Genomic DNA, 1,153,433 nt, shown 5'->3' on the forward strand with positions numbered 1-1,153,433 from the left:
GTCTGCATGACAGACCCTCAAGTACATAGTCCACGCTATAGAGGACTTTATTGGTTCTCTACAGCTACTGTAACAAATCACCACAAACTTAACAGCTTACAATAACACACGTTTATTATCTGACAATTCCGGAGGTAGGAAGTCCAGCCTGGGTCTCACTGGGCTAAATCCAGTCGTGGGCAGGGCTGCATTCCCTTCTGGAGGCTCTAGGGGAAATGTTCCCTTGCTTTTTCTAGCTTCTAGAGGCCGCCTGCATTCCTCAGCTGTGACCGCTTCCTTCATTTTCAAAGCCAGCAACACTGTATCTGTCACTTTGCTCCTCTTCTACTTTTAAGGCCCCTTGTGATTAACAGCGAGACCACTCAATAATCTCCCTGATTAGCAATCTTAATTCTATCAGTCCCCCTTTGCCGGGTAGGTGACATATTCACAGGTTCCGGGAATTAGACATCTCTGGGGGGCCGTTATACTCTGCACCATCCTTATCCATTTCTCATGCTTGGACTTTCAGGTTGTTTCTCATTTTTCGCTATGATATATAACATTGTAATAAATGTCATCATTTGATCTACTTTTCCCTTGTTAGGTCAACCAGTCTTTTCCAGGTACAGAAGGGAGAAACTGTAGACAGTAGAGGTGCTGGGAGCAGGTATACGGGATGCTGCTGGCACTGAAGTAGTGTGATTCAGCCAAAATAATACTGGGATTCTAGTCCATAGCCCACCAGCATTGACTAGCTGAGCAATTTTAGGCAAGTCACATAATGCATCTGAAAAATGTCCCTGTCTGCAAAACGGGAAAATGACACTTATCCAGGCATTACCACAGGGTCAAATGAGATGACGTCAACTGTGGAGCCACTGCATTATTGGTGTTCATGGTGGTGATGACCATGATTATGATAATAATCAATGTAATAATTGAAAGTAGATTCAATAACATGGCATTATGATATTTAACATTTTTACTAATAAGACACCTGGGCCCTCAAATCGGTTATCTTATCTAGATGGAGAAGGAAAAATCAGAAAAATAATTTTGGTAAGAGTCGAGTTGAGAACGAACACTGTGTTTTGAAATTTTAATTATTATTTCAAACGACGTTTCACCTCTTCCCTTATGCCCTGCAGTGGTCCTAGGGTCCATGCAGCTCTGCCATAGCACCAGGGCAGGTTTTCACTCTATGGTCTTGGCACTTGCTATTTCATCTTCCAAGAATGCTCTCCCCCCAGCACCTACTTGGCTCCCATCTCCTTCTTCAGTTCTTTGCTCAAACATCTCTGCAAACGCCACCTCCATGGACCAAACTCAATAAAACTGCACAACCACCACGACCCCTGCCATTCTCTATCCTCTTCCTTTCTTTCCTTTTTTTCCCCCTGTATCACTACTAGAATGTACGTTTCAGGAGGGCAGGGATTTATATCTACTTCATTTCTTGCCTTGTGTCCAGTGCCTAGAAGGGTGTCCAGTATATATTCTGGACTCAATACTTTCGTTAAATGATTGAACAGATTTTAACGCAGTCCGAGCATTTGATCCACTGGGTTGTGAAAAAGAATTTACCAAAGGACTCTTTTTAGTAGTAATTTTCCCCATTAAGGCATACTCTTCACACTCTGATTTGGACAACAATGGGGCTAGGCTGGGGGGAGAGGGGGAGGGGAAGCAAGCAAACACAAGAGAGCATATACACTTAGGAAGTCTATGTTGAACAAACAAAGGTCTAAGAGGACTGTTTCCTTGACTCTGATTTGAAAAAGTGAAGTATAAACAGAGAACCATGTTGTGTAGTTTACGGTGGTTGTGTTTGGAGCAAGACTTTTGAATAAAGATTAACCCAGGTGAATGCGTCACTCAGGCCTGAAAAGCTGTCCCGTGGCCTTTGATTTGGAGCTGTTGTCATCATGAAGCGACAACTTGGTTTAATGTTGAAAAGCAGAAATGAAAAGAAATGGTATTTGGCCTGCTAGTTGAGTGGAAATCAATTGAGATGGAGGACGGGTTGAACATCAGCAAGCTTTTCACACACCCGCAGCCGGAAAAGTCTGGGCTGGGGAGAGATCAAGACCCCGTGGAGAACATTCACTCACTCCTCTGGGTGAACTTTTCATGAACTGATTTTCATTGTCCTTTACCCACAGGCAAATGGACTCGCCACCACCACACCCCATTCAAACGTGCTGTTATTTTACACTTGTGCATTTGTAACTCTTGTCTAATTTTATTCCCCCTGCTCAGAAAAACAGAGCAGCTGCTAGTCCCAGCTTCCTGGCTGTTCTCTCAGCCTCCCTTTCCTTCCTGTCCTTCTCCTGCAGGCCTATGTTATTCCTCTTAAAGCAAGTTTTCAAAACATCAGGATAGATAAAGATCTGAGGGCCATAATTCTTCTATACTCCTTAAGGACTTTTTTTTTTTTTTGTCTTGGATCCTGTATCCCAAACAATGAAACCGTGCCAAGAATTTATTGCAAAACTAAAGCCAAGATGTATCCCTGTGCAACGAGCAGCAAATAAACAGCTTTCAGCTTAATCCTAACAAGAACGGGCAAATGGACACTGATACTTGGTTTAGTATTTCACTAACATAATCCCTTTCCCATGCAGTGATACTCTTCTGTGACTTATTTGTGTGTGTGTGCGTAGATTTATTTATTCTCCTGTGACATGAGGTTTTACGTCTTTTAGAAAATCCATGTGAATGTTCAAGTGAAAGAAATCATATGTCATGCTTATCTTTGGTGAAAGCACCTGTGCACTGAATGATTTTCACTAACAAAGGTGATGTCCTTCAACCAAAATGGTAAGACAACCTCCAGGAAAATGTGGAGGGAACTTATTCACTCGAATCTTACATACTGACTCAGTAATGACCAAGCTTCAGTACTGGAGTTAAGAGTAGACACAAAGGGTCAACTTGAGTTCAATGGCAGCTCAGGACATCCATTAGGGGCCTGGGTAAATTACTGATGGGGAGAAATTGGCCAGTTCCGAGAGTATTCTGGAACTAAGTATGAATCTGTGTGTTGGGCAGTTTATGTGGAGAACAGAATATGGAGCTGGGAATTAGGATCACAACTGTTCAGCTGTTAGATTCTAGATGTGAAGCTCCTTCAGGAGATCCACACCAAGGTTGCTCTTGGGACAACCCATGGGACAGCTAGCTAATTCAGCTTGGGGAAAGAATTAAAAAGCCTCACAACTCCAGACAGTTGGAAAATGGGTTTGATTCCCTTCTGAATGTTTAAATTAGCTCAAAGGGAGGATGAGTGAAGGTGAATGATTCCAAGAAACACCAGGAATTCACCAGCAAAAGGGACTTTGGCAAATGAGTGCCATAAGTTACTGATGAATTACTGGAAGTACTAGAAAGTTTATGTGGACAACCAAGGAAATAACGTTTCTTAATTCAGGGCCTACATCTCTCCCCAGGTTCCTGGCATGTGGGCAAAGCTGTGATGGCTGAATAGGGGTGGTTTCGGCAGTAAAGGATTCACAGGAAGTAAAAATTGTCCACACAAATTCTGAAAGGAAGAACTGAGTTGAGCAGCTTTCTAGTCAGTAGAGGCCAGAGAGGGACCCAGGAATCCTGAAAACTCTATAGAATAAGATACAGTGAATAAGGACCATAAAGTAGATGAGGAATTACCCTTTTCTTCTCGAGTTAGCCTGACTCCTGTTGGCCTCTCATTAAGAAGCAGCAAATCTTAGTGATTAGCGTTTTCCGGAAGATGAACGTTTTCTTCCATTGAACTCTTTGATGTTATCCAAAAGTCCCTAGGAAAGAAAAATGATATACATTCATGGGCTTTATATTAAAGATTTCAGAAAGTCCAGTAAAAATGTTTTCAGATCTCAAAGCTTTCGATAACATTCCAGTTTTACCTCAGACCTACAGGGCTGTAACTTTTATGTATAGAAAAAGTTACAGGAGTTGCCCAATGATTGGCAATTTTTAAAAGGCTTCATTCACTTGGCTTCCTTTTATTTTAAAATTTATTTATTTACTTGTTTGTTTTTGGCTGCGTTGGGTTTTCGTTGCTGCGCGCGGGCTTCCTCTAGTTGCAGCGAGCGGAGGCTACTCTTCGTTGCAGTGTGTGGGCTTCTCATTGCAGTGGCCTCTCTTGTTGTGGAGCATGGGCTCTAGGCACGTGGGCTTCAGTAGTTGCGGCACGCGGGCTCAGTAGTTATGGCTCATGGGCTCTAGAGCGCAGGCTCTGTAGTTGTGGCACACGGGCTTAGTTGCTCCACGGCATGTGGGATCTTCCAAGACCAGGGCTCGAACCCGTGTCCCCTGCTCTGGCAGGCGGATTCTTAACCACTGCACCGCCCGGGAAGCCCTCAGTTGGCTTCTTTTATTGTAAGAAAACTTAGTTTGAATTTACTCTGAGGCTGTGCATAGGATGGTGCTGAAATGGAAACAGAAGAGAAAAGCTCTAGGGATGTCCCCAGATCTGCCAAGGGACAAGCCCACCAGTGGCAGAAGTTGTTAACAAAAAGAACAGGGAACTCTGCTCAATATTCTGTAATAACCTAAATGGGAAAAGACTTTGAAAAGAATAGATACATGTATATGTGTAACTGAATCACTTTGCTGTACACCCAAAACTAACACAACGTTGTAAACCAACTATACTCCAACAGAAAATAAAAATTAAAAAAAAAAAAAAAGAATCCTTATTGATCCATAAGGCTGACCCAGTTCAAGGGCTTCAGACATCTTGTTGGCATGAATATCATTTGCAGCAATTAGCATGGGTGCTGTTGACTGGGTTTCCTCCAGTTGGCCCTTTTGGCCACCAAACCAGGGGGCTTCCTCCAATTGCTCAAACTCCTTCAGTTCCATGGCTGGCTTGAAGGACCCTGATACAACGGAAGGTTTGGGTTCTTTTCATATCCTCCCACACTCCTACCCTGTGGCTGCTCTGTCATTTGAGGAAGTTGGAAGTGGTGGAGTTGGGGAATTGGTCTCAAAATGGATTTCAAATTGTGGCCCCAAACCCACATGGGACCTCAATACAAATAATTTTAAAAACAAACTAAACAATTCTAGTGAATTCTTACCCGTGTCTTGCAGCACCTGCCCCAGGTAAGCAAGAGCTTCTGTCTTGTCTCTTCCCGCAGATGTATGTCTGTCTGTCCTTCCATTCTGGGTTAGTTCTTTGCCCTGTGACCTCACTGTCTTATGAATTCATGGAAAGTTTGAACTTGCAGTTTGGCTTTTTGCTATTTTAAGAGTAGGAGCCATACTCTTTCTAGCCCTGTATATCTCCAAGAAGCAAATGGAGGTCCCTTCCACGGAACCTACCAAAATATAATTGTTTGTCCATGGGTCTCTGTCTCTGGACTGCCAGGTTATGGAGGGCCCAGCTGTGGCTTCTCCTCTGGATCCACAGGTCTGGCCTAGGACCAGGCACAGAGTAGCTGCTCAGTGAAAATGCCTGCTACTCTCTGCTGCATTTTCATTTTAAGTAATCCTTTTCTCCCTTGCCTTCCAGCAGTAGCACCTGGGAGTTTGTTACATATGCAAATTTTCTGGCCCTACCCCAGCTACTGAACCTGAAGTTTGGGGATAGGATCTTGCAATCTGTCTTAACAAGCCCTGCAGGTGATCTACCTGAGAACCACGGCCTTCGAGAAATAAGAGATATGCAACTGCTTCTTTCCGACCCTTTCAGGACAATTGCTATGGCTTTTGCTGAGCAACAAAGCAGCGGAGTACGTGAAGAGCCTGCCCTAAGGGAGGTTTCCAGCTGCAGCCCTGATTTCTCACCCCGGGACACACTGCAGACTCTCATACTCAGCTGCTTTGTACTTGCCCATTGGGTTTCCCAAACCTTGAGTCAGTAACCTCAATTTCAACTTTGGCTGTACATTGGAATCACCTGGGGAGCTCTCAAAAAAAAAAAAAATTCAGACCAATTAAATCAGAATCTCCAGGGGTGCGGCTCTTTGTTTTTCTGGTTGTTGTTTTAAGTTCCCCGGGTAATCCCCTGCAGTGAAAATCTAGTAGGGAATCAGTGCTGGGGCCTTGGCTTGGTAGTGTTTTCTTTATAAGATAAACTTAACCCCGATGTTGATTTTTTTGGAGTAAGACATTTCTCCTCTCTGAGCACCCTCCACCCCAAATCACACGTGCACTATCCACATGTGACAGTGAAGCCAACAAGAATTGGAGTGTTAGTTCTGGGCACACAGTACTGCCTACTATTTGGGGTCCAGTCCTGGGTGCACCAGACAACACCCCTTAGCGGAGAGGGTCGTGCAACCTTGTGTCTTTGGGTTTCAAGAGCAAAGAAAATACACGTGCTCTGTAATTGCTTGTTACCCTGGATTTGGTGTCCCAGAGAGACAGAGGTTCTGACAAGTAAGGCGTTTAACTGGAGAATGCGTTTTCACTTTGAATAACTGTCCAGCATTTTGCCTTGGCAGGCCAGCCAGCCTTGAGGCAGGTGAAATACGTCACTGTTTCTGCTAAACTCTTCGTGCAGAAGCAGCTCTACCACCCAAGACCAGACGTGCAAACCTTTGCAGAAGCTGTGACCCATGAGCAGGCTCTCCGCCCCCTGCTCCCTGGGGGTGCCCAGTGGGTGCGCCCAAAGAGACACGTGACCAGGGTCAGGACTGATGTAGCGCGGGGCTGAGACCCTAAGTACTCCACCCCTCCTGTAACAGCCTCTGTGCCCTGCCCTGCTCCAGCGTCACGACCAAAACTCCCCTCCTCCTGCCTCTGTGGTTGTCAGGACTGCGGCCTTATCTCCCCCGGCCCCATGTAGCACCGTCATCTGTGCATTCTCATCTCCCACCATCATCTGGTCCTCTGCAGCTGGACCATCCAGTGCCCCAGCCAGACCCGTCAACTGGTCCCATCACACCTCTGCAATCTTACCTCCCGTGGACTCACGCAGCTCTATCATCTGGTCATGAAAGCCATTTTCCACCTCCTCCTCCTTTGGACTTCTACTCCCTTGGACTTGGACTCTTTCACCCATGGCTTCCTCTTGATGCTTCCTCTGATAATCACAAGCAGAATTAATTGTACTCTTGATGGTTCCAAGAGTGCTGTATACGTATATCTGTTCTAGCACTTTTCTCATTTTTCTCATGATTGTTTATAATCCCTTCTCCCTCAATAGACTATATGCTCTTGGCAATCTATTTCTTACTCCTAAAAATATATAGATCCAGGGACTTCCCTGGTGGCGCAGTGGTTAAGAATCCGTGCACCCAATGCAGGGGGCCTGGGTTCGATCCCTGGTCAGGGAGCTCTAGATCCCACATGCATGCTGCAACTAAGAGTTCACACGCCACAACTATGGAACCGGCAAGCTGCAACTAAGGAGGCCATGAGCCACAAGTAAGGAGCCCACTGGCCACAAGTAAGGAGCCCACCGGCTGCAACTAAGACCTGGCGCAACCAAATAAATTTTTAAAAAAAGAATACATTGAAAATAGCAAACTCAGATAAAACAAGTTAAAATTTTAAAAAGTATATATATATACATATATATATCCAGAGCCTCAAAATACCTGACAACAGTAAGTGCCTAATTAATACTTATTGGCTCTGCCCAATGGGAACAGAATGTGAGCCACAAATGCAGGCCACATGTGGAATTTGAAACGTCTAGTGGCCACATTTTTCAAAAAAGTAAAAAGAAACTGGTGCAGTTAATTTTTTTTTGATTGGCATCATTTTATTATATTTTATTTTTCAGTGTTTTTTTAAATTGACGTATAGTTGATTTACAATGTTTCAGGTGTACAGCAGTGATTCAGTTATACATATACCTGTCTCTTCTTTTTCAGATTCTTTTCCATTATAGGTTATTACAAGATATTGAATATAGTTCCCTGTGCTATATAGTAGGTCCTTGTTGTTGATCTATTTTATATAGAGGTTAATGCTAATAATACATTTTATATAACCCAATATATGCAAAATATTATCATTTCAACATATAATCAATGTAAAAAGTATTGAGGTATTTGATGTTCTTTATTTATTTTGCATGAGGTTTCTGGAATGTGGGATGAAGTTTATGCTTACTGCGCATCTCATTTGGACTGGCCGCATTTCAAATGCTCAATAAGGCTTGTGGCTACCACAGTGGACAGCACAGTCTAGAAGGTGAAGTAGTGCACTGGAAGTTGAAGGTCAACCTTTCTTCTAGGCCTCCTGGCGAGTGAGAGGGAGCCAGGTCTCCACTGAAAGTCTCAGAGGCCTGTGAGAAGGGAGAGCGCATCAGAGGAAAAGACAGCCACCAACCCCGGCAAGGACCTAGGGGGCCCCCAGGGCACAGCAGCCTGGCCTGGGGGAGGGGACAGGTGTGGGCCAGGGCAGGGGCGCCTCAGAACTAGAAGGGGCAGAGCAGCGATTCCAGGGTTCAAGACAAATGCAACAAAGCGAGCTGTTCCAACGAACAGACCCACTGGATGCTGACTGGCTCCCACTCACTTTTATTTTGTGTGTTACGGGGTCAGAACTGACAGGTATGGCAGATAAAGGAACAGACCATTTATGAGGGGCCATTAATCTTAGCCTCACAGCAGGGCTAGAGGAGAAAGCAGACAAGTTCCTCCTCTTCAATAAATCCACCATTTTCAAATCCAATGAGAAGCAGTAAGTGAAGGAAGATCTTCCTGCGGTAGAACAAGTAATTTTGAGTGTCAGAGGGAGCACGAGAGCCAGAGGAGGTAAGGCCGGCGCGAAGCTTTTGGGCAGAGCAAGAGTGTTTAACTCTTTGAAGATGGAATGTTCTGGAAAATGCAAGGGAAAGGGCTGAGCTAATACCTTCAAAAGGGAGCAGCAATTTTTCAGGGAGATTTTCTCTATCTATTGCAAAATAACCAGCAGTAAAGCCATTTAAGGAAAATACTGTACATTTAGTTTCTTTATATTCCTCTCTGGGCTTCTTTCCTGACGAATAGCGCTGGTATATAGGAGGAGGAGGAGCCAGAGAAAGCCAGAGCAAGCGGACTGTTTTCTAGCCTGTCACTGGCTCAGAAAGCAGCCAGTGTCTGACGAACACATCTCTGATCTGGGGACTGACCACAGGGGTGGGGAGACCCCTGCTCAGGAAACCTTTTTCGGGTGAAAGAGGGAAGGCGGCATTATTTAGCCCTCTACAGCTGTAATAGTGAAACCCTGACCTGCTCGATTCCTCAGCTCTGCTTTCTAGATTTATTTTGGGACAGATAAATTCTTAGACTAAGGCAAAACAAAATATATACAGATTGACCACTTGGGTTGTTTTCATTATTTAAGAAAATTCATCCAAAATTACAACGGCCCTTTTCTAGGCCCTGGAAAATCCTTTTGCATTTCTGCTAATAACTGCAAAATAGCTTTGTTAAAGAGTTATCAAAATATGGAATGACTCTGGGTATTTTTAGCAAAGGAGACATTTTTAAATAAGATTTTCACTTAATTTATGTTCTCACTCAGTCACCTTCATGTTTCAAACCAAAACAAGATGAAAAATCCTCCATAAGGTTTGAGATCGTAATGATTTAGATCAACGCTATCAGTCTATACCTTCTCAGTAGTTATTTTTTTGATAGATTCAACACTTCAGAGCTGGTTAAATATGAAACAGCACATAAAATAGTGGACCGCAGTGCAAACAGCAGCCTCAATGCCAATACTATATTGAAGAGACAAACATGCCTTATAATATCTTCAAAAAATGAAATACCTTTTAAAATAGAAAAAGCCACTTAAATACATGTTAGGTGATTGAAAACACATAGCTAATGATAAGGAACTTTGTTAAATGCGAAGCCAGAAAACAAGCAGACTGACTGACCTAGTAGGATCAATGATGACTTTTAAAATCAAAACATGAAAATATCTTTCCCCTTTTTTGAGTGGGGAAAACAAAAAGACTCCTTTGTATAAAACACCCAACGTCAGAACTATACCCAGCGACCCAGCTGTTCAAATATTTTACTGCCAACAAATTTCACAAGCAAGTATGCTCCCATTCCTGGAGGCTAAGGTTTCTCCTGGGTTTGATATTAGAACTTGCTGGGTGTCTAGACTTTTCCAGATTGTTATGAAATAACTACTACTCCAACTTGTGTCTTTGAGGCTGACATCGAGACTTGAATCAGTCTGCTTTATTATTCCCTTATCAGTTTGGAAAAGCCTACATTGCGCTCTGGGAAATGGTGGTGGGAAGTGGTGGACCGGTCCCACGGACGCGGCCGCCCCCCGTCCTCGGGGGCTGCTTTCATTGTGTGCGGGTTACTGTTGTAACCCCGAGGCCTCCCATCAGTGCTTTACCAGGCAGGTTGGAGGCCACAAATGTAATTTACATGTTCAGATTCCTCTTTTAAGGAACGTTGTGGAAAAGCTTTTCCATGGCTATGGTTCCTGAAGGGAAGTTAATAGTGTAGGTTGGGAGAAAAAGAAAAAACAACAACAAAAAAACCCCCGAACTCTGCAAGGGGGAAACCTATGAAAGGATTAGAATAGCTATGCTAATCTGACAAACCTAGATTCTCTCATTCACCACATCTGCCACGACTGGCCTTCTATGCTGAATTTTCTGAACTCTTTTCAAAGTATAATTTCCAAACAGCTGAAAACATGGCTCATGTCAAAGATTTTAGCCAATTACATTAATGATGGAATCAATGAGATGGTAAAGATATTTCAAGGAGACTTCGAGGAACTATGTACTTACAGGCATTAAAGAAGAAGAATGTTCAAATGAGATTACTAGGTTAGATATGAAACTGCTCAAGGCTCTCCAGGGTAATAAAACTCTAATCTTTAGGATTATCTTTCCCACCCATCAGGAATGATTAGCATCTCACCAGGCAACATATACATGTTAACACATTTTTCAAAAAAGTAAAAAGAAACTAGTGCAGCGGGCCTCTCACTGTTGTGTTTTTTTTGTTTTGTTTTGTTTTTCATTTTTACCAATTTATTGAGCTGTAACTTACATACAATAAATTTTACCCATTTTAAGTGTACAGATTGATGTTTCAGTGAATGTAAATTACTTTAAAAACTGCAAGGACAACCACATCCAAATTTTAAAATCCTCCCCATCACCTCCAGAAAGTTCCCTCCTGCCCCTTGCAATCAATCATTGCCCCACCCCAGCCCCAAGCAACAACGAAACTTCCCACAGTCTGGGATCTTAGTTAATAAAGACTAAATAGCAAGTCAAGCAAAGGTAACCTCCCACAGCCTTGTAGGTAGTCCTGGGGTGGCCTTGCTAAGCAGCTCAGTGTTAATGACACTGAAGGGAGAGCCTGAACACTCCTGGCCTTATTTCTAAGATTTAGATCATTTTTCTCAAAGCTTTACTTATTATCCCTTTCCCGCTCTATTGTGATTCATAATCAAGATGGTAGGAAGAATATGCTAGCAAATAGACTTCAGAACGTGCAAGTTTTCTGTACGCCCCAGAAACGTGAAGAATGCAGATGGATGCATTTTGCGGCTGAGGGTAGGTGGCGCTGGGTGGGCAAGGAGACAGGCACAACTGAACAACCGAAGTAAGTGCCTTTCTCAAAAACCTAACTATAACTGTAGGCTTAATGTGCCCTATCAGAAACTGATACTCTGGTTTGGAAGCAGCCTGTTAACCGTATTTTGACTTTAAATAGCACACTTTGCTAATGAAGAATGCACATGCACTTTTCTTTCATAGAAAAGAGCCTCTTAGTTAATTCCATGTTAATTATACAATGCTATAAATGTGAATTTTCAGTGGGCCGGGGGTCAATTCGCAGGAAATTGACACCAAAGTGAAAAGTTGAGTTGGGGTGGGGAGAGGGGGAGCTGCTGGGAAGAAAGGAGGGGGAGTGAGTCAGAGGTCGTGACCTCCCAGAAAAAGAGGTCATCTTGAACAGTTAGAACTGAAGCTGAAGAAGGTTTCTAGAAGGGGAGGAGCCCCTGCCGTGTACACAGGAGGCCTGAGGAGCAGCCAGTTCAGGGAGAGGAGAGCTGTCTAGAGTCCCAGAGCAGCCTGGATACCAAGCTGGGTTTCGAAAACTAGCAGGAAAAGTGTCTAAAAAGCAGGGACATCATCAGAGGGCCTGGGTGATGGGAGCGGCCCATCCTCGCCTGGGAGTACTATTCCACTGAAATTATTTAGAATTGCTGGTGCACGGTGATGATAAAAAGCAGACTGACTCTTGGCTTTACTACTGTGTGGACCTCAATGAAGACCATCCAAAAGAGAACAGACGGGGCTTCCCTGGTGGCACAGTGGTTAAGAGTCCGCCTGCCGATGCAGGGGACATGGGTTCGTGCCCCGGTCCGGGAGGATCCCACATGCCGCGGAGCGGCTGGGCCCGTGAGCCATGGCCGATGAGCCTGCACGTCCGGAGCCTGTGCTCCGCAACGGGAGAGGCCACAATAGTGGGAGGCCCGTGTACCACAAAAAAAAAAAAAAAAAAGAACAAAGGAACAGACGGAGGCTCTTTATTCAGAGCGAGGGAGTCGGCCACCATCCCTTACAGAGATTCAAAGACAGGCAGAGGAGTGGGAAAGCTTTACAGTGGAAAATAAGGAAGGCTCCAGGTATACCCTGATGGGAGCGTGTTGACACGGAGAAACCGGAGGAGAATAAGAATAAGCGGGGCAGCTTATGTGATTGGTTTGGGGAGCATACTTGGCTTTCTCTGGTCGGTCCTGAGTTGGAAGTCAGGGCAAAAAATAGGGAAGTTGGCACTCACTGACCAAGAAGTCCTGATGTTCTGCGATGCTGGCTGTACAGGTTACGGTTTGGCTTCCTGAGCTGGTTGCTGCAGAAGTCGTGGATCAAAATTCTTTTGTTACATATGGTCTGGCCACTGTCCATGTGTATATTAAGTCTCTCAATTGTTTCTGCACATTCTACTTATCCCTTTAATGCCTGCACCCTAGCAGATGACTCTGTTGGTAGGCCCTGCCTATAAAGATATGTGGCTGCAGTCGTACTAAAGTTGAACTGAATAGGGATTGATGTAAAAAAAAAGAGAAATCAGATTTACCTGGTAGCCATGGGCAGGACATGCTAGCCAGGAAGAGACTCAATGATGGAACAATACTGACTTGGGTTTTGGTGATGCACGAACTGAGCTAAGATATTCCTGGCTTGACCACAGTCTCTTGCACTCTTGACTTGTAACTCCCAGTAATTCTCAAACCTGACTGCACGTGACTACCACAGTCACAATCAATCAAATCAGAACCTTTGAACATGGACCCCAGGTATCAGGAATTTTTTAAACCCCCCCAGGTGATTGCAATGTGCAGGAAGTTTAAGAATGAGTGCCCTAGCAGCCCTTGCTACTCACAGTGTGTTCCGCCAACCACTAGTAACATCTGCATCACATGGGAGCTCATCAGAGCTGCAGATTCCCAGGCTGCACCCTCCATCTGCTGAGTCAGAATCTGCATTGTAACTAAGCTCCAGGTAATTAGCATGCACATGAAAAGTTCGGGAAGCATTGCTAAACTGTTGGCTCAGTGTGGCCTCTCTATGGGGAGAAACACTAGGATTATTTCCCATTTTGCTGCCCTGGGAAGACAGGCCTCCCCTCCCCCACCTCTTCATCTAATTGCAAACATTGCTAGAGGTGGAAGCACAGACCTTATTTTGGAAAAACTGAAAAATGTGTCACCAGCGCTAGAGTTTTTGACATTAAAATGCATGGTTTGCTAGTGGACAGTGTAATTGCTTATCAAAATTCCCAGAAACTTAAGGGGAAAAAAAGACCAAAATCAGAAGCCTCTAAAAAACTAATTGTGTCTTTTCCCAGGAAAATCTTTTCTGTTGATGAGTCAAAGAATATTCTATTAGGCTAGCCAAACTCTTGAAGTTTGCCCAAATAAACCAGTGTCCACAAAAAGGCCTCTGATTTTTTCATGTTTTAAATATATGTTTATGGGAGAAAGGATTTAGAGTGAGATTAAGTAAGAATAATGAAATATTTGTATCTGTCTTCCTGTGTGTGGAAGAGCTAACATCCAGATATTCTTAGTTTGGATGTGAGGAAATGAGGTTAAAACTTACTGACAAAGATCTTAAACTAAATCAGAGAAGTCATGGTTATTTCTCTAGAACTTTACAAAAAAACAGGATAAGACTATAAACTCTACTTTTAATAAAGAAGTTAAATTGTGAGGGTATGGAGTAAGGAAATAACACCAAACACAAACTCATATCCACAGGAAGAAATGAAGAGAACCAAAAAATGGTAAGTAAGAAGGTTAATATAACAAACGATAAATATATACTTGCTTTCCTTTTTTCTCTCACCTTTTTAAAAAGATTATATAAAGCAATAATTATAACAAAGTGTTTTTTGGTTTCTAACGTATATGGACATAATATGTATAGCAGTAATAGCACAAAAGAGGGGTAGGGAATGGAACTATATAGGAATAAAGTTTTTATATCTTACTGGAATTAAGTTAGTACATCTGAAGTGGATTATGATAAACTAAGATGTATTTTGTAAGCCTGGGAGCCATTAATGACTTAAAGTAAGCCATTAAGAAAAAAACTAAAATAAAAAATTTTTAAATATCATTAAAGAAATGAAAATAATACACTAGAAAGTATCCACTTACTACAATAAAATGTAGTAAAGAAGGAAGAGAGAAACAAGATACCTGAGACACATGGAAAACAAACAAAACAAAATGGCAGATGTAAATCCAACCATATCAATAATAACTATAGATATAAATGGATTAGACAATACAATCCAAAGACAGTGACTGTCAGACAGATAAAGAAAACAAGATCCAACTGTATGCTGTCCATAGGAGACACACTTTAGATTCAAATTTTGAAGGTATGCTAATGTTTAAGGATAGGAGTGGGTGTTGGGGGTGGGTGAGTACGTTTAATCTACTATGTGTTAGGCACTGAAGTACAGTGACATTTTGCCTTAACTATAGCTCTTTTGTTATGAAAGACCCTAGCCCTCTAATATGAGGACAATTTCAGTTCCTCCAATGAGCATCCTGGAAGATTCAAACACCCTCCTCTCCTAATCAGTTCAGAGAGGAGAGAAAAAAGATGAGGCTAAAAACTATCAAATTATAATTTTCAAAAAGGTAAAAACATAGCTAACATCCCTACACTAAATGAGCGTGTTTTAAAGATATATTTAACTCACGAATGAGGGAGCGAGCAAGATGGTATAGCTGCTCCAAAGAAGAATACCAACACTTACGTATTCATAGTCTTTGAAAGAAAGACTGTTGAAGTAAGATCTCCAAGTTAGAGACAAATTGGTCAATATCTGATGGGGCAATAAAACTGTAATACTTTTCTACTAGATAGAAACCATTTCTATCCCTACTTGACAAAAATCTTTTTCAGTTTAGCAATTTTCTACAAGTTAGCATTCAATTTTATAAAGTCTTGGGTCTGATCAAGTAAATGATAAGTCAAACAAAGCTGCCTACATTAGCTGCCCTGTAGGTGGGCTTGTAGATACCGTTGTAGAATGGCATTGAAAGGGCACACTGTAATCTTTCTGTGTTCCACGTTTTGGAACTTTTTTTCTTAACAAAAGTACATTCAATTGCGGAATACTGTTTAATATAACAACAAAATCACGTGGCTAATATTTACTGCTGGCTCCGTTCCAGGTACTCCATGGAGCACATGACATCTTTATATCATTTCCTCCTCACTGCAAAGCTAAGGGATGGGTAGATAATGATAATTTCCATTTTAGGATGAGAAAACTAAGGCTTAGATAAAATCAGTAGGTTCTTCAAGGTCACGTATCCAGTAAAGGGTGTAGACAGAACTTGAGCTTGTGGTTTCTTACTCTAAAAGCCTATGTATCTCACAAAGAGGGTTTCTAAAATGTCTTTGTATCCACAATAGTGCCTTGAATATTATATACGTTCAGTATGTGTTTCTGGTGAATTAATTGAAAAGTCAAACCAATACAAGCAAAAAAATGAAGTAATAAATAATTCTGCAAGGTCCTTCCCTTTGTGCTTCTGTACAATTTCTTCCCCCCCCCCCCGAAGGAAGTTCTTCTCTTTCTTCAGACTCCTCTTCTCCTCCCATAGTTAAAGGTACAGAAAGTCACACGATGATTGCATCACTCCAAGATACTGTGTGAGTTAGCACCAAGTACGGATATGCATCTGCATTCTTTATCACAAAGTACTAGCAGTGGAAATGCACTGGCCCACGTCAGAGATTAGTTTTAAAATTCCATCATCTGTTTCACCAAGACATCTAAAAGAACTTCACAAACAATCATTCCCTAGATCAGCTGAGGAGTGAGTGAGCAGGACCTTAACATATTATTTTTTACAGATGGAAGACCAGATAGGCTACGCAAACCCAAGGTCACACACAGAGCAAATCCTTGGAAGAATGCAGAAAAGAGAGCCAATTTTTTCAATTGAGACTTAGAGTTTTAAATATTGGACAATCCCTCTTAAAGTTGTTTTCTTCTATTTTGATGTCTCCTTTCTTAAGGAAAAAGGATGCCAAAAAGACGGCTGATTAAAAATAGAGGAGAGAGGGCTTCCCTGGTGGCGCAGTGGTTGAGAGTCCGCCTGCCGATGCAGGGGACACGGGTTCGTGCCCCGGTTCGGGAAGATCCCACATGCTGTGGAGCGGCTGGGCCCGTGAGCCATGGCCGCTGAGCCTGGCGTCCGGAGCCTGTGCTCCACAAGGGGAGAGGCCACAACAGTGAGAGGCCCACATGCAGCCAAAAAAAAAAAATAGAGGAGAGAAAATACTGCAGAAAAAGAATGTCTCAGACATGTCTGGCAGTGACAATTTTCTTGATTTAAACAGTGAATGATTTTTGTATTTCCACATTAGTGACCCCATTCAGCAAGACATAATTGCCAAACACCTGGTAGGTGTCATATACTCCTAGCTAAAAACCACACTGTGGGAATCCAGAGCCCATCATGACCATTTGCTAGAGAAGATTTGAAGTTTGTAATCAAAATGATTCTGTCTGGATGTCCTTTTCCAAAAATAATTCACTTATAGATCTCTTTCTTTTAAAGCAGCTTGAGTGTGTGCAGGTATTCCATGCGACCTGGTATGCCACTGTTGTCAAATTCAACCTTATCTTCAGTAGCACCCTCGTAATTAGCCAAATAGAATCTGATCATTCTGTTTCGTGGTGCACATCACAGGCATGCCTGGGTTATGCCCCAGTAGACACCTTGGATAAATGACAGAGGCAGGGTGATGGCGAGCATGGCGCTGGCCCCATCTGTCCTTTATCTAGAGAATCAGAGCTTGCCTGCATATGGAAAAAGCCTTGATACACAGGCAAGAGCAAGAGGAAGGAAGAATAAAGGATGCCAAAGATAAAGGGGTGAGAGATACAACAGTATCAGAAGCTTCTCCATCAATCAGAGCACATAGCTTTGTAGGCCAGGCAATCTATCACAACCCCTCAGCTCTGCTGGTACCTGGTGAAAGTAGCCAGAGATAATACACAAGTGCCCTGATAAAACTTTATTTACAAAAAGAGGCTGGCTGGATTTTGCCTTTGGGTTCTAATTGCTCCTCCCCAAATTAGAGAACAGGTGTCCCCACATGACCTTACCCTAAGCTGGGACTTCAGAACCGCAAAGGTGATGATCTGAACTGGGAGCATCTTGCCTTCTCAACATGTTGCAGAAAGCAGGCACCTTCAAAATCTTTTTTTAGAGTTAGGCAGATTTGCGTAATTTGAACCTATCCATGTAGCCATGCCCAGATTACAAAATGAAAAAAGACATCACCAGCCTCCCAGAAGCTCAGCATTATGGCTGTGAGGCACAGCCCTGTTGCTGTGTGTAGCTGTAGCTCATTCGATTCTGTTGCTGTGTGGTGCTCCACTGTGTGCCAGTGTCACCCACAGCTCAGCCAGACAGCCCTACAGATGCTCTCTGCCTGGGCTCTGCAGCCCTCCCAGGTTGGGGTACTGAGCCCACAGCTCTGCTGGGCAGCCCATCCTTGGAAATCTAGGTGGGAGCAGCCATGCCCCCCAGGCCATGCACTCTGTGTTCTGGTGGAAACTGCACTGTGCAGACGCCACCGAAGTTTGCTGCCTTCACCCTCCACTGGGTGGGGGGCGCTCCTTGCCCCTGGAGCAACCAAGGAACGTGGTGCCAGAGTGTGGGGAGCAGAGTCTGCGGTGTGAGGCGGGGCCAGGCAGCCAGTGCACAGGTCCTGCAAGGGCTGGTGGTCCCCTCTTTCAAACTGCTGTGCCCCCCCTACCCCCTGCACTCAGGTCTGTTATGGGAGCAGTGGCCCCAGGATCTGTGAATTGCCTTAGGGGTCTTCTTGTATTATCTTAGAGAATAGCCCCTAGCTCCTGTTGGGATGGTGGACACATACTAACCTCCTTATCTAAGTCACTGGGCCACATGCTTAGAATTCTCATTTTTTGCAATATGGATAAGATGAAGAGTTTCCAAATCTTCAAGCTCTGCTTCCTTTTCACTTAACAATTCTGCCTTTAAGTCATTTCTCTCTCCATTGTGTTTTACCATAAGCAGTCAGGAGGAGCCCAACTGCACCTTCAACACTTTGCTTAGAAAGAGCTTCAGCTAAATATCCAGTTTCATCCTTTGCAAGTTCTACCTTCCACAAAGCATTAGAACTCGAACACATCAGCCAAGTTCTTGGCCGCTTTGTAACAGGATCACCTTTCCTCCAGTTTCCAAAAACATGATCCTCATTTCCATCTGAGACCTCTTCAGAATGGCCTCAACCATCATCTTTCTACCAGCATTTGGTTCAGGATTACTTAGGTGCCCTCTAAGAAGACTGAGGCTTTCTCCACAGCTCTCCTCTTTCCTTTCTGAGCTCTCATTGCCTTTAACAGTTTGTCCATCGTAGTGCAGGCTTTTTCTAGCAAGTACCTCAAAACTGCCAGCCTTTACCCATTCCCCAGTTCCAACGCTGCTTTCACATTTGTAACTACTTATTACAGCAGCAACCCCACTTCTTGGTACCAATTTCTGTCTTAGTTCAAGCTGCTATAACAGGATACCACAGACTGAGTGCCTTATAACAACAACAGAAATTTCTCAGTCCTAGAGGCTAGAAAAGTCCAAGATCAAGGCCCATGCAGATGTGGTGTCTGGTGAGGACTGGCTTCCTGGTTCACAGGTGGCTTTTTTCTTGCTCTGTCCTCACAGGGCAGAAGGGGTGAGGGACCTCTCTGGGGTCTCTTTTATAAGAGCATTAATTCCATTCATGAGAGCTCTACCCTCAGGAGCCAATCACCTCCCAAAGGCCCCCTCCTCCCCCTCCTCCAAATACTATCATGTTGGGGATTAGATTTCAACATGTGAATTTTTTGCAGGGGGACACAAATATTCAGTCTAGAGCAATATGATTATTGGCCATTTTGATATTCTTTTTTGGTGAAGTGTCTCTGTGTCTCTTCAAGTCTCTTGCCCATTGTTCTATTGTGCTGTTTGTCCTTTTCTTACTGATTTAAGGAGGATTTTTTTCCTCCTCCTGAATTCTAGTTGTATTGCTGTGTAACATGTTACTTAAAACTTAACAGTTTAAAACAATACACATTTATTATCTCACATTTTCTGTGGTTCAGGAATTTAGGAACAGTTGACTGGGCTGGTTCAAGATCTCTCAGGATGTTACAGTCTGATGTCAGCTGGAGCTCTAGTCATCTAAAATCTTGACTGGGGCTGGAGGATCCACTTCCAAGATGGTGGCCTCACATGGCTTGTGAGTTGGTGCTGGCTGTTAGAAGGAGGCCTCAGTTCCTTTCCCACATGGTCTTCTTCATAGGGCTACTTGAGTATCCTCATGACTAGGTGGTTGACTTCTTAGGAGTGAAACATCTAAGAGCAAAGTAGTAGGTACAATGCCCTTTATGCACTAACCTGGAAGGTCACATACCCTCGCTGCCATCATTTCCATTGATGACCCAGACCAACCCTGATTCAATGTGGGAGGGGACTCACCACACATGAGCTTGAATACCAGGAGGGGAAAATCACTGGGGGCCATCTTGGAGACTGGCTGCCAAGTAAGTCCTTTGTCATATCAAGTCATTTTTGGAGAAGGGAAAAAAAGGAAAGGGTAAAGAAGAGATCCTTTGGCATGTACCTTCAGTCATACTAAAATGCCTTCCCTTCTCATCTAACTGACTACTTAGCCATTCTTCAAGACCCAGGTGAAGTCCCCAGTGCATCAGTCTCTCTATGGCTACATGTTTATGTGCTTAGATCTGCAGGGAGACCTGAGATACTGCCTGCCAACTGATAATGGTTCTCAGGATCCCCAGAGGTTGCTGGTTTGGTCTACTGGCTAAGTCATGCCTGAAATCCTGACTTAGTACTTTTGAAATTAAGATTTTAATCCTCTCTTGAAGCTAGTATCCTTGGGTGGGTGTAATGTTATGATTTGCCATGAGTCAGTCATCCCTTGGTAGCTTTTAAGGGTCACCCAAGAGATGGTTTTCAGATTAGGGAGAGGCACCAGGCCCCTGGACTGATAAGGAGATGAAGAATTTCTCAGCTAGATAAGGGGAACCTGTAGCCACAGAGCTGGAACTAGGGAGAGTCAAGAGAGGTGCTTTAGGAGGAAAACTTAAGGAGGCACTTGCCTCAGAGTCATGCTAGTACAGTGTCTGCACTTGAGAATGAGTGCCACCTTAAATTTTGCACTCCAGGTGTCTTACTTGCCTCACCTTAGTCCTAACCCTGGCTGGAAGCTCCAAGGGGCACACGGTACCTTCGCCATTTTACTTAGGCCTGGCCCATGTACACACAATAATGGTAACATCCCAACGATGACAACCTTAGGTTATATGACACACTATTGCATTTTTTTCAGTGATTTCATACGGTTCGACTTAAAATCATTTACTAATTTGCTAATGATCAGGCACTTTGCTCACAGAATTACTAATCCTTACAACAAGCTTTGCAAAAATAGGCATCACCCCCATTTTACAGCTAAGGAAAACGAGGTTCATCAAAGCTACAAAACTCAACCAAGTTCATACCACTGGTCAGAGGTAGTGCCAGAGTTGCAAAGAAGGTCGGCCCAAGTCACACACCTCAGCTGGCTGTTATTCTCACCACACTGTATATTTCTATAGGAAGTTAGAAATTGACAGCTATGGGTGTGGTGTAACTTGAGGCCATCCAAGCAGAGGTTTTCTCTATCAGATAAGCGATGACCTGAAATGACCCACGTTATGCAAACACATTAGTAGTGCCCGCTCTTAAGTGAAGCATAGACCTTTGAGTGTTTGCAGAAGATGGCATGGGAAGATGGAGCTCATAAAAAGGCCTCATGAATGACTACCTGCAGTTGAGAGAGATCTTACAGGTGCAGGGTGGATCTCCATCTAGAGAGAGCTACAAAATCTTTCACTAGAAAATTCTGTTTTAAAGCCCAGTGAGGCAGTTTAATCTTTGTCCATTTTCTGGGAAAAGGATGATTTTTATTTATTTTTTTGTGGATGAAAAAGTGATTTTATTGTTAAACATGGCCATTGTGAAATTCTGTTTTGAGCCCCAAGAGTTGCTACAAGTTTTTGCCTGCAAGGACAAAAAAAGACATTTTTCAGTGGAATCATTATCCTTTGCTTTTTGGAGTGGACCATATGAAAGTGTAGGTCAAAAGTGCCAAATGTTGGCAATTTCATATGGTACAGCCTAAGACATAGTCAAGAGCAGGTCTGGCCAACTTTTCCTGGAGGGCCAGATAGTAAGTATTTTAGGCCCTGCCAGTCATAAATAAGGTTTCTGCCCACTACTCACCTTTGCCGTTGTAGCATGAAAGCAGCCACAGAAAATATGTCAGTGAATGGACGTGGCTGTATTATAATCAAACTTTCATTATAAAAATGAATGGTGGAGGCAGAGTCAAGATGGCAGTGTGGGAAGACGAGGAGTTAGCGTCTCCCCACAACTAGGGCAACTGCCGGCTGCTGGTGGGGAACTCTGACGCCCAAGGAGACAGGAGGAACCCCAAAGTGAACTGGTAGGACGTAGAGGGAATGAAGGGGGAGGAGAAGTGGAGGCCAGACAGGATTGGCACCCCTGAGGCCGGGGAGATCAAGAGAGGCAGGCAGGAGGGACTCTCTGGGAAGAGTGGGAGAGGAGCGGAGGGCGATCGCCTGGCCCCCTCTGGTCAGGGAGCCTGCTGAGCTCCCAAGCTGGTATCCCCTCTCCAAAGCTCCATCCAGGCTGCATGGGTCCTGGGGACACAGGAGTGAGGCCGGGGAGATCAGGAGAGGCAGGCGGGAGGGGCCCTCCCAGACCCCAGACTGGAGGAGCAGGAGAGGACAGGAGGGCATTTGTCCCGCCCACTTGAGCCCAGGAAGCCTGCTGGGCTCCCAGGTGAGGTCCCCTGCCTTCTGAGACCAGGGGTGGGGGGCACACCTGGGCCCCTTCTGTTCCTTGAGCCTAAGCCCCACCCCCCACAGCACCCAGGGCCTTTTCCAGCCCTGTGGGTCCTAAACATTGGCCCTGTCCACCACCCAAACCTTGCTTAGGCCCCGCCCTCCACAGCCAAGGCCTCCCCCCCCACTTTTTTTCTTTTCCTTCCTCCTCTTTTACTATTGTGGTACTGATGTACCTTCCGGTTGTTGATTCATCTATATTTTTATTTCTATATTCTTTCTAACATATCTGTTTGTTAGTTTCCTAGTCTAATTTTATTTTTTACTTTCTTATTGTTCTTTTTTTTTTGCTTTCCCATGCAGCTTGTGGGATCTCAGTTCATGAGCTCGGGGTCGGGCTGAAGCTCCTGCAGTGGGAGCTCTGAGTCCAAACCACCGGACTAACAGAGAACCTCAGACCCCAGGGAATATTCATCGGAGTGGGGCCTCACAGGGTTCATTATCTCAGCACCAAGACCCACCCCTACCCAATAGCCTACAAACCCCAGTGTTGGAAGCCTCAGGCCAAACAACCAGTAAGACAGGAATACAATCCCACTCATAAAAAATATATATATATATGAGATGGCACAAAAATATGTCACAGATGAAGAAGCAAGGTAAAAACCTACAAGACCAAATAAATGAAGAGGAAATAGGCAATCTACCTGAAAAAGAATTCAGAATAATGATAGTAAAGATGATCCAGAATCTTAGAAATAGAATGGAGGCATGGATTGAGAAAATATAAGAAATGTTTAACAAAGATCTAGAAGAACTAAAGAACAAACAAACAGAGAGGAACAACACAATAACTGAAATGAAAAATACACTAGAAGGAATCAATAACAGAATAACTGAGGCAGAAGAACGAATAAGTAAGCTGGAGGACAAAATGGTGGAAATAACTGCTATGGAGCAGAATAAAGAAAAATGAATGAAAAGAATTAAAGACAATTTCAGAGACCTCTGGGACAACACTAAATGCACCAACATTCAAATTTTAGGGGTCCCAGAAGAATAAGAGAAAAAGAGAGGTTCTGAGAAAATATTTGAAGAGATTATAGTTGAAAACTTCCCTAACATGGGAAAGGAAATAGTCACCCAAGTCCAGGAAGCACAGAGAGTCCCATACAGGATAAACCCTAGGAAAAACACACCAAGACACATATTAAACAAAATAACAAAAATTTAGTTCAAAGAAAAAATATTAAAAGCAGCAAGGGAAAAACAAAAAATAACATACAAAGGAATCCCCATAGGTTAACAGCTGATTTTTCAGCAGAAACTCTGCAGGCCAGAAGGGAGTGGCAGAATATACTTAAAGTGATGAAAGAGAAAAACCTACAACCCAGATTACTTTACCCAGCAAGGATCTCATTCAGATTTGATGGAGAACTCAAAAGCTTTTCCGACAAGCAAAAGCTAAGAGAATTCAGCACCACCAAACCAGGTTTACAACAAATGCTAAAGAATCTTCTCTAGGCAGGAAACAGAAGAAAAAGACCTACCAAAACAATAAAAAAATAGTAATAGGAAAATACATATCAATAATAACTTGAATGTAAATGGATTAAATGCCCCAAACAAAAGACACAGAATGGCTGAATGGATACAAAAACAAGACCCATATATATGCTGTCTACAAGAGACCCACTTCAAACCTAGGGATACATACAGACTGAAAGTGAGGGGATGGAAAATGATATTCCATGCAAACGGAAATCAATAGAAAGCTGGAGTAGCTATACTCATATCAGATAAAATAGACTTTAAAATAAAGACTGTTACAAGAGATAAGGAGGGACACTACATAATGACCAAAGGATCAATCCAATACAATTATAAGTGTTTATGCACCCAACATAGGAGCACCTCAACACATAAGGCAAATGCTAACAACCATGAAAGGAGAAATAGACAGTAACACAATAATAGTAGGGGACTTTAACACCCCACTTACACGAATGGACAGATTATCTAAAATGAAAATAAATAAGGAAACACAAATTTTAAATGACACAATAGACCAGATAGATCTAATTGATATTTATAGAACATTCCACCCAAAAGTGGCAGAATACACTTTCTTCTCAAGTACACATGGAATATTACCCAGGATAGATCATCTTAGGTCACAAATCAAGCCTCGGAAAATTTAAGAAAATTGAAGTCGTATCAAGCATCTTTTCTGACCACAACGCTATGAGACTGGAAATCAGTTACAGAAAAAAAATATAAAAATCACAAATACGTGGAGACTAAACAATGCGCTACTAAATAACCAAGAGATCACTGAAGAAATCAAAGAAGAAATAAAAAAATACATAGAAACAAATGACAATGAAAACACGACAACCCAAAACCCATGGGACACAGCAAAAGCAGTTCTAAGAGGAAAGTTTATAGCAATACAATCTCACCTCAAGAAACAAGAAAAACCTCAAATAAACAATCTAACCCTACACTTAAAACAACTAGAGAAAGAAGAACAAAGAAAACCCAAAGTCAGTAAAAGGAAAGAAATCATAAAGATCAGAGAAGAAATAAATGAAATAGAAGTGAAGAAAACAATAGCAAAGATCAATAAAACTAAAAGCTGGTTCTTTGAGAAGATAAACAAAATTGATAAACCCTTAGCCAGACTCATCAAGAAAAAAGGGGAGAGGACGCAAATCAATAATATTAGAAATGAAAAACGAGAAATCACAACTGACACTGCAGAAATACAAAGGATTATAAGAGACTACTACAAACAACTATATGCCAATAAAATGGACAACCACGAAGAAATGGACAAATTCTTGGAAACGTACTATTTTCCAAGACTGAACCAGTAAGAATTAGAAAATATAAACAGACTTATCACAAGTAGTGAAATTGAAACCGTAATTAAAAATCTTCCAACAAACAAAAGTCCAGGACCAGATGGCTTCACAGGCGAATTCTACCAAACATTTAGAGAAGAGCTAACACCTATCCTTCTCAAACTCTTCCAAAAAATTGTAGAGGGAGAAACACGCCCAAATTCATTCTACAAAGCTACCATCACACTGATACCAAAACCAGACAAAGATATCACAAAAAAAGAATATTACAGACCAATATCACTGATGAACATAAATGCAAAAATCCTCAACAAAATACTAGCAAACAGAATCCAACAACACATTAAAAGGATCATACGCCATGATCAAGTGGAATTTATCCCAGGGATGCAAGGATTCTTCAATATACGCAAATCAATCAATGTGATACCCCACATTAACAAGTTAAGGAACAAAAACCATATGATCATCTCAATAGATGTAGAAAAAGCTTTTGACAAAATTCAACACCCATTTATGATAAAAAAAATCTCCAGAAAATGGGCATAGAGGAAAACTACCTAAACATAATAAACGCCATATATGACAAACCCACAGCAAGCATCATACTCAATGGTGAAAGACTGAAAGCATTTCCACTAAGATCAGGAACAAGACAAGGTTGTCCACTCTCGCCACTCTTATTCATCATAGTTTTGGAAGTCCTAGCCACGGCAATCAGAGAAGAAAAATAAAAGGAATACAAATTGGAAAAGAAGAAGTAAAGCTGTCACTGTTTGCAGATGACATGATATTATACATAGAAAATCCTAAAGATGCCACCAGAAAACTACTAGAACTAATCAATGAATTTGGTAAGGTTGCAGGATACAAAATTAATGCACAGAAATCTCTGGCATTCCTATACACCAACAACAAAAAATCAGAAAGAGAAATTAAGGAAACAATCCCATTCACCACTGCAACAAAAAGAATAAAATACCTAGGAATAAACTTGCCTAAGGAGGTGAAAGACTTGTACTTAGAAAACTATAAAACACTGATGAAAGAAATCAAAGATGACATAAACATATGGAGAAATATACCATGTTCTTGGATTGGAAGAATCAGTATTGTGAAAATGACTATACCACCCAAAGCAATCTACAGATTCAATGCAATCCCTGTCAAACTACCAATGGCATTCTTCACAGAATTAGAAAAAAAATTTTACAATTTGCATGGAAACACAAAAGACCCCGAATAGCCAAAGCAATCTTGAGAAAGAAAAAGGGATTTGGAGGAATCAGGCTCCCTGACTTCAAACTATACCACAAAGCTACAGTAATCAAGACAGTATGGTACTGGCCCAGAAACAGAAATATAGATCAATGGTATAGGATAGAATGCCCAAAGATAAACTCACACACATATGGGCACCTAATTCATGACAAAGGAGGCAAGAACATACAATGGAGAAAAGACAGCCTCTTCAATAAGTAGTGCTGGGAAAACTGGACAGCTACATGTAAAAGAATGAAATTAGAACACTACCTAACACCATACACAAAAATAAACTCCAAATGGACTAAAGACCTAAATGTAAGGCCAGACACTATAAAACTCTTAGCGGAAAGCAGACGAAAAAACCTTTTTGATGTAAACCACAGCAAGATCTTTTTTGACCCATCTCCTAGAGTAACAGAAATAAAAACAAAAATGAACAAATGGGACTTAAACTTAAAAGCTTTTGCACAGCAAAGGAAACCATAAACAAGACAAAAAGACAACCCTCAGAATGGGAGAAAATATTTGCAAATGAAACAACAAGGGATTAATCTCCAAAATATACAAACAGCTCATTGAGCTCAATATCAAAAAAATAAACAATCCAGTTAAAAAATGGGCGGAAGACCTAAATAGACATTTCACCAAGGAAGATATACAGATGGCCAATTGGCACGTGAAAAGATGCTCAACATCACTAATAATTAGAGAAATGCAAATCAAAACTGCAATGAGGTATCACCTCATGCCAGTCAGAATGGCCATCATCAAAATATCTACAAACAATAAACGCTGGAGAGGGTGTGGTGAAAAGGGAACCCTCCTGCACTGTTGGTGTGAATGTAAACTGATACAACCACTATGGAGAACAGTATAGAGATTCCTTAAAAAACTAAAAATAGAACTACCATATGACCCAGCAATCCCACTACTGGGCATATACCCTAAGAAAACCATAATTCAAAAAGAGACATGCACCACAATGTTCATTGCAGCTCTATTTACAATAGCCAGGACATGAAAACAACCTAAATGTCCACTGACAGATGAATGGATAAAGAAGATGTGGCACATATATACAATGGAATATTACTCGGCCATAAAAAGAAATGAAATTGAGTTATTTGTAGTGAGGTGGATGGACCTAGAGTCTGTCATACAGAGTGAAGTAAGTCAGAAAGAGAAAAACAAATACTGTATGCTAACACATATATATGGAATCTAAAAAAAAAAAAATGGTACTGATGGACCTAGTTGCAGGGGAGGGATAAAGAGGTAGACATAGAGGATGGACTTGAGGACACGGGATGGGAGGGCGAAGCTGGGGCGAAGTGAGAGTGGCATGGACATATATCCACGACTGACTGTAAAATAGTTGGCTGGTGGGAAGCAGCAGCATAACACAGGGAGACTGCTCGGTGCTTTGTGTCCACCTAGAGGGGTGGGATGGGGAGGATGGGTGGGAGGCTCAAGAGGAAGGGGATATGGGGACATGTGTATGCATATGGCTGATTCACTTTGTTGTGCAACAGAAACTAACATGGTATTGTCAAGCAATTATACTCCAATAAAGATTAAAAAAAAAATAGAAGGCAAATTCTCTCTGGATTTTGAAGGGGGCATGCTTACATGCCACCTACCCTCCCCCCCCACCAAGGTCTTTACCTCTCAGTTTTTAATAAAAGATAAAATCCGACCTTGAAAAAAAAAAATGGTGGCCTCGATTTGGCATGCAGGCCATATCTGCAGCCCCTGATCTAGAGAAAGCGTTCAAGTATAATTTAGTACATTTCTTTGCTCTTTGAATTTTTGGTTTTGTGGTTTTGTTGTTGTTCATTGCTTTTGTTTTTGTTTTTTTACAATTCTTTTAATGTTAAAATGATGAAGATAAAAAAATCCTAGATGGTGCAAAACTTCTTTGAAGGGCAGAGAAATGGTTTGGCTACGCATTTGAACAGGCCAGCTGTTTTCACTCTGCAATGATAGTTGGAAGAGCCATTGGGTCTCATAACAAGTTCCGAGCTTCAATGTGGTATTTTAAGAACAGAACTTGTTGCTAGAACATCTCTATCCTTAAGCATTTGGAGGGGATGCTAAATCAACATCATGGGCCAAATATATCATGTGTCCAATACTGTTATTAAGTAATACACAACAATCTCTGATTTATGTATCTAAATATTTAATCGTGTGTGTGCACATAAGAACATGGTGAATGAATGCTGAAAGAATAAATAAATGACGAATGATATGGCTTTACCTGAATGTACTGGAGTGTACTGGTGTGTGTATATTGATTCACAGTGGCACTGTGATCACTGTCACAGGCTTGGATTCCAGGTCTGGCTTCCCTACTGAACCCTGGGCAAGTTATTTGGCCCATCTCCTTGCTCCTCCCTCATCTATAAAATCAAAAGTTTGTATGAGATCAGAGGGTTACAAACTCAGCTGCCTCCGGGGCCAGGATGATAATATAAGGAGGTAAGCACAATGTACAACAACAGATGGTAGGCTGACTGTACTATGATCTGCTTTCTTTCGCGGGTTAAAAAAAAAAAAACTAAGACTAAGTTTTTTAGAGCAATTTTAGGTTCACAGCAAAATTAAGGGAAAGGTACAAAGATGTCCCATTTACCCCCAACCCCCATACAAGGTATAGCCTCTCCAAATATCAACATCCCCGCTAGAGTGGTACAGTTGTTAACAACTGATAAACCCATGTTGACGCATCATTACCACCTAAACTCCATAGTTCACATGACAACATTTCGGTTCGCTCTTGGTGTCGTACATTCTAGGGTTTAGACAAATGTATAATGACATGTATCCATCGTTATATTATCTTATACAGCAGTTTCACTGCCCTGAAAATCCTCTGTGTTCTACTTATTCATCCTTTCCTCCCCCTCAACCCCTGGCAACCACTGGCCTTTTTACTGTGTCCACAGTTTTGCCTTGTTTAGAATGTTGTACAGCTGGAATCATACAGCACATAGTCTTTTCAGATTGGCTTCTTTCACTTAGTCATATGCATTTAAGTTTCCTCCATGGTTTTTCATGGCTTGGGAACGCTTTTTTTTTTTAGAGCTGAAAAATATTCCAATGTTTGAATGTACCACGCTTTGTTTACCCATTCACCTATTGAAGGATGTGTTGATTGATTCCAAGTTTTGGCAATGATGAATAAAACTGCAATAAACATGTGTGTGCAGGGTTTTGGGTGGACCTAAGTTTTCAACTCCTTTGGGTAAATTCCAAAAAGTGTGACTGCTGGGTGCTATGTTAAGAGTATGTTTAGTTTTGTAAGAAACTGTCCAAGTGTCTTTCAAAGGGGCTGTACCATTTTGCACTCCCACCAGCAATGAGTGAATGCAATGAGTCCTGTTGCTCCATGTCCTCGTCAGCATATGGTGTTGTCAGTGTTCTAGATTTTGGCCATTCTAATAGGGTGTCAAGTGGTCTCTCACTGTTGTTTCAGTTTGCATTTTCCTGATGACCTGATGATGACATAGAGCATCTTTTCACTTATGCGGCCTTTTAGAAAAAAGTGGAAGATAAACAAAACCACTTGCAAAGTTTATCTTGGCACATGAGTTGATCCCCTGGACTAAAGTAGGGTTTCTCCACTTCAGCACTATTGGCCTTTTGTGCCAGATAATTTTTTGTTTGGAGGGCTGTCCTGTGCATTACGTTTAGTAGCATCCCTGGCTTCTACCCACTAGATGCCAACAGCACCCACCCCCAGCCTCCAAGTAGTGGCAACAGAAAATGTCTCCAGATACTTATAAGTGCCAAGTGCCAGATATAATGCCAACTGTCCCCTAGGGGGCAAAATCACCCGAGTGAAAACCACTGAGGCTGTGAGGTTACTATGGAAACATGGGTTTAAGGCATGAACTATTTCAGTGCTATTCCAAGTGTGTTCCACAGACCCACAGCATCAGCTTTACTTGGGAGTGGGTTAGAAATACAAGTTCATGGGCCCCACTCCATACCTACTGACTCAGACTCTGTGCAGGTGGGGCCTCGGAATCAGTGTTTTAGGAAGCCATCAGGGTGACTGAGGCTCACTGAAGTCTTAGCAGCACTAGAGTAGATTCTCAGGGGAGCATGTCAAGGTTCTGACCTCCTGAACGCAGGTGATGATAAACGGGAGTGATCAGGATTCCGACTGGGAGGTTACAGAGCAAAATGCTGAAGGAAGAGAAACAGAAGCGCACTTCATTGTTCATCAATAAGAAGGGGGAGGAGGGAAAGGAAGACTAGATTTTAAGGCCTCTGATGAATAGTCCTTAAGTATTTAAATAACATGGATTTCCTGAGATGAACGTTATTCACCGCCTACCTACACCTCGTTATTCACCACCTACCATACCTCGCCTTATTGTGCTTTGCATACATGCTTTTTACAAACTGAATGTCGCTGAAGGCTCAGACGATGGCTTGCATTTTTTGGCAATAAAGTATTTTCAAATTAAGGTACACGCATTGTTTTTTTTAGACATAATGCCATTGCACACTTTACTACAGTATAGCGTAAACATAACGTTTATATGCACTGGGAAACCAAAAAAATACATGTGACTTGCTTTATTGCGATATTCGCTTTACTGGGGTGGTCTGGAACTGAACCCGCAATATCTCATGCCTGTGTATAATATCCAGGCTCTCCTAATATGTTTGCACCATGTGTCTATAATGAATAGATGCCAATCACAGCGGCTGCCTGCTCCAAAATAATCCTCCCAGTGGTTGGGATTCCTCCCCCTCCTCTGCCTCTGGCAACAGAAACGCACTTTCTCTTCACCCCCTACCCAATCTCTTCAGTAGAATATGCTTCCACCTCCCCTTCCCCAACCAGGAGTAGGCACGTGACTGATCAGGTTCCTCCTGTGATCTTTCAAACAAGATCTAGTAAGTTGGCTCGAGAGAATGACTGCCACAATCAGAGAGAAGCAGAGGTAAAAGCAGGGGAAGCTGATGGTGTTGGAGCTGGTTCCAGTTGCTCCTACATCCTTCCTGTGGTTTGAACCTGTGGGCTAATAAATGCCTCCTCTTTTTGCCTTACGTTATTTGACTCAGCTTTCTGTTACTTGCAACCACAAAGTCCTGACTAATACACAGCTCAGCAATTGTAATCTGGCAAATAGGATTGCCTAGCACCTGTTAAGGATTATGACATGGATTTAGGATTGTAGAATACATCGTAGAATAATCCTAATCCATTAACTTTTGATTGACAGACTTCCATTAATATTCATCACAGGGACATAATGCTGAAAGTGAGAGATTTTGCATATCATTGTTTGTTTGTTTATTTTTGGCTGCTTGGGTCTTTGTTGCTGCTCGGGGGGCTTTCTCTAGTTGCAGCGAGCGGGGGCTACTCTTCGTTGTGGTGCGCGGGCTTCTCATTGTTGTGGCTTCTCTTGTTGCAGAGCATGGGCTCTAGGCACGTGGGCTTCAGTAGTTGTGGCACGTGGGCTCAGTAGTTGTGGTTCGCGGGGTCTAGAGTGCAGGCTCGGTAGCTGTGGCACACGGGCTTAGTTGCTCCACGGCATGTGGGATCTTCCCGGACCAGGGATCGAACCTGTGTCCCCTGCCTTGGCAGGCGGATTCTTATCCACTGCACTACCAGGAAAGTCCCTGCATGTTATTGTTTTAACTTAATTATGAAAAAGGTTTTCCCTCTATTCCTATCTCCACATTGGCTTAGAAAAAAATAATCTCTATACTGTTTAGATCTTTTTTGTTTAAAGAAGTAGACCTGGGCTTCCCTGGTGGCGCAGTGGTTGAGAGTCCGCCTGCCGATGCAGGGGACATGGGTTCGTGCCCCGGTCCGGGAAGATCCCACATGCTGCGGAGCAGCTGGGCCCATGAGCCATGGCCGCTGAGCCTGCGCGTCCGGAGCCTGTGCTCCGCGACGGGAGAGGCCACAACAGTGAGACGCCCGCCTACCGCAAAAAAAAAAAAAAAGAAGTAGACCTCACCAAATAACCTAGAGTGAGGGGTGCTGGGGTGTGTGTGTAATAAATAGTCGTTGAAGGAAATTGGAGAAATCCAGGAAGGAAAAGGAAGAAAATTAAACTGACCCATAATCCTACTAATCAAAGATAAGGATGATTAACATTTTTTGTTTCTTGAATTTCTTTTCCTCCACATAGAAGTTTTAGAGTCCTATGTACTGCACCTCAAGAAATCATCAAACACAACGGGAAGCACCTATTAGGCATGTAGAACTGTGCTTAGCTCTGTATAAAATAAACCTAAGTGTACCTGTTCTATGACCTCTAGATGCTTACAGTCTAAACCAGGGGTCAGCAAACTTTTTTTGTAAAAAGCCAGACACCAGATATTTCAGGCTTTGAGAGTCATACCATCCTGTTGCAACTATGCAACTCTGACCTCTGTAGGGGGAAAACAGCCATGGACAGTATGTAAATAAATAGGTGTAGCTGTGTTCCAATAAAACTTTATTTACAAAAACAGGCATGCAGGCTGAGTTGCCGACCCCTAAACTAAACAAAACCAGCAGAAATGATTCTAGGACAATAAGCCCAGAAGGATGGTCTTAATGCTCAGATTCATAGTTAGAGCTAGAACTTAACTTATACATCTGCTAGCAAAGCCAGTGGAAGCTGTGTTGGTACTTATCTATGAGACGAAGTCTCGCTTTACTAACATGTATTGCTTTCTGCAAAAGCTAAGAAAATAGAACATGACCAGGGCCTGATGTGGCTGACACTCCCTGAAGCCACCTTGGTCACACCGAGTGGCCCTCAGTTTGCCCTGGTTCTAGGGCGGTGAAGGCGAATGGGAACTTTGCTCTGGATCAGTTCTGGAACTCTCTGGATGTTGGAATTTTCGTCTGAAATGGGTCAGGAGAAGAGTGGGCACTCTGGCCACTTCTCTGCTCATCGCTGGGGGACTGCTGGCTTCCCAGCAAGCACTGGGGCAGGGCCAGCTGTCACTGCACTTCTTTCAAGGGGAAGAGACGATTCCCACACGACCTGACTTGGTGAGTCTTCCTTTCGCCTGACAGGGCTGACTCTTGGGATGTACCATAGCCAAGACACCCTAATAGCTAGCTCAGAAAGAGAAGGCTGTGATAATTACCTCCCAAGGGCAGCAGAAACTTGCCTGAGAATTTAGTCTGAGGAGCCGGAGGGATCTAGGAGTGAGAGCTGGAGGAAGGCTAAGAGCTGAGGCTTCTGGGAGGGACACCCAGGAGAGGGTCTAGAATGAGAGCCATATAGGGAGAAATAACAACCAAGCTTGGAACTTACTCCCAAGTGGGAAACCAAGCCAGGACTGGAGCTTAGATCAGGATTTGGGGTTTGAGGAGGGGCAGGAGAGATCCAAATGGTCTCTGAGTTTGACCCCCTGAAGCCTCACCCAGCAGAGGCCAAACACCCCTAAGCTGCAGGCAGCAGCCTGGTTCTCCAAACTTCAATTCGCATAAGAATCAGCTGAAGGGATCAAAATGCAGATGACGGTACTTCCACTTCAGGAATTCAGACTCACTGAAAGCTAAAGAGGGGCTTGGGGATTTACATTTTAAAAAAAACATTCCAGGTGGTTGTGATGCACAGGTCCTTGAACCGTGCTTTTAGCAAGATTGCACCTAAAAAGATAAAATTATATCTTCTCTGCTATCATACCTATCACCGTCACTGGTGGCTAGGCCACCAACTTGGACCTTTTCATTTATTTAGTATTTTTAATCTTATAAGCCCCTTTGCACCTATGATTTGCTGTAATTTTCCTCTAACAATGTTCTGAGGTGGGAATTTTTATAATCACTTTACAGGCAAAGAGACTGAGGCTCACAGCACTTCCCATATAGTCGTAAGTGGCCAAACTCAGTGCTCAGAGCACAGGGTCAGTGCCCCATTACATCAGATGTTTGTGAAAAAAATGAAAATTTATAGAATCTAGAAATCCTAGCCACATCTCCTGGGTCTTTGGGGACCAGAATGACTTAGAACTAGAGACTCCTCTCTTCTATATAGAATACGTGTAGTGTAATTAGACAGTAGCACAGCTCCAGGCAGAAATGAAATGTTTAAAGGTGGGCTCAGTGAGGAGAGAGTAAAATGGGTAAGAAGCCACTACTGAAAAGACCAGCGCTTGCACAGCTGCTGGTCCAGCTCACAGAGTCTAAGGGCAGAAAAACCAGAGTTAGCAAGATTTACACCAACAGAGAAGATCCAGGAAGAACCTGTAGCCAATCAAGGGGAGCTGATGAGATGTGGCTTTCTTGCCACGCTCCATCACCCAAGCCCGGATCCTTCAGGTTCAGGTAGGAGGCTTTAGGGTCAGCAGGGGAAGCTAGACCCACAGCTTCTGGGTAGACTTAGGATAGAATCCACCATCTCCAACAGGCCCCTGGTCTGCCCTCAGAATTAAATAAGGGAGTGACCTCGGTCTTCTATAGAGTCCCTCCCTCGTGGTTACCACCCAGGGACAGGGCAGAGGTCCTGGCAAATATGATTTCCATGGGCACATATCTTAGAGATACTTCACTGTAACGCCAGCAGCAACCGCGTCACCAGGGAGCCCGTTAGAAATGCAGAGTCTCAGGCCCCACCCCAGGCCAACTGGATCAGAATCTGCATTTAACAAAACTCCCCAGATTATCTATAGGCACATTAAACTTGAGACTCTAAAGCAGACACTCTAGTCCTTAATTTGTATTTAGAATAATACACTGAGTAGAACCTGTTAGGATTAGATCAGCCTCCAACATCAGGAACAAGAGATCAATTTCCATCAATATATTTTTTTTTTTTTACTGTTTTCCTGATTATCCCAGGCTATTTACTTTACTAGAAAGTAAAGATGTACAAGAGGCTTTGGGGGAAAAAACCAAAAAACAAAACTAAAAGCTATTCAATTCTAATAAATATTCCTGATTAATTTACTAATTAATTCATACCCTCACTGTCTTCCAAAACAATTTAAAACAGCTGTAAAAAATATGAGTAGTTGTAGCAGATTTTCCAAAAAGCAGCCACAGTAATATTCTCATCCTTCCCAGAATTTTCCCATTCCCCTACTAAAAGAAGGACTCGATATACACGCTACCTTATATAAAATAGGTAAACAACAAGGACCTACTGTAGAGCACAGGGAACTATACTCAATACATTGTAATAACCTATAATGGAAAAGAATTTGAAAAAGAATGTATATATGTGTATGTACAACAATCACTTTGCTGCACACTTGAAACTAACACAACATTGTAAATTAACTATACTTCAATAAAAAATAAATTAATTAAAAAGAACGAATCGATTTTGTTTCTTTGGGAAGGACTGTGAGACAACCCTAAGGAAAGAATGTAGCAGAAGTGGCCTCCAAGGGTAGGTCATAAAGGGCAATATAGCCTTTGCTCAGCTCATCCTTATCGTGGGAGGCTCAGCCTTGGCTCTCAGCCACCACATTGGCCATATGGAGAGATAACATGGAGGTGTTCCGTCCATAGTCCCAGCTGTCTCTGTGTTTTGGTCTAACAGGCAGCATTAACTTCCACACATATGAGTGAGCAAACGTTTGGATGATTCCAGCCCACAGCCTTTCAGCAGCCCCAGCTGATGCCAGGTGCAACAGAAACCAGATATCCTATCCTGTCAAGCCGTGCTCAAAGCTCTTATCTGTGAGTGAAATAAATGTGGATGTTGTCTTAAGCCACCAAGATTGGAGATGGCTTGATACATGGCACTAGATAACTGAAACACTACTATAATCTCATTCCACAGTTAGGACAATTAGGTGAAAGGAAAACTCGATTAGAAAAATAATAAGCCAAAGAATGAGAAGAGTGTGGAGGGAACCAAAGCTTTATCAGGTTCTGAAATACGAGGGTTTTGTTGCTATTATTTTTGCCTAAGCTTTCTGGCAAAAAAGGAATATAGTTTAAGGCAGTGCTTCTCAGTCCTGAATGTGCTCATAAATCACCTGAGAGTCTTGTTAGGACGCAGATTCTACACTTTGCTGTACCCCTGAAACTAACACAATATTGTAAATCAACTACACCTCAGTTTAAAAAAAAATGCAGATTCTGATTCAACAGGTCTGGTGGGAGCCCAAGATTCTTTATTTCTAACAAATTCCCACGTGATGTCAAAACTCGTGTTCCCGGGACCACACTTTGAAAATTAAGTAGGTCAGGCACCTTTGACAACGTTTCTGCAACACATAAAAATGAGCTTCATAAGCTGTTTCTTAGAAGGGTCCTTCGTTGTATAATAAATGCAAAAGGCAGAAGGAAATTTACTAAGTGATCCATGCAGCGTACAAGCAATGAAGGTCAAATACAAAGCTTGCTAGGATTGCCTTGGTCCAGGGGTAGGTTTTAGAATATCTGAGGTTGGATTTCATTTCTTTTAAGCAATCCTCCAACAATACTATTTTCTTGTAAATGTACTTTTGATAAGGTTCGAAGAGCAGATTGTTTAAGGTCAACATCCCTGATGTGAACACAGTGCCAGATATTTTCTGTTGCCGATTAAAGGACGATCCATATGTTTCAACCATCAAAAAGAGGGTAGAGTTTAGGTCATCTTATGAAATGGAAAAATGCCCACTCAAAACAGGTATTTGGATGAATGTCCACACAGCCATCACGTGGGGAAGACAAATCAACAACATATCGGTGGAAAGGATCAATATCTCCCTCAGCAAACTGTTCTGGACTATTCTAACCTACAGATAAATGAATGGCCAAAACCTCAAATGTGGGCCACTAAGCACTCAGAGGAACCCTACAAAGTAAGTGTTATCTGCTCTGTTAGGGGATATTTTATACTGAGCTTGACCTTCAAGGTTATAAAAATATGGGCTTTGCCTGACCAGTCAGTATAGCTTAGCCCTTCACCTCTCTCCATTCCTAGAGGCAAAGGCTGAGAAAGGACCAAAAGAAGGTACAAATGACCGAATGCTTTTCTTCACACATTTCACTAAAAGTGTTTGGGTTCTAACAACTGTCAATTATAGACAGAAATTCCTAAAGCCTGCCTGTTCCTCATGGAGAATACTGAATTGAGAAACCCAGGCTCCTACTCCAAAGGAGGAAATAGGTAAAGAACGAAAAAGGGTTATCCAATGAGTGAGGTTGGATCCATAATTCGGGGAGAAATAGAATTTAGGTTTCTAAAAACAAAATGGACTATGGTCTGGGCCCAACCAGATGGCAAATACCTAGAATGTAGCCTGGATACAGCACTTCCTGATGGAATTTATATGAAAGTAGCTCTAAATCCACACCTAGCTTATAGATAATTCAAAAATTGACAAGGATGGGGAATCCAGTTGGGGTAAAGTGGTTGAAGAGAGAGGAAACCATCAGAAGGAAGCAGACCATGACCAACTTTTTTGGTACAAGCAGAATTAGCTTCTTAGCATTGAAAAGATTTTTATCTGTCATTATTTTAAACTCAGTGCTTCAGAAAACCATGACAAAATTTTAGCATAATGAAATAATGGCTTTACTATCAAAATGAGAGACTGTCCATGTTTAGGCAATGAAAGAAAAATATAGTTTATAAGTTTAATCTAAGGATCAAAGTGATCTCTAAAGGAATGGGCAGCTTCACCAAATAATGAGATATCTCTTTCTGGAAGAATCCAAGGCTGCATGGACATTTGCTGGAGAGAACATGCTTGCATTGGGTAGGAATAGGAGCTACATGACATGCAAGGTATAGGTGGAGTGTAAATTTCTAGGGATTCCCTGTCATCTTCAGTCTGCCATCTGGCATCTGTTTATACCCCGAGAGGAGAATTTTCATACTGAAGTAAATATATTAGGTGGAGCCCTCCGAACCTTAAGCAGAAAAGGCCCCAAAGATCATTTTGTCCATTCTCCTTGTTTTACAGTTGAGGAGACCAGGTCCAGTTTTATTCCCGATGACCCAGTCACATACTGTAGTTAGTGGTGGCAAAGCTGAGATTAAGAGCTTACATTTCAGTATTTCCAGTCCGCGCGCGCGCGTGTGTGTGTGTGTGTGTGGTTTTAGGCAATAAACATATCTAACCGACATTATATTTTCCACATCACAGTCACCCCTCACAACTCTAAACTTTATTGGTGAGCTTTCGTTGAATGTGGTTCTACTGACACCCTATCAAGAGACACTTAACTTTAGGAAAAATTTCAAAAATCCACAAAAGTAGAGAATTAAACTTTCAGGTACCCTACACCCAGATTCAACAATTCTCAAATTTTGCCACATTTGCTTTATATGTCCCTTTTAATCTTTGCTGAAGTATTTTAGACAAATCCTAAATGCTGTATCTTATTACCTCTAAATATTTCCATACTCATCTCTAAAAAATAGACCTTTTCTTACAAAGAACCACAGTGCCATTCATGCTGAACCAAATGAATACCCAAGACGTAGTCTACAGTCGAATTTTCCCCAATTGGCTTAGAAATCTCAACTTTGCCCCCTCAGCAAAAAAACTAAAAACCAAACCAAGAAAAGAAGGTAATTATTAACTCTAGAAATAACCATTATAGAAAGAAAATGAAATCATAACTATGAATAATATTTACATAGCCATAAAAATATAAATACTAAATACTGATGGATAAAAAAATTATCATGTAATTACATTAGGAGGATGAAGGAGGAACAGAGAATATCCTTATTAGGAAATGAAGAGATAATACCTAAAAGTGAATATTTAAGAAATAGCAAAATAATCAGGGTTTTGTTTTGTTTTGTTATTCTTGTTTTGTTGGCGATGTGGAATTAAATACCAGAAAAAACAGCTGAAAGATTTGAAAATGGCTGCCTCCGGGAAGACAGACTATGCAGGACGAGTGAGGACAGAGGAGTAATATTTTTTACTGAAGTAGAGTTGATTTACAATATTGTGTTAGTTTCAGGGGTACAGCAAAGTGATTCGCATAGAGGTATATATTCGTTTTTTATTCTACTCCGTTATAGGTTATTACAAGATATTGAATATAGTTCCCTGTGCTATACAGTAAATCCTTGTTGCTTATCTGTTTTATGTATAGTAGTTTGTATCTGTTAATCCCATACTCCTCATCTATCCTCCCTACTCCCTTTCCCCTTTGGTAACCATAAATTTGTTTTGGGTGTCTGTGAGTCTGTTTCTGTTTTGTATATAGATTCATTTGTATTTTTTAGATTCCACATATAAGTGATATCATATGATATTTTTCTTTGCCTGACTTACTTCACTTAGCAGGTCCATTCATGCTGCTGCAAATGGCAATATTTCATTCTTTTTTGTGACTGAGTAATATTCCATTGTACACATATATGTATATATACAAACACACACACACATACTCATCACATCTTCTTAAGCCAGTTGTCTGTTGATGAGTGCGTGGGTTCATTTTATGTCTTGGCTATTGTAAATAGTGCTGCTATGAACTTTGGGGTACACGTATCTTTTCGAATTAGAGTTTTCGTCTTTGCAGATACATGCCCAGGAGTGGGATTGCTGGATCATATGGTAACGCTGTTTTTAGTTTTTTAAGGAAACTCCAAACTGTTCTCCATAGTGGCTGTACCAATTTACATTCCCACCAATAGTGTAAGAGGATTCCCTCTTCTCCACACCCTAGGAGTGATGTTTTTAATTGGGTTCCTTTTTCTTCACACCCTAGGAGTGATGTTTTTAACTAACTATTCATGTGTAGCTTTGTGCATATGTAACTTTGACAAAAACAAAAGTAGCATATCTATGTCTGCCACTGATTGGTCCCCTCAGATCACTGCTAGAAGGCAACTCTTCTCTCAATATATCCAAATACAAAATATCAGCCATCAGTCTGGACTGGTTGTACTGTAGTTCTGGGGCACATCAGCCATCCCAGACTCTACCTCCACCATCATATTGCATCTTGGGGACTGCCTTTGCATCCCTCCTGTGTAGGGTCAGTGGTTTCTAAATCCTCAAACTTCCTCTTTCTTGGTTTAGTACCTCATTTTGGTGGAGCCCCTCCCCCAGTAATTTTCAAAGAAAAAAAGAAGGGATGAAAATTTCAAAACCTTTCAGGTCTAAATATATAATTCTTATCCTCACACTTGATTGCCTGACTGTAGGGTAGAACATAGCCAAGGATTTCCACGCAGGATTTTAAAGCTACAACTCCCTGAGTCTTTCAGGTTGCTATTGAGAAGACTGAGGTCTTGTTTATTCTCTGTGCCATTATATGATCTATTGCATAATTTTGTTTTTGTGGAAATGCTGAGAATCTTCTCTTTAACCGTGGTGTTCTAAAATTTCCTATTGATATGCATTGGTTTGGGTTGATTTTCTTTCACTATGCTGCTCACTTAGGGGAGCCTTTTCAATCTGAAGGCCCATGTTCTTCAGTTCTGGGAGAAATTTTCTAATATTTTCTTGAAGATTTATTCCCTTACATTTCCTCTGTCCTTTGTTTCTGGGATGGCTGCTGTCAAGATGCTGATCTCCTGGCCTGCTGGTCTGATTTTTTTTTTTTTACCTATTCTCTCCTCCGTTCCATCTCTTTACGTTTTTATTCTACTTACTGAAAGATTTCTTCAATTGTATTTTCCAGAATTCTACTATTATTTTAAATTTGTTTTTATGCTTTTAACTTCTAAGCATTTAGTGAATGTTTCATTTTTGTAGTGTTCTGTTCTTGCTTCATGGGTACAATATCTTCTCTTCTACCTTTGAGAATATTAATTATAGCTTTGTTATTATTTTTATTTTCTGATTCCTGCACTGTCTCTGTTCTTCCAAATTCCTTGCTTGTTTTGGTCTCTACCTTTTCTGTTGCTAGCTTCCCTCAAACACCTGATGACCTATGCCCGCTGGCTCATATTTAAGAATGAGGCAGATTGGGGGCTTCCCTGGTGGCGCAGTGGTTGAGAGTCCGCCTGCCAATGCAGGGGACACGGGTTCGTGCCCCGGTCCGGGAAGATCCCACATGCCGCGGAGTGGCTGGGCCCGTGAGCCATGGCCGCTGAGCCTGTGCATCTGGAGCCTGTGCTCTGCAATGGGAGAGGCCACAACAGTGAGAGGCCCGTGTACCGCAAAAAAAAAAAAAAAAAAAAAAAAGAATGAGGCAGATTGGAAGATCCATGTGTGAATAAGTTTTCTTGTTCTTGGCAGACTTGAATATAGGCTGCTCAGTTTGAGCCACTCAATGGTGGGATCCCTGGCTCTCAGTTTCTTTAGGTATTTTTCTTGGGCTGATCAGTGATTCCTGAGAAGAAATCTTTGATTTCTTGCCTGGCGTATATAAGACTGTCCACAGAGCTCTGGGCTCGAAGTAGGGAAGGGAGCTGGGCATGTCACTGTTAACTGCACAGATGTTCACTTAACCTTTTCCCCTTTAAAAAAAAAAAAAATATATATATATATATATATATATATATATTCATTCATTCATTCTAATCCTTTCCTCAGCTCTGTTTGAAATCTCAAGTTCAAAGTCCCCCTGCTTCTTACCCACAATCTTCTGCCATGATGGGGAGGGATTCTGGATCCTAACTCCTTCCTTATGAGTCCTGCTCTCTTAAGCCCCACTGCACCTTCACTTGTGGAGGTAGCTGGTAACTCAGGTCCTGCGCCTGGCTGGGGTTGCACACAACAATCATGTTCTACCACCGCTAGCTCAGGTTTCAGCTTTCAGGTGTTTTAGGTCAGTTTCTACTCATATAACCATTGTCCACCTTCTAAAATGTAATTTCCTGTCATCTCTCATTCCATTGTCTTTCTTACATGTTTTCACCTTTAAAAAATAGTCTTCTAATTTCCATTTTAGTAGGATTTTGTGAGGAGTAGAGGTAACTGCGAGTGTTCAATTTACTGTGTTTAACCAGAAGGCCAGTATATCTATTGAGCTTATATTTTTATTTCCTAATTTCTACTGTGTGTCTGGGGGGGTGGCTGGTGTGTGCATTTGTATCTGTTAATTGCAGTTGTCTCCGTATCTGTTACTAGCTGTTTACACTTTGGTGGGAAAATGACATGGTTTATTCACATTCTACTTCCTACACTTTCTACTGTTTTAATATTTTGTTTTGTACTGTTTAATAAACATGTATTATTTTTATAATCTGAAAAAAATTTTTTTATTTTGAAAAAGACATTAGTTCATCAGTGACATTTACCTCCTGTGGTTATTCAGCAAAACAAACAAACAAACAAAACAGAAAAGAAAAGAATACAGGTAGGAGAAATAAAATGAAATCTTCAGAATGTCAGCACTGGAATTTAAAGTGTCATGAAACAGAAAGACAGTGGTGTCTTTTGTTAGTATTTTGTTCGTTTTACTAGATGAGATTCTGTATATGAATTCATTAACAATTCACTGACATTTGATTAAGTGCCAGGCACACAGCTACATCCTAACATTACAAAGCCATAAGAAACCCAGTCCAGTACAGGAGAGAGACATATAGACCAATGATTGCATTAGAGACTTATGAGTGCCAGAGTACAGACAAGAACAAAGCTTTGCTGATGCAGAGACACAAAATATTAGTTCTTCTGGGGTAAGAGCGGGTGGGGGATGGGTTAAGAAGGTCTTCAGAAAATGACATTTGAAGTCAATCTTTTTACCAAGTTCCCCTTGCCATCTAGTGGCTTCTGCTAATATGCTGGAAACAACCAAACAGGTTTGTTTGTTTCTTTTTCTTATTTCTGGGTTTCTTTTTTCCTTGCATTTTTAAACTTAGAAAAATGGAAATATATGCATTTTTAAAGCATACAACCAGGGCTTCCCTGGTGGCACAGTGGTTAAGAATCCGCCTGCCAATGCAGGGGACACGGGTTCGAGTCCTGGTTCAGAAAGATCCCACATGCCTCAGAGCACCTAAGCCCGTATGCCACAACTACTAAGCCTGCGCTCTAGAGCCACGAGCCACAACTACTGAGCCTGCGTGCTACAACTACTGAAGCCCATGCGCCTAGAGCCTGTGCTCCACAACAAGAGAAGCCATCGCAATGAGAAGCCCACGCACCACAATGAAGAGTAGCCCCCGCTCGCTGCAACTAGAGAAAGCCCGCACACAGCAACGAAGACCCAATGCAGCCAAAAATAAATAAATAAATGAAATAAATAAATTTTAAAAAAAGCATACCTCCAAACAGCGTAATGAGAGTTATTTTAGGGAAAGATTTACTTCTCCATTCTGACTAGAAAATCTACTATTCACCCACCAGGAGTTCAAATTATATCAGTAGGAAAGAGGAGGGACATTCGATATTAAACAAAACATTTTCATTTTACATATTAGGCAACTAGGGTAACAAACAGAAAGATAGCAGATACATTGTTTATGGCTTTGGGGAACAAAGCCAATTTGATTTGCTAGTTTGGCCATAACAATATTGAAAATTTATGTTACTTCTTCTAAGGTTTAGCATCGCCAGAATTTACTGGCAAATTCAATGTTCTGAGGAGGAAATACATTTGCACAATACAAAACCAAGAATGTATGATTGTCATGCAGGGGAAAGCTCCCTGGCATTCCTGTCTGCCATATCCCAGTTCCTACCACCCCCGGGGTAAATACTGTTCTTTCATATGCCTTTTTTTCCCCAGAATTTCCACCAAAAAAAACCAAAAAAAACAAAAAAACCCACTGAATGTTGATCCTTATTTCCCAGTTTTTATCCAAGAGTTGCTTCTGACAAACACTAAAGTTTGGCCCAACAATATTAATAGCATCTAGAGTTTAAATTAACAGCAGCCTTTTAGTTAAACTTTAAAGACTGAACACCAACATTTATCTCTGATTCTCCCACAAACCCATTAAAGTGATAACAAAAGATAAAAACACTAAAAGTTCACAAAGATACAGAGAACAGGAACGGTGAAACCAGGTAGCATGAGATACCCTGAGAGCTTTTATTATTTGTTCACAATTATTTGTTCCCTTCCTGTACTTGCTCCGCTTTCCTAAAGATAGAAATACTTCTCCATCCCGTGTACTCTGGACACAGCCATTTGACTTCCTTTGGCCAATGTACCGTAAGCAAATAATACAGAAGACATGTCTGGGCAGAGCTTTCGTGCCCTTCTGTAGTTCAGTTCTCTTCTGTCTTTCGCTGGGAGAACTAAATTCCCCAGATGGTGTCTGCTCTTAAGCTTGAATCCGAGATTTCAAAAACACATGGAGCCAAGCCCAACAGAGCTAGCAGAGAAACAGCCCCTCCCGGGACTTAGACCAAAACAAAAAAACAAAAAAATCCCAAGAACAAGAAAAGTAAGCCACTGAGATTTGGCGGGTGTCTGTGGCTGTAACAACAGCTCACTAATGCACATGCCAACATTTGTGGGAAGTCGAATAACAAATTATGGAGTGGTACCAGGAGAAAGCAAATATCTCACAGATCTATGAATACAAATATCTGTAGATATGTATCTATAAATACTAAATAATAAATGTATTGATACTAATATCTAGAGAGCTACCAATATTAAATCTAACTCAACAGAAAATCACTCCACATCCCACAGTGAAAGTCAACTGTCATTGAGCCCCACCTCTGCTCACAAAGCTCCTAATTTTATTTTCCATGCTTTAGCCTTAAATCTGAACACACAACCAAGGAAAGCCTGCACATCAAAGACAGAAACCGAAACACACACAAATGAAGGAACTTGTAGGAGACAAAGATGAATCAGGAAGAAGAAAAAGCTTAAAGAAACTAAAATTAATTTTCTCGGAACCATAAGCGACAGTAAACGTGAAATAAGATTATACATGAAACAAGATTACGATGTGTTAAAAGGAACAGAAGAATGTTCCTATAGCCCAAATGACAAAATTCAGTAAAAGATGTAGACGATAAAGTCAAGGTTATCGCCCAGCCATACTGTCCTAATGAACAACCTCATGGAAAACCACTGACATTATCCAGAGCTTCATGAAGTTATGCAACTAAATGGCCCAAAGGAGAAGAAAACACAAACAAATGGAAGATGTGAGAGAGAGGATAAGAAAAATCTGTCTAGCAGGTCCACTGTCTAATAAATAGAAGTTCCAGAAACAGAGAACAGGGAAAGCAGAGAAGGAAAATCATAAGATATGAATATATTCGAAAACAGTAGGGTCTCCAGATGAAAACTCACTGAGAGCAAAATAAATAAATAAATGCAGGAAAAATAAATAAGAAACATGAGTGACATCCAGGCATTGTGAATTTTCATACCACCAAGAATTCTTTTTTTAAAGTATGAAAGCTTCCTGGTGGGAGGTGTGGATGTGGGCAGACAACATACAAAGGATTAGGAGTTGGATTGACCTTGCTCTTCTTAATAAAGACAAAGGATGCTAGAGGTTGAAGGAGCTATGTCTTAAAATGTTAAATGAAAACGCTATACCCAGCCGAAGTACCAGTCAAATGAGCAGTTAAAATAAGTTTCAGACAGAAAAATGCTAAAAAATTTACCTTCCATATATTCTTTCTCAGAAAAACACTGGTGGATATGCTCCACCAAAATAAAATAAACAAGCAAACAAAAACGATGAAGGAAGGAAGGAAGGAAGAAAAATATAGCATACTGGTTATATTTTGCTATGCAATAAATCACCCAAGTATGTAGTGGCGTAAAAAAATTTATGATGTGGTCAGGAATTCAAAAAGGGCCCAGCAAGGATGGCTGTTTTCCATGATATCTAAGGTCTCAGGTGGGATGACTCAGATGACTGGGAGTAACTCAGATAACTGGATTTGAGGCTCATTAACAGCTTAATCATATTTCTATTACTTTGCAGTAAACAATTAAAAACAGCCCATACTACCCAAACCAGATGGAAATTTAAACAGGGTTTAAGGACAACTAGTCCTTAAATTGATAAATCCTTGTGGATGTCAACAGAAAATGCCTTAGTTATTCTCAATTTGTTGCTCCCCATCTCGAATTACTTATTCTAGAAGAAGGCCTGATAGACGCACCTCCTAAACCAGGCTCCTTATCTGCCACCCTGCACCCACCATACCCGGATGCTCTCCTCCCATCCTATTTCTAATCTTCTTGTGGAACTGGCACCACGACTACCCCAGTGTCCAACCTGAAAGCTTAAAGTACTGTTAGACACCTTCCGCTTCCCCTTTTCAATGGAATAACCAAATCCTGCCAGAATTATTGCTTCAACTAGTCCCATTCTCTCCAAGCTCTCCCTTCAGGGTCTTGTCCTCTGCCCCTTGCACTACTGTAATAGTCGTGCACTGGTCAACTAGCCCCCAGGCTTCTGTAACCCCAGTCCATTGTCCACATGACGGACGGAGTTAGCGTCCTATAACCTAATGTCGATTGTACGACTTCTCATTTAAATCATACACTCAAAAAGCCTAAACTATGGCTAACAAGTTGCCTTACAAATCAAATTTCCTAGCATTTTTACAAGTAGCAGCACAATAGAGGCAACGCAGCTTAGAAACCTGAAATCTGAATCTTGGTTTTGATTCCTGCCCTCAACACTCTCTAGCCTCGGTGCTGGGCACTACGTATCTGTGCTATATTTTCCTCACCTGTAACAACAATAACAACAAAAATACTGATTGTAAGGATTCAATGAGATACAAAGGAAAACATCTAGAATTGCATTTTCCACGAAGGAAGCATTTGAGAAATGCTAGATGGTATTACTGTTAATATTATTATTGTATAAAGATCTCTTATCATAGACACTCTGTAATGTGCCAGTCACTGTGCCAAATCGTATTCAGCTTTAATTCCTTTATATAACAGCAAAGCTCCTAGCACAAATTAGAGATAAAGCACATATTTTAAAATTAAAATATCTATTGTTTCAGTCTCTGAAACCAAACAATATTAAATTCAAATGTCACAAATTCTACAGAAGTTAAAAAAAATATTACAGTTCATGCTTCTCAGATTCCTACAATCCCACCTAAAGCCCTAAAATGAATTTTCCAGAACATGCTGGATAACATATATGTTTTCCTAGTCTAAGTAAGTAGCCTTCTTTGATCTGGGTTTAAAAATGAACTAGATCCAAATGCGGCTAAAACTTTCAGTCTCCTGTTTTCACATTCTTTAGAGTCAACGCTTATTATTTCCTGACATTTTTAGTAGCTGGGATATACATCATCTACTTTAGCCTAAAGAGTACAGTAGAGTTGAAAAGGAATCATAAAGTACTGCAGAGGAATTTTGTTAAGCAATTGGTAGATAAAAGATAAAACAGCAAAGGGAGAGATCTTATTAGCTAAGTGATTAACATATCAAAACAGCTGTTTTCTCAGGGCTCAGAGATAAGGTTTGGATTTGGGCCAGCAGCTCTTTACGATTTAAATTTGGTTTGTCAAGTGGTTTCAGATTCTTCCAACAGGGCCCTGAAGCTCACCTGGAGGCGCTGAGTGCAGGCCTCCATTTCAAAGAGCTTTTTACTTGGGTCATTTGCACCCGTATTGATGAAAACCAAATGGCAGCAGCGGGCCTTGGATTCCTTTGACTGAATCTAAAGGAAAATGAAACAGTGGGTTGGTCATTGTGTCATCTCCAGCAAGTCAAAGTCGCTGAAAGGCTGAGAGAAGGGTTTCAGTCCAGGGGATTCAATCTTAGATGTGGGCTGGACTTCAATTTAGAGGGATTTCTTAAGAACTCCATGTGGCTGAGATATGACAGAATTGCTGGGAAAGGGAGTTGGAAACTTCCAGGGGTTTGTGTCTGTCATTGTCAATTAGCCAGTTTAACAAATTGCACTTATTATTACACTGCTGTTGTTGTCGTTTACTGATTATAAGAAAACACAGGAATTTGTAAAATACAGAGAAGAGAAAGTTAGAAAATTAAAATTGCCGGCCACCCAGAGGTCTACTACAACCAACATTTTGGCTTATTTTCTTCCTTCCTTCTTCCTCCCTCCCTTTCCTTTTTCTCTCCTTCCCTCCTTCCTCACATCCATCCATCCATCCATCATCCACATGGCTCTTCTTATCCATCTATTTATCTATCTCTTTATATATATATAGTTCTATATCTCTGTAGTTTGTTACATGAGTTTTGCATTGTCACTGATTTTCAGATGTTTTGACTCTTATCCTCTAATTTGCAACCTTTCATCTGGGGGGTCTTCTGGCTTTGCTAGGCAGAGTGCCCCTTGGGAATTTATGGCCTTTTACTCTCTGTTAAAAATTCCTTGCAATCAAGAATTTGGTGTTTTTCTTAGTGTAACTAAAACAAAAACAGACGATCACCCAGAACCAGAGGAGTTTGCACTAGATTTTTTTTTTTTTTTTAAGTTTCTGCCCGCAGAATTATCGCTATGTCCCACAGCCTGGCCTCTGTTCACTCTCCCACATCCATCCAGACACGGGCCTCTGGTGGCTCCTTGGTCTCTAGAGACTGTTTCTTAGGGCAGGATGGGGAATGTCTCTGCCAAGATGCCCACAGAAGCACCGTGAAGGGTAATTTATAATTAGTAACAATAAATAATGGTGGTTAACATCTTGATAGGTGTTATAATTTTTTTATTACAAATTTTTTTTCCATTTGTGAACTCAGCACATAGAAAGATGGTTCGCATTGTGAATCAAGGTGCCTTGAGTTCTATTCCAAATTTGATCTCAACTATTGCCTTTTACTAGCACTGGAATTCTCTGGGCCTCAGTTTCCCTACCTATGAAAGGGAAGGGGAGGGGGTGGATGCTTAGGGGACCAGACACTCACTGAGATCATTCCCAGATCAGCAGTTACACTGTACTCTGAAGATTTTGATGGCCCTGTATTGGATGGGCATTGAGGCATTCCTTCCATCAACCACCAGTCAACAGTGAACCTGCCACGGGCGCACACACAGAAGGAACCTGAGTATATACTAACCTGGGGGTGGGTGGGGGGAGGGAGAAGCCAGGGTCTGTTTTCCCCAAGCAAAGTTATAAAGTCTGGTCATGTTGGTCCTCTGTATCTCTCCTCGTCCCTTGGGTGAGGTAAGCTAGGCAAGTAGGGGTGTGTGTGTGTGTGTGTGTGTGTGTGTGTGTGTGTGGAGACAGATATGAAGGATAATTTATTACACACATACCTCACGGGACACTGGCACTGGTCGGTACTTCGTGAATAACCCCAGAAACAGACATAAGATGGAGAAATGGCTGGAAAGAGCCGACACCACTGAAGGGGCCAGGAAGGCCTCGTACAAGAGCTGCCGTGTTTGCTCCCAAAGGCCAGAGGCCATGAAAACAATGTGTTTCCTGCTTTCAAGGGCACACAGGTTAGTCCTCGTGGCTCCGGGCCTGGGCACTCAGCCACAGCTGTCACCCTGCCACGTAATCAGGGGTGGGAGGGGAAGGCAGCTCCTGGGAATGGCTTCCTGTCCCCGCAAAACAATTTCACCCCCAACCCTCATGGAGGTGGGCTCCTCCAAACGCCCCTATTGACAGAGCCAGCCTGCTGTGATGCATTCAGCAAATACTGGGCGCTCGAAGGCTTCTGTGCTTCTTGTTTAACAACGACTGAGAGTTGATTCCCTACTTCTACGGGACTTACAAAACAATGTGGAAAGGACAAATCCAAGGCCACTTAGCAAGCAGGTGGGGGTCAAGCCCCGCATACTTTAGCACACAGCCCTGCCCGGTTGGAGCCACAGTGCCAGGATTTCCAGCCCACCCCCTATTCTTACACAGCTCCCTGTCTGCCCCTTTGCAAGTGCCTGAAATTTCCGGAGTTGAGAGTCATTCCCTATATGTATGTATTGGGGTGTCCCCTAATTAAGATTCAAATCTTAGGGCAGGAATCGCACTTTGGGCTTTTATCAAGCATTTACCTTAGTGGAATATTCTTCCTCATACCCCTTTCTGAGAGAGAATTAGCTAAAGCCAGGCGTTCCTGGAATGAGGCAGGAATGACACATCTCGCCAGGCTGTGAGAGAAGGAGGGAAAAGACTGGGGGGGGGGAGTGGGGGAGGGGGAGGGGGCGGGATTTGCCGAAGACGAACTTCTCCTTATGGTTGGTCCCGCTTTCAGCTGACTAGCCAGCCCAGGTTGTGACTTTATTCCTTCATCTTCTTCTTGGGAGTGTGTTTGAAATACCAAGCAATAAGTAGTCTGGGAGTTGACCTGTTTAATTAAGTGGAGGTTTACGCACACGTATTTACCTGCTGTCTTCACTGACTCTTCTGCCTCCCTCCATTCCCTAAACAGAAGTAGCCCCAGGGACCCACCGGCTCCCTTCTTCCTCTCCCCTCTTTCTCCATTTGGGAAAATCTCACTTTTTCAGCTTTAAGTATCACAATCAGTAGGCTGCGCCTCCCAAAGGTCTCTCTAACCCAAGGGCCAACAAACATTTTCTGCGAAGAGCCAGAGAGTCAGTATTTTAGCCTTTTCGGGGCGCCCATCTTCACAGCATGAATGCAGCCAGAGACATGTAGGTGAATGGGGATGGCTGTGTTCCAATAAAACTTTATTTATGAACACAGAAATTTGAATTGCATGTAATTTTCACTTGTCACACATCTTTTCCCCCAACCACTTAAATATGTAAAACCTATTCATGGGCCTTACAAAAGGCAAACTGTGACCCACTGTGATCTGGATTTGGCCTGAGGGTGGGAGTTAGTTTACCTCTCCCCAAATTCTACTCCTCCTGCTGTCCAAAACACCCTCGGCCTTGACATTTATAACATGAAGATCACCCTGTCCTTTATCCACCCCACACAATAATTGCTCTTCCTAACTTCCCTATTTCTCTGAGGATGCCAGAATTTTCCAGGGACCCAGGCTGGAACTCTGAGGGTCACCATAGTTCCCGTTTGTCATCTCTTATGCAAAACCAGCGTCCCAATCCAATGGCTGACCCACACGCACTGCTTCCAGCATCTTCCCTTCTCTACTGTGCAAGATGTCCTGTGCATCCAAACTACTGATATTTCTCCTAGAGCAAGACTTTCATCATAGAATTCCCTTCAGTGTCTCTACCTTTTCCCGCACACATTGAGCCAGCCTGCACGACCCTCTGCTTGTCTATGTGCAGTTTCCCCTCTGCTGGAGTTTTCTAGTTTCCTCCCTTGCTATTTCCCTACAAGGATCCTCTGTGCGAACCAAAATGACCAGACTTCAGCAGGTGAAATCAACATGCAGGGGGAGCGGGATTCCTACCGCTATGCCTTTACTCCTGGTCTCCTCCTCTCTCCCCCCACCCGAGCTCCTTTCCCTAAACCCATGGACCTAACAAAAGGCTCACAGCCAACCACGACAAGATACCACTTCACACACACTAGGGTGGCGAGCACAGAAAGGCTGACAATACCTAGCGTTGGCGAGAATGATGGGAAAACTGGAACTCTCATATAGGGCTGCTGGGATGTAAAACCGTGCAGTCACTTAGGAAAATAATCTGGCAGTTCCTCAAAAGGTTAAACATATAGTTATCATATCACCCAGCAATTCCACACCCAAGAGAAATGAAAACATAGGTCCACACATTAGAGCAGAAACTAACACAACATTGTAAATCAACTATACTCCAATAAAAATTAATTAAAAAAAAAACATAGGTCCACACAAAAATCTGTCCACGAATGTTCATAGCAGCATTATTCACAGTAGCTAAAAAGTAGAAACAACCCAAAGGACCACTAACTCATGAATGGGTAAACAGGAAAGGTCACATATTGTATGATTCCATTCATACGAAATGCTCGGAATAGGCAAATTTATAGAGCTAGAAAGTAGATTAGTGGTTGCCTAGGACTGGGGTGGCATTGAAGGAATGGGGAAAGTAAGGGGTCACTGCTAATGGGTATAGGGTTTCTTTTAGGATTGATGAAAATGTTCTAAAATTGATGGTAGTGATTGCTGCACAACCCTGTGGGTACACGAAAACCCACTGAACTATACACTTTTAAATGGGTGAACCATATGGTGCGTGAATTATATCTCCATACAGGTGATTTTTTTTAAAAAGGCTCACACGGGCTTCCCTGGTGGCGCAGTGGTTGAGAGTCTGCCTGCTGCTGCAGGGGACACGGGTTCGTGCCCCGGTCCGGGAGGATCCCACATGCCGCGGAGTGGCTGGGCCCATGAGCCATGGCCGCTGGGCCTGCGCGTCCGGAGCCTGTGCTCCGCAACGGGAGAGGCCACAGCAGTGAGAGGCCCGCGTACCGCAAAAAAAAAAAAAAAAAAAAAAAGGCTCATGACCAAATCAGATCACTGTAATCTGTTAAAGAAAAGATTATCTTCATTTTGTAGCTACATTATCATCTGTTCCACTCATTTGATATTATACACTATCTTATGATTTTTTTCTACCTACGTTTTAATTTCCCAACTACTTTGAAATTCTCATACTTCTGCATATCAATGCCTGTGTTTGTTGATTTAATTCAGAAGTGAATTTCAAGTAGTTAAAATAACTTAAATCGAACCAGAGCTGGAGATGATAGCTTATAGGGTATGGGTGTGTCAAACACAACTCACAAGGACCATATTGATATGAAATGATGAAGTGGGGAAAAAAAACAATCTTTGGTTTCACTTGTGAATTGATGTGTCTTGCTTTTACTATTGTGCATCCCTTGGACATTGTTAACTGGGCACGGGCTGTCTCTCTGATCCACTGCAGAGTGCCTGGAAATTAGGATATTTGGTTATGCTTACGTTGCAGTTTCCCCATTCATAAAGCCAAAGTATGATGGAATTATATATATTTTGTAAGTTACTAATTCACGACTACTATGAACCTACTATGTGCATAGTGTTGGACCCAAAGACTAAGCAAATTCAGTAAGTAATAAATGACCATAGCCGTCAGCTTTCTATATACTAAGCATGAGGTACTCTAAACTGTGTTTGCTAACAAGTTGTTTTTTTCTAAAAGTTTATATTTGGGACATGGTTTCTGGAATATATCAGTTAGTAAAACATTAAAGTGTGTATCATAGGTCTATATTCAACATATACTGACTAGGTCAGCAAGAAGTTAAGGATATGGGAAAAAATAGAATCCTATTCGTGTATAGCATTCTCTAGAGAGTATACATGATCCATTCCATAAATTATATCCAAGGAAACGCTCTCAGCACAAGGGTTAAGGTACCTTAGTAGTATTCAAGGGTCCCAAAAGAACTTTCTACCTTAGGATACTACTCAGAGTAAAGATGCAGCAATCTAGTAAATTATTATAAGTTTTAATATGAGGGAAGTATTTTAGGGAAGGTCAGAAATCATTTGCCTCTCAAGTATCTTAAGTTGAATGACCTAATTCTCAGCAAGTGAAAATGCAAAGTCAAAGCTGTAGGTGTAGCAGAACCCTTGGAAGACCAACTTCCCACAGATTGTCTTACAGCCTAATTTTCAAGATTCCTCAAATCCTTGAGGACCACCCAGGGCCTGGACAAGCTTGCCAAAGCTAGAGTTCCTACCCAGAAGTGTGGGGTCGTGGCTATAGTTAGTAGAAAACTTCATCCACTTGTTTGGAATGTCCTTTCTATGTATCTGCCCTGGGAACCCATTAATGGCGGTGACCAAGGATTCAGGAATTGGAATCCTCACTCATCATGCTGGCTTTACCTTAAAGAATGAATGAGTTTCCTACGGCTACTGTAATGAATTACCACAAACTTAGTGGCCTAAAACAGCACACATTTCATCTCTTCCCATTCTGGAGGTCCAAAGCCTGACTTGGCCCTCACTGGGCTAAAATCAAGGTGTCAGCAAGGATGGTTTCCTCTGGAGGTCTAGAGGAGACTCCATCTCCTTGCCTTCTCGAGTTTCTAGAGGCCACTAGCATTCCTTGGCTCATGGCCCCTTCTTCGTTCTTCAAAACATCACATCTTCCAATCTCTCTCTGCCTCCCCTGTATAAGAAGCCTTTGATTACAATGAACCCACGAGGGTAATCCAGGACAATCTCCCCACCTCAAGATCCTTACTTTAACCAATCTGCAAAAGCCCTTTTGTCATGTGAAGTGACATATTCACAGGGTTCAGGGATTAAGACATGGACGTCTTTGGGGGCCATTATTCTACCACAGAAACACAACAAAAAGGAGGCCTCCTTGAAATATTAGCATCACCATCGTCACTGCCTCTGAACACCTACAACAGTCTGGGCATGGGCAGTCAGCACTCTACACCCATCATTTCTTGTTGTTCTTAAGCAACACTGGAGTTGAGCGCTGGTTCGCCCATTTCACACATGCTAACGCTGAAGCTCTAGGAGGCTTAATGACTTGTCGTCAAGAGTCCCATAGCCGTGAGTCCCGTCACCTCTTACTGCAAAGGCTGTGATTTCAAACGCTATCAGAGAATTCTGGTTGGCCTCTCATGTTCACTACAACCATTTCCTTCTGGGGTTGTGGGAACACCTCGTCCTTATCATCCTACCTTCTCCTGTTCAGTCTGATGCAGCCCCCAGGTCTCGTTGCCAACCCAGTGCCCAACAAAGACCTAGATGGGTAAGGGTGACACAGCATCTAGCCCACCTGTCTGCCTCACTGTGGAAGGGGCTCAGTCCTTCGACATTTGTTTAGTGTCCTCTACGCACTAGCCATGATACCAGGCCCTGGCAGTTCAATTTTATCACAAACCATTCTGTACAGGCATAACTCGTCTTATTGTACTTTGCACTTTTTTTTAATTGCTTTATCACACTTCGCACTTCGCACACTTTTTACAAATTGAAGGTATGGGACAACCCTGCATTGGGCAAGTCTATTGGCGCCATTTTTCCAACAGTATTTGCCCACTTTGTGTCTGTGTTACGTGTTGGGAATTTTCGCACTATTTCACAATTTTTCATTATGATTATATTTGTTCTGGTGATCTGTGATCGGTGATCTTTGATGTCACTATTGCAAAAAGGTTACAACTCTCTGAAGGCTGAGATTGATGGTCAGTATTTTTTAATTAAGGTATATACACTCTATTTGAGATGTAATACTATTGCCCACTTAATAGTTCACAGTATAGTATAAACATAACTTTTATATGGACTGGGAAACCATAAAAATTGTGTGACTTGATTTATTGTGGTATTTACTTTTCTGCAGTGATCTGGAACCAAACCCACAATATCTGAGACGTGTGCCTGTATATTGCTGACGCCACACCTACAGCACTTACAATTTTAATAGTACAACTTGTCCTGTACTTTATGATTTAAAACAAGTAGTTATCATTGACTCTAATTACCAGTGTATTTAAAATGCACAAGAAGACGAGATATAGATACTTAAGATTTAGTCATTGTCTTTTCCCTACCAAGCCAATATTCTTTGACTTTTAGTTAGTTCGCTAATTTTATGTAATTATAAGTAAAGGTTCTTCCTTATTTCCAAAGGGGAAACTGGGGCACAGAATGGATAGTTGGTCCATAAGCAGGAAGAAAAATAACCCAGGGGGATCCCAGTCTAAGGCAGCCACTTGTAGAGACGGTGAGCCAGCCCCGAGAAGTGTCCAGATTGGATAAACCATGACTGCAAAGGCTGGCTTGCCCGGGACTGTGACAGGCCACTTGAATTTGCCTGCCTGGTTTATTTGGATTATGCCTTAGAAATCCTCAGAATACCCCAGAAAAGCCCAACTCATCCCTTTTTTTTTTTTTTTTTTTTTGGTTTGCCCGCACATCACAACTTGAGGAATCTTAGTTCCCGGACCAGGGATTGAACCCAGGCCCAAAGCAGTGAAAGCACCGAGTCTTAACCTCTGGACCGCCAGGGAAGTCCCCATCCCTGTTCTGAGACTGGGCATATAAGGTTGCTGGGGCCAGAGAGTGCTGTGTTCTGTTTTTTTAAGATTGATTGATTGATTGATTGATTTAATTTATTTATTTTTGGCTGCCTCAGGTCTTAGTTTCGGCATGCGGGATCTTCGTTGAGGTATGCGGGATCTTTCGTTGTGGTGCATGGGCTTCTCTCTAGTTGCGGCGTGTGGGTTTCCTCTTCTCTAGTTGAGGCGCGTGAGCTCAGTAGTTGTGGAGCACGGGCTTAGCTGCCCCACAGCACGTGGGATCTTAGTTCCCTGACCAGGGATCGAACCTGCGTCGAACCCTACATTGGAAGGTGGATTCTTTACCACTGGACCACCAGGGAAGTCCCCAGAGAGTATTTTTTAAAGATGGAAGAGACTTGAGCATCTCTCTATGTTAAGGGGGGTAGAGGAAGCAATTAAAGGTAGAAAAGAAACAAGAGCCACAAACTAGAGACAACCCATCCACCAGGAAAATGGATAAACAAAAAGTAGTGCATCCATACAACAAAATACAACCCAGTAATCAAAAGGCACCACCGACTGCTACACGCAACAATGTGCATGAATCTCAAAGTCATTATCCTGAGTGAAAAAGGCCAGACACCAAAGAGTATGTGCTGCCTGATCCCATTTACATGAAATTCTAGAAAATGCAAACTAACTTAGAGTGACAGAAGGTAGATCAGTGGATGCCTAAGGTTAGAAGCAGAAACGAAGAGCAGAGAGGTACAAGGGAAGTTTGGGAGGTAATAGAGATATTTTGTATCTTGTCTGTGGCGGTGATTTCATGATATCAAAACTCAACAAGTTGTACGCTTTAAATGGATGCCACTTATTGTGTATAAGCTATACTTCAAGAAAACTGATTTACAAAGAGACAGGGAGGTTCCCTGGGGTCCTGTGGACTGGAACGGGAACCCCTCTTCCACAGAGAAGGAAGGGAAAGAGGTCAAGGCAGAGACTGTTCCAGGTCCATCCACAGATGGGGAGGGAAGAGGGTGGTTAGCCACCGTTTATTTGTCTGAAAGCTTCTGCAAAAGCTCCCTGCATCCCTCTCCCCAGCAAAGAGCCTCCTTTGAATATGCGCATTCATGTCAATCACCCTGAGGTCAATTCAAACCTGAAGAGGGAGACTCCTACTGCCACACCTTAACCTGCCACGTGTGCTATCCAGGCAGAAGATTTGCAAGGTCTAACCTTATACCTCTAACTTCAGCCCACCTTCAGTTTGGCATTCCCGTCACATGGAGCCCCTGGGAGCCTCAGCACGAACTGGCTAAGGCGTTCCTAGTGGCGTTTTCTTTGATTTCTTCCTGTGCTGCTTTAATCACTGGCAGCTCCAGAAGCCAGAGAAGGTGGGTGTAAAGGCGTAATCAGAAAGCTTGGGGCTGGGAGGGGAGCCTGAAAGACAGGGATCTGTAAATGCCTCCCTGGTTATCAATTCTCTCACTGAACCACTTACTGGAGTCTATCTGACAGCATTTTGCAATACTGAAGACAGAGCCATAGCAATCAGACTACAAAGGGAAGCACAGGCTTCTGGAAAAGGGCTCCAAGTCTTTGAAGAGATATTAGCATTTTGCGGCTTCCATTTCTTTTTGTGTTTGTTTCCTGGAGATAGACTGTGTTTTCTCTACACACCACTAGGCAAGGGCCAAACAAGGAAAATTTTGATTTTCCATAGCTGGGGGCACGGGCCTAAGGCTGGAATGCTTCAGTGAGGAGAAATACTCGATTGCAATTGTTTTTCCCAGTCGTTAAATATCATCATCCTCATGCACTTGAAAAGAATGTGTATTCCCGTTTTTGTGGATGTAATGTCCCGGTATAAACCATAATGGAAAAGAAAATTAAAAATGAACGTATATAGTATGTGTAGAGTTGAGTCACTTTGCTGTACAGCAGAAATTAGCACAACATTGTAAATCAAACATACTTTGATTAAAATAAAATTTAAAAAATATATATCATCCTCAGAACATGTTTTCTCAGTTGCTATCTAATATCTGGTGTCTTCTGATATTAACAATAATCTTTTTAGCCTTCTGAGAAAAAACAGGAAGTTCTGATTAAGTAGAGAAACCAAAAATTCCTTCCCCTCAACACTGCGCTAAACTGATAGCCCCCCACAGGCACAAGTTTCTCACGTAATCGAAAACCAGGCAGGGTCTCCACCCCTGGGTTACAGGAGATGAGTTGGGTCGTGCAGCTTCTCCACTGTAGCCATTTGGGCTTTTACAAAAGAGTAATGATGTGAGACCCCCCAAAGAGGACCCAAAAAATGTGACAATGCCTGGGAGGATAAGCATGGCATGAAGTTGCCATTTGGGACTCACCTCTGTGGTGAAATGGAGCCTATTGTCTCTTACCACCCACCAAAGCACGTGCCTGCCCTCCATGTAAAAGTGAACAGGCTCCCAAGCCGACTGAAAATAGACACTCAAAAAACACTTGTTTTGTTTTCCAGTTCGTACAGCATTACTCACAATAGCTGAAAGGTGGAAACCACGTGAGTGTCCATCAATGGAGGAAGGGATAAACAAACTGTGGTCTAGCCACACAGTGGAACGTGATTCTGCCATAACAGGGAATGAAGTACTGACACACTACAACACGCATGACCCTCAAGACTTAAAGCTAAATGACAGAAGCCCGACACAAAAGGTCATGTATTGTACGATTCCATTTGTATGAAATGTCTAGACTAGGCAAGTCCACAGAGACAGAAAGCAGATTGATGGCTGCCAGAGGCTGGAGGTAAAGAGAAATTGGGAGTGCCTGCTAAATGGGTATGGGGTCCTGTGAGGAGGAGGATGAAACTAGTTCTGGAACTGGATAGAAGTGGTGGTTGTACAACATTGGCAATGTACAAAATGCCACTGAACTGTACACTTTTGAGGGGTCAGTTTTGTGTTATGTGAATTTTACCTCAGATTAAAAAATTCCCAAGTCAAAAGAGATTGTCATGATGTCACATAAAAACCTTTTTAATATGAATAATGCACTCAACAGTAAAATACCAAAGAAAAAGTTACTATTAAAAAATAATACTGGCAAGGGGCTTCCCTGGTGGCGCAGTGGTTGAGAGTCCGCCTGCCGATGCGGGGGACACGGGTTCGTGCCCCGGTCTGGGAAGATCCCACATGCCGCGGAGCGGCTGGGCCCGTGAGTCATGGCCCCTGAGCCTGTGCGTCCAGAGCCTGTGCTCCGCAACGGAGAGGCCACAACAGTGAGAGGCCCGCGTACCGCAAAAAAAATAATAATAATAATACTGGCAAAAAATAATAATAATAATAATAATAATAATAATAATACTGGCAGGCAGATGTATTCAATTCAGTTAATACTAAGTGAGCCTTCTATGCCTCAACCAGAGGAGGAAAGACATGGAAATAAAGCACGCCAGGCTGTGATGGGGATGGGAACAGGGGGGACGGAAGTAGGGGGAGATGGGAGCGGAAGTAGGGGTAGTCAGGCGAGCTACTTTGCCCAAAGGGCTACCAGCACGATGGGGACAGACGCTGACAGCATGCCTTGCACCTGGAGGCCACACCCTGCCTCATCTGGAATCTCATGGAAAAGGGAATTAGGAAGGCAAGGAGCTCAAAGGCTCGACAAAGAGTATAGTATATGTTTACGGAGTTTAGAGGTGGAAAAGCTGTCCTAGGCCAACTCCACGCAGACTGAAGGAGGGCTCAGAGTAAGCACGAGTTCTAACTGAGAATCAGGAGTCAGGGCTTCTGGTCCCTGATAGGGTCACTGCAGGACTATGAACTTGGTCAAGCCGTCTAACTTTCTGGGTCTTGGTATTCTTTGCTAAGTGCTTCCCAGACTGAGCTGACATCACCCATGTCTGTGGAACATTTAAAACATAAAAACGTCCTTAGGGTTGGAGAAAAGGCCCCTTACAGATTAACCAGTTCCTGTTACAGAGAACCAGTGGGTCTCAGACGTGAATCCCCTGGGGCTTGTTAATACTCAGATTGCTGGTCTCCCTTTCCAGAGTTTCTGATCCAATGGGTCTAGGGTGGAGACCTGAAAATTTGCAGGTCTAACAAGCTCCTGGTGAGGCCGATACCTCACCACACTCTGGGAACCACTGAGATAAACTAAACTAGCTGTTACCAACCCTGGCTGGTCATCAGAATCACCCGGAGGATGTTTTAATACAAAAATACCAGGGCCTCACTCCATATGTAGTGAGCCAGGGATCCTGCAGAGTCTAGACCCTTCTGTCCAGCTCTAGACCCCATGCTGCTTCTGAGGGGTGGGCCTGGGGCTGGGCTCTTATGGTGAGTGGGATTCAGAAGGTGGGACAATAGAGAGAGTCATTCTCACTTGAGCCAGAATGAGCAGGAAAAAAGCTCCGGGTCAGGAATCACGGAACCATGACCCAACTCATCTTAGACAAAATTTACTGACCCATCACTGCGTATATTTAGCACCTTAAGAAGTGAGGGAGGGAGGGCTTCCTTGGTGGCGCAGTGGTTGAGAGTCTGCCTGCTGATGCAGGGGACACGGGTTCGTGCCCCGGTCCGGGAAGATCCCACATGCCGCGGAGCGGCTGGGCCCGTGAGCCATGGCCGCTGAGCCTGCGCGTCCGGAGCCTGTACTCCGCAACAGGAGAGGTCACGGCAGTGAGAGGCCCGCGTACCGCAAAAAAAAAAAAAAAAAAAAAAAAAAACAAGTTAGGGAGGGAGACACAATAGGAAAAGAAAAGTGGCTTTTGCACAGAGACACTTGGGAAAGGCCTGAGGAAACTTCACACAATGTTCCAGACACTGTGAGTGCCGGTCTGCCAATGTTTATTCCTACATTTTTTTTATTTTTCCCAGCACTAAGTCTAAATAACAATAACAGCTTTCACATAAAAATATTGTGGCATAAATTCTAAGGAATGAAATCCAATTTACTGACGTCTTAACATAAAGCATGTCCTGAGAGGCCGTTTCATGGAGTACCTGGGAGAATGATGGTTCACTGCGTATTTCGTTGGTGAAAGGGAGGGAAGGAGGTTTTCTGTTTCCCTGGTTATGACTTCCTAACGCACACATCTCACAGGGCAAATGCCGACCTGCATCGCTGACCTTGCTTAGAGCAATGCCTGCTGATTATTCAGATACGTGACCTGGACCTGCCAGTTCAACCTTAAATCATCTGCTAGAACAAAAACAACAGGCAAGAAGGTTCTGTTGCTTGAGAATAAAACAGGATATATTCGCTGGCAGGCAGGCGCATAAAACACAGGTGTCAAGGGGTAAACTTCCACGACGTGTCATTTAAAAATTCTCCCAAGAGTTAACTTGGACCAAATGACAACCCCGCTTCTTGCCCCCAGCCTTGCAATAGGACTAAACCACCCAGATTGTCTTCCATACACATGTGAGTGGTGTGATCATAGAGCTAATGGCCTGGCTTGGGGGAATTCTCCCCGGTAACTACCATGTTTCACAAAAGTGCTCTTCAGGAAAAGCGTACATTCCTTGAAGTCACGCCATCATGTACTTTAGTTCCCCATGGCACTTAGCACAACGCTGAACACAGCACATTCACAATTTACTTTTCTTTTTCACTCAGAGGAGTACACAACAGAGTCCTTGGACGGTCCAATTGGTTTACTCACTAATGAGTAAGTGCTGCCTTAAACCTACATCTTTAATAGTTCCATGGCAACCATATTCTAGATCACCATGTCATCCCTGGATTTTTCTTGTGACCCTGACTCTCTCTCATCTTAATCCATTTTATTCTACAGCCACAGAATACAGCCATTCTACACCTCATGAACCGAGGCAATTGGGGGAGTGGAAGGAGGGCTGCCCAGGAGTCAGATATAGGTTTGAGTCTCGGCTCAGGGTTGGGTAGCTGGGTGACCCCAGCCCTACCAGTTAAGCTCTTCCAGTCTCCGTTTCTTTACCTGAGAAACGTACGTAACAATATCCAACTGAGCCATGTCTCATCTCTCCAACTTGACTGTTAGCAACATAAAAGCAAAGACAGGGTCGCCTGTCCCTTTGGTCTGCTCCCTATGTTATCTGCTGAGCATCCCAATAAGCTAAGTAAATACTTGCAGAACTAGTGTTTGGAGGAAGAAAGGGGCAAAGGAAGAAATGAAGAAATGAGTCTAGGGTTCAGGAGAAAAGGAGAACTCAGAATGATTTTTTCCCATTTTCTTCTAGTCTGTGTTTTCTTGGCCTAAGGACAGAGGATTGCAGCAATGTCGGTGAATGTCAGCAGGGAGGGTGATGTTTGTGCAAGCCCGCGGACCTCGAGAGAAGCTCAGAGATTTTGGAAATCCATCAGCCGGACGGCCAGCGAGGGAGGCTGCTAGCCGCACAGCCTTACGGGGTCCGTCTTTGAATGCACAAAGGAGTGCTTGCTGGTGAACGATGTTTGCTAGGTATTAACAAATCCTCAGAAGAATGTGATGTGCTAACGTGTCAGATATGATGGTTGTGTTTGTTGTCGGCCCCTGCGAGGGAATTATGGGAAGACTTCTCTTAAATGCCAGAGACCAGACCATTTTCCTGCCTTCCCCTGTAGACAGGTCCCACGTGAAGGTTACTATGGGAAACTCTCCCTACTGAACCAGGGGTTATGTCCGTAGCCTGGAAGGTTCCAGCAGCAATGCTATTATGCTCAGGGACATGGCCCTCTGGGATTTCATCCAAGCTGTAGAAAGACAGCCTGGGGGCTGGGGTGGGGAAGAACATTTTATAAGCAAGACTAAAAGAACTGGGTGTTCATTCATTTACATTGCTGGAAAAAAAATCCCAGCAAGGCTATGACTTAGTCAGATGAGCAAAACTGACTATCTTTTAAGCTCCAATATGCTCAGGAATAATTGTGTTACGTCTACAGAGAATTCATTTTCAAGTCATTTCTTGGGGGCAGTGTGCATGAAAAGCAGGCTGTCATCGTGGTGCAGGTAACACGAGAAGTACCAAGGACTTTGGAAGGAGCGCCATTTTGTGTCAAAATGAATGTTTAACTGATGACACACGTACAGGAATCACAGAGCACGTCGGTGACCAGAAGTTTCAGGTAACTCTTTGGACTGAGACATCGCTGCGGAACGAAACTATAGCAGTAAGTGGAAGAAAGATCAAGTAAATGTCCTCAGTGGATTTTCTAGAAGCAGAACTTATGACTGGGATTTAGGTCATGGGAATTATGGAGGTAGTGCTCTCAGAAGAAAAGGAGCGAGGGAAGCGAAAAGAGAGGAGGGGAAGGGCTCCACCTCGGCTCGGCGCCAGGCTGATCCCACGGGGAGCGCTGGAACAGGAAGGGCACCACAGAGTGGCGCCTTGAGTCAAGGGGTGCACCTCTGGGATTCCGCCTGGCTGTGGGCTTCAGAGAGGTGGGCAGGTGCATAATCTCCCAGCCAAGGCACCTCCCTTTGGCCAGGAGCAATTTTCTGGAGGAGGGTCAGCTGGGAGCACTCAGCAGCTGGCGGAGGATGCGCAAGCCCATCGAAGGGGGTGTGAGTGGGCCACCACCAGTATCGACTCTAGTTGTTTACCCAAAGCCACATCGTGGTTAGCGGCACGGTCAAGGCTAAAGCGCGTCTCTCAGCCTTGCCACCGACTCACCAGGTCCACTTTTTATAATGGCAATACCTACCACTACACCACCCTTTATGAAGCATTTTCAGATCTATGATCTCATATCACGACCACCAGAATCCTGGGAGACAGACACGGGCAGCCATCCGTGTGCCCCTGACATGGAGGCTAAGAAAGTGATCTGGCCCAAGGCCACATACCTGGAAGTAACAGAGTTGAGACTAAACCTTATTCTGGGGGTACCACCTCTTCTACGGGTCAGAAGGTGTCAGATAGTAAGGCACCATTTAGCCCTTTATGTCTACTGAACACAGGGCTGTTGTCTCCAATTTGGTTTTGTCCTGTGTCCCTTGTATGAGGACCTCCATTTGAGCAGCGGCTTACTCAAGGAATATGTAAGTTCCTTGTCATGTATCGCCGGCCCTGGTGTGGGGTCTCTGCTTTCTGTTTCTAACTTTTGATACCAACCCTTAGGAATAAGAGAAAAATAGTCTATTTTTATAAAATGACTCAGATGTGTCAGGAAGCATTTATAAGGCTTGGAATGTTTTAATACCTTCCTGATCTGTATGCAGTAAGGCATTTGAATGTAATAGCTAATATGAAATTCCTCCTCATTGCGGGCTTTCAATTTAATCTCAGTCGATCGTCACGTGAGCTGAATTTGTGATCACTTCCTCCGCCGTTGGCGTTTTTATGGGGAGCTCTCTTGGCTTTTCAACTTACTTTCCTCCCCCATCCCCTAAGCCTCAGAACTTTTCTCATTATCTACTGGTGCCCTACACTGGCATCTGGCTATCCAGAGCCTGCTCCAAACTCTCCCGTGGAATGTTCTTATCTTTGATGAGGTCACCTGCACAAGGACACCATGGAGTTTGGGAGAGGGAAGACATTGGTTCCAGACCACAGTCCATCTTGCGCTGACCTTATGAGCTTGTAGCAAAAAAGAGCATGGGTGTTTACAATTGTGCATATCCTTTAACCTAGCAATTGTTACTTCTTACATCTATTCTAGGGAAATAATTATAGATATGCCCAAAGCTTGGATTATAAGCGTGTTTACCACCGCAGTTTTTACAAGAAAAAAAAAGACTGTTCAGGGACTCCTAAGCCTCCAATAAAAGAGGAATGGTAATATAAAATCTATTAGATCCAGAGGATAAAATAAGACTCATCTCAAACTGTGTATCAGAATCCCCCAGAAGGCTTGTTAGATCAAACACAAATTGCTGTGCATCACCCCCAGAGTTGCTGATCAAGTAAATCTAGGATTTTGCATTTTTACCAAGTTCCAAGGTGATGTGGACACTGCTGGTCCAGAGACCACATTTTGGGAACCATTGCTATACAGGAACATGCCGTGGTATGTAGTCTCTATTAGTCTGCAAAGGCAATTTATGTGACAAAAAGTGCTTTAAACCTATTTTGGTAAATCAATACCAATACTTTAAAAGTTGAAAGGTAGTTAACTCTGAGTTTCATTTGAGTGGTAGGACGGATTGGGGCGCGCGGGTGGGGCAGTATCTTCCCACCTCCTCCTTTTTTGCACTGACTCAGAACTCATAGACCTGGGCTCAAATCCCTCTCCAGCTTTCGTCTGCTGCGTATGATACTGAGCAAATTAGCTAACCCAAAACAGCCACAACTTCCTCACCTAGAAACAGACAGTGACACTACTTACTTCGAAGAGATATTTTGGCTATTAAGGGAAATAATGTAACACTCATGTGTACGTTCATTTAACAAATATCTGTGCAATTCCCACTGTGCCCTGAGCACCACACTGGGGAAAGAAGGTGAAATGACGAAGACGACGCAGTATCTTGACTTCACACCCCTTCGAGTTTATCTTTTCCCCTGTGCAGAGCTACTTCGGTGAAAGCACATCTTAAAATAATCCCAAGTTTCCAAATCTCTGACTTATGGGGTCTCGATGTTTTTTCCATTTCCATTTGCTGCATGAAGTGAGTCAAGCCGCACTCACATGAGACCCGTCCTGGACCTGTAGGCGTGGCCCTGTCTCAACCTGGGTGAAGGGTTCCTGCTGCTTCACAGAGGGCCTGGGAGAATTAACATGTCCAAACCCCCACAGGCAAAGTGAGTCTGGATCCTTACCAAGCTTCTCCGAGCACAGCCATGGAGAGAGAAAAGTGCCCTCCAAGAGAAACATGCTTAAGAACCCAGAAGTAAATGCTCCTCATTCCATCAGTGAAGGCGCAGGAGGCAGAATTCTTGCTATGACCCAACACAAAACAAGGGTTTGACATCCTGGGGCCATGTTGTCTAAAACCCACACAGCACAGGGGCGCACAGACCTCCAATGTTGGGATTCACCCCAGAGTTATTCTGCTAATAGAGAGTCTTAGACCTGTGGTTCTGAAGAAACTGGCCTGCCCTGTGCCCAGTGGGAGAGGCCCCAAGGAAATTGTTTATGGCCACAGAGCCTGGCCTTCCTGGCTGCTGCCTTCTTGGCCTCCCTCTTGGCCAAATTGCTGGCCTTATCTCTTGATAGCTCAGTATGTTTACTCAACCTGCACTGCACCTGGAGGTGCTGTGGGCAGTGGGTGTGCCTTACTGCCCTCACTCCAACCTCTGGGCCTCCAACTAGAAAAAGAAAAAGAGGAGGAGGAGGGGGAGGAAGCTGGATCAAACCTTTGGAAAGACAAACCCCATAAAACTCAAGAGAGAAAAAAATGAAATAATTACTCTATTTTAGAAGAAGACCATTTTTTCCTAGGTATCTTAGGCTTTGTGTTTCCTGGCATTTCTTAAACTTCCAGAATAAAGTTGTAAAAATGCTCACCAAATGTCACCATGGAAGGAAGGAAACAGAACTCATAAGACTAGGGGTCAATAAAATCCAAGGTGGATATAAATTCTATGGCATTTCCATTTAAGGGACTATTAATATCTAAGTGAAAACTACAGCATGAAAGGAACCTCCATCATGCAATTTTATGAAAGACAGAATCTACTCTGCAAGTCCTCTAGAAAACAATGAAAAAGATAACCAATCTAAGAATCCTTTTTTTAAAAAATTCTGAGATATAATTCACATACCACAAAATTTACTTTTTTAAAGTATAAAATTCAGTGGTTTGGGGCATGTTTACAAAGTTGTACTACCATCACCACTTTCTAATTCCAGAACATTGTCAACACCCCAAAAAGACATTCGTACTTATTAGCAGTCACTTCCCATCCCCTCCCACCCAGCCCCCCAGCCCCTGGAAATGACTGATCTGTTTTCTGTCTCCATGCCCTTGCCTCTTCTGGACGTTTCAAGTAAGTGGAATCATGCAATATGTATTCTTTTCTGACTGGCTTCCTTCACTTAGCTTAATGTTTTCAAAGTTCATCCATATTGTAGTATATCACATCCATATCCTAGTATATCACATCCATATCATTATTTCACGCCTTTTCATGGCTGACAATAGCCCACTGTATGGACATACTACATTTTATTTATTCAGGATGAGATAAGCCACAGGTGGCTTTTTAATCTGCATTTCCTGATGATTCACCTGCCTGGGTGGTCAGTGGTGTTTACAATGTAATGTAAAAAAGTTATTATAGGGCTTCCCTGGTGGTGCAGTGGTTGAGAGTCCGCCTGCCGATGCAGGGGACATGGGTTCGTGCCCCGGTCCGGGAAGATCCCACATGCCGCGGGGCAGCTGGGCCCGTGAGCCATGGCCGCTGAGCCTGCGCGTCCAGAGCCTGTGCTCCGCAACGGGAGAGGCCACAACAGTGAGAGGCCCGTGTACCGCAAAAAAAAAAAAGTTATATTGCGGGGGATAAATAGGAATTTGGGATTAACAGATACACGCTACTATATATAAAATAGATAAATGACAAGGACCTACTGTATAGCACGGGGAACTATATTCAATATCTTGTAATAACCTATAATGGAAAAGAATCTGAAAAAGAATAGATATATCTATATCTATCTATCTATCTATTCAACTGGATTGCTTTGCTGTACACCTGAAACACTGTAAATCAACTATACTTCAATAAAAAAATAAATAAAAGTAAATTAAAAAATTTTTTTTAATATATAAAGAGGTATGTTTAAACAATACAGCCTGCTTTGGGCCAGGCCTCCAGGTACCCACCTAGTTATCTAGTAAGTGTCCGTTTAATCACCTCTATACTAAACACACCATTTAATCTATCACAGTACTCTGTATGATACAGGGACAGCTGAAAGAATGTCCCTGATAGAAGGCATGTGATGCACTGTATCTATGAAGCTCTTTATTTTCAAACTCAGCAAATTGCTGAACTGGGAGGTAAACAGCCAACTTTCAAGTGCAAAATGTCACTCAACGTACATTCAGATGTTGAGATATTTGGGGAACTGAACGTTAAATATCCTAGTAGAACCAGAGAAGATATACAGATGGCAGATAAGCATATGAACAGATGTTCCACACCCTATGTCATCAGGGAAACGCAGATTAAAACAACAATGAGATACCACCACACACCTATTAGAATGGCCACAGTCTGGAGCACTGATACCACCAAATGCTAGGGAGGATGTGGAGCAATGGGAACTCTCATTCATTGCTAGTGGGAAAGCAAAATGGTTCAGCCACTTTGGAAGACAGTCTAGCAGTTTCTCACAAAACTAAACATACTTTTACCATACAACCCAGCAATTGTGCTCCTTGGTATTTACCCAAAAGAGTTTGAATACTTATGTCTACACAAAACCCTGCACACAGATGTTTATAGCAGCTGCGTTCATAGTTACCAAAATTTGGAAGCAACCAAGTGTTCTTCAGTAGGTGAATGTCTAAACTGTGATACATCTGGACAATGGAATATTATTCAGCACTACAAAGAAACGATCCATCAAGCCATGAAAAGACATGGAGGGTACTCAAATGCCTATTATTAAGTGAAAGAAACCATTCTGCAAAGGCTACAAACTTGAAGATTCCAACTACATGATGTTCTGAAAAAGGCAAAGGTATGGAGACAGTTAAAAGGTCAGTGGTTGCCAGGGTTTGGGAAGGGGGTGGTGTTGGTTAGGAAATGATGAATAGGTGGAGCACAGTGGATTTTTAGGGCAGTGAGACTACTCTGTACGATACTCTAATGGTGGATACATGCCATTATACATTTGTCCAGACCCACAGAATGGTCAACACCAAGAGTAAACCCTAATGTAACGGATGGACTCTGGGTGACAATGTGTCAGTGCAGTTTCATCAACTGTAACCAGTGTAGCACTCTGGAGGGGGATGTTGACAGTGGAGGAGGGTGTACCTGGGGGGAGACAGGGGGTGTATGGGAGATCTCTGTGCCTTCCCCTCAGTTTTGCTCTGAACCTACAAGTGCTCAAAAAGTAACATCTATTTAGAAAAAAGTTGTAGCAGAATCCTTGGCACTGAGCATGCACTTGTGAATACTTGCTGATAAGCAGGCCATTTTTCCTCCAACACTTTGGTCTCCTCCCAGCAAGACCTTTAAGTCTAAAATACTGTGTCCATATGTGAGGAGTCTGAGGGTTTCGGGACCACTAGTTTTAGTCCAGCGTGCTGGGATCAAGTTCTCATTTGCCATACACCTGTCTGGGACTCAGTTTCCTCACTTGAGAATACTTGCTGATAAGCAGGCCATTTTTCCTCCAACACTTTGGTCTCCTCCCAGCAAGACCTTTAAGTCTAAAATACTGTGTCCATATGTGAGGAGTCTGAGGGTTTCGGGACCACTAGTTTTAGTCCAGCGTGCTGGGATCAAGTTCTCATTTGCCATACACCTGTCTGGGACTCAGTTTCCTCACTTGAGAATTGGAGAGTTGGCTTAGGCTGTCTCTAAGGTCTGTGAGCTGGGTAGGGTCTAGAAAAAAGTCAGTGTATAACGTTGGCTCCCATGACCTTTACCGATCTCTCTCCACCACAAGGGATATTTCAAACCCAGTAACCATATTTTTCAAATCAAAATGCAAGGTTTATATCCAACAAAGGATTTTTTTTTTATGTTTGAAGAGTTGTCTGAGCTCCCTGCTTCCATGCGTGTTCGATACAGAAAAATTGGAATGTTTAGAAATACATAAATAAGTAAAATTTCTCATCTTTTCACTCAGAGTAATCACGAAGATATTTTTCTCCTGGCCTTTTGGAAATTATCTATTTCCAAGTCTATCTTCTAAACTAGACTGTGAATACTATGTGTTTTCTCTTATTTTCCCAAAGCCTGGAACTTAGTAGGTATCCATTAATTTTTTTTTTTTTTTGGCCACGCTGCACAGCTTGTGGGATCTTAGTTCCCCAACCAGGGACTGAACCTGGGCCCACGGCAGTGAAAGTGCCAAGTCTTAACCACTGGACCACCAGGGAATCCCCACATTAAATTTTTGACTTAATGATGCAATTAAGTTTGCATGGAAAAATATTTTAAATTCCATGCCATTTCTATAATTTATGGAAATAACAGGGAAAACTGATTGAAAACAGTTGTTCCATGTCAAGGACCAACCTTAGTTTGGGGCACCAATTAAAAGCTTAATTTTGAAGAGTTGGCCATTGAAGATCATTTTTATAAAGATTTTTTGGGGAGAGAGGGGCAGAGGAAGGGTTACAGAGGCCATTGCAGTTCTATAAGGAAAGCCAAGGCCCCAGAATTCAGAGCCTCTGTGCTTTCACACAGAAGGTGGCATTAGTTGAGTAATCAAACTTCAATCTCCTGCAGACACAGCTCTTTTCTCTTTTTGAAAAAGACTTGAATTTTTTAAAGCAGTTTTAGGTTCACAAGGAAACTGAGAGGAAGTACAAAGATTTCCCATCTACTTCCCCCTCCCCTACACAGGCATGGCCTCCCCTATAATCAACATTACTCACCGGCGTGGTACATCTGTAACCACTGATGAACCCACACTAACACATCGTCATCACCCAAAGTCCGCAGTTTACCTTAGACACTCAACTCTGACTGTTTCACGTACGTGGCACTGTTTCGTGTTGTGTTCAGTTGCAAATAATCGAAAACCCAACTTGAGTGGCCTAAACCTAGAATAATTCATTTTCTCATATAACAGGAAGTTTGGAGCTTAGCAGTTTTCAATATTCAGATCAAAGAGTCCGCCCTCACTCACCACCATCACAGCTGGGGCCGCGTCCCCGCAGTTCTCTTGGCCTTTCCCTCACCTTCCAGGTTCCAAGCATCACTTCTGCATTCAAGGCATGAGGAAAATGGGGAGAGAAGAGGGAAGGGCCACACTGGCCAGCTCAGTCTCTTTTTATCATGGAAGCAGAAGCTTTCCAGAGTTTACTCCTGTCCCAAGAAGGCTTCTTAGGTCTCTCTGCCTGAATCAGGTCACGTGGCTATTCAGAGTTGTAAGAGGATCTGGGAAACAGAGCAGGGCATACCGCTACTTCAAACACAGCTGAGGTTGTATCAGCCCAGAACAGGGGGATGGATGGATACTGGCATGCAAGTGATGGTACTTGTCACATACACTCCTAACAACCAACGGCTGTGTGGCTCCTTCCAGGATTTGAATGAGTGGATGTATATAAGGCACCCACTTCAGGTAGCATCCAGTGTAGGGGAGCTTTCATAATACTGATCACTACATTGATTAGAACAAGCCCTTTTAACACACAGTTTTTGTCCATCGTTCAACAATTCTGCAGAGTAGGTACATTAAGCCTCCTCATCCCCACTGTAGATGAGAAAACCTAGACAGAGCAGGGACAGCTACATGGCAGACACAGAAATGGAATCGAACTCTTGTGCCTCCAAAGCTTGTGTCAAGAACTGCAGGTCTGCGCCTGCCTGCTTAGTCGGCACTGCGTGTTGAACCTTTGCTAAGGTCACAGGACTTCAAATACGGAGAAATGAATGGGGTCAACTCGACTTGGGAGGCTGGGGAAGGCAGAGTCTGTCTGTGGTTTCCTCTGCCTGAGATGGCCTGTGGCCTTTTGGCTTTGTTCATTGCAACATTCCAAAGGACTTTCTGACTGCCACCGGGGGCTAGCAAAATGTTGACTGAGGAGCTGTGGCCAGTCACACCCCTCAAAACCTCAGATTACGATAGGATATAACACACAATGCCCTGCAGATTGCTGGTCTACAATCTAGCGAGCTGCTGGGCGAAGAGGGAGCCACCTCTGCCTTGGGTGCGTGGCCCAAGCTTGCTGTTAGAAAGACAAACCCTTGGAGATCTCTTATTTGAAATATTGGGGTTTTCCTTTGGTTGCTGAAGCTTTTCATGACATAGGGCTTTTGGGGAATTATGAGGGGATTTCAGACACCAAGACCCATAAAATCCCCTTCCACTGGACTTTCGACAGAAAGCCTTAGGTGTGGCCCTGTGAAGAATATTTATACAATGCTTGGAAATAAGCAAAAGGATGACAGCAAGTCCTTTCAAAGTCATACTGAACCACTGTCTACTGAGCCAAGAGTATTTAATTCTCTATGGAAATGCATCTTTGTTTGACTTACTATTTACCATTGATTAGGACCAGACTCTACCAAGTTAGCTATTAACACATGGAGTGATAAATTACAAATGATTTTTGTCCAGTAGAGTTGCAAATGATTTCTCTTTGCTAAAAACGATAACCTCAAAGGTTACAGTTTTATTGCCTTGTACGACATAAAGCAGTTTTGTATTTATCTTTGCAATCATATTTTAACATTCTTTTTTCCACTGACTATATATCCATCCGTCTCTCCCGTACACCATTTCCTCATTAGTGAATTTAATATGGCTTTGATATATGTTCTCCACATATTTGTATAAAGATCCTATTTCTAGCTTTTTGACGTTTGCGTTGGCAGTGCCTTGACAATTCTTATGGAGAGAAGCAACTGTAGTATAAGGAATTTAGCAATGCGAAGATTATAAAGTGCAAGGAGGAAAATCCCACTGGGAGTATATATGCTATTTGACTTGATCCTTGCCTACAGCTGTCCATAAACACTGTGTAGAAGCTACTCCTCACAGCGTGTTGGTATTGGATTCCAGAACAAAATCAAAATAAACAAAACAATGCATAATGAGAAAGCCCTATGCAAACACATGGATGAACAGAGAAATTACAATTTTAGAAATGAAATGGAATCTGCTGGTGGCGGCCACCCAGAGAGCACCTTTCTTGCTTCTAAAATCTGTCTCTCTACAGGTACTTGCTTTCTTTCCAAGCCCAGAGCCTATTTTCAAGGCCATGTGCGTTGGATGGAATTCCTTGTGCAAAGAAAAACAAACTGCCTCAAGTATATTTTACCCTAATCTCCACAGCAATCATTGCAAAGATCCAGAAGCCAGTGCCTTCTCGAACGGATACCAACCTCACACAACCTTTACTTGTCCCATTTGAGGCCTCTAGTCCACCAACAGGGACTCGCTGACATCCAGGTTCTAAAAACCATTGCTTGCAATCTAGTGATAAAAGACTACAAGTGTATTTCTGTCTTTATTTTAACCATCTTGGTAGTGGAGCTGAGGGAGTATGGGCAGAGAGAGAAGTATCTGAGAAATAAACAAATATGTCCTGCTATTTATGGTATGTGTAAATGTGTGTGTGTATATGTGTGTAAAAGAGGGCTCCTGTTTGAGGCTACCCTTCAGTTTTGGCATTTCTCCTGAAACTTAAACAGAGACTGTGCTTTGTTGATACATTTGTTACAAAAATAGTAAACACCTAGACCACATCATTGCATGAGTTCCTGCAGTCTGACCACACGTTCCCACTGCTAAGGCAGTTTCATGTGGGGAGGTTGGGAGTATCAGAACAATCAGTTTAACCCCAACAGTAATATTCCACCGAGAAAAACGCCTAACCCCTGAGATTCCCAGGATATTTTCCGTCAGATTGGCCACAGAAAAGGGCTCTGGGATAATCCATGTCAGAGTTCTGTTATGCAGGCTGTATGCAACTTACAAATGCCTGTAAATAGTAAGCCCAGGTGATAACATTGTCGTTTAGGTCTGCAATCCACTGACTGTCTCTGTCACATTCTAGATTCTCAAACATTTTGCCTCTCACTCAAAGAAAAACACTATGAACTATAGCTATAACCACATTTCTTTAAATCTTTGGTGTTGCTTAGTACAGGGCCTTCATCTCTCTCACTAAAAAAAAAAAAAATTTATGTATTATGTTATATTCCTACATGCCAACTGGTAGGAAGTCACATACATGGCAGAGAACCTTTGAATTGTGTCTGTTCTAAGGCAATGGATTCGTTGTCTTCTCCCTGATGTTCTCAGATCACTGTCCCACCAGTGTAGCAACTTTATTTTAAAAACATACTATAAAAATGTTTTAAATACATAAATTTGAAAAATAAAAATAAAAAAAAAAAGAAAAGAAATTACTACACTGTTGGGGGGAATGTAAATTGGTACAACCACTATGGAGAACAATACGGAGGTTCCTTAAAAAACTAAAAATAGAGCTACCATATGCAATCCCACTCCTGGGCATATATCCAGAGAAAACCATAATTCAAAAAGATACATGCACCCCAATGTTCACTGCAGCACTATTAACAACAGCCAAGACATGGAAGCAACCCAAGTGTCCATTGACAGAGAAATGGATAAAGAAGATGTGTTACATATATACAATGGAATATTACTCAGCCGTAAAAAAGAATGAAATGATGCCATTTGCAGCAACATGGATGGACCTAGAGATGATCATACTAAGTGAACTAAGTCAGACAGAGAAAGACAAATATCACATGATACCACTTATATCCAGAATCTAAAAAAAAAAGATACAAATGAATTTATTTACAAAACAGAAGCAGATTCACAGACTTAGAAAACAAACTTATGGTTACCAAAGGGGAAAGGTGGGGGGAAGGGATAAATGAGGAGGTTGGGATTGACATATACATACTACTATATATAAAATAGATAACCAACAAGGACCTACTGTATAGCACCAGGAACTCTACTCAACACTCTGTAATAACCTATGTGGGAAAAGAATCTGAAAAAGAATTGATATATGTATATGTATACCTGAATGGCTTTGCTGTACACCTGAAACTAACACAACATTGTAAATCAACTGTACTCCAATATAAAATAGAAATTAAAATTTAAAAATTTTAATAAATAAAAATAAAAATAAAGAAATTTAAAATTAAAATAAACAAAAATAAATTAAATTTTTTTTAATTAAAAAAAAGATGCTAGATTGACCTGACATTATTCCTTCCAGAGGGCCATCACTTGATGCTGATGACGACTGGTTTTTCTATTAAGAGCTCAGAAATCAAACCTGCGATAATTATGTTAGGCTCTTATCCATTGGTTAATGGTATTCAGAATCCAAATTCTGACCTTCAGTTTTCTGGTGCTTATTCCATTCTGAGTCCTCAGTGGTGAGTTAGAGGGCTCAGGCTAAGTTTTCTCAGTTCCTTAAGATACCTCTTGTTCTAATAAGGAGACCCAAAAATCTTTACAAATACTGTCATTAATAAATTTTGGAAACACCTGGAAAATCAAGCCACTTTCAAGTATGTTATATGATTCTCATCAAAACTTTAACTCTTTTGTCTGCCTCATAAGGTAATATTCCCATATATCCCTGTTGAATGCTTCCTTCTCTTGTCTAGAGACATAAGACTTGCCTTGTTTCTAAGGCTTTTTTATTGAAATAACCATGTTAGTTCTTTTGTTTGCCTTTCTGATCTAGAACATAATCATTGTGCTCCCTATTTTCTTCTTTTTGGACAATATCCTCTTAAACAGTTAATGGGCAGGAGGAGATGGCCACGTGACTTGTTACAGATTCCCCCAAGGCACAGTATACTGAAAAATGAAAATCTAGTTTTGAAATGGTTTTTGAGCATGTTTTTCTTAAAATGGGAGAATCAATTATATAATCATCTCTGGCACAACTTCTGATTCCTTTTGCAATATCATTCTTTATATGACTCAATGAAGAAAAATAATGGTCGACATCCTTTTTCCACAGCTATTTCCCATGCAGAATGAAGTCACCAAGGGCTATTAGACCAAAATGATCCAGGTTTTTTGGAGAACTTTCCATTCACCAAAATCTCCTAGCAGCCTTCTCCGCCCCCCTGCTTTTTTTTCTAGCACTGTAAGATGGAAGGGTAAAAACAAAACAAAATATACTGTGTTGTTACCTCTTCTACTCTAATCAAATTTGTACTTCAATGAATTCTTCAAGTTTCTTTTAAATTTTCCAAAGAAATTTCAGAGCTTAACACTTCTTCTTTCAAAAACCTGGACCAAAATTCCCTGGTAAGTTTCTTCCCATACAAAAGGCTTACATGCCTTTCTGTCCATTTGGTTTCTTAGACTCCATATTTCTTATGATACTTGCTTTCTCTTCATAATGCTTTGGACCTATACAGACCCATGGAGGGATTCTTTCATTAAGAAACTTGCACACAGCATAGTTCTCGTGTTCCACTTTCTGAAATGACCAGAGACGCTGGTTGCATTCAGGGTTGTGTGCTGGCCCCTCTTGTCTTCTCCTTGAGCTGGCTCATGCCAATACTGTAACCTCCATGAGGGTAGGGACTGCTTCTCTCTTGCTTCTGCTGTATCTCTAATTCCTAGCCCAGTACCTAATGTATAGTCGTGCTCAATCTGCGTTTCTTGAGATAATGAATTAGTCCCTTCCCCTAAAGATCACATATAGAGGGGGACAGGATGAATTGGGAGATTGGGACTGACATATATACACTACTATGTATAAAATAGATAACTAATGGAACCTACTGTATAGCACAGGGAACTCTACTCAATGCTCTGTGGTGACCTAAATGTGGGAAGGGAATCAAAAAAAGAGTGGATATATGTACACATATGACTGATTCACTTTGCTGTACAGCAGAAACTGACACAACATTGTAAAGCAACTATACTCCAATAAAAATTAAAAAAAAAGAAAGATCACGGATAGAGTATGAGCCACTAACTTCTTTAAAGGATCTCAAGGTGCAGCTAAACTTTGCTGGGCCAGGGCCTAGAGACATGGATCTGGAGATTTTTGTGTGTCCTAAAGCCCTCTGGATATGCAATGGAAGCCATGGACATTGTGCTCAGGGAAGGTTTAAATGCCCACGTGCAAAGGGTCAGCTGATGATTCAGAGAATGACCGATTCCCTAAGTCCCATTCATGGGCTCTACCTTAAGAGCTTCTTGTGTGAACTGTCCATGAATGATTATCTGTGATGAGACAATGCCCGGGACGGAGGGCCCAGAAAGGGGGCTTCCCGAGTGGCGGGAACGTGGGGAGCTGAAACAAAGACTTGGAGGTCACTGACGGCCAGTGAAGGCCATGTGCAGACCATGAAGAGCTGGGGTCAAGGACAAAGCTGAAGAAGCTCTACTGAGGAAGAAAAAGTGGGGAGATAAGACTTACTCAGCACAGAGACATTCCCTCAAACATACACTGTAAGCAGGATTCTTGGGGTGCCCTTGAGTTGAGATGTGGTGTTTAAGAAAAGGAAACTGAGATCTGAAACCGCCCCAGGACTGGGGACCCAACCCCAAGTGTCTTCTCCTTCCAGTTTCCAAGCCAAGGGAGTCACCAGCCCTAAACCTTCTGTGCAGAGTGGGAAGGAGGAAGAATTAGCAGGATAAAGGAAAATCTAACTCAAGTTGTCACACTTTCATTGAACACCTACATTGTTTGGACCCAGCTGGGAGCTAAGGACAAAGCAAGGACACTTTCCTCACGGAGTTCACGTGGCTGCCCGTCCTGTACACACTTCAGAAGTCAGGAGAAGAGTGACTAGTGTTTCAGGCTGAACCACGCTACGAGGAATCACATCAGCGGTCCTGTGTACGCCACCATTCCCTCATATAAGAGCAGTGGTACGCCACCAGGAGCAGTTTCATCCCCCAGGGGACATCGGGCAATGTCTGAAGACAATTTTGGTTGTCATACCTGAAGGAGGGGGAGATACTTCTGTGGGTAGAGACCAAGGATGCTGCCAAACATCCTACATGAGACAGGGCAGCGCCCACCACGAAGGACGATCCAGCCCAAGATGTCAACAGAGCCGAGGATGAAGAGCCCAGCTCTCGGGTAAAGGCTCTGTACACGCTTGTCCGCTGCTTCCTGTTTTGCCTGACACATTAGGGGAATGAGGGTCGTTACCACGAGAAAAACAAAAGGGGAAAATTCGCGATTCCCCGGGCACAGTCTTCAGAGGAGGAATTCCACCTGCTCCCCTGTGTTGTGGGAGCAGAAAGTTACCCCAGGTGCAATGAAACAGTTCTGGGAGCTCTGTGTTCGGGGTAAGTTTCATCAGAAGTTGCACGCAGGGAACACCGGCACATTTAAAATTAGCCTAAGCCAAACATCGTCGGATCAAAAGGGTAACTGTGGTGCGACAGACACCATGGAACTCATCCTGAGCTAAACCGAAATAGCTTCTGCACGTGTATATCCCCACCTCCCCCCACCACCACGCAGCAGTGCAGCTACTTGGGAAATACTGGGATGCTCTGCCATGTTATTCCTCTGCGTGGGCAGGAATTTGAAGGGCCTGGAGTTCTGAAATACCGTGGCCCGTAAGCCCAAACTGCTTATCTATATTTGAAGATGACTGTGCTTCCATTTCAATCAACTTTCTTCAAAGCGCTGAGTCACTGAAAGCAAGAAAGATGTGCTATAGCTGCATGGGCCTCCTCTGTTTCCAATTTTATGACCTGGCAATGGGACAGACAGTGAAGAGCTTGGCCCTTAAAACACTGCCAAGTTTGCTCACTTAGAGTTCTTGCCCTTTTTGTCTTTCCTCTGGGACACTCTGCTTTTATTGTTAGAACACCCAGGGAGGTCCTTGATCCCGCAGGGTGTTGTGACAGGGCTTGAATTCTCGGGAGCATGGTCCCCTAGCCAGGGCAGGTGTCAGACAGAGATCTGAAAGCCTGTGTGGAGCACTTCAGCGGGGTCCCAGCTGCTGCCTTCACCCTCGCTCCCCCTCCTCCCCTTCTGACAAAGCCTTCATGTCCCAATGTCCCTGTCAAATGTGCAACAGGACGCAAGCAGATTATCTGAAGAGGAGCTAACCAACGCTCCTCCCAGCCATCAGATGGACCGTCCACCAGGTCTGCGGGCATCTCTCCACGTTCTGCAAGCCGGTGCCCCTCCATCCCATCACCCCACCTCCTGAAGGAGCACAGGGCACCGGCAGTGGTTTTGAGTCTATGTGATTTTAATGGAGTACAACAGCTGGCCCCAAAGTGATTATTATTCTGATGTTTTTTGCTGACCCTCTCCCCAGATAACCTCTTTTGGTTGCAATAAATTAATTTTATGAGGTCACAGAAAGATATCCTGGGTAATAAATTTACTCTGCATCTGCAATGAGGTGATGGTTTACAGAAGCCTTAAAAGAAGAATCCCAGGCCAAAGAGCCCGTGTATCTTGTCTGAAGTTAGTGCTATAAAGGGGAGAACTAAACAAATGAGGTGCTTGGAGAAAATGAATTTCGTAACTTCAGAGAAATTCCTACAGCTAAGGCTGCGGAGGTTCATGGGCATGTGGATGGTGACAACGGAAGGGAATCTGATAGATGATTATGCCTGATGGGAAAAGAAATATGCAAAAGAAAAATAAGCTTAGAATATCTAACGGAAGAACAGAATAGTCGTGCATACTCAAAAGGCACACGTGCGTTGTTGAAGATGCATGTTGCAAAGATAAATGCTACATTGAAAACAGTTTCTAAGCTATGCATGGAATTATCCCTCCATGAAAAAAAACCCCCACTACATTCTTGTAGCTACACGTACAAACCAAAGTGGTAAAGAGCCTCAGCATGAGCCCTTATTATCATCATTATTACCAGGATAAAAGTACGTAGTTTAGGATGTTTCACTGAAATGAATCGTTCAGAATATATTCCTTTGCAGAAAATTACAGCTTATGTTTCCAAACTCTTGCTACGACTATGGTCAGCCTTTGGAGCTAAAAGAAATAAATACAAGATGAGGGGCCACTAAAGGAATTCAAATAAATAGGGAAATTCAGCTACTTGAAGTTGACACAGGAAGTTGATGGTTTCACATTCACAAACTAAACAGCGCTAGGGAATGAGGATGTATTACATACTGAAAGCTAACGGGGTGGGGGGGGACCATTGGCAGACCACTTAGAACAGTTCCCAGGGCACAGCTTTGGCTTCCTTTAAAGCTGCTGTCATAAGCGCAGGAAATCTGGAAGCCTTTTCTACATCTAAGTTTTATTATTACAATATATGAGAATGTGGCCTTTGGCTGGACTCACAGAACTCTCACATAGAGGTCGGCAAACTAGGTATGGCCCGTGAGCCAAAGCCTGCCCACTGCCTGTTTTTGTTCAGCCTGAGAGCTGAGAATGCTTATTACATTTTTTAATGGTGAAAAGTCAAAAGGACAATAATATTTTGTAACACATGAAAATTAATTGAAATCCGAACTTCAGTGTCCATAAATAAAGTCTATTTGGAATACAGCCCTGCCCAACTGTTTACATATTGTTCCCAGCTGCTTTTGAGCTACAAAGCAGAGTTGAGTCCTTTCCACAGAGACCCTTATGGCCTGCAAAGCCAAGAATATTTACTACCTGGCCCTTTACAGAAAACATGTGCCGACCCCTCCTCTAATATGTAAAGACCAGCTTAATCTGAAAGTAAAAGTACCAAGAAAACCAATATGGAGAAAAAAGAAGAGAGGAAAAATGCCTCGTTCGTGCGTTGATTTTCAGAAGCTGTACTTGAACCTCTCCTGCATATCTGTACCTGCTCTCATGACACCCTGGCCACCTCCGATTAAAGAGGGAGCCCTCCCTGCAAACCTTAACATTCTTTCTGTTGTGTGATCTGCGTAAAGCTCAGGTGTGGGCTGGAATTTGATGCGAAATTTGGAATTAGTTCTTTCTTCAGCTGGTTGAGGTTACCTAGGTTATACAACAAAGCAAAAATAGCTGAAATATCTGTGTAAATGAAAAACAAATGTATGCAGAGAGGGAGCAATCAGTTTTCAGAAGAAAGAGAAATGTTCTTTTGGATGGCGCTCCCCATTGGGAATGAGCTCCCTGGTGTTAAATGAAGGGGGAGGAGTGGAGGGACTTTTGTGGGTCCCAGCGGGACTTCTCAACAGCCAACAGAGTAGAAAATTTTATTGTTGGCTGTGGGCTGTGGCAAAGTTTAGGGTTGCCTGTTTGTACTGATACTGTGAAGGTCGATGGGTATTTTGGTAACAAATTCCCATGCAACTTCACAGTGGTGAGAGAATGGTAACCTTGGGGATTATCCCCATGACATGTTTTGTGATTCTTTTGCACACTTTTTTTTTTCTCTCGAATTCTGATGAAAATGAGCATCAAGGCGTCAGAAATGCCAGAGGATGATGCAACCAGTTAGAGACTTCTGCTCTTCCAACTGGGGTCCATGGAGCAGCAGCATCAGAATCTTTTGGGAGTTCTTGGAAATGCCGAATCTCAGCCCTCCCCCTCCCAGATTTGCTGAATCAGAGTCTGCATATGAACAGCATTTGCAGATCATCTGAATATACAGTAATATTCAAGAAGAACTAATCAAAGGACATACAGGAGACTCAGGGTCTTAGAGATACAGTTCTGGGTTCAAATGGCGTTAATTCACTGGTGGCCTTGAGCAAATTCCTCACCATCTCGTTGCCTTGGTAGTCATCCCTCCCAAGTGGGCCTAAAATCACCTTCCCCCAATTTTTGAACAATACCCTCACTATCCCATGAGATCATGAACATGAACCTGCTTGAAAGAGTATTAAGTACTCTATGGTTACGAGATCTTGTTAATGGCGAACATCTACAGACCTCAACCATGTGTCCTGCTCTGTGCTGACGTGTGAAGAGGAGGCTTTCAGTTCAGTCTCACATAAACTATCTGATGAGAAGAGTCCTATCAATTTCACCTTATAGATACAGAAACTGAGCCATGGAGAAATTCAGTGCTTCACCCAAGGCTGCACAGCTCGTCCATCCCGGAAGTGGAGTCTGAGCCCCTAGGCTATGTTCTTACGCCTGAACTACACTGCCTCTAAAATACAATACTGAACAGTGGGAACAGGAAATTATTATCACAGAGGACAGTTTAAAAACCACCGCACAGTGAGAACAAAGGCATAACATGTTTTAAACTCTGTTTTTTAATCTATGAAAAGGGGAGAAAACTTTAAAAAGAGAACTTCCCTGGAGATTAATGGCACGAGGTCTCCGAACACCCAAACCAACTTGAATGTGTTGTCAAAAACGGTGGCCAGCTGGTCTCTGTTACTCTGCTTCTAGTAGGTAAGTGTGAACCCGATGACTGGTACACACGAGACGCAAGGAGATGACCCAGGTTATCCACTGAGATTCACTGTATCTCATACTTACAAAAATAAGTAGTTGGAGTCACAGCTGAAGGAAGATCAAGTCTTAAGCACAGAAGGTTATAGAGCTGATCCTAATCTTACAATTTAGTTCTAAAATGTTGGAGGTATAAAGGTATTTTGTACATTTTGCAGGATCTACTCTGATCCCTTTGGCAACAGAAACTTAAAGCTTCCAGATAGTTCTAAACAAACGTAATTTGGAGCCCTCTTAAACATTCCCCTAGTTCTCGGATTTGACCTTAATGTCTTGCTTGTTTTGTGCTGAGGACTATTCTAAGAGCTTTTCTTTTTTTTTTTTTTTTTTTTTGCGGTACGCGGGCCTCTCACTGTTGTGGCCTCTCCCGTTGCGGAGCACAGGCTCCGGACGCGCAGGCTCAGTGGCCATGGCTCACGGGACCGGCCGCTCCGTGGCACATGGGATCCTCCCGGACCGGGGCCGAACCCGTGTCCCCCGCGTCGGCAGGCAGACTCTCAACCACTGCGCCACCAGGGAAGCCCCGAGCTTTTCAAATATTAACTCAAGTATTAACCCTGTCAACAACTCTTTTTGTTAAGTGGTACTATTAATTCTACATTATGATTTAGATGAATTGGATTATTATTTAGCTGAGCAGGCACAGATAGGCTAAGCAATGCTCCCAAGATCACACAGACAGTACCTTGTAGAAGTGGATTTCAAGCTGAAGCAGTGGGTCCACACTCTCTACTTTTTATTATTACCCTAGAGAGCCTGCAAGTAAAGCTACCTCTCAGGGATCTTTTGGTTTTTTGACTTTGACTTTAATATGATCACAGAATGTAGTTTTAAAGGAGGATCTGAAGGCTGCATTGGTAAAACATTGGTGTTTTCTTCTTAAAAAAATAAAGGGCAGTTGTAATAGCTTTGGAGAGTCCGTGTGATTAAGGACCATGTGGACGAAATCACTGCACCCACATTTTTAGTCTTATTCCATGGCAGCAGTTCTCAGTGTCGGGGGAAGGCGGGACATCTCATCCCCACCCCCAGGGGGATGTTTGGCAGACAAAATTTCTGGAGACAGTTTTAATTGCCACGACTTGGGGAGGTTGGGAGCCGGGGTTGCTACCAGCATCTAGTGAGTTAGAGGTAAGGGCTGCTGCTACACATCCTACAGTGCACAGGACAGCACCTACCGCAAAGGATGAGCTGACCCCAAATGTCAATAGCGCTGAAGTTGACAAACGCTGCTCTGTGGTAAGGGTAGATGGCATTTACTGGGCACTAGTTAAGAATATGCACAAAGACCACAGACCAGAGGAGAGGGTGTCAGATGTTAGACGTGACAGACAAGTGGACAAATAGTTACAAAACCAGGAGGAACATGCTGGAATGAAAACTGTGCAAGACGCTTAAAGGTACACGTGAGGGACAACTTCCAACAGCCTGAGGAGTGATGCCAGGGCTGAGTCTTAGAGACTGAGGGGGGCAGGTTCACCGCAGATAAGAACCTGCAGGGCAGAGATTTGCAGCAACATGGTTGGACTTAGAGATGGTCAGACTCGGTGAAGTAAGTCAGACAAGGACAAATACCATGATATCACTCACATGTGGATTCCAAAAACCTGATACAAATGAACTTATTTACAAAACAGAAACAGGCTCACAGACTTAGAAAACAAGCTTACGGTTACCAAAGGGGAAAGAGGGGTAGGGATAAATTAGGAGTTTGGAATTAACATATATACACTACTATATATAAAATAGATAAACAACAAGGACCTACTATATAGCAAAGGGAAGTATATTCAATATCTTGTGATAACGTATAATGGTAAATAACATTAAAAAGAATATATATATATATATATAAACTGAATCACTTTGCTATACCTGAAACTAACACAACATTGTAAATCAACTATACTTCAATTAAAAAAAAAAAAAAAAGAACCTGTAGGGCAGAGAAAGAGCAGCATGGGGCTTGGGTTTTGTTTTTTTTTGTTTGTGTGTTTTTTTGCTAAGCCTAGACATCCAGTTTTAGCTCTGGCATGGCCCATTGCCTGCCTTCTGTCTTGACCTCTAAGGTATTCCCTTTCTTACCCTTAAGGAGATCAATGGAAACTTTTGGAAAACCTGATTGCAAGCTGAGCGGGACTGGGAACTCATCAACGCAGAAAAGCTCTCTGCTGAACAGAAAGCACAGCAGAATGTGATCACAAGTAAATGAGCCATTAGACATGTTCAGTCCTAGATTAGGATGCAGAGTATTCTGATTGCAAAAAAGTGGTGGAGATGTAAAAGCTCTGATTTATCCGAGACCATTAAAAGTTTTAAGGGAGCAAAATATAGCATCAAGGTAAAGAGCTAAAGGGTAACAACAAGAGAAGCTTCTCCGATCTTCCAAGTCAGCTTTAGGAGAGCAAATGCATGAAAAGATTATGAAATCTTCTGATGCTAACCGTTCTCCATTATTCAATTCGTTTTTCACCCTCCAAAGGGAAGAGGTTAAGCCAAAGGGGTTTAGAGGCTAGCCAGCACGTGGAAGCCGGACAGGCACGTGGCTGACCCGCCTGAGTGTTACTGTGGTGACCTGTTTTGGTCGTTTTTGTGAATACAGTGACCTCTTCAGCAGAGGTTTACATTTTTTGGCGGAAGTCTTGGGTTCCAAGTTATCTCTGAATCCTCACTCTCAGCAGACACAGAGGAGAGGTAATTTGCCACATGGGGCTCCCCCGAACCAAGGTGACCTGTGGAATCTTCCTTCCCAAAGTTTATACAGCCAGAGCTAGCACTGTGCAGGGGTGTATATCTTTGGGGAACGTGGGAGTTTGTTCTGATCAAAGTGAATTTGTCATTTTAGTGAAAGCGTGGGCTCCCCTGGGTTTAGTTGCTCTTGTGGGATGGGGATGGAGAGGTTTGGCGAAGAAGCTGGGAGAGAAGCATCACCCACTCTTCGCTTGCCCCTTCACTGCTGGGAGTTTTGGTCAAGGTCACTTGTTTTTTATTTGCACAAAGCAGCGGGCGCAAATAGATTGCTGATGAATCAGCTTCTCACTGAAGCAGCATTTCTCCGTGGAAAACAGCTTCTCCTTTGTGGGCAAGGAACATGTCAAAACCATGCGCTTGAAGGCCTTTCTGCTTTTTCCTGCGATTAGTTCTGGATCTCAGAGAAACATGGTGGGCTGCTAAGACCCACGGGGGCCGCTGCAAATAATGTATCCTGCAGTTTCACAAAGCTACGGGGATTGATTCAGAAGGTTACATGATGTCAACTCTGAATTATATTCTGTCTACTTTTCATTTAGGGAAAGTTTGTTTCCAAGTATGAGTGAAAGGTTTTTAAATGAGACCCTCTTATTCCCAGAGATCTTTTAAAGTTTTTGTATTTGCTGGAAGTGAGGCAATACAAATACCAACCCAATAAACATGTTGCGAATTCTCTAAAAATCTGCCAACGAACTGCTTTCCCCGCTGGAGGAGAAGGTCACGACTACGGAACAATCTGAACTCCCCATGCACCCCAGCCTTCCAGGCCCAGGCTTGCCTTTAATGTCTAGATAAAAGAGCTCGGGGCTGCATCGCACATCCCATAGGAAGTCTGGCACCCATCCTAAAATTTCAGAGCATCGCATGGGTCACTCGCTTCCTTGCTCCCAACTCCAGCCCCAGCCCCAGGCCCTGTGGGTCTTCCTCAGCCTATTCAATACATCCTTTTTAGGCTTCTTGACACCTTTGAAGTGGGCAGCCACCATCCTCTTCATCCTAGCTCCTAGCTCCTTGTTTTCTCTGAGTCATAGAGTTCCCAAATTCTCAACTTGAGGACCATGTGGGAAAGGAGGGGGATGATTTAAGTTGTTCTTCCACAGTTCCTACCTCCTTTTGCTTCATCCCTTCCACATCAGACCAATTTTCCCGTGAGAGAGGCATCTATCTGGGCGGTACCTTTAACCTCATGAAGTTCTGGGCCAAAATTTTGAAATTACAGGTCTCCTTTAAAGGCTTTATCTGTTTCCTGCTCCTGGATCACATCCTTAGAGAAAGGATAATCCACCAAAAAATATCCTCCTACCTCCTTTCAGATGAACCCCCAGGGGTCAGCGACTAGTCACTTAACAAGGAAATTAAAGGTTTGTGCGGTAATCAGTCAAACCCAAGAGAATGCAGGTTTCCAAAGGATCAGATTTCAGTCTATTTAAATTTGTGTCCCCAGCACCTGGAACATGACTGGCCCACACTTGTGCTCAAAAAATATATCGAGCGACTGACTGAAAAAATGAAACAGTGGCCAATGAATAGATTTAAAATTCATTTGTCTGCTGATAATGAATTGAGCTATGAGTGTGTGCCAGGAACTGAGACAGGCAGTGTAGAGTTTCCCAAAATACAACAGTCCTGACACTTGCGCCTGATGAGCTCTAGTTGAAAAAGGAAGATAAGACACATACACGATTGCTTTAGTCAAAGAGAGACCTTGGAGGTTGTAAGACAGAAGGCTAGACAAGAAATAATGGCAAATCGCTTTGGAGCAGATGGGGAGGAACTCTTAGGTTAGGCCAGCAACCTGTGGAGTAAATGGAATCCCTCTCACTAGATAGGGATTTCCTTTAGGTTATAAAAAAATAATAATAATAATCCCTTTAAAGCCATATTTTGCTACGTCATTAGCATTTGTACAAATGGCTCTATCCTTTGACTGACAGGTTCTGTGGATATTCGACGGATATCGATATTTTAACTATTGCTTTCCACCTTGGAGCTTCAAAAATAAGCTGCACTCTAGTCCACCAAATACCTTTTCCCAAAGCAAAAGACAAAGAGACAAGTTCACGAGAAAGTGAAAATGTCTGTAGCAAGTCTAAGCTTCCACTCCAAGCGGTAGCTTTTATGAAATCATAACCGTCCCTCTCTTCTTAAAGAAAGGAAATCGTTCTGGTTCACCAGGTGACAACACGGATGTTCCCCCTTTATTGACGTATTAAGCTACCATTAACCAGCAAAGCATAATCATTTGCAAAAGACAGGCACCGACTGGCGCCGCTGGATGACGTGGCTCAGTCTGATCCTCTGGGGGTCCCGCAGGCCCCTGGGAATGGGCAGAATGGTGGGCTTTGAAGCACACAGCTTCCTTCCTGTGAGGCTGTGCTCCAAGCTTCAGATGCAGCCCCGCCTTCATCTCTCAAGGAGGGTGACGGGGGAGGGCTGAGGAAGCATCCTCCGGAAAGTACCAGCAAGTAAAGGGGCAGAACTCTTAAGAGTGGAGTTAGACGTAAGGACACCCAGCAAGCCCTTGCGGTCCCTGAGTGGGAGAAACCTGGCCCCCTCGTACACGTGGCTGCAAACCTGGACGGGCCGGTTCTCCCCACAACATGTGGAGAGTCTTCTAAATAGAACTTAATTCCTTTATATGTGATTAGAGTAGAAGGTTTTTTAGAGATATTTAAAAAAAAAACACAGGTGCGCATAATGAAGAAAATAAAAATCAGCTACAAATTAAACCCCCATTGTAAGCTCTGCTAATTTTTTTAGTGTCTTTTCCTCCAATTTATGCCCGAGTGTGATTTTTTTTTTCTTTTTCCGCAATTCAGACCATTTTGTAGGTACTGCTTCTGCTCCTTTTCTGCCCTCATTGAGTCCTACCCGATCGCTGTTTGCGGAGTCTGCTAACATGTGAAGAAAGAAGCAGACGGTAAACCAGGGAGACAAGCTGGTGTCGGTGGATGGAGTTCAGGGGTGACCAGTGCTGGCATCTCAGAGCCCCCCAGGAGAGCCCAACTGCAGGGCACACAAACCAATGAATTTTTGTTTCAAGAACCGAGCAGTTTCAACTGCAAACACTCACCATCCAGATCCCGGTCTCTCCTCCGCCAGCTTCCTGCTCCGGGTTGCTTTGGTAGAAGTCAGCTCACTGCCAGGTCCTTCTCCCCTGAATGTCAAGTACAATTCAGAGTTAGACCTTTCCAGCAGCCTCAGAGATGTGCTTGGAAGAATGGATCAAGACGCACTTGGCATATTTATAACTTCTCAGACTTCCCACAAGGAACACGTGTAAATATTTTCAGAAGTGGTGGAGATGTAAGAACATTTATTGTCAAAGATCTTGAACTCACTCTTCTAACTTGGTTCCCATCTTATAGTTTAGAATTAATAGAAAATATGGGGTATCAACCAAATCTACTCAAACAGACCCATGCATAAACAAATCCTTCTTATGTTTGATAACTGAAAATGCTTCATCAAAATGTACTAAATGTTAAAAATGCTTAGGTCCCTAAGAGCTTCAAATGGCTCCAAAAGTCCATCTTACACCTTTTTTTGGCCAGTTGGATATTTATTAAGCATTGCCTTATCGAGGGTAGATTTGAAGACATTGGCTCCTGTAGGGTTTTTTGCCCTATATAATGCAGCCATTGCAAGGGAGATGACGGCATATATAATGATTTATTATGAGAAAATATTTTATTGAAAGATTACTTTGTTGGGGCACAGTGCGGATGGAACAAAGCTGCGAGAACATAGAAGTGAGCCATCAGGACATTTTTGTAAATAATGGAGTTAACACAGTTGAGTGCCTATCATTTTCCAGTTTTAACTCATTTAATCACCATAATACTATAAGATAGATCTTATTAGTATATCCAATTTAAAGATGATGAAACTGAGGCACAAAGAAGGTTAAGGAACTTAGCCAGAGTCACAAGTTGAAAGAGACAGTTAGGACACAAAACCAAGTAATCCGGTTCTATAATCTCTGCTCCTAACCACTATGCTATACTTACTGGACTATAAAAGGTCTTGAAAAGGTCTGTCTGCTTCCTTTATCCAATAAAAACTCAGGAAACATCTATTAAACACTTACTGTGTGCCAAGCTTTATACCGGACCCTTTGAACACAATGGCCAATATAATGAGATACCTGTCCTCAAGGAGCGCATTCCAGTGGGGAAGACAGATAAGTAAAAAAAGCAATTCTAGTATCACTTTACCTTCCAACAGAATCAAGTTCAAGCAATTCCAGGCAGATCAGAAGCAATACCATTCGGAAAACTTGAGGAATAGGTTACCCATGCAAAGATACAGGTGGGCCTGCACAGGGTGTACCTGATACCAGCCCATCTTGAATGAATGAGCCCAGAAGGCCCACTAGGTCAGCGCTTGATGGGCCTTTTCTGCTGCAGGAAAGATTGTGTGAAAACCGCCTTGCACCATGGAGGTTAAGGGAGTGGAGGATAAATGTTTTACAGAATCTCCCTCCCACAAAACTCAGCAAAATGATGGACCGTAGGTGAGCCTGCCCCTGCTATTTCTACCTTAAGCTTTTTTTTTTTTTTTTTTTTTTTAAACTCAGGCGATGAGCTGTAAAGGGGAATCGGGGTTGTAGACAGATGTGACAGGAAACATATAAGAAACTCCTTATAAGAAACTCAAAATATGTTCTATTTCTCACTATCACCAAATAACCTCTCTCCACTCCTCTTTCCCTATAAAAGTGAGTCCTTCTGCTTTTGGTATGCAACTTGGCTCCTGAAACAGGCTGCACCCCAAATGGCTGCCTGATGCCAAACTGCCATCTATGAGGTCTCCTTGAAATACGCTACATAATTCCAGAATTGCATCACAGCTAATCTGGTTTGTCAGAAGGCCTCTGGACAGGACTGCTCGGCTGATCATTCATTCTCCTGGAAGACCTATCTCCTAGGATATCTCCCATACCCACCTGTAGTAAATACAGAGGTGGCCAGCTCTTCACTTTTTTTTCTTTTGTAGATTGTTTTAACTAAGGAAAGTTGGGGAAAACAGTGCACTTGACAAGATTTCTTTCAACAGGTCATAATTGAGCAATTGCTAAAGGTCACTGCGAGCCAGCAGGTGGAGCAGATAAGGAGGCCCTATCAGCTTCCAGTTGTGATTCCAACCTGAATTGAAAACCTGTTTACTCTTAGGAAAAATCCAGGCCCTCCTCTCTCTGCTTCTACTGGAAAGGGCAGGGCAGGTTTAGGCTTATCAGTCACACATTTCTTTTTCCTTGAGCCCATGAAGGCTGATCGCTCTTGCAGCCAAAACATGATGGAAAGGCTTAGCAGCCTATTGCCAAAGTATTCTGTTTTCTTTAAAGCTCATCTCTTGAGACTGGATTCAGCTCTGAATTTTACCAGGCCCTTCCAAGCATGGGGGGCATTGCTCAGTTCTCCTTGAAGGCCTAAGGACAGAAACATCCCCACTTTTTCTTGGAGAGCAGAGGGAAATGTGTTTGCAGTTTGTCCTTATTTGGGCTCAGTTTCCTGCAAAGGCTTTTTTGAGTCCGTTTCTCAGGCCAACAATAACCGACACAGCAAATTCATTTGCGGAAACTCTGTCTGGCTTTGGTCTGTTGTCTGTGTTTTTAAATATCATTGAGCTATTTTATCACCATTCTACTTAGTAGCCACCCACATTTGGAATGCCTCCACCTGGAGTGACACTCATGCCTTTTTTATTCCCATTTTAGAATTTGTTTAAGACTTTAGAATTTGCTGTTTAGATGGAAAATGTCAATTCTTTTTTTAAAATTTTTAATGCCATTTATTGCTTTCTTTCTAATTTCACAAAAGCAATACATATCCATGGCAGACAACTAGAAACACCTAAAAGCAAAAGGAAAGAAAAACAATCAGCCACAATCTCCACCCTCCAGAGATAACCACCATTAGCATTTTGAGGCATTCCCTCCCAGTGTCTACATATTTTTTTAAATTGAAATATAATTGACCTACAACACTATGTTAGTTCCAGGTGCATAACGTAGGGTTTCAATATTTATATACATTACAAAATAATCACCATGATAAGTCTAGTTACCATGATAAGTCTAGTTACCGTCTGTCACCATACAAAGATATTACAATGTAATTGACTATATTCCCCACGCTGTATTCTTCATCCCTGTGACTCATTCATTTCGTAACTGGAAGCTTGTGGCTCTTAATCTGCCTCACCTATTTCTCTGCTCCCCCCACCCTCCTCTTCTCTGGCAACCACCTGAGAAACTAGCAGTTCTTGATAAGGCCGTCTTCATAACATATGAGGCCCAGTACAAAATGAAAATTCAGGGCCTCTTGTTCAAAAATTATCAAGATTGTTGAGACAGAGAATGCAGAGCATTAAACCAAGCCCGGGGTCCTTCTGTGTGCAGGACACTGCTTGACTGAACAAGTCCCATGCCCACGAAGCCAGCCCCACTTCTGAATTATTCACAGGCAATTTGAAGGCTATCCAGGCTCTGTGTCTTCCCTCATCCACTTCCCTGCTTGCTGGCTTCGGACAAACCTCTGGCCCTTCAGAAACTGCTACGTTAAGCTGTGGACTGGGAAAATAAATGACATAAAATGAAATTTATTCATTTGGCTAAAGGCATTTTGTGGGGGACAGGTAGAGATACTTCTCCATTGCCTGATTATTTCACTTGTCCTTACTGTGAAACAGTGTGATAGAATGGGAGAACAGTGAAACCACTCAAATGAAATGCAGATCCTCAAAATTTAAACAAAGCATTGCCATATGACCCTGTAATTCCACACCGAGGTATATGCCCAGAAGAACTGAAAACAGGGGCTCAAACAGGTACTTAAAACAGCAATGTTCAGAGCAGCACTGTTCACAGTAGTCAAAGGTGGAGACAACCCAAATGTCCATCAATCGATGAATGGATAAATAATTTGCGGTTTACGTATACAATGGAATATTATTCCACCATAAAAAGGAATAAAGTACTGATACATGGTACAACATGGACGAACCTCAAAAAGCCAGTCATAGAAGGTCATATATTGTATGATTCTATTTATATGAAATGTCCAGAACAGGCAAATACACAGAGACAGCAAGCAGACTGGTGGTTGCCAGGGGCTGGGAGTATGGAGGAATGGGGAATAAATACTCATGTGTATGAGGTTTCCCTTTGGGGTGATGAAACGTTTGGGAACTAGATGGATGTGACGGGTGCACAACCCTGTGGATGTGCTAAATGCCACTGAATTGCTCCCTTTTAAATTGTATGTGAATGTTACCTCAATTTCTCATTCGAACACAGTAAGCCAGGTGAGCAATCCCTCTCAGTGAAGATGTGAAGCTGGAAAAGGGCCCAGAGCTTCAAAGCTATCGTCCCCAGCGATCCCGTCATGACATCTAAAGTCATGACCATTAGAATCACTTCAGAAAGAACCTGCTTCACTGCAAACACGTTACGAGGGGAGTGTGACACATCTGTACCCCGATGTACACTGACCTATTTCACTGTTGGTGACTTTTTTAGACCATCGCGAAGGGCTCTTCTGGGATGGAAAAGAGGGTTGAGGGAGTAAAGTGCAAGAGCTGAAAGTTGGGGGCCTTGGCTTCCTGGTCTCTGCCTGGTTACCGTGGGACCATCACCCCGATCCTCTAGGTCCTGGCATGAATGTTCCCTAAGGTTCTTTAGGACTCCTGACTGTGTTAATCAGGTTGGAGCACAGAAGGGCCTTGTGGAGGCCCAAGGGTGACGGAAGGAACCAGAATGGAGTAAAAAGAGGGTAGGAAGGCTTAAGGGGTTTCCGCCTGGGGCCCATAAGAAAACAGGGGATGGGAAAAGAAAAGAGAATCAGGGGCCTGAAGGCAAACTTAGCCTATTTCATGATTTGGTCTATGGAGAAGAGACTTATTATCCGAGTTCTAGAAAGCACTGTCTATTTATGATAAGATATATAAGGCATGAGGTAAGAGGATGAAGTAATGAGATCTAATATATAAGCCATCCCTCACCATCTAGGCATATTTGTACTGGTATTACAGAAATTCTAAGATGAAAAGGCAAGCAGGTCAGACACGGGTAGAGGAGGCCCTTGCCACTCAGCATCAGCATCACCTGGGAGCTTATGAGAAATTCAGAATCCCAGGCCTCACCTCAGACCTACTGGATCAGACTCTGCACTTTGACAAGATCTCCGGGTAACGGCAGTGCACACTGAAGTTTGAGAAGCACCGTCTTTGACCATATTTCTGGAGACATTATCTCACTGCATCCTTATTTACTCTCCTACACTCAGCCCTCTGTGCGTCCCCATTCAACATCTTTCCCAGTGGAAAAGAACCTGATATTTTAGTGACCAGAGAGAGCCCGAAATGAAATATGTGCACTGGGGGAGCCTGCGCAGTCTGGGCCATGGTAGTCGATCACTGTGAACGGGGATCAGCTGCTCCAGTGTTGAGCCAGTGGGCTCTCTTGGGCCATTGAGCTGCTCACAGCAAGCCTTCACAATCTAATAAAGCTTCTAGAACATGGGTCAGCACACTTTTTCTGTAAAGGTCCAGTTAGTCAATGTTTGTGGCCTTGTGGGGACACCGTATGTCTCTGTCACCGCTATTCAACTCTGCCTTATAGCTTGAAAGCAGTCATAGACAACATGTAAACTATCACTCCTGCTGTGTTACAATATAAAAGTTGTGGACACTGAAATTGGAATTTTATATAATTTTCATGTCATGAAATATTCATCTTCTGATTTTTTTTTTTAATCATTACAAAAAAGTACAAACCGTTCTCAGTTCACAGGCCATAAAAACGCAGACAGTGGGCTGGATTTGGGGCCATGGGCTAGAGTTTGCTGACGCCTGTACGACAAGGAAGGTAGTCAGCTTGGGGAGAAATTATAGGGAGAAGAAGGACAGCATATTTCCTACTCAAAGTTTGGAGTGGAAAATGAGGGGGAGAGAAGCACGGACGTGTAGAATTTAACTCTGCGTTTAGGTTTTGGACTGTGATGGGGGAACACTGCAAATCCCCATTGTTTGTGGGCTCTGATACAGATACAGCCAAAGAGAACTTATCACCCAACAGCACTGTGGAACGCTTTGGAAAGTTCACACAGAGCCACTAAAGAGTTTCTGTAAACAAGTGAGAAGATTATAGAAGTGAGCAAAACGTAATACCCTGAATTCTTTTTTTTCTGAGGATGCGATATAACTTGAACTCATCTAAAGTAGACTTTATATTTCATCATCTATTAAAATTCCGTGGCTAAAGAGGTTAACCACAAGTCAATGATACTCTGGGTGCCAAGCCACTCACTGCAAGAACTTCTAAGTCCTGTTGACATGAAATAGAAGTCAGAACCACTGTGATTCTATTTTTCCTTAATTAACTTCTTGATGTGCACTTCACTACAACCTGGTGCTAACTTTGTGAGCTTGTAAATAAGTTTCCAGGAACTTAAACTCTTTGTGTTTAAAAGATATTCAGAACACTCTTCATTTTCCACTGGAATTAAAAAAAAAAAAAAGAACTAAAGTAGCTTGTTATTAGGGTTATTTGTGGTATAAGAAATCCACAGACATAAGAAGAGATACCGGGAATTCCCTGGCAGTCCAGTGGTTAAGACTCAGAGCTTTCACTGCTGAGGACCTGGGTTTGATCCCTGGTTGGGGAACTAAGATCCCACAAGCCATGTGGTATGGCCTAAATAAATAAATAAATAAAATCATAACTAAGAAATAAAACAAAATAAAAAAAGAAGTGATACCATCTCTGAAATCCTCCATCAAGAAAAGGAACAAGAACAAAAAAGTTCACAATTTATATGGAAACTCAAAAGACCCCAAATAACCAAAGCAATCCTGAGTAAGAAAAACAGACCTGGAGGTAGCAGGCTCCCTGACTTCACACTATACTACAAAGCTACAGTAGTCAAGACAGTATGGTAGTGGCACAAAAACAGAAATATAGATCAATGGAACAGGATAGAAAGCCAGATATAAACCCACGTGTGTATGGTCACCTTATCGTTGATAAAGGAGGCAAGAATATACAATGGAGAAAAGATAGCCTCTTCAATAAGTGGTGCTGGGAAAACTGGACAGCTACATGTAAAAGAATGGAATTAGAACACTCCCTAACACCGTATACAAAAATAAACTCAAAATGGATTAAAGACCTAAATGTAAGGCCAGACACTATAAAACTCCTAGAGGAAAACATAGGAAGAACACTCTTTGACATAAATCGCAGCAAGATCTTTTTTGACCCACTTCCTAGAGTAATGGAAATAAAAACAAAAATAAACAAATGGGACCTAATGAAACTTAAAAGCTTCTGCACAATAAAGGAAACCATAAACAAAACAAAAAGACAACCCACAGAATGGGAGAAAATATTTGCTAATGAAGTGACTGACAAGGGATTAATCTCCAAGATATACAAACAGCTCATGTAGCTCTATGTCAAAAAACCAAACAACCCAATCAAAAAATGGGCAGAAGATCTAAATAGACATTTCTCCAAAGAAGACATACAGATGGCCAAAAAGCACACGAAAAGATGCTCAGCATCACTAATTATCAGAGAAATGCAAATCAAAATGACAATGAGGTATTACCTCACACCAGTCAGAATGGCCATCAGCGAAAAGTCTACAAACAACGAATGCTGGAGAGGGTGTGGAGAAAAGGGAACCCTCCTACACTGCTGGTGGGAGTATAAATTGGTGTAGCCACTGTGGAGAACAGTATGGAGGTTTCTTAAAAAACTAAAAATAGAACTACAGTATGATCCAGCAAGCCCACTCCTGGGCATATACCTGGAGAAAACTCTAATTCAAAAAGATGCATGCACCCCTATGTTCATTGCAGCACTATTTACAATAGCCAAGACATGGAAGTAACCTAAATGTCCATCGACAGCAGAATGGATAAAGAAGATGTGGTACATATGTACAATGGAATATTACTCAGCCATAAAAAAAGAACAAAATATGCCAGTTGCAGCAACATGGATGGACCTAGAGATGATCATACTAAGTGAAGTAAGTCAGACAAAGACAAATATCATACGATATCACTCATATGTAGAATCTAATTTTTAAAAAAATTATATAAATGAACTTATTTACAAAACAGAAACAGACTCACAGATTTCAAAAACAAACTTATGGTTACCAGAGGGGAAACCGGGGGAGGGGGAGGGATAAATTAGGAGCTTGGGATTAACATGTACACACTACTATATATGAAATAGATAACCAACAAGGACCTACTGTATATATAGCACAGGGAACTCTACTCAATATTCTGTAATAACCTGTATGGGAAAATAATCTGAAAAAGAATGAATATGTGTGTATGTATAACTGAATCACTTTGCTGTACACCTGAAACTAACACAATATCGTAAATCAACTATGCTCCAATAAAATTTTTAAAATTAAATTAAATGTTATAAAAAAAAAAAGAAAGAAAGAAAAGGAGTCCAAAATTTGATGGAAGTGAAAGAATTGGCTCCTCTTACCTGGCTCTGGAACTTTCTCAGATAACTTGTTTCAGAATGCAAATCATAGGGTACACTTTTATCCCAAGGCTCTACCAGCCTTAAGGCCAATTAAGATTTGGGCAACTTTCTCCTATTAACTAAGACTTTTTTTTTTTCCTCTCAATTATGTGAATGTTTGGAGTTGAAATTGACGGAATACATAGAAAGTGATTTTTTACAAGAGAGATCAGGAGTTTGCAAGGTTCAAATTCTTTGATATCATTATTCTCTTTTTTGAATCTATTCTCTGGAAAAAATCTAAACTATAGGGAAAGAAAATATAAGCCCAGGGACTTCCCTGGTGGCGCAGTGGTTAAGAATCTGCCTGCCAATGCGGGGCACATGGGTTTGAGCCCTGGTCCAGGAAGATCCCACATGCCGCGGAGCAACTAAGCCTGTGTGCCACAACTACTGAGCCTGTGTTCTAGAGCCCACGTGCCACAACTGTTGAAGCCCGCACACCTAGATCCTGTGCTCTGCAACAAGAGAAGCCACCACAATGACAAGTCCTCGCACTGCAACGAAGAGTAGCCCCGGCTCACTGCAACTAGAGAAAGCCGGTGTGCAGCAACAAAGACCCAATGCAGCCAAATAAATAAATAAATTTGTTTAAAAAAAAAGAAAGAAAATGTAAGCCCAAATATGTTTATCACAGCACTACCACATATTAGTACAACACTGTAAGTGATCTCAATTTACAACAAAAGGAAATGATTGAAGTAAATTAGAATATGATCATATGATGGACTATTATTCAGTCATTAAAATGTTTAGCAAGTAATTATTTCAATTTGTGAGGTGACCCCTTAAGGTACTAAAACTTGAATATAAATCTTCTAAATTATCAGATGGAAAACTCACATGTTCATATATTTTAAAATTAGGAAAAATAACTTAAGATAACAGAATTAAGACCAAACATACAGGGAAATTTATAACAACAGAGATAAATGAAACATATTTTTTAAAAAAAGCAACTCCCAGATTGAATAATAAAGAAAAAAACCAACTTTGAACTCTGTGATATTTATAAGAGATGCATTTAAACCAAAGTGACTCTGAAAGTGAAAGATAAATAAATTGAAGAAAGGAGGGAGGGAAGGAGGGAAGGAGGGAAGGAGGGAAGGAGGGAAGGAGGGAAGGAGGGAAGGAAGGAAGGAGGAAGGAGGAGGGAGGAAGGGAGGAAGGGAGGGAGGAAGGAGGGTACTCATATTATAGTCACAATGTTGTACAACTATTGCTACTATCCATTTCCACAACTTGCTCATCATCCTAAATAGAAACTCTGTACCCATTAAACAATAATTCCCCATCCTTCCCTCTCCTCAGCCCCAGGCAACCATGATTCTACTTCCCGTCTTTATGAATTTGCCTATTCCAGGAACTGTAGGGAATCCTACAGTATTTGTCCTTTGTGTCTGGCTTATTTCACTTGGCACAATGTTATCAGTGTTCATCCATGTTATAGTATATATAAGAATTCCATCCATTTTTTATGGCTGAATACTATTCCATTGTATGAAGAGACCACATTTTGTTCATCCTTTCACCTGCTGATGGACACTTGACTTGTTTCCACCTTTGGGCTCTTGTGAATAATGCTGCTATGAACACTAGTGTGCAAATATCTGTTTGATTTTCTCTTGTCAGTTCTTTAGGGTATGTATCTAGGAGTAGAATTCCTAGATCATATGATCATTCTATAAGGTGAATGTAGTTTTAATCTTAGTGGAAAGTAGGGCCTTCTAGACAAGACATAAAATCCAGAAGCCATAAAGGAAATTATAGATATAACTACATAAAAAATATAAACTTCTTTATTTCAGAAAATCTCATTTCTAAAGCCAAAAGACTGAGGAAAATATTGCAACACATATAATAGTGAGCTCACGCACATCAATAAGAACAAGGTAGATAATCCAATAGAAAACAGGTAAACAGGAAGTTCCTGGAGAGGAGGGGAAGGGAGGGGAAGAAAACAAATAACCAGTGAACTTCTGAAAAGACACTCTCACTTATAATCTAATAATTATAAAATCAAAACAACAACAATGAGATACCATTTTTAAGCTATGGTAAAGTTAAAAGTTAAAATTTTACAACACCCAGTAGTGGTGAGGATGTTGGGATAACTATATACATGGGTATATACTTTTTGGTGGACATGTACATTTTTTCAACATTTTTGGAGAACAATTTGGTGACATCTGTCACAGTTTATATGGCACATCATTTTTGACCCAGCAGAGATGGAGATACATACATAAAAGAAAGTTTACTGCAGCATTGTTTGTAATGCTAAAAGGGTGAAAAGGTTTATCATTACAACACTAAATCAGTTGTGATACAGCCAAACAATGGAATGCATTCAAAGATAATGGGAATTAAGTTACGAAGAATTCAGGCTCTGTCATCTTCTCTACACCACCCCAACCAAGGATTCTTTTCACCAGGTTTCAATATACTTGAAGCTCCCTAGAATGGTGCTTGTGCGTGCGTGCATGCGTGTGTGTGCGTGTGTACGTACCAGAATCTTCTATTGTAATTATTTTCAACTGCTGCCCTATTTTGTTTCTTGTTTCGCTAATGTCACTGCCAGGAGCCTTAAAGGGAAGTTTCTTCCCAATGATGCTGCCATCTGCAAAAGAGAACCTGGCTTTTCCGGAAGTTTCATAGGCCTTGCACTCTCAAGAAACTAGGAATGAATGCACAAAAACCTGGGCATCTTTGGGACCCTGGCATGTGCCACTCCCGAGATTGACCTTCACCACTGCCTGGGTCCTGAGTTGATGTCCCAGGATGTAAGCACATCCTTAGCTGTCTTTCCGCACAGCTGTGCTCCCCGTTGCCTGAGATCTCTTGCCCTCCCCGAGGCCAGGAAAGCCCATCTCTTCTCAGGTGGGAGTGTGCAGCTCAGAATCTCTGAAATTCAATCATTAGTCCCAATAACCTCTTCACAGTTTCAAACAAGAGGCCAAAAGGATTCTGCGTTCAACGTGCAGCTAAGCTTTGGCCACCACATCATGACCTTTGCTAGATATGCTTGGACTCGCTCTCTCTATTAAATGCAATTAAACCAAATCTGTGTTTGGTATTAATATTCTCCTGAACAGTGATAAAAGAGTGTAATCTACTTGTGTCCGATAGCTGTTAATTCCTAGAAGCAACAGAATACAGTCTGGCTAAAACGTCAAAAGCTTACATTATTATTTACACGATAATGCACTCCTTTTGTGGTATTAGTGAATACGTATTTTGCTGGCCTCATTTTCCGAGCATGCATAATAAATCCAAAGAAAAAAAACTGTGTGCTAATTTTAACTTTAAAATTTTAAGTTAATGATGTCTATCTGGTGTTATTAGCTATAATAGCAATCTATTTCTGCCCTAAGAATTCAAGAAGAGAGCACTATTTAAAATACAAGTTGGATTACATAACTGCTGGGGTTTGTAGCCTTCAAAGATTTCCCATTGTCCTTTGAACATAATCCCAAAGTGCCTATAATTACCAGTGTCGACTGCCAGACCTCTCACCCTCAACTCTCTCGGAGATCCCTTCGGCCTCTTGGCACACTCAGTCCTCCAGGTCCTCTCTCATCCCTGGACCACACATGGCCTTTCATGCCTGAGGGGCTGTGTTTCTGTTCTCTCCGCTCCATCACTTTTCTTTTCCCTGCTTTTATTGAGGTATCATTGACATCTAACATTGTGCTAGTTTAAGGTGTCCAGTGGGCTGATTTGATACACATATATATTGTGAAATGATTACCACAATAGGGTTAGCCAACAGCTCCATCACCTAATTACCATATATTTTTTTTGGGGGGGTGAGAAATTTAAGATCTACTCTCTTAGCAAAGTTCAAGTGTATGCATATACAGTACTGATAACTATAGTCACCATACTGTACATTAGATCCTCCGTACTTATTCATCTCATAACTGGAAGTCTGTATGCTTTGACCACCAGCTTTTGGTAACCACCATTCCACTCTCTGTTTCTATGAGTTCAGCTTTTTGGGATTCCACACATAAGTGGGATCACACGGTATCTCTCTCTCTCTGACTTATTTCACTTAGCATAGCACCTTCCATTAAGATATAATTCACAGGGCTTCCCTGGTGGCGCAGTGGTTGAGAGTCCGCCTGCCGATGCAGGGGACACGGGTTCGTGCCCCGGTCCGGGAGGATCCCACATGACGCGGAGCGGCTGGGCCCGTGAGCCATGGCCGCTGAGCCTGCGCGTCCGGAGCCTGTGCTCCGCAACGGGAGAGGCCACAGCAGTCAGAGGCCTGCGTACCGCAAAAAAAAAAAAAAAAAAAAAGATATAATTCACAAACCATATAATCCATCCTTTTGAAGTGACCAGTTCTGTGGTTGTCAGTATACTCACAGCAGTGTGCGACCATCACAGCCATCAGTTATGGAACATTTTTATCTCCCCAAAAGGAAACTCCACACCAATTAGTAATCCTTCCTCACTCCTCCACAGCCCTAGCTCCTGGTAACCCCTAATCTGCTCTCTGTCTTTATGGGTTTACCTATTCCGGACATTTCATATAAATGGAATCACAATACATGGCCTGTGGTGACAGCCTTCTTTCACTCAGCATCATGTTTTCAAGGTTCATCCATGCCCAGCCATGGATGCTGCATGTGTCAGTACTTGATTGCCTTCTTTTTTTTTTCCCGGTACACGGGCCTCTCACTGCTGTGGCCTCTCCCGTTGCGGAGCACAGGCTCCGGACGCGCAGGCTCAGAGGCCATGGCTCACAGGCCCAGCTGCTCCGCGGCATGAGGGATCTTCCCGGACCGGGGCATGAACCCGTGTCCCCTGCATCGGCAGGCGGACTCTCAACCACTGCTCCACCAGGGAAGCCCTTCATTGCTTTTTATGGCTGAAAAATCTTCCATTGTATGAACAGGCCACATTTTGTTTATTTATCCATTGATGGTTATCTAGGCTGTTTCCATTTCTTGGCTATTATCAATAATGCTGCTATGAACATTTGTTTACAAGGTTTGTGTGACATGTTTTCCTCTCTCTAGGGTATGTACCTAGGAGAGGACCTGTGGGTCACATGCTAACTCTACGTTTACCCCTTTGAGGATGTGCCAAACTGCTCTGCAAAATGGCTGCACCACCAGCAGTGTATGAGGGTTCCAGTTTCTCCACATCCTCATCAACATTTATCATCTGTCTTTTTGGTTCCAGCCACCTTCATGAGTGTGAAGTAATATCTCACTGTGGTTTTGATTTGCATTTCCCTAACACCTAATTACGTTGAGCATCTTTTCCTGTGGATATTCACCATCTGAATAGCTTCTTTGGAGAAAGGTCTATGGGGAGTCTCATCACTCTTTATTATGAATGTATGTATCTACCTACTCACTTGTTTACTAGCGACCTCCCCACTTCACCTCCCTCTATCAGTTGTGTAACTTAATATGCAGACATAAGTAAAGAAAACCCTGTGTTCACAGTGAGCCACGAATGCCTGTGACCCCAGCAGAGAAGTGCACGCCTAGCTCCCTCAGATCCCCTCCCTCCTTCCGGCCCTGCCTCCCCCCATCTGCTGATCTCATATGAGTCATCCTTTGCTCTGTATCCCGACACACCCAGTCCCAAATGAATATTCACTTCTTTTCTTAAAGCTTATATTCTAATTGCTGAAGACTCCTCTCTCTCTCTCTCTTTGCAATAGGTTAAGGTTCAGCCTGCAGACTATTAATTCTGTATTTTGATCCCCAGGGCTAGTCTCTTCTACTAGGCAGTTGCTCTTTTCTCCTACATAGATCTAAGGACACGGGGGAGTCCATCTCTCCTGCAGCACAGCAAATATGCCTCCCCCCCTCCCTGGAGTAACCAGGCTGATTTTATAGACTTCTCTCATTTTTCCTATGAGAGTGAACACCTTCTAACCTGATCTTACCCAAAAGAATGTCCCCCTAGTACTTTCTTTTTTTTTTTTTTTTTTTTTTGCGGTACACAGGCCTCTCACTGTTGCGGCCCCTCCCGCTGCGGAGCACAGGCTCCGGACGCGCAGGCTCAGCGGCCATGGCTCACGGCCCAGCCGCTCCGCGTCATGTGGGATCCTCCCGGACCGGGGCACGAACCCGTGTCCCCTACATCGGCAGGCGGACTCTCAACCACTGCGCCACCAGGGAAGCCCCCTAGTACTTTCTTACTGAACAGTCATCCATTATCAATGCTCCCCATTCTGCCTTCACCACCTGTCTCGTGAGGAAATAGAGGTTTAAATTGATCTGCACTGTTTAAAAGAATGAAATATCCAGTATCCTGTGATAAACCATAATGGAAAAGAATATGAAAAAGTATATAACTGAATCACTGTGCTGTACAGCAGAAATTAACACATTGTAAATCAACTACTTCAATAAAAATTTTTTTAAAAGGATGAAAAATATTATAAATAACCTAAATAACTAAAGGGAATGAGATAAGAAGCAATATGGCTGGGTGTTACGAACTTGGACTCGAAAGCCAGACCATCTGGGGTTGAACCCCAGATACCAAGGTAATTAACGTCTTCTTAACTCAGTTCCCCGGTCTGTAAAACAGGGGTAATCATAGTACCTACCTCACAGAGATGGTGTTATAGTGCTTAGAACAGAGCCAAGCACATCGGAAGCACTCCGTGTTAGTTGTTAATATTTACAAGTCTACCGTGGAATACAGTTTGACCATTTAAATGGATGATGAAGATGCATATTTATTGGTGTGCAAGAAGCTTTACAGTATAGCACTAACTCAAAGAAGCAGATGTCAGGACAGCAGCTATTTGGAATATGCATATATCATAAACGTGCGGATCCACGGAAGAATATATACCGAGGCTAACAGTAGCTTTTACTGAGTAGTAGAATTTTTTTTTTCTTTTTTTTTTTTGCGGTACGCGGGCCTCTCACTGCTGTGGCCTCTCCCGTTGCGGAGCACAGGCTCCGGACGCCCAGGCTCAGCGGCCATGGCTCACGGGCCCAGCCGCTCCGCGGCATGTGGGATCCTCCCGGACCGGGGCACAAACCCGTGTCCCCTGCATCGGCAGGCGGACTCTCAACCACTGCGCCACCAGGGAAGCCCCTAAGTAGTAGCATTTTAATTGATTTTATTTATTGATTGGTCTTTTCCATATTTTCTCATTTTCAACATTAATTATGTATAACTTGAATAATGTTTTAGAATAAAAAAAGAATTCTCTGCTTACCTCATTGAATCCTGTGGCTTCCTGGTTTCAGGTCCTCTTTGTATGCGAGGTACATAAACAATTCTATTGTTAGGATTGTTTTGTTTGCTAGCTCTGCGGGGGATGGATTCTATTTAGAGAGAGCGGTTAACCACTTTGGCTTTAGTCTTCTTACACATTTATGTTTCCATAAGTTATCTCCTCTCATGAAAGCTTAAGGAGGCACAGTTCAGCTCAAGCAAGCAGTAAAATCCACACTTTTTGCCTCCGGGCTCCAGGCTTTTTCCTACGCCACCATCTTTAATTAACGATCATTGATCACTTGTGTTTGCTAGCGCACAGGTGCCCTAAATACCCTAATTACCCTAGAAGATTCTCGTTAACTAGTTGTGATTTAAAGAAACATCCCACCACAGCATTAAAACAACAGGCCTTTAAAATGATTTCAGCTGAGAGGTACCAACAAGTTGGAACAATAACATTGGATTAATTAAGACAGAAAGGTCACTCCCAACTGGTTTCTGTCTGTAGCTAAAACTTACATCACGCTCGTTGTAATTTTGCAACGTCAGAATAGTTTGTCCAATTCAGGAAAAACCTCAGACCGACTGATTGTTTGGTATTACACAGTCCAAACATCTGGATGCCTGGATTCTATGAAGCTGGCTGTTTTGTTGCTACTGTCTGTGTTTCCTTTCCGGTAAAGAATGGTAATGACGCAAACCCCAGCATCCTCCATGGATGTGTTTGAAAATGCACAGAATAAGTTCTGCCTCTGTACAAAAACAAAATGTTTATTGTAAAACCAAAGACATGCCACACGTCCCTGGTGAAAAGCTCAGGGTAGGGCTTCCCTGGTGGCGCAGTGGTTGAGAGTCCGCCTGCCGATGCAGGGGACACGGGTTTGTGCCCCGGTCCGGGAAGATCCCACATGCCGCGGAGCGGCTGGGCCCGTGAGCCATGGCCGCTGAGCCTGCGCGTCCGGAGCCTGTGCTCCGCAACGGGAGAGGCCACAGCAGTGAGAGGCCCGCGTACCGCCAAAAAAAAAGTTCAGGGTGACTTCCGGTAAGTCCAGAGGGTCTGAAAAGACATGGGCTGGAATCTAGCCCAGCACCACTGCTGGCAGCCCAGGACTTGACATAAGGAGAAAATGTTAGTATTCAGGCAGGATCAAGGTGAAGAATTTATTGACATTTATTAATGTGCAATCGTTTACTTGTTTATCAGCCACCTTTTCCCTCCAGTGTCTATTCAAATAAAGTATCACGCTTGAAAGACACCTTTTTTTTTTTTTTTTTTTGCGGTATGCGGGCCCCTCACCGTTGTGGCCTCTCCCGTCGCGGAGCACAGGCTCCGGACGCGCAGGCTCAGCGGCCATGGCTCACGGGCCCAGCCGCTCCGCGGCATGTGGGATCTTCCCGGACCGGGGCATGAACCCGCGTCCCCTGCATCGGCAGGCGGACTCTCAACCACTGCGCCACCAGGGAAGCCCTTGAAAGGCACTTTAAAAAGATGTCTGCCCAAATGAAGACATGCCTATAATAGCAGAGAGCAAAGGATGAAGCAATGGGCAAATGTTCAGTACAAATGTCCTAATATTCCTGCATTCTTGGTGTTTCTTCTCCTTTTCGTCGAGCTGTGTGGTAACGTCTCCCTCTTCTGACTTACCCCATGCGATTTTGTGTAGCCTGGACGTAGACTTTGCATTGTGACCACAGTAGACACCACACATGGTCAGTGGCTTTAGAGTTTCAAGGTTTCTCCAAATGTCATCCCGAAGCCACCTCTATCAGGATAATCTGGCTGCTTGTTGAATATTGCAACAAGCTGCACCTCACCTCACACTTATTGAATAAACATTTCTAGCAGCAGAGCTTAGAAATCTGTATGTTCATCAAACTTTCCAGATTATTCTATGCACACTATAGTTAGAGACTGAAGTGTCCACTGTTTAGGCCAATATTCTTCTTTCAGGAGACTGACATTAACCCATAGCCAGAGTCTTATGAATTAGACCAAAGCCAGTGGCACCTCCTAGCTCCTTGCCTTGCTGTCCAAGACGGTGGAGGCATCAAGAGTGGGGCAAGAAACAACCCTAGTCTCTGAAAATGTGAGTGTACAATAGGACCCCAGTAAGAAAAATGAAAAGTCAAGACAAGACTGGGAGAATATATTTACAAAACATCTGTCTGATAAAGGACTCACATCCAGAAATATCTAAAGAACTCTCATATTCCAGTAATAACAACAAAGCAAACAACTCAGTATAAAAAGAACCAAAAGATTTGATCACACACTTCACTAAAGAAGAGATGCAGATCGCAAATGAGCACAGGAAGAGATGTTCAACATCATTACTCATCAGGGAAATGTGAACTAAACCCACAAGGAGATGCCACTACAAACCCATAAGAATGTCTGCAATTTTTTCTAAAAACTGACTATACTGCCAAGAATGTGAAGCAATTGGGAATCTTATACGTCACCAGGGGGAATGTAAATGGTACTGCCACTTTAGAAGACTGGCAGTTTCCTTTAAGTTGAACACGCACTTAGCATACAACTCAGCATTCCCACTTCTAGGATTTACTCATGCAATGGACTGAATGTTGGTGTCCTCTCAAAATTCATGTGTCAAAATCTTAACCCCCAATGGGACAGCATTTGGAAGTGGGGCTTTGAGAGGTGATTAGGTCATGAGGATGGAGCTGTCATGAATAGGATTTGTGCCCTTATAAGAGGGCTCTCTGGCCCACCCTCTTTTTTTGAATATGAACTTCAGTTCAGGTGATTTTTTTGGTCCAGAAAACAACTATCTACACAGCAGGAGAGCAATGGAAAAATAAATGTATAACAACAACGACAACAAAATAAGAAAAAAAAGAAAAGAAAGAAGATATTGAATCACTCCCATTGTTTTAATTTCCTAGTGTCATATACGCAGCCTGGGTGATGGACATTTCTTATTTGCTGACTCAGTCTGACTGGTGCCAACAAAGACATGGCCAATTTTTTCCCCATAAATGGGAAGAAAGGGGCAAAGGACAGTATGAGGATTTGAGGGAAACCAAGGAAATTATGAGATACAGATGAAGTAGATTAGATCCCAGAAGTGGCATCTCAGATTCTGAAAGAAAGAACCAAGGAACATATAATTGCACCAAGCTGCCATTCGGGGAAGAATAAGATGCACCTCATGGTTCAAGATAAAAGTTTTAAATAGCAAGAAGGATGGGATGAAGTTAATCTGAAAACAGTTAAACATGGTGCATCATTAGAAAAATTGGTGAAACACCTACTTGGGTGAAAGGAATTTGACTCGTCATGAGTAATGGCTCTTGTAAACGACACCTCGTAGAAAGACAAGTTTGGACATTTCTGTTCTTCCTTCGGCATCCCAGCCTTCATTCTCTAGTGTCATGACAACACTACAGGGTCTTAACATAGTTTCCCCTTCTCTAGTCACTTTTTTTTCTCTCTCTTTTTTTTTTTTTTCTGGTCACTCAGGTTTCTAGAATTCAATGACACTCAAGTGGGGAACAGCTGACGCTCAGGAATTCACTTCTGAAGAAAGCTGGCAGCCGGGAAAGCAGGGCAGCTCTCTTTGTGCCCAGGCATCGGGAGAGCTGCGGATTTGGCAGGGGAAGAAGACGTCTTCAAATACTCAGAACAGACACCACAGAAGGATCTGATTGCCCTTGGTCTACAGATGCCACATACTCCTCGCTGCCTGCAGCTGCCATTTCAATCAGGGCTTCATTACAGAGCAAATTTTTCCTCTTAAAATATTTTCTTTCATAGGAATCCTGTCTGTATGAGCACTGTGTTCAACCCCAATGCCAGGAAAGACCAGCTGTAAAGATACAGGTTGGTGTGAGTGAGTGGAACATGACGTGAGGATGTTTTAAGTGGCTGGGCATTTGTTCTAATTTTCATGCTTCCTGACTCTCCAACCTTCTCTACCAACTGATCCAATTAGGCACGCACGAAGCGCTCTATTTCTTTAAGAAATTCCTATAATGGATGGAATTGGGAAAATAAGTACAGAAAGACTGTTGCTACTTCTCTAAAAATGTGTTTTCTTATATCTAAATCACAAATAGTGATGCTAATTTCTGTAAAGTTAACCAGCCACCTTCCCTGTGGCCCAGAAGTTTTATTCCTAGGTACATAACCACGAGAGATGGAAACACAGGGCCGTAAAATACAACGCTCGTAGCAGCTTTATTCCCAATAGGTCCAAACTGGAAAGCATTCAAATGCTCATCAACAGAAGAATGGATAAACAAATTGTGGCATATCCTTACAATGGAATAATACACAGTTTTTGGAAAAAAAAGAAAAAACTACTGATACATGCAACCACACAGATAAATCTCAAAAACATTATGTGGAGAGAAAGAAGCCAGATGCCAGAGTATGTTCTGTATGAGTTCAGTTATATGAAGTTCAAGAGTAAGCAAACCTAGTTCATGAGGGTCACTGGGGTGTGAGGACAGTGGGGAAACAAGGGAACTTGTTTCTGGGGTGATTGGAAAGATTCTATATCTTGATCCAGGAAGTGGTTACAAGGAGGTATATATAGGTCAATAATCAAGCTGTACACTTAAGATACATGCATTTTACTGTATGTAAATGATACCCCAGTTGAAAAACAAAGGACCAACAGGTGTCCATGTCCAGTTGCTGCAGGCCTGACAGAACGTGCGGGGATTTCTTATTTATAAGCGTCAGACTTGGCTATGCGCTGCTTGACCACCAGGCAATAAAGAGAACAAAGTAACATTTCTCATAATTATAGGATGGAGGAGACACACATTCACCGTGGGTTGAGCACCATGTGCTTGATACTGTGCTGGGGGCCTTGGGAGGCTAAACAATCAATCAAACAGCGTTCCTGCTTCCTGGGAGCTTACAGTCTAGTGTAGAACACACCGCATGTACATTGACAGGAAATCAAGGTAGAAAGTGAGAGGTGGCTCCAGGTACGGTGGAACCAAGCACTAAGATGATGAGGTGATTTGCCCAGCATTCACTGGAAAGTGTTGCCTGAGAGAGGCAGAGGGAAGGTAGGTGCCATGTTTTCATAGGCAAGGATGATTCAAAGGGACTGTGGTGCAAAGAAAATGGCCATCCTCCCCTCAAATTCTACCCCATAAAGCCTGTGGCTTTGTCTGTGTTGGAAGAGTTTGTCCCTCAGCCTCAACGGATCAACATGGGGGCTCAAGAAGTGTCAGGGTATTTTAGTTTCCTAGGTCTGCTGTAACCAATTACCATAAACTTGGTGGCTTAAAACAACAGAAATGTATTTGCATGGTTCTGGAGGCCAGAAGTTTCTAATCAGTATCACTGGGCCAAAATCAAGGTGTGGCAGGGTCACACTCCCCTTGGAGGCTCTAAGGGAGAATCTGTCCTTTGCCTTTTCCAGCTTCTGGGGACTGCTCTCATTCCTTGGCTGGTGGCCCCATCGCTCCACTTTCTACCTCTTTTATCACATTATCTTCTCCACTGTGCATGTGTCATACCTCCCTCTGCCTCCTGCTTATAAGGATACTCCCAAGTGCATGCAGGGCCCACACAGATAATGCAGGATCGTCTCCCCATTTCAAGATCCTTAGCTTAATAACATCTGCAAAGACCATTCTTTTTCTTCATATAAGGTAACATTTACAGGCTCCAGGGATTACGACCTGATCTTTGGGGGCCATGATTCAGCCTACTACATAGGGCCAGCCCATACCTTGGTCCTGACCCCTGTAAACAGAGGCCAACACTGACCTCTCGCTGTCAGGAAGAAAGATGCAGTGAATTAAAACCTGTAGGCATAGTTCCACCTCTTCTCTGTCCCGCCTTCTGCCTAGCTGTATGCGCTGCTGGCTTCCTGGTTGCAGACTGTCTCTTTGAAGAAGCCCCAGACAGAGCTTCCTCAGAGCCGCAGGTGGGGGTTCTCACCACAGCACTAGTGACACTTGGCGCTGCATCATTCTTTGTGGTGGGGTCGGGGGCCGCCGTGTGCACTGTAGGATGTTGAGCTGCAGCCCTGGCCACCACCCACTAGATGCCAGGAGCGCCCTCTCTCCAGCTGCGACAACCGAAAATGTCTGCAGACATTGCCAAATGTCCCCTGGGGGCCCAAACTGCCCTGGCTGAGCACCGCTGCTCTGCCCAGAGGACATGGGGCCTCTCTGCGGTCTCAGGGGAGGCTGGGTTGCCTAGCCACCTCCCTCCTCTTTCTCAAGGTCTCCTCAGTTTTGAAGACACAGCCGACCGTGTACCGGGTCTCTGCTGTAGCCCACACGTCTTTAGTCTCACTGAGGAGGACCTTCTAGAGCTGGGTTTCCTGAGACTGGGGCCCTGAGGGAGGGGCTCAGCTGCCGGATTGCAGGGTCCTCTCTGACCAGACGGTTCTGGATGTGATCTAGGGGGTCACTGGGAACTTTCCCACCCTCAGGCCTGAGACAAGGCAAACAACCTCACGACTTTCTTTCCATAGGGTCCTGAGAGTCGGAGACGGTCGATGTCTTAGAGATGGGGGTTCCTGGCGCCATTTTGTACTACTTAAGGCCTCTCTGTTCTTGCCTGTAGACATAGGAAAAGATCTCAATGGAGTGAGTGGCTTGGGGGCTTGGGCATCTGACTGCTGGGGCGGCTTCTTAGCTCCACTACTTCTAAGCTCGGGCCCCCTGGAAAGTTATGTAACTCCCTGCCTCAGTGACTTCATCTGTAAAACGTGGAAAAGAATAGGGTTTCCTTTGTGGGATCATGGTGAGAGTGAAATGGACGGTGCATATAAAGCAGCTGATAAATATTCACTGGAAAAAGGTAGAAGGAAGTTTATCGTATTTGTGTCCTCTCTCTACAAGATGTGATGATCCTTTTTAAGCAACCTTTAAGGAGAAACTTTAAAGGATGCATTTATTTCCCAGAGGCTCTGAGGAACGGGTCTCTTACACATCATAGATAAAATGCAGTAAAGCCTGTGCCATGCCTTCCACATCCCCGTAACCTCCTGAGCCACCCCTGGTTATTTAGTTAAACAAAACTAGTTTCTGTTTTCTATGTATTTTCGGGTAAATGCTATCAAGCCAGAAGCTGCAATTGAAGCTTTAAAAAAAAAAAAAAAAAAAAAAAAAAAAACAATGCCCCAAAGGCATTAAGATAAGGCATCTTTCATAAAAGGGAGAGAGACACATACTTCTCAAAGCCTTGCTTTTCAAGTGCATATATTATCCATCTAGTTGAATGAGGTAAGATTACTGCCAAATATGGGCAGAACATGCTGCGAAACCTCACTTGGGATTGGCTCTTCACGTTGCCCCCAAAAGAAAACATTGTGTTTTCAACGGAGGTCCCAGGAAATCTTGAAATCAACCGAATGGTGTTTCAAACTTGATCATCATTATTTCAACCAGAGCCCCAGGCCCACCACTATTGGCTGCTAGAAGAGCCAAGCCCTGAATAGGGGCTGACATTTTCAACCCGTTTGACAGAACTTAATTAGCGAAGAAGCCACACCCCAGTGTCAGAGACATTTGAGTCTCAGGAGCTTTGGATCCCAGCATTGGGTTGAATTTCACTTTTCTTTCTTGCCATGCTGCCAGTTTGTCCTGCTGTAAGCCGACCAGCTTAAACACTCTGCAAAGGCAGCTACAGTTCAGAGGGTTTTCAGAGCCCCATCCAAAGGCCGGTGCTTGTAAAAGGATGTGGACGGGGTAGCTTCAGCTGGCCCCTCTCAGCGATGGCCTGACATGATAAAATGCTTTGCAGCTTGAATTGCCGCCAAGTGTTTTAAAACTCTGGCGTTTGTTCCAGGCCTTGTGTAATTCTTTGTTATCGGCAACACAGGCACCCTCTTTGCTCTTGTGATCAGATCACGAGTCTCTTGCACAATCACCCCAGGAACTCGGGAAGGATGAAGGCTATTAACCCCAGCCTCGTTCTGTGAGCAACCCAAGGCCTCCTTAGATAGCTACACTGTGGGCTGGGGCTTCCTATCAATCATTTGCACACACTGTCAGTCCTCTCTTCCAAACCTTTGATAGGCACCAATTCAACCACAAGTATCCCTTGGGAAGGCGATGGATATTATTATCCCCAGGGGAAAAGCAGACAATGACGCCCGTCAGTTCCGGCCAGAAGCAGAAGAGGACCAGGATCGGATCACCTCGAGCTGCTCACTGCACAGTGCCCACCGACTGAATGACCTCAAAGGTCAGCTTGTACATTCGCTTCCCTTTGTGCAAAAGCTGATCACTTACGCAGGCGCCCTCCCCTTACTGAAACCTCAAACCCTCATTGGCTACCCTGTCACGAACCCTGACTTGAATAAAGAAGTGTGGGTTTGGAGGACCTAAGGGAACTTTTGGATGAGGTATATGTCTTTTTCATGTTCAAGTTGAGGGAATTTTGTACTGGTCACTTTGGGAAAGGTCAGTCATTCTGCCAAAATACTCCTGGAGGGGTCATTTCCTTCTAGAGCAACCTCAGGGAGCACCCTCAGCTGCACCTCTGATCAGTTTTCCTCTTGGATCTTGAAATTCCAGATAGGGAGCTGGTCTGTGCTTTTCATTCTGGCTTGACACACTGCACAGGCGCTATTAGTCCTAAGTGCCAAGGATCCTTTCATAATAAAGATAAAGAAAATCTTATGTGACTGTAAACTGGTATAGCCATTTTGGAGGGCAGTCTGACAATGGGCATCGACAGCCTCAAAAGTATTTACACCTTTTGATCTTGAAATTTTTACTTCCAGGGTCCTACGTTTGGCCAATATTCAGAGATACAGTCTAAAGTCTACGAACAGAGATGTCCATTACAGTATCTTTATCCTGGAGAAAAACTGTAGACCTTTGAAGCGTCCCTCAATAGTAATTTTTAAATATATATGGCATGTTCTTACAATGAACATAGCCATTAATAAACCACGGTGGGAGAATGGGGGTAATGTAGCTAAATTACCACATAACATGAAAAAAGGTAGGAAACAAAATTGAATACCCAGAATGACCTAGGTTTGTTAAAAAAAAAAAAAAAAGGACATGTGTTTATGAAAATATGCAGAGGTAGAGAAAAACACTACAAGGAAATACATCAAAATATTAACAGCAACTTCAGCTTGGCTGAGGATGAAGTTCATGAGGGCTTTTTGGTTTTGTTTTCATCATTGTGCTCTTCTGTATGTTTCAAATTCCCTACAGGTCTTACGTATTGTTTAAAAATCCATTTAGGAAAAGAATATCCTTAGTTAATTCATTAATAACAAGAAAATGCGAGAAAAGCAAGGTGCCAATAGTCCAGTGGACATGATGGAGGTCCTGAGGCCATGTGTACTCTCCACTCTGCTGCTTATAACAGGGTTACCCTGACTCCATAGAGCCTCTGTGGGGGGAGGGGGGAGGCCCTCCTTTCACACTCAGATATGGAGACTGAAAGCTCGCCCAGACCTGTGGAGAAGCAGGTAGCTGCTCTGGCATGTGAACTGAGGGACAATGGGCCATGAGCATCCTCCCAGCTGACTGAGAAAATGCAGGAGTTCCAAGCTGACTAGCAGAGAGGGCTGAGAAACAAGGCCAGGGCAGCTGGTCTCCGACTGAGACAGTCTTCTGTTTCCTTGAGTTCACACAGGCCAAGAGGAAGCCTTCATCAACCGCAGAGCACAATGAAGCAAACTCTGTGCAGAGCGCAAGGAGGGGCCCCAAAGGCCCCAGAGAACCCCGATTTGGGGACCTGTAGCCGTGGCTACAGTGCTCTCTTATCTTCAGGGAATTGCTCACCCTGAGCTCAGAACTCTGACACCACTGGTCACTGGTCGCCAGATGCTTGTCCCTAACGGCACTGAATACGTGTCCATTGTCGTTTACCAGAAGAGAAGTCTCTGCCGTTCCGTGGGGGATACGCTGAGCTGACTTGGGAGGCCTGATGTGAACGTTACACAAAGCCATGCTCTCCTCCGTGCTCTTTGGTGGGTACCGGCCTCAGCAGGAGAAGCTGCCAGCCTGCTGGCCTCACAAACCAACCTGCCCATGCCAGTCCCATCGACTCCATCTTGGACAACTATCGCGCCATAGGTCAATCATGTTCCCTTACCTCAGCCCCATGCTTCCTTGGAGGTCCCCCTGCCAAAGTGCACTGCCTTTGGCCCCAGAGATGTCCCAACTCCTCCCTAAGGCCTCGATGGAATGGCTACGCTGGATCTACAATCTCCTCTGTGTTGTCCTGTGTTACCTGTGTGCTGAGGGGGAGACTGATTGATGGAAAGTATTCATAAATATCTTAAAACACAAAGGACAAGCTCTTCTTTCTCCTTGCTTGGAAAGAGCACACAGGCAATGCAACTTGTACTCTACTGTGCAACCCTACTCAGGAGCCACATGAAACAGGAAGCTTCTGGGGGGGGGGGGGTTCCTGCAAGCATGTGGGAGATAGTCCTGGTTTGAGGGCAACAGTCAGGTAGATCTTGCGGCCGGAAACGTTCACACCAGACACCCTTTCTGGCTGTTGTCTAACTCTAGTGTTAAGTTAGACACTGTCCTTTTGCTACTTGGACAAAAGTCATTTGATTTCTCACACTATATTTATTTTTTCTGATTGCAGCCATGAAGAGGATGGCAAACTGGATCCAGCTGAGGAGAGGCCTGGGTCTGGGGCCTTTTCTCAGCTGCTCTTAAAGAATTCCTCAGATTGAGTCATTTTTCCTTGAGCCACAATCCCTCAAAAACTTCTAAAGAGACCACTTAGAGAAGGAAGAGCCCTGCTCTACTAAGGCAGCTGAGTGAGCCCTCCTGGGAAATGGAGCTAAAAGAGAAGAACTTTCAGCTGCCTTCTCTTAGGAATGTGGCCTCAATGCCAATCGTTGTTATTTATCACTACTGAAGACACGTTACTAGTGAGCCTCAGAGGCCCGAAGATGATCAGACTCCTAGGAAACACACGTTCAGATCCCAGTGGCATTTGGTCAAGTTTTCCCCTTCCGAGGAAGATGAAGTCCATAATATAGGAGGCAGCCTCACAGGCTTTGCAAGCAGGTTACACTTCCATCATGAAGAAGAAAAACCAAACAAAAAAACCCCTCTTGCACCACTGATTTCAAATACAGCCACACTGCAAGACTGCAAGATGATGGACCTTGCACAAGGGTACCGAAGATAGAGGGGAGCCTTCGTAAATATTTATGTATTTCTCCCTTGAGGGTTTTTGTTTTTTCCTAAACTTTAGACAGAGTTAGCAAACGGAACAGCTGGCTTACAAAGTCTCAGATGGAGGATGGTTTCTCTCCCTCCCCTTCTGATTTCTCCATTCCTCACTCTGAAAGTCACACACCTTGATAAACAAGCCAAGAGACATTTGTACATTGAAAATGCTCAGCTTTTAAACAATTGCCCTAAACAGCCAATGCTCTACTGTCTAGTTAACAGTCGCGGTGGTGGCCTGCCTTTTTAAAAGTCACTAATGGTTTCCTAAACCCACATTCCCGTCCTCCTATTAACCTCCTTTCTTGCTCAACTGTTGCTAAGATGAAAATAAACAAATGAATGAATACATCAAATGGGATGTGGGTTTGGGATTCAGTGCCTTTTGCCCTCATGTCCGATCTAAATTCAAGCCCCAAGACGAAGGAAAAGGCAAGACAAAGTCCTGAGTAAAAGAGACTGTAAAACTATTCCTGAAATCACTGAAAGCAGCTGCAGAAGGAGTAACCTAGCCAGCCAAGTGTTCTGCGTGGGAGGGTGTGGGCCGGGGAGTGAAACTGGCGGAGAAACAAACTAACCCCGCCTTCCCCGGGGGTCCTGCAGGCCCCCCTCACCCAGCCCAGGTGAGTTGCCTCACTCCCTACGGGCTGACTTCCGGTGAGAGACTTCCTGTCGAGGAAAAAACCCGTGGTGGTTTCTGAGCTCTTGCCCTGTGTATTCTTCTCCTATTTTCAGCTTTCAAGAGCCTGTCATAGAGAAGGCACTAGACACTGAAACACTACTCTACTTTGCATACAGATTTGCTTGGAAAATTCTAAATTTATTAACATTCAGACTGATATTAAGATAGACATATTACTGTCTGAGCAGGGTTTGCAAGGCCTACTTCGACCTAGAAGTAGCCTACAGTTAGATAAATGCCCAATCCCAACCATTTCAGAATAACAAATAGGTTTAGAGGCTGGAGGAATAATCAGTTCTCCATCACAGATGTCCTGGTTTCATTTATCTGGTGAAGGAAAGGTCTTAATTATTTACAATCTTTCTACAGCAGGTACTGATTCCTTTCTCTGTTGGATTGAAGAGCAAGTCCAAGAGATGATGAGCTGTCACTTGACTACTTCTAAATTGGTAAAAATAACTAGAGACTTTTGGTGGTATGGTGAAAATCTCAAGGTTAGGCTGTACTAAACTATTTTTGTCCTGTTGTTTCTTTAGTTTAACGTGACCTTGGAGGTCATAACCTTTGTTTTACAGAAGAGAAAACGGAAGACTAAGGTCACACAGATAAATGGTGACCCCAATTGTCTTAAAAGCCCCAATCTCCCAATTACTGCTCTTTGCACAAAACTCTCCAAACCATGGGCAGGACTTTCTGTATTCACATTCTCAAAGGATCTTGGGCTTCATATTTCAATAACAGTCATCAAGTTGCCTAACTAGGAAGAACAACCCACATAGCCAAGTGTTCCGGGTGGGAGGGTGTAGGCCGGGAGTGAAACTGGCGGAGAAACAAACAAACCCCGCTTTCCCCGGGGTCCTGCAGGGCCGCCCCCCAGCCCAGGTGGCTTGCTTCACTCCCTGCAGGCTGACTTCCGGACAGAGACTTCCTGTCGAGGAAAAAACCCATAGTGGTTTCCCTCTTCTGGCCAACAAATTAGAAGAACCAGGGGCTCAGGCCGACTGAAGCAAGCAGTGCTTTGTTGGGCTTGCATGTATATATATGTCACTTATTGCCCTGCATCTAAAAACAGTTTTAGCATAAATTTCAGTCTTTCTCCTTAAACTGGGGAGCAGTGATCAAACAAGCTAGATTTCTTTTTAAAAAATCTTTTTAATGTTTCACCCTCACTTGCCATTTCAACAAGTTTAGCCAAGAGATGCTAATGCAGTTATAAGTGTTTATTATTCCAGTGGTTTCGATAATTTTATTGGGAACATAATAGCCTCTAGAGAATGGCAGAAATTGCAGCCAGACATATTTAAGGAGATTGCTTACAGAGTTGTTTTTCCAAAAAGGTCAGGCTTACGTTTATTCAATGATTTTCTGTGGGGTGGGAAAGAGGAAGGAGGAAATATTACTAACTAGGCTGCTTGGTTTTTTGTTTTATCAGACTGTTGTTCTGGTTGATTCCACCAACTGAGGGAAGTTTCCAAGGGGTTTATATTTAGGGTGTGGGTTGGGATGGGGGTTTCTCAACCTTGGAACGAGTGACATTTTGAGTCAGCTCATTATTCGTTACAGGGCTGCCCTGTGTTTGACAAAATGTTTAGCAGCATCCCTGGCCTCTGTCTGTTCGATGACAGTAGTAATGCACACCTCCACACGTTACGACAACCGAAAATGTTTCCAGATATTGCCAAAGGTGCCCCTGCCGATTTGCCCCTGGTTGAGAACCACTGAGTGGGGCAAGTATTGGAGTCTCCCAGGCAGCTTTCGCTGTACGTCATAAGAGCTCTAAGAGGAATTGGCTTCTCTGGATATTCTTTGCTTGGTTTATGCTCCAAGGACGTATGAAAAATTCTAAGTGACGATGTCTGCCTCACAGCATCACTAATCCTCCATCCAACTCTCCCCGTGAAAACAGACGCCCGCTATTATTTAAGGAGAGGCTTCAGCTAATCAAGGAACGCATCCCTAGCAACTTGCTTTACATCAAATTAAGAAAAGTCATTTTTCTTTCACCATCAGGCAAGTTTCTGCTCTTGGTTACAACATGTGGGTATGCATGTGGTTTTTAGCTCCTGCGTCTTTGCTGGTCTCTGAACCGGCCAGTTCTGCCTCAGAAATGCAGCGTTTCCTACGTGGCTCTGGTCAGAGCCCTCTGCAGTACAGGAGTCGCTAATACTGGGTCATGCTATTTTTGCATTCTCTGAAATGACAACATCCACAAAAAATCCCACCTCCCCTCTGCTTCTTGAGCTTTTTTTTTTCCCCCCTCAAATGGAATCCATACGGGTGGTGTGTCCAAGTCAGTGCCAGGACAATGGAATGTGGATTGGTGAAGCATTCCCCTAAGCCCAATGAGAGTATGGTAACTGATGGGGAGAAATCCTCCCATGTCCAAAGGTGAAACTTTGTGTTCAAGAGCTCTCCTATCAGAATTCCGCACTAAGTCTTATCTACCTGACACATTCTGGTACTCTGATCCTCAATTTTGTTAAGCTTGAGAAAAACAGATGCACATAAAAATATGTTTCGGCTTCAACGTCAGTACTGAGAGAAAGAGAGGTAGAATTTCTTGTTTGCTTTTGCATCAGACAGCAGCAATATCAGCCACCATACAGATCCAAATAATAGCGACGTCCCAGCTGTAAAATGTAATCGCTGTAAGCTCACGATGCTGTTTTCTAATCATAGATCTCCTTGTGCAACGTCTGTGTGCACGAGTCTGCGACCTGGCTTTCCAAAAGCAACTTCCTGCTCAGGGACAAAAATATTTCAGGCAGAGGTCTATTTCTAAATTCTTGGCCTTTCTTTTCTCTCTGTTCCTTTTTTTTTTTTTTTTGTCTTTCTCAAACTTTCACTCCCCTTGTGACAAATCCAGTTGTCTGACTTGAAATGCTAATACGCGTGTTCTTTGGACCTCCCACAATCACCCAGGCCTGACACAAATGTGGTAAATAAATGCAAACACAAAGAGGTTTTATATTCTCCCCTGCCCCTCCCCCCCATATAAGCTGTAACAACCGCAATTGGCCCTGAGAAAGAGGATAATGCTATTTGTTGAAAAATGCTATTTGTTAACTTCACCCAGTAGAAAATAAATGTCTTCCAGTTCTACCACCTTCTATAGTTAACTTTTAATCCAAAGGACCTCCTTCAGGTTCAAAACTCAAGTGGCTTGTGACAAAAGAGAGAAGAGAATAGAGGGAAAGAGGACTTTCTGGAAGTTTTCACTTCAACCGAAATGCTTTTATGCCTTCATGAAGTATAAATACTGGCAGAGAAGGAAAAGCCATAAGGGCGCTTTACCATTAGATTTCATGCTGCATTTTCTGTGGATGTTTCCTTCAGAATCCACCTAACTGAATCTGTTTGAACATGTAACTCTTTTTTTTTTTTTGCGGTACGCGGGCCTCTCACTGTTGCGGCCTCTCCCGCTGCGGAGCACAGGCTCCGGACGCGCAGGCTCAGCGGCCATGGCTCACGGGCCCAGCCGCTCCGCGGCACGCGTGATCCTCCCAGACCGGGGCACGAACCCGTGTCCCCTGCATCGGCAGGCGGACTCTCAACAACCACTGCGCCACCAGGGAAGCCCTGAACATGTAATTCTTTGTTATTTGATTCTGTGGACCTTTTTTAAAAAATCCACACAAAGTGAGCCCAGAACGCAGAAGCAGGCTACAATCCTTAGTGGAGCTACATTCCAATGGTGGGGGGAGGAAGGAGAGAAAGAGAACAAGCCATAAACAGAATCAGTCAGTCACAGCCCATAGTTTGTTTGAAGGTAATAAGTGGAGCAGAATAAAGGGAAGGGCACTTGGTGCTGGTGTAACTGGAAACAGGACGGTCAGGACAGGCCTCCCTGAGACATCTGAGCAGAGACATGAAGCGGGTGAGGGAGGGAGTGCCGTGGGTGCTGGGGAGAAGTGCCTTCCAGGCAGAGGGAACAGCCGGCGCCAAGGCTGGGAGGGTGGCAGACGGCTGACACAGAGATGCAGCGTGCACTGAGGCCAGTGCACCCAGTAAGGGAGTAGGGGCAGCAGCGGGGGATGAGACCAGGGGGCAGCAGATCCTGCAGGACTTGGCAGACCACTGTAAAGACTTGGCCTCTGCTCTCAAGGAAACAAGGAGCCATTGCAGGTTTTAATGAACAGTTCTTTCTTTTTTCCTCATTGAGGTGAAATTCACACAAGAGAAAGTGACGCACTCAGTGGCATTTAGTACATTCAAAATGTTGTTGCCTAACCTCACCTCTATCTAGTTCCAGAAGGTCTTCATCATCTCAAATGGAAACCCCCCTCCCCGTTAGCAGTCATCCCCCACTTCATCCTCACCCTCAGGCCCTAGCAACCACCAATCTGTATTATATCTCTATGGATTTGCCTCTTCTGGGTGCTTTACATAAATGGAATCGTACAACACATGGTCTTTAGTGACCGGCTTCTTTCACCTGGCATGACGTTTTGGAGGTTCATCCATATTGTAGCATATGTCAGTACTTCATCCTTTTTTATGGCTGAGTAATATTCCATTGTACGGGGAGACCACAATTTGTTTAGCCACTCATCAGCTAATAGACATTTGGGCCATTTCCACCTTTTGGCTATTGTGAGTACGCTGCTATAAACATTGTAGGTTGTTAAGTAACAAAGGGACATGATCTCACTTCCATTTTAAACAATACATGCAAGACTATTTTATTCGTAAATTCGATTTTAAATGGCAAAAGTAAATAAGTGTTTCTCCCACCGTATTCATTAGATCCATCCCTCTGCCATGTGCTACCACCTGCTTGGCTTCTTAAAATGTCATCTAATCCCTCCAGAGCCATATTTTTTAAAATAGTTTTTCCCCACCATTGGCAATTAAAGGCCGATTGACTGTTAAATACAAGAATCCTCTCATTATCCAAAGAATTAATGTTTTCCAAAATTGACAGGAATTTTTAAGAAGGACAAACAATGATGATGAAAAATGAAAATTCTCCAGCCGAAAGGGGAAATCATTCTTGCTTGAAAATAAAAATGAACCAAATGCATCATGGTGTCTGGAAATGGATCCTGAAACGGGAAAAAAAGGACAGCCTTGGTGTCCCTGAGCTCCTGAGGGCAAGGCAGCGCCTGACTCAGAGGAAGTCTTCATCCGTCCGGCTCACCTTCCCTCCTCCACCAAATAGTTCACGTGTCTATGACCTGCCAGACATTGCTAGGTGGCAGAGAGCACAGAACAGTGACACGTTTTCCCCCTCTGTCACAAAGCAGCTGTGAAAACACAACGGGGCCAAGAGGCAAGTACCTGGGGCCCCGGGAAGCCAAGCCCCAGGCATCAAGTCTCTTCCCTAGTTTAGAAGGCGCTTCCGGCTCCCTGGCTCTCCATCTGCCAACCTGTTTTGAGTCACAGAAATCATTCTGATAAGGAAACTGAGCGGTGTTCCGGTGACACCATCTTCCCACTGTGTGTGCGCCTTGGTGTGGCTGGAAAGGCAGTGGGGGGCCTGGCTGATCTCTGAAGTAAAAGCCCAAATTGGAAGCTCTTCCCTTTTCCAGCAGGGAGCCTCCCCCAGATTCCGCCCCGAGTGCTGTGAAGCCGAGGCTGCCGCACTTCTTGCGCGCAGCGGGGCCTCTCCATCAGCCCCAGAGAAGCAGCGTGTGCCTGTGTGATTCCCAGAACGGGTTGGGCCAGGGGCGAGAGGGATAGTGGGGGGCAGAGAGAAAGAGAATGCCCCCCACGTTTTTAGGCAGGCACAGTCAGGTTAAAAGCATCCAGCCTTGAAGAGGAAAGAACACCCCTAAACACAATTTCCAGCCTCTGCACCGTCTTGGCTGGGGGGAGGGGAGGGGGAGGGGGAGGCAGGAGAAACAGGCCTTCGTGAAATTGAGGGCATCCCTGGCTTCTGACTCCATCCACATAACCTCTGATGGAAAAAGTGACTCTCAGAGGAGTTGGAAATCATCCAGAGCTTGCTTCAGGGGTCCGCTCCCTAATTTCCCCAATTTGGAAGGGGAAGGGCTGCTTAAGAAAGGATTCTTTTCTAAGGATGTGTTGAAAGTTTGCAAAATATAGCAGTCTGTGCCATCCTATGTTCTGGGGTCCCCTGTACCACGCCCAGGCCACTTGTTGGGGGAAACGCGGCGCTGAGAAGTCCACATGCATTGACCCCACTGACAAATAAAGACTCCGGTTTTCTCATGCCTCCCATCCTTGGCCCCTGCCGTGTCCTGTGCCTGGAAGAGTGTCACCTACCCGCACTCCATCCTGGCTTCCAGCAGCCCAGCCAGTGTTGGCCGGCAAGTCTCAGCTTTTAAATCAGTTCCTCTTCCCTGTTCCACCCCCCCCATCCACAAACAAAGCCTGCTAATTAGATTAGGCGCCCATTCTGAGCCTCCTGCATTTGCCTTTCTCAGAAACTTGATCACAGTCTGTTCTAGTGTTATAGCTCTGCCAGTGACATGGTACCTGGCAAGAAGTGGGCAGGTAGTCAGTAAATGTTTTTTGAATGAATGGATGAATGAAGTTATAAACAATAAGTATCTTAGCGGGCACAATACATATCCCCTTGCAAAACACAGAGCTATATAGACGATAGATAGGTCGAGTTAAAGAGATCTCTGATTGGAGTTCATGATCTCCCTCAGAACAAATATTTAAAGTTTTCATTTTACCAGCAGGCCTCACACCTGTAAATGGTTTGCCCAAGTCACAAGTGATAAAGTCAAGTCCTAATTCATGGGGATAATATTCTGTATATTACTATATGTATATTTATAATTTTCAGGTTCATTTTACTTGAAATAAATATTATGCTGCTAGCCTTGGAATTAATAACATTAATCCTATGGAGAATATATATTGAATATAAAAATACAGAATTGTAAAGTTAGAAGAAGCTTGCATGCTCATCTGGGCCAACTCCGTTATTTTACAAATGAGGAAACTGAAGGCCAAAGAGGTTAAGTGACTTGCCCAAAGTCACAGAGCTGCTACATAAGAGGTGGGAATGGAATCTAGATCTTTCAGATGCTAAATTCAGTATTTTTTTCCTACCATACAGCAAAGACGATTGGTTTTGAACAAATTCTTTGAACACAGCGTATTTGTACTTGGGCCTGCTTGTGTTTATAAAACCACACATACCCAGACCTCCCAGAATGATTCCTGTTGCAGAACTCCTATGCCAGTTTCAGAGCACAGGGTCCAGTGTGAGGACAGAGTTAAGAGTTAGCTCCGAGGTCAGATTACCTGGGTTCAAATTCTAGCTGTGTGACCTCTGACAAATCACTTAGCCTCTCTGTACTTATTTATCACCTGTAAAATGAGTATAATGGTTCTCATCAGAGAGGGTTGCTGTGAAGATTCAATTATTTACTACATGTAAACTGATTAGGAGAGTGCCTGACTCATACTAAGTGCTAGTAAATGTCAGCTTAAATCATCTTGGTTTAGAAAACAGCTCACTGCATATACATGAAGTCACTGGTAGTTCACCTGAGCTGAGGAGAGGAAACGGTCATGAGAAGGCCTTCTGGGTGCTGATATTATCTTTCCTGATCTGGTAACTGGTTCCACGGTTATGTACAGTATGTAAAAATCTATCAAGTTGATCCCATATGATTACCAAGAACTGTGAATGGTCTGATTTGCCTCTACTTGCAAGTTGACAAGGTGGCCTACAGATTCTGATTCTGCATTTAGATCTGGGGTGAGGCCCGAGCCTCTGTATCTCTGAGAGACTCCCAGGAGATGTGGGTGATTCAGCTCATGGAAGACCACACCTTGAGTCATGAGGGGCTGGAAAACTCTCTTTTTCAGGAACTTCTCACAAGACTGGATTCCACCAAACATGCTGTAGCTCTGCTACTGTTTCCAATCTAATATGGGGGGGGGGACCCACATAAAATTCTCAAAAGCAACCTCTCAATGATTTGTAAGTCTGGTCACTCAAAGCTGAATAAATGTAAAATGTAAAAATACTAGAGTTCCCAGGAAGGCCTAAAATGACAGAAGTATTTCCTACATTGTAGGTAAAAATCATGAATGAGGGCTGAAGAGCAATGAAATGCTAATTTTGCCATAAATGATAACCAACAAACACTAAAACCAAGTGAACGTGATTTTGCAAAACAAATGAGACCTAAGCTAATGAAGGCCTGAACTGACAGAGGCTAAGTTGCTGGTGGAAGATTTCCTGAGCTTCAAATGAAATGGGGAACTTGAGCCACCCTAATCCTAACTGGGCATTCCCCATAGACGAGCTCCATGGACAGAAAGTTGTTTCTGGCTTCCACACAGCCCTGGGCAACAGGGCATCAGCAGTGGAGCAGAAATGACTCAGCTGCACTTCCTCCCATGCTTATCTTCCTTAAGAATCCAGTTTCAACCTTGGCTACACTTTAGAATCAACGGAGAAGCTTTGAAAATACTCTTCATTGCCCGGGCTCTTCCAGACCAGTAGACTAGGAACCCCTTGGGGCAGGGCCCACGCATCAGTAGTTGTAAAATTCCCCCCAGTGATGCTGATGGGAACTGTTAGCCTTAAGCCTCCGACAGAGCTCAGTGAAGGAAGTGAAAGGCATTGCGGAGTGTAGACACAGCATAAATCACCCAAGTACACACACTTTCCCCTCTTCCACACCTCTGATTCTGCTACTAAGAACCACCAGGTTTTGAGAATAGAGACTAACAGAAGCATGGTTCATTGCCTTCTAGAAATCACCACGTCTCATCTCTCTAGAGCTCATGTTGGCACCAATGTTTGGTCTCATTTTTAGGGAATCTGAGCACAAAATTCCCTATCGGGGACTTTGGAGGATACTTGACTGGGGTGAAATTAATGATAGCTCATATTTATGACAACTTGAGGATGACATTATCTCCATTATTATGAATGATAAAGGAATTCTGCAGGATCATGCTGCTCAGTGAAGATGTCTGGGTTTGGGTCACAGCTTTCTGTATTTACCAGCTGTGTGACCAATTTGAGCAAGTTACTTCACCCCACGAATCCTAATTTGTTCACACATAGGACTTTATAAAGTTCACAGAGTCGCGAGGAACATGAATAGAAGGAAATTCGTGAAAAGGACTGTTCACAGTGTCCAGGGCCTAGTAAGCCCTCCATAAATGCCAGCTATTTTTATAAGTTGATTTGTTCTCATTCAAATGCATGAGTCATAGACTGGTGCTGGTCTGTGGATTATTTATTACTCTCCTCAATTAGATATGTAAATTGAGAGTAGATGTTGAGAAACTTTTATACTAATTTGGCAGAGAAATTATATGTCTATTAAATCTAATAATGAAATAATGAGGGCTTCCCTGGTGGCGCAGTGGTTGAGAGTCCGCCTGCCGATGCAGGGGACACGGGTTCGTGCCCCGGTCCGGGAAGATCCCACATGCCGCGGAGCGGCTGGGCCCGTGAGCCATGGCCGCCGAGCCTGTGCGTCCGGAGCCTGTGCTCCGCAACAGGAGAGGCCACAACAGTGAGAGGCCCGTGTACCGGAAAAAAAAAAAACCTAATAATGAAACTCTTAGGCTTGCATTTTGTATGTCCTTTTTTTTTTTTTTTTTTTTTTTTGCGGTACACGGGCCTCTCACTGTTGTGGCCTCTCCCGTTGCGGAGCACAGGCTCCGGACGCACAGGCTCAGCGGCCATGGCTCACGGGCCCAGCCGCTCCGCGGCATGTGGGATCTTCCCGGACCGGGGCACGAACCCGTGTCCCCTGCATCGGCAGGCGGACTCTCAACCACTGTGCCACCAGGGAAGCCCTGTATGTCCTTTTATTGAATGTTTGTAAATCATTTTTATTTTACTTTAGGAAAGTATTGCTCTGTGGGCTGGTATTTTGTACGTCTTTTGATTTAATTTTTCTAGTCATTCATTTTTATTTCATTTTATGAAAGTATTTTTCCATAGATAGACTGGAGATTAAAACACTGGTTCTTCACAGAGAGTTTGAGAATAATTGGTTTAAAAATAAATTTATAAATAGTGTCATAGAAATTAATGGAAAACCCACTGCCTTTGTTTTCTGTACTGTATAACAAACTATCACAACTTTACTGGCTCAAAATAACACCCACTTATTAGCTCACAGTTTTCTTGGGTCAGGAACCTGGGCTCAGCATGACTGGGCTCTCGGCTCAGGGTCTCACAAGGCTGCAATAAAGGTCACAGCTGGCCTTCAGTCAGAGTTTGGTTCCTTGAAGCTATAGGACTGGGATTGCTGTTTTCCTCCCAGTTGTCAGCCAGGGGCTGCTCTCAGCCCCTAGAGGCCGCCCACAGTTCCTCGCCACATGGCCTTCTCACAGACCCTCTCCCAATACGGCAGCTTATTTCTTCAAGACCAGCAAGGGAGAGTCTCTCACTTCAGTCCCCTAACACAGAGTCTCAGGCAATGTAATCAAGAAAGTGCCATCCCCATATATCCGGAAAAGATGAAAACCCTAATTTGAAAAGACATATGCACCCCAACATTCATAGCAGCACTATTTAAAATAGCCAGGACATGGAAGCAGCCTAAATGGCCATCAACAGATGAATGGATAAAGAAGATATGGTACATATATACAATGGAATACTACTCAGGCATAAAAAAGAATGAAATAATGCCATTTGCAGCAACATGGATGGACCTAGAGATGATCACACTAAGTGAAGTAAGCCAGATGGAGAAAGACAAATATCGTATGATATCACTTACATGTGGAATCTAAAAAAATGATACAAATGAACTGTTTACAAAACAGAAATAGACCCACAGACACAGAAAACAAACTTACGGTTATCAAATGGGAAAGGGGGGAGGGATAAATTAGGGGTTTGGGATTAACATATGCACACTACCATATATAAAATAGATAAACAATAAGGATTTACTATGTAGCACATAGCACAGGGAACAACATTCAATATCTTGTAATAACCTATAATGGAAAAGAATAAAGAAAACACAAGATAGGTATATACGTATAACCGAATCACTTTGCTGTACACCTGACACTGACACAATACTGTAAATCAACTACATGCCAAGTAAAAAAAAAAAAAGAGAGTGAGTGCCATCCCATCACCTTTACCATATTCTATTGGCTGGAAGCAGATCACAGTTTTCCCTGGCACTCAAGGGGAGAGGATTATATAAGAATATCACTCATTGGAGGTCACCTTAGGGTGTGTCCACTGCACCCATCTACAGGTCATCCTATTTTAATGGGTTAAGGCTTCCAACAGTAAGCCACCAATTACCATATATATATATATATATATATATATATATATATATGGCAGCAAGAAGCATGTATCCATTTACAAGGAATAGATTAAACGAATCGTAGAGAAGTTGGATAATTTGATACTCAAATAACATTAGACATAAATAAGCCAATCTAAGACTTAGTCCTGCCAACCTGCATGGCACGATTTTCAAATACTGCATAAAAAAAGAAAAGTTACTTTTGATTTCCACCTTTTATAATGCTGATGCCTCCAAAAAAAAAAATTGGCATGTATGGCACATTTTTCTGCAATTATTTTCTGATGAGTATGGAGTTCAACGTAATTGTCCTTGAAATGGGGTATTTAAGAATGTGAAAGCTAATGACCACGTTAATAATGGTGATTCCCAATAAAGATCTACTTATCCTCATAAACTCCCTGAAATATAACGCTGTAGCTGGGGAAATTACTTAAAAAACTCTTTTAGTCTCTGCTAATTTTTATAGACTATGGGTTAATTGAAGGGGACTTTTTTTTTAAAGCCCACTTCCCTATCTGAATCTACTTGAAAAATCCAGAAAGGGCCTGCCCTGCTATTTGTTCGCAGCAGGATTGATGTGCTCGTGGAATTATTTTCCTTCAGGAGAAGCCCAAGTTTGACAGAACAACAGCGGGAAGAGCCCGTTTGTACACCTACGAAAGGTACCTCGCAACTTCAAGAACTTTGGGGATGGGCTCGTATATAAATACACAATGAGCGGATGAGAAACACGTCCCTCCAAAGGAGAGGGAGCCATCAATAATGGAGCACAGCTAAAAACATCGGATGGATGGTTGTGCAACAGAAGTGATTGGGTCAGTAACAGCTCCTTCTGAATTTGAAAGATTTTTAATAGTGGAAGAGGATATGGGGCCAGGGGTGGAGGGGCTGACACGGAAACAGGTAGAGATTATTTTAGGGGACGTCAGTTTGAGCCATATAATATTGATTGGAAGACTCCCAACTCTGCCTTCAGCAGAGAGAAGGTTAATCTATTTACAGAATAGCTGTGCGTCGCCGAAGCTTGGTTTCAATACACTGCCCCCAAATACCTCCCTCCTGACTTTTGGAAGTACATCTTTTTACTGAGACACTTTGCCAGAAGTTATCCCACTGGAGTGCTTCATGATCTCACCTCTAACGGGGTAATGGAGAGACTGTCTTTTACACTCTTGTGGGAAAGTTTTGAAAGCCCCCATTCTGCTTAACTGTGTGAGATCCCTAGGTTGAGGGGGTGTTAGTTTGGGGGAGATGAAAAAGAATAATGAGCAGCCGCAGAGCTCAGGGAGATGTCTTGGGAAGGGCATTGCTGAGATGCTTAAGAACAGCAAAGAGTGTCCGGGAGCTGAGAGAGGCACCAAGGAAGGCATCAAAGAACGCACCCCAGTTCTTCCATTCTTGCTCTAGTTCTTAGAGCCCCTGAGGAGAAACACTGTAGGGCTTTAATGTTACCAGCTGATTAAACTCACAAAAAGCTGAATTCAACTCTGTAGAGTAGTGCTTTCCACTGGAAATATAACGTGAGCCACAAAAGTGAACCATATATATAATTTAAAGTTTTCCAGGAGCCACATTTTTTAAAAGTATAAAGAAACAGGTGACATTAATACACTACATTTTCTTTAACTCAATATATCTAAAATACTATCATTTCAACATGAAATCAACATAAAAATTACTAGACGTTTTATATTCTTTTTTGTACTAAATCTTCAACGTTAGGTATGTATGTTACACTTACAGAATATCTGAACTTGGATTTCACACGTTTCAGTTTCTTAATAGCCACATGTGTATACGGTATAGAAAAGGGCAGCTATAGAGAATGGTTCTAACAGATCTCTGGCTCCATGTGGCATGTTTAAGACCACACATTGGGGCTTCCCTGGTGGCGCAATGGTTGAGAGTCCGCCTGCCGATGCAGGGGACACGGGTTCGTGCCCCAGTCCGGGTAGATCCCACATGCCGCGGAGCAGCTGGGCCCGTGAGCCATGGCCGTTGAGCCTGCGCGTCCGGAGCCTGTGCTCCACAACGGGAGAGGCCACAACAGTGAGAGGCCCACATACAGCAAAAAAAAAAAAAAAAAAAAAGACCACACATTGGCAAGGTTGCTGGATATCTAAAACACTAGAGAGTAAATCTGGAACATTCTTCATGGTCTTTCATGGAAAAATACAATCATCAAGTAATTTATTCAGGAAGAAAATTGCCAGGACTTCCCTGGTGGTCCAGTGGTAAAGAAACCGCCTTCCAATGTAGAGGACATGGGTTCAATCCCTGGTCGGGGAACTAACATCCCACATGCTGCAGGGCAACTCAGCCTGTGTGCCACAACTACTGAGCCCGTGCGCCTCATCTAGAGAGAGAAAGCCCGCACACCGCAAGGAAAGATCCCACATGCTGCACTGAAGATCCCACATGCCACAACTAAGACCCGGTGCAGCCAAGAATAAAATAAATTTTTAAAAAAAGAAGAAAACTGCCTACAAATAAATTAACTATCTTCAACATATGAGGTACATCTGTGCATGCTTATATAAAATAGTTTCTGGGCGCTCACCCTAGAAATACCATATTAATTATGGATATACATGTACATACACACAATGTTCAGATGTCCTGAATTTCACAAACCATAACTGATTTTGGAAAACTGAAGCAATAATCTTTGTCATAGCTTCAGTGTACTAAGGTGACAATTTTTTTTCCTTTTGGACAGTTCTGCTTTATGCGTTCAGACAGAGGTGACAATTATTAATGTCCCCATTCTACAAGTGGGTAAGTTGGTACTATTCTCTCAGGGACACATATGGTTTTTGGCCTCTGCTATGGACTGAATCATGTTCCCCCAAAATTCATATGTTGAAGTCCTAACTCCCAATGTGACTGTATTTGGAGATAGGGCTTTTAGGAAGAAATTAAGGTTAAATGAGGTCTAAAGGGTGGGGCCCTAATCCAGTAGCATTGGTAGCCTTATAAGGAGAAGAAGAGAGATCTCTCCCATCCCCCCCAAATTTGAGGAGAGTGAAAGGGATCTCACCAGGAACCAAATTGACTGGCTCCTTGATGTTGGACTTCCCATCCTCTAGAACCGTGAGAAAACACATTTCTGTTTTTTAAGTTGAAACAAGTATTTGTTATGGTAGCTCAAACAGACTAATATAGCTTCTACTCCTTTTTGAGTCAGAATTCAGCACCAGAAGTAGATCTTAACAGTGGACATCTATAGATAAACTGTACACCCATCACTAGAATTACTCTGCACAAGCTGCCTGTGAATTACTCAATTCCAAGTTGTAAAGCTGACTCATCATCAGGAAACTGAAGTCTGCAAAGGCAACTGCATCCTCCAGAAAAGAAGGTCTCCCTGCCTCTCCCAGATGATATTCTCTTTTGCATTTCTTCTGAAACCATCAGCCTCATTCAAAAGTCATTTGGTTGTAGGGAACCAAAGTCTCTGAAAGTAGTTTAAAAGTAAATGAAGAATTTATTAGAAACAAATGTTCAAGTATTTCATGGAACACAGAGGGTTGCACACAAGGGTTAGAACTACAATACCAACAGACTCTGGGGAGACTCCCTGTGGGCTGCAGTGTCTCCTTTTTCTCTTCTCTCCCTGTGCCTGCTTCTTCCTTCTTTGTCTCTATAACTGATTTTCTCTTTCTGTTTGTACAGTGTCCAAATGTGGCCACTCTAGTCACAAACATTGACCAGAAACACTTTGTCCCAACTCTACCTTCCTAGGAGGGGGGATCTGGTTGGCCCAAATGATAATACTTCCCCACAATCAAATATAGTTATTAAACAGTCATAGCATTTCGATAAAATGAGAAAATTCATGTTCTACAAATGTGAAGTGAAAAGTGCTAAAAGCCCAATTGTACTGATCATGAGTGTGACTCTACTAAAAACGCTTTGAAAAAAGATGTTAAGAAAACATTCTAAGATATAAAGGGGTTATTGCTTGTCGCCTAAAAACAAACTCAGCAAAATTTAGTGTCATACTGCAATAATTATTTATTATTTCTCATGATTCTGTGGGTAGGCTGGTCTTGGGTGGTTTTCTGCTCCATGTGACATCAGCTGAGGTCACAAATTCAACTGCACTGAACTGGTGGCTAGGCTAGGCTAGGCTGGAAGGTCCGAGAAGGCTTTCCTCACATGTCAGACACCTTGGCTCTCCTCTGTGTGGCCTTTCCACATTACTAGCTTGGGCTTCCTCTCAGCATGGAGTCTCTACACAGTCAGACTTTTTGCATGGCAGCTAATTTCTAGAGGGAAAGTGAAAGTTGCTAGGCCTCTTGAAGTCTGAGCACAGCAGTCCCTTTGTAGACTCCTGGTGGTCAGAGCAACGCAGGACATCAGCCCAGATTCCAGGGGAGATAGACCCCACCTCTTGAAAGGCAGAAGAGCATGTGCATACACGGAGAGAAGGAACTGATGGCAGACATCTTGGGAGACCACCAGAGAGGGATGAGAATCTTGGTGTTTGGCCTTATAAGTGAGGGGTATTTTCCTGCTTCATTTTGTTCTTCTGTACTTTCAAATTCTTCAGTGAGCACCATTTTAATAGTAATAGTAGTAATTTTTCAATGGTGTTACGTTCGTAATAATAATGTATTAAATGGTGCCACGTTGAATGTCTGGAATAAAGAGATCAAGGGGAAGATGTTTCCATGCATTTGAAGACATAACACTTGCTGGGAAATCATGTCTACAAGAAATTCTTGGCTTTGCCTCTCTCCAGAGTAATAAAAACTAGCCACAATGGCAGCTGAAACACAAGAGGAAAAATGTATTTCTTGCTGTCACCTAAAAATAAATCCCTGCCTTAAGTACTCTGATTCCTAGTCATGTAGCTTCTCCTGTGTTGGTACGAGGACTATGGCCTACATCCTTGAGAATAAATAGACTCACCCGCCCAGTGGCTGCGAGCATCTTTTACATAAGACCTTGCTCTGATACAACCAGTCTGACAGCCAGTCTGGGGCCAGAAGGCTCCAGAGTGTGATGTCTGCTGGCTGCGGCTCAGCAAAAGCAGTTTCATCTCCTGTAAAAGGTCTGAGTATTCATTCCCTGCCCTGAGCCCGCATCAGTATTACTGACCATCCAATTGTTCCGGAACTCACAGGGGGTGAGATCAGATGAGCTCCTTTCATCCAAGGAGCTGTGACTTCTGTACACAGGTGACACTGTGGCCTCTCTCGCCTTCCCAGCTTTGTCTTCCGCCAGCGCCTTTTCCACAGACCCTCTGACCACATCTATCACTTCACTCTTTCTCCAGGAGATGCCCCTGCCCAGGCTCCGACCTATCCAAATCACAGGATGGCACTTCCCTCCCGGCTGCCTCCAGACCAGGTCCAATCCCCTTTCTCCAGGAACTGTCTCTCGATCTTCAGGTCAAAGTTTTCTCCTCCATCCCCATGTTCCCTAGCACTTTGCTCTGCAACTCTGCCCTCAATGCTGGAAATGGGAAGAGGACAAATTCTAAATCCCTGCCCTTGGAGAGCGCTCAGCCAGGGGTAGAGAGATGTGATGTAATGTGGTGATGGTCACCATGGAGCTCTACTTGGAGAGCTATGAGCCCAGAAGACGGGGGCACTTGGTCCAGCCTGGGCCTCCAGAAAGCTGCCTGAAGGAAAACAGCATGCTGGGAAGAGGGCACAGCAAGAACACAGGCACAGAGGCAGGAAAGCCCACGGATCGGTTTTATGGTCTGTGCCAGGTTAGAGGAGGAACGCATCGTTGCTCACCTCTGCAGCATGAAGGCCTCCCGGACAGCAGAGGCTCATCTCTGTGACTCTCAACCCATACCAGGGCTCACGCAGAAAGGGAGTGACCGACAGTCCCAACTATACCCAGGGGGAGCCCTGGGGATGGCTGAAACCCAAGGTACCGTGTGCCTGATTCTCTCTCATTCTCTTCCAAGCGAACAGCGGAGTTTCCCAGAGGCTCCACGGTGTATGTCAACAGACTGAACGCAGAGCTGATGATGAGCGAATGCAGCGTCTGCTATGACGTCAGTCATTAAAGAGATTTGCAACAGTGTAAAACATGGCCACTCTTCTCATTACGTGTTTTTGTGTTTAGGAAAATAGAGCTGGTTTTTTAAAAATAAGAACATGTCCCGTTAACACGCAGTGAGCTTATTCTTATATTTAAATATATTAATAAATAAATATTTTTCAATTTCTCAGGTTTAATTTCTACTAAGGTCAGTTTGGAGACATTTGGCCCACATAAAGAGAGGCTCTGTGAGGTCCTTGATAAATTGTAAGAGTACAAAGCGGGGCTGAGACCAAAACTTGGGTAATTGCTAGTATGGTCAGCCCTGGAGCCAGATTCCTTTGGTTCCAATCCTGGCTCCTCTAATGGCTAGCTGTGTGACCTTGCATTAGGTTCTAAACTTCTCTGTGCCTGTTTCTCCACCTGTAAAGCTGAAGTAACAGTAATAATGCCGCTGCAAGGATTAAAGGGTTCATCAGGGAAAGTGCTTTGGAAAGGTGCATGGTGCCTGGTCAGTGCTCAGGAAGCGTTAGAAAACATTAACGTACACTTGCAGAAGCACTAGTGGACCCTGGGCACCGTGCTAGCCTCCAATGACATAAAGATAACTAATTCATAGTCAGAGTCCTCAAGGGACCCACAGCAGGGAGAAAGAGCGCAATGAAACAGATCATGTGTGTGCAGACTCGGCCAGGACCCTCATAAAAGGAATTTAAACATCTTGCTCCAGCAAGAGATGCTGCTGAGACAAATCCCTCACTGAGTCCAGAATGTTCTGAACTGACATATTTGTCAAGAACGTTTACAAAGCTGAGATTTAATGAAAGAAGGGCTGCCTGGGAGTCTGGTTACCAGGGACACTCCTTTTATGACTTGCTTTAGCAACGTATTTCATAAACAGCAAACATCTGCTGTGTTCTTGGCACTCTGCTAGGACTGAGGGACATCAAGATGATTCAGATACACCTCCTGCCTTGCAGGAACTCCCAGAACTGAGAGGAACACAACCTGACCATTATTATGCACCACAGAAAGTACATGAAAAGAGGCGGTGAAGACACTTCACCTCTCTGATTCCCGTCCTTCACCTAACGGATGAGAACAGCACTGCATAACCAAAGTTTCTTCCTGATCTAAGACCCCAGTCCTCCATTCAACTGTTATCGATCATCTCAGAAACCACGTTTGGAGTTTGAGGGTTATTTGTCAACATCATTAATTTTGGGAGAGCTGTGTTCCATGAGCAATAATATTCCCAGTTTATCAATGGAGCGATTGGGACCTGGGCAGGTTAGAGTGTTGCCTAAGGCAACATTGTTTCCTCCTTTGTATACTTCCCCTCCTTGTACATTTCCCACCTTGTATATTTTATGTGACAAAAATCAAAGGGAGGCACTCCTCCATCTAACACAATGTTATTGCCTTACTTATTTAGTTCATTTCCTCAGATAACCACAAGCACTAAGTTTTTTCTTTTAACAGTAACCTGATATATAAGGGTTACACAATTAGGCATAATACTATTCAATTTTATTTTAGAATTTGGACTGTTAGCGCCTGTATTTTGTAATGGTACTATTGGAAATGTCTGAAGTTAGCTAATATTTACAGAAGGATGCCAGAACTTGATTTTATTTCTTGCCTGGATGCAGAGAAACACCTGAGCTATCACTTATTCTTGTATAGAGAACACTGATTCTAATCACTTGAGTATTGTATTTCCAGCTTAAATGTCCGTACACTCACAGGAAGCATTTTGCTAATGTAACGCTTTGGTAATCAGCCAAAGCTAAAAGAAATTTAGGACAGTCAAATGGAAGAGAGGCTCAATAGCGGCTTTTAGGCTGTCATTTTTTTTTTTTTTTAATGAAACAAAATGTATAAATTTGAGGAGACCTGTTTGGGACCTAGTCCCAGCCCCTGGATCATTACTGACTCAATTCCATGACCTGTATAAGGCCTTTTACTTGTCCTTATTCCTATTTCTCCATCACTAAGTAGTCAACGTTATATGTGATCACCAATGGCCCACCTTTTTTTTTAAGTACTGGAAGATTCTTAAGGTAAAGTCTTTAAGTTGGGAGTACTCAATTTTTACAAGTATCATTGTATTCCCACCTAACGTATATCATAATCATGGAAAGATGAGCCCCACATAACCAAATTTTCCAGAATTCTAAAGTCTGTCAGTTCTGCCTCTTGCCAAAGTACCTGTGTCTGCTTACTCCCCTTGTTCTTGCAAGTTGCTTTTAATCAGCAGCTTGCCATTTCCAGAGGCCTGAGCAATCTGATAATCCATCTTCTTGGAATTATTATTATTATTATTATTTACAACTTTATTGGAGTATAATTGCTTCACAATGGTGTGTTAGTTTCTGCTTTATAACAGAGTGAATCAGTTATACATATACATCTGTTCCCATATCCCTTCCCTCTTGCGTCTCCCTCCCTCCCACCTTCCCTATCCCACCCCTCCAGGCGGTCACAAATCTTCTTGGAATTATGCATGACACAAGAGCAATGAGGTCTGAGTCAGGGCCAAGCCCCCTTCAGCTTGAAGGATACAGAGGCTATTTTACTGTAATGAGTGGAATCTCAGGGTCAGACAGTGTCCACAGGTAGATAAATCAAAGTGCCAGTCTCACCACATCCCTATCAGTGAATCATCAGTTTCATTCTGTCAGTCTTTTATTGACCCAGGAGCATGGTTTCACATAGTCAGACTCACAAGGCTGTCTCTCTATCAGCTCAGGCTAGCAGACCTTTTCAACTTTTCCTTGGATGACTCATCCTGTTCACGTTTTCTGTCTGAGGCTCAAGACACAAACTCTGAACTTTAGATAAAAACTGTTTTCTCCCCTCCTCACCACAAAGCTCATATCAAGAGCCTACCTTCCTAGGAAAGCAAACTTGATGATACATGTCTGGGAAGGGAGCTCCCTGGGTGCATAAGACAGAAGATAAGAATGCTGAGGAATTTGCTAGGGGGGAGGTGGGCAGACTCTGGGTTGAAGGTATAAGGCCACATTTCCCAAACATCAGTACGTCTCAGAATCCCTTGGGACGTTTGATATAAATACAGTTTCCTGAACCCCACTAAGAAATTCAAATTTGGAAGATCTGGGGTTCAGCCAGGAAACAGCAATTTTAATTCATACTCTGGGGGTTTTTCTGATGGGAGAGGTCTGAGGACGACCCTGGGAATGGAGTACAGAGAGTAAGCAAACAAAATCAGACAATGCTTGGGTCACCCTTGGAAGGAGGTAAGAAGTCCTCGTTCTGACTTGGAGCAGTATTTAGACAAAAGGCGGAAAAATTTGCTGACTGAAAAGAAAAACTTCAAAGGCAGAATAAAGAGCACGTAAATATGGAGTATTCGAATTTCTTGTAACCTCATTTAATAATAAAATTCTGGCAACAAAGATAGCTACTCGATTCACTCCCAGATTTGAAATGACACCAAAAAGGGTCTGCATGCCATCTGGGAAATGGCGTTTAAACACACACACACACACACACACACACACACGCAAGTATCTCAAAGGGACAAACTTTTTGTGAGTCTTTAATACATGAACAGCACAAATAGCACCCAAATGGATAGTTTGATCCTTTTGATATGGGGCACATTCAATTTAGCACAGTTACTTTAAGTCAGGAGGTTGTTAGCTCAGAAATCATTTTAAGACAGCATATTGGGGACCCCTGACCCATCTCCCAGTATCCCTGGCCTCCGTCTTATAAATCTCAGTCCCTCCAGGAGTCCCATAACCCAGATTCCCCCTTACTTCTCCTCCCTTCACCTCGTCCAGATTCCCATCCCCTGAGAACTGCTCTGCTGTCAGGGAAACAGAATTTAGTAAACATCCCCCCACACTACATGCTAACCCTCCCCAAAATGGGAAAAGCAAGAAATTTGTTAATCCAAAGGAATGACCCTTAATGATCACTGCATTTTATGGAAGGGGTCTTTTCTCCCAGACTCTCAAATTGTCTGGCCTAGATGACATTTGCTCTGTCTGGCCAGAAAACGCTAGTTCTAGCTGAAAGTCACCATCGCCTATTTCAACTCTGTGCCAGGCACCACTCTAAACCCTTTAGTGTACCAACTCATGTAATCCTCACAACATTTCTAAGAGATGAGCACAATTATTGTCCTGGATTTACAGGTGAGGAAACGGAGGTGTAGTGGGGTTCAGTAACCTGCCTTACTAAGGTTAGCATGCCTCCAAAGGGGTGGAACTAGCTCTTAGCTCCACCTTCTACTGTCTTCAAGATTGGAAGTAGCCCTGGACTCCACTAAATCAGTTATAGCTGCATTTTTTTCTCTGCAGGTGAGAGTTATGAATTGCCAGTTTCTCTAGACATCACTGATTATTTCCCTTAAATATGAAAAAGAATCACTTTGATATTCCACTGCTCGTCTGCCCAAACTCATCTCTACCACCTGTCCTACATCGTCATCCCCAAAGGACTCCTTGATGGCTCCTGCTGTGTTCTGGATCACCCCAGTTCTCAGCCTCAAAATAAAGGGTCTGGAAGCTGCTCTGCCTGGTCTCAGGCAAAGTTCCAGTTACGTTTCCCAGGCTGAAAAAAATATCTCAGGCCTAATGGTAATTATGCATTATTAATTGGATCCCTGCTGATATTCCTCTATTTCCAGCCAGGCTAAACCTTCCCCTGCCTCTTTCTCACTGGGTATGGCCATGCCCATGAGACTTATTAATAAGGGAAACCTGTCTCTAAGCAACAGCCCTGAAGGCGGCAGGGCTGAGACACAGCTGCACTGATGCAGACGGCCTACATGAGGAGTGTGCTGGCCACCGGGAGGACAGAAGTCTTCCACGAGTCATGGAGTTCCAGTCTTCAATTTGGCAGGATGACCAGGGAACACACAATCATGGTGGCCTGACACCGGCAAGGCTGGTTAAGGAGCTCAGAGTAACCACTGAAAACCCAGTATGTCTCCAGAATGGTCAACACCAGTTAGTCAAGTGTGTGAGTGATATTCTACCTCCTCTATCTTCAGCTCTTAATATTCTCTCCAAAGCAAGACACTCTGCAGGCTAATGGATTTTAACTTGATGCCACTGATGTCTCAAAACAATGTTTTTGTGTGCTTTTCTTTTAGAGAATTTCTAACATACAAAAGAGTAGTCGTCAAAATAATACAGTGAAGCCCCAGAACTCATCAATCAGCCCAAACAACCATCAGCCCTTGGCCAATCCTACCGCATCCACGGCCACATCCTCCACCACCCCCTACCAGACATCCTAGTATTATATCCAAAAATATTTCGGTATGTATCTCTAAAATAGTGGCTCTCAGCTGGGGGTGAAGTTGCCTTTCCTCCTACCCTGGGGACATGTGGCAATGTCTGGAGACATGTTTGGTTGTCACAACTGGGAAAGAGGTCCCACTGGCATCTAGTGGGCGGAGGCCAGGGATGCCACTAAGCATCCTACGATGCACAGGACAGCCTCCCCCCTCCCCCAACAAAGAATAATCCCCAAATGTCAGTAGTGCTCAGCTTGAGAAATCCTATTCTAAAAGATTAAAACTTTTTAAAAAGCCTAAACACAATGCTATTCTCACACCTGAAAATAATAATTACTAATATGTTTTAATAAAGCTTGGGGCGCCCAGAACAAGAATTGAGCCTTTCATGCTTATGGTTTTTATTGCAAAAAGATCTCCAGGCGATGTATATGAAGGTCTTAAAGTAGCTTACAATGAACTCATGGGGCATCAACGAACTCATCTACCCACAAGCTACTCCAAGAATATCAGTTATGGTTCTCATTTTCAGATAAAGTGAGTAAAAGGAGGAGTGCTACTCTATAATGTTGCTTCAAGTCCCCTTCTCTGTCAGCCCCCACTTCTGTTCATGGACTTCTGAAAATTGATGGAAGAGTACAGTTGAAGAAAAAATCAGAAATCATCCGGCCCAACATTTAGCCTTTCAGATGAGACCCAGAGAGCTTCTCTACTTTCCCAAAAAACACACAGCTGGTTGCATGTAAGTTTTTACAGAATTCACTGAAATATTTTTATTCCATTTCAGCTTTTTTCACAAAAGTTCCTAGAAGAAATGTGCAAAATATAAAATATAGGAAATAATTTGCTACTTGCACATTTTTGGAATACTAAAAATTAAAAGTAATACAAATATGGGTATTTTATTCCACTCAAAATGCAGGGTCTTATTTCTGTTTAGGGCAATGGGTAATGTACGCATAAGGACCCCGGATTGGGCAGGAGGGACCCCTCTGGCTGGATGAATGATTTGAGCTGGTGAGCAGTGGTTTGATGGGCAGGAAAACGTGGGATCAATGAGGGTCCTGAAATATAGGGACAAAAGCCCAGTCTTCATTGCAGTGACTAAAATGGAGCCCTTGAATGTCACTGAGGATGCAAGTGGGAATGTCAGGTTAGTGTTTGGATAGGGAGAGGGCTTTAAAAAAAAAACCAAGTATGTCAAAAAAAGTAAACATGGGGAGGAATTATTCCTACCACGTAGAGGCTAGTTAATTAAATGCCACCCTACATGGAACCTACATTCAGAAAACCACAAGCACCAGGTGACGATGAAGCATTATTGCTATTGCTGGGAATCACTAAGAATAATAACAACATACGCCAAGGGATGGAGGTTAGACAAGGTTATAAGGAGCTAACCTGCTGTTTTTAAGGAGGCACCAATAAAGAGAATCATAAATCCTTATAATGTCATTCCAGGAACAGAACTGGGAAACTCACAGTGGTGATCAATTCTCATTACTTGTTTATTTGGCTATGGGACCTTGAACTCTCTCTCTATTGAGGGATAGTTCCCCATTGTGTGGGTCTTGGTAGATTTCCCAAGCGGAAAGGCAAAGGGTGTCAGATAATTCCCTCTCCCAGAGTCCTCTGTGACTGGCACTTGAGCACGTGACCTAGGCTCAGCCAATCAGAAAGTCCCACCTAGGACTTTGGGTCTTGAGGGAGGCACTCATGAGATGATTCTTGGTGGCAGTGGTGAAGTCGGGAGCCTAAAGGTGCGGGGAGGTCCAGGAGTAGTGGAGTCAGCAGTGAGGCCCTAACCGAGCACAGCATGACCTTGGCCTTGGCCATCAGGCCCACTGTTGGTTGCTGTTTATTTTCTGTACCTGACCTCTCATTTTCTGGTGATTATAATGCACTACCCATGTCCTTCATCAATTCCTTTTTTGCTTGAGTTATCCAGAGTTGAATTCGATATTTTATAAACAACACTTCTTACATACATCCTGTGTCACTGTAGAAAGACCATCCAATGGACATTTAGAATGGCCTGAGTCCTGAGGAATAATCAATAACTTAGGGCAAAGGCTTGCCTGAGTATTTGTAATACTAATAACAAGACTTATTATTCCATATCTACACGCCAAATAAGCAAATTCACGATAGTTTTCGAAATAGCAATCGTTAGCATTTATCTTGTCTCCTCTACATTCCTGAAATGACCAAGCCCCATCGTCACAATGAAAGCTCAGTGTGTCTGTGAAGAGCTTCCCATAATCAAAGATGGGGATAATAAAATCCAGTAGAATTATAACATGTCGTTTGCCAGCGAGTGCTATGAACACAAAATGTCTGTGAATCAGCTCACACACCGTAGAAGAGCAAAGGCTCTATTCTAAACTATTCCAGGGACACCTCCCCTGATACAGGTACCTTCCCTTCCTAAACATTAGCACTGGCTTTCATGCCAGTGTGAAACATGCAACAGATCACTAGATTGAAAAATACATGCCAGTTGATCCAGTTTTTTTTATCTCAAGGATTTGCACAACTAAACAATAATATAAAAATACCACATGATTATACCAGCAAAGGAAAAAACAACATAAATAGCCACCAGGAAGGAAATGATGAAAAAATGCTATCTCCATACAATGGAATAGTGTGCAACCATGAAATAAAGCAAATATGCATGTAATCATACATGAGAACACCCAAGGTTCAGCATTAGCTTAAATAACAGGCAAGTGCAGATGTGCAGTGTGATGCTACTTATTTGAAAACAAAGAAATATCAGATGGTATGCTTCCATTCACAAGGTTGTTGAGGAGAAAACTAACTGATGTCAATCAACTGATGTCATTTACATATAAATTCAATTAAAAAATAATCTATATGCTTATATAAGGCAGTGTTACTATCCCTCTGAGGAATGGGACTAAAAAAGGGTGAACTGTCATTTCTTTAACCTAAGTCCATATTATTTTTAGAATTAAAAAAAAAAAAGATCCCAAATGCCATGATTGTACTGAATAGAAAACATTGATGTGAGGCTGTGGACTATTCAAGAAACTCTTCCAAATGAGTAATTATTATGCATAGGTAGTGTGATGAATGGATTATACTGATTTAGAGCAATACTGACTTGAAGTACACTGTAATTCTGATTATTTATGTAATTATTACTCATAATTAGTGTGATGAATGGATTATGCTGATTTAGAGCAATACTGATTTGAAGTACACTGTAATTCTGATTTTATGGGACTAAGCTAGAAACTCTTGGTTTTTATGATTTTTTTTAACATCTATATTAGAGTATAATTGCTTTACAATGGTGTGTTAGTTTCTGCTGTATAACAGTGAATCAGCTATATGTATACGTATTATCTGCATATCCCCTCCCTCTTGCGTCTCCCTCCCACCCTCCCTATCCCACCCCTCTAGGTGGTCACAAAGCACCGAGCTGATCTCCCTGTGCTATGTGGCTGCTTCCCACTAGCTATCTACCTTACGGTTGGTAGTGTATATATGTCCATGCCACTCTCTCACTTCGTCCCAGCTTACCCCTCCCCCTCCCGGTGTCCTCAAGTCCATTCTCTACGTCTGCGTCTCCATTCCCGCCCTACCCCTAAGTTCTTCAGAACCATTTTTTTGTTTTTTAGATTCCATATATATGTGTTAGCATACGGTATTTGTTTTTCTCTTTCTGACTTACTTCACTCTGTAGGACAGTCTCTAGGTCCATCCACCTCACTACAAGTAACTCAATTTCGTTTCTTTTTATGGCTGAGTAATATTCCATTGTATATATGTGCCACATCTTCTTTATCCCTTCATCTGTTGATGGACACTTAGGTTGCTTCCATGTCCTGGCTATTGGAAATAGTGCTGCAATGAACATTGGGGTGCATGACTCCTTCTGAACTATGGTTTTCTCAGGGAACATGCCCGGCAGTGGGACTGCTGGGTCACGAGGCAGTTCCATTTCTAGTTTTATAAGAAGCCTCCACACTGTTCCCTACACTGGCGGCACCAATCCACACTCCCACCAACAGTGCAAGAGCCCCCCCCCAACACCCTCTCCAGGATTCACCACCTGCAGACCTTTTGATGATGGCCACTCTGACTGGTGTGAGGTGACACCCCACTGCAGCCCTGATCTGCACCTCTCCAACGACCAGCGATGCTGAACATCCCTTCAGGCGTTTGTTGGCAATCTGTGTATCCTCTATGGAGAAATGTCCATCCAGGTCTTCCGCCCATCCCTGGATTGGGTCGTCCGTTCCTTCGACATTGAGCTGCATGAGCTGCCCGTACATTCTGGGGACTAAATCATCTGTCAGCTGCTTAGCCCGCAAATATTTTCTCCCATTCTGAGGGTTGTCTTTTCGTCTTGTTTATGGTTTCCATGCTGTGCAAAAACTTTTAAGTTTCATTAGGTCCCACTGGTTTATTTTTGTTTTTATTTGCCTTTCTCTAGGAGGTGGGTCAAAAAAGATCTTGCTGCAATTTATGTCACAGAGTGTTCTGCCTATGTTTTCCTCTAAGTGTTTGATAGTGTCTGGACTTACATTTAGGTCTTTAATCCATTTTGAGTTTATTTTTGTGTATGATGTTAGGGAGTGTTCTCATTTCATTCTTTTACATGTAGCTGTCCAGTTTTCCCAGCACCACTTATTGAAGAGGCTATCTTTTCTCCATTGTATATTCTTGCCTCCTTTATCAAAGATAAGGTGACCAGGGCTTCCCTGGTGGCGCAGTGGTTGAGAGTCCGCCTGCCAATGCAGGGGACACGGGTTCGTGCCCCAGTCTGGGAAGATCCCACATGCTGCGGAGCGGCTGGGCCCGTGAGCCATGGCCGCTGAGCCTGCGCGTCCGGAGCCTGTGCTCCGCAATGGGAGAGGCCACAACAGTGAGAGGCCCACATACTGAAAAAAAAAAAAAAAAAAAAAAAAAAAGATAAGGTGACCATATGTACGTGGGTTTATCTCTGGGCTTTCTATCCTGTTCCATTGATCTATGTTTCTGTTTTTGTGCCAGTACCATACTGTCTTGATTACTGTAGCTTTACAGTAGAGTTTGAAGTCAAGGAGCCTGATTCCTCCAGCTCTGTTTTTCTTTCTCAAGATTGCTTTGGCTATTCGGGGTCTTTTGTGTTTCCATTCAAATTGTGAAATTTTTTGTTCTAGTTCTGTGAAAAACGCCATTGGTAGTTTGATAGGATTGCATTGAATCTGTAGATTGCTTTGGGTAGTAGAGTCATTTTCACACTGTTGATTCTTCCAATCCAAGAACGTGGTATATCTCTCCATCTGTTGGTATCATCTTTAATTTCTTTCATCAGTGTCTTATAGTTTTCTGCATACAGGTCTTTTGTCTCCTTAGGTAGGTTTATTCCTAGGCATTTTATTATTTTTGTTGCAATAGTAAATGGGAGTGTTTCCTTAATTTCACTTTCAGATTTTTCATCATTAGTGTACAGGAATGCAAGAGATTCCTGTGCATTAATTTTGTATCTTGCTACTTTACCAAATTCACTGATTAGCTCTAGTAGTTTTCTGGTAGCATCTTTAGGATTCTCTATGTATAGTATCATGTCATCTGCAAACAGTGACAGTTTTACTTCTTTTCCGATTTCGATTCCTTTTATTTCTTTTTCTTCTCTGATTGCTGTGGCTAAAACTTCCAAAACTATGTTAAATAATAGCGGTGGAAGTGGGCAACCTTGTCTTCTTCCTCATTGTAGTGGAAATGGTTTCAGTTTTTCCCCATTGAGAATGATGTTGGCTGTGGGTTTCTCATATATGGTCTTTATTATGTGGAGGTAAGTTCCCTCTATGCCTACTTTCTGGAGGGTTTTTATCATAAATAAAAGGTGTTGAATTTTGTTCAAAAGCTTTTTCTGCATCTATTGAGAGATCATATGGTTTTTATCCTTCAATTTGTTAATATGGTGTATCACATTGATTGATTTGTGTATATTGAAGAATCCTTGCATTCCTGGGATAAACCCCACTTGATCATGGTGTATGATCCTTTTAATGTGCTGTTGGATTCTGTTTGCTAGTATTTTGTTGAGGATTTTTGCATCTATGTTCATCAGTGATATTGGCCTGACCGTTTTCTTTTTTTGTGACATCTTTGTCTGGTTTTGGTATCAGGGGGATGGTGGCCTTGCAGAATGAGTTTGGGAGGGTTCCTCCCTCTGCTATATTTTGGAAGAGTTTGAGGAGGATAGGTGTTAGCTCTTCTGTAAATGTTTGACAGAATTCACCTGTGAAGCCATCTGGTCCTGGGCTTTTGTTTGTTGGAAGATTTTTAATCACAGTCTCAATTTCAGTGCTTGTGATTGGTCTGTTTATATTTTCTATTTCTTCCTGGTTCAGTCTCAGAAGGTTGCATTTTTCTAATAATTTGTCCATTTCTTCCAGGTTGTCCATTTTATTGGCATAAGTTTGCTTGTAGTAATCTCTCATGATCCTTTGTATTTCTGCACTGTCAGTTGTTACTTCTCCTTTTTTATTTCTAATTCTGTTGATTTGAGTCTTCTCCCTTTTTTTCTTGATGAGCCTGGCTAATGGTTTATCAATTTTGTTTATCTTCTCAAAGAACCAGCTTTTAGTTTTATTGATCTTTGCGATTGTTTCCTTCATTTCTTTTATTTCTGCTCTGATCTTTGTGATTTCTTTCCTTCTGCTAACTTTGGGCTTTTTTTGTTTTTCTTTCTCTAATTGCTTTAGGTGTAAGGTTAGGTTGTTTGAGATTTTTCTTATTTCTTGAGATAGGACTGTATTGCTATAAACTTCCCTCTTAGAACTGCTTTTGCTGCATTCCATATGTTTTGGGTCGTTGTGTTTTCATTATCATTTGTTTCTAGGTTTTTTTTTTTTTTTTTTTCTTTGCGGTACGCAGGCCTCTCCCATTGCAGAGCACAGGCTCCAGACACGCAGGCTCAGTGGCCATGGCTCACGGGCCTAGCTGCTCCATGTTTCTAGGTATTTTTTGATTTCCTCTTTGATTTCTTCAGTGATCTCTTGGTTATTTAGCAGTGTATTGTTTAGCCTCCATGTGTTTGTATTTTTTACAGTTTTTTTTTTCTGTAATTGATATCTAGTCTCATAGCATTGTGGTTGGAAAAGATACTTGATATGATTCAATTTTCTTAAAATTTCCAAAGCTTGATTTATGACCCAAGATATGATCTATCCTGGAGAATGTTCAAAGATCACTTGAGAAGAAAGTGTATTCTGTTGTTTTGGGATGGAATGTCCTATAAATATCAATTAAGTCCATCTGGTCTAATGTAGGTCTTTTCCTTCTCTTGTGTTTCCCGCCTAGATAAATTCTTTTAGCATTTGTTGTAAAGCTGGTTTGGTGGTGCTGAATTCTCTTAGCTTTTGCTTGTCTGTAAAGGTTTTAATTTCTCTGTCAAATCTGAATGAGATCCTTGCTGGGTAGAGTAATCTTGGTTGTAGCTTTTTCCCTTTCATCACTTTAAATATGTCCTGCCACTCCCTTCTGGCTTGCAGAGTTTCTGCTGAGAGATCAGCTGTTAACCTTATGGAGATTTCCTTGTATGTTATTTGTTGCTTTTCCCTTGCTGCTTTTAATATTTTTTCTTTGTATTTAATTTTTGATAGTTTGATTAATGTGTCTTGGCATGTTTCTCCTTTGATTTATCCTGTACGGGATTCTCTGTACTTCCTGGACTTGATTGACTATTTCCTTTCCCACATTAGGGAATTTTTCAACTATAATCTCTTCAAATATTTTCTCAGTCCCTTTCTTTTTCTCTTCTTCTTCTGAGACCCCTATAATTCGAATGATGGTGCATTTAATGTTGTCCCAGAGGTCTCTGAGATTGTCCTCAATTATTTTCATTCTTTTTTCTTTATTCTGCTCTGCAGTAGTTATTTCCACTATTTTATCTTCCAGGTCACTTATCCATTCTTTTGCCTCAGTTACTCTGCTATTGACTCCTTCTAAAGAATTTTTAATTTCATTTATTGTGCTGTTCATCATTGTTTGTTTGCTCTTTAGTTCTTCTAGGTCCTTGTTAAACATTTCTTGTATTTTCTCCATTCTATTTCCAAGATTTTGGATCAGCTTTACTCTCATTACTCTGAATTGTTTTTCAGGTAGACTGCCTATTTCCTCTTCATTTGTTAGGTCTGGTGGGTTTTTATCTTGTTCCTTCATCTGCTGTGTGTTTCTCTGTCTTCTCATCTTGCTTATCTTACTGTGTTTGGGGTCTCCTTTTCACAGGCTGCAGGATCGTACTTCCCGTTGTTTTTGGTGTCTGCCCCCAGTGGGTGAGGTTGGTTCAGTGGGTTGTGTAGGCTTCCTGGTGGAGGGGACTCGTTCCTGTGTTCTGGTGGATGAGGCTTGATCTTGTCTTTCTGGTGGGCAGGACTGTGTCCGGTGGTGTGTTTTGGAGTGTCTGTGAACTTATTATGATTTTAGGCAGCCTCTCTGCTAATGGGTGGGGTTGTGTTTTTGTCTTGCTAGTTGTTTGGCATGGAGTGTCCAGCACTGGAGCTTGCTGGTCATTGAGTGGAGCTGGGTCTTAGCATTGAGACGGAGATCTCTGGGAGAGCTCTCGCCAATTGATATTACATGGGGCTGGGAGGTCTCTGGTGGTCCAATGTCCTGAACTTGGCTCTCCCACCTCAGAGTCTCAGGCCTGACACCTGGCCGGAGCACCAAGACCCTGTCAGCCACACAGGTCAGAAGAAAAGGGAGAAAAAAAAAGAGAGAAAGAAAAATAAAATGAAATAAAGTTATTAAAATAAAAAATTTAAAAATATATTAAAAAAATAATTAAAAAAATTTTAAGTAATAAAAAATAAAAAGAAGAGAGCAACCAAACCAATAAAAAATCCACCAATGATAACAAGTGCTAAAAACTATACTGAGATAAACATAAAAATCAGAAACTAGTCAGTCGCATACAGCAAACCCCAAGTCTGCAGTTGCCCCCAAAGTCCACTGCCTCAATTTTGGGATGATTCGTTGTCTATTCAGGTATTCCACAGATGCAGGGTACATTGAGATGATTGTGGAGATTTAATCCGAGGCTCCTGAGGCTGCATGGAGGAATTTCCCTTTGTCTTCTCTGTTCACACAGCTCCTGGGGTTCAGCTTTGGATTCAGCCCCTCCTCTATGTGTAGGTCACCCTCTGGTGTCTGTTCTTCACCCAGACAGGAGGGGGTTAAAGTAGCAGCTGATTAGGGGGCTCTGGCTCACTCAGGCTAGGGAGAGGGAGGGGTACGGAATGCTGGGCGAGCCTGCAGCGGCCGAGGCCAGTGTGACGTTGCAACAGCCTGAGGCGCGCTGTGTGTTCTCCTGGGGAAATTGTCCCTGGATCTCGGGACCTTGGCAGTGGTGGGCTGCACAGGCTCCCGGGAGGGGAGGTGTGGATAGTGACCTGTGCTTGCACACAGGATTCTTGGTGGCTGCAGCAGCAGCCTTAGCATTTTATGCCCATCTCTGGTGTCCACGCTCATCTCTGAAGCTCATTTAGGTGGTGTTCTTCTGAATCTCCTCTCCTAGCGCACCCCAAAACAATGGTCTCTTGACTCTTAGGCTGTTCCAGATTTTTTCCTGGACTCCCTCCTGGTTAGCTGTGGTGCACTATCCCCCTTCAGGCTGTGTTCACGCAGCCAACCCCAGTCCTCTCCCTGGGATCTGAACTCTGAAGCCTGAGCCTCAGCTCCCAGCCACCACCCGCCCCAGCAGGTGAGCAGACAAGCCTGTCAGGCTGGTGAGTGCTGGTCGGCACCAATCCTCTGTGCAGGAATCTCTCCGCTTTGCCCTCTGCACCCCTGTTGCTGCACTCTCCTCTGTGGCTCCGAAGCTTCTCCCCCCGCCACCCCACGTCTCTGCCAGTGAAGGGGCTTCCTACTGTGTGGAAACTTTTCCTCCTTCACAGCTCCCTCCCACATGTGCAGGTCCCGTCCCTATTCTTTTGTCTCTGTTTTTTCTTTTTTCTTTTTCCCTACCCAGTTATGTGGGGAGTTTCTTGCCTTTTGGGAAGTCTGAGGTCTTCTGCTAGTGTTCAGTAGATGTTCTGTAGGAGCTGTTCCACATGTAGATGTATTTTTTATGTATTTGTGGGGAGGAAGGTGATCTCCATGTCTTACTCCTCTACCATCTTGAAGGTCCTCTCTATGATGTTTTAAGATTATCACATACCAAAGGGGAAAGGTGAGGGGGAGGGATAAATTAGGAATTTGGGATTAACATATACACACTAGTATATATAAAATAGATAATCAACAAGGATCTACTGTATAGCACAGGGAACTCTACTCAATATTCTGTAATAACCTATATGGGAAAATAATCTGAAAAATAATGGATATATGTACATATGTATAACTGAATTACTTTGCTGTACACCTGAAACGAACACAACATTGTGAATCAACTATACTCTAATATAAAATAAAAATTAAATTAATAAAGAAAGATTATCCCAGTAATTGCTATGGTGAATGCTAATGGCCAAAGATTATCTCTGCGTCACAGTTCCTTTTGCATTCATGAACTCATATAGGTTCAAAGTTCAAGTGTGCTGATGAACCCTGACTCACCTGAAATTTGAACAGAGAACACTGGTGATTCAGAGACGGTTCAATACTAAACACTGATTAAGTCTAAATGACTAATGATGAATTATCTTAAATCATAAACAGGACAGCAAATGTCTATGAATAAAGCACTTTTAAAAAACCATTTCTGGGATGGCCTTAGGTAAATACAGAAAAAATTTCTTAACTAAAATGTCACTGGGGGCTGATAAACGATTACTTATATTCTGGTTGATGGCTATTTAGCAAGGAACGAAGAGGCTGAGCACCGTAACTCTGGCAATCATTCTATTTCAGCTCAAGCTCAATGACTTTCAGATAGGAGGCCACTTCACTGCAATACGGGGGTTGAATGCCTTTACCCTAGAGCGAGATGGCTAGAGCACTGTGTCCTCCCCTTGAGGCCACCTGTGTGACATCACAGACCCTGGATCTTGTTTCTGAGGTGCATGGATCTTGATCGTCAACCTAGACTGGGATGACCAGGCCCAAGAAAACACTCCTCTCATAGGAGACTTGAGAGTGACAAATTACAGAAATGCCATGTAGCCTGGAAAAAGTCATGTTGGTTTGGAGGCAATAGTGCTTCAGATACCCTACAGATATGTGTCCATGTCTACGGATATTTGTTCACGCCTCCTGCATTTAATTCAGACAATGTGGTCACCATATCCAAAATGGTGCCCAAGGGAAACCTTCAAGGCACTGGATCCAGGCCTAAAGCCCCTACTTCCCAAAGAGACTCTAGAACCTCTTAACCTCTTCGAGTCTGATTTTTATTTGCGGTGGTCAGAGGTTCAACCATGCAAGTCTATCATGGTCCCATGGATCTGAACCCAAAGCTCAGGACACTGGGACAATTTCATCGTTTCTTTAGCAGTTTGAGTTCACATAAAGTAATCTTGGGGGCTCCTCTGGTCAGCGAGTCTTCCAATCCTTCCATGGTTGCCCTACGCACATTCTGTACTGAAAGATGTCATCAAAAATCTACCATGTTGGGCTTCCCTGGTGGCGCAGTGGTTGAGAGTCCGCCTGCCGATGCAGGGGACACGGGTTCGTGCCCCGGTCCGGGAAGATCCCACATGCCGCAGAGCGGCTGGGCGCGTGAGCCATGGCCGCTGGGCCTGCACGTCCGGAGCCTGTGCTCCGCAATGGGAGAGGCCACAACAGTGAGAGGCCCGCGTACCGCAAAAAAAAAAAAAAAAAAAAAAAAAAATCTACCATGTCCCTCTGGGTTGGTATAGCAGCCTCACCCCAGACAAAAAAAACTGTCCCTCTTGGACATTACTTGGAAGAATTTTCAACCATGCCAAAGCTGAAGCTGTGAGTGTAGATGGCAATGACATGCTAGGTAGCCTGGGAGTGTGGCTTTGGCCTTGGAGCCTCCATGACAGGGCCTACATGGGTCCAGTACCATAATTTTAAAATAGTGTGGGGGATGTGTGGGGATGAGCAGGGAGGAAGATGATGGGAGAAGTAGATTACAGCGCCAGGAAGAGGCACCTTTCCCTGTTCAAATGGGGTGAATGGGAGGAATTGTGATGCCAAGATATGTAAATATTGATTGAAAAATCAGTATAAATATCTTTCCTTTTTCAAAATTATTGTTCCACCATCTTTGTGTATAGCCAATTGCAAGCTCAAAAAGTCCCTGAGTGTCTCAAATCGTTTCTAATTTCTCTATAATCGGTTGCTTGGATCAACAAAGAGCAAATTGGGAAATTTAATTTTCAGCAGGAAACTTAATGCATAACCAAAAAATAGTGGGGGTGGGGAGCAGACAGAGGAACACAATGGTGCGGGTGCGTTGACCCATCAAACAATAATGCAAACAAAGGCCCTTGGAGCTGGTCTGGCTCTGGCAAACAGCCATTGTTGTCTTTGAAACCCTCAGTGACACTGCTGAAATCATCTTCAGAAACAGGAAACTGTGTGATTTTGATTTTCTGGCAACCTCATCCTTTCTTGTGAACTGGCAACCTGGCTGTGAGCTGTTAACTCTGATTCACACTAAATTATGGAGGCAGAAACAAAAGTATTTCCTTTTCACTTAAACCTCCACGTTTTCAGAAGCAGCTCTGAAGCTAAGTCACTTCTGCTCATTAACGTACCCAAGAAGCATTCCTGAAATGAGGCCCGTACAGAGGCCAGACATGGCTTTGGCTCTAGTTTCCATTTGTCGCTAGAATGGGGAGGAAAATCTGCCTCAGTGAGAGTGGCAATTCAGTGGATGATGAGGGCTGTACTAGGTAATCAATCATTCCGGGAGGCATTTCTGCTTTGTCAGAACGAGACAGCAGATGGGTGTAGAAATATAATGGAGTGTCTGTTTCTTCATCTTTACATCAAGGAAGTTGACCTAGAACAGGGGCTGACAAACTTTCTGTAAAGGGCCTGATGGTAAACATTTTCAGTTTTGCCGGCCAGACGGCCTCTGTCGCAACTACTCCACTCTGCCCTTGTACCACAAAAGCAGCCACAGACAATACATAAACAAATGGGCATGGCTGTGTTCCAATAAAACTTTATTTACAAACATAGGTGGCAGCAGGCTGGAGTTGGTCTCTGAGCCATAGCTTGCTGGCCCCTGATCTAGATGACTATATTGATACTTCATTCTCTCTGTTAAAGTGTACTTTTGAGAGGCAGAAGTTAAAACACCAGCATGCTCTCTTCCTCCCTGGCACTGGCTTCTTTTCCAAACTGTCCTGGCCCTAGAGGGAGGAACTCTCTTTCCCTCTCTTTCTCGGTATCATCTACCCACTGCAATCTGACTACTCCCTACACAGCCCTTCAGAAACTACCAAGCAAAGACCTCTGGTGACCTCCGGATGGTCAAAGCTGGGGGTGGCCATCCAAGCCTCAACCTCCTTGACCTCTATGAGGTCTGTGAATTGACTGACCTCTCTATAACTCTTAGAACTCAGTCCTCTCTAGAACTCTGGACCCAGCTTTCTGGCTCGTCCTCCCACCTCTGGCTGCTGCGTCATGGTCTGTAGTGCTGCTTCCTTTTCCTCCATCTCTGCCAGGGTCAGCCTTAGCCATTTTCTAGCTCATTCTCCCTGACATCTATCAACCATCTCCTCTCTCATGGTATTTGAGATCTCTTAGATAACTGCACCTTCATCTACCCCATCCCTGAGCTGAGAATCACGGAGTCATCTTTGACCCCTCACCTTTGACCTGCAAGCTGGTATATTCCCACTTCATATATTGCCTCTCCCCTCCCCCACTCCCTGAGTCAGTCCATGGATGTAAATGTCCTCAGATGTCAATCACCCTCCACTGAAAGACCCAGATAGTCATTCAGACAATCGAATGAAACTCTCTGAAAAACGGAAATCAGAAGCTAGTGAGCAAAACAACTTTTTACTTGAAAAGAGTAGAGTATTGGAGTGTAGGGAGGTGATAACCCAGACCACTGGACAACTTGCATGGGCTGTAGGCATGTGGCCCTTCACGAACTCTTTCCTCAACAAAAAAAATATTAAAAATTATATTTTATGACTACGTTGGTATGAAGGCAAGTACAATCCAGGCTGGATTATATTAATTTTTTTCCTTCCGATTTTTAGAAGAAACTGAAATAATTTTGTGGGCCCTCAGCTCTGTGCCTAATGGAAAAATCGCTCCTGGGGATATTTGTCAGATGTTCATAAAAACACAAAAGTTCTTTTGAAAAAACCAATCATGTCAGATATTTCCTGTTTTAAACTGTTTATCCTTCTTTTAAAGAAAAATGTAATGAATGTCTGCTAACAGGAAATGTTAATATGAGTATCGGGATTATATTCATTCACATCATATAATAATTTGGTGACACGGAGATACTGATATCAGGATGAGAAAATCGTTTTTTTATATATTAAAATAATTTATTAATGATAGAAGTAAATCAGCATTCTGATGATGCTGTAAGTCATTTCTTTTTTTTCCAGCTTTATAACTGACAAATAAAAATTGTATATATTAAGGAATACAATATGATGTTTTGATATACACTGTGAAATGATTGCCACATCAAGCTAAGTAATATTTCCATCACCTCACAGTTACTACTGTGGTTTTTTTCCTTTGTTTTTTTGTGTTGAAAACAATTGAGATCGACTCAGCAAGTTATAAGTATACAATACAGTATTATTAACTACGGTCACCAAGCTGTACATTAGATCCTCAGAACTTATTCATCCTACGTAACTGAAACTTTGTACCCTTTGACCAACCTTTGACCTCCTGTCTCCTAACACCCATCCCCTGGCAGCCACCATTCTACTCTCTGCTTCTATAAGTTGAACTGTTTTAGATTCCATATATAAGTGAGATCATGCAGTATTTATCTTTCTGTGTCTGGCTTATCTCACTGAACATTATGTCCTCTAGTTTCATCCATGTTGTCTCAAATGGCACGATTTCCTTCTTTTTTAAGGCTGAATAATATTCATATATATATTCATATATATATATTCATATATAGGTATCACATTTTGCTTATCCATTCGTCCATCAATGGACATTTAGATTGTTTCCATTTCTCGGCTATTCTGAATTGTGCTGCAATGAACATGGGGTGCAGATATCTCTTCCAGAGCCTTATTTCGTTTCCTTTGGCTAAACAGCCAGAAATGGGATTGCTGGATCATATGTTAGTTCTATGTTTAATTTTCTGAGGAATCTCTAGACGGTTTCCATAATGGATGCACCAACTTACATTCCCACCAACAATGCTAAGGGTTCCCTGAGCAAATAAATATTGATATGCTTTATTCATGCTTTAATAATAAAATGAAAGCCAGCTATCACCTCTTTCTGCAACCACTAGAGAAGGCATCAACCTCAAACAAAAACTCGGGCTATTCCATTCTATACATCGCTTGAATTTGTTGCGTCTGTTTCATTCAAGTACTTCACTGTTTCATCCAGCCAACACTTATTAAGCGTAAACCTATGCCAGGAATTGTGCTAGGTCCGGCAATACAGCCGTAACTACTGTATCTTCTATTTCAACTGTGACATTTAACACTGTATTAATAGACCTCTCATCAGATTATTCAGAAGTTGCCATTAGCACCGTCACCTTAATTGTCCATAATGATAAAGACAAGAAGTGGCTCCAAAAATGCAAAAGTGATTTAGACTTTGCCCTAAAAGGCATTTTTTGGATTCCTAGTGGGATGGAGGAGGGTGGGATTACAAGGAAGGGGCATCAGTGTGCCTTGCTAACGATTAGGCTTCTATGGCACCTCAATTCCATTCCATGAGAGCAGGGAAGATGAAGAATGTTTTAGGCCCGAGTCTCTCAAGCAAAGGGGTTTTTGAAACACGGGAGATTATTCATTTTATACTAAGACAACACAGACCTACTGGGGAGCGGAGGCAACTTGTTGTCTTTAAAACGTGGCGCTCACACCCTTCATTAAATGCGTGACGTGTGGAATGAATTGAGTTTTTGCATTTAGAACCTCTGGCTCCCAGGAGAAGCAGATGGCCCTGGGAGGAAGGGCCTGGCACAAAGGGCACACGCGTCACAGGTCAGCTCTCTCATTCGTTGGAGACAATCCCACCTGTAACACCAACAGTTGACTCAGACATACTTTGGAACCAACAGCTGCGCAGTTGTCTGTCTTATCTGGGGCAGGGGCACGGCGTGCGCGGAGGAATAACAGCAAAGAAATGAGTCTAAGATGCCTGAGCTGGACGCAGGTTACCATAGACCAGGGGGACTCCATCTCAGCCCTAGTGGCATGTGGGCCGGGTCATTCTTTGAGGGGGACAGTCCTGTGCACCTGTAGGATGTTTAGCAGCACCCCTGGGCTCTACCCACTAGATGCCCTCACTCCCAGATGTGACACCAAAAAAAGCCTCCAGACACTGACATCTGTCCCCTGGAGGGCAAAATCGGCCCCAGTTGGGAACCACTGCCCTGGTGACCTGTTAGACCGTCCCAAGAATCAAATGACAGAGAGTAAGTGAAACTATCTGGTAGCCCCAAAAGCCCCAACCCAGGGGTTCTCGGTGCAGCTGGCCCATTTCTGTCCCTGGGGAGATTTTAACGTCCTGAGGCCCAGGAAACATGCCAGCTCAGTTAATCAGAAACTCAGCAGGGAGGACGGAGGCAGCAGTGTGATGTGGCATTCCCCCAGCGATTCCAGGGGACAGCGATGTGGGGACCCTCTGCTCTAAGCAGACGTGTCATTCTCAGGACTGGGTGGGTTAACTGCCATTTGATGGGAAAGCTTGGGCCTGCGCCCCTATATGAATACACAGCACTCATCCAGCTACAGACAAAGGCAGCATTTGCTGGTGGCCCACGATGGGCCAGCCGTGCAGTGAGTGCTGGAGAACCAAAGTTGACCAAGACTGTTCTTGCCCTCCGGGGAATTCTAATCTACTAGCTGGAGAGACTCCTGAAAAGCGCACTGAGAAGGGCCCTGACAGAGTTTGCACAAAGGAGCACACAGAAGAGGGGTATCAGTCGGGGAGGGGTGTCAGGGAGAGGAGGCTTTCTGAAAGGGATGAATGCAGACATTTATCCTTAAACAGCCAGAGCCTAAAATGTGCTGTGGCATTCCAGTAAAAACTTCTGCCAAGGTGGGGAGGGATAAATTAGGAGTTTGAGATTAACAGATACACACTACTATATATAAAACAAACAAGGACCTACTTATAGCACAGGGAACTATATTTAGTATCTTGTAATAACCTATAATGGAGAAGAATCAGAAAAAGAACACACACATACATTATATTGACTCAGTTATACGTATATATGTATAACTGAACCAATTTGCTGTACACCTGAAACTAACACAACATTGTAAATCAACTATACTTCAATAAAAAGTTGTTTGCTTTTGGGGGGAAAAAAGAGAGAGAGACTTGGTAAAAACAAACAAACAAACAAAAAACACAACTTTTGCCAAGAGCCTAAGAATTGGAGAAAATGCGGAAATTTAAATGAACATGAAACACTCAAGCACCTAGAGGATTACTGGGAGTGAAACCTCCATCTCCTGCACTACCAGCCCCGTATGATAAATCTGCAATGTTGGCCTGGCCATCAGAGCTTAAATCACTAATTCAGGCTACAGAGCATGGATGTTCCCAGCCTTTAGCCCCATAGGCACATCTAAGACTTCTAGATGTTCTCAAAATGAGTGGTAGGTTTTTTCTAACATTTCTTATTAAAAATTTCAAACATAATACCAGGTGGAAAGAATTCTAGAGGGAACACCCATGTTCCCACCACCCAGATCCCACCACTGACATTTTGCTATACTTGCTTATCCATCCATCCATCTGTCCCTCTGTCCGTCTACTAATCCAAGTTGTACATTTTTTTAAGTTCATTCTCAATGAGTGCAATAAAAGAGTGAACATTTTAAAAAGCCATTCCTAATTTGTTAGCCAGCATTATTGTTATTTGTTGGCCAGTTCACATAACCATGTGGAGAACGATGTTGGGTGTGGGAGGAGTCAGGCCTTGAGTTGTTAGAAACCAAGTCACTAAATTACTGTACTTATTCTAATAACTCTTGAGAAATAGCCTTTAAATTTGCTTAAACATTTCCTGTGGTCTTTGCAGATAACCTCTAGTGGAAAAAAAAAATTGAAGTGACCATGTGCGTCCTAAACGCTTTGGTTAGTTCACAAAACCTGTGTGAAAAATGCATTTGCAAGTGTTTTAGCTTCCTTAAGCCAGCATTGCCTCAAATACACTTCCTCCCTTTACAAAGGCTTAAAGATTTTCATGTTGAGTCGTTTCTTTGTGAGAGACAGCTCACAAATACTCCAGCTGAGAAAAGAGATAAATTGCCCCATCTGAGAAATGAGAAGAATTTCTTCAGGGTTTTCTAGCTTGGACACTTGGAGTTCTTAAAAAAAGGCTTTGTGCCTGTCAAACACTGCAGAATCCTTTTTTGGGTTGTTTCTAGGCGGTTGTGCCGGAGAAGTAGCTCTGTAATCCTCATTTCTCTCCACCTGACATCTCATCCTGCTTTGTGGCAGAGAATTCTTCCTTGATGTGACATTCCTTTAAAGAAGAAATGAGCTGGCATTGAATTCTTAGCTGAATACCGCTCGTTGGTGTGTGTGTGTGTTTTTCTGATTACAGAACAGGCCTGGAATACCATTTTCAGCCAAACTCCTTGATGAGGCATTTGTAAATTGTATTTTTCCATATGGGCTATAAAATAGTAAAAATGGTTGCACAAAGCAATCAGCAAGATTCTTCTTCTTAACTGTTCCACATCTGTAGCTTGAAACAGAGGGAAACCTGAGGCCATTATGGCTTAAAATTGTCCAAGATGTCTCAATGGCTAATTGGGGCGTCAAGTGGATGGTGGGGAAATGGGACAAGCTGGTGGGGTATAGTGTCAGGAGGCTGGGATTCCCTTCGGGTTACTGAGAACTCCCGGATATAAAGGTGGGCTGACTTGAAGGGGGAAGATGGCTTCCAACCCAGCAACGGAAATGATCCTGTCGAGACAAATCTTGACACAAAAGTGTAGAGGTTGAGTTTCAGGTTGGGGCAGAACTTCCCAGGGTGCCACTGTGCCTGTGCTTAGGGCTGGAACCTATGTTGCCATGGGAGTGGGGCTTTTCTGGGATGAGCAAGGGAGTCCGAGCGCTAGGAGTGGACAGTGACAAAGGAGGCACAGGCGCCGTCTTGGGGACCCACATGGAGATGGGGAAAGAGCCGTAGACATGATCGTTCCTGATCTCTGGGGCTAGGGACTCTCACATTTCCGAGCCCATCATTTTAGGCAGAACAGACACTTTGCCCAGTGGAGTACAAAAGGCCTGGATAGATTCAAATCCATCCTTAGCATTGCTGGTCTAGAAGGTGGAAAAGGATTTTGAGAGTTTCTTAGCAGAAGAAATGGGTTTACGTCTGCAGCTGAGGGACCTCAGGTTGGTTGCTTCTTCCTGCATGACATGAGATGGTGGGGGGCACCCTCAGCCACCAGAGCCCTGTGGCTGTGCTCTCTGGGCTCCAGTGAAGGTGCAGGCAGAGGATCAGCACGGGTTGGGGAAGGGCTCCTCAGTGGAAGAGCAGGTGAAGGAGCCGTGCCCAGGAGACAGGCAGGGCGAAAGGTGAGCTCTGGGTGCCCCTGTTGTGGTTTCCTGTTCTTTCTTTCCTCCTGAAGCAATGCAGTTCATATCGTGGTAAACTCATCACCAGGCTGAAGCAAACACGAGTTGCAAACAGACAGAGAACACGTCTCCTAGAACATTCTGCCTGCTCCAAGCCCCTGCAAGCCATTGGTTGGGCAAGTCTTCAGCTTCGCAGATTCACTAGAGAATCATGTCACTCCCGGAGTGAGTGAACGAAGTAGGAAAGGACAAAATGAAGTGCCCTGAGTCTGTGGCAGGTCTTCCAACCTGGTACTCAAGCCCTCCCAAGATATGTGAGTCATTTCTAGAACTAGAGAACTTCTAAAAGCAGAGAATTAATATATCCTTATAGATACCTTAAAGCAACCAGGCCTCAAACCAAGTGATTATTTTCATTCATCCCACTGTCATGCTGAACAGCCTTCATAATCTTTTGACCCCTCTTTTCATGAACTTGAATGTCCAGAAATTGTTGCCTAAGACATCCCTGGAACATATCTTGATCCTGTGTTTGTTTGTTTGTTTATTAATTGGCTGCGCCGGGTCTTAATTGCAGCATGTGGGATCTTCGTTGTGGCATGTGGGATCTTTTAGTTGTGGCATGTGGTACCTAGTTTCCTGACCAGGGATTGAACCCGGTCCCCCTGCATTGGGAGCGCAGAGCCTTAACCACTGGACCACCAGGGAAGTCCCGATCCTGTGTTTAAAGAAGCCATCTAACATACAAAAACGCCCACAGAGCAAAGTGGAGATGAGAAAGGCTAAAGCAGCAGAAAAGAGAAAACAAATGAACAACGCTTAAAAGAGACTGGGGAGCTATTGAATAGGTCTCATCAAATACACAGCAATTTCCAAAAGGGAAATTCAGAAGTTGCTGAACCCATCCGCTCAGCTATTGCAGCACTGGCTGGGAGTGGAGGTCGGTTCAGAGTGCTGGGGAATAAAAAGATTCAGCCCCTAGAAAGCCAAGACTTATAGCTGATAAAAACCAAAACTGGGGCTTCCCTGGTGGCTCAGTAGTTAAGAATCTGCCTGCCAATGCAGGGGACACGGGTTTGAGCCCTGGTCCAGGAAGATCCCACATGCCGCAGAGCAACTAAGCCCGTGCGCCACAACTACTGAGCCTGTGCTCTAGAGCCCGCAAGCCACAGCTACTGAGCCTGCGTGCCCCAACTACTGAAGCCCATGCACCTAGAGCCTGTGCTCTGCAACAAGAGAAGCCACTGCAATGAGAAGCCCGCGCAGCGCAACGAAGAGTAGCCCCCGCTCGCCTCAACTAGAGAAAGCCCGTGTGCAGCAACGAAGACCCAACACAGCCAAATATAAATAAATTAATTAAAAAAACACACCAAAACTGTAGGTAGGATCAAAATTAATTGATCCTGACCAGCAAGCCTATGCTCTCAAAGGAAAAATTTGCGATCTTGAATTTAATATCATTTTAACCACCAGAGCCAAATTCATCAAGAATGTTCATAAGGGGGACTTCCCTGCTGGTGCAGTGGGTAAGACTCCACGCTCCCAATGCAGGGGGCCCAGGTTCGATCCCTGGTCAGGGAACTGGATCCCACATGCATGCTGCAACTAAGAGTTCGCATGCCACAACTAAGGAGCCCACGTACCACAACTAAGGAGCTGGCGAGCCACAACTAAGGAGCCCTCAAGCCACAACCAAGGAGCCTGCCTGCCACAAGTGAGACCCAGCGCAACCAAAATAAATAAATATATTTTTAAAAAGTGTTCATAAGGAACAAAACAAAATTTTACGTTGACCTTCCTAAAGAACATTATCAAAGAATGCTTTCTGTTACCATGCAAAGTTAAAAAAAACTTTGTCTCTGTTCTCTTCTTGTTTCCTAACTCCTCTTACACACCTTATTGGTATTGCATGTTTACGTGTTTACTATGGATGTTAAGGAGACTACCATTCGTTCTATCACCTTGCTTGAGAAATGGTTCTCAGTAACAAATCCTTGAGGTTTAAAAAGCAGCTATGGTTAGTCTAAGAGCTCTCCATCCCACCTGATTTCAGCCTGCGCCGCTTTTCCAATTTACTGGGATGTCTATTTCCTTTGTAAATCAGGATGCTTTTCCCTCTGGTGATTATTGGCGCTGACTGGTTTTGCTCTGCACTTCCCTGGAGGACCCTGGCTTTTCTTTGGCTCACCTTCCGTTGCCCTTCCTTATTTGTAGATCACTGAGGGAGACAGGTTTCCTTTGAATGTGTCATTAACACTTTGTAATTGGCCAGGAAATGAACAAGAATACCAAATGTCCCTTTCCCATCATGGGGCCAGCCCTGTTTTTCTATCCTGAACCCCAAGCAGGGAGTGGCCCGGATATAATGGCCCCTCTAGGCGAAGTCTGATTAATATATCATGGGGAAGTGAAATTTGCACAGTGCTCTAGCAGCTCTTGACCTGTCCCGCTCAGGACTCAGCAAGCTTATCTTTCGAATTGCCATGGTTAATGCCTTCGTCCTGTATACCCCCGTCAGTCCTCAGCTTCCTCCTCAAACAAAAGGACCGTGGATTCACTGTAGTGACAGCAATGCTACTGAGAGGCAAAACGCAGGAACACCCAGGCTCTGAGTCAGACAGACTCAGGTTCGAGGGGAGGCCTGGATGACATACACTTTTTTTTTTTTTTAAGTCAGGTGGTGAGGTATGACTTACATATGGTAAAACTCACCAAGGCCTCATATTTGGAATCTCACTTTCCTATAATCCTTGGAAGAAACTGCACCACATTGAGTCAGGAAACATGCACCCTGTTCCCATTCCCCTCCGCCCCCCACCAATGTCACTTAATAGGTCTCACCTCTGCGTGGCTTCTTTTGTAAAATATGAGTTGAGCTAGGTGCTGGTAAGGCCCACTCTAGATTTTAAGAAGTCGATAGTTTTATGTTTTAAAGTCTTCCCCAGAGATCTTTAAGAATCACGTGAGTGAAGTTTGCTGTTGAAAGAACGAAGCTTCTAGACCTCAGTTTCATTTTTACAGTTGCTGCTGGGAGACTTGCTAAGCACGTCGGAGCGGAGTTCCCACCCCCTGCTTTGAAACTAACCTGCAGCCCTACTCCCCATCTCAGTCACCCCAGGCCTCCGGTCCGCAGAGGTGGTGGGAACAGGAAGTCACGTTTCTCAGAAAGTTCAGGTTGCCCTGGATGGGTGCCAAATGGCGCTGGAATCAAAGTGCTGCAGGGAAACACAGAAGGTTCTGCTCCTCTGGTTCCAGAAACGCTCTCCTTACATTCCTCCCTTAAACCTTCCTAAGCTTAAATGCGAAAACCTTTCTGCAGCTGGGGAAAGAGTCCAGCATTCTTTGGTTATGGATTTGGGGCCCTGTTCTACCCATTTCTGAGCAAGACATTCTGGCTTGGCTGAACTTTGTTTGCTCTGCCTTGTCTCTCCTCCCCCCAAAGCAAATAAACGAAGCACACACACATTCCTGGGTCCAGGTTTACATCTGGAACTGAAATGGGACATTTACTAACATAGCGTGACCAACTTTGAGTTTCTGGAGAGTGTTCCCCCGATTTAAAATGCTCTGGCTTCATTCCCACAGTTGGGGAAGGAGGCAACGGCGACCCCCGTCTGTCCTCTCTCCTCCAGGTGGACACAAAAGCTGCATGCTTGTGGGCAGTTCCAATGCAGAGATCACATTCTCTAACTCCTGGCCATTTAAGGCAGCCTTAGTTTGGTTTGGTTTGGTTTGGTTTTTAAGTCCTATTGGAAAGTTGATTTCCATGGAATCTGTGAGACTGACGGAGAAAATCACACCAAAGTCTACATTCCGTGCAGTTTATGGAAGCCGGTCCCAATCTGTGCTGCATCGTTAGGATGGTGTCTGATGACATTTTACCTTGTTCTATTATTTCCAATTTGCACGTATTAACTTCTAACGTACTATAAAAGTTTTAATTGTGCTTCTAAAAAAGGAAAATGAGAATCAAAATGAACGGGAGAATCAATAACTCCTCAGTAAAGCTGAAAAATGCAAAATGTCCATCTCCTCTCATGAGAATATAAGGGCATGAGAGCTGGATTCATGTCTGTTTCCTTTATTTCTATATCACCAGTGCCTAGAACAGTGCCTGAGACCTAGTGTGGAACTGATTAAACAAGGAGGCCCTTAGATGGAGGTGGCTTTAATGCCCTGGTGGCCTACATAAGCAAAACAAAATCTAAGCCTGTAAAGGCCTCAAGGTTACCAAGCTGAAACCTAAGGACGACCAATCCCAAACAGCCAACTAGGCCTTAAGCTACAACCAGTCAATCATTTCCTTATTTTGCTTCTGCCTTTTCACTATAAAAGTCTCTCCCTAAGCTGCCGCCAGTGGAGAGCTCCTGACCACTTGTTTCAGTGCCGCCCCATCAAATCAAGTTTTGCTCAGTTACACTCAGTTTATCTCAGTTTATCTTTTAACACTAGTAAAGGCTCAGGCGATCTTTGCTGAATGACTGAATAGGTGAATGAATTAATAACCTCTCACAGACTCTTCTGGAAGAGATTTTTTCACCAAATCCTTAAATAATACAAGTATTTATTGAGTCTGTGAGGTGAACCAAACAAAAAAACAGAATAAAGCAACAGAGTGAGAATGTGTCTGTCAACGGACTTATCTATCCAGGGAAGTAAAAACTAAGTTTCAAAAAATAAACGATATGAAATACCACTCAGGAACAAAGAGAAACGAAATATTGACACTTGAAACATCATGGCTTTCAAAATAATTATGCGGAGTAAAACAGGCTGGGTTTAAAAGAGTATCTACTGTATGATTTAATGTATATAAAATTAGTCTATAAAATACAATTGATAGGGCTTCCCTGGTGGCGCAGTTGTTGGGAGTCTGCCTGCCGATGCAGGGGACACGGGTTCGTGCCCTGGTCTCGGAAGATCCCACATGCCTCGGAGCGGTTGGGCCCGTGGGCCGTGGCAGCTGGGCCTGCGCGTCCGGAGCCTGTGCTCCGCGGCGGGAGAGGCCACAACAGTGAGAGGCCCGCGTACCGCAAAAAAAAAAACAAAACACACAATTGATAGTAACAGAAAACAGGTCCGTGGTTGCCTGGATACTGAGAGTGGAGGGGGAAGGATTAGAGACAGGTATCAGGAAATACTGCACATTTTAAGTACATGCAGTTTATTTTATGTCCATTACTCCTCAATAAAGCTGGAAATGCAAAAACAGTACATTCTAATGTACCAATCAAGAACTACCCACTGAGTAAGTAATTAATTAACTCAACAGAATTAATCCAATAGGCACTCAATGAACCGGTGTAAACGAAGTACGTTTATGCTTGTCATGATACATCTGAGGTGTCTATTTCAGAAGCAAAGGTGCCATAAGTATGATCCATAGACCTTTTGCTTTATAACCTGCCTCTGCATCTCCACCTCCACCAGAAGAACTGCCTTGCATTTTAATACACATTCAACAAGTATCTGTTGCACTGCTTTGTTTATGAATTCATTTTCAGTTTCCTCTGATCTGTTTTGAACTCTTGGGCTGTCTTCCAAGCTGTTAGGTACCCACCTTCACGCCCATCCTCCTCTCCAGAAAGCTTAACTTAAAATCTAGTGATTTTAAAATCTAGGAAAATTAAAAAAGAAAAAAAAAAAAAGGGCTTCCTTGGTGGCACAGTGGTTGAGAGTCCGCCTGCCGATGCAGGGGACAGGGGTTCGTGCCCCGGTCCGGGAAGATCCCACATGCTGCGGAGCGGCTGGGCCCGTGAGCCATGGCTGCTGAGCCTGCGCGTCCGGAGCCTGTGCTCCGCAACGGGAGACGCCACAACAGTGAGAGGCCCACGTACCACAAAAAATAATAATAATAAATAAAATAAAAAATAAAATCTGGGGGTTTCTCTTCCAACCTCCAAATCATTGATAAAACTATGAAGAACACCAGGAGGATGAGGAGGAATTTCCCAGGTTGTTTACTAAGAAAGCAATCTCTGTCACTGAAATCCCGCAGCTTCACCCCCAAGCTGGAGTCTCACGAGAAGAGGCTCAATCTAAAAAGAATGTCTGTTCCCAACTGGCTCTCCCCTTGTTTTGCACTCAATCAGTAAACTTGCGTCAGCTCAGAGAGAAGGGCTATGGCGTAAGTAGTAATAACTACTTAAAGTGAAAAGCAACATGAGATGTTGACCTTTGCTTGACACAAACCTCTATCACTTTTCTGCTCAGCATTCTTTCTTGCTAGGCTTCCCCACTGTTCCAGATGGTGCAGTCAGTTGTGTCTGGGCCGTTCCCATATGCATTGTGGTTTACTAGTTCCTGTTCACGCCCTGGTCATCTCATGACCTGGCATACCAGTGAGCTATTTTCTCTTTCAGATACTCTTGGGCCACATTTTCATCCACCCGACATCCTCACTTTTAAAAAATTCTATGTGAAATCATCTTTCCCCAGTGGGGTTAGTTAAGGGGTGACTGCTAAGGAGACAACAAATGTTCTAGAGTCCCGGGTCCTGGGTTTGAGTCCTGGCCTTGTAACCTTTGACACTTCAGGATTGCTGATGACTCTAACAGCCTCCGTTTCTTTATCTGTAAAATGAGGCCATAATACTAACCTGCATTGTATTAAAATACAAGGATTTTACTGCTACCAACCCATGTTTTATTAAAACAGCGGGAATGAATTCTGCCCAACACTGAGTAAAGGCTGACTGATGGGGTCCTTTCAGTCTCACTGGTGGTGTGAATTCAGCCATTTGCCTTCAGGAAAATCCTAGGTTCATCAGTAGTTTGTTTCTGTTTGGTTTCTTGGGGTTTCCCCCACTTCTTTCCACTTGGACAGTTACTAAGCTAAGGGGGTCTTGGTTGGAGACACAGATAAATCTCAGATGCTAATGGCTTTTACAGCTACTGATCAAATTACACAAAAGCCTCTGGGGTGTGCCAGGCGCTTTATTACTTGTGTTATATCTAAGACAGTGGGGAAGTCTGGTGGTTTCCTTGGAAATACCCAAGTTCAGAGATTTAGGTCATGGGTTTCTGCAACTTTCCTCTAGGGAATCAAACCGTGTCCAAGTGACTGAAGTTCTTGCATTCAAGTCCGCTTTTGCCTCTCTCTAATCACTTACTAGTAGCCTAACTAGTGCTTTATGGCTGTGGTCCAGATTCAATTGCTTTGTGGATAAAATGGTTTCTCATATGTATTTTTTAAATGTATTTTTAATTGAAGTATAGTTGAATTACAATGTTGTATTACTCTTGTACAGCAAAGTGACTCAGTTATACATATACATACCTTTTGTTTTCATATTCTTTTCCATGATGGTTTATCACAGGATGTTGAATATTGTTCCCTGTGCTATACAGTAGGACCCTGCTGTTTATCCATTCTCTACATAATAGCTCACATCTGCTAATCCCAACCTCCCACTCCATCCCTCCCCCACCCTCCCTCCTCCTTGGCAACCACCAGTCTATTCTCTATGTTCCTATATGTATTCTTACATCACAATCAATCTCTCTGTGTGTGTGTGGCTCTCTCTCTCTCTCTTTTTTTTTTTTTTTTTTTAATAAAATGGCCCGCATTCATGAACTGCAGAAGATGGCAAAGGTGACTCTTTTGACCTGCTGTACTATATAATCTGTGCACCTTTCCACTATTAAAAAAGAAGATTCTTGAAAAGATCAAAGAGAGAGGTTGGAACCAACTCCCTTTCCTGCAAACCCAGGCTCTCTCCTAACTGTGGCCAGTCAAGACCCTTATGTGGCGCCCAGACCCACTCGCAGCACCCGTGGTTTCACGTCAATAAGGTTTTCTTTTTACACACACAGAATTTTAAATTATTTTTGCAATCTAATCAAACCTTCATAAACAACCATCCATGTACAACTTCTGAAAGTCTTTTTTGGCAGAGGAAGTATACTCAACCACTTTATATTTGCAAACACCCACCAGTGGACACAAGAGCCGAGCTCGGAGAGATGGGAAGGAATGGAAAAGTCATTAGCTGCCTATTGAATTCAAAGGAAAACAGGCATTTCCCCCAGATGCACAGGCTGAGGAGTGCTATTCCTTTTCATGTGTCAGCACCCAATGCTCTTGCTCATTCTAAGACTGGAAAAACACGGGGTATCCTCCTATTCTCCTCTGGAGGGGAGGAAAAGAGAACAGGTGGGATGAAATGTGGGAGAGGAAAAAGGAAGGACGCCCACAGTGCACTGGAAGGGGCCCGCTACATCCCTTGAAGATAAGGTCCCACATTGAGAATGGTGAGTGTGAAGCTGGGAATCTGCTGACCTGGTAAACAGCTGACTCATCCCCCCCGAATTGAATAGATTTGATGTTTGCTTTTGTCTAGTTGCCCAGCACTGTTCAGCGAACCATGAAGACCCAAGGGGCATTATCAGTCACTTCCTGTCACCCCACAATCTTCACACCCTCTCTCCATATGGGTCCCACAGGCCCATCCTTTATCAGTGATAGGGTGAGAAAGCTGTTTCACAGAAGTACTGCAGACTCCCCTTTCCTCTGATTTTCCGCAATTCCAACATCTCAGATGGGTTGTGGCATGGAGCCAGGGAACACAGCATGGATGAGCCCGCAGAGCAATCCGGAAGGAGAAGAGAGAGGGGTTCTTGGGGAAAGAGGAAAATCCTGCCTGGGCACGCTGAGCTCTGTCTACACAACAAAGCGACTGCCTAGAAAGGGAAAGATGCATTCAGTTAAAAGCCTGTTACCCCCAATGTTCACAGCAGCACTACTCACTACAGCCAAGACGTGGAAGCCACCTAAGTGTCCATCGACAGATGAATGGATGAAGAGGTGGTACATATACAATGGAATATTACTCAGCCATAAAAAACAACAAAACAGGGCTTCCCTGGTGGCGCAGTGGTTGAGAGTCCGCCTGCCGATGCAGGGGACACGGGTTTGTGCCCCAGTCCGGGAAGATCCCACATGCCGCAGAGTGGCTGGGCCTGTGAGCCATGGCCGCTGAGCCTGCGCGTCCGGAGCCTGTGCTCTGTGGCGCGAGAGGCCACAACAGTGAGAGGCCTGCGTACCGCAAAAAACAACAACAACAAAACAATGCCATTTGCAGCAACATGCATGGACCCAGAGATGATCACACTCAGTGAAGTAAGTCAGACAGAGAAAGACAAATGTCATATGATATCATGTATATATGGAATCTAAAAAAAAAAAACAAAAAAGGATACAAATGAACTTACTTACAAAACAGAAATAGACCCACAGACATAGAAAACAAACTTATGGTTACCAAAGGGGAAAGGGGTAGGGAGGGATAAATTAGGAGTTTGAGATTAACATATACACACTACTATATATAAAATAGATAAACAACAAGGATCTACGGTATAGCACAGGGAGCTATACTCCGTATTTTGTAATAACCTATATGGGAAAAGAATCTGAAAAAGTGTGTGTGTGTGTGTGTATATATACATATATACACACACACACACACACACATACATACACATATATATCTGAAACACTGTGCTGTACACCTGAAACACAACATTGTAAATCAACTGTACTCCAATAAAACTCAGCAACCAAAAAAACCTGTTACTGTGTTTATTTGACACCAAATCCCTGATTAGACTGGCTTCCATTCCCTTCTATGGAGCAGTTTTTGACTCAATCGATCCATTGTGGTTTTGCTGTAGAAACAGCTTCACAGCAGAATTTGTGTAGCTGGTCAGGTCGTGGAAACTTGATCCCCAAACCATTACGGAATCACGAGATGAGAAGAACAAGAGTTGCAACAGTTTATAGAAGGTTTACAGCAAAACTGGAAAGAATCAACACTGAAAACAGGAGCCTTAACTGGCACCCGAGTCTCAGTTTATCCTGATCTTACTCAGGTTAAAACACAGGTTGACCTCACAACTTGAGAATCCCTGGGAATCAGTCCTGTTCCAAGGAATTTTCCATTTCAGGTAAACAAGCTGTTGTTCAGGGAGGGGTGAGGGTGCTGTTTCCTTCCAAGTTACTCTTATCTTTTATCAAGGCCAAGGGCAGAGCAGTGGTGACTGTAAAGCGAAGCAAACACAAGAGCGTGCTATCAGAACACGTTCTCACCCAGCAGGCCAGGCCTGCGGTATCTGTGGGCCTCAATCCCCACCCTCCCTTGCTAATCCATCACCTCTACCTGCTCCCAGCTTGTCTCCAAATGTAGACATCCAGCCCAAGGCCTCTTTCCCAAACTTATTAGAAGGATGGTAACTCAGAAATGATCCTGGGGGCTTCCCTTGTGGTGCAGTGGTTAAGAATCCGCCTGCCAATGCAGGTGACACGGGTTCGAGCCCTGGTCCAGGGAGTTCCCACATGCCGCGGAGCAACTAAACCCGTGCGCCACAACTACTGAAGCCCCCGCACCTAGAGCCCGTGCTCCACAACAAGAAAAGCCACCGCAATGAGAAGCCCACGCACCGCAATGAAGACTGACCCCCGCTCACCGCAACTAGAGAAAGCCCGTGCACAGAAACAAAGACCCAATGCAACCAAATATAAATAATAAATAAATTTAAAAAAAATAATCCTAATTGTTATACTGTAATATTCTTATTACAAAGCATCAGATCACCCCACTCCCTGCTGTTGGCCATCCACTGCCTGAGAATCAGACGGCGCCAAGACAAGGCCCACGGGCTTCTTCCCCATTGTTCACACCCCATGCCCACCCAGCTGTCCACACAGGTCTTCTCTCCTTCCCTGCAGTGCAGTGAGCAGTCTCTTGCCCTCCTCCCACTTCCAGGGCCTTTGCACTTGCTGCCCTCCGGTCTGGGACACTTTGGCCCCCCATTTTTCTCATGGCTGGCTCACTCCAGTCATCTTGTCCCAGCACAAGCTTTCCTTCTTGAAGCAGGGCTTTCCCAGACTACTCAAAACAAATCTACCGCTGCTCTAATTCCTTTCTTCTCCATCTATTTATCACATTCATTGATATTATCTTCATTCCTTGGTTGACCTGCTGATTGTCTGTCAGAGAATTTATTCTCCTAAGGGCAGAGATCTTGCCTGGCTTTTTCAAGCTATATTTATTGAATGAATAAATATCAACAAACACAGGCCAACCGTCTCCCACTGACTCCCTACCCAGGATTCAACTTAGAGGTTTTCCATTTCTAGAAACTTCCAACCCCCCCCGCCACCGTTTCCCCCACATACACACATCTCCCACACCACCTCACCCTGCCCCATCGTCCCACTCTCTAGGAGTCCTGGATATACCTAGCTTCGCACTTAGCACAAGGAATTGCAGTCTCTCTCCCAAATTCCTTGAGCTTCCTTTGAATGTCTGATGCATATGTGAATCTCTGGCATATGCTAGGCCCACATGCTCAATAAACACTTGTCAGATGTATAAATAAACTAATGAATTAATCAAAGGGGCTTATGAGCACAGCTGAAGGCTTATTTTTATGTAGGGTTTTACTGGGAATCAGCAAACATTTTCCGGGAAGGCCGAGACGGTGAATATTTGAGGGTTTGCTGTCCGTACAATGTCTGCTGCAGCTACTGCTCTCTGCCCTTGCAGCAGGAAAGCAGCCACAGGCACCATGGAAACGAATGAGCAGGGCTGTGTTTCAAGAAAGCTTCATTTACAAAAACAGGTGGTGGGTTGGATTTGGCACCTACATGGTTGAGACCCTTAAATGTATTGCCTTGCTTAGCCCTAAAACACCCTGAGGTAGATATTAAAATTCTTTCCTTCTTGGAGAGGAAGAAATTGACACTCAGAGGGGTTGAATAACTTGCTCCAAGTGGTAGAGCTGACCTGTCCTCTCCAGAGCCTATACAAAAAGACCCAAGGAACAATCTAGAAAGAAGGAGGTGCTCATCATCTGGAGAAGACTGAGGAATCAAAGATGATCAGCAAATTATTATTTTTTTAACATCTTTATTGGAGTATAATTGCTTTACAATGTTGTGTTAGTTTCTGCTTTATAACAAAGTGAATCAGCTATACGTATACATATATCCCCATATCTCCTCCCTCTTGCGTCTCCCTCCCACCCTCCCTATCCCACCCCTCGAGGTGGTCACAAAGCACCGAGCTGATCTCCCTGTGCTATGCGGCTGCTTCCCACTAGCTATCTATTTTACATTTGGTAGTGTGTATATGTCCATGCCACTCTCTCACTTCGTCCCAGCTTACCCTTCCCCCTCCCTGTGTCCTCAAGTCCATTCTCTACGTCTGCGTCTTTATTCCTGTCCTGCCCCTAGGTTCTTCATGACATTTTTTTTCTTAGATTCCATATATATGTGTTAGCATACGGTATTTGTTTTTCTCTTTCTGACTTACTTCACTCTGTATGACAGACTCTAGGTCCATCCACCTCACTACAAATAACTCAATTTCGTTTCTTTTTATGGCTGAGTAACATTCCATTGTATATATGTGCCACATCTTCTTTATCCATTCATCTGTTGATGGACACTTAGATTGCTTCCATGTCCTGGCTATTGTAAATAGAGCTGCAATGAAAATTGTGGTACATGACTCTTTTTGAATTACGGTTTTCTCAGGGTATATGCCCAGTAGTGGGATAGCTGGGTCATATCGTAGTTCTATTTTTAGTTTTTTAAGGAACCTCCATACTGTTCTCCATAGTGGCTGTATCAATTTACATTCCCACCAACAGTGCAAAAGGGTTCCTTTTCCTCCACACCCTCTCCAGCATTTATTGTTTGTAGATTTTTTGATGATGGCCTTTCTGACCGGTGTGAGGTGACACCTCATTGTAGTTTTGATTTGCATTTCTCTAATGATTAGTGATGTTGAGCATCCTTTCATGTGTTTGTTGGCAGTCTGTATGTCTTCTTTGGAGAAATGTCTATATAGGTCTTCTGCCCATTTTTGGATTGGGTTGTTTGTTTTATTGATATTGAGCTGCATGAGCTGCTTGTAAATTTTGGAGATTAATCCTTTGTCAGTTGCTTCATTTGCAAATATTTTCTCCCATTCTCAAAGTGCTTTATTAAGAACACTTAGGGTCAACAAGAAAGAAAGTTTAAAATGAAAGATTTTTTGTTGTTGTTGTTTTGTGGGTTTTTTTGATATTTGGCTATGTGGAACATTCAAATGATTTGAAGGAAAAAAACATTTCCAACACGATGTAGATTTGGAGAGAGTCTTAGGCTCTTGCCTGGCACAAAATGCTAAGATGTCCTGAGCCGTCTGTGCCTGGAAGCCTGGAGGGACTAGGGGTTCAGGGAAAGGCAGTGGCCAGCATGTACTGAGACCCTGCCCTGCACACTTAGTCTCACCTGATTCTCAACATTCCCCCACATTCACATCAGCCATGACCTTTCATTAACAAGAAAAGGGAACCAGTGCAGACCTCTCTGTGGACCACAGCAACCTGCCTGTGGGAGCATAATAATTTGGATCTGCCAGAGAACGTGGCTGGATTTGACTTTAAAGAGAGTTCCCTCGTGATTCTTTTCTGCCTTTATTTCGGCATCCTATAAAAATTATAAGACATAAAAATAAAAAACATGAAAAGTTTCTTAATCTTTTTTTTTTTTTTTTTTTTTCCTGCGGTACACGGGCCTCTCACCGCTGCAGTCTCTCCCGTTGCGGAGCACAGGCTCCGGACGCACAGGCTCAGCGGCCATGGCTCACGGGCCCAGCCGCTCTGCGGCATGTGGAATCCTCCCAGACCGAGGCACGAACCCGTGTCCCCTGCATCGGCAGGCGGACTCCCAACCACTGTGCCACCAGGGAAGCCTGAAAAGTCTCTTAATCTTAAAGCATAAAGAAGCTAAGCCAAGTTTGGATTTATACATTCAATTGGGTATAACTTGAGAATCTTCTCCCTTGGAACACGGAAATAAACACTGTCTATCTAAGCCAGGGCATGCAATGGTAACAATTCCATAGGGTCTACTTTGACATTGGTTTCTATCTGTTGACTAGAGGGAAGGAAGGGAGGGAAAGAGAAAGAACTTGGCTCTGCTACCCATGGCTCTGTGGCCTCAGGCAAGTTACTTGACCTTTCTGTGCTTCCGTTTCCTCTTTGTAAAATGGATACAGTGATTCTTAGACTTCAAAAGGCTTTTATGAAGATTAAACAGAACCTGTAATCCAAGATGTCATTCTTATGAGAGCCACAGTTCTCCTGGTCATTACAATCAGTTGATGAGAGGAACTGTGAAATCATAAAGTCGTTAGAGCTACAATGGACCTCAGATTCTAACCCCCCTTTTTAAAAATAAGGAAACGGGGGCCAGAATACATTCGTGACACATAGCATTTATACACAAAGCTGAACTACCTTTACATGGACCAAACCCTTTAGGAGGTTTAAAAAAATGTTTTCAACTCTGTATTGAAACGGCTGTACTTTTAATTCAGTAACGTAATATGCTTTGCATGTATAACTTTTTACAGATAGCTTCTCCACACATCTTTCCAGGAAAATGATACACATTTGAGTGAAAAGACCAGTTGGTGTTTCAGAGTTTCTTGGAGAGCATTCCAGCTTGTTCCTAGACCAAGACGGAGGGATTAAAAATGATCCCTTGGAAAAATCTCATCCAACTGATTATTGCTGTGCGATTATAAGTTTGTACACTCTTTTTGAAGTTGTTTTGTTTCCCCCTCCTCAATATCTATTAAATAAAAAATGAGTAAGCTTTCTGAACGAGCGATTTCACTCCAGAAAATATAGCCTACAGAATTTCTTGCGTAAGTGCACATAATCCAGTACAAGGATGTTTACTGTAGCATTACCAACATTCCATAACATTAAAATATCCTTCAGACACCGCATTTTGAAATGATGGTTCCTCTCCCATTTTGTTATGCTATCATTGATCTGACTAAGGTCCTTTGCTTGGGTGTTCAGGTTATTTCAAACTTTCTCTCGTTCCAGTTGGATACTACACATATTCTTGTGGGGAATCTTCATGCAGAACAGCTTCTCTGAAGAGAGAAAGATACTGAGGAGATGAATATCTTATGCTAGAACACACACCACATCATTCAGAGAATGAAAGAGACAGCACAGTTAGTGAGTTAATTAAAAGCCACTGCCCACTGCATGGTGTCCTCTGATAACAGAGAGGGTAGCCCCGGGGCATAGAAAGCCACTCCTGATGAAGAAAGGAAAAACATCCCAGGACTGGCGGGGAGTCCCTTCAGCTGCTGCTCTGACAGAGGCTGATTCCGTGGTGATTTATGGAGAGAAAAATGTGCCCCCTGGCTCTGAGTTTTAAACTACCCAGGGATAAGCACATATGGAGATTCTACTGTGCAGAAAACCTCCTATGTTCTTTGTCCAGGGTACAGGAGGAGGAAATGGAGCGGGGAGATCGCCTGGTGGTAACTGTCACACAACATCCCCACTGAAGGACTGTGAAGAGGCGAGTGGAAGTGAGGATGACCAATCAAATGAAGCCTCTCTTTCCGCCTTGTCACCAAGTTCATGTTCCTCAGAATTGAATCTATGAGTCGACCTCGGTAATGGCACGGCTGGGAACTGAACCACGTGTAGCAAAATAAATGTAAAATTCATTTTAGAACAGAGCCATCCATTGTAATCACTGACATCATAGTGTAAGTTATTTTTAGGGGGAAACCAGAAATAGATGGATCATTTTTACCTACACCGTATCGACTACACCCTCACCGGGCCATTAAGAGCTATGTCAGCCGCGACAGCCCCACTGGGGGAAACGAATACAGGTTACTGGAAGACCAAAGTGTGTGGAAAAAGTCAAAGCAATTATTGACAATATAGAGTAGGTAGTTAAGTCAACTTTACTGAGTCAATTCATCAATTCATTCATTGGAGAGAGAGAGTTTATACTAATATCTCTGTACCGGTTCAGAGGTAAAATAGAGAAAGGCGAAGAAAGAACTTTTAAACTCAATGTCATTCTGTACGTCAGTGATAAAAATAACAAAATTTTCAACAGAAATTTTATGGTACTCCAGGTTTTAGCAGAGAGGAATTATGGTGGGTGGCTTTAAGACAGTGAGTTTCTCATTCCTTTTCTTTTTTTGTTTGGCTGTCATGGAAGTCTGTGTTTGTGGGGCAATTCTGAGTGGATTTGCTCCAAGGAGCTGTGTCTGACTTCTCAGCCCAATATTCTTCCAAGTAGCAGGAGCAGGCACGGAGGGGTGACTTTACTGAATGTGAATTAAGCAAAAGCACATTTCTTAAAATGAGATTCCATCGTAAAGAGATTTATTGGAGATGGACTCCAAGCACTGGGTAAGGCATCAGGTGGCATATTTTCATTCTGTTCAAATGAATCTTTGAATTTGAAAGCCTACCTCAAGCCTTATCATTCTGGAAAGCATGCCATGAATGACTTTTTGACCCACCCAGGGAGGCTAGAGGGAGACGAAAATATGAGTGAAAGCTGTCGTCCAATAGTCTGAGACGGCTCAGAGAGGGGTGAGTTATACAGAAAACGAAGCGTACTTTCTGAGCAAGCAATGCTTCCTGCACCTGACTCTGAGACAGCTACTTCATTTTTCCGTATCTGACTTTCCTCATTAAAATAGAAGACAAAAATTCCTGCCTGAAGGATGGCTGTGTGTGTGGCCAGTGTCGGCTCCGTGATGGCTGCCCAATAAGGGGGACCTACTTCTTTGTGCTCCATCCCTCTGTGCGTCTTCAGGCCCAGCTCCCAGCAGCCCCCAAATGGCTTTGTTCCTGTCCGTGTAGCCCCGAAAGCTCTCCTCAGTACTGTCAATGGAAAACTTGGGGGAGCAGCTCAGTGTGAATACACCTCGATGGCTTATCAGATCACTCTGATAAGGGGTCAGAGTGGTGGAAACTGTCCTCCTGATTATTTCGCATAGGAGACAGGTTGGTTAAATAAAAAATGATCCATTCAGGATGCTATATATTTTCTAACACACGACCATGCATACAGCCGTTTGTCAGACTCTGTGGAATATGTACCAAAGTGAAATATGGTGGAAAACAGACCAAAAAAAAAAAAAACAAAACAGAATTATGCAGTAACAATGGGATATAATTTGGGCCCCAAAATGGAAGGAGAAAGATCACCATCAGAAAGATCTCCACTGATGGCAGAGAACGGCATTTACTCTTTCCTAGTGTTCTAACATAACATTGTAAGGATTCACCCAACCAGTTCTCTTTATTTTAAATCCCATAAAAGACACTAATGTTATTAATACAGTAATAATAATGATAATAGCTAAATGCATTCAGTCCTCTCTGTGTGCCAGGCAACATCCTAGATGCTTTGCCTGCATGACCTCGTTAACGCTCTGTCAACAACACTTTGAGACTGCCCTTATTCCCATTCTACAGGTGAGGAAACTGAGCCTCGGAGAAACAAACTCACTTAACTCCACACAGCCAGGAAGCAGGATCGCTGCCACTGGGACCCAAACCTGATGCCAAATCCAGCTTTCTTTTCCCTGTACCACATCACACCAGAGAAAGGAGATGCACAGGGTTTTGGAACTGATAGGTGTTTGCCACTGAGTCCAACTTTCTCTCTCTAAGAGGATGGGAGGAAATAATATTTCTGAGATGGAAAGTGGGACCTGACTTAGCTGGTGAAAGGCTATGAATGGCGGTGGAGAGCCATTCCAAGAAGGCCTGGCTGTGGTTTTCCCCCTTGAAACTGGTGACAACGTCAGAACAATAGTCCCAAGGTATCTGGAATCTGTCAAAGACCAGTCAATACAAATGATGTGACAAGAGTGATATTTAATTCTACCATGAGCGTGCATCAGAGAGAAGGCCCCGAAGGTTTAAATTCCAGTCTGTGAAACGCAAGTATAATGTGCAATTAATTGAGGCAACAGAGGGAACTTTCCCTCGACAAATGGACCTCTTACGTCCTCAGCATGAACTTCCTCCAGAAGTAACTGAGACATGGGAAGATGCTGTGCTAGGTGCCCCTGCCTGGGCCCTGCACCCCATCATACCAGAGGAGGATCCTGCCTTCCTTACATTTCCGAGACAAGATGCCCAAAGGTGAAACTGTCCTACATTTCCGTGCAAAAAGAACTCGGTAGCCACGTCCCCTGGAGTCTACAGAGGACGCAACATGGTATAATTTGCTGGCCTCCAAAGCCTGCCCCCAATTCTGCAAGCCTCCAAAAGTGAGGTTAAAGGGAACAAAGCAGGTCTGTTCTCTTTTTGCCTTTTCTTACTTCCTTATCCGCTGAATCCCAGCGTGAAAAACGAGCCAACGGTTCCCTTTCCAGTGTTGTCAGTGGGCAGAACGCTAAGGATAGGGTTTTGTGATGGAGCCAAAGTCTGGGGGAAGATTCCAGAATGCCACCTGCTGTGATGAAAACAGCCAGAGGTCACAATAGTCAGGGGCCACTCGAGATTGGTGCACTTTGCAGGGAGGGGAAAAGAGGCGTTTGCACTGGAAGAGAATAAGCCACCGCATCGCTGAATCAATGCAAATGTCAAGAAGGACTTCTCATAAAGATTCTCAACATTTTCAAGGATCTGAACTTTGAAAGATATCCTTGGGAATACAAGGCTTACACCTGATGCCTGCCCTGGAGCACTCAGATTCCAAAAGAGAAATAAGAAACCAAATCCTGAAGTTTACAGAGGAAAGAAGCTAGCAGGGCAGACTTCGATTGCAAGGAGAGTGGTCCCCTCAATATTTTGTATGGCCCAGTGGTTAAGGGAGTTGAAAACCTGGGATTTTGTTCATAGTCCATATCTTCCAAGTACGGAGGTAGAAACTGCCAACCACGCAACTTTTTTGGTCCAGATTTCTTTTTTTTTTATTTAACATCTTTATTGGAGTATAACTGCTTTACAATGTTGTATTAGTTTCTGCTGTATAACAAAGTGAATCAGTTATATGTATACATATATCCCCCTATCTCCTCCCTCTTGCGTCTCCCTCCCACCCTCCCTATCCCACCCCTCGAGGTGGTCACAAAGCACCGAACTGATCTCCCTGTGCTATGCGGCTGCTTCCCACTAGCTATCTATTTTACATTTGGTAGTGTATACATGTCCATGCCACTCTCTCACTTCGTCCCAGCTTACCCTTCCCCCTCCCCGTGTCCTCAAGTCCATTCTCTACGTCAGCATCTTTATTCCTGTCCTGCCCTTAGGTTCTTCAGAACCGGTTTTTTTTTTTTTTTTTTTTGATTCCATATATATGTGTTAGCATACGGTATTTGTTTTTCTCTTTCTGACTTACTTAATCTGTATGACAGACTCTAGGTCCATCCACCCCACTACAAATAACTCAATTTCGTTTCTTTTTATGGCAGAGTAATATTCCATTGTATATATGTGCCACATCTTCTTTATCCATTCATCTGTTGATGGACACTTAGGTTGCTTCCATGTCCTGGCTATTGTGAATAGAGCTGCAATGAACATTCTGGTACATGACTCTTTTTGAGTTATGGTTTTCTCAGGGTATATGCCCAGTAGTGGGATTGCTGGGTCATATGGTAATTCTATTTTTAGATTTTTAAGGAACTTCCACACTGTTCTCCACAGTGGCTATATCAATTTACATTCCCACCAACAGTGCAAGAGGGTTGCCTTTTCTCCACACCCGCTCCAGCATTTATTGTTTGTAGATTTTGTGATGACGGCCCTTCTGACCAGTGATACCTCACTGTCGTTTTTTTTGTTTGTTTGTTTTGTTTTGTTTTGTTTTTTTGGTGGTACGCGGGCCTCTCACTGTTGTGGTTTCTCCCATTGCAGAGCACAGGCTCCGGACGCGCAGGCTCAGTGGCCATGGCTCATGGGCCTAGCCGCTCCGCAGCATGTGGGATCTTCCCGGACCGGGGCACGAATCCGTGTCCCCTGCATCGGCAGGCGGACTCTCAACCACTGCGCCACCAGGGAAGCCTCCCTCACTGTAGTTTTGATTTGCATTTCCCTAATGATTAGTGATACTGAGCATCCTTTCATGTGTTTGTTGGCAATCTGTATATGTTCTCTGGAGAAATGTCTATTTAGGTCTTCTGCCCATTTTTGGATTGGGTTGTTTGTTTTTCTGATATTGAGCTGCATGAGCTGCTTGTATATTTTGGAGATTAAGCCTTTGTCAGCTGCTTCGTTTGCAAATATTTTCTCCCATTCTGAGGGTTGTCTTTCCATCTTGTTTATGGTTTCCTTTGCTGTGCAAAAGCTTTTAAGTTTCATTAGGTCCCATTTGTTTATTTTTGTTTCTATTTCCATTTCTCTAGGAGGTGGGTCAAAACGGATCTCGCTGTGATTTATGTCATAGAGTGTTCTGCCTATGTTTTCCTCTAAGAGTTTTATAGTGTCTGGCCTTACATTTAGGTCTTTAATCCATTTTGAGTTTATTTTTGTGTATGGTGTTAGGAAGGTTTCTAATTTCATTCCGTTACGTGTAGCTCTCCAGTTTTCCCAGCACCACTTATTGAAGGGGCTGTCTTTTCTCCACTGTATATTCTTGCCTTCTTTATCAAAGATAAGGTGACCATATCCATTGATTGCTTTCAATCAATGGGCGTGGGTTTATCTCTGGGCTTTCTATCCTGTTCCATTGATCTATATTTCTGTTTTTGTGCCAGTACGATACTGTCTTGATTACTGTAGCTTTGTAGTAGAGTCTGAAGTCAGGGAGTCTGAAGTTCAGGAAAGGAGATGGGCCAGTCCTGGAGACCAGGGTGGCTGGTGCAGAAGCTTCCTGAAGGATGATCGTGGGGAAGCAGACTGGAAAAGATGCTGGGCGGAGACTGTGCAGAGCCCCGAACACGGACACAAATGGTACTGCGTGTCATAGTGATGTGCACCATTTCCAGGGCTTCCAATGCTTTCCTTCCCTGTAGTAACTTACTGTTTTTGTACCTTTTATTCTGCCATTGTGAATATATATCCATATTGTCTAAGCAAAACAGTTACCATTGGTTAAGCAATTTATAGCACCAGGCACCGTTCTACTGGCCTCATATATTGCCTTCCTTAACTTTCACAATGACCACACGGCATACATTGTACTACTCCTCTCATTCAAGATGAGAAAACTGAGGCACAGAGATGTGAATTAATTTAGTCAAGGTCACACAGCTAGTAGGTGGTCCAACCCGAATTTGACACCACACTGTGTGATGATAGAGCCCCACCTCTATCCTCTAACCTGAAAGATCCTTTTGCTGAAAAAAATCTAGATTTTGGAGTATTCATCCAATGAGATATCCAGGAAGTCTCTGTGGTTTGTCACTGCATTTTACATGTGGAAACCTAACCACAGTAGCCCTCATCCTCAGACGGACACAATACAGGCCGGTGAAAATGTCTCCCATCAGGCTTGAAATGTTGTTTCCCAATTCCTTGGCTGACCTGCCAGGCAAAATCTGCAAAAACCATTTTCATGGTGTTTGTGACAGAGTTATATGATAAGAAAGACATAAATTTAATTCCTTCTTTCACGGACCACACTGGCTTTTGTAGCTCCTGGCTGTGCAGTGACAACTCCTAACATGCCACAGGGCCACCCCGGTGGGTGCTTATCCCTTTCAGCCCTTTTAATCCCCAGACAAGCAAAGAGCATTCATAAGAACAAAGGAGATGCTGCATATTCGATCATACTATATATAAAAGATATTTCTGCAATTAAAAAAAAAAGCTTGATCGTGTCTGCAAGAGCCAGTGCAAGCGTCCCGTTCTTTTCCCTACATCTGTGTCACTGCACTGTAGAGGCCATTCACTTGTGGAGGAACCAAGAGTGCCACTTCCGCATTGTCCCACAAGGTACTGGAGCCCCCCGGCTGTTATGAAACAGCGCTGAGCGTCACAACAGGAAGCACAGTCCACGGCCAGTAAATAAAGCCCTTCCTTCCCTTTTAGCAGCCCCAGAACTTCCTTACCCTCAGTTCCAAATCCTTTTACACGTGTTGACTTAGGAGTTTAGATTTTCCTCTCCCTTTCTGAGCTCCTTTACGGGTCAAACAGTATGAATCAGGCTTCTGTCGTTTACCCCTCCTTTTAGGTTATGAGTAAGCAAAGGGACAAGCAATATTATCTGCATTGTTCCCACGGAAAGCTTGACATCATAGAGAAAAAGCCCACTTGACCGTACCCATCTTTCTTCTGTAAATATTTTGAGTAGGACTTTATCAACATCACCGTGCCCTTGAGTTGGAATTTCCCTTTTAATTTACCCCCGGCACTCCCTGTTCACAATCAAACCAGGGAAGCTGAAGCAGGCAAGAGTATTTTGTATATAAATCTCTGCAAACATAATAGAAAGTGTAAAAAGAGCTCTGTAAATAGCTGTTCAAGCTCAGCAACCACAATTCATGCCAGGCAAACGGGGGAAAAATACTGACGTGTCGGTGATTATACACGAGAAGCAGGAAAGAGGTTCCTGAAAAAGCGTTCGGCTAATAAACATTTCATTCCTATATCCAAGAATGTGCCATTGTTCCAGAATTTCTATACAGGTGTGTTCGATTTCTATCGCTGCTGTAACAAATGACCACAAACTGAGTGGCTTAAAATAACACAAATTTTTAATCACACAGTTCTATAGATCAGAAGTCTGGCATGGATCTCACTGGGCTAAGATCAAGGTGTTGGCCATGTTATGTTACATTCTGGAGGCTCTCCGTGAGAATCCACTTCCTTGCCTCCTCGACCTTCTAAAGCTGCCTGCGTTCCTTGGCCCACGACCCCCTTCCTCCGTCTTCAAAGCTGACCCTGCCCGGCCAAGTCCTTTTCATGCCGCCACCTCTCTGGTTCTCTCTTCCATAGTCACATCTTCCTTTTTCACTTTTGAGGACCCTTGTGATTATATTAGGCACCCCCAAGTACTCCAGGATCATCAGGTCATTTTTAAGTTCATCTGATTAGCAATCTTAATTCCACCTGCAGCCTAAACTCCCCTTTGCCTTGTCACGTAACATGTTCACAGGTTCCAGGGTTTAGAACATGGACGTCTTTGCAGAGCCATCACTTTCTCTACCACAACAGGCAATATATAGTGTTTTATATGTTTTTTTCTTAGTAGCATAACATTAGTTCTCTTTTCACTGAGCCAAGACCCCCCATATTTCTAGGAATTCAAAAGCAGGAAAAGTGTTCTTTGAAGATACATGAAGTAGTGAAAATAACAGCCACTCGATTACTCATTATATCAGGTAATATACTTACTGTACATTCATCTGCTTTCTGAGTTCTTACTAGAGCCCTGTACAATAGACAGTGCAGGTGAGAATATTCTCATGTATGGTTGAAAAAAGTCTGAGGTTCAGAAAGCTTCAGGTTCACTCAGCTATTGAAGTCGCACTGGCTTCCAATCAGCTGTGAAAGACACACTTTACCCCGCCTTCTCAACCTCCAGGGCCTCACCCAGGGAGGCCTGCCCTACCGCCCCCCCCACCCCCCACCCCCGACCTCCACTCCAGGAGCCTCGCCTTTCTCTCCTCTTTAAGTTAAGCCCACCTGCCTAGTGAGTCCTGGTGCTAAATAGGTGGAATGCTGACAGCCCTGCCAGTCCTGCCCGGTCCTCGGCATCAGCCCTACCCCACTCCCACCTCCACTACTGAAGTCTGCAGTTGCTCGTGGCCTGTGCGCGTTGAGAATTTTTGTGGGAGACCCGACTACCAGAGTGCTGATGCTACATCTTGGCCTCTCCACATCAAGAAAGCAAATTCTCATGAGAGAACAGAAGTTAAGCTTTGGATATGGAAAGCAGAACTTGGGAACACTTTGGTTGAACCCGACCTGAAATCCCGTAGGTTTTCAACACTGCAATTTCTTCTGACATCAATGGACACCCTGCTTTTGCAGAGAGAGCACTGCTTTCAACACTGTGTCGGGTCCCTCTCCCTGAGACACCCCATGACCATCTCTGGGGGCCAAACTGAGGCCGTGTGTCAGTCAGCCTGCCCCGTTTCCCTGCAGTCATTTGGTTTCAATGGAGGAAGTGGGTCCTCGCCCCACTAGTCAAGCCTCTGCCTGGATAAAAGTCAGCACTGCTAGTGTGGGAGAAGAGGGGAGATGATCACCACCAACAAAATGAATAACCAACACTGAAAATGAATGATTTTCTATCTGGGTGCTGACATGGTACAGGTTTTGGGGTGTTTTCTTGTGCTTTCAGCCTGGGGATAAAGGCACTTTTTTTGTGAGCTCTTTGCTATAAAATCAAATAGTTCAACCAGCTACCATGTAGCTAAAGAAAAGAAAGATTGGTGGAGTTTCTTCCTAATGAGCCCTGCTTGAAATCATACACACACACACACACACACACACTCCCAGTATTAGGGTACTTCGTTTCATTGTTTTTGGAGACCAGGACACTGGCAATACAGACGCTTAGAACTGTGCAATGATTAGCTCAGCACCCCGCAGTATTTTCTCTTTCCTATTGAAGTCAAATTGGGCAGAGCCCTGTTTATCACCTTCCCAGACCTCCCTCCCAGCCCACTCGCTAGCTAGGCATGGCTTCTGATGTTCCCGGGCTCAAAGTACATTTATCCTCACCGATACCTCTGCTCTGCAACCCAGAGGCTCTGTCTGCAAAGCACACTGGCTGTGAGCATCCCATGGTAGTAACTGAACATCAGCCTCAACAGCTAGACAGTGACTGCTTGAGGACATTTCACCTCTACCTCTCAGAGTCCAGCCAGGGTCCTGCACAGAACAGGTGCACCGGGAGGCTGGTGAAAAGATCAGCTAGATCTGTGCAAGTGGAGGTTTGCTAGAAAAAAAGCTACCAAATGCAATATTATACCCTGGATTGACTCCTGGGATAGAAAAAGCACATTAGTGGGAAAGTTGATGAAACCCAAATAAAGTCTGGTGTTTAGTTAATAGCACTGCCCCAATGTCAGTTTGTTTGGACAAACAGCTGGAAATGTCAAATGTTAACATTAGGGGAAGCTGGGTGACGGGTACATGGGAACTCTCTGTACTATCTTTGCAACTTTTCTGCAAATTTAATCCCAGAGCAAAAAGTTTACTCAAACAAAAACAAGTATGCTAATTGGCTTTAACGACATGGCGACATTGTAAGATCAGTGGTACAATAAGAAAAATGGACTGAACTTTTCCCGGCCCCTCCCCGCTTCATCCCCGTCCTGGGGTCTGGCTCACTGGGTAGAGGTATAGAATGGCCCTGTCAGTGGGTGTCCACTCAGTATGCCACATCTGGAAATGTGGACAATTCAAAGTACAAAAGATTTAGCCATTCAAAGTGATGGTGAGAAGGGCCATTGGAACTAAAAGGGTTTTTTTCCTTTGATTTCCCAGAGTCTCCCTCTGGAAAGAGTTGGCATTTGCCAAGCCGAGATCACAGTCTCACGCAGAAAATCCAGGCCTGCGATAGCTGGGTTGCCTCACAGCCTCATCCTTGAGGCACTGCCATGGACTGAGATTTGGTGACAGAGAAAAGGGCGTTTGCCTTCACTCTTCCCTTCCCCAAGGCTGGGAGGCTGTCACAGACTGGACCTGATATTGACCAGGAAACTAGCCTTTGTTTCCCTGGGTGGCTTATCCAGCTGGTAGAAAACATTCTAGTAACTGATAAGAGAAGTGCACCTCTACTTGCCACCCCTTTAGCTCAACTTTAAACAAAACAGACCAGTGAAAATTCCCAGAGTGAAGTCCAACCTTCTGGGCCACTGCATGGGGACTCAGAGAATTCCATGTGTCCTTACTGATAGTGTCAGGGAGAGTCCAACTGTCCTCTGGGGAACGATCATCATCTCCAGTGAAACCAGTCTTAACTACGGAAGGAGTAAGGCAGCCTCCAAGGTCTCGGCAAATGCCGAGAAATCCAAAGTCAGCTATCTGTCACCCACTCGTCACCCCATCCTCACGTCCCCTGCCAAATCTTACTGAACACAGACCAAATGGCCCAAAGTCTCAGACTGAGATGAAGCCCCACGGAGCTGTGAAACCCTAGGCGCGCCAGAACTGCTTTTGCCTCCTCAAGAGTAACGGGAACTGGGGCTTCCCTGGTGGCGCAGTGGTTGAGAATCTGCCTGCTAATGCAGGGGACACGGGTTCGAGCCCTGGTCTGGGAGGATCCCATATGCCGCGGAGCAACTAGGCCCGTGAGCCACAACTACTGAGCCTGTGCGTCCGGAGCCTGTGCTCCATAACAAGAGAGGCCGCGATAGTGAGAGGCCCGCACACCGCGATGAAGAGTGGCCCCCGCTTGCCACAACTAGAGAAAGCCCTCGCACAGAAACGAAGACCCAACACAGCCAAAATAAGTAAATTAATTAATAGAAGAACACCAAAGGAGTTTAAACATAAATGCTCTTACATAAAAAAAAAAAAGAATAATGGGAACTGTTTAGCCTTTGCCCACTTAGAGATGTGAATTCAATTTTTTCTTATCATGACTGTTACCATTTTCCTCTGAGAAGCAACTGAGCTCGCAAATGGGGGCTTAGTTCTCCTTAGCTCAGCCAGGTCACGGTGGGGGGACGGGGGCTGGCCTTTCCCTCCTGAGCTGCCCTCTGGGGCCCCAGAACATGCGTCCATACGTGCAGGGCCAGCTCAGGTGGTGGACAAAAGACTTGTGATGGCGGGTAGCAAGTAGGTGCAAATGTAAAGAGCCACAGAAGGCGGGTTTTGCAAGAATCCTGCTCTCGCACTATTGACGATAGCCAGGACACGGAATCAACCTAAGTGTCCATCGACAGATGAAGGGATAAAGAAGATGTGGCACATATATAACATGGAATATTACTCAGCCCTAAAAAGAAAGGAAATTGAGTTATTTGTAGTGAGCTGGATGGACCTAGAGTCTGTCATACAGAGTGAAGTAAGTCAGAAAGAGAAAACACATACCGTATGCTAACACATATATACGGAATCTAAAAAAAAAAAAAGGTTCCAATGAACCTAGAAGCAGGACAGGAATAAAGAGGCAGACGTAGAGAATGGACTTGAGGACGTGGGGAGGGGGAAGGGTAAGCTGTGACAAAGTGAGAGAGGGGCATGGACATATACACTACCAAATGTAAAATAGATCGCTAGTGGGAGGCAGCTGCATAGCACAGGGAGATCAGCTCGGTGCTTTGTGACCACCTAGAGGGGTGGGATAGGGAGGGTGGGAGGGAGGGAGACGCAAGAGGGAGGGGATATGGGGATATATGTATACGTAGAGCTGATTCACTTTGTTGTACAGCAGAAACTAACCCAACATTATAAAGCAATTATACTCCAATAAGGATGTTTAAAAAATTTTTTTAAATTAAAAAAATAAAGAATCCTGCTCTCTACAGACTGTTTCTGCCACCTTTCCCAAACCAAGTCCCGGTTCACGCTTGCCCCTTCCTTCAGGATGGCTCAATCAAAGGATCTTAACAGTGGATAGCGGCAGCCCCTCACAGAGGAAAAGCTCCCGCATGGGGCAGGCTTTTTCCTATTTTTATTTCCCAGCCAAGGATGCAAGCTTTCATTTACAGATGCAGACTGAGTCACCCTTGCAGCCGAGATTAGCACGCAGGAGTCTCAGCTTGCAATCTGGCGGGGAGACGCTTCCGATATTATTTATGCAACGGTAACCCTTGCTCACTTCTCCCCTCCCCGAGTTTCAGACACATGCACCCCTTTTTCTCTTGGCATAAACCATGTGGCCTTGGTTGGCTCTTCCATCAAGCGACTTTACCATGTGGCCCCAGCAGCGGGCTGAGCTAACCCCGAGTCTGAGACATCTGTTTTTTGCCCAGATAATTACGCGCCTAACACTGTAATTCAGGCTTCGCACTGGTGTTTCATACGTTTTCTTTTTTTAAGCTGGATTCTTCCAAAGGAGGGGAGTAGGGCAATAGGGAAGGGAAGAAAGGAAATGCCAGCTTTGACTCTGAGGTTTCTCTTGCAGTTGCGCTGAGCAACGTAGAGCAGAGGCGCCTGGACCCTCGCTACTCAAAGTGTGGTCCGTGAAGCAGCAATATCAGCGTCACCAGACTGCGTGTTGGAAATGCAGAATCTCGGTCCCCAGCTAGACATCTTGAATCGGAACCTGCATTTTCACAAGATTCCCAGCTGACTCTTGTGCACATTAAAGTAGACAGTGTCCTGAGTACTTAAGGACCACACAGTTGATGAGGTCAACTCCAGACCACTCCGAAGTCACCAACTGGTAAATTAACCCTTTCTACATCTTAGGTACCATTACTGCTGGCACAAGGTGGTACAGGAATCGTGTTGAACAATTTATTTTGTACTCGTAAGAAAATCAATACAAACTGATCGCAAAGGGAAGAAATGATAGACTTCAGAATCGGATGGCAGCAGCTCATTTCCAACTGGGGGCAAAGCCGAGGATGGAGGCACAAGGGAAGAGTATTGGTCTTGGGTCACGAGAGCTGGGTCTTATTCCCAGGGGGCATTAGCCAGCTGGGGGCCCTTGGGCCATCTCCCAGTGTCCCCGTTTCTTCATCTGTGCAGAGGAAGAATGGTGACTAGACTTAATGATTCTTACAATCATAATGTGTCTAAAACAGCACAGATCCCTACGCTCCCATGCACTCTCCATCTCCTTTACATTTTTAACTTTTCTCCAAAGCATTTATCAACATGCCTAGCATATTATATATTCCTTTTTTTTTTTTTTTGGTCAGTGTCTCCTTGCTAGAATGCAAGCTCCCTTGGGGCAGGAACTCTGTATTTTAGTCACTGTTTAACTCCAAAAGTTGGAAAAGCCCCAAGCATACAGCAAGCTATAGGAATCAACCTTTCCCATCTCTAATGCACCGAGAAGAATCATGAATATTTGTTATCAAATGGTTCCCCAAACTTTCTAAGCCCAAGAGAAAAACCAACATTACTTTCAGTTCTTATTTCATGATTCTCTAGCTACATCTCTTCATTCATCTCTGCACACCATCACATTATGTTACTTTCTGCATAAGGTCTGACTTCCCTTGAACCCTTACTCACAAATCTGTATGTCATGTTTTCTTTAGGTACCTTTGCAAAACTGACGACGTTTTAAAACTTCATTGAACACACCAGCCAGAACGGCCATCATCAAAAAGTCCAGAAATAATTAATGCTGGAGAGGGTGTAGAGAAAAGGGAACCCTCCTACACTGTTGGTGGGAATGTAAACTGGTGCAGCCACTATAGAAAACAGTATGGAGGTTCCTTACAAAACTAAAAATAGGGCTTCCCTGCTGGCGAACTGGTTGAGAGTCCGCCTGCCGATGCAGGGGACACGGGTTCGTGCCCCGGTCCGGGAAGATCCCACATGCCGTGGAGCGGCTGGGCACGTGAGCCATGGCCGCTGAGCCTGCACATCCGGAGTCTGTGCTCCGCAACGGGAGAGGCCGCAACAGTGAGAGGCCCACGTACCGCAAAAACAAACAAACAAACAAACAAAAAACTAAAAATAGAGTTACCGTATGATCCAGCAATCACACTCCTGGCCACATACCAGGAGAAAACCATAATTCAAAAGGATACATGCACCCCTATGCTCACTGCAGCACTATTTACAATAGTCGAGACATGGAAGCAACCTAAATGTCCACTGACAGATGAGTGGATAAATATGTGGTACATATACACAATGGAATATTACTCAGCCATAAAAAAGAATAAAATAATGCCATTCGCAGCAACATGGATAGACCTAGAGATGATCATACTAAGTGAAGTAAGTCAGACAAAGACAAATATCATATGATATCGCTTATATGGGGAATCTAAAAAAATGATGCAAATGAACTTATATACAAAACAGAAAGAGACCCACAGATGCAGAAAACAAAATTATGGTTACCAAAGGGGAAGGGGGGAAGGGGTAAATCAGGAGTTTGGAATTAACATATACACACTACTATATATAAAATAGATAACCATCAAAGACCTACTATATAGCACAGGAAACTATACTCAATATTTTGTAATAACCTATAAGAGAAAAGAATCTGAAAAAGAATATACATATGTGTATATCTATATATCTATATAGATATGTATTTAAAACTGAATCACTTTGCTGTAAACCTGAAACTAACACAACATTGTAAATCACTTCACTGTAAATCACACTTCAATTAAAAAAAAATTTGTTGAATACATCATATCCGTTCTCCTTATTTATCACTCACTGAGAAAGAGGTCTTTTCCTTGGGGTCCAGTATTTCAACAGGAAAACTAATTTATCCTTCCCACGAAAAATCCAATGAAAGCTTGGAAAGGCACTCATAGGCAGATCAGTAACATCTTTCAAAAAGCCAGTTACAAACACACCAGGCCTACAAGATGTTGTCTTTTATAGACTCTTCATTTTTCTAAGATGCAAAAATATCAGAGGACTAGCTTGAGATGAATGGTGACAACTATGGAAAGTCAGGACTGGCTAAAAGAGGAAAAATTCCCCTGTAGTAGTGTCATATGTTTTCCTCATTAGTTCTTCCTGTTTAAACCCTTAGCATTCCTCTCCATCTTCTCTTCACACTCCCAAGCACATTTGAGACCTCCCTCACTCCCTGATCAGTTTGTGTATTTCATTTACGGGCTGGTGTGACAAAATCCTGTGGAAAATCACGCAGACAATCACTTGCCTAGAACACATTTGTCGGTCTGGACTCAAATGAATTTAAAAGTTGCCAAACATACTATTTGCAGGCTGTGTACTCACACCCCTTAATGACAGGGATCTCTGCCTTGGTTGGAGTCTGTAGGAAGCAATGGTGATGCACCATCGTCCACCATTCTTGGTCCCAGCATTGTCACACTGCCCAACCCAAGTGTTACTCATCCCACAGAGCTACCTGGAAGATGCTATTGCGTGTAACATCAGTCCCGACAGTTTTCCCTTTTAGCACTGTTTTTTTCAAAATTGGTTTGTTTTGTTTTGTGTTTTCAAATCTTGAGACCCAGAACTCATCCTGATACAGGCAGATGTGGCAGCATTAGAAGTAGGTAGGTTGTGAATGTCCACCGACAGATGAGTGGATAAAGAAGATGTGGTACATATATACAGTGGAATATTACTCAGCCGTAAAAAAAAGAATGAAATAATGCCATTTGCGGCAACATGGATGGACCTAGAGATGATCACACTAAGTGAAGTACGTCAGACAGAGAAAGACAAAAATCACATGATACCACTTATATGTGGAAATCTAAATGAACTTATATACAAAACAGAAATAGACCCACAGACATAGAGAACAAACTTATAGTTACCAAAGGGGAAAGGTGGGAAGGGGTAAATTAGGAGTTTGGGATTAACAGATACACACCACAATATATAAAACAGATAACCAACAAGGACCTACTGTATAGCACAGGGAACTACACTCAATATTTTATAATAACCTATAAGGGAAAAGAATCTGAAAGAGAATATATATATGTACATATGTATAACTGACTCACTTTGCTGTACACTTGAAACTAACACAACACTGTAAATCATCTACAATTCAATTTTTTAAAAAAGGTACAAAAAGAAAGGGAATATGACAAAGCAAAAAAAAAAAAAGATAGAAGTAGGTAGGTTTGCCAAGAGCCTACGTGGATACACATGCCACCATGTTCTATTTCTCTTTGCTCAACAATGCCTCCGCTTATTCTTATTTTTTCTCTTCTGGCTTTGAGCATTGATGTGTTTTGTTCCAAAAGAGAACCACCATAGAAAGGAGTTGTGCGTTGCTCATCCAACCTCAGGGCGCTCTTTTTGTAGGCTTCTTTTGCCCACTCACTGTTTCATATGCGAAAGCATTTAAATTCAAAACTCACTAAGTCAGAACTGAAACTATGTGGGTTTCAGGTCTCCTTTTCCATTTGCCCTTCTTTAAAAACCAGGGAGTCCTACAGGGAGATGTGCATGTGTGCCAGGAAGGGTGAGCGCGGAGGCTGTGGGGTGCTGTGCTGGAACCCATGATGCTGCAGCTCGCCTATGCATCAGAGACCTTTAGAGGTGGAAAGACCCCGATCCAGTTCCATCGTTCTACAAATGAGAAACTCAAAGCCAGAGACAGGGACCCGCCCAAAGTCACATGGCGAACGAGAAGCCAAGAGCAGGCCCATACATCTTGGCTGCAGTTGGGTGCCCTAATCTAGATCTATTTGGTCTCCTATTCCCCAACAAGATCAGAGAACCACGCAATTAAAAAAAAAACAAAAACTTGAAGCCAATGGCAAGTCCCCACACATTACTTAATATGAAAGAGAATCTCTACCTATTTTTAGAGAAGGCAACGTAAGCCAGGATCTAGACCTAGTGAAGAGTTCTCAGTCGTCCTTATACAGAGAGATCTGTGTGACTCCCAAGCAGTTCTATGCAACCACAGTTTAGGTGACTTACGTACAACATCAAGCAACCTAGAGAAGTGAAGTACTGATGAGCCTTGGGAGCTGAGTTAACTGGGACATGTTCTTGGTAGAGGTAAGGTTCTGGGGTCATTGCCAATTAGATGAAGAAGTCCCTAGAAACCACCCCATGAGGAAGGCATCGGTGACTCTAGTGGGTTGGGATTTTCCACACAAGTTCATACCAGCCACATGTTAAGAGCCAAACAACAGTCACAAAGGAATCCAAACGGGAGCTTCTGTGCTGAGAATGAATGGGGCCTTTTCAACAATTTTTAGGATAAGTTGTTGACAAGATGATTGTAAAAACTATGATGAAAAGACATCAGAAACAAACGATTTTCAAGCAAGACTAAAGAACAGGTGGAAAAAGTGGTTAATGGGGCCTTTTTTTTTTTTTTTTTTTTCATATGACTATTCCAGCAGCCCACGGGTCAGGCCTGGACCCTTTAATCCATCCAGCCAAGTAGCCCTGATGGTCCTTTCAGGAGGGAAAAGGTCTCTGCAACCCTTATGCTCATAAGAAAACTGGAAGACTCTGCAACAGTAAGAAAAGAAAGCCAAACAAGCTTCAAAGGCCAAAGTCTGCAAAGATGGAAACTGTTAATTCACAAGCATTTGGTCAGATCCTTACTACACGGAGGTCAGAGGTCTTTTACTTTGTACTAAAACATAAAATTAGTTGCAGCAACCAGACATTTGTTTGGAAGGTCAGTGCAGTGACTCTTCCCAGGCAGAAGAAGATCAAGAGGATGGACCGAGCAATGCATGAACAGCTGGTCTCTGCCTGTGAGAGGAAAAGACGGCTTAATAACCATCCCCTGAAATGAGATGCTGAGAAGCAATTAGAAAACAAGGCGGGGAAGCATCCAAATGGCTGACTGAAAACAAGCAGAGATTCTCTACTAGGGGTCTCAGATTCCTGCAGGCTCACAGTTATACCAGGGACTGAGAGATTCAATATCAAATATGTATTTTCCCACTCAAAAGAATGCAATGCCCTAGCTAGAAGATTCTTTTTAAATAAATTTCAAAACTGTAAAAATAATCATAGTATCTTATGGCAGGCCACAAAAATTTGAGGATACCAAAAAGGGGTCGCTTTTTAAAAAAAAGTACAGAACTGTTGATAGAGCAATATAAATGGAAAATAGAAATGAAATATATCAATATAAATGAAAAATATATATGGACAAGGAGAGATCAAGGGATTGTCATAGAGGAGAATGATGAGGAAAGTCCTGGACTGCTTCAGCTAATTTCTTTGTGGTCTCCCCCATCCCAAAGGTAGAGGGTTCTATTGGTTTTATAAGGATGGTTTGGTTAGCAGAATGTGTGAATAAGGCTAAAGTTTGGAGGAAGAATCATCAAAGTCTGTGAAAAGGGCTTTTGTTTCCAACCCAAAGGGAAAAAACCTGAAACTTTTTTACAGTACTAAATGATTTATTCATATACTGCATACATACGCACAATGACAAGAGAGAAAAACCTTTGCAACTTTGGGGCCTTAATTTTCCGGTTCTGAAATGACCCAAACATTGTCATATTCATTCCAGAGACAGAGAAGTGCAGTTTAATGAAACGAATCGTTACATTTTTGAAACGTTTAGCTTAAAGGCCATAGAAATGCAAATGATTAACAGGAAGTCAGGGCTGCCAAACCACTGAGGTAGCTGAAGGCAGATTTTCTCACTAAATCTCCAGACACATGGAAAAAAGGAAAAGGAAGGCTCTAGAGATGCACAGTCTAGTAAACTTCTCCTCAGTGTAATCTCAGGAGTACAAACAGTACTATGGACCCAGGAACTCGTGATTCAAATCTAACGTTATCCAAAATAGAAGAATTCGAAGGATAGATTAGATAGATTAGAAAAATAAGCAGAGATTCTCTACTCTGGGTCTCAGATTCCTGCAGGCTCACAGTTATAAAAGGGACTTATGCCTGTTATGGGAGGGAGAAGATTCCTGAGTTCAACAAACACAAACCCCACCATCTCTGGTTGTCTGGGACAAAAAGGTGAATAAAATGCACCTTCTCCCTCAGAGCTCACACCTGGCTTACACTTTTAAATCTTTAAGGTTTATTAATAAAGGAAAAAAGAAAAAGAAAACCTTCAAAATCAGGGAAAGGAAATCTGAAAGCATTTTCTATTTTCTCGTGCTATGCTAGTTTTTTCCCCCAACTTTATTGAGACGTAAAAGCTAGATTTTTTAAAAGTCACTCTATTTTATGTTGTCTTAAAAAAAAAAATAATCACACGCTGGTATGAATACAAGAGAGAATTCTAAAAATGTAGGTTTGTGTATATTTAACCTCATGTTCTATTAAAGAGCTAGAACAAATGGATTTAAGTCAGTGATATTGGAGCTGAAGGCTTGAAGTTCATTATCAGCCTGTCTGGAAATGATTTGCTTGCTCTCTGGGGTTTTTGATTTTTATTTGCATGTGTTTCTGCCCAGCGGCTGAAAGGTCGGCAAGAGGAAACACTGCTGCAGGGCCCCAGTCCGTCTCATTCTTGAGAAACAGCTGAGCTGGCTCTTGGGACAGGCTCATGCTTCTAGAATATTGTGGGCTTGTCAAGCCAGTCATCACAGCCACAACAGCACTGCCATTTCAAATACCAGATTCAATGTCATTTTTTGGTTTTTATTCCATAGCCAAAGAACAGACAGCAAACAGAGACACTTTTTGCCTGCTATTTTCAAGCCTTTCTTAGCAAGTCCTTGGAAGAATGTATGAGCAGGCGTTCCTGCTCTGTCTGAAAAAAAAAAACCACCAAAAAACAGCAGGGCAGAAGAGTACAAAAGGTTTCACTTCCTTTTTAATCTTTACTGAGCAGAAAAGAGCAGCTTGAAAATGGTGTCTCTGGGGAGCAGTTACTTCCTGGCGGCCTTTGTCAACAGAGACCCTGCCACGTGACCCATCTTCAGACAGTGGAGAGAAGCACGGTTTATTATATCTTTCATGGAAACACCCGATTAAGTCATGTGGAGTGCTGACTTAGCATCCTTTCCCGAACATTCCAGGGACTCTGACAGCCAAATGGTGCACCTTGGGTAAAATGTACCTCCCTGTAAGGTTTTCAAATGTGCTCTAAGGAGTCCACCCACGGGCCAGCTACTTAAATGGTTCCAAGAGTCCAGAAATATAAGACTAAAATTGCTTCAGTACCACGTGGATTATTCCTCTTAATAATCATGCCGCACGTGGTACAAGTTACATATCTATATCTATCTATATATTTGGTCATTAAGAAAAATGCCACAGATGTCTAGAAGGAAAAGAAGGCACTCATAAAATAGTAGTCATCAAATTTGAGAAGCCAGTAACACAAGACATTCACTCTCAGATTTTCTTAGTATAATTTGCAATACCCATTGGCAATATGAAACCCTAGTCACATCCACTGCTTCTCTGCTTTTGATAAATGCAATGGCTTCCTAGTTTTTAAAGAGATAAATCCTAGGTGTAATGCTGAGCTTCAGATAATAATAATAAAAGTGTTTTATCCTGTTTTGTCACTGATTAAAAAGAAAGTGAGGGGCTTCCCTGGTGGCGCAGTGGTTGAGAGTCCGCCTGCCGATGCAGGGGACACGGGTTCGTGCCCCGGTCTGGGAAGATCCCACATGCCGTGGAGCGGCTGGGCCCGTGAGCCATGGCCGCTGACCCTGCGCGTCCGGAGCCTGGGCTCCGCAACAGGAGAGGCCACAACAGTGAGAGGCCCGCGAAACGCAAAAAAAAAAAAAAAAAAAAAAAAAAAGATCTAAAAAGAAAGTGAGACGAGTTGAATGGGAAAAAATACAGCTGGGGATCACTGAATGAGAAACTCACGCTGGAGGAAATGTGGGGGTGAAGCTGAACACTTGGTGCAGAGGTGAAAACTGCATCTGACTGGCTGCTTGCAATTTTGCCTTCCAGATGGCAGTTGGACCGGTTGTTTTTCCCTCCAAGAGACACGGAAGAGATTGACAGAAAGCTGGCTTACTCCTACTAGAAGCCTTTGGTTTGGCTGTTGGTAAACTGGAAATCGAATTAACCACATCTGCTGAATGACCAGTCAATTCAACCTCACTCTTGTTCTCCTGTAAAATTCGGCAACCCGTTGAATGGTTTTGACCAGCTTTTCCAGAAGATGAGTTAGGCGTATGGATGTCAATACAACTTTGAACGATGCTTGTCACAAGATTTCTAGTCCCTGGGATAGGACTGCAAATCTCTTATGGCCCAAGTCCCTCTGTGTTTCCTTTGTGTGTCTTTCAGTGTCTTACCCATAATAGATGCTTCCTAAGTGTGTGCTGAATGAATGAAATCTGCTCACGTCCCACCCATCCCACCCCTCCAAATACATACATATAAATAAGCAAATAAATCAAAAGGATAAACAATGAGCCCATGGAAAGCCCAGACACTTTGTGTCTACATAGACTTCCACACTGTCAAACACCTGGATGCTTGGAAACATCTGGATGGTTGCCTCCATTATTCTATGTTCCTCCAGTGATTTAATGATAAAAGTAGATTATATACAGAGATAGATTCTGAAGTAAGACAAGAAATGATCTACCAATCCTATAGTCCTTTTGTTCCTACAGTCTAAAATAATTCCTACTTTATGAAAAATTTAGCAAGATCTGGATCTGCTACTTAGGACGGTTTGCTAGTACTTGACAATGAGACTCAGAATGTTGCTGTATGTTGATGTCATTTCCCTCCCTCTCTCCCCCCTCTTTTCTATAAAATTTTAGAATAGTTAGTTCTTCGGTTCACTCTGATAGGAGCTCCGAGGATCCCAAAGCACCAGGCATGTCCGAGAATTCCAGGATGGCTGAGTTACTGGACCTACAGCACAGCCCCAGCTCCCAGGAATTTTCCTTTCCCAGGCTCCCCAGGCACCACCCACAGCCATACCAGCCACTCTGCAGAGCGTTCCTCAGCCAGCAGGCCCCCTCCCTGTTACCAGACCAGAAGCCATTCTGGAGAATAAGAAGCCAATATAAGGAGAAGACAAAAGACCGCACTGTGTGATTTCTGTCTGCCCATTGTTGTAAGCACGAGGTAACGTGGGGTTGTGAATTTTTCACAGATCAGCAAGTCTGTAATCAAGGGAATCTCTTTGTCTTTACTTCCAAGGACAGGAGCAAATTTAGAGTGGTGTTCTTCTGGGGGGTCATCTTGTTTGGGGGGGTTTGTTTTTGTTTTCTCTCTCCTTCCCTTCAGAGAGGAAGTGCTTAACACAGGCCTTTAGCTTGTGACTAGGAGGTAGGTGAGAATTATCACTCAGTACAGAAACTACAGGTCCTGGGTTAGATATTTGTATTTCTCCATTTGCTACACAATACTTTATCAAGATCTTTGGCAAATGTTCTTACACTCTGACTTTCTCTATTGGTTTCATATTAACAGACCTTACCTTAGATCAGGGAAGAAGGCAGGGGCCACGTGGACAGATTAAATGTTTGTCAGGTTCAAATAGTTCTGTGGGTAACAATAAAGAGAAAGAAATAATTTGGTTAAGCAGTGATTTGACTTTAAAAAGAAGATAATCACATCAATTAATCCACAGACAATTATTAAGCATGTAGTTTTGTCGAGGTTTAAATTCAACCAATATTTATGCGGTGCAGACGCTTTCACAGACTTATCTCACTTTGTGTTCAAGCACCATTTACTGAACTAGCCTGCTCTCAGTAAGCCCTTTCTATTATAAAACCAGGATTAATTTGCATTCCTAATTCCTTCCTCTTGTCTTGCTTTCTTGAAGATCCTGTGATGCACATTCTGGCAATGTCCAATATCTAATGAAAATATCTGACACCTATTCCCCCACTTGCTATTTGCCAGTCACAGTGCCAGACCCTTTGTAAGTATTATCTTATTGAATTCTGGCACCAGCCTAAAGTGGTAGGTGCTGGAACGCTAAAATGATGCTAGAATGATCTCCAATTTACAGTTGAGAGCACTGAGGCATGGAGAAGTTAAATTACTTGTACATTCACACAGCTAGTTAGCGGAAGAGCTAAGATTAAAAGTTGGATCCCTCTGACTCTTGGAGTCATGCTTCCCTTGCCCGGTGTGAGAGCCAAAATTCTAACATGGTATCTATGAGCTCAGCCCCCTGGTGTTATGCCATGATTAGGTTATGTTATATGACAAAGGCAATGGATGTCACTCCCTTGATTGTGTGACATCATATGGCAAGGTAGAAGGGACTTTGCAAATGTAATTGAGGTCCCAAATCAGTGAACTCTAAGTAATCAAGAGTGATTATCCTGGGTGGGCCTGACTTAATCAGCCGGGCATCCTCTAAAAGAGGGCTTAGGCCTTCTCTGAGTCAGAGACTCTTTCCTGATGACCTTGAAGAAGAAAGCCACCATGTGTTTTATAGCTTCAAGGAAAAGAATTCTGCCCCCAAACTACTTGAACTTGGAAGGGGACACGAGCTTCCAGATGAGACCACAGCCCCAGCCGACACCTTGATTGCACCTCTGTGACATCCTGAGCCAAAGATCTAGCTAAACCATTCCCAGACTTCTAACGGATGAAAACTGTGAGATGATAAATGTGTTGCTTTAAGCCATTAAATGTGTGGTAATTGGTTATAAAACAGTAGAAAGTTAAGCAAAAAACAAGTATGTGAACTATCTGATGACACAAATAAAACTCTCAATAAAAAGTTTGGGGCTTCCCTGGCAGTCCAGTGGTTCAGACTCCACACTTCCACTGTAGGGGGCACAGGTTCAATCCCTGGTCGGGGAGCTAAGATCCCCCATGCCACGCAGCAAGCCCCCCCGCCAAAAAAGTTTGATAACCTATAAGGGAAAAGAATCTAAAAAGAATATATATATACACCTATATGTATAACTGAATCACTTTGCTGTACACCTGAAACACAACATTGTAAATCAACTATATTTCAATAAAAATTTGTTTAGAAAGTTTGAGCGCACAAATATGTAAAGAATGTATTATGTATTTATAAATTATATACACGAGATTACCCCCAAGTAAAACATTAGATAGCCACATACACACACAAACCAGAAATTACAAAGTATAACCACTGTTCTTAGCCACATCCGTCCTCCACCGCTGACAAGGTTACAACAAGTACTGAAATTCTAATCTTCATTATCCCCTCACAAATGGACTAAAACCTGTCCAGAATAAAAGAAAGAGGCAGGCTTTTGAGAACCTGACTATATAGCACTTCTAGGGGGCCATTCATGGAAGGACACAGACTCAGCCTTTTTATGGGCCCCACCCCTCAAAGTATGTGTGCTTTGAGACCCTAAACATTCAAAGGTCACCCTGATCACTGCCTACACCGACCAAACTCAGAGCTACGTGACCCCCGTCCAGCAGTCAATCAGCAAGGGCTGTGATGGCCTAGGGCTGCATGGCTCTGCTCTCGGGAAGGGAAGCATGCTATTCCAGAAAAAGCGCATTTTGGCCATAGATAAAATATGCCCTCGATCCTTGGGCTCTATTCCTCAAACGTTCCCACTATGCAAAATTTAGATTTTTGATTTCTGTTTTCTACTTTCATCTCCAGATTTTAATTTCCCCCACTTATGCAAGATGTTTCGCTAGAAATTACATCACATGAGAAGTTTGGTTTACATCCCAGGCCAGTTCATTGCAGTGATTTTGCTATGTCTACCCACTTCATGCTGGGCCTCAGTTCTCTTTCCAAAAATAGCTTTGTCTGGAACAGGAAGCAGCAAACTTTTTCTGAAATGGGCCACATAGTAAATATTTTCTGTTTTGCAGGCCATACAGTTTCTGTCAGAGCTATCCAACTCTGCCACTGAACATGAAAGCCAGAAGCAAGCTGCAAATGAATGAGGGCGCCAATCAAACTTGACTTATGAACACTGAAATGTGAATTTCATATAATTTTTACATGCCAAGAAACTGTATTCTTCTTTTGATTTGTTTTCCAGTCCTTTACAAATACAAATGCCAGCCTTAGCATTCAGGCTGTAGAAAAACTGGTAGCTGGCCATATCTGGCCCTCAGGCCAGAGTTTGCTGACTCTGGTATGTAGAGAGATATTATCAGACTTAATGAATTAATCATTATAGAAGATTTTTCTCTTTTTGGAATGAAAATTTTACAGATGAAAAAGCAGCAGTATATAGATATGTATTAAATTACCAAAGATGTCCTTATAGTGGTCAGGTTTACAAATCATGCCAGATCTTCAAAGAGGAGGCTGATTTTACTTTTGCTAAGGGAACTTGTTGTGCATTTCATTCATTCAAGAAACTCAGTCAACCAGGATGTACCTTGTGGTTCTTACAACTAAAGACCCAGGTAGTAGGTTAAAATTACCATGGAGTCCTTTGCACTGTTTGACATACACACATCAGCATGTATGAAAAATGAACCATGTGATGGCAGAATCCTTAAATGTGACTGGTGGCAGTCAGCCGAGATAATCAAACCGGAAGTGACTCAACCAAATCCAGATCTCTGCCACCTTCAGATAACCATGGACAAAATTCAAATATCCAAGTTTTCCTATGTCCTCATTCATCACATTGAGATATACACTTTTGTTCTCAGATACAGCTGACTGTAGTGCCATGCTGGCATTATGTTATAAAACAAACAAGTATAACTTTAAAGGTGTAAAAGACTGGACTAGAGCGTTTGCATATTCTTAGAAAAAGCATCTCTTTAGCCAATGGGAAACATGGAGAGTGGCAATCCCATTTTCCAGAGTTCAAACTTTTAGGCACCAAATTACTATATATATATAATTTTGCCTTTTTACAAACCTCGAAAGAAAGAAGGAAGGAAGGGAGGAAAAATATGAATCATTTTTCTAGAACTAGATAGAAAACTATTCTCATGATTTTGTGTTGTCCTGTTTGCATATCAGAGTTTTGCTGGACTACACCAATTTTGTGTCACTGTATCCTCTACAGTGTAATGTGTTGATGGATAATGAAAAATCAGGAGTATCCACTTGGACGGTCTGGCAAAACTCAGTTTAGAGTAAATATAAGCTCTCTGGAGATATCTACCATGAGGAGTGTTCTTTTTAAAGCTCATTGTTTGTTTTAATTCAATGGAAAAAAAAGATAAAAACTGAGGAATAAGATCTATAAAGAGAAAGCACAAATATTAAGACTGGCAAATGGAAAAAGGCAGTCAGGGGGATGAACTGAAAGCCAAATTCAACTTTCAGATTGTCCTGGCAAAACTGTCATTAAAGTGAAGGATTAACGCCCACCTGAGCACAATATCTTAAACTCAGTAAGTCTTAATGAAAAATCTACTAGTATATGTCCTTACAGTGTTTTCAAATACAGTTTTCTATTTATATAACTGTAGATACACACATCTGAAAAATACAGAAAAGTACGAAGAAGAATATACAATTAAAAACCGAATCCATCACCTATTACTAATGCCTTCTGTTTTTGATTTTTTTTTTTTTTTTTTTTTCTTTTTCGGTACGCGGGCCTCTCACTATTGTGGCCTCTCCCGTTGCAGAGCACAGGCTCTGGACACGCAGGCTCAGCGGCCATGGCTCACACACAGGCCCAGCCGCTCCGCAGCATGTGGGATCTTCCCAGACCGGGGCACGAACCCGTATCCCCTGCATCGGCAGGCGGATTCTCATCCACTGCGCCACCAGGGAAGCCCATGCCTTCTGTTTTTAAGGAGAAGGGCTACGATTTTCATTATTGCAACAAAAATTTCAAACTTTTTGAACTATAATAGTCAAATAAAATTAATAACGCAACATCTAACTATAGAACTATGGAAACTCTAATCTAGAAAAGTCATGACATGACCAAGACCACCCAGATTCTCATATGTCCAATCAGGATAAGAAATTAGTATTCTCTAACTTATAGCCTAGTTCTTAACAGGGCAAAATCTTTCAGGCAGTAATCCCAAGCAAGACCCAAAATTTGTCCTCAGCCCTGGAAGAGCTGTGATTTACAAAATACCAGCTTCTTTGTAAGATGAGACCTTGATGCCGAAAAGAATTAGTGTTCCTTAGGTTTTGTAGCTCTCTAATTAAAGAGGAGTTTTAGACTTATCCCCCAGAGATTTTAATATTGTTACTTTAATTTATAGCTGTTCTTTAATTTTAATAGTCAAATGAAAGTTTTAATTATAGTCAAGCAGGTCTTCATATGGAAAGATGGCACTGCTGGCTCACCTTCCAGAGACCACGTGTTTTCAGTTATTTTCTGGAGGTGGAGGTAACCACACTGAATATTTACCCATCCTGATTCAAACAGCGTACATTTGCCCAAGATCTCCCTAGACAAAGCTAGGACCGAGACCACATCTACAGAAATACACAGAATTAAGCTGCCATGTCAAATCAAGAGCCTTGATTTTAGCTGCTTTATACACCAAGCAGCCTGCCATATGCTGTTACAAACAGAACACTTCATTATGTTAACAGATGGTCTGTGTACTAACAAGATATGAGGAGTACTGAAATATTAAAAACAAATCTACGGCTTCCCTGGTGGCGTAGTGGTTAAGAATCTGCCTGCCAAGGCAGGGGACAAGGGTTCGAGCCTGGGACGATCCCACATGCCACGGAGAAACTAAGCCTGTGTGCCACAACTACTGAGCCTGTGCTCTAGAGCCCACGAGCCACAACTACTGAGCCCACGTGCCGCATCTACCGAAGCCCCGCGCTCTAAAGCCCGTGCTCGGCAACAAGAGAAGCCACCACAACGAAGAGTAGCCCCCACTCGCCGCAACTAGAGAAAGCCCGCGCGCAGCAACAAGGACCCAACACAGCCAAAAATAATAAATAAATAAAAATAAATAAATTAAAAAAAAAATCTAGGTCGAATACTTGGTAGCCAATTAAAAGATGTTATCTTTTTTTTTTTTTTTTTTTTAAATACTAAGTCCTCTATTTTTTTTTTTTTTTTTTTAATTTTATTTATTTATTTATTTATTTATTTATGGCCGTGTTGGGTCTTCGTTTCTGTGCGAGGGCTTTCTCCAGTTGCGGCAAGTGGGGGCCACTCTTCATCGCGGTGCACGGGGCCTCTCACTGTTGCGGCCTCTCTTGTTGCGGAGCACAGGCTCCAGACGTGCAGGCTCAGTAATTGTGGCTCACGGGCCTAGTTGCTCCGCGGCATGTGGGATCTTCCCAGACCAGGGCTCGAACCCGTGTCCCCTGCATTGGCAGGCAGATTCTCAACCACTGCGCCACCAGGGAAGCCCCAAAAGATGTTATCTTTTGTTGTTTTTGTTCACTTTCTTTCAATAAACTTTATATTGTTTGTCACAACCAAGAAACTAACAAGGCTACATTACTGTTAACTAAACGCAAGACTTCATTCCAATTTCACCTGTTTTTCCATTCAATGTCCTCATTCTGTTTGAGAATTCAATCCAGGATTCCACATTGCGTTTAATCATCATGTCTTCTTAGTCTCCTCTGGGCTGACAGTTTCTGCATCTTTCCATATTTTTTCATGAACTTGACAATTTCCAGTAGTGTCAGCCAGGAATTTTATACAATGTCCCTTCATCTGGGTTTGCGTGATGTTTTTCTCATTAGACTGGGGTTATGTTATGCATTTTGGGAAAATGCCAAACTTCCCTTCTCTTCATAACATGTCGGAAGGTACCTGATATCTACATGACATCACTGGCGATGTTACCCTTCATCACTTGGTTAAGGTGCTGTCTGCCAGGTTTCTCCACTATAATATTGCTCTTTTTCCCTTCCCTTTCCATACTCTATTTTTTGGAAGGAGTCACTAAAATCGAGCCCAGTGTGGGTGGGAGCTGGGGAGAGATGAATCTTGCCCTCTTGGATGGAGAGTATCTAGATACATCACTTGGAATTATTCTGTAAGGAAGATGTGTCTTTTCTCCCCTACGATGTTATCTCTTCATGCCCAAAGCATGGTGACCAGGCAAATTTTCATTCAGAGAAAACTTCTTTTGAAACTCAACAGTTCATTAGAGAGCCATTATAATGAAAGTCAATTATTGCCAGACACTGAATGCTCTGTTTTTAGGAAAATTTCACCTTGCCATCTAGGAGCAATGAGACATTTCACTGTCTAATTAACAGTGAACTTGAGGTAGAATAAGAAACAAAAGAGTGGGGAAAAAAGGAGTGAAGAGGGTGGAAAGGAGAAGAAAAAGGGTCAGGCCAGCTGAAGTGCCCGCCCACTGGTGTAATGAGTTATTCCCTGCCACATCTGCCCACTCAGCGGGAGGGAATTCCTCCCAGGTCACTAGCTGTTCACGTCAACTTACCTAGAGACAGGTTTCTGCCTGGTTATTAGTCCACTAATCAATAGCCATTATGCCTTATGCATTTGATGCAAATGTATGCATCTCTGACTTGTCACAAAAACGGTTTTACTTGGGCATCAGTCTACCACTATGGATAAACTCTACCTGAAATGATTAAGTGGTCTAAATAATTATAATCAACTACACGTACTACCACGGATGCACAATTTTAGCTTTGTGCACCAAGCCCTTTCATTGATTGGAAAAATGTTTTCTGATATATGACAGGTCAACATCTTGGTTCTCTTGTCTAGATTCCTTTTTTTTTTTCCTCTTTCTCATTTTGTTGTTTTTGCTGTTCTCCCTTTCTTATGTATTTTTCCAGGGGATTTTACAGATTTCTTAATAGATTTTTCACCAGAGCTTTACTATCCTGGGGAATCTCTCTGCAAATCCTGTTTTCTTTTACCCCTTTGTACCCCCACGGAAAACATGAGTTACTTGCCTTTAGAACTCTTCTGACTTTTGGCACCTGCAGAGTTACACACACACCCCCAGCCTCCACCCCCCTCCCCCCGTGTGGGAAGTGGTTCTAGACTTCTCTTTTAAACTAGTAGGTGCCGTGGTCAGAGGAAATCCTGTCATCTGGTGAGGGAAAGACTAGTGACTTGGCTGCATCCCACCTGGTGAACCATCTGGCTGAAAAGGAAACAAATCAGTCTCCAGGAGGATGCCTGGTTTTGTCCCTTTAAAGCATCCCTACGTGGCCCACGTTATAGGATCCAAGGAGCCACAACACCCAACGTTTATGGTCAGCAATGTGATAATTATGAAGACTTTGATTCTATTAGATCAGAATACATCTCCATCCTCCCAACATGGAAAGTGGCAAAGAAGTTGACTGACTATTCACAGTCAGGGCAAAGTAAGTAGCGAGAGAAACAAACAAGGAGATAGAGCAAGGTAGAGGATGCAGAGATAAGCTGCTGCCAGTGGATGATATTCGCAATTGAAAACAATATTTTAATTAATGAACAAGTTGTGGATCTAGATGCCAAAGTACAGGAAGTGCAGACCACATGATGAGCTGCACCATTCAGTAAACAAATCCAGACTGTGAGAAACTTTACAAGTCAAATACCCCAGCGCCAGAGGGGGGACCTGCAGATGAAAAGACACAAGTTTTAAAAAATGACTCAGACTCGGGCTTCCCTGGTGGCGCAGTGGTTGAGAGTCCGCCTGCCGATGCAGGGGACACGGGTTCATGCCCCGGTCCGGGAGGATCCCACATGCCGCGGAGCGGCTGGGCCCGTGAGCCATAGCCACTGAGCCTGCGTGTCCGGAGCCTGTGCTCCGCAACAGGAGAGGCCACAACAGTGAGAGGCCCGCGTACCGCAAAAAAAAAAAAAAGAAAAAAAAAGACTCAGACTCAATTTGCGTTAAGTTAGAGTATAGCACCTAGGGGTGCACACCCAAATGATAAAACCATAAGAAAACGAAAACAAATTATTAGTATAAATGTAGAGAAGGGGTTCATTTGGGGGTGTTGAGACTGGAATGGAGCCCAGGTAGGCTCCTAGGGTAGGTGGCCAAGTTCTATTTCTTGACTTGAGTTTCCATTAGAAGAGCTGGATGTTTGCCTCATAATAACGCATTAAACTCTGTGTTTGTGGGTTTTCGTAGTTTCCTTTTTTCAATTTTACAATAAAAGGTTAAAATGTGTCTAGTTACCAATAATTGTAACTTGGGAGATTGCACATTTAAAAATCCCTATTTCTGCCTTCTCTTGAATAACTGGAAGACTTGGCAACACTGGCTCCGTGTTTCCTTATGGTAAGTGGCTGGAGCTAAGAAGGGGCTGCTTCCTCTCTCGACAGAGCTTGACCTCTCCAGTTATTTATGTGACCTGTGCTTGGCACCTGTAAACACATGAATTTGTGACCCCTGGGGTGGGGAAAACTAGCCCTTTCCTACACCTTTCACTGGCAAGATTCCTATATGTTGTGTATAAATTCAGTAGAAAACAATTCAACTCACATTTCTCAAGCACGTATCCCACAGAGCTCCATGCGAGGATCTCTTCTGTCCCTCTCCAGCCCAGGAGCCTCCAATCTGGGGGAGGGAAATGGAGATTTAGGTAATTACTCTACTCCAGAGAGGTGTAGACTCTAAGTCTTCATAGAAAGTACCAGCAGAATGCAGTGGGGATTGCAGGAAGACAGAATCAACCTGAGCAAGGATCTAGGGAGACTTCTTGGAGGATGTGAAAGGACTTGGGCCTTGGAAGATAACTGGGATGAGGCTGGGGCATGTAGGGTAGAAAGAGTCTGATGGAAGGGAAAATCTGAACCCAAGGACATGGCTGGAGGTTGTAGAGCACTGTTTGGATTAGATTCCCAGTGCCGGTGAGTGATGGGTGTGACTGGTGAGTCACAGGATACAGCTGACTTGTCAAGTTACTTGAACAGTAATGATGCCATTGACCAAGTGGGGAGGACAAATTCTGTAGACAGGATGACTTTAAGCAATGATCATGTGGAGATGTCTAGCCAGATGGAGCCCGAGAGAGAGTCAGATGGAATCCAAAGGAATCCTAGAGTCGTCAGGTTAAAGAAACTTACTAGGTAAAGCCATGGGGAAAGGAAGAGCATAGACAAGGAAGAATGCAGATGAGGAAGAGTGTAAGGTCAAGGTTGGCTCCTTGCACAAACCAGTATTTAAGGGATAGTAGAAGAAGTATAGCCAGAGAAAAAAATGAGTGAAGAGAAGCAGGAGAATTTAGGACCAGGGGAGACACTGGAATGACCACCCAAATAGTGACAGGTGGATGAGAGATGAAATTTTCCAGGATGAGGGAGGACAGACCTTGTCTACTTGGCCATTTAGATTTAAAAAAAGGGAAAGGCTATTTGGACATTCATGAGAAGCAGCCATTTATTTTTCCTAACTAAGCAACGTCATTTATTCTCATGCCGATTTTCTTTAAATTTAAAAATAACTGTGTTGACAGGTTTGTTGCATCTTTACATTTCCTAAGTTGATATTTTTGATTCATTTCAATGAATCATCTTCTACATTCTATGTCAATAGAGGTGTAAAGCCCTCAAGAAGAGTTGAGAAGAGATGACCAGTAGCCACCATTTTCTTTTTTTAATTGGAGTATAGTTGACTTACAATGTTGTATATACCATCATTTTATAATATTTCCACCATAAAGATGGTACCTGTAACATAATCAACCTCGAGAGCATAGATTGTAGTAAAATGTAGTAAAATAATTAGGCAGTGACGAGTTATGAGTATCTATGACCTTTACTTTTAATATCATTTATTTTGTTGTACGTTTATATCATTTAATTTTTAATAGTGGCTGTGTTTAGCAAGCAGCTCTCAAGTTTTTTAAAAAATTTTAACATCTGGAATGGCTCACAAAAAACTGGTAACAGTAGCTACCTCGGGAACATGGGCTGGAGGTTAGGAGAACTTTTTCATTCACTCTATTCTATACTGTGTGATTTACTTTAAATAAACAGATGTATATTACTCTATAATAATTTTTAAAGTTTAAGAATACCATATTAAATACCAGTGTGTAAAGAGAGGAGAGTTAAAAATATATATTTGCTTTCACATATACGTTGGAGGCTAAACAAGAAACTAGTAAAGAGAGCAAGGGCGGGCTTCCCTGGTGGCGTAGTGGTTGAGAGTCTGTCTGCCGATGCAGGGGACACGGGTTCGTGCCCCGGTCCGGGAAGATCCCACATGCCGCGGAGCGGCTGGGCCCGTGAGCCATGGCTGCTGGGCCTGCGCGTCCGGAGCCTGTGCTCCGTGATGGGAGAGGCCACAACAGTGAGAGGCCCGCGTACCACCAAAAAAAAAAAAAAGAGAGAGCGAGCAAGGGAAATCTGTTGAAGGGGAATATACTTCGCATATTGTTTTAATATTTGAACCAGATAAATGTGTTCTCTGTTCAAACAATTTTAATAATTAAAAATACTTTTAGCAGTGGGGGAGGGATGGATTGGGGGTTTGGGATTAGCAGATGCAAACTATTACATAGAGAATGGATAAACAACAAGGACGAACTGTATAGCACAGAGAACTGTATTTAATATCCTGTGATAAACCATAATGGAAAAGAATAAGAAACAGAATGTATACATATGTATAACTGACTTACTTTGCTGTACGGTAGAAATTAACACATTGTAAATCAACTACACTTCAATAAAATAAAACTTAAAAATAAAAACTACAAATAAAAATACTTTTAAAAGGTCAACTTCGGGCTTCCCTGGTGGCGCAGTGGTGAGAGTCCGCCTGCCGATGCAGGGGACACGGGTTCGTGCCCCGGTCCGGGAAGATCCCACATGCCGCGGAGCGGCTGGGCCCGTGAGCCATGGCCGCTGGGCCTGCGCGTCCGGAGCCTGTGCTCCGCAACGGGAGAGGCCACGGCAGTGAGAGACCCGTGTACCGCAAAAAAAAAAAAAAAAAAAAAAAAAAAAATGTCAACTTCTATCCCCCATGTCCCCAAAATGGGAGAAAATGTGTACTATTATGATTACATACTGGAGACTCTGCTTCTCTTGAGGATATGCTCCCACTGAAATCAGAGACTTTTTCCTGGTTTCCATGACAAATATGTGGCCAGGGCACCTTGAAAATGAACCTGGGACTGAGTCACTGTCCCGGTAGGCACCGGCCTCAAGGCTCAGATAGGTAGGGTGCCACGGTTATAAGCAAACAGCAGCATTCAGGTGAAGACATTTTATCCAGGTAGAAAGTGGAAGAGGGCCAGACATTCTTGAAGCTCTATCCATCCATTATTCCTCTCATACTAGTATTGGAAATGTGTGTTTGACTAATCAACAGGTGATGTTTGTTCAAGGATTGCTGAAAGGCAGACGCCTGACCGAATTCAAAAGCCAAAATTCTGAAGCCACTTCCTGGTTCTCAGAGCAGAAACCTTCTTCCCGCGGCGCAGAAGCAGAAGTGACAGTGCTGAAGGCCGCGCCCAGTGATTCCAGCCGTGCAGTTTTCCTTTATCACACCAACGTCTGTTGTCCATCAGGAACCCGAAAAGCATCTGCCTCTCCCGTCCTTCTACAAGCCCTTGCTGGAGCCACTATGACGAGCAATTGCTCTGCCAATCGTGGGAACTCCATGAGATGTGCGGTTGATCAAAATTAATGCTAAAGATCTAGTTTGAATTGAATGGGAATGCGATTTACACATATGCCTCTGTATTCTTTTGGAAAAGCACAGCCGTGACACGCGAGAGTGTTGACTGCAAACAAGCCCTAAGATGACTCTTAAAGATGAAATAACAGCACAGGCCTGCATCAGCCGTATCTCTTTTTTTTTTTTAAGATTATTTTACTTTTCAAAATTAATTAATTTATTTATTTTTGGCCGCTCCTGCGGCACGTGGGAACTTAGATTCCCCGACCAGGGATCAAATCCACATCCTCTGCATTGGAATCGCGGAGTCCCAGCCACTGGACCGCCAGGGAAGTCCAGCCGTATCTTTTTTTCTTTTTTAATTTTTATTTTAAGGAGTTCCCTGATGGTCTAGTGGTTAGGATTCAGTGCTTTCACTGAGAAAACCAGGCCTGGGTTCAATCCCTGGTCGGGGAACTGAGATTCCACAAGCTGCGCGGTGCAACCCCCAAAGAATTGTCTAAAATATCATACTGGAGTATAGTTGATTTACATGCATCAGCCGTATGTTGACAGGGCCTCTGAAAAGATTCCCTATAACATGGCACCTCTCCAATGTTGAGTCTCGTCAAGCAGGACAAGCCCACAGGCCTACATAAATAAGTTGCTTTTATTTTCCATATTGTTGGCATATAAATTTCTAAATGGCATTCATTGGTTTAGACGTCTAAGGTGGAACACGTAAAAATCATGTTCACGTTAGAAGGAATGACAGAGTTAGAAATTCGCCTTTTTGTTAGAAATTCGCCTTTTTGCTGACATCATAGATAGCATTGATTCAGACAAGCTACACCCATGAATGCTGAAACCACGTGGTAAAAGTCTGATGAGATACAGGAGACCTGAGTCTCAAAGTATCTCCCCACAGGTTATTAATGACAAAGGGAAAACGCTAGTTTCACAGTAGAGAAAGCTGGTGGCAACCCTGGAAACAAGCGGTCCTGCTCACCGTCAGCGATGGCACAACTGGACATCACGTGCCCATTCTGTGAAAAGCCGAGAAGGACACGACATCCCTCACCGGGCGCTCCTACCAAAATGATCTGATTCTACCCGTGAAAAAACAGGAGGCAAACCCAACTGAGAGAAAGTTGACAAACCAGCTGGTCTGTATTCTTCCGAAATGTGAGAGACAAAGAACAGCTGAAGGATGGTTTCAGATTAAAGAGGCACAAGAACTAAACGCCTCTCGTGAGCCTGCAATGGATTCCGGTGAGGAGGAAGAAAAAGGCTGTCAAAGACATTAATGGAGCAACCGGCAAAATTCAAATCTGGACTTTAGCTTCGATGATAATAGCAGTACACTGGCTGGTCCATTTCCTGAATTCAATCTTGGCACTGTGGTTCTGTAGGAGAATGTCCTTATTATAAAAGCCACCTTTTATTGAACACCTTTTTTTTTTCTTTTTGCGGTACGCGGGCCTCTCACTGCTGTGGCCTCTCCCGTTGTGGAGCACAGGCTCCGGGCGCGCAGGCCCAGCGGCCATGGCTCACGGGCCCAGCCACTCCGCGGCATGTGGGATCCTCCCGAACCGGGGCACGAACCCGCGTCCCCTGCATCGGCAGGCGGACTCCCAACCACTGCGCCACCAGGGAAGCCCTACTGAACACCTTTAACGTACGAGGTGCACGTATTTCTTTCAGCCCTCAGGAGAAGCCCACACGTTGGGACCATTCCCCTTCCCCACTTTGCAGAGGAGAAAAGAGAGGCTCAGAGCAGTTATGAAACATATACAAGGCTGCACAGCTAACAGGGAGCTGACCAGGAACAAGAGACAAGTTCAGTGGTGATGGCAAGGAAAAGTGTATCTTGTGTCTATTAGCACCTGGGAGCCTGGACAAAGGAATGGAAAACAGAGGCTCTTGGAGGAGCGTCAGGACTGGGGTGTACAGGGCGACTTGGGAAGGGCCTGGGGAGGTGAGGGTTTTAAATCAGTGCCAAGTGATTGACGAGGAGTGGGGGCTAGACTGAGAAAAGACAGGAAATGGGGCCATGAGGAGGCAGGAGGCTGGGGGAGGCTGGAGGCTGGATCAATGTGCCTCTGACTCACACTGAGAAAACATCTTACGTCACAGGCTGGTTAAATACACATACACACTCTCACATAAATAACTGAAACAAAGTTTGATTAAACAATAACCTACCTTTACCATGCAGGAGAGAGCCTGGTCCTTCCCCGTTCTGTTTCTCTTTAGTGATCTGTTTTGGCTTGTTCATTTGCTTTGCTTTGCTTTGTTTTTCATGCTGGCAAGAATCAACTAAACTGATTTCCTGAAACTGGAAGGGGACGGGGAGGCTGTGGTTTGAAAACCAGGCTCTAGGGTGTGGCCCAAGCTTGAGGGGGCGCTGGATTGGGGGAGTCAAGGCTAGAACGGCAGTCAGCTCTCTAGTTTGGAGACCTCCCTTTCGGCTTGCTTTCCGCAGCTAAGCCTAAGCCCCTCACAGCTCTGTTTGCTTGGTCCCGTGATCCAAAGCCTTGACCACGCCTACACCCTAATGAAGCCCTAATTGGAAACACCTGTAGTACCAAGCATGGCAGCACGGGCCCAAGTCACAACTGGCCTTGGTCAAGCCAAATACCTGAGAAATTCTAAACATACATAGACATCAACATACATAGGCGTCAGCTTCCAGGAGAAGAGGAAAGAAAATACATCATAGCTGTTTCAAGGGGATACGGTCAAAAGTGTTGCCTTCCTTCGGGGCAGGCGGTCCTCCCCTAACCCAGGTGGTCTGGGTTAGCGTAAATTGATCTCACCTGTTTCTGATCTGAAGCGTTAATTCTTTGCTGCTTGGGTTGAGGACCTAAACAGATGGACTTTTTCGTATCGATCTCTCCTGACGGGAAACTTCATAACCTATTTCAGAAAAGCAGGCCTGAGTAGATGAAGGTTCAAAACATTAGTTGCCAATATGTTTGTTCTTGGTACATGTATGTATTCATGCATCTCTGTGATAACATGAGGCTTTTAAAGAGAAAGTCAGTGGAATCTATGAGGAATACTTTAGGCATATCTGTTTGGCTTCAAGAATTTATGTTTGGGGCTTCCCTGGTGGCGCAGTGGTCGGGAGTCCGCCTGCCGATGCAGGGGACGCGGGTTCGTGCTCCGGTCCGGCAGGATCCCACGTGCCGCGGAGCGGCTGGGCCCGTGAGTCATGGCCGCTGAGCCTGCGCGTCCGGGGCCTGTGCTCCGCAGCGGGAGGGGCCGCAACGGTGGGAGGCCCGCGTACAGCAAAAAAAAAAAAAAAGAATTTATGTTTGGATATAAGAACTCACGGTGCTTTTGTCTTCCTAGCTCAAGTTAAACAATATTTTTTTTTTTCTTTTTTTGCGGTATGCGGGCTTCTCACCGTTGCGGCCCCTCCCGTTGCGGAGCACAGGCTCCGGACGCGCAGGCTCAGCGGCCATGACTCACGGGCCCAGCCGCTCCGTGGCACGTGGGATCCTCCCGGACCGGAGCACGAACCCGCGTCCCCTGCATCGGCAGGCGGACTGCCAACCACTGCGCCACCAGGGAAGCCCTAAACAATAATTTTTGAAATGACAACGTCAGGGATATATATTACAATCCTTTCTTCAAATAACCCAGTTTAGATTCTTTTTACTTTGTTGTTTTCTTTTTAGTTTTCATGACTGGCCTCTCCAATTACGTCTACTACTATATTTACTTATTTTCCCAGATGGTATTTTGCATTTGCCTGGTGGACATTTCCAATTACTGTACCAGAACAATTGTTTTCTCCTATGACCACCTGTGTTCCTCATCTCTGTCATCATAGTAAACCCAACCAATCCCAAACCTTTGATGTTCCTTCCATTCCATTCCCCTTGGTCCCCACTCACTCACAGCTCCTAGAAGTTTTTTCTTAGGACTCCTTATACCATGGAGTAAGTTTCTGATGAATATGAAAAAACTGTAATTATCCTCTCTCCTCCCACAAACCCACTTCTTCAGTAAAATGTCTCTGCCCACAGAGCTGATCACCAGTTTACCACTTCAACCATTGTGGTGTAACTAGATCTGTGGGTCATGATTCCTAGTGGGTTAGATGAGCTCTATCCACGTCAAATCCCTGGAACTTGTGAATATTGACTTATATGGAAAAGGAGTTTTTGCAGATTTAAGGATCTTGTGATGAGACCAGCCTGGATTGCCTGGGTGGGCCCTAAATCCAATGGCAAGGGTCCTCAGAAGAGAAAAGAAGAGGAGAAGACACGGAGAAACTCATACATGATTGAAGACTAGCTTTTAAAGTACAAACTCTAGGATAAGGCACTGCAAACCTCAGAGATCCCACCAAAAAAAAAAAGTCACTTTAACTATTTCAAATATATTAACCCTCTGTCCACACGAGTATAAAAATCAGAAGCAAATCAGCATGAAAAGTGTTTCCAATATGGAGGTGTGACAGCCTGTCTTGTTGAAAGGTAGACTAGGACATACCAATAAAAGTCTGATTTATTACCTTCTCGTACTCAGTTAATGTCACACTGATAATCTGCTTTGTCCATGACAAGTATGGGTAGCCACTTCTTCGCCCTACCCTCCATGTAGCTTCATTCCAAACAGGAAGAATCTACAAACTGTCTTAAGTGCGCTAAGGGATTTTACTTCTGATAGCTCCTAGTTGCCAAAGGGCAGTTCATAAACTCCTTAGCCAAGCAGGAGGGCCCTTTACAATCTGCTTGCTGTGGATCTCCCAGCCCAAAGTATTACCTGGCAAACATGGAGCTCGGTGAATTTTGTGGGTCAACGAACCGATCTATGGCTCAGGCTGTATACGGCTGTTCGCTCACACGGGCCTGCCTCTGTCATCAGGCGCGGCTCTGATTCAGATCCCTATCCCCAGCAGCTAGGAAAGAGCTGGGTACACAGGAGATGCTGAATAAAAAAAGAATGATTTTTTTTCACCCTCCATGCAAGCCATGACATTTGGTTGAAATAAATGGATGACAATCGATATATATAGTATTATGTATATATAAATAGTATATAATCTTATGAAATATTTTTGTTTCTAGATTGGGAAAACACTATCACAAAGTCTCTGTGTAGCCAAAGGGTATCAGCCACTTACAGAGCTCAGTATGGTAATGAGGAAAGGCATAATTTCCTGTGGCTTGACAATAATGGGACAGGAATAGCTCCAACTGTTTTGAACAGATCATGAACGTAACTTGTCCCTCTCTGTTGAGGCTCAAAGCTCTGGAGTCCTACTAAACAGAAGTGACCCAGCCGTCCATCAGCCAGGTGCTAGGCTTACAGATATCCTCACGTGGTCGCCATTTTGCTACATTCTCTGCGGATTTCAAAATTTGAATGACTGTTTTTGCCTCTGACAATCTTAGCCAAACTGGAGAAGGAAGGTTGACAGAGGAAGGGTAAGGATTTAGCAATAAGAAATCTTTCTCTGGACAGACATAAAAAACAAACTATGGCAACCAAAGGAGAAAGCTGGGGGGATGGGAGGGGATAAATTAGGAGTTTGGGATGAACAGATACACACCACTATATATAAAATAGATAACCAACAAGGACCTGCTGCGGAGCACAGGGAACTCTACTCAATATATTGTAATAACCTATAAGGGAAAAGAATCTGAAAAAGAATAGATATATATGTATATGTAACTGAATCGCTTTGCTGTACACCTGAAACTAACACAACGTTGTAAATCAACTATACTTCAGTAAAATAAAGTTCAAAAAAAAAGAGAAGTGTTTCTCTGGAATTCAGCATCTAAATGATAAAATCCTAGAAAAAGATAGATTTTAAAATAATACCCAGTCAGTCCATTCCTAAGTCTTGGGCATTCCTCATAAAGGATTGTCAAAATATAAGAGGCAGGAGTTATTACGCCCAGTCTTTCTATGCTGATAAAAGTTTTGATTGTGATGCAAAGAATCAGGTGGTTTCCATCAAACGTCACTCACCGTTGAGCTTTAGAAGAGATCTGAACGGAATCATTATAGAGACATTTGGAAAAAAGTCCACACCAGAGCAGAGATCTTCACACTCATTTGAAAATACAAAGCCCTTAGGCTCAACATTCACCCTAAAAATGGAAAAAAAATAACTTCTTAGCACTTTCCACTCAACTCTAGATGAAAAGGGCATCTATTTTGAGCCAAGGGAAGACACGCAAGGGCAGGGACTACATTTTATTTACGACTCTCTCTGTGGCAAATAAAATACCTGGCATGTACCAGGCAGGCAATAAACACCCATGGAGTGAACGCATGACCCAGTGCTCTGGTTTATTAATATGTAGTTGACTATAAGCGTTGATTCAAAATCAGCACATCAGGGATGGTGGCAAATTAGCATTCAAAGCTCTTTAAATCTATTTGTAAAAGAATTCTTAAATTTCACAAATGGAGATTCCACATTACCTGTGAATTTCCTTTTATTATATTTAGGTGGGAATTAGCAATAAGTATGGAGAAGAATGTCCCTGTATAGTCTCCTTGATAAAAAAATACATATATATATTAAATATATACATATTAAAAATTGTACTATCGAGCATGATATTCACATACTCAAAAGTATGTTCAAAAACATGTTAAATGAGGTCCCCATCAATTAAGAGGGGAAGAGGGTCTGTTGAAGCCCTAATATTTGTCCACTACTATGAAAGGCATACTATTGGATGTAGAAGAAAAAATACACAAATGTGAACATACACTGCAGGGACCCTACCCACAGAAGCCTCAGAAGCTAAGAGCTGGGCTGGTACCAGCACGAGAATATGATTAGAAAGATCAAAAACTATACAAGTATCCAAGAAAAAAATAAGCCAGGTAAATATAGGTCTTAGAAACGTTATCTTCTTCTTAGCTTATTTCATGGCACACCTGTGTCTTAAATTTCTAATTTAGGCCCTTCTCCTTACATGCCAATAAAATATAGTTGAACTTCAAATTGATGTTTCATTCTCTTAGATTGGTGTGTAAGCCACTCTCAAAAAGTGTGAAGCACTTTCAATGCTAGCAAACCATGTGTTCAGTTTGCATTATTGAACTAAAAAAAGGCTCAAGATTTTTCTTTTTTTTTTGGCCATAATGTTGTTTCTAAAACGTGCTGTTCTTTCTAGTAAGCACAAAATTGGCCCCATATGTTTAGAAAGAATAGAAAATTATTTCATTTTGGTGTCTTGAGGTGTTAAGATGCTTCTTTAGGGAAATAAAGAGATCTTCCCAGTGCATTTCAAGGAGATATTATCTAACTCACAGGACTGTGGGAGGGGATGCAATGATTATCAGGGGTGGAAGAGACCCTGCACGGGGGAGGGTTTGTTAAGACTTCGTATGCCTCCCCCCAGCTCCCCCGTACACACAATCCTCAGAGATACAGCCCCAAAGCTACGCTGCTCTCCTGGAAGAATAAAGTAGCTTGAAAATTCCATCCATCGGAAGAATGAAAAGTGTGGCTGTGATGGTTGAGGAATTTGTGAGATTTAGAAATGAAAAGACTGTCCCACACAAGCCTCTTTTACTTCCTCTCTTTTTGCTTTATTCTTCAGGCTCAATTCAAAGTTTGCTTAAGTCCCAGCCCAGACCGGACTGTATGACCTTCGGCTTGTACATAATAAACTCCCTTGGCCTGTTTCCTCCAGGGGGTTTGCGGGGGGAGAGGGTCGAAGATGTGGTGGCTAGGGTCTCCTGCAATTGGAAGGATCCCTCATTCTAACGGTGACCCTCAGGTCCCCTTCGTGTTTGTGAAAAACATTGTCCACTCCAAGCTCCTCAATAGCAGGGGTATAAATTCCCATACTGATTCATAAATACCCCAGCCATCTGGGAAGACCCTCTCTCGGGAAGAAAAAAGAACGCTCTTCCCCCATCAAAAAAAAAAAAAAAAAAGCAGCCTCTGCTCCCCACTCCCACCCTGCATCCGTCTCCACGTGCAGCAGCGAAGTATACAGTGTGATACATGCAGAAGCTTGTCAGTTTCCCCATACCACACACCAAGCGGCCAATCCTTACCAGATTTTTCATTTTATTTTTTTTGGAGGGGGGCTACGTTTGAGCTTTGTCCTCCCAGGAGAGAAAGGTCTTCTCTCCCGTCACTTGATTTCATGATTCACCCCTTTCCCCTTAATGCTCATTTTTGTTTAAAAACTGAGGAACACTTGAGTTGTGTGCATTCCTTACAATCTGATTTCATCTCTGCATTGTTTGAAAAATGCACAGAGCAAACAGCTACATGGGCTCGGTTTATCTTTGTGCCATGGACATTTTCATTTTGCCCACACCCTTCCTTACAGGCAGGAAGAGAAAATGCAGGGCTGGAGGGCCAGGCTCCATCTTGAGAAGGCTCCCAGACCTGTGTGCTCACTGCTCTTTTCTCGATGGATCCAGCAGGCTGAGGCCTCTCGGGTTTGGCAGTTGCCTGCACACATCCCCTCCCTTGCAATGCAGAGTCTTCTAGGTGACGGTCTGGTTGATTGTCTAAACCACAGATAAATGGTTTCCTGTGCATTTCGCAAAATAAGTGTGGAGCCAAGGAAATCAACCGGCTTAATAATCATCAGCAATTTGCCCTCCACCCCCCTCCTTATTTTTGCAAGTCAGTTGTGTGTGGGGGAGGGGCGGGGCGGCGGGCGAGTTGTTTAACGTCTTGAACATTTGCATTGTAAATCTTAGCTAGCTTTGCTGAGCTATTAGATCAACTATCACTAAATGCTGTTTCCACTAAATAAAATTAACTTATTCTTGAAAAATTTGCACCCTTCCTTATATAAGGGAAGAATCCATTAAAGACGTTTGTTAAGAAATCCCTTTTACTTTAACAACTTGGTACCCTTTATTTCCCTCTTTCTGCACATTAAACGCCCCCCCAAACGAGGGCTTGGCTTTTACCCACCAGTTAAAATAGGCATTTCAAATGATTGAGAAGTTATCAAGGACTCTACGAAGGTAAGGCTTGGAGGTGAGCCAATTACATCCTATCAGATTTAAACAGCACGAATTCCATCCTTGTCCGGCTGGTGTCCTTTAAAACCAAAGACGTTTTTCATTATCCAAGTTGCGACAAGTCACATTCATTAACCATTAAGTGCACTTATAAGAGCAATTTTAAATATTGAATTTGAATTGGAACCAGCCGTTAGAGAAAGAGGAAGCACACATCTTCAATCCTTTTATAAAGCAGCAGTTTAAAATGTCATTTTTTCCTTATCTGACAGGACTGATAATTGTCTAAGTAACTCATGTTTGACACCTGAAACAGTGTGCTGTGAATTACCACCACCTTCATTTTTTTGATCAGATGCAGTAAATTCAGTGTCGGCTTAACAAATAACAGACCCTTCAACAGTTAAGCACTCCACATGTTTCTATCAAAGTTTTCGTGTAAAGCAATTATACCCCAAGAAAGATGTAAAAAAAAAAAAAAAAAGCTTTCGTTCAACGCTAGATACTAGGAATTCAATGAGCCTAAGAAAATGATCTCCTGATTACCTAGTGTAGACGAGGTATTTCACATACCTGGATGAAACCCATTTCTGTGCCGTTTTACCCAAATGACCAGATGTTTGTCATCTATCCCTCCCCAGGGCACCCACCTTTGACCCTTTTGCAAAGGTTTCATCTGAATAAGCCGCTCCTTTCAGAGACCATACCGTCACACCAGCCAGGTTTTAAAACTTTTTATTTGCATATTAAAAAAATTGTGCATTCCAATAATTAAAATCATTTGAACAACAACAACAACAAAAATGGCACTCTGATTAAACTGCATTTTACAGCCCGCAGGACACAGAACACCTTGGACCAGCTTGCTCTTTACTCTAGATTTCACTGTCGTCCCACCCAGCCTCCTCCTTCACCAACATGCAAGTTCTTTTCCTTCCCTGCCAGCCAGACAGGCGGATGGGAGACAGGCGCGGCCTTCGTGGTCAGTAGTTCTCCATTCTTTGATGTGAAAAGGGGCAGCACAGTCATTTAAACTTGATCCAACCTCTTTGCATCTTACAAAGTTAAACAGCTAAAAGAAGTAAAATAAGAAGGCAATGCTCGTGGAATGTACAGTGCATATTGGCGGCGCACGCCTCATTACGACTCGCCTGCTTGCTTCTCCTGTTCAATCGCTGCGACCGGAAAAGAAAAACACAAAAAGAAAAAAGATGGAGGGGGCTGGAGACGCGAATTCAGCATAGCCGAGCATAAGATTTCAGTACTTTCGATTAAAGACATCTCTCCTCATCAGACAAATTTCTACAAGCACAAATAGGCATTCCATCCTGAAATATTTATGTGAAATACAACATTTGAACAGAGACAAGGATAAAGGTATTTGCATATTAATATGGTATTATTAAACACTCAATTATTAAATTATTAAAGCCCCGTGTCTGTTTGGCTGCGAGGCAATTTTCAATTAACCTTTCCATACGGCGTGAATCAAAAAACTGTCGGCTCCTCCCACGCCCTCCCTGCACCCACCCCAACCCTCCCAGCCCCTCCCATCCTCTCCTACCCACCCCGCCACTCCCGCTCGGCCTTTTCTGAAGAAGGGGGGTGGGAGGGAGGCTTACTTTCTTGTGAAGGCAGTGGATTTTTCTCTTTCGTTTCTGTTTTCTTCAGTTTCGACTTATCGAATTTCTCAATCTCAGCCATATCGGGTTTGTCAGACATGGCTGCAGAGGAAGCTGCAGGTACAAAGCCAAGAGGGAGATTGAGGGCGGGCCACCTACCCTCGTCTCTCCCGACTCAGAAACGCGCCTCAGCCCTCCTGTCTCCTGCCTGAAAACCCACTTCGCCTCCTTCCGCTTTCATTCAGGGCTAAAGATCATCCTCTCTCTACAGGAGAAAAAGAGCCCCCTCCCCGCCTTTGGTATTTCAAAACGCGGGGGGTCAAATTGGGAAGATCGCCCACACTAGGAGGCCGAATCGTTCGGAACAGTGGAATTAACCACTCTGGGTTAGTTACTTGCAGCGTTTCAACATTAGAGAAAAGTGAAACCATTTCAAGCTAAAGAGCAAGAAAATGGACTTAAGATTTCTTAAAATGAAGCCAAGGCTGCACAAAATGTTTCCGTTTTCTATACGTGGCCTCTCCCCCAAAGACGCGAGCCGTCCTGCTTTCTTCTCTGCTCACAAAGGCGGCAGCTGCTGCCGGGCGCCACCGACCGCCGCCCTACCCGCTTCCTTCCTTTTGCTCAACAATGCAGGCAGCCGCACACAAAGCTGCCCCCCACACCCTCTAGATCTGCATTTAGGAGCAATTCCTCAGCTCTGCACACATCCCCCTGCAAGAAGGACGTTTTAAACACTTCATAATACAGCCCAGCCCCCTTAAACCTGAACACATACAGCCCACGAGGCCATCGGAGGCGAGAGAAAAAATGTGACTGTGAAGCTCCGGGCTTGGGTGGGTGTGAGCTGGAACAAAGGATCTTTCTGTTCCTGATTCATCATCGCCTAAGAGGCGATGCAGGATGCTTTTCTTTGGGCGGGGCGGGGGGGAGGAAAAAAAATGTTCCCTTCGAAGCTGCCATAGCAAAACGCGAAATTTTTAAATATTAAAAAAAAAAAAATCACCGAGTTCCCGACCCCGCTACCCAGCATCTGGAAGGGCCTAGCACCCCCAAGCTCCCCAGGGGCAGCTTTTCCCGGGAGGACCACTCGCGCTCGGCTTCAGGGATGCGGGCGCGGGGCGGGAAGGGGAGCAAAGGGCAGGTGGCAGGGGCCCCGGGGCTCACCGGAGCGAGTTACGAGCGAACGAAGTCCGACCTGCGCAGTGGTCGCCGCCGAGTGCCGAGCAGGGCCCAGCGGGCGCCACTATATGCGCGCTCCTATGTAAATGAGGTGACGTCACCGCCGGCGCGCTTAACTCCTTCGCGCCGCGTCTCCGGAACGGCGTCCGGGGCCTTCCTGGCCTTGGGGGCCCACACACTGCGTCCACCCACGCACATAACCGCAGCGAGGGCGGAAAAATAAAACGCGCAAAGCCCACCCTGTAACACTTCCTTCATAATGCATTCCCCCAGCCCTTTACGTCTGTTCTGTCATGGATTTTTGCAGCAGCCGCGCAAACATGTTCTTGGGGACCGGCGCGTGATAACTAAGGGCCTGGGTGGTACCTAGGGGGACTGTCATTCCTTTACTGCGAAGCTGCCTTTGTCCGTTGCAGACATCCCCAAGCCAGGGTGCGGTGTCCCTCGCCCCAGGGCCTCGGCCACTGCAGCGGTGCGATTCCCGTGATTTCAGGCCAGTGGAAGCCCTACGCCCCACCCCGGCCCTCTTTGTCTCCTCGCTGGCATTCTCCTGGACTTGGGTGGGAAGTAAAGCACCCTTAAGTGATTAAAAAAAAAAAGTTTTCTCACTGTAACATGCACATTTTTTAAAATGCTGTAAGTTTGGTTAGCACCCAAATCAAATAACCGGAATATCTGCGGGTTGGCGGTGAGTTTACCGGGAGTTTATAGAGTCCATCGCCTGCCTCTTAGGAAGATGTCAAGTTCAAGCCCTGCTATTGACTTGCTGCCGGACAAGGAGGAAGTTCTTTTACTTTCCTGTTCCTCGTTTTCCTAAATTACAAAAGGGATTTGCTAAGGAGGCCCGGGTGGAAGGCCAGACACTGCAATCCCATTATCTCTAAAATCTGAAGATTCAATTTAAAAATCGAACTCCGTATTTTGAAAGGAGTCTTTCGAGCAGGATTCCATTTTGAAGTGCGTTTCTGAGTTACATCCGGAAATATGGGAGCTCTAGGTAGAGAGGAGCAGTTTTCAAAATGGCACCTGACTCTGAATACTAGGGACCCCTCCCCTTGGGCTGAAATCAGTTACCAATACCATGGCGGGGGGAGGGGAGCTGCACATGGCCTGTGAAGGGAAAAAGAGCCAGGTTGGGAGAGTCTTCACATAAAGCAGTGTGCACAAAACTCCTTCCCCCTCCCTGCGTCCTCAGAAAATGTTTCCAGAAACCCCTTGCTAATGTCGTTTATGGCCCAGGCTTTTGTCTCACTGGGGATTGGAGTCAATTGTTACAGAGACGCATGAAAGCCACTGCAGGAGCACCTCCGACTTCCCCATTTCTGCGTCCACTAGACTTCCTTCTTCCTGGGGAGGGAGGGGGACAGGGTGGGCAGGGGCAGGTGACCGTCTGGTTCCGCAGTTCACACTCTGCTGGGTGGCTGTCATTCTGCTCCCGAATGGGGGCACTGGACTTTTTCATGCAGGCACAGTATGTCATCTCTCTGGTTACATGTCCCCCTGGCCCTCCCCTAGGTGACTGGCTCGAGAGTCCACTTCATCGTGGAAACTCAGGAAGGAGCGCGCAGGGTGGATTTTTGGCCCTTTTCAGCCGGCAGGTGCTTCGTGCTGACACCATTTCTGTCGGGTTCTGGGAGTCCATTTCCCCTCACCCAGCTGCTGTCAAGAATCACTTCTTTCCTCCCCGAGTGTCCGGATGACAACGGTACGACACTAAGGCTCCCTGCTTCTCGCCAAGGCCTTCTCCTCAGGCCTTGCAGAGCGATGTCTCCGAAAGCAGTGGAGGAGTAGAAATTTGTAAACCCTGGACCATTTTTCTAGTTAGGTAACAAGCAGCCTTCCTTCTGCCTGTCTCTTTAGAAATGGATAGAGAGGAAGAGAAAGAGAAGGAGGCCTCTCCCTGAAAGAAAGAGTGGCTGCCATGTTAGGCTTGACTTGCTGACTTTCCGGGGGTTCTAGGAAGAATGGAACGGGCAGCAGGAGGCAGATGGAAGCAAATGCGAACTCAAGGAATATTCCCGAGAGTTGTGTGACCCTGGCCTGTGAATTAATTTTTCTGTGTATTTTCTCATCTGTGAAATGGGATCATTCAGTATTTAACCTTCCAGGACTGCTGGGAAGCTGAAATGCTTCAGACAGTGTGTGACAGTGTTGTTATTGTTTTGCTTTGTATTATTATTTAGGATGGAGGGTTGAGAAAAAAATCGTGTGTTTGGAATTAATTGCACATGTTAGATGTTTTTATATTAGTCCTTTCTCTTTTAAAGTACCAGTTTACTGAGATTTTCATGAGATCTTTTGCTAATTTTTCAGCCAATAAAATTTCAGTCAGGCATTGTAATAGTGGCTTTATGTTTGTTTTCGCCTTTCATGCCCAGGGCCTTTGCACGAGGAGAGGTTTACAGATACGGAAACTGAGGCTTAGAGATCCAGCACTGTGATAACTCGGCCAGTAGCCACTCTGTATTATTGACGCTGAGAAAATTCTTCACCCCCGGGGCCACCCCCGGGGTGGGTCTGCACCTGAGACTCACCAGGAAGAGCGGGAGGCAGGCTGCCTTGTGTCTCACAATGCCTGGTACATAGTAGTTGCTCAGTTAGCAGTGAAGGATGGCATGGAACTGACTGGCTTCAGTGAGGAAAGTCCTTGCACCTGGCTCAGCCCCACTCTGCACTTGTGACTCTAGCCACCTTGCTTTCTTCTCTTCAGTCCTTCCAGTATTGATGCTTCAGACGTCAGAGATAATTCCTGCCTCCTGGAAGCTACCGTCTATAATGGGTTAGCATGTGCTGGGTCACCAGTGGAGGTGGGAGTTCTCAATCCCAAGTAAAGACAGAGGCTTGGAGAAACAAAAGAACGGCAGAGTGTGCCCGGGGCTCAGGACTCTCCAGCGAAAGCTGACTAGGCAGCCCACCTGAGCCAGGCCCTGCCTTCCTCTCCTCGGGAGACCACAGACCCCGTGAAAACCGTGCCAAGAGAGCCTACGCTGGAAGGTGGCCACGTCGAAGCCTGTGCCTAGTGGAACCAGGAAGCGGTGTCAGGGCACACTGTGTTTTATGTTGCTTTCCAGGGCGGGCCAGGGACAGATTTGTAGCTATTTCCAAAGCTGGGGAAACAGCCCTTGAAATCTGAGTTCAGGAAAAGTCATCCTATTATTTTCAACCTATTACATTTTACGCAGGGCACTGACCAGAGAAGAGGAGGGGGAACGGGGACTAAGCAAGGCTCCCGACTCTTTGCTTTCTCAGGCCCGGGTCCCTTTGTCCACTTGTCAGGGCCTCCTGCCATCTGCCCCCACCTGCCTCAAGCCACTTTCCCCTGGGACCCTGCAAGCTCCATCTGTTCATCCGCATCTCCTTAAAGACCCAGCCCGAGTCCCCCCTTGATGGCAGGGAGGTGATATTTAGTGGCCTAGCTGTATGTCAGACCCTCTGTTGAAGCCCTTTGTGTACAACATCTGATTCAGTTCTCACCCTGTGCAGTGGCTACAAATATCCCCATTTTACTGCTGAAGAAACTGAAGCTCAGAGAATTGAAGCAACTTGCTCAACAACTATCTACCAAGTCTACGTGCTCTCACGGAGGCCCGTCTCTACTAGGATTCCCAGCTCGGGGCGGGGGGCTCCACGTTGTACTCCATGCAACGGAACAGAAGGCTCCCTCAGCTAGGGGGCTAAAAAGGAGGGGGCAGTACCAGGAGAGCAGAGAGGGTCAAAGAACAATCTCGAGAATGTCGGACCCTGGGCCGCTAACTTTCCAGTCTACTTTGTTGATCTGATGGAATCTTAGAGCCAGGGGGAACTTACAGGGGAACTTACCCGGGTCCCTCCTGTGGCTTGAATTCACCTCTACAACAGCCCCTCAAGTGGTTACTCAGCCCCCTCACAGCAATGGCAACGATAAGAAAGCAGACAACCTTTGAGTACATGCAGGGGGGCGAGGAGTAGCTTCATTTAGCCCCGGGCTTGCATCGAATGAGAGAAACTGACAGGAAATAACGTGGAGAGACAGGCCCGGGCCAGATGGTGTAATAACAGTAAAGGCAGCAAGAACCACCACAGCAAAAGCAACGGCAGCGGCAATCATGACCATAATAATAGCAAACATTTTTTGAGGGCTTAGCATAAAGGGGGCAGCTTTCCATGTGTAATCTCCCCAAATCCTTGCAGGCATCTATGACAGAGGCACCCTAAAGTCCCCCATTTTGCAGGTGAGGGAGTCTTGCAGAATCACATAACTTACCCCAAACCACATAGGGAAAGCCCGAGGCAGTGTCTGAACCCAGACTGGCCGGCCTGGAAGCTGAGACCCTACACTTTTCTAGAATCCTACCCTAAGGCCTTTAGACTTTTGTCCTCTAGGCCACATCAGGGTAAAGTTAGATTCCATCTCAAGAAACCATCCAAGGTTTCCATCATGAAAACTTTTAAGTGTAGATATCATAGTAATAGATCGTATCAGTTAAACATTTGCCTGCTCCAATTTTCAAATGATTTCATTACAGAAACCCAGTCTGCTCTTTGCCTTCTCCTACATAGCCTGGCACGCTCGCAATAAAGGGGATTCTTTATCTTGAACGTTGGCAGTTTCACACAGCTTTTCACTACTTTTAATATTTTTCCCAGCAGTCATTCATATTACAATGGTTAAAACAAAATTAGTAGGTCAAACAACGTATCAGAAGGGGGGGCATTGACAGCCTCCTGTGTTAAAAATGAAACTATTTATTCCACTGTGAAGCAGAATTATCATTAGCAAGTAATAGGTGTTCATATATTCTAATGTGCTTCTTCGGTGGACGTCAAAGCTTTGTTGTAGCATATAGTTCCCAGGTCATCAGCAGAAGGTGGTTAATGGCTTTATGGGGAGAAAAATGAAGCTCAGGTGGGCAATGGACAAGTGGCCCAAAATTTGGGCGGACACCTCACGTGGGCCCTAATCAGCCTTCTGGGCTGACCCTGACCGTTTCCCCTCCCCGAGGCTGGTTTCTTGGGCCTGTGACCCGTGTGGTCGCACAAGGCCCCACCCTCACAGAGGCCCTGTGCTTGGCTTACTGCTCTGCTGTTGCCATCTTGAAATTCTTCATAATTCTGAACAAAGGGCCCCATGCTTTCATTTTGCCCTGTGTCCCCAAGTTATGAAGCCAGTCCTGCCCCTTTCATTCTCATTCCCTCTGTGCCCCCAGTGCCCCTGGCTCTTCCTAGGACCCAGGAATGGGTCCATCGACTCATCCGTCTCTTCCTCTGCCTAGCATGCCCTCTCTCGTCATTCCCACCCAGCTGCCCAAGAGTTTCGGAAAGTTTGAGCGTATGCACGAGACAGTTCAGCCTCTCCACCCTCTGCTAAGCTTCAATCTGAGCCTAGTTGTCCTTGGAGCTGGTGACCCGGGGCGGTCATCACCTTTTCCTAGGACCTGTGCTGGGTGCACATACCAACTCTCTTCCCTTCCTTTCTGCCACGTTATTTTTTCCTGTCTGACGGATGCCTGCAGTGATCAGCTTACTTGCGCATCAGAACTGACTGGCATGTACCAAGGCCAATGAAGGAGCAAGCCTTTACCAGCACGTCCACCCACTTCCCCAATTCTCTCCGATGCCCACCCTCCCTGGGGCCTTCCCAGGGAAAGAATCCCATAGACATAATTTCCATCAAAGCAAGAAGAAGAGGAGGATGTCATCTTTTCACACAAAGGCCAAACATGGGGCAAATGAAAGCACCAGGAAAAAGAGAGTTGAGTTCTAGGTTTATACTGTGCAATTTATAGCCAGGAATGAATTGTCTGAGTTGGTCAAGATGATATGGACAACTGGGATTCACAGACACTAAAATGACCAAATCTCACTTTAGCAAATAGATTTAACTCAAGATGTAAAAGCTGATCATATTCTTCACAAAGTTAAACACTGAATATCTGTACAACCCAGCAATTCCACTCCTACGTGTATGCCCAAAAGAATCGAACGCACGTACTCAAATACTTGTACTCTTGTTCATAGTAGCACTATTCCGATACCCAAAAAGTGAGAATGATCCAAATGTCCCTCAATGGACGAATGGATAAATGAAATGTAGTCTAACCATACGATGGAATATTATTTAGCCATCAAAAGGAATGAAGCACTGATGCATGCTGCCACATGGAAGGACCTTGAAAACCTGCTAAATAAAGAAGTCAGATACGAAAGACCACATATTCTGGATTCCATTCATGTGACTCATCTAGAATAGGCAAATCCATAGAGACAGAAAGGAGATTAGAGGCTGCCAAGGAATTGGGGAGGGAGGAAAAGGGCGTGACGACTTAATAGGTCCAAGTTTTCTTTTACGGGTGATGAAAATGTTTGGGAACTAGTTAGAGGTGGTGATTGCACCGGACTGTGAATGTACTAAATGCCACTGAATCGTTCACATTAAAATGGTTAATTTAATGTTTTATGGATTTTAACTCAATTTTTTAAATTAAAAAAAAAGGAAAAGAAAAGAAAAGTGAATCATAGTCCCGTTTCCTCACAACTCAGGGTCTGGTTATGAGGAAATGGGAGGCGAGTCAGGGTGGAGCGAGCTTTGGGGTTCTTAACTCTTTTTGTGCCAGGGCGATCTGAGGAAGCCTCTAGACCCTTAGAATTACATAAATGCAGAAAATAAAAAACCTGGGATCACGAATGAAAGCAATTCTATTTCCATACAGTTACCAAAAGAGTTGTAAACATTGTGATGCAGTAATATACATGCTTCCTTATGCATTAAATAACACAATCTACGAGGAGGTCTCATACCCAGCATAAATTCAAAATAGTGATGAGTGTGTAGGGCAAAACGTGAGCAGATATAAAAATATCTGTGATTTCTGATCACAGATGCAGTCACAGGAACTGCTAATAACAGAGGTTCCTTGCTGTCACGGACTGAGCGTTTGTCTGAATGAAGGCGGGTGTCTACAAGCCAGGAAGTGGGCCCTCACCAGACACTGAATCGGCCAGCACCTTGATCTTGGACTCCCCAGCTCCCAAAATTGTGAGAAATAAATGTCTGTTGTTGAAGCCACCCAATCTATGGTACTCTGTTACAGCAGCCCGTGCTAAGAGATGTGCCTACATGCATACTTGAAGGAAATGCTTACACTCAGGTAGAGGTTAATGAAAATAAAGATGTAATTTTTGTCTAAGTACATGGATTCTCTCCAAAGACCACTTGAATGACTGTGGACCCCAGTCTATCTAAAAGAGAGGTCTCTTGAACTACAGGAAGTCACCAACGGGGTTTCTGAGAGAGAATGCAAGAGATGGTATGGCTACCAATAAACCGGATAAACCACTGAAGAACTCTGCTTTGGAAATTTAATTTACTATTTCCCCCTGCACACTCTCTGCATGGCCTCAATTCCACAGTCGAGAGCAGCAGATTACCTAAAAAGGTTTAGGCACCAGCTCAGGGGAACCAGCAAATTGGACAACAGTTGGGAAAAAATTTAAATTAAATTAAAAAGACCAGCTTACAGCTTATAGGTGTCACCTTACATTCTGGGCTTCAGTAATTCTTATGTAATACATCTCACATGTATCTGGTGCTTCTCAAATTTATCCATGCATTTTCTCATTTTGGTTGTCATTTTATCCTTCAAGCATCCTTATGCAGATAAAGGGGCTAGGTGCTGGTATCAATCTTTCGCAGAGTATGAAACTCAGCACAGAGAAGTTTAGTGACCTGCCCAAGGGTATTCAGCTGGTCAGCATAGCCAAGACCACCAACCCAAACTCTTTACTTGCAACTGTGGGCCCCTAGTCCTTTAGGCATGATTTTAGGTGCTAGAGCTCAGATAACGCATACTTCAGGAGAAAGATTCTAGATCTAGGATGAGATGGAGCCAAATTCAGTCATGTATGAAACTCAGTCATCTAAGGGCAGTATTTTAACTAACTGTAGGATGATTGATTGGTAATGGAATTGTTCCCAACGCTAAGCAAATGAAAGCACACCGGCTTTTGTTGCGGTGGTGTGTTTTGTTTGTTCGTTTTTGTCCTCCAAGAATCATTTCTCAGATTTGAACCTGCATGTGCATGCTTGGCTTCCAAAGACCAAAAATTCCTCATTCATGAAAATGGCTTGCCCAACATATTTACACACACGCTCTCCCCCCTTATTTTTACTACTTATGGTCCTTCGCACAAAGAGTAAGCATACATTTGGACTTCAGTCTATTTTTCTATCTACATCCAGACAGGGACATAATTTTAGTTTGGGCCAGGAGGAGGTATTTTAATGTCTGAATTTTCTATTTTGTACTCTATGGCTATGTTTGTAGAAATGCCTTACTTTTTGAGCTAAAATACTTGATCTGGTTTTGCATAAGAAAGAATGCGCTGGCCTTGGTCCCCCGTTCCTGGGAGGGAACCTCTAAACTTCTGGAATTTCCCAAGTGTTTGGAGTGTCTTTGTTATTCCTGATGGACCCCTTGGACCACACCTGAGTGTTTATGATAACAAGGTGACTTACAGAAAAGCTGCAAAAACACAATGAAGATTCATCAATTGGTAATATTTTGCCACATTTGCTTTATCATTCTCTGACTCTCTCACTCTTTATCTATCTATCTATCTATCATCTATCTTCTAAACGCTTTGCAAATCTGACAACTTTTACCTCCAAATAGTTGGTGCGCATTTACTAAGAGCAAGAACCTTTTCCAGCATAGCCACTGCACCCGTGCTAAGAAATTTCACATTGCTCCAACACTGCTATCTTAGCTACAGACCTAATTGACATTTTGCCTATTAGCCTGATAATATCCCTATAACAATTTTTCTTTTTCTGATTCAGGTTTCAGTCCAGGAGCATGTATCACATTGAGTTGTCATGTCCCATTAGTGTCTTTTCATTTAGAACTTCCTCAGCCTCTCTCGGTGTTCCATGACACAAATATTTTTGAAGACGACAAGCCAGTTGTTTTGTGGAATTTCCCTTGAATTCAGTTTGCCTGATGTTTCCTCGTGATTAGATTGGGGCTTTGCCTTTTTGGCAGCAATACTACACAAGGGATGCTGTGACCTTCTCGGTGTCTCGCATCAGGAGGCACGTGGTCTTGGTTTGTTCCATTGTTGGGAATGTTAACTTTGATCACTTGACTAAGGTGTTCTCTGGCAGGTTCCTCCACAGTGAAGCCATTATGCTTTGAGATGTGCTTTTGATTGTATCTCTGTTCCTTACATGGTGTGGCTCTTTCAGCGGTCTTTGAAAAGAACTCTTAGCTCAATAACACCACAAAGTGGGTGGCTTACAAACAACAGATATTCTTTACAGTTCTGCAGGCTGAATGTTGAGATCAGAGTGCCAGCATGGTCGGGTGAAGGCCCTCTTCAGGGCCACAGACTTCTCATTGTATCCTCACATGGCAGAAGGGCTAGGGAGCTCTGTGGGTTCTCTTTTATAAGGGCACTAATCCCATTTGTGAAGGCCCCACCTCCTGATACCATCACATTCAGGGGTAGGATTTCAACACATGAATTTTGGAGAGAACACAAACATTCAGACCATAGCACTCACTCACGGTGGGATGAATTGTAACCTCAAAGCAGGCGAATTACTCTCCCCACCATGCACAAACCCAGGTGAGATTCTTTACAGCATTGAAGGACATGGAGAAACCATGTCAGCGCCATCCCCGCTTACAGGTAACTTAGCTGTCACTTGAGCAATACCATAGTATTCAGAATGTACCCCGTTTCCCAAGGAGAAAACTTAAAAAGATAAAACATGGCAAATATATTTTCACGAAGTAGATCCATGAGGGTCTTTCCTTATTAGACGCTAGGCAACAGGGTAATGGAGGCTGCTCACTCAACCTGCTTGCTGAACCTCTCAGGATATAATTCTGTCTCAAAGGGCAGACCAGAAAGTTGGAGGATTCCCTTCCACCAGTGCCCTACGCAGTGTTTAGAGTCTCAGAGGGTCTTCAAGTAGCCTGGCATCTTAGGTGTTTGTGAATCATCTATTAGTTGAGGGGAATTTACTCTCCACCTGTCCTGCTGGGGGACGTGGGCTGAGCCACTGGAGGGATTCGTGGCTGACAGTAACGATAACGAGGCTCATCCGTGGAGGGCTTGCCAGAGCCAGGCGCTTCCGCATTACACTAACGACCTGGTTGGGTAGGTAGAGTGAACACCTGTTTTACAGAGGAAGAAACCAAGGCTCAGAGATGTAACACACCCAAGGTTGCTCAGCCAGGGAGACCAACCATTTAATGTGACAGTTTAAGTTTTCTTTTTCAGCATTTGATTTGCATTTTCCACCCTCAAGCAGGGGGTGGCGAGTAAGGATAAGGTTAGATTTCAGATACCGCAAAAATTGTTAATTGGCCTTTGACTACGTCAGTCGAAATCGGTTTTTTATTTTGGGGGTGTTTTTTTATTGTTTGTTTTTTGTTTTTTTTGCTTTGATGGGAAACACACTAACATTTGTAGCACTAGATACTCTGTATTGCTCTGTTGGATCCTCTCAATAACCCCATGAACTTGCTCTAAGGATGGATGCTCATTTTACAGATGGAAAAACCGAGGCTGTAGAGTTTGGCAACTGGTTGCCAGTCATCTGGTTCCAGAGTCCGGTCTCTAAGCCCTTCTCACTGAGCCAAAATTGATGTAGGGAGAGATTCCCCTCCCCCATAGGAGGCTTTCAGATGCAAATCGAACAAGGAACCCTCGTCTGTCCCTTTCAGACTGACAAACTGAGAAGGTTGGGTGACGCCTCAGGTTGGTCAGAATGCAGGGGGAGGAGAGCGAAAGCAGCTCTCACAGGCCCTGGTTGGAAGCAAAAATCCAGCTTTTCAGGGGTACCAATGGCTCTCCCAGCATTTCCAGCGTGATCCAGCGATTCCACTATTAGAATTTTTTCAACCGCCATATTTGGACACACTCAAAGATAGATATCTACGTCTGCATCCACATACATACATACATATATATATATATATATATATATATATAATACATACCTAAGTATATATTAATTAGATCAGTTAAATGTAGAATACCCAAACAATGGAAAATGATGCAGCCATTAGAAAAAGATTGGGGCAGGTTTATTCACGGTGCCATGGAAGGATGTCCGAAGTATACTCTTAAGCAGAAAAAAGAGAACCTTAGAAAGAGTGTACGGTCTCCTCTGTGCAATAAAAAAGTGAGGGGCATTGAGACAATTTCCAGAAGGGAGTTTTAAGAACTATGAATAGAGGTTACCTCTGGGGAAGGGAAATGGACAATCCTCTATTATTTACGTTTTTCCCAGAAGCATGTACTACTTTTATATTTTAAAATATTTTAAATATCATTTTATGTTTTACTTTCATCTTTTATATATTTAAAAAAACATTATTTATGTTGATGGTGGGGAAGGCTATGTACATGGGGGGCAGGGGGCATATGGGAAACCTCCATACCTTTCACCCAGTTATGCTGTGAACCTAAAACCGCTCTCAAAAATAAAGTCTATTAAAAAATATAAAAAACGATATATTATTTGTATCCTTTCCTGCCAAAAAACTTCATAAAACCAACACAAAGGGAGTCGAGTATGCATCTGAAAGAAATCGAATGTGACCTTGGACTTGGGGTTTCTTCAGTAAGAAAACACCTTTGAAAGGAAGTGAAACAAGCAGTCAGGACTGAGTAAGGGCACTTCCTGCTTGTCTTCTCTTGAAGGAACTTGTGTTCTTAAAGGGGCAGGAGGACAGTTATTGTCCAGACTATGGCTCTTATAATCCGAAATCAAATTGGCTGTAGACAGGTCCCCAGCAGACCTCCGTTCTAGAAGGCAACTCAAGTACAGTTTAGTCAGTCAGCCCACCGCAGGCCCAGTTCAGGGCCATCCTTCATGAGAGCAGCTGTGCCTTGGAGGCTTTCCAGTAAAATGTGAGCAAAACATTACATTTTGGTGAACTGAACTACGTATTAAGTGAGGTTGGGAATCTGCTCCTGGAATCATATAATGATGTATGTGTGTGTCTGAATATCCACGGACTGGATTTCTCTAAGGGAGGCACCCGTGGCCAGGTTGTTGCCGTTATTTTGCACCTGCTAGCTCATTCTTGCCTCCTGACAGCCCAGTGAGGGTGTGATAGGGAAGCCGGCATCCCATTTAGAAGGGAAGAAATGGGACACGTGGTAAGTGACATGCCCAAGGTCTCTGGGTGTGTAGCAAGGCCAGAAGCGTGTCCCAAGCCTAGAAGGTTGGCTTCTGGTCTGGCGCCCCTGCAGGGGAGGAGCCGTGGTTTCCTGGGGTTTCATCATCCATCCGTCCGTTTATGTGCAAGTAACTTTCCACTGACTTCTCCTGTGCCTACCTCAAGGGTTAAGTGCCCATGGAGCACTGCGGTGGGAGTTCTGACCAGGGAGGGATCCACTTGAGTAGTGGATGGGGGAAGCCTGGAAAAACAGGCGAGGCTGGCGGGGATGGGAGTGGCATCCTGCCACCTCTCTCCGCCTCGAGTCCATGCCCCGAATCCATGCCCGTAATCCCCAGTGACTCCCACTTGGCTACCTTGTGGGCTTCAGATCCTGGGAGACGAAACAGAGTGGCACAGAGGAGGTGGGGCGTGGGAGATGGAATGGAGCATCCTCACAGCCCCTGTTCCTTCTCACATCTGCCAACTGCTGCTTTCCCCTGTGAATTATAGGACAATCGCCTCCAAGGAAGCTGAGCAGAGAGGCTGCACACAGCCGGCCTGCAGTCGCCATTGTTACTGCCATTACTGCCATGATTCTGGTGCCCTGGTGAAGACTGTAGCTGGGCCGTGCTCGTCTCCTGGAGGGTTCCTTGTGCAGGCGTAAAGGAAAGCTGTCTTCTCCTTCTTCCCACCTTTCCCCATCGCACCCCAGCAGGGATGCTAGATTTAGCTGGTAGAAAAGCAGAATGTCGCAAGGTTGGAATTTCAGAAAAATAACAAATAGCTTTTGAGTATAACTTATCCCATGCAATAGTTGAGACATTTATATTTTAACATGATTAGTTATTTATCTGAAAGTCCAGTTTAACTGGCCATCCTAGAGTTGATCTGGCAATCGTACCTTGAGGGGGGAAACTTAGACCCATTCACAGGTTGATTCCTACTTCAGCTGTCTGTCCATCCAGATGCACCCAAACACAGACAGACACACAGACGACAGACAGACACACACACACACACACAGAACAGCCCTTAGTAAGTTTCAGGCCGCTCCGTTCTCCCTCTAGGGCCTCCTGCCAGCCCTGCCCCACTGGGTCCTCTGAAAGAGGAGAGAGGGGGAGGGGGAGGGGAAGGAAGAGAAGGGAGGGGGAGGGAGGAGGAGGGGTAGCTGAGAGCTCAGACAGCCGAGCAGATGGGAGCCACCCGCAGGATAAACAGGCCTGCGAGGCTTGGAGCCGATCCACCAATCACGCCCGTGTTCAGACCCAGAGAGCCTGTGTGTCAAGACAAACGAGCCAAAAGACTTCCCCGCGCTCCCTAAGGCCTGGATAGGCCTGGCTGGATCTGTGCAGTTAGCCGAGGCTCCTCCCCCGCAGAGGCTGGCTTCTGCCCGGGCTTCTGGTGGCCACACAAAGGCGGGATTCAGAACCAGCAGCGGGGGAGCTGCGGCTCCTGGGCACACAGAAAGTTCAGTACTCTCGCCCCCCTGTGCCTTCCTGGTCTCACTGGGCAGAGAATGACTGGGAGTCCACCAAGGGCCAGGCAGTGTGCTAACGGGACAAAAGGACCCCTGCCCTTGCAGTCTCTCTTTCTAATCGACTCGATCGATGTTGAGTTGACATGAAGTAAAATGCACTCATGTTAAGCTACCGTCCATGAATGTGGACGACCATGTATGCCAGTGTCACCATCATCTTGGTCGAGATACAAAATATTTCCATCACCCTAGACAGTTCCGTGTCTCTCAGCCATTTTAGAGACTTGGCCTTAAGTGGCACCCTGCTGGGTGAAGCTTCGACTTCCTGAAGCAGGATGCAGTCCTCACGCCCCCTGCCCCGGAGGGTCTTCTGTTGTGACAGTTATTCCCCTTGCTGCCATCTGTTTGTTCCCTGTCAGGCTGGGTCTCCTCGGTGGGCCTAGGTTTCATTTCTCTTTGTATCTCCGGCACACACACACACACACACACACACACACACGTCAGACCTGAAGGAATAATGCTTGCTGAATGCTTCCGGGGGCAGAGAAGTCCAACCCTGCAAGCAGGGAGTTATTAATGCGGAGAGCTCTTCTTCCAAGGCAGGTACTGATGGGCCCCTCTCCCCTGTGGCCTGGCTCGACACAGGCTTCTGATATTCTATTCATGAGCCTATGGACAAAGACTGTCACCTGCCATATCGATAAACAAAGGAAGGCGCAGCCAGCAAGCCCTCAGCCACTGCAGCTGCCCTGACTGTGCACTCTGAGGGGATTCAGGATGGAGAAAAGCAGGATATTGGCTCTCGACAGCTGAGGTACATATCAAAGGAATGATCTCAATGAGCCCAGATTCTTGCATCTTCCCATATAAAGAAAACTGCTAAATTCGTTAACCTGAGATGTCCGGTTTTCTTTAACAGTGATCTTTTAATGTTCTGACTACCTGGTATTTTTGCAAAAACTCCTATTTATCCTGGCTCCCCCCTTACCTCTTTGGAGCAGTCCCTCAGAGCTTTCTGAGAGGTTGTCTCCTGGGTTCAAGTCCTCAGTCTGTGCGCCGAATAAAACATAATTCTCAACTTTTAGGTTGTGTTCTTTCTTTTCTTTTTTTTTTTTTTTTTTCAGTCGACAAGGCCGTGTGGGGGGACCAGCCCACAAGTCCTTTCCAGGCCTCCAGGGCAGGCGGAAGGCTTAACCCAACCTCATGACCATAGTGTCAGCTGATGGTGTCTTCATTCCCACTGGCGATAGAGAAGTAATAATAAAGATAATATGACAACTTATACAGATGCTTCTGATCTTCAATGTCATTCAGGGTCTTCATAGAAAATCTGGAGACTATGAGGATGACCGACATTTGTGGCCTGCTTATCAGGCATGCCAGGGACCCGTCTAAGCATTGCTCATTTAATCTTCAGAACAAGGTAATATGGTAGGAATGAGGTAAGAACTAGTACTGTTACCCCCTTTACAGAGGGACCAGGTTACCTAACTTGTCCAAAGTCCCATCGCTAATAAGTGGGAGTTGGGATTTGAACCCAGGCAGTCGGGCTGGAGGTGGGTCACTCCTCGGGCCCCTACCCAGTGTAAAAGAAGAATCTGGGAGAGAGCTGGAAGAGGATTTCTTTTTTTCTTTTATTCTAATTGCATAGTTTGTTTCCTCTGAAATGTACAATTATCATTATATAATTATACGCAAGGAACACAATCAAAGAACCGATAATGCCTCTGAAAACTGGACTGGAATATTTGGGGGGAAAATCCAAACTGAGAAATGACTGAATGTATGGCCAGTGACAGCTGGTCTTTTTAGGAAGTGAAATCAATTTTTGTCTTCTCAAAACATTTCTTCTTCCTGAAGAAATGTATCCTGTTTGCTGCATGCTCAAAAGCAAAGTTGGTGTAGGTGACGACACCCCAAGACAGGCCTCATGTCCCCCAAACAAAAGGCCAGGTCATCAGGCATCAGAAGCTTTTCCTTTCCCCCCCATATCCAGATTGTAACCCAAACTCGTCATTTTGACTTACCTCAAAATTGTCCATTTCTCCCCATTTCCCTGCCTCTGCTCCAGGAGCCCCTCATCACTGTGCCCCTGGAGTGTCATCAGAACAGCCTCTTCTAGGGTGTGCTCTTGCCCCGGCCTTCCCTGCTCCACACTGCCCCCTAGGGTTAGTTCCCTGACCTGTGTCCACATCACCTCCTGCTTCTAAGCCTTCCAGCACTTCCTATCACCAGCAGCCCAGAGGGCAAGGGCCTCTGGTTGGCCTGCAGAGCATCACGTTTGGAACGTGTACTATCTACCAGCACGCTTCTGCTTCCTCCAAGTCACCAAAGCTGTAGCCACAAGGGTTTATCATCCCTTATGTGTATTCCTCTCCATGCCTCTACTTCCAGACCATGGGGCACACTGTTCCTGCTGCTAAGAATGCATGAGTCTCACTTCCAACCTCACGACAACCTGAGGAGACAGCCATCATAGCACAGATGTTAAGACAGAAGGCTCTGGAGTCAGACTGCCCCGGGTCACATAGGAGCCTGGCGCTTAGAAGGGCCCTGGGCTTGGTCTAACGTTCTGCCGCCACCATCTTGAAATTCTTAGCCATTTTGAAGACGGGCACTGGGCTCACAAATTATGTAATGGTCCTGACTCTGACACTGACAAGCTGTGTAACTATAAAATAAAGATAACGGTAAAGGGCTGAGAACAGGGTGCGTGACACTGGGAGTGATCAAAGACTAAGACGCATCGTCATCCCCACCTGACACACGAGGAAACAGGCTCAGTGAGTTCATCAGCGCCGCAAGGCTGTCACGTGATAGCAAGTGACACAATTCACTTTCACTTCTCTGTGACTGTGAACTTTCCTGTGCAGCCCTGGCTCTTCTTAGCACGTGATCACATCTGCTCTCAGTGTACTAACCACGTGACAGCAATCAAGGCCTGTCCATACCTCTTCCACTCCTTTCTCTAAAGCCCTGAAAGTTAGCTGAGCACAGAACTGGTAATTCTCACATTTGATAAATGAGGTCAGAGTGAATAAGTGACTGGCCTAAAAGCTCAAATCCAATTACCAGCTTTGCTGAAATAAAGATGGTGGCATCAGAGTCTGGGGCTCCTGGAACCCATTCATCAGGCTGTCTTGAGCCAGAACCCTGTTTCCTCTGCAAAGAGGCGAACAAACGCACGATGGCCTGGGGGGAAAGGCTACTTCTGGGGCCCGATGGGAAGACAGGTAGTCTAGATCCTTCCAGCAGCTCCCAGATTGCACTGCAGGAAGTGGGGGAGGTAGCTCCAGATGCTACCAAGAGATGCTTTTAATGGTCCTGCAACTGTGACAGCTCAGCACCATGATTTCTGGTGATGCTGAGGTGCAGTACTATTGCTAATGCCAGCATTCATTCACACGTTCATACGTTCTGAATCTAGTTATTACGGTCTGGTCTCGGGGAAGGTACCACGCTGGCAGAAAGTGACACAAAAGCGAGGAGGAAACTATCTTGCCTTTAGGGATTAGAGAAAATGCTGACAGGGATGCCAAGAATGACAACCATATGGTAAACGCTAAAAGCCAGGTATTATGGGAACTCAGGGGTGAAAGCAGAGGCCTACAAAGGGCAAGGAAGAAAAGCCTCCCTCAGGAGGTGGAATGCGAGCTGTGACTTGAGGGTTGAGGAGGCCTAACTGCCAGCCCACTGTATTCCTTTCCTATGGCTGCTGTAACAAATGACCACAAACTTAGCAGCTTAAACAACACAAATGTATCGGCTTACAGCTCTGGAGATCAGAAGTCCCTCACAGGTCTCACGGGGCCAAAATCAAGGTGCTGGAGGGCTGTGTTCCTTTCTGGAGGCTCTAGGGACGAAGCTGCTTTCTTGCCTTGTGCAGCTTCTAGAAGCCGTCCACAATCCTGGGCTTGTGGCCCCTTCCTCCATCTTCAAAAACAGCAACATTGCATCTCTTTGACCCTTCCCCTGTAGCTACATTTCCTCTGGTTCTGCCTCCCTCTTCCCCTTGTAAGGATCCCTGGGATTACATGGGCCCCACCTGGAGACTTCAGGACTCTCTGTTTTCAGGTCAGCTGACTAGCAACCTTCGTTCCAGCTGCAACTAAATTCCCTTCTGCCACGTGACCTTCATATTCATAGGTCCCAGACAGTAGGATGCAAACATCTTTGGGGGCCATGATTCTGCCTACTGCCCCCATTTTATAATTACTTACTGTGTGGCCATGAGCAGTTTGCTCTAGACTCTCTGGGCCTGAGGCTTCTCATCTGTAAAACGGCGAAATAACACCTGCCCTGCCCATCTCACAATGCTGCCCTGAGAATTTAATGAGATAGTGTATGTGAAAGAGCTTTAAAAATAGCAAAGCCCTACGTTGGCATATATGTTCCTACGGGGGGATGGGATGACAAGGATGTCACCTCTTGTGAGTATATGCTACATTCTAGGCAGGTACTACAAGATGGTTTATACAAGATGGTCCACATCTCTTCCCAATTCCACATTCAGGGACGTCACACTGGTATCTTGAAATCAGCCATGGTGGGAGCATTTACACCACGGAAATTGGCAAACACTACAAATCGGGGGGCTTCCCATGCCCCGAACCAGTTGTTAAAGATTTCCAGCACATCCCAGCTTTATCCCATTTATTTAAGAAAAACCATCCGACATGGTTATGATTGCCTTAGAGTACAGATGAGCAAGGTGAAGCCTGAAGCCAGTGATAAACCTGCGTGAGATCACGCTCATGGCGAGAGGCGGGTGAGGCCAGCTTGTCACATGCTCCAAGGCTCCGGTCCCTCCACCACACCCCACGACCATGCTACACACCCCCCCCAACTCTGCCTGCCCTTGAGAGGGCAGTTAGTCTAACTGTCCAAGAGAATCATGGGACTTAATAGCATGTTTAAAAATGTAACCATCGGGCTTCCCTGGTGGTGCAGTGGTTAAGAATCTGCCTGCCAATGCAGGGGACACGGGTCCGAGCCCTGGTCCGGAAAGAGCCCACATGCCGCGGAGCAACTAGGCCCGTGCGCCACAACTGCTGAGCCTGTGATCTAGAGAGCCCGCGAGCCACAACTACTGAAGCCCTCGTGCCACAACTACGGCAGCCTGTGCGCCTAGAGCCCATGCTCCGCAACAAGAGAAGCCACCGCAGTGAGAAGCCCGCGCACGGCAACGAAGAGCAGCCCCCACTCGCCGCAACTAGAGAAAGCCTGCACGCAGCAACGAAGACCCAACGCAGCCAAAAATAAATAAATGTATTTAAAAAAAATGTAACCATCAATCTAAGGTGGTAGGCTTCACCGCCCAATGCAAAGGTTCAAAGGGATGTGATGCAAACAAATGGCCAGATCACTCAAAAGTCGAAGTGCGGCATGGCTTCCTCTTAGACAACCTGGAAGTATGTGAAGGTGAGCAAATACAATCCCTCCATTCAGAGATGGATAAAGTAAAGAGCAGACTGGTATTCTTTGGGAGCAGTGAATGGAGGCGATTTGAGAGAGAAAAAAACTGACTTTGCTTTATGCTCCGTTTCAGTCAGGTTCCCCTTTCTCTGACCCTGTGCTAACTGTTCCTGCCTAAGGTTGGGGTTTTATTTTAAACGTGCTCAAGGCAGGAGGAATCTAGCTCGTGGGCGTGAGGATTTAATTAACACGGGATCAAAGGCTCCCATTTAACAATGGTTCCCAGTCTTGGCTGAATGCCAGAATCACCTGGGGACCTTTGAAGACTCCAACTACCCCACGTTGCACTCAGACCAGTTAATCAGAAGCTCTGGGGTGGGAAACGCCCAGCTGATCCCCACGTGCAGCCCAGGAGAGTCCCACTGCAGCCCAGTCTATTTTCCTCACTCCCACTTTACATTTCTATTTCTGGGGTTTCCTGCTGTTTATAAGGTGTCTGTTTGAGAAAAGCTTAGCATCCAGTTACAGTTGGAGGCCCTGGCTGGGCAGGAGGTGAAAGGCCTCAGAACATTTTCTAGAACATGTTTCAGGGAATAAAGAAGCCCCACACTTAGAAAACCAGTTCTCCCAGCCTCGTGTGACTTCACCAGGAGCCAATAAAAAACGGGCACTTGAGTTTAGTGGTTCCCGTCTAGATTGATTAAACCTAGAAATTGCTGGACAAACCATGTACGGTTTTATGAGAGAGCCCATCCTCTGACGTGCACTGATCCAGACTGTTATCAGCTCTCTTAGTCTCAACACATCTGCTCTGAGGCTGTGGTAGTACTGGTTGGAGGAGGATCTGAGTCCTCAGACAGGTGAGAAGCTAGGTCTCAGAGTAAACAATAAGGATTCCACACCCTGAGATCCTTGTGAAGCGAAAACCAAAGCTTCAGGCAGACCGCGGCTGCCACCTGTCGGCGGCGATGGGTGTTGACTCCTGTGGCCGAGTGAGTCGCACGCCCCCTGGTGGAGGTCAGTCCCAGCTGGACCCAGCTCACGCTGTCGCTCCATATTCACCAGCAATGCTGCAGGCAGAAAGGCCTTTTCCTTAAACGTATCAGAGGGGGTAATGCGAATAGGGAGACACACGCATCTAGTAGTTCATATTATCTTTGGACCACGTTCACTTGCCACTTAAATGAGCCTTCCTTTTGTAATGTTTCATGTTCTGTGATCAGAAAATCGTGATCATGTGTCCAGATTAGGGCCTAACTTGAAACTTCTGGCCATTGGAGGCTGGGAAGGTATGCAAAGCCATCCTGCTGAGTTGGAGGGGCAGGGAGACCAGAAAAAGCCAACCTGTCACAATAGCTGTTTGCTCAAACTATATGCCTTCAACACTGTTCAAAGGGACGTCATAAGAAATGCATTCGTTTGGTTTTAAGATACTGCCCTCCGTTAACAAACCATGGAAATCTCTGGAAAGGTTAACGTGTGCATCATTTATGTAACAAACATATTCATCAGATTACTTTCCAGAAGTTCACTCCGCGTGTATTAAACGACTGCTCTAAGACGCCCTGTGCTTGGCACTCAGGTGTGAGTAAACTGTGGTCCCAACCTTCAAGTAACTTACTATCTTGTCGGGGAGGGAGATGAAGCGACTAAGTGACCACGACAGAACAAGGAGGTGCCACGTTACCGGAGCAAATTGCCGTCGACGTGGAGGCAGAGATGGTTGACTCTGAGCGTGGTTCTTGGGTGATGCTTGGACCAGTGCTTCTCAAAGTGCGGTTCCCAAGCAGCAGCAGCAGAAGCACCTGGGAACTTGTTAGAGAAGCGAATTCTTGGGCTTGCCCCGGACTGTGTTTACACAATTCCTCCAGGTGATGCCTGCCAAAGCTTAAGAACCACTGCTTCAAAGAGAAGGTGACGTGGGCTGGAAAGAGGCCTCAAAAGACACATAGGCCTTTTATAATTAAGGTAAGAGGACATTTATCATCCTCATCTCTTACATTTGTATCGTGATTTACACCCTATTATCTCATCTGACCTTTACAACAACAGGACTGGAGACAGAGAAGGAAGCAGAGAAAGCTTAGGTTTCAAAGAAAACATCAATAAAATTGGGTATGTCATCACTCTGACACAAAGCTATGTGACCTGGATCAAGTCCCTTATCCTTTCAGAAACTGCTTTCTCATCTGTAAACGGTTACAGGAATATTCTCTTTGGAGACTTTTGGTGAGGATCAGATATAATAGATATAATACAGAGAGTTGTTACTCACTAAAAAGGCTATTTCTACATATTATTTTTATAAGCCCCTATTGCTGGTGAGAAAACCCAAGCTTGATGGTGGATGTGAGGCTGCCCCTTAGGTTCCTGACTCACTTCTGGGCTGGTTTCCTTATCCCATTTATAGAATTGTCAGCATTTCTGGGTTTATGGTATGTGGAACTATGGAGGGCTCCACTGCTTCAGTGAAAATGGCAGCCACTGAGGCACGGCTGGAAGAGAAGTAATGGAATATCAAGAAGTATCGAGAAGGCCGAGTCGCACATAAAGTGAACGTATCACTTCCTCCACCAAACTAGCCACTTTTAGGCCATGTGCATCATTTATACAATGAACATATTTATCAGTTCACTTTCCAGAATTTTATTCCACATTTATTAAACAAATGCTCTAAACTGTGCTTGGCACTTGGGAGGATACAGGTGGGAGTACATTGTGGTATAAATGTGGAATAAACCCTCTCCTGTTTTTTCCAAGTTTAATGACAAAAGTGGGCAACTTTTTCTAATCCGTAGCCAATGGACAGAGACTTGGACTCTAAGCATTTAGTAAGTTTTTTTCTTGGTAGGTGTAGCATATAAACTGTGGGAGGGGGTGCTACTGGCATGTAGAGGGTAGAGGCCAGGGATGCTGCTAAACATCCTGCAGTGTACAGGACACCCCTCCCCCAACAAAGAATAATCTAGTCCCAAATGCCAGCAGTGCCAAGGTTGAGAAGCCCTGCCCTAAAGGTTCCCACCATCACCCAAAGTCAACAGTCAAAACTGAAAACCAGTTCTCCCCAAAGTGGCCAGATTCTACAACTGATTCCTCATTCCCCTCCCAAATCTGTCAGCCTAAAGCCTGGAAACCTTCCTGGGCTTCACTCCATAAATCCATTTAGTCTCCAAGGTGTGTGGATTTTTGCCTTAGAACCTGTTTCTGACTCATGTCTTCCCATTCTCCTGAGTCTAGTCAAGTATTACTCTGCAGTATCATTTGTCCAGGATCATCTCTACTGGATTTGTACTCCTGGAGTTCAGGAATCCTGCACTTGCATTTTAAGTCCTCCGTGTCCAGCACCATGCCCAGTGGGTGAAATATTTAGGGAGAAATATATAGGAATATATAAGGAGAAAGATTTCTGGATCAATCAAAACAAATTTCTAACAATTAAAGAAAAATGTATACATAAAAGTTAAATGCATCTTTTAATGTGTATGTTATGATGGCAAATTAAATGTGCTTCATAAAGGAATGATCAATATTCAGACAAAATTTTTTTTTTTTTTTGCGGTACGCAGGCCTCTCACCGCTGGGGCCTCTCCCGTTGCAGAGCACAGGCTCCGGACGCGCAGGCTCAGCGGCCACGGCTCACGGGCCCAGCCGCTCCGCGGCATGTGGGATCTTCCCAGACCGGGGCACGAACCCGTGTCCCCTGCATCGGCAGGCGGACTCTCAACCACTGTGCCACCAGGGAAGCCCCAGACATAAATTTTAAACTTTCTCTGGGAAGCTCCACTCAATCATCGTTGTTACGTGCTCCTTATCTCTTAATTTGCTTATATACGTGTCAAAAAGTTCTAGAGACATTGGTAATATGTGGGTTATTACAGTCTGTGAAGCAGTTTATTTTCTGCTCCTTCCCTCAAATGCCTCTGAACTGTGGCTTTTCCCACTCACCCCATCCTTCCTGTTCTTTCTCTTTTCCCCCCTCACCACTGAATACAGCTAATACCTGTTCACCTTTAGCGACGTTTTAGCCTATGTGCTGAACCAGGAGAAGGAATTCCCTCTAAGGAAGTCTTCAGGATTTTGTCTTTTTTTGTGATTTTTTCATGAGGTGACGCTTTTCAGTGGCCCTGCCATTATAAAATGGGGAGTAGGAAAAAACATTTAAAAAGAAAGAGAGAAATTGCTGTCATGCTCTAATTTTCCTTACAATTTCCTTGCTTTAAATTTTATTAACTAAATTTCTTCATATCTACTAAGCAGTCAATAATGACCATCTTTATGCATAGATACTTCTCCACATATACTATACGTATACATTTTACATATGTGTACACATTTCATATTGGTTTCCAATGTAAGCAATATTGCTAGAGTGTCCAACCTTGGTTAGATCTAGTTGGCTGATTCAAAGGTGGAAATTCTTCCAAGATCAGAGACTAACTGCTTTAGTCATTCCCAGTGGATCTGACATCTTTGAAAGCACAATATTCCTTAACAAGTCCCTAGAGAGCTCGTTCAGCCACAGCAAAGTTTAGCCCAATCAATGGAAGTATCGTGTCTGTTTTCAGTTTATGTCAAGTACTAAAATTGTCCTTTACATGGCCAATGATGCTTTAGAAGTGAATATTAACCTCTTCATCCTATACCAAAGAAGATTCTATCATTTTTACAGTTTCATTATTTATTACTTCTCAATTATAATCTGCTTTGTTGTCACTTCTCTCTTTAGAAGCCATAATGTCCCCTCTGGAGACCTGGTAGGGCCAGTTCAAGGAGGCAATCAGCTGGATATAAAGGCCTCAAGGCACGTGGCCTAGACTATTATTTTGGGGGCTTTTAGAACAGAACAATCCATGTCAGAATAGTGACTGTCGCCATGTACCTGGGAACATTTCCAGGGGCTCAGTACGTTGCATGACTCTCTAGCAGGCCTTCAAATCCCTCTTGGAGATGGAAATGCCTGTTAGGAATACTCTGATAGCCAAGCAGTTCCCAAAGCTATTTGACCTCAGGAGAATTTTTGGTGGAGAACGCACTCACTGTTATTATGTATTTGTTTATGGATCATCACATGATCTCTATACTGTTGCACTCAACTGACTTCTTCCATTTCGTGACATCTCCCCTTGCCTTCTTCTTCGTCTGTGCCACACTTGCTCTGAATCACAGCCCAACAGTCAGAGAAGAATGCAAATGATTCTTGCCTGGGCGCAGAACCTCATGGACTCAGCATCACGGCATCCAAGATGGTTGGCGCTGTATAGGACCCAACTGACCACCAGCATGCATGCTACTGGGAGTGGGAAAGGGGGAAATGGAGGGTTAAGAAGCTCCCCCCCCACACAGGCACTGCAGTGTGATATGTGACAGTGTGATCTCCTGCTCATACCACATCTGTCCTGGCATGCAGCTGGAGAAGTCTATCTGAACCTTCATTCATGCATTCATTCATTCACTTGAAAAGTATTTATTGAGAATTTTATTGTACATCAAGCATGGTAATGAATACTGGCGACAGAACGATGCATCAAAAGACACCTTCCCTCGTCCCTGGAAGCCACAGTCTAATGGAAGACCCATGTGTTAATAGCACTCTATCCACTTCTCTATCATCTACACAATAAAAGTAGTGATCAATGCTAAGATGACAGTATAAGTGAGATTTGGAGGTTAGGGAATAGCCTCTCTAAGTGAAATCTAACCTCTCCCTGTAGGATGAAGAGGAGTTAGGTAAGTGAAGCCTGGAGGAAGAGGTGCCTCAGGGCAACAGCATGTGTGGAGGCCCTGACGCAGGACGGTTTGCTGCGTTCTCAGCATGAACCAAGGCCTGTGATGGGGATGCTTAGAGAGGAGGCTGGTGGGGCAGGCGAATGGGAGGTTACAGAGAGCGTTGTGTGCCTTGTTTAGGAATTAAGATTTTAAAGTTAATTCAGTACTCACACCTTTTACACGAATCACTGGCTATTACTGAATTGGAGGGACCAGAGTGGGTACCAGGAAGCCAATGAGAGATGCTCGTAGCTTGGATAAGGCATGTTGATGATGGAGATGAAGACGGAGGATGGATGGGAGAGAAACTTAAGAGGTGAAGTCAAGACTGCTACATGAATGGTTGGGTGTGGGGGTGAGATGGAGGAGTCGACAGTGAGCCTCGGGTTTCTGGCTTGGGCACCTGCATCTGAGCTTTTCCTGCAAATCCAGACGTTGCTCTTGGTCATCTCTGAGCTTCTGGTGTCATCATTACTGAGATAACTAGAGACTTATCCCTAAAATAGTCCAGGTAGAATGTCAAAGGGGAGGAAGACCGCAAAGATAAGACAGAGGGGTCTTTTTTCTCTACTAGAAGTGCGTTTCTCTCTAGAAATTAAAAGGCTCAAAAAATAAACAGCTTCCCAATGGCAGTATTCTACTATCATAAGTGGGGATTTTGTTTTTCTGTTGGAACCTCTAGTCTCTTCCCTTTGCACACTGAAGGGACATTTATAAAGACCATTTTCCATTTTGAGTCTTTGGCAGAGGAAGTCCTGAGATGCCTCCTGCAGGTTCAAAACACAGTTATCCCTTGCCTTGTTCCTCTAAGACTACAGTGTGATTGCTGAGTAAGACATGGGGCTTTACCAATTTCCCCATTCCCTGAAAGCACTCAAGGGCAGAAAGGAAGAGAACACAATTGTGCAAACCTCTTTTGTACTCACGGGAAATAATGGATACTATTATGGCTTTAAGTTCAAGGATAAAGACGGTGGAAACCCGGCCATATCAGTATAATAGCTCTATTAATAGCTGAGATGGAAATTGCCTTTATTCTTCCAATATTCATAAATGACTCTCCCTTTCACAAGGGCATTTTCAACTTTCGTGGAGTTCTGAGTGATTTCTAAAAAAGAAAAGCCATGGTGGTTGTTATGAGTTGAACTGTGTCCCCCCGCCCCCAATTTTATGTTGAAGTCCTTCCAAACTCCCAGTACCTCGGAATGGGGCCTTGTGGGGTTTCCCTGGTGGCGCAGTGGTTGAGAATCCACCGGCCAATGCAGGGGAGACAGGTTCGAGCCCTGGTCCGGGAAGATCCCACATGCTGCGGAGCCACTAAGCCCGTGCACCACAGCTACTGAGCCTGCGCTCTAGAGCCTGCGTGCCACAACTACTGAGCCCATGTGCCGCAACTACCAAAGCCTGCGTGCCTAGAGCCCGTGCTCTGCAACAAGAGAAGCCACCACAGGCTTCCCTGGTGGCACAGTGGTTAAGAATCCGCCTGCCAATGCAAGAGACACGGGTTCGAGCCCCGGTCCGGGAAGATCCCACATGCCGTGGAGCAACTAAGTCCATGCGCCACAACTACTGAGCCTGCCCTCTAGACCCCACAAGCTACAACTACTGAAGCCCGTGAGCCACAACTGCTGAGCCCGCGAGCCACAACTACTGAAGCCCGTGCGCCTAGAGCCCGTGCTCTGCAACGAGAAGCGACTGCAATGAGAAGCCCATGCACCGCAGTGAATAGTCCCTGCTCGCTGCAACTAGAGAAAGCCCGCGTGCAGCAACGAAGACCCAACACAGCCAAAAATAAATAAACTAAAAAAAAAAAGAATGTGACCTCGTTTGGCAATAGGGCTGTTGCAGATCACATTAGTTAAAATGAAGCCATGCTGGAGTAGGGGTGGACCCTTAATCCAACATGACTGGTGACCTTATAAGAAGACGAGCGACACATAGAGGGAAGGCAGCCATGTAACAATGGAGGCAGAGATTGAAGTGATGCGTCTACAGCCAAGAAACGCCAAGGACTGCCAGCAAATACCAGGAGCTAGAAGAGGCAAGGAAGGCTCCTCCCCTACACGTTTCAGAGGGATCATTGCCCGGTAGACACCTTGGCTTCAGACTTCTAGCCTCTGGAACTGTGAGACAATAAACTTGTTTTTAAGCCACCCAGTTTGTGGTACTTTGTTATGGTGACCCTAGGAAACTAATACAGTTGTAATGTTAGAAAATAACGTAGAGATCATGTAGTCCATTCTACAAATGAGGAATCATGCTCAGAAAGGTGGAGTGATTTGCTATGACCAGACCTGGGCATTTTACAGAGGCCAACAATCAGAGATCAGTGCCAAAGAGGGATTTGGCAAATCTTGACCAGCTCCAAGAAAAAAGCAGAGGACCAAAGTGAGCTGATAGAGAGGACTTCAAGAGTGAAGAGCAGAAACGAAGACCCAACACAGCCGAAAATAAAATAAATAAATAAAAATTTAAAAAGCTAAAAAAACCCAAACAACCCAATCAAAAAATGGGCTGAAGACCAAAACAGACATTTCTTCAAAGGAGACATACAGATGGCCAAGAAGCACATGATAAGCTGCTCAACATCACTAATTATTAGAGAAATGCAAGTCGAAACTACAATGAGGTATCACCTCACACCAGTTAGAATGGCCACCATCAGAAAATCTACATGGGCTTCCCTGGTGGCGCAGTGGTTGAGAATCTGCCTGCCAACGCAGGGGACGTGGGTTCGAGCCCTGGTCAGGGAAGATCCCACATGCCACGGAGCAACTAGGCCCGTGAGCCACAACTACTGAGCCTGCGCATCTGGAGCCTGTGCTCCGCAACAAGAGAGGTTGCGATAGTGAGAGGCCCACGCACCGCGATGAAGAGTGGCCCCCGCTTGCCACAACTAGAGAAAGCCCTTGCACAGAAACGAAGACCCAACATAGCCTAAATAAATAAATAAGACAGCATATTAAAAAATAAATAAATAAATAAAATCTTTTAAAAAAAAAAAAGAAAATCTACAAACAACAAATGCTGGAGAGGGTGTGGAGTAAAGGGAACCCTCTCCCACTGTTGGTGGGAATGTAAATTGATACAGCCACTATGGAGAACAGTATGGAGGTTCCTTAGAAAACTAAAAATAGAATTACCATATGACCCAGCAATCCCACTACTGGGCATATACCCAGAGAAAACCATAACTCAAAGAGACACATGCACCCCAATGTTCATTGCAGCACTATTTACAGTAGCCAGGACATGGAAGCAACCTAAATGCCCATTGACAGACGAATGGATAAAGACGGTGTACTACATATATACAATGGAATATTAGCCATAAAAAGGAACAAACTTGGGTCATTTGTTGAGACGTGGATGGATCTAGAGACTGTCATACAGAGTGAAGTAAGAAAGAGAAAAACAAATATCTTATATTAACACGGATATGTGGAAACTAGAAAAATGGTACAGATGAACCAGTTTGCAGGGCAGAAATAGAGACATAGATGTAGAGAACAAACGTATGGACACCAAGTAGGGAAAGTGGCGGGAGTGTGCTGGTGGTGTGATGAATTGAGCGATTGGGACTGACATGTATACACTAATATGTATGAAATGGATAACTAATAAGAACCTGCTGTATAAAACAATAAATAAAATAAAATTCAAAATTCCAAAAAAAAAAAAAAAAGAGTGAAGAGTAGAAATGCCAAGAGCTTCAGACATGGTGGGGCGATGCTAGAAAAGCCACCCAAAAAAGGGCAAAGAAGAGAAATAAGGCTGTCAGTAGATCCACAGAGTTGTACAACCATCACTATAATGAATTTTAGAACATCTGCCTCACTCCAACAAGAAATTCTTTTACCATTTGCAGTCACTTCCCATCTTTTTACAATTCCCCAGCCCCCAGGGAACCACTTACCTAATTTCTGTCTCTATGGATTTGCCTATTCTGGACGTTTCCTATAAATGGCATCATACAATATGTGGTCTCTTGTGACTGGCTTCTTTCACTGAGCATCAGGTTTCCAAGGCACATCCATGTTGTAGTGTGTCTCAGTACTTCCTTCCTTTTTAAGGCTGAATAATATTCCATTGTATGGCTATATCGCATTTTATTTATCCATTGGTTAGCTGATAGATTTTGGCCATTTTGGAACCACCACGTATAAGTTATTCAAAAAGCATTTGTCCATTAAGTAGAAATTGTGAACTGAAGAAGATAGATGAGGTAAAAGGTGAGATATCCCAGGCCCGATACTTTTGTATTCTCACCACCAAAGGTGACAATAGGGGAGGATGGAGCCTTGAAAAAGATAGAAGAGGTTTGGAATGTGTGAGGCCTATTCGATCTCAATAGAAGGGGTCTGAGGATCTAATTATAGCTAAAGTGTTCATGCTCTAACTCTTGGCTCCTTTAGCATGTAGCAATGAGCATTGTGTGGATGGTTTCCAGTACCATGGCAGGACCAGTTGGGGCATGGAGGCCTGGTAGACCTCCCAGAGAGGCCTTCACACACACAGATGTTGACTGCTGGAACACAGCTGCTCCTTCCCACAGCCCTCTCTTCCTTCCCCTCTTTCACCCCGAGGGAACATGCTCACCTGAGGCCCGGACTTGGAGATGGGAGGGCAGGCCAGTCACCATTGGTCCAATGACTCCGCACAAGTGTGCTCTGACACACTGACATCTGGTGCACACAGTAGGTGCTCACTCAATTTTTGTTGCATGAACAGTGTAAAATATTTGAGTAGGAACCAGCTGCATCAAACGAATGGAGACTGCCTTCTGAGATGGAGTCTCCACGTGGCAGGAAATGGTACTGAGAGTGCAGAGAATGCACCCCAGGGTGTGACTCAGCATCAGTCTGCAGACCACTTTGAGTATCACTGTACTAAACTTATTTTAGTCTATAAAGATAGGTATACGTGAACACGAAGATGTAAGTATTTTAGAATTATTTGTAATACCAAAAGATTGGAAGCAATCTAAACGTTCAGCAATAAAGGCTGGGGAAAATACCTTCTGGTACATTCGTATAAGTCAGTACCATGCAGCTGTTAAAAAGAAAAATATACACTGAGAAATTTTAAGTGAAAAGAGCAAAATGTAGAAGAGTAGTATAGAGTCTGCTCCTTTATAGTAAAAGAGCAATTAACGGCTTAGATAATGCAAACTGAAAGCTTCTAGAAGTTGTGGCAGAGACTGCTAGCTGTCTCCCAAATCCCTTCTCTTGCTTCCATAGTTATATTTGAAATATATATATTTCCCAGCATACCTTGCAGTTATGTGGCGTCAAATAGGTCCTCACTAATGGAAGGGGAGCAGGTGTTTGCCGCTGTTGAGTCTAGGCCTTAAGACACTGGTCTGAGTATTCTTCCTTGTTATTTGTCCCCCTGCCTACAGTTGGAACCCACCCTTACCGGTGACCCTACCTGGACCATGGAGGTGATGCCAATTCCCTGGGGGACAGCAGAGCAACAAGAGAAAGGAACATGGGATCTTGAATGGCCATGTAGAGCACAGCTGCCCTGCCAACCCAAAGTATTCTCATTGGAACTGTTATGGGTGTCTCAGTCCATCCAGGGTGCTATCACAAAATACCAGAGATCAGGGGGGCTTATAAACAACAAACGTTTATTTCTCAAAATTCTGGAGGCTGGGAAGTCCAAGATCATGGCACTGGCAGATTCAGTGTCTGGTGGGAGCACACTTCCTAGGTAGCTATCTTTTTGCTGTTCCATCACATGGTGGAAGGGGCAAGGGAGGGTTCTTGGGCCACTTTTATAAGGGCACTAATCACATTCATGACGGATCTGCTCTCATGACCTAATCGCCTCCCAAAGGTCCAACCTCCTAACACCATCACCTTGGGGGTTAGGTTTCAACATGTGAATTTTGGGAGGACACAAACATTCAGGCCACAGCGTACGGGATAAAGAAATAAACTTCGGTATTGTTGGATCTCTTGGTTACAGCAACTGAGCCTTTACACTTATAATACAAAAGGATACATAAGAACTTTTAACAGTGATTGTCTCTAGGAAGCGAAGTTGTGTTGGGAGGGAGACTGAAATTTAATCATACATCCCTTTGTAAAATTTGAATTTTTAAAAGCTTGTATATGGGTATTATCATATATTCATTTTAAAATAACAGAAAACAAAACAATGCTTTCTCTTTAACAAATTAAAGGTCTGGGAGATACTGCTTCTGCAAGGATCCCTGGTGTTCTCCTTACTTGCTGCAAGTAATAATCCTTCCTTCTCCCGTAAAACATAACAAAACCAACCAACCAACCAACAAAATTACAGTTCTGATTTTTCCATATGGTATCTTAAATGAGGAATGAGTGAGTTTCAAGAACAAATGTTTTTATTAACCATAGATTTCACTACCTTCACTTTATGAAGATATTTGCTAAGGAAAAGGTAAAATTGTTTGTGACTTTCATTAACTTGTCATTCTGTCAACAGGACACTGCCAAAGCATGTGAGCTTAACATAGACCTGTAATCACTACCACTGAAAAAATGTACATTTTAATTTTACCGAAACAGAGAACACAGGAATGAGCTTCTACCAGACAACAAGTTAATGTGGCATCCACAGGAATGAGCTGTAACTGCACCCCACCATGAATGGCCCTGCTTTTAGATATTTGTCTTCATGCCTCAACAAATGCAAGCATAAATACCTTTCTATTAACATCATGGTCACAGAACAGGGTTCAACGTGACAAAGCTAAAATTGTCCTTGACTGATTTCCACTTTGTCCATGTTACACTAAGACACATCGTTTCGTTCAGTTCCTTAGAAACTCATATTTAAAGATAACGCATGCTGCAAGATTAATTAAGAGACTGTACTTAAGGAACTATGGTGCACTGGAGATTTTTCTTCTTTTCATTCTAAAGGGACTTTACTTTCTTACGCTCGAATAATTTCCAGTTATTTTCAGTTCAAGTTCATAAGGTACCTCGTCAAGATTCATACTACACTGGATAGAAGATGCTATGGACAGATGCAGAGGAACCAAGGGGTAGCAGAGGTGGTAGGGAATGCCAACATTGTTACATTTGGCAGAACTGCATAAAGGGTACCGACAGGTAGGCATTCTGACATTACGTCTTCTGAGTAGAAACTAAAGATAGAATTTCTCTGTTAATAATCATCTTAATGTACAAACTTTATGAAAACTGTTCCCCCTTTGATTTCTACCAAAGCTTTTTCTTCCTAAGTATTCTCCAAAAACCCAGTGTTGATGGTATTTTATTTTATTTTTTAATCCCCTGGGCATTCATTCATTCATTCATTCATTCATTTTTTGCGGTACGCGGGCCTCTCACTGTTGTGGCCTCTCCCGTTGTGGAGCACAGGCTCCGGACGTGCAGGCTCAGCGGCTATGGCTCACGGGCCCAGCCGCTCCGCGGCATGTGGCATCTTCCCAGACTGGGGCACGAACCCGTGTCCCCTGCCTCGGCAGGCGGACTCTCAACCACTGCACCACCAGGGAAGCCACTATTTATTTTTTAAATTATAGTTGATTTGCAATGTTGTGTTAATTTCTGTACAGCAAAGTGACAGTTACATATACATTCTTTTTTAGTATTCTTTTCCATTATGGTTTATCCCAGGACACTGAATATAGTTCTCTGTGCTGCAAAGTAGGACCTTGTTGTCCATCTATTCTATATGTAATAGTTTGCATCTACTAACCCCAAACTCCCAGTCCACCCCCTTCCCCCTTGGCAACCAAGTCTGTTCTCTGTCCATGAGTCTGTTTCTGCTTCGTAGATAGGTTCCTTTGTGTCATATTTTTTTTTTTAAGATGTTGGGGGTAGGAGTTTATTAATTAATTTATTTTTGCTGTGTTGGGTCTTTGTTTCTGTGCAAGGGCTTTCTCTAGTTGTGGCAAGTGGAAGCCACTCTTCATCGCGGTGCGCGGGGCTCTCACTATCGCAGCCTCTCTTGTTGCGGAGCACAGGCTCCAGACGCGCAGGCTCAGTAGATGTGGCTCACGGGCCCAGTTGCTCCGTGGCATGTGGGATCTTCCCAGACCAGGGCTCGAACCTGTGTCCCCTCTGCATTAGCAGGCAGATTCTCAACCACTGCGCCACCAGGGAAGCCCTGTGTCATATTTAGATTCCACAAATAAGTGATATCATATGGTATTTATCTTTCTCTTTCTGACTTACTTCACTTAGTATGATAATCTCCAGGTGCGTCCATGTTGCTGCAAATGGCGTTATTTCGTTCTTTTTTATGGCTGAGTAGTATTCCATTGTATATATGTACCACATCTTCTTTATCCATTCATCTGTCGATGGACGTTTAGGTAACTTATTTTATATTATAGATCTATTTCCCTACTGTGTATTTACTGTATGCTCATGATGGGAAATGAAGCATTTTCATCATTAATTTCATGATTTATAGCAATGGCAATTGACAGATACTCCAAATGCTTCTAATTTAGCTGCACACTTTAAAAAAATGGTTAAGAAGTTAAAAAAAAAAAAAAAGCAAAACACTTTAAATACCATGCATCTTAGCCTTTAAATGGCATCTAAACCTTAGAAGTGAAATATTATAGCCAGTATTTATAAAAGTAATTGTAAAAGAAGGACTAATGCAAACACAGCATAATATAACCACATAGCCATGGATATATGATAAATCTAAATAGCAACTTAACATCAGAAGTATCATAGTTGCAAAAGTTCTGAGATACTGAAATGAAGGTATAGTAGGCCAACTGCTAAGATGGCCACAATGGTCCCCTCTCCTGGTATTCACCATTTATGACCAAGATGGCAGGCTGAGCGAGGCTATCACAACCGCCCATCTCGGTCATGGACTACTTTTCCAGGACTGAGGTGATCACTGCCATGGAGCTGGCAGGGCCAGTGATTTAATTCTAACAAGCAGAATATGGCCAAAGTGATGGGTTATCACTTCCCTGATTAGACTACAAAGATGGCGACTTCCACTGTGTCAGCAATCTCTCTCTCTTGTTGGCTTTGATGAAGCAAGCTGCCACAGCAAGGGGTCCACATGGCCGGGAACTGAGGGCAGCCTTGGGCCAACAGCCCAGGAAGAACTCAACCCTGAAAACCACCCATGAGTGTGAGCTCAGAAGTGGATGCTAACCCTAGCAGATGCCTGTGGCCCTGGCTGACATGGAGATTACAGCCTTTGAGAGGCCCTGAGCAGAGGACCCAGTGATAAGCCACGCCTGGACTCCTGATCCACAGAGACTATGAGATAACAAATTGTATCATTTTAAGCCATTAAGTTTGGGGGTAATTTGTTACACACCAGGTGATAGCTAAGACAGAAGGGTCATTGCTGTGCATTCTTAGTATGTTGGTGAACCCGGACTTAACGTCAGTTAGCACTGCTTAATGGAATTGACATACAAATGGTTATACCGTGAATCATTTGCAGTTAAGACGACATTTTTCAGACTCTGCCAAAACAAGCCTTCTGCCTTGGGGTTGTCAGGCCACTGGAGGATGGAGCTCTTGCAGATCCTCTGTCGCAGCCTCAAATACTGCGAGTGCTGCAGCACTGGCTCCAGCAGAATAAAGACAATCACATCCATATTCTCATCTATTAGCCTCTGCAAGGCCAAGTAGAATGCTGTTTTAAAGTTCCAGTTTTTGGCATACTTTTTGGTTAGAACAAATATTGTTTTCTTGCTTTGGTTGATGCTCTGCATGAGGTTGTCGATGATGGCGAGTCCCGGGTCCCAATCCCTTTCCTCTAAACAGAGGAGCACATTTTTGTCCTCACTCTCTTCCAGGTGGAAGCGCAGCTCATTGATCACCCAGTCCGTGACAGAGGCGTCTTTGGTGTCATAAGAAACGTAAGCATCGTAGAAAGTCTGGGATGTGGAAAGAGACCTGTAGCCTTTTACCTTAGCTAAGCACACATGATAGAGAAACCAAGCATCCCAGTAAAACCAGTGATGAGCCAGGGCAGCCAGCATAACTGAGATGGTGACAAAAAAGGTAAAGAAACAGAATATTGCCGCAATGGTGTCTGAAACACAAGTTGTGAGCTCTAGACTCACAATACTCTTGCCTTGTTGATCCCCAGGACTGGAGCAAATGACATCTGTCAATCTGGGAATTGTGACGTTCAGATTTCCATCCATCCATTCTCGAAAATCTCCAATGTCACAGGTACAGTCAAAAGGGTTTCCACCTAGTTCCAAAATGGCTAACTTGGTGGCGGTCTTAGTTTCAAACGTGGATTTGTTGATCATCTTGAGCTGGTTGGCACTTAAATCGAGGTGTGTCAGACTGCTGCCTTCGGAAAGAAAGCCGGACGGCAGGTGGGAAATCCTGTTTTGACCCAGTAGCAGTGTCTCAAGAGAAGATGTGAATTTCGATAGGCTATCAGTTACAAAGGACAGCTCGTTCCCACTTAAGTCAAGCAAGCAGAGATGAGGAAACTGCTGTAGTAATGACCAGTTAAAGAAATTTAACCTATTATCATTTATATATAGTTCGGTGAGACTCCGGGGCAAGTTAAGGAAGGCTTCATTGGGGATATGCTGAAGGTTATTAGAGGCTAAATGAAGCCGTGTCAGATTGCTGAGATATTTAAAAATTTGCCAGTACCTGGCATCTTGAGCATTCCACAAAAGGTCAAGGCGGTTTCCACTGAAAACTAATTCTTCCAGGGACATGCTTTTCAGGTACGGTTCTGTTAAAGTAAAAATACTATTGTAGCTCAAGTTTAAAACTTTCAGCTGAGTTAAGTTTTGAATAAATCCTAGACGGTGTGTTACCCCTGCTATTCGGAAGTAGTGCGCATTGTGGCTCAGATCTAGAACTTCTAACAATGGCAATTCGCTGAAAGCAGCATCATCATCAAAGTCTAGTCTATTGTTTGTCAAATCCAAATACTTGATACCACGCAAAAGTGAAAATTCAGTTCCATTTAACGCTTGACCGTTGCCATTTGAAGACAGATTTAAACAGGAAATGTTCCTAAAGCCTTCAAATTGCTTTATCCCAATAAAGAAAATACTGTTCAAGCTTAAATCTAAGGCTTTGCCGTAATTGGAACACTGTGGCTTTATCAAAGGATTGGTGTCATGATAAAAATTCGAATGTGGGTCAAACTTAGTATCTGCTGAGCGTGGCTTAAGGATATGCCTTTGGAAAGAGGGGCCATTTGCATCCTGTTGCTCGGTATCACTGACCAAGGGTGATATTCTGTTTTCAGACAAGTAAATGATTTTCAGGTTGGAGAACGATTGGAAAACGGTAAAATCAATTTGCTTAATAAAATTAACGCCCAAGTTGATAGCCATTAAATTTGAGAGGTTCCTCAGGGGCTGGAAATCTTCGTTTCTAAGTTCCTGGAACACATAACCTCTTAAATGCAATATCTGGAGAGATGTAAGCTTAGAAAATTTTTGAGAAATATTAATGTATTGTGGATATTTTTTCAGCTCGTAGTTGTAAGATAAGTCAAGTATTTTTAAGGAGGGCAGTTTTGCCAAAAATTCCCCAGAGGCTATTTCGTCCATTAAATAGTTGAATTCGAGATGCAGCACCTTCAGATGACGCATGTTGTCAAACCAGGTTGCAGGAACCTTCCGGAGCGAAGTGCTAGAGAGGTTTAGGTAGCGAAGTTGGGTCAGGGTTTGAAAAGCAAGAGGATGTATCTGAATTGAAGCACCTCCTTTGCAAGGTATGCAGGGAAATGGCGCGTTAAAACATCTCGGGCAGTTCCCACTTAAATCTAGTACTTTTAAATTTCTCAGTCCCTTGAAGTCTTCTTGACTGATGTTTCTGATCTTGGTGTTGCTAAGATAGAGCTCTGTTAGGGAGCTTGGCAGTTGGGGTGGCACGTGGAAAAGGGGATTAAAAGATAATGACAGCACCTTCAACTTGGTAAGGTTTACAAATGTTCCATCTTCTATGGCAAAGGTTTCATTACAAGCAAAATAACAGTTCCAGCCCAAATAGAGACTTTCCAGATTCCTAAGTCCAGAAGTGTTCTTTTTCGTTAACACAGTTATTCTATTCTGAATTAGACTAAGTTCTTTCAAAGATTTTGGCAAACCAGCCGGTATTTCTTGTAACTGGTTGTCTTCAAGCAGTAACTCCCTTAGTTTTTTTAGGTTGAGAAATGCTCCGTCTGTAATAGTCATACTGTTCTTTACAGTGGGATTTTCATTCTGGGGCCATAGCTTGACGTTATGGTTTAGATTGATCTTAGTCAGATTTCGCAGCCCTTGAAATGATTCATTTGTTATGCGTCTGATGAAATTACCAGACAGGTCTAGTTCTGTCACACTTTTGTCCACTGTTCGGGGTACCTCGTGTAATTGACGATTGTTACATTCTGCAATAACAGAGCCATTTTGTTTTGTCTCATCGCAAGGATAGCTTCTAGAATAATTTGCTTCAGCGAAGAACTCACAGGAATCAGAGATTAGCAGGAAAAGGCGGGTCAGAAGCAAAAAGTGAAGAGTCATGTTTTCCTAAAGAAAATCAAAGTGGAGTCACAATATGAGAGTGGCAATATTTGCCGGGCATTTCATGATGAAATTCACAGTGCTTCAACCATACTTGGCCTGAGTTTTGAAGTGGGAGTTCTCTTAACTGTTAAATACACTGCATTAAATTAGGTTCCAAACGATTTTAGTTTTTGACCGTGTTCAGCTTCGTGGTGCTCAAAGAAGCGAAAGATGAAGCTATCTGAAATGTGATGACAAGAAAACCTGAAAAGCTTTTGCAGAAGCACTCATCAAGATGCCTCACCACCATAACGGGCCTGATGCTGGACCCTGGCTATGGTTCACGCCAGATCTATAGCACAGCAAGCTATATATCTGTCGCTTCAACCTATTAGCATAACTCGAGGAAACTTTGGCCAGTCCCAAGGAGAGTCCAGATCCGGAGATGACTCTTACCTTTTACCTACACAGCATATATTTTATTGGTATTTCCCACAATTTTTCTATACCTCTATGATGGTATGTATCAAATTCTCTTATGTCCTAGCATGAAAGTGGACATTTTCTGTCGATAATAATAGCAAACAGAGTGTCACGTTTTACGCCAAACATAAACATTTTCTCACCCATGTTTATGTTCCCAGCAACAAACGAGATAGGTTCTATTATTATCCATATTTTGTAAGTGAAGAAACAAACTCAGAGACTTAACTAACTTTCAGAAGGATAACACACTGTAGAGGGGAGATGAGGCCATCTGATTCCAACATGGCATTTTTAATCACTAACCATCATGCTACACAATCTCATTTTGAAATCTTTATGCCAGAACAGTTCCTCAAATGTAGACAGCACTCAAAAAATGTTTTCTAAGGAGGCTACTATTTATATGTCCTTTATCATACAAACATTGGCATGAATAGCCATTCTTTTGCTTTTGTAAACTTCTGTGGGGAAGACATGACGTTTTATATTTTTATGCATCCTTTGTAACATTTAGTAGAGTGCCTCACTTTCTGCAACTCTTTCGGGGGCTGAATATATTATTTTGGTAATTATACGAAGCAATGAACAGATTAATGTGACTGGTATGATCAAGGGTTATAGTCAAAAAAACTCTCAAAATCTTATTTCACCGGGTGTGGAGACCAATCTTTACTAAACTATTTTTCACTAAAGCCCAACTCACGTCCTTATTGTGCGTTAAACCAAGTACGTGCTTTCTTTTTAAATTCTCCTGGAATTTAGGGTTAGTGAACTAACAGTCACTGCCATACCCTTACTATATTAGAAAAGATTTTTACATGGATGTTGAGTATTCTGAGGATCAATAATTATTGCCATGTGTAACAGCTAAGGAAAAGCCAGCTCCTTATGAGATGAAAATTAAAGTGGAACAGAACTTCCAGGCATTTTCAGCCTCTTGTAGTTATTTCCAACTACAGCACCTGCCTTTAAAAGCAGAGAGTTTTCTCTGGCTAGTAGCAGAAGGAAGAGTCAGAGAGGTGGGAAGCAGAAGAATTGGACACATCACTGCAGACCTAAAGATGTAGGGGGCGGGCCCCTGACAAGGAATGCAGGCAGCATGTAGAAGCTGACAGTGGCTCCCTGTTGACAGCTAGCAAGGAAATGGGGGCCCTGAACTTACAACCACAAAGAACTAAAGCTGACTGACAGCCCAAATGAATTTGGAAATGGATCCTCAGCCAGAGCCTTGAGATAAGAGTCCAGCTGGCCAACACCTTGATTTTTAGCCTTATGAGACCTAAAGCAGAGAACCCAGGCAAGCCCACCCAAACTCTAACCCACAGAAATTTAAGCTAATAAATGTGTACTGTTTGAAGTGTTTAAATTTGGGGGTTATTTGTTATGCAGCAATGGAAGACTAATACATCTAGGTGGACTTCCCTGGTGGTGCAGTGGTTAAGAATCCGCCTGCCGATGCAGGGGACATGGCTTCAATCCCTGGTCCGGGAAGATCCCACATGCCGTGGAGCAACTGAGCCTGTGCTCTAGCGCACCAGAGCACCCGTGCTCTGCAACAAGAGAAGCCACCGCAATGAGAAGCCCACGCACCACAACAAAAAGTAGCCCCGGCTCGCTGCAACTAGAGAAAGCCTGCGTGCAGCAACAAAGGCCCAACGCAGCCAAAAATAAATTAATAAAAAAAAAAACACTTAGGGCTTCCCTGGTGGCGCAGTGGTTGAGAGTCCGCCTGCCGATGCAGGGGACACGGGTTCGTGCCCCGGTCCGGGAGGATCCCACGTGCCGCGGAGCGGCTGGGCCCGTGAGCCATGGCCGCTGAGCCTGCGCGTCCGGAGCCTGTGCTCCGTGACGGGAGAGGCCACAACGGTGAGAGGCCCGCATACCGCAAAAAAAATAAATAAATAAAAGATAAATAAAAAAATAAAAAAAATTTTTAAAATTAAAAAAACACTTTAAAAAAAAAGAAAACTAATACATCTAGAAAATGTGTGTTAAAAGATGATTCACAGCTTGAAAATATGCAGCTTTTGCAGAGGCCACTCCAGGTCTCAAAGTTCAACATCTCCACTGGGAGACACAGGTGTGCCAAGGACGTAACGAAGCTCAGGGATGCAAGGAACTTTGGCAAGTAACCCAGGCAATATTATGTTTGCTCAGCACCTAAGCAGATCTAAGCCTATGTGATTTCCAAGTGTGAACATTTTGGAAGTTACTTCCTGACTCTTCCTTGTCCTCTCCTAGCTAGTGGGTGGCCTTGGGGGGGGAATCTATTTGATGACACGCATAGCTTATTAGTTAGCTCTACAGTCTAGTGGGTTAAACAGACGTGAGTGAAACGCAACGAGATTTCAACAGTGACACCAAGAAGTAAGTGACACTAGAAGAGCCTAAAAAGAAGAGGATTTGACCTCTTCATGGTGGCTGGGAAAGGTTTCCCTGAGGAAGTGGAACTTGAACTGTGATTTTAAGGTTGATTTGGCATGTATAAAACAGAAAGAAGTCAAAAGAATATCCCAGCATATGCAAAGGCCCTGCGTGTATTCCTTTGATTTTCCCGTGCTGTGCCTTCAGAGGAGCCCTGGACAGGAATCAAGAGGGGCATGGTGTGGGCCTGAGACAGAGCACACCAGGTTTCAAGTCCTCAAAGTCGATTGAAACCTGCAGAGAACTGCTTGCAACAGTAGGACTCAGAATAAGAAGCGGGGCTAAAAGGATTGGAATGGCATGTGAGAGATGACGAATAGAGATGTTGCAGAGGTCCTCAGTATCTCCATGTCACTACAGTCAATGGACATTTTTCCAGTCCTCGTCTGAATGAGCACATGAATTTAAGGGACTGAAAGAAAGTCAGGGATGTTAAGAAAAGATGAGAGTGGATTTTGATCTTGATCTGAGGAGCAATGCAAGCCTCTGAAGGTGGTACCATGCTCATTATTCTACAGTCATCACTGGCAAGAGGGCACAGACCTTCAGGAACAAGGTGATGGTAGCGTGAACCAAGTTGGTGGCAATGGAGATAAAGAGAAATGGATTCAAGAGATACTTAGGAGGTAACACTGAGAGACATGGCAATAGATTATAATGGGGAGGTTGGATTATGAGGGAGAGGGAAGAATTCATGGTGACTTCCAGGTTTCTGGTCTGTGCAACTGGATGAATGAGAGAGAGTGCCATTCACTGAGGGAAAAAGATCATTTGGGGCTGGGGAAGTGGAGAGTGAACAGTATTAATTAAATTTGACATGTTGAACTTGAGCTGAGTTTGTGATCTTCCAGTGGAGACATCCAGTAGGCAGTTACATATGTGCATCTTAGACTCAGAGGAGAGTTCTGGTACAGGGATGAATTTGTGAGTCATGACAAGTACAGCCATGAGTGTGAATGAGATCATCCGGGGCAGTGTAAGCCATAAAGGATCTTCCACATTTCAGTTCTACAACAATTTTAGCACCTGTTTTTCTAGTACTTTTATGATTTCATTTTCTTCTATTGAAATATCTTATCCCACTGAAATTGTTTTGGCATAAAATGTGAGGTGGGGACCCACATTATTTTTTTCTAAATGGAGACCTGGTTGCCCCACCATCATTTATTGAATAATCTTTTGCTCACCAATCTGATTGCTCCCTTTATCATATGCTAACTTTCCTATGTATTTCGATCTATTTCTAGACTCTTATTCGATTTTGTCAGTCTCTTCATCATTCACATGCTGGTACCACATGTCTTAATAATTACAGTTTTTAGGTATGCTAGCATCTGATAGGGCAAGTCCTGTTCATCATTCTTCTTTTGTGAATGGATCACTCCTATCTTACCTTCTAACAGGTTCTCACGGGTGTACACTAAGACTGTAGATTTCTATATATTAATTTTATACCAAATCGCTATACTAAATTCTCTGATTATTTGGAATAGTTGCCTCTCCATGTGATTTTCTTGGCTAAGCAATTAAACCGTCTACAAATAATGATGATCTTCTTATCACCCTTTATGCAATCTACTTTATTTTTATTGTCTAATTGCATTGCCTAGTTACTCCAGAATCATGAAAAAATAATAGAGCAGAGGTCAAAAAAATAAAAAAAAGCAAAGACTGACCAGTTAAACCACACACAGATGAAAATTCTGCCTCACAAAAAGCACAGTAAACAATGCCAAAAGTGAAATAAAGTAGGAGAAAGTATTTGCAGTTCATATCACAGATAAGGGGGTGATATATTTGATATGTAAAGACTTTTAAAGCATAATTGAAAAGACAAATTATTCAATAAAAAATGAACAAAAACATATTAACAAACAGTTTACAGAAAGGAAACACAAATGGCTCTTAAACAAAGGAAAATATACTCAACTTCACTCAAAAAATTACACTGAGATACCATTTTTCACTGATTCTACTGTGTAGGTGAGGCTGTGGAGAACAGGTGTTCCCATATCTTACTTGTAGGGGTCTAAATTAGGGCCACCTCTAAGATGGAGAGAAATCTGTAGTATCTATCAAAATTGGAGAGATATACTTAGACTCAGCAATTTCAATTCTAGAAGCAGATTGTAAGAGAGACCCTCACATATACAAATGCCTATATACAAGGATGTTCCATGCAGGGCTGTTAGTAATAGCAAAGGACTGGAAATAATCTAAATGCCTATGAGTAGTGGTCTGGTTAAATAAACCAGGATGTTATATTCATACAATGGAATACTATGCAGCAATTAAAAAGGAAAAGGTAGCTCTATATTCACTTATTCATTCATTCAAAAATATTTATTAAGCATGTACTTTATTTTGGGGACTGTTTTCAAGCTGGGAATATAGCAATGAACAAAACAGATGAAAATACCTGCCCCTTTGGAGGTTACATTACAAGATGTTAGATGGTGGAAAGTACTAGGGAGCAAAATAAGGATGGGAAAGGGGATGGTCATGTAGACTGTCCCTCAGTTGGGATGTGTCTGACGTCTTTGTCATGATTAGACTGGGGTAATGGGTTTGGGGGAGGACAACCTGAGAGGTCAAGTGCCACTCGAGTCACAGCTCACTTAGGGCACATACACGACTTTCACTGTTGATGTGGACCTTGATCACCTGGCTGAGGTGGTGCTTGTCAGCTTCCTATTATACTTTTTAATTATAGCTTAATAAAAAATTTTTTAAATTAATTTTTAAAAAGTCCCCTGGGGGACAGATGGCCAGGTGGTTACAGGCTCTTCCCTTAGCGTGGTAAACAGAGTGCTGTTGGTAGGCAAGACAGTTTTATGTGGTTACTTGGGGGGGTCCAGAGGACAGGGTGGTGCTGTGCAGCCTTCCTAGCCTCACGTTGAGGCCTCAACATCTAATTCCAAACGCGACTCTCACACAACACTGAGCAATTGAGGAGAAAAGCTTCTAGGAGGCGCTGGAGACCAGAAGAAGAGCTTTTTGACACTTCAGGATGAATATGGCCTCCCAGAGAATCTGAGGCAGCTTAAAATAAAGCTTGGAACATGGAAATGAGCAGAACATTGCAGAAAGGATTTCTGAGTGAAGAGCTTGAGGTTCCTGACTCCACCCTCCCGAAAATGTGTCCTGAGGTAAGAACAGCAGTTGACAAGTTCCAAATAACTTCAGTTTGAAGAGAAGTACATGGATGGGAAGAGTGGGAGGTGGGGAGCAGGCAGTTAGCAAAGATGTTGAAGAGAAAACCCTGACTGTTCAAGCCTCTCCATCCACCTCAGGGCCTCACAGATGCAAAACGGACTGCAAAGGCTCATCATCCACAGAGTGAACCCTAGCTCAACATTCAGCGGGCTCTGAGGTAAGAGGGCAGAGCCCGAAGCCCTGGCAGCAAGAGTCACACCTTTCCAGCCAAGTTCCTCCTCTTGGCCGCACCCGTGCCTCTGGCTTCCAAAAGTCTTGGCTCCAAAAGGACATCAAAGGGAACCAGGTCCCAGAGAACTAAGAAGGATACTGGAGAGAATTTATCCCCATTAAGGTGTAACCAATGAATAAAAACCATCCAGCCTGGCAGAAGAAAAATGGCAACTCTGCAAATAAAATAGAGAAATGGCAACTATGCGGAAGAAAAAAAAGAGAAATGGCAACTCTGTAAATAGAGGGAAAAGGGGCAATTATGCAAATAAGACAGAAAGTAAAACTATGCAAATAAAACAGAGAGAGAGAGAGAAAGAAAGAAAGAAAGAAAGAGAGAGAGAGAGAAAGGGAGGAAGGGAGGAAGAAAGAAAAGAGATTTCTGTTGTTTGAGGCTGACAGCTGAAGGCACCCATTAAAGTGAGAGCAAAGGGCTAGGAGCCTACAAGGTGAGAAAGGGCTTGAGAGGAGACCACAGCAGACAAGGAATGGGTATGAAGTTGAGGAAGATGGAAAGCAGGTGGATGAGTGGGAGGTGGCACAGAAGAGCAGAGAAGGCTGAAGCCAACCAGAGCGAGGTCAATTCACAGCATACAAGCCCGGAAAGACTCCGGGGCTGGCGGGCAACAGTCAGGGCAGTGGTATGCCAGGCAGGGCTGCACAGGGGATGGGTTGAAAGTCTGCATGAGAAGTCAGACCCCTCCTGATTCCCTCCCTGAGACTTACTACCTCGAAAGGTTGAATCCAGAGCCTTCGGTTCAGGAATTCAGGCACAAGTGAAGGCAGGGGCAAACTGTCAAAAAGCAAACAGGAGGGTTAAAGCACAGTTTGCATCTGGAGCGTAGAATCCCATCCTCTTCCCTCCTCTGGCTCTGGGGCCTCTGACATCCACCTGGTTGATAAACGCCCCACTCCAGCACCCCAGGCAGGAGATTGGAGCATTGGGAAAATGGACAGGCACAGCAGCAGGGCCACGAGTGTAAAATTTCAGGGGACCCCCAAAAATGTAGTCATCAAGATGAATCTAGTTTTAAAACAGTAAAGTCCCTGATGGACTATATATCAGTATTAAATAACGACAGAATCGGACCCTGCACTTGCAAAGCAGTGTTTCACCTGCCTCACCCCATCCCGGCTCTGGTTCCAAGAAAACTTGATTTACCGAAATAGGCAACCAGCCTGAGGACCAGAGTTTGCCTATTTGATGTTTTTAAAATACAACATTAAAATATTATGTATGTTGATTGCTGAGCTTTTGGGGACCCTATCTCCCTGAAATTCCCCACCAAAGCCAGAGCCTCACTCTCCTCACCCTAGCCCTGGCCCTGCACCGCAACAAAGATGTCCAATCACACTGGCACACCCTAACCAGAAGCTGGCTCCCATCCCAGGCTGGGACCTATCGTTGGGAAGGCCAGTCCTTGCAGCTGAAGCTTTTCATCAGCTGTTTGGTGTCCCACTCTTGAGTAGGAAATAACCGTCAGCGCCAGTCACCTGGAATTCACCCAGCATCAAAGAAAGATGGACACAAGCAAAAAGAAAAGAAAAATCCCAGACACGGCAATCGATAGAATCAGGTCTTCTGGCACCCAGGACAGGGGTTGATGGTTTATTTTCTTAATGCAGATCCTGTCTTGTACAGATGCTCAATCCTCCCTCTGCAATCCTGAAATCCTTAAAAATCCGAGCACCAGAAGATTTTCGGGCTTTATCGTAACTTATTTGGCAGCAAAACCTGATCCAAACTGACCTAAGGCTAGTATGATCTTTATTTATCCACTTAGCAGGAGCCCTCTCGTTTCACGGCAGAAATCGTCATTGTGCGTAATCATCAGGGCTGCTGTTGGCCCATCGGAAGTGTTTTGTAATAAATCCTGTATGTACCATCTTCTCTTGCTAAAATACAAATTCTGAACTTTGACAGAATTCTGGCTTGTCCTTGGCATATGTTAAATCAGAAAAGAGAACGTGGCTGTCAATGGGACCAAGTTATGACTTTCATGGGCCTGAGATACTTTGGCCCTCATGGGCCCCTTCCTCCATAAAAAAAAATAGTAAAAATTATATTTTATGACCACGTTGGTATAAAGACAAATATAATCCAGGCTGGAATATATTCATTCTTTTGCTGATTTTTAAAAGAAATTAAAATCTTTGCTTGAAGCATCATGGGCCTGAGGTCCTGTGTCTTCTGTGCCCAAAGTGAGATTGGCCCTGGTTGCCAATGATGGCATCTTGGGGCTCAGATCAGGTCCCCAGAAACTAGACAAGGTAAGTAGGAGATACTTACTGAAAAGCAAGGTAAACATTAGGTCGGGAGAGGCTGAAGGGAAGGCCGAGGGTTGAGTGGAAGTGGCACGAAAGAGGACCAGAAAAGGAGAGTGTTGCAGGTTGAATCATGTCCCCCCAAAATGACATGTTGACGTTTTAGCCTCTACACGTGAATGTGATCGTATTTGGAAATAGGGTGTTTGCAGATGGAATCAAGTTGAGATGAGGTCATACCAGACTAGGATGGGCCCTAATTCAGTGACTGATGTCCTTATAAGAAGAGGGAAGTTTGGACACAGACACACTTCGGAAAGAAAACCATGGGAAGATAGAGGCAGAGATTGGAAGGATGCAGTTACAAGCCAAGTAACGTCAAGGCTTGCCGGCCACCCCCAGAAGCTGGGAGAAAGGCATGGCCCAGATTTTCCCTCTCAGCCTCCAAGAAGGAAGCCACCTTGTTGATAACACCTGGATTTCAGACTTCTGGCCTCCAGAATTGGGAGAGGATACATTTCTGTTGTTTTGAGTCACCAGATTGGTGGTACTCTGCAACAGCAGCCTCAGGAAGCAGATAGGAAAAGCAGACAGCAGGGGAATAAGAGCTGACCGGTGGAACCCACTGCTGAGACAAGTTCAAGCTGCCAGAAAAAGCCCTTTGGTCAGGCCAGTGAGCTCAGTGCATAGCACACCCTGCTGAGGATGACTGGGCCTACACGGTCTCCATCTTTCACTGGGTGTTGCCTTGGAACACACAGAAAAAAAAATCAAGAGCCATTTCTTTAAAGAAAGCATATGAGGCTTCCCTGGTGGCGCAGTGGTTGGGAGTCCGCCTGCCGATGCAGGGGACACGGGTTCGAGCCCCGGTCTGGGAAGATCCCACATGACGCGGAGCGGCTGGGCCCGTGAGCCATGGCTGCTGAGCCTGCGCGTCCGGAGCCTGTGCTCCACAATGGGAGAGGCCACGACAGTGAGAGGCCCGCGCACCGCGATGAAGAGTGGCCCCTGCTTGCCACAACTAGAGAAAGCCCTCACACAGAAACGAAGACCCAACACAGCCATAAATAAATAAATAAATAAATAAATAAATAAATAAATAAATAAATAAATAAATAAATAAAAAGTACCCTTAATTAAAAAAAAAAAGAAAGCATATGAATCACACGCAAAAAAGAAATTTGCTTCACTTCCTGCACTCTGTCGAATATAGCATTGCACGCTACTGAGGAAGTAATTTCACAACCGTTTTTCTGGTTTCCACGGCAAATCAGGTCTTTGGTTGGGTCCATAGTATACGATAAGCCCATCCTCTCCTTCGGGCTCTGAGGGAACCAAACGGCACAACGAAAACAACCTATCTCAGTCCCCACCCAAATCTTCCTTTTCACCTTGGGCCCCAGTGGACACCAAAAACACAATTGTGAAAGGCCAGTGCAGTTTGAGGAACAGCTCAATAAAGCCTGCCTTAGCTGAGTGCACCCTGGGAGTCAGAGTGAGCCCAGGAGCCACGCTCAGAGCCCAGCCCATGGGGCGAGAGCTGTAGGCAGGGCAGAGACCACAAGTGCAGGGTGCAAAGGCAGCGAACCCCACCACGCAAGGCTAAAATAAACCCTGCAGGTTTTACCATAACACAATCTAGGGTGAAGGTGGTCTGTGAGGCATCTAAAGCTGCCTTCCTGGAACAGACAGCTTTTTATCTTTTCACACCCCTTTCCTAGGCTGCAAGCAGCGATGTTGCAAAGCTGCCCCCTCCCTCCTCCCTCTTTGAAAGCTTCCTTTGCTAAGAGGTGATTTGCCTCAGACCATCTCCCCAGTTGCACCCCTTCCTCAGAATAGATCCTGCTATAAAATAAATGCAGAGTTGGAAGTTGACTCCCAAGGGCTGATAGACTTGGTACATGTGAGTGTGTAACAAGCTTCTCATCCCTGCACAGATGCAGTGTCTGTAGCCTTAGTGGAAAAACTCAAGTTTAGTGGTTTCAGCCTCGTGTGGCAAATAGATCTGAAAGGACAAAGCAGTATATTGGTAGCTGTTAACAGAGCAGGGCTAGCTCTGTCTATATAAATAGGGAAATGGGCTTAGCCATAGAAGTTCAAACTCTCTGGTTATCTCATGTATTAACACAAACTGGGTCTCAGTTACACGGTTGTATTTAATGTTTTACGATCTCCTAGACTTTCTAGTCCAGGCACTTTTTGACAAACCTTTGTCCTCATTTGAGGGGTTTTGTTGTCGGGTTTTTCTGTTCGTTTTTGTGGGTATTTGCCTCATTCCATCCCTGAGCTTTGCAGTTAGACAGGTGTGATTCGAAACTATGTTCTAAGGCGTTTCCTGTAGTGGAGTAATTGGCTTGCAGTAGTAAGTCATGCTTTTCCACTAAAAGGGGACGGAGAGGTGGTAATCCACGAGATAAGCTAAAGTTAAATTGTTAGCAGTCCTTGATCAGAAATTATAAATCTGCGTTTTGTTGCTCTATTTCCTGAAAATAACTTGGAGATGCCCCTGGTTTGTCCATCTACTGCTTTGATTCCTTGGATACCACTCATTCTTTCACGTTAAGCAAAAACAAGTAATCGTTGCAGAGGTCTCTGTATTTTGCAGCTGCCCTTTTGTAAGACGCACTTTTCCCAAATAAAACAATTTTAAAACCAAAAAAAAAAAAAAAAAAAAGAATAGATCCTGCTGATGCCCCCCTGACATGAAAGGATCAAGGGCACCTACTGATTATAAAATGTGATGAATCCGCCCAACTGAATGACTTAGCTCTTTGAGCATGATGCAGGATTCCACCAGAACTAAATGTTTGCCAAACTGGAAATATTTCTAATTTTTCATGGGTTCTGATGTGTTTGCAGTTGACTATGTTGACCACTGATATACTGATATTATGAAAGTAAATTAATAAAGAAATGGCTGGGCAGACAGAATTTGTCACCTTAGATGAAATTTACAGTTAATAATAGATACTTGACCTGATCCATTCCATGTTTGATGGATTCACTAACAGCTTTGGAAGACAAAAGAAACCATTACCACATTAAATGCACGTATCGATGAAGAGATGGAGCCTGATTTCATACACATAAAAATATGAAAGGGGGCTTCCCTAGTGGCACAGTGGTTGAGAGTCTGCCTGCCGATGCAGGGGACACGGGTTCGTGCCCCGGTCCGGGAGGATCCCACATGCCGCAGAGCAGCTGGGCCCGTGAGCCTGTGTGTCCGGAGCCTGTGCTCCCAGCGGGAGAGGCCACAGCAGTGAGAGGTCCACGTACCGCAAAAAAAAAAAAAAAAAGAAAAAGAAAAATTATGCTATTTGAATTCTAGGAAATACGGTAGCATGCATTTGTTGAGTGCTTTATCATGAAGCAAACACTGGGAGCACAAGTCATGCATTTTCTTGTCTGAGCTTCATAAAAATCAGTGAGGTGGGTGCTATCATAAGCCCCCATTTTACAGACATGGAACCTGAGGCTCAGAGGCTCATTTACCCAAGGTCACTTAGATGGTAGGTGGCAGACTGGAAATTGAGCCTAGAGGTACCCACGTAGTTAACAAATTGGTACCAAGTGGCTGGTTGGCAGTGATCTGGTTTCAATTTTTGGCAGAAACACCAAAGCCATACCTGGAACCTTCTGGACTTAAATGCTGGGGGTATTACCCACCTTGCCTTTCCACTGATCAGTCTCACAGAGAGTACTTCCAGGTGCTCTGTAATGCCACAGAACAACTGGAAATCCACTGATTCTAGACATATTCACCAGCTAGTGGCTCTTTGTAACCACCTGAAAAGTCAACACAGCCTGTATGGCTAATGCCGATCCAGAACCATGGGTTATGCGTTTAAATGTACTGTGCCTGCATAGCCCTGAAGAGTTCTAAATTGGGGGAAATACTTAAAAAAATAACAAATCCCTCAACTCCATTTAGTAACTCAGTTGAACTCAAATGATATTTCACTGGAATGACATCCCCCTCAGTAGACCCCAAAGGTGACGCTGAGACACACAAATAATATCCAACTGAGTTTCCAAGACTGACCCTGGGTCATGACATCCTCCCCTGCGAGACATACCCTGATACTGTCAGTCTGGGTTTCCATGGGACTGCCTTCTCTCTCATCAACCCCCGTGCAGTTTGTAGGACTATTACATGAAAGAATGAGAAGCAGAATGAAGAATGGACTTCATCAAGTGCCCTCGCCCCGATCCACTGCCTCAGCTTTTCAGATAAGGCATACATGGAACTTTTATTTTGCTTTCTGGAATCAAGCTAAGGGGCTAATGAATAAGCTTTGGGTCTTCCTGGAGGCCTTGTCACCCCCTAAAAAAGTCTGTGCTCCTTAAGGAAAGGACCAAGAGAGCTGTTCAGATGCTGCCCGAAGACAGTGGCCCTCAACTTCAGCTGCCCAATGAGATACCTGGGAAGTTGAAAAGCTACGAATGTCCCAGCCCACTCCAGAGACGCTGATTCCATTAGTCTGTGGTTCAGCCTGGACAGCGGGATTTTTTAAAGCTCACTCTGTGATTCTAATATACAGTCAAGGCTAAGAACCTCTCCCCGAGGCCAGGAGTCGGCTAGGTCCTTGCCTTCCACCCTCCACCAATGACGGGGGGTGCATTTTTCCAGTTTAGTTTTATTTTATCTTATTTCTACTTTCTTATAATACAATTATATTGGCTATCACAGCAGTTTACAAATATCAAGTCAAAATTGGATACGTTCAAATGCAATTCCATCTGTGTCACTGGCCCTGCTGGCCTAATTCCTTATGAGCCCTTGCAGTCATTTTGTAAAGCATCAGATAATTTCAGGGTAGACTTAATTTACTTTCAAGATCTATAATGCGCATTCACTGGATACAAAATATGAACTTCAAGAACTTATATATACATTAAATACTGGTAAAAAAAATAACTCCAAGAACTTTAATAAGCACTAAATGAGCGTGGAAAAGAAGATACTAAGGTAAATGTGGGATGGGAGTCTCTTGAAGTCAGTCTTTGCAATGGCTCTTAATCTCATTCAGTTTTCTAGAAAACATACCATTTCTTAAAAATTGTAAACGTTTTCAATCTGACAGTTCCTGACGGTAACACAAACTACCACCTGCTATGTCTAAACACTATAGAATATGATTATGGAAATAGTAACATCTTTACTTAAAAACTCTGAACAAGAAAAGTAGCAATTATGAATGCACATTAAGCTCCTGGTAGGAGATGAAGTTTGGGCTTTGCCCAGGCACTAGCAAGCGACCCGGAGTGGGCCAAGAGAGGCTGTCTTTTTCTGTGGAAAGAGCAAAGGACAAACACCTCCCCACCTGCTTTGCCCCTAGCCCTTTCACTCTAGATGAGAATACCGTTTCTGGCAGGACCAGAAAGTCATACCCCAGTTCAATTCCTAACTTGGAATTTGCTTCTTTTCCTCTTGAAAATGATAAGACCACTGCATTTGATTTTTGAAATTTCCTGCACACTGGACCACTCTGTCTACATTTAGAGTTGCCCCAAGACTTCGCCTTTTTACATTGATTTGCCCATTCATCACTTTCTTTGGTCACACCATTTGCCACCAAACCCTATTTCGGGGTCAGAAATCCTCTATTTTCTTGGAAAGCTTTGTTAAAAGAATAGAAGTGCCTTACCACTCTTCTGGGGTCGTCCTTTCTAATTGCTCATTCTAGAACCTGCAGTGCTGCGGAGTGGCACCCGCTGTGCTACGGGCGCACATGGACAAAGAAACTAACCAACTTCCTAAAACTGGCCGCTTTACCATCAGCAGAACCTCGCCTGTGGTTTGCAAAAGCTTATGTGGGAAGAAGGGACCTTGTGATTTCTTAACTATTGCCAAATCACTTATTGACTCGGCTGTAAAATTTCAAAACTGAAATGCGGGGGGCGTAGGAAAAAGTCATTTATAACATGATTTAAATATAACCCGAGCCAGATCGATCGGTGCATTTTTGTGAGTTTGGGTTTATTTGTGTGTACGTGAGGGCGGGTGAGGGGTGGCTAAAAGGATCCTCAGCAAAATGTTAAGAGCAGTGAGCTCTGGGAAGCAGGACTGGGGGGAAATGAGGGAGAAATGGGGAAATTTTTCCTTTTCCTTAAAATATGTTAGTGTCTCTTCTTCAACTTTGCCACAAATGTGTACTTGCTTTAGGATTGCACAAACTCATTTTTTTCTCATAGAATTCATGGATGTAGTTAAATAACATTTGCACCGCTTCGTCTTCGTTCCACACATTTGCAGGACAGCACGTGGTGAGGTGGGCATGGGTCCCTCACCAGGCTGTGGCCACAGAGTGGGCATCTCCCTCCTGGGTGTCCCTGCACCTCGGCCAGTACCTGGCACGTATTATAAGCTCAATAAATGTTCACTGAATGAGTGAGTGAATGGATAAGCAGAAGCAATGAGGCAGGAAAATTTAATTTCCTGATTTGCTCTGATAAGTGAGTTGGATTTTAAGCTCTCAGAGAGAAGGCCCTAGAAGGTTTAGCCCCAAGCAGGAGTCAGCAAACTCCAGCATGTGCGCCAAATCTGCCCAGGGAGTGGAGAATGATTTTCACAGATGAACATGTGCCCTCGATCTGATGAGACAGAACACTAACTGTAAAGGCCAATGAGGCAAAAAGTTAGCATTCCCCCCCCCCAAAGCATCCCATTCTTCTCATTATTAGACCTGTATTACAAAAAAACTGCATTTGATGATTATATTTTGAATGTTATCAATGAAATAATTGTGTAATGTGCTCTTCTCTTATTCTATAAGTACCTACATAATGCCCTCAATTGGCCTCTTGGCCTGCAAAGCCTAAAATATTTACTTTACAGAAAATATTTGCTGACCCCTGGCCAAAAGAATAGTCTAGAATGGGATATAATGTGCTTCATATCGCCTTACTCTCCTTGAACTGGAGGAAACCACGTTGGGGACAGGGTGGTAGGGACTGACATTTTCTCTCTCTCCCCCTCTCCCTCTCTCTCTCTCACATACACATACACACACATACACACACACACACACACACATTTATCGTTATCATTTTTCCCTCAGGCCCTTGGTCTGCCTCTCTTGCATAACCTCTGGATGACAACGTATGGGCTTTGGAAACCTTGTTACAGAGGAGTGCCTTTCAGAACTCACAGGTGATTCAAGGCCTGACACATGGTGTGGGAAGGGATTCCCATGACGTCAGAGAACACGGCCCGAGGCTTCGTGGGCTCACCAAAAATCTGGGTAACAGTCACCTCAAAGACCTCATCTGGCCACCAGGCAGCCTCTTGCCTTCTCTTGAAACATTTGCTTACAAATAAAGTTTAAGAAAGTAAGTCAAAATGACCACCAATATTGGAATAGTGGAGAGTGATCAGCATTTCTAGAAAAGCCAGACACACATGGCCTGGCCTTCAGGCCACAGAATGTTGGCCAATCGTAGACCAGGCAGTTGGGATCACACAGAGCATGGCGCACACTTGGGTTACGCTTGCCAACAGTCCAGTGCCCGTGCCAGGCAAACAAGAAAAACGAGCTACTTAATTAAAATCAAATGAGCCATCACAGGTTTTTCCACAAAGCCAGTAACCATAAAAGACGAAAATGAAAATGGAATTGACACCAGGTCAGGACAGTCACCACAAACCAGAAGCTTCGCCCACGTGGAAAGCGATCCGAGGATCCGGCCCTCTGCCCAAGCCCAGACACAGGCTCTCAGGGGCCAGGCCTGCTCTCCCGGCCCGGCCCTGTGCGGGCGCAGGGCTCCAGGCAGCTCGTCCCTCGTCCTTCCCTTGGCCATCCACACTGACTCAAACCTTTATTTCGAAATGGAGATGATCGGTCATCAAGTGCTCCCACCAAGCAAACTTACCAGACAGCAGGCACATCCCAGATGCACAAACCACCGTCTGGGGTGCATGAGCCTCTCTGAGCCTCAGTTTTCTCAGCTCTCAAATGGGGAGAAGAATAACAGTATCTTTCTCTTATGGTGGCTTTAAGGATTAAATCATGCATGCGGAACCCTTAGAACAGTCCCTAACGGAGCGAACACTCAACTAGCAGAGCTAGGATTCCTGTTACTACTCTCATTGTCATGGACTTCACTCACCTCTGGGCTGTTGCCCGCAGTAGGCCGGGAGGACCACTCAAAGCACTGGCTGGGACCTTTTCCTCTGGCGTCAATGAGCACCAGCGCACTCGTAGGACCGCAGGTGGCTTCAACCCATCAAGGCTCAGTGAAATCCCGTGTGTGGACGTACCGTGAAACCCTGGACACGGCTCAAGACCTAGGACAACACCAGGTGCTGGGAATCAGTTGTTTGTCCAAAAAAATCAACATGAAATATAAAAAAGGCTAAAGCGGAAAGGATGTTGTAAAAGAAACATTTCTCAAGCAAAGGATTTGGATGAAGAAATACACAAGAGGATTCCTCTACACAAGGCCAGATCTGATATGAGCCTGTCCTGGTTTTAAACTGAGGTGTAGAGCTCCTGAGGGGACAGCAAGCTGCCTTTTCTGATCAGCACAGACAGAGGTGACATGGGCCGCAGGAAGCAGGTATCGTTGGTCTCCTGGTTCTCCTGCTCTGGTTCGCTAAATCCTGAGCCCTGTAACCCACTTGCCCTGACTTACTCCTACCCCACTGTGCGCATTCCCGCTGCAGAAGTTCTTGTCCACCTGTGCTATCATTTCTCGTTTCAAACAAAAGCTTAAAGTGCTAGTCTATACAATGCCTCAGTACCCATTAGAAAATGGCAGCCTTCTGGATGCAAAAGTTTGCTGAAAGCACTCTTCCTGTGGGCTGATGCAGCCTCAAATCAGGGCACAGAGCTACACAAGAGGAGGTAGGGCTGGATTCCGGGCTCACTTGGTCATATGGCCAACTACCCTTGAGCAGTGGACAACCTGTGCAACTGTACATGGTGGCCCAGCTAAACCAAACTGAAACTCATTTCATCATGATGAATGGGACCATCTCCTTTCAATAGCACCCCTGACTACCCAGAAACAGGGACAAGGCAAGGTCCCTGCGGTCCTCTGCAAATTCCCTTCTTGAGTCAGTCACAGGCTGCAGACCAGTTATCTGAAAACCTCGGTCTTTCCATCAGTTGAAACATCTTCCTGTGTTTCCTGAAGTCAGTGTCCCCCAGATGATGGGCCAAGACATCAGAAAAACCCAGAGCACTCTACAGCTGGAAGGGCCCCTTATTTCATGGATGAGGGAACCAAAGCCAAAGGTCAAGAGTGCAATGGTGCTGGAGAGGACTCTTGGAATTCTCACTGCTCCACTTCTGCTTTTGTGTTCTTTCAACTTCTCCCTTCGTGAACGCCCTAAGTGAAGAGCCCAGCAGTATCAAGTACTCCATCAACGTTTTGAGAAGAGGATGAGGGTGGGTTTTCTGATCACATCAACCTTTTGTTCTTACTCCCCACCTCTTTTACTAAAATCTCATCATTATCGTCAAGTTTCTCTCTCCAGTGACGGACTGTGTATACACCAACGTTAATTCTTGCTGCTCCGGGTCTGCCAAAGCAAATTTAGGTCTTGACAGATGTCCCTAGATTAAAAGGAATGAGTGAAGCAGAAAAGCCCCCACTCGAGACACAAATATCCTCCTCCCTAGTGAAAACTGAATAAAGTATGGCGTTTAATTGATAATAACGTATCAATATTGGTTTGTTAATTGTGACAAATGTACCATAATCATATAAGATGCTAACAATAGGGGACACTAGGTGTGGGGTACACAGGAACTCTGTGTACTATCTTTGCAACTTTTCTGTAAATCTAAAACTATCCTAAAATTTAAAAGTTTATTTAAATATTAAAAATAAGTGACTATGTAAACTGAGCAAGGTTAAGATTCTCTCCATATGTGTCTATATACACAAATGTATGTAAAATAAAATGTGAACTTTCTTGCTCAAAACAAGAAGAGGAAAGACAAAGCTTTTTTCAAAGAGGATCAAAAGCAGAAGGTGTGGACACTCATGATGTGTTCAGAAAGCAATGAACACAATGAAGTGGGCCATCTTGGTCCTTATCTCAGTCCTGGTTATTTGCACAGGGCCTGGCATACAGTAGGGACTCAATAAAAATTCCCTGTTCAGTGAAAGTGATGGAAGTAGAGTTGTCAAAGAAGCCAGACAAAGAGCAGTCCCAGGAAGAGGCAAACCTGGACCAAACAGTACTGGGAAAGAAGGAGAGAAGAGGATGGTTCTTCTAGAATGCAGCTCTTAACACCTCAGCCACTGCCCTCAACCCTACCTGCTTACAAAAGCTCTCCAGAGGATGTCCCGTTGCCTTCCATATAAAGTGTAACTTTCTTAGGATCAGCAACAGGACCCTTCCCAGGTCTTCAAGAGCCAAGCCCCCCTCTGACCCAGCACTCGTCTTTCACACTGCCCCATCTCACCAACTCTGAGATGCGTGTCTGAATCAGCCCCACTCATGGCTAGGCTGGACCTCCTGCTCTGTGCCCCCAAAGGGCCAAGCCATCCTCTGCTTCCCTCTTTCAAGGCTCTTATCATTTATTAATTGACTAGTCCGTGCCCCACTCTGGATGGGGGCTCCCTGAGGACAGGCATTTTATCGTTTTATCCTTGAGCACCTACCTCAGTGGCTGGGGGATTACTAGTAGAAGCTAAGCTCAGTGTTTTGGGAATAAAGGGAGGGAGGGATGAAGAGACAAGGGAGGAGAGTGGGAGGAGAAGAAAGGATGTGTTTCATAGCCATTGCTGACCCTTAAGCAGAGCTTACTATGTGCCAGGGATTTTTCCTTGATTAATTTCTTTACCTCAGGAACCCTGTGATGGAGGGACTATTATTCCCAATTTATTCCCAATTTTCATACGAAGAAACTGAAGCAGAAAGAGGTTTAAAAAGTCATGTTCCGGGCTTCCCTGGTGGCGCAGTGGTTGAGAGTCCGCCTGCCGATGCAGGGGACGCGGGTTCGTGACCCGGTCCAGAGGATCCCACATGCTGCGGAGCATATGGGCCCGTGAGCCATGGCCGCTGAGCCTGCGCGTCCGGTGCCTGTGCTCCGCAACGGGAGAGGCCACGGCAGTGAGAGGCCCGCGTACCGCAAAAAAAAGAAAAAAAAAAGTCATGTTCCTCTGGCTCCAGAACTGTGCTCTTAACCACTATCCAATATTCTAACGATGCACAGGATCGTAGGGACTTATAAAAAGTCACCTAATCTGGCAAAGAGAAGATTATTGGTGACACTCAAGAAAGTGGTTTTGAGTGTGGTAGAATCAAAAGCTGGGTTCTAAGGGGCTGAACAGTAGCGGAGGATGAGAGCAAACATGATCACCTCCCAGCACCAACCCCAGCACACCAGATGAACTTTCCAGAAGGAGTGCACTGATTACCATTATCTCGGCTCCAACGCCACCGTAAGCATGGACCCGTGAGCCGGGAAGCAGGTCTCTCTGCAGTCTTAATGCAATCTTTCCCAGTGTCCCCTCTCAATAGCTTTGGACCTCAGTCCTGCTCTTCAGTGGACGTGCCCGCCCTTCACTCCTGGAGAAGGCCCTATGCCTTTCCCAGCTCTGCAGCCTCTTGCTGCTCCTGGAGAGGTCTGTCCACGCTCCACCTCACCCCCGCGCTGTGAATCACAGGAGCTTGCATTCTGTGATGTGGGTGCCTCTGGGCCATGAGCACTTGGGACACAGCTGTCGGGGTCCTGCCCATCTCAACTGGCACCCACTTGGCCAGGCCCACCCAGCAGATGTGCGCTCTCCATATTCAGTCCCCAGGCCCCTCCCTGCCTCGTGGCATTTCATCTCCTCTGTGCCAGGCACCCACCTAAGGCACTACCCATGTACATTTCCCATTGTGTTTTGGTGGTTATTAAAATCTCCACTTTTGGGGCCTCCCTGGTGGCGCAGTGGTTGAGAGTCCGCCTGCCGATGCAGGGGATACGGGTTCGTGCCCCGGTCCAGGACGGTCCCATATGCCGCGGAGCGGCTGGGCCCGTGAGCCATGGCCGCTGAGCCCGCGCATCCGGAGCCTGTGCTCCGCAAGGGAGAGGCCACAACAGTGAGAGGCCCGCATACCGCAAAAAAAAAAAAAAAAAAAAATCTCCACTTTTAGAGAAGGAAGCACGCTTGCAAAGGTTCGGTAATTCGCCCAAATGAACCGAAAGCTCTGTAGAACTTGTCGCATTCTGCCCTGGATTATATTTTGGTAGGTCCATCTAACATCCTCTATCAGACTGTAAACCTTTTCAATCCAAGTGCTGTTTTTTTTTCGGCCACACCGCAAGGCTTGTGGGATCTTAGTTCCCCAACCAGGGATTGAACCCGTGCCCTTGGCAGTGAAAGCACAGAGTCCAAACCACTGGACCTCCACGGAATTCCCCCAGGGGCTGTTTTATTTGTCCAGCTCGGCCCTGTATACTTACCAGTTGACAAATGTTGGTGAAAATGAATGGGGAGCACAGAGGATTATATCAGTAGAATTAAGGGACGTTTATTATGTGTAGATCTTTTCTGATTATAATATTATCAATATTACATAGTTCTAAACATTCAAATTCAGGAATGTACAACAAAGAAGATGAAAGCCCTCCAAATTCCACTCCTCAAAGATAATGACTGTTAACAGTTTGGTGTATGTTCTTCAAGATTTCTCCTATGTATGCACTGACATATCATCACAAACAATTCGCTTACAAAAATGGGATCATATGATATACACTGCTCTTTACCACTTTTTTTCACCTAGCACTATTTTAGATATATAGATCTGTCTTATTATTTTTGTTTTGTTTTGTGCCTTAATAGTTATGTTATATACATTGTATGGACAACATTTTATTTAATGACTCTCCTGCTGATTGACACTTGGGTGTCCTAAACTTTTTTTATTGAAGTATAGTTGACTTACAATATTGTGTTAGTTTCAGGTGTTTTATTTATAATAGCCAAGACATGAAAGCAACCCAAGTGCCCATCAACAGATGACTGGCTTAAGAAGATGCGGTATAGGGTCTTCCCTGGCAGTCCAGTGATTAAGACTCCGCGCTTCCACTGCAGGGGGCATGGATTCGATCCCTGGTCAGGGAACTAAGATCCCGCGCATGGTGTGGCAAAAAGAAGAAGAAGATGTGGTGTGTGTATATACACATACACTTGCTGGAATATTACTTAGCCATAAAAAATAAAGAAATATTGTCTCCTGAATGTCACAACACACATCTTTGGAGGGAAAAAAATTCTAGAAGAACCACGTTCCGGTGAGAAGTGCCAGCAGGATGGAAGAGAGTGATTATGCCACAGATGGAGCACATCTGATGAGGTAAGTAGGCAAAAGGGCATGAACCAGGAGTGGGGGTGGGTGGAGTTGTAACTTAGGAAGGGACACCTAAGGGAGGGCCACCACTCCTTGCAAACAGGATAGGCTGTTTGGGGAAAGAATCTTGGTTTTGTGAGCTGGTGCGGAGGACAGTTACATACAATATATTTTGATGTTGAGGGGAGGGGATTTGAAGAAGTGCACGTCAATGGGCCTCCAATTTCTTTGTCACTGATATAGGAGGGGAGCTTGGGTACTGGGGGAGAGCGCGGCTGGTGGGGGGGGCGGGTATCAATACTAGAGGCTGAGAACATGCGAAAAGATTTGGGGGACAGCCACTTAATTCACATAGATGAGGGCACTCTGAAAGCACGAGAACATTCTCTTAGGTTTGAGGCCCCGGGCTGGGTATGGAGAGGAAGACTCCAGAAGGTCTTAAATGGATTCCTCACAATCCCCAGGACCCCTTCTTCCTTCTCCCCACCCCAACTTGTCTTTCTTTCCTCTTTCCTTAAAATTCTCTTTTCCCAATCTTCATCTCTCTCGATGTGGGGCTTTTAGAGTTGGAGGAAACCATTTCTGTTTCTTTCTTTCTGGATCTGCCACCGCCAAGGGACTTCAGAACCGCCTTCAGGGTCAGAAATTACTTCTGGAAGACCCAGCCCATGGCAAAGGAGTTAATAACCATCCTGCCACCAGGTGGCGCACCCTGCCCAGTATTTCCCTTCCTGAACAGGCAGGAGAGTCCTTTTTGTGTGATATACATGGGATAAACTGAGTATAAACTTTTACACTGCTGCAAAGGTTAATAAAATCTACACATGTATAAAGGTCTTATTCTTCGTTTGGGGGCCGTTTCAGGTTAGGGCAATCCAAGCTTCCAAATAAAAACAATTTTTATTCATAATTTGCCCTATGGGTCTCAAAGGTTTAAGACTCAAGAAAAGCATGGCCGCTGCGCGTCTGGAGCCTGTGCTCCGCAACGGGAGAGGCCACAACAGTGAGAGGCCCGCGTACCGCAAAAAAAAAAAAAAAAAAGATTCAAGAGAAGCAAAACCATGAAGCTTTTGCTCCCCCAGTTGGGAATAGATAGAAAATTTTAACTAAGTAATGAGCTAGAGAAGTGTCAATTTCATAAGTTATGAAAGATGTGAAATAAAGCTCAGACTTCCCTGTATCTATTCTAAATCCACTTACTGAGTTAGATTTTGAGAAAACAAAACAGATTACAAAAAAATACTGCCAGGTGGAAAATGTTCCAAGAGTAGAACAGGTATCCGGTGTGAATGTCAGTCTACCAACTGCGAGGTACGCAAAGACAGCTTCATTTTCTATGATTCGAGTTAGTTTCTGTCCCTGCGCTTTCATCCTACCTGACTCTTCCGAAGGCTAACTCAGACCCTTGCCTCCCAGGAATTGTACAGTTTCCGGCTCTACTGTAGTGACACACGGGGGTGTGTCTTCATCTTCCACATGAAGTTGGCAGGTCCCCTCTTTTCTCTGAATCAACAGGCCTCCCCAGCCCTCCCATTCCCTTCCCTCTTGGCTTCTCTCTCCAAAAAAAGGTGGAGAAGCAACCTCGCCTTTTGCCATTCCTGGAGACCCAGATGTCCTTGAGTAGCTTTACCTCCACAAACCCCTCATGATTCCCTAAGACTATTAGGCTTTTAGAAGACAAAATCCCAAGAACTCACTTACCCCGCACATGTCCCCCGAGGCAATGGGCACAGAGCTTAAGGTCAGCGTGAATGGGAATGAAGGAAAAGGAAAGGAAACAGACGACAATCTCAAAGATGACTGTGCCTCCCAGTGCAATCTTCCCATCTACCGCACGGTTTTGCAAGGGCTTGTATCTAGATCACCTGCATTGGAATCATCTGGCTCTTATTTAAAATGCAAATGTCAGGACTCAAGAAACTCACGTGCTCCAGGGCAGAGCCAATGAACTTTGAGGACCACTCAGTAGCATCAGCTGCCCCCAGGCCCAGGTTGTTAGAGATGCAAATTCGCAGGCTCCAAATTTAGACCTACTGAATCAGAAACTGATGTGGGACCCAGCAATCCGAGGTTTAACAAGCCCCTCAGGTGACCTTGATGCATGCTCAAGTCTGAGAACCGGTTGCAATAGTGATGATTCTCGACTTTGCCTGCATATTGGAATCACCTGCAAGATTTCAACTCCAAACGCCCAGGCTCTCCCCCAGACCAATTAAATCAGAAGCTTCATTGGTGGGGCCCAGGCATGGGGATTTTTGAAGAACCTCAGGTAATTCCAATGACAGCCAAGGTTAAGAACCACCGTAGCAAGTGGGGAAACAGATCTGAATCACCAGGACTGTCTCACAATAAATATCTCCTCCCTTCTGGGACAGCATGGTATTGTCCCCAGCCTGAGACTCTCTGCAGTTGTAGCCCTTGTTATTGATGGGACAGGGTCGTCTTACACCTGTGTGTTTGCATAGATTAAAGCCTTAAATATAGGACTTAAAACCGTAAAACTCCTGGAGGAAAACATAGCAAAAAACCTCCTTGACACTGGTCAGTGTTTTTGTGGATATGACACCAAAAGCACAAGCAACAAAAGCAAATATCAGCAAGTGGGACTACATCAAACTAAAAAGTTTCTGCATAGCAAAGAAAAACATCAACAAAATGAAAAGGCAATCTATAAAACAGGAGAAAATATTTGCAAACCATCTCTCTGATTAGGGGTTAATATCCAAAATACATAAGGAACTCATACAACTCGATAGCAAAAAGCAAACAATCAACTTAAAAATGGACAGAGGACCTGAATAGACATTTTTCCAAAGAAGACATACAAATCGCCAATAGGTGCATGAAAGGGTGCTGGGCGTCAGTAGTCATCAGGGAGACACAAATCAAAACCACAATGAGATATCCCCTCATACCAGCTAGAATGGCCGTTATCAAAAAACCAAGAAATAACAAGTGTTGGTGAGGATGTGGAGGAAAAGGAACCTTGTGCACTGTTGGTGGGAACGTACATTGGTGCAGCCACTATGGACAACAGTACGGAGGTTCCTCCAAAAATTACAAATACAGTTACCATGTGATCCAGTAATTCCAGTTCTGGGTATTTATCTGAAGAAAACAAAAACACTAATTTGAAAAGATATCTGCACCCCCGTGTTCAATGAAGCATTACTCACTCTAGTCAAGATATGGAAAAAACCTAAGTGCCCACTGATGGATGAATGGATAAAGAAAATGTGAGATATATATATATATATATATAAAATTCAGCCATAAAAACGAAGCAAATTCTACCATTTGGAACAACACGGACGAATGTGTAGGGCATGATGCTAAGTGAAATAAGTCGGACAGAGAAAGACAAACACTGTACGGTGTCTTTATAGGTGGAATCTAAAATAGTCAAACTCAGGATCAGGGAGTAGAATGGGTGAGGGCGGCACCAAGGCAAATGGGAAGATGTTAGTCAAAGGGAACAAACTGTCAGTTACAAGAGGAATAAGCTCTAAGGGTCAAACACACAGCATGATGATTACAGTTAATAAAACTGTATTTCACACTTGAAACTTGCTAAGAGAGTAGATGTTAAGTGTTCTCACCACACACTGACAAAATTGATAACTATGTCAAGTGATGGATGTGTGGTAATCATTTCACAATATATACATATATCAAACCATCACGTTGTACACCTTCAATATATACAATTTTAATTTGCCAATTAGGTCTCAATAAAATTGGGGAAAAAGAGAAAGAAAACCGCTGCTCTAGAGTAGTATACGTCAACAGCACGTCCACTGATATTAACACAATTAGTAAAAATATTAAGATTCTGTTTACACCAAACTATACTAAATATTCTTCTTTTATGAAAGCCAATTAGTTGCAAACATGTTCATTTGCTCAGAGGCACTAACTGCCTGCATGAAAGTATAAAGTAATGACTGTACTTGAGACTTTAATAAAATCATGAAATTTTGAAGCCATCAAGTACCTTGAAAACAGGAGTGCAACCAGAGCTCTGAGTTATGAGTGTGGAAGTTGCACTTTCCTGTTTAAATATGTGCCATGTTCAACCATATGTGGTTCCTTTAAATCTATTTATAGACACTAAGTATATTTAAGGCAGTCACATGTAGCAAACCGGTTGTAGATACAGTTGCACAGCGTCGTGTTTCCTCTCATTCACTGCTAAACTAGCTTAAAGACTTACCTAAGTCTCTGTTCGCAGACTTTAATGTGTGTGCAGGAATCTCCTGGGGACCTGGGGCTCTTGTTCAAACGTACATAGATTCTGATTCAGGAGGTCTGGGGGGGGACCTGAGATTCTGTATTTCTAACAAGCTTCCAGAGGGTCACTTCCATTTCTCTCAATTAAATGGGCACTTTGCAGTCCTCACCTTCACCTCAGCGGCATGCGACGCCGTCCTCATCATCCTCGCTTCCTTGATTTCTTAGCCACTGCTCTCCTCGTTTTTCTTCTATCTCTGTCTCCTCCTTTTCATTGTCCTTTTCAGGCTCATCTTCTGCCAGCTGTGAACAATTAGAATTCTTCAAAGCTCAATTCCCATCATCTTTCCATTTACTCCATACCTTGCCCTTAGGTCAGTGGCTCTCAGCTGAGGGGAGGTGTATATTGTCCCCCAAGGGACGTTTGGCAGAGTATTTGTAGTTTTCACAACTCGAGGGGAGGGGAGGGGAGGAGAGGGAAGGGGAGATGCTCATGGCGCCTAGTGGGTAGAGGCTGGGGATGCTAAATATCCTACAGTGCACAGGACAGCTCTCCCCTCAAAAGCTCCCCCGCCCCCCCCACACACCTCATCCCAATAAAGAATGCTTTGTCAGTAGCGCTGAGCTTAATAAGGGCAGTGCTTCTCCAACTGTAAAATGCCTGGCAACCACCTGGGCCTGTTGTTGAAATTCAGACTCTGATTTATCAGGTACAAAGTGGGGCTTTTCTAAGGAACTCCCAGGAGGCACTGACGTTGTTGGTCCAGGGACCAAGTTTGAATAGCAAGTCCCTAGACTACATCATTTCTGCACAAGGTGTCCATCACTGTCATCGCCGCAGGAGATTTGAACTACGCATCTCTAGCTCAGCTCTCTTTCTTAGCTTAGAAGGGGTAAAAGAAGGTCTAGTCACCATCCTTCCCCATTTCAGGAGTTGATGTCACAATGTAAAGAGAAGAGAAGACTCCTTCCACAGTGCCATTCCGAATCAATGATAAATGAGTAAAATCTCAATGAGATGAACTATACTAATAAATTAGTCTGTAAAACGCCAGGCCATGCTTGGATTCATGAAATGAAGAAGACTCTTCTTTTAAAAGCCTAAGACCAAAACTTACAGGTTTCTCATCCTTACAGGAGATAGAGAGTCCTTACCTTCAGGGGCGCTAGAGGTATCATTTCTAAGACTCTTTATTATTGACTGGGTTCCATAATTTCCTTTCAGCATTTATGAGATAGTGTAGGATGTAGTTATTTAGAATTTGTATTCTGCATTACATCGATGTAGTATTTAGAAGCTGTCAGTTGTACTCATTCATTCATTCACTCATTCATTCATTTTATTCAGGCAATCAATAAATATTATTGTGTGCCAACTACTGACTCAGCATTTCCAGTTTGGGGATCGGAAATCTCCCCAAGTCAATATTACTAAGCCACACTTGTGATGTCCTACCTCCAAGTACGGTCCTCTTCCAATGCTGTCTTGTTCAGTTTACTCATTTTTCACATCTCAGCTCGGTGGCTTTCCTTAGACAGCCTGCCCCTTCTGCTCCCCAATCTGACTCAGTTCTCTGATGTGTAACATGAGAATTACATAACCTTCTAGAACATTCTTCCTTTCCTTCAAAACACTTGAATCCCCCTCAACACGATTATCTGATTGATGAGTTTGAGGTTCTGAATAAGCTCTGGGGAAACAGGGAATATTTCTGTTTTTGCTCACCAGGGTCTCCTCAGCCCCTAGCACCATGCCTGGTCCATGGTGTGCACACAATAATATTTATTGACTGCCTGAATAAAATGAATGAATGAGTGAATGAATGAATGAGTACAACTGACAGCTTCTAAATACTACATCGATGTAATGCAGAATACAAATTCTAAATAACTACATCCTACACTATCTCATAAATGCTGAAAGGAAATTATGGAACCCAGTCAATAATAAAGAGTCTTAGAAATGATACCTCTAGCGCCCCTGAAGGTAAGGACTCTCTATCTCCTGTAAGGATGAGAAACCTGTAAGTTTTGGTCTTAGGCTTTTAAAAGAAGAGTCTTCTTCATTTCATGAATCCAAGCATGGCCTGGCGTTTTACAGACTAATTTATTAGTATAGTTCATCTCATTGAGATTTTACTCATTTATCATTGATTCGGAATGGCACTGTGGAAGGAGTCTTCTCTTCTCTTTACATTGTGACATCAACTCCTGAAATGGGGAAGGATGGTGACTAGACCTTCTTTCCTTTTACCCCTTCCTACGCTTCTCACGGGAGACAGAACGACTTGTCGGATTGGCGACAGTGGGGAAATGGTCACTGCGCCTGTTTGTTCCAGTCTCCTGGCTCTTGTTCTCTAGGGGCAGCCCGAGCAGTGCAGGGCACACCCCCTCCTTGTTTCTACCGCCCTGAGGCAGGGCGCCCTCGCTCTGGGTTGAAAGCTTGTATTCCTTCTTCTTTTCTATCTGTAGCTGGGCGGACCAACTCAATGGAGCCAGAGGGGTTGGAGAGTTATAAGACGACAAATGCAAGCTATGGGCATCAAATTTAGCAAATGCTGGGTCTTAACCCCACCTGACGCCGGTGTGTATTGCTCAGCTGGAGAGAGGTATAAGTAACCAGGCTCCCGCAGACCCCAACAATTCTGAAAACTTCCCTTTCTAAATGGAATCCTGAATTTCCAAGTGAACTTCACCAAGGCTGGACTTGGTGCAACTTTGGCGTCCAGCGCCGCTTAGGGAGAGATCAACCCTGCCCATCACATTCTCGGAAGAAAGCACTTATACTTTTGTATATAAACCTCGGTATGGTCTCTCTCAACAGGGCTTTTAAAAAGAAGTTTTATGAAAACAGGCTATATCAGGAAAACTGTAAACTCACGTGTGACAGTGGAGAAAACCAATTATACCTAGAGTCAGTGGAAATATCAGAAGGTGGGGAGGGGTAAGAACGGGAAGAACTCAATTCTGATTCTTGGAGGTAAAGAAGCATCACAGGGTCCTATGCAAATGAACATGGCACTCCTTCATACTTCTGGATTTTCTTCTTCTTTTTGCAGGATCATAGGAAAAAAGCAGAACTAGGGAAATATGGGAACTTGGATCAAGAAAAAGGGACTTTCCTCCGATAAGTTTTAAGCAGGAAGTGGTCAGCGTTCTCATGGTAGAAAGATTATGGAAAATGAAAAAATTATATTTAAAAAAAAGCCTACAGAAATGAGCTCTGGGTATCTGAAACATTTCTGGAAAGTCTGATGGACTTAAATTCAAAGAAAACAAGAGGAGACCAGATAGTGATTGAGAGAGAACATGTAATGCATGGAAGAGCTAATGAATGAAGTATCACCCTTTAAATTAAAAAAATTTTAATATATGAATATAATACATGAAATGTTGAGCATAAACTTTATACACAGCAGAAATGGTTAGTAGAAGCAAATTCCCAGATACTGTATGCTAAAAGAAAAAGATTAAAAATATTCACTGTATGAGGAATGTTCTCTATATGTATAATAGCAAGTGAGCATTCCATCATCTTTGACTTGCTTCATGTTGCCTGTGGGAAGCGGGCATGAAACCCCGAAGCATCATGCCCACCCAGAGACAGTTTTCATGAATTCACAGTTAAGCAGGATGAAAAAGACCGCTTGCTAATCCTCAAACTATTAAATTACAGCAGGCTTTAAAGATGCCATTTATGGGCTGGGGTGGGGATGAGGGGGTGGTGGAGGAGAACAGTTAGTAGTTAGGTTATTCAGAAATAGGAGAGAGGGAGAGAGTGCTCAGTTGAGTGAGACTGGAATCGAGACAGCGACAGAGGGCACTAGAGAGACGCTAAGAGGGTGTCATTGCTACAAAAACCACGGTTTAACATGGGGGCCACGCTGTATGAAAAGAGGAAATGTGTCATACGGCAAAGAAGGCTGCTCACCCGGTTAACTCAGGTTTTTCATCTATGCCTGCACGGGCAAAGGGCAATGCACGGCCAGCCCCATCTTGAGACACCAAATCAAAGCAGTGGAAATAAGTGGTCAAAACAAAGATGTGATTGTCTATGGTCTCTAATAGTTTTACATTGTCCTCTCATCAGTAAACATTGGGGCTTCCCCGGTGGCGCAGTGGTTGAGAGTCCGCCTGCCGACGCAGGGGACGCGGGTTCGAGCCCCGGTCCGGGAAGATCCCGCATGCCGCGGAGCCGCTGGGCCCGTGAGCCATGGCCGCTGAGCCTGCGCGTCTGGAGCCTGTGCTCCACAACGGGAGAGGCCACAACGGTGAGAGGCCCACGTACCGCAAAAAAAAAAAAAAAAACAAAAAACACCATTGAACACACAGCCCTACGTATTTCTGTATTAATACAGTGGGTATATGATAAAATAGCCACAGACACTTTCTAAAAGATGATTGTATCTATTCTTATATTTTCTTCCCACACCCCACTTTGGAGACCTAGCCAAGGGTCTCAGTAGCAGACCAGCAACACCCATGAGGTTCCATTAGGTGGCACTCTGCACCGTATACATAGAACCACAGTCAGTGTCTAATTCAGTCAGATACTAGGAACATTACCGTCAAGACATCCTTTAAATTGTGACCACAAGCAGCAGCTCTATTGGTCAGGACTTATGGGACTGCGAACCAGCTGTCCACCGGGCTCTGTGTCTACCCAAATCTGCTCAGTGTGCTTGCCCAAACTGTCTTCACATTTTAGCCCTGAAGAGAACTGCCAATTCTGTACGGTTAGATTATACCCCTCCTGAAAACACTGCCTAATGCGAAGCAATCTGAGTTGAAGTGCAGCTCCATTTCCAAGCAGTGGGTTAAGAGCGCTGAGGGTTATACACAGAAGGAGAAAGGGAAATTGAGCATACCTGGGGGTTCGGGCTTTCTTTGCTGAAGTGATCCCTGAGTTAACAGTCCCTGGCGTCCCAAAGGAAGATGTGGCACTTCCCAAACGGGGCTCTGCAGAGAAGCTGCTTCAGAAGCACTTGGGCTAGTTTCAGAAATGCAGAGTCCTGGGTCCCAGCGATCAGGACCTCTGGTGTGGAGGCCTGCAACCACATGGCTTCCAAGCTCCTTCGGTGATTCTGATTCCCTGTAAAGTTGGAGAACCAGCTGACCTGGCTGGACCGAGCTGGGTCAGTTCGGGGCAGGGCCATTTACTGCCTCTGTGACCTTGGCAGTTGACTTAACATGTCTGATCCCATCTTCATCTCTGAGTTAACCCATCCTCTTTGAGATGGAGCTCTTAATACCAGCCTCATAGAGCTGATGTGAAGACTTAACGGAAGAAATGAAGCCTTGAACTTGGCTTTGCTGCCTAATGAATGTGATTCCTCCCCTCCTCTTCCTCCTCCAGCCCCCACTCGATAGCACTGTCCAGGTACCAATGACTTCACCTTATGCCCTTCATCCTAGGATCCTCCTCGCTCTCTCCTCACCCTGTCATTCCCTGAGGGCCTGTCCTCAAGAGTAGGAGCAGAATTGGTGATTATTTTAAAACTCATTCTTCTAATTCAGCTTCCATCGAAAGGCAACTAAATGGTGGGAAATGAGGACCTAGGGGAGTGAGACGGGCGCTGTAAACCATTTTATTTAATGCGTGTCACCTGGTGACAAGGTCCTGCTTGGTGGGCCTCCATTTGGACCCGGCCCAGGAGTGTTACCCACTGTTCCAGGGTGACTGCAGGACAGCAGGCTAGTTCTAACTGCCAAAACACCCCCCCACACCCCTGCTCTTCTTAGCAGCTTGGTCCCCCTGGACAATGGGCCTCAGATATGGGTTCACAGAGCTGTTCCTACAAACTTCTATGGCTCAGGACGTAAGCTCATGCAATTCACTACTCTGAAAGCCTCTGGAATCTCTGACCCGCTGCATCTCCTTGGCCAGTGAGAAGTGAAGTAGTCATGTGTATCATACAAGACAAAGATGGTGCCCTAGTTGGCTGTCTCTGTCTGGCCTTTGCTTCAGCCAGAGGGACATTGAGAACCATTTTGTGTGTGTGGAAGCATCTGCTCGCCTCACCCTGACCACTGGTGGGCTCTAGGGATGTGTGAAAACTGCCACGAGGCCACGGGGGCTGCCTCTTATCCTCCAGAACCTAACAGACTCTCTCTGGAGGGTGCTTGTTGGGGGACACTGGGACTCAAACTTCCTCAGTCAGTTTGTCTGGGCTCTTCCAAAACAATTAATATAAATCACCAAGAGGGAGAAGGGATATATACATGAAGAAATACAATCATTGAAATGTCATGGCAAACACGTTAGAAATTAATTACAACCCAAGAGTAGGGTCTTGCGGCAGAGCACGAGATCTTACTCAGTTTCTTAACCCACATGCTTGAAAGTTGGGGTAAGTTGAAAGAATATGAGTTTGAATGTGACAGAGAGTCCGGCCCGTGTCACCCAGGGAAGGCTTCACCATGCCGATTACAGAAGCTCATGCTCACTGAAGCAGGTGGGGATTTACTCTGTATGTGTGGGAAAGAGAACAGTTTTAAACCAAAAGTACACACCAAACCACCGCTTCCGAACAGAAGAATCCACCTGCAACAACGGCTCTTTCTGTTCATTCTTGTGTAGGACACGAGGCTTGCCGTGGGTGCCTAAAGCCGAAAAGGAAACTGAGAGGGAGGGGAAGGCAAAAGAAGAAAGATGGAAAAACATACAAAACCCCAAACAGTGTGAAACTGCCCTGTTGTCATCTCATTGTCACCAGCATGGATGGCCCCTGTGTCACCAGGCCTTCTTCCACACAATCTCACCACAAGTTTGGGACTTTTTCCTCTCTTTGTAACCCTTCCCCTTCACTAGGTTGGTTGGTTGGTTGGTTGGTGCCTCTCGTGTTCTCCTTCATTACATTAACTCAATTACATGGATTCACTTTCAGTCCTCGTGTTCTCCAGAGAACATCTCCTTTTGAGTCGCCCTCAATCACGTTCTTTGGTCATTTCCCTCCCACACTGATATTTGTACTTCAGAAGATACAAAGAATTCCCAGTGCTTCTTACGCTCAAGGGTTCGAGCTTCCAGCAGAGGTGGCTGGTGGCGTGTCCCACTACTAACTCCTCCTGAGGCCTGGTATCCCAAGGCTCCAAGGGGGGATGAGCTTAGACAGCCAGGCTAGTAAATCTGCCCCATAACCAGTGTTCTCTGCCCACTTGAGTGCGTGCAGGAGAGGTACAGGACAAATCAAAACTTATCCCCACCCCCATTTTAAAACTGGGCCATAAATACCTCACAGGAGATGCAACCTGGTTCTCTCTGGTTAGGATGAGAAGGAGGAAGTAAATAAAAAGCATGTTTTATGCGGGTGGAGGGGGGCAGGTTCCTGAAAAAGAAGGGTGTGCATCCTTGCTGTCCCCATTACAGTTTCCTTGGAGACTGGGGAACAAGATGCCCAGGTTGTTAAGTCACCATTGCCCCTCTCATATACTCTGTATCCCCTGACTACATTTAAGAGACCAGCTGGACCTAAGACCATTCAGACAGATAAGAGCTGGAAGTAGGTGTTAGGATGGGGCCAAGAGACCCTGACTCAGCAGCGGGGCTATGGTTAGACTCATCTTCTCTCTGTTCTATGGGCTGCAAACACTTGCTTTGCCTTTTTCTCAGTGGTAACACTTACCTGCCTAATGCTTGCCTTGGCTTGGATCCTACAAATGCCCAAGTCTTGCTGAGGTACAGCCTCTATCCGAGGAGGAAGGACACACCCTGGCCAGGTTCAGGGTTGAAAGAGGTTGGGAACCCCTTGACGGTAGAGTGGGATTTACGGAGAATCGAGAGTCCCTTCTAGAGCAGCGCCAACCAGAAGCGGGTCAGCTGAGAGCAGGACACTCAGAGCTTGGCAGGAGAACTAGCCATCATGCGCCCCTGGTGGCCTGAGTTGGTGGCTTTTGATCTGTGCCATCTATGAATGGCTCCAACAGAACAGGACTCCACAGAAGACCGTCAGGAGGTTAAAAGAGTGACTTGTCGAGATTACAAAGGAATTAAAAATTAAAACCATCTGTTGAAGTGCTTTTGGTCATGTCTTACAACAAACCACTGTACACAATCTCATGTTGAAATACGTTGTGGTTTCTGAGTTGCATTGTTTTCAGTTTCCCTTCCTCTTGATCCATTTCAGATATTTAAGTTGTCTTCAAGTGCTTCATGGTTTATAAATCACCAAAATAGCTTAAACCTTATGTATTTATGTGTGTGTGTGTTTTTTGGCTGCACCTCGTGGCATGCGGGATCTTAGTTCGCCGACCAGGGATCGAATCCGTGCCCCCTGCAGTGGAAGCACAGAGTCTTAACCACTGGATCGCCAGGGAAGTCCCTGTATTTATGTGTTTTAATAGAAGAAAGTTTATCATGCCAAAGCCAGTTTTTATGATGCTATCTTTGTTTTCACCGAAGAAGGCATCTATGAAGTACAATCAAGTTTATAGAGGTTGTCAGAACATTGGCTCTATTCAATCCAGAGATTAATCTGAGAATTTGTGACTCTTATTAATTGATAATGTGTCCTTTGGAAATAATTTATATACTGTGTATTGATAGCCATCCTTAAAGTAAAACCTTTGGCTTTTCCACATACGAGGAAAATACAGTATTTCCCAGCTCATATTCTCGGATTTGAACCCTTACACACTATCTTCCAAAGGGAACAGACACCTCTGTAGATAACTTCTTTCATGAAATAAAAACAAATTGGTCACATTTCAAACTTTGAACTCATGCAAATTTATACCCACTTGGAAGGTGTGTCTTTGGAACATCTTGGTCGCTTCTGTTTTTTTTTTTTATTTATTTTTTTGCTGTATGCGGGCCTCTCACTGTTGTGGCCTCTCCCGTTGCGGAGCGCAGGCTCAGCGGCCATGGCTCACGGGCCCAGCCGCTCCGCGGCACGTGGGATCTTCCCAGACCGGGGCACGAACCCGCGTCCCCTGCATCGGCAGGCGGACTCTCAACCACTGCGCCACCAGGGAAGCCCCTACTTCTGTTGTTTTTTTGAGTAGTGAAGCCAAAGCTCAAGACCGAAGCTTTCTAGGTGTTAAGGTCGGTAAACCTCTGTTCCTCCCCCTGCCCCCAAATTTAAAGGAATCCATGCAGTTGTCATCCCTGCCTGATAACTCTAAATAAATACATGCTCCTGGGGTCCTTCTTCAGAGTTTACCACCAAAATCGTCTAATGTTGATGGATCAAGTTTTCAGATGATTATAAATATACAGTATTAGTTAACAAAGCAGTTTGAAAGATCATTGGATGAGGCAATTTTTCTTTGGATATAGTACTTTTCAATGCAGATGAAAATATTTGTCTTAGCTTGGTTGCTATAACAAGACATCACAAACTGGGTGGCTTAAAGAACAAACATTTATTTCTCACAGGTCTGAAGGACGGAAGTCTGAGATCAGAGTGCCAACATGATCTGGTTCTGGTAAGAGTCCTCTTGTGCCTTGCAGACTGCCCACTTCTCTTCGTATCCTCACGTGGTGGGAACACAGCAAGTTAGTCCTCTGGCTACTTCTTCTCAGGCAGTAATCCCATCACGAGGACTCCACTCTCGTGATCTAATCACCTCTCAAAACCCCCACCTCCTAATGCCATCATATTGGGGGTTAGGATTTCAACATATGAATTTGGGGGTGGGCGCAAACATTTAGTCCACAGCAATATTTAAGCAGGTAAATTATCCTCAAAGGTAAAGAGCATCATTTTGCATAAAGGCAGAACACTTTATTTTTCTCCCATTTGTAAGTAGACTATGCCCATCAATGGCAAAGATGTTTCTATTTCCCCACAGAACCCCATAACAGGCCCAGGGGAAACGAGCGAGGACCACTTGAGCAGCAACCACCTGTTGGGTGCCAACACTCAGTCTGCACAGAAGGGGGTGCTAGATTATACTCAAGCAATTGGTTGAGGAGTTAACTGTTTTTGTTTTTGGTTTCGTCCCACTAATTAACTCTGGTACATTTTAATGTCATATAGGTAGACCCTGAGCATTTTTTTTACCCTATTTCCATACATACCAGTACTTCTTAAGGGTAGAAATGCAGTTCTTCTCAATTTAGTGACTGTGTGTTTATGTAATAATCACAATTCCAGGAGAATCAAAGTGCCATGTCCTCTACTTGCCACCCTTCTCCCAACAGTATTTTATACAGGAGCAGAAGGCAGAGACTCAAGTGCAAATGGAGACAGAGAGAGCTAAGAAAGATGACTTGATGCTTATACAAATCCCAATTTTCCAGTTCCTTTGTCATATATCGGTCACTCCTCTCCAGTATGGGCAATCTCAGGGCTTGGAAAACTTTAAAACACTCTTTTGGTGGGACAGGGATGAGCCAATCTAGGCAGCCGAGCCTCTCCTTGGTAAGTCAGGCAGTCACATTTTGCAAAGAAGGGCTAGGCTGTCTCTTTGAACACCTGACTGTATGTCACGTGATTGTCTGTGGCCAGGGCGTTTTTCAGACACTGCCAGAAGTACGGATGAGCCTGTGGGTTTGTTGGCCACTCAAGGACAGAACTCCCACAGAGCCTCTTCCGGAGCTGGAGAAACTTGGACTTCTGAAGGGGCTTCTCAAGGAATATCAAGATAATTACGTCCACTTTTTCATCCATGAGCCTCTGATGGGACAAGTAAAATGCTATCTTAAAATTCTCAGTCTTTGCATACTTGTCTGTCATGACAAACACTGTCTTTTTGCTAAGCTGTATGCTCTGGGAAAGATTTTCCAGAACAGGCTGCCCTGGTAACCAGTCCCTTTCCTCGAGACATAAATTAAAACATTTCTCTCTTGGGTCTTCCAATTTGGCCACCAGCTCATCCAAAACCCACTCTGTCACTGCTGGGTCTTTAGTGTCATACACAATAAAAGCATCATAGCAAGAATTCGGTGGTATCAGACGTCGATACCCCTTTATTTTGGCCTTACAGAAATGGTAACTATACCACACATCCCAGAAGTAGAGATGGTTTGCTGTTGTGATCACCATCAGAAAGAGAGCTGCCGATATGGAAAGTGAGAACAGGACGAAGTTAGTCAGATCTAACTCACAGGTATATAGATCCAGAGACACTACACTCTGGCCCTTGTGTGCTCCTGGTCCCATACAAGTCACATCTGTGGCCAAGTAAGGAATCGTCACCTCTGTATGGTTAACCCACCAGACAAACCACACAGCATCACAGTTGCACAGAAACCGATTGTGATGCAAAAACAAAATGTCCAGATTGTTGAGGACGTTTTCTGGAAAACTAGTCTTTTGGATAACCTGGATTTTATTTGAGCTCAGGTCCAGATGTCGTAACTGGAAAGCATCTTGTAGAAAATACTTTGTCAGGTGCCTGATTTGATTGTTCTTAAGTATGAGTTTCTTGAGGCTGTGGGAACAGTTGGATAATCTCCTAGGGACAGTCTTCAGTTGGTTGTAGCTGAGGTCCAACGTTTCTAGATTCCTCAGATACTGGAGTCCTCCCCAGTTGAAAGACTTGAGCTTATTGTTGGCCAAGGAGAGAGTCTTCAGATTTGGAGGCATACCATCAAAAACTCCACTAGGTAAGAAACTCAGGGAATTTTCAGAGATGTCTAATTCCTCCAAGTTCAGCAGATTCTCAAAGAGTTTTAAGTATCTGTTATCACCATCTCTCCATAAAATATCCAAATGATTTCCTCTGAATTCCAGAATTTTAAGAGATTCACTCTCCATGGTCCTGCTGGTGGAGGTAGCGATGTCATTGTTGTTCATCATCAGTTTCTTCAGAACCTTTAGGTTCTTGGTAAAGTTTAGCATGTGAGTTATTCCTTCTGACTGAAAATAATGGCTGTTACTACTTATATCTAGGACTTCCAGGTTGCGTAGCTCCTCAAAAGCTGTTGAGTAGAGTAAATCAAGCCGATTGTTAGAGAAGTCCAAATATTTCAACTCCACTAAAGGCTGAAATTCACTACCATTAAGCGTTTGGCTAATGGTATTTCCCGATAAGTTTAGGCATTTGAGGAAAGAAAGATACTGAAACTCAGAAGACTTGATAAAAAATATATTATTTCCACTTAGGTCCAAGGTCGGCCCATACTTGTAACAATCTTCATTAAGAGGCAAGAGAGAAGGAGGCTCTTTGTTTTTGGACCTGCAACTCCTTGCAAATTCATCATACCTGAAATAATGTAATGCTTCAAAGACCTGGGGCCCATGACCTTCTACAGAAGTTCTCATGTTAGAGCAGAAGCCATCTTCACTTGAATCTCCTGAAGGTGATATTTTATTCACTGAGAGATCTATGAATTTCAATGTTTTAAACTGTTTAAATATGCCGAGGTCAGCAATTTTTATAAAGTTAGTGCCAAGATCAAGAACTTCAAGATTGGAAAGATTATGTAATGGGGAGAGGTATGAACTTCTCAGCTCTTTAAAGACATAGCCTTTGATCCGCAAAACTTTCAAGTTTTTCAGTGAAGAAAATGCATCTGACAGATTCATAAATGCATGATAGACCTGAAGTTCATAATTGAAAGACAGATCCAATTGGACAAGGTTGTGGAGAAGATGCAAAAATTTGGCATCACCAATTTCTTTGGCCAAGAAGTTTTGGGAAAGATCTAGTGTTTTAAGTTTGTTAACATTTTTAAACCATCTTTGGGGCACATACTGAAGAGAGTTACTGTGTAGACGTAAAACTTGTAATTCTGTCAATGCATCAAAAGCATTTAGGTCGATCTGTAGGGGAGAATTATTTTCACAGGGTGTACAAGGAAATGGAGCATTATAACAACGAGGGCAATTTCCACTTAGGTCAAGAACTTGCAGTCGATTGAGGTTATTAAAATCATCTTCTTGGATCTTTGCAATGATGTTGTTATAAAGATAGAGTTCAGTTAAAGTAGGTGGCAAAATAGTGGGGACAGCTGAGATATTGTTATCTTTTAGGGAGAGCAATTTTAAATTTGTCATATTTAGGAAAGCATCTTTTTCAATGGAAAACGAAACATTACAAGGATTGCGATAGTAACAGTTTTGGCCCAGGTAGAGTATTTCTAGGTTGGCCAGTTCTGTTAGATTCTCTTTCATGATCGAAAAGATGTTGTTGGCCTCAAGGCTCAGCAGCTGTAAGCTGGGAGGAAGATCCTGAGGTATTTCTAGAAGCTGGTTTCCATCCAGGTAAAGGGATTTTAAATAAGTGAGTTTACTAAAGCTGCTGGGTTCAATCTGCAGCCTTCTGGTGCACACATTGTCTTTTGGCCCCGGTCGAACAGGTACACAGTTGCATCTGAAATCGATCTCTATCAGATGGTCCAGCCGGTAGAAGGACGCTGGAGAGATACCCGCTATATGGTTAATGGTGAGGGTGAGGTTGGTGGCATTGGTGGGAATACCTCCAGGAATTTCTGTCAAATGCTTGTCTGTGCAGTCCACGATCACATGGGCGTTTGGAGCATCCAGAGTGACATCACAGGGCAGAGTCTTAGGAAACCATCTAGCCCCAAGGAGTTCGGAAATTAGGATCATGTTAAACAGGATGAGAAATTGTCTCTTCGAGGTCCACATTGGAAACACCTGGAAGTATAAGAAAGAACAAATCGCCCTTCTAAAATACACCAAGAATCAGAATTTAAAATTCCCATTTGCTGCCTCTCTTTTGCTACATTTGAAACTAAACAGTCCGGGTTGACGGTTCTCAGAGGTCTAAACAGCACCCCGACCTCCAACCCATGACTGTAGTTGTCAATTACTGAGGTTCATAAAAAACGTAGTTACATATTTAGCTTTTAGCATCTTAGCTTTTCAGTATTATAGCTTTTAAGTTGGGAGAAGCAGCGTTTTCCTATTCACTGTTATTTAGAATGCTGCAATGGAAGAGCCATCAATTAGCCGCCAAAGTCTGAAATTTGAGAGGGGTGTGCGGGGGTGAAGGAATGTTAAAATGCAGCTACATCTGGAAAGAAAACCTTTAGCGCAGTTAATGTTTGTTTGTTAAGCCTGCTCTGGTACACATTAGAAGAGCCCTTCACAATACTCGAGCCTCTTAATATTCTAAGGAGGGAAACAAAGGTGATCCATTACCCCCATTTTACAGATTAAGACACAGCTCAGCGATATTAGCTGATTTGTCCAAGGTCGCACAACTCCCGCCATTTTGGCCCTACTATCTATAAGCCGGGCTTTCCTCTTGGACTGTTTTTGGAAATCATCTCCGAGATGATTTGGGGATGAACGTTTTCCGTACACATTGTGTTCATATTACAAAAATTTGGAAAGGGGAGGGTAGAGAGTCAGGGCACTGCCTGGGTGACCCCCAACTGACCAAACAGGATACTCATGGGAACGAAAGGGGAGGGGCTGTTAATAATTTATGCCAAGAGTACAGGCATAAACTAAGACTCCCTCAGGCCAACTGGGACATGTGGGAACCTACTCTTAATGGCGATTCCTGGGCATCCAGGTTTAGCATGAGAGACACCTGCACCCTGGGGAGAAAGACCTTAAAAGGGAACATGGGACACACTTGAAGAGCTTTACTAACCATCATATTAACTCGAGCTTGCCCTGCATAGAGGGTGGTTTAACCACAGACTTGCTCTCCAGTTTCAGGACTTTTAGCAGTATTTTCCTCCAGAACACTGGTTTTCATTTAACCGGTGTTTATCCATGGAATGATCCAGCCTGTGTCTCTACAGCAGACTTCCAGCTCCATTCATGCTTCTGTCCTCCCAACTGACTGAATCAACCAGTCATACTGATATCTAATAAAGCAAGTGTCTACTTCCCTTAATTCCTCCAATGGAGGGTAAATAAGCAAAATTTCCCCTCAGCTTTTTTTTCTTTTTTTGCGGTACGCGGGCCTCTCACTGCTGTGGCCTCTCCCATTGCGGAGCACAGGCTTGGGACGCACAGGCTCAGCGGCCATGGCTCACAGGCCCAGCCGCTCCGCGGCAAGTGGGATCCTCTCGGACCGGGGCACGAGCCCATGTCCCCTGCATCGGCAGGCGGACTCTCAACCACTGCGCCACCAGGGAAGCCCGAGCCCTAACTTTTGATCATGGTGTCCAAAGTCTTCCATAATTTGGCTCCATCTCCTTGTCTAGGTTGACCTCATACAACTCCCCTACCAGCTTCTCTAATCACTAAGCCCAAGACCAGCCTGCAGTTCCCTGACCTGCAAGGCCCTCCACCTGGAGTACTCTTCCCTACCATTTCCACCCACCAGAATTCTGTTTATCTTTTAAGGCTGTACTTCTCAGTCTGGAGCACTCAGATCCCTGGGAAGATATGGCAAAGGCCGGGAGTATGGGAAGCGCTTAGTTAAACAGTGTATCTTCCTTGGGCATCAATCTTACTCAAAGATTTAGGAAAAGCGTCCACCACTCAGGGAAGAGGGATTAAGTCAAGATGGGGGAGAAGGGCTTTAGAAGAGGGAAAGGGGATAAGTACAGTGAGCTATTTGTATGGTCCCTGATAACAGGACCCCAGACCCTGAACCCATCCTCAGCTATGCTTCTGTCGGAAGACATGGTGGGTTCATGAATCCCACTATCAAAAGGCAGTAAGTGGGCTTCCCTGGTGGCGCAGTGGTTGAGAGTCCGCCTGCCGATGCAGGGGACACGGGTTCGTGCCCCGGTCTGGGAAGATCCCACATGCCGCAGAGCAGCTGGGCCCGTGAGCCATGGCCACTGAGCCTGCGCATCCGGAGCCTGTGCTCCGCAACGGGAGAGGCCACAGCGCTGAGAGGCCCTCGTACCGCAAAAAAAAAAAAAAAAAGGCAATAAGTAATGCTGCTAAGAGTGATATTAAGGACCAGGGAGGTCCAGGCGGGGACCAAATGGATAAAGGACAAAGACAAATCGTGAACCACGTGCCCTCTTCCGATCCCATTCCCATGAACCCAGATGAGACCCTGGGAAAGAAGCAGAAGGACCTCTGAATTGAGTTAAAAACATGAAGTGACTGAGACAGCATTCATCAAGCTGAGTTTTCCAGGAAATGCCTAGTTCAAATATTTTTTGATTATGGGGAAATGAAGGCTCTAAGAGAAAGGAAGCTAGTTATAGAAAAAAATAACAGTGGTGTGCTGGTAAATGTTTAACAACCAGCTTTCTCTCCTGCACCCCCAATTTCTGATTTGTTAAGTCCTGATTTGTAGCATTTGCCAACGCCCGTAGTGTAAATACCCCCCCCACCCCGATCATGGTCAATTTCAAGCTGCCAGTGTGATGTCCCTGAATGCAGAGTTGGAGAGAGATGTGCAGAATTGCTCTGGCAAGCCTGTAGGAGCTGGGTCCAGCAAACCACTGACCTTAACACACTGGAGACCATGACTGTGACATTCGCAGCCTCTATACATGGACATATTATAAATTACAACGAATGCAAAATTAATCAGACAGTCTTTTTCTCCCTTATTTCTAAACTTTTTCTCGCACCTGTCCACTTTTCTCCTTGTCTGCTACCCCAACCCTACTACACTTTGCCATGAGGTCTCACCTGTACTACACACTGGCCTCCGACCTGGTCTCCCTAACTCCCCTCCTCCTCCACAATTCATCCATCAAGAGCATCAGAGCAGTCTTTATAAACACGAATCAGATCAACTACAACGATTTCTTATTACATTCTGAATGAAGTCCAGAGTCTTTACCATTGTTTATATCGTGCATGTCCTGACTCCAGCCTACCACTCCGACCTTGAACCACCTTTCCCCTTCTTTGACCACATACCAGACATCCGGCCTGTTTTCTGTTCTGCATTTGAGCCAGTCTTGGCACTTGCTGTTCCCTCTTCCTGAAGTTATCTTTCTCCTCCTCTTCCCACAGCCAGGTCATTCTCATCCCTTGGCTGTCTGCTTAAATAGACACATCCTCAGAGAGGCCGTCTCTAAGCAACTTTTCTAAATACCCTCCCATGTAAGAATAGTGATAAAGGCAGGAACAATAGGTAACTTAGGTAGCATCTACCATATGCTGGGCAACGGTTTCAGTGCTTTACATATATTAACTCATTTAATCCTCATAATAACTGCATGAGGTCTTCGATCCCTTAACCACAGCCTTTGGACCTAGATGTGTTTTGGAACTCAGAATTTTTCAGATCGTAGAAGGTAATATGATGCATGTACCTCGTATTAGGTAATACTCCAACTGGACTCTGGGGCAGCATCCCATAATCAAACACACAAAAATTTGTACAGTGCAGCACAGGACTGTCCACTCTAAGTGGGATTTTAAAACAAGAAGAAGAACAAGAACAACAACCACTACTACTACATCATTCGGTTCAGGTCAAGATGCACTTCCAAATGAGTTCAGATCAAGTCGTGTTTGCCATCAACTGAATTAGGACAAAGCTTTCAGTTAGGGGATTTTGGAATTGCAGACCTCTATTATCATTTCAATTTTACAGATGAGTCAACTGAGGCACAGAGAGGTATATGTACTCGGTACTAGACTACTCTGCTTTATTTCTTTCACAGCCTTAAGCACCATCAGAAATTATGTTGTTGATCATTTATGTGCTTCTGGTTTATGTGCTTACTTGTTTTATATCTATTCTGCATGAAAATGTAAGCTTCAAGAGAGCAGGGTCTTGTGTGTCTTCATAAAAGACAATGTCTGGGGCTTCCCTGGTGGTGCAGTGGTTGAGAGTCCACCTGCCGATGCAGGGGACACGGGTTCGTGCCCCGGTCCGGGAAGATCCCACATGCTGCGGAGCGGCTGGGCCCGTGGGCCATGGCCGCTGAGCCTGCGCGTCCAGAGCCTGTGCTCCGCAACGGGTGTGGCCACAACAGTGAGAGGCCCACATACCACTGGCACTTCATGCTGCATTATGCTTGCTAAATACATGAATGAAAGAACGAATAGTGAAACAGAGCAAAACAGAAAAGAAATTTCTCCTTGGAGTAGGTTCCTTCAGGCTACACCCCCAGCCTCCTCAGGGGTCACATTCTGCCTCTTCTATTTGCCCTGGGGTTCCTTGGGGGGAAAGGTTTAGGAAGCTCTGCTTTTATAATGCCCAGTTCAAACCTATCTTCTTCAAGAAGCTTTCTGGGATCAACCCAGACAGAAGCAGTTGCTTTCTCCTCTCATCTCCTACTTCACTGATTACACGTGAGGTTGTGAAAAGAACTCCAGATGGAGGTTGGACGAACTGGGTCCTGCCCTGCCTTCATAGTTCACTCTCTGTGTACCCTTCAGAGGTGGGCACTGTGCTCAGGAGAAGATCCCCTACAAGAGAATGATGGACACAGAAATAACAATATGGGATACCAAGGACCCAGACAACCTTCCTAGATCAAGACAATGGACTTGGACTGGAAAATTCCCCAACAGTTCTTTAGCTTGAAACTGTACCAAGTATCTGGTGAGAAAGAATTTATTAAAAAAAAAATCAGAATTCTACTGACTCATTCATTCTTTCATTTGACGAATATTTACTGGATACCTACTAGGGGCAGCAGACATAGAATCTCTGTCCTTAAAGAGCTCAAAGCCTAGTGGAGGAGGGAAAAAATATACAGATTTAAAATAGAATGTGGGGGACTTCCCTGGTGGCACAGTGGTTAAGAATCCACCTGCCAGTGCAGGGGACGCGGGTTCGAGCCCTGGTCCGGGAAGATCCCACATGCCACGGAGCAACTAAGCCATGCACCACAGCTACTGAGCCTGCGCTCTAGAGCCCGCGAGCCACAACTACTGAGCCTACTTGCCTAGAGCCTGTGCTCCGCAACAAGAGAAGCCACCGCAATGAGAAGCCCGTGCACCGCAACGAAGAGTAGCCCCTGCTCGCTGCAACTAGAGGAAGCTCACGCAGAGCAACAAAGACCCAACGCAGCCAAAAATTAAAAAATAAATGAAAAATAAAATCAAATAGAATGTGGAACACCATTAGTTCTTTCCAGATGAGATGCTGCCACTTGCATATGTGTAGATTCACTGCATGTTGTTCTTATTCCAGGAGTATTTTCTGATACTCCCAATTCCTTTTATTATTCTCAGAGGCTCCAGAGATTGTTCTATATCTATATATTTTTCCCCTTTCTTTCATCTCATAATGATAGAATCTCCATTTAGAGTTGGGCATATGCCACTCTGAAAAAAGATTACATTTCCCAGACTCCCTTGCAGCTATGACCATATGACTAAGTTAAAGCCAATGTGATGGGAGAGGAAGTGAGATGTGTAATTTCTGGGACATGTCCTTAAACAGTGAGACTCTTCCCCTTCCTCCTGTCTACTTCCATCTGGCTTCTTGTAATATGGATATTGTAGCCACCATCTTGGAATGATGCAAATGAGGAAAATGTGCTAGGGTTGGTGAAGCAACAAGGTAGATGATCCAGAGTATCTAGATCCTTGCATGATCTCATAGAGCAGAGTGGAAACAAAAGCTCTGAACTGCTGACTTCTAGGAGTTTATGAGAAATCACAAGATTGTTATGCTCAGCCAGTGTTAATTGGAATTTCTATTGCATGAATGCAAACCTAATTTTAGCGGCGTAGAATTGAGAATGACACAAATGTACGTATCTATGTTACATATCTATGAAACAGAAACAGACTCACAGATACAGAGAACAGACTTGTGGTTGGCAAGGCGGCGGTGGGGGGGAGATGGATTGGGAGTTTGGGATGAGCAGATGCAAACTAATATATATAGGATGGATAAACAACAAGGTCCTACTGTAGAGCACGGGGAACTGTAGTCAGTATCCTGTAATACACCATCATGGAAAAGAATATGATAAAGAACATATACATATATGTATAACTGAGTCACCGTGCTGTAGAGCGGAAATTAAGACAACACTGTAAATCAACTATACTTCAATAAAATTAATTTAAAAAGAAAGAAAGAAAGACTCAGGTATTGGAAGCTAAAAAACTAGTGACCCATGTTATGCTGTCACAAAAACACTTGATACAACTGTCACCTATGCTATCTTGGAAGGCAGAATACCTGCCAACTGTGACTTTTGTTTTTCCGGTCTTATTGAAATATAATTGACATATAGCGTTGTATTAGTTTTAGGTGTACAACATAATGATTTAATATATGTATATATCGTGAAATAATCACCACAGTAAGTTTAGTTACCGTGCATCACTGCACGTAGTTACAATTTTTTTCTTGTGATGAGAACTTTTAAGATCTACTGTCTTAGCAACTTTTAAATATGCAGTATAATATTATTAACTATAGTCACCACGCTGTACATGACATCCCCAGAATGCCAACTGCAACTTTACTCTTAGGGGAAATGGTTTGACAATATTCATAATGATGGCATGTGTTGATGACTTCTTGTTCTAGGCAATCTTATGAGAGAAATGACCTAGGGCTGAAGTTAGCCTAGCAGGAATGGGAGGCTAACTTTAGCTCCAGTTCTGCAAGCAGGGATAGAAGGAAATATAGCTTTGCTAAGGGAGGTTTTCTCTGCCTGCAGCCTAAACTCTAAAGATGATTAAGACTTCCTTAATTTGGGGCCTTGTGGGGATGAAAAAGCCAACTGCCTTACCCCAAACAACAGCAGATGTCACGGATACAGCTTTAAGGGGAAGTAAGTGTATGCTCTCATGCATTTTTCGAGCACTTTCCATCAAGCATTTTCTAGCAGACAGTGAACGCCAGTCCAGGGCCCAAAAAATCTGATTAAGAGTGTTGCCTTCCTCTTGACTCAGACAGCCTCTGGGAAGTTGATTAAATTCAGAGAGAAGAACACTGAGATAATACAGAATCTTTAGACTTAAATGGTCTAAAGCTGCTCTGGCCAATGTGATAGCCACCAGTCACATGCAGTTGTTTAAATTTAAATGAATTAAAATTAAGTGCAGTTTTGAAATTCAGTTCCTCAGTCACACTAACCATATTTCAAGGGCTCAAAGTCACATCAGGCTCATGGCTACCGTATTCGAGAATGCAGATACAGGAACATTTTCCATCACTGTAGAAAGTTCTATTAGACAGTGTTGGTCAGGACCAGGGCTTGGCAAACTTTTTCTGTAAAGGGCCAGACAGCCAATATTGTAGACCAAATTGAGGCTGTTATGTGGCTACTTAAATAACTATTTAGAACAACGAATTAAGGTGGTCAGAACCATTCTTACCTCACAAAATCAGGTGGTGGGACAGATTTGGTCCACAGCTCATAGTTTTCAGGCCCCTGGTCTAGACAAAACCTTCCACTTGCACATGGAATTAGCTCTAAGCAAATTCAGGCCAAGTCTGCCAAATATGAGAAGAAATCATATTACCTGTAACCCTCTAAGTCCATTCATGTGCCACTAATTTCAACCAATAGCATTTAGCCAATTATTTCACCCTCATCCCAAGAAATAGGTACATTTACAGTGAGGACAGTGAGATGCAGAGGCTAGAGAACCTGCCTGCCGTGAGATCCAGGCAACTCAGATACCGAGCTGGCCCTCAGCCATCCTGCTAGCTACCTTTCCAGGAGTCTTGGTATCAACTCACCCGTCGCTCCCTCTAGGTGCTAAACCCTCTGAGGTTCACGGCCTTGTTTGTCTTTACTTGTGATGATGATGCCTGCCACCTCCTGAGCACAAGGTAAGTATCTGCTGAGTAAATCAAGGCTTTGAACATTCTTAAAATCCCATGGAAGGCTCAATGATCATAAATAGTAAAGTCTTTCCAAAGATCAGATTTTTGACAAGGGGACGAGGAGAGACCAGGAGGGTTGGGGGCCTCTAAAAGAAGGGAGGAAATGGAAAAAGAGCCACAGAAGACAAGGGGATGGAGTCAGAGGGAGGCTGCGGGAAGCAGACCCGCAGAAGAACTCCAGGCAATCTGTTTTCTCAGAAGTTCTGCCCCCTTGAGCCCGAAGCCCTAGTGAGAGCACAGAGCTCATTTGTCTCTCCTGGGAACAGGCACAGCCAGGATGGGACTGTCCCTGTCTTATACTCAGTCGTTGAGTCCCAGCCCAAATGGCCCTTGGAACGCTGTATGCAAGGCAAGCCTTCTCTCGGCTCTCTGCGCAGGCTGCCTGGAACTCACAGATGGACTCTGATCAAGCAGGTGAGGAAGAAAATGGAGTCAATGAACAAAGCCTTTCTAAATTTGTTATTTACACAGAAATAATACCTCTGAGGCTTCTGAACAAAAAGATCTTCTTGAGAAGATGATTTTAAAATGTGAAATATTCCTTTATTCCCATGGAAGTTTCTCCTTTCAAACCATGGGGAACTACCTGCTTCAGACTGAAGCTAGGACCTTCGCTTCAACTAATGCTATTTTTAAATGTAAGTGTTCGTTCAGCATAACGCCAGGTCTCTTTTTTTTTCGTTTCATACAAATAATCCACGTTATTTTGTTTTTTTGCTTTTTTGGCAGTGATTTTTGACAAGGGGACGAGGAGAGACCAGGAGGGTTGGGGGCCTTCTAAAAGAAGGGAGGAAATGGAAAAAGAGCCACAGAAGACAAGGGGATGGAGTCAGAGGGAGGCTGCGGGAAGCAGACCCGCAGAAGAACTCCAGGCAATCTGTTTTCTCAGAAGTTCTGCCCCCTTGAGCCCAAAACCCTAGTGAGAGCACAGAGCTCATTTGTCTCTCCTGGGAACAGGCACAGCCAGGATGGGACTGTCCCTGTCTTATACTCAGTCGTTGAGTCCCAGCCCAAATGGCCCTTGGAACGCTGTATGCATATGTATGTATGTATAACCAAATCACTCTGCTGTACACCTGAAACTAACACAATATTGTAAATCAACTATACTTCAATAAAAAATAAATAAAAATTAAACTTAAAGACTACTGACTGAATTCTCCTAAACCTTGACTTTCTCATCTACACACTATGGGGACTGAGCTAACTGACCTCAGCGCTCCTTCCTAGCCCCCCAGAACCTCAGGCTGCTGTTCTTTCACAACTGGTGGCTCAGTGGTTAAGAATCCACCTGCCTATTGTAAAAAGTGCTGCAATGAACATTGTGGTGCATGCGTCTTTTTGAGTTATGATTTTCTCAGGGTATACGCCCAGTAGTGGGATTGCTGGGTCATATGGTAGTTCTATTTTTAGTTTTTTAAGGAACCTCCATACTGGTCTCCGTAATGGCTGTATCAATTTACATTCCCACCAACAGTGTAGGAGGGTTCCCTTTTCTCCATACCCTCTCCAGCATTTACTGTTTGTAGATTTTTTGATGATGGCCTTTCTGACCAGTGTCAGGTGATAGCTCACTGTAGTTTTGATGTGCATTTCCCTAATAATTAGTGATGTTGAGCATCTTTTCATGTGTTTGTTGGCAATCTGTATATCTTCATATATACACTACCAAATAGATAGCTAGTGGAAAACAGCTGCATAGCACAGGGAGATCAGCTTGGTGCTTTGCGACCACCTAGAGGGGTGGGATACGGAGGGTGGGAGGGTGACGCAAGACGGAGGGGATATGAAGATATATGTACGCATATAGCTGATTCACTGTTGCACAGCAGAAACGAACAGAACATTGTAAAGCAATCATACTCCAATAAAGATGTTAAAAAAAAAAAGGCAAAAAAGAATCCGCCTGCCAACACAGGGGACACGGGTTCGAGCCCTGGGCTGGGAAGATCCCACATGCCGTGGAGCAACTAAGCCCGTGCGCCACAACTACTGAGCCTGTGCTCTAGAGCCCGCGAGGTACAACTACTGAGCCCACGTGCCACAACTACTGAAGCCCGTGCGCCTAGAACCTGTGCACCGCAACAAGAGAAGCCACTGCGATGAGAAGCCCACGCACAGCAACAAAGAGTAGCCCCCGCTCGCCGCAACTAGAGAAAGCCCGCGCGCAGCAACGAAGACCCAACGCAGCCAAAAGTAAATAAAATAAATAAAATTTAAAAACAAAGAGGGAGGGGCCCCAGGCCCACGCCGAGGATGCCTACAGGGCCTAGTGTGCCATCCGAACAAGGAGCGGCAGGCCGATCCACTGCAAGTTTTTGAGCCAAAGACTGCTACGGTCTGACTTCATGTTAGAAGGATCACGCTGGTTGCTGTGTTGAAAGAGACAATGAGGGGAAGGGTGGAAGCGTGGAGACCAGGCAAGAGGCTATTACGGTAATTCAAGCAAAAGCCCCAGCTGGCAGGGGTGGAGGTGGTGGGAACTTGCCAGATACTGGATAGATTCTGAAGGTGAAGCCAAAGCAAATATGACTCCCAAGTTCTTGGAAGAATGTGAGGGGAGGAGCTGGAGGCGGTAAACATTTCTGGGAACAAAGATACCGGTGGCAGTTCCCGGGGCCAAGAGGGTCAAGAGGATATATTTGAGGATGGCAAGCGTAACAGCATGTTGTAATGCTGGTGAGAGTGGGGTAACACTTCCCAAAAGCCCCATCGTTAATAATAACGCCGATGAAGATGCAGGAGAGACAGGGGAGGATGCGGGCGCGCTGAGCCCGGGGAGGAAAGCAGGGAGGTGACCCAGTGCCCTGGCGGGGACACTGGCTTTCGCAAGGATTATAAAAATTCCATCCTTAGTATAAGAGTCTGCAAACTGGTTCACCTATCTCCCATCCTCCTTTGAACCTGGGCAGCCTTTTTTCCGTATCTGAAGGAGAGCAGCCGAAGAAGCGATGTTGCAGGACTTGCCAGGCTGGGACAGAAAAGGTGGGAGGGTTTCCACCTCACCAAGCACTCCTTCTCTCCCCATCTCTCTGCCTCTCTCTCCACTTGAACTGGAGCTCTGAGCCACCAGCCTTGGAAGAAGCCCGGGGACAGCACAGCTGCCATAGTGGAGAGACCACGTGGAGCAGTGGCAGCCCGCAGCTGTGGAGTCTCCCCATCCAGGCAGCAGACCTGTGCGGGGCTGAGTCCAGCCCCAGACACCGACTGCAAGTGGCGGCCACGCCCAGCACCAGGGCCACCTCAGTGAACCCAGTGAACCCGTGGGCCCGCCACACATAACACGCCAGGACAGCGGTGGTATCAAGCCAGCGGGTTTTGGGGTGAGCTGCTCCACGACGCTGGGTAACTGGACAGGAGGTCAGGCAGGACGGGCGGGCACACAAGCAGAGGGGAGCCGCTGAGCCATCTCTTCCAATTGCTCTTCCAGTTCTCTGATGCACTCGGGGAAGGAGGAAGCTGGGTTATCAGCTAAGAGTGAGCAGCCGGCACGAGGGGCTGGGGGTAGAAGAGAGGGGAAGGTGGAGAGAGCCCTCCAGGAAGAGGAAGTTGGGTGTGATCACCTGGTGGCAGGTAGAACCTCTCTCCTTTCTGTAGTGCACGGGGATTCCCCTTCTGGTCTTTATTATGTAATTGTGCATGGCTTTGATCTGCTTAGATTTAATGACTTGCAGCAAAATCCTTCTCCATCCTCCGGCTCATCTACCCAGTAGCCAGTCCGAAGGCCAACATACCTGCGGGCTACTATGAGCCAGACTTCAGGGGACAACAGCTAGGTGCCCTCAGCTACTCCTCCCATTTAGTTTTAAGATCACAGAGCAGAAAAAAAGCCACGTTGCCTGAGTTGAAAAGCAAGGGTTGGAATATGCATTTCTGGTGGAGGGAGGCACTGAAACCAAGCTATGGAAGCAAAGGATGTCATGGCGCAGTGGGGATCCCGTAAATGGATGGGCTGCGTTGAACCTGGAGGTGATGGCCAACTGGAGAATCAGGAGAAAGAAACCTGGACGAGGCAAGGAGTGGGGGAGCAATTGTGGGAAACCCTTGAATTTGAATTCACTAACCTTTTGTCACATTGCCATGACACTGAATTGTTTGAGAACTAGATGTGCATTGTATAGATCACCCTAGGGGCTAACGGAGGGCAGAGAATAAGGGAAGTTATGTGCCATTGTTTTATAGGCCAGCCTCCACCGGGAATTTCCCTAAAAGACTTATGACCAAATATCCCCTTTTTGCAAATTTTGAAATATTCCTAATTATAGGCTAACCTCTGTAAAATGTAATTACCATGGACATCAAAGTTTCATTATGTAACAACCAAACAATTAAGTACAAGGATATAACCCACTTACTTAAATAAAGAGACTTTTTATCATTTCCCTTCTACCATTTTAGCCCAACAGACCTAGCTTTCAAAATAAAAGAATAAAATGATATAAAGTAGTCTTACATAAATTAGGAACTCAACAGCTAGTATGCATCACAACAGGCACGAAAGACCGTAAGATATTAAATCTTACTTGACATTATACCCTATCCCCCTTTTTACATAAATCACAATTGGCACACTTTTTTTGTAATGGGCCAGTCAGTAAATATTTTGTTTTGCAGGCCACATGGTCTCTGTCACAACTACTCAGATTTGTCCCTGTAGCGCAAAAGCAGTTATAGACAATATGTAAACAAATACACAAACAATAAAGCTATTGTGGGCACAAAAATGTGACTTTAATATAACTTTTATGGGCCACAAAATAGTATCTTCCTTCGACTTTTTCAGTCATTTAAAGAGATAAAAAAAATTCTTAGTTTGTGGGCTATACAAAAACAGGTGGCAGGCTGGATATGACCCACGGCCATCATTTGCCATCCCAGGCCTAAACTTTGGTGGCTTCAGAGATATAAATGATATATTCTTGGGGTGCAAAGACACTGGTTGGTTCATCTGTAATGACTGTTTTTAATTTCAACACCATCTTCCCTACTTTTAAACCATCAATTTTGATTAATTTAGTAAACGAAATCCTTGTTATCTCTTTGGCGATGAAGAAATTTGCTGCAGTTAACTACTGTTATTTTGGCACGTTCTCTCTAACACTCATCTCCCCATTCCTGCATCTATTTCACACAGTGAGAAGCAGTTCAGTACTAGCGAGGGCTTCGCCAGTGGAAAGGTTTGATCGTAAATCCTTATTCTGCCACCTAAGCGCTCTCTGACTTTGGTGAATCACTTTCCCTCCTGAGCCTCTGATTTCTCAACTGTCAAATGGTTAGAACGCAGGGCTCTCTTGCGAAACTATTAAGAAAAATAGGTAACCCATTTACTCAGGCAAACCGTCATCACAGATTAACCAACATTTAGTAAGTGTCTAGTATGTGCATTAAAAACATCAGGAATATACGATACTTAATTTCTAGCTTGCTTTTTCCATTTACCATTATATCATGAGTATTTTCTCATGTCATTCACTATTCTTTTAAGAAATGTGATTTGATGGTTACATAACATTCCACTTAATGGGTGGACCACAATTAATTAACCCCTTCCCAACACTGGACATGAGATATTCTCTTTGCCACGCTGCATAGACTATCTTCGGAAATTGTTTGTGACATCCCTGATTGTTTCTTTAAGAGTTTCTAGAAGTGGGGTTTCCATATCAAAGGGTCTGACCTATAAGTATTCATAAGATTGAATAATTTTCCTATGCTTTTTGGCCTTTTCTATTTCTTCTTTCAAAAGTTGTTTTCAAGTCTTTCCTTATAAAAGATATCCCAATTTTTTTTCAGGAGTAAATTATCATAATTGAAGCCCACGGTGACTGACTGTGTCCCGGGTGGAAGTGTGTGCCGGGCCAGCTTGGTCGAGGTAAAGCAGAGGGGTCTCGCTACCAGAGTCGAGCTGCCCAGCCAAGACCACAAGCTCTTACCCTCTTGAAGCCCCAGCTCCCTCATCTGTGCCTCACAAGGCTGCTTGGAGGGTGAAATCGACACAGAGACATCCAGCCCTTAGCATTATGCTCAGTTTGTAGTAAGTGGTCAGTTAAATGTGAGCTCTCTTCATTACAATCAACCTTACCATGCCATCCCTCAAGGGGCAAAGGCAGATGCGGGCATGGGTTTGCCTAAAAATAGACATCTGAGTTTCTAGGAAATGAAACTTTAAGCGGTTGCTTCTTTTGTAACATAGTGCCCTGTGGTTAACTCTTCATTAGACCTTAGACACGAAATGAGCCCAGGCGCCAACATTCAGATCTAGAAGTCAGAGGGGGTTCCTGGTGCAGGCACTCCATTGTGTCTAACTGGGGTGACAAAACAATTTCAAGAAAAGGTCACTGGTGTCTTTTTGTGAAGAACTTTGGGCATACCTAATAACGCACAGCCCTTGCAAAGGATTTGAACATATATTTTGTTATCTGAGCCCCTGCAATGGCCCTGCAAGGCAACTGGAGAGGTACAGTAATGCTCATTTTATAGCCAAAAAGAGTTGAGCTTCAGAGGGCTCAGGTGATACGCCCAAGGTCCCCCAGCTAGTGACTGAGAGAGCCAGCACTGACAGACTCTCTCCTCGACTAAACTTTAGTTAGGCTTCTCTAAGTCACTAGGCTTTGATTTGGGGGCTTTTGTGTCCATGTGGCCAGTTTTAGCCAGAATCCTGTTAGGCCAGTTTAGCCAGAATCCTGTTAGGCCAGTTTAGCTAGAATCCTGTTAGGCCAGTTTAGCCAGAATCCCTCACCACGATATCTGATCAGCCCTGCTATCTGATCAAGCCTCTCATCCCTACCATCCCCCAGGTGATGATATCCCATCTCCCTGGGCTGCTTTCAGCAAGAACCCTGTCAGGTCGGTCCAGCCAGAATGCCCCCTAACCCTGATGTTTCCTCTTAGTAATTTTCCAACCACTGACCCCCACTCTGCTCCTGGCCTATAAATCCCCATGTGCCTCTGCTGTATGTGGAACTGAGCCCAGTCCTGTACTATGGTCCCGTTTCCCCGACTGCTTTACGTCCTGTCCCCTTCTGCTTTTCTGTGACCATACGCGAGCCCAGGCTCCTTTATTCCTACTCCTGCCCGTCTGCCCCTGCTGCCACACACACATACTCGTTCAGACGCCACCAAATGCTAGAAAAAGCAGAAAGGAACTTCAGTGCTTTCTACGGTTCTAAAGCCAAAAAGGTGAGGTGAAAAAAGTTAGACCTATAGAAGCTATTTCCCCAATTCAAACATCCACTCCTCCTCAGGGTGGGACGCAGTAACTCCTGTCGGAAGTTGCACAGAGCAAGTATTGATTAATCTGAAATTACAAAAGACCCCCATGATTAATCTGGATTGTGAAAGATCACGGAAGAAGTTTTCCTCAGCAAATAACCGAAGTACAGATACTTAAACATCTCTCCTGCCAGCCGGTTTCAGTTCTTCCCACAAAAAATGACAGATAACACTTTTTAGGGATGTCTTAGCTGTCCTTACCATTTTTAGTCTTCTTCCAAAATGAAACAGAGAGGTCTGGTTGAAGAAAGCAGAGCATGAGAGGTGTCAAGATCAGCCTGAGATGGACCCAATAGCATCAACTAAGGTAAAGAGAAAACACCAAACTTTACATTTCAGAGACAGCAAAGTACTGAAGCTTCAAAGCGTGCTGGGAACATGGCTCTAATACGTGCTGCTGAAAACACCTATTAATAGGATTTACTTCCTGAAAGTTATCTAGCCTAGAGACACACTCCAGAAAACCATTTCTAACATTATTACAAAGTCTGACTTTATCTTCGAAGAAATGACATTTGAGACTACCAAAACTCATTAGATTCTAAAAGAAATTTTTCTTTTGCATGTGATTTGGGTTCCCTCTCCTCCCCTCCCCTCTCTCTGAGAATGGCTTATAGATCTAGTTATTTAAATGACCTGAGTTTGTCCCAGTGTTGAAAATACCTTTCTTGGCTGCATGGAATGATTCGAGGTCTGGAGTCTCCTGAAGTGAAGAGATAGGCTGCAGGAAACCTAGAGTCACAGAGACTCCAGGCTGCCAGCCGTGGAGCTTCCAAGTGCAAAGACAAGGTTAGGGGGTTGGGGGAGGAGCGTGACTATTTAAGCCATCTCAGACATGAGGTCTGCAGAAGCAGCAGGTTCCTCTTATTTCTACCACCACAATCGGGGCAATGTCATGTCTAAATCCAAGCAACCTGGCTGATCTATCTCCTTTCTTCTAGGAGTTTCTCCACCTCAGCACTACTGCCATTTTTGGTGAGATAATTCTTTGTGGCATCGTAAGATGTTTAGCAGTATCCCTGAATTGAACCCACTAGACGCCAGTAGCACTGCCCCTTGACAATCACAGGTATCTCCAGACATTGCAAAATATCCCCTGGGGCGCAAACGTGCCCCAGATTGAGGACCACGGTTCTACAAGTATCTTAGAGACACGTCTAAATTTCCCTCATTCTGTCTTAGGCCCAGCTGAAAGGGACTCTGGTTTCTAAGCAGGGGCAGAGCTTCCAGTTGGTTCCCTCACTTCAATGAAACGAGGGCAGCTGCACTCACAGTCCAGGGTCATGTAAAACCTGCTTCTCAAAGTGGGGTTCCCGGGAGAATCGCTCCCTTCTGAACTGATTATTGGCGCCTTTTGGAGGTAGAGTCAAAATATCAGTAGTTATGTTTAAATGTCTTTAGTCCGCCTAGTCGCCCCAGAGAGAATTTGAAAATTGCCAAGTGTGCCACAAGAAAAACAGCTGACAGCCATCAGGGTTAATCCACTGAATTGAAAAGTCAATAGTGCCCCAGATCAGCTGAAAAACTATTAGATACAATAATAAGTGATCTTTATTAAGAGTTTATTATGAACCGGACACTGTTTTAACTGCCTAATATGTGTGATCTCATTAAATACTAAAAAAATGAAGTAAATATCTTATTGTCCTTTTTTTTAAAAAACAAATAATGGAATCAATGCAGAAGAGATACTGGACTTTCCCCAGGTCACATACCATGTAAGTGATAGTCACACAAGCAAAAATCAAATGCTCTCTTAGCAAACCACTTTGCCATGCAAACAATATGTAAAAATCAATAGCTTTCTCACATATAAACAATAACTAACCCAGATGGATAATAGGAGAGATTCCACGCAAAACAGCAACAAAAATATGAAATACTTGGGAAGAAAACTGACATGAAACACTTGGGAACGAAGCAGGTGGTAGACGGGCAGGGGACAACGATGCCTTCCCTAGCAGGCTGCTTGCTATGCATTTGTCCCTCAAATCCACTCTCCATGCCTTCCCACCCGGATCTGTGTCCCAAGAGGCTGGGCTGTACAAACTTCATCACTAGCTGGCAGATTTCCGGATGGGTTTGCCCAGTGGGGAGAAAGGTCAGAGTATTTACCCCTGGGCTCCCTCCCTCTCCGATGCTGTGGGTTGGCTGCCACTCTGCAATGATGCTCTTGTCAGGTGATGCTCCCCCACTCATGGCCACTCTTCCTGAATTCCACTAATTGTTCCTTCGCCTTGCCATTTTAAGCCTGGGATTGTGAAGACTCAACCCTTGAAACGTGGCACCCTTGCTGGGGATTTCCCTAAACCCTGCCCACGCTGTCATGAATAGTCACTTTGCTAAACTCATCAATTTCTGACTCTGAGTGTGTCACTTGTTTTCTCTCAGGACCCTGGAAGATGCAAAGAAGACGTAAATAGATGAAGAGAAATAGATGGTTATTAGGGCTAGAGGTCACAGCTGGGCATTTTTCATTTATCACAAAGATTAGGGTTATGTCATCCATAAATGTCATCTCCTCTGGATAGTAAAGGGTACATGACCAGATATCTCTCATAAAAATGAGGCATTGGATCTGACTGGGTTAAGACCCCTGGTGAGAATAGTCAGGTAACTTCTGAATGAAAAAGTAACAAGGGGAGGATTTCTCTTCTCGATCTATAAATGCATCATAAACGCTGCATTGCCTACAATGGCATAGTGCCAGTACATCAGTGAAAAGGAGGAGATAGCAAAGTTAAATAAAAGCACACATAGGAGGGACTTCCCTGGTGGCACAGTGGTTAAGAATCTGCCTGCCAATGCAGGGGATATGGGTTCGAGCCCCAGTCCGAAAAGATCCCACATGCCGCAGATCAACTAAGCCCGTGCACCGCAACTACTGAGCCTGCGCTCTAGAGCTTGGGAGCCACAACTACTGAAGCCCGAGCGCCTAGAGCCCATGTGCCACAACTACTGAGCCCACGTGCCACAACTACTGAAGACCTCACGCCTAGAGCCCGTGCTCCATAACAAGAGAAGCCACCACAATGAGAAGCCCACGCACCGCAACCCCTGCTCGCCGCAACTAGAGAGACAGCCCGCGCGCAGCAACAAAGACCCAAGGCAGCCAAAAATAAAAATTAATTAATTAATTATTTTAAAAAGCACATATGGGACATTAAAGTCACATCAATGGCAAAAGGAATTATTAAGATAAAGTTGGGCAACTGGCTTAAAGTTTAGAAAAAAATTAAGCTCTAGTCTTACCTTGTTTCTTACATCAAAATTTCATATGGCTCAAAAATTCAAATGTAAGACATTGAACATTAAAAGTACTGGAAGAAACCACAGATAAATATTTTTATAATCTTGAAGTGGGAAAGTCATTCTAAGTATGACAACAACAACAAACGAAGACCAACAGCAACGACCCCAGAGTCTGAAAGAAAACATCAGAAAATTTGACTACATAAAAATATATCTGCTTACTCATCTATAAAGTGAGGGATGAGGCTGTGTGATCAGTAAAGGCACATCCAGGTTTTATATGGTAAGATCCTGAGGGATTATGATACCATTATGCTTTCTTGTATTGTTATTTATCTTTGATTCTATCTGCTAGGCCCCCAATGAGATTGCAGACCCCTTGAGCTAAGGATGCATTGTCCCCAGCATCTCGTCCAGAGTTGCTATTTAAAAATCATTCTTCATGATAAAAATGAAAGTGATCATGAAAATAAGAATAATTTGATCACTTAGGTCAGTTTTGAGAAGAAGAGCTAGTCGTGGCCCCCGTGAGCTACCTGCATCTGGGTGACGTCGTGGGTCCAGGCCCCCCCCCCGCCCCCCCCCCCCCCCCCCCGGTTAGTTGGCTCAAGAGAAATGACTGGATGAAGACGATAGAGTGCTTCTATCCATCTTGTGAGGACAGGCCTCTCACCGGCTGGGTTACCGCATACTTGGTTTGCTAAGTCTCACCGCATTTCTTTTTTTTCCTTTTAGATGGAAATAGAGAAGATGGAAAGGGCCCTTGGTGGGGAGTTAAGGTTTAGTAGAGGGTTGGTAAATTTAGGAAGTTGGGACATGCCAATATTAAAAGATTATTTGTTGTTTGTCTGAAGTTCAAATTTAATTGGGTATCCTGTATTTTATCTGGCAGTCCTAGTTTAGTGTCATATTTTAATCTAGGGGATTAAACATTGGAGGACTCCTATGATTAAGTTTCTGAAATTAAAAGCAAGTCCAGGCTTAAGTGGCATCCAGAGTGGTGGGTGAACAAGTATACAGCTGGGTACAGAAACCCCGGGTGTGAGCCCCAGGGCTGCCATCTGACTCTGACATAGACATCAAAGGGGTTGAGTGGAAACTTAGCATCATACATACTCTCCTAAAGCTGTTGGGAACCTAAATAAATACCTTAAATAAATTGCTCTAGTCCAGCTAATGCTGTGTGCCCGGCATGGGGAACCATAACGTCTTAATGTTTCTCTATTTGGGCGAGCATGTGAATGCAAACAGGACCCCACTGCTTCCCCAATTTCTGTTGGCTGTTTCCACTCTTGCATGCTGAAAGTCAGGGTTGGCTTGAGGAAAAGGAGAGAAAACTTTAATGACAAGCATCATAGTATTTTTATAACAAGGCTGAAATGTTAACCCTTTCAGTTAGATACAATCATGAACGTTTTTCAAATAAAAATCTTTACTAGAAAATTTCAAACTAACACAACATTGTAAAGCAATGATAAAACTAATAAAACTCCAATAAAAACTAATAATAAAAAAAGAAATTTGCAGATACCATGAGCCTGCTCTTTGTAAAGGACACGTGGAAATAGAACACAGCCTCCATAGCTCCTTCGTATATATTTTTAGCATTGTAAAGCCCCAGTGTCATAATTAACCTTGTCTTTTGTTTCATTCCCCCCACCTTTTTAAGAAAAATTTAAAAAAAAAATTATTTTTTTTTAACATCTTTATTACCCCCTCCTTTAAACTGAAATGTGAAGCACTTCTCTGCTTAGTCCTGTAAGTTTCATTTTACCTTGAAATGAAAGTGTTCTGAAAAAGTCCTTGACAGGATATGCAAATTCATATAAAAAAAACCTTCTTTCGTGTTGAGGGCTGGTCCCACATAAATATTAGAGTTTACCAGATGAGTCCAAAGGCCCTGATGCAAATAATGGAGTGGATGACTTAGTTAGAAAGAGAAAAGGTTATTTATGGAGGTAATGGTCGCTAAGCAGCTCTGCCTGCTGCCCTGGAAAATCAGAAGCAGCTTTGCCAGGTGGGCACCACAGATAATCCCTCTTGCCATTTGGTTTCTGTAGACTCATAAGTGGATTCATTAGTACTGAGGTAGAGTGCTAAGAACACTTGCTTGGGAAACGAGAGACGTAGCTTTGTAATAAAAATGTGACCTCACACCCGTACATTCCTTCATGTTTATCACGCCATTGAGTTAGAGGCACCATCACTCACAAAGCCTAAGAATAAAACACCTGTGAGGTGTCTACTGTTTTTATTTATTTATTTATCTACCTATTTATTTATTTATTTCTGCGTTGGGTCTTCATTGCTGCACGCGGGCTTTCTCCAGTTGTGGCGAGCAGGGGCTACTCTTCATTGTGGTGCGCAGGCTTCTCACTGCGGTGGCTTCTCTTGTTGCGGAGCACGGGATCTTGGCACGTGGGCTTCAGTAGTTGTGGCACGTGGGCTCAGTAGTTGTGGCGCACAGGCTCTAGGGCGCAGGCTCCGTAGTCGTGGCGCATAGGCTTAGCTACTCCGCGGCATGTGGGATCTTCCTGGACCAGGGATCGAACCTGCGTCCCCTGCATTGGCAGGCGGATTGTTAACCACCGCGCCACCAGGGAAGTCCCGAGGTAGCTATGGTTAAAACCTGGTTTGCCCCCGAGGAAGCTGATACTTCAAGAAGTCATATATCTAATATGCAAAACCGGGTTGCAATTCATGTTTTTTTTGACTCCACTGCCCATGTTCTTTCTGAAAGTCATCTAATCAGCCAGGACCTCAGCAATTCAACCAGATAATGACAAAAAGTCCTTTTTGAACTTATTTTCTATATTTGATGTAACTGTTCATACTAAAAGCTATCATGTTTCAGTGATTTATTGCTGTGTAACAAACCAATCCAAAATGTATCGGCTTAAAACAGCAACCGTTATGTTTGTTCACCGTTCTGTCATTTGGCTGGGGCTCTGCTGGGCTGTTCTGTTTGTCACATTTGGGGTCTTCCACGAGATTGCAGTCAGATGGCTTTGTTCACCTGTTGCAATGGGGATGGTTGGGGAGGCTGTGACTTCTTGCTCTTTTTCTTTCCATGTGGCTAGAGTGGGCTTCTTTTCATGGTTATTAGATCCTAAGAGTGAGCATTTCAATATAGATAAGCCCCAGTGTGCAAGCACTGCTAAGCCTTGTTTGCATCATCCTTGCTAATGTCCTACTTATTGGCCAAGCCCAGAGTCAATAAGGAAAGGCACTCCGCAAGAACATGCATATTGGGAAGCATGGTTCACTCAGAACCACCAAAGTGATGGTCTACCACCTGTGATATATACAAGAGAAAGGTAAAGGGATATGTATTTAAGGCAAAATCTGTTGTTTTCAGATTGTTTGAAGGATACTGGATTCAAAACATTTTACTTTAGAATACTCTGCAGCCTCTAAAAGTCATGTATTAGAATACTGAATGAGAGAGGGCAGACAGCAGAAGGAAGAAGAACTACAATCCTGCAGCCTGTGGAACAAAAACCACATTCACAGAAAGATAGACAAGATGAAAAGGCAGAGGGCTATGTACCAGACGAAGGAACAAGATAAAACCCCAGAAAAACAACTAAATGAAGTGGAGATAGGCAACTTTCCAGAAAAAGAATTCAGAATAATGATAGTGAAGATGATCCAGGACCTCAGAAATAGAATGGAGGCAAAGATCGAGAAGATGCAAGAAACGTTTAACAAAGACCTAGAAGAATTAAAGAACAAACAAACAGAGATGAACAATACAATAACTGAAATGAAAAATACACTAGAAGGAATCAATAGCAGAATAACCGAGGCAGAAGAACGGATAAGTGACCTGGAAGACAGAGTGGTGGAATTCACTGCTGCAGAACAGAATAAAGAAAAAAGAATGAAAAGAAATGCAGACAGCCTAAGAGACCTCTGTGGCAACATTAAATGCAACAACATTCGCATTATAGGAGTCCCAGAAGGAGAAGAGAGAGAGAAAGGACCCAAGAAAATATTTGAAGAGATCATAGTCGAAAACTTCCCTAACACGGAAAAGGAAATAGCCACCCAAGTCCAGGAAGCACAGAGAGTCCCATACAGGATAAACCCAAGGAGAAACACGCCAAGACACATAGTAATCAAATTGGCAAAAATTAAAGACAAAGAAAAATTATTGAAAGCAGCAAGGGAAAAATGACAAATAACATACAAGGGAACTCCCATAAGGTTAACAGCTGGTTTCTCAGCAGAAACTCTACAAGCCAGAAGGGAGTGGCGTGATATATTTAAAGTGATGAAAGGGAAGAACCTACAACCAAGATTACTCTACCTGGCAAGGATCTCATTCAGATTCGATGGAGAAATCAAAAGCTTTACAGACAAGCAAAAGCTAAGAGAATTCAGCACCACCAAACCAGCTCTACAGAAAATGCTAAAGGATCTTCTCTAAGTGGGAAAAGCAAGAGAATAAAAGGACCTACAAAAACAAACCCAAAACAATTAAGAAAATGGTAACAGGAACATACATATTGATAATTACTTCAAACGTGAATGGATTAAATGCTCCAACCAGAAGAACTAAGCTCACTGAAGGGATACAAAAACAAGACCCAACAGAGCCAAAAATAAATAAATAAATAAAAATAAGCTATCAAGTTAGATGTGGGTGAGATAAATAAAAAGGGGAAAATATCTGGAGAGTCTGTACTCAGATTGTTGTGCATATGTTTTTAAGTTCTCACTCCAGTTAAAATTTTTTAAAAAAGATAAATAATAGCTAATGTATTCCAGGTACGGTTTGTGGAAGACAGGTAATCCTGGACCCATACTCAAGGGGTCATGGCCCCACCTAAAAACAATTGGTGAATGTAACTGTCAGGTACTGTGAAAGGTTTGAGACAGTACCATCCTTGCCAGCTAACAAGTTCATCTGCCACAGGTTCCTGGATACTGATAGAATACAAGAGACTCCTGGGTCAGGGACAAAGGACTTTAGCACTCGTGGCACAGCAGGTACCTGTTCCCTTTGTCCCCCCAATGCCACGGAGTGGCTCTGGGTGGATGCTATGCATGAAGTGGGTTTGCATCATAGCTGAGGAACCCCGAGTTTAGAGAAACCAAACATTTGTAATGGGCTGCAAGCAAAGCTCACTGAATTTTGCCCAGAGGGAGGCACTGTCATTATTAGACCGGACAGCAATCAAACCTGCCACCTGCCCCAGAAAGGGACGCTATCTCTGTCTTACAAAACTATCTACTATCTTCTGCTTGCTATATAAACATCCTTGAAAAGATTATCCAGAACCAAGGCTCTCAATGCCTCTGCTCATGAGATTTACAGAACTGCAAGAGACCCGTGGAGAACTGTCTCCCCAAATAAGTCCATTTATATAATTCAAGTTAAAATACAATATTTAAGTCACATACAGATCCTTTTTTAATAAGAGTCTCTGGGTGTGGAGAAAAGGGAACCCTCCTACACTGTTGGTGGGAATGTAAATTGGTGCAGCCACTATGGAGAACAGCATGGAGGGTCCTTAAAAACCTAACAATAGAACTACCATATGATCCAGCAATCCCACTCCTGGGCATATACCCAGAGAAAACCATAAATCAAAAAGACACATTCACCACAATGTTCACTGCAGCACTACTCACAATAGCCAAAACATGGAAGCACCCTAAATGCCCATCAACAGATGAATGGATAAGGAAGATGTGGTATGTATATACAGTGAAATACTACCCAGCCATAAATAAAAGAATGAAATAATGCCATTTGCAGCAACAAGGATGGACCTAGAGATTATCATACTCAGTGAACTAAGTCACACAGAGAAAGACAAATATCGTATGACATCAACTATATGTGGAATCTAAAAAAATGATACAAATGAACTTACAAAACAGAAACGGAGTCACAGACATAGAAAACAAACTTATGGTTACCAAAGGGGGAGTGGGGGGAGGGATAAATTAGGAGTTTGGGTTTAACAGATACACACTACTGTATATAAAATAGATAAACAAGGTCCTACTGTATAGCAGAGGGAACTGTAATAAATATCTTGTAATAAACTATAATAGAAAAGAATCTGAAAAGGAATACATATACACACACATCTATAAAACTGAACCATCTTGCTGTACACCAGAAACCAACACAACATTGTAAATCAACTACACTTCAATAAAAAAAAAAATAGACTCCTTGATTTAACTGACTTTTTGTTGCTGTTGTTTAACTGACCAATGGTGTTGAAAAATACAGTGTTAAATAAAACTGCTTCCATTACTTTTCTCTTGGTTCCAGCTTCCCTCCTAAAAACACTTGTTTAAAGGAGATTCCCATATTAATAAAATCATTGGAAATTCCTTAGCTATTAAGGAGTGTGTGTTGAACCCATTATTACAAATGATTAAGTATTGTTAATTTTAACATTTTTTTGGTAATAACTCTATTTTCACCAATGGAATCTTATACTTTGTGTTTCTAGAAAATAAACATTGTCTTTTTCTATCCATAAAACCAAAGCATTAGAAACAACTCAAATATTCCAAGCTACTAAGTGCCTGGCAATTATAGTTTTTGGGTGAGTGAAAACAAATACCAGAAATTTCTAATATAGGTACATTCGAATCTTCAGATAAATTGAAAGCTGCTATTCTCTCCAAATGTCCGCAGAGTAGGCATAACTTTTCAGCTGAATACAAGAATTACAATTAAGGGTAATTAAATTGATTGTAACTTACTAGAGTCAGAACCATCTTCTCGAAGAAGGAAAGGATCCTCCCCTACACGATGGTTCAAGCTTGGCTGCACAGTAGCATCACGTCATCGAGGGTCTTTAATAATCCTGATATCTGGATGCTCCACAGGCCAATTAAGTCAGAATCTCTGGGGGCAAGGCCCAGGCATCAATTTCATCAATTTCATTTTCTTTAACTGAGGTGTAATTGACATATAGAATTATTAGTTTCAGGTGTACAACATAATGATTCAATACTTGTATATATTGCCAAATGGTCACCACTATGAGTCTAGTTAACATCCATCACCACACAGTTATACATTTTTAAAAATTAATTTCATTTTCAGCAATATTTTTAAAAGCTCCTTAGGTGGCCCCATATGCAACCAAGTTTGCCAACTACTAAACTAGAGGACTTAGCCTTACAGTGTAGTTCTCAAACTTTAGTGTATCAAACCCCGTGCCTGCCACACCCCTACACCCAGAGTTTCTGATTCAATAGGTCTGGGGTGGGGCCCAAGAATTTGCATTTCTCCTAAGTTCCCTGGCAATGCCGCTAGTCCAGGACCACACTTTGAGAACCACTGCCCTACAAAATTACCATCACCTTAAAAACACCCACGACCCAGGGTTGTTATTTTAAATCTCCCCACGTTAGCATGACTATGAAAAAGGACCAGGCAAATGCCGTGAGTGCAACGAAAGACCTTTTTTTGGAAGAAGGAAAGCGAACAACCAAATCTGCAGAAGCAAGCATTCCAGGTTGATGGAAGTTACCACACCATATTTTGTGCTTTCTCTCACTGCCCTGAGGCTTAATGATAAACTCCTTCACCCTCGTGAGATAGTGATCAGAATGCTGGAGGAAACACCTGGGCTACAGGAAACACCTCCAGCCGCAGAAGCAAGAGGCCCATTTACCAGCCACAACGTTTCTTCTAAGGAACAGTGTGACCTTAACTGAGCCCGTCACTTCATCTCTTCGGGCCTTAATTTCCTCATCTGTAAAACGAGTCTCAAATGTTCCATCTAACTCTGAAATCTTATCAATTCCACGACATTTGACAAGAGAAGTGAGTTGCTCTACGGTTTGACCACGTTAGACTCTGGCCATCTTATGAGAGTTCAATCACGGAAGGGCCAGGATACCCACCACCTGCAAGGCGCACAGGAAATCTCTGCTCTCTGGATGTCACCGTTGAAGTCAGACTAAAATTCAGTCACCTCTTTAAAGATTACCGTAATCGGTTTCTTGGTTCAAACAGAAACGTGTCAGGCATATGGATGGATCATAAAATAAGGGGCTTTCATGTCACACATATTTCTTTTTTTGACCAGAACAACTCAGTTTGATAGCTAACAAGCCAAAAGAATAAAAGATTCCACAAACTTGTGTGGCCTTGTCTTTTCCCATCCCAACCCTATTTTTTATATATACGGTGATGTCTCCCATTTCCTTCTTGAGGGGCCTCTATTCTTCCCAAAGTCAGAATTATGCTTTTCAAACATATATCCCCCTTTTTATTTCACACAGATGATAATATGCTGCACATACTTCTTTGCTGTGTATTTTTAAAAGCGTGTTCCGCCTTAGCAACGGTTCCCCAGCTGTGCAGTAGGGATCTCACCCCAATTCATGGCAGACGTAGGGATCGGTGTTTGAAGCCCTGCATCAAAAGGATAATGCAATTATTTTGGTGTAAAATTTCATGTCACAGCAAACACTGGTGTTTACGTTTTTAAAGTGACTTATGATTGCCATTGTCTTATCCACTTCGTCCTAAAATGCTTTTCTACTTGAGAGTGGACCAGGGGCCAGGGGCCAGGATGGATCTCCTCTGGAATTCTGACCAGGATTAAGGAAGAAGGTCCTGGTTAAAATAAATCAGTGGTTCTCAACCAGGGGCGATTTTTGCCCCCAGGGAATATTTGGCTGTATCTGGAGACATTTTTTGGGTTGTCACAAATGTGTGTGTCTTGGCCCCCAGGGAAGAGGCCCCATGACAAGGAATTATCTAGTGCAAAATGCCAATAGCGCTGAGCTTGAGAAACCCTGAAATAAATTATCCTGATATACACACTATTACATATAAAATAGATAATTAATAAGGACCTAATGTATAGCACAGGGAACCCTTCTCAGTACTCTGTAATGGCCTATATGGGAAAAGAATCAAAAAGAGTGGATCTGTGTATTTGTATAACTGAGTCACTTTGCTGTACACCTGAAACTAACACAACATTGTAAATCAACTATACTCCAATAAAACTTTTTAATAAATAATAAATATGTGCAACTCCCCTCCCTGAGGGGAGGTGTCTGACCCCAGAGGAAGGCTGCTGCCCCTCCCTTCATCCAGCTTCCCTCCCCCAGCCCCATTCTGAAATGCTTCCGTCAGGGACCTTGAAACGTTTATTGAAGATAAAATTGGCTCTGAGGAAAATATGTAATAAACTTAAGAAGCTAATAATCATAGGAAAAAAATGATTAACAGCAGAAGCGCCCCAGAAATGGCTAGGAAATCAATAGAGTATCTTAAACAGGCTTTTAAGCTGGAAGAGATGTAGTCATGCACCTTTTAAACAAGCGCTCCTTTGTTCTATTTACATTTTAATGCTGAGTGTGACTGTCTTGGTAGACTTGACATAAATGATGCTGACTGTAGTTTTTTTTTTTACAATACCGAAAGAGAAATACACCAACAAAAATACTAAAAAAAAAACCCCCAAAACAAACAACAAAAACCCCGCCCGCACTGTTGCCCTTGCTCCGAATGAATGATCATGTCTGCAAGGGCAGGGCGATCATCCTCCCATGTTGCCTACACCACATGCTTGTGTATAAAACAATCCATGTACACTCTAATGGCTTAATACATGTAAGCCTTGGTCACGTATTTCATTTATCTGGTATTTCCCTCAGAGCCCCATCCTAACACAATGGTCTGCTAGTAACTGCTCCATCAAGAACGAGTGGGTGAGCGAGTGTGAGACCCCCTCCTTCACTTTGCCCGTGGAAGAAATCATCAAGGCAGCCCAGAAGAGTACAGGTACAAATCTTCCATTTGACATCTGTCTGAACCAAAATGTACATAAGAGTCAAAAGACAGAGGAGCAAGAGGTATTTCTCAGATGAATTATAGTTCCTATAACTTGCACACATAAAACAAAACACCTCCAAATGATAAGGGTCAAGACTGCATTTACGGTTGCGCCAATGCAAGTCAGTAAGGAATTACTGACTCATCAAAAACCAGCCTTCTTGTGCCAACTGGTTTTCCTCCATGTGCTCTTTTATTTTTTTAATCTTAAAAAAATATTTATTTATTTATTTTTGGCTGCATTGGGTCTTCGTTGTTGCACATAGGCTTTCTTTAGTTGCGTCGAGCGTGGGCCACTCCGCTATGGTATGTGGGCTTCTCATTGTGGTGGCTTCTCTTGTTGTGGAGCACGGGCTCTAGGCACGTGGGCTTCAGTAGTTGTGGCACATGGGCTCAGTAGCTGCGGCTCGCGGGCTCTAGAGCACAGGCTCAGTAGTTGTGGCGCACGGCCTTAGTTGCTCTGTGGCATGTGGGATCTTCCCGGACCAGGGCTCGAAGTTGTGTCCCCTGCATTGGCAGGCGGATTCCTAACCACTGCGCCACCAGGGGAGCCCTTTTATTCATAGGACACTGTTCATGAATTGTGTCTTCATTGAAGTGTTGCTCTTTGAAGGCTATGAAAGCCGTCAGTGGGGAAATGAACGCACAGTTACTGCCGAGAGGGGTCTGTCCCTTTCAATACTTTAAGTGGCTGCTCTGCAGCCCTGGTCCTAAAACAGGATATTCTGAGGCTTCAGGAAATTTCGGGTCCTTCCTTGGTTCTTTAGATGAGTATACTGTCAGTGGCACTTCCTGAGTTCATTCTATAGCAAACATACACTAAAATGTGCCCCCCAAGAACCCCTCTGATGATTTGACAAAGTGACCCAAGTTCAGTCTAGGTCCTCACAATTTTTTTGTAACTCATGGTCAGTCTTAGCTTCGAGGCAAGAAGCTAGTAGATTTAACACTCTCTGCATAGGGAAAATCAGAGAATCATGCATCCTCAGACACAGAAGGTCAAGTGCTCACAGACATAAGAGTCCCTCAAAGCACAGAAGGGTGATGTCCATCAGCAAATATTTAGGGCACTCTGCCTTCTGTCTGGACTGTTCCCCGGGGTCTCTAAAGACCACTTATGGCTTTAAAGGCAGCTCTGCCAAAGGACTGGCAGTCAAGCCAGGTCTTGAATGCGTTTCCTAAAGCTGTCCCCCCTTTTCCCTCTTTTATTTGTGACTACAGCCTTCAGCTTCTACAGTTAATTGACGATGGATTTTTTAAAAACTGTGACGCCACAGGTCGTTGGCACATTGTTGGGCTTGTCATATAGCCTCCTTTGTGTTGCAACTGACACAAGATCAGAGCCACGCTTGTGAGATTCGTTAGCCAAGGTGGTGCTGGGGATCCAGAACTATCCACATTAGAAGAAAGAGAATTAGAGTGACTGAGCACCCTGGTGTGCCCAGGACTGCAGGCTTTCCTGGGATGCAAGACTTCCAGAGGTAGCACTGAGAAAGTCCCCTGCAAGCCCAAACAAGTTGTTCACCTGATGGAGAAGGAACCATCTTTGCCACATTAGGACCACAGCCTTCAGTTAGTGTAGTCCAACTAAATCTAGCATAGAGGTCATGGCCTGTTACAACTGCTGGGAACTTTAGCAATCATCTACCCCCTTTTTCATGAAGATACTCAGACTCAGAGTGGTATAGACATTTTCCCCAGGTCACACAGCTTGCTGGTAGGATATCAGGAACCAGACCCTAGATCGCCACAGTTCCAATTTAGGGCACTTTCCACTGCATTACATTTTTTGCTTTGCCAGTCTCTTTCTATTGCTCCTGCAGAATGAGTTCAGCTGGGTTTTCTTCTGACCACAGGACTTAGCCATTAGAACAGTGAAAACTGCTGTTTGTATTGGGCACTGATTTTTTTTTTTTTCTTTTCTTTTTGCGGTACGTGGGCCTCTCACTGTTGTGGCCTCTCCCATTGCGGAGCACAGGCTCCGGACGCGCAGGCTCAGCGGCCATGGCTCATGGGCCCAGCCGCTCCGCGGCATGTGGGATCCTCCCAGACTGGGGCACGAACCTGCGTCCCCTGCATCGGCAGGCGGACTCCCAACCACTGCGCCACCAGGGAAGCCCTGGGCACTGCTTTTTTTAAATGTTGGGATAGTGAATGGAATCAGGTTGCTGTGAACAGCCTCAATTGGTCACCATCTCCATTACCACATGTCATCCATTCCTGTCATTTCTACAGCCCAGCAAAGTGTCTTCAACATGCAACCATTTGTCATCACCAAATGCTACCCTTGGTGCAGACGGTCACGTGCCAGGACAACGTACCCCTGGGTGAGTGGATCGTGTTTGTGACTAGCTCCCAGGCACGTGGATTAGCATCTAGAAAGTGCATGAGAATCTTGCTTCGTCATACTTAGATTCTTTCAAAGGGAAGAAAGAAGATGCCTGTTCTACAAACTGAGGTTTATGTACAAAACAATCGGTTCTAAGCTCTTTACAGATATCCTCTCATTTACTCCTCACCACATCCTCTGAGAGAGGTACTATTATCCCATTTCACATACAAGGAAACTGAGGCACAGAGGGTGTGAGCAACTAGCCCAAAGAGGTTTTGTCGTTGTCGTCGTCTTAAGTCTAGTAAGTGGCAGAGTCTGTTTCTGGGCCTCACGCCCTTTCAAGGGAGAGAACAAGAGCTCAGAGGTGAGAGTAGATGAAACCAATCCAGAACATGGACTTGGAAAGCAAGGGAAAAGGTGGAGGGCTGCGTGCCCGGGGTGCAGGAGATAAGCCGATTAGGTGAAGATCTGCAGTGAAAAGGAGCGACTCTGTCAGCTGCTGCGTGCAATGTACACAAAGGATAAGGCAGTACGTTTCAGCCTCACTTCCATCTTCACTGGCTATCCTCACTCTAACGTAATAAGTACCACACACCCTGTGCTGTCCTGCTTCAGTCCATGCTGGAGTACAGCCAGTGGTTCTGGAAAATTCTGCCATGAAGTACCATCGGTAACAGCAGTCCCTTCACAAAGCCCTTTCTTACCTCCCCAGCCTCATTCGACCCTCTGAACCTCTGAGTATTGCATCTTCCCCTTGGATGCTTAGCCTGGCCAGCCAGTAGGTCAGGTGGTGGGCTGGATAGCACCTGCCGTATGAAATCAAACACTTCCGAGGAGGTGTGTGTGACAGGACTAATGAGGTGAAACTGTAAAGTTGGCAAAATGATTTTGGTGTTTCCATCTCTCCATTTTCTTCCTCCCTTCTATTACATTTTGTCCTGTTTTGTCTTAAAACTGTGATCTTCTCCAGCGAACTTGGTTTTAGTTCTTTATGTTTCACTGGGACTTTTTACGACAAACTGTTGTCACTCTCAGCATTACCCACACTTTAAAGCTGAGCTTTCCTGGGAGAACCATAATTAGAAGTTTACTTTGTCCAGGACTTCCCTGGCGGTCCAGTGGTTAAGACCCTGCACTTCCACTGCAGGGGGCGCGGCTGCGATCCCTGGTCGGGGAACTAAGATCCCACGTGCTGCACGCACGGTGTGGCCAAAAGGAATTTTTTTACTTTGTCTCCACGAGAGTAACTTAAAGCATCACAGAATAGGTGACAGTTCCTGGTGCTTCTGAAATCAAAGCATGTGAAAAACTTCTATGGGGCCTACATTTAAGTTTGGTCCGTTCCAACCTATGGATATTGAACACGACTACTCTGATGTATAAACACACAGTGCAATCTTCAATTTTATAGGAAACATCTAGAATTCTTACATGGCCCAGATATTATGCTTTGGGGCAAGGAGAGTGCTCATCAGTTCTTCGGAAACACCTTCGAAGTGGAGAAGAGTTGACTTCAATGAACTTCTAGCTTTTCTGTAACTTTATGTGCTGGGCTACAGCCATGATGTAGCAAACACTTCAAGGTACCCGTCAAAACACATCACTCCATCAAAACATATTACTCCACAATGATGATACAAAGTATGAAAGAAAGAAGGAGCATGATTTTATTGAAATGTTTTTAGTACAGTGTTGGAAGATCTTCGAATCCTATATTCTAAACCAATACAAGCACTGCAAATGATGTAGTTCCTCAATCTATCTGACATCATATCTACCAAAGGAAACTTATAATACGAATCTCTTTAAGTTGGTTAATGTCATTTAAGTTGGAAACTGAGCAACTTTGGTACGTTCGTATTTCTCTGGCTCCCCTTTTTGGCTAGACGTACGCCAAGTCAACCGCCATGCAGCAGAGTCAGACAGGACCAATATATTTGGTGGTTTCACTGAAATGTTTCCACATAAGCAGCAAGGGACGCACAAGTTCTGGGATTAAGCTGCTCTCAAGGCTGTCTTCATCATCTTTTTTGAACCGGACCATCAAATAGTTAAGGGCTACATTGCCGCTGCGCAGGGCTACGTCTAGTCTATTTACTTGAAAGATGTACCAGAAGTACTTTAAAATACAAAAGTGGAGATAAATAACCATAGAAACAATCAGTTCTTAATTCAGAGAATGACAATACCAAGTTTTATGTCTTTATCTGAAGATCATTATTTTAAAACTAGCTCTATGTGTTAGCCTCTTAAATCTTAGATGAAATGACTACCTTTAAATCAACTGGTTTTAGTCATTGTCAACATGTCTACACTGGGATGCGAAGCTGTCTACCTGCGTGTGTTCATAACTACATTTTCATTTCTCTATGCATAGAAATTTCAAGAAATACAGATATCACTCATTTGTCAAAAATAAAAATTACATACATCTAAATAGGCTCTTCACATATCTCGCACCAACTCCGGTCTAGATAACGTCCATCGTATTGCATAGCTGACCTTAACGAGGCTACACTATGATTTTTTTCTCAAAAGCCCTCTTAAGGTACAGCAAAATGCTAGTCTCTGCAATGACTAACATGATACTTTTAAACTTTGATTCACCCTCTGCTGTAGTGAAGTTTGAAATCTTAAAGACTGCTATTCAGGTCTGTTAACAACTTAAACAGATTTCATTTTTCCACCCACAGAATTTAGATCAGAGACGTTCTTCTCCTCAAGTTTTGAGATTTAGCACAAGGAGATTGTTATTTATTATTCCTGGGCTTTGTCTGCGCGGGCACATTTTCTTCTTTGGGGGTGGAAGCACTCAGTTGGTTGTCCACCAACGCGCACTTAGGAAAATTCAGAGTCGATGCCTGCCGCCTGCCACTGGAGGTGGGGGCCCTCACTCAGGAGTCGTCAAAAGCCACCTGTGGATAAAGCTATCTTCCCTCCACTATCGCTCCTGGGCCACCATTTGAACATTGCCTTCATGGAGCAACTAATGTTTCCTTATTTGTCCTTTTTTTGTAGGCCTTTCTCACCCACACTTTTTATGTAACAGCTTTAGTTACAATAATCTGTTGCCTAGGAGGCTTGCTACTTGTGATGACAAAAGGCAAAAGACCATGAGATCAACACTAAGGAAATAATATTTAAATATGTAGTTGGAGGCACCCACAAACAATTCACCTTTTGCTCATGTCAAAAGCAAAACAGAGATCAGACTAGTAAATGTGAGGGGACTTAGGGAAGAAGTCTTTGTTGCGATGGAAACCCACAACATGAAACTCTTGGAAAAAAGGCAAAGTAAAAGCTAGAGCTAAAAACAGGACATTAAAAAAAACAAGATGGGGGCTTCCCTGGTGGTGCAGTGGTTGAGAGTCCGCCTGCCGATGCAGGGGGCACAGGTTCGTGCCCCGGTCCGGGAAGATCCCACATGCCGTGGAGCGGCTGGGCCCGTGAGCCATGGCCGCTGAGCCTGCGCGTCTGGAGCCTGTGCTCCGCGACGGGAGAGGCCACAACAGTGAGAGGCCCGCATACCGCAAAAAAAAACCCAAAAAACAAAAACAAGATGGCAGGACATGAGGTGCATCTGGGATGGACACAGCATGAATGTGACAGTGAACTTGCAGACTATCTCAAAACAGTTTCTCAGTCAGCTCTATTGCTGAACATAATTTTGGAATTTTAGAGCAAGGTATTTCAGATAAGTGACAGTTATGATTTTTAGAAGTGGCAATAAAAAAATACTGAACTACATTGCCTCTGATATGTCTAATGTTTACCAGAGATAAACATGTCAGTGGCCATCTTCAGCTACATAAAATTTGGTCCAAATTAAGCATAATAACCCAAATGATTTATTGGAAACCTGATCACTAAAACAAATACTCAAAATTCAGGGTATTATAAATTCTCTAAGGTTCACTTAGAAGCAAAAGACTACTTCTCTACAGGGTTTCACCCAAATGTCCATAAGCATTATCATTTTATATTTACACAGAGGCTGTAATCTGAGCTGACCTTTGGTAACCCTGAAATACATAAACTATGAACTTCCACAATGGAATTATAAACTTGAAAGTCGTGGCCTCAAAGCACTGAAAGAACAAAGGAAAAAAAGGTCACCTACCAGAACAGATCACGATAACAAAAACATTTCTCACTTAAAGATCAAATAACCACTGCCCTCCCCATCAAACTGAAAACAAATGGTCAAGAGCTTTAAGAGGGGGAAAACCAGTGGACCTCGGAGTATACAAAGATCTGATGCTTTTGCATTAATATAACTGCTTAGTCCTAAAGCTAATGAATCAGACAAATGCACGCAAGTCAGAAGCCAAAGCAGGCTTGCTTCCACACCTCACATCCTGGATTTACAGTGGGACGTGGCTGAACAGGTAAGACACAGATTCACCGTTGTGGGTCCTTCGAATCGCCTCGGCCAAGATCATCGAAATGTCAATAACCTAAACACCAATGAAAAGACAGAAAAGAGGAGAGGAAAGTGGGACATCTCAGTCATGTTTAATTGGAAACTTAGAAGCCAGAAAGCCTAGAAACGCTTTCTCCAGCACATAAGATGTGCTACTATCGAACCTCCCCACAGCCATTTCTTCTGAGAGGACAGACAGTTTTGGGTCTGTCTTCAAATTACAATCCTGTACGGGATCCTGGAAGTGAGGTTTTTCAGTGCAGATACTTCAAAGGCTTTACAGGGCCGCTGTTAACCAGAGACATCCTTTACTTTCGGTGTCTGTTGTTTTAAAATTAATTTTACTCAATCATTATGTGGAAGGTTTTTCTCTCTCTTGGTTTCTGAAAACACAGGAACTGTAACGTCTGACAGCACAGCGGTAATCATCTAACTCCGGGGTCAGCATGAGAACAGCCATAGACAATACATAAATGAATGGGCATGGCTGTATTTCAGTAAAACTTTATTTACAAAAACAGATGGTGGGCTGGATTGGGGCCGGGGGCCTTAATTTGCTGACTCTCAACTACTGAGAATCAGACATGAAAATCTAAGGCATATTAGCTATTTTGACCATTTTCTAATGAATCTCCTGGTGCCGAATGAACTGTGTTGCTCTCCGATGGATGAGAAATCACGAAGCGGATCACTCTGATCCATCTTCATGCTCTAATGATGGGCACAGAGGCTTCCAGCAATGAAAGGACTTGCCAAGGTTCACCAAGACATAGAGGCAAAATGAGGACTCAAACCCCTTCAACTTATTTCAGGCCAGTTGGTGTAAAGTGATCATTGTCAACTCTCTGGGGGCCTCCCAAGTCAGGAGGGATAGGAGGAGTAAAGCTCGGAGACCCCTGGCACAGCCAAGCTGCGTCTTTGTTTTCCTCCCCCATTTAAAAAACCTGTGGTGGGCTTCCCTGGTGGCGCAGTGGTTGAGAATCTGCCTGCCAATACAGGGGACACGGGTTCGAGCCCTGGTCTGGGAGGATCCCACATGCCGCGGAGCAACTGAGTCCGTGAGCCACAACTACTGAGCCCGCGCGTCTGGAGCCTTTGCTCCACAGTGGGAGGGGCCGTGATAGTGAGAGGCCCGCACACCGCGATGAAGAGTGGCCTCTGCTCGCTGCAACTGGAGAAAGCCCTCACACAGAAACAAGACCCAACACAGCCAAAAATAAATAAATAAATTTAAAAAATAAAAAATAAATAAATAAATAAATTAAAAACCTGTGGCAAAATACATGTACCTCAAAAGATGCCATTTTAACCATGTTTAAGTACAGAACTCAGTGGCATTAATTACATTCCCAGTGGTGTGTAACCATTTCCCAAACTTTTTCATCATCCCAAACGGAAACCCTGCACCATTAAACACCCCGCTCCTGGTAACCACCACTCTACTTCCCCTTTCTATGAACCTGACTACTCTAGAGCCCTCAGCTAAGTGGAATCTAGTTTACATATCACACAATATTTGTCTTTTGGTGACTGGTTTCTTTCACTTAGCATACCGCTTTCAAGGTTCATCGATGTTGTTGCATGATCAAAATCTACTTCCTTTTTAAGGCTGAGGAGTATTTCATCGTATGAAGAGGCCACACTTCAGTTAACCATTCAACCGTCGGTGGACATTTGGTCATTTCCACCTTTTGGCTACTGTGAATAAGGCCTGCTGTGAATGTTCGTGCATAACGTTTTGTTTGAACAGCCATTTTCAGACTTGGTCCACCTAGAGGTGGACCAGGGGGTCATGTGGTAACTCTGTTTAGCTTTAGCACAGCCTGTTTCTTAATGTTCTTTACTTTGGCTTTGTTCACTTACTATTTATAACTTTGACCTCTGCTGGCCCCAGCCTTTCCCAGACATCTAACATGTATCATACCTTCCCATTACGGGAAGCTACAACCTCTACTGACATCTGCTTAGCAAGTGGTCACACACACAAGATGTTAGTTGCCTCCCTGCTTGGCTCTGCCTGCAGTGTAGCCAGTACCTGAATCTTGGAGCAGTGTTTCATTTTGTCCTCTTGGGGAATAGTGTTTGTCACAACAACAGCCTCAAAGGCAGCATTATTTATTCTGGAAATAGCTGGCCCAGAGAAGATCCCATGGGTAAGGATAGCATAAACTTTGGTGGCTCCGGCCGAGAGTAGCCTATAAAATAAAAGAGAAAAAAATTAAGGGCACACAAATATCCTTGAAACATTCTCCCCTTAGTGTGAATTTAAAAGCAATAGTGTGTTCCATAAAGGAAAACAGGAAACCAATTTCACTCACATTTATCAGTCTAAAACAGGATCTTTTAAGGTATGTGCTGGCCGAACACTTTACATTCCCTTAAATCAGGGATTATCAGTCTTGACGTTGGGCCCAGATAATTCTTTGCTGTGCAGCACATCCCTGGCCTCTACCCAACAGCAACACCCCTCCCCTCAGTTGTCACAACCAAAAATGTCTCCAGATATTGTCAAATGTCTCCCAGGGAACAAAACTGCCCAGGTTTAAAAGAGTAAAGCCAAAATGTCACCATGTTGCCATACAATCAATACACAAAACTGAGGTATTATACACTCTTTGTTTTGTTCTGTCTTGGAAACCTGCTGTGCATTCTACCCTCCCAGCACATCTCAAGTCAGACGGGCCACAGTCCATGCGTTCTGCAGCCATGCAGAGCTGGGTGGTGGCTCCCACGTGGGACAGCCCAGCTCTAAGTCCCTGGAAGCCAACGGCTGAGAAGGCTGAAGGCGAGCCAAGGAAGCGAGGGCCTGAAGAGGCCGAAAGACTGTCTTTCTCCTCCTGTGCTCAGTTTCAGGAGAAGCACCTTCTCTGAACTTTTTAAAAAATACACTGAAGGGCTTCCCTGGTGGCACAGTGGTTGAGAGTCTGCCTGCCGATGCAGGGCACACGGGTTCGTGCCCCGGTCCGGGAAGATCCCACATGCCGCGGAGCGGCTGGGCCCGTGAGCCATGGCCGCTGAGCCTGCGCGTCCGGAGCCTGTGCTCCGCAACGGGAGAGGCCACAACAGTGAGAGGCCTGCGTACCACACAAAAAAAATAAAATACACTGAAAGTTCAACCTTGAAAATGAAAACCAGGCCATAAAGGACCACAGTTTTTTCCCTACCAAGAAAAAAAAAATAGGCCTAGAACTGACTTTGGTCTGAAAAACTACTACTAAGCTATCAGTAATGATTAGGAAAAGTGAGCCTAGACATGTTTCCTTTCTTAATGAGACGCCCTAACACTCTCCTCAGTGGTCCCAAACCATGCTCATACTTGTCCGCAGCATGGCAGATGGTGCCACATGTGTCGGCCATGTCATCCACAAGGATGGCCACGCGATCCTTCACGTCGCCCACCAGCACCATCCGGTCCACTTCATTTGCCTTCTTCCTCTCCTTGTGAATCAAGGCAAATTCCACATTCAACCTGTCTGCGATTGATGTGACCCTGCTCAAAGACACAGACAGACACAGACTTAGAGAACAAGCTTATGGTTAACAGGGGGAAGGTGGTGGGAGGATAGATTGGGAGGTTGGGATTGACATGTCCACGCTGCTATATTTCAAACAGATAACCAACAAGGACCTATGTATAGCACAGGGAACTCTATTCAATATTATGTAACAACCTAGATGGGAGAAGAATTTGAAAAAAGAACAGATACATGTATATGTATAACTGAATCACTTCGCTGTACGCCTGAAACACAACATTGTTAACCAACTATACTCCAATATAAAATTAAAAGTTAAAAAATATATCTAGGGAAAAAATTAGACTAATCCTGAAAATGTATTCCCAGAATTATATTAAAAAACTCTAGATTCATTTAAAAAAAAAGACACAGACAGATACATCAAACACTGTCAATACAAAACAAATTGTGTTCTTCATAGCTGTATTTTAGGACGGTCGTGACCAGCCACACTCAAGACAATGCAAGAATCAGGCCTCCCTTGCAAAGCCAGGCCTGGTCTGGGATATGTATTAAGCAACGCAAGGGGAGAAACATGCTACGATGTGGCCCTGCGTTTGTGGCAGCTGGGGAAGAAAGCCAGGGCGCCTTGACCATGGGCTAAACTCCTGGCTAAGAAGCTGACACTCAACAGGTTAGTGTTCGTGGGGGCCTTTTAAAATCAGGGGCACAACTCAAAGCAACTTATTTAGGAATTACTAGCGGCTCAGCGTGGGGAGCAGCCAGCGGGGACAAAGTCCTGCTGAGCGCAGCCATGTAACCTGTACGCTTAGGACAAGGGGCTTCACGGGACTCGAGGCCTCTGGAGACGGTAATCACAGTCCAGGCCTCTGCCCAACTAGGGCAAATGCTCAAAAGTCATCAGCTCTGAAAGGCCTGAACTGACAAAAGGAGAAGGTGGCAGGCCAGGCTTGCTAGTGAGCCTGGAACATTCCAGATTTTTCCTGTGAAGAATAGATTTCAATGATGAAACAGTGCAAAAATAACGCCATAGATATAAGGTGACATGAAGATTTTCCCGTTTCACTTTTTGAAATGATGCTCACTCCTGATGCAATTCAGCTGAAAAACTTTTTATTGAGGGACCAAAACATATACACTCACACACCCTAATTTAGTATGCAGTGACTGGAGGATGCAACCTCTAGACGCTTTTTAAGTCCTGGTCCCATTCCCTGCGTCCTGCTCAGCTGGCAACCAAGAGTGGCGCACCATGCGTGCTCTGATCAAGCCGAGTGTGGCCAAGTCGCTGAGAGGAACCCACTTTCTGGGGCCAAGAGGGCAGCATGAAGGGGGCTGTGTACCACAGGTGACCCCTGCTTGTTTCTGAGAACATTCAACAACCAGTATTTTTTTAAATTGTGGCATATATATATATATATATATATATATATATATATATAGAATTTGAATGCTGACCAAAATTTTACCCCATAATCTCCCTACAATATAGACTACTATCTATATGCCAATTTCATAAAAGATAAGCCATTTAAACTCCCATTAAGGAAAGCTAGTTTCTCAGAACACAAGACAGGTTTTCCCAAGAAAAGACTCTTGAACACCTTATGTATGTGCGTATATATTAAAATTCTGTTTATTTGTAAGGACCAGGAAGATCTCGGTGCGGTGGGGAAGCGCCACCATTTGGGGCTGAAGTTTGAAGCAACTCGAGTCCAAGCATAACCTGCATTCTGCCATGTGATCCGCTCTCCTAAGCCCGTGCACACACAAACCAGCAGGGGGCGCGGAGGCCTGCGTGGGAAAGAAGCTGAGCTATGAGGTTTTCGGGGGTGGGGACAGGCGTGGAACATGAGTGGGGGAGCTCCAGCCACTTCAGGTACCCAATGGCAACATCAGACGCAGAGAATAAAGGAAAATATCCCAGCAAAAAGCCCCCTGGGTTGCGAGAACATTCCTATTTCTCCACAGGTTCCAAGTCTTCTTTTCCTGGTGTATAACTGAGACTTAATACCTATTCCTAACATACGATGTTGAGACAGTGTATCATATAGAAATCTTGGGTGGAAAAAGCTAGGACAAAAATAATACATAGTTTGATTTCCATTTCTTCTGGATACACTATTACATTCTCTTTAAAAGAGAAAAAAGTCAAATCTGAATTATTTAGTTTCACCAACTTCCCAGACCAGTTTTACATTAATATTGACTATCTCAACAGTGGTGTGTTTCCTAAGGTTTATTTTTTTCTACCCACAAGTGACCTCTTGTGGCGATATTAAGTTTTGTGGAGACACTAAGTTGTAACTGGAACAAAACAACCCTCAAAGTTTTTTCTACAAGTTCCAATTTGTCAGATAGATATCTATTTTTCTTGGTGAAACACGACTTCTTGCATCAAACAAAGAAGCCACAGATAACGTCAACTGTACGTATCATGTGTTACCCGCGAGGCTACTTTGACGCTTGGGGAACAGGTTATGCCAGGATATGAGGATGACAACGATGTGTAGCAAAAACTGGGGAGGAATGGAGGTGACAAAGAATCTGAAATGCACGCCCCTAAAACGCTTGCCTTTCCCGGCAGAGAGGGAGCAGGGGTGATCGGAGCGGAACTCCTCTGACGGGGATCTGAACAAAAACAGCACCTTGCTGCTGGCCATTTCCTCTGGCTAGCTAACTCTGCATTTTTAAAGCAGGAGTTGGCAAGTAGATGGGGGAACCGGGTATATAATAAAAGATGGTATTTCAAATCAATGTGAGAAAAATTGATTACTGAATAGTTTTGGGGACAATTCAGATAGCTGGGGACAGGGGGAGGGGAATTCTTAATTCACTCTTTATTCCAAAACAAATTTCAGATGGAAGAAAAATCAAAACATTAAAATGGAAAAAAGCAACCCTTAAAACATGAAATCATGGGAGAAGAAAAATGTTAAGGGTGATGCTTCATAAACCCAGAAGCCATGATGTGGAAACAGAGATAAATGTGAGTACATAAGAATGTTTTAAAAGTCATGCAGAGAAGAAAAATACAAAAAGGGAAGAAGTGAAAAACTTGGGGACTTAATTGCTACACACGAGAAGCAAAGATGTCACTTCCTGCCTGCACAGAACTGCTAACAAGCCAGAGGAAGAGGCCTCCAGCTGACAGAACATGCAAAAGGTATGAACAAAATATAAACGTGCTAGAAGGAGCGCTCAACCTTAAGCACGCAACTGGAATTTACAGGAGGAGATGCCATGTATCACTCAGCCAACCTGTAAAGTAAAAGAAGTCCAATCGGGCTTCCCTGATGGCACAGTGGCTGAGAGTCCGCCTGCCGATGCAGGGGATACGGGTTCGTGCCCCGGTCCGGGAAGATCCCACATGCCACGGAGCGGCTGGGCCCATGAGCCATGGCTGCTGAGCCTGCGCATCCAGAGCCTGTGCTCCGCAACGGGAGAGGCCACAACAGTGAGAGGCCCACGTACCACAAAAAACATAAAATAAAAAAAAATAAAAAATAAATAAAATAAAAAAATTTAAAAAAAATTAAAAAAACACAGCAAATAAGTATGTGCAGCATATTATCATCTGTGTGAAATAAAAAAGGGGGGGTATATGTTTGAAAAGCATAATTCTGACTTTGGGAAGAACAGAGGCCCCTCAAGAAGGAAATGGGAGACATCACCCTACATATAAAAAATAGGATTGCGGGCTTCCCTGGTGGCGCAGTGGTTGAGAGTCCGCCTGCCGATGCAGGGGACGTGGGTTCGTGCCCCGGTCCGGGAGGATCCCACGTGCCGCGGAGCGGCTGGGCCCGTGAGCCATGGCTGCTGAGCCTGCGCGTCCAGAGCCTGTGCTCCACAACGGGAGAGGCCACAATGGTGAGAGGTCCGTGTACCGCAAAAAAAAAAAAAAAAAAAAAATAGGGTTGGGATGGGAAAAGACAAGGCCACACAAGTTTGTAGAATCTATTATTCTTTTGGCTTGGTAGCTATCAAACTAAGTTGTTCTGGTCAAAAAAAGAAATATGCCTGACATGAAAGCCACTTATTTTATGATCCATCCATATGAACCACCCAGGGAGACAATTCCCTAGACACAGTGGAGATTAGTCGTGGCCACAGGCTGGAGGGAGAGGGAGTGGGGAGTGACTGCAAATGTTCTAGAATTAGACAGTGGTGACAGATGCCTAACTCTGAATACACAAAAACCACTGACCTGCGCACTTTAAATGGATGAACTGGAGGTATGTGAATTACATCTCAATAAAGCTGTTACTGAAAACAAATTTCGTCTTAGGCTCCCTCTCAACCCACTTGTTCACCTCTAACCTTCAAGCAGGCCAGTGCACTCGCCTGCAGATTCCATTGTGGGACTTCAGGAAGTTTCCAAGTAACCGCAAGCATTTCCAAGAGAAATTACTCCAAAATGTTGCTCACATTCCCCTGTTGTCTTAAGCAGACAACACTTGGGGTTGCTTGCACCCGAAGGGGAGCTTTTAAGTTCGATTCTAGGTCCTTAGCTTGGCCGTGGAAGGGATGAGGGATGGGCATTTGCATTTTAAAGATGTCCCCAAGCTTGATGGTCACCACTCTCTCGTGGCAGGTTTACTAGCATGCACAGACTTACGAGCTTCCTTGCTTTCTCACAGGACTGGTGGACGGAGCTCTCTTTCACCTCTCCCTCCCTGAAGGAGGCCCCTGCCATGGCGTTAAAACTTCATTCCGCTCTTTTCCCCCCCAGAGAGCAGCTGCGCAGTTCTACAAGGTGACTCTGACTCACCGAGTCTCGGAGCACAGTAAAGCACTCTGCATTGGCGTTCCATCACCTTCACCCCATCCTCAACTGTCTGTACTGACTGCTCTCTAATTCCTTGAGCCTCTGTAAAGCCCTCTGGATTTGCTACTCAGTACCATTATTTATGCCATTCAGTGCACCTGCGCTCTGATGCTTTTAGTGCCATGTCAATTTCCGTCCAACATCCTCCTTTTACAGCCTAGCAACTGTCCTGTGAGCCCACGGGGCCGGCTGCCCGCCGCCCTGTTATCTGCAGGCGCTGGCTCTCGGTGGGCTGCGCCCCCTTGGCTTCCTAACTGGGATGGTCAGGCACAATGACGTGGTCTTCAGCGGGGAGCGCTTACTGAACAGCTAGGCTTGTGGAATTCTCCCTTGACCGTGGCTCTGTGGCCTGGGGTCAGTTTTCCCAGCATTGGGAAAGACTGGCTTTCCTCCCCAGGCTGCAGGGAGGGGTCTCCCTGCCATCTGCCTTCTCTCTGGAGGCCCCCATGAAGGCATTAGCCTCTCCCAAGCCACCCGCCTATTCCTGGATCTGACACCCATACCCCACGCCACCCCGAGCGCGGCTGTCAGCCTTCTTCATTTCTTGGCCACAGTCATCTCCCTTTCTTTCTGGCTGCTCTGCAGACACGCATTTTAAAATTGTTCTATTTTGGCTTCCATTTCTAAATGTTTGTAGTAAGAAGAACTAGCTTGGTCAATCGTGGTGTTAAGTAAAAGCCTTATTTTCCAATTAGGCTCATTGCTTTTATAATCAGAAATGAAAACTTAAAAAACTCAAAACAGGGCTTCCCTGGTGGCGCAGTGGTTGAGAGTCCGCCTGCCGATGCAGGGGACACGGGTTCGTGCCCCAGTCCGGGAGGATCCCACATGCCGCGGAGCGGCTGGGCCCGTGAGCCATGGCCGCTGGGCCTGTGCGTCCGGAGCCTGAGCTCCGCAATGGGAGAGGCCACAGCAGTGAGAGACCCACGTACCGCAAAAAAAACCCACAAAAACCTCAAAACATTCTTTGCTGAAACCAAATGTCTGTGTGTATTTTTTTTTTCTTTCATGAGAGAATGAAATGTTAAAAATGACAGCTCTCTGCTCTGGAGGTGAAGCCTGTTGGCTACTTACTTGCTCATTTGCAAAATAAACTGTTCAGTAATTTAAGACATGCTTCCTTATCTAACACATACGGAAAGGAAAAAGCAGTCGGCAAACACACAAATCTAAATCTGCCTTGTGCCGCTGGGCCTGTGCAGTACCTTTTGGCGCCCCCGGCGTCAGGTGAAACAATGATGCAGTTTCTCCACTCGGTGATGTTCTCCCGAATCCACTGCAGGACCGCGGGCTCCGCGTACAAGTTATCCACGGGGATATCAAAGAACCCCTAAGGGGAGAAGTGGGTGTCACGTTATTGCGGGGTTTTAAGAAAGATCTTCTCTTTCATGAAATAAAACTTGAATTTTTTATTCAAAAGAAGCCTTTTCAACTGACTCCCCTTTTTTCTTTTCTTTTCTTTTTTTAAAATTGAAGTATAGGGGGCTTCCCTGGTGGCGCAGTGGTTGAGAGTCCGCCTGCCGATGCAGGGGACACGGGTTTGTGCCCCGTTCCAGGAAGATCCCACATGCCGCGGAGCGGCTAGGCCCGTGAGCCATGGCCGCTAGGCCTGCACGTCTGGAGCCTGTGCTCCGCAACGGGAGAGGCCGCAACAGTGAGAGAGGCCCACGTACCGCAAAAAAATAATAATAATAAATTTAAAAAAATAAATAAATAAAATAAAATTGAAGTATAGTTGACTGACAAGGTTGTGTTACTTTCAGGTGTCCAGCAAAGTGATTCAGTTATTTATTTATATATATATATATATATATATATATATATATATATATATATATATACACATTTATATATATATATATGTATTCTTTTTCAGATTCTTTTCCATTACACAAGATACTGAATATAGTTCCCTGTGCTATACAGTAGGACCTTGTTGTTTACCTACTGTATATATAGTAGTGTGTATCTGTTCATCCCAAGCTCCTAATTTATCCCTCCCCCAACCTTTCCCCTTTGGTAACCGTTTTCTATGTCTGTGCAGACTCCCTTTTCTTAATTCAAACAGAATTAAATCAAAAGATTGATATGTTCCAGAAGCAGATTTCAGTTCAATACGGGGACATGGTCTGCTATCTTCTGATCAGCTCTATCCTAAGGGATAGGAGAATGGTTTTGTAGATCAGTGGGTGAGAGATTTGCTGTTTCTTAAACACCTTATTATAAGCCAAATAAGTCAACATTCACTATATCACAGAGTATGCATAGTGTAATTTGGCCTGTTTGCCAGATTACGGAACTAAGTTATGAAGAGTTTTAAAAAACCTACATTACGACTCTCCCATTCTAATTATTTTCCAGAAGTTGAGATGGAATTATAGAGTTTACTACCAAGAAGCCATTCCCGCTCCTCCAAAAGTGAGTAGAGGGGAGGTGGTGCTGGAGACAGGCGACATCAACATTAAATATATTTCTAAGTTCAGTAAAAAAGATGAAAATCCAAGAGTTGCCATATACAAACTTAAAAACACACGTAGTGTTACCTCCTTCAAAAATTATTTAACTTAACAGGGCGTTAGGATTTAACCACTTGCACTAAGCCCCCACCGTAACCAAGGACGACAAAGAAAATGCTGGAACCTGGATCTGAGAGGCATGCAGGTCCATGGTGATGATGTGATCCGCCCCAGCGACCGAGAGCATATTGGCCACGAGTTTCGCCGAAATCGGAGCACGACTCTAAAATATAAAGGCACGGATTTTATAACAGGGGAGAGATGGAGACCTCCAGATTTCTCCCACTAAGATTTATAGAAGAAAGAGGAATCACAGATGCTTTCTTACACGTGAAGAAAACTAACATTAATAATTCAAAAATTAATACTTCAATAATTTAAACTTAGTAATTTAAGTGATTTCATTACTAGTAAAAGTTACAGGTTATAATAGCAAAAGATACCCGTCCCGTTTTATTCACCAAGTATTAATTATTTACATCTACTACTGTGAGACAGTGTGCCTGACACTGGGTATAGAAAACAAATATCAAAGAAGCAAATAATTAAACATAAATACAAGTAACATCACAACTTAAATAATTCCAATCGTGACAACTGTGCAGAATAATAGGTCCCAGGAGAGAGAGAGAGAGACAGACAAGAGCATGAAGGACATCAAGTTAAAAGACACTGGTTGTCAGAGGCCCCCTCTGAGGAAAGTGCTTTTTAAGGCGAGGCCAGCAGAAGCGGGAGACCAGTGTTGCAGCAAAAGCAGCCCATGTGACGTCACGGAGGCCGAGAGATCACATCCAGGGACGGAACGAATCCTAGCGTGGCTACAGGCAGTGGTCCAGGACAGAGTGCAAGGGCATGCCGGGAGAGAGGCAGGGGCGCATCCTGCAGAGCCCTGAAGGCCAAGGCCAGCCCTTCAAGACGAGTTTCTGCACTACAGCTGGGAGTGAAGGCTGTTACAAATTCGACAAAAACCAGATCCAAGAAAGAACACCTTAAGGTGATGGATAATTTGATATTCAGAGAAGCACATGCAGCGTGACGCTGTATCCTCTCTGAAGGTACCCAACTCCTCCACAGCTTTAGGTTCCACACCGTACACGACGGACAGTAACTGTCCACGTCAAAACAATCCAAGAGACTATACAGGCACGATGAGACCTAGGGAAAGAGTTCAGCATTTTGCTGTCAACAGTGTTATTCCTATACACCACGAAAAAGGAAATGTAAGCTGAATAGAAGATTTCATTCACACTTACAATGTCACATGTCAATTATATCTCAAAGCTGAAAAAAAAGATCTCATTCAAAATAGTAACAAATGATCTGTTAAATACACAGACACACAGACACAGTATATTCATGTAAAAACACACAGGAATTATATCACAATGTGAACAGATTATTTTTATTTTTTCTAATAACACCATTCTTTTATAAAAAAGAAACCTATTACTTGATGATAATACACACCCCCACCCCCACCCCACACACACACATTTTTTCACACACAAAGAATGAGAGGAAACAGCCCAAATGTTACCAGTAGATGTTTCTAGAAAGTGAGATTATGGGGAAACAGTTTTCTAATTTTTTAAAAATTGTTCAACCTGTTCAACTAAGTCACGTTTTCATCGTGTTAGCTCCCCTGCTCTGGTCCACGTTGCCTTTGGGATGAAAAGCCCTCCCACCAGCGCGGCTCTAGCTACTGAGACCTGGTCTGTGCCCACCCCGTCCCTGCGCCTCCAGGAGGGGGCCTCCCCGCAGTGGGGACTGGGCCCGCTTCCTCCCCCTTCCGGAGAACACTCCAAGCCTTGCCATCTCAACCTGCACACCCACCTTACCCTTATTCCGCCCCCATCTCTGCAGACCCAGTGTGTTTGACCCTCCAGATCTGGTTCCAGTCTCCAAACTTTAAGGTACTCTGAGAAATCTAGAGAGAAATGACCTGTCCCTTCTAAAGGGACACAGCATTTGGTCCCCACTATATGGGACCACCTTACGCCGCCTGCTTAAAGACTGACATCAGAAGATATTTTACGTAGGATGCATAATTCACAACTAGACTATGAGTCCCTCAAGGGCAAAGAATTGGTTTTGGAGATTTCCACATCACCTGCAGTCCCAGCCCTGTACCTTGCATACGACAGTTCTTCGATAAATATTTAATAACAGGATCTCTGTAACACCAAGTTTCCGAGGCTTAGTCATTCACCTCACTAACTGTGAGAATTACTTAGTCTAACAAAATTCCGAGATAATTAAAAGAACAAATCGATAGCTGGGAATCTGACTCACAATGCTCATCAATTTGGGGCTCTTTCTCTAAGCTGATAACCTACGACAAGAGTCCTCCGCTCTCCATAGCGTTCTCTCCATGGCGTTGAGCATTTCTTACTTCTGAGAGCTGAAGCACAGGGGTAATTTTTTTTTTTCTTTTTACAGGGGTAATTTTTAAATTCATACTTTTTGATCTCCTCCTTCAAACTCTGTTTTCAAAGCTGGTTTTTGGACCGTCTTTCGCAATTTGCCTCAACCCCCAACTGCATCTTGCAGGAAAAATGATTCACAAGTTTCAACTGACTTTATAGCCAAGACAGAGAAAAATTTGTAAGACATTTCGACAAAGGTAGTCAAGGTACAGCAACCGAAAATAAAACGTTCGACTCCCCTAATGAAAAATGGGTAAAGGTCAAATATTTTGTGAGCCAGACCAACCTGGACAAAGACTCTCCAGAGAGTCCAGATTTTATTTAATGTATCGGCTGCTGCCCTGTTAAAAAGTGTAAACTTCGCAGGCTTTAAAAATTGACAAGGGGCTTCCCTGGTGGCGCAGTGGTTGAGAGTCCGCCTGCCGATGCAGGGGACACGGGTTCGTGCCCCGGTCTGGGAAGATCCCACATGCCGCGGAGCGGCTAGGCCCGTGAGCCATGGCTGCTGAGCCTGCGCGTCCGGAGCCTGTGCTCTGCAAGGGGAGAGGCCACAACAGTGAGAGGCCCGCCTACCGCAAAAAAAAAAAAAAAAAAAAAAAAAAAATTGACAAGATTGTAGAAATTTGTGTCAGCACAACTGTCCTCAATTTTTCCAGTTAAGAAATCAAAAGAAGCTATTTGATCACTGAAAACAGAACATAACCTTGAAAATTTGGGGGGAAAAGAAAAATCCCCTCAAAAGTAATTATGTCCAGCTGTGCCCACATCATACAGTTTTTAGCAGGGAAGGAAACTAGCAATTATTGACCACCCACTATAGCAGAGGTCAGGGGACTGGTGCCCATGGGCCAAGACAGCCCATGCTCTGTTTCTTCCCAACCTGTGAGCTAAGAATGGTTTTTAGGCTTTAAAGTGGTTGAAAACCAATCAAAAGCAATATTTTGTGACATTTGAAAAGTATGTGAAATTCATATTTCAATGCCCATAAATAAAGTTTTATTGGAACACAGCCATACCCCTTCATTTACATATTAAATATGGCTGTTTTCACACCAAATGGTGAAGTGGAGCAATTTCAACAGAGTCCCAGTGGTACACAAGGCCTCAACAATCTGACACCTGGTTCTTTTGGGAAAGAGCCTGCCCACTTGTGTGCCAAGCACTTTATAAATAGTACCAAATACCATCCTTAACTTCCAGAGGAGGAAACTAAAGACACAACGGAACAAGACTAAATAATGGCACTAAAGGTCAAACCCAAGTCCACTTGACTCCGAAGTCTTACCCCAGAGCTCAGACCACTCTGCACCACACTTTTTACAATGAATATGATATTGTCATCTTTTTTCCATGTTAGTATTACATTGTGCTGATGTGTCATCATGAAACCTTCCCTTCACTGTCAGAACTTGCCCCTGGTTTCTTGCACATACAAATAAAAGCAAAAATAACATTTGACGGATGTGCAGCACTTGCTTAAAAACAAGCAGTGAGGTTAAAAATAATTAAACGAGCTTTGAATCTGGTTAAAAGGCTCTAGCTTTTTCTGCGCTTCTTTGCAGGTAACTCTAAATAGATGGACTGCACAGAATTCCATTGTGTCTTAGACGTCATAGACAGTACAGTCCTATGGGAAGGAAAGGACAAGTCTGTGGGGCTCCCCAGGGCTCCTCCAGTGGCTGAGGAGGAGAATTTCTTTCTGAACCCATAGAACAAGTGTGGCCGACGACTTCCCATCACATTCAAACACTACGTGGCCTTTAGCCTACCTAAGTGAAGCCCAAAGCGGGGAGAAGTGTTTTCCCCCATCACCCTGGGTCTCCTCATCACTCGCCCTGGCTGGTACATGAATTACATATAGGCTCAGGCCATTTCTCTTAAGTGCTTACTAAATCCTTTGTTACCCTCACTCCAAAAGTTTCCTGATACAAAGCCAGCCCAGTTGGTCTAAGGAAAGAAATGAAGAGTTAGAAAAGTTATTGGCAGCAATTTAAGAAGTCCAAAAGCATACCTCAAACGATAGACAAAATTAAAGATTTCCCTTTCGACCAGCATCGTGAGAGAAACAGTCTCTCTCTTACTGCAACACGAGTCGGCTTGACTAGAGAGAGGTCAGAAATGATGGTGCCAGAACAATCAACATGTCCTGGCCGCCTCCAAGGTCAGTCCCAAAGAGCCAGGCTACACAAAGGGTGGTCAAGAGTCAGACTCACCTGGGACAGTTGGGTGAACACTTGTTTCCTGGCATCACGACTCACAGAATCCCCTTTCAAGCTCTCAAGTAGCCTGACTTAGATGATAAATGATGTAATAATGACACTATCTCAAAGCTTGAACTGTCCCTAAATACCCACTTATTCACACATCAGTGACCTGTCAAGGCCATCTGGAGTGGGCTGAATGGTGGCCCCAAAGATATCAGGTCCTAACCCCTGGAGCCTGTGTGATTGTCACTTTATTTGGAGAGAGGCCCTTTGCAGATGTGGTTTTGCTAAGGATTCCGAGATGGGGAGATTATCCCAGAGGGCCCTGGATGCTACTGTATGTATCCTTAAAGACAGAGATCCCACAGAGGCAAGAGAAGCCCACGGGAAGATGGAAGCGGAGGTCAGAGGGATACGGCCTCAAGCCAAGCAACGTGGCAGCTGCCAGCAGCTGGAAGAGGCCAGGAAGGATCCTTCCCTAGAGCCTCCAGACGGAGCATGGCCCTGCCGCACCTTGATTTTCAACTTCCGGCCTCCGCAACTATGAGAGAATCCATTTCTGTTGTTTGAAGCCACCCAGTTTATAGTAATTTACTACAGCAGCAATTGGAAACTAACACAGCCCTCTGTGATTCCTTTTTGGCTATCAGCTTTCTCCAACAATAAGGCGCACCATTTCTGAACTCCAGATTCCCTCTGCTGCTACTGGTGCGGTCTCTCAACTGCTATCATGGCCTTGCTTCTGTGTTGCTGACGGTGACCATCTTATCTCTTCCATCAGCGGTTAAGTTCAGAAAGTCGTGGAACTGTCTGATCGGGGTAAAAACGAAAAGCAGCTACCATGTTGTTTCCAAGAAACACACTTACAGCAAAGTGACTAAGGAACAGTGAAAGGAAGGAAAGAAACTGGTACTCAAAATGGCCCCCAAGGGCTTCCCTGGTGACCCAGTGGTTGAGAGTCCGCCTGCCGATGCAGGGGACACGGGTTCGTGCCCCGATCCGGGAGGATCCCACGTGCCGCGGAGCGGCTGGGCCCGTGAGCCATGGCCGCTGAGCCTGCGCGTCCGGAGGCTGTGCTCCGCAACGGGAGAGGCCACAACAGTGAGAGGCCCGCGTACCGCAAAAAAAAAAAAAAAAAAAAAGAGACAGTTGAACAACATGGTTCCAGGGAACAGTTAAGCCCACTGGGGCTTCAACAGCTCTGGAGGGCTCTTCGTCAGCGTGGTGACAGAGGGCAATGCTGGCAAGTAGAGGCCAGAGGCCAGTAGTTCTGTCACACCCCCCGTGTGGGGCAAGGACACCAGCCATGCAGACCCTGCTAGTTCCTCTATGCGGCAAAGACTTCATTATGATTAAACATAAGAAACGAAGTTTGAAAGTACAATATTGGAACAAGAGGTAACTGCCAATCAAACACTTGCAAACAAAAGATGCAGGCGTCTCAATAATTGTATCAGTTAAAAAGAAAGTTAGGGTTTGAAAAAAACAAAAACCAAACCAAGAAACCCAAAAAACAAGTTAGGGTTCCAAATCGTTACACAGTGGGAAAGGGCCAAGTAGTAATAAAAGGAGTCATTTACCGAAGAAGAAGCAATGTATCAAATATCTTCGTGCCATGTACAAAAGCTACTAGAAAAAAAAGGAAAATCTGATGACAAATGACAGAATACAGAATTTACTAAACCTCCTGTTACATGGAAGAGAAATGGTAGCCGAATATGAGCTTCTCTATGACACAGACAAGAACGAAGATGCTGAACAAGCCCATGGAAACACACAAATGGGAGGAAGAGCTAAGACAACAGACTACACTGATGGGACAAAAGAAAGAAATTGAAATTTAGCAGCTAAAAACACACATAAAACTTGCAAATCAAGTTTAGAATAAAAGCAGCTCCATAAATGACAAGTGGGAGGTCATATGCTTCACAGGAGCAGGTGGGACCTCAGGTTTGGGCTGCTCACAAGCTAAAGGCAAGTCACAAAGTAACAGACACACACACAGCCCCCCCCCCAACACACACCCCAACATTTCATGGCATGGGCAATTATCTGAAATTCACAATGTCCATAAATATATGTTTTATGGATTTATGTTATATGGAACTGAAAGGATTCCCGTGGAACCATCTATTCATAAAATACAAGGTGGACAACAGCTTAAGAGCTGTTCCCCATAGAGGGCTGAATGGTATCCCCAAAACTCACGTCCACCCAGAACCTCAGCCTGTGACTTCATTTGGAAATCGGGTCTTTGAAGATGTAACTAAGGTGAAGATCAAGATGAGGTCATTCTGGATTAGGGCGGGCCCTAAATCCAGTAACTGTCCTTTTATAAAAGACAAAAGGACACACAGAGACACAGGAAGGCAGCCACGTGAAGACAGGCAGACATGGAAATGATGCTACCAGAAGCCAAGGAATGCCAGGAGCCAGCAGAAACAGGAAGAGGCAAAGAAGGCTCCCCCAGGGTCTTCAGAGGGAGTGCAGGCAGCCTGCTGGCACCTTGACCTCTGACGTCTGGCCTCCAGGGCTGTGAGAGAGTACATTTCTGGCATTCTAAGTAAGCCTCCCAGTTTGTGGTCATTTGTTTTCGCAGGCCCAGCAAAGTAATGCAATCCCCTTTCAAGCTCCCCTCCAACTCCAACTTCTCTGATTTTTCTTAAAGGCAGAGGCCGTATCTTCTTCAGTTTTTCTAGAAACTGACAAAGCCTCCTAAAGTGCTAGTGTTACAAAAAGAATAATTCAACAGTATTAACTTCATTCCTCTTGCAAGGTTAAAAAGAGATAATGGTATAAATTAAACTTGGTATCTTGAGATAACTGTAGACTCATATGCAGCTGTAAGAAACAATGCTGAGATGGTGCAACCTTGCCTCAGTTTCTCACGGTAACGTTTCGCAAAACTAAGGTAGGATATCACAGCTGGGATCCTGACATGGATACAATCCAGTGGTCTGCTCAGGACTTCCCCCAGTGTTTTATACTCACCAGGGGTGCGTGCGTGCGTGCGCGCGCGCGCGTGTGTGTGTGTGTTTTTAGTTCTATCCACCACCACAAAGGTACACAATAATTTCATCCACTTTCATTATATGTAAAGTATAATAATGTTATATTATAGTAATGGTATTTTCATACCTGCAAAAATACGCTTTATCTGTTTCTATATGTACAAATACTAACGTGATGGCTGGTCCAAAGACAAACCTTTGGTAGAGCCGACCAGAGAAGGCATATTTACTCCATCCTGACAGTAGACAGCAGGCATTTCCCAGGGATTCAGAGGTCCAAAGTGAGAAACTAAATGTACCGTTAAGGCAGAGCAGGTTCCTCCAACAGGAGCCCCGCCCCCATACCTTGTCCTTTTTGTCTTGGCGGGCGTAGGGGAAGCACGGGATCACGGCGGTCACCCTGGAGGATGACGCGATCTTGCAGGCGTTGATCATGATGAGGAGTTCCATCAGGTTGTCGTTGATTTCTCCGCAGCCACTCTGGATGATGTACACATCTTCTCCCCTCACACTTTCGCCAATCTCGACGCTAGGGGATGGAAGATGCCGCCCGTTAACAGGAAAGCATCCCTGTGACCACCCCCAGGGTTGTGATTCCCTAGGACCTGGCAGGCGGTGGTCCTTGAGGGTATGACTTCTTCCACTGAGAGCTGACAGAGCAAAATCAGCAAAGGGAAAAGTCACAGGGGCGAGGTCTGGGGAGACCAGGCACAAGCTTCCAAGAGTCCTTACCGTCGTGGAGTCACAGAGGACGTGTGGATTCCCCCGGCAATGAGCTGTGACCACACACGTGAAGCACTGTCTCCCGGGGAAGCTCATTAGAGACTCAGCGCCTGGGGTTTTACTGGGGACTCAGTGTTAACCACATGGCTTACACTGTTCAGCAGTGAGCTATTCCCACAGGGAATGCCGGGAAACCTCACGAAAGCTAAGCTCCCAGAAGCCAGCCAAGGGCCACCTTGCAAAGGGACCTTTTTCATATATGAGGGGATCCCATATGCTCTTTAGAAATTGTCTCAGGCCTGTTACGTTAACTCTCTTTGGCTCAATACTGTATTTTAGTTTTTCACTTTCGTTAACGTTACACATACACATTGCTTAAAAAACTCCAATCCGTTCTGTAAGGCTTACAACAAATAAACAGCGCAGAGGCAGCCAATTTCAACTCTTGATATGGTCTTTAGATATTTATCTTCGAAGTCCCTCTCTTACGTTTGTATTGCTTCATCTGGTTTTTTTTTTTTTTTTTCCTGTACGCAGGCCTCTCACTGTTGTGGCCTCTCCCGTTGCGGAGCACAGGCTCCAGACGCGCAGGCTCAGTGGCCACAGCTCACGGGCCCAGCCGCTCTGCAGCATGTGGGATCTTCCCAGAACGGGGCACGAACCCGTGTCCCCTGCATCGGCAGGCAGACTCTCAACTACTGCGCCACCAGGGAAGGCCGTTCATGTGGATTTTTCATCTTAGGCATCACGTGTTGACCTCTATCTCCTCCCCATCCCATCGCCCGCACCCGTGTGCAGCCTTCCCATCTCATCTTGCCACCCTCCTCACATAGATCAGCATTTTCCAACTAAATCTGAGAGCTACATTTTAACTGTGTCCGTGCCATTCAGAGCTGAGTCATACAGTAAACTGAAAACCAAGTTTGTATTGCCCTTCTATGCACAACTTTTGGGGGTCTGTTTACCCTGGAGGAAATTATCCAACCTCTTCATCTACTAAGTTTTCCAAGTACTGAATACAAATGGCAGCCTCAACGCTTGGCTAACAAACTAAATCCCACAATGTCCATGTCAAAGGCCTCGCGCGTGAGCTCCGTTCCTCCCCGAGTCTCTCCCTGAGCTGCCTTCTCTTTCCACCTGTGCACAGCTGTCTCCTGGGGATTGCCTGCACCCCTCTCCTGCCCTCGATTTCCCACTTTCTGTACCCTTTCTTGGTGCACTTCCTTGTTTTACTGATGGGCATCCTCCAGTAGCTTCTTGAGAAAGAGCAAATAGGAACTAAAGTGTTTGAAAATTGCCTACCAGCAAGTTTCTGTATGTCAGGTACAGGATTCTGGGGGCTCAACAAGAGAACGAGTCAGCACAGCACTGGCACACACACACCATTACCTGTATCCCGTCTCCTGCCATCACAAACCCATTGTACCCAATGGTATTGTTTTATTAAAAGAGCTCATTATTTCTAAAGAAAATGTAAACACAAATGGCATTTCGAATACCACAGAGCAGTCTATCTGAATCAACAGAAGCTTCTACCCAACTTTACATAGAACAATTAGAAGACAAAAATGCCATTTTTCAAGTTGACAGGATCTGAAAATGAGTTTTGATAACAGTGGGTCTTAACCTCGCACGTGCTCTGCCATGGATGCAAAGAGTACGATGCCAACCTCGGGATGAGCATGTGACGGACCGAATTCTACATTCTCCCTCCAAGCTTGAGCACTAAGGAGCTACGTGTGATTCCTTCGTGAACATCACATCAGCTGGGAGGGGAAGTCAATCTGGAAATCACAGTATCACATAGCTCAGGGGTCAATAATCTAGAGCCCGTGAGCTGAGAACGGGCTGGGCAGAATAATGGCCTCCCAAAGACGTCTATGTCCTGACCCCCAGAACCTTTGAATATATATGTTCGTTTATAGGGCAAAGGGGAAACGAGGTGGCAGATGGAATTAAGGCTACTAGTCGGGTGACCGTAAAACAGGGAGATTACCCTCGATTATTCCAGTTGGCCCAATGTGATTACAAGGGTCCTTAAAAATGGAAGAGAGAGAGGTCAGAGAAAGAGATGTGAGGACTGACGTAGGGTCAGAGACGTGCTATGTGGCTGGCCCTGAAGATGGAAGAACGGGCCAAGAGCCAAGCAAAGTAGGCAGCCCCTGAGAGCTGGGAAAGCAAGGAATGGATTCTCCCCTAGAGCCTCCAGAAAGGAACACTGACCCACGAGGGACTTCTAACCTACAGAACTGTAAGACGCAACAGCAGCAGAGCCACCGTGGGTCCACGAAGGCTAAAATGTTGTCTGGCCCCTTACAGAAAAGGTTTGCCAACAACTCCTGGTATTATGACTGGTTAATCCCCGAATTTCAGCTTCTCTGGCCTAGTTTTTCTAAGGAACCTCAATCCCCATATGACTAGCAGTCCGGGGGAAGACAGAAAATACATACAATCACCATGGCAACTTCCCCCCAAAGCTATTCCTGCTTCTACTCATAAAGATAGTCACGCCTGATCTTTACTCTAGGTCTTTTAAAAACTGTGGCCAGGAGGCAGCGTCCACTGTTCTTTACTGGCCCTGAAATAGGAAAGTTGATGAGTTTATCTGAGCCAACAACGAATGGGTGTGCTAATTAAAAGACGGCCACAGACTAACACTTTTCCCATCAAGAAGCGCACCCTATGGCCTCTTCCCCCGGATCTGGGAGGACTCCGTGCTTGACAACACAGTGTGACAGAAGTGACGATGCACTGACTTTGGGGCCCAGGCCTTAACAGACTGGGAGCTGCCACTTCCTGTGTTTTGGAATCCTTGTGCTTGGACCCCAGTTTCCATGCTCTAATAAGGAAGCTCCAGCAGCCCTGTGGGGAGAGGTGCTGAGGTTCCTAACCAAGCTCCCAGGCCAAAGCTAGTGCCAACTTACGAGCCATGTGAGTGAGCCAGCTTACAAGTGGACCCTCCAGCCCCAGATGCCACCACACAGGGCAGAAACAAGCCTTCCTTGCTGAGCCCTGCCCAAATTGCAGGTCTGAGAGTCAAATAAACAATTAGTTTCAAGCCGTTGAGCTCTGGGGTGACTTGTTACACAACAGATAACCAGAACTTTGGGTCTCAGGATCCAGCTAGCTGCTCTGGGCATGTTAACGGACCAACATAATGGGTTACAAAGGACTTTCAGACACCATCATCAGTGCTGTCCTAGGACATCACTGTGGCACTTCAGTGGTCAATTGTAAAGCTGGAGCCAACGTCTCCCTGCAGAGCTTAAATAATTTAGAGATGAGAAGGTAAAATCATGAGGCTCTGTGTCCAATTAGATAGTGTTTTTAAAATGGGTCATGGGAGGAGTTGAGGACCAGGCGCCAAACCAGATCTCTCATCTTGGTTCAGGGAGAGATTCAGGAAGGGGGCCCTGAACATGAATTGTATCAATTCTCTCTTCCTTTTGCCCTCCTGCTTCTCACCTCTAGGACCACACGGTAAAAACCGGATCACTAGTGCAGTATCTACAGGGAGGCCTCTTTATAAAAAAAATCAACCTCTGGGCCTAGACAGTTCATGGGAAAGAGAAAAGTCAGGAAGTTAACCTTTTATAGTCTAGATATTAAGAACATAGAATGTAACTACATAGCAATTCCCAGACTTCATGCTGAGTGGTTTCTGACATCTCATGATTTCTAATTATCCAGTGGTAGTTATAAAATAATACTCAAAACCAAATAAAAATTTTTCCTTGACTTATATGACACCGCCTCCAGGAGACAAACTATCATCCCATTCTTCTGAAAGCTACTGCAACTTGAACAGGACTGCCAGATACTGTGGCATTCAAACCTAAATACACTATCCTTCTCCAGAGCCCTGGACTTCCTCCGAGACCTCTGGATAAAACTCTGCCAAATGGAATTCTTTAGCTGAAGGACTCGTGCAGTAACACCACCTGATACTCATTCACAAATGTTTCTTCACTTATATTATCATCAGGGTTGTGCAGTGGTGATTTCCCACCTGGAAGAAGGGTTTCCCGTATCCTAACAAGCTGAAAACAGCAACCTCCACCTTCTCTCTATGTAATAATAATAACCCCTCGGTATCTAAGAAATCTTTGCCCACCTCAAGGGCATCAGGATTCTTCTCCGATGTTTTCTCCTAGAAATTTCTAGTTCTAGGTTTTACATTTAGGCCTGCGATCCACTTCAAGTTCATTTTTGAAATGGTGGGAAGTATGGATGGACTTTTTTGGGGTTTTTTGCAGCTGCCAACAATTGTTCCAGCACCGCTTGTTGGAAATGTTGGCTGAACTGAATCTTTGCCAAAGATATCAAAATGATTGGTAACTTAAAAAAAAAAAAGATCAGTAAGTGAGTACAGTGGAAGGTATTTAAGGGGGGGGGGAGAAATGGGACCAACTTGAAATTAGTCAAGAGCTGCGTGGACTCAGGCAAGTGGAAAAAAAGGAGCCGCTGGTCCGGCTTCAGAGGGGCCCACCAGCCTGACTTCACTGAACAGAGGCGACCGCTTCCTGTGGACCTGAGACATGGGCAGCAGTTACATTCAAGCCATGCCCTTGCTGCGGGACACAGAAGAGTCCCAGGAAGACGAAGAAGCTGAAAAGAAAAAGTCCATCATCTCTGAAGCAGAAAAGTTAGCACAGAGGATCCCAGCACGTGAGCCCTGGAGTTCTCAGGTTCTTTAAACCCTTTGCAAGACCACAGCCTCTGGAGAACTCAGAAGTCTGGCAGCTCAGGACTGTCACCTGGGAGCTTTTAAAAAGCCGACCCCGTAGCCCTCGGACCGGAATCTCTGGGGCAGGGCAGGTAAGAGGCACTTTCAACAGCCCCAGGCGAATCCAGCGCGCAGCCGGGGCTGGGGACGTGGGCGGGACGTTCCCTCGCGCGCCCGGGATTTGGGATCGGCCAGGCAGGAACGCGAACCCCGGGGCGAGCACGCCCAGGGCCGTCGCTCCCCGCGTGCCCCGCGGTTCCCGCCAGCTGCGCCCACCTCCTCCCGCGTCCTGTGACAGCCCGGAGGTCGCTCTTCCGGGCTGGGGACGCCCTCTTCGGCTTCCCCCGGACGCCGCGGCGGTGGCGCGGAGGCCGCATAGTGGCCGTCCCGCCCCGGAAGGGGGAGCGAGCAGCCGCGGAGGGGGTCCCAGGTAAGCGCCGGCGCCGGCCCGGCACCGCAGCCGCGCGCCCAGCGCCCTCCCCGGCCCGGCCCCCACCTGGTCTCCTGGTTGCTGAACTTCTTGGTGACCACCTTGCCCAGCTCCAGGCCCAGCCGGTCGGCCACGCGCTGAGACAGGTCCTGGTGCGAGCTGCCGCTGAAGAGCACAATGTTGGGCATGGTCAGGCGCGGGGCTCCAAGCGGCGCGGGGCGGCGGAGGCGACGGTAACACGGGACCCTGCGGCGAGAGCTCGAAAGCGCGACCGGCAGACACCGCGAGGAGCGGAGCTAAGAGAAGCTGGAGGGGCGGAGCTGGGAGAGGGGAGCTGGAGGGACGGGACTGGAGGAGGAGGAGCTGGAGGCGGTGGAGCTGAGGGAGGAGGAGCTGCGGGGTGGGAAGAGTGGGAAAGCACAGCCGCGGGTCCCGGAAGCGGAGCGGGAGGGGCGGAGCTGAGGGAGGAGGAGCTGCGGGGGTGGGAAGAGCAGGAAGACAGCCGCGGGCCGGGTAGGAGGAGCTGGAGGGGCGGAGCTGAGGGAGGAGGAGCTGCGGGGGTGGGAAAAGCAGGAAGACGCAGCCGCGGGCCGGGTAGGAGGAGCTGGAGGGGCGGAGCTGAGGGAGGAGGAGCTGCGGGGGTGGGAAGAGCAGGAAGACGCAGCCGCGGGCCGGGTAGGAGGAGCTGGAGGGGCGGAGCTGAGGGAGGAGGAGCTGCGGGGGTGGGAAAAGCAGGAAGACGCAGCCGCGGGCCGGGTAGGAGGAGCTGGAGGGGCGGAGCTGAGGGAGGAGGAGCTGCGGGGGTGGGAAGAGCAGGAAGACGCAGCCGCGGGCCGGGTAGGAGGAGCTGGAAGGGCGGAGCTGAGGGAGGAGGAGCTGCGGGGTGGGAAGAGCAGGAAGACGCAGCCGCGGGCCGGGTAGGAGGAGCTGGAGGGGCGGAGCTGAGGGAGGAGGTGCTGCGGGGTGGGAAGAGCAGGAAGACGCAGCCGCGGGCCGGGTAGGAGGAGCTGGAGGGGCGGAGCTGAGGGAGGAGGAGCTGGAGGCGGAGGTGGAGTGGGAAAGTGCCGCAACAGGACCCGGAGGAGCGGGAGGAGCAGGAACGGGGGGAGCGGGGCGGGAGAGAAGGAGCTGGAAGGGAAAGGGAGGAAGGGGGGCGGGAGGGGAAGGGGTGTTGGAGAGGATGGGGGCGGGAGGAGTAGCTGGAGGAGCGAGAGAGGGAGGGGGGAGGATTGGAGGAAGAGCCCGAGGGTGCTGCGAGGCGGGGGCACCTACACCCCGAGGGCTGTAGGATGAGAAACCCTGGAGGGCCTGGCTCCGTGGGAGAACTCCAGGCCCTAATCTTGACCTTTCTGTCCTGCTTTGCGGGGGAGAGTCAATGAACCAGATTAACTGGGCACAGAGGGAGGGTGAGGGAAGGGCGATGAAGGTGCCTCGCAACCAGGAGCTACCCCCAACCTGGAATACTCCCAAGCCCACTGCAGATCACTGGTGCAGATCACAAGTGCAAACTGGCCTGCAGGCCAGATCCACATTCTGCCTGTTTGTACAAGAGAGCTAAGCGTTATTTTACACTTGAACATTTGTGTATGTGTGTGATAATAGCTCCAATACCATTGAACCCCAATTAAGAGACACATGATCCCCTTCAGAAAGGAACTCCTTTCCTCTCATTAGTGGGTGTGTACTGCAAAAAACTGTACTCTTTTTATTACAGTTTGAATTTCATCAATAAAAACATTGTGAATTTTTTTCTCTCTCGTTATTTAAGTACCTACATAATATCCTCTCCATTTTGCCTCTTGGCCCTCAAAGCCTAAATTATTTACCATCCAGTCCTTAGTCAAAGAAAAGAACTGTCCAGGGTTCTTGAAAAATTCACGGCGCCAGTGACCATCTGAGCCCTGACCCCAGGTGGAGGGGGCAAGGTTGGCTCTCGATGTGATGTGCGATCAAACAAAGGCCCCTCCAAATTCCTCATTTTTAGGTAGATGTGGTGGTCCTTGTGCCAGCTTCACAACCTCCTGCCTGTCGCTTTCTCAAAGGCCTGACCCCAGGAACGCAGTCCGCCCAGGTGGCCCCCAGCCGAAGCCCTCCACGTCCCTGGAGGCCCCGCCTTCCCTTCCCTCCCTGCAGACAGGAGCAAAAAGTCTTTCTCAAGAAGCAAATACATACCCAAACCAACCTCTGGGCACAAACCAAACGTCGGGGAAGGCAAAGTGTTACATGGGGGTGGAGGACTTGCGTGTTGATGACGCTGGTCACAGTTTAACGTTCCTCAATGAAAACAGATTAAACAGGTTGGATAAATGGCTGGGTTTTACCTAATGTTGCCAAGAATTGGCTCTCCATCAACAAGAGAAGGCCACTCGCAGGTGGGCTGTAGCCTGCTCTAATCTGACTTCATATTTTTGGGATTTGGGGGATTGTTGGGATTATTCATATCATTGGAATTTTTCATCTGGGTCCATGTACTTTGCAAATCAGACTGCCTGGCACATCACGTGTTTCTTTTAAACTCCTGCATCTGCCTGCTTACCAAAAAATTGTCCGAAGTGTTAGTTATGGCAGCACCTCTGCCCCTTTTTCATTCCGCCTGGAGATGTATATGTGCTCTATTAATTTTTAGGGGGAAAAACCCTTCTTGCAATGCCTTCTTATCTATGTATTCTATGGATAATTACCATAGCAATGCGAGTTATACTCAACCATGTTCAAAATTTTTATTGAATGAGTCTGCCAATGTAATTATTTTAAATTCTCCTAATAAAATTTACTACCAACAGTATTACTATAATTTTTATGTCCTTAAAATTTCTCTCATAGACAAAATATATACACATTCTTCTCAGAGGGAAAGTGGCTTCTTGTTGGCATGGGGGGGCTTCAGTTCTCTGATAACAAAACGGACGGACTCTATAAAACAGTAGAAGTTAAAGCCCCTGTCTTCCAAGTCTGTTTATGGTCGGGCACTTGGAAGCTATGATTGAATTGTCACAAACCATGACTTCAATACTACCAGGGAGAAGCAATATCTGGGCTGAGGCAACTAATAAAATGGTTGTTGGTACAACACTTTGATGAGTTACTGTGCTTAAATGCTCAGGGTAAACAAGGGGAAATGTCCCACTGGGATGGATGAGAGTCATCTAAAATCACCATGAGCAGCAGACTGTCCAGAAAGCTGATCTTTATTTAAGTGTGAACACTTTCTCTCCCAAGCCCCTTTATCCTTGATCCATAGCATCCAGGTTGTGGGGACCTCGGTCTAGAGCGGGTCTCTCAGCCTTGGCACTACTGACATTTGGGCTGGGTAATTCTTTGTTGTGGGCCCTGTCCTGTTCCTTATAGGATGTTTAGCATTATTCCTGGCCTCTACCAGTAGCACCTCCCCACCAGGTGTGACAACCAGAAGTGTCTCCAGACATTGCTAAATGTCCCCTAAGGCGTGAAATCACCCCAGGTTAAGAACCACTTGTCTGAACAAACCACTGTCCCTTTCTTCCTCCATGTGAGCCTTTCCTTAGAGCTGCTTGGGCTTCCTCACAGCACAGCTGCAGGGTTCCAAGAAAGAGGGTTCTAAGAAGATAAGCCTCAATGAGCAAGAGCTTATCCAACCTCTGCTTTTATCCTGTTTGCTAATGTCCCATTGGCCAAAGCAAGTCACATGGCCAAGACCAGCGTCAAAGTGGTATGGGACAACATAAGGGCATGAATATTGGGTCCACCAGTCCACCCGCTGTCTACCCCAGTGCACTGACTTCTTGGCCAGAATGTGGAGTTGAGGAAGCCCCCAAGAAAATGGAACACACGTTCAAAGACTCAAGACCCAGAGGATGAAAAGAACATCTACGATGTGTACATAAAATCTTAGACCATGAACATATTATAAAATATTCATTACTTTAAGATAAAACGTTAGTGGAGAAAATCAAAATGATAAGATATTTCCACCGTTGAACTTCTGTCTTCAGTGACTCACAGATAGCACTGAAATGGGAAAGCACTCATCTGAGTTTGTGAACAGTTTCACATCTTGTATTCCCCACATCATTTAGCCAGGTTCTTTCAGTGTAGTGAGAGCTCTAAATATTTTCTGAATGAATTTATTTTCAACTATCCTAGGGGTGAGAAATGGAAGAAATGGCCCAAAGTCACAGGGCTAGGAAAAGGCAATAAGGGAATTAGAATGCAGACCTTCTAGCTCAGCCCTCTGTTCTCTGGAACAGTGCTGTCCAAAAGAAGTATAATACAAGCCATGTATGTAATTTACACGTTTAGTAGCCATATTTAAAAAGAGTAAAAAGAAACCACGGAAGTTATCTTAATAATACACTTTAACCCAATATATCCCCAAATATTATTACTCCTACTTGTAATCAATATTAAAATTATTCATTAGATATTTTCCAGTTTTTTCATACCAAGTGTTTGAAGTACGATGTATACTTTACCCCTACAGCACATCTCAATTTAGATTTACCATAGTTCAAGTGTTCAACATCCGCATGTGACTGGTAGTTGCCATATTAGAGTGAGAAGCTCTAGAACACTGGTTCCTAAGAGCAATGCCAAGACACCCTGATGCATCCATTCTATCAGGTGTTTTTATTAGGAGTCTGACACTTTACAACTAATATAAAACGCTAATGTTTAAAAATAATTTAAGTTATAAGTTAAAGTGGATGCAAGTTTATTCTTCAATTAGTGGCATTTTCACTCATAATCGAGTATTTTTCCGATTTTTATTTCTATATCTTTTACTTTCTATTATTTAAAGAAAAATAATTTTTAAACAGAGAGGAGAGTAAAATGAACACCCATAAACCGATCACCTAGATTTGGCAGCTGTCACAATTGTGCTATATTTGCTTCATCTGTTTTTTTTCTGAAGTGTTCTAAATTACAGTCATCATATATTCAACTCAAAATTATTTAGTCTGCGTCTGTAAAAAGATATGGATATCACATAATGTATAAAAATTAACTCAAGGGCTTCCCTGGTGGTGCAGTGGTTGAGAATCTGCCTGCTAATGCAGGGGACACGGGTTCGAGCCCTGGTCTGGGAGGATCCCACATGCCGCGGAGCAACTAGGCCCGTGAGCCACAACTACTGAGCCTGCGCATCTGGAGCCTGTGCTCCGCAACAAGAGAGGCCGCAATAGTGAGAGGCCCGTGCACCACGACGAAGAGTGGCCCCCGCTTGCCACAACTAGAGAAAGCTCTGGCACAGAAACGAAGACCCAACACAGCCAAAATAAATAAATTAATTAATAAACTCCTACCCCCAACATCTTCTTTAAAAAAAAAAAATTAACTCAAAATGGATCAAAGCCCTAAATATAAGAGCTAAAACTATAAAATTCTCACAAGAAAACATAGGTATAAATCTTCATGGCCTTGGATTAGGCAATGATTTCTTTATTATGACACCAAAAGCACAAGCAACAGCAACAACAAAAATAGATAAGCTGGACATCAAAATTAAAAACTTTTGTGCTTCGAAGGATACCATCAAGAAAATGAAAAGGCAACCCAAATCATGGGAGAAAATGTTTGCAATTCATATATCTGATGAAGGACTTGTATCTAGAATGTATAAACATGACCACAACTCAATAAAAAGACAAATAATTCAAAAACAGGCAAAGGGGGCTTCCCTGGTGGCGCAGTGGTTCGGAGTCTGCCTGCCAATGCAGGGGACACGGGTTCGAGCCCTGGTCTGGGAAGATCCCACATGCCGCGGAGCGACTAAGCCCGTGTGCCGCAACTACTGAGCCTGTGCGTCTGGAGCCTGTGCTCCGCAACAGGAGAGGCCGTGACAGTGAGAGGCCCGCGCACCGCGATGAAGAGTGGCCCCCGCTCGCCGCAACTGGAGAAAGCCCTCGCACAGAAACGAAGACTCAACACAGCCAAAAAATAAATAAATAAATTTATAAAAAAAAAAAAACAGGCAAAGGAACCTGCACATGGACGTTTACAGCAGCTTTATTCATAGCTGCCAAAACTTGGAAGCAACCAATATGTCCTTCAGCAGGTGAATGGATACATAAACTGTGCTGCATCCAGACAGTGGAATATTATTCAGTGATACAAAGAAATGAGCTCTCAAGCCATGAAAAGACACAAAGGAACCTCAAATGTGCATTACTAATTAAAAGAGATGGAAAAGGCTACATCGTGTATGATTTCAACTGTATGATATTCTGGAAAAGGCAAAACTACGGAGACAGTAAAATGATCAGTGGTTGCCAGGGGTTGGGGGAGGGAGGGGTGAATAGGTGGAGCACAGAGGATTTTTTGGGCAGTGAAACTATTCTGTACGATACTATAATGGTATCTGTATGATACAGTATAGTATCTGTATGATACTATACTATATACTATGATAACTATACTATAATGTCTATACGTTTGTCCAAACCCATAGAGTGAACCCTAATGTAAATTATTGACTTTGGTTGATGATGATGCGTCACTGTTGGTTCATCAGTTGGAACAAATGTAGTACTCTGGTACAGAATGTTGATAGCTGAAGAGGCTATACGTATGTGGAGGCATGCAGGAAGTCTCTGTACTTTCCACTTGATTCTACTGTGAACCCAAACTGCTCTAAAAAAGTCAAGTCCATTAAAAGGATGAAAAAAAAATGAAGGCCAAGGATCTGAATAGATATTTTTCCAAAGAAAATATACAAATGGCTAATAAATACATGAAAAGATGATCAGCTGTCAGGGAAAGGCAAATGAAAACCATAATGATTCCACTTCACACCCATTAGGTTGGCTATAGTCAAGCAGACAGATAATGACAAGTGTTGGTGGGAATGTGGAGAAATTGGAACCCTCGTATACTGCTGGTAGGAACGTAAAATGGTGCAGCTTCTTTGGAAAACAATCTGGCAGTTCGTCAGTTGAACACAGAATTACCACCTGACCCAGCAATTCTACTCCTAAGTATATAGCCAAAAGAATTGAAAACAAGTACTCAGAGAAATAGTCTACATGAGTGTTTAGAGCAGCACTATTCCCAATAGCCAAAAGATGAAAACAACCCAGATGTCTATCAACTGAGGAGTGGATAAACAGAACGTGATCGTTCCATACAGTGGGATATTATTCAGCCATAAAAAGGAATGAAGTTCTGATACGTGCTGTGACATGGATGAACCTCGAAAACAGTATGCTAAGTGAAAGGGGCCAGACACAAAGGACCACATATTGCACGATTCCATGTCCAGAACAGGCAAATCCATAGACAAGTAAATTAAGGGTCACCTAGGGCTGGGGGATGGGAGGATGGAGGGTCTAGGGGGTGACGGCTAAGGCGTGTGGGGTTTCTTCGGGGGTAATGAAAATGTTCTAAAATTGATTATGGAGATGGATGCACAACTCTGTGAATATACTAAAAGCCATGGAATTTTATACTTTACATGAATAAATTGAATAGCATGTGAATTACATCTCAATAAGAGATATTTTTAAAGATAGGGACATTTCTTTATGACTCCAATACCATGATCACATCTAATATATTATGTCAGGTTGTCCTGCTATTAGGGATATTGAGGATGATACTGATTTAAGGTGGTGATGGTCTGATTCCTTCATTGTAAGGCTCTTTTCTACCCTCGCAAGTGCTGATTTTCTAATTCTATCATCCCTTCCTGTCTACAAATATTCACTGGAATTCTCCAGGAAAGGAGAGCATCCCTTCATCTCCTACAGCTATACGTGATTACCCTAAAATATAGTTTGTACTAGAAAATCAAGACAAAAGTTTCGTTTTCTTCCTTTTAAGGACCAGTTTTCAGAGTATGGAGTTGGGTATAAATGCTATCTCCCACTGAAAGGAACCAGGGCCCTTGGAGATCTAGCAGGTCCAAGGTCTGGGGCAGGGGATGGACAACATGATCCAAGACATCCTGCGTCAGCTCGTTCCAAGACAGGGAGGACTATGTCTGCAGGACCAGGGAGCCGGCTTAACGTGGCTACTTCTCATCAAAGGTGGGACAGCGCGAACAGCAAAATTCATGGACTGATCATGGCCTGAAATGTACAAAATATCTAAAAAACAACAAGTTCATAACAATAGGCAATAAAATGAAAACCAGAAGTCAACCTCACGTGGACCCAATGAAGATGAATATTAAACTAATTCCTTTCCATGAAAATTGGTCACTGAAGAGTTCACTTTCTTGAGAGGCAAGGTGAAGGTGGAATTAGCCGATTTCCCGGCTAATTACATATAATCTGAGGCTGCCCAGGGGAATTTCCTTTTCATGTGGGTTGGATCAGTCACTTGGGTTGGAAATTAGATCAAAGATAAAGACTCTGGTGCCCTCAGTGAATCTAAGAGAGCTGGATACGGCATACATAATTCAAGCAGAGGAGTGCAGCAAGTTAAGCGGCACAGGAATTCCAACCAGGGCAAAGATGGAAGCGTGAGGAAGTTAACTGAGCTTCATTTTAGTGTGAGCCAAACAGAGAAGTGAAGGGTCTAAAGTAAGGACCAAAAAAGCAACTTGCTGCAAACCCTTTCTAGAATAAGGTAGCCACGGAGAGAAGGAATAATAACGTCACATGTGCATGTAACACTTACTACACTGCAGGCCTTCACATCAACCCTATGAGGTTGGTCTTATGACTCTCATCGCCATTTCACAGGTAAAGAAACTGGGAAACAGAGCAGTTAGGTAACTTGCTCAAAGTCACACAGCTATGTAGTGGAGCCAGGCAGCTTTTACGACTGCACCCCCTGCCTCTTACATCATTCCACCATGTAAGTGGGAGCAACTGAAGAAGGCGTTCCATTTTAGATCAATGTGATGTATAAAAAGGGTACTTCTTCCTTATAATAGTTCTCGCTTCTAAAATATCACAGTAACACAATCTTGATAAAGATTATCCCTCCCACCCAACGTTTCTTGGGATGTTGTTGGAATGCCTCGGCCTCTCTTGTCTTCTTTGATCTTTCTACAAGCTCCCTTTGCCAACATCCAGGCCCATGATCTGGTAAATCCTGATGATCTACATGCTCGTATCTCCAGCTCAGACCTCTCTCCTGAGGGCTAGGCTTGAACATCCAACTCTATAATGGGTGGGGAAACCAAGGCCAAATTGTGTTCACAGCCTGTTTCATTAAGGAAGCTTTACACACTCACATGCAGATGAAAATTTTCATTGACATGTTGTCTATGGCTGCTCTGTGCCACAGGACAGAGTTGAGGAGTTGTGGCAGAGATCATGTGGCTTTAAGGCCTAAATATTTACTATTTGGCCCTTTACAGAAAAAAATGGGCCTCTTCAATGAGAAGCCTTCTTGTCCCCCCACTCCAGCCTGCCCAGCTTTATTGAGGTATGATTGGCATATAACTTGTGTAAGCTTAGAGTGTACGATGTGTTGATTTGATACACATATATTACAAAATGATCACCACCATAGTGTCGGCTAACACCTTCAGCACATAATTACGATTTCCTTCTCGTGGTGAGAACAACTAACATCCACTTTCTTAGCAATTTTCAAAAATATAATACAGTATTATTAGCTATAATCACCATGTTGCACATTAGATGCCCAGAGCTTATTAATCTTACAGCTGAAAGCATGTTCCTGTGGCCAATATCTTCCCCTTTCCCCCACCCCTTGATTCTGATCTTCCCATTACTTTTCATGTACCGAGGCTGTTAGTTCTGTTTGCAAAGTCTCAACCTCAAGTCTGTTCATTTCTGTCCATCTCCATGGCCACCAGTCAGCCCCGGCCTTGGCCTCCTGCATGATATTTGGTCCCAAGATCTTTGCCTCTCCAGTCCCTTTCCACACAACAATCAGAATGATTTTTTTAAAAAAATCAAAGCTAATTATATCACGTCACTCTCCTGCTTAAAACCTGTCAATGGCTTCTCATTGTGCTTGGAATTTGGCCCTGCTTAACCCTCCAACTTCATGTGCCCCCACTGAACTTCAGCTTCTCTTGTCTCCTTCCTACAACACAAACAGCTCTCCTGGCCACAGGACCTTTGCATATGTGCCTTCCTCCCTCAGGAAGCTCTTTCCACTGATTCCTCCATCACAGGCTTGGCTCCTTTGATCTCCTGGCCTCAGTTTATAAATGTCACTTCTTTAATCTCCCCACAAACCACAACTCTCTTTCCTCTCCACTTTTTCTTTACCTCCTTGCTCCTTGTGTTGGCTGCCTTCATAGCATTTACCTTAATCTGTAATTATCATCTTGCTGCTTTTAGCTGCATATTACCTATGACTAGATTGTTAAGTAACACAGTCAGGGATTGGGTCAGTCTTGGTCACAGATTTATCTTCAGAGTCTAGCACAGGGGTTGGCCAGATGGTAAATATTCTCAGCTTTATGACCACAGGGTCTCTGTTACAACTACTCAAGTCTGCAGTTGTAGCACAAAAGCAGCCACACATGTAAATAAATGCACGTGGCTGTGTTTCAATAAAACTTCACTTATAGACACTGCAATTTAACTTTTGTGGGTCACGAAATATTATTTTTCCCCCTCCATACTTAAAAATGTAAAAACCATTCTTAGCTCAAAGGCTGTACAGGAACGGGGGGCAGGTTAGATTTGGCCCCCAGGCTATAAGGAGTTTGACAATCCTTCATCGAGCACATTGCTTGGCAGATTCTCATCATTTTTGTTTTTCTTTTTTGGGGGAGTAAAGAAGACAGGCAGGGAAGAACTTAAAAATCAGAAATATTCTCCAACCAATACTCCTTAAATTTGCGTGTGGAGAGAGCAAACACATGGTTAAATGAAAATGTGATTATTTTGCAATTGACATGATCAACAGAGACAGCAACCAAAAGTCCCTTCATCATTTGGCATCTTCCTAAAGATCCACTTCTCTTTATGCTGTGCAGACAGAGCCACTCTCATAAACACTCCAGCGATAAAACAGGAATTAGTATCAAGTGACCCCTAGAAACTTCTTAGAGCCATGAGGAATAACTCCACAAAACATGTTTCTCTGGACACACACAAACACACCCTTAATCCTTCCAGTTCTATCATTGACTTTTTGTCCCTCTGGATACTGAATTGCCCCAACCTTTTCTTCTCTTTCCCCAGAATATTGAGACACTTTTCCTTGGAGGAATTGGTAGTGAATGCAGAACTAGCACCCAGTTTAATGGCGCATCTGCTATTAGTTGTGGTTGTTTTACTCCTGGCCTCGTTCCGTAGACCACCCTCCTCTTTTCCTGCTATCATTCACGCCCTTAGGGCTGTGATGTAACACGATGTCTCTTTATGCTCCCATATTACAGATCTCTTGTTCCTCAGGCTCAGAGGGGTCATTTAAAAATATACAAACTGTTGGGCTTCCCTGGTGGCGCAGTGGTTGAGAGTCCGCCTGCCGATGCAGGGGACGCGGGTTCGTGCCCCGGTCCGGGAGGATCCCACATGCCGCGGAGCGGCTGGGCCCGTGAGCCATGGCCGCTGAGCCTGCGCGTCCGGAGCCTGTGCTCCGCAACGGGAGAGGCCACAACAGTGAGAGGCCCGCGTACCGCAAAAAAAAAAATATATATATATATATATATATATACACAAACTGTTTACGCCACCTAATTAATTTAGCAAAGGTACTGGGGAAATGTTGAAGACAGTGTTTTCTTTGTATTTATTTTAAAAGTGTTTATTTTTGAAAAGAGTGTTTATTTTTTAAAACAGATAAAATGAATACCTTTGGAAACCTTTTTCTCCAAAATAAAATTCTAAAGTATGTCAACGAGTTCAGCATGTACTTTCTGAAGGTTTGTCATATATAAGAATCTGATTTACAAGCACAGCTTTTTAACAAAAAAAATGTTCATTTCCCTGAATGCCAACGTATGATAACAACTGCCTACCTATCAGTTCTCAGAAGCGTGATATGATTTCCCTGATCTTTTAAAAGAGGAATAATGTGACCTTATTCAGGCATGAAAAAGCTTCAGCTCAAGTGTCTTTGGGGAAAAAGCCACTCTTAGTCAATTATTAAACTCCATTGGCACTCCTTCAAGGTTACACTATCATAGCAAGAGAAAGGCTGCAGCAAGCCACGATCAGGAATTTTAGTTCCAACACACTCCTCTAGAATATTTAGACCCTTAAATTGCAGGTGCTTTAAATTAAGTCAATAAAATACATTTAATAAACACCCATCTGGTGTGAAACACAAAGCATCAAGTATAAATCCTATCAGTTTAATATAGAAAAAGTAAGGCAGCCAAGGTTAGTGGTGGGCAAGGATTTGAACTCCCTGTGTATAAGTTTGATTTTTTTTTTTTAAACATTGAAACACGGAAGATAATTGCTCACTCTTCGATATTGGATATGGTGAGATATCCTCTGGGAACCAGTGGGATGCTAAATATCTGATGACAGGCCACTGGTGAAATGAATGTATTTTACGACTGCAACGGGAATAAAATTAATATAAAAATCATACGTAAGGGCCTCCCTGGTGGCGCAGTGGTTGAGAGTCCGCCTGCCGATGCAGGGGATACGGGTTCGTGCCCCGGTCTGGGAGGATCCCATATGCCGCGGAGCGGCTGGGCCCGTGAGCCATGGCCTCTGGGCCTGCGCGTCCGGAGCCTGTGCTCCGCAACGGGAGAGGCCACAACAGTGAGAGGCCTGCGTACCGCAAAAAAAAAAAAAAAAAAAAAAAAAAAAAAATCATACGTAAATAAAATTATAAGTATGTTCCCTTTTAGTCTCTAGATAAACTAAGCTGTATCATCCAAGACTGCTTACCAAGTAATCTAAGGGGTACCATATTGCTTCTTAATATTCTAATACTTTCCAAATCATTCCTGATTTTTAGAAATTGTCCACATGATCTTCTGTTTGATGCAGCCGTGACCACCTAAACGATGCCCCTGTCTGAGCTGTGATTTGACACAAGGAACCACATCTAACTCATCCAATGATGTCCCCCTTATATGGATGTCACTAGGGCCCCAATGGCAGCTCTTGGATTTGTTGCAGCCTAGGGGCCAACAGGCTAGGTACTCCAGATCTCAGCTGGCTCAGCCTGTGGGTACCAGAGCTTTCTACATGGCGTGGACCATGAGAACTATGGTTCTTCAGACACGGGGCCACCAACGCCCCCTGCTCCAGCCTGCTGGGCACCGTACACTGGCACTGCCCCACCCCAACCTGCCTTCAAAGCTGCCAGAGAGCCGTACTGTCTGGTGATTTCATATCTAATCAGCAGAGAATGTATGTTAATACAACCATATTATTCTCAGTGCTTAATTCACTTTGAACTTTTGATGAACCAATAGCAAATTAATAACAACATTTTCCAGCCACTTTTTCTAGCTGGGATAGTAACATATTTAATATCTCTATTAATTTACCAAGTCATGCAGCCTCCCCAGTGATTGCTTATCATGACATTCAATGACATGGCAAAACCTGGTACTAAGTTTATATTAGAATGCACGTTATTAATTATTCGTACTAGTCATAGCAGCTGCTATCTTGCTGTTTACCAATTAGTAGAGAAATACAACAATTTCAGGTTGAAACATGAAATGACTGATACTGAACCATTTATGACCTACAAACACAGCTATTTCATGTGATTCCACCTGGTAGTTCTAACAACTTGAATGCCAGTACTGTAGAATACACTCCCCGATAAATATGCTTTTCTCTTGGCCAGTGGTTCTCCATCAGGGACACATTTGCCCCCTAGGGGGCATGTGACAATGTCTGGAGACATTTCTGTTTGTCTCATTTTGGGGGCTAATGCTGGCATCTAGTGAGCAGAGACCAGGGACACAGCTAAACGTCTTACAATGCACAAGACAGCCCACCACAAAGAAGTATCCAGACCAAAATGCCGAGATCGCTGAGGCTGAGAAATCCTGATCGAGGAAGATTTATAGGCTAGACGACCATGTACGTGTGTGTAGCTGTGTCTTACAGCTATAGCTGTTTCCTTTCTTCTGGCCCTTTATTTGTGCTTAATCTTTACTAGTACACACCTTCTGTTTGATTAACTTGGTGAAGAAAAATCCATTGAAAATCAGAAGCTAGGAAACTGGTAGACCAGAGATGAATACAGAAGCCTTCCTGTGATTATAAAACAATATCTTAAGAGAAATTAAATGAGTGATGCCACTGTCTGCTGTGCCGACACGGAATTCAGGTCTATATCAGCACGCTCTCATTTTCTTCCAAACTTGTCATCTACAAGCTGCCCTAACAGACCCTCTTATCTACTGACATTGGTTTACCCAATTGTCTTAAGATATCAGGTTCTTTCTGGAATTTTTGCTTTCACCCTCCCCACACCTGAACTCAGTTGTATATTAGACCTTATTTCTCACTTGCGCCACTTACTACAGTAATGTTCATGGACAACTTACTTGTTCAATGTGCATTTTACGAAGTAGTTGATTGGACATATTTCACACATGTTCTTTTATATACAGTTGACTCTTCAACCAGTATGGGTTTGAACTGTGCGGGTCCACTTATAAGCAGAGTTTTTTCAATAGTAAGTACCAGAGTAAGGGGTTGACTGAATCGTGGATAGAAATGAATCTCAGATCTGGAGGGCTAAATGGCCAGCTATAAGTTATACGCAGATTTACCACTGCGAGAAAGGTCTGGCCACTAACCCCCGTGCGTTGTTCAAGGGTCAACTGTAGTTTCTTTTTAAATAAACTCTGTGTTGTGGAATCATTTCAGATATACAGAAAAGTGGATGAGCTAGCATATAGAGATCCTAAAAACCCTTCACTGAGCCTCTGCTCACGTTCAAATCTCACAAACCAGGGCCCACTTGTTAAAACTAAGAAATTAACAGCGCTTCAATGCTACTAACTAAACTCCATATCTGACTTGATTTCACTACTTTACCATTATGTTTTTGGTTATTTTCTTCTGTTCCAGGATCTGATCCAGGACATCACATTGCATTTAGCGTAGTTTTTTTCCTTTTCTTTTCTTTTCAATTGAAGTATAGTTGATTTACAATGTTGTGTTAGTTTCAGGTGTGCAGCAAAGTGATTCGGTTATACATATATATATATATGTTCTTTTTCAGATTCTTTTCCCTTATAGGTTATTACAAAATATTGAGTATAGTTCCCTGTGCTATACAGTAGGTAGTTTTTTTTTCCTTTAATATCTCTTATAGAGAAGAGTTTTTGAAAGAATAGCAATTGCCTCAATTTCTATTTCAAGGCAAAATGCAACCTGGAAGAAAACTTCATACTCTAGGCTACAGTTAGGAAACCAGTGTCCTGCGGTTCTGTCTTCTTTGGTCATCGTAGCGATGTCTCTGCGTTGTTGCCTTTCACTTGAACGAGTTGCTGACTTGGAAAATAGAGGAGATTTCATCTAAAAGCCAGATCTTTGACTTCACTTGAAAAATCAGAAGATCTGGCAGCAATGGCCCTGCTTTTGTGTTGAGCCACAGTTGTTTGTCCCTAAGCCGAGGCTGTCCCCTTCTGGGGGGCAGCAATCTCCTCTCTGCCACGCCCCAGCAGGCTTTATTTTATCCCCACGGAGGCCAAATGTCGGCTGTCATTTTTTGTCTCTTTGTGCCTCTGTTATTCCGCCCAGCCCTAGTCACGCATTTCCTTTGCTGTCTTGGCTCTTGCAGGCGGCTGATTTAGCTTGTCTACCTCTAAGCCTTAGGACCCATGTAAATTAGAGGGCAAATAGCTGCCTGGCTCCAATTATCTTGGGCCTGCAGCTCAGGACGAGCCTGCATTTGGAGAAATTTAATTATCCTCGTAGACAGTGAAAGTGCTTTCACTGTTGAAGAAAGAAAGCCCAAAGAGCGTATCGAGTAGGTCTGCATCAACGCTGCCTTAAGATGGAGGCTGTTCTTAAGCAGGGGATTGTGCACCAGCCTCAGCAGAGCCTGGCAGTCAGGCCTGAGATGGGGGAACGGAGACCCAGACTGCACTCCTTATGGCAAAAGACCTGCGCCCTGCCGGATACTTTTAGAGAATTAAATAACATTCCAACTTAAAAATGAATAATGCAGGCCTAAGAAAATAGGTAGCAGTGGCATTGTCTAATTTTAGATTTTTGTTTCAGATGCTGTTGGTTGGCAATTCTCCTTTCCATTTGAATTGTATGCATATGGAGCTTGAGCTTGGCAATTTTAGTTTAATTCCCCAAATAATCCTTATTTTAGAAATATGTTTATATTTTCAATTTCTTCCAGAGAAAGGCCTTCTTATTGTGTCATCATTGTTTTGGTAATAATTTTCCATTTTTATTGTACATTTTCTGTATAATTTGGAAAACCTAAAATATGGAAAGTATACTGGTCTCATGGAGAAGCACGTTGAAGGGAAGGAACTAGAACTTACTATTTTAGCATGACTTCCAGTGAACTTGTTTTTCTAACAGTAAAGGAAATTCACAAGTATTTCACTTCTTGGTTATTTTAGTGATATGTCTACTAAGATCATATATTGTTAATTTTTAAATTTGGGGGAAAAATCTCCAAAGGAATAGCTTCTTACTGTCTTGAATTAAAGATTACTGTATGCAAATCAGACCTTTAACTGTCTTAATAAACTAGTGTTTGACTACAGTTACAAAGACAGAAAAATTCTGAAAAATACTGGGGAGACTTCTGAAGAGAGAAACAAGGTTTTCCCTAGAAGTTTTCCTTACCACGGCTCCCATACTTTTTCATAAAGGAGAGCAATTTGAATTGTGCCTGTTATTTTGAATGATGAAGAATAAAATCGCCAGTCACAAACTGTTATCCAGCTATCTTCGCGAAACGAAATTATAAAACTATACTTATCATATTTGGCTTTAATGTATATTAAGCCCATATTACGCATTCTCCAAGCACTGTGCTAAGTATTTGCATTCATTATCTCAACTAATCCTCACAAGGGCAGAAGAACTGTGAGTTACTATCCCTATTTTACACATGCATAAACTGCAGGGCAGAGAGAGTAGGTCATGTGATGGACAGCTGGCAAGCGACAGAGCTGGGATTTGAACTCACGTGTATCTGCTCTCCCGAGCCTGTCCAGTGAACTACTGCACACACCATCCCTGCCCACTGCTATGGCTTTATGTTCCGTGCTTCCTACGTGTTAAGAAAAAGGAGCACAAAAGCATTTTTGTGTCCCCAGCCCTGGTCACCCCTGCCATTTCCACAAGCAGGAAGCTGGGTTCAGGGGTCCCCTGGCCTCTGGTTTCCCTGGCGCCTGCCTCCTGACCAGATCTCAAAGGCTCAGAGCTGGAAATACAGTAAATGCGTATTTCCAAGCCATATGCCTGTTTAGTCTATGCCCCTTCCTAAAGGGATCTGAGGCAGCACAGAAAGATGAAAACTGAACGTCCTAATACAGGATTAAAAACAGCAAGTGGATTTGGAAGAATTACGTTAGAAGGCCAATATCAAAGAGAACATTTGAAACCCAAAGCAGCTCAGAACTTCCGGGTGGGCAAAGGAAGCCAAGAAGGCAAAGTAGTGTATGTGACTCCCCCGAGGAACGCTGGAGGGCCGAGGGCCGATCCCCAGACTCAGGATTCTGAAAGAAGCGTTTTGACATTTACTAAAGATCTGGTTGTAGGAAGAAGTGAAATGACCACCTGGCTGGAAGCTGGAAAAGCTCAGCTGCTCTGTTCTTAAACCATCAATTTTACGAGCTGTTATACAGGAGGACAGACGATCCAAGGCAGCAAGAAAGGTTCATTCCCTTCCCACCCAGGAATTGCCGGGTGATCCCCACTGAAGGAGGCTTATGCTCACACATAAACATACTTCAAAGGTCATTTGAAACACAGAACTGATAATATATTTGCAAAGAGATCAAACATGTATTTGAAAATAAGGAGAATCAGTCTTTGCACAGAAAAATAAAGGCGAGAATGACGCTGAAGGTTGAGAAAGGGTCAGTGTGGATGCTCAGGGGAGTAAACAAGATCTTTCCACTAGCTGAGTTGTTCATGTTAAGAGCACAGGCATGAAGTTCTTTTGAATATGGATGAACCGAAACAAGCCTTTTAAAAAAAAAAATGTTCTCAGAGAAAGTATTTTTAAAAAGAAAGAAAGAGGGCTTCCCTGGTGGCGCAGTGGTTGAAAGTCTGCCTGCCGATGCAGGGGACACGGGTTCGTGCCCTGGTCCGGGAGGGTCCCACATGCCACGGAGCAACTAGGCCCGTGAGCCATGGCCGCTGAGCCCGTGCGTCCGGAGCCTGTGCTCTGCAATGGGAGAGGCCACAGCAGTGAGAGGCCCGCATACTGCAAAAAAAAAAAAAGAAAGAAAGAAAGAAAAAAACAGATGTTCTTCATATGTCTGGAGAAATGACCTAGAACCAGTATGAAGCCATCCCAGGAGAAGCAGCACTGGCTTGGAAGTGACAACCATTAGGTTTGGCTGTGAGGTCTTTGAAGACTGAGCTGGTGGGTTACCGGCTCTCATGCCAGAAACACAAGTCAAGGCAGGCATTTCTATTTCTTTTGCAAGATCTAGCATCAGAGCAGCCCCACCCTGTTACAGAAACAAGGAGGGGCTGTGATTCACATCACTATCCACATGGCTTCTGGAGTTGTGCAGTGCACAACCTGTGCACCCATACATGGCAACCCTGAGAGAGGGGAACCCCCAAGGGGCTTTGCAAAGTTTCTCTTTCTTTTTTACTGTCTGCTGGATGGACAAGTATACAAATAAAGAGCCAATGACTTGGACAATATTTCAGAGGGCTTAGCTTTAAATTAAAAATGATGCTGAAAAGGTGACTGTAGAATTGGGTTTTTAAACTAAATAACTGAAAATACAGAAAAGGACTTTGTTATCTTAAGAAATGCTGTGGTGATTTTTTCTATAAAGAGGAAGGCTTTCACGCAGTAAATAATCATCTCATGTAATTAGAAAAATACAGGGGCTTCCCTGGTGGCGCAGTGGTTGAGAGTCCACCTGCCAATGCAGGGGACACGGGTTTGAGCCCTGGTCCGGGAAGATCCCACATGCCGCGGAGCAGCTGGGCCCGTGCGCCACAACTACTGAGCCTGAGCTCTAGAGCCCGTGAGCCACAACTACTGAGCCCACGTGCCACAACTACTGAAGCCCCTGCACCTGGAGCCCATGCTCCACAGCAGGAGAGGCTACCACAGTGAGGGGCCCAGGCGCAGCGGCAAGGGGTGGCCCCCAGCTCGCCACAGCTAGAGGCAGCCCACACGCAGCAACGGAGACCCAATGCAGCCAAAAATAAATAAATTTATTTTTTAAAACAAGAAAAATACATACTTTTCTACGTTCAATTTTCTTAAAATGAAGACCACTGAAATGCGTGGCTCCAGCTCTGTGAGTGGAGCCCTCTGCCCTTTCCACTCACACATCCAAGATCCCATCAGACCCTCACACTCTCAGTCGTCACAGTGCTACCTCTGCTAGCAACCTGTGCTGCGTCAAGGAAACAAGAGGCTCCTATACGGAAACTTAGAGCAGCCAAGGAGATGGCTGTGCTTACTGCACACGGATTAGAGGAGATAAACTATGCCGAACGCTCTTGCAAACAGTGAAGTGTCATACTCACATAAGACACCATTGCATGGAATTACAGGCTAAGTACCCACAGCTAGTGGTCCCTGTGGGTGCCTGCACATGGGAACCCCTGGGGGAACTTCAAAAATTCTGATGCCTGGGTCCCTCCCAGAGATGGAGATTTCCTTGGTCTGGGATGTAGCCTGGGCTTTGGAATTTTTTAAAGACCCCCCAGGTGATGTTGATGTGCAGGCAAGTAGGGAAGAGGAACAGGTTTGCTCTGCAAACTTAGCTGCCAGCCACACCCGAGCTCTCACCATGTGGCTTGACAAATGTCAGAACCCACTGCCACAGTCCATTTCTCCCCCTTTCTCCAGGCAAACCTGTCACTGGTGCCTTTTGCATGGATGACTATGACAACAATGATGAAGGTGCACAGAATAACTCAGGATACTTCCCTGCCTGAGGATTTCCTAGGGGATTCCCTTACTGGATTACAACACACCTGACAAAGAGCTTAGCCATCAATTTTTCTGATGTCTGTTTTCTTTCCTTTCCTTGCATGTGCCATGTACCATCTTGAAGCTTTTGGTTGAACTACATTTCATTTTTGCATCAAATATTTTTGACCATCTGCTCTGCGTAAGTCACTTAAAACTCGCCTTTCAAGAATCAGCTCACAAACAATGGCGTGTTCCAGGGAGAAGATGTGCTGTTACTTTGGCCACTAGATGGCAGGGATCTTAAGCCCAAAACCCACAGTAAATCCGAGCACTGTGACTACAGAAACAAATCCATGGCCCCTAGGTGAGGACGGGACAGGCTTAGGTGGTGTTTGAAGGGAACTGCAGTGTATCTGTGACGCCTCTAGACTCCCCTTTCCCCCATATGTTTGGGGGGCTCTGATCCCATCAGGTACAGCCGGACCGCACCTGGGTGCGTGCCTCCCCGTCCGCTCCTTCTGCTGGGAGCTCCATCTGTCCTGGTGACCAGAACGGCGGGGTGCGCAAGCTAAACGGCGGACCACGTGGATTACGCCAACCCCAGGCCAACGTACGCAAGACCAAGAAAAGGGAGTTTTTACCTTTTCCCAATCCATAGTTTCTTCCAGGCAACGACACGACTGGTAAAACGAGGACGGAAACGTGGGTATCAGTGGAGGGAACCACAGGCCTGTACGACCCCCGAGGCAATCAGGTGCGCTGGCTGGGGCCGAGGTGCCGCTTTGGCTGGGATTAGGATTGTCTCCGGGTTTGAACTCTGATAGGTGTGTAAGATAAAGGGATTTCCATCCATCCTCCTAGACTTTTCCTTGTCAGTTCTCGCAGGTGAACATGGCTTTTTCTGCCTCCGTTTCTGTAGCCTCAGGCCAGGTAGGCGCTCTCCCTGAGCCCGACCCCTTGCGGAGACTACGTCCTTTTTATGCCTCAACTAAAGTCCCCGCCCCGTAATTTCCAGCCCCCAAGTTATAAATTGGAACCGCTCTTGTCTAGCAATGACTCAAAGTGGTTTTGATACAGTTCACTGGGACAAAAGGTGCCTGTAGGACACCCATCGGACTCGTTCCCACTTTCAATGGAGAAAAGACATAAGTGATAACAAGGGAATGTTGCTTTATAAGCATTTTTGGCTATAAACCTCCTCTTGAGTCATAGGAACGGTGAAAACCACCAAAATCTACCTAATCCTTCCCGGGGCCCTGGCCAGACCACGTATGAAAAGGTGTTTGGAAGTTGGCAAAAAACCAGTGTGAGCACGTTATTTGAAAATGCATATAAAATATTGTTTTAAAATAAGTTCATCGGAGGTTTCCTGATTTTTTTCAGATACCTGTACATCTCCCAGTGGCCTGTGCTGTGAGGTGCGGGCACGGGGCTGAGCTCTAGCCGGTGGAACTTGAGCCGAAGCGACAGTGAACCTCCAATACTCCTCCGCGGCCTCCGTCGCGTCCTGCTGGCTGCAATGATGATGACAGAGCATGCTGGGTAGCCAAGTGTTGAAGATGGGGGAGCTGCCGTCAGCCTGGCTCCCTGAAAGCCCCCCTGTTCCTTCTCCCCACTAACCCTGCACTGCACCCCCCCTCAACTCCTATCCCTTCAAGTGTTCTGTGGATCAGAAACTTCTCTGAGTGGGAGTCATTACATTTTGGATCTACTTGTTACAGCAATTGAGCTTATAACAAAGCATGTGGATGACTATATCTCAATTAAAAACAAATTCACAAGAGTTGGGGGGAAAAAGCAAGTGGATGATTCCTATTTGGACTCTCAAGCTTAGGCACCTTAAACCTCGCCTGGGAAAATGATAGGTCTCTCATCAGCATATATCTACTTGGGTGGACGAAGTAACTGACAAGCTAGAGTAATACTTTACAACGGAAAGCAAAGAAAAGCACATTCAGGGCAACATTGATTGTGTGCTCAGATCAATGTTCTTCCTGAAAAGTTTGGGAATTTCAGCTCTCTGCAAGCTGTACGGTTCACAGCTTTCACTGTAGAATGCTAAGCTAGAACTCTTGGTGGACCCTAGTCACATGCTCATTTTAATTCATGAATACCTTACTTTAGTAACTTTTTATGACTTACTTAGATGGAGAGCCACTTGAATACAGCCATAGATTAGAGGGAGATAGCAGCTTGGCGGTGGGTATGGATTGAGAGGAGAATCAGTGACCTGGAGCATTCTCCTAGATTTCCCACTACCCCGGACCCCGGATGAACTGTTTCGTCTCCCAGAAGCTAAGTCTGCTCACTTGGAAACAAACACAGTTGCAAGTACTGTAATCCCTTCCAGCACAAACGTGTTACAGTTCTCCAGTCATTCATCTTTTCGTTTTGCTTTTTTTTTCAATTGAGTTTTACTCTTTATCAGTTAAACACTGATGGTTTAAAACAGGGGTTGGCAAATTTTTCTGCCAAGGACAAGATAGGGCATATTGAAGGCTCTGCGGGCCACAGGGACTAACCCAGCCACTTAACTCTGCACCTGTGGTGGGGAAGTGGCCAGAGAAAATAGGTGCCAATAAAACTTTGTAAGAATAGGCAGCTGGCTCGCCGGCCATGATTGCGGACCCCTGGTTTAAAGGGCCAAATACTTTCCTGCCAGGGCCCACAGTGCTTATCTGTGCAGTTTCCTACACTGCACACCCCTGTGCTCCCCAATCCCCCCATCCTGCAGCTCCAGTGTTTCTTCCCCAGATACAGCCACTTTCAACCCTTCCTTTTTTCTCCCTAATTAACCTCTATCTCTCAATAATACGGATACAGAGCAAGCTCTGCCCAGGAAGCTTGTGCTGGTGCAATAAGCCGTCCAGGTGATTTACTTAAAGCTTGAGACTCCCCGCTCCAGAGGATTTGCTTGGTTATTTCCAGTATATGTAAAATATTGTTTAAAAACACATTTGCTTTTCTCTTAAGCCCAGTCTTCCTGTCACTAGCCCCACCTTTATCACTAGTTCTAGAATTTTCCTGGAACCACATCCTCTTTCTCTTTCTTTTGAATCGCTCCCTCATTTGGGGGGAGACTTTCTTCCACTAGCTTCCTGAGAAATGGGGCCTGGGAAATATATTTTTGCGGTTCTGCAAGTCTGAAAATGTCTTGAGCATACATTCACACTTAAATTCAAACTTGGCTGGATGTAGAATTCTTGACTGGAAATCGTTTTCTCTCATTTTAAAGGCTCTGTTTGATATACTCCTAGCTTCCATTTGTTTCAATTGAGAAGTTTTTGTATGAGGTTTTTTCTTTCTTCACTTTACCTCTCTGGAAGCTTCTGTGAGTTTTTCTTTGATCCTAGCATGGGTCATAGCGTGGTTCTTTTTCCACCATTGTACCAGTCCCTCAGTGGATCCTTTCATTTATGGCCTTCAATTCTTGAGCGGTTTCTTTTTTAAAAATCATTCACTCATTCATTCATTCATTCATTTATTGCTGCATTGGGTCTTCGTTGCTGCACGCAGGCTTTCTCTAGTTGTGGCGAGCGGGGGCTACTCTTAGTTGCGGTGCACGGGCTTCTCATTGTGGTGGCTTCTCTTGTTGCGGAGCACGGGCTCTAGGCACAGGGGCTTCAGTAGTTGTGGTACGTGGGCTCAGTAGTTGTGGCTCGCAGGCTCTAGAGCGCAGGTTCAGTAGTTGTGGCGCACGGCCTTAGTTGCTCCGCGGCATGTGGGATCTTCCCGGACCAGGGCTCGAACCCGTGTCCCCTGCATTGGCAGACGGATTCTTAACCACTGTGCCACCAGGGAAGCCCTGGAGCAGTTTCTTAAATTACTTCTATAATGATTTCCTTCCCTCCATTTTTTCTGCTTTCTCTTTCTGGAACTTCTCTCATTTGGTTGTTGGACCTCCTGGAGAGATACTTTTTATATCTTTTTATTTTCCATTTCTTTATCTTTTTGCTCTACTATCTGAGAGCTTTCTTCAATGTTTTCCTCTAATGAGTTTTTCATTTCTGTGTTTATATTTCATTTCTGTGTTTCCTCTACTGAGTTTTTCATTTCTGTGTTTATATTAGGTTGAACTATATGAAATTGCCAAATTTTTGATGACTTTCAATCTTTAAAAATGGCAGTTTCACGTGCTGCAGACCGATATTTGAAATTTCCAAAACACGCTCTTGTTTTCTGATTGCTTCCCTTCATCTTGACAGTGTCCACTTCTCATTTCATGGACGTAATATCTCCTCTTGTCTCTCTGAGGCTCTACGAATGGTAGATTTGTTGGTATGTTTTTATCTTCCTGTGTAGTCTTTCTCCCCAGTTACTTTTTTTCTGTCTAATTGTTTTGTTCTCTAATTTTCACATTAGAAGTTTTCCTTCACTGATAATAATATCAAATAATAAAGCCAAACATCTTTAGAGCACTTACTACAGTAAGTGCAAAAACTCTTTTAAGTGCTTTAAGAATATTAACTCAATCTTAACAACCGTCCCAAGCTGTTGGAGATGAGGAAACAGGTTCAGGTATCTAAACTGTCTGCTAATATTTAAGACAAGGCACCAAAGAGAAGAAAAGAAGCTCTGTGCAGTGAGTGGGGCTTCTCAACCATGGGTGTCATTGAGAGTGATGGGGCCACCTGTGGTGAGCAGAATAATGGCCTCCACAGGTATCCTTGCCCTAATCTCCGGAACTCCCAAGAATATATTAATTTACATAGCAAAGGGGGACTTTGCACATGCAATTAAGTTAAGGATTTTGAGATGGAGATATTCTCCTGGATTACCCAGGGGGGCCTGATCTATTCACAAGGGTCCTTACAGGTGAAGGAGGCAACCAGGAAAGCCAGAGTCAGGGGAGATGTGACAATGGAAGCAGAGGTTGGGGTGTTGCAGGTCCATGAACCAAGGAATGCACGCAACATGAATCATTATGTCGTACATATTAAACTAATATCAATATAATGTTATAGATGTCAATTATATCTCAGTAAGAATGAAAAAATACCAAACCTATTTTTGCTTAAGGGGGGTTTGGAATGGAACAGTGCTTCATTTTAATAGACCATGTTTAACTGGAAATCCCAGTCATTGAATTGATTTTTGTGTGTTTCAGCAGAGACCAAAAGAAATTAATAATGTGAAAATCTGATTTTTCAAACCATACACCGCGTCCTTTGAAAATAAGTCAAATTAGTTATAGTATTCCATTTTAAGCATTCTAAAAAATATATTAAAATTTTAAAGTTAGTAAAAAGTCTGTACTTGAATATCTTTTGTTGTTGTTGTTGTTCCAGTTAGCATTTATTTTTTTGGCTGCACTGCGCAGCCTGTGGGATCTTAGTTCCCCGACCAGGGATTGAACCCAGGTCCCGGCAGTGAGAGCACCGAGTCCTAACCACTGGACTGCCAGAGTTAACATTTCAGACCAAGTCTTTCTGATGCAGGAGCCCAGAGCCATCAAGCTGCACAATACCCAGAGGCTCTATTTGCACAAAATAATATAATTCAATATGACTGCTGCTCGTTGGAGTTGTGCAGCACCCCAGAACTGCGAGGCTCCCCTTTCCCCAAACTCCTTGTGTCTCTTTTTTTCCTTCTAGTTTTATTGAGACATAAGTGATATAATTATACCGAGATATGACTGACATACAGCACTGTATAAATGTAAGGTGTGCAGCATAATGACTTGACTTATGTACATCATGAAGCGATTATCACAGTAAGTTTAGTGAACATCCGTCATCTCCTATATGTACAAAATTATAGAAATAGAAAAATTATTTTTCCTTGTAATGAGAACTCTTAGGATTTCCTCTGTTAACAACTTTCAAATATATCAATCAGTAGGGTTAATTATATTTATCATGTTGTACAGTATATTCCTTATTCCTTATTACGTATCTTATAACTGAAAGTTTGTATCTTTTCACCGCCTTCATCCAGTTTCCCCTCCCCCTAACCCGTCTGTGGTAACCAAAAATCCGACTTCTTTCTCTATAGCATGTTTGTTTGTTTGTTGTCAGAGTATAATTCACCTACAGTGTTATTTCTTGGTGCACAACATAGTGATTTGATATCTCTCTGCATTTCAAAATGATCACCAGAATAAGCATACTTATGATCTGTCACCATACAAAGATATTATGTAGTTATTGACTATATTCCCCACACTGTACCTTTCATACCCCTGACTCATTTATTTTGCAACCGAAAGTTTATATTTCTTAATCTACCTCACCTATTTCTTTCCTTCGCCCTGCCCCCTATCCCCTCAGGTGATGACGTGTTCATTCTCTGTATCTATAACTCTTTGTGTTTTGCGATATTTGTTCATTTGTTTTGTTTTTTAGATTTCACATATAAGTGAAATCATACAGTATTTGTCTTTTTCTGTCTGATTTATTTCACTTAGCATAACCTCTAGGTCCATCCATGTTGTCACAAATGGCAAGATTATATTCTTTTTTATGGCTGAGTAATATTTTGTTATATATGCATATAGATATAGATGGATAGATAGATCACAATTCCTTTATCCATTCATCTATTGATGGGCACTGAGGTTGCTTCCATATCTTGGCTATTATAAATAATGCTGCAATAGGGGTGCATATATCTTTTTGAATTAGTGTTTTCATTTTCTTTGGATAAATCCCCAGGAGTGGATTTTCTGGATCATATTGGTTGTATTTTTAATTTTTGGAGGAATCTCCATACTATTTTCCATAGTGGCTGCAACAATTTACATTTCCACCAACAGTGCACGGGAGTTCCCTTTTCTCCACCTCCTGGTCAACACTCGGTTATTTACTGTCTTTTTGATAATGGCCATTCTAACAGGTGTGAGATGATATCTCATTGTGGTTGAAGGTGTTTCTTTGAAGTCTACATAGCAAATGACGGATTCATGGTCATGATCTGGAGAACATATGGCAAAAAAGCATTGTGATGCTCCATTTAAATGACCAATTCATTTAGCCCACGCGAGTGCATTTTGCACTTAATTTATTCTCACAAGTTCATCAAGATGATGTGCTTCATAAAGCTAGAATATCCACGAGGCGACACGGAGGTTCTTATGTGGACTAAGCCATAGAAGGCAACAGATGTTTCAAATGATCTCCAGCCCAAATAGCATCCCTTCCATGCTGTTTGGCAGCAACTTTAAGGCCTTATATATCTTTCAAAAAGATCCCAAGTTCTTGGCTGAGAAAAATTACTGCTCCTCCTCAACTGGGCCCCCCTATTTCCCACACTTTTCATAAAGTGAATTGCTATTCCATGTAGCTGGAAATAAAGCCTGACTCTTAATCGTTCTCAGATGGATGTGGATGCTATAAACCCCTCTTTCTCTCTCAAATCTCACATCTAAAGCCTGTAACAAACAGAAAACCACATTTTAGAATACTACCTTTTCTGGTCCTTAAAGCGTGGGCCCTGGACCAGCAGTATCAGTATCACCTGGGAACTTGTTAGGGATGCAAATTCTTCGCCACCCCCCACCCCAGGCCTAGTGAATCAAAACCCTTGGGGCTGGGGCTCAGCGTTCTAACAACTCCTCAGGGATCGTGTTGCACACTCCAGTTGGAAGAGTCCTGTCTTAGAGGGCTGCAGGACAAACTGACAGCTACTTTAGCACCTGGCACAGTGTTTGACATACTGGAGATAGATACTCAATAAATTTTTCAGAGACGGAACCTAAGACTCACTTAAGACATACAATATTGGAGGAGACAGCCCAACAGGGCATAGTACAGCCTTAATACTGCTAAAGGATCAACAGAAGAATCTGAACATATATATATATATTCAGTTTTATATATATATATATATGTGTGTATATATATATATATATATATATATATATATATATATATATATAACTGAATCACTTTGCTGTACACCTGATACTAACACAACATTGTAAGTCAACTATACTTCAATTAAATAAACCCAAAACCTAACATAAGCCGAGATTTGCCTTTCTGGCTCCACCATCCAGAAGCTTAGAGCTGCACGCGAATTCGGACTCCCTTTGTCCCCCTCCCATGGGGCCCTTTATTTTCCAGTGACCTCACTGTGCCTTTGGCTTGATCATGTGAGCAGCCTCAGAATCTTGGGAAACAGGCCAGGTATAGATTTGAGATAAGGAGGTGCGCGAAGGGCCACAGGCAGCCCCGAGGCCAGGGTCAACGTACAGAAGCGAGGCTGGAAAAGTGACCTTTGATCACTCTGGCTTGCCATGAACACGAGGAAAAAGCAATATGCGGGGGCCGTTATCAGCTTGCACCTGACAGCAGGTCAGCTTGGGCAGGGCTCCAGAGCATTTGGTGTCATGGGGGTGCCAGCTGGAGCTGTGGGAACGGCAAACATGAACTTCTGGAAGGCCTAGATGAGCTCCTCTTTTTGATCATCTGGACAGCTTGGGGGACTGGGGAGCTCAGTGAGGCCTGTCCCTCCCATTGGGGGTGCACCTGGGCTCCTTCTGTGGCCGGAACACTCATGGATCCTTTATATCCTGCAGCTACACTGAAGGAATTACGGGGATCTTTCCAGCAATTGTATCCTTGTCCTGTTGGGACAACCAAGCAGTAACTTACAACAAAAATGACTGACAGGTGATGGTTTTAAAACGTGCCTGGAGGAGAGGGTGTGGAGAAAAGGGAGCCCTCCTACACTGCTGGTGGGAATGTAAGTTGCACAGCCATTATGGAGAACAGTCCAGAGATTACTTAAAAAACTAAACATAGAGCTACCATATGATCCTGTTGTCCTACTACTGGGCATATATGTCTGCAGAAAACTCTAATTCAAAAAGATACATGCACCCCAATATTCACTGCAGCACTATTCACAATAGCCAGGACATGGAATCAACCTAAGTGTCCATGGACAGATGAATGGATAAACAAGATGTGGTACATGTATACAATGGAATATTACTCAGCCATGAAAAAGAACGAAATAATGCCATTTGCAGCAACAGGGATGGACCTAGAGATTATCATACTAACGGAAGTGAATCAGACAGAGAAAGACAAATATCATATGATATCACTTATATGTGGAATCTAAAATACGACACAAATGAACATACCTATGAAACAGAAACAGGCTCACAGACATAGAGAACAGACTTGTGGTTGCCAAGGCGGGAGGGGGGGAGAGAAGCACTGGGAGTTTGGCATTAGCAGATGCAAACTATTATATATGGAATGGATAAACAACAAGGTTTCTGTACAAAGAACTATATTCAATATCCTTCTGAGGCAGAAGAATGGATTAGTGACCTGGAAGACAGAATGGTAGAATTCTCTGCCATGGAACAGAATAAAGAAAAAAGAATGAAAAGAAATGAAGACAGCCTAAGAGACCTCTGGAACTATATTAAATGCAACAACATTCTCATTATAGGGGTCTCAGAAGGAGAACAGAGAGAGAAAGGACCCAAGAAAATATTTGAAAAGATTATAGTCGAAAACTTCCCTAACATGGGAAAGGAAATAGCCACCTAAGTCCAGGAAATGCAGAGAGTCCCATACAGGATAAACCCAAGGAGAAACATGCCAAGACACATAGTAATCAAACTGGTAAAAATTAAAGACAAAGAAAAATTATTGAAAGCAGCAAGGGAAAAATGACAACATACAAGGGAACTCCCATAAGGTTAACAGCTGATTTCTCATCAGAAACTCTACAAGCCAGAAGGGAGTGGCATGGTATACTTAAAGTGATGAAAGGGAAGAACCTACAACCAAGATTACTCTACCCGGCAAGGATCTCATTCAGATTCGACGGAGAAATCAAAAGCTTTACAGACAAGCAAAAGCTAAGAGAATTCAGCACCACCAAACCAGCTCTACAGCAAATGCTAAAGGAACTTCTCTAAGTGGGAAACACAAGAGAAGAAAAGGACCTACAAAAACAAATCCAAAACAATTAAGAAAATGGGAATAGGAACATACATCTCGATAATTACCTTAAACATGAATGGATTAAATGCTCCAACCAAAAGATACAGGCTTGCTGAATAGATACAAAAACAAGAACCATATATATGCTGTCTACAAGAGATCCACTTCAGACCTAGGGACACATACAGACTGAAAGTGAGGGGATGGAAAAAGATATTCCATGTAAATGGAAATCAAAAGAAAGCTGGAGTAGCAATACTCATATCAGATAAAATAGACTTTCAAATAAAGAATGTTACAAGAGACAAGGAAGGACACTATGTAATGATCAAGGGATCAATCCAAGAAGATATAACAATTATAAATATATATGCACCCAACATAGGAGCACCTCAATACATAAGGCAGCTTCTAACAGCTCTAAAAGAGGAAATCGACAGTAACATAGTAATAGCGGGGGACTTTAACACCTCACTTACACCAATGGACAGATCATCCAAACAGAAAATTTATAAGCAAACACAAGCTTTAAATGACACAAGAGACCAGATAGATTTAATTGATATTTATAGGACATTCCATCCAAAACCAGCAGATTACACTTTCTTTTCAAGTGTGCACAGAATATTCTCCAGGATAGATCACACCTTGGGTCACAAATCAAGCCTCAGTAAATTTAAGAAAATTGAAATCATGTCAAGCATTTTTCTGACCACAATGCTATGAGATTAGAAAACAATTACAGGGAAAAAAACGTAAAAAACAGAAACATGTGGAGGCTAAACAATATGTTACTAAATAACCAAGAGATCACTGAAGAAATCAAAGAGGAAATCAAAAAATACCTAGAGAAAAATGACAATGAAAACACGACAATCCAAAACCTATGGGATGCAGCAAAAGCGGTTCTAAGAGGGAAGTTTATAGCTATACAAGCCAACCTCAAGAAACAAGAAACATCTCAAATAAACAATCTAAACTTACACCTAAAGGAACCAGAGAAAGAATAACAAACAAAACCCAAAGTTAGCAGAAGGAAAGAAATCATAAAGATAAGAGCAGAAATAAATGAAATAGAAACAAAGAAAACAGTAGCAAAGATCAATAAAACTAAAAGCTGGTTCTTTGAGAAGATAAACAAAATTGATAAACCATTAGCCAGACTCATCAAGAAAAGGAAGGAGAGGACTCAAATCAATAAAATTAGAAATGAAATAGGAGAAGTTACAACAGACACTGCAGAAATACAAAGCATCCTAAGAGACTGCTACAAGCAACTCTATGCCAATAAAATGGACAACCTGGAAGAAATGGACAGATTCTTAGAAACGTATAACCTTCCAAGATTGAACCAGGAAGAAATAGAAAATATGAACAGACCAATCACAAGTAATGAAATTGAAACCGTGATTAAAAATCTTCCAACAAACTGAAGTCCTGGACCAAATGGCTTCACAGGTGAATTCTATCAAACATTTAGAGAAGAGCTAACACCCATCCTTCACAAACTCTTCCAAAAAATTGCAGAGGAAGGAACACTCCCAAACTCATTCTATGAGGCCACCATCACCCTGATAGCAAAACCAGACAAAGATACTACAAAAAAAGAAAATTACAGACCAATATCACTGATGAATGTAGATGCAAAAATCCTCAACAAACTACTAGCAAACAGAATCCCACAACACATTAAAAGGATCAAGTGGGATTTATCCCAGGGATGCAAGGATTCTTCAATATATGCAAATCAATCAATGTGATACACCATATTAACAAATTGAAGAAAAACCATATGATCATCTCAATAGATGCAGAAAAAGCTTTTGACAAAATTCAACACCATTTCTGATAAGAACTCTCCAGAAAGTGGGCGTAGAGGGAATCTACTTCAACATAATAAAGGCCATATACGACAAACCCACAGCAAACATCATTCTCAATGGTGAAAAACTGAAAGCATTTCCTTTAAGATCAGGAACAAGACAAGGATGTCCACTCTCATCACTCGTATTCAACAGAGTTTTGGAAGTCCTAGCCACGGCAATCAGAGAAGAAAAAGAAATAAAAGGAATACTAATTGGAAAACAAGAAGTAAAACTGTCACTGTTTGCAGATGACATGATACTATACATAGAGAATCCTAAAGATGCCACCAGAAAACTACTAGAGCTAATCAATGAATTTGGTAAAGTTGCATGATACAAAATTAACGCACAGAAACCTCCTGCATTCCTATACCTTAATGATCAAAAATCTGAAAGACAAATTAAGGAAACACTCCCATTTAACACTGCAACAAAAAGAATAAAATACCTAGGAATAAACCTACCTAGGGAGACAAAAGACTGGTACGCAGAAAACTATAAGACACTGATGAAAGAAATTAAAGATGATACCAACAGATGGAGAGACATACCATGTTCTCTGATTGGAAGAATCAATACTGTGAAAATGACGATACTACCCAAAGCAATCTACAGATTCAATGCAATCCCTATCAAATTACCAATGGCATTTTTTACAGAACCAGAACAAAATATCTTAAAATCTGTATGGAGACACAAAAGACCCCGAGTAGCCAAATCAGTCTTGAAGGAAAAAAACGGAGCTGGAGGAATCAGACTCTCTGACTTCAGACTATACTACAAAGCTACAGTAATCAAGACAGCATGGCACTGGCACAAAAACAGCAACATAGATCAATGGAACAGGATAGAAAGCCCAGAGATAAACCCATGCACCTATGGTCAACTAATCTATGACAAAGGAGGCAAGGATATACAATGGAGAAAAGACAGTCTCTTCAATAAGTGGTGCTGGGAAAACTGGACAGCGACATGTAAAAGAATGAAATTAGAACACTCGCTAACACCATACACAAAAATAAACTCAAAATGGATTAGAGACCTAAATGTAAGACCGAGCACTATAAAACTCTTAGAGGAAAACATAGGAAGAACACTCTTTGACATAAATCACAGCAAGATATTTTTTGATCCACCTCCTAGAGTAATGGAAATAAAAACAAAAATAAACAAATGGTATCTAATGAAACTTCAAAGCTTTTGCACAGCAAAGGAAACCACAAACAAGATGAAAAGACAACCCTCAGAATGGGAGAAAATATTTGCAAATGAATCAACAGACAAAGGATTAAACTCCAAAATATATAAACAGCTCATGCAGCTCAATATTAAAAAAACAAACAACCCAATCCAAAAATGGGCAGAAGACCTAAATAGACATTTCTCCAAAGAAGACATACAGATGGCCAAGAAGCACATGAAAAGCTCCTCAACATCACTAATTATTAGAGAAATGCAAATCAAAACTATAATGAGGTATCAACTCACACCAGTTAGAATGGGCATTACCAGAAAATCTACAAACAACAAACGCTGGAGAGGGTGTGGAGAAAAGGGAACACTCTTGCACTGTTGGTGGGAATGTGAATTGATACAGTCACTATGGAGAACAGTATGGAGGTTCCTTAAAGAACTAAAAATAGAATTACCATATGACCCAGCAATCCCACTACTGGGCATATACCCAGAGAAAACCATAATTCAAAAATACACATGCACCCCAATGTTCATTGCAACACTATTTACAATAGCCAGGTCATGGAAGCAACCCAAATGCCCATCGACAGATGAATGGATAATGAAGATGTGGTACGTACATACAACGGAATATTACTTGGCCATAAAAAGGAACGAAATTCGGTCATTTTTAGAGACGTGGATGCATCTAGAGACTGTCATACAGAGTGAAGTAAGTCAGAAAGAGAAAAACAAATATCATATATTAATGCATATATGTGGAACCTAGAAAATGGTACAGATGAACTGGTTTGCAGAGCAGAAATAGAGACACAGATGTGGAGAACAAACGTATGGACACCAAGTGGGGAAAGCGGTGGGGGGTGGTGGTGGTGGTGGTATGAATTGGGAGATTGGGATTGACATGGATACACTGATGTGTATAAAATGGATGACTAATAAGGAAAAATAAATAAATAAACATTTTTTAAAAAACCCCAAAACAAAATAAATTAGTCACAGGCATAAAATGTACAGTGTGGAATATATAGTCAATAATACTCTCATATTTTTGTATGGTGACAGATGGTAACTAGAGTATAGTGCTGATCATTTTGTAATGTATAGAAGTACTAAATCAGTATATTGTGCACCAGGAATTAATATAGTGTTATAGGCAATTATACTTCAAAGACAAACAAACAAACAAACTCATAGAAAAAGTGATTAGATTTGTGGTTACCAGAGGCATGGGCCAGGGGGAAGGAGAATTAGTGGAAGGTGGTCAAAGGGTGCAAACTTTCAGTTATAAAATAAATAAGTACTAAGGATGTAATATATAACATGATTAATATACTTAACATTGTTTTATGTTGTATATGACATTTGTTAAGAGAGTAAATCCTAAAAGTTTCACCACACAGGAAAAAACTTTTTCTTTTTTTCATTTTTGTATCTATAGGAGATGATAGATATTCACTTAACTTATTGTGGTCATCATTTCATGATGTACTTAAGTCAATCATTATGCTTTAAACTTATACAGCGCTGTATGTCAATTATATCTCAATAAAACTGCAAAAAAACCCAGTAACGGCAAACGTTTACTAGAGCTTATTATAGGTCAGACAGTCTCCTAAAGACATCTATGAACTCATGTATTTCTTATGAAAACTATATGATAGCAGCTGTTTTATCCCCATCTTACAGATAAGAAAACTGAGGCACATAAACATTAGGCGACTCACCTGAAGTCAAGGCTGGGATGCGACAGAGCTAGGAAAAAGGGAAATATGGATTTTTTATTCTATTAACCGGAAAAGTGTTTCTAACTGAAAAATAACTTCTAAAATCTACAAAATAAACACCTAAGTACAAAAAGATTTCTTTTATTAATGAAAACTTTTACAGTAATAAAAGACCCGGTTTATCTATAAAAGCAAGGCCCTACAGGAAAACTTTACTTAAGAAAGCTTGTGATGAAGAGCAGCAGTAAAAACACTTACCTGCAAAAATAATTCTACGTAACATTAAATCTGAAAATTAAAAAAAAAATCATTTATAGCTCAGCAGCCTAGCCAGGGATTTGTCCCTGGAGAGTCATATTAAGCATTGTTATACGTCTCTGTTTCCAGTGCTACCTGGTAGGGTATTCTATTCTAATGATACTTCAAAGCAGCTAAAATTAGAGAATTAGCAGAAAGCCAGGGCCTAAAGGGCTATTTGGAGGCCAGGGTTTATTACTTTTATTCATTTAATAATAAGCATTTAATGAGTATCTGCTTTTTGCCAGGGGTATCTCTGGTTGCTTGAGAATAACTATAACTCATCTCTGCCCTCAAGGAACTCAGAGTCTTAATGCAATAAAGACATACCATTGCAGCGCATGAGTAAAAGACAAAGGTCCAGTGAGATGGGAGGTCAGACTTGCCTGGGTGGGGATCCGGAAGGTCAGAGAGCTGGGCCTACTTCATCTGAGTTGCGAAGTTCAGGCAGAGAAATTGAGGCTTGAAGAGGTTCAGAAATGACCCAAGGAGGGCTTCCCTGGTGGCACAGTGGTTGAGAGTCCGCCTGCCGATGTAGGGGACACGGGTTCGTGCCCCGGTCTGGGAAGATCCCACATGCCACAGAGCGGCTAGTCCCGTGAGCTATGGCTGCTGGGCCTGCGCGTCCGGAGCCTGTGCTCCGCAACGGGAGAGGCCACGGCAGTGAGAGGTCCGCGAACCGCAAAAAAAAAAAAAAAAAAAAAAAAAAAATACAGGGGCGGGCTTCCCTGGTGGCGCAGTGGTTGGGAGTCCGCCTGCCGATGCAGGGGACACGGGTTCGTGCCCCGGTCCGGGAGGATCCCACATGCCGCGGAGTGGCTGGGCCCGTGAGCCATAGCTGCTGGGCCTGTGCGTCCGGAGCTTGTGCTCCGCAACGGGAGAGGCCACGGCAGTGAGAGGCCCGCGTACCGCAAAAAAAAAAAAAAAAGAAATGACCCAAGGGGACGTAAATCACAGCTTCAAGACGCAGAACTGGAAGCCAGGTCTTCGTACGCCTGATCCAATGCTCCTTCCTCCTTACCAACGTGAGGACAAATCTCAAATATAATGGGCTACCAACTCACTCTCGTGTAGCAGATGGTTCCAAGGTGCTCCGGTTTGATCCTCTTGTATCACCTGGGGAACGTGGACTCTGGCAATCATGAGGGAATTGGTCATTGATTATGATGGTTTCAAGGTGACTCTTAGAGCAATGGTTCCCAAAGTGTGGAGCCCAGACTAGCGACGTCAGCCCCACTTGGGAACTTGGTAGAAATGCAAATTCCCTAACCCCACCCCAGACCTGCTGAATCAAGAACACTGGGGGTGGGTCCTACAGGTGATACTGATGGAGCTAAAGTGAGAGAACCACCATCTTAGAGAAGTTTAGGAACACTTACTTTCACATTTGTTTGCTTGTTGATCAGTTGTCCGAATGTTGTAGCTATATTTCCTGCATTTGGTTAGTAGGGGGGACTAGGGTCTTGCTGCTTGCGTGGCTGGTGGGTGAAAAACATCACACTACCTGGGAGCTTGTTAGAACGGCAGCATCTCCGCCTGCCCCAGACCTCCGAAATCAGGATCTGTATTGAAAAAATGCCCAGGTGATTCATATGCACGTTGAAGTTGGAGAGGTGCTGGGCTAGATAACATCCATTTCCAAAGTTCAGGTTGTATAATTCTGTGAGTTTTAATGTGGTCACAAATCAGATTGTATTAAAAGTTTTTCTTAAAAAAATACAACTTTCCCCCTGACCCCTGGAACTGTTTCATCGCTGTGGTAATACAAAGAAAAATAAAGCCCTTGGCATTTCAGTTTTTTTTTGTTTTTTTTGTTTTTTTGCGGTACGCGGGCTTCTCACTGCTGTGGCCTCTCCCGCTGCGGAGCACAGGCTCCGGACGCACAGGCTCAGCGGCCATGGCTCACGGGCCCAGCCGCTCCGCGGCATGTGGGATCTTCCCGGACCGGGGCACGAACCCGTGTCCCCTGCATCGGCCGGCGGACTCAACCACTGTGCCACCAGGGAAGCCCAGTTCATTTTAAAAAAGACATTTGTTTGGTGCTTGCTGTGTGCCACGTATTCTTCTAAGCACCAGGAATAAAAATGTGAATAAGATGCAGGTACTTCACTAAGCAGAACAGATTGAAAAACAAAACCAAAAAATGAATGCCGCGTGCATAAGGCAGTAAGAGAAGCATTAACAAGACACAGGGAGCTCAGAAAAGGAAGTGTTGCTCTTGAGTAGGGTTGGAGGTGCAATCACGGAGGGCTGCCTGGGGAGGTGACCTCTGAGGTGTGACTGGAAAAACAAGTAGGACTTCATTAGTCAGACAAAGCAGAGGAAAGACTTCAAGATGGAGAGCTATTTTCCTTGGAAAAGGTCACTTAAAACTGTAATTACAAATTCAAGAAGTATTTATCAAAAATCAATCATTGTTATACTTTTAATTTGTACCTATTCCTGGGTTGCCTCAGGCACTTATGACCACTGCTCTGTCTTCTGCTCTATATTCTCAAAGACAGATAAAAATGTCTTCCCGGGGGCCTCCCTGGTGGCGCAGTGGTTGAGAGTCCGCCTGCCGATGCAGGGGATACGGGTTCGTGCCCCGGTCTGGGAGGATCCCATATGCCGCGGAGCGGCTGGGCCCGTGAGCCATGGCCGCTGGGCCTGCGCATCCGGAGCCTGTGCTCCGCAACGGGAGAGGCCACAACAGTGAGAGGCCCGCATACCACAAAAAGAAAAAAAAATAATAATAATAAAAAAAATAAAAAAAAAATGTCTTCCCGGATTTAGTTATTCTTTCCATTATGCTTTTTCATTTAAGATACGTTCAAGTGTGATTAAGTGATATTTTTACATGATCAAGTGTTATAATTATAATGTCTTATTTCACATCCATTTGCCTTTAACAGTATGAATATTGTATAATAGAAAAATAATTCTAAAATATAGAGTAATCCTTTACTTATAACATGAATGGGTGACATATACAGGCTAGGTTTCAAAAATAAATTTTTTTTCCATTCAAACTGCAATTTACTCCCAGGGATGTAATTCTTATTTAATGAACCCGAAAATAAAATGGTACTTTCACCCCATTACACACTAGAGAATGCAATTTACATATATTGCTCAATTTCCCCTGACCCCATCAGCTGGGTGGTTATAAAAGGGATCAACTTAATGGAAATTAACCATGGCTTGGTTGCTCTTATGCCCACCTAGTAATGTAAGATTTTTCTGTCCTGTTAACGTCTCATCCAGTTTTTCCTGGGAGTTCTTGATGGTACCTCATAGAAGTTCACCAACAGGTCTGCCCAGAACGTGTGACATCTGCCACGTTCTTGTGCCTCAGTTTGGCCTTGTTGTGATCTGCACCTCAGCCTTTCCCCAGGCCACGTCACCACAACAGAATCTGTGTCGTGGCCAAAGGTGTTCCCCTGAGGAGTCCCAAGTGAACCAGGGGCAGAATGTATATAACTTTGATGTGATACAAATCACCGTCCCCAGTCTGTCCACCCTTTGTCATTCTATGCCTCAAAATACGCTGCTTGTTCCACAAGGTCTGATCAGAGATTTGATGCTGAGGAAAATGTCTACACCCATGGAGAAAAATAAAAGTGGATTCCTACTTCCCTTCATATTAAAAAAAAAAAGTAGATTTCAGGTGGATTAAAAACCAAATATGGAGGGGAGAGATAAATTAGGAGTTTGGGATTAACAGATACATGCTACTGTATATAAAATAGATAAACAACAAGGACCTACTGTATGGCACAGGGAACTATATTCAATATCTTGCAATAACTTACAATAGAAAAGAATCTGAAAAGGAATCTATATAATTTTTTTTTTTTTTTTTTGCGGTATGCAGGCCTCTCACTGTTGTGGCCTCTCCCGTTGCGGAGCACAGGCTCCGGACGCGCAGGCCCAGCAGCCATGGCTCATGGGCCCAGCCGCTCCGCGGCATGCGGGATCCTCCCAGACCGGGGCACGAACCCGTGTCCCCTGCATCGGCAGGCGGACTCTCAACCACTGCGCCACCAGGGAAGCCCTATATAATTTTTATACATACGTATAATATAGATGTATATCAGTGAATCACTTTGCTGTACCCTGAAACTAACACAACATTGTAAACCAACTATACTTCAACTTAAAAAATAAATAAATAAAATAAAAGTACATGTTAGCAAATGTAAAAAAAACCACTAAATATGAATGGTGAAACTACAAAGCAAATAGAAGAGAATGTGGGAGGATACATTTCTCATGAAGAATTGAGGAAAGACTTTTAAACAAAACCCTCAAGGCATACGTCATAAGATTAAAGATTGGTGGGCTTGGTTATTTGTATACTAAGCTTTTCTGTTTTTAAAGGAAACTATGGACGAAGATTACAAATGATGGATTGGGAGAAGATATTGGCAATGTCCCAAACCAATGAGGGCTTTACATCTAAATGCGTAAGAAACATCTGCAAATCAACATTAAAAAAAAAACCCAAAATACTCGATTGAAAATTGGGCAAAAAACATGAAAAGGAAATTAAAGGAAAAAGAACCCAAATGGTCAACAACGCTATGAAGAGAGGCTCAAACTCTAGAAATCAGAGAATGCAAATTAAAACAATAAAGATAAATCCACAGAAAAGGCAAAGTCAGAAAGCTGGACAATGCACATTGTTGATGGGGTACATGAATCAATGTCTTGTGGGTGTGTAGACAGGTGCCACCATTTTGGTCACATTAAGTATACACATACCTTATGATCCAGTATTTTTATGTCTCTCTGTGTGGGTGTGTGCTGCTGCTGTTGCTACAGAGGAGGATGTATGATGATATTAATCTCAGCTTTGTTTGTAGGAGAAAGCCGAAGGTCATTAGGTGTCCACCCCTGGTGAAATGGACAAGTAAAGGTGGTGGATGTACGCTGTGGAATATTTTACAGCAATAAGAAACCGGGGGGCCTTCCTGGTGGCGCCATGGTTAAGAATCCACCTGCCAATGCAGGGGACACGGGTTCGAGCCCTGGTCCGGGAAGATCCTACATGCCACAGAGCAACTAAGCCTGTGCGCCACAACTACTGAGCCTGCGCTCTAGAGCCCGTGAGCCACAACTACTGAGCCTGCGTGCTGCAACTACTGAAGCCCGTGTGTCTAGAGCCTGTGCTCCGCAACAAGATGTCATAATGAGAAGCCTGTGCGCTGCAACGAAGAGTAGCCCCTGCTCTCCTCAACTAGAGAAAGCCCGCGCACAGCAACGAAGACCCAGTGCAGCCAAAAATAAAGAAAGAAAAGAAAAGAAAGAAACCAGGATCTGACCAAAGAGTACACATAGCAACATGGGAGAGATCTTTCAATAATAATAATAATAATAATAATAATAATAATAATAATATGAAAGTAAAGATCAAGATAATACTTAAACTAAGATCTATAGTACAGTACCATTTTTATTAAGTCATGATACATGCAAACAAAAAACACTACATTTTTCTTTGAACTTACCAGAAGACGTGTTATTCAGACGATGGGCCTCCTGAATTGATCATTTAATTTCTTACATTCCCTTCCTTCTCCCTCCCCTTCCCTCTCTCACCTCTTGGTCTGATTTATCCAGGTTGTGTGTGTAACTATCAGTAAACACCCACGACCAACATTTTTCTACACTGTAGTCATGCTGTCATGAAGAGGAACAGAACAACTTACGGAAGGTTTAACATAAGCCTAGTTACTCAGGAGTACTTCTGGGTCCTTTGGTTTGGTTAGTGCTGGGGAATATATAATTTATTGCAGAGAGAGCAATCAATCTCTCTTTGATCTCTATCTCTTGCATTTCTATCTCTATCTCTATCTCTCATCTCTATCTCTGTATCTCTCTGCTTATCTCTCTCTCCCTAAGAAACCAGCCAGCCTGCTTTGGTAGCCTGCTTAGAAGGAAACCTCAGATACTCAGGAACCGAGCAGAACTGGAGAAAGCAGATGCAGAGCATCTTAGCCAGCCTGCTGCTCGATTGCTTATCTTGCTCTTGCAATCTCCATGGATCGTTGGGTCTGCCTAGGAGGGAATCAATATCTAGCAAAGTTGAAGAATACCTATGCATTTCTCAAGTTCCACGCTTGAGCATACCTCCTGAGAAAAATCACAACACGTATGCACAAAGAGACAGGTACAAGAATGTTCATTGCAGCAGTGTTTTTAATAGCAAAAACTCATCAACAACCTAAATGTCCATTAACAGCAGTATCTAAATTCTAATATGCAATAGATGACTGTAAAGCAGTGAGGGGAAATGAACGAAAGCTCTCTCTCTAAAAGGCATAGATCTTGCAAAACTGATGTTGAATAACAAAATCAAAGTGTGGAAGGGTATGTACATACAGTATGATACCCTTTACATAAAGTTTAAAAGCATGTCAAACAATATTACACATCTTTAAGGACATGTAATCATGTGGTAACTATATGAAGAACCGCACGGGACGGACGGATACAAAAGCAAAATCAGGCTTGATGATATCTGAGAAGGGAGAGAGACACATGGGACTGGGGAAGGTTACTCAGAGTATTCCAACTTGTCTCTGATGTTTATTTCTTTACAACAAAGATCCAAAGCCATATGGTAAATTGCTAGGATCTGACAAATCTGGGTGGCAGGTACATAGGAATTGACTGAAGAATATTCTAGATAATAATGTATGCTTCAGGTGTGTCATACAAAAATCACAATACAAATCGATGTTTGCTAAAGTAGAGAAACAAAGTTACCCACATGTGTAGTCGTGTACACATAGATCACAGCCGGGTCGTGTACTATTCACCCATGACCTCCACATTGTAACCAAATCAGAAAGATGTCAAAGCAGCGCTCTGCAGTGCATTATAAAGAAGTTGATGAAGACAACGTAGCTGATACCTCTGAACAAGTATCTGTGAATGGTTTGCTCTGTTCACTGAACACTAGATAATGGCTAGAGAGAAAACTGAGAGGAAAAACAGAAATAATAGAAGGGAAACAATCTAGGATTGAAGAAAGGCGTGAACTCTCAGCAGGAAAAGATGCACTAAATTCCAAGCAGAATGAATGAAAGAAAATTCCAGACCTAGACACAACCTTGTGAAATTCACACTGCAAGTAAACAGAAGAAATGGATCTGCAAGACGATGGGGGATAAGCTAAAGGAACGAAAACATTTAGCAAACTGACTTAAAAAAGACGGTGGGGCAATGACATCAATCCAAGGGATGTCATTTTGAATCTGGAATCCCATATGCAGCCAAATGATCAGTTAAGCAAAAGAGCAAAGTAAAGGTATTTTCAGACATGCAAGATTCGGAAAGGTTACATTCCATGTAATCTTTACGGGAAAATTCCTCTAGGCAATACTGGATACAGGAAACTGTGGAGTCCATTCTAAGAAAGCTGGGCAGGGAAGTCCTAGGATGGTATTTATTCAGATAAAAACAGGTTTAGGGCTTCCCTGGTGGCGCAGTGGTTGAGAGTCCGCCTGCCGATGCAGGGGACACGGGTTCGTGCCCCGGTCTGGGAAGATCCCACATGCCGCAGAGCGGCTGGGCCCGTGAGCCATGGCTGCTGAGCCTGCGCATCCGGAGCCTGTGCTCTGCAAGGGGAGAGGCCACAACAGTGAGAGGCCCGCCTACCGCAAAAAAAAAAAAAAAAAAAAACAGGTTTATACTAGAAAAGGAAGTCAAATGGCTCTGGCAGGGGGGATGCCTCCAGGAAGAGCTTATTCCATGGAACAGATAACACGATTGAGATGCCAGACCGTGTTAAGGCTTTGGTGAAAGCACATGGGACAGATTAAACATGGCTGCAGATTCTTTGTCACTCCTCCAACTGAGAGGTGTAGTCTAATTCTCTTCTTGATTCTGGTCTGGTCTGGTGACTCAGTTGACCAATAGAAAGTTACTGAGTGACGTTCTAGACTAGGTCATAAGAATTGAAGCTTCTGCCCAGTTCTCTTGGGACCCTTGCTCTTGAGATGCTCCATCCTGGAAGCCAACCGCCGTGTAAGAGGTGCTGCTATCTTGAGATTGCTATGCTGTGAGAAGCCCCAGCCTCATGGAGTGGTCCCATGAAGACTCTGTTTGACAGCCTCCAGTGAGCTCCCAGCCAGTCGATAGCCACATAAGTCATCTTGAAGCCCTGTCAAGCCTCAGGTGACTGACCTCAGTCAACACCTGAATGCAACTGCATGAGAGACTGCAAGTGAGAATCACCCAGCTGAGCCTATCCCCAGACCCAGGAGAGATGCTAATAGTTCTTTAAGCTCCTACATTTTGGGGTGTTTTTTAACACAGTGCTTGATATTCAGAACAGCACATTTTCATTTTATCAGTAAGAAAAAAGGAAAACCTATAGAAACTTCAGGGTATTTTAAAAACCTAGAAAGTAAATACAGAGGAACCTAAATATGACATGATTTTGAAAAATCAATGCTATTTAAGGAAAGACAGTCTATTTTATTCTGATGCTTTGAACAGTCTTTCAAATGACTTGGGAGCCATGATATTGAGTGTGGCTAAAAGGAATCCTCTTAGCACAATCATCGTCACAATACAAACGCTGATTACTGGCTTGCAAATTGCAGATCCAACCTAAAGTGACTTCATTTTAATGACAGAAATGAAAATGTTACCAACCTTGACTGGGAGGAAACAGTAAGACACGCTTGCCCTTTTAATCAGCTTTAAAGGGACTCTATGAAGGAATCACACTGAACTTCTGTTAGGCCTATCTATGAATATTCTGGCTGCTACAGAACTTCTCCAGGTTGAGTGCAATTCAAATTGTGGTCTGTCTACTTTCTCTTGTCTTATGAAACTTCTTCCCTTGATGTCTCCTGATGCTGAAAATCCAATCCCGTGAGAGCTCTCTTAAATATGTATGCAGCCCGTAGTCATCTCTTTTGGAAATATTAATCATAGCCTCTCTGTATTTCAATATTTAAACACATTTTAAGTCATTTCAGATTCAGTCACAGGACAAGGTTTAGTGCAGAAAAGAGTCGTGCTTCTTAAATTCTATCTGTTGGTAATCATTTAATACAGTGATTTTCAAACTTGAACACGCATTAGAATTATCTGGTGGCTTGTTCAGTCAGATTGGTGGGCTGCCCCCAGAGCGGGAGTCAGCAGGTCTGGGTGATGCGCAGGAATCTGCATCTCTAAGTTTCCAGTGGGTGATGCTGCTTGCTGCTGCTGGTTCAGGGGCCGCACTTTGAGAAGCACTGATTTAAGGTGTAATGAATTCACAGTTCTTCTTTCCTTCCACGTATAGGGTTCTCTGTCTCACCTTCTAGAAGAGCTCTGGGTACCATCATGGTTTTTGCAAAAGCAGTTGACTATGCTGTTTTTCCAGGCTGCAGTGGTTGACAAAATATTGATCCCTAAACACTGCGGCAAACATTGCTTTTCATAACAGTGTGAATGATGTCAATGTGATGGTACTGATGGCCTAAGATAGGAGGAAGGGGTGCAGAAGTGGGGAGGTGGAAAGAAAGATCGGCTGTGGGAATAATTAGCTCCATTCCACGTCGATAAGGAATCAACAGAGACTGTCTAAAGATGATTGAACAAGAAGCAGAGATGTGACTATAATATTTAAAGTTAAATAGATAATGAAGAATAGATACAATAATAATATCCCTATTAGACACTGGTTAGGGGAGAAGAAGGAAAGGTGAGGGGTAACATAAATAAGTGAATTCCTTATCTTTCAAGAGGTGATTGGTAGAAATTGTCCAAAGTCGGTAAGTCATCCATGTGGCGTGGCAAAAAAAAAAAAAAACAGTTGGTAAGTCAACAAATTATATTATTTAGAATTAAGGAGAAAACCACTAGAAGAAGTAAAAATAGAAACTAGTGAAATGGGTTGTCTCTTGCAACTGGGACCAAGGGTGCAGAGTTTGTGATAGGAGATGCTTGCTTTTTCTCCCTAAGTTCTTCGGTGGAATTTAAGCTTTTAAAAAATAATGCTGTACTTATTTGGTTAAAAACAATCAAGCTATCTACTTGGCCAAAAACTGATGAACAAAATTGCAATTCCTGAGTTCAAACCTTGATTCTGACTAACATCCATGATTTGGGGCAAGCTATATCTGGAGTCTCTAGCCTCAGTTTTCTTTCTAAAAAACGTATGACACCTCAAGAGGTACAAACCATTAGGTATAAAATAAGCTACAAGAGATATTGTACCACATGGGGAATGTAGCAAAAAAATGAAAAATAAAAAAGGGATTATAATAGTAATTTCTCACAGGTTGTTCTAGGAAATAGATGCAATAATTATGCATGAAAGTCATTTGGCATAGTACCTGGCACATTTGCCTGATTAAATATTAGGTGTTGCTATTATTCATGTCATTATAATCGTACCGGTAACAGATTGGAACCAAATTTTCAGTAGTGAGGGACAGAGGCAGACTGGAAGCACAAAAAACAAATCTGGTCCATGCATGTATTTCTGGGTTATGTGACACTACATTTATTTACATCGCAGGCACGTGCACAGGTGTGTGTGTGTGTGTGCGTGTGTTTGCCTTGTCACAGCTTTCTCAGAAACCCAGGGAGTATGACGGAGTACTTCAGTATAGTCTGATTCAACAATATAGCTTTACATAGCTTTGGAAAATAAAGGGAGTGAATAAAGGGTCACAGAATCTAGAAAGAAATGAGCCCTGCTCCATATTCATCTCTGCTGAAGCCCACATGGAGGAAACAGCACCCTTTCAGGGTACTCTGGCCAGGAGTTCCAAGTGGTCATGGAGGGCAGCTGAACTTCACTGTGCGGGCTCCACTTCTAGATGAATAACTTAGGAGCAAGTGACCTGGAGCCATTCATCCCCCTTCCCATAAGTACTTGAGAAAGCCACGGTTATGTGGGTTAAAGTTCAGCATCTTTTACAGTTCATCTGCCAGTTTAATTGTTCGATGTAACCTGACCTCAAAGTCATATTTGACTGTATAATGAGTGCAATGCAAAAAGTCATATTGCCAAAGAAAGTTTACCTATGGGCTTAACCACTGATGTACAGGTCAGTACATCATAATTACCGGAGTTTCCAGCCCCAGAGAAATTTGGCATATTAACACGGAAACATATCTAGAGAATGGGCCAGGGTCAGGACAGAGAAGGCCAAAGGCTGTCCACGTGGCCTTTGATGACTTATGTCAGAGCTCCGGGTCCTGAAAGGCTTTCCAGTTTGTATTTCAAGTGTCTACAATGTTTCGTCTGTTCAGAGGAATATGTGATCTGTTGAGTTTGTAGCTGAAGGAAAAGCCTTGGACGGCATGGCTGACAGACCCCAAGGTGGTCCCCATGATTCCTGCTCCCTGCTGTTCATGCCCCATACGGCTCTCTCCTCTTGAGTGTGGGCAAGACCTGGGACATGCTTCTAACCAATAGAATATGGCAACGGTGAAGTAATTTTGGAGATGTACTTAAGGTTCCCAATCAATTAATTCTGAGTTGATCAAATGGGAGTTTCTCCTGGGGGGACCTGACTTAACCCTGAGGTCAGAGATTCGCTCTGCAGGCTTGATAAAACAAGCAGCCATATTGGAGCTGGCCCTGTGCCATGGAACTGTGGGCAGGCTCTCTGACCTCAGGGCAGCCTTTGGTCTCCAGCCAGCAAAACAAGAAAATGAATTATTCTAACAATCTGAATGAGCTTGGAAACAGAGTCACCACTAGCCAAGCCTTCAGATGAGGATGCAGCCCAGCCACAACCTTATTTGCAACCTTTTGAGAGCCTGGGCAGAGGACCAGTTAAGCTGTGCCCGGACTCCTGACCTCCAGAAACTGTGAGATAATAAATATGTGTTATTGTAAGCTGCTAAGTTTGTGTTAATTTGTTACACAGCAATAGAAAACTAGTACAGAAGGGTGGAGTGGGAGCGTCAGGGGAGACAAAGAGGGCAGAGGACAAAGGCAGGAAATAACGGAGAGTGGAGATTAAATTTAAATCAGCTTTCATCAAACTCTGGGCTCACGTCTTCCTTTACTCCTTTCTACTCTGTATATATTTTAGACCTCAGAATGGATTGGGCCATATCTGAGTGGCCTTGGGATGAGGCTTGGAACCCAACCAAGAAGGAAGTTGGGCCCAAGAACTGGTGGAAAGATGGGGAAAAGCAGAGGATAGTTCCAGCTCTGGACTGAGGGCTGGTGTGGCATCAGAGTGTGTTTTCAGGAGGGACATATTTTAGGGAACACAATGCACATGCTGATGGTTAGGTCAGTATCTGACACAATGCTTCCCATACGCCAGTGCCTATGTTAATCATCACCAACTAATGTGTAGTCAAAATTTGCAGCAGATTTTTAGATCTTGGGGAAGAAATAGTCATCCATGCAAATCACACATCATCTAAGGCATCCAAAGGCTAAGAACAAGTGTTGTTTGAGTCTCTCTGTGTGTTGGCATTGTTCAGGGGCACTCAGGTGTCTTTTCACTTAGAGCTTACCTGGGGCTGAGGAAGGGATTTGGGTCAGAACTCGTGGTCTAACGAGGGATAGTCTTCATCTGCTACTGTTGCCATTACATACACCATTTACATGTCTCTAGCAGGGCCTGTGTGAAATGGGTGTCATGTGTGCTAACTGATCAGAGTTAGCTCCTTCCCCCCAAATCTAGACAAATCCTCCTCAGCAGCCTATCAGTTTCCCTCTTAGAATTTGCTGCAACCTGTCATTATTCTGTTTATTTTTTACCTCTTTGTCTGCTTGCCTACTAGAGCTTCATTGTCCATCAGGGTAGCCACTAGCCACAGATGGGTGTTTAAATTTAAATTCATTAAATTGTATAAAGTTAAAAATTCAGTTGCCACACTGAAAGTACTCAATAGCCACATATGGTTATTTGCTACCGTATTGTACACCAACGATTTAGAAAATTTCCATTATTGCAGGAAGTTCTACTGGACAGCGCTGAATGCTACCGGTTTAGCCATTTTCACCACGGGCTTCAGACCCTTTAAACACCTGAGTACAGGCAGTCCTTGCTCTGCATGGGTCTGATATACGTGAATATCCATTAACACTGTTTAGCTAAACACCAGTCCCCCAACGACATGGTTTAAACTTCGGTTGCCATGGTATGTTAACTGTGAATAACTGCATAAAGTACATATTTTGCTACTAGCTTTTTTTTCTTTTTTTTTGTAACCTCTTTATTGGAGTATAATTGCTTTACAATGGTGTGTTAGTTTCTGCTTTATAGCAAAGTGGCTACTAGCTCTTTAATCCAAAAATCACTATATAAGTAAGAGGTGTGCATGATGATCAGTGACCAATCATATCACTTCTTTCAAAGTCTGCCTATGATTGGTCACTGAGCACGTGCTATTCAGTTCATGCACAGACAGCAAAGCACGTCGTCGTGACTCCTCCCTTTATCCCGAGTGATAAAGCCATATAACGTTTTATAAAAAATGGATGATTGAAAGAGGGAAGCGGCCAATAAGGACGAGAGCGTAACAAAGAAATAAAAAGTGGTTACTCTGGAAGTGAAATTAAAATCAAATGTAAACGGAGTAATAGAAGAAGTAGGTGACTGTGCGAATGTTATCACTGCCCTCATTTGAGATTGCAGATATACAGGCCAGAGGGATGCAGTGAAGGCGAACTTAGTGACACAAATAAGGGGAGTGTTTGTGATGAAAAGGATGAAGCTGTCCCTGAGGAAGTGACACTAGGAAAACAATACTCACATTAAGGAACTCTTAGAGATATTGTACAACATTGAAAGCCCCAATGATAAAATATTGGAAGCCGATCCACATTTAGAAATGAGTATGAAAATTTGCCAAAGCTTAGAATAGATGCTCATTCCATACAGTAAGTTACATGATGCAGAAAAGGCAAGCACTGTTCAAACTACTCTTTATAAGGTTTTACAAAATGACCCATTTTAATTCTCAGAGTTTCCAATATTTTAAATTACCGTGTACAGGTACTAAATAAATAGGCATTTTACTATATTTTTCATACCCCTATACATTTATAAATGATAGTAAGAGAATGATATTTTGACAAAAGTCTTTGTAAGTCACGTAATGATTGTATTTTTTTCTGATTATTAAGATCACTTTACACATTTTGGGCTTGCATGGTCATCTGTACAGTCCTGCACCACCATGCAAAGTGAAGACTGCCTACACTTACTTCGAACCCCTCTTTTCTTAAGGAATAACAAAGGATTATCCATTCTAGAATGGGCTCTCCCTTTTTGGCAGGGACCATGTCAATCATATTCATCACTGTACCCTGCCTCTAGCACCTAGCCCCGTGTTTGCCCAGATTAGGACGTTATTAATAGCTATTTGAACGAATGAATGGACTCATCCTGGGAGGGGGTGACAGAAAGAAGTCATAAGTCAGTTAGTCAAAGGGCAAGATGTGCAAAGGGTACTAATTCAAAAGGAAAACAGAAGAACTATTACTTGGTTGGAGGTTACGAAGAAGGCTCAGCTTCCTGAATCCTACCTATATCTACTGCCGAAGTTAATTCTGCCTAACGTTGTACATGAAGATAGCGCAAACGGCATTCTGGACCAGAATTTTGGTTTAGACTATAGAGTGGAAAATGAGGGGAATTCCCTGGCAGTCCAGTGGTTAGGACTCCACGCTTTCACTGCCGAGGGCCCGGGTTCAGTCCCTGGTTGGGGAGCTAAGATCCTTCAAGCCTTGTGGCACGGCCCCCGCCCCCCCCAATATATATATATATTTATTTAATACATATTTTATTTTAATGCTTTAAAATTAATGTGTAACATAAAATTGAGACGCAATTATAAATACGGTGGAAAGATTAGGGAAAGTTCACCAGAAGGCAGCAGGTTAATTTCAAGTTGAATGGTGAAATAAGCTACTTGTGATAACTGGTTATCTATTTCCCTCAGCTAAGCAGGATTTAATTAATTCCATTATTTTCTGCAGCAGAAACAGTTGATAAAGACATGGATTGTTCTTCCATGGATTTCCTATGTACAGGCTTCGAAATTTATTTATTTTTTAAATTAAGATGAATGGATAAAGAAGATGTGGCACATATATACAGTGGAATATTACTCAGCCATAAAAAGAAACGAAATTGAGTTATTTGTAGTGAGGTGGATGGACCTAGAGTCTGTCATACAGAGTGAAGTAAGTCAGAAAGAGAAAAACAAATACCGTATGCTAACACACATGTGTGGAATCTAAGAAAAAAAAAAAGGTCATGAAGAACCTAGTGGCAGGACAGGAATAAAGACACAGACGTAGAGAATGTAGTTGAGGACACGGAGGGGGGAAGGGTAAGCTGCGACGAAGTGAGAGAGTGGCATGGACATATATACACTACCCAATGTAAAATAGATAGCTAGTGGGAAGCAGCCACATAGCACAGGGAGATCAGCTCGGTGCTTTGTGACCACCTAGAGGGGTGGGATAGGGAGGGTGGGAGGGAGATGCAAGAGGGAGGAGATATGGGGATATATGTATACGTATAGCTGATTCACTTTGTTATACAGCAGAAACTAACACACCATTGTAAAGCAATTATACTCCAATAAAGATGTTAAAAAAATAAAATAAAAATGAAAAAAATAAAAATGAAAAAATTTTAATACAGTTCTAAAGGTTACTTTCCAATTTTTGAAATGAAAAAGTGAGAGGGGTAGGCTAAGGAATAGGTAGAATAAAAAGTGTCCAACTGAGTGATGTTCAAGTTGTTATGAATAAAAATTCAGTTCAAAAGGTAAGACTCCAACTCTTTGATCTTTCAAAGCTGAAAAGCTATTTCTGTAATCTGACTTGAAAGTTTTATCATAGTTTTTGGACTGCCAGAGGGGAAACTTGCACTGAAATCCATAAAACCAAACTGAAAACTATTCTCACAGACACACACACACACCTATCTACTCAAACACCTGTCCTGCACCTCTATACACCCAAACACACACACGCACGCACACCCCCCCCCCAAATCAACCACTTTCACGGCAGAGATAAAATCAGGTTAGAGGAGAAATAACGTAATAATATCCACGTATTTTGATCCCTGTGAAGATTCCTAAATATTTGGAAGAGATAAGGAATCACCTGAACATAGCTAATTTCTCAATTTCAAGAACAGTTAACACAATTATGAATGGTGATAATCAGTCCAAGAGAACAAACTTTTCCATTGCCAAATGGAGAGTAATCCAGGAGGAATAAATCAGTGTGACATCTTGAGTAGCTCAGAAATAACATTCAGAGAATAACTGACATTTAGAAATATATAAAAAAGGAACAGAAATGAAAATTGTCTTTCCTAAGACGAATTATAATGAAAGATGAAATTCACAGCAAAAGGAATCAATCTACTGTAATGTTGCTGTAGCTGGTCATTTCAGTATTGTCAGTTTTTTTTTTTCTGAAACATAATTTCTTTTGGGATCAGACTAATATCAGCTGGGCTGAGGGGTCTGTGTTAATTTTAATGTCTAAGGCAACTGCATTAGTTGCTGGATTTTACTAGAAGCCTAATACTGTGGTGGCGGTTCATCTGACCCTCCTGTCTTTCATGTCAGTCAGATCCCTCCAGCCAATCCACTTACATAAAGTATGGTGGAACTGAGACTCAGGAGAAGGGCAAACGTGTTCAGACTAACTCTCTGAGTCAAAAGTGAAACTCCTCAACACGTACGACAATAACAACAATAGCGCAGATATAGAAAAAGTTGAAATCAGATGCCCCAAATTGTTGACGACGACTGTCTTTGGGGGTTGGGTTTATAGGAATTTTCACTTTCTTCATCATTTATTTCTGTAACATACTTATTTTGTAATATTAGGGAATTATTAATTTTAAAAAGTGTGAAAATGGCATTATGATTATGTTTAAAAATTCTTATCTATAGGAAGTGCTTACCGAAATATTCATGGATTAAGTGCTATGATGTCTGGGCTTTGCTTCTACATACAGTTTGGAAGGAGGTGCCTAGAAACAGAGAAAAGATTGGACATGAATGGGTGTGTGATGAGTACATACTGATTCATTATATGATCGTGCCTATCTTTATATATGTTTGAAAGTTTTATAATAAAGGATGAATAAAAATGATAGGTGGTACACCTGGAAAAATAGGCTGGGGACTAAATGTCAAGGACATCAGGGACAAGGAAGTTTCATTCTCTGCTTCAGTGGTCTCCGAACCTTAGTGAGTGCGACCCTACCTGCGACAATATTATTGCACACATGCATCAGGCATATGCTTATTAATTAATTGATTTATTTAAAATGATGTACATATACCACTGTACTCTTATGCCATTATAAAACATACACAAACATAAAAAAGGCTAGATAAAAATAAACACAAGTATCATTCTAATACATTCTTCCTACACTCTAGTGGGCCTGGACCCCACTTAGGAGCAGCACATTTAGCGATTGGGGGGCTCTTGAGGTTTTCTAAGTAGTAAAGAGTTTGTTTATAAGAAACAGAAATTTACTGGAGCACCCAAAGGTAATGGGAGATTGGTTAGAAAGACCCAGAGCTATTTCACTGAGGCCTCCCGAAGAACTGAAATGGACTGGGATGGTGTTCTAACTGGACATGTGATCGAACAAGGATCATCACTTCCTTGTATGTTTCTTTTATACATATGCAATACACTCATGTATTCTGCACAGAGTCAGGATACAATATGCATATAAAACAAACAGCCCCTACATATTACCTTGGGCAATATATTTAACGCAATGCTTATAATGATAATAATATCTAACACTGAGTACTTACTCTTTGCCAGGTATTGCAGTAAGAACTTTATATACATAATTTTACTTAAAACTTGTGACAATCCTATGGAAATAGATCTTATTATTGACTTCCACATTACTAGAAGGAACTTGAGACTGAGGAAAATTGATTAGCTTTCCCAAGATGAAAGGGCTAGAAAATGGCAGAGTCCAAATTTAAATCAAGAAGTTTCTGACCCCAAACCACATGTCCTTAACTACGAAACTATATTGCCTCCATAGGGAATTAATGATAGTGTCCAAACCATAAGATCGTCGTGATGATTAAATGAGATAAGATATATGATATGTTTAGCACAATGTCTGACATAGAACACAATCCTATATTAATATGTATTTTCGTATACAGAATATTTACCAAAAATTTCCACAGTAAACATCATTAATATTTCTATCAAACACCAATATTTATAATTGTAATCAAATAATGTTTTATTATTTAAACATTATAATAACACGTCTAAACTCCTTTTGTTTGCTACCACCTATAAATATGTGTGGCTTTTGTTATTGAGTCTCTATGGAATAACTGACGAGAGAGAGCAACTGGGGACTGTGTTATGCCTACAGAAATGGAAATATTTGCACTGGGCACACTCCTGTCATATTCTAAGAAGCCACCTACATAAATAGGAGTGTGTGTAGCTTGAGCACTAAAAGAGCCACGAAGTACGTATGTACATATCAACTTTATTTTACAATTGCAGACTTTGCATCCTTTTGCTTTGACCCAAAGATACATTTTTAGAGAGACGATGGTTCTAAAAACTTCTTTGCATTCCGTCAGGTTCACTTGAAGCGGTCAAGTTTACCACTCTTTTTTTTCCCCCTCAACTTTCATATTTCTATCAGCCAATCCAGATTAGAACATCTCATAAATACTTTTATTATTTATTTAAGTATGGCTTCCATATTAGAGTAACTATCTTTCCCTGATTTTCTGGAACATTCCAGATTTGAAATTTCGTCCCAGTGTTAGGTTGTCATTGCAAATTTGGTTGGAAGCATTGGCTCCCGTAGAGGTGATGCACGAAGCTCTCTGCTTTACGTTCCTGGACCTGCATTTACTTGTGAGGATCATTAAATGCTCCTTTTTATAATTTTGCAAATACTTTACTAAATGTTCTGTCACCCTGAAGGGAATTCTAGAGAGATGGTGTCTTTGGTTTGTATATTTTAACATTGAGTCAAAGCAGATCTCTCTTTTCATCAAACAATTTAATTTTGGTATTATTAACTCCTTTCCTTGTGTGCAATTAGACAGTCCCTAAGTAGGTATTACCCAGGAACCCACCCATCATTCCCTCTGTTCTTCTATTTGGGAAGTATTTTAATTCTAGAAACATCATGAAGAGCATTTGTGTTGACACAATAGAATCCACTCCCACCCCATTTCTAGCCCAAATGGCGTAAGCCAAAATGAAATATGTAGGATTCCTGGAAAAAAGCATCAGATAACCAAACACTATGAGCAAAAAATTAATTTATTATATATATTCTCTAATAATTCATAATAGCTTTTTGAATTTTAAATGTCTCTTTGCTATTTCCAATGCTTAAAAATCATAGTTTTAAAACATAAGTACTGTTTTATATACATTGTGATTTTTCTTTTCTTTTCTTTTCTTTTTTACTTCTAAATATGAATGATATGGTCTCCAAGTATCCACTTGGAAGGAAAGGGGATAGGATTCATTGTTTTGCTCCAACACAGCAGAATTTAAAGTTTCACATCACATACCTGTAGTTTCGACTATATGAAAAATAGCCAAATATCACCACTTTCTTGTATATTTCTTTTACATGTATATATATGTATAATATAAACAGAATACATCTGGATTAGTACATTTCAACTTTTCAATGTGACTTTTATCTCCTATTTCATATAAAATAACAAAATATACAGAGAGAAGAAAGGAGACATCTGTTCATCGTACACATAAAGTAAATAAAAGTTCATGTATGGCTTTGCAAAGGTAGATTATGACGTGACTTTCATACTTTATTTATTTAAAAGCATCTTGAGAGAACGTGTTAGTGTGCTTACGAGAGCGGCCATGGTGGTTGAATGTCGCATTGAGAGTCCAACATTGGGATCCCCAGTGGTCTTTCCAGTGGCTGCCTCGGCAGCTTTCAGGAGACAGATGTAGTTTATGACCACTTCGTCGATCTTCGCTACAATTTCCTGCCGCTGTGTTTCTGAGTTCACAACTTTAACTAATCGCATGCAGGCTTCTGTTAGGCAACAGAGCACTTGAAAGCTGGAAGTCATAGCTAGGAGCATCTCCTCTGGACTCTTCTCGGCCATTGCCATTTTCCTGCAGGCACTCCCCAACTGTCTGGACTCAATGGACAACAGCTGCTTATACTGAGAAAGTGTCAGGTCATACGCTTCAAGGTGCGACTCCCCTTTCTTCCCCTTGGTTGCCCTGACAAGGCAGAGCAGCTCATTGGCATCATTTTGGGCTGCGAGGAACCCATCGGGCATTGCATATGTGCTCTCCTTAAGGGCATTTATCCTTGCAATCCGGGCATCAAAAGCCAGGTTGCTGAAGTCCACATCATCTGGGCCACTCAAGTCTTCGGCCCAGACCTTCAGAACTGAACCTCTGGACAGCTCCCCTCCTTGCTTCTGAATTCCGACAGCCACGGGTGGGCTGCTTGGGTCTGGCATGGCTTGAGTCATCTGTGGTCGAAAGAGGCAGGAGACTTGGTGATTGACCTCTCTCTCCTCCTCATCCTCATCACCATCTTCATCCTGCCCTCGGTTCAGGAAGCAGTAGCTGAAAGGTCCCCGGCATCTCCAATTGCTGCCTTCCAGCTTCCGCAAGGGCAATGTCCTATACAGCTTTGAGTTTTTGTGAGCCGCTGGGGACCTTTTGTGAACTTTCCCCTCAGAGCTAAAGTGCATCGAGCTTTGGGAAAAACTTTTGGTGAGCTTCTTCCCTAGGGGGAGTTCTGCTCGCCTTTCTGAACTGGCTTCCTGTGCTTCTGTGATACCTGGACACTTTAAGCTGACTGCACCTTTGCTTCTCTCTTGGAAGGTCTCCAAACTTACAGATCCCGAGAGGATACTGCTGCTACGTCTCAGAGCCCTCTGGCTGGGGGGTGTCCTGAGGCTCCCCCCTCGCAGATCCAGTGGCCACCAGCTCACAGCCTCTCCGTTGGCCTGGTTTGCTTGGGAGAAATCATTAGGGTCTTGATTTGGAATTGGCACCTTTGATTCCGAGTGAATGTTTGATGGTAGCAGGGTGGGATCAGCTTCAAGATGCTGAGACCAAGCTGAAGGCATGCCTCCTTGTCTCTCCTTCCCAGGCTCTGTCAAAGCTACACTAGGGGTAGTAGGAAAACAGAGAGAATCATTAAGCACCTCATGGGTGGTCATTTTTACTAAATCTCTATGTGATGTCTGTCATCTCCCAAGGATGTACTCTAGAAGAGCTGCCATCTGCCAGGGTCGACCTGCTTTCCAAAGACGGCCTCCTGAATCTTTTAATAGATTTCAGTTTTAATATATTTTAAGAAATACTAGAATCTCTTATTCCTGAAACTATTGATTCATTTGGCATTGTCTAGAGATCACAAATATTTTGAGGGAGACAGTGGAATTTTATGAATTGCCTTGTTCCCAATATTTATCTATTAAAGCTTAGACATAATGAGCAAACACAACTTACATATAGATTATTCAAACATATTTATGACATTTAAGTTCCATTTCAAGGAGTTAGGTTAATCCTGGCATCGGTGACCTTCGTAAAAAGAAGTGGCCTAATTTAATTAATGCAAATTAGGTATATTCACCTTTTAAAGAGGACCCCATGAGGTTTGCCTGGTACAGGGTTTGAAGTTGAGACACTGGGAAAGCCCCAGAAAAGTTGTCATGTGAGGACAATGATCTCCACCTCACAGAATTTTTGTGAGAAGCAAGAGGTAAGTTAGGTGAAAGCTCTTTGTAAACTGCAAAGTGTTCTTTAATGAGTTTAGAGGTAAAGATGCTAGTTGGGAGATGAGTTTAGTAACATTCATAGATGGGTTTCCCAAGGCAGGTGAAGCCAGTGGTGAGGTTTTTTTTGTTTTTTTTTTTTTTGCGGTACACGGGCCTCTCACTGTTGTGGCCTCTCCCGTTGCGGAGCACAGGCTCCGGACGCGCAGGCTCAGCGGCCATGGCTCACGGGCCCAGCCGCTCTGCAGCATGTGGGATCTTCCCGGACCGGGGCACGAACCCGTGTCCCCTGCATCGGCAGGTGGACTCTCAACCACTGCGCCACCAGGGAAGCCCCAGTGGTGAGTTTTGAGAAAGGAGATAATCTTCAAACGGCGGGAATGGAAATTAACCAATATAAGGTCTCACTAACATTTACTGACCTGTATGGAAAAGACACTACTGAGGATATAGTTTGAAATCGGAAAGTATGAACTAGCCTCTGCTTTTGCCACACGACAGCCGGCCAAGTGGATCTCGGAGACGGATAGGTGCCCACTGGGTGGCAGAATGGTGAAGGCGGGCACAGAAGGTGGTTGTGTTCGTGTTTCTACCTGGTGTCAATATTTTATTATTTGGGGGAAAATAAAGCAGCTCATCGTGCACCCCCCCCCCCAAACCTTTTAGACACTGCGGTAGGCCAGATACTTCAGAATCCTCATCTAGGAGAGCCTTACAGAGTAGGGAGGGCTCTGGAAGTATTGCTGAGAGGCAAAGGATCTTCCCCAATCCCTCCCGCCTCCCAGATTCCCTGCTCTATTTTCCTTCCTTGCCTCTCAAAAAGGAAATGGCAAAATGAGAAATTCGACGTCTTGAGAAGGAAATCAAACTTTTGTGATTCCAGGCAATACGATCTTATAACTAAAAGTTGCACTGGGTGCTGCTAAAAGTCTACATTTAGAATTTAGGGAAAAAATGTTGCTCCATCAAATTCTAAAAGCAAGACAGAGCAGGAAGCTAAGGGCCAAAAATGCCATTTCCACTATTGTCCAGACCTAGAAACTTCAGTATTTATTCAACACTGGGGGAACAATGATTGACACTTAACCTGGCCACAGTTCTGCAGCCTTTTAAAAAAACCCTTTTCCTTTTCTTCCAGACTTTCTATTTTTAGGTTTGTTATAAATTTGGTTTACGTGCTCCTGGCGGGTAATGCAGAGCGCTAAATCCGTCACTGCTGTACCTGTGGTTTCCTTAATCTTGGGGAGTCGATGACATCCGTCTCTCAAAGTGCCAAAGAGGGGTTCGGCATTAATGGCCGTGTGCAGGGCAGGCACTGTCATCCGCGGACACATCCCTTCTGTCTGTGCGTGTAATTCCTTAAAGGCGGCTCCGTGGTTGGGAAGCCCGGTGGCTCTCTCCTCGGAAGGAATGTAACTCACGCCTTTCCCAGAAGCCTCAGGAATCAGGTGCTTCCCCATGGAGGGGCAGAGGGGAGACTCCACCGGAGTGGCGCAGGTGCTGCTGCTGCTACCCGTGCCACAGCCTGCATCCACCGAGGAGCCTTGAGAGCTCTGCAGAGAGAAGTGGCCCTCGCTCTGCAACGACGACATCCGCTTGGCCAAGTGGTAGTCACAAAGGCGGCCCACGCTCTCCTCCGCCTCGGGGAGCTTGGAAGGATGGTCACAGGCGGACGGGTCAGCATCGTCCGGGTTACCTAAGTCTTTGGCTGAGGACACACAGGTCACCTCTGTTAAGAAGTGGTCCCGCTGGCCAAGTCCTGAAACCTCGATGGCTTCTCCATCAGGAGCCCCATCATCCTTCCCTTCGGCCTCTGTGGTTCCCACAGCCAAAGCTCTGGGAAAGGTTATCCCTGTTGCTGCTTCCAATCCACTTTTTTCAGCCATAGGCCCCTCACTGGCCACATACCATCTTTGGCTGTCCTTGCGAAAGGCAGTTCTCTCCAGGTTAAAAGTGCTCAGGTGTTGACTGTCCCTTGAAGACACACTAGCAAATTTACCTTTGGCGTCCTCCTCCACCTCTGCCGTCTTGGTCCCCTGCTGTTTTTTCCCTGGCATGCTCCCATTAAGGGATGCTTTCCCCTCCCCATCGGCCGGCTGGCTTTTCCTTTTGCTGGTGCAGGAATATGCCATCGGCCCAATGTGCAGTTTGCCAAAATAGTCAGTGACTGACTTCGTCTCCATGGTTTCGGGCTCCATCTCCACGTGGCCCGAGTGAAGTATCTGCTTGGAAGGCACAACTTTGGCCGGGAGGTCGCTCACTGGACGGGCAGTGAGGGCGTGGGAGGCTTTCGGGGGCAAGGCCCCAGCTGGGCTTTTGGAAGTGGGGAACTCTGTCTGCTCTTCCGCAAGGGGGTGGTAGCCTTCGTGAGTGGCCAAGAACATGCGGGAGAGGTTTTCTGACTGCTTCTGGGCCGTGGCCAGTTCAGAACTCTCCGTCATTTCCGAAGAGTTAGTTTCATTGCCCGAGTCTGACGAGGACTCGGGACTATAAGCCCGCAAGATGGCTACACCTGCAGGCCGTAAAAAACAAGAGCCAGTTAATGGATGCATCACAGGCACCAGGAGACATGTAAGAAAATGGGGCTCATTATTATTAAAAAAAAAAATACCAACTTTTTCCCTTGTCAGTAAGGACTCAGTTTATTGCACAGTTTTTCCGGAAATGGGGGGGAAAAAACGTGCCACGTGTTTTAAAAAAAGAACGACCAAGGACACCACACACACAAAAACCCCACGATGGTAGTTTCAGCACGTTTAGGAAACGGGACATGCGTGACATGAAGGACACATGACAGGACTCCAAGGGCGGATGGCTTGAAAGGATGAAATGATATGGCTATCAGTGAATAAATGTAACAATCGTGAAAGAACCTGAATTGTCACTGGTCTGCTGATCTTCTGACACGGACAGAGCTTCTAGAGTGTCCAGCGTGGAAACGACGGTGTTATCCAGGCCCTTCTCACACTTGCCCTCGGCGCCGGTGGGCACAGTGTCGATCAGGGACACGGGGATCTCGTCGCTCTGCAGGGCGCCGCCTGCCTCCTTGTCCCCCAGGAAGGAAGCGGCCTGGCTCTGAGAGTCCTCCTCGTCGGAACTATCTCTGAAGCCAGGTGGAGGCGCGGCAATCGCCATGTTCAAGGAACGCAATAGGAAGTCGTCCTCGTTGTCGTCCCCTTCGGGCGGGGGCAGGGACGTCAGGTCAATGATGTCATCGCTTGACCCAGACAGGTTGAGGATGGCCGGCTGGTTCATGTCTCCCACCACGAGGTCCTCCTCGCAGCTCACGTCATCCTCGTCCTCCGCGTCGTCGGTGTTCTCCGCGTAACAGATGTCATGCAAGAGGGGCTCCTCTATGCCCTGGGCAGCCTCGAAGTTCTTCACGTCGCCTATGTTTGCGTACACAGAATTGGCCACGAACTGGATGCCCTCGGCATCTGGAGTGAGATCCAGGCTCTTCGTGTCATTGGCACCGCTGATGTAGAGATTCCTCTGCTTTTCCAGCAGTTCTGGACTCTGGTCCAGCAGTCTTTCATAGCCGAGAGTCGGGGGAGTGATGCCATCATCCAAGGCGAGATCTCCAAAAATAAAGGACACTTTAGCTCCTCTTGGAGGCTCCTGTGCTTTCTTTAGAGCTTCTGGTCCTGAGAGAGTCAACAGGGACCGCTGAGCTAGACTTCTGTAGTCTGCCTTGCACGGAGCATCTCCCGGCTGGGTCAGCTGCTGGCTGAGTTCGTCTGAGTTATAGGTGTTGTCCATATACAGGTGCCGGTGGTGGTCTTTTGGACACAAGGTGCCGTCTGGAATCTCAACCGCCTTCTGCTTTGCATCTATATATGTTATCTGTGCTTCCTGCTCCCCTTCGTCAATGAATGTGGTCACCTGGGGCACACAGTTCCAATCGGGGCCAAGGAGGTTATGCTTTCCTTTATTTTCAGTTCCTAAAGAGAAAGAGTCATGCAAAGACACATTACTGTGCTGTCTGGTTTCTGGGGGGCCTTGTCTCTGTTTCTTAACTTAATGGCTTGTAGCACCACTTTTGTGAATACGGTTGTTATTCAGCTTTCCAAATACGGTAGCGGTCGATTTAGGCTTCAGCTGCAAGGATTTCTTGGTTAGGAGAATTGATACTGCAGAAAATAGAATTGCTATTTGATAAAATAGAATACCATCCGAGAGTAGGGAACTACAGCTTACTTCCATCTGATCTCTGATTCTAGCATTAAAAGGCCTCATTTATGGCTATAAATGTGAATATACAACATGCCTTTAAAAATCCTTAAAGGCGATAGTCCAACAGGCTGTTATTCCAGAAAACAGATTGCCCTTTTCTTTGGAAAGTGAGATCTAACATTTCCCGGTTTGTATAGGGAGATGTTGGACGTTTTCCTCATTGAGTTAAGAGAAGGTCAAGGATCCTCATACTTCTACCACGTATTTTAGGAAATACTGTAATGATAAGGTAATAATAAATATATACATATAATGTATATTAATAAAAACTGTAATACTACATATTGCAGTGGTGGCACCAAAACTTCTCTCTTTAGCCTTTTCCTGTCCTTGTGGGTGCGCATATTTTTTACGCATAAATGCCAGTACGCATGCCTGTAAGTACACACGCACACACAGGTAGGACGTAGAAGGTGGAGCATTCGCAGGTAATGTACCCTCTCTGCTATTTCTACACATAGTTAATATTTTGATGAATTTCCATTTTTACTTGTATCGTGAAAACTCCCGAAGATGTGTTTGTTGTTCTTCAAAATTGCAAAACTCTAATTTAAATATCATTGTTTTGTTTGATCTTCAAGGGTCTTCCAATAGAGAAGTCGGCTGTGGAGATTTTGCTCTGATATTTACCAAGACAGGGCAGCGAGTCATTGTGTCAATATTGCTTTGTCAATTCCAGAGGTGACATTTTGAGGAAATGTTAGGGTCACAAATTGTCCCATTTGTTTCCTCAAATTGCCCTCTGGCCCAAGTTTGAATAATACTGAAATCAGATATACAAGAGATACGGGAAAAAAATCAGTTTCACTGAAGAGGTTTTGGCTCTCTCCCAAATATACAATGGACTCAGTGCTGCACAGTGTTCCGAGTCATTTTACTCAATACATATATTTTTATGAATAGCAGGTAAAGATAAAATTTTGAAGACACTGAGTTACACACCAGCCATATTTACGTGCTACGTTATAACAAGTACACCTGTCGGGGTTCAGCACTGTTTTATTAACAATGACATGGATTATGACTGGCTCTGTGTGTGAGTGTGAGTGTGTGTGTGTGTGTGTGTGTGTGTGTGTGAGGAGTGTGGATTGCTGGGAGGAGGGAGAGTGGTTCAGCAAAGTTGTGAGACGGCTCTGGGTTTAAACCAGGGCTTGGCAAATTTTCTCTGTAAAGGGAGGGCCAGATAGTAAATATTTTAGGTTTTGTGGGCCAACAGCTCAGTTGAGCAACTACTCAACTCTGCTGTTGTAACACGAAAGGAGCCACAGATGACACATAAGCAAGTGGATGTGGTGACTTGAATGGTGACCCCCCCAAAAGCTAAGAATGTGACTTTATTTGGAAAGAGTCTTTGCAGATATAATTAAGGATCTTGAGATGAGATCACCCTGAATTATCTGCGTAGGGCCCTAAAATCCAATGGTAAGTGCCCTTATAAGAGAAAAGCAGAGGGAAATTTGGGCCACACAGAGAAGGAGGGAAGACCGTGAGAAGACAGAGGCAGAGACTAGAGTCATGCAGCTACAAGGAATGCTGATGGCCACTAGCAACAGCGAGAGGCAAAGACTCCCTGGAACCTCTGGAGGGGGCGTGGCCCTGCCAATGCCTCGATTTTGGACCTCTAGCCCCCCAAACTGTGAGAGGACAAGTTTCTGTTATGTTGTCCCCAAGCTTGTGATACTTTGTTACGGCTGCCCTAGGAACCTAATACAATGTACAAGTTTCACCGAAACTTTATTCAGAAGAACAAGATTTGATCCATGGGCCATACTTTGCCCACCCCTGGTTTAGACCAACAAGAAATCTGAATAGGTCAGCAGGCTAAAAGTTAATAGACTTTCCTAAGGCTCAGAGATGCTTAGCTATGTGGGTTCAGGGATTTTGAAAGTACCTGAAGGGTTAATTTTCAAGATAGTGAAAGAAGAAATAGGGGCTTACTGTTCCTGGTGAGAGATCTTGACGAAGGCCTTTGATCAATTTGCGACAAGAAGAAAATACATACTCACTCTTGGCTTCCTTCCAGGACGGTGTACTGATTTGGCTTCTGGAATGATTTTTGGGAACACAGAAGGATGTCTCCTTCTAGGGATGAGCTGGCCTCAACAGACTTTGCTCTGTATAGTTTTTGAGTCTCAGGAGATCTCTGGGGAATTTCTGAGGAGAAGGGAGCCCTTTCAGCCATTAGAGGATGCTAAGTCCCGAGCTGCAGCTCTCCTTGGGTCAACCAGTTGCTTTTCTGGAGTGTGCCATCTCTCTCACTCACCCTCCCTTATTAAACACGCACACGCACACACGCACTCCTGCTATTTGGAACACGTGCCCTCACCCTCATTCTCACTGTCCAACCGAGAGAAATTACCGAAAGGTTGAAGTTCCAGTCTTTCTCCACAGTAATATAATACTTTTTGGAACTAAGTTTTTCCCTCTTGAAACTTTATTCAACATCACACTGTGAGTCACTATAAAGAGGACAGAACTCAGGCCCCTCGGTTCTGTAACCATTTGTAGAATGGGAGGTTTGGCTTTCTTCTTGCACCCATACAATCTTAACAGTCCATGGGGAAAAGGCTTGATTTTTCACAAGGAACTTTAAGGTTTTAAGATTTAAGATTGTCCAGTGTGAAAGGATTGTGTTAAATTGCGGAACTGCTCTTCAGAATTTCAAGCGTCAGCGTTCAGTTGCTCTACAGCTCCTCGCTCAATGAAAACATGTGGTCGTAAAAATACTTACCACCTCCTTTTTGAACCTACTTATTTTTAATCATTTGTGTCTCTTAGAAGCAACAGACACTTCGAGGTGGGGTGGGATGAAATCTAGCCACAAGTCCCAGCTGCCTTCCAGCATGCCTTGCTCACCTCTCTTTCTCTCTGGTTTTCCTTTACCCTTTCATGGCAACTGTTTCCACTTAACCAACCGTCACAAGAAACTGCATGCCAGTCTGTCTGTGTGTGTGCCTAGCTACATATTACTGTATATTCATGGGATAATTGCTGTTTTCTGCTAAATTTAAAACTAGGGGATCTTCCTTCCCTTCTTTTCCCTTTCCCCCTTTTCTCTCAGTAACAGTGACAATACAATTTGTTCCTAAGAATGTCCCTTTCTTTTAAAAGAAACCCTAATTATGGAGCCCCTGATTATACTTTTTCATGGGTCAGTAGCTCTGGCTTGAATGGTAGGGTCTGTCCATCAGCCGTATTTCCTGAGGGTCCACTACAGATGGAGGAAAACGTTCAAACACTGAAGAAAAAGGTTCTAGAACATGCAAACTATTATATGTAGAATGGATAAACAACAAGGTCTTACTGTATAGAACAGGGAACTATATTCTATATCCTGTGATAAACCATAATAGAAAAGATAATGAAAAAGAATGTATATCTGTGTATGACTGAATCACTCTGCTGTGCAGCAGAAATTAACACATTGTAAATCAACTATATTTCCATAAAATAAATTTCAAAAAAAAAAGTTCTAAAATAAATAAAAACCATCCACCCTCAAAGGAACTATCAGTTTAACAGCTGCAGTCCTCCTTATCCTCACTTTGGAGCTATTTCTCCCTGTCAGGTCGCTGAGATGAATTATTTGGTCTTTGCCATTTTGATGCTTCTGCTAAAGAGCTAAGATGGCTTCCAGGGTCCCTTCTAGAGGCCGAAGTCCAAGGGCTGGGCAATTCTCAAGTCTTCCTGTTGTAGGGCTCCCAGAATCCTGGAAACTTAACGAGGGACCAGCCCTAAAGCTGGGGGCTCACAGCCCCTACTGGGCATTCCATCCTTAGTTCTCTGTGCCCTGACTCACCTCTAGAAGAATGAGGCAGTAAACACTTAGACAGACGTACAGGCTGAGGCCCACACCCTTCACGGTAATTAACTCACTGCTTTGGAAGCATGCACCCAACATTGCCAAGTGATGTGTAAGATATGATGGAAAAATCAACATCTTCATTAAAAAAAAACTAGACCAAATCAGAAGTAATTGGAGGGTTTTGTGTTAAATTTGGACACTAGATGTTTTTATGCGTACAATTTTAACTTTTCAAGAAATGTCCTTATTATTGTTGTGTGGTGGCGTGGGGAAGGGAGGTCGGTGCCTCGTGAGCTTAGGAAGAGAATACCTGTCTCCTGGGTCCCTGCGTTTTTCTTGTTGGCCATGTTAAATATCGACCTCCTGGAATCCACAAGCAGCCGGTAGTATCCAGCCGTTAAGCAGGCCAGGTTCATGGCATCGGAAGATTCCATCAAGAGCGTGATGGGCTGCACAAAAGAGAATGTTTTGGTTAAAACCATCCCGCCTTAAAACCTCCCTCAAGGGACAACGGCTACGTTTGTGCTTATGACATGTGAACAAACGAAGTTTTGGAGCGACTGTTTCATTGAAGAAACGCAAATGGGGGAAAGGTCAGGTACAACAGAGAGCCTGACTGAAAAACGTTCAGGTGACAACATTCTGAAAACCTAGACATTTGGAACCCTTCCCAAGTCATACTGGATTAAAAAAAAAAAAAAGACTGGCTTTGTTCCAAATAGTTAGTATTTTTAGAAGTCATAGTTAGGGAGTCAGTTACTAGTTGTGAACCCGCCATCTGAAAAAAAATCACAGGAAGATTAAGTTTGGGTTCACGGTGAAAATTCGTGTTGAAGCAAAGCAAAAATCCAGTGGCAATTACTGCTAAGGCTGAATGAAAAGTGTCAAAGAGATCCAGGAAAATGATGCTTCTAAAAGAAATTGTAAATTCAGAGGAGAGCAAAACAGATATGGGAGTTGAGAAAAGGCCCTGCCAGAACTTTCTGGAAACTATGAGGTTACCATATAACTGGACGTGGATCTTGGGCATATAGGGAAGCAATTATCCTTGTTGAGTAAGGAAGGGTGGACTTGCTGGTGCGCTCTTGTTGAAAGAGAGAGAAAGTGAGAGGGAAATAAGGGAGCAAACAACAAGCAGACACCCGGAGAGGCACAGAAACAGCGAGACGACAGGCCTCTTGCTTTCACTGCCATGGGTAGCACCCTGGCCTTGGCTGGTGAAACCTAATTTCCACCCAAGGCCCCTATACTACTTGATGTGCTGCCTTTTCCTTCCATTTCAACTGTGGTCTCCCTCCAAGCCACCCCACAATTCTTTTCAGTAGGCAGGAAACCATCCATAGGGTCTTGTCACCCATTTCTGTTGGAGATAGATTATCCCTGTTATCAGGTCTGTGATGACTGCACCCGATATACCCTTTCTTCCGCCTGTTTTCCATGACAGGCTATTGTTCTCAGCATCTTTGGTTATGGACCAGGACAGGCACGCCAAGTCTCCTCTTGGACTTTCTTTGCCACGAAGTCAAGGGCAGCGCCCTGGATTCAGCCCACGAAACGCCTGCTGCACAGCAAGCACACTGAGGCTTCCCTTTTGCTGTATAGAAGCCCTTTCCCACATTCTCCTTGACTCTCAATCCGCCCCTCCCACACCCTGGTGGGCATGAGGCTGGGAGAGGGTGAGGGGTAGGGGGAGTTCTCAGAGCACTCGTCCTAGGTCACCCTGTTTCCTCTGTGGACTCACTGTCTCTCTTTGGATCCAGTGCCTTTTCTCTACAGAAACATCAGATACATTAATGCTGCCAAAATCCAATGACTCATCTATTACATACTGGGATAAGAAGGTGGGGACAGGGGACTTGGATTACTTCCTGTCAACTTCTGTTTGGGGAGGAAATGTCTGTCCTTTGAGGACAATCTCAGATAGTTGTTTCAAATGAAATGGCTGTGATATTAAAGGGGCCAGATGTTCAGCCAGCACTAATTGCTAGAGCATGAAAAGACAGATGGACTAAAATACTCAGTTTTTCCAAAAGAATAAGCACATATGGATGCAACCTAACAAAAGGGAAAGGGGGTTCTGAACAAAGTTGGGAAAAATCTCCCTGACTGTATACAGGAGCCACAGATTCTAGAAAGTAAGCAGGGAGACATGTCCCCTACGCTCCACGTATAGTTCATGCACTCTGGAGCCAGAAGGGACTTTAGAAATGAACTCACTTGCTTTCTCACGTAGAGATGAAGAGATGGAGCCCAGAGAAAGAGAGTGATTTGTCCCCCAGTCACAGAGCTATCTAGTGAGGACTGGAGCCCTCACACCTGAGTTGGGGGGACTTTTTCTGCACCCGTTGCGCCTTCCATGCGCTGCACATGCTGAAATTTTGCCTGCTTTATAAATATCTGCAGCACTAACAGGAAGCAAGGCCATGTTCAAGGCCACGTGTCAGTGTCTGAAAGACTTACCTTCACGTCCAGCACGTGGAGCTCCACCCTCACTAAGCTCTCCTCTTCAGTAAACATCTCAATCCTATTGACGTGGCTGAAGTCAGCTAAAAGAGCCACCAGATTGGTTTTGGTGTTTATCACATGGCTTATGCCGTAGCGGGGCCCCACCAGGAGGGTCACTTCTGAGCGCTTTTCTGCCTGCTGAGAAAGAGGCGTCGACAAAATAGTAAAACTACTAGACCTCTGGGAATTCCCTGGAGGTCCAGTGGTTAGGACCCTGCACTTTCACCGCCCGGGGCCCCGGGTTCAGTCCCTGGTCAGGGAACTAAGATCCCGCAAGTCGCGTAGGGCGTCCAATAAATAAATAAAATTAAATAAAAGTACTAGACCTCTAAAGCACCAGGCAAAGTTGAACCTGAGAGTCTGTTTTCATACGATTACATTTTCTTTAGAAAGTATTCCTGGGCTACATTGTACTAAATCATCCAATGAGAAGAACCAGATATATGATTGCAGTGAGCCTCTGATAAATTATGAATAATGTAGAAAGTAAATGTTATCATAGCACATATATTCATTATCATGAGAAGCTTTTAGAAATGAGGATTTTTTTTTCTCTTTTTTAAATCATTCTGGCCCAGTGATTTAAAAGGAGGCCATGGTGAGAGCGCATTCTCTCGGCTCTTCACATTTCTTTTTCTAGGGCATTCTGCAGTGGCATTATCTAGCTTAACATTTCTTCTGATATTTTCAGACTGGGGTGCAGTCAATTAGAAATAAGGGCTGGAAAAGATTCACAGCTGATTTGCTTTTGTCATCAGACAGCTCATTCAAGACAGCCTAGACAGTGACATTTTGCAGGCCTCCGTGGCTTCCGTGAAAAAGCAAGGAAAAGAAATTACCACTAATGTTGCCTTGAACACACGGCCCCCATACAGTCGAAGGTCACTGAGGAACTTGAGATAATGGACCTTGGCTTGCAGGGCGGAGAGCTGAGGAGAGAAAAGAAACCTCAGGTGTTCATTCCATCGGGTGTGATTGTGTTCCTGCTGGACACCAGCCGAAAACAGGGGCAAACGAGAAGGATGCTTCTACTGCCAACAGATGGGGTGTGACAAGGGATCTTCATGAGGAACGAAAGTAAACTGCTCTGTATTTGGTTTCCTGATCAAGGGCTGCAACAGGACATCTAGATTTAAATCTTTTCGTTTTGGGGGGAAAATATGGATTTGCTGGGCCAGAGCATTCAACAAGTCAGAATGAGATGACAGAATTCTCCACTGCAATGGGTGCATGTAGAGTTTGTGGGAGCTGTTTTGAATACACATCTGTGATCCATAGAAAGCCTTTCAAATGGGCTCTTCACTCCCATCTTGTTTCTTCCAGTCTTTGCAAGTTTTCAGGGAAAGTGAACTTTCTGAGCATCAATCATTGTGGAAATGTTTGAACTCACTATCTAAGTCAATTCCAAGGAATGACTCTAAGAATTCAATTCCAAGAATCTATTGATTCAATTCTGAGAATCTATCGAGTTTCATGAATGATTGACAAATGAAGTTTTACCCAGGTAAAATTGACCTTTATAAAGACTTAAAAATGCCGATTCCCATATCCTAAAAAAGTACTTGATTGAAAAAAGTCCACATTTCAATCTAAAATATGATACAAAACTACTAGACATGAAATAGATAAACAACAAAGTCCTACTGTATAGCACAGGGAACTGTACTCAATATCTTATAATAAACCATAATGGAAAAGAATCTGAAAAAGAATATATACATATATATATATATACACATACACATATATATGTAGAACTGAATCACTTTAAATCGACTATACTTCAAAAAAAATTTTTTTAATTAAAAAAAATGAAAGAAAGAAAAAAAGTCCACGTTTCATACCAAATGTGCCAGGGAAGTTTGTTCGAGGTGAAATTTTCCAAAGAGGTGTAGAACATCAAGTAGCAAGGACTGTAAAACTCTGTTTTCAATTGCAGATAACCTGCCAACTCATTTATCAACCGTACCTCAATGTGCTATCCTTTATATAATTGTAGTTTAGAACCAATCATCCAGCCGACTTCTTTCAAAAATCCAAAGCACTTTGCAAATTGATTTGAAATCAAACCACTCACTCTTAACTAGAAAAAAAATGACCTTTATAGAAGGACAGTGATAGACAGACTGATCTTAGAGCAGTTATCCAAATTATTACAAAACCAGTGGGCCAGGCTTGGAAGAAAATCACACAAAGTCAATTAAAAGAAAAGTAGCTTTGGGCAAGTCAGAACTGATACTTAGAACATCTTGACCCATGACATCCTGCTACATTTCCATAAGCTGAATGCTTACAGAAACTGGGAAGTAAGTCAAAGGTGGCTGATAGTGTGTCAAAGTTGATCACACGTTTAAAAAAGTCATTGGGGGTGAGGGGGGAGCAGAAATAAGTATGTGTTAGCCAGTAAAAAGGACTTAAAATCAGATACTAAGACCAAAGAACTAGCCACACAAATGATTTGTATTAGAGTCACACACGTTTCTATGGCTGATATTGAGAAACTGTTCTTGGGTTGTCAGACTGCCTCCAAGTTTACAGGTCCTGGATTTTAAGGCTCCTTCTCTTTCTGGTTCCTGAAACCCTGTGCTTTTATTACCAATAAACATAACTCTCTATTCTGACCAACAGTATATTTTAAAATGTCCTTTGTATCTCTTTTACTTGATTAAAAGAAAGGAGATTTTAACACTAATGGTGGTGAATGACAGAACTAAGTTTATCTTCTAAAAGTAAGATTTAATTCAGTGGTTGTCAGTTGGGGGTGATTTTGGCAAAATCCAGAGACATTTTTGTTTGTCATGATTGAGGGGGTGGGTGCTACTGACATCTCATGGGTAGAGGACAGCGACGCTGCTAAATATCACACAATGCACAGGACAGCCCTTCTTCTCCAACAGAGAAATGATCTGGTTCCCAATGTCAATAGAGCCAAGGTAGAGAAACCTTGGTTTAATTCACGTGGCATCTAGTCTGCAGGGCCTCTTACTGGCTGCTGAGCACTTAAGCTGGTCTGAGTGGTAAGCAAAAATATGATGAAAATATGAAAATATTTTGCAATTCTATCCTCTAATCCCAAGGTTTGAGAGGCTTTGCAAGGTTCTCCTGCACGCACACGTGAACACACACACAATCCGTACAGTACGGAGTCTGTAGCTCGCAAGGAATAAATAGGCCTCCATTAGAATACGTATCTTTCATTTAGTCTTAGAAACATGTTAATAGTTAAAAAAAAGAAGGTTATATAGTGTTACATCCTCTGCAAATCTGGTGCTAAGTATTTTATTCATGGGCTAATTTTAAACATTTAAAAAAATGTATGCAAGCCTCTCTTCTTAAAATCCATTTTCTATTAAGATGCAAATGTGATACCTTTTTACCGGGTGGTACCAAGTTTTGATTTGCTTTGACAAGGTGTGAAAGTGCTTTCTTTATGTTCTTCTCTTTCATGCTTTGCAGCACAGCAGAGGGAAGAAAAGTCTCTAATCCCCATTCTTTCCTGCAATAAAGAGCATATCTTTAATTTCACATTCTTGTGATGATTAGATATCTAAGACAAAATGGCACTCTGATGTTTGTTGGAACAAATGATCTCTTGGTAAGGCAGGGAATGGATACAAGTCCCCAATTACGGAAGCAACTTCTAATTTTTTTTTTTTTTTTTTAAATTTTATTTATTTATGGCTGTGTTGGGTCTTCGTTTCTGTGCGAGGGCTTTCTCTAGTTGTGGCAAGCGGGGTCCACTCTTCATCGCGGTGCGCGGGCCTCTCACCATCGCGGCCTCTCTTGTTGCGGAGCACAGGCTCCAGACGCGCAGGCTCAGTAATTGTGGCTCACGGGCCTAGTTGCTCCACGGCATGTGGGATCTTCCCAGACCAGGGCTCGAACCCGTGTCCCCTGCATTGGCAGGCAGATTCTCAACCACTGCGCCACCAGGGAAGCCCGCAACTTCTAATTTATACTCAGGAAACATACTATTTGATCATTAATCCATATATTTGCATTTTAAAAGAAATATATTCTTCACTCTCCAGAGAGAAAGCTAATGAGGCATTTGGTACCAATGGAAATTGAACAGACACTTTATCCAACCCACCTCTGAGTCTCTTAGAGTTCATTCACATACCTGAGTTTGTACTTCCAACACCAAGTTCTCGCCATCCCTTTGTTTATTCCCATTGTCACCTCTCCCTGTCTGCCCGTGCTCTGTCTTTCTGTCTTCTCTCACAAGGATGAATAGAACTGCGTCACGCTCCCAAACCATTCTTTCCTCCCCATCTCCCTCATCAATGGCGTTCTCCGGAAACACACAATTCTCTTTTCTCCCACCCAGATAGTATCTATCTAACTCCTTCCGTCAACATTTCTTGCTGAGGAGGGGAGGAGGTTGCTGGTATGGAGTCAGGGTAGGGTTCAGGACCCTTAAGTATGTCTGGTACTGACAGGGAGATGCAAACATCACTCACAGGTGTGGATATACAAGGAAAAAACCCAACAGATGGGCCTGGGTTAGTATATTCTTGCCAAGAGCCCACGTTCCCAACAGTGACTACAACCCTATCCTAGGAAGGTTCCATATTTTGAATCCTAGGAAATTTATCCTGATTGGTCATGTGCCCAAGCAGAATCTTCTAAATTATGTGAAGACTTTCAAGAAGGTTCTGGTTATTTCTCCGGCTCCAGATCCTCTCTGAAGAAGGGTACGAAGACAGCTTTCCCCCACTTGACCATTCACACCCTTTTCACTAGTTAAGATGGTGCTTTTTTGTGATCACTGCTTTCTTCCTTCTCCTTCTCCTCAACTTGTACTTACTATTTTCACCCATCATTTGGCACTCCTTATGGGCTACCCTGTAATTCTACTTGTATCATTATTTTACATCATTACTTTTCATTCTATGTCTTGTCTTTACAATCAGATCACAAATTCTTCAAAAGTTAAGATATATTTTCTTTTCTCTTAGTATAAAGACAGTAAGTCCCCTACATACGAACCTTCAAGTTGCAAACTTTCAAAGATGGGAACGTGCGTTTGCATCAACGTCAGGCATGAGTGAAACCGCAGCTTGCCCTCTGTATCCTACTGCTGATGATCCTTCAGCTCTACCATCTCCCACCTCCTCTCCCTCCTCCAGTCAGTAACTCTTCTTGCCTGTTCACTCGATGCCAGCCCCAAAAGTATGCCAGCTGTTGTACTGTACTACTGTATTTTTCAAGGCACTGTACTGTAAGATTAAAAATGTTTTATTTTTGTGTTTGTTTGTTTTTTATGTATTGTTTGTGTGAAAAGTATTATAAGCCTATTACAGTACAGTACTATATAGCCGATTGTGTTAGTTGGGTACCTAGGCTAACTTTGTTGGACTTAGGAACAAACTGGACTTAGCAATGCGCTCTCGGAATGGAACTCGTTCGTACGTAGGGGAATTACTGTATCACATAAAATGCTCAATGAACGTTTGTTGGGTGAATGAATGAATTAATGAGAACACAAATTAATCATCATAGACTCTGCAAGATTCTTAGGCAAGCTAGTTATCTCTGGAAGTTCTTGATTGTACCACGCTCAACCTGGTAAAATGTGGGTACAGAAAGTAGGAACAGAAATGCATTTCGGTTGTCTGAAAATCATCTCAAGTTGTGCAGGCCACCTTTTCAAGTGGGATCCAGTTTCATCTGTTCCTAAGAACCTCAGACAGGGGAACGGATGAGGGTGTGAATGGATCCACTCAAGCGCGAGACCTCTTTGTGAGCCGAATATCTCTCGGGCTCCAGCCCTGGCATGTGTGGCAAGAGAGAAAGAGAGAAACCATCTGCAAAAAGGAGTGCACTGACATTGGAAGGCCTGGGGTTCTCAAACTGCACACAAGGACCTGTCCCTAGGCAGTGGCAGGAGAACCGAGAGTGGCAAGATGAGGGGCACCGGGAGTCGGCAACCTGGAGCTCTCATCTTCCGGAACGCAGGCTCGCAAACTCATTGAGAAGAAGCCAGTTTACTCCGTGGGGGTCGGCCTGGCACTGTGGAACCCAGAAAGGCTTTTACACGCAGCCCGTGGGAAGCTTCTCTGGGATGTGGAGTTTTAATCAGCCATACGCCACTTGGAGGTGAAGACAGAGCAGACGCTGAGGCCTGTAGTGTTACGTGGAGATGAGGCTTCAGCCCCAGCATAAACTTTGAAACATGAGTATCTCTTTCTTCTTAGCATTAGAGCTGCCAGGATTAAGAAAATGGTGGCTGCTTTAGGCTACTGGATCACCTTCCAACAGGAAGCATACAGACTGGGAGACAGAGGGTTCTCTTTTAAAGGATGACTCTTATATAAGCTCGTCAACTGAAGGCAACATAGACTTTTTTCTAAGAAGAGGGGATCTTTTCCGGCTAAAGAGGTAGTATACTGCCGTTGTAAATGCCATATTCAGCAAGAGAAGGCATTTATTTTCCAAACAGCATTTGATTCATGAAACAAAGTTTGCGTGGCATCCTTTCCCACGCTGTCGCAGTTCTTTATTACAACTACCATCCTTCCTGATTAGGACTCAAAGAATTACTTTGTGTACTGCATTTTGATCATCTAAAAGTAACCTCTGGTTATGCACACCATTTTCTAAACACAGGTCTTCAAACGATCACACAACCTATAGCGCGATGTGTTCGAATCCTCCCCGCTCTAGTTAATAGCCAGTGTGACTTAGGCAAGTTATTTAACCGTCTGTGCCTCGGCTTGCTCATCTGTCAAACGGAGCTACACTCCTACTGATTTCATAGGGAGGTTTTGGGAATCAAACAGCTTAATGTCTGAAGAGTGCTGAGACCAAAGCTTGGTTTAGAACCAAGTTCATTTAGGAATTTAAATGTGACCCTCAATTTAACCACAATTCTCTAAAGGTGCACTATGTAAGAAATGGTCTCTTCCACCGACATGAACAGAGCATTCATATATTTTGCCTCTGGCTAACACACGCTCTGCCACAAACAACATCAATTTTGGAAATAGACATACACATCAAAAATACCCTTGGGCATTAAGGAGGCAGCATCTTTGTCTCCGAAATGGCTCCGAGAGTCAGCACTTACTCAATGTACTTGAGGGAGATTTTCTGCGTTTGCTTGGTGGTCACGGTTGCGATGTACATTTGCAACGCCGCCAGCCGCAGGGCGATGTCATACTTCAGCTCCGGCCCAAACCGCTCCTGAACGACGTCGTTGCAGCTCTGAAAAGGGACCAGCAGAGGGCGCAGCTTGTCAAAGGATGCACTGCGTTGCCTTAGAGGGACAGGTGACAGGCGTTTCCCCACTGTCCCACCTTCACTTCCAAGGCCAGGGGCTAAACGTGGAAACATTTTCACCGCTGCTTGGAACCGAGTCAGTATTTAAGTGCACGCACAAACAAAGAGACCACACAAACATTCAACATTCATCACGAGCGAGCTGCTATTTAAATATTTAGCTTTTTGTAAAAATAATGAGGAATTTAGGAATGGAATTTCCAAACACAGGTGCCACGACTGAACACGTGAAGCCCTAGTAGCATGATGTGGCTTCTACAGCTAGGCTGCCGGGATTGGAATCCTGGGTTCCAATCCTCTTTTTCTACTTTAAGAGGAAAGAATCCTCTTTCTCTACTTTCACCGCGTGACCTTGGGCAAGGCCCTTAGTTGTTCTGTGCCTCAGTTTCCTCTTCTGTAAGTTGGGGATAATACTTCCCATTTGCAGGGCTGTGACAAGGATTAAATGAGTTAACAAGCCCTCAGAATTCCATCTGGTAAACTGGAAGCACTCGTACATGTTTAGAGCTGTCATCATCAATGTCACCCTCTTGCTATCATCCAGAGGGGTTTCGGGGAGGTAGAATGAGCAAGGTGATGGGGAGCAGCAGCTCTGGACCTACACCTGCCTCGGGGCCTGGCTTTACCAATGGCTACCTCTGTGCATAAACTTCAAGCAGTTTACTTCGCTCTTGTAGCCTCAGTTTACTCATCTGTGCAATGGGGATTCATACCAACGACTTGGCCGGAGTGGAGAGGGTGGTGAGGATGAGGTGAGATGCACGCTTTGTCACAGCGCCTTGGTGCACTCAGTGGAGGGTGGCTCTTGAAATCGTCAGTCCGTTCCAGTGGTGACTGCCCCCACTGAGACTTTGAGGGAGTCTCTCGGCTTTAGTTTGTTCACATGTAAAAGGGTGACATCTACCTCACAGGGTTTGGGGTGAGCATCAGATTGAAGAGGGGCTGAGAGGGTACTGTAACGCGTCAAGCCCTCCAGGACCACAAGTGAAGGGTCTGAGGGCGCCATTCTCACTCCTGCACGGAGCAAACACTGAGCCGAACGTTGATGGGAAGCACGGTGCTGCTTAAGTACATTCTGCATGGGTGTTTACTAATTTTCGTTATTGGAAACTAGGCTCTTGGGCTAGAAAATATATTTAGCCTCTTTCTCCCTTCTTTATTCTTTGCCTTGTCCCCAAAAGATTTCAAATGAAAAACCGTATCAGGATTTGTCTGGCTCCTTTCTGAGATAAGTACCTTTACGACCACTTCATGTATTGATTCTACTAAATGGGAACATGTACCCCATACGGTTTCTGCATACAGTATTTGCCCTTCGGATACGTCCCCCTGGGACCCTACCTGCCTGCTCTGGGTGCCTCTCAGCCCATCCCTCACCCCCAAGAGTGAAGCCACATTCCCTTCCCTCCATCCTTCACATGGTTTTCCACCTTCGTTTTTCCTTAAAATCCTACATCTATCTGGATTGCACTGTACTCCTGTTGGAAGTGGGTCTCATTAGAGGCAGCAGACAGGGTGGCTCTGAGGGAAGCTGCCATTTTGTTTGGCTAGTCTTGGGTTTACCAGTTATTTCCAAGAGCCCAGGGTTGTCCACAATGGGGTACCAGGGGTTTGAGGGTCCAGATAGGGTCATTTTATAGTTTTGTGAGGGATGAGGGTGGGCAAGTCGCTTGGCAAAGTGCCGGGCCATAACACGCACTTGAAGAACCAGTTCTTCGATAAACCATTTTGACAGATCACTTTCTTCTAGGACTGCTATTGCATGACTGATTTGAAACAGGATTTTAGCATAGAATTTAGAGACAAAAGCTCCAAGTTGGATCCTAGGCTCTGCCAACTACCAATCAAATGACCTTGGACGTGGCACTTCATCTCTCTTGAGTCTCAGTTTTCTTATCTGAAAAAAAAAAGGGGCTAACAACAGCTAGCTCTCAAGATTGCTAGCATACCTGCAAGGATGCTTTTTCATAAAATGGAATGTGCTTTATAAAGGTGAGTCATCATTATCACTTGTCCTCAGAGTTGTGACTGCGGTTGTTTTTTCCCACTCCTGTTATACCCTGTATTTAACCAGACTTCTGAGTGGATTCTTTTGTCAAGGTGATTAGTCACTTAATTACATTATATAATTAGTTCAGACTGATCCCAGAGAACTAGTGTGATGTCTGACTTTTATATATATTTGGTACAAATTATGCATTTATTACTCTCAAGTACATTATTTAAAATATAGTTATACAAACAAATGGCGGTCACTGTTTTGCTAAACAGAGGTCTCGACAGACTCCGCTTTAGACCTACAAAAATTCATTTATAATGAATATGTGAGACATTAAAAAGGAAACCAATACTGCTAAAGTGTTTGAAAACATTTTGTAGCCTTATCATCCTGTCTACCAATTGGTTTAACCATCTTTGTTTTAATAGACAGTGGAGAGCTAAATGTCAGCATAGCTTATTATAATTATGAAATAGAACAGTCTGGATTATTAGGGTTTACTGTTATTATATATGCTGAAATCTGTAAAATACTTCATGGTCCATTAATGGCTAGGAGATTCTTATATATTATCACTATCGAAACCTCTGTGGTCATTGTCATGGCTTGTCAATGGCCACTGCCCTCATTAAGAGCCCACTAGGCTGAACTGATTTTTGTCTGTGTAACGTGAGAGACATTGTTTCTGTTTCCTCTCTTGTTCTCCAGGCTAATTTTATTGCATCTTTTTGGTACCTTAAAATCAACGCTCGGACACAGCACCATTCGCAGGCCCACTGACATATGCTACACAGATATGTAATTTTAGACCTACTGCATGTTCTGTCATATAAGGCATTTTGAGACAAAGGGTCTGAGTCCAAGAAATTTTCATTTCCTATTCTCAGTGAAGGATATATGAGATGATGGTAGGTGAATTTTGGCCTCTATCGCCCACTGTAACATGGCTCCCCCTTCCTCCCCCAGGGCTGGCTACTCCTTGAAGGGATAGCTAATCCACCACCTGTGCAACACCCAAGCGGGGAAAGCAGAAACGTCTTTGGTCTTCAGCTAGTCCCAGGGCAAGAGCCCCGGACAGGTTTTCCTGTTCTCAGGACAGTCCCACAGGTAGAAAAGATGTGTCTTTTGAATAAGAAAGATTTCCATGACCTGCATTAGATTTGAGCAAACACCTTAAGTGCTTAGCAGTACTCCTGGGCTACTTAAAAGGTCTCTCCACCCCAAGACAAACGCAACCGGGCTCTTCTTTTAGAAGTGCAAAGGACTTGTGATGTTGCGAACAGAAGCCAAGTAAATGGCTTTAAAGCATCATCTTGTTAATGGGATGAGTATATAATTATAGAGAATGACAACAGAATGCATCTCGTGCTCTACAGCCACACGCTGATCGGCACCTGTAACTACTTATTTGCAACTAACAAGCTAAAAACATAGCACGTGACATGAGTTGCCGTGGCAGAGCCCCGGGTTGGTTCTCTGATGGAATATGGGAAGATGCAGTAATAGATCAGCTGAGAATCAAGCTGTCCCGTGCAGTCAGGTCTGGGTTACCTGGCCTCTGGGGAAGAGGGGATATTGTAACCCAGGTAACCAAAGTTTAACATTTAAGTTCATTGTTCTGGGTAGAAAATGGAGTGAAGTGTAGCGCACATTTCTTTATTTGATAAACAGGGTATATGGGCAAGATTTGCCTTTTTCGGATGACTCTAGGTTATCTTCATAAACAGTAATCATCCTTCTGCGTTGTAAACACCACAGTCTCCTCCAAAGACCACTGAGGTGGGGAACATTTAACAGGCCTTTCCCCGAGTGCCCCCATCTGCTGGAATGTTCTAGTATGTTCTGCTTCTTTCTCCTCCCACTTAATTTCTGTTCTCCAGGGCTTATTGCCATTTAATTTATGTCACTGTTCCTAATCTCTGACATCTGTCTTGTCTGCATCTCTCTGCCATCTTCTGTTTTCTTTTCACACCCAACTTTTTAAAGATTACAAAGGCTTTGAAATATACAAGAAAATACCGAGAATAGTGAAACAACTACCAGTATATCAACTACCCAGAGTTAACAAATGTTCCTTTTCTTTTTCTTTTTCCTACGTTCTTTGCTTTTTATTTCTTACTTAGGGCTCCAGCAACCTCTGGCTTATACAGATATCCCCCAGCCAAAGAGAGCATTTTTTTTTGGCCTTACTCTTGCGTTTTCTCCTTTCTTTGTGGGGGAAGGTTACATTAAGGTTTACAACCTCTTTGAGTAATTCTAATGTAGATGCTTAAGCATTAGGTAACTGGGTTCTTACTGTTTAATATGATTTATATTGGGAATTTAAGTAAGAGTAATGGGAAGCAGTTATAGAGAAATATAGGAACATCGCCTAAATATCAAGCAGATAAATTCCCTTTGGGATAAACAGCAAAGCGTCTCATTTCTGGAAGTCTTGTTTTTTGAAAATTATATCCCAGAATCAGATATAGACAGTCTGCAAAAAGATATATCTTCCTAAAGTTTTACTGCCTTGAAATGAATAATTCCATTACAATGAATATCACGGTATTTCAGAACAATCTAAGCACCAAATAAATGAATAAACAAAATAAGTAAATAAAGGAGAAGGGAAAACTCTTTCTTACAGGAGAATGCCAACAAATAACTGAAGAAGAAATAATGGAATTAGACAAATCATCATTTTCAACCATCGCAATAATATTTGGGCAAGAATCATCAACGAATACTAAAATGAACAGGTAAAAGGATAATGAGAGTTGCAAAGTGACTTCCCACAAATTACTTATTAACTATAAAAGGAAAAGTGGTAACTTCTGGAGAACATCAATTACTATGAATGTTGACAAGAGTCAGTGTGAACCTTACCACGAAGGGGACAAAATGACATCACATGCCTCCTGATACGATGCACTAAGGAGGGCATGGAGTCATTCATGTTGTTGTTCTGCCCACAATGCAGAGCCTCAATCTGATCATGAGAAAGCCCCAGAGAAACCCAAATCGAGAGGTTTCTACAAAATAACTGATCAGCACTCCGCAAAACTGTCAAGGTCGTGAAAGTCAAAAAAGGCTGAGGCATGCTCCAGACTGAAGAAGACTAAAGTGACATGCCAACTAAATGCAAAATGAGATCCTGGAGTGGATCCTATCCTAGAAAAAATTGATATAAAGGACCTTTTTGGGACAATGGGCAAAATTTGGATACAGACTATAGATCCAATAATGGAAATGGATCAGTGTTAAATTTCCTGATTTGGTTAACTGTATAATGATTATATTAGAAAATGTTCTCATTACTAGAAAATATACTGACATATTTTGGGGTAAATGAGCATGGTTTTGGTACCTGACATTCATATGGTTTAGGAAAAAAATCGTGTGTGACGGAGGAAGGGGAGGACGTGTGCACACGCTAAAGATAAGGTAAATGTAGTAAAATGGTAACAACTGGTGAATCTGGGTGAAGGATATCAAACAGCTCATTTACTACTCTTGCATCTTTTTCATTAGGCTGAAATTATTTCAAACTCAAAAGTGAAAATTTAAAAGCACCATGGAACCTCACTCAATATTTTGTAATCACCTATAGGGGAAGAGAATCTGAAGAACATATATCTATACCTATCTATCTATCTATATATATATATATCTGAATTGCTGTGCTGTACACCTGAAACTAACATGATATTGTAAATCAACTATACCACAATAAGAAAAAAGCACCGAGGGCCTCCCTGGTGGCGCAGTGGTTGGGAGTCCGCCTGCCGATGCAGGGGACACGGGTTCGTGCCCCGGTCCGGGAGGATCCCACATGCCGCGGAGTGGCTGGGCCCGTGAGCCATGGCCGCTGAGCCTGCACGTCCAGAGCCTGCGCTCCGCAACAGGAGAGGCCACAACAGTGAGAGGCCCGCGTAACGCAAAAAAAAAAAAAAAAAAAAAAAAGAAAAAAGCACCATGGAATCCTTTCATAATACATTGAGCTTGGGGTGAGGGACGAAGAGAGAGAAGATCCCAAACGAAAGAATTCAGGGGGGAAAACCCCACAGTTAATCCATGCCACAATGTTAATATGAAACATGCCCTGGCTCTCACGTACCTGAACATACAGATACTCGAAAGCAACTGGATCTCGCCTTAAAAGGTCAATTGGATCCTTTGGGACGAAGCTAATTCGGAAAAGACATCTCATCTTATGCGAGCTGGGCCTCTGGGTCACCTAGAAGAGCAGACCAATGACAAAAGAATCCTTCAGTGCCGGCAGAAAGGGCTGAGGAGCAGAAGCAAAGGCAGCTTCCTTTGGACACTGAGGAAGGAAGCGGGTGAGGTGCTTTTAGTATTTGTCATACATACTCATTCCCTGAACACCGCACGTACCTGTGACCTAGGTCACGTTCCCCCAAAGCAGTCCCTGAAATGAGGGACTTCAATAAGGAACTGCTCCCAGGAGAGGTCAGTGAGGGAGCGGGGGAAGCAGGTCAGACAGGAGAGGAACCTGCTCAGGTCAGCCCAGCAGGGGTGGCTACAGGCTGTCCTGAGGGAGACTCTGGTGGGAAACTTACAGCATGGAGCCTCTGGGATCACAGGTAAGTCATTGGTTTCGGGCTGTCCCAGGGGGATGTGAATTTCCAGGTATGGACAGGATGGGCGCCAGCAGTCTGAAGGCAGTCCTCTGAAGAAGATCTGCAGATGCTGGCTGTTGTGACAGTCACACACTCAAGCGAGGCTGGGGGTAGGCGGCGCAGAAGGGGACCCGGGGGTAGGAGCACAGAGACTGGCCACTACAATTTATTACTGTGTAACACTGCTGTGGGTTTTTTCCTCAATTAGACTCCAGAGGGACGGTAGCAATGAAAGCATGACAGTGGCAACTTGGATGACATCCAGCTGGAAAGCTGGAGGACAGAGGTTTTGGCCCGTTCACTAAATTCGGAGTCCACAGGTTTCCAAACTACCCAAACTTCTGCTATCATGATTTGTCCAAATTGTTCAAAGGGGCTTAGAATACACCACGGGTCCTTCAGGGTTAAGGACCATGGATCATTTTGAGTTGCTTTCCTTTTCCCCAGCATGGTATGTGCCAACTACTAGGTCTTAGTTTCTTAATTCTTTTTGCAACAAAAGGGAATCAATCAATGAACGGTAGGTGCTTCATACACAGCTGAATGAATGAAAGACACTGGACTTCAAGAAAGAAGGTAAAAGAAAAGTAAAAAAATAACAAACAAAAAAAGATTTAAAAAGAAAGAAGGTAAAAGCTCTTCAATTTCCCTTAAAGAGGTCAGTGCGATGAAACTAAAACCATGCAGCAGGAACCCACACGGTTGTTCTACTTGTAGTTTTGTGCACTTGGATGTACTTTTTAATGCACTTGCATGCAGTTTCATGTACTTGTAACGACTTTTATGCAGGGGACAAACCTGGCAAAATAAAAATGTTTGTGAACTGTAATTTAAAAGTTCAGGGCCTCCCTGGTGGCGCAGTGGTTGAGAGTCCGCCTGCCGATGCAGGGGACGCGGGTTCGTGCCCCGGTCTGGGAGGATCCCACATGCCGCGGAGCGGCTGGGCCCGTGAGCCATGGCCGCTGAGCCTGCGCGTCCGGAGCCTGTGCTCCGCAACGGGAGAGGCCACAACAGTGAGAGGCCCGTGTAACGCAAAATAAATAAATAAATAAAATAAAATAAAATAAAAGTTCAAAATAGGGAGTTGCCTGGTGGCCTCGTGGTTAGGATCCTGGGCTCTCACTGCTGGGGCCCGGGTTCAATCCCTGGTCAGGGAGCTGAGATCCCACAAGCCATGCAGTGCAGTCAAAAAAAAAAAAAAATCAAAATAAAATAGTAATAGCTTTACTGAGTTATCCGAGTGCACGTGCACACACACACATTCTGAGAGTTTACATTGCTAACTTTGTTATATAGAAGAATTCCAAGGGGAAAACACATCCCACGTCTAAAGGTATACTGGGCATCCTGAGAAGCAGTAACACTGAACCAGCTTTCTGTCTGTGGGCAGGATTGCAAAGCTGAGTGAAGTCAGGAGCCCAGGGGATCCAGGCTGCTCATCACTGGCTGACGGTAAAGCAAACCAGGAAGAAGGATGCGTGGGACCCTAAGAGACCTGGGGTGCTGGCAGGGCTGCTGTTGAGTGTCACAGTGACATAACGGTGTTTTGTCAGAAGGTCCTGTCTGATGTCAGAAAGTCAGAGATCATCTTATCTCCGGCTCCTTTAATTACACGTTAGAATCTGTCCTGAATTTTCCGTAAGCCTCCTTGAGTTTATTTTTATCATTAGTAGGTTACACTAGTTTTGGGAAATAAGTGAATGTAATGCAAAAACATGCTTTAGACTCATTAGAAATGGCAGTCCATGAGAATAAGTCTCTAAAACAAGCAAAAAAACAATTTCTTGGAAACTTTAAGTAGTATGTAATGACAATGTTACTTTCTAGACAGAAGTTTAGTGTCAAACTGCCAGAAATTCAGGTAGAGTCGCTTAAAAGTTCCTTGGGAGTTTTCATCACCGTTAAATGTTTTAAAATAATTTTTGTTATTGGACAAATTCCTTATACTTACTCCCCAATTCTATCATGCCTATAAATATTTCATAGGTAAAAGTTTTCATATGTATTGAATTCAAAGGCATATAGCTGGTTTGTTTCAGGATATTTAAACAAATCAGTTTTCTAGAGATAATACTTGAGTTTTAGCACTTTGCTTTTAGTTCTGATTAAAGACAAAACAAAGCCTCTTCTAGAAAGATAAGGGAAGAAGCATTGTTAGAGGCTTTTTGTTTCCTTCTAAGTTTTTTGTTTTGTTTTGTTTTTTGGGGTTTTTTTTGGCCGAGCCGCCCCGGTTTCCTGACCAGGGATTGAAGCCGGGCCACTGCAGTGAAAGCGCTGAGTCCTAACCACTGGACTGCCAGGGAATCCCTCTAATGTTTTTTTTTTTTTTTGAAGGCATCATTACATTTATTTTTGGCCCTGTATGAGTCCTAGCACACCAGGCCCCCCATCCCCCCGCCTCATCCAGCCCCACGCATTCCCACGCGTGGCCTGGACCCGAGGGACTACAACTCCCGGCAGGCTTTGCAGCAGGAGCCTGTAGCCAGGGTCTCCTGGGAAAAGTATTGCAGGTGGGCTTCACCAGCACACTAATTAAAAAGGCCAGTAGGGGAGAGTAAATTAAGCTCTGATTGGGAGATACTGGAGGAGGTAAAGCAAAAAGACCTGGGGTTTATTCTTGGCCCTTAGGGAAAAGGAGTTTTGACCTTGCTGCCCGCGGAGTAGGAGGGTGGCCAGCGCCAAAAGTCCTGATGGAAGAGAAAGCCGGGAGAAACTCCTCTTCTAATGTTTTAAAAGAAGTCTAAAAGTTGGAAATCAATCCGGAATGAGAAGTTATGGTTACCTAGCATCAGAAGAGACTTTGAAAGAACCTCTGTCCAGCTAAATCAGTATGAAGCTTTCCCATAAAGGCTGGGTGGTAGGTAGAAGTTCAGGGGGAAAGTAGAAATAGAAATATCAAAAAGTTGTGGGTGGTTTCATTAGACTCATAGTAACTGGCTGTCTGCCCACATCCCCTTGGCATTTACTGCTCCAAGCTGAAGGCTATTTACTGCAAACGCCTGTGACCATCTGCCAGCACAGGGCAAACCAGCACAGCCAGCGAGCAGTTGTCCTTAGGAGAAGCCCACCCCCAACTATGGACAGGATGTTAGCGTACAAAGCCCCAGCCCCCTCGCCCTCGGGTGGGATACCTCTGAGGCACGTTCTCTGCTGGTTCCCTGTGTCCCCAGCAGGATTGCGCTCCAGGTGCCCACAGTGGAAACTGGCTTGATTACACACTCTTTGTTGGCGTCCCCGTTTCCCCATTTCCCCTCCCATTCCTCTCCCAGTATTGCCCAATGTCACCTCCCAAATAAACCACTGACATCCAAATCCTTGTCTCAAGGTTGGCTTCTGGAGGAACTCAGAGCCAAACACTGACCTTTCACGTGTGGGATTCTGTGTATCAGGGGTTTGTTCCCCTATAACAAAGAATAAACAACTCGTCTGTTTCCAAGCGTGTTTTGGCACAGGTTAAAATAATAAACAATTAGATGTGATTTAAAATATCAATAGGTAGATTTAAACGTGATAAAAATAAAAGGTCAAGTTTAGAGAGAGGAATATAAATGAACACAAATGATAGCTTTGTAACGAATTCATTGCATCGAGTTTTACTAAATTGAGAGAGTCAGGGATATCTGCGGGACCTGACATGTAGCTTTTAATTGAGCGACAACCGAAAGGCAATCGAGCGTGATGACACTTTCTGCTACTCCATCCGTCTGGGGGTGACTTGACTCTCTGCCTCTCCTCCTGGTGTCCCCTCACGCCCCCCTCCATAACGTCCCCTCTTCAGTGAACTCTCCTACATAAGAGGAATTTGTTGAAATCCCTTATACACCCAACAAAGACACTGCTTGTGTGGAATCACAAGGAAAGTCAGGGTGCTGTGCTGAATTCAGCAGCCAAGCAACTCGCCTGTCTCCGCAGAGAACAGATGGGGGTGGCATCTTGGTGACCAGGAGCTGGGACACATTGGTGGGTCACATATTTACAGTGGGCACGATGGAGCAGGCATTTCAGGCTTACAAAAACAGTCTGAGGTAGGTACCCGGAACTTAAAAGAACGAAATATGATTTTGGCTTAATTTAAATAATCGCAGAAAGCATTTCTTTTTAATAGTTTCTAGAGATCAATGATCAAAACAGGTGAACAAGTCATTACCATAACATAAAATACAATTCTGCAGAGCCATATCCCCAGTGAGTCACTGCTGAGTCTTTGACAATTCTGTTTGTGAGATCAACTGACAGTCTATGAAAAATTGACAAAAGGGAAACATCACCTTGAGGTGTAAAATCCATTATGAATGCCAGTGCTCCCTATAGTGGGGCTGCCCAGGGCTGTGGGGAAGGTATTTAAAGGATTCAAGGACAGGGGAGCTCTGGGCAGGGCAGCCTCTGCTCTCAGGGGCAGGACGGGCACTGGGGGCATAATTCACACACCTGAGTTAGGGTCTCCTGTTCATGAAGCAGGAGCAGCTTTGTTCCGGCCCCTTCCATCCTCTGCTCCAGCATGAGTGAGAAGTGTTCGATGCCTTTGATGGACAGTTTCTCTTGAAGGGTTAGGATGACGTCCTTACAGAGGAAACAGACAAGATGCGATCAGAATCAAGGCAGCCCTTTTGTAGATTCCACATATAAATGAACTTATATACAAAACAGAAATGGACCCACAGACATAGAAAACAAACTTATGGTTATCAAAAGGGAAAGAGGGGAGGGATAAATTAAGAGTTTGGGATGAACATACACACACCACTACGTATAAAATAACCAACAAGGACCTACTGTATGGCACAGGGAACTATACTCGATATTTTGTAATAACCTATAGGGGAAAAGAGTCTGAATATATATGTAACCGAATCACTTTATAGAGCTTGGCAACAGATTGTGCAGAGTGTAGTCGGCTCAGTTCCCCTCCTTCTAAATGGGGTGGCAATTAAACCACCTCTGAAAGTGGTCTACATGCCTGCATGCCAAATCCAGTCCACCACCTGTTTTTGTAAAATAAGTTTTATTGGAACCCAGTCTTGCTCATCTGTTTATGTATTGGCCGCTTTCGTGCGCTGCATGGGCAGACCTGAACTTGGTGGCAATGGAGGCTGTGTGGCCTGTGATGCCTAAATTATTATATTTGCTATCTGGCCCTTTACAGAAAAAGTTTGCCGCCCCCTAGCCTACCCCTCTGTAAGAGCACGTGGTAGTGGTGAGGAACGTGGGCTCTGCAGAGAGTCTGGCTTCCGCCCTGACTCCACTTTGTATTAGCTGGCAGCTTAAGGCAAGTTACTTACCTTCTAGGCACCTTAGTGTCCCTGTCAACCGGGGGTAATAATAATACCTGCCTCGGAATAGACACCAGGACTAAATGAGTTCAGACACAGACAGCATTTATTACAGCACTGCTTGGCACACAGTTAGGGCACCATATTGATAAAAGAAATTTTCACATAACGAGGTACGGGGAAGTCATTCTGGCTTACGCATGAGTTAACTTGAATTTTTTTCTTTTTTGGCTGCACCAGGTCTTAGTTGTGGCATACAGGCTCACAGCTGTGGCATGCATGCAGGATCTAGTTCCCCGACCAGGGATGGAACCCGGGCCCCCTGCATTGGGAGCCCGGAGTCTTACCCACTGCACCAACAGGGAAGCCCCAAGTTAACTTGAATTTTATGCTAATTTGAACAGTCCGTTTGTGGCCTATCAAACATTGTACATCTGCCTTAATTATTTTATTATTATTATTATTTTTTAAATTTATTTATTTATTTATTTTTGGCTGTGTTGGGTCTTCATTTCTGTGCCAGGGCTTTCTCTAGTTGCGGCGAGCGGGGGCCACTCTTCATCGTGGTGCGCGGGCCTCTTACTGGCGTGGCCTCTCTTTTGTTGCGGAGCACAAGCTCCAGATGCGCAGGCTCAGTAGTTGTGGCTCACGGGCCCAGTTGCTCCGCCGCATGTGGGATCTTCCCAGACCAGGGCTCGAACCCGTGTCCCCTGCACTGGCAGGCAGATTCTCAACTACTGCGCCACCAAGGAAGCCCTGCCTTAATTATTAAAGAAAAGGGCACACTGACCAGAAGTCAAGAATGTCCACGTTAAAAATAAAGATTAAATGGCTCCCTTCCTGGGATACCAATGCTGGTCCTGTTTCGATGATAAGACTCCCTTCCCAGGTGCCAAGGTCATACTGACTCGCTGTGTACATGCTGGTCTAGTTTTTTTTGAAATCCTGAAGAAATGTATTCCTGACTTAATGTTCTTTTTTTCTGAAAAGATATAAAACTGTGCTTGAAAACCATGCTTTTCTGGAGCAGTTTCTCAGAGTAATCTGGGAAGCTGGCTTCCAGGCTACAGTCCTCAGTTTAGCTGAAATAAAACTCTTTTCTATTCTTGTTATTGATTGTTTATTGATTATTTTTGTCGGCAAGGATGATATACATATATTAGCTTTTAGTTTAAGTCTCCGGGGAAGGTAGAATGAGCAAGCTTTGTCAGCGATCCGTCACAGGATTCAACATTTATGATCAGAAAGGTGTTCTATACACAAGCACAAGGGGACTGCAATGTAAACAAATGTCCTCAACCATTACTTTTTTCATGTACTTGAAAACTAGTAAGTGATCTCTCTTCAAAGATAATTAATACTCAGATGCTAAAGTCCCACAGAGCAACATTTGACAATTTCTGGAGACATTTTTGGTTGTCACAACGGGGCTGGGGATGCTACTGGCATCAAGGAATTTTCTGGTCCAAAGGATCGACAATGTCAAGGGAGAGAAACCCAGCCATACATAGAAGTTTTTTTTAAATTGCTCTTTCTGGGGTTTTGATTCTTCCCCGTGGACCATTTTCAATTTCTTCTGGCTCCTTTAAAACAAAGATCCCCATACCTACCCACCACCAAAAAAATCATTCAACAGAAATTCTGTGACTATACTGAATTTCTTAAAAAGATTCTGTTTCATAATTTTTGCTCAAGACCCAGAAAAGAGAAAAGAAAACCAGCCTCTGTGTGGCAACACATATTTTATAAAACATTCTCCTGAATCACCAGGGAGGACATGTGCTAGCAATAGTGTTTTCCTATTGTGACTCCGTAAGCAAGAATTTTGGCAAGTTTTATTAAACAGCATCATATCCCTTTCATACGTATACTATTTCCAGTTTACGCCTGCCAGTCTGCATCTATGGTGATAATGAGGCTGTTAGGCACAAGCTAAGACAGCTTTAATTTGATGTGAACTCTTGGCATTGCTCCCCATCTTGTCATTGTCAGCTGCCATCCTCAGGGAAATCAAACTTAGTCTGGGGTGGGTTCCTATAATCAAGAGGCCAGAGGGAATTAACAACAGGGCTCTCTTTTAAATTTAGATTTATTTCTGCTAAGAAATGCATTCAAGTCTTTACTTATATCTTCAGACGGGTAAGGGCTCCAATGGCAAGGAGCTTTTCTGACCAGCTGGTATCACAGAACAAGCCACAGTATCAGAGGGAGTTGAAACAATGTAGCTCTTTGGGGTTAGGTCAGGGGTCTTCAAACTAGAGCCTGGCCCCTTCCTTTCAAATCTGGCCCAGGCCATTCATTTACATATTATCTGTATAGTAAAGGATGAGTCTTGCCTGAAGAAAGGTTTGCCTCTTTGCCCCTGGCTCTTGGGAGGTAACCTCTAAGCCCTTGGAGTATCCTGCCTGATAGAGGTGTCTTTGTTCACTGAGTGGGGTGTGTGTGTGTGTGTGTGTCTTGGGCTACACTGGATAGTCTATGCTAACGATGGGATTCATGGTGGTGACCCTGGACCATGTGGTATCAGCTCACCTCTGGAGGGGCAGGGTGCTAAGGTCAGCCACACAGGTGGGCAGCTGTGTCTAAGTGGACAACCCCCAATAAAAATTCTGGACACCAAGGCTCGGGCGAGCTTCCCTGGTTGGCAGTACCCCGTGCACACATCAGTGCTGGGAGAAGTAAGCGCTGTCGGCATGACTCCCGGGGGGAAGGATGGCTGGGGGCTCTCTGCCTGTAACTGCGAGGATACTAACGTGCTGCGTTCTGTGAGGGCTTCGAGTGAATTATTAAAGCTGAGGGTGGTCTTAAGGACCTCCTGAACCCACCTGCCTCTGGCTGCTTTCATGAGCCAACAACTGAGTTGAGTAGTTGCAACAGAAAGCAAGTGGCCCACAAAGCCTAAAATATTTACTCTCCAGGCCTTTCCAGGAAAAGTTTGCCAACCACTAAGTTAGCTGGTCAAAACTTGGAGTAACATCTCCCTATAAATTGATTTTGAGTAGCAATAAAGGAAAAGGCTTTTTCAGTCGTCACCACTTAAAATTAGCAGTCTTGTACCAAGGAAGTGAATATTCCATCCGCAATGATTTAAGGATAATTTAAATGCTCCCCCATCAATCTAATACTGTCTGCTCTATTACCTGCTAAATCAGGACCTATTTCAAGCAATTCAGAACAAGCTGCTTGTGGTATCATGGCAATAAGAATGCACAGCGAGTTGGCCTTGGCGGAAATAATTCCACTCATAAGGTCTATGCTGATTAATTATTAAAAAATGAGAATTAGAGGTTGACTATTGGTAGACTTTTTTTTAATACAAAGTTGATATTCTCTTGATACATTATTGTACAGATCATCACTAGGTACCCTTTTTTTTTTTTTTAACCTCAGTAGAACCCTTTTTATTGTGCCATTTGAAGAAAGCCTATTTTAGGCTGATAGAACTTCTGGGAGAAATCAGTTTCTGAACACACCTTTGTCCAATAAGATAGAGAATATGCACTTTTCTCCCCCAGGAAGGAAACGTGGGGGCAAAGAACCCATACGCTTTGTTATACCAGGTGAGAACTCATTAGGTATAACTCACCTGTGGCTCTGAAATAACAGGATTGCTTTGTGACTCTTCCTTTTCACCCCTCTCCTAAAAGTACACCTCATTTCTGCCTTTTTATGTACCATTTCCATGAAATTGGTTACAGCAATTGAAAGTAAATGTTATCTTTACATTATTCTATCCCTTGTTTTTTGCTGGACACCAAAGTAGCAGATACTCAATTAACATCTAACATCTTAATCATCTCCGTGGCTGACATGGCTGAGAAATCGTGCTGGCTTTGGGCAGGGTGCCAAGCCTTCTTGGTGACAGTCACACTATTTTCATTAATTTTCAGCTGTATTAAAATGACTAGCCCTAGTATCTCATGACTGATAGCATATTATATTGTTTTGCAACACACACACACACACACACACACACACACACACACACACACAGAGCAGAACCTTGTTAAATTTTTTGTTCGTGTTTGTGTTTAAGTATTTACACGCTACCTTATTTGGAAACAACCAAAAAAAATCTCAGAAATAAACAGATAGTTCTGAATGAAGGTACACCGCACAAGACTCACAGTGGGACTTCCACACCGTACCTGGCAGTGTCCAGGTACACAGTTCAGCGGGTCCTCTTACCTTTATGGAGGTGGTGCAGTCAAAGCGAAACGATTTGGTCTGCCCATTTTCCAGATAGACTTTCAGGACGTTTGGCATAAAAAGAAGTGAATTATCCTTAACAGTTTCCTATTTAACAAAAAAAAAAGAAAGAAAGAAAAAAAGAGGAGGGGGTGTAAGTCAGTTGAATTAGGATTCTGCCCTTTGTAGAAGCAGCATATATCTGCAGTTTATTCTAATCACAGCATAAAAGAATAAAAAATCAAACTCCCTAAGGCCAACCAAAGTATCCCTTTGGTGATATCTGAGTTCAGCTGTTCATAGCAAAATTCTTCTCTTCTAGCTAATAACTCAGCTGAATCATCTAAAAGAACTTTTCCCGTCAGAAGATCGATCAGATAAGTTTTTTTTTTTAATTTAAATCAAGGTTTCCCACTAGAAAACGCAATGACAGAAATAATACCTTTGTAATTAGACCACAACGTTTGGGACCACAAGGCCAGACTTTAGCAGAGCAGCGTGTCTTAAACAGAAAGAGGACCAGCAATGATGATGTTTCACATGATGCCTGTTGGCAGGGGTCATGATGGCAAATCACAAGCATTAACAAGCTTCAAGTTTAAAGTAATTTTGTGAAATGATTTTTAACCCATTTAGAGATGTTCCTCAAACTCCAAGGGGATATATGAGGAAAGGGCTATTGTGTTAAAAGAATAAAACACTGCCTGTAACAAACAGATAACTTAAAAATAAGTCAAAAAGAGATGTTTGAAGCGCAACCAAAAGTAAACAAAAGACACACATTCCTTTGAATTTTCTCTTCAACTGGAAGCGGGGAGAGATGAAAGGGGGAGCAGGAAGGCAAGTTGGGTGAGTTCCACGAACACGTGGTTGGTCATGAAGTCACAGGAGTGCAGGGGAAGTCAGCAATCATGAAAGCGTTAAGTCCCTTGTTTTACAGATGAGGAAACTGAGAGGAGATGGCCAGAGATTTGCTAACGTCCTACAGTTGGTCCAGGCGGTTTCAGTCCCTGAGCACGTCCGCAACAGGCTCATGCCTTTCGCTTCCTGTTTCTTTCTCTGACTCCCCTCCCCTCCTCTCTACTCCTGAGGGCTTCACACACGACTTTCCTGCTGCCCAATTCGCTGAGTTAGAGTGGCTCCAAGTCCAGAAGGAAGGCCACACAACGACTCAGAAAAGCAAGAGGAGACCGGAAAGGAAGCCGGTCACAAAGGCTGAGGGGCAGACAGCAGATCGAATGTCCCTGCCATGCTCAGGCCTGTGGCGAGGCTGCGGAGGCTGCAGGAGATGATCGACCCCCAGAGCTGTCCCCACACACCAGCTGCTTTTTATCCAGGGACAAAGGGAAGCTGCCACAGCAGCTCCTGGAATCATATTCTCTCTAAAGATGCATAAACTGATTGCCCAATCTCATGCTCAGAAGCTTGAGAAAAGATGAGGTAAGTTTCCCACGACCCTCTGTGTCATAGTCATTCCTCTGGGACTGGAACTAACAGCCTTAAACTGGGACAGTCTTGTTCTGAAATGAGAATTATGGTAAGTCTGCATCCAGAGTGATGGGGGTTCACCGAGAGGAACAGAACAGACCGTGGTGTGAAAGGGGGCAGAGGGGATGGGGTGGGACATGGCCATCGGGAGGACAAGGCCGCAGCTAAAATGTACATGGGGCAGCACAGCCTTAGGCCCCATCCCACAAACATCACAACAGTTTGACAGATTGGCCAGTTAAGCCCCTGGATTCCGAGTGGGGCAGACGCAGGTCAGCAAGTTTGGGCCAGAAGACACCTGCCGCCATGAGCATCTTGCCCAGGATATGCAGGCCTCTGTCTTCCAATTCAAATCCAGGACCGCCCTCAGGGAAGAGTCTGTGGCCCTTAGCAAGTATATCATGGATGAGATTTTTATCCCTTTGAGTTTATTTAAACAACAAAACCTCGACAACAAAAGGTGGCATTTCAAAGGTCCAAAAATATGAGCTTGCTAAAAACTAAAAATACTAGGTTGTATTTTTGGGGAAAAAATCGAAAATAAGCATCCTATCAATGTTTGCATCCTTCATTTTGAAGATCAATTATGTGCCTGAGTAATCATGATTCCTATCAAGACCTATTGATGGAGGTCTGGGCAGTATTTCTTCACTCCTGGTTGCATATAGGAAACTTTTCCCATCATTTTAACTTCTTTCCATTTTGATTAGTTGAAAGAACAGAGACATTTTATTTTGGATACGGAAAACCTCAGGGGAAACCCTTCTCAAAATATAGAATGGGCTGTTATATGGGAGAATGCGTAGTTGGCAGAATGGGGAGAAATAGGTGCAAGTTTCAAAGAGGCATATTCTACTCAACGTGAGGCAATGCCAAGTGATCTCAAATCAAATGAACTCCTTTGTAAAGTAGTGAAGTCTCTAACTCTGGAAGCATTCAAGGAAATACCGGACTGCTATGTATTCTGGGTTTGTAAGAAGGAATACAGCTGGCACAACCTGGCGATCTCTCAAGCCATCTACAATCCTGAGATTTGACACCCCTGTGAAATCCAACAACCAATTCTGAACTGATCATTCCAGCGGGGTGACTGGCTCTGCTTAGTGCAAAGCCCCTACCTCAAGGCCTCTCTCTGAGTCACCAGCGGGTGTCTGTCAACTCACCGACACTTGGCCGTTGATGATGACCTCCTCGGAGAATCGCACTTTGACTGGATTGGACTTTAACCTTGCCTTTTTTGCAGCACTAATAAATGCTGATTTGGGAGACTAGAAAATAAGAAAACATTTGATCTGATTATTGGTAATGTAAGGCCAACCTTGTAAGAATTGTTTCCTATCTTTCTCCTCCCAGATATTTAACATTTTTGCTAGTGTTTGGTGCATGCCCAATTCAAGGACTAAATACAAATTATGGATGCAGCTGAAACCCTGTTATGCTCATCAAGCAATAAGTTTGATTTAGCCACCAGACCAGAACGATAGACAGCATGTTCCATGTTCCTACTGAGCACATTTCCAAGGACCTTGTAAAATGACAGTTGTGGAAGTGCATAAATCCTGCTTTCAATACGGAGCTTTGAGTACCATGCGGAAGGTGAGGTGGTAGGCAAATCTCATGTTGGGGTTCCGACAAGTTGCTCATTAGTTATGTATTTTAACAAGGTGGAGAAGAGCCACTGATAGTTCTAAAACGATTGATAATCCTACTGTTATTCACATTAATGGTATATGGGCACGTGAGCAGGTAAGGGTACACACACGCACACGTGCAAAAGCTCCAATGAGGCGCAAACTTGAGTTTCAGCCTCTTACTGGTAACCTGTGATCCTATGACCTTACTTAGAAGTGAAAGGTAGAGAGGAGACCTCGACTTAGAAGTGAAAGTCAACTGAATCACTTTGCTGCACGGCAGTAATTAACCCAACCTTGTAAATCGACTATACTTCAATAAAATAAATAAGAAATAATATCGAAAAAAAAAAAAGGTCGACTTCATGTTCTGCCTCATCTCATAGGCCCTCTGTACTGTCTTTCATTGGAAAGAGGGGCTGAGGGATTCAGTTGGTCTCCCTCAGAAATGGAAAGGACAATGACAAAACCTGCTTGGAGGCTGTGATCCCGGTCAACTGCCTTCATCTGAGAATCAGCCTCATTGCACAGTTTTAACAAAGCCCGAGGGGAAGGGAACTCATGTGGTAGGTGCGCTCCCTATCATGTTGCAGGCACCATCTGTTTATTTTGAAAAAGAACTGCATTCTCTATTGAACCTAATATAGAGGTAAATATTTAGCTTGAATCATACAACTGCAATTTTATAGATTAAAATGGTCAAATATTGGAAATGGCACACGGTTCAGCCTAACGTTTCTCATACTATACAGTTCTAAGAGATTGCGGCTGCTGTGTAAAGAATTCTACTAATTGACTCTAGAATCAACACAGAGGTTCATCCTCCTGTGCATTGCATTAACCTCAAAGCACAGAAGCCAGTTAGGGTGCCCCATACTTTGAATTTCAAGTAAAATGAAAACAATAAAAGGATTCCCATCTTTGTCAAATACAAGTATACTGGAGATCATTTTTTAAAAACAATATGATGGCATGGATAAGTTAAATGTGGTCTAGCCGTACAATGGAATACTATTCAGCCACAAAAGGAATGAAGTCCTGATACAGGCTACAACATGGATGAACCTCGAAAACATCATGATAAGTGAAAGAAACCAGACACAAAAGGCCACACATTGTATGATTCGATTCCACTTATATGAAATGTCCAGAATAGGAAAATTCTGTCTCCTTGGAGTAGAGACAGAAAGCAGATTAGTGGTTGCCAGGGGCTGGGGAGGGTGGTGAGGAGAATGTGGAGTGACTGTTTAATGGGTATGGGGTTTCCTCTTGGGGTGATGAAAATGACCTGGAACTTGATAGTGGCAATGGTTGCATACGATTCTGAATGTACTTAATGCCACAGAACTGTACACTTAAAAATGGTTAAAATGGTAGATTTACGATATGTGTATGTTGTTATAATAAAACAAACATTGTTGGAAAAACACATGATAAAACATGTGGATGTGTATTCCTGGGTGGAGTTCTGCCTTAATGCTCAGAAAATCCTGTTATTTCAAAAGTTCCCCTGTGTCTTAAGGGCGGCATAGATGGATGCTTTGGCCTCCAGAGTTTCAATTCTTCCACTTATGCAAGATGTTTTCAGAGAACGGCTGCCCTTTAAAAACAAAATGAAACAAAAAACCAGAAAAACTCTGAACGGCTCCTCAAAAGAATAGCTTTGAACATGCTCAACGTGACTTTTAAAAGTCCTACTGCAAAGCTGAAGCCATGGGACAGGGATGTTCTCTTCAGTACCGTAATTACAGGCCAAGCTTAGTCACGATGAATGAACAAATCATACTGTAGGGAGTTCATTTGCTTTTGATATGCCATTTTTTAGCTGAAGGGAAAACATTATTCTCCCGTAATGATTTTAAGCAGGGGATATTTACGTTGGCACAATGCGTTTAGCTCAAGTGAAGCGGATGTAATAAAGCTACCCAGAACAGACACTGCTAATTAGATATTTGAATGCAGTAACACCCCACTTCCCCAGCATTGTTTGGGAATAATGTATTTCACATGTGTTCAGTGTGCCAGATACTGAGGTGTATTCCTCTATGCATCTGAATTTTTAAATGTGATATTTTACCTTATTTTCCTAAAATGTTACATAATTCCTTGCTTCAATAAAAAGTATATTTAACAGAATGTAGTTTCTATGCATCTCATTTGATGTATAATCTTAGAATGCAGTGATGTTCCTATGGAAGTACATGGGGTTATTTGCCCCTAAAGTGGTCCCATAGAGCAGAACTGGTCAAGCTGGGGATGCTTGTCTCTTCTGCCTGTAGCTATTGCATGCGCCACTTCTTGGAGCCTCATTCCTGAATTTATTTCCCACGCCCTAATGACAAACCTGGTAATCTAGGAAAACCAGAAAGAAAACTAGATAGCCAAGGTAGTTAAGTAAATATTATTTTATACATACTTTGAAGTCAACAGACCTGGGATAAGAATCTAAGAATCCATACAAGTTGCATTTTTCTTGTTCTGGATTTGTGACTATTTCATATAATGGACATACATTTTAAAAATTACTTTTTGATGATAAAAACATTAGCTCTACAAGTCTGAAGGTTACTGAATTAGAATCAGTAAAGTAATGGCTTCTTCCACTGGCTGGAGTTACCTCTGGTACATGGGGTATGCAAACCAGTCATGACTGCAGTTTTGACTCAGATCTCTCTTTGTGGCTAAAAAATATACAATGTGCACCACCCAAAAACCTGATACATTAATTCCTGGCAACCTGCCGACCAATAGGTGCTGATCACAAGCACTTCATACCCTGTGGTGGAAATGACAAATAATTACTATTTCGAATAATCAAATTTTCCGGCTGTTAATTAATTTTAAGATTAAAAGGCCTCTAATCAACCCCTGCACCTCTTTCCAAATTCGCTGTTGCTAAGATGGCCACGATAGATGGCTGACATGCTCCTGATGCTCTTAGAAGTCATTAGAACTTAGTTTGAAACAAAACTACAGACATAAGATAAATTTCTCAGGGTATATGCTACCATACGCCCCAGCAATCCCATTACTGGGCATATACCCTGAGAAAACCATAATTCACAAAGAGTCATGTACCAAAATGTTCATTGAAGCTCTATTTACAATAGCCAGGACATGGAAGCAACCTAAGTGTCCATCAACAGATGAATGGATAAAGAAGATGTGGCACATATATACAATGGAATATTACTCAGCCATAAAAAGAAACGAAACTGAGTTATTTGTAGTGAGGTGGGTGGACCTAGAGTCTGTCATACAGAGTGAAGTAAGTCAGGAAGAGAAAAACAAATACCGTATGCTAACACATATATATAGAATCTTAAAAAAAAAAAAAGGTCATGAAGAACCTAGGGGCAAGATGGGAATAGAGACGCGGACCTACTAGAGAATGGACTTGAGGATACGGAGAGGGGGAAGGGTAAGCTGGGACAAAGTGAGAAAGTGGCACGGACATATATACACTACCAAACGTAAAATAGATAGCTAGTGGGAAGCAGCCGCATAGCACGGGGAGATCAGCTGGGTGCTTTGTGACCACCTAGAGGGGTTGGATAGGGAGGGTGGGAGGGAGGGAGACCCAAGAGGGAAGAGATATGGGAACATATGCATATGTATAACTGATTCACTTTGTTATAAAGCAGAAACTAACACACCATTGTGAAGCAATTACACTCTAATAAAGATGTTAAGGAAAAAAAAGAGATAAATTTCTGAAGCTGAAGTGTAAGGTCTTGAATTTGCCATCCCTGTAGCTCTAAAGGACACTTATATAGTAGGCACTGAGTACATACTTAGTGAGGACTAACTAGCCCACAGTTATCACCGGATGACTTAGTTTGGACATCCCCCAAAGCAGACCCTAAGACCAGGATTCACAAGCAGGTAGCTGATTTGGGAGATGCTCCCAGGGAGCATGGGTAGGTGAGCAGGGGAAGGGAGACAGGGAGGGTGAGGAAGCCAATGAAGCATTCATTGTTAAGTCAGGCACCACTGTGAGCAACTGGCGTTTAACCCTGCTGGGAATGTCTGGGAAACAAGGCAGGCTGTATGCCTCAGAGTTACACTGACTGAGGAGAGAGGCAGCTGGGGTATTTATCCACCAGCTCCTGTCAATCAGTGATGAAGTGGCTGCTCTTCTGAGCGTGAGAATTCCTAGTGGACTGCTCAAAGAGCACTTTTGGCCTATTCCATGAGCATGGCGCTGTGGCCAGAAATAACCCACAGGCAAAAAAATCACTGGTGCTCTCAGTTGGAAATTGGGCCGGCATGCTCAGCATGACACATGCCAAGGGGATATGTTCTGGGTTCTGACAATATTGGAGCTTCCATGAGGAGGTGTGTAGCCTCCCTCAGGTATGTGGAACACAGTGAAAGGTAGGCAGGAAGTGAGAGGCAGGCAAGCAGGTCTCTCAATTTTTTGGCCTAGAAGAAACCTGAGGGAAGGTGAATCATGGTAGCTCAGGGATGCCAGAACTGAGAGTGACTTAGCCCAAGTCCCACTGACTTGGAGTTGTATGAGAAGAGGTTATAGAGACTCTTTAAATACTCTCTGTCTCAGGTAATGTTGGATTGGAAAGCTCTGAAAGTTCTAGACTTGGGAACTATGGAAAGGAAAGAGGGGAGCAGCTGGCCAAGAAAGATCTGGAATAAAAATGGTAACAGTATAAGGGAAGAAGATGGTGTGTCAGAAAAAAACAAATAAAATCCACGAGTAACCCAAAAATTCCTCTTATAAAATTCAATCCTGAGGAAAAGCTATTAAATACAGATGAAGATTTATACACAAAGATGTTCTCTGCAGAATTATTTATAATAGAAACACATTAGAGACAGTGGGCTTAATGATGGGTGTTGATTAAGGAAATCTTGGTTCAATGTAATGTTTTACAGCCATGTATATAATGCTTATATAGAATCCTTGATGACATGGGAAAATGCTTGATATATATATATGGGAAAATGCTTGATATACTAAGTAAAATGTTTGATATACTTGATGTATATAAAAATATATACATATTTATTATATGCAGAATAAAAGTGTACATGTAATATGATCTCAACTGCTGACAAGGCATTAGAACAAAAAGACTGGAAAGAAATAGGCCAAAATGTTTACACTGGTTGTCTCTGAGGATAAGTATTGCCAGCACATATTTTTCTGCATCTGTATTTCCTTCTGCACTTCCACAATTTTTCTCTAAGAAATAAAGTAAAAATGGTGGACAGAGAGTTCTCCATAATACTTAAAATAAGAAGGCAAAAACCTGTTAAGAATTCTTTCTTATCAAAGAATTTTGGGAATCCTAAGACTTTTCTCCCAAGCTCCCTTGACCTGGGCCTCACTGGAGGTTGATTTCTGTGGCTGGGTCATGTTGGGGTGCCCGGGGGACACGTGGAGTATGGCAAAAAGGTGTAAACATTGGCTCTCTGTCTTGACCAGATCTTATTATGCAGAAGAAATACAACATAAAAAATTGCTGACCAGTAAGCTGCAAAGAAATTAAAATGCTGAATGCTATTATCTGTAATAAAAGTAGAATTTATAGACTTTCTTTTGGTCTGGTGGGTCCTCTGTTTCTGTATGTCAATTCTGGTTGCCAAGAGAATGTTCAGCAAGTACATAAAACCTTTAAAAGAAGCCGTTTGCTTGTAGGAAAATCCAAACACAAAAATATAAGTAAAACTTCACAGTCTCTTTTCCCATGTGCACCCCTCTCTCCATTTAATGTATCTATTTAAGTAACTTTGGGGTTTCAACTCTTATCAAGATCAAGAAGCGAAGACTTTAGGTGTGGGACACTGGTTCCCAAGTGGGGGTGATTTTGGTCCTCAGGGAACATTTGACAGTGTCTGGAGACATTTTGGTTGTCACCACTTGGGATAGGATGCTACCGGCATCTAGTGGTAGAGGACAGGGATGCTGCTAAACACACCTCCCAACAGAGAATTCTCCAGCCCAACAGTGCAGATGTTGAGAAACTCTGGGGTAGCATTTAGAATTTGTGCTGAGACTTGAAAGGTGAGAAGGATTTGGTGAGCCGAGGAGGTGGCGGGTGGAGTATGTGATGGGCATTTCAGGAAGGAGGGCTGGTCAAAGTTGAGAATTCATCTACTATGACTGGTCGGGAGAGAGTGACTCTGGGGAACAGAGGTGCAACCGATGGCCATAAGAACAAGCAACACTCCTGAACGTTGACTTTCAATATAGCACAACAGCAGGAGCCAGCTGAACTCCTGGAAAATTCCAGGTTATCTGTTAAAAGGAAGTTCCATGATTCACGGATAGTAATGAGTATTCATATGAATAACAAGTCATGCAGACTCAAATGGCAAAAAAAGCAAGCAAAGCAACAAGACAAAACCTTTAACTTAAATGCAAAACTCCTCTAAATTTACTGTTTGGGGGTAACATGCGACCCCACATTGGGAAAATAACCTGGTTTGGAGTAAAATGGTTCTGATCTTGCATTACTAATAGGTTATAAAGTAGGAAGAGAGAATTCAGGAAAGACAATGCAAGCTTGTAGTTCCGCCAGGAATTTATAGTTGGTCCATCACTTGAGTATGTTAGACATTCACATTGGCTTTACCCAAACGCATTTGTTCGTTGCAAAGAAATGAAGAAGTGTGGATAGATTTGAAGTAGGTGTGAGTGACAACTGGGTTAAATGAAACAATCTAAAAACAGATGAGCTGTACTTCATATGGAAAGAATTGCCAGGTCACGAGGTGGTGAAGCAGGAAGGCCCTTGGACGGGATGCCACCTGACCTTCTCCTTACACAGATGAGGAAACTGGGGTCCAGAGCAGGTGCGGGAGTCGCCTTTTATACTGTTGGGGACTAGATCTCAAGTCTTGATTCTTTTACCTCCTGCTGTCTCCTTAGATTTCAAATCCAAACGTGTGTGTGTGTGTGTGTAGCTGTTTCAAAGAGTTGGGACTAAAAGTAACATTCAATGTTAAACTGTGCTTTTAATATATGTAGTAATGACCCTACGTGGCATAACTTGTGGTCTTGGTTAGTTCAATTTGTGATCTTATCACAAACTTGAATACATACTTTTTTCCTGCCTAAAATGACTAGCCCATAGCGCTTAGAAGGAAAATTCCAGGACAGGGGAGATGAAGAGTTTGGTCAGAAGATGGAGACCGGCAAATGCCAGAGCCTCTGAATTGATGTAGAAATCTCTATGGGGAAGAAAATAAAAGCATAAGTAGGTTGGAATCTCTGCCGCTCCATGTGAAGGCCACACAAGATATTGACAGTAAACGTTTGGGGAAAAATCTGAAGGAATTTGCCTCGGTATTTTTTAGTTCACTGACCATGTATGAAATTCACAAGCAATGGCAAATCTATAGAAATAAATAAATAGTAAATTAGTGGCTGCTTGGGACTGAGGGTAGGAAAAGGGATTCACTGTACATGGGCATGAGGAATCCAGTTGGGGTGATGGACGTGTTCTCAAACTGGATGGTGCTGATGGCTGTGTACCTCAGTAGACTTTATAAAGATCACGGAATTGTACACTTGAAATGGGTGAATTTTATGAGACGCGAATTACACCACGATAAAGTTGTTTTCAAAAGGATCATGGGAACTGAAAGCAGTACGATTTTAACCACCCCCCACCTTCCTGACAAGGCCGCTGAAATGTCCAATGTCTCCGCCAAATGATTTAGATGGGGGTAAGAGACACCACCATGCTTCAACTTCCTACAATTAGATATGCCCTTTAGACTTGTGATGCTTAAGCTGGAAACTTAAGAATCACAAGGAAATCCTTGAGTTCTGTGTCATTTCTAGATGTGAGAGGCACATGGGACTGAAAAGCTGATTTTCAACTTATTTAGGAAACGCACCACTTTCTTTTCTGTCCAATGAAGGATCTGCTGTCATGGAGTACAAAATACAAATAACCAAGATTTTGGAACTGTGAATGCATGTTATTTCTCTCTGCTGTTAGTCACTGGAGTGGAGTGGGAGGAGGAGACTGGAAGTGCGAGATGGTGTCTGAAAGTCTATTGTAACCCATATCTTTTTATAGATGCACTTTTACTCACAGCACACTTACAGGGTAAGGCTGAATGACAGCGAGGAGTATCGATTCCTTGCAGCTTCTGTAAGAGAGAAAACAAAATATTTATGATATGCGCAGAGCCTGGACTCTATCGGTGACAGTGCTCTTTTAAAACAAAATGTGTCATGCTGGCGAATGTTCCTTGGGCTCCCAGGGCAGAGAATCAAAGGGCTCACAAGTGGGCTTTCAGACCACAGAGAAAACTGGAATCAAATGTTCAGCCAGTGGAAACCTTCCTATTCGGTTTATATTGGGTGGTATTATCTGCGACACCAAACAGCAGAGCCCTAAAATAAAACTCGCTGAGGGAAGATTGGATTTTAAAAGCATCAACTCAGTCTCTCAAAATTGATTCTCCCCTTCCGATTTTCCTTTAGCCGCTTAAAATGTCTGTGCAATTTTCTGGAAGGGGATAGATTTTTAAAAATTCTATCAATTCATTGAATGTCAGTATCTTCTTAGCATCATGAAAGAAAAATGTCACTGTACGTTTCTTATGTAAAAACAGTATCCCAGTAAATGTGACTTCCCATACCATGTGGCTTTCTAAGGCTGCAGTAACAATGCCTACGACCTTGGGCCGATAAACATTTCAGACGGGCGCTCATTAGGAAATATTGTTCACCCTAGGGAACACTGTGTGGCCAAAAGCAGAACAATGTAATATAATGGTTTATTTAATTTCCTCCAAGTAACCCAAACCTTTCAAATAACTCGAATCCTTGGGGAAAAATCATATTATGGGTTATAATAGTTTTTCTTCCTTCCTTCCTTTGTTCCTTTTTTATTCTGAGTAGGAAAAAGGTCACTTGCCATTTTCTTGAAGTGGAGCTGACTTTTTTCACTTTAGGAGGTAATTAATTACCTGCTTTTGTGATTTCCTACCCAAATGACTGAAGCGAAGGGGATCTGTGGCAGTGCTGTTCTCTTGGAGAAGCCACGACAAATTGCATTTCTAGCATTAAGTGTTCTTCAGCCCCTTACTATAAGCCCATTGCCTGGGGAGGACCATGTGACTTGCCCCAGCGGCGGTAGGGGTGGCCCCCAACGGACGGACTCGGGGCAGCGAAGAAGAGAAATTAATGGAGAGGAGAAAGAGGACTACAATTCAAGAACTGGAGGAAGAATCGAATCAGAGCTGATGGCGATGGTGGGGAGGGCCTGTCTGATCCCATCAATTCTTAGCTGCCCAGGGCTGGCAGAAGGCCCCAATAATTGGAGTGGCAGACAGTGTTCCCATTAGAAGGACTAATAGAGCAACAGTGTAATCAAATGAGAATTCCCAGCGGATGGGATGAATGATCTTGCGTTGCTGGTGGCCATGGAGCCCCGTGTAGCAGTTCTGGGGAGCAATCTGGCACCCCTAGGCAAACTTCAGCATCATGAGCACTATGACCCGGCCATTCCACTCTGGTTTACATCACAAAGAAATTCTGCCACTAGCCTTTGAGGGAATGCAGATGAGGATATTCCCTGCTGTGGAATGCATGGAAGTGGAGCACTGGAGGCAAGGTGGGTGTCCAGCTCTAGGAGGGTGGGCGTGTGAATGTATGGATGGAGTGTCGTGGAATGATGCGGCAGGAGGAATCAGCGTGGCAGCCGTGGTGTGGGCCTGTTTGTCCTGCCTGGCCTGCTCTACCCAAGTCTGCCCCCAGAGCCCTCAGCAGCAGGCAATGGGCCCAGAACTCATCGTCAGGGCACAGCTGATTGGACCCGAGTGTTGGAATGAGGCCATCAAATGTCCTCTCTCCAGAATCAGAACTAAGAGACACAGACAGCGAGTTGGGAGCCGAGTCACATTTGTGACTGAATAAGAAAGAGTAAAGGTTACAGATGCCAGGGGTCTCCTGAGCAGGCCTGGTTCCCACCATTCCTGAGGGCTGGCTGCTCACCATTTTACATCAGTAAAAGAGCTAATGTACAATATCTCAGTTCTGGGAATGGGCTTTTATCTCTCTTTCCTCTCATCTACAAGTACTTAATTATTACTTGCCAGACAAGGAGAATTAAAGCCATAATGCTTTGGGTCCCTTAGGATTCCAATCCTAGAGGGGAAAAAAGATAGAAGCTACATGTATTCATATGTTACAGGGTGCTACGATGACTGAGGCAGATTCAGCTGAGGCCTCATGCCAATCATTCCTACATGCCAAAACAGGGTGCTGCACACTTTCAAAGGAGGCATTAAAAACCACAGTTTGGGACTCTTATTCATCTTGGGGTCTTAATCATGACTTAATTTTAAAAAATGGTAACAGGGAGAGGCCTGTGGAAGCAGCACATGCCCAAAGAGCAGAGGCTATATTTGCAAAATTATTACCCTTCCACTGAGACAGGCCTTAAGTGTGCAATTCCTGTGGACGGTATCTGGAAGACACGGTAGAAATGGTGCCCTGGGGTCATTTAATAAAGGCATTGCTCAACTGAGCTTCTTCCAGGGGCAGGAGGGCCTTAGTAGAAAGATGTAGAAGCTAAGGAGTGCTGGACATAGCCAGCCGTTGGGTACCATCTAACTCAAGGGAACTGCAGTTGGAACAACTCAACAGAGAAGTCTTCCAGAAATCTACAAATGTGTCCACAAGTCAACCTACACGATCTTCCATGGACAGAGGAAACCAATGTCGGATTACCTTGGTGCCAATCAAGTGAGAACTTTCCTGCTTTTTACCTCACTGTCCTGGCCTCATTTCAATGTGCAAGGAGCCAAAGCTAGAGAAGAATGTTGGGGAATGCCCCTTAACCCAGTGCAGGCTTCCCAGGCCGGAAATAGGGGCAAGGGAGAAATTCTGTGGAGTTGGCAGTTTTGACTATTACATGACAATTGAACATTTTAATTACAGATTACAGGTTGTTGTGATTACAAGTGTCCAAGTGACTGCAGAAAATTTCTGAACCTGCTCAATACATTTGCAGACCTGCCTGAGATTTTAATGAAGACCTGGCCTTGGAGAGCTCTTCTGAACGGGCAATGGGGGAAAAGAACCGTTGCTTTATGATTCCATCCTCTGAGACCTACTTGCTACACTTATCCCCAATTTCTCTTTACTTAAAATGACTTGAATAGATCACATTATTTGAGTCCAAACGATCCTTGACTAAGATAGTCTGTTCTTAGAACCTGAAGAAGAAACAGTAAAAAGGTAAATGCAAGAATGAGGGGTATGAGGTGGTAGGATGGATGTGCCCACAAGGCTGTGGAAAAAATGCTCATTATCCCTACAGCAATGCTCAATGGCACTGTATTTATTTGTTCATTTCTGGAAAAAGAAGAAAATATTCACAGCTCCAGTGCAGTCTGTTAGGAGCAGACAAGCTCTGGAGGAGGACTCATTATTCATCTTAGATGCTAACAAAATAAGCATAGACTGCATTAGCTTCCTACTGTTGCTGTAACAAATTACCACAACTTAGTGGCTTAAAACAGCACAGATTTGTTATCTTACAAGTGTGGTGGTCAAAAGTCTGAAATGGGCCTCTCTAGGCTAAAATCAAGGTGTCAATAGGGCTGCATTCATTCTGGAACCCTTTCCAGATTCTGAAGACTTCCTGTATTCCTTGGCTCATGGCCCCTTCCTCCATCTTCAAAATCCAGGCAAAGTAGCATCTTCAAATTTCTCCCTGACTCTCCTGCCTTCCTCTTTCACCTATATGGGCCCTTGTGATTACACTGGGTCCACCTGGATAATCCAGGAAAATTGCTCCATCCTTAACTGAATCACACCTGCAAAGTTACAGGCTCTGGGGATTAGGATGTGGCTGTCTTTAGGGGATCATTACTCTGTCCTATCACAGAAGCTAGCTTCTTTAGTTATTTGGTGCTGCATAACAAATTGCCATAAACTTAGCAGCTTAAAACAACACATCCCACACTTTCTATGAAGCAGACAGATGAGTATGATTAACTTGGTCATCTTTCTCAAGTTCTCTGATGAGACCACAATCAAGTGTTGCCCAGGGCTGAGGTCTCATCTGAAAGCTCAGCTGGGAAGGATCCATTTCCTGTGGTTTTTGGCAGGATTAAATTCCTTTTGGGATTGTTGGACAAACGGCCTCAGTTCTTTGCTGGCAGTTGGCTAGAGGTCACCCTCAGTTCCTTGCCACATGTGCCCCCTCAACATGGCAACTTGCTTCAAAAACCAATCAAGGGAGAGGGACTCCTTTGGCAAGATGGAAGGTATAATCTTAGGTAACACAATCATAATCATGCAAGTGATATTCCATCACCTTTGCCATATTCTGTTGGTTAGAAGCAAGTCACAGGTCCCACCCATATTAAAAGAGAAGGAAACACACGAAGTTATGAACAGCAGGAGGCAGGGATCATCCATGGGGCCATCTTAGATTCTGTCTGCCACACCAACAAAGAAAGATTCACAGCCAATTAACCTACAAGTAAGTATCTCAAAAGTAGTGTCCACCCATGACTTCACCTTACACAGAATTTTTTTCTGTCAAGAATGTCAGGAAGAAGCATTGATCAGCATACCTTGTTAATTTGAAAATGGGAACCATTTTTCAAAATACGTCTATTATATTTACAGCATTTAAATTCTTTGTGTCTATAGTAATTCCCTGTAACTTGCCTGAAACATAACCTATATTGATTTTAATTTTACCACTTAAGGAGTAAATGAAGTTATCTGAATTGAAATAAAATATTCCAATATGTTATTTAACATTAGGACTGGGGATATGTTTTTCTTCCGTTTTCTCTCGCCTATAATTATTTAATTATAACCTGCCAGACGAGAACAATGAACTCCATAATGTTTTGGATTCCTTAGAATTCCTAACCCTAAGATCCTAGGAGGAAAAAAAGAAGACCTAAGCAATTTAAAAATAGCCTCAACAGGAAGATTAGAATTCAGAATGAAAGATGGCACATTCAAGTAATCAGATAACTTCTTTTTATGAAGGCTGAAAACAGCTAGGGACTTGAAAAAAAATCCACTTGGAAGCACATTTAGAAGTATTATTTCATAATAAATGCCAAGTGAATTTTCTACTTTTAAAGAGTAATTTCAAATTAGAGTGCCAATATTTTTTAAATGGTTGAATTTGAGAAAAACATCATTTTAATCCCTGTATCACAGTGCTGACCTGAAGAGGAAGATACAGTCTAACCTACCCTAAACCACTCCTATCAAATTTGCCTTTAATTCCTCTCTCTTCATTCCTTTAACAGAAGTCTTTTATTTTTTGATGGTAAGTCCCTTGAAACATGTTTGGGACACCCAGCATCAGGGCTTGCAGGGCATTCTTCGGCATCACATCCCATTTTAAAATTTCATTGGATGGGATTCTGTTGTAGCAAATGAATAACCTTAGATTCTAACGAGGCTTTCAGTATTAAAATCCCTTTAAACAATGAAGCTAAAGTTGGTGTTTGCTTTCTCTTAGAGCAGGATAGCTTGGCACTTTTCTTTTTTTTTTTTTTTTGCGGTACACGGGCCTCTCACTGTTGTGGCCTCTCCCGTTGCGGAGCACAGGCTCCGGACGCGCAGGCTCAGCGGCCATCGCTCACGGGCCTAGCCGCTCCGCGGCATGTGGGATCTTCCCGGACCGGGGCACGAACCCGTGTCCCCTGCATCAGCAGGCGGACTCTCAACCACTGCGCCACCAGGGAACCCCGGCACTTTTCTTAAACTGACTTTCCCACTTCAGATTTACATGATCTTTTTTTTTTTTTTTTAAATAAATTTATTTATTTATTTATTTTTAGCTGCGTTGGGTCTTCGTTGCTGCATGCGGGCTTTCTCTAGTTGCGGCTAGCGGGGGCTACTCCTCATTGCGGTGTGCGGGCTTCTCATTGCGGTGGCTTCTCTTGTTGAGGAGCACGGGCTCCAGTAGTTGTGGCACACAGGCTCAGTACTTGTGGCACGCAGGCTCTAGAGCACAGGCTCAGTACTTGTGGCACACAGGCCAAGCCACTCCGCGGCACGTGGGATCTTCCCGGATGAGGGCTCGAACCCGTGTCTCCTGCACTGGCAGGCAGATTCTTAACCACTGCGCCACCAGGGAAGCCCTTTACATGATCTTAATATTGCAATACATAATCACATTGGCATGCGCTATTGTATACTTCCCTTCTAGACTGACTAAACAGATTCCCTTGACTAACTCAGAGATCAATATGAATTTACGCTGTGAAGAGCAATGAGATTTCCCTAGAGACTGGGAAAACAGAACAAAATGAAGCATAAGCAAAAAAACGCTAAAATAAAAAGAATATATTTTATGTCAAAATTCAAGAGTCTTGCTTTAAAAAAAGTCCAAACAAGTTAACGAAAAGGTTTTAAACTTCACAAGTAGAAGGAATCAGTTCATGAAGGCTGAAAGGTTAGGCTTTTAAAAGGCAAAATAAAGAGGTAATTTAGGGCGATATATGAAAGAATTTTGTGAACTGTAAAATGACATCCTAACATAACTCGAAAGACTGATGTGTGTGTGGTATTTTTCTTTGGAAAGAAAGGTGGTAAGGCACAGTGAAAGGGTGTTTGAACTCACACTTCTAAGGCCAATGCGTGCACACGTAAGGGTCTTCCTTCTACCTGAACTTCAGAGTTCTTCAACGAGACTGGAAGAATATTCTTTTCTGCAAGCTAGTGCACTTCAGCCCTCAAACTCTCTGCTGGTGGACAGCCACTGTTTATGTAAATAAGAACAGACTAACAGCATTTCTCCAGTGACTCTCTGCTCAGAAGAACCTGTCTTCAATCGTAAGGTATTATGAAGCCATTGGGACACCTCCTATTTTCTCTTCCTACCTGAACCTGGAGATGTGAAAAGAACACAGAGATTTCTGGTGCCTAGCCACAATATAAAGTCAGCCTAGCCAACTGCTGGCAAAGCTGGAGGAAAGAATGTTGCCCCTCCTTTTTAGAAAAGTCACCACAGGACTACTTGAAATGGAGGTTTAACGCAGTTGACCTTTCCACTGTTCTAAACAGAGACTGCAATTATCCACTGTATCAATTCCTAACAGGTACTGAAGCCATTAGCTGGAGAAAATGGAAACAGCTAACAAACAATCAAGCATGCAAACAAGGTCAACACATTAAGGCAAAGTGTGATCTGTCATGGACTTTATGCAACATTAGCACTCTCCCCATTGTTGCTGAACCTTGCTTTGCTTCGATAACTGCAAAGGAGAGGAACAGGGTTATTTGTCATTCTTCACTTAGGTTCAAGGGACGCTGAGAAAGAAAATGTGCATAATGAAGCCACCATAGTCATCAGGGCAACAAAGACAGAGGAGATGAATCAAAGAATTCATTTGTCCAGGAGCACTGGCTTGCCTTCTACATATTGGACAGACGAGGTCTCACCCACTACCATTTTCCCCTTGAGTGAGGGGTGATACTGCTGATGCAATTATATGCTGCCTACAAGAGATGAACTCCAGCTTGAAGGACACACATAGGCTCAAAGTAAAGGAAGGGAAAATGATATTCCGTGCAAACAGAAACCAAAAGAGAGCAGGGTAGGTATACTCATATCAGACAAAATAGACTTTAAGGCCAAAATGGTAACAAGAAACAAAGAAGGTTACTATAATGATAAAAGGGTTAATTCATTAAGAAGATATAATAATCATAAATATATATGCACCTAATACCAGAGCACCTAAATATGTTAAACAAATACTAACAGATCTGAAGTGAGACAAGTTTGGTAGCCAAAGAGAAAATGATGAGAATTTAAGGAAAGGAGAATTTATTACTTACTAAGTAATACGTTAAAGAGTTCACCCTGAACACCTGTATGATCATACTGTTCACCTTTTCCCATCTGTGATACAGAGGCTCCAAAGATGGTCCTCAATGAATTATACCTTTTGGTACTCACCTCTTTGTGTAGTCTTCTCCTGCTGAATCTGGACTAGTTCTGTGACTTACTTTTGACAAATAGAATATTGTAGAAGTGACACTGCATGACTTCCAGGCCTTGGTTAGAAGAAATCTAGAAGCCTTGCAGTGTCCACATGGGTATCTTGGAACGTTCACTCTGCAAGAAGCCAGCTGCCATTTAAGTCCGACAACCCTGTGACCACCATGTTGTGAGGAAGCTGGCCCTGTGGACAAGCAGCACGGGGAGAGGGAGACTGGCCTGGCCAGCTGCAGTGGGGTCAGCTGTCTAAGTCCAGGGGACAACACATGCGTGAAAAAGCCGCCTTGGATATCCAGTCCAGATAAGCCTTTATACGGCTCCAGCTCCAGCTGTCACTGAACTGCAGCCACATGAGCGAAAGCAGTGAGAACCATGTGAATGAGTCCAGTCAACCCACAGCATCATGAGATAAGAAACTATTTTGTTAAGCCATGGCATTTGTTGGGTGGCAGTAGAAAACTGCAACATCATCTGTCTGTAAAGAGTCTGAAAATTATGTTTTTTAAAAACAGGCAATCAAAGGAGTCAAATGGTTTTGAAATTGAACATGTCTCCCTTATCGAGGAAGGGAAAGTATCCAACCTTATGATTCCCCAGGATACTGGAATGGATACCCACACTTTAAAAAAATACCTGTCATACAAACATGTGGAAGTGTGGAAAAGGACGCTCTAACTGCCGGAGGTGGGACTAGCACAGTTGTAACATTAATTATGTATGGGCTTTTGGAGATTGGGGTGGCGGGGAAAAGAACTACAAACTTAAGGGAGAGGAAAAAACCCGCTCAGAGTCTTGGACCAAAAATGCTTCACTACAAAGAAGAATTTTAAGGGGACAATTGGCGGTGCCTTGTGGGGTATGTATTTGAACTTTGTAGAGAAAGGATTAAAGCACATTGTAATTTTAGGTGTAGAATTCAATGGCTTACATACAACCAATGACTTGAATATAAACCCAGGGAGAGACCAAAATTCTTTGAAGAGTCTAATTCACATTTTACTGGATGCATTTAAGGCTTAGGCTGTGGTTTTCTTTGTGAAGAATATTAAGCTATTCGGTTAAAATCCATATAAACGATGCAGTGATTATCAAAATTAACATTTTAATGAAATTGTCTCATTTCAAGCCCTTTATCTTATTGTATTTTTTAAACCTTTGCAGTAAAATTTCAGGTTAGGCACTCTGATTTAGAAACTGCTACTCAGAGAGTTTTATTGGCATATAATATTTGTTTTTGGTTTGACCTAAGTTTTTTGTCCATTTTTTGCTGAATGAATATTGCCTTTGGCCTTTGAATTACTTAATCTTTAACTAATGGATGAAACTGGTACTTATATTTAAGATTCATAAAGGGCAGCAGGATCTCTTGAGATAAGAATTAAATTATTTTATACACCTGTGTGATACCAAACAGCTCTTGCCTCATACATTCCTTCAGTAAGTATTTATTGAGCATCTAGCAGGTGAAAGGCATTTGGGACACAGCAGTGATTTTCAATGCGGAATGATTTTGCCCCGTAGGGGATATTTAGCAATGTCTGGAGACACTTTTGTTTGTCACAATTGGAGGGCGGCTGTTACTGGCATCTAGTGGGTAGAGGGCAGGGATGCTGCTAAATATCCTACAATGCACAGGACAGACCCCCAAAACATTTTCTGCCCAAATGTCAGTAATGCTGAGACTGAGAAACCCTGGGCTACATAAGATGTAATACCCCCTGCCCCCAAGGATAACCACTATCCTGGCTTCTAACACCATAGAATAGTTTGATCCCCACCGGGAACTTATATTAATATAATCACATAGCGCCACAATTACAGGCTATCATATTCCATCACTGCAGAATGATCTGTTGGACAATGATGCTCTTCTAGAGGCTTATCTAGAGAGATTTCCCCAAGGACTACCAAGATGATCCTCCTCCAAAATTTTAGCATGATGCCTATCTTATTCTAAAGGAAGGGGGCAGTTTGGCCAGCTGGATCCGATTGCTGGAAGGCAAACAGAGATAGAAATGGTGTCCAGGGACAAAGAATTACGTTGTACAAACCTTGCAGCAGCCCAGTCTCTTGAAAACAATTTTTTCTAGTTTATCCCTCAAATTAAGAAATACTATATTTTTCTAAAATAATATGGTTTCTAAAGATTGTAAGTAATACTGTTTCAATATTTCCCCAAATGTATTCACTGTGCCCAAGTGCATAGAAAACTGGCAAAAACTTGAATAACACCAACAATCATAAAATAAGAACTAAATTAAGAGTTAATATGTCCTAAATGATTACCACACGCCAAACATTGTACTACTTATGCTACTTGTGTTCCCTAATTCAAGCTTCCCAATAACCCAGTAAAGAAGGTGTTGTCATGTCCACTTTAGAGATGAGAAAACTGAGGTTCAGAGAGATCACTTAAAAGGTCCCAGTTCACACACTCAGTAACTGGCAGAACCAGAACATAGATTCTAAATCCAATGTCCTTAATTGTTAAGTTGTTCTGTGGAAATTCTGATACGGGTCTACAAGCACAGAACTTAGAAGGCACCAGAGTGGCATTTCGGCAGCCCTGGTAATGCTTCTAAGGGTGATGAGTATTATTAGTACTTATAAGAAGCTTCTATTTCTCATATGATTTGGGGCAAATCGCATCACCCCACTGGGCTTCGTTTCTTTCATCTGGAAGAGGAGGGAGCTTGGACTAAAGTAGTGGTTTCCAAACTGTGCTCCATGCAATCCTTCTGAGACAGGGACACGTGTCAGTGGGAAGAGCTCTGGATACTCCTGTGTCTTTTCAACCAGAAATCCTCCACTGCATTATGCATTGGGACTGTGGGTTAGGTTTCTGTTGAAGAAAGGGTTCTACTGCTAAAAGCAATAGGAAAACCAATGGGTAAAATGATTGCTACTGCTTCATGAAATTCCAGTAAACCTTAGTCTGCAATTCTAAATCCAATTTTGAGTTTCCATGAAGATGTCCAGCATCCTCGTCTAACTTAGAGAACAAAGGTTTATTGGATTTTGTTGCTTTTCTATTCTTCACGTCTTAAGAATGACAATAATATTGTTTGCAATTTTATATTGCAAATGTAGAGCAATTCAGTAATAATCACAACACCCTAGGAGCTAGGTAATACTATTATCCTCATTTTGCTGATAAGGAAATGAGGCTCAGAAAGGTTACAGCACTTTTAATAAAGTCACATGGTTGGAAAGTGGTAGCATTTACTTCCCTGACCCTAGACTTTGGGCTTGGCCAATGCCTGCCTTTGGCCAACAGAAGGAGGTACAGAGTGCCAGGTCAGAGCCTACGCTTTTAGAGGCCTTGCGTGTTCCTGCTTGCCCACTCATGCTCTCCACTGCCATGTGAATACCATACCCAAGCTAGCCCCCGGTCCAAAGAGGATGAGAGACTTGCGGTTAGTCCTGAACTGATCCTGCCTCTTCCAGGCAGGACCTCCCCAACCAGTTTTCAGATGCATGAGAAAGAAATGCTTATTTCCAGACACAAAGGACAAATATAATATGATTCCACTTTTATGAAATATCTGGAATAGGCAGTTTCATACTGGCAGAAAGTAGATTGAGGTGACCAGGGGCTAAGAGTAGAGAGGAATGGAGAGTTTTTGCCTAACGGGTCCAGAGTTTCTGTTTGGGGTGATGAAAGTTTTGGAAATGAGTAGTAGTGATGGTTACACAACGCTGTGAGAATAATGAATACCTCTGAATTGTACACTTAAAAGTGGTTAGCGTGGCAAATTTTACATTATATATATTTTACCACAATAAAAAAAATAGGAATGTTTGTTGTTATAAGACACTGAGATCTTGTGGTTATTTGTTATGAAGCAATAGCTGACTGATACAGCCTCTATCTAATAGTATGACAGCTATTATGTAGAGAGAAGAATGAGAGTTTGATGGGACAATGAATATGAGTAAGAGAAGAAGAAAGAGGGGGAAAATATCAGACTCAATATCTGGTTTACTAAATGAAATCTCTCCATGTTAAAAATAAATTGGGGGCTGGGCCATGGAAGGAACAGACTGTTGGGGCAATTACAAGAGACCATTTACCAGTGCCTTATGCCACCTCGGGGTCATTGCCACGGAGGCGCTGCTGTTATGGGTTATGTAAGATGATCAGAGGAATTCGGTAAGCTGGAAACACTTTGAAAACATTAAAAAATTTGAAGCCAACACAAATTTGGAGCCCGCAAGCTTGGAAGAGACTAGAAAGAGACAGGTAGTGTCATCTGCCAAGTTGAAGCTGTTAGAAAGTGTAGTTCATATCCCAAGACAATTCTTGAAAAAAAAATCACATTCTTATGCAATTCAAGTCAATTTGCCTTGAGAGCTGCTTTCCATTTCCCTCTTAGTTTCGAAGATATTTATGTTTGATTCTGCTCTCTTTCAGCGCTGACTCCACCTTCTGCTCACCAGTTCTGCGGTGCTCGCTCAATACAAGAATTTAATATATTTTTAAACGATAAAATTAAACAAAGGGCCAGAGACTGTGATGGAATACGTGGCACAATCACAAGGGAGGTGGCAGTTGAAACCTTTTTTATACATAGGCTGAGGGGCATGAGATTGCTCAAAAAATGAGGTGGTAGCCAAAAGTCTCAGCAGCAAACGATGTGAGTGCAAAATGGAAATAATAATAATAATCATAACGGTAATAATCATAATAATAGGCCTGTTCAGAGGATTGTTGTGAGGACAAATTATAGATGGGGGAACTGCTTTTAGTATCTTGGAAGAAAGGTGTTATGCAAATTCCAGTTCTTTTTCTTTTAACTGCTTTTCCTTAAAGACTGCCAAAAAAAAAAAAAAAAAAGAAAAGAAAAGAAAAAAAAGATCCTAGTGGGTGGATGAGAGCAGGGATTGAGGGAGGAAAGGGAGAGGAAATAATTTAAAGAAGCAAGTGACAGAAGTACTACTTGGCCATCGCTTTGACTTTAATAATCTTCATCCACCTAGTCGCACAGCTATGTAGGAGGTGGGGTGATTGCGAGATTCTTTCCCCCCTTCTTGCTCCTGGCCAGAAAGTATCTAGATTTTATGTCCATTTTTCTAACAGCATCTTCCCTATCTTGTTGAAATGGCTGTTGCCTTCACTTCCATCATTCTGCCCTGTGTTTTTAGCACTGACTGAGAATATTCCCCCCAGGGAACTATAAATGCCGGGTCCCAAGGGCAGACACGGATACTGGGTGCTCGAGGACAGTTAGTGTGCAAAGGCCAGTATGTGCAACTGTTGTTTGAAACTGAGCATTTCAGAAGGCAAGGCTGAAGAGCAGCTTGTTGCAATTAACGGTGAGAGAAGTTAAATTCCTATCTTGGACTCCATGGGGGTGGCTGACTTTGCCATGTGAGATGGTAACGAGAAGTTTATGTTTTTCACGACAACCAGGGCATGAACTGTTTTTCAAATTAATTCATTCAGGGACTTCCCTGGTGGCGCAGTGGTTAAGAATCCGCCTGCCAGTGCAGGGGACATGGGTTCGAGCCCTGGTCCGGGAAGATCCCACATGCCGCGGGGCAACTAAGCCGGTGTGCCACAACTACTGAGCCTGCGCTCTAGAGCCTGTGAGCCACAACTACTGAAGCCCGTGCACCTAGAGCCCGAGCTCCGCAACAAAGAGAAGCCACCACGATGAGAAGCCCGCACACCGCAACGAAGAGTAGCCCCCACTCGCCTCAACTAGAGAAAGCCCGCGTGCAGCAATGAAGACCCAACAGAGCCAAAAATAAATAAATAAAATTTAAAAATTCATTCAATAATAACCTGTAATGGAAAAAAATCTGAAAAAGATTATATACACACACATATACATTTATATATATATATGTAACTGAATCACTTTGCTGTACACCTGAAACTAACACAACATTGTAAATGAACTATACTTCAATTGTAAAAATGGTTTAAAAAAAGGTAAAATAATAAATTCATTCAATAACCGTATTTGGGGAAAATGACTTTTTAATCAAGAAATAGAATGCCTCTTGTTTCCTTTCTCCTTGGTCTATTTGGAAGCAATCTTGAACCATCTTACTGAGGTATCATGTTGATCACACCATTTCCCTTCTCAAAATTTCCAATAGCATCTCAGATTCAAATAAGATTCCCAATCTTCTTCTCCCAGTAGGGGATACTCCACTTATATTTCAGTTTTAAAGACCACTGGACTTTGTTAAACAAATGTTTGACAATGCCCTACTATGCATCGAAGACTGTTCTAGGCTATATGGATACACCAGTGAACAAAGAAAAGAATCCCTGCCTGCCTGGGATTGTCATTCTATGGAAGCACCTGGGACTCAGGCATTTGAGTAGAGGATGCCCTAGCTGGCTGGGAGTGGCCTGGGCAAGCCCCTTCCACCTCTGGCCACCTGTATTCTCATCCAGAAGATGAAGAAACTGGACCGGACCTCAAATGACATGGGTTTCTCCTAGAGACTCAAAGCTGCTTACCTATCTAGTGGATGAGTCCCCTATATTAATCAAGCTGTTTTGTTCAATGTCATTCACCTAAAACTTCCTGCACCCTCTTCTTCCACAACAAATGATACCCCAGCCTCTTTCTTCAGGACACTTTCCAGGAATCACTCCTTTCAAGTCTTCCCAGATTACCCCATCTGTTTCCAGGCCTACTGATGTCTATGGTAACCTTTCAACATCCACGGACAGCTCTGCAGGGGCGGGAGGAAGGAAAGACTCTGCTTTTCCTTAAAGAAGAGGGGACAGAAAAGAAAACTGGGAAAGGAGAGAAATAGCTTGCTTGGCTACCTGGAGTCACATGGCTTGGACTGCTTTTATCAGAAGGTTTCAATATGCGTGGTCAGGATCTACATGGGGCCAACCAGTGATCATTTATTTCACACCTACTGTATGCTAGGGACTGTGTAAAGCACTTCACACCCAATATTTCTCATGTACTCCTTCAGGTATGTTAGGGATTCGGTGTTATTGTTCTCATTTAGAGATGAAGACACAGAGGCTCTGGAAATTAAAATACTTTGAGCCCAGGAGCGAGAAATAAAAAAAAAAAATCCTAATTTATCAAAGCACATCTACTCCTGCTGCAGGAGGAGGGTCTTTGCTAGAGACACAGCGGCAGGCTCCACACTGAGCAAACCAGTCACAAGTGGCAGGATGATGTAGGATGAGGGATGAAAGATGCCTTGACCCACACGTCTTCGCAAATGCTGCTGCCTGCTGTTGTTATTAAACCATGATTGTTATTATGAGTAATTCCTATCTCCAGAGCCCTGAGGGAGAACATTCCAGAAGATACAGAGGAGAGTCTAGCCCAGTGATGGAGTCGGCTCATTTCACTGCTGTGTAAAGAACTGCTCCCCACCTCCCCGCCCCGTGCGCGTTGCATGTTCTCGGAGCTTCTGTCTGAGCTCATCATCCCTGAGGATCCGAGAATAACTCCTGCAGGAGCAGAGAGGATGCTCTAAACTGCTGTCAGCCATGAGTCCGGGTAGCCTGGGAGTGTGACGCTTTACAAAGCAGTTTTCTAAAGCAGGATCTTGACACCTGTCTAGGCCGGCAGCCTCCCAGGATGGATTTCAGTCTCCCGGGTCTGACGATCGCTCTCTCTCAGGCCTTGTCAAGTCACGTAACACTGTCTGTTGCCTGGGTGTGCGTCCTCATCAGTATGGTTCACGTGGGAGACGATAAGGGAACATCGGAAACCATCTCAATTCAAGTCATCAGAGCTATGTCAGCTCCCATTTATTATTTATCACCGACTGCACCAGGCCTCTGCTGGGCTGCTTGACCCTCATCCTCTCTAATCTTTAAAAGCCCTCTGCAAGGTAGGTTTCATTATTTCCACTTTACATGTGAGAAAACAGGCTCTCTTCAAAGAGGTTAAGCATCTTGTCCAAGGCCACGCAGCTCATTCGAGGTACAGCCAGGAATCCAACCCAGGCCACCTGCGCCAAGGTTCTTTCCCTTTGTCCTTGGTAAAGTCATTATCAGTAATCAGAGCGCCCACATCCCAAAGTTTTGCCTTTCTCTGTTGGCTCATTTGAGCTGCCCACTAAAGATACATGCTGTGTTCGTCTTGACAGGCTGCAGAGCATGTTCCCATATTATGTCTTTTAATCTCCATAATGCCACTGACAGCTAAGTATCACTTCCTCCATTTGGTAATTGACTAAACTGTGGTGCAGAGAGGCTAAGCAATTTGACCACCGAACCCAGCAGGGCAGGGTTTGACAGCTGTAAAGCAGCGCTTCTGTCGATGTCCTGGAAACACAGAATGGGGAAAGAGCAACTCCAGCTTGTGGGAAATAGGAGGACAAATGGTGGAGAGCCACAGGGAAGGCAGCTTTGGAGCTCGATCTGGATGGATGGGTGAGAGCTTGACAAGGAAAGGGGTTCCCAGGAGCACTGAAGGTGCAAACAGTTCTACAGGTAGGAATGCTTTGGGTCTGGTTAGGGAAGAGTGTATTTCGAAGCGTAACTAGCACACAAGATGGGTGGGTGGTTCTTGAGAGAGAGAGGAGGTGAAAAGGAAGGCTGGGGAGAGCTGAGCAAGACCCTGCTGATGCAAAGAACCCTAGAGAGAACCACTCTTCAGTAGGGGAGTCATTACAGAGGGAGAGGATGCTGTCAAATGGTAATAGCCGGCGGAAAGTATCCTGTGCATAGGAAACCAACGGGAATTACAGATGAAAATTTAAATGTATGAGTGCAGTTTGTGTTTTTAGTGGGTGTCTTACCAGCAAAGAAAGCTCTAAAATGCCTGTTGCTACTATTAGAATTTAGGAAACTCATTCATTTTTTCAGAAAGAAGCCAGACACGGAATAAAGGTTTTCAAAACCAAGCAGCCAAATCGGGATCTCATTCATCCATTTATTCATTCATTCACTTTTCTTTTCATTCAAACATTTAGGTACCTGGGGCCGTGCTAGGCTATAGGGAAATGAAGAACATAACAGGTTCCTTGTCCTCAAGAAGCCCACAATCTAGACTGAAAGATTAATATCCTTGCAATGAAGGTGTCATGTAGGAGCATATATGGGTACATGGCGGCATGAAGCGGGAGGCGGTCAACCCTTCCCAGGGAAGAATTTGCAAACTAGGAGATGCTTCAACTGGTCTTGAGGGATGGAGGAGTTTATCAGGCGGGTAAGGAAATGAAGGAACTTTCGGGCCGTGGGAATAACAAGTCCAAAGAAAACAATGTAGGAGAGAAAACCGTGCACTTGGGGGCTGCTGGAAGTCTGGTAAGGCCATAGCAGAGGACAGGCAGGGCATGAGGCTGACCAGGAGTGTGGGCCCCATCACAGAGGGTCTTGAATCTATGTAAGCAGTGTGCACTTGACCTCAGATGGCTGTGACCCTGAGGTGGCTGCTTTAAGTTGGGGACTGATAGAATCAGTTTTATTTTGAAAGGTTCCCCCAGCCAACAGTGCAGGCAAATGTCAGGGGTGTCGGGGAGAAGGTGACTCAGTGATAAAGTCATTGTCATATCCCAGGTAAGGCAGAATGATGGCTTAAACTAAAGATGTGGAGATGGAGCCGAAGAGGAAGGGAGATATAAAAACGATTTGAAGGAAACCTGTGTCCAGACGCCGCACCTTCTGGATGATGTCTACAAATGAAAAGGTAAAAGGCACAGATGGAATTAGTGAAATGGAAACTACAAATGAGGTTGCTCTGGTGCCAGAAGTAGCTGGGGCTCCCAGGTGTTCCTAGCAGTTACTGATCACAGCCACTACCTCCCAACTCACATGTATCAGAACTGGAACTCTGCAGAGCTCTGCTGGGATTGAACTTGTACTTGAATATCAATATAAGTGAAGTAAGTCACACAGAGAAAGACAAATATCATATGATATCACTTATACGTGGAATCTAAAAAAATGATACAAGTGAACTTATTTACGAAAGAGAAACAGACTCACAGACTTAGAAAACAAACTTATGGTTACCAAACGGGAAAGCGGGGGCAGGGAGTGGTCAATTAAGAGTTTGGGATTAACGGATACACACGACTATATATAAAATAGGTAAACAACAAGGACCTACTGTATAGCACAGGGAACTATATTCAATATCTTGTAATAACCTATAATGGAAAAGAACACACATGTGTGTGTGTAACTGAATCACTTTGCTGTACACCTGAAACTAACACAGCATTGGAAACCAACTATACTTCAATTAAAAAAAAGTCAACCAAGGAAGGATTAGAAAAAAATAAGAAGGCAATGGTAAGGGCTCTGAACTCTTGTTCCAACTGATATTTTTTACATGCATGTTAGGGGAGGGGGGAAAGTATAAAATAGAGAAATGTTATTTCTAACCCTGGCAAGGAATAGAGGTGATGCCATTAAAGAAGCTGTAATTCAAAGATGGCACGTACAGAGACAGCTTGTAAACAGCTACAGGACAAAATGTACCTTCTTACCAGGAGGAAAAATCAGGTTAAGGAAGGATAGGTACATAGCTCAAACACAGATACCGGAAGACAACACCCCAAATCTTACGAAACCTAGCAATGCCCTAATCCTCTGAGAGTTGACAGATTTTCAGTCGACCACGATCATATTTTCATCGATGGGAAGAGGCTGTGGGACTTCTATTAAATTTTTGAAGTGTGCCTTCCATGCTTGAATTTAGCCTCAACCTGGCAAAACAATTTACTCTAATCAATGGCTCTAATTTCTCCACGGCAAGGCTTAGAGAAATCCCATTTTCCTGTCTATTGGGAAATACTGCTTTGAATGTGAATTTGGACCTCACTAACCTTGCAACTGAATTCTGAGACCTTTCTACTTTGTATTAATAGGGTTTGTAGGGTGCACTTGGACTGACTATATGAAGAAAGTGTTTCACTCACAAAAGCTCTCCAGTTACTACATGAAGAATCATATAAAGATAACTTTTCAAAAGCAGATATCCATTGGGGTCAAGAACAAAGAAAAAAACAAGCAAATAGAAGTAGTGGGTGGAACCATTTCCTTGCTCTAGAACCTAAGAGCATAGCTCAGGTTATTTCCCTCCACATGTCCCCAAATAATAACAGATTAGAGTTTTTGTAGTATCGTTGTCTTTTCTTCTTTCTACTTTCAAGGCTATGAAGAACAGAGAGGGTATAGGTTGGTGATCTCCATTTTTAATCATCCCATATTTTCCATTCCTGCCACCAAATGGAAGCTTAACTTCATGTCCAGAACCAGAGTGAATTAAAAAGGATGCAAGTGAAAAATATATGCAACAATCTTTTAAAAATATGAACAAATTTTTGTCTCTTACACTAAGTATTTTTTTTTCTTGAGTTTCATTAATGTCCAAGGGGGATCAATATTCAACTAGGCAATATAGTAAAAAAGTCCCATAGGGTGGTGAGGGGATAAGAAAAGGTGAATATAAAAATTGAGTTAAAGAGCGAAAGTTTTCAAAATTACCTGATGCCTAATACAAAAATACTATGCATAGGGCTTCCCTGGTAGCGCAGTGGTTGAGAGTCCGCCTGCCGATGCAGGGAACGCGGGTTCGTGCCCCGGTCCGGGAGGATCCCACATGTCGCGGAGCGGCTGGGCCCGTGAGGCATGGCCGCTGAGCCTGCGCGTCCGGAGCCTGTGCTCCGCGACGGGAGAGGCCACAACGGTGAGAGGCCCGCGTACCACACACACACACAAAAAAAATACTATGCATAGAAAAACAATATGAAACAAAATACAGCAAGGTCTGAATGGATCATAATATGTTGGAAACAATGGTAAGGGATTAGCAGGAAATATAAACTAGGTAGGAGACTATAACTATGTGAATATTATTTTGATAATATTATAAAGCCTTGTTTTTCATATTTGATGAACAGTAGCAACATTAAAATTACCATGAGACATGATTATATAAACACACATTAGGATTAATTTTAAAAAATGCATTTTCAGGGACCTCCCTGGTGGTCCAGCGGTTAAGAATCCGCCTTCCAATGCAGGGGATGCGGGTTCGATCCCTGGTCGGGGAACTAAGATCCCACATGATGGGGGCACCTAAGCCCGTGCGCCACAACTGGAGAGAAGCCGCAACTACTGGGCCCATGTGCTCTAGAGCCCATGCACCACAACTAGAGAAGCCCACGCGCCGCCAGCAAAGACCTGGTGCAGCCCACTCCTGCACCAAAAAAAGCATTTTCTTTGCCCAGGTGAGACCTTAATGGCTCCTTTTAAACTCATATAATAGGGCTTCCCTGGCAGCGCAGTGGTTAAGAATCCGCCTACCAGTGCAGGGGACATGGGTTCGAGCCCTGGTCTGGGAAGATCCCACATGTCACGGAGCAACTAAGTCCGTGTGCCACAACTACGGAGCCTGCGCTCTAGAGACCGTGAGCCACAACTGCTGAGCCCACGTGCCACAACTACTGAAGCCCGCATTCCTAGAGCCCATGCTCCGCAAGAAGAGAAGCCACCGCAACGAGAAGCCCGCGCACCGCAACGAAGAGTAGCCTCCACTCCCTGCAACTAGGGAAAGCCCGCGCACAGCAACGAAGACCCGATGCAGCCAGTAAATAAATAAATAAATAAACAAACAAACAAAATAAATTTATTAAAAAAAAAAGATTCCATTCTGCCTGAGTGGAGTAGCGAGGGCACCACGGGAAGCTCCTTGCTGCCCTCTCAGCTACCTAGATGTGAAGATGAGCCAGGTGTGGGAGGTCTCGTTCAAGCCTGGGCCCCTCAGAGCACTGCCGTCCTGTCTATGGCTAAGTGCAGTTCTAGAATCTCCTGATTTCGAATCAGGACCTGAGAAATGTTGCTGAGTGGGTCCCACATGGATACCTGAGACAAAATAAATGTTAGGGTGACAGCAAGAGCCCCACAACTATTTTGAATCCTATACTGTATGTCCCCAGCACTGCTCTCTGTATAGTGTATGTAGATACACATTTAATTCACATCTGAAAGATGTTAATCAGTGGCCTGAGACAGGTTTATTATAAGATGAAGCTCAAAATTAGCTCATTTTTATGCACAATACTAATTAAATATAAACTTTGTCAAATATAAGGAACCAGGCTACACAGTTGCAGGCATATCTTCCTAAAACAGATCATTTTGACCTTTTTTTGTGGCCTGATTACACAATTGCCCCACATATTGGTGTGAAAAGATTTATTGTTCGTGGTTTTGTGTGAAAGGCACTAATTCAATTGAGAGTTAAACCCATGTGATGATCACTACGGGAGGCCACACTGTTTATCCTGACAGCATGATGACATGGTTCCCAGTGCAGAGCCCATGACTTAATAACAGAGAACTCTGAGCAACTTAAGCTTATCTACTCACTGAAATTACTTCCGCCAACTCCAGTTGGCTCATCTCACTGACTGGCACCGCCACTGACCCAGAGCAAAAGCCTGAAATTCTAGGGGACTTATACTCTATGCCTCACTGCCCCTCAATCTCCACATCAAATACACTGCCGAGCCCTAGTGATCCTTCCTCTACGACACACTTTGCTCTACACCCAGGATGACTCTGGGCCAGTCCTCTGGCTGTTACTTCTCACCTGGTCTCTTCCAAGAACTTCTAATGGCTTCTCTGTTTCCATCCTTGTCTCCCTTATTCCATTCTCCATGAAGTGCAGCCAGAGTGATACTTTAAAATGCAAGTTGGATGATCTGACTCTACTGTTTAAAACTTGCCAATGGTTTCCTCTTTTTCCTAGAATAAAATCCAGACTTCTTTTCATGGTCTAGATCAAGGGTCAGCATACCTTTTTTGGAAAGGGCCAGATAGTCAACGGTTTAAGCTTTGTGGGCCAGGTGGTCTCTTGTTACTACGGCCCCCTGCAGTTGTAGCACAGAAGTAACCACAGACAATATGTAAATGCACATCTGTGGCTATGTTCCAATAAAACTTGCTTTACAAAAACAGGCAAGGGTCCAGATTTACTTACTTACATACATACAGGGAAGTAAGTCAGAAAAAGACAAATACCATATGATACCACTGATATGTGGAATCTAAAATATGACACAAATGAACTGATTTACGAAACAGAAAGAGACTCACAGACTTAGAAACAAACTTATGGTTACCTAAGGGGAAAGGAGCGGAGGGATAAATGAGAAGTTTGGGATTAGCAGATACACACTACTATATATAAAATAAATAAACAACAAGGACCTACTCTATAGCACAGGGAACTCTACTCAATACTCTGTAATAACCTATAAGGGAAAAGAATCTGAAAAAGGATATATATATATATATATATATATATATATATATATATATATATATATATATATATATATAAACGGAATCACTTTGTTGTACACCAGAAACTAACACAACATTGTAAATCAACTACACTTTGGTAAAAAATTAAAAAACAAACAAACAAGCAAACAAAAACAGCAAACAGGCCAGATTTGGCCCGGGGGCCACAATTCGCCAACTCTTACTCTAGAAGACCCTCCATCACCCACCCAGTTCCTGTCTCTCTCTCGTCTTTTCACACCACTTTTCCCCTGTGGGCCAAGGCCAGCCACGATGTTCTTATTTCTCTTCTCCAAACACTCTAAGCTCTTTCCCTCCTTCCACTCTTTGCCTGGTTGACTTCTCCCACCCTCTCCGTCACAACTTAAATGTCACAGCCTCACTGAGGACTTCCCTGAGTCTCCTATTCCTATGCCATCATTCTCCCTTAAGGGTCCTGTTCTTTTCCTTCATGGCACATGACATCATTTGCAATTATCTATGTGTTTGTTTGTTTCACCTCTTACTGTCCATCTTCCTCACTAGACCATGTGCTTGAGGAGGGAAGGGACCAGGTTGCCACTCCATAACCAGCACCTACTGCCATGCCTAGCACACAGTGGGTGCCTAATACATATTTACTCAATGAATACATTTCATCTCTTTGATTCGTAGTTTCCTCACCTCTAAAATGGCAGCGACAGTACTTGCCTTAGAGGATTGCCATGTTGATCAAATATGTGAAGCACCCAGGGAAGTGCCTGGACTCACACATTTCCCTTGCATTTGGTTCTCTTTTATATAGATACACTTTTAAAGATGAGAAAAGCATGGTTTTCTTTTTATAGCAGATATTTTTCTAGTTAAATTAATTCACTCAAGTCTTTATTCTAGAGGTAATTGTCAGTGAATGTGGAATGTTGGGCTAGAAATGAATGCTGGAGTAGGTTCAGGTGGTCTCCGATATTTGATTTGATGTGTTTCCAGAGAACACAACAGAACTTGAACTTCCTATGCACCTTTGTCTGCTTAAGGTGTCCTTGGGAACTCTAGGATGTGTTGATGGAAGCAGCAGGAATAAATCAAGTGCAAGGAGAGTGAAAGCACCAGAGGCAATCAGTATACAGAGCACACAGGCGGATCCCAAGGGCTTTCACTCCCAGCATCCAGCACCTGGACTTGACTCTTTGTTCAAGAAATACCCTCTGGCTACTGAGTCGTCACTGCCAGGGAGTATGGCGGGAGCGTGGGGAGCTAAAGGTACCTGGGAATTTACATTTCCCAATGGGCAGTCCCTAAGCAGTGACTTGCCCTGTGGTGGAGTAGAATTACAAGTGTTCTATCTGTCTGCCTCTGATGGGACAGCTATTAGGTGTGACCTAGGCACTGCCCAGAACTCCCTTGTGGAATGAGCCACAGTTATCCACCTGGGACTCTGCCTGATGCGGCATCTTTGTTTGGCTTCCTTTTCTTCCAGGTCTTACTTTCCCACTCCCCTATTTTTCCTGGGAACTCTTCCCTTTACGTCACTTGCACATGGATTCCCATCTCAGGGTCAGCTTCTGGGAGCCCAACCTAAGACAGTGAACAAGTGCTTAATGATGAAAACCTGGTACTTTCTCTATAAATTGTCATTTCAATCCCATGTCTTAGTGGTCAAACTTTGGGTGAACTTTTTGTGGAAGGTATACATAGACAAGTCCGGCTTACTTGAAAAGTTTAGATGAATGCCATTCAACAATTTCTGAACTAGAAAGAGCTTGCAAGTAAATCAGAAACAGACCAGATTAAAAGCAAAATCTCCATGGCAAGGTCATGCTGGGAACATTTTCTCTCTATCAAAACATACTGAAATAACCATCATTAATAAGGATCATTCTTTCAAGAGAATGACTGGAAATGTTCCTTTAAACCGAAGAAATGCCAATCTGCATTAGTCTTACATAAAGATTTCTCTGAGCAAAGAGGTAATTACAGCCTGACAGACGCCTAAAATAGCCTTGATTCTGTGTTTCTTTTTCAATCCAGAGGTGGGCAGATACCGCCCTGGTGCCTCTCTGAATTATAGCTTGTAAACTTAGCAGAAAAAACTGAGATCTATTGAATTGCAATGTTGCTGCTACACAAGCCTTGTAATACCTTCTCCTGCTGGCTGCTCTCCTCCCTATCCTTTAGGCAAATGAAAGGTCTAAGTTTTCTTCTCCAGTGGTAATGGTTAGAATCCCTTCTTGTGTTGAAAACGGTGCTACACGGTTTCTGCGTGGTCTGGTACAACAGTTCTCAATCGGTTCACCTGGCATCCATGTTCGACCCTGGGCTCTGCTAGTTACTGGCTCTGGGAAAACACTACATTCCTTGAGCCTCTATAGCCTCAGAGTGTAAAGAAAACCTTTCCTGTTAGTCCACCGTTTTGTGAAGCTGAACGGTACCCTTTACTCATATATATTAATCATGGAAGAACATACAGCATGAAAATAAGACTGGCAGAAGCAATGCCTTCAGTGGGTCAAATACTTCCCACACTACTTTACACTACTTTACTTTGCAGGAAGTCAATTTTTTAAATCTAGGCTTTGATGTCCACAAGTGTAACATTCTCAACATTTGAACTTCATATAGCAAATCACAAATGTATCACAAAAAGTGGTCTGCTATTCACTTCCAAGAGAAAAAATAAACATTCTGTTTTCAACAGAGCAGCTATGTTGTATTTTTCCATAATATATGATTATTTCCTCTTTATTAAAAAGAAAGCAGGATTTTACCTGAGCCTGGGAGAATTACTATTTGTTTAAATTTGCCTGCTAGGTCTGCTAGAGAATTACTCAAATGAAAGTATTATATGACCATAAGAGATACTGAATGTTTATATGTACTTTTCTAAAATTAAAACTTTTTGATAAAATTTGTAGCCACTGGAGGATTATGTCAAGTTGCTAAAATAGATTTTGAACATCCTTGAGTTCTCCCATAATAAAGAGAGAAAGCAATGAGGATGACAAAGCCAAACCCAGGGACAATAATCCCAGCAAAACTAGGTGGGGAGATATGTCTATGAGCGCCAAATAGGAGCTGGTGGAGATAAACCACCAAGGCACCACTGTGGGAGACAATGGAAAGGGGCTGATGACTCGGAGACCAGAAATACCCCGGAGTGCCTACAGGTCCTCACAAGAAGTTGGAGATCCACAAGAGGGGGAATGTGCTGCAGACACTCCTCATAAACAGAGTGACAGTCACCAAGGCAGAGCAGTGAGGCACAAGCACATAGTTCCCTGTATAACTGCCACTCTGATCCTATAAGAGCAAGAGGTAGCATCCACATTGGCTCTATTCTGATAAGGCGGGTGTCGCACATCCATCCATAGCAAATGGGGGGAGAAATTAGAAAGTTTAGGAAGAGCAGAGGTAGGTTTTATAGGCATTAACATGAATTATAACGATATTAGTTCAAATCAAATGTCCAGGGAGAGAGCAAAAAGGCAAAGAAGAGGTTACTTAGCTAATTTCAATAATGTTCACAGTAAGAAAGCAATAGACAATAGCCAGAAAATGTAAAAGGTGAGTAGGTGGTGGTGATGGGGAACTCGGCTATTATACAAAGGCATTAGTCTAATGACAGCCATTAGAACAAAAATATACACCTTCCTAATTACTGTGTGTGTGTGTGTGTGTGTGTGTGTGTGTGTGTGTAAAAACATGATGATACGATGTAGTAATTGGTAGGAGACAGAGCTAAGTGAAAAAAGCAAAGTGAATAAAAGTGTGTCTAGTTTACTACCGTTTCTAAGAATGGAGATAGATTAGAGTATGTGCTCATATTAAACACTGCAAGAATGAACCACAAAATAAAATTTAAAAATAAGTGTTACATATGTGGAAGGAAACAGGGAGGAGGGAACGGAGACAAAATCTACACATACTTCTTTGAATATACATTTTGTAGATTTAACTTGGGAATCATGCAAATACACATAATTATAAAACAAAGTTAAAGAAAATCCCTAAAAATTGTTTGTTAAGTGAAATGAAGAGCCTGTGTATCCAGTTGGTGTCATGGTTATAGTTATACATAATTTTCAAACAAAATCAAACAAAAGAGCCATCCCTAACAATTGTAAGTAAAATGAAGTAATTGTACCTGTGGATCCAGTTAGAGGAAGAATGACCCAGAGAGGAACTATCTCAAATGATTTTAAAACAGTATTTTGAACATCCATGTGGGATATGCCATAAAGACAAACAGAACTGCAATAAAAATATCTTAAAATGTGCTCGGCAATCAGGTTATTTGTAGTAGTGCCGTCATTCTGAGGCTGGTGTGTGGAGAAATTATGATGAGAATTGGGACACACAGTTTGAGAAAAAGGAGACGAAGATTTAAGACAGATGAGGTTACATAAAAACCTTTTGTCCTGAATTTGAATCAGACATACTGGTATGAGCTCATGATGTATTTTATCTTGGAAAAATGTACACAAACGTCTTCGTTCTGTCAATTAGCACACTAGCACTCAGATTACTAAATATAATTTCCCACTAGGAGTCACTGCTCCTTGGAGAAATGACAGATTTCAGATGTGGTGCAATCTGATAAGTTTTGACTTATCAGAAAGTCAAAACACTAAAAGAGACTATTAGGGTCCTATTGAGAGGACTCAGCAGCACTCTGGAATAGGCTCTCACCAAAGAGGAGACAAACTGAGCTTCAAGAAGAAGAAGAATATCAATGGATTTAAATAATCAAATATACTTAAATCTATGAGTTCATAATGATACTTAAAAAAAGAACAAACAACAACCTGGTTTGTGGGAATGCCAATGAAACGACTAACTGTTTTGAAAACTGGTTTTGAAAAGTGGTAAATAACGGGACAGAATCAACTGGTTGTTCTGCCTTTCATATGAACTATTCCTCAGGGTAGCCAAATACTTTCTCTTTAGAGTTATTCAGCTTATAACTGAAGAAGAAATGATGGAATTAGGGTATCACCTTTTTGTCATCATTCATGAACGGACAGATCTCGGCAAAGATTATCAACATTTGCCTACATCACAGAAAGAGATACAATCAGACACCATGCACCTCTAGAGGATGAAAATACACAGCATCGGGACAAAGTGAGAGAGTGGCATGGACATATACACACTACCAAATGTAAAATAGATAGCTAGTGGGGAGCAGCCGCATAGCACAGGGAGATCAGCTCGGTGCTTTGTGACCACCTACAGGGGTGGGATAGGGAGGGTGGGAGGGAGGGAGACGCAAGAGGGAAGAGATATGGGGATATATGTATATGTATAGCTGATTCACTTTGTTATACAGCAGAAACTAACACACCATTGTAAAGCAATTGTACTCCAATAAAGATGTTAAAAAAAAAAAAAGAAAATACACAGCATCCTCCATAAGACAGCAGATCAGACTCTTATAGGAAACATCAGAGGACAGATCATGTGACATGACACTCAGGGACACAGCAAAATTCAGCCTCTGGGAATCTCTACAGGGCAAAAAATTTGTTTCTTTAAATATACATAAATTATTTTGCAAGACAGTAAAAAGAGATGGAAGGAAAAACCACAGATTAAAAGAGTCTTAAAAGACATACTGACAAATCATAGAATATGGACTTTATATGGATCTTGATTCAAATATACTGCAATAAGAAATTACTTTATGAGACCATGGAAGATATTTGAGTACTGACTGGATATTTGATTCAGAAAATACTGTTAACTTGTAAGGTGTGATAATGCTATTGTGGGATTTTATTTTTCATGAAGAATGCTCTTCCTTAGAGACACATATTGCATTATTATAGATGAAATGATGCAATGTCTGCAATTTGCTTCAATGTCATCCAAGGGTGGGGAAGTGTCTTGGGTATGGATGATTGGCCATGAGTTGATGGCTACTGAAGCTGGGTGATGGGAACATGGGTTCACTATGCTATTCTCTACATTTAGGATCCTGTTCAAAATTTTCCACAATAAAATGTGTCCAAAACAACCTGCCGCCATGAGTGACTAGTTGTAGTGGCAGTTGTTTCCATTCTTTTAGTAATAGCCGCCAGATTTCCTTTGCAGAACCAACCTCCCCACTCCTAGATACTGATAATCCAGGTAGGGCTGATCCCATCTCCACTGCATGACCTGGACCTAGCCCCTCTCCGCCAACGCCCCCCAGCCAAGGCACAGTCCACTCCCTGAGTGCCAATCACTTGTTTAGGGGTGGAGTGTCACTGTACCTGGCCAGCGAAAGTCCCATCTGGGAAGTGTGGGTGGATTTAGTAGGAAATGGTGGTCTTTCACCCACTTGGGTCCTTAGGCTAGTGGCATGCAAGTCTAGCGCTGTGGTTCAGCCTTACCACTACTGGGAGAGAGCGCTCCAGAGAAAGAGGCCAGGGCAGTGGGCGGAGCCAAGAGATGGAGGGCGAAGAATTCCCAATTCCCTTGTGCCTGATCACCTGCACCCCACATCCTTTTGAGTCCCACCAGCCAGCAGATTCCTTTTTTTTTAAATTTTATTTTTATTTATTTATTTTTGAACTTATTTATTTTATGTATGTATTTTTTTGGCTGCACTGGGTCTTCATTGCTGTGCACGGGCTTTCTCTAGTTGCGGCTAGCAGGGGCTACTCTTGGTTGCGCTGTGTGGGCTTCTCATGGCAGTGCCTTCTCTTGTTGCGGAGCATGGGCTCTAGGTGCGTGGGCTTCAGTAGTTGTGGCTCATGGGCTCTAGAATGCAGGCTCAGTAGTTGTGGCACATGGGCTTAGCTGCTCCACGGCATGTGGGATCTTCCCAGACCAGGGCTCGAACCCGTGTCCCCTGCATTGGCAGGCAGATTCTTAACCACTGCGCCACCAGGGAAGCCCGATTCCCTTTTTTTGTTTAAGGCAGTTTCAATTACATTTCACTTCTACCTGAAAGGCTCTTATTAATCACAGCTATGCTACTTTTAGGACATACTGTATATTTGAGGGCCTAAGGAGAGGGACTTCACGGGGAAAGAAAACAAATTACAGGGGAAGGCTACTTTTACGGCCCTCCCACATATTTTATTGCTTTGCCAAATAATGGAAACGGGTACCTCATAGTGGTTAAGAAACATAATACACACAGGAAATTAAAGGGTGAGAAATGTGCGTTTTGTTTTTTTTTTTTAAATCTTCGCACTTTTGGAAGCTTTCTCCAAACGTGGTATTTTTTATTATAAATCCCCAAAGAGGCTTCCTTTGTTATTGTGTTTAGCTATTCAGTTTTAAAATTACCAAGCTCTAAGTTACCCAAATACCCTGAAGTGCTCTATCAGAAAGAACATTCCAAATGTTATTTCCGGAATTCAGAGTGAGCTGATGTGGTTGACTGGGTTCAATGAAGAACAGTCTGTTCCACCTCTAATATCCTTCATTTAACATTAAATATAAATGAAAACACCCTGGGGTAGGGTTTTGGAGCGTGTGATGAAAACTCAGCTCCGACACGCTACTTGTAAAAATCCAAGAATGCTCAGCCCACAAAGCAATCCCATTTATTAGACACAGAGATGTAGACTATTCTGTGCATAAAAATATAAATAAAACAGCAGCAAGGAGCTAAAAGGGAAAGAAGGGTGTTTACCAGTGATAAGTTCTCACATGGGGGAAAAATTAACAAACCTTTTGTTTTCGAGGTCCTTTATTATTTGACCTAGAATCGGTAACAAATTTCACCTTGGTTGTTTAGGCTGGAGATGCTCAGAATACAAAAAAGCAAAGATGCTGAAATAAAAGTGAAATCCTATTTGGAATCATAACACATTACAACTGCTTCTGTCTAAATGACAAGATCTACAGTTTTGGGGTACTTTTTTGTCTAACCATATGTATCACATGGAGAAAATGAGTCTATATTTTATCTTTTCAGGTGTTATCAAATGGCTTCTTGACTGCTTTTTAATGTCTACTACATGGTGGTATATAATTTGGCACACTTAATAAAGACTGATTTAAAACACATAGAATACTAATAATAAGCAGAGGTGTTGAAATTAAGGCCAATTTGAGAGACATGAGCTCATATGTTTGTATGTGGAATTGAAAAGTATTTCAGAGTGGACAAATGGCACTAAAGAAAGTCCCCATTTTCCTTGCTCCTGCATTTTATCCAACATTAAAACAAAAGACTAGATAGTTTACACTAGTTGTAAGAAATATCCCGTTTCTTTCTATTTCTAAATAATGTACCTTACCCAGTTGGCTGGTGGGGAACATTCTCAGTTTTGTCTTGGGAGAGTTCCCCTCTTGCCTGGGTCATGCAAGGGTCCTGGGGGTGTTATTCAGCTCTCACTATTCAGGAAAGATCCTCTGGTGGCTGAATCCACACATCCACCGCAGACTGGCCTGCTCAGTGTCTAAGGATCCCTTAGACAACAAGCAGCAACAGGGAGTGGACATTGGACTGACTTCCTGGCTTCATCAAGTATTGCTCAACTGACCTTGACCAAATTACAGAACTTTCTAGTAGAGTACAGAGCCTTGCATTCAGTTAGCACTTGTCTAATCCTGTTTCCTTAACCATAAATTGAGTCCAATTACCCCCAGTCACAGAGATGTGCCAGGATTTGTGTATGTGGCCCAGAAAAGGGCTTAGTAATAAATGGGGGCTGCTTCCCTTTTCCTTTTTTTTTTTTTTAAATTTCAGTTCAAGTGCCTCTTTCAGCAGCTTCTGTTTGCATGAAAAAGCAAGGTTGCAAAAGAGTGTCAAGGAAGTACAAAATCTATCTCTCTATCTTACTTGTTCAAAGAATCCCTTTCCGCCTCAGATTTATAAGCCAGTACACTTTTATAGATCCTATTTATAACTAAAATCCACTGTCCTACCATTTTATTTATGAACATGGGGGTCTCTGCTACTACACCAGGTGGGTTCCCAGCAGGGAGAGGGGTGGATCTTGATAATTGCTACCTCCCTGGTCCCTGCTCCCTGCTCTATTGCTTGGGAACAGGGACAGTACTTGCCTCATTACCTCTCTCCTCTCTTTTCAATCATCTCATGGATCTTCTGCCATCTTGGAACCTTCCACCCACTGGAACCATTCACCTGCAGGAATTTGAAAACTGCACCCTCTTGAGAAAAAGGTAAGATGTGCTGACTACGGATCACAGTACGCTTAAGCTGGAAGCATTTCCTATCAGTCACCTCCAGTGGTCCTCAGTGGGGTAGGGGCATCCCCAGTGGCTGGTGAGCACCACCAGGATTTAGTGGATAAGACCACAGATGTTAAATGTCCTGCCATTCAAAGACAGAGAGAGCTGTACAACGAAAAATGGCCTCAGATGGAACGCCTATGGTTCCCCATCCCCACCTTTTGGGGGTGAGGACTCTCAAGCTGTTACATGCTCATATTGGCAGAGCTGGTTGGGAGATGCCTGGTGTAGAACCATGATCTTCTCTCTCCCAGGTGCAGGTCTATTTTGCACTACCACACTCTCTGCATCTTAAGGACGAGAAGGGGGCACAGTGATAGTACACAGCATGGATGCTGATTCAGTTACAAAAGGAGAAGTATGTTTATCTTCAAGTTCATACGTAAACGATCACACAGGGCATAAATATAACCCTTAGAACCCCATACAGAAGGACAGAAAACACTGATTTTTCCCAGAGGAAAGACAAGTTACTGAGTTTAACGTAAAACTGGAGATCATCTTAAGTGCGGACATAAATGTGATTCTGGTTATGTTCGGTATATCATGTGACACTCGATTAAGACATGGCGGGCAGGTTTATTCCAAAAGGAGAATTTAAACCACTTACCAAATACCTTCTTTCAAATCTGTGAATGGAGACTAAGGTGATGTGAGGAGCCTGAGAACAGTGACGTCAGCAGAAGTGAGGCAGACAGAGATGATACAGTAAACGCTACTGATGGAGTGATGGAGATGTCTGGAACATATGATGTGTCAAGGCTAAAATCAACACAGTATGCAAAAGCATGAGACAAGCAATGGACCTGCTTCTGGCTTGAACTGCGTGTAGGTAGATTCATCCATGTGGCTGCCTTCTTGCCATAGGAAAGGGAGCAGAAGTGCTGTACCCCATTCTGGGCCTGACCTGAAGAAATCTTCCATGGCCCTTCCAGCCTCTTCCCCGTCTGCATTTTGACGGGGACAAACCAGGAGCTAGGTGTTGAAGATGGCAAAGTCACAAAAGGGAGAGGGTCTGAGTTAGGTCCCCAGATTACCCCCTTAAGGAGAGCTATCCAGCAATCAGGAGTACCCATTCCATCAGGAATTTATGTGATTGACAAATAAATTCCAATTGTGACTGAACCTTTGTATGGGTTTGTATTTGTTACAGCAGCTAGTGCTACCTTAATCCTGGTGCCTGTCATTAAGAAACACACAGACTGGGACTTCCCTAGTGGCACAGTGGTTAAGAATCCGCCTGCCAATGTAGGGGACACGGCTTCAAGCCCTGGTCCGGGAAGATCGCACATGCCGCAGAGCAACTAAGCCCGCGAGCCACAACTACTGAGCCCATGTGCCACAATTACGGAAGCCCACGCACCTAGAGCCCGTGCTCCACAACAAGAGAAGCCACCGCAATGAGAAGCCCACGCACCACAACAAAGAGTAGCCCCCACTTGCCACAACTAGAGAAAACCTGCGCACAGCAACGAAGACCCAACGCAGCCAAACATAAATAAATAAATTTATATTAAAAAAAACCACACAGACTTGTGACAAAGACAAGTTTACATATAACGCTAACACCGTGTGGTACAGATTATAATAAAAATATATGGACAGGGGAATTCCCTGGTGGTCCAGTGGTTAGGACTCTGCGCTTTCACTGCTGAGGGTCTGGGTTCAATCCCTGGTCGGGGAACTAAGATCCCAAAGCTGTGTGGCGCAGCCCCCCCCCAATAAACTACACACACACACACACACACACACACACACCCCTCAGTGCATCAAGACATGGGAGTAATTAACTACTTTGGGGGGTGATTAGGGAGGATCAGGAAAAGCATCACAGAAGTCTTTGATGTTTATCTATCTGTTTGTCTCATTATTTTTTTCCCTTCTCTCTACCATCCAAAAAGGATTTTAGGTGCCCAGGAAGTTCAAATCATTTGCTTTATCTTTATTATTATTGCTGGCAAAAAAAATAAAAATAAAAATAAATATCCAGCACCCTCTGCTTTATTTCTCTGCCTCTATGTCCTCTTATCTTCAGATCAAGTCTCTTTCAGTTTCACTGGTTTAAGTCAGGGGTCAGCAAACAATAGCCTATGGGCTAAATCCGGCCCACACTCTTGTTTGTGTAAATAAAGTTTTATTGGAACACAGCCATGCCTGTTTGTTTACATATCATTTATGGCTGCTTATATGCCACAACGGCAGAGTTGAATTGTGACAGAGACCATGACCTGCAAAGCCTAAAATATTTACTATCTGGTCCTTTCCAGAAAATGTTTGCTGACCCGATTTAGGTCATTCCTAACCTAATGTCAACCTCAGGAGGGCACACGCCAATAGCCCTGCATTTTTCCACACCCCCTGTGCCCATTTGACACGACACTCTTGTTCCCGCCACAACACACTGCACGCTTCATCCCACTGTTGCACACCTGTGTGGTCCCAAGTCAAGTTCACTGTCAATCACTGCTGGGTTCTAGCACCCCAGGGATGAGCCCTGGCTGCCTTTGCAAACCCTCAGTTTCAGGGCTTTTAATTGTTCCCCAAGTTGTCTTTAACCTAAAAGATGAGATTTCTACCCAGGATCCCCTCTGGTTTTGGTTGACTTCCGGGTTTGTGCTCCAATCTCCCAGGAGCAGCAATGACGGCATCTGACACACAGAGACCAGCTGGTGACGAGTCACAAAGCGCTCCCCTGTACATTACCTCCTTCGACCCTTAAGACAAAGCCTTAGAAGTGCAAATTCTAAGCGATGATGCTGATGGTGACCTGGACAAAGACAACAGTAACTCAAATTTATGAAGAGTTCCTCATGTGCTCTTACCCTGCTAAGAGCTTTACTCACTGTGGTTTACGGAACTCTCGCAACAATGCTACGAGGTAGGTCTTCATTTTATAGGTCAAGAAACTGAGGGTTATAGAAATTAAGTCGTTGCCCAAGGTCACACACAGTTAATCTAATGCAGGGGCAGGACCTGAATTCAGATTCTTCTGATTTCTACACCATATGTCTTCTCAATGGGTAGCAGGACAATATTTTGAAATATTCACCGCTGTTCACCTCCATGCCCATTTCTTTGCTCTGCTCGGTCAGCTCTATTTCTTTGACCATTTGGTCAGCCAGACCACAAAACACTCATCACTGCAGGACAGGGTTGTTACAGAAGAAAGTAGAGAAATACATAGGTTCCAGGAGCTCAGGGCTAGGAAGGATATTCGATCAATGAGAGTGAAGCCCCCTCCTCTCCAGAACGGGGACTAGTGAGAGGCTGGGGGAGATGGAGAGAGTCTGGGGGCGAGCAGAAGAGCACCAACTTGTGGGTGCCTGGGGAAGGAAGGCACGCTCCCCCTCTTCTGAGAAGCTGATCCTCTGGGAAAAGTCCCTTAGGAAACTCCACAAAGCCTTGTGGGATTAAAGAGCACAACGACGGTGTCTTCTTTCCTAGTCAGAACCCGGAAGGTGACAAGATCCCAGAGGGAATTAGCCCTGGAATTATTCAGGGTCCCAGTATGGCTCAGGAGGGGCAAGTGCACCCAAGATGACAGAGACATGGCTTTGGAAGGGTTGAGAGCAGTGGACAAGGAATGACACAGTAGCTCCCTGCCTACGTGAGTGATCAAAGGTGGACCAGATGGGCACAAAGATATCTCAGTGAATTCTGGTGAGATGGATGATGTGGCCAAAGAGGGGACACACTTCACCTCTCCCCGTGCCTCCTCCCATTACACCCTCTCCCTCCAAATGTAGACTCAGCACCATGGAAAATGGGATGAATTATCCATACACTAGGATAAGGATTTGAAATAAAATCTGGATTATTACAGATAACAGATAAATAACAATACACTTCTTGCACATCTGAGTGTATGGCCTGAGATTCTTGCCAACCACACCCTCCACTGCGTTGCCTGTAAAAACAGGATCTGGGGGCTTCCCTGGTGGTGCAGTGGTTAAGAATCCGCCTGCCAGTGCAGGGGACACGGGTTCGATCCCTGGTCCGGGAAGTTCCCACATGCCGCAGAGCAACTAAGCCCGTGCGCCACAACTACTGAGCCTGCGCTCTAGAGCCTGCGAGCCACAACTACTGAGCCCGAGTGCTGCAACTACTGAAGCCTGCGTGCCTAGAGCCCATGCTCCACAACAAGAAGAAGCCAGCGCAATGAGAAGCCCGCGCACCGCAAGGAAGAGTAGCCCTCACTCACTACAACTAGAGAAAGCCCACACGCAGCAACGAAGACCCAACACAGCCAAAAATAAATAAATAAATAATTTAAAAACAAACAAACAAAAAACAGGATTTGGCTTTGAGTACCTGAGACCCTCTACTAAAATCTCTAGGGAATGAGGCTTATACCTTGATCCCAAGCATGTTCTGATCACAGGCTCACCAAGATAATTTTTTTTCCTTTTCAGCTACTTATACAAAGGGCATGGAAGACTTTATAAATTTGTAGTTCTAAAGGAACATGGCGTAAGGCCAATAATTATCTTCCTCCATTTTTTTTTCTTAATACAAGTAAGGTACTTGTTAAGTTAATACGAGGTAAGACATGCAGTAGTGTCAACCATATGAGATAACTGAAAACATGCCCTAGTTTAAATTTTTTTCTGGTTCTTCCATCTCCAACATTTATTTTCCATACATGAGTCGCATAAAAGTATCTACAGTAATGGAGAGATTTAATGAGAGAGTGGGAGATGGCTATGAAAATCTAAGGGACGTTAAAATAATCTGGGTGAAGACATTTTTCTCATTCATTTTCATCATTATATGTCATTATAACCTTTATGAACTATGGACTCAAATCTTTTTCTACACTATCCATATTAGAACGTTTTCCCACACCTTCTATCTTCTAGAATCGCCAATTTCTTTCTCCCCAGGCTCTGTAATTTCCAATTGTCAGAAAATGTGTACGACGCTGCAAGTGTGTATTAGGTGAGACCACAGTCTGTAGTGTCAGCATACCAAGGGGCTGTTCCTTTGTGTTTCCACTGAAAGTGCTTGCTGGTTTTACTATAATAAGGCTTTATTATATCATACATCATCATGCATATTTTATGTGCAGGATGCTCAGTAGATGTTTTTGCTTTGTTTTTTTTACTACGCAGCACCCTGAGGCATCTAAGCCCAGCTGAAATTAGACAGGAAGGTGACCTTCCGAAAATATTCTTCTGCAGACACAGTGCTCTTGGAACATGATCTGATTTGACTTTCCATTATCATTCTGATGAGGAGGGGCTGACAAAAAGACAGATCTCATTGTTAGATGGGTCCCTTTCTAAATGGCTTATTTCACACTTAAGCCTGCCAGGCTCCCGCTGACCTCAACGAGCAGGTACTCCTCAGTGCTTCCTACTAAAATCAAGGCAAATGTTTGGCCAACCTGGAATAGGAGACAGGCTATTTTTGCCTAATCCAAAATTGGAGTGGAGCTGTCTATGGGGTGAAGGCACTAAGACCCAGGTTCTAGAGCTCATTTCCAGCTCTGTTGTTTGCTGGGCCCACCAAGTAAGGACTTGATATGCCAGAGAGCCAGCTTGGTCCCAGCAAGTTGTATTGGCTTTCTTCAACTCCCACTGCGTGCCCCCCTCCAGGCCCTGAGCAAGTGCCCAGGTTGAGCAAGCCCTTCAACCTCTCTAAGCCTCAGTTTCCACTCTATTACGTGAGTACAATTAACGGTATTTGCTCGCTGTTGTGAGGACTACACATGATGAGCGGGGTTAAGAGCGTTCACTCAGGAGCCAGACTGGGTTTCCCTCCACCTCTTACTAGCCATGGGATCTTGGGAACATCCCGTACCCTCCCTGTGCCTCAATTTTCCCATCTTTAAATTAGAGTAAATGGGTAAGCATTGTACCCATTCACCATTGGGAGGATCAAATGAGTTTTAACACACAGAAAGTACTCAGGACAGGGCATGGTAAGCATGTACCATACAAGTATAGCTGGTCTAAACACTAAGGAAAAGTGTTTAGCAGAAGGTTTAGCATATAACAAGGACTTAAGACATGTTAACTCTCATCATTGGGATAATAACAATTATTATTATATTTATATTAGTTTATATTATATTATATATTATAATAATATATATTTTTAAGTGTCAAAAAGTTATCCTTAACAGTTATACACAAAGCTTTGATCTTGACTGTAGAAGTGAGTTGGCTCGTTGCTTCTGTAGGGATGTAAGTGTTCCAGGAAAATACAAGTCCTCCCGGATAATCTTCCTGGTCTTAAAACGAATATTTGACGTTGGTTGGCATGTGTTTATGTATATTAGTTACTTAGGTAAAAGGAGTGTTACTAAAAACTAGTGTTCTTAACCTCTGTGAATTTAAGTAGTCGTTAGTAATTTATCATCTATTTTTATTTCTTATAGTTACTTTCTTATCGGAGGAACCCTACTGCTCCCAAGAAAAGCTCTCCAATTCCAGGTTATTAGTAGAGAAGGGGTGAGATATGTGGGCCACCTTGTGTAGATGGGGCCATAGCTATAGCAGTGCTCATTAATTAGATCAGCTGGAACAGTCAGCTTAGGTGATGAGAGAAGACAGATGGAGGAATAGTTAGCTGCCCCATTTCAGAGGAGGCGAGAAGGCGGAACTAGTTTCCAGTTCAAGCCTTGGGCCTTCTTATTATGGGGTGGGCAGCCCTCAGCTTCTACTGCTACCATGGAAAGGGAGCCAGCATTTCCAGAGTCAGCTGCTAGGGCTCTAAAACTGGGGTTGGCCTCAGGGGGGTCAAGGAACATTCTGATATTACACGCAAGACTATGTATACATGTGGATTTTTCTGGGTGGAGGTATAAGTCCATGGTGTTTGTCAGATTCTCAAGTGGCTCCCGAATCCCAAGAGACTAGCACCTCCCACCTAACGTGAGCCAGATTTCTGCTGCTGCCTTGATGAGGTGATTGAGGGAGGGCAGGAGGAAATTTTGAGACTGTGGTCCAGGACGGCATCTGGGCAATGGATATGTCCATGTCTGCCAGCTGGAAAGGGAGTGTCCTTCAGGATGGTCTGGGGCTCCCAGAGACAAGGGGAATATCTATTTTACGACCCTCTCTCCATGCATAAACCTGCCCTTCCACGCTGGGTCAGCAGCTACTCCTTACCACATCACTACATCCCTGTGCATCCTTGTCCACCCCTACCAAACATTCCCACCCAACACCACCCGCCCCCCAAATATGGTGCAATTAACTAGAAGTCTCCTGCTTGAGGGCAGGAATCATGTTTTAGGTATTTATACATTCCCAGTACTCTACATGACATTTGCTACTTGTTAATGCTCACTAATTGTGAGCACTGTAAATTAATTCAAGAAATTAATTTAAAAAATGAATTTAATTGGATTGGCTAGCCTTGGGGGATGGAGCATGAATCATAATGTCTATGAGCAATTATATGCCATAGTTTTTAACAATAAAATTTTGGAGACTGTTTTAAGTTAATTTGTCTAGTGAAAAGCCAAGGGAAATTATCCTTGGATACTTGTAAAGAAGAAAGATATGGTAATTTGCAAAGGGCATGAATTCTTCAAAGATTTCACTCCTCCACCACTACTAAGTATGAGTTTGAGTTAAAAATTTAGAAAACTATGAAATGAACGGAATTCATCTAATTTCAGTGCAGCAATTATAGCTCTTTTTGAGGATACATGAAAAACCCCAAATGTGGTTACTATAGCAGTAAATTGGTCTCCAAGAAACTCTTTCATTTTCTCAAGAGAAAAAAATTTTACAATAGAGCAGCCAAATGATAAGAAAAATAATCCACAAAGAAACACAAATGGATCTGGAACCAAAAAATGATCCATGAGCAAATGTGGCAATGGGAAAAAAAAGAACAAAATAAGACCAAACCAAGTAGGCAAGTAAATGGACGCCAATTTTTTTTTCTTTTTTTTTCTTTTTGCGGTATGCGGGCCTCTCACTGTTGTGGCCTCTCCCGTTGCGGAGCACAGGCTCCGGATGCGCAGGCCCAGCGGCCATGGCTCACGGGCCCAGCCGCTCCGCGGCATATGGGATCCTCCCAGACCGGGGCACGAACCCGTATCCCCTGCATCGGCAGGCGGACTCTCAACCACTGCGCCACCAGGGAGGCCCTGGACGCCAATTTTTAAAGAGAGAATTTTATAGTGTTATTAAAATGATGAGTGTTTTCCCAAATTCCCTCAGTGGCTAAGAAAATGAGATATTTTATCAAACAGAAAGGGAATTTATCTTGTGTAAGATACAGATGTTAATATCGGCTGAGAAGCCTAATAAAAAGTAGATTATTTCACAAGGGCTGAATTTTCAGGTTAGTATACATATGGCAGATAGATGACTAAACTGATGGGAAGGCACAGGAAAATTTTCTAATGGATGAACTTTTTCATTAGTGAGAAGAAATACATTATTTCAAAATTCTGGTTTAATGAATTTAAAGGTATCTGCTCTTCAACACAATGACTCCACAACCAGCTGCATTTCACCTCTGTGAACTGCACTGTATTACTGGACTTAGATTTATTTGGTTAAATAAAGCACCCTGTTACTTTTATAAAGGTAAATGTATTGCCTTGAGATTAAAAGGGAGTGAGTTTTAGGATGACGTGTTCACCATGTCAGTAGCATCTGGGCCGATGTGTTTTTACCACCAGCAAAATCCTTTCAAATCTGACAATTCCCTCAAGTGGCCAATGGGGGACTTGTCTGTCTTGAGAGGTCCCACCTGAACAGGTGTCACGTAAGCTCCCTGAAGGCTCTGGCTCACCTGTCCCCGTGGATGGGGTGCCTAGCTTGGTGGCCTGCATCTGTAGCAGGTGCCGGAGAACGTGTGATAAATCGGTGAATAAAATGAATGTTTTTCTGAGGGATAGATTCATTAGCTGACATTCAACAGAACAGCTGTAGGAGGGCTTGGGGAAAACCATCTAAATCGGTCATTTCCGAAGAGCGTTCTTCAGAGCACACACGCTCTCAACACATCGTTCGTGGGCACCTCCTATGGGCCTGGCATTGGGCCAGGCCGTGGGGACATGGCAGAGGACAACACAGACAAGGTCTCTGCTCTCACGGAACTCGGGATCCAGGTCACCTGCTTCTACAACATCAAGCGTCATTCCTGATCCAAACTGTGCCCTTGTCATCTAGCCGTGAGACAGCAGCCAAGGGACACTCGGACCACGTTCTAAAGTCAACTGCAAACAAACGGGATTCGCCAGAGCTTTCTAAGAGGAGGCCCGAAGTGATGAGCTACTACCAGCCACCTCGTCCTCTTCCCCCCTCCTTCTGGAAAGGGTTGGGGGGAACCATGGAGCTGTGAGAAGGCCGCAAGGCCATGAGAGTTCACGTCCTCCCCTCTGGGATGAGGTCAAGTGGACATCTTGAAGAAGAGCCGGTCTGGCTGGTGCCGTACCCAAGAGGTCTTGCAGGAAAGCTAGTGCCAAGAGGGTGCCCTCCTCTCCTGCCACCAAAGCACCCACAGATGAGCCTCACAGAAGAGCCAGCATGTAGGTACTGGGGACATGAAGGGAGGCGACAGCCAATGCTAATCAGAGAAGCCACAGTTCACGCAGAGAGGGCTCAGCTCCCTCTCCCCAACTCCGGGGATGGGGAGGGGACGGGCTGTGACAAGTGCAAGAGAGTTTTCTGTACTTGTTTAAAAAGCATGCATGATTTCCACGCCAACCCATTTCAAACACAACCCCGTCATCAAGTATGTGGGAATCTTGTTTTCATCACAACCCCATCCGGAGAGAAATTCTCTGCGTATATGATTTGAGGTTTTAATCTAAATCTGACTTAAGCAAAGAAAATGTGATTGGTTACCTTAATATTTCCTAAAGCAGGGCATAGCATACCTTTTCAGGCAAGGCCAGATAGTCAACGTTTCCGTCTCTGCGGGCCCCAGCTCTCTGCCGCGAGTACGCAGCTCTGCTGCGGCAGGGAGAAGGCCTTCTTAGATCATATGTAAATGAACAGGTGTGGCTGGATTCCAAGAAAATTTTATTTATGGGCTCTGAAATTTGAATTTCATATGATTTCTCTGTGTCACAAAATATTCTCTTATTTTTTGCCCAACTCTTTAAAAATTGCAAAAACCATTCTTAGCTGCTGGGCTGTCCGAGACAGGTGGCAGGCAGGCTGGATTTGGACCGCAAGCTGTTGTCTGCTCTCCCTTCTTTTAATTGGTTCATCTATCCAACAAATCTTCATTGAGCTCCATTACATAAAAAGTCCGATAGAGACTTCTGTTTACAGAGATGCCATTTTCTTCCACGATGCATTAAACCAGAAGGGAAAATCTCTTTTGGGAAAAAAAATCTTTCTAAATGCCCTGGGAGGATGGCTAGGACATGATCACATGCTTAGACGGCTTTTCTCCATTTCTGTCCTGCAGCCAGCAATTCAGTCACAGCAAACACAAACAGAGATAGTTTATTTCTTCTGTCATCCTCTGAGCACAGAAATCAATAGGACCGATCACAGAAGCATGCGCCTAGGGGACAACACGATGACCGTGCAACCTGTCATCAGCCCCAGCACGGCGTTCCAGGATGCAAGCCCACATAAGGCTCAGAGCCCGCCCGCACGAGGTGTGTTCCCGCTGACACCCACACGCATCTCAAGAGAGAAGTGGTTCCAGAGGGTCACACTGCAGCTCCCTCCCAAGGGCACAAAATGCGGCATTGCTCCTGACTCTTGTGTTCCTGGTCCCCAGGAAGAATGGCGGGGAGTGCCCCCGGGTGCCCAACACGAGGCACAGTGCCCGCTCCCATGTAGGAACTTCCTTTAGAGATTTGGACGCCCCAGTGAGGGCAGGCACTTTGCCAGCCAGCTGCGCAGGCTCCACTCTCTGGAGCCTACACTAAAGTAGGGTGACCAGGCCCACCATCCGGGGACGGAGGGCCGTCTCAGGATGTGGGCCCCTCCCTGCTAAAACTGGGACGGTTGGTTACCCTAAAAGTACGCCTTCTCTATTTCTATTTCTCTGTCTTCTCACCCTTGCCCCAGTTCTTCCCAGGAGGTGTGACCAGCCAGCACTTCAGTGTAAAGCAGAAGCTGAAGTAGGCTTGGGAAAGCAACTTTCTCCAGAAAACCCCAGAAAGCCTCTACTTTTTGCCTTTCTCAGGGTACAGAGGTACCTCTTCCTATGAGAGAGCATAAATGTTCGAAGATGCCCTTCTCGGTTTGAAGTGTTCTGAGAGCCTTAACTTCTGATTCCATCTCGCCTCAAAAGATCCGTTTATAAGAGACAGATGTCACGCGAGCCAGTCAGTATCCCCCAGTGCCCCGCAGCATGAGGGGGTCCACTCATCTAACAGACACAGCTTCATTTGGAAAACTTCTAAAGACCCCTTTTGCCCTAAACTCACCATGGGAGTATAACTCTGGTGGGCTTCGAAGAAGATTCTTGACCAATATTTTAACATCACATAACATACATTTGTGGCGCCCCCGTAAGAATATCACATAACAAATGATGTACATCTATGATGAAACTAAACCAATCAACCAAGCACATTTTCAAAACTGTCCTACTTTTGACCTAATGATCCTTTTTCCTTTGTTGAAGATTTCAAAATTCAGTAATGAATCAGTCAAGTATGAAAAATCGGTGAACGGTATGTTTGTGTATCCATGGGATTATGTTTAGAAAAGTACTGCATGCTGATCTCCTTGATTATGGAATATCAATGTGTTAGTAATTTTGGAAGGAAACCAAAATGCAACCCTTGGATGGAGCAGTGGAAATAGGATTATTTCATTCAGCCTATGCACCCCGAATGTTCACAGAGCGGGCAAGTAGGTGTCTCTGTTTACTCAGCCTGGTTTTTTACATTAGAGGGCAGTGCCAACAGCATTTTCCAGGTGAATGTGTCAGCTGGTGTTTCTGCCCCTAAGTGGCCCACGGGAAGCCCTTCCTCTGTGGGGTGAGGTCTCAGAGCTGCGCAGCCACCGGCCGGGGCCCCAGTGAGTGCGTCGCCTACCTGACCAGGTCGATGACCCGTTCCCTCGGCGCGGCACTAACTGGTTCATCGTTGATCATCACAATCTGGTCTCCTGGGATCAGCTTGCCTTCGGAGGGGCCACCTGGAGACAGATGAGAGTGAAGAGCAGGTGAGAAGACCACTGGGCATCCATCCATCTGTAGCCTCCTGTCCCTGTCATGATTCCTTGTGAGCAAGGGGTGCTCTCAGCAAAAACAAAACCCACCCACAGAACGCGTGTTCTCTCCATCGTCCTTCTCCACACGAGACAGAACCGGGGAGGGGCGAGCTTTGGAGAAGCTCCTGGGGCCCAGGCTGCACCCTGGCCAGTGACATCAGAAGCTCCAGAGGTAGGACTCAGGTATCAACATTCCTCTCAAACTTCTCAGGTAAGGTTGAGACTGGCAACGCTTCCCATACTTTAACAGGCTTAGGAATCCATCACCTGGGACCCTGTCGCCCTGCAGACTGATTCCGTAGGGGAGGAGGGGTGCGGGGTGACATAATGCACGTCTCACAAGATCCCAGGGGCTGCTGAGGCTGCCAGCCAGCTGACCACACCCTGAGTATCGGGACCCTTAGAAGAAGGTATTCCCCCGACAGGTAGCCAGTCAGATGGGTTGATCCCCGGCAGCCAGAGTTGCGACCACCTGAGCACACCTGGATTTGAACACAGTTGCATTTACTTACTCTGCACAACCAGGGAAATGGCATTCTGTGGCGGCCCGTGAGGCCGCTGAACACGAGGGTGCTAGGAGGGGCTGGTAGGATTGGGTCTTGACTTACATGCTTGGGGAGGAGGGTTCAAGAAAGTGGGGCTCTGCTCTCAGCAAGTGGGGGTAATTCTATCATGAGCATTTTAATAATTCTTGCCTAAAAGGTGGGAGGAAGGAAGCTGGCATTGGTAAAGAAGCAGCAGTCCCCTGTGTCAGCTAGGAGATGAGGGCGTTTGGTCACTTCTGTGGTTTGCACTGTGCTGGGATGTTTGTGGCAGGGCTCACGTGTGACCACAGAGGACTCATGTTTTTGTCTTGATCCGTCACAGCCTCTTCCAAATGTTTTTCCAAGGAGGAGGGAGAGAACGAATATTTGTTGAGCATTTATTGTGTACCAGGCAACACGCTAAGTGTTCTAACTAGTAACCTCTCTAAATGCTATAATCCTTTCCATATAATGACATAGCTGAGGCTCACACAGGGGAAAGAATTGCCTGGAAGGGTTGCACTGGATGTCAGCTTAGGTCTGTGGACACTTCCAAGTTCAAGGTGGCCAACATCTCTTTGAACTTGCTCCTGTAACTCAAAAACTGGTCACTGCCAGGTCTCTTGACACATAAAGACACAGCTGCATGAAGCATACATCTGTATTAAGTAAGACCTTAAAACAAATACTTCGATAATATGGATTATCTTCACATGTCTAATGGAATTACTCCCCAAATATTGATCTGGTGCTATATGGTACTGGGATTTTAATTTTATTTCCAGAGGTGTACCTGGATAATAGGCACAGCTGAAATGTTATCTTTCAAATATTATCACTTTTACTTCATTTAGTAATTGAAACGAACACTTCACAGCCAGAATATGGAACTCATATTCATTTCAAGATGAGAGAACTGAGATTCAGTGTTTGCACACATAAGGAATTCTGAAAATCACTTGAGGGAGTTTTGATGACGAATGGATTATGTATGAGCAATGACTCAAATTCAGTCAAAGAAATGGTTAGACGTCAGATGCTAATCAAATACAGAAAAATCTCTGAACTACCTGTTTGGAGAGTGACGTTACCTGGTAATCTGATGAGAAAACCAAGTGCAGATGAACAGGGCTTAGTCTTACATCTGACCTATGCTTCTGATCAAATGGAAATACTCTCGTTTGAGCAAGAATTATGGGAGGAAGCAACACACAGTTCCTTCCAGAACATGAAACAGGGGCACACTTCAGAGAATGCTCATGCCCTTTACTCTGAAAGCTGGCCTGTCTACTATAGAAAAAGCTGGTCTTACCATTGGAATCACTTATCGTTGGAATCACTCAGTAGAGTCATTTTATGATAGACCCAGTTTATGTGACCAGCATTTTCACTCATAAACATGACTGGAAACAGTGCTCTTTGACCTTAGTTTGCACTTTGTCTATTCTCAAAATCGTCGAACAGTAGGTGAGAGAGTCTGACTCTAAGGAAAGTTGAGGGCAAGGAAGGGAAAAGGATGAAGGAGCAGTAAGGCGATAAATACAAGAAAGTGAAAAACCAGACCCAAATCTCCAGTTAGCTCTGGGGAGGACACACACTTTGCAGAATCCCATAACCAGAGATGTTAAAGTGTCCCACTGTTACAAAACTGCACGCTAAATGGGATACCATTTAGGAAAAAAATATGTGTATGCACACATATACATATATATACATGTAATACATTATATATATATGATACATACTATATGCAAATGTATGCACAAAATTGTCTACTATATATATGCTCTCTCTATATATGTTAATAATGGTTAACTCTCAGTAGTAGAAACTTGGGTGATTTTTTTAAAAACTCTATCCTCTATACTGTCTACATTGTTTTCTTTTTTCAGGAAAGCATACGGATTATTTCATTATTATCAACAACGACAAATCTCTTATTTTTGAGAATAAAATTCTCAGTTGCATTGAGTTCAACAACTATGATCTATAGCTAATGAAATAAAAAGCTCAGCAGACAAAGTAAGAAGTTGTGTGCTGAGGCAGTGGTAGGAGTGAACAGGGAACTTATGCTTTTCTGCACAAGTCTAAAGGGGTTGGCTGTATTTGCAGTGCTTGCCCTGGGGCAGAGTGTGTCAAAGTGAGGAGAAATGGAATCAACTTTAATAATCTATACTAGCTCACTAGTTGGCTTTCATTTCCCTTAATTGACAGACTCAACTGGCCAAATATTTTAGAGTTTAATAATAATAATAATAATAATAAACATTCCTGGACTACGTATGTACCTGGCACCCTTCCAATGCATTTCATTCCCTCCCTTAGCCCTAGAAGGTAGACACTATGATCCTCATTATCCAAAGGATATAGAGAAGTTACATCAAACTGAAATGTAGGGGAGTTATCACGGAAGCTAAAAAAAACCTAATAAGGAGCAGGGGCAGGATTCAAGTCCATCAAACCCAGGAGGTCTGACGCCATAGTCTGCGCTCTTGACTACAGCATTTTACTTTTGAACTCTGTTACTGATTTGCAAAATCCCGGAGAAAGACAGCATAGAAGATACTTTCCTTTTGTCTGAAAATAAATCCAGTACAAGCCATTAAAATAAGTATATAAATACATATAATAAATAAATATTAGAGCATTATTTCTGGAAGGCAAAGGTGGCCCAGGTCAGGCAATGGCATCATAGTCTACTATATTCAGCTGTGTTGACAGTGGAACATCTATATACTGAGAATGACCGAGACCAAGTACATTAATTATCTGACCGTACGGTAGAATTTAAGAGATGTGCCACACACCGTATCAGTCAGCATTTACTGTATAACAAGACACCCCCAGAACCCAGTAGGGTTTCCTCTCATGCTTATGGGTCTTTCGAATGACTGTGGATTGGCTGATCAAGGGCAGGCTTGGCTGGGCAGTTGTGCTGTACACTGAAGGTCAGCCTGTACTTAGCTCTAGGCTGCAGGCTGGTTGCCCCACGTGTTCATTTTGGGGCTCGGGCTGTGAAGGGGTAACAGCCACTTCAGGGAAACTCTTCTTATGGCCGTGGCAGAAACCCAAGAAATGAGCTCAACTCCACAAGCATATTACAAGCCTTTGCTTATGTCATCTTTGCTAATATGCCATTGGCCAAAGTCAGTCACCTGGTCCAGCCCAACAGCAATGGGGTGGCGAAATACATTCTACCTCTAGTGGAAAGGGAGGGGAGCACATCTTTGTAAAAGAATCCAAGCACCCCAATGCTCTAAATCAGGGGTCCCCAACCCCCGGGCTGCAGACTGGCGCCGGTCCGCGGCCTGTTAGGAACCGGGCCACACAGTAGGAGGTGAGTGGCGGGCTAGCGAGTGAAGCTTCATCTGCCGCTCCCCATCGCTTGCATTACCGCCTGAAGCATGGCTTACATGACTGCCTGAACCACGCCCCTGCCCCGTCCGTGGAAAAATGGCCTTCCACGAAACCAGTCCCGGGTGCCAAAAAGGTTGGGGACCGCTGATCTAAATCCTAGAGAAACTTAAACACAACCTTCTGCTTTTGCACTAAGGAGTTCGTTGGCAGCTTACTGAAAACAGCACCGTGCCTGCCTCTTAACGCGTGCATTCATACATTAAGAAGTGGGTCATTTCCATGGTTACAAATGATGGATCAGTGTTTTCCTAAGTCTGGCGATATGATGGATTAGGAAGTTTAAAACCTCGTTTGCAGAGCCATTTCTGTCCCTCTGGTGGTCTGGCTCTACCCAGGTGATGGGAAAACTCAATTAGACTCCACAGCCTGAAACAGAACAGTATGAAGCTTGTGAAATGGAACAGTGGTCATGCTGGCAGGGGGTGGTGAATGGTCCCACAGACCGAGCCTTGGGGTTGCGTGCTTACCTGGCGTTACTGAGCGGACGACCACTGGCTTTTCACTCCCTGCCACGAAACCAAACCCCAGCACAGGGTCCCTCCTCATCTCCACCCTCCGAGGAGCCGGAGGGATGATCTGGCAGCTCTCCAACCGAGGGTCATCAAATGGGATTGCCTGTGTCATGTGACTGTGGGAAAAGCACACAGAAGAGAAACTCGGCATCAGTGTACGTGTTTAGCAATGGCCCGGCGACCGCATCCTCTCTAGTTGTAAAACCTTCTCTTCTCTGTTTGGTAGAGAGTGGGGAATATGTGGGGAGACCCACTGTCATGCTTCTCACACGGCTGCCTTCTTCCTTGAAAAACCTCTAGGCCCACTTCTGCTTGAGGCCTTTGTACTGGCTGTTCCCCCAACCTGAAATGCTTGTCCTGCAGATGTGTGTATGGCCCACCCTCACCTCTCTCAAGTCTTTGCTCAAATGTGAGCTTCTGAAAGAGGACTATCCTGGTCACACACTTTAAAATCGCAGCCTTGCCTCCCCACAGCCAGATCCCTTCACCCTCTTCTACTTTTTTTCCCCCCATAGAACTAATCACTTGCTAACAAGCTGTGGAACCTACTTATTTTCATGCTTATTTTCATTGTTCTGCTCTCCATACTAGAAGGTAACCTCTGTGATGGCAAGGAATTTTGTTTCATTCACTGATTTATCCCAGGTGCATAGAAGAGTGCCTGGCACATAGTAGATTCTCAATAAATAATTGAATTAAATAGAGAAAAAGATATTTCTTTGTGGAAAACTATCAAATTATAACTGATGTGTTGAGAAAGAACCTCAGAGGGTTCTGGACATTTAGTGGGTAACGCATATGGCTTTTGGCTCCAGTGAAATTGAAGTGATGGGGATCATTTTGGTGGCAATAGGTTATCGTGGTTTCAAATACAGTCTCCCTTTCCAAAGAAGTTGAAGAACTAACTCTTGGCATTTCTGTTCCAGAGAGACTTTCAAATGATTTAAATGAATCTTTTTGGTAACACTTAAACTTCGGAACTCTTATCGATAATCCAAACTTGAAAAAGGTACAGCATTCAAAAATTTTCAAAATGCTTCCACGAATAGCTCATTTGATCCACAAAACAACGTTGAGAATGAAGGAGCGGAGCAGGTATTATTATCTGCATTTTTCCAAGGAGGACACTGAGATCAAAACAGTGGCTCATTGTTACTCAGGGCCCATGGTTGGTATGCCAGAGAGTTGGGTTGAAAATCAACTTCGGTGACTCTTAATGAAGTCTTCACTCATGCACATCATCCAAGGCAGACTTCTTTTGGGGAAGAGTTATTAGTTTGAACACTAGAAATCTCCTTAAATATGTAAGCCAAGATTATTTCAATGACACGGCCTTAATTCAATTTTTTTTCCCACTTATCTTCTTCAATAAGTAGAAGAAGATCATTTAAAAATACGTTGAAAGATGCTACTCCATACACCATCTGGACAACATATTGTTCAAATGTAATAAAGAAGGACAGAGAAGGAGAATCCTATTGTCCTTCAGTGTAATGAGTAAGAGTTAAGAAAAATCATTGAAAACCCACTAAATCTGTCCTTTTGGCATATATCGCTGGCTAGGAAAATAAAAGTTTAAAATCCCTTTGAAACAGAAAGGAAGGAAATGTCTTTTTGATTTAGCAGTTTGCGATCTGGAACACTAGGAAAAAGAGAAGTGTTAGTTGCTAAGGAACCCGTTGTGTGCCACGTGCTGACACTCATCTGTTACCTTGTTTCATCTTCACAGCTGCTGAGATAGAGGGAGTTTGACCCCGCTCACCTCCTCTTTGTAAATGCCCAGAGAGGAAGAATAACTGGGCCAAGGTCACACACTTCTCAGGTGTAAGCCAGGTGCGATTCACACCAGGTCTTCTGATTCTGTGTCACGTGCTTGACCAGCTACATAATTTGCAAGGACAGTACAAAATGAGAATGCAGGGGCCGTCCTTCCAACATGATTAAGAACTTCAAGACGGCAGAAGGTGAAACCCAGCCCAGGGCCTTCTGTGACTGCGTGGATCACAAGCCCATGAAGCTGGCCTTGGTAGGGTGCTATCCCCAATGTCTCACCACCATTCTAGAAACATCCAGGTTCAGAGTGGTGGTGTTATAGGGCCAAAGGGGCAGGGGCTGTCTTCTGTGAAACTGTAGACATTTGTCTGGACCCAGAGAGTAGACATGGCTACCATGGTGGCGCACACACTTGGGACAAAGGGAGGTGAGCAGACCTCAGGTGGGCAGAAGGTCTCATGGAGAGGCCTGGCAGTCTGAAGGAAAGAATTCAAAACCCTGATTAAACCAGCAGAACCTATGTAGGGTGAGCCCCAGCGTCCAGGGTAGGAGCTGCAGATGGGGCCCTGGGCGGGAGGGACTGAGACACAGGGAACGGGTGGGGAAGTCAGGGCAGGGAACTAGGACACCAGGAGGACTTCTCATACTCCTACAGCAGGCCCTGCTGGGCGAACTTGACCTTCCACATTGATCTCTCACAGGCCTGAAACAGGCCCAGCTGTGTGTGCCTGGCAGAGAGTGGGGCTACCTGGGGGGTCGTGGACACTGTTCTGTTCTCTCGTCTCCTCTGTAAGATGGCTCCATCTCAGAGTGTAACAGAGAAGAACAAACTGACTCCATGTTGGATCTATTCCTTCAGCTCTAACCCTTGTGCTCTGTTGTCTGTGCTTAGTCATGCTGCCTCTGCGCCTTTGTAAAAGAATGCTGCCCACAGCCTGAAATATACAGGATAGCCCATTCTCAAGGCTCTGACCTTTAAACGTACAACACTTTCCCGTTTATATACAGATTAAAAGTTGAAGAACAGAAGACAACAAATGCCTTGTTGGAGGTTTGTAGGAACATTGTGACCAGACCAATATAAGAACAAAGGATTCTGGCACCAAGAAGTTTACAATAACCAGACACACCCCCTCCGCCTTTCGTACAAAAGAATTCTAACTCGAGTAAGATAGTTCCTTGGGACAGTAGTCCGCCAGCTCCTCGGTCTGCTGGCTTTCCATATAAAGTCGCTTATTCCTTGCCCCAACAACTCCTCTCTTGATCTACTGGCCTTTCGTGTGGCGAGCAGTGCGAGCTTAGACTCAGTAACAAGATTGTGCTGTACTCTAGGTACATTTGGAAATGAGTCTCTCCTTTTATCCCCAGAGGGAACAAAGGAAAAAAGGGAGGGGAAATCCACATTTTTTTGGCCCTGAGCTCTGAGTTTGCACCAGAATCCACAGAAGGCATTCTGAATGATGAAGGTTGTAGAGGTGACGTGACTTGCTAATGGTAGTAGGAGTTGCATTACAGAGAATCAAACTCTGGCTGGCACAACTCTCAATTCCAACTGTAGAGCGGGACTAGGGAAGATGAGTCCCCATGCTGCTGCCAGTACTGTGAAAAGCTTCCAGCAGTGGTTCCCAAACTTTACTGCATATTAGAATCACCTGGAGAGCTTTAAAAACCTCTAATGCCCAGATTTCATCCCAGACCAATCACATGAGACTATCTAGGGGTGGAAGCCAGGATCAATTTTTTAAAATATTTATTTATTTATTTTAGGCTTCATTGGATCTTCGTTGCTGCGCACGGGCTTTCTCTAGTTGCGGTGAGCCAGGGCTTCTCACTGCGGTGGCTTCTCTTGTTGCAGAGCACAGGCTCTAGGAGTGCGGGCTTCAGTAGTCGTGGCACGCGAGCTTCAGTAGTGTGGCTCGTGGGCTCTAGAGCACAGGCTCAGTAGTTGTGACGCATGGGCTTAGTTGCTCCACGGCATGTGGGATCTTCCTGGACCAGGGCTCAAACCCGTGTCCCCTGCATTGGTAGGCAGATTCTTAACCACTGCGCCACCAGGGAGGACCCTGGATCAATTTTTTAAAAAGACTTCCCAGGTGATTCCAAAGTGCAGCAATGTTTGGGGATCATTAACCTGCCCAGGGAAGGGTGTGTTCTAGTGCTTTTTGGACAATAGGAAAAGGGAACTTCACTGATGTCCCTATCTACCTGCCCTAGCATCCATTGCAAATGTAAGTTAATCCCTAACACCATACACAAAAATAAGTTCAAAATGGATTAAAGACCTAAATGTAAGGCCAGACACTATCAAACTCTTAGAGGAAAACATAGGCAGAACACTCTATGACATAAATCACAGCAAGATCCTTTTTGACCCATGTCCTAGAGAAATGGAAATAAAAACAAAAATAAACAAATGGGACCTAATGAAACTTCAAAGCTTTTGCACAGCAAAGGAAACCATAAACAAGACCAAAAGACAACCCTCAGAATGGGAGAAAATATTTGCAAATGAAGCAACTGACAAAGGATTAATCTCCAAAATTTATAAGCAGCTCATGCAGCTCAATAGCAAAAAAACAAACAACCCAATCCAAAAATGGGCAGAAGACCTAAATAGACATTTCTCCAAAGAAGATATACAGACTGCCAACAAACACATGAAAGGATGCTCAACATCATTAATCATTAGAGAAATGCAGATCAAAACTACAATGAGATATCATCTCACACCAGTCAGAATGGCCATCACCAAAAAATCTAGAAACAATAAATGCTGGAGAGGGTGTGGAGAAAAGGGAACACTCTTGCACTGCTGGTGGGAATGTGAATTGGTACAGCCACTATGGCGAACAGTATGGAGGTTCCTTAGAAAACTACAAATAGAACTACCATATGACCCAGCAATCCCACTACTGGGCATATACCCTGAGAAAACCATAATTCAAAAAGAGACATGTACCAAAATATTCATTGCAGCTCTATTTACAGTAGCCCAGAGATGGAAACAACCTAAGTGTCCATCATCGGATGCATGGATAAAGAAGATGTGGCACTTATATACAATGGAATATTACTCAGCCATAAAAAGAAACGAAACTGAGCTATTTGTAATGAGGTGGATAGACCTAGAGTCTGTCATACAGAGTGAAGTAAGTCAGAAAGAGAAAGACAAATACCGTATGCTAACACATACATATGGAATTTAAGAAAAAAAAATGTCATGAAGAACCTAGGGGTAAAACAGGAATAAAGACACAGACCTACTTGAGAATGGACTTGAGGATATGGGGAGGGGGACGGTAAGCTGTGACAAAGCGAGAGAGTGGCATGGACATATATACACTACCAACCGTAAGGTAAGATAGTGGGAAGCAGCCGCAGAGCACAGGGAGATCAGCTCGGTGCTTTGTGACCGCCTGGAGGGGTGGGATAGAGAGGGTGGGAGGGAGGGAGACGCAAGAGGGAAGGGATATGGGAACAGATGTATATGTATAACTGATTCACTTTGTTATAAAGCAGAAACTAATAAAAAATGTAAGTTAAAATATTCAAAGCATCTGTAGACAGATTATCCTCTTTCCACTACATAAAAGTAATAGTCTCCAATTTTTAATTCATCATTCACTTAATGAGTATTACAATATTATTTTATTAATACCTGACATTTATTAAACACTAACTTCATGCTGAGCCTTTTTCAAGATGCTTTCCATATGTTAGTTCATTTAGTTCTCCAAAACAACTCTATAATGCATTCATTTATTCATTTAGTCAACAAATGTTTATTGAACCCCCACTGGCTTCTCAGTTCTGGAGGTACAACAGGAACAAAAGCAGAATAACAAAATAAAATATTCACTCCAGTGTGCAGAGACAGGGAATAACTTAATAAATTGGTAAAACATATGGCATATCAGGTCATTTTCAGCACTAAGGAGAAATACAATGCAGGGAGGAAGGCTGGAGAGCTGCCAGGCGACGGTACTGTGAGATCACGCTAGGGGTCAGGAAATGTCTGGGGAGAGGGGCATTTCGGCAGTGCAAAGGTCCTGTGGTGAGCTATGTCTGTGAGAGCATGCCTAAGGGACAGCGGGGCAGCCGGTGGTCGGGGGAGGGTGGAGACACTGAGGGGAGTGGTAAAGAAGTGATGAGGGGCTGAAGATGACACAGGCTCTTAGAAGGACTTTGTGTTTTGTTCTGAGTGAAGCAGGAAGCTGTGTGAAGGTTGTGAGTGGAGAAGTGATATGACAGCTGCCATACTGAGCACAGACAGGAGGGGGCACTGGTAAGCAGGGGGCGCAATTCAGGGCCCACTGCATCAATCCTCACAAAATATCATGGTGGCGTGGACCAGGGTGAGGGCAGATATGGCAAGAAATCACTGGGCTTTTAACATATTTGGAAGCCACGGTGACAGAGCAGGGATGGGACTCCTACTCTGGAACCTTCTTCCTGCACACACAGGACGGTCCCAGGGAGATGGACCTTTAAGCACATTATCTAATGCAAGTCCCGTGTCTCAATGGATCCAAATTGCAGGAGACGTTTTCTCTGGAGCTAATGCTTCACGGTTTGTACAGGTAACACACAAATGCCCAGGTATGGGGCCAACATGAGAACTGGTGTGGTAGTCTGGAATGAGACTGTGGAGCCAGACTCTGTGGGTTCGAATCCTGGTCCCACCACTTCCCAGCAGTGTGGTGTGGACAAATAACTTCATCATCCTGCACCTCAGTTTCCTCATCTGCAAAGTGGTGATAATAATGGAAACAACCTCATAAGATCACTGTGAAAATTAAATGAATGAATAAATGTCAAGCAGGTAGCAAACGCTGGCATGTAGGAAGCACTCAAAAAGCATTAGCTGTTATGTTCATCTCTTGAGGGCAATGAACAGAAAGGCATATGTTTCAGACATTATGAACTCATTCAACCTTAAAATATGAAGAAAAACTCAACGTTTCAATTGCCTATAGCCCAACTCTGGGTGAGATGCCTCACAAATCCTGGGTAAGCTCTGAGACTTCAATCTGAAGAATCACGTCAAATGCAATGACACAGGAAACACAAATATATATTGATACGCACGAGGCAAAACAGTACCAGAATACAGAAGAGTAAAATCTAGGCTTCTCTAGCGACTGAATCACGGTTAGTAAGTTTTCCTCCACCATGTTTCAAAGACCATTAAGTGACCTTGGAGTCTAGGGCTGGGGAATGAGCCCGGGTCATGCGGAAAGTGCGAAGCACTAAATCCATTTTAGCGAGTGAGACCCAGGAGCAGGCCCTTTCATCTCAGATGCTGCCATCCTCTGTGTCAACAGAGAATCTGCCCTTGGTCCATATCACTTTCCCACCCCAACAAGGTTTGAAACTTACAAGCACGTGCGCATGATGTGGTTGCTGCCTGTTCTAGTATTTTCTTTTTTATGATTTTTAAAATTCTTTTTGTTTTCCTTGCACTTTGAGGATAACCTTCCAATGGCATTATCATATTCTTGCTAAACAGGTTACATTTTCAGAATACGTTATCTAAAAATAATCAACCCCTGTCTCTTTTCCAGTAAGAAAGGATCCACACTAAACTGTTCCCCCATGAAACATCATTCTGTTCTTTGTGTTAGGCAAGTACCTTTTGGCTCTCTCCTTGCAATAGTTTTTATAAAGATTTGAGTACTTTTATAATGAGCTGAAAAAGCAACATCTTTTTACCTGCTGAACATGCTTCAGTGAATTCTGATGCTGAGCCTTGAAGAATACAGCTGATGAGCTACACAAACTTTCAGCCCCTGCCCCAACCTTCTCCAACAAACACACATAGATCGGCCAGAAATCTCTGACCTAAAAATCCAGAGTACATTAACTGAGATGGAAAATGTGTCCACTGAGATCGAATGAGCAATCTTGCTATTTCTGAAAGATTCATTTCAAAAGGAATGATGGGACTCCTGCTGCCTAACTCCCCACGACAAAAGGAAAGGGCTTTCTTTGAACTCTGGGAGCCTTTCTTCCTCAGCAGAAATAAAAGACTGAAACATCCAATGTATCACAAAGAATTACTTTGACTAGTAAAATGTGCCCTGTAAGAAAACCTAAAGTAATTTCAGTCTACCATGCACTCGTTAGAGCCAGTGAGGTCCTTTTTTGGAATATGTGCTGAGTAGAAAGATTCTGGAAGGAAGAACCAAATTTAGAAGCCATTCCCTTTGGTGTAGAGTTAAAGAATCTAGGAAGATGGTGGCAGGTGGGACCCCTGGGTAGTTAAGACTGGAATGAAAAGGAGTATAAATAAACATACATGCCTCAGTTCTGCTTGAGAAGGTCACTGTTGGTGTGACCTTTCAGGGATGGGCAGCTGTGATTCCATGAGAGCATTAAGCATCAATATATAACAGTCTCATCTTGGTAGCCCTGGTGTGGGTCGCAGACTGAGTTATTCTTCGTTTGCTCCCCAGGATGTGATTTGCCACTGGACGCCACACTGCTTTTCAGTGCCTTCCCACTGGACACAGTACGTACTTCTCTACCCCTTGGCTCTGCTAACATCTCAGTGCCCAAAGCATGTGACATGGCTGAGCTCAGATGTGACAAGCAAAACACACCTGTTTAGCTGGGCACGAGCTCTTGCTTTTCTCTTGTCACCATGAGAAGACCTTCCCAAGGCAGCTGCCACCCTTTCAGCTTGGGCTCTGGAATGGACACATGTAGAACAGACCAGAGCCGGGAACTCAGTGCGGAGCCAAGTGGAGCACAGCTGGCCAGCACGTCAGCCTCGATGAGCCAGCTGAACGAGGGCTGACAAACGGTGATTGTTTCATGACACTGAATTTGGGGGATGTTTGTTATGCACCAAAAGCTCACTCATACAATCTGTAATTAGTGTTTTCAATAGTACTTAAAAACCCTGAAATGCCACATCCCCAAAGGATTCTCTCTACCACCCCTATTCTCTACACCATTTATGGCTAAATGTGCTACATTTTACAAAAACACTATTGACACTTCCAAAGGAAACTTCTCCCCTTATTATCCCAGTTGACATGGCAGCCACAGGCACCTCATGATCCATTCTTCATGACCTTCTCATTATCTCTGAACTGGACTTAGGTAGTTGTGGCTCCCAAGCCAACAATTCATAAGCCCTGTTGTGGCCTGTGAGGGGGCTTAATAAGAAAGGCTCTGGACTTCCCTGGTGGTGCAGTGGTTAAGAATCCACCTGCCAATGCAGGGGACACGGGTTTGAGCCCTGGGCCGGGAAGATCCCACATGCCATGGAGCAACTAAGCCCGCGCGCCACAACTACTGAGCCTGCGCTCTAGAGCCCACATGCCGCAACTACTGAAGCCCGCGTGCCTAGAGCCTGTGCTCCACAACAAGAGAAGCCATGGCAATGAGAAGCCCCAGCACCGCAACGAACAGTAGCCCCTGCTCGCAGCAGCTAGAGAAAGCCCACGTGCAGCAACGAAGACCCAACGCAGCCAAAAATAAATAAATTTATTTAAAAAAAAAAAAAGAAAGGAAGAAAGGCTCTGAGCAAAAGTGCTGAGCGAGGCAAACTAGAGTTCCCCAGAATAAGAATATAAGTAGGAAGGAAAAAGAAAGCAGAAGTGTGAATTACTGAGGTTGATAGGTCACAACTGAGAGGGATCATGAGGTAGATTAGAAACCCCAAGATAGGTTTCCAGCAAGTCAAAATTATGATGACGTGTGTGGCAAAATAACATATTGAAAAGAATTTTTGCTTTGTTCTCATTGAGTTTCTTCCTCTCCCAGGTCTAGTAAGGTAGACAGGCTTCATTCAGTCCCTTGCCTCAGGGAAGATGCATTTACCAGGGCCCAGAGAAAATGCTGATGGCAGAAAGCCTCTCTCCTGACTTGTTTCGTGAAAATCTGAGCAACTTGGCTTAGGAGTCAAGGGCAGAGGACCCCTGTGAGGTGGCAGAAAGTTCAGGAGAGAGAGCTTGGTGGTAAGTCTAGCAAAGCACCAAGATGCATAGGCTGAGCCTAAAGAAATGGCAAAGTCAGTGAACTTCAGGGGACCATGCAGGCTCAGACTCCGGCATCTTAGGACTGAAGAACACAAAGGCCTGTTTGCATTTCTGTTCTGCAGAGATTCCGAGGGCTTCTGAATATTTGACATGATTGTATTTCAATTGCCAAACAGCAGAAATGTAATATGATGACAATCACACACAAGTTTAAGGGTGATTTATATTGGCTCTGTGAGAAAACAGAAACTATGAGTAAACAGCATCTTTGAAGGAAAGGAGAAAAGGGGAGTTGGAAGAGAAGTGACGTCACTTGGAGAGAAACCATACTGTGGAGTGACGTCGCGCAAGGAGATCCGGGAAGTCCTGCTAATGAGGGTCCTGAAGCTTCTCTGAATCTGGAACTACCTCCTGAAGCTGCTTCCCATGAGGCTAGGAGGCTCAGCCACGCGGCATTTCCATTCTCATATGTCCATGAGATTCCATCTCTCTTAGGATCTACAGTATGTATTTTTACACTCAACTCCCCCCTTCCCCCTCCCCGCTCCTTTTTTTTTTTTTTAACAAATCCCAGCAAGCCTCTGTCCTTTAGGATCAAAAGAGCCCAACCAAATGCAACCACTGAAGATGAGTTAAATTCAATATAAACATAGATAACTGGACATGATGTGTTTCCAGGTCACATAACACAGTGAGTCTCAGGCTTTTTGCCTTCGTGAATATGCAGATTATGGGTTCAGAGGAACTTAACCTTCACTAATCAATTCCACAGGCCACTGTCAGTCAATTCCCACAACATGTCAGGAGCATTTAAAGATTAAGAACTGTTTAGCCAAGCTTGGAAACTTACACAGTACTTAAAAAGCCAAGATAATACAGAATGCTTAAACTTAGAAACCACAAAATGTTTGGAGGAATCTTGTTAGAGAATTTTAGGAGGACTTGAAAGAAATGGAATTTTTCCTTAATGGGTAGACTAAATATGAAAAATTTCAGTTCTTTTCTAATTAATATATAGATTTAATGCCATCTAATAAAGATATATCAACAGTCCTTTTAAAGAATCCAACAAAGAGAATTCTAAATTTTAGATGATAATATAAAAGAACACTCTGAACAAGAACAACACTCTGGTTGTCGAGCCCTACAAGATACTGAGATACTGGGACAAACATAGAAAAGTATAAAATGATGGAGAAGCAGCTTTGACTACAACAAAACAAGGTTCCAGGGTAAATTTAGGGATGAATGCCCGCTTTAAAGAATTCAGTGCAATGGGCTTCCCTGGTGGCGCAGTGGTTGAGAGTCCGCCTGCCGATGCAGGGGACGCGGGTTCGTGCCCCGGTCCGGGAAGATCCCACGTGCCGCGGAGCGGCTGGGCCCATGAGCCATGGCTGCTGGGCCTGTGCATCCAGAGACTGTGCTCTGCAACGGGAGAGGCCACAACAGTGAGAGGCCCACATACCGCAAAAAAAAAAAAAAAAAAAAAAAGAATTCAGTGCAAGCTTTGGCACTAAAGAAAGTGAAGTGCTTTAGCATGTCAACAACATGGCTGCTTTCGAAACAAAACCATCAAAGTACAGTAGAGTGACTATGAAAATCTTTTGTCCTACATAGGGGTTGTTGGCTACCTGGTAACAACGAACTAAAAGAGTCGTGCCTTCAGAGTAAAGGAGATATTATAATAATGAATGAGAAAGTAACTTATTTTGTAAAAGAAACTTGGATTGTGGTAAGAATATAGGGAAACAGATGTTTGGAAATGATTCTACCATTATGTGCTTGTTTTATTGAAAATTATGCAAATCTGTATCTATCAAAACAGCAGCCTTTGAAAACTTGAAAGTGAATTTTTCTAACCTGCTTTAAAAAAACCTGCAAATAAAGCATCTCAGCGAACTGTGGACTCATTTGTCAAATATGATAAATGGCAACATCTTCCGTTTGGTTTGTGAGAACAGTTGAAGGACATCAAAGAATATGGAAACTCCCAGCTGAATTTCAACAAAATCCCTTGCATGGATGGAATTGAAAAACAGTATATCCTGATCTAATAAGCAAGCTGGTGAAACACTTTGTCCATTTACCTCTTCATATGTTTCTGCAGTTCCCTTTTTCTCCAAAGACAATGACTGAAACCAAGTAAAGAAATAAGATGAACTTGCAACCGGACCTTCAAAATTTATCCATGAAGTGGTAAACCAAGATGCTCAAAAATAAATAAGCACCCTCAATAACTCTGCTGTCATTTAAAATGTCATATAATTGTTAATGCAGCAGTGATAGCAAAAATGTTTACAAGTGATTAAAATGTATACTTCACCTTCAACTCATTTTAACATCTATTCTTTACAGACACGTATATTTTATATATATACAGTATGAATAAATGAATATATATTAAGGGGGCACGTGTTTAAAACTTTTTTACTAATAGGCATATAAAAGCACCAAATGTGGACATTTCTGTTCCGTATGATCTAGGGGGTTCCTGACTTATGGTGTGGACCCAAAGGATGTTTTATACACTCAAACATGATGTACAGAGTTGCTGATATCACAAAGCTCATCACAACTCTTGAAAAGTCCAGTTTTCACGTTCAGAAATATTCAGTGGCATTTTCAGAAACCTAAAAATGAAGTTAGAGTGCTGCTTATGGGAAATGGTGCCTTTCCATCCTGCTTATCTGATCCTACCCCAGCCACCAAGATGAGAGAGTGGCCCCAGGTTTGAGTGACTAAGGGACAGACAAATTGATGGATCTTACATGTGCTCTTGCTTTGGGCTCCACTAGATTGAACCCTCTGGGGTTTGGAAATCCAACCACCACAAATCTAAGATTTCATGGATATCTGTTGCTTACAGAGCATAAAGTATTGCATGGCTGGGCAGACTTTTTCTTCTTGATTGATCACCCTCCCCTTTTTTTTTTTTTGGACCTATAGGAAAATATATTTTTGAACAAAAGACTTGATAACAATGAGCAAAGCCTTTCTCAAACGTGTTAAAATCATCACTTTAGGTCTGAGAGTTTTTCTCCATCAAATTGGATTCTACCCATATTTTAGTGCAGTACTTGGAGGGGGGAGGGGGGAGACACAGGAGGTGTCCTCCCCATCCCAAGGGGCTGTTGTATATCCCTGTGATCTATGCATATTCTTTGAAAATTTATATTATAATTTTATACTTAGAAAGTGAAAACAATCCCATGGTTCTTATAAATTCAAACTGTAAGAGTGTGTGTTACAGAAACCCTGATCTAAGATAATATTTTAAAACATGAATTGATCTTTATAAAAGAGGTATTTTTAGAGAGACGATTAGGCGCACTTTATAAATTTCATGATCTTCTAATCTTTACACAAAAGATTTCAAAAGTGATTAAGTGGTAAGGGCTCACTTTGACGACTAAGAACTTCTGATGGAAGTTAAATGGCATTGGTAAGGAAATCACAGTATCAAAGGTTTAAGCTAACAGTTCTGTGTTAATTAAAAACTTGTGATCTCTTAATCTTTTCTTCATTAAAATAATTATTCCTACCCCCTACCTAGAGGATTTAGTTTTCTTAGACATAAAACTACATAACTGCCCAAGGTTACACATCTTTTCTGTTTTGGGTTGGTTTTGTTTGTTTATGTTTCCTTTGTCCTAAGCCCCATAACAAGAGAACTGAACCTCACAGATCCACGCCTGGCTCCTTTTCTACGTGTCCTGTGTGCTGGGAGCTTTGATCCTGTGGGTGGCAACATGTGGGCCCGCTGCCCTCTGGCTTCCATTGGGTTCAACCAATGGGAGGTGCTGGCAGGGGAATGTGAGGTGAGGAGGACAAAGAGATCAGGGTATTTCATCCCCCTACTCCCTCCTTGGTTTGGTGCAGGTCTGAAGTGACTTCATCCACTGTGATTACCGTTCCAGTCACATCAGGCACCTTGCACAGCTCCAAGGCTCACCATGCTCCATGCCAGGCCCCTTGAGCCTAGTGGTGCTAACGGGTCCCAGCTGCTGCCAGTCCCTGGGTGCCTCCATGGGACTTGTTGGTTTCCTTGTCTGAGCCCACACTCATTCATTTCCTGCCAGAGCCAGGCACCGTGCCTCTCTCCTCCATGACGCAACCTTGTAAGTCCCAGGAAACAAACCCTGCCCCTTGGACGGCACAGATGGAGTCTCCTTGAGCTGGCTTCCAGTGAAAAATATAATTCTAGCTTCTTTTTTGATTCTTAGCCAAGAGATATTAAATACGTCTGCTTTGAGAGCAGCACTGAGATCAATTATCCACAAATATTTATTTATAATGCATCAACCATACTTAAATTTACACCAATGGTTCTCAAAAACAAACAAAAACAACAAAAACCCTCCCCAAAATACCTATGAAAAAAACATTTCTTTCTGAATGAAACATATTTTCCACATATAAACCTTTAAAGACAGTGAAGACTTTGAATTCATGTATTGCCCACTGTGGAATCCATTTCTATTTGCCTAATTTAAATGAGATGTGAACTCTTTTTATCTTAATTGAGGCATGCTTTCTTTGTCTCTCTGTCAAAGTATTCTTAGAAAACTTTTATCTTTGGTTGACGTTACATACAGTCAAATTTGCAAGAAGAGAATATCACTGAATTTGAGAGCTGGATGAGATCTTGGCTAATGCTTTTATGTTTTAGAAGAGTTGATATGCTCATTTGAAGATTTCGTGTACCATTTTCTTTCAAGTTGGCAGAAACTGACTTTTCAAATTCAGTCAAAATCAGTCCCTTTTGTTATTTATGGTGGATCAAGTGTATCGACCATTTATTCAACAATTAGTTAATAAAAGCTTTCTATCTGCCTGGTGCCCAGGATGGGGCTATGTTTCAGACCAACAAGCTTATATTATAGTTCAGGTATCGGCAAACAATAGCCCATGGGCCAAATCTGATCTCTGTCTGCTTTTGTAAATAAAGTTTTATTGGAACACAGCCACACCCATTTATTTATGCACTGCAGCTGTTTCCATGCTATAATGACAGAGTTGAGTAGTTGTGACAGAGACTGGCCCACAAAGTCTAAAATATTTACTATCTGGTCCTTTTCAGAAAAAAATTGTTAACCCCTCTTCTAATGGAAGGACTGATACAATAAAAATCGAATAAACATGAACTATTTCACGTATTGTCAGGGGCTGGTAGTTTTTATGAAGAAAAATACAGCAGGATAGAGAGTGAAAGAGGGAGTGCATTGTTTTAACAAGATGGGAGTGGCGGCCTCTCTAAGGAGGCTGTTTTTGAGATCGGAATGAAGTGAGAAACTAAGCTGGGGGGATACCCATGAGAAAAACATCCCAGGCAGAATAAACAGATGTATAACGACCTTGAGAGAGGAGTCTCTAGGCCATTGTTTTAATCACCCATTTGTTCCTTTATTCAAGGAAGCTTTAGTGAGCATCAGTTTACTGTGAAGTTCTCCTTGGTTCTATGTCTTCAGAGAAATTCCCCACCCTCAAAGAAACTCCAAACCCCAAAGAGGTGCCAGATATATAAACATCTGAGTATAACAGATTGCTAGAGGCAAATGTGATGGAAGGGTTCGCCCCATACTGTGAGGGTACAATCCCTGGGGGTCGTCAGTCTAACCCAAGGGCAGTGAATGGGGACCAGGAAAGACTTCACACAGAAGATGCCCATGACGTGAGTCTAGAGATGTGAAGCGGTAACTACCAAAGGGAAAGGAGTTATACTCCAATCCAAGGGAAGAGTAAGCAAAGCCATAGAGGCATAAAAGAAACTGGTGTTGGGACAACTGTGGGACAACCGTAAGTGTTGCTTGTTGGGTAATGGGGCAGAGTGTTTAGGAGAGAGCACAGTATCGAGGAGGAAGGAGGTTAGAGAGGAAAACTACTAGCCGTGTTGGAATGCTGTCCAATATCAGCCATACACCCTTTATGTACACAAGAGCACATCCTTCCTGGAAAGGTCAGAGGCTCTAAAATCTATCACATGATTAGGATCTAGTATGCAATGAGTTGAGGGAATAAAAATCCTGAAATTCTCTCCATATTCTAGAAGACGAAGAGTAGGATATCTTAGAGAATAAGGTAAACATAGTCCTTAAATATTAACTTGAACCCACATATTATTAATTTTATTTATGAATCAGACTATTATTCATTTTGAAGGTTATAGTTCAAAGGACCACAGAGTTTAAACAGAACCCAGACTGATACATTTTTCCAGTCATGCTTTCAGTTTTAGCAAATGAGATACAATAAATCAAGGATCTATTAGGGCTTGTATAAGTTAACCTCCAAAATAGATTCCACTAATTCATGATCAAATTTATCCTTCAAGGACTCAGTAATATTTGTCAATACCACCACTGAAAACCATTTCAACAATTAGTCTTTCATCCAGTTCATCTACTCAGAGTGATTTCTGTCGTTGTTAGATGATGAATTTAGCGCCTGCAAGATGCTTATTGACTGTGCCTTGTGAATCTAATTGTAGGATCTAAAAGGGCAAAATGTTTGTCAGTTTCCTTAAAGCTGCAAAATCCCTACAGCTAGGTTGGTAATCAATTACATTAATTGAGTTCAATTCCATGTGTTCAAGAGATGACTTTCATGTTAATGATACTCTAATGTGTCAGAGGCAATAACAGTCAAGTCACATCCTTGGGTTGATTGAGATGCTGAGCAGAGCCTGTAGCTCTCAACCTCGCCTCTCACCATCAACTCTAGATATGCATTATTCCCAAGAACACTCAACCTTAGATTGAGATTTACTGCTGATTAAAAATTTAAAAGACAGGTAATCTAGGCAGGTAGCCACATAATAAACATTCAGAATCATATGCTCTGTTTGGCAATAATCAATATGAACAGTGTGAGATCTGGGTGAGTGTAAGTTAATGGGAATTGAATTCGAGAGAGGGCTATAGCATACTCCAAATACCACTAGGGAAATTTCTGGAGAATTCATTGGTACAACCACATTAGAAAACAATTTAGCAGTAAGCCCAAGCTTTTTTATTCTCAACCCTGACTTTGGAGCTATTGGGTAGGACCCAGGCGCATGGATCTCCAGATCATGTCAATGATCCTTCCATGACATTTGTTAGGCAGTCCTGTGGTTTCAAGAGACACTCCAGCTAGACTAGAAGTGCTGGTGAGCAAGTTCAACCTCAGGGAAAAGCGCTGGGAGGAAACCAGAGTATTTCATTGCTCAGACCCCATTCAAGCAGGGAAGCCCTTCCATTTCAGTAGGTGGAAGACAACAGTCACTGAGAGTAGAATGATCACTAACTTCCAAGATAATGAATTTCCCACCACCTGTCTCCATTTGGAAACAAAAACATTAAAGTTAAAATAATTAGGGCTTCCGTGGTGGCGCAGTGGTTGAGAGTCCGCCTGCCGATGCAGGGGACACGGGTTCGTGCCCCGGTCCGGGAAGATCCCACATGCTGCAGAGCGGCTGGGCCCGTGAGCCATGGCCGCTGAGCCTGCGCGTCCGGAGCCTGTGCTCCGCAACGGGAGAGGCCACAGCAGTGAGAGGCCCGCGTATCGCAAAAAATAAAAAATTTTAAAAAATAATAATAATAATAAAAATAATTAAAGAAAGTGTAACAATGTTCTGATATTTTCCATGATATCTACTTTGATGCTATTTGCTTAAAAATATTTTAGTTTTTGGACCCAACTTAGATGACAACCTAAATCATACTTCAAAATCTAGTATTACACAGGAATCTGTGTTTCTAAAAGGCACTCCAGGTGATTCTGGTGCACGGTTTAGGATTACACTTTGAAAAGCCCTGGCTTGGGGCTTCCCTGGTGGCACAGTGGTTAAGAACCCGCCTGCCAATACAGGGGACAAGGGTTTGAGCCCTGGGCCGGAAGATCCCACATGCCGCAGAACAACTAAGCCCGTGTGCCACAACTACTGAGCCTGCACTCTAGAGCCCATGAGCCACAACTTCTGAGCCCGTGTGCCACAGCGACTGAAGTCTGTGCACCTAGAGCCTGTGTTCTGCAACAAGAGAAGCCACTGCAATGAGAAGCCTGCGCACCGCAATGAAGAGGAGCCCCCGCTCGCCGCAACTAGAGAAAGCCCACGTGCAGCAACAAAGACACAATGCAACCAAAAAATAAATAAATAAATAAAAATTAATTAAAAAAAAAATAAATGAAAAGCCCTGGCTTAGTGGGAGACATCCAGGAAGAGAGCGCAAGAGATTAAATAGCCAGCCAACCTCCATATATCTTGTACCTTGCAGCTCCCCACTCACTACACAGCTGGCGGGAATGCTGGCGTCTGTTATATTATCTTGATTCCCAGTGACTTTCTTGAGAATCTGAGTTCCCAGATGTAGAAGCATTTACGGGAGGCAATAGCAATTCTTGATGACAAAGAATTTGATGACTTGAATAGACATCTGCCATTATGTGGGTATGAATCCAGACCTCTGTCAAGGGCTGGAAAACATATAGATTAGAGGCACATGTTTTAAAACTCTTCTGTTGCACTGTTGATAATTGATGTACCAACATCTTGTGGACAAAGGAAACAGCTCTTCATTGCTTTATTTTAATTTCCTGTGTTGTTCCCACACAGACTGGAGCTGCTGGGACTTGGGAACATTCCTACCTGAGCAACTGGAGTCCAAGCCAAGTTTACTTTATAGACCTTTCGTTGTAGCCATTTGCGTTTGCCTTTTGTCTCACTAAGAGAACATCTGGGAAAATTTTACTTCATTTTATGTTGTTAGATTCATTGGAATAAGCTCAAAATATCTCAAGCTTTCAGAGGCCATGCATGCTTAATGGCATATTGAAATTTTTAAAGAGATCAATTATTTTCCAGAATAATTCATATGTGTCAGCAGTATCCATTTTACCAGATGCAGATTTCTTATGATCATAATTGATGTTTAACAAAATATGGAACATAGGCATTTTCAATGACATTTATTTAGCAATTTTATGCATGCCTAATTGTCACAATAGTATTCATTTACTTCAATTTAACTGAAAACTACTTTCAACCTTTATTAATGTGACACTTATTCTCTGGGCCACACAAGCCATAGGGGAAAGAAATCAAAGACCCAGGATAAAACTCTGGGAGATTTTGCCCCAATCCCTCTCTGCTTTTAAAAAAGGGCATTAAAACTTTATGCTCTTCTCTCTTCCTTGCAAGTGGTTTCCATTCTCTTCAATAATTTACATTTATTTATCTAACTTTTAAAGTCATATTTTTAAAATCAGGCACCGTGCTAGGCCCTGAAGAAGAGAACCAGTACCATTACAGCAGCAGGTGCTGCTAACATGCACTGAGCTTGCCAAACACCGTTCTCGATTATATATATGTATTAGCACATTTATTTTCACAACAAATCTACTAGATGTGCAGTATTCTTATCAATCGTAGTTGAGGACACTGAGGAACAGAGCAGTAACATTTAAGCTATGAAAGTACTAGAAGAAAATACTAAAGAACACATTTAGAGTCGGGGTAGGAAGGGCATTTCTAAGTAAAAATGTGAAATCTAGAAGCTACAGAGGAAAAGACAAACAGGTTCAACTACATTGTAATTTAAAAAGGTAAAAACATAAGCAAATTTATAAGACAACGCACTGGAAGAAAACATTTGCAACATATAGGACAGAAAAATATATAATATACATAATAGAAAAAGAGCTTATATAATTCAAAAAGAAAAGATAATAACCCAATTTAAAAAAATGGTGAAGTATATGAACAGGCATATAGATAAAAATAATGTAAATAGCCAATAAGGTTCTGAAAGACACTCATTCTCACCAATAAATGCAAAGTAAAATAATGATATACCACTTCCCCCCCCGAAGTAAACTGTAAGGTGGTACAACCTGTTTCTCAAGGGCAATCACAAGCTTTAAAAATTTAAATGCATATAATATGTGTCTTAGCAATCTCATTTCTAGGCCTGTATCCCATACAGTAACTGGGTAGAGTTATGTGCCCAAGGATATGCACTGCAGCACTTTACTGGGGAGAAAAAATAGAAAGAAACATGAGAATAAAGGAGTTCTCTTGGAAATTGAATATGTAATTTTATAGTTAATTCAATAGAAAGCTTGAAGGATGAATTTTTTTAAAAAAATCGTACAGAAAATTGAACAAAATGACAAAGTATTGGAAATAGAAGAGAGAAGAAAAAAATTACAGATGATCAATTCAGAAGATCCAATATATGAATGATGAGAATTTCGAAAATAGGTGTTAACTCTTCTCTAAATGTTAAAAAAAAAAAGAAATTCCAAAATAGAAAGGACAAATGGGAGAAAGGAATTATCAAATAAATGAATCTGAATAGTTGATTTAGCCTGAGAGCCCTTAGCCTGACAATAAAAGCATCTTCACACCTGGATGCATCACAATGAAATTTTAATATACCAAGGATAAAAAAAATTATCTTTAGAGCCACAGAGAGAAAAGACACATTGAGGATAATGGAATGAGAACCAGATCATTATCTGACTGCAGGACTGGAGGCGTGAAGGCAATGTAACTTGACTTAAATCTTCTGTGGGAAAATCATTTTCAACCTAGATTTCTATGTCAAGTGAGAAGGCAAAATAAAGATATTTCCAGACATGCTAAGATTTAGGAAGTTTACTTCCCACACATCTTTTCTAAGCAAGTTATCTGAAGATGTGCTCCAACAAAATCGAGAGAGAGAAAGACATGGGATCAAGGAAACCATGGGTGCTACATGGGATAAGAAAGAAGAAAAGTTAACAGCATGACGTTCTGTAATGGCCTAGGAAGTCACCAATCCAGATTAGAGCAGGAGGAGAAACTGAGGAAGGAGTTGAATGGGAAAGAAGGTGGTTTCAGAGATTTGACTGTACTCTTGAGAAGGACAAAGTATTTAAGGCAGGACATGCAAGGGGGGAAATGAAAAAAAGTCAGAGACTGCTAGAAAAACAAAAAATTGTAAAATAGTTGCAATATAACCAGCAATAATTAGCTAAACAATGAATAATATTTTCTTAGTAATAAAAATTAAAACTCTTCATTGAGGTTTTTTTTAAATTTTATTTATTTATTATTTATTTTTGGCTGCATTGGGTCTTTGTTGCTGTGCGTGGGCTTTCTCTAGTTGCGGCGAGCGGGGGCTACTTTGCCTTGCTATGCACAGGCTTCTCATTGCGGTGGCTTCTCTTGTTGTGGAGCACGGGCTCTAGGCGCATGGGCTTCAGTAGCTGTGGCTCGCGGGCTCAGTAGTTGTGGCTCGTGGGCTCTAGAGCGCAGGCTCAGTAGTTGTGGTGTACAGGCTTAGTTGCTCCGCGGCATGTGGGATCTTCCCAGACCAGGGCTCGAACCCGTGTCCCCTGCGTTGGCAGGTGGATTCTTAACCACTGCGCCACCAGGGAAGCCCTAAAACTCTTCACTGAGTTTTAAAATTTAGAATCAACCTATAGATAAGGCCCAAAAGACTCATTAATGGTTACAGGACAATTGTAAATGTTTCCAACCTTTGTATTATTAAAGACAAAATATGGAAGACAAAAGGGAGGGCTAGGAGAAGTAAGCAGGAAGAGCACATGGATTCTATTTTCATCTACTAAATGAAAATTACTGGCGTCAGAACATGCTGTTTTCAGTAGAAGGAAAAAGAAGTAAAAGTATAATCAATCACTTAAAATCAGTGGTAGAACTACACTGGAAAAAGAGGTGTGTGAGGAGGTGGGGGACAGTGTGACCTAGCTCTTCTCTGGCAGAGTAAGCAACAGCAGATAAGGTCTAAAGTTGGTAATCCTACAAATACCAGTATAAGCATATTATTTAGATCAGGAGTTGGCAGATTTTTTCTGTAAAGCCCCAGAGAGTAAATATTTTAGACTTCGCAGGTCATATAGTCTCCATCACAACTACTCAACTCTGCCACTGGAGCACAAAAACAGTCATGGACAAATGTATAAAGAATGCGTATGGCTGTGTTTCAATAAGACTTTATTTATAAAAACAGGCAGAGGGTCAGACTTGGCCTATGGGCCATAGTTTGCTGGGCCTAGATCTAGATATACATGGGAAATCACCACATTTACAAATACAATACAGCATAATTTTCCAAACTCTCATTAGGGACACCTTAAAGATGAACACTTCCTTCATTTAGCACCTAGAAGGAATCCTCTCTCTTGATTCTCAAAGTCATGTCAAAAGCACAAATGCTCCACTAAGATTAAACAATGGTAGCCTTTTCCCAATCCTTAGGACAGGAAAGGTCAGTGGATGAAATGCACTTAAAATTGAAGCTTTAATCCAGTATCTCTCCAGGTAAATCACTGATAAGTGCCTCCTTCTGGCAATTTTAGAATCGAATACTCCTGAATTCTAAACCCCTGGAAGGCTGTGTAATATCTCTTCATTTTCAGGCTCTGCCACAGTAGAGAGCACAGAGTTGGTGTGCAAAGAATACTTGGAAAATACAAATATAATGTAGCCCAACATACCTGTTCAGTTATTTTAAGTTTCATGTACCAATGTTTCATGGGGTTTCACAAAGAACTCCAGAGATGTCATGCCCCATTTGAAATTTTAGAACCATGGTTTTAGTTTTAAACTTGGTATAGTCAACGTGGCTTTATCTAGTTAGAAGAATAGAGAAGCTATCCATCAAGATTATGAATTAAGGTTAGAAATTTTTGCAAGGCTCCTTTCAGGCTTTAGAATTTCATAATGAATAACAGGTCTTTTCATACAGGTATGTGAAAAGCTATTAAAAATATTAAAAATATTTAAAAAGCTGTTAAAAATATTTTTAAGACAAAACTCAAAATGTAATTGTTCATAATTGGCACTTTTGAAAGATTGTGAGCACTGTCCATGACCATGGAAAAGGCAATCATATTAGAGTTTCCTGTTATTCTTCAAGACATTGCCTTCTCTCCTGAAATTTAAAAAAAAAAAAAAAAAAATTCCCATGGGAATTTAAACTCTGTCAGAAATGAACTGCTTGTTTGTGTAACACCCACAAACACCGGATCAAAGTTAAAGCAAAGAAATAAACCTCTATGGTTTCAGTTCACATAAAGCCCGGTCTACACACTGGAGCATAACCATATTTCATCATTTTAGATCGTTTCATATGATAGCAAAGTAGACTTTCATTATGTCTCAAATTGAGCCCTGAAAACTGTGGGTTTGGTAGAAATATCTGGAGATCATTCTACCTCTCCTTTTCTGAAAAGTGTTGCCTTTGAAATGTTAACGCCTATCAGTATTCTTTTATGAGCATTATAAAATCATGCACAATTAAGAAGCAAATTAAGCATGAAAAGGCCATGACTCACTTTTGATAGCCATGTCTCGGAAAGGGTTTCATGGGGGTAAAACTGCACAAAAATGGAGCTTGGGTTGGCAAAGGGTTTGAGCACTTGTTCTCGGCTCATATCGAATTTAGGGGTTTACAGATAATAATAATATAATTGCTAATACTTTTTATCTTACCTATGCTGCGTGAAAAGATAAATATTTTCTGTGTGTAACTATTACTGCAAAGCGGAATGCAACCCTTTCTGTATTCAAGTTCAGATATATCAAAATCTGAGATTGTTCACACCCATGTGCCTGGGTTTCTGTCCCCACAGCGTTTTCCTGGAATTCTGAGAATTCGGGAAGGAGCTGCTGAGTGGATGGTGGCTTGATCTCTGGAAAGATAACTGCGCTGCCCAATTTCACAAATATTATCATTAGACAACAAAAGGTTCAAATGAAATACCCAGCTGGTGTCGGAGAACTACTCGCTGTGCGGGGAGAACTCCCACACAGTGGAACGGGGTGCAGAATCTTAGTTGTACACATTATGAATGTACTAAATGTCACTAATGGTAAATTTTAGGTTATGCGTATTTTACGACAATAAAAAAAAATACATTGAAATATTTCCTTTTGAGGGACTAATTTTCTCCCTGAATCTCCCTTCTGGGCTCCTATGGGGCTTTGCCTGGGAGGAAGGATAATATTAAAAAGAAATGACAGCTCCTTGCAAAGTACAAGCATTACATTTCCTGAACCATTATGCACATGATCTTTCCCAAGGAAGGGAGTGGGAGAAGGAGGAGGGAGTAGGGTGTCTGTGAAGGAAGAATCTGGAAGAAAAGACGATATGATGAGCGCGACCCGGCAGTGGAAGGTTTTGCAATAATGTCTGGGCAGGTTCCTGGTCTGATAAATCATGTTTGTGACTGCGAGCAGCAGACTCCTTGCTGTGGAATTAGTTTTTCATCCTTACAGTTCTTTGTATCATTGAGACAACAAGTGACAGCTAAAGTCTATGTCTACAAGGTCTGGTTAATAGTTTCAATAGCTCAATTAAAAAAGATCAGAGGGCTTCCCTGGTGGCGCAGTGGTTGAGAGTCCGCCTGCTGATGCGGGGGACGCGGGTTCGTGCCCCGGTCCGGGAAGATCCCGCATGCCGCGGAGCGGCTGGGCCCGTGAGCCATGGCCGCTGAGCCTGTGCGTCCGGAGCCTGCGCTCCGCAAGGGGAGAGGCCGCGGCAGTGAGAGGCCCGCATAACGCAAAAAAAAAAAAAAAAAAAAAAAAAAAAAAAAAAAAAAAAAAAGATCAGAAAAAAACAAACAAACAAAAAGATCGGCCACTGATCCAGATCAAACTTGCAGGCACCACCCAGCACTGATGAACGTTCAACTCTGCAGTAAATACTAAGGGCATGGTAAGAGACCAAGATGCAAATGTCAGATCCCAAAGATGTCACTTTATGTGAGGAACCATAGGAAACTATCTCCTTGGCGTTGGATCCATACTTCCTGGGTTAAATGACAGCAAAGACCAAGCTTTAAGAGAGCTTGAGACTGAAAGATGACTGCCTGGAACCAGCTGGTTGGCAGAGGTTCTAAGTGACTGGGCTTAGCTTCCAAGTGGATTTTTAGCTCTTTGAATATCTGGCCAAAGCTGGTTCTCCAGTATTTCGTCAACTCTTGGTTCTGGTAACCTAGAAGAGGAGGACGGTCACAGCCTGCAGTGTGTGGGGGCTTGATGGGTTGAAAAGTGATTTCTGTCTACAAAATGCATGAAATTTAAAAAATGAAATATCAAAAGCATCGTTATATAAGGATGAAGACGTGAGCTAAACATCAGCTGCCAGGTGGAACAGAGCATGCCCATTCTGGTTCCCGACTCACGACCACTGCACCTGGGCTCCACTGGGGGACCACAAGGATTTGGAGGCAAGGTCAGAAAGAGGTCGCTCCTGAAGCTGGAACTACTCGAAACCACACATAATAGATCTGCTGAAGTAACTCTCCTTAGTAGATGGCTTTGAAATGTATCCCTGATGAGACTAGATTCTGCAGTCTAATCCAATTAAGAAAACTAAGATGGTTCTCAAGGGCTATCAACTACTCAACTGCACTGTAACAAGTATGAGACAATTTTTGTATTACCGTAAAAGGGTGGAAGGGTGGTCTGAAGGGTGTTTAAATAAAGCAGGATGGAAAAAACAGATTTTGAGACTTCATTCAGCATTGTCAAAGAGACGGCAATATTTTATCTATTATAGAGTTAGATATATTTTTTCACTAAAGTAAGGTTTTATGTGTTACAGTGAGGGATAGTTCATCAGGCATTCCTATACATTAGATAAAATATTTCCATGACTATCCAATTTATTTTATTTTACTTGAGTCAATACTCTTCAAGCAGTTTTTCTCCCCCTATCTATTACTTCAGTTTTCCTGGTACCTGGATGGGAGCTGGGGATATTCATTCCTTGGAAGGTGGAATTCATTGTGAATGAATAAATAACATCTGATTTGACATCCTAATTCTTTTGTGCAGCAAGGTGACACACGTATACATAGACACATGGCCATATACATATATATCATGAATTCTCTGTAGGGGTGGTATCACTTCCAAGAGGGTAAAAACTGGTTTTTTTGGGGGAAAAGGCACACATATTTTACTCTTTTTATATATAAAGCACCAATATACATGTAGTATATAAACTTATATAAAGTGTAAGTGTCCATGGTATTAAAATTTCATTGAGGGGCAATTAGGGAAAAATTGTCTAAAAAGGCTCCCTTCTGTGGGGGAGATAATAGAAAAAAAAATCAAGAAACAGTGATACAAACATACACACTCTCTATATGTATGTAGGTATTTCTGAATTTCTGAATACATACTAGGTACAAACATATTTACAATTATACAACAACTGATAGATAGATACATAGAGATTTTATATCTATAACTATTTTAATAGCAGTTTGGGATTTTGTGTGATTCTCTCAGTTCAATATGATGATCATCTCAAAAAGCTATGCCCCAACTTAGATCTGCTAATTACCCACTTCACGCAGTGGATAAAACCACACAAGACGAGTCACTAAGGCACATCCTGGGCGGATCTCAACGCAATCTCATCTCATCAGCAATGCCAGAGAGTGGGCAGCCCTCACTCCCATCGAAGCGGCTCTCCTATGTGGTACTGGGTTTAAATGACTAATGACTCCTCCTCCTCGCCCATCCTAGCGCCTCAGCTTTGGTGACATGTGATGGCTTCAGGCTCTCCACACTCTCCCATCTCTCTGTCCACACAGCCCTCTTGTGGAACGTCTCTTCCACCATCTTCATCTGAAATAAACTCCCACAGACCACCAACACCCATCTCAAACGGAGCCTCTTCCCCAAAGCCTTCCTAAGCCTCACTCTAAAAAGAATGCCTCCCCGTGCCCCGGTCCGGGAAGATCTCACATGCCGCGGAGCGGCTTGGCCCGTGAGCCAGAGGCCACAACAGTGAGAGGCCCGTGTACCCCCCCAAAATAAATAAATAAAAATAAAATCTCTCCTTTAGGGCTTCCCTGGTGGAGCAGTGGTTGGGAGTCCGCCTGCCGATGCAGGGGACACGGGTTCGTGCCCCGGTCCGGGAAGATCCCACATGCCGTGGAGCGGCTGGGCCCGTGAGCCATGGCTGCTGAGCCTGTGCATCCGGAGCCTGTGCTCCGCAACGGGAGAGGCCACAACAGTGAGAGGCCCATGTACCGCAAAAAAAAAAAAAAAAAAAAAGAATGCCTCCCCACTCCACAAGCGCCCCTCACTTTGTTTCTACTTCTCCCACTGCACTTAGCAAATTCTGCATTTATCATATTTTGCTCACATGACAGCTGTCTGAATAAAGGTCTTCTCTCTTCTACTGAAGTGTCAGCCTCTCTGGAAGAGAAGGTTGTTTTTTGGTGATTTATTTTAGAAATCCAGAGCACCTACCACAATGCCTGGAATGAATAAACTGTTGTGGATTAAAACCGAACTGGCATCTCTCCCCAGCAACTAATAAACACCCTACTGAGCACCCACGAAGTATGAGGCTTTTGCTTCTGTGGGAATAGAAGGATGATGACTGAGATGTGGTTCTTTTCTTCAAGGGGTTTAGAGTTCAGTAGGTGTCTTAAGGCTAAGGATTGACGATTTCACAAGAATCAGAGGCTTAAAGTGACAGCTATCATGGAATTCAGGCCATCCTTGGTCCCTCAGAGACCTCTGGCCAGTCCAGGTGACAGACACAGATCATTAAACTGGCCTCAGAGTGAATGCCCGCTCCTACACATTTTCTTACTACTACAGACAGGAAGTGGCTACAAAGTGGTGAATTCTCCAAATTAAAAGATCTTAGTTTCCTTTTCAGTTTCCAAACAACGTGCTGAAGCTGATTTCTAAACTTTCAGACCCAACACCTACAGCAGTGGGCTGGAAAGAGCCAGGGTATGGAAAGAGCTCCATCACAGGGTCCCATGGACACCACGGAGGAGGCGCCCTCCACTCACTTCATCCTATAACTCTGACAACGGATTTGTTTTTATTGCTTGACTTCCCAAGGAAGACAGGCTGAGGGTGCCGCCAAAGTGCAGGAAGGGACTGACAGGTTTCTAGTTTCACAGATTTAGCCTGCAGGCCTCAAGCAGCTGAGGATGTGGTGTGGTATAAACAGAGATTCCCCGGGACAGACGGACCGCCTCCTGTCACCTTGCAGACCAAGACACGTATCAGGAATCTGCATTAATGGGGGGCTCTGTTCTGAGCAAGAACCTTGTTTTGCTTTTCCTCCTCAACTTAAGAATGATTAATTAGATGTCTGGATTGAGTCTCCTTTCCTTATTTTGATTGCATTAAGAAAAAACTCCATCCAAGTTGAAGTCAAAGCCCTTATTTTCACTCTGAACTTGGCAGTGAATGAGAAGGTAAATGTTTTACTTTTAGAAAGAAAGAGCGTTGGTGACTGGAAGTTAGGGGTTTGGGGTCTACTGACGTCCATTAAATGAGATTTGGGAACATATCTGGGGTCAGTTTTCCCCAGAATTGGACACGAAGCTGGGTCTATAAGCATAGATGTGCACTGTTTAGTTTCCTACTGCTGCCGTGACAAACTGCCATAAATTTAGTGGCTTAAAGTCGCACATGCTCGTTATTTTTTATTTATTTTTATTTTTTGCAGCCTCTCACTGTTGTGGCCTCTCCCGTTGCGGAGGACAGGCTCCGGACGCGCAGGCTCAGCGGCCCAGCCGCTCTGTGGTATGTGGCATCTTCCCGGACCGGGGCACGAACCCGTGTCCCCTGCATCGGCAGGCGGACTCTCAACCACTGCGCCACCAGGGAAGCCCCCATACTTGTTATTTTATAGTCCTGGAGGTCAGAAGTCTGAAATGCATCTCACTGGGCTAAAATCAAAGGGTCTGCAGTGCTGGTTCCTTTCTGAAGGCTAGGGGACAATCTGTTTCCTTGTCTTTTCCAGCACCTAGAAACTGCCTGCATTCCTTGGCTTGTGCCCTCCTTTCATCTTCAAAGCCGAAAATGGCTGGTCAAGTCGTCTTCACATTGTATCACTCTGACGCTAACCCTTCTGCTTCCCTCTTGCACATTTAAGGAGTCTTGTGATTACACTGGACGAACCTGGGTGACCCAGGCTATTCTCGTGTCTCCAGGTCAGCTCATCAGCACCCTCAATTCTATCTGCAACCTGAATTCCCCTTTCTCATTTCATGTAACATATTTACATGTTCTGGGGGATTAGGGCAGGGACTTCTTTGGACAGCTAATCTAATGCATCTTCCTGGGGGGAAGGGGTTACTTGCTGCCAACGGATTCCCAAGGGGGAAGTTAAGAACCACTGGATTCAATGTTAAAAGGTTTCTTGAAGCTCTAACATAGTTTGATTCTACGAATGTTACTGACATGCTCCAAGGTAAAGGATTTAAGCTCATCTACCTGGGCCTCAACTTTATCCGGACTGAGTAATAAAGAGGGGCACAGAGAGATGAGCTATGGTTCTGAAAAAATAGGTCTTTACTTAGAAAAATTAATTGCTTTTTTTTTGGCCCATCAAGAGAAAGTGTCTTGGATGGTTTTTACAACTGACTCAACAAATGAGGATAACGAGATAGCTGACCTGCCAGATTCATGGAAGACTGAGCGGCAATTCTGATGAACCAGCGCACTTTCAGCATTCAAATAATCATGCACATTCATTAGGTTCTCGGTGAAGGGCACCACTGGAGGGACCCCCTCGACATGTCACTTCCAGCAGGGAACGACGGATCTGGTCGGGAGGAGAGCCAGACAGCCGAGCTCCTGTGAAATCACAGCTTCTCTTTATAACTCTTGTGAGTTATTAGAAGGGGAATGTTGATACAAAAGCTGTCAGGAAGGGAGACTTGTCTTGATAGATCTTCCTGTTTAATGAGTACCCTCAGGAGATAGAAGGGTGTCAGAAGAGAAACCTAATTTTTTTTTTTTTTCCTGGTACGCGGGCCTCTCACTGCTGTGGCCTCTCCCGTTGTGGAGCACAGGCTCCGGACGCGCAGGCTCAGCGGCCACGGCTCACGGGCCTAGTCACTCCACGGCACGTGGGATCCTCCCGGACCGGGACACGAACCCACGTCCCCCGCATCGGCAGGCAGACTCTCAACCACTGCGCCACCAGGGAAGCCCAAGAAACCCAATTTTTAATGAGGCATTTTATTGGGTTGAAGATGTTAATGAATCCCAGCTCTGAGACTTCTAGCTACCTTTCAATGTGTATTTAAGATGCTCCTCCGTGCTGTGCTGTAGGTTTCTTTGAGTTTAGTCTGATCTTTGCACGTCCCAGCGCACCCAACAGAATATTCTCATCTCTACTACGGCACTTCTTAAACTCTTGGTCTCAGGATCCCCTCCCTTACATGCTTCAGAATTATTGGCAACCTCAAAAAGCTTTTGTTTAGATGGGTTAATGTCAATTGATGTCGACCATGTTGGAAATAAAAACTGAGAAATTAAAAAACTACCTATTAATTCAATAAAAGAATAATAATATACCCATTATATGGTAACATAAACAACACATTTATAAAATATAACTATATTTTCCCAAACAAGAAAAATTCATGAGGAGAGTGGTATTGCTTTCCGTTTTCACAAATCTCTTTAATGCTTGGCTTACAGAAGATGGCTGGATTCTCATATCTGCTTCTGCATTCAATCTCTTGTGAGATCACACATCCAGAAAATGCCTCTGTATCCTTGTGACAGGCTGAGACTGAAAAGGGCTACTAATGTCTTAGTATTATTACAAAAATAGTTTTGATATCACGCACCCCATGATGGGCCTTCAGCACTCCCTGGCGTCCCCACTTTGAGGACCGCTGCTCGAATACATTTTTCATCAGGGAGTTAGTACCAGATGGTCGGTCCCTTGGTAAATGACAAACTAATGGGCTGCAGAGAATGTGTGCTGGGGCTGAAGCCAGAGAAAAAGTGAAGCTTTATTCTATGATTCCAAAATATTACCACTTTAAGTGAATTTAGTCTTTAAAATATATAGTAAGAGGCAGCAACAGTTTGGGGGCTCTGGTCTCCCAGGCAGTCTCTGGCTGCTCTGCCTTCTTCTCTCTCCACGATTCCTTCTACATGGATCTGGTCTCCTTCTTATCCTTCATTTTGTTCTGAGAGTTTTCAAGCTAGAAGAGTTTTTAAGCAGCCATTAACTAGTGACCTAGGAATAAAAGCCAATTTCCTTTTCAGGTCCCTTTTAATAAGTAAAACAAGGAGAGCACTATTATGCTTTAACGGTACAAAGTCAAAGCACTTCATCAGTGTCCGCCTTGAAAATTTCCTGGCCTTGCCATTCAACTGTATTAAGCAACTAATTTCAAATGTCTTATTTTGTTCCACCTTGAATATCAGATGCTGCTGGGAGTCAAATTTTGAACAACTTTTAATATTTCATGTAGAAAATGAATTGTTAGCTACTCACTGTTAGGAAGCTTGAATGCAATGGTTCTCAAAGGGAGTAATTTTGCTCCCCAGGAGACCTCTGGCAATGTCTGGAGACATTTCTGGTTGTCACACTGGGGGTGGGGAATGCTACCGGCATCTAGTGGGTAGAGGCCACAGATGCTGCCGGACAGAGTCCACGACAGAAACATCTGGCCTCAGGTGTCAATAGTGTCGCAGCTGGGACTTCCCTGGTGGTCCAGTGGTAAAGAATCCGCCTTCCAATGCAGGGCATGTGGATTCGATCCCTGGTTGGGGAACTAAGAGCCCACATGCTGCAGGGCAACTAAGCCTGCGCGCCACAACTACTGAGCCCTCGCGCCTCAACTAGAGAGCCACGTGTGGCAAAACTACAGAGCCCACGTGCCCTGGAGTCCATGCGCCACAACTAGAGAGAAACCCATGCACCGCAACTAGAGAGAAGCTCACACGCCTCAATGAAAGACCCTGCGTACCGCAACTGAGACCCGAGGCAGCCATACGTACATAAATAAATAAATAAATAAATAAATAAATAAATAAATAAATAAATAAATAAATAAAATTAAAAAAAAAAAATAGTGTCGCAGCCGAAAACCCCTGCTCTAAAGAATGACAGTAATTTTCAGATCTTAGAATGTGGGCATGTCTTTTTCTAAAGACAGCATCTATTCTAAATGGGACCCTCATCACTTCTCCTTCAATCATATCTCTTAAGGAGTTTTTAGAACCCTAACATGATTATCTTAATGTGCTTATAATAAGATTTGAAAATGGTCGAGGGAATTATATGCTCAGTTTAACATATGTCACTTGAAAAGAGGGACTAACCGTTATCTGGGAGGCCATGGGTTAACCAAGCTTGAAAAAAGTAAAAATAAACCACAGAGAGTGTTTCCTTGTTGTTGCAAAAGTCACCAGAGGTTTTAAAAATCTAGACCAAACTGTAGGCATGCAATGGTCAATATCAATTGATAACTCCCTCAACCATTTTCAAATGCAATGCCTGGCACCTAGGGACCAGGGACTCCTTTCTTCAGGGAGCCCTCTGAGCAGGAGTATCTGAGGGACACACTTGGAGAAACCCTGTCTTTTTAAGGCAAAGCATGTCACATCAGGATTTTATATATGTCAAGTGAAAAATCCAATAAATCATATCGATTTTTTCTTGCTATTTTCTTCAATTTATAAAATATCCCCTTTGTTGAAAAGAAATAGAAATAGAATCACGATTATTTTATACCAATGTTCACTGCTGACCACACAAAATAACTCTTTTTGAAGCAAATTAAAGCTTCGGTGACCTCATGATGAACAGACCATAGCTTTAGAGCTTCAAAATTTTCCATCGAGGGAACAATAGTAATTAGGCAATCCCTTTTCAAAGTCCTCCAAATCTAGGAATACGTATCAAATCATGTAACTATACACACAATTGTTCAGATCGTGATGAGTCAGGAATAGAAGCTTCCGCTGGAAAGGTAAGAAAGAGAAGGCCACGGGCCTCTAGTGTAGCACTTCAGAAAAGCCAGAACATGGCCTGATTATGGGCAATTACAAAGTGGAATTAAAATTTATCAGCTATAATTACGGCAGAGAATTGCTGTTCTGAGCTATAGTCTCCAATCACTAAGACACAGTTCATCACAATAGGAAGCCTAAAATGGCTCTTAGGAGGAAGGAGAAACAGTCAGAAAAGGAGAGAAGAAAACCCACCCTTCTTTCATTCCCATTAAGCCATTGTCAAGTTCAATTTCATGTAAATGCACACTTAAAAAAATTACACACAGTCCATATTTCATTTAGTGTGCTAAAGGTTCAAAAATGTAAAAAACCCGTTGCCATAGCAACACCTATCAGCAACTAGCATAAATATGTTTTCTATGCAAGGGTTTTATTGTTGTGATCATTTGCGTAGTTTTCATTTAATTATTTCACAGAGCATTGCCTGGCTGAAGACTGAATTATTCATTGTGGGAGAAGAGAGCTCAATAGTTCAATAAATTAAGGTCAGGCTTAATGGCTGAGTAGAGAACCTTGTACTCAAAGTTGAGGTTTGGATGTATAATAGATTACTTAGACACATGGAAAACACAAATGGTGCTTATTTTCATTTACTGAGATAACAGTACTTCTATGTTTTGTACTGTGGTTCTGGGGAGAAAAAGCTGAAAGTAGGAACCTGTTTAATCTGTAAAGCTCAGAGAGAGAGAGAGAGAGGAGTTGTACCTTTTCAAAGAGATTACCAAAGGGACGCTGCCCTAAGGGGCTGGTGGGAAGGGTGTGTGTGTGTGGGGGGATTTGTATGGGAGAGGTCCTGGGCTAAAATCTTAGGGCAAGTGGCTTCACCTCCAGGAAACGTTTGGGAAATTGACATGTACCCAAATGAGATAACAATGTAAAAGTGCTTGGCCAACTACAAAGTGCTATTCAATTTTTAAAGTGATACAAAATATAAACATGAATTAAGAGTATTAAGGCAAACACTCAAACAGAGGGTAACTAAAGCAATTTAAACTTACTGTTTTTAAAAGATACCTGGTTTCAACCTAAGGCAGCTTGGAGAGCGGGGGCAAAACCACAGAACTACATAGGTGTTGTTGGATTTAGATGAGGAAAGGTTGTGGGGAAGGGAGAGAGATTATTTTATGCCATTTAGTACTAGGGATTCTTTTGGTATTGAGCCTTAATCTATTTGATTGTTATTCACAATAGTTATTGCTAGCTTAAGGGTTATAAAGCATGCTGAGTCTCTTAGGTAAATGAAGCATGCTGGAAAATTATTTGAACTACAGAACTAAAAGTTAAAAGACTTTGAGATGCAAGGAATTACCAATATCATATAGTACCTTTCTGTAACGATTTATCATTCTAGTTGCTATACACTGATGTGCTTATCTTCAACTCTTCCTACTGCTAATATTTTCTTGCTAAACAAAAACAAAGTGTGTGTGCAGATTCAAGGCTATTTTTTTTCAAAAGCACTATGTCCTGGTGGTCTCTGGGGGGCAGCAAAGAGGCCTCTCAATTTTGTGGCTGTCATGACTAGACTTTTAGACAATCCTTCTAGCAATGTTGATAACTTTTAAAATATACATAATTAGGTCATTCTTGAAACAGTCAAGAGTAGGCAGATATTATTATAAACTGAGACTATCCATGTAACATTACTGGTTAAAAATGTCCGATGTTTCACAAGCCACAGAGGAAAAAAGTCCAGTGTCTTCTGTGTAGCAAAGTAGGCCCTTCAGAACTGTCCCAAAGGGGCCACCAATCCTAGCACAGGGAACACCTAAGCCCTGTCATGGTGAAACTAAGCAGAACCCTATGGGGCTCCTGGGCAAGGAAGCCTTACAAACAGTTGCTAATCAGGGAAGGGAGGAGATGCAGAGACAAGAGAGGAGCAGTCAAGAAACAACAGTGCAGCCTTGGGGCAGGGTCCTGGTTCCACCTCAAGGGATGCACATAACAATATCTTTAAGCTCTTCTACAGAACTAAAACCCAACAAATGGAAGATGTTAGCATTCTTCATTCCAGAGAGAAGGTCATGGTTTGATAGCCTCAAGAAGCTCATCAAGAGACCACCTGAGGCCAGATTAAAGGAGTGCAGCCCCTGCACACACCCTGATCCTTATGAGCCACCCTGCCCTTGAACCATTGCTATAAAACTTCTCACCAAATCCTCCCGGGTTGGGACACACAGTTTTTCAGGGTAGGAGCCCGCTGTGTCCCCCTTTGCCTGGCAAAGCAATAAAGCTATTCTTTTCCACGTAATGTCTTCAGGGTTGGGTTTCCTCTACCCTGGAAAACCCTACTGGATTTTTTAATCCTACTGCCTAGCTCACAGTAGCCCCTAAATGTTTAAAGAATGGATGAATGCACGTGTGCATGAATGAATGGTTAAAGAGAGCTAGGATTTTGAGGTATTATTTTCTCAGAAAAATCAATTCTATGTCACAGGAACATCACAAGGGGACATAGGTATTTCCCTTCAAATAAAACCCTTATCTTATCTTAAACCCAAATGGCTCTGGGACAGCCAGTAGTGGAGGGCTCCTGGTTGGTATTGTGCAAATCTGTTGCCCTTGAAGGCGGCAGTAGTATGAGTCCACCTTCCTCAGAAATCCAGAACAAGAACACAGTGATTTACTGTAATAGCTCAGACAATGGAAATCCGTGGCAGTTCAGAATATAGCTGTGCATGATGGAAACCAGCTGAGGGATAGAGGAAAAAAAAAAAAAAAGTACTTCCTTTTAAAACTAGAACAAAGAAGGAAATAGATAATGGCTTACCTATCTTTGCGGGAAGAATATACTGAAACAGAATGAAGAAAATCGGCATTAATTCCTATTTTCCATCACTGATCTTTGGCTTATAGCCAAGATAAGAATAGAGTATGCTTATATTGCAAGTGTGAAAAGAAAGGTGGCTTTCTCATCACTCAGAGCTGAGTTGTGAGGGCCAGTCTGGTGTGTGAGATCTTGCGGAAACTATTTTTTGCTACTTTCTAAGTGATCCCCAAACACTCCTCAAACAAAAGTGTTGCCCAAAGAATCATAATTCCTAAATCCAAAGAACAGTGGGCAGTTATTGATATCATCTGCTATGTAAAAATCCCACTCTCCACCTCAAAAGAAAGGTGAAAGAAAGACTTTGGATGTACAATTTCGTACCCATTTTAATCTCCAAGTTTTAGAAATTCAAGGCAGTTCATTTTAGTGCTCCATTTTTGTTTGATTTCTTTAAGTTAAATGGGAAAATATTTATTTTTCTGTCATTTCATTCCTGTCAGCTTGATGAAAATAATCGTACACTAGAAAATCCATATATTTAAAATTATGATATTGTGCTGCTTGTGATATTCTGAAGTGAACTCTTTTGTAAGAACAATGCAAGCATATTAAGTATTCAGGAGGCAGTCACGGTGGCAATGTAAGCAGATAGGCTAGGGGTCCCCCAGAGAAAGAGAAGCAGGCATGGCGTTCTTGACATAAGAGAAGCCATTTTTGGCCTAAGCCATTTTGTGATCTAAGCCTGGCCACAATGCTTGTCCTTGAACAGGTCTAATTAATGGTCTTAAGAAAACAAAAGAATGCAGGAATGAACCGCTGTTACCAGGCAAGAGAAGTAACAACAGCAAAGATAATGAATCAGCTGGAAAGACTCCCAGTTCTGTTTCAATGGTGAAGACTACACCGAAGCACTTTATTGACAGGGTTTTGCAGAATTCAACCCCCCTTCTAGGGCTCAACCACCAGATCACCTAAGGAATGATGATGTTGACCTTTTCTGACCCTTGTGACTTCAATCAACTAAAGCTTGGGCTCTGTCAACCTTCGCCCCAATTCTATGCTGAATTCTGCTCTGCTCAAGCCCCTTCATGAATATGCATGTACCCTTAGCTTAAAACTTCCCTAATTTTGCTGTTTGGGGAGACGCAGCTTTGGGAAAGACCCCTGGTGTTCTCCTTACTTGCTGCAAGTAATAAATCCTTCCTTCTTCCGATCTTTGGCTTGGTTGAATCTTTTGGCTTGATAACCCACCAAGAGGCGAACTCAGTTTTTGGGTAATAGTAAGATTAGAAATCATAAACAGAAAACAAAATGCATGGTATCAAGAATTTTCAAATTGTTTGGGAGGCCTGAGTCATCCCTAGGGTTTGCTGGAGGTTGGGGGGTGGTCTAGGACCAGCAAAGACTCAAACCTGAAGCCAGTGACAAATCTTTTCCTGCTTTTGCCGCATTCCATTCCCTTCCCTTTTCAAGGGCCCACTGTATTCATATTACCCCTTACTGGATGATAATTGAGTTCTATAGCGTAAGACACTGGGGTGGTGCTACAGAAGACACGGTTTTCAGTCCCTGCCTTCTAGGTGGTCCAGAGCTCCTCCTCTGTTGATGGCTCTACATTTGGAACTGTTTCTGGGGCCCCCGCGGTTCACACACCCTCACTGCCTCCAACTGCTCAGTGCTCTGCCCGTGGAATGACTGATATGATGAAGGAAACTGCGTTTAGGAATTAATGGGGCAAAGCTTCACTTCATTCTTTTAATACATTTTTAATTTTGGAAATGTTTTAGATTTATAGAAAAGTCACAAAGATAACAGAGTTTGTTTACCACTCACCCAGTTTTCCCGAAGTAAAAACCCAACAATGGTACATATGCATGAACTAAACCCCAGATCGTATTTGGATTTCATCAGTTTTCCCATTAACGTCCTCTTTCTGGTCAGGATGCATTTCAGTTGTCATGTCTCTTTAAGTCTCCTCTCATCTGTGACAGTTTCCCAGTCTGTCCTTATTTTTCATGACCTTGACAGCTGCGAGGAGTACTTGTTGGGTATTTGATAGAATGTCTCTCAAATTGGGCTCGTCTGACATGTTCCTCATGATGAGACCAGGTTATAGATTTGGGGGAAGAATGTCACTGAGGTGATGTGCCTCTCTTATTCCATTATATCAGCAGTACCTGCTCTCAAAATGACTTATCACTGGTGATGTTAGCCTTGATCACCTGGCCAAGGTGGTGCTTGCCAACTTTCTCCACTGGAAAGTTATTATTATTTTTTACCCCTTCACATACTCTATTCTTTGAGCTGACACTCAAGGAAGAGGGGATGGCCGCTAAGCTCTCCCTCCTGGAGGGAAGAAGTATTTACATCAATTATTTGGAATTCTTCTGGAAGGAAGATTTGTCTCCTCATCTCTCATTAATTTATTTATTAAATAAATAAATGGACTCATGTCTATTTGAGATTTACACTGGGTTGTAACACAGTACTATGTGATTGGATAAACAACAAGGTCCTACTGTATAGCACAGGGAACTATATTCAATATCCTGATATATCCAATAATGGAAAAGAATATGAAAAATAATATATATATGTATAACTGAGTCAGTTTGCTGTCCAGCAGAAATTAACACAACATTGTAAGTCAACTAACTCTACATCAGTAAAGTTAAAACAAAGAAACACCCCCCCCCCAAAACAAAACCCAATACCATGTGATTATTTTGTTGCTCAAATTTTCCAGGTTTGGCCAATGGGTGCTCTTTTAGGTTGGCTTCTGTGTCCCTCTGACTTGTCCTTTTTTTTTTTTTTTTTTGTCTTTTAACATTTTCTTACTTTCTAGCACTACAAGATTCTATAGGCTGTACTTTCCCATTCTGATCCCCAAACCAGCCATTTCTCCAATGAGCCCTGCTTCCTTTTATTGGAAAATGGGATAACTCAGTATAAGAGGGGCCTTAATAGGAGTCATATGCTTTAACCTGAAAGTTGATCTTACTTACTGATTCCAAGTACAATGACTTATTGAATACAAAACTCACTTACTATATTCCATAAGTACTTACTTAGTGAAACTGAATACTAAATTGTGCAACTGCAGGTTCTGAGACAAGCCTGTTGGGGAAAAATTCTGTACTTATATAGCATGAATACTTAGAACTAAACAGTGTCTACACACAGTAACATCTGGCTGAAGAATTCCTTTTTGTCAGATGGAATAAACTCTACCAGCCCATGTTCCATCATTTGTCATTTGTCATTGTGTTACCATAAAATAGAAATCTGAGCCATTTAGATTTCAAAAAACTATCATCCAATTAATCTCCGGTTTTGTAAATGTTTGAAGCAGCACACTTATTCGAATCTGGGAGTAAATCCCATGTAGGGCAAGTGTGATGCTCAGACAACACAGTATCATCCAACAAGCATCTTGAAGATACCTCCATATTACAACTCAGATCTTAACCACATCTAACGTTACTTAAAAATGCAGTCTGCAGCAGTGGTTCACAACACCACTGTCGGGACACGATGGGGTCAGAATTACTGGGGAAGTATTCCAGACCAGACAGCATTTAGGAGAAAGCCAAGTTCCCTGAGATTTCCACTGGACAGCTAAATTTGTGTGGCAACAAATAATGCTCCATGAATATCTTCATGTTTCCCCATGGTCGGCACGGGCCCCTGGGTTAAAGGATGACAGAAGAGCAACCTTCAAGACTGAGGCCTTGGCAGTGATAGAGGCTTGTGTCTCCCTGGAGCCCTGTGTTTACACTCCAGGGTGCTGAGGTACAGACCTTCCCCTCTCCTCCCCAGAGAGGATTTGTTCCCATTTCAAAGCAATGTCATCCTCTCTCTCTCCAGAGGGCAGGATTGGATAGATGTGGCAGAAGGTCCTATATAAGCTCTGGGTTTCATAATTGTGGAGTTCCTCTCCTGTGATGCGAAGCCCAGATATGCAGGTAGGCACATCTGGCTTGTACTGGTTTGCCCTGGAAAGAAGTGAGGCTTTGGGAAAAGCTTCTCTGTGAGCAGTCTGTCTCTGATCCAGAGGTCTGGGGGGCGGCGGCGCGGCGGCGGCGGCGGCGTGTGTGTGTGTGTGTGTGTGTGTGTGTACGCTTACATGCATGCAACTATAACAGGCTGATCTGTTAGACTGAGAGAAACATGTCAGACCTTTCACAATTTCAGACTCAACCCTGAGCACCAAGACTCCAAGGAAACCAGGGCTATGTTTCCATAAGCACCCACTGGTTTGGTGATACCTGTTATTTTTGGCTGTTATCTCCCTGATTTGTCTGTGCCCATACTATGAATGTTGTTGAAATATTTGGGATATCACCCCTGATGAGAAATACCAAACATACTAAGCTCCAAGGTTTCACCTGGGAAATGTCTCTTCCCTATTGCATGCAAAGAGAAAAGAGATCATGATTTACTTCTGCCCAGACAAGCCTCATGACAGCTTTTAGTCAAATCTGTTCTTTCAATGGGGCTTTGCTCTGGGTCTCAGCATGCAAGGGCAGTTCATGGGGCATGTGTTTATGTGAGTTTTCAACTCAATTTCCTGTGTTTCATTTTGTTTCCTCTTTCAACTAACACCATCTGAAAAGAATGAAGGATTTAATCATAACACTTTGTACTTCTTTTGCACATTTTTTCCTCCCAAGGAGTTAAAATGGCTTCACACTGAGTTCCTCAGAGATCAAGAAAGAAGTCTCTGAGGTAGTTAGACTGCAAGTATTTTCATAATTGTCCAGATGAAGAAAACGGGGCCAGAGATATGTTTGCCTATGGCCAGTATCAGAAACCAGCAATATGGGTCAATTTCCTGGATATCACAATGGAGAAAATTCAGAAGGGTTCACTGTATCATTTGAGTTAGTAGAAAGAACCGTAAGAAAATAATATTTTCAAGTTACAGAAAGATTTATATTCCAACCAGCCCACTCTGCCCCCATACACAGGTTCATCTCAGCAAGAGGTAGGTTTTTAAGCCTAAATCACATATATTAAATTAATGGAAAATGAAGTGGAGTCCCGTGAACAACTTTGTTTCGCTTACCTAAAGAGACTGAACTGGATATTTGATAAATGAATGCGGGACTGGGATCTGTAGACGTGAGTTGGTTGATGTCTATCAGAGAAAAAAAATATCTCCCCAGTTTCTACATACTTACTACAACTGGGGATGTCTACTCACCCTCTGGCTTGATGGCTACTTAACATCTAATTGTCATAGAGTCAACGCGAGCTTTTAGTGTAAGAGACCTTCACAGACCCATGGCATTATGTCTTGATTTTTCTTTTGAAATACAATGTGGCATTTAGCAAGCCCTCCTCGTTTCCCCTTACTGTTGATCTGTACTATGGATCACCCCAATGTTCATCTTTCAAACACCACTTCCTCAGGTTCAAAAAATGTGCTGCAAGGGCTGCCCTGGTGGCGCAGTGGCTGAGAGTCCACCTGCCGATGCAGGGGACACGGGTTTGTGCCCCGGTCCAGGAAGATCCCACATGCCGCGGAGCGGCTGGGCCCGTGAGCCATGGCTGCTGAGCCTGCACGTCCGGAGCCTGTAAAAAAAATGTGCTGCAAGGGAATGCTGTGAGAACCATGAAAGCGCCACTTTTTGCTCAAAGATTTTGAGGTTCACGAGGCTTAACCTCAAACCAACCCAGTGCCTCCAGCCTTAGTGGCGAGCGCATGAACCTATACAGCAATATGCAAAATCCTATGTATGCGCAGTCTAGGGGAAGGTTCAGTATTGTCATCAGATTCTCCAAAAGGGGATCAGACCCAAATTAATAACTTGTGGTCTAAGGCAATGTTTTCCAACCTTAATTTCATTATCATCCCTAAGGTGACTTTTAGACCTTTTTTTCCTAATAGAACCCACCATATGCCAGGAAATTTCAACATCAAAGATTTACCATATAGGTGTTTATGTACTATAGTTATATATATGCTTCATACATAAAAAGAGTAAAACAAAACTTGTCCCCTACGAAGCAATTTTTGCCCACTTAGGGGTGACATCAGCCTCCACTGAAAGTACATGGTCTACAGGGTCACAAGCAAATTCCCTCTGCCTTGTCCCACTGCCTGCAGGTTCTGCTCACTCCAGCTCTAATCCTATCCAAGCTGGCAGTTTATCAGGGACATTGCCCAATGCTCCGGCCTCAAAGTCACCGCCACAACCATCAACTCCAGCAATTCTATGAAGTTGATACTAGATTCTTTCACTCACTGTTCCTCGAGGTATCTCAAGGCTTTTCTATCTCAGCAGCTTATTCATAGCATCGTCAGCTTTGGCGTGGTAGGTTTTTCCCCTTGGAACTCTCCTTTTCTTCCATGACACACTCCAGGCAAATATAAACTAGTAGCATGGCATAATTTTTTAGGAGTTCATTCTTTGGAGTAGATGGTGGGTTTGCTTAGACCCCACCATGATGAGATATATGATTTTGAGCAATGGCAATAACAATAATGTTTATGCAGTAAATAGCTATTGATTTTGCCAGGGACATTTCTCCTTCTCAGTTTTCTTTTGAGGAGCCATTCACCTCACCCCCCAGTCCATGTCCATACTGAGGTGACCCCAATAACCTGGCTCCTGTGGTAGACGTATGACTTAGGTCTGGCCAATGATCATATTCCATCAGGACTGGCTACCTAATTTGTGGGATGCAGTGAAAAATGAAAATGCAGGACCCCTTGTCCAAAAATTATTAAGAATTTCAAAGTGACGGCAGCAGAGGATTAAAACAAGCACGGGAGCCTTCTACGTGCAGGGTCCTGTGAGGCTGCGCAGATCACACACCCATGAAGCTGGCCCTACATCTCATACTTCCAGCCACAGTGAATGGTTCAGGAACAGACACACAAGCAATAGAGGTGACTGTTAGACCTATACTTTGTGTGGGAGGGACTACTAGGAAAGAGAAGCACTCTTGCTACCAGTCCGAAAGCTTGTAAGAGGTGAGCCTGAGACTGATGGTGGCCAAGAGAATCTGCCTGCAAAGGAAGCCCAGAGGGAAACAGGCCTATAAGAAAGAGCAAGAAATGACTGAATTGTGAGAGCGTAACATGTTGGAGTCCTTGGATGCAGCTCTACCCCTGAATATAAGCCAGCAAAGCCCTCTTTGTTCTCAAACCAGTTGGAGTTGGAGTTTCTGTCACTTGCAGCCAGAAGAGTCTTGACTAACAAAATTATGTTTCAGGGTTGTTGGGAGGATGGGCCCTGGAACAGATAAATATTAACTATTATAATCATAATGATCTTTTCTTCAAACTCCTATAACACTCTGCCAATCTTCTGCACTTGGTATGCATCACACACTGCTTTACGTTGCTAATCTATGTTTGGGATAACTAGATTTTAAGCATTTAGAGAACAAAGGTTATTTTTATTATTTTTTTTTTAGAAATTTAAAAAACTATTTATTTATTTATTTTTGGCTGAGTTGGGTCTTTGTTGCTGCGCGCGGGCTTTCTCTAGTTGCGGCGAGCAGGGGCTACTCTTCACTGTGGTGCATGGGTTTCTCACTGTGGTGGCTTCTCTTGTCGTGGAGCATGGGCTCTGGCGCGTGGGCTCAGTAGTTGTGGCTCGTGGGCTCTAGAGCGCAGGCTCAGTAGTTGTGGCGCACGGGCTTAGTTGCTCCGCGACATGTGGGATCTTCCCAGACCAGGACTCGAACCTGTGTCCCCTGCATTGGCAGGCAGATTCTTAACCACTGCGCCACCAGGGAAGTCCCCAAAGGTTATTTAAAAATATATTTCATAGGACCTAGAATAGTACATGATTGTGTCAAAAATATCATATGAACTGATTGCTCATTTAGCACCCTGCAAGAAAATTTAATACAGATAAATGTGTTTACAATATATAACTTGACAGAGGCAGAAAATTCTCTGAGCTGAAATACAAGATTTTTGAAGTTTGTAATGTATTATGACTTGTAGTTAAAAAACTTTTCTAGGGATATACATCCAAGGGGAACACGGGATTCAATGGGAAAATATGTTTCAACTGATTGATGTATTTTTTAAAAATTGCTTCAATTGTGAATGATATATTGAATTTTTTCAGTCTTCAATTCATTAAAAAAGTAGAAATATTTAAAGAGATTTTTAGATATTCATACTTGCTGACTTCCTCAAGGCCCGAGAAAAGTAGGTGAGTAATATTCACAATTTCCATTTGACTGAGAAATTAATTTTAAAGCTGTTTAAAAAGATGAGGGAAGATGCAAACACTAGGGAGAACACCTACTCTCAGATGCTAAGAAGTGGCAAATATATATATACACACCAATTATTGTTCAGACACATGGCATGCCAGGTTTATAAAGATGCAACAATAATCTACTGAGACTCACTGGACATAATCAACATTTGCAGCTAACGAAACAATTTATTTAGCTCCAAATTTTTATTTTATTTTCCTGTTTTGCTAGTAGTAATTTCCAAACGGTATACCATTGCTCTTTTGCATTTTTAAAGAAATCGTGAACTATTTACTTTTTTTCTTAGAATTGAGGGGTTATGGAGTCATATTGCTATAAAGCCTTGTCAATAACCCTCTTTTGACACAACAGTGTAAATCAACTATACTTCAAGAAAAAATAAAAAAATAAAAAGTACCCTCCTTTGAGGTTCCTCAGGTGACTCTGTTTCTGTTTTTTGGGGGTTTTTTTGGGTCCCTTCTAAATTCTCTCTTTCTGATTTCCTTTTCCCTCCATCAATGAAGGCTATTCATTTTTGCAAACCTCTGGGTTTGCAACTCTGTGATTTTGGTATTTCTAAGAGAAATGAACTTCAGATAAGAAAACAGACATATATATTTGAATATAGGTTTTGACAAGGGGAAAAATATTAACTATGGAATCATAGACTTCTATATCCAAAGGGGAGCAGTTCCCAATTGTGTGTATACAGTCTGAAATTTTACCGTGAGAGTTAAATCGATATTTTCTTCAGTAGATATTGAAAAAAGTATCATGAATTATTACTAAATAAATTCTGTCATTTCTTAAACTCAATAAACTGGAATGCACTCTGTAATCGCAAAGCATTTTGCAAAAGAAAACTCTTCTTTTTTTTTCTCAAGTAAATATTGGATTTTTCCTGGACTGAAACAGGGAGGGCGTATTGAAAACAGAGTAAACATTTTTATTCTTCAGAAAACAAAACCTAATTTGTAGACATCAACTTTCTCTTCCCTAAATTTACAATTTAAAATAATTGCTCAACTGCAACAGGGAAGAGCTAAATCGGACTCCATGTTCGATCTGCTTCGTTGACTTTAACCATTGCTTTTCGTTGCTTTTGTTATTATAATCATACGTAATGGCCTGCCTCAGGGAACCCTGCCCCTGAATGTTAAACCAAGTGCCTTTGTATATCCGGATCCTTTCCACCTGTGGATGACTGCAAAAAGGAAGAAATTAACACATCCCCTCCCCGAGGCTGGCCATTCCTGGGGATATTTGCAAAATGTATGGACTTTTTACTTTACTTCCTCATCTCCTTCCCCTCTCTGTGCTACAAAAGAAACTGGCATCCAAACCCTGATAAGATGGTTTTTCAGAGACTCTAGTCTGCCATCTTCTCCATCTGCCAGCTTTCTGGCTAAAGTCGTCTTCCTTGCATCAACCCCTCGTCTCTGATTCACTGGCCTGTCGTGCAGCAAGCAGAGCGAGCTCGGACTCGGTAACACGACCAAGCAAGTTACAAGCCCCCCACACCATACAAGTTTCTATAACTAAATGCTTATTTGAGGAAGGTACCGTCTGTCTTAAATGAGCTACATGAAGACTTCGACATAGTGTACAATTATGCCCTAACTAAAAAGTTCCTTTGCTGCTTTCCCAAATCTCCCATTTTCTTGTTAACTTTCCCCATTTAAATAATCCTTTCTATAATAATTCTTTCCCTTCCTCCAATAGTTCTCTTTTGCTTTTGTTTTCTCAGAAGCACTATGGATTTGCTAGAAGGTATGTTTATAAATGAGCCAATTAACCAATAAAAGATTTCTCAACCTAAATGTGGCAGGGTGGAGGATGTGGAGCCCAAATAACCTTTCTGTGCTTAAGAATTATCTTGGGTAATGGAAAGGCCATTTGGGCAGTTTCGAAATTGGAAATTCTAACATTTAACTGATTCCTCCTTGTTCAAATCTGGATGTCAGTATAAAATTCAAGCATAACACCTATAAAATAGTACCATGCCCTGAACTTGGCCTTTTTATTCTTGGAGGCTATTTTAATGTTTTCCTTCTATGAATAAGCCCATTTAGTCACTAAGGCTGCTATTTACTGAAAGACACTACTCTTGCTCAGCCTTCTTATGTGTAAGGACAAACAGTTCCGTGCTTTTTCTCTCCTATCTCCTTTTTTTTTTTTTTTTCTTTTGCGGTACGCGGGCCTCTCACTGGTGTGGCCTCTCCCGTTGCGGAGCACAGGCTCGGGACGCGCAGGCTCAGCGGCCATGGCTCACGGGCCCAGCCGCTCCGCGGCACGTGGGATCTTCCCAGACCGGAGCACGAACCCGTGTCCACTGCATCGGCAGGCGGACTCTCAACCGCTGGGCCACCAGGGAAGCCCTCTGCTATCTCCTTTTTAAAACAAAATGGCTTTTGAAAACAGTTCATATCTATTGTGCTATAATAGACATCATTTAGCAAATACAGTTTATATTTTAAAGACAGACCACTTTTCCTGAGGATACGTCTTAAATGAAAAGCACACAATATCTGGTTTTCACTATAACCTTACAGTTGCAGAGACAGATAATATACACTGTTAGTGTCTTGTTTACAAAACGACAACCTCAGTCATCTAGATGTCTCTAGGTCGTTTTCTTTTCTTGTTCCTTTTTTTATCAGACTTGTTTGGCAGGACCCTATTCTTTTTCAATTCCACATAATGTACCTTCAACTTTTTATAAGGGGAAAGCATATGACAGCTTTGCATGAGCAATCAACCTTGTGAATATCAAATGAAAGACATACAGGTTCATTGCATCCCATAAAGGGATGTACAAATGGTGGCCGTTATTATCACTCACGAATGGTTTTAGTTGGTGACTCTGGGAAGAATGTGCAAAGCTTGATGTACTGTTCATCTCTAAGTGCAAGAGACTGGAATTCTGGAATCCTTCACACTTAGAATCAAATCTTGTTTTTACCATATACTAACCACATGACTTCAACTGACTTCATCTCTGAGTCCTGTTGTCCTACTCCTTAAAAAAAAGCGGGGGGGAGGGCGCAAATGATGCCTAACCCAGAAGATGCCGTTAAAATTAGATGAGTTCACTCTGTGTTACAGAACTGGATCTACAGAAGACTGACAGTAACTACTGTCTTCTTCTTCCAAGTCTAGCCTGCTAAACAGGTAAAATCCCTGGTTCATGAGATAGAAGGTGTTAATTTTTTTTTTTTGACGTGGACCATTTTTAAAGTCTTTATTTAATTTGTTACACTACTGCTTCTGTTTTTTTTTTTTTTGCTTTATAACAAATTTAATCAGTTAAACATATACATATGTTCCCATATCCCCTCCCTTTTGCGTCTCCCTCCCACCCTCCCTATCCCACCCCTCCAGGCGGTCACAATTTGCTTCTGTTTTTTATGTTTTGGTTTCTTTGGCCGTGAGGTATGTGGGATCTTAGCTCCCCGACCAGGGACTGAACCCGTACCCCTGCATTGGAAGGTGAAGTCTTAACCACTGGGCCACCAGGGAAGTCCCTAGAAGGCGTTAAATTAATGAAACAAGGAGGCCATTAGACAGAAGTGACTCTAATAAGGTAGAGGCCAATGTAGGCAAAGCAAAATCTAAGCCTGTAAATGACTCAAGTTTACAAAATCAAAACCTAAGGACAGGGCTTCCCTGGTGGCGCAGTGGTTGAGAGTCTGCCTGCCGATGCAGGGGACACGGGTTTGTGCCCCGGTCCGGGAAGATCCCACATGCCGCGGAGTGGCTGGGCCCGTGAGCCATGGCCGCTGAGCCTGCGCGTCCAGAGCCTGTGCTCCGCAACGGGAGAGGCCACAACAGTGAGAGGCCCACGTACCGCAAAAAAAAAAAAAAAAAAAAAAAAAAAAACCTAAGGACAACCAGTCACAAACACCCACCTAGTCTTTAAGCTCCAGCCAATCAATAATTTCCTTGCTTTGCTTTTGGATGTTCTCTATGTCAGTTTTTACCCTGGCTCCTGTCTGTGGCACGCTCCTAGGAACTTCTGATCTGGCGTTGCCCTATTCGAATTGAGTCTTGCTCAGACGGACTCTTAAAAATTTTAATGTGCCTCAGTTTAACTTTTAACAAAGGGGAACAGAATATGCCACCCCAAAATATGCTTCTTTGGCATAAGGATTATTTTTGAGAGAGAGCAGACAAAGAAAAGCTCTGAAAACAGAGCAGAAGTTACTCTTTTGTAAGAGACATTTACCTTTAAAAGGGAAATCTCCACTTGTAAGGTTGCCCGCCTCTCTGTACCAGGATGAGGAGGGTGACTCTACATCACAAGAACTCCTGAACCAGAAGGCTAGGACTTCAATCTGCATAACAATCTTACCCATGTTTACTGTGCTTTTCCTGGTCACCTCCCACAACTGGCCTTCCCCCATCCTCAACTTCTTCTTTTTTTTTTTTTTGGTCTTTATCTTTAGATGGCATGGAAGGTGATGGCTTGGGCTACTTGGGGAGTTTTACTCAGTTTTCCTGGGTATTTCCCATGTATACAGGAGATATACATGTTACTAAACTTGTTTTTCTCCTGTAAATCTGTCTTTTATCACAAGGGGTCTCAGCCAAGGACCTAGGAGGGTACAGGGAAGATGATATTTCCTCCCCTACGAGTGGAATGCCTCTGAATCTATCAGTTTGTCTGAAGCCACACACAATATATTTTTCCAATATATTTCAATTTGACTTTTAAGAAAGGAGTGATACATATTTTACTGAAGTTATATATTCAATCTCAAAAAATATATAATATTATAATGAAGTCTCCTGACATTCATAATACCATAAAGCTGGATTTAAACCAGAAAGTAAAGGCAGCTCTTTTGCCCCTTTCCTGTTTGCCCATTTCTGTTCCCCTCTAATCCTGAAAGAACCTAATTATAGGAAAGAAATCACTAGGCAATTTAAACTCCTGACTTATGTTCTCCTGAATGCACACCACGCCTTGCCATTTCTTTTCATAGATTAAAAGAAGTAAGAATGAAGAATTAAGTAGTTAAAGAATGATTAGGTCTCTACCCACAACAGTCCCCTTGGCAATCCTGCAGGCAGATCATCAGGCAGGCAAGATAACATCTGAAGAAAGAGTCAGCCAGTCTGCACGCAATGGAGAATGATGCAGAATCCAACCTCCTGCCTTGATGATTCACTGAGATTCTTTCCCCCTTTTTCCTTTTAAAAACTGTCCTGGCTGAGCAGAATCTTAGGAGTTGGTCTCGGGACATGAGTCTACCTTCTCCCCAGATTGCCGGCTTTTCTGATTAAAGCAATTTTCCTTTCTATTGACACTTGCCTCTCGATTTATTGGCTTTTGAGTGATGAGTAGTTGAACCAGAGTTCCGTAACAGAGGGAGGAAAAAGGAGCTTTTTAGTTGTGTGGACTCATAAACACAGTAGAAAAGACCCAAAGGGCCCCAAATCCACTCTGACCTCTATGACTCACCAGTTATATGGGAGTTGAAGATGGAGGTGAAGGCTCATTGACAGGATGAGAAGATCATCTGTTCTTATCCCAAATCAAGAGTGATAAGTTACAACTTTTAAAAGAAAGAGGAAAAGTAATAAGAAGAGGGAAGAGGCTGGTGGATCTTTTGGCTGGAGCTCTGGCCCTGAGAGAAAACAGCCCACACTGAGACAAAGCAGAGCATCCCTGTCAGGGAGCGGGGTGGGTGTGACTCACAGCCACCCAGAGCGGGGGGCCTCCTGACTTTCTTGATTGCCACCCTCAAGAACACAAGAAGAAATACATTTTCTTTTCTGACCTAGTATGCATGTATACATATATATTTATTTATAGTGAAACATAAGTTTTCCAAAACAATACTGATACTAGGAACAATGCACTCTTTTTTTGTTCTATTTTAATCTAAGTCATACTTTTAAAGGCCTGTTGTGACTTAATGAATTGATTTCATGAGTCACAATCAGGCCATGGCTACCTTCTGAAAAAAATGATGACCCAGACAGCCTTTGGAAATCTTCCATAGATACGGTATTTTAGCAATGATGCTAGATAATGTCTGTATATGACAAAAGTCTGTATAAAACACTGTATTACACATAGATTTTCCTCTGTCATATTTTTGATATGAAAATAAACACAAATTAAAGCATAATATTAAATATAAATATATATACATGTACACATAATGTTTTTCTCTTACAAGGAATGCATTCTTTATAGCAGAATTGACTCCTTGTCAAATTCTGAAATCTGTTTATTTGTCTCTTACTATGTCTTTTGATTTACAAATATACAAATGTAAGCACATACTCACAATAAAGAAAGAAACCCAAAGATAACTACTCCTGGTTTTTTGCCCCCCTGAGATATAAAGTTACGAAGGAAGGCTCTGCCTTCCGAGGCTCATATTTTCCCATATCAAACCCCTGAACCCAGAGCTTCTTGGGTCAGGTCACTACTTCTGGAATCCCCTCAATATGTCATCACGGTAAAGAGTATGCTTTAGAGACGGTTGGAAAGCTGCAGTCAGAAACATTTTTCAAAGGCACTGATGTTTGTAAACATCCTTTAAGTGAAATAACATGGTGTGTTTGCATGTGTCCTTCTAGAATGCTGACACAGAATAGATACAAAATAGGTGTGTGGCAGCAAAACTTCTGCTTTGTAGAACTAGAATGACTTGATCTTTAATAATAATAAAAAAAGATATCTACCATAATGTTGATTTTTCTCAAAAATCGTTTTAAAAAAACAAGAAAAAAGTATAACCATGTAGGTTTATATACTTGCTATAAATGCATCATAAATTAGGTACTGAACTTTCTGGAAGCAAATGCTGAGAGAAATCTAGCTATGTACATAACTCACGTTGTCTATAAGATAAACTCAGACCATTTATGAGACGAGCAGCTACTCTGAACACTTAAATTACATAGAAGTTTCTCTTGAAATGCTTCTTCATGAGGAAGGTGGGCAAGATTATAGACACAACTAAGACTCCAGTTTTAATGGAGCTGGTCTTTTATATGATCTAGCAGGACCAGGGCCTGTACAGACAAATGTCATCTACAGCTCTGGAGGGTTAGGGTGCGGACCTGGGGACCTGGGTAAGTGGCAGAGGGTTGAAGGCTACTGTTGAGGGCAAGGGACCGGGGGAGAGGCAAAACGTGGTGTCTACACTACATGGAGTACGTTGCTGCAGTTAAAAGCAGTGGACTAGATATACCTTTGAATATGGGTGGATCTCACAAAGTTAGGGTTGCACGGCACTATTTGTAGTAGCATGAGACAAGAGACAACCCACACGTACATCAGTATTCTCTGTAGCTGCAAAATGGAGTGAGGACTGTGCCTATAGAGCTCTAGAAAGTGATCTCCAGAATATATTGTGAAGTGAAAAACATGGTGGAGCAAAGCATCCTTTGTACACTTCTATGTATTTTCATATAAACATACGAATACATATGCCCGCTTATGTTTAAAAACAATGGGAGGATAGAATAAAAACTAGAAAAAAAAAAATAAAGTAAAATATGACCTATGAGGAAGAGGCTAAACAAGGTGGAGAGAACAGGGAGAAAATTTCATCGTCTCTGTATAGATCTTATTTTGTAGGTATCATTTTGGAACAAGGTAAACATTTTAAACAGTTATAGAACAAGATTACACTTAAAAAGGAATTTTTATAAATAAAAGCAAAATGAAACAAAGGAATCTGTGAATTGAGTTGGTGGCATATGTGCAAAGAAAGGAAACATTTCAAGTAAATTTAAAGCACAGAAATTTGTTTTCCTAGGACAGAATAAAATGAAATATGTATATATATACATATATTCACATAAATACATATGTATATGAGATATAGGTGTACCATATATGTATTCATATATTGATATAATATAAAAGGGAATATATTAATATATTAGAATATATGTACTATATTCATATATACTTAAGCTTTCAAAGAGAATATAAACACATAGATGTATACAGATATATATTTGTATCAGGACAGAGACTTATATGGATCAAAAATGATTAATGTTCTATGAGATGAGGAATATTATTAAATCAATCTTCTGCACCCAAAGTCCCAAAGGAAAAAAAGTGCTGTGTATATACAGAGAACAATTGTTTTTGCTACATCATTTGCCTTAGAAAATGAATCCTCTTTAATAAATGAGTTGGAAAACTGCTTTCAAAGTTGAAGCAGCTAACACGGTACTATGGGTCTTGCACTTGACATGCTATTCTGAAATATTCAATAGTACACCTCAGTGAATGCAAAATAAATCATTCCCCTCTTTTCTGAGGAAAGATATCAGATATAATGCTCTTCTTCATTTTTTAAAATATTCATGAGACTTTTATTCTTCAGAGAAGATGCTAAAACCTTTAGGTCATTACACATCATTTCAGTCCAGGGATTTTTTTTTAACACTTTGGCTTGGTTATTTCCCATACCTAACATAGAACTCTACTCTAGAATATTAACAGAACTTACTGTTTATCAATTTTATAGGTTTTAATTATGGTTTGAAAAACGCATGAATCTGAAGCCTCTACTACACGCCAGCCACTGTCCAATATGTAGTTATAGCTTGTTACTTTCCTGTTAGAAAAGCATTTCTCCAAGGTCCAAAGTGCTCTATTTAAGAAAGACATAAATTTTATCTTTTGATTCTCACTAAAATTGCCCTATCGCATATGTAAATATTTAAGCTATGATAACAAAAAAAAATCATAGATCTTCAGGTTAGGAGATATAAATCTCACTAACTAATTTTATGTATGAGATGCATTAGTCCCCTCAGTGGTGTCCCCTGTAAATGGACTACATCTAGAAGTGTTTTATAGTAAATAATATATCAGGGAGATTACTTCAAAAATAAAGGCAGGGGTTCTATGGTTCAAAGAATTTGGAAAATGATGGGCTGAACAGCATGAAAATGCTTTCTTTACTCAGAATATATCATGCTAATGAGCATTGTGATTCTCAAAAAAAAAAAAAAAAAAAAAAAAAAGGCAAAAAGTAAGGCAGAGTTTTCCAAACTTGTCTTCCTTGGAATCATTTCCTTTCACAGTTTTTTGTTGGACTAGTGTTCAGTAAAACATTTAGGATAATGCTGGTCTGTTGGTGCCTGGATACTGCCAACGACAGGTAATTAGATTCAGCAGCATGATGCCCATTAAATCTTTTTGTAGCTCCGATTCAGAACTTCCATTTTCTGAACCAGATGCAGAAGTTGGCAATTTAGAGTAAAGAATAAATCCATTTATGAAGATACACTCTGGGCTTTCGTATTAGAGACCTTATACAAAATATACACTCATTTTAAGAATTAATCAAGAAAAGGCACACTGATATCAGCAACAGAAGATAAATGAAAAGTATTTACAATTTGAGCAATCTAATTTTATGGGAAATTAAAAACACTTAATATTGATATAAGAAGTAGAGAATTTTTGAATGTGCATATTATAGGAATCAGATTTGTGAAATAAATCACATTTTTTCTTCTCAAAAACTTGGAATTAGGCTGGGTTGTTAGTACTTCTGAGCTGACCCAGGGGAGGAAAGCTCTGGGGGGACCATACGCCATCCCCCCAACCCAACTGATGGAATCCTTTGTTGTACTGGCTAGAAGTGATGGCTTTTCTACCTAATAATCTGGGAAATCTTATGTGTGTGGACATCTTCAGAAGAAAGCTTATTTTGCTGGTGACAGCATTCTTCCAATGCTGCACAGAAGATCCCTGAGGACACAGGAGAGAACAGGAAGTTTTTTTCAAAGAAGTACAAGTGCTGCAAAAAAATCAACCTGGGACTCTGAAGGAACCAAAGCATGCTTCAGAAACATTTACTCTTGTGGGAACTGTTCATGGTTCTGAGCTGTCTCCTTGAAAAATCACAATGAAGGGTCAAGCCCCCTAGCTGTCTAGGCCTTATTTGCCTTTTTTTTTTTTTTTTTTAAAAACCACCCTTCCCCAGCCCATGCCTGGCCTGACACAATTAAAGCATACACCTTCTGCCTGGCCCAAACAGACAAGACCTAAGCTTGTCTACCATGCCTTCAATTGTTGACTGTCATGCTCTAGACTAGTTGCCTAGCTCCTTACTAGTTACCAGTATATTATTTCTCATTCAAGCAGGCCACAGAGAGGTGGAGAAAAAGCTGACAGGGATGTCATGAATTAGTGACAACCTCTAATGAGAACCAAGAGACAGGAGTGGGTAGAATTCTGTCTGATCACCATATTGGCATGTTGAGAATCACATTTTCCATAGAATGATATATAATGCCACACTCTAGCATTCAGCAGATACATGACTTTGAACAAGTAAGCTTTTCTGAGCCTCAGATTTCAGAAAGTGTTAAACCACCAGGTTGCAATGATTGACTGGCGTAAGGTGTGAAATGAAAGCATAATGCAGAAAGCTGGATTTGTACACTAGAAAAAGGCCCTCTTTGTAATCATTTTAAAGGTTATAAAGCCCCCTTTCCATTTAAACTCATTTTTTCCCCATCTTACAATGCCCAGATATCAATGAGATCCCTTCATCTTTAGTTACAATTTAGTAAAGCGATACCTTGCAGACACCTTGCATTTCAATAACAGTAATGTAGTAGGGCAGTATAACCCATGGGGCAAACTTTCACTTGAGGATATACACATTGAGAAGTAATTAGTGATACAACAAACAGAATTTTAAGGTCTGTATTTTCCCCTATTTTAGAATTCACAAATATATGGAAAATAAAGATGCTGAGAAATATATGAAGATCATAATTATGGGTCTTATTTTTAAGTACTCAACAGTGATTTACATCCAGAAGTCATTAAAATGAACATAATGCAGTCAGAACCTCTGATCCTAGAATCTTTCATTAAAGGTCTATTTATTTTTTGACAAATTAACCTATCCTGTGCCAACTTACTTCATTTTTAAAGTTGGCTTTGTTATCGCAAAAACTGTACTTGATCATTGCAGAGAAGGTAGAAAATATAGATTTTTTTAAAAAATCACTCATTTTCCTACAGCCAAATTAAAATTTGTTAGAGCATTTTCCCATTATTTTCTCTGTTTAAACATTTTGTATAAATTAGTGGGATCATACTTCCTAATGTCATAAAATTTAAAATTCTTTATAAGAATAATTTCAGTGGCTGAAAACCAGCTTGTAACAGGTCTACCACACTATTTAATGTTTACTATAAAGTTAGGTATTAGGTTTGCTTTCAGTTTTCTCTATTATTAAAAATATTCCAATAATTTAGTTTTATACATAAATCATTTTTACATTCTTGATTATACCGAGAGGATATGTTCCTTGAAGTAGTACTACTGGGCCAAAGGGAATGAATTATTTTTTCTTTTAGTTGTAATATTTTATATATTTTATTCATACAGTATCAAAACAATAATTTTAGGCCACAAAATTTCCAAAACCCTTGAAACTCGGCTTCCTCTATGTAAGTGACTTCAACCATTTATTTGATTAGCACTATAAAGAAGTTCATCTGGGAAGAGGGGGAGCCCAGCAGAGAGCGGCAATATACAAAGCTCAGGCGTTTAGTGTTCTTTCATGAAGATACTTTTGGTTGAGGCAAGTTACATCTGCCATGAAATCTTAGTGTGTTACATTTCAGAGAGCTTGCTGAACAGCGGTGAAGAGGGCAGTCAACATGGCCTCAGGCTGGAAGGTAGCAATCACTGTTGATGCTCCATCCAGGGTCCCTGGGCATTCACCCTACAGACCTAAAACTTTCTGCCTGAGGGCTTTTATTTTGGAAACAGGGGCACCTTGGCCTGAGAACAGTACACAAAGGTGTCAAGGGCTTGCTTCCCTGGTGGCACAGTGGTTGAGAGTCCGCCTGCCGATGCAGGGGACACAGGTTCGTGTCCCAGTCCTGGAAGATCCCACATGCCGCGGAGCGGCTGGGCCCGTGAGCCATGGCCGCTGAGCCTGCGCGTCCAGGCTCCGCAATGGGAGAGGCCACAATGGTGAGAGGCCCGCATACCGCAAAAAAAAAAAAAAAAAGGTGTCAAAGTGTTAATGCTCCCCAGGAGTCATCCTTCAATCAATGACAAAAGCCCTGCATGCCTGCCCCTTGGTTGGATAACTGAGGTTTGTTCTACCCTGGCTCCAGAGGCCTCCAGAGGGAATGAGCACAGGAGTCATGTATTTGATAGTGCACCTTTAGCTAGTTCCTTTTCCTGTGTGTGTGTGTGTGTGTGTGTGTGTGTGTGTGTGTGTGTGAGAGAGAGAGAGAGAGAGAGAGAGAGAGAGAGAGAGAGAGAGAGAGAGAGAGACAGGGTAGGTCTCTTTGGTAATGTATCAATTAAGTAAAGATTTGAAGAAGACAACGGAATGAGCCTCATTTATTTATTGATTTACTCTCCTGCCCATCAGCATTTCTTTTGGGTGGTCCTCAAGTTTTTGCTATGGGAACACTGCTCTGAGTATTTTTGTGCAATCTCCTAGTACACCTGTGCAAGAGCCTCTCACCTGTACATACCTCTTCTGCTAGATGTCAAATTCCTCAATTGTAGAGAAGCGATCCCTACAGGCTGGGGAGGCACACTCTGGTTAGGAATGGGTCCCAAGTGTCCCTTGCCGTTGATACCTTCAGCCCCTCCAGGCTGCTGGATTCTGAGCCCCTCCAGGGCCCCAGGAAGATGCTGTTGGTCTATCTGGAGCCCTCATCACTGACATGTCACTACTGAATACCTTGGGAACTGCTGCCATTCTGGCCTCCACGTGTACACAAGCAAAGCCTCCAGGACAAAGCCTTTGATAGAGCCCTGACCTAGCTGGCTGCTGGGGGCTTATAAGCAGGCGCTGTCACAGGGGTCCTGAAATTGGAGACTGGGCTGTCTGGCATCCTCTGAATGGGAGAACCTTGACTTTGCAGCAGGAACCCCGGAGTTATAGAACCAGCCCCAGCACTGGGAGGAAGACGAATCTGTTTTTCCAAATGCCAACATTTACTGAGGATTTACAATAAGATAGACATTGGACCTGACAGCTTTTCGCGCACTAAAGTGGAGATCAGCCAACTTCCTGAAAAGGGCCAGATTGTAAGTATTTTAAGCTTTGCAGAGCATAGTGTCACAACCACTCAACTCTGTCATCCTGGCCCCAAAGCAGCTATAGACAATAAGCGCACAAACAGGTATGGCTGTGTTCCCATAAGACCTTATTTATAGACGCTGGAATTTAAATTTCTTATCAAAATATGTGACAAAATATTCTTCTTCACTCCCTCCCAACCCTTTAAAAATGGTAAAACCATTCTTAGCTTGCACACCTACAGTAACAGATGGTGGGATGTCGTTTGTAAGCCCCTGCACTGCAGCGATCCAGAGCACAGCTTCTGCAATCAGACGACCTGGGTTTGAATTAGTTCTGTCATTTGCAAGCTGTATGACCTTGGGCAAGCCACTTAACATCACTGGGGAAGTATCACTACTTTGGAGGACTGTTGTGAGGGTGACTTGATCAATGAAGGATACGAAATAAACATTTAATAAATATTAACTTTTTTAAATATTTATTTTTATTTTTGGCTGTGTTGTGTCTTCGTTGCTGTGCGTGGGCTTTCTCTAGTTGCAGTGAGCAGGGGCTACTCTTCGTTGTGGTGCGCGGGCTTCTCATTGCGGTGGCTTTTCTTGTTGCGGAGCACAGGCTCCAGGCATGTGGGCTTCAGTAGTTGTGGTGCGTGGGCTCAGTAGTTGTGGCTCGTGGGCTCTAGAGCGCAGGCTCAGTAGTTGTGGCGCACGGGCTTAGTTGCTCCGCGGCATGTGGGATCTTCCCGGGCTCGAACCCGTGTCCCCTGCATTGGCAGGAGGATTCTTAACCACTGCGCCACCAGGGAAGCCCCTGTTTGTTTTTTTTTTTTTTTTAAATTCAAGAATATGAACTGTTTTTAATCATTGGTCTTGCCATATTTACATGTAAACTCCATCACGATCATACAAGTCAGGTACCAGTGTTTCAGTGGAGGACATGGTCAGCGACAGGTCAAGGTTCAGCTGGACCCAGCTCCACGGTGTTTGCTGGGTGGACCCACCTGCCACTTCTCCCCCCTGGGGTAGCAGAGTTGAAATTAATGGATCGTAATATATTGTTGCATGGGAAAAACGGGGGGAAACTCCGTGTATTCCCAACTACAGCTAAATTATATGGTAACCAAATACTTTTTGTGGGCTAGTCTGGAATTTTGCCACCACTTGTAACATTATTTCTATGGCGAAGTACATTCCATATTCCACCTTCTGGCTTACAAACCAATAACTAGGAAACATTCTAGCCATAAGAACAGACTACAATAGAGCTGCCTTGTGGGCTATTGAGAGAACAGGAATAAAGACAGTTGGGAAGAAATAAAACTCTCACAATTTGGGATACAATATATTTCAGTAAATGATGACTACAATACAACTGAACTTCATTAGGAAACGATATGCCAAAATTTGGACAGCTCTTTCATTCTCACTCACTCCCCCCCACGGCTCCTCCCTCCTCCCCGGCAGGGCAACTCATGCCACACAGTTTCCAAGGGAGTTAGGCCCGTTTGAATTAATCTTGGAAATCTCAGGGGTTTATCCGTTTTGAATGTTGTTCACTGCGACTGCCCTAGGGCACCCACCATCCAGGAAGGCTTTGATGTATCTTTTACTTTGGTCCTGATGACAGGAAGACAGAAATGAGAAAAAGCACTTAGTCTGCAGCTGATCCAGGGGGAATGGCTGAGTTTGAAGGAGCTGGGGAGAACATCTCTAGAATCAACAAAAGTCTGTGATTTTGTGTGCTAATACAAGAGCCTTACAACTTGTGGTGACAGGCCAGACAGTTAGGTAGAGAATTCAATCGGATCAGATTTCAATATCCAAGAACAGGTTGTGTCCTGAGAATATGAAAGAAGCAATATTTTACCAAGTTCAAAAATGTTAAAATTACACAGAAAGGGTATTTATACTTCCATAGAGGCAAAAGTACGCAAAATCCAGTCATGTGCTGAACGATGGCGGGGTGGGGGGGCGGCGGCGGTTGCAGTGTTTCTGAAGAAAGGACTAGTTATCTTGTATAATTCAACTGCAGGGAGCTGGGCTACCTGACTGCGTCCTAGCAACCGGCAGCAGCTCGCCATATAGCGCTGGGACAACCCATTAAGGTTCCTGAGAAGGACTTGGCGAGTTCCTGGCTGATACTGCTGGTGGTTCAACATCTCCAGCATGCTGAGAAGGCCACCCCCAGATTTCAAGGGATAAAATGACAGTGAGTGTGAGAAAAATCACCTTGGATGTCTATTCCAAGTTTCAACACCCCAGTTAGAATCTCTGGTCACAAGTCATCTCAGTAATTGACACTGCATTTGACTTCCTGAGTGCCTGAGCATCTTTCAACCCTGAGAGGCTTTAGAATTGAGAGCAGAAATAACTGAGAGATTCGAAACCACCATATTATCACTATTTCTGGGTTAAGGCATCTGGACAAATGTAGTACTGTCTTGTCTTGTAATAGTTAAGAGAATTTGGCTTATTAAATGATAGTTGTGACTCCCAGCTGAAGTATACAATTGAATGACTGGTTTAGCGTTTTAATTTTAGGTTGAAATCTAAATAAATTTATATGCATATTCAAAAATTTTAAGAACACCTCTGTTTCACCATATTGATAAGTTTAGTTTATTAGCTTTGTAAGATTTATTTTGAACCCAGGAAAGTTTTGTTGATAAATTCAGATAATGCATGTATTTAAAGAGTAAATAGAATATATATATATATATATATATATATATATATATAATTGTATATGTAAAATTAAATTCTTTAACTTATTGAAGATATTTAAATACTGAAGTGAATAAATTGGACCAATATTGTTTAAAGGCTGCTAAAAACTGATAGCTCAAATACCCTATACTCTACTTAGAAACTCAGCTCAAAAGCCAGAGGGAAATTAGTTTGAAGTTTAAACTGTAAAGCATTGAATGGTAATTATTTAAACAAAACAACCCCCTAAAGAGTCTTTTCTGGAAATAAAAGATGCCCTTAGAGGCACAAAGACCTTATATCGATAAATGAAAGGGGACAACAATGCTATTAGGTGGCTCTGCCTGGACCAGGCAATGAGCTAATAAATCTTCACACTTCGTGTCTCTTACCCTCACAGGTATACTCTGAGTCAGGATTCAACAAACGTTTTCTGTGAAAGGCCAGAGAGTAAATATTTTGGGCATTGTGGGCTGTATGGCCATGTTGTAACCAAAATCTGGCCATTATACAGCGAAAGCAGACATGGACAATGTGTAAACAAATGGGCATGGCTGTGTTGCAAGATAACTTTTACTGCCAAAAAGAGGCTACAGGCTGGACTGGGCCCTTGGGCCACAGTTTGCTGACTCCTGCTGTAGGTGAAGGACAATTTTACCCATCTGGCAGATGAGAAAACTAATTTCAAGTTGCTGTGGTCTGAATGTTTGTGTTCCCCAGATTTCATATGCTGAAATCCTAACCCCCAACGTCATGGTATTGGGAGACAGGGCCTTTGGGAGGCAGTTAGGTCAGGAAGGTATTGCCCTCATGACTGGGATCAGTGCTCTTCTAAAAGAGACCCCAGACAGCTGACTCCTTCCTTCTACTATGTGAGGACACAGTGAGAAGGTGCTGTGTATGAACGAGAAAATAGGTCCTCACCAGACACCGAATCTGCCAGTACCTTGACTGTGGACTTCCCAGTCTCCGGCTCGTGAGATTATACATTTCGGTTGTTCAAGCCGCCAAATCTCTGGTACTTTTCATAGAAGCCCAAACGTAATAAGACAAAGAAAAGGTAAATGATCTGGCCAAAGTCCTATAAGCATTAAGGGTGGAACAGGCACTCGAACCTTGTCCGATTCCATGATGTCATGTTGCCTTGGGGGGTCAGGTAGTTGACTTCAGTTTCCTGGTCTAAAAACCAAAGGACCTCAGTTCCGACCACCTTTACTACCTCTTCCTCATACTGGAATTTTTAAACACGTTGTTTTGACATGGACCCCTTTGACAGTCTAGCAAGGCTATGGGATCCCTTCTAAGAACAAAGTTTGTAAATACATAAAATACACAAAATTACAAAGGAAATTAATTATACTAAAATATGGCCATCAAAAATATATTTAAAAAGTGGCTGTAGCAGGCTTCTCAGTCTCAGCACTATTGAAATTTTGAACTGGAGAATTCTTTCTTGGGGGAGGGGACTGTCCTGTGCACTGTAGGAGGTTTAGCAGGTCCCCTCCCAGTTGCGACAACCGAAAGTGTCTCCATATATTGTCAAACGTGCCCTGTGGGGCAAGATCTTCCCTTATAGACAACCACTGCCCTATTAATAGATGTGTAACTTCGTTAGCAGGTTCAATGAGAAGATATAGTGGAGGGTCTAAGAAGCACCCAAACTTTGAAGCAGTGGTGAGCATCATGACATTTTGATATTTACAAAAACTCTAATGTGACATCAGATATATTTGTGGTTTCTATTGGTGACCAAGTCGCAGGCACTGCAAATACTACTCTAGTCTGTTTGTATTCCTGACTGAAGAAAAAGCTCACTGACAGTTGGAGGTCAATGAAAGTAAAAACGTAATTCCACCCCTTGCCATCCCCAGCCCCTCGTCCCAGGGAAGGTTCATGGAGTGTGTGAATTCTGGCCACAGAGCTCTTGGAGATCCATGGACCTCACGTTGGGAACCCGTCTTCTAGTTGAGACATATAATGAAGAGATGACACTAATAAGTCAGCCTGTATGTACATAATTAATTTTAACAGATGATAGAGATCATTTAATTTAATGTACTATATTACAGCAAAGGTTGACTCAGGTAGGGTAAGCGGTTTCCTCAAGGTGAGGCAGTTGCTTAGCAGAAGCCTTGGGATTTGGGCTGCCTTGTTTCTAGCTAAGCCATCATCCCCCAGTGACCCGCTGACTGCTTTTCTCATTTGTTTTTGTTACATACATTGCTGACCTCCCACACACTGCCAATTATCAGACCTGAAATTCCTACTCAAAAACTGGACTTGATCCCTGACCTGTGAACCTTAATAGATTGTGGATGTTTGAAGACCTTAAGGAACAAGAGACTAAAGATTAACTCTGAGGATGTAAATAAAGCATTAAGCTAAGATACGTGAGGGGCCGCAGAAGGGTGTGGTGAGAAGGCCAGCTTTGATGGCTTCACCAGGGATCTGGAGGAAGGGAAAGACAGCAAGGCTAGCCTCTCCTCACATATTACTATTGAGTCGGAGGAGTTGGAAGCATTATGGAAGGGAAAGCTAATAAGAAGTCACCCAGGGATGCCACGAACAAGGGCAGGGGGTAAATGAAATTCTGGATTGATAGGAGGCTGACAACGTGACTGTGTCAACAACAGAGATATCAGCCAAGTCACCCATACCGAATGATACCTGAACAGCCTTGCCATTCACAGTGTGGTCCATGGCTCAGCAGCAGCAGAACTGCCCGGAACCTCATGAGAAATAGAGACTCTGAAGCCCCACCCCAGGCCTCCATCAGAATCCACATTTTAACTAGATCTCCAGGTGGGCCGCTTTAAAGCTTGAGAAGCACTGCTTCAGAAAATCTGAAGTCCCAGAAACCTGAGAATTGCCAAGAAGTATGATTGTACCATTGACAGAAAGTTAAAGGTAAGGGTGATGTAGGATCTGAAAAGAAGTTACTTTTTGATTTGAGTTTCTGGGAACATTTTTTTAATATTCCCATATCCCTTACTACAATTGAAGGGATGCTAAATGGCTTCAATAGCCAGACTAGTAGTTGCTTTGCACAATGTTTTAGGATAAAACGCTGAGAAATCTAATAGGTTTCCAAAATGTTGATATGACTTGCACAAAGAGTTTTTTTCTCTAAAGAAACTATTCTTTCCTAAAATTTGTTAAAGCAGGTGGAATAACAAACTGCCGACGAAAACCATCAAAGCCGTGGATTATCATTACAAAAAACCCGAGTGAATTTTCTACTTGCTTTCCTCTTTGTACTGTCACCTTAGCCATCTGAGGGTCTTATGACTTCCTTCTACCCATTCTCTCCTCTGTCCCAAACTGATTTCTATCCTGCATTCCCTTGCATGTTTAACAACACCATCCACATATCCAGCCACTCATCCACCCACCATCCTTCCATCCATCCACCCATCCATCCATCCACCCATCGTTCCATCCATCCATCCATCCATTCACTCACTCGTCAGTCCATTAAGGCCAACCATCAAGTACCTGGCACCATTAAAATACTGAGATTCTAAAGGTAAATAAGACATTGTCCCTCTATTAAGAGGCTTTTATGCTCCTGAGACAGAAATTACAGAGAAATCCTTGGCTCTCCCATATCCCTCCCTCATTTCTCAGATCTTACCTGGCTCTGATAATCCTGTCAATTCTATCCCGAAAACATCTTCTGATTTTGAACTTTCCATCACCATGGCCTTCTTTTCCCTATATCTTATTTTACATAACTATCAACTCTCCTTGAAATATTATCTTAGCCTCTATCTAATATCTCCAGCCAATTCTCTACCTGCTTCCACAGTTCCTTTCTAAGGCATGTATTTCACCACATTACTGTACTAATCAGAGACCTTCAGGGCCTCTCTAATTCCCAAATGGTAAAGCCCAAGCTCTGTGGTATAGCATTCAATTTCCTTTTCGTAATATGACTCCAATTCATCTTTCTAGACTCATTTCCTCCCACGACAATGCCCCATCCTGGACCACATCTCCAACATTCTAGCCATAGCTCCTGGAATATATCACACAGCATCACAACCCTATGCTTTTCTTTTTTTTTCTTTTTTCTTTTTTTTATTAATTTATTTTTGGCTGTGCCAGGTCTTCGTTTCTGTGCGAGGGCTTTCTCTAGTTGTGGCAAGCGGGGGCCACTCTTCATCGCGGTGCGCGGGCCTCTCACTGTCGTGGCCTCTCTTGTTGAGGAGCACAGGCTCCAGACGCGCAGGCTCAGTAGTTGTGGCTCACGGGCCCAGTTGCTCCGCGGCATGTGGGATCCTCCCAGACCAGGGCTCGAACCCGTGTCCCCTGCATTAGCAGGCAGATTCTCAACCACTGCGCCACCAGGGAAGCCCAACCCTATGCTTTTCATTACGCTGTGTTTTACACTTGGAAAGCCACTCCTACTTACTTAAGATTCAATTCAAATGTCACCTTTTCTGGGAATTAAGTTGGGGAAAAAGAACTTTCTCTGAGTGTCAGAGAAAGTTCCAGAGAAGAAGTGACATTATGTTTATTTTTAACTGTGAGAGAAAGTGGCATTCCCATTGGGGGGTCCATCATGAACAAAGACATCCCTCTTTTCCATATTCTCATTGGGTTTTGAATCTGACTCTACTATAAGATTTTCTATGTCAAATTAGAGTTAAGGGTTGATGTACTCATGTTCCCAAGCTCATTGTAAGCACCTTAAAGACAAGGGCCACTTATCAACACAGTCGCACTCTACTGAAAACATGATAACTGATAAATGTTTGATGAATAAAATAATTATGAATCCAGCTTCTAAGATGGCTCCCAATGATCCCTGTCTCCTGACATTAGCTGCCTTGTATGATTTCCCTTTGGGCAACTTGCTTGTAACTGACAGAATATGTCAATGTTGAGGAGATATCACTTTTGTGATTAGCTTGTAAAAAGTATGGTTTCCATCTTGCTAGCAGACCGTCTCTATGGACTTCTTGGATTGCCTGTTTTGATGAAGTGAACAGCTCTTCTAGGGAGGCCCACATGGCAAGGAACTAAGGATAGTCTCAGGCAAACAGCCAATGAGGAACTGAAACCTTCAGTCCATCAAACCTGGAGGAGCTGAATCCTGCCAATAACCACTGAATGAGCTTGGAAGTGCATCCTTCCCCAGTCTAACTTTCAAATGAGACCCCCTAGCCCCAGCCAACCCTTTGACTGCATCCTTTTGAGAGATTCTGGGGCAGAGGACCTACCTTAGTCATGTTTAAATTCCGGACACACAGAAATTGTGAGATAAGAAATGTGTGTTGTTTTAAGCCACTAAATTTTGGGGTAATTTGTTATTGTAGCAATAGATAAATAATACAGTGAGCTGGGTGGGTTGGTAAATAATAATGACTCAAGAATACTTACGACGGGCTTCCCTGGTGGCACAGTGATTAAGAATCCACCTGCCAGTGCAGGGGACATGGGTTCGGGCCCTGGTCCGGGAAGATACCACATGCCACGGAGCAACTAAGCCCGTGCGCCACAACTACTGATTCTGCACTCTAGAACCCGCGAGCCACAACTACTGAAGCCTGTGCATCTAGAGCCTGTGCTCCGCAACAAGAGAAGCCACCGCAATGAGAAGCCCGGGCACCGCAACGAAGAGTAGCCCCCGCTCGCCACAATTAGAGAAAGCCCGCTTGCAGCAACGAAGACCCAACACAGTCAAAAATAAAATAAATAAATTAAAAAAAAAAAAAAGAAAGAATACTTACGGATGATCCTGGATGCTCGGTTAAAAATGAGTATGAAAAAGAGTCTTTTTAAGGTGAGATTTAGTTAAGGACTCCTAATGCCGGATTTTTATACATAATGCATCCATGCTATAAAGAATAAGCCCTTGGAACAAAGGTCAGGATACTTCAAAGAGGAATCTTCCACTTAGAAACACTTGCTATCTTTCTTCTCACCTTGGTAAATGTTTCTAATATGAGGAGCCCAGTGCAGTCTGGGTCAGGTCATGGAGGCTTTGCAATCATATCAGAAGTGAAAGAAGCCACCAGAAGATTTATTACTGTGAGGGAGATGAGACATCTTAGCTCTGTCTGCTACTTCCTCCTGGAGGCTCTGTCCTCTCTCTGATATCCTCCTGCACTGCTCTTAGATATAATTGCTGTGATAATTTTGCCTAAACTAGATTATGTGTCTGGGACACACTAGATGTTTAGTAAACATTAGTTGAATGAATAAATAAGTAAATAGATGAACAAATTTAAGCTCCTTGAAACCAGCGCCACATTTCGTATTTTTTCCTACTTCTCGAGGTACCTAACACATCATTTGGCATATGGTAATTGCCTAATAAATTCCTGTTGACTGATAGGTTGATGGGTAACAACGAAAAGTTGTTAAGTGCCACAAGTTATAACATGAGAAAACATTTCGATTTCCCCACTAAGACAAAGAGATTTCTTATGCTTTCAAATTTCTTTGGAGTGAAAATTTGAGAAGCCTCACATAACACCTTAGGAAAAATCCCAATCATGGCATCTCGGCTCTGTAAGGAAGTTGACCAGTAGAACAAATAAATGTAGCAAAGCATTGTGGTGATACATTCTAGACAGTTTGGAACTAATCTTTGCATAGGTAGTTCAGGTGTATTGACCCAATGAAGGTTAGGCTTTCGTCTACATCTGACTGTCCTACAGGAGATAGTTAAAATGGGAGAAGGTTATTTTTCTTGAGTGGAAGAGTTCTCAGAAATGCAAGGGAAAATCAACCAATTAACTACAAACAAACAAACAAAAAAACACCCAGATTCCAAGGGCATGGTGTTTTTCTTGTACTTCACAAAGAAGGAAGACAAAAACCAAACTGTAACTCAGATCTCTGATGTTGGGTAAGGGCCAGTTAATATTGCAAGCCCTAACCCCAAGGATTAACAAGGATCATTTACAGTAACAGAATTAGTACCATTAAGATAAACATTAACAAAGGAAGAAATGAAGCTAAATACAAGGTGACATAACTGGAAACACCTCTAGTGAGTTCTGGACTCAACCAGAGAGGTGCCACTAGCATGTCATCTTCCAGCAAGTGAAAAATCATGAACAGCTTTAATAAAGCACCATGAGGTATCCGGGACCACTGTAGTTATTCAACGGATATTAACCCCTCAAGAGATGGACCAATTATGAGTTTACAATTTAAAAGACAAAATAATCAACTAAGGCCAGATGGACCAATTATGAGTTTACAATTTAAAAGACAAAATAATCAACTAAGGCCAGCCTTTTCTTCAGGGTTTGCTTGACTATTTCTTACCAGCTTTCCAAAACCTCATCTTAGTTATACGATAACCCATGAAGCTGAATGGATGTAGCAGATGAAGAAAGACTGTAGATCAGAAAAACCATTCTTCCATATTTTTTGACATCTAATTCTAGGACTGAATCTCAGGAGCTGCACTAACAATCTAATGTGTTGTGAAAGATGAAGAATTTAAGGAGTGCCACCTGTGAGTAACTCTTCTTAATATGTACGCTGATGTACAAGGCAACAATATTATTTTAAAGCATAAGGAATCTTTCTGGCTCAGTAGAAAATCAGACTGCTTTCTCATATGATGACCTCTTCTGGAAATTTAAAACCTTTCTATTGTCACCCATAGATGACCTCTCTTGAAAACACAAGGTGCTTCGCTGGTTACAATTTCCACAATGTTGTCAAAGGCACTTCTAAGGCTCATTTGACCACCATACGGCTGCTGCTCACGCAGGAGGAAGATACAGAGAGTGTGTTATGAAGGCTGGCACTGGAGGGCCAGGGAAAAAGGTCCAGAGAGGGACATCTGAGGAGTGCAAGTGACGTTAGGGTTGCGCTCAAGTCCTTTCGAAATGGACTTCTGTGAGTCAGCAGCTTCTGCACACCTCACCTCAACAGCTAACACTGCCACTTGCCCCAAGGGGCTCTTTGTGAACCAAGAGGCAACCTTGGGACTGTATGAAGAACCATACACCAGCATAGGATCTCAGTATAGGCTCCTGTCACTCAGTCTGGCTGCTCTAGATTTCAGGAGCAAACATTAAGACCGAAGGTGCTCAAAATTACAATTCACGGCACATGACTGCTAATGTCAGACCCAGCTCTCGCTGTTGGGAGACTGACACAGACAAACTACACTTTGATGAACTGGTCACACAGAGGGAGGTGACCCAGCAGGGTAGCCTGCCGAGGGCTATATGCTTGTGGGAATTGCTAATCAGGGCTGCTTCTGCGACAAGGCACCTCAAAGGCCCCAGAACGTTAAACTATCTCCTCTGTAGCACTCTCAGACAGAAAAACAGGTACTACAAAATGTTTCAGGAAATAAATAAGGGATGTTTTATCCAGAATATATAAAGAACTCTCACAAATTGTTAAGAAGATAAATGACGCCATTTAAAAATGGGCAAAAGATTTGAATAGATATTTCCCCAGACAAGATAGATACATGGTCAATAAGCATATGGAAAGACCCTCAATATCATTAGCCATTAGGGGAATGCAATGAAAGACAGATAATCGCAAGTATTGATGAGGATGCGGAGAAAATGGAACACATACATTGCTGGTGGGAATGTAAAATGGAAAACAGTTGGCAATTTCTTTAAAAGTTAAACACAGAGTTACCATATGATCCAGTAATGCCACCCCTGGGTATCTACCCAGGAGAAATAAAATCATATGTTCACACAGAAAGATTTTCACAGGAGTGTTCAAGCAGGGAAATAACCCAAATGTCGACCATCTGATGAACCGATAAATAAAATGTGATATATCCATACAATGAAATGGGATTCAACCATAAAAGGAGTGAACTACTGATACATGTTACAATATAGATGAAACTTGAAAACATTATGCTAAGTAAAAGAATCCAGCTGCAAGAGACCATAAATTATATGATTTCACTTATATGATGTGTCCAGAATAAGCAAATCCATAGAGACAGAAAGCAGATTAGTAGATACCCAGGGTTGGGCGGTGAGAACAGGGAGCGACTGCAAATGGGCACAAAATTATGCTGGGAGTGATAAAAATGTTCTAGAAAAAGATACTGGTGACAGTTACACAACTGTGATTTACTAAAAGGCACTGAATTATACACTCAAAACAAGTGACTTTCATGGTGTGTAAGTTACACCTCAAAAAAGTAGAATAAAAACATCTTTTATAGTTGTATATATCCATGCTCACTATACTCCCTGATCTTCTTTATTTCCTCCCTGATTCATTGGCTGTCCAGGAACATGTTGTCCAATTTCCACACATTTGTGAATTTTCCCATTTTTCTACTGCTACTGACTTCATACCAATGTGGTTGGAAAAGACATCTGATATGTTTTCTGTCTTCCCAAATTTGTCAAGACCTGTTCCATAGGCCACCATATGACCTATCCTAGAGAATGCTCTGTGTGTGCCCGAGAAGAACACGCACTCTGATGCTGCTGGATGGAACACTCTGCACGTGTCTGCTAGATCCATGCGGTTCACGGTGTTAGTTAAGGCTGTTGTTTTCCCCAATGATCCTGTCTGGATGATCCACTCACTGACGAAAGTGGGGCACTGTAGCTCGCTACTATCATTGAATTGCTGTCCGTTTCTCCTCTCAGCTCTGTTCATGTTATGTGTCAACTTGACGAGTCTAAGGGATGGTCACATAGTTGGTAAAACATTATTTCTGGGTGTGTCTGTGGAGGCGTTTCCAGAAGATATAAGCGTTTGAATTGGCAGACCCAGTGAAATCCGTCACCTTCACCAATGAATGTGGGCAACATTCAACCCATTGGGGGTCTGAATAGAACAAACAGGAAGAGAGGGGGTGAATTTGCTCTTTCTGCTTGACAGGGAATATCCATTTCTTCTCCTGTCCTTGGACAGCCTCCATAATTCTGTGAGCCAATTCCTTGTAATAAATCTCTTCTTACGTATACCTCTATATACCCTATTGGTTCTGTTTCTCTGTAGAACCCCGAATAATACACCTAATACAATGCCACACCTAGAACTTTGTACATTTCAAAGTGACAGGTATGAGGGATGGTAAATACACGTCTGTTTCTACGCACCAGTCCCAGTGATGATATTTAAATTGAAGTCTGTTTACAGAGCTTGCTTCCTAACTTGTTCTCCTCCTCCTTCTCTTCCTAATAATTATAATAATAATAATAAATAAAATAATTAATACTTAAGTACTTCCTGTTCTTAGCACTTTACATGAATAAGTCATTTAACCCTTGTTCAGTTCAATGGAGTAGGTGCTACTCTTATGTTCATTTTACAGATGAGTAAAAGAAGGCACAAAAGGTTAGGCATCTTGCCCTCCACAGTGTGACCGGGGAATGACACAGAAGATTCAGCTCCAGGCAGCGTAGATCCAGAGCTCACACTCTTAAAGCCACCTGGCTTTCCTGTACCTTAGTTTTTATTCTACAGGTAATAAAAACCCTCCATTATACCATTATTTGGAGAACACTTTCCTGTAAATGCACCCATATGGAACACAACAATCAAGTGTTAGAAGGGATATGGGTAATCTTAACCAAAAGAGTGTCTGAGCGTCTCAAGGAGGTATCACACAACCTGAGCACTAAAACTGAGGTTCGTATGTTTCATGAGAGAACATGAGGCTCTTGCTTAGAGTTGATTAACTTTTATCTCAGTAAACTGGGTTAAACTCCCCCAGTAAACCGGTTTCCTGGTCATGAGCAGATTATAAAGTATGAATTAAGGGCTTCCCTCGTGGCACACTGGTTGAGAATCTGCCTGCTAATGCAGGGGACATGGGTTCGAGCCCTGGTCTGGGAGGATCCCACATGCCGCGGAGCACCTAGGCCCGTGAGCCACAACTGCGCCTGCGCGTCTGGAGCCTGTGCTCCGCAACAAGAGAGGCCGCCATAGTGAGAGGCCCACGCACGGCGATGAAGAGTGGCCCCCGCTTGCCACAACTAGAGAAAGCCCTCGCACAGAAACGAAGACCCAACACAGCCAAAATAAATAAATAAAATTAGTAAACTCCTACCCCCAACATCTTCTTTAAAAAAAAGTATGAATTAAAAGGGAATGAGGAAGTAAGGTGTTTGGGGAAGGGGCTGCTATTATTAGAAGGCAGATTTAAAGCTCAAAGCTATGTGAGCAGTTTGCCACGTGGTAGTCCTCCAATTTAGAAAACAAAAGAAAGGAAAAGAAACAAAACAACAACAAGACCCTAGAGAAAACAAACAAACAGCAAAGGCAAAATGGACCCGCTCAGAAGGAGGACCAAAGGGAACCATCCCTTCTGAACCTTGAGTGTGGCTCAAGAGAGCACAGAAGGAGGGAGTTGTACCTTTGGAAATCCTTCCATTAAGCCAATGGCTACAATAAAATTCTAGGGTTTATAATTTTAGCCTGCCAGTATTAGAATGATTTAGTTTTGTGAAGAATTAGACAAATGAGGCCTGAATTTGATATATGCATTAGTGTCAATGCAGGTGAATTCACCTGGTCCCTCAAAGCCCTCTCTCTTAAATGGTCCTTGGACCATGTTTGGAAGTTCCACCTGGGGAACAATTATTCAAATGCACTGCCACCCAATCAGGTGTCTTTTATCAAAAACCACTTCAGACCCAGGCCACTGCAAATGGCTGTGTGTGGGACCTGGTGAAAGCGCCAAATGGGGGTTGAAACTTAGCTGCCTCACGGAGCTCTGAGACCCTTGAAACCCAGCACAAAGATGCCACTGGCTGGGACACAACAGCCCAAAGTGGGTACCATTTGTAATTCACACAAGAGCTGCACAGGCTATATGAGGCTCAGACTTTTTTTTAGAAGTAGGCAGATCACAAGCAAACAATGAACACATTTTAAAAGTTATTATGTGCGCTAAAAGTATTTGGACTATAATTCAAAGGCTGCCAAAATACATTGGAACAAATCATTCCATTGTTGCCCATTTTAGTTATAAAACAGATCACTGCCTTCCTACAGCCACGTGCTATTCCCATGCATTTTACTTTCTCCCAAGCCTGTTTTCTTTTCATCTTCCTCCAGAGATCCAGTCAAACCCTCTCCTTGGAGGAATTTAAAAGCTTCCTTGACTTTAGCCTCCCTTTGCTCCTGTGTTCCCCAGGGTCACCCTCTGACCCTGGAGATCTTCAAACCCCAATTTTTAATACTTACTTCAATCATTTACATAATAGCACTCTGACCAATGACTGGAAAATAAAGCGTTTAAGAACCATAACATCCTGGAGACAGTTCTAGTCTAATAAATATTTAACCTGGAAAAAAGAGGCAGAGCTAAAGGCGAATAAAAATAGGAAAATAATTGTTCAGCAACATGACGGAGTTTTAACCCCTCTACAAACTGTACTGCAGATGTGAAGGCATCTTTAATTTCTAATAATGGTGGAGGGAAAGAGTAATTATCTTGAATATTTAACAGTATACTGTCCTGTATGTCCCAAGTATTCTATGGCAAGCAAGGTATTATGACCGCTAGGACCCACAGAAAAAGAAAAAGAGACTGCATGGCTTTCCAAATGCCTTTCTGCAAGACAGGTTGAGGATTTTGAGCCGAGGGTCGTCTCATTATAGGTATTACAGAAAAGAGGAGTGAAGGTGACCCAGGTAAAATTATGAAGAAAAATCATCACTGAGCTAAGAGAGATTATTTTGAACCAGATCTGCAAACTACAGCCTGTGAGCCAAATCCTACCAGCCTCTGTGAGCTAAGATGATTTTATGTTTTTAAATGATTTAAAAAAACCAACAGGGACTTTCCTGGTGGTCCAGTGGTTAAGACCTCGCCTTCCAATGCAGTGGGTGCGGGTTCAATCCCTGGTCGGGGAGCTAAGATCCCACATGCCTTGGGGCCAAAAAACCAAAACATAAAACAGAAGCAATATTGTAACAAATTCAATAAAGACTTTAAAAACGGTCCACATCAAAAAAAAATCAACATAAGTATAATATTTCGTGATACTTGAAAATTATATGAAATTCAAGTTTCAGTGTCTACAAAGTTTTATTGGAACACAGCCATGCTCATTCATTTAAAGTCTATGGCTGCTTCGTAAGTCACTAAACTATTTTGAGCTAATGGCATCAACCTCGCAGAGTGGATGAATAAACCTCCTTTATTCACTCATTCCACATGTGTCAACTGAGCACCTACTCCATCTGGGTCCTGGGCTAGATGCTGGGAATACATCAGGGAACAAGACAGATGCTTTCCTTACTGTCATGAAATTTGCCACCCAACTGGGGACCGGGACAACAAACTAATAAATACACATACACACACACACACAAAATAAAAAATAAAGTCTATGGCTGCTTTTATGCCATGATGCCAGAGTTTAATTGTTGCAATGGAAGCCATATGACCCATCAAGCCTAAACTATTTCCTATATGGCCCCTTTACAAAAAAACTTTGCTGACCCCTAGTCCTGTTGGGAAACCATCTCTCTCCCAAGTGGTCCAGGTAGGAATGAAAATGATTCAACTCACACTTTGGGGGTAGGCTCTGTTTGGTGTAAGCCAATCAGCACCTCCCATGACCCCTGGCCATTATGACTGGTTCAGGTGTGGCTGTGTGGCCTCCAGTCTATTCAGTGAGAACCCAGGGGCTGAATCTGAGAATGCTGGGACACAGCTTATCTCTCTTCTGGATGGTGAGTGTGAGGATGGGAAGGGCTGCAGCCATGAAGAGTGCAACTTGAGGAGGAAGGCAGAGCACAGGGAGCCCAGAGAGATGGAGCACAGCTCTGATGACTCTGAGACGCTCTTTAAACCTCTTTTGAAGCTGGCCCTGGCATTTCCTGTATTTATAAAATGGTGGTAAAAAACACATATAATTTACCATCTTAACCATTTTAAAGTCTACAGTTCACTAGTGTTTTGTATGCTTACATTGTTGTGAAACAAATCTCTAGGACCTTTTAACCCTGCAAAACTAGAACTTGATACTCATTAAAAAATAACTCTCCTTTGTCCCCTCCCCCAAGACCTTGGTAACCACCATTCTACTTCCTATATCTATGAATCTGACTACTCTGCATACCTCATATAGATAGAATCAAGCAGTATCTATCCTTTTGTGACTGGCTCACTTCACACAGAGTAATTTTCTCAAGGTTCATCCATGTTGTAGCAGGTCACAGGACTACCATCCTTTTTAAGGCTGCCTAGTATTCCATTGTATTTATTTACCATATTTTGTTTATCCATCTACCTGTCAATGCACTTTTGGGTTGTTTCCACCTCTTGGCTATTGTGAATACTGCTGCTATGAACATGGGTGAGCAAATAGCTCTTTGAGATGCTACTTTCAATTCTTTTGGATATATATCCAGACATGGGATTGGTGGATCATATGGTAGTTTTATGTTTAGCTTTTGGAGGAACCATCATGCTGTTCTCCACAGTGGTTGTATCATTTTACAATACTGCCAGAAACACATAAAGGTTCCCTTTTCTCCACAGTCTATGAGGCCACCATTTTTTGAGAGTAGGCATCCTAATTATCTCACAGTGGTTTTGATTTGCATTTCCTTGATGATTAGTAATGTTGAACATCTTTTTTTTTTTTTTTTTTTGCTATACGCGGGCCTCTCACTGCTGTGGCCTCTCCCGTTGCGGAGCCCAGGCTCCGGACGCGCAGGCTCAGCGGCCATGGCTCACGGGCCCAGCCGCTCCGCGGCATGTGGGATCTTCCCGGACCGGGGCACGAACCCGTGTCCCCTGCATCAGCAGGCGGACTCTCAACCACTGCGCCACCAGGGGAGCCCTGAACATCTTTTAATATGCTTGTTGGCCATTTGTATATCATCTTTGGAGAAATGTGTACTCAAGTCCTTTGCCCATTTAAAAAATTTAGGTATTTGATTTTTTTTGTTGTTGAGTTGCAGGAATTCTCTATAGAATGAGCTGGGAATTGTTACCTCCTCTTTAATTTTTTGGAAGACTTTGAGGAGGATTAATTCTTTATATGTTTGTTAGCACTCTCCAGTAAAGCCATTTAGTCCTGAGCTTTTCACTTTGGGGAGGTTTCTGATTACTGATTCAATCTCCTTACTAGTTATTGCTCTGTTTAGATTTTCCTATTTCTTCATGATTCAGTCTTGGTAACTTTGTATGTTTTTAGGAATTTATCTACTTCTGGGTTATCCAATTCTATAATCCTTTCTATTTGTCACATTGATTATAATGTCCTCATGTCTCCTTAGGCTATGACAGTTTTTCCACTATTTTTTAGGTACATAACCCCAAAAGATATTCTTTTTATTGTTTAAGATAAATTGGTTAAGAATTTTCTGTTTCATGTAACTCACAAGATTCCCAGCTGACACAGTTTTCTAGCATAGATCATTTTATAATGAGAAAAGTGAGGTCCACAGTGTCCAAATGATTACCCAGCATCACACAGCTAGTACTAAGAGCTAGAATCCTAGCCCAAGTGGTTTTACTCTTTAATCTCTGGGCTTTATGATTCTGTGCCACCCGTTGATGGGAAACACTGCAATCAAACTACCCCAGAAAGGTACCTTCATTATATCCTGAATTTTGGAGCTCTTATAAACAGCCACACTAAGATATGGATCATTGACAAGGCCTTGATGAACTTTATAATAAGACCAAATTTTGGTAGTGAAATTTCTATATCAATAAGTTAAAGAGAAATAATTTTCACTCACTGACTTGTATATCAGCATCTTTCCTAACAATGTACTGAATATATGATGCTTTAGGAAAAGGTCTATTCATCCATCCAATAATGCATCCATCCACCTACTCATACATACACACATCTAAATATTTACTGAACAAAAATTTATTGACCACCTGCTATTGCCCAGACAACACTCGGGGCAGTGCAAAGCAACCCCTGTTGACCTCTTTTATCTCCTGTAGTGGAACAGTCATGTGTCTCCAGCAATTTTTGGATTCAAACCAAATGGTATCAACATATTTAAGTTCATGAATCCCTTTTTATTTTTTGTGGGTTCTACGTAGAAATATAGGCTTGAATATGTGAGAAATTGAAGTTTGAATGTTGAGCTAAAAAAGAACCAGCTGAGGAGACATGAGAAGGAATCTTCAGTGAGTTTGGAACAAAGGAAGGGGGATGGTGTCATGGAAGCCAAGAGAACTGCCTAGAACAGAACAAAAATAAATTGGGGACCTTTATATGGGAGCTTTATAAAATTCCAAAAAGATAATGAGTAGAATTTCTTTAAAACATTATGGACAATTAACGTTTTGAAAGCACAATGGGGCTGTTTCTCCGTAGACCATTAGTATGAGCAAGTTGCTATGTAATTTTCACCTCCCTAATAATTATTTGTACTTGCATTCAGCATTCCATTGTGACTGGGCTTCATAATGCTGTCATTTCCTGTCCCTCTATCCTCCTCCCACGAAGGTGCTGGCTGAAGGTGGGGGGTGGGGAATCGTGATACTCACATAATAAAAGTTCTACTTTTCTCATGGATTTTAACAATGCTATTCCTAGAATACCTTTTAGAGGTAGGTCATGAATGTCAGAGCTGTACAAGAACTGTTACTGACAATAGGTACATCATACAGCTTTCTGGCAAAAACTAGGAAAAAAATGGGGCTCTGGAGTCCTTTTTTAACTCCCTGCATGACTCAGAGTGCAACCTCAGAAAAGGTTTCTTTTCTAGTTTCTTTCATATATGAAGTAAGTGGCAGCTCCCCATTCCACGGGAGGGTTTTGAAAATTTATTAATTATTGAATTAAAAACATGAGAATGGGGTCAAACGCATGATGCTCTAGAGAAAGGTTTGGCAAATTATTACAGCCCACGAGCCAAATCCAGCCCTCGGGCAATTTTTGTAAATAAAGCTTTATTGGAACACAACCTCGTCCATTTGTTTATACGTTTCCTGTGGCTTCCTTCTCACTACGGTGGCAGAGCTGCATTGTGTTGATTTGCAAGAGGAACCACACGGCCTCCAAAGCCTAAAATAATTTGCTGTTCGACCTTTTATAGAAAAGGTTTGCTGACCTGGCCTAGAGAAGTAAGGGCTGGGGGTAGGGGAGGGGGGGAAGTGTATATCTTAGGGTGACAAAAGCCATCCTTGACAGGGCATGGAGATTGCTTTCGGGGGAGCCAATAGCTAGAGGCAAACTTTCCTCTTTGCTAGGCCTTTACTGAGAAAGCCACATGAGAAATGTTTTTTAAAAACCTCAAGAGGTGAGGTTGGGAGGTGAAGGCCGGAGTCTAATTAGTTCTTAACAGATGTAGCCCTCTTAGAAACATGAATGATCAAGGAACCCTGCCATATACTCTCTTAGTAGTGTTACCGCCCTGTACTGGCCATCCACTGACGCTCAAAGTGATGACACAGAAGGCAAGGGGAAGATAGAGGCACGCCTAATTCCCTTTCCTTTCAGTTATCCTCATCCATCAGCAAGCCAAAGGTAGGGAGATTTGGTAGAGTGTGCTCATATCAAGAAGTAAAACAGGACTTTCCTGCTGGCGCTGTGGTTAAGAATCCACCTGCCAATGAAGGGGACACGGGTTCGAGCCCTGGTCCGGGAAGATCCTGCACGCCACGGAGCAGCTAAGCCCGTGCGCCACAACTACTGAGCCTGTGCTCTAGAGCCCATGAGCCACAACTACTGAGCCCATATGCCACAACTACTGAAGCCTGAGCGCCCAGAGCCCGTGCTCTACAACAGGAGAAGCCACCGCATTGAGAAGCCAGCGCACCACAATGAAGAGTAGCCCCCGCTTGTCGCAACTAGAGGAAGCCTGCGCGCAGCAACAAAGACCCAACGGGGCCAAAATAAATAAATGAATAAATTTATTTTTTTTTAAAAAAGAAGTAAAACAAAAACAAAACCTACTGAGTTAGTTTTGTGCAACATTTCTACTTTTCTGTTCAGAATGAAATACATATACATGTGTAACCTATGAAACACAATTGTGTAATTTCGGCAATTCCCCATATGAGTTACATGCTCTTATATTTGCATCTAAAACCCACATTGCACAATATATAAATGATTGGTAACATTCATGCTAATAATTGAAAAATTTAGTTTTTCATTACTTAGAATGGCATTCAATAGCGTATAAAAGACTATGTTGACAGAGAGACAAGAAGAAAGGGAAAATCTTTACATTTTAGTACCTTTATGAGCACTTTTATCCTGCTTATTGAACAAGGGCCCTGCATTTTCATTCTGGAATGGGTACCAAAAATTCAGTAGCTGGCCCTGCATACTTAGCCGTATCCTTTAATATCCAACAGATTTGAGAGTCTCTCCCGGCCTTCCACATTGGAACTGCTATCACCAAACCTGTGTTCCGGCAACGACTGAGTGGCGCACCCTGTGACACAGCTATGGGACACGGCTACTCTTGACTGACGCTCATGCTCATCGGAGCGTCCACTGACACAAAAAGTACCACCATCCCTCATCCTTGCACTTGAAGAGACTCTTCCCTAGAAAGTGCCTATTGACAGCAAGGTTTTACTCAAGCTCTGCAAGGAAGTAGAGGACAGGGCTTGCGAGGGAAGTGCTGTCTCCCACCCTCTGCTGGACCACAGTAAGGCACTCTGTCACCAGCGTTCTGCTATTCCTCTTAGGTAGCAGTGCAGACAGTAATGAAAAGACACCTGCCACAAAGGTGATTCCTTGTCCTCTTCAGTTCAGCCAATTTACTTGGCAGTAATACCCACAGGCCCCACTTGGCATTTGGGACAGGCCAGAATTTCCTGCCTGTGCCCCAGCCTTAGGTGATCATATCAAAATTGCTCTCTGCAAGGGCTGGCTCAATCCAGAAAGAGGACATGCAAAGGCCACTCAAAGGAACCAAGGGGTGGTAGGCAGCCCCAAGCTAGTATTTTAATTACAGGCTGTGATGGAAACCTGGTCATCCAGGTGCTTCTCATTTTCACAGGCTGGCTGTTCCTGTGATTCCAAATGGACTCTGTGACCCACCTCATGTACATCCCCAGGGGCTACATAAAAGCTCAGGAGAAGACAGAACCCACCAGGTCCAGCAGCCAACCTGCTGTCTATAGCTCCGCCCAAATGTGCACGTCCCAAATCTGCCAGAATCAAGTGGCCCAAGGAACTTCAGATAATTACAATCCCTTCAGATACCTTGGCCTGCTGGACAAATACGCCAAGCGTATTAGGGACGTGTCCTAGAATGATGGCCAGATGAAGTCCAACAGCAAAGTTTCAAAAACAAATGTGCAGGGAAAATGAAACCACCACCAATAAGGGAGAAGTCTGCTGAGCACAGTTCTGTGTGCCATATGCTAAGTTAGATGTGGAAGGATGGTGTCATTTCAGAGCTTTCCTGTTAAAAGCCCTTCCATCAGCTCTGCAAACTTACCTTCCAGCTGGGAGCAGTGATTATTAACTCAGCGGAGAGGTGCTTTGTCAGATTTGAAAGAAAACAAATCTGCTTCAATGAAGGGAATAAACAGCCCCTAATGTTCAGCCTGGGAAGCTTTTGCATTGACATGACATAATTACCTTTCATTTCATGTAATGATACTATCACATTTACTTTGTTCCTCCAATTCCAAAATTATAATATACCTCCCTCCCTTGACTGGATGCTTGCGATCCTAAGGAACTCATTTACCTAAATGGCATTTGCTCTTGCAATGAGGCAATTATTTGCATTTTATGCAGAATTCACTGTGTGCAGTTGGAAGCAAAACATTTTATCTAAGAATTCTTCATCAAAAACACAAAAAATGAGGCAGACTGCCTCTTCCCTAATATAATGCTAGTTCTTAACTCTTTGGATATTTAAAACCACACAAAATAACAAAGCAACCCACCTCAAATAGATCTCTCCTATTGCCTTTATTGTCACAACTGTTGATTTCTACAACGCTCTGCATTTTATTACCAGAAACAAAGGGTAACAATTTGAGTAATCTCTCAGATTTGTTTGTCCTCTGTTGAATGTGAGTTAAAAATGTGAGCTTGATAAAGCAGGAAACTGACATCTGCTTCAAATATGAAATTAACCCAGGGGTTGGGTGGTACAACCACAATATCCACATCCAACTTTACAACTTAACTCTTCTTGACTTATTTTTTTTTTTTTAATTTTTAAAGAAGGAAAAGTTCAAGGGCACTCATCACAGAATAACTGATTACTGGAGTCATCCACAGAATAAGAGTAAGACTCTCTTATGAAATCTTGGGGTCAAAATCAAGAAAAAAGTAGCAAAGACTAGCCCTAGAACTACCAAACAATATTTAAAAATGATCAACTGCTTCTTTCCTCTTTGGGACATCTCAATTGGACTAGATAAAGCCTGGAGGGAATACTTAGAGGCTCACACTTTAGGATGACGTACGGTTTTGTCATTTGTAATTTTCATGATGACAGAATCCTGTCACGTTGACTTGACTGTCTTCTGGTTAATAAAAAGGCACATACAGTGCTTGTATTTCTTCAGATCATTCTTTTCTGGAGATAGATGAGCCAAAAACACATTTCACATTGACCACTGAATTGACTGGCAGATAGCAATGGCTAAACGTCTCCCAAGTTGGGCCAAGGCCATACTGGAAAACAAAGTGGAAGTTTCCACATCTCATTACTAATCCCCAATATTCAGGTTTCAGAACTGAATTCTTCTGCATTATGAAGATAGTGACTTGGTTTAATTGCCCCCCATGGGAACTGCTGGTAGAATAATAGAACAGTGTGTCTTGTCCAATACGCACGCAGGACTACATTTGTGGACTTACAGGGTGAAAGTAGCCAGAAAACCAGCAGGCCAAAAAAGAAAAAAAACAAAAAAGCCTCTTAATTTTAGAACTTGAAAAATGAGGACATGTGGTTTGGAAATGACCCTCCAGCCTCCTCTCCCACTATCCACCCCCATCCCTTTCCCCAGACTCCAACGTGGCTCATCTTAATCATGTATTTTGCCAGCTAGTGTTTTGATATTTATTTTGCTCACGTTTAAATTTTTCTTCAATCTACAAAAACCGAATTTCCAGATTTACAAAGCACATTATTTTTGCATTAACTCTACCCACCTCCACAGTTAAATAAGCCTGTATTACTCCATTGAAGTCAAAAATGGAAAATAAGGAACTCACAGTGCTCCCTATTCTCTGACTATGAAACATACTATGTGTCTATAAAGAGCTTAAAAGGGACATCGCTTGGTTGAGAATAATGGTTGGCTGCTCTGTAGTGTGAGGCCCATGGCAACGGCCTGCATCCTTATGCCCACTCCCAAAGGATAGCATTGTTTCCTCCTCGGGGCCTTCCCCTGTATCTACAGCATATTGTATTATTTCATATATCACTTCCACCACACTCTAAGATCCTGGAAGGTAAGACTGTATCTTGCTCATTTTGGTAACTTCATCATTTAGCAGTGCTCAGGAAATGTTGGGGGGGACACACGTTAGGTGTAACCAAGGAGTGCTTTTGCGCATGACCAGGCTGCCCAGGCCATTTCTAAGGATGCTGAGGGGGGAGGGTATGGCAGACACAGGTGGAGATGAGCTGAGCTGAGCATACAATGATTGGGTTGGGGAATCCTAGGGGTGGTGATCAAAGCTTACTATGGATTAAGCTCCATAACAGAGCCCAAAGAACCGAGGCCTTTGAGTCTGACGGTGTGATGCAAATGCGGGTCTGACGAGCCATAAGGACATGGAGATACCAACCTCTGTGAACCTCAGCTTCTTCTTCAAGAAGGAGATTCCTCTATGTGCTTGAACTACCTCACAGGACAGTTGTCAAGATTAAATGCAACCTTACGTCTTGCAAGAATTTTCTAAACGTTGGTAGTGTGATATATAGTTACCTTATGTTATCTAAATCACAACACTCTGACAGCAAAGGGAGGTGCCATCAGTAATTATGTGAGAACAATACCCATAAACCAGGACCCTCCTGGGCAAAGCTGGTTGTATGGTCACTGGTCTGTCTATCCATCTCTATCTATATTCTATACCCATTGATATCTATATCTACAACTCTGTATATTTATAGCCATCTATATCTGTATCAATATCTCTGTAACTATACTCCATAACTTTATCTACATCTGTATCTCTACTCATATCTACAACTATATCTATACCCACCTCCATCTATTATTTATTGATGCTATTATTATAAGAACCATCTCAGAGTACCTCACTTTCTCTATTTCTCTTAATTTCTCTGGCCGTCCACTGCTCCCTCTATTAGCCATTTCTCACCAGGACACTCTCTTCCCCGAGACTCTTCTCTTGGTAGTTTCTCTCTTCCCATCTGCTTCTCTCCCTTCCCCTCTTCTGCTCTCTTAACTGGTAATAATAAGGACTGAGAAATTTTTATTTTGCATCTGTCATGTTTCTTACACCATGTTCTTGGCTCCTCAAAACACTGTAATTTGTATTTCTCTAAGAATACCAACAAAACTTGTCCTTTCTTAATGGAGAATCCAGTGTATTTGAACGAGCAGTAGTTTGCGACTTGGTACCCGTGCATAAACTTTGGGAAAGCCTTTTGATTAGTCTGAGATTCAGTTTTAGCCTATAGAAAATGGGGTAATTATTCCGCATTAATGCAAAAAAAGTGCTTCAGAGCAGCCGCCGTAGCTGTTCATTAGAATCAGCTCAGGAGTTTCTGAAACTATTCCTAGGAGCTATCCCAGATCCAGTGCTACGGACCGAATGTTTGTGCTCCCCCAAATTCTTATGTTAAAACCCTAATCCCCAATGCGATGGCATTAGGAGATGGGGCCTTTTGGGAGGTAATTAGGTCATGAGAGTGGAGCCCTCATAACGAGATTAGTATTTTTATAAGAAGAGACATAGAGAGGTGATTTCTCTTTCTCCTACCCTCTCTTTATGTGAGGATAAAGCAAGAAGGCAGTTCTCTCCAAGCCAGGAAGAGGGCCCTCACCAAGAACCCGACCACGCTAGCACCATGATCTTGGACTTCACATCCTCCAGAACTGTGAGAAATAAATCTCTGTGTTTAAGCCACCAGTCTCTGGTATTTTATTATAGCAGCCCCAATGGACTGAGACACCCAGGCATCAGGATATTTTACTGCTCCCTGGGCTATTCCAATGTGTGGCCAAGGTTGAGAACCACTAGTCTGCAGACTATACAAAATTATACAAATGTACATTAACATGTGCATAATGGCATTTAAAATGTTTTTAACCCTATGGATTAGTAACTCAATAGAAGACAGGTTATCCAGCCCTACTCTAAATAACTGGGGATAGGAGAGGAAATATGAAATTTGAACACACTTTGAACTACCCTGGGTCATATTCTGAAAGATTCATAACAATAGAATTATCTCATTATCAACTCTGAGACTCTAACTTTGAATAGGTGAACCCTGGTTCCTCCCATAGCTTTGTCCATCACTTAAAAGTCGTTCTACCTCCATCAGAAAGAATTGTCTCATGTGAGTGATCATTTAGATCTTAAGACAAGATAAAAAAAGAAGACATCTCTTTCAAAGAGAAAATGTATTAGAGTGGGAAATTAAATGCAAAGGTGCTAATTACTAACCACAGATTACTTTTCAAATTGTTCTTTTAACTTCTAAAACGAATGAGTAGAGATATACTCCATACTGCAAACCAGGCTCCCTAGAAACTTTGGTAATTAGAGTATCTCTTTGTAACGGACATTGCTCAGTAGGTAAGAGAAAAAATCAGAATGATTCTCATTATTTGTAAAACTCATTAGTGACAAAGAAACAATAAGCACTTGTACCAGAAGTACCATTCTTGACATCTTAAAACAGTGTCTCTGACAGGACTGTGGAAATTTACTTTTCAAGTAAAAAAGCTCCACGGATTTAAAAAAGTGACACCAGTGACTTTGGTTTTAAAACTTGCTGTTTAGTAATCAGTGCAGGTTTCTCTATTAAGTTGCTGATCTGCTCTTTCATGTTGCAACAGCTGGCATCGGGCCACTGTAAATGTTAAATTGACACCTGGGCTGGCCCTTAAAAATGTCAATGACATTGATGGAAATGCATATCTGTAGAGCTAGCTGGGGATCCCAGAATCTCTAAACAATAGGCCACAGTTTGGGTTTCTGGCTATTGATCAAATGGCTTGGAATACACAGGAACCTCAATCCAACCAGGGACAAGGAAAAATCCATCTTAATCAGAGAAGTCTGAGCTGTACCTTCCTAAGTTCATAATCCATGTCTTTTAAAACTACATTTCTTTGGCAGAAATTTTTATTGTTTTGAGTTAAAGCATCTAGGCCACCTCAACTGTGCCAATTATGTAAATTCATAACCATGTTACAAAATAGATGGCACAATATAATATCAAATAATATCATCTTTCCACCATTATGAGGGACTTAGGCAAACTATTAAAATTAATGAATCAGGGTTTCCCTGGTGGCAGGCAAACTATTAAAATTAATGAATCAGGGCCTTCCTTGGTGGCGCAGTGGTTAAGAATCTGCCTGCCAATGCAAGGGACACGGGTTCGAGCCCTGGCCTGGGAAGATCCCACATGCCGTGGAGCAACTAAGCCCGTGCCCCACAACTACTGAGCCTGCTCTCTAGAGCCCGCAGGCCACAACTACTGAGCCCACGTGCCACAACTACTGAAGCCTGCACGCCTAGAGCCCGTGCTCTGCAACAAGAGAAGCCACTGCAAGGAGAAGCCCACGCACCACAATGGAGAGTAGCCCCTGCTCACCGCAACTAGAGAAAGCCTGCACACAGCAACGAAGACCCAACGTAGCCAAAAATAAATAAATTAATTAAAAAATAACAATAATAAAGTAAAATTAACGAATCAGAATCTAGGATGTAAACAAACGGTTGGCCTTTCTTCGTGTCTTTGAGCTTTCTGAGAGATTCCGTCCCCACTGCCAAGATTTCCACCATAGTTTCTCTACGAGCACACCCTCAGGAAAGCCTTGAAGAGCCAGAGGGGTCACTTCACACAGGCTCCCTGGAGTGGATCAGATTCAAGGTCAACTTTAATCTTTCCAGGATGGACCCAGGAAACAAGCCCCTCAGCCACCAACTGTACTCTTAAGGGAGGTCCTCTCCCCTCTGCAAATCTAGGAAGGGGAGAGATCTGGGCTGCAGAGACTAGGAAACCACTGACAACACTCACATGAGTTTTTCCCTAGCTACTTTCCAACAGCCCTAACTTAGAGGTGCTGGGCTGTCCAAAAGACCAAATACTCAAAAATCAATCTTGGCAGAGATTTCTATTTTTATAAAAATGATCCCCTACATCACGTAGATCCTATATTTGCTAATCAGTCCATAGTCAGCCTGGATGGAACAAAGAATCAAGCCTGTGGTATTGAAAGATTTCCCCCCCCCTTGGCCTCCAACCTCTGCTCACTTGTATTAGGGTAGGCCAACCATGCTTCCTGATTTCAAATCTATTTCACCAACTTCTCATAATTAAGAATATTTCACTTTGGAGAAGCAAATAGAGTGAACTCTTGCTGTTTTGAGAGGTGCAATATAAGCACGTTTTTCATACAACTGCAAAAACCCAGAGCACTGCAGCCTCTGTGAAAATCACTTTGGTCATTCTTGAAAAAAGTAAACATCAAAGTACCGTATGATCCAGCAATTCCACTGCCAGGTATATACCCAAAAGAATTAAAAGCAGGGATGCAAACAGACACTTGCATACCAACGTTCAAAGCAGCATTATTCACAAGAGCAAAAAGGTGGAAACAACTCAAATGTCCCCTGACAGATAAATGGATAAAAAAAAGTGATCTATCCACACAATGAAATATTATTCAGCCTTAAAAGGAATGAAATTCATAGATGTTCTACAACATGGATGAACCTTGAGGACATTATGCTAAGTAAAATAAGCCAGATAAAAAAGTACAAATACTGTATGATTTCACTTAGATGAGGTACCAGGTGCTGGAGGGAGGGGGAGTGGGAAACTGTTGTTTAATGGAGACAGAGTTTCTGTTGCAGAAGAGGAAAAAGGTCTGGAAGATGCAGGTGGTGAGAGTTACAAAACACTGTGAATGTAGTTCATGTCACTGAATTGTACACCTAAAGGCAGTTAAGATGGTACATAAAATTTACCATTATGTTAAATACAACAGAACCACTATATATATAACATAAATAACATAACTGTTATGAAATATATATTTTACCACAATTAAAAAAAAAGAGTACCACAAAAAATCCAATACCTCAGCCAGTGTTAGTGGGACCAATTTATAGTACAACCTGTAATGCACATAATCCTTTCAGCTGATTTCTCTAGTTGCAGATGAGCCAGTAACATTCCTGCCTTAACCATTTCTACAAGGCTTTCCAAATGACCCTCCTCCATATCAAACTTTAGTTACTAGCCTCAGACAATCAGTACAACTGGCCTCGGATTCAATAACATACATGTTTGCTCTGGCCCAGGAGTACCTGATACCCTGGGAATTGCTAGCCTAGGATGGCACGTGCCCAAGAACAAAGCAACCTCATGTCACAAGATATGGAAGGCCCAGGGGATCACCTGCTTGAGGCATGGCCTCCAAGTGCCTAGGAGTCCTCAGTTTAAGTATGCTAATTCTCCTGAGCCAAGGGTCAAAACAGAGACATCCCCAAAGCCAAAGATTAAACAACTGTTCATGCCGTGTGTTCAACCTACTTGATGAAGCAGTCTCGTCCATCCCGGTTTGCCGTCATCTCCCATCCATAGGGCGGCACCTGGTTCAAGCCCCAGGTTCCCGAGGGAGGTGGCCAGCCTGAAGACTTTGTCCTGTGGCTGGAAAAAAGAAAAGCAAAGCATCATTACACCTGACTCCAGAACACTTCTTCTGAGACAAACCCCAGAAGGGGCACAGGACTTGCCCCTCTCCATTACGGGCTCTGTCCTCAGCTGACAAAATGAACGATTAGCATGTTTTTGTGTCAGGTGCCACGCTCAGTATCTTTCTTCATAGTATCCCGCAAGCTGTTCCCAGCTGCCCTGTGAGCTAAGTATACTCATCTCGTTTTACAGATGAGGAAACAATGAATGGCTCACAAAGCTTAAGTAACTTTCCTGAGGACACACAAGCCAATTCTGAACAAACGTTTAGCACACTTTCCATGACACTAGGCATTCCTGGGACCAGACATTAGGACGGTTTGGCATATAAACAGATATCACACCACAATATAAATGCACAAATGAAAACAGATTCCTGTTTTTATGGATCTTAAACAAATAACCCCAAGCCTCAGTTTTCTGGACTCCTGTGACCAAAATACAAAATTTCCACTCATGTTAACCATACTCCAGTCAAGGTGACTGGTCATAAAACCTTAGACAAACTCTCCATTTCAGTTGCAATGAAAATCCACACATTAACTTTTACAGTTTCTAGTCCACACCTGAAATGTGACTCGTCAGCAAAATGAAAGGGTAGGTTAAGGAGAATTTTCTAGAAGCCTGCCTTTCCAAGAACAAGAGGAAAAAGGAAGTGACCTCACGCGACAAGCAGCTGTGATGGGCAGCGTTGCACAGTGACAATTCCCATCCAGAGGCCTAAGCCCAGTTTCTGGAACACTGCTGCATCTTGGCTGCTCCTCTGCTGCCTGTGACCTGCAGAAATGCCACTGTCCTCTCATGAACACCACAGACTCCTGTAAAGCTCAACCGTGGGAAGGAAATATATGCTGCCATTTTAGGATCAATCAACATCCTTCATCATTTGTCCTCTGGCTCCAGGTGAAGTTCCCCACTCTGGATGGCCTGTTAGATGTTCTACGTGGTTCCAAATTGCAGACAGGAACCAAAATGTGTATGTGTGTGTCCGGGGAGCAGTGAGGACACTTCCAGGGCCTCACAGTCAGCATCTCAATAGTGAACCTGGGAGCCCTTGGCAAGAGGCGCCCTTCCCCCTGCACCAGGCATAACACACACGGCTTGTACAACTGTCCACGGCAGCCCTCCTGCAGCAAACATCCAAATCAGGGGTGTCAACCTGTCTGTGAGGAGGGGAGGCTTTTAACTTCCCAGGATGCAGGGCATCTCACCCCCAACCTCCACCCTCACCCAACTTACACAGCTGACCACGAACGGATGCTTCTCCTCAGCGGAAACCAGCCCCATTTCCTGTAAGTTTTCTGGAGAGCAACTAGTTTGCAGAATTTTAATGACCTTCGTTGCCTTTCTTTAACTTCCTTTCAGTTTTCCCACATCCTTCAGAAAGCGTGGGGAGCAAAAGAGTTCACAGATTTAACACAGGTCCCGCCAACTTAGAGGCCCACCACAGGGCTAATTCCCACCCGTGGACTATTACACGAACAGACATGCCAAGTTTTGGTTCCTCTTCTCTACACCCAAGCCAGCAGTGGCAGTTTCCTCTGGTGGTGTTTGAAGAGCGAGCTGCTTGCCTGCGGTGAGAGCCCATGGCTTGGTCCCCCTGAGGTTCTACAGAAAGCCCGCCAATTTCTCCACAGCAGCAGAGGATGCATTCGGACCGAGCCCTTCGAGGTATGAACACAGTGTATACTGTTGTTAAAAAGTTTTGCAAAAGCAAAAGCAAAGGTACAGTAAGAGGTGACGCATAGAACATTCCTTTAAGTGAAAGGAAACCTATATAGAGAATGCAAGAATTTATTCCGGATTACTAAACTACGTCCAGTATCAGAATGTTCATCTTTCCCAGAGGGGGCGAACTTATTAAAAACAAACTGTCTTCTTTTCTTTTCTCTTTTCTTTCCTTTCATTCTCTTTTTGCCCCCTGAAGTCTGAATCACTAAAAGAAAGATGCTGGCTTCCTAATATAATTTACATGTAAAATACAGGGTTATAATACTGAGCAAGAGGGAGCCTGACTTTTATTATAAACTGCATTCTGTCCCGTAAGGTATGTTCAGGAAATAGTAAAAAACCAACAGTTCAGCGAGATGTTTTCAAATAAAGCCTTTTGTCATAAAACACCAAATACAGTGCTAATACTAGAAAAAACACTCACTGAGTTATTTCGGGGCAAGGGACATCAACTGATATAAAATAAATCATTGAATAATTAGAATCAGACATGACTACATGTTTGCCTGTTAATATATTGACATAAAATACATGGGTCGGAATGACATTCGTAGAACTTAGCAAATTAAAATTAAAAGCAAATTAAAGTGCCAGTAGGAACCCCCCCCCAAAAAACCTCTTTTCTAAGTATCTAACCATACATCCTCAAATCAAAGATGACGGTCAAAATTAAGGAGGGGTTTGGCTCCTATGTCTGTGTGGTGTGGTTAGTGGAAGTCCACCTTGGAAGCAGGCAGTTGCTCTCCACTGGGAAGATGCTCCGGGGACCTCCTTTCCTGGCTCCCGTCTCTGTGGCTGCACCAAACTGCCTACCACTCCCAACTGCCCCCCACCCCAGTGCTACGGAAAGACAGTTTTTATTCTACCAGGAGTGCAAAGAGCTGGCCCCTGGAGAACAGTGGCAGGGCCAGTGCACATAAATGCAGAGTCTTCTGGGCCTTTTGCTTTAGAGCCGCCTCAGATGCAGAGATTATCTTCAGGATGGATCAGGTGCTGCTATGAAAATACAGTCCTGTGCAGAACTCCTCACTTCTGGCTGTAACACTGACCCTGTGTCCCAGTGTGAGATGCATGCCCTTTATTTCCTCCCATTTCAGAAAGAGTCCACTCTGAGTTCCTGGGCATCCTTCCCAGGGGCTGAGGCCTCTTCAAACTTCTCCTCTTTGAATGAGGTCTTACTTTTCTTGTCCAAAGACCTATTAGCCTCAAAGGTTCTCTTGACTCCCTCTGTGCAGGCTAAAGACTGTCCTGTGAATAGGAACCCTGCAGCTCTGCTCAGCTGCCGGCATGCAGGTTGGCCCCATGGAGATTATTTGAAAGGACCCCTCTAGCCTAGGGTTTGCCAGATTTAGCAACTACAAACGCGGGACACCCAGTTAAATGTGAATTTCACACAAATATCAATTTTTTTAGCATCAGTGTATCTCATATAATATTGAGGAATACTTACACTAAAAAAAATATTCATCACTTATCTTAAATTCAAATTTAACGGGGTATCCTGTATTTTATCTGCAATCCCTACTCCAGCCCCTCAAATAAATGAGCACCCAGATTCTCTGAGAGTATCAAAGAGGCTAAAATATCATAGGCTAGAATCTTTCTGATTTGTCTTTACCTTAGTAGCAGGACTGAATACTGCTACCAATGAGTCTAAAATGTGAAAAGAAGTACCCTCAGCTACTTGACTAGATTCAGACCAAACAACAACCTCCTAATATGTGTCTGGGGGTGCATGAGGATTACAAGTGGTCAAAATCCAGCATTTTCTGTATTTCCCGAATTGAGCTGACAAGAACCCATCTTGCAGTTTTTGTTAACGATTACCAGGCTCTAGAAATTATGATTCAGCAGGTCTGAATTACAACCAGGAATCCATGAGTGTGTGTGTGTGTGTGTGTGTGTGAGAGAGAGAGAGAGAGAGAGAGAGAGAGAGAGTGTGTGTGTGTGTGTGTCTGTTGAAACAAGTAATCCTGATGACTCTTACCTTAAAGTAGGGTTGCTAGATTCAGCAAAAAGCAAAACAAAATATAGAATGCACACTTAAATTGAATTTCAAATAATTTTTAGTATAAGTACATCCCGTGCAACACTGGGGACACAGTTATACTAAAAAATAATTACTTGCTATTTTTCGAAAATTCAAATTGAACCAGGCATCCTATATTTTACCTGGCAAGCGTGAGGTTTGGGAAATACTAGTCCTTGCTACTCAAAGTTTGGGCTGAAGTCCAGCAGCACGGGTTTCTCCTGGTTGTCTGTGTGAAATGTAAAATCTGCATTCAGTCAACAGCCCTAGGTGATTCATATACCCACTAAAGTTTGCTAAGTGCTGCCTAAATCAGCAAAGCCTGTGAAGCCTCACCACACATTGGAACCACATGGGGGAACTTGTAAACGACAGATGCCTGGGACCAAGGCCAAGCCATTCGAGTGAGAATATCTGCAGATGAGGCCCAGGCATCAGGATTTTATACCCCGACATGGCTGCTACTGCTCAGTCATTCTACCGTTGTTTTTAGCTCACAGGAGGTAGGACAGGCAGGGTGTGGCGGTCAAGAGCACGCAAGCTGGAGCAGGAGGTTTGCCAGGCGTGGTCTGTGGACCAGTAGCAGCATCACCCATGAATGTGTTAGAAATGCAAATTCTTGGGCACCATCCAAGACCTACTAAACCTGAAATTCTGGGGATGCGGATGACTCAGCAATTTGTGTTTAACCAGGCTCCAGGCTACGCCGGTGCCCACTTGACTTTGAGAACCACCGAGTTACAATCAGACTCTCTTCAATTCAGGCATTTATTTTTCATAATCTCGAGGGAGTTACTCAACCTCCCTAAACCCCTCAGTCCAGCCCCTCCTCTGTAAAATGGGGGTAATAGGACCGCATCTTGGGGTGACAAAATGCATTTTGTAAAGATTTCAGTATGCTGCCCGGCACACAGTATTATAGTACGTGCTATAAATTCTTTGCTAAGTAAACCTCTACCTAACCCTCAAGAGAATATAAGACTTGGGGTGGTTACACAAGTATAAGTGGCTTCATCCATTCTCAAAACAGCAGCAGGGTGAAAGGCTCAGTCATCACTTTTTTCCAGTCTGGCAAGAGCAGGGTAAGAAGGGCCTGCAGCAAACAGTTAACACCTTCCTATAAGTTACGAAGTGGACGAGTTCAGCGGAAGTAGAAGAAAATATCCGAAATTTGTTTTGTTTTTTAACCAGGAATCATGTGTGTGTGTGGATCCATGGTGCCGAGGGTCAATTTCCACCTGTCTCAGGCCAGGCTTTGAGATTCCTTGCAACTCTCATGTTCTGTGACTTCAACCTGAGATCATGGCTGTGTGAACCACTTTCAAACGCTTAGCTCAGCCTTAAAAATAGCGACCTACATTGGCAGGGCTATTTAAGTCATTCCAGAAACTCCCAACAACTGACTGAACTGGTTTGCAACTTTGTGTTATATTTGCAACAGATTGAAAGTGTCCTGGACAAAAAAGATCTTTATATTTCATAAGAAGTGAAAGCAGCTATGAAGGGCACAGCAAAGGTACAGAACTATTCATGCTGAGACCATTCGAGGAAGCAACCCCTGGTCACTTCCTGTGTGCATGCCTCTAAATCCTGGGCCAAATCTTGATGGCAAATCTTCTCTAGGAGAAGCAGTTTATTAGAAACCACCTGCAGGCCGCTAGAAACACACCCCAGCATCAGAAAAAGGGATGCCGTAGGGGAGGAGGAATGTGAGGTCCGGTTCCCAACTCCCAAGTCAGACAGATTCAAATGCTGCCACTTACTAGCTTTGCGACTCTGGACTCTCAATTCTTTGGGTCTTATTTTCTTCACATGTAAAATAGAATTGGTCTCGCTCAATGATTCCCTCCCGAGACACGTGGCAACATCTGGAGCCACTTTTGGTCGTCATAATCAGGGGAAGCGGTACTCCTGGCATCTAGTGGGTAGAGGCCGAGGATGCCACTAAACAGCCTACAGTGCACAGGATGGCCCCATCACAAATGACAAATGTGCCCCTGCTTAGCTCATAGAGTTGTCGTCAAGAATAAACAAAGTGATGAATGTACAGTTCTTAGCACGGTTCTTGACTTATGTAGGTGCTCAATACACTTTAGTGGGGAAAAAAAAGCCTTCTCAATGTTTCCACTTAAAGCCTAATTACGATAAGTAGAATGCATCTTTACATCGGAGAGAATCCATCTTTACATCAGAATTCACAGTCACTTAATAGCTTCACGGCTTGGGGTGAATTACTTGGCCTTTCTGGGTTTTGGTTTTCCGTGTGAAATGGAAATAATAACATCCACCTCATGGCGATGTTATGCAGAGATGAGATACGTAAAGCCCTGCAGTGCTTGACTCATTTAGAATAGTCTCACCACATGGTATGTTGTGTTATAAGTGGCAGTCATAATAGTAATGGAAATAACTTTTGTATTTGACCAAATAGTTTAAACAGCGCTTCTATATACATTATTTCTTTAGATATTCACGAGCCTGTCTCAGCCCGCAACAAAATGCCTGATAAAGCATTAGTGTTTCCATTATAAAGAGGAAGAAACCGAGGCGCAGAGAGAAGGTATAACTTGCCCAGCGTTTGGTGGAGTTACCAGCTTTTCTTCACTGGGGCAAACAGGCACTGCGATCTTGTTGGGAGACAAACACCGTGTTTCACATAGAATGTACGAGCGATGGAAACGGGCAGAGAAGGGCGGGGACCACCCACACTCATCTGATGCAAAGGGTATCCAGGACTGAACCCCGAGGCTTCCTGATTCAAATTCCCTCTAAATCACACTGTATCATAATTAAGTGTAACTTCAACTCATGGGCTTCTTCATATACCTGGTAATACTTAGGACCAGTAGCCAGGATGAAGCTGCATCCTCTGAACTTGATGTTGAGAAATGAATTTTCAGGTCCGTTTAGTATATGAGAAAACCTAAGCCACAGTTACTCAGTTATTCATCCCCGATATAGAATGACTCTATACAAATCCAGTAAAATAAAACGTGACCCAGAATTTGATTATCCTTATCTCTTTGGACTCACAAAGATGATTTTCAGAATAACCCAAGTTATAGAGTGCTAAATATGGTATTATAAGACTTAAAGCACTTCCTCATTTATTTTGCTCTAAATGGTGGCAGGGTTACTTACGGTACCCGAAAACCTACAGAATTCAGAACTTCACAGAGCATGCAAGCAGATGACCTTCAAGGTTGACGTGCAATGTGGGTTGAGGTAAAGGAAGCAGAGGGAGTGAGAAAAATGAACAAAAGATGATTCTGGATGAAAATTTTAAAAACTCCAAATTTGGTGGCAGCCTTGTTCCTTTGGTGACCAACCTCGTGGGCCCTACTGGGGCTGGAGGGGTTCCTGCTCTTCAAGGTTTCTTGTCCCCGTGGATCAGTGAGGAACAGACTGATATCCTCCCGCCCCCCAGCCTTTTGGTTCCAGTTAATCATGCCGTTGAGACACAGACACCTTCTGAATTAGGTGTATTCTCTCCCGTCTCAGAACTAAACCTCTTCATGCAATCAGGCTTTACTACAGTACTAACAGCATCTCAATCTTATACCAGATGTAACAGCTTTCCATCCTATAGCCCATTATTAGCAGCTCCTAGGGCAGGTGCACGTGAAGAAAGCAATGTTGACGGGGTAAAAATAACATCAAGGCCTTGCACACAGAAGACAGAATCATCCGCCAACTACTGTGAAGATTTCACTTCTGTTATGACAAGGAGGACAGGAAAATACAGTAAACGGGGAAAAGCAGGCAATTCAAAACTACTTTAAATATTAATACCAAGCCTCATAAAAGCAGAAACGTAAAAATATATTCATTACAAAATCATTTTAGTCAAGCAGAAATGCATTACTAATCAGAAGTTTAACTACAGTAAAAACATGTGGATGTATATTGTTATTACCAAATTTAAACATTTTTCTGATTATTTTCATCTGCTTGGTTGCATAATTTACCAACCCACACAATAAAACTAATTGTGTGATTATATATCCATGGTTTTCACTGCAAACCTCTCACCAGCCTGCTGAATTACTTGTTTCCCAATTGCGTACGTGGGAGAATTACCAGGAGAATTAAATTTAAGCTAACTGGTTCTCCTTCCCCCAATTTGCACATACACACTTGAGCCTCACTCTGTAAACAATCCGGTGACACACTCAAGACATCCTAAGACTCTGAGGCCACATATACAGCTGACCGTGAATCTGGGAGGACAATTATAATTAGCCCTGTACTGTACAGGAGAAAATAGATACAGACAGGCCGGGCTGGCCAAGGATGCCCTGAGAGGTGTTACAGAGCTAAATGTGGGAACAGTCAGCCAATGGTCTGGAGCCCCTCTCACTGGAACACTGGACTATGTGCTCACGAGCCTGTAGCTGTGGCTCCCGGCTAAGCACGTGATGCCAGGTGCAGATGCTACGCTCGGTGCACCCCCGTGCGGCCAGGACCATGTCTCCTCCATCTTTCTATCTCTGATACTCAGACTAGTGTCAGCACACAGGAGATGTTCAATGTGAACTGCACTCATAAAGGAATCCAAGGTACATGATGGTCCTGGCCTAGAATCTTAGGCATTAAAACCAGAGCTCCCCGGCACTTCCCTGGCGGTCCAGTGGTTAAGACCCCACACTTCCAATGTAGGGGGCACGGGTTCGATCCCTGGTTGGGGGACTAAGATCCCATGCATGCCACACAGCATGGCAAACAAAACAAAACAAAAACGGAAACAAACCCCACCATAGCTCCCTGCCTAATCAACGCATATAACAAATGCTGGTCGAGCACCTAGTATGTACCACGTGCTGTTCTACGTGTTTGTAATACATCACGTCAACACAGAAAATAAACACCCCCAATCATCTGGCCCAGATCTTCTTTTCCAGCCGAGCAACCTACTAATTTTGCTAAGAATATGCTGCTACTTTTAAACTAACTCACCTATAGTCCCTGAACACGCGTGTTTCCCATGTTCATATCTCCATGTCTTCGTTCATGCTATTCCCTCTGGTTAAAACATTCTGCTTCCCCCACTCCAACTCCCTGACCTCTCCATATCTGTCCAAAAATGATCAATCTTCCAAAACGCATATCAAATGCTACCACTGCAGAAAGCAGTCCCTGAATCCCCTGCCCTAAAATCATTACCTTGTTTCCCTATGCTCACGGGAAGCGAGTGTTTGCACTACTGAGGTAGCATCTACCTTGTATAATTACCAATAACTGTGGGAATACATGTCTTCCTAGATTGTAAGCTCTTGAGCGTTAATACCACTTTACAAAATTCTACCTACTGCACATAGTTGGTGCTCAATAAACACTTATTTGTTAATACAGTCATTGCAACTTGAACTCTTCTAATTAGCCTTGCCACCTTCAATTGGAATTCTCTCTTGCCAGTTGTGATTCTCCTACCCAACTGTGATTTCCTTAGGACAGGGGCGAGTCTCCTTCATGTTTAGATCCCTGGAATCCACATTTGGCAATGGTAGGTGTGCAACATATACTGTTTGTTAACTGACTTGTCCTGTTATACTTGGTTTACTAAGGGCTACGAAGTAGTACAGAAATAGGAATTTTATCATTGCTTTCGATGGGGAACATACATGCATGGAAGCAATAATATAACTTCTGCATGTCACCCTCTTTTGTTGAATGGCTAGGGGGAATCTATGTCTCTGCATGATGAAAATGTACAGACATGGGACTCACGGGATTTGCCTCTGAATTCAGCCATGACCGACAGGCCCACACTCTACGTAATTGGATCCAAAACCACAGTCCCTTTTTACATCAGAACTGAGGGCAGGATTTGGCACACAGAAACTGTTTTATAATAGCATTTGTTTGAATAAACGAATGAATGAATGAACAGCAGTCAAACTTTGGAGCATCCTCCAAAAGGAGCCATATGACAGTGACTAGGCAGGTCCAGGATTTCAACAGACAGGACCCTGCAGCCCAGAAGGCAACGCCAAGATAGGAACTTGCTGCCTCGGCATTCCTGAAAGCCTCCTGCTTTTGTGAAGACAAAATTGCAATTCAGAGGCCCCAGATCAAAACCAAAGGCCTTAAATCTAAACCTCACTATTGCCAAATGTTTAGCCTTGATCAGTGTCCTTGATAGAAGGTCGCTTTCATTTTTCTAGTTCAACGTTCCCGTATCTGGAAATGGCTCTTCACCGATGACAAGCTCCCAATCCTTACCAGGATTATTCGCTCCCCCGACTTGTCATTTTGTAAAATCTCAATCACAGAAAAGTTGAGTGAAACAGTCATCCTTGTGCTATTCACCTAGAGCAGTGGTCCGCAACAAGGGGTGATTTTGCCCCCCAGTGGACATTTGCACTGACGGGAGACATTTTTGGTTGTTGCAACTGGGGGTGGTGGTGTGCTACTGGCATCTAGTGGGTAGAGGCCAGGGATGCCACTAAACAGCCCACAGTGCACAGGACGGCCCTGCAACAAACAATGATTTAGCCCCAAATGTCAATAATGTGGAGGTGGACAAACTATGACCTAGGTTTATCAATTATTCGTATTTTTCAACATTGCTTTTAACCCCTCTCCCTTCACTCCTTTGTCCACTTCCTCTGTCTCCGTTTATATATGTGAAATGTTTACTTGAACCAATAGACATCAGGACATTTCACCCCCAAATTCTGCAGCAACTCTCTCTTAAGAAAAAGGATACTCCCCTTTAAAACCATAATACCATATTGCACTCAAATTTAATACTGATACAATACTATCTAATATATAGTTCATGTTCAAATTTCCCCAATTATCCTAACACTTTTCCTTCATAGATTTTTGGGGGATTTAACTGGGTATCCAATCAAGCTTGACGCTGTGCATTCAGTTATCCTGTCTCTTTATTCAACCATGTTTTAAAGGTGCAACATTATCATAAATTTAAGACTCGAGAAAAGATGATGCAAACTTTTGCTTCAAAATCCATCGATAATGGCCACTGTTTATAAATCACACCATAGGGCCTCTTCTAATGTGACTCCAGGAGTTCACACAGGGTCTGGCAATGGAACTTGTGCACCAGATACTGTGTGTGAGTTGAGCTGACACACAAGTCCTTAGAATCTTTTATGCAAGGGCCATAATTGTAGGCAGCTGGGACTGGGCCCCAAAGACTCCTAGGATTTTTCAAAGGGCAGAGTTCAAGATGGGAACAGAAATTAATAACTTAGCAGCAACCAGAAGAAAGAACAAAAAGGGTCCTAGAATTGATGATGAGGAAACGAGCCAGTCAGAGATGAGAGGCTCCCACTCTCTGGTTGTTAGGGCAGGATGGGCAAGGGGGAGCCGGCACGGGCACACAGCAGGCATCGCAACAAGGTTTTGACATCAAAGAACATTCTACCCCAGCTAAAAAGTCCCTCACAGATGTCTTGATGTGCTAGGAGCCTGGGTACAGCCTGACTAGGTTGTTCACCTTTGCTGGAGAACGCCAGATCAGAAAGGATCTGAGCTGGCAAAGGAATCTCTTGAAAAAACAGGACAGTTGCGTTGAGCTAATTACTGGAGGGAGGATTGGCCCATCCGGATGAAGAGAGGATTCCGAGTGGACACAAAGGGCATTGTACACCCAAGCCTCTACAAAGAGAGACTTGTGAGGTCAGTCAACAAACATTCACTGAGCACGGACTCCCCTCTGCAAGGTTCTGGGGTCGGCCTTGCGTATGATGTCACAACCCTAGAGTACAGTTCTCACTCTGTGCGCTATAATGTAGTCTGAGTACTCTTTTTCTTTTCCAAGCACCAAGTGCCCTCATGACACTACATTCACTCATTCACTCAATCATTCAAAACATGTTTTTGAGGACTTCTGTGCCAGTCCTGGTGCAGAGCTAGAGCTGTGACAAGCAGATAGGAGTTGGTAACATTGATGAGGAAGGCTGGCCTCGTGGCTCACCCTACCTAGGCATGGTCTGGACACTGGGTTTTGCCCTGAGCTTTCATTGGAACTCCTCAGGTAGGAGTCCCATGTTGGGAAATTCAGGCATCAGGAAACAGGGAAGTCTTCCTTACACCTCTCTATTTAGCCCACATGGACAACAATTTCATCCATACTGACCATTAAATACATTTCCTACTTCACCTCGGGCCCAGTCTTTTGCTCTGAGCTGTAATATGGAACCCAAACACACCCTCAGGACCCAGCAAATGCATCATGTCATAGAACTGAACAGTGATTATATGAGTAATGAAACCCAGCATTGGCTGCACCTGCCAAATGGCCTAATCTAATTTTCAAATGTGTTGTGAAAACGCTTTTGCAAAGACATCATTTTGAGAGGCAGCATTCATGTTCATATTTGACTTATTTTATAGATGACTCAGGACCTAACACTGCTACTCACCAAGCTCAGCCAAGTCCAACTGGCTTCCCAGGGAGCATCCTCAAGAACCATATAAGAACGATTCAAACACTTCCTGAGTTAGCTCTCCATTGTGAAAATTATATTTGCACTGTCTGTTGGGGACATGCACATATATTCTGATCATTTTAAAATTTTTATGGATTAACATATAAAGTAGGTACTTATATGGACTGTAGTTTTCTTAATCTTCTTAGACTTGCTTAATGACTTTAGAATCCTATGTTAAAAGTGTACCTAAGAGCTATCTCTCATTCCATTAAGCTTTTTTTTTTCATTCTGAGTAAGATAATTAAGTATTACTTAAAAATTATCCTCAATTAGGTACCAGCAGAAATAAAAGGAAAGAGATTATAAAAGTGAAGAGAGAGAAGAAGAAAGTGCATTGACTATATATGTACCCTTTGGGAACTAAAAGTAAAAAAGAATACAGAAGAACACTGGCCTGGAAGGCATGAGAATAAGTTCTAAGTCTACCATTTATAGCAGGGATCAGCAAACATTTCCTATAAAGAATCGATAGTAAATATTTTCAGCTTCAAGGGTCATTGTGGTCTCTGCAGTATTTACTCAACTCTACCGCTGGATCTTTAGCAGCCACGGACAAGGTGTAAACTAATGGGCACAGCTGTGTTCCAAGAAAACGTTATTCATCCCCCGCCCACCAAAATTTGTATTTGGCTCATCAGTCACAGTTTGCTGACCCCTGATTTACAGTGGCACCTTGGAAAAGTCATTTATATTTCTGTCCCTCGAGATTCTGATCTGTAGAATGAAGGCGCTGGACTAGATTTCTGAGGTCCCTTCAGGCTCCAAAATGTTCACCTCCATCAGCTAAACAGGTCTCTTTCTAAAAGGCCGTAATCTTTAACAGGATGGAAAGAAACCCAGATGCACAAATTCCGCAAAATTCCTATTTTTCACAGCATTTGACCCAAAGGTAGAACATTATAGTTCAATCCATCACATAGCTGAGTATTTACGGGGAGTTTTAAACCTCTGAAACATTGATCTTGTCTGATAAATAGGGCCACTATCTGGATGAGTGGTGTTTCAAATATGTAATATGTAGGCAGTCTAAAACTGTAATGAAAAACTTGCTATAGTGGCTGCTTTCCAAAATTCAAATCAAGATTTTGGGGGGCCTGTAGAAAGAGTATCATGAGCTGATTTTTTTTTAGGGTTTTCAAATGTGATGCTATAAGAGGGTTTTAATATCAAGATGTTCGATGCCTAATAATATCTACTGTTTTAGCCTTATTCACATTTTTAAACCACCAAAGGCCATTCATTTTCCAAGCTAAAATGTGTCTATTTTCCATTGAAAATACGCTCGAGTTTGGTTTGCTATTTCAGTGTCTGCTGGGGACTTCTTCCTTTACTGCTGATTTATAATCCTTATAGAACAGATGTTTAGACTGCACCTGCTGACACCCTTAACACGGGAAGCCAGAGAGTTACAGCACACTCTGGCACACCTAAGCATGCTGGAATGCGAAAATGTGCTGTCTGGCTCCCTTCCCCAGAGTTAGACTGCATGTGTGATATTTTTAATGGGTTATTTATAATATCAACAAAACACATCGTCTTAGTGGGCTTTTTTTTTTTTTTTTTTGCCATGTCGCACAGCTTGTGGGATCTTAGTTCCCCAACCAGGGATGGAACCCGGGCCCTTGCCAGTGAAAGTGCAGAGTCCTAACCACTGGACCGCCAAGGAATTCCCTAGTATGCTTTATTTTTCTCTAATTCTAGGAAGATTTCTGGTGGCTTTTCATTTAGCGCTATTTCATACAGAGACGCATGGCTTTGTTCCCGCATTTACATGACCATCGCCTCGCCCTGTCACAAGTCTGAACGCATCATGCAGTTTCATGGCTTCTCTTCATTTTCCTCAGTGATTAATACAGAAGCAACAAATGTGTGTACATGATGCAAACTGCAGAAATTTAAATTTTTTAAATACTCCCTGACCGGATATCAAAGGGGAATTCATTATTTCCCTAGATTTCTCAATATCTACACATTTTCAAGGGCCTCCAAAACGTATAAGGGTGGAGAACACAAGAAACCTCATAGAGGACATGAACAGATACACTTGAAAAGATCTATCTGCCACTCGGCACCACCCTACTCCTGGTGTTTTGGTCTTGAAACAACTGGGAAGATCCGAAGGAGAAAACCTATTCTAAATGGTGCCGAGTAACACTACTAGGGTTGCTTAGTTTTTGGCCCATCTTCCCCAACTTCCATTTCGAGTTCATTCATATTTTTCATTCCCTCTGCTCCAAAGGTAGGCATGTTATCACTGAAGACAGAGAAAGATCCAGAAATTCCTTGCCTAACTCAAATAACGGCCACATGTAAGCTCTGCTACATTTTTATGTCCAAACACAATCATTTTATAAAGTGGGACAAAAACCATCATGTATTTCCCAAGATGTGTCACAGAGAAGAAATGAGTTGAAAATACTGGGGAGACAGTAAGCGCTCAGTATTTCTACATCTTGGAGTAATTACTTCCACAACAAGGAAGACATTTACTTACAAAGCATGCAGACTGGCACGTGGGAAAGATCTATATCGTAACCATGTCGGACATGCTAAGTTTTTATTAGACAAGTCTTAGAAATCTGTTCCTCTGACAATGATAATAAACACTACAAGTGTTACTATTTCCAGGGAAGAGATTTTAGCAACTAAATGATACCTCTATTAGAACAGTGCTGCAAAGCCTTTTACGATGAAAAGTGCCTCTTACAAAACAGTTTCTCCAACTTTAAGATGCACACGAATTAGCTGAGCATTTTGTTACACTTTGGGTTCAGATTCAGCAAGCCTAGGGTGGGGCTCAAGAATCTATATTTCTATATTTCAAGTAGTACTGATGCTGCTGGGCCTAGGAGCACACTTTTGAGTAGTGAGCCTTAGCATGCTTTAGAAACAGGAAGTAAACTATCTCTGTTGGAGGTTTCAACTTGGGGCTCCTAGATGGATAGCAGTTGACAGGTGTCTGTGACGCCACTGAGGTCAGTCTGGCAGGGATTTGCCAGGATGGACGTCAGAACCTACTCCTTATCTGGCACTGACCTTGGGACACCCAGATCAAGGCAAAAGAGTCCATGCGGACTGGTTTGAATGAGGAAAATATAACAAAGTATGTCCCCTGAACAAAGGTGGCACCTCACATCCAAGGTCATCTCCATTAAATGGAGCTCTAACTCTTTTGCTTTCAAAATGAGCAGAGAGCCTCCCTTACGATCTGGAATCAAAGGGCTCCCTTCTCTGGGCAGTATCCTGGGGTCAGTGTCTACCTTAGAAACCATATCAGCAGCCACAACTCCAGACAAGGTACACAAGCCATGGCTTGGCCCTGATCTTTGCCTGAGATATTGATCCTTTAGCAGAGCAGAGTTTGAAAGCTCTGGGAAACTTTCCTCGAAGCCTCTACCCTACTTCCCTCCAGAAGGATTTACTGAGCACATATTGTGCCTTAGAACTCACTGAAACTTTGTAAGAACACGAAATGATCACTTGGTCATGGTTCTCCAGGATCATGTACAAAAGCTGATGACAGGAAACTTATCCATAAAATAATTCAAAGCAACCAAGAACAAACTAGATTGAAAACAGGTTTCCCTACGGAAACCGCATCCATCCTGTTAGGACCGTTTCCTGTGCTGCCTCCTTCCCAAAGGAGGCTCGACTCCCACAGCCGGCGGTGTTGTCTCCTCCCTCTATTCCCCACATCAGGGGTCAGCAAGCCACAGCTCACGGGCTCGGCCCACTGCCTGTTTTGGAATTGAAATTTCGGTGGAACATGGCCATGCCCATTGATTGAAGTATTGTCTATGGCTGCTTTGGTGCAAAAATGGCAGAGTTGAATAACTTGACAGAGACTATGTGGCCTGCAAAGTCTAAAATGTTTACTACGTGGATCTTTACAGAAACAGCGTGCCAACCTCTGCTCCAGAGCAATGAGCACCTTCCGGACATCACTTCTATTGCTCCTATATTACAGTGCACTCTAGATGGGGGATGGGGGCATGGGGAGGCTGGGAGGGCGGTGAGAGAGAGATCTCCAGGGTCTCTCTGGAGAGCCTACTTGTACGAAGAGTAGTACAAGTCCAGGTGATGTCATTCACTTTATGGCATAAGTGACCCTGTACCCTACAGGGATAAATTCTCTCACAGCTTCCAAACTTCCTTATATCCGAGTAAGTCATGGACCAAGCATAGGATTTGCCTAAACTTGGAGCTCAATGAATAGAGTTGAATGAAACTCAACTCTGGAGTTTTTCTAGGGCACAGTTGAAGCTGTGGTATTTAGGACAGTGAAATTACCGAGAGCAATAAGCAAACATCTGATTATACCTGTAACGAAATTAGTAGAAACCAAATGGTCCTTTTGGCAGCAAAATGAAAAGTGGCTCTTACAGCCATTTTGTTTGACAGGGATTTTTTTTTTTTTTTTTTTTTTTTTTTTTTTTTTTGCAGTACGCGGGCCTCCCACTGTTGTGGCCTCTCCCGTTGCGGAGCACAGGCTCCCAGGCCATGGCTCACGGGCCCAGCCGCTCCGCAGCATGTGGGATCCTCCCGGACCCGGGCACGAACCCGTGTCCCCTGCATCGACAGGCGGACTCTCAAACACTGCGCCACCAGGGAAGCCCCTTGACGGGGATTTTACAAGAGGCTCCATAATGAACTGCAGCCATAAAACACATGATATTAGCACTACCAATCCTTGGTGAATCTTTTACTTCCAAGCCGTAGCAGAGATCAAGAGCACAGTCCGTGCCCTTCCCAATGCAAACAACCCAGAAACACAGCCATTGGCACGCAGGTTTATGGGCCCCAGCAGCCCCATTCATCTGGTATTTTGCAGTCTTAGCTGGGCTCCAAGGACCCAGCAGGAAGAGGAGGCAGTAATTGCCTTTGGTAAGCAATTAACTTTTTTCTTTCTTTTCAAATTTCCTCCTTTATGTTCATCAATTTTTAAGAATGGAATAAAAATATACACCTTCTGTCATTGCCTCTGGAAAGGAGACTAAGTCAAATCCTTTCCAAACTATCATATTCGTCCACCGTAAGTTCTGATGCTCAGCATTACATTCATTTACTATCCTTCTACCGGTGCAACGAATTCCATACTTTTGCAATTGTGAGTCCATACCACTCCTACTAGTTGCTCAGATCATGGCAGAAAGGAGTTTCCAAGATGCTGGTGAGTCATTGGCCCTTTCAAATAAATGTATTTAATTTTTATGGGTATAGCATGCTATTTACTTTCCCCCCACTAAAAAAAAAATTCAAAAAATTGTACTTTTGCCCATAACCAGATTCTGTATCAGAAGTTTATATGTAAATTTAGGGGATTAAAAAAAAAACTTAGAAACAATTTGGGTGAAAAAGGCTAATAAGTGTGATTAAATTCAGTATACTTAAATTCAGTATACTTGACTTAGGCATGGACCACAAAACTACACGGTAAAAATGGTGCATTTCAGTGAATGTTCTTTCCTAAGAATTTAAAATTCACACAATTCCACTAAAGCACAAGGGAACTGACCTTCATTTCATGAAAGATTACAAATATTCCAATAAAAGCTCTGGTACCTTACATCCAAATGCCATTCCAGCATGACAAGGAGCCGTACTTTGTTTATGGAAGATAATGAGGTGTGAAGGAAACATACAGGCTGAATTGGTGTGCCTAAACTTGTGATGGTTCTATTAAGGTGTCTGTTCCTCTGTGTTGAATGACAAAAACTGAGAACTCCAACTCAGTGGAACCTATACCCCATGTGGGGTACAAGGCATTGACTCTAGCCATCCTTTAAAATGCTGGTTAAATTCTCACCTCCTTCTGGAAGCTTCTGCACTCTAGTCCAGTCCACAGCGAGGTCTCTGAATTCCTTACCATCTCACACCTCCACTTGGTCGTCCACAGGCAACTCAAATTCAGCACATCCAAAACTGAACTCATGTTCATTCTCTCCAACCTACTCCTGTGCCTAACTTCTGAATCCCTATACATGGCAACACTTGTACTCCAAGAGAGGCTGCAATGAATTCCACACATTTCCTGAAAGATATCTGCCTTCTCTTATCTTGGAGGGTTTAAGATTTCTGGCCCCTGAAGCCTAGAGGCCTTCTCCAGCTCTCCATTCATTCTCCCAGCTGACTTATTATCCTTCTGGCTTAATGCTTCATCCTCCGAGAAACAGTCTATCAACCTGCTCTGTCCAATACGGTAGCTACTCACCACATATAGCTATTTAACACTGGAAATGTGGCAAGTCTGAATTGAGGTGTGCTGTAAGTGTAAAATACACATCAGTTTTCGAACACTTAATAGAAATATATAAAGTGTTTCACTAATAATTTTTAAAAATTGATTACATATTGAAATGATACTACTTTGGATATATTGGGTTAAGCAGAATATACTATTAAATTTCACAATTTCTTTTTATTTTTAAAATATGGCTACCAGGCGAACTAAAATAACATATGTAGCTCGCACTATAGTTTTTTGCTGGACTGCTCTAGACCCTTGGGACAGGATCAGGTGCTCCTCTGAGATTTCTTTATATCCCCCATTCTTTTTGTTGATTTGCCTGGTGACTTGTCTATATGTTCTGGGCTCCGTTGGCTGCCCGAAGCATGAAATTTGTGGCCTCGTTCAGTATTATACCCATAACTGATGCCCAGTAGGTACTCACATGTTTGCTGAACAAACTCAAGAACTACACTAAGGATCAAGAGACCAGAGCTGCAGTCCCTGGGCCATGGTTAATGTGGGAATTAAACCAGGTTGTCTCTACTGGCCCTTCTAGATTCACTGACTGCAAATATCTACCATGGATATTTAAATGAGTCTCTTCCTCCTCATCAGATTTTTAGCTCTTTTGAAAAAAGGTCTTATATTTTCCTTATTGTCATCCACAGGACTCAGTAAATACTATTACCTTAAAAGTCATTATCAACTCAAACAATAGTAAGCTAAAAATACTTGCTTAAGAGTTTTATAGGTTGGGCCTGATGTGGGAGAGTAAGTGATCCACTAAGTTGGACTCTGCTTAAATCAGGCACAGATGCGGAACCTCTTTCCCGGGAGGGGAGAGGCTCAGGGCAAGGCCTGGGGGTGTAGGTGGGAGGGTGAGGCGAGCAGAAGACGGGGCCGGCAAGCTCCCTAAAGCAGCTGGGCGAGTTCCCCACACACCACGCCACTGGGAAGCTCCCAAAGAAGCCAGCATTCAGGAATGGCTGTTTCCAGAGACAGCCTCTTTTCTCTCTCACCTCCAGAGAGTAAGGAGTCAGCAAGCAACACTGCCTCCAAAGTACTGGGTATTGCTACCTGAGTTGACCATCTAACTCCATACCAGTGTCTCAGGACCCCCAAGTCACCTGTTCTGTGATCTCAAGATGCTTCTTATAGAAAAACAGAAACTTAATTTATACCCACAACAAAAAAGTGCGTAAATGATCAACCGCTCAGTTTATTTAATGCAAACATCCACATCAAAACATATGTTTTGTTCATAGGCTTTAAAAAAAAATTTAACTGGAAACCCAGTTGTCCAATTCATCATCACTTGCAAGTTCAAAGTCTAAGTTAGCTTCACGCTGTGATACATGTTCCTGATGTGAACTCCTGAAGTCATTAAGATCATAGGCCAGCCATCAATCATGACACACAAGACAACCTGACACAGGCCACTCTCATTTTAGTGAAAAGAAGGAGCGAGCTGAAAGTAGCTTTGTCTAGAGCACACAGGAATGAGTTGAAAAGTAAGAGGCACTGGATACAGGAACACACCACAACTACTGAAGCCCACGCGCCTAGAGCCTGGGCTCCACAACAAGAGAAGCCACCGTGATGAGACGCCCGGGCACCGCAATGAGGAGTAGCCCCCAATCACCACAACTAGAGAAAGCCCGTGTGCAGCAGCGAAGACCCAATGCAGCCAAAAATAAAAAATAATTAATTTTTTTAAAAAAAGGTTCTTCAGGCTTCTTCTTAAAAAAAGAAAAAGAAACATAATAAACTTCTTTAGTGGGCTGCAAAATCCATAATTACTATTTATATTCTATTTATGCCATTATATTGCATGTGTATCACTCTCCCATTGATATCCAGTATCTTATGGCTAAAAACTCTTTTCTGGGAGATACGGTCAAAAATGCAAAGGCATATTGGGAATTTTGCTTTTCCATTTTCATTTCTTTAAATGTAGCCTGCCTAAAGCTTCTATTCTGGAACCTCTCCAATCACCCCTGGAGAATTTGCCATTCTAACTCTCAGAGGGTTTTGTTGTGTTTTTCTTCTCACCCACGGCCTGCCTTCCTCTGAGTCTGGGATTTTAGCCCTCTGTCCTTGAAGCCAATCTCTGTTTATATAATTGTTCTAATTTCTTTCTTGCAATTACTTTTCTTTCTTCTTTTTCTTCTTTTTTTGAAAAATCTTACCCTTTGTTCCATTTCTTTTTCATCTCTTGCCCTAAGAAATTTCTCTTTCTGGCAGGCTCCTCTTGTTCTCTTTGGCAGTATTTCATAGAGGCACAAATAGTCATGATGAGGAAAATGTGCACTTGCAAAGGGGGCCTCACTGAAGGAGATAAAGCCACTCTGCAGACATAATCTCATCAATCTCCCCTAAACTCTGCAAGGAGGAACTCATTTCCTAGTAGAGATGTAAGAGGGTAAAACAGCTGCATCCTGAGCCTTAAAGAACCAGGAACACCAGGACACCCAAAGCAACCTACAGATTCAATGCAAGCCTGACCAAAATTACAATGGCTTTTTTCATAGAACTATAGTTCTATTTAGAAAACTAGCTCTAAAGTTTGTATGGAACCACAAAAGGCCCTGAATAGCCAAAGAAATCTTGAGAAAGAACAGAGCTGAAGGTATCACACTCCCTAATTTCAAACTGTACTACAAAGTTATGGTACTCAAAACAGTATGGTAGTGGTATAGAAACAAACACATCAGTGGAACAGAATTGAGAGCACAGAAATGAACCTACACACATACAGACAATTAATTTACAACAAAGGAGCCAAGAATATACAATGGAGAAAGAACAGTTGCTTCAATAAATGGTGCTGGGAAAACTGGACACCCACATGCAAAAGAATGAATCTAGACCACTATTTTACACCATACACAAAAATCAACTCAAAATGGATTAAAGACTTGAATGTAAGACCCGAAACCATAAAAACCCTAGAAGAAAACATTACCTCCTTGACATCAGTCTTAGCAATGCTTTTGTGGATCTTACTCCAAAGGCAAGGGAAACAAAGGCAAAAATAAACAAATGGGAACTAAAAAGCTTCTGCAAAGTGAAGGAAATGAAAAGGCAACCTACTAAATGGGAGAAGATATTTGCAAATCATATGTCTGATAAGGGGCTAATATCTAAAATATACAAGGAACTCATACAACTCAACAACAAACAAACAAACAACCAGATTAAAAAATGAGCAGAGGGGGCTTCCCTGGTGGCGCAGTGGTTGAGAGTCCGCCTGCCAATGCAGGGGATATGGGTTCGTGCCCCGGTCTGGGAAGATCCCACATGCCGCGGAGCGGCTGGGCCCGGGAGCCATGGTCACTGAGCCTACGCGTCCGGAGCCTGTGCTCCGCAACGGGAGAGGCCACAACAGTGAGAGGCCTGCGTACCGCCAAAAAAAAAAAAAAAAAATGAGCAGAGGATCTGAAGAGACATTTTCCCAAAGACATACAGATGGCCAACAGGCACATTAAAAGATGTTCAACATCACTAATTACTAGCAAAATGCAATTTAAAGCCACTATGAGTTATTACCTGACACCTGTCAGAATGACTATTATCAAAAAGATAAGGAATAACAACTGTTACCAAGAATGTGGAGAAAAGGGAACCCTTGTGTACTGTTGGTGGAAGAATTTTTATATTTAATGATCTAAACAACCCTATAAGGTTGGTCCTATACCCATTTCACAAATGAGGAAACTGCTAGACCTCTTGCCCAAAGTAATCTAGCTACTAAGCGGACAGAGCCAGCATTTCAAGGCAGGTTTGTCTAATTCATATCCTGGGTCTACACTTTTTTCTTTTAAACTGTTTCCTTCTTGACACACTAAGGAAAAGGATTGGCACCTCTCCCTGCTCCCTTGCCCCCTTCACCCCGCCTGTCCCCCTGCAAGCACCTGACCTTGGAAGGCTCCCTCCATGGGAATTAAGAGCTTTGCCTACTGGAGACCTTCTTCCTGTGAGCAGGAAATGCCCGCCAAGGGACACACCATGCACACCACTTTGTTTGAAACTTGAAATGCATGTTCCCAAGAGGCACGATGGTACTGCCAGCACACTCTCTCTGGGCCAGGTGTTGCCAAGGGCACATGGGAAGCCAAGAGCCTGGGGACATTTTCCTGTGCCACCTGTCCCTACCCTGCCACAGGCTGTTGAGTGCTTCAATTTTTCAGGAGGTTCCCTAGGGCAGGAACTCTTTTAGCATTCTACTGGGAATGCAAATGTGTAGTTCTTTAGGTTTCTGCTTGGAGACAGGAAAAACAAAACAAAGAAAACACTACAAGTCCCCCAAGACCCTTTTTGGCCCCTTTAATCTGGAAACAAGGCCCCTTATGCACATACATTACTTCATATAAAGAAGATTAACCATTGTGCTGCTATAAATAAGAGATGGCCAATAATTATTAACAATGCAGTAAAAAGGGAAGTGTGTAAATATGAAAAGTTTTCATATAATCTTTAAGAGAGAAGGAGAAAGAAGAAATTTTGCTTCCCTACTGATCTAATTATCTCATCATCCAGCCTCCCCTGGAATTATCTACAAGGGCATTATTCCCTGAAAGATGTAATAGCTCAATAATTAGTTATGGGCAGGTTATCTACAAGAAAGAACTGCAGAAAACTAAGTCCTTTTAAACACACATCCTCGGCCAGCATTCTAAGCCCCGGTGTTCGTAACATTGCCAAAGGGAGCCCAGGCTCGGTATTTTAGTGGACGTTGTAACCAAGTGGATGAAACCAATCCCAACACACAACTACTACTATTTTCTAGTTTACAAATAAGGACTCTGAGATATGACCAAAAGTAGACTCAAACCTAAGAAATATGCCATATTTTCGAGATCTACGTTCTGAAGCAGCATCACCACCATTTTCTAATTACCCCTTGCTGATGAGGGGAAACACATTAAAGTGGCAAGTTTAATGAGGTATTTTCATATTAAAAGTGTGCTTTGGGCCTCCCTGGTGGCGCAGTGGTTGGGAGTCCGCCTGCCGATGCAGGGGACATGGGTTCGTGCCCCGGTCCGGGAAGATCCCACATGCCGCAGAGCGGCTGGGCCCGTGAGCCGTGGCCGCTGAGCCTGCGCGTCCGGAGCCTGTGCTCCGCAACGGGAGAGGCCACGGCAGTGAGAGGCCCGCGTACCGCAAAAAAAAAAAAAAAAAAAGTGTGCTCTGACACCTTATAAATTTTATGGTTCAAGCCCCTTATTTTACCCATTACCAAGGGCTGAAAGACAGGACCGTTCTTCTGCTGGGCTTGTTTTAGGTGTGATCGGAGTGATGGTGCCAGTCCACTTTGGTTACCATATGTGGCAAATTCTATGTAGCTGGAGTTGGGTTGGATGAGACTGGGGCAACATTCTAGGGTTGCCTCCTTAATTATTTTGTTTTAACCTGAAAATACTTTACAAACTGTTTATTCTATAACCATGAAAGCAAAATCAAAAAGTTTTGTGGCTAAGTAATCAAATAATCATAACGTTTAACAGGAATATCCACACCCATGGGACGATTATACCTGTAGGCGGGAGCACTGAATAAATATCTGTCAACAGAGGACTGCATCACTGACTCATTGATTGCTAATGATGAGCTGTGCTTCTAAACAACCCCCCTGTGTCTAACACATGGTCCCTAACCACAAGGAGCTTTCAGGAATCAGAATTTGCCTCTGTATTCAGCAAGGCAGCCGGAAACATCTCAGTTGAAAAGACTGATGCCTGCCCAGTGGGTCTTCTTACACCCCCAGAGAGGAGGGGCTTACAAATCATTTATGGCTAAAGCAGCAGCTTCTTCAGCTCTATGAAGGAAGACCCCAGGGAAGCCTGTGCCTGGCTTTGCTCTGTGACTTGAGTTCTCAGGCTCCACGCTGACCTCGTAACAGATATTTTACATGCAGCAACTCTTCTTTTAAGAGCACCTCCAAGTTATCATGATTAGGTTTGGGGAAAAAAGTTGAGTGATGGTCTTAAGAATTTTCAGTTGTACAAACTCAGCTTTCACACTGGTTTCCACATTCTCCTTTGCACTTCTGAGTGTGGCAAAAAGTGGAAGAGCATAAAAGTTCACATAAAAATTTTCAAAACTCTTAACAATACCCTAGAGCAGTAACTACGGATGGTTTTGCTTGTCCCTACCTCCACTCCCATCCGAGGGACATTTGGCAATTTCTGGGGACATTTTTGGTTGTCACAAGTGTGTGCGGGGTGCTGCCACTGGCACCTAGTGGGTAGAGAGGCTAGAGATGCTGCTAAACATCCTACAGTGCACAGGACAGCCCCCAACACAAAGAACGATCCAGCCACCCATGCCAAGTGTGCCAAGACCGAGAAGCCCTGCTCTAAAGAGAGGGCACAGAAAAGTAGACAGAGGGGAGTTGGGAGTCCAAAAGACTGGAGGTTGAGTCTGGGCTCTGTCTTTGGCATGTAATTGAGCTTCAGTTTCTTGTTGCAAAATGAAAAGTCCCTTCTCCTTTTGTTGTGGTTGAATTAAATGAGATGAACAACGCCGAGTACAGAGATAGGTGTTCTTCCCTTACTTTCAGGGTAAACCACCTTGGTAGTCAATGAAACCACAGCGATGCGTCCTCAACTATGTGCATTGCCATCTCCAACCTCCCAGGGTTCTGGTGATAGCAAATAAGGGATGAGCACGATTCCCCTGAATAGAAGTCCAACAGCGAGCACCACAAACACACCCTCCTCAGACCTCCTTGCTCCTTGGCCTATATACTGGCCAAGCAAATCTGCTGCTCATGTGTGCTTTGGACTTTGCTTCAATTCTCATCTGTGTTTAGGAACCGCCAAATCCAATTTGTCCTTTCCCCTACCATTCCAAACCCTGCTTGCATCACCCCTCCTTTACAGAGTCTTTTTCTACCAGCCCTGATGTCCAGTCACATAACTTTATGACAGAACCCATCTTGTGTGCTTTACTAAACTTCTTTAAAATTGTATTAGTTTCACTTCAGATGTCCTTGGAGAGTACGTGTTTCTCCTTGTATTTATCCTTGCTGCATTAGTTATAAACTCCTTAAAAGCAGGCTTTGTGTTTCTTAATTCTTGAGCATCTTTCCTTAAGGTGGCATGTGATTTGTTACAGAAAGAGGCTGCTGCTCAGGCACTGACAAGGCTGCTTTTGCTAAGCTCTTTTCATAGTCAGGAAGGTCGGATTCACTCGGGTCCTGAAATATCTTTCTACCCACAGAAACATGGAAAGCAAAGTTGAGGAGAATGTCTGTGAGGGTCCACATGCTGAGTTAATCAGGAGATTGGCAGCTTCTTTAATGGAACGCACAGGGGAGAACAGTTTCTATGAGGAAAATATGAACAAGAGAAGGAGGCCTTGAACTAGGGTCTTTGAAAGTATCTAGCAGAATACATTAGATGTTCAATAAATATTTGTTCCTTAAATGGTTGGATGGATGAACACACATGAGAGGGGTAACCAATGAAGGTCTCAGAAGCCTAAAGCTAGGTTTCTGAATTTGTTCTCAGTAGTAACACAGTGCTATGGAAACATTCTGACGAGGAAGAAGACTCATCTAATGTGACAGACGTTGAAGAGACAGTTAACGTCTTCAGGGAGGAATATCTGAGCGGTAGACCTTATTAACTCAGCTTCATCTTCTCATACTAGGTCTCAGGAAAATATAATGGTACTTTCCTAAAGAAATTTTGGAGAAAATTTTCTATCTCATCGGTTTTATTATATTTTAAATAAACACAAATTGTAACAAAACTAGGATTAAAGTGACATGTTTATGTTCATTCACGGATATAATTAATTCACGTTTAACATGTGTGAGCCTGGGACTTCCCTGGTGGCACACTGGTTGAGAGTCTGCCTGCCAATGCAGGGGACGTGGGTTCAAGCCCTGGTCTGGGGGGATCCCACGTGCCATGGAGTGGCTGGGCCCATGCGCCACGGCTGCTGAGCCTGCACTCTAGAGCCCGCGAGCCACAACTACTGAGCCCGTGTGCCACAACTACTGAGGCCCGCATGTCTAGAGCCTGTGCTCTGGGATAGGAGAGGCCACCGCAATGGGAGGCCCGCACACTGCAGCGAGGAGTGGCCCCGCTCATTGCAACAGGAGAGGGCCGGCACGCAGCAGTGAGGACCTAACACAGCCAAAAAATTAAATAAATAGATAAATAAATAAATAACATGTGTGAGCCTAGCCACAAAGACTTCAGGCCATTTTATCCTTTTTGCTGGAAGAAAAACATCACAGTTATTGTAGTCAGTCAACAATATTAATGAATAATTCATTTTTTTTCTCTATGTAACTGCAGTTGAATGGATGGGGATAATACCGAGGTAAAAATTGGGTCTTAAGCACTCCTGAACATGGGCCCATTAATGGTTGAAACTGCACGTATTTACTATTTAAAAAAGGCATACTGATCACTAGTTAGATGGTTATCACATAGGGGTAAACAAATAAAGAATATATAGATGTTACCACAATTTCCAATTATGTTTAAACAGAAATACACGGAGAATGCTACCTGCTCAAAGATATTGATTTTTACTAGTCATTAAACAGCTCAGAAGGGAGGGCTTTAGTCTCACTGGTTTTAACTGTGGCTCCACTGTGACTGGCTCTTTATTGGATTTCACAATAATGGCATCTTTGTAGATACTAAAATTATAGTATCGATATTTGTAATATTGGCATCCTGGATCACAGATTTCTCTTTAAAAAGTGTTTCATCTGCCCCTAACCATCAGACCAAGGAGGGTAAATCAGCATTTCCACTTCAGAGATGTTGAACTGACTGGTCCTATGTTAACCGGCTGATAGTTTTTGTCTCGAAGTGCAGCAGAGTTCCCAATATTCCATGTCAACTATCTGAGAGAATGGACTCCCAATAACAGGTGAGACATTTTTGGATACTTTTACCTAATGGATGACTTCATATTTCTCTGCTTAGGGTATCCAATTATAAGGCAACTATGGATAATTTATTTGAAATAACTTCAAAGATTTCTTTTCTTCTCCTCATTAGCCTATTTTAAGGTTGCCTTTGAAATACTCATCACCTTGCTTCATCTTGAACGTCTGCCAGTGCTTAGCTTCAAGAAGGTAATTATAAAAGCCAGTCTACCTCAACCTGAAAAATCATGACCTCTAGGAATAAGATTTTTTTCCTGGAGAGATAGTTTGCCAAGAAAATTTTTTTTAAAAAGCAAGAAAGAAAAGGTAGGATTAAGAAGGGAAAAATAAATCTATGTTAATTCCAAATATCCAAACTATTAAGCTTTACTTTCTTTCTTTTTTTAAAAAACATTTATTTATTTATTTATGGCTGTGTTGAGTCTTGTTGCTGCGCACGAGCTTTCCCTAGTTGTGGCGAGCGGGGGCTACTCTTCGTTGCAGAGCACGGGCTTCTCATTGCGGTGGCTTCTCTTGTTGCGGAGCACAGGCTCTAGGCGTGTGGGCTTCAGTAGTTGTGGCACATGGGCTCAGTAGTTGTGGCTCGCGGGCTCTAGAGTGCAGGCTCAGTAGTTGTGGCACACGGGCTTAGTTGCTCCGCAGCATGTGGGATCTTCCTGGACCAGGGCTCGAACCCGTGTCTCCTGCACTGGCAGGCGGATTCTTAACCAATGCACCACCAGGGAAGCACCTTAAGGTGTACTTTCTTATTTGTTGAAGATCACCAAAATTTTAGGTCTGGAACACTGTACCCAATGTCCAGGTCATTCTAAGCGAATGACACAACTCAATTTAATTTTAAAGTAGAAAAAAACATGCTTTTTAAAAATCCTTTTCAAAATTAACATTTTCTTAAGGAATCAAGGCACTGCTATCCCCCCCAGTTTTGGTTGCAGTCTATCATCAAGGTGTATCAAATATTAAAGGACTTAGATTTGATCACGCTCACATTCTATGTTCCCTATACAGGCCGTGTGAAAGCAGCAGGGTCAGACACGTATCTATAATGCGCCTTTCCCTGTGCGATCAGCGAGGGCTCTCGGGACAGTTCCTCCTCTATGAACGTCTGTCCGTACATTTCTATCCTCCTATCATGGGAGTGAAAGAGCAGATGTGTGCCTGGTCCAGGGTATTCAGGTGACTCATGCTTGGGATCCCATGGTAAGAGGGTGATAACAGGACTTCACTTGGGCCCCATTTAGGGCACATCTGTCACCTGTCAAGCTCAAGTCATGCATGTGCCACAGTAGATGAGCAGTTTCTGAAAGTTAAATAACTTCACCGAAATGAACAGTTTCCTTTCTGCAAGAACTTCCATCACGCTGATTCCACACAGAGCCTGAACACAGACACACAGTAAGCTCTGAGCGTCAGGCGACTTAATCCTCCCTTCAGCACAGGCTAATGATGGGAGCATCATCTTACAAGATGACACCTTCCTACCAGCTCCTTTGTTACGTCTCCATTTTATGCAATCTTCATGTTACTTTTTCCTGCCTCTGCATGCTATCTCTTTTGTGTTCTGTTCAAAAATACTTCCTTTTTAAAAGTATAATTTGTTCCAGCGCTTTGATACCATCTCAAGTAGATACAGCTGGAGCCAAACCACTTATTTATTCCTGACAAAAACAATTTACACACATTTGCTGAAAATGAAGGGAGACAAATGCTTCTTCAGTTCACTCAGTCCACTGAGATTAAATTCATACACATCCGCAAAGGCAAACATGATGTGTGGATGTAACTCTAGTAAATGGAATTTCTGACTAGTTCACCAAAATTCACTCATTCTAACGAATTCACTGATTCACATCTCCACTCATTTATTTTGACCATTCAATTTCAGATGTGATTGTCATTACACAAATGGACCTTTTCATAAAGAAATGGGAAGAGTACATCAGTGCTTTTTAGTACCTTAGTGCAAAAGTAAATAGAAATTGTATCATGCAACTGTGATGAAAACAAGGGACTCATCTGTCCTAATTTTGATCTTAGTTTTTTTCTTTTGTTTGTTCCTTTGTTTTTTGGTAGCTCGGATTTAGTGTCAGTTTAAACCATTCACTCGGTAGAAAATCAGACCCCTCCATTTGACACTACCCATGGAAAGGACCTTATGCAGAATAGCATGCATGTTTTCCTTCCCCGTTGTTTGCATTAAATTGGAATAGGTTCACTTGCATGAAAACCCGTGAGGTGTCACCTTAAAAGTAGTGCTAGACTTTTGGCTGAAACTCAACACACAGTCTCCATTTCTTAAAAGTAAACAGATAATTTTTCCCAATGGCTCATAAACTACAATTTTATCTTAATCTATTTTGATAAGTCAGACTGCGTCCATGTGAGCTGTGGACCAGCTACTTCTCGTGTGAGAATGAAGCCCTAACATTTGGACAATTTCCCAGCACGGAGCCTGGTCCAACAGGAAAAAGCAGTTAAAATGTCAATCAGAGTGGTCTTCTGCTACTAAAATGTGAAGGAACAATTGTCAGGAGATAAACACTTTTTTTAGGAGACACCATATAAAGCTATACAAAATGTGAGTTTCATTCATTGAGCCCTTCAGCCTGAGATGAAATGCAGTCTTCAGCCGTAAAGGGATACCATGTTGGAAATCTGATTAACAAGCTATATTGCACGGCACAAGTTGGCCAGGGACAATGGACCGTGTGTTGGAGGTAAAACTCTCGTAGATACTTGAACTGGCTAAGGTCTGTGGGTACTGCTTTCTCTTTACCCCCCAGAACATACCGATGTTAAGACTAGAAGTCTGCACACTGATATTTCCAACTGCCTTAGGGCTGCATCATGAATATTTCTGAGCGAGCAAGCAATCAAGCATGCATCCCTGTAGCAGGCGCACGTAAAAGTTTCCATAGCAACACACACACACAGATGCACACACATAATTCTCCCCATTTTTGGAGACAAATACAGGAAGAGAAAGAAGATGGAACTAACTAGAACCCTCCAGAAATGAGGTGGTTCAAATACATCCACACTTCTAAAAAACATTTGGATGCTCCTTAAATGGACCCTACCTTCCCCCAAATGCCAACCGAGTCATCTCTTGCTCAACTCCAGCCATTCTTTCCCACCTATTCCTTTAGGAAGAAGGCAACAGCTCTGCACATTGATTTAGCCCTCATGGTCCATTCCCCTAAGCATGGTCCTCAGGCACTCGCAAAAGTCTGGGTTCGCTGTGTCCCTCGCTAACAGGGGGTTCTTGCTCTTTTCTTGCTTCCTTCCTCTGTGATGTGAAGACTGCAAGGATTCAGAAATGCAAGTTCTTCTGACTCTTGTGAAGTTCTAAAGAAACCAACGTGTTTTCAGAGATCACAGAAAAGGGGTGGAAAAACAGATTATAGGAAGAAAACTTTGGGGAGAGATGGAAATCAAAAAGAAACATTGGAAGATCTCAGTTAGCCCTGCTGAGTGAAGACCAGGGCTGCACGTGGAGAGACCAAAGAGGTTCTAGTCACGTGCTGCACAAGTATGATCCTTAGCATTTCTTCAGTTTTCACTGCAGGCACTTCTAAGGGGAACAAAAGCAATCCTGAGAAATACATTAACGCTGTTTTTTTTCCTGGCCTAACATTTTGTTTGCCTGTTTAGTCTCACACGCATTTCTGAGAACACAAACCCCAAAGCCTTATTCTTAGGGGAAAAAAGGGTTCTATTCTCGCTCCTAATTCTCCACTTGTATGAATGAGATTTATATTGATAAATCCCCAAATATCCAGCCTGGAAGTAGGCTTTTACCATTCTCGCTTCCCTGACATCCACTTCTTCCAACGGGGACCACCATCTCTTTCAGGAATAAAAAGTCAAAAAGTCCCACAGGGCTTCCCTGGTGGCACAGTGGTTAAGAGTCCGCCTGCTGATGCAGGGGACATGGGTTCGTGCCCCGGTCCGGGAGGATCCCACATGCTGCGGAGCGGCTGGGCCCGTGAGCCATGGCCGCTGGGCCTGTGCTCCACAACGGGAGGGGCCACAACAGTGAGAGGCCCACGTACTGCAAAAAAAAAAAAAAAAGAAAAAAAGTCCCACAGAAAATCTAATTTCAAAATGTTTTATAGATTCCTAAAACCTTTTAGGAAGAGAATGCAACTGTCTACTGGCCTTTCTCCAGGGTAAGCATGAGGGCAGGGAAGCTGATGGCTCAACCCAGGCATGGAACACAGGATTTCCATCTAACAGCAAAAGGTAACCATACTCTGTATGCTTTTTGTCTTTTCAAGTAGATACGGCAGGAGTGATTTACTTCCAGAAGTTGTTCTTTACGTTAAATATTCCTTTCTTTATTCTGGCTTGTTCTCAACAGTCACACAACCCACCATAATCACGCACTCTAGGCACTGCATTTATTACTCAATCTATCCCTTCATTTAATCTTAAAGCTCACAACTCTGCCAAGCAAATGCTTATTAAAACTTAGGTCTTCAAATATCAGAAGTACAGCATCAAAGATGATTCAAGTGAACTTAGAAAACCTAACTGAAATCCAACAGAACATTTGTTTTGAGGCACAGAGGGCACTGAAAAGCTGTGTGTTGGGACATTCATTTTAGGGTTTGGGAAGGCTTCTTTCTCGAGTGTTTTATAATAAAATCCAACCTCCCCTCTGTTTTCTGTCACCAAGACTTTCAGCCCTCAGTACAGCTGAGCTGGGAGCCATGTGGCCATCAGGACACTAACCTCCAAGCAAAATACAATCAGGGACCATTTCACTACATCCTTCCCTTCAATCATCAATTCTAAGAGTAGAAATGCTTCCAAGCTTGGAATTATATAATTTTTCCAAATCAACCACATTTTGCTACTCCTTTGCTCATCCATTAGAGTTGATGGATGAACGAAAGCTGGAAAACTTTAGAAAGGCAGAAAGAAAGTTAGAGTATGTGACAGAGTCCTTCTAACCCTAGATTCCTTAGGTTCCGTCTTCTGTTTTTTTCAGAGGCAATCACTTAAAAGAAATGCTGTCCATATGGACTCAAAATACTAACTGTTGGGAAATAGACAGTACACTTAATGACGTAAGTGGTTATGACTTACAGTCGAGGATGTGGTGAAGAGATCATTGGCGGGAGACTCTCATCTGGGGTGATGTTAGAGGAGGGAGCTCCATTTCCTGAATTTCATCTTCACTTTTCGTTTTGGCCCCATTGCTTTGCAATGACAACCTCTATTTTTAGTCTCGGTACAGCACTGTGGCCCCAACCCACCTGTCATTCTTTTTTTTTTTTTAATTATTAAATCTTAAGTACACATCTTTTTTTTTCTTGGCTGCGTTGGGTCTTTGTTGCTGCGCGCGGGCTTTCTCTAGTTGCGGCAAGCGGGGGCTACTCTTCGTTGGGGTGCGCAGGCTTCTCATTGCTGTGGCTTCTCCTGTTGTGGAGCACAGGCTCTAGGCGCGCGGGCTTCAGTAGTTGCAGCACGCGGGCTCAGTAGTTGTGGCTCGTGGGCTCTAGAGCGCAGGCTCAGTAGTTGTGGCACACGGGCTTAGCTGCTCTGCGGCATGTGGGATCTTCCCGGACCAGGGCTCGAACCCGTGTCCCCTGCACTGGCAGGCGGATTCTTAACCACTGCACCACCAGGGAAGCCCGCACCTGTCATTCTTATACAATTCAATTCTAAAATGTCTCTTAATTAGATTATGGAAATAGTTATAGTTTTGTACATAATTACTGATCAGGAGCATCTAAAGTAACATCAAATGGCAAATGGTTCTCTTAGGAGACATTCAGCTCCATGGAGCTTGCCCTTGCTGTCAGGTACAGACATTAGTTACGAGACATTGGCTGGAGGGAGGCCCCTGTGAGCTCTGTCCCTTTGTGTCCACTGGGGGTTCCTACTGGGTTAAATTCTCTGTCGACTGTTGGGGCACAGTTGGGGCACAGTTGTACACATGTACACACACACTTACACACCCCTAACTTTTGAAATTGAAATGTCTGGGATAAAGAGAACTTTCTGGATGATGGGAAAGGGACAATAGCAAAGCTTTCTTGTTGATCAAAGGAAAACAAATATTGGTGGGTGAGAAGAAGCTAATCCTTGTGGGGTAGCAGCACTGTAGCAGCTGCTTTTGATACGTCCTCGTTGGCCAACAGGTGCTTGTGGTGTAGTTATAGGGGGACTTCGATGTCCACCAGTGGTCTCACTTCAAGGGTCCTGGTTGAGTGGTCTCCAGGTTTTCTGTATCAGAGGTTTCTTTCAAGTTGCTTAGATGCAGTCCAGGTGCTGCAGGGGCAAACCCTTCACCTACAGGAAGGGGTCAGTGAATAAATATTCCAGCTTCCGTCCATCAGGACAAGGTGGGGCTAAGATCTACACCAGGTGCAAGCACACTCTGTCAGTACTGAGCTAGACACTGTTAGGTACTTTTAGCTCTTTTAGGCTGTGTGGTCTCTGTCACGAATAGTCAACTCTGCCCTTGTGGCACAAAAGCGGCCATAGTTAATAAGTAAACAAATAAGTGGGGCTGTGTGCCCATAAGACTTTATTTACAGAAACAGGCCAGGTCTGGCCCACAGGATATAATTTGTTGACCTCTGTTCTACATGAAGTCTTAGAAATTCACCCGTGTGTCTCAGCGCCGATGCCCACACTCCGCTAACCTAACGCTCTGTTCTGTTTGCTTTTCGCATTCTTCCCACTTCCTCCAAACACCTCCCAAATAACGACCTGCCCTCACATCCTTATCTGATGTAGCAGGCCCAGGCACCGCTCAGCGTCTTTTGACAAAAGTCACGAAGGAAGCACGAGTGATAAAATGTGATCGTTGTACAGTGGCTGCGGTGCCTGGGCAGAAACGGGCGCTTACTGGACGATGCAATAAAGATGAGGCAGCAAGTTCAGGGCGTGTGTTTACTCTAGTATTAGAATAACTTGTATCATCTTTATATTCTGTGTCTCATCATCATCATTTATTTAAGCAAAAAACAAACCCAAAAAGGTATGGCAAAGGAGCGTATTTGGCTCATGAAGGGCTACAGACTAGGAAGTAGAGTGCTAGCAGGTAAGTCAGTGCTGGCGAAAGAGTCCTCGAGCTGACTGCAGGCCGTGTGCTTGTCAAGCAGTCCTTCCAGAAAACTCTGCTAAGAGCTGGTCTATACACACTCTCAGGATTTAGTGAGCAGTAATGAGAGGGGGCTGAAAACACGGAAGTCAGGACACGGCAGCCTCAAGAGGCCTATTAATGGTTTCTCTGATCTTTTTCTCAGTTCATCAAATTCTTAGAGAGAATTCTTTTTTTTTTTTGCCTGTTGATTATGGATGGAGGGTGCTTTGGGGTTTTTTGGCTTACAATAATAGCAACAGAGAAAATACACTATTCCTTTGAGAACTGTTAGATATGATCTCAACTTCAATGTGATTTTCTAATAGACGTATACTTAAGTAAAATGTTTCACTCACTGAAACGCAGATATGACCGTGCACTGAGCAAACTCCACTTTAAGAGAGTGCCTCTGTCTATTTAGGTTTATTGAATGATAGGAATATGGAAAGTGGGCAAATATTTGACTATGTTCCTGAACGGCATTAAAGGATCTGTAACTGTGGCAAGTTGGTCATGATGAGTTTAATCCTATGGTCAAATATAAGGATCTCAACCAGAGCAGGGTCCATAAATTCTCTAAAGGTTCAGTATTTCAGTTTCTGCATGAAACAATAAAAAAAAATATGATATCCATTCTCATTGCTTCTTCTCTATGAAAACAACCACCTGGTTCAAATTTGATGGCTGATAGGGCTATATTGCTTTGAATTTACTTCTAATTCTTCTAATGTTTCTTTCTTGCATTTATTCATTCATTCTTAAACAGATTATCTATTATCTACAAAATACGGGCGAGTGGTTTGGAACGTTGTATTCCTTATCCTTCTCTATGGGCAGACTTATCTCCCAGTAGAGTCAGGCTTGGACAAATGACTTGCTCTAGTCAATGAAATATAAGTGGAAGTGACAAAACACTTCCTAGTAAAAATGTGTAACAATCATCAGGTGGTTCTACCTTCCTTCTGTTTTCTTTTAGCTGATTCCCAAAATGAAGGTAGCATGGTAGAAAGCCAGAGATGATATATCTTGGATGTGAGTGAGAAACAATCTTTGTTTTTATAAGTCAATGAGACTTTGGGGTTTTTTTTTGCTACCATGGCATAATTTCACAAAAGATGACAGTTACAGGGTTTCAAAGATGAAAGAGACACGCATCTTATATACAAAATGGTTTAGTAAAAGTTATACAATAAAGAGATCTCTTGTATGTGGTGAGAGTTAAGGGCACACGTTTTGGAGTCAGACAGCCCAGGTTGGAAATATACCTCTCCCATACAAGTTGGGCTAACTTTCACGAGTTATTTCACCTCTCGCAGCCTCAAAAATGTAGTTCTTAATTTGCTTGGCTGTATGAGGAAGGGCTGAGATAATATACCACATGTACAGCACAAGACACAACAGTTTGCACAGGGGAAGTGCTCCATCCAAGTTATGAACCATTCACAAAGCTATTTAAGGGAACCCATCATGGTCTTATGTCCTTCCATGAGATAAATTTTACCGCTTATTACTTTCAGTAAATGACTTTGTAGTAAGTGTTAATCAAATAATAAGACAATGTATAGAATGTTACAGAGTTTATAAATATTTTTCACTTCACAAACTTCTCCTGTGGCCTTGCATCAACCCGGTGAGATCAGTAGGCTAATGATACTTCACTGAAAAGACAGGGGGAATTGTGGCTTCTTGAAGTTTGGTCCAATAGGCAGAGCTGATAGGAAAACCTCACATCTTAACTCCAAATGCTATGCTTTCTTTCATCTCACTGAATCTTACTGTCTCTGAAAAAGGAGGTCTTCCATTATACTGGATGGATCAACTCAGAGTGAGGGATAAGAATGTATCCCCCATAATCAGCAGCAAAGCTCAACATCTAAGTTCTATTAGAAACCGTCACTGATGCGTCTAGAAAATAACTCCTCATGTGGGTTTGCTTCTCTCTTTTTTGTTGTAAACCTATGTTAGCAGAACTGGTCTTGATAATCAAAAGGTCATTTTCCTTTGCAAAATCTCCCTCCAGCCATTCTTTGACATTTAACTTGCTGTAGTCCATGATCATGTGATTATTCTTAATTGCAATGTGGAATCTTACAGTATTGTGGAGTTCATGCAGAAATCTTATTGTTTTCAATACACATGACTTTTAGAAGAGATTAGAGCAAGAAATGTCTTCTTAAGCTCAGAAAATAGTCATTTTTTTGGCATGCAGATGTTTTTCTCTAAAAATATATTATCCTAACACTGCAAGGTCTTACTGGATTCTGAAAAATCAAAGCTTACAGATACATCACTGAAATCGTAGAGACAAGAGAAGCTTGTTCATGGATTCACATCTGTAAGCACAACTTGTCTAGAATGTTACTATTCACACAGAAATGTATGCATCTAGAACCGAACTTTTATTGGGTTGGCCAAAAAGTTCCTTCAGTTTTTTTTTTAATATTAATTATTTTTATTTATTTATTTATTTATTTTGGCTGTGCCAGGTCTTAGTTGCGGCATGCGGGATCTTCGTTGCGGCATGCATGCGGGATCTGGTTCCCCAACCAGGGATCGAACCTGGGCCCCCTGCATTGGGGGCACAGAGTCTTACCCACTGGAAAACCAGAGAAGTCCCTGCTTCGGTTTTTAAATAAAAATAAAAGATACGTTTCTCATTTTCACCAAGAACTTTACAGAACAACGTATTCACCATTTTGTTCCACTACCTTCTGCCATTTTTCAGGCAACTTCATAATTCCATCTTCCCAAAACTTTTTATCTTTTTGAGCAAAGAACTGTTCCAGGTGCCTTTTACAGTCTTCCAGGGGATTGAAATTTTTTCCATTAATAGAATTTTGTAAAGACCGAAATAAATGGAAATCCGAAGGTGCACTGTCTGGTGAATACGGCAGATGAATCAGACCTTCCCAGCCGAGCTGTAACAGTTTTTGCCTGGTCATCAAAGAAACATGCAGTCTTGCGTTATCCTGATGGAAAATTATGCGTTTTCTGTTGACTAATTCCAGATGCTTTTCGTCGAGTGCCGCTTTCAGTTGGTCTAAGTGGGAACAGTACTTGTTGGAATTAATCGTTTGGTTTTCCGGAAGGAGCTCATAATAGAGGACTCGCTTCCAATCCCACCGTATACACAACATCCCCTTCTTCGGATGAAGACCCGCCTTTGGTGTGGTTGGTGGTGGTTCATTTCGCTTGCCCCACGATCTCTTCCGTTCCACATTGTTGTACAGTATCCACTTTTCATTGATCATCACAATTTGTTTTTAAAATGGAACATTTTCATTACGTTGAAGTAGAGAATCGCATGCGGAAATATGGTCACAAGGTTTTTTTTTGCTTAACTTATGTGGAACCCAGACATCAAAGAGATAAACATAACCAAGCTGGTTCAAATGATTTTCAAAGCTTGATTTGGATATTTTGAGTATGTTGGCTATCTCCTGCGTGGTATAACGTTGATTGTTCTCAATTAATGTCCCAATTTGATTGCTATCAGCTTCAACTGGTCTACCTGACCGTGAAGCATCATCCAGCGAGAAATCTCCAGCACAAAACTTTGCAAACCACTTTGGACGCGTTCTGTCAGTCATAGCACCTTCTCTATACACTGCACAAATCTTTTTTTTGCGTTTCAGCTGCGTTTTAACCTTCCTTGAAATAATACAGCATGATATGCAAAAAACGTTGCTTTTTTTCTTCCATCTTCAATATTAAAATGGCTACACAGAAATTCACCAGTTTTGATAAGTTTTTTTTTAAATGCATGCTGAAATGACAGCTGTCACAATACAATCTAACAAAACTGTTTCAAATGAAGTTAAAGACAACTAAGCGCTACTGGAGCATCTTACAGAAAAAACTGAACAAACCTTTTGGCCAACCCAATAGCTAAGCCAATACTAATGTATATTTTGAACTTAAGATATAATGAATTACTTTTCTTTTGCTTTTTTGAAAAAAACTTTCCTGAACAAGTACAAATTGGTTCACAACCAAAGCATTCCTATGCCATATATATTTCAGCTGTATTTTCGAAGTAGAATATGCATCAATAAAAATCCTTCATGATAATACTGAGGAATAAAATTTGAACAGTAATTTAATAGTTTAGTATGTTAATATGTTGGCCTGAGGAACTGTGCAACATTCAAGTAAAAGTCAGACGTTCACTGCTGGACAATAAAACCATAATCCACATGGATCAGTGAAGTGCTTGTTCTATACAAGAAACCACAATTCTGCTGAATTTGCAGACACTGTTATCCCTAAACTTCAAAAGTAACAACGTAATAAAAAAATGGGCAGAAGACCTAAATAGACATTTCTCTAAAGAAGACATACAGATGGCCAACAGGCACATGAAAAAATACTCAACATCGTTAACTAGTAGAAAAATGCAAATCAAAACTATGAGATTTCACCTCACACCAGTCAGAATGGCCATCAACAAAAAGTCTACAAACAATAAATGCTAGAGAGGGTGTGGAGAAAAGGGAGCCCTCCTACACTGTCAGTGGGAATGTAAATTGGTACAGCCACTATGGAAGACAGTATGGAGGTTCCTTAAGAAACTAAAAACAGAGCTACCATATGATCCAGCAATCCCACTCCTGGGCATATATGTGGAGAAAACCATGGTTTGAAAGGATATATGCACCCCTATGTTCACTGCAGCGCTGTTTACAACAGCCAAGAGATGGAAGGAACCTAAATGTCCATCGACAGATGAATGGATAAAGAAGATGTGGTACATATATATAATGTAATATTACACAGCCATTAAAAAGAATGAAATAATGCCATTTGCAGCAACGTGTATAGCACTGGATATTATCATATTACGTGAAGTAAGTCAGAGAGAGAAAGACAAATATCATATGATATGGCTTATATGCAGAATCTTAAAAAATGATACAAATGAACTTATTTACAAAACAGAAGCAGACTCACAGACTTAGAAAACAAACTTATGGTTACCAAAGGGGGAAGGTGGCAGGAAGGGATAAATTGGGAGTTTGAGATCGACATATACACACTACTATACTTAAAATAGGTAACCGACAAGGACCCACTGTATAGTACAGGGAACTCTACTCAATTTCTGTAATAACCTAAATGGGAAAATTATTTGAAAAAGAATAGATATGTGTATATGTATAACTGAATCACTTTGCTGGACAACTGAAACGAACACAACATTATAAATCAACTACAGTTCAATATAAAATAAATTTTTTTAAAAAATTAGTGTACAAAACATTAGAAAAAACAAAACGAAACAAACCAAAAAACACATCTTGTGTTCTCACCATACACACACACACACACACACACACACACACACACACACACACACACACACACACACACACACACACACCCATAGGTAACCACGTGAGGTGGTGGATATGTTAAGTAGCTTGATTGTAGTAATCATTCCACAATGTATACATGTATCAAATCATCACACTGCACATGTTAAATATATACAATTTTTAATGGTCAATTATACCTAAATAAAGCTGGAAAAAATTTAAAAACAGAAAAAAAAGAACTAATTCTGAAGCCCTATTGTTACCTTTTTGCTTCCACCAACAAAATCAATGAATACTTCCTCAGAATTACTAGGGAAGATGTTGCTGCTTTTAAGAAGACATCACAAGGGGCATTTTTTTCTCATTAAATACCTTAAGTAAATTATTAACTTGAAAAGTAAACAAAAACAAAAACAAATCCAAAACCAAACCAAAACAAAACAAAAAACAACCTTGCCATTCTATCATGAACACAGACCTTCTATTGCTACTTTGTTTTACAAGTATATCTCCTTCTCAAGAAATAGAACATCTTACTAGTTTGGACGTTTGCCAAGGCCTAATTCTCTCCATTATTTTTTTAGTTTGTTCTACCCACTGTAGGGAGTTTTAAAAAAAAAAACCATGGGAGGTAAACACAAGATCTTATAATGGGCAAGAAAACTCAACATCACCATTGACCTGTTTCTCTATGACTCGACTCGAAGCAATGACAAATACGTGTTTGGGTTTTTTAAAGAAAATGAGTGGCACATTATACAATTACATTTTTTGAACATTCTACTCCACTTTCTGTAGTCCAAATCAAAAGCAGTGACAATTATGTCCATACTGGGCTGGAAGCCTAGCCTTGCCACTCAGAGCTCCAGGATCCCAGCCATCAAGCATTCATCATGTCTGACCAGACAGTCTGGGCAACTCGCAAGGCAGTTTTGAGGTGGTAATTCACCAAACTACAGGAAGCCCTCACTGCAGTGCATTTCTAGAACTCTCAATTTTAGCCTCAACAGTGGTAATTTACAAGTGATTTAACGGTGCTGAATCATGGGCCTGCTTCAACATTTATGAGTAGACATAAAAGTTATGACAATTTCACAGTAGAAAATGAATATTAATATTAAAAATAGGTTTAACTTTTAACTGATATTCCATTTCTGAGATGGTGGGATTTTTTTTTTTTCTGGGCATACTTCCTTAAAAGCCAGGCATGAGGGAGAGAGATGAGAATGGCAGACACAGAACAGTTCAGGGCACTGACAACGAAGACCAGTGCCCTGTTGGGAAATGGGTGTTTTCCAGTTAAAACAGCTGTTTCTGCCAATCACGGCAAAGTTTCTTAATCACTTGTCCTTTTTCTCTTCATTTAATAGTTAAAAAAAAATATGTCAAGGGGGATGGGATAGGGAGGGTGGGAGGTAGACCCAAGAGGGAGGGGATATGGGGATATATGTATACATATAGCTGATTTACTTTGTTATACAGCAGAAACTAACACAATATTGTAAAGCAAATATACTCCAATAAAGTTGTTAAAAAAATTGTCAAGATGGTACTTATGGCCACGAATATGTTGCAGATACTGAACAAAAGTTATCTCACAAATCATAATGCAGTGCATGACAAAGTAGATATACATCTAACTCCATCTCTATACCATGTTAAAGTTATATAAAATTATTCTTGAAAAAAGTGATAAAATTGCCACTCACTGAGGAACAATAATTTAAATGGGAGGTTTAAAGTCAGAAATAAGCTATTTCTATTTGTTCTGTAAAGATAAAGACCTTCCCTGGTTTAGGGTCATCTTTTCAGATACAGAAGCCCTTGTTGGTCTTGGTTTTGCAATTTGGGTGCTGGCTTTGCTTGACCTAATTACCTCTGTAGACAAGGTAAGAGGACTCAGCAGAGAAGAGAACACTTCACTGAGAGAATTATGTGACATCAGTTTGATAGAGTTCACATAGTGTCTCATGATACAATGGTTGGAGGATGGTAGAAGCTAGTGAGAAAAGAGAAGAAAAATAATGTCTTGACAAAAAAATTTCAAGGATGGTGTGGGAAATGGATCCAGAAAAAATAAGACATTAACTAGTAAAGGCCAAACACTGAAAAAAAGAGGGAGAAGTTACTCAATTATGGCAAGAGTTGTTATTCAGATAAGAATGGAAAAGAGGAGAATAAATTCCTACACACACACACACACACACCACTGAGGGTATTTATAGTGGGAAGCTACAAGGAATACAGAATCTGAAAAAAGGATTTTACACCGTAAACTAAGAACTGACTGTGAGAACAGCCTGAAACTTTAGAGAGAAATACAAATATATTACATATTTAAATACACATTTTCCTGGTTTTTGTCCTGTGAGCATATTTTTATATACACGGTAATAGGTCATCAGTCAAAATGTACAATACTTGCCTTCAAGGCCACACCCTGTGAAAATCCCCTTTGCCTCCTTTCACAATTCATCAGGTGGAAGAAGTGTCTCATGGAAAGATAAAATGAGAGAACCAAGGAAAGATCAAAGCAGGTTCTTCAACCATTTACAAACACAATCTGAAAAAGTGGGAAGTGCTATTAGTTATTTATTTTTTGAGGGGTGGAGGTTCTACTACTGTTCTCAACACCGTGAAGGAAAGGTGGCAAAACTCCTAGTCTCTCTGGCTCAGGGTGGACTAACGACTCTGACACTGAATTCCAGTATGGGGGTGGAGTTCCTCTCCAACAAGCAATCCTCTGGACACCAGCTGGATATTCTACAATTCAACTCAATTCTGACACTATGTACCCAAAGACAGCATTAGATCCCACAGTTTAAGAGCTCCGTCCCACCAGCCCCCTCACCCTCTCCCCATTTCAGACGCCAGAACACAAGTCCAGGTTGACACCGGGGCTTCTGACGGACTAGCTGGAGACTGGAAGTTCCAATGACCCTGCCTTTAGGTTTGACTAATTTGTTAGAGTGGCTTACAGAACTCAGAGAAATATTTTACTTACCAAATCACCAGTTCATTATAAAAGGGTATAACTCAGGAACAGACAGACGGAAGAGGCGCGGAGGGCAAGGCCTGGGGAAAGGGCGCGGAGCCTCATTGCTCTCCTGAGCACCCCACTCTCAGAGCAACTGCATGTGTTCACCAACCTGGAAGCTCTCCGAACCCTGTCTGTTTGGGTGTTTGTGGAGGCTTCATTGATCACAAGCATGACTGATCACCTCATTCTCATTGGCCACTGACAATCGATTCAACCTCCAGTCCCTCTCCTCCCCCTGGTGGAGGGGCTGGAGGTGGGACTGAAAGTTCCAACCCTCTAATCACAGGTCAGTTCCCCTGGCATCCAGCCCCCAGCCCTAGGAACCTCACCTACCTCCACCTTATAAACTTAACGAGACATCTTTATCACTCTCATCCTCAAGGGTTTTACGAGCTCCCTGCCAGAAACTGGGACTAAGACCAAAACTGTCTTTTCTTATTATCACAACATCATAGTAGGTTTTACTGAAAAGAGTAAATCTGAGCAAAGGCTTGAAGAGCAGGAAAGAGCAGAAGCCATTCAGGCGCAGTGGAGCAGCCAGGGCACAGATCCTAAGGCAGAGGCCCGCTTGGCAAGTTCAAGGGTAGTATGTCTGAAATGAACTGAGCAGTAGCTGATGTAACAGGCCAGCTTCTGCAGGGCCCTGTCGATTATTCAATGTAAGGACTTTATCTTTGTGGCGAGTGAGGTGGGGAGCCACTGGCTGAACGTGCTCTTTTGATTTTACACCTCTCTTTTACTTGGATAAATTTCACAGCAAACCAAACCAAAAGTAGATAAACCAAAAGTCCAAAGGGTAGATATTTTCACTGATTTTGTGGTAATTATTCGGGGCAAAGAAAGCCTCCCTGAAACATCCTACCTCAGTTTGACGGAGGGTTACTGATTTGGGGGAAAGCACAGCAGATTCTGCTAGCTGCTCCCCAACTGCTGCCTTCTCTTCGACCACAGTAAACCAATCCCTCTTTCATGCAGAGTCAGTGTGTGCAGCTAGAAGACTACCTTTCCAGTTGTAGAACTTGGTGAGGCCATGGGTTCACTTTTGCTTAATGGGATTGCGGTGAAAGAACTGAGTGGGACTTTATGACAATTGCTTAAAGCTGGGAGATGCAGCCCTTCTGTACTTCTTTACTCCTTTCTCCAGCCTCCGTTTCCTACTCTCTGGAACGCAGAGGTCAATGCTGTGGGTTCACAGGCCATCTCAGAACATGAGGTGACCCTGAGATTGGAAACACTTCAATACAATGGCAGAACGAAAAGTGGAAGGGGCCGAGGGACCTTTGGGGACTGCAGCGTCCATTCAAGACTTTTCTCCCAAACTTCACACTTCTTTTACAGGAGATACAAACTTCTATGTTTTGACACTACTATTTAAAAAATATTACTATTATGATTGTGATCATCATTTTCTATTACATGTAATGGAACCTAACCTTAACAGAGAGAGTTAGGGTGTTTTAGTCATAGGTCTTTTCCTCCAATAGCTTCTTAAATATATATATATATATATATATATATATATATATATATATATATATATATATATATATTTTAACATCTTTATCGGAGTATACTTGCTTTACAATGGTGTGTTAGTTTCTGCTTTATAACAAAGTGAATCAATTATATATATACATATATCCCCATATCTCTTCCCTCTTGCGTCTCCCTCCCACCCTCCCTATCCCACCCCTCCAGGTGGTCACAAAACACCAAGCTGATCTCCCTGTGCTATGTGGCTGCTTCCCACTAGCTGTCTATTTTACATTTGGTAGTGTATATATGTCCATGCCACTCTCTCACTTTGTCACAGCTTCCCCTTCCCCTTCCCCGTATCCTCAAGTCCATTCTCTAGTAGGTCTGCATCTTTACTCCCATCTTGCCCCTAGGTTCTTCATGACCATTTTTTTTTTTTAGACTCCATATATATGTGTTAGCATACGGTATTTGTTTTTCTCTTTCTGACTTACTTCACTCTGTATGACAGACTCTAGGTCCATCCACTTCACTACAAATAACTCAATTTTGTTTCTTTTTATGGCTGAGTAATATTCCATTGTATATATATGCCACATCTTCTTTATCCATTCATCTGTTGATGGACACTTAGGTTGCTTCCATGTCCTGGCTATTGTAAATAGAGCTGCAATGAACATTCTGGTACATGACTCTTTCTGAGTTATGGTTTTCTCAGGGTATATGCCCAGTAGTGGGATTGCTGGGTCGTATGGTAGTTCTATTTGTAGTTTTTTAAGGAACCTCCATACTGTTCTCCATAGTGGCTGTATCAATTTACATTCCCACCAACAGTGCAAGAGGGTTCCCTTTTAAAACATCACTCTTTGGCTTTTAAATAATACAGCCCTCTTCCCTCCCCACAAATAAGCACCGTGCCAACTGCAAATTGGCACTCACCATCCACCTCTACAAAGAGTGAATCAAGAGCCCCTGCAGCTGCTGGCCTTCAATACCCCCTGGAAGGAGTTCCTGGTGGAAATCAGGAATGAGGCATTCTTCGCTCTGGGAAAAACTGGCAGAACCAGTCTTCAGACAGTTAGACATTTTCAGGAGAAGATTTTATGGGCCCAATTCTTGCATTTCCTTGTATCTAGAAAAGCACTAAAATCCTTCATGGTGATGCCTGCTCCTTGGGACGAGCAGTAACCTTCACGAGACTCGCAGCCACCTTCTGCAAAAAATATGTGCTTGATTGAACGTACTCCCCCTTCATCAAAATCACATATATACTGACCTTCCGCCTAGCTCTGTGGAGCAGTTGCTCAGAGCTGTCTGAAACGCTGTCTCCTGGGCTGTAGTCCTCATTGTGCCCCAAATAAAACTTAACTCACAACTCTCACACTGCACTGCTTTTTTTCAGTTGACAACCACAAATTTAGAAAATCTCTTCACAGGGAAAAAGAGAGTCAGTTCAAACAAACAGCACTGTTTATAATTAAGGACTTCTCGAGTAGTGGACCATGGAAGTAGGGTCCAAGACAAAGACTGGAGACTAATTAGCTGAAAAGACCATAGAGAGAGTGGTCCTCTCTATCTGCTGTACAGGATGCCTGCAGGATGGCTATAAAGATGGCTGGCTGAAATGAATGCACTAAGCAGAATCAGAAATTCCAACTGGAGGGACTTCCCTGGTGGTCCAGTGGTTAAGACTTCCCCTTCCAGTGCAGGGGGTGTGGGTTTGATCCCTGGTCAGGGAGACAAGATCTCACATGCCTCACAGCCAAAAAACCAAAACATAAAACTGAAGCAATACTGTAACAAATTCAGGAAAGACTTTAAAAGTGGTCCACATCAAAATCCTTTAAAAAAAAATCCAATTGGAGAAAAACACTATGTATTTCACCAAGTTAAGGGAGAATTACAATGTAATTACAATGTAACATTCTTCTCATTTTCCTCCTCTTAAGACATATGCAAATGGGTTCAAGCTTTAGAATAGTAGTAAATATATTATTGTGACAAGGATTAACTATGATGTAATATAAAGGACAAACTTATCTTCAGTTCACCCATGACACAAAGTAGGTGCTTAATAAATGTTCATTTGAGATTTCACCATTGTGGCCCCAATTCATGTCATCTGTGTCCCTTTTATTTCATTCGTCAAAATAGATCAAATAAAATCTCCTGATATTTTCACAGGGCTGTGAGAATCAGAGCGAATAACAGGTATGGAAGCCCTCTAAATAAATGAAAAGCTTTTTTAATAGTAGTAGCATGATTTGTGTCAGTGCTATATTTTGCTGCATTAAGACAAATATTAATGTTCATTCTCCAGGTCTACCCATTCTGATAGTATGATTTCAACTACTAAGAAATGACAACATTATCTTTTATTTTGAAGGCACGTAGCTTCCAAAATAATGTCAGATATATGACCGTCTGCGATACTTACAACAAGATTGAAATGGCGAGCAGCAAACTGGTTACTGTCACTGAACACGTAAAGGCAGTGAGGATCAAAGTGTTGGAGCAACTTGTCCAGTTCCCCAGCTGGGACGTGAGGATGGAAGTTTTAGATGTGATTCTTCTCATGGCAAAATCCCGTATTAGTTTAATCCCATGGTTTTTCTCTCCAAACGATTTCTCAGAGAGGAGATGGATGGCCCACAATCAGTTTGGCTAAAAGAGCTTCTGTGAAAATCCTTTCACTCAGAATTTCAAATAGCACGGTCCACCCAGGGATCTCTGCATGTCTGAATAGCTCAGCCAGGTATGAAATAGTCAGAGAATTAATTCCTTTGAGTCTTATAGTCAGGGTGCCTGGCCAACAGAGAGACAGCTTTCTGAAGCAGAGGTGAGATGTCCAAGCAGAGGGGAGGCTGACTCTAAAGGGATTCACCGTGGAGGGGTCAGTGGGGGTGCACACTGGACCAGCAGAACTACTCAATGGGGAAAGGCTGCTGCAACATCAGATCTGGCTTCCCACACTCATTTTAATTTATTATTTTTTAAAATTTATTTTATTTTTGCCTGCGTTGGGTCTTTGCTGCTGCACACAGGCTTTTTCTAGTCGCAGCGAGGGGCCTACTCTGTTACAGCGCGTGGGCTTCTCATTGCGGTGGCTTCTCTTGTTGCAGAACATGGGCTCTAGGCTCACGGGCTTCACTGGTTGTGTCGCGTGGGCTCAGCAGTTGTGGCTCATTGTCTCTAGAGTGCAGGCTCAGTAGTGGTGGTGCACGGGCTTAGTTGCTCCAGGCATGTGGGATCTTCCCGGACCAGGGCTCGAACCAATGTCCCCTGCATTGGCACGCGGATTCTTCACCACTGCGCCACCAGGGAAGCCCCTTCCCACACTCATTTTAAAAGGAGATGTTTAATCTTCAAGGCATCACTTAACTTGAAATCAAATACATAAATGCTGAGCACACAAAACAGAAGCACTTTCACTTCACTACGTGCAACCTACGATCCCTGTATTTCCATGAAGACAGCAGTGATTCCTATTAGTCTTTCTTGCATGAAAAACAAGCAAACCCATTTGCCTGGATAATTGAACATTTCCTAGGCATATGCCAGGAATATTATTTTCTTTCCAGCCAAAGATTTCTTAGCTCAGTCAATGGCATAAATAATAAAATTCTTAAGGACCAAAACCGTACTTCTTGGTTGAATTTGCCTAAGTCCATATTGCACATTTTAGCAATGTTTATTTTTTAAAAAGGAGCTCATTTTATTTATTGAAATGTCTCTCAGCCAAAAATTAGGTAGTATTTTTTTCCCTTGCTTTCATACAAATCCTGTGATCTTCTCATTGGCCAACAACATGAATTGCAAAGAATAAATTTCTATTCTTCTCAGCTCTAAATGTACTTACACTTCAAACAGAGAACAAAGTTCTCAGAAACGCACAGATCATTTCATTTATCAGGAGGAGTTACTCTCAATTAATAAATTGTAAGAGAAGTCGGTTTTATTTGGAAACAATAAGACGTTTCCACTTAGATTAACTGAGCTCACAAATACTCCATCACTCCCTAGACACCGTCATGCACCGTCATGGATTTAGTGGATTCTAAAGAAATTCAAGCAATATTTGCTGCATGCAGTTAATTGCCATTCCATAAATACCACCTTTGTAAAACAAGGGCAGTTACCACCCATGACACCTAAATACAAATGATATTTCCCAGAAAAGGTGAAAGTAGAATTCTTGTTGAAAGGATGTATAATGTGAAAGCAGACATTTGATGGCTATATTGCATTTAGTTTGAAATAAAATAGAAAAGAAACAGAGTGAAAATTAAGGGAACTCAGCGGACAGATGATGCTTATTTCTGTAGGTTGTTTTGATACCTGCAAATATGCAATAGCCCCACATGTCACGCACTGTCTTTGTTCCTCACACAACATTTGACCAGGAAACTGTGCAGACTACAATTCACATATTATCCCGCATGTTAGTTAATAGAACAGGGCCTTGGACCCATGACGGAATTAGGCTGTAAATGTTAGCTAATTGCTCGAGACCCAGAGAAATATGAAAAGTATAAGAAGCATTACCTCATCACACAGGAAAACACCATAAAACCCTGATACATTGGTTCCATCTGAACTTGGTTTCCCCCTTGACTCAGAAAAGTTGCAGGAGGGGACATGCTGCAACATTAAACAGACTCAGAGACATAGAGAACAGACTTGTGGTTGCCAAGGTGGGGGTGGGGGGGAGGGATGGATTGGGAGTTGGGATGAGCAGATGCAAACTAGTATATATAGCATGGATAAACAACAAGGGCCCACTGTAGAGCACAGGGAACTATAGTCAATATCCCATGATAAACCATCATGGAAAAGAATATGAAAAAGAATGTATATACCTATGTATAAATGAGTCACTTTGCTGTACAGCAGAAATGAACACAACATTGTAAATCAACTATACTTCAATAAAATAAATTTTTAAAAAATAAAAATATAGAACTGGGGTGTTCATTTAGTAATTTTAAACCACAGGAGCCTAGTCCAGAGACTTCCTCAGATCTAGTCTTTGGCTGTTTTCCCAGTGTCATAGGCCCCAAGGGACCAGGCTGGCTTGGTGGCATTTCTCTGCTGGAGCGCTAGGGTCACGTTAGGAAGGGAAACTTCACAGGGCAGGACTGCCCATGCCGCTCACCACACTGAGTATTCCTGCCCTCTCTCCACCAAACGCCACTAGTGCTCGCTGACATGGTGGCAGCCACATCACGCCCACAGACACTTCCAAATGTCCCCAAATGGGGCAGAACCACCCCTGGGGAAGAACGACCTGAGCGCCTTCTTAATACCTACTATTGTGAGGATCAGAAGCCAAAACTAAGGGCTTAGGGAGCCGGAACCTACTCTCTCCTATCAGTTTTAGTCTTGTTAATTATTTTCTTCCCACGTGAGGAATATTTATTTGCTATTCCAGGCACTCAATTCCAGATTCCCCCAAAATGTGCACCATGGACAATGTTTTGCAACATTTCAATATTTTCAACATTGCACATTACTACTGATTAGTGAAATGCAAAATCACCACAGTGGGTGGTGGCTAGCATTCAAAAAATAGAATAAAATAGCAAATAGAGTTCATCACACATACTAATGACAAGTACCGTTTTGTTCAATTTCGATTGTTTTATAACTAGGAAATGTATTGTAAAATGTATTTCTGACTGTGGGTCTTGATCAAAAAGGACTAAAGCTACTGGTCTAGATAACCATCTCCTTTCTTATCTTATGATTTATCTCTCTCTCACACTCTCATCCTTGAGCTCACAGACCCAAGTCACATTAGCAGTAAGAAGCCCAATCCACTGAAGAAGGCTTGTGATAAAGCATTTTCATTTTTTCAAACGAGATGCCATCGAACTCAAGAACACATGAGATCAGTACATGCTTACCCTATGTGCTACAGTTTGAAAATCCTTTAGGCAAACCCTACATATACTGCTAGAAAAGAGAACAGGAAATGCTCTGCCAGTCATCAAACACTTATAGATACATACCATCGAATTTTTGGAGCTGTTGTCAAGACTAGAGAGATTGTATGTAAATGATGCTGGAAGGTATCTCACACATCACAGGCATTCAACCAACGATGTGACTGCTATTCGCATATGTAGATTTGCATATCTCTTCTCTATTTCTGCCCTTGGAACTTTTTGCCACTGGAGTTTACCCATTATTTTTGTTCTTACGTATTTTTTAAATCCCTCAAGTAGAGCAGGAGATAATCTATAGTATCAAATGCCCTACATCAGCATTCTCAAACCCTAGCATGCATTACAATCACCTGGAGGGCTTGTTAAAACACATTTTCTGATTTAATAGATCTGGAGAGGGCCCCCCAATTTCTCATTGCCACCAGGTTCCCAGGTGATGCTGATGATGCCCATCCAGGGACCAACCTTAGGGAACTACTGCTCTACATGGACTTTTATGATAGCTAATGCAGTGGCCATTGCAACAGGACCAGCCAACCACATGTCATCCACCAGGAAAGCACTGGAAACAGCCGACCCAGGTTTGAAGACATGGATAAACAGAAGCTCCTGAAGGATAGAAAATAGGGACCCTATTGTCATAACTTGCCTGAATCAAACTCAGGTCAGAACATTGCTCCTAAAATGAGTGAAATATTCACTGGAGAGGGGCGAACAGGATTAAAGCCCTGTGCTCGACTCCCAAGAACTCCACTGTCTAGTAGGAGAACAAAAACAAACACTGTATCTCCATTTTTGGACTAAGTACCAAAGGCCAGTCTCTTCTCCTCCTCGTAAGAAAATGTCCTCACAGCTGGTGTTGATGGTCCTCCCTGGGCAGATTTTACCACCCCCTTTATCCCCACTTGTCAACATGAACACAGGCTCACCAAAATTAATGAAGGGCATAAGTCTGCTTTTGCTCGGGCAAGAAATTTCTGTTCGGAACCTTCTCATTTTCCCTGTCCTTAGGAAGCCTCAGTTTTAGGAAAGAGACCAGCTTATTCCTGACAGGTTATTTCCCCCCCACCTTTCTTCGCTTCACAAATAACCCCCAAGCATGCCCACAGGTTAATGAAAATCCTGTGTCTCTGAAATGAGGGGATGGACAGAGTAATCTAGAGGGAGCTAAGGTGTACTCCGTGCCATGCTGTGGAGATACGAGGGCATCAAAACCACCAGGCGGAGAGGAAATTAGAACTTGAAACATCAGAGGTTGCCAAGCTGAGTTAGAAGTACCAATTTTTAGAAAATGGAGAAATGATGCAAATGATATTTAAGTCAAAGTTCTTCAAAGAAAGTTCATTCATCATATGGCTGGGACACACTTATCTGGGAGACCAAAATATGAATATGAATGGCTCAGTCAGTAGCTCTGGGTTTGCTCTTTTCCTCAAAAAGCAAAAACATCTGCATTCCACGTTTACTTCGGAGGCACAACTGATAGTGCAAGAAAGGGACAAATAAGCTGGCCCGGAGAAGCATCAAAACCCAATTGATCAGGCTTTCATTGGCCTCCACTTCTATTACGCTCCCTCAGAAGCTGGGGTTATTTGAGCCTTCGGATGTAACCTTCTTATAGTAAACCCACAAAACCCAAGTAATAAAATCATACAGTTTGTGGTCTTTTGCAATTAGTGGACATTTTCACGAGGAAGCCTTGCCTGACTTCAAACTTAATACTATATCAAAATCTCAACTCATCATGTTCCCATCTCACCCCGTCTTCCCATTTCCTTATGGCATCATCATTCTCTGTTAGGTGGATAAAACTTGCAGTCTTCTTTGACTACCTTCTGCACACCTATACAACGATCCACCATAATGTATCTCCTGTTCCTTTATGGGGTCTTTCACACCCCATCCTTTCCAGGCCCACTACTACAGTAATAATGACAATAATAAAAACTATAACCGTTAACAGGGAAGCTCATTACACTGTACTGGGAAATAAGCCAACTGTCCACATTCTTACAGCAAAGGTGCTAAGGAGCTTTGTGTTCCCAAACAATTTTGATGAGAAATGCTACCTACTGGTCAGTCTCAAAATCTGTGGTTCCACTAAAATAATCATCTTCTTAGACAGAAATTCTTAGAGAGAAGGTCTTACCAGTGAAAGGCATGTCAACATCACTGTGACAGCCTTAGCACCTGGGAGCTGAGAGAACTAGTTCTCCATTGAGTTGAGAGACCTTGTCCTATAGTTTATTCCTACAGAGTTCATTCTTTTCCACACACTCAGTTCTCAAAAATAAATCTCCCGTGTGCCTTGCCAAAGACTCTTTTCCTCTTCCCCGAGCTTCTCAGTTTGCTCCTTTTCGCCTCCAAGTAACGCGCAAGGCAGGGGGCAACACGTCCTGCCCCATCAGCCTACCATTCTGCATCCTGGGAGTCTCCTGCTCGAGGGACGGGGAGCAAGTATGATACTGGAGGTATTATTTGAAGGAAAGAGAAGGGGCAAAAAGCAAACTAGCCAACAAGATAAACGATGATTTCAATAGACATGTTCTTTCTCGGTTGTGTGTTTTGTGTACTTACCTATTTTTAATTTTAATATTTAGAGTTTTATAGGCCAAGCAGAGTATATAGCCTCCTGGGGAGACTTCCTCTAAATTAGAGGGTTTTTTAATGTGCAATTTGGGTTTAAGGCCATTCAACTTCTCTGGACGATTTTTCAAACAAAGCCATGTAGCACTTCATGGACTTCCAAACTACGCCCTGTAGTTTCCCCACAAGGTGCCCTTCAAAGGTTGGCCTGCGTATGTTTATAGCTGTCTCCAGCTGGGCTTTTGAAACCACAGTAAGGAGGAGGCTGTTCTGAAGGGGCTGCTTTCTCTCTGGATTCAAGGAAAGCTCTTTTTTTTTCTTTTTAAACAGATACATGCAAATAAAATGGAGAGGAGACCTTACCCAATGTCCTAAATGAGTCGCAGGATCTAGAAAGGAACTATTAGAACTACTAAGAGAATTATAACACAACTTTTGGGGGAGTAGGGTCCTCAGTATCTTTGGTTTCTATTAGGGACTGAATGTTTTTCCCCCCTTCCTCCCCACTCCAATTCATAGGTTGAAATCCTAAAGTGATGGTATTGGTGGGTGGGTGGGGCCTTTGGGAGGTGATTTAAGTCATGAATGTGGAGCCCTCATGAATGGGATGAGTGCCCTTACAAAAGAGACTCCAGAGAGCTCTCCCGCTTTCCTCCATGGGAGGACACAGAGAGAAGATGGCTATCTATGAACCGGGAAGGGGATTCTCACCAGGCACCAAATCTGCCTTCCAGCCTCCGGAACTGTGAGAAATCAATTTCTGTTGGTTACAAGCCACCCAGTCTGTGGTATTCTGCCGTGACAGCCGAATGGATTAGGTTTCTTAGGTGAGAGCCTTGTGTCCCACTGCCCTTCAATCTGTTTGTTGTTACTGACCACTCAGAGCACTGTGTAGTTTGGACAGCACTGGGGTGGGTGCTGTGGGCACTCTTCCCAGGTTCCCTTACCTCCCTTCCTTGCGGCTTCTGCTGGCTCCTCCCTGCTGCCCTCCCCTCCACCCATGTGCTTTCCTCTTCAATGATCTGCAGCTGCAGATCTTCCATGAGGGGCTGGCTACCCTAGGGTCCTCGCATCTGCTTTGCTCAGTACCACAGAGAGCCAGAAGTACCCCTTAACCAATAACTGAGAGGTACAGGGAAGGTCGAGGCCCAGCTTCCCCATCACTGGTTGAGATCCATCTGCACTGTTCCTCACAGTCCAGAACCGCCCGCAGGATCAGGCTGGAGTCCCCTACAGGACAGGGCCTGCAATTACCCAGCTGCCTGTCTTACTCCTCCCCTCCTGTGTACCCTTCTCCGGACTCTCAGAGCCAACTCTGGGCACAATTCCTTAATAAACCATCAGAATACAAATCCTCAAGTCAGGATAACTTCAGTATAGGTTATATCTCTGTAGGGTTGCAAATAACATATAGGACACCTAGTTAAATTTGAATTTCAGATTCTGGGGGCAGGGGTGTAAATTAAGAATTTGGGATTAACGTATACACATTCCTATATATAAAATACACAGCCAACAAGGACCTACCGTATAGCACAGGGAACTCTATTCAGTATTTTGTAATAACCTACAAGGGAAAAGAATCTGAAAAAATAGATTTTATATATATATATACACACATATATAACTGAATCACTGTGCTGTACACCTGAAACTAACACATTATAAATCAACTATACTTCATTTAAAAAAAAAAGAAAAAAAATGAATTTCAGATACACAACAGATTATTTAGTATAAATATGTCATATGTAATACTTGGGACATACATACTAAATAATTGTCTGAAATAAAAATATAACTGGCAACTGTATTTTTATTTTATAAATCTGGCAACATTATCTACTGGACCCTCAAAGCAACCCATTGAGATAATTATTTCCATTTTAGAGATGAAAAAACTAAAGTTTGGTGAAGTCTAGTGACTTTTCAAAGGTCATACAGGAGTTGGCAGTTTTCTGACTCACACGTGGGAACTTTTTACTATTTTGATTTTGTTTTTCTTTCAGTCTCATTCTCTTAGAGCTATGCACTTTTCAACCTCCCTGTTGGAAAAGCAAAGTTACCAAAATAATTCAAAGGAAGGTTCCGAAGGCCAAAAACCATATGGTGTGCTGAACCAACTCAGAATATGACATATTAACCAATGATGCCTTACTGGGGAAATGGGAATTGTTCACGGTGGAAACATCTCATCTGCTGACAGGTAACCTTCTCCTGACCCTCATACAGTATAAGTGACCCATTTTCTTTGCCTTTGAATAAGGTAGGATATAATTTCAAGGGCTACAATAGAGAAGAAAACGAAATCAGCTCTGTACTTCATTAGTTCAGAACATAAAAAGAAAACAGTTCTAGTAACACCATGGCTCTTGCTGAGATTATACATGTCTGTTTCTGTGGGAAGCGGTACAGAGTGGAGGTTGGGAAGCTCTGGCTCTGAGTTCCGTGACACATGGGTCCAAGCCCCATGAATTCCCAGCTAGATGGCTTTAAGCCTTGTTAACTTTCAAGAACTGTGAAAGGTCTGAGATTTTACTCTATTTTCAAGCTCCCATGTTAGTCTGCTACAGTGTCATGTTTGCTTGGCAAAGACATGAGACTCCTAGGTCGGAAAGAAAAGAGTTTATTACTTACAGCGACCAGAGTATCAGCATGTGTGCCAGTTTCAGAGCTTCAATCCCCACTGACATAAAGAAGGTCAGGTGACATCTGTACATACTGGGTTACACGACAGGGATCCTGAATTTAGGGAACCCGAATCTTTCCTAGTGGACGGTAAAGCCTGCCTGCACTTTGTCCTGGAGGGAGTGATTATCTTTATTATACTGGACAATAAGCAAACCTGCATTTGCTCTGGATGGAGTCACTGTGACTGCCATCCAAGTTTGGTCACTACACAAACATCTTTGTAAAGATAGTTGGGAGGAAGGTAGTCAGCGTCTTTGCTCTCAAGACAATGCTGAAAGGTGAGCCACTCAGGGAGAATCGTCTCCCACCACTCAGTCATGGTTTCCTCATCTATAAACGAGGAAAAACTGTTTCTAGCTCACAGAGTTCCTCTTCACCTTCTGTTTAGAAACATTCCTTTCTGCTGACTATTTCTGTTTCTTGCCTCCTCCACAGTGGTTGTATAATTCCATGTGGCTAAAAGCAGCTGTGGAAGTAGAAAGTGCCTTGAGGGTGGCCGCAGAATCCCAGATTTTGTCACCCACTCATTAAGCAAACATGTATTGAGCACCTACCACCTAACAAGGTTCCGTGTGACATGCTGGATTAAGTCCCGACAGTTTGGCATAATCTAACTTCTCTTATTTGAGAGATATCCTAAATCTCTGAAGATTTTTCTCTCTGAAAAAACAAAAGCTATACTTTCTCCATATTGTTATTAGGAATGATGAGATAACAAATGAGAAACTACTTTTAAAATTATAAAGTGACGTATATGTTTACTTTTCCCCCAACACTCTTTTCAGCAAGATCCTGGCATATAACCTTCTGAAATTAGTACTGTCCAAATTTTATTAATTGACCAGCATCATTTATAATGACCAATGAGGTAGAACAATTTTATAACCAACACCAAACCGCACCAAGGATGACAGAGAAAGTGAGGCCATCTCATTGACAGTCTATCCTTCCATTTCTAATTTCACAAACTCTTCGTGCGCAGCGTCGGCTTCAACTGACTTTTTTTTTTTTTTTTTTTTTGCGGTACGCTGGCCTCTCACCGTTGTGGCCCCTCCCGTTGCGGAGCACAGGCTCCGGACGCGCAGGCCCAGCAGCCATGGCTCACGGGCCCAGCCGCTCCGCGGCACGTGGGATCCTCCCAGACCGGGGCACGAACCCGCGTCCCCTGCATCAGCAGGCGGACTCCCAACCACTGCGCCACCTGGGAAGCCCTTCAACTGACTTTTCACAACTTTACTGAAACAGCAGGAATAGCTGACTTCAAAAGGTCATCTGAAAACCTGTGGATTGCTTTGGTGATACTCTCAGTTGTTAAAAAATATAGTTGGAGGGCTTCCCTGGTGGCGCAGTGGTTGAGCGTCCGCCTGCCAATGCCGGACACACGGGTTCGAGCCCTGGTCTGGGAAGATCCCACATGCCACGGAGCAGCTGGCCCCGTGAGCCACAATTACTGAGCCTGCGCGTCTGGAGCCTGTGCTCCGCAACAAGAGAGGCCGCGATAGTCAGACGCCCGCGCACCGCGATGAGGAGTGGCCTCCACTTGCCACAACTAGAGAAAGCCCTCTCACAGAAACGAAGACCCAACACAGCCATAAATTTAAAAAAAAAAAAAAAATATATATATATATATATATATATATAGTTGGATATAATCCAAAGAGTTTTTAATTCTTTTTAGGGCTAGTAAATTACAAAATAATAAGTCCCTAAAGACCAGAGACAGCACTGATTTATCTATTCCTCTCCCTTATTTTCTAGGTTTGGGTAAAAGATGGATGGAAATATCCACACATTGTTTTTCAACAGTAAATATTTGATCCTTGATTCTGAACAGAACTCACGGAACAAAATTCTCTTCTATTTTGAAATTACAGGTAACCAAGGGACTTTGAATGCATAATACGACTGGTTTCTCAGTGAACCCTCAGAGAAGACTGAAGCTTATAAACTCTCAGGAAAGATTCACTTGAGTCTTCAGATACTTCATAGCAAAACTGCATAAAATCAAGTGTAATGGGAGCATCATGAAAGGAAAAGAGACAAAGACAGATTACCCACGAGATACAGAAGGAGAGAGACCAATATCAGATTCCTCATCTCAGCAGTAAATTCCAGAAGACGATGGAGTAAGATCTTTGAAGGGGGCTAAGTAAAACTGAGATAGCTCTGAGGGGGAAAAATCTAGAACCCCAAAGCAGCACTCAAGAGTAAGAATTAAACAAAGACATTTTCGGACACATTAGAACTCAGAAAGTTTGCCACTGATGGACCACAATTGGGGGTGGGGAGGGGAGTTAGGACTGATGCCAGTATAACTGAAACAAATAAAAGAAGCGTGAAAGACACAAACTGAAGAATGAATAAAAGAAAATAAATTGCTAAATCTAAATAAGTACTATATAGAAAAAGTATGTGTGCTTGTGTGTGTATGTGTAAAAATAGGTTAAAATAAAAATTCTAGAATCCATGGAACACTAGCTTGAGAGATAGGTGTAGGTCCTAGGCTGGGAAGATGTAGGGAAGCTAAAGCATCTTGTTTGGGACGGCAAATAATGATTAACTTTTGCTAGAAAAATATTAAAGTGTGCTTGTCAATTATAAAAAAGATAGGCAAAAAATAATAAAGATGGAATTCAGAGCTTCCGAACAGTAAAAAAAAAAAAAAAAAGGAACAAAATTCAATCAACCCAGCAGAAATCAGAAAACAAAAAACATAAACAGAAAAAGGATACAAGAAATAAGTCCAAATATTTTAACAGCCCTAATAAATATGAATTAAACTCACCTACTAAAAGACAGATATTCAGATTTTTAAAAAAATCATCTATGCATTAGGACAAAATAATTCTTTCTTAATTTAAAAAATCTGATCTCCTACCCTCTATAATGAATCATCATAATACGATACAAACAGAAATAAAAAGACTTCAAGTCCCAAATATTTAAAAACTAAAATATTTGTCTAAATAATTCATAATTAGTGCAGAAAGAAAAAATATTATACAATATTTAGAACTGAATTGTAATGAAAAGCCTAGTGCATACCAAAATTAGTGGGATGAGCTAAAGCAGTATTTAAATGTTTTAATTATTTTAAAAAAGAGAAAGGAACTAAACATAAATTAAGTGATCAACTCACAAAACTAGAAAATGCCAAATGAAGCAAGAGGAAGAAATTGAAAGATAAAAAGAGAAGTTAAAATGGAAAAAAACCCAACCAAACAAACCCCTACAGGGTTGTTCAATGAAGCTAATGATGGTTCTATGAAAGTTTAATGAAATAAATGAACCTCTAGAGATAAGGAAAAAAGAGAGAGAAGGCAAAAATAATAATATTAAAAATGAAGGGCATAACTATAGATGCTGTAGTGACTTCAGAAATCATAAGAGAAAACCAAACACAGTTTTAAGCCAATAAATTCAAAACCTAGGAAATAAATCTCTACAAAGAAATGAATAACTGGATGTTTCAACAGACCAGTGAATATAAAAACAATTCAACCAGTGGTCCAAGTTCCCACAGAACACCCACCAGGTCTCGTGATTTTACTGGAGACTTTAAACTTCTACTCAAATGATTCTTCTCTTACAGTAACCGTTTTATATTGTTTCAAAAGATGTCCAGGCTGCCAACTTTACTCAAAAGGCTAGCATAACTATGAAACCAAAATCAAAGAAAAGTAACTTAAGAAAAAAAGACCGAACTTATTTACGAATTCAGACGTAAAAATAATCCTAATCAAGGCAGAAAGAGCATTTACTATAATTTAACACCAAATCATAATTAAATTTATAGCGAACTAGGAAAGAAGGCAAATTCCTAAGGCAATAAAAGGGTACCTACTAAAAATGTACAGAAAATAACCTACTTAGCAGTTACATTTAAGATGTCTTCCAGGGAAAATCCAGAAGTAGCTAAAAATAACTGCAGTCAGCATATATTCAACACATATGCAACACTGTACTAGAGATTACAGCAAACAATGTGATTTTTAAAATTGGTAAAAGGGGGCTTCCCTGGTGGCGAAGTGGTTGAGAGTCCGCCTGCCGATGCAGGGGACACGGGTTCGTGCCCCGGTCTGGGAGGATCCCACATGCCGCCGAGCGGCTAGGCCGGTGAGCCATGGCCGCTGAGCCTGCGCGTCCGGAGCCTGTGCTCCGCAACGGGAGAGGCCACAACAGTGAGAGAGGCCCGCGTACCGCAAAAAAAAAAAAAAAAAAAAAAAAAATTGGTAAAAGGTTTTAGGATTATAAAATAAGGGCCAATATTTTCATTATTTGATGATAATGTACTAGTTAAGATAATAATTAGAATTTATGTGAGAATTCAGCATGTGGCTAATGACAAGATTAACATACAAGATCCCAAATGCCACATTCTAACCAGTTCAAATATGTAAATAGAAAAATAGATTCCCTTTTCAATAGTAAGAAAAACTATTAAATACCTTGGCATGAATCTAATAAAAAATGTATGTTATGAAGGGCTTCCCTGGTGGTGCAGTGGTTAAGAATCCACCTGCCAATGCATGGGACAAGGGTTTCAGCCTTGGTCTGGGAAGATCCCACATGCCGCGGAGCAACTAAGCCCGTGTGCCACAACTACTGAGCCTGTACTCTAGAGCCCGCGAGCCACAACTACAGAAGCCCGCGCGCCTAGAGCATGTGCTCCGCAACAAGAGAAGCCACTGCAATAAGAAGCCCGCGCACCACAACGAAGAGTAGCCCCTGCTTGCCGCAACTAGAGAAAGCCTGCACGCAGCAACGAAGACCCAACGCAGCCAAACATAAATACTAATGAATAAAATAAATATTAAAAAAAATCTTATCTATAAAAAAATGTATGTTATGAAGAAAGCATTCATGAGGAACCATATGTGAAGATAATGTAAAATGTTAACAGAAATAAAAGGAACTTAGCAGCATACTATGTTCAAGGATGAGGACAATCACATCTGTGAAAGGGACGATTCTTCTCAGTTAATTTTACTCAAATCCCAACCAAAATCTGAAAAAGACTTTTGCTGACACTTGGCTAAAATAAATTAAAATTATCATGGGCTAGTAAATACACAAGAATAGCAATGTTGGTTTTTAAAAAGCGAACTTTGTATATAAAATTCCACATCAGTACCACAATTAAAGCATGAATGCCTGGACCTTGAGGCTTTCCCCAACATTCATGCTGTCCCTCCTCCACCGAGTAGCTGCCCTGTGCTTTGGGGATTCACCCAGCACCAGGAGTGGCCCTGATTGGCCTAGACCTGTCAAGTCCCGCATGTGGTTTCATAAGTCAGGCCTCAGCAAATCAGGGTATGGCCAACCGAGGCTGGTTCAGCGAAAGTTATATGCCTTAATTCAGGCCTAGGAGACTGGAGAGGAAATTTCCTGGGTGCTTCTAGAAGCACTTCGCTACCTAGAGAGTTAAAAGGCAGGGATGTGTTCTCTTCCTTTGATATTTTCTAGCAGGGACATAAGGACAGAACTGAGCCACCATCTTGATAGCAGAGTGAGATGAGGCCTATGTTGAGAGGAGAGCAGAGAAGACTATCACAGGGAAACAGAATCAACACCACTGGGTTAAGCCAACCCTAAGACCCTTGATAACAATTTCTGAAATTTGTAACTTGACAAAATTATCCTCCTGGATACAATCCGAGTTAAGTATTCATCACACGGTGTCCCTAAACAGCAATTTCTCATGGAACCTTTAAAACAATACAATTTATATAAATTAAAGCACATGCATTGGAGGAACACACCCAAGTATAGAAGAAGTGCAGTAATACCAGTGTAGAGAAGGGCCTGGAGAGCAGAGGTCTACCGTGAACCTCAGAGCTTCGCTACAGCTCAGGCCCTTCAACTACTGACCGACACTATTTCTCTCCTCCACATCTGAAGCTTCTCTGCTCCTGAACACACTCTGCATTTTGTCACCTCCCAGCTTTCAATAAATTTATACTATTCTATTGACTGGGAAGGCCTCCACCCCCTCTTCTCTCCACCTGTCAAGTCATCCTCATCTTGAAAGCCCCACTGAGATTTTACCTGGTTTCCCTGATTTCCCCAGGCTACCCATCTCTTCCCTTTCTCCTCTTTCACGTTGACATCACAAAGTTGGCAACTAAAGATGTACTGCCAGGTGGTCTCTTCTGCTGTTGCTGAGACCTTTTATTTCTGCTTAACTTTTCAAATATTTGTCTTCTTTCCAAACAGATTTTAAGGTATTTGGGGACAGGAAGTGTGTCATACCTTTATGGTCCCTTGCATTTTGACATAGTAAGCCATCAGAAAATATTGTTCATTGAATTGGATTTTTATGATCATGCTTTTTGAACCATCTGCATTCTGACCAGATTTTTCTTGCTGTTTAATATCTTCAGCCCCGATTCCACTCGTGGCTACCTTTAACTTGCCTTCAAATTGTAAAATCTGCTTACTCCCCTTGGGTCAGGTAACTCAGAAGATGCAGCTGTGAACCCCTGCAGAGCATTATCTCCCCAGCAGCAAGAGGCCGATTCACTCTCCATGTTTTCGGATCCTAGGAAATCATCTGTACCCCAGGCGCTGTTATGTCCGTGGAGGCGAGGAGATGACAATCTCTAGGCTGCCTTTATAGCTTAATCCTATTCCTCTCCTTTCCATGTCAGCAGAAACAGATTGCTTTCTGCTCTGTACTGTTCTATTCTACCCATAACTTCGTTTATGAAAACAAGCTCCAACATAATAAACCCCTTCCTCGCTCCTAAAACCTTACCTAGCTGCTCAACGCTGGTTTTAATACCAACAACTATCAGAGCTCCAAAGCTAACCCACGAAACTTTGAAAGACTATTTAGGATACCAAAGTATATTAATAACTCAGCTGTTTACCTTGAAATCTCCCTTTTTGAAATATTGTTTACACCACCCTCTGTGGCTACTTCTCACACCACAAAGCAGAAAAATGCAGTTCATAGTCTATATGTAAAACTGTAGCTACCAGTAGTTAGGAATTAACTTAAACCAGAGCTTAAAAAGACTAAAAGCTAGATTTAAGAAACCCTACTTAATCACTACATACTCATCAACAACCAAGCTATTCAAATTGTGATCAAATGATTTACAAGACTACTTTAAAGATTCGTTCACAAAACCTCTCTATTGCACATTAAAATGTGCTTTACTGAGTATGCAGATATTTGCTTATATTTTTATCAAAGGTTCACAAACTTTCCATTATAAGGAACAAAAAAGGAACGGGCATGAGGCCTCATATTTCAAAAAGAAAAAAAAAGCTCTTATTTAGAGAGAAAATTTTCATTACAAACATTAAAAACTGTCTCCTTTCATTTACACTAGATAGAATTCCTTTCTACCTCCATTTTACCCTGTTCTTCCCCGCCTCTCTACTATTTATACAACCTATTGCTCTAAAACAGTAGTTCTCAGCTGGGAGCTATTCCACTGCCCCGGCCCTGCCCCCCACCCTGGCATTTATCAATATCTGGAGGCAATTTTGATTGTCAGGATGGGAAGAAGAGGCTGCTAACTGGCATCTATTGGGTAAAGGCTAAAAATGTCACTAAACATTTTACAACGCATAGAACAGTGCCCTCACCCCCACCCCCACCACACACACACACACACACACACACACACACACACACACACACACGAAAAAGAGTTACCCAGTCCAAATGTCAATAGTGCCGAGGTTGAAAAACCCTCCCTGACACCTAAGAATAAAGAAAAGCCCACTTAATATAAAGCACTGAAGTTTAAATGTATGTTCAAGACTAAGTATATAAACAGGAGAAGATATTAAAATGGAAAGATCGATGCATTTGTCTATATGAAAATTATAAGTAGCCTTTGTATCATAATACCCTTAAATGACATGTGACAAATGGAGATAATCTATTTGTAACAAATGTTGGCAATACTGAATTGATTCCACCAAATAAAAAGAGTGCTTACAAATCAGTACAAAAAAGACTACCCCCCCCAAATAAAAAGGATGAGGAAATGAACAGTTGATTCACAAAACAAAGAAATACAAATAGCTGATAAACATATTACAACAAGTCAATCTCAATAGGAATCTAATAGCTATGAGTGTTTTTCATTTAGTAAACTGGAAAACCCTATAAAGATGATATTACTTAATGCTGGGGAATCATAAATGAGATAGATGGTACGAGATCAAGTAGATACAATTTTTCTACATAGCAATTTGCCAGTAGGTCTCAAGAACTTTAAAAATGTGCAAAGCCTTTCACTCTGAAGTATCATTTCAAAGAACCTATTATGAAAGGATATTCAAAGATATGGTGAAGACTTCTAATAATTGATATTTATAATAAATAATTGAAAACAATCAATATGTCCAAAAAAGTTAGCTAAAGAAATTATGCTACTACTTATAATAACATAAGGGAACAAGAGATGTTAGATGGGAACAAGAAAAAGGAAGATGTAAGATGGTATCCAGGAAAGGCTAGTTGAATTAATATCTTTATATTATGAAGTCCATATACTATGAAGAAATACTGTTTGTGAAACAAGAAGCAAAGGATTAAGCATATTATTTAAAGTTCCAAAGATAACCAATAGAGGAATCAAGGATGGGCCTCTAACTATGTTGGGAAGAAGAGAATTTTAGAAAGGAGGGACCAGCATTTAGGAAGATGAAGGAATGAAATGGTGGCACAATGGAGGAACTGAAGTAAGTTCCACATGACCAAAGCTTGGAATGAAAAAGAGGATATTATGAGAAAAAAACCACAACAGAGATCATGCAATTTTCTAGGGTGGACATCAGAGAAGTTTATATTGACATTGATTTCAAAAGCTCCTTTGTTTTAGGAAATGCAAACATTCGACAAACATCTATTGGATGTCAACTACATTTTAGGCACCAAGGAGCTTCAGCAGTGAACAAAACAGGCAAAATCCCAGTTTTCCTCGAGTTTATGTTTTGGTTTGTGGAAAGGAAGATGGAAAAATAAACCAGTACATATGTGGTACGTAGTAAGCAGCCTTCTAGGATGACTCCCAATGATTTCTACCTCTGCAGAATAACAATCCATGTCTTTCTGCAATCTACAAACCCTGAGTGTGGACTGGACTTAGTGACTTGCTTCTAACAGCAGACTTCGACAAAAGTGATGGAATTCCACTTCTGAGATTCCATTTTAGAAGACTGTGGCTTCCATCTTCTTGGAACTCTCTCACTGTATCTTGCTTGCTCACTTTGATGACACCAGTGGCCATGTGTTGGGCTGTCCTACGCAGAGCCTGACATAGTAAGGAACTGAAGGCAGCCTCTGGCCTACAGCCAGAGGAACTGAGGCTGTCAGTCCAACAACCTCTAGGAATTGATTCTGCCACCAGCCATGTGAACGATCTTGGAAGCAGAACCTGTTCCAATTTAACCTTGAGAGACTATGGCCCGGCCAACACCTTGACTGCTGCCTTATGAGAGACCCTGAGCCAGGGAGCCAAGCCAGGCTGGGCCCAGACTCCTGACCCACAGAAATCTTGCAATAATAAATGTTTGTTGTTTTAAGTAGCTACGTTTCAGGGTAATTTGTAACACAACAGTGGACTTCTCTGGTGGTCCAGTGGGTAAGACTCCGCGCTCCCAATGCAGGGGGCCTGGGTTCGATCCCTGGTCAGGGAACTAGATCCCACATGCACATCGGAACTAAGAGCTCGCATGCCGCAACTAAAAGATCCTGCGTGCCACAACTAAGACCTGGCACAGCCAAATAAATAAATTAATTAAAAAAAAAACCCCAACAGTGGACAACTAAGACGATGTTCTGGATGTGAAGTGCTGTGGATAAGATAAGGATAAGGAGTTGAGCGGTTGCTGGATTGGGAGCGGGGCTTCTATTCTATAAAGAGTGGTCAGCAGAGGCCTCGCTGAGAAGCAGACAGTTGCGGGTAGGACCGAAGACAGTGTGGGTAGAGGCTACGCTCGTACCTGAAGGAAGTGCTTTCCAAGAAGAGGGAACAGTAAGTGCAGAGGCCTGAGCCAGACACAAGCTCGAAATGGGCAGTTCTGCCACCAGTTGGTCTAAGACAAATCCGGAGCCGAAGTCACAGAGGGCAGGGAGGGGCCTTGCAGCTCTGCTGAGCCTGGTTCTCCCTGTGAGTGGACCATGGGCCTGGCTTGTCTCATTGAGCTCGAGGTAAACAGTCTCTCCCTGGCAGAACTGGCATCCTCAAGAAAGTGAAAGCGACAGACCAGATAAGGCACAAAAGACATATTCTAAAGGTATTGGTTTTTTGTGTTTAAAATGATCTGATAGGGACATGGGTAAGTAAAAATTGCTTCTTACCAGGAAACAAATTTAGCAGGTAAGGAAAAATTAGTGTAGAGTCAAAATGACCAACCGCGTAGTTTATTATAGATGATTTTCGGTATCACAACCATGTACAGTCATTCTTAAATACACTAAAACCTAAGAAGCACTGAGTAAGGGAAAAAGGGTGTCTGTACTCCAAAGTCAGGGCAGGTCTTTTGAGATAACCACCAAATCCCAAGGACAATGGAAATAAATGGAAAATTCGCAACTGTTGCGATTTACCTATTCGATTTACTCTGTTCTGTTTTAGTTAAATATTAATGCAACCTGAAGGCACGTTAGTTTCATGAGATATGTGTAAAACATTGGGCACGGCGCCTCACCTCGCATATAGTAGGTAGTCAATAAATGTTTCACGGGTTTTAATCTAAATCTTGCTTGAACAGAGTCACATTCATATTGTTATTCAAAAAGTTGTTGAGAAGAACAAGACCACCTTCTTCCTCTCATGCCATCAGAGGTCATACTCACGTCCTTTGACACTGGACTCAGGAACCATTATCTATTCGTATGGGATGCATTGTATTTGGCTTGTAATCTATGTCTTTTTCCCTCCCAGACTCCTTGGAGCAGAGAACATACTTATACATGCATTTCTAAAGCCCTCCAAATTGCTTGGCACATAATAGGATTTCATTAAATGGTTGCATAAATGAATGAATAAATTGATTGAAGATATGTTCCTAAAAGCCAAAATTGAGGGTCATGTCGCCCTTAAATATGTTTAAGATGCAATTTGATTTGTAGCTCAAGGGTAAGACTGAATTTCTCTTTGCAATTTGGATAGAAATACTCCTCTGAACCCTGAGTGTTACGGAAATATTTTTCTAGGAATGTAAATAGCAGCAGTCAAATGCTTCAGAGAATGGTTTCCATCTAAAAAAGACTTCAGTAATGTCATCTGTTCCTAAAGATGAAGAGATGTTTGAAAATAACACTTAACAAGTTTAAAGGTGAAAATAAAGACCGAGGGTAAATGAACTGGCCATAAAATAAAAATGTGAAACTCAAAAGGTGAATTCATTGATCAGAAAGAGGGAACAGAAACAACTTACTGTCCACCTTGTCATTCAGAACATCAGTTTCCAGCTGCTGGTGAAGCTGGCCTTGGCATGAGAAGAAGAGGCAAAACCATGAATTAAGATAAGCATTGTCCTTGTCTTTTAGAGGGCTATCATCCAAATAAAAAAAATCATCCATCCATTCACTGAACAGATATTAATTGAGCACCCACTATAAGCAAGGAACTCTGCTGTCATTGACGATTCAGAGGTAAATAAATAAGATGATGTCTTTTCCTCCAGACTTTCCCATCTGGTTTGGGAGACTCGTGTGTAAAAAATAAACAATGGGATTAAAGAGAAGGCAGGGCTAACTGCCAAGAGTTAGCGAACTCAAAGCATGAAACTTGGAAGATGTACATATTTTCCTGAAAGTCACATTCAGTACAAGTTTTCGTTGAGCTGTCAAAGTGCAAGGCAAGTGTTGAGATTTGTGAATGTCTTGATATGGAAAGAATACAGAATTAATTATCATAGAATTCTGGGAAATGAGGCTGTAAGAAGAACAACCCTGGGTTTTGTTGCATTTCATTCTACTCCACTAATTTACCCCATGAGGCAGGTACAAGACAACTATTATCAACTGAGCGTCACAGTACAGAAAAGGGCACTGGAGTCATACTTTCAAGATGGCAGAGGAAAGATATCACACCCTGTACTTTTGAAAATTAGTTAAAAACAATACTAAGAAACAGCACAACCTCCATCAACTTTGGAGCATCTATACTCCAAACTACAGAAATCAAGTGGAGGAAAGCCAAATGCACTTAGTAGAGAAGAAAAAGGTTGAAGCTAGGTGCTTTGGTTGAGGAGGTGGGGTGCTAATGGTAGAAGCAAGCATTTAAGCTCATCAGAGCCCCCAAAAGCTTTAGGATTCAAAGGCACCATTTCCAATGGAAGGAAGGGTGAGCCGGCAGTCTGGAAAGAGGGTACTTGACTGGCATCACTAGAAAGTTCTTTTTTAAGCTGGCTTGCAATCCCCACTGAGTGTAGCCAAATGACAATTCTTCCTCAACCAGTGGAGAAGCCAGGAGGTTTTCCCATAGAAGAAACAGAAACTGAAACAGGATTTAATTTATAACTAAATCCTCAGAGAGCTGAGAGAAGATATGATAGCCATGTACTCTTTCTTAGGAAAGTACCGGAGGATGTGCTCCATCAAAATGAGAGAGTAAAGCTATGCAGAAAGAACATGGGATTCAGGAGAAACAGAGGTCCCAGCATCAGAGAAGGAAACGAAGAAAATTATTAGGATGCTGACAAATGAGAGCTACCTTAAAATACGCGCTTCAGAGTCGGCCTGAAGAAAAGCTGCCCAAGACTGACAGAGGTTGAGGAACACTAAGGAAAACAACAGAAACTGACCTGCTGGGCTCTGGGGGAAATTGTGTTGAAAGGTGTTTTAAGGAATTATGGGGGTTGTATGAAGACTTTTCCAGATGGTCAGCAAACAAACAAGCAAAAAACTAAAGCGACCCGTCAAAACAAATCAATTATTCAAGAAAGGAAATGTAATCATAATGTGAAACCTAGGCTAGCAAGGAATGATATTTACACCATCACCATAATAAAAAAACACTCTAAAAAAACCCCCCTCTATATGGATTTAACAAAAAGTTAAAATGTGATTAAAATCTGTCATAATAAAAAGTCTACAGATAATGTCTAAAATTAGACACATAAAAAATTAGCAATTTATGATTATTTTTTAAAATATATTTCTACATAACAGAAGAAATAAGCCAAATTAAATGTATTTGGCTCCAGGGAGCAGGCAAGGCAGGGGAAAGGAGGTAACAGACTTTGGTTTTTATGTCATAAGCTTTTTAGCACCATCAGGCTTTTTAAATGATTTGTAAGTAAAATTGTGGTTAAAAGTAGAATCAATAGCATCTTTTTCCACACGAAGACTCACATAAACCCCTCTTTCTGGCATGTGCAACCTCCACTGGTGATTAGAGACGGCACCTGAATACAGAGTGGTTTCAAAACTGGAGGTTGGCAAGCCCTTGGCAACATCCCAGGAGACGGGCACCATCACTCTGCCTCCCCCCTTGGAGCCCCAAGGAGCCCCGCCGGCCTCTTGATTCTGTTCACTCTTGCACGGCTGTGTTCTACTCCAGGCTTTTCTCCACCCCTAGGTTTCCACCATCACTCATCTACTCATCTTGTACCGTGAGCTTGAAATGATTGCACAGCACTGGCCTCCTTGTGTACACACTGGCCCGTGTCTCGATTTCAGCCGGCAAAATTCTGGTTGTTTGATTGTTTGTTTGTCTTTACCAGACAGATAGCAAGATGAGGATAGAACTGGGGGAGAAAAAGGGCTCATTATGAGTATGAAATTTTGTATTAAGGAGATACAATATTCTTATGCAATGATACGTTACTACAAGTGACCTTTCAGCAACCAATTAATTATCCTTTGCATCAAAACAAAAATAAGTTCTAAGGTGTTTACATATCAGTGATTTCAATGTATACACATCATGATAGCTAATGTTTATATTATGCTTATAATGTGCCAGACATTGTGTTAAGCATTTCACATATATTAATTTAACTAATCCTCACCTTCCCATCTACAATATAAGGACTGGTATTATACCCATTTTCAGAGAGATCAGACACAGAAGAGTTATGTAACTTGCCTGAGATCACATAGCTAGTGACAGCCAGGATTCTACTCCAGGCACAAAACACTGAACTCTATAGCTAGGAACCCCAAGGAGTAGAGATGGGGATTGAAGACATTTTATTTCCAAGACTGAAATGTATGCCAGAGAGCAGAATCTGAGAGATGGTTTCCAGAGGAGGTGGAATGAACAGTCAGACTTACATGAGTGGTCTTCACGAGCAAGCATCAATCTGTCATTATGGAAGGGCTATCACCCCTTTTATTTTTCTCACTTTCTGGTATTTTTGTTTCTTTGTTTTTGTTTTGCTTGGGGTGGGCTGGGGTCAGTCTACTTTTCCCCAGTGCTTTCTCCTAAGGCCGATTAAAGGCAGAGAAAGGAGGGTGGCCCACAGAGGTCCTTCTTAGGGTAAGCAGCTCTGATGACAAAGAAAAAAAGCCCTAACACGAGAAACAAGGCTGTCCAGACTGGCTCCAATTAGGTCATGGATTTCAGGACTCAGCCTTCTCTTTGTATAAGCTCTTTCCCTTTGCCATGGCTAATCAGTGGTCAACTGGCAATACTTGTCTCTAAGGTGAAGGGCTGGTCCCAGCTATCTCTCAGGCCCACTCAGCCCAGGGTCAAAGATTCTGGAACCACTGGCAGGGTGGTAGGCCATCTTATCCACAGCACTCAGGATCAACGGGACTCAAGAGGAGGTATCTTGTTTCTACAATGTATTCCTCCCAATGCCACATGAGAATACTCTGACAGAAAACCTAACTCCATATTCCTTCCAGATATAGGGAATAATCCCTCTAGCCTGGGGACCAAAGTCTTTCTCAAGAGATAGTTATTGCCAAAATGTGTTTTTAAATAAACGTGCTCAAATGACAGAGTCGTGAGGTATTTATGATTTGAAAAATAACTTGCTATAATTTTTAATGACTTACTACATACAGAAAATCACTTGCTGTTGAGAACATCAAAAATTACCCATTACAAAATGTCAAATCTTCAAAAAAAAATCAAATTTCATTGACAAAGCGTATATACACAATTCTCATGACTAATGAAATTACATGGCTAGCACCCTCACACGTCAAAATAAAGTCCAATGGAACTTCAGAGTAAAACAACCACACCAAGGGGGCAAGACTGTATCCAGGAACATCAGACCAGGATTTCTCACCCTTGTCACTCTTGAGATTTGGGCTGGACAATTCTTTCCTGTGGGGAGTTGTGCTATACACAGTATGAAGTGTTTAGCAACGTCCCTGACCTTGACCCACAGGACGCCAGAACTCCCCATCCACCCACCTTCAGCCCGGGAAAACCAAAATGTCTTCAGGCACTGCCAAGCCTCCCCTTGGGGGCACAGTGACCCTGGTCGAGAACCATTGCTGGAGACATAAAGAATGTATCAGCTGTTATCAGGAAATTCTTAAATACCAATTCTAATTTTATAGAACAAATTTACTCTATAATGTGATGATGACAGATTCATTCAGTAGTGAACAGGAAATAGGGTTTAGGTGGACCAGAGCTCTGAGAAAACCTAAGACAGAGTGCCTATTTACATGTAATTTTTACTCGTTTTGCTTTTTTTTTTTTTTTTTCACTGAAGGTGACAAGAAGGAACAGGAAATATGACTTCAGTTGACTGACAATTTCTTATAACTTTCAAAATTGCTCTGACAAGTTGATAGAAGAATATTGTGGAATACAAAGCAAAAAAGATTCAAGGAGGAAGGTGGCATTTCTTTGAGGAATGTGGTCTGTCTAAACAAATAAAGGCATAAAGAAACCCAACTAAGCATAAATACAAGCTCAGTAGATCCGTCTGTCTAGCAAAGAAGGCAAGGCTCTAGTTGATTTTTCTTTATTCTGTCTTCCTGAATCATGGCAGAACGAGTGCCTAATTAGCTACAAAGGAAGGATCTCATTAAAGCGGTCTAGGAATTTTCTTTTAAAGAGAGACTACACATATTCAGCCTATAAAAACATCCTTTGGCATCTTAGTCACCTGGGGCTGCTGTAACAAAATACCACAGACTGAAGGACTTAAACAACAGACAATTACTTCTCATAGTTCTAGAGGCTGGAAGTCCAAGACTAAGTTGTTGGCAAACTTGGTTCGCCTTAAGAAGCCTCTTCCTGGCTTCCAGAAGGCCACTTTCTCACTGTGTGAGTTTGAGAAGTTTGAGAAGCACTGCTCTAGAGAGTCCAACTTTATCATTTAAGGCTACATTGTACAGACACTTCTGTGGTAACAATGAGAAACATTTTCTTGAAAATACTCTTCTTAGAGCTTCTTGGAAAATATATCTTTTACAATGAACTCCTGATATTCCAGGAAGAGCAGATTGTATACAAAAAGCAACAACAGGAAACAAGATAATAGAACTGGTATAACAACGACTAAGTTAAGCCCTCACTGCAAATGTTCTTCAAAGGAAGATATTTCTGGTTGGATATTTCACATTGGGCAGAACTCTATGGAAAAGAAATGACAAGGGCCATACCTCAAGCTCAAAGTAAAAGTGCTCTCTGACCAGTTACTGTACCCAAGGTGGACACCGCCCCTCATTTTCTCATGGTGATGCATTTCAAATCTTCCACACAAACATTCAAAATGCTATGTTAGCATTAACAAGTAATTAACATGTAATTAATAAGTAATTAAAAACCTGAGTGGGCTTTTGCATTCTTCCTTTCCTTTCCTCCCTCTCTCTCTCCCTTCCTTCCTTCTGCCTACTGACAAGCCTATGTGGTCTGGGAATTTGTGATTTGAGACTATTGGGACAGAAGCTGAAAGCAGCTCTTTTCCCCTTTCCTGTTTGCCCATTTCTGTTCCCCTCTAACCTTGAAAGAACCGAATTATAGGAACGAGATCACTAGGCAATTTAACCTAACTCCTGACTTATGTACTCCTGAATGAACACCACGTCTAACCTGTTGATTCCTTTCCTAAGAATGAAGAACTAAGTAAACGACTAGCCCTCTACCCCCATAAGACCCTTCGCAATCCTGCAGGCAGATCACGCGGGCAAGAGAACATCTGAAGGAAGAGTCAGCCAGTCTGCGCGCAATGGAGAATGAAGCAGAATCCAACCTCCTGCCTTGACGATTCACTAAGGCCCACCTCTCCCCCGGCCACCCCGCTGCACCTTTTTCCCTTTAAAAACTGTCCTAGCTGAGCAGAATATTAGAAGCTGATCTCAGTACATGAGTCCACCTTCTCCCCAGATTGCTGGCTTTTCTGAATAAAGCAACTTTCCCTTCTACTGACACTTGCCTCTCAAATTACTGGCTTTTGAGTGGTGAGCAGTGGAACCTGAGTTCAGTAAGAAAGCTTTGTTGGGGCTCGTTAGCTGTCCTCGCACACCAACACCATGGGTTGAGATTTCTCTTATTTGAAAATAATGAGTCAAAGTTCAATGCACAAGGTTAAAGAGCATCCATAATGAGTAGGCAGTCAGCTCTACAATGAAAAACAGTGTCATGTAATTAGAAGGCAGCTGTAAAAATCTTTTAAAAAGCATAATAAAAATAAAGCCAGTCACTGAATTGCAGAGAAAGACATTTCAGTTATATTGATGGGATTCTTTTCCCTCTGCAGCCTTTTTTTCCCCCTACTCAGGCCACAATAATACAGTAACAGGAAACATATGAAAAAGGTGGAAAATTAGAAGCTTAAAGCCCAGAGTCCCTGTGGTGGCAGGCAAAAACATAATTAAGGAAAAACACTCATTTAAGTTTCCCTTCCCTTCAAAACCTAATCTCATATTAGTTTTAAAACCTTGGGGAGGAACAACAATTTGGGGTCAACATTGGAACAATGTTAGATGACTGCTAACTGGACCCTGTGACCCGAGTTAGAATGGAATTATGTGGCAACAGATTTTAGGAGCAGGAATTTTTAAAAAGGTGTTATGCTCTCCCAAAGCCCCAAAATAATCCCTTCACATAAGAACGCCAGGAACACTAGCTTATTGCCTCTAAACTTGTTTTTAGAAATCTACTGCGTTTCCACAGGCAGGATATGAAACACTCAGTTGTCAAGAAAACCCTTTTCCCTCAAAACCTCAGTTCACTTTGAACGAATGACATATACACAGTCTATCGCCCTTCCCTCCCCCTCCTGTAAGCACCAGCTCTAACAAAAAAGGCACATCTTTCCCATTCTGGACCTATTCTGCCTTTTTAAAGGTGCAAGCATAAAGAAACCCCCACCCAAAAAAAAAAGAGAAAAACCTGTCAAAGTGGTTGTTGGTCAAGTATCTGGTCAGTTCACGACCTTCATCAATAACCAGTCAAACCAAATAGCAAGAGTGCTACTTTCAGAGTAAGATTGGCAAAACTATTTCCTACTTTTATGAACATGTATCTCCTTATTTGTCTCTCAGTTAGCTATATATTTCACTTCTTAGAAAAATGCAAGACCTCTTTCTAGCTCACTTTGCAATCGTGGGGAATCTTTCCTGATCTTTTTGAATCTTGTTCTCATAGTTCACAAAGCCATTATTTACTGAGGGCCTCCTGTGTGCCAGGCACTGAGCCACATACTTTATTTGCTTTATCTCATTTATTTCTTCAAACAGTTCTGGAAAAGAGGTAGTAGTTTCCCCCTTTTTCAGGTTTGAGGGATTGAGGGAAGGGAAGAGAATTAGAAGAAAAGGCTCCCTATTCAGGGTTTATACCCCAAATGCCAAAGCCTGAGATCTACACCTGCCAGTGTCTTTCTAGAAGACAGCCGATAAGTATTTGTTGAACTGAACTGACTTGTAGACCAGGGTCTTCTTTAGCTCGATAACGACCTGTGTCCTTTGAGGGAAATGCACCACATGACAGAAACACGACCCAGTAGTTAAGTGCCCTTTTCTTTTCAAAAGAAGCAAACCTCAAAGCCATAATCATTTATAAATTCCCTGATCAATCACCTTAAATGATAACACTGGGAAGGAGATGCCCACAAACACAACCTTGATTTCAAGGACTCAGAAACATTAGACCTTAACTTCCTAAGTGTTTATGATTTTCAGGAGATGAAGGTCTGATGAGCTGTCCACAGTCGTGGGGAGCAGAATGGAAGTGGGGAGAAAGTAAACAGAGGAGGAACAAATAGCAAGAAGCTGTGTGAAGCAGGAACCCAGATCCTCAGGCTACACGGATCCCATTAGTCTCCTTATGTGGTTTACTAGAAATTCCACATTGTATCAAAGGATAGGGGAAAAAAACCCTTTTACTTGCGTTGCAAATATTTTACTTTCTGAGAAACACAAAGTTATCAGGAGAGCCTTTCCCCCGCAAACTGCCTAATGTACCAGATAATATTTGATTAGAACTCGTATCCTATGATAAATTCTGTGGTTTTATTTTTTCACTTAGGTGACAAAACAGTTAAGTAAAAGGACCATTTTTACAGTTAGGGTTTTTATAATTAAAGATCGCTTTTGGAAAGAAAAAAAAACAACAGAATTATTTTTGATGACACACTCTTCATAGGATCATGTTTTTATCAGAACTCCATTCCCCATATTCCACCCTCCTTATATTTTGATAGAAGTTTTTAACCTGGTCAATATACTGCCAACTCTCACTGTTACCCTACCACAAAGGTGTTCTTTCTTATGTGTTTCTTGTGGGTGGCAGATGAAATTATACCCAGGTCTTAGGAAAACTATGAAGGCTGTATTTTGTAAGCAATGAAATCACTGCTTTTCGGTGCTCAAGCCACCCTGTGGTTGCTTGACAAAGTTAAAATCAGTGAAATCTCTTTGTCTTAAAAGAAAAAGATAAGTTTAAAAATACGAACTTCCGTATTCAACAAAGAGTTACCACGAGATTCTGGGGAGTGAGGGAGCTAGCAGATGCTACGAGGATTTGTGGCAAGTAAGAAAGACGAGGCTGCTGTCCTCCTGAAGATCACGCCAAACAGGCAGTTAGTTACATGTGTGGATCGACAAATGCCACCACAGAGCACACATGGGCTATGGAAGCTCAGACACAGGGCAGGAGGTGGGTGAGATGGGGGCAGGTAGTTCGGAAAGGACTCCCTGGGGAAGGGGAGTCTCATCTGCAAAATTAGCAACCAGTGCCAGTTAGCCAGGACGACCTGTGCTTGAGGTGGGAAGATGCAGATGGAGAGGGGGGCAGGGATGAAGGCCCAGCATGAAAAGTCAGTACACGAGGGGCTGCAGCCAAGAGAGCATGACCGCATGGAAGCTCTAGTGGCTGACAGAAGACGGTCGGGAGGTGATGAGAGATGAAGCAGATAAAGGTGAGTGGGGGCCAGGTGATCAAGGACCTTGAAGACATAATAAAATGATGAGATTTGCACCTTGGAAGGCAGCATTGTGGAGACCAGATGAGTCATCCAGAGAAGAGATGATGGAACTTGTGTGGGGCAGTGTTAGAAGTCAGAGAAGAGGGGATTACTGCGAGAATTTAGGAGGTGAGTGACACGGGGCTTGGAGATTGCTTGGATATATCATGAGGGACACCAAGGTCTGAAGAAAAAGGAAAGAATGGTTTCCAGACTTCTGGCTTGAACAACTAGAGAGAAGATGGGCTGGGCCAAGGGGATACAGCTGAAGGATCAGGTGACCAGCTAAGTTCAGTCCAGGATGTATTAAAATTGTGGATGCTGGTGGAATATCCAAGTACGGGTGTTAAAACAAGCTGTTCAATACTCAGGTCCAAAGCTTGGGGTCAGGGGAGATCTGGGCTGAAGACAAAGCCTTCATTAACGTAGAGGTGGCGAATGAAGACAAAGAAGCAGTGAGATCACCCAGGGAGGGTGGGAGGAGGCGAGGTCCCTGAGGGACACTGAACTTCAAGGGTGGGCAGAGGAAAAAAGGCCCATGAAGGAGATGGAGGAGAAGGAACCACGCGACTGGGAATGGCGCTCCTCTCTCGACCTCCCCAAGGCAACAGAGAAGCACTTCCAGGAGAATGGTCAACAACAGTGTGGTAGGATTTCCAGAAGCCTAGTAAGGACTTTCCCATTGAATCTGGTGACTTTGGAACAAACAGGTTCACTGCACTGATGAGGGCAGAAGCCAAATTTGATTGGATGGAGGAGTGGAAGGGAGGTGAAGAAGTAGATTCAGGAAGTGTAGACCAGCACTTCGCAAACTTTTTGGCCCGAGGACTCCTTTATACTCTCAAACATTATTGAGGACCTTCAGAAACTTTGGTTTATGTTGGCTATATCTGTCAATATCTAATGTGTTGTAAATTACAACTGAGAAATTATCAATGTATTTATTAATTCATTTAAGAACAATCAATAACATTATTATATATATAACATATTCTTATAAAACATAATTGTATTTTCCAAAAGAATGTGGTGAGAAGAATAGCGTCTTTTTACATTTTTGAGGGTAGATCTCTTTAATATACACTTTACTAGGTGACACTGGGTCTCTCCTATCTGCTCTTGGATGCAATACAAAGAGTGTGCCATTGCCAGAGACAGGAAAAGGAATGTCTTTTCCACTGTAACAAGGGCAAGCAGGTGGTGCTGGGCATAGATATGAGTAAATGAATAGGTTTGGAGGCAGGAGGTTGAGAGACTTTTCATCCAGTAGGTTCTGCTTCCCTGCAAAATCGGATCCTGAGGCAGGAGGAGGGAGGGATCAGAAATTTTAAAAGCATAGGGAATATCTGAGCAGAAATAATCAAGTCATCCTTTCTTAATTAAGAAATCCAATGAATGGGGGCTTCCCTGGTGGCGCAGTGGTTGGGAGTCCGCCTGCCGATGCAGGAGACACGGGTTCGTGCCCTGGTCCGGGAGGGTCCCACATGCAGCGGAGCGGCTGGGACCGTGAGCCATGGCCGCTGGGCCTGTGCGTCCGGAGCCTGTGCTCAGCAGTTGGGGGGGGGGGGGCGGCGGCACAGCAGTGAGAGGCCCGCGTACCGCAAAAAAAAAAAAAAAAAAGAAATCCAATGAATGAAGTCTCCTCTGATAAATACACATGAAATATCATGAAAGGTATCTGTGGTGTTAGAAAAATTGTGAGGCCTTCTGGAAAAGTGAAATCCACACCAAAAGGTTTCAGAAGGAATAACAGGAGAAATGCAACATCTTTGGCCTTTCTAAAGAAAAGTCAAAGAAGTGGTGCCTATTTTCAACTATTTGGAAGCCAGCAGTAATGGTATTATTGGAGGATGCAGCATGAGACTAACACGATTATGTCTGGCTCAAGACCAGTGTTCTCTGCATATCTCAACCTTGTCACATGGAAACAAATACCGTTTACAAAAAGAAACTCTGATGGATGCCTGAGTCGTCAGCTGGCGCTGGAATAGCCCACAGTCACCCAGCCTTTGCTCTTCCCTGTGTCAGCCAGAAGTACACAAGCTTTCTCCATGGCGATGATAAGGGCGCCTGAAAACAACCTCTCAACCTCCCTGAAGTGTCTCTGAACTGTGCAACATGTTTCTCCAGCAGAGGCTCTTAACCTTTTCCATGCCACGAGCCCCTCCGACAGCCTAATGAAGCCTGTGGACTCCTTCTCAGAGCAACGTTTTTAAAGCCATAAAGCAAAATACACAGAAGTACAAAGGAAACCAATTACACTGCAATATAGCTATCAACTTATTTTAAAAACCAAATTTCTAATATACAAATATGTGTGCTTCTTAGTTACTGCATGAAATAGAAAGATCTAGCACTATTTTGAAGTCCTACTACTGTTACATATGTCCACGATGGTGGTGACTACTGGCAACAGTTTACAGGCTAATGGGAAGGCAGAGCTATAAAGAAATCAGTTGAAGAGGTTGAAGAAACATTAAATATTAGAGTATGCAGTCATACTATGGGATACAGAGGAGGGTCTCTTAGCATGGAAACAGCTTCCTGGAGGAGATGTTATCTGAGCTGAGGCTTCAAGACGTGAAGATGTTATCCTTATCTACAAATTAAGAAAAAATTTTCAGTTAAGTAGGCATAGTCTCTGGATGACTAAGGAAAAGAGATTATGCAAAAATGGCAAAAATTTTTCCGAAAAACCATTTTCTGGTGTTCCTAAAACAAAGGATTTAATGTATGATGTTAGCAACCTACTTTATAAAGTAGCTAAAGGAGAAGTCCAACATAACAAGAATATAGAGAAAATATCTCTCATTTTAAACAAGCCAGATCACGTTTTATTTCTTCTTTGCCCACAAGGGACACAAACCAACTTTTTTTTTTTTTTTTTTTTTTTTTTTTTTTTTTTGCGGTAGGCGGGCCTCTCACTGTTGTGGCCTCTCCCCTTGCAGAGCACAGGCTCCGGATGCGCAGGCTCAGCAGCCATGGCTCACGGGCCTAGCCGCTCTGCGGCATGTGGGATCTTCCCAGACCGGGGCACGAACCCGTGTCCCCTGCATCGGCAGGCGGACTCTCAACCACTGCGCCACCAGGGAAGCCCCCCAAACCAACTTTTATCGTCTGTTCCATCTCTAAAGGGGCAAAAAGGGTAAATAGAAGAGAGCCATGAGACACCAGTTAAAATATCCTCTGACCATATAGATCCTTTTTTGAAAATCAGAACTCAGAATTGAGTCCCATGAAAAAAAAGGCAGAAAGAGACAGAAAAGGAGAAAGAGAGAAGGGAGGGGGAGGGGAGGGGAGGGGAGGGAAGGGAAGGAGAGAGGGAGAAAGACATTCGGAACAGAATAGATGCTCAGTAAATGTTATCACCTCCTGATAGCCTGCTCTTGGCAGTTCAGCATTCTACAGAAGATAGACGAGTTCTTTCCCTTTAAAATTATTATTTTAAATTATTAAAACTATTTAAAATCCAAAGGTCTATAAGTTTCCTTCTATTTTTATGAAGACCTATAGATAATCAGCAAACTTCCTGAAAGCTCAGCCTCTGAGGGCAATTGTGAATAATGCTAACATACCATGACGATGAAACAATCAGTAAACAGGAATGTTAGAAAACATCCTTCAAAGTGAAGGACCAAACTATTTTCAGGAGATAATGACCAACATTCCTCTAAATCCTGACCATTGTAAACAGCAGGTTTTGCTACCTGAGCAACAAACCAGGAAGACTTTGAATACGTCCACACACAACACTAGGTGTTAGACTCAAACACAATGTAGGAAAAAGTTAATCTCAAATACTGAATATTTATAATCATAATATGTAAATGGAAGCTAGATGCTAGTCATAAAATTTTAGTAATGGTAGGAGCCTTAGTAATCAACCTTATCTCCCTTATAATTGTAGTCAAAACTAAAAACAGGAAATAGAAAATTCTAAAGTCACATTTCACCTAGTTCATCATTTTTCTCCTTAATAGCCCAGCTAGTTGATTTTATTTAGTTCCCAAAGAGAAAACCTTGAGCTACTATTGTCTGGTAGCCAATTACTCCCCTCTGAGGCCACCACACACATCATATCACTCCTTTTGCCTAAATTCCAGCATTGGTAGTGTCTGCTGAGTGGGGGAGATTAAGTGCAAAACTGTCTTGTTAAAATATCACCTGAAAATATCATTCAGCTTAAATTAAAAAATCGAGCTGGGAGGGGTCAAAGGGGTGTTAGAGGAATTCTGGTACAAAATCCTTTAATCAGATTTTCTCCAAATACATTAATTTAATCAGATTGTTCTGTTCACACTGAGAACTAAAGAAATGAGAGTTTTCAATTGGGGAGGAGAGAATGGATGGAGAAGGTGAAGGTTGCAGGGCGCAGAACTATCTCTATGAAACTGACATATATTATCCAGCAATATTACTTATCCAGAGCAACTTTGGCCATCCCTAAATGCTCAGTAGGGCTGTACTTGGACTGAAGATTCCCTTATTCTCAGGATTCATGTCTGTCCACAATAATGCCAATGGGAGTCACACCACCTGAGCATCAGTCTGCTGTTTAAACAGAACACGGGTAAACCCAAGGTCAGGTGTGTCATCTAGAATGGCTTATGTGGAAAACTGGGGATGGCCAATGCATTCAGAATGCTTTTCCCAGTCTCTCAACACCCTCCTTACCTTAGGAGTGCTCACCACCTACATAACGTGACTAGTAGCACCCTGATATTTAGACAATTTCCTTCATGATGTCATCTAAGGGACCACCAGAAGGACTACGCAATGCCACTCTTCCAGAGAAGACAAACTCCACCACTTAGCACAGAGGCTTTCAATACAATCTGCTACCCATGTATGGAAACAGAACTATGAAGTCAGGTAGACCTGTGTTTGAAGAACTCAAAAGTCTCTCTAGTCTTTTCACCAATTGGGAAAATGACTTCACCTCTGTGGTTTGGGGAAAGATGTAGTGATATGTAAAGCAACACCACAAAGGTCAGAACAGAGTGAGTTCTCAACACATGTTAGGTCTTCTCCCTGTACTGAAGTTTCTCCTCCATTATTTTTGGGTTCCCGCTTCCCTAAAGACCCACCCTGTGATGAAGGTTCTCATGGCCTCTACATACTGACGGCTCTCCAACACCTGACATAAACAGAACCTTAGGTTCCAGAATTCCCAAGTCCTCTCTTTATCAGGAACACATAAATATATATCCCATGGATTTCCATGCTGACATATTTTCAGGATGACATAATGATTAAATTGAGAGGGATCAAGGAACAAAACAAATGAATCATTTGAGGCTAAGAAACAACATTTTCACTTCATAAAAGGCTTTTAAAATAATTCACATAAGTCTTTGTCACAAATAAAATTGAGTTTCACGCCGAATCAGTGATATACCTTTTGGCCGGTAGTCTGCCAAAAGTAGACAGCTGAAAACTCGAGAACAGTCAGATGAAAGTTACATCGATAGGAATCTGTTAATAGATCACGGTGTGCTGTTTGGGTAGGACTAGTGAGGACCTCTCTGATTTACCGAGTGGGGACATTAAGGTGGAAGGTGAAAGCAACACATTAAATTATGACTGTTTTTGAAACAAGTCTTTGTGGCAATAACTTCTTAATTTCTTTTCACTTCGCCAAGATATATGCATATAAAACTACTGAAACCCTTATTTATAGTCACACAGACCAATGTTGGTTTAACAGAGAAAGTCACCATCTCACAAACAGTAAATCCATAGCCCTGTAGGCTTTAATTAAAAGACATTTATCATCCAGACACTAAATGAATTTGAAGGAAATAGAAGACAAAAATATGACCTTTTAGATTGCTCATGACTCTGGAGTGCTGTGGCTGGGAGGGCTGAACATCCCCCCACATAGCACCAGATTTCAAAAAACAACCCTCCAAGTGGTTTAATTAGTGGGCACACCAGGTCCTCAAAAATAAGAGATTGGGGCCTCCCTGGTGGCGCAGTGGTTAAGAGTCTGCCTGCCGATGCAGAGGACACGGGTTCGTGCCCCGGTCCGGGAAGATCCCACATGCCGCGGAGCGGCTGGGCCCGTGAGCCATGGCCGCTTGAGCCTGCACGTCCGGAGCCTGTGCTCCGCAACGGGAGAGGCCACAACAGTGAGAGGCCCGCGTACCGCCAAAAAAAGAAAAAAAAAAAAAAAGAGACTGTATATTTAAAAGCTGGCATGCAATGTTCCAGGGGCCAAGTCATAACTGCAGTAGTCTGTATAACACACTCCCCACATTTGATCAGACATTTTTGTTTTGGAAAAGTAAATCTACAGACGACTAGGTAACCTTTTCTCTATCAGATCAGAGTCTCCACTTGATATGAAAAATCTGTACACTCCTTTGCTTAGCTCATGTGGCTTTTGTGTGGTGTAGCTAGAGTGTGAGCTCTGAAACCAGACTCACTATGGAGGTTGGAACCCCACCTCTGCTATTTCCTTTACTTTTCTGTTTCATTTTCCTTGTCTATAAAATAAATATAGTAATAGCATCTAGCTCATAGGGTTGATATTAGTACTTGTCTTAGTTTGGGTTTACCCAGGAGCTGACCGCAAGGGAAAGATTCTAGGGCGGGGGTGTGGAAACTATATAGGGAGGAGAAAGCAGCCAATAAAGAATGTATTATCCAGCCACCACAGTGGAGTGGAGCTTAATCCTGCCAGGAAACTCTGGGAATGGCGTAAAACTCACATCTCTGAAACAACCCATATGAGGGGCAAGGGAGCTGGGGTATTTATACACCAACACTTGTCAGTTATTTTTAAAGTGCTCCCAGACAAAAGTACAGTGGCAAAAACAATTCCAGAAAAATTCCTCAGCCACAAAGATGTAGATACTGGCTGCTGGAAGTCTTCTAGTGCACAATGATGTGGGCGGGGCTGAATGAATTAATCTACATAAAGTGCGGAGAGCAGCACACAGCACATGGAAAGAGTTAAGTAAGTGTTATTTACTATTACTATCAGTAATAGTTACTATTACTATTAATACTATTATATACCAGTAATATTACTATTACTATTACTATGCATGGAGGCATCAGCCAATGCCACCCATGTTTATGTCAACTGTCTGTTACCAGGATACTTGTTGATGCACCCAGCAGAGTAGCTATTCCATAACATTTGATGATCATCATTACGATGATACAGACTCAACCAAAAAGGCTCAGAATGAGAAATCAGGGATTATTTGCATTTGCATGCTACGTTCCTATGAGATGAAGTGCAAACCAACGACAACCCTAAACACAAATTCCTTTTCCAGTAACCGCTGAGTCTTTACCCTCATAAAATCCACCCCCTCTCCCTTGGCTGCCGTTATTACACATGACCTGAGAATCTTACAACAGGTTGTAGCTGAGTTTATTGAATCTGAATGTTATAGAAATGCCTAACCCAGAACTGAAGCCCACCAGAACATGGCTTAAAAGTTTCCCAAAGGAGAGAAGCAAACTCTAAAACTTTCCTCTTCTCAAGCTGCTGCATTTATGAAATTCTTCATGGACCCAAAGAGGGAGCATCAGACAACAAATCAGCTGGAAGCAGCAATCACTTATCGAGGCCACAGAAACCAGATGACATCGAATCCATGTACGGAGCATTTCTTGTGTGGAAGCTAATTCAGACAGCTGGCACTGGGGTGGGAGAAGTGACTAAGATGTAGAAGACAGATCTGCCTCAAGGGACCTGGAGACACGTTAGGGAGAAGTGGCTTAGCCACATTAAACACCAAGTATTACAGACCTGTGCTTACTTTTGAATCACATATAATGACAAGAACAAAGTGTTAGGATTTGTCACAAAGCATGGCACGTTGAATTGTCATATGATTGGAATTAGACTGAAGTGGGATGGGAATCAGGTTGCATGGGAATTGAGCCTTTCAAAAGGACGTGGTGAAGAGACCCTTAGCTGATTACTCAGCGTCCATTGTCGCCTTCTTCACCAATATGAACAGCCCAATTTGCTCCCAGGAAACGAACCTGCCCAGGTAAAAGACTACAGTTCCTAGCCAGCCTCTCTGCAAGGTAGGGGTGTCCGAGGAGTTGCAGATCCTTTGCCTTCTTGGCCTTTTTGACTTCCTCCCTTTCTGATTAACTTACAGCTCACCTTGGCCCCCCTAGGGGCCTTGACAATGGAAGCCACGTGCTAAGGATGCAGTGGCAAACAGGCAAAGGAGCTCAGGTCTCTGATGGTCTATGGAGCCACCGTATTGAATCTTGAGTACCTACCTCTGCAATCATCTTATGCAAGATGCACATTTTCTATACTTTAACATCTTTAAAATTGGAATGAGACTTACAACTGATGGTGTTTTAAACTGCTACCAAGCAATAGTTATTTGCTTGAAGATGTGTGGACAATATACTCATTGCTATTTATAAACAGGGCTTCACCTGAATTATGTCTAGTGTTGATACCACTCATGTTAAGCTTAAATCCCATTTAAAATGTCTTCCAAAAGATTATACTATGATTCAGTAGTGAAATGGAAAGTTACTGGTACACAGAAAGGCATGCAAACAGAGCGGCAAACAATGAATTTGATATTAGAAAAGCAAATATTAATTACTGAAGAAGTGAACACATGTTCACATTTTCTAGCAAAGTGACAAATGCTTTCAGTACAAGCAAATACCTACACTAGTAGACAAAGCTGTGTTCTAGCGTGCTACTAAGATACATAGAAAACTATTGCCTATACCAGGCCAAGCAAGGAAAACTCAAGGATCAAAATACGCAGAGTGGGTGTTAGGAATTTGGAAGAAAATCTCAGAGGTGAAAGTGAGGATTCCTAAGAAATGCCGCATCACCAACACTATTGATGTCACAATACAATGTTGTATGAACAAGTGTGGGCATCAGTGATTCTGAGTCAGAAAAAGGCATTCAGAAGGAGCTATGAATGTTAGGTTCAGGAATGTCCTAACCAATTTATTTCGCTTATATATTTCTCTTTATGTATGTTCAAGAGTGATACATGATAAAACTCTAAGCCTAGAAGAGACAAGGAGACAGAGAGGACAATTCAGAGACCATTTCTGTAAGTCAGTAGTAAGATGAAAAGGGCCTGATAAAGGTAATAAGGAAAGAAAGGCAACTACTGAAACCTTTACATTTAAAGTGGTATTTGCTAGAGGTAACTGCCTCGGGGAAATTACAAGCTAAATAGCCTTTAGCAAGAGTTGGGGGTTAAGAAAAGAATTTTTTCTTTCACCAGGGTTAAAAGTAAGAGCATTTTAGGGGGTTGTGGGTAGGATCAGTTTCGAGGGACCTGAAATTGACGTTCTAGCTGCTATTCACAGCTAGCAGCTTTTTCTTTCATTACACTTTTATAACTCCATCATAAAAGGGGCAAAGGCAGAAACATAAGTTTCTGGTGTGAAGTGGTTACATCTCGAAAACCAAGTTGCTGCACACCAAGGAGCATTATGTGGCAATTAAAAAAGAAAACAGATTAGAAGTACACAGAGCAACATGGATGGATCTTAAAATCCCAGGGCTCAGAAAAAACACACACAATGATACATAACACTCGATAAAATTTATGCACATTGAAATGAATGTATATAAAACAATAATACTCATATGTGAAAACAAATGCATACAAAAAAGATCCACACTAAACTCAGCAGAATAATCACCTCAGTATGTAGACAGGAGGGGCATAAGGGAAAAGGAAATGAACAAGTTATTCATCCAGCCAGTGATGATAATTAATGGATCAGAAACTGAAAAATAATGAACTCAATCTGACGTCCCCTCCCATGAAAAAAGTTTCAGCATAAATTGGAAGTTTAAATAAGCTTCAATAAATAGACAGTTTAAAGCCCTGTTATTCTAAAATTCAGGACAGAAAAGGGGTACTACTCACTTATTGTACAACTATTACATATTTAAGAAAAAAGAGATAAATGGTTAGTGAACACCAAGGAACTTAATAAGCACCTTTTAGAATTAATAAAAATGTACCACTATTCAAAGGTGATACTAATCTGCATGTTTCCCCGCAAAAAAAAACGAACTGAAATATCATTATATTGAGTGATTTTTGCTAAATGTGGTTTTCATTTCATGGAACGATTCCTTTAGTGAAATTGAAAAACATCAAACAATTTAATTGAATTTATTTTTAAGTCTTTACTATTTGACCATTAAAATATTCTTCTGTGTTTCACTAACGTTTGTTTACCTAAATTTCATTTCTTCGGCTAATTTATTTTTAGCATGTTAAATACTGGGGTAACTTCACAGAGGTAAATTTTGGAAATGTGATCTGCATTTCCTATTTCCCTGCGTCACTCTGGTCTAATTTCAACTTGAGAACCCCCTCAGAGTTCTGCTGTCTTCAATAAATGTAAAGATTCATATACCCCTCATTTCCACAAAACTCAATATCTAAAGCAGGGGTGTGGGGTACACAAAGAGAAATAGTTTAGCCAACGGAAAAAGCACATCCCTGTTGGCTGGAAAGAAACGAAAATTACATCAACACAACAAATATCCATCTACTTTACTATCTACCAGGGTTTCTCAACCTTGGCCCTATTGACGTAGTAGGTTGGAGGGCTGTCCCGTGCACTGATGATGTTTATCAGCGTCCTTGGCCTCTACCCACTGGATGCCAGTAGCAACCCACCCTCCGACAATGTGAAGAGGGCAAAATCACCGGTTGAGAAGCACTGCTCTACAGGAATACAAGCGACATACTGAAATCCACGGGAGAGCCAGGACCGTGACTTACTGGTTTCACCAGTGTTCAGGACAGGTTCACTGATGGTAAGTGGCTGAGCATCCACTGTGTGCCTTGTACCATGGGGAACACTTCTTTATGTTGTCTCATTATGAAGGTGTTTAATAAGAACAACAACAAAAGCAGCAACAACTACTATCAATAACTTACTGCTGCCTCTTGCCCTTTCTTCTAGAAAGGGCCTCCTCATCTTTTGCCTTGGAGACCAAGTCTTCCCCATCAGTCACAAAGAGGGTAAGGCTTGCCCATCAAGGTGTCCCACTCACTCCTAGCCAAGGAGTGGATAATCTCTCGCTCACTGATGCAAAAGAAAGATAGAAAAAAGGCAGAGGTCATTCATCTTCGTGAAGAATCCGTGAAAAGCCATCCTGTTGCTCCTTCTCAGACCTAGTAAGCTGCCCTTGTTTTTCTCCTTTCTGACACTAATCTTCTTTGAATTCGTTGAGTGCCTTCATCTCTTTCCCATGATGTCCTATTTTGGCTAAATTCGTCAGTTTGGGTTTTTTGTGGTTTGCCATCCAAGGATCCCAAATGGTCAACAACCATTTACTGCACTGAAATACGGACCAGGCACAATGTTCACGCTGTGTCACATGCTTTCTCACTCACACTCAGTAGCTAGTAATCCAGTGCCCAGCCTGTGATAGGCCCTCTTCTTGTTACAGGAAACAGAAGTGAGGTTGTGGAGTACACATTCTCCATTCAGGCGGCCAGAGCATCATCTGGAGAGCTTTTTCAAAAAGCAGGTGCTTAGGGCTCGCCCCCAGAGATTTTGATTCAATTGGCCATCACAGTTTTTTCAACAAAGTGCTATTTAAAATGTACTATGTACAAAGCAGTGCCCTTGGGTACTTAATTTGAAATCAGGAGTAGAAAAATAAGAGGAATTATATTTTTAGTTAAAAGAAAACTGAAAATTAGATGTGATATCATGATCATTTTTTTAAAGCTCCGAGGCGACACCCATATGTAGCCAGGGTTGAGCCCCACTATTCTAGAGTACAGATTGGCCAACTATGACCTGGGCATGCCAAATTCGCTCTACTGCCTGCATTTACAAATAGTTTTATTGGAATGCAGCCACATCCATTCATTTACATACTGCCTGTAGCTACTTTGGTCCTATAGCCAAAGTATAATAGCTGTGACAGAGACTGTACGGTCTGCAAAGCCAAAAATATATATTTTGTGGCCCTTTAGAGAAAAAGTCTGCTGACATGAGAAATTTCTTCTTTAATCCTCACAACAGCTCCATGAGTGAAAATAATAATAACTAATGCATATTGAGCAGTTATGTGCCAGGAGTTATGTATACTGCCTTAAGCAAAATCATTTCATTTACTGCCCTCAACAATTACCCTAATAGGGAGGTACTACTGGAAGGCTCCTTCTAGAGGTAGGGAAAGTGATGCGAGGTGAAGTAACTTTCCCATATCTACATAGCTCATAGTTGGTGGAGCTAGTACTGGAATTCACGTCCTTTGCCTCTGGAGCTCAAGCTCTGTGGTAAACTGCATGCTTCTCTGTATAATACAATTAAAGTACTGATAGCATATTTGGTCACATTCAAGCTATGGTAGTAGAAAAAAATTACAAAAAGAAAACTCAACTAAATAGATTTGGGAGATCAGAAGAGGGAAGTCTCTCTTCCTTCCTGGCAAGAGCTCAGTCAACGAGAGACTGTCACGACTCAGCCAGTGGATAGCCATGGCCTCTTTGTTTACTCTAGCCTCCCAACTTCCTTTCCCCTCTATAAAACAGTTCTCCTCTCCATTTTTGCAGGGGACTTGCACAGGGCTCGCCAGGGTTGCAGAATTGCGATTCTTTGCTCATCCTGAATAAACTCATTTTTGCTGGAGAAATAACAGGCTGTCTAATGGTTTCATGTCAACAGTAGGCAGAATATAGGCTCCCAAAGATGTCCACGTCCTAACCGCTGAGCATGTAAATATGTTATTTCATATGGCGAAAGGAACTCTGCAGATGAAATTAAGGATTTTGAGATGGGAAAATAATCCTAGATTATCCAGATGGGTCCAATGAAATCACAAGATCCTAATAAGTGAAAGAGAAAGCAGGAGAGGCAGAGTCAGAGGAGATGTGTTGAGGGAAGCAGAGGTCAGCGTGACTTGGGGCCACAAGGCAAGGAATGTGGGTAGCCTCTAGGATCTGGGAAAGGCAAAGAAGTGGATTCTCCCCTACGGGTAGCAGAAGGAACCAGCCCTGCTAACACTTCGATTTTAGCTCAGTGAAATCCACTTTGGATTTCTAACCTCCAGCATGGTAAAATGATAAATTTGAGTAGTTTCAAGTCAATAAGTCTGTGGGAATTTGTTATAGCAGCCATAGGAAACATACACAGGCCATATTTTACTTACTTGGGCCACACATTCGTAGACACACAAAGGCAGCAACACAGGGAGTTATTCTAATTCAAGCTAATGGCTGAAGCTTCAGGGAACAAAATAATGCAATTAGATGGGGTTTCAGGTGAGAAAGAGCCTCTGGGCTAAGTAACTACCTGGAAACTCAAGAGGAAGAACTCTGCGACTGAATGCCCATATTGACTGCACTGGGTTTAGCATGTCTTCCCTGAAGGCAGATACTAAACTACCCAGCTCTGTAGGGAGAGAAATCTAGAGAGACCTAGAGAGCTGTATTACCCCAAGGGCAAGAGAGGATTTTTTTTTTTTTTTTTAAAGTAAGAGCAGGCCTTCCTGTAATCTGAATTGTTTTTTCCCTCTAGCATCAAAAAGCCAATTTTTAGATTTCCATATGTTAATGACACCACCCCCTACTCTGTTAAAAGATATCACTGTGACTTCAGAGATTATTAAAAATATGACCTTTGGGGATGATTATATAAGTACTCCTTGAAATACCAGTCACAAGTTTTCCTGAAAAGCTGTGTGTCTGAATACATTAGCATGATCTAGGGTTTCTCAGCCTTAGTGCTATCGATATTTAGGACCAGATAATTCTTTGCTGGGGGGGCTGCCCTGTGTATTGTACAATGTTTAGGAGCCTCTCTGGCCCCTACCCACTAGATGCCAGTGTCACCCCCTCCCTCAACCATGACGAAATGTCTCCAGGCGTGGCCAAGTGTCCCCTGAGGAGCAGAACTGTCCCTGGTTGAGAACCACCAGCATAACCAAAGACAAACCTTATTTTTGTACTTCGATCATGCTGTTATGAGTTTCTACCCTCCTCGTCACTACCCAGAACGTCACCCCACCCTGCCCATCAGAAGTAAATAAATGAAAGAACCAGTGGCATTGGGGAAATGATGCCGAGAGAATGGATTCTGGGCAAGCATATGAAACTGCCCCATTGTCTCTACACTGTTCCTCAGACTGTTATCTCGGTTCTTTTTTTTTTTTCCTCAGAGTTATACTTGCAGCTCCTAAAAAAACTGAAATGTCAGTAAATATAATTTAATTATTCGTTTGCCTTTAGCCACTGATATATTAATTCCAAAAGAGTAAGATAACGACAACATGCAAATAAACAAAGGTTCCTGGGCACAGGCTTTACGTCTTCATTACCCTCCTGATTTCACATTAATGAGGGGGGACAGGACTTTGCAGCAATCTGACTAGAGATTATTAGTGCCTTTGTGCCAATCAAAACCTGCTCAAAATTCAAGGATGGCTCCAATGTCACTCTCTAAGGAAACTTTTCTGATGCCCTCCTCCATTGCTCTTTCTAAGGGCTCCCCCTTGTTCTTTCACAACATTTATTTTCCTCTGTCTTTTATTAGATTTAGTTGTTCACGTGCCCATCTACTTCACCTTGGGAACTCCTTATCTCTAGTGGGGATAAATCCCTTTAAAACAGTGGTTCTCAGTGGTAGCTGCACAGCAATACCATTTGGAGAGCTGTTGAAAATACCAATGCAGCAAGAGTAACTCTCACTGACTGCTGGTGAGAATGCAAAATAGTACAGCACTTTGGAAAACAGGATGTCGGCTTCTTACAAAACTACTCATATTCTTACCATATGATCCAGTTCCTGGGTATTTACCCAGAGGTGTTGAAAACTTAGTCCTTACAAATACCTACATGGGGTGTTTATAGCAGCGTTATTCATAATTGCTAGAACTTGGAAGCAACCAAGATGTCCTTCAGAAGGTGAATGGATACAACAGTGGTACATCCAGACAACGGAATATTATTCAGCACTACAAGAAATTAGCTATCAAGCCATGAAAGGACATGGAAGAGCCTTAAATGCATGTTACTAAGTGAAAGAAGTCAATCTGAAAAGGCTACATACTATATGATTCCAACTATATGACATTCTGGAAAAGGCAAAACTATGCAGACAGATGAGCGGTTGCCAGAGGCCGGGGGGATGAAGGAGGGATAAAACAGTGGATTTTCAGGGCAGTGAAACTACTCTATATGATACTATAATGGGAGATACATGTCATTATACGTTTGTCCAACCCCGTAGAATGTACAACACAGAGTGCACTGGAATGTTGTCATGTAAACTGTGGACTGTCACGACGCGTCAATGCAGGTTCATCAATAATAACAAATGTAGCCCTCTGGTGGGGATGTTGATAGCGGGGGAGGCCATGCATGTGTAGGGGCAGGGGGCGTGTGGGAGATCTCTGTACCTTCCCGTTAATCTTGCTGTGAAGCTTAAACTGCTCTTTAAAAATGAAGTCTTAATAAATAACAAACAAACAAAACAAAACCAATGCCAGGGCCCTACCTCCAAAGATGATGATTTAATTGTTTTGGGGTAGGACCAGAGAATCAGTATTTTCAAAGACTCCCCAGGCGATGCAGATCACTGGGGTTGAGCACCACTTGGGCACACTGCAGGAGTCAGGCCAAATCCAGCAGCCACCTACCTTTGTGAATAAAGTTCTACTGGAACACAGACACATCCACTTGTTTACATATTCTCTGTAGCTGTTTTCATGATAGGACAGCAGAGTTGAATAGTTGCATCAGGGACTGTCTGGTTGGCAAAGTCGAAATTCTTTTCTGTCTCACTCTTTATAGAAACAGTTTTGGAACCCTGAGGTAAACTACTGATGCTAACAGAGGAATGGCTTTAAAAAAAAATTGTATCACCCCCACAGATTATTGGCTGGTTGTAAGAAGAAACACACAGACTACAACAGAAGGACCAAGCTTTCATCACCTGTACCCAGTGGTAAAACAAAGAGAAATGACGTTAACCCAGACGTAAGATGTAACACCAACATCACACTTGACGGAAACTTTCGCAGAAGTTTGATTTGATTTGGACTGTACTTAGACCTTTGATTGTAACCTCCAATAACAAATTATAGGTGATAAAACAAAGCAATTAGACAATCCAGAAGTGAGATATTCCACAGGACCCGACTCCTTCAACAAGTCATTGGCATTGAAGAAAAGGCAGGCAGCTAGTCCAGAATAAAAGAGATTCTAGAAATGTGGGCCAGCTTTGAATCCTGGTTTGGACAGTTATCTTGGGGACGATTGGGATAGTTTGAATATGGAGTGGGTATCACACGATTTGAAGGCACTGTTAATCCACACAGGTGTGAGAATGCTGTTGTGTATGCGTAATAAAATATATTTCTCAAAATTGCAGGCTGAAGTATTTATGGTATATAATCATGATTTCTGCAATTTGTTTTAAAATACTTCCTCCAAATACGATGCAGATATGGCGCAACTATAATGATTGCTAAATCTACATGACAGGTTGATGGGATGGGCATATAGGTGTCCTTATACTATTCTCTGTGCCTTTTTATGTTTCAAAATGTTCATAATGAACAATCTAAAAAAGGTCACACTTGGTCACACCACCAACACAAACAATGTTGGGCTGAGGTCAGAGGCTGGTGAATGCTTCCTGGGTCACTAACACTGAACTCACAAGAGAAAGCTCCAAGGGGGCCAGGTTATGAGCCAGCGGAGGGGAACACGTATCAAGACAGGAACAGGAGGAAGCATGAAGCTCCCAGAAGGTCAAGGCCAAGGAATGGCCAGGGGAGAGCAGAAAAGGATCCACTCAGCAGGACAGCGGTGCAGTCGTACTGGTGGCGAATTCCAGGGGACCTGTGTTACTCATGGATTCCGTGTGTGTTTACTGAGCGCGCGGGTCCTGTTTGAGGAGCAGGGGAGGGGAGAGCAGGTGACGAACAAGCAAACCAATAAACGAGAACGGCTGAGTGCGGAAAGCCATCAGGAAACCAAAGGAGGGCATTTTCCAGCAGGCCCCGAGTAACGACGTCTGATGGAAGACGCGTCTGGAGAAGGGGACAGAAGCTCAATGACGCTGAGGCAGGAATAAACTTGATGTGACGCAAAATAAAGATGCCCGGGGCGCCAGAAGGGGAAGGGGGTGGGGAGAGCGGTCCCAAAGGAGGCAGGAAAGGTAGGCAGGGGCCAAGGAGGGCAGCCACGGAGGCTGAGCTGAGGACTTGAGAGGGGCTTCCCAGGGCGGAGGGAAGGCCCTGGCGCAGTACAAGCCCCAGGGGCAGGCCTGTGAGACAAGATGTGTTTTTGAAAGACCTGGCCCATAAAAAATGGACTGAAAGGGGGAAGAGCCGAAGCACGAAGAGCCATAAAGAAGCAGCCGAAGTCATCCAGGTGAAGGACGATGGTGGACCCTGGTTACCAGTGGGATTGATTAAATCAAAGGGGCCGATTCCAGAATCTTGTTAACAGGTAGGACGTGGGGACAGAGGCGAGGAGGACAGGGGAAGCAAGGAGGACTCCTTGAGGCTTGGCCTGACTGTCTGCCGCGGTGCAATTTAGGGAGATGGGGAACTCCTCTGGATCTCACAAGCAGGGTGTTTTGTTTCTGCAACATGTGAAGCTTACTCCTACCTCAGGGTCTTTGGACTTCTATCCCGTCTTCGGGGAATATTTCTTCCCTCAGTTCTTATTAGTCAGGTCTCATCGGAGACGCCATTTTCACAGAGAATTCTGTCCAACCCACTCTATCAATGCTCTTGGGACGGGGCAGGAGAAGAGAGTGTGGAGAAACAGCCGGCTTTGTTAGAGAGAGCCAGGCTTACAAAGAAGGACTTGAGAGGTGGCACTGGGCCCTTCTGGCCAAAGGTGGGCATCACACTGGCAAAATGCTGGTTGTCCTCAGCCCGGCCAGCCTCCTCTTCCTCTTCTTCTTTCTGTTCCTGTTCCTCTTCTTCCTCCTCTTGGCCACCTTGGAAGTCTGACCTCTCACTTCCCTGGAACAGGCCAGGGAGTCAGGGACTTTGCCTGCACGCAGCTGGCTGCTTGCAGAATGGAAAGGGCCTTCAGCCCGCACAGGCCCAGGGGAGCCTCAGCCTCACCCTCCAGGACCCTGCCTGCCCGAAGCACGGCTTGACCTTCCAGTACAAACTGGGCATCTGTGGTCACCTCCCCACTTGCTCTAAGGCAACTTGAGGACAATAGCTTTGACTTATTCACGTCTCTCTCCCACAGCATCTAGCACAATACTCTGTAAATAAATAAACAAGCACCACTCTGCACTACTTTGCAAATAGACTAATTTGTGGAATGGAAGAATCTAAACGTTGGAGCCACCAGCCCTCAGATTTATTATGGTATCACATAAGTCATTATGGTATCTAAGAAATATCCATATGATAATATATCTAGAGGCCAACTGACTGTCTGCATAAAACCAATATTCTTTAATCATTCTCTGTCACAATTTAACTAACATATCCAACTTATGTTAGATATTTACTCCTCTTTTCTTGTTTCTACATTTATCTCTGGCACATTTGGTCCTTCCAAAGACGAGGAGAGTGCTGGGGGATAAGAATAACAAGGAAAATCTGGAACATGATGAAGAGCAGAAATGGGGAGCAACAGAAGCCAAAAACCCTCAGAAGCAAATGTCCTCAGACTGTCCTCACTCAACCCGCCACGAGCCATGGGAATAAGCAGAGTTGGCGTAAACAAGTTGACTTGCATTGATGGAGAATTATATTCTCCACCGAGGGAGAAAGAGAGAGAGAGAGAGAGATTGAGATCAACTCGCTTTTCAAGCCTCATCAAGATAGAAGGATATAAGGTCAACGGAAAAATTAATTTAAACTATATTCAAGTTGTCCATTTTCTCTAGGAAAAACAAATACATGAACATGGAACTTGAACAGTAAATTTTCTTCTAATGACAGATTTTCTTCAGCTGCGATCTGGTTTAAGCTAAGGCACATGCAATTTAATTATATTCTTCTAACAAAATATGAGAATTAACCCTTTCTATGAGACTTGCTAAAAATGGAATTATGAGATTAAATTTAGTTTCAGAGTTCTGTGTGCATATGTTTCTTTTAGTTTTTAAAGGATCCCTTTCTTTTTTGAAAAATAAATTTATTTATTTTATTAATTTATTTTTGGCTGTGTTGGGTCTTTGTTGCTGCATGAGGGCTTTCTCTAGCTGCCGCGAGCGGGGGCTTCTCTTGTTGTGGAGCACGGGCTCTAGGTGCGCAGGCTTCAGTAGTTGCAGCATGCAGGCTTCAGTAGTTGTGGCACACAGGTTTAGTTGCTCCGTGGCGTGTGGGATCTTCCCAGACCAGGGCACGAACCCACTTCCCCTGCATTGGCAGGTGGATTCTTAACCACTGGGCCACCAGGGAAGCCCACGTGTGCTTCTTTTTTTAAAAAAATAAAATTTATTTATTTATTTATTTTTGGCTGCGTTGGGTCTTTGTTGCTGTGCATGGGCTTTCTCTAGTTGCGGTGAGCGGGGGCTACTGTTCGTTGCGGTGCGCAGGCTTCTCACTGCGGTGGCTTCTCTTGTTGCGGAGCACGGGCTCTAGGTGCGCGGGCTTAGTAGTTGTGGCACGTGGGCTCAGCAGCTGTGGCTCGTAGGCTCTAGAGTGCAGGCTCAGTAGTTGTGGCGCACCAGCTTAGTTGCTCCGCGGCATGTGGGATCTTCCCGGACCAGGGCTCGAACCTGTGTCCCTTGCATTGGCAGGCGGATTCTTAACCACTGCACAACCAGGGAAGTCCCACGTGTGTTTCTTTTAATTGTTGATCATGACATTAGTTCCAAGTGTTCTCTTCAAAGCAGTATCATCACAAAATCTCTCATGACCTTAAACTATCAAAACAGAAACAGTAACAAAACAAACTCTATTTAAACAAAATGCACCTCTTTTGTGATCTTGATACTTGGCCTGAACTTGTTGAAGAACCAAACTGGAAATCAAATTGAAAGGGCATAAAAGTCATATAAGTTGAAGTGGCAGTTTGGCATCCATCCTGGGTCGAAAGGGCACTAATAATCTCAAGATTAGGGGTAGAAAATTCAAGAAAGGAATGCTATCAAAATCATATTTTATAATCATAATATGACAGTTAACTCCCTTTTCCTTTAAACCAAATGAACTTGATTCACATATGTCATAGTGCTTGCTACATTCAAACATGTAGTGACATCCAAGGGAGGGGCACTCATTAGAATTAATACTCCTCCAATAATTTTAGGGTTTGCACTCTGCCAGTTGGTGTCATCTCTCTGCTTCAGGCAGATTTTCCAAAAGGATACAGTGGTTGCCCACTTTCTAATGAAAAAGCCATTCTGGTAAGTTAAATATGACAAATACAAAGAAGCAGACGGTTCAACTTACTTTCTAAAAATGTCATTGAAGGTTAGTGTTACTAATTATTATACATGGACTCATTTCACCTCGATATTCGGGGCACTCCCATGCAGCCCTCTCAAGAAAATGAGTTTAGTAACCAATGGAATATGGGCAGTATGCCTGCATCACTTTCCTCATGTGAGGAATCAGAAGCAACTGTAAATATTTACAGTGAGTTCCCTCCAAGGCTATTTTAGTAGAGCACACCTTCCAGATGAGGGCTTGAGAAAGTGATGATGTGGGCCAGCATTATGAAACGTAAGGAACACCCCACAGAGCATGCGGTCAGGCACTGATGTAAAGTCAAAGTGGAACGAATGCTGCAGCATAAATATTTGGCAGAAAGCTTCAGTGTCCATACTGTTTTCACATTTTGTGGGCTTGAGAAATTTGAAAGATGCCTTTATATTTCAAAAAAATGTATCGGATATCTACAACTGTCTGCAGCTCTATCTCCCCACCAACACCCCACATCCATACCTTCATTTACATATATACCCACATCTACATAGAACCTACTAAGTCCTGGGAACCATTCTAAGTACCAAACACGTACCAGTGAAGCAGGTAGACAGTATGGCAGTTTCTCAAAAAACTATAAAAAGAAGCACCATGTGACCCAGCAATTTCACTCCCGATATTTAAACCCCAGTGTTTATAGAAGCATTATTTACAATTGCCAAGATATGGAAGCAACCTAAGTGTCCATCAACAGATGAATGAATTGGGGGGGTGGGGGTGGGATGAACTGGGAGATTGGGATTGACAGATATATACTAAAATGTATAAACTAGATAACTAATAAGAACCTGCTGTATAAAAAATAACATAAATTAAAATTCAAAAAAAGATGAATGAATAAAGAAGACGTGATACACACATACACATAAACACACAATGGGATACTACTCAGCCATAAAAAAGAATGTAATTTTGCTATCTGCAACAACATAGATGGGCTTGGAGGGTATTATGCTAAGTGAAATAAGTCAGAGAAGGATAAATACTATATGATAACACTTATATCTGGAATCTAAAAAATAATAGAAACTAGACACTATAACGAAAAGGCCAACAGACTCACAGATATAGAGGACAAGCTAGTGGTTACCAGTGGGGAGAGGTGAGAAGAGGAGCACGACAGGGGTAGAGGATTAAGAGGTACAAACTACTATGTATAAAATAAATAAGCTACAAGGACACATAGTACAACACAGGGAATACAGCCGATATTTTATGACTATAAATGGAGTATAGCCTTTAACAATTTTTGTGAATCCCCATATTATACACCTGTAACTTAGATAATATTGTACAGCAACTATATCTCAATAAAAAAAGGACTCCAGAGTCTTAAATAAAATCTCTAGGGAAATGTCAAAGAAGAGCAGACAGATGAAAATTGATATATTCCAGGTGATGTGAACGAAACACCTATTAATAACATCCACATAATCATTTAAAACTTATCAAATTCATCCTTTATTAAATGTCTAACTGGAAACAAGTTTGCCCATTAACTTTGTGAAAACTTTGCTAGTTTATAATTAAAACATAGTTCATATCACAATCTTTGTAGGAAAAAACCCAAACATGTAAGGGGCCAAGTTAATGGCTTTTATATCCACAAAGGAATTCATTCTCCAGCCAGCCCTATGGGAAGGGTTGGGTGAAGGCCTACATGCCTTACAGCCCACAACCTCCCTGTTTCCCAGAGAAGCCTCCTGGGACTAATTAATCTACTGTTATGCTTGTCAACAGAGCTTAACCAATTCTACACTATGCCTCACACTAACAGTTGGAGGCTATAATTGCTATTGGTCAGTGCCCAACACCTACACCAACAGATGTCTGTTAGTTAAATTTGTCAACAAAGCCAGATAAGTAGGGAATTTCATGCTTCAGATGTGGCAAACTGGATCCAGGCTTCTCTGAACCCTGGAAACGCCAACCTACAATATGCTGGAAGCACACGACCCGCCCCAACATTTCAGTCATCTCTGCCTCAGCACTTGCGAAACAGTATAAATTCTGTGCGCAAAGTCCCCAGCCTGAATCTTTATAAAGCTATATTCTGCACTGTGTATCTGCCACACACCAGCATTCTGAGTCAGAACACAAATAAATCCAAACATGGGGGTGAAAACAACAAATGCACTGCAACTCTTCCAGGCTCTTCCATGTTATATTTGATCAACAAAGCAAAGGACTTTTTGACTGCTATGTCAGAGGAAGGAAAGAGGGAGAAAGACAGGGAGGGAGGGAGGGAGGAAGAAAGGGAGAGGAGAGTGAGAGACAGAGGATTACTGCTGACACCCAGTGTTTGTCCACAGTATAATTCTTCAGCTGCGAGCAGGCCAACAAGAAAGCTAAATCGTTCCCTCAGAAAGCTTAGCGAACAACAATACCTCTTGAAAACATATATTAGGAACTATATTTTTAATCTGATTTTGAAATGCAATAAAAGAATACCTAAATGAGAAGGGAAAAGATCATGCAAGGGGAAAAAGGGTTGCAGGGTGAAGGGCAAAACAAACTGTATTTGTCAATCTGGCCTTGAAAAGGAGCCACCATTCTGTCTCATCATCCTAAATACTTACTTTAAATGCCCTCATTTCACCATCTCTCAGGTTCAGCGTGGAGATTTATGTACAGCCTCACCCTGAAATGCTAGGATTCCACTGTGGTTCTGTCCCTAAATGGTTGAGACTTCTAGTTATGACAGCCATCACTCAGTGCTGGCAAAATGGGTAAGTCATGACATTTCCATATCAAAACAATTGCCTATTCTTATTATCACACACGTACAGTGAATTCACTTACAGTTTCACAGAATGGCTACAGGTTCCCATCTTGTATAAACAGTCAAGTGTGTAAGATTTTGTTTAAAACCTGATTTTTTTTTTGATCGCACAAAACTATTTATTGCGGAATTGTTTACCATGCTGAATACTAGAGAAATAGCTTCCATGTCTAACAATAAGGGAACTATTAAATAAATTAAGTTTCATGCTTACAATTTTAAATTGTGCATCCATAAAAATAAGATTGAAGATGCATGATAGTGTTGTCCAGTGGTTCTAGACATAGATTTAGAGCAAAACTGTCTAGGCTCAAACTGAGGTTCAGCTACCTAGTAGCTGTGTGACCTTGGGCAAGTTACATAATTTCTCTGTATTTTAGTTATCTATAAAATGAAGAAAATGACAATCTAAAATAGGGGTGTTTTGAAATTTACATGAGTTAATATACGTAAAGGCTTCGAAAAGTATCTTTTCACATTAAAGACTATTTTCTTTCTTTTATTTTTAAACATCTTTATTGCAGTATAATTGCTTTACAATGGTGTGTTAGTTTCTGCTTTATAACAAAGTGAATCAGTTATACATATACATATATCCCCGTATCTCCTCCCTCTTGCGTCTCCCTCCCACCCTCCCTATCCCACCCCTCTAGGTGGTCACAGAGCACAGAGCTGATCTCCCTGTGCTATGCGGCTGCTTCCCACTAGCTGTCTATTTTACGTTTGGTAGTGTATATAAGGCCATGCCACTCTCTCACTTTGTCCCAGCTTACCCTTCCCCCTCCCCGTGTCCTCAAGTCCATTCTGTACATCTGCGTCTTTATTCCTGTCCTGCCCCTGGGTTCTTCAAAACCTGTAATGTTTGAAAATGCGTCTAGTAGATCCATAGGGAAATATTTTATTACCTTGTATTCCCTCAGGGATGAAAATGCTGTCCTGACAAATGGATTACTTGGGGAAAAAGTATGTGCAAATTTCCAATCTTCTTGGAGACAGACATTAGTCAAAACGCAATGTCATCTTCTGTAATTTTCCTGAAAAGCTAGGTGCTGTTTGTTCTAAAAACAGCAACAACAAACAAATGCTCTTGCTTTAAAAAGAAGAATAGATCAATGGTTTGGTTATTTTAAAATGGGGCCTCTTCAGTTCAATACCTACTTAATTGCTTTCCAGACCAGAGGGCAAGATAGACCAGGCCTATCTTAATTTAGATTAATCATGTGTCTTTTAAAAAATTACCTCTATGGTCAAGAAAACGGAAACACAAATGAACAAAAAGATGATAAAAAGTGGTCAAAGAATGTTTTCCAGTTTTTTTCTTTCTTTCTCTTGAAGCAACAGAAAGTAATAAAAAGAGAGAATTGATGTTTGAAAAACACAGATTAATAGGATTGCCAGATAAATTACAGGACACCCAGTTAAATTTGAATTTCAGACAGACATGCTATCCATTCTTGATTTTTATTTGTGAAATCTAGCAACTCTACTGGTGATCCTTTGTTTCTCCTTAAGAACTAAGGAAATCAAGGCACAGACTGATGGACAGAAGACACAGAGTAGATAGTTTCACATTGAATCTGCGATCTGCCTTCAGACCACTGGTGCATCCTGTTCACATCTTAGCTACGAACTTTTAAGCTTGTTACCTTCAAAAATGAAATAAATGTACACTGAGTTGGAACCCAAAATAATTATTTTAAATCTTTTACTGTATCTAGACTTAATTTAGATTAAATTAAATAGTCTTATCTCCAGCACATGGGAAGCAGAAAGAAAATAATGGAGACACTTAGATCTGAGTTGAAAATTCATAGACGGAGGAAGGAAGGAAGTGTGTCTAAGACAGCAGCCATTAGTCACATGTGGCTCCTTAAATTTTGATTAATTAAAATAAAATAAAATAGTTGCTCAGTTGCACAGCTCTATTTATTTCAAGCACGCATTAGGCATATGTGCCTGTCAGCACAGATCTCCACCCTCGTACAAAGCTTCGTCAGACAGGGCTGGCCTGGAGTCTTCTAAGACCCTACCTGGTACACAGTTGTGCAGTTCCGGGTCGCTGGGCCAGTGATATAGGAAGCAGTGCTCAGGACGCACCAAGCCTCAAGGTAATCTTCCTATGAGCCAGAAGTTTTGTTCCTGAGGTTCTCTAATTGGTGGGGCCCCTGTGCTCCCACTCTACCCTGATGCTCCTTATCCCCGAGGAGGTCATCTAAGGGGCTCAAGCTAGAGATTTTCAGCACGAGGTAGGGTGATGTCAAAGAGGACAGAGCCCTGGTGCAGAAGTCAGAGAACCTGGCTTCCCAGGAAGCTCTCCACCAGTTAGCAAGTCACTTTCCCCATTTGTCCCTCAGTTTTGTCATTTCTAAAATGAGGACCAGATAGTGGATTATTTCTAAAGACTCTTCCGGCTTTCAAATGCTGTGATTCTGAGTAAGCAGCACTGACAGACTGGAGTCCCAGGAAGCGTGAGCAAATTTAGATACTAACTAGAAAAAGATCCTTTCCTGATTTGCTTCCAGTCATCACAGAACCGGAATGAGTTCTGCAAGGATGGTTCATCATGCCATGGACTCATTTTTCATAGATGTCTATAGCAGTGATAACTTCTGTCCAGGACATCACCCCTGGAGAAACTCTTTCTCTCTTTCTTGACAATGTCAGGAGTCTGATTGTGCTATTCTCCTCTCCCCATCCCCATTTCGATGACGTGAATAATGAGGTGGGGTGGACTGGAAGCATGACTCCACTGTAAGGATATCATTCTCTTTTGAGAATTTTCCTTATTAAAGGAATTCAAAACTTTCCTCTTAAAATGCATTCTGTGAGAAGTTTATGATTCTCAGCTTCAGAGGGTCTCACTTCAAGATAAGGGGTTTGGATTGAGCATCTGTTTAGGTCTTCTGTTCCAAAGGACTGACTCTGTGTACTGATACTTCTTTCCATGCTGATCTGGAAACCTCAGAGATTACTGATCCACAGTAAAGTCTTTGAGACATAAGGGGGAATGAAGTTAATAGAAGATTTCCATCAACACTCTCTTGATTACATTTTAAAGTACCTCTTGAGCCACTACATTGAAATGCGAAATGTGTGAGAAGGCGACAAAGAGGAGAGGATTTCTAAAAGATATATAAGACTTTGTTCTTGGCCCCTCGAAACTCAATGTAACTTGGAGTGACTCACTGCAGATGCAGAAAAAGGCAATAAACACCATAAGCAATAGATTTCAGCCTTGGCTTCATCCCTCCTGAGCAATATAGCCGTGAGCGAAGTACTGCGCTTTTGGGAGAACCAATTTCCAGGCTTCTCTGAAATGAGGAGATCACAAATGTGACTGCTAAGGACCCAGTCCCATCCACCATTCTGCCATTCTAGGGTGATAGAAAAAAGGACTCATAAAGTGGACATATTTTGTTACAGTATCTAGGTATATCAAACATTCTAGAGAACATAAGCAATGCAGATCAAACAGTGAGCAAAAAGCTACATTCTTGTTAAAAGGTAAAGAACTGACAACAAAAGTGATCACCTCACAAAATTTGGTATATACACTGGAGCTTTGGGGAAACCTACACAAAGGTAAAAAGGGATCATGTCCAAGTGAAGAGAAAAACTTCACCTCTGGAATATTTACAAATTACTTAATTCGTATTTCATGGAGTTGTCCGTTCTTTTCTTTTCTCTTCTTCTTCTTTTTTTTTCTTTTTCAGTTCACACTCTCCCTTTCATGCCATTGACAGGTTCTGTCCTCAGAATGAAAAAATAAAACTGCAGTGGCCCTGGGTTTTGGTCACCTACCTTTGACTCCCTGCACAACTTTATTCTTCCATTGCAAAGCTGAAGTTTAATATTGCAGCCTGGAAGTTTAATATTGTAGCCTGTAACTTAACTTAAGTTAGCTGCACTAGAAATACTCTAGGAAGACCAGAAACTACAACCATCAAAGCCAGTAAACTATCAGACTCCATTTTCAATTTGACTTCTACTGCAGTCACAATTTCATTAACTCTTCTGATGGAGTCAGATGAATCTGGGGTTAAATCATGCTTAGTAGCTGCAGGAGAGCAAATGATGTATTATTCTTGGTGGTAATCTATAAAATGGGAATGAGACTGCTTATCCTGCAAGACTTCATGAGAAATGAGGAAACATATGTGAAGTGTGTAGCAAGGGTCTCTGGTACCATGATTAATTATACAAAATAATAGTATATCCACAATTCAGAGATCCTTCCTTGCTTAAAAAGTAAACTTTTCTATACATTCACTAGAATGTATCTTGAATCTAAATATGTAAAAAGCTTTTGTTAACTTTTTTATTGAAGCATAACAAATACCATAAAGTGCATAAATCTGAAGTGTATAGCTCAACGAGTATGTGTACCTCCATGTAGCCAACACTCATGCCAAAATACAGACCATATCCAGCAACCAGAAGGTTCCGTCATACACCTTCCCAGTCAATATCCAACTGGCCCCCAGGAGGAACCATTATTCTGACTTTATCACCATAGATTAGCTGTGCTTGTTCTTATTCCTCACATAAATAGAATCATGCAGCATACAGACTCTGATCTGGCTTCTTTTGCTCAAGCATTATGTGTACATAGTTTATTCTTTGCATTGTTGTACAGCAGTTCATTATTTGACCATACTACTTTTTGGGGGGTGAGCAGAGATTCCTATACTCCAGAGGTAACATAAAGCTGGCAACAGGAGATTTGTCACAGTGCTAACCAAGGTGACCAACAAGTAGTTAGTTACACCACTGACGGACACAGACACTGGCTATCAGACATACAAGACAAATCTATCAGATGCCTGAGGAAGGAGGGAAGGGGAGAGAAGGGACGGAAAATACTTGATGATCTCAGAGTTTGTTTTATATCACACCATATTGCTCATCTAGCCCGCAGAGACTTGTATTATAAGAAAAAACAGAAGTTTCTGAAATGATACGAGTACATCAATTAGGAACAGTCACATTATTAATATTATTTGTATTAAATCTCAAACAAGAGGGATTTCCAGCAAGATGTTGATCCATGATTAATTCATTTTAATTATGTTTTTCTTATTTACCTCATTGAAACTTCTCTCTTCAATCACGACACCTTATTAAAAAGCTATCTGCATAGATATAACTTTCCTTCCACAATCCTCCTGCCTCTGAGTGAGATTCATTTCACTTTCTAATCAATAAGCCTCATGCTCCTTTGTGCATCTTTCAGCTGGCTGTTTTCACGCTATTTAATCTGTCTTAGAATTTCCTAGAGGCTTAGATTTAATGGTGTAAAATAGAAATGAACAGCCTTTAAACACCAGGTTTGCCTGAAATGGTATTAACCTAAGTTTAATGTACCTGAGCCCCCAGGGCTGTTTGTGGGATTCGAAACAGTGAAAAATATTTATCAAGGTTTCATCTGCAAATTTTGTTACTAAAATGCTTGCTGATATCATTAGACATTCCTCTCACACCGAGACAAAGGAAAGATGGCTTCCCTATTGTTTTATGATTCTTAACCTGTAATTAAAAAAACAGCACAACCCCATGAAAGCATAGTTAAAACTAAATACAGTACAGAAAAATAGCCTTCAATAAAATTAAAAAGCTTTCCTTTATGTCTTGTTTGCCAGTAATTGCATGTTTTGATTCATTCCTAGTGTAAGTGCTGAATGTTAAGCAAATGTTTTTCTCCTGAAAGGGATAATTAGCACAAAACCCAAACTGTCCATACTAATCTTTAGGGTAAGCCTCCCCTCATAAGAACAGCTATATCTCTTCATTACAACTTCCGTTTTTGACGATCACCATCTCCATTTAGTACTCTTGATGAAAAGCCTTTGTCCTTTGAGCTGTACCTCTTTCTCTGATGCTCCACTGCGGGCCCCTTTGTAGCCTGTGACATATTAGGTAAACATGCAAAAACGGCAGAGGCATTTTCACGCCAAGATGATGAGTAGGCTACAGTAAAACAAGCAGAGAAGCAGGTAATTCACTCAGGTTCATTTTATTTCCTCAAAGCAAACTGAACAGGTGAAGGGGGTACCTACTGAACAAACCTCAGCCAGCTCAGAGAGGGTTAGGTAGACCCCAAAATGCCTTGAGAAGTCCGCCTATCAAACGCACACCCCGAGAATTAGAAAAAGTCCCCCCAGATCAATCCATCCACACATGTTCAGCCTTGGCTGCTCATAACTTTCCCTCCATTCAGTCGGTGTATGAACCAATTAGTCTATACTTGGGTTCCAACTCTCCCAAGCTTCTCCCCCTCACATATTTTTCATGGAAATGGGCTGTTGCTTTGTACTTCATCATTTGAGAGGGTTATTTCACTTGGTGGCAATTTCAGCTGTGCTGATCTCATTCCAGATGTTATGAGATTTAACACTGAAAACCTGGCTTCACTCTGGAGGGATGTGTTTTCAGTCATGAAGCAGACACCTGTGTTCTTCATGTGATTTCCTAAGTAAGGTTTGATGCCAGTGAACTTGAAAGTCAAGAAGTTTAATGAAGAGAAGCAAGAGGTGAGTGCCCTCAAAGCTCACCTGAAAGCAAAGCGTCCTTCTTATGTGTGTTTACCTGTGCACGTTCCCAATTTCTAAAAGGACGGTCAATGGAATGGTTTTAAAGGCCTTGGGTTACACATTAAGAGGAAACTTGGGAGAAAAACAAGGCACCATTTTAAACTCCTTGGGACAGCTTTTCCAAACAATACTCCCTCCTTCTCTTTGTAGGTTAAAGTGTGGATTTTTATCATCATTGGGCTCAATGCCAGTCAAGATTATTCTTAGATGTGCTTTGGTTCTCTTTCTTTTTCATTGTTGTTAATTACATGCTAATATATTTTCCTTAAAATTCACCAAAGGCTCTTGTGGTAGACATAGTTTTGAAATAAACATTTTTTTTTTCAACACGTTCCACTTCCCTGTAAGACTTGACATGTAAAGGGCAATGTGGTGTTGGTGTTCTTTCCCATTAGGGCATAGGGCATAGTTTTATTAGAAATTCAAGTCAATTTAAATAGTGACCTCATGACAATTACACAAGTAATTGAAGGACTGACTGAGGTCCTTGGTATTACAGAATAAGGTCTACATTCTTAACATCAGGCAGCAGGTCAGAAAGTGAGGCGGCCTCTCTACACCAAGCTGTCCCAGGTTGCACTGTATAGACCGAGTGGAAGACATGGAAGTTCTTAGTGCGTTCTTTAAACTAACTAGCCCTATTGCTTCCTCTGATCACACTGAAATTCTGCACAGAACACCGTTCAGGTTATGTCTGATTTCACTGATAAACAATAAGTTATTAGCTGACTTGCCAAGGCAACCTCCTCTGACTTTGAGCCCAGTCTTTCTGCTCTACGATGCTTCAGGACCTGTTTCTGCAAGACTGGTCCCAGGAAGGACTCTGAAACCTTGGCTTGCAATTGGAAAACTTACCATGAGAAGCAGGATATACCTATTCAGACTTCTTTTTTTTTTTTTTTTTTTTTTTTTTTTTTTTTCTTTTTGTGGTATGCGGGCCTCTCACTGTTGTGGCCTCTCCCGTTGCGGAGCAGAGGCTCCGGACGCGCAGGCCCAGCGGCCATGGCTCACGGGCCCAGCCGCTCCGCGGCACATGGGATCCTCCCAGACCGGGGCACGAACCCGTATCCCCTGCATCGGCAGGCGGACTCTCAACCACTGCGCCACCAGGGAGGCCCTATTCAGACTTCTTGAAATAGCTTTTTCAAAAAGACCCGGGGAGCAGGGAACATGGGCCATTCAAAAGTCTACCTAAAATTCCCCCTGAAACCTAAGCAGTCCTGCCACTTTTCTATCAATTAAATAGCCTGGAAGAAGTAGTAGAGCATTTTCCAAACTACATTCAGAGGAACACTGGTGGGTAACAGAAGTGAGCTCCTAATGAATAAATTTTCGGGGAGCCATGGATTATAGCTCCCTCTCTTGGAGAGGTATACCATCCAGGAAAAATTCTGAGATGTCATTTGGCAAACCTGCTTATTTTTGTTTACCCTTGCATTTTCAGAATTTATCCGACCACGTAACCCTGTTTTCCTGTAACATCCTTTGCAACTAATACTCCAATTCAGGCCACATTCCTCTAGTGAAGAAGAGCTCAGAGTAGACAGTTCCGCTGTCCCTTTCTGTGACTCTCGATAAAGCTCCCGATCTCTGCACTCCCAGTGCATTTCTTTCCAGAATCCAGGGGTTTAGCAGATGGTTACTGAGATTTTCTCCAGCCCTATCGGTCCATTATTTATACTCTATATTAATGATGGTGGTGCCCAGCATATTAGTGTCAGATCAAATTCTACAATACTGTAAAGATATCACTTTTCTGTGTTACAGTCAATACTACGTTGGGGTTGTGCCTCGTGGAATCACGGCGAGCGGTCTACTGTACCACCTTTTGTGGGGCAGATGAAATGGGGACAGCTGAGCATGATGAAAACATACCAAGAATAACAGTCAGAAACAGCTCGACTCCTGGCTCTGCCATTTGCCTGTGAGACCTTATGCGAGTCATTTACCTCCCTTTGATTGGATGGCTTCATCTGGAATTTAAGCGGTTGAAGTGAATGACCTCTCAGGTCCGCATCGGGGCTCACTAATATTCCATGACGTGGGGCCGGTGGCCTTCTTAAGTAAAGACAAGAATGCGTGGCTGCTGTGTCTCTGCTTTTACAACCTGACACTGACCCTATTGATTATTTCACGTTGAGGCCTTGATTAGAAATGCAGTAATTATGACGCTGTTCCAAAGAGGATACTGGAGCATCTCTTTTGGCATCATTAATATTTATTCATCCATCCATTCAGCGGTCATTTATTAAAAGGCAATATATGCCAGGCGTTATGCTCACCCTCGGGGACACAAGCATGAGGAAGACAAACCACTGCCACCCAGAAGCACAGAGCTTAATGGTAAATATAGAAAAACAATACAAATTGTTCTATAACAATGTGATAAGGGTTTTGTTTTGCATCAGGGTTTCTCAGCCTCGGGACTACTGACATTTGGGGCCGGGTGACTCTCTGCTGGGGGCTGTCCTGTACACTGTAGGATGTTTATCAATGTCCCTGGCTTTTATCCAGTAGACACCAGTAGCACCTCTACCCCACCAATGTGACAACAAAAATGTATCCAGACATTTCCAAGTATACCCTGGGGAGGAGTTGGCAAAGTCATCCTAGTTTGAGAACCACTGACTTCAAGATATTCTTTTATTGTTAGAGAATTTTCTATCTATGTACTATGCCCTAGATGAGTCTGACTGTAAAATTTCAAGCATAGCAACTATGTCCCATTTTTTGGTATAATTCAAGTTTCTAAATATTAAGCATGTCCGCAAGTTTAAGGTGCTATCCTATTCACTGAGGGTTTTTAAAAAATTAGTATGACACAATTCACTGCTCTCAAAGGTTTAAAATCTTGTTCTGGAGCACAGAATACAAGTAATACCAGTCAGGTGGAAAAGTTCCAGAAGGGGTTTCAAACAAATGAGTTAGGAGCAGGTCATTCATCTAATAAACATTTCTTATTATGTGAACAGCACTGTGCTGGGCTCTGGGGAGAAGGCAGTGAGTAACACAGATCACTGATACCAGGATGGAGCCTCCATTCCAGTGTTTAACAAACAGTGGAAACCTAGAGCGTGTCACGGGGTGAACGGCACCTCTGATGCAGAGAAGGCCAGAGGGAGGGGCAGGGTGTGCAACTTTAAAACCGGATGAGGGCGACTCATTGCCCACATTTCCCAGTAATCAATCCCACGGACAGCCTGACAGAGGACGAGGGCCCATAGCATGTAAACGGCACCAGCACTAAGTTTGGCTTTTGTTAGGTGAACAACGATTGAGGGCTACCCTCTGCTGGGTGGGTCCCCGAGCGTGGTGAGAAAAGCGCCCAGCCTCCCTGGGTCACGGCTTCTCAAGGGCATCAGCCACACTGGGTTCTCAAGACTCAAGCCTTCAACAGTCCCCTCCGAGCCTTCAACCCTCCCAGGGTCACGTGTCTCTGCGGGGCTGGTCTTCCGGATCTCTGTCCTCTATTTGTGGGTCACCCCCTCTTGCCTACCCCTGCTTAGGTCTCAGCTACTCTACTCAGTACCTGTGATGGCAGGAAAAGAGAGCCTTTCTCTCTTCCCTGTTTCCGCCAAGTGCCTCTTGCAGTTGCAGTCTTTAAAGCCGACCAGTTAGGAACCTTTATGTTCTGCTCTTGCTCTCAGAAATTTTCTTGCATTACAGCAGCTTTTTCACGGGGGATGCAAAGTGGCCCGTTCCCTGCCAGTCTTCGTGCTTCTGTCCTATGAGCACCCGCGTCTGTCTGGATCCTCTGAGCTCCTTCAGCCTCCACCAGATCTTGTTCTTCTTTGAAAGCCTTCAGGACTGGTCCACTCTCCCCACTGGCTCTGTTTGCAGGCTGCCTCCCTTTCAGCTTGGTTCCCTCACTCATTCAAATTCAGATCCAGCATGTGAAAGCACCACTGGGTGCCAGGCCATGGGCGAGAAGACCTTCTTACAGCTTATTTTATCTAATCCCCTGCTATAGCTACTCCATTTTGCAGACATTCCTCCTAGGAGCCATCCGCCCAGGCTACCTCTGGATTATTGTATCCATAGCGCATTTTCAACCTGAAAGTGTTCTTATCTTGTAACTTGGATACAATTTTTTCCAAAATAAGCACTTAACTGAGTAGAGCAAAGAGTCTCATGAGTGTGTGACAACATCTTTCCAAATTCCTTAATAATTTTCATTCAACTTTGAGCAAGCTTAGCCTGTCTAAAAGCTAGAACCCTAAAGGAAATGTATGACTGTCACCTTTATGGTTCCTACGTCAGGGAGAGAAGGCATCTCAACTCTCTCTTCAACAGTTTCTGGGGAGGGTCAAAGTTTTTGAAGTCTAAACACGGAGGAAGTCATATGTCCCATAGCTTTCTGCATGGGTTGTAAAGACCTCTAGCGACAGTGGCTAATTCTGAGACCACAGTTTTGCAGCCCACAGGCATGTCCTTCATTGATTTCATTCCAGGTGGTCATCGCAGATGATGGACAGGTCGTGGAATCCCATAACCACACACTGCTGGGATGGGGCCCATGAAATTCAGTTAGAACATGTGCTTCTTGGGCTGAGGACCCTAGGCGGTACACTGAGAGCCGGCTAAGTCCCCAGACCCATCCACGGAGCTCATCTTGGCTTGTTCCCTAGTTATGCATCAGTGTTTTTCTGAATCATCTTGGATAAATTGCTTTACTTCTCTGTCCGCCTGTCATCTCAACTGTAAATTGGAGATAGCATGAGCTCTCTATTTCCCTGTGGTGTTCTGATAATTAGATAATGTCCCCCAAACACTCTGAGCTCTTCACAAAAGGCTGCTCTGTAAATACAAGATATCACGGTTGCTTTGACAGATCAGTCTAGGAAATAAATCAAGCACAGACGTTCCTGGCTTCCAGGGCCATGGACTCTGCTTGTTTGCGTTAACGAGCCAGGCCGGGTTGGACCCTCAAAGAAATCATTGCAGCAACTTTCAGTGCCCGTGGGATTTTGGACACCTTTCTTCCACAGACCAGATGCTTGCTGTAGTTCAAGCAAAATAGTCCACACAACGAAAACTCAACTGTTCATCCAAATTAGCTGAAACATTCCGGAATATAGGCCCTGCTTATTTTCCCTACCTTCTACTGTTACAGAGCTGCACAGATGCTAACTAAAGGTATTAAGATAATAAAATTTAAATTCCAATGGAAAATGAAGGAAAACTAGTTTGAATCCTTGTATCTCATGCCTTTCCAGCTTGCTCTTTTAGAACCTCCGTACTCGTTAATCATTTCTGAAAATTCAGAACTTACCTTTTATTACATATTTGCTATTTACTTTGATATTTTACATAAAATATCCCATAGAATTATATGGAATATTTAAAACTTTAAAAACTCACCAGAAAAGTAGTCCTTGGAAAAACCTAACTGGTACCTTCAATACAAAATTAAACAGGTAAACCAACAAAGTGGTAAACATACTTTTATAGGTTAAAATTTATGAAGAGTCTGCCATCAACCAAGATTGTTTTTCCTATCGAGGTACCATGGAGTCGATCCCTATGTCAGCATGGACTCCATTAGAAGCTACTATGTATCAATACTTCCGATCGATACCAGTTTTCTCCAACGACTTTGCATCCCTTCCTCTAAATCTTTGCCCCCATTACCATCCTCTCATCCTCATATCAGATGCACAGTTTCTGGCACAGGAACAATGATTTACGTGTCATGCCGTGATGAATCCCGGGTAATCACCGGCATTGTTTCTCCAGTGCAGGGCCACTGGGTGACACCTGCTGGAGCATCTCTCTTCTTTATGAGAACCCGTATTTATATGCCAAGTATGCTCTACTCTAGTCTAAGTCTTATCAACTCTGCTGCTGATAAACTGCATGGCTCCCAATCAAAGCTTTTGAGCCAATCTTCTGGAAGATATGTACACATGTGTGTATACACACACATATATATATATACACATACGTGTATGTGTATGTATCAATTAACAATACATATATATATAATGAATATATAATGGGTATACTATATATCACAAATTGTCAATGTGTTTATTTAATTTGAGTGCTAACTGAAACCAATATTCAGTTGTATGGGGTGATAAAAGAAAAGAGCCCCAAAGATCTAAAGAGCAGCAGATTTAATATGAAATTGCAAGTTACACGAACAGTCTGTTAGAAACAACGGACTCACATAGTCCACATGCCCACATAACTGCATTTCAGTTCCCTGAGGACAAATACAATACCTAATTTAATTAAAAATCTATCCTTCTATTTTTAATGCCGCTTGTGAAAGAGCTCAGAGACCTGGACAGGAGATTTACTAGGCACGAGCTAAGTTTGCAGTCGCAAAATTCATCAATAACTTGCAGAGAACACACATTGCCAAGAGACACTGCTTGCTTCAGAGAGTTTTAACATAAAGCCAACACATGAAACAATGATTTACAAAAGATGGCCCTAAATTTCATTAGGCAGATGACATGTTCTAACTTAGAACTTCACCCTCTCCCCAAAGGGATGATAGTAACTACATATGCCTTTAGAAAGGAACCTAAGGGAAATGTTACATTTCTCAGGCTTTTTGTAACACTAAAAGCCATTTCTTATTAGATTTTGGAAAAACAAACAAACAGAACCACTACTTCAAAACACCAAAAGAATTCTCAAGATGAGATTTCCCCGGAAAGAAAACAGAGACAGCAAAGGGTGAACGCCACCAATTTCTGGAGTCCGAGCTTTTCTTTCCCTCAGGACTGCCCCTGAGAACACTCTGCTTCAGGGCCAGAAGTCCCATACAGCTCTGAGTACCTGGGGACAAGAAGAGTCATCGTGCATGAAGCTGACTTCTGGACCGCACTATATTATCGGTCAGCAGCAAGGAGAAATCTCTCCCCTTCTTCTCCTGAACCACTGGCCAAGAAAATCTAAGGAACCTATCATTCCAAATCAAGTGAAACATAATCCCCCTCCCCCCGTGCCATCTCCCCTCAACCCAGACTTGTCTCCACACAGCACACTCTGCACGCTTTACCTTTAAATTACCGGATTCTGTCAACGGTCCTTCCTACTCTATCCAGCAGGAATGCAAGATGATGCGTGCTCTTCACCCCCAAGTGGCATTTGACTCCACTGCATGCAATCACTCAATGCAGTATGGATGAACGGGCCAAGTTCAGGTTCACTGCCCTACAGTGGCTTTATTCCTCACAGCACATGACCAGGGAGCAAGCGAGCGCTGCTGCCGGTGCTGCTCGCTCCCGTGGAAACTAATGGGAAAAGCATGTTGCCAAATGCTCTCCACAGGCTCCCTCTCCTCACCCTTGCTGTGACAGTGTTAAAGCTGCCGCCTTGATAAAGAACAAAAGCAAAAGGCGATGCAAACTGCCTCTCCAGAGGAGCTTTCTCTTCCAGCCAAACGTGATCCACGCCATGCTTGGGGACAACAGGTGAAGCCATGTAGGAAGCCTTGAACTTTACAGCTCAGAAGAGCCCGGGCAAAACTGCCTGGGTGCCTGAGTCGCGCAGGCATTGGGCGCCCCAGCGGTGCCTGTTTGCAACTTGCCTTGGGTGTGCATGGGACCAGCAAATAAACATCCAATAAAAAACAGAGAACACGGCCGACAGCTTAACCTTGCTCCTGCCTTCAGAGACGCCAGACTGTTCTGTTTGCTCAGGACTCTCCTTTTACCAACATTCAATTTGAATGAGCCGGTGCAAACGCACTGCTCACCCGTCCCCAAGAACAGGATGCATTTATGTGAAACACGAGGAGAATGCCTAATGCCCAGGCATCCTCTGCATTCCCAGGAGCTTGTGTTACAGGGCTAGCTTACATTTCACCGCCTGCCTGAACCCCTGCCAGCACCCACTGCACTTCTGCGAGCATCGCAACTTCAGGCCAACATCCCACCAACACACACACACACACACACACACACACACACGAAACACTGTGATGCCTCCTGCTAAGAGAAGCACCTTTTGCAAGCTCCCATCTGCCCCCAGCGACACGCTGGGTGATGGCGATGTGGAGCAAACTGACTCTGCCAGGCGCTTCTCTTTTCTGTTTCAATCAGCAACTTTCAAGACTGGGAAGGATGAGTGCCAGATGCATTACGGTGTGTCAGCTTCAGGCTGAGAAGTGACTGCTCTTTGGGCCTTTATTAGAAATGAATTCATGAAAACGGGCTGCCGTAGCTTTAATTCATCTTTGATATATAACATTAAATACAAGCTTAATAACAACCCACTGTCCAAAAAGCGCGTGACGTTATGTAACACAATAAGTATGCCTACCAGGGCACCGCTAAGGTCCCATCTGATTACAATGACCCGCGACCAGCAGTGAGGGAAAGCAGGTCTCTGGGTACATTTCATCTTACATTTTCCCCTCACATGCAGCTCTTAGTTGATTGAGTTCCAAAGAAAATATTGTTACAGTGCTTACTTTTCTTCCTTAAAATTGCCCCAACTGTCTAGCATGGTCTGGGAATTAAATTTGCATGGCCGTGTTTCCGACAGAATCTTGGTGTGGCCTGGCAACAACCTTCCTTACCCTTTTCACAGCGTCTGAGTGTGGGTCACACGCATTTGGATGCAGCAGAGAGATTTCTCAGAGACTTCCGTTCAGGGAGTGAGATGACTGAGGCTGTCAGAGACCACATGTGCAGCAAGCACCCCACCGGAAGGAAACACCTGGGAACATCATCAGAAGTATTTCTTTGGGAAAAGCAGCACGTCGTCACCGGGGTCTGAGAAATTCTGCTCTAACCTGTACCCAGGGCTTACGTAGACCTCTGGTGACTCACACTAACCACACTCACAAGAGAATGAGGTATAAACCAAATTACGATTCATAAATTATAATGCACCCCGTAAATAATGTATGACAAAGGAAATGTCTTTTACATGACCAGAATTTTCTCATTCACCAGCTGAGCTTGACACAATTCTCTACCTTTTTACCCTGGATTCAGGTACTGAGGGAGTGAGTGGCTTACTCTTACTGTTTTTTTGAATTTCAAGGGCACAGAAGGACGTTTTTAAAAACAGAAAGAAAAACCAAACGAACAAATAAATAAATAAATCTAGTAAAAACCACGCAGGGCAACATTACCTCCTATGAGCTTCTCTTTGAAACTGTGGCCAATTTGTCCTCCATGGACTAAGAAACTGAGTGAGTGAGTGAGTGAGTGAGAGAGAGAGAGAGAGAGAGAGAGAGAGAGAGAGAGAGAGAGTATACACTGATAGCATGGGATTGAATATAAATTTATGTAAATCTCATCCTAGAAGTCAATAGGAAGTTATAAGTACGGTTACGAGATTTTAGAAATGGCTGATAAATCAACAAGTTAAAATAAACCCTAGTAGCTTCTTAGACTCAACAACAGACCCAAGTACATAAATTCAATGTCTAATCCTAGCACAGTCACTTGAAGCCATTAGTGTAAGACTGGGAAGCATGAGTGGTGACGGGGAGGAGAAGCAGGTGCATATGTCGGCACTGATGATTAGGAAAGAAAGTTTTTAGACAAGCGTTCCATCTGGCTCTCTCAGAAGTTATTTATGATTATGACTGCTCACAGATAGCCTGGACAATCGGAGGATGCCTTCCAGTATTTGGGGGAATATGGAAATAGCTGGTAGAAAATGGTGACTATAAATAACAGTTCAAAAATTCCTAATAGAAGATGCTCAGGATGGATGGATTCATTTACCCATTCATTTCTTCAAACAAGCATGTCCAGAATGCCTCCCATGGGCCATGCTCCATGCTGCCCACTGGGGGACACAGAAATGAATAACAGATCATACTTCCTGACCACATGGGGCTCATGGTCTTGGGACTCAGATGCTTTTCCTCATTTTCCCGAGAAATACTTCTGCCAGTCCTAGAAATTGACAATGTAGGATTCTACAAGAGGGGTTTCAGATTCATAAAGGTTATCCCTGGGTTTCTAAACAGCTGAACCTGATCTTCCCAAATACCTTGGGAGAGAGAAGCCAAGAAAACACCAAGGATGGTTGGCCCCTGAAGTACCAGCGGGAACTACAAGTGCCCGGCTGTTTCCCATGACCTTCACCTTCTGGTGTCAACCTGTGGTTTTGTTAGATGGCAAAAGAGGCCTTGCAGGTGTAACTAAAGTTATTCATCAGCTGACATGAAAATGAGGAGATTAGCCTGGATTATGCGAGTGGGCCCAGTGTTCCTCACATGAGCCCCTAGAGGCAGGAAAGGCAGGTGGCAGGGGAAGTCACAGCTCCACAAAGCCTGAGAAGGACTCAGTGTGTCACTGCTGGCTTGAAAACGAATGGAGCACATGTCAGGAAAATGGAGAGCTCGACTCTACAACTGCCAGGAACTGAACCCTGCCAGCGAACAGGGAGCTAGGAGGAGCGCCCAGCCTCTAGAAGCTGAGAGGCACAGCCCTGATACCCTGATTTTAGCCTGGGAAGGCCCAAAGGGAGAGTCCAGACATGCCCTGCCGGACTGCTGACTTATAAAAATTGTGAGATAATAAACCGGGCTTGTTTAAGTCACTAAGGTAGTGGTAATTTGTTACACCGCAAGAGATAATAAACCAGAGATGCCCGTGGCCGAGGCTCGTGATCATGTGTAAACTAACCATCCTGCTTTTCAGACAGTCTCCATTCCTTTGGCTCATCTCTGGGGAGGGTGACCACCCACCAGGGCCACAGATGTCACTAGACGGACATGCCAAGCCTCGAAAGATACTAGGTCAGGATTCGGACACCCAGAGGCTAGGAATCATGGAGCAGAGGGGGAGGCATATTACAAATAAGTGCCAGACACTGTGCCAGGTCCCCGGGATTCCGAGGCAAGGAAGGCAAGGTCCTGGTCTTCCAGGGTGTTACAACAGAATGGAGGAGACACGGTAACTGACTACAAGGCAAAGCAGAACTAAGTGAGATGTCAGGAGCAGAGCGTAAAGCCATTCTTTCCATTTGGAGGCGGGATGCGGGGGGGGGGGGTCCCTGTGGAGCCACAGGGGTGTGAATACCCAAGCTGCCGGCTGCGTGTGTACCACCCCCCAAGAAAAACCATCAATTACCAACTATCAAAATATCAACATTTTATGTAAAAACCGGCTCCGATCGTGCACTTGCATAGCCTACCTTGCCACCGTCACCCTGGTCTCACCCACGTGTCACCCCCATGGGATCCTGTCTTCATTGAAAACATTCATATTTTGTTCATCTTGGATGTTTTACAGTCACCTTGATTTTTTGAAATATTGCATGAAGATATTCTTTAGCTCGGTTGTGGAATGTCAGGGCACCTCTTACACTGTGCTCCTCGGCACACTGCCTCACTTGCCTTGCCCTGGAGTGAAGCAGCACACAGCAGACCAGGCAGTGAGGGACCAGTGGGGCAGGAGTTAGTCCGAGCTCAACGTGGATAATACTGGAGCGGATCATCAGAAAAGCTGTTCGCACTTTACCTTAGGCTTTCTAATTAGGGGACCAGAGGACACGCTCTGTCACTTCATCCCAGTCTCACAATTCAGAGTCTAAGATTGTACAGATAATTTTGCTTCTTTATGAGAGGGCAGCCTGACTCCAAAAGTTATCAACGCTTCCTAGGCTGCATAAAGATGTATAAAGGCGCAGCTTTAAGTAATGTTCAAAGTATTCAGCTACTTTACTGTCAAATCAGAGTGATTTCACTCCAGAAAATCTACAGAGCTCCCACTCTGGACATTGAGCTCACCTGTAAAGAAAGGTGAACAGAATTTAAGGCTTTGGTGAAATTCAAGGAGAGCTAAGTCAGAGTTGGAAGTTTTTCTGTATTCTTCCTATAATGAGGTCAAACTACGTCTGCAACTCCATGCAGGCGGTGATGAAGCTTTGCCGGAATCACCAGCTGACCTGTGTGCGGCAGGTTACCAGTGATCACAGACTCTCTGTTCCTCCTTTGAAAGACCGTCTCCTGTGTGGGCTTCAATATCTGTTCTAATAAAAGGAACACTGGTGTCCAAAATGGTGCTCAAAGGGAACACTGAGCTTCCCAGTGGCTGACTTCATATTTAATTGGATCATTTTTAGAATGAGGATTCTTTTCCCCTCAAATTCTAAAAATAGCAGGAGACCACACCGTTTTGCCTTTGGATTATTGACAGAACAAATTGTCCCATTGGCTTTTTGGCTTTGTTTAGTTGGGAGATGATAATATTATTCTATTGTCAGATTGATGCTGGTTCCTTCTAGCTGTGAGGGGGCTTAACACAAAAGGCGTTCTCAGGGCCAATTTAAACCAGCAGGTAGAAATTGTTACACAGCTGAATCAAAATACAGAGGAAAAGTATATGGCACTTGCTTTCATAAACTCCCACCATTTATTATCTGGGACCAAGGTTTTTAAAAGCAAACACTTTGCAGAGTTTAAGCAATCAGCATCTGATTATTACTTAACGACTGAACTGTCTTAAAGGCTCCATAATGATCAAAATGCAAAAAGGCAACAAAATGTCATCTGAGAATTTGAATTTTTAAACACCCAGGTTAAAGCATGGGAAATGTAATAGTCTCTCTGCAACACGAATAATTTCCTTTCCACTAAGCAAGCAGTTAGAATTCTAACAGTTCAAGAGAACATACAGAGCAAATTGGGTACGTCAACCTGTCCCGAGAAAACATGCAGTTGCGCATATGGTGATTTTGCACTTGACTTTACAAATCCAGGGCTAATCTATGCAAGCTTTTTGCACTTTGTACCTAACAAAGACCAAAATATGATGAAACTGCCCTGAACTGTAGGATTATCTGATGCGGCAGCAGGAAGAGAGAACTCAGCAGGGCTGTTCCACACAGTCTAAAGGACGTCTCAGCTGCGTCATGGCACCACGAGGCCAGGGATCCACTGGCTCCCGGCCTCTCTCAGAGACCAGTCCCAGAAACATGGTGTCAGGCCTGGTGGTGCTGCAGGACTGATGTCTTTGTTTCATCGGATACGGACGTTTACATCACTCAGAGCTCCCTCTCCTTCTGTGATTAAGTGCCTCAAACCCAAGTGGAGGCCAGCTCTGTAAGCATATGACAAAACGGGAAAAGGCCACGTCATCTTCCTAGGAGTCTTTTAGAATTCCTGGGCCCATGTTACAGAAGCTAGAGCAAAAGGCAACGGCCTGGCCTAGACAGACTGCTGTGAGAACCCAACACGCCAGGTCCTTGCAGCTTTACCAAGAATCCAACTCAGCTACTTTGGAACGCGAGGGGATGCTGACGGCAGAGATGGCCACGGGCAGGACAGAATACAAGGAAGACCACCCCAGCAGGGACCAGGAGAGGCTGGCGTCACCATGCTTCAGCCAAGGCTTCAGAGGACCTGTACATCTACGTGGTGGCTCTGATCCCAGGCGGTGCACTGCAATCATGTGGGAAGCGTTCAACAGACCCATGTCTGGTCCTACCTCAGGGATTCTGACATTGGTCTAGGCTGGGACCTGGGCATCAGGACTTTTAAAAGATCCTCAGGTGATGCTCACATTCAACCAAGGTCAGGAAGCACCAAAGTAAGGCAGGCAGGTGGCCGGCAACTTCCAGAAGTTAGCACACGTGAAACACAGGGAGGCTACATGTGACTGAAGTTAACCAGACTGTAGAGACCAGAAATCTGAACCAAGTCAAGAAATTGTGATGGAGCCCCAGCCTGACCTGGGTCAGCACCCAAGATGCTCAGTGGGCGAGTCTTCTCCACAGAGAAGTAGTTTCTGGAAGTCCCTGAGCATTTATCATGGGCCATCGTTCCACATTTGTTCTGATTTCAGATCACCTGATAAAACACAGGATGCCCAGCTAACAGTGAATTTCTGATAAAAGCAATAAAGAATTTTTAGTAAAGTTATAACTCAAATATCACAAGGGTTAATAATTTTGAGCATAAATATGTTCCAAATATTGCATGAGGTAATACTTTTTAGCATAAGTATATGCAAAATATTGCTTGGGCCATACTTGTCCTAAAAGCGACGTGTTGTTCACCTGTAATTCAATCTAACTGTGCATCCTATGTTTTTATTCACTACATCAGGCCGCTCTACTCATATTTAGTCTGCATTGTTACATACGCATATTTATTGATCTCCTGTGCAGCCACCACGCGAAGCATTTAATCTCTTGGCCTCTCGCTCTCCTGTCTCGCGATAGTAAGCATGGGTACATCGTTGGGGACAGGGCTAGGTGTGCATGCCCAACTCAGCCACTTTCAGTGGGCCTTGCAGCCTTGCAGTTTAGCGTTCCTTGGCTTCAGTTCCCCTCCAGGTAACAGGGCACTTCTTACGGGATGCAAGGCGAATTAACTATGAGTCTACAATGCACAAAGTCCAGTGCCTGGCTTATAATAAGATTCCTTAAATGGTTGCAGTCATATTGTCTTGACTTCCTAACAGTTGATTTCAATGAGATCTTTGACGTACTCGTATTAAAATGAAGCCCAAAGAAACTCTTAATATAGGAATTTGAGGTTCAGTTCTTTAAGCTATGAGTACATTAGTATAGAAAATAAAATTTAATTAGGGAAATTTCTCCCCTACTCCCCATGCTTTTTCTTTCTTTCTTTCTCTTCCTGTCATTCCACCTGCCTCTCAAACACCGTGGCCCACCATAATTCTCAGACGTGATCATGACCAAATGGTCTGGCCGTGACGTGGCGGGAGCTATGTGGGGTAACTAATTCCTACCTACATGCTATTTGGATGACTTATTCAAACAAGCACAGATACTAAAAAAACCCACTAAGACAGGTATAAAAAGTACAAAATTCAAGTAGCAAAGGGGACGGGATACTTTTACAAGAAAATCTAGGCTAAAGATAGCAATGGCAATCTAGCGTAAAACCTAACTACATGCTTCCCAGCAGGCGAGGCAAAAAGGGAAACACAATCTATTACTGGGTTTCCTGTCTAATAATAGGAAAAATGCTATCAGGTGGGAGAAATTTCCCCCAGCAATAAGATTAATACATCACCTAGCTCCCCAGACAATACAGTAGACTGGGTCTATTTTTATATTTTACTAGAGATACAGAAGCATTCTGGGTTCCAAATATTCTTAAGGATAAAATCCCTGAGCACGAAGCAATCAAGAAACAAATATTAAAAATATGTTTAAGGAAGAAGGTTTGGGTTTCAGCAATTTTAGAAATGACCAGGTGTCTGGCTGAGGGCAACTTGAAGAATTACAGTTACAGCCCATGGTTCGTCAGAACCTTTCTTTATTCTTACCTCATACCTTTGTCTCTAGAACACTTGAAACATTTTGCAAGCATCTTCCAGGATCCTTGCCTTTTGGCATGACTAGATTTTCATAGCACGTGGGATGGATCCTGAAGAGAGACGTTGCCCTGGGGCTGCACGCAGCTGTCACAGCCCTGCTGCCTACGCAGCTCATTCTACTGCCCCCAGCAAGGGATCCCAGCGCCACATGGCCAAGCCCAAGGGCAGCGGGTCGCCGCCTTCCCGGAGAGGACTGACTTGAGCCTCCTGGGAGAAATGACTAGAAAAACTCCCAACCCATGCAGCTTTTGTTTTTTGTTACTTTTCTTCATCTGCTTTCCCATTTCAAAACCTGTGAATGAAGCAACCAATCTGAAGCAAATTCCCTGTGGACATTCTCTTGGTGAATTATGTTAGTTATCGAACAGCATAGATTTTCTTTTTTTAAAAATAGGAACATTACAGGACTGAAAGAACACATGCTCAATATTAGAAAATGCTTTCAACATGCCAAAGTTGAGGCTGGTCAAAAAGAGAGCCATTAATCTTACAGAGGCAGCAAAAATTATACATAGACACACACAGCTATGCCATATATAAAACATATACTATGCATATTTACATATAAGAGAGGAGGAAAATCAGTACCCTGAATTGATGACTTCCTTTACTAACTGTGACTAAGTCCGAACTCTTTAGCATAGTAACAAGGCCTGTTTGAATATGGCCTCGCCCTCCTTCACTGATGTACTGTTGTACTACATCAAACTAAATCCAGGATACATTTTATACTTCAGGGCCCTTCTTTATAACAAAGGTTTCCACCGACTATGAGACTCTCACTATTTTTCTCCAACTATTGAACTCCTATGAATCTCCGAGACCCAGATTAAACAATGCCTCCTCCATGAAGCCTTCCCAGAATGGCCCAGGCATGGTAATTACCCACCATGGCATTTTATACAGACCTACGACACTTCTCACACTGGATAACTATGCGTTTGCATCTGCTTCCCATTCTACAACACTACACGACTCCCATTCTGATTAACCTCTTTGTGTCTCCAGTACCAAGAGGATACCTAGCCCAAGTAAATATGTATTGAATTGGATTCAAAATCAATTCAGCCAAAAGGAGGGCCTGAGTTAACTAAAAGATACACCCATGCTCTAAAATACTATTTGTTAAACCTGGTTTGCAGACAGACCAGTGTGATTTCAAATACCTGCACGGTTTCATAAATTTTTAAAGAATTCTCCAAATGAAAATAAGTTTGAGTTTCATTTGAAAATCTCCTTACATTGACCAGACTGCCCCTTGGAAAAAGAGGGTATCTCCAAATCAGAGAATGCTAACCCAACAGAATTCCACCAAATTCTATTTTGGGGGGCTACTTTCTAAAGAAAGAGGAGGAGTGGAAGAGAGAGAAAGAAGGAGAAGCAGGAAGTATTTAAATTTGGCCCGAATTTATCATATGCTTTTTGTAAATTTGGTGTTAACTTATAGCTTTTATTACATATAATGTTGTTTTTAGATAACAGGTCATGTTTAAATGTTTTAAGTCTGCTGACTTGCAAAAAAAATAGCAAAGGGCAGAAACTGTACAGCCTGTTCCCTGGCTGGGTAGTGATCTGCAACCCAGCCCTCTAGCCTTCTCCTTCCCTTCTCAGTGGAGCACCAGCCTTCACTCTACCGGGAGGACTATGGCATGAATAATTCACGTTAGCTGGTTTTGCTAACCGCAGTGGTACCTTGCCTTCAGCCTCTTTCTTTCTCGCCTGTAAAGGCAGTTCTTGAACACTCTCGTCCCCAGCTACGGGAAATGGTAAAGGCCGAACCATTGGGCTGCAAGGTCTCGTGGTTTTCTATACCTCACTCCATGAGCGCCTGTCTCCCAAGACTTGGGGAGGAAACCGAGGCTCAGCGCTGCGCTCAGGCAGTGGGCCCCGGGGGCCGGCTCTTGTCGCCCCCCACCCACCTGCCCCCCATCTCTTCGTCTCCCTCAGGGCTCGCCAGCAGGGCCTCCCTCGGCCTTGACACATGGCTAATGCAACTCAGCCCCCTTCGGCTCTCGGCCCTCCCTGAAGGCCAGTCTCGGCCCAGTGCCCTCGGACGAGTCCCCACAGCCCCTGAAGGTTTCCATCAAAGCCGCTAGCATGCCCCACTGAGCCGAGGGCCCATTGGGTCCCATGCCCCCTCCCATGAGGCTGTGCGACCATCAGAGTGAGGGCTGTGTCACTCTGGCTGGCTGTCATACTCCTGGAGCTGGCATGGAGTCTGGCCCATGGGGACACTGGGTGGGTGTGTTCATATCCAGTGCCCGCATCACTGCTGATAAATAGATACATGAAGATCGCTGGTACTCTGGTTAATTTATGTCTTTTTTCTCTCTCTCCCGGACAACTGCCACAACCTCCCACCTCGACCCTGGCACTAGTCTCTGAGCACTGCACTCCAGCCTCTGCAAGGCCACCAGGGCTGGGTATCACTGAGGTAATCCTGTCCTGTCCTCTGACACCCCTGGCTCCATCCCACCGGATGCCCACGGCCCGCAGGATACATCTCCGGTCCTGGATTATGGTGATGGGGTTCTTTATCATCCAGTCTCACCTGTGCCTAAGCTTCCCATGGCTCCCAGGTCGCGTGGTAGGTCCACCGAGGCTAAACTTTTGCTCCATCCCTTATAAGGCTGGCCATACTCTTTGCCTTGATTGAAATGTCCTCACTCCTTCCTGGCCCGGCAAATGCCTTTGTGTCCTGCAGACCCAGCCCCAAAGGTACTTGCACTGATGTTACCCTGAATCCTGGAGCCTAGTTAGTAACATCCTGCCCTAAATTCCTACAACTCTCTATCCCAGTCCCTACCATAAGGCAAAATGCCCGGGAAGACCATTACTTATTTAGTTGTTTGTTGTGAATCTGAGCTTCTGAGGGCAGTACGGAAGCCTGATGTGCGAAGTTAGTGAAAGAATCAATGAGTGAACGAACAATAGAAAGAACATAGGAATGACTGAGGGAGAAAAGGTAGCAGAAAAGGAGAAAATGAAGCAGAGAGTAATGGAGCAGAAGACAAGAAGGGGCGAGGGCGAGAGGAACAAGGTGGCAAGTTTAAGATAAGGTACAATGATGACTCCTAGCACTGTGCCCCCTGCTCCCAGCACCTCCCTGGAGAGAGGGCCGCATGGGCTCAAGGCAGGTCAGTTGTGAGGGATGGAGGAGAAGGAAGATATGTACACACCACGGAGCTGTGGGAGGATCAAACGAATTCTGTCCCCAAAGAGACACGCCCGGATGGAGGACAGCAGGAAGGCTCTAGAACCTGGTAAACAGAGCAGAGGAGGAGCAGCAGCAGCAAAGCAGAAGCCAAGGGTGGTCAAGGCAAGTCCAGCGCTTCTCAGCTGCCTGTTCCTGCAGGCCTGGGCAGAGCCACAACCACCGGAGGCACGCGCAGAGTACCGTCCTGTTTGCAAAGCCATTCCCCAACCCATCTCGTCCATCCTTCCAACAGGAGGCGCTGCTACGCGGGTTCAGAGCTGCAAGCCCACAGCCAAGAGGCGTCTCTTTCCCAAGGCCCCATAGAATGAGCTGCGGGTCTCTGATGTGAACCTAGGTCTTCAGTCTCGAATGTCGGGCTCCTTTTTACCCCCTTCACTCCCACAAATGACCCTTCACACCGAGAAGTAGAATCAAGTTTGCCAGTATCTTTGGATTTCTGCTTCCTTTCTACCCTCTTGAGCTTGGACTGTTTTCACACAGGCAGTTTGCAAACATACAGAATCACGGTAAGGTCCACGCCACAGCACAAAACCTGCTGGATGCAGCAGCCTCTAGTCCAGGACACGCAGACAGGAGAACAGGAGCTGAAAGCCTGCCCCACGTACAGCTACCAAGTCTGGAGGGAGGGAGGGAGGAAGGAAGGAAGGAAGGAAGGAATCAGCCAATCAGCAAGCATTTCACTATTTCAGGGAGTCTCCTACCAAGGAAAGCTATGTGAAACTCGCTAAGCCGGTCTCTGCAGCTTTGTGACCTGGACTGGAAGGATCAAAACTGGCTTCTAGCGTTTGGAATAGCTCTGAGAGAGAGAGAGAGAGAGAGAGAGAGAGAGAGAGAGAGAGAGAGAGAGAGAGTGTGTGTGTGTGTGTTTTAACCATGTTTCTGACTTCTGTCAACTTGGTGCTTTAACATCTGTCCTACAGGCCATATGCCAGATACTCCTAGTGTGGACAACACAATAATATGTCCCACTTACCCTGCCTTGGCCTCTTGCGTCCCTCATCATCTGCATCCCACCTACGGAGGAGTCCTCCTCCTACAGGAAGCACGCTTTGCAAATACAACCAACCCATCCAGGGCCACACCCCTAACCGCCTCCTTTACTGGGTCCTCACACTCCAGGCCAAGGTTCCCCTGCCGTAATCACCCCGGGGCCATGCCCTACGCCCCAGAGCCACTGAGATTCTCCAAACTAGTGAACCCTAAACCCACTTGCCAGGCCTCACCTGTTGCTTCCTACAAAGACCACAATAGAGGCTCTTGGGACAGTTCCCCTGCTCCTTCTACCTCCTGAGTGACCCTAGTGCTTCCCCACGTGGCCCCTGAGGGCACAGCGTGCCCCTCTCTTCTTAGGAACTGTGAGTAATAAACTATGTTTTCAAAGGCAGTCAACTCCTGATCTTTTGGCCTTACTGTATCTCAAATTTTCTATTAACATACTATATTTTAGAACTGTGTGTGTGTGTGTGTGTGTGTGTGTGTGTGTTGGCATGGGTGTGGGTGGAGGATCTGATTATCCAGTTTTCTTTAGAGAAAATGGAAGTTTCATTTTTCCCTTGATATGGAAACATGTAAGTTTCCAACACCTCATAGATTTTAAACATAAATAAGCGAAGCTTCCTCAAGGTTGTAAATGAACTCGCGGCACAGATGTCTGAATGGGATGTAGGAGTCTGCTGACCTCAGCCCAAAGTGCTCTCCGTCACCTACCATGCCCTCCTGCTTCTAACCACACGGAGCTAATGCCTGGGGCATCACCTTCCTCTCCATTTGCAAGATGCCACTTTCCAGGCTGTCGTGCTGACAACTTGTCACTGTACCCTCTAAAGAGGCTGTCAAATTCTTCTTTAAAAAACACACACGCCACAACAATGGAATGAACCCCCTCACAGTGACTCAAACTTTGAGTGTCTGCATTGTTTCATGTGCCAGATGACAGCAGAGGCAGACACCCACAATTGCATTTGGTTGGCACTCCGGCTGTTGGAATGCCACCTACCTGATCAGCTGAGCCCAGTGGTTGAGCTATTAAGACGTACACAGTCTGAGATGTGGTCGCTGCTGATTTCTAGGCCCTGCATGTCCCAGGACTCGAAGAGAAATGGAAACATTTAGCTAATTCTTGCCACACTGCCTATGGAACTGTATCATTCCAATTCGGCAAGTATTCTGAAAGAATAAAATATTCTGCTAGTAGGAATGTAATTTACAATTGCAACTTACTATAGTGTAGGATAAAGAAAGTTTCTGGATGATTTTCAGAGACCCAAAGAAGGTTAAGATTGCCCACATGAGCTGGAAGAAAAGCAATGGACAGATTTCTACTAAATACTAATTCAATTGAGTCTCCTTTGCTATCTATACTGGACTGAATTGTGACCCCCAACAAGATATGTCCAAGTCCTAACACCCTGTACCTGTGCATGTGACCTTATTTGGAAAAGGGGTCTTTGCAGATGTATTTAAATTAAGGCCCTAGAGATGAGAGCATTCCGGATAACTGTCTGGGTCCTAAATTCAATGACAATATCCTTATCAAAAGAGTTTTTAGAAGACAGACAGGAAAAACCACACAGGAGAAGGCCACGGGAAGACAGAGGCAGAGACTGGAGTCAAGCTGCTATGAGCAAAAAAATACCTGGAGCCACCAGAAGCTGGATGAGACAAGAAAGGATTCTCCCCTAGAGTCTTCTGAGGAAGTGGGACCCTGACAACACATTGATTTTGGACTTCTGACCTCCAGAACTGTGGCAGAAGACCTTTCCGTTGTTTTAAGCCAACAGTTTGTTACAGCAACTACAGGACACTAATATCCTGTCATGTGTACATTCGAAGTCCAAACGGCACAAATAAAAATCAAAAATGCGTCCTTGTCTCAAAACATTTGAAAATCATTGCATTTAACTACTGCGTCTAGCTCTTTCCCTTGCAAGCAGAAAAGGCTAAATGATCAAATCTTATGTGTCAGCAAACAGAAAGACAGGCCCGGTGGCCCTCCAAAGCCTGGTGGTTCATTTGCCGGCTCTCCTGCATTAAGGCAAGCCTGCTTCTGTGACTTCTAAATTATCACAGAGAGGTGACGTCAAGATCAGCCTGGAATCTTCCCAGAGTTGGCAAACCCATTATTCCCCCTGACAATTTTCTTTTATTGCTTATGCATTCTACAGAGAAGATCTCCTTAATATTTCAACTGAACTTTCATAGCTCTGGCTATTTATAAAAGCCATCTCTTAACCAATACATGAATATTCTTCAAAATGTACCTTACGCATTCAATTCGGAAAAATGCAACATCAGGACTGCACGGTCTGACATCATTCAAGAAAGAGCTGATTTGCATTATTTTGTAAGACAAGGCCATCAAATTCAACTATTCCATTGCATTGGCTCTTAGTTTTTTCCTAGAAACTCCATCTTCCCACTCTGAGCTGACAAAACAAGAGTAATTTTGAGTGACTTCTGTGATCATTCTCTAAACCTCAGAGCTCCACTGAGGTCTGCAGAGTTCAAAATACTTACTGGTTTCTTCTTATGTGACTTGAGATTTTAGAACAAGAGCCACGGGACTTCCCTGGTGGTCCAGTGGTTAAGACCTTGCCTTCCAATGCAGGGGGTGAGGGTTCGATCCCTGGTCAGGGAGTTAAGATCCCATGGGCCTCGCAGCCAATAACCCAAAGCATAAAACAGAAGCAATATTGTAACAAATTCAAGAAAGACTTTAAAAATGGTCCACATCAAAAAAAAAAAAAAAAAAGAACAAGAGCCACAAAACACAAAAATGCCACACATATCCCTGTTTCCCTCAAATGGTTAGAAAAAGAAATGAACATATACAGCAGAACTGTTTAACTGTTAGAAAAATAAACCCAATATTGCCTGAGCACAAACTAATTCTTAAATATACCTAGTTCTTGAAATAGCTTTCCAAACATGTGGTCACCGTCTCCATTCCGGAGGAACACGTAACATGGACTAAGTATCTGGAAAACAACCAGTTTTTAGTAGTAAAGAAATGTCAGGAATTAGCCAGAGCACGATGAGAATATAGTGCTTGAGGGAGGATGAAAAGGAATTTCATCACTTGGCCGGCAGGACTACTCCCCCCCCGCCCCCACCCCCTTAGTGAGATGTAACTGACAAATGTGACTACTCTTACTGATGCAGAAGACTGGTGACCAATAGTGACTCACACTTGTTCAGAATTAGAAATTGTGTAAGTGACAAAGGAATCATTCCTTTCATTCATTTTTTTCTACATCTTTAGTTTTGATATAGAAAATGAAGCTTAAAGCATCAAGCTTGCCAGTGTACACAGATGGACAATAACCTCCATTAAACCATCCTCATATGTCCCAACGAACTATATGTTTCTTTCAGCTCAGATCACTGAGTAGGCCAATCTTTTGCAAAAGTTTGCAGTTATTGGAATTTGGTGTCAATGCCCCTTAACCCCAATCAGATCCAGAAGAGAATAACGTGAATCTATTCACACTTGAGGCATAACTGGCTGATACAATTTAATTGGGTACATATCTAAAGTATCCAAGTCCTTTAAAGATCAGGAGCTACTGGTAAGGTTCATACTTCGACAGCTATTTTCTCAACATTCAACCTGATAAGCCTGCCAGAAAAACAAAAATAAACATACTTTGAACAATCAAAGTACATTACTGAAATATAGAAAGGTAGCATTAAGTCTAAACTTAAATCTCAGAAGGGGCAGCCTCAACAGGCTTGATCAAACCTCTGGCCTGAAAGGTCTATTGCGGTCAGCACCGGATGAAGTGGGGACTTCCATGTCATGTAAGGAACGCTGGGATCTACAGATGCGCTACAGTATTACCAACTGCAAAAGCATGAGAAGGGGGCTTCCCTGGTGGCGCAGTGGTTGAGAGTCGGCCTGCCGATGCAGGGGACACGGGTTCGTGCCCCGGTCCGGGAGGATCCCACATGCTGCGGAGCGGCTGGGCCCGTGAGCCATGGCTGTTGGGCCTGCGCGTCCGGAGCCTGTGCTCCGCAATGGGAGGGGCCACAACAGTGAGAGGCCCACATATCGCAAAAAAAAAAAGCATGAGAAGGACAAAAAGCAAACTGCCCCCGTCCACGCACTGCCCCCCGACACAGGTTCTTTGTAAACAAACAAACAAACAAAAGGGTAGAAAGATGAGAGTCATGAGCTCTACAAGACTTCTTATTTCCTATCAGATAAACTTGAAAGAAAAACTGACATTCCGAAATGGCTGACACAGAAAATACTAATTATATGTATTATGTCTGTACCCCCTCACACACAATATGCTAAATATTCATAAGAAAAAATTGCTAAGTGGGGAATCTGCCCTGGGTTTCCTTTATCTTATTCATTTTATTCATCTCTATTTTTATAGCTTCTTTAATTTAACAAATTCAAGGTCAAAAATCAACTCTGGACTATTAATAGATCTACCAGCAATCACATGTGCAGCATCATGGAAACATACGTCACATTCTCTCCATCTAGCATTGATGATAGCTTCCAGCATCCAGTACCCTTGCTTACATTTTTTTTAAAAAGGCAATTATTCCCTCCAGGGCAAGCTTTGTGGCACATTATACAACGTTGTTGAAGAGAGAGAGGTAATGTCGATCTGGAAATCCACTTAAAAGTCATTATTAGCAGGGACACATCTGAGGAGGCAAAAATCAAATTATAAAAACTAGAGCAAAAGCAAGAGACACCCTCATTCGGAACAGTTTTCGTAGGTGCTCCCTGACCTGTTCGTACAGACATCCAGCACTGAAGTTTTGAAACCATCCCTTTTCTGCTTTGAAAACTATAATTGAATTCTCTTTCTCTACGTTTCACAATTTTGTCTCCTTAAATTTAAATTAGGGTAAGTAAAGACTTCTCTCAGAGGTTCCCAATGACTGAACTCTAAATTTAATTATCAAAGGAAGGGATTTAGAAAGGATGAGTAAAACCACCTTACAAACTGAGATTTTGGTGATGGACAGGGTGTGGAGAAAAGAGACCCTCCTACACTCTTGGTGGGAATATAAGTTCATGCAGCCACTATGAAAAACAGTATGGAGGTTCCTCAGAAAACTAAAAATAGAATTACTGTATGATCTAGCAATACCACTCCTGGGCATATATCTGGACAAAACTATAATTCAGAAAGATACATGCACCCCTATATTCATAGCAGCACTATTCACAATAGCCAAGACATGGAAACAACCTAAATGTCCATCGAAAGATGAATGGATAAAGATGTGGTACATATGTACAATGGAATACTACTCAGCCATAAAAAAGAACCAAATAATGCCATTTGCAGCAACACGGATGCAACTAGAGATTATCATACTAACTAAAGTAAGTTAGACAAAGAAAGACAAATATCATATGACATCACTTATATGTGGAATCTAAAAAAATGATACCAATGAATTTATTTACAGAACAGAAACAGACTCACAGACATAGAAAACAATCTTATGGTTACCAAAGGGGAAGGCAGGGGGAGAGGGATAAATTAGGAGTTTGGATTAACATATACACACTCCTATATATAAAATAGATAAACAACAAGGTCCTACTGTATAGCACAGGGAACTATATTCAATAATCTGGGATAAAACATAATAGAAAAAAATATTGAAAAGATTGCATATATGTATATAACTGAGTCACTTTGCTGTACAGCAGAAATTGACACAACATTGTAAACCAACTATACTTCAATTAAAAAATAAATTTAAAAAAAGAAATGAGATTTTGTGGTCTTGTGGTCTTTAGGCAGATTTATAAAGTCCAAGGAAATGACAAGTCACAAGGCTAGCAGGATGAGCGCCTTTACTGTGCAATCCTGTAAAATGGAAACACGAAGCCACCAATATGGGAACCACCATATTTCCTCTGTCACCAAATAGCACAGAATAATATACAACATAAGATAGTCACTGTTCCAAATGCATAAATCCTTGGATCTTAGCATCCAAGAGCACTGACTTTTACTCATAAGTCACCTTCTCCAGGCAGGAGGTATTTCTGCTGGCCTTGGGGTCTCAACATATTCCTTGTCTATACATGGGAGGTGTGGGCACAGGGAGAGGCTTGTGAGAAAAATAAGAAGTTGTGTTGTGTGTAGACTGCATAATTTGGGAAAACACTAGTAAGTTAAAAAAAAAATCACAGTGAGAAAGACAAATATCATATGATATTGCTTATATGTGGAATCTAAAAAAAAAAGATACAAATGAACTTCCTCACGAAACAGAAATAGAACCACAGACACAGAAAACAAACTTATGGTTACCAAAGGGGAAAGAACGGAATAAATTAGGAGGTTAATAAATAGATAAGCAACAAGGACCTACTATATAGCACAGGGAGCTATACTCAATATTTTGTACTAACCAATAAGGGAAAAGAATCTGAAAAATAATATATGACCAGGGACTTCCTGGTGGCACAGTGGTTAAGGATCCGCCTGCCAGTGCAGGGGACACGGGTTCGAGCCCTGGTCCAGCAAGATCCCACATGGTGTGGAGCAAATAAGCCCGTTCGCCACAACTACTGAGCCTGCGCTTCTAGAGTCCGTGAGCCACAAGTACTGAAACCCGCATGCCTAGAGCCCGCGCTCTGCAACAAGAGAAGCCACCGGCGATGAGAAGCCCGCGCACAGCAGCAAAGAGTAGCCCCCCGCTCACCACAACTACAGAAAGCCCACACGCAGCAACCAAGACCCCACACAGCCAAAAAAAAAAGAAAGAATATATGACCATGCTGTACACCTGAAATTAACATGACATGGTAAATCAACTATACCTCAATTTAAAAAAATCAAAGCAATATTATCACTTGTAGCCAAAAAAGTGGAAACAACACACATATTCATAAACCGAAGAATGCATCAACAAACTAGTATATCCCTTCAACAGAATGCAATTCAGCCATAAAAACAAAGAGGTGATACATGCTGTAGCACGGATGAACCTCAAAAACATCATGCTACGTCAAAGAAGGCAGTCGCTAAAGACAACATCTTGTGTGACTCTATTTATATGAAATGTTCAGAAAAGGCAAATCTATAGACACAGAAAGTAGAGTAGTGGTTGCCAGGGACTGGAGATGGGAATAGGGATTACCTGTAAATGAGCACAAAGGATGTTTGCACAACTCAGTAAATTTATTAAAAAACACTGACTTATACGTAAAGTGGGTGAGCTGCTTTAAGTAGAATAAAGAGGTTTGAGAAAAAAAAAAAATCAAAGAGCAAGGCTCCAAAGGCTTATGCGAGGCTAACTGTGCCTTTGGATAGCCTTCTTCCCTGAGACCTGGTCTTTTTGATTCCAGTTTCTCACACCTGGTGCTGGAGTGTATGTTTTCATTCTATGCTCCCAATTCTGCGAGACAGTGACCTGTGGACCCCTGGGGAGCTTCCACCTTTTGGCTATTGTGAATAATGCTGCTATGAAGTTGAGTGTGCAAATATCTGCTCTAGTCCCTGCTTTCAATTTTTAGGGATATATACCCAGAAGTGGAACTGCTGGATCACAGGGCAAATTCTGTTTAATTTTTTGAGGAATCATCATACCATGTTCCACAGTGATTGCATCACTTAACATTCCCACCAACAATGCATAAGGATTCTAATTTCTCCACATCCTCACCAACTGTTTTCTGGTGTTTTATTTTAGTAACAGGCAATCTAATGGGTATGAAGTGGTATCTAATGGATGTGAAGTATGGTTTTGATTTGCATTTCCCTAATGTTAGTGATATCGAACATCTTTTCATATGCTTATTGGCTATTTGTATACCCTCTTTGGGGAAATGTCTATTCAAGTCCTTGGCTCATGTTTTAATCAGGTTGTTTGGGATTTTGTTGTTGATTTATAAGAGTCTTTATATATTATGGATTTAAATCTCTTTTTTAGGTTACAAAAATTGAATTAATTCTTCCTTTAAAATTAAAAGGTATTTTAATGAGTTTTACCTTTGAAATTAAAGATAATTAACAGTCATGAAAATAATAATAAGTAATGTACCTTTTATTTGTAGAGCAAATAAGAGTCTATGAAGGTAACAGCTTTCAGGTAAGGCAGCTATTCCTGGCTTCATTCTGCTTTAGGATGTGCAAAACGAACAAGTGACTTACTCGATGTCACACAGCGCACACATAGCTCATACTCAAATGTAACAACTCTCATGTCAAAAATCTTTCCTCTGTGCCACTCTTTACAATGGCTTTGATTTAGCCACCTAATACAGTGAACACACAGAACTAATGTGAGAGTGACAAATTCCTTCCTAACAGAAGGAAACTACAGTCCTATACCAAAAGAAAACTAGAGAAGAAGAGTCAAATAGTTCACCTACCACATTTAGCTTGAAAATACGTCTTTCATTAGGGAGGAAGAAAATTCACTCATTTATTCCACTTTCCCCAGGTTCCTAGTATAATAAAGTTTGCCTTTTAACGACCTATTTATTAAAACTTTGCACCAGATAACTTCAAGATGGCAGAGGAGTAAGACGTGGAGATCACCTTCCTCCCCATAAATACCTCAAAAATACATCTACATGTGGAACAGCTCCTACAGAACACCTACTGAACGCTGGCAGAAGACCTCAGACTTCTCAAAATGCAAGAAACGCTCCACGTACCTAGCCATGTGGCTGACAGAGTCTTCGTGCTCCAGCCAGGTGTCAGGCCTGAGCCTCTGAGGTGGGAGAGCCGAGTCCAGGACATTGGTCCACCAGAGACCTCCCGGCCACATGTAATATCAAACAGCAAAAGCTCTCTCAGACACCTCCATCTCAACACTAAGATCCAGCTCCACTCAACGACCAGCAAGCTATAGTGCTGGACACCCTATGTCAAACAACAAGCAAGACAGGACCACAACCCCACTCATTAGCAGAGAGGCTACTTAAAATCATAATAAGTTCACAGACACGCCAAAACACACCACCAGACACAGTCCTGCCCACCTGAAAGACAAGATTCAGCCTCATCCACCAGAACACAGAAAGAGAAAAACAAATACCGTATGCTAACACATATATATGGAATGTTAAAAAAAAAAAAATGGTTCTGATGAACCTAGGGGCAGGACAGGAATAAAGATGCTGACGTAGACAATGGACTTGAGGACACGGGGAGGGGAAAGGGTAAGCTGGGACGAACTGAGAGAGTGGCATGGACATATATACACTACCAAATGTAAAATAGACAGCTAGTGGGAAGCAGCCACATAGCACGGGGAGATTAGCTCAGTGCTTTGTGTCCACCTAGAGGGGCGGGACAGGGAGGGTGGGAAGGAGATGCAAGAGGGAAGAGATATGGGGATATATGTTTATGTATAGCTGATTCACTTTGTTATACAGCAGAAACTAACACACCACTGTAAAGCAATTATACTCCAATAAAGATGTTAAAAAAAGAAAACGACTTTGCACCTACTTAGGAATCTGTAAAATATGCCTTAAACATATATGGAAGTGCTTGCAGGTGTATTTACAGGAGTGTCTCACTAGTATTGGAACACTGCAGATGCAAACCTTAGTGCAAAAAACATATCCGTAATGTGCTAATTAGATACTGAATTACCAGGAAAGAAAAATTATTCCATTACCTGTCCTTTAGAGGAAAAATACCATACTACTCATACTGTAAGTTTTCAAAATGGCTTTTTCTTTCATATACTTCAAATCCAGGTGTATTATATCAAGGAAAAGCAAAGCTTAGAAGCCCATCACATGTAGAAACTGCACATACTAAAGTGAGATTTGGTAATATTCTCCCCAACCATCTTTAATCTCATGACATTTTAATCCCTGTTCCTTCAGTAGGGAGAGAAAAAAGGCAATGACATCTGACTCTGTTACTTGACACCAGTGGCTAGATTTTCCAGTTCTGGTCAGAATTCTTTAGGATCATTCCATGTGATCTTCAGCAGAAGGATTTATATTAGTGATCATACAGCTACTTGAAAACAAGATCACAGTGTGCTACATTTTCTAAAGGCCTGAACTATCAGAAGCAGTATCAGATTTGGGTCTAAAGACCAGGAAAGCTTTTCATTAGGTAGCAAAGGAATATGGTTTTGGCCCAAACCTGAAGCTGAAGATTAACTCTATAGTGTCCGATGATATAAAATCTTTGAATAAAGTAGGAAAGACAGTTGAAACCAAGGAAATGACTTCAGCTTGGTTCAGGCTTTCATGCAGCCATTTTTTCCATCCTTGTCCACATTTGTAGGTTGCCCCTGAGGTCAGCTGAGTCAGAGGAAAAGTATGGACTTGACATAGCATCCAGCTGCCAGCCACTCCCCCAGTCCTCAGGGGCAGCCCCTTCAGAGGGGTCTGAAGCCTGGCTGGCAGGTATTCCGGCCCAGCTGTTCTCACGTTTCGTCCTCCATGTGAAAATGGCTGACCTCCACATGGGAACAAACTGCCTTCTGGGGGGACTCATCAGAGAAGATGGGCTGGATGAGATGAACTTGGGTTAGAAACAACTCTTTCCCAACAAAGAGTGCACCTGTTAGGCAAGTGAAAACAATATGGGGATACTTCTGAATTTGTGTTATGTCTTAAGTGGATTTGAGATACAGAATTAATTAAACATTTTAATAGTTAGTTATTGGAAAAAGCAAAGCTTGCTGGCAATACCGCTTTATAGAAACATGACCTTGGCAAGTTACTTGAACTCCTCTGCGGTTCAGTTCCCTCCTCTGAAACGTGAGGGTAATAATAGTGTATTTGTCTTAGAAGGGACATGAATGTTCAATGAAATCCTGTTGAGACCAGGTCCCAGCAAAAAATGAGCACTCCATGAATACTGGCCGCTATCCTCATTAACCAAAAACCACTGCACAGCTAATTGCAGCATTCCATTGCTGAGAACTGTTCATCTGTTTGAACTCCCAGTCCTCGTCCAAAGGCAAACACCACCACCACCACCACAAACAACAAACAAACAAAATGCAAGACATCCAAAGCCAGATGCTTCTCCAGGTTTTGTGGGACCTGAAGTTTATACAATTTGGGGTGAGATTGCTCTAAGAGCAAGAATACAAATTACGAATACAAAATTAGGTACAGAGCCTCATAAAGGACCTGTGAGAGTGAAGAGCTCTCAAGCTTAAGGGTCATTAGCTTCACGGCAAACTTGTCTCTACACAACTGTCTGAGGAGCGGCACAAATATTTTGAGCTTCAGAGGGTGAATGCAGCAGGATTGGTTTCCAGCCTTCCACAGGGCAGAAGTCACTCTGCTGGGAAGTCTGTCTAGTGGACGAAGAAAAGTGCGAAGCCAAAGTTGTGAAGTGATGAGCTAAGATGGAGCAACCCCACGCAGATTGAGAAAGTGCTTGTGGGATGTAAACAGCCTCTAGAATCAGCTAGAGCCATCGTCTCTAAAAGCCACTCTGTGGACTGGTGCCGGTTAGTGGTCAAGGGCAGGCACTTCCCTGGACGCAGCTACATCTGATACACATCACTGTCTAGGCCCAGTGGGTCCAGGTCAGCGCAGCGTCTCCCCTGAGCCTGCACACAGAGGAACGGGCCTGGTGGACGTCCCTTTCTCAGGTCCTGACTAGCCAGCCAACCCACACTTTCTTCCTGGCCTTGCCAAGGGCTTCAGGCGTATGATTCTCTTAGTCTGGCCAGAACAGTCTAGATTTAGAGAACCAGTATCTGGATATTCATTCCATTTTCAATTATGAATGTAATAACAATGGAAACACCAGAACAGAATGAATACCCAGGCGTCACTACTTGGGTTTATGTTGAACTAGGTAACTAAAACCCCCAATTTGGGACTTCCCTGGCGGTCCTGTGGTTAAGACTCCACACTTCCACTGCAGGGGGCACAGGTTCAATCCCTGGTCAGGGAACTAAGATTCCACAAGTTGCGCGGCATGGCCAAAACAAAAAACAAAAGCAGAAAACAATTTAACACAGGGATGTCAAGGAAACAACAAAGGTCCGTGTTATAGGGTGAAAGGAAATTTTTAGGTTGTCGTTTTTCATCACTCATATTTTCATTATGTACGTGTGTTTAAAAATTTGCAGGTCAACAAAAATTACCAACTGTTCTCTGACAAAGGATTACATCTTCTTCTGCATTTACACTCTCTAATTCTGCTGTTCAAATGCCTTCTTTGAGGTACCCCACTCACAATGGGGCACCACTATGAACCCATCAGAATGACTGCAATGAAAAAGATACACAGTGACAAAGGTTGGGGAGAGATGGAAAAGCAACTCTCATACACTGCTGGTGGGAGTAGAAATCGGTGCAGAAACGTTGGAAAACTGGAAGTCAGCATTAAAGCTGAGCATACAAAAAATTCCTTTTGGCCCAACAGTTAGACTCCTAGAGATGTACTCACATAAATATACAAATAGAGTCACCAAGTGGCAGGAAGTAGAATGTTGACTGACACTGACAATATAATAGCTCAGAACTGGACATTACTCAAATGTCCATCAACAACTGAATGGCTAAGTAATTTGTGGCATATTTGCTCAATGGAATTTACAGAACTGAAAATGAATGAACACAGCACTACGTGAAGTCAAGTCACAAACATAATGTTGAGTGAAAGAAACTAGATATAAAAGAACACATGCTGTATGACTCCATTAATATAAAGTTTAAAAACAGGCAACACTAATCTGTGTTGTTTGAAGTCAGGATAGACATTAACGCCTGGGCTGGGGAGTGGCCCCAAGGAGGCACGAGGGGCTTCCAGTGGCTGGAACTGTTCTCTTTCTTGTTCTAGGTGCTACTGCACGTGCGTGCTTGCTTTGTGAAAATCCTTTGAGCTGTCCACTTATGACGTGTGCATTTTTCTCTCTGTATGTTATACGTTAACAAAAAGTTTACTTTCGAATGGTCTTTCTTTCTTATAACGGTGGAGAATGTCACTATTGTAATCCCTCAATTAAAAGAAAAATGTATGAGACTGTGAGATTCCCAAGGCTGGGAACTGCTTGTCTAGAGGCCTCCGAGAAACTCACGCATAAAGAAGTAGGTTGTATGTACCTCTACTTTTAAGGGGGACTCATGCCAATAGAGCAATGAAAGACGTCACCAGAAAAGGGGTTAGAAATAGCAGTAACGTCTACAAATTTCTGGACTCTCGACACACCGTGCTCTGTGGAAAGAACTGTAGCAAAATCACACATTATAGGCAAACATGTTGACTCCAAATGTCCCTTGTCATTTCTTGCCATCTTCTACTTTTGGCACATCTTGCTCTGTCACGATGTACCCTCTTTTGAAGGGTTTAGTCAAGAGCTTTAAGAACGCTCATTCTGCAAGAACTTTCCATGAACTTTTTCTACTCAGATTTTCCTTGCTCACCTCAGGTTTTCATTTCCTGTCTCTTGACCTGTTTTTAACTTATTACACAGTTAATCTGAAATGTATGAACTGTTTCAACATACGGTTCTTATCAAGGTAGTTTTAATCAAAAACAGCTTGAAAATTTAATTAAACATGAGACAGTTTATCTCGGCCCACTATTGTAGTTCCAAAACAACCTTCCTTTTCCATTAAGATACAGTCACAATGACCAAGGCCGATGTGGGCCTCGATAAACAATTCTCACATATGAGTCTGCTGGTTCGTCTTCTGAAACCTGGCAAGAGAAGAGGCCAGAAGTTCTGCACTTAAAGAACGATACAACCGTTAAGGCAAATCTGAAATGTGAAGACTGGAAAAAATAGTCTCTACTCATAAACAGGTCCAGGATATGAAAATCTAAAATGAAAAATCAAATCCTGTAGAACCAAGGGGATGGGGAACAAAAGGAGAAGAGTCTCCCTCACGCTGCATCAACAGCATCGTGCTACACGCTCTGTTTTCCTTGTGTTTTGCTCCGGACAGTTTGGATGTATTACAGTCAATTTTTCAGATGTCCTGTGGTTATTACCTTTTTAAGTGTATTATAAGCTCAAACATCTGTTTCATGCATTACTAACTTCAGACAGGGTCTACTAATGATGGATTTAAGAGAAATAAATGCACATATGTTTCCCCCTAATCCCCTTCACGCTCCACTTGAAAATTTTGATTTGTTACAATGTGCTTTAAGTTCCTTTACTCCTTATCTCTGTACTTTCAAGCAATACTTACAATATAAGCCTTGGTTGCTTAATTTATTCATTTTAGGCAGTGTCTTTTTTACTGCTGGCTATGAAACAAGAAGAAACCCACATCCCTAAACTCCCACACCCTTTCCTGCTATGAATTTTTGTTAACTGTGTTAAATTATATTATTAATGATCCATTAGGAAGACGTCCAACATTTGCATTCTCTTCTATAATCCTAATTCCCACAATTGTTTAGACTTTTATACTGAAAAGGACATACTACTCATTTCTGCATCTCTATTAATTCCTGGTTAAAGAAACCTCAAAATCAAGTCTTTGGTTTCCAGAAGAGCCCACAAATGTCACACTCATTTGCATGTTCAAAGATGTCTCTCTCTCTTTTGCTTTTGTGCCTGAGATTCCCTGCTCTCTGTCGACTTCCTGGGCATTGCAGATACAAGGCTACTGCAGGCCTGAGCTTAGGTGTGTAAAATTCTGGAGGCAGCCTTACTGCTGACCTGATCCCTACCCCTTCCAGGTGACTTGCTTTTGATTTCACCAGGACTTAAAGGATTCTTGTCCTCCTTCCCTTTTCCAGTACCAACTGCAGGTCTGCATGTGGCTTTAGGGAAGCCCTGTATGTCGCCAAGTCTGCATGTGTTTATGGTGATTTTATGGTTTTTGATTATTTATCTTCGGCTGAGATGAGCTGCTGCCCAGTGACTGCACCCACCGTCTCTCCTCCACCTGGCCTTCTGTGCACGTGGCATGTCTGTGTGACTTCTCCTTCAAGGCCACCTCCCCCCCTTGCACTCTAGCAGGGACAGGATGTACCTCTGCCTGGGTCCTGCGGACACTCACTGGGCCCTTTCACACGTGTGTCCCCCATTCACGGAGAGCTCCCTTCCTTGACATGCTGTCTTCTCTCCAGGGGCCCCTCGGTTTAGGCTAAATTTCAGAATTGATTGTGGCAATTCTCCATTATGGTTGGTAATTTGGGACTTGTTTACTTGACAGACTTTCATAGCTTACTTCCCTAGTTTCATCAAAAGAAAGTTTTCTTCTCAGTTCTGAATTCTCTTTTGTTGTTTCTTCCATTAGATGATGGGAGGGGAATGGGGTCAGAACACCCTAACTCTGACATCTTTTAGCAAATTTCTCCATTATTCCATTTAGAAAATTGTTGGGTTCAGTAAAGAGGGACCCAGACTTAGCCCACGGGCTACTTGTTCTTTAGTTTATGATCAAAGCTTGTTTTCTAAATGCTTTCTGGGGGCGGTCTTCTGGACGGCAAACACTCATTCAAGGGCCACTTTTCTCTGGGAGAATTTCCTCCCGCATGCACCTACTGGAGAGGGGAGGCCCCGCGCCAGCGTCTTCCGCTCTTACTCCAGGACGGGAGAAGCACTTGGTCCCCCAGCCTCACTCTCCCTTCGGGGATGCTCCAGAATTCCTGGGGAGCTCTGATTCCCTGATTCCTCCTAACTTGAGAAATAGAATCACAAAGCATCCTCATTCTCTGCTTCCCTCTCACACATGGAAATAGGACACACAATGGATAGATTTTCCTTCACTTACAGCCTAAGAAATCTCAGAGGTCAACTTGAGTGGATGGAGAGTCCTGACCATCTAAATAGGGTCATCAGCTCATTGATAGGAACACTCATCAATGTAAAACCTACAGTTTCATTTTCCATCTTGGTTCATGGTTAAAATAGGTTGCTGCTCACGCAATGGAAGGGTTTGTAAACATTTTAAATGACCATAAAGGAATAGTTTACGTTACCAGCCTAATGAATTTAATCTAGTAAAACCTGTCCTTAATACTTCAAGTGTTCCCTCTAAACAACTGTTCATAAATTAGATTACCCCAGCAGCAAAGAAAACAGTCAAATGTACATATGCTTACTTATGAAATACTGCTTCAAACGAAAATTGACAATATTAATTTAAATTACATAATGATGGTTGGAAAAATTACAGTAACTATGAAATTTTTGTACATATAATACAACAAAACATTTAAATAAATGGAAAAACCCCATTTATTTGACTATAATACTAGTCACATTTCATTATAATATACTTTAAAAATAACTATTTCCACTTTCCTGAACAATTTAAATAATAATAACAATTTAAATAAATTTATACCAGCTTGGTTTACAAAGTAAAATATTCAAAATTTTGAAACTTCTATGAAATGATTAGGAATTAAGAATTTAACTATTACCTACTATATATTTATATTTCTTCCCAAAAATAATCACCTATACTTTCATATGTATAATTAAACTAATCCTGGGGTGAAAATTTTATACTAATTTCCTAAGATTTTTTTTAATTGTAGATTTTAAAAGATGGTAAATACTATCAGAATTCTTATAACAGACATCCATAGAAAAGACTAAATATATAAAATATGAAAGACATATTTTCAGGAGCAGGAATATTAAATTTATCCAGCCTGCATTCCTGTGTCCAAATCCAAAAAAAGCAGCTTTCCCTCAATCAGATTATATGATTAAACAGAATATGCCTCACTAGGCTGAACCATCATATTATCACAGCTATCCCAACTAATTACATGAAAAAAAAATTTACAACCACTTTGCGGCCCTGAAAAATATTATTTGTTAACTACTTGTCTCAGAATATTGGATAATAGATCTCATATAATTTCATATCCTATCTATAAATGCCAATTCTAGTAGTATGAATTAATGTAAGGTCTTTTAAAATTTAAGATTACCCTTATTTTAAAAAGAATATTTTTATTATAGTATTCAGGGAAATAATGACAGCAATCATCAGAATTAATAAAAATTGTGATAAAAAAATCTCTATACAAATGTAAGAAAAATATCAAAGAATCAGTACCCCCCTCAACAAATAAAGGGGTAAAATAATAAGGTAGATAGAGAATAAAAATGCGCCCTCCATTTTTGCCAGAACTAGGAGGCAGACTGCAAAATATTTGTAAGGGGGACTGAAAGCAGCTGAGTATCTACAAGAGGTATGCAGTAAAGAATTGCTGTAGAATTAATAATCCACACAGCAATTCTCTGAAGGAGGTATTGTCTTCCCAGTTTTACAGATATGGAAATCTAAGCAAAGGAATTGTATAATTTTGCCAAGGTTTCAGCGGGAATGAGGGGGAGACAGTGAACCCATCAGGCTCAAGTCTTGTCAAGATGCAACAACCCCCAAACATGACAGTTTCAGACTGGGCTCTGCCTGTTTGTCCTTTATTTACATAATTCCAACGCAACCAAATATTTTTCTAGCAAAATTTGACCTTCCCAAGAAACACGTTCCAATTATTTCGCAGTGAACCATAATGATATTTCATTAATGATAACTTTCAATTAACCATCCACTGGCCATCCCCACAACATACCACATCTTTGCTTACTGGTTTGCTTTACCCTAACTGGCTGCACAATTTTGAGTAGTTCAGGTCAACTGCACTAATCTTTATTAAGCAATTATGTTTACAATACACATTAAAAACTTTTAAATGAAATTCTCATGGAAAACGTATGTTAAAGGCAAAATCATATTCTGAAACTTAATAGGAACACTAGAGATGCTTCCTTTTCTGTTTCTATAGATTTCTTGTTCATAAAGTGGCTTAACTAATGCTTTTTACAAATTCAAAGCAAAAAGAAAATTCTTGGGCTCTTTGTCAAGTTTCTAAGCCTTAAGCACATCATATATTGTTATAGTTTAAAGAGGTAGAGAGATTAATAATTTTTACAAGATGTGAGTAGCTTTAGTGTTCAATAAAGTACAGAATTAACAGGAGTGAACAAATTGGCTAAATTAGTGACAAATTAGATTTTGCTACCATCCCTCCCAGTCTCCCAATATGCCACAAATCACGTATCCATATCATAAAATGCAGGCTTATCGACTGGGAAACGGGCAGGGAGTAACAAAAATCAGCAACATGAGGAATTACAAAGGTTCTGGAATTCTCCAGGTATTCACCATCACTAACCCAGGTTGACAGCTCATGATGCTCTTGATGGGAGCCCAGGTCTACCACTAACTGAGCCTGTGTTATTGGAAGAGTTACTCAGCCTCCCTGAATTTGGCGGGAAAATGCTTAGAGGTGCAACACTAACGTCCCAAATGACAAATGTTCTTGGGCTATCAACCCATTGTACACGATTTATTGACTGTGGCTCAGTTCTATTTCAATAATTAGCATGATGAAATTAATATCTGCATGAGAGGAACAAAGCATTACAATCCCTCCTCCCCCATCTACTAACGATGATGAAGAAGAAGGAAGGTGTGCTGGTTTTGACAAAGACTGCACATGGGGGATGCAAGTGAGGAGAAGAAGAGGTAAGTATAATATCCAAAGGAGTAGGATGTGGGTAAGAGTTTAATGGGGGAAGTTTTGCAGCGAGAGTAATGGGCCCACATTCCACACACACCCATGTCCTCCAGACCTTCAGCAAGGACCTCAGTTGCTTTCGCGAAGCTTCTTGAGGTTGTGTTTGTGTCTCCTTTGAAGGGCACAGCCTGCTGAGATGAGCCTGAAGGCAAGAGCAGGCAGCCCAGGTAGACACGGGAGATGTGGACTAAGGGCCTTTGGAGCCAAAAACAAAAAGGCACTCCCGGAAGACAACTCAAAGGCCATTGCTGAAATTTACCATTTTGAACAAATGCTCCTCCAGCCGACTTTAACTGCACACTACAATTTTGAATTGCAAATTAAATTAAGGCAATGAATGCATTAATGAAACACCAAATAACAAGATCGTAACTTCACTGGCAACATACGATGCCCCATAGAAAAGAAAAGGACTATGGGACATCAAGAATGAAAGGAAAACAGGCTTTTAGGTTTTGTGTATGGATTTAGTACAGGAGGTTTCTGTTGAGGTCATGCTGCTGAAGTGATTTTATCTGGACATAGCAAATGTAGAGAGCAATAAAGAACTGTCATTAGCACTCACAGCCTCAAGCTCATGATGAATCGTGCACAGATAAAAATGCTGATGTGAGGAGTGGGCAGCGACAGCTTCACCGATCAAAAAAAGATATTAACTATAGGACGAGGGCTCTGGAGAATTGGAACACGCTCCTAGTAATCTCATTATCAATCCCGACCGCTTCTCAGGGGCAGGGAGGGAGGTTTCCATCAGCCCTCCTCTCCCGTCTAGTCGCCCGCCTTCGCAATTTCAAGGCTCCTATCCGTGGTGGTGACTCCTGAGTCCATTTGTAGCCCTTCCCTCTTTCCTGAGCTCCAGACCCAGATTACCAACGGACCTGCCGGGCACGGCCAGATGGATGGCTGGCTGATACCTCGTGATCAGCAAGGACAAAATAGAACTAATTCCTCCTGACTCTGCGGTGTTTCCCCCCTTTGTAAACAAGGAGATCACATCACAGAGGCTCATCCCAAGGTCACACAGCAACCAATAAAGGACAAGATCAGAATCTGAACTCAGAGCTCCAACCTCCACACCCCAACCCTATCTCGTTAGTCTCTCTCACTTCCCAGCCTTCCCGCTGCTACCGTCCTACTAGGACGCTGACCACCTCTCATGTGGAGCAGGGCAGTAACCGCACAGCTGGCCTCTCCTTCCCTGCCACGTGTCTTTCTTCTTCTTCTCCTATTCAGAGCTCCTTACTCATGGGTCCTGAGCTCTGACCACATCACTCCACTTCCAAATAATATCTACAGCTACACAGTAGTTAAAATCCTGGCCCCTGGAACCACACTTCCTCACTTTGAATCCCAGCTCTACCTCTTACTAGCTGTGTGATGGTGGCCGGTTTATCTCTGTATTCTTAGTTTCCCAATCTGTGAAGTGGGAATGGTTATAATGACACACAATCTCATTTTGAGGAACAAATGAATCAATATGTGTGAAGTGGACACATGGTTACTTCTATGTGAATGTCAACTAAGTAAACTGAGTTCGTTTGCTCACTTGGGCCTTCACAGCCCTCTACAAGCTGACCCTCACCCCCTTTTAGGTGCATCACTTCGTACACAAGTCATTCCTACCAGGTTGAACCTTCACTGCTCCACAAACATCTTTGTACCTTCCTGCCTCTGTTGTTTTCCCAAAGATTTCCTCAGTTTGGAGTGAGCTTCCCAGCCCCACTCCCAGGGTCTAGAGAGCAAGTGTGAACCTGTCAATCACAACCAAACTCCAATGTCCTCTCCTCCATCAGGCCTCTCAGCTAGACCTGACCGCACCCACCAATGACCTCACTGAGGGTGCTAATTCTGGGTCAAGCTGCCTGGATTTGAATTTCCTTCTCTTCCAATAGTTGTGTGACCCTGGGCAAGTCATGTAATCTCCCCATGCCTCAATTTCTTCTTCAAATTTAAAATGGGGATTAAAATAGCATCTTATTTATACGGGCTTGAACACCAAATGAGACATTATACATGTACAGGACAGCACCTGACTGAGAAAAACAGTAAGTACTAGCAATTGTCTACAGAAATTGATCTATTTGCTTTCATATGTCTCCCTCTTTTAGATTGTGGAACCCGGTAAGACAAAGGCTATTTTATTGCTTTTACAGTGCCTTGTACTATACCTAGTTCCAAATAGGCACTGTCAAAACCCAAGTCTTTGTTGAATGCGTGATTAGCAGTCAATCCTCCTGTGTTAGTTGTTGGAACACAACAGATCTGTGGGTCAGGTTCATAAATCTGAATTCTACTCCATTCTACTGAATATCAATTCTAAAAGAAGTCAATATTTTGTTAATAAATTATTTTCTTCCAATTAATGTTTTTTAATTTATCCCAAAGGACTACAAAGAAAGCAATTCTATATGAGCTTCTAGTTGTGATTAATTACGGTGCTTCTGGAATTCTTGAATTTTAATTCCAAGAGCCTTTAAAATATTTGAAAAAGGACATTTTAAAAAAACTTACTTGGATCAAGGATTGTTCACTCTCTGTGTTAGGAGATATGAAATAATATAGGACTATGGGGAAGAGTCATAACAATAGTCTACCAGCAAAAGTGGACTAAGAGTACTAAGAGCTCAAGGTTTAGAGTCTGACGGAGTTCAAATCTTGAATCTGTCACCTGCCAACAGGGTGACCTCACGTCACTGAACTACTCTGTGACTCAGTTTCTTTCTTTCTTTTTTTTTAGATATTTTCTTACATTTTGTTTTTCTAATACTATTACTTTCATATTTAGAACTTTAATACATTTAAAGTTTATTTTTACATATATTGTGTGACATAGAAATTCAATTTTATCTTTCTTTGGATCAGAGCTAATTTTCTTTACACCATCAGTCACACAGTCAATTTTTTTTACATCTTTTTTTTTACATCTTTATTGGAGTATAATTGCTTTACAATGATGTGTTAGTTTCTGCTTTATAACAAAGTGAATCAGTTATACATATACATATATTCCCATCTCTTCCCTCTTGCGTCTCCCTCCCTCCCACCCTCCCCATCCCACCCTTCTAGGTAGTCACAAAGCACCGAGCTGATCTCCCTGTGCTATGAGGCTGCTTCCCACTAGCTATCTATTTTACGTTTGGTAGTGTATATATATATGTCCATGCCACTCTCTCACTTTGTCCCAGCTTACCCTTCCCCCTCCCCATATCCTCAAGTCCATTCTCTAGTAGGTCTGTGTCTTTCTTTCCATCTTGCCCCTAGGTTCTTCATGACCTTTTTTTCCCCTTAGATTCCATATATATGTGTTAGCACACGGTATTTGTTTTTCTCTTTCTGACTTACTTCACTCTGTATGACCGGCTCTAGGTCCATCCACCTCACTACAAATAACTCAATTTCGTTTCTTTTTATGGCTGAGTAATATTCCATTGTATGTATGTGCCACATCTTCTTTATCCATTCATCTGTTGATGGACACTTAGGTTGCTTCCATGTCCTGGCTATTGTAAATAGAGTTGCAATGAACATTTTGGTACATGACTCTTTTTGAATTATGGTTTTCTCAGCGTATATACCCAGTAGTGGGATTGCTGGGTCGTATGGTAGTTCTATTTTTAGTTTTTTAAAGAACCTCCATATTGTTCTCCATAGTAAATGTCACAGAGTTGTTGAGTTGGGGCCAAAGCATTCCCACCAACAGTGCAAGAGGGTTCCCTTTTCTCCACACCCTCTCCAGCATTTATTGTTTGTAGATTTTTTGATGATGGCCATTCTGACAGGTGTGAGATGATATCTCATTGTAGTTTTGATTTGCATTTCTCTAATGATTAAGGAAGTTGAGCATTCTTTCATGTGTTTGTTGGCAATCTGTATATCTTCTTTGGAGAAATGTCCATTTAGGGCTTCTGCCCATTTTTGGATTGGGTTGCTTGTTTTTTTTAATATTGAGCTGCATGAGCTGCTTGTAAATTTTGGAGATTAATCCTTTGTCAGTTGCTTCATTTGCAAATATTTTCTCCCATTCTGAGGGTTGTCTTTTGGTCTTGTTCATGGTTTCCATGCTGTACAAAAGCTTTTAACTTTCATTAGGTCCCATTCCTTTATTTTTGTTTTTACTTCCATTTCTCTAGGAGGTGGGTCAAAAAGGATCTTACTGTGATTTATGTCATAGAGTGTTCTGCCTATGTTTTCCTCTAAGAGTTTGATAGGGTCTGGCCTTATATTTAGGTCTTTAATCCATTTTGAGTTTATTTTTGTGTATGGTGTTAGGGAGTGCTGTGACTCAGTTTCTTTAACTGTAAGTAAAGACACTAATGCCTGTCTTGTAAAACAGCAGAATACCTGAAAAGTAACCGAAACTCAGTGAGTGGTGTATGTTAACCACAATGACAATGACACAATTGGGAAAACAAATTTGACCTTTCCTTTTGAGTCAGTAATCAAGATGCAAACGTCCCCATGAATTAGGGAGCAATCACAGTTTGGGTTCTAGTAGAATCACTAATGCAGTCATAAAGAAAAAAGACCAATGGCTCAGCACAGAGTGATATTCCAGTATGCTTCCCTTCTATGCATCGTTACTTTCTAATCAATATTTTAGATTCATTTCTTAAAACGATGCAATTCTGAGGAATTATTTCATGCCTTGAAGACAAAGGGGAATGCTCTGGGAGGGAAGTCTTCATAAAGGATAGTCCTAGCCAGAGAATTTAAGTCTGAAAGAATCTGAAAACCACGGTCTCCAAGCCCAGTCGTCTCACAAATAAACTGACTTGAAAACCAAAACCAAAAAACAAGCAAAAAACCCCTACAAAATTAAACTAAGCTGAGGGCTGGAGTCGTGAACTTTATAAAGTGAAATTTGCAATTCTCCTGAGATAAGAGTTCAGTTAAGAGATCCCAGCCCTCAAGCCAGCATGCTGACAACAGCAAGTGCCGGTCAGGTCACCTAATGTGATTTAAATGCCACTGTTACCTTTTAGGGCAGTAACGGGAAAGGACAGGATTGAAGTCACCTCATTGAAACAGATCATTTAGATAGAATACCAGTTACACAGATGCACATCTTTAAAAAGTAGAGCAGTTGACTCTGGCAAGGAAGGTTTGGAACCCACTGAAAATCAACGTTGATGTCAAAATCAAAACCCTTAAATGCATAAAATAAGCTTGAAATCAAGAGACAATTAATCATGTGTGCTTCTCAGCTAAAATCTCAAGGTTTCCCAGAGAAACTAAGAACCAAGATGATTTTCTTTGATAACCCTAGTTGACCCACCCTAGTTGGCCTAAAGGAAAAATTCGACCTCTTGGCCAGACAGCTTATCAGTTTCCCACAAAAATTTCAATCAACATTCACTGTCCCTAGACTGATTTTCTTCCTCTGCCCTCTCTCATAGAAATCCTTTTTGTCTTCTTTATTGACAATGGTCTATAGACCACTTTCCTCATAACTAAATGTGCATGCAAATAATTAAGGGTGTCTAAAAAGTACTGAGTATTAAATGCTGTATTCACTTTCATTGGCAAACATGACATTGACGGGATGGTTAACAGCTCTTATGATACAATCCACACCGCATGGGCTTAACATGGTTGCAATCAGCCTAAGCAATACTTGGCAACCTGAGCACACAGTCCCTGAGCACCAGTGATGGGAAGCCCATTACTGGACAGGACGAGCTCGAGAGCCACGGCCCATCAGGGAAACAGCTAAGGGAAATTGGAATTAACTCTTAGAACAGGTGGAGGGAAGTCCCATTTCCCACTGAGTAACTTGATTGCTCCCCAAATGTTTGCTAAGTTAACCTGCTTAAACTTTTTGCAATGATACTGTAACGTGTCAGCCAGAAGTTGGTCAGGCTATGCTCACCTCTTACATCATTTGTTCCTAGAAATGTGGAGAGAATGAAATATGCCAGAAATTAAGGAGCTTGCACACTGTACACCTGCACACAGACACAGGTTTCATGTAGGTTAGCAGGATTAGTGGGCATGTCATCAGTGGGGTTAAAGCTGTAAAAAGCAAAGATGACAGAGTAATATAAAATACTCAGACAAAAAGGCAAGAACAAAGAAAGAAAGAAACAAAAAACAAACCTCATGCAAACTATGGTCGATACAACAGAAGTCTGGTGTCTATAAATAATGATATGAATCTCGTTCAAACATGTAAAAAGTGCCTTGAAACTTTCGAACACCATGATTTAGGGTTCAATAAAATAATCGTTTCTCTACGTTGAAATCATAATTAATTTTTTAAAAACCCTTAGAAGAGAGCTTCTCTAAAATAAACTAACAATTTCCTGGTCCCAGATGAAAGTTCAGCCTTCTCTCTGCCATTCTCTTGCTTCTCCTGTCTGGATTGTAACCCTGAGTTCTTTACAAATAGTCGCTTCCCTGCCCCACCTCCCACCCACCCTAAGTTCCTTTCTTCCTGCTGCTCTTTCCCCAGAACGCTTTGGCCCCAACTCAACAACTCTGTGTGTGACATTTACAGGTCTTTCCACACGCTCTGTTCTCAGGTCGGAATTTCCTTTTTTCTTCTTGCCAACTGCTGAGCTCCCTCTTACTCTTCAAGATCCAACATGGAGCAGTGGGCAAGGTGGGGTGCGGACTGCAGTGGGCGGGGCTGGAAATCCTGCTCTACTCCTGGGGAGGCGCTGGCTCTGCTACAAGCTGCTTCACCTCTGGAAGCCTCTGTCTCCTAATTTATAAAAAGGCAACAATGATGCTACCTGATAGTCTTAAGCCTTAAATACTGCACCAGGTGCCTGGCAAAAGTCATCAAGGTAGTCTACCTCGCACAGCTGTGTCTTCCCTTCTTTCTTTCTTTTTTTAAAATTTATTTTATTTATTTTTGGCTGCATTGGGTCTTCAATGCTGCGTGCAAGCTTCCTCTAGTTGCGATGAGTGGGGACTTCTCATTGCAGTGGCTTCTCTTGTTGTGGAGCACGGGCTCTAGGCACGTGGGCTTCAGTAGTTGTGGCACGTGGGCTCAATAGTTGTGGCTCACGGGCTCTAGGCATGCAGGCTTCAGTAGTTGTGGCGCACAGGCTTAGTTGCTCCACGGCATGTGGTATCTTCCTGGACCAGGACTCAAACCCGTGTCCCCTGCATTGGCAGGGGAATTCTTAACCACTGCGCCACCAGGGAAGCCCTGGGTCTTCCCTTCTAATGCTTCTCTTACTTGGGTAACATTAAGCAACCATGCCTGAGTTTCTAAAATACTGCATATCCATTTCTAACACTTATGAATTTGTAGTTTGTAAAATCAAGTCTGTATCTCCCCATAGTGTGTGAATTCTTCCAGATAAGAGACAGCTTTACTCATCTTTGTATTTGTATTATACGAAACAGACTGATCGGTACAGAGCAGGTGTTAAGGTCAGTACCTACAATGGGCGCTCTGTAGATGTTTATTGAGTGAATGGATGGCTGACTGAATAATACAGGTGGATTTTTTTTTGGTCACAGGCAAGTTCATACAGATGATATAATAACCTCCCTCTAAAGTTGCTTTTCACCTTCCTTTTCCAGAGGACTATGTGCTGTCCAGGACACGTCTATGACTAGACACACTTCTGCACATGAGCATACCTAGCTTTTTTTCTTTATGTTTCTAAGTCAAATCAAACCAAATGCTGAGTGAAATTTTCATCAGGAAGGAGGGCCTGACATTGGAAATTAACAGTAAAGCAATAAAACCGTATAAAGAACAATTTTCACTAACTGCCTTTTTTCTTTTTTTGTTTGGTTGGGTTTTTTTTGGCTGCGCCCTGTGGCATGTGGGACCTTACTCCCCTGACCAGGGATCGAACCTGTGGGCCCCTGCACTGGAAGCGTGGAGTCTTAACCACTGGACTGCCAGGGAAGTCCCCTGCCTTTTTACTAATGGCCAATTTTCCTCAAGGTTGATTCTACAAAGGCACAGGGGACCTCACGACGCTCTCTGACTGGCCACTTTGTATCATTAGTTGCCCAGCATCTATGCTGTCATTAGGCTCAAAGGCAGACTTGGTTATCAGACTTGGAAAAGAAGAAGCCCCTGACAGCTTCCTTACGTAATCGAGATGGTTCATAACAGTGGAGTTCATTACCTTGAACCCATATCCCAAACAAATTTTGTAAACTGGACGCTTAAAAATATCACACAACATACTGCTAGAATATGTGTGCATTCCTTATAAATCCTAACTGTGTTTTTCTAATCAGGTACATACAGTTTCTCTCTGGTTCCTCAATTAGCAATTCTAAATAGCCCCATATCCTTGGACAATGGCAGTAAAGATAATTTTTTATCTTACTTTCACAATGAAAAATATATTGAGCTAATAAATAAACATAACAGAAATGTCTCTTAACGAATACTTGCCTACAAAAAAAAATCTTCAACTTTAGCATTAATCATAAACCAAGGAATATACACTGCAAGAATTTAATAATAATAATTTTTGGTTATTTGTGTTTGAATTGCTATGATTGCTCCCTTACTGGTCAAAATGTCTCCGAACTTCCCCCCTTCAGTCTGTTCTGCACAGCCTAAGCTCTGAAACTCTGCTTTCTCTGTTACCCGTCGGCCCCCAACGCACACAAGGATGCACCACTGCTCAGCGTTTGGTCCGCTCAAGCCCTGCCAGCTCAGGGCCCGACCCTACCCCCACCCCCACCCCCAGCCCCGCTAAGCTCCCAGGTTCTTTCTGTCCTCCGTTTGCTCCCCTGCTCTTCCCGCTCAAAGCTCTGAGCCGGCGACTACAACGCTCACCATTTTGATTCCCCTTTTCCTGTTTTTGCAGCCTACGAGAAAGGCCTGATTTTGAAGTTGGACAGTTTTCCTGGGCCAGCTGTGTCACCCTTCAGGCTCAGCATGGGATTAGTTTATTCAGCTAAATCCAAAAGATAGTTGTTCTTAAAAGTCCATAGAGATGTTATGAGGCAAGAGCCTTTTGGCCTTTCTTCCCAGATCAGCTTTCCCGTGTGAGATGTTCCCTGCACAGTGTCTGTGGTGCCCACAGATGTGGCTCCAACCATGAATCGGCCACGTGCCAGGCACCACCCTAGGCTCCTATTTAAAAGAAGATGTATCTGTCTCGCCCTACTCAGAAAACACCTCCTCATCTCAGTAAGGGGTGTCTAGGACAGCAAAGGAAACATTCAGCTCTCTGAGTCCCATACCTTATGATGTTCAGAGGAGTGACCCGAAGAGAAACAATCCCCCCAGCTCAGGGCTACCAGCTTGGGCTTTGGCAAGGCCATTGCTAATGTGGACTGTCAGGTCTCCACATAGTTACGCCAGCTCTGGACACAGAGAACTTACAAAGCTCTAATAACTGTCCAGTTGACAATGGACAGAGAAACAGACTGTACACGTCTTAATGAGTGGCCTCTAAACTTTAAACCTTGCCATGGCCACCTTAGAGAGAGCTAAAACAAGATGCAAAGAAAGCAAGCCTTATTATATCAATCCTTGAACTTGGAGATCATCTCTTAACTGAGATTAAAATGGGCCACTCATCTTGGTCTCCGCCATATTTTTCTCCTTCGTGACAAAAAAAAAGCTTGATGATGAAGAAATTCATTTCCTCAAACTAGATCACTCACAGGGAAACAATATTATAGGCCAAGATCAAAGGCTTTGCATTTCGAACCTCAACCAGGCAGATTCAGTCACTGAGAACAAATATTAAAGTGAATCCAAATTCCTTTGAAAAGATGCAGTCAGTGCCTTTGTGCAAATTAGAGTTACAAGTGAGGTGACTGAAAAAAAAAAAGACCTTGTCAGAGGTGAATGTACTGGAAGCTAATTTCTCTAAGAGGATAGCCAAGGTCCTCCTTAGGGGTGAGCTTCTCCTTAGTTTGGGAAATACCTTAACAGAACTTGTGATTATGCAAAGCTCAGCTTCAAGGCTCATTCTCTGAAGAGGTTAAGAGAAAGAAGAGGCAAAATCTGCTCTGCAGGAGAAGGTAACAAGTACACACATTACTCTCCTAATAGAAACTGAAGTTTGACTGACCTGGAATTTGGAGAAGAGAGTTGGGGAAAGAGATGACCCCAGAAAATGAGGGGAGGCTAGACTCACAGTCTAAGGGGAAAGAGGGGGCCTCCCTGGTGGCGCAGTGGTTGAGAGTCCGCCTGCCGATGCAGGGGATACGGGTTCGTGCCCCGGTCTGGGGGGATCCCATATGCCGCGGAGCGGCTGGGCCCGTGGGCCATGGCCACTGGGCCTGCGCATCCGGAGCCTGTGCTCCGCAACGGGAGAGGCTACAGCAGTGAGAGGCCCGCATACCGCAAAAAGGAAAAAAAAAAAAAAAAAGAAAAAGGGGAAAGAGGCCCATAATAGATTCCTGGTGATGCGGGAGAGGTGATGTATAATTTTAAAAGAAATTATTAGTGTCCATCAACAGATGAATGGATAAAGAAGATGTGCTATTAAACAATGGTATATTACTCGGCCATAAAAAAGAACGAAATTTTGCCATTTGCAGCAACATGGATGGACTTGGAGGGCGAAGTAAGTCAGAGAAAGACAAATAATGTATGATTATCACTCATATGTGGAATCTAAAAAATACAATAAACTAGTAAATATAACAATAAAGAAGCAGTCTCGCAGATGTAGAGAACAAACTAGTGGTTACCACTGTGTGGGGGGAGGGGCAATACAGGGGTGGGGAATTGGGAGGTAGAAGCTACTGGGTATAAGACAGGCTACAAGGATGTACTGTACAACATGGGGAATACAGACAATATTTTGTAATAACTGTAAATGGAGTGTAACCTTTAAAAATTGTATAAAAAATAAAAAAGAAATTTTTAAAAAAGAAACTATTAGTGAAAACCAAAAATGCTTCATAAAAAGTCAAGAAGGTAAGGAGGCTGCACAAACTAATACAGATCTCTGAGTCCAAATGCAGTGCCTGCCACACAAAAATGTAAAACCAACAACTCCTTGAGCTGAAGTTACAAGTGAAGCAGGCCCGGAAGTGTGTGACTTTCAAGAAGTTATTTAACCTCAACTGTATCATCCTTAAGACGGGATACTAATTTTTACAGTGCTATTTAGAGGATTAAGTGAGGTAATAATATGTCAAGGGCTCAAACCAATACCCGGCATTTATATAAACAGTCATTATAGCAAGTAAGTACTAGTCATCGGAGGAGGTGTACTAGAGCCGTCATTGTGTGTCTTTCCCCTGGGCTCCCTGGGAACAGGTGCTGTATCATCCAACCTCATAGCACAGCTGGCGTATACAGGTGCACAATAAATATTTGCTGAATTGAACTGAAAGAATTAGAACTGTCAGGTAATAACCCCAAGGGCCAAAACACCTCTTCTAGCACCCTACTTCTATAAAAATTGGATTATTTATCAATGTATAGAGTTCTGCTAATACCATAAAGAGAGCAGGAGAAAGAGGCTTAATAACTTAGATGATGCAGAAACTTGCCTCATTTCCCAAGAGTGTATATGCCTTTTTATAAAAAGGACACATTCAGAATGAGGGTACAGGGCATTCACGTCCTGCCTCTGCACTTGACCGTCAGACCCGCTGCTCTGTCAGTGTGAGGAACACTGCACATCTCAGCCACTGAGGCAGATCCTTGAGGGGGAGATGACTTCCAGCGCCAGAGAGAGAGAGAGAGAGAGAGAGAGTAGTCTGGGCCTGACAAGAGGAGGAGCGGGGCAGGAGGAGAGAGAAGGGCTAGGGAGAGGAGAGGGCAGAAGGGCTGGCTTGGGGCAATGCTATCTGCCTGCAAATCGAATACCTAGGTTGACACCAGTTAATTCATACTTCTAAACCAGCTTAGTGCAGAACTTGTTCTCTCCCTGAAATAAGAAAATAAGATAAAAGATAGAGGATAAAGCTTACTGTCAAACTTACTTTCCAGTGTAAGGTAGACACTAATGATACTTCAGTAACATTTTGTGATTTAAAGGGCAAGAGAGGTAAGGACCCTTTCCAGGATCTCCTGATAAAAGCATATGATTGCACAGGATAGAAAAGGGACCTTTCAAAGGGAAAAGATAACGAAGAACCACAGATTTTGGTTGTACCTTACACACATTGGAAAAGACTACCCATTATCTAAGGACCCAGGGAAACCTGTTCATCGTCTATAACCGATGCATATATGTTCTCGAAAGTGGACATTATCATGGTTTTCAACCCTAAACTAAAACAATTTGAAGATTACCACAACAATAAAAAGTTACATACCTGAATGTTTCTTCCAGCAAGGTGCATGCATGCCTTCTATGTAAATTATATGGACTGTCCCAAAGACTCCCCGGTTTTAATTAAATTTCACCCCCAAACACATTTCAGTCAGATGGCTTGTTAAAGCATAGAAAGGGAGAATCATGATTGTAATCTGTGGTCGAAAAAGTTATGTTTACACATTTACTCTGCTTGACATCACAGACCACACAGGGTCACGAAAGGTAAATCCCAATTTTGCATAAATTATAAGGTATAACTCTACCTATCTGTAGCTGAGGTTTTAAATCTGACAAGTGGAAATACACCCAGGTTATATGGCATCCTTTGACACATCTCTTTCTGCTTAACTTGAAGGAATAAGGACTTGTTTTGTTGGCACTGTTACGTCTAAAGCTATCTTTGCTGAGGATCATAATTCCTTTTTCATAAACATAGGCTAACTTCACTTACCTTTTATCTTGGCCACGCCTCTGTAACTATGAATCGAAAAAAGAAACACGGCCTAGTGGCTGCCTTCTTATAAAAACACTCTAAATTCAACAAATTCTCAATGTGCTGTAGGTAATGAATCATATGTGCTTGCAAAATTTCAAGCACATAATTGCCTGTCCATAATAATTTTTGAAAATCGGCCCATTTCTAGAGTTTGTGCATATGGCTCATAAAATGTGTCACTTTTTCTATGATTCACAGACTTTATTCCAATTTTAAAGCAAACAGATGTTTATCTTTAAATGGAGTAGAAAATATAATGCTTTAAAAACTTTTGGTACATTTATTATGGTTAAAAATGGCAAACATCTGTAGGATGAGAAAAAATATAGAAAAAGTATACTAGACTGCCTTAGTCCTATGGGAAACCACAAATTAAGGGCTGACAAGTTGCAGGTATTTAAAATGTCTGGCTATGCTGCATTCCAAATAAAATAGGAAGCTTAATCGGGATGATATTTACTCTGTCCATATGCTGCTTTCAGACTGCAAGGGCATCTTGCTTCCTGATGCAGTATTTTAAGAGCAAACCCTTCAAAAAGAAAGAATAAAAAATATAGTGGGTTTATTAGTGGATTTCATTTTTACATTATAAATGTTAAATTATGTCGCTAAGCAAAGCCAGAAAAAAAAAATGACTTTCAGGATTCTCAATTAACTCCCGAACCCAAGATCCTAAGTTTCAAGATTAGTTGCAATCCAAGTGTGGGTAAAAATAAGTAAATTACAATTTATCTATTTGTTTCCTAAAAGAAAATGAATTCCAATATAAATATTATAATGGCCTTGAAAGCTCTGCATTTAATCTTATTTCCAGCAAATATTCACATTTCATCTATTTATTGTGTGCCCAATGAGCATGTGTGATCAACTCACTTATTTCTTTAGATTTAATGGGGCTAATGTTTCTATATATTGGCTGCTTTGAAAACCAAGAAAATAAAATTTTAGCATAAAGAATTTAAACTTTTTTTCCCCAAATAAAAGTTTTATGTTAAATACCAAAATGCCAACCCTTTCAGGTCTTTCATATATATATATATATATATATATATATATATATATATATATGAAGCAGTGTGACCTTGGACACAGCATCTCAGCTACCTGGGCCTCAGTTTCTTCATATGAAATGAGGGAAGTCATAGGTTGGTCCCATCTATATATATACATTGTTTCAGAGGTGAAATTAATTTACCCATTTACTCTCCTTGTACATACTCATGGGTGTTTAGAAAGTGACATCCCAAGGAAAGTTCTCCAGCATTCCACTGACCACTGGTGAAAATCCATTGTTCACCAATGGTTCGTGGGCCACAATAGAGCACCAACAAGTTGACCCTAAAAATATTCTCTGTGACGCTTGGACTTTCAATACCAAGAGTTTCTGAAGCCTCTTCTCAGCAGCGTTTTCTACACTGCAAGCTTCCTTCAGTTCGCCTGCTCTCTGAATTATCTAGCTCACTAGATTATCCTCCCAATTATGCACTATCCCCTCAGAATTTAGAATTTTTTAAAAAGTCATTTTTCTAGCTTTTCCACCTACTAGCGGCTAACCAGCATGAACTATGGATAATAAAAGTGTTCCCTTACTTGCGTTTGGGGGCATCAGTTCAATTGAAAGTATTCACGATACAATCATAGGATGGGACCAACCTATGACTTGCCTCATTTCATAAGAAGAAACTGAGGCCCAGGTAGCTGAGGTGCTGTGTCCAAAGTCACACTGCTTGAATTCAGTTCTTGATTCCTAGTTGAATGTGCGTTTAATTAATAACAGTGAATGTATTCGTGAGTGTTTACTAAGTTCCAGGCGCTTGTAGTAACTATTCTGCATGAATCACGCCATGTAATCCTCACAGCAACGCTGTGAAAAGGTTTATTATTAACTCCATTTTACAAATAAAGAACCTGAGGCTGTGTAGATGGAACTGCTTTACAATTACATGGGGAAAAGCTCTATTTTTAAACCCAAGGATGCTGAATGTCTGCTTTTTGACTCTTGACCAAGATAAGGGCAGTGGGATTTATGACATATATTTTTATGGTTAGAATTCCCCTCTCCCATCAGTTTCTTTACTGATGATGTGCAACTACGCTAATTGCTTTGACAACGCTGGTGGGATTTAGGACCAAGTGAACTGAGGAGTGCCCTGCACTGAAAGCTACCCTGAAGTCCCCTCAGGCCAAGGTCCCTCACACAGATCTTGGGATTCAAGACAATGACTTAGCCTGGCCCTGTGTCTCCAGGAAAAGGTCCCTGGAGAATTGAGTTGTTGGAATGACTCTCAGACTCCAATGCTTGCCCACATATGCTTTCTCTTGTTGCACCATAAACTTTGCCTTTAAACAAAAGCCTCATGTGAGTATTTTCTGGGTAGTTCATGAATATTTTCAGATATCCAAACTTGGAAAAGCAATACAGAGGCTTATATAGAGATGAGGTGCCCACCTAGAGATCACAAAGGTTCTACATGGCTGTGACTAGGATAGAACCTGGCTGAGATCTCACGGCCTCCACTTCCAACTGTGAATGCTGTAGCCTTGTGTGAGGACACCCCACAGAAAGAGCAAAGATGTGATCTCTGGAAAGGTCTGTGCCACAAATGAACTTATCTATGAAAGAGAAATAGACTCGCAGACATAGAGAACAGGCTTGTGGCTGCCAAGGTGGAGGGGGTGATGGGGGAGGGATGGAGTGGGAGTTTGGGGTTAGCAGATGCAAATATATATATAGAATATAGAATGGATAGACAACAAGGTCCTACTGTAGAGCACAGTATCTTGTGATAAACCATAATGGAAAAGAATATAGGAAAGAATGTACGTATATGTATAACTGAATCACTTGCTGTACAGCAGAAATTAACACAACATCTGTAAACCAACTATACTTCAATAAATAAAAAATAAGGATCTGTGCCAGAATAAGGACACCATTATCTAACTCATCCACCCAAAGGGGATAACATTTTCCAATTCTAGTTACTTTGTTGCTGTATAACAAATCATCTTAAAATAGAGTGGCTTAAAACAACAACTTATGTATTGCATCTCTTAGCTCACAACTCTGCAGGTTGGCAATTGGACTGGGCCTAGGTGGGCAGTTCTTCTGGTATCAGCTGAGCTCACTCAAGCATCTGCAGTCAAACTGGGTTGGCTAGGACTGGTGACCTAAGGTGGCCTCAACTGGGATGGCTCTCGTCTATCACATGTGGCCTATCATCTCCCAGCAGTGCAGCCCTGCCTTGTTCTCATGGGAGCTGGGCAGTGCTCGAAGACAAAGAGAAAAGAAGTGTGCAAGGCCTCTTAAGCATACTGGGCTCAGACAGGTGCATCATCACTGCACCTGAATTCCACTGGCCAAAGTAAGGCACAAGCCTACCACAGATTTAAGGGGAGGAGAAATAGGTGTCAACCTATTGATGGGAGGAGCTGAGAAGTTCCAATGCAACCAACATCGACAAAGGCAAAGATGGAGAAACAGAACTAATTTTGTAATCAATCTACGATACTCACAAAGGTGCGGAACGTACAGTAGGAACACTGGTCTAGATGTAACCTTTTTCTCTCCAGAAAATGATGAAATATCCAAATGAAACTGTAAATCAGATCCTCTACAGTACTTGCATCTCAGGAGGTAGATTACAGAGTTGATTCTCCGGCTGACCCAGACTTACTCCCTCTGGCAACCTTTATTACAGTCAATTGAATCAACTGCAAATTTGTATACTGCATACAGCACGCAGGAAATAAGCAGATGGAAAACAGAGTTCAAGATTTGAAAACTTAATATTTTAATCATGGCATAATATAAAGTGACTTTCTTATAGGAGTAAATGAATTTGGTTTGATCAGACTGGGGAGATTTTCAGAGGCCACCATTACTCACAAAACTCAGCAAATGCCAGCTCACTTCCTCACAAAGGACGGTCATGTTACCAGCCCGACTTGTGATGAGCCAGTCAGGGCAATCAGCTACAGAAATTAAGTTATTTGGTCATGACTTTTAAAAGTATACCATGGACCACATAATGAAAACTAAGCAATAGCCACAATCTAATTTGAAAGAAGGTTCCTAAATTAGGAAAGTCATTTTGTTTCCCAATCCGCAATATATAGAGGACATTGAGAAGGACATTTCAGTTCAGAATGCCAGGCAGACAATATATATTTATCTCTCCTCGCACTTGAGATTATTTAAAGTGAATATAGATGAGAAAAAGGACTAAGAACTGGTTCTAACGGAAAGAACAGGAAAGAGGATGGATCGGCAGCTAAGAGAGGGCAAGTGTGCAGAGGATGAAGGGCTGAGGGAGAGGCAGGGCCTGCAAAAGCAGGGTAGGGATGCTGTGGCTTTTACTGTGCTTCCCAAACTTTTCATTTCATGACTCACATGGAAAGTAACATTATTTTACCTTACTGGATAAACAGAGAATGCTCAAGGCTAAAGGCCAAAGTCCTGGGCCTTTAGGTGCCCTAAAATCACCAGGCAGGCATTGATTTCTCAGCCTTCCTGTAACTCAGTGGTTCTCAGCCCAGGGCAATTTTGCCCCTTAAAGCACAATTAGCAATGTCTGGAGATATTTTTGACCATCACAACTACGGGGGGAAGGAAGCGGGGATTATTAGCACTGAAAGAGGAGAGGCCAGGGATGCCACTCAACACCTTATAATCTGCAGGACTGACCCCATGACAAAGAACAATCTGTCCCCAAATGCTAATAGTGCCGAGGCTAAGAAGCCCTGTACTGGTCCACCTGCAGCCCACCACTGAGTCTCAGCACAGAGGCCGGGAAGCTCAGGTACAGTCAGAGGGATCTAGAATGGAGGGGGAAATTGACGTGATTGGAAAAAACGGCAAAGTTTGGGACTCAGAAATGCCAGGTACAGAACTGGGTGGCACAAGCCCTGGACAGAACATACAAGGAATAGTTTAAACATCTCTACATGAAATAATTCGCCCAACCCACTCCCCTCACGTAGAAGTGCCCAGAGCCATTATTTTTCCAGGACAAAAACGGGGAGATTCTTCCCTAAGGAAATGGAATAAACCATCTGAGAAGATCTAGGACAGAAAGTGGCAGTTGCTGGTGCCCCAGATAAAGGTCTCCATATCCGAGCATTTAGAAGTCCACAGTGAAACAGCTTGCCACTACCCCTCAGCCTAGAAGTAAGCCAGTCAAAACACCTGTTCATTTCAGAGCTTCCTAGGAGCTACTTGTTTCCTCTCTTTGAAGAGCAGGGCAGGCCAGTGCTCTTGCAACAAGACAGAGCATAGGACTCTCCTGGGCATCCTGTTAAAATGTACACTCTGATTCAGTAGGTCCGATGGGGGACCTGAGATTCTGCCTCTCTAAAGAACTCCAGGGAGCGCTCCTGTTCCTAGTATGCAGGGGTCCGCCTTCTTTGAATAACAAGGGTTTGAAGAGGTTGGCGAACAACTGCTGGGCCAAACCCAGCCCAAAGCCAGTTGTGTATAACATGTTTTATTGGACACGGCCATATCTGTTTGTTCACATGGTATCTACGGCTGCTTTGGTGATATAGCAGAGTTCAGTAGCTGGGACAGAGGCCATCAGGCCCAGTGCAGCCATTGGAAGTGCTACAATTCCAGAGATGTAATGCCAAGCTTTCAATAATTTGACCACTTCCCATGAATCCAATAAAGTATCCAAGTAACTCTAATAATGCGTCTGGATCACAATTCCTGTAAAAGGCCAGGTAGTAAATATTTTTGGCTTTGTGTGCAACATGGCCGCTGCTAGCATTCCCTTCTAAGGGAAAACTGCCTATAAGTGAGATTGAATGAATCAGTGTAGACAGGTTTCAATCCCCAAGAATTAGGAAATTCACACTACGTCTTCAGTATTCATTCAACAACATTTGATTAAAAAAATACAAAATAGTAATATGAAACTGTTACATTACAACATTACAACAAATAGTATTTTTCCAGAATAGAAAAAGGAAAACAGGTTGGATTAAAATACTTTCCTCGGGCTTCCCTGGTGGTGCAGTGGTTAAAAATCCACCTGCCAGTGAAGGGGACACGGGTTCGAGCCCTGGTCCGGAAAGTTCCCACATGCCGCGGAGCAACTAAGCCCGTGCGCCACAACCACTGAGCATGCGCTCTAGAGCCTGCGAGCCACAACTACTGAGCCCGCGTGCCACAACTACTGACCCCGTGCGCCACAACTACTGAGCCTGCGCTCTAGAGCCCGTGAGCCACAACTACTGTAGCCCGCATGCCTAGAGCCCGAGCTCCGCAACAAGAGAAGCCACCATGATGAGAAGCCCGCGCACCGCAGCAAAGAGTAGCACCACTCGCCACAACTAGAGAAAGCCGGCGCAGCAACGAAGACCCAACGCAGCCAAAAATAATTAAATTAAATAAATTAATTAAAAAAAAAAAACTTCACTCTTCTAGCATATTTAAACTTGTGTTTCGGGTGAGGGAAACATCATAGAAATAAAAAGCAACCCAATGGAGCTTACATTAAAGCGTTTATAGCTGTAACAAAGCATCAAACAAAACTGTTTCCTGTCCTCACAGAATTTTATTGAATCTGTAGAACTTTCCTTGTCGTGAAAATGTTATAAGATCATAAAACACCAGTTTGTGCTTGATAAAAGTATATTATGAAAAAAAAGTCCATATCCATTATCTTAATTAGAAAATTTATTAGTACTAGCAATTGCTTTCTAAATGTATTGAGTAAGGAGAAGGCAATTAATTTGCATGCATCAACATATCTTTTTATGAACATAGACTCAGATCAGTAAAAAGAGAAGTAAAATAATCTGGGAACTTACTATTTGAGAATATAAAGCACTCAATTTATTATTGATAAGCCAAAATAACAAGAAAATTAGGAAAATTTCACTGTGACGTTTATTTTCAAACTGCTTTTAGTTAAGTGGCAGTTTCTATTTCATAATGCATTAAAATGGCAATTTTTCTTCATAATGCACTAAAATTATGCTAAAAATTTTAACTGTTTTCCTCGAGAACAATGAATAAACACAAGCAAAATGTGTCAGTTTGTCAAGCTCAGGAAATGCCTTTTTCATGTTGTGAGGCCCACCTTAAATTAGGGCAGAAGCTATGGTTTGAACGAAGAATTAGCTGAAGAGCAAATTATCACATGCTAGTTAACTGGTCCTGGGCAGCCTTCAACGACTTGATTAATTTTAGACAGAATTTGACAATTAATAAAGGGCGTATTTTGAAGTACGTGTTGGGAAAGAATATGTCATGCTAAATTCAGTTGCTTGGGGAAAGGTTACACAGCTTGAACTACACATTATCAGGTGGCAAAGATAAAGTTAGTGAAAGAGAGGCTCCCGCCCAGCCCCAAAAGTGAAAGATAGATCTTTGTTGTCTCCTCCTGTCTACTTTGGAGAAATGAAGGTAGGATTTTGCCTGGGACAACTTGGAGAGGAAAGCAGCACAGGGCTTTACTCCAAAGGCAAGACATGCAGATTCTTCCTTCTCTTTGTTGGCTCAACCTACCTGTGGCCATTTGCATGCCCATCAGTTATTTCCATCTCTCAAGACATGAGATGATGGAAGCTACACCAGGATTCCAACCAATGCATCCTTCCTCTTCCTTAACCAACTCATCTCTCCCAAAGGCTCAGCCTTGCTCTTAAAGGATCTGAACTCAGATGTATACAGATGGGGTTTACGTAAGCCCAACCCAACACTGTGGGACTCCAGTTGCCCTTGTTGCTAGCAAGGCCTTAAATTGGCTTCCATTTAGTTGCAGAAGCCCAGTTCCCAAACCTTAGACTCCTAAAGCAGAGTCAGGTGGGATCTCTCCCTGAGCATATTATTCCCCAAAAGTAACCCCTCTGAAGAGGCAATTAAGACTCCAACGTCTCCTGGGCATATACCTGGACAAAACTATAATTCAAAAAGATACCTGTACCCCTATGTTCAAAGAAGCATTATTTACAACAGCCAAGACATGGAAACAACCTAAATGTCCATCAACGCACAAATGGATAAAGAAGATGTGGTACATATACACAATGGAATGTTACTCAGCCATAAAAAAAGAATGAAATAATGCCATTTGTAGCAACATGGATGGACCTAGAGATTATCATACTAAGCAAAGTAAGTCAGAAAGAGAAAGACAAATACCCTATGATATCACTTACACATGGAATCTAAAATATGACACAAATGAACATATCTATGAAACAAAAACAGACTCACAGACATAGAGAACAGACTTGTGATTGCCAAGGAAGGGGTGGAGGGAAGGATTGGGAGTTTGGGGTCAGCAGATGCAAACTATTATATATAGGATGGATAAACAACAAGGTTCTACTGTAGAGCACAGGGCACTATAGTCAATATCCTGTGATAAACCATCATGGAAAAGAATATGAAGAATACATATGTGTATAACTGAGTCACTTTGCTGTACAGCAGAAATGAACACAACACTGTAAATCAACTATACTTCAATAAATTTTTTTTTAAAAAGACTCCAGCATAAAGAGGAAGCAGTGAGCAAGCCACATGTTGGGTCTGGTTGAGAGGTCAAAGAAGTGACATGAGTGGAGAGCAGCCTCCTTGTCCAGAGGCTGGCTCCACAGTGTCACAGCCTGGCTGCCCCATGCTTTCTAAGAGGGCTCGGGTCTGGTTCTTTCTACCACAGACCTCATCTTGGTAACCAACCTACTATCCATGAGCCACTAAAGGCTGAGTCTTTACTCCTGTTGGTTTGCCAACCTGGAGACAGTACTATGAACAGCCCCAAGCCTTGCCAGCTCCAGGCTCCCTCTACCCCCTGGGCACCCTCCCCAACCTGTTACATTTGGTTCTCAGTGCCGGAGGCTGCTGGCTTGACCACACGCCTCTGATAGAGCTGGCCCAGGTGACAATGGTATTTGCTTCCAGAGCCAAGGCTACTTCTACCTCCTCTGAATCATCCCACTCAGAATGGGGGCAGCCAATTCTGCTTAGTATTCTAACCCCCTGTTCCTTTGCACAGGCTGCCCTAAACTTGCTACCATGAACTAGGGCTCTGGTAATAAAATACTGACTGTGACCTACAGTTAAAAATAAATATTGCCTAGGAACCCACTTCAGACATGCATATATAAAACATTTATACCATATTTCATCAAATCTTAGATGCCATTGATTCTGAGACCCACCCTGATTTGAGATGTCAAACACACAAAGATGTGCAACTTGGTATTAACAAAATATGAAAACTAAAGTTTCGTGAAGCAATACTCACACCACTACATACAAGGCACTCTGATATTTTTCTGTCCTGATTCTGCTGTGATGAACTATACTGATTGATTTACCAGCTGCATGGTCTGAAGTTGTAATTGGAAAATACAGAAGGTCCCTTACAGGCTTATACACAGGTGCAGGCTTCCCATCACACCTCTGTTGAACTCCCAACTCAAATCACTGCCTACAGGGCCCTGAACAACCTGGGTCCTGTACCTCCCAAACGTGCCCCACCACCTTTATGCCTGCCCACAAGGCCCCTGCCAGGCTGTTCTGAAAGTCCCCTGAACACACCGCGCACCTTCACCCACCTCATGTTGTCCTCTCTTGAAATGCCCTTCCTGCGTTACTCCTATTGTTTGCTCGCTTCGTGTATCATCTCTGAGGTGCTCCCAGTCCCCTGACACCCTTCGGTCACTTTATATCGCATCACCTCATTTCAATGTTGGGAGATAATTCACGGGTTTCTGCATGTCTTCTGGGTCAAGGGCACTAACAGCTTTGTCCACAGATGTTGGGATAGCAACCACCCTTGGAAGCTAGAGATTGCACAGCCCTGAGTCACAGCCTTGTTTCCTGACCAGGAGCGTAAATAGAGAGCTCCCTCGTCCTCAGCTCCCCTGCACTCCGAGACAGTAAAGGATCAGAAAGTCTCCCTCCCTCCCTAGAGAAGACCTGCTTACACTCACTTCAGGCTATAGCAGCATGAAGAGAATCTCTCTTGGAAGGGATATAGATGGGCAGGTGTGCTACCAGTTCTAAGGTGGGATTTTCCCAAGACTGCTGTTTCCAAGCTGTGACGCAATTCCACTGTGTGCCCAGGATCTACTCAGGGACCCACCCTGCACATCACCTGCTACAACTTAGAGGAAAGGGAACCAAGGTGAACTGCCTGATCAATATGGGCTCACTGTTTGTGTACAGATGAATTTATGCAAGTGGAGGGACTTCCCTGGTGGCGTAGTAGTTAAGAATCCGCCTGCCAGTGCAGGCGACACGTGTTCGAGCCCTGGTCAGGGAAGATCCCACATGTCACGGAGCAACTAAGCCCGTGCGCCACAAGTACTGAGCCTGCGCTCTAGACCCCACGAGCCACAACTACTGAGCCCGTGTGCCACAACTACTGAAGCCTGTGTGCCTAGAGCTCGTGCTTCGCAACAAGAGAAACCACCGCAATGAGAAGCCCGCGCACCACAACGAAGAGTAGCCCCTGCTTGCCACAACTAGAGAAAGTCCGTGCACAGCAACAAAAACCCAATGCAGCCAAAAATAAAAATAAATAAATTTATGCAAGTGTAGAAGGCCAGCCTAGCAGCTCCACTGCTGCTTAGGGGCTGCTTGGTGCTTGCTTACAGCATTAACCACATCTGGACTTATCCCATCCTCTGATTATCACCAGACTCCCCCAACTAGATTGTAAGCCTCATGAGGACAGACATCAGGTAATAATAGTCATAATAATATAAATGTATACTTCTATACACTAAGTTTATGATTTATAAACTGTACAATTCACTCCTTTGTCCAGATATGCCCTGCTATGGAAACTCTTAGCCGTCTTATAAGTGGTCAAAAGGTCTCATTTTATAAAAATGTTTCTCTAGAACATATGTTGCTTGACACATTTATTACCTCAAAGTCTTGCTTGAGGTAACAAACGCTTATAGTTGAGACATGCTTATGGAGAGATATACCATGCTCTTGGATTGGAAGAATCAACATTGTGAAAATGACTCTACTACCCAAAGCAATCTACAGATTCAACGCAATCCCTATCAAACTACCACTGGCATTTTTCACAGAACTAGAACAAAAAATTTCACAATTTGTATGGAAACCCAAAAGACCCTGAATAGCCAAAGCAATCTTGAGAAAGAAAAGTGGAGCTGGAGGAATCAGGCTCCCTGTCTTCAGACTATACTACAAAGCTAGAGCAATCAAGACAGTATGGTACTGGCACAGAAACAGAAATATAGATCAATGGAACAGGATAGAAAGCCCAGAGAGAAGCCCACACACATATGGTCACCTTTTGATAAAGGAGGTAAGAATATACAATGGAGAAAAGACAGCCTCTTCAATAAGTGGTGCTGGGAAAACTGGACAGCTACATGTAAAAGAATGAAATTAGAACACTCCCAAACACCATACACAAAAATAAACTCAAAATGGATTAAAAACCTAAATACAAGGCCAGACACTATCAAACTCTTAGAAGAAAACATAGGCAGAACACTCTATGACATAAATCACAGCAAGATCCTTTTTGACCCACCTCTTAGAGAAATGGAAATAAAAACAAAAATAAACAAATGGGACCTAATGAAACTTAAAAGCTTCTGCCCAGCAAACGAAACCATAAACAAGACCAAAGGACAACCCTCAGAATGGGAGAAAATATTTGCAAATGAAGCAACTGACAAAGGATTAATCTCCAAAATTTACAAGCAGCTCATGCAGCTCAATATCAAAAAAAAAAAAAAAAAAAAAAAAAAAAACCAATCCAAAAGGGCAGAAGCCCTAAATGGACATTTCTCCAAAGAAGATATACAGATTGCCAACAAACACATGAAAGAATGCTCAACATCCTTAATCATTAAAGAAAAGCAAATCAAAACTACAAGGAGATATCATCTCACACCAGTCAGAATGGCCATCATCAAAAAATCTAGAAACAATAAATGCTGGAGAGGGTGTGGAGAAAAGGGAACACTCTTGCACTGCTGGTGGGAATGTAAATTGATACAGCCACTGTGGAGAACAGTATGGAGGTTCCTTAAAAAACTAAAAATAGAACTACCATACGACCCAGCAATCCCACTACTGGGCATATACCCTGAGAAAACCGTAATTCAAAAAGAGTCATGTACCACAAGGTTCACTGCAGCTCTATTTACAATAGCCAGGACATGGAAGCAACCTAAGTGTCCATCGACAGATGAATGGATAAAGAAGATGTGGCACATATACACAATGGAATATTACTCAGCCATAAAAAGAAATGAAATTGAGTTATTTGTAGTGAGGTGGATGGACCTAGAGTCTGTCATACAGAGTGAAGTAAGTCAGAAAGAGAAAAACAAATACCGTGTGCTAACACATATATATGGAATCTAAAAAAAAAAAATGGTCATGAAGAACCTAGGGGCAAGATGGGAATAAAGACACAGACCTACTAGAGAATGGACTTGAGGACATGGGGAGAGGGACGGGTGCGCTGGGACAAAGTGAGAGAGTGGGAGTGTATATATGGACATATATACACTGCCAAGTGTAGAATAGATAGCTAGTGGGAAGCAGTCGCATAGCACAGGGAGATCAGCTCGGTGCTTTGTGACCACCTAGAGGGGTGGGATAGGGAGGGTGGGAGGGAGACGCAAGAGGGAAGAGATATGGGGATATATGTATATGTGTAACTGACTCACTTTGTTATAAAGCAGAAACTAACACACCATTGTAAAGCAATTATACTCCAATAAAAATGTTTAAAAAAAAGAGATGCTTATAGTTAAAGCATCAAAACAATAAACACGGTTAACTAGAGTTCTTGGTGAATAAACGTGGCTTAGCCATGGTTCCGGAATATTTTTGATAATATAAAAATTTTATTCTGCTGCCTTAAAAGGTATATATAGAGAAGTGAATCTTGTTTGATAATTGAGTGTCTCGCTTCCCCTCAGGGTCATTGCCATGAATATTAAACATGATTACATTGTACAGAAAGAGATTCTCCATTGGTATTTAGTCTGGAAATTAAAATTTTTAATAAACTACTAATAAGGGGTTTTTTCCATCATTTTATTCTTTCCAGGTACTATTAAGTTGGGTACACTTCTATTTTTCTCATCTTGCAGCTAATCAAGGTTTTGAAGTACCTCTTTTAAAAGCCTTCTAAATGAAATAAACAGCAGAATTACATGGTAAATCAAACCATTTAGAAAACATACTGCTGGTTATCACCTTACCTTATAAAACACTGGTGGAATTAATTCCTAACTGCTGTGTAGATTACATTACCTACCTGGGGTCCTGGTTTAATTTTAAAAAGCAAAACATCTGTTTCTCAATGGATCTATTTGCATTTATGCCATTCCAAGCAAAATATAATAATAAAGCTTGAAGGAGTCTTCCTCAAGGCAGGAACAGTGATCTGGTCCTGTGTTTTACTACAAGCACCTGCTGACGGGGTTTGCATTCTGGGAGGATGGAGATGCAGGGGGCGGTATTACTGCCTTGAGGTGGGGGAAAGCAGCAGTGGGAAGCTTCAGCCTGGGGAACCAGGAACCTTGAGATCCAGATCTCAGTTGCTCCCACCTTGCTGCATGGCCTTGAAGAAGTCCCCTGTCCTCTTTTTTGCCTCATTTCCCTCAGTTGGAAAATGAGAACGGTACCTGGCTGTGTGGATTAACTAATCAATCATTTCAAATGGCTAAAAGGGTTTTAGACTCGCAAGCCATTTTATAGGATGTAAACTGCTATCTTCCAAATACTCCACATGTGCGACTATTAAGCTAAAAAAAACACCAGTGGTTTCGCTTTATAAATTCCAGAGGCAAATGCTGATAAAGGTTCTATAAACAGTGTTTACAATGACAGCCATGCACGGAACTGCAAAATAACATTATGTGGCAAACATTCAGAAACAGGATTATTACTGAAATAATCCTCAGTTCCTAATCCATGTAGAAAAAGAAAATCCACCATGGCAAAACTTCTAGAACTTCCAATCACCTTCCAATGACATTTGCATAGAAGATAACTACCAGGAGAGTTGCCAATAGACTTTCTTTGTTCAGTGATAAAAATAGGCACCAGTGGGCCAAGGAAAGCACTGAAAACAGAGACAACAGAAGCCCTTGGGTTTTACATTTCACCCAAGTCTCTCCAAATGATTGGTTCTCCAATCAAGGCATTTTTGCAGCACTGATCTCATTTCTTCTTGCCATAGCCCTGAGGACATTTAAGGTCTGACTATGGGCTGCTATTCCCAAGCCTGTCATCTTCCTACTACATGTGGGGACAGCTCGCCTCAAGCATTACTTAGCCAGACGTGCAGGCAAGAAGGCTTGCTGTGAAGCTACTTGGGGGCAGCTCCAGCTGCAGAGAAACTCCTTCCCATCAGGAGTGTCCAACACCAGAAGGCAGTGGTTCTCAAACTTGGTTGCACAAAAGATTCCTGGTGTCCAAGCCCCAATCCATACTAATTACAGCAGAACCCCTAGGGGCCGGTCCAGGCATCAGTATTCGTTAAAACTCTCAACACTAACACAGTGCACAGCCGCATCTGAGAACCAGTGCTGTAAGGCATTCCCGAAGCTATTACTGAAGACAGGGCAGGAGACACCTCTTTTCCATTGTTGCCTTATTGCCTACACCAAGGGTCCACAAACTTTGCCTGTAAAAGGCCAGATAGTAAGTACTTTTGGCTTTGCAGGCCCTTCTGTTGAAACCACTCAACTCTGCATTTGCTACACAAAAGCAGCCTTAGATAATATGTAAACGGACACGGGACGGGGCCAGATTGGGCACCTGAGCCCTACTCTGCTGACCCCTGACCTAGACGGTGCTCAACTATCTATGTGTCTCATGGTGCTAGTATGTTATATACATCATAAAACACACAAATGAAAATTTTCAATGGACAAAGTAAATGTATGGTTAACTGTGTGTTTGATTATTAATAGTACAGAATGTGCTCCTGTGGAACCATTCCTGTTAATGTTTTTTTTTTTACAGAGAGCAATTTGTTTTAATATGCTTAATTAATTTTGAAAATCTTGGTTTCACACACTGATACAGCAATCTGAAGGTCTGGCTCGAAGTTCACTGCTAAAACTGGGATCGGCGGCTCTCAGACTGAAAGAAAAACTTCACAGGGAGATGTTGACCCAAATGTTGACTGGCTGAGTTTTCCAACCCATGAATCTCAGTTTGCAACCCACTCACACCAACCAGGGAATCATTTTTATTGAACCTGTCACAGTAAACGTCCACCTTCCATGGCAACAATCAGTTGTCCTGGAAACTAATGGGAATGTGTCAATTTTCACAGTTTAAATACATGAGTTCAGAGCCCACTAAAACCTTAACTCTGGAAGCTTTTTAAGCAGGTTAGAAAACTCTGTTTCCAAGAATTTTAAGCATTCAGCTATGAGTGATGATAGGTAACACTCATCTTTTTCAGCAACAATATATTCACTTAACAATATATAACAATGGAAACACTAACAAACGTCCATTTGCAAGATGGTCCTGAATTTTAAAACATGTTTCTCTTGAAAAGCAGTTAACTGCTTGTTCAATGTTTAAATTTTTATTTTGAAATAACAAAGTATGTTTATGTCTCAAAAGGATCTATTAGATAGCATACTATTAACACCCTCTTGTCATATCTGGAAAGAATTTTTGTAATATATAAAGAATATTTTTAATTTTGACAACACCTTTAAGAAGTGTTTTGCCATGAGGTAAGTGTTTTGCCTCTACATACATCAAGATGTTCACATCCAGGTCCCATCTCATTACCAAGGACGGTGAAGCGTCTACTATTTGAAGGTATGTTTTAAATAAGCTAGGCACAGTACTGATGTCCTACAGGATGTCACCGACCACATGTTGCAAAACACTGAGATCCAAAAAAAAAAAGAGAGAAAGAAAAAGAAGGAGCAAGAGTACAGTTGACAACCCCTCCATGTTATAAAACTTTCACACTTCCCTCCAGATACATGATTGCACATGAAATGTGGTCACATGCTATACACCAAAATGAGCATTCTGACATCAAGCTGTACATTGTATGGTACAAAAGTTTCACTTTCTTTTTTAAGATAAAAAGCAAATATCAAGCTCCATACCTGGATCAGCATGGTGCACCCACCAGTGCTTCGGAGACCAGTGCTCCAGAAGGCAGTGTTAAAGGGCCTGGGAAGGATGGTCAGTACACAGAAAGCGCACCAGCACCCTCTGTTCTACACCACTGGCCAACAGTGCACATCAACCGGAAAGCTTCTCAGCCTCTAGGACTCTAAGGCACCCACTACATCAGTCAGTCAGGACAGTGAAAGGAAAGCCAGCTCTCATTTGGCCTCTGCTCTAACAAGGCCGTTTATGCTTTCGGGAAACTTACTTTAACACTTGGTAATTAGCCAGAGTCATCGCATTCTCACCCCAAATAACTCAGACTTTTCCAGAAAAGACAGTCAAAAGAGACCCCGAAAATTATAATTTTTAAGTCATCTGTCATTCACCTAAACATTCTTAACAATCTCCCCTGTGTTCTTACTAGAACAAAATAGCATGAGGAAATATGTTTCATATTAGCGACAAGACAATAAGTCTTTGCCATTTACTTTCAATACAATTTACGCAGTCATCAAAGACCTTCAAATTCAGATGGCTTCTATATTCAGATCTTAAAATGGCAATAGGAAGTTCATTAAATAAGAACTAAACACTCTTCATTGAATATAAATTTCAACGATTTTAGTAACATTGAAAAATGCTAAACCATGCATGCCATTTTCAATAATGATCCCTGTAACTATAAATGATTTTTACTTCAAAATCACAGTGTGATCACTGCATTCTAGAGGTTATATTCCTGACTTTAAACCGACCTTTGTAATGTAAACAAGAATGCCATAGAACCCTGGAGGATTTTTATGGTACTCCTAACGCTGAAAGCAAGCACACCACACAGTGGATTTACCTGGATACCCTTGTGAAGGGATGCATTTCAGAAGAGGATCTAAAATAATGAGAAAAAAAGGAAAATGTGAAAAACATCAACAAAACTCATTATGTTTGATAAAAAATAAATAATATAGTCAAGTTTTCAGTTGAGTTTAATAAATCTTATTATGGTTGTATCAACTTGAAACACACAGTGGTTTAGAATATTTTTCATTTTATTTTTCTCTCCAGAACTTAGATCACCCAATTACCACCTAAGACGTTGCTCTTCACGGCATCTGGAGACGTACACAGATTGTAACTATTCACCCATTTCAGGTGGGGCGCGGACATGCAGTGTTTAGGCTGTACTGCTGTCCCTCAGGTTCACCAAGCCTGGCCTTCATATTTGGTTATGGCAGGAGTGGGACTTGAGAGGGTTTGTTTCTTCCTTCCTAGAAAACTTTCCCTCACTACTGTATCAGTTAAGAAAGTGTTTATATACGAGTCAAACCCCATATATTTCAATGTACATAAAAGCACCACCAGCTACCAACTGTGTTACCTTGGGTGAGGTAATTAAATTCTCTGTGCCAGGTTTTCTCCCTTGTAAACAGGAATGATCATGGTACCTACTTCTCTGAATCATTAAAAGAATTACATTTTAAAAATTCACCCAGTTTACTAAACCTGATTTGTCATTTAAGGTCTGTGTTTACCTACAATATTTTTACCTACCTACCCTTGTCCCCTGTCAGCCCCTTTGGCTAAGGAGAGCAGCACTTCACACTCAGCACAATTGATAAATTTTGGGCCAGACAGTTCTTTGTAGCGGAGGCTGTCCTGTGCAATATAGGATGTTTAGGAGCATCCCTGGTCTCTATCCACTGCATGCTGATTGTTCCTCCCCCCCGCGCTCCCGTTGTGTGACAACCAAAAATGTCCCCAGACATTGCCAAATACTCCCTGAGGGGCAAAAGTACCACCCCATTGAGAACCACTCACAGGCACAAACATTCTTTGGCCAAACCCTGTCTAAGTATCAAGCCCACATGACATTTGGTTAGCGGGTGCCTAGTTCTCATTCTCATCTGTCCATTGTGAATTCTGCCTTAGGCCTTGCTCGGGCCTCTAATGTGGCTTACCTTACTTCACCCTGGAGGATCTGCGTATTTTTAATCCATGCCCTGCCCTTCTTATTCTCGGGACACCTAGAAATCCCCTAATGATCACCAGCTGGTTTTCACAGGTTGCTCACCGCCTCTTGGTCTTTCCTATGTTCCCTCCCACAAATCCACCAAGTTCAAGATATGTGATGATAGTTGTGGGATTCAGAACGCACTACCCAAAACAGGGCACCTTGGCATATTGGATATTTTAAGCTGAAGGAATCTGAGAAACAGCAGGTGCAAGAGGGACCCTATGAACCCCTCTCCCTCCTCCCCTAAGGCAGGTCATAAGACCCTCAAGGGAGAGGTGCCCTCCCCATACCCGAGGAAAGAAACATCCTAATGTCCTAAGACCAAGGGTCACTGAGAGGAATATGAACGCAGAGGCCTTGTTAAGTTTCCTCTAGTTGACTACCCACAGTTCACACTCTTTTGTCCTACCATGTTTTTCCACGACTTTCCACTTCTCAGCAAACCTAGTACAGTAGACCCCCTTATCCACAAGGGATATGATCCAAGAACCCAGTAGATGCCTGAAACCTTGTAGAACACAGAACCTTATACGTACTATGGTTTTCCCTATACATACATACTGATAATAAAGTTTAATTTATAAATTAGGCACAGAAAGAAACTAACAGTAACTAATAATAAAATAGAAAATAACAGTATACTGTAATAAAAGTAATTTGAAGGCTTCCCTGGTGGCGCAGTGGTTGAGAGTCCGCCTGCCGATGCAGGGGACACGGGTTCGTGCCCCGGTCCGGGAAGATCCCACATGCCGCGGAGCGGCTGGGCCCGTGAGCCGTGGCCGCTAAGCCTGCGCGTCCGGAGCCTGTGCTCCGCAACGGGAGAGGCCACAGCAGTGAGAGGCCCGTGTACCGCAAAAAAAAAAAAAAAAAAGTAATTTGAATGTGCTTTCTCTTTCTCTCTGCCTCTCAAAATATCACCGTACAGGGCTTCCCTGGTGGCGCAGTGGTTGAGTCCACCTGCGGATGCAGGGGACACGGGTTTGTGCGCCGGTCCGGGAGGATCCCACGTGCCGCGGAGCAGCTGCGCCCGTGAGCCATGGCCGCTGAGCCTGCGCGTCCGGAGCCTGTGCTCCGCAACGGGAGGGGCCACAACAGTGAGAGGCCCGCGTACCGAAGGGGAAAAAAAAAAAAAAAAAAACATCACCGTACAAACTGAATGCCTTTTCCTTCGTAACTAAGCGCTTAAGCACTGCGGCCATTAACTTTTGCAGTTTGAGGTGCGACAGCAAAAGCAGCACAGATTTCTTTTTCCTTCTTCACAATGTCACGGGGAGAAGATGTGTTCTTACCAGAGGTCTGAGCTATCCGAGCATCTGATTTTGTTCTTTCCTTATTGAGTCGAGAACTTTCACCTTTTCACTTAAAGGAAGCACTTCAGGGCTTCTCTCTGGCATTTCCGAATCACCAGCATCACCCCTCTGGCACTTTGGGGCCAGAATTAAGTAAAATCAGGGCCTCTTGAACACAGCACTGCGACACTGTGACACCTGATAACCTCTGCCACTAAGCGACTACGGGGCGGGACTCGCTGGACAAAGAGACGATTCATATCCCTGAGGAAACAGAGCTGATATCGCGAGATTTCATCACGCGCGATTTCTTCTCACGAGATTTCTTAACGCGAGATTCCTTCTCACGAGATTTCATCACTACTCAGAATGACACGCACTCTAAAACTTATGAATTGTTTATTTTTGGAATTGTCCATTTAATATTTTCCAGCCTCGGCTGACCACAGGTAGGTAAAACCACGGAAAGCAAAACCGATGATAAGGCGGAACAACTATTAATTTGCATATGTTTGGGACTTCCCTGGTGGACCAGTGGTAAAGAATCCGCCTTCTAACGCAGGGGACACGGGTTCAATCCCTGGTCTGGGAGCTAAGATCCAGCATGCTTGCTGCGAGGCAACTAAGCCTGCACGCCACAACTAGAGAGAGAAAAACCCACACGCCACAACTAGAGAAGCCAGCACGCTGCAACGAAGACCCGAAGCAGCCAAAAAATTTTTTTGAAAAGAAAAAATGCATATGTTTAACTGTTTCTTTGAGTCTTCATTTCCTTAGGAAGGCAATCATGACAAGTAAAAAATAAATGTGTGTGCTTTTCTCTTGTTAATCTGTCTTTTGTCAGGCCCATTTTCAGGGCCCCAGCTAGAGAACCTGGGAGGACAGAAGGAGAAAGAATTCTCCTCCCCTACAGTATGAGCCTGTCACTGAAATGCTGTCATTTAGTTCATATTTGGAGACATACTGGCTCAAATATGTCAATGGATAATTATTACTACGTTCTTTTCAAAACAACAAAATAGAAGGTTAACCCGAAAAACTTTTTATCAAAAAAACCCCATTTGCTTGCAATATTAAAATGAAATGGGTTTTCCAGATTTCTCCTTGTAAGAAAATGAAATTCATTTTTAACAGTCTTTAGACAAATTTTCTGGCAAGCAAACTCAAAACATAATCACACAAGACATTAAATAGTATATTAGTCACTCGACACAAGTTAAATTTATAACTGTTAAATTGAGAAAGCCATAATCAGAGAAACTACTGAATATCTAAAGTAGTAACACCGTCTAATAAACATGACACGCAAAATGTTAGCTATAGAAACGGCTGATCCATGGTATTTACTCAATGCCTGCATATTAAGGATAAAGCTTTTTTTTTTTCCTTTAAGAATGCACTAATTGTGGTGCATTTGTGTTTCTTTAGGCAACCCAGCAGCTGTGGTTCCAAACATGAGCCTTTGAGAAATACATTTAAATGAATATTTATAAACTTTTCTCTAGCAATTATATTTAGCAATGGTAGCAGATGCCACTGCTTTCACAGTGTTAGCTGTGTCACTAATTAGAGTCCCTCTCTAATCATGCTGTCCCCAGTCACATGTCTCTTAAGTGGACCACCACCACATTCAGGATGGAGAGAGACACACAGGCCTAACGAGTATACTACTAAGTGTTTTTAAAAGTCATAAAACATACATAAACCATAAGCACTCCATGTTCATAACCTCGGATTTTCCCAAAGCAACTATAGGCACACTTGAAATTGACATTTTTATGTTCTGAGCATCCAACGGGACATTACCTCGAGTACTGCTGGGTAACTTCTACGTATCCTTCACAGCCTGCTTGCTCAGTGTAGGTTCCACAGGCCACCAGGCCACTGCACAGAATCCTCAGCCTCACTCCCAAAACTGATTTAGAAGCTCTGGGAGGAAAAGTCTGGAAATACATATTTTTGGCAAGATCTCCAGGTGATTCTTAGGAGCCCTAAAGTTTGCAAACCACAGCTTAAGACAATTTAGGCCCACCTTCTCCAGGAAGCCTGCTTGATAACTCCAAGCTGGTTTTAATGCCCATCTTTTGTATGTCCAAGGCACCCAGAGTTCTCTTGTATCACTGCCCTTATTACCTCTGGTGGAATTGATTCAGTTATTTCCTCCCTCTTCACTCTAAACTTCTTGAAGAGAGAATCTCAGATTTACACATTTCTCCATGTCTAATTGATAGAAGGCAATCAATGATTAGTTCACTGAATAAACACTGAGCTTTCTGATACCCAGAGTTAAGTTTTAATGACTTGGGTTTTACCTGAATTCCACCAATATTCGACAAATTTGAACCCTACAGGAGCTTTAACATCATTTACATATACAACATTTCATTCTCTGGTCCTTATTTCCATTTTGTAGTTTAATACATTTACACTTTCACTACACTCATTACGTTCAATTTTGGAAAAGCTCCACTTCAACTCTTAAAGACAGAGAAATTTTGAAAAATTCATGGCGGGGAGGCGGTTAACTCCACTTAGAATGAAAAAATAGAAATTAAAAATAGTGAAAGGGGGGGCTTCCCCGGTGGCGCAGTGGTTGAGAGTCTGCCTGCCGATGCAGGGGACACGGGTTCGTGCCCCAGTCCGGGAAGATCCCACATGCCGTGGAGCGGCTGAGCCCGTGAGCCATGGCCGCTGAGCCTGTGCGTCCGGAGCCTGTGCTCCACGATGGGAGAGGCCAGAGCAGTGAGAGGCCCGCGTACCGCAAAAAAAAAAAAAAAAAAAAAATAGTGAAAGGGGAACTTCCCTGGTGACACAGTGGTTAAGAATCTGCCAGCCAATGCAGGGGACACAGGTTCGAGCCCTGGTCTGGGAAGATCCCACATGCTGTGGAGCAACTAAGCCCGTGCGCCACAACTACTGAGCCAGCGCTCTAGAGCCCGTGCCACAACTACTGAGCCTGCGTGCTGCAACTACTGAAGCCCACGTGACTAGAGCCTGTGCTCTGCAACAGAGAAACTACTGCAATGAGAAGCCTGCGCACTGCAACGAAGAGTAGCCCCCACTCGCCACAAGTAGAGAAAGCCCACGCGCAGCAACGAAGACCCAACAGATCCAAAAATAAATAAATAAAATAAATTTATTTTAAAAAAAATAGTGGAAGGCTCATGTCAGGAACTAGATTTACACAATGAAAATGAAACTATCCACCCCTCAGGAAATTAAAAGGAGTTGGTTATAGAGATGAAAGAAATGAAAGAAAGAACACACAAAACCTTACCCTTTCAAAGAGTTGGGGTTTTTCAACTTCCTGGATATTTTACATTACAAAGAGAAAAAGATCTCTGAAACTTTGATCATGAGTTCTTTGATCATTGAATTCTCAATTCAAAGTTCTGGTAGATACAGTCATTCTCTGTTCTCTCTTGCCTTATAGTGACTCAGAGCAAATCCCAACTCCTTGAAAGCTAATCTTTCCACCAGCTTTTAGATCCACTTCCTTGGGAAAGGTCCTCATCAATTAGCCACTCTCCTACTATGACCTTCAGCCTTTCTCCTCCACTCCTCCCTTCGAATTGGCCTAAAATGTGCTCCTCTGTACTACAGCAAAGAAACAAGCGAAAACTGTGTGGTTCCAGGGTCAACAAACATTTTCTGTTAAGGGCCAGATTGTAAATATTTTCAAGTTTGTGTGTCATACAGTCTCTGTTCTAACCACTCAACTTTTCTGTAGACAATAGGTTAAAAAGAAATGGGCATGGGGTTCCCTGGTGGCGCAGTGGTTGAGAGTCCGCCTGCCGATGCAGGGGACACGGGTTCGTGCCCCGGTCCGGGAAGATCCCACGTGCCGCGGAGCGGCTGGGCCCGTGAGCTCGTGCTTCGCAACGGGAGGGGCCACAACGGTGAGAGGCCGGCATACCGCAAAAAAAAAAAAAAAAAAAGAAATGGGCATGGCTACATTCCAATAAAACTATTTACAAAATAGGAAGTGGACTAGATTTGGCCTGCAAGCCATAGTTCAACAACCCCTGCTGTAATCTCCTCAAGGCCCTATCTCGTGGCTCCATTTCTTAAACTATAAATCCTGTTATGTTACTACCAGGCCCCAGAAGTCCTGATTTCTATTTATTATTTCTGAAATTGTTCTTTCAAAGGTCATCAATGACCACCAAACTGCCTGATTGTATTACCTGTTACAGTCTTCATTTTCTCAAATTTGAAACTTGCCCCTCCTTCCCCGGATGTCCAGCTCTACTGTTCTTCTGACTTTTAAATATTACTTCTCAGTCTCCTCTTCGCCCCTCTTCCTCTTCCTCATCCAAAAAACAATGATTTTCCAGACTTAGTCCTTCCCTCTTCTTTAGGGACACATTCTACTGGGTGTCCTTATCCATCCATCACCCATCATTCCCCCAAAGAGTCTTCTCCGAAATCCCCTGCCAATGCTCTGGGCTTCCACTTTTTGTCCTCCTACTGCACCATGGGTGCATATTAAATTATTGCTGTTGGTTTCTTGGCCTGCTATTCCACTTTGTAGTAAAAGCAGGGATGGTATCAGTTTGCAGACAAAGCCCACCATAAGAAAATATTCAGTATCTTAAAAGAGGTAATTTATAATTGCAGGGGATCTGTGATTAGGATAATGAAATCTAGAATTTCAGGACGCTGTCTTCCAAAAAGGGGAAAGAATGGCTAAAGGAAGGTCATCCAGTTTCTAGTAATGGAAAGTTTAATTATTTATGTCAGTTCTCTGTATGAAAACAACTGAAAAAGTGTAAACAAAAAAAAGCATCATCTTAAATCTACAAGGAACAGGAAACTATAAAAAGTAATGGAGGAGATATGGAAAAGAAACAAATAGAAATTATATAAATAACAATATACAAACTCAATGGACAGGTTTAACAGAAGACCAGACAGAGCTGACGAATGAATTAGTGAACTGGAAGACAGATTCGAAGAAATTATCCAGAATGCAGCACAGAGAGACAACATGTTGGTAAACACAAAAGAAAGGGTAAAAGATACAGAGGATCCAGTTAGAGAACCTAACCTACACTTACTATAGAGTATTGAGCACAAACAATATTCAAAAAAAAGTCTGAGAATATTTTACTCTGATAAAAGATAATAGTCCACAGTTTTAAGACGTCCCCAAAAATTATCAAAAAGGATAAAATAAATCAAATGCACATCTACAAATGCATATATTCTATAAGATAAACAGTAAAAGAGACTGTCTTCAAAAGAATTATATTTAGACTTAGAGCTGACTTCTCAACAACGATGTAAGTCGCAAGACAGTAGAATAATACCCCTAATGAACTGAGAGAAAATAAATGCCAACCTAGAATAATAAGCCCAACAAAAATAGCTTTCAAGAATAAAAGCAAAATAAATACATTTTTAGACAAATAAAAATAGATTAGCATCAACAGAACCACTCTAAATGAAATTCTATAGCATGTACTTCAACTGGGTAAAAAAGAGATAGAAGATGCCAGAGGAAATTTCTAAGATGCAGGGAAGAAGGAAAAGCATATAAAGTAGTAAATATTTGGGTAACTAAACAAACACTAACTGCATCAAGTAAAATTCATCTTGTGGGATAAATTAAAATATACAACAACAACAGCATATACATTTATAACTGAGGCAGCAAGCAAATGGAGTTTAAATATTTTTTTATTCTGTGGGAGTAGAATGAAAGTATTAGTTAACTTTGATAGACTTTGATAGCTAACAAGTCATGTTTTATTTTCTACAGTAATCACTGAAAGGACAGAAACCTGCCAAATCATCCAGTCCTGAAAATGGATAGCACTGGAGTGTCACACCCATACCCGGCCATCATGGCAGTGGATATATAGAAAGATAGGATCATTAAGGGCCTTACCTTGGTAGGCCCAGATCCTGCCCCTAACAAAAAAAAGAGAAAAAAAGGGCAAGAAAAAATGGACATGGAACATGGAACATGGAATCACTGAGACAAATAGAAAGCATAGAATAAGATGGTAGATTTAAATCTATGTACATAAATATCTTTTTAAGATAAGTATTTTAATATAAACACATTAAATATAAAAGAAAGAAATGCTCACATTAAAATAAATCAGATTAAATATTTTTAAATTCAACTTTATGCTGCTCGTAAGAAACATAAAATTTAAGATAATAGAAAAAAGTTCAAGGATAAATAAAGCGTAGGAAAATCTAGAGAGGAACATCTACCTACCAACAGAAAGAGAGTGGAAAATTTTAACTAATTATTGATCTTCTTCCCTGATGGGCAGATAAAGATTTCTGGTTATATTAGGGTATGTTACCACTGAAGTTGAAAATAGTTACCCATTATGACCAACTTCTTAAATTATGTCAACCTAGCTGCGTTAGCTTGAGGACAGTATTGCTTCTATAAGGAGTAACTCCTGTGCTCCACATGAATGCTCTTTTATGCTGGATATACCTCAAGAAAAACTACTGATTTCATTTAATGACAATGATATTTATTCACTGGAGGCAAGGTAAGAAATTGGGCTGGTTTCTACCATGATGGTTTCTGACTTTTAACATTCTCCCTTCCTTTTTACTGAGGGGATTGCCTAGGACTAAGACCAGTAAGGAGTTATGCTGACATTGTTTAGCTCATTAGGCTGAGAGGGCAGCGCTCAGAACACAAATGAGCAGAATCCAATCTACGGAGACCAGTTAGGTTTGCTCCTGCACAAGCACAGATGTCCTTTCTGATCCAATCAGCAACTCTTACACCAAGGGGATCAGCAAGACTGTCAACAGAGCAGAGAAAATCTGGAACACCAGACACAATGCAAGGATGTCCCGCCTGGAGGCTGCTCCAAGGCACCATATAAGGACAGCATGTATTTTGCACTGGAATAATACTATGGTGGTTTGCTTCTAAAATAAATACTCTCAGATATCAGATTATTATATCTGAATGCCCCATTCCTTAATTCATCCAACAAATATTGATTGTGTACCTATGACAGGAGCTAGGTATACAATGGTTAGCTAAGAAGATGGTCGCTACCATCATGGTGTACACAGCTTAGCAAATGATCAAATCAGCTTAACTTTACAGGCCAATGTCTCACCTCAAAAAACTGATTTAATTACTATTAAGTGGTGACAAAGTTTAAAAAGTTTTAAAGTAATTTGGTGCCACTCTTCTAAGAAAACATTAGGCCTTGAGAATTTCCAGGCCTTATTTTTTTATAGTTTTCCCTCAATGGTTTAAACTTTAATTTCTAAGCACTGAGAGTGACTTTCTAGGTGTCTCTCAGAAATAACTTCATGTGGATGAAGTTTCCAGAATTCAGTGGCAGCACATAGAGGCAAAAAATAATACAGTGGCTCTAAGAGAACTTGGCTCTGAGCATGAAAGGTCCCTGAGAGCAAGGGCTGGCAAACTACGGCCCACAGGCAAAAATCTCACAGCCACCTGGTTTTTGTAAATAAAGTTTGATTGGAACACAGCCATGCTCATTTGTTTGTATGTTGTCTATGCCATCTGCCATGCTATGATGGCAGAGTTGAACACCTGTAACAGGGATCACATTTCCCGCAAAAGAAATCATGTGTACTATGTGGTCCTTTACAGCACAAGTTTGCTATAGAGGGAATCCAGGAAGGGACCTTCTCAGCCATACATAAAATGCACAGGCAACTGTTGAACAGCCAGGGAGAAAGGCCCTTTCAGCAGCTGGTGCATGCCAAGATGGCTCCCTGGAAGTAGCTAGGCAGTTATATAATAAAGACTTTTATTAAAACAAAGCACCTTCACATGATTAAAGCATCTGAACACTCTTCCTTATCAAATGCCAAAATGGCTGCTGGGCCACCTCCACTGCTTTGGTGAACCTGGATCAGGGTCCCGCTCTGAAGAGCGCACATTTTTCCCAATTGTTTCCTAGAGAGCCTGCTGCCTTCCTGTGAAAGCCTGCTCGCTGTCATCCACCCCTGCAGTGTCTGTCGTGGTACTCCATGCTGGTTCATCAGGAAGCCCAGAACTACCGCCAGGACAGTCATTCCTTCAAGAACTCACTGTTCAATTCAAATGCACACCCCCCAAACACAGGCGATGGGCCACGTGAGGAGGCCAAACCCATTTCTCCAGGGCCCAACTGGACACAGAGAAATAAAAAGACAGGAACAGACGGCACCTACTCATGACCTCTTTCTGAGGTTGTAGTAATAAAATCCAAGTATCACTTGAACGTTAGCTATGAAGCATCAACATTTGTCGGTCATAATGGCCCTGAAAAGACAAAGCTTCCTGTAACTGCAGACTGCAGAATCTTCTGGATACAGAATGGTTTCTGTGTAAGCTTTGCAATGACCTTGGTGAGACTGTATTTATTTAACTATCTCAGAGTGAAGAGTTGATCTGTAGGACGGAATCCAAGGTAGATGTTAACGAGATGCAGAGGATCTTGGAATGTTAAGTACCACCAGGGAGGTGTGAGCAGGGGAAGCAGAAGCAGCCAGAATACGCCAGACCTCAGAGCCCAGGTAAATTCTGCCAAGGCTCCTTATGCAACTGAAAATCAAATGGTCATCCTAACTATATGCGACCCAACGCACTACGACCAATCCCCACTTTAGTCACTATAGTAACACACACACACACGCGCGCGCGCGCGCGCAGAACCTTACATTTACCTGCTCTTGAAAACCTCAGAGCCCTCTCTAATTCCTCCCCTTCTCTGAGTCCTCATGCAATCATTTTCCAAGCCCTGGGCTCCATCAACCTCCTAACTGCTGTCACGTTTAGCCCTCGCTTATTCTCATTGGCCTCTAGTTCAGGCCCTATCCCCTTCCACGAAACTATTACAGTGGCTGTTTTGTTTGTCTCTTTTCTTTACTCCTAGTTTTTTGGGTTTAGTTTTTTGGTGTTTTGCTTTGCTTTGGTACAACATACACGCAGCAAAGTGCACAGATCTTAAGTATGCAGTTTGATGAATTTTCATATATGGCTACACTCATGTATGCAGACTATTTCTGGTAACTTAGAGGGCCCCCTCGTGCACCTTCGCAGTAAACGCTCCTCCCAAAGGCAGACACCATTCTGAGGACTAACACTACAGACTAGTTTCGCCTGTTTTTGAACTTCACATGAATGGAATCATTCCTGTTGGACTTCTGATGAACATTGGTCTGTGAGATTCATCCAATTGTTGCATGTAGCAACGATGCATTCTTTTTCACTGTGGTGCACGCATGCAGTGGACTGCTATGTATTTACCTATATGACAATGTATTTACGTATTTTACTGTGATGGACATTTAAGTTGTTTACAATTCAGGGCTGTGATGCATGAAGCCTCCGGTGGCCTATTCTTGGTCACTGACGTCCAGTCTCTCCCCATCACTGCTTCTTGCACAAGCCCATAGATTAACATCACATCAACACTCCCATTATATGACTCCACAGCACATATGAGTGCCAATGGCGTCTCACTGGCTTTCTAGACAAAGCTAATCTCGTCTTTCTACCATTCACAGGTCTCTGCTACTGCATTTGATGCATCATCCAGGCTTTACAGCCCATCTTTGCCCCCCATGTTGTGTTCATTCAGTCAAATTCAATCTCTCCCCACTGCTCAAGCACCCCTACCTACCTTCCCTCTCGGGGCCATTGTTTCTGCAATGGCTTGGGTGCTGGATGCCCCTTCCCTACTACATTCATTTATGCCTGTGGAAAATGTCCACAACCTTCTAGGCTCATATAAAAATGCCAGCTCCTCCAGGAAGCCTTGACAAAACATCCTATTTCCCATCGTGGAAGCCCATGACATTTGAAGATTCTGCAACTATGCCCGGTGGCATAGTCGTGCTGACCACAGTGACTTCTTCTCCACGAAGAATCACCTGGAGAACTGGATGGAATGGAAGGCCAACTGCTTTTCTCAATCAGACTGCTGATGCTACTGGTGTCATGCTCCTAAGGGCATCCCTTTTTTTGGGTTTCTGGAATTCCGTTCAGCAAGTAAACACTCACCTAGATTAATCCTTTAATCGCTTAAGCGGTGGGAGAATTTGGCAAATCAAGAAGAAGTAAATTAGTTGGATGATGTTCAGTTTGGAGTTAATTTTAATAAAACAGGGCTTTAAAAGACATTAACTTTTGTGGGCACAATAAAAGAAAGAAAAGAATTAAGAGGAAAGGGTCACTAGTTACAGTCAGCCTGTGTTCTCATAATAAATATTCATCCCTTGCTGTTTCCCTGAATACTGATCACTGCGAGGCCCTGTGCTGGGAGATGTGTGGGGTATAGGGACCAGAGACTATAAACCTTTTACCCTCAAGGGTCTCACAGTCCATTGGAGAAAAAAAATAGATAAGAATAAAATAATCCATGGAAATACTGTTTCGAGGAAATCTGGGAGGAAAAAGAAAGCACATGAGGAAAGCTTTTTGAGACAAACAAGGAATGAGATCAGTATTTCTGGTTGTGGAAACAATTTCTGTGAAAAGAGCTGCTGTCAATTTAGAACCCATGGTGACACATTATTAGCTAACTTCTACTGGGTCAGGCTTAGGGGGATTTTTTGAAGCACAGATTACGTCTGTAAAATTAACGACCAGAATCTCTTGCGCAAGTATAAAGTGGAGATCCAGCTGAGGTGGCCATCAGGTTGTCAAGCTCGCATCTAGTCACCCTTGGAGTCTCTTAAAATTGCCCCTAAGATACAGTCTTCTCTGCTTTGCATAGTAACCCCGTGCAGAAATTTGCATACCTTAATCTTAAAAGAACTATGGAGAGATTTCAACCATAAAATCACTTAAGTACTTTGCTGCTTCCGATGCTCAGCACATTTATGAAGATCCCACATCGGACTTTAGGCTGTCATCACTACTGCCCTCTGGGGACAATCTTCAGATTCCCTCTAATTCTTCCCTGGTCAGTATATCTCTGGGGTCACTTGCCTGTCACCTGAGAAGGCGCTTCACTTTTCTGTCAATGGTGGAGGAAACTGGAATGTCATTTAGATATTCTTTCCAGAGTCTTTGCTAACCTGCAGGCTTCGAGTTTGCCTCCCTCCCTGCCTGTGGGCACAGGCTAATTGGTAGAAAACTGGGGGGCAGGATCCCGGGGAAAATGTGAAATCTTCACCTATTCTGCTCCCGTCTACCTGCCCGACCCCTCACTAAATAGAGCCACATCTGAGTAAGTTAACTGTGCATACGATGCTACTTCACTGCATAAAGCCAGAGGAAAATCCTTATAAAAGCTGTTTTCCTATGAGGAGTTGTATTCAAGTCAGGATGTGTGAAGAATTTTTCCCATCAATCATGTTTCCTCATTTCTAGTTTCTAATCACCTTCACCCATAATTTTGCAGTGGGCTGTAACTAATTGGTAAAATGGCAGAGTAAGAACTGAACTACACTGTTCGTATTTTATTGATAGTCACCCAATTAATACGGTTCTCTGTGGCACACTGTTCTACAGTAGACTGTACCATGCCTTCCTCGTGAATAATTCATTTCACATGACATGCATCAAGTCAAAATTCAAAATCATGCAACAGGCATCTACATTTTATATGTGGTTATAAAATACAAATTTTCCCAGGGTGGCTTCGGCCTCAAGTGAGGGAATGAGTGATGAGAGAGGCTGCCTTAAAACGGCTCCACCGAGCAGAGGCAGACAGTGGGGCTGCTCGGTCTCCACGACAGTGAACAGTGACAGGCAATTCCACCTCTGTGGCCCCATCACTGACTTACTTTCTTACTTAGAGTTCTCGGGACAAAAAGGAAAATATAAGCTGTATTATTCCAGGCTTACTATAAAGCAATGGTTCTCATCTGCGGGATGAGAACTGCTCCCTTGGAGGCATTTTTCCTTGTCACAACTTGGGGGTGTGGGTACCGGCCATCTAGTGGGTAGAGGTCAGGGATGCTGCTAAACATCCTACAATGTATTGGACAGATAACAAAGCTTCCACAATAAAGAGGCATCAGGCCTCAAATGTCAATAGTGCGAAGGTAGAGACCCTATTTTAACCTGGTGTTATCATTTTAATTTTGCAAGGCTTTTAGGTAATGGGCCCCAAATTCTGTCTTCGTTTCCCATGATTAGAATTAGCAACTTAGGGCTTCCCTGGTGGCGCAGTGGTTGAGAATCTGCCTGCCAATGCAGGGGACATGGGTTCGAGCCCTGGTCTGGGAAGATCCCACATGCCGCGGAGCAACTAGCCCCGTGAGCCACAATTACTGAGCCTGCGCGTTTGGAGCCTGTGCTCTGCAACAAGAGAGGCCACGATAGTGAGAGGCCCACGCACCGCGATGAAGAGTGGCCCCCACTTGCCACAACTAGAGAAAGCCCTCGCACAGAAACGAAGAGCCAACACAGCCATAAATAAATAAATAAATAAATAAATAAATAAAATTTAAAAAAAAAAAAAAAGAATTAGCAACTTAGCACCAAGGACAGGAGGTGTTTGGTACTGACAGCTTGGTAAATTGGCATAATTAATTTTATTGTTCACACATATAGATAAATAAGTCACATGTCATGTTCTGAAGAAAACCTAGCTGTAGGTGGAGCAAGTTTTCTCATTATCTGCTTATGTACCAATGATGGGGTTCAGCCTTTGCTGCTGCTCGGAAGCTGCTTTGTTAGGGGTGCACAGTCTACCTTGAAAGATCTCAACTTGGACACGTGAGCCTCATGGTTGAAAAGAACGCAGACTTTGCCTTTAACCTTTTACACCACTTGGCAAGTGAGCTTTTACTTAGACTTGAGTCTTTCCTCTTTCGAAACTCTGTTTTCCTGTCTGGTGGCAACAGCATTTTGGCTGTTGAAAGCTCTATTTTTATGAAGGTTTCCCCCATAGTGCCACCATCAGCCTAACTTAACAATTTACAAATTCCTCTGTTTCTGTTTTTTAATTACTGTTCTTTTTATTTGGGTTATTTCCACTAATCCAACTAATAAAGAGGGAGAAGGTACCAGTTAAAGGTGTAAATGTTTCTAAAAAGATTACAATTTAAAACACCTAAAGATAATGGTTAAAATGAGAGTTCAGGGCTTCCCTGGTGGCGCAGTGGTTGAGAGTCCGCCTGCCGATGCAGGGGACACGGGTTCGTGCCCCGGTCCGGGAGGATCCCACATGCCGCGGAGCAGCTGGGCCCGTGAGCCATGGCCGCTGAGCCTGCGCGTCCGGAGCCTGTGCTCCGCAACGGGAGAGGCCGCAACAGTGAGAGGCCCGCGTAACGGAAAAAAAAAAAAAAAAAAATGCCATTAGGGGAGAAAGGTGGCTCTCCCCTCCTTGTGTCCCCACTGGGGCTGTGGAGCCCCTCTCCTCCCCTAACATCCTCTCATTTAGTACATCACAGTTTGAAACCTTTCACCAGAATGCACATACAATGCCTGTTTCACAGCACATTCCATTGACCATACTGCACTTGCTTGAATCCTGCACTTGATAAGTGCCAATAGCTGTATATAATAATAAGTTATAATTTTTGATGGAAAATTTCAGTTTTTGTAGCTTTGTATGTATTGCATGGTTCCCAAAGGCCCCGCTGAAAAATAAGAATAATTGATTGCAAGTTTTACAAAATTTCTCGAGAATTTGGGGCCTTCTTCAACCCTGTTTTTTAACTAAGATTTTATACTGAGTAAGCTCTTCAAATAATAGCCACATTCACTAAGCAAGAGCCATCGTGGTAAGCTCAGAAAAGGGTTAGTGGCATCTGGGTACAGGACTCTTCATCTCAGCCTCCTCCAAGTGAGCTAAGGACTAGCCCTTCTTGCACATCTCACTTAGTATTTCTTGACCTCCAACAGGGTGCTAACAACAGAGATTCCTCTTAAGACTTTGTGATTATTAAATGAGATATTGTATGCTATGCGCTTAAATACTGCCTGACGCATAGTAGGCAGTCAATAAATAACAACAATAATAAATTATCTATTAACTGCCTAATAGATCATCTAGCTTGAGAAAAAAATGAAACAAATGCTGGTGAGGAGTAGAATTCATAAGTAAAACAGCAGAGTAAAAATTTCCACTCCACATCTAAACTATCAGGGCAGTTCAATCTGGGCTAAAGATGTGGATACACGTAAGGAAACCAGCCCAGGGCAGAATGGTCCCCACACAGCAGCTTCCTGTTACTGTACCGCAGGCTATGTGCTGCTGCCAGAACCCAAAGGAGCAGGCAGCCTTCTCCTCGGAAGTAGTCATCTCAGGACTGAGCTATGGGTGAGTCTTGGACTGTTTCCTTTTTCCTTCTTTCCAGCTGCTTCACTGTAGGTCTCTTCGTGTAAAGGCAGGGAGCTTATCCATAACACAAGAAGTACTTTGCTACATGTGGGAGGAAAAGCCCAGAGATACAAACTACAGACCATAAACACAGATAGGCTTCTCCTTATTTAAATTATCAAGACAAAGCCTGACTTATTTATCATATCCTTAAGTATCTACTACTTTACTCCAAGGCCAAAAGGCTCGAATTGAGCTTCTATTATTAACTATCTGACATGGTGTCTGGCTCTCACTAGGGAGATTTCACAAGTTAGGTGAATTTGATCTTAAATATATATTCACTGAGCATCTACTGTATGGTCAGCACCATTTTATCCAGAGGGACAAGTGTCCTTGACCAGGATAATGTATAAAACTAACAAATTTCATAACTAAGTACAAGACTATTGTTTTACTTGGAAGAAAGAAATTACAGGTACCATATTGCATCTGGGGAGCATTGGTGAGAGTCTCTGGGGAAGCTGATGCGCAGGTGAGTCTGGCATGACAGACCACCACGGGAGGAGAAGAAACCAAAGAAACCAAAGGAGAGCCTGTGTGGAGACGTAGAACAGAATGTGTGTGTATGGTTTCGGGATGGCTGCAGCCCGGATGGTGTGGAGGGCTTGTGGGAAGCTGGAGGGAAGGGTTGAACCAGATGATAAGTGCTTTTAAAGACTCTGCTAAGAAGTCTGATCTTCAGCTGGTGGCCAATGACAGGCTAGTTAAAGTTTTCAAGAATGAGAGACACACTCAGATGTGCTTGGAGGACCAGCACAGCGCATGGTGTGGGACAGACTGGTGCCAAGATGCCAGCCATAAGCCAGTGGTAACGAGTCAGGGAGGAGGTGGCGGTGCATCAGTGATGCCAGGGGCAGCTGGCCTGGAGAAATGGGGACGGAAGCAAGAGACCTTTAGGAGGCAGAATCCACGGGGCCTCCTGGCTACTGGCTATGGAGAGAGCGGACGTGAAGGCAGTCAAGGACCACGGGGGTGTCTAGCCCGGGAAAACTGCGTGGAAGGAAACACTGCTGCTCTGCTCACGGAATCCAGGAGGGGCGGGAGGGAAGGGAGTGCGCGAGGTCAGCAGGAGGCACGTGAAGGTTGAGAGCCCCACAGGACGGCGAGGAGAACGGAGGCAGCCGACGTGCTCATCTGTTCTCTATTTCTCTCCCATAAGCCTCTGTTGCCTTCCATAATTCTCAGGTTTTTTCACACAATGTCTATTATCCCCAAAGTCTTGGTACTATCTAACAATTCTCTAGTCTCTCACATAAGTCACTGTTCTCTCCCAGATATCCCCATTTCTCCCACAATTCCAGTTCTATCCCAAATTTTGCCATTCTCTCCCATAATTCCTTTCTCTCCTACTTTCCTTTCATTCTGACAACTACCCTTACTTTTATAAAATTACCCATTTTCTCTCCAAATTTCCTATTTTTCCCCACAAGTCTTTCTCTGCTATAATCCTCACTTCTCTCCCAAATATGCCATTTTGTCTCACAATACTCAGTTCTTTCCCACAACTCCCTGTCTTTCCCATGATTCCCTGTCTCTCACAATTCCTTGTCTTTCCCACAATTCCTTCTCTACCACAATTCCATTCTTTCCCACAATCCTCCATTCTCTCCCACAACTCCATGTTTTTCCCACACTTCTCTTTCCTCCCACAATTCCCCCTTCTCTCCCATAATTCCATTCTTTCCCACAATCTTCCATTCCCTCCCACAGTTCCTCATCTCTCCCACAATCCTCCATTCTCTCCCACAATCCTCCATTCTCTCCCACAATCTTCTAATAGTCCTGCACTGTCTCCCACAATTCCCTGTGCTTCCCAAGTCTTTTGTCTCCCACAATTCTCTGCACTGTGGCACAATTCTGTCCTTTCCCACAATCCTGTTCTCTCCCAGAATCCTCTTTCCTCACCCACCATTCGCTGTTCTTCCCCCAAGCCCCTATGTCTGCACAATTCCTTATCCTTCTCCACATTTCTCCCAAAATTCCCCATCTTTCCACAAATTCTTTGCCACAATTACCTCTCCCCCTCAGTTCCCCCCTTACTCCCACAATTATGTCTTTAAATATATATTTATCTTACCTGCCTATGAGTTTTCTTAAGTTTAAAGTATTTCTTATTACGTGTTTATCATATATCAGTGTTCATCAAAATGTGTCCCATCAGCAATGGCCAGTTCACACACTGTGGTCCACCTGGTGGTCACACTTATCAGAGCATTTTCCCAGAGTGCAACCCTCACTGATCATTACTGGACAATTCATTGAATCCTTTATGTCTTCAATGTCTGATTACTGACTGTTTCAGTGACTGTCCAATTATACACTGGGAACTGAGTGATAAAGGGCAGTGCCACCCATCCAGCCTGAGGTACACTTGTACTAGAATGTGAAACTAGTATATGATTAAGCACAGTGTTTAACAGAGAAGACATTTTTTCACAGCAAAAATTTCTTGGTAAAAGAATAACATGTTATTTTCCTTTCTTGGGCATTGCTGAGTGGCTTTGAATCTTTTTGGCCTTCAGCATTAAATGCTACTGTCCTTAAGTTAGTGGCAACTAGTTAATATTAAGGTAAGTGCCTTTCCCTCCCATGTATTTTTGCTGAGAAAATTTAATAAATTCAGGGAAATAATAAAGATACGAACACCATTAACGGGCAACCTTTGCTCTAAAGCAATGATTCTTAAACAGGGATGATCATGACCCCCCGGGGATATGTGGCAATGTCTGGAAATATTTTTAGTTGGCACAGCTGGGAAGGGGACACATTACTGGCATCTAGGGGGTAGAGGTCAGGGATGCTGTTCAACACCCTACAATACACAGGACAGTCCCCACAATAATTATCTAGCCCTTAATTCTATTTAAAATGTCAATAGGGCCTGCTCTAAAGGAAAGGAGTTTTCTTTCTTTTTTAATTTATTAATTTTGGCTGTGTTGGGTCTTTGTTGCTGCATGCGGGCTTTCTCTAGTTGCAGCAAGCGGGGGCTACTCTTTTTTGCAGTGTGCAGGTTTCTCCTTGTGGTGGCTCCTCTTGTTGCGGAGCACAGGCTCTAGGCAGGCGGGCTTCAGTAGTTGTGGCACATGGGCTTAGTTGCTCTGTGGCATGTGGGATCGAACCCGTGTCCCCTGCATTGGCAGGTGGATTCTTATTTATTGCGCCATGAGGGAAGCCCAGGAAGGGGGTTTTAAAGGCTACAATTAACTCAATCTATGTTTATCTAATGTCTACCATATGCCAGGTACCACATCAGGTATTGGACTCAGCCAGCCCTCCCTACTAAATGACAAAAATTGCTGTTGATGCAGATGCTAAAGCAAAGTTCCCCACAATCCTCAAAAACTTGGAAATGAGAAATGTTACCATTTGAGAACTAAACTTTAAAATACATAAATAATAAAATAGATCAGAGACATGCAAACACTACTTATAGTGACAAAAAGACTCCTAGACTGAAGAGAAAGAGCTAGAAAAGATGAACACCTACAGAGAAAGAGGGTGGCCATCAGAAAAAAGGTTAGTCATCCAAAGCAGAGATGAAAATAAGATGATGAACAAGGAAAAGACCAAAAAGAGGCAGGTACAGAGAAGGACTAACAAATTCACATTATTTAAGTAACAAATACTTACTATATGCCCAGTAAGTACCTTACAGAGGCTATATCATGGGATCGTCACAAAAATTCTATGTTACTATTTTAAGAAACAGTTCTTTCTGGAAAGGAGACCATAGCAGAGTCCATGCACGCACTGGCTAGAAGAGACAGGCTTCCTTCAGACAAACAAAATAACCCTTTCCTGATGGGCATGTCCAGAACTACAAAAACCTGAGGCAATTACACAGTCAACTGATATCATTCACAACCTTTAGTCTGATTCCAGCCTCACCAAAGTAGCCTTTTGAAAATTTGGTTTCTCCTGTAGATTCCCTGCAAGGGAACAGTGAGCAGGTCAAGGTGACATAAACCTCCACAAACCTTGAGTTGACTCAAGAGTTCTCATTACGCTTTTATAAACTGGAAGCCTGATTTTAAGTTAACTTATCACATAGCTCAATTACAGGGAAAGAAGGTATTGCTATGAAAGTGAGTATTCCGGTCTGTTTGAGAATTGTATTTCTTTCTCAAGGTAGATTCATACATTGCCATTTCAAAAGAAACTTACATATATGATCTCTGTGTGTTTACATAAATAAATAAAATATGTAAATTGACACTTCAATTCTGTGAACTTCCTTAATAGGATTCCATCCTTGAGAGGCCAATTTATGCTCAGTAGTACAACAAAAACTGATTCTCAGACTAAGCATTTGAAGACCAGTTCCTTGATCAGGTCTATCGCCTGGCCTTCTGAAGTCACCTATTCATCAAAAAGGTATTTACCAGGGACTGCACTGAGAAGTGAGGATACAGGAATAACTAGGGTGACATGGTCCTGGCTCTGGTAGAGGTACCCTCTTCAGTTGGGGAGGCCCCAGTTTTACCGCTGACCTTTTGCAAAATAAATCAAACACATTTCTAAAAAGATCATACACCATCTAGTAAAATCCTTGTGACATACGCACATCACATGTGGAGTAACATCTTGGTCAAATACATTTTATTTAACTACTACTTACCATGCATAAGAAGAACCTGTGTGTGTGTATGTATGTTTACAGCTATGGGCTTTTGGACACGTTTTTCTAAAGTGTTTAATTACTTTTTTATTTTTTATTGAAGTATAGTTGATTTACAATGTTGTGTTAATTTAAGGTGTACAGCAAAGTGACTCAGTTATACATATATATGTTATATTCAGTTTAGATAGATAGATATTGTTCTTTCAGATTCTTTCCCCTTATAGGTTATTACAGGATACTGAGTATGGTTCCCAGTGTTATACAGTAGGTCCTTGTTGTTTATCTATTTTATATATAGTAGTGTGTGTATGTTACTCCCAACCTCCTAATTTATCCCTCCCCCCACCCTCTTTCCCCTTTGGTAACCATAAGTTTGTTTTTCAAGTCTGAAAGTCTGTTTCTGTTTTGTAAATAAGTTCATTTGTATCATATTTTAGACTCCACTTAGAACACTTACGATATAAATGGTACCATATAATATTTGTCTTTCTCTGTCTGACTTACTTCACTTAGTATGATAATCTCTAGATCCATCCATGTTGCTGCAAATGGCATTATTTAATTCTTTTTTTATGGCTGAGTAATATTCCACTGCATATATGTACCACATCTTCTTTATCCATTCAGCTGCCTATGGACATCTAGGTTGCTTCCATGTCTTGGCTACTGATATTCATATAATGTTTCAAATATTTTCTGTGATGAACATACTTAGATCTCATGGTTCATTGTCTAACTCCTGTTGGGCTTCATATCCACGGCCCTCATTGGTGTACAGCTTTTGCTGCCATGAAATGCTATAAGCTTTTCAAAAGAATATTTTATTTCACCATGTGGAGCAATAGTCTTCACAACTTATTCTAAGCAACCTCAGAGTTCTGGGAACACCCTTCAGGGCCACCTGGGCAAACCAGTGGCCTTCCTCAACCCCACCATACCTCCTTGCAACAGAACAATCTGGTAATATCTTCTTTGAAAAACAGATTCTAGGACATGAAGGAAAGAAGAAAGAGAGGAAAGGGATTTGTAAACATTGATACAGAGTGTAAACTTCTGGAGTTCAGAGGACTATGTGTTATGCTCTGTTTCAGAACCTAATTGCCATCTTAGGCCAGTGAGTCCCCAGTAGCTACTCCCTGACTGGTGAGTCTACTCTTTCTCCAAGCATACTGCATTGCTCTATGGGCCTCTCTACTGTTCTTAGTCAAAGATGCCTTTGATGAAAATGAAATTTATTGACAAGTACATAAAACATTTCAACTTTAGGTATAGAGAAAAAACTAGGTTTGTAAAATAATTCCCACGTTAAGTAATACAATAGCATGCAACTGAAGGACCAAAGTAGAAATATTTAATTTGTAGCATAATCAATACTAAAATATTACATAAGATTATAAAAAACACTGCCACATGAATTCTAAAACCGAAAATACTTAAAAATCACAACAGTTGACTTGCACTAAATTCAAGCAAAATTACCAAATATTAATTCCAAAGTCTGTGACGTTGGCTTATGCAATAAAAGGCAGTCAATCTTCATCTATTAGTCTTTCTTGTTTTATAACAGTGGCCACCCACTACAACAAGGAAAATTTAAGGAAAGGCAATGAACAAATGAAAGGTAGAAAGAATCCAGTGTTTCCGTATCAAAATGGACAGTGACAGCACAAGAGAATTAAGATATAATTCTTTCTTGCTATTTCAAAGAATGGAACAATTTGCCTGTTTATTCTCTGCTGTTGGATTTCAAATCATTGCCCTTCTCTAGGCAATAATTTACATTGCATACGAACTGCAACCCTGCAAATGGACTCCCCTGAAACACTAAATCTATTTGCCAGATCTGATCTATTTCTGCTACATAATTCTTAGGATCTTTTTCCCCAGCCCAGCATCCCACACCGCTATATTCTTATTATTGTAAGCTGCTAGCATTAGCCTTCTAGCTGCAAACTCATGGAAGCACATACTTGAATCAGCCAAAATTAGACTTGAAATTTTCATAACAACAGACCACAGTCACTAGGCATGAACAACCTGCTAGGAGAGAACAGTTAGTTACTATCAGACTTTCATTTTAAAAATCCATATTCCATGTTTCATGTAAGAATATTAGGATGTGTATGTGTGTCTGTGTGTATGCGCCCATATATCAAAATCCATTATATGTGGATTCCTTGAAGAGACTCAACTTTTGGCTCAGTTTTCTCAATTAGACTCCAATACACTAAACTGACTGAGATCATTCAGTATTTTCTCGAATGTATATCAAGAGACCACACAACCTGGGAAGTGTGGTTTGATTACAATAATGCATATGGAAAAGCTGTCATTTAACTCAGCATATTCAGTTTGAGAAACACTGAATCAGATATGAGACGACCCTAGTTCAAGTATCATACCTCAACTTTTTTGAGCGTGATCATGAGCACGCCAGCTAATGACTCTACATTTGTTCCCTCAATTTCAAACTGGGGATGAAAAGAATTACCTTATATTGTCCTAAATCTAAATCAAATAATAACCACGCAAGTGCTTTACAGTGGAAAGAAATGTACAAACACAAAACATTTCTTCTACCAACATTTTGTGGGTCAGGCCCTGAATTCATTGTCGAAACATTGTTAAAACAATAATAAGATTGACAACACTGCCGTATGCCACCAACGCCACCAATAATAATAATAATAATGATAATAAATAGAACTTATTTGTTATTTACTATGGCCCAGGGAATGGTCTAAGCACTTCGTACATATTAAGTGTCACAACAACACTTTTGGGTTGGTACTACCCAATTTACAAATAAACAAACTGAGAAGGTTAAAGGATAAGTGGCTCAAAGTTGTACAGCTGGCATGTTATTCACTGGGAAGGGAATAATACAGTGAGGGAAACAAATATATGACAGTGTAAGATAGAAGGTGCCATAATGTAACTGAAGGAGACACTTGATGATTTTGTGTTTTCCAGCCAGAAATACATGAGTGATAATGAGAGTCAGTTTTCAGAAAAAGCCAAAGACAGAAAGGTAGGAAATGGCATGGCCTTGTTACGAAAACTACGAGACTTTCAGTGTGGCTGCAAAGTCACAGAAACAGTACAAACAGGAAAAACAGCAAAAGCAGGAAAAACAGTAGAAACAAGTGGGCGAGAGTGTGTCAAGGGTAGAGGAGAAGGCTAGAGGGACCCATTGGAACCAGGGGGCAAAACGTGAGAAGTAAAAAGTAGCCCCGACATCTAGGAGCCGGCAGATACGCACAGCTGGGCCTTGGTGTTCTCCTGTCGACCATGAACAATTCCACAGAACATCAACATCAGACAAAGCCACTCTGTGACCACAGTGGTTCAAGACAAACACAAGACCACTCTATAATTACATCTGCATTCAGATGAAACAAGAACACTGTCCAAACCATAAAAATGGCCGAACATCACTCTAGCTTGGCTAATGTGAGTGACTGCTGCTTCTTTACTAAATAATTTTAGCTTCAGTTTATTCTTCCTCCTCATAGATAAGATTCAGAGATCCGATGTGTTAATCCTCTCTATACTCATAGAATAGCCTCTACTTCTGAAGCATCCCAACCAGAGCAAAGTCCTGCTTCTCGAACACTCCCCAAATCACCTAACACTAGTACCTAAGTAGGAAGCTTCCCTGGTGGTCCAGTAGTAAAGAATCCGCCTTCCAATGCAGGGCACACGGGGGCGATCCCTGGTCGGGGAACTAAGACCCCACATGCCACAGGGCAACTAAGCTGGCGAGCCACAACTACTGAGCTCGAGCACCTCAATGAGAGAGCCCACGTGCTCTGGAGCCCGCGCCCACAACTAGAGGGAGAGAACCCACACGCCACAACTAGGGAGAAGCCCGCGCACCGCAACAAAAGAGCCTGCGCGCCTCAACAAAGAACCTGTGTGCCACAACTAAGACCCGACGCAGATTTTTTAAATTAATTAATTAATTAATTAAGAAAGGAAAAAAAAAGACTAAGCAGGAAGCAACAACCCCTAGTAGAAAGAATAGAGATAAGACTAAGGCATGAGTACCATTAGGACGAAAGGAAACCAGATTCGAGACAAAAGTCCAAGGTAGAACTAAGAAGTGACTTGTGGCCGAGGGAGGGAGGGAGGGAGGGAGGGAGAGACTTGGCAATGCGAATAACTGTGATTTCTATTGGGCAAACTGAGCAAACTTTGCTACCACTGAGAGAAGCAATAATAAAAGTTGGCACTTGTAAAGTTGATATTGCTCTAAGATATCCATGTAGAAAATGTCATGTATCTACAAGATCTGGAGACTGAGGGAGAAGCCAGGGCCAAAGATTCAAGAGTAATTAGCATATAAATGACACTTAAAGCCAGGAGGATTTAAGATCATCCTGGGATAGAATGTACTGTGAGGCCCTGAAGGAAGCCAAGAACAATTCTTGGGGAATCACAAGGTTTGATGGGAATGGAACAGCCAGCAAAGAATGATAAGACGAATCAAAGAAATACAAGAAAAATTAAGATAAACCAAAGAACTAGAAATCAAAGAGAAAGAAAGATTTGAAAAGTAAAAGGGGTAACAAGAAATGTTACAAAGTATTTCAAGGAAAATGAAGATCAAAAACTGGCCTTTGGATTTGACAATTAAAGCCTCCTAGGGGAACTATTCAAAAGAGAGAGAAGAGTAGCAAGGAGTACAGGGAAGATAAACGTCTTTTTGGATTTGTTTTAAACCAAGGGGCAATTTGAGATGCTAATTGACCCTGGTGATATAGCCAGGGAGCTAGAAGGATTATATATGTGAGAAGAGAAGTGATAATTAAAGTCACAAGGTAGAGGACGGAATCCAGGGCTTTGGAAGGGATGGCATCAAAAGAAAGAAGCTCCCTCTTCTTGCAAAAATCAAGCCATAACAAAGTAAGGCGTCCATCCTGAGGTGTTTAGGGAACGTTTTGAATATTACCTCAACGTCTCTCTGAAATATAAGTTCATCTATTTGTATGTATGTGTGTAGTGGGTGGTAGAAATTGGAATGGGGAATATCAAAAAGGATAATATTAAACAGAGCAATATACAGGTACACATACATCTTGCTAGCTCCACCATGTAACTATGTTTTCAAATAACTTGATTTATAGAAATATAGTATATGGGTACTACATAACATTAAGAAAAATCTTGTGCCTGTACTTCTCATTATTGCCTTTTCCAAAAGTGCCATATATGTGAAATGTTTTACTGCTCCTAAAATGAATAATCGTCAATCTGTACAAGTGTCTTTCCTGCTCACTTGAAAAGCAATGACAAAGTAAGATACTACCAGCACTGTACTTACATTATTAGCCACGTTTAAAGGAGTTTAAAATTTCATTCCCACTTAGACGGGAGAAAATGAGGCTTGGTGAATTTAATCAATGGTTAATACTTGGTGAACTGGCAAAGCCACAAATTAAGCACATGGTTTTTGATTTCATAACCTGGTCTCTTTCTTCTACCTTTGGGCATCATAAACAAAATAAAGCTATCACCAGAGTCCTCTTTCGAGTGAGGATCAGATTAAATTAGTCAGGCAGTAAATTCTTCATCACCTCTGCGCCTATACAACATGAAGCAAGTATCTGATAGCTCTATCTTGCTGATGCTAACACAGAAATCTACTTAATTTCTCTGAGGGAGGAACTGCTTTTTGGTGACTACAACAGGCAACCTCCAGGTCTGGGCCTTTCCCAGGCTGCTGTGTGGGAGAGAACCTTGAACTTGGAGGACCATGATTACTCAAGATGGTTGGCTCTGGATAAAGTTCTCTCTCTGTTTAAAAACAGAATTGCTGTTCTGCCAGTGTCCTTGTTCCCACGGCGAGCCACAGCCACCTCTGCAGGAGACCCTCCAACATTAGCAGAAACTCCATCTTTCTTTGGATGACTAGTCACCATCCTTTCCAAGAATGATCCTATAAAAGAGAAAATACTCAAAGAAAAGAAAGCAGGAAGTTGGAAATGTAGAGATGATATCTCAGGAAGAATAATAGAAGAGTCTTTGGTCAAAAGCACACTGTGCAGTTAACAAGGTCTTGGTGTTCCGGCCAGGTGTCAGACCTGAGCCTCTCAGGTGGGAGAGCCGAGTTCAGGACACTGGTCCACCAGAGACATCGGGGCCCCATGTAATATCAATCGTCAAGAGCTCTCCCAGAGATCTCCGTCTCAACGCTAAGACCCAGCTACACTCAACGACCAGCAAGCTCCAGTGCTGGACACCCCATGCCAAACAACTAGCAAGACAGGAACACAACCCCACCCATTAGCAGAGACGCTGCCTAAAATCATACTAAGTTCACAGACACTCCAAAACACACCACCGGACGCGGTCCTGCCCACCAGAAAGACAAGATCCAGCTTCATCCAGCAGAACACAAGCACCAGTCCCCTCCACCAGGAAGCCTACAAAATGCACTGAACCAACCTTACCCACTGGGGGCAGACACCAAAAACAACAGGAACTATGAACCCGCAACTGGGAAAAGGAGACCCCCAAAAAAGTAAGTTAAGCAAAATGAGAAGACAGATAAATATGCAGCAGATGAAGGAGCAAGGTAAAAACCCACCAGACCAAACAAATGAAGAGGAAATAGGCAGTCTACTTGAAAAAGAATTCAGAGTAATGATAGTAAAGATAATCCAAAATCTTGGAAATAGAATGGAGAAAATACGAGAAACGTTTAACAAGGACCAAGAAGAACTAAACAGCAAACAAACAATGATGAACAACACAATAAATGAAATTAAAAATTCTCTAGAAGGAATCAATAGCACAATAACTGAGGCAGAAGAATGGATAAGTGACCTGAAAGATAAAATAGTGGAAATAACTACTGCAGAGCAGAATAAAGAAAAAAGAATGAAAACAATTGAGGACAGTCTCAGAGACCTCCGGGACAACATTAAATACACAAACATTTGAATTATAGGGGTCCCAGAAGAAGAAGAGAAAAAGAAAGAGTCTGAGAAAATATTTGAAGAGATTATAGTTGAAAACTTCCCTAATATGGGAAAGGAAATAGTCAATCAAGTCCAGGAAGCACAGAGAGCCCTATAGAGGCTAAACCCAAAGAGAAACATGTCAGGACACATATTAATCAAACTATCAAAACTTAAATACAAAGAAAAAACACTAAAAGCAGCAAGGAAAAAGCAACAAATAACATACAAGGGAATCCCCATAAGGTTAACAGCTGATCTTTCAGCAGAAACTCTGCAAGCCAGAAGGGTGTGGCAGGACATATTTAAGGTGATGAAAGGGAAAAACCTACAACCAAGATTACTCTACCCAGCAAGGATCTCATTCAGATTCGACGGAGAAATTAAAACCTTTACAGACAAGCAAAAGCTAAGAGAATTCAGCACCACCAAACCACCTATACTACAAATGCTAAAGGAACTTCTCTAGGCAGGAAACACAAGAGAAAGAAAAGACCTACAATAACAAACCCCAAAAAATTAAGAAAATGGTAATAGGAAGATACATATTGATAACTACCTTAAATGTAAATGGATTAAATGCTCCCACCAAAAGACACAGATTGGCTGAATGGATACAAAAACAAGACCCGTATATATGCTGTCTACAAGAGACCCACTTCAGACCTAGGGACACAGACAGACTGAAAGTGAGGGGATGGAAACATATTCCATGCAAATGGAAATCAGAAGAAAGCTGGAGTAGCAATTCTCATATCAGACAAAATAGACTATAAAATAAAGACTATTACAGGAGACAAAGAAGGCCACTACATAATGATCAAGGGATCAATCCAAGAAGAAGATATAACAATTGTAAATATTTATGCACCCAACATAGAAGCACCTCAATACATAAGGTAAATGCTAACAGCCAAAAAAGGGGAAATCAACAGTAACACATTCATAGTAGGGGACTTTAACACCCCACTTTCACCAATGGACAGATCATCCAAAATGAAGATAAATAAGGAAACACAAGCTTTAAATGATACATTAAACAAGATGGACTTGATATTTATAGGACATTCCATCCACAAACAACAGAATACACTTTCGTCTCAAGTGCTCATGGAACATTCTCCAGGATAGATCACATCTTGGGTCACAAATCAAGCCTTGGTAAATTTAAGAAAATTGAAATCGTATCAAGTATCTTTTCCGATCACGACGCTATGAGACTAGATATCAATTACAGGAAAAAAAACTGTAAAAAATACAAACACATGGAGGCTAAACAATACACTACTAAATAACCAAGAGACCACTGAAGAAATCAAAAAGGAAATCAAAAAATGCCTCAAAACAAGTGACAATGAAAACACGACAACCCAAAACCTATGGGATGCAGCAAAAGCAGTTCTAAGAGGGAATTTATAGCAATACAATCCTACCTGAAGAAACAAGAAAAGTCTCAAATAAACAACCTTACCTTATAATTAGAGAAAGAAGAACAAAAAAAACCCCAAAGTTATCAGCAGGAAAGAAATCATAAAAATCAGATCAGAAATAAATGAAAAAGAAATGAAGGAAACAATAGCAAAGATCAATAAAACTAAAAGCTGGTTCTTTGAGAAGATAAACAAAATTGATAAACCATAAGCCAGACTCATCAACAAAAAAAGGGATATGACTCAAATCAATAGAATGAGAAATGAAAAAGGAGAAGTAACAACTGACACTGCAGAATACAAAGGATCATGAGCGATTACTACTAGCAACTATCCTACAAAGCTACAGTAATCAAGACAGTATGGTACTGGCACAAAAACAGAAATATAGATCAATGGAACAGGATAGAAAGCCCAGAGATAAACCCACGCACATATGGTCACCTTATCTTTGATAAAGGAGGCAAGAATATACAATGGAGAAAGGACAGCCTCTTCCATAAGTTGTACTGGGAAAACTGGACAGCTACATATAAAAGAATGAAATTAGAACACTCCCTAACACCATATGCAAAAATAAACTCAAAATGGATTAAAGAGGTAATGTAAGGCCAGACACTAGAAAACTTAGAGGAAAATATAGGCAGAACACTCTGTGACATAAATCACAGTAAGATCCTTTTTGACCCATCTCCTAGAGAAAGGGAAATAAAACAAAAATAAAGAAATGGGACCTAATGAAATTTAAAAGGTTTTTCACAGCAAAGGAAATCATAATCAAGACGAAAAGGCAACCCTCAGAATGGGAGAAAATATTTGCAAACCAAGCAACGGACAAAGGATTAATCTCCAAAATATACAAGCAGCTCATACCGCTCAATATCAAAAAAACAAACAGCCCAATCCAAAAATGGGCAGAAGAGTTAAATAGACATTTCTCCAAAGAAGATATACAGATTGCCAACAAACACATGAAAGGATGCTCAACATCACTAATCATTAGGGAAATGCAAATCAAAACTACAATGAGGTATTACCTCACACTGGTCAAAATGGCCATCATGAAAAATTCTGCAAACAGTAAATGCTGGAGAGGGTGTAGGACAGGAATAAAGACTCAGATGTAGAGAATGGACTTGAGGACACGGGGAGGGGGAAGGGTAAGCTGGGATGAAGTGAGAGAGTGGCATGGACATATACACACTACCAGATGTCAAATAGATAGCTAGTGGGAAGCAGCCCCATAGCACAGGGAGATCAGCTTGGTGTTTTGTGACCAGCTAGAGGGGTGGGATAGGGAGGGTGGGAGGGAGGGAGACGCAAGAGGGAAGAGATATGGGAACATATGTATATGTATAACTGATTCACTTTGTTATAAAGCAGAAACTAACACCATTGTAAAGCAATTATACTCCAATAAAGATGTTAAAATCAAACAAAAAACAAACGAAAAAAACAAAAACAAAACAGAAATGCCCCCATACATATGGCAGTGTTGACTCTGGCCTCCTCACCCTACACTACCCAAACGAATGGTGGGCCTTCCTCACCAGGATCCTGGTGTGCAGATACCTTTGAGACCCCTCTTGGGAAATGCTGTATTTATCTGGGTGTCATGGTGGGTCTGGGCCTAAGGCTCCCACACCTGCAAGAAGGCATTGGACTTGCTCAGTATTAACCTGAGCCTTCTCATGGGCTGAGGATTTTCTTCTGCATCCACACCAACATTGGAACCCATGCACTGAAGGCTTGGAAGCCATTGTGAGCTGGGTCAGAAATACCCTTCACCTCTTTAAGTCCTCACCTAAGGAGACTCACTGTACACCCCTAATATTCCAAAACAACAAAAAGGCAAGACTGGCAAGTATCTAGAGTAGTACGTTCCAACAGAAATCCCAGCAAGGATGGAAATGTTCTAGCTGCATCATTCAGTACAATGGTCATTAGTTACATGTGATTTTAAGCATTGGGATGTGGCTAGTGCAACAGAGGAACTCAATTTTTAATTTTATTTAGTGTTATTAATTAAAATATCATTTCAATAGCTAGCTACATGTGGGCTACTAACTATTGTACTGGACTACATAGGTCTAGAGATTCAAATACAATGTAAACATAAAAAGATTCAATTCCAAGCAATGCCATTTGCAGCAGCATGGATGGACCTAGAGATGTTCATACTAAGTGAAGTAAGTCAGACAGAGACAAATACCATATGATATCACTTACATGTGGAATCTAAAATATGACACAAATGAACTTATCTACAAAATAGAAACAGATAATAGACATAGAAAACAAGCTTATGGTTACCAAAGGGGAGAGGGTGGTGAGGTATACACTACGAGTTTGGGACTAACAAATACACTACTATATATGAAACAGATACACAACAAGGACCTACTGTATAGCACAGGGAACCATATTCAGTATCTTGTAATATCCTATAATGGAAAAGAATCTGAAGAAGAATATATACACATATACTTTTATATATGTATAACTGAATCACTTTGCTGTACACTGAAATTAACACAACACTGTAAATCAACTATATTTCAATTAAAAATAAAATAAAATACATTTTTTAAAAGATTCAATTCCAGTGACATATAGGAGGAGTGCAAGGCAAATGAGAAACAGGTCAGAAACCAATGGGAAAATGCCAAGACTAACATATTTTAAACCCTTTCTGGTAAGGCTGGATTTTGAAAATCAGACCAAAGAAGAGGAAGAAAGAAAGGAAGTGAGGTGAGGAGAAGGTAAACAAATGCAAAGAATAGAGACACCATGGGTATGAGGAGGCATGGAAGGGAAGAAAGACCCAGAAAAAAAAAAGAAGAAAAACAATGAGGTATAAACCACTGACTCTCTCCTGCACTATTCAGTTGCTGAGAAAATCATGGAAATAAATGGACAATATAAAAATATTCAACATTTTTTTCACTCATGCTAACTCTGTGCTATATCAGCTCCTTTCCCAACACACCTGCAAGTCAGGACCTATTATTAGCTCTACTATATACACAGCCAGAGAGACACTGTTCTCTTGACACCAGTCAGAAACCAGGCACCATGGTGAACATCCACGTGCCTGTTCCTCAACTAAGTTTCAGAGCCAAATTCGAATATGTGTGAAGAAAAGTGTTTAATAAATAATGAATGATCAATGCACTCGTTTTATGTTTTATTTATTTATTTAATTTAATTTTTTTTTTTTTTTTTTTGGCTGTGTCGGGTCTTATTTGTGGCATGTAGGATCTTCACCGAGGCATGCAAGATCCGTTGCTGCAGTGCCTGGGCTCTGCGTTGTGGCATGCAGGCTTCTCTCTAGTTGCAGCGGTACACAGCCTTCTCTCTAGTTGTGGCGTGCAAGTTTTCTGTCTTCAGTTGTGGTGTACGGGCTTCAGGGCGTGTGGGCTCTGACCTTGTGGCGTGTGGGGTCCAGGGCACGCGTGCTCTGTAGTTTGCGGCATGTGGGCTCTCATTGAGGCGCATGAGATCAATAGCTGTGGCGTGCAGGCTTAGTTGCCCCGCGGCATATGGGATCTTAGTTCCCCGACCAGGGATCGAACCCGTCCATATCCCTTGCATTGGAAGGCGGATACTTTACCACTGGACCACCAGGGAAGTCCCAACGCACTCTTTTTAGAAGGAGGAACAAATAGTGTTACTACTCAGTTCTGTTAGGGACTAACACTTTTCCAAGCCAAGTGATACAGTATAACATATTCTATCTCAAATCACAGCACATTCATCACCAAGAGAAGGCTGGCCTGGCATGAACTGAAGATCCTACGTCTTGGCAGAGAAAAATTCTAAAGGAATAAGGCAAGAAAATTCAGCCCAAAATTGAAATGATAGGATGAATTTGGAAAGTAAGAAGTATAATTTTTCCAACGCAGTAGAGCTTTCTCATTTCTTCCTTTGGGTACCACTGGGAACTTAAACTGTATATCTCTATACTATCACAGTCATCTAAGATAGGCGCACCAAAACCCCATCATGATGCTCAAGCACTAGCACTATGAAACAGTTTGGGTGGAGATACTCGGGGAACATAGGGAGTGTCCGGTGAAAGAAGGAGTAAGGGGAAGGGGCCGTCAGGTAATCCGCCTGGCACCCAGGGTACCTTGCAGAAGGAATGTTTTATATAAAACAAAGATGCCCAACTAGGGGCTTCTACTTCAAAGGGAGCCAGTAACCAGAATGAGGGGCAGTTCCTGAGTTCATATTGAGGCCGATACTGTATTTCCCCAAAGTTTCAAGAACCAACACTAACATACGGTTCAGGGGCTTTTAAAAGGGGTGATCTATAACCAGGTAAATGTGAAATGCTGAACAAGAACATCTTGAATAGATTTATGGACTCAAGTACTTATCAGAAACTTTATTAGAGTCATGTGAGTGTTTCCCACACTAATTCTCCATAGGTTTTTAAATTCTCTCTGAAAACCTGTTATTACACCTCCTGGAACTGTAGGGTAACTCAAAACACAGTGTCGGGAAATCTACGGTGGTATAATGAACTGCAAAAGATAGTTCCTGAGCTATCTAGATGAGAAAGGTTACTTATCGTCTGTTTCCATTCAAACAGAGATTTTTCATTATTTCTTAAATTTATGTTAAGGAAATATCAAGAACAAGAGTCCCTAATATAGTCCACAAATACTATACGTGACCTTACGGGCCTGCCTAGGGTGTTATTCTTTGCTTCTTTGGGCCAGTCTGGGAAATGAATGCGAGAACAAATACCAGCAAAGGGAAAAAGGGAAATCATTCACATAGTTACAGAGGAATTCAATGTCTCTTGTATGTTAATTAGTCACTTAGGCAACTCAAATTCTGAAAACGCAACTGAAACGAAATGTTTACTAGAGAAAATGATAGTTCTACTAAAACCTCATTAATTAAGAGCTCACCAATTTAGCATGTGTCATCGGCTGACCTTGTCGAGCTGAAATTTATCTCTGCATCAGGAAGAGTGTGCTCATCAGTTTAATGGCACAAATGAGATTTTTGAAGACAGGCTTAATTTGCCCATGAGAACAAACTGATCTCAAGAACTTGAAAAACACTCACTTAGAAGTAATGACGGAATTGATTGCAAATCATTCCCATCTTTTCATTAAAGCAGGCGCGCCCACTTGTTTCTCTACTTGGCCTCCCTAAACAATGGATTCTCACAGCAACAGATGGAACATTGCAAGGGCAGCGTTGCCACCAGCAGAATCAAGACTTGAAAGTCCAAGGGTTCTTCTCTGTGGGGGTCTGTGACTTAAGATTTTGTTCTTGAGAAACCACAAAGCCAATAATAGTAAACGAGCTGTGCATACAGCATAGACCAGCACTGTCCAATGGAACTTTCTGCAGCAATGGATATGTTCTGTATCTGCAGTGTCCAACAGGGAGCCCCTGGCCACATGTGGCTATTGAAATGTGGCCAGCGAAGCTGAGGAACTGAGTTTTTGATTGTGATCAATTTTAATTAGCTAACTTTCAATTTTAATAGCCACCTGTGGCTAATGGCTTCGTACTGAACAGCACCATTATAGACACTGACCTATTTGGAGATTTCTAGACCCGCACTGTAGACTTGTCTTGATGACAGGCATCTATTTGCCTTGTGGTACTTTGGTATAGAGTTTGTGTGGCCAAGTAGTCAAGCTCAGAGCAAGCTGTTATAGACACTAAAGGTAACTCAAACAAGGTTGCCCCCCTGTCCTCATAGGTGATCCTTATTTCCTTGGTTTGGCAGATGGCAAATTGATGCTGTTATCACTATATGGGTGTTCTCCTGAGTTCCACCAAGCCCAGTTCCAGGACAGTTCAAATGCCCATAAGCATTCAAAATAATACAACTGGCTTTGCTAAGGTTAGTTTTTGCTTCAGGCTTTGGTGTGAGTTGCCATGTGCCACATGATGCTTCTACTGGGCCCAAGGCACTTTTGACTCTATACATCCCTTCATTCATAAAAAAAATATTAAAAGCTTTATTTTACAACTACACTGGTAGAAAGACACCAATTATATTAATATTATACATTAAACCATTTCATTTCATCTAAAAGTTCAGTTTTTTTCTTCAGTGTTTAAAAGAATGAAAATGACTGTGGTCCTTAGCCCTGTGCCTGCCTGATGGGGAAGCAAGAGCTGGCTTCCTGCCCTGAGCCCCACACCTGGGCCTGGACCTCCAGTTTTTGAAGATCTGTAACTTCCTACGGGCGCTTTGGCAGGCAGCAAGGAACATCTGTGGGTCAGGGGAGGGTGAGGGGCTTCACAAAGCGAGAAATATCAGATACAGTTAGGCCAGGCATAAATTCCAAGTTGGTAAAATCTCAGTTCATTTGTTCTAAAAATACTGAGAATCCCAATTAAAGGATAGCATAGCGATTCCCTGGGCCTCTTAACCTATGATCATATCTGTATCAATAGCCCATTAATACCCGATTCCCAGGTAACAGATACATATTAGTCATACTATAGAATTTCTGGGGACTTCCCTGGTGGCTCAGTGGTCAAGAATCCGCCTGCCAATGCAGGGGACACGGGTTTGAGCCCTGGTCCGGGAAGATCCCACATGCCGCGGAGCAACTAAGCCCGTGTGTCACAACGACTGAGCCTGCGCTCTAGAGCCCATGAACCACAACTACTGAGCCTGCGTGCCACAACTACTGCAGCCCACGCACCTAGAGCCTGTGCTCCGCAACAAAGAGAAGCCACCACAATGAGAAGCCTGCGCACCGCAACGAAGAGTAGCCCCCACTCGCCACAACTAGAGAAAGTCCGCGCGCAGCAATGAAGACCCAACACAGCCAAAAATAAAATAAAATAAATAGATTTTTAAAAAAGAAAAGAATTCGTGGATACATAAAGGGTTGGTATAGAGAGAAACTCAGATCAAGATCATGGGCTTTGGAATCTCATTAACTCAGATTCAAATCCTGGGTCTACTGCTAACTCTGTGACCTTAGGAATGTTACTTAACATCTTTGCACCCCAATTTTCTAGTAACCCACTGAAAAAATTAATAGCTACCTCACCAGATTGTGATGGCAATTAAATAAGATAACATCTGCAAAGCACAATGTCTTTCACAGAATAAATCCCATTCCTGATAATAAAATTAACAAAATAAAAGGCTGCTGGACTGGAAGAGATTTTTTTTTTTAAAATATTCAACTGGCTTGGAATTCTTAGCTTTGAAAATGTAATTTATGATGATCATGGCAGATTTTGTCTTCTTTGGTATAGTCCCTTGGTTTGGGAAATGAAATTCCCGAAGAAAGAAAATTGTATTTCACCCTAACTTTTTTTTTTTTTTTTGCGGTACGCGGGCCTCTCACTGCTGTGGCCTCTCTCCGTTGCGGAGCACAGGCTATGGACGCGCAGGCTCAGCGGCCATGGCTCATGGGCCCAGCCGCTCCGCGGCATGTGGGATCCTCCTGCACCGGGGCACGAACCCCTGTCCCCTGCATCGGCAGGCGGACTCTCAACCACTGCGCCACCAGGGAAGCCCCACCCTAACTTTATGTGGAACTTTCTACTGAGAAGAGTAGTTGGCCTCCCATCACCCAAACTTCCCCACCACCCGGGCTGGGTGAGCAGCACTCACCATGGAAAAGAAGAGAGAGGCAGCTGCTGGCTTTTTGTTTTGCCTTGTTTGTTTGTTTGCTTTTTCCCTAATAACGCTTGGGGCTTCTTTGTTTGTTTGTTTGCTTTCTTCAAGGAATGGAAGACAGAAGTTAGGAAAATAGTGGTATGATTTGAGAGAGGGCCCTCAGGGAACAGCATCAGGGCGTAGTATCCTCTCAGGGAAAGGAGCCAGAGACCGGAAAGCAGATGGACTCATCATCAGAGACACGGCAGCCAATGACAATGAGAGGATGACGATGACAGTGACTCTGGTGATGGCAGTGTCAGCAGCCCCGAAAGTCTGCTATCTGTGTCTCCACTTTGAGGTGGACAGACAGAAACATAGAGATGTGTCTCTTGTCTGAAGTCACAGGTAGTTTAAGTGGGAAAGCTATGACCTGCAGAAAGAAGACCCTAGACGGGGGCTCCAAATCCCCTGGTCAGTAGCATGGGAGGATTCCCCCTAGCAGCAGCCTGGTGGTTCTGCTCCCCCTACGATGTTGGGGCTTCAAGGTTTGTGAGCAGTCACCATCCCCATGCCTCCTCTGGCTCCAAGGAAGCAAGTCAACTTTTGCCCTGGATTAACTCTCTCGGTTCAACAGTAGACCATGAATATTTACCAGAAGGGGGAGCCCTGACTGCTGGGGAATGGCACAGGGGTTCTTTCAGGTTCCAAGAGGTGTTCAAGACCAAAGAACTGAAGCCCAAACCCCTCCTCCCCTGACCACTCCTTTTAATAACCCGCGTCTCCACCTCCAAGCCACTTCCGGTTCAATATTTATACTAGAGATGTGTTCCCTTGGATAGCTTTGCTTTTATCTTCTCTTAAACTTCATTTTAGTGTCTTTTTTTAAAAGGAGTTTTACTAAATATGAAGCACTGGTAGCAAAAGCTTAGACTAGAAGCCTGACTATTCAGGCTATTTTTTACTGCAAGGCTGTGTGCTCACATGTTTGAGATTCAAGGGTAGATGCGTATGTGTGCGCGTGCATGCTAAATCACGAAGCAACAGGGTGCCCCGGGTATGGTATGTTTTACATCTGCAAACTTGTTTCATCTTCCAGACAACCCTATGAGCTAAGTCATGTTGTTATCCCCATTTCATAAATGGGGAAACTGAGGCACAGAGAGCAGTCTGGTTCTGGTCAGAGTCTGTGGTCTTGGTCATCCCCCTCTTCTGCAGACTCCCCAGCCTGCACAGAGAAGCATGCCACCTCTACACCTGGGAAGCTCTTGGAGCAAAGGGTGAGGATGGTTGATTCCCCAGGATGTTGAGATTCAGAGCAGTGAAATCCCTGGGTATGTTGGACCAGGCATAGGGTGAGCTGGGACCTCATATGGAAGAGAAAAGGGTTGCGAAAAGGAACACATTTGTCAGAGGAGATTGCAAGGCAAGAAGTCCCCTGTCTCAGCCCCGAGGGAACTTGCCTCAATTGGCTTGAAAGGAACTGTCAGGAATGGCTAACATGAGCCCATCCAAGGTGGTCTTTAAGAAAGAAAGAACAAAGTCAGTCTCTTTGAAAACCTAAAAATCACTGTGATCCCTAAAAGCAGACAGCCTTCTATGCTTGAAAGAGAGCAGCAAGAGCGCCCAGGTCAGTGGGAAGGTGGCAAATGCTGCACTGCCATGAGCCAGGGTGGCAGAGATGGCAGCAGGGTGGTGGCTGCACAAGTGATGGTAGAGGAGAAGACTGGGTCCACCAAGAAGAATGCTGGACCCATCCCTGGGCACTGCTGGGAAGAGAAGGAATTTGCAGAGCAAAGACTTGGGACTCTGAATGTTATCCTGGGGGCACTCAGAGCCCAAGACCGATGTGTATGCCATGGGACCAAACCCAACTGACTTCTGAGCAATGCTGGCAAGGGCAGATGTCTCAGGCTGCGTTCCTCAGAAGCAGACCCCAAGGCAAAGGTTTGGGTGAAAACAGTTTATCTGGGAAATAATTCTAGGAAGCTCTGATGCAGAGAGTGGGGAAATGAGACAGGGAAGGGAAGGCAATAAAAGGAATGTTGATAAATAAGTGACTACTGCAGGCAACTGGAGCTCAGTCCTGCTGGGGACCCCTGGGAGACCCTGTAGAGCAAGCCTCAGAGATGGTCCACCTGAGGAAGGAGGGAGCTGGGGTATTTACCCTCCAACTCCTGTCTGTCATGTCAACTCCCCAGCACTTTTCCTGCCCCATGGAAGATCAGAACAGAGACAGCTATCACACAGTGAACCCCAGGTGCTTATAACAGGAAGCCCTCAATGTGTCCAGGCACAGTGAACATCCAGGGATTTTGTGCAGAGCCCTAAAAACATTTGCTACACCAAGTTCTCTGGGTGATATAAAAATCAAGGTCTCCTAAAGCCCCCTCATAGCCTCCACTTCAGCTCCAATCAGAGATGAGTGTCTTTCCTTCCTCCGAATTTTCCCTTTTGGATTTAAGCTACAGGCTAGATCCACTGATGAGCTTTTCTCAGATTTTAGAACTAGATTTGGAAATGATGCCTTTGACTTTGTCTTCCTGGCTGCATGTGGACAAAGCTTTTTGGATTGAATGGGCTTAATAAATGAGTGATGGCTAGAATCTGCTTTGCCCCAGTATCAAAACAAATGGGGCCGCCAGTTGGGAAAAGAATATATTCAGAGAACAGGTGGCTGGGAGCATCTATGACTGGCAGTAGCAACTGAAATGGGTGAAACTCAAATAAGGGCTGGAAAAAAAAACAATCAATCCCTGGCGTTTCCTATCAAAAAACAGGCTTGGTACTTAGGACTTTTTTTGTTAACGTTGAACCCTGAACTTTACGTGGGAAAAAATTATTAAGAAAAGGCACTCACCACCTTCCTGGAAGAATGGACTCTTTTGAGACCAGTGAGTCAAGGAAAAGAGTGGCCTTGGACTTGAGATCTATGTAGTGCCCTCACCCAGATTTCTAATTAGAAAACAAAAAGTGAGACTCCACATTTCACAAGGAGGTCTGACTTGGGGGACACTTACTCCGTTATTTCTTGCAATTCCTAATACTAGGTAGATCAGACATAAGTGAGACCAATTAGAATATGAAATACCGTAATAGAAATTCAGAAACTGTCCTCTTTTGAACCTTAGTCTAAAGCTTGACATCTTTGTTCAATAGCCCCAGGTAGCTACTGAGCTCATACAACAAACGTGGTATGTCCAAATAGAGATGTATCGTAACTGTACAGTTACAAAGACTTACTTTTAAAAAATGTAAAATGTATTAATGATACTTTCTTTACTGATGACATGTTGAGACGATCATGCTTTGAGTCTACTGGGTAAGTAAAATATGTTACTAACATTAATTTCACCATTTTATAACTTTTTTTAATATGGCCACTAGAAAAATTTTGATTTCTTATCTCATTTCTATTGCACAGTGCTACTTCATATAAAAAGGACTTAAAATAGATTTTTTGTCAAGTAAATATCCTATATTTTAGATAACCATCCAACTGTTTTATCTTGCCACTTTCCAGCCCCTTGTTGCAGGAAGGGACAAGGTTTCTGTAATCCAAGCTATAGGGCTGGAGATTCATCCTGACTCTTAATGTCTTGGTTGCAAGAAGGGGAAATTGTCCACCTGGAGACCCAAGTGGGCTCCCCAACTCACACTGAAGTCTTGACACATCGCTGCCCCTTCTGGACCCAAGTTGTAAACTGAGACGTTGAGCTAAATTGATCTCCAAACTCGCCCTAATTCTATCAGTTAATCTTCCTCAAAGGTCCTTGTCACTCCCGATTCAAAATTCTTCGTGGCTTCCCACTACCCACTCAACAAAAAGGAAGATTCCACCTAGCCCTGCTGGTGTTCCACGGTGGGGTCTCTTTCCCACATTTTCTGCATTACTGTCACAGGAAGCTGGCCTCATGCCTTTCCCTCTTCCGCGCTTTGCAGCAAGTCCTCTGCTTGAAATCCCGATTCGCTGCGTCCCCACACCTACAAATGTCACCCATCAATCAAAATCACACTGAAATGTTACCTTTGCTGTGAGAGCTCGTATTTCCTCAGCTGGCAGTAAACTTGGCTCTTCTGGGTTTCTTTAACACCATGTCTCACTGCCTTCTAAAAAAGGAAACGCATCCTATGTTGGGCAGTGGTTATTTATGTGCATGTGTCATCTCCGGAACTCGCTCATGAAAAGCAGGGCCCATCTTTGTGTCCCAAGTAGAACTAGCACAGTGGCCCATACTGAGGACAGGAGCACCACGGACTGGCCCCATCCTTGCTTCCTTCTTCTACCATCTCTCCAGAAACAAATCCTACCGAAACAATACATGAAACAAAAGGAGGCCCACAGTCAATGGATCGCTTGGCGCTGATGCGAACGATAAAACCCATTACATTGTTCCTTTGCTTTATTGTTCTAGCCGCTATCTCTTTTTTACAGAAGTTAAGAATGGGCATATGCATTTGTTCAGAGTAAAGTGGCCTGGTTTTACTGCAAAGCAGATTGACTGAGAGGCTAATGACGCCTCACTTTAAGGGCCCTAATTGCAAGGCTCCTTCCGGGGCTCTGGGTGAGGTTCTGGCACTTTGTATTCATCATTTTGTATTATTCTTCCCAAAGAGGGCTTCTCATAATGCAACTGCCTCTGGCTCCACAAAACCTGAATCTTTGCCTGATTTGGGCTCTCTTTTAATTTTTAATTGGAAAGAGCAGATACCTAAGCCTATTTTTTTCACTCTTAAAAAAATAAAATTCTAGAGGCCATTTTGGGGCCCCTAAACCCACGGGAATGTGCTGATTCCACATTCTGTGCGCTTCTCAGGTCTTTGCTCTATACACGAAAGATCCATAACGCTTTTTGAGTGAATGAATGAGTCAATAAATGACTAAATGAATGAATATATGAATGAAATCTTGTGATGTCATACAGCTCCATAACAGGGAAGTAGGCACATTTACAAAAATGGCAAAGCAGCCTGGAAATACTGCCACCTCTGTGGAGGAAAACAAAGTGACAGTGACAGCCCAGTAAAGAAACATTCCAGTCAAGGAGGCAAATTAAATCACAGGCATTTTTGATACCCAGAAATGCAAATGCAGTACAAACAGGAAGTCTTCCCAAAGTAATTCCCTGTATACGAAGCATAAAAGAGACTTCTACGAGAAGTCTCTTTTTTATGAAATGTATGAAGCACACAGACTTTCATGCTCTCAGCAGGACACAAACACTCAAAGAGCAAATCATGAAAAATATCCTTAATAACTAGCACTATATACTCTAGCGCATGTCTGTTAAAAGACCATCCCCACTAACGACACTGGCACCACAAGCAACCAGAAGCTTCTGTAAAGTAAGAGGGTATGATCATCTTAGCATATCATAGGATATGCATTTACATAAAATATTATTTATGTCATTTTCATTTTTTTTTTCATGGAACAATTGGTATTTGGAAAATAAATCTATGTCAACTTTTATGCTTGCAAAATTTCTAGTGTCTCTAAATGTGTCTGATTTGAAAGCCAAATTACCGTAAGTGCTAAAAAAAAAGTCACACTGTATTTTGGCAGAAAATATAAAATACAAGCAAGTTGAGTAAAATGGACAGCAACCTTCTTTAACAATTTTAGACACTTACTTGTTAATGCTTTCAAAGTATGTTTCTAGAAGAACAAGACCACAAATGGTAGAGGGCAGGAACTGGATTTCCTTTAAAGACTAAATGGGTATGTCAGTAGCACTGGCAACTAAAATGAGTCATTTTATTAAGCTGTGGTTTCACAGAAGAATTGTATTTGCTTTTAAAAATATCTTGTGTAGGGCTTCCCTGGTGGCACCGTGGTTGGGAGTCCGCCTGCCGATGCAGGGGACGTGGGTTCGTGCCCCGGTCCGGGAAGATCCCACATGCCACGGAGCGGCTGGGCCCGTGAGCCATGGCCGCTGAGACTGCGCGTCCGGAGCCTGTGCTCCGCAACGGGAGAGGCCCGCCTACCGCAAAAAAAAAAAAAAAAAAAAAAAAAAATATCTTGTGTATGATATTTATTCTCCACCTTGACTTATTTCTCCACAAGCTAGCTAATCATTACTAGTGAAGAACTGTTACAGATTTCAAATAGGTCAAGGGTCAACCTTTGAACTTTGAGATCAGATGATCTAAAGAGAAGATAGATGCAAACTATTATATCTACGATGGATCAACAACAAGGACCTACTGTATAGCACAGCGAACTATATTCAATATCCTGTGATAAACCATAATGGAAAACAATATGAAAAAGAATGTGTATGTTTGTGTGTATACATGTGTGTGTGTATAACTTTGCTGTACAGCAGAAATTAACACAACATTGTAAATCAACTATACTTAAATAAGGGAATTCCCTGACAGTCCAGTGGTTAGGACTCGGTACTTTCACTGCGGTGGCCCAGGTTCAATTCCTGGTCGGGGAACTAAGATCCCGCACGCTGCGCCGCGTGGCCAATAAAAACTATACTTAAATAAAATTTTTTTTTTTTTAAAAAGAGAAGATTAATTAATAAAAAGTCCCACAGGGCTTCCCTGGTGGTACAGTGGTTGAGAGTCCGCCTGCTGATGCAGGGGACACGGGTTCGTGCCCCGGTCCGGGAAGATCCCACATGCCGCGGAGAGCTGGGCCCATGAGCCATGGCCGCTGAGCCTGCGCGTCCGTAGCCTGTGCTCCGCAACGGGAGGGGCCACAACAGTGAGAGGCCCGCGTACCGCAAAACAAACAAAAACAAAAAAATGTCCTACAGACTGCCCCTTCTACAAGTCGTCCTAACACAACCACCTTGGTCATTTATTTCATGAGGTGCTGCTCAGACATCAAGAGCCTGTATTCTTTCACTGCTTTAATGATTCCAATCATTCCCCTGTCATTTATTTGATGCCACATTCTGCTGTCACTGCCTTCATGATGCCCACCGAAATCCAAATGCCAAGACTGAACTCTATCCTCAACACTTCTCCCAGAAATATCAATATATAACTACGTACCCAGAAGGCCAAGCGGCTGCAAGTTCAAAGTCATGGTTGACAGAGATTATTCCCAAACGCCCAGTCATTGAATAATGATGATGACATTTCTTGAGTGCTTACTGTGAGCCAGGCACTAAAGCGCTTTACATGTATGATGTCATTTAATCCTTACAAAACTCTACTACTATTTTCCCCACCTGACAGATGTGTAAACTGAGGCAGAGAAAGAATAGGAAACTTATTTGAAGTCCACAGGTATATGGCAGAACAAGGATATGAATCTGGGCAATCTGGCCCCGGTGTCCCTGTTGTCAACCGCCACAGAGTGCTGCCCCTGGTTATAAGAAAATGTCTACATTAGTGTGGTCCTTGTACCCAGAGTGTCAGTGGGGGGTGGGGGAGGAGCATGGTAGAAATGCAGAATCCTCCACTCAAAGCATGAGAGTCTGCATGTGAAAGAGATCCCCTGGGGAGTCAGATTCTCACAAAGTATGACAAGCACTTGTCTAAGGAACTCATTAATGACAAAAGATGCAGTGCAGACTTTTTGATCACCCTGCAAAATCTCCCACTTTCACCTGAATAAAATGACAAGCCAAAGTCACAAATATAAGTTGCAAAAGTAAAAAAATAATCTGGGGTGCCCAGCCCAGCTTTAGTTTAGCTCACCTGGCACAGGTGAGCTACTAAGAGGAGAGCTCCATAGCGGCTCTTCACACCAGCATGAGAATGGAAACCTGCGTGATGGTGGCTGCTGGCCTACACCTTTCTCCTGGCAGAAAACGTGAGGCACTGGAAACTTCACCAGGCCAAAGTGAGTAACAGTCGAAACTAATCTATGGCACCACAAGTCAGGATACTGTCACCTTTGGCAGGAGTGGAGATTGGGAAAAGCACCCTTGATGGGGTGATGATGGTGGTGATAGCGGCTCTGGATGTTGGTCATATTCCAGTTCCTAATCTGGGTGCTCGTTACATGGGTGTGTTCAGTTTCTGAAAATTTACTAGCTGTAGACTTGGGATGTTTGCAGGCATGTTTTATGTTGCCAAAAGTTTACATAAAAGAAATCACTATTTCTATAAAATAGTCTCACTAATTAACAGACAGGCAAAATAATAGTTTTTATAATTGAGTGGTAGGAATTACACAGTATACATGGGAATATTACTACATTTTTCAACAAAAAAGGAGGGTATGCTCTCTTCTTAGGAAAACTATTTACACTCCTTTCCTGTTGGAAGCAGGAAGACCATTCTAGTTGTCTTGATTTTTTTTAAACATTTTATTTTATACTCACAAGAAATTGCAACAATAATGCAGAGAGATCCCATGTACTCTTCATCCAGTTTCTCCAAATGCTAACTCAATCTTCTCTAACGATAAAATATTGTCAAAACCAGGTGATTCACGCTGGCACAATACTATTAACTCAACTACAGACTCTATTGAGAGTTCACCAATAAGAATATTCTGCCTTTCCATATGATCCAGCAAGCCCAATCCTGGGCACATATCCAGAGAAAACCGTAATTCGAAAAGATACATTCACCCCTATATTCACAGAGGCACTATTCACAATAGCCAAGACCTGGAAGCAACCTAAATGTCCATCGACAGATGAATGGCTAATAAGACATGGTACATATATACAATGGAATATTACTCAGTCATAAAAAAAGAATGAAATAATGCCGTTTGCAGCAACATGGATGGATCTAGAGATTGTCATACTGAGTGAAGTAAGTCAGACAGAGAAAGACAAATATCTTATGATATCGCTTATTATGTGGAATCTAAAAAATGGTACAAATGAACCTATTTACAAAACAGAAATAGAGTCACAGATGTAGAAAACAAACTTATGGTTACCAAGGGGGAAAGGATGGGAGGGATAAATTGGGAGATTGAGATTGACATATACACAGTAATATATATAAAACAGATAACTAATAAGAACTACTGTACGGCACAGGGAACTCTACTCAATATTCTGTAATAACACATATGGGAAAAGAATCTGAAAAAGAATGGATATCTGTATATTATGTATAACTGAATCACTCTGCTGTATACCTGAAACTAACACAACATTGTAAATCAACTATACTCCAATATAAAACAAAAATTAAATTAAAAAAATATTCTGCCTTAGCTGCCAATGTCATACCTTGTGGCCCTCTTCATAGATTTACAAAGGAAACAATGATGCGTAAGTAAATACAATAAAAATATGTTGCTTAATTTTTGACTGTGAGATATTATTCTTTCCATACACATTATATATACATATATATGTGGATATATATACACATATACATATAAATCTATATGTAGATATATACCCATATATATACGTATGCGTATATATCTATAGCTCTGCATGTATATCTGAAATTGAAGAGTAAAACATTATTAGGTGAACCTGGAAATGAACTTTTCCTGTTCATGACACTGTCAGATAACTTGATCAGAATCATTTAGTCCTACCAGTTACCTAACTGCAATATGGGGGCTGCTGTACATCTTCACCTCTCTTACAATTCCTTAAGTGAAATTAAGGCGCTGAGTTCAATTTGCAGGAGTTATGAATCAACCAGATGGTCGTAGAGTTTTAAGAGAATAGAAAATTATTTGACACATAGCTCAATTAAGCAATTCATCCAAGGCAAACCAAAGAAGGTATTTTTAAATGCATATTTTGGAAAACGATAATGGCATTTGGCATGCTAACTAATATTCCTCATCAGAATGACTTTATAAAGAAATGCTCAAAAAAAAAGAAAAAGAAATGCTCAGGATAAAAACATCAAACTGATGAAACTGAAGTAAAAAAGAAATTTTACTGGACCATACCATAGCCAGCAAATGCTGTTAGGTAGAGCAAGCACATGGCTATTTTTGCATCTAGAGGTTCTTTCTGCAGGATCCAGGAATCAGTAATTTCACCAGAGAGAACTTTCTACCAGCCCATTAGAACTTTGGGGATTAAATGTTACGAAACCTAAGCACCTGAGTTTTAGGGCTACTTTCTCATTAGTCTCCGTATTCCTCACTCCCCTCATCTACCTATTCCAAATTCTAGGTTACATATGATTCAAATACCTATTTCCTCCTGAAAGTGCATCCCCCTTATCCCAATGGCACAAAGCTGGATAATTTGAGTCTCCACATTCTGTCTTCAATTCAGAGTTGCTCAGCCTCAGGAATGTTGACATTTGGTTAATACTCTTTGCTAGGGGGGTGGGGATGGTGGCTGTCGTGTGCATTGCAGCGGGTTGAGCAGCCTCCCTGGCCTCTCTCTACCCACCAGATGCCAGGAGTGTGCCCCCCTCAGCTGTGACAACCAAAAACGTCTCCAGACATTGCAAACGTCCACTGAGGAGGAGGGGGCAAAATCACCACTGTTATAATGATATTACTTAGATGTACTTTCAAACAAAAACTCAGTCCTTTTAACAATAAATTGAAAATAATGTGAAGGAACTAGAAATAGTACCTATCAGTGATGTGAGTGGATCCCAAAGATGTCATAAGTTTTTTATTCCAACTTCAAAAAATTTCTGGTCAATCAATATATAGAATAGAGCTACAGCTAGAAGGTTTAAAAGAGGTTCGGAGAAGACTATGTTTTATCTTATTAATGAAGAAAAACTGAGGTCCTCTGAAGAAGTAAGCATTTTTCCACAATCACCCAATGAGCCAAGCTGTCTGGTTTCTAGTCCAGTTACCTTGGGTGGCCATGTTGGCTTCTCCCAAACTCTTAATCATATGATTCATAGGTTACATTTTATTGACAGGCTGTAGATTACCTAGTTATGTGATGTAAAGCCATAATCCCAGTCTTCCACACTGGTAAGCAATAGCAGGGAAAAATGATGGAAATGGCAATAGAACAAAAAGAACAGTCAAATTTCACCCTCTGGCAGGTTATGGCCAAATTTCCATTGGAGGGAAAGAACTGCAGATATTTTTTAAAGAAAAGTGAAGAATCCTTAAGACCTTCTCAGTGAGAATGTAAAACTCAAAGTGACATTGATATCAAAACTCCCTCAGTATTGTAGTTAGCGCCCCCAAATCAGAGAAACATAACTCCTTGCAGAAGGCTGTGCGCCTTAAGGAATTAATGATGTGCTACTCTTGTCAGTGAAATGGAAAACTGCTTATGTGAAAGAATCACAGAAAGGCAATTACAGCAAGAGACTGTAAAATACAACAGAAAGATGATACTTGCAAAGTTTTTCCCAACTACTAGCTCATTTGACCCTCAAAATCATCCTAAGATGCTGAGTCCCTTGTTTTTATAGGTGAAGAAATGAGGGATGAACCCCTAACCATTCATGAGTTCAGAGTAGAGACTGGAACCCAGATTCCCTGCTGTGAAGTCCACTGCTCCTGCCTTTGGGCGTTGGCAATGTCTGTACTCCTGAAATGTTCCTGTCCATGGCTATTCCGGAGTCTGCTATCACTCATGGGTATTCCCGTTCTCCCCTGCTTCCTGGGCAAACAGGAAGGCTAAGTTTTCCAGCATTCCTTATATTGGCCATAGCTGTGTCAGGCTGATGCAATGTGAGAAGTGAATGTGCTATTTCCAAGCTTGACCAATTGAAAATCTCCCACTTGAGGTCCTCACTCTTTTTGTCCAATCTCTACAGATCTAGAGGAAGGTTGATCCACCAGATGGAAGGAGCCTGGTTTCCTGAATGACCCGGTGGAGCTGGGCCATCGTGATCCAAACTGCATTGGCCAGGGATATGAACAAGAAATAAAGTTTTATTGTACCAAACCACTGAGATTTGGGGTGTAATTAACTACCACCACTGCTTTTGACAAAAACCAACGAGGACAAGGGAGATCAGCTCCGTGCTTTGTGACCACCTGGAGGGGTGGGATAGGGAGGGTGGGAGGGAGGGAGACGCAAGAGGGAAGAGATATGGGGACATATGTATATGTATAACTGATTCACTTTGTTATAAAGCAGAAACTAACACACCATTGTAAAGCAATTATACTCCAATAAAGATGTTAAAAAAAAAAAAAAAAAAAAAAAAAAAAAAAAAAAAACAAGGACAGCAACACATTTGGGGAGGGGAATGCCCCGCAGATTGTCAGGCAAGTTCTGGGGGTTCAGCCTATAAAAGTGAGTTACAGATGTTCCCCATAGAGTCCCAAGGCCAGTCTCCCACTGTGGGGCATGCATTGTCATAAAGCCCTTTCCACCTCTATTCAAGGATTTCAATTCCCAAGGGCTTTCCTGCTACCGTCCTCTTCAGCAATATTTCTAGTGAAGGCTGGCTTTGATAAAAGGAACGCTAGCTTCTCCTAACATGACTCTGGGAGACCTCCATAATATCTATCCAAGTGAACCCCTCCTCCCAAACATTTTGTAAACATACATGTAAACATACATGTAAACCAACACAACAAATAACAGCTTATCATCACACCGCCAAGAGCCAGCAACCCAAAAGTGAACCAATAATTTGTTACTGACTTTATCAGGACTTAAACTAATAAACATGCTTCAAGATTTCACTTCCAAGCATCCCATCTGTCTTAGAAAAAAGGAGCTATTTAGAGCACTACACATTTTTTATATTATAAAGGGAGGGAAATGGGCTGTCATAATAACCAAGCTTAGTAAAATTACCAGTGCTTGGTATTCTAGAACAAATTGGAGGAAATTACAAGGTGCTTTTAAAGTCATGCTTGAAGTTTTTTTTTTTTTTTTCATCCAAATGGATAGATCGACAGTGTGCAGAAAGAGGGCAAGTGGTTGATTATACAGACATCTAATTTAGTCTCCCAAATCTGCTCTAGGCCACTCTGAACATACAATCATAGGAGATGCATCTCCCACATTATTTCCTAAGGAAATGATAAAAACACAAAAATATGCATGAACCATACCTAGCTTAATTCAAAGTTTTAAATACACTCACAGAAGACTTCTAAGGAATGAGAACCCATACAAACACAAGACTCTTATTACACTTATTGGGCTTCTTCTTCCTTCTTAGAAGTTGATTAATTTATTATAAAAATCTTCACTGTTGAACTAACAAGCAAACCACAGTATCAGAATTTGTTCTATACCAGAGGTTCTCAGATTTGGCTGTACAGTAAAATCATCTCGAGAGATTTACAAAATCCTGATGCCCAGGTCACACTCCAGACCAATGACATCACAATCTTTGGGAGTGGGAACCAGGTATTTTTAAAGCTCCCCAGGTGATTGCAAAGTGCGGCCAAGGTTGAGAACCATGTACTTTGTCTTTGATTACTTCTACAGGCTGAAACCAAAACACTGGTGACCCTTGCTTTTCTATTAATCCAAAGTCAACAAGGGAACTTTTTTTTTCTATTGCAGTATATCAGCATGGTAATGTACAGCATTAGGCCTTCATTTTCCTCTACTGAAAACTGGCTTACTTTGCACCTCAGCACTTTGCCCTGGTCCTATTTAGGAGACTGGGGGAGTACAACAGCTTATTTTACTAGTAGATTTCACAGGAGATACTAGGCTTATTAATACAACCCAGCTCCATATTTCCCCATCTGAATTTCCCCCATTCAGAATAATTTAAAATAATGGTGTCTTCTGAAAATTAGTAAAAGAATGCTTTTAAATCAATCAAACAGTAGCTTTAGGCATTCTTCAGGAACATACTATGGCATCATCAAATATTTCTTGATTTTCAGAAATGTGTTATGTTAAACAAACTCATTAAAGTTTTGTAGGAAAACAAACATACAGTTGTCTACACTTACATGTCACTTAATTCTAATCAACACCTGTTGTGGAGAGATGGATTTATTAATTATTAAATTGTATTTTTAGACATATTCATACAGGGCAGAACTGGAATAAAGTGTTTGTGGAAAGCAGCTGCAGTGTGAACTGCATCAACGCCCCCATCATGAACTGAGGACGTGGAGGATGTCTTGAGCCCCCCATGACAACACCCAACCCTCTCCTCTCCTCTGAACCTTGGGTTTCTAAATCCAACTTCCTATGCAACATTCCCACTTGCATATCTAACAGGTATCTCACACTTAACTCCTGACCTTCCCGTGAAAAAGCTGTTCCCCTCAGTCTCAGGAAACGGCCATTTTCTCCTTTCAGTTACGCAGGACGAAACCTTAGGGGTCCCCCTGACTCTTCTCGTTCTTTCACTCCACGTCCGGAATGCTCCATGGCTCCCTCCCTGGCCTTGGCTGGGGCCAACGTCCTCTTGAGCCTAGGCCATTGTGGGAGCTTCCCAAGTCCTTTCCCTGCTGCCAGTCTTGCTCCCTTCTCTAGTCTTGAAACAGAAGCCAGCACGGGCCTTCATCAAGCCACGTCACTCGGATGGTAACCCTCTGCTGCCTCTGCATTTCAGTCAAAGCCAAAGCTGGTCCTTCAAAGCCCTACACATGTGATGTGTATCGCCTCTAGCGCCTCTCCTAAGGTCACCAACCGTGCTGGCTTACCAGGGACTGAGAGGTTTCTGAGGATGTAGGACCTGCAGTGAATGCGGGACAAACCAAAACGAGTTGGTCCCCCTACCTCTCCTGCTCCCAGATGCCTTCCTTGGTGCGCCCCTCACACTGGGTCTTATTAGCTCACTACCTCTATTTATATAACTGACTCTTTTCCTCTCCCACCTATCCTCATCCCATCTCATCATTTCCTTTTTCTCAGAGCCCTTATCATCATCTAACACGCTCTATATTTAGGTATTTAATTGGTTTCGTTTCCTACTCCCTTCACTAAAAGGTAAGCCCGTGAGGGCTGTTTTATTTGCCGCTGTATTCCCAGGAATCTAGAATACTGCCTAGCACACAGGAGATGCTCAGTAAATATTTTCTGAATGGAATAATTATTTATACTATATAATAAATGTTCCAGGGTATATATATGATTCAAGGTGACAAAATTGTTTCAAGATCATAATAGAGGATCAATATTATTCCTTGGTGAAGTTGAGAACTATAATCAATAGGTGATTACCTCATTTCACCCACAACTGGCTTCATAAACAAATTTGTATTCCTGCAAGGATATGCTGAAGGAGTCTTTGCTTTCCTTCCAAATAAATATCTCATTTTAAGAGGCAAATCTTAAATTCCCAACAGCTTTTTTTCCTTCCCCAGTCTTATGAATATTGCTTTGATTTCACTTTCTGGATATATTTTGCCATCCAGAGTTTGAGGCTTATAAAATTCAGGGCATACGCTGCTCATCAACCAGTACGCCAAATTCTACTGTAAAAAAATCAACCCCCCCCAAAAAAAAATCAACGCCTTCCACGTCAGTGGGTGACTCATTGCTACCCTTGCCACCCAGGTCCCCCACCTCATGGCTCCTTGGACTTGTCTGCATTTCTGCAGGGCAGACCATAACCTGATTCACAGTCTGTGCATAACAAAAGAAAGAATGCCAACAACCCCACCCCCCCATTCTACTTGAAGTGGAGACTCAAACAACCAAAGGCTGCCACTACCTATCCCAGCCCTGTTTGAGGCCAGCCAAAGGCACAGCCCCTGCTGGAAGGTGGAGATGGAGTCTTGCTAAGCATTAGCCATTAAATAGGCAAATGCTTTAAGAGATGGCCCTTGTTCCAAATCCCCTCGAAACCTTCCATGGACGGATGATAACATGAAGTCTGGGGGTGCAAGCAGCTAATCCCTTTAACAGTTCTAATTTTAAAGGAAATGTACAAACTGACTTTCCAGGTTGATACATCAGTCTCATGACCTCAAGTCCATTCAAGAGGGAGAAACTTGCTCTTGGAGAAATAACAAAACAAGGTTCCTAGACCTTCAAAGCTGACGCCTAGACTTGGGATTGCAGCAATTTAACCAAGATTTAGAGTGTTATCCCATGAGGTTTCTTGAGCACCCGTTACCCTGATCTCCACAAGATCCACATGCCCCAGTCTGCATCCAAATGGAGAATACCACAGAAACTCACTAAGAGCAACAGCCCCGTTTCACGGACCTTCACCATGACCCACAGCTTTGTCATCTTCAGTCCTTACAGCAGTCTCACAGGGAGGGGACTATTATCTCCCTTTTATAGCTACAGATACAGGCTTGGCCAGAATAACTTACTTCTTCAAACCCTAAGTGGCATAGCTGCAATCTGAAGCCCCATGGTTTATCTGGCTACCACTACCATCGCCATCATAATATTGATAATGGTAATACTGGTGACAAAGCTAACACTTAGTGCTTACTATGTGCTAAATACCCTTCTAAGTGTTCACATGTATTAACTCTTTCGATCCTCCTGATTTCCATTCCTATTTACAGATGATTAAACAAACTCAAAGAGGTTAAGTGACTCGTCTAAGGCCACACAGATGGTAAGAGGAAGTTCGTGCTCCAGATGAGGGGCTGGCAAACTTTATCTGTAAAGAGCCAGACAGAAAATGGTTTAGGCTTTGTGGACCACATGGTCCAAGGCAGATACTCAACTGTGCCATTGTAGCCCAAGAGCGGTCACAGACATGACACAGATGAATGGGCACTGCTGTCTTCCAATGAAACTTTATTTTCAAAAACAGGCAGAGGTTGGATTTGGCCTGGGAGTTGGAGTGTGCTGGCTCCCACTCTAAACCCACTATACTAAAGTACTTCTAGAAACAATTTAGAAGTGCAAATAAGGTCATTCATATAAGCAATGATTGATTACTTTTGTGAGTTTTTTTGCCACATGTTTTATTAGGTAAACTAGACAAAAAAACTAAGTTATATTGCTATAATTTAAAGCAATAAAAATTTAGTATTTCATATTTATGTTATTAATTTCATGATGGAAATATTTTTAACATAGGTATATTGGCCTTGTTCTTTTGAATATGTAAAAAGCCTCAATTTTACCACCAAAGAAAAAAGAACTGGAAATGGGGACTGTCTGACTGTACAGATGATCTAGAAATGGTAGAATGTTGATAACTGTTGAAGCCGGATGACATGAGGGGCTGTTTTACTATTCTGTTTACTTTATGTCTGTTAGAAATTTTCATAACAGTTAAAAACATGAAAGCCTTACTTACGGTTGAATACAATGTGCACGGTACCCTAAATTCCTTGGGGGGGCTAACTCTGTTTTCTTCCTGACATCTCGCTGCGCTAAGCTGTTTGTAGTTTTTTATCACCAAAATTATGTCTGCCAGTCCTCCAGCTTCAGATAGCCTCTTCCCTAAATGTCAAGTCCTGGTGGTGTGCACGCAGGCAGGAAAGATGCACTGATGGCATTTTAAGAGGGTAAATGCAAATCACCAGCTTTTGAAGTCAGAGGTTCTAGGAAGCATCAAAACATTGCTTTTTTTCCCCCTCAAATCAATAAAACCCAGAGAATCAGAGAGAATTTAGAGCCTTGTATATTTTGCATTCTATTCATGTCAGCTTTAATGATCCTGAAATGCAATTTTCACAGATTTTTACTAAGTAAGGCATCTTTTTTTCTCCTTTGGGGGATGATGAGCAATCATCCGTAGTCATGTCCAGGCTCAAGATCTCTATCCAGGTGAGCGTGTCCTCTGCAAGAAGCTCAGCTCTGCTCAGCAAATGTTATTGATGATTCAACAATTACTATGCTCTAGAAACTACTATGTAGGGTACTGGGACATGCTACCCTGCCCTCAGGGAAGCTACTCTTGGGAGAGGATGCATAAATAGGGATTTCTGCATACCATTCTAAGTGTAAACAGAGAAAACCACAGGGTGTGAGGAAAGCCCAGAGGAGGGCGATTTGAGCCAACCTAAAGGCATCTTAAGAAGAGATACTTGAGTCAACTTGAAGAATAAGAGGAGGTAGCTACAAGCAGAAAAGAGAAAAAGGCATCTAAGGAGAGGCACCATCTTCAGCAAAGGCATAGAGGAGTGAAGCAGCATGGCATACTGGGAGAACGGGAACAGTTTGTTTTTACTAGAGGGTAAAGTATAGTGCAGAGAGAAGACTACAAGAGAGAGAGAGACAGAGACAGACAGAGATCACCCGCAGCCTCAGATGCCAGCCTATGGAGCTTGGATTTGTACTTTAATTGAGAGTCATTGATGGGTGAACAGGAAACATGCATACAGTTGGCATTTCAGAGAGAACATTCTGGCACCAGAATGGTACTGGGGATAAGGGATTTGAAGGAGGTAAGATTAAGAAGTGAGACCATCAAGGACTAGTGAAGTAACATTCAGGGAGGAATAATGACACAGAACCAGGCAGTGGATGGTGAGAAGCTGAGGAAGCTAGTTCAAAGTTATACAGAGGACGTAACGTTGGTAAAGAGCCAGGATTGATGGTTACCACTAGCTTTCTGTTTTGGGTGACTGGGAGGCGTCACTTACTGTGACAATATAAAAGGAAAATAATTCTTAGGATGAAATTGGAGAAGTGCTTTTGCGAGAGGCTGTGTTTTAGGTATCTGGGGCATATGCAGTTGGAAGTTCAGGTAAGAGAAATGGAGACTTAGATTTTGGAGTCGCCAACATACAGATGCAGGTAAAGCCACAAAGGGATGAGGTCACCAAATGAATGCATGTTGACAAAGAAGGACAAAAGGCCAAGGTCACAACCACAGACACCCAAACCCAAGATGCTGATGTGAGAAGAACCTACAAGAGTAACAAAGAAGACAACACTCAAAGACACAGAAACTGAGAAGGAAACACTCACTTCTCCTTTGTGTGCTCCTTTACTCTCACGCCAACACCACACTCGCAGCACTTCTGAGTGCAGGGGGTTTGCCCCCACCAAGCCATTCTCTGTGACACCAGCTGGGTGTGCTACTATGTGTCTGGAGACAGTATCATCCCCGCAGGTTAGGGGCTCAGTTCCATAGAACTCCTGCCACTGCAAACGCCAATCCCAAACCCAAACTGTCACCTGTACTTCTGACTGGCTGTAAACAGAAGGTTCCCATGACCCCCACCTTGGTTTCAATTAATGTGTTACAGCGGCTCACAGAACTCAGGAAAACATCTCACTTACTAGATCACCAGTTTATTATAAAAGGATAGAACTCAGGAGTGGCCAGATAGAAGAGATGAGTAGGGAAAGATATGGTTAAAGGATGCAGAGCTTCCACACCCTCTCCGAGGGTCCCACTCTCCCAGCACCTCCACGGGTTCACCAACTTGGAAGCTCCCTGAAACTCTTACTTCTGGGATTTTTATGAACGCTTCATCATGGAGGTATGATTGATCATTAACTCAATTTCTAGCCCTTCTCTGGAGAGTAGGGGGTGGAACTGAAAGTTCCAAGCTTCTGATCAGGGCTTAGTCTTTCAGGTGACCAGGCCCCACCCATCCAGGAGCTCACCAAGAGTCACTTCGTTACAACAAAAGACATTCCTATCACTCAGGAAATCCCAAGGGATTTAGGAGCTTGGTACCAGAAACCCAGGGCTGAGCACTATATATATATATATATATATATATATATATATATAATTATTATTATTATTATTATTATTATTATTATTATTATTCCACAGAAACCCAAGGGAGTTAGGTGGGGTCATAGAGATAAAACAAATTGAGCCACAAGGAGAGTGTCATCTGGGAAAAGAGATAATAATCCCTACTTTGCAGAGTTGTTGTGAGAGTTTGAGATAACAGACATCAAGCACCTGGCCTAGTGCCTGGCATGTAGCAGGTACTCAGCACCTGGTAGCCACCATCCTCCACTTCCTCATCAACATCAAGACCCTGGAGAAGGTGAGAGGGTTGGGATCAGGAATACAGGTAGAGGGGTAACTTCAATAAACAAAGGGACACCTTATCCTCTGAAACTGGGGGGAAGCATGTATGGAGGTTTTTCTAAGTAGAAAACATCACAAGAGTATAAGCAGCAATTGTTGATGTCTACTATGTCTCCGGCACAGGGCAAGATAGTTATAAATGTTTATCCACGGACTCCTTAAAAGAGTTCTTTTTTTTTTTTTTTTGCGGTACGCAGGCCTCTCACTGTTGTGGCTTCTCCCGTTGCGGAGCACAGGCTCCAGACGCGCAGGCTCAGCAGGCATGGCTCACGGGCCCAGCCGCTCCGTGGCACATGGGATCTTCCCGGACCGGGGCACGAACCCGTGTCCCCTGCATCGGCAGGCAGACTCTCAACCACTGCGCCACCAGGGAAGCCCAAAAGAGTTCTTCAAGGCACATAAAGCAGGCATCAGGATTTTCTTTTTCTCAGGTGAAGAAATGACTCAGAGCATTAAGTTATTCTCCAAGATTATACAGTTAATAAACAGCAGAGTCAAGATGGGAACCCAGGTTCGTTTACCAAAAACAATTCCCATGTTCTTTCCAATACACCTGGCAGATTAGAAAGGTCTCTCATGTAATCTTGTTTACCATGACACTTCTCATGGTCCAATAGGAAAAATAAGAAAAGGGAAAAAAAACCAAAGCAAGTGAAAGATTTATACTGACTTCCATGAAGCTGGAAATGGCAAGATAAAATAACAAGAAAAGTCTTTGGCCTCAAGCATCATTAGATGGAAAATGAGTCAAGAATCAAAGCATGACCTTTTTTTGGTGCTTTTTGTTGTTGTTGCTGTTGTTTATTTTTGGTGTTAGAAGACAGGGGAATGAGTAAATCACATCTAAAATTTGTAAGGTGGTGGGAAAGCAAAAAATAATAATAAAAAATTTTTAAAAAGAAAAGAAAAAGGAAATACAAGTGCTATAAAACCCAAGACAACATTTTCATTTTCAATTAAGAAGCTGTCCTCATCCAGGCATATGGGCCTTGAGAATTTGCAAGGAAAGGTCATAAAGCCAAATATTGGTAAAACAAAATGACTTGTAAGCTCCAAACAACCATAGCATAAAGAAAATGAAAATGTTGGCAAGAGACACTACACTAGTAAAACCAAGTAAGAAACATCAACTCTGAAGAATCATTTCAACTAGTATGATAATCAATATTTAAATAAGAGGGCTTCCCTGGTGGTGCGGTGGTTAAGAATCTGCCTGCTAATGCAGGGGACACGGGTTCAAGCTCTGGTCCGGGAAGATCCCACATGCCGCGGAGCAACTAAGCCTGTGTGCCACAACTACTGAGCAAGCATGCTGCAACTACTGAAGCCTGAGCACCTAGAGCCCGTGCTCCGCAACAAGAGAAGCCACCACAATGAGAAGCCCGCGCACCGCAATGAAGAGTAGCCCCCACTCACCGCAACTAGAGAAAGCCCGTGCGCAGCAACGAAGACACAACATGGCCAAAAATAAATAAAATATAATAAATAAACTTATAAAAAGAAAAATTTAAATAAGAAGCTGGATGATATTTCTAATACTTGGCAGTAAACACCTTTTCTGGGAAACATGTTTAGAAAGTCACTATACCTTAGTCATCAAATAAATGAGAACACTGAGATAATAATTTGATTTCATCAGTGCTAGTGGAACAAACATTTAGAAGATTAGGAAGAATTGTGAAATAATGTCCAAAGCCAATGTACACTGGTGTACCATAAATGGGTTGTAAGTGTGCAGAGATATTTAACTAGAGATTTTTAACCACATGTTTAACCAGAGGAAGTGGCCTAGGACAGCTGGAGCCTCTGGGTCTGTACCTTCTATTACAAATAACCTCACCCATTTACCGGATTCTGCCTTTGTCATGACATGAAAAGGCTGGGAAGCACGGACACACCCACAAATGAGGTGCTACCATCATGAATAGGACATTATGAACAGGACACTTTCATAGGGTCTGCTCTTGACTGTTTCCTGGACACAGGCCATTGAGATGATCCCAGCCACAGGTTAGTCAAGAATGCCCCGCCATGAGGATGCAAGGCTTACAGCCGCTCAGTGGGACGACCAGGGTCAAACCCTGGCCCACCTACCTAGGGGGTGGTTAGCACAGGTCTTGGTTATCTGCTCATGGACCTAACTAGTCTATAGGAAGTCCTGGCTAGATTCCTGGGGCAAAGGTTCCAGCTGTGTCTACCTGGTGACATGTAGCCCCAATCTATCATCATATGTTCTACCCTCCTCTAGTGTTTGTGGGAAAGGGGACTGGCTGGGACACGGACATCTCTGGATGAAACATGAAAGCATCTGAGATTTGTGTTTCCAACACCCCCATGGAGCTTATCAGGCACACGCCAGGGTTTGGGGTCAGAAATCCACAGAGGCCAACCCCATCAGAAATCTCACACGTATTATATGCCTACATTCCACCCTACGGGGGCCTCCCAGTGGGGTGATGGTCAAGCACAAGTGATTATAACTGGCCACCTGCCCTTGATACTGGCATCCAACCTCTAGATCTAGCCTATGCACCTGACAATGTCAGATTGCTGATCTGGCCCATGGAAGATAGAACTTAGCTTCCAACTTCCAGAATCAAGTACCCAAAACACAAGGAATGTCCAGTACTACTATACATAGCTTTGTCCTGTTTCCAGCAGACTCCCAGAAGAGTCTTGAGGAAGGATCCAGAAAACAGTGAAAAAAGTGTCTTGAAGAAGAAAGAAGATGGCTGAACAATCTGGTGGCAAGGCAGTTGAAAAACAACTGATCTAATGTTAACCCCTCCAATTCCCCAGAACTTCAGTTTTGCTAAATAAATGCCTTGTGCACAGAACTGTTATTGATGCGATCAATAAAATGGGTCTCTGTTCCACACTTGGGACAATATAGAAGAAGAGAAAGACAGCACATGAGGACAAGAAGGCAATCAGTCTACTGAACAAATTCAGTGGAGGCAGAAATTCAGACTGAGATGAGTACAAAACAATTTGCAGGCAGGCCTCCCTACTACCAGCCCTGCCATCAAGAATCCCAGACAATGGGAGGGCTGTGTGTCTCCCACTGTGTGTTGATTAGGGTTCTACATAATTTCATTTGAATCCCAAAGCAAGCTGCCTCAGCTGCCTTGCAGTTTATACCAATACCTTCAACTGCCCACCTGACATCTTCACCTGGATGTCTCACAAATATCCTGCAATCAGTCTCAGAACTAGACGCATAGTCTTGTCCCCAAGTCAGTCCATTTCCTATCCTGCTAAAAGACAGTGGCATCTACCCTGGTGCTCATCCTGTCCTCCCCGCTAGCCTTTCACCCCTCACATCCTGTTAGTCATCAAGTCCTATCGATTCTACCATTTTGTTTCTCTACTTTCAATACCCCTCTTCCTCCAACGCCCAAATCACTGCAGTAGCCTACAAACTAGCTATTCATATGCCTCCCTTGCCTATGTCCAATCTAATTTTTTCCAACAAATACTGCACCACTATATTTTCTATTTAAAAAATATATTCCTTCGTGGTGACCCTCCCTTTCTGGAGAAAGGAAAAAGAAAAAAAGAAAACTTATTTACATGCTCTCCTGATAGTATCCCCTTGTTCCTGGAGTACACTCTTTAGTTCTCATCTCTCAGTAGAAAATCTCTTGTATTTTGTTTACTGGAAAATATCTTTTCTTTCAACCCATTGTTGAGAAGCAGTTTTTCTGGATACCTAGTTATTGCTGGCGAGCCCCTCCCTCCCTCGCACCCCTTCGTCTGTCCCCTGCTTCTCTCTCCCTCCCAGCACTGTCAAGATATTATCACATTACGCACACACATTTCCCAATTACTTTAACTAAAAATATGCTTGGAATAATTCTGTCCATTTGAAAAAATATAATCTTCAACTTTATATGAGAAGTAGCATGCATAATTAATACCCATCGCTTTTAGTAGAGGATGATGACATTATGTGCGGTGTATCTGACTTGGAGACAGACAGCTTCTTAACTAGACTCACAGAAATCACCAGGGTATAAAATTCATGACACTTTAAAAATATCTTATTAAGAACATTGATTCTGCTTCAATTATAAGGACCACACATGATTATGAAAATTAAAATGAAATATTCATGGAAGTCGGGGAGAGTCAGATCTTACCCGAAGCTTTCTATAATATCTTTGATAAAGGTCCACACCTCTAGTGTGGACCTAGTGACGGACCACTCACTCAACTCACTGTTTACAGCTGAGCTGTAAGAAAGTGCATCCTCGGGTTAACTCACCAAAGCTCTTCTCCTCCGATTTTTGTTCTACCTTCCAGAAGCCTGGGCAATAATCCTACACCTTCATCCATCCAGATCACAATCCTCCTAGTACATTCTGACATTCCTGCATGTCTTGCTTGTATCTGTACATTGCCTCAAACAAACAAACAAAAAAGAGAGACCCCTGACTTATAGGACATTGTTTTGTGTCTTTCCTATTGCAACTCTTCTGTCCTCTGGATGTTCTCAGATAGCTGAAATCTCTCAGACCTGGCGGCCCCAAACCCTCAAGGAAACGCAAATAGAATTTGAAGTCCTTTATATATTATTCAAAGTCCTACTTCTAAATAGGTTTCCTGTCCTCGACTTTCCCACCTAAACGAGTGAAATGCAGTCCCTTTGGCTGTGTTATACATTAAAGACCGGAGTCACACGTGCTCCACACATCAGTCTGACCAGGTGAGATTTCCGGGCTTTGATATACTGAACACACCTGAGCCTTTTCTTCCCAGTACATACGGTTTTCCATATGTCTGATCTGAATTTCTGTGGAAGTAATTAACACACACATGAATGCAATCCTATGTAGATTTATGCACATGACCTTCAGATTTTCCATGTGACATTTTCAAATTCACATATTCAATAGCTTCTGAGAACATCATCATCTAAAATCTCTTTCATTTCCTCTAGATACAGTAGAAGAATCAATATCAGAGATTGGAATCATTCAAAATTAAGAAAGACTCTCATTTAATGAAATATTATTACTGTTTGTGGCATTCAAAGAACTGTTAGAGGACATACTCTTACTGGGTTATCTTACACATCTTTCTTTAATAAAAGACTACTTCTGGTTTTTAAAAATCTCATGGTCTTTTTTTTTTTGGGGGGGGGTGGGGTACGTGGGCCTCTCACTGTTGTGGCCTCTCCCGTTGCGGAGCACAGGCTCCGGACGCGCAGGCTCAGTGGCCATGGCTCACGGGCCCAGCCACTCCGCGGCATGTGGGATCTTCCCGGACCGGGGCACGAACCCGTGTCCTCTGCATCGGCAGGCGGACTCTCAACCACTGCGCCACCAGGGAAGCCCTCATGGTCATTTTTATACTTGGAATTCAATTGTTCATTGGTTCAAGCAAACATATTCCCAAAATGTCAGACCACTGGATGCCCGGAGACTGTGTGTACCGTGGATAAAGCAGTGCCCTGCTAATCTAGAGCCCTGAGTCCTAGTCACAGACCCCACAAACCATGCAGCCTAACACACAGTCACTTAACCTTCCCGAGCCCATCCCCTTCCCTACGAAATGGGGACCTTGCTCTGTCCCATAAAGCTTCTATGAGTGAGTGGTGTGACAGAAAATTATCTAAACGTACGAACTCTATTGAATCTTAGCAGGATTTTCTATAAAGCTAACATTTATTGAGGGTTTATTATGTGCCATGAACAGATGTTTTTGAACGTTCTTTCTTTCAAGCTTCACAAAACGTCATGAGCCTGGTTCTATTTTTCCTCCACTTTGTAAGGAAAGTGAAGCTCAGAGAAGTGGCCACAACTATGAGGCCACATGGCCACCTGTAACCTGTTGGTGTGGATGTCACTGCTCCTTAGCTCTCCTTTCGTCCCCAAATGTATGTGCCGACCTCTACCCTCGTCTGAGTGCAGGCTCTCCAGAAGCAGACAGTGAGCTGAGGGCGTTCGTGCAAGGGACCATAGAGGCAGTTCTCCCTAGGAACACTTGCTGAGGGGGAGGGGAGGCAATGCCAGGAAGGAGAGGAAGCCTAGAGGGACAGACTCCCAGGAAATGTCCAGAACAGCGTAGCTTCGGCCTGATTCCCACAGGGGATTCTGAAGTGTGATGCATACCTCAGGGTTGTCTTGACCTGAGCCAAAGGATTTGGGCTTTGGTGCTCCAGTCCCAGCCTATCACTCACTGCTCAAGAGCTATGTGTTTGCGTGTAGGGGGTGGGGATAGGGCCATAAACTTTCAGGTCCTTCCAGCTTTCTATGCAATCAGGCAAAGTAGATTCAAAGTGGGTTTTAGTAATCAAGGGGAATCACCAAGAAAGGGTTAACGGAGGGGACAAAAACAGTACAAAGGATATGAAGGAATCCAGGCCAGACCCTGATGTTGTCTACCCTAACTGCGAACCACAGAGCATTTGCCCGACTTCCCTGTGGACGACACCTGCTCCCTGTTCTTTGTCCAAGTGGGTCTCCTAAGTCTTCGAGGGAACTGGCTGAGACACTGGCTGTGTCTCATTTCTGAACATGAGGCCATTTTACCAAATCGTAAATTCTATTTGTGATGTTTGGCAGTGTTGTTCCTTTTCTGGCAGATCGGTGCTCACAGCGAGGCTGTGGGAAAGAGGGGAAGAACAGAACTCCAGCTGGGGGCTCTGGTGTCTTGGCCAGAAGCCATGGGAGGGTAGACCCTGGGCCTGGCTGGACTCTCCATGAGCAAAGGCCTCTCCTCCTGAAGGGCCAAGAGGAGTAGGGGAACAGAAGGGTGGAGGTCAAGGGGCTCTTGGCTAAGCCAGCTCTAACTGGGGACATCTGACCGGAGGCATCAGCTACACAGCATGCGCTTTCTGGCTTCTCCATCTGCAATTCCACAATCCCCGTACAAGGAGCACGGCTCCCATCCAACCTCAGCCCTGCTACTTGGGTGGTTGTTGTTCTTTTTTTTTTTTTTCAAATTAAGACAAAGCACTTTGAACATTGGATAAATTGTCAGTTATGACCCTTTGGTTGAGGATTAAGAGAGCAGAAGCTTATATTTTTTTAGTATTGATCTCTCTTTTTAAAAGCAGTTCTATGCTAAATTTAAAATTTTGACTACATAAGGTCACTAAATTAATTTAAATGAGTTTTCATTTTCACTGTAGTGAAATCTTTAGTTTCTTACCCTAGGGTAGTCAATTGGACTGAAATACAGAAACTATCCACTTAAGAGATTTCTATATTATGCTTTGTTCTATGAAATTAATTCTATAATATGTACCAATCTCCTCAAAGGTATATACCCTTTCATTAGCAGTGAACTTTGCTAAAGAAACATCCTAGTCAAACCTGGAAATTCTGATTTTATAGTGAAGTATTTGCATATGGTATTCTGAAAAAAATACCTTAAAAATTCACAAGATGTTTTAAACTGCTCATCAGAAGTTCAGATGTGTCTGGTGATCTGCTGTGAAAACAATCATTACCAAATAAAAATGTTAAGAAAGACAACCTTTCATTTAGGGATGGCAGAAGACACGGTTAAATGCTCAGTTATAACTTGCTCCACGGACAAGCGGTTTCCAGTTGGTAGCACAGTGTGCTCCTGGAAATGAAGTCACCAAGCAAACCCCCCTTGCAGAATAATATCACAGGGGACCTTCAGCACACCAAAAAAAAAATCCTGTTTTGCCCTTTCTGCCTACTATACTAAAAAAAAACTTGCACAAAAGGATATAAGCACATATAGAATTAATAATTAAAACCAACACAAAATAAGCTTAAATATGATACTCCATCCAATAAAAATTATATTTGAAACTAAGCCCTACAAAATGGGCACACTGATACACAAGGGGCTCTGAGTGTCAATACCCATTACACACATAACTGCACGATGCAACTTGACGAGCTTGGGGGTTCTTGTCCTAAATCTAACATATCCACTTTAACCAACATTAAATAACTCATTATCACCTTTTTTTGTCTTCTGATAACTTAGAAAAGTTTCTGAGGGAATGACTTGGATGGCTTAAGTCTCTGTAAAAGCTGGCTTAAGTCTCTGTAAAAGCTGCCCAAATGGGCCTCTTTCTCTCCCAATATACTTTGGAGTATGAGGCAGATACTTTCAAATGCATCCCACTTTCCTTAGAGATCCACCAAACAGAACAGAGTCGATAAATGTGTGTTGGGGAGGATGATGGTAGCACTTCCTGCCCTGGAAAACTACATTAAATAGAAGGCAAACCCCTCTCCCCTTTCCCCTCCATCCAGCTGCTCCAAGGCACCAATGTCCCTCAATGTCCCCAGGAAACAGGAGCTCGTATTTCTTGGGTGATCCTTCCTTTTCCTTCACTGCCAGCCAGACCTGCCCATGCTTCTACAGTCAATCTATGCTGCCCTACAGCATATGACTGGTGAAGTTAATACCAACTTCTCTCTATGGAACCTAGTCGGACCTGCAACTTTCACAAAAACCAAAGTCCAGGCATCCATGCTTCCCTCTACCTTCTCTATATTTTCCTAACGAAGTTTAATACCACAAGGGACCTACAGTATGCCCCCAAAATGCCTTTAATGTTTTTGTGCCTATTATATTCAAGATTTTGAACAGAAGAATATATTCAAATACATATAACATCATGATATGACATAAAACAGAGCACAGGTAGTCACCAAGATCAAATACATAATGATTCTAAAAAATGCCCACAATCTTTTATGCATTAAAATACTATGACTACCACAATTCCTATTTTTTTTGTTTTCCTAATAAATGTGTATGACTAGGGAAAAAACAAGACTAAAAGGGCAGACACCACAGTGTCACCAGTGGTTATGACTGAGCAGTGGAATTATGGGTAATTTGCTTTATTCTTTGTCATTTTACATTGTTTCCAAATTTGCTACAGTATAATTATAAAAACAGTACACCTTAAAAAATAATTTCACAGGGCTTCCCTGGTGGCGCAGTGGTTGAGAGTCCGCCTGCCGATGCAGGGAACACGGGTTCGTGCCCCGGTCCGGGAAGATCCCACATGCCTCGGAGCGGCTGGGCCCGTGAGCCGTGGCCGCTGAGTCTGCGTGTCCGGAGCCTGTGCTCCGCAACGGGAGAGGCCACAACAGTGAGAGGCCCGCGTACCGCAAAAAAAAAAAAAAAATTTCACAGCTGTTAAGTATAAAATACATGCACATGACCCTAAACAACTTTTCCCAGTATTTAGAAGTTTGCTAACATGTTACAGAAACCCATAACATTTCCCTGGGAAACCAAGAAATCAATTACCAGGTAGTCAATCGGACCTCCAGAAGGACTATCAAAATTCCTCTTGTGAGAATGACTAAGGCAAGAGCATATCATCTCCTGTAAGACGAGTATGAAGAAGAGTCTTGTTCTTGGTTTTGTTTGCGCTAAGTGAGGCTTGAAACTGGAAAGAAAGAGATGCCTATATAGAAAATTACTGAGTGTCACCAGGTGGTATTATATTGATACTTTGTAATCCCTGCCCCAACTTCAATAAAGCTGAAACTAACATTTAAGTTTCTTGGAATTTCACCTCCTGAATACTTTTTTCATTTACAAGGAACAACAAGGTGGTATAAAAGAAGATGACTCTCTAAGCCAGGTGGGAGGTAGAGGAGGAGAAGGAAGAGTATTGTGATCACCTGAGACAACTGGGGATCACTTAGAAAGACTCTTGACATTTCAAAATACCTTGAACACCAGGCTAAGGTCCAAGAGATGTAAATGGAATGGCATTCCTATTTTTTATACTAAGCTGCCTGACCTTGTTCATATTACATAATCTTCCCGAGTCTCAATTTCCTCTTCCATAATCTTACCTTATTGCTGTAAGTCTCAAAAAAGATCATGTGACAAATAGTAAAGCTACAGACGGTTTCTTATTTTTTTACTAATTAGACATTTAGGTTAACAAACTCCTCTTTTAAAATGCAGAGGTGTCTGAGTTCAGCCCGTGAGACATTCATGGACTAGTGCGAACCACTTTAAACTGGTGACAAATAACACCCTTCCTCATGCCTTAGGGGAGAAAGAGCAATGATTTTGGAGCATGGGTACTCCAGAGGAGGGCACTTGGGGATGGGTTAGCATGGAGCACCCAGACACTGGAAACCACTGGAGAAGTTCTCAACCGGAAGAGATTTTGCTCTTCCCCCCACAGGGGACATTTGACAATGTCTGGACATTTGACAATGTCTGGAGACATTATAGTTTGTCATAGCTGGGGAGGGGATGCTACTGACATCAAATGGGCAGAGACCAGGGCTGCTGCTCAACACCCTACAATGCACAGGACCGCCCCACCGAAAAGAGCTATCCTGCCCTAAAGGTCAACAGTGCTGAGGCTGAGAATTCCTGCTCTAAAGATAAGAAAGTGGGGAAAAGATAGCGTGAGGCAAGAAAATTCAAGCCAAATTTCACCAACTCTGCCAATCCCCTTAAGTTTCCAGTTGGCACCAACCACTGGTCCATTAGACCAAAAAACCTTCTCCTAGGAATATTGCCCACACTTCTCGTTTTAAATCATAGACTTAGGTTGATACAAATCTGGTTTCTGAATTTTTCATCCCTTTCTTTTTAAATTATAAGAATCCCATCTGTTGGCAGATGTAACGATACTCTATGGCCATCACATTAATGGAAAGTGAGACCTTAATTTTAAGGTGTCCAGGAAAGATTATACTAAATAAAATGTGCTTTAAAAATGCTAAACTGGTTCAGGAATCTCATGCAATATGTATCTCTTTTTGTCTGCACTATTTCTCATCAGTAGAAAAAAAGAACAGAAATTACCATAAGAATTATGCAAAGAAAAAATATGGCTTTTTTCCTGCGACTCTAAGTGGTTTAACAGCATTATCAGAGAATGTGAAAACTATATCCTTAAAAGTAACCTCACAATTAGTCTTACTCCAATTTCAAGGAATGAACACCAAAAAGCCCAAGGAAATTAACAGGCTCATCCTGGAATTCACAGTGGTTCCAAAGCAGGTCACTGTACCCTGGACCATCAGTGAAGAAAGGATGCTAAGAGCTGAATAGTCCTGCAAGTATTTCTCTACCACTTTTGCATTGTCTCTGCTAAGAGCACAGAAATGCAACCTTTACATATCAAAAGATGGTGGGAGATTGAAATTCTTCATTTCAGTCAAGTGAATGCATGGTCAGCTTTTAGAGACGGGAGGACAGATCTCCTCATTTTGATGCAACATGAACCAAGACTTCAACTTTCAACAGAGCAGCAGTCAGACTGTGAAGCCTTCTTTTCAGAACCCCCATGAGGCCCAGGGTTCAGTAATTCCAAGGAAATGAATCACAAGAAGCAGTGTTGAGCTGTCAAAACATCTGTTTGCAAAGCCTAAGGCGGGATGAACACTACTGGCATCTGTGGCTGGATGAGAAGGGGCGAGAACCTTTCACAGTTCAGGCAACTCTGTGGCAATCCATCCATGGTGCTCGTATTTGGACATTCTCTATGGGACCGAGCCAAGGACCTGGCACAAGCAAAGATGAGTACGTGACAGAGGAGAAAAGATTGGAAAAAGAGACTGGGTTACGTCAATTATCTTTACTGTTCTGGCTGAGTACACACACAGTAAATATCTGGGGGTTGACAAAGCACATGCCCGCACTTCTCAACTCTTGGGACCTCTTCTCTTGATAAGAAGTTTATGAGCTGAATGAGCCTCAGGGCAGGCCACAGACACAGTTCTCTTGTGAAGGAAGAATTCCAACCACTGTTTCCCTGCTTTCCTTATCATCTTGCAGCAGAGGTGCTTTAAAAGGATGTCAGGGCCAGATTAAAGGGTGGTTCAGGCAGGCAACTATCTCCCTCTGCACACAAGTGCCTTTACGTTAAGTGAGGCAAGCCTCTTTCGGGCGTGCCCACCCTCAACATTCATGGGCCTAGGACAAGAACACGGATGGAGGCCCGCATACTAAATGGCTAAATATGTAAAGGCTCCAAATCCAGCTAGTAAATCTGTTAAATCAAATGAGCATTTTATCCTCTGAATTTGTGCTCAGGCCTACCCAAGAGCCCATGTACATCAGCGCTGTCTGCCTTCCCTTTACAAACAGCCCCGCTTGGCCATCTTTGGCGGGTCTACCCTCAGGGGCCTGGAAGCAGGCTCTGGACTGCTGGTGTGAGGAATTCCAGGCCCCCAGATACCCAGCACACGGTCTAGAACAGGAGCTGGGAAATTTTTCCCATAAAAAGCCAATTTTTGGAGTAAATATTTTAGGCTTTACAGGCCATACTATCTCTGCCACAGCTACACAACTCTGCCATTATTACACAGAAACAGTCACAGATAATATATAAATGGAATTGCATGGCTGTGTTCCAAACCAAACCTTTATTTGCAAACATAGGCGATGGACCAGAGGCCACTGTTTACCGGAACCTGGTCTAGAAGGCAGGAGGGTATGGGCTCAAGAGTACACATCCCCTTGGTCCCTGAAATTCCCTGAACCATGGGAAGAGGCATGCCTGGAGAACCAAAGTGGGCCTTCTAGAACTGTCCAACCCAGGAGCCACCAGCCATACATGGCAACTGAGCACTTGAAATGTGGTGGATGGTCCAGATCGAGACATGCTATATGTGCAAAACACATGATTTCAAAGACTCAGTACCGAAAAATGCAAAATACCTCTATTATTAATTTTATATTGATTAGACTTTGAAATGACATTTGGGACAGAGTGGGTAAAATAAAATGTTATTAAAATTAATTCTACCTGGTTTTTGTACCTTTTTAAATGTTGCTACAAGAAAATTTCTATTTACATATGTGTTTACATACGTGGCTAACACTTGTGGATGGCAATATAGTTCTACTAGCCATGGCTGCTCTAGGGTGTGGGGTCCCTGCTTTCTTGCCGGTCTAAAGACTGCACTGCTGCCGTGGCCAGAGGGAGAAAGCACAGCTAGACTAGATTTCAGCCCACTCTCATTCCCCCTATTCGGCCCTGGTCTGACCACAAAATGTGTAAGCATACACCGGGGCTCAGACTGAACATCCCTCCAATAAATCAGAAGGAGGGCACCGGTTAGCTGAGCTGTCCACAGTGAACTCCTTCTGTAAAAGGGAAAAACAAATCTGACTCCATATTAGATCTGTTTATTTTACTTTAACCTTTGTGTTCTGTTGCTTTTGCTTTGAGTTAAGAATGCTGCCTATAGCCTGACATATACAGGATAGCCCATTCTCAAGGCTCTGACCTTTAAGGAGGTAACCCTTTTCCATTCATAAAGAGACAAAAAGTTGCAGCACAGAGACTAACGTTTGTCTAGTCGGAGATTTACAAGAGCATCATGACCTGACCTACCTGGACAGCTGCAAGAGCAAAGGATTCCGACACCAAGAAGTTTACCACATCCGACCATGCCCCTCCCTCAAGTTGCCTTTAAACATGCTTTGCTGAAACCTTTCGGGGAGTCCGGGGTTTGAAAGGGGATAAGGCCCTCGTTCCCGTTGCAGGGCCCTACACTAGACCTTCCTCTGCTCCAAACTCCAACGTTTCGGTCTTGTTTGGCCTCACTGTGCATCGGCACACGAACTTGCGTTCAGTTAACGCTTCCTTAACTGGCAAAAGGAAGATTTCTTCCACTGCCTGAAGAGAAGAGAGACCTCAAGTGGAAAAAAAGGAAACCCTCCTCGCTTCCACTAAACAGTGGAGTGAGTTGTCTGAAGAGGCATATATCAGTACTTGTTTCCTGGGGCCTTGATGGGAGGTGGAACTACCCCTCCCGCAGCCATGAGATTAAGCAAGGGTCACTTACTGAGCAGGAGGGAAGACTCCAACGGACAGCCAGCCTACCCAATCACATGCCGCTTCTGGGTACACTTCCTTTCTTGGAAGAATGAATGCAGAGTGCAAAAAAAAAAAAAAAAAAGAAAAAGAACAGAACAGGTTCAACCGTTTCTGCCTGCCACTCTCTCTGCATTAGGAAAATGGGTCCAGGATGACTGCACAGCTACTGGAATCAATGCTTATCTTGCTTCACTTTCCCGTGCAGTCTTAGAGAAAAGCTTCCATCACAATAACCATGGTGTGCTTCCTCCATTTGAAGAACCTTTGGATGCTATATAGTGACAAGAAAACCTCCCATTTTGTGAATAAAAACAGCCTTAAAGTGATGTCCCTGATTCTTCCTTCCAAATACCTGCTGTAACTTGCAAGACATTTATACTCCAAATTCACTAACTAAATTGAAAAGCTGCCACAATTAATTTGCACACATATGCACACAAACCTATTAACACATTCATCAAATGTCAACTAATTTGGTCATTTTTGTTGTATACACTTTATGCTATGCAGAAATCCATTGTGGATTGTTACAGAGTGCTTTAGTGATATTTGGGGGAAATTTTTTGGAGTTTTTGGATGAGTTGGGAATGCATCATATTCCCTTTTTAAAATAAAATAATATAGACTCCTTTTATCTAAAGTCACCATCCAGCATGCTTCTCAGAACAGGTAGGTTTGGAAAGGATGCAATGAATTAAAGTACAGGTTTCAGGAGCAGAGACAACTAATAAGATCATTTATCTTATTAGAAGTGTATAGTTATTTGGAGAATGGTGAGTTGGCTATGTGGGCAGGTACATTAAATCTTCTTAATTACAAGCTCAAAAGTAGTAATTCCTTACTCAGCCATAGAAAAGAATGCCATCTGCAGCAACATGGATGGACCTAGAGATTATCATACTAAGTGAAGTAAGTCAGAAAGACAAGTATCATATGATATCACTTATACGTGGAATCTAAAATATGACACAAATGAACCCATCTACAAAACAGAAACAGACTCACAGACATAGAGAACAGACTTGTGGTTGCCAAGAGGTGGGGAGGGATGGAGTGGGAGGCTGGGGTTAGCAGATGTGAGCTATTATATACAGAATGGATAAACAAGAAGGTCCTACTGAATAGCACAGGGAACTATATTCCATATCCTGGGATAAACCATAATGGAAGAGAGTATTAAAAGGAATGCATATATGTATAGGTGAATCACTTTGCTGTACAGCAGAAATTAACACAGCATTGTAAATCAACTATACTTGAATTTTAAAAAATAGTAATTCCTTTAAAATATAGATCTGGGGCTTCCCTGGTGGTGCAGTGGTTGAGAATCTGCCTGCCAATGCAGGGGACATGGGTTCGAGCCCTGGTCTGGGAAGATCCCACATGCCGCGGAGCAGCTAGCCCCGTGAGCCACAATTACTGAGCCTGCGCGTCTGGAGCCTGTGCTCCGCAACAAGAGAGGCCGCGATAGTGAGAGGCCCGTGCACCGTGATGAGGAGTGACCCCCACTTGCCGCAACTAGAGGAAGCCCTCACACAGAAACGAAGACCCAACACAGCCATAAATAAATAAATAAAATTTAAAAAAATTTTAAAATATAGATCTGTTCACACTGAACTTCAGAGACAATCCCTGTGACAGGTAACAGCCTTAATGTAGATGTGTTGCACCTACTGAAAGGTTAGAGAAAATGAAGTCTGTGAGAGGAGGCCATTGAATGCTGGGAAAATCCTGGCAATTTCTTTTTCTTCTTTCTCTCTATCTGCTGGGCCCCAAGGTGCAATTCAGAGTCCACCTCAAGACGTCTTACAGTCACCACTGTAGCAGCACCAGTCAAGGGTCAGGCTCCCTATGATGGCAGTAGAGAAACAGCTCTACGCAAAAGTTAGAAGGCTGTTTTCAACCATAATTCAGAAAGACGCATGCATCCCAATGTTCATTGCAGCACTATTTACAATAGCCAGGTCATGGAAGCAACCTAAATGCCCATCGACAGACGAATGGATAAAGAAGATGTGGCACACGTATACAATGGAATATTACTCAGCCATAAAAAGGAATGAAATTGGGTCATTTGTAGAGACGTGGATGGACCCAGAGACTGTCATACAGAGTGAAGTCAGTCAGAAAGAGAAAAACAAATATCGTATATTAACGCATATATGTGGAACCTAGAAAAATGGTACAGATGAACCGGTTTGCAGGGCATAAGTAGAGACTCAGATGTAGAGAACAAACGTATGGACACCAAGGGGGGAAAACCGTGGGGGGTGGGGGTGGAGGGGGGTGGTGGGATGAATTGGGAGATTGGGATTGACATATATACACTAATATGCATAAAATAGGTAACTAGTATGAACCTGCTGTATAAAAAATAAAATAAAATTCAAAAATATTATACCTCAATAAAGCTGAAAAATGAGGGGGAAAAAGTGTGTTTTCACTTCAAAATCTCAGATACTGGGGTTTGGCAGCAACACACTGACATGTGTAAGTTACAAAGCTGTAAATGACAAACAAGGTACATTTGCTGATTCTGTGTGGGACAGAAGCTGCCCTGGCACCTCCATGGTGGTGCTTTTAGGGGTCCACAGTCACGCCAGGAATAAGGATGACAGAATTATGGTGGGCAGTGGGTGGCCTGGGTTAGAGTTGTGTACTGGATTCACATGAGGACCTTTTAAAAAAAAAACCCAGCCTGGGGCCCATCGTCCGCAATTCCAGTGTAACTGGCCTGGGGTACAGCCTGGGCACCAGAGTTACTTTAAAGCTCTCCAGGTGGCTCTGATGTGCAGCCCTGCAGGGATACTACTGAAGGAAGAAGAGGCAATGAATCGTGAACGGCATGACAACCTCCTGATGCATGGCCAGGCTCCCGACAGGACACAAGTCTGCCCAAAGAGAAGGGGCAGGGAACTCAGTCACTAGGATCGGATACCAAGGGCCTTCACTTTGGTCATAACTGGAGTATGGGAAAGTTCCAAGGTCACTCAGCCTAGAAAAATCATCTAGCTCAGGGCTTCTCAACCTTGGCACTAGACGTCGCAATTTTAGGCCAGATCATTCCTTGTGGTGGGTGCCGTCCTGTGCACTGCAGGAGGTTTAGGAGCATCCCTGGCCTCCACCCACTAGATGCCAGGAAGATGCCCCACTGCCAGTCATACATCCCAAAATGCCTCTGGGACACAAAATTACCCCCAGTTGAGAACCAATGAATGTGATGGAAGCTATATACCACATAGGTTCACTTAGTTTCGCCCACCAGACACCTCAGGGCCCATCACTCAAGTGGGCAGGAGTCAGAAAAGGGAGGCCGTGTCCGAAACTGTCAGGACTTGTTCATGAACATATGTTCATGAATATACGGAATGCTCTACAGAACTTGGGCCCTGTTTGGGGATCTGGGATGAGGTGTTTGCAAGAGGCTGAAATGCCTGCAGTAGCATGTATGTATGGACGGAAGGAACCCCAGGCTGGAATGGCCTAAAATATAAATTACACAAAGGAAGTAAAGGTTAAAGAAATCTGACACGCCCAGTGGCCGTGTCTAGGCAGCGCTGAGTTGCTAGTCCAAACGCTCCTCCACCTGCACTACCCGTGCAGTTGTGACTAAGGCTCCCCAAGAACTCTCACGACCCAGTGCTGATGGCACCAAAGTGACCCACTTGGACAACATTTGAGTCAGTCCTGTTCCACCTCGAGTCCAAAACACATAAACCTCCTGAATGTAATAAGTCGAACACCAATTCTTTACATGGCCTTTGGTGTACTGATAAATGTCTGAAATTCCTCTTACTGCCAGCTTTTTAAAAGTTATTTGTGATGTCAGGTAATTCCCAGGAACCCAAAGAAAATCGAGGCTCCTATTGGGTTTTATTATGAAAGTCCTCCCTGTAGAAATATTAAAATCTCTGATTGCTGTATTTATGGTATTTAAATCTTTCTTCTGTCTTTAAAGAAAAATCTGGCTGATCACAATCTTTGGATTTATAGGAGCTTCTACTCTCACATGAAATTTATACTCCAGTGAAACACTACCCTTTGAGAAGGTGCCCATTGGACAATAACTCACAAACACTGGCAAATGCAATCAGACCAAAAAGAAAGACGACAGGATCCAGAAAAATAAAACATTGCTTTGATCACTATTTCAAACACCTATTGCATGACTAGTTCAGTAAATACACAAATGAGCCTGTCAAACCCAACTCAGTTATCGGACACCCCTGCTGTTTTCAGCATATTGCTCATCTTGATCTAAAAAAAAACAAATCTAAAAACAAAAACCAAACAACCTGTCTGTCATTTTCTGGCTATGCACAGTGAGAAAATAAAGTGTGATGAGCTGAAATAATGACAGCGTGGGGAGGGGGAATAAAAGAGCTCATGCATTTACAGATCTTGAAGTCATGTGAACACAAGAGTTGAGGCCACGGCTCAAGGGTGAGTCTACAAAAATACATTTCTCGTACAAAATGGCAGCCATTGTCTGTTGTCCACCAAGATCTGTGCTCTCCCGTCCACAGCGCTTCACTGGACTGCATTGACCAGCCTCCCTTGCAGGTATCAGGGACACATTTTTGCGTTCTGGCCAACAGTGTGGGCAGAGCCACGTGTCAGCCTTGCCCTGAAACCTCTCCCGAGATCCCCCAGGTTCCCTCTCTCTTCCCTGGCCATGAGGTACCATGACACCCTAAAAGACAGCCAAGACCCTAGACCAGGGGTTTGGCAAATGTTTCCCTGTAAAGGGCAGATAGAAAATATTTAGACTTCGCAGGCCACATAGGCTCTGTCACAACTCTCAACCCTGCCCTTAAAGCAGGAAGACAGCCATACACAATAAACAAATGGGCATGGCTGTGTGCCAGTTAAGCTCTGGATGGTGGACGCAGAAATTTAGATCGCATATAATTTTCATGTATCACCACGTATTATTCTTCGTGTTATTTTTAAGCCATTTAAACATTGTAAAAATGTAAAAACCATGCTTAGCCTCCTACACTGAAAACTCTGGGTCCCTGTATAACTGTGTGGGGCAGAAACTCTTCCCCCTTCCACGCCCTCCCCCCCACACACTGGACAATGACATGAGTAAGAAATTAATTGTATCGTGTTAAGTCTGAGTCTGTTACAGCAGTTGGAATACTCTAGTAATAAGTATTTGCATAATCTTGACCACCACAGAAAGAACCGATATCAGACAAACTGTTTCAGACATGAAAAAAGGGTTTCCTTGGAGAAACACTAATCCTCCCATCTGGGTCCTTCTGCCAAGCTTCAGCATCCAGATTTCCCTGAAGTTAAAGACTTATTTACAATTTTTAAGCAAGGAGTTTTTTTCTCCTCCCCTCATACTTTTTAACATTTGTCAAGGATAATCTGATGGGATAATTCCCAAGTGTTTTTGAGACAAATCCTGCCAGTGATCAATTTCTAAATGACAGATACCTGAGAACAGAAGTGGTACTTGTCTTAAAGAAACAGGTACAATTTCATTCTGGGCAAATGGTGTCGATTCCAACTTAATGTGATAAATTGATAGCACATAATAATTCATATACAATGACAAATACAAATAAGTCATCTTCTTATATGCAGATGGAACCACAGAGACCATTTCCTGTAATTCAGAAAACACTGCTCCTAAAGCATTACTATTCCACCATCTAAGGAATACTCCAAACAGACACTGTAATTAGGCCCCTAACATTCCTAACTTTACAGATTTAAAAACTGCGTTTAAAGACAGTAAATGTATATAGAAAGGATTAGTTAATAAAAATATTTGTAGTCAGATTATTAGACTCTATTATCTGACAGCATACACGTAAGTTTTTTCAAGAATTGTTTTTGAAAATTTTAACGACTTTTCTATTATATTGAATACTTAAATAGGCAAACTTTTAATTTATTTTTTATTTTTTTATTTTTGGCTGTACTGGGTCTTCGTTGCTGTGCGCGGGCTTTCTCTAGTTGTGGCGAGCGGGGGCTGCTCTTTGTTGCGGTGCGCAGGTTCTAGGCACGTGGGCTTCAGTAATTGTGGCACACGGGCTTAGTAGCTGTGGCTTGCAGGCTCTAGAGCGCAGGCTCAGTAGTTGTGGCGCATGGGCTTAGTTGCTCCACGGCATGTGGGATCTTCCCAGACCAGGGCTTAAACCCGTGTCCCCTGCACTGGCAGGCAGATTCTTAACCACTGCGCCACCAGGGAAGCCCTAAACTTTTTATACTTGAGATGTAAAGAGATAGGAAACTAAGTTTAGGATGATAAAGTACAAATATACCATGATTAAATAACGATTACACTTTTAAATTACATATTTATAGATGATAATGACACTATCATTTTTAGAAAAATTTTATCAACAGTTTATAGCAGACTATAGATCACTTTGGTAAAGGCTTAATCTTGTATTGCCAAGAATGGCAAGCCTTTTTTTCCCTTTTTCCTTTCTTTTTTTTTGGTAAAGGCCCAGATAGTATAGTAAATATTTTTGGATTTATTGGCCAATGTATCTCTGTGGCAACTATTCACCTCTGCCGTTGCAGTGGGAAAGCAGCCACAGGCAATGTGTAACTGAGTGCCTGTGGCCATGTGCCAATAAAACTTTATTTACAAAAGCAGGCCCCTGCCCTGGCTCTAGTCTGTCAATTTCTGTAGTACTGTTTCCCAGTGGAAACCTAAGAATATATAAAGAAAAAGCTGCCTCACGTCTTAAATCATTGGTATTTAGGAATCAATATAATAGGAATATAATATATAATAATAATATTACATAACAATTAGGACTATAATTTATAGTCCTAATATAATAATTAGGAAAGATATACTTTAGTTTCCTTACCAGTTTCCAGAAATTTTGGGTCAAGCTCTTATTCTTCTCCAAAAATGGACTTTCCAAGAGATTTTAAAAAACAAAATACGGGGACTTTTTTCCTTCTTGATTTTAATTTTAAGACTAAATGATGGCTTGACTCAACTATCAATTTTCAGGAAATACAGAAAACATGGAAGCCCATTAAGCCTACCACGGAATTAAAACGAGCCAAACCCAGACTGAGTAGAAATTCTACAGCATAAATGACCCAGTTTCTTCAAAAAACACATAATAAAAGGGAGAGAGAGTGTGTGATAAGGGGGAACCTACAGATTAAAAGAAACGTAAGAGACACATCAGTCACCTGCTGTGTGTAGGCCTTATGTGGATTCTAATTCAGACATACAAATTACCAAAAAAAAATATATATATATATATACTGAGAAAATTGGAAATTTGAACACTAAATGCATAGCTGATATTAAACAATTATTGTTAATATTTAGATACAATAAAAAAAACAGGAGAATTGTTGAGAATGAATTAGATCTGGGTAAATAAAACTTTTGGAGCAAACATCAAGGAGAAAGGGTAGTAGAAAACATTGTAATGAAAAACTTTCCAGAAACCCCCAGGGTTAATACCTAAATATAGACTCTCTTTCTAAATTTATGGTCAAGTATGAAAGTCACATAATACATAGATAAATAAAATATGTTGGCACCAAGAATGGAAAGAGAATTTAATTGGCAATATTTTAATAAACATTCCTTCCCATGAATATGGAAGATATTTGTTCAGATTCTAAGAGCACTACTAAAACAGTCCAAGTCTGATTGCCAACATGAAATATGGTATGAAATGATCCTTTTCTGGCAGACGTTTCATTCACTATCAGGATGAACGGAGCATGTCTGAACTTGCTAAATCATCCATTTTCTGATACAGTTGCAAAACAAATATAAAAAAAGAACATTTGCTATAAAACTTAGATGTATACACTGTAAAAATGATACAAATATGTATTTCTTAGCTGTAAAGACAAACTTTCAAAAATAATTTTATTCTATCAAACACAGTGTGTTATTATCAGAAGAAAAACTATGCATAAGAAATGTCCTGCTATATACTAATTTCAAGATATAAATTTAAACCTTTGTTCCTTTTTTGTGTAGATCAAGGTTTCTCAACCTCGGCACTATTGACATTTGGGGCCAGATAATTCTCTGTGGTGGGGCCATCTTGTGCATTGTAGGGTGTTTAGCAGCATCCCCGGCCTTTACCTTTCTAGATACCAGTACCAACACCCTCGCCAGCTGTGACAGCCCCAAAGTGTCTCCAGAAATGGTCAAGTGTCCCCTGGGGGCAAAATCAGCCCCAGTTGAGCATGATGAGTGTAGATCAATTCATGTCTTAATATCCATCAACATTGAAATACGCTAGGACATGTAGGCTTACAGAAACCAATGCTATCTCCTATGTCATGAATATGACAATGTATACATAAGCTTGTTGTCAAGCGTTCTTTCTGATCAGATTCTTGGACATATTTACTTTGAGGATTATTTCAGGCTCCAGCGGTACCAGTCAGTAGAAACCAAAAGTCCCTCAAGTACGTGGATTTCTCTTTGCCAAATATTCCAATCATTTACAGAGAAACACGTGACAGAAGGACAAGGGGAGAGCACCTCATACGCATTTCGGAAAAAAAAAATCTTCATAAACAGTCCAAGAAAGTGACTGGAAATGTTCCATTTTCCTTTCCTTTTTTTTTCTTTTGAAAAAAATTTTTGCCCAGGATTCATGATTTAAATTTAAAGCACTTATTTCTACTTTTCTAATGAAATAATTTTTTTCATTGGAAATTTTTCACTACAATTGTTCCACAGAAAAATACAGAAGACATATTTGTGAGGGGTTTTTTTTTGGCCTAATTTCCAAATGTAGAGATTACTTTTAAATTATTATCTCCTCTTTCATTTCTACCTATGGTTTTTTTTTTTTTTTTTTTTTTTTGCAGTACGCGGGCCTCTCACTGCTGTGGCCTCTCCCGTTGCGGAGCACAGGCTCCGGACACACAGGCTCAGCGGCCGTGGCTCACGGGCCCAGCCACTCCGCGGCATGTGGGATCTTCCTGGACCGGGGCACGAACCCGTGTCCCCTGCATCAGCAGGTGGACTCTCAACCACTGCACCACCAGGGAAGCCCCTACCTATGGTTTTTAAAAAAAAAAAAAACTTAGTTTTTCTTCCTAAGTTCACTGTAACATTTTTGTATCATGATTATAAACCTATATACATATTTAGGTTGTGGATACATGGTTGTGTGTTGTATCACTGTTTAAACTTTAATGATATTTTTAAGGAATCTTTACTGAATATTTAAATAAAATAATTTTTGATAAATATGTACACATTTACTGAGTGATTCTCTGATGCCATAATTTTTCTCCTTGTTTGTCTGTTTCTGATAAAAAGCTACGTTCTTTCTATGACTCTACATTTCAACTACATTTCAAGTATGTGTTGAGAAATGGGCTCCAGATAAAATATAATACTGGCTAAAAAGTACAACATTGAATAGTAGATATAAAATACTATACTGAAATCTAAGTACTGCTCTTTAATTTACACTTACTTTCATAATCACTGATAATTAATCTTCTAAAGCATGTTAATCATCCTAATTACATCATTAGTTATACATGTCAAAAAACCTAATTTTTTCATCTTTCTGATATTGAGAAAGCATGAGTTTTGATATCTAAAAAATATTTTAGTTATATGATGGTCAATCAAAAATCAAGTTGCCCTGCAAGAAGAAACAAAACTACCCCAAATCTTCAATTCAATAACGCTGGCCCTTTTATTGCTTTGATCATACACAGAATATGAAAGGCCTCTCTTCCTACAGCAAAGGCCAGGGGAAAAAGAACTACCATTAACTACAATTAAACTTAGGTTTGTAAAAGGAGAGAACATTTTATTCTCTCTCTGCTTGCTTTACCCCAATTTGTCCTTGAGTTCAGCACACAGCATGCTCAAGGCCATTACCACCCGTGTCTTCCTGCACACAGAAGTCGTGTGTGGCGCCTGCGCCCTTGGGCTCTCAATGGTTACCACTGTTGAGCTCACTGCATTTCAGCCTCTGATGCTGCACCCCCTTCCCAGCCCCCACTGCAGGCCAGCACAGCATTTGCAGACTGGATGGCAATATGAGGGTGTTAAAGGAACCCATGAAAAACCCACCCTATGTGTTCGTAAGCCTGGTGCTTAGCGAACAGTCAGCACATAGGATGATACTGAGTGAACGAATCATAAACAAAGAAAGATCAAAATCAGATACCACCGAGGGCAAGTGTTCTACTGATGACAGTTCAAAAATAGAGATGAGGGCTTCCCTGGTGGCGCAGTGGTTCAGAGTCCGCCTGCCGATGCAGGGGACACGGGTTCGTGCCCCGGTCCGGGAAGATCCCACATGCCGCGGAGCGGCTGGGCCCGAGAGCTGTGGCCACTGGGCCTGCGCGTCCGGAGCCTGTGCTCCGCAACGGGAGAGGCCACAGCAGTGAGAGGCACGCGTGCCGCAAAAGGGGAAAAAAAAAAAAATAGAGATGAATTCCCAAGAGTTTGATTAAAACTAAATTTAGAAACTGTTTTTCTCTCAGTTTCTATCTGCTCCCCAGCAGTGTCCAATCCCTTAACAAGTCATTAGCATGTTTTCTTTTTTCCCAACTTGGCAATTCGTAACACTGCTACCCCATCACTTTGTCTGGTTTTCTGACACCCAATCTCACTGCTCCTGAAGTGCTAAATATATATAAATTGCATTTTAAATGAAAGTTAATGCATTTTAATTTCGTTTTTGATATTTCTTAACACCCTGGAGATGGCGGCTATGTTCCAGGAGGCTGCAAAGCAGAGGCGCCAGAAAGCGCAGGAGAAAACCCAAGAGCGCTGCTCAGTACCATGGCCTCTCAGTGGTCTTTCTGCCCCTGTGCTCAAGTCAGAGCGAACACGCAAGGACCTGCTGCATAACTGTCTTCAGTGCCCCCTCGTCCCTCACCTTCAGGATTCACTCTGCCTCAGTTTGCAATTAACCTGCACTTCGGAGGTTGTGATGAAAGTTTTATATTGTAAAATGTCAACAGAGCAATCTTTCCTTAGCACAGCACTCACAAGCTGTTGCTCTTACCACACACACACACACACACACACACACACACTCTCTCTCTCTCTCTCTCTCTCTCTCTCTCTCTCTCATTTCAGCCCTGGTGCTAAAAGGAAGCCCCCTGCCTAGCTTCACTGGCCGGTCTACCAGCCCATCCTTGCTCACTCACCCTGATTCTTTTGCTGAACCCCGGGCCATTCACAAACTGCAAAAATGGACGCAAACCACATGCAGCCAACTAAGAAATCAATTTCCCAGTGGACTATGGAGAAGGAACAGGCAGAAGATATCCCCTTGGAAGAGGCCACTTCATTCAACAAATATTTGGACAGTCGCTACGTACAAAGACTGTTGTAAGCCCTATGGAAATACAAAACGAATAAAGCACAAGTCCTGCCTTCAAGAAGTTTCCCTGCCTTGTTTACATGGCCCACGGTTGTCTGCCTCCATTTCCAAATCTACCTCTGATCCCCATTCTGCTCTGCCCAGCTCCAGCCAATGATGGCCTCCCATGGGGGCTCCAGTGAGACCACCCTGCTTACAGCTGCACGCCACCAACTGCACCTGAACTTGTCCTTCGGCAGCTTCACTGGTTACTCTGACTAGTCACCCTGAGCTTTGTACCTCTGAGTCCTGAACCACCATAGGTTTAAGTAAGAGCTTTTGAAAGAATGAAAGAAAATAATCTCTTGATGGGGCATGGTTAGGACCAGGGTTATAAAAATGAAGACCAAATCAAAGAGTTCGAGGAAGTTCCTGAGTCACACTTAGCTCTCCAAATATTCAGGTTGTCAGAAAAAATACAGGACACCCAGTTAAATCTGAATTTCTGATAAACAATGACGTTTAGTAAATATATCCCAAATACTGCATGGCACACACTCCTACTAAAAAGCATATTCATTGTTTACCTGAAATTTAAATTTAACCAGGTGTCTTTTATTCTTATTTGTTAAGTCTGGCAACCCCACATATATATCATTTTGAGATTCCTTTGTGTTAAGGTATCTCACTTTTGAATTATAAATAGCCCCTAGGAGGGTCACATCTTTCTCAATTATTTTGAACAGTCGTTACCCAGCATTAATGGCCTCAGAAAACTGGATTTGTGAACAGAGAACAAGAGTGCAGGGTAGAAGTTAGAGCTTGAAGCATTTATATTGTTAGTATTTGGGTAAGGCTACATAGAATTTAGGATTATAAAACACAGTCAGAAAGTAAACATGGGCCACAAAAAGAAAAGGAGACACTGGTAAACAATGGGGGATTTTGATGGGGTTCCTGGTGGTAGCTGAGGTCCTGCTGAATATTAATTCTGGGTTCACGTAGACTCCCATAGCATGAGTTATTGTATCACTTCTTTCTGAAGGAAACCGCTACTTAACCTCACATAGTATTTGAAAGGCCTGTGCACCTACTTATACTTCCTACTATACCATTAGCTCCCTAAAGGCAAGGAATCTCTTATCTGTTCTTACGTGCCAGAGCCTAGCTCGTCCCTGATTACATGGTGGGTAAACATAAACATTTGCTCCTTCTTTCGGTTGACTGAGCTGGTATGTCCAAATTTAATTGAAAGGCTGTACAACTCAGCATAATCTAGTTCACACATCGTTCCCTCTCTGTCGCAGTCCCACCTGACACTGGTGTTTGCCAAACTAACTTCTCTGGGCAAGACCAGTATGTTCCATTGGGTACCAAAGAAAGCATCAGGGAGAAGAAGGAGAGAGAAGCAGAAAGAAGACAAAACATGGCAGATCTTTTACTCCGATGTGAACTTTTCCAATGGGTTCCCCTCCCTCACTTTTGTCTCTCCTTCTTTGACTTAGGCCAGAATCTTATGGGTAACCATGCATCCCTGTTTGTTGAGTCAGTTCTGGCTTATGTCTGTTGTCCCAGAATAATTATTCATAGCTCCCCCTTCACTCTCAGAAGTGCCCTGGTTTGAATGGTCATCACACTCATCGAACACTCAAGAACACTCATTTTAAATAGGGAGGTGGTACGGAAACACCCAGCAGAGCACACAAATGTTTGTCCTCAGAATGGCCATGATAAAACCATTCACCCCAGATAATCAGTGCTTCTTTTCTGCTCTACTCAAGAACTAGAAACTAGAATAACAGACTCATACAGTGGGAAGTACTGGGGCTTTTAATCTCATTTGTTGGTTCCCAATCATGGTGGAAAGACCAGCTACACATAAGAATCACCTAGGCTCCAGGAGGTCGCAAAAATACAGAGAATCACAGTCCTCTCCCCAGCTAAGAGTATCTTATCTAGCATATCTGGGTAGAGCCAAAAAATCTGTGTTTTAAAAAAATTTACCCAAGTGAGTCTTCCATTCCAGTGACTATCTGGCAACTACTAATCTGATCTAATCAACTGAACTCTGGTTGTAAGGAACCAGATTTTTTTTTTTTTTGAAAAGCTGATTCATGTATTTCTCAGTTTTTATCAATTGAAAAGAAATAAATTCTGGAGCTTAAATGATTATATTACCAAAGAAATAACCCTCTGTAGCAAATAATACAATATATTGTTACAATATTTTTTTTCAAATTTAAGACCAAAGAAAAAGAAATAATAATTCAAATTTTACTCTCAAGAAAGTCCATTTTTAAAAAACAACATTCAGGGTTTCCCTGGTGGCGCAGTGGTTGAGAGTCCGCCTGCCGATGCAGGGGACACGGGTTCGTGCCCCGGTCCGGGAGGATCCCACATGCCGCGCAGCGGCTGGGCCCGTGAGCCATGGCCACTGAGCCTGCGCGTCCGGAGCCTGTGCTCCGCGACGGGAGAGGCCACAGCAGCGAGAGGCCCAGGTACCGCAAAAAAAAAAAAAAAAAAATCATTGGTTATCATTAGGTTAAATAAATATTATATGCATATTGTGTGAAGTTTGCACTACACAATTATTTTGAAGAAAAAAATTTTAATTTTCATCAAAATTAATATTTTGGTGACATTCTCAGATATTAGATTTTTACCTCTATTTTAGTTTTGGTTCTTTTATGGCTACATTTAAAAAAAAACTTGAGTCTATTCTTACTCCCTCCCCCCGCTCCACCAAACATACAGAACTTAAAAGGGACTAGACGTTTAGAAGGTGAGCCACATGGGGGCCTCGTAGCCTGAGCCCGCAGGCTGTTAGGAAACACACCACTGGAGGAAGAGCCAAGCCATGTGCTGACTGTTTTACAAGCACTGCAGCACTGAATCCTTTACAGTGAGGAGGCAGACACTACATTAATCACCTTGCTCAAAGTTCGACATCCAAAGGAAATGCTCAGATCTAGATTCAAGCTGACATCAGAGCCTGAAAATACCCACTATATTCTCTATGTACAAAATATTTCTTTGAATTAAAAGTATTTTTAATGGTGCGTTGTAGTTAGGCCCAGAAAAAAAACGAAAAACAAACATACAGGGAAGGTGAAAGGGTCGAGAAAATTTGTTAATTCAGTAGTTCTAAGTAGACTAGAAATCACTAGAAATTACACTTAAATGACAGGATGCAAATAGGAAAGAAAACTCATTGCTTCATGTCTTGAGTTCATCCATGCACTATGCGGGACCGTCCCTGAGGCAGGCCAGCCCCTTTGAAAACAATCTCCGATCAGCCAACATCACCATACTTGTTAGTTCTCATTATTAAGACTTCCGGGTCCCCCAAATCTTGAGTCACAAAGGTTCGATTTGCTGTGTGCAATACCATGGGTGGCTGGGAGGATGGCTAGATCCGATTTCCAAGAGTTGTTGATTTGGCTCAAAAACAAAATAGGAGAACCTGCCTCCTGCTTACATGCCCAAAGATAGTCTGAATAATTTTGGTCTCAGTTTGCCGGTGTTCAGCCCCTTATACACTTTATGGACATGAGGGCTGGCACAGTCATTTTTGGAGACTTGAAAATCAGGAGGATAATGGCAGTGGCAAGGATCACTTCCCCATGACCCACTTCTCAAGTGACAACAACGTGGTGACTATGAGAGGAAAACAGCTGGTCCAATTCATCTGCAGACATAATTTAATCCTTCTGAACTGCAGTAGTTAGAGAGGGAGAAAAAGGACTTGGATGATAAATTTTCATTAGAAGGGAGAAGACACATTTAAGGGGAGTCAAGAGAATCGAATTTAGTAGAAAGGTCTAGAAAAATGAGGACTAAAGGATGTTATTGAATTTTGCAGAATGGTGTCTTGTTAACCTTCAAGAGAGGTGTTAGAGTAAAACAGCAGGTTATAGGGCAAATGCTAAGAATTAAGGATGGAGTGAAGAGGAGAGAAATGGAAGCAGCTGGCAGAGAACAACGTTGGTAGCTCAAGGGAGGAACAAAGTACAACCCAGATCTTTTCAGGATGGGTGAGATCAATGTAGGACTGAAGCCTGGGAGAAAGGCCAACAGACAGGGAGAGAGGAAACATGAAGCTGAGGACCGGGGCAATGGAAAGGAAGATAAAACCATTCAACTAAAAATGAGGGGGACTTCCCTGGTGGTCCAGTGGTTAAGACTCTGTGCTTCCACTGCAGGGGCCACGGGTTCGATCCCTGATGGGAGAACTAATATCCTGCATGCCGTGCAGCGTGGCCATTTAAAAAAAAAAAAAAAAAAAAAAAGAGGGACAAAAGAAATGTGTAGGGAAAGGGGATCAGGGGAGACCCACATGGAGCTCAGCCAAGGGGTTCCATGGGAAGGATTTTAAATGTGAAGAAGGGAAGGAATGAAGGGCATATATTATATTCCAGGAGCTACACTGAATCCTTCACGGCTGGCATTTCATTTAATACACCTATCATCCTACGATATAAGTATGTTCCTCTTCGTGAAAGAGGAAACTGAGAGTCACAGATACTAAGTAAAATGACATGGTGGACCCAGGATTAAAACACAAACCTTCCTTACCTTTGTGACTTGAACACATGATAAAACAGAAAAAGGAAAAGAGGTGCTACTGGGGGAAGAAATTGTGTCCACATTACCATTTTAGCCACTGCGAAATTAATTACAATATCCAATGTGATTATGTGATAATTCCTGCCAGGATAACTCCTACCAATTCCACCAACTTGGTCTTATCTCACTTCTTGCTTTTTAAGAGATAACTACAAAAGGAGCAGATGTCACGTTTAAAATCTGATACATGATTTGTGCAAAGAAGAGATTAAAAACTAATTTATATTCCACGTAACATAATGAAAAACACCCAATAAAATGTCCAATTGATTCAGCCTTCTGAAGATGAAAACCAAGACTATTCTCCAAACCTTAACTGAATTCTTGATATTTTACCTGGCAACAAAGACAAAATAATAAAAACCGCACACGGACCCAAGAAAAGACATTCTTGCCCCGCGGTCACCAGCCTTGTGTCCCACACCATCAAGAAATTCACAAATGGCTGTGTGTAAGCCAGTTTTAATATTCCCTAAATCTGTTGAAAAATGGGAATCTGCTCTCAATAAGGCTGCACAAGCTCTATGAAATGCCAAGCACATTAGCCTTTCACCAGAATCATATCAACTCAATGTGGTAAATGTAGTGCTTATTAAAGCCTTGGATTAACTACTAATGTCAGTATCAGAAATTCTAGATCATGTCTGGTGGGCTAGACCTTCTTATTAGATGAATACAATGCACTGCCAGGACTGAAAGATTTCGAGTTTGTAACTGACCTTAGATACAAGCAGCAAGTGAAACAACGGGTATCACTGGAAAGCTCTTCAAGAAACTGAAAGTTTTCTTTACTATCTATTAGTACTTCAATTGTGACTGTGATGTCATAACGTCACCATAAAACATTTTCTGCAATGTGCTCTCCCGAACGTTAGTTCCATGAGACTGTCATGAATGTTATACAAATATAGGATTCTGTTGATCAGGTGAGTTTAGCAAAGGTTGGTTTAAACAAATCTCAAGAGCACCCTAAAGTGCAGGACAACTGAGTCTTTAATGTTACTGTTAACTATAAACCCCCCAAGGAGGGGTACTGATATACGGCATTTTCAGAATGTATTTGACCAAAGGTTTTCTCTTTTGTAGGGTATCTGAAGGGGCATTTTGGGGTTCCCCAAAATATACTTTAGGAGCACTGAAATGGGCAATTGATAATTACATGTCACTGATAAAACCTGGATCAGAAACAGAAAATGAGTGGGCATGGGTAAATCAATCTGATTGCTTCTCACGACTTCATCATTACTGTTTTTCTTAACAAATTTCCAGTTCTACACAAACACCCCTACACACTATAGAAAGAGTATTTTAAATCAGGAGGAGCGGAAGCCATTCTCAATCTAACCCATCTTCTGTTGGGTCTTGCCCTCCCCAACTACTGGGGAGCCCACAGTTCCTTATAGAGCTGCCTCCAATTACTTCTAGGAGCCCTCGAGGAGTGCCTAGAGGCTCCTGAATAATTCCTGTTAGCCTCCATGCAGTACCTACTGTGTATCCCTCAAGAGAGACCTGCACATCTGTGTAGAGGTCCCTCCTCGGTGTCCCCAGGAACAATAAAGGAGCTGCTTCCCACTGATGAACCACCAGGCCCCTCCAACACCACCACCAGGTACCACCACGTCCAGAATCACGAGACCAGTGCCACCAAGTACCTACCTGCACACACTGTCCTTGAGATGCCATACGTCTCCAAAGTGCCACAGCTACTCTCTCTCCCTTTATGTTACATTTTGTCACATAGGACATCAAAGTGATGTTTCTTTGCATCCTTCCCTATGTTCCAATACAAACATAGCTTTCAGCTCTTACTGTCAGAGGGCAATTCTCTCCATGGACCTCCTCCATTTATACACATCCTTCCAGCAGAGGCCCTGACTGCCTTTTTGGGGGACTAATTTTTCAAAGATGTTTGTAGAGGGAACTGATTTCTAAAATATAGTGCCCCCTCCCTCCCAAGCAGAGGGCAGCCTGAGATACCACCACCCTTTGGAACAAAGGGTACATGTGACTACTGCCCATTGTTAAGAGATACAGGTTCTCTGAGCTCAGGGTTCCTTTCCTATAATGGAAACCACTGCATGCCTGAGTCCACCTAGTCCTCCTCATGTTGCCCTGGGGAAACTGGGGCTCAGGGACCTGACACAAATGCTGACCCCCTGTGGGTACTGCTTTGCAGTGAATAATAAACCGCCTTTTGTCTCTGACATAGGTATGGTGTCATCCGCCAGCATCCATGAAACTGGCAGGCTACCTTGTTAGTTGGCAAGTAAGGAAAAAAGATCTCAGACCCTTCACAGATCTTGACATTTATATTTAGGAACCTGTTGTCTGGAATTAAGATCTAAACAAGATTATGGAACTCAACTAGAAAAAAATCCAAGACTGAGACTTTGACATTGAACCAAGTTTGTCTTCAGGCTGAATCGTCCCCAAGCCCCCCAAAGTCCTAAGTTTCCTATGATTTAAAAATAAAAAATAAAAACCAGAAAAACACAACAAAAGGCTGAAACTTTCTGAGTTCTCGTGCCAGGCACTGATTCTTTCATTTAACTCTCATGACAACCACGGAGGGAGTTTCCATCATTACAACCCAGGTAGGCTGATGCCGTAGGTGATGCCACCACCACCCCACATGGACTGAACCCCAGAGTACACACCACTTAGGACCGAGCAGATTTGGTCTTCACGTGCTATTGCTCTCACTCACTTAACTGTACTATCCCTGACCATTCACATCTGTAAAGGGGAACTTGTTTGTGAAATGCTACCACTTGCTACAAAACTCCTTCCAGGGAGGAGTGACGTTCTTCCTGGTCCAAACGTCTTCAGGGCACACAACTCAGAGACCTCCACCCACGGAAGTGTCGTTAGCTCTGTATAAAAGCAGCAGAGCTGCAATCACTAAGCTCCATCTCATGTAAACTATGATGTACAGAATGGATCAACAACAAGGTCCTACTGTACAGCACAGGGAACTATATTCAATATCCTGTGATAAACCATAAGGGCAAAGAATATGAAAAAGAATGGATATGTATGTATAACTGAGTCACTTTGCTATACAGCAGAAATTAACACAATATTGTAAATTAACTATACATACTTCAATCAAATAGATAAAAAAAAAACAAAGCTCCATCTCAGGTATATATTTTTTGTTGTTGTTCCATTTTCAGTTAAGCTATGGAAATCAAAAAAGGTCAGAGAACACTTTCCATGGATGCCTGAATGACATTAGGTTCTTAGAGTACTCAGAGCCCTTAGAGAAAGGTGCTGATTAAGTATTAGCTTCACTCTGTTATGTGAAGTGCCATCAGGATGGCCACCTATCTTGTGTTAGAAAACTTTGGGCCGATTTATGATGAACGGTGAAACAGTTCTGCCCTCATCCTACCTGCTATAACCACTCTACTTCCTCTTCCCTCAGGTACATTAGGGCTCACTTATACACACAACCTTGCTGTTAATAAAAAAGAATTATGTCCAAGTAAGATTTTATTCCTTCCATCAGATGTTTACGTAAGGAGGCTTGATTGCATAAAGCACTACCCTTACTGGGCGCACAAGCAGACTTATCTTTCTAAACTCATTTCCCATCTTTCCATACTTTAAATCTTACTCTGTCATGGGGATTTCATTTAGTGCAGGAATTGTGACTTAGCGTATTGTTTGTTTCATATATAGGATCTTCAAGAAAGAAGAAGTGTTAGACTATTACCGTTAGATGCCTAGAAACTGGCACGGCTGCTTCTCAAGAGGCAGAGAAAGAATGGTTTATTTAAAGATTATCTTTGGTACAAAAGGGCCTTTACGAATTGGACATTTCCTAACTGGTACAAATGTGGAAAACAAAGAGGTGATACATATTAAAATCCATAAAGAAAAGTTATGTCCTTTTCCCCAGTAAATCCCAGTAACATTATTCACAGACGTTCATTCTAGGAAAATAATTCAAAGTCAGGAAAATAAAACCTATCTGAACAGAGGAGCCCACTGAAAAACCAGACTTAAGAGCACAAAATCAGAGCCATACTAAGTGTGTCACAAAAGACACATGCAGTCTCCGCCCTACCAAGAGAGACTTCTGGATAAATATCGGAAGGAAACACAAGAAAGGAAACAACACTACTGTCAGGATGGTAGGAAAACAGGATATAATTCTGGTCTTAATTCTCTATCACTACAAAACTGCTTTAGCAGCAAAATTTATAATAAAAAAGGAAATATCTTACCTGAAATTCTTCCTCTTCTTCCTACCTTTCTAAATTATATTCATTTAAAACACCCAAGTTAAGTTCCACTTTTACCACACACCTTTGATATTTACTTCTTTGAATCCACATCAATTTCCAAACCAGTAGCTCTCAACTAAGAGTAATTTTGACCCCCCTCCTCTGGCAACATTTGGCAATATCCGTAGACAGTTTTGATTGTCACGACAGAGGGTGTGCTACTATATAGAAGCTGGAGATGGTGCTAAATATCCTACAACACATAGGACAGTTACAGCCTCCCACAACCAAGAATGATCCAAAATGTCAAGAGTGCCAAGGTTGATAAACCCTGTACTAAACCATACAATTACGTAATGTTTTTAAATATTTTGCAAAATAAGTAAATGAGAATGAGCAAAAGATTTGAAAAGACACTTAAACAAAGAAGATACATGAAAGACTAATAAGCATATGAAAGGATGCTTAGCATCATTAGTCATCAGGGAAATGCAAACTAAACCACAATGAAATACCACTTCATAACTACTAGAATGGCTAGGATCAAAAAGACAGATAATGACCAAGTGTTGTCCAGTATATGGAGAAACTGGAACTCTCCTACACAACCGGAAGAAGTATGTAAAACGGTCTAGTCATTTTGGAAAAATAGTTTGTCAGTTTCTTAAAACATTAGACACACAATTCCTATTTAACTCAGCAATTCCACTTCTGGTTATTTACCCAAGAGAAATAAAAGCATGTCTACACAAAGACTTCTATGCACATGTACACAGCAACTTCACAATAGCTAATCACTAGAAACAATCCGCATGTCCAATACCTGGTGAACAGATAAACAAAAGATGGTACATCCCTACAATGGAATACTACTAAGCAATGAAAGGGAAAAAGCCACTTATGTGTGAAAGTGCTTATATAGCTTAGCTATATATCAAGTGTTTAACAAATAAGCTTAAGTGTTTCACAAAAATTAGAACAACTACCTCAAATGTCAAAGAGCTATAGTAAGAAAGTTAAGTGGAGAAATACTATTGTGATCTAAAGAAAGACACACCTAGTGCACACCTGGACATTCTTCAGGAGCCCAGAACCCACAGGGATTAATGCTCATTCCCATGAAATTGATATGGTGTTCAGGGCATGTTTGAAAAACGAATTGTTCTTAGAAGTTCACATTCTTTCTGTCTTGCTCTAAATTACCAGCCATCAACAACTCCATATAATTGTATTCAAGTAATCATTAATACATAGTTGTTTAGGAATGAATTTACTTTCTAAAGAAAATTAAACAAAAGATAAAGAAGGAGGAAAAATAATTAAGTTAGAAAGTATGCAAATCTTTATTTAATCTGCCACACCCATAGAAAGGCGTAGCAAGTATAATTATTTGGACCATTAGATTATATTCTAGGTTGTAAAATTAGCTGTAATAGAGAAAATATTAGATGTTAACCACACTGATTCACTTCCTGGGAACAAAGGAAGACTACATTTCCCAGTATCACTTGCAGGGAGGGTGGGGTCCATCTGTCAGTGTCTTGGCCAATGGAATGTAGTGGGAAGAGATATAAGCTACTTCTAAATCTGAAATCAAAACCCTGCATGTTTGCTACACTTACTGGGGATGGGGATGGGTAAAGACTGGGAAAGGACACAAAATTTTCTTCTACGTCCTGTTTCTTGATCTGGGTGCTGGTTACAAGAGTGTGACCAGTTGTAAAAATGCACTGAGCTGCACACTCATGATTATGCCTGTCTCTGTTATACTTCAGTAATAAGTTTACTGAGCATGATTTTACCTCCCTATTCCTCTTCGTTGTTTTTTTTTTTTTTTTCTGCATCGGGTCTTAGCTGTGGCAAGTGGGATCTTCGTTGCGGCATGTGGGATCTTTTGTTGCAGTGAGTTTGCGGCACACAGGCTCTCTAGTTGAGGCACGCAGGCTCGGTAGTTGTGGTGCGCGGGCTTAGTTGCCTGACCAGGGATCAAACACGCATTTTTGATGACAAAAGTCACACTAGCTGTTAAATACTAAACTCTTATTTGAAACTCTTATTTTAATACCCGTCGGTGAGGGTATTAACACAAAGGTTTACCCTTTGTCTCAGTGCATTGAGGCATGGGAGTGTGCTCCTCCTCATTAGAGAATCATAGAAAAGAGCTCCTGACCGAGCACAGGAGAGCTAGACTCTAATTGTAGATCGACTGTAATTCAACGTACGACCCAAGGAGAGTCATCCAAATGATTGTAGCTTCAGTTTCCTCATCTGCAAAACTTGAAGAGTTGGCCTAGAATCTTTGGTTTCAAAACAACGATGTAAAACTAGTAAAAACTGGTTTAGTAAAAACTAAAAACTCATCATAAAGCAAATCTTATGTGTGAGGCAGTACATAGAAAACAAAGGGGTGGCTGTTCCGGCTGGAAGGACAGAGGGAGATAAACTGACCCACCCAGGCCTCCAACTGCCCCAGCCCCTGGGGTGCCTCAGAGAACTCACAGAACCATCCACCCTAGAGCAGAGTTTAAAAACTGATCTACTTCACCTCTTAGATTCCTTATACATTCTTGAAATGTTGACAGTCATGATTATCATCCGCAAAAGCCTTTAATTAAAGTCAATTCTACCATTTTGTTATTTTTAGAGCTGACTTATTTCCTCTACCCCCATTTGGGGAAGAGGGTGGCTTATGCTAGAACTAGAGAAAGCTAAATTCAACCGAAATCTATTAACCCCGATTATGGCCGCTATGAACTAGCACAACTAAATCCTCAGACAATTTTGCATTCTTTGGCTAGAAAGATCTCTACCCTTCTTTGAGTACAGTTCACCCTGATTTTGCATGGCAGTTCAGAGATGACAGCCTCTCCTGTCCATCACCCAGGGCCTGTGTGGAAAGTCCGATAACGCGCCTGCAGGTCTCTGCACTAACTGATATTCTATTACGGTCAGGGAGTTTCAGGACTGCAACCATTTTTGAAAGTCACTGTAAATCTTGGCACACATTTCTTTGAACCAAATATCATTGCACATTAACAGGATATTAATCTTAATTGCCTTTCCTAAAGAGTTCATCTCATAGATTTATAAGTTCTTGTCTTGACCTCATTATTTCCTATTCTTTTGAGATATTTTTTAAAAATCAAGGATGTTCATGAACACCTATGACTAAAATCCTTTGTTAGAGAGTTTATTTCTCAGGTCCAATCAGACAAGGACCAAACTGAACAGGTATCTTGGTTTCTCCTGACACTTCTATATTGACTAAACACACAATACAGTGTAAAGTTAAATATAATCCTACTAAAATTTGTCATGTGATTCACTGTATTATTTGACATCTCCATAGGGAAAAAATCAATAAATTAGTTTAAGTGGCAAGGTATGCTTTGGGTCGGCAAACATTTTCTGTAGAAGTCCAGAGAGTAAATATTTCTCTTTGCAGACCAGCTACTCAATTCTTTCACTGTGGTGTGAAAGCAACCAGATAACATGTAAATGAATGGGCATGGCTGAGTTCCACTGAAACTTTTTTACAAAAACAGTTGGAGGGCTGGATTTGGCCAGTAGGCCCTGGTCTGCTGACCCCTGACTTAGAAAGAAATTTTTATCCGGGAGGAAAAAGACGTAACCAAAATATTACTTCCTGAGATGAGCTAAAGATTATCCAGTTTGCCAATTAAGAATATCAAGCTTATTATCTCAAGAACCTATGGGGTAGGACATTAGAAATGTTATTTCCTGTTTTTTTTTTTTTTTTTTTTTTTTTTTTGCGGTACGAGGGCCTCTCAGCGCTGTGGCCTCTCCCGTTGCGGCGCACAGGCTCCGGACGCGCAGGCTCAGCGGTCATGGCTCACGGGCCCAGCCGCTCCGCGGCATGTGGGATCTTCCCGGACCGGGGCACGAACCCGTGTCCCCTGCATCGGCAGGCGGACTCTCAACCACTGCGCCACCAGGGAAGCCCGTTATTTCCTGTTTTTATACTTTTCCTTAAAGAAATGAACTCATTTAAAAACCAAAGGAAAGTTTCTTCTCTGTTACCCACTATTACTGAGTGGCTTGGGTTGAAGACCAGCAAGAGGTATCCATGATCTACTTTTCTTTCTGTTTACACTTCCCTTACTTTTGATAAATCTCAAGGAAGCCCTGCAGAAGTTTACTTTACAGAGACAACGAAAAATTACACCTGGCAAAGAAGTTAGTCCAAAAATAAAGAATCAGTGGCAGAACCTGGATGAAATAAAGACATCAAGTCCACCAGCCACAATTTTTAAAATACTGTCCATTGACGTTTTTTTCGTTGTGTGTGAAACACTGTTATACATTCAGCTTCAAGACAAGTCCCCTGGTCCCCCCCAAAACACATGTATTTCACATGTCAGAGAATGCCACTTGCACCCCTTTTACAAAGAATTTCTGCAGACCCCAGAAAGGGGTAATGAAGATTTTCAATCTAGGGCAGAGCAGAGGCCTTGCTCAGACACAGGGAGGAAAGGCAGCACTTCCAGGTTGTAAGGTTTGATTCCAAGTCAGAAAAACAAACACACGCATTTATTATAACACACAAAAAAGGAGCAGAACTAGAGGCTGGGAGTAACCCTCCGGGCTTAGGTTAAGAACTTTGACTTCTGGGGCCCAATTTCAAAGTGTAGGGAAGGGAGTGTCCCCACACCAACGAGCAATTCTGAAACCAGCGGGGTGTCCTACAACTCGGTACTGACACCATCTACCCAGAGACAGCATCAGATTACACAGGTTAAGGGCTCAGTCCCACAAGACTGCCCTCCACCCCCCACCACAGGACTTGCACCCTCTTCAGATGCCAGTTGCAAGCCCAAGCTGTTACCTGTGCTTCCGACCAATCGGCTATAAATCAGAGATTCCTATCAGCCCCTCCTTGGGTTCAATCCATTTGCTAGAGCAGCTCATAGAACTGAGAAACATTTTACTTACCAGACCACTGGTTGATTATAAAAGGATGTAAGTCAGGAGAAGGCAGATGGAAGAGATGCAGAGGGCAGGTATGCGGAAAGGGTGTGGACCTTCCGGGCCCGCTGCAGGAGCCACTCTTCTAGCACCTCCATGTGTTCACCAACCTGGAAGCTCTTGGAACCCCGTCCTTTTGGGTTTTCAAGGAGGCTTCATCACACAGCATGATTGATTAACTCATTGGCCACTGGTGACTGATTCACCCTTGAGCCCCACTCCCCTCCCCGGAAATCAGGGGGTGGGACTGGAAGTTCCAAGCCTCTAATCAAGGTTGTTTCCCCTGGCAACCAGCCCCCCTCCTTCGGAGCTTTCTAAAAGTCACCTCATTAACACAAACCCAGTTGTGGTGGAAAGGGCTTGTTTTGAATAACAAGACACCCATTTCACCTTTATGGCTCTGAAGGGATTTCAGGAACTGAGAACAAGAGATCAAATATTATAACAAAAGACGCCCTCATTGCTCCTGTCCTCAGGAATTCCAAGGCTTTAAGAAGCTGTGAGCCAGGAGTCCTGTATAAAGTCCAAATATATGAGAAATACGTTTTGGTAATCTGAGTGACCAAATATATATTTCTTTTTTTTTTTTTTTTTTGCGGTACGCGGGCCTCTCACTGCTGTGGCCTCCCCCGCTGCAGAGCACAGGCTCCGGACGCGCAGGCCCAGCGGCCATGGCTCACGGGCCCAGCAGCTCCGCGGCATGTGGGATCCTCCCAGACCGGGGCACGAACCCGTATCCCCTGCACCGGCAGGCGGACTCTCAACCACTGCGCCACCAGGGAGGCCCAAATATATATTTCTTATAAATCACAATATCTCAGATGTTTTCTACTAAGAGGATGGTTAACAGTGAAATGAATGTGACTACCAGATACAAAGATGAGCAGAGATTTCAGAAATGAGGTAGCATGTGGCAAAGTATTTGTGAGCCCAGGACGCTAAGTGTGTTCCCAGTTAGGGTCCTGGAACACAGTAAGATGTCTAGTGTTAAAGACGGGGGGGATGACAGTGGTAGATTTGATATTCCAGACATGGTCACAGCAATATAGATTCCACCTCACACACACTTCTTACACTTTGACACTGGCTCCCTGCCACCGAGAGGTGAGGCTTCTAGCCACTCTGTTTGAACCTGGGCCTCTCTTTGTGGCTGCTTTGACCAACGGAATACAGTAGAAGTGACACTGCGCGCCTTCCAAAGCTAGTCAGAAGAGGTGCGACAGACAGCTTCATTCCCACCCTCTTGGGACACACAAATTGGATGCCTGGATGCCTGAAGCTGCCACGCTGGAGAGACCCTGCTGCTCCGCCCCGCCCTGCCCCCCCCCAATTAAATCTTCTGTGTCCTCGTAGCAGACATCCTGGAAAAGAAATGTTCTGCCTCGTTGGAATTCCTGACCCACAGACTCTATGAACATGATAAATGGTCGTATTACAGCACTAACATCTGAAGTCATTAGTTACACAGCCACAGTAACTGAAGCAGTTGGATATAAAAACTATATTCAAGCCAAGGGTCAGTAAACTTTCTTTTTTTTTTTTCCGGTACGCGGGCCTCTCACTGCTGTGGCCTCTCCCGTTGCGGAGCACAGGCTCCGGACGCGCAGGCTCAGCGGCCATGGCTCACGGGCCCAGCCGCTCTGCAGCATGTGGGATCCTCCCGGACCGGGGCACGAACCCGTGTCCCCTGCATCGGCAGGCAGACTCTCAACCACTGCGCCACCAGGGAAGCCCAGTAAACTTTCTTTAAAGGGCTAGACAGTAAATGTTTGAGACTTTACAGGCCATGTGGTCCCGGTTATAACTTCTCAACTCGGCCCGTGTGCCAAGAAAGCAGCCAGGTAAGACGAAAATGAATGGGTGTGAGTGTATTCCAATAAAACATTATTTACAAAATCACGTGGTGGGTGGGGATGGTGGGGGGAAGGCAGATCTGATCCGCAGGATATAGTTTGCTGACCCCCTATTCCAGGCAAAGTAAGAAACCTGATGTTAGGCCCAGAGGCAGCAATGTGGCTGTTTATTCTAGAGATAACATAACCTACTGTGGAGGCAAAAGAAGGTACTCAGAGAGCAGGATGGCTTGGTACTTAGGCATATGGCCCGTGGATCCAGATGACTTCTTGGCAAGCCACTTAACCGCTCTCTGCCTCAGTTTCCTCACCTCATCTTGAAGTGGGGGAGACTAATATTATATCTACCTCTTAGGTCACTGTGATGGTTAGCTGACATGTACGGGTCTTGGATGCCGGGCACAGAAGAAGCACTATTTAAACACCTGCTGCTATTTTTACAGTGGTTAACTAGGGGAGAAACTATAGAAAGAGAGAGGAGACAAATGTGAGAAATAAGGCAGAAGAAGGGGCTCTGCGATAAGCGGGACAAGGGGGCAGGAAGGAGCTGAGGTGTGCCTGGGAGACTCTCAGCACTAGAAAGAGGCTAACACAGCCAAGCAGGACGGGAAGATGGCGGGATCCCAAAGAGGGAGACAGGCGGGGGCTGCCTTCCAGGTTTCATTTAACAACTGTCTTAGAAGTTTGTTCCTGATTAGAAATGCAATTCATAAAAACCTTGCATCATAAAGGAAACATAACTACGTTGAGAAAAATCTCATGCAGTCTCACTACTCAGAAATAACCAACTCTATTTTCCTGAACCATACAAAATTGCCATTTTTTCAGGTTGAAAAAAGCTTGACTCTCAGCCATTTTATATTGGTAGATTTCCCTTCTGGTAGTTTATACACACACACATATATACATATACACATAAATATATCAAGAGGGAAAATAATATTTTACCTGTAACTGTTAATTTATGTCTAATAACAAATTAAATAATATTTTAAATATTTTACAATAATTACCGTATGTAAAGGAATGACAGAAATACAGGGGACTTCCCAGGCAGTCCAGTGGTTAAGACTCCATGCTTCCACTGCAGGGGGCACGGGTTTGATCCCTGGGCAGGGAACTAGAATCCCACATGCCGTGTGCAGTTTGGCCAAAAAATAAAAAAGAAAGAAATACATATAACAAAATTATGTGTCAGATTTGTATATTTCTCATTTTTTTTTTACTTACACATTATCTCTTGAGCATTTTCTCATGAAATTAATGTTGCTTTTATAAGAAAGCCTTTTAAAGGATGCTTACCATTCCACCTACTCATTACTGCCCGAGATGTGCATTGCCGTATACATCCCAACGGCATCCAAGTAAAGATACAGCGATCAGTTCATGAGAAACATCAAGAGTTTAGGAGGAACATCTACTCTGACATGATGCTCTCCTTAAAAGGTGACAGAAGAATTCTGTGACATTTGTGCTACACAGCCCTGTTTTCCCAAAATGACTGCCCTGAGGTCTCGTTTGACTCTTTACTTGGATTTCTTACAAACGAACAATAAATTTTGTATTGTGTCTTTAGCCATGATTCATTGGTAAGTAGTTAAGCTGATGTACAACAGGGTATAAATCATAACAAATAAAAAAAATATGTATAAATCGAGTTCCTTTGACAAACTAAGTTCCAACTTTTCCCTAGACTGGAACTCAGGATCTCGTAAAGCGAAGTGGCACAAGATTTTAAACCGAAAATTTTATGTTTACTCCATGGCAAGAGAATACCTTACTGCATTCAGCTTGAACTTCTTAGGCAAGCTTATCTGGCAATTCTAAAGGCCAATAATGAGGAGTAAGCTACATCAAAAATGCTAGTCACCAAGAAAAAAATACATACAGAGAAAAACTTCAACCACTCATACTGCTAAGGGGCTTTTATTTTTAATTAACTTCTAACTTGATGATAAAGAACTTAATAAATCATTAAGTTCATATAACATGACAACATAGGAAAATTGAAATGTATCATAATGTTCCCTTAAATTTCAACATTCCAAAATAAAATAGCTACAGATTCTCAATAAATATTTCTAACTTCAATTTTGACTCATTTGAAAAGAGACGTGGGGCTTCCCTGGTGGCGCAGTGGTTGAGAGTCCGCCTGCCGATGCAGGGGACACGGGTTCGTGCCCCGGTCCGGGAAGATCCCACATGCCGCGGAGCGGCTGGGCCCGTGAGCCATGGCCGCTGAGCCTGCGCGTCCGGAGCCTGTGCTCCGCAACGGGAGAGGCCACAGCAGTGAGAGGCCCGCGTACCGGAAAAAAAAAAAAAAAAGAGACGTGGCCCAAGGTAAGTCAAATAAATGTACCAAGAGAAATGTACTCTTCAATATGTACCTGAGTAAGACGGATAATAGATGAAACAAATAACTGAGGACCGACACTTAAGTCATTTCCAGTTTCTAAATAAGATGAGAAGTCACCTTCGAATATGGGTAAGTCATATATTTTTATCCTTTCTCATTTTACAGAGAAAGTAAAGCATCCTAAGATTGCAGGTAAAAAGCAATACGTGAAAGCTTCTCTAAATATGTAAAGTCCACACTCTGAAAACTGAGATGCAAGCCATTTTTCAAGGTATTCACTAGGTCAATATTCATCCAACAAGAAACTCAACTGAAAAATATCTTTCAGACGAAAATAATTAAATGCCCATCTGTCATTTGGAACTTATAGCAAAACTCGAGCCACTCACATAAAGCACTCTCAGGAGGTCAATGCCTCTTTTGAGGAAAGTATATCCCAGCTTCTTTATGACACTATTTTCCATAAATTCTAGATGCTTTCCACCCATCCTTCAACCTTTACGTGTGAAGAGACCAATTTAATCTGGTAAAATGCATTTATATTTTATTTTTAAGGCCAGCAATGAGAAGTGTTCCCAAAAGTACGGTCTTATTCTTGTTTTCAAAAGCATGAAGGAGAAGAGAATTAACTTTTATTAAGCCTTTGCTATATGCCAGGTGCTTCATCCTAAAGGGGACCATATCAGGACAGAATGGAGACTTGGGGGTGGATTCCATTCTGGAAATGAGATTGGCCAACACAAGCCAGAGCTCTAGAACCCGAGAAGTCTGAGCAAGCTATCAAAACAGGCTCAGAAACACAGGAACGAAGAAACGCAGCTGTAACCATGTCTGTACCGGGGTTGCCCGGAAGAAGGTAGTAAAGGAAGCTTGATCCAGAGCCTCAGTCCTGTTGTCCTTCGGGCCTCAGGTCACTATTTACAATAGGAGGAACCAAGGATCCTTATGCCTTCTTCGGAGAAACCAGCCAAACAACCATATACACAAAGCAAGTCACCAAAAAATGTCATTGGGTTTTCTAACAAACTATGAAGAGAATTTAAAAATCCAATGAAATAGCATTAGAATTCCTTTAGACCTGGCTGAGGTGCAAGATTTTATCCTGAAAATGAGGAAAAGATGAAAGCAACTAGCAGTTACTAAAGAATTAATTCACTTTAATGACAACCATAAGATGGTTATGTTTTTTTTTTTTTTTTTTTTTTTTTTTTGCAGTACACGGGCCTCTCACTGCTGTGGCCTCTCCCGTTGCGGAGCACAGGCTCTGGACACGCAGGCTCAGCGGCCATGGCTCACGGGCCCAGCTGCTCTGAGGCATGTGGGATCCTCCCGGACTGGGGCATGAACCCGTGTCCCCTGCATCGGCAGGCGGACTCTCAACCACTGCGCCACCAGGGAAGCCCGGTTATGAATTTTTGACTCACTAACCTGAGTTCCCCTGAGTTATGAAATCTGTCCCCTTAGAAAGTGGAATTGTTAAGAAATTGATTTGGCTTCAGGTTATAGTGACTTAAACAAGACAGAAAGGTATTTTTCTCTCACATAAAAGTCTAGCCTGTATGCCAACCAGGCTCCGTGAAGTTGCTGGGAGTGTCCTGGCATCCTGAGTGCCATGCAGCCCAGCCTCTTTCAATCTTGATACTCTGCCATCCCCACGGTGCTCGCCTTGACCACACCAAGATGGTGCCCCACTAGGTCTGCATTCCATTCCAAGGGAAAGAGGACAAAAATTAGTCTAATGGCTGCCTAGTTATGGGGAAATGTGCCCGCTAAAGAAATTGAAGGATTTTTAAGTTATAGAACAGGGGTCAACAAACTACAGCTCACAGACCAAAGTCAGCCCACTGACTGCTCATGGCCAAGGGGATAAGAATGGTTTTTACATTTTTTAAAAGTTGTTTAAAAAATAAAGAAAAGAGAAATAATGAGACAGAGACCATTTGTGGCTCTCAAAGCTTAAAATATTAACTATCTGGTCTCTTACAAAAAAAGTTTGCCAATGTCTGTTATAGAGGAAGGGAGAATGGATACGGGGAGGAACTGGAAGTTTCTACCTCAGCACTTAATGTCTTTTCAACAATAAGAATACTTATAATTAAGTAAACAACTGAAATCACACAAGTTCATAGAATTAGTATTTTTTAGTAAATTTTATGAACAATCTACGTTTGTTATTTAAGTGATTTAAGAAACATATTAGTCTTGCCACTTTTAAGTTGAAAGGAATAAGAAAATTGTGTTTGTAAACAGAATTAGAACATTTCACAGGCTTGTTTGCTTTGTAAGTTTAATTTACTATATTTATAAGAGTACTTGTTTTTTTTTGGCCACACCACGCATCTTGTGGGATCCTAGTTCCCCGACCAGGGGTCGAACCCAGGCCCACGGCAGTTGAAAGCACCGAGTTCTAACCACTGGCCTGCCAGGGAATTCCTTATATGTACTTTCAGATCCTTAGAAAGCTTTTGATTATTTGCATATCCAGTTGTCCTATCAGTCACTGGAAAACACTTCAAAGGAAAATATAATATATTAAGTGCATAATTGTAGTGTGACATATTTAAGAAAATTTAATTAACTACCTTCAAAAATGGGTCTCATCATTTAAATAAGTATCCTTTGCTTGATTTGAGTTAATGAAATACTATTCAAAGAAAACGTGAAGGTGACTGTCCTTATTTTACTAGATTTAAAAATAGAAGGACATGGAAGCAACCTAAGTGTCCATGGACAGATGAATGGATAAAGAAGGTGTGGCACATATATACAATGGAATATTACTCAGCCATAAAAAGGAACGAAATTGAGTTACCTGTAGTGAGGTGGATAGACCTGGAGTCTGTCATACAGAGCGAAGTAAGTCAGAAAGAGAAAGACAAATACTGTATGCTAACACATATATATGGAATCTAAGAAAAAAATGTCATGAAGAACCTAGGGGTAAGACAGGAATAAAGACACAGACCTACTAGAGAATGGACTTGAGGATATGGGGAGGGGGAAGGGTAAGCTGTGACAAAGCGAGAGAGAGGCATGAACATATATGCACTACCAAACGTAAAATAGATAGCTAGTGGGAAGCAGCCGCAGAGCACAGGGAGATCAGCTCGGTGCTTTGTGACCGCCTGGAGGGGTGGGATAGGGAGGGTGGGAGGGAGACGCAAGAGGGAGGGGATATGGGGATATATGTATACATATAGCTGATTCACTTTGTGATACGGCAGAAATTAACACAACATTGTAAAGCAATTACACTCCAATAAAGATGTGTAAAAAAACAGAATAATAAGATTTATTCACTGAACTTCAAAACACAAGAACTGGGATTTTTGCAAGTGTAACTCTAATAAACTGAATATGAAATTAAAAGCAAAGTTACTATACATAATCTTTCCTATATGCAGAGGCTTCCCTTGAACATCAAAGAGGTCAGGGGCTGGTAAAACAGATCTATAAGCCAAGTGGAGCAAAAGGGAGGGGAGGATTTGGCAGCTAAAGTAGGGAGGGCAGGAGACATCCTGTGCAGAGAAGATGCAGACTGCTTGCCCAACTTTCAGGTCCACCATTTCTGCCAGAGCTCTCATGGAAAACTCGGGTAGAGCCAGAGGCTCAAGCAACCAGCACTCCTCGTCTTGGTGGATTCAATCCTGTTAATGAGAACTACAAAACTGCCAGTCAGCCCAAGCCTGTCAGGTTACATGGAGCCGATCTCTCCCAGGTCCTTACGGAGATTGTAAAATAAATGCCAGAGCCATGAAACAATCACTCACTGAAATCAAGCACTGTTTTATTTTAACAAAAGTACCTTTCAGAGAGAGATTCTATTTCATTTTGTCACTTTGAAATTATATCTGTGGAATTTTTTTTTAAATGCCTAGTTTTGACATTTGAAAACCCTTATATTTCTGAAAGTCTAACATTTCAGTGTTTGATATTTTAAAAAATTACAACTTACCATTGAATGCTGTCTCTTTAAATTTGGCGAATGTTCAGGCTGTCACTTTCTCTCATACATCTAAATTCAAACTGCAGGTTGTCTGGTTTTATTTAACCCTCTTTGGAGCCTGTGTGTGTTGGTTTGTGTGTACGAGGGGAGGGTTCCAACACTGACACATGGTGACCGCCTGCAGAGCTTCCAGAACATCAGGCTGTGCTCACTTGGAGCACCGCCAAGCTCTTTGTAAATGTGTGTTAAGAAGCTACACTCCCTTGCCTTTTAGGAAAGATGAGGACATCCTTGTCTACCCTTTCTGCCTGGCCAGCCCCTCCAGAAAGCCCTCCTCACGGGTCCATACTCCACGCCCCCAATCAGATTATTGGCACGTATTTAAATGGGGGTTATTTCAGGCTCCAGCGGTACCAGTCAGTGGAAACCAAAGTCCCTCAAATATGTGGATTTCTCTTTGCCAAATATTCCAGTCATTTACAGAGAAACCCGGGGACAGCGTGAAGGCAGGTTCCCAGGGTACCCTTTGCTGCCCTCAATAGATCACCGTCCACACTTCATGTCACTGGTGACCTCTCAAGACCAATGAGACTTAGCTCAGGAGCTAACTCTCTCACTATGCTATATCCCCCGTGCCCAGCAGGGAACCTGGCACCAAGGAGGAGTTCAAGAAACTTTTCCGGGAGGAAGAGAGGAAATTTACAAGGAACATTTACAGAAGGAAGAGAGGAAAGCAGGGAGGGAGGCAGCGCTGAGGAACCGCTGGTTTGAAATGGCAGGGCGCTCCACCACAGGGGCAAGGACACAGAACTCACGTGGCCTCTAACCAGTTCACACTGGTCTGCACTAGCCCATGCCAGCTGGTGGTCATTCAAGCCGGCTTCTGCTGGTTCAAGCTACTTCTGCTGACCTGCACTCTCTCCGCTTTGAACTCAACTCATTTTTCCCCTTGGTACTTGCTTCTATCACTTACCTTACATTTTATCTTATGGTTTTGTGCATTTATTTAGGAACCGTTTTCAATCCTTTCTTGAGTGAGGTGGGCCTTAAATACTTTCAACTTTTTCTTGAATAAGTGGGCCTTCAATACACGGATATGCTCAAAGTCACAGGGCAGTAAGTATTCACGAAGGCACTACCACAGAAGGAAAACCAAGCACCTGTCATTTAAGTGGACCCTCTGAAAACAAGGCAGCGGCTTTTGTATCTCACAATAGCTACATGTGATACTGAAAAGATTCATCTCGTTTCTTATAAGTGAAATGATCCTAAGAAATGACCAAATGAATATCCCTCTACACAGACTTTTCTTGTCAATTATTAAAAGTTAGGAGCAATGAGGAAATGGAAGAGATTCACCATTGTCAATAACTGAGAAGGACCGTTAGTGGGGATTCTTTATCCTTTCTGGAATGAGGACACAATGGATAATCATCTGAAAGTTAGGAACCCTCTTCCCAGAAAAGAACCAATGTGTAACAGATAGACACGTTTTTGCAAACACTTTCAAGGGACTCACAGACCCACCCACTGCCACCCATCCGGTCCAAACACTACACTGAAGCCCATCACACTACAGCAGGGTTTTCAAATGGTAATCTATATATTTGGGTTAAGTGAGAAAGTATCCAGTATTTCGCAGTGGAAAAAGAAAAATGAGATCTATGTGGTGTATATATAAATAGATGAGGCTGTAAAATGTCTACAGTCCTTGCTTATAGAGGATTTCAGTTTTTCTTCTTATTTTGGTTTCCTAAACTAATTTTCAGCTCTGTAAAAGTATTTCTTTTAAAAAGTGAAGATAGTACATGGTATTGGTTTTTCATTTGCTATTTCAAATATCCAACACAGAACTGGCAAAAAAATTAATCTCAAGAAATACACTTTTTAATACATTATTATTATGTAAAATAAAGAAAGGCATGGGGATGTCTGCTCTTAGTTTTCTAAACCTCCAGATTAAAAGCCCTATACTACATCATAGATATTTAAGGAAATCTTTTATGACTAGAAATAATTTATATGTTCATTCAAGATACATTGGATTGATTCACAAGAGGGCTAAAAAAAAGTACTTTAGGGCTTCCCTGGTGGTGCAGTGGTTGGGAGTCCGCCTGCCGATGCAAGGGACACAGGTTCGTGTCCCGGTCCGGGAAGATCCCACATGCCGCGGAGTGGCTGGGCCCGTAAGCCATGGCCACTGAGCCTGCGCGTCCGGAGCCTGTGCTCCGCAACGGGAGAGGCCACAACAGTGAGAGGCCCGCGTACCGCAAAAAAAAAAAAAAAAAAAAAAAAAAAAAACTTTACCAACTAAACCAATTTAAAAAGTCAAAAGCCTATTAGAGTTTAATTGTGGTGTGTCTTGTGATCCCTAATCTCACAAACAGTTTTTACATTCAATAATTAAAATCAACAAATTAAATCTTACTGAAAGCCAACTTACTTCAGTTAGGTGATTCTAAATAGACAAACCACCCTACCAGAATGATTCATAAGCGTTGTAGTTCCTTCCAAGTATTTCATAATTTTGCCAAATATTTCCTAAATAGAAGTTTTCCATAATTTTACTCTTTACATTTTAAATATAGGTATAGTAAATGCAACAGATAATTGTATTTAATTGAGTAGAGTGGCTTAAATGAAATAATTTGTTCAACTGTATTTAAAAATTACTTAGACACATTATTACTTTAGTTTACTGTAAACTTTTACTATAGTATGGTAAGGTATAATCTGCCTGTTTTTATATGATTTAAAGGAGGAAATCTGAATTTGTGAATTTAAAGATATTTACCTTTTTAAATATAATTAATAATCAGCTATGCATAAACAATTCTATTTGGCATAAAGGCACTGAAAAGGATACCAAAATGAATAGGATACCAAAGACATAATTTTGATTTTTCTGTTCTAGGATTTCTATTTGGTTATTTTTTTAGTTTCCTTCACTCTCCTGAAATTCTTCATCATTTTACACATTATATCCATCTTTTCCTACAAAATTTTAAACACATTGCAGTAAGTATTATATTTTAAAGTCTTCTTCACCTGCTAATTCTAACACCTGGGTGACATGAGAATCTTCAGCTATTGATTATTTTCCTTCTTGATTATCGGTTACATTTTCCTGCCTCTTACATGTCTAGTACTTTGTAATTATATACTGAAAATATTTATTTATTTATTTATTTAGCCACGCTGCACAGCTGGCAGGATCTCAGTTCCCTGACCAGGGATTGGACCTGGGCCACAGCAGTGAAAGCCCAGAATCCTAACCACTAGGCCACCAGGGGACTACTCCCTATACTGACATTATTTATGATATGTTCTATACAGTCCGGATTCTGTTATCTTCCTCTGAAGCGCATTGACTTTTGTTGTAGCAGGCAATTATATTAGCAGAGGATCACTTTAATTCTGTGGATGCCTGGTTTTTCGGTCTTCTTAGGATGGATCTATTTCAGTTTCGTCCTTATTTCAAGGGCACAGTCCTCATTCCTGGGATACAGTCCTTACTCCTAAAGCATGCCTACTCTGGGGTTCCAACGGAAACCACAAAGTGTTTACCAAACTCTATCACTTCACAGGATTTACACTCCAGTCTTTGTCTTCCCAGCACAGGCAGCTGGTAAGTTCTCTGTTCAGGTCTTTAACTACCCAACTACTGCTTTCTGTCATGTTCCTTGAGTCACACCTGCACATATAGAGTGTAGGAGTCAACTGGGGATGTGTACGTAGATTTGGGGGTCCCCCATCTCCAAGATTCCTTCTCAATTTCTAGGTGTTTCGGCAGCCCTGAACTCTAACCTCTGAGTCCTCCACTTAATTAGAATGCCACTTTCTGCTTGAGCTCTACCCCTGTGTGCCACATGAACTGGGAAGCAGGCTCAGCAGAAAAGCCAGCCAAGTGTGAATGTGCTCCTCTTCTTTGAAGGGTCCCATCTCCTGTAGTTTCTGCTTGTTTTGTTGTTCTCCAAACAGCTTTCCAACAATTGTTTATACAGTTTATAATTTTGTATTTATAATTGTTATCAGCAAAATGATTAGCCAGTGATGGTTAGTATACTACCAGCTACACTGTCAGCTCTGGAACAAGAACCTCGGAGATTGACTTTTGACTACCTGTTTGTTGCTGTTTTTGAATTAAAGAGGTCTTCCTTTTTTCTAATTCACAGTCCTCGTTAAAATATTGAGAAATTTCTAACTATAGCAAAGAGCTTTGGGACTGGGTTTCCCTGGTGGTGCAGTGGTTAAGAATCCATGTGCCAATGCAGGGGACACAGCTTCGAGCCCTGGTCCAGGAAGATCCCACATGACGTGGAGCAAATAAGCCCGTGAACCACAACTACTGAGCCCGCGTGCCACAACTACTGAACCTGCGCTCTAGAGCCCATGCTCCACAACAAGAGAAGCCACCACAATGAGAAGCCCACACACCACAATGAAGAGTAGCCCCTGCTCGCCACAACTAGAGGAAGCCCACGTGCAACGAAGACCCAACACAGCCAAAAATAAATAAATAAATGATTTTTTTTTAAAAAGGGGGCTTTGGGGCTTAATACTCAGGTTTTAAAACAGAATATTCATGAACAATAGTGAGGCATGTTTTTAATGCCAAAAACAGAAAGTCGGAATTGTCTTCTCTTTGCATATGGCATTATAGGTTTTGGCAGTTTTACCAGGTATATCTCCCATGCATGTAAATCTAGCATCGAAAGAATGGAAACTCTGGGACACTGTTATTTTTCTAGTAAGAAATGATGTTACATTAGAGGTGTTGGGCACAGCCACTTTGGCCTAGGAACACTGGTCTGCAGTGCTGGGGGTAAGACCTCTGCATGGGGCACCCTGTGAGCAAATGAAACTAGACGAAGCATGAAGGAAAAAATAAAAGCTTGCGGGATCTTGATTCGCGAGCCCAGGGTCGGGCAGAAGCTCCTGCGGTGGATGCTCCGAGTCTGAACCACTGGACTAACAGAGAACCTCAGACCCCAGGGAATATTCATCAGAGTGAGGTCTCACAGAGTTCCTCATCTCAGCGCGAACACCCAGCTCTACCCAATAGCCTACAAACTCCAGTGTTGGAAGCCTCAGGCCAAACAACCACTAAAACAGAAACACAATCCCACTCATAAAAAAAAAAAAAATGAGATGATTAAAAAATATGTCACATATGAAGGAGCAAGGTAAAAACCTACAAGACCAAATAAATGAAGAGGAAATAGGCAATCCACCTGAAAAAGAATTCAGAGTAATGATGGTAAAGATGATCCAGAATCTCGGAAACAGAATGGAAGCACAGATTGAGAAAATACAAGAAATGCTTAACAAAGATCTAGAAGAACTAAAAAACAAACAAACAGAGATCAACAACACAATAACGGGAGTGAAAAATACACTAGAAGGAATCAATAACAGAATAACTGAGGCAGAAGAACGAATAAGTGAGCTGGAAGACAAAATGGTGGAAATAACTGCTAAGGAGCAGAATAAAGAAAAAAGAATGAAAAGAATTGAAGACAATCTCAGAGACCTCTGGGACAATACTAAATGCACCAACATTCGAATTATAGGGGTCCCAGAAGAAGAAGAGAAAAAGAAAGTGTCTGAGAAAATATTTGAAGAGATTATAGTGGAAAACTTCCCTAACATGGGAAAGGAAGTAGTCACCGAAGTCCAGGAAGCACAGAGAGTCCCATACAGGATAAACCCTAGGAAAAACACACCAAGACACATAGTAATCAAACTAACAAAAATTTAATTCAAAGAAAAAATATTAAAAGCAGCAAGGGGGGAAAAACATAACATACAAAGGAATCCCCACAAGGTTATCAGCTGATTTTTCAGTGGAAACTCTGCAGGCCGGAAGGGAATGGCAGGATATACTTAAAGTGATGAAAGAGAAAAACCTACAACCAAGATTACTCTACCCAGCAGGGATCTCATTCAGATTCGATGGAGAAGTCAAAAGCTTTTTTTTTTTTTTTTTTTTTTTTTTTTTTTTTTGCCGTATGCGGGCCTCTCACTGTTGTGGCCTCTCCCGTTGCGGAGCACAGGCTCCGGACGCGCAGGCTCAGCGGCCATGGCTCACGGGCCCAGCCGCTCCGCGGCATATGGGATCCTCCCGGACCGGGGCACGAACCCGTATCCCCTGCATCGGCAGGCGGACTCTCAACCACTGCGCCACCAGGGAGGCCCTCAAAAGCTTTTAAGACAAGCAAAAGCTAAGAGAATTCAGCACCACCAAACCAGCTTAACAACAAACGCTAAAGAAACTTCTCTAAGGGGGAAACACAAGAGAAGAAAAAAACCCACAAAAACAAACTCAAAACAACTAACAAAATGGTAATAGGAACATACATAGCAATAATAACCTTGAATGTAAATGGATTAAATGTCCCAACCAAAAGACACAGAATGGCTGAATGGATACAAAAGCAAGACCCATATATATGCTGTCTACAAGAGACCCACTCCAGACCTAGGGACATATACAGACTGAAAGTGAGAGGATGGAAAAAAATATTTCATGCAAATGGAAATCAAAAGAAAGCTGGAGTAGCAATACTCGTATCAGATAAAATAGACTTTAAAATAAAGACTGTTACAAGAGATAAGGAGGGACACTACATAATAATCAAAGGATCAATCCAAGAAGAAGATATAACAATTATAAGTGTTTATGCCCCCAACATAGGAGCACCTCAATACATAATGCAAATGCTAACAACCATGAAAGGAGAAATCGACAGTAACACAATAATAGTAGGGGATATTAACACCTCACTTACACCAATGGACAGATCATCCAAACAGAAAATAAATACGGAAACACAAGCTTTAAATGACACAATAGGGCAGATAGATCTAATTGATATTTATAAAACATTCCACACAAAAGTGGCAGAATACACTTTCTTCTCAAGTGCGCACGGAACATACTCCAGGATAAATCACATCTTGGGTCACAAATCAAGCCTCGGAAAATTTAATAAAATTGAAATTGTATCAAGCATCTTTTCTGACCACAGCGCTATGAGACTGGAAATCAGTTACAGGAAAAAAACTGTAAAAACACAAATACATGGAGGCTAAACAGTGAGCTACTAAATAACCAAGAGATCACTGAAGAAATCAAAGAAGAAATTAAAAAATACATAGGAACAAATGACAATGAAAGCACGACGACCCAAAACCCCTGGGACACAGGAAAAGCAGTTCTAAGAGATAAGTTTATAGCAATTCAATCTCAACTCAAGAAACAAGAAAAATCTCAAATAAACAATCTAACCCTACACTTAAAACAACCAGAGAAACAAGAACAAAGAAAACCCAAAGTCAGTAGAAGGAAAGAAATCATAAAGATCAGAGCAGAAATAAATGAAATAGAAATGAAGAAAACAATAGCAAAGAACAATAAAACTAAAAGCTGATTCTCTGAGAAGATAAACAAAATTGATAAACCCTTAGCCAGATTCACCAAGAAAAAAAGGGAGAAGATGCAAATCAATAAAATTAGAAATGAAAAAGGAGAAATCACAACCGACACTGAAGAAATACAAAGGATTATAAGACACTACTACAAACAACTACATGCCAATAAAATGTACAACCACGAAGCAATGGACAAATTCTTGGAAAGGTACAATTTTCCAAGACTGAACCAGGAAGAATTAGAAAATATAAACAGATCTATCAAAAGTAATGAAATTGAAACCATAATTAAAAATCTTCCAACAAACAAAAGTCCAGGACCAGATGGCTTCACAGGCGAATTCTGTCAAACATTTAGAGAAGAGCTAACACTAATCCTTCACAAACTCTTCCAAAATATAGCAGAGGGGGGAACACTCCCAAACTCATTCTACGAAGTTACCATCACCCTGATACCAAACCAGAAAAAGATATCACAAAAAAAGAAAATTATAGACCAATATCACTGATGAACACAGATGCAAAAATCCTGAACAAACTACTAGCAAACAGAATTCAACAGCACATTGAAAGGATCATACACAATGATAGGGTGGGAGTTATCCCAGGGATGCAAGGATTCTTCAATATACACAAATCAATCACTGTGATATACCACATTAACAAATTAAGGCATAAAAATCATATGATCATCTCAATAGATGCAGAAAAAGTTTTTGACAAAATTCAACACCCATTTATGATAAAAACTCTCCAGAAAATGGGCATAGAGGGAACCTATGTCAACATAATAAAGGTCATATATGACAAACCTACAGCAAGCATCATACTCAATGGTGAAAAACTGAAAGCCTACCCACTAGGATCAGGAACAAGACAAGGATGTCCACTCTCACCACTCTTATTCAACATAGTTTTGGAAGTCCTAGCCACAGCAATCAGAGAAGAAAAAGAAATAAAAGGAATACAAATTGGAAAAGAAGTAAAACTACCACTATTTGCTGGTGACACAATACTATACATAGAAAATCCTAAGGATGCCACCAGAAAACTACTAGAACTAATCAATGAATTTGGTAAGGTTGCAGGATACAAAATTAATGCACAAAAATCTCTGGCATTCTGATACACCAACAACGAAAAATCAGAAAGAGAAACTAAGGAAACACTCCCATTTACCACTGCAACAAAAAGAATAAAATACCTAGGAATAAACCTGCCTAAGGAGGCGAAAGACTTGTGCTCAGAAAACTATAAAACACTGATGAAAGAAATCAAATATGACATAAACAGATGGAGAAATATACCATGTTCTTGGATTAGAAGAAGCAATATTGTGAAAATGACTACACTACCCAAAGCCATCTACAGATTCAATGCAATCCCTATCAAACTACCAATGGCATTCTTCACAGAATTAGAACAACAAATCTTACACACACAATTCATATGGAAACACAAAAGACCCCAAATAACCAAAGCAATCTTGAGAAAGAAAAACAGAGTTGAAGGAATCAGGCTCCCTGACTTCAAAGTCAGGAATCAGGGTCCCTGACACCATACACAAAAATAAACTCAAAATGGATTAAAGACTTAAAGGTAAGGCCAGACACTATCAAACTCTTAGAGGAAAACATAGGCAGAACACTCTATGACATAAATCACAGCAAGATCCTTTTTGACCCACCTCCTAGAGAAATGGAAATAAAAACAAAAATAAACAAATGGGACCTAATGAAACTTCAAAGCTTTTGCACAGCAAAGGAAACCATAAACAAGACGAAAAGACAACCCTCAGAATGGGAGAAAATATTTGCAAATGAAGCAACTGACAAAGGATCAATCTCCAAAATATACAAACAGCTCATGGAGCTCAATATCAAAAAGCAAACAATCCAGTTAAAAAATCAGTGGAAGACCTAAATAGACATTTCACCAAGGAAGATATACAGATGGCCAAGAGGCACATGAAAAGATGCTCAACATCACTAATTATTAGAGAAATGCAAATCAAAACTACAAAGAGGTATCACCTCACACCAGTCAGAATGGCCATCATCAAAAAATCTACCAACAATAAATGCTGGAGAGGGTGTAGTGAAAAGGGAACCCTCCTATGCTGTTGGTGGGAATGTAAATTGATACAGCCACTATGGAGAATAGTATGGAGGTTCCTTAAAAAACTAAAAATAGAACTACCATATGACCCAGCAATCCCACTACTGGGCATATACTCCAAGAAAACCATAATTCAAAAAGAGACATGCACCACAATCTTCATTTCAGTACTATTTACAATAGCCAGGACAGGGAAGCAACCTAAATGTCCATCGGCAGATGAATGGATAAAGAAGATGTGGCACGTATACACAATGGAATATTACTCAGCCATAAAAAGAAATGAAACTGAGTTATTTGTAGTGAGGTGGATGGACCTAGAGTCTGTCATACAGAGTGAAGTAAGTCAGAAAGAGAAAAACAAATACCATATGCTAACACATATATATGGAATCTAAAAAAAAAAAAAAAGGTTCTGATGGACCTAGTGGCAGGACAGGAATAAAGACACAGACGTAGAGAACAGACTTGAGGACACGGGGACGGGGGAAGGGTAAGCTGGCATGAAGTGAGAGCGTGGCATGGACATATATACACAACCAAATGTAAAATAGTTGGCTGGTGGGAAGCAGCCGCATTGCACAGGGAGATCAGCTCCGTGCTTTGTGACCACCTAGAAGGGTGGGATAGGGAGGGTGGGAGGGAGGCTCAAGAGGGAGGGGATATGGGGACATGTGTATGCATACGGCTGATTCACTTTGTTGTGCAACAGAAAGTAACACGGTATTGTGAAGCAATTATACTCCAATAAAGATTTATTTAAAAAAAAAAAAGAAAAAGAAATGATGTTACAGTAAAGGTACAGTAAAGGAAGATGTAGAAAGTTTTAAAGACAAGAAATGCAAACTAATTGAGAAGGGATCATTCCAAGGGCCTATTTATGGTGAAGGGAACAGTCTCCTTGTTTGCTAGCACATAAGACACCATTATATAACCAAACAAACTCATTATAATAATCAGAACAATATTTTTATCAGTCAAAAGTTCAAGTTGTGAGCAACAGAAACAGAATGTGGATAACAAGCTCAAAAGGGACTAATGAAAGGAAAGGTGGTTGCTCATGAAGGCTGTTCATGGAGCTCGTGAGAATCGGGGCTGGAGGCAAGGCCGCCGGAGCCAACACTGTAAGTCACGTTACAGACCAGCACACGAAAAATACCACCACTGCTGCCACTGAGGACACACACGGGAATCTGCAGGGTGGATACCACCGACGTGGACTTGAGCTGCCTCTGCTAGAACTGCAGCAACTGAGACCTCTTATGACCAGCTACGGTGGCTACGGCCGACCTGACACATCAGCAGATGGGTTCTGTGTGGCCCTCCCTTCTCCAAACCATGAGCGACTGATTCAAGGACAGATTTTGGTGTGTCTGATGGGCCACATGCCCCACTGCCAGCTGCAAGGAAGGCTGGAAAGGTGGGTCTGTGGCATCTCATGACTTGGGAGAGTCCTCATAGGCAGGAAGGCAATTGTGATACCAGGCGGTGACCCTCTCCCAAAAGAAAGAATAAAAGTCCTTTACCATACACTTGAATCATCAAAGAAAGAATCCGGAAACAACATTTATTAAGTACCTACCCAGTACTAGGCCTTTTAGCTTAGCCCTTTGAAAGTACATTATCTCATTTAATTTAGTTTAATTTAATCACCACAATGATCTTTAAGGCAGGTATGATTTCTTTCCATTTGTAAGGATAGATCCTGAGGCTCAGAAAGATCATGCAGTGATAAAGACCAGATGTGTCACCAGGTTTACCTTGGTTCAAAGTCATATGTTCTTGAAGAATGCAGAAAGCATACTTATTAGAAAGTTATGCACCAAATGCTTCCCACTGTATTTTACACACACTGCTGTCCCGGAGTCCATAGCCCTTCTCTGAACTTCCTTCTGCACAAGTCTAAATTCCCTGTTGGCCTCTAAAGCCCCATGCAGGTTCAGACAGCATCGTCTTCTCTGAATCTATAATTAGCCTACACGGTGCCTGAGCACACAAGAGAAGCTCAATCCTTACTTGCTGAATAAATTGCACAAATCTTGAAAATGCATTTCTGCGGTGCAAGGTGGAATACTGAGGTAGACAGGACTGCCCTGTGAAGTTGCATAATTTAGCAGCTGCCCTGTAGCAAGTTATGAAGGAACCAGTACAATGCACTATTTTAATACAGAAGGAGAGAGGATGCCTTTAAGGAAATAAACACCCCAAATATGAGTCATCTTGAGCTTTTGGCATTCTAAGTCAGCTGCGCAGTACGAGCCTGAGAATATAGAGAAAGAATTAAACTATTTTTCTTACTTCATACGGTCTATCGTCTTTTCAAGCTACTCATTTCTTCTGAATTCCAATCCCCTCGCCAAAAGCCCTACCTTGGCAATTTTTTTTTCAGATAAAAATAAAAATCCTGTTACCTTGAAGGGAAATTGTACTATATAAATTTCTTATATAGAAAGAAAATCTTAACTCACAATTCAAAATTTATTACTATAATTTTTACACAATGTTGATTCCTTAAGAGGCAGGAGATCTAGGTTAAGTAGAGAAAAGGCTTTCATAACTCGGTAGTTAATAGCTGGAACAGGTTGTGAAATTTTCCTCTCTGGAAATCTTTGAAAATTGGATAGATCCTCATCTATCTTGGATGAGTGAGCCTCCTTGGATGCACAGGAACAGGCTTCGTGGCTTCCAAAGGCCTTCCAGCCTGGATTGCCATCACCTTCATCATCAAAAAGGCTTTCTTTAGCATCTAATTAGCCCTGCTTTGGTGTCCACAGGGGCTGAAGAGTACTGCAGGGACCTTGTTTGTACCCTCTTAGAATTTTGTCTTTAGTAACCCAGAGAAGTGACTCTCAGCATTAAGCAAATGAACAAATCAATACAATTAGCCCAATTCACAAACGGGGCAATTTACAACCTGTACAAATTCAGGGCAAGTACCCTGGGCATGAGGGATCACACATATATAAATAAGTGGGGTGGGATTTGGGGAGAAGAACAGATTTCTGTGGCATCAGCTTTTCTCCAGCTGATGTAGAAAAGATGAGAACATTTAAAATGTCAAGACACAGGCCATTTGGCAAAGGGCAGGGGTGAAGGGGAGAGTGCTAAAGGGAAGAGAAGAGAATGGGCCTTCTAGACATGTGAGGAGACTCTGAGACCCTGCAGAGGACCAGGGGCAAACTGCAGACAGGCTGTTTCCAGACTGGGAGGAAGAGGCTTTGAAAGAGAGGGGATCTCAGAATGGAACGAAACCAAAGAGCCGTTAAACAGGAGGGCATGCACTGCCAGCACCCTGGTTCTGAATTGGGCAGCCAGGGAGCCCTTTTGGCAGGAGACCTCAGAGGACACTGAAAGGGGTAAGGCAGTGGACAGGCAGACAACACCAGTGGCAGCAGCGTTAAAGATTACCTGAGGTTAGAAAAGGGTCACAATAACAAAGATCTACCTCACCTTTTCCCTCTAACCACATACAGTACAAGAGGAGGATTTCTCAACTGGGGCATGATTGACTTGGGGGCTGGATCATTCTTTGCTGTGGGGTTGCCCTGTGCCCTGCAGGATGTTTAGCAGCATCCTTGGCCTCAACCCACTCGATGCCAGTACCATCCCCCCACTCCAGCTGTGAAGACCAAAAATGTCTCTGGACATTACACAATGTCCCCTAGGGAGATAGGGGGGATAAAATTGCCCTGCTGAAAATCACTAGTAATAGGCAATCAAGAAGACTTTAACCATTCATCCAGAATGAATCTATCTCTCATTTACTTACTTGTATAAAAACAAAAGAATATCAACCAAATGTCATTTCACACACAAAGAAAAAGCCCAACTGGATTAAAATCCTCAAAAGGATTTTAGATTTCCACCTAAAATTTATTTGTATCTCCAAGGACCCCTCAGGAAACAGTTTTGAGTTGCTGTCCCAACTAAATGTCAAATAAATGGATTCACTTCTTTTAATTAAATCTTTGATCTTGTGAAAGTGCAAACAGTCCTGGGAGAAACAACATTTAAAGGTATCACTCATCCTCAGTACATCGGTGTGAACGAACAGATTATCAGAACCTTTCGGAGAAGCAAGGGCTTTTGCTCTTGTTTTGAGGGAAAGGAGTTAAGGTGCGTAAGCAGGACGTCACCTCCTGTATTTAGTTCTGCACCTGCCCTTCAACACCCTCTCCAGGGTCACGGGGACTGAAAGCCTGGAGACTACATTTCTCAGCATCCCTTAACAGCAAGGCTCCCGTCTACATCCTGCCCCTGAAAGCCATTCACAGAGACCTGGTAGGAGAAGACAGAGAAGACATTATTCACTGGTGGCTGTGGGAGTCAGATGTGTGGGCATCAGCAGATGATATATGCAGAGTTTTGTTGGGAGCTTCCAAGCAGCTTCTTAAAAATGATCCCGGGGGCTTCCCTGGTGGCGCAGTGGTTGAAAATCTGCCTGCCAATGCAGGGGACACAGGTTCGAGCCCTGGTCTGGGAAGATCCCACATGCCGCGGAGCAACTAGCCCCGTGAGCCACAATTACTGAGCCTGCGCGTCTGGAGCCTGTGCTCCGCAACAAGAGAGGCCGCGATAGTGAGAGGCCCGCGCACCGCGATGAGGAGTGGCCCCCACTTGCCGCAACTAGAGAAAGCCCTCGCACAGAAACGAAGAGCCAACACAGCAATCAATCAATCAATAAAATTTAAAAAAAAAAAAAAAAAAAAAAAAAAAAAAAAATGATCCCGTTAAGTGCTGAAGGCTGCTAAGGTATCAGGCAGTGGTTTCTTGCTTTCCCTGCACCTCCTAAGTTCTTGAGAGTACGAAGGTCTCCCTGACCTTCACTACCTAATTCCTCTAACAGTGTGTGAGCAGATCATTCTCTATATTCAATCCCTTCCCGATCGATATACCTAGAACGGTTTCTGCTTACCTTACTCAATCTTGACTAATACATGGATAAACCCATAAGAGAAAAGCACCAAATGCCAGGGAGTGAGAGACACTAAGAAAGAAAGGGAAACATCGCCATGAAGTAGGGGACACTGTGTTAGTTTCCTAGGGCTGCCATAACAAATTACCAAAATTTGGGTGGCATAAAACAACGGAAGTTTGTTCCCTCACAGTCTGGAAGCTAGAAGGCTGAAATCAAGGTATCGGGAGGGCCATGCTCCCTCTGACGGCTCTAGGGAAAAATCCTAGATTAATAATCCTCTCTTGCCTCCTCCTATCTTCTGGTGGATGCCGGTAATCCTCGGCATTGCTTGGCTTGCAGCTGCATTACTTCAATCTCTGTCTCCATTGTTACACGGTGCTCTTCCCTCTGTGTATCTGTGTCTGTGTCTTCACATGTCCTTCTTACAACAGTCATTGGATTAGGCCTCCACTAATTCTATAGGACCTCACTTTAACTTTATTACATCTGCAAAGACCCTAGTTGCAAATAAGGTCACAATCACAGGGACCAGAACATAAAGTTTAGAGGGACATTATTCCACCCAGTACAGACATCAAAGACCAAATTTGCCTCCTGTTTCTTCTCTCCCAAGGCCAGTCTTGCCTTAAGGGCTGCTGCCCTGACCATCACGGGAAGTGCACTCGGCATTGTAGGAGATGTAGTGTTGTTCTTGGAACTACACCTCCAAATCAAATGTGAACACTGGCCCCCCCCCCAACCCCAATGTTTCTTACAGGTGAAGTTACTCCTTCTGAAGGCAGGATGCTTACACAGTCACACACATGGCTACTCCAGAAAGGTGACACACAGCTTGATATAAATAAGCATTGTTCAGTTCATTCAGTCAACAAAAACATTTTGGCACCAACATGCCCATAGCTCTGAGATAAACCGAAGAAGAGCAAGAGACTATTTAATTACTGCTGTGATCTTAATCATTTTCATACAACAGGTGACGAATATAACCTTCTAGGGTTATCCAACATGTTCCACGGGCACTGTCAGTAAGACACACACTGTATTGTACCTGTGGGCCAACTTCTCTGCAAATCTCTCATCAGTCAGGGTGAGGATTAGAAGAAAAACCTGGCACCCAAAAGGAGCCGCAGTTTGGCAGGCTGTAAGGACATGAGGATTATAGCCAGAAGTACAATGGCATGAGAGGGGAAAAAAAGAAAAATAACACCCAGAGCAGAGAAAGACAAAAAAATCTCTAAGCAATAATCAACACCTAGGCAAATATTATGGAATAATGTAAGCCATCAGCACGTTTATTATCTCTTTACGACTGTAAAACTGGGGAGAGAAACAGCTCTGTTTTAATTTTCAAATCAGTTCTATAAATAAATAAGCACATTAACCCGAGGGGGGTTGCATGAACTTGGAAACATCTATTCGTTAATAACTGTCATCTTCCCTTCTGACACGCCATGCTGAGCCTCTGGCCTCCTCCCCTCTTCCACCAGAGGTTGCTTGGTACTAAACAGGGCTTTTTCCTGACTCAACTTACAAAGGCACAGAAAACAGTAGCGACTGCGGGCCACTTTATTGAGTGTAAAGCCAAAAGCAACTCTGATGTGCCAACGCACCTTGATTTCATCACATCTCTTGTAAATGAGGCTATTTTAGGCCTGAACACAAAGCAATCAATTAGAGGACCAACCAGAAATGGCAGGTTAGCCAGGGGATTGTTGGCCACCCCACATTCTCTGGTCCCCCTCTCCTGCTATTATCTTCATCACAGTACCCTTGCTTTTGTTGCTGTTCTTGAAGGATTTACTAAAAAACATGAGCGGCTGCTTTGTAATTGTTTTTCAATATAGAAGTGGGGTTTTTTCTGGTTATAAAATATATTACGTGCTCATTTAGAAATGCTGTGAAAATACAGAAAAATAGGAAAAAATACAAAAATAAGAAGACAAAATTGCACCATCCATAGATAATTGTCTTTCTGTTCCCATTCCAGACTTTAATATACACATACATGTAGGGAAAATGTGTTTTAAGGGGAAATTATGCATTGCTTAGTCTCTGAACCATAGAACACACCTTTCCAAGTTCAATGATTCGGACTGTATGGAGGCTCGGCACCTTTCATTGCTGTTGAACTGTTTTGCAACTCCATCAGTTGTAGATAACTGACAGCAATGCAAAATAATACTTGTCTATAGACAAGTAAATAAATTCTGTAAGGTGGAGGTGCAACTGACCACGTTCCCTGCTGAAGAAGCCACTTTTACTGCGGATTCATTTTAATATTCCTGATCTATACACGTTTGTTCTTTGGATTCTCCTTTGAACCCTTCTACCATCTTACCAGTCCCCTCATTGATAATGACTTAAATAAGACCTTTAACATGTGTTCATTTTATATCTGTATGAGACTCATGATTTTACTTTGCTTTGAAAATTGTACTTTAACACACACATTATTTATTATTTTGCAATAATGTGATCGCACCATAACTACTTCTTTGTAGGCTGCTTTATTCTTTTAGCAATACATCATAGCCCTTCTCCAGGATGATTAATATAAATTTGTACCAAATGCATATTATTCCACCTGCAGGCATGTTCCACACTGATGGCTATTTAGGTCATTTCTAGTATTTGCTATGGTCAACAATACCACAGTGAACATCCTTGAAAAAAACTACACACCTGTCCAATTAATTCTTTGGGCAGCTTTCTAGAAATAGAATTGCGGGGTCGAAATGCCTGCACATCTAAATACAGAAACCTATTGTTGGCAGGCTGTACACAACTGCACTCCTTTGAACACAAGCGAGGAGCCATTTCTAGTAGGGTAGCAAGCCTAACAGCCTAGGAGGCCAGCAAGGTAACAGGGGTGTGTTATTCCGGCCTCCTGTAAGACCACAGAGCACTAATCTCTGATGGGAACTGAACAGTACTCACTGCTCGGTGCTTGCTCCCAAACTCTCAACACCCAAGGCATTCAAAGAAACACACACACACACACACATTTTCCTAAAGTTTACATTGTCTACTTTATCAAGTAAAGAAATGTTAGAGAGAAAGTTGGCCTGGCGTTAGCTACTTTAAATAAAAAGCTCACTCTGTGAGATGCCTTGCTTCTCATAATTGACAGAAAAAGTTGCCCAGCAAGCTGTATTCCTTGACAATCAAATAAGGACTCAGGGGGAGGGGAGGGGAGGTGCAGCCATTATGTTAAACAAACCCCCCCAAACCTGCATCTGTATTAATATCTTCAATCAATACAAAGTATCTAGAAACAATCTAAAAAAATCATTTAGATATAGGAACCAACTTTTTAAAATGCTGTACCTTATATTTATAAAACTCAAGAGAGTTCAAGTTATCACTCTGGCAACCTTATCCCCTGGTCCTTTATAATTTTCTTCTGGTGAAATATATATATATATATATATATATATATATATATATATATATATATATATATATATATTTTTTTTTTTTTTGGCCGCGCTGTGTGGCATGCGGGATTCCCCGACCAGGGATGGAACCTGTGTCCCCTGCATTGGAAGCACAGAGTCTTAAACCTTGGACCACCAGGGAAGTCCCATCCGGGTGAAATATTTGTATGCAAGCATTTCAAGGCAATCATTTAAAAAAGAACAATCTTTTTTTCCCTTTAAATGAGTCACAGTAATTTTAATCTTCAAGGGTTCTCTTAATTTTATGACCACAGAGACACAAAGCCCTGCGAAGTCTGCAGAACCTAATAGGGATTACATTTGAATGTCTTTTAGTCAAAGAAATGCAAAACCAAACTGTGAAGGAAGCTAGATATCTCCGTGGGAGAGGAAGTCATCTGTGAGCAGATGGAAGAACTAAGTAAAAGGCCCCTTGAGCTCAAATGTGGTCTCCACACAGCAACTGAGGTACTACCTGGGAGCTTGTAAGAAATGCAGAATCGCAGGCCCACCCAAACCTACTGAATCAAATCCTTCATCTCAACAAGACCCCCAGGTGACTCAAATGCACATTAAAGATTGAGAAGCACTGGTCAAGAAACAGGGATATTGACAGTGATTGGTATTTCTCATCAGTGTCACAAGGAGGAATAAGGACCAGGCCCGTGCCTCCCTGGCTGAATCAAAAACTGGGTGAATGGCGATGGGAGCCCCATCTTGCCTTGGTGAGAATGCTTTTATTCCTTACTGGATGTCTTTTAACCCCAGAAAAGTTTAGAATCAAGTATAGAAATGATGGAATAAATCAATCCCACGGCATTAATATTTTTGTATTACGTTTACAGTTAATCTGTACATATTTGATATTATAAGCACTCTATTTTATTTAAGAGAATTTGGCACAGAGAATATCCAGTAAGTTAGCCTTGGAATTCTAATTTAAAATGTGTACTTGAGGAACTGGTTTAGATTTGGGATTATATGTTAAAAGACAGTTTGTAAATGAGGCGGGAATGTTTAAGAGAACCAAACACTTGTATCTGTAAGTTTAAAACATTACCTTTGTAAGAGTAATTTAAATACTTGGGTTTGTTACACAATTGAAGGACTTTAAAAGAAATACAGAAATGCCATTTTAAATGTTTAAGGGAACTGAATTCATTAAGTCCTCATAAGAGTGTGAAATTTTGCTAGATTTAAAAAATTTTTTAAATAAGGAAGAAACAGGATTTTGAACAGGCAACTTGAACATACTAGATATCAAGTTAGTCCAAAACTTGCCCTTAAAAAAAGTTTTCTGCATACAGAAGTCCCCGTCAGCACACACACAAGAAAATCATATTTACAGCCAGATAGTAGGGCAAGGTCTTTGGGAGAATCTACAAGTGCCACCATCAAGCTGACCCTTGTTTGTGCCTTATTTCAGCTTCCAGTCAACCCATGTGCCTGCTTCTCTTTTCCACGTTTTCCCAACTTCCCTGTTTCTATTCAGCAAGCAATCAATGGAAACCTAGCCCAAGACCAAGAGCAAGCATATTTCTGGGGGTTTCAGAGGTCCCATTGCTAGTCCTATGACAATAGCAGTCATCTCGTACATTATATTAGTAGTTTACAGTTTGTAAATGAGTCTCTGCCTCATTGGGTCAGTATAACGCCGTTTCACGGGTGAGGAAATGAAGTTTAAAGCATCATGACTACTAGGCTCACGTTGGGGTCACCCCTGGACTTCCAGCACATTTATTTTGCTGTTTTCCAAGACCCATCTATGCAAAGTATTACAGGCATGCTCCCCACAATCAGAGAAAACCCCAATAGTAATTTTTAATTTAAAAAATACATAATGAAGTATATGCTTTTGAAAGGAGGGGATACATGTGAAACATACATGCTTATTTCTGTTAAACCATAATATGGGAGAAACTGAAAGCAGCTCTTTTCCCCTTTCCTGTTTGCCCATTTCTGTTCCCCTCTAACCTTGAAAGAACCTAATTATAGGGATGAGATCACTAGGCAATTTTTTTTTTTTTGCTGCACTGCACAGCTTCTGGGATCCTAGTTCCTCAACCAGGGATTGAACCCGGGCCCTCAGCAGTGAAAGCGCAGAGTCCTAACCACTGGACCACGAGAGAATTCCCCTAGGCCATTTAAACTAACTCCTGACTTACGCTCTCTGAATACATTATGCCTTGCCTAACCTGATGATTCTTTTCCTAGAGTAAAAGAAGTAAGAATGAAGAATTAAGTAGTTAAAGAAAGACTAGCTCCCTACCCCGCCAAAACCCCCTTAGCAATCCTGCAGGCAGATCACACAGGCAAGATAACATCTGAAGAGAGAGTCAGCCAGTCTGCACGCAATGAAGAATGATGCAGAACCTAACCTTGATGATTCACTGAGATTCTCCCCCCACCCTTTTTCCCTTTAAAAACTGTCCTGGCTGAGCAGAATCTTTTGAGTTGGTCTCAGGACATGAGTCTACCTTCTCCCTACATTTCTGGCTTTTCTGATTAAAGCAACTTTCCTTTCTACTGACACTTGCCTTCTGAATTACTGGTTTTTGAGCGGCGAGCAGCCAAACCTGAGTTTGGTAACAAAACTAGTGTTACATTAATTAAATAAGGAGGTCATTATATGGAGGTGGCTCTAATGCCCTGGTGGCCTACGTAAGCAAACCAAAAAAAGTCTAAGCCTGTAAAGGCCTCTGGGTTAGGAAATCAATACCTAAGGGCGACCAATCAGAAACAGCCAATTAGGTTTGATGCTACAATCAATCATTTCCTTTCTTTGCCTCTGCACCGTCTCTATACAATTCTTTCCCCTGGCTTCTGTTTGTGGAGGGATCCTAACCACATCCGGTTTGGCACTGCCCAATTTAAATTGATTTTTGCTCAAAAAACTCTTAAAATTTTTAATATGCCTCAATTTACCTTTTAACACTAGATGATTCCAGTCCGTAACAGTCCAGAACTTCAACTGGCCCAGATGTGGTGGGTAAACAGCCATATCCTCTTCTTTTATCTCCTGTTTTCATCCCCGATATCATTACTGTGACATTCTGCCCTAAAGATAAGCTCTTCCTGGTGATAACCATTTATTCCATCCTAACCCGGAAGATGAATGCAAAGGCAGTAGGGAGTGGGGCAATACGGGACAGCTCTGTGTGAACCACCAACCCACCACAGCCATTCTCATTCTGGGAGATGTTTATGATCATTGTTGTACAAGTGACTTGGAAGTTGGAAATTATACAAAACAGTATTTAGTAGTTAGCTTGGAGAGTCTAGAAATGAGGTCATCTTAAGATTATTGTGGCCAGGCTGCCAGAATTCTGTTCAGAAAATGAGAATTTTATCATCTATAAATTAAACCCACAGTTAAATTATAATCTAATTAAGTGTCCAACTTTTAATTTACACACAGAACTAAAATCCCACTTTCCGTTGATGCATTCATTAATGCTTCCAGAACATTCCCAGAATGTTTCCAGAGATATTCTTTGGGTTTCCCTTCATGCAACCTGTCATTCAGGTGCCATAGAAACATGAATAGACAGGCTAGGACTTCTGACCTCAAGGAGCTGATGGTCTGACGTATTTATTCAAACAAACATACATTTATAGATGATCACATGACAGATACTACAAGAGCACTTAAAAAGTGTACATCTCTGCAGGAAGGGGTTACTCTCTCAGGCCTAGTTGTTATCTTGAGAAAGATATCTTGCAGGGCTAGCCCTTAGCTGGCTTCTGGGAAGTCAGCTTCTGAGAAGTTCCCTACATTAGCAGGTTGCTTTCCCACCTGGAGCACAGAACACCTGGTTCCAGGGAATTCTGAATTTCAGTAATGTGGCTGGTCCTTGCGATGATGTGACCAAACACCAATAAAAACCCTGGGCCCTGAGTCTCAGACAGGCTTGCTTAGGCGGAAATGCTGTAAGCGAGTGGCTGTGTTCCTGCACTGGGGCAGGGAGCGCTCTATGTGGCCTCATTTGGGGACCACAGGGGAAGCCCGCGCATGGATTCCTCCAGACTCAGCCTGTGTCTGTTTACCTCACTGATCCAAATGTGGAATCTTGCTCTTAGCTGTAATAAGTAAATAAATAAATGAAACCAAAACCGGGGCTGTATGCTGAGTCCCGATGAGTCCTTCTAGAAAATTGCCAAATGAGTGGGTGTTTTTTCAGACCCCAAAACACTCCCATTATTTCAACGGTCTACCATTTGGCTTGATATTTATACATCAGTGCCCTTCCAGACAACTGGTCACTGAATTTGAGTTGGGGGGTGTTAAATAAAATTTTGAAATAGATGAAATAAATTACTTTGCCTAGTTCTTTTTAACTTTGCCTCATCTATCTGTGTCATCGGTGTTTTTAAAAACCAGAAAATCTAAACCGTATTTAACACCCACCCACATATGTAACATACACATATATGTTGTCATGTCTTTGATTTCAAAAGTGTCAGTTGAACATCAAATGACATAAACAGAAAGGACAGAATGAAGCCAAGGGCAACATGGCTTCTCTTAACCTTTCAGCCACAATCTTTCATTCCAGTTGTCTGGCAAATTAACTGATCTTGAATAAAAGGGGCAAGCCGGCACTGGGAACTTCCATTTCGTGTCAGCATTGTTTTCAATAATTATATGCAAGGCTTGCTATCAGCACTACCCAAGTGTTGTGCTAGGAATAGAAAAGTGTGAAAAGAAACAGTACTCCCTCTGAAAAAGATCCATCCGACTTTACCAGCATGCCTTTCCCCTCGTTAGCTCATCTGCCATAGAGAATCTAAAATCCTGGGTCTTCAAGACGGAATTAGAAAATGTCACAATCATTTTCATAACATTTTCTTAAATACTAACCTAAATCATACAGAGATATCCAATTTTATATAACAGTAAACACTAACAGTCCCCAAATTTCTTTCTCTACCCCCAACACCTGTAACTTGTACACTTGATAATGGGGAAACACTCACCAATTTTTTAAGCTGCTCAGTGATTAACCTGTAGAAGCTTATACCTCACCTCTCTTAACTACTTTACATAACTGGAACAAAACAGTGATATATATATGGGTCCATAAGTCAATTTTCACTCATATCCTAAAGACAATTAGGTCATATTTAAAAGGCCCCTAATCAGGAATCCACACTCCAGAGGCAGCCAAGGCAAACACTTCAAATGTGTTATCTAAATCTGCGCTGGTGGGTTTGTTCTTTAGCATAAGAGGTGTCAGAAATCATTTTTCATTGAAGAAACGGGTGGTTTTCCAGAAATGTGGTAGCTAGGAAAACTACAGAGGCCCTATTGCCCTTGCACGAGGAAAGAGTAAGAATTGAGCCAAACCAGCAGCTGAACACCCAAGAGTAAATCCTCTGAATTCTGCCACAGCATCTGGTCTTGAGCCCTCACCCTCACGCTAACCCACTGCCCACTTGACAGAAGACTCTGTGCCCAGTCCAGCTAGACACCTGATGCCATCTCTGTTTCCAAGACAGCTCTTCAGGCCAGTCCTGCCCAGGGACTCCACTGACCTCACAAGAATAGGTACTAGGTCTGTTCTGTTTTCTTTTTCATTTTTTTTCTTTCTTTTTGCCAGCTCACTAATTAATATCCATCCAAACTCTGATCTGAGGCTTGCTTTCATGTTTGTTTACATTAGAACAGAACACCCACTAGCCAGGTCATGGAAAAAAGAGATATAGATCTCCCTTACCTCTATTTCTCAGACTTTTACCAAAGAAACAATTTTTTAAACTATCCAATTGGCATAAATCCCCTCACAACTACTTTCACCTTATTTCACACTGACCTGGGGCCCTATTTTCTCCAAAAGGCATATATGTCTGTTTCAATAACTGAAGGCACAGCACCTAGATATTTTGGGTATTAAAGGAATGTTTGATAATATTTTGGAGGAAGAATAGGAGTTACCAACAATTTAAGAAGACCATCAAGCCGTATTCAGAAAATGACAAAGCTTTCAAAGTTAATAGATTTATTTTAGAAGCTTACTAGGTGTTGCATATAAGCCAGGCAGGTAGCACAAAAAAACCATCTAACAATCCTGAGATGCACAAACAGATATAGAAACATGAGAACTGATTTGGAACCAGGCAGCAAAAGTTCCCATTTCTCATATTTGACATGGCTCTCCACCTCCAGCCGGCTCTTGTTCTTATTTCATACCATTTTTGCCAATGCCTTAAAAGGAAGTTGCACACTGTAGTTTTTTTTTTTTAATCTGGAACACTCACTACATTTTTTCCAAGATAAAATGCTCTGAGCTATCTATCCATTTAAAAAAAAAAGTCAGATAAACACATACTGCTTTCTGGTGCCTTTTACACCTTCCACTAAGCTCTTCCTTTGTTGTTCAGGTGGGCCTCCTTCTAGAACAGAGGTTCTTAAAATGTGGTCCCTAGATCAGCAGCCTCAGAATCGTGTAAACTTGTTGAAAATGCCAATTCTCAGCCCCAACCCCAGACCTAACGAATCAGAGGCTCTGGAAGTGGGCCCTGGTAACCTGAAAAGGAAAAGCCCTCCAGCTGATTCTAATAAACACTAAAGTTTGGAATCACTGTTCAACGTTTGGCACACACCTAGTTAAACTTGGAAACACTGACTACAGATGTACCCAAGCTGTCATCTTTAGAGGGAGAGGAAGCAGATGGCAAAGAGGTTCATCCTTCTGTCGTGCTTGACTGGCAAGGTGAAGAAGTGATCATGCAAAGTTCACAAAATCCTTCTTACCACCGCATGAGACCTCACCCCTGTATCAATGTGGCTGCCATCTTTGTGCATGCTCTCCAGTTACCAGCCTCTCTTCTACAGCTTGCTATGGGCAAAGTTTCAAAACACCTGTTGGTGACTAAAGAATACCACCTCTTCTCTATACTACTAGGGAAATAACAAAAGCAAGCTAATTAAATCATCACAGATGTCCATGTCCCATGGTATTCAGTGGCATGGAGGCTGGTCACAGCAGTGCTACTACAGGGCTCTGAGCCCCAGTTTGAGGAATGTGCCCAGAAATTTTGGTTGTGTTTCAAAATGTGATAAAGTTGCTTCAACCAGCAGAGAAGAGACAGCTCATTGAAACCAAACTCAAAGCAGAATAGTGCCTTAAGGGGAAGGCTCTCTAGAAAGAAAAGAATTGATTCATAAGAATTTTTTGGTTTAATAAATTTTTTAGTAGACTTTTCTGGAGCAGTTTTCAGTTAACAGCAAAACTGAACAGAAGGTACAGAGAGTTCCCATATGAATGGGTGTTGGGTTTTGTTAGATGCTTTTTTGGGGGGGTCTATTGAAATAAAAAAGATTTTTCTTTTTTAGCCTGCTGATGTGATGGATTGCATTAATTTTCAAATGTTGAACCAGGCTTGCTTACCTGGGAGAAATTCCACTTGGCCATGGTGTATAATTCTTTTTATACACTGTTGGATTCAATTTGCTAATATTTTGTTGAGGATTTTTGCATCTATGTTCATGAGAGATAATTGATCTCTAGTTTTCTTTTCTTGTAATGTCTTTGGTTTTGGTATTAGGGGAATGCTGGCCTCATAGAATGAATTAGGAAGTATGCCTTCTGCTTCTACTTTCTGGAAGAGATTGTAGAGAATTGGTGTAATTTCTTCCTTAAATGTTCAGGATTCTTCCTTAAGGATTCGCCAGTGAACTCATCTGGGCCTGCTGTTTCCTGTTCTGGAAGGTTATTAATTATTGATTCGATGTCTTTAATACTTATAGGCCTATTCACATTGTCTTGTTTCTTCTTGTGTGAGATTTTGGCAGTGTGTCCTTCAAGAAATTGGTCCATTTCATCTAGGTTGTCAAATCTGTGAGCACAGAATTTCTCATATTCCTTTATTATCCTTTTAATGTGCATGGGATCTGTAGTGATGTGCCCTCTTTCATTTCTAATATTAGTAATTTGTGTCTTCTTTTTTACTTAGCTTCACTAGAGGCTTATTAATTTTCTTGATGTTTTCAAAGAAACAGCTTTTGGTTTTGTTGTGGAAACAAAAATAAATTTAATCCAGTTCTACTCAAAAGAAGCTCGCACTTCTTTAGGGAAGACTGACTTGGAAACCACTAAAATATAATGCAATATGGTTGATAATGTAAAACATTTATGAAGGGCTATTGTAAAATAGATGGGAGTGGGGAGGAGTCAGGGAAGGCCCCTCAAAAAACAAAGTGACTGGGCTTCCCTGGTGGCGCAGTGGTCGAGAGTCCGCCTGCCGATGCAGGGGACACGGGTTCGTGCCCCTGTCTGGGAGGATCCCGCATGCCGCGGAGCGGCTGGGCCCGTGAGCCATGGCCGCTGAGCCTGTGCGTCCGGAGCCTGTGCTCCGCAACGGGAGAGGCCACAACAGTGAGAGGCCCATGTACCGCAAAAAAAAAAAAAAAAAAACAAAGTGACACTGGAATCTAGTTGAGAAGGATGTGCACGAATGGGATGGATGAACAAGTGTTTTCAAGGTGGAAGGACCTAGGTATACTTCTCCTTTACTCTCAGGTGGTCAGCGTCTTCTAAAACAGTCCCTTCAAAAGTCATATTTACTTACATCATTGCCACCTTTTCCACTCTGATACTTTCTTTCAACAACTAGAGGAGAGAAAATTATACTGCATTGCCATATATGGGCAAGATAAATTCAGGTTTTCTAGATGCCCTCCAAATACTCTTCATGTCTTTGGAAGAGTATTTGGAAGTATTTGGTGTAGCTCGCTATGCCCTCTGCTGTAAACGGACTTCGAGGAGATACAAAGGGAAGGTTACAGGGAAAATATGAAGATGTGTCAACACATTAGTGGATATACTTTTCTCCCAAAAGTTGAAGAAAAAATATTGTGCAATGGTGCAAGTGGAGAGAGAGCGAGGAAACCACATTAAAAAGACAGTCATGGGGCTTCCCTGGTGGCGCAGTGGTTAAGAATCCACCTGCCAATGCAGGGGACACGGGTTTGAGCCCTGGTCTGGGAAGATCCCACATGTTGCAGAGCAGCTAAGCCCGTGTGCCACAACTACTGATCCTGCGCTCTAGAGCCCGCGTGCCACAACTACTGAAGCCTGTGTGCCTAGAGCTGGTGCTACGCAACAAGAGAAGCCACCGCAATGAGAGGCATGTGCACCACAACGGGGAGTAGCCCCTGCTCACCACAACTAGAGAAAGCCCGCGTGCAGCAACAAAGACCCAATGCAGCCAAAAATAAATAAATGAGATTAATTTAAAAAAAAGACAGTCATAACATAGTTTTCTTTCCTTTCCAGAATTCACTCTATGAATGAAAGCATTATTATTTCTTTTCTTCCTAATGAAATTGTCTTTTTATCATCATGCCACAGGCTACAGACATATTTGAGCCTCAGCTTTATTTACTACTTTGTTGTTAGGAAATCACTATTACCTATTTTGAAGAGCAAAGGTATCAAAACATATTAATTCTGTCACCATCAAAAATGATATGTCTGGGGCTTCCCTGGTGGCGCAGTGGTTGAGAGTCCGCCTGCTGATGCAGGGGACACGGGTTCGTGCCCCGGTCCGGGAAGATCCCACGTGCCGCGGAGCGGCTGGGCCCGTGAGCCATGGCCGCTGAGCCTGCGCGTCCGGAGCCTGTGCTCCGCAACGGGAGAGGCCACAACGGTGAGAGAGGCCCGTGTACCGCAAAAAAAAAAAAAAAGATTTGTCCTCTTTTTGTGATACTATTGTATAATTACATGACATATAATAAGTAAAATAGTAAGAAACAGCACCAACAGGCACTTTGGAAGATTCCATTAAAAACTTAAATAATTATATGGAGCCGTTTGTTTTTAACTAAGTGATCCCAGTCACTCTCAAGTACTATGAAAGTAAGAGAGGAAGAAGGAAGAATCACCCATGTCTGCTTTCTTATTTGATAAGTGTGCTGCGCTTCATGACACACAAGCATTCTAGGTTAGTAGCAGGAAGGAATCTAACTGATAAGTTTTATGGTCAGGGTGTTGTGTGGGGCTGGTGAGATTTTGAAAAGGTATTTTACATGAAGCAGAGAGTTGAAATGCCTTGGGGTGGAGGCAATTCAAGGAACTGTATGCAAACAATAAAAGACATGAAAAGTGCAGATTACTCGCCTTTAAAATTATTTATGATGTGAGGCCCTGTAATTGTACCTGTGGATTTCCTTTATAGTCACTTAATCATCTTTCATATGTGAAATAATCGGCAGCCAAACACATCATCTCCAAGGCTGCAGATCATCGGTCATTCTTTTTAATCAGACTGGACTTGACAGCGACGATTTCTTATTAGAAGGAATTTTATGACCCCGGGTAATGGAATTCAAAAACTACCAAAATGTAATGATTTCTGGTGAATAGGCAATAAAGTCATAGTAGTGATATTTGATGAATGGAGCTCCTGGGAATAAATCGAGTTCCTTAAACTATCACAGCCATTAGCACTCCATTTCTTCCCCTTGTTTCTTACGTGAGGCCAGAAGTGCTTACATTTGCAATGACATTTAAAAAATGACTCAGTGAACAGTTTGCCCCTTGGAGATGTCTTCTATTCCAGCAATTGTGAGAATGAGTTAAGTCAAGGGAAAAAGAAAGGATGGAGAGGGGAAGCTGGGTGATTTTGGCTGTACAGGACTATTGGAAGAGTCGGCCCTGGCTTCAGGTCTACTAGTGGGAGAGAAAACCTTGGCCTCATCTCGTTCCAGTCATTTCAATGAGATCAACTCACAGGTGCTAACTGTGTACCCAGGCCAGAACACCAGCCCCAGAATTCTGGTTAGACGGGTGTGGGCTGGGGGCTGGGCCCCCGGAACTCTATAAAATCCCCACAGGTGAGCTCTTTGCTCAGCATGGTGGTCCATAACCGCTTCCATGGTGACTACGCACACACACCCTTTATCTAAGACATGAACGAATCCTTTTAAGTAGGAGCCGAGGAGTCGGGTGTTGCTTCACCTGTTTGGCCATGAAATAATCTTATGTAATGCAGACCTTAGTTTTGGCCTGAGCACTTGCTGGGGTAAATGTGCAACGCTGGTGCATGCTCTGGCTCATGGAAGGAAAATGCATTGGCAGAACTCATTGTAATTCTTTTTTTTTTTTTTTTTTTTTTTTTTTGCGGTATGTGGGCCTCTCACCGCTGCGGCCTCTCCCGCTGCGGAGCACAGGCCCCGGACGCACAGGCCCAGCGGCCATGGCTCACGGGCCCAGCCACTCCGCGGCATGTGGGATCCTCCCAGACCGGGGCACGAACCCGTCTCCCCTGCATCGGCAGGCAGACTCTCAACCACTGCGCCACCAGGGAAGCCCTCATTGTAATTCTTTATAGCTCTGGGTGATGCCTTTTATTGCGGTTTGTTTCAAGGCTGAGCATGTAGTGGGGGTATTTATCCCTTTCAGTATGTGAGTGGACACCACTAGAGACATAGACTTGAACTTTGAAATCAAGCTCCATGCAATGTAGGTATGTCCAGGAATTCACAGGAAGCTCAGTGCAGTCTCTATATATCTAGGGAGGTAAATATTTCTCAGAAGTCTTCCCTCAAATGTGTACTTGTTTGGCGTTCAGGATTTTTATTCCTGTTCCCTAAAGCTGTGGTATATATATTTTTTGTTGTTGTTGTTGTTTTTGCGGTACGGTGGCCTCTCATTGTTGTGGCCTCTCCCGTTGCGGAGCACAGGCTCCGGACGCGCAGGCTCAGCGGCCATGGCTCACGGGCCCAGCCGCTCCGCAGCATGTGGGATCTTCCCGGACCAGGGCACGAACCCGTGTCCCCTGCATCGGCAGGCGGACTCGCAACCACTGCGCCACCAGGGAAGCCCCAAGCTGTGGTATATTTTAAATCAGAGTAGTTCTGTTCGCAAAGATGGGCAAATAACTTGGGACTTAAAAAATCCAACTGTGTTACCGAATACTTGGCTAGTGAATACAAACATAAATATGTATTTTTCCCCCTTTCATCCATGTTCTTTACCCCAGTGGTATGCTCCATTTTCAATATGCAATCCTAGTAAAGAACAATTTAAAATTATCGGAAATTGGTTCCTTTCTGATTTTCAGGGAATTTAAGGAGAACATTTCCTTGATTTGTCCCAGGAGACCTGCCATTTCAGAGAAAACACTGCAAGACTTAATGAGCTAAACACAGGCACCTCAGCTCAACTTTAATTTCTAACTTAGTTTGGGGAAGTCAATTTAGAAAGCTCCAAGATATTTTCAATGCTTCTATTTATATTCTGAAGAACACTAGACGGGTATGCATGTCTTAAAAAGCCATGGACTGTGAATGCCTATCAGTGGAAAGACCTGTTAAAGTTACCTCCGTGGAAGATAGCAGGAGGGGATCAAGCCCTTACACTCTACAATTTATATTAAGAATTTTCAAGACCAATCAAAGCTAAGCACAAACCTATAAACTAGGAAAGTCCAGGTATTTGGGGGAAAAATTCTTTGATGTAATTATTAGACCAGGTTTCAATCTCTAGGTGAAAGATCAGAAAATTGAGTCTTCCTTAAAATAGCTTTTCTTTTTCTGAAAGCTTTAGGACTTCTTTCTTCTAGTGAGGACTTGTTTCAGATAGGGAAAAGAAGGCAAAAGAGACCATCCTCTTGGACTTACCATTAAGGTAAATTTATGCTTCATGGATTTGGGTAGGATGAGCCCTGCAGGTTAAGGACAGATTTTGGATGGAAGTCAACCAGTGTAAATATATATACCAATATATGCTTGGCTAAGCATGTTAGTAATTGATAACGTATTTAAATTAAGAGGAAGTCAAGGCATTCCCTTCTCACTTCTGCTCTAACATCCTAGTTGAACGACCCAGAAAAACACACCATGTGAATTTCAGCAGGTGTGGGAGACCTCGGGAAACAAGCACTTCTGTTATTTTCCTGGTGTGGGCTTAGACATAGATAGCAACAATGGCATTCCTACAGATGAGAAAAAGGAAGCTCAGAGAGGTAAACTGGCCCAAGGAAACATGGCTCATGAGTGGCAGGACCAGGCATCCAACCCCAGAAGCCTCTCTCCAGAGATCTCGTGGGGTTTTTTTTGTTTTTTAAAGATATTTTATTTATTTATTTATTTATTTATTTATTTATTTATTTATTTACACGGGCTCTTCATTGCAGCATGCGGGCTTCTCTCTAGTTGTGACACGTGGGTTTGCTCTCTCTAGTTGTTGCGCACAGGCTCCAGGGCACGTGCGCTTCTGTAGTTGTGGCACGCAGGCTTAGTTGCCCTGTGGCATGTGGGATCTTAGTTCCCGGACCAGGGATCGAACCTGCATCCCCTGCATTGGAAGGCAGATTCTTTACCAATGGACCACCAGGAAGTCCCCAGAGATCTTGTGTTTAACTTCTACCTCTGTATGGCCAACTTCAGAAAAGTGTTCTCTGTCAGCTGCTTGGAACCATGACAGAGCCGGACCGTAATTAATTGTCCCCTGCCTCCCCTGATAAACTGACTGTAATAAAATGGTTAATTCAGATCCCCAAAGTGTCAAATTTGACAGGAAAAATAAGGTCAGATCTCATTGGATTGGAATGAATATCTTGGCTGAACTGATTTGTGTGGGTACTCAATCCATTACAACTACAATTCTCCAGGGGCCTGGCGCTCCCTGGTTCTCTTCTACTTTCCAGGCATCAGACTCATGATTTTACCCAGAAAGTCAAGTTTTGAGCAGAGCTTATTAAACAATATGCTGGTTCAGCAGAAGGACTGGCCAAGATAGAAAGTGATCACACACACACACACACACACACAGAGAGAGAGAGAGAGAGAGAGAGAGAGAGAGAGATACGTGCTGCCCCTCCTAAGTAACCGAACAAAGTTTAGGATGAAACTTAGGCTTGAGAAATAAAATGAAGCTCCAGGGGAAAACCTTCACTGAATTAAAATAATTTCCAGGCGGGGCAATAAGTGTTGGATCTCAGAGTCCTGACAGTTTTTAAGTAGCTCATGCTAAGAATACAAACGCTATACTGAATATACATGAGACAGGAAAAATCTTGCCTGCATACCTGAGAAAACAGAAATTTTTTTTTTTTTTTTTTTTTTGCGGTACACGGGCCTCTCACTGTTGTGGCCTCTCCCGTTGCGGAGCACAGGCTCTGGACGCGCAGGCTCAGCGGCCATAGCTCCGCGGCATGTGGCATCTTCCCGGACCGGGGCACGAACCCGTGTCCCCTGCGTCGGCAGGCGGACTCTCAACCACCGCGCCACCAGGGAAGCCCAGAAAACAGAATTTTAAAATTTAGAAAACCCTTTAGAGTGAAAGGAATCTGTCTACTTATGGACAAGATCTCTGGATTAAGACTCTTTCTTACTTTGAGTCACTTCTTCATTATCGCTCATAGAGTCTGTTTGCTGAACACAGTAGATATTTATTACTGGACTACCCTGCATCTATTCTGCCTTGATGAGGTTCCTCTACCCTGTTTTTCATTTTGGAGTTATCACTTTCTCTCTTGGTCCTTACGGTTTGAGTAGATCTGACTCTACTCTCAGACACGTCACCCAGGCCCAGCCAAAAGGAGTGCCACCATGTATTTGGATTCAGGGATGAAAAAAGTTTATTAGAAATTATCTGGTACCATTTGTTGGTGTCACCAGGGGGAGAGGAACGCTCTTTTCCAGCTATAAAATACAAGTCTTGAGCTGCCAGTGAGGAAAGGCTGCCTGAAAATGGAACTAACCCAGAGAAAAAGAGAGCTGAGAGGCAGAGATAGACCATAACCTGAAGACAGGGCTGGCTTCATGGGCATGCAACTTATGAAGTTCACAGGGCCACGCACTTGGAAGGGCCCTACCCTTGGTTTAAGGCTATACTGTCACCATTTTGAGATTCTTAATAATTTTTGAACCAGGGGCCCTGCATTTTCAGTTTGCATTAGGTCCCACCAATTATGTAGCCAGTCTCACCTGAAGACTTTGGTAAGACCTCTGGATCCAGCCATGTCTGAAGTCAGACCTATCCTGGGACCTTGCAGCTGTATGAGCCAAGAGATGCTCTTGTTTTATATAAATGAGTTTGGGTTGAGATTTCTCTACATACAATTTAGTTCTAACCTGAGAATATAACAGCAATTTAGATGATAACCTTTCCAACCTTCCACTCAATTCTAGAACAAACTCTTCAACCAGCTCATAGATAATTATCCATCTTTTTCCTAAAACCCTTCAGTTGTGGGAAACTACTGTGTAAAGTAGCCCGTTTTGAAACTACTATAATATTCTTAAAGTTCCCCTTTTATTAATTTGTACTTATTAGTTCTATTTCTAATCTCTAGAATTACTCAGATAAATAGTACCTCCTGCCACATGGCAGGATGTCAAACACTTGAAGACAGCTATAAGCGCATCCTCCAATAATTCACCACTGTTAAGTTAGACCCCAGTTTCTTCCATTCTCCTTTTATGCAGTTCCAAATCCTTGAACATCTCGTGTAATATCCAGACTGTCACTATCCAGATCGAATGCAAACTTCTACTGTGAACTACAATGGAATTCTTCCGTTCCTGACCTTGGATGGAACATGTCTACTAACACAGGCTAAAACGACATTACCTAAGGCAACTGGCTCAAGCCAAGCCACCAACCAAGTAAAGATCCCTTAGGACAGGGTCAGGCCGAGCTTCATCCTTTTGCACTTGTACAACTGACCAAGTGCAGGAGTCAGCAAAATACGGTGACAAAAACCCAGCCCACTACTGTTTTATGGTAAATTAAATTGTACTGGAACATAGCCACGCTCAATTTTTTACATACTGTCTAAGGCTGCTTTCATATTACAATCAGAGTTGAAACTGGCTGGCCTGCAAAGTCAAAAATATTTATTATCTGACTTTATAGAGAACAAGTATGTCAAACCCTGATTTAAACCAACAGTATAAGCATTTACATTTATCCTTGTTAGATTTTTTTTTCATTAGTTTGGGCCCTTCATTCTAGTTTGGTAAGATTTTCTTTAACTCCATCAATATGTACCCTATATCTAAACTTTTAAATTCACAGACAAAAAGTCTCAAACAAAACTGTACTCTATTCCCTATCCCTAGTCTCTTTCTAAAATCTATGCTAATTGATCTGTAATGAATTGCAATGGGTATTTTAGATAACAAAGGAAATTACCCTTCACCCCTAATTCTAATCCACAGCATGGAGATCTAACCCTGGCATTACCAGTTTTATTCTTAATTGTACAAGAAATATAGGAGCAGTGCTACCCACTGCTGTTCCACGTTGATGGAAATGTTCTACCCATCTGCATTGTCCAAGACGATAACCAGTGGCCACGTGTAGCTACTGAGGACTGGAAATATGACTAGCTCAACTAAGGATCTCCATTTTTAATGTTACATAACTCAAAGAATTGAAAATTAAATATAAATATGCACATGTGGCTAGTGGCTACTATATTGGAAAGGACAGCCTTAGCGAGTTAAGAACACTAAGAAACAGTAAAGTTCCATGCTCGTTTTCCTGTTCAAGGCTCTTCCAGGGCTCTCATATACATAACTGCCTCGAGAAAATTCCCTGATTTCTCCGATATCCAATACCAACAGATGACTGGCAGGCTGAAGCCCATCTTGTTCATGATGGTTAATGGCAAATGAGGGCTCTGAACCCAGCTCATGTTTGAAAGAATAATGGAAAAGAAACAAATATACCATAAAAAAAGGGCTAGGTTAGCAAGACAGCAAGCAAACTAGAACACTACAGAAGCTACTTAGGAATTCATTAAGTTTTCATTTTACTACAAATTCTTTATTGAACATAATAAATCCCTGCGTGGGCACTGAACTTTGTGGTTAGGACTAGGAATGAAAGCCAGTTTGTTGACCTGATTTACATAGAATCACTTCAGGAAGTGAGGCTGGATTCTTCACTCCTTGGTAAGTTCTCCCACCCAACATTTTGGGGCACCTCTTTCATGCATGAGAATTGCCATTACTGCACGTGGAACATATGGAAAACTGCCCCTGTCCCACAGAGGAGTCTGATGTGCAGTCAGAATTTACAATAGTATCGATAAACACTGATAATTTCCAAATCTCTGCCTCACATAAAAATTACTCTCTTGAGATTCAGAAGCATCTATGCAACTGTGGTACATTACAAAATATGGCCATGGATTCTTCCCGTGTTGTGTGTTTGCAAGGTGCCTTTGTTGCTCTTCCCTTTAAGGGGATGAGTCAAGGGACTTCCTTGGTGGTGCAGTGGTGAAGAATCCACCTTCCAATGCAGGGGACACGGGTTCGATCCCTGGTCGGGGAACTAAGGTCCCACATGCCAAGCGGCAACTAAGCCCACGTGCCACAACTATTGAGCTCACACGCCTCAACGAGAGAGCCCGCGTGCTGCAAACTACAGAGCCCACGCGTTCTAGAGCCTGCGCCCCACAGCTAAAGAGAAGCCCGAGCAGACCACTCACCGTAACGAGAAGATCCCACACGCCTCAACAAAGTTCCCATGTGCCGCAACTGAGACCCGACACAGCCAAAACAAATAAGGAAAGTAAACAAATAAAATAAAAAATAAATATTAAAATTAATTAATTAATTAATTTTTTTAAAAAAGAGGATGAGTCAGTTTCCCAGTCCCTCAAAGACGGGCTGGTCTTGGAAATTGTTTCGCCAAAAGATTGTGGCTGAAATGACATCATGCGTCTTCCAAAGCCAGGCCTAAAAAGGCCTTGCTTTTGCCTCCGCAGACTTGGAATGCTGCCCTGAAACCATGAAAGAAGCCAGTCTAGTGTCCTGCAGGATCAGAGACCATGTGGAGAAGAACCAAGGTGCCCCAGCCAACAGCCAAGAGCCCTGCCAAACAGGTACGTGAGGCTCTCTTGGACCTTCCAGTCTAGCTGTTGTCCTGGATGGATGCAGCCATATGAGTGAGCTCAAGCAAAAGCAGCAGTGGAACTATTCAGAAAACCCACTGAATTGTGAGAAATAATAAATTGTTATTTGAAGCCATTAAGTTTTAGGATGGTTTGTCACACAACAGTAGATAATGGAAATTCCAACCCTCTCCAGGACATCTCCATATGCACATCTCGGAAGCACATCAAATTTACAAGTCCATAAGTCAATGTATCCCCAGCCCCTTCCAGGATCCACAAGCCTTCCTTGATGTCCCACCCCCAGCTTGATGAGGTGCTCTTGTAAATGCTTCTCCAGCTAGGACAGGGTATTACAAACTCCTGTACCTTCTCCTAGCTCTCAGAGCATGCACCATATTTGTTTTAGACCCTGTATTCCCAGCTCCTAGAATAGTATTTGGCACATATTAGGTGCTTAATAAGTATTCATTAAATGCCAAACGAACGAATCATGCATCTAGAGACCTCAGCTATCTAGAAACACAGAAACATAAAAATAATTGGTGGGGCGGGAGTGGGAGTGTCAGTAAGGCAAGACACACCCAAGCACAACTCAGGAATTTACTCAGAGCCCAGGGTATCTCATATCGTACACACTTATAACAAACCTAGTGATCGTATCATGTAGATTATAGCAGCAATGACCTGAATGCTGGGCAAGGAGGCATAAACAGATTAATTGAAAAAAATCACTCACAGTAGGCACATTGAAAGGTAACAAAAGTGACAATTCAGAAGGAGAAAGGAGATAAATGAAATTAACTACAACGAACAGACAGGAGAGCCGGGAGAAGGAGAGCACTGTGAGCTATGTGGTGTCTCTTGTCACTCGAAGTCCTCCCCTAAGCCACCCTAAACGTCTCAACCACCAGAAGAACGTGACGGCAAGGAGGGCAGGGAGTTTTGTCTCCTTTGTTCTGCGCTACACCGGCTCCTATAGCCCATCATCAGTATTCAGTAAACATTTGTGGATTGAATGAACAACCTTCAATCACCAAAGACAACCCATAACAGACTGATGTCTAAAGTGAGAATGATCTGAGTCATCAGGAGAAGGTTAAAATGTATTCATTACACCAAGTTTAAGAACACAGGGCAGGAAGTAACATATTGGAAAAAATTCTACTAAAATTGCTTTTCAAAGTTTGGACACATATAAGCGGTAACCTTCATTCATATGAAAAATGTATGAACACGGACTGCCAGATAAGTGAGTTAGAACGTGTCTATTTTTCCTTGCATATTGAGAGCTCGAACTGTCTCTTGCATTTTTCTGTATTTTCTACTATGCCTAGCAAACCAGGTACAAACAATAAAACTGTAATTAGTATCTTAAACCTTTTATTATGGAAAATTTCACACATACATAGAAGTAGAGAATAAGTTAATGCATCTCCATATGACTATTACCCTGCTTCAATATCATCCACTCTTGGTCAACCTTGTTTCATGAAAATCACATCTACCTTCCCTCCTCCACACTATACAAATATTTTGGAATGAATAATTGGTTTAAGATCCAGTTAATTACTATCACCTATAATCCAGTAGGTGAAATTTCTAGATTTATTTGTATTTAATGGATACTAATTAATGGCATCTTTCATCAGTGATGATTTCATCTAAGTATATGAAGAATAACCCACTCATAATAGCTTTTTTATTTTTATTCATCCATAGAAAACCAAATGTCATACTAAAATAAATTATTCATTTTTATTTTAATCAATTTTTTATTTGTTGCTCTCATTAAGCCATTTTTCTTCCCGAGGATCTGAGAAATTGCATTTTTCAAACATAACTATGGCAAGCCAGCTAAAAGAAAACCACCTTATGGTTTACCTTTTCCCGGGTACTAGATTTTTTCAAAATGCCACATTTCTTTCTATTTCCTGTGCCTTTTACGGATTATATATCCCAGTTGTAGTTTATTCTAATGTTCAGAATACAAAACATTGCTGTTTTGCTTAAGTTCAGATACCACATTAATTAAATGTTTAGAATATCTGAATCCAATTTTAAAACAAATGTAACACCAATCATTGCCTTGAAATACACTTGCGTAGTGACAAAACAACTCATCTTGTCTCAAACATAATATTTTATGATCTAAAATTTTGGTTTAAATTATTGAATGTAAACTAAATTTGACTTTATTTTTTTTGCGGTATGCGGGCTTCTTACTGTTGCAGCCTCTCCCGTTGCAGAGCACAGGCTCCGGACGCGCAGGCTCAGCGGCCATGGCTCACGGGCCCAGCCGCTCCGCGGCATGTGGGATCTTCCCGGACCGGGGCACGAACCCGTGTCCCCTGCATCGGCAGGCGGACTCTCAACCACTGCGCCACCAGGGAAGCCCCCAATTATACAGATTTTAACTTGACATTTAGTCCTATACTCACACAAGTAAAATTTGGGGAAATGCACAGAATTCTTACAAAACTTTTTTTCTTGATTTGAAAATCAGTGACTTCCCTACAGAACCTGCTATGTCATAGCATAGAAGAAATTAAAACAAAGGAGTGGGAAGTATTCTGCCCATGGCTAAGTGAGAGGAATTACATTCACTAAAAATTTACTTCACAGGTACTCTACTGCAGTGGCTCTCAAACTTTGCTCCACATGGAAATCACCTGGGGTGTTTCTTAAAAATCCTGATGCCCAGGTCACAGCCTGGATCAAATGATCTGGCTCTCTGGAGATGGGACCAATATGTGCTGAAGCCAGCTTGGCTCCCAGCAGCTCCTAAGAGCCAATAGTGCACATGTCTTCCCAACTCTGTGTTTAGTGACACTTATGGTAGTCGCAGGGAATTGGCAATGGTGGGAATATTTACACCACAGAAATGGGCAGACACTATAAATCAGAGCTTTTTATCTTCCAGGGAGTCAACTGTTCACCATTTACCAGCATATCACTGGAGTGGGGGCATGGGGGGGGTGCACAAGTACCAGTATTTTTTAAAGCTCCCCAGATGGTTTCAATGTGCAGCCAAGTTTGAGAACCAGTGGTCTAGACATGGTGTTTGCTCAACTTGAAGGGTCATCAGAATCACTTGCAGGACTTGTCAAAGCACTGGCTGCATTTCCGATTCAGTGGATCTGGGGTAGAGCTCCAGAAGCTGCATTTCTAACAGGTGAGGCTGATGAAACCTGTCCAGGGACCACATTTTGAGAACCACTGGTCCGGGGCATTTAATGAACGTGAACCAACTAACAAGCGCAATGATTAGTCTTAGAAATGGAGAGGAGGCAAAATCAGCCCAGATAGATCACCGCTCGCAATAAAAGCTGGGGAGCAAGACCTAAATACTAGAAATCTCTATTTATCCATGCCTTTCATGTCCTGCCCATTCCTTATCACTTGCCCTCCATTCTGCAGGTATATTCATTCATTCATTCCTACCACCATCTTTTATTGAGTCTATATTATATGTCTGGTAGAATAGGAGGTTAGAAATAAAAGATCAAGGAGACAAGGTCCAGGCGAGAAGCTTACCTCCCGGTTGGGAACACAATCACCTAGATATTCAATCAAAGTAAGGCCTGGTAATTGTTCCATCATAAAGGTGAATGCAGCTTGCTTCAAAAGCTCAAAATAAGATAGGGACCAGGGGGTCTGCCCAGAAGCACTACTAGTTGACATACATTTTTACAAGACAACTAGGAGTCAGGTTAAGTGGACCAGAGGAAGGAAGGGGATAAACCAATGCAGGCAAAGAGAACATCTGCTTTAAGGGCAGGACAGCACAAAACAACATACTGATGCCAATGGGTCTCAATATCAGGTGGGCATCGGAATGACTTGGGGAACTTGGTAAATATACAAAGGCTCAGGCCATCTTTGGGGGCCTCTGTGTCCTTTACTGGCTCTCCAGGTGAGTTGGAGGACCAATGACTCAGAGAATCATGACCAGAAGTAATGTGCCAGAGTAGCACCAAGGGTCCCTGAGGGAAGGAAGAGCTGGATTTGACAGAAGGCCACGGCCACCCTGCAAAGAGTGACTTGAAATTTTGTTTAAAAAAAAATGAGGTATTGTTTACATCTTCTCCTGGCCATTTGGGCATCCACTACCCCCAAGGAGAGTCAAAAAAGCTTTGGTTTTCCAAAGCAGGGGCCAACAAGCTGCAGTCCCCTGGCATATGGGGCCCACCACACACTTTTGTACCATGCAGGAGGTGAGAATAGTTTTTACATTTTTAAATGGTTGGAAAAAATAAAAGAATAATACTTTGTGACACATGAAAGTTATATGAAATTCAAATTTCAGTGTCCATGAAACAGTTTTACTGGCACAGCCCAAGTCATTCATTTATGAATTGTCCGTGGCTGCTTTCACGCGACAACAGCAGAGTTGTGTAGCTGCAACAGAGACTATGTGGTCAGCAAAGCTGGCCTTTACAGAAAGGCTTACTGACCCTCCTTCTAAAGGCTAAGCCTGTGAAGGTGGAGAGCTGGAGAAGCGTCTAAAGGGTGAGGAAGAAGAGAGTGACCCAGACCAGGAAGAGTTAGAGTCCCCCAGCTGGTGGCTTCCACATACAATGGAGCCCTGGAGACGCAGACCTCGTCTCAGCCCCAGAGGTAGTAGGTGTCTTCTGGGACCATCTGGACAATGGCTTAGTGAGAGGCCACCAAGATCTGTGACCTTCTGTGTTGCAGGGACGGTGCAGAGGCCAAGCTTAACAGGAGGAAGAGATGCCGTCAGCAAAGGCACCCGCTTTCAAACGCCAAAGTAGGCCCCAAGCATCGCAGTTGCAGTCATGATGAAATGAAGACCAGAGGCCCCACTTTAATGGTCCTGGCCTCCTTAATCCCTGGAATTCTAAATAACCCTAAAGGTAGGAGCAGGGACCCTCTCCCCTGCACACTCCTCCTGTCAGGAAGGTGGTGGCCAAGCCAGGTTGAATTTGATTTAGGAAAAGACGGAAATGTGGCATTTCCTGATACACCTTAGTTCACAACATTCTGTTCGTATGTCAGATGCCCTTCTCTTCGCTTGGCTCTCCTTGAATTTGAATATCAAAGCCATTTTTCTTTCTGGTTCCACCGACATACAGCCAGAGGGGAAAGCTGGTGATCCCTGGAGCAAGATGCCTAAGCGCACCTGTGGCCTCTGTCTCAGCACCGCACCCCACTGTGGTTGGTTGCAAGGAGGCTGTGCCATGCTCCAAATATATCTGCTGGAGAACAGCCCAGATTTAATTTACTACTATACTCTGGGTGCGGGATCTGTTAATATCTTCCAATTACCTGCCTCATACAACCATAGCTATTTTAAGCAGAAGTCACTTAAGGCTTCCTCATCATAGAAAACCTTCCCTTTTCCAGAAACTTATGGTCAGAGAAAAAGTCACAGAGACCTTGAGCTTGGGTTCAGCCCAAAGTTTGGATTTTATATCTTTGGAACCAGGAGCTGCAGCAGTTTGCGGTTCTTCTGGGTACAAAGGGAATGTACGCTTTGAACAGAGGATGACTTTAATTGGCAAAAGCTGCCCGAATTGACCATTTAGTTTTGCAAATGTAAAGTGGGGACTATAATTAGTAAAGGAAAGGTCTGAAATGCTACAACCGCAATAGTGGCAGATAAAAAAGTGGTTGTAGGAAGAATCGCTCCCTTGCAGATGAAGTTTGCGTTTAAGAAAGGTTTCTTATCAGTGGTGGGTTTGGCTGTCCTTTATCCACAGCTTCTAGATTCGACTTTTAGAGGCCATCTGTGTTCCGGGCTCCCGGCCCTTTCAAACCCAGCCCCGTGGGTCTCTCGCACCTTCCGTCTCTGACTCTCCTTTTTCCAGCTCCTACACATTCTTCTCCTGTTTTCATGCTCCAAGTGTGGTCCTCAGAGCAGCAGCAGCAGCGTTTTCGGGGAACTCCTTTGAGATGACAGATTCCCAGGCCCCACCCCAGACCTAACCCATCTGAACCCCTGAGAGCGGGCCCAGCAGTCTGCATGGTAACAAGCCCTCCAAGGTGACTCGGATGCGCACACAGGTGAAGGTCTTGCTGAAGCAGTGTCCAAGGACAGAGCAGGAGCGAAGGTACGGGAGATGTGAACTTCACCTGGCTCTAGAGAAGAGGCCTTAACAAAGGAACTGGAGCCTGCTGGTTCAGCATCAACCCAGACGATTCTACAGACAGCCTGAGCTTCGGTTAAGACCAGACTAACACCCAGCAACAACCATCAGACGGTGATGATCTGATAGGCCACTACTGTCTATGCCAGCAGGAATTCAAGGGAAGAGAGTGGCACTAAATGACCAAAGGGCATGGCCAGCGCGGGTCTGGGTTGGGGGTGACTGGAGGGTAACTGGCACTGGGGACTCATGGTACGACCAGAAGGCAAGCAGAGAGTGCGGCCCTAGGGCCAGCCTTTTGAGCCCTGAGCATGGCCCTAGCCCAGAGCCAGGTTGGGTTCCGCTCTTGTTAGGCCCTTCTTTCATCCCCAAGTCTCTGCTAACTGCTGATATGACCTTCGTCATTTCCCCAAGTTCATGAACCCAAGAAGCCTCTGGGTTACCCTTCAGTCGTGGTGACCAGGTGCTGTGAGCTCCACACTCATCAGCTGTACAGAGAACAGTTCAACCAGGTTTTGGCCCCTGAGTCTACAACAGGTTTTGCTTGGTTTTGTTGGGCTCTGAAAATTGAATCTGGAACCACTGCAAACCTGCAAACCTGCCTTTTATCTCCAGTATCTTTGCCAAGTTGTAAGGTAGCTCTTCAATTTGAGCAGGTTCGAAGCACACACACCAAGCTCTCCTCTAAAGCACAAACGATTTCTCTGCTGTGTTTTTGCTGTGGGAAATGGCCTTGGCTCTTTCAAAGGCCTCCGGGAGCCCACCAAAGCGGAGGAAAATCAAAAGCTTGATTTCTCATTTTGAAAGCTGCTTATATAACCATATCTGGTATAAAGAAAAAAATAGAACTTGCAGCCCAAACTGGGACGTACCGTCAGTAGAAAGGCCCTGAGGTCGGCCTGTGGTCCTTACGTGGCACATTTCAAGGCCAGCTGCTCTTGCTAGCACCCCCCTCCCCTCCCTGTTGGCTTGAATCATTTGTTTTTCTGTTTGCAGGGTCTCAACCACAAGAAGAGCTCTAGAAATTAGCAGCCCTTCCTCCACTGTACTTGGGGTTACATGGTATTATGACCCCAACTGCCAGGGAAATGGGGTTTCTAGACCCCAAATGTTGGGGTGCCCTGAGACCCAGAAGAAAAGACCCTCAGATGCTTCCTAACCACCATTTGCTGCGGGAAATTTCTCTGCAGTGCAACCGCAGCAGCTAGAAATCTGAGACCAAGTGAAACACTTGCTCATTAAGCCCAACTCTTTTGAATCACACCAGTGAATGGAGAGCCACGCAAAGAATGATCTCACCTGTTAACCCAACAAGGGGTTTCTAGACATTCACGGGACACCGAAGTTACGCACAGGACAGAGGAGAGGGAATAAACTGTAAAGTTCCCAGTCGGATCTTGTTGCTGCCAAGGCGGGAGCTGGATTTAGGCTCCACGGCTGAGCTGCCGGAGCCCAGGGAGCGGGGCGCCCCTGTCAGCACCGAGCACCGCTGCCATCAATCTGAATTATTGTGGCCCCTGGAAGAGTGGGGAGGCTTAAAATCCAGAGGCTCATGAAGACCGTTTCTGTGCAGTTTCACACTGAGCCTTGGTAAGAAGTCGACTTAGCTTGATAAAGTAAAGCAAAGAATGAGCAGAACATTTCAAGTTACAAAAGACCTGCAGAAACACGTGACTGCACCCTCCTTCTCTCCCTCCAGTTAACCAGAAACTGAGCCATTCCCCACCTGCTGGGAAACAAACAAGCTGACACATTTCATGAATTCTCAGAAGCACAGGCCTTTCACATTTTCAAGTCTCCAGGTTCATCTTATAATGAATGACATTTTGGAATTCCTGCCTTCCCAGGAAGCACAATTGGTTGATTATTCTCAGGGCCATGACTGGACAATCACAATTCCTCCCCGTTTCAGCCAAAATCTATGTAAATTCCACTTGAGGAAGTAAAGAGGAGACTTCATGGTCGCTGAAAAAAATTTCTGTTGAAAATTTCTGGGAACATCAAGAAAGGGTCTCGCATCAAAGCACGCAGAATGGGTTTAAACAGCTAGAAAGAAAATCCTAGGGGCAATAATGAAGTACTCATTCAAGAAATGCTGCATCACCAGTGCTATCCATGGCACCAAGGAAAATATTTTGTGGAAAGTCATGGACATCAATTACTGCATTGAAAAGTGATTCATACGGGTCAAGCTTTATGTTTTATATGTACAAAAGTTTAAGGAATACCTTAACTAACTTGTTTGCTTATATTTCACTTTTTTGTATGCACCAGAGTATTATATGATTAAAATCTAAGCTTAAGTCTCAAAGTTAGCTCAAGAAATATAAAAGTATAAGGGTTTGCCAAACTTTTTCTGTAAAGGGCCAGACAGTAAACATTTTTGGCTTTGTGGGCCATTCAGTCCACTACTGCAACTACTCAACTCTGCCATTGTAGCAAAAAAGCAGCCACAGACAGCACAGACAGCAAATGAATGGGTGTGGCTTTGTGCCAATAAAACATTATTTATAAAAACAGGCACTGGGCCAGATTTGGCCTACAGGCCAATTGGCCAGCCTATGATCAAAGTGATAAAACATGATGTCTTCCTTTCATAGTGGACACATGTAAAGATGTCTAGCAACTGATGAACTCTTAGATTCCATGAAATTTGATATATATGCCAATGATACCAACTGTTGCTCAGTCGAGGAAAAAAACCCAACACCTTTATTTCCCACCACCTCTTTCTTTCCTATTCAGGGGGATCATACATATAAAGTGCTTCCCCTTTCTTCTACATTTCACTAATCATCACTTACCTAAGCAATCTTCTGACATATCCATATTCCTAGCCTCTTTATTACTTTCTCTTCTAAACTTCTTGCCTATTGGCATTAGAAAGCTACCTCCACACGAGACAAAATGCAAGGCTCAGCATGAATAAGTTTAATAGCTGTATTAGGGATGTGCTTTGTCAAAGGAAATGAAAGAAACACTTTAAAGCGAAATAAGGTAATAACGAACCAACCTCTTTACCTTCTAAAATTCTCAGTAAGGGGGCTTCCCTGGTGGTGCAGTGGCTGAGAATCTGCCTGCCAATGCAGGGGACATGGGTTCAAGCCCTGGTCTAGGAAGATCCCACATGCCATGGAGCAACTAAGCCCGTGAGCCACAACTACTGAGCCTGCGCGTCTAGAGCCTGTGCTCCGCAACGAGAACCCGTGACAGTGAGAGGCCTGTGCAACGCGATGAAGAGTGGCCCCCGCTTGCCACAACTAGAGAAAGCCCTCGCACAGAAACGAAGACCCAACACAGCCAAAAATAAATAAATAAATAAATTTATAAAAGATCTGAAGCAGATTAAAAAAATAATAATAAAATAAAATAAAATTCTCAGTAGGGTACAAAATAACTTTCAGAAAGTTACATCTCCTTACTCTCTAATAAAATCTATTCCCCCTGCTTCAACATGAACATTTAAAAAGCTTTCTAAATTTTACTCTTGTACCGTTTTGTCTCTGATGGCATCCCAACGAGGTTGTGCACCGTTCATGTAAGTTGCATGCATATGGCATTCTGATCACACTGTGGCTTAGAGAGAATTTCTTTCAATCTAGCTTTGAATCTCTATTACTAGGAGAGGCTATCTGCCACCACAAAACCATCCGAAAGTATCAGTGGCTTAATTCAGCCGAAGTTAGTTTTCACTATCCCAGTCTAGGAAATTATAAAGGGGTGGGGGAGGTGTGTCGGTGTGTTTTGCTCTACACAGTTGTTCAGGGTTCCAGGCTTCTTCCCTCTGTGGGCTCTGACTCCTGTAAAACTTTAGACCAGGATTTCTCAATATTGGCAGTGCTGACTTTCTGGACCAGATCACTCTTTGTTGTAGGGATATTGTATCCCTACAACAGGGATACTGTAGGCAGTACCCCTGGCCTCTGCCCACTAGATACCAGTAGCACCCTCCCCCCACTGTGACAAACAAAAATGATGTCTCCAGATACTCTGCCAAATGCCCCCCACACTGAGAACCAGTGACTTACTCAAAAATGTTATCACTCATCAGAGATTATGTGTTCTATTTATTCCTGGGAGACTAATTTATTTACTTTAAAAGTTCTCTTTAATATTAAATCAAGTTATCTTTGTTTATGTAGTACACATGGAACATGATTCCAATAGCTGTTGGACACAAGGTGCTTCAGCTGGGAGGTCCATTATATCATCTTCCCATTAAAAGGAAGTGCCAGGGCTTCCCTGCTGGCTCAGGGGTTAAGAATCCGCCTGCCAATGCAGGGGTTCGAGCCCTGGTCCGGGAAGATCCCATATGCTGCGGAGCAACTAAGCCTGCGTGCCACAACTACTGAAGCCCGTACGCCTAGAGCCCATGATCCACAAGAGAAGCTACCACAATGAGAAGCCACCACAATGAGAAGCCCACGCACCACAACGAAGAGTAGCCCCCGCTTGCCGCAACTAGAGAAAGCTCACACGCAGCACCGAAGACCCAACACAGGCAAAAAAAAAAAAGCAAGTGCCCTGTCCCCCTGCCTTGAATTATTTCACAAGCATTTCAGAACCATTCCATTGGCCACAGGATCAACTGCCATCCATGAGTCACATGAGAAGTCTTTAAAAGCCTGAGTAAAATGGGTTCCCTTGGGAGTTTTTCCAGACCTCAGTAGGTACCCTTGATATTCATTCCCTCTCCCTTTAAAAATCCACTATCCTACCAGCTTCACTCCAATGGAAGGCAACAGTCTATGGACAAAATCACTTGCGCAAGTGAAACCAAATCCCATGAGGTTGTAAGAATGACTCTTACAAGCCAAATGGTGGGTCCCCTAATAGTTGCTTACATTATCCTAATTCCCTTGAAACAGTATTACCTCTCATTCTTGCTGATGCAAAGCTGCTAAAAAGTAATCGAAGGCAGGCCTGTGTCTTTGGGATGTACCCACCAACATTTAGTGCTTGCTTAGGAAAGAGTAGTGTAATTACAACTGACAGTGTTTTCTCTACAACTGGCGCATGCTGGAGCCCTTGAAGCCATTTTTTGGAAAGTGCTATCTTAGAGGAAAACGGAAGAGTGCGTTGGCAAGTGTAAACACGGCCTGGCACTGCACTAAAACCCTCATGGCTACAATTTGCCTAGGTCAGGAGACTTAGACTGAAGGCTGCTAACAAAATCAAACATTGAAACCACAAGGTCTAAAGCACCACTTTTTTCCCCCAAAAAGGACATTGGAAGCAATAAACCCAACTGTGAAAAAGTATGACAATCAAGAATGATCAAATAGGGCTTCCCTGGTGGTGTAGTGGTTGAGAGTCTGCCTGCCGATGCAGGGGACGTGGGTTCGTGCCCCGGTCTGGGAGGATCCCACATGCCGCGGAGTGGCTGGGCCCGTGAGCCATAGCCGCTGAGCCTGCTCATCCGGAGCCTGTGCTCCACAGCGGGAGAGGCCACGGCAGTGAGAGGTCCGCGTACCGCAAAAAAAAAAAAAAAGAATGATCAAATAATGGACACATAAGTGAAAGCAGTAATAATCTAAAGCCCTAAGAGTGGTAAACATGGGGAGAAACACTACTCCACAGAAGGAGAAGGCATAATTGGAAAAGTTCATCTTGCCCAAAGTCCTAGGAAAATCTCACCAACACATATCATTAGATCCTAGATATCTCTGTTGCAGGCCACCCACATACCAGGGAGGTCAAAGTCCCTAACTGGAACCTAATGGCTCCATTTATCATTTGGAAACCATCTTCTAACAACAATCTATTTCATTTCACCAATGCACCAAAATATGCCCTCTCTTCTCTCCTTCCTCCACCTTTCATGATGTGACCTGAGGAGGAGGCATCAAAAGATGTTACTAGTGAGAAATTCACAATAAGAAGAAGGAAAATTCTTACTTAACATGATGAATCTGGACATTTCAGTAGTGGAGAAATTCACAGAGGTGAATTTTGTAGCTGGATAAGATCTATGGCTCATTGTAACGTTTGAAGTTAGAGGGAAAAGAAATCTATCAAATTTCACCATTTTGCAACATAAGCAGATTGTGTGCTGGGTAAAAGATGGAATCTCCCTGACCTGAAAATGCCACGTTCACCACAGGGAAGGGGACATACCACCTGCTAAGGATGGAAGCGGAGGAGTCTTCCCAGGTTTGCCTGGGACTAAATCCCAGATGCTGCTGTCAGGGTGTCTGTGGTGGGCAGTGAATCCCAAAGCATATGTCATCACCACTGTGACTCACTGTTACACAGACTAATTTTCCCTGGCACTTGTGGTCCTTAGTTTCAAGGGCACTAATTGTAAATGTCATTGAAAATGATAAACAGGAAGCAAGTCACCAAAAAAAAAATTCATCTGCTTATAGAACCGTCTGAATTCGACTTACTCTTGCACTGTGAGTGGGGAATCCGGTCTTCAAACTTACATGCCTCATATAACCACATCTGTTCCAAGGAGAAGGTGCTGCAGTAATTTCAAAGCCACTGTTCCTATAAGGCTCTTTATCTTGTTCTTAGAAACTACCAGCACCTTTCACTGGGGCTTGCTATGGTGTTACCCAAAATGGACCACACAACTCCACCTAATTAATTCTGAGTTCTACATTGTTCCAAACTGGAAAAACATTGTTAAATATGAGAAACCTGTTCCCACTTTAGAGTTAATTATACATGCCACTGAGAATTCTAAATCAGACCCTCCAACAATTATTCCAGGAGGAAAATAACTAGTTTTACCTGCAATTTCAGATTACCTCCACAATGCAGACTTTTTTATATTCTCTGACATCTCATGACAGCTACTGTTCTTCTGAGTAGATTGTATTCATTTATTTCAGAAACAAAATGTACAAAGGCAGTAGAGGTTCAAAAGAAAGAAGGGAATATGTAATGGGATGGTTATCTAGACAGAAAGTTACTCGTGACTTTTGGAAAGCCTAATTGCTCTATTCCCTTTGGTAGTGATGATAAAAATCATACTGCATTAAAAGAGAGGGAAGAAACCACTTTCATTAATACCCACATGGTTGGAAGTGAGACTATTACCTCTGGAAATATATAAAATACGAAGAATATGAATATTCTCTTTGCTGTAAGATGGTATTATTATTTTAAAAGGCACCTCCATGTGATCACAGGAGGCAAACGATAACAGCACATCAAACTGGCATTAATTTCTGCCATATACAAAGGAGTTACAAGTGGGGACTCTGAAGTGATGGTCAGATACTGAGTCTACTTCTTCCTTGGATAAGTTAGTTACTGATCCTCTGTGACCCTCAGTGTCCTCCTCTGCAAAGTGGGACTAACAATAGAAGCTATCTCACAAGGTTCTTCTGAAGCTCAAATAACAGAGCTATTGCTGAGAAAATGCTTATCAAGGTGCCTGGGACAAAGTGAGCCCTCACTACATTTTAGGTAGTTGTGGGAGTAGAAGCAGCAGTGGCGGCAGTAGTAGTCATGATAGCAGTAGTAGCAGTATAAGGGGGTAGTTAGGAATAATATTACTCATAGGTTTCGGAAGTGGTAAAATAATTACTAATATAAATAGTAAGACGTGTTATTTGTAAAATTGCAGAAGTAATATTAACATTACTGCTAATATTATTAGTAACCATATTAGTAATGTTCTTATTAATACTAATATTAACATTTCTAATAATAGCATTGGTGGTTGGCAATAAAAAGAGCATAGCTATTACCAGTATTCATAATTATACTAATATTCTAGGCCCTGAAAATCACTGCAGTCAATAAAAACAATGCAACATAAAACTTATCTGTTTTGTACCAGAAATTATCATTTACTTGGGACACAGGGGTATTCCAAAGAGTGTGATATCCTGTGCCTTCCTTTCAAAGAAGATAACTGTATCTTGGAGCAGTACTAGGAAAAAAGAGAGTCATCTTCATGTAGATAAAAGGAAATAAAAGCTACAGAGGAATCATTAAAGTAGGGGTTATTTATGACTTGTGCTGATTACCAATAAGGAGGAAAGGTTGCTCTGAAAAGAATACAGAGAAACACACCTGAAACAGAAAGAAATGAGCGTATTACTCTAGCAACAAGAGTTTCCAAATTACAGTCAATTCTTGATTACCTAGAAGCAAGTGACCTGCTTTGAGAATGATGGTGGTCAAAAACATATGCAAAAATATCCACATATAAGAAGGTATGTGGGGCTTCCCTGGTGGCGCAGTGGTTGAGAGTCCGCCTGCCGGTGCAGGGGACGTGGGTTCGGGCCCCGGTCGGGGAGGATCCCGCATGCCGCGGAGCGGCTGGGCCCGTGAGCCACGGCCGCTGAGCCTGCGCATCTGGAGCCTGTGCTCCGCAATAAGAGAGGCCACGGCATTGAGAGGCCCACGTACCGTAAAAAAAAAAAAAAAGAAGGTATGTACCAACAAATGCTAAAGGAACTTCTCTAGGAAGGAAACACAAGAGAAGGAAAAGACCTACAAAAACAAACCCAAAACAATTAAGAAAATGGTAATAGGAACATACATATTGATAATTACCTTAAATGTAAATGGATTAAATGCTCCAACCAAAAGACACAGACTGGCTGAATGGATACAAAAACAAGACCTATATATATGCTGTCTACAAGAGACCCACTTCAGACCTAGGGACACATACAGACTGAAAATGAGGGGATGGAAAAAGATATTCCATGCAAATGGAAATCAAAAGAAAGCTGGAGTAGCAATTCTCATATCAGATAAAATAGACTTTAAAATAAAGACTATTACAAGAAACAAAGAAGGATGCTATATAATGATCAAGGGATTGATCCAAGAAGAAGATATAACAATTGTAAATATTTATGCACCCAACATAGGAGCACCTCAATACATAAGGCAAATACTAACAGCCATAAAAGGGGAAATCGACAGTAACACATTCATAGTAGGGGACTTTAACACCCCACTTTCACCAATGGACACATCATCCAAAATGATAATAAATATGGAAACACAAGCTTTAAATAATACACTAAACAAGATGGACTTAATTGATATATTTTTTTTAAATGTGGGATCTTTTTTTTTTTGTTGTTGTTGTTGTTGTTGTTGTTGTTGGGGGTAGGAGTTTATTAATTAATTAATTAATTTTTGCTCTGTTGGGTCTTCGTTTCTGTGCGAGGGCTTTCTCTAGTTGTGGCAAGCGGGGGCCACTCTTCATCGCAGTGCGCGGGCCTCTCACTATCGCGGCCTCTCTTGTGGAACACAGGCTCCAGACGCGCAGGCTCAGTAGTTGTGGCTCACGGGCCTAGTTGCTCCGCAGCATGTGGGATCCTCCCAGCCCAGGGCTCGAACCCATGTCCCCTGCATTAGCAGGCAGATTCTCAACCACTGCGCCACCAGGGAAGCCCGACTTAATTGATATTTATAGGACATTCCATCCAAAAACAACAGAATTCACTTTCTTCTCAAGTGCTCATGGAACATTCTCCAGGATAGATCATATCTTGGGTCACAAATCAAGCCTTGGTAAATTTAAGAAAATTGAAATTGTATCAAGTATCTTTTCTGACCACAGCGCTATGAGACTAGATATCAATTACAGGAAAAAATCTGTAAAAAATACAAACACAAGGAGGCTAAACAATACACAACTAAATAACCAAGAGATCACTGAAGAAATCAAAGAGGAAATCAAAAAATACCTAGAAACAAATGACAATGAAAACACGACGACCCAAAACCTATGGGATGAAGAAGTAGTTCTAAGAGGGAAGTTTATACCAATACAATCCCACCTCAAGAAACAAGAAACATCTCAAATAAACAACCTAACCTTACATCTAAAGCAATTAGAGAAAGAAGAACAAAAAGAACTCAAAGGAGCAGAAGGAAAGAAATCATAAAAATCAGATCAGAAATAAATGAAGAAGAAATGAAGGAAACAATAGCAAAGATCAATAAAACTCAAAGCTGGCTCTTTGAGAAGATAAACAAAATTGATAAACCATTAGCCAGACTCATCAAGACAAAAAGGGAGAAGACTCAAAACAATACATTGAGAAATGAAAAAGGGGAAGTAACAACTGATACTGCAGAAATACAAAGGATCATGAGAGATTACTACAAGCAAGTCTATGCCAATAAAATGGACAACCTGGAAGAAATGGACAAATTCTAAGAAAAGCACAACCTCCCCAGACTGAACCAGGAAGAAATACAAAATATAAGCAGACCAATCACAAGCACTGAAATTGAGACTGTGATTAAAAATCTTCGAACAGGGCTTCCCTGGTGGCGCAGTGGTTGAGAGTCCGCCTGCCAATGCAGGGGACGCGGGTTCGTGCCCCGGTCCGGGAAGATCCCACATGCCATGGAGCGGCTGGGCCTGTGAGCTATGGCCACTAACCCTGCGTGTCCGGGGCCTGTGCTCTGAGGAGGGAGAGGCCACAACAGTGAGAGGCCCACATATCGCAAAAAAAAAGGGGGGGGGAACCTTCCAACACACAAAAGCCCAGGACGAGATGGCTTCACAGGCGAATTCTATCAAGCATTTAGAGAAGAGCTAACACCTATCCTTCTCAAACTCTTCCAAAATATAGCAGAGGGAGGAACACTCTCAAACTAATTCTACGAGGCCACCATCACCCTGATACCAAAACCAGACAAAGATGTCACAAAGAAAGAAAACTACAGGCCAATATCACTGATGAACATAGATGCCAAAATCCTCAGCAAAATACTAGCAAACAGAATCTAACAGCACATTAAAAGGATCATATACCATGATCAAATGGGGTTTATCCCAGGAATGCGAGGATTCTTCAACATATGCAAATCAATCAATGTGATGCATCATATTAAGAAACTGAAGGATAAAAACCATATGATCATCTCAATAGATGCAGAAAAAGCTTTTGACAAAATTCAACACCCATTTTTGATAAAAACTCTCCAGAAAGTAGGCATAGAGGGAACTTACCACAACATAATAAAGGCCATATAAGACAAACCCACAGCCAATGTCATTCTCAAAAGTGAAAACCTGAAACCATTTCCTCTAAGATCGGGAACAAGACAAGGTTGTCCACTCTCACCACTATTATTCAACATAGTTTTGGAAGTTTTAGCCACAGCAATCAGAGATGAAAAAGAAAAAAAAGGACTCCAAATCAGAAAAGAAGAAGTAAAGCTGTCACTGTTTGCACATGACATGATACTATACATAGAGAATCCTAAAGATGCTACCAGAAAACTAATAGAGCTAATCAATGAATTTGGTAAAGTAGCAGGATACATAATTAATGCACAGAAGTCTCTTGCATTCCTATACACTAATGATGAAAAATCTGAAAGAGAAATTAAGGAAACACTCCCCTTTACCACTGCAACAAAAAGAATAAGATACCTAGGAATAAACCTACCTAAGGAGACAAAAGACCTGTATGCAGAAAACTGTAAGACACTGATGAAAGAAATGAAAGATGATACAAACAGATAGAGAGATATACCATGTTCTTGGATTGGAAGAATCAACATTGTGAAAATGACTACACTACCCAAAGCAATCTACAGATTCAATGCAATCCCTATCAAACTACCACTGGCATTTTTCACAGAACTAGAACAAAAAATTTCACAATTTGTATGGAAACACAAAAGACCCTGAATAGCCAAAGCAATCTTGAGAACGAAAAACGGAGCTGGAGGAATCAGGCTCCCTGACTTCAGACTATACTACAAAGCTACAGTAATCAGCATGGTACTGGCACAAAAACAGAAATATAGATCAATGGAACAGGATAGAAAGCCCAGAGGTAAACCCACGCACATATGGTCACCTTATCTTTGATAAAGGAGGCAAGAATATACAATGGGGAAAGGACAGCCTCTTCAATAAGTTGTACTGGGAAAACTGGACAGCTACATGTAAAAGAATGAAATGAGAACACTCCCTAACACCATACACAAAAATAAACTCAAAATGGTTAAAGTCCTAAATGAAAGGCCAGACACTGTAAAATTCTTAGAGGAAAACATAGGCAGAACACTCTCTGACATAAATCACAGCAAGATCCTTTTGACCCACCTCCTAGAGAAATGAAATAAAAACAAAAATGAACAAATGGGACCAAATGAAACTTAAAAGCTTTTGCACAGAAAAGGAAACCATGAACAAGATGAAAAGACAACCCTCAGAATGGGAGAAAAATATTTGCAAATGAAGCAACTGACAAAGGATTAATCTCCAAAATTTACAAGCAGCTCATGCAGCTCAATACCAAAAAAACCAAACAACCCAATCAACAAACGGGCAGAAGACCTAAACAGACATTTCTCCAAAGAAGATATACAAATTGCCAACAAGAAATGCAAATCAAAACTACAATGAGGTATTACTTCACACCGGTCAGAATGGCCATCACGAAAAAATCTACATACAATAAATGCTGGAGAGGGTGTGGAGAAAAGGGAACTCTCTTGCACTGTTGGTGGGAATGTAAATTGATGCAGCCACTATGGAGAACAGTATGGAGGTTCCTTAAAAAACTAAAAATAGAACTACCATATGACCCAGCAATCCCACTACTGGGCATATACCATGAGAAAACCGTAATTCAAGAAGAGTCATGTACCACAATGTTCATTGCAGCTCTATTTACAATAGCCAGGACATGGAAGAAGCCTAAGTGTCCATCCACAGATGAATGGATAAAGAAGATGTGGCACATATATACAATGGAGTATCACTCAGCCATAAAAAGAAACGAAATTGAGTTATTTGTAGTGAAGTGGATGGACCTAGAGTCTGTCATACAGAGTGAACTAAGTCAGAAAGAGAAAAACAAATACTGTATGCTAACACATATATATGGAATCTAAAAAAAAAAAAAAAAAAAAAAAAGGTTCTGAAGAACCTACGGGCAGGGCAGAAATAAAGACACAGATGTAGAGAATGGACTTGAGGACACGGGGAGGGGGAAGGGTAAGCTGGGACGAAGTGAGAGAGTGGCATGGACATATATACACTACCAAATGTAAAATAGATAGCTAGTGGGAAACAGCCGCATAGCACAGGGAGATCAGCTCAGTGCTTTGTGACCACCTAGAGGGGTGGGATAGGGAGGGTGGGAGGGAGAATCAAGAGGGAGGGGATATGGGGATATATGTATACATATAGCTGATTCACTTTGTTATACAGCAGAAACTAAGACACCATTGTAAAGCAATTATACTTCAATAAAGATATTTTTTAAAAAAAAAGAAGGTATGTACTAATCGGAACTTTATTACCAAGAAGAGAGGACACTTTGCATCTACCTGTAACTACCTGCACTATCCTGGTATAGTCAGTTCTGCAATCTAACACTCACACTCACTTTGTAAATGTAAATTTGTGTCAATGGGATTGATACATTAGGGAACTATTTGAATACGGTACAAATTTCCCGTTTGCTGATGCACAATTTCATCAAGGGGAAGGACGATGAATTCAGAAAACTGCATTCCGCTGAGCAAAGCCACACGGGATCATACAAAATGTGCGCGAACACCCCCCCCGCCCAAGGTCTACCGCTCCCTCAGTTCACAGGTCCTCACCTGCTGGTGCAACCTTCCCCCTGATTTCAGATCGCCTTCCTCCACCCCTTCGCAGTAACACCCAAGCTGCAACCCTGCCTATGGCCACATCCACAGGCCAACTTCAGGGCTTTTCAAGGGGAAGTGACATAAGTACTGTAGTATTTATGTATTTCCTAACCACTTAACTTGTGTAAAACTGTGGTAGCATTTTTACGAGGTTCTTATCTTTTTTTTTTTTTTTTTACGGTGTCACTGACAACGTTTTTTAATACTTTAAGTGCCATACTCTTCACCCATTTTCCCCACAAGCCTGGCAGGTTCTTATTACACGACTTTGCAATCGTGCTGTAATTTCAAGAACACATGTCGCACTATAGCAGAACTGACTATATCTATCATCCACATCTTCCTCAGCCTGAGAGAGATACGTTACTGCCAAATGTCTATAACAGAATACAGAGCATGGAGACACACTGTGGTGGCCCAGGGCAACTGTCGAGGGGAACTGTAGCAGTCCCTAGATCAAGATTTCTGTCACCACTGGGATGAGGACAAAGTACTGAGAAGACAGGGAGCTCTCAGTTAAGTATGAAGGGGTAAGAACAGTGAGAATGCTCTTGCAATTTCAGAAGCGACTCTGTGGCAGAGACTGGCCAGCTGATCACCAAACCTATTTCTCCTCTTCATGATACCCATGACACTACAATTCCCAGTGTCTCATGGAGTTAGATCAGCCTCAGAACGTGTTCTGACCTACAGATGAGAGCAGAGGGGTTACGTGTGCCTTCTTGTCTGCTCCGCCTTCCTTTCAAAATCAGCCTGCTTTATGCACATGAACATGATGTCTTGGAAGCTACATACTGAAGATCACACTGGAGATGACAGATCCACAGATGGAAGGAATTTAGGTCCCTATATCACCACTTGTGTAATAGGGAAGAACAAATCTGACTCCATATTAGACCTGTTTCTTTTACTTTAACCTTTATATTCTGTTGCTTTCAGTTAAGAATGTTGCCTATAGCCTGAAATATACAAAACAGCCCATTCTCAAGGCTCTGACCTTAAAGGGTATAACACTTTTCCATTCCTATGGAGATAAAATGTTGCAGAGCGAAGAATAACATTTGTCTCGGAGATTTACAGCAACATCGTGTCCTGACCTACGTGGACAGCTGCAAGAACAAAGGATTCCAGCACCAAGAAGTTTGCCACATCCAACCATGCGCCTCCCTCAGATGGCCTTTAAAATGCTTTGCTGAAACCCTTCAGGGAGCTGGAGGTTTTGAGGGCATGAGCCACCCATCTCCTTGCAGGGCCCTGCAATAAACCGTTCTCTGCTCCAAGCTCCGACGTTTCAGTTTGCTTGGCCTCACTGTGCGTTGCACATAGGAACTTGTATTCGGTAACACTTGGAGACCTTATGAGAGGAAGACATAAAGGACTGTGGTATTAGAGACTTCACACAATTTGGAGTTATTTTGTCACAGTAGCTTTACCTTAACTTATTAAATCCAGATAGGCTGGCCAACCTGTCCTGCTCCAGCTTAAATGTTATAGGGTTAATGCAGGAGCACTTTCTGGGGTGTTTAAGAAGTGTGTGCCTTGGATGGACAACAAAGTCCTACTGTATAGCACAGGGAACTATATTCAATGTCCTGGGATAAACCATAATGGAAAAGAATATAAAAAAGAATGTATATATATGTGTAACTGAGTCTTTTTGCTTCACAGCAGAAAGTAACACAACATTGTAAATCAACTACACCTCAATTTAAAAAAATAAATTAAAAAAAAAAGAAGTCGTGCCTTTCTACACAACAGCTTCTCTGCTGCTTAGGGGTTAGATAATGGTGAATAAGACCCTCTCTCCTTTCAAGGAATTTACAGTCTAGCAAGAGGAGAGAGAAACATGAGTGACCATAAAAGACAGTTACAGAGGCAGCAATTCTACTCCAAGCAATATACACAACAGAAATCTGTCCATCAGATCATCCTAAGAAGGCACAAGAATGATCAGGACAGCTCTGATCAATGTAAAAACTGGAAATTCCCCAAACAGCCATCAACAGCAGAATGGATAAATCAATTGGGGGTCTTCATGTAATGGAATACTCTACAGCAAGGATACAGCAGACCACCACTGCACACGAACAGCCAGACACATTCATATGATAGCATTTATACTACGTTCAAAGACAGGCCAAATGAACTGGTGGTGATAGAGGTCAGGATAGTGACTAACTTCAGCAAAAGGACCCAAAGAGGGTCACTGGACTTCAAGTCATATCCAAGTTCTTGAACTGGGTGGTTGTTACATGGGTGTATTCACCCATGTAACTGAGTATACACACTTATGATTTAATTGTACACAACTATTATGCTTCAATAAACAGTTAACAAAATCACAAGTGTTACTGATGTCAGGACAGCAGTGTGGAGAACGTACCTCAGAAACTCGAAGATTCAATGTGCCCAAAGAGTGAATGAACTGCACTCATTTAGGCAAGTGAGAAACAAAGATTTTTTTCTGGTGGGATGTTTACATCTATTAGGAACCTCTGTGTACTTCCTCATCTTGCAGCCCAGTCCGATAACCTCCTATTCAAACAGCAAATCTTTTTTTATTTACTACCTAAGTACACCCTCAAGCCTTAGGCGTCCTCAGGAGTCACATTTACAGATACTAAAGAGTACAAGCAGAATTACGCGGGAAATGGATTTCTCCACTAATGAGAACATCAATGTTTTTTCAATAAATCTCTCCCTATCTACCCTCCGTCCTTTTCTCCCTCCCCCTCCTCATGTTTACCCTCTCACTCTCTATCTACACATGTGAGCACATGCGCATACATATGTACATACACACAGGGGAGAAGCTACAAAATTCTAATGCAGTTACACCTCTTGACTCACTGAGGCCAGCATTGGCTGTGGGGTTCAACAGGCTCAGGCCACTCCCGTTGCAAAAGAAGATTCTTTGCCCATCAAGTCCTGTTGTGGGATCAATGCATGGCCATCTCCAGGGCTCACCATTTCTGTGTTGGTTGATGTGTATTACTTAAAGCCCTGTCAGGACACAAACCATCTTAGACTAGATTAAGGAAAAACAAAATATTGGCTTGTGTAAGTAAACCCACCAAGGTATACTAGCCCTTGGCATGGCCGGATTCAGAGCTCAGATGCCACCAGAGTCCCTTCTCCCAGCCTCTCACTAGATGCTGACTCAGGCTCTTGGCCAGAGGTCCCCTGGGACTGGCACGTGTGGCTACAGGGAGCTCTGGGATTATATTCTTAAAGGTTGTCACCATCGAGGAACAAAGCCCTTCCTTGCCAGCTCAATTCAAAAAACGGCGGGCGAGAGCTCTCATTGGCTCAGCCTGGGTCACAAGGGCTGACAACCAGCAGCCATGCCTGGATATTATGGTTGGCGTGGGGAAAGAGAAGTTCCCAAAGGAAGAGAAGTGATGTTCCAAGAAGAGGGAAGAGTCCCAGGAGGGGAAAAATCACACATCCACAGCCCTAGCATTTTTCAAACATGGACTGCAACTTATTTGGTCATGAAACTCAGTGGGCTGCAATCAGCAGAATTTTAAAATGAAAAAGGCTAAAATAGAACAGAAACAGACTGTATCCAACTCAATATTACTTAGTGAAACTTTTGTTTTAATTATGTGTATGTGTGTGTGGTATATGTGTGTACTAGGTAACAATGGAAAACAAATTTCTTACTGTGGGTTTTGGTTTAAAAAAATCAGAGTAGTACAATACTCTAGGCAATTATCAAACATCAGATCTGTTTAACATGTATGCATGTACACCTACCTACTAATGGGAATACTTAGTGTATATTTCATACTTATCCCCATGTTTTCATTTAATGTGATTACGGCTATAGATAATACAAAAAAAGTTTAGCTGAGACTTTTTTTTTTAACATCTTTTTTTTTTTTTTTTTTGCGGTACACGGGCCTCTCACTGTTGTGGCCTCTCCCGTTGTGGAGCACAGGCTCTGGACGCGCAGGCTCAGCGGCCATGGCTCACGGGCCCAGCCACTCTGCGGCATGTGGGATCTTCCCAGACCGGGGCACGAACCCGTGTCCCCTGCATCGGCAGGTGGACTCTCAACCACTGCGCCACCAGGGAAGCCCTAACATCTTTATTGGAGTATAATTGCTTTACAATGGTGTGTTAGTTTCTGCTTTATAACAAAGTGAATCAGTTATACATATACATATGTTCCCACAGCTCTTCCCTCTTGCGTCTCCCTCCCTCCCTCCCACCTGAGACATTTTTATTATGAACTATTACACCTTATCCAATCAATGAGAAATTAGCAATAAGAAATGCACAATTGTAAAATTCTTTTGAATGACACTCAAACAAAAGTGCCTAATAAATTAATTGGTTTTTATCATAAACACCAAGAAAAATTACTTTCAATTTACTTAATTGTTTATAATTATCTTTACAAACGTACTTTCAATCACAGTATTAATACATTCTTGTTGGAAATAATGTGTTCATTACAGAACAGCATGAAAGAAAAGACCTTTTCAGTTTGTGTAAACTCGAATCCTGTCGTATAAGGAACACAGGGAAGCACACACCCCACTCACGGAAAACTCCGGCCCTGTGAGCTGTTCCTCATGAGGGCAACCACTGTTATCAGCCGATGAGTCAGTGGGTAATTACTAGTTATCCATGTAACCATCCCTTTCTGGAGATCAATTTAGCAAATCCTCTCTGTTCTCCAGAGCTGGCATAACCAACAGTCATTTCCTCTCCTTCTTTCCTCCCAGAGTCTCAGTTCTGCAGAGGCATCAGATGGCTCTGTGCTGGGCTGGGGGTGGGATGGGGGTAGTGGGAGCTGAGGTCCTCTCCCACACTAGAAACTGACTCTTAATTCAGAGAAGCCACTGCTATTTTGAGTGAGACAACTCTTCATTATACAGAACTGTTTGGCTCATGTTAGGATGTTTGGTAGCCCTGCTCCCTTCCTGCTATATGCCCATAGGACCCCTGCCCCCAACACTATAAACAGTTGGAACCCTCATGGCCATTGCCCAACAGCTGCCCCCCCCCACCGGCTGAGAACCACTGGTTAGAGAACCAGGGGTCAGCAAACTTTCTCTATAAAGGGCCACTTGTTAAATATTTTAAGCTTTGTGGGCCATATGGTTTTGTTGCAACTACTCAACTCAGTCACTGTAGTACAAAAGCAGCCATAAATTATACGTAAATGAATGGGTATGGCTGTGTTCTAATAAAACTTTATTTACATAAACAGGTAGCAGACTGCATTTGGTCCACAGATCACAGTTTGCCAATGTTCGCGAGTCTAAACCAGCCATGGTGATTCCCTTCACCAGGAAGATTTAAGAAAGACATGAGACACCATGATAATTCTGGACAATGCAAGATCAAGGGACTCTGCTATGAGGTTTTGGGGAAAGTTTTCCACACTCTCAAATAAGGGAGGCATGGAAGAAACATATTCTGCTCCCTTTTCACCTTTGGCCTTTTTGTGTGTGAAGATATGATAGCTGGAGCTATTGCAGTCACTTTGCAACCACAAGAGGTACAGTCTGTATGCTGAGATGGCACATGAGAAAAACAACAAAACCCAGAGCCCTGGAATCCAGTTAAGAAACCCTAAAATGGCCCTACCTCTGAATTTCTTATGTGAGAGAATAAGCTGTCCTCCTCTTTAAGCTATGTTAGTTGTGTTTTCTATTGCTTGCTGATGACAGCATGTTAATGAATACACTTTGAATTTGATCATAAAGCAGTAAGGGTCATATATTTCTACTGGAATATGAGTATAGTGTCCACATTGACACTTGTTAGCTACCTCCAAAATTCAAGTGTTTATTCTGGCAACAGTAGCCTTGTTGCTGTTCTCCAAGTGCAGCTCCGAATAAAAGAGAAAATACTGGAGAAGAACTACATGTTGATTGCTTCCTCAACTTCTTTTCCCTTCTTTCTCCATGCTACCAGAACCCTAATTCTGAGCATTAGGATCTCTGGGAAGGTGAGCCAGAAATGAACATCTCATTGCCCTTTGCTAGATGTGGCCATGTGATCCATTCTAGTCAAGGAGACTCTAAGGGAAGATCCTCAGCTTCTGCAAAAGATGTTCCTCCATTATTTAAAAAAAAAAAAAAAAGCCACACACGAAAAATGCTCACAGCACTCCAGCCATGCCCTGTTTCCTGACTCTGAAGCCAGTCATATGATGATGTGATGCCTGGAGCTGTGGCAACCACTTTACACCATAAGGTAATAAGCACAAAGCTGGTGAAGCACAAAGAAGGACAGAGCTTGAGTCAATGGAGCCCGATCCAGGAACCACCATCCTCTAGGAATATATTGTTTAAGCCAGAGTTAACCAAGCTTTCCTTTACTTGTAGCTAAAATATCCTAACCAATAAACTCATAATAAGAAAGCATTAAAAGGATGACATTTTTTAACCTTAAAACATAGAAGCTATTTAGGTTATACATGAAGTACTAAATATAGGTGTCCCTAAATAAGCTCCCCATGGTGTAGTGGAGTTTTGATATCCACCTCCTAGGAAGTAGACATGGTAGGATGACCCTGTAGGGCTGGCCCAGGGGAGCCGCGTCCTCTTCTGTTTCTTTTTCCTCTAAGCAAGTCTATTTTTCCAGTGTGGTTTCTACACTTCCCTTCAAGGCATCCACCCATCATAGCAAAGCAACCAGTGGACAAAGGGGAAAGAGTTTATCACCCTCTTGCTTTGAATCCTTTACTACGTAGCATGTAGGGGTTATTACATCTTCTTTGTGGGAAAGAAAGCAAGCACAGCAGGAGTATATAAACATTTACAACACAATTCCTATTCAAGTTGTTTAAAATCTATTTGGGAAGAGAAAATACTGTTCACAGTAGGAACATTTATACAGAGAATCATCTGTAAGTGCAAAGTGATATTATCTAATTTCTCCTTTATGCAGAATTTCAAAAAAAGCCCAGAAAGATAAAAATATTTTTATATCTAAATCTGTATCTACATATTCATTTGTGATTGTCTTTCCATCAAGAGCTACTTTAAATGATATTTGATGACATAGGACAGGAGTCAGCAAACTTTCCATAGAGAGGCACCTGTTTTCGGCTTTGTGAGTCATCTGGTCTCTGTAGCAATGACTCAACTCTCCCACCATATCGAGAAAGCAGCCATAGACAACACATAATGGGCGTGGCTGTGTGCCAATAAAACTTTATTTATGGACACAAATTTGAATTTCATATAATTTTCACGTGTTATGAAATATTCTTCTTCTTTTGATTTGGGGAACCATTTAAAAATGTAAAAACCATTTTTAGCTTTATACAAACACAGGCTGCAGGGGTTGGACTTGGCCCATAGGCTGCAGTATGCCAACCCCTGATCCCTGACCTAGGACACAGGAAAAATTTAAAATGACTTCTAGGTCAGCATTAAAACTGAGTTATGCCCAGTATAGTTTTATGCATGTATCTTCTTGTGTTCAGATGATCTTTTAAAAATGTTAACATATACACCTATAATGGCCAGACTCTGATGAAACGTATCACTATATTCCAGAGAAATGGAAGTTTATGGAGTTATACATGACCACATCAGTACCAGAGCGACATAAACGAAAGGAATAAACAGTAGAGAGGGACCAGGCACTTTATTGCCGCCTACGCGTGTTTCATCAACTTAGTTAAATAGCACTCTATTCTTCAGCCTGTCAACATGATCTCAACCGGAAAGCCAAATTATGAACTAATGGCATCATAATCAAATTACAGTCCTAATGGAAACATCCATCAATATATCCCCAGAACATGGTTCTCCAAAAACACCAAGTTGTCATCTTTGGTGAACAGAAGATAGTCAGAGGATACAATTTTTAGGATTGCTGTCAAAATGTAATAAAATTTAAGGTTAAAAAACTTATACTATTCTTTGTTGGGTGGTGGGAACCAAAAGAAAAGTATTTTTTCTGTTTATATTCCTATCAGAGAAAGACCTATCTAGATATTAAAAACTGAAGGAATTTTGCTTCAGAGTACTCAATTCTATACAAAAAAAGCAAGAGATCATTTTTATAATGATATGATTTTTCCAGTTTTATCTTAATTTGCTAACAAAAATTACTATTAAAATTTTATATATCTGAAATTTCTATTACACCTTGTTGATATATATCCTTAATACAGTAAACCATCTCTTATGCTTCATTCATCGTAAACAGAGAAAACTAATTACAGGTTAAAACTGTCTGAGTCAGCAATTTAACTTTTCATCCAGGGCAGATTTTTCAACATTTTATCACATTTTTGGAGATCATATTTACCTAATTTTTGTTCTTTTGTCTCAGTAAACTTTCTTCCCCCCCAGCTCCTCCAATCTAATAACACTTTTATTAGTTTCTTGTGTATCCTTTCAGCATTTTTTAATGTAAATACAACTGTACTGTTGTGTAATTTTCTATGTTCACTTAATAAATACATGCTGGAGATGGTTCTATACAACTGCATAGAGTGTTCCCTTGTTCTTTATTTTTTATAGCTGCGTAGTATTTCACGCTATCTTAATATATGTTCTTACAGATGTATTTCTTAGAATTTGCTTATTCTATGGTAAAATTATGGAAGTCTAGAAATAAATTAAATTTAGAGGGAATATCACGTAATTTCCCCAGTTTACAAATGTGAAGAAACAGAGATCTGACTTGCTGGAAATCTACTGAAGTTCCTACCACCATTAATCAAGCCTTCCATCCCCAAATGCCTCAAATTTTCTCATCAGGTTAACTTCTATGACAAATGCTGCTTGTCAACTTTAATACCATTGAGGAACCAGAATGTCCACAATTTTAGCATAAAATTTAAATATCATTTTAATGGCATCTCAAATTACCTTGTGACTTTTATGAGTTTTGAAATACTCAGTATGCTATTATTAATGTCATAAAAAGGACGCTCATGAAATCCAAAGACTTCACTGTAAAGATATTCATTACATTATTATCCAAAGCAAAACACTGGAAAGGATCTAAATTTTAATTAAATAGGAAGTCATTCAGTAAACTGTGTATATATATATAGCTGTTTATTTCATATTTATAAAAAAATTGTAATGATATAAGAATATAATATTTTTAAAAATTTAAGTATAGAATTGTGTATACAGGATATTAACTATGTAAAATAGATGGAAAGGTTAAAGAAAATAGAGAGACAACAGTGATTATATCTGGCTGGTGTAATTTCAAATATTTATATATATATTTTTTTTCTTCCTTTATATATTCTATATTCTCAAAAACTTTTTACAATAAAGTTATCTTCTATAATCAGAAAAATCATGTTAAAATCCTACTGATATTATTTGGACTCTTAGATTTATGTGGGTACCCTATCACTTTTTTGAAATTCAAATTTGTTAATAATATAATCCTAGGGCTCAAAAATCAAAAGAAAATAAAAATATAATGTGTGGATGGGGAAATGGGAACCCACCCGTGTCTCCTATCTACCCAGTCCCTCTCACCCATAATCCCCTGTAGCCCTACTTTACAGAGTTAAATACTGTTCTTAGTTTTTTGTGTATCCTTCTGGTCATTCTTATGCAAACACAGTAAATATATACATTAAATTCCCTTGCCTTTTTATACAGCTTTGTACCTTACTATTTTCAAGTAACAATATATATGAGAGATCTTTGGATGTCACTGCATATAGAGCAGGTCCTGTCCTGTTCTTTTTCCCCACAGCCATACTGCATTTCATGTTAATTTTTCAGCCAAGTTCTCATCATTCAGTGTGATATTTGAAAAGAGCAATATAAAAACTAACCCTAGGTCAAATATGTGCACTTTAACAAGACAATGCCTTTCCTTCAGTATAGTGATGATTCCACTTGCTAGTTCTTTATTTCCTTTTCCAAATACACTGTATGCAAGATACCCTGATCATATTTTGTTTTGTTTTTTTAACTGAAGTATAGTTGATTTACAATGTCCTGTTAGTTTCAGGTGTACAGCACAGTGATTCAGTTATATATATATATATATATATTCTTTTTCAGGTTCTTTTCCCTTATAGGTTATTACAAAATATTGAATATAGTTCCCTGGGCCATACGGCAGGTACAATAGGTCTTTGTCATGGGTTCTTTACTATCACATTTAAGTACCTAAAACTCTCATTATCAAATCTTTAAGTATGTTACAAACATTATGTACAATTCTTTCCTAGCAGTAGAGAAACAATGTGTATAATTGGACAAGACTAGGATATTGAGGACTAGAAGAAAGGGAAAGAAAACAAATGTGAGACTGTTGAGGATCCAGGCTCAGATGGAAGGCTGGGTCCCAACCTGCAGGGTTAGGCAGTGGTTCACTGCCAAGTGTCCAACAGGCACAGTAAATGAGCATTGACATCAGATCCTAAAAATCAGGAGCAGTCCGATCTGCTGAATCAAGTACAGAAGCATGCATATCTGTGATAATCAATACTTGACTTCATGTGGAATACAGCATGCTTTCACTCTGATTCATTCATAATTCACCAAATACTTTCTCAATATCTACTCTGAATCAAGAAGTTTAATAAAAGCCCCCTTTGGGGCTTCCCTGGTGGCGCAGTGGTTGAGAGTCCGCCTGCTGATGCAGGGGACACGGGTTCATGCCCCGGTCCGGGAAGATCCCACATGCCGCAGAGTGGCTGGGCCCGTGAGCCATGGCTGCTGAGCCTGCACGTCCGGAGCCTGTGCTCCGCAACGAGAGAGGCCACAACAGTGAGAGACCCGCGTACCGCAAAAAATATATATATATAAATAAATAAAAGCCCCCTTTAGGGGGCTTGCCCTCAAAGAGCTCATAAAAGAGATACAGTGGACTCAATTGTAATATCTGGATTCAACTGTAATATCATATGTACCAGTCAACTCCTGCCATGATAATGCTGCATAACAAACCTCCCCAAAGCTCAGTGTCATCCAATCATAAGTACCTGTTTTCATGATCACAGGTTTGCAGAATGATGCTGTGCCATGAATCTAGCTTCTGGAACCAGCAGGCCAACCCAGGCAGTTCTTCATACAGTAATGTTATAAGCAAAAAAGAAATGCACACTGCCTCTTAAGGCCTTCTACCCAAGCTGATGCTCTGACTCCTGCCTGTGTTCTATTGGCCAAAGCAAGTCACAAGCCCAACAGCAATGGGTCAGGGAAGGACACTCCACCTCTAACAGGAGGAACTGTAATGTCACATAGAAAAGGCTTGGATTCAGGGAAGGTTTAAGAATTGGGAACAAAAGTGCAATCTACCACATAGTGAATAAATGCTATGATAAAGTTAGGGCATGCGATGCCTAGCAGAGACTAGGTACACAGCTAGACTAAATTTCCTAGCCACTCTCACTTTTAGACATGCCCAGGGTTCCAGTTAATGAAGTGTGGGTAGAATGATGTACTTCAATTCCAGGCATGGTCCTTCAAAACCTCCCATCCAGTCTTCTCCCATTTCTCTCCCCTCATCTGTCAGCTGAACCTTGGTGGGCAGGGCACCCTTGAATCGCATACTGAAGAGGAGAGAGCCTCCATCTTCCGGGCCCTCTGAGTGTGTGCAGCAGACCTCCCTCAATCCATCAGGAAGCCCTATTAGGGGCTCCAAGTGAGCAAGAAATAAACCACTTATTCTCAAATTGGGGGGTTAATCTGCTAAAGCAGTTAGATTATTTTAACTAACAAAAGATGCTAATCAAGCAAATCTCACACAATCCAAGATTGGGATTTAACCCAGGATTGCGGAGATGGAACGGAACAAGCATAGATTACAAACTTAAAGAGAAAAGACAAATGGTCGTTTTCTAGGTGAAAAGGGGGCAAGGTAAAGATTGTTCCAGACAAAATGAAGAGTATATTTAAAGGCTCAGAGGTGTGACAAATTTCCAAAAATAAGACACCCAAAGGAAACAAAGGAAATGGGGGCCAACCCCAAAAGGGTGGAGATAAAGACTGTGGATTTTCCCCTAGGGGCATTAAGGAGCAAGAAGATAGACAGAGAGGATCAGATATGCACTTTAGAAAGCTTCTAAATTCGCCTCCAAGTCGTATAGTACGTGCTAACAACAGGTGGAGACCCCAGAGTGGGCGGGCAGGGATGGCTGGGTGCGGGGTGTCTCCCCAGGCACAACTCCCTTTCCCCCTCCTAGCAAAGCAGGCAGACACCCAGGGTACGGCTCTAGCCCCGAAGGGGAACTTGAGTCCTGGGCAGAGAGCTCAAGGAAGAACAGTAAGATGCTGAGAGCAAATATTGTAGGTCTTGTAAGCCACGTGGTCTCTGTCATTACCATTCAACTCTGCCATAAGCAGCCACAGACAACACGGAAGCAAATGAGCATGGCTGTGTTCCAATAAAACCTTATTTACAAAAACTGGCAGGAAATGAGTAAATGAAAATAGAAGTAAACATATCAGGTGGACTAGAGCGTGCCAACCTGTGCCCTAGGCCACAAAGGGAGGCAATGCCCTGAGCCATAATGCAGGTGGGCATGGGAGGGGCTTGCAACAAAACTAATCCCAGACTTCATCCTCTGTGTCCCTGAGACTGCACCTGCCCCTGCCTTGACACTAAGACTGGTGATGGGACTGTGATTTTCATAAGAGACAAGCACTCTGCACTCCAGTTAGAGGGCCGTTGTAAAATCACCATGGTTAGATGTATGAGCCAATGTAGAACAGTCTAGAGTTGGCCAGATGGCTTCATGCTCTCCACGACAGCAATCTTCCACCAGTTAAATAATCGTGCCAGTTAAATATATAAATATACTCCTTCCTACATTCAGTGGGTGAATTTTAACATTAATTTGAAAGACTCTGGACTATTGTGTTCTTTAAGGCTCATCTCTGTGAGATAATTATCATGTCCGTATTTTCAGTTAAGCAAATCTCACACAATCTTTGAAACAGAGGAAAACAACCAAAATAAACATTAAAACCCTATAGCAAATTGGAATTGTAGGGAAATTGCTTTTCCTTTCCTTTCCCTTGTCAAACTTGAGATACATTTCTTTCATTAAAATGACAGTATTTTCTTATCATTCAAAGAGGACTTCCTAAAATAAAAACTTACTGACACCTATAAAAACTCATTGTAGCATAATTACTAATTTTGCTTGTTGAGCTTTATAGTAGTAAAACACAGAGTTCTTAGAAGTCCAAGTCGATGAGTTTTAAACCATTAATCATAGAAAACAAAAAAACTGCTTCAAATGTCAAAACAAAACTAGTTGATTCTCGGAGAGCTAGTGTAAGAGTAGGCCATTTATTTTTAACTTGTACATTCCTTTCCACTCCTGAGTTACTGACCCTGATCACTGTCCAGCTCAACAAGTTACGATAATTCATTTATAATAAGTATTAGAATGGGTTGTACATGACTTTACTCACTTATTACTTAGTATAGAGTATTCATTGTATGCCAAGTTCTGTAACCATACTTGAAAGTGCATTTCTAAAACCAAAGTGCAGGAGGAAACCCTCTCATCTCTTTGCCAGGAAAAAAATGGGAATGTTAACTTTGTTATCTAAAACTAAGGCTTAGGTTTCTTCAAGATACTTTGCACAACTTAAGTACATAATGACCTAAATTGTTCAGAAGCAAGGTTGCATACTTTTGATATGTCTTTGCTATAAAGAACTAAAGGCATATAAGTGATATCATACGATATTTGTCTTTCTCTTTCTGACTTACTTAGCTCAGTATGATAATCTCTAGGTCCATCCATGTAGGTGCAAATGGCATTATTTCAGGAAGGGGGGCCGGGGAGGGATGGATTGGGAGTTTGGGACTGGCCAATGCAAAGTATTTTATATAGAATGGATAAACAACAAAGTCCTACTGTAGAGCACAGGGAACTATATTCAATATCCTGTGATAAACCATAATGGAATAGAAAAAAATTTGAAAATTAAAAAAAAAGAACTAAAGGCAGTCTAGCTTTTCATTACAATGCTCTCAATCAAATCATAAGAAAGTCAGGTTAAACTCAACTGCAAATTAATACAGCCTACCTCAAGTCCTCTGTCTACAAGTAAATCCACTTATCTAGTTTTCTTTCCATGTGGAAAAAGATTAATGAAATTCATGAACCATTAGGAGCGGGTGGCTCAAGTGTACGGTAAGGAAATACCAGGCCTTCTCCTGTGGACTTATCAGCTCTCCGCACACGTCGGTTGAGGCCATACAAGTACCGTTGCCCATTCTTTTTCCATCCATGTCGAACTAGAAGTTGAAAGGCTTATGGAAGGCAAGTATCACTCTAACAAGTACTTCTCCAGCCCAAAGACAGTGGGCCAACTTAGTGACCAAAGAATAAGCATACAAAGTTGTCCCCAAGTGCAACAAATACCACTAGGGCAATTATGTGCACTTCTGATGTTCAGTGTCCCTACAGTTAAGTAAGTAATTTGCGATCAGAAGTTTAAGAAAGATAAGGGCTACATTAACTGTGAATGTACACTGGTGAATGCACGTATTTAATATGCTAAATTTAATAAGTGTTGACAAAGTTTCTCTCCTTAAAACAAACTCTAGCCAGGCTCCTCTGAGCTCTCCCTCAACTAGGCCTCAACCTTGGCCTTTAAAGACCTGGACAAACAGTAACTTAGTTTCTTACAGCTCAAGGCTACATCCCTACAATGACTCCAACTCCCCTGAAAGTGCCTGTGGAGAAAATTCAAGGCTACAAAAGAAGTGACTATTCCAGTCCACACCTGAAGATGGGGCCCCTGTCTCCCAGCCTCTGTGGGAGGGCAGGAGCCTAACTTTGGTAACAGCCAGTTAACAAAGCTAGATGGGCTTCACATGGACCAGCCCCTTCTTGCTTTTTGTAATTGTTCACTTCCTTGCCTGTACTGAGCCCCAGCGCTCTCCCTCCCTATTCCCTCATCCTTCCTTTAAAATGTCCAGTCGCCTGTGTACAATTGGAAGTCGTGTTCACACCAGCCTCTTTTCCCTATTGTAATAGTATATTACAATAGTGTATTAGTATATTACTTAGTATATTACTAAGGTAATAATACCTGCCACTTTAGTATCTGGCTCTGCTGATCTCTGACAGTGTGTATTTGGTTATGCTTCTGCCCACACACACGTGCTGATAATATAAAGAAGAGAAAATACGAAAAGGCACTGTTTCACCCAGGAGTCAGCAAACTGTTTCTGTAAAGGGCCAGATAGTAAATATTTCAGGCTTTGCTGGCCATAAGGTCTCTGGAGCACCTATTCAACTTCGCTGTTGTAGGGAATTCCCTGGCGGTCCAGTGTTTAGGACTTGGCGCTTTCACTGCCGTGACCCGGGTTCGATCGCTGGTCGCTGGTCGGGAGCTAAGATCCTGCAGGCTGAGCAGCGTGGCCAAAACAAACAAAAAACTGTTGTAGAGCAAATGCAGCCATAGACAACCAGCAAAAATGCATGCGCATAGATAGCTGTGTTCCAATAAAACTTTATTTATGGACACTGACATTTTAATTCCACATTATTCTGATTTTGATTTTTTGAACAATTAAAAAATTTAAAAGAAATTTTAAAACCATTCCTAGTTCACAGGCTATAGGAAAACACTCAGCAAGCCAGATCTGGCCCACAGGCCACAGTTTGCCAATCCATGGTTTAAGGTATTAATAATTTTCTTTCCTTGCTATGACTAGCTTCCAAAGTTCAAGATCATTTGATGGTAAGTGTAGATTTAAGGACTGCATTTCTCAACAAACTAAAAAATGCTCCTGATTTTTCTCATTGAGCCAAATATGAAATTAGTGGTTTTAAGTCCATTCCTTAAAGAAAAATTTCTAGTTCACCAATAATGGGTATTCTCTCATAGTTAAACATCCATGCAAACTCCAAATGGAATAATAAGGTAATAAAGTTGAAGTCTGTGTGTGTATGTAATTATTAGAGAAATGCAAATCAAAACAACAATATCACCTCACACCTGTCAGAATGGCTGTCATCAAAAAGTCTACAAATAACAAATGTTGGCAACGATGTGGAGAAAAGGGAACCCTCCTACACTGTTGGTGGGAATATAAATTGGTGCAGCCACTATGCAAAACACTATGGAGGTTCCTTCAAAAATTAAAAATAGAACTACCATATGATCCAGCAATTCCATTGCTGGATATATATCTGCAAAAAAAACTGATAACACTAACTCAAAAAGATACATGCTCCCCTATGTTCACAGCAGCACTATTTACAATAGCCAAGATATGGAAGCCACCCAAGTGTCTATCAACAGATGAATGGATACAGAAAGAAGATGTGGTATACATATACAATGGAATATTACTCAGCCATAAAAAAGAATGAAATTCTGCCATTTGCAGCAAAGTTCATGGACCTAGAGAATATTATGGTAAGTCAGACATAGAGAGACAAACACTGTATGATATCATTTATATGTGGAATCTTAAAAAATAAAACAAATGAATGTATAAAGCAAAACAGAAAAAGACCCACAGATATAGAAAACAAACTAGTGGTTACCAGTGGAGAGAGGGAAGGTGGGGGCAAGATAGCTACAGGGGATTAAGAGATACAAATTACTATGTATAAAATAGATAGGCAACAAAGATATATTGTATAGCACAGGGAGTTATAGCCATTATCTTGTAATAACTTTTAATGGAGTATAATCTGTAAAAATACTGAAACACGATGCTGTACACCTGAAACTAATATAACATTGTAAATCAACTGTACTTCAGTAATAGAGGGAGAAAGAGAGAGAGAGAGAACAAACAGGTGGAAAGTGCGTAAGCAGAAAGTGAGAATTTCCAGGTCATGCTTTTAAAGTACAAGCAAGTTTCACTTCATCTGACAATCTATATCAAATTCTGATAGCAAGAAGGTAAATTCACTTGCCCCAAAGAGAAAGAGAGAGATGCTTGAAATGGTACATAGCCTGAACTAGACATCTTCCCCAGTACAGCTAACGACTAGACTTTCACAGCTGCAAACTAGCAACCCCCGGGAAAGTAGAGTTAAATATTCCTAAAACAGGAATCTAGTTCTGTTATGAAACTGTTCATCATTTCACCTCATGACAGCCACGAAAAACAGGAGAACTCAGAAAGGACTCAGACGATGAGCAAGTAGCATTTTTAATAAAATTCAAATCCAGAGTCTTTGGGAGTTTTTCGTTGCTAGCCTCCAGAGTCACTATTATCAGCAACATTAATGCAATTACTTGGGTAAAAAGGGAGATGGGAAAAATCTGACCTTTGCATTGCTTCTTTAACTTCCTTTTTTCCCTAGGAAATATTTAATTCTGAATAAGGTAAAGGTAAAAGAAGTTTAGTAGTCTCTAAAAAGGTTTTACATAAAATTTGAGGAAACTATAAATATATATATATATATTTTTTCTTCCTCAAATGTATACTTGGAACAAAATTAGCACACTGTATTATTTGTCACTGCTATGTACCACAAAACCCATGCAACTATTAAGACAATGTAAAATAAAGCAGCCCCCAAATTTACCTAATACTGCAAGAAATAATCTTCACATTAATAACTGGGACCAAATCATTATCTCAAAGTGTGCCATTTTGCTTAAAGAAAAGAAATCTTCATTTTTTCAATCCATGAATGCACTGCTCAGTTTAATAACCCCCCTATGAGTTTGGGGTCTCAAATTCCTTCCCTCAGGCAAAGGGGGCATAATCATATGTTCTTCTACTGAACTGCATTCTTCTATAAACATTTCAAAGAGTGCATCTGCTTTACAGATGAAACAGTCGATACAAAGAACAGTAACAATAAAAATATATGCCTATTTTGTAATGCTCTCATCTACAAGGATGGAAAATGATATATAACTGTTACCAAGGAAACAGTGAAGTAAAATTGCATGTATCAAGCAGTTTAATAACCAGAAAATTAAAAGAACAAGGAAAAAATCATCTCCAGATAGAACCATGACACATTGTGCCACCCACAATGGATGCAATCAAGGGTCACAACTCAAAAAGATGATGTAAAGGGTCCCAACCTGCCAGTTATTCCAACGCTTGGCAGTCTTTTTTTTTTTTTTTTTTTCTGTTTTTAAATGATGGTTATAAGATGTAACTGGATTCTTGAGGGGCAATTTGAATTCCGACTTTTCACATGATTAAAAGAGCATAGATTCTGGTAACAAGTGGTTAAATGTAGGTACTTTGAAAAGTCAAAACATGCTGTTTATTTATTCCAGTGTGGATTAATATTCTCTTGGAATTCTCTGTAATTACCACTTTCTTTACTCACCGGTGGGACAGTTAGCAAATATCAGACAGCAAATGCTTTCTGAATTAACATTTAGAAACTCAAGTTCAACTCGCTTAGGAACCAAAGGCAAGGCTAAGGCCTGGGATAACCACGTGTGTTCACCTCTAAACCAGGAGAATTTTAAGCACTCAAGTAACCACGCTGATCAAAGCTAAATCCTTTAGGAAGATTATCCATTCTGAAATCAGGAAAATCCTGCAGTGTTAGCACTTTTATACTTCACCTTTGAGAAAATAACTTGATTTCTGTAATGGTGTTTAAAACACACACACAAGACTTTATTCCTTCAAGAGCAGAAACAAGCAGCTGCAAACATGTGTTTCTGCATGCTGATGACCCTCCAAAGGTATTTCTATTTCAGCTTGGGGACAATCGTCGAGCTCACACTGAGAAACAAGAAGAATTCTTAAGGAAGGGCGATTTCTTAATCGGCACATAAGCTCAGAACATGTGCAGCTTCTCTCTTTAGAATAAACACTCTATTTGGATCACGTTAAGGATAGAAAGTGAAATTCACACTCATTTACTAAATTTTAACCTCTCTTTAAAATAAGATACTAATCCCTCACAGCCTGGCTTGGGTTTGCAACAACTCAGATTTGTGAATATCATGAGGGCATTCTAGAATTGTAGAAGAGTATAAAACATCTTTTCACTGATACACAGCACTGTCTTCCCCCAAGCTCCAAAGTTTAAGGACGAAACCTAGGCTCTAGATGTTTTGTTAATCTTAACGTTTTTAGCATTTGAGGCAACCAACATCTATCTTGATTACTTTGAACTATATTATTGGTTGAACCTCTCTTTCCCTCGGGCAAGCTCTCTGTCCGTGGGCAACTGCTAAACTATTGCTCACAGCCGTTTCCCATCCATGGTTCATGATTTGACAGCTGTTTATAATCCAGCCATAGGCAGCAGTGGGCAGGAAGTTAATAGAATAGAGGTGTGAAGCCACGGCCCTCAATGATACAGATGTGAAATCAAACAATGTGCCACACTACAATCATCCACCACCCAACTTACTAGTCTTCTGATACGCAGGCCAATACCTCTTGGTGGGTGGACATACTTACCCATCAACTGTATACCTCACGTCTTCCAAGACTAAGTTACACTGGGGCCCTCTCCCTGGGAAATCTGCTTGTAACGTTAAGACACACCCATGTGAGTAGAGAAGAAAGGTGGAGATGGGCAAGAAGAACAAATAAAGACCTGTGGATGTTGGAGAGAGGCCCATCGGAATGGCAACATCCAAAATGAATGTTTCTGAAATGGCCCAAACGTAATTTAGCCAAGTCAGCATACATTTCTGACTTGGGCTATCTGACGCTACTCAATCTTGCCTCATGCAATCAACACGTCCCACCCTAACGCTAATGATTCTCTCACGGCTGCAAGCAAGTCTAAAGTGTGCCCCGAAGACCTCTGCGGTCTCCTTCCTGAGGTCGAGGTAGTAACTGCTGTCAAGAGCTCGGGGAGAAGAAAGCCAGTGCTTCCAGAGACTTGGGCAGAGAAGGTGGGGCATGTCTTCTAAGACTTCTCACACCGGGCTCTTGCCACTGAAGCCACACTGCAAGAAGCATGCACCTACTTCCTGGGGTTGCTGAAGTCTTTGGAAGCTAAGCAGGGCAGGAGACGTAGGAGGAGTGCTCTGACCAGGTAACACCTAGGCATCCAAAGAGTGGAAATGTTCCTCCTTTATCAGCACTGCCCGACAAATCTGCCTGAATTGATGATTTTTTTTCCGTTTCAACAACATGGCCACTTGGAAGCAAATGTCTAAATCTCTCCAGGCTTAGAACTACATAGTCACCCAAAGAAAGGCTAAAGGTCTTTCTCTTCTGTCTCCATCACTTCAGCATCTAGGTCACTGCTGGGAACACCTGACAGGTTACCTGGGTCAACCTCCAAGCTGACTTTTTGCGGGTGTGGAGGTCCAATTTAGGGGTGGGGGGCAGGGGGTCGCTTTTGGTCACTGCCGCTTGGAAAGCAGGAACCCAAGCTCTAAGCACTTCAGGCTTTCCCTAGCGGGAGCGATTACAACCATCTTCTCTTAGCCCTGAATTATACATGTGACCCCAAGCGCCACTGGGGCTTTTCCTAAGGGAAAACAAACTCGTGAATACTGCTCTGTGTGTGAGGGCGTGTGTATCTGTGTGTGTGGTCTACAGCCGTGGCTACACAAGCCCTACCAGCCAGTGAGAGAGAAGTTGAACGCGGCAGCCCCTGGCCACCTCGCTTCAGTCCTAGCTTAAGCCCAGCTGCTCTCTCCGGCTTTGGCTTCTCCCCGAGGCTCCCGAAAAATAAAGCACCAAGTTGCCCGCGGCGGGGGCCCCTGGGTGCACGTGAACCGGCGCGGCCCCTACCTCGAGAGCTTTGCAATCTTCACAAAGCTGAAGACATCCATGCAGGCAGCCGGGGACCCCGAGCGCGGCGGCTCCGTCGCCCCTTGTCACGCCAGCAGCAGCGGCAGCCTCGGCAGCCGCATGGCCGGCCGGGACCTCAGCGCGCCCCGGGGCTCGAGTGGCGGCGACAGCGGGTGGCGGCGGCGGCCCCGGAGAGCCCGCACCTGGAGGCGGCGGCTGCTACCCCCCTCCGGCCGCGGGCTGCGTGTGCATCCCCGGACAGGACCATTGATGGGCGCCGGTGTCGGGAAAACTCAGTGGAGAGGGGGCCGGGCCGGGGGCGAGGGGCGGGGGCGGGGAGCGCGGCCCGGGGACCGCCGGGCGCCCGGGGCAGGCGAGGCCCGGACGCTGGGCGCTGCTTCTGCTCCCCGCGTGCCGAAGAGCGCAGACTGAGCCGAGAGGCGGCGGGCGAGCCCGGCACACGCGCGCGCACCCCTCCCGGCACTGCAGCTGCCTCCCTGCCTCCTTCCCCGAGCCGAGTCCCTTCTCCTCTCCCCACCCCCAACCCGCGGGGGCGGGGGGGGCTCTCCTGTCACCCGCTGCGTGTGCCTCCGGATCCGAAAGATCTGATCTAACCGTCTCGGACACACCGGGGCCGTGAACGCTGCCCCCTCCCTCCCCAAACCTAGCGAGAGCCGGGCCACCGCAGATTGCCCAATGCCTCGGCGTGTTCCATAAACAAAACTAGCGATCGGGAAGGAGCGGGGATGGTCGAGGCTGGATCTTTATTGAAGGGGAAGGGGAGGGGGACGCCCAGCGCGGCGGGCTGGATTTGGAGAGCGCACAGTTCCCACTGCTTCCCCCGAACCTTTGGAGCGAGACGTGACAGCTGGGTTGGCTGGGAAGGTGTGTCTTTGGACAGCAGCACCAGGAGGGAGTCGGAGAAATAAGAAAATAAGAACCGGAGGCATTGAGGGGATGAGGGGAGGGCATAACACACAGCTGTTTCTCACTAGACGGGCGTGAGGGTCCCAGGAGCCAGCGGCGCGGAGACTTAATGGGAATGGGTTCCGAATCTAAAGGAAGAGGAAGAGACGACAACGGGGGTCTGGCAGGCAGAGCAGCCGCTTTCTCAAATTCAGCGGTGGGTGAAGATGGAAAAAACCCTACTCAAAAGACGAAAACCAAAAACCAAAACACAAAAATATAAACACATACCTTAGGCAGAGTAAACTCCAAGTTGCAGCCATTTAGAACTCCTAGCCTTCTCTTTTACATAATTATCTGGGATAATCGCCCCTCTTCATTAACTCAGTTTTATCTCCCGGGAGGTTCTGGCTTCCTCGGGCCCCTTTTTCTTGTCTTTCTCTTGGAGACTCAAGGCCTCTTCTCCAAAATCCTTTAAAATTTCTTCCCAGACTATATGAAGGTCAGATGTCTGCACAAAGTGTGTTCTCCCACCCAGAGGCGTTCACCTGATGGGAGGGCCACCGCAAAGAAAAGATGCCACCCCCGAAATGTTGGAGGATCTGGCCAGCCCGCTTCTAGCTCTCCAAGGGGATTAGAGAAAACAAAATAGGTTTAAAGTTCCCAGACTTCTGCTCCTATCCTGGTCTGTTGCTGTATTTAAAGTCTTCAGTATTCAAGCCTAGTACTTCCAGTTTTTTTTTTTTTAAAGGCATTTCTTTCAAAAATTAAACATAAAATCAGTAGCAATCTGAAAAATCTAAATGACTTGAAACTCAGGCACAAAATTCCATTATTTTGAAAATAAATAGAATCAATTTTCCTTTAGCTTCTTATAGACTGGTTTAATTTCATGAACGGGGTTACTACTCATGATCGGAGGAGACAAGAAGGGCCTTGGCTTTTGAACCCCCTGTTGTTTGTGTAAAATAATTATACTTTGGGTCTGCACTGTGGTTGGGAATTTTGAAAGCGCTTTTGCATCTGAGTCTCATAGCAACCTTGTCATATAAGTAAGGCAGCACATTTAAAAAAGAGAAATCTTTTATTTTTACGCCACAATCTATTCTCAATGTACTACCGATGAGTTTTAAACGCGGGTCAGGTAAGGTTAGTTGTCTGATCCGAACTCTGCAACAGCTCTCCATTGTCCTTGGAGCTAAAGCTGCACTCCTCCCATGCCCAGCGACGCCCTAGATGCCTGGCCCTCGATCTCTCTGACCCCATCTATTACTCCCCACTTCCGCCAGCCCCACCGCCCTTACTAAGCTCCAGCAGCACCGGCCTCCTTGCATTCTTCAAACTCTGCAGGTACCCTCCCACCTCCCACCTTTGGCTCTTCACAGTGGTTGTCCCCTCGGCCTGGAATGCTCTTCTGTCACATATCTGCATGGCCAGCTCCTTCACCCTGTCAAGTCTTTGTACAAACGTCACTTCCAAAAAGCCACCTCTGAAAAGCCTCTTCAAAACTGCAAGACCCACCACACCCTGAGACTCTGAGGCTTCATTAACTGTTTTTTTTCCCTTGTTTCCATAGCACTTATCACCCACTAGTATATTATATAATTTATTTTTAGGTCTGTTGCTTCTAGTCTGATTCTTTTGCTGGAATAAAAGCTCCACAAGGGCAGCGATCTTTTTTGGTTTTGGTTTTTGGTGTTTTTTTTCACTGATGGATCCCAAATGCCTACAACAGTTCCCTGGATGTAGAAGGACCTTAATAGATATTTGTTGAATGAATGAATTTTATGCTCATTAGATTCACAGCCAGAACAATGCTGGCCAAGCATCCCCAGTGGGTACTGCCGCTTCTCTGACCTCACTGCTGATGTTCGTCCATCTCCCACTACTCCTCCATCCCCAGCATCCTTCATCTCCTTTGGGTTGCTAATGGTAACAGTGAAGGCCCTCATATCCTCCAGTTAGTTTTCCCCTTCACCCTATCTACCTTTCCCCAAGAGAGTGGCCACCAAAACCTTCCCTCATCTCTGAGTCAGCATCTGGCAGCAAAGACCAGCTCTTGATCGGGAAAGGGAAGTAAAGCAATGCCTTTGGAGAATGTGTTTTGAAAAAGTGCTCCACTCTGGGGACAGAACAGTTGGGATGCCCTTTTAGAAAAGAGAACCCTATTAATCAAGAATTATTCCAGATACCAAATAGCTATTTATTCAACAGTGAAAGTGACAGGAAATAGGCACTGTGTTTACTTGTAGAGACACAGCCTTCCTTCAAGACATCTGGTCTACCTGGAACAGCTCGTTGTTGGGCTTTCAATCTGTGCTAATTTGCGCGCTACAGTTATGAATGGTGCAGAAGCCGACTCTCCACAGCGTAACTGCCACCAGGGGGAAACAACTGGCTTCTCCAGGTCTTTATCCTCCTCTGGTACATTAATTATCTAGAATGTTTTCTAATGGATTGATATATTTTTTAAAGTGAAGAGATTCTCCCCATCCTCCTTTGTTTTTCATTGACATAAAAATGGAAGAATCTGCTCCTTTGAAACAAGCTAACACAGCCAGTTTATACCTTTAAGCTCTCTTGGCAGAGAGACAAAGATTTGAGTAGCTGGTCTCCAGGCCCTGTTCCCTCTCTGTGCCAGGCGTGTGCAGCAGAGGTTGGGATAGGTTTCTTTGTCTAGCATGAAATAGATCTGCCTAAAGCAAAGAAAAACCAATGAGTGGCATTTGAGTACATATGTGATTTTCTGAGGTTTTATTTTCAGCCTGGAGACTCTCTAAGGGCCCTTATAAATCTTGTAGAGATTTACCCATTGGAAGCTGTACTACCCAGCCCTGAGAATCTGTTTAATTTGCTTTACTTGGCTCCAAGTGACATTCGGTCATTTCCGAAAACAAAACACTTTCAAACACTGTTGAATGTATTCACAAATAAGAGACCTAAGGGCATCAGATCCACAGCAAGTCATTTAACTTCTCTGAGACTCAGTTTCCCCATCTGTAAAATGGAAATCATAATGTATTCCTACCTTACCTAGAATGAGCCCTTGAGGTTGAATACCAATTCCCAGTTGAGTACACGTGAATTGAGGCACATGGTTATTAACTCCGGAAGGATTTCCACAACTGTCTTGAGCCTTGGCTGTAAAAGTTTCAGCCCCTAAGATCATTACTTTGAAGGTGAAAACATTTGCTTTGATTGATCAGAGGTGGGTGTTTTGCCTAAAAATCAGTCTCATTGCTGCCTGGTCAGTCACCAAAGCCCTAAGCAGCAGTATCTTTTCTGCTCTGAGGGCTTCTCAGGGAAAAGAGGGAGGAATTTCTTCATTACTGTTAAGACCTTATCTCAGGCTAGTGTCAGGACTCTGCTATTGGGCCAGATGTTCCATACAGAATGGCAGCTGAGGATTCTTTTGCTGCAAATTACAGTAGAGAGAGCCCCATGCATTTCTCAGTTGGACTGTAGCATCTTGGCCATATGATCAGTCTCAAAAACAGGAGTAGGGGGCTTCCCTGGTGGCGCAGTGGTTGTGAGTCCGCCTGCCGATGCAGGGGACACGGGTTCGTGCCCCGGTCCGGGAAGATCCCACATGCCGCGGAGTGGATAGGCCTGTGACCCATGGCCGCTGAGCCTGCGCGTCCGGAGCCTGTGCTCCGCAACGGGAGAGGCCGCAACGGTGGGAGGCCCGCGTACCGCAAAAAAAAAAAAAAACAAACAAACAAAAAACAAAAACAGGAGTAGGTAAAAGCAAGGTAAAAGCAAGGTATCCACTAATTCAATAATTATTTAAGGAATTTCTCCTATGAACTAGGCACTGTTCTGGGAACTGGGGAATACAGCAGGCAACGAAACAATTTCTGCTCTCATTGACTTTACATTTTAATAGAGAAGACAGATGATAAACAGCAAAATAAGAAAATAACATAAGTAAGAAAAATAGCAGATGGTGATGTGCAGAGAATTAAAGTCATTTTGATTGAAAGGGAGTGACTAGATGACTAAGATCCAATGGTCAAGGAAGATCTCTCTAAGGAGGTGCCTATCAAGAGATGAATGGATAAAGAACATGTAGTATATAAATATAATGGAATATTGCTCAGCCGTAAAAAAGGATGAAGTAATGCCATTTGCAAGAACATAGATGGACCTCCACGATATTATGCTTAGTGAAACAAGTCAGACAGAGACACTCTATGTTATTACTTATATGTGGAATCTAAAAAATAACACAAACAAATGTATATAGCAAAACAGAAACAGACTCACAGATACAGAAAACAAACTAGTGGGTACAAAAAACAAACTAGAGGGACAGGGAGGGGCAAGATAGGGGTATGGGATTAAGAGATAAAAATTACTATGTATAAAATAAATAACAAGGACATATTGTATAGCACAAGGAAATGTAGCCATTATTTTGTAGTAACTTTAAATGGAGTATAACATATAAAAATATTGAATCACTATGTTGTACACCTGAAACTAATATAATATTGTAAATCAACTATACTTCAATAAAAAAAGAAATACCCTACCCTCCAGACTCCTTTCTCCATAGCATTTCACACCATAGGATAATTTAAATTTGTTTTTAATTTCCTATTTCCCCTACCAGAATATGAGCTCCATAAAGGGGAAAGAGGGATCAACAAATATTGCTGATTGAATGAATGGATGATTGATAGAATAAATTACAGTCCATAGAGATGAAGTGAATTGCTTAGAGTCACACACATAGTTAGTTAGCAGCTGAGTGAGGATCAGAACCCAGTGTTCCTTGCACTACATCATCTAATGCCTCTCACATCTGAACTAGCACATAATGCATAGCAGACTGTCAGGGAGAGAAAGGGCAACTAGGAGGAAGAGGGAATGCTTCCGGAAGGTGATGATACCCAGTCTTAAAAGGTATTGAAATTTAGTTACCCTAAAGGTAGGGATGGGGTACAGAAGGCTTTCATGGTGACAGGCACAGCATAATAAAACAGTCAGGGGCATGGAGGTGTTGTATGTGCAGGAAATGTAGGCAGTTTAGTGTTGCTTGGTTCTACAGTGAGAAGGGAGTAAAGAGAGATGAACCTTGGAAGGCAGGTAGGGGCCAGGTCATGGACTGTACCTTATAGTCAGTGGGCTTCCAATTTTAACCACAAAATGTTTCTTTCTAAAAGCAATTATTTCCAAGAATCTCAATGCAGAAAGCAAATACATAGTGGGATCTCCTTGTTTGAAGTGGGAACATAGACGCCCCAGCTCAGATAGTATCCCCTTTGCCTTCTTCCACCCCTCCAACTAAGGTGCCCCCATGGGCTCCATATGAACCCCGTTTGAGAACCATGGTTCCAGTGATGGGGAGTTATAGACTGGCTTGAATCAGGGTATGATCTGGTCAGACGGATATTTGAAATAGATCCTTTTGGATCTATTTGGGAAGAAGAATGAACATAAGAAGGCCAGTTCGGAGAATACAGAGGGAGTTTATGGCAGAAGGTGAAGGGATAGAGAATAACTGTGTTGGGGATAAAATCAGCAGGACTACTTATTTGATTATTTGGGGCAGTAGGAAGGGAGGGGTGTCAAGGAACTTTCCCAAGGGTCTAACTTAGATGCCTGGGCCAATGGAAATGCACCTGAGAAAGAGATGCCCAAGTAGAGGTTTGGTGGGAAAGAAGGCGAATTCACTTTGTGATGTGTTAAATTTGAATGGACTATGAAACACCCAGGTGATGTCCATAGGATGTCAGATGTACACGCCTGAACCCAAAGGGCAGTTGTGACAGGTCAATGAGGCACCAAATATGATAAACTTAGTACAAATGTTAAATTCCCCTTCTCCAGGGGATACTGGGTGTAAATAATTGGGCAATGAATGTTCTCAGAGATGCAGTTGGCAGCTAAAAACAAAGGGATTCTTGAGAAATTAGGTTAAAAAACTAATAAGAGAAGTAAAGGAAGGATTGCTTATTTTTATTTTCTTTCTTCTTTCCTTTCTTTCTTCCTTTCTTTATTTTTTACTTTTTACCTTGCATGTCTTAGTATTCTACAGAGGTGGGCAATGGGACTAGAGGTTAAAAGGTAAGACAAGCTGGTTTTAAAGCTTATTATTTTGATAAGTATTAAATAAGATGATGAATCATGCTGTACATTTGTAAGTTTTCATTTTTCTAAATTCTTTTGTTCTCGATTAGTTCTTGAAATAACCCTGTAAGTTAGACAAGAAAGTTATTACTATCCCATCTGAGTGATGACAAAAGGTAAGACCAGAAAAGCTAAGTGATGACAATAATTTCTCCAAAGTATGAGTATTATTATGAGAAACGCTGGTTCCTAGGGGTAAGTCTGGCAACAGAAGGGTAACTTTTGCATAAAGGTTTGTGGAATAAAAGTCTCTCAAGGTCCACCAACATAATTCAATTTTTTCTCTCATATTTGAGTACCTTAAAGGAGATTCAAAAATTAAAGATGCCGGGACTCCTCTGGTGGCACAGTGGTTAAGAATGCACCTGCCAATGCAATGGACACGGTTTTGATCCCTGGCTGGCGAAGATCCCACATGCTGCAGAGCAACTAAGCCCATGTGCCACAGCTACTGAGCCTGCGTTCCAGAGCCCGCGAGCCACAACTACTGAGCCCATGTGCCACAACTACTGAAGCCCATGCACCTAGAGCCCATGCTCTGCAACAAGAGAAGTGACCGCAGTGAGAAGCCCGTGCACGCAACAACGAAAACCCAATGCAGCCAAAAAAAAAAAAAAATTAAAGATGCCACATAGGGCATTAGAAAGAGCAACAGACAAGGCAGTAGGATTTCTCGGTTCTATTCCCATATCTGTAAATAGAAGTAACCCTTGAGATATTACTTAACTTTTCTTAGTGTTGACTTCCTCATCTGTAAGCTTTATGATTACAATATGTTTGTATATTCCCATTCCCTTCCCCATTTCGTGCAATGCAGATATACAAGTGCATCTTCCTAAAGACCAAGAGATATACCATGTTTTGAGATCCCATCTACTTTGCTAATTCTGTAATCAAGAAGGCTAGGTTTTACAGAAACAAATTCAAGATCAGAGACTTTTACCAGTCAATTGTAAATCTATGAAATAGAAAATTATTAGCTCATTCTCCTATAAGCTGAACTTTATTCAACGTTAAGAACCACATTTGCTACATGTACCTCCAGTAGGCCTTATTAGGTCACCTAATTTCCTTTATATCTTTATCCCCGCCCTCTCTCACCCATTTTGCTCAGGCATATACCAAGAGTCTGTCAAACTAGGAAGGATTATAATTACTGCTTTCCCACCGAATCTCCCCCTGTCTGATAAGGTATGGAAAGAAAAGGGGGAGGAGGTCATTTAAAAGATTCTATTAGTGTATAATTTTCATAATATGAATTCTTACTGTGATGTACCCTGTAACAATATTTTGAATTCCTATGCAACTTCGTATAAAAAGAAAACCACAAAGGCTCATATTTGTCAGAGACATATTTTAATATTTCAGATTCATTTAAAACCTCTCAGATCTGGACTCACTTTTATGCTGTCTTTCTAACATAATGTTCCTGCATCTTATCCCCTGACTAGACAAAAACTAATCAAATCACTTTGAATAACAGCACTTCTGCTTGATGGATAAATCGCTCTAGTTCTGAAGGCTATTATGAGGGTGAACTTTAAGGAAGATACATGTACAAAAATGGCTGTGTTGAGACCGGTTATTTCAGGTTTTAGGAATCTCATTCATGTATTATTTTATTCATTCATTCATTCAATTAATATTTATTGAACAGCTACCATATGCCATCTACTATATACTAGGCACTACAGAGAGGCAATCAAGATGAACAAGACTTGATTTCTGCATCAAGGGCTGTAGCAGACACTGTTGCCTACTCAACAGGCCTACAACATGCCTACTCTCTCTCTTTCCAGTGGAAATGAAGTCCCTTTTCAAGGGCACCTGAGTATCCACCTCCAATCCAGTACCTCCCCCACAGGCAAACACTGTTTCCTGTCTCCAGATAAGGTCATCAAGCCTTGAGCTGTGGCTATCATCTTGCAACTATGAGACAACAAGCATGGAAATAGAAAGTCAAGATACTGAAGACAGTGGGGTAGAAACTGGACGATATTGTTGAGCTGTAGACCCAACCTTGACTGCTGGCCTTCAAATGTCTTATTTTATGAAATAAATAAATCTCTTTTTTGCTTAAACCCATGATAATCGTGTATTCTGTTTCGTGCACCTGAACACCTGACTAACTGATACAGGAGGTTAACACTGGTTGTGGGACGATGCAGTAAAATAATTTCTCAAATAACTGTAATGTAAGAGATATAATAAGGCAATTATATAAAAAACTAGAGTATAAGATTGATAATCATTATGATATCCCTCATTGGTACAATGCTTTCTGATTTAGAAAAGATTTCTGTATATATCATCTCAGGGTTTACAACAATCCTATGAGACAAGGATTATTACCTCCAATTTGAAAATAATAATACAGAGGTTCAAAGAGGTTAAGTCTTTTGCCACAGATCACATACCAGCAAAGTGGAAGCAGCAGCCCTCAAACAGATGCATCCGAATTTCCAATGTACTGAGCTTTCAACTATACCAGGGCTACTTCAACCAGCACAATGGCCAGGGGCCTGAGGAAACGCCAAAAGAGGTGGGGAGAAGAGGGTAGGGAGGGGGGGGAACAATGTTGAGAGAAAGGAAACATACTGGGAGGGGAAACAAGAGAAGCCTCTGGAAGAAGGGACACCTTTTAAGCTGGGCCTTGAAGGATGGGTGGGAATTCAGAAAAAGATCAGAGGAAAGACCATTCTAGAAAAAGAGAATATCATAAAGATGAAAATAGGAAGATGCAAGTTACACTGAACATGTACTTCAATTGGAGTATAAGCCCTGAGTTACAGAGGAACTAAAGGTATAAGGGACATAAGAATTCTGAAACCAGGCTTTAAATTTCATGCCAAGGACTCCATGCTGGTAGGAAATGGGGCTCCATTAGCAGCTCTAGAAGAGAGACTGTGGAGGCAGTTACAATAGGAAATTGAGCTTTATCAATAGAGGTCTGAGTAGATGAAGGAGGAGAGCCCAGAGTACAGAAACCAGGAAGAGGGTATCTGCAGCGGTCGGTCCCGATAAGGGAGCATGTGATGCTCCAAACTAGGGCATCCAAAATAGAAGAGACAGGATGGAGTTGGGATGGTGACCAGACTTGTCTACTGAGTTCAGGAGATGGTATAAAAGGGAGGAACCAAATGAGACTTCAAAGAATTCAATAAAAGCACGTTTAGGGGAATGACAGAGATGATTGGTCCACTTGCTCCTTCACATCCTCGGAAGAATGTTTTAATTTACTCAAGTCAAACTCCTCCCCAGAACCACTCAAAGGGCTCATTTTTTTTTAACATCTTTATTGGAGTATAATTGCTTTACAATGTTGTGTTAGTTTCTGCTGTATAACAAAGTGAATCAGCTATATGTATACATATACCCCCATATCCCCTCCCTCTTGCGTCTCCCTCCCACCCTCCCTATGCCACCCCTCTAGGTGGTCACAAAGCACAGAGCTAATCTCAGCTAGCGGGAAAGCTATCTATATTACATTTGGTAGTGTATATATATCCATGCCTCTCTCTCACTTCATCCCAGCTTACCCTTCCCCCTCCCCCCCGTATCCTCAAGTCCATTCTCTACATCTGCGTGTTTATTCCTGTCCTGCCCCTAGGTTCATCAGACCCTTTATTTTTTTTAGATTCCATACATATGTGTTAGCATACGGTATTTGTTTTTCTCTTTCTGACTTACTTCACTCTGTATGACAGACTCTAGGTCCATCCACCTCACTACAAATAACTCAATTTTGTTTCTTTTTAGGGCTGAGTAACATTCCATTGTATATATGTGCCACATCTTCTTTATCCATTCATCTGTCGGTGGACACTTGGGTTGCTTCCATGTCCTGGCTATTGTAAATAGAGCTGCAATGAACATTGTGGTACATGACTCTTTTTGAATTATGGTTTTCTCAGGGTATATGCCCAGTAGTGGGATTGCTGGGTCGTATGGTAGTTCTATTTTTAGTTTTTTAAGGAACCTCCATACTGTTCTCCATAGTGGCTGTATCAACTTACATTCCCACCAACAGTGCAAGAGGGTTCCTGTTTCTCCACACCCTCTCCAGCATTTATTGTTTGTAGAATTTTTGATGATGGCCATTCTGACCGGTGTGAGGTGATACCTCATTGTAGTTTTGATTTGCATTTCTCTAATGATTAATGATGTTGAGCATTCTTTCATGTGTTTATTGGCAATCTGTATATCTTCTGTGGAGAAATGTCTATTTAGGTCTTCTGCCCATTTTTGGATTGGGTTGCTTGTTTTTTTGATACTGAGTTGCATGAGCTGCTTGTATATTTTGGAGATTAATCCTTTGTCAGTTGCTTCGTTTGCAAATATTTTCTCCCATTCTGAGGGCTGTCTTTTGGTCTTGTTTATGGTTTCCTTTGCTGTGCAAAAGCTTTGAAGTTTGATTAGGTCCAATTTGTTTATTTTTGTTTTTATTTCCATTTCTCGAAGAGGTGGGCCAAAAAGGATCTTGCTGTGATTTATGTCATAGAGTGTTCTGCCTACGTTTTCCTCTAAGAGTTTTATAGTGTCTGGCCTACATTTAGGGCTTTAATCCATTTTGAGTTTATTTTTGTGTATGGTGTTAGGGAGTGTTCTAATTTCATTCTTTTACATGTAGCTGTCCAGTTTTCCCAGCACCACTTATTGAAGAGGCTGTCTTTTCTCCACTGTATATTCTTGCCTCCTTTAACAAAGATAAGGTGACCATATGTGCATGGGTTTCAGAGGGCTCAGTTTTGAGCCATCGGTCCAGTTTGTGTATGTGATGTGGGACCTCTCTCTCACTGTTCCTGAAGTCACCACCAAAATTCCGGATCCATCCTAAGCTATGTGCCTGACTTTGTGAGATACTAAAATCCACCTCTCACACACTATCCTTCATAGCAGGAGGATGAAGGGAGATCCACGATCCCTTTCGTTCTGAGGCACTAGCTTTGTCTCCGATCAAGAAATGTGATCTTCTCCTCTCTATGGCTTTTTGTTGTTATTATTAATGTGTTATTCATTCTGGCTTTCCGTGGAATGCTCGCCATCAATTGGCAGACAGATGTCCTTCTCTATGGTTCTTCCTGTGTCCTGCTGTGTCACTGGCTAATGACAAACTGTGGCTAACTTGTCAGCTCCCTAATTACAGGACAGCCTAATTACAGACATGTTACACTTGCAAGGCATTATTACTGTAGCCCTGTCTGCCATCACCCAGAAGTAATCTAGTACAATGTCATCACAACTGTTAGGGGACTGGTATGTGGAATGAGTAAATTCTCCCATGAATCATTAGCCTTGGGAATGCCTTTGGACTCTGGGGTGGGGACAGGAGCACGGGAAATAGAGAAGCGTCACTAAACTGGATTCTTTAGGGCTGTTCAGTGTGGCTAGGCAGAGTTTTCTAAGCCCCTCACCCTATTCAATCCTTGTCCTCCTCACCCTAAGAGGACTTTTGTTTTCGTTTGCTTAAGCCTAATGGCATTTGAACTCTTGTTATAAGGGACTATCAGTGTTAGCAAGTGGAAAGTTTTTCTGATGATCATTTCACTCTGAAGAGACTGAAGGATGTAAAGCTGCATCTGTGGAGGACTTCACCCTGTCTGCAAGTATGCATTGGATCCCTTCCAGAACAGAGTTGGGAAAGACAGGCTTGATCCACTCGACCCCAAGGTGCTTGCCAGGAAGGCTCCAGAAGGGACCAGGGGTGAAAATTAAAAGAAGGGTGGCCAGGGAGGGAAAAACTCTCAATTGCCCATCAGAGGCTGACTGTCAAGATGGAAAGATTACTCCATAAGAAAAGTAATCTTGGGCACCGTCCTTTGGGATTTCTGTATATTTGAGATTAGCCAATAACGAGATTACTTTCTTTCTGGTAATCCCCTGGAAAGCCTTCCAGATATGGTTTCCTTCCAGTGTTGTAAAACCTAAGGGGTATCTTCCTAACTCCAGATGCATGATATCTCAGGATTATGAAGCTCCAGGAGAATCTTCCAGAAAATTAATACAACCTATGCTGGCTCACAAACAAAAGTTATTGACATATCAGAGGTACTGACACAGTGGAGAAGAGCTTTGGATGCTCAGTATGGACTTATTTGAAAAGCTGACATACCTTTTATAAAGCCTCTGAGGCCCCAGGTATGCTCTCAAGATCACCGATGCATCATTCACTCAATGATTTAAGAACCCAGCCAGGCTGCACGACTCCTCTTACAGGTCATTATACCTCAACAGAAATGAGGGGAAAAAGGTTCCCAGCTGACCTGCAGGCTGGACAATATACTGTGCAAGGCAGAAATTAATTGAGCAGTGGGCCTTGGCAGTAGAGGACATTTACTGATTCATTGATTCACTCATTCTTTCATTCAACAAATATTTATTGAGCATTTACTACATGGAAGGCTTTGTGCAAGATGCTGTGGCTACATGTGTGAGCCAAACAGATGCCGCTTCTAGGACTTTTACAATCCAGGGGGCACTCCACTTTGGATTTCCACCACCACCACCACCCTCCTCCACATTATATCAAGCATGTTAAAATGCACACTCTTAAACAGACACTGTTGCTATACAATTTTTGAAAAACAAATTTCAACAATCCCTTTTAAAATCATATAAAAAAATACTCAGGAATAAACCTGACCAAGGAGGTGAAAGACTTATATGCTGAGAACTATAAATCATTGATAAAGGAAACTGTAGATGATTCAAGGAAATGGAAAGATATCCCGTGCTCTTGGATTGGAAGAATTAATATTGTTAAAATGGCCATACTACCCAAAGCAATCTACTGATTTAATGTGATCCCTATCAAATTACCCATGCCATTTTTCACAGAACTAGAACAAATAATCCTAAAATTTATATGGAATCATAAAAGACCCAGAATTGCTAAAGCAATCCTGAGGAAAAAGAACAAAGCTGGAGGCATGACCCTCTCAGACTTCAGACAATACTACAAAGCTACAGTAATCAAAACAGCATAGTATTGGCACAAAACAGACATATGGACCAATGGAACAGAATAGAGAGCCCAGAAATAAACCCACACATCTATGGTCAATTAATTTTCAACGAAGGAGGCAAGAATATACAACAGAGAAAAGACAGTCTCTTCAGCAAGTGGCATTGGGAAGGCTGGACAGCTGCATGTAAGTCAATGAACTTAGAACACAACCTCACACCATATACAAAAATAAACTCAAAATGGCTTAAAGACTTAAATATAAGACAGAACACCATAAAACTCCTAGAAGAGAACATTGGCATAAATCATACCAATGTTTTCTTAGGTCAGTCTACCAAGGCAATAGAAATAAAAGCAAAAGTAAACAAATGGGACCTAATCAAACTTATAAGCTTTTGCACAACAAAGGAAATCATAAACAAAATGAAAAGACAACCTACAGACTGGGAAAAAATATTTGCAAACAATGAGACCAACAAGGGCTTAATTTCCAAAATACACAAACAGCTCATACAACTCAAAAAAAAAAAACACAAAAACCCAATCAAAACAGGCAGAAGACCTAAATAGACATTTCTAGAAATAAGACATACAGGGCTTCCCTGGTGGCGCAGTGGTTGAGAATCCGCCTGCCAATGCAGGGGACACGTGTTCGAGCCACGGCCTGAGAGGATCCCACATTGCTGCGGAGCAGCTAAGCCCGTGTGCCACAACTACTGAGCCTGCTCTCTAGAGCCCGCGAGACACAACTACTGAAGCCCGCATGCCTAGAGCCCCTGCTCTGCAACAAGAGAAGCCACTGCAATGAGAAGCCCACGCACCACAATGAAGAGTAGCTCCCACTCGCCGCAACCAGAGAAAGCCTGTGCACAGCAACAAAGACCCAACACAGCCAAAAATAAAAATAAATAAAATAAATAAATTTATTTAAAAAAAGAAGACATACAGATGGCCAATAGGCACATGAAAAGATGCTCAACATCGCTAATTATTAGAGAAATGAAAATCAAAACTACAATGAGTTATCACCTCACACCAGTCAGAATGGCTAGCATTAAAAAGTCTACAAATAACAAATGCTGGAGAGGGTGTGGAGAAAAGGGAACCCTCTACACTGCTGGTGGGATTGTAAATTGGTGCAGACACTAAGGAAAACAGTATGGAGGTTCCTTAAAAAGCTAAAGATAGAGTGGCCATACGACCCAGCAATCCCACTGCTGGGCATATACCCAGAGAAAGAATTAGCCACCCCGCCAACTGTCAATAATGTCAAGGTTTACTAACCCTGCTAAGAGAATAATTGTATAGACTAAATAACCATGTATGTTGAGAAACTCTGTCAGAACCAGAAGCTGGAACTCCAGGACAACATGCCGTCGTTCAAGGAATAATCTATTGTTCTTTCTTTTCTACTAAGGGCAGGCAATGATGAGAAATGCTATCATGCATGGGACAAATAGAAGGAACCAGAAAGAGGAACATTTAGAGAAAAATCAAGCTATGACTTAATCATGTTCTCTGGGTACATTCCAGCAAGACAGGTGGAAACCTGGGTTGAACTGTAATGACTGAAGGGGCAGGAATCCTTAGCCAGCATAAAGGCAGGCCATTCTTGTATAGTTGTACAGGACATATACTGCACAATCTTAGAGGGCATCATTCATATTTTATTAATTATATATTTGTATATTTGCTCTGAAATTTTTCTCAAACATAGCACTGAAGCGTCTTAGGAAAATAAGGTCTTTTATAATTTTCACTAAGATGTTATATGGGCTGCTTAGCATTAGCTATCATATTATAGTTTTTTGATAGTTAATCTCAGGTCCATATATACTTATATCTGAGGACCTGGGCCCTGGAGGCCTTAAAGAAAAGAACCTTCCATGTCAGGGATATCGAATTACTGGTAGACCTTCTAAAGTATCAGTTGACCTCGTGAGCTCAGACTCTGGCAATATTCCTGGAATCTCCTCATTATTACTTAATATCAAACTCTTCAGAGTGCTCATGGGATTGTTTGCTCAACTCTTCCCCTTTTCCTTCTGGGAAGCTAGACCATATTTCACAGCATCCCTTGCCATTGGGTGTAGCCAAATGAGTGATTTAAGGCCATGAAATATGGGTGGAAGTGCTGGCTTGGTCTATAAAACTCTCCTATGTACAGTTTTCCACTCTCCCCATCGACTGTCTAAAGATAGAGAACTCCAAGGGCCTACAGAAGGATGGAGCCACAAGAGGGAAAGATCCTGGATCTCTGAGTGTCCATGTGGAACTCTCACCAACCCACTTTGCACTGGAACACAAAGGAGCTTTTATATTAATCTTTTGTAAGTTTTACGTTGGTTGTTACAACAGTCAGCTGACCCTCCCCAGTACATTGGAAGAGGAAACTGTAGTCATCAAGTCTATAGGGAGAGTGATACAATACAGCGTTTAATGCCTCAGAACCTGGATCCAAAGGACCTGTGTGTTGAATCTGACTTTTGCTACTTTCTACTTGTGAGACCTTAACCAAATTTACTTAATACCTAACTCCCAAGTGTGTTGTGAGATTTAATACATGTAAATTGGCTAGCCCAATGTCTCACCCGTCATGAGCATCAGTAACTGCTATTCTGAGGCTGATACTGGAACACTCTGATTATGCATATGCTGAAAGAAGCTAATGATACAAGACCAGGCTTTGTCACCAAATTCAGATCTTCTCCAGGACCCTTCCTTCAGCATAAAATGCCATCAGTCTCTGACCTAGAGATGAGTAACTTTGGAGAATCCCTACAGCACAGGAATGGAATATGTGGATATAATGGTGTTGCCTAGAGAACCACACACACAGCTCAGTTTCAGCTTGCATCAGTTTGAGAGGGGTCCCAAATATCTGTACTCCCTGAGGGATTCTCCTGAGAGCCCCACCACCCACCATAAGACCATGGGAGAAGGAGGGAAAGTTAGAACATGCACAGATCACCTTATGCAAAGTCACTTTGCCAAGGTGAAGTGGTCCTCCAATCATTTTGTTTCAGGACTCCTATTGTACTTTAAAAAATAATAAACGACCGCAGAATCCTTTTTTTTTTTTTGACCACACCAAGGGCCATGTGGGATCTTAGTTCCCCTACCAGGGATTGAACCTGCACTTCCTGCACTGGAAGTACGGAGTCTTAACCACTGGACCGCCAGGGAAGTCCCTCAAAAATCTTTTGTTTGTGTGAAAAATATCTATTGATATTTACTATGTTAGAAATCAAAACTGAAAAATGTTCAAATATTTATTCTTTTAAAATAAGAACAATAAGCTCATTACATGTTAACACAAATAACATTTTAAATGAAAAAGAACTGTATTTCCAAAAGAAAAAAAATTAATAAGAAGAGTAGGACTGTTTTATATTTTTGAAAATCTCTTTAAGATCTGGCTTAAAGAAGCCAGCTGGATTCTCATATCTGCTTCTGCATTCAATCTGTTAAGATATCACACACCATGTAGCCTCCAGAAAACTCCACCAGGCGTTCATGAGAGAATGAGATTGAAAAAAGCAAATAAAATCTTAGTATTATTATAAAAGTAAGTTTGACCTTGCAGTCCCCCTGAATGAGTTTTGGGGATCCTCAGGACCCCAAACTACATTTCATGTAGAAGTGGTAGCCCACGCCTCAGCGCCCAGGGCTTGCTCATTTCTCAGTGCTTCTCAGTATTGGGCAGTAGGACTTGTGACCTGAAATGCCTATGTTTTCTTTTAAGTAATCATACATTATTATACCCTGAAGTATATGAGGTATACATGTTATCTTCATTTGAAGAAGAAGTTAAGGCACAAAGAGTTTATTTGTTCTTCCAAGGTCATACAGTGAAACTCCCTGGAATCCCAATCTTGAGTTTTCTTCTACCCAATCAAAATTCTTACTTGGTCCTGATACTACACTGAAATGTCTACTTAATTCACTGTTGGGTTGATAAATACAGATAATCTGAGTATAGTATAGCTTCCACCAGTGACCCTAGCTCTTGTCCAATTCTACCTTGAGGCTATACTTAGCATTTTCTATGCATCCTAACAGAGATCCAACTCGATAAGTCAATAACACAGTCAGGTATTTTGTGAAATCTTGAGGGAGAGAGGTGGATCAAGATGACTCACACGGCACACTACTTACAGGAAAGTCTGTTAATTTCTCTAACTGACATTTCCGCCATTGTTTCCCCATTTCCGGTCACTTCATCTCTCCTTTCTTTCTTCTCTCACCTAGTCAATCAGAATCTCGCTTCATTATGAAGGAAAATTTAGCTTTCACCCTTAGTTCATAATCCCCACTCTACAAAAGAAAACTCAGTGATTCGTGACTATTGCTGCTCCTTTGAATGCCTCTTAGAGAGTACAATTCATTTGGCCACATCTGGAATAATTCATTAAGAAAAATATGATGACAAAACTTTTTTACTTCTGTCTTTCATTTCTACTAAGTATCATAAAACTAACCTCAGGCTCATAGAGCTTGAGGCAATCTCAACAAAGTCCTCTAATTTATACTCCTGTGAGTATGATACCACACTCTGCTTCTATAGATACATTTATACATCTTATATATAAAGAGTCCATGAATTTCTCCAAATGCAGCACTGCAGTTTAAAAGGTTGAGTTTACGCTGTCATTAAAATCTATATTCTGTTGCATATTATATCAAGGCAATAGAGGTAAACTCAATATATCTCTGTTTCACCTTCATATGTTTGGGGAAATTCTCACGTCATTACTGTCTTCTCTTCTCCAGGCTAAATAAGCCTATCATCTTCCTTAATTTGAAACTCACATGTTATTTTATTTCTCTTTTTTCATTTCCTTAGCTTTCCCTAGACCCCCCTCGAATTCCTCCATATGCTCTTTTAAATCTGCAGGCCAAAATTGCACCCAGCCTCTAATAAGGTTGATTTTTAACCATGTAATGTACAATATATATGATTGTAAGAATTAATTCAGAATTTTTCATCATTTCCTATTGATGACATCAGTAACATGTTAATTTTAAGATTAAATTAACAATTCCTCTTCCATATCATAGTGAACTAGCTACTAAAATTAGAAGAAGGCAAAGAAACAGCCCTAGGGTGTTAAATTATTCTTTTTTTTATATTATTCAATGACAACGCTCAAATACATATACAACACTGAACTTTTTATAGTGGAAGCTTTGGGACTTATGTGTGACTCACTCAAAACCCCCTTGAAAGAACAGGACCAAGTGTTTATTTTTATAATATGTGCCCCCAATCCCACAGTGCTGTGGAGCAAGGACGAACACTTGGCCTAAGGTCAACCATCATTATCAAACCAAAAATTAGCCAAATCCTTTCCCTTGAGAATTCTTGTGGTTGTTAATAGACTAAGAGTTAAAGAGAGAGAAAGAGCTTTCAATCCCAGCATCTTCCCTTCTCCTGTTCTCAGGGAGCTTGGCCACTTTCTAATTCCTGTGTCTGAGTGATTGCATAGTATAAATGTACTACAACTCCCTTCTTCCCGTGACCTAGTTTGAGATTTCTAACTCTTGGAACCCAACGATTCCTAGCCAAGACCATCTTCGGCATCCAATGACTTAGGTATGGGAGGCATGCTCCAAATCTGGCACAGCCCTGGACATCCAAGCCAACCCTGCCCCACCTCTGCTCCTCAGTGGCAGATGTTCTCACTGAGTACCCCAGACACGCAAGAGGCCTTTCTGATTCCAATGACAATGCCGGTGCCCCAACACTGACTTGGAAATGGTTTTGCTCGTTACTAGGTTTGTTAATAGCCAGCAGTGACCTGCTGTGGACCTTTATATTTCTTAAAAATAAAAATTATTCAGCAATTTGGTATTAAAGAAGGGAAAAGAAAGTGGGGTAAGAATACTTCTTGTCTTCTTTGCTGTCCACTTAAGTGCATACTTAACAGGTTAATTAATGGTTCTTGATGAAGAGCGTTCCAGTGGATAATTCCACTTACTAGTATGTAGACAAGGCAGTAATGGAATGTAAGAATTAAAATTAGGGGCTTCCCTGGTGGCGCAATGGTTGAGAGTCCGCCTGCCGATGCAGGGGACACGGGTTCGTGCCCCGGTCCGGGAAGATCCCACATGCCGTGGAGCGGCTGGGCCCGTGAGCCATGGCCACTGCCTGCGCGTCCGGAGGCTGTGCTCTGCAACGGGAGAGGCCACAACAGTGAGAGGCCCTCGTACCGCAAAAAAAAAAAAAAAATTAAAAAAAAAAGAGAGTCAGGCTTCCCTGGTGGCGCAGTGGTTGAGAGTCCGCCTGCCGATGCAGGGGACATGGGTTCGTGCCCTGGTCCGGGAGGATCCCACGTGCCGCGGAGCGGCTGGGCCCGTGAGCCATGGCCGCTGGGCTTGCGCGTCCGGAGCCTGTGCTCCACAACGGGCGAGGCCGCAACAGTGAGAGGCCTGCGTGCCGCAAAAAAAAAAAAAAAGAGAGTCAAGCAGGCTTTTGGAAGAAGGTAGATTCTGAAGTGGTACTGAGGGGTTTTAGAAATCAATAATAATATTAAAAAAAATTGAACACTCTGTAATTCACTGTTTGCTTATTTTTCCTAACCACTCTATGTGGGTTATATTGAGAAGTAAAGTATTTTAAACATAAAAAAAGAATTACCCAGATGAAATGTGATGTGGGGAACAGGAAAAGGGTATATCGGGAGAAAAAGAAGCAGTGCATACAGCTTAATATGTTCAGGAAGCAAAATGGTTGGAACATGGATATTGGGAGTACCATTTCTTAAGATCTGATAATGAAATTTTTTAAGTCAGTAATATAGGTTGCAGCGAGGGAGGGGTGTGGTAGGTGCAGCACAAGCAAAAGAGTATGTACAGAAGAGCACCATCTCTGTCTGAGTGGAGTGAAGGAAGCATGCTGGATGGAGAATATGGGGCCAAGCCATGGGGGCCTTGAGTGCCAGGCTCATGAGTTTGACTTAACCTCAGTGCCAGTTGGTATGATATTTGTAAGTGGAATGATAACGTGTCCTTCCATTTGGGGGAAAATTTGATCTGGGTTCAGTATCATTTAAGGAGAGAGAGTGCAAGAGGTAAAACGCAGCACGAGGAGAGGACTGCAGGAATGTGGACTGAGATGATAAAGTCCTAGATGAGGATGGTGGGCATGGAAATGTAAAGAAAAGATAGACTCTAAGAGACGCTGTCAATAAAGACCGATGTGCGTGGTGACTGACTTGGTACAGGGAAAAAAGAAAATGGAGAAATTTCAAAGACTAGTCATCCAGTTAATTATTCAACAAATATATACAGCAATAAATACATACTCTCTGATGCTGTTATAGCAGAGAATGGTCTTATTTGTTAGCAAGCAAAACGGAATCTAGTTATCTCAGGTACAAAAGGAATGGATCATAATGCCAGGGGCTCACAGCATCAGTGAGAGCTCAGAGGGTCAGGCTTAGAAAGATGGCAGATCCAAAACTGCCCTGCAGCAGTCTTTCTAACTCGAGTTTCATGAGAAAATTAAGTTGTACCACCCTAGAGCATGCATTACATACAGTGACTTAACTCCTCTCCTATGCACCTAAAATGGCACTAGTTATAAGCCATCTTTGGCAGAATTGACAAATCTGTCACTCAGATCATTTTCAGTTTCTGTGGCTCAAATGAGGTACCCTAATTGAGAAAGGCTGGCTGGGGGCTGAGCAGAAGGCACCTCAAGATGGTCCTGGCCACACACTATTCACTGCCTTTGTTCCCATACTATTGCTTCATTTGCTCAAGATTTAAAATCCCAGGAGCATGGGGAGAGTTCAAGCACCTGGGAAGGCTTTTTAAAAAAATGCTTTAAAATGGATCTTGAAAAAAAAAAAGGTGAGGGCTTGCAAGTCCAGCAAAAAAAAGATCACCGTGTGCAAAGACAGAAGGTTGAAAGGGCTCGGTTGGCATGTTTGGGAAATGACGACAAGGGCGATGGGGCGGGGATGTGAGACTGGGGGCTGAAGGCAGAAGATGAGGTGGGAAATGCAAACAGGCCTTGAAGGTCTGTTCTAACAAAGAGTGTAGACTTTATCTTCTAGGCCCTGAAAAATTACTGAAGTTAGTAAAGTCTGAGAGTGACAAGATCAGACTTGTCACAACAGGAATACTGATGAGGTATAAGAAGGAAGGAGTAAGAAAACTACTATATGTATGTCAGCAGCAGTGGGCTATTCATCCATGAGCCCAGGTACATAAATCAAGACTCAAGAATGTTTAAGTGACTACTGTCGACCAGCACAGCTTGCAGGGCAAGAGTGAGGACTGAAATTGCCAGGGAGCAAGGACACTATCCAGGAATGAATTGAAATCGTCCACGTGATAAATGATAAGGTTTTGCAACACGGGAGTGGGAGTGACAGTGGGAAGAAGACATTGTAGGAACAGGCTAACAGGCTAAGGGAAGGGTCATGAGTTAATCTCAGACCTACAGAATGACTGGGTTATGTGCAACATAAAGGCACAGTCTGAAGTGAGTGAGGAAGAGAACAAAGAGGTCAGCATTGGCGGATACTCAGTTAGGGGATGTAGCGAGGAAAGGATCCAACAGAGGGACGGGGCAAAAAGAGAATGTCAAGGGTGCAACACCATGGGGGGCGGGGTGACACTGGAGGAAAGAGACACTTAAGAAAGAGCAAGTAATCTCAAAGACCAGAAACAACCATCCCAAGGAGATACATCTCATCTCTTTTCCCCAAAATCTCTCAGATTCCAGTGTCATTAAAACAAAACAAAACAAAACCACTTCTTCAGTTCTTGTTCATATGACAAAATAACCTCATCTCCTTGCTTCTTTGTGCTAGCTTCCTTCCATCAAAGTTATTTACTCTCTGGGGTATTTATTCTTTTTAAAAATTAATTAATTAATTAATTGATGGCTGCATTGGGTCTTCGTTGCTGCGCACGGGCTTTCTCTAGTTGCGGCGAGTGGGGGCTACTCTTCGTTACAGTGCACGGGCTTCTCATTGTGGTGGCTTCTCTTGTTGCAGAGCACAGGCTCTAGGCTCAGTAGTGGTGGCACACGGGCTTAGTTGCTCCACAACATGTGGGATCTTCCCGGACCAGGTATCGAACCCGTGTCCCCTGCACTGGCAGGATTCTTAACCACTGAGCCACCAGGGAAGTCCTGGGGTATTTATTCTGACAGCACTAAAAGTATACTAGAGATAATTAGTTATGACCATATTGCTTGGCCTGATCTACTACCTTTAGGAATCTATCCCAAGGAATCACTTTAAAATGTATTCAAGACTGGTTATAGCCCTAGTGCTCATAGTGTAAACAACCAAAGCAGAGTAAAAACAGAAAAGATGCCCAACAAGTGAGCATAGCTGGGACATGGTTCCATGTACTACGCTCTAACATTGTACAGCATTGTGGATCCAGTAGATACACAGAAAAATTTACATGAATTAAGGGAAAAGAAAAAAACCCTGGAAGTACCAGAACAAGAGTTGGAAAGAGGTCACAGAATCCTACAGAAAAATAAGATTACATTTTAAAGTTATTTTGTATTTTTATTGTCTATTAAGTTATTTGTGTTTATTTTAAAGATGGCTAAATGGTGAATAAAAATAAAATATAAGGGGCTTCCCTGGTGGCGCAGTGGTTGAGAGTCCGCTTGCCGATGCAGGGGACACGGGTTCGTGCCCCGGTCTGGGAAGATCCCACATGCCGTGGAGCGGCTGGGCCCGTGAGCCATGGCTGCTGAGCCTGCGTGTCCAGAGCCTGTGCTCCGCAACGGGAGAGGCCACAACAGTGAGAGGCCCGCGTACCGCAAAAAAAAATAAAAAAATAAATAAAAAATAAATAAAATAAAATAAAATATAAAAGTTATTTCTGGCATATTAGTACAATGAGAACAGAAATATCATTTGTTGGATTAAATTGCCATAGGCAATATAGTTAAACATCATTGAGTAAATAAGGATCTTGTACAATGTACTTAATGGGGTTCAGACACACTACCCTAAAATACGGCACCTTGGCAGATTAAATATTTTAAGCTGAAGGAATTTGAGCAAACTCTGGCAGAAGCAGGAAGGTCACTATGACCTCCTCCCCCTGAAACAGGTCATAAGACCCTCCTGTGAGAGGTCCCCTCCCCACACTCCAAGGAAAGGAACGCCCTGATCTCTAAAACGCCAAGAAGAATCTGAACAAACAGGCCTTACTGAGTTCGCCCACTTTACTACAATTACCTCGTCCTCCTTAACCTATCATATTCCTCCACGACTCGACTGTCCACTCTTCATCAAGACTATCATCCAAATACACAGGTCTAACTGTTTCTTTGGGTCTTCATTTCCTTATGAAGGCTCCTGTGTCATGTAAAACTTATATCAAATAAATTTGTATGATTTTCTCCTGTTCATTTGTCTTTTTCAGTTTACTTTTCAGGCCCAGCCAGGGACACTAAGAGGGTTAAAGAAAACTTCTTCCTCCCCTACATGTATTCTTATGAGCACAAAGTCAAAACGCCCTGGTGAAAGAATATTTCTATTTTAAAAAGAGGAGATTAAAATGTGAATGAGTACTTAAAGATTAAAAGTATCACTTTCTAAGCTTTTCAGGAAAGTAATATAGGGCTATATTATTTACATAGAAACAGCAAAGAATAAGAACAACTCTGGAAGCGAGAGACTTTATTCATTTATTGTGAAATGGGAATCCATGAGAATTATAACAAAACATTCTCTAGAACAGCAGAAGCATACAATTTTTTTTAAAAAAAGCTTTGAGCCTATTTCCTACCCCCAAACACATACAGAAAAAAATATTCACAGAAAGTGAACAAGGGAAAACAGTTCAAATTTAAGAAAGGCAAACATGATTAAAAAAAATTTTTAATAAATAAATAAATAGAAAGGCAAAGATGAATGTTCTGAAAAACAAGAAGAGTGACAGTTGAGAGGAAAGAAGAAAAATGGATAACAGGAAGAAAAATATTGCAGAAAGGCTCTGTAGCATATAACACGCTACAGGAAGCAAGATATTTTAAAGGTGAACTTGAGGGAGAACAAGAGTATGTGAAAGAGAATTCCCAGTTGGTAGCATAACAAAAGTGAACAAAAAAGTTTTAAAAAGGTACAAAGAGATTAAAGGATAGGAAAATATTGAAGTCATTTAAAGTTTTATGTATAGTTTATTGTTCTCTGTATGATTGTGTAAGATTTCCAAAAATGCTTTATAATTCCAAATATCTATATAAAAGGTTCTTAAATTGCTTCTGTATCTCATTTTCTTTAATACAGTACTTTTCAAGACTCTTGGTTGCAAATAACAGTATTCCAACTCGGACCAGCCTAAACCAGAAAGGAATGAATTTGCTCATTGTGGTAGGTCCCAAAGATGTCTATGTCCTAATCCCCAGAATCTGAAAATATGCCTCCTTACCAGGCAAAGGGGACTTTACTGATGTGATTATGTTAAGGATTTTGAGATGGGGTGATTATCTTAGATTACTTGATAATCTAAGTGGGTCCAAGGTAATCACAAGGGGCCTTATAAGGGAAAAGAAGGAGGAGAATCAGAGTCAGAGAAAGATGTGATGGCAGAAGCAGAGGTCAGAGTGATGAGGAACCATGAACCAAGGAAGGCAGGCAGGCCCTAGAAGGTGGAAAAGGCAGAGACATTTTAGACTTCTGACTTGCAAATTACAAGTTAATAAATATGTGTTGTTTGAAGCCACTACATTCTGGATAATTTGTTACAGCAGCAATAGGAAAAGAAGACACTCATGTAACTAAGAAGTTGCAGGAGTATAACTAACTTCCAGCCCATTTTAATCCAATGATTCAGCTGATGTTGAGAACCTGTCTATTACAATAAGTTCTAAGCAATGCTTTCCTCTGCGCTGTCTCATTTTCAGGGAGTTCCTCCTCACATGATAGAAAAGAAGACCACTGGTAGCTCAAGGTTCTCCTTATCCTTAATGAATGAGGATCCCTTGAGCTACACTGTGTGGCGGCCCTGCTTAAAACTAGCAACCTCAGAAGAAAAGCAAGAGCACCCTGCCTCAACTCGAGAAAAGCCCAGAGGCAGGAATCTGACTGGCTTGGTACAGGCCACACCTTTTTCTTGAACCAGTTATAGCTAGGGGTTTTCTCTGGATATACATACACCCCAGTGTTCACTGTAGCACTATTTATACAATAGCCAAGACATGGAAGCAACCTAAATGTCCATCAACAGGTGAATGGATAAAGAAGATGTGGTGTATATATACAATGGAATACTACTCAGCCATAAAAAAGAATGAAATAATGCCATCTGCAGCAACATGGATGGACCTAGAGATTATCATACCGAGTGAAGTAAGTCAGACAGAGAAAGACAAATATCATATGATATTGCTTATATGTGGAATCTAAAAAAATTGTACAAATGAACTTATTTACAAAACAGAAATAGAGTCACAGATGTAGAAAACAAACTTATGGTTACCAAGCGGGAAAGGGGGGGAGGGATAAATTGGGAGATTGAGATTGACATTTACACACTAATATATATAAAATAGATAACTAATAAGAACTACTGTATAGCACAGGGAACTCTACTCAGTACTCTGTAATGACCTACATGGGAAAAGAACCTAAAAGAGTAGATATATGTATATGTATATGTATAACTGATTCACTTTGCTGTACAGCAAAAACTAACACAATATTGTAAATCAGCTATACTCCAATAAAAATTAATTAAAAGAAGACATTTCCTAAGAAACATTATATTTGAGATAAAACAATAAATTGATAAATGTGGGTTAAAGGCAGCAAAGGTATAGTGAAGTAGGTGGCGAACTTGAAGTCAAGAGTCCAGAATTTAAATTTTATTTTCATCACAAAACATTGAGGCCACCTTGAGAAACCTCTTAATTCTAATGACGGTGTTTCTTCAGCCATAAAATGGAAATATAATCAAAGTGTCCTCTCCAACCCCACTCCTAAAAAATTCTATATTAATAAATGAATTTGGCAACTCAGTAGTAAGAAGGACAATTATTATGTTAATAACAGGTAAAACAATTGCAAAATGCAATGTCTAAGTGGCATTGTTTTCAACCCAACGTGGGGCTGATCCTCTAAGGACATGGTCACTGTTCAAAGGGGGCTTGAGATGCCAGGGTGTAAAAATTCCAGAGAGCTGCTGGTTGGTTGGTAGAATCTGATGGCAGATCGTCAGGACGCTGATTAGTGGGTCTCCTCCTTCATTTACTGACCTGTTGTAATCATGTCCTCCCTTCCTGCTCTGAAGAGCCTCGTTGTGCCCCAGGCCAAGTGGTGGGGGTGGAATCCAAGAAGGTGAAGCAACCCCTCAGGGTGTAGCTCTCAGAGAAGTGTCTTAGAAAACACTTAAAGTATGTTCACACTTTCCAAGATGTCTTAAAATCTCGGGTGAAAGGAACCAACTCTGGTGTGCATATGGGAGTGGGAAAGGATTTGGGTTTACTTTAAAGACTTAGGGGGTAGCATGCAAGTTGATCTACAATCAGCAGTACTCCGATCAGGGTACCGCACCCCACGTGCTAATCGCGCTCAGGAGGAGCTCACTAAATACACACTGAATGAATGAACTGGCTTCAAAGTGCTGTCCTTCATCACTTGCTGAATACAAATTTAACTTTAAGGCTACATAAAAAAGGCAAAACTCTTCTTTTTCTTTCTGGTTCTGTATGTTTACTATCATCAAGCATCTGATATTTGCTTCTTTTAGATATTACTTTTGTGTTATGAGTCTGAAGTCAGGGGTGAGGTGAAAGATTAAGGGAGTTATACACAGAGATGACTCTGTTGTTACTAAAACCACAAATAAATACACAACACACACACACACACACACACACACTGAGGGTATTCAAGTTAATGCAAATTCTCAAAGTCTAATATAATGTAGGTTGGAATGCAGCCAGCAAAAATGTCATTTTCTAGCTTAATGGAGAGATTAATAAATCAGAACCATGAATTATATATGAAGTCTCAGCCAGGGTCTCGGTTATTTTTAGCACAGGAGAGTAACATGATGCTGCAGGTATGGTCCGTGCCAACACCATAACTGGAGTAGCAAGTACCAAACAAAGGAGGGCTGCGATGTTTCAATCAACAAAAGCAGAGACAAAAGCTCAGCATCCTCCAGAAGAGAGAGACAGCTTTTCTCCCGTGCAAAACCGAATGGCGAACATGATGGAAGGAATCGCCAGAGTGAGGAGGGGCTTCGCCAGCGTTTGACAACTGATGCAAATAACTGACACTGTCTTAAGTGCCTCTGCTTGTCAAGTGATAAAGGTAACTCGCAACTGGGATTTTAACTTCCCCTACGCTAAAAAAGGCCGCCATCTGAAACAAAAATGAATGGGGATAATTAGCACCAGACAAAGCTGTATCACATATGCAGGCTTAACAAGGAGTCCACGGACTCGAGTTCAAATCCCTGGTCTCTGTTGTCTTGGACAAGTAATTCAACCTCTAGAAGCCTTAATTTACTTGTCTGTAAAATGAGAACAGTGTGTCTATATTCTAAGGTTTGGGAAGGATTCAATGAAATGACACGTGTAAAGTATTTAGCATGGTGTCTAATATATAGTAAATGCTCAATAGTTAATAATTCTCAGAGATATGTCCGACAGTCACAGAGATAAGTGCATGTGTGTGCCTCTGCATTAACTTTTAAAATCATTAAGAAATCTGACTATTTATGTATGCATATATAAAACTTAAGGGATATGGGCTAAAAGGTTTTAGCAAATGAGTCACATAATGAAACAAGTCCAAGCCCCACAGATACTGAATAGTTTGGGAGCACCTAGCATGACAATCACATAAGAAAGTTTGCTATTCAATGAAGAGAGAAGACAACTCTGAAAAGAGTAAACCTATAATATATTATGTCACCACCTCTCCCCTGGCCTTCAGTGCCATGGGTACTAGACCCAGACAGTAGCTCCGCCCACTAATCACCATAATTAAGCCTTAGTGTTAAGAAGGAAATCACAAATAAACCAAGCTCCGAGAGACCTACAAAGGGAAGAGATTAAGAACATTTTTCTACTGGAAGAGTATTTATCAAACATTCACCAAAATGTAAAACTCTAGTTATCTCTGGGTAGTAGAATATAGATGATTCTTATTTTTCAACATTTTTTTTTTGGTTTGTAGATAATTTGTAAATTCTCTAATATATTTATGGCTGCTTTGGCATCACCATGGACAAGGTGAGTAGGAGCACCAGAGACCTCAAGGCCCACAAAGCCTAACATATTTACTATGTGGCCCTTTACAGACAGTTTGCTGAGCCCAGAGTGAGTCAGCATGAAGGAAATTCTCAAGCATGGCCTGCCCATTATGGAATACTTATTACAAGTGGGCCCCTCCCGATCTGTGATGGTTTGGACAAGTCATGAAACTCCTAAGTTGCGTTATTTGTAGAAATAAATAAATAAACATGAACCTTTATTGAGTGCCTCACATATTAACTAATTCAGTCCACATGACAGCCCCGAAACACAGATTCTGTTATCATTATATATATCAGCCAATCTCATTTGCAAACAGACCTCTCCCCTACAGATTGACAGGTTAAACGTGCTCGGATGCTAAGGAAAACCTTAAGATGAGAACAAAGAAAGTAAGTTAATTTCAAGACCCATATTTACATGTTTCAGAAGAGAAGTAAAGACACAGGACAAGGCAGGGGCCAGCCCCATGGTGGCTCTGCCGCGGTCAGTTCAGCTTGACATGGGGATGGCCTCTGTCAGTCAGACTTCAGAAAAGACCCAGATCAGTTCCCGTGTATCCATACAACAGAGTGAAACGTAGTTGTTAAGAACAACATTTCTGAACACTATAGTAAACCCACATTGTTCCCTCACACACACACACACAGACTGGAAAATTAAGGACTACAGTTTCTAAAGTATTTATCTGGGTAGTGGAATAATGGGGTGATTTTCCCCTTTCTCCCTTCCTTCCCTCTTTTCTTCCTTTCCTTTCTTTCTTTTGGTGATATATATTGTCCAAGTTTTTTATAATTAATATTTATTACCTTTGAAATCAGTAAATAAGTTACACTTGGAAAAGAAAAACCCTGACGCACTAGAACAGATCAATATAAGCAACCCCCAGGTCATAAAGAGTTAGACCCTCACCTTAGGAGAAACATTTGAAGGGCTATGCAATTTTTATCCTGGAAAAAATGAAGGCTTTGAAGGCTGAGATGACTCATCAAATACTCTGAAGAGCAACCATGTAGAGGAGAGAGGAGACTTTATTCCGGGTAGTTTCAGAGAGAAGAAACTAGGACCAGTAGATAGAAAAGGAAAAGGAGGTTCACTGAAGTTCAGTAGAGGAGGAAACACTTTCCATGATGACTGTGTGCTAAAAAGCTTGATAGGGCTCCCGCTCTGTGGAGGCACACCCCCAGGTGACTATGTATAGGAACACACCACCAGGGAACTTCCCTGGCGCTTCCAATGCAGGGGGCGTGGGTTCGATCCCTGGTCGGGGAACTAAGATCCCACATGCCATGCAGCATGGCCAAAAATGGAAAAAAAAAAAAAAAAAAGAAAAGATTAAAAAAACCCACACCCCCAGATGCTGGATGACCATCTACAGAAGCAATCCAGATGCTGGATGACCATACACGAAAACACACTCCCAGATGCCAATGACCATACATGGAAATATACAAACAGATGCCAATGAACAAACAAAAAAGGAACACACCAGATGCTGAACGCCCTTCCCGCCCGCAACCCTTCCTAAGAAGTGACCATGAAGTTGGCTTTCTATCCTTAAAGATACTCCTCAGTGCTGGGAGATATGTCCTAAAATAATAAGCCATAAAGCCAGTAGCGTGTCTTTAGGGATGGCAGTGTTTCATGAATATGAAGAATGCCTTGGAATCAGCAGCACTGGCGACAGTTAGCTGCAGTAGAGTTGCGTGGTAATAGTCAGCTGCTGCTTTCAACCACCTGCTTTATGGCTTCACAGATGCAGGGGATACTCATTACCCTCCCTCACAAAATGCTCTCAATTAAGAGAGAAGGAGGGGAGCTTCAAAGTGGAAGGAAGGAAACACAAGATTAAAGAGGAGAAATGAGGGATGATCAAGTATGGAGAACAAGGAAGACAGCAACAAATTAATACAAATACAAGAGTGTTTAGAGAACAACTGAGAGGGAACATCAAAAATAAATTTACATTCTGGCCTTTGAGGTTTATTCACCTGCTTAAACTAAACAGTCAGCTACTTTCTTAGATGCTTCAAAAACTGTCCTGAAAAAAGTCTTACAGGTTGTTTAAATAGGAAAGAGAAAAACCAAAGCAGCTGTGATATTTATATTTTTATCACCAATTCTCCTAGTTAGCTCTATGACCTGGAGGAAGTTACTCAATCTCTCTGAAACTCCACTTTTTCATATACAAAATGAGAATTATACCTACCTAGACTGTTGTAAGAATTAAATAACTTCTTATATGTAGGGACATACTCATTAGATGTTGAATGAATCCTAGCTTTAGTATTATTATTGTTGTTAAGAACAATTTACTTGGTCTAGAAAGGAACAATTTATTTGGTCCAAAAGGAATTTGGTCTAGAAAGGAATAATATTTTCCAAGATTCTATATGAGATAAGATTTACATATAGTAACTCTATTTAAGTCCATCAAATCTTTGAGAGCTGTGGTTGACAAACTTTTTCTGTAAAGGGCCAAACAGTCAATATTTTAGGTTTTGCAGACCTACAGTCTGTGGAAACTACTCAACTCTGCCTCGGTAGCTCAAAAGCAACTGTAGATGATATGCAAATGAATGGGCACGGCTGCGTCCCAACAAAGCTTTATTTACAAAAGCAAGCCAGATTTGGCTAGTGGGCACTAGTCAGTCTGCCTCTAAGCTAGCTAGTATTCCCAAATTACAAATAGAAAAACTGTTGCTCGGAGTGCTCAGGCAACTTGTCCTGGGTCACTCAGCTCCTAAGTGGCAGGCCTAGGACCTGAATCTAGGACCATCTGCCCCAGAGCCCCTGTTCTTTCCTCCGTGCTTAATCGTGTTTGGCATGGTACATTTGCCGTCACTTAAAAGCAGGATTTACAGTTCAGAGGAGAAATTCTGCTCAACTAAACACACAATTGCTCCATAACACAAACCATGCCCAAATAACTCAAGTAGAACATATGAAGATTCCAGTCCTCATGCTCATTATAAAATGTAGAGTCTCAAAAGGGTTTGCTGGTATTATTTCAGTGAGAAGCTGGTCTTGGTAAAATCAAGTGAAGAATTACTACATGAATGTCAAAAAATAATTTTAATGTGAATTTCCTGGAAAACACTAGTAAACATTTTCCTGCTTGGGCTTTGATAACCCAGAGATTTGCCCCAAACATCCAATGCACTGTCACAGAGAAAGGAACTGAATGACTGATTCTTCACAGAACAAGAAATGGGAATCAGAAAATATCCATTCTTCCAATTACTTATGCTAAACATTCATTTCCTTTAAAGATGGGCCACAACGGGACTTCCCTGGCAGTCCAGTGGCTGGGACTTCGCCTTCCAGTGCAGGGGGTACCGGTTCAATCCCTGGTCGGGGAGCTAAGATCCCACATGCCTTGTGGCCAAAAAACCAAAACATAAAACAGAAGAAATATTGTAACAAATTCAATAAAGACTTTAAAAACGGTCCACATCAAAAAAAAAAATCTTAAAAAAAATAAAGATGGGCCACAGGCATTTACAAAGTACTTAGAGTCAGTTTTCAATTGGGTCGCAAAGAGAAGGAATGGAGAAAGAGAGAATAGCAGAAGCAACTGGAGATCTTTATCACAAATATATAGCCCAGCCATCACTCCCACCACCCCAAGATTTAGGACCCCATGCGTGGAGTCAGGGAATAATGTGGCATCTGCTCGTAGGAAGCAAAATAAGGGGAAACAAACATTTCAAGTGATTATAATTATTCCACCTTCAGGAGCACTGGTTAAAGCAGAGATTCTCCACTTTAGCACCATTGGTCCTTTGAACTGGATAAATCTTCGTTGAGGCAGCTACCTGTGCATTGTAGGATGTACAGTAACAGCCCTGGCCTCTACCCACTAGATGTCAGTAACATCCTTCCCCCAGTTGTGACAATAAAAAATGGGGCTTCCCTGGTGGCGCAGTGGTTGAGAGTCTGCCTGCCGATGCAGGGGACACGGGTTCGTGCCCCGGTCCGGGAGGATCCCACATGCCGTGGAGCGGCTGGGCCCGTGAGCCATGGCCGCTGAGCCTGCGCATCCGGAGCCTGTGCTCCGCAACGGGAGAGGCCACAACAGTGAGAGGCCCGCGTACCGCAAAAAAACAAAAGAAAACAAAACAAAAAATGTCTCCAGACATTGCCACCTGTTCCCTTAGGGGGCAAAGTCACCCTCACTGAAAAGTACTGGGTTAAAACATAAACCGTCTGAAGCTGGCTTTATCTTAACATTCAGTCAAGGAAAAAAAAAAAACAGGAGAGGATAAGTCCACGTGAGATCTAGTCAGAGCACCTTCCTTCTAATTTAAGAATCATGAGCGCACTCACAGCCTCACCTTTTTATTGAAGCGTAGCCGTTATTTTGTAGCTTCAAACTCATTGCAAACTCACATGCACTAACTCAAATGCACTAACATGCTTTCTTGACATGTTTTTTATGGTACCAAATATCATTTGTCATTCACTGTAACAGGCTTGACATCAGTATTAATACCCTAGGAATCGACATTTTTTCCCTGATATTTTTTCTTTTTCATTCTGTTTTTAACACATTTTAAGTGATCTTGGAATTTCCAATAACAATCTTTCAAAATTTTTATCACCTCCAGCCTTCCCTAACTGAAATTCAATTATCTGAAATATGTAATAACAAGTAATCAGTCCTTGAGTGGCATGGACATATATACACTACCAAATGTAAAAGAGATAGGTAGCGGGAAGCAGCCGCATAGCACAGGGAGATGAGCTCTGAGCTCTGTGACCACCTAGAAGGGTGGGATAAGGAGGTGGCAGGGAGATGCAAAAGGGAGGAGATATGGGGATATATGTATATGTATAGCTGATTCACTCTGTTACACAGCAGAAACTAACACAACATTGTAAAGCAATTATACTCCAATAAAGATGTTTAAAAAATATAATAAGTCCTCAAATAAATGTCAGTGTCAATGAAAATAGTACCTCAGTCTAAACAATAACAAATGTTGGACAAGATGTAGAGAAATTGGAACTGTCATACATCGCTGCTGAGACGGTAAAATGGTGCAGCTACCTTGGAAAATAGGTTGGCAATTTCTTTAAAGTTTAACATAATTTATCATAAGACCCAGCAATTCTACTCTTAGGTATCTATCTAAGAAGAATGAAAACGTATGCTCACACAAAGACTTGTAGCCCAATAACAGCATTATTCATAATAGCCAAAAAATGAACACAACCGAAATGTTCATTAACTGGTGAATGGATAAACACACTGTGGTATTTTTTTCATACAATGGAATACTATTCAGCAATAAAAAGAAGTATTGATACATGCTACAGTGTGGATAAACCTTGAAAACATTATGCTATATGAAAGAAGCCAGACACAAAAGACCACATAGTGTGCTCACTTCAGCAGCACACATACTATTAATAAAATTTGAAACAATAAAGAAAAGATTAGCAAGGCCCCTGCGCAAGGATGACATGCAAATTCATGAAGTATTCCATATTTTTTTGGGACAATGGCAATAATATTGTAATATATAAATGTATCAAAATAACACATTGTACATCTTAAATTTGCACAATGTTACATGTCAAATGTATTTAATTAAAAAAAGACCACATACTGCATTATTCCATTTTATAAAATGTCCAGAACAGGCAAATGATAGAGATAGAAAGTAGATTAGCTAGGGCCGGGGGTGTATGTGAGTGTTGGCTTTGGGGAGTAACTGCTAGTAAGTATTGAGTTTCCTCTGGGGGTGATGAAAATGTTCTAAAATTAGGGCATGGTGACGGTGACGGTTGCACAATTCTGTAAATAAACTAAAAAGCATTGAATTGTACACTTTAAATGGGTCAATTTTATGGTATATATGTAATTTATATCTCATTAAAGCTGTCAAAAATATACATTGCATAGTTCTAGATGAAAACTTTCATGAATGGAAATTGAGGTTCACCTACCAGGCTAGAAACTTGGTTGGTAAGCTTTCACTGTTCTTCTTTTTATCAGACCTGAAAATGCAGGTCTGAAGAATAAGAGATTTGTCCATACCTCTAAGATCCCCTCCATTCCAACATTCTCTGCATCCTCAAAATTAATGAGACTGAGAGAGAGAGAGAGATGATATCAAGTTTTACAGGTTATGATTCCATTGCTGCTATGACATATAATGGAATCACAGATCAATTTACTCATTCATATATTTGCATATCAATTAGAAGGCAAACCTTCATTTTAGTAGATTAGGTGGTAGCTACTCTCTGGATGATTCAGAAGCATTTAAAGTCTTCACACCTCAAAGAGTTCCCCTTTCTGTTCTGTCCCCAACTCCCTTAGCTTCCTTTGGCCTAGGCTTTGATGCTAATAGTTCTGTCAAATATACATTACACAGGGCTTCCCTGGTGGCGCAGTGGTTGAGAGTCCGCCTGCTGATGCAGGGGACACGAGTTCGTGCCCCGGTCCGGGAGGATCCCACATGCCGCGGAGCGGCTGGGCCCGTGAGCCATGGCCGCTGAGCCTGCGCGTCCGGAGCCTGTGCTCCGCAACGGGAGAGGCCACAACAGTGAGAGGCCCGCATACCGCAAAAAAACAACAACAACAAAACACTACACAAAGTGTTTGATTAATGGATTTTGATCAAGATGGAGGGGAGACTCCAGTGACTTGCCACAGAACCACATTGTTACCAACATCACTGAAGACACTGACTCCTCATTCAATTTGTTAGTTACTCAAGGATAGGAGGGGCAGAATATTACATAATAGAGTGAAGATTAAAAAGTATCTCAGTAAGCTGGAACAAAGTGCTGAAACAAACAAAATCAAATTAAATAAGAATAGATATATTGTAAAAGTTCAATAAATCCATTTCACATGAACAGAATGAAGGAGACCCAGCTTCATAATCACTCATTTAAAAGAAGTTGGTGGGATGTAAATTGGTGCAGCCACTGTGGAAAACAGTATGGAGGTTCCTCAAAAAACTGAAAATAGAACTACCACATGATTCAGCAATTCCACTGCTGAATATATATCCAAAGAAAATGAAAACATTAATTTGAAAAGGTACATGGACCCCAATGTTCAAAGCAGCATTATTTACAATAGCCAAGATATGGAAGCAACCTAAGCATGCATCAACACATGAATGAATAAAGAAGAGGTAGAGATATATATACACAATGGAATACTACTATGCCACAAAAATGAATGAAATTTTTCCATATGCAATGACACAGATGGACTTGGATGGTATTATACTAAGTGAAATAAGTCAGAAAGAGAAAGACAAGTACTGTCTGATATCACTTATATGTGGAATCTAAAAAACAAAACAAACTAGTGAATATAACAAAAAAGAAACAGACTTACAAATATAGAGAACAAACTAGCGGTTACCAGTGGGGAGAGGGAAGAGGGGAGGGGCAAGATAGGGGTAGGGGATTAAGAAATACAAACTACTGGGAATTCTCTGGCAGTCCATCCAGTGGTTAGGACTTGGCACTTTCCCTGCCGTGGGCCCAGGTTCAATCCCTGGTCAGGGAACTAAGATCCTGTAACCCGTGCAGTGTGGCCAAAAGAAAAAAAAAGAGAGAGAGAGAGATACGAACTACTATGTATATTAAAAAAATAAGTTCAAGGATATATTGTACAGCCTTCCCGCGTGTGGCCAAAGGAAAAAAAAAAGAGAGAGAGAGAGAGATACAAACTGCTATGTATAAGATAAATAAGTTATAAGGATATATTATTGTACAGCACAGGGGGTAGAGCCAGTATTTTATAATAACCTTTAAAAATTGTGAATCACTACGCTGTACACCTGAAACTTACGTAATATTGTAAATCAACTGTAACTCAGTAAAATAGATGTTGGTGGGTTTTACATGCCAACAATTTCCATGTGAATGGGATATATGATTTATTTATAAGAAGAATATTATGGTAATGGGCAGCAGTAACAGAAGTGTAGAATCCAGCTGACCTTTGGAGTACTGCATACAATACTGAAGGTAACATTTTAAGAGGTATATTACAGAGTAGTCATTCAACAACCGTCAAGAAATAACTGACGCAGCAGCATCCCACACCATGCTTGGGACAGGGAATATAGGAAAACACAAGAAAACAAGGTCCTTGTCCTTGTGAAGCTTGTGAGCTATCAGGAAGGCAGTCATTATGAGCACGGTGAGTATTACAGAGGGAGAGGGCAGGGCTCATGAGAGCACGTAAGGGCAGGCCTAGCCTACATGTCCTTCCACAGGAAGGTAACCTGGAATGGTGACGGGTCGGGAAACAGTAAGGCAGAGTTGAGAGGTGTAGGGATAGATAATCTAGACAAGAGAGAATTGATAGGGTGTGACTGAAGTGCAGTTATGTGGATGAAGAATCAACCAGAGGGAAGACTTAGGATCAACAGGGAAAGATTACAAGAAGAAGACTTTCTGTGTGGATAACTTCCTCAGACAACAGAGGAGGTGACTTAATACAGTACTGCAGTGAGCTTGCCAACACAAAACGTATTCAAGCTGATGACCTTGTGTTGGACTAGATCAGGGGTCAGCATTTTCTGTAAAGGGCCACAGAGTAAACACTGCAGGCTTTTCGGTCTACACAGTCTCTGTGGCAACTACTTAACTCTGCCATTGCATAAAGAGGGTCACAGACAACATGTAAATAAATGAATGTGGCTGTCTTCCAATAAAACTGCATTTATGGACCCTGAAATTTGAATTTCATATAATCTTCACATGTCATGAAATATTCTTCTTTTGATTTTTTTCCAACATTTTTAGCTTGTGGGCTGAGGAAATACAGGCAGTGGGCCAGATTCAGCCCAAGAGTTGTAGTTTGCCCATCCGTGGACAAGATGATGTTGGAGTTTACTTCCAGTTCTGAGACTCTGAGGTCGAGTAAAACCTGACAGACGTGGCATGTCTTTTTAAACTCATCATCTTTTTCCAATAATTATAACTATAGGTAACACTGATTGAGACCGAAGCATAGAGAATGTTTCACAGCAACAAACTGGTGAACTGGGATTTGAACCCAGACAGCCTGGCCCCAGAATCATTCTTCTATATATTCTTTCAGCTGGTCTATGCAACAGACCTAGAAGGCAAGCACTCTGGTCATGCCTGTGCTATAAGTGGGAAAACAGGCACAGAATCGTTAGGGGACCTACCCACACTCACAAGGGGATAAGCGCTAGGGGCAGAGTTCAGTCCGACACTTCGCACGCCCAGGCCCACCCCCGGCTATGGAGTTAGTTTAACAGACGAGCTGGGTTCAGCCACAGGTAAGGTCAAAGTGGGCAGCTCATTGACTGGCAAGTCTGGGAAATGGTGGTGGGCACAGCGTTGAGCCTCTGGAACTGGGGTTACCGGGTGAACGTGGAAAGGCAGGAAGACTGAATACAAAGGGAATCTAGAAAAGCAAGGCAACTGTGCTGTCCCAAAGTTGGGCCTAGCAGAGAGCCCTGCTTCAACTTCTCTTCTGTAAAATGAGGGATAGTATTAATATTCACCAGTCTCACCCAAGGGTGTTGAGTAAATTAATTAATGCCAATACACTGCTTGAGGTGTTTAGATGGGAACAAAAAAGTCAACAACAGGACAGTTGATTTGTATTTATTGTTGCATGTATTAAATTGTCACTCCCCTGGTCTTTGGGAGGCTTTATGAGAAAACAGCAGTATATTAATTATTCTCAGAACTATTCCTATCACCCTCAGAAAACCAAGTCTAAATGCCAGGAGGCGGTGGCGACTGAGGAGGTTTGGAGAGTCAAAGAAGTGCAATCTTTGAAGTCTCTTTACTACTTCCGTCAACCTATAATTCTGTCACAGCAACGATGCGACCAATTTCAGCCTCCGGGTTGCCTTTTCTCTAAGACACTGGAGCATAAACTCCCTGCGTTTAGGAGTTCTGGTCACACGAAGGTAGTTTACTGCCTTCTAGAAGGTACCATGTTGTAGAAAGGAGAGGACTGGCCAGATGAGGCAGGAGAGCTGGCTGGGCTGAGGCCCCAGCATAGAATTTAAGTAGGACACTGATTTCTGGTTCCCTAGTCCAGGAGGCCTTCTCTGATTTCCAGGCTGAGTTGGGTGTCTCTTCTCTGTACCTCAAGGGTACCAAGCACACCTCTATTATACTACATATGCCCTTTCAAAATTGTCGATTTGCTCATCTGGTAGACTTTTTTTGTCAAGGTTTTGTCTGCAACCACTGCAAAGCTGAGGAGATTGTGGGCTCCCAGTAAACATTCAATAACAATGAACTGTCCTTTGTTTGCTTACCAGGAAAATGGGAGAACAGGATAAGAGGGTTGTTAATGTCTCTTCTGGTCTTGAGATCTGGAAGAAGATCACCGTTCGAACTCCCAACTAGACTCTCATACAGGTGGTTATTCTGTGGCTTGGGGGAAAATGGGGAAGAGAATCTCAAAGGAGAAAGACATTGATATAACTAGATCCTTCTCTTCCTATGGAATGGACATTCCCTTCTCAACTCAGCATCCAGAAGGATCCATTTTCAAAGAATGAAGCTCTCTTTTTTTTTCTTAAAGATCTTTTTGATGTGGACCATTTTAAAAGTCTTTACTGAATTTGTTACAATATTGCCTCTGTTTTATGGCCACACGGCATGTGGGATCTTAGCTCCCTGACCAGGGATTGAACTCACACCCCCTGCATTGGAAGCCGAAGTCCCAACCACTGGACCGCCAGGGAAGTCCCAAAGAATAAAGCTCTTATCATTCCTCTGCTCATTACCCTCCAAATGATTCCCCATCTTGCCCAGAGTAAAGGCCACAATCCTAATGTCCATGAACAGATGAATGGATAAAGAAGATGTGGTACATATATACAATGGAATACTACTCAGAATGAAATAATGCCATTTGCAGCAACATGGATGGACCTAGAGATGATCACACTAAGTGAAGTAAGTCAGCCAGAGAAAGACAAATATCATATGATATCACTTACATATGGAATCTAAAAATAAAAGCAAAGATACAAATGAACTTATCTACAAAACAGAAACAGACTCAGACTTCGAAAACAAACTTATGGTTACTAAAGGGGGAAGGAGGGTGAGGGAAAAATAAGGAGTTTGGGATTGACAGATACAAACTACTATATACAGAGTAGATAAACAACAAGGTCCTACTGTATAGCACAGGGAACTAGATTCAGTATCCTGCAATAAACTATAATGGAAAAAAAAACAGCCACCATTCTTCCTATGACCTATAGACAGTACACTGGCTGGCTGGTCTTTTCCTCACTCACTTCTCGGCCCTCTCTCCCTGGCTCACTCCATTCCAGCCTCCTCACTGCTCCTCCAATTAACCACGTACTGTTCGTCCTCGGGGTCTGAACCCTTGTGCTTCCCTCCTCCTGGAACTTTTCCTCCTAGACATCCCAATGGCTTGCTCTCTCACCCTCTTCAAATTTGCCAAAATTCACCTTCACAGGCAGACTTATTCTGACCACCTTACTGGCAATCCGTAGTCTCCCTTCCAGCACTCCCCATCCTCTTTGCTGACTTATTTTTCTGCATAATGCTTGTTACCTTTCTTATACTATAAAAGTTACTTTATAGGCTCTTTGAGTTGGTGCTTTTGTCTGTCCTGATCAATGTTGTGTCCCAGGACCTAGAAGGCTGCCAGGTGTGTAGTATGGGACTCAGTGAATGTTTGCTGGATGAATGGACACAACTAAGGCAGCACAGTGAGACGGGAGTGTGGCTCATGAGCCTCAAGCCCCGCTGCTTTTCCTGTTTGGCCTTTGGGCTGTTGCTCTAATCTCATGTTTACGGCCTCCTCCAGAGTTCATATTTGCTCTGCTTTTCTGCTCTTTTTCCCTTTTCAACCTGTGTCCACGGGTTACTCCCTCTCAGGTCAGCGGGAGCTCCATCCCAAGGCAAATAAAGCAGGAGGTAAAGCGATGGAAAGGGAGAATGCCTGCATGTACTACTGGAAGGCAAAAAGCTATTATCAACAGGGAAGGCATGGGGGTGACCATTGACCTTATTTCCTGATGTGGAAAAAGGAGGCAAACGTCAATTTTTCAATCCCAGACTCTCACAAAAGCTATTTCTGAGCTAATGATGGTTAGAAAAGAAACTTTACAAATAAAACTTGAAGACACAAATCTAGCACTCTTTTCTAGGCACAGCTGGTGTTCATGGAGGCTGTGCAAAACTTGAAGTCCTATGTCCAATGATATCATTCATTATGAGAATAAGGAAGAGGCAGTGAGGTAGAATGGAAAGATCCAGGCTTTGGATATAGGCATTTGTATTTCTTCATATGAAGAAACAAAATCATAATACCTATTTTATGAATTTATTTTCGAATGAAACAGGATATTTTAAGAGTGGCATATTATAGGTACAATTGTCCAATCCATAACGGGTGCTCAATAGATGTTGGCCACAGCCACTGCCATCACCACCGCGTTATTTGGAAGGGTTGCTCTATTGAGGGGGCAGTAAGAGAGAGGAGTATCATCCCGCTGAGAGAGACAGAGAAGAGGGGCGTTCTACAGGTTGAAAGCTCAATCTGGTTCAACTAGTTGACGGTTTCTCAAACTTGGCACAGTTGACGTTCAGGACCACATAATTCTTTACTGTGGGGGGCTACCTACGCATTGTCAGACGTTTAACGTTATCCATGGCCTGTATACACTAGATACATAGCAGCCCCCCAGCTGTGATCAACAAAAATGTCTCTCGACATTGCCAGATATCCCTGGGGAGGCACAATCACCCCAGGTGCAGAACCACTGATGTCTGACCAGGAAATAGGAAATAGAAAGCAGTAAAAAGCAGATCTGACTTAAAACGTTTGCAACATACCCTCCTATATCTTTGTGCTGTTCATCTTTGTAGTTTACAGCAGAAGTTGGCAAATCATGGTCTGCAGGTCAAATCCACCCTTTGATTTTGTAAATAAAGTTTTGTCAAAACATAGACATGTTCATCATTTACGTATTATCTAAGGCTGCTTTCACTCTACAAAGGCTAAGTTGAGTAGTTGTGGCAGAGGTCGTACGGCCTGCCAAGCCTAAAACATTTACTATCTGACCTTTTGCAGACAAAGCTGTCGATCCTTGGTTTATAGCACAGATAGACTCTGGAGTCAGGCTGCTTGTTTCTAAATCCCAGTTCAGCTACTTATGACCAGCACGCTTGGCAGCCAGGTCCTTGAACCTCCTGCTGCTTCACCTTCCTAATCTGTCAGTGGGGCTGATGATAATGGTGCCAAACTCCCAGGGTTGTTGTGAGGATTAAATGAATAAAGACATGGGATGTGCTCAGAACAGTTCTGCGAATGTTGTAGGCACTTGATACGTGTTTGCCATTATAATACTCTTCAAGGGGAAACAAAGAAAACATGGTGATCTTACCTTTTAAGGGACTGATTTATATATCTATAAAATCTGCCCAGAAAAGAATAAAATCTCTCACGTCTCAATAAACTTATTCGTCTCTCTCCTTCAATCATCTCTCCCTAATATTTGATGAGCTAATTTCAATGAAAGGAGAGAATCAAAGGCCTTTGAAAAACATGAGTTTAAAGTATCTGATGGAAAACCCAGGAGGAGAAATACAAATTTGTAGCGAAACTGATTAATGGCTTTATGTACTTTCTGGCCACTTCAGATTAAGAGAGGCTATGCTTTCTTTTTTCATTGTCTCCTTCCTTGTCTTATTTTTAAACTCCTATAAAGGAAGGCTTTCGGGTAATAACACACATTCATGTGGGCCTGGATGTGGATATATCCCCATCACAAATCCCCCACCATGAGTAGAGCTGGAGCCTCTTTGTAGAGGAGCAAATGAAATTCTTGCCTGCCCTCTAGCATTTGCTAGGGTTGTTTCAGCTTCTCTAATTGCTGTTTGTTCTCCAGGTGTCAGCATAGGTGCTTCTTTTCTCCTCATGCCCCTTGGCATGCTCTCCGGACTGCTTCAAATTCCAGAAGGGCTCAGAGGACTTCACGTCTCAACCAGGCTTTTCATCCCACACCTACTGCAGCTGTTACTCAACTCCTGCTCATGGGGCTGCCTTGTTTCCCAACCAAATGTTAAATGCCTTGTGGCAATGACCTTAACTTGTATTTCTCATGTGCATCTCCTGTTGCACTATGCTTAGAGGGGGAGCTGGTAGTAGGCACCAAACTCACTAATTAATTAAAAATTATATTGGTTACAATGCATATATTCAATAAAGGACTCACATAATTAAACCATGTATCCGCGCAACCCTATGAGGTAGAAAGTACTACGAAACCAACTTAAAGGTAAGGAAATTCAGGGTTACAAAGATTAAGCAACTTGTCCAAGGTCACATCTCTAATAAGTGGTAGAGGCAGGATTTGAACTCATGCAGTCTCTCTCCAGAGTGTGTACTTTTATCCACTACATTATGCTGCAATTAGAATAATTGTTCAACGCAAAAAAAGAAATGACTCATACAAATAGGTAGAGATATATAGATATATAGATATAATCCCACACATCACTGAAGAAGCCAACAACATCATGGTTAAATGGGTGAAAGACTTAAACAGATACCCCACAAGAGCTTATCCAAATGGCCAACAAACATATGAGGAGATACTCAACTACGTGAGTTATCAGGGAAATGTGTATTAAAACCTTGTGTTGCTCTCATGACACGCCCACCAGAATGTCTAACATGAAAACGATGGAGAGCAACGAGTAGAGCAACCGGAACTCTCACACACACCTGATGGGGCCACAGACTGATACAACTAGTTTGTAAAACTGTTTAGCAGTATCTACAAAATCTCACCAAACGCACATCCCATGACTCAGCTATTCCACTCCTTGGTTTATTCTCCACAGAAATGCATACACAGATTCATTAAAAAGTAAGTACTAGAATACTCATAGTAACACCATTCATAATAGCCAAAGGCTGGAAACCATCTAAATGCTGATGCGTAGTAGAATGAATAAAGAAATACCTATATTCTTCTAATGGAATATGATACAGCAAAGAAAAGGAACAACACGTAATACTCTCATCAATACAGATGAATTCCACAATGTTGAGTGAAGGAAGTCAGACAGAAAAGGGTACCGAGCATCTGATCTAGTTTAATATAGCACAAAACCTAGTGAAACAAACCTATGCTGTTAGAAGTTAAGAAACTGGTAATTCTTGGAGAAGGGAATGTGAGTGGATCTTCTCAGAAGACTGCTAATATTCTTTTCTTTTAATCTGAGTGTTGGTGAATGTGTTCAATTTGTGAAAACTCATGAGCTATGCAATTAAAATCGTACCCTCTTCAAAATGTAGACTATTCTTCCACATCAAGTTAAAATTATTTTGGTTGATTTAAAGAGGAGTAAATTACCAATATTCTCCTTTATTTCCAGGTACTGCTTTCTGTTCCGTACATAGTATTTAGATAACAAAAGTCACCATTCCCTGGAGAGGGCAACCCAGAACGGAAGAACCACTTTTCTGCTCACACTGTCACAAAGCCTTTCATTCTCTAGCACCAGTTCACCATCTCCAGTCTTTTGCTAAACACACTAGAGCATGTCATTCTTTTCACAGAGCTCAGCACTTGAGAATTGGAAGGAACTTCATTTCACGAGCAAGAAAACAGATGCTTAAGAGTCGAGCTGTTGGTCTGACACCATGCAGCGAATTCACAGTTGAGGCGGGAGTGTGGTCCCAGAACCCCTGCCCCCCAGCTGCCCTCCTGTCTCCTCTGTTGGCTAGGAATTAGCAAAGCTCCACGGGAAAGGGCCATAGTTTACACTCTCCTGGGGCAGCTGACCATACTTGGAGCACAAAAAAAGATGTCTGCCTGCAGCAAAGGCACCAAGAGTTCACCATCCACACACCTTTCCAAGAAAACTTGACAGAAATCTAATAGGAGAGGACACATTTATTAATTTTCTTTGCAGCCAACTGTTTCTTTCAGACTATATGTATGTGCTAATTCCTGTAGCTGAACAGAAGAATCATAACCTAGTACTTGGTTAGTAATTACGTGGTACATTGTGCTACAAGATTGTTAACATGCTTTGGGGGAAAGAAAGAGAAAAATCTTACAAGTAGCAATTTTTTGCCTTGTCATTTTGAAGGTAAAAAAAAAATCTATATTTTGTATTTAAGGAAAACGTGCTTAAATTAATGATGTGGGTATTTTTTGTTTCTCCTTGAACAAGGCTTTTGTATCTCTTCCCTGCTTAGTGCATACTGATGCCAGAAGGAGGTGAAGCTACAAAAGAGGCCAAAGTATTACATAACCCAGCCTAGGTAAACAAACCCGTCTACCTGGGAGGCCTCCCAAATCTCGAAGCTGACCCTGGGTGATATCAACAATAGCAAGGGATTCTAAGAGGAAAGTGCTGAGGGCATAAACTTGTACATTAAAGACAAGCTGCAGAGCAGGAGAGAACTGAGCTGAGTTATGAAAGAGGGGAAGTTGGCTTGGACAGCCTGTTGTGCCATGTTCTGAACTTCTCTCCTCTCTTTGATATTCTCCTAGCTTCTTGGCCCCTACCCCTGAACCCCACCTCCCATCCTTAGGCCCTTGGTGCTTTTGGTGGACACATCCTAAGGTGACCCCCAAAGAGTCGCACCTTTTCACAATCCCCTCCTCTTGAGCACAAGTAGGACTTATGATTTGCTTCTAACCAATAGAATATGGCAAAGACTGTGAGATGTCACTCCCTTAAGTTACGTTAAATGGCAAAGGTGATGGAATATTAGGTAAGACTCCAGCTTAGTGGGTTGGAGTGAGAGACTCTCCCCTGCTGACCTTGAAGAAGTAAGTTGCCATGTTGTGAGAGGGCCTCATGGCAAGGAATGTAGGCAGCCTCTGGGAGTGAGAGTGGCCCCAGCTGACAGCCAGCAAGAAATTTGGGAACCTCAGTTCTACAGTACCAAGAAACAATTCTGCCAACAACTAGGTGAGTTTGGAAGAGGATCCCAGCAAAGTAAGGCAGCCCAGCTAACACACTGATTGCAGCCTCGTGAGACAATGAGCAGAGGACCCAGCTCAGCCACATCTGGACTCCAGATCCACAGAAACTGTGAGATACTACGTGTGTATTGTTTTAAGCCACTAAGTTTGTGGTAATTTGTTACACAGCAACAGAAAACAAATACACTTTAATAGGAGGAAAGCTGGAAAATTCACAAATATGTTGAGATTAAAAAAACACACTCCAGAACAACCAATGGGTCAAACAAGAAGTCAAAAGAAAAATCAAGAAATATCTTGAAACAGATGAAAATGGAAGTACAACATATTGAAACCTATGGGATGCTGCAAAAGTTCTAAGATGGAAGTTTATAGTGGTAAATGCCTACATTAAGAAAAAAATATATCAAATAAACAACCTACTTTTATACCTCAAGGAACTAGAAGAGGAACAAACTAGGTCCAAAGGTAGCAGAAGGAATAAAATAACAAAGATCAGAGCAGAAATAAATGAAATAGAGGCCAGAAAAACATTAGTAGGATCAATAAAACTAAGAGCTGTTTTTTTTAAGGTAAACAAAATTGAGAAACCTTTAGCTAGTCTAACTCAGAAAAAAAAGAGGAATCAAGATCAGAAATGAAAAAGGAGACATTACAACTGATACCACAAAAATACAAAGGATCATGAGAGACTACTAATGAACAATTATATGTCAACAAACTGGATAACCTAGAAGAAATAGATAAATTCCTAGAAACATACAGCCTACCAAGACTGAATCATGAAGAAATAGAAAATTTGAACAGACTAATACCTAGTAAGGAAATTCAATCAGTAATAAAAAAAACCTCCCAACACAGAAAAGCCCAAGACCAGATGACTTCATTGGTGAATTCTACCAAACAGTTAAAGAAGAATTAAGGCCAATCCTTCACAAACTCTTCCAAAAAACTGAAGAGGAGGGAACACTCCCAAACTTATTTAACAAGGCTAACATTTGCCCTGACACCAAAGCCAGATAAAGACACTACAAGAAAAAAAATTACAGACAAATATCCCTGATGAATATAAATGCAAAACTTCTCAACAAAATATTAGCAAACTGAACTCAATAGGACGTTATAAGGATCATATACCATGATCAAGTAGAATTTATCCCTGGGATACAAGGATGGTTCAACATATTCAAATCAATAAATGTGATACACTGCATTAATAAAATGAAAGATAAAAATAATATAATTATCTCAATAGAAGCAGAAAAAGAATCTGATAAAATTCAACATCTTTCATGATAAAAACTCTCAACAGATTGGGTATAGAAAGCACATACCTCAACATAATACAGGCCAAATATGACAAGCTCACAGCTAACATCATATTCAATGATGAAAGGTTGAAAGTTTTCCCTCTAAGACCAGGAACAGGACAAGGGTGCCCACTCTCATCACTTCTATTCAACACAGTACTGGAAGTCCTTGCCAGAAAAATCAGGAGAGAAAAAGAAATAAAGACAGTCAAATAGTAAAAGAAGGAGTAAAATTATGTTTGTTTGCAGATGGTATGATCTTATATACAGAAAATCCCAAAGATTCCACAAAAAAACTGCTAGAACTAATCAATGAATTCAGTAAAGTTGCAGGATACAAAAATCAACATACAGAAAACAGTTGCATTTCTATACACTAACAACAAAACATAAGAAAAAGAAATAAAGAAAACAATCCCATTCACAATAGCATCAAAAACAATAGAATACTTAGGAATAAATTTAACCAAGGAGATGAAAGAGCTACACACTGAAAACTCTGATGAAAGAAGTTGAAGAAGATACAAATAACTGGAAACATATCCCAAGCTCATGGATCAGAAGAATTAATGATGTTAAAATGCCCATACTGCCCAAAGTCATCTATAGATTCAATGCAATCCCTATAAAAACTCCACTAAAATTTTTCACAGAAATAGAAAAAAAAACCCTAAAATTTGTATGGAGCCACAGAAGACCCCCGAATAGCGAAAGCAATCTTGAGAAAGAAGAACAAAGAGGGAGGCATCACACTTCCTGATTTCAAACTATACTACAAAGTTATAGTAATCAAAACAGTATGGTATTGGCATAAAAATAGACACATAGACCAATGGAACAGAATTGAGAGTCCATAAATAAACCTTTGCATACATGGTTAACTAATATTTGGCAAGGGGGCCAAGAATACTGAATGGGGAAAGGAGAGTCTCTTCAATATATGGTACTGTGAAAACTGGATAATCACATGCAGAAGAATGAAATTGGACCCCTATCTTACAGCACTAACAAAAATTAACTTCAAATGGATTAAGGACTTAAACATGAGACCTGAAACTACAAAATTCCTAGAAAAAAAGCATAGGAGAAAAGTTCCTTGACATTTACCTTTGGCAGCAATTTCCTAGATATGACACCAAAAGCACAAGCAACAAAAGCAAAAATAAATAGGTGGGACTACATCAATAAATAAGTGGTACTAAAAAGTTCTGCACAGCAAAAGAGACAATCAACAAAATGAAAAGGCAATCTATGGAATGGGAGAAAGAGTTGCAAATCATATACCTGATAAGGGGTTAATAGCCAAAATATAAAAACAACTCATACAACTCAATAGCAAAAAACAAACAGACTATTTTAAAACTGGGCAAAGGACCTGAATAGACATTTGTCCAAGGAAGATGTATAAACGGCCAAAAGGTACATGAAAAGGTGCTTGACATCACTAATCACGAGGGAAACGCATATCAAAACCACAATGAGATATGACCTCACATCTGTTAGAATGACTTATCAAAAAGACAAGAGATAACAAGTATTGGCAAGGATGTGGAGAAAAGGGAATCCTGTGCACTGTTGGTGGGAATGTAAATTGGTGCAGTCACTATGGAGAACAGTATGGAGGTTCCCTAAAAAATTAAAAATAGAACTACCATATGATCCAGCAATCCCACTTCTGGATATATATATATATATATATATATATATATATATATATATATATCCAAAGAGAATGAAAACAGGATCTCGAAGAGATATTTGCACACCCATATTCAATGAAGCATTATTCACAATAGCCAACATATGGAAACAATCTAAGTGTCCATCAACAACAGATGAATGGATAAAGAAGATGTGGAGATATATATATATGTATACACACATACAAATAGGCATACCTCAGAGATATTTCAGGTTTGGTTCCAGACCACAGCAATAAAGCAAATATCACAATAAAGTGAGTCACATGAATGTTTTTGTTTCCCAATGCATATAAAAGTTGTTTTTATGCTATACTGTAGTCTGTTAAGTGTGCAATAGCATTATGTCTTTAAAAATGTACATATCTTAATTAAAAATACTTTATTGCTAATAGCCAAGATATGGAAGCAACCTAAACGTCCATCAACAGATGGGTAAAGAAGATGTGGTACATATATCTATAATGGAATACTACTCAACCATAAAAAAGAATGAAATAATGCCATTTGCAGCAACATGGATGGACCTAGAGATGATCATACTAAGTGAAGAAAGTCAGAAAGAGAAAGACAAATGCCATATGATATCACTTATATGTGGAATCTAAAATATGACACAAGGGCTTCCCTGGTGGCGCAGTGGTTGAGAGTCTGCCTGCCGATGCAGGGGACGCAGGTTCATGCCCTGGTCCGGGAAGATCCCACATGCCGTGGAGCGGCTGGGCCCGTGAGCCATGGCCGCTGAGCCTGCGCGTCCAGAGCCTGTGCTCTGCAACAGGAGAGGCCACAGCAGTGGGAGGCCCGCGTACCACAAAAAAAAAAAAAAAAAAAAAGACACAAATGAAACAAAAACAGACTCACAGACACAGAAAACAGACTTGTGGTTACCAAGGGGGAGGCAGGTGGGGGAGGGATGGATTGGGAGTTTGGGATTAGCAGATGCAAACTGTCATATATAGAATGGATAGGGAATTCCCTGGCAGTCCAGTGGTTAGGATTCGGTGCTGTCACTGCTGTGGCCTGGGTTCAATCCCTGGTCATGGAACTAAGATCCTACAAGCCATGCGGTGTGGCCAAAAAAAAAAAAAGAATGGATAAACAACAAGGTCCTACTGTATAGCACAGGGAACTATATTCAATATTGTGCAATAAACCATAATGGAAAATAATATGAAAAAGAATATATATATATGTATAACTGACTCACTTTGTTGTACATCAGAAACTAACACAACATTGTAAATCAACTATACTTCGACTAAAAATAAATTTAAAAAGAAAGACAAAGAATACTTTATTGCTAATAAAAATGCCAAAAAAATTACGATAGTAACATCAAAAATCACTGATCCCAGATCACCATTACAAATATAATAATAATGAAAAAGTTTGAAATATTGTGAGAATTACCAAAATATGACATAGACACACAAAGTGAGCAAATGCTGTTGGAAAAATGGTGCCAATAGACTTTCCCAATGCAGGGTTGCCACAAACCTTCAGTTTGTAAAAAACACAATATGTCCAAAGCACAGTAAAGCAAAGTGTAAGAAAACAAGGTATGCCTGCATAGTGGAATATTTTCCAGCCATGAGAAAGAAGGAATCCTGCCATTTGCAACAAATAGGATGAAACTTGAAGGCATTACATTAAGTGAAATAAGTCAGACAGAAGAAGACAAATACTGCATGATCTCACTTATATGTGGAATCTAAAAAAGCCGAAATCAGAGAAACAGAGAGTAGAGTGGTGGTTACCAGGGGCTGCGAGGTGGGAGAAATGGAGAGATGTTGGTAAAAGGGCACAAACTTTTAGTTATAAGATCAACAAGTTCTCGGGATCTAATGTGCAGAATGGGGATTTAGCTAATAAACACTGTATTATATACTCGAGAGTTGCTGAAATAGTTGATCTTCAATTTTCTCAACACAAAAAAGAAATGGTGATTATGTGATGGGATGGAGGTGTGAGCTACTGTTATAGTGGTAATCATTTTTGCAATATATTAATGTATCAACACCTTGCACATGTTAAACTTATACAATGTTATATGTCAGTTACATGTCAATAAAGCTGGAGACAAAAGAAAACAAATACAGTGCTTTCAGGATTACCCTGAATTTTCAAGGCCCCCCAAGTCACATCCCACCCAGACCTCCCCATCTTTGCCCCATCTTTGAAAGAGGCTCTCATAACACCCTCTTTCCTCAAACATCCAAACTATCTTATTTCTCCAGGGCCTTAAAAAGAATTGCTTGTTAATCTCTCATAGATTATTAATTAGACATTAATGACCTGTCATCTATCCACTCTAGAGATAAAAACTTTTTAATAGAAAACCTCAGAATTTTTCCAGATGTGTTCTCTGAGTTATTAGCTGCTACAGAACAAAAACAAAACGGCAAAAAAACAGTTCTGTGGTCAAATATATTTGGGAAATGCTGAGCAAAGCAAAGTTAAGCAAGTTCCTTCACCCACAAGAGGAAGATAAGCATATGGCATTTCTACAACTTATTTAACTACAGAGCCATTTCCTCCTTCACTTTTTAGTGTGTGTGCTTTAGTGTGCGTGCGGAATTTCACAGGATCCCAACCCAGAGAGCAGACACACACACACACACACATACACACACACAAATGATGAGAAGATACAAATAGGAAGTCTATAAATGATAGTAGTTATATCAGACGTTATTCTACAGTAATGTGTTTAAGGGTGTTTTCTTTTCTTCTCTATAATTTTTATTGTCTGTAAGTAATTTTTAAAAGATAAAAAAAAATAGGGATAATAGCTAACATGTAACCATCTCAAACCAGAAATTCTTTTTACAAAATTAAGGGGTGAATATTCATAAAACAATCAGATCAATTAATTTTTTTTCAGTATTCAAAATATGCCCACTGGGGAATTCCCTGGCAGTCCAGCGGTTAGGACTCGGTGCTTTCACTGCCAGGGACCAGGGTTCGATCCCTGGTCGGGGAATTAAGATCCCACAAGCCACACGGTGTGGCCAAAAAAAATCCCAAAAAACAAAAACAAAAACAAAAGATGTCCACTGGTTTCTATGAAAGATGAACCTCCTCATACATTTAAACTATGTTTCAACCTTTAAAAATCGAAATACACATGTTTAGGGCAATAACTGCTGTATGGTATACCCACAAGAAGATTTCATTTAATTGAGCTCTCTGAAGCTACATTTACTTGGTAAAATTTACCATCTGGTGGTATATCTGCTATTATGGGACATTAGTAAACACGATTAACAGAGTTAAATACTTTTTTTTTTTGCGGTACGCAGGCCTCTCACTGTTGTGGCCTCTCCCATTGCGGAGCACAGCTCCGGACGCGCAGGCTCAGCGGCCATGGCTCACGGGCCCAGCCGCTCCGCGGCATGTGGGATCCTCCCGGACCGGGGCTCGAACCCGCGTCCCCTGCATTGGCAGGCAGACTCCCAACCACTGCGCCACCAGGGAAGCCCCAGAGTTAAATACTTAATTGAGATTAGTATCTCATGATTTCTTTAATCCTCAGCACTGAGTTTTAAATATACTGGGTGGAGACCATAAGCATTTTATCCATGTTGTTTTTAATTGTCTATTCTTCCATTATTTGTGGTCCCCTGATGATATCCAAACATCAACAGTTTTCCCCAACTTTCTTCTGACTCTACCCAAATTCAAGATGTCATATGTGAGTTTGTCTTAAGGCTTTTACGTTGCCAATCTGCATGTTCTCCTATTGAATCTGTATGCCACTGAGTTCTCCACACACAAGGGGATCTCACGCTGAAGACATTGGTCTTTCCAGAGCTTCCAACCAATGTGGCTTCTCTCTTCTAGAAGTTTCCTATGCCAGAAGAAGATTCATTTAAGTACCTCTACCATTCTGCTTTCACAGTGGAGAGGCAAGAAAATTAAAAACCCATTGTGTATTTGTTTTTCTGATATGTCAGAAATTGTTCATTATTTCAGTCAGTGAACCACCAAAATATCTAGCTCTCTTTTGATGATCAAAAATAAGACTCAATATTAACATCAGAAATTCCCCATCACTCCTTCAGAGCACTGTAATTATGTGAAATGTTCATATATTTACTCACTGTGAAATATAAGCCTTTTGCAAAAGAACAGCGCTTCAGAATGCACACACACAAAGCCACATATAAATACAATTAGATGTTCTCAAAGAAACAACACATAAGGAATTAACTGCACATCATATTATCATTCCATGTGGTTAAAATCTCATTCTGCTTTAACAATTAATTAGTTTCCTCTAGAAAATGACTTGTGTTTGATCCCTGGAAGAAACAAATAAAAAAATATCATGAGTCGGGCTACATCAGGTAATTTCAAAAGTATAACTCACCCGCTGTCTGAATAATGTCACAGTGAGAGGGAAGAATATTTATGGCAGCTCCTTCCTTGCATCATAAATTTCAAAGGAACGAGGAAATTTGTCTCATACACAGTGGAGCATACTGATGAAATTTTTGAAGGTAGGCTCTGTCAATTCTAGTGATGTTAGCGGATTTCAAATGTAATAAAAAATGAAAAGCACAACTCCTAGAAGAGTCCACAGTCATATTTTTCTCCCTCCCCATTAGAATCTAAGATTATACTGAAAGAATTAAGTAAAAGAAACTGGCATTCTAAAAGCAGCAATCCAAGTGACATCAGGCGTGGGAAAGGTTTGGGGCAGCTTTGCTGTTCCTTCTTAGCCTGTTACTTAATCTGTGAGCCTCCTTCCTCTCTGTTAAGTACTTAGAAGTAGATAAGACAATGGTCAAATTCACAGCTGAGAAAGAAGCCCGAGAAAAGAGAAATCACAAGTAGTGACAAGTTCACTATTCAGAGAACCATGACCATGACTGAAGACTGCCTGACCAAGACCACTCTGCTTGTATTAAACTGTAAGTCCTCCTACAGTAGAGCTTCTGGGAAAAATCTTTAAAAAAGAAAGATATCATTATCCTAGAGGGAAGGAAAATGTCAGCATTAACCTCAATTGAGTTACGACACACAGATATCTGCAAGCAAAATAAAAATAAATGCAACAAAGGAAAGCTTATTCTCATCCTCTGTGGTCTTAGTGTGTGAGGGAACCGAGCAGCGGGCCCTAGTAGACCACAACAACTTCACCTTTTGGTCATGTGCAAGTCCACTCTGTCTAAGGTGGTTTAGCTCATGAAAAGAACTAGTGTGAGAAAACCAGGAAAGATGTGCCGTGATAAAGTTTCCTGTGGGTAGCTTTAAATAATCAGCCATTTAAATGGGAGGCAAGGCAAGCAAATAGGTAAATAATTCACAGGAGTTGAGTCTGACACATTTTCAGAATGTAATAAAACGCAATATATATGCCTTTATACAGAAATAATTCAGCTTTGCATTGTTTTAGCTGGGTTGCTCAAGAAATCTATGAGGATACTGCCTTGACCTTGTACAATTACCTAGAAAAACAGCTGTAATCACTACTGAAAGGGAAGTGCTCATAAATTCCCTTTGAATCATAATTCCCAAATAATCACACCATAAATAATTTCTAGAATTCTAGATGCTTCCTCTTATTTTATTTTTCTCTTAGCAATAACTATCTTCTATTCCTTCTTCAGGGTCTGATATATTCTGGTGTTTTCAGCATAGACTGTGCTTTTATTTTTTGCTTCCAAGTTTTTGAAGTTCTACTGAGAGCTTTGTGCCCAACTGACATCTTTTCACAGATATCCACGGGTTAGTTTCTCTACTCTTTTTCTTAAAATCTGACAGGAGAAAAAAAACCTTCTCTAGCGGAGGAACGTAAGCCAGAAACAAGAGCACTCCCTGGTGGACATCTACGGTGATACCACCTAAAAAGAAACATGGAGCACCTTTCCTCCAGACTCTCTCAAAAAGGAATGGTTAGGAGGAGGACCATATATATTATCGTCCAATTCGGAATGCTTTTGAGAGTAAGTGGAGGTTTTAAAGATAATGACACCTGAGGGGCTTCCCTTCCCTGGTGGGGCAGCGGTCAAGAATCCGCCTGTCAATGCAGGGGACACAGGTTTGAGCCCTGGTCTGGGAAGATCCCACATGCCGTGGAGCAACTAAGCCCGTGCGCCAGAACTACTGAGCCTGCGCTCTACAGCCCGTGAGCCACAACTACTGAGCCCACACACCCCAACTACTGAAGCCCTCACACCTAGAGCCCGTGCTCCGCAACAAAAGAAGCCACTGCAACGAGAAGCCCGCGCACCGCAAGGAAGAGTGGCCCCCGCTCGCAGAAACGAAGAGAAAGCCCGCACGCAGCAACAAAGACCCAATGCAGCCAAAACTAAAAATAAATAAATTTTTAAAAATAAAAAAATAAAGATAATGACACCTGAAAAACAGATGTAAACCAGGACTGTTCTGGGCAAACAGGGATGTAGGGCCATTCTAAATATTAAAGTTTGAAAGAGTGAATTTGTCCCTTGGGTACCTGAAGTGAAGCAAGAAAGAGAATTTGCTAACTTCTGGAGGGGAGGGAAAAGAGAGCCATAGTTGGTAAATAATATTATCGTCCTCTCCTCATTGGGGAAGATGTCCTCATTCTAGCCGCACTCAGAGAATAAAGCACGTTACTGATTGAAAAGATATGGTGCCTGATCTCTAAGAGTTTCCAAAAGTCATTGGTTCAGTAACAGTTTAAGACGTAAGAACTTAATTTCTATATAAATGAGTTAATGATCCAAAAGGCACATTAAGGTATAATACACCTTGGATTTTACTCTGTATTTAACTCTGGAATGTAAAGAGATATTCATGATTCCAGCCAATTTATATTGTAGCAATGGATTATTAACAGGCCTTCCCTATTTTAAGAAGTTGGTTGTGAAGTATATTTCAATTAACACTGCCAATAGCAGAATGACCTGAAGAGGTGGGTTCAAGACAGCAGATATTTACAAAATAAATGAAATCATCAGGTAGATGATTCTAGAACTGGCAGGACTTAGTACTACCTCAGCTTGAATGAAAAATATTACATAATAAAACAAAATAAATGGAAATAGTCTTTCATGCACGTCAATAATTTAGATTTATGGGGTCATCTATACAAATTGCAATTTCTAATGGATTGCCAAACATGCGTCTGAGGGCTTTTATTTCCAGTTGTGTACATTTTATTATCATTTGAAGGGCTAGAAAACTGGAGTCTTAAAGTGCAAAAATGGGGACATAAACGTTTGGAAAATGGATCGTGTGCAGAGGTTCAATAAGCAAACTATCTTTCACACGAGTTTTTATTACTGTTTAATTATATAAGTTGTGAAATTTCATTCTTTCTTCAGTCAAAAGAAATACTCCGAGACTGTAAATGGTAAATACAGATATTTCAACTGCCAGGTGCGCTGTTGAGGAGGAAGTGTTTGATGGATGCAGCGTTTCTACGATTACAATACCCATAGTTTACAGATGAAGTGACCTGGGCATAGAGAAGTTAGTTCAAAGTAGGACTGGAACCCTTTAGAACCTATTAGGCTGCCTGAAGCAGAACTCTGAGTTTCCCACTGCCTTATATCATTAGTTGTAATGCAGCTGGATAGACTCACAGCTGTATTCATACCAATTTCATCCTAATTACGTTTCCATGAAATTACACTGCATGGATTTTATTGCAATCAGGAGATGCCCACTGACTCCTTAATGGAAACCTGGGGAAAGACCCAGTTTAGTGGATCTCAACTGGGGTTGGTTATGCTCCCTCCCAACAAGGGACACTTGGCATTATCTGAAGACATTTTCAGTTCATACAACGTGGGGCTGGGGGTGGGGGTAAGCGGGAGTCATTGGCATCTAGTGATAAGAGGCCAATGTTGCTGCCAAACACCCAACAATGCACAGAACAGTCTCCAACAGTAAAGAATTATCCAGCCTCAAATGTCAGTAGTATTACAGTTGAGAAGTCCTGCCCTAGACATTAGCAATGTATTTTGAAGTGATTTCCTAGGATGGAACCCACCATTTGATAACTCATCCAACCCAATTTATGTTGATGCCTATGGGCTGTAAGATCAGATACCTTTACAATTAGTTTCCTGACTGTGGGAAAGTACTGCATCTGGAGCTTGATGCTCTCTATTCAAAGGGTTGCAGGACCTTTAGAATGTGTTTCTGGAACAGGAAGGGAGGGAGGAAATTCTGAGGGGTCCAGCTAAGAAGAAATGGCAAGCCTCTTATTCTTCATAGCCTAAGGTGAACTCCAATGAGTCACATCCTTGTAGAATCCCATCCTCTTGAGTGTGACTGGGACCTGTGTGACTTGCTTCTGCAGTTTTTTGTTCTTTTTTTAAAAATAAATTTATTTATTTTAGTTATTTTATCTTTGGCTGCTTTGGGTCTTTGTTGCTGCACGTGGGCTTTCTCTAGTTGTGGTGAGCGGGGCTACTCTTCATTGCGGTGCGTGGGCTTCTCATTGCGGTAGCTCCTCTTGTTGTGGAGCACAGGCTCAGTAGTTGTGGTTCGTGGGCTCTAGAGCGCAGGCTCAGTAGTTGTGGCACACAGGCTTAGTTGCTCCGCGGCATGAAGGATCTTCCCAGACCAGGGCTCAAACCTGCATCCCCTGCATTGGCAGGCGGATTCTTAACCACTGCACCACCAGGGAAGCCCCCTGTGACTTGCTTCTAATTAACAGAATATGGAAAAGTTAATGGGATGTTATTCTCATGATTATGCTACGTTATATAAGACTGTCTTAGAAGACTGGAGTAAGACATTATCCTGCTGGCCTTGGAGAATTAAGCTGCCATGTTGTGAACTGTCTGTGAAGTGGGTCACGCATCTAGGAACTGTGGGAGGCTTCTAGGATGTGAGGATAGCCTCCAGTGGACAGCCAGTAAGCAGTCAGGAACCTCAGTCCTACAACCTCAAGGAGATAATCTGCCAACAACCTGAGGGAGCTTGGGAGAGGATCTTGCCCCAGTTGAGCTTCAGATGACACTGCAGCTCTGGCTGAGCCCAGAACTGCAGGCCTGTGAGGCCCTGAGCAGAGGACCTAGTTAAGCTGTGCCTGAACATGACCCACAGAAACAGTGAGATGATAATGTGTGTTGTTTTAAGGTGCTCGAATTGTGGTAATATGTTACGCAGCACCAGGATGAACTCACCATGGAAGAGCAATATCTGTGGTGCTGAAGAAAAAGTATGGCACCTTATGTTACTCTTCTTTATTGATCTGACTTCCTAACAAAGAGAGAGAGAGAGTCTGGGGGTGATGCTTGGGATTAGGATCACTATAAAATGGCATCTAAAGGCCAATTGGTAGCAGTGGATCAAAGGGAGCTACATACAGAAAATTCCACACTGTTTCACCAAACAAAATTATGGAAAGCCTCCAGATTGCACCTTCACTCATTTTCTCTCCAAAGTGACCAGATTACCCACCCCTAAGTGGGTAGAAACATGAGATGCTTTTCTGTGAGAAACAACCACACAGTGGCCTGGCAGAGGAACCCTTGATGGAGTTTTACCAGGTGGGGAGGGAGATTTCAAGGAGATGAAATTCTCCATTTCTAGATGCAAAACGCCACACCCCATCCTCCCACCCTTAGAGGGACCGAACACAGATTAACAAGCAGCAGCCCCCAGTCCTCCATCAAGGGTTCCAAGAGGAAGATTCAAACAGAGTTCAGGTAAAAGTCGAAGTGAATCAAGGAAGCTCTGTCAGCGACACTTACCAGGGAAACAAGGGGATGGATGCAAGCAGAACTGTCCCAATTCAAAGCACGCATGCACACACACACAAAACAAAGCAAATGTGGGATCTAAACAAAAGTGCTTGTAATGGAAGGAATACATTTTGGATGGAGAAAGCAAATGATGTGAATAATCAGGGGAAGATTTATTCAGGTAAACAAAAGGACATTTGAAGTGACTCAAACTGATGAAAATGAAAGGAAACATGACTCCACAATCTTAAGAAAAAGATCAATAAAAAACAAAACAGAATGAGAAGAAAAGGGTGCTGGCAGAGCTAAGGAAATAAATGAAGAAGAAAAATGATACACTGTGTGACTAAAAGAGAGCTAGAGGAAGGAGTAGCGATTGGAATGTTTATTGAGATAACATAAATGAGGTGATATGAATCTATCCAAGGCTGGAGCAGTGCGGATGGAGAAGGATGAACACAGATTTAGGGGAGAGAGAAAGGGTGCAGAAAAAAGGTCTATTCAGTAAGCAGGGAGCTTACTGAACACAGAGCCATTTTGAGGAATTCGAGCAAGGAGTTTCTATATGCAAGGGCAGTGAGAGTCAAGTGCTAAGTGCTAAGGAAAGGTCATCAATGAGTAGACCAAGTGGGGGACAACTTTCTCTCTACAAAGGAAGAAAAACCAGAGGACCTTCCATTGCGGTGCCTTGAGGGTCCTTGATCTCTATGGGCTGCCAAGGGGAAATGTGAACTTTGCAGATCAAAATGAGAATAGCAGGGGCCTATTTGATCATCTGTAGCTTTCAACTAGGACTCTTAAGCTACTAAGAGGAGTTCTTTCCCAACCACCCTTCCTTCTGACAAATGGACTTTGATTTGAGGGTAAATTTTAGAGTCTTTTAGATAAGACTTCTGTCTCGAGACAGTAAGCTGTCTTAGGAATCCCGGCAACAGGTCAGGAGGCCTCTCTCTCTCTCAGGAAAGGATTTAAGCTGCAGCTGATGCTTTTCCCCAATATTATCCCATCTAAGGACTACTAACTCGCCAATGGGAAATGGTCCTTGGTGTTACTCTCTCCAGGGTAAAGGAGTCAGTGAGGAGGAACCAAAATGCTTTATTCATGCATTAGATATACTTTAGCCAACCTCCTACAGAACCGGGGAACCTTCTTAATTCTCTACCCCAAGTATCTATTACTAATATAGTGCGGAGAAGAAAGCAATGAAAAACATTCCTTGTGGTATTTTTTTAAAAAAGGCAAACCACAGTTTCAAAAAGAACTCATAGAATAATTTTCTGAAATATTTATTATGAAGTGGAGGCCAGAATTGTGGGTTAAAGTACTACTAACAACAGGGTAGGGAAAGAAGAGGACTAGCTAAGTGGGAAATGTCTTATTTTGCAATTTCAGATTCAATCTCCTAGTGCTCTTTGCAATCAAGACCCATGGGAAGCTCAGTTCAGTCCAAGCAAATTAATTCAGCAGCCACTGTGGTCATTGGCTATTTTGCTGCAAATTTGCTATTTTAAATAAAGTCTGAAAAGTGACTTTCTCCTCTGAAATTGTCATTTAGTTCTGGCCAAGAAAGCTAACCTTCCCACAATGCTGGTTGGCTGGCAGCAGGGAAACCCAGGGCACCTGGTGGCATCACTGTCGTGCTGTAGCATTTCAGTGCAATTAGATACAGATCTGGAACTCGGACCATCACTATCTGCGTTTCCTTCGGAAAGTCTCTTAAACTGACTATGCCTCCTTTTCCTTGCCCTTTGAAAACAAAGAGAGTAAAATGAATGAAGGATAAAGTGAAGAGGTACCACTGCACCTGCTTTAAAACATGAAAGGATTAAACGGCATACTTTAAGTGCAGTTTCACACAACATTGGGCAGATTATAAGTACTTTACTATATTAGTCAAAATTGTTGTTATTTCCTTCTAGATTTAATTGCTTATGTTGATAACGTGATTGAGTTCTTTTAACGTACTTTTTAAAATTAATTAAGTTATTTATTTTTGGCTGCGTTAGGTCTTCTTTGCTGTGTGGGCTTACTCTAGTTGCAATGAGCAGAGGCCACTTTTCGTTGCGGTGCATGGGCTTCTCATTGCAGTGGCTTCTCTTGTTGTGGAGCACGGGCTGTAGGTGCACGGGCTCAGTAGTTGTGGCTCACAGGCTCTAGAGCTCAGGCTCAGTAGGTGTGGCGCACGGGCTTAGTTGATCCGCGGCATGTGGGATCTTCCCCAACCAGGGCTCGAACCCGTGTCCCCTGCATTGGCAGGCGGATTCTTGACCACTGTGCCACCAGGTAAGTCCCGTGATTGAGTTTTTAAAAGGAAGTCCATCAGAGCTTTCAACAAATCCTCCTAACCTGACTATTGTGGCCAATGGTAGGGTCTATGAGGAAAGAATCACTTTTCATGTGTGTGTATGGTGGGCGTAGGGGGTGGTTTAGAAGAGAGAGGAAGGAGAATTTTAGGAGTAAAGCCCAACAGCAGGCTCCTATCACAGCACCTGTCCCACTGGACTGTCATTATGTGTTTCTTTACCTATCTCCTCTTCTAGACTGTGAGTTCATGAAGGGTGGGTACTCTGTCTTCCTCTCCTAGCTTTCTTAACAATGGCGAGTTAGATGGACTGAATGGGAAGAAAGCATAATTTTGGTGAAGGAGTGTCAAGTCTCCATTTCAAAACCACATCTAATGATAACACGTGTTGAACATCTCTTTTATGAAATCCCCGGGTCACTAATATAGGTCTTATCTTTCCAGACACAGCTACTCTTAATTCAACTCTCAGCACTGCTGGTACTATATTTTCTGTGTAGCTGTAAGGTCTTGCGTATCCTCCCTTGGAAAGCATCATTTACCATCACCAATAGCATCAACATTATCACCACGACGAAACTGATATAGACATTAAATGTAGAGAAGGCTAAAAGCTTCCATTTCCATCTCTCTGACTTGTAACATCCAAGCAAGGAGCAGTTTCCTTCTTCCCTGGGTCCTTGTATAGTTTTTACCATGAACATTTGTATCTTGTTCAGGTCTTTCAATTCAGGCTGCTGAGCTGACTGTGCTTCTCTCCTTTACTTCTATGACTCAGGCTGGAGAGTCTTGGTACACTCATTCCCTGAGGTTGCCTGGTGGCATCCAGAACATCCTTGACACAAGAGGAAAGAACTGTTTAGATCTGTTTTTGTTTTTTCCCAGACTTCCATTCTTTCTTCTCTCCACTCTGTGGTCCTGAGGTGTATTACTCTTCCTTCCTTGTTGGAAGGAAGAAAGTTACTTCTAGAGTTCTCTGAAAGGTGCCTTTGGTTTCTTCCTGTATTTCACCATCACCGTTCCTGTTCTTTTTAGAAACTTCCAGTAGCAGCCTCTGAGCTGTTCCACAGCAGCCCGTGCCCCTCCCAAACTTGCATAGCATTGACACTGCAGTTGGTCCAATGTTCCTCCTCTCCAGAATTCCCTATATTTTGATCTTCAGCCACCTCTCACATGCTCAAGGAACACAGGCATATAAAAATAATAATTTCTGGGACTTCCCTGGTGGTCCAGCGGTTAAGAGTCTGTGCTTCCACTGCAGGGAGCACAGGTTCGATCCCTGATTGGCAAACTAAGATCCTGCATGCCGCGCGGTGCAGCCAAACTAATAATAATAATAATAATAATAATAATAATAATAATAATAGTAATCTCTAACCTAAAAGATGCAAGAGCAAAGTGAAGCATCAGCTGGTACACTGTATGCCCAGGCAAAGCCATGGACTGCCTCCAGGTCGTAGCTATTCTCGGTCACTGGGCTCAAGGGGGGATTCGAATCGCAGCCTGCATAGGCATCAGATCCACTCACTCCTCAGTTTCTGACAAGATCTGGCCAACTAAATTGCCTTCTGCCTCCTGCAAGCTTATTATTCTTCAGCTTCTTTATCATTGGTTACAACCCTCTTCCCACATAGGCTGCAAGCTCCTTCTTACCTTTACAAACACTGCACTTCTCTTTCAAAAAACCATAATTTAAAGCATTTGGGGAAGAATATCTCTGAACACTGTTGCAAGAATTATAGGATAAAAGAGATTATTTTAATTATCTCACTCGACATGGGGTAAGACACATGCAGAGCAAATATAGTTTCAGTCTCTTGTCACTGGAGAAAAGCTAGCAAAACATGTAATACATTTTTGGAACACTTACACATTCTTATTATCTCAAATCTCATTAATAGAATATAAGAACCATATGCAGAATAAATAATATGCTGTATCGAAGGAATAATTTCATTTATCTTGCAATGGTAAGGCATGTCTATAGCAGTTGAACTCACTTGATTTCAGGGAGTTAAGAAAACTCTCTTTTTTTTACTGATCGATGCTTGAAATTTTACATTATTCAATTATCCCTTTAGATTAAGACATTGATCTCTTTGGAAAAATCTCTAAGCAGGTATCGGGGATTTGTATCTAAGTGGCGACCTGGGAGCAGGATTTAATAGGACACACAAGAGAAGGGGCACAGGAGAGTGAGAAGAAGGGGCCATTCTGGGCGACGGGGACTGGAGGGAAGACACAAGCAAAGAATCAGGAGGCTGGACTCACCTAAGATAAGTGTCACCACTCTCTCAATTATGGAGTGGGAGCTGCAGTAGTTGTAGTGGTCTTTTAAACAGATATCAATGATTTTAGAACAAGTTAAGTTAATCTAGACGTTTCTTTTACAAAAAGCACAACCTATCAATAAAATATTGCTGAATTCTATATTAACTATTCCAGTACAACAAAGACATGCTACAAACCTAAGAAATCTGCAATGTAGTGTTTATATCTGGCAAAGGATTTGTATTCAGAATATATGAAGAACCCTACAAATGAGTAAGAAAAATGGCAAACAACCCAATAGAAAACTTGAAAAGGAAACCGATAGGCAAATCAATAGTAAAAGGAAAATAAGAAACTAATGAACATATGAAATATTATCTAGAATCCTGAATGAATGAAAAGATGAAAATGCTGGGGGGTGGTGGGAGGAATTGGGAGATTGGGATTGACATATATACACTACTGATACTATGTATAAAATAGATAACTAATGAGAACACACTGTATAGCACGGGGAACTCTACTTAATGCACTGTGGTGACCTAAATGGGAAGGAAATCCAGAAAAGAGGGGATATATGTATATGTATAGCTGACTGATTTTGCTGTACAGTAGAAACTAACACAACATTGTAAAGCAACTATACTCCAATAAAAATTAATTTAAAAAAAAGAAAATGCCGGTTTGTAGAAAAATGCCTATTGAAACAAAAATGAAACACCATTTCCCACACATCAGATTGGCAATACATAAAAGGTCTGATAATACCAAGTGGAGGTGAGGCTACTGGAAAGCGTGGATAAGAATACAAATTAGTGCACCCTTCTTGGAGAGTAACCTGGCCCTATCTAGTAAAGATGGGGTTGCACATGACATCTGGTACAGTAAAGCCACTTCTAGGGACTTCCCTGGTGGCACAGTGGTTAAGAATCTGCCTGCCAATGCAGGGAACACGGGTTTGAGCCCTGGTTCAGGAAGATCCCACACGCCATGGAGCAACTAAGCCCGTGTGCCACAACTACTGAGCCTGCGCTCTAGAGGCCGCAAGGCACAACTACTGAAGCCCGTGCTCCTAGAGCCTGTGCTCCAAAACAAGAGAAGCCACTGCAGTGAGAAGCCCGTGCACCACAACGAAGAGTAGCCCCCGCTCGCTGCAACTAGAGAAAGCCCGCGCGCAGAATCAAAGAACAAAGACCCAATGCAGCCAAAAAATAAATTAAAAAGAAAATAAAGCCACTTCTAGGTACAGTCCCTGGAGCAAGGGTCAGCAAATCATAATTTGGGCCAAATCAAACCCAGTGCCTGTTTTTGTATGGCCTACAAGCTCAAAATATTCTTCTTTTAACATCTGTAAATGGCCAAGGAAAAAAAATCAAAAGAATAATAATGACACATGAAAATGATGTGAAATTCACATCAGTGTCCATAAATACAGTTTCATTGGTACACAGTCATGTCTGCTGGTTTACATACTGTCTGTGGCTGCTTCCACACTACCACAGCAGAGTTCAGTAGTTGTGATAGAGGCCATCTGGCCTGCAAAGCTGAAAATATGCACTATCTGGCACTTTACAGGAAAAAACTTGCAGACACTGGCCCTGGAGAAACTCTTCTGGATGTATGCAAGGAGGATGTGCAAGAGTGTTCACTGGAGTGCTGTTTATAATGGAAAGAAACTGGGAGCAATGTGAATGTCCATTAAGAAGTGACTGCAGGGACTTCCCTGGCGGTCCAGTGGTTAAGACTTCACCTTCCAATGCAGCGGGTGAGGGTTTGATCCCTGGTGGGAGAGCTAAGATCCCACATGCCTCGTGGCCAAAAAATCAAAACATAAAACAGAAGCAGGGCTTCCCTGGTGGCGCAGTGGTTGAGAGTCCGCCTGCCGATGCAGGGGACACGGGTTCGTGCCCCGGTCTGGGAAGATCACACATGCCGCGGAGCGGCTGGGCCCGTGGGCCATGGCCGCTGAGCCTGCGCGTCCGGAGCATGTGCTCCGCAACGGGAGAGGCCACAACAGTGAGAAGCCCGCGTACCGCAAAAAAACAAAACAAAACAAAACAAAAAAACAGAAGCAATATTGTAACAAATTCAATAAAGACTTAAAAAAAAAGTGACTGCATAACTCTTAGTATATTTACACAGTGAACTCTGTTTTTAAAAAATAGACCTATATGTACAACTTAAATATAAACCCCAAACACTTGATGTCAAATGGGGAAAAAAAAGTACACTGCAAAAGGATACAATATAAAACCACTTATGTACATTGTTAAAAATACCCTAGGGCTTCCCTGGTGGTACAGTGGTTGAGAGCCCGCCTGCCGATTCGGGGGACACGGGTTCGTGCCCCGGTCCGGGAGGATCCCACATGCCGCGGAGAGGCTGGGCCCGTGAGCCATGGCCGCTGAGCCTGCGCGCCCGGAGCCTGCGCTCCGCAACGGGAGAGGCCACAGCGGTGAGAGGCCCGCGTACCGCAAAAGAAAAAAACACAAAAAAACAAAAACCCTAAATGATACAATATATGGTATATGGATATATACACAAAGAGGGATAGAGGATAAAATAGAAAAAATGGGTAGGAGAAATACATACCCTCAGGATGCCAGTTACCAATATTTCTGGCAAAGGAGGAGAGGGGAACAGGACAGAGGCCTTCATCTGCATCTATAATGTTCTGCTTTAAAAAAAAAAAATTGGGGGCCTCCCTGGTGGCGCAGTGGTTGAGAGTCCGCCTGCCGATGCAGGGGATACGGGTTCGTGCCCCGGTCTGGGAGGATCCCATATGCCGCGGAGCGGCTGGGCCCGTGAGCCATGGCCGCTGGGCCTGCGCATCCGGAGCCTGTGCTCCGCAACGGGAGAGGCCACAACAGTGAGAGGCCCGCATACCGCAAAAAAAAAAAAAAAAAAAAAAAAAAAAAAAAAAAAAAAAAAAAAAAATTGGTAGCAAATAAAGAAACTCAATGTGTTTACTACATGTATATGTGTGTTTATTGCAATGTGCTCTATATCTTTGAAACGTATGAAATATCTTCATAACTTAAAATATTATTTCAGAATTACAAAACTATTCCACTAGTTATTATTTTTAATTGTTCACGTTTTCAGCTGACCACAGCCTTTTCTGTAAATGCCCTTTGAATTATACAACACTCAGGAAAGGAAGTCAGGCAGGAGGTTTGGTTAGTGTCAGCCCTGCATTGTTGGGTTCTAGGAAATGCACACCAGCAGGCATGATTAATTACATAGTCCATAAACCTTGTTCTTTGACTAGCTACCTAATTATGGTGACACTCTAGGGTATGGGTGACAAAATAATTGCTGTAACCCCAGACAAATGCTTTATGAATATTGGAACAGAGACGGAAATGGAAAAGAATTCAGGAGCAATATATTTCAAGAGGAGTGAGCCATCTCCCAATTACCCCTCTGTAATAGAGTCTGCATTTCCCAGACATGTTGAACGAAAAACAGCTTCGTTTTCAACCCCAGTATCAGGAAAAGAAATAGAAATGTGCTGTTCCCATCTATAAGTCGAAGGGGATACTGCTATGAAGCATGATTAAATCTTAACAAGAATGATGTCAGATGTGGTGGGAAACTTACACCATCTATCTTAACGTTGGGGAGCCTGAGGTTTGCTGGGGCCAGAGAGTGGTCATGGAAACTCCAGTGCTTGTATAATCACTCATTGCTGCGTCAAATGCCTGCCTGACAGGTCCTTCCTTTGGCTGGTAAGGGTGGAGGTTGAGTACTAAAAATGTTTTCACCATCCTGTAAGGAAAATTTTATGGAGAAAGGGAAAGCGGGGTACATGGGTGTTTTGTCAGGCTATCTCAGCCTCACGATTGTGTCTGTTTGCCTTCACTAATGAGGAGGAACGGAGGAACAGAGATTATGCAGTATTAGCGCAAGAGTCTTGGAGCCATGCGACCTGGATTTCGTTATCAGCATTGCCACCTGCTGTCTGTGCAACCCTGGGTAAGCATCTTGTCCTCTCCAAGGCCAAACGAATGAAATTGTAAGCTAATAAGGGGAAGTACTTCTTTTCTCACAGGATTGTGGAACGTTTGAGAGGAAAATTTCTGCCAACTGCTTCATAAAGGGTTAAGTTCTATAGGGATATTAGCTGTTCCACCAGATGCTTTGATTTGTGTAACGTGCAACTTAGTGAAACCGTTTCCACTGATCTGTGTGGTATATGCCATGGTTCGTGGGATTTACAAAGGGGAGGGAGGTGGGAAGGGAGGGAAGAAGAGAGAGAGGGGATGGAGGTGGCAGGAAAGATGCAAGAGGGAGGTAGAGAAGCAAGATAAGAAGGAAAGAGGGAAGGGGGAGGGAGGGAAGAGAAGGGCAGGGAGGAAGGGAGACAGGAGGAAGGGAAAAGTGAAGCCTGTCGACCGCCCCCAAAGAAAAATCCTGACCAGGTCTCATCAATACCAAGAGACCCATTCTATCAGCTCTGTTTGTGAACTCTGGACAGGTAATGCAACCATCTTATTATTGTCACCTGCCATGTGTAGATAATTTAACCAGTTTCTCAAAAATACTGCAAAGAATTCTCTAAGATAAGAAATTGACTCTCTAAAATAAATCCAGAGCACACACTCCCCTGAAAGGTCTTAATGACCAATACAGCCTAGTTCTGTGAAGAAACAGAGTGGTTTGCAATGCAAATGTCCAAGAAGCTCTACTGCTGGCACTTTAAGTGATTTAGTTCGATTGTATCTCATCTTTGAAAAGGCTGTTTCATTACATTGACAATATCAGTTCCACAATATATAACTATTTTTTGGCCCAAAGGGCCATCTTTTATGTGAGCTAATGGTGCTGATGCACTGTCATTGGACCTGTTTTTTTTTTCCCCTCCGGTAGTGAGAAGGCTCCTGCAATGAGTCAGCCCGTGTGCTCATGCTCCCCCAACCTTTATTTACATGGCTCGCTTTAGATGTAACCCACAGCTACAGAACAATCGTTTATCTGTTTAAAGCCGTCAGAACTACACTGAGTTGAAGCCTTGAACCATGGCCTCAACTTAACATTCTAACAAAAGGAGTTAAACAAATCAGATATGAGAACTACTGCTCAGTTAGATAGTTGTTCGTATATATGGGTTTTCTGTGAAAAGCCCAGGTTTTTAAAAAAATGTTGTCCTGTTGTCCCTTCTAAACCATAAAACTTTCCAGAAATGTCTATTTTTCTCTTTTTTGCATCAAAACCACATACTTTGAAATGCCTCCCACACTAAAAAATGGCATAAAATTTCTTTGTTAAAATATACGTCCCCATCACCAACAAGGACCGTATAGCACAGGGACCTATACTCAATATCCTGTAATAACCTATAATGGAAAAGAATCTAAAAAAGAATATATATATATACATATATATGTATAACTGAATCACTTTGCTGTACACCTGAAACTAACACAACACTGTCAATCAAGTATATTTCAATTTAAAAAAATATATATATCAATTGTTCAGAAAATATGTGCCTGTCCATTTACCACTTTTAAGGCCAAGTTTTCACAGGATCCTTAGGCCCCATCCCTCTTTTTGGTCACTCAAGTGCATCACTTTATTAACCGTTACCCATCTTTCTTGCATCTTTAATCCCCCCTCTCTATTCAATCACTGCTATCTGCATTCAAACATCCTATAATATTTCCAGTATCAAAAATAAAGCTTTCGGGACTTCCCTGGTGGCGCAGTGGTTAAGAATCCGCCTGCCAATGCAGGGGACACAGGTTCGATCCCTGGTCCGGGAAGATCCCACATGCCGCAGAGTAACTAAGCCTGTGCGCCACAGCTACTGAGCCTGTGCTCTAGAGCCCACGAGCCACAACTATTGAGCCCACATGCCGCAACTAGTGAAGTCTGTGTGCCTAGAGCCTGTGCTCTGCAACAAGAGAAGCCACCGCAATCAGAAGCCCGTGCACCGCAATGAAGAGTAGCCCCCGCTCGCTGCAACTGGAGAAAGCCCACGTGCAGCAACAGAGACCCAAGGTAGCCAAAAGTAAATTAAAAAAAAGAAAGAAAGAAAGCTTTCCTGTGGTCTCACATCACTTCCAGCTCCTGCCTAAATTCTTTATTTGCTCTTGCAGCTGAATTCCTAGAAAGGTTTGCCTATACTTAGGGTCTCTCCTTCCTGTCTACCCATTCTCTCTGGACCCACTGTGGTCAGGTCTTTGTCTCCATCATTCTACGTGAACTGCTCATTCACGGACACCAGTGACCACTCTGAGGCCAATTCCCATAACCAACACTCCCCTCCCATCTTTGTCATCTTATCTACAGACTTGCCATGCAGATCCCTCCCTGCTCTTCCAAATGCTTTCTTCATGGGCTTTGGTGACACCACTCTTGGTTTTCTTCTCAGAACCAGATTCATATCCCATATCTCACACTCAATCCATGAGAAAATCCTACTGGCACTTTCTTAGAGATATATCCATAATATAGCAACTTCCCGCCAGCTTGGCCACAGCAACTGGGATCTAAGCTACCCTCATATCTAGCCTGGATTCCTATTCTCTCTGCTTCCACCCTTGCCACCTACGGCCTAATTTCCATTTGGCAGCCAGAGTGATACTTCTAGACTGTCAGATCATGATGCCTCCTGAAGCTTCCCATCACGCTCAGGATGAAAGTCCAAGTTCGAGCCATGGCCCTTAGGACTGGCCCAATCTACCTCTCTGATCTCGCTGCCAGTAGTCCTGCATTTGTTCGCTGGGCTCTATCTACAGGCACCTCTGTATCTCACTGAACACGCCACACATCCTCCTGGCTCAGGGCTGTCATTCCTAGCTGAGATAGTGACAGTGCTCACTTCCTCATTTTCTTCAGGTTCTACTCAAATGTCACCTGATTGGAGTGGCCTTCCCTGCTTCCCTATATAAATAGCACCAACCCAGCATTGTCCATCTCACATGTCATCTATTTTTCCTCAAAGTACTGGCCACTGCTGGAAACACTGTATATTCATTTGTTTTGCTTCTTTCTTTGGTGTCTGTGTATCTCTTCTCAAGGTAAGCACCTCAGGGGCAGGGGCTTTTTTATAAAGTGCCTGGGATTGAGTCTGCCACACAATACACATTCAATAAATATTTCATTAGATACTTAATGAATATTTATAGAGTACCACATTTTAATAGCATTCCATCAATTAATCAACTAATCAATGAGTTCAGCGATTATTGATTGCGGACTTACTGTGTGTTAAGAATTTCGCTAAAAGCAAGAGCTCATAGTTAAAGGGAAAGTTAGAAAAATAAGCAATCTAGTTCCATAGTTTAACTAAAATGCATTATGGCATACATAATGTGTTCATTAGACTTTGACAGTAAGAAGTGGGGGGAGGTTGAGGGTCAGAAGGTCTTGACACAGATCAGTCTTCATCAGGACTGCTGTGTTTTCCAAGTGATGGTTTCCTTCCTCCCTTTATACTTTTCTGAAGAGTAAATATTTTTTAAAAACCTGAGCTTGTTATTATAAACAAACAAACAAAAAATCAATCTCTTTCTCTCTTGCTCTCTCTCTCTCTTGCTCTCTCTGTCCTGCTTCTGTCATCACAGTTCCTTCTCTGACTCTGACCCTCATGCCTCCCTCTTGTAAGGACCCTTGTGAATACACTGGGCCTGTCCAGATAATTCAAGATAATCTTCCCATCTCAAGATCCTTACTCACTCTGCAGAGTCCTTCTGGCATCTGAGGTAACATATTCAGGATTAGGACATGGACATCTTTTGGGGAAGGGAACTGCACTGCCTAAAATAGTCATTCACTATGAAAACAATAGGAAAAGATGTACTATTTTGACTCATCAGATCAGTAACATAGGCATGCCAAAACTACAGCAGAACTTGAGGATATAGAAATTACTAACTCAAACATGATTCACTTGTGCTTCGCTTTGAGTGACCAAGGCCAGAAGGGGTGAACACTGGCAGCCCTGACTGGCCATAGGCATTTCCGGGACCTGGTCAATGTCTGCAAGCCAGTGGAGGACGGGAGGCAAGGATGTGGGGTCGTCTTCTCATCCTATGTGAAAGACGTTCACTGTGCAAGAAACTTGTCATGCCGTTAAGTGCTTCTTCAAAATCTTGGGGCTGCTGTTATGATTGTGTTTTATATTGTTTTGCTCTGTTTTTAAGGTTTCAGGAGTTATAAACTATACGAACTAGAGTTTGAGTTTTACGGTAGTGCTTCTTCCCCCCAAACAATGCTTCCTTTATACTGTTTCTGGAAAAAACAAAAACCAGAATTTAAAAAATTATAATACAATATTATTTTAGGACCTTAGGTGGTCTATAATCTATAATACATGAATCCCATATCTTTACTGTTCTTGGAGCATCCGAAATATTCAAAAACCTAAATGTTCCAAAATTAATTTTTCTTTCCCTGTGAACAAGCCCAAAGTAGTTATATTTGTTAAAGGTCAAACAGAACTCAAGTTGTTTAAAGGGCAAAAAGCAGAAAAGAAATGCTAAATATCTCATCAAATATATTTGCTTAATTGATCCTTTCAATTGTTTCTGTGCACACCATGCTCACAAAAAAGACACATTCCTGGGAAGTTAAATTTCAAGGGTTCATCTCCAATCATGGACGATTATAGAAAACACAGTCTTAGAATTTGATTTGTTTCCTAGGTAACACCTCTTCAAATCTGGTATCCGTGCCTCATCATTTTGCTCCTACACATGGATAAATATCCTGAAACTATATAGTGTAAATTTCAGGGACAGAAGATGACTTGAGCAGACATCCTAAAAGAAGGATCTGGGGTGGATGCTATTCTTTGGAAGGAAATTTAATTTTTTTAAGTTAATATAAATAGCAGGAAAAAGAAACAAAACTGGAAACTTGCTGAAACTTAATTCACTGCAGGATACTGTTTTTCTAGCAGGTTAATCTTGGACCCCAACCAAATGATTTAAGTTGCTGAAGCACATGAAATATCTCCTAGTTTAACCCAATGGTTGTGACATAATATAGCTCCCAGGGGAGGGATACAGTTAGATTTAGTTAGATTTATGTGTTTGAACAATTGTGGCTGATTTATGAACCTTAACAATGGGTTTAAGACTAGAAATACAGCATAAATGAGATTTATGTAGACTGAAAAAAATGCATAATCTCTCACATAGTCCCAGGGTACAAATTTGGATAACCAAACACAAACATTAAAATTACTTTGATACAAAGAGAGCCATCCCTCAAGGTATAGGAACAAAGGGCAAACCATAAGTCGTGTCTATATCCTCAGCTTCTGTTGTAATATTAGTATTCAGGAAATATTTTGTTTAAAATAATCATCAAAAGTAGCCTTGAACCTCAAAGCCAAAAGCAGAAATGAGAGCAGCCACCGTAGGTAGACTGCTGCAGTTATACGTATACAAAGCGAGAAGGGATACTCACGTTCAGATGCTGCCACAAGGGCTGGTATGGAAGTGGAGAGGGAGGAAGGAGGAGTATCAGGATCAGGCAGCCAGGGCCTGATCCATCTAGACAGCTAGCCTGCCAGCCTGCTCCTTTTGAATGGAACTGTCCAAAGTCCTGAAGCAGGCGTTTGCCCAAGCCTTGATTCCCCTGATTACAATATGAAATTGTTACCAGTCAGTCACTGGCGTTGTCTGAAGACACACTCTCCTTTTTTTTGTCTTCTGCCACCATGAGTCACTGTGTGTTTCCAGCTACCTGCTTCTCACAGTAGCTCAGTACCTGAGCCTGGCCAGAGACAGCTCTGTTTGAAAGGGATAAACCAGAATACCTGGAGTTCACAAAGAAATCTGTTTAAAGGTTTAATGATTTATTTCCTTCTAATATTCACTAGCTTCTTATAAGTCACAACACCCACTCAATTTGCCAATTGAAAATGATTTAAAATTCAATAGTATTTGCAAATAGAAATCGTGATGGCCTTTTACAAACTACAGAAGCCTAATTACTCTATTTTCATGTTAAGTGCCTAATCTTCATTTAGTAAATGGAGATTATTAATTATGCACACTGACATTTAAAAACCATATGAATTCTGTGTACTTATTACTAACTTGGAGGGTTCAAATCATGTAACTTCCTCCACAAATTAGCTCATTTTTGTTAAAGCAGACAGAAAAATCTTAGTAATCTTTATTAAAAACAGTTAAACTAATCCACTGAAATGAACATTTTTTCAATTTTTTAAGGGCTCTACTAATTACCATATCAAGCCGTAGAATAAATTTTCTCCCAGGATATACTGTTTGGAATTCCTAAGATCTATTTTCACTTCTTTTTTTTTTTAAAGCAGTGGAGAAATCACCTAATGAAGTAGATGATGGATTTCTTATTCCTGCATAGATTAGCCTAATCGTTCCTGACTTTTCATTCTTCTGCACCTCACTTTGATGATCAACAATTCCAAACTTCCTCATTCAAGTATTTTCACTGATAGACTTAAAACGTGCTCTGATTCAACTCCAGAAAAAGATACCTGGCCAATAATTCACACATCAGACACAGTTCTTGGCCAGGTGTTTGTCAGGCTTGAAATGGGCCCAGGGGGGCATATTATGGGAATATACTGATTTATCTAGACCCCTAAAAAATTCCATCACAATTCAAATCTGTGCCAGAGACATGGTACTGAAAGGTACCAGATTATGCCACCTCAAAATATGCCTCTTTGACATATAGATTATTTTGAGCTAAAGGCCATTGAGAACCAGCCAAAGCTCTAAAAACAGGGCATAAATTTTCCTTTTGTAAAAGAAATGTCCATTTATAAAAGAAATTTCTATTTGTAGAGATGTTTCCCTCTCCCTTACCAGTTGTTAAGGACTCTTAACAACACCCGTCTAGAGAGAAGGCTCCAAATTAAATCTGCTTAACAAAACTTCTTAAACAACCCTTGTTTATCATACTTTTCCTGGTCATCCTTCCTTAACTTGCCTCTCCCACATAGAAGCCCAAAACCTCTCTTTATTGTTTTTTTTTTTTTTTTTTTTTTTTGCGGTACGCGGGCCTCTCACTGCTGTGGCCTCTCCCGTTGCGGAGCACAGGCTCCGGACGCGCAGGCTCAGCAGCCATCGCTCACGGGCCCAGCTGCTCCGCAGCACGTGGGATCCTCCCGGACCGGGGCACGAACCCGTGTCCCCTGCATCGGCAGGCGGACTCTCAACCACTGCGCCACCAGGGAAGCCCTCTTTATTGGTATTTAAACACAAGTTCGAACAACTCTTCTGGGTTACTCACAACTGAGTGAGTTTATTAATATGTGCCTCGTGGTGTACACAAGGCACATATTAATAAACTTCTGTTTGTTTTTGTCTTGTTAATCCGTCTTTGGCCAGTCTCATCTACAGGGCCCCAACTGGAGAACCTCACTAAGATAGGCAGAGGAAGAGATCCTTGCTTACAGTACTGTCTCAAATTTTCTCCTGTTGCCACAGAACTCAGTTAGAACCCTAACTCTGCTACAGACTTGTTCTGCAATGTTGAACAAATGCAATTCTCTCAAGTCTAAATTTAATCATCTGCATGTCAGTGTGAATATCTACTTTATAGGGTTGTTTAGAGGACTAAATGAGATTGTACACATAAAGCATCTAGAACAAACAAGGTCTGAAATAAGTGCATGGTCAAATAATAATATGGTCTGCCAGATAGGTATAAAATAGGGGGAAAGCTAAGTTAATCATTCATCCTGATTTTGATCAGTCTCTACTTTAATATTTGAGACAATAGCGTGCTGTGCATAATAAAATAACACTATGATATAAATAGTCATCATCATCAACAATAATGAAAATATATACGTAATAGTCTGGGTGGAATTCAGATGTCTTTATTAAAACAAAAGTAAATCCGTTTAGTTTTTCACTATACATAACACTGATAAATTTGAAAATCTAGATGAACTGAATCATTTTCTATGAAAATACAAATTTTAAAAATTAAGTCCATGAGATACAGCTATTGGGAACTGCCTAACAGCGACAAAAGATTTTGAAAAGGTTCAAAATCAACCTCCACAAGGGCATAGGGGGGTTGGTTTTGTTTGTTTTTTTGGCGAGATCTTAGTTCCCTGACCAGGGATCGAACCCAGGCCACCCCCCTTCCCCAGCGGCAATAAAATCGCCAAGTCCTAACCACTGGACCGCCAGGGAGTTCCCAGCATAGAGGGTTTTATAGAAAAATTCTAACAAATATGTAAAGATCATGTATTTCTATTATTTAAAGTAGTCCAGAATAGAGGCAAAATGAACATTTCTCTTTTTACTAGGCCAAACATCTCTGAAATTGGGCAACATGAAATAAGGACGACTACATACAGATCCCTTTCACTTATTACTGCATATACAAATTTATGAAGTAAAATATTACCAAATTTCATTCTGTAGATTTGGTTATCCCATAAGCATGAGTATCAGTAAATGTATGAATGAGTTTTAGTACATTACTATGTTAAAGCAGAAAAGCATATTATCATTTCAATAGGTAACAAAAAGCATTTGATAAATGTCCATTTTTTTAAATAATATAGGAATGGTGGGAAATTTTCTTAATTTATGTCTACCAGAAAACTATAGTAAACTTCATTCTCAGTGGTAAAATATTGGACACATTCCCAGAAAGTCATGAATAAAGCAATACTCTCAACTTCTTCATCTCGACTAATCAACACTGGACTGGAAGTCCTACCTAATGCAATAAATAAAGTATATAAGAAGCATAAATATTGGGAAATGACAGATAAAGCTGTCAAAAATTTTTGGCATAACAAAAATCAGTAACATGGTGAGATAGAAAACCTTACAAAACCAAAATGCTCCTATATACCACCAATAACCAATTGGAAAATATAATTAGGGAAGACAGGTAGGGTTTTGCACAAACAACCTCTGTTACACACATTTATCCATCCACTCACTCCCCCACCTACATGAAGAAAAAGAACAAATACTAGAAAACAAGGAATAAACTCGACAAGAAATGTGGAAGACGTATATGAACAAAATTATAAAATATCATTGACGTGTTTTTAAAAAGATTGTAAAGGAGAGACCTGGAAGAGAAGACTCAATTCTGAAAAGAATAGTTATTTCTCACCAAAATAATGTATACTAATGATTAAATTTGTCACATATGTATTTTGGAATACCATAAAGCTACAAAAATGTTAAATAGATTTATATGTACTGACAAGACAAATAACCATGATACATTGTCAAGTGAAATAAAGTAAGTTTCCCAGAATGATTCCATTAATGCCAAAAAAAAAAAATCATTGCGTGCATGTTTGTACATAGACCCAGAGGTTGTATATAAACAGCAATATCACAGGGAGTAGAAGGGGTAGGATGAGGGCAGGGAAGTAGAATTGTATTTTATTCCTATGACTGCACTCTTCGGATTTTTACAACAAGCTTTATTTTTCTAATTAAAAACTTTAATGGGAATTCCCTGGCAGTCCAGGAGTTAGGACTCCACCCTTTCAAGGCTAAGGGCACAGGTTCAATGTCTGGTCGGAGAACTAAGATCCTGCAAGGATATTAAGGACTTAATAGGACTTGTTTACTAGCTTCTAAATGCTTTCAGATTCAAATTGTGTGTTTCTCATCTTTCTGACTATACGAACATTAGTGTCCTTGAATTAGGCCAAAATATATTTTAATGAAATCTCCCTAATCCATCAGGTCAACAGACCTTGCTTTAAAAAAAATGTTATGGGACTTCCCTGGCGGTCCAGTGGTTAAGACTCTGCTTCCACTGCAGAGGACACAGGTTTGATCCCTGGTCGGGGAACTAAGATCCCACATCCCGCATGCCGCGTGGCACGGCCCCGCAAAAAAAAAAAATATGTGTGTGTGTGTGTGCGTGTGTGTGTATGTGTGTGTGTGTGTGTATATATATATATATATATATATATATATATGTTAGACTAAGCTTTGAGGGGAACAAAAATGTTCCTCAATACAGTGGAACAGACAAGTGCATGAAAATAACTAAACTATTATTAAGATGGAATTTTTAAAGCAAACATCCCTATCATCACACTTATTGCTACTATAAAAATGTGAAATGTCCATTTTTAAGTTTCAAAAAAAATACCACCCGCTTTTGGCATGTAGTGATCATAAATTAAGCATGATTCAATTTTTTTCTGTTTTTATTTGTTGGCTTCTTTTTGCTTTTCTCCTATTTGCAGGACCTCATTTGCCATTCCAGTTTCCATTACTTCCTAACTGGTGAACTTCACCCATTTCTTACTTTCCTTATCTCTGAAGTGGGTATAATAATATTCCACCATACAGGAAGATTAAGTGAGGCACACAGCAAATATTATGCACTAAAATATAGGAACTGTTATTATCCCCAGGCAGCAAAGAGTCAGATAAAAATGTGCAGCAGCCAATTTGGATACAAAATGCATTAAATTACATACATAATCTTGACTCATTACATGTAAAGACAAAATACATATCATAACTACAGAGGAGAATCATGACTACAAAATATACTATCTTAAACCAGATTTGAGATGAACAGGGAGAGGGGAGGAGGGAGTCCACACAGCAGTTGAGGACAAGTGAGGAAGGAAAGCCAGAGGCTTCGCATGGATTTACTCTCATTCCAGGCCAATGATCCACTCAGCACCAACCTTTATGTAAAATAATGTTCTTTGCTTAAACTTATAGATAAGGGGAAAACAATTTCATCCTTAAAAATATATCACAGAGATAGCACAGAAAATAGAACTTTTCTCACTGCATTGGAATCATATTTAACATAGGTTCCTAGACTACTTTCACTTAGGGCAAAGTTTCTTAGTCCCGTCACTGCTGACCAGCACTATTAACTATTGGGCTGGATAAGCCTTTGTTGTGGTGGGAGGGCTGTTCTGTGTATTACAGGATGTTTAGCAGTGTCCCTGGCCTCTATCCTCTAGGGCCAGCAGCACCCCGTTCCCTAGTTGGGACAACCAGACATTGCTAAATACCTCCTGGTGTTGGGAAGCATGGGCAAAACTGCCCTAGGCTGAAAAATCGGTAACTTATTGAAATGATGAACATTCCCCTTTGTCATAAAATATTCTCTAAATGCATCTTTTAATGATTTAAAATATTATGACATACAATAATTAATTCAAGTATTATATATAATTAGACATTTTACCTTCATCACCTTTTATTTGTTTCGTGATAAATAAGAAACACTTGTACAAAATTCTTTGTTTGGATAACTGATGATTTCCTTAAAATGAACTCCCAGGTTGAATTATTCAATCAGAAGGCATGAACATTTTAAAAATGCATCTGTGGTCCATTCTCCAGCAATACTGAACCAAAAGACACTCTCATTTGGAGGGATATGCTTTTACACCACCAATACTATGCTACCCTGTGTATCATACCTTATAAAAATTATTAAACAAGTACATTAAAAATGATATACCACATCACAGTATACCATTTTTATTTATTAGCATTTATTTTCCTATTTACCCTTCAATGGACTTAGTCATTTTATTTGATGACTGGATGTTATATAAAATATTATACTTGTGTTTTGCAACAGTATTTCTTGAAGTAATTTCTACTTGTGAATGACAGATGTCACCCTGTGTGTTCCCTCTATAATTTCATTTTGCTGGCCCTGACCCCACTGCTAGGAAAGATTTGAAATGTGAGAGAAAGACAACATAAAGGATGTATAGAAATACTGTGAGAGGAAGTGGACATTCTTTCCTACCAGCCCCAGAACAAGAATTTCTTACTGATCTACTGATAAACAGTCTAGTAACTTCAGGCCTCTGGAAACAAACCTTAAGGCGAAGATAACAAGGCAGAGGCAGAGCAACTGATTGTCAACATAACTCAAAAGCTCAAAAGCTGTGTTCTCCAGCACAGTGCTAATATCTGTGTAATAACAAAGAATAGGAATGCATATTCATAATGTGATCTGTGCATTTTCAGAAATATTAAATGAAGTATAATACGGTCTGTTTGAGAAGGTAGAACTCTAAGGTGACCTCCATGTTCCCACCCTCTTGATGGCAGCCAGAGAGGCCCTGAGCAGAGGACCCAGCAGACCCACGCCTGGACTCCTGACCCATCGTTTTAAGCCGTGATTTATAGTTACTCAGAACAGAAAACTCATACTGTAGGAGGTGACTAATATTGATTTAGGGTAACTTCCACTAAAATGGTTAGACTATTTGAGCCTGTAAAAAAGTAAACTTCAATTATGATATCTGGAAATTGATTCTCTTTGAATATCTCAGGCCCCAACAGAGGCTTGATGAGAAGAGGGCAGTTTTGTATATTTTACCACCCATTAAAATATATCATTAATGCATAACCCAGGACAGTATACCCAAATCTAAATTCATGATCTAAATATTTAAATATATTCCATTTACAACAAAGATAAGAAATGACACCAGAGAAATAACTAAAAATAGTAATTCTGATTTTGACTCTCGATGCTGATGAGACTAAATTATGCTCTGTTCAAAAACACCATCATCAGTAATGTAACTAATTGACAAATGAAAGCAGAAGGGACATCTGCCAAAATTTGGGTAATTAAAATAAATGCCTGTCTTCATTATGTACACATTACATTTATCATACGATTACTGTATGGTGTTTGTATTCTTTGCTTCAAAGAATTTTATAGTATCAAAATATTTTTTTCTAAAAATAAGCACTAGAGATTAAACTTACACAGTGGCAAAAAAAAAAAAAAAAAAAAAAGAGGAAGCAAAGAATTTACTCCCAAATAAGTTTTTTACTATTTAAACCATACTTCATAGGAGTCATTTGAATAGACATAAGTGCATAATTGATAAAATATATAAGGATGATCATTACATTATTTGTTATAATAAAATGTAGAATCACCCCACATACTCATCAGTATGGGGATATTCACATCATGGAACGTTATGTAGCCACTAAAAAGAATAAGTTTGTCAGAATGTACTGACATGGATATACCCATAACGTTTTATTGAATGAAAAAAGTTGTAACACAATATATACAGTTTGATGACATTTTGACATATATACATTACTGATACTATGTATAAAATAGATAACTAATGAGAACCCACTGTATAGCACAGGGAACTCTACTCAGTGCTCTGTGGTGACCTAAATGAGAAGGAAATCCAAAAAAGAGAGGATACATGTATACATATAGCTGTTTCACTTCGCTGTACAGTATAAACTAACACAATATTGTAAAGCAACTATATTCCAATAAAAATATTTATTTTTTCCTATGGTTTAGAATATATCAATAGTGATACATGTATATATGTTATAATAAAAAGCCCTATATTAAAAGTATATGCTGGGCTTCCCTGGTGGCGCAGTGGTTGAGAGTCCGCCTGCCGATGCAGGGGACACGGGTTCATGCCCCGGTCTGGGAAGAACCCACATGCCGCGGAGCGGCTGGGCCCGTGAGCCATGGCCGCTGAGCCTGCGCGTCCGGAGCCTGTGCTCCGCAGTGGGAGAGGCCACAACAGTGAGGGGCCCGCGTACCGCAAAAAAAAAAAAAAAAAAAGCTAAAATACTTTCCTGATAGTGGTGAAAATAAAGAAAATTGGAGGCCACTGGTAAAAAAAATATTATGTACATAGTTATATTTTGTGCATTGAAAGGTTTAAAATATAAGGTTTGTGAAAATAAAACAACAAGGATTTAAAAAAACCCAACTGCTAAGAGATTACACCGGGAATAAGAAATGAGAAGTAGGCACTTCTTTTATTCACTATAACCCCTATGAATCCCGAACCCACAAGGTCCACACAAACAGAATAATAATTGTTTAAAATGTCTCGTTTCTAATTTGTCTCATTTTTTTAAACATCTTTATTGGAGTATAATTGCTTTATAATGGTGTGTCAGTTTCTGCTTTATAACAAAGTGAATCAGTTATACATATACATATGTTCCCGTATCTCTTCCCTATTGCGTCTCCCTCCCTCCCACCCTCCCTATCCCACCCCTCTAGGTGGTCACAAAGCACCAAGCTGATCTCCCTGTGCTATGCGGCTGCTTCCCACTAGCTGTCTATTTTACGTTTGGTAGTGTATATATGTCCATGCCACTCTCTCACTTCGTCCCAGCTTACCCTTCCCTGTGTCCTCAAGTCCGTTCTCTACATCTGCGTCACTATTCCTGTCCTGCCCCTAGGTTCATCATAACCATTTGTTTTTTTCTTTAGATTCCATATATATGTGTTAGCATACGGTATTTGTTTTTCTCTTTCTGACTTACTTCACTCTGTATGACAGACCTGTCTAATTTTTAAAATGTCAATTACACATCTTGCAAATATCAAACCAGATTCAAGTCCGAACCCCCAGAAATAGGAATCATATTCCGCTTCTATCATCTCTTAGTCCACTACCTTCTTCTGCCCTATGGCCTTTTACGGGCTAAAGGCAACCAGGTTGAGATAGGTGTAGCTTGTTTTACCACATCTCTCCCTGCCTCCGTATCTCAAGCCCTCAGGCCTCATCTTCTCCTACCTATTCTCTGGTTTAATCCAAAAACCCCTAAGCAACTCTTTGTCGACTGAGGCAAACTCCTTTCTACTTTGAATAAGCTCGGGCAGAGAGAATGGAAACATCTACACATTAACAAATTATGACTTGTCACATCATACTTTTATAATTTATTTTTTAATAACAAACACGTTTTAGTTCGTCTCTGTTTCCCAAATGTCCCCATCAAGAGAGTCTGGAGAGTCTTACAATTAAGAACTGGCCACAGTTAGGCTGTTCACCTAAACATTTTCTTCTGGCCTTTTTCGTTCGTAATGTGTAGGCCTTGATTGACCTTGTTCCCATATGAAACTGTTTCCCACCTGAACCGTAGCTTAAGTTCAATTCTCAACAGAGTGTTTTACGAGAATCTTGAATCTTGCAATATGTCATAGATTTAGCCAGAGAAAATACGGTCCAAGTTTGGAACACCCTCATGTCGACTACCCTCTTAGATTAACCTTTTCATTTCCCTTAAACACTCCTCTCCCTTCCTTGATACCTTGGTCTTGGCCCTAAATACTGCCATATTAGGGAGTTATTGTTAATTTATCATAGGTGACTTTTTGTCATTGTTGGTTGTTTAAAGTAATTGAGAGAATGCCTAAGTGAGAGACCTGGAAAGGGCTCCAAATAGTAGGGGAAATTGTGCCTACGTGGTAATTGAGTGGCTGTGGGATGAAGCAGATGAAGAGACTGAGATAGTCAGTGGTTGCTTTGGAATGGCTGATACTTGGCCAATGTCACAGAGTGACAGAACTAACAAGACAAGAGAACTGTGTTCCTTGGTTTTCAATTCAGGGCTTTCTACTCCCTCCATTTTGCTATGCAAGTCAAGTATATATCCCTTTGCCTACCCAAACAAACACCAAACATTTTAATTGTGGAAATATGTAAAGACATTTTTTCTGTACTCAGGAAGCTCTCTCCTCCCCACTCCCTTCTGATTCTCTGGCTGAGTGAGATCAAAGCTACAACCCCATAAATTTCTTTGATGTGTTGCTTAGACCATCAATATAGCAAGCGAGGCAGAAGACAAAAAGGGCATTTAATGACCACAAGAAACACTTTTACAAGCTTCCCTTCTCTATAAATCTGACACAGTGATTTATACAGGACTCATTTGAATTTACCTCCAACTAGCAGAAATAACCTCAGGAATATGGACCCTGGTAAAATCTTGATATCCTGATTTAGCACAACACATCAAAATGGCAAAAATGCCATTGGACCTTATTGCTGTGTTTATTTAACAAATCTTAAATGGTTCAAAAAATCAAAAATATCCTTAAGGTACACCATAAAATACGTCTAAATGATTAATGAACAAAATCACTGGCTCCATTTAATGAAAAGAATTGTTTCATATTCTCTATGAAAACTGCCTCCACTGACCAAGTTATCACTTCCCTCTTTTGTGCTTCTGGAGCATTGGGAATATATCTGCACTCACATGGGGAGGTAACCATTTACTTTCCTATATTCCTTTCTGCTAGACTTGGAGGAAAGGGAACATCAGCCTAACCATCCTAGTGATTGGTACAACACTGGGCATTTATTGGGTTCATGGATAGATGCAAGGATGGATACATGGATGAATGGCTATATGGTTGTGACATCTATAACATTTAACCAACACCAACACCACCACCATACAGGAGTTTATCCAACCGTTTTCCTTTTAAATTAGCATACACCTTCTATAACAAGGTTTTCTTTGTTACCCAGTCTACCCCCCAAAAGTATGACATTTATTTTTAAAAATGCCTGTGTAACCATCACACATCTCAATAAAGTATTATGAATATGTTTAAAGTTCTATGTGTACATTTCTCCCTACACCCACTAAAGTTTGTATTATTCTGAATTTGTGGTTCATCATTTCCATGGCCACTTTTATACTTCTTACTACACAGGCATATATCCTGAAATCATAGATAGTACTATTTTGCATGATTTTAAACTTCATTCACATAGATGGTATTATACTATATGTATCTTTGTGTAATGTGCTTTTTGTCTCTCAACATAAAATTTTTCCATGTTGATACATATAGCTCTACCTGGGTCATATTTCCTGCTGTGCAATATTCCACCATAGTAATACACTACATTTATCCATTCTCCTCTTGATGGATATTTATGTTGTTTCCAACATTTGGCTCTGGCAGTGTTAATATGAACATCGTGTACAAGTATTATACTTGCGCACAAGTGTGAATCGTTTTTAGGTAGGATTGGAACTAACAGGTCACAGGAAATGAACGTCTTTGACTTTACTAGATACTGCTCTCCAGTGAGTGTACAAATTTATATGCCCACCAGCAATATGTGAAAGTTCTCATCATTCCACATCCTCATCAAGACTTAATATTATCAACTTTTAATTTTTGCTAATCTCAATGGTATGTACTGGTATCTTATTTTAATTTGTGATCATCTGATTACTAATAAGGACGAGCAGGTCTGTTGCTTATTTAGGCTTTCTTTTTGTGAACTGCCTGTTTACACTCTTTGGTCATATTGAATTGTGTGTTTTTTCCTATTGATATTAATATATTCTAAATAACTTATTGTCAGTTTTATGTATAATAACATCTTCTCCAAGTTTGTGGCTTTCCTCTTTTTTACAAAGTAGTATTTTGATGTTTAGAAGCTTTTAACATTTAATGTAGTTAATGAATCTATCTATTCTTTTACGGTTTGTGCTTTTTTTAATCTTATTTAAGAAACTTTCCCTACACTAAAGCCTCAAATTATGACTCCTGTATTTTCTTTAAAATATAGAAGTTTTAAAGTTTTGCTTTTCATATTGTAAAAATTGTTTAATTCTAAATGTTTGTTTGCACTTGACCAATATTACATGACTATATATATAATGTATATATACATACACACATACATGTGTATATATATTTGTGTGTGTGTAGTTTTTTTCAAAGAACAAAATTTTGGTTTTGTTCGTTTTTTCTATTGTATCTATTTTCTCTTTCATTTCTATTCTTTATTAGTTCTTTCTAATTTCTTTGAGTTTATTCTAACATCTTAACTGAAATGCTTAGCTCTTTAATTTTTAGGTTCTTCTTTTTATTAGTATAAGAATTTAAGATTATTAATTTTCTAGGAACCACTTTTGCTACATCCCCCAAGTTCTGAAATACAGTATTGTTTTATCATTCTTTAATTACAAATGTTTTCTAATTCCATTATAATTTCTTCTTTGATCCATGGGTCAATTTAAAATGTGTTTTTAAATTTCCAAGTGTACAGATACTCATAAACTAATGATTATGTTTGTGCTCCAATAAAAGCTTAGTAATGGACACAGAAATATGAATTTTGTATAATTTCCAAATGTCAATAAATATTATTTTTTTTTCTCAACACTTAAAAATGTAAAAAACATCCTCGGCTGTCAGGCTGTCTGAAAACAGGCAGCAAGCCAACTCCTGGTTCAGAACATTTTCTAATACAAAGAAAACAATGTCTGTGTTTGCTATTATAATTAAACCAAACAGCATTAATAATCACTTATTTAAAAAAGATACTTTTGTTCCCACAGAAATTTTCCCAGGAGACAAATTGGCCAAGAGAAGCCTCTTACTGTACCACTTAGGGCAAAGTCAGACAGCTCATAGCACATGAGATCACAGCCCCCTATTTATTGATTGAATAAGATGGTTGGGTCTGCATTCATCTGGGAAAGCAGAACTTTAGAACAAGGACTTAGATAACTGAGACCTGAAATGCTTAAGTGACTTGATCGGTTTCTGACACTATGAGAGTGGCATAAAAAACCCTACTCATCTTTCAAAATCCAGCTCAACGTGGTCACCTCCTCACAGACCCCTCTCCTTAAGTGTCCAACGTTAATGCTTCTGTCATCTGAACTCACTCTGCCCTTTGCACATACTCCCTGTAGCAATTCTCAGTGCACTGCTTTTCTCTCTCGTTTGAGTGTTCCTTATTCACCCTCCTAACTCTCATAACGACACCAGTGAAGCCAACACCTGGAAATGGCTCATTTAAAGATCATTAAGTGAATGGATGTGGTCTCCATAGAGCAAAGCTCATGTATTTCCAGTAGACAGGACCAACTGACAGAGCAAGAATGAGCTAGTCACTTCTCAGACAACACAAGAAGAATGATATGATATACGAATCCCTTGCATACCCATATAAACCTCAAGATCTTTAGAATACAAGCATTGTGATGAGAGTGTAACAAAATTATGTGACTCTAGACTTCTGATTATAAAGTCACCTAATCATTGCTAAATCGATTTTAAAAATAAAGATTTAAAAACTATGGGTAAATTTCTCCTCAAGCGCAAATAAGATTTTATCATTTGGAAAATTGGTAAAAATTAACTCAAACAGCTAAATTATACAGAAGGGATAGCAGTAATTCATTTTTCCTGTCAGTTATATAAAAAGCCTGTGTTATGAAGAAAAAATTATACTCTAATATCATAAGATAGTATTTTCTCCTTTTAAAAAAACTGAGCGAAATTGAGAAAAGCATTTAACTTCTTAGGACTTGCAGTAAATTTTCAAAATGCTAGAGAATAACATGGCAGTGGAAAAATTTTAATTTTGCTAAATAAGAACATGATATGTCTATTCCTCTATTACCACGTTTGTTTGTTTTTTTAATTTTTGGCCGTGCCGTGCGTCTTGTGGAATCTTAGTTCCCCAACCAGGGATTGAACCTGGGCCACAGCAATGAGAGCGCAGCCTAACCACTGGACCACAGGGGAATTCCCCAAAATGCAGTCCTTTAAATTAAATAGACTTAGCTTTTTGAAAAGCATGTTAAATTGTTATTATTTTTTATACTGTGCTACAGATTAGAGAAAAAACTTTCAGAGGTCCCCAAAGCCCTAATAATCCAAAGCCCAGTGTTTGGGGACTACTGGATTACAGAGTATCTGAGGTCTCTTTTAACTCTGGCTTTTTAACATAATTATTGTAAGTTCTTTTTCTGCATCATTATGTATTAAATGCCTCTCTCCCTTATAGCAAGCCTCATAATATGTCACCAAAGACAGCTTTTTCAGAAGCTTTTACATTTTCTTTTTCTTAAACTTGATATTGAATTTACTTTCTAATTTACATCTTTATCAATTTCAATTATCTTCCTGTTTGATTTACAGGCTTTCATCATTAGCTCACTAAATTAGCCATATATCATTTCTTTCGCCACACACAAAGAGCCATACACTTTTCTTTTAAAACCCTTCTAAGTAGCAGAACTTCCATCTATGACAGAGTAAGGATTTTGGCAAATCCTCTCCCCAACAAACACTTATAAAACTGGACAAAATGGTCACAAACAACCATTTCAGAGCTCCAAAAAGTGAGCTCTGAAAAGGCAAACAACAAATGGAGAAGCACTTATTGATGACGAGCTCCCAGAGCTTCAGGAAAGAACTGCGGGGGTCTACGGCCTGCTTGCCTGGAGCTGCTCCCACCTTCGCTGCCTGGGAGACAGGAATGGTAGCTGTAAAGGTAGGGCTAGACTGAAAACCAGCAGCTTCATTGCTAGAGAGGGTTGACTTGATTGGGGGCAGAGCGGAAAACCCATTCCCAGCACTGCTGTCAGTAAAAGCAGCAAACTCAGTAGGAAATAAAAGGGGAAAAGCCCCAGCCCTGCTAGCCTCAGATTCCAGGGCAGAGGGGAAGCCAGGCAGGAATTTAACAAGGAGGTAGTCCTGGAAGTGAGATCGCCTTAGAAGTGCAAGAGAAGCTCTCCACACATCTCTGACTGACTCTGGAAAATTACACGTACGGGCAGGGAGAGCTGAAAGGGCCCAGTGGAAACTACAGGTCGTGGCCGAGTTTAAAACTGCCTGAGCTCTGAATGCGCTCCCAGCCCACACATGAACACTCATTGGCGGAGTGTGGCAGCCAAACAACTTAAAGCGTCTGAGCACGACCTCTGCCCATCACTGCCTCAGTGTTACATTACACAGACAGAGCAGTAGCATCTGTATATCCAGGACAACAATTTAAATCAGGGAAAAAAAAGAGCAGAGAGCGCTGCAACCACACACACCCAATTAACATTTAAAGAACACTCCACTCAAAAGCACTATAATACACACGTTTCTTCAAGTATACACGAAACTTTCCTCAGAATACACCATATCCTAGTCCACAAAAAAACTCAGTAAAATTTCAAAGTACTGAATAATTTAAAGTATGTTCTACACAATGGAATTAAATTAGAAAACAACAGAAAGGCATTTAGGAAAGCATCAAATACTTGGAAATTAAGCGATACTTTTCTAAATACTATATAGGTAAAGAAGAAATCACAATGGAAATTATAAAGTGTTTGAACTGGATTAAGACAAAATTACATATACTAAAATTTATTAGATATAGCTAAAGTAGTACTTAGAGGATAATTTATACCTCTGAAGACTTATATAAGAAAAAAAGAAAGGTCTCAAAGCAATAATCTGTTTCCAACATAATAAATTAGAAAAAAGAAGAAATTAGATCCAAAACCAGCAGGAAAGAAATCACAAAGATTTGTGATTTCAATTGAATGGAGGAAATCAATTGAATGGAAAGTAAAAAAACAATAAAGAAAATCAATCACAAAAACTGATAAATTTCTAGGCAGCCTGACCAAAAACAGAAGAAACAAATTACCAAACTCAGGAATGAAACTTTGAATATTCCTACCAACTCTAGGGAACTTAAATGGATAAGAAAAATTATGAACATATTTATACCAACATATTACAAAAATTAGTTGAGATAGACAAATTCTTAAGAAGATATTCCAATGATAGACCTAAATGTAAGAGCTGAAACTAAATCTAGGAGAAGACATAGGGGAATTCTTTTGTGAAGTTAAATTAGGCAATGATTTATTAGACGTAGACATAAAAAGCACACAGTAAAACAAAAAGTGGTAAATTGGACTCCATCAAATTTATACTCTACAAAAGACAATGTTAAAAAATGAACAAACACTCCACACATTTGGAAGACAATATTTCCGAAACACATCTATTAAAAGGTTTGAATCTACAGTAAATAAAGAACTATTACAACTCAAATGAGCCAACAATAAGACATTTGCATGGAAAATTAATGTCACAATGTTGTACAAATACACAACTCCTTGAATGGCTAAAGTGAGAAAGACTGAGAATGTCAAGTGCTAGCATGGATATGGAATAATGGAACTCGCATTCATTGTTAATGGGAATGCAAGGTGGTGTAGCCACCTTGGAAAACAATTTAACACGTATTAAAAACTTAAACATATATTTAACATATATCCCAGAAATCCCACTCCTAGATAATTACTCGAGAGACAAAATCATATGTCAGAAAAGACTGGCATATGCATATTTATAATAAATTTATTCGTAATCAGTCAAAAACTAGAAATGCAAATACCCCATCAACTGGTGGATAAATAAATTGTAGTACACTCATACAATGAGATACTATTCAGTAATAAAAAGGAACAAATTACTGATACATACAAAGACATGGATGAATCTCAAAAGCTTTATGCTAAATTAAACCCCAAAGGTCACATACTGGATGCTTCCAATATATCGCACACTGGAAAATGCAAGGACAATAAGGACAGAAATCAGATCAGGGGCCAGAGGCGATGGGGAGAGGAGATAGGCATAAAGGAACATGAGAGAACTTTTTGGCGTGATAGAAATGTTCTATATCTTGATTGCGATAGTGGTTACATGATTGTAAATATCTGTCGAAATGCATCTTAAATAGGTACAAAAGGGGAAAAAAAAGATTATCGACAAATATCATCCTCATGAGAAAACAGGCTTAGAAGTAGGTCCCCTCATCCTCTCACACTAAAAACTAATAATCCAGCTGAGAACATTGGAGAACTACCTAGAAGTTCCATAAGTCAGTGCATTGGCTGTGCGAGGAGAAAGACATGGTGTAATTTATCTGTATAGTCCCAGTACTCAGCGAACGGCCATAATCTCATAGCTTCTTAATAAACATTTGTATAACAAATGGACAGATAAATGGTTTCTAACAAAGATATTTAGCCAAACTCAGATACTCTTCCAGGTGTGGAGGTGGAATATTAAACGGTGAAATATAAAAACAGAGGAGTCTATAAATTAATCTAATTTCCCACAGTACCGTGTCAGTGGTGCCTGGATGGCTGTTTGAGAATCTTTGTGCATAATCGTACTGCCAAATCAGTAAACAGATGAACACTTTTTAAAAGGGATCATGTATTAAGAACGTGTCTTTCAAATGACTCACTTAAAGATTAAAACAGATAGACAAATCGAAACAGAGAACTCTACCCAAATCTCAAAATTCTATGCAAGTAAAATTGATCTGTGTGAGTTAGATAATGCCTGAGCCAAAATAAGGTTCTGTAATAAATTTGTTTCACTTGAAGTAGGCAGAATTTCTTATTTTTGTTGCATTTTGCAATAATGAAGCAAACTTAAAGGCTTCTCTGCAAACTGTTCATTTCTTAGCTCTAGATTGTTTTCCCAAAAAATTCAAATCAATTCATATTATTTCTAAAGAAATGTCAAAATGTTCTCAATTGTTTGCAATGATATCACCATTTTTTCTTGTTCAACTTTTTATTTTGCAAAATTTCCTAATAATATCCTTTATAGCAATTTTGGTTTTCTAACCCAGATATAACTCACTGCATCTAGTTGTCATGTCTCTTCAGACTCCTTCAATCTGGAGCAGTTCCTCTGCCTTTCTTTCATGACATTTCCATTTTGAAGAGGAGGGGTCAGTTTTGTCGCAAAATATCCCTCAGTCTGGGTTTCTCATGAATCGGTCGTAGTTAAGCATTTTAGGCAGGTCCGGCACAGATCTGAAATACCATTCTTAGTGCTATATCACATCAGAAGGAAGGGAATGTTCATTTGTGCTAGTACTGGGGGTGTTAATCTGGATCATTTAGCTTAGGTGGTATTTGTCAGATCTCTCTATGGTAAAGGGATCTTTTACCCTTTGTAATTAATAAATAACCCATGTAGAAGTACTTTGATAGTTCGTAACTTAGTTCCATTACATATATTTTAATATTAAAATATTATGACATTGTAAAGTATATCTTTAAAAATAAACACATTTAGGACTTCCCTGGTGGCACAGTGGTTGAGAGTCCGCCTGCCGATGCAGGGGACACGGGTTCGTGCCCGAGTCCGGGAAGATCCCACATGCCGCGGAGCGGCTGCGCCCGTGAGCCATGGCCGCTGAGCCTGCGCTCCGCAACGGGAGAGGCCACAACAGTGAGAGGCCCGCGTACCCCAAAAAAATAAAAAACAAAAACAAAAACACAGTTAGCCACTAATAACCTCACTAGATATAGTTTTGGAAGAGAAAGATGTGTTTACTTACTATACAGATTTTCAGAGGTTATCAATATATTCCCATTATGTAGATTTAAGTAGATGTTGATAGAAGGGCTCTAAAGAAATTGCCTATTTTCTTCCGGTACCAACATGAGGCTTATTGTTTATGCTTTGTGCCCATGAGCCCTGTTGGACAGTCATTTCTTCTGTTTAAAATTCAAGGCTTCCCTGGTGGCGCAGTGGTTGAGAGTCCGCCTGCCGATGCAGGGGACACGGGTTCGTGCCCCGGTCCGGGAAGATCCCACATGCCGCGGAGCGGCTGGGCCCGTGAGCCATGGCCGTTGAGCCTGCGCGTCCGGAGCCTGTGCTCCGCAACGGGAGAGGCCACAGCAGTGAGAGGCCTGTGTACTGCAAAAAAAAAAAAAAAAAAAAAAAAAAAAAAAATTCAAAAGCAGTGCTCTTCATTCTGGAGGAAACAAAATGCTTTTCCAAAGTACTAACAAATGTACCATCTCACCAAATATCAAGAAGCCCAAGAGGCCCGACTGGATCAGTAAATAAACTTCCAGCTCCTGGCCTAAGCTCCAATGATTTAGTTTCATTTATAAAGTGTTAACCTTGAAATATAGTTTGAGATCAAGTTGGAGACACTTTGTTACAATACAAACTGGTAACTCACTAGAAACCCCACTTGCTTAAAGTTAACATGTTATAACAGAAAGATCCCTACAGTTGAAGACATCAGTGTTTTTATCTTAATTCCATCACTTAAACCTAGCCTTTGTTAATTCACTTTCCTTTCTGAAAATTAATTTACTCATCTTTAAATTGGGGCTCACAGTACCAGCTCTGTGGGGTTGTATAAGTAATAAAACATATCATGCATTAAAGAGCTCTGGAAACCATAAAGCACTTACAAATGTTTGCCAAAGAGGGGTAAATGCCCTTCAAAATACAATTCTTATTATTTCCCACATGAAAAATCATTCAACTTAGATTCGATGCCAAATAAAATGAAATCTATTTATTAAAGAATTTCCAAAGCTTTGAATGTCTGAAAATGGAGCATCCTGATTGTAAAAATGAAGCAACACTGAAAAGAACAGAATTTTAATGATGCCAAGAATCAGGCATAAACTGCTCAAGAGACTGCTTTTCATGCTGACATCATGGAGTAAAGTACAGTTTTAGGAGGAACAGATGCCAAGTTGGGTTGTCAGCCTACTGCATACCTTTTACAGTGATGCTAGAGGTGCCTACACACAAGGCTAAGGGAAACACTCAAGCACTGGCTGCTTTTACCAGTCACGTGTACACACGTGCACATATGTGCATGTGTGCATACACACAATGGTCTGGCAAAGAAACATATCAGTTAACCAAAGTGTAACTCCCTTCAAGTGATGCCTACATGCTGTTTTATGAGTCTGTCTAATCCAATTCTTGAATAAACTACTAGAATGGTGGCTGAGTGTACCTTCCCAGTGAAAGAACCAGAAAGGGTGGCGGCAAATGGTCCAGCTGAAATGTAATTGGTGTTCTCTTCACAAGCACTAAAATAAGCATTGGTAAAGCCAGTGACTGCACTTGACGCTTCATGTAAAACAGGATTATGTACCAGATGAAAATGTTTTCAGCTAAATCAACGCCCAACCTAAGGAAGCAGCAGGAGGCAAGAGCTGGATGGATTGGGGCTCAGAAGGAAGGATAAGCAGGGGGAGTACTGATCTCCTTATCCATCTCCGCCCCCCTATCCTGTTGTCACTTCATTCTCCATTTAATATGGCTTTACAGACATTTATTCCACAATACCCTTCTTTCACTCTCCTCTCAAATCCACTTGGCCAAACCTTAGCCCTAATAAACCCAACTCTCTACACTGACATCGCTTTCACCAGGATGCTGACAACTGCTGGAGAGAATTCAAAATAGAATGGATTTGTGGTACCACATTGAAGGTAGCCAGCCTTAAATGGGCCCCAGAATTCCTTTGACTAATAATCGTTTGTGTTTCTCTGGTCATAGCTCTTTCAATGCCCATAGCAGCAATTGCCGAATGTAATTGCTATGTCTGACATTCCAATAATGTATTTAATGCATAAAACTGCATGAATGTACACTGCTTAGAAGGGACTCACAATAAAAACTTACATATTAACAATCCAGGTGGTTTATATTAAGAATGATTAAAAACTCTATAAAGCGGGCTTCCCTGGTGGCGCAGTAGTTGAGAGTCCGCCTGCCGATGCAGGGGACGCGGGTTCGTGCCCCGGTCCGGGAGGGTCCCGCATGCCGCGGAGCGGCTGGGCCCGTGAGCCATGGCCGCTGAGCCTGTGCGTCTGGAGCCTGTGCTCCGCAGCGGGAGGGGCCGCGGCGGCGGGGGGCCCGCATACCGCAAAAAAAAAAAAACAAAAAAAAAACTCTATAAAGCAAGGGAAGCTCTTTCTGCATGATTATGAGAAAATCATATATATGAATAAATGAATAAATGTATTCATATATATGAATCGTAATTCAGTGGAAATGTAAGAAGAAAATCATAACCAGAGAAAAGAAAGATACAAACTATTCTAGCTATCATGTTCAAATGCTCAAAAATCACAATTGAGCTTCAAGCTTTGCCCCAAATTTCCTGGCTACTAAGGCAAAAAGAGAAAGAAGATCTGTTTTACGGATCTTATTGAACTGGAAATATGTGGAAATTCCTCAGCAAAGAGTATTCTTTTTTACCAGCAATGAAATTAACATCAAATGTCTCATGTAGGTCACGAACAGTATCTTTTATAAAAATCACAAATGCCATGTTAAATTTTGTATGTCTATTTGTAGTGGTGGCTTCTGACAAAGGTAAAAAGCAAAACACTGAATTACAACTCTATGATTCCATGGGAGGCTAAACTAACAGAGGCCATGGATGTAGCATCTGCTGGTTCAACTTGGTCCAATAATAGAATTAAAATACCTAGATCAGGGTTTCACACCTTGGCACTGTTTACCTTTAGGGCCGGATAACTCTTTTGTGTGGGGGCCGTCCTGTGCCTTTTAGGATGTTTTGCAGCATCCCTGACCTCTACCCCCTAGATGCCCGTAGCACCGCCTTTCCTCTCCCCAGGTTATAAGAACCAAAAATGTCGCCAAACATTGCTAAATGCCGCATGAGGGGCAAATTCACCCCTGGTTGAGAACCAGTGACCTAGACTAATTGAAAACAAATGACTCCTCAGCTTTCACCTTCCCAGTTCATTGTCTACACTGATCATTTCCACCTTGCCACTGGCCTTGTGGGAAATTCACCATCAGGGACATTGCCACCTTCAACATTTTGAGCTTTTGTTTTTGACATTCCTCTATCCCTCCATATTTCTTCTTAACCTGCCAAATAACGCTTGCAGATTTAATTTCAAAGATTTTTATAAATAATTCTTTGCTCTGAATAGCATTCATCATACAGACACAGATGATACAGACTTCTATTCACTATAGTTTCTACCAGAAAACTGACGTCCTGGGGGAAAGCACAACCACTTCTGTGACTGCCAGCTGGGCAGGTGCGTCAAAACATGCTTTTCCATATTCACTCCTCTTCTCTCCAATCCTCTCATAAATTACCGTGAACATGGCTGTTGGTACTTTAGAGTTTTCCCTCTAGGGAGAGTGCACTGTAGACCACTTATACTATTTCTTCTACAACCACTACAGGTTAGCATTTGTTATGTGCATTCATGATTTGCCAGGTGTTATGGTAGGTACCTTACAAACATTATCAATGTTCCTCACCAAAACTTATCTACAGAAGCATTCTTGGCATCCGTTAGGGTATCTTAGAAAAGAAGATGCTCAGGATTTCGAGAGAGAAATACTAGGCACTCAGCTTAAGAGGAAAATGTTGCTGTCAGAACATAGCCTTCATTTCTCACCCTTTTGCTTTGTTTCAACTAACATCTGTCCTTGTCTTGAGTCAGTCAATGGCTAGCTCCAACTTGATTTTTTGTTTCCTTTTCTTTCTTCTCCTTCCTAGTGCTAATGGACACAGCCCTCTCTAACAACTTTCATGCCCATTTGTCTTAGAACGGTCCAGATTGCTTTTGTAACTCAGGAATGGTTAGATGCCTGTGGTTTGTTGTCATTTTCAGATTTGCCATAGAAAATATACGCTGTTTTTGTTGTCTGTCTAATCAATTGGTGCTGGATTTGCAGAGATTCCAATTACCATGAAATAAAGCCTCACTGAGTAGCTCAAGTTGAGGCTTTCCATGTTGATGGCCATAAACAAGAGACCCACAACAATTAGTAAGGACCCCAAGCACCAACAAGTCTACCTGGGAAAGAAGGTCTCATTTGGAGGTTTACTCCATCATCCTGTATTTGGGTGTTCTTTCTGTTCATTGTGGGGTACTGTGCTAATGGTAGTGGCACTGAACAGGCTTTCTTAGAGGACTGTGAAAGAAGATACAGTGCAGATGCTAACTTTTCTAGAAAGCCTGTTCCTTTGAGATGATCTAGAAGACTAACATACTCATTCCAGGATGCCAGTGTGCCTCATGAGGTCCGGGAAGTTTCCTATGTTTCTATAAGTCACACTGGCTTCTATCTTTACCACAATAGCATAAAGAGAAAGACAGAGTTCCTGCTAGGAGTGGGGTCCTAATATCTGTAACAATTCTCATTTGATCTGTAACAGTTCTCATTTGACAGATGATCAAATGAGGCTCAGAAATATTAGGACCAGAAAGGAGCAAATGGAATGTATCCGGCTGAATTCTAAGACGATCCTCAAGATTCCCACTGTGTTGGTGTACATGTAATTCCCTTCCCTTAGATGTGGACAAGACCTGTGAATATGATGGGAGAGTTACTCCCACGATTAGATTACATTATATGAAAAGGATTTTCAGATGTAATTAAAGTCCCTAATCAGGTGATGTTAACTTAATCAAAAGGGAGATTATCCTGGGTGGTCCTGACCAAAAAGGTAAGCCCTTTAAATGGGATGTAGAGCTCAGAAAGATTGTCCTGCTGGCTTTGAAAAAGTAAGAAATATGAGAAACTCAAGTGGGAAGGAACTTCAGGGTTCTCTAGGTGCTGAGAGCAGCACTAGGCTGACAGCCAAGAAGAAAGTGGGGTCATCAGTCATACAACTGCACAAAACTGAATTATGTCAACAACCACACGAGTTCCACGTGGACCCTAAGCTCCAGAAAGGAACACAGCCCAGCCAACACCTTGCTTTCAACCTTGTGAGACACTGAGCACAGAACCCAGCTAAGTCACGCATGGACTCCTGACTCATATAACTGTATGTTTTTTAAGCCATTAGCTAAGTTTGTGGCAATTTGTTATGCAGCAATTGAAAACTAATGCATCCTTAATGTTGAGAAATAAAATTCAATGTATGGCAACAGAAGGAGACCAGTGACCTACTTAATAAACTTGCTTTTTCCATCTTATGGGAACTTCAAAGATGTGGCCAATATTTAAACACCAACAACAGAAAAAGACTATATAGTTTATAAGCAAATGATTCCTATGCATTTAAGACTACACTGACCATTACTTAGGAATAATTTTATCTGTACAGGTAACATATCCTAGATATTAGATTTACTAATATTTCTTTTGACTAGAAAAAGAAGGCGCAATTTAGTTCAAAATAATGCATTACATATCTATAAATGCATCAAAAAGTCCAATTGACAAGAAGTAAAGGCTGAGATGTTTCTGTTTGACTTTTTCTGCACTGGGACTATCTTTTGTACTTATTTACTGCTTATCTTATTTATACCCTAGCAAATTTGTTTTCAGAAAGCAAGGACTGAGGAATGAGTGTTGACTTCCACAAACAGTTTTTGCTGGTCACTCTGTCACATTCCATGTAACAGGAAGGAATTGTTTCAGGCCGATTCTAGTTTTCCTCACATAGATTGCTTGCTCACATCAGATGATTACATCAAATGTCTACGTGATTGAGGAAATTATAGTTTCTCACAATTCAAGATCTGAAGATTGTCTCTTGCTGTAAAGAATCCATTGGACTGATGTGAGAACAAATTGAGTTAATTTTGAGGACCTAAAAGTTATAAGCCATTGAAAAAAACCTTAGTCATGAGGAGTTTAATATGATATGAATTTACAGAGTAGCAATGAACCCTAAGTTAGAATTATTCAGTTTTACTAGAAGTAAACAGGCCCAAAAGACATAAATCAAAAGGAAGTAGAATTAAAATCAGTATAAGAGGTTACAACAATCTCATCTTTGTAACAATTAAAAGAGCTGCCTTGTGTGATAATCAGTTGCCAATTCCTAAAAATGATTATACAGAGCTTGGAATATCACTGGTTATGAAGGGTATAGGGCAAATTCCCACACTACATGGGAGAGTGAACCCAATGAACAAAAGAAGTCCCCGTTTTAATTCTAAGAGTTTTTATGATTCTAAAGAAAAAAGATGTAATCATTTAAAGAGATATCTTACACCATTATATGCCTGTATTAGGACACAATTTATGATATGATATATACATCACTTACATATAACAGGAACAAATTTATGCCTTTTTTCCTTAGGTAAAATGCAATCTTGATAATTTACTCAAACTCTTTAATGGTGAAGGGAGGAAAAACACCCAGCCATAGTTTCTGGTATTTAAGGCCCCATCCCTAGAGATTCATATTTGGGGGGGTGGTAATTAAGGAAGGAAACAGAATAATTAGTCAGATAATTGAATACAATGACACATGCATAACTTTATCAATCATCATGTTCTACACCACCCTGGAAAATTCTACCTCAAACAAGTTGGAAAGCACCTCTGATCAAGAATAATCCTCGGGGCTTCCCTGGTGGCGCAGTGGTTGAGAGTCCGCCTGCCGATGCAGGGGGCATGGTTCGTGTCCCGGTCCGGGAGGATCCCACATGCCGCGGAGCGCCTAAGCCCGTGAGCCATGGCCACTGAGCCTGCGCTTCCGGAGCCTGTGCTCCGCAACGGGAGAGGGCACAACAGTGAGAGGCCCGCGCACCGCAGGAAAAAAAAAATAATAATAATCCTCAATATCAATTTCTTGAGAAATCCTAAGTACAATGGGCAGCATTATGATCTTATTCTCATAGAATCAGTTATCCCTTCTTCAGAGACTGTTCACATTTCTCAGTTAATTTGATGACGATTTGTCTCCTTTATTTTATTGCAAACTCCAGGACTCAGGGATGATTTTAAATTTTTATCACCATCACCAGTACATAAAAAAGGACCTCAGTGATCAAAATCTATTAAATAGGCAAATAAATAATAAGACAAAAAAGGCAGGAAGATAAAAGACCTTAACATCCCCTAATGGGCACATTCAAAGACCTCTTCTTTCTCCCTCAAGGCAAGAGATGAAGGTGGTTTGGCCTAGTATATGTTGACAGAGATAGAAGTAGAGATATTTATGTTATATTTTGAAGATAGAAGCTACAGGACTAAGGAATGGGTTGTTATAGAGGATGACGAAGAAGAATGAGTCTAGGTAGACTAGTTTATAACCTGAGTTACCAAGGGGATGGTTTATTGATATAGGGACCACTGGGACGTGAACAGGATTTGTATTAGCTGTCTACCACTGTATAACAAAGTACTACAAAACTTAGCAGCTTAAAATAATGAACACTTATTATCTCATTGTTTCTGTGGACCAGGCATCCCAGGGCAGCTTAGCTGGATCCTCCCTCTCGGGGGTCTCTCACAAGAATACAATCCAGCAATCAAAATGTCGGCAGTGGCTGCAGCCATCACAAGGCTCAGCTGTGGCAGGAATAACCTCCAAGTTCACACTCATGTAACTGTTGGTAGAATGCAGTTCTTCAGTGGTTATTGGCCAGAGACCACTCTCAGTTCCATGATCACTCTCAGTCATGCGGGCCACTCCAGCCAACACAACACAGCAACACAGAGTGAGGACGCCAGGAGAGCCAGAGAAAATGCAAGCCAGATGGAAGCCAGTCTTCTGTAACCTAATGTTAGAAGTGACTGACATACCATCACTTTTGCTCTACTTATTAGAAGCAAGTCATTAGTTGTAGCCCACACTCGAGGGGAGGAGATTACACAAAGATGTGCGTATCAGGAGGCAGAATCATTGGGATCCATATTAGAAACTCTCTACCACAGGTACAGACAGAAAAACAAAGAGTTCCTTTTTGTTCCTAAGATGTCTTAAGTTTGAACTCGAGTGGCCTTTGAGACATCCAAGAAGAGGTGTCAAGTAGGTAATTGTCATGATTCATGAGTCTGGAGCTCAGAGATGTGGGCAAGGGATGGCACTTTCCGTATTGTCAGTCTATATTTAAAGTCATAGGGATAGATGAGACCATCTAGGAAGAAAGTGGGAGGGAGAGACAAGGCAAAATGGCTTGATACCAAGTTCTGGCAAACCCCCAAAATTTTAGGTTAGATAGAAGAAGGCAGGAAGGGAAAGAAAACTCAGAAGGAGTGACCAGACGACAATTAAAACCAAAGACTCTGGGTGTTGCAGAACCAAGAGAGAAAGTGTAGAAGAATAAAGAATGGTTAACTATGGAAAATGTTGCTGAGACATGGCATAAGATGAAGACAGAAGAGTGGCATTATAGGCTTAAAAACCAAAATATAGAAATGACCTAATTATATATCAACAGGAGACCAGGTAAATAAATTGTGGTATATTCATGCAATGGAATACTCTGAGCAATTAAAATGAATGAAAAAGAGAGACACTCTAATCAACATGGAAAAATCCCCGAAGCCTAATGTTGAGCTTAAAAAAAAAAAAAAAAAGCAATTGTTACAAAGACAGTTATTATTTAAAAGTTTTTTTAAAAATCTAAAACTAAGTATATATATTTCTGTAGATCCATTTGTATTTAGGAATAATGTAAAAGCAAGCATAGGAATTATTTTTTTTAATTCCTGAAAGTAGTGACATCTGGGGCGGGAGTAGGGGGAATGTGACCAGGGAAAAGTATAAAGTAGACATCACCTTAGCTGTAATGGATTATTTCTTTTAAAAGTTTGAAGCAAATGTAGGATAATATACGAGTACTACTGGTATAATTTTCTCTTTTTGTCTATATATTTGAAATATTTCACAGAGAAAATTTTAAATTAACAAAAATCAACAAGATTTGGCAACCTTTTAAGAGTAGTTTTAAACGGAGTAGGTTAAAATGGACTAAAAAGAAAATGAGAGGTAAGGAAGGGTAAACTCTACTGTTGAGAAGTTGGACTTCACCATCTGAGTAATCTTGGAGAAGCTATTTTACCTCTTGGAATCTCAGTTTTCTCATCTGTAAAATGATGTATATATGTGCACGTGTGTGTGTGTGTGTGTGTGTATACGTATATATGTACATATACACACATTCGCACATGCAAACACACATATATGCATATATTGATGAATGTAATAGGCAATAAATAAATCATAGCTATAATTCAACCTTCACAGTGAGGGCTGAAAAAAGATAATCTTTCAGAGCTTGGCTAGAGTGTAGATTGCAGATAAAAGAAATGAAAATGGAAGGGGAAAGAAAATGGCAGAGAATACTGCCAAATGGTATTCAGAGCTATCCGTCTTAGTACAAAGAAACTAGAAAAAAGATCTTCAGAAGCCAGCCAAACTTCGTGGCTTGACTGTAGTTACATGACTTTCAAAAGACAGCAGTGTTCCAGCCCTACCCTTTCCACCACTGCTCTCCCAAAAAAAGCATAAAGGAAAAAAAAGGGAGGGCATCTCTTCAGCAACTGCTTAACTAAAAAAAGACAGGTTGAGGGCCTCCCTGGTGGCGCAGTGGTTGAGAGTCCGCCTGCCGATGCAGGGGATACGGGTTCGTGCCCCGGTCTGGGAGGATCCCATATGCCGCGGAGCGGCTGGGCCCGTGAGCCATGGCCGCTGGGCCTGCGCATCCGGAGCCTGTGCTCCGCAGCGGGAGAGGCCACAACAGTGAGAGGCCCGCATACCGCAAAAAGAAAAAAAAAAAAAAAAAAAAAAAAAAAAAAAGACAGGTTGACACAGGAGCCTCAAGAAGATGCTCATGGTAGCTATGACTAGGATGGGGAAGGCAAAGTAAGCTCAGAGACCCTGAACAGAAATTTAAAGGGAGATGATGCTGAGAAGGAGGAATGGAGTAGAATTCCTGAAGGTGGATTCAGGAACAAAAAGTCCTAAGAATCTTTTCCCAAGTACCATGTGTCCATTACTGGTAGATAGCCATTTAACAATTGTCTTCCATGTTCTTGCCATGTGCCAGGCACTATTCTTGGCACTAGGAAAACGTGGCGAACAAGACAAAGTCTATGCCTTCATGAAGGCTACATTCGAGTGGGAAGAGACAGATAATAAACAGTGAAAGAAATTATAAGCAGTGGTAATTTAGAAAAACAAAGCAGATGAGTACGGGGCGGGGAGCGGTCGGAAATGAAAAATCCTGTGAGCAGGGACATGCTAAGTAATAAGGTGACTTGTGACATGTGGTGAGTATGGGGATGAGAGGCCAGGAAATGCAGGATGACTTGGGGAGTCTGAACTTCTCTTTGTGAATCCCAGTTCAAACGGGATAAAGGACACGATGAGATTTGATCTGATGGTTTCAAGGCACAGAGATAGTGGCAGCCAGGCCGTGAGTGTGGGTGGGGAAGGAATAAGATGGGGGAAGCACAGCAGTCCAGCCAGCTGCACACAGAGCCCAAGGGCTCCTTCTTGACTCTGATTTGCTCTTAAAGGGAGTTTGAGCTGAATAATCTACTGAAAGCCAAAACTGAACTGACAGAAGAAGAAATACATTGTTGGTGCCTGACTCTTGCTTGACCTGGGAAAAACTATGAAGAATGCTGTAATTAAAGGCATCGGCACAGGAGAGAGCCTGTGTCCTAAGGGACATGACCAAGGAGACAAATAGATCTGGGCTTTCAGAGACATGACGATGCTAATGATGCCTTGAGCATGGGTGAGAAGGCCTGGTGTGCTGTGTCCCAGCCCAGCTCCATGGTGATTTAACAACACACAATGACCCAGGAGTGAGCTGCTCCTGATTAAGGGTGAAGAGAAGGTGCTGAGTGAATCCACAAGTATTTCATCTTCAGGTCCATTTGTGAGAGAAATCTCAGTGTTGAAAATCTTCAATGTGTGTTTTTTACCAAGGAATGAGTGGGGGGCCTACCTACCAACAAAAGTTCAACTCAGCAAGTTCCCTGTGCTACCAAATGGGCTCGTGACATACATGCTGCCAGCAGTTTTCATGAATGCAGATGGATTTTTAGTTAAAGTAACAGCAAACAACCACACAGTGCTTATACTGCACCACATACTTCCCGAAGTACTTTATATGTATTGATTCATTGGTTTTTTTTTTTCATTTAAACATTTGAGAGAGGAGTAGGACCTGCGGATTTAAATTTGAACTAGTAATAGAGAACCACATAATCCTTAGTTTCTATTCCCAGGTAACAATAAAAGCATTGTCAATAGGAAATAAATTGCAAAACAAAGCAAAACAAAAACATATAGAAAACTACATACCTATTAGAATGGCCAAAATCTGGAACAGTGACCACACAAAATCCTGGCAAAGATGTGGAGTGATAGGAACTCTCCTTCATTGCTGGTGAGAATGTAAACAGTACAGCCACTTTGGCCATTCCTTATGGAACTAAACACGCTCTTGCCATATGATCTAATAAACACACTCCTCGGTATTTATCCAAAGGAGCTGAAAACTTATTCCACACAAAACCTGCACATGGATGTTTATATCAGCTTTATTCATCATTGCCAAAACTTGGAATCCACCAAGACGTCCTTTAGTAGGTGAATGGATAAATAAACTGTGGGACGTCCAGACAATGGAATATTATTCAGTGCTAAAAAGGAATGAACTATGAAGCCATGAAAAGACATGGAGGAACCTTAAATGTGTATCACTAAGTGAAAGAAGGCAGTCTGAAGAGGCTACATACTGTATGATTCCAACCATGTGACATTCCGGAAAAGGCAAAACTATGGAGACAGTAAAAAGATCAGTGGTTGCCAGGGGTTTGGAGGGGAGGAAGGAATGAATAGCAGAGGAGAGAGGATTTGAGGGTAGTATAAAATATAATGTATGATATAATGAGGGATACATGTCATTATACATCTGTCCAAATCTACAGACTGTACAATATCAAGAGTGAACTATAATGTAAACTACGGACTTTGGGTGATGATGATATATGGATGCAGGTTCATCAATTGTAGCAAATGTAGCCCTCTGGTGGGGATGTTGATAGTGGGGGAGGCCATGCATGTGTAGCGGCAGGGGGTATATGGGAGATTTCTGTATTTTCCCTTCAGTTTTGCTGTGAACCTAAAATTGCTCTAAAAAAAAATCTTAATAAAAAAAATTTTTTTAACATAAAAGAGAAAGTAATCGTTTTGTACCATAAACCTTTCCCTTTTTTTTGGACAACAGACCCATGACCCTTCCTTGAGCATTTATTCGGCCTGAATGAGCTCTTCTATGAGGGCTGAGTTTGATGTTCTTTTGAGATAAGTGTTAAAAGAAAAAAAAAGAAAAGGCACTGATTGCTAAGGGCTTGAAATGTGGACATCCGAAATGAAGACTGCCCATAAAATCAGATTCCAGGGATTAACCAGCTCCTGACTGACTGAGAAAGGGATGCTATGAACACAGTCACTGGCAGGAAGTCTAGCTTCTCCCATATGGCTGAGATAGGGGAAGGTTATGTGTTCATATGAACTTCCTGCCTAACAGTCCATCTCTTTCTGCTTCTTGGCATTTAACCCTGTAAAAGAACTCAACAACTTGCAAGGGGCCGGCCTAGGAACCAGAGAAGCAGAGACAGGGTATCCGTTATTGATTGAGTGAGTACCAGAAGTCAGAGCAGGAAATGGACCAGAAGCCACAAGGCAAGCGGAAGTGTACAGAATTATCCAAGATCAGGGCAAGTAAGGATTCAAAAGCTAGGTCAAGCAGCGAGAAGCAGGAGGATATAAATAGTACTGGTATATGGGGCAAGCACTATTCTAAGGCGAACAATAGCCTAGTGAATGGAGAAAATAGAGGAACTGTGTATAACTCAGGAGGTCAGATGCAAGTTCTGGAGAAGTGAGGCTGGAGTTTGCCTCCAAAGAGAGGCTTTGGCCTGCTTCATGAGAAGGCTGGGCCTTTCCCCAGTGTGGACAAATCCGAGGCCCACTCTGGAATCATTTAGGAAGATCCTCCTGGAGGAAGGAATGCAGGGTGGGGAGTAGAGAGAGAGCCACGTTGTGAGCTGCTTAATGTGGACTGTGCTTTGGCCTGTAGATACCTCCTCACTTTCCAAAAGTAGAGTTTTCCATTGTTCTGGTACTGTACCGATCCATTTAGAAGTAGAAAAACATTGACCTAAGTAGCTGATTTTGTAAGGATAGTGCTCCATATAATTGTTCTTTTTAGGTGAGCATTCCTTTGACTAATTGCCAAAAGTATAGTTCTCAAGTTCAAATAAGTATACTAAATCATCTATAACACAGATGAAAGGGATTCGGCAAAACAAATCTCCCTTCCCTAAAACTTTTTCCGGAGAAACACATTTGCAGGGTTGCATTAGTCATTATTTTGCTAAAAGGATGGCAAAGGATAGTTAGGTAAAGTCAATTCACTCCGCATTTAATGCACTCTGGTGTTCTCAATGCACCACAATAAGTATACTAACCACAGTGAGCCTCTCCTCCAACGTAACCACACTTAATAACGGGCACATTAGACATCTCACAGCCCCTCACAATTTCCCTTCCATTTCCTTTGACTTAACTCATTCAATGAACACTTTTCTCTTCTCACTCCACTGGGGTCTTGGCCTCACCCTCAACTGTCTTCTACTGACTTCTTCAATCACAAGTTCCCAGGAAGGGGTATAACTTTCCCTCACATCACACCCCAGTCTAATGGAACTCATGTCTCTTCTCTAGGTAGTCAATATCATTCCTTCTTTGCTTATCTTCTATCGTACTGCAAGAGAAACTGCAAAAAAAAAAACAAAGGCAATGAACATCAGCAAAGTGGTTATTTTTCTTGCGCTAAAGTCCCAAGGAGTATGGTCGCTGTGCGATGTCACTCGGGAATCTATGCTGCATCTGTCTTTTTGCTCAGACTCAGCATAGCATGTGGCTTTCACTTAATGCTTGATGCCTTATGGTTGCAAAGTGGCTACTTCTCTTCCAATATTGTAACTGTGCCCTAAGCAGGAAAAGAGGGAATATGACAGGCAAAAGCCACCCAAGTCAGCTGTGTCTGTTGCCATTTTAAAGAACACCCCTGAAGCCTCACTGTATGACTTTACCTATATCTTAATAATGTGTTCACATGACCAGCTATAATCACATGACCAGTTATAAATGCATAGGAGTCTAGGAAATGTATAAGTTAGATAGGAAACTTCCTACCCCAAACAGAATAGAGTTATTTTACGTAGAATACAGGAGCAATAACACAAGCAAAAAATCAACAAATGAGAATACATCAAACTAAAAAGCTGCTGCACAGCAAAAGAAGCAATCAACAAATTGAAAAGGCAACCTATGGAATGGGAGAAAGTATATGCAAGACATATATCTGATAAGGGTTTAATATCCAAAATATAAAGAACTCATACAACTTAATAGGAAAGCCACAAACAACCCAATTTAAAAATGGGCAGAGGAACTGAATAGATATTTTTCCTAAGAAGACATACAAATGGCCAACGGATACATGAAAAGGTGCTCAGTATGACTAATCATCAGGGAAATACAAATCAAAACCACAATGAGATATGACCTCACATCTGTTAGAATGGCTATCATCAGAAAGAGAAAAGATGACAAGTGCTGGAGAGGGTGTGGAGAAAAGGGAACCCTCTTGCACTGTTGGCGGGAGTGTAAATTGGTGCAGCCACTATGGAGAACAGTACGGAGGTTCCTCAAAAATGAAAAATAGAACCACCGTACGACCCAGCAGTTCCACTTCTGGGTATATATCCAAAGGAAACAAAAACAGGACATCTAAGAGATATCTGCACTCCCATGTTCATTGCAGCATTTTTCACAATAGCCAAGGTACGGAAACAACCTAAGCATCCATTAATGCATGAATAGATAAAGAAATTGCGGTATATATAAACAATGGAATACTACTCAGCCATGAGAAAGAAGGAAATCCTGCCATTTGCAACAACACGGATGGACCTTGAGGGCATTATGCTAAGTGAGATAAATCAGACAGAGAAAGAAAATGCTTTATGATCTCACTTATATGTGGAATCTAAAAAAGCTGATCTCATAGAAACGGAGACGAGAATGGTGGTTACCAGGGGCTGGGGAGTGGGGGAAATGGGGAGATGTTGGTCAAAGAGCACAAACTTGCAGTTAGGAGATGAGTAAGTTCTGGGGGGTCTAACGTACAGCGTGGTGATTACAGACAACACTGCACTATACATTTCAAAGCTGCTATGAGACCAGATCTTAAATGTTCTCACCACAAGAAAGAAATGGTAATTATGTGACACGATGGAAAAGCTGCCTAAGGCTATGGTGGTAACCACGTTGCAATATATAAGCGTATCAAATCAACGCACTGTATACCTTAAAATTAGACAATGTTGTATGCCAGTTACATCTCAGTTTTCAAAAGGGGAGAGCAATAAATATCAGCTATCTGGTGATAGACAAAAGAAATAATTACAAAAATATACAATCACCAGCTTTAGATAAATGGCAAAATGAAAACGGTCAAGTTGCTATGTATGACAGCATCCAAAGAGGTGGTGTGACCCAGCGTGCAGAACATGCGATCATCGTGAAAAACCTGTTAAGTGAAACCTGAGAAATCAATAGGAATCAACTAGGTGACGGGGTACTGTGCTCTCTCCTTGCTCCCTTCAAACTGGGGAAATGGCCAGACAGGCAAAACTGGAAACTTAAGCTTTTAAAATTTACTATGAAGTGGGGACTTCCCTGGCACTCCAGAGGTTAAGACTGTGCACTTCCAGTGCAGGGGGCACTTGCAGGGGGCACAGGTTCGATCCCTGGTCAAGATCCCACATGCCACGCCGTGCCATGTGGCCAAACAATAAAAAATAAAAAAGTTTACTCTGAAATGAACTATAACATGGGTGGGGGAGGGGCGTATTTTTTAAATCCCTGAACTTGGAGATGACGATCTTTCCAAAGCTAGTCTACAGAAAGATCAATCCCTTTGTCTGGACTCACTCTTGGAATTACAAAAAGAAGCCAAGATTTTTTTCCTCTGTTTTCAAAATCCAGCCTACTGCTGCTGCCAGTTACAGAAATGCAGCAAAGAAAACTCACGTACTCTTGCCCCTCCTTACATATCTTGGGGTCCAACCACAGAACCCTCATTAAGCTAACGTTGTTTGTCCTTTACCACCTAGAATGTTATTTTATACTGTTATCTATTGAAAACTAGAGGGAGATTTGCAATTTAATCATCACAACTTCACCTTCACATCCTTTATCCCATTTCTCCGTCGCAGCCTGCCGCACTTGTACGGTTATTGCTTCCACAGAAACTTACACTCGATAAACTCACAGAGCACTTAATGCTGTATATTCTCAGCAGCCATTCTGGCACAGCCATCTCTAGAATTCCTTAAACATGCGCACACACCCACACCCACACGACACACACACACAATCAAGTATGTATATATTTCTTTTTTTTTTTTTTGTATCCGTGGACTTTTAAAATTCTGTTATTTCCTCTTCCAAGTACTGAAAACTCTGATGGAAGAATACTGTCTTTTGCTTTCTTTCTTTCCACAATATCTGGCTTAATTCTCTGCAAAATAGGCACCGAGCAGACAGGGATGCCTATATTGTACCATGCAAGTCAGACCTCGTCAAAGGTTTGAGTTTGCAGAAGTGAGCTTCCAGGCTCACAAAACAACTGGAATGCAGCATTAAAAATAACTTGCAACTATAAGTCAGGGAGCATCCACTTGGCATTGTACAATCTCAGTGGTATAAAGACAGGCCATTTACTACTCATAGAATAGAAGGACAAATACCACAGGTGAGAGGGACAGCAGCGTGGTCCTTCATGGGCAGCAGTTGTCCCCTCTCTTGTTTAAGCAGAGAGAGAATGACAGACCATAAGAAGCTGCCTCGGCCTGCCGCCCCCAACCGTTTCCTGTCGCTGCTTACTGTGTGCACAGCTGCATTGCTGACGGCCAGGACCCACGCTGCCAAATCTGAGTCTGGCATCCTCTGGATGAAGGTGCGGGGGAAACCTGAGCAGACACCTTTCCATGCTTGGCTTGGGGGACATGTAGGAGAAAGATGAGATCTGGGTCTAGTAAGACTTTTGATAAGCACATTCCATGCTTCTCAAAAAACTAGGAAAATATAGTTTAAATAATATATCTGATTTGAGAATCATTTTCAAAGAAGTACTAATATGTGATCTGTATTAAGTCAGTTCCAAAAGGATTCGTTCTCCTACACCAGGATGCTTCCTTTGTGATTTAGGTAATGGGCTTAAAGAGTATACTCACACAATATTTTCCTAATAGTGCCAAGCTAGGGGATGCTGCTGACAGCTAGAGAGAAGCAGTTGAAATAATTCTGACAAGTTGCAGAACTGCATGAGTACAAACCTGGTGCAGGTCAACGACAACTTATCTGGGTCGAATGAAAAAGGAGAAAAAACCTAATAACCTCAGAAATTGGCCTATGTCAGGCTCACATATGTCAGGTAATTGTAAATTGAGCAAAACAAATCCTGAAGAGTTGATTTTATGGACTGTAAGGTTCTTAGCTGCTACCAGTAAAGATGACCTTATGTTTCAGAGTAGGCAACTGTCTCCATGGAGCTGAGCCAGGGACAGCCTCTGCTCCAAAATATTGCCCTTCTTGTTTCTGCACATCTGGATGTTCACCATTTGGAAGTCATTACTTTGGAGTGTGTATTGTCCACTTGTATTAATTATCTGTTGCTACATAACCCTTACTTTGCTGCCAACACCGGCTGTCAGAGTTTGCCTTTCTGTGCCGTGGGCACACAAGCCCTTAACTGGAAACAGAAGCAAGTCACTAAGTTAGACCCACACTCAAGGGGAGGGAATCACACAGTGAGTGAAGACCAGGAGACAGAGCTCACCGGGGCCATGTCAGAAGCTGCCCACCACACCACTCTCTGCTGTCCCGTTTTTATATGTTTGCCCTCTGGGGAGAGATAACATATGAAGCTCCTCATACCTTAGTGTAAGTACATTTGTCAGGTTTCTTTGGAATCAAGAGGAAGCTAGGTGAAGGCTGACACCCAGGAGGTGGAGGAAACTGTAAAAATGGTCAATGTCTCGGAAAGGGGAGATGGGCAGTGAAGAAGCTGATCCTAGCCTTCCACGGATGCAGGAGTTAAGAGGATGGGACTGACATCACCGGAGCTTGAGAAAATACTCTGATCAAGTAAATTAAGTGAGTCAGCAAATTGGCACTGCAACTAAAACAAAGGAAGTTTGATACTGAGCTGGATAAAAAGGAATATAATACATAAGGGCCCTGGAGATGATGCTTACCATGTACCCCACAGTGGTGAGATCTTTGGGAGACTATAAAATCTCTCCCTGACCATGGATATAAAGGGCTTGAATGCTCCTCAGACTAATATGCAGAAAATAAGGGAAGGTTGGGGATAAAATGGAAGAAGGCCACAATAAGACATGTTCACCTTTCCTGAAGAAAAGGGCTTTGAAACACTGAAATACACTGCTAAATCTGTGATTATAATGAGCTAGCAGGGAATTCCCTGGCAGTCCAGTGGTTAGGGCTCCACGCTTCCAGTGCAGGGGGCATGGGTTCAATCCCTGGTCAGGGAACTAGGATCCTGCATGCCGTGTGGCATGGCCAAAAATCAATCAATAAATTTTAAAAATTCCTTGAGCATAGGGAACTATACTCAGTATCTTCTGATGGCACGTAATGGGAAAGAATCTGAAAAAGAATATATATATATATATATGTATATATATATATATATATATATAAAACTGAATCACTGTTGTCCGCTTGAAACTAACACAACGTTGAGTTAACTATACTTCAATAAAACAATTTAAAAAAAAAAGAACTGGCAAGTTATTTTTTTGTTCTATTAAGAGATAATTTCCTTAGAATCCTACAGACTGTTTAATGACTCCCTCTCAACCAGAAAACTATTGTTTCCATGGGATTCCAGATCTGAAATTAGATCTGTCCACAAATTGAAGTTTTATGGAGGACCTCTAGGACTCACATGCTACCTACTTATGTTACAAAAACACCTGCTCTCATACACATCAGCTCAGTCTCATCACTCACTAGCTCTTGAACATTCCACGATCATTTCCACATCCTTGTCTTTGCTCATATAGTTTCCCCAACTTCCTTTCCGATGCTTCGTCATATCCTTATTTTTTTTCTCTCACACTCCTGTCCTCTTCTCCCCCATAGCAGACTACCACATCAATAAATAAACTCCACTATTTCCCATCTCAAAAAAATAAACTGTGGGCCTTCCCTGGTGGTCCAGTGGTTAAGGCTCTGCGCTTCCACTGCAGGGGGCACAGGTTTGATCCCTTGTTGGGGAAGTAAGATTCCACATGCTGCATGGCATGGCAAAATAAATAAATAGTAAACATTAATGGTATACAGTTCTTCTGCCAAGAAATAACATTTCCCACTGCGGTAGAACATGAATTCGGCATTGATTCTTTAGCAGTAGCCTTAACGTAGGTGCCAGGGGTTTGTCTAATGCATCCATGTACTCTTGTCTGACCTTCCTGGAAAGGAAATTCTTTGGGGGATGCTAGGTACAGCCTCACATAGTTGGTTTCCATACCTATAAAGAGCTAAGAGAGAAAAGAATAATAAGTGAAGGAGCAAAGAAAAGGTGATAAACAAATTGAATGAGACAAGGGAGGAGGGACCAACACATTTTCATGATAAAAACAAAACAAACTCAAGAGACTTAGAAAAGAAGGGAACTTCCCCCAAAAAAGGGTACAAATGAACTTATTTACAAAACAGAAGTAGAGTCATGGATATAGAAAACAAACTTATGGCTACCAGGGGATAAGGGTGGGGAGGGATAAATTGGGAGATTGGGACTGTCATATACACACTACGATATATAAAATAGATAACTAATAAGAACCTGCTGTATAGCACAGGGAACTTTACGCAACACTCTGAATCGCCTATATGGGAAAATAATTTTTAAAAAAAGAGTGGATGTATATGTATAACTGATTCACTTTGCTGTATACCTGAAACAAACACAACATTTCAAAGCAACTATACTCCAATAAAAATTTAAAAAAAAAAGAAGAGAACTTCCTTAACCTGATAAAGGGCACCAGCAAATAACCTACAGATAACATCATACTTAATGGTGAAAGACTGAAAACTTTCCCCTTAGGATCAGAAACTAGACATGAATGTCTGCTCTAACCATTTTCTTTACTTTTATTTTTATGTTTTTAACATCTTTATTGGAGTATAATTGCTTTACAATGTTGTGTTAATTTCTGTTGTACAACAAAGTGAATCAGCTGTAAGTGTACATATATCCCCATACCCCTCCCTCTTGAGCCTCCCTCTCACCCTCCCTATCCCACCCCTCTAGGTCGTCACAAAGCATTGAGCTGATGATCTCCCTGTGCTATGCTGCAGTTTCCCACTAGCTATCTACCTTACGTTTGGTTGTGTATATACGTCAATGCTACTCTCTCACTTCGTCCCAGCTTCCCCTTCCCCACTGTGTCCTCAAGTCCGTTCTCTACGTCTGCGTCTTTATTCCTGCCCTGCCACTAGGTTCATCAGTACCATATTTTTAGATTCCATATATGTGCATTAGCATAGGGTATTTGTTTTTCTCTTTCTGACTTACTTCACTCTGTATGACAGACTCTAGGTCCATCCACCTCACTACAAATAACTCAATTTCGTTCCTTTTTATGGCTGAGCAATATTCCATTGTATATATGTGCCACATCTTCTTTATCCATTCATCTGTGGATGGACACTTAGGTTGCTTCCATGTCCTGGCTATTGTAAATGGAGCTGCAATGAACATTGTGGTACATGACTCTTTTTGAATTATGGTTTTCTCAGGGTAAATGCCCAGTAGTTGGATTGCTGGGTCGTATGGGAGTTCTATTTTTAGTTTTTTAAGGAACCTGCATACTCTTCTCCATAGTGGCTGTATCAATTTACATTCCCACCAACAGTGCAGGAGGGTTCCCTTTTCTCCACACCCTCTCCAGCCTTTACTGTTTGTAGATTTTTGGATGATGGCCATTCTGACCTTATGAGGTGATACCTCACTGTGGTTTTGATCTGCATTTCTCTAATGATTAGTGATTGCTCTAACCATTTTCTATTCAACACTGTATTGGAGATTCACGTCAGAGCAATTAGGCAAGAAAATGAAATAAAAGGCATCCAAAATGGAAAGGAAAAAGCAAAACTATCTCTATTCACAAATGACATGATTTTGTACATAGAAGCAAAAAAGGAAAATAACGGAAATTGCCTGAGGCACAGAGATGGTATCACTGAAATAACAGCAATGTCATATGTTTATGTAGTATTTTACAGCTTCCAAAGAGCTGTGCATCATTTTATCCTCATAACCACCTGTAAGTACTGTTATTACCCCATATCACAAGTGACAAAACTAATACTTAGAAAGGGATGTATTTGTTAATGGAGCCAGTTGCTAAATATCATAACTGTCACCAAAATCTCCAGCTCCAGGACTCTAAATCAATGTATAATGGTTGCTGGTTTCTTATCTCTTAAGAGCAGCATGGTCCAACAGAACTTTCTGCAATGATGAAAACATTCTACATCTGCACTGTTCAGTACAGTGGCCACTAGACACAGGTGGGTACCGCACACTTGAAATGTGGCTAGTGTGACTGAATAACTGAATCTTTAATTTTACTGAAATTTAAATAACCACATGAGGCTACCATGTTGGACAGTGTAGCTCTAGAGAGTTCGTCCCTGTTCTGAATCAGACACTCCTCCTCATGGTTCTATCCTCATAGTGGCCAACCTGTGTGCAATTCTTTGTTGACTGATGAGGAATGTGTATAGAACCACGAAGAGAGACAAACCATTCTTGGGAATAATTACAAGTTGCAGTATATCCTTAGAAATACCTAAAATGACTCTGCAACATAGAAACATGTAGGAGTATTCTGACTAACCAAAAATAGAAGAAATGCTTTCCTAACAACTACAGCTTAGTATTCATCAAGGGGGTGGGGTGAGGTCAGAAATAATACAGCTTATGTTTAAATGATTATATATGTTTTTCCGTTCTTACATCCACTCTAGTGAATTCTTCTCACTCTACGACTACAAATTTGCCAAACAAATTGCTCATTCTTCTTTAAATACTCCCTTCACGTTTCCACTTTATACCTTTTCTTAGGCTATCTTTTCTGCTGGGAATGTCTTCCTCCAGCTTACAAACCCAAACACGAGCACCTCCTTCAAGGCCTCACTCAGATTTGTAATCTCCTGGAAGCCTTTCTTATCTCACCCAGATGATGCCCCTCCCTCTTCATCTATTTCCTTTGTAACACTCAGTGCTCTGCCCGCATGTCATAGTGTTACGTGCACATCCTTTCTCTGATTAGACCCAGTGTCAGTAAACCACAGCTTGTGGACAAAATGTGGTCCATTGCATGTTTTTGTAAATAAAGTTTTATTGTAACAGAGCCATGTTCACTATTTTACATATTGTCTATGGCTGCTTTTGCCCTATAATGGCAGAGTTGAGTAGTTGCGATAGAGACAATCTGGCCCCCAAACCCTTATGTATTTCCCACTTGGCTCTTCACAGCAAGTTTGTTGATCCTGTATTACCATAAGCTTTTGGAATGAACTATAGAAACCATATCTGATTTATTTTTTTTTAATCTTCACAAGACCTAGAGTATTGCCCTACATATAGCAGTAACATCATAAATATTTTAAATGAATTTTCTGTTTCTAAGAAATTAATAGTGTCTGCTTATGTATATCAATTTTCTTTCTGCAAACATTATCCCACCAATTTCTCATTTACTCATCAAGATAACTTTCTGACACAGAGAAATAGGTCTCATTATCTACATTTTACACCATGAGAAACTGAGGCATAAACAGACTTTGACTATGGTCACAGCTAGTAAAGAGAGCTGCAAAACTGGGTCATAAAACCAGATCTTCTGATTTCTGGCTCTGATCTACCTTATTCTACCTCTCTGTGCTTACCCGCTTTCCCCTAAATTGAACTAAGATGCTGATGGAACCCAAAATAAAAGCATATGTATATATCTACTTAGCAAGTTAATAATCATGGCCCAGGTAACCCATGTTTATTTTTAACAGAATTGCAATTACTTTTGTGAGAGCTAGTCATTTAAAAATATTTTTATGCTTCTAAATTTTAAAATTTATTTAAAATTAAATTTAGGGAATTTCCTGGTGGTCCAGTGGTTAGGATTCCATGCTCTCACTGCCAAAGTCCCAGGTTCAATACCTGGTCCGGGAACTAAGATCCCACAGGCCACAGGGCATGGTACCCCCCCAAAAATCAATAAATAATAATAATAATAAATTTAAAGTTAAAAACTTAATTAAGATGTAAAAAGCTTTACAGAAAATAATTTACCCCAATAAATGGAGGGAAAATTTTTTTTCAACATTTCAAAAGATAGAGAAAACGTACATGTCCCACACTGGTCACACTGCTTTTCCCTGCTCTGTCTGTCCTCCTCAGAAAGGCGGTTTCTCTTTTTCCTTCAATATCTTAAAGCTATTGACTTCAAACTAGTAGTTATCAGATTAAGAATTGTATGCCCCACCAGTATGTTCAGTCTGCCCGGCCAAGTTTATCTAATTCAAACCCATTATCTGTTCAGCAACACCTCTTTACTGTTCAATATTGATTGTTTACACAGCCAATATGAAACACTGGAAAAAAGCGGAGTGGCGAGGATACAGGACATTTGTTTTATGTCTTCCTGTAAAAACCCTCTGACTTTATTCTGAATATATTAAACACTAGACTCATGAATTTTTAAACAGCATTTGTAATGTCTTTGCACTTATATTAGATAACCACATTGTTTTTGATACACAAATAGGATTCTTTACAGAAATACCCTTTTCTCTGAAATGGGTCATATCCTTTTATTTTTTTTTAAACATCTTTATTGGAGTATAATTGCTTTACAGTGGTGTGCTAGTTTCTGCTGTATAACAAAGTGAATCAGCTATACATATACACAGAAAAATATGGAACGCTTCACGAATTTACGCGTCACCCTTGCAGAGGGGCCATGCTAGTCTTCTCTGTATTGTTCCAATTTTAGTATATGTGCTGCTGAAGCAAGCACGGGTCATATTCTTTATGGTTAGAGAGAGCCTACTTATTTCTGCCCACTGAGAAAAGATGGATTCCTTTTTGAGCCTCTTTGAGGTGTTAGAGTCAGCTTAAATTATGCATGCAATTTAATGCAAATGAAAGGTTTCAATATAAGCAGGTGGTTCTCTGGAGGCTATCCTATTGGCAAAATATTTATCATCAAGTATGTATTCAACTCTCTGTGGATAACCAATAAGTGTCTGTAGACTAAAAAAAAGAAAAAAAATCTATACCTACTTTTTTAAAAAAAAGTAAAAATTAATATTTTTTAAAGCCACTGTTAATAAGGGTTATTAGAATGTCTATAAACTCAGGAATACATGTCTAATGCAGATGTGACCTAGTTTCCTAGTTCATCACCATAAAGGCCACTGGGCTGGCTAGGTGATGGGTTGGACCCCAAAATCTTAATTCTTATTACACAGAGCTACTCCATTATCTTTTTTTCATTTGCTTTTGTAACTTATCTTTGTGTATTCGTTTATTTTTACTCTACCTTCTGAGAATGACTTCAAGCAGCCTACAAAGGCACATATGATATATCTGAGATTGAAATGTGTTTAAAATAAAAAAGATGAAGCATCTCTCAGCCCGTGTGACATGATGCACAACATGAGCCAAAGACTAAAAAGCGTGTTGTGAAGTCAAACTGGGCTCACCAAAGCTTCTGGGCCTAGAGCTCTGACGTCAGCAGTGACAGATAATGGAGCCAGACCCCCTGCGATTGAATCCTGGTTCTGAACTTGGTTACTCACTGCCATGCCATGTGACCTTCGCCAAGTGTCCTCTCCCCTCGATGCCTCAGTTTCCTCAGGCCTAAGTAAGGGATACTAATAATACCCACCTTAATTCAAACAGCATGTTGGAACAGTGCCTGGCACAAAGAAAGCTCCACCATGCCATCAAGGAGTATCAGTACTAATCATAGTAATGTTTCAGCATCAGCCTGGCAAGTAGTGACTCAGAAGTAGTCTCCCTTACTCAAGGTAAACCAGCTAAGTGGGTTTTTTTTGATGCCCTCTCCATTTTGTTTCCTTCTCAGTATATTTCTCCTTCCTCTTATCAATGGTGAGTATCCTCACCATCCTACCACTCTTCAGGGGGAGGGTCCCATGCTGTGGCCACTGACAGGCCAAGCTTTACTCTTAGCTGACTGTCACCAATACCTACTCAGAATTTAACAGTATCATAGATTTTAGGTACACCCTTAAGGGCATATTTATGTCACCTAAGTGAGGATATAGAAGACTGAGCAGCTTTTAACCTTCAGCGAAGCTTTCTGTTCGCATGATGACTAACAGCGGGTTGGAAGTGTCCAGCTCCTTCTGGCTCTTAACCCAAACATATTACTTGGTTAATCGGTGGGCTCTGAAGGAGAGAAGGCAACGTTGCGTGGATGAAGGAGCTGAGGGAAGGTACAGAGAGCACTTTGGACTACAGCACTGCCAGGGAAAAGAACTGGGAAGACACATCCACAGGCATTCTGGGTTTTGGAAATTCTGGCAGGACCCTGTCTGAAAGGCTCTGGCATGAGAGCAATTGCCTCTTGGGGAAGCAATGGGAAGGAGTAGAAAAAGGAGATGCTAATTGTCCTGGATATCTATTGCTGCATAAAGAATGACTTCAAAACTCAGCAGTTTAAAATAATGAGAATCATTTATCTTGCTCCTGAATCCACAAGGTGGGAAGGACTTAGCAGGAAGGGTTGTCTCTGTACCACATAGTGGCAGCTGGGCAGTCTACTGAAGCTGGGGGATCCAACTCCAACACAGCTTATTCATATGGCTGAAGTTGGTGCCAGCAGTAATCTGGCCTCAGTCCTCTCCATGTGAGCTTTTCCACAGAGATGCTTAGGCTTCCTCAGAAAAGAGGAAGGAACCCAGAGGCTGGGTTCCAAGAATGGGTGTTTCAAGAGACAGGAAGTAGAAGCTTCATGTCTTCTAAGGTTCAGGCCCAGAAACTGGCACAGCAGTATCTCACTGTATGCTACTGCTCGAGCCATCACCAAGCCCACTCAGGTGGAAGTGGAGGGGACACAGAACCATCCTCCAGTGAGAGGTGTGTCAAAGAATTTGTGGCTGTCCTAACTTGCCACACTCAATTGTCTGAAGTAGAAGAGAAGCCTGAGACTCATATAACCTCTCACTGTTCCTTCTCCATCACTTCAGCAAAGCAGAGGCGCTGCAATTGGCTACCTCATGTGATGTGGCCCCTTCTCTAGCCTCAAGACCACAGAAACCCTTTGGACTTTGAGTTGCTGTATATTAGAATCCCTCCCTTCCTTTTGGGTTACTGATACCCCTTTGCAAAAACCTACTTCCTGCTGTCCTAAAATTGATCTTCTCTGTCTCACTGAGTCAGATTAAATTGTAAAAATAAAATGTTGTATCTGTGGGGAGGGAGGGAGGGATGCAATTAAATGTATAGTGACCCCCTCAGGGGATCCTGGGCCTTATTGGCCACCAGGTGATTATGAATTTTTGATATGCTTCAAAATGATGACATTCTCAACTATATATTTAAAGATAGAACTTAAAGACAAAAATTGGCTATTCTGATGGCTTTTCTGGTAGTAAAACTATCCACATGACATTTCTTTAGTCCAAGGCAATGGAAACATGTTAAAAGTTCTTGTAAGAAAACCCTGAATTTAAAGATATCAGAGAAATCTTGTTTTCAGTTATTTCTACTTCAATATAGATTATATCTATTAAATCCTTCTGTTCTTAAGTGAAAACGTGTACATACCTAAGAGGACTATTTTGCTAAGAGCCAACTTCCATTATGAGATTTTATAATGGGCTTAAAAAGCAAATGTTCAATATATGATAAAATTAGTTTTTGAAATCCTAGGTGAAGGGGCCAGGAAATCAAAGGAGCCAGGGGATTCTCAAATAAAGATAAAAGATAAAGTTGATTTAGATGTAGGGACTGAGAGTGGGTGACTCCTGTGAGAAGTCTGCCTTTGTTTGGAAGAGAAGCAAATGGGTTCATTGTACCAAGGCTATAATCATTTTACCATTTCTCCTAACAGCCTGAAAATTTTCTTATAAAGCTCAGGTTCTTAAATTTTACCCAAAGGGAAAAAAGAAGCATGAGAGAGTCTAATGACTAATGATTTCTTCTCTAAAAATAAATCCCACTTTTGAATGTGGCAGCCTGGGAGGAGACAGACCTGCTCCCACAAGCACGGAGGTAGGAGGCTTGAGTAACAGGGTCACAAGCCACCCCCCTTCCCTACTCAGCACCAGACACAGGGTTTTCTGTCACACTTCTGGGAACCCTCCCAAGTCAGAGTTGCTGCAGGATGGGCACAGCGAAGCCATCATTTCACATCAGACCTAAAGGCGTATCAATTCTTCTCTCTGCAAAGCTCAGAAGGATGACATAATGTATTTGGTGAAGGTTCACATGTCTGTTAAAAGATGATTCATCGGGGTAAAAACTAGGACAATAAAATTCTACAGAATGGCTCTGCATTTCCAGGTACTCAGGGATTAAAGGAAACATCAGAAATAAAATGGACCCTGTCTAGACTGGAAAATATATATAATGGTAAAATAACGAGAACCAAGCAGATGATTAGCTTGTCACAAGTTCTTCATACTGGGAAGTCTCAATAATGGCCAAGCTGAAGTTCAAATATAAACTGTCAGCCCAAGATGGTACGTCCGTGATTTAGGCCAGTGCTACTCAAAGTGTGGTCCATTAGACAAGCAGCATTAGCATCACCTGACATGTTAGAAATGCAAATTCTTGGGCCCCATCCCAGACCTACAGACCCAGAATCTCTGGGGATGGGGGCCAGCAATCTGTGTTTTACTAGCACTCCAGATGATTCATAAGCACACTATTGTGTGACAAGCCCCAATTCAGATTGTGGATAGAGGAAAAATGACAAAATAGACATCTGGTTGACTCAGGCTTAACTCTCAAGAATGCATAACAAAATGAGGCATAATTCATGTGTTATTTAGGTATTTAGGAAACCGCCTAAAGTTTGCTAGGGTCTGAATAAATGCTAACAGATGAAACTTGACAAGTTCACAAATCAGCTACTAAATTCATTCCTCCCCAAATTACTAAGGGTGTACTCCGCACTTCAGGAAATGGTGATGTAAGTTATATATGAGGTTTAAAGATCTAAACAATATGAGGAAGAAGTCAGGCAGAGGGCTGGGTCAGCAGAACATGGTTCTTGCCCCTTGGACAGAGAAACACCTGGGCCCAGTACAGAGGTCAAGAGGCCAGGTTGGGCTGGACAGAACATGTCCCCCTGGCAGTGAGAGGCAGCAGAGCCAGGGAGTCCACATGGATATAAGGGGACAATTGTAGATCACGGACAGCAAGCAGAGACACACAATCAGAAGCTTAAAATCTAACCTGTTCCAATTTGGTCCCATTTTTAAGTGGCTCAACACCAAGGTGATAAACAATATAAGGGTTTGGGGGCCTAGCTTTATTAGGTGCTGGCTCACAGTGTGGTGTGGGCCAGGCTGATGGGGAATATAACCAGACAAGTCCCATGGGTGCTGCGGGGAAATTAAATATGGTGATGCAAATTGGAGGCCACATTCCAAATTGTTAAATAGGGACTTCCCTGGTGGTCCAGTGATTAAGACTCTGGGCTTCCACTGCAGGGGCACAGGTTCGATCCCCGGTTGGGGAACTAAGATCCCACATGCTGTGCAGTGTGGCCATAAAAAAAAATTGTTAAATATATTGTTGGTGTATTCAAAGCAAGGAAACTGCTGATCACGCATTCCACAACAGTGACTGAGCAAGTGCTAAGCACCAGCTGAATCACGATTCTCCTGCTTTGGGTTGGAAGTAGTGTTCACCGGAATTGTATTAGCACACCTTGGCTCCTGGAAGCCGTCCTCCATCCACCAAGGCCTAAATGGAGCTCTCTTCAGAGCAGTGGCTCTCAACCTCTGGAGTTTTAATACATGATGTCTAGGCTCAGATCAATTGTGTCGCTGAAGATGGGAGCCAGGGACATTTTTAGAAAGCTCACCAAGTCATTCTATCACAGCCAGGGCTGAGAACTGAGGGGAGGGGAAGAGAGGAGAGAAAAAGCCAGTCCTCGTGCAGCCTGCCTTGGGGAGGTAGGGGGAAGGGGGGATAGGACAGATTCATGACTGGAGCCTCAAGTGAGCTAATTATGTTAGGAACCCACGTGCCTGAAACACCCACACTCAGACATTTGTCTGCAACCTGACATAATATGTAATTCTTAAAAAACTGTGCGTTTCACGTTAATGATGTATGTTTGGGTGATGATGGGTAGGTAAAACAGGCACAGTGAGAGGAACCAGTGAAAGGAACCAGGTGACAAATGCGGAAGGGGACTAACAGTTCCTCAGCAGAATCTCAATATTCATTTGTCGAACTGAATGAAACTGACAGGTATATATGTACCAGGCTCTAAGTATTGTGCAATAGATCACTTCCCTCAGTCCGGTGACTGTCTCTGTTAATCCTATTATATCCCTATCTTACAGATTAAGAAATCAAGGCTTACCCAAGGTAAAGCAATTCAATCCTTTCAGATCTCAGACCCTCTTCCACTATCTTGGGTTACAACAGGTAGGAATGCCAGGGGATAACCCAGCTCAATGCTGCTGCTGCTCCTGGGCCACTGCAGTTTGGGTTTTTCAGTTTGAGTTCCTGGGATAGGTAGGGGTGGGGGATCTTGATAAGAGTAGCTTAATGTCAAAGTGGCTTCTAGAATAGCTCATAGACACCTACTCAGTCTCTGCTCATTTTATTAAAACTCTACCCAGTAGTGTCTCAGGTCCTGGGTCTTTGGGAAAGAAGCTCCCATCCCCACCTCCTCTGTTAGTGGGACTACTGAAATATACATCTACCATAGCAACTTTGTAGACAGATATTACGTCAATGCGTCTACATGTTCCAAATCGCACCTCTCTAGGCTTGAGAAACTCAAGAATGAAGGACTCAGTTTTGCATCCCCAATACCTAATACTATAGATACATAGTAACTTCTTAACAATGATCTGTTGAATGAAGGAATGAATGAATACAGAGCTGACCCCACAGGAGATTCTGACTCCAGTTTCCAAGGGATTTTTTTCATTCATTCAAGAAACATTTATTGAGCATCTACTATGTATGATGCACAATTCCAGGAAGTGGGGATACAGAAATGAACACCAATAAAGGCTCTCAATTATCACCTCTACTGCATCCAGATTAAGAGCTTAAAAAGGGACATAAGGTGGAAAGGAATAAGAATGTACTGTGGGGCTTCCCTGGTGGCACAGTGGTTAAGAATCCGCTTGCCAATGCAAGGGACTCGGGTTCAAGCTCTGGTCCGAAGGATCCCACATGCTGCGGAGCAACTAAGCCCGTGCACCACAACTACTGAGCCTGCACTCCAGAGCCCACGAGCCACAACTCCTGAAGCCCGGGCGCCTAGAGCCCGCGCTCTGCAACAAGAGAAGCCACCACGATGAGAAGCCCACGCACTGCAACGAAGAGTAGCCCCCGCTCACCACAACTAGAGAAAGCCCGCGCACAGCAACAAAGACACAACGCAGCCAAAAATAAATAAATAAAAATAAATAAATTTAAAAAAAAAGAATGTACTATGACTGCTTTTGACTTGTAACATTACTTAATTTTACTTGGCTTTTCCGTTACATACTTGCTTTAAATGAGTCCATCGCATTGTCCTGTGATTAGACAGACAATTCTAGGAGAAAGGCTATTGCGTTGCTTGGAATTGCTGACTTGATACACAACCAAAGCCGCCTGCCTATGAACAAACCTAGGAAGATAACAGATTTCCAGACCCACATGAGCAGAAGCTGGCAGGCTATTGCTTCTGTGTATCATTCAAGCCACATAAAGGGGAGCGAGGGGCCCAAGAACTCAATGGAGATACAGCAAATTAATTAAAACACTTTCTTCATTGTCCAAAATTTGGGTAATAAATGCTCTACAAAATGCACTGAGAAGGAAGTCTAATGCTCTGTGGCCACATTTTACACCTTTCATTCTGGCATTATGAGAACAGGCCTCCGAGGAGCTGCCTCAACCTGTGTTTAACATGGAGCTTTGTATGTCAGTGGATGCTCTGCTGGCCCCTGGGAAGAGTGAGAGCTACAAATATTATTTACTCCCTAGATTCTGGTTATACACAGACATTACATTCATGGCCCACTCCAGATCATATTTTCTGAAAGCCCGGGCACTGGTTCTAGTCTGCTAAGGATGGAAAGTCTATCTTTATTCAAAACCAATAATCTTTGGAAAAAGATGATGGGGAGATAATTAATTCAATGGCCATTCTGAAAATTTTATTTACAGGGAAGAATTCCAAAAGTCTCGTTTAATTACAAAGATAAAAATGCATTAATTTTACAGGTCAAGTCATTCCAGCAAGCCTCTAACTCAGGGGAAACATTCAGAATTGAAAATTGGTGCTCTGAGTGTACCAGATAACTTTCCCCCTCCTCTCTAATAGCTTGATTGTTTTTTTTAAACAACGTCTCTCTGTGTTTCAGGCACTCTGGCTTCTAGGAGATGATAGGGCATCACTGCTCTACTAAATCAATATTTGTCCACACTCATAAAATATCTGAGAAATAGATGGTCGTTTATATAGTCTCTTCTTTCTACAGGTTGCCTTCTTTCTTAATGTAAACTATCACCTATCACCTTCCTGTATTTTCAATTATGCTTCTGTGCGACTGTCAAGTAAATCATCAGAAAAACCAACTAACTGAAACTCCTGCATTTCAAACTCAGTTCAATTTCACGTGGTCCGCCTTAGAGAAATATTAGGAATAATATATATACTGGATATGGTTGTCTCTCAGTCTGTATTAGAGCAGCTGTCACGACCAACCTTAACTAAGGCAAATACCCGCTGAGTACAGTTGCTGTGCCACGGAGCCCTGAAACTCTTAGGGTGGGATGCATGCCTGAAGTCATTCTTCTTCTTTTGTTTTAGAAAGGCGAGCAGTGCATATACCATTTATTACATAACCCATCAGTAGAGTCCAGAATAGCAACTGATCATCCAGCGCACTTGTATTTCTGCAGCTAAGTGCATGAATAGTCATAAGGGGCAAGAGAAACAAAGACTACAAATAGGTTCATGTCAGTTTTTAAATGCATCTGATAAGTTACAAATTGTATCAAGTAGAAAAGTAAGATTTACAGAACCATTCATTCGACAAACTTTCATGAAGCTAGGGGTCTGAGAAACGAAAGACACCCTTTCCTAGGGAAGGAGCTCACAAAGGCAGAAAGAATAACTCGGCGTGACAACAGAGCTAGCCAGAGGGTGCTAAGGTCGCAGAGAGAAAAGATACCTAATCCAGTTTGGGAAGATTTTCCACGAGAGGGTGATGCCCAGTCTCAGTCTTGAAAAGTGGGAACATAACCTGAAGAAGGGAAGAGATGGAAGAACGTTCTGGGCAAGGAAAATGTACTCCAAGGCAGCTACTACGGTCAGGAAGGACCGAGCAGGGGATGCTCAGAACAAGCTGAACTCAGCATCATGTTTGACAGTTTCTCTACAAGTAAACATCTATTTTTGGTCTATTATGATATTGAACTTTTCTTCTGTTAAACACCACTGTATATTTATGTCAAAGCTGCCTTTTTTTTTTTTTTTTTTTCTGTACGCGGGCCTCTCACTGTTGTGGCCTCTCCCGTTGCACAGGCTCCGGACGCGCAGGCTCAGCGGCCATGGCTCACGGGCCCAGCCGCTCCGCGGCATGTGGGATCTTCCCGGACCGGGGCACGAACCCGCGTCCCCTGCATCGGCAGGCGGACTCTCAACCACTGCGCCACCAGGGAAGCCCTCTCCTGCATAATTCTAATCAATGTCTGGGGATATTTAAAAAAAAAGAATTGAAATCCAAATATGCTTCTTTGGCTTGTGTGTCACCTTACCTCCGTGTAACTCAAATCTTCACAGATATTTTCACAGCTCTGCTCTATGCCAAATTAACTGCAGAAAAATGATGCAAATTTGTATCAAAACCTACAAAAAAGGTTTCATGTGGTAGGAGCAGAGAGAGAGCAGGGCAGAGATGGTATAAGAACTCAAGTAGGTAAGATAAAAAGTAAAGTGGGTTTTTAAAACTATCATTGGAACATGTGATTTGGTGTAATTCAAAAGTAATAAATCTGAGGAGGCATATCATTTTATCACTTCAAGCTTAACTCTCAAACGTGGACCTTTTAAATGTCCGTAAAAGTGGAGTTCTTTTTCTCAAAGAGTACATGAGCATTCAAAGCATGGAACATCTTTCCAGGATGTGCTCTGAGTGTTGACAAGGAAAGGCTCATCTTTACCACTTTCTGAATATCACTGATGGGCTCCAAAGACAGACACAGCCATCAACGGCATGCACAGATGCTCATAATCATTTGAAGAAGAGGTTTTTAGTTGGGGGAGCTGGTGTGCTGCATTTGCTAATTGCTTCCTCTGCAATCTCCTATTCAGGCTTGCTTTCTGCCTTTTGAATCTCTGATGTGATCAGCAGGTGATGCAGACCCAGTCCCCATGGGACCGTGACAGGTGCATGCGGCACTTTGCCTGTGCTAACTCATCGTGCCGTGGTGAATTTGTCAATGACTTCTGTAACTTGCTCCATCAGGTTTCAAACGTGCTTTAATGACCCCGAGGCTGCAATACACCCAACGTTATTTGTCTTCATGTACGTTCTTTTGTCTGTCGCTAAAAAAAAAAAATCTATTCAACTTGAAAGGTTTCTGATCTAATTGTTAATGTTAGTATTTCATCATTCAAACTCTATGTTCATTTATGGGGTTGGGCCATTTCTGGATTTCTTTCTTCCTTGAGTTTCTTTAGAACACTTATTATAGAGAAGTTACCAGCCGAACTATTCAGTTTTGGTCTAGCTCAGCTAGCAATGTCTTTATTGCTTTTGGATTGAGTGGCAGGTCATTGAAAAATACGGCACCTCGCAAGGGAACCTTGAGGACAAGGGTAGCGATAGGATATAGGCACCTGGGATAAAGTGAAGTGCTAGGTGGGGTAGTTCCACAGGTGACCATCTGCCAAGGCCTCTCCAAGAAGCAGCAGGAGGAAGGGCTTTCTAGATGAGATTCTTATATATCAGCAGTCAAATAATCAACTGTTATTTACTGTGTGTCTCATAGACATTTGAAATTATACAAAGACTAATAGCCCATTTAGATAGGGATCCTGAGCTATTCCTGCTTTAAAAAACCAAAGCAGATTTGTCTTTTTTATTAAAAAAAAAAAAAAAAGAAAAACATCTTCCCAGACAAACTGAAAAGCACTAGTCAACTAGTTCTTTTAAGTGACTATGCAGCTGTTCCTGATGCAAGCTGTTTGGAAAGGCAAGTCGTTTCCTAAAGAAGCATTGAAAGTTTGCATTACTTTTCATCAATGCTAAGAAATAAAGTTTTGGAGGTAGGATATGTCATGTTGATGAAACAATCATTTCTCCTCTGAGTATGAGCAATCACACATTTCCTATGATTTAGATATGATGTATGGATTAACCACAAAAAGGCTCTTTTAAAGATCCCCTTTTATGGCAGAACTTTCAAAAACAGGATTTTAGATGACAATTAGGCAGAAAAGACCATATTACCATAGTCAAGATTTCAGTACAAGGTTAACACAGATGGTTGCCAAATTGGATTTTCTATCCCAGACCTCTCACCTTCGCTACAGCCCCAGCCTCTGAGCTATGGAGAGCCACCTGGACATCCTGCCCTCACCTCAAATCTGAAAAGGCACAAAGGGAAAACTCATCACTTTCTTATCCCTCATTTACCCATTCAAAAACAGCAACAAAAACAAAGCAAAGAAAAGCTGTGGTTCTGCTTCCCAAGTTTCCAATTCCTTCTAAAGATTCCTTCTAAAGATACTACTATTATCGTAGCCTCATTCAATCAACACATGTGAGGGAGATATAGATGGATAAGCCACATGGCCAACCTCTAGTGCACAGCATTAAAATGTGATTGGTGTTGTGACAGAGTTATGCGTAAAGTCTCAGGGAATGAAGATTAGCAGTATCAATCACAGCCTTTCATAGAGGTCAGAAAATCCTTTGAGAAAAGACAACACTTAGATCGAGACTTGAAGGATTGAAAGGAGAGGAGGAACATTCCAGGCAGAAAGGAACAATGTGTGAAAAGGAGGCATGAAATTTCATGGGGAATTGCAAATAGGTCAGTGGAATCAGAAGGCAAGATAGGTGTGGGAACCTGGCAGAACAAGGATGGGAATGTGAGCAGACCATGAAGAACTCTATTTACTAAGAAGTTTGACCTTTATACCAGCGGGGAACCACTTGAATGACTTGTCCAGATGCATTTCAAAAAGAATTATACCAGATTTGAAAGTTTGGATTATTGCTCAGAAAATATTCACTTAACCTCTCTTCTACTTGGAGTATATACCTCCCTGCCCCATTGACTTGGGCTTTGTAGTGTGACTTACTTTGACCAGAGGAATGTAACTCTAACAGAAGCTTGAAGTATACTTCGCCCTATGATGGCCATGTGAAGAGCATGTTCTAGTTAGCCTCTGCCCCTTCAGCCTGGGACCCATGAGACCCACGCTGTAGCTGTGAAGCCTGGAGTTCAAAGCCTGGTCCATGGACCCCAAAACATGGAACCAAGCCCCACCAAGTTGCAGCCTGAAAAAGAGCCACTTTAGCCAACCCAAACACTTATGAGCAAGAAAAGTAAATGGTTTTTGTTACAGACCACTAAATTTGGGAATGATCTGTTACACAGCACTACTGCAGCAATAGCTGACTAACACATGCATGTTAGGAAATATGACAACAATTTTTGCCTTCCATTTAACCTTGTACTCCTTCCAAATCCAAAATACCAAGGAGATATTCTTTCAGTCCTTCTTTAGAATTGTATTACTGAAACAGCCTCCTAATCAATATTTCTGAGTCTGGTTTTGCTCAGTTCCCATCCATCCTGAAGTCTTACGTCTAGACTACTCTTCTTAAACACCATCTTCATGTCATATCTCATCTCACAATCTGCAAGACGTCCCATTACATAGCATTTCAGATTCAAATGCAGGTGTTTCCAAACACCACCAAGTAGTTTAACCCCTTCACTGTTTGCACCCCAAACTAATTCTTTATGCCATATCTTTGTTCAGGCAGAAGAACTCACTATTTCTTTTCACCTCATCTACAAAGCTTCATTTAAGCCACTTTTCTTCCATGTAGTAATCACCCTTCCCAAACTTCTTAGAGCTGCAAGGACTACACGGTTCTATGACATTTTTAGTCTATATCCCAGGAGCATCTAGTTAAGCAGTGTCTTTGTATACGTGTGTATCTTACTTTCCCAACGACCTTGAAATCTCCTTGAAAGCCAGAACTACATCAAATTTTACTACATTCTCTTGTCCCTTCCCCCACCCCATTCCCCATTCTTTGCAGAATGGCTGGACATCATAGACAATGGAAATTTGTTTGATACCCTAAAATAAGTTTTCATTTCTTCAATACATATTGATTAAGCCCCTACTATGTACCAGGCATCGTGATATGTGAGGGCTGAAAAAAGATGAACAAACTGTCACCTATGGCCTCAAAAGCTTTACAGTTTACAGCAACAATAAATATACAAAAGGAAGCATTACTGATTTCCTCTGAAGGAATCTCATTTCATTTGCTGCATATATTTTCAATGTTTATATCTATTGCCAGACTAAAAGGCTGAAAGAGGAGCATGATAGATGAACTTGCTGAAGTCACTCTCATGTCTTACCCAGAGAACTTTCTTAACTTAATTGCCACCACTCTGGGAACATGATTGTCAATCCTTACTTATTTTCTTCACAAAGGCAGTGAGGAGGAGCCAAAAGGGCACCTGGGGAGGGAATCTTCTGCTAAAGCACACTATTTATAGTTTTCCAGTTTACCAGAAACAAATATTTAAATGCGTTTTCTTAATTTTCCCCGTCATCTGACAGAGATGCAGCAACTTCCCTAATTTATCAAAGAGCCAGTGTATCACATTACAGAATCAATGCACTAACTAATGGAATTTCATTCTCTAGGTACACTGTCTGGCTTTATTTTTCTTTTTATAAATGGAGAGTGTATCTAAATAACTGAATCTTATACCTGGCACATTTCAGGGAAAATTTAAAGTCCTATTATTGATTATGAAATAGAACTCAACAACAGAATTTTAAACTAACATTGCCAAAAGATTCTGAAAAATATCCTTGATGCATTTACCAAAGGTGAAATTTAATTGAGGACCACTTCCAGCCTCCAGTATGTCAGCCACATTTTAAACAAAAATTTTATTGGGGTATAGTTGATTTACAATGTTGTGCTGGTTTCAGGTGTACAGCAAAGCAAATCAGTTATACATATACATATATCCACACATTTTTTAGGTTCTTTTCCCATATAGGCCATTACAGAGCATTGAGTAGAGTTCCCTGTGCTATACAGCAGGTTCTTATTAGTTATCTATTTTATATATAGAAGTGTGTATATGTCAATCCCAATCTCCCAATTTATCTCTCCCCCCGTTATCACCTGGTAACCATAAGTTTGTTTCCTACATCTGTGATCCTACTTCTGTTTTGTAACTAAGTTCATTTATACCCTTTTTTAGATTCCACATATAAGCGATATCATATATTTGTCTTTCTGTGTCTGGCTTACTTCACTCAGTATGACAATCTCTAGATCCATCCATGCTGATGCAAATGGCATTATTTTGTTCTTTTTTATGGCGGAGTAATATTCCATTGTATATATGTACCACATCTTCTTTTTCCATTCCTCTGTTATGGACATTTAGGCTGCTTCCATGTCCTGGCTATTGTAAATAGTTGTCAGCCTCACTTTAATGAACATAAGAGTTGGAGTGTTGGACATTTCAAATGCAATTTGATACTAATTACGAGAGTGGATGCTTAACCACATAAGTGAATAACTTTGCCCGCATGTTTAGTCCAAGTCCACGATGGTCCCTGGCTATGACAGATGCCAAATCACAAGAGGACTTGATATCACCATTGGGTAAAAGCCTTCAAATGACCAAGAAGAATAATTACGTTAATTTACGTTGACAGACACAGTGAGGTTTTGACAAATTAAAGTATTAAGTTTCTCTTAATACTTCAAATAACTGCATGTTTAAATATCTAACTGGTGAAAGAGCATCCAAGAATTCATTGTCTTCAATTCTCAATCTTTCAATTTGAAGGAGTATTTTCCAAGAAAAGTAGACTCTTTGGTGGGGGAAAGAAGTCTGAAATGTTGAAGACTGAACTCTATTTACAGCTCCCTGGCAACTAAAATGGGAAACCTAAGCAAATAAAGATAGCAGGACCCAGGCAAGGGTGGGAAAGATTGGGATGACAAAATTAAATTTCTCTGGGACCTCTTCCAGGCTGATCTGTGACTGAAAAAAAAATAAAGTGTTACAGTATGCCGCTGCAAAGAAACAGATGTCAGGAAACCCAAAATTTGAGGGGAAGTGGTGCTTCAAAGTACCACACTATAGTGTGACATTCTTGTTGATCATCTTTGATCTTCAGATACTTTTGAAAGACTCTGCTAAACTCTTAATTAAACCTAACTTTCATTGTAAAGAACTACAATTTAGCTGCGAGAAACATTTTAGTACAAAGACAAAATACATAATCCTGGGGGAAAAGAAAAGGTCCAAAGACCACATATTCAAGCTGTTCTGAGACAAAAAGGAGAGCTGTTGCAAGTATTCTGGAGTCTTAAGTGGAAAAGGGACTGGGGAAAATGGATTTTTTTTAAGCGAAAGCAGTATTTCAAATTATTCTGGGTCTACTTTAGAGCAGACATATGGCATTAAATATGCAATAATGAAAAGAAAAAACACAGTCGCAAAACTGGAATGAAGGACTAAGCATAGAGCTTCCAGAATTGATGTCTTCTAGAAGTCTATGACCTAAATGTAAACTTCGGGGTGCCTGAGTTATTGGGATGAATATGCCCCATTATCACTCATTATCTGGAGAACTAGCAAGCACAGAAATCACATTTTATAAGAATCATCTTTTAGATGTAATCTAAAATACAGCTCCTACACATACACACACACACATACACACACACCCCACTGAACAGTTTGCTATTTGTGTGTTCGTGAATTTAAGAATACTCCTGAAGACAACCAACCATAAGGAGATGAAGCAACAAATAGAGTTTAACCCTACAGACTCCATAGCCCCTTTCAGCAGCTTCTCCCTCATTTCAAAGACCTCTCCCGCTGCCGAATGTGCTACCCAAACAAAATTATACTAACTCTATCCCGCTATCTTCTCATCATAAGAGCAAACCACCTGTGGGTTCTCACTGTATTTAGTAACTCAACATCTGACCTCTCCTAAGACTATCAGCCTTTAAAAGAAAAGAACAATAAATCTATGCTAGATTCAAAGGAATGAGCTCCACGACCTAGTAGGGGAGGAATTTGGGGGGGAAATAACTTTCCTCCAACCCTCAAGCCACCTTATGTGATGAAGCCCTCCTTTCCCAAATGCATATGCCACGCTCTGTCAACCTTGGTGCTACTGATATTTGGTGCTGGAGAACTCTTTTTCATGGAAGACTGCTGTGCACTGTAGGATGTTTAGCAGCATCCCTGGCCAATAGCATCCCTTCACTCAGTTTTGAAAACCAAAAATCCCCAGATATTGCCAAATGTGTCCTGGGGGGTGAAATCACCTGGCTGAGAAGTGCTGGTCTATGTGAAGACAGGCCTTACTTGCAAACACCAGTCATCTTAAAGTCAATGCCTCAGATTGTGATTTTTGTCCCTGTGCAGTTGCTGTTAGTACATACATCACTCTTTAGAAAAAACAAAACAACAACAACAAAAAAAACAGGAAACCTGCTCATCACAAAATAATTAGCAGAATTGGACTCCAGTCAAGAGCTTTTGTTCTTGTTTCATTGAAGAAAAATTTACACGTGAAAATATTCTCAAGCAAGGACTCAATACATCATCACATTCTTTGCCCTCAGACTTATTTACAAATACCTATTTGAAAATATATTAAAAGGCAAATGACTATATTCCTTTAGACTCACTGTGGCTTTTGAAATTACTGCATCACAAAAACAGATGGAATGAAAAAATAACTTAAGAACATATGAAGAGGCAGAGCTTTGTTTTTGCAGAAGTGATAATATTAGATCCCTGCCTCGTACAATACATGTCGCTGGCTCAAGTTAGACATACTGGTCTATAGAACATGTTGATTTTTTTTTTTTTTTGGCGGTACGCGGGCCTCTCACTGTTGTGACCTCTCCCGTTGCGGAGCACAGGCTCCGGACGCGCAGGCTCAGCGGCCATGGCGCACGGGTCCAGCCGCTCCGCGGCATGTGGGATCCTCCCAGACCGGGGCACGAACCCGTGTCCCCTGCATCGGCAGGCGGACTCTCAACCACTGTGCCACCAGGGAAGCCCCAGAACATGTTGATTTTTAAATGAATGTTTACTTTTGCTTAACTTTTTTTTGGTACTCCCCATCTCCATTCCTGATGGTTTCCTGAGATCAGTGGAACTCAACTAGGAGCAATTTTGCCCCCCTCTCCCCAGGGTGAGGGATTTGTCAATGTTTGGAGACATTTTTGGTTATCACAACTCAGAGGTGGTGGGAAGGGGAACACGGTCCCAAAAGTCAATAGTACCGAGGCTGAGAAATCCCAGTGTGGACACATAATTAGAACTCCGATACACAGCCCGTGATTTGGTTACAACCTATGGGAAAGAGGTGGTACCACATCTTCTCCATTTGTTTAATGACCATGATGCCTAGGCTATTACCTGAAAAATCCAATTTTTTGGAAAAAGAAGACAAAGAAATAACTTCATTCTTCTTGGTTAAAACATTCTCGGTAAACTAAAAACTTAAAGTATTGTTGGAATAAAATCCTATCTTTTAAATGGATGAATTGTAACATTTGCAAAACACAAGGACCATTCTGGAACCCGCTATCTGTGGTTATGCATTTTGAACCTCCACAGGGAGCTTAAGGCTCTTTTCCTCACCCTCTACCCCTCATCCTCCCCCAAGAGGAGGCAGCTCCCCGAGGGGCAATAATGCTGAAGGGCCTCCCCAGGGCAAAAGGAGGCCACCATGGTAGAGGGTGGGGACAAAGTGTGAGCAATAAAGAGAACTCAAGTGGGGGCAGGGTAAACAAAAAAAGAGATAGAGAGATAGAACTAAAGTGAGGCTCCAATCCTCCTCCCCCTTTAAGGAAATCTCTTCACCATGAATTTATTTTCTCTTTACATCTCTTTTCAGGAATTCCAGCTAAAATATTTGAATGAGAGCTCTGATCTCACTTAATTTTTTTGAAGATTTATGTAATCGTATCACATTGTTCCAAGTTCTCTAAAGGCAGTGGAACTCAATAGAGGACAGTCCAAATGCTAAGGTACAAAACACAGGTGGTGAAAGAGCCCACCAAATGCAGGCATCTCCTTGGGACTCTGGGAAAGCCACACTAGATTCCTGTCCTGAGAGACTAAACACGTGGCAACAGCAATAACATGTTGGTTTTTGTAATAATCCTTGAAACTATATAAATAAACCAAATCTCTGCAAATAGAAATCCTTTGAGCTCTTCTTGTGATTAAGAATTTAAAGCACCAATCTTCTCCTGGGCTTGCAGACTTTTAGAACAAAAAGTTTTAAGTGGAACTGGAAAACAGTTATATATTACGGATGCACCCATATTGCTCATGTAATATTTATAAGCCTCAGAATGATCATTCTGATTATTCCCAGCTGACTTTAACAACAGATTTTTTTTCCTCTCTTAATTAGGTGCCTGCATGCAAACAAGAGCCTATTATAGCACTCAGAAAGAACACACTGAATAAAATTACAGCAGATCTATCTTCTAAATCATTGGATAGTAGTCTAGATATAAAAATAAAATGGTTCCCTGTGATCTGGATGTGAGCGCACTTGCAATAAAACTTTCATACGATTTCAACTGCCACTCTTTGTAATCACGGCAAGCAAACCCAAAATCAACTCGAAGTTCATATAATGCATCTCAACTGAGATGCACGCTTTATCAGTGTCAAAGGTAGGATTGTCTCCTTTTCTGTTTAGAGGAGCAAATTTCTAAATGTTCTCAGGTGACTAAGGTAGATAACTAAAATGTAAAGGAAATCGTTTTTCCTACCGCTCAAAGCACAGAAGAAATATTCCAGTTTCAAGAGGATGTAAGAAGGGTGGAATTTTTAGAAGCAATCACTATCCGTAAGCTTGACTTTGATAGTCTATTCAACTGCAATTACTGCCTAAATTTAAATCCCTGTCTGTGGTTAGAATAGAGGTACAAAGTTACGTGTACATTTGTACACATACATTTGAAATACATTTGTATTTCAAGAAAAAGATAAAATAGATTCAAAGGCATGGGATCTGCACAGGTAACAATAAAAGTCTGGCTCCTTGTTTTACGTGATAATTAGTTTACGAAATCATACCTTGTTAATAAGTGTTTATGCTTGAAACATTGGCCCTTATTTTGAAATGCTGTTGAGGATTAGATTCTGTGACACAGACCCTAAGGTGACCCCCAATGATTCCCATCCTCCTGGTATTGGCATATTTCACCATAATTCATTTTCAAAGTTAGTAAGAATTACTCAAGTGCTTAGTGATACAAAAAATAAGGTACTATGGGAAAAACGAGGGACCTATTCTAGGGTGAGATGTTGGCGGGGTGTGGTATGGAGAGGAGAGAAGACAGGGTACACAGCAGTTCTATATACACCGAGTTTCAAGAAAAAGCACTGACCCTAATGCGAATTAAGATCTTGAAGATACCAAGATATGGAAACAACCTAAGGGCAGATGAATGGATAAAGAAAATGTGATACACACACACACACACACACACACACACACACACACAGTTGTCCCTTGAACAACACGAGTTTGAGTTGCATGACTCTACTTATATGCTGATTTTTTTCAATAAATATACAAAAATATACATGTAAAACATCGTGTGCAAGATTTGTTTTGAAGGGGATAGTCTATCCTTACACAGGTATAAGGTGATATTTAATATAAAATTAAGTGTTTTCTTACTGTTTTATAACTTTGTTTTCAAAGAATTACATTACTCTACAGTATGTCTGTCTTTCCCTCTCATGTATCAGTTTATCATCACAAGTGTTTTATTAAATGTAACAGTGTTTTCAATACTGTGTTATAAGTATGATTTATACTGCATGGCACAAATATGTTATAAGGATTCATTCATGAGTGTACAGTGCTACTGTATTGAAGCAATCATATCGCTTGCACAAGGCAACCATAAAGCAATCACACTGCTGCTTCTTCATTACCAATGCATGAATCGTTACATCTGTAAATGAATATGAATTTTCACATTATCTTCTCATTTTGATGTCTAGTGTAATACACATAACATCTACAGTATTTTGTAGCATATAAGACAATTCTGATGTAGGTATTGACAGACAATTCATCTTATAAACAGAGATGTAAACTCACTGTATAGATAAATACGGTATGATAGTGAAAATATATTTTCTCTTCCTTATGATTTTCTTTTCTTTCTTTCTTTCTTTCTTTCTTTCTTTTTTTTTTTTTTTTTTGCCGTGTGGCACACGGGATCTTAGTTCCCTGACCAGGGATCGATCGTAACCACTGGACCACTAGGGAAGTCCTGCTTATGATTCCCTTAATAACATTTTCTTTTCTCTAGTTTACTTTATTCTAAGAATGCAGTATATAACACATATAACATACAAAATATGTGTTAATCGACTGTTTATGTTATTGGTAAGGCTCAATGGTAGGATATTCGTAGTTAAGTTTGGGGGGGAGTCAAAAGTTATAGATGGATTTTCAACTGCACAGGGGTCAGCACTGCTAATCCCTACGTTGTTCAAGGGTGAACTGTATGTACAATGGAATATTATTCTGCCTTAAAAAAGAAGGAAATCCTGCCATATGTGACAACACAGATGAACAGAGAGCACATTATGCTAAGTGAACTAAGCCAGACGCAGAAAGACAAATACTGCATGATCTCATTTCTATGCAGGATCTAAAAAACTTGAATTTATAAAAGCAGAGAGTAGAATGATATTACCAGGGGCTGGGAGGTTGGGGAAATGGGGAAATGTTGGTCAAAGGGTATAAAGTTTCAGCTAGGCAGGATGAATACGTTCTGGAAGTAAAAGTAAATCTTAAGTGTTCTCACCACACGCACAAAAAAATAACTATGTGAGGTGATGGGTGTATGAACTAGCTTGACTGTGGTAATAATTTCACAATGTATATCAAAATATCACATTGTATACTTTATATATACAGGTTTTATTTGTCAGCTACACCTCAGTGAAGCCGGAAAAAATCTTTTTCAATCTTAAAGATGTTCTCTTTTTGTCTCCTAATTTTCTACATGCTTTAAAACAAATTTTTGTATTTGTGGTGTGTGATTTATTCTCTACAAACACACTCTACTCATTAAGATTCTACTTTTCCTAGCAGCCCTGACTTATGCTGCTCATAATAACTATTTCATTACTTCAGTGATTCAGTTTAGATGTCTCCTGCAGTAATTACCAGAAGGATTTCTTTTTCTTCCTCTCTAAGATGGACAGCATATATTCTTTGAATTGGTTTTCAATTCCAAATGTACTTTGTTTTGGTTTTATTTTTTTAAATAGGCACAATGCCCTAGATAGCTCAATCTTGCTAAAGTAGCTATGCTGCAGTAGTCATGGGTATAGTTCTCTTCTTACTTCTCCACTTATCATTTAACATTCTACTCTTTTGAATCACAGGGAAGGACATCAGCCTTGGAGAGGTTTTCCAGGAGGAAAAACCAATGAGAAGCCCCAAAGATATCAGATTGTTCTGAGTACCCATCAGAGCCCCAGAGAACAAAAACACGTGGGCTGACAGATGTCCTTGAGTCTGCTCTATCCACAGATTCCACTTCTGAGACCCAGGACCATGCCAGAATACTCTGAAAAGCAAATTTACACAAACACAGGCATTTGCTCAGAGTTTGTTTTCTACAGTTCCAGCTACTTTTTAATAAGAAGCAGCAGCAAAATTTATACCTAAATGCCTTCTTGACATTTTTTACTCATTATACATGAGAAAAAAAACACTATTTGCTTAATAGTCAAGTACAGTTTGCTACTGTTTCCATGAACCAGGATTTATCCTGTTTTGTTTTGTTGGTTGTTTTGTTTGACAAGAAAAAGCCCTCTGTGATAAATATGATCCTGTGCAATGGAAAGTTAAAATAAAAATCTGATGCAATCCAAAAGAAAGGACAAAATAAAGGGAACATAATCACAGAACTGGTCCCATCAAAGCTGATGAGTCATGGCAAATAAGGAGGAAATAACTGGGTCTAATGAAGATGCAGAATCACAGCCATTCAGGGTGTTTTTGAGACAGGTTAATCTCTTAAACTGGCTGGTCATTGGTAATTCTCGCTAGGCAACAACTTGAATAATGATGGGCTTGTTTGATACACAACGGAAGTGTGTGATCTGAGGAATCACATTATACTTGGTCAATTGATCTAATATTTTTACTTTTTTTTTTTTTTTGGCCACACCACGTGGCATGCGGGATCTTGGTTCCCGGACCAGGGATCGAACCCATGTCCCCTGTAGTGGAAGAGTGGAGTCTTAACCACTGGACCGCCAGGGAAGTCCCTGATCTAATATTTAAAACTATGTCTTCCAATTCCTTTGACAATTGCAATTAACACATTAAAAGGGACAACCAGATTGATGAACTTGCCAGAAAGTAGGTTTTCCTTTCCATTTAAATAAAAATTGGTTTACTGATCAAGGCTGCAGCTTACCTGAAAAAGGATGTGTAGTCAAGAGTATTGTGTTTTAAAGATTTCTTTTTTTAAAAAAAGGGAAGACAGCACCACATCAAGGCTGCATGATTTTTTTAAAGAAAGAAGAAAATCGCTTTTAGAGGAAATACTTTTATCTTCTATGGTATTCACTATCAAAAGGCCAGTAGGCCCTCCTCTATCGTTCCTTACTTTTTCATGAAGAATTTGTCTTTCAATTTTTTGTGTGATAAGCTACAGATTATTCAGACACCTCTGTTGCAGAACTTAAAATCGCAGGCCAGAAAACAGCTTGAGAAGAATCTACTCCCCACCTCACCCTCAGCGAAGTTTAGGATTAATTTGGCAGAAGAGGCATTCACCCAAAGAGGAACATTCCGGAGCGCAAAGGAGAGGAATATCGTGAAACCTCCCTGTCCCCAAGCTGCTCTCCCGTGGCTCTGCCACAGCCTCAACAATTCCCAGTGTAAGAGTCACTGCTTTTAACGGTGGTATTTTTCTCTGGAGACCCCTGGTAAAATGCAAATGTCATGTGTGGAAAGGGCAGGGTACTCACCTATACCCACCCACTAACTTCACATAATTCACCAAATAAATAGCAGCTCTTTGATTTAAGCTGAGAAGTTGGCCAGCACTTTACAGACATGGATTTTCAGGGCTAGCACCAAAGACTTATTTTCCTCCAGGCTCTCTGCCCACCAGCAGGAAAGCGGGCAGAGTAAGGCTGTACTGTACACAGCTTCCAGGAAGAGTTCAACTTTCCCTCCATCAATTACATTAACTAGGAATTACATTTGTCCTCATCCCTTACCCACCAGAAATAGAATGATCATCTTCTTTGTGCAGTAAATGCTCCCAAAATTTAGTATCCCCGAATGCAAAAAGAATAAGGAAAGGTCCTTATTAGGTAGAACAAAGGTTCTACCTACTGTTGCCTTATTCTATGACAGTAGGTAGAAGGCTCAGGCAGCAGCATGAATGCTTTCTCGCCCCCATGGTTATTTACTTGGATCTTATCAAGCCCCCACTATGTGCCCGGTGCTACTGAGTTAGATGTTCTACATGTTTTAAACCTTCCCAACAAGTCTGCAAAGGAGGTAGCATTTTTCTCAATTTTATGGAAACAGAAACTAAAGCTCAAAGATAATTTTCCAAAGCCTCGATGTGTCTGACTGCAATGCCTGCAAATTTTCTTGATACAGTGCTTTGTCCTATATTCAAAATGGTATCGCCTTCCTTGGATGAACCCTTAAATAACTGAAAGCACTACACGGAGACACAGGCCTCTTGTTCCGTGCAAGCCTCTGCCCTCCTTTGTGATGTGATTTATGCTCGGGGTCACCCGTGCCCACCAGACTCTGTGACAGAGCAGAGAACCAACAGTCAAATCTCAGCCTCCCAGGCCAACAGCCTCATTTGCCTGACTCCTCTCACCTTCTCCACCTGAGCTGACGAGCTTGGGTGGCTTTCCTGCCTCCCAGCAACCCCTCAGAAATCTGCTCCCGGGCCTGGCACAGTGGGGAAAGCAAGGCTCCTCCATTAAGCTTTCCTGCTCTAGATTTTCTGACTGCGTGGACTCATCTTTCCCGCCCAGTCTTGCCCCGCTGCCGCACAGACAGCGGTCGGCCTGGGTCAAAAGCTCCGGGTCAGCAGCCACCTTTCTCTGTGACCCTCTCTCCTCACTCCAGCCAGGAGTTCCCACTTAATGACAGCCTAGATTCCCAGCGACCCACACACAGGGCTCAATGTCCTGCACTTACCAACAGCTCATCGCCGGCTCAGAAAGAGATTCTCATTAGCAAAGCTGCTCAGAGGGCTGCCACCCCGGATCTCCCGCGTGACTTTTCCCACCTCTTCGACTCCCACGGATCTCCTGGTTTCTGACAATTGCTTTGGACTTTTAACCTTGGCCTTTGCTCTTTGCTAGGCCGCTTGCAACTCTCTGTCTCTTGACTTTGATTTTTCTCTCAGCAAATCCTTCACCTCCAGGCTGACCTGTGTTCCACTTTAAACCACCCAACTCCAGATCTCTAGTGCAAGCCTTACTCCCAGCTTCCAGCCCCTCCTGGGACCTGACCCTATGCCCACCCCTTTGAGCTGTGCCCAGGGTCTGTCAAGCCCGACTCCCTTTCATGTCAGGAACCTTTGATCACTGTCAGTCGCTGCTGGATCGAATCCTGATTCTCCTTAAGAGTTGGGTACAATTCATTAACCACCATCCTTAGAGCCTGTGAGCTTTCTTTGGCAGAAGACAAGTTTTACTGCCTATTTCCTAGTGTTCTATAGCATTCCTTACCACCAGCGGGTCTCTATCGGTCCAGTTTCTCTCTTAGGAAGTGGTTAGCTTTCTCTCTTAATGACAAAGGGGAATAACACAAAAGACAGAGAAAACAAAGAATGAAAACTTACCAGCAGAAAAATCACACAGAAGCTTTCTTCCAATTAGAAGATGAGCTTTACAGTCAGTTCCCCATCTTCGTCCAGATATGCTCTGGAGAGCAGTGCTTCTCCCACTTTCAGAATCACTGGAGGTCCTTGTTAAAATGCAGATTCTTGTTCAGTAGGTGAGGGGATAAGGGTATGTTTCTAGCAGGCCTCGGGTGATGCCCTGGCTACATCAAGGCCCACAATTTGAGCAGCAAAGCCCTAGATCCATCAACAGCTGGAGATGGATGTATACCTGGCCCCCTCCTTAAGCAGGACATGCAAGATTAGATAGCCCTGGTCTCTGACTCAAACCATAGCCCTCATCTTAGAAACACCACAGTTTACAGAATACATTTAAGCAAAACCAAATGTTTTCAAACATAACAATAATTTCTTTACTCCTAGCTATGGATGGGAACCTGAATTAATAGACACAGAGGTTGTTTCTTTCAACAAGGGGAGGAGAAAGACATAGAAAGTGTGAATTAGAGGCATTGAAGTGGAGGTTACTGGGTAACCTGGAAAAAATAAAGTTACTGAATTCTAGTGCTTAACAAATAAAAGACCCCCAAAGGCATGACCCCATGAGAGAGGGAGGCAAAATCAAGCCTTCATTTCAGAAAGTTGCGCTGGGCTAACTCCAGAGGACTTGACTGAATCTAGACAGGTAAGAATCTTGTCTATTATCTATCTTGAGGACTGGCAGCTTTTACTGGCTGAAAAGTTTTCCCTTTTTGTAATCAACCTAAATCCTTGAGCTTTAATATAAACTAATTTATTCTTACATACTCATAAGGCTAAGGCCACCTGATTTCTATCTCTTCTAGATGTGGCATATAATTGAAGATGATTTCTAAATTTTTTCAATATTAATGACTAGCGTCTGTAAGGCATTCAATATGTGCTTTATGTGAATCAATCTCAATTAATTCTCTTAACAACACAAAGGGTAGGTACTCTTTTAGTTCTATTTGGCAGATGAAGAAAGAAGAGAGGGAGAAGCAAGCAATGTACCTGAGTTCTCAGGAGTGAGCAACAGAACTAGGATTTGAACTCGGGCATCTGGCTCTAGCCCAAAGTTTTCCACTACGCTATCCTGCCTCTTCATTCCTACTTTTGTTTTTTTCAACCTGGACAATTACAATTTACTTTCTCATAAACTTTCCCTGGAAGACACCTCTGGAATTCTAATGAAAAGTTCTCCAAGTGGACTCCAGAGCAGGAACTAATTATGATCTGAGAATCTAGCTCGAGAGAGAACACAGAAGGGACGTCCTACTCCACTTACACGTGTCCTTTCATCCACATTCTATACTGCATCACGGTTTGGATTTCTTCCCCTCCAGTTCTAATTGCTGCTCAGTGTATGATCTGTCCTCTCTGAGCCCAGGATCCTTTACTAAAAGTCATACTCAGGATGCTTTAGGTTCCAAATTTTAAAAATAAAACTGGAAGTGGCTTAAATGATAAAGCGAATGTATTAATCCACATAACTGAAGAACCCCCAAGACAGGACATAGTCAAGAACCCAGTTTCTTTTCAGCATTTCACATTGGCATTGAAACTGTTGGCCTCATCTGGGGCCAGCCCCCACTCAGAGTCCTAGGATATCGATGACCAGGGATTCTCAGAGCTACGTGCTTTCTCATTTGCACTTGAGAGGAGGGCCATCTCTTCCCCAAACCATCAAATAAAAGTCCTGAGCTTCACTCTGATAGAACCAACTCATCATATTGGATCCATTATAAGATGCATATTTTTCATATTGTAACATCTCTGAAGTAAAAATACATCTTACGATTGATGTATAGTTATGTCAGGGTTTTTCCTCATTTTTTCTTCATGATACCTAAAATAGTGTGTCCTTTTTGGTACCTAACACTGGGACAATAGGCCTAGACCAATCAGGAATTATCTCTAGAGCTGGGGCAGCCCCAACCTCTGTACCAAATGCAGTACTGCTATTTCCCATGGGGGAGGGTGGAACAAACGTTGGGAAGACAGTCAAAATGTTCTTTAAGTTACTAGGCACGTACTAATAGGGAAAAATCTAGTGCAAAGTCATTTGTTCTTTTATCCCATCACTTATTTATTCATTAAAATAAAAGCATTTATTGAATTCCAACTATGAGCTGGTACTCTTCGAGGTGCTAGAATATAAATGAGTGAGATACAGACCCTGCCACTGACCAGCTCATACTCTATAATGCTATTACATTGTTAAATTTTACATATACATGTGTTTCTACATAAGCAGTACAATTATAATGGTGTAATAACTCTGGAGTCATGTTCTGCAAATAATAGCCAGATAATAATCAGCTAAAGGAAATGGCTAGGCCATAGATAATGTGTTATATGGAAACTTATACTCAAAGAGCTTTGCTGCAAGTGAAGGAAGCACGTTTCCCAGGCCCTGACAAATCTGGGGCATGTAACGCAGCAACTCAGCTTCCGATTTTGGAGTAAGAATGGCAGGCCCGTCCATGGCTAAGACGCAGTCAGTGACTCATAGATTCCGGAAAGGGAGGAAATGAAGAAATGCTGAGGATCAGATCATGACCTGCAGAAATCTAGGAAGCCCAGTGGAAAAAACCCAGATAAATTCAGCCATTACAAACTATGTGAGACACAAATGATCTGGAAGAGGGGAAAAACAATTGCCAATTACACATACTGACCACCAGATCAATACTATATTTATTTGCAGGGGAAGCTTAAACCAGGGGACAATCAAACAGAATTGGATTGAGCCAAAGGATGATTATGAGATTCTTAGCTGGGAACAAATTCTCTGTCTCAGCTGCGTATATAGTATGAGATAAATAACAGACATTTGTGATTAGAGCCCCAGTGAGCTCAAACCACATTAGCAAAACTAGCAAGTGCTTTAGGCAATCACCAAAACCGGCCGGGAAAAATCATTTTGCCCAGCTAAAGTGGCAGAGATTTGCAGTCAGCAGAAATTTTACTCCTGATACCTACGCTTTCCGCTGCTCTGGTAGTTCCTATATAGTTCTTATCTATGAAGAACAGTGACATCCTGCAGATCATCTGCATAGAGCATTATTAGTTAATTTTCGCGATTGAGATGTAGTCGGTTAGTGCTGAGACCAAGCCCTTCTCCCCTGTTTTCTAGGCAGCCAGTGTGATTAGGCATTTACCCTGATCATGGTATGTGGACTCCTGGCAATGGAGAGGCAAACGTGATCAAAAAGCTTGCACACAATGTGGCAGCACCAGACTCTATCTGGGAAGGCAAGTCCAATGTATGTATTACATCTATGTATTACAAACAAAGTGCAAAGGGCCTGCAAGAAGATCAGATCACCAGATGGGCCCCAGGAAGAGAAAAAAAAGACATCAGGAAAAGCTTTCCTCCTTTGACTTTTCTGATAATCACTGCTTAATATGGGATGAAGATTGTTATGGTGACAGGAGGGCTAAAGGTCACTGAGTTGAAAGGGAAATGGAGAAGAGACTTGCTATACACTTTGGGAAAAGTGTATCTCTTTGATCTAGGCTGGGGACCCAAACTGCCTACTCTCTTGGTGCCAACAGGCATCATAAAATTAGTAAGGTTTCCCTAAATATAGCAAGTTATATCTGTCTCTGGTTTTGCTACAGTATCCTAGAAACCCCCAAACACCACAGCTGTTGGATCTGAGAGTAGAGGAGGAATGTACTATTAACAGTTTATTACTGTAACTCAGGAAGCCTAACTGTACTTTGGATATTCCAGGGAGGGTTGTTGGGAGTGTAGAGAGGCAGAAATGGGGGTGGGGAGTGGTTAACGCAACCCTTTAAGTCTATTAAGCTAATTACCTTGACAGATGTTAGCAAGAAGGAACTGACATGTTACATATTTTTAAATAACAAAGACAACGATGTTTTATTAAATCATACAGATTCTAGGCTTTCGGCATCTCCCTAATCCCAAACTTAGCCAGCCTTTCACAGACCACAACATTTCACACAAATTCATCAGTGGGTTTATATCAAGATGGCCTTGGGCTCTTAAGTATTTCATCCTGATGATTACTGCCACTTATCAAGGCAACTTTAAACCTGAACCCAATTTCCAAGCTGCATGACAACCCCCTACAAATGGTTTAAGGCCATTTGGAATCTTGATACCCGTGATTTCTTTATTCTATTATCCAAGTCATTGATGAAAGGCTCCCTCTTTTGAGATCTAAGGCCTAACCCCACGGAAATCCACTAGTGCTTTCACACTTGGGATGGCACTGCCCCAACAGTAATGTTCTTGGGTCACGCTCCTCCACAGCTGACTTTATCCACATTGACAAGGAAGTTCAGTAATTCAGCCTACTTTCGGTAAATGGAACGGGGCTGTACTAGAGGCGTCACCCAAGAAGACTTTGCAGGCACTTTGCCATCCTGAGAGCTGAGAAGGGGTCCCTCTTAGTAGTCCTGCTGCAAAGAGGAAATGCCGATGAGAAATAGCCTCTGTTTTTGGTCAAGTCGCCAATGACCCAATAAAGCTGGAGATAAGATCCAATTATCCAGATTGTTCAGGCCAAGTTTACTGCCTTCACACCCAATCATAGCCTGCCTGGCTGTAAACTTTACTTTGATAATAGACTTGCCTAAAATTGTCTCATATACTGTCTTCCCATCCCAGCATCCTTTTATAAGTTTCTTTACGACAGCAAGGCGAGGCCACTAACTGCCGCAAAACGTGATCCAACATCTATGAGACTCTTGGTTGCGGTTATATTTCTCTGCTTCAATGACTTTAGTATGAGATAAATGATAGGCATTTTTGACCAAAGCACAGTGAGTTCAAACCTAGCAAGTGACTTAGGGAGTCATCAAAACTTTCAGGGAAAAATCATTTCAACAACCCTAAATTTATTCGTGGAACAGATGAGCTTCCTATCCCTCAATAGGCATTCTTTTGCTTCCTGCCAACAAACTCATGGTTATCTTGTCTTCCTCAGGACTACCTACGACCTTTTAAAAATACTTCCCTATAATGACTGAAAAATAGCGAATACCACCTCCAGGAAACTCTCATTTATAGTAATACATATGAAGGGAGATTTCGTCAGTTTGAAAGAATATCTGAATTGGAATGAATACAATAGAGAGACTAAAACTTTACTTAGCCTCAATAATATTTGAAAGCAACCCCCCCCCCCACTGATTCCTTATTTTTCTCCGATCAGAGAATAAGAAAGAGGTTGAAATAAAAGCAAATGGGTTTTGGTAGGTCTATTTGTTAGGCCTCATGCAGTTGCAAATGGCAGAAATAAATAGCTTTATTGTTTCCCATAACTGCGAAAGATGGGGCAGAGATGGAATGTAGCTTAAGTGGGTGACACAGTGGTTTGTTGGTTGAAAACACGGCTGCTGGAGCCAGGTTGCCTGGATTTGCATCCTCTCTGCTACCCATTACCCACGTTTACCTTTGGGCAAGTTACTTAACCTCCCCGTGCCTCAGCTGCCTTATCGTGGGAAAACTAGGGAAGAGGAAAACATGCTATAGCATCTCATTTGGCTGTGCCTGGCATAAAACAATAGCTTTCATCGTGAACCAGACCCAAGGCTCAAACGATGGGGGGGCGGCGGTGAAGGGGTCCCCAGCTGGTCACAGGAAAGGGAATGCAAGAGCAGAGAAGATGGAATGGAAGGACTTGGTGGACCTACATGGTCAGAGAAAAAAGAGGACACAGAATTCAAGATGTGGGGCACCTCCCTCAGTGAAGATTCCTGTGAGTCTTCCACTTCTCAGAGAAAACCAAGAGGTCAGTGACTGTAGCATCTTCAGTGAGCAACCCCACTCCAGCTGCCACTAGTCAGCTTCCTTAAAGAAACCACACTGCCCAGGAGTCAGCCACTTGTCAGTGTATCCCAGGCTCCCGTCAGTCTGGGTCTAAGCTGAAGGAAGCTGGTGAGCTTCCCCTCTATCCTTGAGTCTGTAAGACCGGTGTCTGGTCCTGAGGCACTGCCAAGACCAGGTGTTCATTGTAAAAATGCAAATGATCAGGGCCCACAGTAAGAGCTCAATGCACTGGAAATTTACAAATTCAAATGCTTATTGCTGTGAATGCATTGTGCAAATGAAAGTCATTCAGGGACTCTTGGGAGGCACAGTTCTAATTGATCCAGTAAATTGTGACTCTAGAGGTAAACTAAAAAATGCATCCGTCAGAGTTTCACAACACACCACCATATAACAGTGTTGTCCATGCAGAACCAGTTCATGACTATACATTTTCAGTAGTGATGGAGGTGGGGGGAGGCAGTGTCTCCAATTTCTCAAGGCAGTGAAAGAAGCCCCAACATGGATAAGATATATTTACATCTGAAGTCTCTGCTCAGTTCAAACTTCATGATAGCAATAGCACTTTATTTTTTTAATTGCTGTTACCTTTTGCCATGAAAAGCATAAAGGAAACCCAGATGAATGATTAAAACTCACACTCAAGCTGCTTACTTTCTGATGGCTGGGGAAGTGGGGACTGAAACGAGCACAATTAGAAGAGAATGCTCGAGTGCAATCCAAATAAGTGTGGCCACGCAGAATGTTTAATCTATCCTATTTGAAAAAAAATATCAGCTGCATTCATACAAGTTAGTCTTTTAAAAATAAATGAAAGTGGAGATTTAAAGAATGAAGCATTCAGGAGGATTTTGGATCAAAGCAAGTCTGTGTGAATCAAAGGAATGTCACTTGGCATTACTGGAAAGAAAGAAAGGAACTGTCACTTGGCATTACTGGAAAGAAACAAGAGAAAGGAAGCAAAATTCAACTTAGTTGGTGATACTTATTGATTATGCTTTCGAAAATATTAGATTCATGAAAAATTAAGTCTTGGTTAAAACGTTTTGAAATGCATAGATTATTTTTACATATCCATGCTATCTTTTTTTTTTTTTTCCATGCTATCTTTTTGTTACCGAGTCCGAGCTCGCTCTGCTTGCTGCACGACAGGCCAATGAATCAGAGACGAGGTGTTGATGCAAGGAAGACAACTTTAGCCGGAAAGCCGGCAGACCGAGAAGATGGCAGACTAGAGTCTCTGAAAAACCATCTTATCAGGGTTTGGATGCCAGTTTCTTTTATAGCATCAGAGCGGGAGGAGATGAGGAAGTAAAGTAAAAGGGCCATCAGTCTTGCAAAACATCTCCTGGAATGACCAGCCTCGGTGAAGGAATGTGTTAGGTTTTTTTTTTTCTTGCAGCCATCCACAGGCGGGCGGGGTTCCCTGAGGCAGGCCATTATGTATGATTATAATAATAAAAGCAACGAAAAGCAAACGTTAAAGTCAAAGAAACAGATCCCAAGTGGAGTCCGATTTAGCTGTTCCCTGTTACAATTTCAACCTATTGTCATGGTAAATTGAGCCAAGTTAAAGTTAAAATAACCTTATTATGATTAGATGCAAACATGTCCGTGGCATAGAAAAGGTTTAATTAATTCTACTCTTTGTATAAAAGTTTCTTCCGTGACTTTCCTGGTGGCGCAGTGGTTAAGAGTCCGCCTGCCAATGCAGGGGAGACAGGTTCAATCCCTGGACTGGGAAGATGCCACGTGCCGCGGAGCAACTAAGTCCGTGTGCCACAACTACTGAGCCCACGTGCCACAACTACTGAGCCCGCGCTCCTAGAGCCCGTGCTCCACAACAAGAGAAGCCACCGCAATGAGAAGCCCACGCACAGCAACGAAGAGCAGCCCCTGCTCGCCGCAACTAGAGAAAGCCCGCACGCAGCAATGAAGACCCAATGAAGCCAAAAATAGATAAATAAATAAATAAATAAAATGCTTCTTCCAACTTTCTGTACGTTTTCACTAGATTTTAAGTCTTTTAGGCGGGATTTGTGTCTTAGACGTCTTTTATCAAGCACAGGGCTTAAAAAGTACTCCCTGATTGAGTCACTAAATATGAACTATGGAGTTGAGGCAGTATGACAATATTGTGAGAGACTGTGAAATAGATTTCATATTTTATGGCGAGACAAGAAAAATTTGCGAATGAAAAATGTTGCCTGCCATAGTAAACAAAGGATGTTGCCGCCATTGGCCACTACAGCCGCCCCACAGTGAGCCCTGAGGGGACTCAGGATGGAGACAAACGGGCTGCCCGCTGCCAAGCCCTCAGCCACTGCAGCCAGTGGTGCACCCTGAGGGGACTCAGGATGGAAAAGCACAGGATGCTGGCCCTAGATAGCTAAGGTACGTATGAAAGGAATGACTTCAGTGAGCCCAGACTCTTGCATCTTACCATACTTAGAAAAGCACTAAATTCATTAACTTGAGATATCTGGTTTTCTTTCATTAACAGTCATCTTTTGATGTTCTGACTACCTGGTCTTTGTTGCAAAACTCCTATATATCCTGGCTCCCTTCTTAACCTCTTCAGAGCAGTTCCTCGGAGCTACCTGAGATGCTGTGTCCCAGGCTTGAAGATCTCAGAAAGTCCGCCAAACAAAACATAATTCTCAACTTCTAGGTTGTGCATTTTTTTTCAGTCGACAAATTTAAACATAAAAACGTTTCTCTGCCCTTTGGCCTCCTCTCTCCCCTCTACTGGGCATTGTGTATCTGCATTATGCATCTAACAAAACTCTCCATCAGCACAAACACCTACTCAGACATAAAGAGCATCATGCTCCTGGCACCAACAAGACAACTCCTTAAAAGATAACCTTTTTTCTTGATCATGTAAGGGGCCACAATGACCCATGACCCACTACTCGCTAGACTGTGTAAACTGTCAGTAATACATCATTTAATGCACAGCCCTGTCTCAAAAACTTATGTATCTGTGCTTTGACTCCTAACAGGTGGAACAGTTCTCAGAGCTTTCTGAAATGCTGTTTCCGGGTTATAATCCTCAATTTGGCTTGAATAAAATTTTCCATTTCTTTTCTTAGAGCAATTGATTAATTCTTTCGCCGACAAGATATAAGAAAACTATTATTTCCCCCTTGTTAGAGAGGAAAGAACTTGCCTTGCAAGACTATGGAACATAAGACGGTTGCTTCTAAATAACAATCAAATCAAGGTACTATTCAATATTCAAGTTCCATACTGGGATGAAAACAGCTAATACCATTTTCTTTTGTATTCATGTATTGCTTGATTTTTTTATTTTAAATTTAAGATGCTGAGAGAGTGGAAAGCAACGGACAAGAACCATGTACAACTGACACAAGAATGCTGATTTCTAGTCCCAACAACAACGATTAAACAAGAGGATGCTTTTGCTGGACTCATCCTGCCAGACAGCCCAGGGACTCTTGAAGGAGTGAAACATTTACAGAATCAAACAATGAGAAGAGCATGTCCTCCTGGAGAAATGACAACAGCTTCGGTAGCACGTGAATTGATGTAAATAAGCAGATATAATATCTTTTTGGACACTGAGATGAGCTATAGTGAATTGATGAGTCTTATTCCTGATTAAAATACACATAATAAAATTATTCTGGAGTATGAAGTAAGTAACACGAAGGAAAGGAATCCTTTTCAGAGGAATAATACTAAAAAATGAAGGCACTTTCATTCAGCATTTACCTCAAATTCATTCAACTATTCAACAATTATGAAATTAATTACTTTGGCAAAACACCCTTCTAGTTGAAAAGAATAACACGTAGTCCTGTCCTCTTGGGAATCTAATTTGGAAAACAGGACATGAGGTAGGCAGAATAATGTCTCCCCCAAAGATGTCCATGCCCTCATCTCCAGAACCTGTGAATATGTTACATGAAGTAGCAAAGGAAGTTAAGGTTGCAGATGAATTCAATTTGTTAATTAGTTTACCTTACAATAGGGAGATGAGCTGGGGTTATCCAGGTGGGCCCAAATGTAATCACAAGAGTCACACCAAGCAATTCTGTGACACCAGCTGGGTATCCTACAATTTAACTCAATTCTGTCTCTGTCTACCTGGCCTTAGCATCGGATCTGATGGGTTAAGGGCCTCAGTCCCACATGACTTCCACTGCCATACCTGGTACCCCAACCCCTACACTTCAGACACCAACAGCAAGTCCAGATTGCTACCGATGCTCCGGACTGACTGGAGGTCTCCACGACTCCCTCGTCAGATTCGATTAATTTGCTAGAGCAGCTCACAGAACAGGAAACCAGCTTCACTAGGTTATGGCTTATTACAAAGGATATTCAAGGACGTGAATAACAGCCAGATGGAGAGCTAGCTACATAGGGTGGGGTCTGGAAGGGTCCCGAGTCCTCCCGGAGTAGAGTGTGCAATGTGTCAACCTGAAAAGGCACTTGAATACTTCTTCACCAGCCTAGAAGCTCTCTGAAGCCTGCCCTTTGGGGGTTTTGTGGAGGCTTCATTACACAGGCAAGGCTGCTTGAATCACTAGCCCATGGCGATGGAACTCTACTGCAGCCCCTCACCTCTCCCTGGAGGTGGCGGGGAGGGGGCATTGAAAGTTCCAACCCTCTAACTGAGATTGGTTCCCCTGGCAACCAGCCCCCATCCTTAGGTTACCTGGGGCTTTCCAAAAGTCACCTCATTAACATAACTCAGGTGTGCCTGAAAGGGGCTTGTTATGAGTAATAAGCTTTATGGCTCTAATCACTTAGGTGTTACTGAGATTTTAGGAGCTCTGTGCCAGGAACTGGGACCAAATGTATACAGTCCATATCTGTAGGTTCCGCATCTGTGGATTCAACCAATCGGGACTGAAAATATTGGGGGGTGGGGTGGGGAGTCCAGAAAGTTCCAAAAAGCAAAACTTGAATTTGCCTCAAGTTGGCTACTAATTACATAATATTTACATTGTATTTACAATCATTTACATAGCATTTCTATTGTATTAGGTCTTATAAGTAATCTAGAGATGATTTAATGTATACAGGAGGATGTGTCTGGGTGATATGCAAATACTATCCATTTATATAAGGGACTTGAGCATCCTCAGATTGTGGTATCTGCCATGGTCCTGGAATAGGATATTGAGGGAGGGCTGTATTTCTTATTATAAATCACTATTATAAATGAGGATCACAGGCTACCCCAAAATATGGCATCTTGGCATATTGAGGGTGAAGGAGTTTGGGAAAACAGAAGCAAGAAGGTCACGCTGATGGCCTCCCCCACCAACTCTCGCCTGAAACAGTTCATAAAATCCTCAAATGAGAGGGGCCCTCGCTATATGGGGGCGGGGGAGGAATATCCTTATCTCTGAACACAAAGGGAGACTAAAGTGAACATTTTTTCCTGTTAATCTCTTTGTCAGTTTAATTTTCAAGACCTATCCAGGGACTCTGAAGAACCTTAGCTGGCCAGTGAAGAAGGGAGGGAAGAAAGGTATTTAAACAGAACAGGAAGGAAGGGGGCAGGGCACAACAGTTAAAAGAATGACACAGCCTTTGAGAAAAACAGGGTACAGCAAAAACCGGTTAGAACCAACTAGGCCCAAGATGGCGGAAGATTTGAATTCTTGTAGACTTTGCACCTCATTATATGCTCATTGTAATGTATTAGCATGCTAAGTGACATACCCACAGGTGCCATGACAGTTCTGAGGCTGACCATAAAAGGCCAAAAAGCGGGCGGTGGCCCAATTCCTGGAAATCCCTGCCCCTTCCCCAAAATAGTTAGAATATTCCTCCCACTTCTTAGCCATATGAAATTACCCAGCCCATATATAAGGGGCTTGATATTTCCTTCTACTGCATCATTAAGGCCAGGAGAATTCAGTTCTGCAACTGATCTTCAGATAATGACTGTCCATCAAAAGAAGATGTCAGACAAGTTTATAAGAAAATCTGGAATAAGCAAAAAAGATTACTGGGTATCTTCAATGGGAGAGCTATGCACTGTGTAGAGCACAACATTCTGGGTTACCTGATTAGTCTAGTTTTTCATTTTCTTTGAGTTATTTTACAAGAGTAAATTGTAGATAACAGCAATGTAAAATAATTCTTGCCTGTAGACGTGCAAATAAGTCATCTGGTGGCAGGTGACTCCCTCAACCACATCCCTTGAAAATAAGCCAGTTTTGTGTCCATTTGTAAATTCACTTCAACATTTCTTGACTCTATACAAATCAGTAGTTCATTAATCCTACTTGGAACTGGTTGGAACATTTTTCTGGGACCCTCATTTAATTAATGAGTTACAATAAAATATTTTACGTGTTCATTTTATATTTGTATGAGTCATGATTTTACCTTTTGTTAAAAATTATCCTTTAACAGGTTCTATCCAGGAAGTTGTTAATATTCAACGGATCTAGAGGGAGATGACGCCAGCCAGTGAGTTCATCTACCTTTTTATTGTTCTATTTCTCTGGCTTGCCAATAACCACAGCTTTTCTGTAAGGGAGAAAATGCAATACCAGATATAACAGGCAGTCTAGTGTTCTTGCAAACTGGATTTCTCGGTGTGAATAAATAAATTATGACTGATGATAAACCAGCCTCTTGTGAGCGCTGTTAGGCTACATTTGAGGCTGATTGGCCCTGAGTACCACACAATTCCCATTTCTGAAACTGCAGACCTGAGGGCCAGGTCCCAGAACATATGTTAGTAGCCAGCCTGCCTCCTCTGGCAACAATTCAACCTCAGTTCTCTAACTTTAACATGGAAAAATTTTTCTAATGCTCTTGAAATATTCTAAGTATATCTTCTGAAAGGCCAAAGATGAAAAAGAGAACAAAGATGCTATTTAAAACTGGTACAGAAGAATGTTTCAAAGAGTTTTCTACACAAAAGAAAGCACAGTGATAAAAGAGGAACTGTCCACAAGCAGGGAAGAGCTAGGTCACACTAGAGACTAATTTTAAATGTGCATACATGTGTCATAGGCCCACAGCAGCCATGAATCCCGCTAAGGGTTAATCTAACTGTACTAACAGTGAAGTGAGCTCTCATTACTATATTCAGCATCTTCTGATGTAATGGCTTTACGTTATTTTTGAGTAGCTAATATTCTCTAAAGCAGTCCTCCTCTCTTCAAACCTTGCATACATCTTTAATTGAATTTATTATAATACCACCTTCTGGAAAGCAAGAAATAGAATACAGAGTCGGGGTAGCCTCCAGTCCAAGTGGAGAAAACGGCATGCTAATAAGGACACGGAGCAGAACTGGACAATGAGTTCTATGCATGCGGAGAACTGGGGAGGGTGAGGGCTTCGTGGACACGCCAGCGGTCAAGCACATGGCGGGTAGTAAAAGCTCTAGAGCACATCTTTCAGAGGGTGTGAGCCATTGTATGGGAAGAAAAATATCTTTCCCTTCTACCCTTCTAGGTTCTCAGCTGAGGCCACCATAACAAAAGACAGATTAACATGAGAAAAGCACCCACATTTATGTTTGATGTGACCTGGGAGCCTTCATAAGGAAATGAAGATGTGAAGAAATGTCGTTGAACCCAAGTTTGCGTGCCCAATGCACAGAGAGGCCAAACAAACCAAAACGGAGCGTGGAGCACAGAAAGGTTTATTGCAATAGCCATCTAAGGAGAACAGGTGGCTCATGCTCAGAAGACCTGAACTCCCCGCAGTGGGTTTCAGGGAAGAAGATTTTTATAGGCAAAATCTGGGGGGAGAGCTGCAGGGTGTGTAACCCTCCTCTGGTTTGTGGGGAGGTAACAGGACGGTGCTCCAGGAATCTCAATCATCAGCCTTCTGGCTCCAACCAGTTTGGGGTCCACTTGCTTGCGCTCAGCCTGAAGTTACCATCCTGCACCTGGGTGGGTGCCTGAGTTCCTGTAGAAGAACTCAGAGATACGCATCAAATTGTTATGCACCCCCCGAGGAGGAACCCGGACCAGCTGCCATCGGCTGCACTACTCCCCTCACTCCTCTGATTAGTAACTACTTGAATCTGCCCTTTGGAACTCAGGGTAGGTCTAGGAGGCTGAAACCTTTGTCCGATAAACAAGAAGTGGGGGACACGGAAAGGCCTGTGTACTTAGGAGGGCCCCACAGGGTGCTGCTCAGTTTCGGAAACAGTTACCTGGGTGTTTCTATACTAGGTTTGATGAAGAGCGGAAAGTTGTGGGAAAATGTGAAGGCACAAAGAGTATGAGCTAAGGGTAGTCAACTGGGGGAGACCCAGCAAGACCTGTTCACTGCGATTCCCTCCAGCATCCCTCCATCTGCAGAGATAAGGAGGCTCCTTTCCTCGGTCTGGGGAGGGCGCCTCTCACTTGAGGGTCTTATGACCTGCCTCAGGGGAAGGTCAGCGAGGCCCTCCTGCACCTATAGTTTCTCAAATTCCTTCAGCTTAAAATGTTCAATATGCTGAGGTATCATAGTTTGGGGTAGAGTATCCTGAACCCCATAACCATTGCCATACTGCCTACCTGTGTCAGAATTGATTCTGCAACTTGGCAAAGATGAACCTGAAATGTGAAGTCACTGTGGCCCATAGCTGAGAGAAGCTGGGAATAGCAGCCCTACCTTCAGCCCCTCCATGACCCCTTATTTGTCCTTCAGAAATCTGGGCTCAAAAGGGGACCCCTTTCTTTGCCATGTGTTTTAGAAGTTTCCTGTAGTGTAATGACAAGACTGAGACTAACCTTTTGCAAATTCAATTTTGCCATCTGTGGATTGAAACAATATCCACTAAACAGGTTGTGAGGTTTAAATGAAATAAATTTATAAACTGCTATTTTCTAGGGTAAAGTAAGGTAGCTAAAGCTGAGTCGGAGGACTGTGATTGGTATTAGATTTCCTTGACCGTGAGGCATTTCCTGTAAGTGCAGGCTGACTTTCTCTAGAGCTTTAGATTTGTGACGGGGATTGGGCCACGTGGCAGTCTCCATTTTGTGGAGCCCAATATAAGAATTAACTTTAACGCTGCCTAAGACAGTGTCTGGCTGACTCTTTTTTTTTTTTAATTTTTTGGCCACACCGCACAGCATGTGGGATCTTAGTTCCGCGACCAGGGATGGAACCCACACCCCCTGTATTGGAATTGTGGAGTCTTAAACACTGGACGGTGAGGGAAGTCCCCCTGGTTGATTCTTAATAAATGGTTTTCTTGTTACTGCTGTCTTTGTGGTTGTTTGGGAGGACTTGTAGTGATCATCCCTGGTGATAAGACTTTCCTACTCTGCTAAAAAACCCCAAGGACGGGCTTCCCTGGTGGCGCAGTGGTTGAGAGTCTGCCTGCCGATGCAGGGGACACGAGTTCGTGCCCTGCTCTGGGAGGATCCCACATGCCGCGGAGCGGCTGGGCCCGTGAGCCATGGCCGCTGAGCCTGCGTGTCCGGAGCCTGTGCTCCACAGCGGGAGAGGCCACAGCAGTGAGAGGCCCGCGTACCGCCAAAAAAAACCCCAAAAAACCAAGGACACCAACAAGGTTAAGAACAAATCCTCAGTGAAAATTAGCAGTTCCTACAACCAATTTATGCTCTTATAATGAAAGATAAAATGATAGCAAACAATAGTGCAAACTGTAGAACACTATGGCAAGACTCCAGGATGATATTAAAAAGGACTGGCATTGTTTTATAGAAGTTATAGTCAGCTGATGGTCATAGTGGACCACAGCACTGAAAAATGTGGTGTTAAAAAAATTAACATTTTTTCCTCCCTCACCTCCATTTAAGGATTTCCTTGCTCTTAGTTGTTTTGTTTTTTTTTTTTAGTTTAAATTATTAACCTTTCCACATAAAAAAAGCACTTCAGCCATGATGATTATTTTTACTAGGTACTAATGGGACAACTTGTGAACACCCTTTTAGCCACACTGTTCTCTCATTACTGTGATTAATGACTTCCCAGCATTTCTTTGTTCACCAAAGTCACATACTGGTGTACTCCAGATTTACTGACATGGGAAAAATTATGTAATATCTTTCTCAGTTGCAACTCTCCCATCCAGCTTTAAATAGTTCACTCAATTCTATCTACCCTCGAAGTACTTTTTAAAAATCTATGCTATGGGGAACCCTCTCACACTGTTGGTGGGAATGTAAATTGATACAGCCACTATGGAGAACAGTATGGAGGTTCCTTAAAAAACTAAAAATAGAACCACCATATGACCCAGCAATTCCACTACTGGGCATATACCCTGAGAAAACCATAATTCAAAAAGTCATGTACCACAGTGTTCATTGCAGCTCTACTTACAATAGCCAGGACATGGAAGCAACCTAACTGTCCATCAACAGATGAATGGATAAAGCAGATGTGGCACATATATACAATGGAATATTACTCAGCCATAAAAAGAAAGGAAATTGAGTTATTCGTAGTGAGGTGGATGGACCTAGAGACTGTCCTACAGAGTGAGGTAAGTCAGAAAGAGAAAAACAGATACCGTATGCTAACACATATATATGGAATCTAAAAAAAAAAAAAAAGGTCCTGAAGAACCTAGGGGCAGGACAGGAATAAAGACGCAGATGTAGAGAATGGACTTGAGGACATGGGGAGAGGGAAGTGTAAGCTGGGACGAAGTGAGAGAGTGGCATGGACTTATAAATACTTCCAAATGTAACATAGATAGCTAGTGGGAAGCAGCCACATAGCACAGGGAGATCAGCTCGGTGCTTTGTGACCACCCAGAGGGGTGGGATAGGGAGGGTGGGAGGGAGACGCAACAGGGAGGGGATACGGGGATATACATATATGTATAGCTGATTTACTTTGTTATACAGCAGAAACTAACAACACTGTAAGGCAATTATACTCCAATAAAGATGTTAAAAAAATAAATAAATAAAAAATAAAAATAAAAATCTATGCTATGTATTTGCATGTGTTTAATGCTGTTTGGTTACTGGTTTCTCTCCTAAAAGAGAAATTCAGCATTTATCCTAAAAAGCAAAATCTCTTTAATTATAAAACACATCAGTTAATCAAACAAAACTCAACAAATGTGTTTTGTATTAAAGAGAATTGCTATATTAAATAAATGCTAAGAGGTTTGCGTTTTAAAATGTTCCAGTGACATACAGTGACAATGTTAGACTTTACCTGAGCCCTCGGGGCCTGGAAAACAGCAAAGGTTAAGAAATACCTCCGTCCTTTTGTTTTCTGGGGAATGGCTTACTTACTTCAAAGGATCACCTTCCCCGTATTACTTCCAAAAGACTTGTGGGTTTACCCAGGACAATGTCAGACATGACCCTCCACATTCCCCTTCACTGCCATAAATGATTAGTTTATGGTTGTACCCACTGACCAGTCTGGACAAAATGCCTGCCGACAGCATCAGAATGCCAACCCCTCTTTACTGACAGCTCCAGAAAATCAGCTGACCCCAAGGAAAGACATTTCCTGCTCATCCCTGTCTCCCATATCTGGTCCTTTCTAGCCTTATTTACCTGTCCTTATGTAAGAAAATTCCTTTCTCCCCAGCCTTTGAGATCTTATAGTCAGACTGTTGTAAGTTCTCTCTCCCTAATGCAATGGTCTCCTCCACTTATTGCAATAATCCTTTTGAATTAAGGTCTTTCCTTACCTAAATCTGATTTAGTTTTTATTTGACAATGGAAATCTGGGTAAAAGTTTTAAACAGTACCATGGTTAAGAATCTTTGACTCCTAAATCCCAGGATGTAAAAAAAAGTTTCCTTTCTTTTTATACCCTCCCCACTATTTTTTTTCTTAATTTAATCTATTTGCAACGAAGTTAACAATAAAGTGCTTCTTGAAGGAAGGAGGATATGAACAAATGATAAAACAACAGGCAGGCAGGCAGGAGAGAGGAAGTCTCCTTCACTTTTAGCCTATATGAAAATGGTACAATGGGTGGGTATTTGTGTCCACGTATATACAAGCTTCAGAGGTTTGTATTCATGTCACCTGATTTCTTTTCGTTGGTTTTGCACCAGCTCTCAGAGCCACCTCATTATATCTTGCACTCTGAGCCCTACCTGATCACGGTCTTCTCACTGCATTTCAAATTTTAATGTGCAAAAGAGTCTCCCGGAGGGTTTGTTAAAACACAACTTGCTGGACATCACTCTCAGTTTCTGATTTTGGTGGAGCCTGAAATTTTGCATTTCTAACGAATTTCAGGGCAATGCTGATGGTGCTGATGGTCCCCACCTTGAGTCTATTCATTATTCGGCCATCCTCAGCCAGGGAGTCCCAACCCCCTGGCCAGGGCAGCCATCCCCAAGGGAGGTGTTGGTGTCAGGGGAGATGCTGTATGACGTGGGTAGGGTGATGGCTGCAAATACATCCTCAGGGTTAGTTTTTCACCTCCTAGAGTCTCTAGGACAGGAAGAAATGCAAAAAACTAGGCCCTTTCAAATACACTTTTTTGAGCTTTGAGTAACTAACAGCTTCAATCTCAAGCACCTCCTGCAATGGGAGGAGAAAGGAGGCATTGGCTGGACAGCTGCCACTTCCCACTGCCTTTCAAAGATTACAATTGGGCTCTGGGGAAGGCAGATTAGGTTTTGCTTCCCTGGGATGCAAACTGCAGCATCTGCGATAAATTTGAGGAGTGGGTTACCCTGATAAACACCACTTCCCTTGTACAGCTCCAGCTGCAATTTAAGGCTCCCATCCTGATGTACCAAGAAGGGTCGATTTTGTAGCTTCAAGAAATAAAAGCACCAAGCTTAGCCTGACAGGGAAGGAGCCTGCATCCTGTTATTCTCTTAAAGCTCCCCTTAAGAGGATAAGGCTCCCACGGGCCCTGGGTCCACCCAAAACACTGACCAATGGCTAGACTATTCATGAAAGCAGGGCTGACTCACCCACTAGGCAAAGGAGGCTTAGTGCCAAGGGCTCGATCTTGTGAACACATTAAGCGCCACTAAATTGGACACTTTAAAAGGGTGAATTTCATGGTATGTGAATTATATCTCAAATTTTTAAAAAACAAAATTGCCTTTAATAGCTACACAACCTGAAAAAAACAAAACCAACCAAGCACGTTCTGGGAGTCTAAACGTTGAATGTGACTCTGTCTCAGCCAGCAGGCAACTCATAGGAAAGTTGGAGAATCCTCAAATTCGGCCAAGCCACAGCCCACCTGCCAAACTCAGACCTCTGGGTCAGTATGAGTGTGACTGCCCTTTCAAGCAACTGGGGCTCCAGACATTTAGAAACAGCCTAACTGGAAGCTAATATTTATGTCTTAAAAGTTAACTTCATAACCCTTCTCCAGTGAGTACCAGATAGAAGCCTCTTAAAAACCCACTTCTCTTAGCAGCTAATCCTGAAGTGGGATAGTGAACAAAACTGACACTAGAAATACTAGCCAAAAGTGGTGTGACAAGACCAATCAAGCCTATGAAAAGTCTGCTTGATTTTATTACACCTACACACTGAGGATTCATGATTCCGGTGCTGTCAGGCACTGGACACATCACCCACAGAATTAATACAATAAAACAGGCCATATTTTCAGTTGTGTTCTAGACTAGGAATGATTTTCCTATGGGTGAGAAAAAAATGGCAGAATGTGGCATTAGACATTTTGAGTTTAAACTCAGGTTTTGTCATTTAGATTCTGAAAGTCCGTTTCATCAACTATTAAATGGCAATATGAATAATTACCACTAAAGAAACTTACAGTAAAGAAGAGATGTGGAAAATCCTGTCGCTGATCCTTTCTGCATGGAACTGAGCGCTTGTTCTGAGTCCATTTTAAGCCACTTTGGGGCCAGGGTGCAGTTTTCCACATCTTCTGATAGTATTGCACAGGGTGATCATGGTCCAAGGCCAACCACAGCGCTTGCTGAGTCTATCCTTGACCTCAAGTAAACTTTTAATAACACTGTTCTCACTTAAGAATCCTGGAAATCAGACACATTCTGGATACGAGAGAAGAGGAAAAGGAAAAAATTCCATTCTCCCCCAAGCTACCCTTCACCAACATACATGTACACACTTTGACAGGGTTCACTCTAGAAACTTCAAAGTAATCTGATTTGTCTTTGGAAACTTGCCATCTCCTGCAAGTCTCTAACCTGGATTAGGTGTTCAAGCAGCCCTCCTAACTCTTCCCCTTCTGAACAAATACTCTGAAAGTTTCAAGTCTCTTTTTTGTTTACCACACAAGGGCTCCCAGGAACAGGAATCCTTGAAGCACCATCGATGAAGAGGGATGAGAAGTAAAAGCATCCTCTTATGGGACCTCACAGATCAGTCAGTGCATGAGGGGACCGCCATCTTGTACACACACACACAGCTCACAACCCACACAATTCAAAACCCAGACTGAGCTTTTGTTACTCAATAACATCACATTTATCACATCGATGGGACCTCAAAAATAGCATCCCCCCAACAGCCTTTTCTCGAAGTCTCTATACCTTAAATCGGAACACTAAGAGCCCTTCAGAGTGACTAATTCAGAAGCCAAGGAGGAGATTCTAGAAACTTTAAATAATATTTCATTAAATTCTAGCTTAGCAGAGCTCTCATGCGATTAACCTTACATATTTCCAAGTCTATTATTTAGTTTTATAGGAGGCAGGGAAAATGTTGTAAGCATTCATATGCTCATGATTGCTAGAGCATTAAATATTTTTTAAAATGTTACGTCATGGACTTCCCTGGTGGAGCAGTGGTTAAGAATCTGCCTGCCAATGCAGGGGACACGGGTTCGATTCCTGGTCTAGGAAGATCCCACATGCCATGGAGCAACGAAGCCCGTGCACCACAACTACTGAGCCTGTGTGCCACAACTACTGAAGTCTGCATGCCTAGAGCCTGTGCTCTGCAACAAGAGAAGCCACCGCAAAGAGAAGCCCGTGCACAGCAACGAAGACCCAATGCAGCCAAGAAAAAAAAAATGTTATGTCAAAGTGCTACATTAAAACCTTAATTAGCCAGAATACCAGGACACCATGAATAACTTGTTAACTCATTTATTTTAAAATGAAATTTACCAAAAAGCCTTGGTTTTCAACAATAGCTGCAGAAGGTCTCTCTGAAATACAATTTTCTTTTTTTATTTTATTTTATTTTTATTGAAGTGTAGTTGATTTACAATGTTGTTAGTTTCTGGTGTACGGCAAAATGATTCAGTTAGACATATATATATTAAAATATCTTATTCTAATGACTTGCAAGGTTGTTTTTATCTTCATGACCCGTTCTTCAAACAAAGTGCTATGTGGAAGCTCATCCATGATGGGTGCAAAGCAGAGCTGTTGAGGTTGGAGTGGGCATTGATGGTTCAGGCCCTACCCACTCAGCTGCCTCTTCCCCTCTCCAGGGCTCTGAGATTTTCCACCCTAGAGGTACTAAAGAGGTGCTTCAGAATTCATGGAACACAGTAAAGCACAGTTTGAAAACCATAATTGTTAGCCAATTTCCCCTCTCCAATACAGTTTCAGGAGGATTGCTATCTATTTTTTTTTAATGAATTGGATTTATTTATTTATTTATTGCTTGCTTGCTATACAGTAGGTCCTTGTTGGTTATCCATTTTAAATATAGCAGTGTGTACATGTCAATCCCCAAATCCCAATCTATTTTTTAATTAATATTAATAATAGCTACATTTACTACAGGTTAACTATAAACCAATTCTGTGCTAAGAGCCTTACTTGTTCAAATTACCTCAATTAATCTTGACTTCCAGCCATGAGCACTTACTCACAGCCACTGTATTATCCTTTCAAACAAGATTCGCTCTGCCTCCAGTTCTTTATTTGAACAAGGCAAAATTGTGAACTAGATGAAACAGATAACTTTTGCCTTCACCTCTTTTTTTTTGCGGTACGCAGGCCTCTCAATGTTGTGGTCTCTCCCGTTGCGGAGCACAGACTCCGGACGCGCAGGCTCAGTGGCCATGGCTCACGGGCCCAGCCGCTCCACGGCATGTGGGATCTTCCCGGACCGGGGCACGAACATCGATGTCCCCTACATCGGCAGGCGGACTCTCAACCACTGCACCACCAGGGAAGCCCCTGCCTTCACCTCTTATATCTTCTTCTCTTGCTCTCTCTCAGAGCCTCAAGCTCCAGGTATTATCTGTATTCATGCCATCATTTTTTTCTGTGTGCCTATTTACCAAGTGTTCACTTCATATCAGACATTGAGGCTACCAAGATAAATGAGAAAATCCTTGACTTCCAAGAGCTCAGTCCAGAGGACGTTGCCCAGATGCTAGTTTGCTCGTTTCAGAAAACAACTGTGCTCAAAGCATTGACACAGTTCAAATTTTCTTGGGGGAAAAACCCAATTTCAAATCTTTAAATAAAGATCCACAATATTTTATCTCAATCCTCTGGTGCCAGATCTGTTTCAGAATTTAGAATTTTTCAGATTTTAGAAAGGTAAGGTAGTACTTATACCACTGTATCTGTCAGGAGAGACTAGATTATGCTCCAAAAACAAATATCTCCAAAATCTAAGTTGATGGGGTCTCTGCTCTCCATCTCTTCCAGGTCCAGGCTGTCAGAGCAAAGACTGTCAGGGGTATTGCTGGTCAGAGTTCCACAGGGAAAGAGTGAAAGCTAATTGCAAACTGCCTCCTAAAATTTTGACTCGGAAGTGACATATATCACATCTGCTCACATTTCATTGGCCAAATCAAGTCACATGGTCAAACCTAAATTCAGAGGGGAAGGGAAGTGCCAACCCTACAATGTGCCCAGAGAGTGGAGAGCAGGAAATACTTGATACACAGCCCTTTGGATTTCCATACCATGTATTATGTAGGAGTCTGCCACAGCAAGGAATAGGAAAACCCAATACCTGTGCCACAAAAACTGTGAATATTTACGCTGGGGTGGGTGGTTGTAAAAAGAGATTATGTGTGACCTCACATTGGTTCAGTTCTGGTCTTGTACACAAATGAGTTTGGGGGTCAAACTTACAAAACTTTGTTTTTCAGGCTTTGGGCATTTCAGGCTTAAGATAAAGGATGGCAGACATGTGCTGTGGTCAGAGATTTCTATTTTTGCTTAGTTTTATATTTATTTTATTCTATTATAATTTGGTTCTTTTCCATAAAGACATCACCTGCTTGCAAAATTAAATGTAGAGGCAGTGTAGCCATGACCTTGAACCCTGGAGATGGACTTCCAGCTCTGCCACTTATTTCTTGAGTGTAAATAATCTTGGTTGGCACCTGGGCATCAAGATTTTGCAAAGCTCCCTGGGTGATACCAACATACAGTCCCATTAGAAAGCCACTGCTCCTATGGCATTTACTGAAACATGGAACCAGCATTCTCTAGTTGGAAAAAACAGTGTATATATTTTTCAGCTCTCTTTCCTCAGCAATAGCACACAAAACTTTTGTGTTTTGCTCTAAGAGAGGAAGGGAGGGAATTTTGGAGCATAGTCATGGTTTGGGGACATACATGCTGCTACCCTCAGCTTATTGGGAGGTGTTGGCTCAGAGAGCGGCTTCCTGTCCTATTTGCCGCCATGGCTCAAGGTTCAAGGTGCAAGGACTAGCAAGCGCTCTTGGTGGCCTTAGTCCTACCTCTGGTGGGTGGTCATGGAAGCAGCAGCCTTCAGATTATCTGAGCATATTCTGCTGGTACTGGCCTCTCCTTGGGAGAGCTGTTTTTCTCACCTGCCATTTTCAAGTTAGCCTCATACATTGACTGCACTGCCTAAAATCTATGTTCTATTAATTTTACACAAAATTACAAATGCTAAGATCCTACCAACTCCTGGAAATAGATTTATTGATAAAGTCTGAAATGAGAGTAAAATTTGTATGACAAGAAAGGAAAACAATGATTATAAGACCCAAATTAGTGGGCCCTGAGAAGGGGTGAAGCAAGTAAAATCATTTAAATGGCCTACAATGTCTGGGTCAAATTACAGACATAAGTAATGGAAACCCCTCACAGTACCCTTTTTTATTTTTTTAAATTTATTTATTTATTTATTTATTTAGTCGGTTGCACCAGGTCTTAGTTGTGGCTCACCGGCTCCTTAGTTGCAGCATGTGGGCTCCTTAGTTGTGGCAGGCTGGCTCCTTAGTTGCAGTTCCTGGCCTCCTTAGTTGTGGCATGCGAACTCTTAGTTGTGGCATGCATGTGGGATGTAGTTCCCTGACCAGGGATCGAACCCAGGCCCCCTACATTGGGAGAGCGGAATCTTATCCACTACGCCACCAGGGAAATCCCACACTACCCTTTATTAATGCTTAACTGCAGTGTTCAGGTAAAGGTGATGGAAGAAACAAGATATTTATTTACTTTCACTACTGAAACTCCAATAAAACTACTGTAGGAGTATTAAAGTCATCTAATCTCAAAATAACAAGAATTGGACAGGGAATAAACAACAGCAACAAAAATGTGGAAGCTGGAAAGCAGATGGGTAAGAAGTTGGAAAGTTAGCAGACCAAAAGAAGCCGCGTCCTAAACTGACAGTGGGAAAAGCCACAATGCAGCTCAATTTATATCACAGACCAGGGGTCAGAAAATAAAGTTTGATAGAAACACCCATTTATTTCAGTATTGTTTATGGCTGCTTTCATGATACAGCAGCAGAGTTGAGCAGTTGTGAGCAGTTGTGATGTTATAGTTCAGCAGTTGTATGGTCCACAAAGCCTAAGATGTTTACTATCTGGCCCTTCAGAGAAGCTTGCAGATCCCCACCACAGATTACTCCAAAGGTGCAGGAACTGGCGGTATCAAGTACCTCAGGGAGTTGGTGAGAAGGTGAAGTTATAAAAAAGATGGTTAGTTAAAAGTATGTATAAGAAGCAATTAAATTTCCAGTTTCCCAGATCTTGTACAAAAGGAACATCCAGAGATTAAATACAAAAGGGGAGAGGGGTTCATAGAAATTAAAAATAAATAGCTCAATGAATGGGTTAGAACATAAGATTAAATGTTCCAAAACCAGGGGGGAAAATATAAAGAACCAGTCTAATAGTTTAGTATCTGAATATAATAAGATATCTAGAAAGTAAAAAGAAAATGGGAGACAGGAAAGCATTGATGAAGTTATTTTTTAAATGTCAGGTACTGAAGAGCATGGAGGTTGAGACTGAATCTGCCCAATGAATGCCCAGCAAAATGCATGACCAGAGACCCAGACGAAAGCCTGTCATCATGAAACAGCAGAACAGAGAAGACCCCTCCAGCTTCCAGAGAAAAAACCCAGGTCAAAGCAAGGGATCAAGAATCAGAACAGCTTTGGCCTTCTCAACAGCAGTACATGTTCCTGAAGGATATACATGGAAGCAATGCCTTCAAAGTTCCGAAGGAAAATGGTGCCACCTGCTTGGCACAGAGAGATAGTCAATAAATGTTTATTAAACTGCAACAAATTACCAACCTCATTCCTGATTTGTATTTTCTTTTTTCCCAAGTCCCCTAGAGGAATAGTACATGGACAAAATATCCCAGGAATATAAACACCCATGTTCATTCCATCTTGCCTGGCACAGCTGTAGGATTACAGAGATGACCACCGTATGAATAGATATACCTCCATCTTGTCCGACCACTACTATCTTTCACCTGGACCTTTTCATTACCCTCCTAACTGGTCTCCCCGACTCTACTCTTGCTCCCTTAATCTTATCTCCTCACAGCAGCAAGTGAAAAAAAGTTGCATCAAGTCAATCTCCTACTTGATATTGTCCAATGACCAACCATTGCTTTTATAATAAATTCTGTCCCGTGGGCTATGAAGTCCTGCATGACTGGACCCTTGGCTACTTCTCCAGCCTCATCTCACTCGCTAAGTTTCTGGTCTTTTCTTCGTAGAATGTTCTCTGCTCCTTCTTGCCACGGGGCTACTGCACAGGGCGTTTCTTCTACCTGGAACTCTCGTACATCACTTTCACACAGCTGCCTCCTTTGTATATTTCAGCTCCTAGCTTGAATATGACATCCTCAGAGAGGCCATTCCTGAACACTCGGTCTAAAAGAGCTTCCTACTTCACTTATTCTCACACATACTATGGTTTTCTCTTCCTTCACAACACACTGCACAGTGTAGCTACTTATTTTATTGCGTGTCTCCACATGAGTGTAGACTCTGTGAGGGCAGAGATAATGCCTGCTTTGTACATCACTGTTTCCACAGTGTTGACCATGCTATGTGCTCAATAACGCTTGTTTAAAAAAGAAGGAAGGAAGGGTAGGAGAGATGGATAAAGTTTAATTCTCAGCTCAGCATGGGTAATTTCACGTACCAGACTTAGGTCATTGTAATGATTTGAGATTCCAGTATGGAATTCTGCCCAGATTTCTGGTTTTGAGACATAGGAATTCATCTGAAATTCTAGACTATCATCTACAGTACCTAAGTATTCTGGCATCACTTTCTGTTCAATTATCAACATTCTCCAGCTTGTCCTTCACTTTTGGCAGAAGGAAAGGTCCCAGATTTCAAAATCCAACCATTTGTTTTTCCCATTTATCAAATGATGATGATTGCTGGCTTAGAGTTTTCCCTGTTAAAAAGTTGATCCCACTTATATGAAATATTCAGAATCAGTAAATCCAAAGAGACAGAAAGCATATTTTACTGGTCGCCTAAGTCTGATACTTGGTTGCAGGGGCTGGGAGGAGGGCGAAAGAGGAAGTGACTGTTCAATGGATACGGGGATTCCTTTGGGGAGATGAAAACATTCTGGAACTAGCTCGATCTGATCGTTGCACAGCATTATGAATATACTAAGTGACCCTGAATCGTGCACTTTAAAATGGTTAAATTGGTGAATTTAAAAAAATTCATTACTTATGAATTTTGCCACAATAAAAAAACTGATCCCATGTGCTTTCCTTTTACTTATTCTAAAAATAAGAGACCAGTATTACTGAAGACAATCTAATCCTTAACACCACTTTGTTAGACACAAAAATCTGGCCCTAAATGGATAATAAACCTCATTATGTTTAGGGAAAACTTTCATTTTCTCATTTCCAGTTGATTTCATGAGGTAGGAGGTTACTACTTTTGCCTTAACTCTACTATAGCCAGAATGCTACTTGTGTTTCCTCTGTGCCTTAATTTGTAGTTAATGTTTTTTAAATTAAATACTATTATTTATTTTACTATTTAAGTAATGATACATTTAAAAATGTATCTTGCAACTACACATCAACATAACCATCCAGAAGATTTCCATAGGGTAAGAGTTTGAAGCAAGGTTATTGTTAAAATGCAAAATCTAGCACAGATTTCAACTACAGTACCACTCTTTCAAAAACAGGTTTACAGGGCTTCCCTGGTGGTGCAGTGGTTGAGAGTCCGCCTGCCGATGCAGGGGACACGGGTTCATGCCCCGGTCAGGGAGGATCCCACATGCCGCGGAGCGGCTGGGCCCGTGAGCCATGGTCGCTGAGACTGCGCGTCCAAAAAAAAGGTTTACACTGGGAAGAGGCCTTTCCCTTGCTGTTATACATGCATTAAAACCAGAAGCCAATTTGCAATAATGTTTAGCCTTTGTCCATCTCCAAAGCTTTAGCATTCATATGCATCTAGGTGGTGTGTTTTCCTCACTTCTCCACTGCACATTGCCTCCTGGAAGCCTCTGGTCACAACTGATGACTGGCGATTGATGTTTAACAGGGCTCCTATTGGCCTCACACGCACACTGCCTTAGGAAGGAGGAAGAAGACCTGATGTTCTCAGCACAGGAGAAAAGCCTTCTCAACTTGCAGAGTGATAAAGATGTCCCTCCATGATAAGTGCTAAAAATAACTGCCATGCCTTCAATCTCCCCTGCCTAAGTCCTCTAAACTAGGGGATAAATCTAGAAGCTTGCTTGAAGCCGACTGGATTTCTTCAGACTTTGAACACTGGATTTATTCCAACAAAGGTACTGCTCGCTTTAAGCTTTTAAATACTTGAGGCTGAAGCGTTTCTTAAGCAAATGAAACATCATCCATGCTTCTCAGTTTGGAACGAGCCTTCATATATGTGAGCTGTTTTTCCTTCTCAGGAAGGAGTGATGTGTAAGAATTACGTGTGGATATGAAGCGGCGTATGGCTAACTGTGGGGGAGGAAGGGCAGAATGCTTCTATATTTCATCACGTGCTGGGGGCCGTGGGGAACGCAGTTACTAGCAAATACCAGAATGGCCTACAGGTAAACATATGGCATTTCTCACAATAATCATCTCCTAAAACCTTCTGAAAGTACTGTAAAAAATTCAGCAATAGTTTATTGTACTGCTAGAAATTCAGTGTCACAAAGGGCCAAAGTTTACTGCCAAACTAGTATATATGGATGAACCTGACCTTCAGCATTCACAAGAAAAGACCAATTGCATTGCATGTAATTTGTCTTGCCTGTGTCTTGTTGTTCGCATAATATAGAGATTCCTCTTCCTCTACAAACAAGTTAAACAATGGCGACAAAAACTATCTTGGGTAATAAATTGCTACTAACTACAAGGATATCATTCATCCCTTCATCATTTACTCTATAGATATTTATTGACACTCTGCCATATATCAGACTTTGTCCTCGGTTGGGGCTACAGCAGTGGGAGAGAAAATCATTGTTCATAACTTCAAAGAGTTTATAATCTTCAGGAACACAGATGTGAATAATTACAAATAAACAATTGCTTTAGAAAAGACGAAGGCTTCCATCATCAAGTTATTGTCTCAAAATACTAAATACTACCCAGTTATGTTTGGCAAGAACACATTAGTTCCTCATATAGGAACAGAACACATTTCCCCAAACGCACTCTTTACATTCATAATGAAGGTCCATCTCCCCCATGGGTTAAGTAAACCACCCTTACCATGAAGACTTTCCTGGGAGGGGCTATAGTTTATAAACCACTGTCCCAAGCAGCCAGAGAGATGCTCTCCATTTCTCAATAACTTTTGTACTGGTGTTGTGCTTGGAGATATTGAGTGTCAAGGTGTTCCTTCCAGCCCTAAACTTCCTGTTTCTATTTTAGATCAACTGCCATGCAGGTTGGTAGAACCACGCTTACGTGGGAACCCAAGCACAGTTTCCTATTTTAAAAGTTAGGGAGACTCAAGTAAGGCAAGCAAACAGACAAAATCCCAGCAACTTCAAGTCTTGGTACCCAATGCAGTGACCCAGTAAGCATGCAGTGGTCCTTTCATCTAGCCAGCACAGTAGACTAAATCCACACCTCCTGCTTGAAATTCTTTGAAATTGAGATTATCGGGTAGCAGACTGGTTGCCTGGCATTGTCAAACCATCTTGATAAGCTCATCCCCCTATATAAGTATGACTGGCAATGGTCCAGGAGAGCTGGGTACATGCCATGAATAAGCCAGAACTACTTAACTGAAATAAAAATTCCACACCTTAAGCTCTCTTCTGAAGAGTTTAATTTAAAAAGAAAATTAGCACAGAGGCAAACATAAACAAAAGGGCAAGGCTATTGCATGCTTAGCACCAGATTTATCAACTGAATCATAATTAGAAGCCCTGCCACTGAAATAATGCAATTTGATGCTACATTTATTCTAGCATTATATTGATCATCCCTAAAGAAACAAAGCTAACCTCAATAATGTCAACAAATATTTTGGAAACTCAGTTTCAATCCTACAAATGCATACGATTAGTCTCCCCAGTCGAGAGTGGGTGGGTACAACTGGTTTCTGAAATAGAATTGATGGTGGAGGCACTGAGAAACAATGAGGGTTTTGATCCTCTGGAATTTCTTGGCACTGATTTGTTGTGGGAAGAATTGAAAATCATTTTGCAGCAATAAAATATAATGTTTGATTTTCTGCTGACTTTTTCCTGGTTTACTGCAACTCCATGCATCTGGAAAACTTTCAATGATCAAAATGAAAGATATTTCCAACGAATCATTTGAGGTTGCTGAGATAGCTCAGAGCTTAAACACAATAGAGGAGAGCAGCCAATGGGAAGAGAGGGGACTGCCATGAAAGGCAGGAAGCCCATCTTCATGAGGAGCATCGCAAGGGTATGGTTAGTACAAAACAATAAATACTGCTGATGAGCCATCCTCCAAGAGGAAGAAACAATTCTTTTTTATGATCCATGAATAATGAGGCCAATCTGAAACTGGCAGCCTTTTACACAATTGGTGCAGATGTCTCCATGTTAGAATCTAGGGTTGGGACTTATACTGGCAGTGTTTATCTTTCTCTTTTGTGGAAACGTGTACCTGACTTTGGAGCGTCCAAGCCCTCAACTCCTGTGTATTGCATCAAGCTGACATTTGGGGATTTGGTCTTATGAATAATACATAGGCATTCACTGAGCAACTGCTATGTGCCAGGCACTATAGGGTGGCAGTGAGAAAGCAATGCCCCTGCTTTCAGTGGAGAGAGACAAATTATAAACAGGAAACCAACCATTCAATGTACACATCAAGAAGAAACTTCGAATAATGCGGATGCCATTTTAGCAAGGCTGGGGAGAGAAGCAGAATTTGAGCAGGGCTGTGAATGGAATCAGCAACAAGTCCTGCCAAAGATGTGAGTTCCAGGCAGAGGAAGATATGGGGAAAGAGTGGGCTGGGCAAAGGTACCTAGGAACATGCTTGTCAAGTTCAAGGCATTTTTAAACGTTTCTTGTTTTATTCTTTGGTCCTCTTGAGACCTCCATTTGTTCAAACAGGAGAACGGTACTTGCTTTGGGTATTTAGTATCTGGAACCTGGTTTGAGACACTCAACTCAAAGTAGTGAATGTTGAAGAATTTCATTGCACATTATACAGCCGGAGATTTCTGCTTTAAAATGACATTTGGACAGTTGACCGACCTCTTAATTTGAATAACATTTTCCCAAAAAGTTATCAATATTCCCCCAGCATGTAAAGAAAAAATTATTTATTTATTTGGCCGTGCCAGGTCTTAGTTGCGGCACGCGGGATTTTTTAGTTGCGGCATGCGGGATCTGGTTCCCTGACCAGGGATCGAACCCGGGCTCCCTACATTGGGAGTGAGGAGTCTTAACCACTGGACCATCAGGGAAGTCCCTGACCCTGCATTTGATATACTCTTTTAAAAAATATTTTTTCCCTATTAAAAAAAATGTATTGAAGTATAGTTGATTTACAATGTTGCTGATATACTTTTTGTATGCTGCCTGAATCATTACTATAACTGGCAGTATTTAATTTATAACATTAAAGCAATTATGGTATCTTAAATTAGAAAATTTATGACTTTTAGGATTCCTAGCATAGGAAAGAGAGAAAGGCAAAGGTTAGAAGAAGTTAAGCAATGGAAATAATGTGATTTATGAATGTAGAATTATTTAGTAAAGATGAAATGTATTTACTGATTTAAAAGCTTTTTAACCTTAAGTTTTTCAGTGAATACCTCATCTTTCTTTTATTTTAAATTTAATTAATTAATTAATTAATTAGGCTGCATCGGGTCTTCGTTGCTGTGCACGGGCTTTCTCTAGTTGCGGCGAGCGGGGGCTACTCTTCGTTGCAGTGCATGGGCTTCTCATTGCAGTGGCTTCTCTTGTTGCGGAGCATGGGCTCTAGGAGTGCGGGCTTCACTAGTTGCAGCATGTAGGCTCAGTAGTTGTGGCACACAGGCTTAGTTGCCCCGTGGCATGTGGGATCTTCCCGGACCAGGGCTCAAACCACTTTGAGATCCTTAACCACTGCAGATTCTTAACCACTGTGCCACCAGCGAAGTCCCAACCTCATCTTTCTTAATTCATGCCTACAGTAGTTTTATCTGCTAGATTAGAATTCAATTTTAAAAAAGGAACTAAACGTCATTAATATTTCTTTATAACAAGTCTCCCACCTAAACGGCAAGAGGCAAATACAGTGTCTTCCCTGGGCTCAGGATTATGGTACATATACCCATCCTGCAATTAACAACACAATTTAATTAATAACACTACTCCATGCTGATATTATACTCTTAACAAGACTAGAAACTTTTCTCTTTTTTCTAATCTAACCCTTAAACAGTATTTCTGGTCAATTTCATTACTATGTCCTTGCTATTAACAAATCTTTTTAAAGTGACTTGGGAACTCTGAAACATAGCTAACTGTGTGCACTCATGCAGTCCTAAATCCATTCATCAAATATTCACTGAATACCTACACTGTGCCTCTTCTGCTCCCATTTGTTCTGCTTAAGGAAAATGACAAAAGTGCAAATTTTCAAAAATAGCCTTGAGACAGATTAAAGATGGCTGCCAATTCTTTGTCTTCTCCCATCAAGAAATGGAGGTTATTTCTTCTTCCTTGAATCTGCTTTATTGTAACTGCTTTAACTAAGAGAATGCAGCAGAAGTCAGGCCATCCTAATTTCAGACCTGCCTTTTAAGAGTACTAACACTTTCTATTTCCTCCCTCTTGGAACTCTCACATTCAGGACCCCAAAATCACCATGTAAGAAGTCCCATTCCCCTTCTGGAGAGACCACACGGAGAAGACATGTGGAGGGGAGAGGTACTGAAGCGATGTGGAGAGGAAGAGAGGCCCAGCCATCCCAGTGTCCCAGGTGAGCCTCCAAATGACTCTAGACCCTGTGTTATCTGAACACAACTGTGAGAAACCCCAAGAAAGGCCAGCAGAAGAGCTGCACAGCTGAGCCCAGTCAACCCATAGAACTATGAGAGAGAATAAAAGGATTGTTATTTTAAGCCCCTATGTTTGGGGATGGCTTGTTATACGGTAACAAATAATGAAGTAACCCTCAGTGGAATTTGGGGGCTCACCAATGAGACACTCTCACACATACGCTGCGCTCAGAGTATTTCTGAGGTCAGCATAACACAAGAGGCAATGTATGGTTGTGTAACCAGATGGTTATAAAATCTCTGCCTTTTACAGAAGGGACTCACTGAAAAGGATTCATTCCCCTTCCTCTAGTAATGAGCTGGTTATTCTGGGAGCCAGATAAAGGCAGCCCATTAGGCATCCCCTACGAGGGTGCTGGGGTAACTCACTGGTTGGGAAGAGACTATGGGACCTCATGGCCAAGGCACAGCTATGTCTCTAGAGGCATGCTGCAGCTTCAGCTCCACCGTACCTCGGGCTCACCCCCAGCTCATCATCATCCCACTCCCCAAGCACAAGCAGACTGACAGTAATTGTCTGATACCCTTCAGAGCCACTAGAGTTGCCTTTCTTTTTTTTTTTTTTTTTTTTTTTTTTGCGGTATGCGGGCCTCTCACTGTTGTGGCCTCTCCTGTTGCGGAGCACAGGCTCCGGACGCGCAGGCTCAGCGGCCATGGCTCACGGGCCCAGCCGCTCCGCGGCACATGGGATCCTCCCGGACCGGGGCACGAACCCGTATCCCCTGCATCGGCAGGCGGACTCTCAACCACTGCGCCACCAGGGAGGCCCGCCTTTCTTTTTTTTTAATTGAAGTATAGTTGATTTACAACATTGTGTTAGTAGAGTTGCCTTTCTGATGTACAAAGCAGGCCATATCGGTTCCATCTTAAAGATTATCAATAATGCCTCCTCTGCCCATCCCCTGCTCGCAGGATGATGTCCAAACTCCTCAGTAAGACATAGAACAGACTCTTCACATCCTCATGTATTAGTTTCCTGTGGTTGTCATAACAAATTACCTATATATAAACGTCATGGCTTAAAAACAATAGGAACGTATTCTCCCCCAGTTCTGGAGGCCAGAAGTCTGAAATCAGGTGTCTGCAGGGCTGTGCGCCCTCCAAAGACTCTAGGGAAGAATCCCTGCTTCTTCTAGTTTCTGGTGGCTCCAGGCATCCCTTAGCTTGTGGTTGCCTCACTCCAGTCTCTGTCTCTATCCTCACATGGCCTTCTCTGTGTACATGTGTTCTTCTCTTCTTAAGAGGACGCTTGTCACTGGAGTATAGGTGCTCAAGCAGAGGGTGACAAAATGCACACCGATATTTCCCTTTCCTGGGCATTCTGGAAAACTGTGGTTCTAAGCATCTCTTGCACATGGTTTGGACCATGAGATTAATTCTCATCAAAGAAATAAAGACAGAATGATATATTCCATATCTACGCTTCTCCACTACAATTTCCCAAATCATTGGCTTTCTCTTATTTCCATCTGTGTGTCTGTAGTCTTGGGCAAATTTCATTAACTCTTTGAGTTTTACTTTGTCTGTTTGTCAAATAACACTGATAACTGTGTCCCAGGGTTGCTATGAGAAGTAAAGGAGAGAAAATCCTAGCACACAGTAGGTTTTCATTAAATGTTATTTTGCTTTCTTCCTACATTCTTCTTAGAAACTGAAGGAGTTCATCCTGAGGGGAAGTGAAAGCTTAGCATGTATCAGTCCTATCAAAAGAAACATTTTCCTTTGTTGCGTAAATCATTATTTCAAATCAAAGCTCATCTTACAGGACTAACGACTGTACAGAAGATATTGTGATTGATTGTGTGGGGACTGTAGAGAGTGGAGATGGGGAAGGAAGAATGGAAGCCGTGGAGCCAACCTGAAGGTAAGAAGAAACGTTCACTGCATTTAGTTAATAGAGCCACTGTGCAGCCGGCTGGAGTTTCCTTGTCCTAACAACGCTGGCAGTTAAATAAAGATGTTAGCGTTAATCATCAATTTTGATTAAAGCCTGCAGTTACTACAAAAGCTGAAAACATACCTGGCTTTTTTTCCCTCCCTTATTTTCCCCCTGGTCTTAGCAATGCAGAATCTCAATGGTCTGGAAGAAAATTTTTCTATTTTTATTAGAAACAAAATCAGGGGGAGGGTGGAAATTATACCAGGAATGTAGACGGTGGAAGGGAGGAGAGTTTGGTGTGTTTGTGTAATGTTTCACAAAAGGGTGCCAGCTGTGTTGTTTTTAATTCAGGAATTATAGGGCTAAAAAGAGATTTACTCACTAGTAAATATCCACTTCCTTATTCTTCATGGCCATATTGTCCTTCAGTAATTCAGTACTCACTGCAGAACTGTTTAATCGTTACCCAGCAGATAACACACAGTGCTGTCTCAGATGCTGAGCGTCTCGGAAGCGGAGCGAGCAGGAGGAGGCGAGGCCTTTCTCTAAGGATGTTCTACTCTGTTCAGGCTTTAAAGTCCAGACAGTGGAATATAATGAGGCAGCTTCAATTAATAGTCTTGAAGTGGAAACATAAACTAGTTTTCATGGTGGAACTCCTGACTTGGGCAGCGTTTTCCCCAAACACTCATCCCCAAATTCAACTCCTGAAGTAAGCAAGAATTGTCATTGGACCCCTCCAGTGATAACTGCCAAGCATGATTTCCTGGTGCCCGCTGTTGACCCTGAGTCCCTAAGAGTTTTCTGAAACATTCCAGCCAGACCAATCACCCCTCCACAGCACCCAGGATGTCACCTGGCTCCCAGACCCCCTGCGCACTGCCTCCCACGCCCATGGGCCCTGTCTTCCCCACCATCCAATCCTGTTTGATGGATTCTCATGTATTCACACCAGTGATTCATAACAGACATTTGTGTAGTGCCTATTATTTGCCCTTTAGATTTTGACATATAACCGTAGCATCTGCCTAGAACAGTGGTTCTCAACTGTGGGACAAGTTTGCCTTTCAGGGGACATGAGTAAGAGAACACCTATCTAAGGTGACATAAAGAGTCAGGGGAAGTCTGAGGAGAAAGGCAGTCCACGTTTGGTCCAGGGCCTCAACAATATCAGGATTCAGTGTCAGCTTCTATGATTTATTCACATTTGCCTCACTGTGACAATATGGCAGCCACAGCTGTAACTGTTACATTTCCATGGAACAATGTCTCAAAGCAGGAAGGGGAGAGAAGCTTCCCATTTCCATATGCTCCTCTGCCAAGGAAGAAAGTTTCTGCCCAGCCCAGACCCAATAGTTCCCTGAGTTCACACTGGCCAGGACTGAATCACACGCCCATGTCTATGCCACAGTGGCAAGGGAGGCTAGGAAAATAGGTTCTGGCAGTTTACTGGGAGGGGGTGTCTGCTGGCAAGGAAAAGAATGTGAGAGGTTCCACAAGAAGGCACATAACAGTAGAGACACTGCCTGGCCCTGCCCTCACAGAACTCACAGCCTACGGCAGGGAGAATCAGATTAGTACAAGGCCACTGCTGCCATCTAGAGCTAGAATGTAAAACCCCAAACAGGAGCTGTCAGTACTGTCTGGAGAGGTCAAGGAAGGCTTCGCAGCAGGTGCGTGCCTGACCTTTCTCCTGAAATCCCTGTTTTAGTAAGAGCATCTCCACCCAAGTCAGAAGCCCAGGGAGTTGCCTTCAAATCTCCTCTTTCCACTTTCCCACATGTGACTCACCCCCAAGATTTGTCAACACTCCTCTCTCTCCCACCTCCATACTTTCTTAGCCTTAATTAAAGAACACAGACTGAGTTCAAGATCTATCGCCACTTTCCTTCCTGATTGCTGGACCCCTCCACTTTAATCCATCTTCCACACTATCTCCATAGCTATCATTCCAAACCTTAAATATGGTCATATCAAAATTCCTTGCTGGCTCCTTACTTTTTATTTCTTTTTAATTAATTAATTGATTAATTTATTTATTTTGGCTGCACTGGGTCTTCATTGCCGTGCACGGGCTTTCTCTAGTTGTGGAGAGCAGGGGCTACTCTTTGTTGAGGTGCGCGGGCTTCTCAGTGTGGTGGCTTCTCTTGTTGCTGAGCATGGGCTCTAGGCACATGGGCTTCAGTAGTTGCAGCAAGCACGCTCAGTAGTTGTGGCACACTGACTCTAGAGTGTGCGGACTTCAGTAGTTGCGGCGCGTGGGCTCAGTAGTTGTGGCACGCAGGTTCCAGGGCGCACGGGCTTCAGTAGTTGTGGCCCACAGGCTCAGTAGCTGTGGCACGCAGGTTCTAGGGAGTGCAGGCTTCAGTAGTTGTGGCCCACAGGCTCAGTGCCTGTGGCGCATGGGCTTAGGTGCTCTGCAGCATGTGGAATCTTCCCGGACCCGGGATCAAACCCATGTCCCTTACATTGGCAGGTGGATTCTTAACCACTATGCCACCAGGGAAGCCCCAGCTCCTTACTTTTTAAATAAAATGCAGTCTGGCCTCCTTAGTGTGCCACACAAGGCACTGCAGTCTTTCTTCACCTGCCTTCCTAGCCTCACCTTCTGCCCTTCCCCTTTTCCATAGAAAAACTGGGCAATTTTGCCATTACCCAGATGTGCCACATAATTTCATGCCTCCATGCCTTTGCACATGCGACATGCCCTTCCTCCCCATCCACTTCCCTTATTTGTTAAAATTCATCATTTTAGGTCCAACTTAAATGTTACCATTTCCATGAAGCGTCCTCAATCTCTCTGTGACAGAATTAATTTGCTGCCTCTTCTGAGTGCTCAGAATGTTCAGAATGTTCTGCTGAACCTCTACTGAGGAACTCCCCCACTGTATCTATTATACAGTTCCTACGTGCCAGGTACTTATAAATGTATTTTATATGAGAAACTCATTTAATCCTCACAACAGCCCTCTTTATAATTACCATCCCCATTTCACAGATGGGGGAAGCTGAGGCACAGCAATCTCAAGGAACTCTTCTGGGTTTCAAATGTAGTCAGTCTGACTCCAGAGGTGAGTTCATCATTTCTGCACCACCACTGTGCAATGGAACTTTCTATGGTGATGGACATCCTGGATATCTCTGCTGTCCAATATGGTATCCACTAACCACACAGGGCTATTGAGCACTTGTTATGTGGCCAGGGTGACTAACGAACTGGATTTTAGTTTAATTAATTTAATTTAAACAGCCACATGTGACTAGTGGCTACCTTATTGGATAACACGGCTCTGTACCATATTCCTCTCTGTATAAGGGCAGGGAATACAGCTTGCTCACATGCCCGCAGCACCCAGCTTCAATGTTTGTTAGATTGAAATAGGCGTATTTCCTTTTCTGCCATAAAAATGTAGGGCAGCCTTTCTACCCCTTCAAATGAGGGACGAGACTATTTTGCTGAGTTCCATTTTGTAACATATGATAAACAATTCCGAACATTAGAAAATATGGTTAATCACTCTAATTGAAAATGCTTCTCAAAAAGTTGTTTTATTACTTTTTGATACCACAAGCTCACAAAGCAACCTCATGTGGCTTAGAGGAGAATCTGACCTCTGTGTTCAGAAATACAATTCCACTTACTGACAGTTCTTATTTATATTTACAGGTCAACATCTAATAACATTTATAAGGTCAGCACACTGCACCAAGGAATAGGAAATAAAAGTCAACTGCAGTAAAGACAAGCACATCCTGAAAGCTATTTGTTTTGCGTTGCTAGAAAGCTATTTTTTTTGTGTGCGTGTCTATACATCTCCATATCCTATTAAGATTTATGCTTAACTGTGACAGATATCTGTATCAAGAAATTACATTAATTTAAATTTCTGAACACTGTTCATAACTCAATATGAAATTATCTAAGCGACAAAGGCAGCATATGTTTTGTCTTCACCATGTTATTTAATGTATACATGAGAAAAGGTTAATTTTTCTCCCCCATTCAGCACAGTGCACAGAGAATAATAATATCCGAAGAAATAATTTTCCCATATGTTTAGCTACAGTTTAAAGAATACACAAGGCTGTTTGTATGTTTTGAGTTTTGTCTTCCTTCTCAGGGAGAGAAGAGAGCTGGCAAGAAAGCGATTGTTAAAAGTTGTAATGGAACTTCCGGGGAGGATGGCGGAAGAGTAAGATGCGGAGATCACCTTCCTCCCCACAGATACACCAGAAATACAGCTACACGTGGAACAACTCCTACAGAACACCTACTGAACGCTGGCAGAAGACCTCAGACCTCCCAAAAGGCAGGAAACTCCCCACGTACCTGGGTAGGGCAAAGCGGAGAGATTCCCACACAGAGGATTGGTGCCAACCGGCACTCACCAGCCCGAGAGGCTTGTCTGCTCGCCCGCCGGGGCGGGCGGGGCTGGGAGCTGAGGCTCGGGCTTCAGTCGGAGCGCAGGGAGAGGACTGGGGCTGGCGGCGTGAACACAGCCTGAAGGGGCTAATGCGACACAGCTAGCCGGGAGGGAGTCCGGGAAACAGTCTGGACCTGCGAAAGAGGCAAGAGACTTCTTCTTCCCTCATTGTTTCCTGGGGCGCGAGGAGAGGGGATTCAGAGCGCTGCTTAAAGGAGCTCCAGAGACGGGCGCGAGTCGAGGCTGAAAGCGCGGACCCCAGACATCGGCGTGGGACGCTGGGGCTGCTGCTGCCGCCACGAGGCCTGTGTGCGAGCGCAGGTCACTCTCCACACCCCGCTTCCGGGGAGCCTGTGCAGCCCGTCACTGCCGGGGTCCCGGCATCCAGAGACAGCTTCCCTGGGAGAGCCCACAGCGCGCCTCGTGCTGGTGCAACGTCACGCCGGCGCAACGTCACGCCGGCGTCTGACGCCGCAGGCTCGCCCCGCCTCCGTGCCCCTCCCTCCCCCCCCCCCCCGGCCTGAGTGAGCCAGAGTCCCCGAAGCAGCTGCTCCTTTAACCCTGTCCGGTCTGAGCGCAAAACAGACGCCCTCCGGCGACCTACACGGAGAGGTGGGGCCAAATCCAAAGCTGAGACCCGGGAGCGGTGAGAACAAAGAAGAGAAAGGGAAACCTCTCCCAGCAGCTTCAGAAGCAGCGGATTAAAGCTCCACAATCAACTTGATGTACCCTGCATCTGTGGAACACATGAATAGACAACGAATCATCCCAAATTCAGGAGCCAGGAGTCACTGCTGTGCCTCTGAGGTGGGAGAGCCAACTTCAGGACACTGGTCCACAAGAGACCTCCCAGCTCCACATAATATCAAACGGCGAAAATCTTCCAGAGATCTCCATCTCAACACCAGCACCCAGCTTCACTCAACGACCAGCAACCTACAGTGCTGGACACCCTATGCCAAACAACTAGCAAGACAGGAACACAACGCCACCCATTAGCAGAGAGGCTGCCTAAAATCATAAAAACTCCACAGACACCCCAAAATACACCACCAGACATGGACCTGTCCACCAGAAAGACAAGATCCAGCCTCATCCACCAGAACACAGGCACTAGTCCCCTCCACCAGGAAGCCTACACAACCCACTGAACCAACCTTAGCCACTGGGGACAGACACCAAAAACAACGGGAACTACGAACCTGCAGCCTGCAAAAAGGAGACCCCAAACACAGTAACATAAGCAAAATGAGAAGACAGAAAAACACACAGCAGGAGAAGGAGCAAGATAAAAACCCACCAGACCTAACAAATGAAGAGGAAATAGGCAGTCTACCTGAAAAAGAATTCAGAGTAATGATAGTAAAGATGATCCAAGATTCTAATTCCAAGATCCAAAATCTTGGAAATAGAAGAGACAAAATGCAAGAAACAGTTAACAAGGACCGAGAAGAACTAAAGATGAATCAAGCATCGATTAAAAACACAATAAATGAAATGAAAAATACTCTAGATGGGATCAATAGCAGAATAACTGAGGCAGAAGAACGGATAAGTGACGTGGAAGATAAAATAGTGGAAATAACTGCTGCAGAGCAAAATAAAGAAAAAAGAATGAAAAGAACAGAGGACAGTCTCAGAGACCTCTGGGACAACATTAAACGCACTAACATTCGAATTATAGGGGTTCCAGAAGAAGAAGAGAAAAAGAAAGGGACTGAGAAAATATTTGAAGAAATTAGAGTTGAAAACTTCCCTAATATAGGAAAGGAAATAGTTAATCAAGTCCAGGAGGCACAGAGACTCCCATACAGAATAAATCCAAGGAGAAATATGCCAAGACACATATTAATCAAACTGTCAAAAATTAAACACAAAGAAATCATATTAAAAGCAGCAAGGGAAAAACAACAAATAACACACAAGGGAATCCCCATCAGGTTAACAGCTGATCTCTCAGCAGAAACTCTACAAGCCAGAAGGGAGTGGCAGGACATAATTAAAGTGATGAAGGACAAAAACCTGCAACCAAGACTACTCTACCCAGCAAAGATCTCATTCAGATTTGATGGAGAAATTAAAACATTTACAGACAAGCAAAAGCTGAGAGAGTTCCAGCACCACCAAACCAGCTTTACAACAAATGCTAAAGGAACTTCTCTAGGCAAGAAACACAACAGAAGGAAGATACCTACAATAACGAACCCAAAACAATTAAGGAAATGGGAATAGGAACATACATATCGATAATTACCTTAAATGTAAATGGACTAAATGCTCCCACCAAAAGACACAGATTGGCTGAATGGATACAAAAACAAGACCCATATATATATGCTGTCTACAAGAGACCCACTTCAGACCTAGAGACACATACAGACTGAAAGTAAGGGGATGGAAAAAGATATTCCATGCAAATGGAAATCAAAAGAAAGCTGGAGTAGCAATTCTTATATCAGACAAAATAGACTTTAAAATAAAGACTATTAGAAGAGACAAAGAAGGACACTACATAATGATAAAGGGATCAATCCAAGAAGAAGATATAACAATTGTAAATATTTATGCACCCAACATAGGAGCACCTCAATACATAAGGCAAATACTAACAGCCATAAAAGGGGAAATCGACAGTAACACATTCATAGTAGGGGACTTTAACACCCCACTTTCACCAATGGACAGATCATCCAAAATGAAAATAAATAAGGAAACACGAGCTTTAAATGATACATTAAACAAGATGGACTTAATTGATATTTATAGGACATTCCATCCAAAAACAACAGAACACACATTTTTCTCAAGTGCTCATGGAACATGCTCCAGGATAGATCATATCTTGGGTCACAAATCAAGCCTCGGTAAATTTAAGAAAATTGAAATTGTATCAAGTATCTTTTCCAACCACAATGCTATGAGACTAGACATCAATTACAGGAAAAGACCTGTAAAAAATACAAACACATGGAGGCTAAACAATACACTACTCAATAACGAAGTGATCACTGAAGAAATCAAAGAGGAAATAAAAAAATACCTAGAAACAAATGACAATGGAGACACGACGACCCAAAACCTATGGGACGCAGCAAAAGCAGTTCTAACGGGGAAGTTTATAGCAATACAATCCCACCTTAAGAAACAGGAAACATCTCGAGTAAACAACCTGACCCTGCACCTAAAGCAATTAGAGAAAGAAGAACAAAAAACCCCCAAAGTTAGCAGAAGGAAAGAAATCATAAAGATCAGATCAGAAATAAATGAAAAAGAAATGAAGGAAACGATAGCAAAGATCAATAAAACTAAAAGCTGGTTCTTTGAGAAGATAAACAAAATTGATAAACCATTAGCCAGACTTATCAAGAAAAAAAGGGAGAAGACTCAAATCAATAGAATTAGAAATGAAAAAGGAGAAGTAACAACTGACACTGCAGAAATACAAAAGATCATGAGAGATTACTACAAGCAACTCTATGCCAATAAAATGGACAACCTGGAAGACATGGACAAATTCTTAGAAATGCACAACCTGCCAAGACTGAATCAGGAAGAAATAGAAAATATGAATAGACCAATCACAAGCACTGAAATTGAAACTGTGATTAAAAATCTTCCAACAAGGGCTTCCCTGGTGGCGCAGTGGTTGAGAGTCCGCCTGCCGATGCAGGGAACACGGGTTCGTGCCCCGGTCCGGGAGGATCCCACATGCCGCGGAGCGGCTGGGCCCGTGAGCCATGGCCGCTGAGCCTGCACGTCCGGAGGCTGTGCTCCGCAACGGGAGAGGCCACAACAGTGAGAGGCCCGCGTAACGCCAAAAAAAAAAAAAAAAAAAAAAAAAAAAAAAAAAAAAAAAAAAAAAATCTTCCAACAAACAAAAGCCCAGGACCAGATGGCTTCACAGGCGAATTCTATCAAACATTTAGAGAAGAGCTAACACCTATCCTTCTCAAACTCTTCCAAAATATAGCAGAGGGAGGAGTACTCCCAAACTCATTCTACGAGGCCACCATCACGTTGATACCAAAACCAGACAAGGATGTCACAAAGAAAGAAAGCTACAGGCCAATATCACTGATGAACATAGATGCAAAAATCCTCAACAAAATACTAGCAAACAGAATCCAACAGCACATTAAAAGGATCATACACCATGATCAAGTGGGGTTTATTCCAGGAATGCAAGGATTCTTCAATATATGCAAATCAATCAATGTGATACACCATATCAACAAATTGAAGGAGAAAAACCATATGATCATCTCAATAGACGCAGAGAAAGCTTTCGACAAAATTCAACACCCATTTATGATAAAAACCCTGCAGAAAGTAGGCATAGAGGGAACTTTCCTCAACATAATAAAGGCCATATATGACAAACCCACAGCCAACATCATCCTCAATGGTGAAAAACTGAAACCATTTCCATTAAGATCCGGAACAAGACAAGGCTGCCCACTCTCACCACTCTTATTCAACATAGTTTTGGAAGTTCTAGCCACAGCAATCAGAGAAGAAAAGGAAATAAAAGGAACCCAAATCGGAAAAGAAGAAGTAAAGCTGTCACTGTTTGCAGATGACATGATACTATACATAGAGAATCCTAAAGATGCTACCAGAAAACTACTAGAGCTAATCAATGAATTTGGTAAAGTAGCAGGATACAAAATTAATGCACAGAAATCTCTGGCTTTCCTATATACTAATGATGAAAAATCTGAAAGTGAAATCAAGAAAACACTCCCATTTACCATTGCAACGAAAAGAATAAAATATCTAGGAATAAACCTACCTAAGGAGACAAAAGACCTGTATGCAGAAAATTATAAGACACTGATGAAAGAAATTAAAGATGATACAAATAGATGGAGAGATATACCATGCTCCTGGATTGGAAGAATCAATATTGTGAAAATGGCTCTACTACCCAAAGCAATCTACAGATTCAATGCAATCCCTATCAAACTACCACTGGCATTTTTCACAGAACTAGAACAAAAAATTTCACAATTTGTTTGGAAAAACAAAAGACCCCGAATAGCCAAAGCAATCTTGAGAACGAAAAACGGAGCTGGAGGAATCAGGCTCCCTGACTTCAGACTATACTACAAAGCTACAGTAATCAAGACAGTGTGGTACTGGCACAAAAACAGAAAGATAGATCAATGGAACAGGATAGAAAGCCCAGAGATAAACCCACGCACATATGGTCAACTTATCTTTGATAAAGGAGGCAGGAATGTACAGTGGAGAAAGGACAGCCTCTTCAATAAGTGGTGCTGGGAAAACTGGACAGGGACATGTAGAAGTATGAGATTAGATCACTCCCTAACACCACACACAAAAATAAGCTCAAAATGGATTAAAGACCTAAATGTAAGGCCAGACACTATCAAACTCTTAGAGGAAAACATAGGCAGAACACTCTATGACATCAATCACAGCAAGATCCTTTTGGACCCACCTCCTAGAGAAATAGAAATAAAAACAAAGATAAACAAATGGGACCTAATGAAACTTAAAAGCTTTTGCACAGCAAAGGAAACCATAAACAAGACCAAAAGACAACCCTCAGAATGGGAGAAAATATTTGCAAATGAAGCAACTGACAAAGGATTCATCTCCAAAATTTATAAGCAGCTCATGCAGCTCAATAGCAAAAAAACAAACAACCCAATCCAAAAATGGGCAGAAGACTTAAATAGGCATTTCTCCAAAGAAGATATACAGACTGCCAACAAACACATGAAAGAATGCTCAACATCATTAATCATTAGAGAAATGCAAATCAAAACTACAATGAGATATCATCTCACACCAGTCAGAATGGCCATCATCAAGAAATCTAGAAACAATAAATGCTGGAGAGGGTGTGGAGAAAAGGGAACACTCTTGCACTGCTGGTGGGAATGTGAATTGGTACAGCCACTATGGAGAACAGTATGGAGGTTCCTTAAAAAACTAAAAATAGAATTACCATATGACCCAGCAATGCCACTACTAGGCATATACCCTGAGAAAACCATAATTCAAAAAGAGACATGTACCAAAATGTTCATTGCAGCTCTATTCACAATAGCCCGGAGATGGAAACAACCTAAGTGTCCATCATCGGATGAATGGATAAAGAAGATGTGGCACATATATACAATGGAATATTACTCAGACATAAAAAGAAACGAAACTGAGCTATTTGTAATGAGGTGGATCGACCTAGAGTCTGTCATACAGAGTGAAGTAACTGAGAAAGAGAAAGACGAATACCGTACGCTAACACATATATATGGAATTTAAGGGGAAAAAAATGTCATGAAGAACCTAGGGGTAAAACAGGAATAAAGACACAGACCTACTTGAGAATGGACTTGAGGATATGGGGAGGGGGAAGGGTAAGCTGTGACAAAGCGAAAGAGAGGCATGGACATATATACACTACCAAACGTAAGGTAGATAGATAGTGGGAAGCAGCCGCATAGCACAGGGAGATCAGCTCTAGCACAGGGAGATCAGCTCGGTGCTTTGTGACCGCCTGGAGGGGTGGGATGGGGAGGGTGGGAGGGAGGGAGACGCAAGAGGGAAGGGATGGGGGAACAGATGTATATGTATGACTGATTCACTTTGTTATAAAGCAGAAACTAATTAAAAAAAATAAAAAAGAAAAAAAGAAAAGAAAAAAAAGTTGTTATGAATTTTCAAATAATTCAAAGGATTATGGCTTTAAAGCTATATAACGTAAGCCTGCAACAAGATACTAATTGGTTTTGTTGGATCGGGGTTACAAAGTGGTGGCCCTTGGATGTATTTTATTCTGCCCACACAATGTTTTTTTAGAAATGTATATCTGAATGCTTTCAGATAGGACTTATATGCTCAAATGGTCCATTCCTTTTTGTTTTATATCTGCTCAGTACTCCCATCTAGTTTGCCTGCCTGGCCCCCGGAAGCATTTAAATTTGCAACACCTGATTAAGCAGTAGTTCACTAATTCAGAACACTTAGACGCTTTCCCCCAAAGTCCTATTCTTACCTAGTTATTATTCAAATGACATCATAATTGAAGGACACTGTGCAATGCGCTGTTCAGATGCAATACACCATCAGTTCACCAAGTTAGATTTATTGATCCTTTAAACAAAAACGACAAATTCACTTCCTGCATTTATGAATCTTCTCTAATTCTGGAGGAATTAATTCATCCAGGAAATATTTACGGAATACAGATTTGTAGACCCATGTTCTTTAAGTCACAGTCTTCTTCAAGTCACAGAATCCTAGCAGAACTAGAATTCTGGGATGTATTGGCAGGTTTTACTGTCTACCATAGTTAAAATGACTATAATTACCAAATCTACGAATACCCCCATTCTCTTTCCTCCATATCTGTTTTCTCCAGTGTTTGCTGGGAGTCCCACTGAAATAGGAAACTTGACCTGAGGTCTCACCACCCCTTTGCTCACTCACTATCTACCATCTTCAGCCGCTGTCCTTCTTCTCCTGTTCTATTTTATAACTTTGGGGAAATTCTTCATCTTTATTCTATAGGAGGTGCTGAAACAAAATCAGTTTTTTTTTTTTTTTTTAAATTTATTTATTTTTATTTTTGGCTGTGTTGGGTCTTCGTTTCTGTGCAAGGACTTTCTCTAGTTGTGGCAAGTGGGGGCCACTCTTCATCATGGTGCGCGGGCCTCTCACTGTCGTGGCCTCTCTTGTTGCGGAGCACAGGCTCCAGACGCGCAGGCTCAGTAGTTGTGGCTCACGGGCCCAGTTGCTCCGTGGCATGTGGGATCTTCCCAGACCAGGGCTCGAACCCGTGCCCCCTGCATTGGCAGGCAGATTCTCAACCACTGCGCCACCAGGGAAGCCCCCAAAATCAGTTTTGAAACCTGCAAATATTACATTTTTTCTTATTTGCCAAAGGGAAAATGACATTAAATTTTTTAATTGAAGAAAGCAACCATATATCTAGAATTTTTATTGAACCATGAATAATGCATCCAATATCAGCTATGTAGTTTTCCTCTAAGACCCAGGTATCCCGAAGAGATCTTGAAGGTAAAGTCCAGTATTGGTCCCGGTTCTCCAGAGAAACAGAACCAATATACAGAGATAATATAAGATTTATTATAGGAATAGGCTCATGTGGTTATGGAGACCAAGAGTTCACCCTTCTTCTGCCTTTTTGTTCTATCTGGGAGCTCGATGGATTGGATGATGCCCACCCACACCGACGAGGGCACACCTTCTTTACTCAGTCTACTGACTCAAACGCTAACCTCTTCCAGAAACACCCCCTCAAACACAATCTGAAATAATGTTCCATCAGCTATATGGGCATCCCTTAGCCTAGTCAAGTTGACACACAAAATTCACCATCACAGTCCAATGCCTTATGAAGGAGCAAGGACTGTTAGTGATCATGCAGTTAGTCCCTGATGAAACCAAGACCAGAAGCAGCTAGACCAGAGATTCACAACCCTCACCGTCCATCAGAATGATCATGACCCAGAGGGGGAAGGACTTTACTTTTACATGCTGAGGCCTGGGCTCCACTCCAGAGAATCTGAGGTGAGGCACCAGGCATTGGAACTTTGTGACCCTAGGTGATTCAATGTGCAGCCAGCATGGAGAACCTCAGGTCCAGACCAGCACTCCTCCAAGTACTCTCTTCAGACAGTCAGCATCACAATCACAGGGGATTCCTGGGAAAATGGGAATTTTTTCCTACACTCCCAAAAAAGCAAAAGAATTGGGACCACTGGGGCCAGGGTTCAGGAATCTGCATATTCCTAGCTCTCTCTTAAATATGTAGGCCCAGTAAAGACTGTGAAGCATAGACTAGACAAAAGTAGAGAACTACAAGGACCACTGGCATTAGGGGCAGATATGGGTATTAATCTCAACTTGGCCATCTAAAAGCTACGGACCCCCTTTAAGGGTGACTTTCTTAACCTCCTTTAGCATTAGTTTCTTTATCTCTAAAATGGGGTAACGGTAATGACCTCAGAATTAAATGAAATAATACGAAGTAATAAAACCACAGCATTGCAGAGTTGGTGATCCATAAATTCCCTTCCCCATTCTGCCACTGTCTAGAAGAAGGCTCTTTTTTTGTAATCGCATTTATTCGGCTATAAATATCAGAAAACAAGCAATTTGTAGTCATGTCCTACAATTGTGACTGAGCAGCAGAGTGCTTCCACATATAAAAATATTGCAAGAATTGACAGAGTATTTTTAAATTGTCTGTTTGACCAGAAGGAAATCTGCAGGCAGAGTCCCAAATCTTGTTTTGTCATCATGTATACATAGGATTTTTTTTTCTCCATAGGTCAAGATAAGTTCACTAGCTTGTCAGGCCAGTGGACTGAACTGTCAGGCGGCTTTTTTTGTCCTTGGAGGAATCTGAGCCTTTGTATTTCTTTTATGTGTTATTATCCCAGCAAGTCATTTGCTATCTAACCTACCAGAGCTGCAGTGAACTAAAACTGTCTGTTCATTGTGTCAATCATTTAAACGTAAGACAGGAGGAAAACATCTTTCTGATAAATGGCCTCCTTTTTGATCTCAGGAAGAGAATACAATTTGCCCTGTGTTAACCATGAGTTTCCATTTCCAAGGGGAACATTCTAAGGCTGAGCTACATGTAAACACGTGAGGCCAATCTGGTTACACTAAAACTTTCAGACTAAGAGGCAAAACATTAGAAAAGAGGCTGGGAGTAGTTTAGAGGAACTCACTTTCCCCCAACTGCCAGCTTCCACTGAGAAGACCAAGGAGCACAGTTTTCCTTTTCTTTAGTGGCTTCTTGTACCAAAGAGTCTCTCCGTGGCTGCTCTCTAAAGCGCCAGCATGGAGTCGGGTCCATTCAGAAGGACGGAGAGGCCCTCTGCCCCAAAATGGTGTCACAGTTTGGCAGTCAGCACCACATAGCTTCTGTAATTGTGGTCAGGGCCTCCTAGAGTACTTGAATGATCCTGTTAACCTTGGCCTTTATATTGCTTTCACTGTAGGGTGTTCAAAACCAGCTCAAAGTGGAGTATATGGATGATTTGCCTGAAGAATATGACAGAAGCTGAATCAATAAGGAATGTTTCTTGCTGAGGAACAGAATTATTAACCATGTGAAAATAAATATATTTTATTATCTCAATAAAAAAAGGTAGGGCAGGGCTTCCCTGGTGGCGCAGTGGTTGAGAGTCCGCCTGCCGGTGCAGGGGATACGGGTTCGTGCCCCGGTCTGGGAGGATCCCACATGCCCCTGAGCCATGGCCGCTGAGCCTGTGTGTCCGGAGCCTGTGCTCTGCAGCGGGAGAGGCCACAACAGTGAGAGGCCCGCATACCGCAAAAAAAAAAAAAAAAAAAAAAAAAAAAAAAAGGTAGGGCATTCCTAGCTCGTTGCCTTAGATCAACAAAATCACCAAGGTCCCCCAGGATCATTCTATCTTTCCACTTTGCCACCCTCAGCATTTTGCCTTAGTTTGTAACCTCTCGGTTACAAGAGGGATGCTACAAATCCAGGCATTACATCTTATAACCCCATTCAAGGCAGGAAGAAGGGGGAAAGTGCAGTGTAGAGGAGGTGTCTTTCCAAGCTCCCTATTTTCTCAGGCAGTAAAAATCTCTCCTGGATATCCCTCAGTAGTCTTACCCTTATGTCTCATTGGTCAAAAGTCACATGGCCACCTAGTTTGCAAGAGGGGCTTAGAAAGGGAGTATTTGTCCAAAGGAAATGGAATTACCATGCACTTATGTAGACCACCAGTTTAGACGACTTGCTGAGACTCATCTCCTGGTATAGTACACACTGCCACCTAAATAAAACTGAGTTCTTGGTGGCAAGGAAAAAGGGGGAACACTATTATGGATACAACTAACTTTGTGCCACAGAAAGGAAGAGAAAAAACACAGTCTTGATACTTGAGGAGCTACTTCCATTATCACCAAAAATAGATTTACTCTCTACATGTCAATAATACTGTTGTATCTTTAAACATAATGATAATATAAAAGTTCAGAAGCTGTGGGGACAAGGTCAAGACTTCAGAGTCCTAACACTGAAGTGAGAACATCAAAGGATCAATAACAGCTCTGTCCTAGTATGGTCACCGTTGATATTCCTAAAAGGTGCTGATGAGTACTGACCTCCCATGAGTGCTGGAGGTCAAGGCTGATACACAGTCAATTCCAACTTGCTTCCCAAGAAGGGTGAAAGTAAGGACCAAGACAGGAAACTCAATATTGGTTTCAGCTAATTGTGTAAAACCACTTGACTTGATGTTGGTAGGGCAAAATTGACTGCTAAATTTAAAACCCAAATTAAGCTCCTGCCTTCCTTGAAGCCAACACTGTAGAGTGTCTCTTGCCCTTCAACTAAAAAGGTCAAGGATCAACAGGATTTGATGAAAGAGACATACACCCTCCTTAGCCTCGAGCTTAGTGGCAAAGTCTCTCTGTAATGATGGGAGTGTAGTGACTAAGGCAGCACTTTATGAAGTCTACCTTTCATGATGGAGAGCTCTGCCTGGTTTTCACTGAAATAGATACTGTAAAAAGTAAAAATGACAACGTTTTAAACCAGATGATAACTATTTATACCTACCCATTTGAAAGACAAAGACAGAGGGGATAAGTGTGACCATTTCAAAATAAATTGACAATGCTTCTTCAATAGCCTAATGTTCACTTGATGGATGTTCTGGGTCAAGGAATTGAGGCCATATATAAATGTGGTTTTAATTTGCTCTTCAGCCAAAGTTTGAAACAATTTTTCTTCAATAAAAGTGTTATATTAGCATAAATATTAAAACTGAAAATATTACAGTTTAGAAAACTAGGGCAATATATTCCATTTTGGGGCTGATGTCTATGCTCAGTACTGACATACAAACACATACCACTTACCTTTGACAGCCTTTTTCATTTGCTAGAAAGATTTGGCAGATGTCCAGTGGTACATTAGACTAGCAATCACAGTCAAAGACTATAAACAAAAGGAAAAATGGCAGCTGTCTCCTGCACAATGCCTCATTCTTCCAAATCCTGCCTTCCTCAGTTTCCTTTCTATAGGCCTCCAAGAATGCCCTGCCTATCAACTACATTCTGCCAGTTATTCAGGCCCAAAACCTCAGAGTTATCCTTGACCCACACACTTATATTTATCCCATCAGCAAATCCTGTTAGCCCTGTATTTAAATCATATCCAGAATCTACCCATCTTCTAGAAGCTCCACAGCAAGGCCAGTGGTTCTAGTCTCCCTATTCACTCCCCTGGATTCCTGCAATAACCTCCATCCAGTCTCCTGACCCTTACCTTTGCTCTTTTCTCAGGCACTCATTTTCCTTCAGGGAATTCTGCCTCTTAGTGGGTGTGAGAGAGAGGTGAGAGGCCATCGCCATTTCCATTTCAATTCCATTTAAAGAGATGATCTCCCATGCCAAGTATGAGTGGCCACAAAGTAGATTCCTACTAATTCTATTTTTCTGGAGTGAGAGTTAAATAACAAATCTCACTGAAAGGTAATTTAATAACCTGTCAAATTATTATATCTTTCATATCGGATTGCTTACGATTGGATGAAAAAACAAAAGAGAAACAGGAACTCAGCTTTTGCCAGACCTGAAAGAAACTAAAGAATATTGACCTAAAGAATATTGTTCAGAGGCTTAGACCCCTGAGTCACTAACAGAGTATTTTTCCAAAGACCAGGCATTTGGATAATTCTTTAATATCCAATACTTTTGTACTATTGTGAAATCGTAACAGCAGAAAATGATTCAGGGAAGGATGATGCTATACTGAGAGCAAATAACAAATTAATGGAAAGGAAGGAATAATGTCCATTTGGAACTGTGTTCTCTATTGTTGGTGCAAAATGACTCATAAAAATTCTTTCACATAATAGTCCATTTAAGTGCATGTGTACTCATGTTCAAAATTCCTCCTAAAATGTAAGTATTATTGGGTAACTCAGGGACTACAGCAAAATAATCATTAACATATTATCTATCATTTAAGCCTTAAACCATCGCTCTCATGAGAAGAAAGAGAAAGATGTCAATGGGGTGACAATACAAAGCAAAAACAAAGAAATAAAGGGGAAGGTTGACAGCACAAAGTGTCAGCTGCAAAGAAAGGCAACATCACTTCTGAGTCACAGCAAGTGAGAATAAGATTAGGATTGAGATTAGGTTTTAGTGCACAATAAACTCCTCAGCCATTTTCTTCTGCACTAACAAATTATTCTGCAACATTCCTCTTGCTACAGTCACCAGCCATAGCCTGAAAGGAAACAAATACATTCTCCACGACCCAGGTGCATTTTCAGCATGAACAATTAGGGTGCCGTACAGAGAAATGTACAGCATCATGCCATTAGCTGCTACATCACAGAAATGTCTGACGAATTTATAGTTCAGGCTTCTGTATTCCTCAATACAATGGAAACGCCATCTTGTGGTCTGTATGAAGCTGTCACACAAACATAAGTCTGTCTTCAGGGAAGGTAGATGTTATAGTCACTGCAGAGTGGAGGTTTGTCAAACAACCTCTAAACCCTTACTCAGACACCCAAAGCAGTCTTCTCATCTCAAAGGCAACTCCGTTTTTCCCTTTACTCAGGCTCCAACTTGGAGACATCCTTTGCTCACTGGTACTCTCATAGCCCACAAACAGTTGGTCAGGAAATCCTGTCGGCTCTACTTTCAAATTATTTCCAGAATCTGACTTCTTCTCCCTACCTTCAGAGCTGCCACTTTGTCTGACTCTCCCACAGTCTTTCACTCACGTTAGTGATGGGCCATCTCTGAGGCTCCTCCAAGGTGAGGCTGACACTGCCAGTCCAGGGACCACACTTGGGTGGCAAGGCTCTGGTGTGTTTCAAATGGAAGGATATCTGAGAGGGGGAGAGACTGGAAAAGAGGAGGGTGTCCTTGGCTGTGAAAAATAGGATATGGAGAGATCTACATGCAGCACGTGAGAGAAGACATTGGGGACAGTCCCAGCGAGTGGGGTCACCTGCCTGATGGCTCCCTCACTTCTGCCCTTGCCCCTAAAGTCTCTCCTCAACACAACAGTCAGGTTGAACCGTCTGCTCAAAACCCGCAGTGGTCTCCATCTCAGAGCAAGTCAGTCATTACCATGACTGATCTGGACCATTACTGCCTGAGTTCCTCTCTTACTTCCTCCTCCTCTCTCCCTCATGGACCACTCAGTCACAAGGGCCTCCTGCTTTTGGCTTGAGCCTCAGGCAACTCCTGCTGAGGCCTTCTCACTAGTTGTCCTTTGCCTAGAAAGTTCTGTCCCATTATGTGCATGAGCTAAATCCCTCACTTCCTTCAGGACTTGATGCAAATGTCATCTCAGTTGGCCTGACCACACAACTGCTCAATGAGCCCCTACCTGTCCCTTGCACCTTTCCCCAACTTCTGACCCCTTTACCCTCTCTTAGTTTTCCCACAGCACTTATGTCTTACATACTCTACAATCTATTTCCTTATTACCTTAATCAGTTACTGCCTGTCTTCTGCACCAGAATGTAAGCACTGTGAAGGCAGGGACTTTTTTCAGCATCCTTCATTGATGTATGCCCATTACCTAGCACAGTGCAGGGCACAGAGTAGGTACAGAACGAATGTATGTTGAGTAGCTGAATGAAAGTAGTCTTTGGTGATAATATCTCCTACATGCAGAAAAACCTTTTATCATGACAAAAAAAAAATCCTAAGAGAAAACCCCCATTTTAAAAAAAAAGTCTGTGTTCTGGTAATAGTCATATATACAGAAATAGAGAATAGTACAATGAAGGCCATGGACTCAACACCCAGCTTCAACAATTATCAACACATGCTACACTTGTTTTAGTTATATCTCCATCCAGTTCCCCCAGCGGACTATTTTGAAGCTAGTCTCAGGAACTGTATCATTTATTTGTAAACATATCAGTATTATCTCTAAAATACAAGGACTATTATCACCCCTAACAAATTCAGACAACCCCACCATCACCGCAGGCCCAGGAAACTACTGATCTAATTTCTGTCACTCTGGTTTCACCCGTTCTAGAAGTTCATGTAAATGGAATCATACTGCATGTACTCTTTTGTGTCTGGCTTCTTTTGCTCAACATACTGTTTTTGCAATTCATCCATGTTTCATACCACACCATATTTTAAAGTAGGACTGGAATAGTAATTGTCAAGGTTTTTGAGGAAAGCAAGATGAGGTGAAGGTTAAGTGACTTTACACTCTGATTAAGTTAGATACTGAATTTAGCAGCGTGCAAATCTCCAACCACAAGACAGGGTTAAATCCTCCCTATCCTAAGTGTCTTCTGTCCCAGGGGTCAGCAGCTTTGGCATTCTCTGGCCGCTTGCTAGAGACGCAGAATACCAGGCCCTGTCCCAGACCTACTGAATTAGCGTCTGCATTTTAACAAGACACCCAGGCAGCTGGTGGGCGCCTTCCAGTTCCAGAAGTGCCTGGTTAAGTATTCTTTGGGGAACAGCTCAGTAGCCCCCGTGCCACATGGAGACTGTTGTGTCAGGGCTCACTGCTGCTGGTCACTTGACGTGAACTAGGCAAGGATTCCTAACATCACTTTGGCCTCTTTACAAACACCAGCTTGGCACCAGGGGGTGGAAAGATATGGAACACTGCAGGAGAAAGCAACTAATGTAGTCAAGTTTGAATTTCCTTCTTAAAAATACATCTGCCGCTGAGATTTAGGACAGCTAACTGGATTATCTAAACCACGATAGCCCAAAGAGCTCAAGAAGGGTGGCTGTGCATTTACACAGGGGAAATCATTCAGAACTCAATGGCTGGCAGTCTGAAATGGAGAAATCACACTGAAGAGCAACAGTAAGGGACAGTTCCTTTAAAGGAAAGAATCCTTGAATTCCTGCATATTCATCTAAAGCAGAAGGGTAGCTGGACTACAGGGGCTAAAAAAACTACTCGAGAAAGGATTCAGGTGCAAATATAAACAGTGACTTTTAAAATGGCTATAAAATCTCAGGATGCTTACACAACTCTGTCAGAACCATAAACATTGACCCAACTGCAGGAAGAAAACAACCTATGCGAGGTGGAGCTCTCCCTATTACATGGTTGAGAGGTTTCTAGAACAACAAGGCACACAGTCCCTGAGTAGGCACTAATAGAAGACTGAAAGGCAGAAGATATTCCCCATCTTAAGCTCAAGTGAAATGAACCTACACACTGCAGCAGTTTATCTGCCCATCCACTGGTCTCTGCAGCGTCACCAGCAGCAGCAGGATACTCTCCGGCTTTGCTATCCTAAAACTGCCTAATTGTGAAGTTCAGAAAACTTTTTGTTGATTTTCATAAGGTCATGCTTGTTACATGCTTGTTACACTGGAGGAACCCAAGGCCCTCTGTCCTCCTTTCCTTCTCCCCCTTGACCAAAGGCTCCCTATTCTCCAGGGCAGGGATTGGATCTGTCATTCATTCTTCCTTCCTAACAGTTTTCATTAAGCTCGAAATATTTGATCTTGGAACCTAGTGCAAGAGCCCTGTGCTAACTTTCTATCTATTCCAGTGGATCTCAACTGGGGGTGACTGTGTCCCCCAGGGTGCATTTGGCAATTTCTGGAGACATTTTTTGGTTGTTACAACTCGCGGGCGCTACTGGCTTTTAGTGGCATTTAGTGTAGGCTGCTAAACATCCCACAATGCACAGCATAGGCCTACAAAGAAGAATCATCTGGTCCCAAATATCAATTAGTGCTGCTGTTAAGAAACCATGCTCTCCTATAATCTGTTGTCCAAGCAACAGCAAGAATCATCTTATCCAAAACAACCATCTGGGGATCTTTCTGGTCCTTTGAGATCACATTTCTTGGACTTGTAGTTGAGGCTAGCCAAGTTGACACATCCAAAAAGCCAGGGCAGAGTTAAAGGCCTTATCACACCCAATTCACTGAGGACAGTGCCTCGCTCATGGTTAGCACTCAGTAATTGTGACGACTATCCTTACCAAAGACATAAAAATTTATTTAGCCCAAGATTCTTATACCAAACTGCTTGTGCATATAACACATTTTGATATTTTGAAACTGAAATTCTCAATTTCAACTTTACATTGACTTATATTAGCCAAAACATATTTTCATCCCTAACCAAAAATAGGTTATCTGTCACCAAGATGTCATAGATCCTTGACAGGCAGTATACAATCTTAATAAAACCTTTAAGACTTTGGGGAAAAATATATGCAAAACAAAATGCAAGCTCAAGCACCTGCATAGGAAGGAGTTCCTAACAGCAGTGCCCATCAGAATCAGAGTCAACTTCAAACTTTTCAAAACTAAATATACTCCTGGCTAGGATTCCTCAAGACTCTCAAGGTCGTAGAAAACAAGGAAACAGAGAAACTGTCACAGACCAGAAAAGACTGGGGAGACATGACAACTAAATGCAGTGTGGTATCTCGATGAGACCCTTGAACAGAAAAGGGAGTAGTAGAAAAACTGGCGAAATCTAAATGCAGTCTGAAGTTCAGTTAATAGAAATAACATTGTAGCATGGAGCTCTCAAGATGTTAACACTGGAGGAGTTGGGTGAGGGCTATGAGGGAACTGTCTGTGCGATCTTTGCAACATGTTTGTAAATCTGAAATTATTCTAAAATTAAAAGGGTATTTAATAAAATAATAAACAAACAAACCCAGATGATCCTACAGGAAGTTTGATCAAAATTCTGAGGTCCAGACATGTGTAGAGTGACAAAGCTCTCGTTGATTCTGAAGCAAACCCCAGGACTGAGACCCATCCCAGGCTTCCTTTCTGAAAGAGCATATCCTACTCCCAGTTCTTTTCTTTTTTTATTTTGGCCATGCTGCACAGCATGCGGGATCCTAGTTCCCCAACCAGGGATCAAACCCATGCCCCCTGCACTGGAAGTGCAGAGGGCCAACCGCTGGACCACCAGGGAAGTCCCCTATTCCCAGTTCTTGTTATAAAATCATCCCTTCAGGAAAACAGAGGATACCTGAGGGACAAGAGAGCAATGTCTGCTCAGAGTTTCTGCTGAGAAATTAGCTGTTAACCTTATGGGAGTTCCCTTGTACATTATTTGGCGTTTTTCCCTTGATGCTTTCAATAACTTTTCTTTGTCTTTAATTTTTGCCAATTTGATTACTATGTGTCTTGGCGTGTTTCTCCTTGGGTTTATCCTGTATGGGACTCGCTGTGCTTCCTGGACTTGGGTGGCTATTTCCTTTCCCATGTTAGTGAAGTTTTCAACTATAATCTCTTCAAATATTTTCTCTGGTCCTTCCTCTCTCTCTTTTCCTTCTGGTACCCCTATCATGTGAATGTTGTTGCGTTTAATGTTGTCCCAGAGGTCTCTTAGGCTGTCTTCATTTCTTTTCATTCTTTTTTCTTTATTCTGTTCTGCAGCAGTGAATTCCACCATTCTGTCTTCCAGGTCACTTATCCATTCTTCTGCCTCAGTTATTCTGCTATTGATTCCTTCTAGTGTAGTTTTCATTTCAGTTATTGTATTGTTCACCTCTGTTTGTTTGTTCTTTAATTTTTCTAGGTCTTTGTTAAACGTTTCTTGCATCTTCTCGATCTTTGCCTCCATTCTTTTTCCGAGGTCCTGGATCATCTTCACTATCATTATTCTGAATTCTTTTTCTGGAAGGTTGCCTATCTCCACTTCATTTAGTAGTTTTTCTGGGGTTTTATCTTGTTCCTTCCTCTGGTACATAGCTCTCTGCCTTTTCATCTTGTCTATCTTTCTGTGAATGTGGTTTTTGTTCCACAGGCTGCAGGATTGTAGTTTTTCTTGCTTCTGCTGTCTGCCCTCTGGTGGATGAGGCTATCTAAGAGGCTTGTGTAAGTTTCCTGATGGGAGGGACAGGTGGTGGGTAGGGGTGACTGTTGCTGTGGTGGGCAGAGCTCAGTAAAACTTTAATCTGCTTGACTGCTGATGGGTGGGGCTGGGTTCCCGCTCTGTTGGTTGTTTGGCCTGAGGCAACCCAACACTGGAGCCTACCTGGGCTCTTTGGTGGGGATAAGGGCAGACTCTGGGAGGGCTCACGCCAAGGAGCACCCCCCAGAACCTCCGCCGCCAGTGTCCTCGTCCCCACGGTGAGCCAAAGCCACTCCCCCCCGCCTCTGCAGGAGACCCTCCAACACTAGCAGGTAGGTCTGGCTCAGTCTCCCCTGGGGTCACTGCTCCTTCCCCTAGGTCCCGATGCGCACACTACTTTGTGTGTGCCCTCCAAGAGTGGAGTCTGTTTCCCCCAGTCCTGTTGAAGTCCTGCAATCAAATCCCACTAGGCTTCAAAGTCTGATTCTCTAGGAATTTCTCCTCCCGTTGCCAGACCTCCAGGTTGGGAAGCCTGATGTGGGGCTCAGAACCTTCACGCCAGTGGGTGGACTTCTGTGGTATAAGTGTTCTCCAGTCTGTGAGTCACCCACCCAGCAGTTATGGGATTTGATTTTACTGTGATTGCACCCCTCCTACCATCTCATTGTGGTTTCTCCTTTGTCTTTGGATGTGGGGTACCTTTTCTGGTGAGCTCCAGTGTCCTCCTGTGGATGATTGTCCAGCAGCTAGTCGTGACTCTGGCGTTCTCACAAGAGGGAGTGAGAGCGCATCCTTCTACTCCACCATCTTGGTTCCTTATGCCAAAAGCAGTATCATTTCTGACCAACTTAGCAGCATCTGAAAAATCCTGGTCTATTTTTATATATATATGTACACACACACACACACACACACATACACACACAATCACACAATACACACACATGTAAGTGCTCAACCCTCTACCTAAAGCCACTGAGTCCTCTGATCAAGCACAAAAATAACTCTTACAGTATTATAGTATTTGGTCATTAATTTCATTCATCAAATAATTCATTTATGTATCAAATAATGAGTACCTACTGTGTGCCAGGAACTGTTCTGGGAGCCGGGGATACAACAGCAGAAGAGTCAAAGTTTCTACCCTCACAAAAACTTTAGCATTACTACATAACATTTATCAAAAACATAGTAAATGCCAGTTATTGGCCCATGTAATCCCTTTACACGCATTTTCCCATTTATTCCTCACAGCAACCATATGAGGAGATAAAATTATTACTCCTAGTTTCCAGATGAGAACCCTGAAGCTTATGAAGATCTAGTAAATTACCCAAAGAAAGTGATAGCATATAAATTTGAATCCAGAGAGGGTAATCATAGCACTGGGGCTAATACTGCACAACCAGTGTTAGATGTCAACTGTTAACCTATCCAGTGGTGGCATAACGTGCTGACAGGACCAAAGCAAACATGAATCTTGCTCTCTTTACTCCAATGTGGAAGGATTCTGGAGCTTTCTTTCTTGCCTCTCTCTTCCCAGAGCTTCTGGGTCTAGGAAGAGGAGTGCCCTTGCTTGCACTTGGTCCTCATTCTTCATTCCTTCCTCTCTTGTTCCTGGAAAGGGAACAGCAGGGAGGAAATTGCCTTTCCAGCCCACGCGCAACTGTTAGAAGGAAGCTCTGGCGGGCACCGAGCTCTTCCAGAAGCGGGATTCCAGGAGGAGCTGTTCCCTGCTCCTCGCCTTGGCTCGCCCACTTTTGGATGAGCTTCATCCACATGCCACCTGTTATGTACAGCTCAAGGTCTGGTACTGGCTCCCTGTCAGGGCCCAGACAGGGCCCTCTGCTCCAGGTGGAGACCCGAGTAGTGGAAGGAAAGCGTGTCTAAAAGGGAAAGGGGAGAAAATGCTGGACTGCACCCTCTGAGCAACAGCCCTTGGAGACACCTCGAGAAGCAGCTGCCCAACTGGCAAGGCCTGTGTCAGGCAGCTGTGTGCCCAGGAATGGGGAGCAGCACACATATGGCAGAGTGGGGCCATGCCATCTGTCACACACCCGTGCCAGCCTCTTCGCTTTAGGCAAGGTGGGAGTAGGAGGCGTCAGGAGAAAAGCAACAGCTCACCAAGCCAGCCACACGCCATGGCTCCCCTCTAACAGGCTCTTCCTCTAAACATTTATACTCCTTCACTGCTGCCATATGGCAGTTGCCAGTGTATATGGTCCCATAATTAAGAGCATGGAGTTTGGAGTCAGAAAACCCTAGGTTTGAATTCTGCTCCACTAGGTACAGGTACAGATTTTTGAGCATCAGTTTCCTCTCTTGTAAAATGGAAATTATAATAATTACCCCTCAAGGTTGTTGTGAAGATTAAATTCAAGAGTAATTGCAAAGATCTAAGGGCAGTGCTTTTAAAAAAAACATAATAGGTACTAAGTAAACAAAGCTTTTTCCATGCTGAGTCAAGTCTCTGACTGTAAAATATTCTTCTTTCGTAGGTGGTAGGTCTTCTGTCTCAGTTTTTGGAAGTAAAAAGAGCAATGGTGCTTCTCAGTAAACTTTAATGTGCATTCAGAGCCCCTGGGGATCGTGGGAAAAGACAGATGCTGCTTCAGTAGGTCTGGGGGAGCCTGAGAGTCTGCATTTCTGATGAGCTCCCAGTGATATTGATGCTACTGGTCCAGGGACCACACTTTATGTAGCAAGGGTCTAGGAAACCAGCTGTGGTACCCTGGGTAAGCCATCTCACTTCTCTAGGCTTCAGCTTTCTCAGATGTAAAAATTTTAAAGTTTACCTAGATGATTTCACATTCCTTTCTTGCTATCATGCTGTGACACACTATCTGAAAAACGGCTGCCTACAGTTCCTCCCACACTACCTTCTCTTGTGCAGTGTGACTTTGCTGCTCCCCTTCATTGAGAGGTGGAGCCCCTCCCCTTGAATCTGGCTGGTCCTGGGACTTGTCTGGACCGGGAGAATGTGGCAGAAATAAAGCTGTGTGACTTCCAGGATCTGGCCTGAGGAAGCTTAGCAGCTTTCCTTTTTGCCTTCTTAGGACCCAGCTGCCATGTAAAGAAGCTCAGGCTAGACTGCTGAATGAGAAGAGGGAGAGGACCACCTGCCCCAGCGCTAAGCACTGCAGCTGAGGGGCCAAACATGTGAGCATAGCTGTCTTGAACATTCCAGCCCCAGTTCCACCTAACTTTATGCAGCTATACAAGTGACTCCAGCTGAGATCTCATGCAGCAGATGAACCACCCCACTGAGCCCAATCCACAGAATTATGAGAAATAACAAATCTATTTTTAAAGCCATTATGTTTTGGGGGTGGTTTGTTACATAGCAATTGATAGCTGATATACATGTTTTACTCACATAGGAGATAGTATAAACTTCAAAAGCCAGAACTGTTGGAAGAACTACAAAGAAACATGCCTACCAACTGGAGGGCAGAATATATGCCAAGAGCTGACTTTTACATTTACAGATCTCTGTTCTGTATTCAGTTCAATTTAATAAGTACTTATTCAGGGTTACTGTGAGAAAAGTTGGAGACATAATTCCAAGAAACTTGCAACATATTTGGGAATGGTAGTATGTTACAAAGAAAACATGCATCAATTAATAATAGTGCACTAAGCCTGTATTTGAGAATCAAAATATTTTAATATCAACAATAAAATTCTATGGACACCTAAAAGGAGTTCAGTCAGTGTATTCTGGAGTTATTAGAGAATAATTCACCAGAGGAAGTACAACTTAGACCTGGATAAATGAAGGAATAAAAAGAAGTATGGGGCCTCCCTGGTGGCGCAGTGGTTGAGAGTCCGCCTGCCGATGCAGGGGATACGGGTTCGTGCCCCGGTCTGGGAGGATCCCATATGCCGTGGAGCGGCTGGGCCCGTGAGCCATGGCCGTTGAGCCTGCGCGTCCGGAGCCTGTGCTCCGCAACGGGAGAGGCCACAACAGTGAGAGGCCCGCATACCGCAAAAAGAAAAAAAAAAAAAAAAAAAAAAAGAAGTATGTAAAGATTGAGTAATGGTGTTCAAATTTGCTCTACAAAAAGGAAAAACTCAGCCCTACTGACAAATACATTCTAGAAAGTTCTCAAAGTCCTTTATACAGAGAATGACAATTTTAAACAGACCTTGGAAATTACTATTTGCTATGACACATGACACACATAATTTCACCAAATTAGTAAATTGTGGAGATTTAAGAATATTATAGAATATATGTGATAGAAATACAAATAGTAGAATTTCAGAGATTTAACACAGGTAAAAATTGTGAAGGAATAGTGTGAAAGCCAAAAGATGATGACATAGAACTTTGAAAGTGAAAAGAGTATACAAAATAGAATTGGGAAATAAATATAAAGGATTCAGTGTATGTAGTGATCATCTTTAGCCCTCTCATCCACATCCTGGTTATAATGTACTTCATTTTGGAAAGTATTTTCTATTAGGTGGTTGCTATTGGCAACGTGAAACCTCAGAATTAAAAATTTCCAATAATATTCCAATAAAATGAGTTCAATGTTTAAGAATAAGATGTAAGAAAAATAAAATTATGCTTATTTTTGTAATACTCTTTTAAAGCATTTTTTATAAGAAGACTATGCATTTACACATCATGTTTTAACCATATTGGATAATAAATCAACCAATACATTTTTTTAGAACAAGAAATTAATCTTGTAGGCACCCTCTCAAAACTCCATTTATCTGTGTTACCATTTTGCTACCTCTTTCCCCATGAAAACCCAAGGGGAAAGAACACAATCCTGACATACTGGTAATGTGAGACCTCAGAATAGTACTTGTTTTAGACGAAAGTTCCAACCCAAAATCATAGTCGAGTGTTCAAGTATTCACAAAGACCAAAGACCAGCTTAGTAAGGGTATAATGTTACCCTCCCACTAGCATATAGATCAGTGCCAGGTACATAGTCAGCAATCGACAATCACTACCTGAACATACGTCAATGCATGCAAGCTTTCTCAAGGACAGCCTTGGAGAAAGGAAGAAAATATAGGACTTCTTTTTTTTTTCCAATCTCATAGTTAAATCCTTTGAACATTCCTTCACTTATCCAGTTAACAATGAAGTTAAAAGGCCAATATTGAAAAAGCTACAGTAATTTAAAACCTAAGTAAAGGGGCTTCCCTGGTGGCACAGTGGTTAAGAATCTGCCTGCCAATGCAGGGGACACGGGTTCGAGCCCTGGTCCGGGAAGATCCACATGCCACGGAGCAACTAAGTCCGTGTGCCACAACTACTGAGCCTGCACTCTAGAGCCCGCACGCCTAGAGCCCGTGCTCTGCAACAAGAGAAGCCACCACAATGAGAAGCCAGTGCACCGCAGCAAAGGGTAGCCCCCACTGGCCTCAACTAGAGAAAAGCCCGGGTGCAGCAACAAAGCCCCAGTGCAGCCAAAAAAAACCTAAGTAAAGGGATATTTATTTGTTGAGTACCTATACCAGGGTGGGGAAAAACAGACAATAAGCAAACTGATAAATTTATGGAATGCTAGATGATTGCAAGTACCCTGAAGAAAATTAAAGCTGCATCTAGAGGAGGAGAGCAGTGAGCACGAACAAGTTGTAGGTAAGGCGTTCAGGAAAATTTTGTGTCTGAGAAGGAGACATTTGAGCAGAGATGTGAGTGGTAAAATATTCCAGAAAAAGGGAGCCATTAGCACAAAAACCCTGAGTCAGAAAGGAGAGTTGCTATTAAGATATGACTAACAGGTTACAAAATTAATACTAAAAAACAGAGAAACAGAATAAGCCAAAAAAATTAAATAACAAAAAATCAAAGATGGCTTTGTGTGTGAGTGTGTATATTCTCTGCTTTGGGGTTTTGAGTTCTGTATTGGGGAGGAGAGATGGCATTCCTCCGGCAAATAAATTAAAGACACAGAACTTCCAACCCATTAGCTTCAGTCCCCTGGGAGGATTCTGTTCAATCCTGTCAGCCATTATCTATAATACAGGATAACCATCTTTACCTGAGAGTGGGCTTTGAAAGGGCAAAGCATAGTCCTTGTCACAGGAGGGTCCTTCAAGTGCATGTTGAATTGCCTGGGGAAGGACCTTGTGACATCTCTGTTTGCTTTTCAGAACACTGAGTTTGTCTGTGCTTTGTAACCGGGAAAAAACAACAACAACAAACGGTTTGTCTAAATGGATCTCCTCTCTGTAATTCCAACATCTTTCCTAGCTGTTTCCTTCTAGAAATCCACTTTATTGAGGCAGTAGGAGACTCCCTAATTGTCATCTTAAAACTCTTCAGAAAATAGAAGGGCATTTTGGAAAAAATTATGAACGGGGAGTACGTATTGGCGAGGTTTGAATTACTGATTACTATCGGATACACATTCTTGATTTGTGTCAGAAGAGCTGAGAAACTGACAAATATGATTCCTCAGGGCAGGTACCTCTTTGCAGAATAAAGCCCTCTCTAAGCTGGGCATCTCACAGGGGCACCTTGGTTTCGTAAGTATTTAGACATAAATTCATCCCAGCTACTGAAAGCGTAGATGGAATAATCAATCACACAAATGAGCCTTAATAAGATTTTGCTTTATTTGAGTATATATTAAACTCAAAGCTTTGACATAATAGCTTTTGTGCACAGTTAATTTAATAAAGTCTATTGAATAGAGACAATCTGTTGGGCAGCACTTCTAAGCCTTTACTGGCAGGGAGGGAGCCATACGCCTCTCTGAGAAACTGAAGAAAGTGATGGGCCCTTTTCCCCTGAAAAAAATGCTTAAACAAATAAGAATCTGCACTAAGTATGGAGGAGCTCATGGACCCCCTGGGTCTGTTGTTGAAGCCCCCTGCCTCGCAGACACTGGAAGACAAAGAACGTGACAACAGTAACACCTCATGGCTGCGTGGCACTAGAAGAGTTTTAATTTTATAGGTGATGTGTATACTCAAGCAGGCAGTGTTGACATACAGCTTCTTTTAACACTAAAATTTTTTTCTAATTGTGGTAAAATATACATAACATAAAATTTACCATCGTAACCATTTTTTAGTGTACAGGTCACTAGTGTTAAGTATATTTACATTGTTGTACAACAGATCTCCAGAAGTTTTTCATCTTGCAAAACTGAAACTCCAACAACTCGCCATCCCCCCGCTCCCCACCGCAACTACCATTCTACTTTCTGTTTCTATGAATTTGACTACTCTAGGGACCTCAAACAAGAGTATTTGTCTTTTTGTGTCTGTCATTTCACTTGGCATAATGTCCTAAAGGTTCACCCTTGCTGTAGCATGTGTCAGAATTTCCTTCCTTTTAAAGGCTGAATAACATTCCACTGCATGTATAGACCACATTTTGCTTATTCATTCATCTGTGATGGACACTTGGTTTGCTTCTACCTTTTGGTTGCTGTGAAAACGTCTGCCATAAACATGAGTATACAGATATCTCTTCGAGAACCTGCTTTCAATCCTTTTGGATGCACACCCAGAAGAAGAATGACACAATGAGTCTGATGGAGCCATTTTTATGGGCCCTCTTGATGAAAGGAACACTAGGACTCAGCAATTTTGAGTCAGGTCCCTTGCCAAAAGGGACCCTCCAAAATGTGAGACTGGCATGTCGTTACCAAGTCATGCATAGGACAGACTTCTGTGATCCTTATTCTATACTTAACCCCTCCTCAATTCTATGAATTTCACTTTCTACTTTATTCATTTCAGTTATTTTTTTGAATTTGTGTAAGTATCCATTAACTTTATAATAAAAAGGCAATAAAGATCGTTCAAAGTCTGTTAGAACTAAGTATCTAAGGGTATCTCAACTATCTCTTAAAACCATCAATTCAAAGGAAGTTTATAATATGAATATTGGTGAATGGATTCTACAGAGAGAGAATATATATTGGGTTGGCCAAAAAGTTCGTTTGGGGAAACGAACTTTATTTCAAGACTTTCTGTACAGTATGGAGCTGAGAATAGGAACACAAATTCCTCCTCTTTCCCCCTAGTGTCCAACGTAACACTGACCAATAAAATTGAGTATGCTCAAGAGGCCTTCAAATATCAGAGGTGTCTATCCTTGAGTTATCAAATGGAAAAGGAAATAAGTTGAATTTTTAGTTAAGTATAATTCTGTTGAATGTAAACAAGTAGAGCCATTGTAATTTTATAGGTGAAATTAATTAACACGAGGTATAGACCATTCAAGATGTCTATGTTAGCTCCAAGAATGAGTGGTCACTCAGCTGAGAATGGCCTTTATGAGCTGAGGACAATGGTTAGCATGTGACTCCTCGTTATGGGTGGTTTGCCCGCCAGAGGGTGCCTGAACCTACTCTTTACCTCCTCACTTCTAACTCCCACCTTCTCCAAAGCCCACCACAGGGGAGATGAGGCCCTAGGATGGAGAAAAGACATCCATTGGTTTATTTCCTGGTTATCAGAGCAGCTGGAATTTTAATGATTTGGTCTTGGGCCATGTCAATGCAGTGGCATCAATAACTATGTGAGTCACAAGAGCTCTAACAACACAGCTGGGTCAAAACTGTTTCATTAAAAAATCTCTTTGGACTTCCCTGGTGGTGCAAGCGGTTAAGAATCCACCTGCCAATGCAGGAGACACGGGTTCGATCCCTAGTCCGGGAAGATCCCACATGCCGCAGAGCAACTAAGCCTGCGAGCCACAACTACTGAGCCCGCGCACCGCGAATACTGAAGCCCGCGCACCTAGAGCCCGTGCTCCGCAACTAAGAGTAGCCCCCGCTCGCCACAACTAGAGAAAGCCCACGCGCAGCACCGAAGACCCAATGCAGCCACAAAAAAAAAATCTCTTCAAAACACCATGTGTCCATTTACATTATCCAAAGTCAAATCCAAGAACCTGGCTATGGTATTCCAAGCTGTTGTGGATTCAGGTCATCAATAATTGACTTCAGAACATACTCCATTTGGAAGTGTCCTCGATTACTTTACAACTCTTCCTGTGCATATATACTGGAAGATTCAGTCCCCTTAGCAACCGAGAATTTCTACTTGTCTGCTTATGGCTGTTTTCAAGTACCACAAATATTTACAAAGGGTCCAGAGGCTCTCTCTCCTTGTAGACTCTGTTTTCCGAACTGATACTAGGTCTACTCCTTTTTTTACCTCCTCTCTAGCCTGCCCAGATCTTAGTATAATGCTCTACACATCCAAGATACTTGTTAATTTTAAGACTTAATTATCTTCTAGGAAGATTAGAGAACCTTTACCAGGATGTCATAAAAAAGGAATATGGATGGATGAGTACCCTTGGGTTAGAGCATCACCTAGATGCATCTCTCCTTTCTCTCACATAAGGACAGGTCCTGAGAGCAAATCATTGAGAATTTTGGTGAAAAAATTAGATTTTTTTTCCAGCTTTGTTAAGGTATAAAAATTGATTATTTAATCAATTTCTCAGGCTCTAATTTCTATCTTTGTGCCAGTGAGTCCCAATTTGTATTTTCAGCCCAGACTGCTCTTTACAGCTCCTGCCTACTAGGTATTATTACCTGAGAGGCCCTTTACACTTCAAAATTGTCCAAAGTTGAGCTCATTTAGCCTTTAACTATCAACTGCATAAAAGCTGGGACTTTGTTTTGTTCACTGTTGGAATCCCAGGACCTAAAATAGTGCCTAGCATGCAGGTGGGTGCTCAATAAAGATTTGTGGAATGAACTGATGATGAATGAATGCATGAAAATGAATGAATGAGAAGATCCTCCCAGAAGGCAGAGTCTTTCAGTAATGCTCCACATGTCACAAGAGGGTTCTCCAACACTTGACAATTAAGATGGAACCCTATACCTCCTCCCATTATCTCATCCCTCCAGCCTCCTTTCTCTTTTATCAAATCGCCCTCTCTGCTGCCTCATCCCCATCCACCTCTAAATATGCTGAAAATCTACTATCATAAAACAAAATGTTCGTTTATTATACAAGTCTATCTATAAATCTGTTCACTCTGTATTCCTATAATTTTGAATACCCTAGAGTTCCCAAAACACACCCCACTCTTTCTCTCCTCTGTGCCTTTTTCAGGCAAGGAATGGCTCACTTGGAATGCCCTCCCACTCCCCTGGAGGAGCTCTCTTTTGCCTAGCTATCTCCCTCTTATCCTTCAATTCCCACTGCAGGTATTATCTCCCCTATGAAGCCTCTCCGGTACCCATCTCCTCCCAAGCAACCAGGCAAAGTGTTCTTCCCCTGGGCCCTCGTAACATCCTAAGCCAGGCCTTCGCAAACTTTTTCACATCTTGGTACACATAGAAAATGGCTGAGGGTAAATGGATAAGGCTGCGCATGGCCTGGGTCTCAGGCCATCACAGTCTTGGTGCAGCACCATCTAGGTACACTTGTGACCCAGTCATGGTACGCCAGTGCGGCACGTCAAGACTGTTGGTAACTGCTCTCAGCATGTTACAATCGCTACATTCGCCCCACTGTACTATAATTATTTGTTTGTGTTTGTCCCTCATTGTACCTGTGAACTCCTCAAGGGCAAGAGCTCTGTTTTCTCATTTTTTATGTTTTAAATTATCACATAC

At 42.5% G+C, this 1,153,433-nt stretch overlaps 5 protein-coding genes and 2 long non-coding RNA genes across 10 annotated transcripts; all 7 read right to left on the bottom strand.

Moving 5' to 3' along the window:
• Positions 1 to 6,910: 6,910 nt before the first annotated feature.
• Positions 6,911 to 209,788, bottom strand: LOC308608517. The gene is made up of 5 exons (XR_014014187.1): positions 209,500 to 209,788; positions 204,172 to 204,246; positions 195,299 to 195,363; positions 87,883 to 87,966; positions 6,911 to 7,012 (listed from the first exon to the last, which is right to left on the bottom strand). It is a non-coding gene; the product is annotated as an uncharacterized lncRNA (long non-coding RNA).
• Positions 209,789 to 216,995: 7,207 nt separating this feature from the next.
• On the bottom strand, positions 216,996 to 219,172 carry TMSB4X (thymosin beta 4 X-linked). The gene is made up of 3 exons (XM_081223263.1): positions 219,066 to 219,172; positions 217,899 to 218,012; positions 216,996 to 217,451 (listed from the first exon to the last, which is right to left on the bottom strand). The coding sequence occupies exons 2-3, from the start codon at positions 217,996 to 217,998 to the stop codon at positions 217,417 to 217,419; spliced, it is 135 nt and encodes a 44-aa protein (XP_081079389.1). The 5' UTR covers positions 217,999 to 218,012; positions 219,066 to 219,172; the 3' UTR covers positions 216,996 to 217,416.
• A 10,965-nt stretch (positions 219,173 to 230,137) lies between these two features.
• Positions 230,138 to 234,830, bottom strand: LOC308608690. Its single transcript, XR_014014214.1, has 3 exons — positions 234,743 to 234,830; positions 233,704 to 233,955; positions 230,138 to 231,968 (listed from the first exon to the last, which is right to left on the bottom strand). It is a non-coding gene; the product is annotated as an uncharacterized lncRNA (long non-coding RNA).
• An 18,303-nt stretch (positions 234,831 to 253,133) lies between these two features.
• TLR8 (toll like receptor 8) lies at positions 253,134 to 270,678 on the bottom strand. The gene is made up of 2 exons (XM_081222538.1): positions 270,624 to 270,678; positions 253,134 to 256,398 (listed from the first exon to the last, which is right to left on the bottom strand). Exon 2 carries the CDS (start codon positions 256,390 to 256,392, stop codon positions 253,285 to 253,287), a length of 3,108 nt encoding a protein of 1,035 aa, XP_081078664.1. The 5' UTR covers positions 256,393 to 256,398; positions 270,624 to 270,678; the 3' UTR covers positions 253,134 to 253,284.
• Positions 270,679 to 291,856: 21,178 nt separating this feature from the next.
• Positions 291,857 to 321,450, bottom strand: TLR7 (toll like receptor 7). The gene is made up of 2 exons (XM_081221692.1): positions 321,368 to 321,450; positions 291,857 to 296,052 (listed from the first exon to the last, which is right to left on the bottom strand). The coding sequence occupies exons 1-2, from the start codon at positions 321,380 to 321,382 to the stop codon at positions 292,903 to 292,905; spliced, it is 3,165 nt and encodes a 1,054-aa protein (XP_081077818.1). The 5' UTR covers positions 321,383 to 321,450; the 3' UTR covers positions 291,857 to 292,902.
• A 1,473-nt stretch (positions 321,451 to 322,923) lies between these two features.
• PRPS2 (phosphoribosyl pyrophosphate synthetase 2) lies at positions 322,924 to 355,872 on the bottom strand. 3 transcript variants are annotated; one of them, XM_081221696.1, is made up of 8 exons: positions 355,632 to 355,872; positions 350,032 to 350,215; positions 342,170 to 342,268; positions 340,735 to 340,859; positions 334,539 to 334,712; positions 333,258 to 333,417; positions 331,150 to 331,256; positions 322,924 to 323,033 (listed from the first exon to the last, which is right to left on the bottom strand). In XM_081221696.1, exons 1-7 carry the CDS (start codon positions 355,751 to 355,753, stop codon positions 331,164 to 331,166), a joined length of 957 nt encoding a protein of 318 aa, XP_081077822.1. In that variant the 5' UTR covers positions 355,754 to 355,872; the 3' UTR covers positions 322,924 to 323,033; positions 331,150 to 331,163. The 3 variants fall into 3 exon arrangements, with proteins under 3 accessions (XP_081077822.1, XP_081077821.1, XP_081077820.1); XM_081221695.1 differs by lacking the exon at positions 322,924 to 323,033 and adding an exon at positions 328,444 to 330,887; XM_081221694.1 differs by lacking the exon at positions 322,924 to 323,033 and having other exon boundaries at positions 328,444 to 331,256.
• A 54,428-nt stretch (positions 355,873 to 410,300) lies between these two features.
• FRMPD4 (FERM and PDZ domain containing 4) lies at positions 410,301 to 945,160 on the bottom strand (the record flags this gene model as incomplete). Of its 2 annotated transcripts, none has more annotated exons than XM_081221698.1 (17): positions 410,301 to 411,625; positions 413,467 to 414,756; positions 415,118 to 416,185; positions 420,593 to 420,731; positions 422,743 to 422,925; positions 423,627 to 423,716; positions 426,157 to 426,283; positions 429,860 to 429,996; positions 436,170 to 436,289; positions 441,121 to 441,252; positions 446,151 to 446,258; positions 448,802 to 448,906; positions 457,348 to 457,393; positions 500,658 to 500,760; positions 505,244 to 505,404; positions 591,263 to 591,379; positions 945,120 to 945,160. In XM_081221698.1, 17 exons carry the CDS (start codon positions 945,158 to 945,160, stop codon positions 410,301 to 410,303), a joined length of 5,292 nt encoding a protein of 1,763 aa, XP_081077824.1. The 2 variants fall into 2 exon arrangements, with proteins under 2 accessions (XP_081077824.1, XP_081077823.1); XM_081221697.1 differs by having other exon boundaries at positions 457,342 to 457,393.
• Between the last annotated feature and the right edge of the window lie 208,273 nt (positions 945,161 to 1,153,433).

Source organism: Mesoplodon bidens (genome assembly GCF_964165515.1).
Source record: "Mesoplodon bidens genome assembly, chromosome: X".
Taxonomy (NCBI): Eukaryota; Metazoa; Chordata; class Mammalia; order Artiodactyla; family Ziphiidae; genus Mesoplodon; species Mesoplodon bidens.

Bases quoted from the DNA above. Each gene is read 5' to 3' on its own strand.
- TMSB4X (XM_081223263.1), bottom strand. From the start codon at position 217,998: ATGTCTGACAAACCCGATATGGCTGAGATTGAGAAATTCGATAAGTCG. The intron at 217,452-217,898 runs GTAAGCCTCCCT...TTCCGGTCGCAG, and splicing joins TCCACTGCCTTCACAAGAAA to CGATTGAACAGGAGAAGCAA.
- TLR8 (XM_081222538.1), bottom strand. From the start codon at position 256,392: ATGACTCTTCACTTTTTGCTTCTGACCCGCCTTTTCCTGCTAATCTCT.
- PRPS2 (XM_081221696.1), bottom strand. From the start codon at position 355,753: ATGCCCAACATTGTGCTCTTCAGCGGCAGCTCGCACCAGGACCTGTCT. The intron at 342,269-350,031 runs GTATGGGGGCGG...TTTATATTTTAG, and splicing joins GCCAAGACAAAAAGGACAAG to AGTCGTGCTCCGATTTCGGC. The intron at 340,860-342,169 runs GTTCCAGCATTT...TTCTCCCCTTAG, and splicing joins TGCATGCCTCTCAGATCCAG to GGGTTCTTTGATATCCCCGT.